Below are 970,822 nucleotides of genomic sequence, written 5' to 3' on the forward strand. Positions count from 1 at the left end.
ACTTCCGTTGGGGAATATTTGCATGTCAGACAGCCTGTCTGCCTCTTCCTATGTCTCAATTTGTCATTCTTTCATAGTCTTATTTTTTTGCTTTCTGAATCTGTCTTTTTTTCTACCCGGCACACTCTTTGTGTCACTCATTCTCTCACTGTATGGTGAAGGAGAAACTGTGCACGAGCTGTGAAAAACAAAAAGTCTCAGAAAAGCAGATGGAGGATGTAAGGATAGCTACATAGTCAGTGATGGCAACTTTCACTCTGATGATGGGATAAAAAAGCTTCGACAAGCTTCCTTACACCTCTATGATTTTTTTATATACATACATAGAGCACTGAGTTCTCCTGCAGCAAAGCACATAGATGTAAGTATTCTTTCGCTCAGCTGGTTGATGTCCTGTTGATTCCCTACACAATGAATAGAACTAGATGAAAGTCATGCAGATATTTTATTATTATTAGACTGAATAAATCAATGGCCAAGATGTGTCAGATTGTGCTACAAAAGTATCTACACACAGTCCAGCATTTATCCTGTGGACTTAAAGACTTATTTTTCCAGACCACAATTCAATGAATCAATATATGGGTTGTTTCCAGTCGTTACTTCCCAATGAGAGTAGAACTGAGGTTTTAATTAATTAATTAATTTAAAAAACTTGGAACAGCCTTTAACTAATTGACACTAACTACCATTTACTGTTTGTTGCGAACTAAAACTCTACCACTGCTGCCATTAATGAAAGTAATCATCACTCCAGTGTCATCTCACTTCTTCACCCCCACTGGTGGCTGATTGGTCCGCCCTCCGTTCAGTGTCTGAGCAAACCTTAATGCGAAAAAGGTTTAAAGACTATAATCACAGCAAAGACTGAAGCTGTGATCAATAGTCAGGCTTCACCAAGACTTTTGAAAATAATGAATTCGACCCAAACAGGAAGTTATGATATTTCTATAACATTTGGTCATTCAATGACGACAGATTTAAAGAGAATGCAGCAGAGCCTCAGTTATCTATGTATTTGTTACATATGGCTCAATATCTAAATATCTGGAACCATATCATTGTTTCTTGAGCATCTGTTAGTTCCACCCTGACCTGTAAGTCTTTCAGGGCGGCACGGTGGTGCAGTGGTTAGCACTGTCACCTCACAGCAAAAAAAAAAGGTTCTGGGTTCGAATCCGGTCCTGGGCCTTTCTGTGCGGAGTTTGCATGTTCTCCCTGTGCTTGCGTGGGTTCTCTCCGGGTTCTCCGGCTTCCTCCCATCATCCAAAAACATGCACCTCAGGTCAGGTTACCTGGCGCCGCGCTAGTGGCAGCCTGCTGCAGCAGCTCCCCCCTGAGAGCCCCCCTGCTGTAGTGAAGAAATTTCCCCTCGGGGATTAATAAAGTGTATAAAATTAAAAAAAAAATTAAAAATCAAAATCAAACTCCACACCCAGTGTGTACTGTTGGCTTCCCATGTGTATTCAAGCATGTCATTTCCAAACTCATGCCACAATGATCCTGGTGACATCACGGTTATGTTCTCAGACTTGACAAAGACCATCTAGGGCCACAGAAAGCGTTCTCCAACTGTTTTCAAAAAACAATTTATATTCCTCAATGCAATAAACTGATCAATGGACTTACCCTTGAACTGAATTGCAGAAAAGAAAGGGCCACATATGTACAGGCTATTATAGAGACACAGCACCCCAGCTGCCCCAGCCCTGCCTATAAAGGTCAGTGTGATGATGCCGGGAGCCTGGCCAGAAGGTAGCAGCTGAGTGACCTGCAAACCAGCTGCTCAGAGACCAGCTGAGGCTTTTCCTCAAGCAGCACTGTCTATGTCAAAATTGTCCCTGCAATGGTCATTAAAGTCAACCAAAAGCATGCTTGATCCTTTCTGCCAGGTCTGTGGCCTTCCACATCCCTAGGGGATGAAGTCAAAAAGAAGCATGCATGTCTTTTGAGGTCACTATACATCACTGGCCAGAAGTTTTGAGAATGACACAAATATTAATTTTCACAAAGTCTGCTGCTGCAGTTTTTATGATGGCAATTTGCATATACTCCAGAATGTTATGAAGAGTGATCAGATGAATTGCAATTAATTGCAAAGTCCCTCTTTGCCATGCAAATGAACTTAACCCTTGTGTTGTCCTTGGGTCAAAATGACCCACAGCTGTGTTCAACCAAGTTCTATTATATTTTTATATTTTTTGGGGATCATTGGTGACAAGGAGGCTGTGAGGGTTTCTTTAAAGAATGATGACCAATGATCCCAAATAATATAAAAATATAGAAATAAAATAGAACTTGGTTGAACATAGCTGCGGGTCATTTTGACCCAAGGACAACACGAGGGTTAATCCCCCAAAAAACATTTCCACTGCATTTCAGCCCTGCCACAAAATGACCAGCTGACATCATGTCAGTCATTCTCTCGTTAACACAGGTGAGAGTGTTGACGAGGACAAGGCTGGAGATCTCTCGATCATGCTGATTGAGTAAGAATAACAGACTGGTAGCTTTAAAAGGAGGTTGGTGCTTGAAATCATTGTTCTTCCTCTGTTAACCATGGTTACCTGCAAGGAAACATGTGCAGTCATCATTGCTTTGCACAAAAAAGGGCTTCACAGGCAAGGATATTGCTGCTAGTAAGATTGCACCTAAATCAACCATTTATCGGATCATGAAGAACTTCAAGGAGGGAGGTTCAATTGTTGTGAAGAAGGCTTTAGGGCAGCCAAGAAAGTCCAGCAAGCGCCAGGATCATCTCCTAAAGTTGATTCAGCTGCAGGATTGAGGCACCACCAGTGCAGAGCTTGCTCAGGAATGGCAGCAGGCAGGTGTGACTGCATCTGCACGCACAGTGAGGCGAAGACTTTTGGAGGATGGCCTGGTGTTAAGAACGGCAGCAAAGAAGGCACTTCTCTCCAGGAAAAACATCAGGGACAGACTGATATTCTGCAACAGGTACAGGGATTGGACTGCTGAGGACTGGGGTAAAGTAATTTTCTCTGATGAATCCCCTCATCAGTCCTGTGTCATGTCAACAGTAAAGCCTCCTGAGACCATTCATGTGTGGGGTTGCTTCTCAGCCAAGGGAGTGTGCTCACTCACAATTTTGCCTAAGAACACAGCCATGAATAAAGAATGGTATCAAAATATCCTCAGAGAGCAACTTTTTCCAACTTTCCAAGGACAGTTTGGTGATGAACAAGCCTTTTCCAGCATGATGGAGCACCTTGCCAGAAGGCAAAAGTGATAACTAAGTGGCTCGGGGAACAAAACATAGAAATGTTGGGTCCGTGGCCAGGAAACTCCCCAGACCTTAATCCCATTGAGCATTTGTGGTCAATCCTCAAGAGGCAGGTGGACAAACAAAAACCCACAAATTCTGACAAACTCCAAGCATTGATCATGCAAGAATGGGATGCCATCAGTCAGGATGTGTTGATCTCAAGTGGGCCAGACCAGTAAAATCATAGCATAATAAGGCATACATAACGACAATATTTCTCTATGTTTAAATCACTGGTGGAGGTTTTTGGATGATAAACCCTATTTTACGGTCTTTCTACAATAAACTAGAAACATAAAGGCCAAAAACTGAGACATCAGCCCACTGTTTATCTGCCTGGGCTCTCCTCTGCAGATTCCCTCGCTTTGTGACGCGTTTGACGTCAAACGCGTCACAAAGCGAGCAGTGAGCGCTGCTACCTGTGGCAATGAACGCTTCTGCCTCCGGAGCAGACATCGCATTTACGCTGTTTTTGAAGCAATTACTGGATCGATTAAAAAAATTACAAAACGTTTGTACTCATAAACCTCCATATTCTCATAGAAATGCAATGTATGTATTTCTGTAATTTTCATACTTAGTAAAGTCATCCGGCGGGCCGAGCTGGACCTTCTGGCGGGCCGGATGCGGCCCGCGGGCCGTATGTTTGATACCCCTGTCTTAAGGAGTCAAAACCCCCCCATTTCTCTCTCGTATTCTGGGGCTCAGAGACCAAATTAAAATCACTTTTGTTAAAAAAATACAAAACTGTGCATCAGTTTAAAGCTAAATTGGTAATAAGACTTAGATTTTAGAGTTGCTCAATCTGCTCATTTCATCTCTCCTTTCTCATCTACCATAATCTACAGTTGCTTTCTTAAACACAATCATTGCTTAAATGAGGTTTGCCGGAGTATTCCACTTAAGAGAATATTATTTTATTTAGGATTATTCATCATGTCATAGTATTTTTCAATGTGTGGTTCAAAAACTAACTTACTGCATAATAAAAGACAACTAAACAAGACTTCACTCATGCTTTATTTGTGGAAACAAAAAAAAACAATTTTCTGATAAGTGGAAGCAAAAGAAAATTAAACACATCACCTGTTATTGCTGGTAGGTTCCTCTCAGTTGAAACTGAGTATTGTTTCGTAAAAAGTTTTAGTTGCCACAATTTGAGCTCATATTGTCTCACATCCTCTGTAACATCTTCAGGATGATGAGGGACCTGCTGCTCCTCTCTCTCTGTGTTTCTGAAACAAAGGGCTGTGTGTTCCTAATTTTCAGCTTTGCAGGTTAATGTTGATAGATTCTGTATGTCATATGACATTGTAGCTATAATGCAGATTAATTTGTTACAAAATGCAAATATTATCTGATAAAGTCCTGGCAGACTGCTTTCAATCTAAACAAGTGCTGACATTAGCTTTAACCATTCTGAAACTGTTAGTTGTGCTGATATTTCTTTTGAAAGAAATTAGGTAGTATTTGTTCTTCTTTGGTTTGCTTTCTTTTGTTTTACTGCCCCCGTTACCTTTCCTTGAGGAAAGACATGACTGTTACAGCGCATGTTTATGTGCTCCAGCTTCAGCAGCCACTTGGCTAAATTAGCTGTGTTTGGAGATGAATCCCAGCGCAAGGGGGACTAAACTATTTTAAGCCATTAATAAGGGTTGAAAGGAAGCTCAAAGAGCCTTCACTATTTTTTTCCTTTTATATCGCCAATTTTCATTCAGTCATAAGACGAAATATTTTGAAACAAAAACTTGTAAACGAAAACATTCCAGGCTTCAGGGCTCCCCTCCGCAGGGGGGAGTGGGACTGCCTTAACGTATGCCGCTGCATTCTAATGGGGACTAAGGCCTGGGACACACTGCCTGCGGGGCTAGTGTGTAACCTGTCACACGCTGCTCAGCTGCGACTCGGTTGCGTGTGTGTTCACACCGGCTGTGGCAGCGGTGCTGCAGCTGTAGGTCCTACCATAGAATCAGTGAGTTTCTTTTTGATAATGGCCATCACGATTGAATTTTTGAGGTCCGACAAATGATGGGTTGCAACCATAAAGCAGGCATAATTTTTATTTTTCATTGTTCAGAGGAAGACACACAGACACACACACACACACACACACACATTCACACTGAGACAGAGGAGCGATACAGAGGGGGAGGGAGAGAGAGAGTAACAGGGAAAACCCCACCATATACAGTGCACATGTGATCACAGATTGTTCCCTGTACATTTTAGCTGGAAACCGTGTGCAGTTCACACGGAAAATAAGCATTTGGTGTATTTCATAAATGATGCACTGCACTTGGGAGTCGTGTGACCCACATCTCAGCAGGCAGTGTGGATGCTCTTATCTGGTGATATGGACACCGAAATGAAAACACGCCACATGGCAAAAGGTAACACACGCGTTACGCATCCGGTGTGTCCCAGGCCCAGTGCAGCTTCTAGGCCGCTATCTTTAGTCTGCTGAGCTCACTTCTTTCTCAAAATCCCAACTGATTCTGAATCAAGTGACTACTTGACTACTTATTTACCAGACTTCACACAGCTCCCTCTGGAGACTCAAAAAGCAGACAACATTAGTGGCTCCACATCCTGCATACAGAGAGGGAACCAAAGAAACTGTAACGGACAAGGTGCAATTTAAGTGAGGTGAGGAGAGACAGTTCTGAAACAAAAGACCAAAGTTTACTTCTACTTAAATTCACATAATCACAGATTTTCCTTTCCAACGTGGTTGTCTCTGAATGCACCAGACATAACCAATGCTTACACCTTTATCTAAAACTATGACATGTGAGCATCGTGGTTGGATAGAATAAAACAAACATATGGTCACTCCACCCTTAGCAACGGCTGCACTCTGTAATGCAACACGTGTTGCATTATACAGGTTTGTTTACCTGTATACCATTAAGATACTTGTCAATCTGTTTTAACATCAGTGCAGCAGCTACACTGTAGCTGTACAGGCTCCACTGGACTTTATAGCATTAAAACTTAAGTTTCTTTGTAAACATGATGGAATTGATGACTATGTAATTTTCTTGACTGTGTAACTCAGTCACCTCATTTAATTGACTGTGTGTTTCCAGTGCTGAACACCAGACAGAGTGCAAAAAGTCCCATCAGTGTGATTCCAGGGACAACCATTAGTTGCAGTTTATAGTTTTTTTCCACTTGATTTTCATCTTTTAAAATGAAGGTACAATATTTTAAAACAGGTAAATACAACGTTATTCAATGTGTGCATGTGTGTAAAGCCCAATTCAGATCAAAGAGTCATGATGAAATGAAACTGTTTTAGAACATTGCAGGAAGAAAGTGTTGCAATGTGAACTGGCCTGTCTCAGCATGACTCCAACCAGCCGGTGGTGTTTCCTGCCACCAAATCTTTGAAACAACGGGACTGAATCCTTACGGGGAGACGGAAGGAACTGAGAAAACTGGGAAGATCTTCTGTCTGAAGTTATGAGTTTTCAGTTGAAGCCCTGGTGGACGGCTACAAATTCTGAACCCTGTTTTTTCCTCACAACACAATCACCATATTGATTTATGTTTTAAGATGCTACAAAATTATATCAAGCTATATATAAATTATATATATATTATATATTATATATTATATTATAATTATATATTAGTTCACCCCTCGAAATGAATGAGAAAATTTATATAAAGAATTGAAGATTGACACACAGCTTGTGAGGAAGAAAGAGCCTGCTGCTTTTGAATCCATGAGTGTGATTGATGCATCGTGAGGTATTCAGGAGGACAAAAATAGAAGAGAAGAGGAAGAAGGCCCAGACTTCCACTCACACCTCACACAAAGCCTCAAGATGCAGAAAGAGGTAATGAAGGACTTATGTATTTGATAAATACAAATGGATGAAAGACAGAAAGCTGCCTGAACACCTCTGTTCTGATTGTCTGCTAACTGCACAGCCAAGCTTGATGTGCTTCAGCCATTTATAAACTACCCCAAAGAATTACACACAACATGGGATTGCCTTACGAGAAAACACTGCTTCTCCTAATTGAGCATAATTGGGTTGAATCACATGGAGTGTTTTTTCTTACATGGGTGGAACTCAGTGGAAAGTAAATCTAACACAGTGAATGGAAGTGTGTGGTTGTAATTGGAGATGCCATGGAAGAAATTAAGAGCAAGAAGGTTAGGAAGGAGACTTTGTGGGCTTCATTTTGGTACCTTGTTGGTGATATAGGTTTTTGTCTTGGTCTCTTGAAGAAAATGTTCTTCACTTGTCCACGAATATTTAATAATTATGTTTTCAGATGTTATTATTTTTACAGTTACTTTCTATTGTTTCTTTTGAAGATGGACTTTTGCCATCAATTTGTTACTTTTTCTTAAAAAAAAAAAAACTGGTCATGTTAGCTAACCTTAGCTAACAGGTCCCTTTCTGAAGAGATTTATTTTGCACAGAGGGAATGTTATTTTCTGGTTACTAAACTGCATTAAAACATTTTGTTCATCCTTTCATCTGCCTTTCACATATAACTTAACATTGTGAGAATTGTGGTCATGCTAATATTGACTTGAGCACTCTCTGCCCAGTCCACTGTGAAATTGCAAACACGTACTTAACTCTGGTCACAAAAACATGTGTAACTGAGGTGCTGATTTTAATCAAGCAGTGTAACTTGGAATACTTAGCCACAAAGGTCACGTTACTGTGCCATGTTGTATTTGCGTGCAACAGGAGCAGCCTCAGAAGTTTTTGATCCACCTTCGTATTGTCAGGTTAAATAGGATGAATTAAAACACACTTTGTCATTTATTCTTCCACCCGATCTAGCATGTGTATGTCAATGCAAAATTGTTACAGGTTTCATCATGTTTTCAGACGTTACATTTTTATTTAGTTTATATTATTTTAAATGTGGCAGAAGAGTTGTTAATGGAAATATTTTCAACTGTATTTCTGTTCATGGAATTAGCACTGCTAGTGTTTGAACTTGTGTCATTTGTTACTATTTGTAGGTTATTTGTTGTGAGAAACAGTACACAACCTGCAAAAAAACATGCCTTTTCAGGTGAAGAAAAAAAAAGTTGTCGAAGTGATTTATTTCATCGGGTTTTGTTAAATAGGTGGCAGAATGTTAGGACATGTAATTTTGTCAGAGCTAACAACCCATTTTTCTTTTTAGCTTGTCTCCAAACTGCTGACAAAGAAAAAGCCTTCTGCAGCACCAGTGAATTTGTAATGCGACCTTGTCCATTCTAAGTCGGAGGTAATGAATGTGTTTGCCAAGTGAGTCTTGGGAAGCAACAGGGGAAATCAATTATTTTTTGGATGTTTTTGCAAGCTGTCATGTGAAACTGATGAGCTCTATGAGAGAGGAATTTCAGATTTGTCAGCCATGATGCTGCTGTTGATACAATTAGAATCAACCACCTTGTTGCAGGAACAACTGGGTGTGCCTCTGCCTCTCCAAGTCAAGGTTAAACAGTTTCTAACTCTGTATTTAGATGTCTGGCTCACACTGTCTCCAAACATGAATCATTTCTCTAGATACATTTGTAAAAATGCAATTTGAAAGTAATTTCAAACCTTCAAATCTCCACCATTATTGATGACTATGTCAAATGACCTACAGGTACATAAGCACAAATTCCACACACACACACACACACACACACACACACACACACACACACACACACACACACACACACACACACGCGCACACACACACACACACACACAGACACACACACACACACACACACACACACACACACACACACACACACACACACACGCGCACACACACACACACACACAGACATGCACACGGCAGTCGATTTGACCAATTCTACCTCATTAATTCAAACAGTCTGACTTTCTAAACATCATAAATCACTGTGGGACTAGCAGTCCAACCCCTCTCACCTTTTCTTTCCTTTCCACTTTTCTCTCAACCTTATCTTCCCTCCATCTCTCACTTTATGTCATACACTCCCTCTTCGATCACTCCCTCATTTTCTCTCTCTTCTCCTTGCTTCTTTGGGAGGTCCAGAAAGTTTGCTGGATGCAGTCTAAATAGTGCTGTGATGGATTGGCTGTCTTCCACAGGCCTGAAGATTAGCCCAAGGGCAAACCCACTCCTGTTTCCCGGGTGCCGTGCTGAAGATGAATAACTGTTTATTAACCCAATGCAGAGTGACTGCTTCCCCACCTCATTATGGGGTACAAAAAAAAGAAAAGAAATACAGGCAGCTCAAGCTGGGCAATGTAGCGCTCTCTCTCTCCCGTCTCTGTCATCCGTCCTGTCTCTCTCTCTGTTCCTCTTGCTTCCTCCAGCAGATAAACCAGCAGCCTGATGTAATATGACAGTGTGCGTTTGGTTCTTGTTTGCGCCCTGACAACCCAGGAAATTGGCTTTTCATCTTACAAAAAACACGGCACTCCATATATTAGAGGACATTCATCTTATTATGAGGCACTGAGGGTAATTGGAAGTTTGTGGCTCCATTATATTAAAATGTGAGACTTTTCTGGTGTGCATACTTGTACAAAACAGTCGGACCAGGGAGAAATCTGATTGTCATTTAAGCAAATGTCATTCATGTACAATGTGCACATGCAGACAAATTGAGGGATATATGATGCATATCATTTCTAGAGAAACATGATGTTAGCAGAGAATGATTACATATTCTCTTGGATTCTGGTGAGGTCAGATATGCATGGAAAATTGTCTATCTTTAAATGGGCATAATCATAATGCAACATGGAAGGTTGTAGTTAGAAAAGACAGAAATGGTCTCTTATTCTACAGAAGGCTAACTAGATAGATTCAAGTTTAGAGATGAGAGGAGTTGGGTGCATCAATATAGTGGTGGAGTTCATTCTCCAGTCATGTGCCATTAAGCCAGGACAGACAAAGAGCGCACAATTCAATGACAAAATGTTATGGATGATTTTCTCAGTACTCACCAATAATTTTCTCTGAAACACCTTGAAACTGACAAAAGTTATTGACATCCTCTGTTGTTTATTCCATATTTAGTAAAACTCAGACATCCACAATGTTTACTGAACTGAACCAGCATGTGAAAAACTGAAGTATACAGTCAGTCACCACCTGTATCACATAAGAATCCTGGTATACTGTGAATGTGTATTGTTCAATAAAACATCCTTTTTAATAAAGAAATGATCTTTTAACTTGGTTTTTATTGTGGCTTTTATTAATTGGAGCAACCCTGCATTTTCTTGATTTTTATTTTACTCTTTCATTTTAAAAAAAAAATTCCAATTTGGAATTAAAAGTTCACATCTCTGCTTCCTCCCAGTGCTGTTGTCTGGTTTGTAGTCTGAGGCCTCGTTAGGTGGTCCAGTCACACGCAGCAAAGCAGCCCTACAACAGAACCGAAGCGCCTCTCTTTTTTTCTTTTTTACGATAGATATGGTGTTCTTTTATTTGAAGAGCTACGTCTTTTCCTCTGTAAACACAGCTGATGTGACTTATAAAAAGTCTTCAGTTTTGTATTGTCTCTCCAGAGGAAATTCTTCCAGAAAATTTGTGGCTCATAAATATATCTCTCTCTGTATATGTATTTTTAATTTCTAGTCTGTTTTGATGTTTTTCTTTCTCCACTGTGCTCAAAAAGTGACACATGCTGTAATCGGACACTGATGTATCAAGACCTTGAAGTTCAGCTTGTACCTTTTCAGAAGTGTTCCTTGGTTCTTTGTCTACCATTCCCATCATCCTGTTTAATCTGGGATCAGTTTTCCTCTCGTGGCCATCTCCAGGAAGGTTGGCTACAATCCCATTGACTCTTAATATGATTTGCAACTATAGTCACAGCCACATGGAGTGGAGTAAGAAACTGAAGTCCAATCAAGTGAAGATCAAGATGATCCACTGTGGTGAAGAGAAGCATACATTCAGTCAGGCTTAGAATATGTATTTACATGTTCTCTTTGTTCTTGCTCCAATCTCATTTCATCAGCTCACTAAATGTCTCCTTTCCTCCGTTTTAACCATAGACTGCATAAAATACAGACATACTCTGGTTCTGAAAAGTAAATGCAGTTGAAATAAAATCAAGTGCTTTAAATTCCAAAACCACTGAGGGCCACTAGGGGCTGGCTCCAAAAACAAGGCTGTCTCGAATGAACTTCCATTCAAAAGCATCAACTTCTGTCACGTAATACAAATCTTTTTTTTTTTTTGCCCACAAGTTATTATATTATTGGCTACATTTACTTATCATCAGTGTTCTGGTGGTCCTTCTGAAAATAGTTCCATAATTATGTAAATATTAAGCCTAAAAAAAAAAAGGCATCTATGAGAGTGTGTCTTGTTTGATTAACATGCCTGAGATGCAATTAGGTTCCTGGTGTAGGTGGGCAGGTATATAGTTTCTTTGGGTTCTAAATCAGGTCCACTCCGGCTCCTCCAAATACAGCCAATTTGGACTGTTATTTATGGTTAACTGTGGAATATGCAGTGTCTAGTTTAGTAGGTATACCTTGCTAAAATGAATGCAGGCTAATATAGCAATTCCTGAAAATGATCCCGCCACAATTAATTATGAGGTTCAGTATTTGTTGAAGCTGCTTAAGAGACATGTTAGTTCAACTCTAAGCCTATACTTTCAAACAGGACGTTGAAAGTTGAAACATATGTATGTGCAACTTTGCCTACATTTAGCATTTTTGCTACACTTGCACTTATGTCTGAGGAAAAGTATGTATTATTAAATCGACATATTCCTGCATTAGGTGACAATAAAACTATTATTTCCATGCATTCATTCAGGACAACAATTTGTTGTTGGGCCCCTGATGATTCCCTCATAATCACTCAGCGATTCATCTGCTCTCTGGAGCTGATGTGGCAAAAAAAAAAAAAAAATCGTATACAATTTATTAATCGTTGAAGTCATTTTTGTTCCACCACACAGGGGGAGATGACTGAGGGAAACCTTGAGGCTCTCAGGAAAACCAGACGAATGAGGTGGTGGGGAGGAGATGGGGAGGAGGAGGGTGGTGCAATAGGAGGTCTGATGTCACATGTTCACCCAAAGAAGGAATGAAGATTAAACTTGAGGTAACAGATCTTTCTTATTGAACTTATGAATAAGCTTCATCATTATAAATATGAATCGTGTGGCAATTCTCATTAACATGACACTACTTTGTAAGCATAAACAGAAAAGGGGGTTTCTGAAACTGTACTGTACTCCCTTTTGATCCGACTTTAACAAACTGTATTTCCCTCAGTGTTCCAGTGAAATGTCAGCTATTTCTCCCCACTCAACCTGGGCATATTTTCACCTCACCAATTTTCATAATACATCTTACATATATAAATTTAGTTGTAAACACACCAAACACAATCTGTTCTGTATTATATAGCAATACATTATTATTATTACACATTATAACAGTGAGGGTGGAAAGCATTTTTTTCGAAACAAGGAAAAGGCTCACAAATAGATAAACCACTTTGTTTTTACTTAAGCAAGCTGAGCACAGAAGAACTGCTGAAAATGACATACAAGGTTTACTGACTTTCAGTGAGAAATTAGTGAAGCAAATGTAAAATCATATCAAGTATCATCCTGGTAAGATTGCAGATCTCAAGAGCATCATCACTACCCTGCAGAAACCTTGTAACTCCAGTTGCCGTGGTATCTGCAGCTGACATCGACCCACATGTAAAGGAAAACAAAAGTTTCATTGACCTGAGACTAAACCAACACAGAAAATATTTTAGAACTCAATTAACTTAAAAAAAAGAAAAAAAATTCTACTAATTACTCCGAGTTTGTCTAATTGGAGATAAAAGGATTTTGCAGAACAATTACAGTATGCAAGTACTGATGTGCACTGTGAATAGTGACTCAAAAGTTTACAACACCCAATCAAAACAATAACTGCAAAAACTGTGACTGGCATTGACATGGAAAAGCTACATTACCACGTATTCTGGAGAATGTGTCTGTTGTTCTGTCTTGGTAGAAATATTGAAATATAAAAAGCAATACGACCTTCGCTTGGAAACCAAACACAGAAACTAAATGTGCTTCTTATCTTAACATTGACTCTCCATATAAGGCATGAGTTTGTTTGTTATAAACATTTTTTTGGTCTTTGCACTCAGTTATCTAAAAAGCAATGTGCACTTTGTCCACAATCTGGGGTTAGATGGAGCTTTATTTACAGCACTATATCCGCAGACCTTTTTGTTACCACGCTCAAAGGTTTATGATTTTCAACTCTAATGAGAAAAATATAACTCAACGTTTACGATATTTTGCCATTCAGTTTGCCAATGTTTTCACCTTCTTCTGGTATCGACACGCCACCAAGGACAGAACATCACTAACAGGCTTCTCACTGGGATGTTAAGCATAGATACTTACAAGCTTTCAAATGCCAGATAAAATGTAAGGTTGGGATTAAAAAGAAATATTCAAAGACAGCGATAGGGTTCAGGATTATCAAATTTCAAACTGTTAAGCATAACATAACTCATTCACCACATATATAATATCATTTTATTTCCCTTCCCCGAGATTGTTCTGTATCCAAAGAAAATAGGGTTAGAAAAGGGAAAATCCCCTTCCTATAGCTCATTTTTAAAGACCTCTTAAGAGTTCCTCGTTACATATCAAAAGTGCCTTTATCTTTTCAAGGCAGAGGTCTTGGGTATGCTTCATGGTATCGTCTCTCTGAAGGTCCAAATCACAAAAACCCGTCGGTTTAAGAGAGCCTCCTAACCTCGTCCAGTCATACGGTTTGCCAAAAACTGGGCAGTATAGCAAAAGTAAGCCTTTGGGCTAGTATCGCACAGCTTCTAGAAGACAGCTGAAGTATCAGCTGTTCTTCCAAACGTTCAAGGACTCTCGCTGTTTGTCAAAGGTAGAAACGGGACACCAGAAAACCAGACAAGAGTGACCATAAGAAAGGTTACAGCTGTCAGAGTTGGGTGTTCTATTAATCCAGGCGTTTTGGGTCCAAGAGGACAACTTAGTAGTAGTGTCCCTAAAGCAGCAACTTCACTTTTTAATTGTAGTATCGCTCCTGGACCTGGCTACTGTCCTAAGGTAGCTAGCTGCACAGCTGGGCCAGCTCAGGTTCAGGAGAAGCATTGGGAAGTTTGGAGTTGAAGATCTGCAGAGAGTCTTTGATGCGTGCCACCTCTCCGGCCGACAGCTTGAGGCGGTGGCGCAGAAGACAAGAAAACAGGTCTAGTGGCTGCGGTGCTGGAGGAGACAGCCGGTTAATCCGGTCTCTCATCTCCAACAGCATCAGGAAGGCAGCGTCCTGCGTACCCTGCGTGTAGGGGTAGTCCAGCTGGAGAATTAGATCTTTGATGCCTTCAGGGTCAAAGTGCATGCTGTATCCAAAGACTTTCATCGTGTTGATCTTCATATAGCCCAGGTTGGAGGTCTGATCATCCAGGTCCAACGGCTCATAGAAGAGAGTTTCATTCACTGTTGGATCATCTGTGACTATGCGGCTTCGCAGGTAGATGTGCACTGTTTCAAAGAAGGATTTCCACTTGTTTCCCAGAGACAGAGTCCAGTTGTAACACTGTGCTGTGGCGACGGCATCCAGTCGAGTTCTCTCCCAGTCAGGGAAGTCAGGCTGGTTCACTGGCATGAACCAGCTTTCTGAGTGACTTCCTCCAAAAGGATTCACGTAAATCGCAGGCACAGGTTCCAGTGTTGAATTCTTAGTCGAGCATATCTGGAAAGAAATACCCATCAGCATGTGGATGAGGTTGGACTTATTCTTGTTACTCTTGAGTGTCAGCAACATCCTCTTCCTCCAGGCAGGATTGAACCAACTTCCCAGGCGGACGTCGTTGCTGATGTAAATGGCGTGGACCTCTATTCTGTTGTCGAGTCGCTCAAGCAGATACTTCACCTGAAGAGGGATTAACAAAATGTGAGATTGCATTCAATTCTGCAGGCTGACAGATGACAATATCAGTTATACACGGGTTCCCAAACTTTTCTGTTATAGATATTTAGGGCCCTATTTTTGTACCGGGCCAAAGCAGGTCTTGGTGTGGGTCTAGGCATATTTGCAATTTAGTACAGCACAAGGGCACTTGCGTCAAATTGCTATTTTTGTGGCTTAACATGATCCTGGCTTCGGTGAGATGGGCGGAACGACGGAACAAGGGGTGTGTCAGAAAACATACGATGGTGCAGTGCAATGTTGGTATCACTTTTGAGGTGAAATCACACTTGCGTTTATGCCAGCTCAAACCAAGTGCAGTGCAGCCGGCAGAGGGCTTTTTGTGTAGCTTCAGTGGGCAAGAGTGCACCTGAAAAGACCTATCCGAAATCATATGCACATGTATTTCATCCAATTTACATAAATACTAAAAACAAGCTTTTTTTGAATGCAACCTTCCGATTCTATTTATCATAAATATTAAACTGACTGTTGTCTATTGAACTGAATGTGAATCAGGCAGTTGGTGCAGTTTATGCCATCGTAGACAATCTCAGCCATATAATACAAAAGGCACGATTGCATTACAATTAAATTACACATAAAGGAGTGACACTTTAAAAGCCTTTTCACCTCCTCATCTGATTTAGTAACCTTGCCAGCCGTGCAAGGCCACAGTGTGACACCGAGTCATTTACGCAGAAAAGGTTCAGGGCAATTTATGTATGGCAGCTTTGGCCATTTCATTCATGATAATAAAGTAAATTATTCACACTCAAAGCTCCTGTTACAGTTTATTTATTAACACCATAACATCAGTGATGTTTTGAGCACATTGCTATTTCCAATGTTGTTAATAAATCAATTGCATAAGGAGCTTTGGGTGTGCACAATTTACTTATGCTCACTCCACAACATTGTTCTGTCACCCAATTTCAGTATATTGGGTGACTGTTAATTTTGACATTAACTTAATGATAAAATTGCAAATAAAGTTTCAAGTTATGTAATGCATCACTTCATGTGCCAACCTCAACAACCCCAAAACCCTCAGAGCTAATAACAGAAACTGCTGCAAAATCCTCCGTGGGGGTCATTATCTTGGTTATTGATGATGACTCCACAAAAAAAATCTACTAACTTTCAAGAATAAACTTAAAAATGCTCACAAAAACTCAAATAGAGATGGGGAAAAAAATTACAAACAACTGCATTTACTGTTTTTGTTTGCTGCTATGTGCCTTTGTATGAAGCCTTTTGTCTCACTGCAGACACTAAAATGAATTCTGAGGCAGATCCTGTATTTCAACTTGGCTATTATTATTCTATCTTTTCTCAAAAACACTGGGCACTCCGAAATGTTTATGTCATAACACAATGACATTAGCATCACTGTGCTCTTTGTTTTTGATCATGCTCTTTAAAATTCTGTGTGGTCCACAGAGGTTTGAGAACCAACAAAATATAAATGAGGAGCTCTGAGAACCTCAGCATCTGGCATGTCCAAGTCAAAGTTCAGATAATGGTCCAGGGATGCAGCGATGCTGGGTCGACAGGAACCGAGATGGAGGAGGTTGCCATGGTGACAGGCTCCACAGCGGGTGGCGTTGTCAGTTGCGCAGAGGGAGCATGCGGTGGAGGAGGTGCCCACAATGCACGGGATGACTCCCTGGCAGGTGGGATGCTCCACAGGGCAGCTGCAGCTCTTCACCTCCTCAGAAAAGGATCCCAGCACTCCGTGCTCACTGCAGTAGAGCAGAGACTGAACCCTGCACAGCCAAAACCCAACGGACCTGCAGAAGGGGGAAGAGAAAACAAAATATTGCAGTTGTATGTACAGAAGAGCATGTTCTAACTGTTGAACCCCACCACCACCACCCTCCAGCGGGTATGAAGGACATGTTTTCTTTAAAAAAAAAAAAAAAAAAAAAAAAAAAAAAAATCACCAATATCACACCATTACTGAGCCTGTAACTGTAAAACTAGAAATTATCATCAGGTTTTTACATTTCTGATGGTCCTTGAAAAAAATTCTGAATTGAAACAGACCAATACAAAGTTTATTAAAATATAGCCAGATTTTCCAGTGATGCAACAAATCAGTAAACAGATTAACAATAACCAACTCCAAAATAAAAGAAAAGACTGATGAGCTAGCCAAAATGAATAAAAACATACAGAGCGCAAACAATTACGTATCATTCTATTTTAAATGACAGCCCTGGTGTCTGTTGAAGAGCAAGTTTGTTGCTTTGAGTTCTTTTCTTCAAACTTACCATTCAAACGTTTAGAGAAGCTTCTATCAGAGGCTGGGAAGTTAGTCCATATCGTTGAAGTCTTTTCTCTTGTAAAAACAAACAACTTACTGTTCTGGTAAAGCATACATCTCACTTTGACACCTTTGCTTTTAAACATTTTACAAATAGGCTCAATATTAACTAAAGCAATTCATTGTACTCAAGTCCCACTATAAGACAAGCTCACAAGATGGTTGACCGAGAAAAGCTGATCCTCTTCTTCAGCAGAGAATTTTCTGACACATTTTTGACAATAAAAATGATGGTAACACAAAATATTTGTAACAATGGTGGTTTGGGGGCCTCATGTGGGGCCACTTGGCAGTTGTCTTGCATTGCCCAATTGGTAATTCAGCCTTGTCTCCTAACTCTCTATGTGTAATTACAGGTTAATGTTCTGTGCTGGATGCTTTAATATTTGGGTATTTTTGAGGTCAATTATTTTTTTTTTGGACCAATCTGTCGCTTTTTCACTGCCCCCTAAAAGCCAACACTGAATACAAGTATAAACTAGCAGTGAAGATGTTAAGTAGCAGCTGCATCCACACACAAGACAACATCTAAATGATTTTCCCAAAGTCCATCACCGACAGGTCCATAAACTTTGCATTAATTCAGGCTTTAGTTGGAGCTTTCCTAAATCAGCCTACCTTTCATGCTGAGATCAGCCTCTTTCACATCTGTGGTCTACAATTTAATAAAGTCTGTGATGCATTAGATTAATAAATCTCTCTGATTGTGTTCACGTCAGCGATTTGTTTATTAATAAATACACCGTCATCTCACAGTGGACAAATCCTCTTCAACTTACATACTAGTGCCAGGACAGGATTACTTTTGACACCAGGACCATCCCCAAACTCCATATCTCAATAAAGGAACCCTTTTTTGTTTTTTTTGTTTAATCTTCCCTTAATTTTTAAAAGAAATTAACAAAACAGTGTGCAAACTATCTTCAAGAAAGATCTTTCTCTAGGAACTCTACTCCATCCAGGATATGCATAGGAGCCCTGCTGTGCTTCTCTTGTCTCTGTACCTTAAGACAAACAAGTTGGAAATGAAAAAGCACAAGTAAACCACAATGAATCTCTCTGCTATCCTGTTTCTTTCCAAGTGACCACATTGCCATCTATTGTTTCAAATTTGTACTTTCCTATGGACCAAATTTATAACAAACTTGGACAAAGTGATTTATAATTTGTATTTGTTTATCCATTGTTCATTATTATATGTCCTGTGATCTTTTCTAGTCATTCTGTTTTGTAAATTGGAACTATAACTGATGTTTAGATGTGAAATCCTTACTTGGATAACTAATATTTGCATCCCCCCTATTGCCTCTAATTATTCAGTCCCGCCAGGATTTTGCAGAGTTTTTTTGTGATTGTTGCAATCATAAATGCTTGATTTTGTGGCCAATTTTCGCAAAAAATCTGATGTAATTTGGGGAGTTTTAAGTGAGTTAGTACTATAAAAGTTCAGGAATTATAAAAAAAAAAATCAATTTTAGAAAGAAAAATGCTATTTATTAAAGCACTACCTGATAAAGGCCTACTGTATACACAAAAACAAAGTGCAGTCTCTTACAACTTGAACTGTGTATACATTTTCTGTAGCATACAGTAATATGTAATCACTTCCATTGATAATAAGCATTTCATTAGAAGGCCACATTTTCCACTTCTGTTTTTTTCGCTTGTTCCGGTTTCCTCCGGTGAATAGTTTGTTTTGATGAAATGAGAGGAGGAGAACCGTGCTATTTGTGTTATGACTTACTTTATGCCCTAATACTTCCAGCACAGCTTCTGCTGACGAAAGTTTTTGCAGAAAAATCGCCGGAATAAAAAAAAAAAAAATGCTGTCGCAAATATTGCGGCGTTTGCTTGAATTTGCATTAATTATTGCGATCGCAACCTAACAACAGATCCATCTAAAAAGTAGGCACAACTTCTCTGGTTTACTCTCACTCATGGTTTGATTGAACTTGCCAAATTCTTAAATTCATCCACAGGCACTGCTTTCATTTACATTAGAAACTCAGTTTTATAATCTAACATTCAGCTCTTTCACAATCTTTCAGTTCAATTGATTATCTTTCCTTCACACCATTGTGTTTACATAGTCCACTTTATTCTTCAATCATTTACTTTACATTTTCTGTGGATATATCATTTCATATATATTCTCAATTAGACTCTGCTGTTGCTCTGCATATGTAAGGAGATCATTTTCTTCGGGTCATGACAGTTACTAACCCACACATTTTTCAGTGGTTCTCAAAGTGGGATCCCTGGATCTGTAGTTGTGCCAAGAGGTAAATACAAAATGTATTAATAATTTACATTTATGCACCATTAGTGCTACACTTTGCACAAGGAAATATGCCGTGACGAGGCATATAAGTGTTGCTACGACTGCTGTAAATTGATCGACACCATGATGCCTGCTTAGTGAACCATTTGCTAATTGATCTGACTGCTCACTATAGAAAAACTTGGAGGGATCTTTGAGGCAGACATTTTTGGAAGTGTTCTGCCTCAAAGCTGTAATTGGACAGCTGATCGTTTTCATTGAGGAATAAACAATGCATCTCCACTTCAAAAATAACGGATGAGGTAATTTGTGCTAAACCTTGGATATTAGCCCCAAATGAGGATGTCCCCTGATTACACTGCTCCCATTTTCTAAAGATGGAACCAAATTCATAGTTTGCTTCCTATGATGTTTTCTGTGTGGCTTACTTCTCTGTTTGTCAGCTGTAAAAGCAGGTTGTAAAAGCAACCAGTCCAATTTTCATGAAACTTGGTGATAGCGGGAAGCAGGAGCCAAAGATGGAGTGGGAGTTATCCAAGTAATGGGGCGGATTGATTTTTACTTTGATTAACACGCCAAGAGAGAGCATTAGGCCTACTAATGCAACATATCTTAAAATCCAGATGATGTTAGTAAAGTTTTATAGCGACAAAACACTGGCCTTCCCAGAAATATTATGAATGTATATCACAATCCACATTCATGGGAACCAGTAATCCTCCGGCATACACAGGTACCTGCTCAAACTTTAAAAAAGCCAGCTATAGGATAGAGGGTATAAACTGAGGTGGAGGTCCTTCTAAGTTTTACTTGGAATTATTTATCTACGTCAATTTGACACCTTTTTGTAGAAGGGTGGATATTTGGTATGACTGCAGATGAAAATGCAGACATACAAACATGAATTACCATCCACTTTGGTGCAGTAACTATGTCAACAAGTTCAGACTGAAAATTGGCTCTGCTGAGATTCGATCCCCAGGAGAAGTTTGGGGAAATCACACACAACATTGCCCAAATGCTCCTGCAAGTCCTCCCCCAAGCCTCTGTAAACAGACAAAAATGAATAGTGATAAAATAAATGGCGTTGTGGATAAGAAAACAGAGAGCTTTTCCTGCTGTAGCAGCTCCCGATAACTTATGGCTAGTACAAACTCTGTTAATACTCTGAGTGACAGGGCTGAGATGGAGAGAGGGAGAAAGGCGACACAAAGGTGAGTGAGGGAGAGAAATGAAGACAAGAATGGGGACAGGGTGCGAGGAGGGACAATGGAGTGATGGGTGGAGGGAAAGGACTGCCAGGGAAATTAAAGCCCTCTGTAAACAAGTGCCAAGCTGTCAGCCCAGGAGAGGACTTGATTACAGCATGCTACAACACCACGTACCTCACCCCACAAAGCCCTCACAGCCTGTTACTACACCCCTCATGTTTTTCCCTTTATTTTTCTGTTCGTCTCCATCCTGTCATCTAATCTCTTTTCCCGTCTCTCACATTCTCTTTCTATATTTCCTTCCTGTCTCTCTACTTCTACATCATTTTGTCTCTGGCTGTTCCCGTCTTTCGTTCCTCCCTCCCTATGGCATGGCCAAAAAACTGCCATGTAATGACAGTTCGTGAGAGACTTTTGCTCAGAATTCAAACACAGGTGTAGAATTTACTCAGGCAGAGGGAGTCAGTTAACCTCTCAAAATGTTAGGAGGTGATGGTTTCAACAACAGTTAACCTCTTTCACTTGCCTGTTTGGTGCCAGTGATGGCTCATCAGCAGGTATGTTTCCAAACACCTTCACATTTGCGTATTAAAACCACAGTACCCACTACCCCGCCGAATTGCATCCAATTCACAGATGGAATTTTCATCCAGTGACAACAGTGACAGTGCAGGATGTGTTACACACAAGCAAAATATGCTTACTGCACTTCTGTTTCAACTGCCGTCTTTTCAAGCTTTTTTATAGCCGGTTATAATTTGTAGCGCTCCAAAACATGAATGAAGACAGTGAGCGTAAGTAACTTGGAATAGATGTGTCATATGGACATGGCTGCTCAAATAAACGGACGAGGTGTTCCTCTCTCTCTTCTGTCCAGAACTGTCAATCAGCTGACTGTTTATAACTGTGACTGGCTGACTTTGCTACGAGCTGATTGGCTGTTAAAAGACTTGATGTACCTCACATTATAAAACTGCCCACTGACGACTTAACAAGATGAGTCACAGAGGACACTGTCTGCTGATTTGAGTTGAGCCAAGATGGGTCAGTTCACACTGCTGCAACCTTTCCCTGCAGCTGCTAAAATAGTTTTGCCTAATTGCAAGTCTTTGATCTGAACAGGGTTTAATTCTAATTGTGTAAAAACAATGCCAAAGAAAGAGTTGGTTTGTGCAACAACAAAAATAGTCAAGGACAGAGTAAAAAGTCAGCCACCATTCAAGGGGGAGGAGATGTGATGTCGTTTAAATATGTGAATAACAATACACATTTTCAGAACGCCTCTCCTGGAAGTTATTCACTGTGGTGCACTCAGTTGCAAAGAAAAATGTGTTCTTTCTCTTTCTGCTTCTTCTATATGGGGTATAAGTGATGGCAACATCCCAGGTTCAAGTCCTGATTGGGAGCCTAGCTGCAGGTCACTCTCCTCACTATCATCATGCCAGCTGATAAACACACTGCACTAAATCATGCACACACACACACACACACACACATTCTGCTCTGCTTCACTTTCTGCAATAAATATTGCATAATTATTGCCATATTGCAAAACTAAATATTGTGGGAATAAAATGGGTCTGCTCTGTCTCTGTAAAAAGGAGAAGGCTGTTGAGAAAACAAAAGTTTCCTTTAAAGATATTACGTATCTATTGCCTTTTATTTTTCTCATTTTTCAAGTGGTGAAAGGTACAAGGCTTCAATATGGGATTATGAGAAACGCAGTCAAATGTCATTCCACACTATGGACATATCAACATAATATAAACTGATTTTGTTATATATAAAATGCTGACTATTATTGCTGACAATATGCTGACTACATGGTTCACTAATACAGGTGATCCATTCAGACACACACAGGGTACAGCCATCTGCCTGGTGAAGCCAGCAGTCGGTCAAGAAGCCCAACAGTTTTACACCATGCCACATACTGCATATACTACTGTACAATCTGCTGACAGCACAGACAGCCCAACGCTCAAACACAACAATGGTTGTGTTTTGGGTGGGAATGTGCTTAAAGGGAGCATGAGTATACCCCACAGTTATGTTCTCCTCATTCCTGTGTGTACAACTATTGGGGGTTTGCTAAATTCAAAGCTGAGCTCTTTCCAGACAGATAGCTCTGGGTTTTCCCAGTGCGCCCCACTTGAGGTGGGCTGTTACAAGCGTACATCTGAATCAGCACAAAGCACCTGCCTAAACTCTCGATAATGACAAATTATGCCTTCTTCATTTAGTTTGCTATTTGTATGTGTATCCCGGTGGGCTACCTTTCTCGAGGCAGGCTGATGCGGGGTTGTTTGGGGCAGCGTTTGCTCAGGGTGAACAGTTTCCTGATGATCTTCTGGGCTTTGCTCTGGACCAGAGCACTGTTAGAATCCAGCTGGGCGTAGCGCTTCTGGATGGACAAGTCAGCTGACCAGAACTTGGCGATCGTGGACACGTTTAAGAACCGGTCAGTGGGCAAGCGCTTCAGGAAGACTTTGAATTCATCTGCAGGGAGTTCAACAAAGACAGGGAGGGGAGAGGTGGAGAAAGAGCAAACAGAACAAAATTAGACAGTCTCAAGAAATTGATCATGATAACTTCTTTAAACAGTGCAAACCTATTCACCACATTCAGTTTTATCCCTGGTGGCGTGCAGAGATAATGACTGAGGAGCTGCATGAGTTTCATGTGTCATTAGAATACAAAAAAAGCTGTTATGTTTTAATGAATTGCCATTACATAGTAAACACCTGTGCTTCAATCTGCAGTTATACCTCACCATTAGAAACCCATCATATTCACAGTAGCATCAATGGCAACACTGTCATTTCGAAACACTAGTTATCTGACGATCAACCGTACGGTGTCACGTACAGATGGGCACTTTCATTTAAAAGCCAACTGTAAAGAGCATCCATAACCACAAGATGAATAGACCAATTAAAGCATGTGGCAAAATCAACAGAGGTTCTTTCCTGTCTGTGTGGTGAGACAGGAGAGCTCTGTAGGTAATTTTCAGACGATTCTGCAGCTGTCAAAACCAATATAAAGTAATAGGCAACTTCTCATGCAAATACATTTAGGATTTCAACTGGCCAAACTGGCACGTTGAATCTTGATGGCCTGTAACAAAAATGTGTGATTGTTGATGTCAGCAGAATCATTCTGAAAATATAATTCACTATTCATACATGAAACAGCTGTATAAGCAGCTTATCCTAGCAGTAAATAGCATTTACACATGACAGCACACATTAGGCAAGACAGGTCTTTTCATATGTCCCTGGTTAGCTAAGTCTTTTCTCCTATTTTAAAATGAAATGTCACTTTCTGCTACCGTACTTTTATAGTCAACTCAGTACCCTTAGGTTAGTAGGTGCAAGCAGCTGCTGGTGAGCTACATTGTATTAACATTCAAATGTCCTTTTCTGTCAAGATAGGATAGGACAAGCAGAGGAGTCATGAAGCCACCTACGGAACTCAGTAATGTTAGTCACCACATACAGTATGTGTACCGTTAGTTACATGAGCTAAACTTAGTCTGTGTAAGCTGCCAGACCAGGTAGTAGTAGTAGTAGTAGTAGTAGTAGTAGGAGGAGGAGGAGGAGGAGGAGGAGGAGGAGGAGGCGGCTGGAACAGCAAAACCTCTTCTTCACAAGAGCTTCTTGCAGTTTGCTGTGCTGTATTACTGGCTGAAACTTGAGACTGATGAAAATCTGTGCAATGTTTTATTTGTTGGAACTCTTATGAGACTACATTGTTTAAACAAAACAAAAAAATGATTAAGATGGAATTTTGATACCAAAACAAAAGCTTTGGCTTTATTACATGTAAAAAAATTAGTAACATAAGTGACAAAATATTCCTCTATTACTGGCCTCATACTATAGTGATCACAATTTGAGAAACTGATGGTCAGCTCACTCAGAACAGCAACTGCCACAGCCAAAATGAAGAGAGAAATTCAGTGCGTATATGTGTGTGTTTGTCTGTGTTTTTGTGTAGATATCCAACTTAAGATGATTGGGCACAGCCAGAGTAAATTACAGTGAGAATAGCATAATTACAGAAGAAACAGCTCGTACACTGTGCTTAGTTTGCCAAGAGTGTTTCAGTGTTAAGATCATTTTAATTCCATAATGAACCAGTGGGCAAATATTATTCCACTGTGAAGCCTCTGGGAAACTTGAACCTATTATTTATTTTTCTCCCAAAGCCAGCTAAGTGAGACCTTCTAGGATTGTGCCGGGTCTGCTGGAGAATCATATTCCCATGGGCTGTTGTTGGCAGGCAGACAGTGAAGAAATCTGCAGCCAAGCCAACCTGAGCTGTGCCCAGCGGACGAGAGTCAAGCATATTACAGTGCTCAGTGATCCCAGATGACACAATGGCCCGTCTCTCTCCACCCTTCTATGTCTGCCTCTTTCCCTTGGTTTGATCTTTCTCTTCTGGACTACCGAGTCAAGGTTGTCTCATTCCCTCTCTTGAGTTTTCTGTCTCTGCGAGTTCCTGTCTGTTTGTTTCTGAATCTCTTGGTACTCCCAACGCCTTTGTCTCTCTCTGTAGCCTCTGTTCCTCTCACACACAGCTGAATTAATAGGGCAGCATTAACTCTATTTGCTGCATTCCTCAGCTGGTCTGTTGTTAGTGCTTGTTTCATTTTCTCTCTTCTGATCTTCACAAAGAGCTAAAAGGTACACCGAACTGAATGTGGCGAGTTCATTGTGCACAGCGACCAGATACAAATGCTGAGATTTCACGGGTCAAAGTTTGTAATGAATGCCATTGTACAGTTGCAATGAACTTTCGCACCAATGAAACTTTCTTTTCAGTTGTATTTAGAGACAAATTATCTCGGCACCCAGGCTAAAAAGCTTGGCATTTAGGTTGTGTCCAAATCCACTTCTGCTTAATTGGTAGTGGATAATTAGAGTGCAAAGTACAACTTACGGTTCATGGTTCTAAGAGATTGTACTTTGTCTCTTAGGCAGATACAGAATGCAAATACATTGAAAGAAAGCAGTAGCATCCTTCCTAAACATATGTTTGTACAACATACATATCTAACACTGAAATACAGCAACAATTGTCTACTTGTATTCAAGGTCTTGGACCTTTTACAACCCATTTACACTTTATGCATGTCGGGCAAGATTGGATAGCCAAGTAAAGTGTAAATGATTCTCAAGATGAACTAAAAGCTGAGTGCTCAACCACCTGTGGAAGAGGTTTGAGCTATATTTAAAAAAGTGTGACCACATGTATCTCTAAAAAACATGAGTACTCTTTACTCTTTCTATAGTGTGACTATGTCAGTAAGCAGTCTGTGGAAAAACAACAACATTATAAATAGCTGGTTACAGTGGTTCATATTGTCAAACAGATGGCACACATTTATCTGACCCCTAATCAATTTGGCTGCTGAACCATCTGTTTGGGTGAGAGAGTGATGGAACTTCGAGTCTGTATGGACAATAAAACTTTTGCGTAACTCATACTTTATTATGGGATTCATTCCTGTTGTTTTAAATACAGTTGTAAACTAAAATCCACCTGTACCACCCTTGAAACTGGTTTTCCTGTAGGTTAAAAGGAAGTTTTTCCTTACAGCCACCAACTCTCACAAAGTTTTGTTGAGATGACCTTGTTTTGTTTAGCACCCAGGGATGAGTTTTGTTATGATTTCTTGTTACATATATAGCTATATTAAAACACATGTTCAGCCACATGGCTGAGTGTAAATGAAAATGCCCTAAATCCCATCTGGATTCTATATGCATATGGGACACTTAAACTGACAAGCGTAAATGTTGCTTTAGGTTGGATGCAGCTTAATTCTGTGCAGACAAGACTTTACTTTAGAATGTATTGTTGAATTGTATGTCAGTCTTAGATACGAACTAGCTTTCGAAACTTAGATATCTTTTTTTTGTTGTTTTTTGTTTTGTTTTTACTTTTGTGCTACTGAATATTGCTTGACAGTTTGTGTAAATACTGAAATGCAATCTATTTTCCACAGTTACTGTCTGACAGTTTTAAATATGGTTGTCAAGATGGCACATAACCTCAAAGGAGAGCCCGATATTAAAATATTACATATGGTCTGTTTCAAAGGTAATTTTTTTTTCCCATTCCCAGTGATGCAGTGAGATCCCTACCCCCATACACATCAACACACTCTCTTTCCCTCTGTCTTGCATCTTTCTTCCATCACAGTGGCACATACACATTCACCTTCATTCTTCTTCCACCCAACCACCTCCCCCCTATTTCTTCATCTTTTTTTCTATTTTCAAATCCTCCAGTCTGGCACTCAATCTGCCTTCAACACTCCCTGAGCATTACTCCACCATCGTCTCTCTCTCTTTCACTTTTCACACATTCTCAGTAGTAATCATTAGCGCTGACACCATGCTGGATGAATTTGTCTGTCTGTTTTCCTCCCTTTTCTTGACATTTATGACTCCATGTCCCAAATTTATGGACAATTTGGCTCACTGAAAATCTATCAGATAAAGAGGCTGGGGGAGGGGGGAAGGGGCTTTTTTTCCATAATGGGTGACTGCGCCGCCCCGAAATCTCAATCTCTGGGCTGAGTTAGTGATTCATGTCATCATTGAGCAGAGACGACAGCCAAGTGACTGGCTGGCTGAGGCCTGTTCATCTAACTCCCCACAAGGACGCGGGGTATTGAAAAGTCAGAAGTGGGATTTGAAGAGCTGAAACAGCCATATACAGTACAGTGGAGTGGAGTCAACTTAAATGCCTTGTGGTTTTAACCGACCTATAGGGTTCAAGTCTGTCAGTCCAAATCTTTGGGCCAATATCCCACTATCAAATTGATTGCAATCAAATATGTACAGCCTTTCATGGGCCCCTGAGGATGACCTTCTTTAATTCCCAACTTTTCATCTGGTGCCAGCATGATGTCACAATTTGAATCTGTCCAATACTTTAGTTTAAAATCACCTACCTGCAAAAAGACTGAGATTCCCATCAGCCTCCATAAAGTTATATTTGGCCATGTTGTATATTGTAAATCATCATGTTAGCATTGACTGTGAGCATGTTAACATACTGATGTTATACACAGTGTAGCTGTGCAGTTAGCATGTTTCAAGTTTAATCCACACTAGCAGGTTTTTTTTCCGACTGTTTCGACCTCCCATCACTTGTCCATCATGGTAAAAAAAAAGCTCCTTCCATCAACCTCAAAACATAGAGATATGCATCCAAAGGATCTCTATGGGTGTGTATGTTTATTTTCTTCTAGCATGCTCAGTGAAGCATAATCTTGAATGCTAAGAATGTCCTACAAAAAGAACTGCATTAATTAATTCAGCAAGTGCAACTTGAAGTGACACACCCCATTATCTGGAACAAAGAGGGAGGTTAGACGATGTCAATGAGTGACAAAGGCTGTGTTCCAAATGATGTACTTCCCTTAGTATACTAAGATATAGTACTCTTACATGGTCGAACATTTGTGTAATGTTTGGAGTTCAACAGGGTAGTGTTGTCTCAAACCCCACACTGACGTTCTGCACTTACCGAAGATAACGGTAGCATTTGAATGCATCACCTGCCAACATATTTGCCGGCTTTTTGTCCAACAGCAGTAGGGTGAAAAATATACAGTTTTGTGGTGTGTTTTGCAACAGTTTGAAAATACTTTACGTTGGTGGTCCCTCCCTTCTCGCTACGTAGCCTGGATGGTGACTGTTGAGTGTGGAAAGTGTCCAGTGTTTCACTCTTAATTTTTGGACCGTTTTGAGTGCATCATCTGGGTAATTATAGTGTGAACATACTTATGTACTCAAAATAGTGTGTTACGACGTAAGTACTTTATTTGGTACACAGCGAAAGTCTGCATAGGGAATAGGTTGGGGTGGATGGAAATATTGATCAAATATTTAACTTTTCTAGCATGTCTTATTGCAATCTCAATGGTTAAGTGAACAGTTTTGAAATGGTTCGTAAGAGTTGAGAAAGGCACAGAGAAATGATTTTGTTCTGCTGGTTCTTGGACAAATTATGTATTTTCTTATTTGATTTGATGACTTGTTATAACAATTACACAAATCTCCCATTTATTATAGATTGTAAATATAGTAACTATCTATAAAGACTGATTCAGGTCCTCAGTTTCAATGTGTTTTCAGGTTTCACCATTATAATAATAATAATAATAATAATAATAATAATAATAATAATAATAATAATATACTTTATTTGTATAGCACTTTTCATACAAGAAATGCAGCTCAAAGTGCTTTACAGCCATTGAGAAATACAGCTATCTTGAATAGGATAAATAAGTAAAATAATATTAGAAAAATATTGTTTCCTTTCTCTATGCTATTAAAAGCTGTTTTTTCCCATTAATTTCCTGACAGTCTGTTTAAGACAAATTGTATGGACGTTAGAGTAAGTAAGGATTGAAAGGATGGAGGCTTTAGAAGCTGTATGGCACTTATGTTTGTTATGTTATATTGTATCTGATGTGAATTTGTCTCATGGCCCTAATGTTGACCTGTAACGCCCTGCCTATTTATACTTAAGAATAATAAATCATTACAGCAAACACATTCATATGATTCTATAAGTTATAAATGGCACATGTTTGTGCTGATTCTGACATTTCTATCTTCACTATGCCTTGCAAACTTTTCTGCCTTTTGTTGTTTCAATTCCACACTGGCTGATTCTGTTGCTTTGTTTAATTAAAATATTATTTCTAAACATAAATCATGTCTAACCCTTGCATACACTCGCTGTCTCTGTGCCTCTGTCAAACCTGGAATTAGAATTGATGGCTTTACAACTGCCTGTCATACGTAGTCGTGCACACTACATCTCGCTTCTCTTAACATGTCATTTTTTTCTCTGTGCAGTGCCCTTGTCTGTCAGTCACACCTTAGCGCAGAGCCTCTCATTAAATCCCCAACAACTTCAATAATCATTGTTGTTCCTCTGTGCTTTTAATTCGATTGCAAACATGACAGACAATAAGGTTGGAGTTGGGAAGTCTTACGGCGAATGCAGCAGCGCTTTCTATCGCTCTCTCTCTCTCTTTTTTTTCTTCTGCAGTAACGGCGTCTGGGAGAGACGGGGCGGAAAACAGAGGGTCCAGAGCTGTCGAAAAAGCTGCCACCTCCATCACTTCAAAGTGTCTGTAACACATTAAAGGCGCCATCTATCGTACATCGCTGACACTCCAGCTCGCATAATAGTTAGCGAGGAGGGTTTTATGTTTGACCATCTCTATAGATCCTCTGTATTAAAAACTAGACTTGAAATACTTTTTGAAGTCCGGTTACTGCTCAGTGGATTGATTAATCACTTGGAACAGTGGCTCAATACTTTAAAAAAAACACTTTACTTATCCAGTACATAAATCCTCACAGTAAATGTGAGAACTGTGATTTTATATGTACGGTAATGAAAATAGAGTACAGCTTAGGACACAGCAGGAACCATCACTAGTATATGTGAAGAGCAGAGAAAAGGTTTCCATGGTGATTAAAATAGATTTTTGGTATTTGTGAGCTCCATGGAGATATTATTTGTGCACCTCCATACGGTTATACAAAGCTTGATTTCACTGCCCGTGATCCGATGGCTCTCTAATACACACAAAGCTTATACAGTACCATGCACATTTGTATCTACCAAAAAGGGTCAGGTAGAGAGGAACACAGTAGAAAATTGGTCTCAGAGAGTGATTCATTATGATACAGTCTAATTACATTTGCTTCTTAATAAAAGAAGCCTTTTGTTTTCAGATTAACCCGTAATCCCCTGAAGACTTGCAATTTTTCCAGACACATCTTCCATAATTAGTGGGAAATCCTTCAAGAGGACAAGAGCACTCTCTGTACTTTACTTAAGCTGATCTCATAAATTCATGAGAAACTATATACTGAACTATTTATTATAAAGAAAGTAATTAAAGTTGCATTTATCTGCACAGATTTAGAGGTGAGGCAGTTTTACAAAACTTGGTACAGCTGTGTCTTATCGTGTACACGACAAAAAGGAAGACAACCTTTGTGTTTGTGATTTGGGTGACAAGATATTTCCCAAATATTATAACACATTCAGTAGATTGGAAAGAGTAGAAAGTGACTTCTGTAGGAGTTATGAAAGTCTGTTTGTTGGTATTTAACAACTAACAAAGTCTGTCTTAATTAGTAATGAAGAAACACCCTTTTCTGCTTCCACTTACAGTTAGATGCACATCCAGTGTGAGAAGAATGTTTCAGCCTCGCCATCAGTGTTGCCTCAGAAACTGACCTGCCTAACCTTTTTTTCAGCCATAGATCAAGTGCTGACCTGAATTTGAGAATCATATTTTTAGAACACTATGCTCCGAAAGGAAAATGTAGTACATTCACATAGAGATGGAGCTGTTGGAGGAAAGCAGTGGGAGGAAAACCTTAAGTCTTCCACAGTACAGCATCCAGAAAAGATGTTTAACTCGCTTGCATTCATTTGTCTGTTCTCTTCATTTAACTAGTGTTTACTTCAAAGAATATAATTTGAATCAGTAACAGCACACTAAATTTGCAGAAATAAGAAATGTTTTAAAAATTGTATTTCTGACTCAATTATTGTGACACATTGTGATTTATAAGTTGAGAGCTGAATGTAATGTAATTTTTTTTTTTATCTCATGTTGAGGGAATATGATGTCATGTCATTTTGATTCACAAGACTTAAAAGCCACATTCAAAGAAAATCCAGTTTTTAACCTTGTTAAACTCCTTTTTTTATGCTACATGACAATTTGCGGGGTGGGGCTTTCCATATCATCGTACAAAAGCAATGACTAGTGGCATAAGCATAATTTGCACATACTGAATGAAGGCAAAGGTGTAAAGTATCAGTCATTGGTGTTGAGTTGAAAATCTTTGAATTCTGTGAAGTCTAAAGTTATCAGATTCATGATTTAAGGTCCAGATGGCTCACGTCCACAGTCTGTTAGATCTTGTCCATCTCTGCTTACAAACAGAGAACTGCACATAATCAGAAGAGCTTTCAGATGAGGTTAAACTTATGATTTTCATAACAGCTTGATAACTCATTCAACTGTTTAAGTGTTTAATTAGCTCATTGGTCTTCCCATTCTGCATTGTTCGAGGGTTAAAGCCAATCTTTTTTGTAGTTTGATGGAAAACTCTTGTGAGTCTTTGTCAAGTAAATAATGTCACAAATATTTCTGCTGATAGCATTAAAAGAAAATTAGCAATAATGAACATACATATCCACTTCAGTCTCTTTCCCTGTGCTAAAACAATGTAGCAGACAGGGATGTGATGTGTTCTGCCTCTAAGAATGGAACAGGCAGAAATAACACAAAGACTGCTTCCATTTTCATCTTACATGTTTGATTTTTCTTCCAACCACAACTTCTACAATCAGTAGAATGTGAAACAGGCGCCTTATATCCATCCCACAAAAGTAGCTTCAAGACTTAAACTAGAAATTACCTTCTATTTCAGACTTGCAGGATTTCTTTAAGGAAAAAAAAAAGAGAAAAAAAGGAAACTACCCCTGGTTTCTGTCCTGTTGTGCCAGTCCTCCCTCTGCGAGAACAGGACACCATGTACTAACAGCTCTCATTCAAATTCTTTAGCCGAATCACTGCGCTTCAGCTTTCTCTAGAATACAAATGTACAAAATGACAGACCAGTTCCCTTCATGGCAGGCACTGCTGCAGAGGAAGTGCGGTTTTCCCACTGGGGGAATTGAAACTTTGTGCCACTAAAGACAACCTACTTTGCGCTGGCAAGGTAGCTGCTGAATGAAACTGAAGCGTGTCCCAGTAAAGCCTGCCATGCTATCAAACACACAAATCCAAACATATGAGACAGATTTACACTTAACATCTCAAACACATCCCCCTGTGTTCCTTCCCGAAGCCTTCGTCTAAGTGAGAGATGGGAATCATTTCTGTTTGGGAAACCAATGTGTGCGCAGGCACAACACATCGGGCAAGTAATGCCATCAGCGTGTATGCTTATTGGACTCTTGTGGGTGATCGCAATGTGAAAAAAAGCTTCGGTGTCGTATTTTCAGCCTCTACCAAGCCATAAAAAAGATCAATCTCAACTGGGAACACCATTTCCCTTCTTGTTCAAGGTTGGTGAGGAGGCATAAATGTCCACATCTCCTCTGTGTGTTGATGTGTGAGACAGACTGGGAAATATGAAAATAGCTGAAGACAGGAGGTGTTGAAGCCGGGGAGAGAATGACACCAGCTAGCATCTCGTCTTTGTGGGTTTAAGTTACTCTATTATGGCTTGTCTTTGTTGAGGAGGGACTCATCTGAGCTTGTATTGTGATAAAGTAAATACATGTAGGGAAAAGGGGGAAACATACACAGGATTTATGCAAACATTATCAGTACAAATACACACACACATGTACATACAGTACATACAGGGCTTTCTCATATACTACACATAGTCATAGAAAAGTATGATTCACACTCAGTAAATTGTCCAAGTGGTATTATTATTCCAGTGCCTCTGAAATGTCACCAGGCAGGTAACATGTTAACATGCTGAAGATAAATCTCAACTGGCGTCAGAACCAGGAAAATACTTTGATTTTATTTGTTAGGGGCCTTCAAAGAACACTGTAGCTTCTACAGTACTGGAGAGTGATAGTGCCTCGATAAAATATATAAAAACTGATAGAATACACTGCTGTGCAATATCACTAAAATGGTAAATGATTCAGAATTATATCATCTTTCAATAACTGTATTATATTTACGTGGAGGTGTAGGTTCCTGTGTATAATTATAAACAGCAACAAAAAGAAGTTAAATAGTTGGGATTAGCATTTCAAGCAAACATACTTGAAATTCGCTCTGAACAATTTGATTATTATTTGACTATCTGACTGAGATTGCACCTGTTGCACATGAACAGTAAGTATTCCAAGTTTTGTGGTTTGATCAACATCAGCGCCTGAATTCTTCATGTTTTTGTGAGCTTTGGTCCGGCTGTTTTTGGGATTTCACCGTGGATATGAGCAAAGAGTGCAAATCATTTTGTGTCAAATTCAGGACATCTGGCCCTTGAAATGCTTTAGAAAGCCTACAGGGATGAATCAGTGAGCCATGTGAGGTGTTTTAAGAGACATGCACGTTTCCAAAGGGCAGAATGTCGCTGTCCAAAATCACGTTTAAATAATTTGTGTCATTTTCTTTGTAAAATCTGATTAAAAAAACTGCAAAGCACATTGTTTCAAACTTATGGGCTACAGTAAACATTAACTATGAAAATTACATCATAAGTGAAGTTCCATTCACTTGGAAACGTGTAATAATTTTGGCTGTCAGAAAAAGCATGACATTAGATAAACATTAGATAGATACTAATTGTTACATGCTAATGAAATGCTGCTAACACGAGCTTCTTCTCTCCAGTTCCGATGACTGGCACCTGGCATTTGTCTTGCTAAGTTGCTAATTGTAATTCACTTAAGGTCAGAGGTGCAATGCCATTAATAAGCTGCAATATTTTCATCCTTTTTGAATTCTGTTCCCCTCAAAGGTCAACACTTTCAAGATGGCTTGCGATTGGTCAAAGGTGGGACTTCACATTTCAAATGTCAACCAAGTTGACAGACTTATATTACCTCCCTGTTGCTCCGATCATTCTTTTCAAGCTCATACATTTAATTAATTTTGCCATTTTAAACCCCAGCCTTAAGCCGTCTGTCCTGTGTGCACTACAGCGTGTGTGGATGAGTAAAAGCTCCTCTCTCCCTCCTCACTGTGGTAGTGTATTTTCCTTTAGGTCAAATTTGGCTGCCCCTAGCTGAAGCAAACACGTTAGGAGGCCACTGTGCCTTTAGCATAGCTGTTTGAAGATGAACTACCTCTCCGACTCCTGCCGGGAGATCAGAAATGGATAATGGATTTAGGTAAAATTGAGAGGGTGGGGGCACTCGTTTATATCCAGCAAGCTATTTTCAAGCTGCTTCCACCTGCGGGGAAAACCTCTCCATCATTTTCCCTTTTTTTCCGTGTTCATCTATGGAGGGTTGACAGAGCACATATGCTCTTTTCAGCAATGTTCTACTTCACACTTGCATGGTTACACGCATTTAGGAGCTGTCTGGGAAACTGCAACCTCGCACGGCTGGCCGCTGGGAGCTGCCCAGTAACACCGCTGTTCTCTATGGTCGGCCACTGAGCTGCTCCACTGGAGCAGCTGGAGGTTGCTCAAGGACATTTTAACAACAGCCGCTAAAGAACGGGAGAACATCATTGGTTCGCTTTCCCTGCCATCCACCATGATTGAGATATTGTCTGAAGATGTGACACTGCAGGGTATTATTTCCTGCAGACTATAGGGTGTCGCTGTGGGTATTAAATTGAAGGGTATTTAGATGAACGATGTGGGGAATCATTGTGATGCTGCACTTGTGTGTGTTTGTGTGTGTGTACTGGAGGAAGTGGGAAAGGGGCTGAAACGATACCTTCCAGCATAGGTTTTTATGTTTATCATCTACTTAAATGTCTGAATTTGTAAGCAAGATGTTGTTTATGTATGCAAAGTTGATATCTTTGATACAGACTTTATACATAGCTGTTATGATAAGTATATTGTATGCATTCAAACTGCATTTGTGAATACATGATGGCTGCCTCAAGTATCCGGCGTCTCTATAGAAAATTGGTTGTGCACATCCTCAGAAATTGACGTAACACGTTCACAAGATGCAACATACACATGAGTGGTGAAGCCAGTATGGAGATGTGACAGGGTTAGGGACCTGCAAAACTAAATGGAAACAAGTCAGAGACCGTTATGTCTGTGCACTGTGGGACATGCTGGAAAAATGGAAGATGCCATTGATGTGTTTTGTCCCCTTGTGATTGTATTAAATTGCCGCTATGTGTTTTGTTTACATCAGGCAAATCAGGATGTACTATTATGGTATCCTTTTTTTCTCTGAGGTGTCTTCGAGTGGAGTCCTTTAGTAACACAGAGGCAAGAATGTGAGGCATAACATTCACTACGCAAATGGATGGAAACGTGAACGTTTGGTTCCTAAGCAAGTAACCTAAGAGGAGCAGGGACCGATTGATAATACACAAGTGGGTGATGTGTTGTGGCTAACTCATTTAGGCCACCAGCTTCTCCTGAAAAGGAGGGCGGAGGAAGAAAGAGGGACTTCTGCGTTGAGATGGAGAGAATGTGCGACAAAAAGACGCTACACTTCAAGACACTCTGGAAGACAAAAAAAGAGAGTTCTGTTTTCACCCACAACAACTTGTAAATATTCACCCTTCCGCCACAGCTGATGATGCTAACCTGCAGACCCAGCTGCTTACAAGGTGAGAAGGCAGTACCTGGTGAGGATGGTGAGTTGTCCACATACCTCCTCCTCCAGGTGGCAAAGATTGAACACATATGGGGAAGATCAGGACACTGTCCCATTAAATGTAACAGATAGGGAGGGGCACAAGGTTGTAAGGCTAGCATTTAGGCTAGAACTAATCAAGAGCCAGCGTAGTTAGGCTCGCAACAAGATATAAAACCTAAACAATGGGTTTTCCCAGGATAACTCAGTGGCTTAATTCTTACTGTTAAGTTAGGGGTTAACAAGATGGATTTTCATTGTGCAAACTAAACTGCTTGTATAATCTACTCAATAGATTACAGTACAATGCATTACTTATAACTCATGAAAACCTGATTGCATTACTTTTTCAATTTTTCTACTAACTCAACTGATTAATACAACCAGGCATATAACCATCGTTATCACTTGACATATTTTACAGCATGCGTTATGCATCTGTAAATTGCTATTGTGTTGATGCTGCATTCCCCCAAAAGGAATGTGAAATTTACCATTTCAGCTGTAAGCAGATTAAAAAAAAAAACAAAAAAAAAAAACAGAAACCCAGAGATTTTAGTGTAAGTCTATTTGGCTCCAGTTGTCAGCACACAAGAAAGCCTGCAGCTCATTCCCCATTATTAATAAAGGATAAATGGAGGAGAGATGCATGATGGCAAACCCCTACTTAACCAGTGTTAAGGCATTCTTTAACATGCAGACCTCATACATTAAGGAAAAGCCATTGTGAGATCTGATGGCTGTGCCTAATAAGGGGGCATTAACCTTCAATACTCCCAAGGTCTCAGATAGCAAAAGGAGCCCAGATGGGCCAGCAGTACATTTGTCTGTAGACAGATGGGTTTTAACGGTGCACCCGCTCAAGCTGCAAATGATCCCAAGTTATGGCAGTGCTGTGTTTATGCATTATCACAGAGTTCCTTTATGTGTGAAGGTTATGACCCAAATGTATAAGTAGGCTATTTGTGAAGCAAAAAGGCCAGTAACTTGATATTATTTACCCTGGAGCTACTTAACATGTTTTATTAGGCCTTCCAAATCCCTAGTTTGGACTAAAATGTCATATTGGTCAAAAACATCACATGGGCTCCGCATGTATTTCTCAATGTTGAACATTTTTAAATATCTGCATGTATAATTTATCTCCTCTCACAAACAAGGAAACTAGAAATTGTGATGATCTTTCTTGTAATCTGTGTTTAATCCCAATATGTGTTTCAGCCACATTAACATTGTGGCTTTTGGGACTGCTCCATCACTTTGGTCCAGACTGAAATATCTCAACAAATACTGGATGGATTTGCATGGAATTTGGTACAGGCACTTCATGTTCCCAGATGATTAATCCGGTTGGCCTTGGTGATCCCCTGACTTTTCCTTTAATGCACCATCAGGTTCATAATTTGGATTTTGTACTGTATCTTGATACTGTATCAATATGATACTGTTTTTTGTACATGAGTTTGTGGTGCCCAGGGTGAATTCTCTGGTGAGGGTTCATTTACTGCCAGGAAAAAAAATTAAATCATCTGGTCTTGTATTTGTAAATGGTCCCGCATTTACAGTTAGCACCATAAAGTTTTTCCTTTCTCTACAGTCCAAGGTTGTTCATCATTGCCTAAGAGTTGTTGAGCTGTTAGTGAAAGAATCTTGAGATATTGTTCTGGTAAAAATTTGAAAAAAATAGTCTAGAGTTTAGGGGTTTAATTTAAAACTAGTAAATATTAGAAAACGGACAATTAATGTAGATTTCAAACCTTCCCCAAGTTTACCTGTTATCTTGAAAATGTCAATATGATATCAAAGTCTTAACGATGGTGAACTGCTATCCTGTCAGAATTTCCACATTGAAAGTTTTGCAACCTTCCCTCTGTATGGATAAACTTTGAATATAAAAAAAAAACATCAGGAACTATTGGGCATGTAAAACATTGATTATGAAACTGTGAGCAGCAGAGTGGTGAATACAATACAGTATGACGCTGTTGTTGTGCTGACGGAATTGTTGCTGTGAAAATCCATCCTAAGGGCAATTCCTTCAACAGAAATGGTGCTTTTGTGTCATCAGTAATTCTTTTTTTGTTATGCTCCTACTTCAAAAATACTCAACTCATCCAAGCCTTTTGGAAAAAGTGGTTATTGCAACAAAAATAAACAATGGACTTACAATATTGTGTTGTGTTTAGTTGTTGCTGTTTTCATGTTGACATCAAGGTCTATCAGCAGTGAGTCATATGTGTCCTCCTTTCTCTCATTTGTGTTTCAAGGGCTGCCTGAAGCATCATCTTCTTGAACTGACTCATTGAAATACAGTATAAGCTGGAGGATAGGACTTTCTACTCATTCTGCCTAAAGAAAGCCATTTTGTCTTAAATCCTTCGGAACATTCACCTTTTGATTATTACAGAACTTTTACATTCCAATTCCTTTGAACACAGGAGGTGAACTCTCTCTCTCTTGTTCCAAATTTGCAAGTTTATACCTGATGTGTTTTCATCAACCTCTTAGTGTGGTTTGACAACAACACTTTTAGGAAAGGCACATCTCTCAAGCAGAGGAATCCCCAAACCCCCTACAATCAAACATGTACGCATTTGGACCTTTTGTATCTTCTACGTTCCTGTAAACAACTTCTACAGGTATTCACACAACATTTGAGTGTGAAGCCCAAAAAAAAAAAATCCTGATATGATGACTGAAGAATTGATAGCTTGGATGTGTACATACCATCTAGTCCATCCTCTGTTGAGATGACAAAATTAGCCTCCATTTATTGATCAAAGTTCCTTTATTTTCTGCAGCATCAGTCTTGAGGCTGCCTCAGAAATGGTGTCCTGTGGCGAGCATGTCAGCAGTTACAGGTTAGAATGTCTCTCCACAATAAAGAGCTTGTAGCGAGTTCTACATCTTTGTTCTCCCGGTACAAAAGAGTAAATAGGTGTTTCGGCTTCTCCTGCAAGATATCGGAGATGCTAGAGGCCCAGGGCAAAACAAAGGTAGGTGCTGTTTGCGAGAGGCTTAGACTGCAGTGAGCTCTCTGCACTGAAGTAATGGGAATGACTTTGTTCCCTGCGGGGGCTGATGAGGAGGAGAGACAGATTAAAAGAGATTGGTTGAGAGAATGAGAGATAGAGATCACTGTAAGGTATTTGGAAAGCGTTAACACAAGTCAACTTGTGTTGGAGAACCAAAGTTGAGTTTGCCTCCCTCCTCCGACACTTAACCTTTTAAACAGAGAGAAATAATTAAAAAATCCTAATGAAGAGCCCATTGTGAATTTATGAACAGTAGATTTGGTACCAATTATCTCCGACCAATAAGATGTCACTGTCGAGGTGAGTAATGAGGAGCTATAAATATCCGATGTCATCTGGTGTCAAATGAAAGGTGATCATCCCATCATAATGACTTATGTCTGCGGATTAACTTGACTGTACACTGGTGGATGTAAACAGATTATATCTGTTTAATGAATTAACTGTTCATTAATGAAATCAGCTTCCAGAGTGACTGAGACACAAAAAGCTCTGGCTGTCTTTATAATGGGTTTGGCTCAAGATAGAAAAGGCTGTGAATACAGATGTTGTGTTAGAGAGTGCGTCGAAAAGGAACATTTTTTCCACTTTTTCCGTATAGCACCCAGTCATAAAAAAAAGCAGCAATTTAGTTTGCAGAGAGATAAAGACAGAAAAAAATTGAGTATTCATCAAGAAGCTTCTACTAATGATCACATACTGCAACATTAGCATCCACTGAAAACACAAACAACACGATGTGTATCACATAGCCCATTTTGTTGGGCCAAAACACAGCGTGAGGTGACAGAAATACACACTCAGTGGTTTTGGCTCTGCTGGTTTTGATTGCTTTTCCCAGTATATATATTTGGTGTCCTAAAGCTACTGCTGATGGTTGATTCAGTTTCTGTTAATACCGGAGGCCAATTTGAACAAACTGGAACCCCACTTTGCTGTTAACCCTCAGCAGCTCAGTTTCTGAATGGTCAAATTGGCACAAATTAATACGACATCCGAGTCAGCCAAAACACTGTCAAATGTATCGTCGTCTGTGACATCCTTTTGGCTGTCAGAAACATAGCTAGCTGCAGCGCAAGCAAATAGAACAAGGTTGTGTTTTGGTTCACCATCTGGAGCCCCGTCTGGCGACCCAGGCCCTATAATTAGCCTTCTTCCCGGAAACCAACTATATCGCTATACATAAAACAAAAGAGCTGCTTCCCAAAGACCAATAATTTATTGAGTAATTCATTGCTTCAATTGACTACATCTACCATCAACACTGATTGGACAGCCACACAAAAAGTGTCAAATTTTCTTTTTAAGCCAAGGTGAACTCGCTGCCACTGACTGTAGCAACTAACCCAAAACTCAGTGCAAGCTGACATTAAGTTTTAGCTGCATTGTAATGTGTTATTATATGATACAAACAGAGCAGGTAAGGACTCACACAGCAGACATGTTGTAGGCTTTACTGGTTATTCTACAATGTATACTTGACAACCACTTTTTCTGTTTTACTTTGTCAGATTTGTGAGTGATGATATTACATTTTCCTGGTTTCATCTTAATCAAGTCACCTGAGATGACATCCCCAAAATCAGTAAAGAGCTCCACAATAGAATGAACCCCCTTATGTACAAGAGGCACTTAATATACAACTAATCTGTGTCCTTCTCATCAGGCCAAAGTGAGATCTGAATATATTTAAATATAAAAATGTTATTCTTTGGTCTTTGATATGTTTTATTTCAGTTAATAGCTTTCATGTTTAGTCTGGTTCTTCAGACTTTCACTTCCTCTAGTGATTCAAGAAGTAAACAAGACATATTGTATCTCGATAGCTGAAGACATACACGGGAATCTTCAGGAACAAAACAAAGTCTTTTAATAACATAATCATAATAACTCTTATTTTTGTGTAATTTTGTGACAATCTCGTCCATACTGTCTGTCTTATCAGTATTTAATGGAAAGATAAACGTGTGATGAAACATCTCACACTTGGAAAGGTTCAACCAATTATGCAAAATGAAACAAGTCATTTCCATGTGTGATTACAACTAGACTACATGGAAGTGTAAGAAGATTACTGGATTTAGTTTGCAAGCACAGTTGCAGCGACCATCGCCCTCCCAGTCGTTCATCTCCCGGTCACCCCGGCACTGTCCGCTGCCGCCGCCAGCAGTGTCCGCTGGGCAGTGTCCTCCGCCGCCATCTTAACTCACTCAGCGTAAGTTCTGTGTGCCTGTTATAATTATACTATATAACTTTTCCACAGTAACTCTGCTATATTTAGTCCACGGTGCAAACCTCTAACGTGATTTTACTCGGTGTAGAATAACGGTATTTTCATGAAATGGTAGCAAATGTGCTAATTAGCTTCCATTGAGCTCGTAGCAGAGTTCAAGAGGAAAATGCTCCAATAACCGTGGATTATTTTATGCGTCTCAATATAGCTACGATAAGGAACTATAATATATGAAACTCTGTATTTTACATGTCGGGGTGATGGTAAACATGGACCAGAGGAGATCTAGTCCTCCTGATTAATGAGGGTTGTTGTTTTTGTACTCCGGTGTAACATTACAATCACCGACCCTCTCGGTTACATGTCCAGATAAACGAGCCCGACTACATGTGCAGGAGGCTGCAGAGAGCAGGTGGAGGTGGAGGGACATCAGTGGAAGAGAAAGACTTTCGGCTTGACCTGAGCAGGTTCAAAGTTTGAATTGATGCGATATAATGAATGGACATGTGATGTAATGTATGGACATGTGATGTAATGCATGCATTGTGCATGTTGCAGTCATTACAGAACTAAGGCAACTCCTCCGCTCTTATTATCTCCACTATTGTAATTCAGGTGTGTTAGAAGTAGTTGGAGACTCACTGTCTGCTGTCTCTGGTCTCCAGTTTTACTCCTGCGTTACAGCTCAGGGGAACAAGCTTGATTTGATAGCATCTGTATGTTTCACTCATTGGACAAATAAATTCTGATTCTATTCTGTTTTCATAAAGCAGGCTGCTTTTGTCACCGAGAGGTTGGATGTCAGACGGACCGCTTAGTGGGGAAAATAGCTGCAGCCACAGGACTGTGAGTGGGCGGAGCTTCAGCGCCTTCAGGCGACACGCCCCCCCAGTCTCAGTGCAGAGAAGACTGATGATTTTCTCATGATCTCAAACCCTAATTTAACATACTTATCAGTGTTTTCTTTCATTCAAATTTGGATGGCTATTTAACAACCCATGCTTCTGTGGTGTGATGAACTTAAAACTCATTTTAATTTCTACTTTACAGCATCTTTAAGGAAACTTGAAACCCAATTGTATTCTTCCAAGCAAAGGCCACATTGTGCTGTGGCTCACTGACACCAATGAGTTTTACTCGTGTAAACGGAGTAAAAGTAAAATTAAAACATGTTTATGTGGATGAAGCTTAGGTATTAAAATGTTGTATCGAATGACAGCATTTGATGCCAGACACTACAGAACCAATTCGTTTTTTAATAACATATGTTGTTCCAGGGCATTTTCTTAAATGACTGATGCTGTTTAACGATGAAATCTAACAACAGGTCATAATAAATGGCTGAGAAAACAACCTATGGGTTTGACTTTGGTTGGACCACAACAGCAGGGCAGACCCAATAAACACGTACAGTATGTCTGTCACTGACTGAGCGTTAGACGTACACCAATAATTGGTTGAATGTCACGTGACTACAAATTAAAAGCCCTGGCTTCAAATGTAAAGCCCTTTCACCTTATACACAGTCCAGTCATATTTTTGGGAGGACAGTTTCATCTAAAGTTATTATGATTTTTTTTTTAAGTTCTTTGTGTATTTGATTTGGACAGGTGAAATGATCCAATACAACTACACATTCATACACATCTACTGCCAAACCGTTACAGATACTGTATATAGTATTATTTAAAGTGTACCTTAGAAGCATTTACTCAGGGATACAACTACTAAGTGAAAATAACTAAATGTCCCTACTTACTACAGTTCAGGCTACAAGGACAACACACATCTGAACCTGTGTCTCTGAATACATTTCTTTAGAATGTGATTATTAATGTGTGTCCTTCTGTCTAACTCTTAAGCTCGTCACCTTGTAAAAGTTCATACCAGAGACATGAACTTTACAGGGCTATGAAAAGAAAAAACAACATGTCTTTGGCTGTAGAGGCTCGTTAATGAGCGCCTCATTAACCTGAAGGCTGTCTGCATGGTCGTATGCAACTGTGACTCACACTAACACGCAGATGGAAAAAACACAAGGATGCACACACACACACACACACACACACACACACACACACACACACACACACACACACACACACACACACACACACACACACACACACACACACATGCTGTGATGACATTTGATAGTCTGTGTGTCTAATTGAGTCTCTAGAGAGTCACACTGGCACTTGGCACCAGGAGGGTCTCGGTTCAGCCAGTCAAGCCAGCAGCTGGAAAACGCACGACAACAACAACGAGTGGCAGGACACACTCTTTACAAAATGTGAGCTTATTCACTGAGTCAGCCAGCGTTTTTTCAGCTCAATTTGATCTATCCATCTTGCTCATCATCTACACAAATCAATGCAAGGTTAAACCTATGGACTCTGGGATATTTTCAGGGAAAATTCACTGCCTTCACCTTTAAGCTGAAGCATGTTCATTAAAGGGGCTAGCCATTCATGATATATCTTGAAAACTTTATGAATATGTGCTCGGTGCCTGAAAGAAAAACATTTCATTGTTGTTGTTCAGGCAAACTTTTTAACATAACAGTTCATTCACTCATTTTATTTCTGTTTGGATGTCCATTAACTCCTCAAAAATATCCAGCTCTTAGCATGCTCTTCCACTAATTGCCAACATCATTGGAATTATAGGGGTGGTTCCTGATGTTTACACAAAGAGGATACCTTTTTAGGCCTGAACAACTATTAACAAGTATATTTTACATTACACAAACAATTTTGAACTGTTGTTTGTGGATGAGAATATTTAGTGCAACTTCAAGAATTTTGTGTCAAAAAAGAAGTGCATCTTTTACGCAAAATAAACTAACAGTCCAAACAAAAATGTACATTGATATAATTCATGTTTATATTGATGTACTATTACTGCCAAAGAAATTATGCAGAACAAAACCTCCTGTTCTTCGTGTTTGCATTTTTTATGCTCTTGAATCTGTTTTACTGAAGCTTCAGTCAACTGTGTCAAAGTCCCAGAGCGACATGAAACAATCTCCCTTGTCAAGTTCAAAGCTCATGTTTACCAATTAACACCACCATGATAAACTCTCCTGGGTTTAAATCTCTTTCTGACTGCCTGTTTGAGCCATTCATGCTGCGGTGTGTGATAGTGAGAGATTTCAGCAAACTCGCCTCATCTTAAGTCTCCAGTTACTCAGTAAGTGATGTATCCCCATAGCGCCTCTATACCATCGTCTTAGTTACGCTTCACAGAGGTCGTCTCCAGGAAGTGAGGCAGGCGAAGCGATAAGAGAGTGTTCATTACGCCAAATGATCCCTTATCTTTATCTTCAGGAAAAGAGGAAGTTTTTCCTTGAGACTTGAGGAGGAGTAGAGATTAGGACTCAAGACTAAATAGCTATGTATCCTACAGCAGGGAGTCCACTCTTATCCCCTGCTGTGGAAAAGTCACCCAAGCTTCTGGATTTTAAACAAAACTGAAACAAAGCTCAGTCACAAACCTTAAACAAGGAAAATAAATGACCTGACTCTACTCTTCTCTCATTTCCTATTCGACCATCTTCCGTCTGTCTCTCCTTTTGTTCCTTGCTCGCTGTTCCTCGACTTACTTTTCATTCTCTTCACGTTCCTTTCGGTGATTTATACATTTTTACTAGAAATCGTCCTCTGTCTGCTCATTTCTTCTCTCCTCCTCTCCCCTTCATATCATCTGCTGTCCTCCCCTCTCATCCCTCATCATCTATTCTCCCTTCCTTCCTTCTGATCTCCTCTACTTTACTCTGCTTTCATGTTGTCCCTTTCTCTCACTTCCCTCCTCTCCCTTTCCTCCTGGATTTACTCTCCTCCTCTTCTCAAACTCATCATTTTTATTCACTACACGTGTTGAAGGATTAATAGCTACCAGGTTATGCCTGGCAGAGCTCCGGCATCACCTCTTCTCACCCGGTACAGCGTCCTGAGATGAACTGCCGCCTGTCCATTTTTCAGCTTGAGGCTCGTGCCCTAGGCCTGGATGTGGCAAAAGTAAGGGAAAGAAAAGAGCATATTGAGCACCTCTGATGAACCACTGCCTCAGGCTCTTTTGTTTCTCTTCAAAAATATCAAACTGCACCTATCTATATCTGTCCACTCGTCAATCCAAAGCATCTCTCTGCCTCTGTCTTTCTGTGTAATCCTTCGATCTGCCACCATCTCCATCCTCTCCCGCCAGAACCTCCTCCACAGACATCTGTGCTGGTTCATTATGCCAGCGGTCAAGTCTTTTGGGAGATCATACTTTTCCACCACGACACAGACGCAGAGAGCGACTGCCCACTCCCTCTGTCCTCCTCCTCTTTCCCTCCTCCTCTTTCTACATCTTTGCCTGCGTTTGTGTTGCTATAATGAGGAGATTTTATAAGCTGGGGGTCGAGAAAATGATGAGGCAGGGTCGACTGCTGACTTCTGAAGTCAGAGAGAGAGAAAAGCATTAAAAAAAAGATTAAAGTAAATTTGAAAAACATGGTGGTGAGTGAAGGAGTGAATAATAGTTAGAGTTCTGAAAGAGTAGATCTATTTTTAATGAAGCAAAAAAATTCAAAATCTTGTCCAGTAGGTCTGGGATTATTATTTTTTTTATACTTGAGACAGATTTGAATGTTAATGATATCCATTTGAAATATGTATTAGAAGAAGGCCCCTTCCTTCCTCTGGTGATCATCTGAGGAGCTTCTGCATTTTGACCCAGTGGTCCATTTAATTCATCCACTAACCATGCTGTTTTATTCACAGGCTAAATGTAAATGGTAAATGGTCTGCATTAATATGATATGTTTTTTACGTTGGAGGTTTACAAAGCACTTTACAATCTTTATCTCCCAATCACCTCCTACTACACACACTAACACACCAATAACGAGCCATGCAAGGCACACGGCTGCCATTATGGATAATTTGAACTGCCAACTTTGCATTGTATGAGCCACAGCTTCTTTGTTAATGTATCATCAGTAGACCAGAACAATATTACTCTCAGCGGTAAAACACAATTAAACACTTTTTGAATAACCCAAAAGGTAAACAGTCCCTCCAGTAAAATCGCTATCTTACAATTGCAATAATTTACAAAGATTCACGCAATCTCTCAATATCAGTGGCAGCTTGTACTTTTCAAGCAGCAAAATTCCTGCAATTTTTCCATTAAAAATGTTATTAATATAAGGTCTGGTCCTACAGGGACTAGTTAAAACACCTTTGAGTAAATACTGAGCATGAAACATCCAGTTGAAAAAAAAAAACACAGCAACAATTGGATTAGCCAAAGTTATCCTGACATTAGAAAAGTCTCATTGTTGTATAAAAGCCCTGCTGCTGTATCAATTCAGCAATGAGTACTCCTTCCAGTTTTTCACCTCTTTTTTGGGAACATTGGAAACAATTAGAATAGTTTTCATGTTGTCACCTAATGTATTTCTTGGTGGATGAATACTTGCAGAATGTATCTGTGATTTAGAAAATTGTCACCTCAGTAATTTCATTGTATTTTGAACTAACTTTATGCATATATTCATGCTGTTCTGGTGACTTTGAGCCTCTGCCTGTTCGTCTCCCCAAGAAGAAACACACACTCCACACTCTTCTGGATCCTTCATTGACTAGGCCTTTTAACTCTTTCACTGCCCTGCTTGTTCCTGTTGCGACACCCCAATAGTGAAAAGCAGCTGTATTCCGTTTTTAAAATTTTTACGAAACAAGAAAATTCGACGCAAGTGAGAAACAGAGGAGGAGACATGGGAAACAGGAAGCTACTCCCTAAACTGAATGACTGACTGAGTTTTGAAATAAGATCCTCCTCATCTGAATGAACTTTAATTCCACAATAATCAAAGAGGATGTGTTAGCACAAGTAAAACAACAAAACACATTACCCTTTAAGTGGAAGAGCTCACCAGGTGTGTGTTACACATGATCAGTGAAAAGTAAAAGAACTGCAATTGAGTTCTTATGAAATATGTTAGTTTTCTACACTCATCCTTATCAGCTGAGGCAGATAAATAGGCAAAGAATCTGGCTTTTATAGATGCTTAAAGAGATGAGGCATCTGCACATGTAGACTGTGTGGCTGCCATTTAAACACAACAAGAGACGATGAATGTGCACAGAAAATGCCTCAGCTATTCTCTATGGTCCTGGGATTTTGTTGTTCTTGGTGTCAAATTGTAAATGTTGGCCTGAAGGTTGTGCTAGAAGAAAGGTCAGAGAGTAACGGAAAACATTGGGAATCCTCCTGGGATGGGAGATCCACAGCAAAAATGTTATGGAACCCTTTAAAGTTTCGGTTAAATGGAAACTTCTCCCCGACAAAATATCAGAGGGAATCTTCAAAATCGTTCTTCTGGAGACAATAAATATTAACTTTAATGACAATCTGGCCTGTAGGTGTTGGGATATATAACAATTGACAAGGACTTCTAGAGTCAATCTCATTAAAGTACTATTACATTACTGTTCTACTTGCTTTTGTAGCCAACCCCCGGTGGTCATTTGAGGAACCACAGTTTTTTGCACTTCTGCATGGGCTTCATTTTTCAGCCCCAGAGGTTGACGTTTATTGCTAACAAGTTACCCTGATCAACTTTTCTAACGTTTCTGCTGCCTCCATGTGGTCACAAATCCAGTTAGAAAGGCAATTGTTAAGAAAAGTCCTTTTCTATATCTCTTTGTGAAACTCCAGTTTTTTGGAAGAGATATGCTTCTATGTCTACAGAAGTTCAGATGAGAGTAACATAAACGTGGAGAGGGTGAAACTACGGACAGTGTTTGCTTTCTTTGCACTTAAAATATTGTGTTATAAAAGCTCAGGGCTCAGACCCCTTCACAGGTCGAGGTCCTGACATTGCATCCACTACCTAAAGGCAGACTGCTAACTGACATAAGAAACCTCTTGTTTTTAATTGTTACACTGAAACCCACACTGGACACATCGCATAGGAGTTTGGTATACTGACCTACGTATGGTGAAGCTGAGCCACCCCCAGATTCTGCTGTACAACAGACCAACAAATAAGTACAAGGCCAAATAATGATAACAAAGAAACATATGCAACAGCCAGCTAAAGATTCCACTCACACTGCTATGAATGTGACGGGCAGTATACGCTTCATCTCACCATGGAAAATGTCAGATTTTTGCTTTTATTTCTTTGTTGGACCAGAGCTGTCAATAGCAGAGTGTGTAGGCTGTGTGCCAGACTATTTAATACAGAGGCAGGAGGGAGTGCGGCAGGTCAGGTGAAAAGTCAAGATTTTGTCCCCTCTCAGTGCATCTGCCTGTTACCATTGGCAACCACTTTCAAAAAGAAAGAAAATGTCTTTTGGCTTCTTGTACAGTGGTAAAATATTGGAAGTGATGTACTGCTGTTTCAGTATAATAATAATAATATGTGCTAAAAAGACACCAATCATTACTTTTGTTTGTGCAATTTTTTTTTATGTCAAAAACAATTTCTTGCACTTTGCAGACATTGACTGAAATCAAACAAAATGGACATTTCTGAACATTCGATGAAAAGCCTTTACTCTTTAAATAGCTACTCGTTATACATTAGCATGGTTGTTGAGTTTGGCCCAATCAGACAAACCGGAGTCCTAATCAGCAATCCTGATCAATAATTCATTTGCTATTTTTTTTGGCCCAATCTCTTCATGCTGTTTTATATCTTTGTACTTCCATTGCACCTTTCAGCCAGAACTCATGGCAAAAGTGCTGATCCATTTTTTGGAATACTGATTTTATACAATTTACCGAAGACAAATGGCACTTACTCATGCCATGAGCGAAATCTGTGGAATGTTGTTGATTACAAAGCAATTACGTCTAAATATATTATTTTTGGGAAAAACCTTGTGTATAACATAATATTCGTTCTGATGCTTTGCATTTTTTGCTGGAGAGAAAATTATTCTTTCCATACCTAGACAGGCTTCAATCATTTGACAGTACACCCTCCAATTTTGACCTGTTTCTTGGTTCTCTGGTTTGAATTTGTGCCTCCTCTCATCTGTCGATCATATCAATGCATGTTGCTCTAAGCAACCACACCAAGCCAGTGGGCCATGTTGTCAGATAAGATGAAGCGATATTTAAAAAGAGTCTTTTGGTTTGAGGTTGTGGGCAAATCTTGTTGGGCAAAAGTTGTGATCTCAATTCTTGTGATTTGTTTTGGTGATTTTGCTTAAAAATCAAAACCTTCCCGATACTAATTTGTGTTCTATTGAATAATTTTTAATAAAAGTTTGACAGTAATCAGTGTTGAGTGTTGTTGTGAGGTTTACAACAACTAGTTTACTTTTTTTTTTTTCTTTTTTTTTTTTTTTAGCTCTTTTCAGCTTCCTTACCCAGTTTAAAAAAGTAATTAAAATAGTCACAATAGTTATTACATTTTTAATGGGGCAACATGTAATTTGTTTCCTATCGCATTTTAAAAGTGACCCTTCCAACACTGTGTGTCTTTCACACCAACAGTTAACACTTTTACTGGCTAAGATGTGTCCTACCTCTTACACAATGTATAGTGGGATAGCTCGGAAGTACTTTAAAGAAACAGTGACCATATGTCCAGCATGTGGAATACTCCTCGAACTAACAAATTCCTACTCAGACCAGGAAAAATTCCAGAGTGAAGTTAATTCTAGTTAGAATAAAGCCACCACTTCTTTGGCTCTGTGTTTTAAATTTGATGGCTGTTTAGCTCCAGATCAGCGTGATATCTCTTCAGCTTTCAGCAGATATTTTCCTGCCACTGGCCATTTGTTTGATAATGATTGCACAGGGGTCTATTCCCAAAAATAGCAGTTATGTGCATACAGCCAACCACAGGTGTCCATTCTATTTGCAGTCTGACGTTAAAGCCGGGGCCCCAAGGGCCAAATATGTCAAGACGATAAAGCATGGGGATAACATGGATCTTTTCCTGGTTTATCTATCAACTGCAATCATGCAGAGCATATCACACATATATTTGATAGTTTCAATACTTTCTATATAGTCATTTAGTCTCCAAATTAAAAAAAATAATTAAATATCTCTCTCTATACAAAAGAGGACTGATATAACAATCAGCAAATTTCGAAGGAGTCAGTCAGAGAAGCTGGAATTTTCAGCTGATGGCAATCTTCTGGAATCATTTCATTCTATATTAGTTCAGTTATCAAGACCAGTCATACAACCATTTACATATCAGTAAAGAAGACATATTGTGCCTTTATAATTACAAATAAAAATAATAATAAAAGAACATTTGATAGTTTAACATTCTTTACTTCTACAAAATGTATCCACTGGGTTTTGGAGAATAACTGTGCCAGAGCTAATTATCTGATCTGAATGCATATCAGCCTTATCTGAATTTCTTTTTTGTGCATTACTGTACATCTTTGTGCAGATAATATTGTTTTATATTGACAACTGTATATTGGTCATTATGTTTATTTAACTACCAAGAAATTATACTTTACCCTTAAAGTATTTCAATATGCTAATTTGGTTTAAAATGAGCACATCACGCAAATACAACTCCCTTCATGACCATTGTTACTGCCAGCTATCATAATTAAAATAACGTGGCACCTGGTTTAAAGCAGGAGACACAGAAAGTGAACTCAGCAACCTGTCAAAGTAAATGAAATGCAGTTGTAGTTTGTTGTGTTGGTTCTTGATTATGGAGATAAATAGATGATCACACTCTGAGGTCTTTAGATCCAGTCTACAGTTCCACCTCTGGGATCATTAATGGAGTTGCAACATAAAAAAATATATTTTTAAAGAGTTTATATGTTTTTTAGTTTTTCATTTGGATTGTCCAGATAACTCCACTAAGCTTTTCTGGAATTTTGCAATATGCATGATGGTCAATTTTTTTTCTCATCACTTGGCCTCTCAAAGTTTCTTGCATAGCAGCTCGTAAGGATAGGAATTTTGATAATTTATGAAAAACATGGAAGAATGAGTCTTTCCTCACTATACTTTGTCTTTTTTGAGTATGGGAGCACGTGATCTTAAGTCAAACTGAACTTTTTGTTCCCACCCACTACAGATAAATCAGTGTCTATATGCAAATGTTTAGCCTCTGAGCAACTTTTGTCAGGTTGTGTTTATGGATCAAGTGCAGCATTTCCTTAAAATTTACAGTATGAATCATCAGTGCGGAACTATTATCCATAATAACTTCCCTTTTGGTCTGTCTCGGTAGAAAGAAAAGCTATAACATTGGGCTGCTTTCCAAGATTTTTCTGTATACCCGGATTTTTTAAGTAAAATAAATCAATAACATAAATAATGAGATAGTTTAAAAATTGAATGGTGATACTCATCGATTCTTTCTCAAAATACGTCGAGAGTAATGCGTGGTGCAATATCATCTCAATTGTTTATCTAGATGAATAAATCTCTGTGGAACTGACATCTCTGAACTTTGAAATTAAAAATGTTTCTACATCACTGGATATCCAAACATCACCATGATGTCAAGGCTTGTGTGTTTCTGAGTGTGGCGATATGAACACGCAGGACTCCAATGAAACGCTTAATCCAGAGTGAAAGCACATGCTCGTGTTTGCTTTCACAAAAAAGTTATTATAATACACAATGTTGACAACAGCTATGACAAAAGCGTGCCAGAAGACATATTTGGTTTGGGATTCTTACTGCAAAAAAATAAAAGAAAGTATGAACAGATAGAGACAAAGGGGGGAAAAAAGGAAGAAATAAAGAAGAGTCAAAGACTGCCTCTGCCAAGTCTGTTCCTCTGTGAAATAAGTGAGGGAAGGTAGAGGAAGTGTTGCCAAATCTTCAGCCGAGCTGAAATCCATCTCTGGAACAAAAAAAACAAAAACAAAAAAAACCAACCTGTTTTGTTGTTTTGACAAATCCTGGAAGTGTGTGTGCTACATCTACACCCTGAGACAACATGCTTTATGACAGCAATAAAGGAAGAAATGGGCAGAGATTCAAGGCAGCAGGGTCTTGATAGTGTTGAGTGGAATCCATGCCAGGACTATTTTCACATGGTACCAAGTATCAAATACATTCCTCTTAGCTTGTAGGGATGCTCTTTCATTAATATAATGGAGGAAGAGAGACAATTAGACAATCTGTGTTGCAAAGCAAAACTAAAAGCGGGGAAATATGATGCAGAACGAAGAAGGTGAAGAACCCATAACAAGATTTATGATTACCTATACTTAAGTAGCGAAGGTCTGTTCTCGAGAGTGCTCTGCACGTTCATCCTGATATGGTGACAGACAGACTGGGTTTGATGTGCATTTGATGTGTGTGAGTCACAAATAACTTGTTTTTGTTAGTATTGTTTTGTGCATTCAATGTTCTCCTTTGACTCATGGTCTGTCACAGTGACGCATGGTCAGATTACCGACTTGTTACCTTACTTGATATTAACATTGCAACAAGTTAAGAAACACTGCAACTGATGCTGTGAGGCAGCAGGTACAACAGCTGCTCACAATGGAGTCATTATGATGGTGTATCAAGATGTTCTGAAACTGTTCCTGTTGCACCACAAATGGAGTGGTGCTGTGCACATGGAGCAGAGAGAAGCTATAACCTTAATGATGAAGTATTCCAAGTGAGTTACAACAGGTTTCTGTGTCCACTGGCATGTGCATATTTGCAATTCACCATGGACATGAGCAAAGAGCTCACATTGAACTTTGTGTCCAACTTGGGAACTTGGGAATCAGAGATCTTTAAAATACTTCTGAAAATCTAATGCAAGGACACAATGAGCCAGGTCAGGTATTTAGAGAGGCATTTGCATTGCAAGGGAGGATGGATGTCATTGTCCAAGACCAGAGAAGGTGCATCAGGTCAGGAGCACAACCAGGTGGGTTTTCTCTGACATTCTTGAGGTTGTGCTCTATGAATTCCTCCCCCAGGAGGACTGTGATGTTCTGAGGGAAAACAGTCACAGCAAATGATGTAAACTGTGGCACGATGGCAGTTTAGTTCTCCAACATGATAACATGGCCCTCACAGCACTATATACGAGCAAGAGTTTGAGGCCCACAACAACACAATCGTCACTCCACACTACCCCAATGCCAGATTTGTATCCCTGACTTCTTTTTGTTTCCCCAAAATTTGAAGCACGCTCTCTGTTCAACTCCAGGGTGAAAATACACATGTGCACACATCAGTGTTCTCAAAATCTGTTCAACAAAGTAACTGATGTTGTTCAAGTGACGTGATTTGGATTACTTACTGACGCAGGTTGTAGTTCCTCCTGTTTACATCGCTGTGTTGCTCTTAATTTTGTGATTGCATATTTAAAGGTTTGTTTGAATTCATCCACTCATTGTTGATATGGAGTGTTTCCTTATTAATCTACAAATAAGTATGACAATGCAACATGCAGATGGTGTAGAGCTCTGCTTCTGCTCTTAAACAAAGACAGGGCAGAAGTCTGCTACTCATTTTCTGAGGCGGTACTCACTGGTTTAAAGGAAACAATATTGCACATTGAACAGAAGTTGAGGTTGAAAGTTTATTCATGAGCCAGTTATTGGGAAGGACGTAACAGGCTGGTATGCAGATAAGTCTTGACATTATTTCACAACAAATATGGACAGCTTGCTGACAAGCAAACACTAATGTCCATACAGCTCCTTTGTTTGCTCAATTTGGCTGAACAACATAAAAAAGTAATGCAAAAAATAATTAATTAATAGACAGTGTGTGCCACCACTTTTGACTTTTTGAGCACATAATGTAGTAGAAATTCTTGCGCACAATTGTTGTGGTCACAATTCATCACATAGGTTGGGCTGCAAACTGAGCTGGTTTATTTTAAAACGGAATGACAGTAAATCGGAGGTATGACACGATGCACCTGAACTGGTAAAAGCTTAATATATCAGTTGTTCCTCTCACCAATACGAAGTGAATCCAGCAGCATATGAAAGGCTCACTTTTACTCTGGTATCTTTTGTTTTTCCTCACATTGTCTTCCTCTCAGTGGTGAGGTAACATCCTCGGAGCACGGAATTGAATCTTAATTACCAAGAGGCTCCTTCTTATGTTTCATGTATGAGTGACCTCATTTGTTAGTCCTACCTTTTCCTCGCCCTCTGCAACATGTAATGTGGCTGAGAACTCGCGTTCCTCTCACATTGGCTCAGGAAATATCCCAAAGATCCAGCTTAATGGTTCGCTTGTTGGTATGCTAATTCTAACCCCTGTCAGAATCCCATTATAGGATTGGTTCTTAAAGTTGGCACTTCAACCTGTGAGTAAGTGTAGTGTTTTGTCACCTATGTCAGCTCAGGTTAGTTAATTATCTTCCAGGCTCAGGGATGAGAACTTAACAGGTCACTGAAATGCTGCTGATTGCTCACAGTGATGCCTGGTGGAGTAAAGGGCCCTGCTAAACTGTTAAATGAATGTATACCTAAATTAATCATTAAGTTTGACCTTTAAATGTGACTCACCTAGGGCTTACTTGAGAGCAAAAGTGGCTAATCTTGTGCTTTCGGTTGCTGTGGTAAATTTGCACACTGCATTTCAATTGGAGTCAGTCTTATAGATATTTGTTTTGCATCTAGAAATTTTCAAACATCAAACCAAATGTGTTCTAACCTGCAGATCAGACCAGATTTGTAAGAATTTTTTTTTTAACTACATTTGTGAGTAATATCTAAAACTGTTCACCTCAGTGGGAATAAACTAATGCCGTGGTGGGTTTCGTCTTTTCTTGGGATTGGGTGTTCTTTCAAAACATTGTCTCTGGGAAACTATTTTATGTTGGGGTACTCAGGCCTGTCACGATCATTAAATTTTAGTGAACAATTAATTGTTGTAAAATACTTGTGAATAACAATTTAAGTGTCTCTTAATTTCAAAGCCAATCCAAAATATCACCAAATATTTGTAATTACATTTTTCATTTGGCTTAAAACAAAAAAATTGCTCACAAGTGCAGTGGTGTTTGGCTTTGCAGCTATCAGTGATTTGCATGCCGATGGATGGTCATCGAAATGCAGTTGGTCAAAAATGAGATAAACAGCTGACGGCACTAATTCTCCATTCATGTGCCATAAAACCACAGCAGAAGAAGGAGATGCAACAAGATGATGCAATCAAAAGAGTGCCAGTCAAACCTCAAACGATGGAAAACAACGTGGAAATATAACATCTGTTTTATTCAACTGTTTTTATACAGATGAATGGAAATGATTCTCATGATTATACAAAATAATTGCAATCAGGCAGCAATTATGTAATAATTGTAAGAGTTCCAGCGGTGACTACAATCTATTGAGACTGCTAATCAATACATGAAAGAAAACTAGAAGTCTGACGCTCCCAAATACATTTGAAGTCTGACAGTAGACATAAATTGCAGCAGACTGCATTTTGAACATGGCAATTTGATGAACACAATGTACAAGTCAGGTATTAGAGAATCTGATGTTAAGCCTTGAAGCTAGCTGTGTTTTTGTAATATCACAAAACCAAAGGTGTGATGTTCCAGATGCAATTTATTCACACCTTCTCAGGACAGCCTGCCTCCCAAAACCGAACATGAGATCTATCCACAAAGAAATTAAACCTCAGAGTAGAGAGTTGTCTGTGTGTGTGTGTGTGTGTGTGTGTGTGTGTGTGTGTGTGTGTGTGTGTGTGTGTGTGTGTGTGTGTGTGTGTGTGTGTGTGTGTGTTGATGGCTATCAGGCTAGCTTTGGGTGTTTGGTTTTGAAATGGTGAGTGGCTGAGGTTTGAGGGTATTATTCTCCTCTTTTCTCTCTCTCTCTCACACAGTGATTTAGTCTCTTCCTTGTCCTCCTTCTGTCTCTCTGACACACACAAGAACAATCTATCACACAAACCATCCTCCCAGTTGTTTTCCTCTCGCCACAATACATTTATCAGCCCATCCCAGCAGACGGGACTCAGCCCAACTTCCTAGGCACCCCCAGAAGCTAAAAACCCACTGTGTGTCGGTGTGTGTGTGTGTGTTCGAGTGAGAAGATGCAGGAGAAGGGCAGAGATAGGAATACAAAGAGGAAAAGAAGGGAGACATACACACAGAGCTCTGAAAGTCAAACATTATTTGGCATGTAGATTACCCTCCACTCATCTTTCTGCATTTATTTTTCATCCCAACTTGCCTCGCGTGAGGCGGCTGCAAGTGTGTAAATGTGTTAGTGAGTATGTGTGTTCCTTACAATTAGATAAAACTTTGATGATCCCCTGAATCCAGGCATGCCTCTGGCTGTACAGTATATTCCTGTCTGTGCTGTCGTCTGTCCTTGTCTGCGTGTGTCTGCGTCTAACTGAGGAGCCTTTCCTCATATGTTTAGCTCGTTACTGAAACACACCAACCTCTGAAAAGTACTAAAGGCCTCGTTTTCATGACACACAGCAGGAAATGAAGCTCCTGACAAAAACCATACCGTCAGTGGAACAAGAAAGCTTCCCAATTACACATCTTCCTCCTCTCTTTTCAATACTGTGTCAGTGCCTCTTTAAAAAGATTGTATATGCAGCAAAAAAAAAGCAACTTTGCAAAGTCTGTTGCCATCAAAAGGAGGCTAAGTGAATGCAAAGACGTGCTGTTTACCTCCTTAATGTCACTCAACAAGCAATTTACACATATATGGCAGCACACACACATTCACCTGAACTCTGCAAGCAAGGCACAACATGCTCACAAAGTTTAAGAAAAGCTGCCAGAAACCTGTCTCCAATTAAATCCTGCTTACACCTTCCAAGTCATTACCAAGTCAGCTGATGATGTGTTGAGATTTAGCAAAGAAAAAAAGAAGAAAACTTCAGCCAATTTGGGAAGATGCTTTTTCTGCATGGTTGCCACCATTACATCACACACAGGTGTCTCACTGTGTGTGATGAATAGTTTTGATAGAGCGGCCCGGTTTGCTGTAAATCGATTTGTCAGGAGTGAGATTGTGCACCTGATGGTGCCTCTGACACTGTGGCTCTGCATGCTAAGACATAACCTGCACTCTTCCTCTCCTGACAAACTTTGTCACATATGGCCACATTATGTCTAATGCTGCAAGAATCTGCCTCATCCAGGCAGTTGAAAACAGAAAACAGGCTGAATAAGTACTGATGCCAGTCTTGTGTTTTTCGAGAATGAATGATTTCAGACAATATTGAATTGCCACTAAACTTTTTTTATATATATATATATATATATCCAACAACAGAAATGAGTCACACAGCTATTGAGTTATCTTTGAAATTTCATGACCTTTCACACTTTTTCTTTACAAAAACGTTCACCATTAAAAATGAACTTATTAGGACTTATGTTCCTTTTCATCCCTCCAACTTATACTCGGGGTATCTTTTGGATACCTAATTCTAAACTACGACTCTTAGTCAACCACAGGAAATAAAACCACACTGAGAATGTGCTGTGGACTAAAATGCAGAAATAAACACCGTTAAAGCTGTAATATGACACAGAGTCCCTCTGCCAAATTTAAGGTGTAAATTCACAAATATATTTACAACTATGACATCACCATGTTCCAGCATGAACCTGGTTGCGTTAGGGCTCCGGTGACTCTGGGTCCTGGGACAAATGGCCCCTCATTTGGTTGGTAATTCTGTCTTGACATAGATGAAGGAACAAAATCTACCAAGTCCAGGCAAGAAAAAAACAGAAAATCAACTAAGTTGTAAACAGTAAATAAACATGTTGGTAATAATCTTGGTTTTCTTACGAAACAAAACTGTGTGAACTTAGCTATGATGAGTGAGGTAGGTCAAAACTGACTCGTGGTGATTCTGTAAATGATGGTGGAGGTCACCTTAGTTTTCCATTTTAGTGCGACTAACCAGGGGGTTTGTCTAAAACCGGAAGACAATATTTGTTCTATTGATTTAACATTGCAGTTTTGGAACTGGAAACATAAGATGCAAGTTAAAATTAAACAGAATCATCTTTGAAATCAACATTATGTAACCTTTAAAAGACACAAATCAAAAGTAATGTATCTGCCCAGATATAAGAACGTTTTCTTTTTTCTGTGTTTTTTTTTTAGGAAATTTAGTTTTAAAAATGTGGGGGGCATTTCATATTTGTTGACCAGACACTGTGTGTTCACACAGTGGCAGTGCACCACTGTCTTGCATTATGATCTGTTTGTAGCCTTTGTGGTGCTGGGCTAGCCAGGGTTTTCAAGTCAGTTTACAGTGAGACTTCCAGTCAGTCATCATTTAAAATAGTTTTGTTAGATTTGTTTAACCTGCAGTAGTTTAGTCCTGTATGTGAAACAAAACAAAAAAAGCATCAATGATGAACAATTAAAATTGCTGAGGTCAGTACACTCAGAGGTTACAACCTTCCTAGATCTGGTATGGTCCATACGTTTATGTTGGCCTTATCCCATAGTTTTGTCTAGCATCATTAAAATGTTGCATATCATTTTCATCTGGGAGTTTGGAGTTACTTCAGTTGTTATCTTAGAGTGTACTTGACGTAGCATCCCATAAACATGAAGGCTACACAAAGATGGCTGTGATGACACTTGAACATGTAGACAAGAACTCTGCCAGAGTTCCTCCACACATCACTAAATGCTCTTTCAGATACAATATAAACGATTTAATATCCACCTTACTGAATGTGCATATATTAGGCTGTGATAGAATGTATGTCTTTATCAATAAAATCTGCAGCAGCCGAGCTTGTTATACAGGTAGGTTTTCTCTCATCATCCCTGTTTGTCAGTACATTTCATGAATAACTACAAACATAGTGACAACAACACTTCACAGGTACACACTGTATAAATGGAGTGTTATTGAGAATAAACTGCATCCAGCTTGGAGCAATAAATCATCACCATCCCACCTGCTACATCTGGAACTGGAAACGAAAAAAAAAAATGTATGCAACACAGTCCCTGTCCAGCTGTCCACGACTCATCTCTCTTATTTATGTTCTGTAACACAGTCAGTACATCCTCAGCTGGCCTCAACACTCAGCCAGCAACCATATTGTATCAACAGAGCCGTGTTTAACATGAAGTTAAAGTCTCAAACTACCACTTCTTTCTGAGATGATCCAAAGGAAGGAGAATGCCTTTTTACAATGAAAACAGTAATTAAAAGGGCTTAGTTGAGAGAAGCTTATTTTCAAGGTTAATGTTAGCCTGTTAGTACCTTTTAAAAAACAAACTAATCTGCATTAAAAAACAAAGGTCATCTGTGAGGATTCTTAAAGGATGATACTCCTTGTTGAGTATTTAAGAGGTCTAAAGTGCATCAGAACGAATCAGTATCAACTCAAGCTTCTCTCCTTGTGGAAATTGTTGCTGGTGTGTCTAAGCTGCACGGCCTTGCTGCATATCCAAGAATTTTATGGCCAACGTCAGCGAGTTTGGCATCACAAGCTGACTAAAAATCAAGTTTGTTGGAATGCTGCATGCAGCTCATGCAGGTTGGTATAACAAGCAAGTATTCTGTACAACTCCCTGTTTCCCTTTCTGAATCACTACAGCAGATGTGGAGAGTAAAAAGTTAGCAAGATCCATAGAGCCACAATAGCCACATTATCAGGAAATATGCCAGAGTGAAATAAACTCGACCTCCAGCAATCACCGGGGCGGTTTGCAGCCGGGTGTGAAGCAGCGGGGAGTTAGAACCTCCAAATCTGAGGCCCTGGTGCTCTGCTGGAAACCGGTGGAATTCTCCCTCCAGGTGGGGACGGAGTGCCTGCCCCAAGCGAAGGAGTTTAAGTATCTCAGGGTCTTGTTCACAAGTGAGGGTAGGATAGACAGGTTGACAGGCGGACCGGGTGGCTGCAGCAGTAAAACAGGCGCTGCACCGGACCGTGTTGGTGAAGAGGGAGCTGAGCCGGAAGACGAAGCTTTCCATTTACCGGTCTTGGCCAACCTGCTTGGCCTGCTGCCATCGTGACCCTATCCCGGATAAGCGGAACAAAATGGATGGATGGATGGAAATAAACTAACATTCTCCTTTAATGTGGACAGCTCAGCTGATCGCCTACAAACAACTGCAGTCCATACCTGACTCCATGAACTCTTGATTGAAGCTATTCCAGGCCTCTTTGCTCTTCTCCAGGTTCTCCTCCATGACCTTGATGTCTGCGAAGGGACAGTTGCATTCTGGGAAGCGGGGAGAGCACCGGCACCAGCAGTCGTTGTTGCGGCAGAGCAGCTCGCCCTCTGAGTTGCATGCCACATAGCTGAGGGCTGCCTCCACAAAACGCCCACGCAGGAACTCTGGCAGGACATCTTGCAAGCCTGGATAATAAAAAGACAAACATATGGTAAGATATTTCATTTTCAGAATATGGTCCTTTTTGTTTTGTTTTTAAAGCTGGTTTCACGTGCTTTCACATGTTATTTTTGTCAGGCTGAAAGTAGAAATGCTGAGAATTTTTAGCCTTTGTACATACAATTTAATGATTATTGATACATTGGATTGTGAAAAGAACATTCTTAACATAGAATTTGTGTTCCTCATACCATTTCTGCCTCAAAAGAACAGTCTTGTTTAAAATGGCTTTTCTTTTTTGACTCATCTGTGAAGATATCTACGACATACTATATACAGGATATGTGCAGTGGCACCAGAGGAGCAAAACAATGGGTTGATTTCTCTGCTCGTATCATTTTCCGTGGCAGCTCTTGCAGAAGATACTATAGGTGCGTATACGAGTTACAAAGTTAATAAACCTGCCCAGGGGTATATTTTAGCAGTTTTGGGGGCTATCAGTACTGTCACCATAAACAACCTGCTGCACCGCTCTGTTACAGGCTCCCATGTGCAGGTTGCTTCCTATCTGCAGCTGTCATTACTTCTTCTCCCCAAAGTAGTTTCCAAATGATGCGTCCGAAATGACTCCCTATTTTTACTACGTAGTGCATGACATTTAATGTCCAATATTTTAGTCGAGTGTCTAAATTCTGAGTGGGTAAAATTGTGTGCGCACTCAAAATGAAATGAAATACAATGAAAGTGCAGTGCCCACGCTCCTTTCCGCTGACAATCCCACAAAATTACAATCATTAATAAGTGGAATCTCAATTTATTGCTATATACGGAAGAGTGAATAAGTTGACAAGGGGATGATTTTATACACAGCTTAACCCCTTTCACCCAGGTTGTCGCAGGCTGTATCTGTCATAAAAACACAACCCGAGCTTGCCAAGCGTGATACTTCCATTGGAGAGGCCGCCTTGTAATAATGTGACTAAAATGGATATTTGGACATTTACTATACTTTATTTCTATTCTATCAAATTTAACATAGTTGCAACTGAGGATTTTTAGAACAGGTTCAATTACAACAGTGTCTCTATTTGTCACAGTTTTGATTAGGCAGATGTAAAAAAAAAATTCCTGAGGTGTTGAAAATCTCTTTCTTGTCTGGTAATAAGGAGACTTGTGATATTTAACAGTTCTTGCTAATATCTCATATCCAGATCCAAGGTTGGTTTATTTTTGGCCTAGTAAGTTGGGGCACTGTTACTGAATACATTTGGAGATGTTTTTTAAGGTAGACATAAAAAAAATAAAAATAAAATAACGTGTCTCTATCGATCTAGTTCTCTGCACGTTTTCAACATGGAAAAAAAAATCAACTTTTGCGGAAAATCGTGGAAACTGCAATACTGAAATTACTGCAAAAATGTTTTTAGTCTTTACTGAGGCTGGAAGGGCGGAAACAGACCTAATGAATAAATCATTGAGGCAAATTTATATTTTGTTTTGAAGAGTTTCTCAAAATTAAGTTTGAAATAAAAGAATAAGAGAATACAACTTTTCACAACATTTAAAGAGTACTGTACAATTTAAGACCTAGTTATTAATGACCATTTTATACTAAAATTGAGCTTTACAGGTTTTAATATGGTTTACAATATAAGTTAGTAATATAGTAATTGGGGGCTTAACTCAAGGAGTCAAATAAAAACTCAATCTGAGGAAAATACTGTCCGTCTTCGTGTCCTTTAACAGCAGGGTAACAGCACGCTTCAATTCTATTGCTTTCATTATTTAAATTATATAAAAAAAATACAGAGCTATGCTAATTAAGGTGCCAAAGTTTCATGACTGCAAAGCCCATTAAACCAAATCAAAGCCTGATGTGGGATCTTAAAAGTGCATCATCATCTCTTAGAAACCAGCAGGCAGCTCTAATAACACTTGCTGTGTGGTGCTCACGCTGCTTCTCTGAATCTGTCTGCTGGTCCATGTCTGTCTCCCTGTCTGTCTGTCTAATAATCATCAATTTGTTGTGTCAAAAGCTTCCTCTCTCCTCGCTTCACAATCTCATTCTGGATGGTTTTCAACAGCCAAGTCAATCCCGCTGTGCCCTGCTATGAATATGCATGTATTTTCTTTGGTATTTACTCTTTCAGTGGCTTGGAAAGAGATGTAATTAGTCACATTTTCCCTCTTCCATGCTTTGGCAGGTGCTTTGAGGCTTGTGTGTTTGTGGTGTGTGTGTGGTAGTTCCAAATCTGGCAGGGGCTTCTTTGGTTTGGGAGGCAGCTAAATAACACTCTTCCCATCACCACTCACTATTCCACTTTCTCTGTCTCTGTTCGACCTCGCTGTTTTTCAACTGTGCTTCTCCTTGTTTTCTGTCTTTCCTGGTTCAATTGCAGTCACTCTGTCACCCTGGCAAAGTACAGTTGTGGCACCAGCAGAAGTGGAAGTATTTGCCAAATAAGCCTTGGTCTTAGGAGTCAGGTAATTTAGTTTTGAACTTCTGCAATGAATATATGATGACAAGGAAATCATGTTAATTCAGCTAAAGTATAAAATATGTTGTTACTGAATATGCAGTTCAATATCCACTTATAGTGACTACTGCATTATTCTACCTTTCAATGGTCATGGTAAGGTTAACAAAGGATTGTGATCTGGTTTAATGCAAGATAAGTCCACAATGACTTGAGATATAGTGTGTATTTGCTTGGACTTAGTCTCTAATACAAAAGTGCAATACTACGTAGGGCCACCAGGTACTGGCTCCAAAAATCTTAACTACAATAAATTCCCATTCAAAAACTGCCAACTTCCCACATGAAATACAAAGTCAACACATTTTATTTTCACAAATCAGTATGGTGTGGTGTCCTTATCTAAATTCCCTCATTATGATCAGTTTTCTGGTGGTCCTTTTGGAAATAATTCCATAATTAATTAGATAGTTGTCCTCAAACAGAGGTACGTTTGTGGGGTTGTCTGGTTTGATTGACATGCCTTGGGTGCAGTTCTGTTTCCTGTATAAGTGGATAAAGAGTTAAACTGCAATCTCTTGACAGTAGCTTCTAATGTTAAGAGCAACCGTTACATTAGCATTATCGAGTTAATGTTAGCCCTCTGTCAATGTTGTCTGTGGAGCATCGCTACAACATAAGCAGCTGTTGCAGTTCACAAAAATAACTAACATTTCAGGATGCGGACATTGTGACTAATGACATTGATATGACGTTAATATAAAGTTATCAATTGGATCTCTAAGCATGAATTCCGAGTGCAAATCTGAATTTCGTTGTGCTGTTGGATGAGTTTGAAGTGTTTCCTCCTTGTCCCTGATCATATGTCTAACTAAAAGCTCCACCTGCACTTGCTGACGTCATTTTACATATTGTAGTTTATCTGTGGTTCCTTCGGTACCATAGGAAACAAATATCGTCAGATGTTCACAATTTTGGTACTTGCTACCAACTATCGGTTCTCGTGACATCCCTAGTCCTAAAGTCACGGAGGTAAACCTGTGAATATCAAATTAATTTGAGGATTATGTTTAATGTGATAGGTAAAGGAATTATGCGATACTATGATAAACAACTTTACAAAAGGGGGGGGAATTCAGCGACACATCCAAAGTGGTCTATGTTTCAACCTTCTTTTTGAGAATAAAACATAGCTTGTCTGATTTGTATACAAAATAATGAAAATGCAAAGTAAAAATAAGGACAATTTATTCATCATGGCTGTCAGAGAAGCACTTGTCAGTGACTCCGCCTCCTCTTACCTTGCTGCTTTTCACCTCTGACACACAATCCATTATTGCAGTGGCTAATTAGTATTCAGCAAAATGCTTGCCATGCTCATCATGCAGCTCTTATCTGCTGATCCAAAATGAATAAAAACGCATCCTTGAATATGTCACATAATATATATAGGGTGAATATTAGGCCCTATTTTGCATTTCATACCATTTAAAGCCACACAAGCACCAATGATGCAATTAAGTTTGTATGAATGTCGTTGAAGTGGAAATTATATGGCAGACTTATTTTGGTTAAAAGGGGCCTTCAACAGGACTCTTTCTGAATTGTCAGATACATATCAATTCAGAAAGGGAGATTAGCTGAAAAGGAGTCACATCCTCCAACAGTTGAATGGAAGCTGAAATGAAAGCCTCTTCACCAGCCAGTCAATCAAGGGAGCACATCATAGGGTGAAACTCTTCCACAGTGCATTTAAACTTTACAAGAACTTGGAAAACAGTCTTGTTTTCGTATTGGGTACTATGGATTTCCAGGAACATCAATGAGTACTTGGGACAATTTCACAGCAAAAAATAGTGAAGCATGAAGTTATTCTGTCTTAAAAACTTTGTATTTTAGTGACATTATCAGATGTATGATTTGTAAAATATATACTCAGGTTGAAGGCACCATGTGGAGATTTAGACCACTAGAGGCACTACAGGGATGTTTGATGGCAGCATCCCTATAGTAGTATAAAAAAATATACTGTCCAGCTGAATGTTTTCAAACATTCTGTGTCAGTACAAATCTTAGAGGTCCGAGAAAATTACAGTTTAAACATCACGGATCAACAACAGCAGAGTCCATGAGTGAGGGGTCATGGTTAATTCAGTCCTTTCTGTCATAACAGCAGGGCAGAGAGGGCCTAACACTCCAGTGTAGAAGTCTATCAACAGCAAAGACTGCAGATAGTAATGTGGAAAAATGAGCTTTGGTGAATATTATGGACATGAATGAAACCAAGTGGTGGGGATGATAACTGTGCTGCATTCTTAGGGATCAATTTAAAATGGCAAGTGCTGAAATGGAATACAGCTTGTCAAACCTCAGTAACATGCTTCTTTTCTTTTCAGAAAAATCAATGAAAGAAATGTTGACTGAGATACTGCATCGAGTTACATAAGCTGGTGCAACAGAGACAAAATCAGATGTGGCTCTCTTTACATCTGTGCTCAAAATCGATTCATGTTTCACAGCTTTCATTAATTGACAAGTTGGTGGTGGTAATGCAACAAGAAATGTAGCAATGCCCAAAAAAAAGAGAGATGAAGACTGTTATATTCTGCCTTAATGTTTCTTACTATTGCTAAAGCCTCTTATTCACAACATACAACTGGGTGAGTGTAGCTCTGAGAGTTTGACATTACAATCAGAGTAGTCAGCAAAGTTAAGCAACCACCATTTTGAATATAGCAAAAATAAAAAATAATGCTGGAGACAGAAAGACATCATAAAGCGGAAGGGGGAAATGTAGCTACCTTCCTTATATTCCAGGTTGATTTATAGCCTATTTTAAGTTGAATTCTAATTAATCTAATATTGGTGTCATTTTATTAATTACACGCAGCTCTGTCGAGGGGGTATGAAGACAATTATTTAATCACTCAATGAATCAAACAACCATCAATCCTCCGTACTGAGTGAGTTACAATGTTTAATTACATACAGATAGTGAACAAAGTGTCAAACTTTGGACTGGTTTGTCTCTTGATGATATTTTTGGGGAAGATATTATGGATGAAAAGCCTCATCTGTTTTGCCTTAACCTGATACTTTATGTTTTTGGCAGCAAACAGTGATAAAAAGATTATCACATCAGTTGTTCTTTGTTTTCAGTTTTATCTCTTTTCCCACACCTGTTTCCAGTCCCGCCACGTGTTGCAGGAAATACCTGCGGGGGTCTCCTTTTGATGGGGGACATTTGGGCCCATTATCCATGAGGCTTTGCTTCCCTCCAGCCCCAGATTTAGATCGCCCTTGTAGACCAGAAATAGCAGACCCATGGTTCCCTCTTTTTCTATCTCCCAATCTCCTGCAGAGAACACACTTTCCATTTTAGGCAATTTGAAACTCTTAAGCCACCCCATGCTCACTACCCCTCTCTTAACAGTGTGTGTCTGAGTGTGTGTGTTCTTTCCAAGCCTCTACTTTGGTGAGTGCTGGGTCCACTACACTATAATGCACTCTTGGCTGTAGAGGGGATGCTGTTGGTATCATTGGACTGTGTTCCTGCTTTCAGGGCCTCAAGCTTTGGCATCGTCCTAGCTTTAATATACAGTAGAGCACATGGGCTGGCACAGATGCTGCTGTATCACATTCTGCCTCTCTCCATACTTTTTTTTGTTTTTTCTGCGTGTCTCTACTTTCCTTATTTGTGACATTTCCATCTGACTGTCACTTGAATTTCCTGCAGACTTCTCACAAAGAATGAAACACACATTTTCCTCAGCTGGGTTCCTGGGTTGTTTTGTGCTCTCCAAGATAGTTTTGGGCTTTTTCACAAAGTTTCAACTACATTATAGCAAAAGGCAGGGCAGTAAGGTTGGGAATAGATACGGCCTGCTTGGTGTTGAGAGTTAGATTGTATAGGTCTTTTGGGTAAAAGGGCAAAATGCCTCGAGAGTTGCAAGTACTTTTTCAAATCATGAAAATAAATCTGGCTATCTCCCTTTACCTCTCCATGTCTTCTTCTCTTTTTAAACAACCTTTATATTTCGGACCGACATTTAGAGATGTGATGTTAGAGCAGTCACCTAAGAGAAATTTGGTGAATGATCTATAGGTCATGTTATAAAATGACAGCTGGTGTGTAAGAATTTGTTTCAGTGACTGCCCAGACCGCCTGAGCGGAGAGAGGCACTTAACAGACCTCACCCTGCAGTAACTCACACGTGTTGTACAGCATCTGTCCCCAGTCTCCCTCTATTGATGGAATTCCAACAGAGTTCTAAAGGCCCGTTTGAGGTGCTGTGGTGAGGATTTTTTTTGGAGGTTTTCCTGAACTCCCCCTGGAATGGCCACCCAGCAGCTGTCAGCATGCAATGGTGCAATTTCTGACAAAAGGCAGGACCTGCAGATTCATCTGTATGCTTGCATTACAATATCTTTTCTAGATCATACACGGAGAAACTGCTATGATGATGTGATACACTGGGGACAAGCTGACATTGTGTTCCACTAATATTTCCATCACTGTTCCAGCTTTTTGTTGAAAATGAATATGACTATGACCATGTCTGCCACACATGCCGTACATTTTTAGATAGGGTTTAATTTCCTGGGTAAGGCTCTTGTTTTCAGGGGAGTGTATTTATGGTCAATACCAGTCTTTGTCCTTCCTCAAGGCAACTGTACAGGTTTTCTGTGGCATTTTTACTCAACTGGCAGATGATTAGTAATCAAGCAACAAGTGTGAGTTGGTGTCAAAGTTAACCTGCACTAGGCGACCCGATAGCGGAGTGGTTAAGGGTGCATATTATTCCCCTGCTCTCTTTCACCACATTTCCTCTCTGTCTACGCTGGTACTATTGGAATTAAGGCAAAATTGCCTTACAAAATAATCTTAGGAAAAAAATGTAATTTATACTGAGGAGATTATGATTATAATCGGTCATAATGATGTAGAAGGACGATGTAAGCCTTGAGCAAGTGTGCTGTGGACAGATACACAAATTCTTACCTACATAGCTGGTGGTTAAAAAGAGAGGACAAGTGCCATGAACGTATTGGGGGATCTCCAGGAGAATGTGGAAATAGAATAGTCAGGGAACAGGGGACAAGGTTATAGGGAAGCTATAAAGTGGTGGTGGTTGTTGCAAAATGTCCTTTGAGGGTTGAATCCTGGCTGCAAATAAACTGACTACTTTTATTCTCTGGCATCAGTTATGTGTGTTAGAGCCCCTGAAGGTCCTCCTAGAAGTCTCAAAGGCTGACTAAAGTGGCTGTGGTGCTACTTGCCAAAGCAGAAGGGAGGCCAAGGTCTGCTGGACTTAGAAAGTGGCCTTTGTTCTTTTTTAGTCAAAAGTGTAACAAAGCCTGTTGTTTTAGCTTTAAGTCTGTGGGTGGTCTATTCATCAGGCCAGTATTCCTTGGAATTACATCCATATGGACACAATTTAAACAAGAAGTTACAATTCAGTGCCAATAGAGGAAGTAGTGCAGTGGTGGACTGTAAGGTAAGGAATTTGACTGTCATGCTGACTCCTAGTGGTGTTGTCCAGTCACAAACCTGCTTAGTGTTTCCTTTTTAATTAGCCATAACCTCACCCTTTCCCTAACATGAAACAACACTTTTTGTAACCTAACTTTGACCCTAAACATAACCTTAGCCCCTCATCATGACCCCTCAGTGTTTGAGCTACCACTTAATCAAACTCTAAACTTTACCAAATGTATTTTACAATATATTGTATTTCCCATAACAATCTTGTAGAATTGTCCAATAAAGCAACCCAGTATCATGCCAAAGTGAGTAATACACCCATCAGTCCACAAGAGGATACTGTGTCAGTGTCACGTTTTACCTTGCATAGGTGTAAAAAGTAAGGTGTCTTAAATTTTGTCACCAAAAACCAGTTGCTTATGTTTACAAAAAGAACATGTTTCGGGTCAATTGTGACACAGTTTCAGTTTGGTTAATTTGGCTGGATATAGACATTGGTGAACAGTGATTGAGTTTCTTTTCATAAATGGTAGCTATTTTTGTTATGTTTTCTACAGAATGGTGGGCCAAACTGCTCATAGCTTCATTATAGTCTGGCAGAACATGTAAGTGTTCTGCAAACTTAATTCCACCTTGACAGATGATTGAAGCACTATTCTAACATCCTGGGCTTGTTTTGTTTTATTTAACCTATTCTGTCCTTGATAGTGTATATCTTCTAATTTGACTCATAGCCAATCATTTCATGAACCTTTTCACATCAGAAAAATAATTAACAACCCAAATCTGTGTGAAGTATTTGAGGATAAGTATTTCACTATAATATATTCTTACTCATAGACATTCTCTTTGAGACTGAAGAAAAAAGTACCTGCGGAGGAACTGCCTGGTGAGAAGTGCCAGAAAAGACAAAGCACACTATCACTTTCTAGGTCCTCCATTGTTTTCATATCCTCCCAATATCTGAGGGATTCCTTCATTCCCACTACGTTCCAAAGATATGCTGGTTGGGTTGAATTTAAGATCTAAATTGAATGGTGGTATGAATGGCTTTATGTCTCTATGTGTTAGCCCTATGACGTCCTATGTTGGGTGTTAACCACCTCTTATTATGCGCTGGGATTAATAGCACAGTAGCTCGATCAGTCAAGTGGAAAATGTTGGTCTGTTTGTGCTGCTTTTGAGAATCTGCGGGAAGGAGATGTTTCCTCTCAGTGACCCTAGCACAGTTTTAGGAGTGGCTGATTGAGGGAGAAATGTGAGTTTTCGCAGTCTCCAGCTTGCTCTGATGATTGTGAAGATGCTGGCATCAAGGGCACAAAACCCACCAAAGAAAATGAGGCTGCTCAACTACTGTGAAGGTTTATTCACAGCATCGTTGGAACAAACCCACTGCAGCAGACACTTCTCCAACCATATGGGAAGGTTATACAGTATGTTGTGAGGAAAGTGGCAAAAACTGCAACATTTGTTGTGTGACTGTGAGGTTGAAGGGGCCCACATTGGTTAGAGAAGGGCCAGTGTGAGAGGCTAGTCATTATGCTCTCCAGGCTAATAGTCGACATGAAATCCAAACAAATACAGGAGGCTGTGTTTTGTGTTAAACCAGTAGTTATAGCAGCAGTGTGTGGGTGTACATCTGTGACAAGGGTTTTTAAGAAGAAACAGTTCCGAGGTTTGCTCTCATAATGTTAGGTTTAGGTGGAATGTAAAGGATAATGCAATACAAGTGCAGACCATTTACAATTTACCATAACTCCATTTAACTCATTCCTCTGTCCCTCACTCTCTTACTAAGGACAGGCGAATACAGCATAATCTGCATCTGTTTAACCAAATAAATGATCTGTATCCGTATCCGTACTTGGATGGGGCGGGGCTTGATCTCAAAATTGGTGGTGCTTAGACGGGAAGAAATCCGGAAATTGTTCATTTAAGCCTGAAATAGATGTGGGTTGATCAAAAATTGCTAAATTTTATTAGAAAAGTATTTACAGAAAAGCCCCATAATTGAGCTTCAGAGCAATGTTTTTGATCACTTTTTACAGAACAATATTTTTGTATATAAAAGTTTCTGTATTTATTGTTATTGTTACGCTATAGTAAGAAAAAATAACGTGTTTCACTGAAAGCAGTCAGCTGAGTGAAGATATCTTAAGGAGGTAGGAGCGAGCCGATGGAAAAGAAGGAAAACAAACCGGCTGAAGCAGAGTCATGAGCTGTAACTAACGACTCATCTGGTAAGAGGTAAGTTCTCAGAGTAACTCGGCTGAAGATATTTTATACAAACCTGATTGAAACGGCGATGCCAGAAATTAACCTGAAGAGTCGCGAGTTGTTAATTACTGTGGACGCAGAGGAGGCGGGGATCGGTGTGTATCTGGCCTCTGTGTGCACACAGCTAGTGTCTGTTCGAAGCCTTCATCAACACGGATATTGACACAATTATTTGGATGATACTCATACCCGTCAAAAGTACATTTTTGCTCTCAAGTGTGATCAGCTAAAATTTTTCTATAGCAAATGTGTTTCTTGGAATGTCAAATCTTTTTAGAGATGTCACTGTGTTTGCAGATCTCAATAATTCACTCCTTCCATACGCATGTATCATTCAAGAAAGAATCAGCAGATAACGCTTAGAAAATAATGCTGTTCTTTTCTCTCTGCTCTCCTCTCACCCCAACCGGTCGAGGCAGATGGCCACCCACCTGTGAGCCTGGCTCTTTTGGAGGTTTCTTCCTTTTAAGAGGGAGTTTTTCCTTCCCTCTATTGGATGTTTTTCTCCCTTAAACAGGAGTTAGCTTAAGTGGGAATTGTTGAATTGTTGGGTTTCTCTCTATAATGTTGTAATCAAATTGTATTGAATCGAATTGAAAATAAGGCCCGGTGGAGTGTTTTTGACTCAAATTTGTTCTGTATAATAGTTTGGAAGAGACTGTAATATTTCAATGAGAGTAATTTGGAGAGGACAGACAGTGATGAATCTGTGCAATGTTCTCAGTCTGGGGGTTACTAAACTCTCTTGAAGGATGGTCCTGGGGATTTGGAGAGCTGCTTATTTTCATTCAAACACATTGCCAGAGAACAACATCACTGCTGGTCCGAATGAACCTCCTGTCAAGAGCAGCCAAGCTACTCATCTGTTTCAGGGATGAATCATATGTGTGGCATGGATCTGTACTCTCTGAGTCTGTGTTTTGATGAACACCAGTCCTACACTCACCTCAGGGTGGAGTTTGAGTGTCCTAGAATTTCTTCCACTGAGTTCTTGTATATACTCACAAGGGATCATTGTGTTGAGAGTGTAGTTTCTTTCTTCGGTTTTGTAAGCGAAGATTATATAAACCTAAGGTTGCCTAAGCCGACTAATGCAGTGTTTTTTGTACTTTGAGTCCCTCTCTCCCCGCACACAGCCGTGTATATTGTTGCAGGACTTACTTTTACTGGACTGTTGTTGTGTTGTTGATAGCCTCATACTTGAGTGCACCACCCACACAAACAGACACGCATTCATGTACACAATGGAGCTGCACAATTAATAGCCTAGGAGGTTTCATTTTAAAGGCATAAAGCCATGCAAAGACGTCAGTAAAAATAATAATGATTTCACAATTCCACATCAAAGCATCACTCTGAATCAAGGCTAAGGTCAGGATGTTTTCATCAACCATTACTGATGAGAAAATGGTAGCCACTGTTGGCACTAAAGCGGTGGTCTTAATTGCAGCGTAACACACACACAAACACCGTGGCAAAGCCTAAACATACGCAACACACAAATACACAAATACACACACACACACACACACATACACACACACACACACACACACACACACACACACACACACACACACACACACACACACACACACACACACACACACAAACAGGCGTTCAATCAGAGTCAAGATCATAAAAAGTAACTAAAGAGGAGAGCAACTCTGAGGCTTTTGGGGAATAGAAAACACAAAGTGAGGCTTTTTTACTTGCCTGGAGAATATACAGCACTGAGTGTTAGAGTTTCTTCACTATTGCCACAACATAATATAACACTGATAAATATAACTCTGATTTTTTTTACTTTGTAATTTATCAGCGGTTCAGAGCCCTGAACACAAAGACACTAATGTCGAGATGTACATATAGGAATTGGAAGAATGAAGGGACAGCTCTGAAGTACTCGTCCCTACGATGAGACATATACTGAATTGTAGAAAACATTTTTTATTGTGCTATTAGGAAGAGTTATGGGATCTGTAAAACTGTCCTCCTACACAGAGAACAAAACATCCCTGTGTTTCTTAATTCAGTCATTATTCCTAAAGAGACTAGACACCTAAATACAGACTTTACTTAATTGCTAAAAAAAAAAAAAAAAAAAAAAAAAAAAAAAAAAAAAAAAAAAAAAAAAAAAAAGCCAGAAACAACTAGCATAACCTATTTTTTTCTCAACTGGGTTCCCAGGACAAAAAGTCTGAAATGCCAAAAATGGAAACCATCAAGCAAATTGGCTGGAATTAGAGTAAAGGTTTAGCCTTGGACATTACTGTGGTTCTTCATTTCCATTAGAGAATCAAAATAAAACAAACACATTATACTGTACATTACACCATTAGGAAATAAAAAGATAATGTCCACCAGTGACATCAATGTATGGGATTGATATGGTGCATTTAAGAAATCTAATAGATTAGATACAGTTAACCTAAAAACAATGTATTAATGTATCCACGAACCAAGAACTTCCCTCGGACTGAACTCAACAAATGTGAAGTCTAAACTAATTTTTTTACAAATAAAATACAAATAAGGATTTTTGTTGTTGTTGTTTTATAACAGACTGTGAAACTTTGAAGCTGTTGAAACCTATTTCTTAACCAGTTTCTTAATATAAGTGAATTGGTCCTACAAATAAATGCATGTATTTGTTTTTGTTTCATTGCTCTACTCACTAGTTTAAAGGAGTGTTCTGAAAACAAAGTAAGCCTGTGTATCAGTCAGCAACATACAAATACCAATATGATCCCAACTGCTAGTTGTTTGCATGTTTTTTGTGCTGTAAATCAAACTATAATCACACAGGTGTGATGAAGCTCATTAGCTGAGTTTGTCTGTTAATTCATAACTAGAGGCTTTTACATTTAAAGCAGAATCAATTGATTTATTTTGCTATACGAGGACCGCTGAGTAAGCTGGTACCACAACATTAATAACTTGTTAGCAAATGGCTGCCTATGTATATGACCAGCAGACAGAGAAAAAGTAGCATTCATTTGGAGTCTCTGCTCAAGTTTCAGGTGCATTGAGAAATCTAAAATGCGCATGTACCAATTGTAAAAAAAAACAACCAAATGTGTGTAACACAGGTGCTGAGGTCGATCATGTGGCACAACTTGGCATACTCACTCAAAAGTTAATGCTTCCCCTTGCATTACTGTGCTGCATTTCACAGTGTTGCGCAACAAGAACCGTCTTTAACTTTTTGATTGCACCACGTAAGCATGTTAAGAAGCACAGCTTTAACTTTGATTGTTGCTTTTAGTCAAACCTGAAAAAAAAAATTATACAGGTGCTTTGAGTCACCATTCAAATGGGAGGGCATTCTGAGAGTGTTAATATTGGTATGTATACACAGTCTACAATACAATAATATATGCAAATACAAATTCCCCTCAATGCCTAATCCAATATAATATTTTATATAGAATTGCTTATCTGACACAGAGCTATTTTTTACTTTGTTAGATGGTTCACTGCAGCCAGATCCCATGCGTATAATACTCATCATTTCAGAAGCACAGGGTATACTGACTGCATTCCAACAACCCAACCGCCATTGGCCTTAAAATAGAAAGCAAATTACACTTCAACTTTGGAGAAGTACCCACTGTAAGGCAGGGGCTCAATGCAATGTGTGATACCTCACACTTGGGATGAGGTACCGTCTCAAGGACGAACTTAAATGAGTAAAAAGTTTGTTTCCGGTTTGTCTCCTTTTTGCAAGAGGTTACAGATCAACACTAGTGATTATTCCTTATGTGATAGGTCTTAAAGGAAAGGACAAGGCCGGGCGGCTACGGAGGATAATGGTATTTTCATACAGTATAATCCCTCCTTTTATGCTCTTTTATTTTTTTTGTCTGTTATACAGTCCAGCCATAGTATGTGCTTATACGTTATGTATTGGGGTCTAAAAGTCTGAGATCACATAGAAAGTCATATAATCAAACCCCAAATTATCTTTGCATATTGTCTGCACCAGCAGAAATCATTTATATGTGCGGGGAAAGTAAAAGGCTGGGTGGGATCACCAACATCCCAGACACTGATATCATGAACCCATAGACTGTATATAAAAGGGGACGTAGCTTCCAGCTCCGAAAAATGAGGCCAATGCGGAAGTGCCTTAAACTGCAATACCACCGAGAGCCACTAGAGGTTAGCTCCAAAAAGCACCTGTTTCCATACACTGCCATTCAACTTCTCTTATGGAATTCTCATTTAATAAAATTAGTTTTATGTACATGTATGTCAGTCACTAAATTCATTCTTCCAGATTAGTGTTCTGGCCCTCCATCTGGAAATAATCCCATCATAAATGATAAAACAAGCTTCAAAAATGACTTGTGCATGTTTGTTTGATTGACAGGCCTGTGGTGTCGCCAGGTCACGGCTATCGGTGGGCAGGACATATTATCACCTGTCTTTCAATCAGATTGAGTCAGATTCCTCGCTCGCTCCCCCCCAGCTCGACGTGATTTATAGTTTGATACAATTTCTGTTAGATCCATCAGCTTCCACACAAACAAATTATATAATATTTACCTGAGGTCATCTAAAGAGAAAAACCTGTCATCCTAAAGATAAGGAATGTGTCTCCATCACCATAAAATGTTTGCTAGTTAGGTGGCTGATGTAAGTAACTATATTTTTGTGTGCATACAAAATAGCAATTATCCTAAAAAAAATAAATAACACTTTCTCATTGATTATTATCTTTCCCATTCATGAAAGCAGCAGAGGATGTGATATATTATTAAAACAGCAATAGTGTACTCCTTTCAAAATTAAAGTACTGGTACTGGTAGAAAAAACTATCAAACATGTCACTGTCTGGCTGCTGCTGCCACAGTACCTCTAAGACAAAAGCCCTTTATGCTTTAAGGCAGGGGTCTTCAACGTTTTTCAGGCCAAGGACCCCCAAACTGATAGAGAGATGGAGCAGGGACCCCCTACTATATATATTGTATACAATTGTGTTTTATATTAAACTGGAGGAATGCAGGAGGCTTGGAGGGACAGGTCCAGGCTAGTCTTGTGCTGTGAGTGAACCAGTGTCCAGCTTGAGAGAGCTCCTGTGTGTCTCTGAATGTGTGCATTTCTGACTGAAAGATAACATCGTCTGCCTCCATTCATCCATTCGCTACAATATGTTGGATTCATGTTAATGTCTATTTAAAGACATTTAAATTTGTGGGGGAAAAAAATAATCAAAAAAATAAAAAATTGTCAAATCAACCAAATATTTCACGGACCCCCTGTTGAAGATCTCTGCTTTAAAGTATAGGGTACATGTGTAAGGAGCTGAGGCATAATCATCATGGAGATTAGGAGTTCACATCCCGGCAGTATGAAATATGCAAATTGGTCTCCCTCATTGATTGACCAGAAACCCTCTGAAATGCTTATCAAAGGCAAACATGTTCAGTATAGAGTTCGCAGTTCACTGCTTCTTATTGGCAAACAGTACATGTACATCCACAAGTGGACAAAACAGCTGTACTTGAGAGTTGTTAATTTCCCCTACATATTAAGGACTCTTTTGTTTTCACTGCAAGCCAAGCTGGATCTAGAATTTAAGGAAAGCAAAAATGCATTCTGTCTGAGTGACATCATGAGAAGTATGCATGTTAAATACAAACCACAGTTGATTGACTCATCTGAACTAGTTTGTTTTATCAAACATGCTATAGGACAACCTGAGTGTCCTTCAATAACACACTTTTTGAAAAGTGGATCCCTGGCAGGCATGGAAGTAATTTAGTCATGTGTCCTCAAGTATGTCCACGACCTACATGGCGGTCTATCACAGACAGCCCATATAAATATTTGGCACTCATTCAGTGTTCAACAACTGTGAGCTTTGCATCCTCAATGCTGAACTGCTGCCTGCTCTCAGACATGTAACCCAACCACCCTCTCAGGTTTCTCTTGTACTAGCAGCTTACAGTGGTGTGGATTTTTGAGCTGACAGACAATCTGTGTCAAGTCTACTAATTTTTATTCCAGAACACAACTTTGACATGAGTGTGAAATGATTTCACGAAATTGTGTTGCTGTTAAGCAACCAGGTTATTATTGGGTTGGTGGTCAAAATGCACAAATGATTGCTGGGGGCAAAAAATGTGACCTGCAATTTATGCACACGCTGAAACCCAAACGCATCGAGACTGGCAGATGGTCCGTATTAGTTGCAGTTGAGGTTGAAAAAGAGTATTTGGGAAAACTGAGGGGGGCCGCAGTCATTTTAGAAATAGGCCCTTAATGGTGAATTGAGAATTATATTAGGAGCCTAACTTTCACTGCCACATAACTGACTGTGGCTGCAGGAGGGCTCTATTGTGATTATTAGTAGTACTATGATTATGACTATTATGACTATTATTATGATGATTATTCTTAATATTGTTATCATTATTAATAATAACAATGATCCTCATCATAATAATAATGCTACATTTATGCCGTAGAGAAAAGCTGCAGCTCTCACCACAGAGCAGTTTAGTGAGCAGGTTACCACAATCCAAGGAAGCATGTCTGATCTCCTGTGTAACCTGATTTTGAAGTAAACTGGTTTCCTTCTTCCTGATGAAATTAAATATTGATCCTGTTACCTCGAGAACATTAAATGTAATTGGGATTATTAATCCATTATTATTTGAAAATTGTGACCTTGAGATCTTCAATATATTTAAGTGATTCATTGTCATAATTCATATATGTTTAAAAGCATTTGCATTTGGCCTATAGGGGTATGAAAAAAGCAGAACTCGTCAGTTTTAGATAATAAAGAATATAAGGCAGAACCAAAAACTTTTGTGAAATTGTCTCATTAAATTACTTCTTTGGCAAAAGATAACAATGATGATTGACCTGAGAAAGACTGTCTAGATTTAAATGTGTTCATCATGTACCACCATAAAAATGAAAGTAGTCTGACTTTTTGTCACCTGGATATTCATACTTCTTTCTTTCTCTCTCTCACTTACTTACTCAGAAGGTTATAGCCTTTCCCTGCTCTATATTCAGACATTTTTTATCCACAGTCAGTTCCTGAAGTTGATGTCTGCAATGTCTGAGCAACTTAGACAAGAGCTAAATTGTAATGGCTATGACTGGATTAGAGCATCTGGATCAGAGCATCTACAGTGATTGTGGAGATTTGCCAGTATACACTTTTCCCTCTCCTCACAGTGTTCCAACTCATCATCCCGCACCCCCCACCCCACCGCCCGCCCCACATCTGACTGAAGATTTCACACTTGGTGTGGAGATCATTTTTATTTGACATGTAATTTTTTAATAGTGGCTTATTTTTCCACTAAGTAACTACAGAAGATAGTACTGTATCAATGCAAAGCATTTTACTGCCCATTAATTTGAATTACACAGTGTGCTCAGAGGCAGTAATGTTATTAAGGCAACAAATTCCCCTGACTTTGTTTTACAGCATGGTTGGATGTAAATGACCCAGTCTTTTATTCCACAGATATCCCACAGCCAAAATCATTTGGTGATAGTGTGGTGATGAGTATAATCAAACAAGAAGCCCATTATTATAACTTCAGCTGTAGTTGTGCACTGAGTGGTCCGGGTGTGGTTAGAGGGTGAGTCTGAGGTCAGTGTGGCCAGACACGGTCCACCTACAGCCTGGTAAGATAACAGATTCCCCGTAAGAAGGAGAGTCAGTGAGGCAGAAACAGACATATAAACTACTGCAGCGTAAAGTAAAGGGTCATCCCAGCCAACTACTACACACAGGAGGTGAGAGGCTTGGCAGGGTGGCAGCAGTGTGTGTGTGTGTGTGTGTGTGTGTGTGTTCAAGTGTGTGCGAACGGAAAATCCTATCCTGTCAGTGGATCTCAGTGGATCTTATCTCCAGGGCTGAGGCTGTGTGTGTGTGTGTGTGTGTGTGTGTGTGTGTGTGTGTGTGTGTGTGTGTGTGTGTGTGTGTGTGTGTGTGTGTGTGTGTGTGTGATTTTGTGTGTGTGTGTGTGTGTGTGTGTGTGTGTGTGTGTGTGTGTGTGTGTGTGTGTGTGTGTGTGTGTGTTATCAAGTCTTACCTTTTAGGTGGATCTTATTTTCAGGGCTGTGCACCAACACCGAGCTAACTGAATCCAAGCTGTCGTAGTTACTGCAGCCGAGAGGGCCTGTCCTTGTTTCGGTTACCTAGGGAACAGATGAAAGACAGATCTATTCACTTATATGTGCATATATGGGTTATATAGATACAGTATATACATATAAATATATATATATATATATATATGTGTGTGTGTGTGTTGTAATGCCACATTAGCAGTGAATGAGGCAGATGTTTTGTTTCCCGTCGCTGGCAGTCAAGCACACAGCTCGTGGCAGGGGGAGTGTGAGAGGGCAGGCGGAGGGTCGGATGTGGAGGAGCCCTCTGACAGCAGAGAAAACTATCACCATCTTTTGCTTCACTCCCACACTTGCAGCCACAGCTGGCAGCAGTGTGTGGGCTGTCTCATGGAGAACAGTGGAAGGGAGGGAGAGAGATAAGGAAAGTGCGGGAGATAGGAAGTGCAGGTGTTTGTGAAGGAGCTTTTAAACTTAGAAGCAGCTAAATTAAGGAAGATCACTGAGAAAAACACCTTTAATAGAAGCATTATAATCACCATTTTAACTTGTTTGTGTTTTGTTTTTTTAATCGACCAGATTTGCATGTTAGATATAAAACTGAGACATTAGATATAAAAGCTGGAATCATGAGTTTCTGTGTTCGTTCTCCTCAGTTTATTGTGAATGCTGTATTTAAAAATGTTACATCTAATCTGGCCCTGTTCTGAAATACTCCCCTACCTCAGGGTTGAGGTCAGATAGTTTGTGATAATCTATTTAGAATATGCACCATGTAAAGTTGGTATCTGCTGAAATAATTAGGGTATTATAACAAACTCCTTTTGACACAAGGCCTCAAGATTTTAAAAATGCAGAATCTGACCTGAGCCTATTTAATTTAATTTGTTTGTGTTTGATTTTTCAAGGTGTGGAGTTAAGGACACGGCTGCAAACTATGAGCGAGTCTTCACATTCTCTCAGACACCATATCAATGCCTGCTTTGCTTTGAACCCCCCTTGCTGAGGATGGATGACCATGCTGCCCTCCATAACATTGACGATGAGCCAGGTGAGGAGACGGGTGGAGAGACTTCAGCTGTCCTGCAACACATCTTTAAATCGGGGTCTGATGCAGCCTCAGAAACCATCTGTTATCAAAATATTTTGATACTGGTCACTAAAAGCCACATCCTGTCAGCCAAACAGTTTCAGATCAGTAGCCCTAAGGTCATATGTCATGAAGGTACGAGAGAGAATGGATCTGGTCAACTACAAGTGAAACCTGCTCTCGAACCTCTGCAGTTTTCTTGTCAGCCGTCAACTGCTACAGTGGGCTCACCTTCACCTGGATGGTTAGACACACTGTTAGAATGATCCAACTATTTGTGAACAGTTGCTCAGCTGCATCGACTGTCTGCAGGATTGTCTTTTAAATCAGCCCCAGTTTGTGTGGCTGGGGGGCTCCCTGTCTGATGGTTAGTAACACAGAGGCCCACAGGGGACTGTCTTGTCTCTATTTCTGTTCACTCTGTAAACCTCAGGTAACGAGTATATCTCTCAATCATGCCACTTGCAGAAGTTTTCTGATGACTCTGCAGTGGTGGGCTTTATTAGGAGTCGGAGGGCAGTGAACTGGTGGATAACTTTCCTGGAGGAGGTGCAGCAGGAATCAGAAGCTCCTATATGTACACAAGGGCAAGGATATGGTGGTCGCTTTAAGGAGGACGAGAACTGCGACGAAGCCCATTAATATCTTGGGTGAGGAGGTTGGATATGTTGAGCACTACCCGAACTGGTGTCCACCTGAACAAGACTGGACTGGAGCCAGAACCAAAGCCAGGTACAAGAAGGTGATGAGGAGAGTCTATTATCAGAGACATGCCAGATCTAGCAGTATATAAAATGAGATTCTGTCGGGGAAACAGCATCAGAGCCAGTGAAGCCACCCACCACATGACAAAATAGGTTGGAGAAATTGTCTGTTTTTGCCCATATTGACCTTTACCGACTTGAATCAGATTGTACATTTTTCTCCTTTGTCCGTTAAGTATTTGGGGATGTTGAAATTATCCTTGTTCAATTTCAATGTTGTCACATTCCAACATAATTTAGTTGCACTGCCACTGAAAGAAATTCAGAAAGGATGAAATCAAATTCCTTTGGTGCTCCAGAAAGCCAAACTTGATGCTCCTCTTTCTGAGAAAAGGTCTACTATTCCTCTACAGACATCAGGCAGACTCTTTTAGCCACTTGATATACTTAAAATTCAATTTTTTTTCTATAATTTTGTCAACATTGTTTATTCTCCCTTACACACCCCAACTCTGCCTCAATGAGGGCAACAACAAATACATTACATTTATATGTGTCTCAGTCGGAACTAAACAAAATATTTTCTCTAACAAGAAGCAATTAAAGCAGTCTGATGTCCCTGAAATTTCTGCTATGAAGGTCAATAAAATATTCATTGCAGCACAAACATCTGACCTCGATTTTAGTGCTTCTGAAAAATGTCATGGAAAATATGATGCGTTAACAATATCCTGCCTGTCCCGTGCAAGATGTGCTGCTGTACATCTGCAACTTGTGGAAAACAAATAAAAAGAGCAAAGAGAGTGATGCGAGAAATGGAGAAGAGGAGAGAGAAAGGTAAAGTTCATAAAGAGGCAAAGGGCAAACAATCACAAGAGGAAGACAGACACAAGAGAGAAAAACAACATCAAAAAAGAATAAGCACTGATATGACAAATACTTAATTTCCTGAGTGAGTGGTAAAAATAGTGCAGCCTGAGAGTATGGATATGTCCTCCGGCAAAGCCGTTCTCCAGGTAAATCAGGCTATTTGGCAAATGATGCAGCCTTTAAACAGTCTCGTTTCTCACATCCTCAGACTATGCCTTGCATTAAGATTGCATCTATTATCAAAAGATGTGCTAGTTACCCTTCAAGGCACAATAAAAGATACATATCTGAAACAACTCTCAAATATTTTGAAAAAAAGAAAAAGAAACAGACACTGCTGAGATGGAGTTAAAGATTAAACCAAGCATAAAAAGCAGATTAATAAAGGGGGAGAGGCTGTTTGGAGCTGTTGTTAATGCGGTCACAGATTATATGTGCCACAAGAATGAAAAACTGTTGCATCTCATTCATGATTTTGTATTAACAGTAAACCACTTCACTGTTCACACAACTTTTACTTTGTTAAACTTCGTTCAAACCGAACCTGACGTGGATTTTAGAGGCAGCACATTGCAAATGAAAGTAGGTTTTATCTTGAAGTTTTACATGCAAAAATATTACATGCCGTTTGTTGCTAACTAGCAAAAGAACAGGACTAGTCAACCTGCAGCCCTTAAAGGAATATTAATATTAATATTATGAATCTCTGTACTAATTTAAGACATCTGGACCAAAGAAAAAGCATGTCATAACTCTGATATATGACAACTGTATTGTGATATCTCACCTGGTAATGCTATTGTTGTGAAAAGACAAAAAAAATAATTTTACATATACAATACATAACCAGGCTCATCTATTGCTAGTCTGGATACTCTTTCACTGTTTTCACCTTTAATAAATATTAATATGGGCCTGCTATAAGCATCTAATGTTTGCATGGAATTGTTTATTTGTATCATAGACATTGATATTTTGCTGTCTGAAATGTCTACCACAAAAGGGATGCACCTGACTAGTTTATTCTACTAATATATCTCTTAACATTAAAAGTTATTTAAAATCCCTTAAAAATCTGACATCCCACAAGCAGTATTTTATGCATATTTGGTTTACACCACTGACAGTATATACAAGTGTATGTAGCTTCTGAGACATGAGGCCAGTGTGAAAGTGCATTAAGCTGCAATACCACCATATGCCCGTGGTTGGCTCCAAAAAGCATCCGGCTCCATTGACTCCCATTCAACTTGTCTCATGGTGTTGGTAGCTAAAGTCATTCCTTCTTTTTAGTTTTCATATAATCCTGTCATTAATTCATGTTTTGGGGGCGTGTCCGTTTGACAGTCCTGTAGTACAGTCAGGTTTCCACTGTTGGTGGGTGGTACATTGTACTCTCGAGTTTCCAATCAGATCGAGTCAGATCCACTGCTCGCAGCTGTAACAATGCGCGTCAGTACTTGTGAAATATCTTTGAAAAGTTTACATATTTTTAATGCAATTGAAATAAACCATTTAAAGATACAATCAATACAGTAAAAGCCTTTGTCAGACCACCATCGTCCACACAATTTTTTGAAAAAATTTCCCCTCGGGGATTAATAAAGTACATACCTACCAAACTATTACAATATTGACATAACTCACAAATAACACCTCACAGTCTAGCAAAAATCCATGAAAGTCCAATAAAAACAGTCCAGGTTCAGTAGAGCCAATGCAGTAGAGTATTTAGTTCAAAACAATATTAGATCCATAATGCACACGATCCCCTGTTGCATCATTTGTAATTTCCCAGCAGGCATTGATCATTTTTTACGTATTCGTATGGTCATAACTTGAGTTAGCATGTAAATATTATCCATAAAGGTGCATCAACATGGTATATGTACTCTGCCCGTTTGGTTGACACCTCCCATGAGTCAATAGGAGCTTCCATATCCTGTCCATAGCCTACAATAGCTCCAAATGTTATGTCTCCAAATCTCTCCGAAGGGATTTTTTTTTTTTTTAACACCTTAGACATAACCTTAGAAAATCATGTGTCAAATGTTAATTTTCTGTGGCATTGTTATCAAATTTGAATCTAGACTAAGACAGACTTCATACTGGGGTCCAATTGTGTTTTCCAGTTATCTGCTGACAGAAATGAAAACCTCCTACTTCAGTGTGTTTAAACTTCAAACTAGGACCTACAGTATTTCTGACGGTTGGTGATAACATCATGCATGTACGACGAACAGTTCAAGAACAGCTTTTAATTCAGGAGGGAAATCTTACTGGATGGTTAAGGCTTTAGCAGACCAGAGTTACTCCTATCCATGAAAGACAGAAGTTATATATTTTATAGCCACTTGTCAAGCCAACAGGCAGTGACCATTTTAATACTCAAAAGATACTGTAGATTTTTGAGGAAGTATCACCTTAATGCATGCTTATATCTTTTTCTAGTTTTCTTATGCTAATTGTGCTTTGTATTATCACAATTTATATCCTCAAAGCCTGAATATATTTGACTCTCTTTATCTGCAGGAACCATAAATGCATCAGAGCTTTTATCTGTTACGCTGGGCTTTTTTGTAACTCCTGTGAGGAACTTCAATAACACCTGAGAGCTGCCACCCCCGTCTCTGCTTTTGTTTAAAACTCCCAAGAGCCCTACACTAAGAGGATCGTTCAACCTTTTCCACTTTTATTTTTATGTTTACTCAATAATGTGCATTATTCAAATATAGACGAGAAGTGTGTGTTTTCTTATGATCCTAAAAAATTGTTTGATTGTTGTCAGATGAGATAACGTACTTGTAATTCTAAACCATAATTTATATTATTTGCACCAATTTAACCCTTTTTATGGACACACAAGACCAGCAGTTGGTATCATGCATTCTCATTAACTGTAATTTGTTTGCAGTATAACATTAATTCATGCAGGTTGTGCATTTTTCAATTTTACGTCCCTACCTTGCAGAACGGCCCTAAATTAAAATCGGATTTGAAGTTACCACAAAGTATTGGACCCTTGGGTCAACCCTTGGGTCAGCTGGTGCTATGGCAGGATAGACATGAATGCCTGGGTTGGTCCAAGGATGTTTGGCAAATTATTAAAGCTGCCATGTGTGCAATGTACTTAATGGGAAGAGACGATGGGGCATATGTGCAAAGTAGGCACAGCTAGAGGGGTTGTCAGTAAGGGACCATTAGAGAAGTTTTGCATCAGGCTTACATACAGATTCATCTTCCCATGTTTTTTTTTATTTTTTACAAGTGCTGTAACAAGCTTCTTTGGTTATTTACAATGAAAAACTGGTGATATTTACAGTAGCCACTTTAGTTGCACAGTCTTGGTCATAGGTGTTTTGATGGACTGCATTATATTGTGTTTCATACACGCTGTTTGTTCTTACTCTCTACAAAATTCATATGAGTGTACCAGAGAAACACCATAGATCAACTGTTTACATAATAAAAATCATAAAATAACCGCTGAAAAATTAATGACAAAGTCTTAGTGATGTGACGATGCTATGCTAAAGATTTAGGCACAACTAGACTTTGTTACTTTTAGGGGTAGTAAATGGCTTGGATTAATATAGGAAGCCTTTTTAACATAATTTTGAAGGGTTGTGGGACCTTCATTGTCATGGTTACAAGGATAAACTCACAGTTGAGGCACTGAAATAGTTCAGCTGTTCTATAATAAACAATGTGGACAGTTAGTTTGAAATCAGAAGGAAGCAGTGGCCTTCCGCACAATGTTTTGTCGAGCTATTCTCCCGCCCTGAACTCCTCCCAACAACAACTTTGTGGCTGTCTAACACATCCAATTCCTCCCTTGCCCCATTCATCATTACTATCACCACTAGAGGGGGCTATCAATTGAATGTAAACTTATCTTGTTTTGGGGCCTTTGCTGAAACTGTTGCTGGTATCTAACATGACCCCTTGATGTTGCTAACTATTGGTCATTATTTTTTTAGCCACCTCTCAACATAATGAGACCCCTTTTAACAACGTCTGTTACCAAAATGTGGCACAATCATGAACTTTGTAAAGTGAGACTGTATAAATAATAATGAATTATGAATCTATCTATCTATCTATCTATCTATCTATCTATCTATCTATCTATCTATCTATCTATCTATCTATCTATCTATCTATCTATCTATCTCTCTCTCTCTCTCTCTCTCTCTCTCTCTCTCTCTCTCTATCTATCTATCTATCTATCTCTCTCTCTCTCTCTCTCTCTCTCTCTCTCTCTCTCTCTCTCTCTCTCTATCTATCTATCTATCTATCTATCTATCTATCTATCTACAAATCCATATCCATCTGAAAATAGTCCCAACAAATTCACTAGTTATTTCTGATTGAAAGCCACTGTGCTCAGCTGTTTTAGCAGTGTAACAAAGTTGAGAGGAAATAACCAATTGATAGTTTATTGGATTAGATGAGATTATCAATTATTATTTTCTGAGAAATGTGATTGGTGACATTTAAGACTTTGTTCCATCACACCCCAAACACTGACTACATATGGGCCATATAAACTGCTAGATTTACAACTAAGAGCTAATCTGTCCTGTTATATGACATCATCAAATCTAATTTTGACACCATAAAGAATTACTGGATGTTAAAGTTATAGCAAAGGTGTGGAGATGTACTGCTTCAAGTATTTTTTTTTTAGGAGTTTAAAGCTTGTACTTCATTGTTTTCATCACTGTATATTGGTAAATAAAATGTGTCCATGGATACAAAATGCATCAACATGAGGTTGTATAAAGGAGCTAAGGGTCTCTGGAGTTTCCCTGCTGATTTTGGCTCTTGCCAAGTGAAGCACTGTGGTAAAAATACCACGGCTTTCTTTTCATCATACAGAGCCACTTCCTCTCTTACTTCCAAACAGCAGATTTCACACAGACATTAGAAAAATATACTTTTTTTTGTGTGTGACTGAAGTTCCTCCACTTTATTGCCAGAGATATAGATAATGTACTGTGTTTCACCCCCACCTTCTACTTGGTGGTGCAGCAACACGGAGCCCAGAAGCTTTCATGGACACAGGTCAAGTACAACCCACTCAGTGTCACCTCCTCTTGGGTGATGAGTTAACACGTCGCAGCAGGTGGCCTGCATACCAGACATCCTCATTTAGTAGAAACATGTAAAGGATGCTCTTCTCCAAGTGGGTTGACGAGTGTCTGTTGTGTGTGTGCGTGCGTGTGTGTGTGTGTGTGTGTGTGTGTGTGTGTGTGTGTGTGTGTGTGTCTGTATGTGTTTGTCTGTGTGTGTGTGTGTGTAGGCGGGTGCGCAAAATCATTGGGTGTTTAATTGTAGGACTATTTACCTCCCTGTCAGTCTTCAGGGAATAAGGCTGTTCTATTCTTGCACTGATGGGCAGGTGAATAGTATTATTAAATTATGAATTAGGATTAAAATGAATAAAACAAATTAGTGCACACACATGTACTGCTTATTTCAAAATGCTAAATGGTCTGCCATGCAGGGAGCTTGCCTGTCATGATGAGCAACTTGGGGTTTAGTATATTGCCAGGAGGACAAGGAGATAGATATGTTATGATAATAGAAACAACTTAAGACAGGAAAGTAATAACTAAAGTATGTATGATTTTTTTTTTTTTATAGAATGACAAGTTGAAGAAAGCCTCAACTTCAGAAGACCTTTAAGAACAATTCAACAGCGGAGAAAAGACCCGGGGTTGAAAATGTTTTCCCTTAGTCACCTCGACCAATTTTGACGTTTTTTAAAGTCCTGATAGTTAAATGCAAAGATTAAACTGCAGACATTGTTTGGGATAATTTACAGAGATATGGAAACATTTCCTGATCCACAACTGTACTCAAACCTATTGCTAAATGAGAGCTATTTTAATGTGCAAGTTTAATAAACATTTGATCAAATGTTAGATTGTCCTTCCTTGAACATTCAGAGAAAGGTGGTCCACTGTTCAAGCTGTTTCAAACGAGACCATTCCAGAAAAAAGCAGAGTTTCCCATTTGTCCACACTTGTCATATGTGAACGCATGTAAGACACATGTTTACCACATGTTGCAACATATGATAACATGGGGAAATATGTGGAAAACGTTTTCACATGGGAATCTACATGGACTTCACATATTGCATGATAAAAAAAAAATTCCAGAACCACATGTTTTGCATGGCCAAAATAAATGTTTGACATGTGCACACTCACATGTCATGTGGTCAAATGAGTTTTTACTCATGAAATTCATATTTTTTTTCGTCTACGGGAAAACAATTATGTTTACATTCTTTGTATGGGCTTCTTTCAACCTAGAACTCTTTTTTATTCATTTGCTTGAATAAAATGTTTCCATCTAACGTCAGCGGTATTTCAGCTGTAACTTTGGCTGATTCTTCCTTTCACTTGTAGTCTCTTGAGCTTGGTTTCTTTTTCCGCTGGCATACGATACCTCTGGGGCGGTGTTGGTTCTCTACCTTTTTTGTGCTGCTGAATCTAGATCTCTCTATTTCAATGTTACCTTTAAAAAAAAGCTTTCCTGCTGAAATGTCTGAGGATGGGCAGAATGGACGACTTTCTACTCTACTAAAAAAGCTAGAAAGTGACATTGGTATGTCCTTGGCGCAGACAGCTGGTGTTTCTCATGTACTTTAGAGCATTTCTTGATTTTCTATGTCCATTTCCTCCTGTGCCTGGCAGGAACACAGACAGTGTTCCACAGTTAATGTTACCGAGTTATACTCGAAAGTTTTTATTCTTATTTGTTTTTAACAAGCATTTTTACTTTTTAAAGTAAGTCACCTCTGCATTCAATGAGGATGCTGCATGCAGCATTTTAAATGACTGCACTTGGAAATGGGCCAACTTATTGAAGGTGCAAGCAAAGTTGACAGTTTGCAATTACTCATTTAAATCAGATTTGCTATTTAAGTTAAAGCATGAAAGCATGGTCCACCCTCCTACGCACCTGCTGTCATCACATGAAAGCCAACGGATCTGTTTGGATGTGAAAAATGTATTGCTTGGTTATGCTTTGCTTCCAATCAGGGGAGAAAAAAAAGGATTCAAACAAGGTAAAGGCAGGCTGAGCAGATAATTGGATATATTTTTCTGTTTCTTTGAGTGAATTCTCAACAAAAATGGTGTCTCTCTGCAATTAATGAAGAAAAGAGACAGCAAAAGCCTGGTGGTAGTTTTTGGTTAATGGCAATTCACCATGTTGAGGTGAGTTGAGTGTTGAGTGTGCAGGTAAATAAAATGAACCAAAGTACTGGCTCGTGTGCTTTCAAAGGGTGTTCAACCACTTAAAATTTGACAGCTACTTTGTTTTGGAATCAAACAGCTTTTTACAAAACTGATGGTAATTGTCTGGTGGTTTTAACCCTCGTGTGGAACATCTGCATACACAAACACACGCACCAGCTGGTTCCCCAGTCCAGATGGAATACAGTGGGGTGCAGTGTACATAATTATACCTTTCCCAATGGGACTTTAGAGAAACTTGACGTTTGCCATGCTTTAGTGCCTCTGTGGGCTGCAGTGCATGCACTGTGCTTTTAATCGAGCTTGCCACTTTTGAAAAATAATGTGTTCCTGACTGCTGTCTTTCGTCTCTCGGCAGATTTTAAAGTAAAGACGCAACTTGAAAATAATCTTCAGAAAATATTGTCTGTTAGAGCTACGTTTCAAAGGTGCAGCATTGAACAATTCCTAAAGGGGCAGTTTTTTGAGAGTGTATATGTCTGTGTGTACCGTGATGGGTGATTGGTTGTGAAACTGGAGAACTACAAAAACAACTCCATGTAAAGCAAATAAACAGTGCATTTGTATACAGTATGTGTTGTATACTGAAACAGGCATTTTTCATTACAGAATATGTTCCTGGATGTCTGCTGTGTGAATGTGAGCTGAGCAGTACCTTAATCGCAGAGGTGGCGATTTGGAGGTGGTGCAGTCGCCTTAGGGTGCTCTCTCGGTCTGTGAAGTAGGAAGCTGCCAGCTGATGGAGCAGTTCCAGGGACACCACTGAGCTGTTGCTGTTGCCTTCTGACTTCTTATTCAGCCTCTGCTTGTCCAGGAAAATGGTCAAAGACTCTTCTCCTGTGGATCAATAATAAATCAATAAATTGTCTTTGATTATTTTACAGCACACTGGAATGAACCCTATTAATTTCTCTGACTGCTGTTAAATAACCAACTGAACCATCTTCAAGGTGGTTACAAAGGAAACGTTATGAATGCTCACTTACTCCCTGCCACAGCAGACTGACATTGTGTAGTTGGAAGAAATGTGACATTCTGTTCTTGCTTTTGACATTTGTTTGGCAGCCCTTCACTGTCTCTCTGTGGTTTTGTGGTTTGTCTGCTGTGATGCAGATAATGTGTCATTGGCCTTGGCTTTGGTCCCTTTCATCAGACAATTATAAAACCATTACTGCTGAAGTCATACAAATGGAGACAATAGTTTAGTCAACTGTATTTTTCCCTGTCCTCTGTCCTCTGTCCTATGAAACACCATCAGAGGACTCTGATGGTGTTTCATAACATGCTGTAATAATTGCTCAGGACAATTACTCTTTTTTTATTTAAAAAAACAACCTCTAATGACTTAAAGATATTAAGCTTATCGTGTTTCTTGTGAAAACTAAACATAATCTGAAAAAGGGTCATAAGCAATATGAAGTGTTTGCAGTGTTTGAGGCGCACGAGTCACTCCTGTGCTATGTCAGTGGCTGATTTTATTTTATTTTTGTCAGCAGGGATGGCTCGTTTAACTTACTGAATATTCTCCAAACTATCTGACACACACTCCTCACCTGGTTTAGTTTGAAACCCAAGTGGCCAGTTGCATGTTTATGGTGACCCGGGAAGCTCATTAAATGGGCTTCTGTCAGCTATGGGTGTCCTCTTTTTGCTAGAGCCCCCTGTCTCAACTGATTTTATATAGGGTATAATAAGCAATACCACTGGTATTTGACATCATCCCCTCACAGACATCAATTCCCAAATTAATCAAATACCTATGCTTCAATGGTAAAAATCCTGCATTTGTAAAAAAATTAAAAAAAAATAACTGAATCTGTAACTGTTAAATTGAGATTAAAGGTTGCCAAATTTTCCTGTGGCCTGTCCAAGTAAATTACCACTTCCTGTAATATCCCGTCCATGACAATGACTTAAATTACTGGGGACCAAAGGGAATATTTTATCCCCCACCTCCCTGAACTCAGTCAACAGGGTATAGTGTGATATTTAGTAAAACTGCCACTCCTGAAGTGTCTTGCTAAGCATGCTTTGTATATATCAGACAAAAATCTTGGGTTTTCATCAAAGCACACCATTATTTATGGGTGTTATAATCATACTGAGAGTCCAGAGGCTTTGAAGATCTTCAGATGATCCCAATAAGACTACAACTTTTACATTTTGGGTTGTGACACTGCAATCCCTCCCTGTCTACTATATAGTGCACCATAAAGTAACCTCTCCCTTTTTATTAGATTTTTCAATTCAAAGTATACATTTTATCCTCTATAATGTCCTGAAAACTTTTGTTATCACATTAAGGCAACTCACTCATACATGTAAAAATGACCCTTTCAAGGCTCCACAGCTTATTTTTTTGAATACATTTCCAATGTATTCCCTTCAACTATTTTGCAAAACATACTTCACAGATCAATGCAACCATAGCTAATGAGGCAGACAGGAAAAGCAAGCAAGCCTGGAATGAAAACAGTACAACAAAAGAGAACAAAAATAGATATTGGGATGTGTGAATTTGCTCAGCCACAGTCTAATCGGTATGCAGACTGGCTCTGCCCATGTAGTTGAGGCTGTTAATTACATATAAAGTCTAACTATCAGTCTGACACTGCATTCATCTCTGCTCCGACTCCCACGCTGGCTCTCTAGTGCATACATCCAGAGATAAGTGGCAGCAGAGTGAGGTGCCTGTGGATGCAAATATCAGAGTGGTTGTAGGAAGACTGTATCTGTCAGAAAACAGGATTTGTCAGCTATATGAATACAGTGCATCCAAAGGGGAGGGAGCAGGTATCTGACTAGGCTGCAGGTCGAATATATATGGTTAACATCGCTATCAAATTATAGTGCTTTGTCCTAATTTAAAGTCCATTATATCACTTTTAAATGAGTAAGTTTCCCCTACTATTTTATACATTCACTGTGTATTATAGGGTTGAATAATCTGAGTACGCTGGGCTTGTAAATCCTGCCTGCCTCTGAAGAAATGGATGCTTAGGAATGTTTATACTTACTATCAAATTTCTCCCCATATAAAAAACAGCCAACTCTAAGAATGTAGTCATATATCTGCGCTCTGTTGTGTGATGACCACGATAAGCTGTATATCAACATCCAGAGGACGTCTCTCTCAATATTACACAGGTGTCAGTCTTGTTTTTGTGAGGTGCACACAATCGATACTCGTGGCGATTCTGTTTTGTGAGTTACTGCTCTCCCCGGGGATCGGGGCTAAAAAGAAATCCGATAAAGCATGACATATGCTAAGAAACAGGTCACTTCAATCCCTCTTCTGCTTTGTGAGGCTGAGGCCTGATGTTCATCAGAGGGAAGGATGAGTGTAAAATTAGCACTGTGGAAAACAACCCTGGTTGAATGCTGCAGGTGTAATGTGTGGGTATTGTTGAAATTGTTTCTTTGCACTTGACATTCCTCCTTGGAAAAAAAAGAGGAAGGCAACACTCCAGTGGAGCTCCACTAACACACGTTATAACTCCTCTGAGAACTTAAATGAGTATCTCCTCTATTTTTGGTGCGTTCCGACACTTTCTGACCCGAGAATAAAGGCGAGTGTGTCACCTGCAGTTCCTTCTTACCTCCCAGGGTAGCAGATATTAGGAAGTGGGTCCCGTACTTCTTGATGAGGTTTTCGTGGATTTGCTGCAGGGTGGGCCGTCGCCCCAGTAACCGCAGGTTGCGTAGGAACTCTGGCGCTAAGGGCAACGGAGCTCTGAGGAAATCTCTCTTCTCTGTAGCGAGGCTGTTCACCTTCCAGTGGCTGAACTCCCTGCAAATATGAATACATTAACAGGTAAGTACAAACTCTGTGCCACAGGTTATTCAGCAAGGCAGATTACACCTGAGGTTAAAGGTACATACAGAGTACACCACTGACAAATTAACTGCAATACACTAATAAATATGATATATATTACCAAGAATAAATAATGGATGAGCAATGAGTAGTTTTTGTCTAATCCCGGGTTCAGACAACACGCTGGTAATTGCGTGAGTTTATGTGATTGCGGTCTAAACCTGATATAACACAAGTGGTAGCCAGGTCAATGAAGGGTGGTTTTATCTATAGAGCCCAAAATCACAGATTTGTCTCAGTGTTTAACACATCCGTCCTATCTTGTATAAAATAATAAAACAAAAACAAATAAAATAAAAATACAAATTATTAAACCCTCTATATTTTTCCCATAAAAGAACCAGAGTGGTTAAAATTCAGTCCTAATTTATTTTACGTTTGTTTACTCTTACGGCTTACTTACTGTTATGGCTTGGTTTTGGTTTTAAATACCACATTCAGTCACATTCCAGCCCATTCAAGATTGGTAATGCTCATGTACATTTGGTAAAAAGCACCAGGTGAAAAATAAATGTTGTATATTAGTCACCTCAAAAATTATACATAAACTAACACAAACACTGGCAAACCAGAAGTTTGCTCAAACTATCTCCTGAAGTGATTGATTTAATTTACACTGAGCCCTTTTAATATCTCACAGCTATCCAATGAAGTGACTGTTTGGTTGCTCCTTTCCTTTATGAAATTAATTTAGATTTTCATTTCTTTTCACTTTTTCACCAACTGTCACTCCCAGAACCTCTCAAATCTGTAGCTCCAGTTTGGGCTTCAAAGCAATTTCACAGTTTTCCCACAAAATCCAACCTGGTGGCACACACTTGAATGCAGCAGAAGCTTGCCAGTGCTCTCAGGTGTGGTCTTGTTTGTTCACTTTAATTCAATGAAATCTCAAAGATGAATGTGGTAATTATTAAATTATGTTCAAACATTACATGTGGGACATGTCTTTAATTAAGCTAATTAAGTTTGACCACTCTGGGCCTCCTGAAACCAGCTACACTATTTTTGTATTGCTGTTGAATGCCAGTGATATAATTGGTATAAATATTAAATAATCTTCAAATGTGTCATAGCCATGGCATAGAAACATGAAAATGCTTGATTAGTGTCAAATTCATTCGTCCCCTCAAAGCTGCGCATGTCTTTAAATTAACATTGGTTTAAACACGGCTTACTTGTAATGATTTAATAAAGCCAATTAAATGATCTAACTTCCCTTTACTCAATAAATCATTTTAACGTCTTTCAGCTAATTGTTTTGGACTCATGGCTGGTAACTGTACTGTTTTTCATTCAGTTTCACAGCTCTTTTGACTGTTACTTGTTGATTGTTAGGAGAGTGAAGACTGAACTGCCATTCAACGGGTGGCTAAAAATGACTCCAAGTTATTGTCAATATTGTTCTGTGCTCGTTGCATGTGAAACTATTCATCAACAAATTTGCTATAACAGCTGTAAGTCATAAAACAACTTCTTGTTCAGCATTTGTAGCCGAATGAGGACATACATCTGTTAAAGCAGGACACCAAATAATAGTTTAATTTGGTTTTTAAAAGGGTGGGTGAATTGCAGTTAAATTCCTCAGAAAACATGTTATGCTTAGTAGAATGTACTTAATTTAATTATGACAGGCTATTAGCATATATTGGCATATACTTTAAGTAATTATATCATCTGACTATTCCTGGCCACAGTATGTGAGACTTTGGGTGCTGAGTGACATTTAAATTAGTAAACTTCTAGTGAATGCAGTTCTTAAGCTGTTCAGACAAATGGCAGGCAAAGACCTCAGAACTGGTCAACAGGACACACTGACAGACATAAAAATGAGTCTGGCAAAATTAATCCATTTCAAGTTCCTGATAATCATTTCATCAATTCACTTCTGCCACAGCGGAACCCTGAGGTATGTGTGAAGATTATGCAAATACCAGCAGAAAAGTACAGATCCACCTTATCTGCATAAATTTGCTGGCAAAACAACAGGCGTTCAATATTAGCACATTATGTATGCATCCGCTCCTAACAAAATACCAGCAGTGACACACTGTTTTCCCACCAGTGTATTTTTTCTCTCACACACACTCAGCCGAACATACACAGAGGGAGGTACATGTAATGTATCATTGTGTCAGTTCTCACTAGCTGCTCTTACAGTGCCTTTTTGCAGTCAAAAGTTTAGAATTGCAGACAACACAATACTATAATTATGCTGTTGACAGCATTGTAACTACACTAAGATACATACAATAGGCCAATTCCCCTAATAATACACAGTAAATATGAATAGGGTGCTTCAGATAATGATAGTAAAGTCAGAAATGGGCTGTAATTAGTTTTTAGTTGCTGTGTTGCATATTAGTCTTCAAAGGAGAGCCCACATTTGTAACCATTTATCACAAAGCATGACAAAGCTTTCCTCAGAAGGAATGGCCCCGGGAGCGTATGGTCAAACTAGTGCTTCATTAGGAGGTTCACTCTCACATAATGCACCAATTAATGTCTGTAGCCTGGCCACAGTCACAGTGCAATTTGCTCGAGCTATCATTAACTCTGGCCACATTGTTCTGTCATGAAAGGAGGGCAACTCAGGGAAACAGCGTCTGAGGGCACAGTTTGGAGCCTTAGGAGAAATTAGTGAAAAATTAAAGATCAAAAGGAGCAGCAGAAACCTCTGCTTTCTCACTCCTCTTTGTTCCTCCAGTTTGTAGCCATTTGTTTATTTATATCATAGCACATATGGGTTAGTATAATGCATCTAAATACGTGTAATGGTCCAGAACTACTCAATCCGAGCCTCTTACATTTACTTGAATATTTACAACCAAAATATAATTAAGAGTACTTTACTGTTTTATATTATTCTATATTAATGGCTCATTAAAAAGCAAATAACTATTCAAAAATGTTCAATGTACTGTTGGATCATTTTTGATTTGTTAAATATACTCATATATATGAATCTGAACAAGTAACTATAGCTCTCAGAAAAGTATAGTCGAATAAAAGTACAATGTTTGTGTCATATACAAGTAAAACATAAACATTTCAAATTTAAGCAAAGCAAGCATAACAGGGCTATAGTTCACTTACACTTTACATTATATATATATATATATATATATATATATATATATATATATATATATATTATAAATATACGTTGTCTTTCTTTAACCACTGGCCATGGAAGTCAAGCAGATGCAGTTCAAGCTTCTGATTTCAACCTATAGTATTTTTTTAAGTGAATCATTTGTATCCTTGCTGCTCCTTGCTATTGGGAAGGATGCATCACTGGGATAAAGACATACAAAGGGGTCCAGAAGTCTGGAAGCACATTGAGAATCTGTCATATTTTCATGTAATTCAGCACATAATCATAAAGTTAAACTGAAGCAGGTTAGTGTTACTACAAAAGGTCCACTTTCCCTGAGTTTCATCCTTCCCTTTAAGCAGTTTTCAGGTGACACTCGTGTAGATTTGATCATCAGAGGCCATTGTTCGTCTGATAGAAATATGGCTAGCAGGTTTCCAGCAAATAATTGTATAATATGGCATCAGAAATAAGTGAAAGAGTCCAAAGTCAGCTATTCTGAGCAAAAAAGGGACTTTTTCATCATCAAATCATGGCTAAACTGAAGGGTACCTAAAGGGGCAATGCATGGCATTTTAAAATACGTTGTGGAAACTTGAAACAGGATCAGTTGTCTCCAAAGAACAATCAGGCATAGTGAAAGTGAGCAGACTGTCAGACGATCAATACATGAAGCTTTGTTGACTGAGAAATGAAAAAAAAAAAAATCAAGTCAATTACTGATACAGAGTTTGCTAAATAAACACTATTAGAGTCCAATCAGCAAAAGTGCTGACTAAAGAAAAATGTCCAGTCGTGGTCTCAGAGGACCGTTTTGCCAGCAGGGAAACAAGGGCAAATGTTTGAGGTGGGTTAAGACATACCAGTGTGTCACATATTAATCTGAATATGAAATTTGTGGCACTAACAGAAGGATGGACGAAAAGAAATGAACAGACATGATACCACAGTGTATCAAACCCGAGGTGAGACAAGGTGGTCTGAATATTCTGGGGTATTGTTTTGCTGGAGTTGGACTCCTGCACTGAATCACCTCCACCCTGACTGAGGAGAAGCAGTGCTCCATTCTTGAAAGACATGCTCCACCCATTGGTTTGTATCTTTGTGGAGAAGGACTCACACTGCAGCAGGATAATGAGCCCAAGCACACCTAAGAGGTTCGAAGAGCTACTTGAAGATGAAAGACGACCAAAGATTCCTGACTGTCAAGGAGTTTCCTCCACAGGTAGGTAGGTAGGTAGGTATTTACTTTATTAATCCCCGAGGGGAAATTTTTTTAAAGTCACCTGACCTCAACCCCACTGAACATCTATGGAGCATTTAACTAAGAAAGACAAACATTCCTGACATCATAAGAAGCTATTTTTTAAATTATGCTGCGGTTATCAGGTTTGAAGAAACTTGTGGAGTGAATACAGCTTGAGTGCTGCTGTGATTAAAGCAAAAAAAAAGAGCAAACAAATACTGAGATATTCTGAAATTCAAATGTATTAAATTCAAAACAAATTAAAAATAGAGATATCTTCAAGATAGGTCTCAAACCTCTGGACCCCACTCGATGTACTGCAGTATACCAGACAAAAAGGGTGCATATTTCAAATGAAAAATAAAAACAGTTCAAAATGTATATTCCTGGTTGACAACTTTGTTCCATGAAGAGCTTAATTCTGCTATTTAACTACAAATCTTTGTTAAGGGTGATCAACGGACGGACTCTGCGATAACTTCCCTTTATCTGATAGTTTTTAAGTGACAGATAAACTTTAAAGCGCTTGGATCTGCTCTTCATACTAAACTCCCTGGATCATATTTCATTTTCTTACCAATACCTGCAGTAACAAAATAAAACCTGCTTATTTTAACAGCAAGCACTTCTACACAGTGATGAAAATAAAATGGAACATACAGGAACGGTTGGTGAATTGACTGATAACACCTTTTAGTACAATTAAACTTATTAAGCGTCATTAACACTCTTTTGTCTTATGATCAAGATGCAATGTACATTATCACACATCCAGATTTGGCTTAACTATTTTCAAAAGATAATTATTTATATTCAACTGTTCTTTTAGTATTTTTTTTAAAATTTGATTCTAAAAATGAAGCAAAAATAATAATAATAATAACAAAAAAAAAACAGACAGGTGAGGTAAAGTAGGATATATATATATTAAAAAAAAAAAAATCCTTCTATTCAACACTGATTACTGAAAATGTCCACATATGTCATTAATACATGTCACAATGAAATCATGAGACACTGATGCTACAGTGTAGCCACTCTCTTTCACTTGCACCCTCTGTCTTTTTCCTTTTAGCTGATATCTTTGGTGCTTTAATATGACTCACTCATGTCAAAGACAACCATTACTGTCTTCTGGGAACCTTTTCAACTCCCACTCCGGCCTTACGAGTAATTACTGACATGTTTTTCAGCACTGACTCCACTTCGATGCTCTTTCCTTCTAACCTGAATGTTCAGTATCCTGTTTTCTTTCAGTCAGTCCGAGACAACTCACTTGATTCAGGCTGATAACGTTTCACTGCATGAACTTCTGCGCTTTGTTTTCTCCGCAGAAACAATATCTGCTTTGTCGTTCGTGCCGACACAGCTTCAAGATGATTACTGCAACCACACAGCTGCTTCTTTTTCAAACTGGCTGTGTCGTATCCATATTACACAAGTTGGACATAATAGCAGAAAAAAATTATACTATCAATTTCAGTCTATTACAACCCAATGCAGTGGAGCAGGTTCAATAACATCAGTGTTGACTGACTACTTGTTAGAATATAGTTTCCATATTTAGTTTTGATTAAGGAGGAATAATTTTTTATTTTATTTTCACTCTGGCTTGTTGATAGGGACACAGAGACCTATTGTATTTGATCATTTTCTCAGGTGTCTCTTATTCATAGAGCCCACGGTTGTTAATTGTGGACTTTGGAGAGCTGTACTGTTACAAACTTCATTTGGGGATTATTTTTGAGGGGGGATTTTTTTTTTTTTAAGAAAAAAAAGTCCAGTGTTTAAGAGTTTTAACACAATTAAGCATTGGATACAAAATTAATGACTTAAGCATCCACCAATTTTGTATTTTATTGTTTAAAGTAATGACAAATGCAGGACAAAATCAGTGTTGTAGAGGTATTCTAAAATATTTAAAGCCAGTTCACAACAAAGGGCAAAATAAGGGTCAAATAAAAGCATTCTGAAAAGACATTTCTTAGGTTTCACAACTTGAAGTGAAACACAATGCTCAAAGTCGCTTCAAACAAATACAGCTATTCTAATTCCAGCAGCACTTGCGTGACAAATATTCCCAACCAAAGGTTAATCTCATTTGAATGTGGCAAACTATTACAATTAGTCTGCAGCCATCACATGCATCAGCAGGCATTAGTTTTAGCTTAGTATTTAGTCCAGCAAGTCACCGGATGGCAGCCGGTAGTTGCACACTGATTAACTGGGGCTGATGTAGACTGATGTGTTTTCTGAGCTGCTCTACAGTGACTGAGCACAGCGAAGGGGAGCTGACGGCGACAGGGCCGAATAGCAAAGAAGCGCAGTGCATCATTTACTTTTCTCCTCGCTTCGCTCTCTAAGACTTAACGGTGAGACTGCTGGCTGACCATTTGGCTAATGATGATAGATGGCGTTAATTAAAAGGTTTTAGCACAGCGCTGATTGCACCTGCACCTCAGATCCGCTGAAGCAGAGGGAATTTGGTTGTTTTTAATAGAAAAAAAGTGAAAAAAAAAAAAACTATGCTTATGCAGAACATTCTCTTGGATGTTCCTCCTGGCAGTATGTTGAAAAGTCACACCTGGATGTTATTAGCTGTCAGATGGAGAGAGAGCAGCGGACGGCTCTCGGGATGAATGTACCCTGCATTTACCACATGCTTCAAATCAGTGCAGCTGTGAGTGCCGAGGATCCTGTGAAAGGAGCTGGCCACTGAGGAGTAGGTGAAAGTGTTACATAATGTATGTTATGACATCATGTTGTTAGAATCAGAAATGACATAAAGCCTCATCCATGTCATGCTCTAACGCATAGATATGATGTGGTTCATATACGGGCAAATGTAGAATTTCTGTCAGATTCATTCAGTGTTTTTATATTTCTAAAAAAAAGTTTACACAAATTTGAGACATTCATCCACAATAAAAGGATATGAACACATAATTTTAATGTAAAACACAGCAGCAGATTAATGCAGGGCACTAGAGAGCTGCCTCCTCAAAATTGTATCGAGAAAAAATGGGCAAACTAAACACGCTGAATGTTAATCAAATATATATTGCAAAAGATTTCAGATGTAAAATGTGTGTATGTTCTATGTGCCTGGCAAACATGTAAGCATTTCTGCATTTATTGTTTGTTATATAATAGTTTTCAAATAGCGTCTGGTTCATTTGTGTGTAAAGACAGACTCCTTGTGTGTAGGGCACCAGGCAAATGAGTATGTATGTAGGTCAGTTCTGGTTACATAACCTGTCAAATAGCTTTTTACAGTTACATTCCGTCTCGTGTCCCCGCATTACTGACGGTGCTATTTAAAGTTTGTTTGTGTCCCCATTGCCCCCCACCCTCCTCCTGTGAACTGTGCTCCCCTGAAAATGTTTAGCACTAGCCGATATTCCTTTTGTAAAATCATTTTTAATATTTTTTTTCAAAACAGGTTGTTATTGTTTAATACAAAGAAAGCCTGATAGCTCACTTGATACTATATTTTAAATAGATCACCATATTTGAATGACTTTCTTGCAGACTATAAGCTGAAGCCAATGTCGGCTCTAATTATACCATGGCGATACTTTACCAGGTGAAAGCGAAGGTTGTACTGGTGCTCCCTCCCTCTTTCTCTCTATCTCTATTATGTGTCGGTGTGAGTGCCTGTGTGTGTCTCGCTCTGAACAAGGGGAAACAAAAAAATCACATGTCCACTTTTTGGTTATAATTTATTACTTGTCGTACCTCAAACATTCTTTATTGATGGTCATTATCAAAGAGAAAGTTCTAAATTTGGTGATAGGACCTGCAGCCGGTGTGGATACATACATGCAACCAAATCGGTGCTGTGCAGCGCGTGACAGGTAACACACACGCCACACTGGCAGTGTATCCCAGGCCTTACGAACTGAACAAACAGGTGAGGCGTTTTCCATCAACCACCAGTGGTTGTTCGGCCAGACACGGCAGGTGGAGCGAACGCAACATGCTAGCTCTTCAACTCACTTCAGTGTGAAGCCGAAGCTCTGAGAAGAAACAACGGTACACAGACCACACAGGAGCCACCAAAGAGAATGAAAGAAAAATATTACATTAAATATGGAATAATTAGTTAATACACTCAGCTAGCAGTTGCTTCTTGAGAATATGCTTTAGCAGACACAACACAATGCTGTCATTCATTTAGAGTTGTGATGAATGGAGACCCAAACTCTTGTAGCTCCATTTTGTGTTTCTATCGACTGGCCTTTGACTGGGACCTCTGCTTCTGACTGTTTGGTGCTGAGTAAGTCGTGTAGAGTGAGGCTTTGGAGCTTTTTCTCGGAAAAACGATGCTGTCAGATGGGATGTGTTTTATTGCAACTAGTTAAACTAGTATGTACAAATGCTGGTGGGCAGCTAGTAGAGCTGCATTATAGCAAAGTGGTGTGTGTTTTGCTTTCATTTGGAAAAACCCTTTTTGCTGGAATGTTTTTTTTTCTGATTGAAGTACATGTTTGGTTTCTAAAGTGGCTAATATCTGCAATAACAGCAATTGTCAGTTCTGGATAGGTTAAAAAAAAAAAATTAAAAATAAGGAAGAAACACTGAAAGGACCCAATAAACCCTTTTAGATATACAGTTACAGTAAGTGGAAGCTAAAACTTGTGATGTGATGACACAAACTAGACTTAAAGCTGTTTTTTTTGTTTTTGGATAGTGAAAGATGGGTGTCCCACATCTGAAGCTACATAAATAAATTTTAAAAAGTCATATGTCGCTATGGTATTTAGCAGTGACCATAGTTAATTTCAAATAATTGCTTAGTTGAAGTTTAATATCTGCAGAGACAAAAACAGTGGACCTTTTTTGCTAATTGGCCCCTTATTCTTTTACAAAATGTACATGTCAGACGGGGTGTATGACATGTGGGGGAATGAGGAAGAAGTAACTATAGAGGAATGGGAGGTAATATTGCTGTGTGTTCACTAAGCCAGGTCTACTTTTGAGCAACCCAATCATACCACACCAACATCTTTGCAATATGTCACATTAAGGAAGATAATGAGGCTCCAACAGCTGTTGCACAGAACTTTGTAATGCTTAACAAGCAACAGATAATTTTTTGGTATATTTTAAATTGCACTGCTTATATATTTGCTTCCACATATGCAATGTAGATGTGGATTCAGTTGCACAGATGTATGTTGTGCACCAATGCCAACAGGCACAGTCCAATGTTTCCTAAAGGTTTATCTGCTGCTTAATTATCCATCCACGCATCCAAGTAGTTTCTCCTGGATCATGGTCAACTGTACAGCTATTTTCTTGAGCTCCCAGGCCATCTGACTCATGTTAGTCCTCCAAATGTTGGATGACCGCCACTTACTTTGTAGATTAAAGAAGATAAAAACACAAGAAAATATAGTTAAAGAATTTTAGGTCGAAAAAAATAAATAAATTAAGAGTTCACAAAAGATTTTGAGTTACAAAAGTTGAGAAAAACATGACAGAGAGAAATGCATGTTCAGTTCACTGTATGTACATCTGCACTCTAACAAAGTGCACAAGCCTGTTTGTTCCGAGCTTGAACTCATTATGAGAGGTTTGTGGTGTTGCAGGTGAACAGAGCTGAAACTTTATAATGAGCAGTTTCCCCTGAATCAGGTACAGTCTCACCTATTGATAAAAAGTGACCCACATATGATTTCTGGTTCTTTCCAGAGTTGGTGATTGGTGGAGAGCACAACCTTCAAGTTTCTCCATGAAAATTGTGCTTCACTGCTCCCAACCAATCCTCCATGGAAATGAGCCGTGATCCATGAAAAGCGGTGTGATATTTTCTGACCACCTCATCGAAAGTGTTTTTATACTCAGGGGAACTTGGTCGCATGCAGCAGAGGAGAGGGTACAAAAATACAATTGACAGGAAGTGACAAGAAACCTCTGCAAGTAATTATAACTCATGAAAATGCTTAAAATACACGTTTTTTTTTTTGTTGTTTTGTAGGAACACATGTTCAGCTCTTTTTTCTCACTGCTTAAAGGTAACATAGCTAATTGAAGCAAATCTTGAAGGTGAGATTTTCTAAAACTGATTCTCAAAGAACTCTGTGTGATTTAAAATAAATAAACTAAAACAGAATCACTACCAAACTACATTACAGTTGTCCATTTTTCAAACTGTATTGTTGCATGTATAATTCAAAAAGTGCTAATGGTAAAACTATAATTATAAAAAGGAGGCAAACTGATTTTAATAAACAGACAGATAGTCTTTTGTAGCCCTATATGACGTAATTTTTTTGTAAATACATGTATGATGTAAGGAGAATGGACCCTTTCGTTGATGCTTTAATGCGTTTTCCTGCTGACGAACCACAATCAACATGTATTTGGTGGCACATCTTTAAACCTGTCACACCAACTACATACGCTAAAAGAAGCTGTATAAACAATGTTTTAAAGCTCATTTTCACTTATTATTTGAGCAATTACACCACAAAATAGCAAGATAATAGACAGAGTAGATTTAGTTTGTGATTTACCCTCAAAACTTCTGAATCCCAGGTTCTTCCAAATGTAGCGCTGCTTTCAGAGTTAAATTTGAACAACTTCAATTGTTCTAAAACCAAAATGCTTGGAATCTTAAAACTATGACTGACATACCCATTATTTTCTCATACATCAGTCAGTTCGGAGCTAACTTGTTCATGTGGTCCCCAAACCTTTAGGTTGCCACATAACATTTGTCAAACTGTCTTGTCAAACACTCGACCAAAGGTTCTTTTTCCCAAATGGTATAAATAAATGAAGCTCTACTGCCCTGGACCAACGGCTGTTTTACTTTTTCAGCCTGGTAGCTGAATCACAAAGTCTCTCCTCTTGTTGTGGGATCTGAGTTCATTAAAACTCCCTCCTGTCTATGGGGAAGCCACTAGAAATATACCCTCGACCCAGCCTGAAGGGTGGAAGCCAATGCATGATTTTTTAATGATGTCTGAGTTGTTCCCACCAGAGTCATTATACATCTCCTGAAAGGAATTAAACTGGAAGCTCGCTGCAAGGGACCCCAAATGGCGATCCCATAATGGAGCTGTTACATGAAGGGAGAGATAAAGATTATTTGTGGATAAAATTTGATTTCAGTGCATCAAATTCATGATGGCTTTCACAGCATTTTAACACTGTTAAATATGTTGAGTACCTCTCACGTATGTTTCAGTCCAGGTTTATATTTTAGAGGAGATGTTGAACCAATTTAACATGTGGTAATATTAAATTTGCATGGTGTGTCCTAAATCTGTACAAGGCATCACCTGCCTACTTAATATGCTGGCGTATTTAGGTTGAGTGTTTCTGTCAGCTATTTTGGAAATTAGTCATGCTTCAGCTGAATCTGGTTGGCTTAAGACACCGGCTATATACACAACTTACTGTATGTCAGTGTCAGAGGTTTGAGATGGTTGCAGCAAATGTAAGGAGTCAGAATCAGATTTATTGCCAAATAACTTTTTTTTACACAAGGAATTTGCCTCAGTGTGGTGGTGCGTGACAGCAATAAATAGAAGATGAGAGAAAAGACAAATATATTTAAAACAAATACGATGTGGTAGAAGAAAAAAAAATAAACAAAAAAGTATATCTATATATACAAGACAGTTTTAGCATAAGCATCATTAATGGTCGATATATCTATATATTTGCCTATTCAGTGGTATGTACCAGCATTATGTAAAGGTGATATACGTGGGCACAAGTACATTCTCTCTCCTTGTAAAGATCCATATGTGAACAAGTTAAAAGGTTTTACCTTTAAACTTGGAGAACTACAACACATTTTCCTCCAGAGTGCCTCTCTAAGATTGGCTCAGAAGGCTGTTTATTGTTTTTATTCAAATAATTAAAAAGAGAGAGCAGCAGCGTGACAAACTCCCAACACTTAGGTCCTCTACCCTGGATTCATTTGTAGGCTTTTACTAATACAATACAGGCTTGACATGGTGTTGATTCAATGCCGTCAAGCTTATTTCAGTGTTACTTGAAGACAGGCTCTTTTAAAACATCTTGCAAAGAAGGACTTAAAGACAATACTAAAATTAACCACATGGATTAACGACGTGCTCTAAATCTGCTCTGCAATTTACCTGCTGTCCTGTATTCATATCTCGTGCAGAAATCAAGAAGCTGAACGCCTCACTTTCCCTGTTAAATTTCTCTTCGCTTTTTTGGAAGCTGTAGCCAATGTGTGTGCGTGTGTGTGCGTGCGTGCGTGCGTGTGTGTGCGCGCGCGTGCGTGTGTGTGTGTGTGTGTGTGTGTGTGTGTGTGTGTGTGTGCGCGCGCGTGCGTGTGTGCATACGTGCGTGTGTGCGTGTGTGTGTGTGTGTGTGTGTATGTGTGTGTGTCTGTTCAAAAACAAAACAAAAAAAACAGGTTTTGGGTTCATTCATATTTTTATACACCAGTCTTGTTCCCAAAAGACATACGAGGTCTGTCACTTCAGCATAAGGTAACACTTCCTGCCTTGAAATTAATTCATTTCTGATGAGAAGGCTTCAATTTGATTGTTTCCCAGGTTGAATAATTGTTCTGAAAGACACTGAGATTAAATATCTTGGGTGTCTTTGACATAAAAAAGTGCCCTTTCAGTGTTAATTTGTTGAGATACGTTCTGCCTGTCTCTGCGTGGTACTCCTGACACTTTCCAGTAATACATGTCTGAAAAGACTCGGCTATATGGCCATTTGCATTATTCATAGCTCTCACTGCACGGGGGAGATTACTTATTGATGTGCAGGTATACCCGAATCAAGCGGTGAGAAAGTTTTTTTAGGTCTGGTGATAGAATTAATATGGTTACAGAGATTACAGTTACATGTACTCACACATGCGCATCTTTAATGAAAAGATTTGGAGCGACAACACGAGCAATTAGCACCAGTTTCCTTTCCCTTGTGTGTCTTTTGAGCAGTAATAGCATGCACAGTGATCTGGTTAAATACTCACTGGGATGTATTTGACAAGCAGCTCTCAGCTCTTTTGTCAATCCCTTCTTCATCGCTCATCATGTCTGTCTGGTTGCTTCAGATTTCAATACCTTGTAATGCAAAGCTGCTATCTAACTGGATCGGTGTATTTCATGGAGGTATCGACATTCAGACTCATCTGAAGTGGACACACCTCATGCAACAGGTTGTTCGAAGCCATCTATGCTGTTTTATTATCTAAGTTAATTTGTTTTCTACTATATATTTTAGTATGTTCAGCTGCCTAGGAAATATCCAAACAACATCATATTTTAGCTGTAACATCATGTACTTACAGTGGATTCAGAAGGTATTAAGACTCCTTCAATTTGTTTATTTTTTTTTAGCACTTCATTGTGTTGCAGATTTAATTTGAAATTGCTATAACTTCAACTTAATAATACATTATACCCATTTATTTACATTCAATACCCTATAAAGACAAAGAGAAAAACATGTTTTTAGGCTTTTTTTGCAAATTTATCAAAAATCACAAACTGATTCAAATAATACAGCATTTGCATTTCAACAAAAAATTGAAATAAAAGTTTGACCTGTCTGAAAAGAAAAGTGAAAATAGAATGGTAGGAAATTATTAATGCCTGATTTGTCCTGTGTTTATTGCAGAGAGCCAAAGTGAAAGTAAACAGAACTTCTGGGTTCTGTTCAAAACCTCATTCAAAAACCCACTGACATTTGTAACAGTGCTTTTAGTCCAGGGAGTAGAGACTTTCTCAATATTTTTCCATGTGGTTCACCAATAACAATAGTGACAGCATGAACGGTTGATTGAACAGTTCAATATTGCTGCCTATTTAATATTTCTGTTTCAATTAACCCAGTATTTATGTTTTTTAATAAACATAATTGCCCCTTTATCCCTGAACCTTCACAATGTAATCATTGTCATTTTTATTTTATATTATTTGTTTGCTTTTATTAGATGGAACAGTGTAGACATAGGCAGGAAACTAGAGAAGAAAGATGTGGACCTCCCTTTCACTATCAGCATGCCCCATTATTGTTGCTCAGCTTGAATTAAAATCATGAAGATTTTAGTTTCTTAAAGGTGCTGTAGTACCTTTTAATGGACAGTAGGGCCCCAAACCTGCTCTTGAAATGGGTCCCCAGATGATTAAGGACACCCGTACAGCACACTTTCAACTAGGAGGATGCACATGAAATGGGACGAGGTCAAGATGGTAATAAAGTTCAGTTGAAAACCTCTCCTGGGCATTTTTATGCACTTTTGAGATGTCCCCTAATGTCACCTTGTCCGTTTCCTGTCAACTGACAGTTTCAGGGTTCAATATGAGACCATGAGATAAAAATAGCACTTGAAGAATATCAGTTAAGGTTTATCCTGCACCACCTATGTGTTAGTCTTCTATTTACAGTTTTTGTTTCAAGAAGAAATTTTAAATGTGATGATAATGTGCCAAAAGTTTTTTTTTTTTGCAGAAAATAAAGGATATTTAATTTCAGTGGATATCGGGGACCTTAACTGCAATGTGTTGTTTCTGCTAATGGCATTAACGTGTGGATGATGTGTGAGTGTTTGGACTGATATATAATGATAATAATAATAATGTTTGCGGCAAATTGACTAATATTATGGCAAAATTGGATGCTCTGTGAATCTACTCAAAGGGCATTATTTGTTCATATTCACATATTATTTGTTTACACCCCTACTATTTTGTGGGAATGTCACTCTTTCTGTAATCTGTCTTCAGTATTCCACTCTTTATGTCCCCATTTATTATTCTCTCCTCTGCCACCGTGCCACTTAAACACACCCTGTCAGAAAATCTAAATTGTTTCATCAGAAATTGAAATCATTTAGCCCGTGGACAAAAGCAAGATGGAACACATCAGTTTTTCTTATGCTGAAATAGGGGCAATTTCACCCAAATGAGATCCGGCATTGTTAGTGACATCCCCCCCCCCCCCCCCCCCTATTCGCCACCCCATCCCCAAACTTCCACCAGCTTCCACCCTGCACTTAGTGAATAGAGACCAAACCTCTGAGTTATAATTCAAATTGACTCTTGCTAAATTGAAAGAGAGCGCGTGGAAGTAGCAAGCATACAAATGCAGGTTATTCCGTATCTTACTGTCTTGCCCTGGAGGCTTTTCCCAGTCGAAAATCGACAGAATAAAGAAGAATTAGTTTGTCTGTGGGATTTTTTTTTCCAGTTGAGTTGAAATAATTGAATCAGTACGTGTTTATACACAGTTCTGGTGCCACTTATTATCACAGTTTGCTGTCAGCTATGTCCTGGTGTGATGCTATTTGGCCAGCACATTCACATGCAGCACGCACACATGTGCATGTATGTGGGCACAAGGGCCAATTACAATCCAATTCTGGTGCACTGGTATGGGGTGAAGATTGTATGCTGCCCCAGAGCCTCCCAATACTCAGTAATCCAGAATAATGTTCTGAATGGAATCTGGGATGAAAAGATCAAAAGAAGACTTGATGTCCTGCACATGAGAAACTGCCATCCGTGTTGGCCCTGGTTGCATCCTTATCACATTGGTGATATTGGTGATGCGGGGGGGGGGCTCATTTCTTGGGCAAGAAGACCATTCAATTTTAAAAAAAATGTTGATGTCCATATTTCTTCACTTGCTACCTGATGACGGGCTTGTTCTGGTCCTGGACCTGGCTGCTGACGAGCTGGTCCTGTGGCTCGTCTTTGTTTTGGAACTAGCCGATGCTCAATCTCATCCTCTTCTTCAAAGTCACTAGCAGACTCTGACTTTTCAGAAATGTGATCCTCACATTCTGAAACCTCTTCCTCTACATCTTCATCCAAAGCTTCTCTCTCTTCTAAAATCAATTGCAAGGCCCTCTGAGCAGAGAATATTTTGGCCATCTTGATCAGTTGTGATAAGGAAGTATAAGGAGAGTGAAGATACACAGGACCTACAATTTCCACACTTTTATTAGCCCCGGGTCCAGTGGACCCGAACATCCTGTATGTAATATAAACGTGTAGGGGGGGGGGGTGTACGGTGTGTGGTCATTGAAAATGTGTTCTGATATATGTTCTTCACAAAAAATGAGCCAGGGCCAATGAGTCTCAGTTTGAAAAAAATAATTAATCATATCATTTTTCTTTTGATAAAAAATGAAAACGGGTCCCACGGACCCGAACACCACACAAGGGTTAAACCAATCAACCAATCAGAGTGTGCTCAGCAAATCTTTGGCAATATTTAAATGAGAACAAAACACTATCTTTTATAACTGAATGGTCAAAATAGACTGAATTACAACTTGTATTACCCAATCCTTTGTCTACAGGGCTTGTTAGCATATTTTGGCATTGCATGTAAACCTATGCAGCACCAAATAAAAGAAAAAGGAGCTACAACTTGTAAATAAAGTTGAACACTGACCTCTGGAGGTGGTGGCAATCAAATCCCAAAAAAGAGCTAAAAGTAAAGCAAATAATAGACTCACATTCATCAGGTGATCTGAAACACAATGTTGCTTCATGCTTTGTTGGAAAAGGACATGTGTGCCCACACAATATCTATAAGTCCTTCATCTTTGCATTTTTGGATCAACCTATATCGCTGACATATTTTAAGGTCCTAAAAAGCAAGCAACCTTTAGTTTGTTTTGTATTCATTTTTACAGCAGGACTTATTTTTTAGGCCACTTGGAGAGATTGGAATGAGCTGTAAAGACACCTTAAAATGATGTTGGCAATTGTGTTTGCAATTTACAATTTTGCAATTGCGGTTTACTTTTTACACCCAGGTGAGGGAAAATGTGACACTGACACATTTGGCATTAAATCGGGTTGTGAATTAAATATTCGTAAAAGGTATGGTGGTATAGCACAGAAGCAAATATGAAAAGTACAAAGTACAAAAGCACCGAAGCAGAGAAAACACCTAATTGGTAGCAATTTTCAATTGATTGGTGACACTGTTACAAACTATCCAAATGTTCCAAAGACACAATGTTAAATTTCTATTACTAAAATTAATTGCACGTGTTAAGTTGATTACGTGTTACTTTTTAAAAAGCTTAATGTAATAAAGGACATTGATGACTTCCATATAATGTTGTGGGTTACTTTTTAATGTGAGGAATTACGAATGGACCCCACTAGATTACTCATCAAAGTTTGTGTTTGCTTTGGAATCTCTAAATGGCATTTTCATGTTGATATATCATGATACACCACTTGCATGCCAGCATTGCTCTGGCTACATAAATCTCTGAGTGGGCTAGACTCTGCCAGAAAATGCACCTTGCAGCATCCCAGAAGCCTTAAAACGTCTGGGCTGTGGCAGTTTGTGTGTTTCCATTACTTTGCCAGTTCCCAGTGTGCTAAACATTCGGCTTACTGCCAAACAACACAATGTGGAAGAACTAACTGGTTCTTAGCACAACCTGGCCACCGTCTGCTCTTATCCATATGGCCAATTTGTCTTCTGCCCTCACGCTGAAGTAAAAACAAATGAGCACACACACACACACACTTCTCTACCCCTCCACAGAAACAGCACTACCCTGCCTCTTCCTTTACCTGTTCCCTTTCTTCTTGTCCTCCACACTCTTTCTTTTTCCTCTTCATTCCCTTTCTCCTCAACCACCTTTACCCTGCTTCTCTTCCAAACATTTGGACACACATTCAGCCCTTCGGTTGCCTCGACAGCTATGCTTGGAAACTCTTTTGTCTGCTGTTTCACAGTCAGTTGCTAAGTAAGCCATTTGGCTTCTGCTGTCTCCACCGGAGAGTTTATTCCACCCAGAGATTTGTCTGTGGATCATAGGAGTGAAGGATAAGCCTGAACAAAGCAAACATAATGCAGCAAAATCATGATTTCAGCAATAACTAAAACCCATACATGAAAGGGAAGTAGGAAAAACAAAGTCAGTATTTCTGGATAGTAAAAACAAGTCTTGAGGTTGTTCAAAGGGTTGCTTAAGAAAAAAGACAGGTTTAGCATTGACTCTCCTGATGTATTCCTGACTTTAAGCACAGGAATTATTGTCATAATTAGTTTTCTTTGGGCACACTTGCCAAACCCTGCAACAAAATTTAAGACACGTTGTAAAAACTGTCACTGAAATCATGTCTCAATATATTTTTGCTCTCATCCAGGTTTAACAAACAGCATGGAGCCAAAAGCTGTTGATGCTATAATAAAATCAGACGGCATCAGACACAGCCATGATGTGAAATACCCAACCAGTTTCATCTGGAGGCGGTTGCCAATGGTTACATGAATAACAATGTTGTGTTACTAAACTAACAACTACTTGTTTGTTGTCGTTAAGGGGGGGGGGAAATATATATAAATGCTTAATTGTGCTCAGCTAAACAGTGTAGCATTGAGGACACTGAAACATACAGTGGATTTTCCAAAATGGGTGCGAGTGAAGGAAATTAGATTGTTGCTGGATTAGAGACAAAAAAGGAGACAGGCAGCCAAATGGAAACTTGCGACTGACCATCTAAAAAGATAACTTCAGTGGTAATGATCTGCTCAGCTCAACATGTACTCATCCTCCACCTCCAAATAAGAAACAGCAGACAGAACAGATAGTCGCTCCAGACTGTTTCTGGAACTTGATCACTGTGGGTTTCCTCACAGCTTGAAAAACTTGGAGAGGTTCTTGGTGCAGTGATGAAGACCTGGTTATAGCTCTGCTTCAACAGTGAATCAGCTTTCAATGTGTCAGGAGTCCTGTTTTCCTGTTTCCTCCATTTTACCCCCGATCACGTCTCCTCCTGTGTCCCCTCAGTCCCCTGCCTGCTTGTTCTGTGTCCTCCTCTCCTCACCTCCCATGGCCACGCCCCTCACCGGTCCCAGCAGCTGCAGGTGTGCTGCATCTCCATGATCACCTCCCCGGACTATATGTACCCTGCCCCTGCACTCCTCTGGTTGTCGGTGCATTAGTACTACTACTACTAGCAACAGCTAGACGACGGCGAGCGAGTCCGTCCGTCCTGTTCCCGTTCCTCCTGCTCCAGCTGCCGAGCTACCTGTCGGAGCCCCCAGTCGGTTGAGTTGCCCTCCCGACTGGGAAGCCAAGTGACGTTGTAGGTACCGCCTTTTGTTTGTTTGTTTGTTTTTGTTTATTGAAATAAAGACTATTTTGGAACTCAAACCCGAATCTGTGAGCCTGCATTTGGGTCCTGGTAAAACACCACCTCATAACACAATGACTTTAGAACGATCGTTTCGGTTGATCAGATGCCTTTAACTGTCTGATTGGGTGCCTATGGTTCCATTAGTCTTTAAACAAACTAGCTCGTATGAAAGGGATTGCCATCATTACGATTTTACCAATATTGTTTACAACCATGGAGCACGTCATCTGATCATGACAGTAACCTTCACTTGAGGTCATTTTTTTTTTGTGTCACTGGGCATCAGAGCTGCTTGCCAGCTCAAGCCAAGGGAGAGGTGACCTGGCTAAAGTGCTGGAAAATCTGCGGCAAATACATCAATCCTGCCTCCTTAAAACAAGTTTCCATATTATTATTATTTATTTTATTTTTTTTGGTCAAATTTAATCATTTCCTGTCTTATGTTCAGCAGGGATTTTTTAAGTGAATGAAGCGCCATATTTAGGTATTAGATAGGCGTTGCACTCTTTGTAATAATTTTGTCTTTTTAGGATTCAATTCTGTGTGGACTTTTTCTCTAAAACCTGACCGTGGTCCCTACCAAACTTTATCCAAGTGCAGCGAGTGACTAAATTTAACAATAAAAAAGTGGATGAGTGGACACTATATTCCAAGATGGTGGAAAACAAATTAAATACACGAATGATACAGTCAGTATCAACATTTTTGCAATTTACCAGTAATGTAATAAACATTTCCTAATTGTATTGATGAAAACATAATCTGCCTGGCATTACATTTCTTTAAAAATGTATTTATTTTTTGTAAATTACCATTGGCCTGAGAGTGTTGCCCGTTACACACAATTTGTAGCAGGTAGCTTTTGCTGTATTTTCTTTTGCTTTGTTACACTTGGCCGCATAACCTTTTAATCTCACTAACTCCAGTACACAAAGTAAACATGCCAGAATGTAGTTACGTGACAGTGAAGCAGAATGGCATCATTCGGGGATGGAAACACTCGCAAATAGTTTAATACTAGGCAGACTGAACCTGAACATGCCTAACTATTGGATATGGTTGGCCCACAAGTGTATTCAATGTCCAATGTTTTATAGTGATAAATACATTTAACGATTCCAGTATTGTCATTAGTTTAAGCCAGTATTTAGAGTTGGTTGTAAAATCAGGCAGAAATAGGCCCAAAACATTTTCTGCAAAAAGGTGTACACAGACAAATCATCGACATCATTAACTGCTGCAGGAACTTATTGGTTTTAGGGTTTTCACCCATTATGAACCTGTACTAAATTTAGACTGGTACCTCTCCTCATCATGTGACATCTACCATGTGTAAAGGGAAGGATTTTATACATGTTATGAATGGGGAGCCTCAAAGCTGAGAGGAAAAGCCTTCCGTCAGAACACCACTGGCCTCCGTGATCGCTTTCCAAGGGCTCTGTGCATTTTGTTTGTCTTTGTAATCTAAATATAGAGTAGCACAGTTGGAAATCAAAGCACACACTTTCTCTTTTCCACAGCACCTAAACACTGTGTGTAAACTGGGTGTAAAAGTCATTCTTTCATTTTGCAAGGTCACAGAACTTGTTGGACAAAACCTTCAGAAAATGGATTTCTGATTATCCTACGAGCATCTTGTGTAAAGAAGTCTGAGATCTTAAGAACTCGTCTGCTTCTATTCTCGTCTTTCATCCTCTCCAGGATTATTTCAACACAGCACCTCAAGAACTTAATCACACACAGAATAAACAGCAAAGAGATTTGTATTACAAGACAATGCAGGTAAGAGCACTTACTAAACCACTTTGCATGTCAGTGATTGTGTTCTGCATAGGCCAGAAAACATTTTAATCCCATTAAGAGTTGAGCAAACGTAGCATTTCTGTTAGATTCCCAAATATTTTAAATCAAGAGGTTGAAATCACAGCCAGAGGAAGACTCATTATTCCACCTCAGTTCTGCCTCTTGTCTTCCATCAATCTACATATTTTTATCAATTCCCTCAATTTAAAAGGCAGGGAGGGAGTTCCCTCTGGTTCAAGCTACTTTCCCAAACCTTTTCGCCCACTGCACGGCGGTAATCATTAATCAGCGGGGTGTTTATTAACCAACCAAGCTGCATCTATTCTGTGCTGCCAACTGCTTTGATGCTGCTAAAATTTCACCTGCTATGGCTTGTCAGTATTTTAAACATGGAACAATTTCAGGGTTTTTGTCCTGAGCTGAAGGTGATTGACTAAAGAGGACGATGTCTGGTGAAGGGTGCTTCTACATGTGTGACTGCGTACCGTACTCGAGTTAATTTGAGAGCAAAGTCCAGTACGTTTAAGTGTGAGCTTTGCTTCCTGAAGGTCTGTGCTCAGGCTGTTATAAAAGACAGACTCTGGTCTAGATCAGGCATTTTCAGGTGCTGCATGTATCAGGTGTGAAAGCAAGCTGCACCGAAATCAGTCATTGTAACACTGATGAGGATGTGATCACAACACAACTTTTTCAAAAGCCACTCCTGAGGGAAGACACTGATCTAACAATTACTTTTTCAACAAAACCATCTAAAATCAATTTAACAGAAGCTATACAAACTCTGAGGTCGGGTCTCCTCCGTGACTGTGCATCCAAAAGAAAATGTGGAGCTGTAGTGTGGTGAACAACCTAAATGTACATTATTGTAAACAGTGGCCATCGGGGGATTTAAAAGACATGAGGAGGCAATCATTTTCAAGCACAGTACAGATCAATCTTGCCTAATCTGGAAGAGTCCTAAATGTAATCTAAAATCCAAACCAGATGTGTGAACCAAATGCTCCTCACACTGATAACTGATCAGTCATCTTTCCATAAAAGCATGCAGAGCCAAAAATAATGTTACAAAAGAAAACTCTCAATGTTTAATGGTGCTCATGAATTTTGAAATGCTTCAGTCACTGAAAAAGGCTGTTTTTGTATTGTCTTATTATTTAAAGTTCAATAGGTTAAAACAAAATAGCTTCTCAGAGATTTGAGATGCCATTGGTGTGGTATTGCCATGGATTCCACATGAATTCTATCTGCAAAATAAATGTCTTCTCTCTTCTTGGTTTACAAACAAACCAAGCAAATATAGATATTTTAGGGTTTGCAGTGGCTATATAATGATTTATTTTCCTGCAGGAAACACATAACATAAACAAACACTTCCATTATATTTGTTTTAAAAGAAAATGTGACCCAGATATGCTGTGTACTGAATGGAAAATAGACTATGTACCGACAACTGTTTAAAACCTACTATATTTGGTGTTTCTGTATTTTTCTTTTGGGCCAAAATACAATATGTCTCAGCTGCAGGAGGGACTGATTGGGGGAGTGGCTCACGGAACGGTGCCTAGGAGAGGCCTAATTGGCCTCAACTGAAACTGATTCCTGATTGTCCCTCTCTGATTTGATAAAAGGGAATAGCAGGACACCAGACACGAGAGAGGACACGGAGTAGCAGGATGGTCTGTGAGACAGATCAGTACACAGAAAATGGGCATGTATGTAGTGTATGGTTGTGGAAATAAACACCTTGGAGACAAGAATTAATCTGACTATTGTCGTTCGTGCTGGGAGAAACCACCTGTGGTAGGAAGATGCATGCCACAAAGTGTATCTTCAAGAAACTCATATTTGCCCATTTTTGTGGTAAGGCTGTAGTTCACAACTCAAACAATTTTTCTCTTGCGTCTAAAGTTGAGTGCAATCAATCCACACACAGCGAGGAATGGTGGTTACATACCTGGGTTTCCTTGCTTGTTGCACCAACCTTTGTTTCCTGCTTTGAAAGACTGTTACATTTACTCAGCAATTGAGTCAGAAAAGCAAGCACACTCTTTCCATCAGCTCAGCTGGCCTACTTCATCTAATAGTTTTCAATCTCGGGAAGCAAAAAGAACCTCCAGAAAATTAAACTTTGACTCAAATAACAACATTTAGGGCCTGATTTACTAAGATCTCAAATAAAGGGTACTAAATTGCATGTTCCTTCTAAAAGTTAGCACAATTTTTTTGCACCCGTTTTGCAGACGATTTACTCATTGAAATCGGGTGCAAATCGCTGTATTTAAATGAGGGGTTTGTGTGTGTTAAAGTGATTCCAGCAATGGAAAACAGAGCAACTGCAAAAGCAAAATGAAATCTGATCCCATTGAAATTAAGAAATATAAATATAACAAGAACAAAACGCAATATAGTAGATTATTAGTAAGAAAGTCAATACTGCAGGGAAAATAAAAAGGTGAAAAAAAGGCTTAATAATTAAACGTCAGCAAATAAAAGAGGAGGAACGGTGGATGAGATCCTCCAACAAAATCGAAAATCAGCAGGTCCAGATCTTTCTGTGATGAGCAGGTGAAATAGTTTCATTCAGTGCCTCGCGAGTGCCTTATTAAGCCTATAGCCTACCTGTGAATTCTGCGGGACACAGTCAGCACCTGTGAGAACACACCTGAATAACAGGACTGGTGGGATATCCAAGCAGCGACACGCTGGAACGACCCAGAGGCAGGACGATGCTGAGTCGGAAGAAGTTTTGACGTTACTAGTATTTCATGGCTCCTCCTTGTTGTTGGCTTTAAATCATCATTCAGTTCATTCAAAAACTCAGAAATGTCTTCGCTGGACAGACGACATGTCTGAATAATGTATGACTCTGACATCAAAAATATTTCCACGGGTGTAAAACCACGTTCTCTACGTATTCTTTGGTTCTTCTCTTCTATCTCTATGCTGTCGTTTTCTCTCTCTGCTCTCCTCTCACCCCAACTGGTCCAGGCAGATGGCCGCCCACCCCTGAGCCTGGTTCTGTCGGAGGTTTCTTCCTGTTAAAGGGAGTTTTTCTTCTCTCTGTTGGAGGTTTTTCTCCCTTAAAGAGGAGTTTTTTCCGTCCTAGCTTATGTGGGAATTGTTGGGTTTCTCTGTACAATGTTGTAAAGTTCCACTGTAAGGACTTTAATGTGTTAAGTGCCATGAAATAACCTGTGTTGTGATTTGGTGCTATATAAATAAAATTGAATTGAATTGAATTTGGTTACCCTGCGTTTCCTTCTTACCAATAAGAGCAGCCGTCTCTCCAGATTTGCGCATCTGATTAAAACGTTCCTTTCAGTCGTACTAAAATACATGCGCAATATCTTCTCTTATATTTACTTTCGGGTTTAGTAAATATTGTTGCGGGTGCTAAATTGTTCTATTTGCATGTTCCCTCCCAGTATTTTGCACCTTCAAGCAGAAATGGCCAATATTACATATGCATGCAGGCAAACACGCAAAATGGACGTGTTCAATTTTATTATTTTTTTGGCGGGGGTGTGGAGTTTGAACGTGATTTTACACGTAAATGTCTTTCATACAGAAATGCCAACATGCAAAATGCTCTTTTGTTGTCATCTGCTCAACAGCACCAGAGAAGCTGGAAATGGTTAACATTGTTTGTTGTACGAGGCTACCTCACTACAACTCAATGTAAACAAGAAGCTGAATATAAACTCCATATAGTAATTTAATAAACTTGCTGACACTGAATTAAGCTTAGGGTCCAGTGGGGCATGAACAAATGCCCCCTACTGACCAGCTGCCTCTGCCCAACAGCAAAGATACAATAACTAACAGTAGATACGGGAGTCAGTTGACCTGATTAATTTAAATATAGGTAAAACAATGATTGCAGTGCTATGTCCATTTATAACAACTACAAACAGCAATGCTGAGGAATGAGCAAATGAACCAGAAATGAGGAAATGAACCACTCCAGCCTCTTTGGGACTGTGATGTGTTGTCTACCCCGAACCTACTTCCTCTCGTATGTGTGCTAAGCAAAACTAAACAACTGTCAGACCCATCACCAATGAAAATTATCTTCTTCTTAGTTTTCTATACATTAATTACGGTTTTGATTCTGCGTGCGATGACGAAAGAGAGAATCAAATTCCAAACCTTTGGTTTAACTCGTTTGCTTGGTTCAACAGTTAGTACTGGGACATTAAATGTACCTCTCTATTCACCGTTAAGCAAGATGATGCATCCACAGACCAACAATCAGTGCTTAGCTCTGTCACCAGACAAATTAAGTTTAATGTTAGATGTTTTGGGGCGCAAAGAGCAGCCCCAAAAGACACGCTTCTCATCTTCTTACAGCAGGGTTTAGATTTGTGCCAAAAGACAATCCACTGGAAAATCCAGTTGTACTTTTAGTTAAAATTTGTAAAACCAGAGGATTCCCATGCCCACGTGTGGTTATTATTTGTCCTACTGAGGCTAAATTAAATCACATTCATAGCAGCAAAAAGTGTGTTTGAACATGAATGTGAGCTGCTTGCTGATCAAACTTCAACTCAATTCCAATCTGCTGATTCTCTCAACTAATCAGCTCTCCTGTTCTACGTTTGTTGGAGAAGATGCAAAGAATGAGGGGGGGTGTGTGGGGGAGGGTGAGGGGTGAACTGGGAGAAGACTGGAGCAGTGATGCTGTGGCTATATGTGTTGTTTGAGTGGGGGGTGGAGGAATGTTTTATTCTGAAAACCTAATCTTTTGATGATGAAAACAGAGGAAAATATTGCTCATTCCATCACTGTGGTATCTAACGTAATCTTCTTTGACGGAAAGCTCTGTTTGATGTTTTATTGTCTCGGTGTAGCTCTGAGTTCTATTTCTCTCCACATCTCCTAGTCTGCGTCAGGCACACACACACACACACACACACACACACACACACACACACACACACACACACACGCCTACTGTTGTGTGTGTGTGTGTGTGTGTGTGTGTGTGTGTGTGTGTGTGTGTGTGTGTGTGTGTGTGTGTGTGTGTGTGTGTCTGTGTGTGTGTGTGTGTGTGTGTGTGTGTGTGTGTGTGTGTGTGTGTGTGTGATTGTTCTCAAAGGGACATGGTAAAACAAGTTTCACACTAGTTCCATTGGGAGTCTATACATCAGAACTAGGAAATAAATGAACACACCTCTTTCTCTCTCTTACTCATTTATACAATTTGAGAAGCTTCTGTTTAGTCAGTATGCAGTTTAATCTGAACACAATGTGTTTGAATTATAGGGAAGTCAGTCTCTTTACAGTTTTAATTTTTCTTAATGTTTTGGCTCACAAATGACAAACCTTCAAAAATAAGCCAGTTATATAAAAACAAAAACAAAACTGATTTAAAGAAAATTATTGTACGTTTGCACAGCTGCTGTTTGGAGAGGAAAGCATTTATTATATACAGTGGTGTGAAAAAGTGTTTGCCCCCTTCCTGTTTCTTATTTTTTTTGCATGTTTGTCGCACCTAAATGTTTCACATCATCAAACAAATTTAAATATTAGTCAAAGATAAAACAAGTAAACACAAAATGTAGTTTTTAAATGAAGGTTTTTATTATTAAGGGAGAAAAAAAAAATCCAAACCCACATGGCCCTGTGTGAAAAAGTGTTTGCCCCCTAAACCTAATAACTGGTTGGGCCACCCTTAGCAGCAACAACTGCAATCAAGCGTTTGCGATAACTTGCAATGAGTCTTTTACAGCTGTGGAGGAATTTTGGCCCACTCATCTTTGCAGAGTTGTTGTAATACAGCCACATTGGAGGGTTTTCCAGCACAAACCGCCTTTTTAAGGTCATGACACAGCATCTCAATAGGATTCAGGTCAGGACTTTGACTAGGCCACTCCAAAGTCTTCATTTTGTTTTTCTTCATCCATTCAGAGGTGGACTTGCTGGTATGTTTTGGATCACCGTCCTGCTGCAGAACTCAAGTTGGCTTCAGCTTGAGGTCACGAACAGATGGCTGGACATTCTCCTTCAGGATGTTTTGGTAGACGGTAGAATTCATGGTTCCATTTATCACAGCAAGTCTTCCAGGTCCTGAAGCAGCAAAACAGCCCCAGACCATCACACTACCACCACCATATTTTACTGGTGGTATGATGTTCTTTTTCTGAAATGCGGTGTTACTTTTACGTCAGATGTAATGGGACACACACCTTCCAAAAAGTTCAACTTTTGTCTCGTCAGTCCACAGAGTATTTTCCCAAAAGTCTTGGGGATCATCAAGATGTTTTCTGGCAAAAATGAGACGCGCCTTAATGTTCTTTTTACTCAGCAGTGGTTTTCGTCTTGGAACTCTGCCATGCAGCCATTTTTGCCCAGTCTCTTTCTTATGGTGGAGTCATGAACACTGACCTTAACTGAGGCAAGTGAGGCCTGCAGTTCTTTGGATGTTGTCGTGAGGTCTTTTGTGACCTCTCAGATGAGTCGTCGCTGCGCTCTTGGGGTAATTTTGGTCGGCCGGCCACTCCTGGGAAGGTTCACCACTGTTCCATGTTTTCTCTATTTGTGGATAATGGCTCTCACTGTGGTTCGCTGGAGTCCCAAAGCTTTAGAAATGGCTTTAGAACATTTTCCAGACTGATAGATCTCAATTACTTTCTTTCTCATTTGTTCCTGAATTTCTTTGCGTCTTGGCATGATGTCCAGCTTTTGAGGATCTTTTGGTCTACTTCACTTTGTCAGGCAGGTCCTATTTAAGTGATTTCTGGATTGAGAACAGGTGTGGCAGTAATCAGGCCTGGGTGTGTTTAGAGAAATTGAACTCAGGTGTGATAAACCACAGTTAAGTTATGTTTTAACAGGAGGGGGCAAACACTTTTTCCACACAGGGCCATGTGGGTTTGGATTTTTTTTTTCTCCCTTAATAATAAAAACCTTCATTTAAAAACTGCATTTTGTGTTTACTTGTGGTATCTTTGACTAATATTTAAATGTGTTTGATGATCTGAAACATTTAAGTGTGACAGACATGCAAAAAAATTGGAAATCAAGAAAGGGGCAAACACTTTTTCACACCACTTTACATGTAAAGTGCAGTTTACTGTTAAAATCAATCAGAAGAAGCACCACTAAAAATGTATTTTCCTTTTCATTCATATACTCAACACACAACCTGATTTTAACCTCTTTTAACTGACTGCTTTGGTTTACACCCTTCAACTTCATGCGGTTTAATCTCACTACTCATATCTTTGTCATTTGCAGATGCAGCACGCAGCTGTTTTTATTGAAATACCCACTGATGTACTTCCGGGCCCGCACCAACCAGCAGACAAAGTTAGAGACTTTCAAACTTTGGAATACGTTTGTTACCACAAGGACTCCTGACTGACTAACCCAGCAAGAAGGACGTTGACCACAGAGGTGCTCAAGAACCCAGCAGTCACTCAGCAGAACTTCAGAAGTCCTCTGCAGAGATTGGAGAACTTGCCGGAAAGACAACCACCTCTTCAGCACTCCATCAATCAGGCCATTATGGATATACGAATGCAGCTGGAGTACAGCCCTGTTGGCATTGGCAGCATGGATTTAAAGAACTCTCCAAGCAAAATTTGTCTCATTAAATTATTTTGATCTGATTGGACAGCAATTGAACCATTTTGCACAGAACTCCAAGCACTATGCCTGTTAAACACCAGACACTGATTATCCTTTGCCTAATATCATCCCTGCAGTGAAGCATGGTGGTGGTAGCATCATGCTACTGGGGTGCATCTCAGTGCCAGGGACAAAGAGACTGGTCAGGACTGAATGAGGGACAGATAAAGGTAACTCCAAGGCTGATTCTCCAGAGTTAATAACAACAACAACAAAAAGCCTTCTGTCTTTGAGTGGTCCAGCCAGAGAACATCTCTGGAGTGATCTGAATCTAAAGATCTGATCTAAATCTGTTTGGATTTGCATTTCCTTCAAAATATATTTGCTGTTGCAAAGAGGGCACTCTTTGTATATCTAAGTATAGCCAAAGTATATCAAAGTTTTTTTCAAACTTAACCCAGTGGGAGATAAAACTAATGTGGTTCAATTTCGAAACTATCAAATATGACATGATGTAACTGTTATTAAATTACTAGAAATTACGTAAATTATGGAGAGGCATTTAACCTAAGCCTCATTCTTTATTAGAATGTAAATGCCCTACAGACCTACGGTAAACCCACACAGGGGATTTTAAATACTGTGGCTGATTAAAACTTTTTCTCAGGTGTATAAGCCTGTAAAAAACCCAATTTGATTGATATCTCCCTCATTTTTCTTTTTTTTCTTAGTTGCAGTTGATTGGGCGGGGAAAATTACATATTTATCATGCTAATTGGTACACTGAACCACAGTGGTGTGAGGGACATTTATTATACTCTACCGTACTTCAGGGAGAAGAAAAAGAGTGGCCCGTGGACCAAACTCAGCCCCCCGGCTAAGATAGTTGGCTTCATGACACAAGATGAATTTAAACTTTTTAATTTCAAACATCTTATAACATGTAAACTCCAGTTCAGGCAAAGACTTGTGATGAGATGAATTGAAACATGCAAATACTCTCAATTTGCCAGTGCGCAACATTCTGAAACCTGCCATGCTTGTGTCACACACACGGTGGTTCCTCAAATACATTTCCCGTCTTTCTGTCTGAAATGCCATCATTTCTATCAGCTGAGAGTTTGTAAATGTGGCCAGCTGTTTTTGCTTTTTGTGTTTCCACAGAAAAAAGTAAATAAGCTGAAGAAATTGGCCAACAAAAAGTAATGGCTGACCCCAGCAATGATGCTATTAAATCACTAATTCGGCCATTCATGTGAGGCACCATCTGAAACAGAAGTAGTATGTTTTGTAGAATGTAAAGTTGTTCAGAGCAGGCTGATATTATGTGTATTATTAGTATGTATGGCCAAGAAGTGAATGAGTCAACTTTTAAATAATCCAGTTTTACTGTTTAATGTTGAAAATCTCAGTCTGACTTGCCCAAAGATTATTTGACTTTGAAACTTGTCACCTCTCTAGCTTGATTGGGTGCTTCATATTAAACAGATTTGAAGTGGTCCCTTTAAATTAACAGCTCTTTGTGAACTTTCAGCTGAAGAACTCAAGGCATTTAATAATTTGAAACGAGTTCGAAGCCAAATGGAAAGGCTTACATACAGGCGCCCACACACTCTTACATCTCTCTCTCTCTCTCTGTCTATCTTTCAAAAACATGTTGTTTTGACAGATTTAGTTTTGCATTGCATTTTTAAAAGGCAAAGCCTCCTTTCGATGGCAAATAACTCATTAAAGGTTAATGTGAGATCTTGTCTGCAGAGAGCCGCTTATCTATTTGTCCTTACGCAATTCTTTAAGGGCTCTTTTGTATTCACCCGCTGCTTTATGCACTGGATTTCACACAAATGCTGTTGGCTTCATTTTTAAAAAAGGTAAGGCATCACTCATTGTGATTTTTTTCCCTGAGTGCAAAAGGTTAATTCACCACACTAGTCCCTGACACAGGCCTAATATTTCAGTGAAAGCCGACAGAACTGAAGTGCACCTCGTGGGGAAGATCAGACACATTGATTGTTGATGTTCTTGTTATCTTTTTCTGTATAAAATCAAAGCAGTACACACAGAGAGTCCAATTCTGTGGGTTTTTTTGTACAGAGTCATTCAGTGCCTAAAACCCAAACAGAATTTGGAAATGAGTAATTAACTTATATATACAGCATATAATAAACACAATAATAACAAATAAAAGCTTATTTTTTATTAGAGTAATTTCTTCACTCACGTAAAATGATAATGTTACCTTGGCATTTCTGATTGCCTAGACTTCCAACCCCATGCCCGTACATCAGACTTCATTTCTCATTAATATCATAAACTGTTAAATGTGCAAAGAAGTACTTTCCGACAGCAGAGGAATCCAATGAAAATCAAAACATTCTACTCATAACCTTAATTCAGTTTGTAGAATTTAGAGTGAATATAAAATAACTATCAAGCCTGCTCTCTTCATGTCTCCTTACAAAAGCACTGTTTGTTGCTATCTGAGGCTGCTGGAAGCATAAGAAGTTACATTATTTTATTATCAAAAGCAGCAGTGGTGGAGCAGGGTGGACATGTTCATCTCCACTTTGTAAGCAAGACTACATGATGAGGTGTCCTGCATATTGTTTGGCAATAACTGGAATTTCACCCTGGAGAATTACGTTTGAGTCCAAGAGACATGTTTTCCTATACATAGCCTTGCATATCTAACTTCCGTAATGTATGTGAAGTAATTTACATGACTTGCATTTAAAAAAAAAAACCTCATTTAACCCAAACCATGATCTTTTCCTAAACCACACTACTTGGGTTTTTTATGCCTTTTAAGCCTTTTTTTTATGGTGCATACCTCTGAAACACTAGCAGGCTGTTACAAAAAGACAGGATTTCACACGAGAATGGGTCGATATATAATACACCCAGGATTGATATCCTGACATTCATTTAATTTATTAGTTAATTAATTGAACATCCAAGAACTTTAAAATAACTATTTTAATGTGTTGTAGTGTATATCATGTGTCTTTAGCAAAGAAAGATCTCACTGCTTATTTCCAACAAATATATTTCATTTCATGAATATATAGAGAAAATATTGTTAAATTAAGAATTTGGAAAGTAGCAACGATGTTGATGCTGAACACATCAAACTGTCACTGGTGAGAGTTACATGCTTTCCATACCACCATCCACTTTTTAGCAAGTCTGATGCAGTTCATAAATGTGCCGGTATTCATTCTAAACAAAATGTTGCCACAATGTAATCTAACCAGGAATTGCATCTCCACCGTGGGACACAATTTAGTCATATGAAGATAATTTTTCCTGAGACAAAATAATAAAAACGTACTGACTCCACGTTTGGTCCCGTCTAACAAAGGCATTTTATTGAAATAAATTATATTCATGTGGATTTTTTTCAGGTTTCACCAACTAAACTAAACCTGAAAGCAACCTTTCTTCACAGAAAAAGAACACACTCAAAACCCATGAATACACTTTTATACAAGTGCATTGTTTGCTGTCTCTCTTGTGCTGGATATGTAGCAAAACATCAATGCAGATCACATGCATTATTATTGTACAATATACAAACACAATTTCAAAGAGTTTAGCCATTGGTCTTGTGTTTTTTTTTCCCCCTTCATTTTATGCATATGTGTCTTTCTCTCCCTCTGTTTCTGTTTCTTTGTGCTCTCCCTCTCTGACTGTGTGCGTTTGAACCCAGTTGGTGTCTAAGACCAGTGGTAGCGCACACAGCAGTTGGTGTTTCTTTTGTTTCATCCCTTTATGAAACAGCGAGGTTAACATATCAAACAGACCACAAAGACCCGCAGTCTTTGTGTTTGTGTGGCAGGGCAGCGTGTGACCCACATTTGTGTTATGTTGATTTGTGAGAGTTGTCGGTCAGCCAGCACACACACACACACACACACACACACACACACACACACATGGACACATACAGTATACACACACACACACACACACACACACACACACACACACACACATACTGTGCCCAACAGGCGAGTGTTTCCCGCTGCGCAGGCTGTTGCCTCCTGACTGTTTTCATCACAGAGCCACAGGCCTGTTTCTGGCCTGCTGCTCTGTCCACGCTAAGCTCTCTGCATCTCTGATGTTGTGGACCACAGAAGAAGCCCACAGTCTAAGCCCCCACACCACACTATCACCCCCCCACATGCTCATACACATACCCTCAGACCAGTGTCTCATCAGCAGCTAATCTATCTCAAGTCCAATAGAAGTATAAGTGAAAATTAAGCAGAACCCCTAACTGTCTCTATCAGAACTTCTTGACACTTTGTCATTTCAAAACGATGAAAATTGGAAAGAGTGTGATTGTTCCCCACAGTGCAATGTTCTTCCACAGCCAGATTCAGCCAGATGAGACGCTTCACTCTTCTTTGCTGGAGTTGGAGATCACGTAAAATTTGATTGGAGAAACAACAGCTTAAGGTTAAAGTTATTCCTTCACTTTGATGTTTGATTTTTCAAGACAATATCTAGAATCAAACAACACAATATATGTATTTCGTGAGTTTGAATGTAACCCTTTCTTTTTAAACACAATATTGCTCATATTTAGGTTGTGAAACGGTTAATAACTGCAGAAAAGACTGAAAATTGTAGTTAAAACCTTTTGTTTACAGGGGACACCAACCATACACACAGCAGCAATAGAAGACTCGATTAGGCAGATTGTGGCTGCAATTAATCTCCATTCTACATTATATATAACTCAAAAATGTCGTAAACTAGTGAAAATTGTCGCATAACGTTAAATTCTCAAACTGATGAACTATCACCAAGATAGAACTGGCACCGACATCAGCAGCACCGTACTGGTGGAAAATATGAACCCAAGACTCTGATTGATTTTTTTTTTTTTTTTTTTTTTTATATATATATTGTGACAAAAGCTTAAAGCATTTACACCTCACTGAGAAGCTTTGTCAATGTTTCAAAAGTTATTCAGTACAAATCTAACCTGTTTATCGCTGAGCAGTCGGTTACGTAATTAGTGAATCAAGGCTCTCCAAGTGTCCTCAGTCAAGTACACATGAAGAGGTGATAGAAATTTTCCCAGTCAAGTAATTCCAAATAAAATAAAGAACTAAAGTCCACGTAAAGTCACACAGTATTGGTGTCCAAGTTCACCTGAGAGTCTTGTATTTTACTTTTTAAAATTGGTAATAATCTCATTCATGACTTAAACCAAACCTGAGTCCAAGTAATGTCACCAGATGAAGATGAATGTGAAGAAATATGAAAATACAACTTTTGAAACTGAACACCTAGTAAACCAACCTGTTAACTACTATATTGACCAATCACAAACATGGACAAGTGGACTGGCAGCAGAGCGGTTTATTTACGAAGAGAGAATTATAATTTTTGAAAAATATGAAGTTGAAACATAGTCTAGTTGAAAGCAGCACAGCTGCAGCTGCAGCTGCTTAATGTCGGAAAGATGTGCTGGCAAAAATTTGCTCACTGTGAATGTGTAGCCTAAATTGAAAGACATAAATCACCGTACCATCACTAGTGCAGAGGAAGATTTGACTATAATTACAAGTGTGCATTTCATTAAATTATTTTGATCTTAAATGTAGTCTCAAGACATCCTTATCCTTTCACCTGCGGAGGTGTGAAACAGATTGAGTAGCAAATAAAAAATAAATGTAAAAACATAATTTAGGTAGGTTTACCATCATATCTTATAAGTACAACAAGAGCAGTGCTTTTGTGCTTCAATCAGTCTCTGTTGTAGGATGATGTCAGTAAAAATACAATAAAACAGAATCTATATCTCATAAAAATCACCAGAGAAAGCCACAGAGGTTTGTCGGTCTCCAAACACGCTGTCCTTCACAGAGGACCGTCTCCGTCCACAGAGAACCGTCTTACTCCACGGAGGATTGTCTCCCTTCAAAGAGGACTATCTCCCTCCAAAGAGGACAGTCTCCCTCCACAGAGGACTGTCTTACGCCACAGAAGACCGTCTTACTCCACGGAGGACTGTCTCCCTTCAAAGAGGACTATCTCCCTCCACAGAGGACTGTCTCACTCCACAGAAGACCGTCTCACTCCACGGAGGACTGTCTCCCTCCAAAGAGGACTGTCTCCCTCCAAAGAGGACTGTCACCCTCCAAAGAGGACAGTCTCACTCCACAGAGGACCGTCTCACTTCACAGAGGACCGTCTCATTCATTTTCAGAGAAGTGATTGGTCAGTAGGCAGTACTTTTTGGTCGTTTTGATCTGATATCTCCAACGTAACCTGTTCCAGACCAGATTAAGTTGGCAGCACAAGTAACCATGGTGATCTACTCGGGTTAAAAGAGACCCACCTTCGTGAAACTGGCAACCCTGCCTTTATTATCAATATACCTCGCAAACCCACTGATCTCACTTTGTAGAACACCCCTCTGGTGTCTGGATGTTAACAGCACATAATGTTAAGTCTTGTCAGTTGAGAGTTACGAGCTGCTGCTGATAAACCTGGTCGCAGGCTCATGGACCACTGTTGGTAGGTACTCACTTCTACTGACCGGCAGAACCACTCAAGCTTTGCTCTGTCAGACATCCTCTGGCCCGTTGTCTGGTCTGAACTATTTGGCCCTCATCAAAGTCGCCCTGGCGTTTACAGCTGTCCATCTGTTCCACATCCAACATGTTGACTACGAGGACCAACTGTCTACTTGCTGCCGAATATAACCCAGGCCTTGACATGTGCCATTGTTATGAGATAATCAGCATGATTTGCTTAATCTGTGAGTAGTCATAATATAATAAACTAGATGATGAATTAGACTTGTATGTCATTGTCACCAATGGACAGCCTCCAAACAGTACTCTCACGTGGAGTTAGAGTGGGATTTCTCCACAGCAAACTCACAGGAAAGTGCCGACATCATGACCTCATCCATTGATAGTGTTCCAGTTTGTTTAAGGCTGTAGCAGCTGATGCAACTTGGGCGAAGATGAGATTAAAGGATTTAACGGATTAGGGTTAGCCCAGGAAAATGTGGCTAACATGTATTCCCATCTCCATTACCCCTGATTAAAAGCTAATGAGAGAAGCCAATTTTACTCTTGCTCTGTGGAAAGTTAATGCAGAGAAAAGCCTGCCAGTGCTTATTTTCCTTAATGATAATCAGATATTAGCATTAGTAAGGGCACAGGAGTACAATTCGAAACAAGAGAGAAGTGCATTTTACATGTGACGGAGTCAGTGTTTTTCTCTTTACTCAGTGCAGGCCTCCTTTTTCAATGACATGCAGAATAAGTACCAACCCATGTATTATAGTCGAATTGCAGGATTAAGTGTTTGAGGTGAACTGTCAGTCTCATCATTCATTTATCCATCCTTCTATTACGTACATTATCTACAATTGCATTGATCAAATTTTGGAAAATGTTTATGAAAGGATGCTCCTCTCCATGTCATTACAGCACTGAAAATGTTTCATATTTGAAACAATGTTATTTTTGTGAAATATTATTCGAATAAAAATGAGACTAATAAAACAAAGAAACAAAACATTATAAAATCAACGGACGTGAATAGAAAACATGGCTGGATCCAACACTTGATTTTAGTAACTCATTTCATCCCTGCTTGGCACATTTTCCTTGAAGCTGTGATGTTGTCGGGCCCCGGCCTTGTTTCACTGCAGCTCTCAATGCTTTCATAAAAAAATTGGGAGGAAATGTGCCAGTGTTCTTGAGGAGTACTTTGAGTAGGATGCGTTGGCTGGAATGCACAAGTGCTTTGTTGTTGTGGGTAGCGGGGGATGCAGCAATCACACCAAAATATTTGGGAATGCGTTTACAAAGTACATGCTCAAAGGGGGTGGCAATGACTCAGATAGTGAAGATGAGGGATGAGAGGTGGCCGTCTTTTCTGATATAACAGGAAACTGTTACATAGGACTGACGGGATCATATCTGAAACAAAGGCTCTTCTTGCTTTTAGAGCGACATCCAGTTTTAAGCTGACAGGATCATTTTTTTTCCTGGTTACTACTTAGTAACTTACCTTATGTTGAAACAGCTGGTACAGCAAATGGATGTGCACATCACCAAAGGCTTAGTGCACAATAAACACAAGAACAGCTTCACCTGCCAGACAGACTCAGATTCATCCAATAGAAATTACCTTTACGTACAATTACTCTGCAACTGCAAGTATATTGTGAAAACAGTGTAATGCTGACCAAGTTATAATACCTGTTTAGATAACGAAGAAATTGATAATCAGTTGACATATTTGGCAACTTTCTTAAACATTGATCCTGAATGAATCAGTAAAATGTGTATCTTTATCTTTTCCCCAGAATATCAGAGGACTTGGAGGAACTGCATTGTTTTAGGAGAGCATGTAAAAAAAAAAGTCATATTTATTTAATATTCAGGGTTTGCAAACACAAAATGCTCCATCAGCTTTCATTCTGTGACAGTGGTAATGTTCATTTAGCTCGGTGAGTGGTGGGACTATTTGGTAAAACGGTCGGATCATTTTGTTTTTCTTGCTGATTCCACATATTTTACCAACTCAATACTACTACATTATTTAGAAGTTTTGGTGGCACACTGCTGCTGTTTTTTTCTAAGTCAAGAAGAGTGTGAAAATAAAATGTTATCAACACCAGAGGTGACTGGGGGACTTTTTTATAAAGTAACACAAGGTTCACTCCTTCGCCACCTCACTCATTTTCAGTGATCTCTCCTTGTTTATGCTGCTCAATTCAGTTCAGAATGATTAATTATCTTCTTGTAATCTGAAAAAATTATCTTTCTTTATTTTTGTCTCAACACAAATAATGACAAACACAATGACAGGACAAAAATTAGCTTTTTATATGACTTTTGCATGGCTTTTACTCTGAAAAACGATTTTCACACTGTATAGGTTAGATGCTCATGAAGTACTTTTTATAATTCCTCACTTGCTCTACAGTTGTGGCCCAGTCATGCAGTCGTTAGCAGTACCGGCTCACAGCAAGAAGGTTCTCAGTTCTAACCTCAGCTGGGGAGTTTACATGTTCTCCCTGTGCCTGTGTGAGTTTTCCCTGGGTACTTCTCCCACAGTCCAAAGATGCTTGTTAGGTTAATTGGCGATTCTAAATTGGCCGTACGAGGGGATTTGAGTGTTAATGGTTGTCTGTCTCTCTATGTTGGCTGTGTAATGGAGTGGTGACCTGTCCAGGGTGCACAACGGCTTCATCCAAAGACAGCTGGAAAAGGCTTTGGCCTCTCTGTGACCCTGTTCAGGATTAAGCGGGTAGAGATAATAGATTGATGGATGCTCTACAACTGTGCAACACAACATGCTACAACATCCAGGATTTCAATTTGAAGTTAAGAAAAAATTGGGAATATAAATATATTACACTCATAACTCCCCTTCTGCTGTTTTGCAAAACCTTTGTAATTCTGCTGCCTGTACAGTACTGACCGTGCGGTGGTTGGCGGCTGGTTGCCTGCATCAAATGAACAAAAGAAAGAAAAACAAAAACAAAAAAAGACCAGAAAAGGCAGCAAACGGCAGTCATCTGAGAGGGATGACTCACAGGCTGCCTCTGAGGGGAGAAAGCATTTCAACGCGAAAGCAGGGCAGATCCAGCAACAGCTCTATGACACAAATGGAAGCAGGAAAAAAAGGAAAAAAGAAGCAGGCGCTAAAAACTCCAAAACTCTAAAAAGTTACGAGAAAGGAAATCAGTGTCCCGCAGCTAAAAGCAAAGTCATGTGACAATCTGTCCCACTTATGTCATACAACTTTCACCTGTCATTTCACACTACACGTCCCCTTCATCTGTAAGTGATGCTGTCATTTCTATTTGATTCAAGTTGAGGCAGAGGCAGATGGAAAGGAGGGGAAGACAGCAGCGAGGGAGATGGATGGAAACAGGAAAACACTGTCATTTTGTATTTGGTAAAATAAAACTACTTTATGTTTGAGAGAAAATAGACTCCACATAGAAGGAGTTGGTCAGCTTGTTGTTAAAAGTGCCTTAGAAAGAGACATTTCTGACCTCCTGCTGTTCATGTAACCAGAGGAGCAGCCGGGTGCGGAAACAGAGTTCAGGGCTTAACTGACTGCAGGACTGCGAACCAGCTGCTCACACATCTTCACATACTCAGCTGACTTTTCCTGAATCAGATTAAAAGAAAGCCAGCCACACAACAGAAAGAGCCTGTACGGTTCATTTAGAAATGTTCCGTACACAGAAGCAATCTTTCGAAACATAGTCACAGTCAACTCCTGTAATGGTCAAAGAACAAAAAATATCGCAGATAAGTAGGACATATAATTGTCAGTAATGTCTGCATTAGTGACAGAACAAACAGCCCTGACAACTTCCAAGGCTTTGAGCTAGGATGATCTATTTTTAAAGAGCTGGAAGGGAAGGAGACGACAAGCCGAAGTAAAAAAAAAAAAATGGGAGTATAAATATATATAGTGGATATCTATCAGGTGTGGTATTAAATTTGAAATAATGATAATAGTGACAGGGCCCACATGAACTCTGGACTTGGCGCAGGACTCCACTGCATCATTCATAGACCACACAGCCTTCAGACACAGAGAGAAACCCACAATGTCCTCCCCAGCAGGGAAACAGTTTGCTCCAAAGGGAAGAGTATTAATCACAGTTATAAAAGCTTGTTTTCTTTCCTCTCCCATGCATCGGAAAAGGAAAGGTAATAAAACGCCGATGCAGACTATTGAATTCTCCTCCGATTATGTGAGGGTTAAGACATCAATAAAAAAAAATAACGATTTTAGTTTTTTAAAACTAAAAATATCCCAAGTCATGTGCAATAAATCTCACTCGTACATTCACTCTGCAGAATGACGTCGGCTCAGTGTCCAGCATATGCTACTACACCTACCTGACTTGCCTTCACTCATTACTGTGCACTACAGGCAGGTAACGTTTATGAGCAGACACAACTGGTACAGCAGGTGTTTGACAGGCATTTTGCCCTGATGCCTAACTGACAGGCTTCATACAGCCTGCCCAACTTTTAAAAACATGCATGAATTCCACTCTAAGTTCGGACTAATATGTAACATGAAGTCACTTTACAATGAAGTGATATAAGAGACATCTTGTCTCAATTAGTTTAACTTTTGAGATGAAAACGATGGGCATCTGAATAGATTCCATATTTTGCAAGACTGAAGAAGAGGAGATGGATTTTTTTTGTGGAAAGAAAACACTGGCTACAAATGATTATTACAAGTCGATGTCTTGAATCGTCATGTTGTTTATGTTAATATTTTTTAGATGTACATAGTGATCTGACAAACTTGATTGTCTTAGGTAAAAAGAGTGATTTAAACATGACTTAAAAATATCCTTTCACTGTTCCTTATGTGTGAACAGAAACAAAAAGAGAATTGAAGCAAGAACAGCTGAACTATCAGTTTGACTGTATTAAAATACAGCAGGTGTGATCACAGTGATGGAGTGAATATTTATCCAGCTGAGACTCACCCCTCTCCAGACTTCCTATTTACAAAAATTCTGGATGTATTTCATCTATCAGAGTGGATGAGCAAACCTTAATGTGAACCGGGTTTCCAGACTATAATCACAGCTGTGAGCAGTAGTCAGGCAGAGCGAGGCTATAACCCTCCCTCTGATCTACTAACCCCAACCCTGACCCCGTTAAATAAATACCTGACATGGCTGTTTGGATTATTAGATACAGTCTGTAATACAACAAAAAAAAGTAATATTATCAGTGTTCATTCTTATATTATACCAAACATTTAATGAAATGTGATGTTTTTTTGTTTTTTTCAAGCAATACCCTCACCAGGGTTTTAATACTTGCAAAAAGCAACATCCTCCCCTGTAAAGTTTCATCTGATTTCAGGCCTAATATGATCACAGAATATACATTTTTACATAAATGAAACCACACTAGTGGAACCAGTAGTTGCCGTGGTAAATATAACAAAGGGTGTACTCCAGCTGCTCCTTTATCACCACTGTCACTGAATGAGCTCAGGGACCTGCAGCACTGATGTATGTATTAGAACAGGTAAATGTCATTATGATACAGTTCACTTTTCAATTGTTCTGTTGTATTGCTGATTAAAAAGAAGGTGTTCTCATGATCATGAGAAGAATACTGAATAACCACTTCTAAGTTTAAACATGTTGGTCCTACCGGCTGGCAGAAAATGAAGCATCCTAAAATTGAAGTCGCTACTGTCTGTCATGGCAAGATATATCTATGTCGCACACGTAACTATTTTATTTTAGTCACTCTTCTTTTTCACAGTAAATCTTGCATCAAATGGTAAAACAATGGTACGGAAAATGTTAAGGCTCTCCCTTGCTCTCACTTAAATTACCATTTTATTTGGTATGCAAGTATAACTGGTGCTGCAGAGCTTCAGAGGCAGACTTTTTTAGTGAAGTTTAAAAATTGAAAGATTTTCATCTGTGCATGTTTTATGACTGTGGAGTTATGAGCTGTCAGGAAAGACATAATATAATGTCCTATAAGTGAGAGCTGAATGTTCAGACAATCATGTTTCTAGGACTGTAAATATATGCTATAAATTTTTTACATTGCAAGCTGTAATGGCTGCTCAAAAAAGGCTCTTTCATGGCAACCAATTCAGGACTGTACTACATTTTCCCTGATCCTGCTGAGCTCATGAATCAGAACAGAAAGATTGAGCAAAAAGTCAGAGGGATTGGAGAAAAATGTGATAGAATCACAACATACACAAGGCACATTACTTTAGTCTCTTTTATCTCTTTGCTCTCTTCACTCTTTTATCTATTCACACATTACATTGAGAGTATTTAAAGCTCTCACTTTAATCTGCCAGACAAAATACATTCATCATTCCCTCTGATCCATGTTTAGTCACTCGTTAAAGAGTCCAGCTCTGAACTCATTTTATTTAGTTAAATTAGCAAAGAACACATGAATCACAACAGTACTATAAGTTCACTTTAAAATCAGTTTCCCCACACAAATAGCAGTGGCAGTAATGGATTTAGATTTTTACCCAATCATTGCCAAAAAAATGTATCCAAAGGGCTGTATTTGAAAATAACCCTTTTATTTTTGAGTAAAAGTAATTTTTGCATTACATTGTCTTACACATAACTTATCGATTGAATTTAAGAGTGGCTGAAATGGTTAATTATTTAAACGCACACAACCCTGACAGGTCAACCAAACCAGACACGTCCATAAAGGTACCTCTTTTTGAGGCCTAATATCTAATTGATTAGAAAATACATTTTAGAATGACCACCAGAACACTGACCAGAATAAGTGCATTTAGCTAATGACACTTTGAAAATGTGTAGAAAAAAAATGATTGACTTAATATTTCGTGAGAGAATTTGGTGCGTTTCCAATAGCCCTTAGTGGTACTCCGTGGGAATTATCTTTGCCTTTTCTTTTAACTATTGTGCAGTTTAACAACTGTATGGGTTTAAACAATGTTGATCCTAAACCATCTGAAAAGGGATAATTCATGTTTTGATTATTCCTCACAACTCAAAGATATTCACTTTGTGATGTGATACTTCAGGTAAATGGGGGTTTGTAATAAGGGGTCACAAGCTGAAATGAATGGAAGCTAGATACCCTGACACACATACACACACTTAGTTCTTAGTTCACACACTAAGTGAGAGCGCCAGTTTAACACCTCACCTGTTGATCTTCGAAGTCCTGCTACATGCAGTCTCTATTTGTCTGTGCTTCACCTTTAAACACACACACACACACACACACACACACACACACACACACACACACACACACACACACACACACACACACACACACACACACACACACGTGCAGACCCGTCTCACCTGTAAATCTTGTATCTGGTAGAAAATCCCTGCTGGAACCTCTCTCTGAACTCGGTGTACTCCGGACATCTGTGGAAAGGTCCCTTCTCTGACAGCAGCCAGTCCAGCTGCCCTCCACTCTGTCTGGTGTTGAAACCCCACGCAGAGGAGGAACTGGAAGGGGACGAGGAGGAGGAAGAGGAGGAAGAAGATGACGAGGGGGATGACAGGGAACTGTGAAGCGTCTTGCCGCCGTGTCCCCCGCCGCCCACTTGTTCAGCTCGGGTGGACCACGGCAGCCATAGCAACACCCACGGCAACCATAGGAGCATTAAGGAGGACGCCGACCATCTAGCAAGGCAGGCGGAGCCATGGGAGCACCTCTCTCTTCTCATTGGCCAAGGAGTCGCCATGGTCCCGGTGGTGATGTACTAGGGCACCTGGGACCGGCATTTCTTCTGACAGTCACCTCCCGCTGGCCTGAACAAGACACAGGAAATATTTTCTTTAAATTCATGATAACACACTGAAACACATATTTTACCGTTTAAAGGAATGTCAAATAATTCATAGCTTGCTGTCACCACTGTACACATACTGTGATTATATGGGGCAGCATAATGTCCCCCAAAGTGGTATTTACAAAGTTAACATCAATCACAGCAGTGAGATTGTATTCATGTCGACTCTGTATGTTCACATGAAAGGTATTCTCTGCATCTCTCAGACACATAATTATTATTATTATTATTAAACCATGAGCGTTAATTAAATTGAGAAATGAGAGGCATTGCTTTGTTCCTACAAAGACGTTCTGTTGTCATAAAATCACATTTACTGAGGAGGTCACCGCTTCTTGTTAAAATGTAATCTGGCTTTATTTCAAATGTGTCATATCTGGATAAAATCCAGATTGGATTTTGATGGAAAAATAACGAACTCATCATACTTGTCAAATGTTGGTCTATCTGTTGCACAACATGGTTCTATAGTCTCAGTTACAACGTCTCTGTACCTTTATCTTGTGACCTACGACCTCACTCGGTACTATCTACAAAATCAGATATACAGAGGAAGTGGGGATGACTGTCAACTGTTTGTCACACTGTATATAAGCTGAACTACGGAGGAGAGACTTCGAGCAATGCTGGACACCTGTCTTTGAGTGTACATGTATTTGCTCCTTCTTGCAAGAATAAATGTCCGATATGTTTGATTTTGAATACAGCCTGTGAGTAATTTTTCTAACAGATTTAATTTGCTTTTGTAAACACTTAGCCACTTAAATATACGTCTGTGTTAACCAGACCACAAATCTGATTGCATCTGTCTACTGGGGCCACCAGCAAATCAGGATCTGCCAAGAGGGTGGAGATAATACATCTGAAGCTGTGAAGTGACTGATAAAAACCCGAGGAGAAGAATAAAGTGGGAACTCCTTCAGTTTTGTTATAATAACAGCAGTTTACCTTCATGACAATGCATTTACAGGCAACACAAGTTTTATTGTCTCCTCACCCATACAGATCGTTCAGGGATTGCACTGATCAGAGACATAATGCATGTTATGATGTCTCCTCGATTACACGTGTTGGAGTTCCTGTCAATCTGGACATGTAGAACAACACATCATTTCAGGGTCACATCACCAGATATTTTCACAGGTCACAGACCCTGTGGTTACTTCCTTCAACTGACATACTTACATTTTGAAAGGCCAAATTACCCGCATGTCTGGGGAAGGTGGCTCTGCAGTAATTATACCTTTTCAGCATCATAATGCATCACAGCTTTTAACCTATCTCTGATTCCCCTTCAGATGCATTTAGCATCACTGCTGTCAGTCTGCTGTCCAACCAAAATGCACAAGCTCACACTTCACATTTTTGGTCTCAGAATTTATTATATACTGTATAAAGCAAAGCAGGAAACATCCCCATGGGCCCCGATCCTTTGGGTTCCAAAGGCCCAGGTTGTACTTTGAGGTAATTACTGACATAAATTAAGTAATTACAATTGTGTTTTGTCATATGCCACTAAAACAAAGTAGCTGCTTCTAAAGGGGCCGGGGCCCTGATCAAAATCTTTTTTGAAAATCTTTTGGTGAATATTATGTTTACATGCTGCAGATTCTCAAACATGTACAAATTTTACAAACAGTTGTTTTTTTTTTTCATATAGTTTTCGCCCCCAGGGAACACTAACAGGTTAATCCTGCGCTGTCATCAAAACATAATATTCATTAGATGTCTGTGTTGTAGTTTCTGATGTGATTACTGTCTCTGTCCTTTGGTCCCTTTAAACAACCCCCAGACAATGAGCATGAGACTCTGCAAAGTCTTTCCAAAATTGTGTGTAATCCTCACAGACAGGATTTAACAATGCTGGAAGGTTATTAAGAACTATTTGTTATGCTGCAGCCAATTGGGCCCCCGGCGTTGGCACCTTCACTGTGCCGCCGGACTGGCTCTACTCAGATGAAAGAGAGAGCTAAATGTTGTCACGCAGGGCAACACTCAGTCACAAAGTGTCCTAAAACAGGAGCTCGACAGTGGGGAGTTACTGTATGACATCATGCACAATATGCAGGAACATTCAGCCCAGTAACCCCCCCCCCCCAGAGTAAACTGGACTATTGATTTCCTTTCAATGCCAGAATTTAGTGTTAATGCAAGAAGTAGTGTCTCATTAATGTAATGACATCCTGAATAAACACTACATCTGTGCATCATCAAGGACCCTGGACAAGAGACTGGGCAGTGATATTCGCTGTCTGTAAACAAAGTGTCACAACCAGACAGTCAAAATCATGTGTTCTTTATCTCAAAGGCACAGCATGGAAACTGTGATTTTCCTTCCTTTTGCACTGCATTGTCAGTCACTTAACTGCCACGTGAAAGTGAAATGTGTGTTTTCTTCATTCTTTTTTGTCAAAGGTATGTGAATGTTGCAATGTCATGCAGCTGTAAGATAAATTTGGCCCCCAACAAACTCTGTGAAAAGACCAAAATCTACAATGATTTTTTTTTTTTTTACTGTTTAATGGCCTTCAAGATGTGGGAGGAAAAAAGTAAACCTTATCCTAAGATTTTTTTTTTTTTTTTTTTTTGACTCAAGGTATTGCTTTAATGATAACTGTAAGTGTAGCACAGGAACTGCCTTTTCTCCAAAACACAAATTTGTGTTTACCTTTTTGAATTTCAGTCTAAATGCTGATGAGGGAGGAAACCTGTCTCTTGTGCTATTCCGAGCATATTTAGCCAGTCATTTATACAGTGTATGAGTACAGTGCCAAAGTATTAACATGACCCGTGAGTGATTTTAGCTAGAGTTTTCCTTTCAATATCCTGTCTGTTCTTTTGACGGCTTTGTAAAATAGGTGCATTTATTAGGACCTCAAATCCACTTTTCAAACCGAATCCAAGGCTCTGAATAGTTGTTAAAATGAACAAAAAAGCATTCTTGTCACTTGAAAATTGCAAAGATTGCTCAATTGGCTTCATAAAGTACAAGCACTGTACACAGAGAAGCTATTGTGAAATATCCCTATTCTTTATTAAAAAAAAAAAGAGGTCAAATGAATAGCTGTCGACATGAAGGTGACCACAGCTGTGGAACCTTTGAAAGATACAGAGATCAAATATTGAATGACTTTCCAAAAAAGTTTCTTAGCAACTGACATTCAAGTGGAGCAGCACTTGTAACACACTGAGTGTACAACATACAGAGGAGTGCCACTGTGACATGCCCGACTGTTTTCAGAAACTTTGTGATTCGTGTGTTTGGACAAAACATGTCATCACCTGGCTTCATTCAGATCAGTGGGTGGTAACAGCACAACAGCAAAAGTGTGAATTTTCAGCATCTAAGATCAAACTCTGTTGCTTTATTTAGTAAGCCCATAGACACATACACACACACACACACACACACACACACACACACACACACACACACACACACACACACACACACACACACACACACACTGCTATAACACAATTTTTAAGATGACACTTTGAAATGAATTCAGAACAGCCTTTAAAAATCAAGGCTCGCCCTTCATTTCCCTGTTAATGACTAGCAGGATTGCTGGGTGGAGTCTTTGGGGACAAATCAGCATTTCAGAACAGATATGTAAAACAGTGGAGAATATGCTTTAAGTGAATTGGGATCTGAAGTATTCCCTGTTTATCTTACAAACAAATTACAGAATTAATTTCAGGTGGATGAATGCCGGCTCAGACATGAAAAAACAATACTCATGGTGCTGCATTTTTAATTTTCGCCTCCTGTACTGAGAGATTACTACAGTTTGAAAAGGCAATTAGCAAAGTCATCTGTCAAACGAATGTATTTACGGAGCTAAAAGCAGGATGCAAACTTAATGAATAGGATGGTATGCTGATGTTGTTTCATGTACTGTTTGGCCCAGAGGTAAAGCTGGTGTAAATTAAAAATGTACCAAATGTACCAACAAATATATCCCGTTTTGTTATGTCCTGAGAGAGATCTAAATCATCATGTCAGCCTCAAGAGCCTGTTTAACAAATTCTTCTTATATATATTTTTAGAGTTGCCATGCAAACACATTTTTTTGTTGTGCTGTGTCTCTTGTAGAATTATAAATCCTTGTTATGATTTTGATGGTTTTGTGCATGTAAACCCCAATTTTTAAAACTCAGATAAGTCCTTATACAGAGGCCTGTACTATTTAACTTTTCAGAACTTTCAGGCTGGTTCACTTCTTACAAGGATACATCACCATGGTAACTTATGCTATATCAAAACATATAACAGCACCACCAACTGACAAATAAATTATCTTGGAAAATGGCATCACCAATCATAGATGATCTCTTGGAGCTCAGTGCATAGACCTGACACAGTTTTCAGACACCGACAAACCCTGACAAAGTTCATTGTTTTTGTACACTGGTTTAAACCTACAGCAGAAACTGAGTAAACCTGGAAAGCCTTAAAGTTTACTTACAAGATAAGAAATAAATATAGAAGTGAAATTTAAAACGGTAGGATTCCTGTCCTATTTGCTCCCCAGTCGATGGCAGCTGAAATAAAAAGACTACAACTGTCAAACACACCATAACAATACACATCACATTAAACTCTATCTGATTTTGAAAATCTGTGAACTTATCAACGGGGCATTGCATTAACACAAATATTGATAGGTTCTTTGCAGTATTATAGTACTCTATCGTCAAATGTTTTTTGTATACCACCTGTCTTTTGTGTTAGTTGTATTTTTCTCACTACTTGAGTTTCAATGTGTTATAGAAGATAACAATAGATTTAGGTTGATATGTTTTCTTTTGTCTCATTTTAATGGACAGATATTTTTATATAACAAATTGGGTTTTTAAGGGAGAGACTGAGAAATATTTAAACATTCATAGAATAATAGAAAATAGACACAAATGTGTACTCTCTATGGAACAATATTATGATGAAGTAAGAATCCGTTTTACAAAAACAAGAGTGAGTTCTATCTACAGAATGAATAGACTTTATCTAAAATTACAAAACCAAACAACTTCACTCCAACAAATGAAACCTACTTTTTTTTTAATTAATTGGTAGATTGTTCTTTTCCACCTTTTTCTGAATATATATGTATGAACATATGTGTTCATGTGAGGCAGCTCATTCATATATGTTGGAAGTGGTAGTGATTCAGAAAAAAAAAGAAAAAAGTATATATTTTTAATGGTTTTCCACTCGGGGAAGCTGTGAGATTTGCCTTTCAAATTAAGTTCTTTAACTTCTTGAAACGCCACCTCTCGCAGAAATAAGCGTTCACCATAACTGCCAGGCCTTCTCCTCCGAGACTCCCCCGCTAATTATAAAATGCATAAAACATGCTGTGAAAGCCAGTGAGACAATAGAGGGAAATTGTGAATTTTTAGCCCTGACATTTAATGTTCGTCTTGCATTATTCACACACCCTTTACGTATTTACCCTTCTCTCCAACCCAACCTGGGGGAGCAGGAGGTAAGGCAAGAAGGCACGGACACCTCAAATCCATATTGGAAGAGAGGGATGGAGAAGGGGGTGTGACGGCATCCAGGTGGAATGGAAAAATCGACCACGTGTCGTGCTTAAATAACATCTCGGAGATGACAGCAGAGTCAAGGGGGAGCTGGGGCTTATGTTTATTGGATTTTTTTTTTTCCAATCGCCTTCACTGGGCAAAGAGTGAGTTGTTGTACTGTGTTTGCACAAAACGGGAGAAGGCAAGAGGGAAAAGGGGGGAAATGATAAACATAGGGAAAACTGGGATAGAGAAGGGGGGAGAAAACAAGGATCGACATTGACAGACAGGGGAATTTTTATGTGGAAAAATAAAATGTCTCTTTAAAAGAACGTTCTCCTTCCACTTCCCACCCAGCTGCTAAGTGACCAAAGTGAAAACACTTTGACCTCCTGACTCTTTTACATCCTTTTTGTTTCAGTTAGGAGGGCAAATAATAATGTGGGGTAGCCAGTGTACTTTTTTTTAGTTCGTAGTTTGTAGTCAGACAAAATTACAGCCTTCATTTTTCTCTGCAGCTGAGAACATGAACCAGAATTCATCAGCTCACTATCTGTGTGCAGCAATTACTGCAGCTGGGGAGCCTCATTGGATCTGACACACATATGTGTTTCATGTTTCGTTGGTAACCGCGGATGTGTGTGCAAAATCTGAATTCATTTCTGTGTGTGTGTGTGTGTGTGTGTGTGTGTGTGTGTGTGTGTGTGTGTGTGTGTGTGTGTGTGTGTGGCTGTGTGTGCATATGCTGCCAAGCACCTGGCCGGGCCCTTGGCAAACATTATGGCAGGTGGAGGTCCATCAGCATTAGAGGCCAGCTGTATTCTCAACCCCAGCAGCTCACTACTCACCTATCAGTGTTTATACGAGTCAGCAGCAATAGCCGGCCAGCTGCACACCTGCTCCAACCCCCCAGTAATTCAGGCTCACCACACACTAAGGCTGGGAGGTGGGGTGGAGGCGAGGGGGCTACCGAGCTGGACGGACGCTAGCGGAGGAGGATTGATGCTAACGAACCGGGAGTCAAAGAGAGACCAACAGGAAGGCTAAGAGAGAGTGTCAGAAGGAGAGTTGGACGAGTGCAGAGGAAGAGACAAAAAAGAGAGGAAGAGAATGTCAGGGACAGAGAGGAGCTCACATCCACATTTTGATTTGGGTTTAGGTTGGGTGTGAATAGTAAAAGCTGGCTGGAGGGCACAAAGTGGATGCCAGTTCTCTCTGTTTGGACTTTCACCAGACTCAATCAATATAAAAGGGGTAATATATCTATGTGAACAATGTATAGATATACAGAACAGTGTCTGTCACTCCCCCAGAGGATTTTTGCAGAATCCAGACTCCAGCTACATACTGTGCTGCCTTGGTTTTCATAGGCCAGCCTCTACAAAAGCCACGGTCGAGCTTGTACAATAGTGAGGGGCCTGGGGAGCAGAACACAAAGCAGTCTCATGGTTGTAGAATTGTACTTCTTTGAACAAAAAGCACTAACAGCCCTTTTTTGTTTCTGTTGTCTTTTTTTTCTAAACTTGAATTCCATACCTTTCTATTTTTGCATTGTGTTGCACATGCAAATATTTTTGTATTATAACCCTATAAAAGAAGAAGACAAAACTGCATAACGTAAATAAAATACCAGTTTCTTATATAAGATGTTCAAGATTATCATGTGGATGATAAAAATAAAAAAAATTGGAGTTTTCTTTTATATGTAGATATCCTTGTTGCCATCCTGAAGAGAGAGGTCCAAATGTTCTCATTCCCAGTGCATCAAATAAAAAGAACACGTGTTTAGGGGTCAAGAAAGGATCATAGTTTGGGTTCAAATAAGACGTTTTAGATAATCAGCATCAGGTATGTAATATAAACTGCGATTACATACGTTAAAGAAATCCACGTTGACTTTTATTTTGTCTTGTACGCCTTGTCTCCTGAGTGAAAGTGCGGTTTGTGCGTGACATGGTGTCGCTTTTTCAGTATGTAATGGATTTTATGATTGAAATGAAAATAGATTTTTTTTTTAAGAAGCTTTTTTCAGAAATATTAATTGTGAAATGTCAATATAACTTTAAATAAGTACTCCACTAAAGAAATAGAAGAATAAACAGAGACTTGCGCCCTGACATATTTGTTCAAACAAGTCTCATAATTACAAATTTTGAAACCGGTGAGGAGATAATTTGACTGTAAACATTCTGAAATCAACTTGATAAATTTGCATGCAAAACAAAATCCATCCAAATCTCCCCGCTGACTGCAGGCAAACAGGGACTCACTGGGCTCCAAAGAACGGCACTCCGCATCTATTTTACTGACCTCTGCAATCTGTCGACATCAAATTAAACCACCTAAATTAAGCTCCCTCTTAAAATCCAGCGTGCGTTTTTTTCTGGAGGTAAAAAAAAGAGATTGGAGCAGGGAAAGGTTGACCGTCTAACTCCTACATGTAGCTGTCAATAATTTATGAGGCCTTCTCGAAGCCCGTGGAGACAATTAGGAAAAATCAGATCCACCTACTGAGCTCTTTTACTTTTTAATAAAAAACTTGTTAACAATCTGGGGAAAGTAGAATGATAAAGGCTATAAACAAATGTGACCTGCGGTTAAAAAGTGTGACTGGATTAATCAGCAGAGAACAATAAACAGGGGCATTAAAGGGCATCTGATTAAAAAGAGGAAAAGGGGAAGTTGTAATTGGCTTTTTCTCAGACTCCCAGCGCCGACAGGCTGAGTCTGGTTTAAGCAAGCAGGTGCTAGGAACCACCTCATATGCACAGTACACATTACACGCACACACACACATACACAAACACACACACACAGACACACAAACAAGCACAACTGGATTATGAAGCAGCTGAACCAGCAAGAACGTCAGCGCACATGCAACATAACGCCAATAATATCTGATGGCCTGTGGTTGGAAAGTGGAACCCTTACAAATGATATGCTGTGTTGGCTACCTGTGTGTGTCTGCTCGTGTTTCTGTGCAGTACATATTACATCCATGTGTGTTAGTGTGTGTGTGTGTGTGTGTGTGTGTGTGTGTGTGTGTGTGTGTGTGTGTGTGTGTGTGTATGTGTATGAATGTCTTCTCAGTGTGTTCTCTGGCCAATTTCCAGCGAGACAAACAAACAGCCATATGGTCAATTAAGGCCCATCAATACCTCTGTTAACATCTTTACCAGCTGATAATTAAGAAAACAACAGCCTGTCAGCAGCACACTCTGTTGAAAGTCACTTTACCACTCCTCACGCACCCGTTCATCAGTGTTAGACAAGTCAGAAAATGTTGCTTTTGCCAACAGATCACTCAGTGTGTCAAGCGACAAGCAGAATATAGTAGTAGGGGGTTTATTACTTTACTACTGACCCCCACTATCAAAGGCAGCTTTATTATTTGCTTGTGCTCCAGTTAAAACAAGTATTTAATTAATCAATTAGACAGGCAATTCAATTATTATAAATTTGGCAATTGATTAATCATTTCAGTCGAGTTGTAAAGGGACATTTTCAGGAAATCTTAGTTTCCCAATGTGGTGTCACGTAAAAATGGGCACTTTTCACAATTTTCTGGCATCTTGTACATTATCCACCATTGAGTTAGGAAAGAAAATTATTGTCAGATGTATTGATGAAGGAAATAACAGAAAATGTTGGATTCTTGCTGTTTAGAATGCCCTTATAGATTTCCTTTTAATAATTTGCTATCTTAAAACAACCAAGCTCTTAAATCCAGATTGTAACATAAGCTCTCTCCACAGGATGGATGAAAGAGGAAACATTTTCATTCATAAAATGATGTTGAGTCAAATTATACATAACTACCTGCTTTGCTTGTTTGGTAATCCAGTTTTGTGGAAAGCCATTGTTTGTATATTAAGACATATTTAAATAACGCCATTATTAACTCAGAAGACACAGCTGGCATGCAAGATGCTCGCCTGCAATCAGGAGAAATTTGAGGTTCACTGTCTTGCCCAAGGACACTTGACTATGAGGACAGGAGCTATTCAAAGAAAATTGAGGCAATGTATCATCACTCATTAAACAACAGAAGGGGGGGGGCAGAATAGGAAAAATAGTAAGACTGAACTGCGGTAGCACATGGGGAGAAGTGGAGAGTATTTAACTTTAATTTGGTCTGACAAAGAAATCAAAACTCAACTTGAAAAATGAATAAAAATGTGAAGACTTATAACTTATTTTCTGAGAGGAAAATGCATGCTGGTTGTAATGCTTAAACAGCCATATTATAGTGGCAAGAAAATAAATATGTTCCGTATTTTTTCACTATTCAAACCGACTAAATCTAAAACATGCTAACGTCAGACGCATGCCGTCTACAAACCAATCTATGTCAATCACAGCTACAGATGTTGTGATGATTACAGTTCTGCAGATGTGTGTTTTTAAAAGCAGTTAATCGAAACCTTTGAGTTTGCATGATCTCCCTGTGCCCCCGGGTTTTTTCCGCCTGCTCTGGCTTCCTCCTACAATCTAAAGATATGCCCACTTGGTAAATTGGGGATTCTAAATTGGTCATAAGTGTGAATGGGAACTTGAATGGTTGTCTATCTTTCAGCATTGGCCCTGTGATAGACCTGCAACCTGTCCAGGGGGTTCCCAGTCTTTGCCTAAAGGATAAAGGGGGTCTCGATAATGGATGGATCGATTGTATGATTCTTCTACATAAAGCACCACATATGTTACACCATTGTACCCTCTATCTTTCTATATCTGTCACTCATCCTTTATGCCTCAACCCATCTTTCTTCCACCACTGTGATTACCCCCTCCCTTATTAGCTGTTCTTTTTTTAACCCTAACCCCCCTGCCTCCCTTTTTCATTTTTTCCATCTATGGGTCTGGTAATTACACAAGCTGCTCACCACTGAGTTAAGCTGCCCCATAAATCCTCTATATACATGCTGCAACATCTCCTTTTATTAGTTGCTAGCTAGTTTAATCCTTTCCAAATAAATCCACACGGAGTGAGCTGGACTTTGGCTATATTCTGCCAGCAGCAGAAAGCAAATTCTGGTAATTGAAAAGTCCGTGGGGAATGGGGAAGTCAAATTACACCCCACCGTGCAGCACTATAGGCGAATCTGAGGTTATGTTTGAAATATACATGAGAGTCACTTATGCCCATATATCCCTCTGGATGAATTATCTACTTTCCATAAATCGTGGTAATGATGCAGAGTGGTCACTCATGACACATCTCTGTGACCTGTTAAGGCAAAACCCGAGGGGAAATTACCTGGAAAAACCCAACAGGAACTGAATGAGAATGTAAGATGGCAAATATTTCAAGTTCTCCAAATGTAACTGAGAAATACATTTAGGCTTAGTTTGAATAATCTCTTGGAGCTACACTTTTTTTTTTTTTTTTTTTTTTTTTTTTTTTTTTTTTTTTTTTTTTAATGAAATGGTTATTTGCAGTTATTTGGTTCCCAAACTGTTCAAACCATCTACCACTATGTACCAAACCAGATTTTCCAAGTACAACTTCTCACAGTAGATACCTACAGTTTCATGATGACATGATGTTACACTATGTGGCTAAGAAAACAATTATCAGGACTTTCAGAGAGACTGTTACATACCATGAAATGGAGCCTTGCGTACAGACCACATTTTGAGAATCACGGGTTAATAGTAATGTAACCAGAGAGAATTATTTCAGCCTTTACATTTTGTTGGTATTTTTTTAATTTGATTTTAACCGCACCTATTAGTCGATTTTGGATTCAATTGCATCCACTAAATCAACATAACCGCAGCAGGCAGCTGTGTATTACCTTCCCAGCATGAAACAGTAGACATACAAATTTAGAATCTAGCTTGAGAATATGATGGAAGATTTAGTAGCAAAAAAAGCAAGATATGTGCCTTATGAGTTATTAGAGACCAAAATGGAGTATATAGGAGAGAAAACCATCAGCTGGCCAAGTCAAATCATAAAAATGGATGTCATGACAGGTCTCCAAAAAGTGAAGCCAAAATATCTCAGAAAATGGTCCTGACGCGCGCTGGTGAAATAATTTGCAACCAGAGTTTGCACAGTGGTGACAGAGAGCTGGACATTAGTATCATTTCACCACCTGCTCACATATTTTGGCTTGACCGTTGTACAGTGGGAGGAAGGTGATGATGTATTGTTCATTTTCATATAATGATTAACAGAGGCAAAATAATAAAGCAATATTATACTTTAAAAAGTACTTGTAACTTTAAAAAGTATCATTTTTTTCCTGTTTTGTACATCTGCTTTAATGGTGTTGTCCAAATGCTGACTGCCGGGTTAACTGAAGGGTGAACTTTTGTCCAAAACACAAGCTTACGGAGGAGAAATAATAGAGCAGAATTCAAATGTCATGGCACATGGCAGTATCATAGCTGCTAATTACTGAACCACCCCAAGCTGATTCTAAAAATAGTCAGTGATGCCTGAAACAGTTAGCTCACAAAAAATGCTAACAAGCTCTTTGCGGAACTGTCCACAGTTGAATAAAGGCTTTTACATATACAAACAGTTGGCAGATAATTGAGCCAGCATTGGGCCCCTTGTGGGTCATCAGATGCTTACCAGTTTGGCCACATAGGCTAATAGGGCAACCCTGCAATTAGCACTGGTCTAAATGTAGCTGTAATGATTATTCCCACTATTACACTGACAAAAGGGCTTTTACTGAAAACACAAACGAGCCGTAATGTCATTGTGGTTGCTGGACTGACACAGTTTCTGATAAACAAGCTGCTGCCACAAATAGAAGCCACAATGTCAACCAAACACATCCATTCAGGTAGCTTTTTTGGATGCACAGCTGTTTGAGTGAGTGAATGCACAGATTGTAGTTGTAGCCAACATAAGAGTTCTTGACAAAAAAATAAATAACGGGCCACTGTTGCAGTCTGAATTAATGGTCATATTGGAGTCTAGAGGTTAGCTTTTCATCGCTAGATGAATATCCTTATTGTTTGCATGTAGTTATTTGCTTTTGTTATTGCATCGTTAATAGTCAATGTTATATTCCATGTCAAGGTGGAGGTTGATTAGAAGGTTGATTGATTTTGTAGGTGCTTCAAATTCCTCTCGCAATATTTTTCCATTCTTTAAAAGCCTCAGTAATGGTGCCACTGTGTTACATTTGAGCTGCCTCTGATACTGTCATTTGTGACAAACAGCAATGACCACAGCATTGACCAGCGGCATCCATTAATCAGCCGTTTACTCAGTTCTACCATCTGCCAATACTGCTAAATTGACAATAACAACCATTAATGAGTAGAATTAGCCAAAGGCGCGGGCCCATCACATTTAAAAGGAAATCCATAGATAAACTGCTGATCATTTACTGCTGGATAGGTCACTTCCAGCCATCAGAAGCTTCCTGGTAATCTGACAGACATAAAGTACAGAAGATATGACCAGAGGAGAGGGAGATTTACACACATGCACTTATTCCGGTACATAAAAAATAGAACAAAGCTTTTCCGGCAGTCGTTTACTCAATAAATTATACTAATATGCAATCACTGTGCTTTTTGTGATAATATTTTTCAAGCCCGCCACAACAAAAGGCTGCCAAAGCACTGTTCCTCATCAAATTCAATAATCTATTATCACCATTGGTACAAATGTTACAATGGATGGGACTGTGAGAATAGCCAGCACTACAGACTGGTTAACTTGGTCCGTGTCAAAGGAATGCTCTAATGCTGGAGAAGGTGGTGATGGAGCAGTTTGTGGGGGGGCTGCCGGTCAAAACATCAGCGTGGGTATGCTGCCACCGTCCCGCGTCACTGACGACGGCCATCATTTTGGCAGAGGAGCACCCCAGCGGTCCCCAGGCGTGTCCACAACGACTGTACAACAGAGGGTCCAAGCTGAGGCAATTCACACCAGGAGAAAAGGTACTTGTATTGCTTCCTTCTTCCAGCTCGCCAAGTGGCAAGGGCCCTTTGTGGTCACACGCCGAGTTAGAGGACGTCGACTATGAGGTGGTGCGATCTGACAGGGGCAGAGCTACGCAGATCTACCACCTCAACCTCTTAAAAGCATGGAGAGAGGCGGAGTCTGTTTCTCTGGTGTCCGCGGTATCTGAGAGAGAGGAGCTGGGGCCAGAGGTTCCAAAATCCACCAATCCTGCCTCACTCCCTTATGACGCCCATCTCTCCGGGACCCAGAGAACAGACGTTGCCCAGTTGCAGAAGCAGTTTGCTGATGTGTTCTCCCTCCTGCCAGGAAGCACGAACCTCATACTGCACAACATTGAGATTCCTCCGGGCGTGACGGTGCGGTCACGACCCTACAGGTTACCTGAACACAAGAGAAAAGTGGTTCAGAGGGAATTGGCTGCTATGCTGGAGATGGGAGTAATAGAATAATAGAAGAGTCCAACAGTGCCTGGTGCAGCCCCATTGTTCTTGTTGTCAAGAAGGATGGATCTATACGGCTCTGTGTGGACTATTGCAGGGTGAATTATGTGTCACGATTTGATGCGTACCCAATGCCCCAGGTCGACGAACTCCTGGACCGACTGGGCACTGCGCGTTTCTTTACAACACTGGATTTAACCAAGGGCTACTGACAGATTCCTCTCTCGACAGAGTCCAAGGAAAAAACAGCCTTCTCCACTCCGTTTGGGCTATACCAATTTACCACACTTCCCGTTGGGTTGTTCGGTGCCCCGGCCACTTTCCAACGCCTCATTGACCGGGTGCTGAGTCTGCACGCTGCATATGCTGCCGCCTACCTGGATGATATTATCATCCACAGCACCACCTGGGCGGAGCATGTGCAGCAGGTGGGTGCAGTGCTGGAGTCCCTGAGGCAGGCTGGGCTCACCGCCAACCCAGGGAAGTGTGCAGTTGGACGGAGGGAGGTACGGTATCTGGGGTACCACCTGGGTGGCGGGCAGGTGCGCCCTCAGGTGGACAAGACTGCTGCTAGAGGTGAGGCGGTTTTTGGGGCTGGCGGGTTATTATAGACGGTTCATCCCGAACTTTGCAAATCTGACCAGTCCCATGACCGACCTGACCCGGAAAGGTGCCTCAGATCCGGTCCAGTGGACGGAGCAGTGCCAGTGGGCATTTCAGAGGGTGAAACAGGCTCTCTGTGGGGAACCACTCCTCCACACACCTAACTTCTCTCTTCCCTTTACCCTGCAGACTGATGCATTGAACAGAGGGCTGGGGGCCGTTTTGTCCCAGCAGGTACGGAGGGTTGACCGCCCTGTTTTGTACATCAGCCGGAAGCTATCCGAGAGGGAGGCCAGGTACAGCACGGTGGAGAAGGAGTGCCTGGCCATCTGGTGGGCGGTCGACTCCTTGCGCTACTACCTCCTGGGACGCCCATTCACCCTCTGTTCACACCACACTCCACTCCAGTGGCTGCACCGCATGAAAGATACCAACGCCCAGATCACTCGGTGGTATCTGGCTTTACAGCCCTTTAATTTCAAGGTGGTCCATAGGCCGGGGGCGCAGATGCCCGTGGCTGACTTTCTCTCCCGCTCTCAGGGGGGGAGGGGGAGTGGGTTAGGCCGGATGGCTCCCTGGCCTAAGTCGGGCGGTGGGGGTAAGTGGTGGCTGGGCGAGGTTTGGTTCAGCTGCAGGAGGGACTGATTGGGGGAGTGGTTCAGGGAACGGTGCCTGGAAGAGGCTTAATTGGCACAGCTGCAGGTAATCACTGATTGGTCTCTCTCCACATAAAAGCACTAGCAGGTCACCAGACGGGTTCGCACTCCTGAGGACACAGAGCAGCAGGCTGGCTGCGGACAGGACGTGTGGCGTACGCTCTAATGCTCGGCAGGAGAGCACAATTAAAGGAGAACAATATTTATATGGAATAAACACGGTTACAAATTGTACTGGGCTTGTTGTTGTTCATCCGGACCGGAAGAACCCACACTGACGGCAACATGTCTGTCACATATACTAATAGGCGAACGATGGTTACAATGAGTCCAGTGATAGAGGTGTTGAACTGTTGAAAGGAAAACTTGTAATACTGTATGACCACTGGTGGGATGTTACTAAAGTTGTGCTACTTGCATTTTCTGTTTTCTTTGTAGCTACTGCTACTGCACAACATTTCACTGGCTCCATTCATCTGACAGCTATAGCAACTGGTTAGTTTGCAGATTAAGATTATGCCATAAAAATACACCATCAGTTTATAAAATATGATTAAAAAAAACCAGTTCATAAAGTAGCTGCAATTCAATCTTTTGAAAACCCTAACATTGCAATAGTACTTAATTAGTATTAACAATAAAATATAATTAATATAAACATAACCAGAAATTCTACTTTGATTTGACTTTTGAGTACATTTTTTAAGACATTTATTTTGTACTAGTACTTAAGTTTTATTATGAATGCAAGTGTTTTATTAGTAGGAAAGTAGAACTAACACTGTCAGTGTTGGTCACTCCACCACTTTGGACTAATTCAAAATCTCCCAAAACCTACTAGATGAATCACCATCGGGCTACCAGCATGCCCGTAGACTGTTACTCATGTTACTACCTTGCATCTATGTGGTACATAGTTACTAGTTACTTTACAAATTCAAGATTTAACATACAAAATATATATTATGTTTTAAAGGATATTTGCAATATGTCGTGGATTATTCTTATATTGTGGGAATGCCATTTTTAATTTAGTAAAATATCTAAATACTTTCTCCACCACTGAGCCTTTGCGATACAATACTTAGAAAATACAGAACATTATTTAGCTATTAATTTATTGGTATTGTTTAAAACCATGCTACATACAAAAACAAATGTTTGACCAAACTGAATTTTTCTATTTTTTTAGTTTCTCACTGCATTATTTTTGCATTATCTTTGTTCCTCTTGATAGTTAATTTGCATTTTAACCTTTTTAAATGCTATACTGTGAGATGGGAAAAAACATTTTTCGTATTTACTGCTGGATCGAAAGTGCATTATAGTTCACATTTTTGTATGAATACACACATATATATATATATATATATATATATACAATGGATCTCTTTTTAAATGAGCCTGACTTTATGGTGTTTGGTCGTTTGCTCTGACAAGGGTTATGCCATTCCTTTTAAGCCCATTTCACAAGGTAAGTAATGGACGCCCAGAGCTCATTCATCTTCAATAAGTGGTGAGCAGGCAGGTGGAGAACCACGGGCCGTCTGGCAGCCATATAGAGGCGAGAGTGTTCGTTCTAAAACTGTCATGTTTATGCTCATTCAGCGCTCTCCCACACAGCTGCTCGGCCAGAGTTTAATCATACAGAAGTTCCTTTGCTTGACCTATGAAATGACACTGAATCAGGAGAAGGTTAATAACATATAATAACAACGTTAAGCTGTTCGGCATCATAAAATTATACAAGTTATGGCAAAGAGTTAAAGAGCACTGCAGAAAAAGTATAGGGGAGTGGGTGGATCAGATCTGAACTTTATTCACAACCTCATGAAGTAATTAAAAGTACATACTTCAGTTAATTCTGTTGGTGCCATTTTTAAGGCTGCATTTGTTACATGTCAAAATTCAGCCAAAATATCAACGAGAAGGGAAAAGAGCAGAGTTGTGGGGCCACAGATTCACCCTGACTGCATAAATTACATTTTGGTGTGAGTGCCCACAGCCAGGAAAGGATGTCAGAAAGTGGAAGTATCTCATTAACAGCGGTGAGTGAGCCACTTTGTCTAGATAAAGCCTTGTTACATCAGCATCTCCTCTGCGAAACCCTGGTTTCCTTCCAATAAACGTGATTTGTTTCAACATCTAATGTCAAAGTTTCCACAACTTTTAATATATCTTCACATGGAAATGTGTCATGTTTATACGTTGGTCATCACTACAAATATGATACAGTGCATTAATTACCTTTAAACGTGTTGTTTACCTCCTTTTCCAGTTTCTATGCTAAACTAAGCCAAACGGCTATTGGCTGTCGGTATTATTTACCAGAGTCATGACATTTGGTTTCAGTTCTCTCATATAACAAGGTAAAAAGTAAAATGTATTTTTTTTTTTTATGCAACTACCAGCAAATAGCTTCCACCCAAACATGTACTCTCAGTGTGAAGCACTACTTCACACTGTACAGATGTATCCAATATGGACACTTCCCACATTCCCTTCTAGTTACATGACTTTAAGCATAAAAATCCCTAGTTGGCCCTCCTGCAAGGCTTTCAAAGGAATACTCTGCCATTTTCTATGCTGGTTTTCTTATGTAATTCTTTGTAAGGCAGCAATCAATAATTTGAGAGTATTCCATATGACAAGTCAACAGAAAACTGAAACCAGGAGAAAGAAAAAAGAAGGTTTAAATAGCAAACAAAATGGGAAGCTGTTCTATTCTGCCAAACACACAAGGCGGAATGTCAGCATTGACAGTATCTGAGTGCCCGCTAACTGATAAGGCTGCATGAACAATGCCCACCTCATCAAATGCTGGTTAGAATTTTCTGTGGAGTGCAAAAATACAAGGGGATTATGGTCTGAATAGACAAAACAAGGTGTCCCAGAGCTGACGTTAACATCAAAGTGCAGGAAAGCCCAAATTAATGCCAGTGTGACTTTCAATCACTAAACTGACAGCTATGCACTTTGTGAGAACCACACCAGTTTATACAGCAGCTCATTCAGCAGCACCAACATTGCACCAGTCTCGCATTACGTACCTAACAGTGAAGTTTAAAAAGTTTCTCAAGCTGGTAAAGACTTGTCTCAAACACTTTAAAGAACAAAAAACAAACAAACAGGGCTTTAAGTGGGGACATTGAACTTGGGTTTCAGTGTTTTGCCCAAGCAGCAACTAACGAGACGTCACCCATTGGTTTGTGAACCGCTGCTCTGAAGCCTTGAGTTCAGCATTACGGGTGTCACCATCTTGCTAGTTTGTTACCAGATGTGACCGTATTTGTACAAGCTGGGTTTATTTACAGATGGACTGAATAAAAAGGAGTGAATTTAGCGAAAGACACTAAAATGACTTGTGGAAACAAATTTATTGACTTTGTATGTCATGACAAAAATGTAATGTGAGTCTATGGAGCTAGAGACTTTTGGAGCCAACCCATTACAGCCCTCAGTGGTATTGCACTTTAAGTACTTGTCAGATCCGGAAGCTGCGTCCACTTTATTACATAACCTATGGTCTTATCCAAAGATATTTTCACATGTGGATTGGAGGAGGTGGGAAATGAACCACCAACACTGCAATTAGTGGAGAACACAGCTCTACCATCTAACCCATACCTGCAATGGTAGATTTATAATTCCAGCTTCCATTTTTTAAAACAATGGGATTTTGATTTTAGACAGAGGCAGATAGAAAACAGCTTTTAATTCCTCACTGGGGAGTTTTTGATTTTGTTGGCTAAAATAATAAACTGCAGTGCCAGATCTTGTTTTAAGAACTAATCAGTGTATTTGGCGAATGTAACATTTTCTCAAACAAGTTCTGTAACTCTTTGGACTCTTAGAATTAATACTGGTGTTGGCTGCTACATTATGTTAGTTAGTTGGAATGTTACCATGTCCAGCCTATATTGGAGCAGCTCACCACATTGTGTAATGTGTTTCACAGGGTAAAAACTGCTCAGATGTTAAGTATCTCACTTACTTCAGCCCCATTCACAACTCTTCAACATCTGGAGAAATCTAAAGCTTTGCAGACCTTCTGTATCTAGACTGCTTTGATTAACCAATCGCTGTCCAGGGGAAGGTTTAGAAAATGCTCATTTGTTTTGACAAATTCACTTATCACCAGCTCCATCATTGGTAGGGCTGCATCAGACCACAGATTGCATCTTGCTTAACATCGTTATCCATCCTTGCCTTGAAGTCATACCGTAGGGATAAATCTTAGCTTTCACTTTTAATCTTTTTTTTTTTTTTTAATATCAAATACTTTTTTGGCCCAGACAGTGTCTGGTGTACTCTTACTAAGCTTGTAGGGCCAGGCCTATCACCAATGGTAAACATAACATTCTGCTTTCATTAAATTGGTATTTTGTGAAGATATTTCTTATTTACTTTGTTCGAGTTTCATGTGGCCAGACAAATAGCAGCTCGTTCCATCCTGCTCCTACAGCATTATTTCAACTCCTCCTAGTACTTTTATCATTAGTATAAAGGTTTGATGTGGAGTCGAGATGCATCTCTTTGTTCTGAACACTCCACCCCCTTCAATAATCTCTACATCTGAGTGCTTTTGATAAACAGTGTAACACCTGCTGCATAATTCAGAGGTCCTAAAACTTTTTTTCTGTTCTGGACCAAAATAAAAAATGTAATCCCATCCCCTAGGTCCCATGCAGCCTCATTATTCATTGCCACTAGTGTCATGAGGGAACCCCAGCAGAGGTAGGACCAAGAAATATTGTAGGTCCTAGCACATTGTTTAAAAAAGAACAGGGCAAAATGTGTGGGCAGCGTGTTCTAATTGTTTTTAACTCTGTGTGGCCGGTGCCTGTCACCAGGGACAAGCATCGTGGTATAGCTCCATTACCATGGGGAATGAGTATGAAAGGGCAGGAATGTTACGACCCTGTCATTGCACAAATGTGTTCCTCACTGGAACTGCATTGCCTCTTGGGGTGTTGCTTAATCAAGGCCAATTGCAAGGCAATTGTCCCATCTCTGCAGCAGGCATCACATGTTGACACAATCTGTCACTCATGCTTTATCTCAGGCACCTTCGCCTTAATGCAATCAGCTGGTGTTTGCATGTTGGGCAGAAAAGAAAAATTACAACCTTGGCCCATTTTCAAAAATTTAAATAAAAATCTAGGGATTTCTCAGGGGAGCATGCTGTATATTTCTATTTGACAGTATTAGAGTGGCACAAATTGAATCTAGTCAGCTAAAAACAGTTGAATTAGAATTTCTGAGATTAGTATTTCAGTAAATCAATAAAAGAAGCAGCTTTTGCAGGGTGGAATAATCTGTATAAGACTCATCGGAGCTGCCCATGAGACAGAAGTAGCTCCCTCCCCCTCTCATCTTTGTGCTCTAAAAGAGAGAGACATTCTTGGCCTACAGTGAAAGGAAAGACATGATTGAAGGCTTATTTCCCCTTCCAACATCATCAACAGCAACCTGCCTCCATTACAGGACAATATTAGCTGCTTATATCAGCTCATTGAAATGTATTTAAGAAGTGCCTTCAACTGCAGCAGATGTACTCCAGTCTCCTGGGTCTTAGTGGGTATCTATCCCCCACACACACATAGACACATATACCCACACACACACACACACACACACACACACACACACACACACACACACATTCACCCAGAGTGCATCTCGCACTGCATCGCAGACAGATTGAACGCTATTTCTTAATGATCTTTTCCCCTGGGATTCCGATAGAAAACCATTTAGTTAGCAGCGCCGCTCCCCAATAAAACCTGAAGAGGTCTTGTAATTGCTTCACCAGGCTGCAGCACTAACACTTACTCTGCTAAGCGTAAACTGCAGCAGGAGCAGCATGAAAGCGACCCGTCATGGATCTGTGCTGTATTTAACCTCCGCTGTAGCCACTGTGGTCATTTTAATCTTTCCGGTCTCCAAATCTTGAGAATCGAAGTGTTTCCCGAGTCATCAGTTACTACAACAGAAATGATAACTACAAGGGGCAGGTCATTATTGACAATGCCAGCGATGATAGACACATGTAATTCCACAGTCCAATGTCATTCTTCGGGCTAGCGATTATTCAAGCTTGATTTGTCACACAGTTAATTATCACACACTGCAATCATTTGGCTCGGCCCCTCTGAATATGGAGCATAATCTCTCTGTGATCTTCACCCGGAGGAAAATCTACCGTAAACCATTTAGCAGCACTGTTCTGTTTTTCAAGCTTGGTTAAATACACATTGTGATCTCTTTAGCCCTTGTTGTGGAGGCCTGGTAAGAACGGAAGCTCAAGGAGACCCCAATTATCAAGGGATGAGCAAGGCACAAAGCTAAGAGTTTCAATCTGTAGCAAACGCAAGATTGAAAGGAGAATTAAATCTCATCAAACTTGCCATGACAAAGTGTGAGCAGATTCAGTCAGACATCTACAGCCTACAGAAGTCCTATCATCCCTCACACAGCAGTCTGTTCAGTTAAGATTTGTGGTGATGACCAAACACCTTCTAAAGCTCGAGCAGAAAAGGAGGTACAACATCCTACAGTTCGGTGGTTGCCACGGTGATGCCCAGCAACATGGACATATTTTTCAGATAAATTGATTCATATTTTTAATAGAAATACTCCTGAGTCTTGATTATGTCTCAAGTAAACAGTCGGTGCTGAAGATAAAAGTTTCCTTTTCAGTGCAGAACAGTAAAATTCTGAAAAGTTTGAAAAAAGTTTGATGGCCTGGTCCATTACAGTGATCTTCTCCAGCTGGACAAAGCCTCCTGAGCATTCAAACTGTAAGCACATAATGCTAATTTCATATTTTAAGCATCTACCCACTATTCCAACCTCATAAAATAATCATGCATATCGATGTGCTACAAGACATATGAATCTTATTGGAATTTCTAATGAGCTTCTTTATACATGGTGTATTTCTGTTGTACAATGTGTATATTACTAAAAGGGATATACCCAGGAGGATAGGCTGTTATTTGCTGTTTCCTCTGATTAGTTGTATAAGACAGATGCCGCACCAAAGTGCTCATAATGACTAGCACAGAACATCCTCAAGGGTATAATGGAATTTTACACAATAGCTCTTAGTGCATATGTAGGCTGCACAGTGAAATGTCTGCTGTGGAAGAGTGAGCTCATGTCAGACTAACAGTTCGCCCCTTGCCTTCTGTAAGCATATAAAGAACCAAATGAAGCCACGTTGTTACCCCTTTTATTATCAGCATTTAAAAATGTTAAAAAGCACCTTGCTTCAGACTACATGTTATATAAAGGCAATAATTGCATCCCCATTGGATTATAATGCATTATATGTGCTCTATTTATGATACAGAATATGTTTTAAGCAAATGTCTACCCCCTGCCAAAATAGAACTAATGTAATGAACACAAGTGTTTATGAGAGAAATACAATGTGTTAAACTGAACTGGTGGTGAATTCATGTCAGGTAAGAAATTAACACATTTATAAGTTTGTTTGAAGCATCAACAGCAGACATGTTATACAGATTGTAAGAAATTGTGTAGAAACAACAAAAAACGTGTGTTTTGTTTGATTTCGCTTTCACACATGAAGATCAGTTGGTCTGAACCAAGGAGAAAAGTAAATCTCTGGTCTATTTCACATTACGAATGGTAGATTATAAATGAAGCAGGAATATGTAGTCATTGATGGGTATCTTTTATTTAACCCTCATGTTGTCCTTGGATCAAAATGACCCGCAGCTGTGTTCAACCAAGTTCTATTTTATTTCTATATTTTTATATTTTTTTGGGATCATTGGTCATCATTCTTTAAAGAAACCCTCACAGCCTCCTTGTCACCAATGATCCCAAACAATATGAAAATAAAATAGAACTTGGTTGAACACAGCTGCAGGTCATTTTGACCAAAGGACAACACGAGGTTTAATTTTATTCATTCTTCCTGATGTTATGTTCATGTCAGCCAATAAGTTAGAATTTGTTTTATGATGTCATTTTCAGCTGACAGAAGCTGATGGTGAGCCCAGATTTTTTTTACACTGATGAAAATGTGTTTGTGCTTCTGTACATATAATTGCAATTTGTACAAATTATCCACACACTACTATTTTCCATGAATACAGCTTAGTACCAAACTAACTACTGGATGTAGGGAGACAACAAGCCTATTTGTTAAGATCAATTTTTAATTGTTTTGATAATCATTATGTCTTAAAATGGTGAAACGACCCGCATTGAAATTGCAGAACAAATCTGGAACCTAGAAATCTATAAATTTGACATTACATGACAGATAACATTGAACAAAACAAATCAGGATAAGCTTCTTGTTCTGTATTATGATGAGGGGATAGTTGTAACCAAGTCTCCATGACTTTTTTAATGAGTACCTGTACAAACATTCACAATGCAAGTCTGTTTGAACTGCGTTTTATAAATCCTCTGTTTATACAGTTCTCATAGGATGTTGCTCTTGCCATAGTTCACCACTGTCAGATATATTTGATAGTGTTTTCCACATTATAATTCCATTGAGCTATTTGAATTGAATTGAATTGAATTGAATTGAATTGAATTGAAGCTATTATAATATCCAATCCAAAACAAAATGGGTCAAGGCCCATCTTTTTCTCGGCCCCCGTACAGCGCCTTGGTTCAGTTAACATCTTTCATGGCTAAATGGACTAAGCCAAACTGGTAGGGTGTGAAATTGACCGAATAAATGGAAACTATAAAAAAATTGGTTATAAATACAAATTCCAGTAATTTATTTCGTGTCCTTCACTTGTGACACATTAAGACTTACTGAGCCATGTGCTTCATAACCAAGCAAGCATAAAACTCTGTACAGTCTTAAAACAAGTGTTAAATGAAGGTTGAATTATATATTCTCTACCAGATATTTCTAAACAACCTTGTCTGTCTGTGATCTCTTCCCTATAATTCCACCATTCATGTGCGACACGCTGTCATTGCATCAGATTGTCTCATGGAACTTTTAATGTGATGGCACCCAAGAGACTTAATGACACCCAGTGTGTTCTTTACTGTGATTACAGGTATGACAGCGACAAGGTTAGACATCAGGAAATTGCACCAAAGAGTGTCATCAAAAAAAAAGCTCAAGAAACACTCTACCTTTTCAGAGCATACAATGAGGCCGCAACTACAACTTTTATTATGAACTTTAAAATTAGTTTGCAATGACACTCAACAACTTCACACACTTGTTACTAATTTTCATTCACATACATCCATAATGTATGAGTTCACTGTTTAAGCCCATTTTTGCAACTCTCGTGTATGATATTTAGATGCATGAACGAGATGGGAGGATGTGTGAGAGGTAAAGGTTAATAGAGGGAATCAATAGCAACGCATCTACTGACATATCTCCAAACAGCCCCAACCACTATTTTAAAAATCACTCGCAACACACTCAAAGGCCAGCGCTCATTGACTTTCTACTTGTATGTAGGTGAGTGTAAATCTGTGTGTGTGTGCATGCATTTTTAATTGGTGCGACATGTCCTTTGAGAGCTCCCCGCCACTTCTCAAACAATTAGTTTAATGGAGCATTACTCCAGTATCTGGGTTAGCAAAGTCAATACATCGACATTCTGCAGGCATAAAGTGTCAGTGTAGCCACTGTTACGTACATGGAAACTCTGCCACACACTTTAGATTACACGGAGCAGACACAAAGTGCACACTGATTAAGCAACTACACTATTAAAGGTAGTGTTATTCCTGGGAACTTGGGACATTGGGAAGAACGATTTATGAACCATCTAGCCAAACAAGACACGACAAAGCACGATGTTCATGTCTCAAGTGATACTGCCTTAACATAGTAATGGATGTGGTTTATTAGATTTCGATTTGTTTTAATACATGAACTTAAATTTGAAGGTAAAGCTTCTTTTTTTTTCCTCAATCAATTCAAATTCCAGAAAGCAAAACTTAATTAATATCTGTAACAATTTACAACCTAACATGGATTATTTTTCTCTTAGATGTTTAATCTGTTTGTAATTCACAGTGTCACTGTTGAACAATTTACATTATTAGACCATAATGTATTTATTCAATCTATTTCTTCAATTTTTAAACACATTCAGAGCTCACTGATTAATACCCTAATTTGTGGCAACCATCTCTTTTTTCAGTCCTTACAAAATAGGAACATGGAAATATACATTTTTGTTTTTTTGTAGAGAGTTTTATAACGTGGCTCTGCCCGACTATCGGTCACAGCTGGTCATTGCTGTGATTATTCTGGAAACCCTGTTCACATCAGGGTTTGCTTAACAACTCTAAATGGAAGACCAAGCAGTGACCAGTAAAGTTGGCTGAATCTAATGATGTAAAACAACACTTTTGGCAGTGGCAGCGTTTTGGTGTACAACATATGGTATATGGTGGTCATTTCCGATAGGTGAAAGGCTGCTCAAAAGTAACCCGATGTCTACGGCTATTAGAATGCAACAACCGGACACAATCCTCATTGGAGTGTGACCACACGCATTTATTTACCTGGTGAATTGGAGTCTAGTTACACCTAAAAGTTTTCTAGTGTTTCTATTTTTTAGCCAACAAAAGCTGGGAGCCAGTTCTGTGCTCAGCAAAAAGTTGTGTTGTTACTATACCATGATAATGTGGTACTACTGTGTTTGTACAGAGATCTATACCACCTTTGCTAATAAACCATATCTCGTAGCCTATACTCTGCCACATAGGCGGAAAGCTTAATTGGTTAGTTGAAAAATATTGAAAAAAGCACATATTTTACATTACAGTTTGTTTACTAGATACACTGGGTAAATTACTCAGCTTTAAAAGAGCCGATTGGCTTTTTTTTTTAAATCACTTGAAACAGAGCAGTGTTAGCTTCCTCTTTCTTTTCATTTTCATGCTAAGCAAATCACCTCTGATCATCAGTTCTACTCAACACACACATACAGTAGGTGCAAAACCATGAGAGGGACCACAAGACAAATCTAAAGTTAGTGATTCAGAGTAGCAAATCCTAAAGGTTAAAGTTATTGAGTAAATTAAGCTGTAATTGTAGCATAAGATTATGTCTCACAGGGTCAGCAATAAATACAAAATATTTATCTGTTAAAATGACCCATAACCATGTACTTTTTTTTTTCTTTTTCTGACTATCTCAGAAGCTGATCTGAAACGTCAAAGCAATTTTGGATGGCAGATGTTTCTCCAACTGAATGCTCAGCACTTTCAAAGCTGAGAGAGATTAGCCCAAAGCAGCCTGAGATACTGTCAACAGAAGATGTGTGAAAATGCACCTTATCTAACCTTTTTCCCACTGACACTTAAAATAAGAGCTTGCAACCCTGTACTGCAGTATTCACACCACATATTACTAGCAAAACAGTTTGAAAGTTCACCCCCTCCACACACACCACACCACACCACCACCCTCCTCCCCCAGTCTCAAAGCTAATGTTAAAGTGAGAGAAAAGGGAAAAAAAGGCATTTGGGTTTCCTTTAATCTTGCCACTCATATTTGTGCTGCTTTCCCCACGAGCACTTTAGAAACTCACATGCAAGCAAGTTTTCCTTTATCTATTCAATGTGGCAATCCCGCTTCTTTGCCGTACATGTCTTAAGTGCGGGCTCATATGAGGAGTGTGTATGAGCGATTGTTATGGTCTTATTCCTTTCGGCCTCAGGTTACAATGTGCATCCACTCAATCCTGCTGCTGCTGCACATGGTGATGTTTCTGAAGTCTGTTCCTTTTACATCTGTCTTTATTTGATAAACTCCAAGAAAAGTAGTTTCAAAGCTGTGAAACTGATGTGAAACAATTTTTGAAGGTGTAGTGTATCAACCACGAGATGACTGGTTCCATGGATATTTATGAATTATTGTAACTCTGGAGAACCAAATCCATTTTGAACTTTTGCGACCAATTGTGGATATTTTGCATCCTTTTTTCGAGGCAAGCCGTAGCAGTTTAGATTTTAGTTCTGAGGCAACATTAGGCAACACATGGTTAATGGTAGTATTACAAAATGCAACTATATAATAGAGGTGCTCTTGTTCTTTTAGAAATTACACAAGTTTTGACCAGTTTTGACGGCAGTAAACGCATTTATATTTTCAGAGAAGGGACACAAACCAACAGATACTGGGTGTTAGGGACAAAAACTGAAAATCAGGCACAGAAATTGCTTGAGCTTTCACACCTCACCTATTTGGTTGGGTTATTTTAAACTATGGTGTTTGTTTGGGAAGTGTGAAAGCTAACTGTCAACTGAAATATTTTACTGAACAAACAACCTTGTTGAAACCACTTTACAAGAAAAGTGCATGGGATTGGCAGTAAAAAAAAAATGCATCAGAGACAATAAATACAAAATAAATAAACACAGACAAATCATAAATGTGCCTGATGGTGCCTTTGAAAACCAAGTTAACCAAACTTCAAAAGTAAAACAATGTAATAAATGCCTCACGATTTCACGACCAGAAGACATTTTCTTGCCTTTTTGGTCCTGCATTGACATTTGTACATGTGATATTGTCTACTTCTTCTACAGAGCAATTATTAGCACCTAACATTGTGATTGGACATCTAAACGCAAAGTTGCTACAAAAAAAATACGATTTTTGAATATTTAATGTCACAGAGTGTAATCTGATTCAAACATAAAGAGAACAAACTAAATAATTCAACACATACTAAACTCATAATCAAATGTGGTCTTTACATTTACACATTATGTAATTATATATAATACCAGCTTTTGTCTCTGCATTACTACATTACTGCACCATTAAGAATCAATGGTGTACAGGAGCATCATATAAACCCTGTGTAGAAAATAGTTTTCTATCTTTTTGAAGACCTTTTCAAAAGTTACATTATTATGAAATTAGACCCAACAGTGAGACTAACGATGTGAATTTGTTTAGAATTTGTTCTGCTATCGGTCTTAAACATTTAAAGACTGATTTGATATATCCTGCTGACATCAGGGCTTCTAATTTTGTAGGACCTCCTGTGATATGTAATTCAAATAAGAAGGACAGCGGATGTGAGCCACCCTCTCTTTTCTGTACAAGCACAGGGCTATCTGCAGTCTCTGTAATGCTTCACACGCCACAAGACAGTTCAGGACCCCGTACATGGCTGTAAATATCAAACATGTTTGATATTCTTGGGGAGGTTCACAAATTGATTGTTGTGGTTAAGATTGATTCTGGACTGTAAATGTCCCAGAAATGTTGGGGCCAAGTTATCATCTGCTTTACTGGCGTTACAACTGTCTCTCCTTCTCTCGGTTCTTTGCCACTCCTGTCCTACTGTATCCCTCTTTCTCTATCAAATGTCAAATAATATTTGTATTTCTAATCAGCACACTGATGTTAGTTTTGAATTTCACAGGGCCTTAGCATTTCCTTGATTAAAAAAAAGTCATGTAGCATGATGAATAATTTACCAAAATGGTCTCCTACAATGATGATATATGGAAATAAATTATATATTTATAACCATACAGATGTGAAAAAACATAAAGTTGTGGTTGGTGGGTAATTGCAGGGTGGAACGTTTTCATGGTTTTAATTTGTACACTTTATGCATGGCTTCAACGAGCTACAGCCACGAACAAAACTTAATATATGTGTAAAATTGAGAAACGCTGTTGGGATGATTTTCCCCCTGCTTCCAGTGTTTATGCTAAACTAATTACTTACTGTTTTTAGCTTCATAGTAAGCATGAATATGATGAGAGTGACAGTGATATTCTCATGTAAGACTGAGCTGACTGGACCTTCAAGTTTTAGAAATTGCTTCAGATTCTCATAATGGTTTCTGAACGTCATTCTCCTCCGATTTACATTGGCACTATTAGTTGGGAAGCGAGGCTTTGTTCTCTAAGTATGTTTTTGATTTAGCCTGATGAATATAGCTGATTTATTTAGATGAATGTAAACATGTGTCCTTCCACATGAGGACATTTCATAGTTTTGCTTCATGTCTGATGATGTTAATTGCCTGGTCACTATGATACATTTGAACATTTCATTGAAAAGAATGTCTGAGGAGCTTTTTTTTTTCCTCTGTTGTGGTAACCTTTATCCATATTGTTAATATAATGTGTGGGGTTTTTTTTGTTTTTGTTTTTTTTTAACTTCAATCCCTTTTAAAAGCAAATTAGCATTATTGGTCAAGTCAATTTTGTTCCAGGCACATTTATGCTACCACGACCAAGACTGATTTATGTCTTTATTTTGTGTTCCCAATAATGAAGCCCATTTGTAAAACACATTACTTGCACATTACTGATCTGTTGCTGACGTTATCCCTGCCAGGACAAATGGGAAAAGTCTGACTTGGAGATGTCATGAAAATGTCCTTAATGGTTCACATTAGATGCAAATTGCACTAATTTAACCACCATCCATTTATATCTTCAAGGAAGAAGATAGTATTTCTCCGGGTAGGACGGAAAATAAGGGTAACATTAAATCTATCAGTGTTACGCAGTATGTTTTATGTTGTTTTTTATTTTTAATGTTGATGTATGTGTGCAAAGGAGAAAAATAAATGGTTTAGTTGTTTAAGTAACACAGGGGGGCATACGTATGGAGGACTCTGGTGCCACACTGGCAAACTTTCTTGGAAGTGCAGCCAATATGGTGGTGATAATTCACTCTGAATGCAATTGGTGGACCAACAAACTGAATGACCAGCCTTACCATCCCTAGAGCCCTGCTGCTAGCGTGGCTAAAATGATTGCTGCTGTCACAGTCAGAAAAGGGGCTTGCAACCTGAGCCTGTGTATAAACAAGTTTTTATGCTACTTTTAACAAATGTTTTCAAGGAGAAGCCACATACACCCTACATGGTCTTCTTATCATAGTGTATCACCCACATGAAGATGTGCATTCAGGTAATAGACTTAACAAAATGCAGTTCAGAGAATCTAATCTAAATACAACAGACTTAATTCATGGTCTCATTAACATTAACTTAGCTTTTCAAACACAGCCTCTGGCAGTAAAGTCAAATTGATTCGAACGTTGTTTGTAAGGGGATGATTGGCAAAATATGAAAAGGCAGCAGGTATTACAGAAGACTTAAAAAAAGATTGTAAACAGACATGATCGCATTGTAACAATGACTCAAACGGATGTAAATGCTAAAAATGTTAGTGTTACCCACGTGTGCCTTGAAGGATCTACTTAGATATAATCAATCAGGAATATATTGTGGTTGAATTACATTTCTCTCCAAACCACTGACCACAATATCATGATCACCACTAGCCCACACGCACATGCCCACGTTTGGGCATCCGAAGACACGAGAAATGGTGTTTGAACGAATCACTGGCGCTTTGTGTTGCAGCTAAAATTAGTGGGGCTCACTGGTATTAAGGAATACAGTCACTAATAGTGTGATCTTCCACTTTGCCTGTCTCTTTAGCTTCAGCACTATATACCAGGCTTACAGAGTCCCACTACTATTTTTAGATCAATAACACATGTATTGGCTTTTCTACTGGGGTTGCACTTTGTGGATCGATGCAACAATAGTTCTGACAGTGCTCTGAATTAATTACACCCACTGACTCACCTGATTCCTACAGTAAAGATTAGAGACTGGAAATGTTTCTTTCTGGAAGTCTTTTTTTTTTTTTTTTTTTTCGGTCTGTAAAAGTTGCTCAATACTGCCTGTCAGAATTGCTGGCGCCTCTGCAGTATTAGTATATGTGGAGCGTGTATACTCCTTGCTCTCTGCTCTTTCAATGCAGCAACATTTTTTGAAAAATATCTTATTTTTCTCTGCACAACAGAGGAGGAAAAACTGCTGTGTGGCCTTATCTGGAATCAGTGAGAAAGCAGTTTTTTTTTTTGTTTTTTTCGCATTGTAGACAACAGAAAGGGAAGAATTGATCACCTAAACTACTCTCAGATTTAAGCAGCTTCGTGGGGGGTGGAGAGGGTTGTTATAACTACCTATTTCCCACTATACCAACACAGGAACTTCTCCCCAGGCTCTTTAGAATTGCCAAAGCCATTTGACAAATAATTTTCCCCCAAGTGATATCGTTGTAAAGTGGCTGTGTGCATGGGCTTTCATTCCACTCTAATAAGACTGAGCTGAACTGAGCTGAGCTGAGATGAAAAAAATAGATTGGACCACACTGAGCTCGGTGATGGCCTCATAGATAAAATGGAGACAGTGTTGAAGAGGAGGGACAGGGCTAAGTAAAATCAGGTCACTTGGACTTTCACAGACAAAAAACAAAATGCTCCAACTTTAATTTGCCAAAAGCACATTTTTGGGGGTGCAAGAGAAACAACTGGAATTCATGCAAAAGTTGTCTAGATTCAAAACAATGTGTTAATTGTTAAATTTAGGAAAGCAACCTGTGCATGGAAAAGTGCATATTTGAGAGCTTCATTAGTACAAGCACGAGTACAATCAATACCCCAAAATTGCTCCATAAGGCAACCTGGACAAAAATACCAACCAAGAAAGAAAAAGCTGAAAACGGTACGGCTCTCTGCACAAAGAAAGCAATTGACTACAAGATATTAACTAGATTAATACATAAATAAATTAACTAGAGATGTGTGCACATGAGGTCAGGTACAAGACAAAATAATTATTGAGGGAAAAATGTGTCCGCACACTCAATTACAACTTTGGGAATGGCGGGGTGGGTGGGGTTGGAGCCCATTGCTGCTGACATTGAGCAAGAGGCAGGGTACACCCCGTACAGGTCCCCAGTCCATCACAGGGCTAACACAGAGATACAGACAACTATTCACACTTAGATTCACACCTACGACCAATTCAGAATCACCAGTTAATCTAACATGCATGCCTTTGGACTGAGGAAGCTGCAGAAAACCTGCAGACAGGCACAGTGAGGAGATGCAGACTCCAAACAGAAAGACAGTAGTCTTTCAAACTCAGAACCTTCTTGCTTTGAGGCGACTGTACTAACCATGCCAAGGCAAAAAATGATTTATGCCGAAATCAAAATAGTAGTAATAACAGTCAAAAGCTGGGATGGCAGTCATTAATTCACTGCTATAAATATAGTTAGTTACCTACAGCTGGAGTTCAGTTGGGTTTTTGATCTCCATCATGATTTCCTTATTTTGAAGAAAATCATTAGCTAAGTTTAGCTTTAGTGGAAGCTAAATATCGCCATCCCACCAGCTAGCTTTTTCATGGCTGCTTTTTAGGTGCAGTTGTCGTCTTGGATCGGTGAGGTTTGGTCACAAATTGGCTGTGATTGGCCAGTGCGTTTAGCTCTGAAACATGCACACAGCACCCTCTCCTATACACCCTAAATAACAGGCATGGGAAGAGGGCCACTAACAAGACAGACAGTGCAAAAACTTTATGGAACAAAATGTATCCCAGTATGTCCGATTGTCAATACACCAGTAGAGCCATACAGTGACAGATATACAAAAGGGATGCTTTGATGTGAAATTAGATGCCGCAAAAAAAAAAAAAAAAAAACACAGTATGCCATAGGCATGTACAGCAGATTGGGACATTTTAGTGTTTTAACTCATGGGGGGGGCGAATGGTATAGGCTTAACCTGTGGAGTTGTGGCCCACACTGCTCATGAATGATTAGAAGAATATCAAATAAAGAAAAAATGGTCAATATATAGAGTTCTTTATTGATTTATATTAACTTTTACTAATTTTTGCTCATACACTTAAGAATGAATCCATTCATATGAGTGATTGTTACATGAGGCCCACTGCTTTCAAGTGAACTTCTGTCACAAAACAGACCTCAAAACTCTATTTAATCTACAGTTCCTCTGAAAAGGGATGTTTCTCCCATTATAAGTGCAGTAACAACAAACTACACTCTTCAATTCACTGAAGAAACAGACTCCAAGAAGTGGAGAAGAAAGAATGCCACAGTGATTCGTTCAGCTTTGTTTGACTTTGACAACCTTTTCCTGTCAGAGCCTTTTGTGAACGTATAAGCTGTATTTGTATTCAACTTTTTCCCAGTAAATTGTGTTCTACTTCGAGGAGCCAGGACAAGTACAAAGACTTTTCAGAAGCAAAGGACTTGGACAAATTCTTTACATAACCACTCAAAGTGCCCTGAATTGCTCAGGAACCTTTTATGTCTTATTTGTTCTAATCACTGGAAAATAAATCTAGCCCTCATGGTACTCGGGTTGGATCAGTGAGGGTTGATTAAATATTGTAAGTCCTATCCCATAACATATGCATACCCCTAATTATAGAAACATTGAGGAGGCTGGTAAAAAGGCAGACAGAGCTAGTAAAATCCATATAAAGTTTTTGATAGTCCGCCATCCCACCGGGACTTGTCATGGTATCCCCGATCGACTGTGCACCAGTTTCAAATGAGTTTTTGAAGTTAGGAAATACAGAACTTCTAAAATTTCACATTTACCAAAGGGGAAATTCAACTCCAACTCTATCCTGGTCAACCCTTCCTTTCATTTGTTTCTGTATTAGAACATGCCTTCCTATTTCTTTTTCTTCTCTCCCCTTTCTCACTGTATGACAACTCAGCTAACAACACACTCGGGAGCTGGACTTCTGCCACCCCTTTAACTTCAGTGCAAACTCCTGGGGAAGAGGCTAGAGAGACCTTTAAAACATCTTAAGGTAGACCGATCAATAGAGAGAGAGAGTGAGAGCTTTGCTGGCTCTTTGCCCCAGAAGGAAGAGAGGGAACAGGTGTGTAACAAGGGTAAGGAAGGTTAGGAGGTTTTTAGACAAGGGCTGTCTCTGGATGAAGAAAAGTGTCAAGCGAGTGATAGACAAAGTTGCATTTAAATCTAAGAAAAACACAAGCATCTATTTTAGAACCACAGAGACGCAATTTTAAATTTGATTTTAGATTTATTTTTTTTTTCATATGCCCCAGAAAAATGAAACTTGTTCAGCATGTACTTGATCTCATCAGAGTTGATTTCAAAGTAAATAGTGAAAACAAGGTTTGGAACAGAAAACAGTGTAGAAGAATGCACCTCAAGAGCAACATTAATTTTCCTCTTGTATTTCACAGCTCATGTTTTCTTGCAAGGTTATTTATCAATGTAAACGCACTGAGAGAGTACTTAACATTATTGATTTGAATTGGGCTGAAAAATTTAGCTCTGAGAGTCACATCAGTTGACCACTTTTCCCTGTGTTCCTTTCAGCATACAGGTTCCAAGCACAGAAAACCGTTAAAAGTGAAAGCATTTTTCAGTTGGGCAGTAGAGGCATTTAATCTGCAAAACACAGATTCCTTTTTTATACTGTATATGCTATATAACTGTGAGCCTGTGTTTATAATTGCACCCTTTATTGCTCTGTAATGTTCCTTCTGTATTTCTCTGCCTTGTTTTTACACTTTTAAGAACACAATTTGGGATAGTTTCATGGTACAATAGGGAGCTTTTGCAAACTGGTAATCAAGCAAATGATAACTGAAAACTAAAGCCTCTATGTGTAGTGGTTTATACATCAAACCTGTTTTAAATTATTCAGTTGACACGTGTTCTCAAAAAACAATAAATTAAAAATACCAGTATATTTAGTGCAATTTATGGGTTTGAACATGGAGATTATTTCTTGAGTTATGTCTGACTCTTTAGAACAGGCATGATGACACATGTATTTCAGTTGAATAGTTTTTAAATTTAAGGATGGGGCCTTTGTTTCTATAAAAGACTAAACCAATTTGCAGATGATACTCTAATCTACTGCTCTACGGTTGTCCAAATCCCTGAAATGTTTTCATGTACACCAATTTAGGCTGGTGTCAATTACAGACTATCTATGTCAAATTGATGCTATTACCTATGGTAGAGCGTTACCAGCTCATTCAGCTGACTGAGTAAAGGTTTTACACATCAAAGGTATAAACAAGCAAAACATAAATGCAAAATACTCGCCTGCAAATAGTTTGCATCCAAGCTATTGATTCAGATATCAGATATTTTTTCAATAGCAATATCATCCAGTGAAGAAGTTATTGTCCTGCTTCTCCTCACTTGACAAAAGAGATTTTGAGTCGTTAGCCAAACCTGCTGTGACACTGTTGTCTGCTTTCTACCAACTCTAATACAAAAGTAAATGAAATAAAATACTCACTATCTTGAATGCCTAGTTGTTCTGTGATTCTACTAAACATAACAATATGTTGCTGAAGACACAAGTTATTACCATTGTCAGGAATGGCGATGTGATGTTTGTTCCACTTCCATAAAATGTGATCGGTCGATGCCCTTACTCGCTACCATGAATGAAAAAAAAGTAGATTTTTTTTTTTTTTTTATCGTGCAATATTCATGTTCTATGTGAAAGTACTAATGGCAAAAACAACAATATTGAAGTGCAAATGAATCTCACAAAAAAAGACCTTAACTCATTATAAATGATCTGAAATTAATTTCCAAGCCAGTGAGGTGAAAACTGTCAACGTTTTTATGGCTGTGCAGTTAGAAGCTTTTAATTTGTCATTTGTACACAGTGGTGGCCAAATTACATTTTATTTTCCCCAAATTCTCTCTTTAAAGGGATACAGAAATATGTTTACCCCAATTGAACAACACTGATGGAAATGCACCTGCCATTAGCCAATGTGTCTGTATTGCAGTTGTTATTGTGACATTGTTGTGTTTTCATGCTGCCTTCTTTTTAGGGTCTCTCTTGAGAAATAATGCATTATCTCTGAGACTCACATGGCAGGATAAGAAGAAAGCAGTTCCCACTGTTTATCAATGTTACATAAGCATAGTAGTACATCCATAACTTATTTTGGATTTATGCAAGCACAAATGCATTTAAGATGTTTCTGAGGCCTCGGCATGCACTATTTCCAGCTTTGTCAAACTGTGGTGTTAAATAATTATAAGCAGGTGGGTTGGGTTCTAAACCATGGAGCACAGCGGGTGCAGAGAAGCACTGTCATGCCAACTCTGATCCCTCAGGGTAAGAGAGGAGAAAAGAGGCAACAAAGAAGGGACACAGGCTAAGTGGAAAGGTCAGTGGCTTTGAAAATATTGAGTCACCTTTATGAACTTGGTAAAAACCAACATGCCTTGAATTCTGTTTACACAAAATATAAAGAGGCACAATTACATGTCAGACAGACCCGAGAAGATATGATTATTTAAATGACTGCCTAGGGGGACTTTTGCATGAAAACACTGAGCATTTTTGGCTCGCGTTACCTCTCTGAGTGTAGGAACTGAGCTGTGATGCTGGAGGCGCAGTGCCCCTGGCAACGCTGCCATGCCAACTCCAATCATGTGTCCTGCATCGCTACAAAACAGCCAAGTCCCCCGGGAGGATACAGCCAACAGCTAACGAGAAACAAACACCTCTCTGTTCTTGATGCTCAATGAGAGATGCCCACGGTGAGAGCCAGGGTCACAGATAGAGAGAGGAAGAGAAATGACTGAGATAAAGGCTGGGGAATAAAGGTAAAGCAAATGGAAACTGGTAGCTTAATTTGGTAGCTGCTGCCTCTCAAAATACAGCCAGCCGACTGTAGCTGTAGCTGCATTGTACTTTATTTTAGCATAGACAGAGGAGTCTGTGTACTGCTTGTAAAAAGATGATTGTGTGTGAATGAAACTAAAGCAGCTTGACAGGATCTTAATAATTGTAAAAGGAGACAAATTTGTCACGAGCTGGTGATAGAAGTCTGATAAAAGACTGAGCTCGAAATAAAGGAATTGCTGCGAGATTAAATAAACTCCCGAACAACAGAAGTTGGAGCCTGACAATTAGAAACCCATAGAACAATATTATAATAGAGTAAGTAAAATAAACAGAAAGACTGGCAGCATTAAAAGGTGGAAAACCTTACTCCACAAATAAAAAGGTTAGCGACCAGGGCATTGATGGCTGCAGTTAATATTGAACTGTCCTTTAATGAAAGTGCTTAATCTCCAACTCTGCTCCACTGTACAGAGACTGTGATTGCTTTCCTCCACAGTTAGACATGGATGTTAGAGAAGAGGAATAGCCTCACCCCTTTTACTAGTCATTTACTGTGGCTCCATGGGGTAGAAGTTTGAAATGAATTCCTTAAATTCCAAAAGTATATAAAAAATGCATCAGAAGATAATGGAGGCCGTAGATGCGTACTGTCTTTGCTGTATCTTTTAGCTGCCTCGCTCTCATTTACTCGCCTTGTATTGCTTTTTACTCCCTTCTCATCTCTCTATTCTTTTGGGCTCTGGCCATCTCTCTCAATCCCTCTTCCTCACATAACTCACTTCCCTCTTGCCCTCTGAATCTATATCCACGGGCATTTTCTGAATCTTCTTTCAGTTTAACGGCAATGGAGAAGCAACATCATTTTCAGGCTCCTATTCAGCCTCCTGGTTTCATCTGCCTGCCTCTAAATCACCGTGAAAAAAAAAAAAGAAATAGTATGAGGGAGTGGAAAAGCTCTTCTGAGGACATTTAATATGCCGCCTACATGTTTAAAAGGAGTGAACATAATTGTATGGCTTGAGTCTTTATGCAGCTTCATGTAATGACTGGTTTGCTAAAACTGTTGTTAACCTTCCCACCTCTCTGATAGGCTTATATGTGTTTAGCTTTGCCAATAGGAAGAATTTGACTTTAAAACTGCAGTTTCAGATCAACTGCATCAGCCCACTTGGGTGTTATAAGTCAAGGTGGAGCCCGAAGGCCTGCGAGGGGTTAAAAGGGCCATGTTAGTATGGCTAAAAGGCAAAGGCTATCTCGTCCATCATATTATTTAGTCTGACAGTAATGTTTTTGTCAGACAAGATAAACTACTGTATGCTGAGCACACGCCATAACCAGGTATTGTAGGTGGTATTTGGGAAAGTGCATAAAGTTTGTTTATTTAACTTTTATTTAACTGAATTTCTTGACACATGACTTTGAAACCAGTGATCACAGTTTGAGTTCTGCCTCTTACCAACAGTCAACTTCAGTTTCTCTGAGCCGTGACCGTGACTGTTCTCTCACAAGTCATTTTAGTGTGCTGTCAACACTAACTGGTTTGGTTCTGTTAAAAAAAACAAACTCATTTCCTGTTTACTGTGGTTTATTTAGGCTGGTATAAAAGCTGTCAATCAACAATTCTGTGACACATACATGTCAGTGAAGCTTTTTCCCAGATACACCAGGATTGTGACTTTGTGACTGTGTAAATCAAGCAGTTTTATGATCACACGTTCCTTAGTACTGTTGCTGATGCAGTCTCAACCAATAATGCTCAGTTATTTTGTCACGGACATATTAGTGTTTGAGTCAAGTGCAGGATGACATTGTTGTTCAATGAATTACTTAACTGTGAAAGGCAGAGGTGCTTTGTTTATCTCTATGATCCAGGCCAACTGAAGCAAACCACGTGTCAAAGTGCCCAATGATGCCTAAACCTTAACCACAAGCAAACCTTAATCATAGAGTAAAATAGTTTGGAATGTTCTTCTAGACAATTTCTGTCGGCACTTTCAATAGAATGCATTAAATAAAAAGATATACTCCATTCACAGCAGATTTGTATGTCTTGGGAACAGTTTCCAAACCCAACAGACTATTGTATCTTTAATTCTATGGTTGAAATACAATATCTATACAGTATTTATTATCTTTCTGTCAAAGAATGTGATCATCTGTTGTTTCTGGATCTAATTATAACACATTTTCATTTATAAGTTGATTTCCACACAAAACAGCACAACAAGCACATCTGTTATATTTTGCAGTTCATGTCGACCCATTTGACTTTCCAAATAATGTTTTGACAGTGTCGTAAGAGTGACTTCTATTTTGTTGTTTAAGTTGATGCAAACATTTTTTTTTTTTTTTTTTTTTTTTTTTTTTTATGAATAACAAATCTAAGCCTTTGTAGTTTAAGCAAACACACAAATCCATAACTAATTATGTATGTATTTTGTTTCTTTCTATTTTCTATCCTGGACTTTGGTCCATTGGTCCACAGTGGATAAAACTCCACTGTGACTGTGTGTGGCACTTACTTTGAAAGGCTCTCAGAGTTTTGTTTTGACACTGTGTGTTGTGACAAAAGCAATTATTGACACCCTTTTCCAGAGGCCAGAGGCCAGAGGTCAGGAGCAACATCCATCCATCTGATTGCTGATGGGAGACCAAGAAAGAATCCAACAACAGCTTTTATGGAAAGTACATCAATGTTAATACAGTATATATAGAGTAGTTATAGAAGGCGGTGACATTAGTTTGGTAACCGTTTTAAAATTAATTTGTTTATATGCAAAATGAGGGCCACTGCTTTTCCAATTACATACTTATTTGATTTAGTCAATTAGTATATTGTAGTGTTAACTTTTATTCTAAATGCTGCAAATGAAGGAGAAGAAAATAGTTACTAGAGTGGCATACATGAATAAAGTACACATGGGAAATAAGCAAAATAACAAGTGAACAAGCATTAAATCTGGGCCGTCTAGCTAGAGGTGTCCACTTTTGATGAGCGAGCACTTGAGGAAAAGAACAAATCAAGAAAACCAATTCACTATCCCAATATACAGTTCCTTATGTTGTAACAGGTGTCCTCACAAACAAAATAGATCGAGGAACAGCAACGGAACAGGAGATGAGAGCCAACGGATTTCAGAATCACTGCTCTGACTGTCCTGATTTGTCCTCACTAGCCGGTAAAATCATCACACTCCCTGCCCACAATCTTCTATTGGATAATGTTATGTCAGCACAGTGGAAAAGGTTTAGGCATTTTAGATGCTGAAATTCACGCATTCATTTATATGAATCACTCAGTAACATCAGGAAGGCCTTTGATTGGTCCCAAATTCCTTGTGCAGCAGAACAAAAACCCAAACATCTAGCCAAACAGTCATAAATAACTGTCTCCAGAACTAAGCATCCTGTAACAGATGTTATGACCGCCACAGAGCCCTGGTCTCAACAGCAAGTCAAAACACACTGTTACGGCTAAATCCACAGAAAAGCTGTGGCAAGTTTCCAAGATGCCGAACACACTACCAGCCAAGTAACCTTACAAACTGGTTATGTTTTAAAGGCAACGGATGGTCAAATATTGATTTGAAATGTTTTAGTTTTTTTCTGTGTACTGCACTTACTATGAAATGGAGTTGTTTTTGAAAGCATCCTCAATTTTATTGTTAGCGCTTACTTTAACTCTCAAACGTTGATGCTTGTATTTGTTATCAATTATTTGGTCCATCAGCACTATGGAGAAATCCCTGTAATGATCAATATTTCAATAGTACAGTTACAGATTCAGAAATTATTCTCATAATTAAATGTCTTTGGTCCAATATATATATATTAAAAAGCCAGCATATGAACATATTTATTTTAATTAATGTACAGGGAGTCAGCCACAGAAATACTCAAACACAAATATGCAGGTGTGAATTCTTTAAGCATATGTGTTGGAACACAGTATCCAGCTACTATGTTACCTCCAGACCCAAGCTCCGTTACGGACCACCTATCCGTTTCAAAATGCTGTAACCGTATATGTCCATACAATCCCATTATATTTCCATGCTACTTTAGCTGATAGGAAATTGCGTCTTCAAAAAAGGATGTTGAATATTTCAGGTGGCCCTCAGCAAAGCAGGAAAATTACCACATTAGATAGTCATTTCCAGTGGAGATGGGCATCAGCAGTATAACCTGCCTCATCAGGGAGGGTTCTCAGCACAGGGCTGCTGACAAAGCTTTTGCCAGAAATAGCTAATGACTTGCAATTTAGATCGGATGACAGCGGAAGTCATTTTACAATAACACCATGACACTTCCCCTCCGATTTCAGACTGATATGGAACTGTACAGCCTTATGAGACATTGTATGTGAAATTGTTCTGCACAAATAAACTTGACTTTATTCGGTCACATTACTTCCAGTTCTCAAGGTGGTGACTGCACACAAAATCTACATGGAGAGAACTATTTTTAAAGAGCAAATCAATTTGCCAGCTGAGCTTGAACACGCTCCCACAAATTGAAAACAAAGAACTCAAGCCAAAACAAACCCCTCTACCTCCCACCCTTCAACCCAGTAGTCACCCCACAAACATCCCCACCTGCCTCACAGCTCGCAAGTACAAGAACGTTTTTAGCAGGTGACTTTGAAGGCAGAATCTAGTTCACCGGAGTCTCCACTGTCACTGTGAGATTGACCAGCAAGCTTAGCTTTGCGAGGCATCAGCAGACGCTGCAGAGACAATCGATGCTGACAGAACAGGGCCTGTGCATGAGAGCATGGGAGGATGCAAAATTCCCCCACACACTGTGACATTGATGAAAATTCAACTTCGACCTCACTAGTCCTCTTCTGCTGTTTCAGTAGCACACTCTCAATTTCTCCGAGTTTTTGACAATTCCAACTCCCTAATATCTGGTGATGGTTCTTCTCTGCTTTATATGCTATGAATGAAAGACACATGGCCATTTAGAATGGGGTGTTTTATACCAGATTTATGGGATTCTCAAAGGACAGACTTACTTTATTAACTGTGCGTAAAGGCAAAAAATCTGCTGCAATCAACAGCAAAGATGGGGACCAGGATTAATTGACATAGTAAAGAGTGTATAGAGTTTATGTCAACACTGTCTTGGGTCGCAGTGTTGAATTAAATCCACTGGAACAGTTTGTGTTGGGATCTCTGATAATTTGTCATGGTGTTTAGCGTGAAGCCAAGCGTGTCACCGCTGTCATTTCTTGTTAATAGTGTGTTAAAGTATGAGGAGATAGGAGGTAAAATGTTTGGTATATTTTTATTAGCTCTAATCCAATCAGATGGGTCAGATATGCCCTGTCCTCGACAACATGAATTAATTTATTGAAATATATAACCATTTCTCATATTTATGATTTGGAGGTTGCATTTAGTTTGTTGCTCCTCTGAGCTGCTGTGGAAATTATTTTAAAATAAAATAATAATCAGCAGGGACTTTTGTTTAAAAAACTAGCCCACTGTCTTTGTTTTACGTGCCCAGTTTGCAATGTTGGAGGGTGTAGCAGAGCTGGGTGTCACAGCGAAATAAACACATGAAAGAGATCCGGCGATGTTTGTTTGAGCTGTCACATGTACTCAGGGTGCTGATCAAAACTGCGGGGGTAGATAGGTCCCCTGTTATCCATCCGTCCTACATTACTGCAGCAGCTGCCACTGTACCCTATCCTTCCCAAAGACCCTCTGCGACAGGTAACTCTCAGCTATTAGGATTTATGTTGCTTCAAGCAACATGGTTCTGACACCGAGCTTAACTGTTTGGACTTATGAGGTGTCAGGCTTGACAACTTAATTTCAAGGAGAATGTTTCTTTTGGGGGAGGAAATGTAGCGACTGCACAAGTTTCCAAACAAAAAGGAATTTATACTTGAATGAATAATCATCATCAACAACTTTGCAAAATTACACATACACGGCTGACCCCCCCCCCCCCCCCCCCCCCAAGTCATTCACTTTTACCTTTTGCCAATGTCTCATAACCTGTTCATACACTGAATTTGAATGTAAATTCTATCAAAGGTAGAAATAAGACAAATCTCAATTAAAAAAAAACACGCAACAGGGAAAATACAACACATGAAACATGAGCAGAACATGTCCTCAGGACACTCTCTCTCAGAATGCCAATTTAATGTGTTGATTATCTTTGCGCTATTTAAAAAAAAATTGCATTGACATGATTGTATACAATTCTGCAGGACGTTGTACAGAAGACATAGATGCTGCCTTTGTAATATTAGACCTATTGATTGTAATTGGAGAAAATACATGATACATATGTAATTTCCCACAATGTAGCTGGCTGCGAGAGCTCCCTGCACGACCACCGGTAAAAGCCCGCCAAATGGCGGACCTTTGGTGTTGGGGTAGAAACTACAGACTGTTTATTTCCTGGGTTTCTGCAGCGTGCCTCCGCAGCCAGTCAGAGCCAGAGAGAAATGGGTTCTGTCCTCACCCCTCCAAACTCAAAACAGCCCATCCGCCATGCTGCCTACTCACTTACACAAACCGGAGGATTACATCAGAAAGTAACGTTAACGTTGTGGAAGTTTACGCTACAGCAGACGCAGCCACTCATCTGAAAAAGTTGTGATGTTAGAAAATAGTGTAATCCTGGTTCTAAATAACAAAAATGGGTTATGTTAGCATTGTGCAATCTCTAGAAGTGCATTTCTCTTCAATTCATAGCGAAACATAGTGATATTATGGCCTTCAAAATGTGGCATGATATTCACTATAATTTGTATCATTTAACAGGGATTGTTTACCATCTCGGATTGCATGTCTGTTCAAACGGACAGGCTTTGATTCCGCTGCTAAATGCTCCGTAGTCATCAAATGTTTGTTCTTTACATGATGTACATTACTCTGAAGTACTTTGTATCACATTTTCTGTGAGCTGTAAATAAGATTGACTCGCTAAGTTTCTTTTTTTGCAGACGGTATGGCCTGACAGCCTGTTGCTGTTTCTTGGAGTGGATTCTACAGGGAGAGAGTGGGGAAGGGCAATCGTCTTGTTTTGCCAGCCAGTGAAGTGCAGACCATCAGAGTGAAGTTACATCACTGACAGACAGCACCAGGGACTTAAAGAAACAGCAGATGCCCTTGATGAACTATAACTTTAAAGTATTCCTAGACATTGTTTAATTTTTTATAAGGTGCGAGATCTAACTATTCATCTTGCACAATTATTTGAATGTGAAATAGAAGTTTACTCTGAAATATCTTTCAGATATTTTGTGAATAAAGCTTTGAATTTGCTGGTTTTAGTTTGTTCTACATCCCATTCATTTTTCAGGACATGCCACTTGAGGCAGCAGAGAATATTAGGTTTGACCTTCTTGAAATAGATTGTTTTTGCAGATAAATATAACAGATTAGATATTTGTGCCATTGATTCATTCTGCACCTATATGACCACTTTAACATAATCTCGTATAATATCCTATTTGCTTCTACACCATAGTTATTTATAAAAGTTTTTTTTTTTTTTTTATCTGAGGAATTGCTAAACTACTGATTTATAGACCAACCAAGACAACACATATTTGTTTTATAACAGTATAATAGTTATACTTCATATTTGTTTTATAACAGTATAATAGTTGCAGTTATTTCCAGGAGTTATCATCCTGACAGTACTTCAGTTTGTAATCTATCCCAGTGCTGAAATTTTGCGAAACACAGATCTCATATAGCACTAATATAGAAGGTAATTAAAGCATATTGAAAATGTGTTAATTAGGAGATTTTAATCTGAATCAGCACAAAATCAATCATCACTGCACCGTCCACTTTAACACCGAGAAGTCTGCTTCAGAAGCAGCTGTTGAAGTGTGCTGTTGCAGCTCCTTTTGAAGGCTCTGGTATTGGTTCAGTGATGGCTGGCAGCGCAGGCAGGTGATGACATTAGTGTCTCGTAGGGAATGTTTGGGTTCGGCCGTCTCTCGATGCTTCAGATTAACTCTGTGGTGTGTGGATTGAAAATCATAATTAACTCGTGAGAAACGTGGTTCTCCTGCAAGAGGAAGGAATGTTTTTTCTGAGTTAGAATGTTAAAATATGTATAAGGATTTATGAAATGGCTCGTAATTGTGGGCTACATTACAATTATGGTAAAATATATTTATGCAAAAAAAGCAGGCACCAAGAGCCAACAACACTTAGAATTGCGTACATCAATGCACAGAACTGAACTGATTCAGTCTCGAAACATGTCATTTTAGCTTTTGCTGGGATTTTACAACACGTAAACACACCTGTCTTGGTTGTGGCCTGCTTAAGGATGGCAACAAGGGCTCGCTCCTCATTCCCATGTAGGAGAAAGTCTGCCGTTTAGAGCAGGACACTGGAAAGCTCCCAGCAGACCTGTTTTTGGTAAGAAAAAAAGGGTCAAATGAAAAATCTGTCACAATAACAATTAGGGAATACTTTTAAAAGGCTCACAAGTTTAAAATGAGAAACATTTTCATCATTACAACAGAAGTGCGCTGTATCATACCATTCACAATAAATACTTTTTTAATTTGACCAAATTAAATTGTCATAATAGAAATATTCCAACTTGTTGATGTAATGAATAACATTGTACTGATATGCAGTGTAACAGTAGAACATATGTTCTCTGTGTTCACTCTCCTTCCAGCTGACATGTGGTTGTAGTATTGAAACAGGAGGATAATGAACCAACCCTTAGTTATGCTGTTATAGGCCGAGGCTGCTGGGGGACCTCGTTACATGCTGAGCTTCTTTTCTTCCCTCCTACTCTTTAACTGACTCATACCTCACCATCTTTTTCTCTCCCATAGCTTTTTCTTATTGTCTGTTGTCTCCATTCAGTTCCCTCGCTCGCGTAGTTTCTCTTCTTTCTTTTGCAGATGTCCCGTCATGGAGCTGCATGTCTCTGATCTGCGCTTGTCGTCTCCACCAACAGTTCTTCTCTTGTGTCTCTATGCTGTCCTTTTCTCTCTCTGCTCTCCTCTCACTCCAACCGGTTGAGGCAGATGGCCGCCCACCCCTGAGCCTGGTTCTGTTGGAGGTTTCTTCCTGTTAAGAGGAAGTTTTCCTTCCCTCTGTTGGAGGTTTTTCTCCCTTAAAGAGGAGGTTTTTCCCTCCCAGCTTATGTGGGAATTGTTGAATTGTTGGGTTTCTCTGTATAATGTTGTAAAGTCTTGCTGTAAGGACTTTAATGTGTTAAGTGCCATGAAATAACCTATGTTGTGATTTGGCGCTATATAAATAAAGTTGAATTGAATTAATGAGGAAGTTGCTACGCAGAGACTGATCATGTCACTGCAGCAGTTTCAGCTGCAAGCAGTTTGTGTAACTTAAAGTAACAAGCTCTGGTTCATCAGTGAACATAGTGTACTTCAGCTACTAAGATAACATCGTACTAATGATATATTATGGCGACAACCTCACCTGTCCACAGTGCGTTTTGGGTCCTCGAGGATGCAAACAAAAATCCCGGCTCGGTAGATGGAAAAGCGATGTTTTCCACTTCTTTCCTCTTCACGTCCTCGTTGTGTTCTTAGTCCTCCGGTTTGAAACTATTACTTTCAACCGCAGTTTTCTCTCCATGCGTGAGGTCATTTGTATTTGTTTACAGCGCTCCGGACCCGGAAACAATGCAAGTAGAAACAATTGCGACAAAAAAGTGCTTTAAACAAACGGGCGGCTGCTCACCTGCTGACACCCCGGCTTAGATGCAATTAACCGGGACCTCCGTTCAAGCTTATCCAATAGAAACGACGCAGGGGTGGCTGCAAGAGAACGCAACGAGCACAGTGCATTCTGGGGCTTGCAGGACTTCTGCATTTTGAGCTAAAACGGATACTGGAGCCTATTTTCTCTGTTTTCTCTGGTCATGTAGCACCAATTTATAAAATCTTTGCACCGTTCAAGTGCATAGACACTCAGGTTTTGTACAAAGACCATCTTTACACTGGTGGACTATTTCTCTAATTAAAAGTAAAGAAAATGTATCAAAATGTAAATCTCTTAAATACCTATAAACAATTACAAATATTTAGAGAGAACTAATGGACATCTAAAAACATGACAAGAGACTTTTTTGTGTTTTTTTTGGGGGGGGGGGGGATTTGGAAGAATTGGTTAAATCCCCCCATCCACTGTCTTAGCTTTTTATTGAAATATCAATATTTAACGAAAAGCTAAGGCGGTGGTGGAAAAAGGACAATATTGGGTTCATTTAGCAATAGTTAGTAGCAACACAAGTATCTCAAAAATATACTTGGGTACATCACATGAGTACATGGACTTACTTCCCACCTCTTGGTTACCTTATCCAACATGAGACAATACCACAGATAACTGCTGAACTACCAGGAGAGGCAAACCAGGCTAATATTTGGTGCCCCTCAAAGAATTTGGGAAAAGAGGCCACTCATATTGGCCCATTTTGTAATGACAGTTATGAACCCTCCTTACATCCTTACATAAGATTACAATACAGGGCACCCCAACCCTACTAAAGTGGCACTGGGATGTAAGATTGTGTTACATAGTTTCAATCAGTATTATCGTGAGTAATTATTTGATGTTACACATTTCCATGTTGTTCAAATAATTAAACGTATGTATGCATTTAATTATTCAAGAACAACTGGGCGGGGGGCTATATAGGCTTCATTGCCTGGGGTCTCAGAGAGTCTAGGATCGCCACTGCTATGCATGAAATCCCCTCTATTCTATTAAATGTCTTTTACGTTTTCTGCAAGTTGCTCCTCCTGTGCATGTGTTGGCTTTAGCATACAGTACAGCAGTGACTATAAAAGTATTTTTATCAGCAGCTGGATGGTTAAGTCATTTTAATGATGCTATGATATCTCTTAAGTGATTTAAATGTCAGAAAACATCCAGATTAAGATTATCTGAAGCTTCAGCATTAGATAAAGCTAACAACTGCTGACTTTTTGAAGTTGATACTGTGTGAGGTAAACGTCTGTCACAATATATTGGAGGAGCCCAATGTTCATATATCTTTTCTGTAATATCTGGTTGTGTGGTGTCTTTCTGCTCTGGGTTTTGCCAAAAGCCACAAATTAGCTCAAACCTAGCCAGGTTCTGTTTTTTTTTTTGTTGTTTTTTTTCAAAAATAAAAGATAAAAGAAGAAGTGCAGCTACAGAATGTTTTGGGTATCAAACTATATCTGCTCTCATCTTTGCTCGCAAGGTTTCAGGCAGCATTTCTTTTCCACGAATAATGCAGCGATATGCAGAATACAGATTTAAAGAAGAGTGGGAGTATATAGGTGCATTATAAAGCTGTCTCATCCCTTTCCTTATCTTAAATGCACTTATGAAAGGTGCTTTTTACATTTAGCCTCCAGGTTATCTTACATCTCGCTGTCTCATTAAAGGCAGATATACAGCACAGGCAAATTTATTCCTGCTGACACACACACACATCCTTATGAATACATCTCAAGTTAAAACAGTGCACATACACATCTTATACCTGACAAGCAGGGCATACATAAACCATGACATCTCTGAATACTTGGACTCTCAGAGTGCACCAAGGGAAATATGATAGATGGCAGCAGTCACAATGCATGATGAGATGCGTGATAGATGACTGCAATGACACTGGCCACGCCTTTCTAGTTTTTGCCAGAGAATGACACAAAATGCACCATGATGAATGATTTTACTTTATGAAGCTTGATGAGGGCCTGAAGTCACAATGCTAGACAGCAGAAATAGCTTACAGTTATGCCATGCTGTGTGTAACAACAACTGATATGAGGCAGATTTCCAAAACACCACGCTGCGTTCTCTCTGTTACCACTTCAGCTTACATGAGTAAAAAAAAAAGCTTTTGTTTGCTTTGGTATTATTATTAGTGGTTTCTGTTTCTGCCAAAAAGGCAACTTTTCAAGAAAGAAGAGAAAATAATTTTTCAGTGATGCCTTGGATTTGTCATCCTTTGCGGTGACTTTACAGGTACCTGTCCTATTCTCAGGATCAGGAGACATATTCGTGGACACACATTTTGTCCCTCCTTTTTTTTTTTTTAAATCAATATGTTTCAATATATGTATTATTTTATTTTACAATTCATTCTTATCGCATGTACAATATGTCTTTACAGTTTTATAGTGCTGGCACTTAGATAGGTGGGCTTACATGCTTTCAAACTCACACACAAACACACACACACACACACACACACACACACACACACACACACACACACACACACACACACACACACACACACACACACAGAGACATGTGTGTGTCCATGCTTCTCATAGAGGACAAGTGCAATTGTATGTTTAACATATAGTTTTAAGTAGAGTTAATTGGTTGTTTGTACAATAGTCTGAAAGGATTATCATTGCATTTCAAATTCATTTCTCAAACTGAAATGATGTTATAATTGGCAAGTAAGATTATCCTCTTGAAATTAAATGTTTTTCCGAGAATTTATGGGAATGGAGGCCATTTCTTGAACTCTGAAGGAAATGTTTCAATTCTGCATTCCCTTCGTCTCTATCAGTCCACCATTACAGTATAATTGTATTTGTATGATTGCATGTAACTAACAGAATACTTTTTTCAGACAGGTTCTGTGTTTGTATTTACCTGTGTGAGTACACAGTTTGTTCATGAGTAGTGTTCACTTTCATACAAACAGAACATATCAGATGATCAATCAGCATATGTGCAGGTGTGTTTTCATGACAAGTAGCAGATTAGTTGCTTCTTCCTTATTATGTGTGTCTCTTCCAACGTGTGTCTATTATCAACCATAACATTAAAACCATTGCGGATGAAGCAGTAAGTTTAATATAACAGCACAGCAATACAACTTTTCTTGTGGTGCTTTTAAACTGTACTGGGTTTATACTAAGAGGTGTCCATAATATGTGCCCCCCCCATTTAAAGGAATTGGGATTACAAAATATTATGAACACCTCTCAGTATAACCTACTACAGTTCAACAGCACTGTAAATTACCTTCTCCAAAAGGACAATTTAAATAAATCACGTCTCCCAAATCATATTTAATAACAACTAAACATTATGATCCTCATGAAAAAAGGGCTACTGTATCATACTTAATACATCACCAGTCAGTGGGTTCAGTGTTATGACTGATCAGTGTATACAGTGCTTTACAAAGATTAATGGCAAAGGTGCTTGAATAACTGTGTTAGGGTTCTCACACCAAATATTGATTAGATTTCAGGGGTGGGGGGTGGGGGTGGTGTTCTCTCTAAACTGCATTTCCTATCAAGTTAATTGGTAAATAAAAAATATTCAAGGCACTATTATATATGTGAATATAAACGTGGAAATGTCAGCAGAAAATAACAGCAAAGATAGCAGTGGCAGAGGAGATATGAGTTTTCACCACAGTGAAATACCACAGCGGCATGATGCATCTTGAGAACAGTATTTTCACTCATGGGTACTTGTCTCCCTTCCCAAAGCAGATTCTCATCCATTCTGGCCTGTCTTTGGTAAACAGGCCATCTTGTACAATACACATGGCAGAGTTTGCTGTCGGCCAAAACTGACAGACACGAAACAACCGGACCGCAGGAAAACTATGAGCAAAACAATAAGGTCTTCCATGTTTGATGCTTTCTGTTCACACTGCCTGTCTGTCCATCTGCTCAGCTTGGGGCCGACTCCATGAGTACACTCTACGGTACCTCCAATGCATGTAACCCTGAAAACAAACCAATTAAGTAAATGTCACAAACATCCCGACATGCACAACCACATACATGCTTACACATTACTACCATCCCTCCCTCTTCCCCCACCATCTGATTTATTCATGGAGGCTGATTAGGCTGCAGTTGCATCATTGTGTGGGTAAATTGCTGTTAGTCGGAGCTGCTTGCTAGATTTACAGCTCCGTAATGGGGCGAAATTGGAAGAGCGATGGTCGGCTTAATTAAGGAAGCTAAAAGAGCTGGAGCGCAGCTTCCAATGCAGTGATGTGTATATGCAGAAAGTTCATTGGGCGTGACTGATGAAGGGTAGATAGGTGCATGTGTTTACATATATTTACCATTATTTATTTAAGGAGCCTGTACGGAGCGCTGTCCTCCTATACAGCCTGCCATTATTACAGTCATCCAGTAACACCGATTGTCATCTGGGAGCAGTCAGGACTCAAACTGCAAGCCTTAAAGGTGCAGTTTATTGCAAGCAGACTTGTTTTTAAAAAGCTGTGGCCTACATAATTTGGTCATGGCTACTGGTGACACAAAGTTCATCTACTGGTATCAACATCATTTTAAGGATCCAGCAGAGGCAATGATATTGATATGGCAAACTTGCTGGCAATCAGTCTCTTATTTACACCTTGAAAATGTATGAAGCAACATTAAAATGTATTTCAAATTTGTGTTTCTGTCCACATAGCAAATATAAATCAAATATTTTGTCTATTCTAGCTCAGTTTTCTCGAACAACTCCTGAGGGAAATTTGTGCTGAGGCAAAATGCTCCTCTGTGTGTGGGTTGTTTGGTGTACAGTGGTTTCAGAGCTTTGCTGCTGAGACGTGAAAGACCAAATCAATAAATGACGAGCTACACGTCAAAACTATCAGCCGAACCTCGTTAATGACAGCTGATGACAGATGCGGATATATTCAGTTTTACCTCCAAAAGGTGGTGTCGATAAAGCTTGGAACCTGTTAGTGTGTTCCAGTCTTTATGAACGTCTAATTAATATCAGCTGGAGCAATGTTAGCATGATTAGCATGGTAGCATTAGATGTACCCTAATTAGATCCAAACTGTTTCAAATGATTAAACCAGCAAAACTACAGTGAACTTGAAATTTCTTTCTTCTGAATTACAGCCAAATAATCTGATGTGCCTTTTCACACTTAAAGGTCAACTGTTTCTGAAAACATGTAGCTGTTCTACTTCAGCTAATTTAGCGAGTGGAAGTTTAAGTTAACAAACAGAAGAAAGCTGTGCCAGCAAAAGCTAAATGACGAATGCAGAAACTAACTCAAACTCTGTTCTTCCTACATGAAAGCATTATAATGTTTAAAACATGGCACTATGTAAAAAATGTAGTTAATAAGTAAACACAAAATCTAAACCATATCTAAAATATAAAGAAGTGAAATGTATTCACATTAACATGTACTGGTATGGTGGCAAAACATTACATGAGTACACAATAAAGGACAATGTAGTACAAAGGTGTGTGGTGAACAAGTTGAGCTCATTCAGAAACACACCGACCAAACATCCAATTACTGGATTTGTCAAGTGGCCACAAACATGACTGAAATCTGTATGTCATGGATGTAGTTCTATGGGCATTTTTCTGTCTCCTAATGGTTATAAACATCTTAATGCAGCTTTAAGAACTCAAACTAATGTGAAATCTAAAAGGAAAAATCCAGATAACACAATAATAAACATAATGAAGAGATCCCTGATTCCTCCTGCCACATCGTTCAATAATCAAAAGTCACCCAATCAAGCATTCTTATTTGTGTTTACGTGTTTGCATGCTGGAATCCATCATTCATTTACTTATGTAGCATTGATTAAAATGAAAGTTGACATGTATGAGTGTGTCTATTTTAACACAGGCATTACATAATTCTCTATAGGCACCAACTACTTTGCTTTTTACTGAAGATTCCCAGCAGGCTGGCTCCAGAAACTTCCTGGAAAATAAAAGCAGAGGAACCCTGAGTGGCTGCTCAGCTGCTCACCGCTTTCTGTTAAAGACAGTGAAGCTGTAACACTGGTGGCAATGAGCTAGGACCCATATCAACCACATGAGTAGTGGATTTTATTATTATTAATGATATCATATTTTTATACTTATGTTACACTAAATGGTCTTCTTTTAACGATTAAATTGCCTTTAATTGTTTCAGGTATTTCTCTCAATAATACTCGCATGGAAAAAAAATATGTGAAGCAACACACCAGAATCAACATCTTTTTGCATGAGATGGTGCATGCAAATGAGCTGTATCTGAATGTGGGGCTTCCAGCTGTGAGTCAGAAATTGTTGCGTATCCCAGTCAAATCACCGTGGCTGCTGCCTTTGTCTCCCAGGAGTTGTTATATTAGTCACTGTCTGTGCAGCAGCTCCGGGATTTGTCTCTAGCCAACCTCATAACTACAGGCTTTGTCTCTGATGAGAAGATTACAGAAACAGAAATTGGTACAAATTCCTAAATTACACTTGAGTTGTAACATAGTAAATAGTTAATTTTGAATCACTGACTGACACTGCAAGAAAAAATATTTTTTTGAATTTGAATGCTAAAAGTATGTTTCCATGAGTACTTAAGGCAGGGGGATAGACACAAATTAGCAATTACAATCAGCTGAGAAACACACACACACACACACACACACATACACACACATTTATTCATATTTATGTCTTATTCATGTTAGGTACGTTACATTAACTTTATATATAACACTAATTTAACTTCTCCAAATATCCAAATAGCTCTGCATTCAATTAATTTCAATTCCATTTTATTTATATCGCGCCAAATCACAGAAAAAGTATTTTAGGGCACTTAACATGGTAAAGTCCTTAGAACTGAACCTTACAACATTATACAATGGAAACCAACAAGTCAATAATCCCCACATGAACATGTAACTTAGTTTGCTTCACCACAGTAAAGAGGCTATTTTTTCTGATATCATCAGCATGTTAAAGTTATTTCCTCTGCACGAAATATTAATTTTTTTCCCAAAAGCTGCTGAAAGCCAGAGTCAGGTTCATACACTGCTGTGACATCTGTCATAGGTCTATTTTACAAATAGCATCACAGTCTTTTTCTCTCTTTTACAGGCTTAGAAAAGCTAAGGAGGTGATATAGTGGAGTGCATTACCTGTCACGGTTTTATTATTAAACAAAACAAACTACTGGGGAACAGCGCAAGAACTACGTGCAGACACTTCAAATTTGGCTTCTGTGCAAATGCAGTTTCAGTTGGCCCCTTTCACTGTTCATACATCAGTTCACATGTGTACAAATAATGCATAAAATAATAGTAGTCAATATTTAGGTAATCAGTGATATACATTTCCACTTTTAGGGAAATATTGCTTCATGTTTCTGTTATAGTTGTTTATTTGTTCTATTGTGGCCAACATTTAAGACAAAGAACAATCACATTGTATGGACACTACACTCAACATGGAATGCTGCATTTCATAATAAACAACAACTGACTGGACTAAATGGACACATTTCAGAGAGGTATTGTTTAAGACATGAAGAAGAATCTCTCACACTGCTTACTCAGCACCAGTAATAATTTAGATAGCTTATAGGCTGAAGCTAATAGCAGAGGACCCTTTGAGTCTTTGGTCTTTCACTATAATACACAGTTGAGATAAAAATGTATATATTTGCTGTTTAGTTTTTTTTTTAATCTGAAATGTGTATACTGCAGCGAAGAGATAGTTGGATAGCTCTTGCCGTTTAAAGTATTTTTCACTATGTATTTTGATTTCTCTCATATTTCTGATAACTCTAATATCAATGATTAATAATTCCATCTTAAGAGAACAAAAATATTGTTTTACTGCCGCTGGACATCAACCAAAATGAGAGAAAATAATTAAAAATCATATTCTACTTTTTCAATCAGTCTAAAGATGAGCTTTCATTCAACAGATAAAACAACTGCAGGCAGAGTCAGCAAGAGAACAGACAGAAAATGTGAGCAGAATATAAAACTGAATTTATATGTTTTAAAGGAACTGCTCCAAATAACAAAGAAAAGACAAGTTGACAAAACCAGCACCCGTATCCTTAAATGTTTTTTCTCTTACCCTTCGATGAAAAGCCTATGCAAACCTGATAGATTCTGCCAATCGCATTTCATTTATTAGTCTTGATTTCGAATGAATCTGCCTTTGCTTTGTGGTTCTTTGTGCTGTTACAAAAGACATGATTTATTAGTCTGACATGCACCCTAGCTGCTTCAGGAGTTAGCACAACTTCCTGAAAACACGCCTCCTTTATCTTCCTCGGCTTAAAGCCCTGAAATTGCAATCAGAGATACACAAATACAGACACACCCACACCCAAAGCTGAGGCACAATATTGTACACTCATTTATATTTCATCTCTTATTCATTAACTTACTCAACCTCAGACTGAAAAGCTCATCCTTTATCACGTAATGTGTGACTGTTTTTCTGTGTCTGTGAGGAAGTGTTCCTCCCCGTGTGTTTGTGTGTGTGTAATCCATAGGAAACCAAAAGGCCAGCTCTTGTGCTTTATCCTGCCCTGATAAAAAGGGGAAAACATGAACCCATTAAGGCTTTGGGTCTTATCTATTAGCCACGAACAATCTCAATGACCTTTCTGTCTTTGCTAATTTCACACAATGGCCTGACCTTTAAGCAAGTCCGACGCAGACATGCAGCTAGTTAAGGATCTTTGCTGCAACAATGCTGCTTTATCGTCCCCGCCAACGACAAAGAGGGACGTAATTATCTCCTCTATTATTACTGAGCCTCTTTTTTTTTTTTTTTTTTCATTCTCTGCTTGCGGAAAGTTGATATTAAAATTATTCATTTTCCACTTATTGTGATTCAAAGATTCATGCTCATTTGTAAATAATCTATACAGAGCATTCGCCTAATGAATAATCATGCTTCAAATTCAATTTCAGCTGTATTGTAGTGTTGTATTTTGTATCAGTATGCTCAAAAGAAAAGGATTATGGACTTTTGTAAAAATGTTCCTCTGTGGTTGAATAAAGCACTAAGATTATTTATGCAAAAGTGGAAGTTTCAATATGACAATATATAAATTATCAATCGCAAGTAGTAGAATCAGATGTATTTTAGCAAAATGTACTTTGGGTAAAAGGTGGTGATTCAGCAGGAAAACACCCCCTGTGACTGAAATGTTACTGGTCATTACATTATTCTTTGTTAAAGAACATTTTCAGAAATACTCTTATGCTCTTTCAATTTTGATGAGAATATTGATACCACTATCATGGCTGTCCAGTAAATATCAGTCTACAGCCTAACAGGCAACCCGCACATTGGTTTGTGAACTGCTGTTTTAGTCTGGAACCAGAAGTGACCACATTTGGACGGAAAACCTGACTCACCCATCTCAAACCAGACACAGTCAAATATAGCTCTCTTTGAGTCCTGATATAAGTGTAGAATTATTTTCAGAGGCACCAGCAGAACTATGATCAGCAGAAGTGAATTTATGTATTATCATTTATTTTGTGGTATTGCACTTTTACATTGGATTCACTTTTTAGATCCGCAGACTCTGTCCATCTTTATATTGTCTGTGTTATAGCCAGTGGCCAGTTGAACAAGACTATGAACAGGGGAAACAGCCAGTTTGCAAAGGTAACAAAAAAACACACTAATTATTAAATCATAGAGACTGTTCTATTAAGTAGAATGACCGAATCATCATTTCAGCACAAGTTTTAAAATTAAATATGTTCAAGAGGATGGACGGCTCAATACAATGTCAGACTTTAACTCTGGAGATGAGATAATTGTCTTTTTTCCAACAGAGTTCACTTTTTTTTTTAAATAAAACATGGTCACACTCATTCCATAAACTTAATCACGAGTATATTATTTTAACCATGAAGTTAAAGCTCATCTAACCTTAACAAAGTATAACTGTACTTGTCTTAACTCAGATCATCACATTAACTTGTAGTAATAAAGTCACTTTTGTACCTAAATCTATCTATATTTCGGGATTGTAGTTTTGGAACGAATAACGAATAACTTATTTTGTTGTTGTAAAGTAAACATACAAATTCACTTTCCACTGCTGTTGTTCTTTCTTTAGTAGAGGAAGTGTTTGTGAAACTTCTGTAGCACAAATTGGAGAAAGTTATTTCCTTCCAATTTGTAGCATTACAGCAAGTTTGTTCAAGCATGTCTATGTGCTGTATTTGTCTTCACTTTCCCCGACAATCTGGTCATTTGATTTCCCTCAGCGGCTTCTTTAGAGCAACAGAATAGAGGCTTAAGGACGAGCATAAACTGAGCCCCTTTTCCTCCATGTCTTCATTTAATTGACTAATCTGCTCTGCCCTGCCCATGAGCGCAGTAAGCCAGTTGTCGACTCAAAGAGGCCCCTCACTTCAGATAAATGAAAGAAGAAAAAAAAAAAGAAAAAAACTTCCAAGACCGGAGCCGGATTTTGCCCTAAACAGAGAGACTTGTGAATTCTATTAAGATGTATGAGAAGACAGTTGCCAAAGCCATTTAATCACGCTTCCCATTCTGTTTAATCCTAGCTGGGCAGATGTGTGCCTTTAGGTGAAGCAGGACAGGGAGATGATGAGTCATGTAGCCAGCTAAAAGAGAGAACTGGGGAGAAAAAGCTAAAAACTAAACACAGAGCCACATATTCTCCTTCTGCAGCTGAAAAACTGTACGTCAGGTGACAAGCGAATGAGTCACATTCAATGTAACACGTTTCCCTCTTTCTGCTGGCTGTCGGTGTGAAATATGTGCGCAGACAGAACATTTGCGTGAGTGAATGTTGGCTGTGGTCGGCCCTAAATTTAGACGCTGAGCCCTTCTGTCACCTCTCTCTCACAGCCTCTCTGTCTTTCTCTCTATTATTGTCTCTGTTTTTTTTTTCCCTCACAAGCTTATTTATCTTCTCTGCTTTCACTTGCTATCATCGGCAACATAAAACGGGGTGCATAAATCGTGCTGAGGACTTTTAGGAGAGGCAACACATTTGCATGATCTACAATGGAGGGAGTGCAAGAGAGGCCGAACACCTGTGGTTATAGCTCCTGACACGTGCTTAACATTTTAATAAAGTGCAAATGGCAATCGTTTCAAACAAATACGGCCAACTATTTTTCATGACTCCTTTGTTATGTACTGTATGCTATCCATACTAATTCTGACCCAGCTATTTATTTTATTTGCTGTATGCCATACAGATCCATTCAAAGTTCATCAAAATACCGCCTGTGTATCAGAGCGTATAAACACGGAGAAATCTCCGTTCATACGCCGTCTATGCTGTTATTTCCTGACACATAACCATCATCCCTACTTATACTGTGGTAAAATCACTCATGTAAAATATGTGCAAGCAAGCCAAGTCAAAGACCAACGCTTATTTAGATATGTTTATGCCTACCAGCGCAGCACTTATCAAGTTGGAGGTTGTAGATTTGTGTCATATATTCATGTGTCCTGCAGCCATCTTTTTTTTTTAAATAACCAAAGGGGAAGATTTTCATTGGTTCTAATGCAGCTATGTAGGTTAACATTTACTATAATTAAGTGTTCATTTTATACCGATTTAAATGTGTCTGCTGGTTGGAAAATCGTGTTCTCTTTTTATTTTCTTATTTAGATTTGTTGGTATCGTTCTATAGTTGCATTTTTTTTAAATTTGCTGATAAATTCCCCAACAAGTGACTGAACCAGAAACAGGTGTAATTCTGAGAGATCGTTTTGACACAGATCCAATAGCTCCCTGTTTTCTCACCTATTGAAGCCCCAACGTGCTGAAATATATGTGAAAAGTGCAAAAACAGGCGAGAAAAATAAATATCAGGACAAGGGAGTTGCACAAGTAGTTACAAAGGATAAAAAATGTCTGCATGCCATGTATCACTTACTCAATTATGATATATATTAAGTAGAATAAATACAAACATCACTGGCAGAATACATTTGTAGATGTGAAAAAAAAACAGGATGCCAGCAGTGTTCATAATTGTTTGGTTTTCAAAGTTAAAAAAATACCAAAGTAATAGAGGCGTCCAAAACCAGACTTAAACTCGGTTTTAATTGATTCAGGGATGCCTTTTAATCACTTGTTATGGCTTGTCATCAGTTCCATGTCCAAATATTTAAATACCAATGATATACACATACAACAGCGAAAAACAACACTCTCACATTTGAGAAGCTAAAAGAAGCAAATATTTTGCATTAATGCTTCCTGCATAACTTGAAACAATTGTTTCTGTCATTGGAATTTATATTTATTTCATTTTGTGTTGACCGACATAAAGATTAGTCTCAGAAAGAACTATCTATATCAGGGATTTAACACAATAATAGTTCCTCCAACTACCCACTGCAGAATTACACAGATTAAGTTTAATTGTGATGCAGGAAATTGAGTTGGTACGTATGTCTGTGACATTTACTGTCTCTTATACAAGCCGGTAAATAACACATGAAAACAACATTAAAAAGCAGCTGTGTTGTCAAGGTAAATATGCAGCACACTGTGTCCTACCTTTCTGTAACAATAATGATACTTCCTGACATCAGACTGCAATAAAAAGGCTGAAGACTGAACGTTAGCTACATGGACTAAAAGTGATTGCTGCAACTGTGACTCAGCTGTTCTCAGCCATGTGCACTGTTAAAAACTGAGAAGTTGACAGAACAGCATGGGTGTCTCACTGTCAATAAGCACTCGTTATTAATACACAACAACCAGCGGTTGGCTTTATAAATAAGTAAGCATGTGTTTGGGTTAAAGGACAAATCTGCTTTTAAAAAACAAAATTAAATAAGCTACTTCTGTCTTTCATTTCTGGGCCCATTTGTTTTGCTTGCCAGTGCCTTTCTCTTAACCTTGCTGAGCAATGGACATCAATATCATCCTCATCACCATCCAGCCTGGAGGTTGGTGAAAGTTATTCTGGTAGTGTAGCTGCCAAAAAGTTATTCCACAACATAATGCAAAATAAATCCTGCATTGTTTTAAGCATACACTGCTGATATTACACAGTGAATGATAATACGCAGCAGTGTAAGGCGCATCAAGACAGTGTAATCCCTTGAACTGAGGGCACTCTTCATTACATGCTGACACACAATAAGAAAAACAATTGTCATACTGTCAAAACACAACAATCCCCTTTCACAAAAGCAAAAAACGTAATCACACTGACGTTCATGACATGTTCTTCTTTTGTTACATATCACTGTGTTGTACATCTGCTATGTCACAGGTGAATGGCAGGTCAACCATGACGCTGCCTTAAAGCTGCACTACTAAATATTTTCTTCATGAAAAGGAAGGGCAAATGATTGTGTCAACAGGTTCCTGGCAGTGACGAGCCCACAGTCACTGTAAGCAAACACAGGCTATGGAATAAATATAGAATAAAAATGTAATGTGTTAAAAGGTTTGAATATAGTGCTTAAAGTTGACTCATTAATAATTTTAGATGAACAATGGAAAAAATATAATATGAAAGGTGTCACTCGTGATGAACCCAGTGATGATTGCAATTCAATGTTCCAGTTCTCTGCAGCTCTAACAAAATGAGCAACTAGCTGCTAGCTAAAGAAGACATGCATCATGGCTAAAAACAACTAAACAAAAACAACAACAACAACAAAATAAAACAGCAGCTGTAAAATTTACTGAGGATACAATTTCCCATTAATTAATACGTCCACTATACGATATGGTACACAGTAATTTCTATTCTGTCTGACGGTTGACCGAGAACCATTACTGTTGAAAAATGCTCAAAACAATTCTTCGTGGGCTCATTTGGGTCATGTCCATAAAAAAAAAAAAAAAAAAGACTGCTCCAAATTAACTTTTGGGAGAATTTATGTCACAATGTAATGAATTGATAATGTTGGGAACTGAGTGACCTGCTAGAATGAAGACGACACAAAAAAAAACAAACGTGTTGTCCCTTGTGAGGGAGAGGGAAGCACAGGGAGTCTGAGAGAATCAAAAAGAAAAATAAATTCTTCCAGCATGTTGGTCCAGATTTCGCTCCTCTAATTTAGGTTGTTTTGATGTTTGTGTTTTAGCTGACTGTGACGTTTTCCTTGTTTGTTCATTGCTCTTCATCATATATGAGGTAGGGGTAAAGAAAATAAGTACAAATTATAATACTGACATTTCCACATGACTCAATGTCAGATTCAGTAAAATGTCACGAGGGCAAAAAGGTGAGTCAGTTTTGAGAAATTTGACTTCAGCCTGATGCCCGAAGGTGCTGAGCTTCACACTGTCTCGTTAAGACACAAGAGGAGTCAACTGTACTTGCACCATTAAAAAAATACATTAAACAGGTGTTTTGACCAAAGACTTATGAATTTAAACATGTTAAAAAAATATTTGCTTGGTGTTCAAATGGGAACACAATAAAAATTGACATCGCCTTCGTTTCTTTGTGGAAATGGTTTTCTTTTGGAAATGATTTTGCATTTCATCATCATGCCCAGGAGCAAAAACAAACATTACTGTAATAGAAGAAGCATAAATATTTTAAAAAGGTATCCACCATGGGTTTTTCAACATTATTATTCTGGATAAAAACTCAAGTTTAACTTATGAACTCTTAGAAATCGTTGTTCGAATGGACATGTGCAGTGAACACAATGAACATGACCTCATTGTAAGACACTCCTGGAGGGCTGGAAAAACTCTTTAATTTACCAAGTAGAAAGCCTATTTTCTTTGCTAAAAAGTGATTATTGATGCCAAACTGTGTGTGTGTGTGTGTGTGTGTGTGTGTGTGTGTGTGTGTGTGTGTGTGTGTGTGTGTGTGTGTGTGTGTGTGTGTGTGTGACAAATTAGGTGGCAAACATGCAAAAATGTGATGATAATCATTTCTCTCCCTTGCTTTGCCAGAGCATGATCAAAATTGTCCATGTGAATTAGTCTGATCAAAGCAATCGCCAAACATATTTGAAGAAATTCTCACAGCATTTTCCACTGAGTTACACAGGTGTGATCCTTTTATGTCAATAAAACAAAAATGGCTTTTTGAGCTATTTTAAAGAGGGAACAAAACAACATGATACTTGCAAAAGAGAAATTATTTGGGAAACGTTTTGTAATACTGATCACATTACTGATTTTAATATATAAGACAAACTCCCCCAGATCGATGTCATGAAAAATGCTGGATGAAAAGGAACCCCTAACATTTACCGGCCCAAATACAGGGAGGTATATGTTGTGTGTGGTATGTGCTGTGCCAACCTGAAACTCAAAGGTTCTACTTGAAATGGCCTCTATGCAGTAATAGTTAACTGACAAGCTGCTGAGCTTAGAGAGAGTAACCAAATAAAACTATATCTAATAAATGCTGACAAGGCACATTGAAACCGTTTTTAATTCATAACTATTGTTTAAATTACAATTCATTTATGTTTACATGTTACTTCTCCAGGTAAATGAAAGGGGGCAGCAACCTGTTTACATGTACATCAGTAGCCACTTGGAGGTCTACTTCTCTTTTGCTTTGCCTGGTACCATGTTTACTTGTTAAATGGTCTTACTTGATTGGGGGCAATAATATTATTTTATGTTTTTAAGCTTCAATCAGTGTTCCAGTAATTACAAGAGTGTTGGCAAGCGCATTGTTAATTTGTTTAATTTTACAGTAGTCACTAGAAAACAAGGACTTTTTGTTTTGTTTTAATGTAATATAAATAGTTGGTGCCCATTTTAGGAGCAGCAGCAAAAAAAATAAACGTATTTTCCTCTTGCCCTCGCCTTCTTGGGACTTAAGATTTAGAGTGTATCAAAGTATCTTTAAGATCCTTGCCAGCAGTCTGCGCACATCTCCCTCAGACTGAGGAAGGGCATCTAATCGGTGGAGGATTTCCATACCTGCCTGCCGCCTCCGGTAATCTGAAGTACATCACACGTCTGGCCAAGCTTTATTTCAAGAGTCTAAAAAATAGATACGCAAGTGACAGAGATGAAGATAAAGTTAATCCCAGAGTGGCAGCAGGCTGAAAGGAGTGGCCACTGCACACAGACAAGGTAATGAAGGGCCCGGGGGCCACCACAGAGCTGGACTGAAACAGAGGGGTTGGGTATAGAGAAAGGTAAGAAGATAAAATACTGGTGGAGGAAGCAGATGATGGATGATAGATGGAAGAAGCAGATGATGGATGAAGAGACAGAATGAGAGAAAAAGGAAGAGGAGGAATGAGAGAAATAGGAAAGGAATGCAAGACAGGTCAAACAGAAGGAGGAAAAGACAGGAGGTGATAATGAACGGTGAACAGATGCATGTTGGCATGTCCGCTGAGGGGTTTGAGTTGCATTATTACAGACTAAAATATACTGCACTGCGAGGTAGGACTGCACAACATGGACATCCTCAACCTGCTTCCAAATACTTTACTTTGCTTTGTCAGTTTGTCACCGCAAGCTACAACTTTCACATGGGTCAGCAGGACCGGCTGGTGAGCAAGGTTGTAGAGGTAGCTGGGGGGTTAGGGTTAGGGTTGTAGATTTCAGACAGTCATATGAGCCACTGTTAATCTGAAAATAGTGATTAAGGCAGCTTTAAGTTTGGGAAAATGTGCCAATTAACAGTTGATTGGAAAGTGTTCTTCTATGTGAACATGTCATGCCCTGAGACCGGAGCAGGAGGAAGTATTACTCATGGACTTGACCAGAGGGTGCACATCCACGGGAAATTGATGACAGAGACCCTTTTAAATACATCAAATTTTCTACGTCAATGAAGCCACGAGTCAAGCGTGCTGTTTTGATTGGTATTTTAATTTCAGGAAGGGTCAAACTGAAGAACACTGAAGAAGGACCATCAGGTAAGGCATGCAATCAGGTGGGTTGCCTTTGACACCATAAATTCGTCCCCCACCTTCAGATTGTCCAAACACAGAGTTCTACTATGACGCTCTGAGCCGTCTGCAGGGAAATATTCAGCACCAAATGACCTGAACTGTGGCATGATGGCACTTGGGTTCTCCAACAAGATAACGCACCTGCTCACAGCAAAATTGATTACAAGAGTGTTGCGCCCACAACAACACAATCGTTGCTCCTCATTGCCCCTGCTAACCAAATTTGGCTCCGTGATTTATTTTGTTTGTTCCGTAAACATTTAACACAAAATGTTATGAGCTATCTCTCCTCAAGTTTCAGGTCCATTTTAATCGCAAGACGCAGCGGCGGTCACTATTTATGTGTAAGGTGTGTCAGGTCACAAGCTCAATGCTTATCTGCTTATCTTGCTTGCATTTTATTTTAAGTTTTTTTTCATTGCAAAACAAAAATTAGTTTTTGTTCAAACAACAGCAGTAAAGATTAAAACACACAGCACAGTTTATACTGTGCATTAGTCTTGCATGAGATCACGATGCACAACGATTTAAAAGAAAATAATGTTGCATTATTTATTATTATTTAAAGCATAGCAATGAATGCAAGCTGATTTTTCTATTACGTTTCAATAACACTACCAAGCATGTCATGATGATAAAATCCACTTAGGCCTTAATACAAATTGATACGAGTTGAAAACATTTTAGGTTCCAATTACAAGAACATCATAGATAACCAGGAATAATAACGCAGTTGTTTTTCAAAGGGGAGCTGCTAAATGATAAATAAAACAACTCAGTCGTTGAGTGTATTATACTATGAGTACTACAATGTTCCCCATCCAACGTATTGTTAGTGCAGGCCCAGTACCAGCCAGCTCCTGACAAGGACAAGGAAAGACGAATCTCTTCAAAGCAACATCTCTGTCGCAGACTTGAATAAAACGTTTGACTAAAGTGTCAAATATTTGAACTCCTTGAACTGCCAGACGTGCTCTTGATCGGTCTCGCCAGACAGTCTCAAAAGTGAACACGACACGATGGCTGAAAGATAATAGAAATCAAGCTCTGATCTCTTGTCTAATGTCCTCTTTTCCTTACCATCTATACTCCTGTGATTTTGAAACAGCTTTGATATTTTGGGATTATACAGCAACCCAAACCATTTTCCATCTTTAATTGTCTGAGGAGTGGAGTCAAATGTATATTACAAGCAGAGAAGGCCTCAGTCAGATTTTCCTGAAACTCAGTCTTCTCTCAGTGTCTTATCTGTTGTTTACAGAGGTTCCATCTTGGGTAGATGGACTGATTGCGACTCTAAGATGAACCTATTCCAAGTGACTCTGAAATAAATCAATATGCTCAATCAGGTATCTGAATGTACAAGGATGCAGCGAGGCTGTTGCTGTTTTACACAAACCAGCAGTCACACACCCGCCTACACATCTGCTGCTCGAAAAGACTTGTCAGAATAGAAATATCAGTTCCTTTTCTGCTGTTTTGGTGAAGTAAAAATGGCACCAGGGCCACTCTGTATCATTCTGAAGCTTGATATGTTACTTTACTGCAGCTGTAGCGTGTGTTGTCTTTGTGTGTCACATTTTACTGTTACGTCCTTTGTTATTGCCCATAAACTCAAGGTTCCGGTAATATAGAGCCAGACATGTTGTCATTCGACAGTGTTTGAGAACTCTCCAAATTAGAGCCAACATTGCCAATGCTCCCTGGTGGAGTAGTAAGCAAAGCAATCAAATGGCATTGCCCGTAGCAAAATAAATTTGAAGGGCCTCTTTTGACCTGTAATATACATCTTTAATACTTCACCAAGAAACCAACAAACAGCTAGACTGATTATTCAATAGATAAATTAGCTGATCAATAGAGCTTTTAGAAGCAAAGATGGCCAAAATGAACTGAATCCACCCCCACCCAGACACTAATATTTTAGTGAACACAAGTGAGTCATCTTGCGAATGAGCTGCTGCTGTTCAACAGAGAGAACAGGTAGCTGATGCTAACGACAATGCTAATAGCAAGTGAGCAGGATCGATATTGAGAGAGCATTTCTGTTGGAATATTAACAGTATGGAAGCCTAAATTAGGTCTGATTACTACACAAAACAAATGTCAGACTAAATCCATGTGGAAATAATCATAGTAATATCATCGCACGCAATTCTGAGTACTATTTCCATCATGCCCCTGGAGACACAAGGTCCCGCTAAGAGACATGGCCAGCTTTATTGTACTTTTGTGACATAAATACACATTTGAAGCAAATACATATACAAAATATGTATTTCTGAGCCTGTGCTTTTGGATGAAAGTATCTGTATATTGTCTCTTATTTCTGTTCTGGGACAAGGTCCAGGGACAGTCCACATCTGAGTTTATCTGAGCTAATTATAATGAATAACCAATGGCTTTCATTGCAGCCCCAGAAGGGAGAGCCGGTGACCAAGACTGAAGAAAAATATAACTGTTGCAGTTAAAAGTCGGCAGCCTAAACCTGAAGGTCATCAAGGTGCCCCATTAAAAAAATACATTTTGTCCATTGCTTATGGTGCCCCCATCAGGCCATTAATTTAATACTGAGCATTTAAAAGGAGCCAAAATCTTCCCACACAGACAGACACTGGAATGTGACTGCGTCTGCACAGAAGTCAATAATAAAAAAACAAAGACAAAACTGTATGAGGAAACTCTGTCTTTATATTCTCTTCAGCATTATTAATATAATGAATCCATCAATTTCCACCAGTTATTTATGATGCCTGAACAATATGGTGCAACCACATACATAACAACTCATTTTTTAATTAGGACTGAACGACTTGTGTCGCAGTGATGGAGAATGGGGCTGGATGGGAATATTAATTTGTGGTGGTCGCCGCGCAGCCACCTGTCACGCATTAATTCAGCATCCATCCAGCTTAGAGCTGCAGCAGCTTCTACTCTTTTGGTGTCATAGTAAACGTATGTCAACTCACAGGTGCATCGAGATTGTCAAAAATGAGGAAACATTTATTTTTCAATTGTTGTCTAAGCTGTAGCATCAACAATATATTTAATTAAGATGGTAAACGTGGGACTGACGCAGTCATTACATCTGTTGGAGTGTAAAGGACACCTGTTCATATTATGTGAAGATGTAAATTCTCCACAGCTGCCATGGTATTACCTACTCATTATTTTATAAATGTGTTTTTCTTCTCCCTCATTCCGCTTGAGAGTTGACATTGTCTCCCAGGTTTAACTTCATGACCTCAGGACCAAGACAAGCTACTTAATAAGTATTATTCAGTAGTTTTTTTGGGGGGGGTTGGGAGGTTGTAAAGACATGGAAATACTAGAATATTCATGCAATATGTATGAGTGGAAGCACAAAAAGGAGAGGCAGAGGTTTTCAGAGGTGTCAATAGTTAAACTGCCTGTCACGTGCACACATCAAAGCACAACTTGATACCTCAATTATGGAGCCAAGCTGACTTCCAGCTGACTCCCTTTGTGAGTGCCATCGAAGCGTGGTAATGCACGAGGGGCAAGACAATGGAACCGCACCTCTTCACCTCTATTGTTTCCTAATTAAAAGAAATGTGTGTTCGAACATGTTCAGAAGTCCTCCCTGCCTGAAAAGTGTGTCATCACTGCTGCCTCAGCTCAATTCAAATGAGGGTCTGGTTTTTTTTATTTCTTCTTACCCCACTCTCTTAATCCTCCAATTTTTCAAGAACATCTGACTGCTAATCTCATTACCTTGTGTGTGTGTGTGTGTGTGTGTGTGTGTGTGTGTGTGTGTGTGTGTGTGTGTGTGTGTGTGTGTGTGTGTGTGTGAAAATGTGCTTGGGCTCGTGTGTGTGTGTTCTTGTGTTTAGAGGATTGTGTGTGTGTGTGTGTGTGTGTGTGTGTGTGTGTGTGTGTGTGTGTGTGTGTGTGTGTGTGTGTGTGTGCATGCAAGTATTGAAGGATGCCTGCATTTGTGTGTGTGTGTGTGTGTGTGTGTGTGTGTGTGTGTGTGTGTGTGTGTGTGTGTGTGTGTGTGTGTGTGTGTGTGTGTGTGAGTTAACATCAGCATGCTTTAATACAATATTCAAACGCTCCCATGATGCTTTTACATCTGGGAAATATTAAAAGCTTCTCCATAGCCGCTTCTCCCTGCTTCACCAACTGTTCCGGCTTATATAGACTGAGAACTGAGCTTAATCATCAGACGGGAAGAGATTCCCTTCAGACCTGGCAAGTGAACGTATTCTGTGACTCTACCATTCCACAAAGCTTGATATTTAATGCATAGGTGCCGCGGCAGGCAGTGATGGACAGAGGGGAAAGTTGAAGTTGACGTCCCGCTCGCTGAATGCAAAGCCGTCAAAACAGACCCACCGTCTGTGAGACACATCCCATGAGGAGAGACAGAGAGAGATGGAGGGAGAGAGGTAAGAGGGCTATGAAAGAGTGGTGGGAAGTGTGAAGGTGACTGAAAGGAGGAAAGACAGGGAGACGAGGAGGGATCATTGAATCAATTTCTACGATGTTTCTTTTTTTGATAATAAAAACAAGAGTTGTCAAATGACTTTTGTTTCATAAGACTCCAGTGTTTATTTTAAATATATTCTAAATTAAAGACTCAGTCCAGTGAAAATCAAATGTTTAACCTTGTTAAGATGTCCATACTGTTTTTGTTTTTTTTATATGCTACAAGATATATCCTGAGCAAAATAAGCTGTCAATGCCTTGGCTGAGCATCTCTGTTTTGGAACTGTTGTGATAGTCTGACAGTCTCAAAAAGACAGAGTCAAACTGGTTGGGTTGTATATGTAAGGAACCAATCAACTTTTGGTGTGGGGCTTTCCATATCACTGAGCTGCAAGCTCACGGATGCCCAGTAACTTCTTAATGCTGAATAATGACTAGACTGAAGTGATGGTGTTTACCAAATTTGATGCAACAGAATGAAGCTCAACAAATGCTACATCAGCTTTCATAGTGGTACAGCTTCTTCTGTGGATGCAGTAAGTTTGGCAAATATGTCAACGGGTTGTGTTTTAATAACAAAGACTGTATGGTCATGGTAGAAGGACCAACAGGGTGGAAGGAGTTCCTTTATTCTTACAAACCTGTATTTGTACGCAATTAAGCACAAAACTGGGTATGATTTCACATTCTTTCTTATAAGTAACCAAGTTGAATTATATTTTCAGTTTATTTGGATAATTATAGCTGGTGGATGCGTATTTACTAGTTCTCACTGTAACATACATATGATCCACATGTGAAGGTCTTTACACTGGAGGATGCACTCAGTGGGCTAGTCATCATGCAAACATCATGCAGAAGAACCTTTCATCTATATAACCCCCATCTTGCAATGACATACTTGTCCAATAATACATATGCAGTGTTGGCCCAGTGACAATACTCAGCATATCATTTGCTTGACAGGCGTGTAGTTTATTTATTCTGAAATTTATGGCTGGAGAGGATGTTAATGTTGCCACATAGCTGCATCATGTCATATTTCACCCAAATGATGCTGTTGCAAAGGATCCTAATGTAACGTTTCCATTATGGAGCAGGTGTTTCAAAGCCTCATTCTGCTCTCTGCTACATTTCATCCTGCCTCAGGGAATACGTATACTGAGACATGGTGAAATCCAAACCAAAAATACTTTTTTTTCCATCCAATTTTCCTTTTTTTAAAAAAAGGAAATTTGGGCTATACTTATAAGTGTTAACCTAATCTAGCATGGCCATTTTATATATTTCACAATCTTCTGAATTCTTTTACTGAATAAATTGAAATTCTCATTGTTTAATCAACGAGAAAACCAGATATTTTAATAATTGTGTGACACTGGGTAAGCTGAAGGATGAGTCAGTGGTTAAAAGAAATGTTAGTAATTGTGTATTTCTGATTCATCAGATCAAAGCTTTCAGAGAGTAAAAGCGTCCACTGGATGAAAGCTGCTGCTTTTGGAAGCTGGCAGTCAAAGCAACGGCTCATCGTCGTTATCGGTAACAATGGACAATCCCAAACATGACACAGACACGAGTTGTCAAAAGTATTAATGATTAAATGTTTCAGAGAGAGAATTTTGTTCTGGCTGAGCCAAATAAAAATCATGCAGATGCAACACGGAGATGGCTAAAGGCTACGCTGACGCAACACTGTCCGACTTCCTGTGCAGGGTGAGAGATTGTTCATTTTGCTCATCATTAAAAGTTTCCACAAGTTGCTCAGCTGCTTTCAAATATTACAGTTTTCAATGAAATAATTCTCTTAAATTTATCACATTTTAAGTCAGTTTAGCTGGGCGAGCTTTCAGCGGGAACAACAGTGGGATGTATGAAATTGGCCTCATATGCTGCCAGATTCAAGCAATGCAAAAATCAATTAAACTGTGACCACATGGAGGAAGAGTAAATGTAGTAGAGAGACCGAATCAGCAGCTGAGCATCTCCAATGTTACATTATTCATGTCGCAGAGTTATTTTGTATTGGAAAGCTTCTCATGTTTAGGATTAAATCTTGATAGCACCGAAAGGGATTCTGTTAAGAAAATACATTAAAGAAAATCTCTGCTTTACAAACCTGTGACATATTGTGGCGTATATACACTGTTCAAGCATTCATGAATTGCTTTGAATTATTATGACAAATGTAAAAATTAATTAAATGTACATATGTATCAAAGAATTGTAAAACAAACTGCCAGGAAATGCATTTTTTTTTCTTCATACTTTACAGCATAAGCAAAACTGTGAGAGTGGATCAAACACTTAAACATCCTTTGTGCATAAATCTGTAAAGAGAGGAAAAAGTGATGCAGTACATTTTTCAGTTTTTCATATAAAGGAGTCTGTGTGTAAATGCACAAAAATGTGTTAGTGCTATAAATAAAAGCTATTAAAGGGTTAGAGATACTGCTTCACTCATACACAACCACAAACATACATTCAGTGTGAGTCTCTGTATGTGTATATGTGGTACTGAGCAAAGTTCTGCTGACAATAAACCTACTTCCAACCTACTTTATGATAAAAGATGTTTCTCATAGAAGAAAATATCATCCTGTACTTTACCACATGCTCCTGAATTCCTCACAGATACAGTGTGTAACGCAGGTAGTGTTATTATGGAGTATCAGTGCATCACAAACTTCACAACCTTTTTTGAAAACTACATTACTTGCATATTTAGAGGATGTTACTAAATCTAAAATTCCAGTGGAGACGCTGACTTACATTCTCCACTGCAAACCTTCTGCTCTCTGCGACAGTGATTGAAATACTGCAAATACAGCAGCTGCAAGGCTTAATTTTCTATTCAGTAAGGAGACAAGCTGTAATAGAAATAACTCCTGTTATAAAAATGTACATAACCAAAAAACACTCTATTGTGTGCAGTAAATAACAGAATCACAGCGTCGGGAATGTAATTAAAGCACAATGCAGCTGGATCACATTTAATACACCTCTCTGGTGTTGAGGAGGTGCTTTTGGGTGCTGAACAAAAAAATCAAAGGCATATACTGTAAGTAAAAAAAACATTGTAAAAAATGAAATGCTACTGAAATGGATTTGGTTCGCAAGTGTATTCGACTCGTTTGTTTATAAGTAAACATGTAATGTGTATTTTTTTCCCATGCACAATTTATTTTTCACTTTATTTACAGGTGATCCTTTTCGGTGCAGAAACACTGGCTACTGCTGCAGCGCCTGCACACTCCATTTCGCACAGATCACTTGTCAAACAAATATTTAAATCCGATGCGATTCCTTTCTTTCAGGGTTTTTCTGTTAATAAACCATGACTGTCTTTTAGAGGGTTTCTCCTTTCTGTGCAACCAATGTTTATTCCACACACTCTGCATTGCCTGATGCCTCAGACATGAAACGCATCACTTCCTGTGCAGCTGAGTGTTTAAAATCTTTCACAAGCTGGAGGTTGAATCACTATTGTGTTTCATCAATAAACAATAGAGAGACACTCAGCGGTGGGAAAGAGCTGTGGACTGCTGCCTCAACTGATGAACACCCGCCAGGTCCAACGAGATCATCCCATGACACTGATGACACCCCATTGTTAATCGTTATGGCAAATATACAGTGCATCCGGAAAGTATTCACAGCTTCACTTTTTCCACATTTTGTTATAGTACAGCCTTATTCCAAAATGGATTAAAATATTTTTTTCCCTCAAAATTCTACACACAATACCCCATAATGACAACGTGAAATAATTAGTTTTGAAATTTTTGCAAATCTATTATAAATCAAAAATGAAAAAAATCACATGTACATAAGTATTCACAGCCTTTGCCATTACACTCAAAATTGAGCTCAGGTGCATCCTGTTTCCACTGATCATCCTTGAGATGTTACTACAACTTGATTGGAGTCCACCTGGTAAATTCAGTTGATCGGACATGATTTGGAAAGACACACACCGTCTATATAAGGTCCCACAGTTGACAGTGCATGTCAGAGCACAAACCAAGACATGAAGTCCAAAGAATTGTCTGTAGACCTCTGAGACAGGATTGTATCGAGGCACAGATCTGGGGAAGGGTACAGAAAAATTTCTGCAGAATTGAAGGTCCCAATGAGCACAGTGGCCTCCATCATCCGTAAATGGAAGAAGTTTGGAACCACCAGGACTCTTCCTAGAGTTGGCCGCCCGGCCAAACTGAGCGATCAGGGGAGAAGGGCCTTAGTCAGGGAGGTGACCAAGAACCAGATGGTCACTCTGACAGAGCTCCAACGTTGCTCTGTGAAGAGAGGAGAACCTTCCAGAAGGACAACCATCTCTGCAGCACTCCACCAAGCAGGCCTGTATGGTAGAGTGGCCAGACGGAAGACACTCCTCAGTAAAAGGCACATGACAGCCCGCCTGGAGTTTACCAAAAGGCACCTGAAGGACTGTCAGACCAGGAGAAACTAAATTCTCTGGGCTGATGAAACAAAGATTGAACTCTTTGGCCTGAATGCCAAGCATCATGTTTGGAGGAAACCAGGCACTGCTCATCACCTGGCCAATACCGTCTCTACGGTGAAGCATGGTGGTGGCAGCATCATGCTGTGGGGATGTTTTTCAGCGGCAGGAACTGGGAGACTAGTCAGGATGGAGGGAAAGATGAATGCAGCAATGTACAGAGACATCCTTGATGAAAACCTTCTCCAGAGCGCTCTGGACCTCAGACTGGGACGAAGGTTCATCTTCCAACAGGACAACGACCCGAAGCACACAGCCAAGATAACAAAGGAATGGCTTCGGGACAACTCTGTGAATGTCTTTGAGAGGCCCAGGCAGAGCCCAGACTTGAACCCGATTGAACATCTCTGGAAAGATCTGAAGATGTCTGAGCACCGACGCTCCCCATCCAACCTGATGGAGCTTCAGAGGTCCTGCAAAGAAGAATGGGAGAAACTGCCCAAGAATAGGTGTGCCAAGCTTATAGCATCATACTCAAAAAGACTTGAGGCTGTAATTTCTGCCAAAGGTGCTTCAACAAAGTTTTGAGCAAAGGCTGTGAATACTTATGTACGTGTTATATTTTCGTTCTTTATTTTTAATAGATTTGCAAAAAGTTTTAAACAAACTATTTTCACATTGTCATTATGGGATATTGCGTGTAGAATTTTGAGGAAAAAAATGAATTTAATCCATTTTGGAATAAGGCTGTAACATAACAAAATGTGTAAAAAGTGAAGCGCTGTGAATACTTTCCGGATGCACTGTATGTGTATGTTTCATCAAAGGGACGTGGAGGAGAATTTGTATATTGATAGGGGCAATTTTAGATGCCCCGTCTCCTCTGCACTTTCAGCACTGCTGCTTAACTCCTTGACAAACAGCACAGCAAGCTAATCATTCATCATTCAGCATATTGAGTTCCCCTACTGGAGAACAACCTATGGCTGACCCCGCAGAGATAAAATTACAGCTCAATATAAAGAAAAGAGTAACGGCTTGACGCAGTACATGAATCAGAAACGGGACATACGTTTCCCATCAATCAAACGACAGTGTCCTCATTAAAACCCTGCCTGTTTGTGAGTGTGTGTGTGTGAGAGAGAGAGATTGTGTATAGGTGTGTGTTTTTGTGTCCTCAAGGGCCCATTCTTCAGCCCATTGGTCATATTGCTCAATTCAAACTACCTCATCAACTTTAGTACCCTTTGTGAGTTGATACTCCCATCAACCTGGTCAAGGAGACACACACATTCACGTTTGATATGCTCATTACTTCGGTCAAGGAGATGCACGCACCTTCACCGTGCACCCGATAATTACGTATACGCCCTCACTTTGCCAGTAGTAGTAGTGCTCTGTAGGAGACTCATGCATCTAGAACACACATCTAAACATGTTCAACAAACTCCCTAAGCTGGAGCGTTTGATCAATAGGTAATCCCTGATGGCGATGAACCTAGAAAAGGTCACCGGACCCCAGCCGGACACAGATCATGACAAACATCCATCTTGACGTGCAGGGGGCAAATGAGGGGACAGGAAACTGCCAGGGTCTATGATATGCTGTGATGTGGTGTGTGTTGTAAGCTGCTGCTCCAATTCTTTTAACCTCCTCAGACGGGCCAGACCAGCTGTGTTCGGTTTTCAGACTATCTTCTCTCGGCTCAGTGTTTCCTCGAAATTGTCAGTGTAGGATTGCAAGCCAATTGGTGTCATGTATTGTGTTTTAATGGATCACTACATCATTGTCAGATAGATTGTAATAGTACCCTACTTTGGTGTCATTACCAGGAAAAGCTGAATGACTAATAAGTCAGTCCCTCTAGGATTTCGCTGAGTTTTTGTTGCATTTTTTTTTTTTTTTTTTTTAATTGCGATGTAATTTGTGAAGTTTTAAGAGAGTTTTTTGAGTAGAAAAAGTTACAGGTTCAGAGCGATTTTTTATTTTTTTTGTGATGATATTGAGTCTAATTTGGTCTGAGTAGAGTCCTCTTCCACTGAGGAGGGTCTTGGGTCGGTGTGCCAATAATCCCTTTCAGCTCTGAACATACAGCACCTGGCAAATGACGGAAATTGTGTTTGTTGAGGCGAGTAGGACAGTGTGAACTGAGAATTGCAGGAAAATGGCCGAGGTCTTGTGTTGATGATCTGCCATGCTGCTGTCAGTGTTGGTGTTATTTCTCTATTTTTCTCAGTGTGGACCAATCGCACTAAAAAACAAACAAACAAAAAACCATCTGATTTTCCTCAAGTGAGTTTGGATGAAGTTTGAAAGTTGTTAATGCTCTCATTTGTTTTTACACATTTATCATGTTTAATTTGCAGTTTTGATCCATAAGATGATAAATGTTTAGGCTTTAAGTTCTAAAAACCTTGCCTGGTATTACCAGACCCAAATGCATTGTGTAAATATATGGCTCTGATATACGGATTGTTTCCAGTTGTTGCATCCTAAAGAGTTTAGACTTCGGGTTAATTTTGTAACTATTGGAGGTGCCTTTAATTAATCTACATTGATCACCATTTGTGCCAAAACTAATGGAAGTACTTCAGCATCATTGCACTTAGCTACCCCCACTGTCCCTGATTGGTCCGCCCTTCAGAGTGGCTGAACAAAACTTAATGCAAACAGGGTTTCCAGACTATAATTACAGGCAAGACTGAAGCTGTGAGCAATGTGTGAGCAGGGCCAGGATACCAAAATCCATATCAATATAGTTTTTCCTCTCTAAAGCTTATTTCTGGAGCTCGACCAAGAACAGGCCGTTTTGTGTCCGTGTCTTTATGGTGCATTTAGACCAATGAGCCTCTCTTCTGATTGGCTGAGTGACGGCTTGATATAAGCCTGTGACATCAAAAACTTGGAAGCTGTGTATCACTCCAGGAGCTGAACATTTTTACACTTTCACAGAATTTATCATAACAGCCAGACCTTCTTTATAATTAAAAAAGAAAAGGAATATGAATTTAGATAACATGGAACCTATAATATATTACATATGCTTGTTTTTGGTAGTTTGTCCATCGGTTGGTTTGGGATTGAGTCCAGCATTTTACACCCTATATTGGGTTTTGTGTGATAAAATCCAGCAGTTCTCTGGTCTGAAATTTAGACCAGCATCCTGTTTTGTGCTGTAAAGCAATCCAGCAGATGTTCAGCGGAGCGTGTTTTCTAGCAGCAGGATCTACTTGCTAATAATCCAATAAGGTCTAAAATTTCAGACCCCATGACTGTGTTGTGCTGTAAAGCCACTGAATCTATCAACTGCTGCCATCCATTATTAATGTTTATCAACCAACCTGTGCAGTCCCATTTTCCCATGAATATCACAGACAGACTTATGACAGCGTTGTGCTTCTAATATGGGTAGTCATAATTGGATTTATGAAAGGACAGAAAATCTGAATATTAGAGCACCACTGGGCTCCATTAATAGATTTTTTTTTCCAATGTAGATTAAATTCAGAGGGAAAAAAATCAAACATTAATCACCTCTACAAATGGTTTTACTGATCTCGCTCAGGTTTTTTTTTTTCAGCGCTCTCATTTTGTATCAGCTGTGGATTTTAAAGGTAGGACAGGCTGTAATTACCAACTTTGGTGTTTAACAGGTAAGTAGTATAAAATACTTTTGCTGTCACTTCTCAAGTTCCTTTTTATTCTTTTTTGGAAAGAGTGCTGGCTTTCAAGTAAAAAAAAAAACTGAGATACTGCATCAGAACCGGGTGAGTTAAGTGTCTCGGTGTCGTGAAGAGCTGTCGACAGCTCCCACTTTCCAATTACATGTGGGAAACTCTATTATACATGGAGGACATCACGAGATGGTCACAGTCTGCTTCCCCTTTCTGTGACACGAGGCAGTAGTGGGGAATTTAATCTATAAGGAACATTTCAATTTTCCCACCATTAGTTTCCGGAGATTTTAATTAAGCTTAAGCTATAAATCTCCATTTTTTCCCCCCATTTTGCTGCTGTCCCTCTTTACACTCTGGTAGCTCAGTCAGTGCGCTGCATAAAAACCAGCATGCCAAGGATGTGCAAACAAAATCTTTTGCTGTATTAGTTTCAGCACACATATGTGATGTAGAGTTAATATAATGAGTGGTGTAGTTTATAGTCTACACTGTTCAGAGCTGCATATGTCTGCCCAACAGGGATTTTATTTTTCACTCAGTAACAGGACACATTAAGAATGACGCAAAGCTGCACTCTTAAAGGAGTGAAGAAATTAATTATGAATGATCTTTTATTTGTGTCTGCTCTTTTAAATGGCCCAAGGTGAAGGGATTATTCAGACCTATTAATATAAAATCAATCACAACTCGGATGTGTATACTCAGCTACATGTAACAGCATCATATGCTGCCTTTATGTAAGTGTAAAGATATAAAGACAGCCTACACGCTGTATAATAGCCTGAAAACATCTCAACAACAGGTTACAAACAGAGGAGGATCCACCCACACAGCCAAGCATAAAAACTAATTATATAAAACAAATTCTATTAAAACATACTGATCAGTTATCTCAGTCAACACATATAAAACACATTTAATTCAGGGTTTAAGAATTTATAATTAATTAATAAATAATGTGTTGTGGTTTTTGCTACAATAACAATATCAATTCTAGAACAAGTATCTCATGAGATGGCTCACCATTAAATTTTGAACAAACATTCATGTTCCCTAGGATCATTCCTAATTAATTGTAGCACCATCTTGACATTGACTTTATCACTGTTGAATGAATTTCCATAAAATTTGTTAGAGAAGTTTGTGTCTCCTTCAAGGGTGATCCCTTGACTTTTCAATTTCATATCTTGTTCATTACATCCCGGGATTATCAATATATAAGTATATGTTTCACATATTTATTCTTTGTTAAATAATTAGTTTTGGGTGTTGCTAGAATGACACTGTCAGTCTCGACGAAACATCCCAGCAAATATATATATATGTTTTATTGTATATATTTATATTACCATGCCATTTTGTACAGACATTCGTGTTCCACAGAGGATGAATCCTCACAACTGATGATCTTAATAACTGGTGACGTTTCCCTGTGGCACCACAATGATGTTGAGTTATATTGCGTTGACTAAACTTGGGTACAGACATTCACATTCCCTTCAGAGTGAGTTGTTATGATGGTGAGCCTATAACTTTTGATCAAACTCTACGATCAGGTCAGAAATAGAACCCACCTCGTATTTTGGTTTATGTTCCATTTTCCCACCTCATACCTCCATTACTGTAAATAGAATTGTCTGGTTTGGAAAAGTTTAGCTCTTTGAAACTACAACCAAGAAAGGGAAGCATGAAAACCCGTGTTTTCAGAGTATCAGTCTTTAGCCTGCCAAATACTCAGCTTTGTAAGTGCTTTCAAACGGGTAATATCTGAAGAGCTCTCTGAGTTCTTTTGGATAAATGTTGATCAGACCTTTATTGATTTTGTATTTTGTATTATTATATCCATTTACTCAGAGGTCAGCTTTTACTTTTACAGCCTTATGCCTCTTTATAATAATATCTGGACAACAGCTCATGAATAATGCGTATTCCTCCACTAACCGAGCATTCGCATTCTGATGTTTTTCCAATTATCTCACAAGCTGTAATTTTCCGGTGCTGCAGTTCAGCCCGAACTGGAAGTTATTAAAAGAACACAGTAGGGAAGGGGTGATTCACAGGCTTTATTTTCTCATTCGTGGCCAGCAACAGGGTTTAATATGATATTGCTCTCAATCTTGGGAGCAAATCTTCTTTCGTTAAAAATCAATACTTTTTTCCACACTTTTAATTCTCTTGCCTTCTCTTCCTCTGCTGCTCCTCTCTTTCGTCCCATCACCCTCTTTCCACCCCAGAAGACAAGGCAGTGGAGTATTCTCCATGAGCTCCGTTGGAAACTCTCTCTCGGCAGTACAATCAGAGTTCCTGTGACCCTCCACTCAAACTGACCCTTCTTATCTCCTACCTGAGTAATGGGCTCCAGCCTGAGTTCTCTGGTGACCTGTGCGGCCCTTCGGCCCTCCCTTTCCTCTCCGCCTCCTCACACTTCCCTCTGTCTCTCTCGCTCTTTCTCTCTCTCTCTCTTTCTCTCTCTCTCTCTCTCTCTCTCTCTCTCTCTCTCTCTCTCTCTCTCTCTCTCTCTCTCTCTCTCTCTCTGCGGCCAATTAAAAAGCAGCGACAGCAGTGACAGGGGCCCTGCTGGTGCGAGTGATTGGACGAGCCCCAGCCTGCTCCCGGCCCGCCGTGTGAGTCGTATGCTCGTCTGTCTCCTTTGATCCTAGCCAACTTCCCAGTGTCCAATAAATCATTTTCTCAGCGAGCGGAGCCTCTTTGACCGAGGCAATCAAGGAATTCCACTTTATCTGCTGCTGATATCAAAGCCAGCTTCGCCGTTAAACATTAAATGGCGATTTTGAGATGACCCCGAGATAAGCTGGGCCGCATGGTGAGCCAAGTCAGATGTGATTTATTGTATATGTGTGTGCGCGAAAGAGAGAGGGAGAGAAGAAACCCACAGCACGGTGCAATTCCGCAGGGGCAAACAGATTTACACATCCAGACACACCTGTGCCACAAAGATTAGCTGTCATTTTACAACATTTTCAGAGATTACTAGATTTCTATTTCTTACAGCCCCAATTGTCAAGCAGGGTGCACCTGTGAGTGTCCAGTAACGTACAGTGTCTTAAGATCCAACAGAGGGAGCAGCTGGCCCAGGCAGAGCCCTGTCTTCATGTCATGTCCTCCCGGAGGCCTCAGCCTCTTTACTTTCCTCAGAGAGAGGTGAGAAGGATTATAATTATAATTTTAGTAAAAACTACAATGTGACAACATTCATACACTAATTGCAGGAATTTTTTTCAAAATATCATCCAGAGGAAAAACTCTGAATCTGAGAATAAAAACAACAATGTTTGAGGACAGAAAATGATAGTGCATTACCTGGAAAGAGATCCCACTTTAGTTCAACAGAAAAAAAATATCTTCTATTATAACGACACTAAGAGAAAAGCACATTGTGTCTCTCGACAGAATTCCAATCAGATCACCGCAAACCTCCATCACTAATGAATACAACGCAATATTTCAACATTTCACAACACGGGAGCCACGACCTTTATCCATCACACTGAATTCACCCATGCACACACACATACACACACTCGCAAATCACCATCATGTATACACACACTTTAACGTACATCATTTGGTCTTGAATGAGCGCGTGTATACACTCATGAACAAAAGCATCTAAAAGCTAAATGTGTGGCTGCTGCTGCTTACATGTAGACGTCTGTACGCCTACAAGTGTATTTACATGAAAACTCACACATCTACACTGTTAAACACCCACCCAAACATATAAGCTACATCCCCAACATTACAAGTGACTCCATATCCCTCCATGCTTGGATCGCTCCCAGTCAATAGCAGCAAATCCCCTCACAGTTTATAATCAGATGGGGGACTATTGGAGCTTAGCTAATGAATGCACTGGGATAATATAATCTCAATAATCTCTATGAAGCCTCTAATTGAACCATATGCTAAATGTGATGTATGACTTCATTAAGAACTGATGTCTTCTTTTATGTGATGTTGTTAGTGACCTTGACTGGCTTAGTGCGTCACCGTCGAGGCGAAGGTCCAATCCTGTTAAAGCTATTCAGTGGATCTGGCACATCACGGCTGACTGCAGGATCAGCCGAAGCGCCAAGTTGAAAGCGATGCTTCAAACTTGGAAAGAGTTCTGACACCAGGAGGAAGAAAAGTAAGAGAACAAAGACTTCCTTGTGTAATGAGACCAGCACAATGTTTTAAATACAGCAGTAGCTTAATAAACATAATGTGATGATCTGCATTTGCCTAAAGGCATTTTTGACCTTGTTATGCTATTACTAATCTAAATTAAATCAATTCAGTAATATCAAGTTAAATGTAGGAGATATTTGGCAACTGTTTGGACTTCATATTCATTTGGCAAATGTTTTTATGCAAAGCAACTTACATTTTCTATCCACAACAATTAGGAGCAATTTGGGGTTGTGTGACTTTCTGAAGGGCAACTCACCACATATTTTTTGTTTGCCAAGGTTTCAACCACCAAACACCTGCCAAGCATAGATAAAAGAAACGTCTGTGATAGAAAAAAGACCACTGCCTGAAGAGTCAAAGTAAGCTTATTACTTGGATTTTTTTTTTTTTTTTTCCCACTTGGTTTTCTGGTATTGATATTTTGGTATTTTGTGTCAAATTTAATGTAAAAATAGATTAAAGGAGAAAAAAAAAGCTGCATATTCTCACATTGGAAAATGTGTAACATGTTTGGCCTTCTAGTTTTAAAGGGCATAGGTCTGGTTTCAAAATTATGGATGCAAATTGAAGCCTTGGGTTTTTAAAGAAAAGTGAAAACAAAATGTGAATTAATAACAGCATTTCCATTCACATTAGCCTGCAGAGAACACTTTAGAAGCTGATGGCTGGACCTCATCTAAGAATAAGCAGATGTGAACGTAACTTATTTGTAAATCATTGCACTGGCCCTGACAATTATACTTACTTTCATTGATACGGAACTAAAATGGGAATAACAGTGTTCACCAAAAAAAACTAAAATAAAATAAAGGTATGGAAGACAGTTTCCAGGGCCAAAAAAACTCAGAAGGAGTTCATTTGCATTTATGTTCCATTGAAGTATCTTTTTAGAGGTTTATTATAATGCTGTCGAAGGCATTGGTAATTATGCTCTCTAAATTTGTGCTAATATCACTAAAAAGGTCAATGTAAAACACTAAACCTCTGTATAGATAAATATCTTAAATGCTTATATTTGAGTGATGCCCAGTATTCAAAGAGAATATTAAATGCAACAAAAATGTCGAACAAAATAGTTCCAGCAGTACATTGTGTTAGCCCTGAGTAGGCTTCTCACAATCATTACATAATCACCTGATCACAATTATTTTAGCTGACCAGAATCATTTGGCAAAACTGTTAGTCTTATCCTGGTTTTATACAAATGAAGGGAAACTAGTTTAACAGATGTTATATTATTATATATAATTACAATGTATTATAATATTTCCATCAGCACCTCCATGTCATTTTCTATTGTTTGAGGTGTGACTGACACTCCTTTAATGTCATCTCACTGTGCCTCCTTCTTCTGCTGTGGTTTAAAGTCACATGAGTGGAGATTTAGTGCCAACACAGCACATTGTTTAGTTTGATTATTGGTACCCGTCATTATCAGTAATTCCTTTGTAATATTCTTTCATTTAATGTATTCATGTCATAACTATGCTGTGCAATTTTTGTTTACAAAGCCTGAAACAGAAATGTAATTCATATTTATATGTTCAGTGATAAATGCCAATAAATGGCTATTCTTTATTAGATTGATAAGTATTATTAAACTATTATTATGCTTATAATTTGATAATAGGCTATATTAAACAGAAAAGATAATCAAATATTTAATCTCAGTTTTTTTTGTATTCCAATTCATTTTCAACTAATTTTGACAGTGAGTTGTGTCTGCGGGTGTTATTCTCAGGCTGCATACAGCCCCAACAACAAGCCATGATGTAGCCACGGCAACAACAACAACAAAAAACACATAAAAGCAAAGCAGTCGCTGTCGCTCATTGAGCTCATTGCTTTGAGAACACTGTAGATAAAAAGGCAAATGAACCTTTGAGAAAATCCTTATGAAATATTAAAAGTGGAAATCACAACTGCAGATATTTTACAGACTCAACAGGTTCCCCCCTCTATGTGGCCTGAGAGGCAAAAACCAGGGCAAAAGATGTCATGAGAGCACTCTGCTGTGGCAAATGCCATTTTTATCATCTGGTGTTTTCTGGAGCAGTCGGAAGACACGGGACATCGAAGTGATGCCCTCATTTTCCTCGTTCCCTTGATTAACCGCTACTTATACTGTTTAAAGATAATGGTGATAAAGCTACTGTAAACTCCACACCAGTCACTTGACCCTGCAGACCAGCTCTTGTATTCTTGTTATAGTAAATTAAATGTACGATAAGGGAAGTGTTTCTCTAATATTCACTTCCTGCCTTTAACTCTGCTCTGCTCTCCTGTTCGGAAGATGCGTTGCGCTGCTTTTCAACTTCACTCATCTCGAGTATCCGCCTGTATTTCTACCCTTAACTGCTTTATAATTTAGAAATATTGATTGAGATCAAAAGCCCTCTTCCTTATTTCACCCAGATAGCATGTGAACACACGCACACATACGCATATTGCAAGCACTCAATTTCATAATATTCATCCCTGTGTGAAATGAAAATCCCTCTGTTTGCCTTCGGGGTTGTCAAATGCGAAGTCAGATTCACGTGAGCGCCTTCTCAAAACCTCACGCATGAGTAAGTTCAAAGCCCATGTTGGGTTAGTCAGCCAAAACGCAGGGGGTGAGTGTATGGGTGGGGGGTTATTAGCCTGCATTTTGAAATGTCTTCTCATGAATTAAATATGTAATCAGGCATGCAAACTGAGCCAGACAAATTTGGAGTTTTAACTTCTTTAAAACCAAGCCAATAAAAGAAGAAAAATGCCTCCTCAACGAATAAATTAGCATTATTAGAGGCACAGCTATTTGGAACTCATTTCCTTCCCTACATTTGGAGTTTCAGCGAGTTAAGTATCACATTTCTCTGTAAAAACAAAAGATCGGCTGATGAACTATTGCTGATATTCCATTTTCAACAGGGATGATAGTGAACTCAACATCTCTGCTGTGTTGTGCAAGACAATCGCATGGCTATTCATATTTATGACTTGATGGTAATTTACATGAAGCTCCATGGTTGCTTTCAAAATAAAAATAAATACATGTTATTATAAAGGTTGACTTGTGAATATTGACTGTATCATGAAATGTGGCTAAATAAGATAACACAAATTATAGATGTTTGCCAAAATATGTCTGCTTTTATTTCAGCACTGATAAGTTACCAGTATGCTAAGTTACATAACTTGATAAACATTAGCACGTTACATGCAGCTTTGTGACCACTAGTGGGCGCGCATTTGCAATGTCACCACGGACTTGGGGAGAGAGTGCACATAAAATGTTGTGTCAAACTCAAGAAATTGGAGAAGGAAAACCTTAAAATACTTCAGCAAGCCTACAGCAAAGAAGCAATGAGCCAGGTGGTGAGTTTAGAGTGGGTTTTTTTAACTTTAAAGTAGCGCAACATGTAACTGTCCAAGACTGAAGAACGCACATCAGGTCACAAGTGCAACCAGGTGGGTTTTATTTGACAATGTCTCAACAAAAAAAAACTTCCCTTAGTTTACTGTCAACACAGAGTTCAACTGTGACTGGAGGGAAACCATGCGTTGCTAATGACCTGAACTATGGCAATATGGCAAATGTCAAAAACATACAAAGGTGGAAGCGATGAAACTTTGATTGCTCACTCAGGAAAGTTACTGCTTCCCCCTGCTCCGTGTGCATTACTGTGCTGCGCCCTGTTCGCGTGTGGCAGGAACAGTCTCTGGACTTTTTCATCTCACTGTATATTAACTAATTCTTTTGACAACATGAAGCAGAGGAGCTCCACAAATCACTGAGAGACACATATACCGGACATAATACAGTCTTAACCTTAGCATTCATTTGCAGTTTTGTGTCTGGCCACAGAACCAATAAAGTCATGACATGTCTCTATTAACGCTGTATTTATTGGGTTTTTTTTTTCCCCACATGGGGACAGAAGAGCTCAAATTTCAATAACTTGGATTGTGGACCATAAACCAAAGTAGCATATTTCACATTCACAAAAAACACCCAATGAAACAAATCCTCAGTGGCAGATTCACTGAGTTACAGCTAGCGGAATAGGAACTATTCCAGAGGTGAATCCAGGTCCTCTCAGCTTTGGTTTTGGTTTGGTTCTGGTAAGTTGTAGTATCGCCTTTGTTTTAACAAAATGTGTATCCTTTAAATCCAGAGGGGAAAAACTGATTCTTTAACTGGTAAATGTTTATAAACTCGATACTACCGTTGTCTGGTGCTTGGTAGGTAGTCTACAGACGGCCTATTAGATAGTCATAACACCAAACCAAAATATTAAAAGAAGAAAGTTGCAGTGTTTGATTATGATTCTCTGAAAATCCAGGGCTTCAGTTGAAGATGTCACTGATCATTTGATTTATTGTTATTCTATTTAGCTCCCTGCTATTCTGAACTTTTGTTCTTTGTTGATTCAAACCTCCTACTGCCTCGTGTTGGCTACTGCCCACTGCTCAAAGCAGAAGAAAGTATAGGATCCCTTTTTCCTACGCTATCATAAATATTTTTCACCAGGTTCCACATCTCTGCTTTCTACCTCTGCATATATGTAATCACGGTGACACATGCTTCCAGCAGGGGCTGCGGGGACATGTCTAAACAGGCAAGGAGGCTATTATCACGTCTTCCCAGATGTTCTTGGCAGTCTGTTGGGCCGATGCAGCTGCATGATAGGTTTTTAATGAGAGCACCCAACCGTTCTACTTCATTCCACTTTGAAGCAACCTGTTCAATCTGAGGGGAAAAGGCTGGTGTTTAGCTGTAAAATGTATTCCAGGGGCAAATGAGTATCTTACTGATGTGAGGGACAAGGTGAAGCCTTGATTTTTTTTTTTCTTCCTTTGCACCGATGGCAAATTCTCTGCCCTCCATGCATGATGTAAAAGTGCATTCATATAATGTAATTTGTATGTGACCATACTCTCTGAATTCGTCCGGCTCTCGCCTCTCCTTAATCTTCATGCTATCAAATCTCCATCCTCCACCGAAAACGCTTGAGTGAATGCTTGTGCAAGCACTGAGCACATGAATGCTGATAAAGTGGGTCATGAAAGTACAACTGGTACATTTCTGCAGCATAACCTGTTTGGCTAACGGCACGTTTTGTGTGTGTGTGTGTGTGTGTGTGTGTGTGTGTGTGTGTGTGTGTGTGTGTGTGTGTGTGTGTGTGTGTGTGTGTGTGTGTGTGTGTGTGTGTGTGTGTGAAAGCGAGAGTGGGTGGTGATGGTGGTGGGGGTTAAATCTCCTTTAGCAGCAACAGTAAAAATCAATTGGGGTAGTTTGGATGTCAGAGCCAATGAATCCGGACGATATAGCTCAATACGCAGATCAATGCAGCAACTTATAATCACTGTATTTCTCACCACTAAACGTCTTTCCTAATCATTGTCGGGAAGTGCAGGAGAGGCAAAAGTGAAGGTGAATGAGGAAAAGGTGAGGGAAAGAGACTCTCATGCAATCATCAGATGTTGTAGTGCAGAATAACTCATAAATAATGAACTGCTTTGGAGGTGAGAGAGTTTGGTGTTATTGTAACATTCCTTCTAGCGTCCGACAGGGACCTGAGTGACAAGTTTTACACTCGACATCACTTGCACATGAATTTTTAGCAACAATGCACAATATTTCTACGCAGATTTATGTCCATTTGAACAGTTTTTATCACTGACTGAAAAATTTTGCAATTCTTCATGGGAATTTGCTTTAGTAAACATGGCTGCATGATACAATATACGTCTGTTCAGCAAAAATCCTCAGACTCAGACAAAGTGATGTTTTTGGCTTTTGAAGCAACGGCAGGTTTTTGTTTTTTTTCTTTCGAAAGGGATAAAAAACAGAAGTGGGTTTTGTTCAAGAAAGCCATCAACCAAAAAATGTATCAAAAGGAAAGATAATGAAAAAGAAAAAAAAAAGGCTGCTCTGGGAAGTGTATGCTGGTGATTTTGTGTGACCACCCACAGATGAAGAAAAAAAACGTTGATTATCTCATAAAAATGGTGCATGTCCAGGTCTGGGATACATTAGCTGTTAAGTAAACAGTCAGTTGTCATAATCACCATGTTGGAGTCGGGTGAAATTGTCAAGTATAAAGACCTAAAGGAAGTTGACAAAGGCCCAGTTGTTGTGGCTTGACAACTGGGACAAAGCATCAGGGCTTGTGAGGTGCTCCTGGTACCGTATGCAGCGATGAGGGTCTACCACTGGTGGTCTGAGGAGGGACAAACCATTAACCTTACAGGATTTAAAGGACCTGCTGCTGAACTCTGCAGCCACATACTACAAGCTACCTTTCAGGGGATTATAAAGTCTGTGCCTTGGTGGATTGGAGCAGTTTAGTCTTTGCGCACAAATGAACAGCAGCATGTTAGGCAGTCATAATGTTTAAGTCGATCAGCTCAGACTTCTAAAGTAAGAAGTGACGTTACCAGTATGCTGTGAATTAAATGCTTGTTAGATAGGGAATGAGCATTTACAGATAGATTTCTGACATTTTTCGAGGAATTTGTGTTTTTTTAACACTCCAAAAAATTACATCAATAATTCTTCATTGCTCACTCAATTACTTGCATCACATTTTGTAGGAACAAACAAATACAATTTTGAGAGACTGTCTGAAAGCGTGCACTGTTATATGTATTCATAGAAATTGTTGCTGAACCGATCTGTGACTGGACGCTGGATTCCACTGCAGTCGAGTGCAGTTGTCCGGAACAGCTGAACACTTTTGGCCTCACGTGTGGTCGGACAACAAACTGGTCCGTTTCAAGCATACTTCAGCCTCGTCTGAGAGCAAAAATAGAATACACAAGATACTAATTCACAAATAAATAAAACAAGCAATATAGTTTGGGTTTGTAGGGAGCACGGACAGATACTCCGTCTACACTAATGTTTCTGATATCCAAAAAGCCAAGGGGAAATGCAAACAAGAACCACCTAGATGGATTGCAAGATACAAAAGATACAGAAGAAGAATGCTGGTTTTATCTTGCTCAGAAAGCAGTTTTCCCCTCGAGTTGTTCCCCAACATTTTGTAGCAGTTAAAAAAGAGCTTATGCCAATGGAGCTTTGCATCGAGAACAGGAAAAGGAAGGCAGATGCACATTTTTTTGTCAAAAAATTTGAAGGTGAAACAAACCATGAGCACATCTTAAGACAAACGTGTGTGCATTTTTATACTTTTGACTCTGACTGCAAACATTTCGGAAGGGAGGATTCAAATAGTATTAGATGATCTAACAAGTAGTTTTTTTGGTTTACAAAGCCTTTAAGACCTGTCGGCCTGGAGACACATACAATATAAAGGTGTGGATCATTTGGATAAAGTCTTATATATAATTGTATATATAAATAAATATATGTAGATTTTTTTTACTGGAAATTATAACAGGAAATGTTGTACACATATTCGCACGATGATGCAAAAGATCTCATTAATCCAACATTTCCTATAAATCAGTCCTGCCTACATATCCCTCAATGACTTAGAAAAATCTCTTAGAGTTGAAACGTTTTCATCACATTGTAGTTTATGTCATCATATCTCCAGAGCTATGGCTAAATGTATATGAAAAATTAATTCAAGTGAAATCTGGAGTTTATCTTGATACGTGTGAGAGGGGCAAAAGAAAGCTGGAATAAATGAGAGAAATGGGTGCCTATTTTCAAATGTAAATGCGTTTTTTTTCATGAAGTGGCATGTATCAAAATGATAAACAAATCCAAGTGTTCACCAGGCATTTACACTTTCTGTTTAGCTTCACAGAGTTCACTCATTTAATTCACAGCTATGACGACAAAGGAGCCATTTTGCAAAACATTTGGTGCTTAACCTTCATGGAACACATCTAAAAAAACAATTTCCTCAAGCCTTACGGGAATGACGGCTCAATCCCTCAACTGATTTTCCAAAGAAAAACTCATTAATGAGACAGACATTTTTTCTATACAACTCAACGGCTTAGTCCATAAGAATATTTGGAAGCGGTTTATGAAAAAATCCTCAATGGATTACATTTTTAAAAAGAGCTGTGTTTCTTTCTTTTTTTTTTTTTTTTTTTATCCTGAACAGTGGTAAAAAGGGTATTAAAAACACCCTGCCCACATGCAAAACATGCACACAAATGCCTCCTGACTCTCATCCACCCCCTGTGTAGATTGAAATGTCAGCAAGGCTTTGGGCTGCTACAGTTCACGTCGGAGCACGGGCTCAGGATTAATGTACAGATGGGAAACAACGGAGCGTTCACACCACTCACTCAGGCCGATTCTCCACATCCCCTCCTACTACAGCTGCAGTGGGATGCATGTGGCTTCTCCTTACGAAGAGGCAAGTACTTTGATGTACAAAGAGAAGCGGAGAAGGGGCAGCGAAGAGAAAGAAGGAGAGAGTTTAACTGCCTTTCATGTCCCTCCGTCCCTCCCTACACGCCGACGTTCCCTGTTTTGCCTTAAACAAGCCACTGAATCCAGCCACATTTCTGAGGTTTGTCACAAGAGGCGTGTCAGCGCTGCAGATTGGAGCAGCAGTGGTGGTGCTGGTGTTCAGGGCTATTGTTTCATCTTTTTTTCTTTTTTCTTTTTTCCTAGAGGTGCTGTTTCTAATGACTGGCACAAAAACAGGAAAGATAAAGAGAAATCTCAGTCTTGGACACAAAGTTCAGAGAGCTCAGTGTTCTCGCTGCTGGCAGCACAAATTTATAGGTCACCACCATAGAGAACATGTTCAGTTTATAATACAGCTATATGATTGGAATGATTTTTAATTGTCTATCACAAAGCGGGGATGGGGTGTGATTGAATGACTACGATTTTCTCTGTTTTATATGATTGGAAATTAAATACATTTGACATCTGAGTGTTTCCAATCAATCAAGCAATTTGGAGAGTTCCCCTCAAACGAATGTCTCCTCAGCCTATTGTTCTGTCCAAAAGGTCAGTTTACCCAAATTACCAAAACATTTATACACCACTGTTTATATCGAGACGATCAGATATTTTTGTATCCTTAAAGATACACTATATGGCTTTTAAAAGGGAATGCGAACCTTTCGGTAATATTGCCCAAACTCTGTCGTTTTTATACTTTTGGCTAAAGCATACTTTTGTAGAGAGATTCAATTTAAAGTTATATAAATGAGAAATAAAACAGCCAATCGTCACACACTAGATAGTGTGTTCACCATTTTGGTGTATTGTCAAATGATAATTTGTATACACTATTACAATATATGTATGTATACAGCAAAATCAAATCATCCTGCAGAGCAACATAAAAACAGCATGTAAGAATTAGTCATAAACCAAGACTGTGACTATTGAGATTGCATGTGGGGTGGGGGGCTGCACTTCAATAGATTTCTGAGACACTGTTTCTTCACTTTTTCCAATGAAAAGTAAATCTTATTTGTAATTTTCCACTTCTGCGGACTTCACATACAAAAATTTTGTTCATGTCCACTTTACTGATGTCAGCCATATTGTAATTTTGTGTGGCTAGCAGTGCTTAAAAACCTGTTTTATTCAGGTGAACACACCATGTACCTCATTAAAACTACAAGATTAATTATAAAAATAAAAGTCATTTGCTGCAGACCTTTGAAAGAAGAAAGCACAACCGTGTTACTTTACCTACTTTTCAGCTAAAAACTTGGTATGAAGTCTTATAACATGCCTAATCAAACTAATATAACAACTCTGTTATAATGAATCTGTTTTCCTTTAATAGAAAGACCGATTCATTACTTGGGACTATTAACCGGTTAAAAGTTTAATTGATTTCTCTTGATAGTGGTAGTTTTAATTGGAAACTTCAGTTTGACCAACTTGATGGTGACAGTGAGTCCATTCAGTCAGTGCGGGTGTCAGAGCTTGCAGCAGGTTGAGTCACGACACCTCCAAGAGAAGATACAGCCCACTGCTTCAGTCCTGCATCCGCTCTGTCACCGACGTCTTCAATAAACCATATTAGTGCAGAGAGATTCAATGCCATGTCAATCAGTAATCAAATTACTTGAGGCCTATGTGCAGGAATGCCTTTCTGTGCATCTTGAAAACATGACTTAATCCCTTCCACCCGGGAGGTCCCTGTACCGGAACCAGGCTGTATCTGTTATGAAAACACAACTGGTGCCATTATCTAAAGGTTGCCGTGGGCTTCAGGATTTTTTTCATTACCACCAAGAGTATAATGTAAATGAAAACCTCGTGAACCTGTCGATAATTGTAGATTGGCTTCCTATACAGTGTACAGAAGGTTGGTTTTGGGATACATGTTATACAGTAGGAGCCTCAACAAAAACTGAACATTATAACCTTCCTGAAAGGAGAATTTATTGCAGGGCTGTTGTTGCAAGGTTATTAGATGCAGCGAATTTCAGCTCCACATACCTGGAAGTTATCCTGGAGTCTCTACAGTAAAAAATTTAATTAAAGCCGCACACGTGTGATTTCAGCTCACATGGATTGAAGCCTTGTGCAGCTTTAACCCTTTCCCATCTACAGTTGCTTTAAAGCTTAGTCTCAGTTTGCTGATTCATCAGTTGGCCCATGGAATTTTAAATAGTAAAACCAAATCCTCATCACACTTTCCCAGAGCTTAAACTTTAAATAGTGTGTTTTGCCCACCTCCAGGTCATAATTGAAAGATATTCAGTTTGTCATAATAGAAGACAAAGAATACTAACAATTGTTTGTATTTGTCACTTTTTTAGCATTTAGGCCTAATAAAACAACTGAGACGATCAATAAATAATCACCAAAGTAGTTGCAGATCAATTTTAGCATTAAAGATCACATACAAATCACATAAATGAACCAATAAATACTGAAATAAGTTCATATGAAATCTCAGCTCCTTATTGAACTTTTTATTTCATCATCTTTATATTCATATTAATCATTTTACTGGCATCCAGTGTTTTTCCTGTGATAGAATTTATTTTTTGTATTTTTTTATTTCACAATAACACTTCTAAGTAAAGTCACATAGTAGGAAATAGATGAAATAGTTTAAAATGCCCATCATAAATTCCCAGATTGAATTACACAAAAAACACAAAAGTATATGAGCCTCATTAGAACTTGGAAAAGCCCATGTTGATTTAAGATTTAAACAACTGGTTTGACACTTGAGGAAATATGCTTATCTATAATGCACTTCTCGCCATGGAGAAGCTTGATACCACTCTTATCTAACTCTCACAACTAAAGCAGTGGAGTCTTTTTTCCAAAATATTGAATCATTGTTTTGACTAATTATTGCGACTGTCAATTGTTTTTTAGTCAATTGAGCATCTCATGAACAGACTAATTGTTTCAGCACTACTTAAAACTATCATGAACTCAAACGATCCAATGTCTCGTGTATCAGTAATTTTGGAGAAATGAAATATCCTCTCAACCCAGCCTGAATTAAAATCCATTGTCGTTATATTGGCGCCTCACAATCTGTAAAAAGAGCAATCTTGGTGTATTTGTGAATAACTTCTTTTTCAGACATGTCCACAGCCTGACTTGGACCGAAACACCCAGCAGGCCTTGAGTTGAAAAGGACCGTCCACAATACTGAGAGATGACACTGGTGGCCAATCTGAAAGTGCACTATTCTGTATCAATCGTTGAAAAGGCTGCATTTTCAATATCTTCCTGTGTCCTTGCAGTTTGAAGGGCGCTGCCATATCGTATGCACTAAGTCAATCTTTGAAGAGCGTACACACTGAGTACACACATTTACATTTACAGTATATACACACACTTTTCTGCAGAGTGACTCACAATGAGAGCAACAGTAGACCCAGGGCCAATTTGGAGATCACTTATGAAGCGGAGCAAAGGTCAGCAATGGAGTATCCCGTAATTGTGTCACCTTGGATAATGTTGTAAGAGAGAAATGTGAGAAGAAATACGTGGAAGAAATAAGAGCTACTAACAGAGGTAGAAAGGATTTTTCTTTGAGACAGAGGAAGTCAGGGTTCTATCTTTTCTGTCTCTGAGTGTGCTTTCATTTGAACTTTGTGACTGTACACCAACATAAAGACACATTCAGAGAATTATGCGATACCAAACTGAAATCTTCAAGAGGTCTCATCTGGAGTTGTTTGCTATGAAATGTGTCTATTGAGTCTCATCTACTTTAACTGTGTATTTTTACAAGCATAAAAATGAATTTGTGTACAGAGGAATGTAATTTTGCACGTCTACATCAGTTTTAAAAGTGCAGACTGGGGAGCATCAGGGGCCTTTTAAATGGATTCCTGGGGGTCCTGAGCAAAATGAGAAGTGGTTTAATTTTGCTCTTATTTGATTGTGCTGCTGCAATGTTACAGCATTGTGAGAATGTAAGAAGATGTGAATCATAGGTTTCATTCCACCGGCGCTTTAATGAATCTCAACCTAAAAAACAAACAACAACAACAAAACTTCATTAGAAAACAACTACAGCTACGTTTCCTTCTACACATCTAATGCAGTGTAATGTGGAGCCTAATGCAGGGCTTTAGACAGTGATTTAATAAACAGGCAGCGAGTGATGGAAGTGATCAAAGATACGTTTGTACTGAGAAGACAGAGAGGCCAAAAGGAGAATTATCAAATACTGATTCTTCAGCGTGAAACATAGATTTATTTCCTCAATAACATGTCACTAAATAATCGCATATGTGTTCTTAATAAAACCGTTTCTGTAAAGTTCTCATATGTAACTGTTTTTCCTTCAGGATTTAAAAACGTCACTGTTTATGTGGATACTTTTAATGGCTAAAATGTGTTCTGCTATTATGAGTAATGTTTACATTTCCCTCCATTCTGGTGGGATATTGCTCCTTTTACCATTGTCTTCCAGTCTGTTGAATCATGTGCAGCGCTGTTATATTACAGGAGGTTGTAGCCCCTTTTAAAATGTATCAAAATATAAAATCCAACAATGTGTTTATGGATCTTTCAATACCCTACAGCTTCAGTTCACTCTGGCTTTCATATGGCAATACACAAATACCAAAGGTAAAGAATATTTTTTTTATTAAAACTGCAAGAATTAGTGCATTTGTTGGGAGATGCTTTCAGTGGCAGATTAATACAAATTTGCTGCTCCAGCTGCAGTAGGGTGGTGTACTGTTTCCTGTAATGCAGCATTTGCATGACAGAATCAACCTCATCAATCATCCTTTTTACTATTTTTGTTATATATGTGTGAGCAGTTTTGTTGAGTGTCACATCAGACACACCACTCCCTTTGTTTCTGTAGTGCGATTCCCTGTAAAATATTCAAATTAAAGGGGCAAGTATTTCTGTCTTTTGTGTCTCGCAGCATCTGGAAAATAACGATTAAATGCCATCATCAAGATGTATCATTTTAGGTTTGTGGATGACACAAACAGTCAGTGTTACAGACTGAGTGCTTCAAGTCTGAAATAAATTGCCATCTACCAGAAAGAGAAGGTGACTCATAAAGAAGCTATTTGTTGAATAATGGGGAATGTTGGATTCAGCATTTTTAGAGTTTGACATGAGTGGAGAGAAATCCGGATATCTCGGCCTCTGCTGCATCGATTTCAACCACTGTTTCTAATATCCCTCAACTTTACAGTAATCATTTTATATCATATTATTGATTCCCAGCCCTACTCATGCCTATCTACAGCACTGTACTGTACTTACAACACTTGATATGGAAACCTCTGAGAGACCCTGCTTTAGCCAAAAGCAAAATGCATTTTACAGCATCAACAGAAAGTGACTGCATTTGTGTGTTTTTGTTGTTATTCCTTCACTTAAACCTGATTACATTCTCTAATGTACACTTCTTCTGCACTCATCACTGACTGCACTGTTCAGTGTTCCTTTTTGCTTTCAATCCCCTCCTGATGTCAGCACTGATGTACACTTACTCTGCCATTAAACAAGCGTGTCATTAGAGCTCCGTGTGTCATGCACTCAACCTTTCATTTCATGCTCTCAGAGTGACAGTATATCACAGAAATGTCCATAATGTCAACATGTCTTACTTCCATTTAGATGTACATAATGCGTGTGGAGGGAGTTGTTTGTGCATGTGTGTGTGGACTGATTTGATCATTGCAGTATTTACAGCTCTAACATTGATATTTTTCTTGCAGTACTTTTACTTTCCCACTGGGTTTTCACCTTTTTTCCCCACTTCTTCTTCCTCCATGATTGGTTTGACAACACATCTTCTGGAGGGAAAGAGGTCTGTGGCAGTGGCAGTGGGTGTTCAGTAAAAATCTGAGGCAGCAGCTCCTCTTCTCCGAGGATTTCTTATACGGCCACATACAGGTAGTCCTGACGAAGTAGCTGACAGGTAAATGTTGTGCTTACACGGTTCAGAGACTTTGTGAGAAATTGCGCGGTGCGTATACAGGCATTCAGGGTGACTGATGGAGCAACAACATCACACACACTCGAACACACGGAGGCAGAGAAAGAGAAGCGGGATGTAGAGAGGCAGGAAGGAAAGTGTTCATTGGTTAGGAGACAGCAGGGACACACATGTCGGAGAGATGAAGCAAAGAGGTTGAAGAACAAGTCACGTTCATCTTCAGTTTACAGCTACAATGATGTGACAGGAGTGGATTGTGTTGTCCAAACATACACTTTCATACACACTATTACGAAGTTATACAGACACACTACAAACATACAGCGCCAAACACACATTTTCAGAGCATGATCAGAATGTAGGGACACAAACTGTGCAGGCTGAAAACTCGCACATTTACCATTCAATTGAAGCATATGCACAACTCAATTCCTAATGCTGAGAGAGTGATGCCTGAACGACCCACATGTAGTAACCTCTGATGTTTATTTGCACGTTTTCTCTCTTTGCACATTTTTCTCGAATAGTGACACCAAACAACACATTCCTTCTAGCCGCCCTTCATGATGTGCAAACAGCCAAACGAGTCTATTCTCTGATTCCTTTCAAATCAAATTCTCATCTGTCCCCTTCCTCACCCTCTCCGATCGATCATGCGTCACTCCATCCTCAACCCGCATCGTCATGTCCGTATCAATCCGGGAGTGCGCGGCGCGTAAAAACGCACAGGAGCGATACTTTTACCCCGCCTCCGTTTTTATTTTTGTCCAAGCCTGGACACACACCCCAAACTCACCCAGGGTGTGAACGCAGGTCCTCCCCGTGCGTCTTCTGATGTTTGTCCGCGTATCCAGTAAAAAGAGGTTGGAGAGCTCGAGCAGCAAAGGCGCTAACGAACTAGTGGACGGCAGCCAAGCGCTACCGATTTCCTCCTCTTTACCTCCCTTCTCTCTCTGCTTCCTTCACTCTTCCCCTCTTCCCCGGGGCAGGCTGAACAGCGGCTGTAATAATCCAGGCATTGTCCTCTCCATCAGCACATTTACAACAGGGATGGGGTTTGGAAAGACTCCGTGTCGTGTCACAACACACAAGTTCGGAGTTCAGAGATAGTCTCCCTTTTTTAACTAGAGTGAGCAGTCCACGAATTAAAAAAAAAAAAAAAAAAAAATCTCCGAATTAAGCTCTTCAGTCAAATCTGGAATTGAAATGTCACTGCAGACGGTGTAAAAGCTGACAAAGTTTTCTTTCAGAGCGACTGAAAAACAGATGACATCGGGCAAGAAAATGAGACTCAATCATAGGAAGATATCTTACTCTCTCACTTCTCTCACCCCCCAAAAAAAACTCCCTTTGGAGGGGCGGTAGCGCACCTGCGGCCGAAATGGAGACGCGCAGGTATCCTCAAAGTGCGCACCCTCCTCCCCTCTTGTGTGTTTTATTCCGCCTTTTTATTCCCGGTCTGCCAAGTCTCTCCGCGCCACGGTCATCACTCAGTGTCAAGCCTGGCGTTGCTTCTCTAAGAAGCTCAGGGAAAACGTCTCTTTTCACCGGCGCTCTCCTCGCCTTTCTCCCTCTCTCCCTCTGTCTTCAACAAGCTCTGTCCATCCTCCTGGTGTGAAACCACACCTCCCTCAGCAGCGATTGGCTGAAAACCGGAGAGAAGGAAGAGAGGGAAGGAGGTGAGGATTTCGATGATGCGCACTAAGAGAAGAGGAGAGCGAGGGGTAGAGGACAGACGACAGGATGGAGGGACTGTAAAGAGGAAGATCAACCTAAATGAGAAGAAAGGATGGAGAGAAAGATGAGCAAAGTGGGATCCAAGAGAAGTGAAAGAGGAGGGGGAGTGTGCCAGAAAAGGAGGATAAAGGCTGAGGGTGTGTGTGTGTGTGTGTGTGTGTGTGTGTGTGTGTGTGTGTGTGTGTGTGTGTGTGTAAGAGTGTGTAAGAGGGGCAGTTCATGCACTGAGCTCTATGTGTTTGAGCCCAAAGGGACAGACTGGCTAATGAAAGTGAAAATGCATCCCTTCTCTTTTTTTTGCCCTCTAATTCACTCGCAGTGCTTTTGCCAAATTTGTTTCCTGCAAAACAGCTTTGACTGCTGGCAAAACTGAATTCATACTGACAATGTCCCCCATTTCTGAGCATAGTCATGCATGTCTGCCTGTCTGTCGGTTTACTTCTCTTTATAAAATCTAGTGCGTGTCAGCTAAGCAGCTTCCTTGGCGAGTCTGTGATGAATAAGTAAGTGGTTAAAACGAGGCTGGAGAGTGAAGTGCATGTTGAATATACTGCCCAGGGGCTTCGGAAGGGAAATAAGTAACAGCCTGAGCCGCCGCCGTAATGGGAGCAAATGAGGTGGGCCGGATATTGTTGTGGCGCAACCGCACATGGTAGCAGGAGAAGACAGACAAAATCGCTTGACAGCTCCTGGGAGAGGCTTTGATTGATGGCAATGCTCCAGGGAGTGTTTCAATATGAACTTGGTTAACTTGGAGCCACACGAAGCATTCATCACAAACAGCCATACAGGAGTGAGATGCTCACCGTGAGCTAGGCAGCATTTTATTTAGAGAGGCATCTGGGGAACATCTTCACAGGAGGAGCAACTACCTATTTAGAGCTATTTTAAGGCTCACATCAACAAATCTCCAAGACTCCCTCGAATCAAAGTATCAGAAACATGAAGGCAGCGACTTCAAGTCGCTCATCAAGCTTCATGAGTCTGGGGATATAGGGTGTTGAATGTGGTACACATTTCCACGAGACAAACTTGTATTTTCAAAATATAAACATGGTCTTTAGTTAACTTCATATATAGAAGAACACTGGGTAACGAAATTTGAACATATTTTTTCCCACAAACTAAAATAGGTGGTTATTTCTGTTCTTTTTACTTTTCACTGAATTTGAGTCTAGTTTTGGCGGCACAGTGGTCAGCACTGTCGCATCACAGTGAAAAAGTTCCGGGTTTGAATCCGGCCCTTTCTGTGTGGAGTTTGCATGTTCTCCGGGTGCTCTGGATTCCTCCTCATCATCCATAAACATGCATTTCAGGTTAATTGGTGATTCTACAAAATTGCCCTTAAGTGTGAACGAGAGTGTAAACGGTCTTTGTTTCCGTCTGTCTCTATGTGGCCCTGTGATGGACTGGCGACCTGTCCAGGGTCTACCCTGCCTTTGCCCAAAGTGTGCTGGGATAGGCTTCAGCCCCACCGTGACCCTGTTCAAGTTAAAGCGGGTATAGATAATGGATGAAGTCTATTTTTAGAATTTTTCTATCAGGCATTGTTTTTGGGGGACAGAGTGCATAAAACAGACTGTTGATGAACTTAAAATGTGTCCAAACTTCCTTCTAAAAACCAATGGATGATTTTTACCAGTATTTGGCATCAGCAACATTCCTCTTTAGTGTCCAACAATATTCTGCTGACACAGAGGGGCTCCACTTGTCTTGATAAAACTCGTCCATGTTCATGTGTGTATACTGAAACAAAACTAAAACTACCATATCCTCCGCCAACTACTCATGTTGCAGTTTACATCCATGTCTGTCCTGACACATATTACATTTGTTGTGAAGGCTTTGGAAGAATCATTATGTGTTCATATGCTTGGCCAATAAAGCTAATCGAACGCAGTTGAAGCCATGCCAGTAGACAATGCCTCCAATATGGATGTTGCTCCGAAGAAGCCACACATTTTAAAAGGTTGTCAGCACACACATCTTTAACTCAACTATAAAGAAAATCTATACAATCCAGTATTAGTATGACCAATTTAGTATCAAACTAAGGATTAAATGTGGTCACAATGTGTGTTTCTGTCCCTGAATTACGGCACACATTCATGGGTCACCATGGGTGACCGGAATGGGTCAGACATGAAGTAACAGTGGCCTTACCTTTCACCACCAGAATCTTATCAGTTTATCCTTAAATCCAAGTGAAAGTTATGCCAAATGTTAAAAAAATTAAATCCGTCAAGGGATTCCTGAGACATCAGGTTTATGAGCATGTGACAGATGTGGTCAGAGACCTTTGACCACCAAAACCTTTTTAGTGTACCCTTCAGGCCAAGTTAACATTTGTGCCAATTTTGAAGAAATTCCATTAAGGAACACCTACATTCCTTTATTCCTAAATTCTTAAATTAATTTAGACATGATGTCACTGTGCCCTTGACCACCAAAATCGAATCAGTTCATCTTTGAGCCCACTTCTACCAAATTTGAAGAAATTTCTCAGAATGCTATATCCCAGGTACGCCTTGAGGTAATTGTTGCCTCAAGCATTGATCTCTAGAATCGGATTACTTCATACCTGAGGAGCAAGTGAACGTTTGGATCCAATTTGAAGGAATTACATCAAGACCATGTTGAGATACTCCATTCACGAGAATAAGACGTATGGACAAATGGACAACCTGAAAACGTAATGGCTCTGGCTGTGGCTATCACCATCATGATTGCGTAAACACTATGGGTGGTTGAGAAAGTCTGGAAAATATCTGGATTCAGGGTGCAAAAATGCATAAGAAAGTGGTGTGCTTTTTAGTTGTTGTTTTTTGCATGTAATAAAACCTTTGTTAACCAGTGTAAGGGTTCAATTTATAGAAAATTAGCATTATGTCCGACTCAACATTTCACTGCTGTGTCTACAAACCTTAAACTTTACAAGGGATAATAATGTAGTTATAGTACAGTGTTTATCTCTATCAAAAGATATATCAATTACTTTTTGTACTTTTCTATGTTTCTGTCTTGGGTTTTGAACTTGTTTCGGTTTAGATTATGTCTTAAAAATCCAATAACCATAACAAATGTTCCTGCCTTTTCAAAGTTTGTAGCCACATGTCTTCTGAATCAGTTTCTGTGTCTCTCCCTTCTTCATCTTTTTCTTTAAATCTTATCTCTTCTTTTCTTTCTTCCCTGTCGCATCTTAAGTATCTCTCTCTTTTCTCATCGATTCATTCAATCTCTGGAAATAAAAACACTTAGTTTACTTTAACTTTAAAAGTCTGACAGTACACTAAGCAATACTTGCAAAGTGTACATTACAGTAGCTGTGGAGATGGTGGGAATACAGATACGAGCAAAGGACTTACTTAAACATAAACCAAACAGCAGCACCAAAGGTGATAAAAGTAAAGTTGTTATTGGCTGCTTACCCGTGGTCTTTCATTTGACAGTAAATATATAGTAAATATAAAAACCATTGCAGTCTATCAGGGATATATTTTAGTGCTTTACCAAAAAGAAACAGAATCTTTCATATACATCTCTGACCTGTTTCTGCACACACGAGGGAGCTGAGCTCTCTGCTGACAGCTATAGGAGAACATTTTATTGACAGAGTGCGCATTGTCAGTGCAAAAGCATAGCACTTTTTTTTTTCCTCTGTAAAAGCCAAGTGTGCTTTTTAATGTGTTCTCATCAGGATAGTCAGTGTGGAATCGCTCCCTCCTGCTCTTGTCATACCTTAATTCCTCCCCCAACTAAAAACAAATGAGGGATTAAAATAGAATCGTCTGGAACAGAAGACTGTGATGGGAGAGGAGCAAGAAGATGACAGCAGCTCACTGAAATCCACAGGATATGTATTTCCTTTGTCTCGGGGCTTATAAACTACAACACCCACTCAGTAGCTCAGCTTCATCTCTCTTTTTCTTAATTATTTGTCTTTTATTTTCTGCTGTGTGCTATAATGCTATAAGACTAGGCAGCAGGGACACTGTTCGCACATTAAATAATGATCATAGCTCAAGCATGTTGATGTGTCTTCCTATATTTGGGCATGGACAGACAATAGTCTGTATTGTTGCCAATTATCAAAGCTACCCATCCTGCCTGTACCAAAGTCAAAACCTGAATTAAAATGCAGAAAAGTGCATTTTTAATGGACAAATATGAAAATATCTCCAAAACAGACATATTGAGAAATATAAAAAAATACAAAATTTAATAAAAAAAAAATTAAAATAAAAAAAAAAGGAGACAAAACCAAACCTCGACAGCACATGTCAAAATAGACTGACGTTAAATGGTCGTCACTATTTAGCACCTTTTTATCTGGGCTGTCTACAAAACTAGCAATTAAACCTCCAATGAATGCAACTGGGACCTAAAATTAGCCTGGTATTACCAGACACACATTTATTGTGGGTGTGACCACACTCCGTTAAAGATTGTTTCTATGTGATTGCATCCATATGGGCATGGACAAAGTGTTGATTTAGAAACCATTGGATTAGCCTTTAACCAATCAGCATCACCATATCCCTTATGTTGTGCGTCCAAATTCTGCCACTTTTCCTGCATTGTGTATCAAAGTTGATGACAAACCAACGCAGTATTGGGGAAGCTTACAAAGTAAACATTTGGTAGTGTGGGCGTGGTTGTGGGTCAGCTGCAGGAGAGACTGATTGGGGGAGTTGTTCAGGGAACGGTGCCAGGGAAAGAGTTATTAGCACAAGTGTTTGGGGTTACTAATTGGCTTTCTCTCCATATATATCAGCAGTAGCACACTGGACGGTCTCTGACTCCTTGGGATGCAGAGCAGCAGTGTGACTGCAGATCGGACTGTTTACCGTGTGCTCAAAGGCCGGGCAGGAGATTGTGTGTGTGTCCTTAAGAAATAAACACATTTATCAGCATCTCGGTGGTTGTATGTGTCTCTGTGCTGAGGGAACCCGCAGAAGTAACAGACTTGTGTTACATCAGCTCCCAAGGTAACTTAGCACATGGAGGTAGACATGCAACAACAGGACATACTGGCACAGCCGGTCCTCGCTTTGGGACAGATGCTGGGTGAGATTGAAGCCATGCAGCTGGATCACGCCGAGTCCAACAGGCAGTTCCTGGGTGGTGCTCCAAGGTCAGGTGGAGAGACAGGCTCGGGTCCTCGAGCAGCTGGTGTTACAGTCGGCTGGAGCTCCGCTTGCACCGGGCGGTTTGTCGACGCCGGGCCACTAGCTTCCGGCCGGGTCGACTACGCCGTCCCTCTTATTCCTGTCTCCGGGCGGATTGCCAACACCAGGCCACTAGCTTCCGGCCAGGTCGATGACGCCGTCCCTCTTATTCCTGTCTCTGGGCGGATTGCTGACACCGGGCCACTAGCTTCGGGCCGGGTCAATGATGCCATCCTTCCTGCTCCTTGCTCCTACCTCGAGGTCATCCTCCGGAGAGCTCAGTCAAGTCTGTCCTACCTCGCGGTCATCCTCTGGAGAGCTCACTCAAGTCTGTACTGCCTCTAGGCCGTCCTCCAGAAGGTTCCTCAAGCCTGTCCAGCCACGAGGTCGTCCTCCGGAGAGGTCCCTCAAGTCCGTCCTGCCCCATGGCCGTCCTCTAGAGTGGTCCCTCAAGTCCATCCGATCTCAAGACCATCCTCCGGAGTGGGGCTTGCCTGTTTGTCTGGAACTAGGGCTGTCCGCCGGAGCAGTTCAGTCATTCCATCCACCCAAGTTTCCTGACTCCTTGTCTTCTGTTGTTCTGGTCCTCCGTCCCTCCTCCGGACCCCCCTCCTCCGGATCCCCTCCTCCCACCTGGTCCAGTCGGGTCGCCGAGAGGCTCCCGTTGAGGGGGGTGTACTGTCAAGATCCCTGTCTGAGCCTGTGTGTTTTGACCTTTGTTTCCCCCAATCTCCTCTACTAATGTGTGCTGTCAGTCCCCTGTTTATTGTGGTGTGAGACTTCCTGTCTCCAGATACCTCCCATAGCTGTGCCCCTGATCAGCCTGCACAGCTGCTTACAATCCATCTGATTACCACCTAGCACTATATCAACTCTGGTCCTGCAGTCCTGGGTTGTCAGTTCGTTACGTCGACTCACCCGCAGCCTGTCGTCAACCCTCCCATCTATCTGACCTGTTCCGTCGTCTTGTCTTGGATTTACCTCATGCCCTGTCTGCTGTCCTGTGTTGGTCCACGGGCTCCACACAATCGATCCAGCCTTCTCCTGCCAGAGTCCCGCCTCTGGTTCCTCCATGTCTGTCTCACGGCTGTTCCACCAGTCTGCCTCGGACTCATCCATTATAAAATAAAGTCTGTTCTGTACCTGATCTCGATCCTGTGTCTGCTATTGGGTCCTATCCTGTTGCACCTCCTGACAATAATTTCAACCAGTTGATCTGACTTGACCTTATTTTGCAGGGCAGCTTAAAGTGCGGGGGCATGAGATCATGCAATAAAAATGGTAATGTAATTTTAGTTTTTTTGTGGTCAAATTGTGCAAATCAGAAAAAATTGCAAATCGATGGGAAAAAAAAAAATCCATAAATTCTTAAGCACCACTTGATAAAATATGTGATCACTTTCTGTGACAATAAGCATGCACATCACACAAATATTTTGGTTATAATCTTTTTTCTAATTTCTACTTTTAATTAATTATAAAAAAAATAAATAATTACTTAGAGAACCATTGGGCTCAAAGGAACGTAAAATCCATAAAAGTGACATGCTTCCAAAATTGCTGGCTCTCGCAAATTTTAGGGAGATTGCATGAGTTTGCTTTAATCATTGCGATTACAATTCCCTCAATGGGAGTGTTTAGTTGTTCATTTCTTGATTCGCAAGTCATTACAACTTGTTTTGGCTTCATTGTCATTTGATATCTGTTTGTACAGTGGCTCCGACATATAGCCTTCCACAAAAGAAGTAATATATAGAACATATATACACAATATAACCCGTCCATCTTATTACAACTCCATTATGGTGTGCGTATTCACAACTTATCAAATAATTCTATGCTTTTGAATGTTAAATGGCACAACTTAAAATTAAGTGATTGTTGTACTTCAGGAAGAAACTTTTGTATTTAATTACAGAGACTTTACCATTAACTGTAATTGGTTATACTGATTTAAGACTCACAACATAATTTCCTATCACTGTTTGGTCTGTCTACAGATTCATGTTTGATTAATTCTGATCGTTGATTTGGATTGATGGAGCTGAATGCAGCCTCTGGCATCATATACTCATGTGACAGGGAGATGTTGCTGCAAAGTGGCAGTGAAAACACAGAAATAGAAACTGGCTCCAGGTCAGATGAACAGCAGAGGTAACATCTATTATCTTTGTATTATCACTTACCATCAAAAACTCTATTGTTGTGAAAGACAAGATGCCTCCTTTGCATGAAAGTGAAGTGTATATGTAATCACCTGTGTGGTGTAATGAATGTGTTCAACTGCGGAGCAGCTGTAAAGCCTCGTTTCACTGCCACCTCTGTGGGCACTTTTCTGAGTGTCAACACATTACAAATGTGATTCTTCCACAGTGAATACTCTGCAAAGGCACTGAAGCCATTTCTCCTCTAATTACACCAGAAATAGAACATGATGGCACACCTGCTTTTTCTCTTTTTTATTCCTTTCCCCTGTGAAGGCAGCAGTCTGGAAAGAACTAAAGGGCAGAAAAAAGATTTAAAATACGTGTAAAAATATGTTTTTTGTTCAATATTTCAGAAAAGGTTTCAGGCTCTTTAGATGTTTAGATTATCATGCTATATCATTAGGGAGACATCTTTTCAAATGTATTCTGTAACCAACAGTGACAATGACCGAAACATACAAGCAGAGTCAGAAAGAGGTATTTTCAGACTGTTAGTCTTCTAATTAACAAAAGAAAGTTGAAAAGGTCTTTGGAGAAATGAGAAATACCAATTATCCCCCATATCTCTAAGTGGGAGTGTTGTTGTACAGTATATCATTGATTGGCAGCAGCACAAGCAGGAACACTAATCTTAGTTGACAACAACAAAGTTTTGTTTGTGCAACAGTAGGCAAGTAAGGAAGCATATTTAAAGTGTAAAATTAGATAGGTCTAAGGACACAAAAATAATATATTACCAGTAAATCAACTGTAACTCACAAAACACAGAAGAAATATTATAATTAAAAAAAACAGGATTAAAAACGCAAGACATAAGAAACAAGCTGTTTAAATATTCAATGTGGGCAACAGGTTTTAAATCTTGACTTAAATGTTTAATATGTAACCGTTTCAGTTTAAAACCTTCCAAAAGTAACTAAAATCCATAGAATGTGGGGAAATAGCAGTTTTAACATTATGTCAATTAAGTCTACCAGTTGTGTTGCATTGATGTCTACTGAAGTTGACTTGAACAGTAGCACTTTAGTAGCACTTAAAATGACACTTACGGATAGAACTTTGTAGTTTGGCTTTCTAGAGGAAATTGTATTTTCTTGATTCCTGTTGTTCTGGGTTTTGTACCCTCATGGTTGAAATGCACTTATTGTAAGTTGCTTTGGATAAAAGCGTCAGCTAAATGAAATGTAATGTAATGTAATGAAGTTAAAATGCAAACCAGCTAACCTCAGTCTTTTCCATTCTGCAATTATCACGCTGCGCCTCAAGAGGCGATGTTGACACACTGTCACGTCAAGTCTGCACTCAGTCCAACATTAGAGGAAGAAGCAGTGAATTGTAACATCTTGATAGAATATATTTAACAATAAACACAATGATGGGTAAAACTGTTATTAAAATAGAAGCAAATTAAAAGTTACATCAGAGGCTGAATTTGCAACGTTTCCTATCTAATTAGTTACCAACAGTGTTGGTATGTTAATTTCGCTGTATTTCAGACCACTTAGGGCCTGATTTACTAAATGTTTGCGTGTGTAAAATCACGTGCAAACTTCACGTGCAAACTTCACGCCACCCACTAAAACATTACAAGCTGATCTACTCACGACGTGCAGTGAGGATTGAGTCTTTCAAATGTGCAATTTAACACATGTTGTCCATGTTGCGTGTTTGCCTGAAAGCATATGTAATATTGGGTGTTTCTACTCAAACGTAGGAAAATACTGGGAGGGGCAACGTAAATATATACATTTAGCACCCGCAATGATATTTATTAAACCTGAAAGTAGAAATAAGAGAAGTGATTGCATTTGTATTTAAGTACGACTGAAAGGCACGTATTAATCACGTATTAATATTGTTGTGGTGAGGGGGAGACGCAGGGAAACTAAAGAATTCGTACACAGCAAATTTCTGGAGTGGAATATCTTGGAGTTAAAGAAAGAGTTGGACTTTGTGAGTTAATTTTCTAAATTAGACTACAGCTTGTGTTCAGTGTTACTCTTTGGTGGGGTAATCTTTTGGGGTTTATTCACTGAGTGTTGAGGAGCATGATTCAACACAACTGTGTTTACAGCTTTGTTGCTGTATTAGCATTTCCCAGCATGCTTTAGTTATTTCTTTGTAACTTTTGATAATAAAGCAACCAAATTAAATCAAAGTGATGGGCAGAAATTATATTTAGTTTTGTTAAAACATGCTGTTTATTAATATTGCAATGAAGACATAATAACAAATAAAATGGGGCTATCATTCAAAACCATAAGTGTACAAGGTAGTAACGTAAAATATAAACCAATCACAGTTCAATTCAAAAAGCAATCTTAACAAATCAAAACATTGGTTAGTTTGTAAATTGTCACAGAAGTTGTCATGCAGCATTAATTGTTGCACATTACTCACACAACATATATTTATTAAATATAAATTTGTGACATATGTTGTTATTTTGTAGTCAGTCTTACCTAAAACTGTTTTAGTGATGAAATTTGAACTCCATTATAATAATATATGCTTTTAAATGTTGTCTGTTAACACTGTGAAAGAGTTCACATTCAAACAACTCAAGGTTAAAGTTAAATTTACTCTTCATGGGAGTCCAGTTTTAACTCCCAAAGAGTTTAAGTTCAACTCCTGAAAAGTGTTAAAAAAAGAACTTGTAGAAAAGAGTTTCTCTGCTTGAGAGTGTATTCGATGGTCTCACATGTACAAGCAAAAAGAGTTGATTTGAACTCGCAGTTTATTCCAAAGATGTGAATTTAGAGAACGGGTTTTACACCCGTGGAAACAGTTTTTTAGATGTCAGAGACAAAAATTATGAAGACATGCTTCTGTTAGTGACACAAGGTATGTTTAGAAAAATGTTTTTGTTTCTCTTCTCTTTTTTTCTGAGCAGTTTGAATGTATCAGTTTTATATTTATGCCTTTCGTTAAAATGCTTCCCCATTCTGCTTACCAACAAGTTTGTCAATTTAAATCCACTTTAGAGCCAAATTTTATTTTAATTTGTGTAACACTGTCATCTGCTCTGTCCTCCTTACTTTCTCCACCCTCACACTAAACTCTTGCTGCCTCAATGTCACGGCAGCAAGGCAAAGACAATTAAGGTGTATAAATATGTAAATATGGTCACGGCAGCTCAGCGGGAGGAACAGCGTAATGACATTTTCTGCCCTCGTTTGGCTAATCCCCAAGACACCTCCGAATTAGAAACCTTAATGACAACCAATAACGCACAGATGGTCAAACTCTGGGGGCACACCAGCCCTTCTGATGCTGCCTGGACTCCTTGCGGCATTGCTCTTCATGCCAACAATACACACACACACACAAAGACACACACAGGCAAAGGGACACAGAGATAAACACATGCAAACAGGCTAGCCAGCAATCGCATGCAGGGAAGCAGCCATACAAGCTCGTATGATGTAGAACACACACAGTGCACAATCACGCACACACTCACATGCACATTACCTAGCCAGATGCCACCCGTGCCCATGGGGGTGATCATGGTCGTAACTAGAAGGTCAGGTCTTGGCAGGCCTTTTAAGGCCAGGCAAGGTTCTGCTTCAGTGTGTTTTCCGTATGTGCGTGTGTGTGTGTGTGTGTATGTGTGTGTATGTGTGTGTGTGTGTGTGTGTAGAGGTTATTGTTTGGTGTCTCAGGTAATATGTCCGGCGAGGCTATCTGGCAGATGTCGGCCATCCGTCTTGCAAAGCTGACATATAGAAACACTCCCTGCAGTCGAGTCTCAAGAGGGAGAAAGTCAAGGAAAGTAGTGTTTGTGTGGACGGAGCTAAACGTGTGTGTAAAATGCAGAGAGAGAAAGCGCGAGAGTACAGACAGAGAGCGAGATGTTTTGGCTGGTTTCCTACAGTAATTAGTTCAACCTAGCTATTTGTTCTTCCTACCTCTATTAGATGGGAAAATGTTTCTTTGGGGAGTAAGCAAGTTTCTACAGAGGGCAAAACAGTGTCGAGATAAGAGAAAGATTTCTGAGAGTTGGCAGAGTCAGTCGATGAAGTAAAATAAAAGTTGGACATTGTGCCAGTCAGCTCGTAGGAAATTGCTTCGAAAAAGATCACATACCTTCATGTCACGCCGGTTTAATAGAATAATTGATTTCAAGTGCAGTTTCATTTGTCTACCTAAATGAGGTGTCTGTTAAATATGTCACCTGAACACTACATGGATGACATTGAAAAGCCCACATCTCACCCTTTTATTGTGAAACACTTCAGTCAATATCTGATTTCCACTCACTCAGGATACAGCAGCATTGCTCTATTGTTGCTCAACTGAGGTTTGCTGGAAACTTCTTCCAGTAGTTTGTCCTTCTGCAGCAAAAAAACAACAACAAGAACAACATCTTTTTACTGTTGGTCTGTCAGCATTTTTCAGGTTTATGATCAATGTTGGAATAGATACTTTGTGCTTGTATGGCACAATATGCCATCGGAAAAAGGAGAAGCATTTTTTCCGGTTGCTTTGCTGGTTAAACAAACCATTAAATGCTGTTTTTGATACATATTTAAAAAGAAAAGGTAATTAAAAAATGTACTGCTTTGTTGAAAATGACATTTCACATCATTGTATCATGAATGCATGTGCCTGTATAATTAACAAATTCATCTTATGTTTTGAAGATGTGAGCAAGATAAGCTAAGCTAGCAGATCAACAACTGAGAAACTCTTTTTACGAATCTGCTGGAACTTGTGCAGAGGGAAATGCTGTTTGAAATGTTTTTATCACAGTAAATATCAGGTTTGATACAATAAAGAGTAACTGCTGTTGGGTGTGGATCGGCGGAAATGCACACACCATGGCTGAGTTGTAGGACAGCAGACTCAGTGATGGTAGCGCTCCGCTTGAATGAAAATTTGTTTGCCTGGTGCAGGAGCCAAAATCATTTGCTTGCTTCCAGGTTTACTTGTCTGTAATGTGTGACTCACTGCACATGTGCATTAGTGTTTCCCCTGCCAGCCAAATTGAAAGGTTCTGCATAACTCATCTACTTCAAAATACAAAGATTTAAAAATTGACAACTCATTTTCTGGACGCTAGGGAGGTTACACAATTATGAAAATCCCCATGGACTAAAAAATCCTATTAGGAAGAATTACATTTTTTATTTTATAACAATGATCTATGGTAAAACGCTTTTGGGACTGAGGGGAGGTGGCGCCAGTACTCTTAGGTTGGATTTCATTGGGATTAGTTGCATGGCGACACAGCCACCAGAACTGATTGATGCCATTTTAGACAAAGGTTGTGATTTCTCCAGAAGCAGTTCAGTGTTTTAGAAGTATCCCAGAAACAGCCTACCACTCCACCCCACTAAAAATACTTCTATTTTTGATGATTAAAGTTCCACAGAGCAGATCAGCTGGGCAGGAAGTCAGACACAAGAGCAGCGTAGACCAAACCGGCACATGTGGGAATTTTGGCTTGTTTTGGGGGAAAACAAGTGACCCTTGCAATAGATTTTAATGTAAAACAGTGGTACAAAACCAATCCACCAGAGGTAAATTTATTTATAAATGACCCAAAAAAGCCATGTCAAATAAATGTATGTCCACTTTTCTTCGATCAAAAAGTTACATTTTATCTCTCTTAAGCCCCTTCAAGATGGCATCATAGTGCTATAACCCCACTCAGTAGTGGGAGGGGTCCTCCACAGACATGTCATTTTATCTTACTGGATCTCCAGGTGGGCAAATTACAACCGAAATATTTTACTTTTCAGCCCTGCTCTACAAATAGTATTCTTGCTAACCTTAGCACTGTGAACTGACAACTGTCCGACCTACATTATAACCCAGAGCGTTTTTCAAATGTTTGGTGGTGCAACTAACTACAAAGCAACTCTTCAGCATGACGTTATTTTTCAAACTGGTTAGTTTAAAATAGATCTTTCGAGAAAAGTCTCAACTCAACCGTTGCGGTCAATGCAGTATGCGGGATTGTTTTCTCCCAGAAAGGTGCGTGGTGATGCCAACCTTCACAGATGGGGCAGTGCAGGTCTGATCTATAGAGCATGTGGTCAAGTTCAAAATAAAATGCTCTGTACTGACTCTTGGTCGTATATCACATCACTTACATCATTCTCTTACTCCCCAGGTCTTTAAAGTACAATAAGAAATGTGGTCTTTTCCTCTTATAGTATGTGAAATAGTTACAAAATAATCCTGAGGAGCAATGTTTTTTTATGTTTTGTTTTCTGTTGACCTCATCACAAAGTAGGAAATAACAACAATTCAAACAGATGAAAAGAAACTATTGAACAGTGTGGGCTATTTACTCGTCAGCAAGTCAACTACATCAGCTAGACAAAAAATGACCAGCTTTGAGAACTGCAGACGTGACATCACAGACAAGCGCCTGGTGGAATCCACAAATGACTCAATCCATGGTACTCGCATCCTATATTCCTGTCATGTTGTACTGACACACCATGACATGACTGCACTTCTACAACACTGCAGCAAAAAAAACCACTTTCATTGCTTTTCTTTCCTGCAAACACATTTCCATTTTTAATGTGCGTGTCAAGTGAGCAAGAATAATGAAACACAGCCAGTCACGTACCTGGAGTCATGAAAGTCCCGTAAACTAGAGCAGGTGCACATTCACAACAGTTTACAAGGAAACTAATATAGCTGGCTGCAATCGGTGTTACTTTTTATTATAAAACAACCTTTATGTGTATGTTGTGACAGCTTCATTTTCATAAAGTGAACATTTACATGTTATACAAAGTCAAATTGATCAAATTTGATTGATTTGATTTATCACTGCCCTAATGAAAGCTGCTCTTTGAAGTCATTTGAAGATTACCTGTCCTACCATGACAGTAATGGGTAAACTCTACTATGGTATTGAATAACGCGTAACAATAGCTAATATGGTGTTAGCAAGATTTATTTGAATTGTGACACACTGAAACCAAATTTAATAAGAAGCAGATTTGTCAAGGGGCTAATTATAATCATATCTCTCCATCAATCACCATACATCTCAAGGGAGCCTGCAGGAGCCTCATTTCCTGTCCTTGTGCTCTGTTTTGCATTTTCAAGTTGCAGTAAGAGAACAACGTTTCAAGAGTTCAAGTGCTTCTTAACCCTTGAAACATGTTAGTCGTCAGGGCCGGAGAGATACAGAAACTGAGTCGCCACCGTTCAGCCCTCAGGTGTCCATGTTACCCATTTACCCTCCCCCTCACACAAAGTCCTCATGCACATGGTAATATGATATTATTCTGCACGAGGAAGCCTCATTATACAGGGCTAATACATTATTAATGCCCTGAACAAATTATCAATCACCAGAAATTGTTTAAAAATGTATCGACTACCATATCACACTAGCTGTGGATCATATCTGCTCAACACTCTGCCTGCCTGAGCAACAAAGCCCTGATTCTGATTCTTTGCAACGACGTGTGTTAATGGCTGAACAATCAGGGAAAAGCTGCATCTATTGTACTGAGCTATACAGACATATGCAAAGAAAACACAACACATTTAATTGGGCTGTCAGATCAAAGCTTTCTAACAAATGCTACTTACCAGAGAGCGGGATCACCAACTGTATGTTTGCACAATCATGGCTTTAGGGTTGAAGATCAAATTAGCCCCGTGTAGGGAGCATGCTGTGTCTGGGTCCAACAACGAGCTCCTTTTCATCTGCCTTTTCATTTATCCTGATGAAAGTGTTTCTCTTTTAATACCTAAATCCTCTTTAGTACATGGAACAAAGGGAGTCCTGCTTTTTGTGGAAAAAACAGAAATGTAACTTTCAAAATTGGGGGCATTGTTGGCTTTGTGGTGAGGGTCATGAGGAGTTTGTGAAAAGGCAGCAGACAATAACAAATGTGTTGAAGATGGATTTAGGGATTTACAGGATGATACAGTACAGTTAGTGAATCTTTATATCTAAACCTTTTCTTAACCATAGTGTAAAAGAAAAAAAATATCTTTAAAAAAAATATATTTTTTTTTTTATGAAAACAAGCTTTTTATTGCTGGGTTTATGGAGGTTGCACAGTGTCATGTTACCATGGCAATCAGAGTCAGAAAATATATTTAAATCAAATGTGATTGAAATAAGCCAGAACACAACACAACACAAAAATATGTTCAAATGTCAAAAAGAAATACATAAGAACAGATCAAATTAATACAAGACAAGACATAAATAAGATAGAGTTAAAATATAGAAAAAAGCTAAATACATTTTAAAGACATGTAGTGCAAAGTGCGGGCAAGTGTAATTGAGCTTTAGGCAAAGCCAAAGTAGAGATATTTTTTTAGCTTTCTTTTAAATAGTTTCTGAGCTAGCTGCCCTGATATCTACAGGGAGGTTGTTCTCGAAGGCACGGCGTTAAACAAAGAGTCAGCAATGTAATCTGGTCTAAACCCTTTAGAAGCTTTGTATGATGGCTACCTAAAGTGCAGACTAGGACACCTAATATTGATTTCTTTGTTAACATTGTGTTTGTTGACATTATTCAATCTTAATCAATCTGTCAGTCTTTTTTATTAGAGGTTTATGCAAAATATATACCCCTAATGTCTCACTCCCTCAACCCAATTCATCTAGCGCCTCTCGAGGGGTTTGAGCATCCTTAGTGTGTTCTATGACTGATTTAGGACCTTTTCCCAAATCCAATGCAGCAACCAACCCAACTGGTTACTGTTAATGCAAAAGGCTGTGTAAACCTATGATTAATAAGCTCACTAACTGATAATTATAAACTCCTCATTGAATACAATTATGTTTAATCCTGACAACAAAATGCCAAACAGATTTGAAGTAGAGGGAAAATAATAAAAGTTGGGGGATCTGCTTTGACTGAGTAACACCAGCTTGCTGGAACGCATGTTAGCTGTTTGCGATCTGCAGTAGTTCACCAATTAGCTCTACGAGTTGTCAGTACATCACCAAGACTGCAGAACCAATTTATTTATTGCTTTTCTATTATTCTATTGTTATCTTATTGCTTCCTGTATGCTGCTGTAGCGGAAAAAAAAAAATTCCCCTCGGGGATTAATAAAGTAACTACCTAACCTAACCTAACCTAACCTAACCTAACCTAACCTAACCACGTACTTTACAGATTAACTTGGCTGTGCAACTTTCTGGTGTGGACCTCTGTTTCTGTTTCAGTGTCTGTGCTGCACTAAACTGACTGTAATTTATGTACATTTGAAACTCAAATACAGAGAAACCTCCAGGGCTGAAAAATGAAGCCAGTTTCTTAAATGGCCCTTGAGTCTGGCTCCTAAAGCAAGTTGATCCCTGGAAACCTTCATGTTAAAATCCTAAAATTTACAGCAGACATAAACATGTTTAGACTGGACTCTATAGCTTATTTCCCCACTCATGACAGTTCCACATTGGGGTGAAGTTTTAAATACCGCACCTGTTTCAAATTTATTAAGGCTAAAAGTGATGCATAATTAAGGGAAGACCACGTCTTTGCATATTTTTTAATAAGCTGGTAGTGAGGCTGAATCAGACTCTGCCAAGATGGCGATGAACAGAGACACCTGGAACTGAGCTTCAAAACTACTCTTCAGGAAACCTATGGGAGGCTACGTCCATTTAGTTACACACCCACCATATTGCAGGCACTGGCAGCTGTGGACTTCCACATTCACATGCTTCTATACTTACTTCAATGTACAATGGGGATACGATATATACAGACACATTCAATACATGCACAACAGAGAAAAAGCAATCTCTTGAGGGGAAGAGGAAGTGTTGTAATTGTCTGAACAATCAGAAAAAGCGCACGCAGTCTGCATGCTTGTAGTGTGTATCATCTGTGTAGACAGACCTTTTAGGATGGTTGTAGATGTGGGTAGATGATGAAATTTATATCATGTAAACCCTCTGAGCCACACACTCTGGGCTCTTAGTAAAGGAGGAGAAGAACCTCTTAGATAATATGTCATATACAAATGTTGTTTTTTTTATTTTGCGTTAAGTCGTCAACTTCCTTCATATCAATCAGTATTAGAAATAAGAGACATGTTTGGTCCCCCTGAGTTTGATTGCAAAATTGTGTGCAGAATAAATTAAGACACAATAAATTGCTATTACTGCTTCACTATACATTTTGTTAAATTCCATTCTGAGCAGGTATTTTGTCTCTTACCACAAAACAAAAGGACATTTAAATTTTCTTCTGCAGGTATAGAATGTTACTAAAAATGCTCCTCCCTGCTCATGTCTTCTTCAAAGTCTGGTTCCGCTGGGATAAACGCCAGCCTCCAAGCTGGTGGCATCACTGGAGCTGCCCACAACATGGATGCATAAGTTAGGATGACAGGAGTCCCCTGGAGGAGATCCACGCTGCTTGACAGATGAGCCAAGGGTCTAATTTTAGCTATAAAAGGGAACCTGAACATGTGACAAGTTTACAGGCCTTGGCAGATACCTTGGATAGTATGTACTGTATGTATGTATGTATGTATGTATGTCTCAGATTCTGAATTCAGAGTTTGGTCACAGCATGAAATGACTTCTCTGTTCCCCGCTGCACTATGGCACTTCTGATAAAGAGGAACCTCCTCCATCTTTTCAGATTCCACAGTGCTCTGGGTCTTCCATTTTGGTTGTTAGCTCATGTCATGTCCATTAATCTTTCCAACAGCTTTGTTTACCACGCTTTAGGCATTTCTCACAGCTTTGCCTCCTTAATGACAGAATCTCTGCATGTACAGCATCCTCCTTTCAAACTTTTTCCAAGTGACCTTTTGTTGTTTCAGACAGATGTTTTCTGCAAAGACCAAATGACATTTTCTGGTTCTAAAGCTCTTGTGAATAAATTGTTCTTGTTCTTTTCTGGTGTAAGTGAGAGCATTAGCAGTGATACTGAACTGTGGCACACACATCATCATGCAAACATCTGGTCACCATACTGCTATAATTTCACTGATTGAGTGCTGTCAGTGATGTTTGGGGGGTGGAGGAGGGGTGTTAAGGAGCTGTATGTTTGAGATGAAAGTTTTTGCTTTGGTCTGTTGTCCAAAACATGACCCCATTGCTCTTTCGTGCAAGTGTATTATTACAAGCCACAGATACCGTTTAAGTTAAGTGACTTTAATGGGTCGTATAATGTAAATCTTGTGTCCTGGAGAAGTGAAATAGTTCAGAGGAAATCTGTACGATGTGAGCTTTTCTATAGTTTGATTCCTTGTTTGTGTGAATGGCTCAATAAAAAGCAGAATTGAGTGAAATAGAGGGTGGCAAAGTGATGCAGTGGTTAGCACTGTCGTCTCACAGCAAGATGGTTCTGGTATCGAATCCCGGCCTGGAGGCCTTTCTGTGTGGAGTCTGCATGTTCTCCCTGTGCCTGCGTGGGTTCTTTCTGGGTGCTACGGCTTCCTCTCACGATCCAAAAACATGCATCGCAGGTTAATTGGTGATTTTACAAATTGCCCTTAGGTGTGAATGAGAGCGTGAATGGTCTTTGTTTCCATCTGTCTCTATGTGTTGGCCCTGTGATAGACTGGCAATCTGTCCAGGGTCTACCCTGCCTTTGCCCAAAGTAAACTGGGATATCCAGGCCCCCATGGCAATGTTCAGGATAAATCGGGTATAGATAATGGATGGATGAGTGAAGAAGGCATGTACGCTTTCAACCACTAGTCTGGACAGTGTCCAAAACCTTGTTTACTGGTCCCATGACGACAAAGGTTGCGTAACTTTAAGTAAATAGCAACATAAACCACGGTTCAAGTGACTATTTTAACCCAAATGATGATCTTTCCCAAATTCTGCTTTTGATTCAGGATGCAGCTCAGTTAAAAAAAACAGTCACTGGATTTGTTTTAATATTTCTATGGTCAAGTTTGGTCATCCATCTTTAGTCCAACTATTACAACTAAATGTGGTTATTTGTGACCTTTTTTGCCTCTAAGTGAAAGGAAACAGGGAAATAGAAAGCCTGAAGTGCAACAAAGGTCTCCTTGCAGAATCAAACATAGGGGCGTTGCTTTCTCTGTATATAACCACCATGTAACCACTCGGTCAATAGATTTACATTAAATGCATATGTACTGGATTTTGATTTGGCAAAAGTTTCTTAATACAAGCAGAGATACTGTATGCCACAATAATATTTCTCACCCTATCAATTAAACATCTGCCCTTGAAAAACACAGGAATGTTTGCAAAACCAGTAAACAAAGGACTGAAACAGGGAAAAGAACCATATTGCTTAACAATGCTCTGCTTATAAAACGTGACTTGGGAGTGATACAGCGTTGCTGCCTCGTACCAGGGGTTTACCTTTCAAGCTCATTTTCACCACACTCATTCGATGCGGAGTGACGCTGTTGTAATAAAGAAATCGTGGTGGAGAAGCCTTCACTGTGACACAGGAAGAGGATCAACTGCAGCAGTGGTGCGGAAGCTGCTGGTGCTTTTCAGCATGAATACTTTAAGTGTCTCATCGTTGAAGAAACGCTCTCCAAATATTTCCCCAGCCCGGGGTTTACACAGTAAATTTCTGGAGTCAACCAGTCCCCGTTACCAGTTACCATGGTAATCACTCACTCTACATGCATTTGGTTGGTTAGAGAAGTTGATATAAGATCGGTCAGCTGTTGATGACTTATAGTCCATGTGTACAAAGAGGAAGATATATTGAAAAAGGTAATGTAACAAAGAAACACCTCAAAACAGACGTTTTATTTGAGATGGTAAACTCCAACTGGAGGTAAATTTACAAATGAACACTTCTTTTGTACCAATTGGCAGAAAAAAACATGAAGCTAATGTGTGTATGTGGTTTCTTGGTACACACAATGCCCGCCTGTCCTTGTTTGTACTGCTGGTCAGAGATGTCCATTTAGTCAAACACAAACAGCCACTGTTTAGCAGATCCAGGCCTGTGTCTCGTGTAAAACGAGCTCCACTGATTCAGTGTTTTTTTTAAACTGCAAAGCGCAGCAATAACTTCTATAGTGTCACATTTCAACCTAATTTTGAAAGATCTGCTGACTACAGGCTGATTCCAAAAGCTCTGGTTCGCTGTCAAGAGAAAAGAGCTGGCAGTTTTATTTTGGTCTCATTTTCTTAGTGTGCAGGATTTTCTTTTTTTTTCTTGTTTTTTGACAAAATAGCTAACTCTGCTTTTATCTAAAAGGAATGAGTAAAAAAAAGGAAGAACAGTTATGTAGCAGTGGGTAGTGATGTGAATGTCACTAGGAAGGGGCAACTGGGGCAGTGGTGGAGTAGCTGCTGCTGTGCCTCAAACCATCCATATCCATTATCTATACCCGCTGTATCCTGAACAGGGTCACGGGGGGAGGGGGGGCTAGAACCTATGCCAGCTTCCTTTGGGCGAAGGCAGGGTACACCTTAGACAGGTCGCCAGTCCATCACAGGGCCAACACAGAAAGGAACAAAAATAATTCACACCGAAGGGCAATTTTATCTAGAATCACCAATTTACCTGACATGCATGTCTTTGGATGGTGGGAGGAAGCCGGAGTACCCGGAGAGAACCCACGCAGGCACAGGGAGAACATGCAAACTCCACATAAAAAGACTCCAGGCCGAGGTTTGAATCCAGAATCCTATGAGGCGACAGTGCTAACCACTGCACCACTGTGCCGCCCGCCTCAAACCATGGACGTATAAAAGTGGACGCAGCTTCCGGGTTTTAAAAGTGAGGCCAATGTGGAAGTGCTATAAAGTGGTACCACTGGAGGCCACTAGAGGTTGGTTCCAAATATGTTCTTGGCTCCTTAGACTCCCATTCAACATCTCTCATGATATATAGTCAATTGTTTTTTTTTCCAAAAGTCTTTATAGTGTCTTTAAAGTTATTCCTTCTTATTAGTATTCTGGCAATAAATCTGAAAATAATATCATCATTAATTCAATATAGGTCTCAAAAAGCCATATGTTTGGTCATGTATGTATGTCTTTTTGATTGACAGGCCCGTGGTGCAGTCAGGTTTCCGCTATAGGTGGGTAGGCGCAGTGTTCTGAGGTTTCCAATCAGACTAAGTCAGACTCAATGCTTGCTCTTCCCAAGCTCCTGCAAATATGGTCACTACTGGCTCCAAAATAACAAAATGCCAAATGCCAAAACGCAGAACCAGAGGTTTCAAAACAGCAGCTGAAAAAACAGTGGCTGACGTCACACTTGGTTGCAGCTTGTTCCAGACGTTGCAGGTTTTACCTTTTTCTTTAATATCTTGGCGCCACTTTAGAAATATGTGTTCTCCTTAAATATGTTCAGCTCTACAAAGACTCAAATCTTTAGGTCCATGAATAAGGGTCTAAAAACAATGGCTTCGTTCCACAAAGTATCCTCGTAAATCATGTCAATGAATGAGCCTGCAGAAAACAACAGCGCTCCACCTGGCTAACCTAAAGGTACTGCAATCATTATTTATGTAATTTAGGAAAAGGGTCTGTATTGCATTCTGTTTACCAATACATACCAAGTCAAGGAGCATCCCAGTCACATATCCTAACTTCATCAAATTGGATTCAAAATGGCAAACTTTATTGCTGGCATCCCTGTCTGCAGTGTTTAACCCTTGTGTTGTCCTTGGGCACATTGGAAAATATGTAACATGTTTGGCCTTCTAGTTTTAAAGGGCATAGGTCTGGTTTCAAAATTATGGATGCAAATTGAAGCCTTGGGTTTTTAACCCTCGTGTTGTCCTTGGGTCAAAATGACCCGCAGCTGTGTTCAACCAAGTTCTATTTTATTTTCATATTTTTTGGGATCATTGGTGACAAGGAGGCTGTGAGGGTTTCTTTAAAGAATGATGACCAATGATCCCAAATAATATAAAAATATATAAATAAAATAGAACTTGGTTGAACACAGCTGCGGGTCATTTTGACCCGAGGACAACACGAGGGTTAAAGTACACCTCTCCAATGAGGTCTAGGATCAGAGGTTTTCTAACTCATCATTCAAGAATGTCACTAAGTTAAAAGCCAGATTGAGATAAAGATTTAAGGTGCTTTTTAAGGTTCAAGACTTGTGTTTCAAAATTTTCCACACTTGTCCCCTGTGGGCTTGGCAGCCAATCACATACAGTTTTAACATGCTTTCCTGAGAGCTCAAATAAAAAGGAAAGGGATATATGTGTAGCCTTAGAGAACTGCTACATCTTTCTGATAATGAAAACAAAACCCAGCATCATTATCCATTTAATTTAGTGTCATATATGTGATGCCAGTTTCCTGGAGCTGTAGGTGCGCTATTATCAAAGGGTGATCGCACAAATTTACACTGAAAAGAAATAAGAAATTCCCCAGAACTGTGTTTTGCAGCTTCAGAAGATTGAAAGATTTTGCAGTCTAGCTCAACATAAAGCAGAACATTTCACAGTCTATAAACAGCCAGCATTTTGAATAGCAATTCCTACATGTTTTGTACACGTGTAACATACTGGGCTCTATTTTCATGCTGGCAGCAGTTCTGTGATTTCCCAACCTTAATATGTGCACTTACAAGGCCACAAGCAGAAGCTCACTGTGCATAGATGGGAGGTTGGTTCAAATGAGACAATGCAAGTTGTGTCTTCGACTTTGCACTCATATTCTAAAGTATGATGCGACCATTAATGTTGAGATACAATTGAAATAAAACGGAAATACTTCAGATTGATTTGGAGATCCGAATGGGTTAATTTTTTATTAGGCTCCAACCTGGTGATAGCCATGGCGGGAGGCATTATGTTTTTGGGTTAACAGTCCGTCCATATCTAAGTATGTACAGTATGTCCATTCGTCCATACCGGGATTAAGAATGCGATATTGTAACAAGTCCGTGTTACTGATTGTGGGTTCCTCCGACACAAACTCACTCCAGCCACTGATCTCAGTTCAACAGGGTTTATTTACACCTTATAATGCACCGTCACCGTGCCTGCGCTCTGCTGCCGTGCCCCCGAGCGCTGGTCACGTCCCTCTGTCTCCACTCTTGAGGAGCCTCCTTCTCTCCCTCTCCGGTGTCTCCCTGCTCACTTTATAGGAGAGAGATAATTCGTCAAAATCCGGCTCAGCTGGGCTCATTACACATTTCCCGGCACCGTTCCCTGAACCACTCCCCCACTCTATCCCCTCTGCAGCTGAGCTAAAGCACACCCCGCCACCACAGATATGCTTTGAGTAAATTTCTTGAAATTTGTTGCAAATGTTAACTTGGACTTCAGGATGAACTGATTCAAATTTGGAGGTTAAAGGACAAAGGTCCAAATGACTGTGACCTCACATCGGCCCCATCCCTTCGTCCGATTCTCATGAATGTCATCTCAGTAACAGTTCAGACTTTGTTGGACAAAGGTCAAGGCCACTGTTACTGTCCTACTCTTGTGAAAGTGATGCCATAACTCAAGAACTAAACGGGAAATTGTGACCATGTTTTGTGATCGGTTGGGTACTGAAGTCCTAACATATGTTGGCTGGGGGTTATTATCAACTTAAAAACAACAGTCTGCAGTTGAAGAAGCTGCACCCAAACCAGTTCCAAAAAGCTGCAGTGATTTTTCACTGGATTATTTGATCACTTCAATGCCTTGTGCCAAGGCTGGGCATTGCTGTTGTGAAATATCAACACTTCTGGCCAACAAAACTAAAATAACAAAAAATATTTTCAACAAAGTTATCTATTATTTCAATGCTTAGATTTGAGAACAAAACTTGTTTTATGAATAAAGCTTAATAAGCAGTAAAACACTTATGAGAACATGTGCTCCCACAGAGATCATTGCTCAGGGTTACTCCACATTATTTGTGTTCACATCAATTTTATAATCACACATTTTTTTTAAAATTCCTCCACTGAAGAACAATATCGGCTATTTCTGGTTCACCATCCTCCACTGTGTGACCGTGGCCCATATTTTTGTACTGCTAGGCAAAGCGCAGGTACGTGGGCAGTGCAAGTAGGTGTGGCCAACTTGTTTGGTATTTTGGTGAACACAAACACAGGCCCATCTGTGGCGCATTGTGTCACACTGGTAAAGTAAGAGGAATCGCTAATTCGAAGGTGTGTCACATTTGTCTTTAATTATGGCAAATCAAATCAGCTCCTCTCACCCCCTTTAAAACTGCTGTGGTGCAGCGTACTATCAGTTTCTAATAGCTGAAGAAGGAGCCGACCAGCACCGCCATCCAAACTTTAAGCAGGAGAAAAGCTACATACTTTTCTGAAGGTTAAGGCTTGTAATCCCCGAATTTATGAAACTTTAAGTCGGCCTCTACGGACTGATGATGTGAAATCAGCATGGGAAGAGGTGACTAATATTATAAATGCCTCCTACCCTGGTATCATGAGAACTGCTGCCCAGTGCGGGAAGTGGTTCAATGATATAGGACGAAGGCCCAAATAAAAACTTGTGTCTAACACACTTCAAACTCCCAATGCAATTAATTTTTTTTAAAAAACACTGATGCAAAGCAATGTGCTCCAAATGTGACTGATGTTTTGGTGTTAATAAATAAACTCCATCAGTGTGCCTAATTTACTTTCCAATCAATAATTAAATGGCCTAAGCAACCATGTGTAAATTGCCCCGAATCTTTTGTGTGTAAATGATGCAGTGTCACACTTTGTGTCTTTGCATGGCTGGCTAACTAAACCAGATGAGTAGGTGAAAAGTTACAGTTTCCAGAAAGTAGCCATAGCCTTATATTTTGAATTTGACAAAAAGCTCTCTCTATGTCCTATCTGAGAGGTTTTGAAAATTATCAAACTAACTTCCCGCCATTGGAACTGAAGAATTAGACCCTTGAACAGTATTACACATTAACAGTATGACAGAGTTGGTGTGAGATACAGGTGGTGACTGACTGGGGTGACTGAAAGCATACAGCTGCAGTAGACCTCTGGACTTTGCTGCTGCTGATACCAGGGAGCATTAAAACATTAAAAAGCACCTGTTATTATTGTAATAAGTCTGATTTTAAGATTGTTAAATGCACCTACCGTGGACTCAGTTACCAGTTGGGGTTGCTACTGGCAACAGGACACCCAACTGATGGCAGAGTGGAGAGTAGCACGAGTTTGTACTGTCAATATGCCATTGTAGTCATGAAACTATTCAGTCAATTGCGGTTAATTTTGTTCTCTAAGTGTAGGAGGAGGCTTGTCTTGGTCACAGTTAAAGTGTTCGGGGTGGCTGGTAGTTTTTGTCAGTGAGTGCCAGAGTTAAAAAAACAACTTCACACCTTCAGAAAATATATTTTTTATTTGTTGAGTTGAAGATGTGTGAAAGCATAAACCTTTACAATCAGGTTTGTAAACACATGGATTCCTTTAAAAGTACTCACTACCCATATTAAACTGTATGATATAGAACAGATTGGGGACCAAAGTAAACAAAATTATGAAATTAATAAAAATGCTTTTAAAAAGTTTTGGGAAGTTTCAGATCAGCAGGAGACGGACTGAAAAAAAAGTCTGGTCCCCTTTAGCTTACATCCAGTTCTTAGGAAGAGCCAGAAGAGCCCTGCCTGAGGATCTGAGGCACATAAGGCTGCAGCAGCTCAAGAATCAAGCGGTGAAATCTTTGAATAACTTCCAAAACTAACTGGTAACCAGTGACTGGTGGCCAGAACAGAGCTGATGTGCTCTTGTCTTTTTGAAGTGTGTAGGAGCCAAACAGCTGCGTTGGAACAAACTACAGGTATGAAATTGTTTTGTGACTGGTACAGCCTTTTCAGAGTGATGACGTGACTGGCTATGAGTAAATGTATTAACCACCACAACGTATTAAACTTCAGCCACCTCTTTTGATCATTGCAGTGCTGCCACGACATGAGCCAAACAAACATTGTGCTTGAAGACCCCCACCGCGGACAGCTTTGCATTTGTTGTTGTGCTTACGCAGTCCAAATATGATCCTCATTGTACATAAGCACAGATGACTGCAGAGGATCAGGGGAGACTGAGCAACATACAAACATGGGAATGCACATACACGTGCATGCACAGAATCATGTGACCAACTATTTCAGGCCTTTACAATCCTCTAGCAGTGGGTAAAAAGGCTCTGCCTAATCCAGCCCATTTTGTCTGAAGAGGCACGTTTATATCATAGATTTGAAGAGGCTGTAACTGTAACCACTGCAGGATGATTTGAACCAGTTGTTGGAGAACATCCTGATGACAAAGGCCTCTTCTAGGCTGTAATCAACTTTGCAGCCCACGCAGAGGCTGAGGGGTGAGCAAGCTGAAAAGATGAATCTGTTTGCTCCTGATCACAGAACAAGTCATACAGTGGGCCAAAGCCTTGCAAGTTTGGCTACGGGAAGAGTCTCAAGATTAAACAGTGAGATCTTTCTCTTGATCAGACCCTCGGTCTGCCCTCCTCGCCATCCCTGCACCTGCTAGTCACAGCCCCTGATGTATGTGCTCTTTTCTTCACTTCCCTCCCTTACTCTCTCTCTTTCTGCCTCTCAACTTTCACTGACTGTCTTTCTTCTGTCCCCCCCCCCCACCCTCCTCCTCCTTCCCTCTTCTTCCCTCCCTCCACCCTTTCCACTGCTTTTGATTATCAGCAGCGACCCAGAACTCATGCAAGCAAATCTATCAGAATTTCATCTCTGCCTCACTTGCAATCACTTTCACTTGTGCACAGTCTCACAATCTCTCCGTACATACGTTCCTTCTCTGGAGTACCCCTCGCTCTCTCTCCGCACACACACACTTTTGAAAAAGCTTATTTTGTCATTCTTTCCCTGTGTACTAATCACAAACACTGGAAATGTGTGTAATCCAGACTAAACCCAAGCCACTTTCTCATGGTTTCCGTTTATCATTGTATGATAAATGAAGGAGACACTTTTCCAATTCCACAGTCAGAGTGGACATCACAATCTTTCTCATTGAATTAAGGAAGTTTCAGGTGATTTGCTGAAAGCAGTCTCCAAACTAAATGAGTGCAAAATGCCTCCAAGTAATTTGAGGAAAAGAGATTGGTATATTATGGATTCTGACAGGAAATGTTCTGCAGCTTGCACTCTAACAGAGAGATCAGAGGTCCCTGGAAGTTGTAGAACAGTGCAGCTTAACAATCAAGGACAGTGCAGAAAGGTAGATGCTTGGTGACTCTGCAGCGTGAACCTGACTCCTCTAGTTGAAGGGCAGGTTTGTCCAAAAACAAAGCCACCTTAAAACCAGATATACATAATTGTATTAGTTATGTTTGTGATTGTCAACAAATCCTATGGACAGACTAAACCCAAATCCTAAATTTTTTTCAGTGCTTTCCTACAACAATTAGCAATGTTGTGTATCAAATAGTGAGAAGGGAAAAACTTTTAGAAAATGTAGTAACCTGTTGGAACAGTAACATGTGTTTTAATTTGCCTTAGGTAAGTACCTTCAGTCTGACAGGCGAGGTTAGCTTTGTAATATTAGCCCTCGTGTTGTCCTCGGGTCAAAATGACCCGCAGCTGTGTTCAACCAAGTTCTATTTTATTTCTATATTTTCATATTTTTTTGGGATCATTGGTGACAAGGATGCTGTGAGGGTTTCTTTAAACCCAAAAAATCCCCAAAAATATAAAAATACAGAAATTAAATAGAACTTGGTTGAACACAGCTGCGGGTCATTTTGACCTGAGGACAACACGAGGGTTAAGAAAGCACAATGTCTACAACTAGTCTGCAGTGTGTTGAAATGTCTTACTGAAGACAAACATTTTGTGTTGGCATGAACAAGCTGACTCAGGCGGGTCTTGATTTTTAATTTGAAAGACGTTTGAATTTCCTTGTAAAGTTCTTAGTCAAAAGCTCTTCATCATGGTTCGGTTGTGCAACAGATTAATTTGAAACTCTATCTAAAATTGGACCATTAGCTAAATCTGATCCATATTCAAAGTCTACTTTAGCGAGTTTGGCCTTCAGTTTCCTGCATTAAAGGCAGATGTGCTGCATGCCCATTCACTGCTGCCAAATTTACACCGTGCTACATCAAGGCCACGCAGCTCCACTTCCTGCATAGGCATGCAAAGTAAATGCATTTGACACAAAATGTGTATTGCAGAATTATCCAGGCATAATTGCAAGGGATACTGGGCTGCTAAAAAAGCTACGTCATCCAGCTGTTTTCATCTTTAGTCTCAAAAATAGCCTGCAGCTTAAGTCCTCCAATGTTGAGCCTCTCCATGTTTTCCCACTGCTGGCCAACAGGGCATTTACCTCCAAGCCATGATCAAACCCCACGCTCCAGTGTGATCATTGCACTCTTCTGCTTTCTGGATGACGGCTGTGCCATTAGGCTGTGGACGTAGCTTAGCTCATATTGGCAAAGGGTCTTGGCGTAGTGAACTTCACATTAAAATGATGACAGCAGAGTCATTTTCAAAGGCTTAGCCGCTTAAGGCCTGCTTTTTTTTACACTTTAAATTTTCACCTGAAAAATAACATCCCCAAATTGAGTCAGTAACAGCCCCACAATTTTGAGACCAAAATTACACCTTCTTTGGCTCAAAGACACTTAACACAAATAAGTGTCCTTGTTCCAGGCCAGAGTGACCACTGAAAACTTCCAGGGAAAAGCTTTTTTATGCCTGACTTACAAGCACTGTAAGTAAATACCTTTAATAATGAGTCAGTGAACCTGTTCTGAAAATTCTCAAATGTAAAAAGGTTCTTCTTTGACGTGGTCTGGTCCCACCAGGACGGAAAGGGTTAAACCCAACTTTTTTTTTTTTTTTTTTTTTTTGTCTACACTTAGATACCAATTTTACTTTTACAAAGGTTCAATAATTCCCCAAAATATCTGAAAACTGTGGTATTAAGCAACAGGACTAAATAATCTGCTTGCTGAAGACTAGTGAGTATTTTCAGCAGCATGATGTGGGGTCAACAAAAATCAAACTACAGTGTGTGTGCTCATGGTAATAAAGGAAACTGTCACACAGTAAAACAGTGTGGCTCACTGATGTGTTTTTTTTTTTTTTTTAATGTTTTTTGGACAAACAACAGACTCCTTGGGATTTATGGACATAACAAAAAATGCAGAATATTGCCAGCCATTTACTCTTCAGAAATATAACATATCAATTGATGCTCACATACAGTGCGAAAATCTCTCAAACGATCTTCCACTTGGACCGCCAGGCAATGTACCAGAAAGGTTTCACTCTGCCCTCATATTTGCTGTCATATATTTTGTGTTGACTGTCCAACAGCACAGAGGTCTGAAACTAAAAAAAGGCCAACATATCCAAAAGCAAAACCTCAATGCTTTATGTTATTTGAGTACTGACGAACTTTGTTTCACACGGTGTCTTGAGGAACCATCAGTCCACCATCAATAATGAATGCGGAAATACATGATTTGGTCCACTTATTTTTATTTTTTTATCACTTCTAACTTTCTAATATTTCACTGTGAATAGCTGAGACCAATCGAGGTCATTTCTTTTAATTTTCAGCTTCATTCCAAAGCTTAGCCCTGTTTTGGACTTTTACACTGTTTTTGATGGGGACAAAGAGACAGAGAGAAATGACTGTTATTAGAAGACCACAGAGCTGCTTAAACATGAACCCCTGAAGCCTTAGGTGATTATTTATATTATTACTTAAAGAATTTTCACCAAAAAAAAAACCCTCCCCAAATTGAGTAAGTAAGAGCTGCAAAACTGCAAAGCCGAAATGAACAACCTTGGGCTTTATGGATAAGAGGCACTTGGGGGAATTTTGAAATATTATGAGTCTTCCTAACCTTATCACCAGGCCAGAGTAATATTTGAAAAACCCCAGCACAAATCGTAATTTTTATTTCTGCCTTATCTGTAAAAAAAAATAAAAAAAAAGTAAAAACAGTCTTCTGGCATTGACAACTGCAACTCCAGCAAATCTCATGCAACAGAAATGTAGCACAACATTCATTTTAGTCATCGTATTACTTGGCAGCATACTCAGTGAATGGACCGTTAAAAAAATGCCTTTCTAGAATAGATACAGCCTGACCCCAGCAGAGTGACTTCAGGCAGGAAAGGGTTAAACAGATGGACAGCGATGACACAAAAAAACACAATCTTCTTTTCTTACGGCTTTGCATGCAAATTCAAATGGCAATTGTGTCGTCAACAAAACAGTCAAGGGATTAAGAGTCTGAAATCCCTCTGCACATTTTTTTCTCAGTGCAACTTAAAGGGAGTTCCTCTTTGTATCTGTTTATCATCAGTTTTATTGTTGTCAAATTCCTTTTTGGTGAAAACACACTGTAAAATAATAAAACATGTAAGCATAACTCTCATGTCATTGTTAACTGAAAGTACTATTTAACTTAAATCCGTAAAGCTGCTCTGATTCAATTGTAATTCTAACAATACAAATATTAGTATGTATTTTACTAAGAGTCCCTCTTAGTTAAAAGCTCACAGAGAATTGACACCCAACTGTGCCATTGTCCATTGTGCCAATGAGCAATTGAGCTTTTTTTAAGCTAATTGTTTTGGTTGTCTGGCCTATTTATGTCAAACAAAGTTGGCCCTGCAAAATACTGAATATCAAACGCAAATGAGACATTTCTCATTTTACATGACATATATATGAAAACATGCCTCTTTTTTTTTTTTATGTGACTAGGATTTATCGTCATGGAGGCAAACTACTGCAGACTACTTTCCTGTTGGTGACATCACACACGAGAAATAGCTGTGTGATGCAATGCTCCTAGGTCTTGATTAACAGTTACAACTTGAAAGCTGAGGGGAATGGGAAGTTGGAAGAATGAATTTACCATTTTTCCATGTGAGACATCACAGTTTCAGCTGTCAGTGTTACTGCCGGGCATTAAATGCTCCAACCAATCAGAACATGAGTCCTGACAGGGATACAGGGAGCCATAGGCTGAGTGGTGAAACATTTTATGAAACTGAGCTTTATAACTGTCTACATGACTTTATTTAACCCACAGCAGCACCATCCAGTTCTTTTTTTTATTCCAGTTTAGATGACGCAAATGAAAAAAAACAAAACAAACTGCTAGTGTTGATGGATGGTGCGATTGGTAGTGATGCCCAGTTTTACTCATCTGTTGTGCATGAATATAACTACTGGAGAGAAAACTACAGTTGTTCATTCACATTGGCAGTGTGCAGTGCAGTTCAGAGCATTTCAGTTTATTTTACTGTTCTGTCTCTATTCAATTACATAATTTGATTCTGAAAATGAGAAGAAATATCATGAAAATAGCTGCTGTTGCCATGCTGTGCTTTCATTCATGCTGTTGAATATTTGCGATCTTTAGTTTGACTTTAACTGTTATAAAACGTTCTGAATGCAGAGTTTAATGTGGACCTAAGTTTGTACTGATTGTGTTAAATTATACACTAATCAGCCTTAAGATTAAAACTATTGACAGATGAAGTTTTAAGGATTTTTATAATGCAGCAGCCCAGCAATAAATACTTTCTTTATAATGTTCAGTTGTTATTCAATCTGAAAAAGAGAGGTGTTGATTTCTTTAAATGCTAACTTTGGACACTGTAATTTGTGAAGCCGTTGATCTGTACTGGATCATACTGGTAGCTGTTCCGAATATTCTTCCTTCCCATTTAAAGGAATTGGGATGCTAAAGTTCACCTCTCAGTATAAACCAGTAGAGTTCAATAGCACCACAAGTTACGCTTCAACTGTCAGTGGCTTTAATGTTATGGCGAATTGGTGAGTTTCACAATTATGTTAGTAGGGTGCTCGCTTGAGACGCACACATATTGTTCTTCTCATGCATTAAAGTGACAGGACAGTGATGTTAGACACTCAACATGCAGAAACTAAAATATATGAATAAGAAGCAGAGCAGAATTTAGGATCAGGGCACAACTCTTAAGCTAAAATATTTGCACTTTCATACAGCAGACCTCATGTCCATAACTCTTTAAAAGGCCCAGCCTTAGAGACCCATGTTAGACCTACAAAAGTGGTAAAAGTGTTGCCTGATTGGACCTATTTTCTTCAACATTTCTTGTCTGTCTTTGTTCTTTAGTTAGTACTTAATACACAGTGTGAGGACTTTTTGCCATATACATGATATAATAAACGGCATTGTGTCAAGTAGCTGCATGCATGCATGCTCGCATAGGTATGATGAGTGTCACCACTAACGGAGGATTCTCATCTCTTGCCTACAATTTTTCTTCAATATCCTTCTTAAAGCATCCTAGTGCCAACAACACAGCATCTTCTGTCCTTCATATCTGGAGCATTACACACCCTGATAGTGAGCAAACAGGCTCTTGTGCATCTACACTATCAATTAGGCAATTATGCATGCACCCAGTGGAATGTCCACCAAATCGAAGAGGTCAGGCAGGCTACCAAATATGCTTATAGATGATATGCAAATGTACAATTAAATTAGAAATGACAGGGCTTTTGGTGATGGGACCCTCAGGGCACCCTGGGTGCATATCCTGTTGGTAATCTATGCTTAGCCATTACAAAGCCATTTGGACAGTTTGTCGATCAGTTACAGTAAAAGGGTCAATGGCATTCAAACACATCAACAGTCAACGGTCAGCGTAAAAAGCGGTGATTCATCATTTGTGAGAAACAAGAAGCGTTTGTTTCTCACATTGAGAGCCGGTGTATGAAGTCCTCCCCCCCTTCCTCACTCGCTCTGCCGCTCTCTCATCATCCGCCGGGGTTCAGAGACTTGAGCAGCCTGAAAGAGAAACGGCGAGGAGGGGAGAGGAAACGGAGCGACGGAGATGGCGAGCATCAACATGGGGCCGAAACCGCTGCTGCTGCTGCTGCTGGAGCTCGTGTGGCTCCTTCTGGCCTTCCAGACCGCTGATGTCCGATGTCTAAACGGCGACGAGGACCAGAGCCAGGACTCCGACTGCAAGATGAAGAGCGTCACCGTGTCGGCGCTGCCGTTTTTGAGGGAAAACGACCTGAGCATCATGCACAGTCCGTCGGCCTCCGAGCCCAAGCTGCTGTTCTCCGTTAGGAACGATTTTCCCGGAGACGTCGTGGTGGTGGACGACCTGGAAAACACCGAGCTCCCCTTCTTCGTCTTAGGTGAGTTTTTGAAACACGACGGTCGGCTCGGTTCAGTAGCCACTAATTAAACGGATTGTAGCCCGCTCACTCTTTATTATTAAACCGGAGCATCTGTCTATTAGCATAGGCCTGGCTACATACCATGTTTTCACTGTTTTAGGGAACGACACAAGCAATGCAACAACCAGAGTGAAAAGCTAACGCCGGCAGCTGCGTTCAGATGTCATAGTCAGTCCTCAGTGGATGTTAAGGCACGTTATTGATAACACTTGGCTATGCTAAACCATCTTAGCACTTCCTATTGTTCAATTCCTATGTAATAGGCCTCGTATCATGCTTATGCTGAGAAAATGTAATTTCATTTCTATTGAATTAGAGCCAGCAGGAAGTACATTTGTATAAGAAGCGTCACTTTCTCGCCCTGTACGTGCACTCATGAGTATTTCCCCCAACTTACACACGTGGGTCTGTTAGCTGCATGTGCAGGGAACTACTTGCTCGTTAACACGCTGGCAAGCCTGCAGACAAACTGATTTCACCGAAGTTCAGCTTCTGCGCTTCAAGTAGAAATGTGTTGTTATGTGGTTACTTTGATGTCTTATATGTTGTGGAACTGGACACAAAGGAAACAGTTCACGCTCTCCTGATAGTTGTCAGGCTTTACTAAACGAGCATCTTCCAAGTTTAGACCTGGCCAAGTCCTCATGAGCGATGTTTGGGTGTCAGGGAGTTCGGCAGAGCTGCAATGTTTGCAGTGTGGAAGTTGGCTGGCTGCTGTCCATGGTGCTGAATCTCCTCTGCTCCAGTTCCAGCTGCTGCTGCTGCAGCTGACAGGACCCAGGAGCTCCTTCCCCTACTGGGAGCACCAGGCGCCTTTAGGGGCCGTGTGATCCTCAGTGTCACGTTTGCAGACAGCTTGGTCCGCTTCATGTCTTTGGATGTGTTCCTGTGTGGGTTTCTAGCGCTGTTACAGGTGGGCTCTGTGTTGTATTGATCAAAGTCAGCAATCTATAGGTAAGAAGTGCTAAAGCACATCAGATATATGACTTTGTGTTTTGGCCGTTAGGTAGATGTAAGGCACTGTTTCATGTCTGTTTGTTGTTTGTTTTTCAAGCAGTTGCCTATTTCAATTGCTTTTCACAAATACATTTTACAGGCTTGTTGCAGCTTGGCAGTCCTTTCTTTATAGTGTAATATATGCAGTGTGCACTAAGTGACTGCAACTAATTGGGGCATTAGTTTGAAAATGTGTCATGAATTGTTATCTTAAATTCAAACAAATGCAGCATGCAAAGCCATACATATAGACTTTGAATAAACTTTAAGATAAAAGTAATTGTCAGCTTCATAACAGGGTAGTCTTTTGCTAATTTAGATGGCACAGATGCTCCGTAGACTTTGTCATGAATAGACTAAGAATTTGGAAGTGTTCATGTGTAGTTTGCTTAACGTAGAAAACAACAGCATGCAGGATTTTATCAAGTCTCACCAGTTTTAAAACAATAGATGATACCTGGCTATTACACAAGTATTGCTATTCAATATTATGATACTTTTTGTTCCCTTTTTTCAAAACTGGACTTTGGCAAAAAGTAAAATCTTGTTGAGACTATGTATTTATTGAGTCATATTTCCAGAAACAATGCATTTCATGCAATTTCATTTCAGCAGCATCATTGCTGTAAGATTATTGTAAATGTCATTTGGAATAGCACACAGGAGGTGAGGTTGCCATTGGCCCAAGTCTCCTACTGACCAATTCCTCTGTTGGAAAAATAAAGTACTGCAATAACAGAGTTAAAAAAAAAAAAAAAAGTACTGTTATAAAATGAATCAAAGCATAATCACTCGTGCTTTTATTCTGAAATGACCGGCTCCTTTCAGGCTGAAAGGATTGAAGTTATTGCAGCTTCTGTTCAACAAACGTTTGGAAAACAACAGTTAGCGTTCAGCGGAGAGGTAAGCTGTTTCTGTTCAGTGCTGCTTTTAAACGGGAAGATTAATTCACTTTGAGTGAGAAACCCACAAATTTTGGCGGTTGAATAAACAGCTCTCGGGTTCAGTTTGGTTCTTGTGTGGATGCTAACGGGCTAACTGGTTAGTTCTCGGGCTAACTGTTAGCTGTTAGCTTTTATTATACAAGTAAAACATGAATTGACTATCGATTCAGACATTAACATATTGATGTCAGAATTGTAAACAAACAGAATCCTGAGAGAGCTGATTATTTGTTCTCCTACCCCTTTTTGTTTATGGCATCATACAAGGAGCAAGGGGAACTGATTATGATTTGTCAGAATAGCTGTAGCTGACAGTTGTCAAGCTCATGGAGAACAACATGTATAGAAATCTGATCAAATGTTACAAAGCTTAGCTAATCCAAAGCAAGCCATTTTGAAGCAAAGCAATACTGATTTATTTTATTCTTAAATTTAAATCTAAAAGAGTTTCGTAACCCTTGTGACATCTCAGTAAAATTGGGCATTATTTAAACATTTGCAATGTCTGTACCACTATGATGTGAGTTTGTAAAAAAAAAAATAAAGTTATCAATTGTTCTTTTTTTTTTAGAAAAAGGTTAACAATGCACATCACCATTCCTGAAAACTTAAAGTTGTCTTCAAATGGCAGTTTTTACTTGATCAACACTCCAGAGCTTTAACAAATATCAAGTTTACTTTCACATAAAATATATCACTTACTATAATATATTAAACATATTTACTTGACAAGTTACTCAATTAATTGCTTGTTGGAGAATTTCTTTTCTTCTGTGCATTAACTATTAATTCAATCGACTCATTTTGCCTTTCTACATGTAATTTAAACTATTAATTGACTGTCCAAAAAGTACCCGTCCAAAGTTTGGACACACCAAAGGATTTTCCTTATTGCTGTTTTCTGCTATTTTCTACAGTATACAACCCAAAGACATCAGGATTCCACGTATATAATTTTTGTGTGTATCGTGTTTGATATTTTGATGAGTCTTTAAAGTATTCACCTCGTGCTTTGATGACAGTTCATTCCCTCAACCGGCTTCAATAGGTTGTCACTTGACGCTTTTCCAACCGTCTTGAGACTCAGTTAGATTGTTATCAGACTATTGCATCGGCGGTTGTCATCACACATTTGTTCCAAGTATATAGACTCGTACAGGCCTACTTAACCTACTGTTAGATTCAGGAGGCTGTTATTAGCCATTCATTTCATTGGTCCGATATTCAGACTTGGACCACATTGGGAGGTTACATCAGTCCAACTAGGGACTGTCACTCAGGAGACCTCTGTTGGTGTTTCATGTAAAAACAAAAGTCAACTCGTGACTTTTTTAAATTATACCTAAGGTAACTCACGTGACATACCGACATAACTTACGTAAAGTAACTAACATTTGTAATGTACATATTTTAACCGCAACCGTGATTGTTTCATAAACCGAACCAAACTATACACCCGTTGTTGGTACTGTGCAGTTGTCCAATATATCGTTGATAACGACCTACTGATCGTCATCAAGGTTGCAGGTTTGATAGACATCTAATAGGAAATATATTTGGGAGAGAAGTGTGACTATATTTAGTTGCTTGGTAACAGTCAAACTTGTACGAGTCCCCACATACTCGTGCTTACTAGCTGCTTAGGGATCGACCGATATTGCTTTTTCAGGGCCAATACCGATTATTGTTAATGAAGGAGACGGAAAAAAAACAACGATATTTGGAACTGATATAAAGTTGTAGTAAAAATAAAAAATCACCGTGTCAAAATTTGGAATAACAAATTCTAACACAAAACCTATTTCAAATGGACTTTGAACAAAGAAATACTGCCGCTATGTAATCTTATTATGAAGGTATACTGAAATGTGGCGTATTTAATGTAAAAAAAAAAGAAATCCTTTATTGAAGCGCCAGCAGAATGTTTGATACATGATTTTAAAATGAGTTTGGGCTCCGCCCTTCATAATACACAGAGAGCGAACAGAAGCACAGCAGCATAGAAATTAGCGCAACTTTCAGTGACAGAAAAATGCATGAGCGACTCTCAGACTGACCTGAAATGAAGCGGGAGCACAGGGATTAAGTAAATAACTTGTTTGGCTCTGGCGGGGCAGGAGGTCCCGTTGGCCGGGCTGCTCCCCCCAGACAGTGGTGGGGGAAACACGGGGTAACGAGTCGCTACGGTGTGAGACCAACTTTTACAACGTGTTTCGTTAAACTCTTAAAAAGAACAAGTGAATATGACATGATTGTGCTGTTTTTTGCAACTGAAGGGTAGAGGACTGTGTTTTTTTTTTTTTACCTTCTGCCGTGTCTACTGTCTCACCTTTGAAACAGTTCTCTGAGCTGCTGAGAACTTCTAGCCAATCAACGCTAAAAACTTCTCTGCCACAGAAGCTCACTTCACGTCAGTGGCAGAGAAGTTTTTTGCGTTGATTGGCTATTACTCATGAGATGTAACCAATCAGATAAAGCTGTGGGTGGGAAATTGCTCAACACCACAAAGTGGTGACTACAGACTGAGAGACACACTGCATCAGAGCCAAAGCAACGCACTGTTAATTAATTAAATTTTTATCGGCGATTGAAAAAAAAAAAAATACCGACAATCATAAAAATGCAAAATATCGGCGCCGATAATCGGTCGATCCCTGCTGCTTTACCCTCACTCTGCATTACAACTCATCTCAAACAATCTCAGTTGGGTTTTGGTTCGATTATTGTCATCTGATGCTCCATCACTCTTCTTCGTGGTCAAAAAGACCGTACAAAGCCTGAATGTGTGTTTTGGCTCGTGTTCCCGCTGGAGAACAAATAACACTGAGCTCAGACCAGATGGGACGGAGTGTCACTGCAGAATGTTGTGGGAACTATGCGGGTTAACTGTTGCCTTGAATTGGGAATACATCTCAGTTCTCTCACCTGCAGAGGGCCACTTTGCTGACCCCCACAATCTCTGCATCTCACAGAGACACAGAGACTGGAGACAGAAATCTTACAGATGGACTCATCAGGCCAAAGTCCATATTTAGACTGTCCATCCTTTGTTTTTTTGTGGTTTCTTCTTCAGTCACCCCCAAACAGTTGATGTTAGATGTGTCTTCTTTTTCAACTCCGGGAAGCGTTGATGTGGGGTCTTTGCGGTTAAATGCCAATTCGTGTTGCTGGTAACTCTAATGAACTTCACCGCTGCAGTCTTTTAAAGATGTTGAAATAGACCGACCTTCATGTCCTAAAGTAACAATGGACTCTTTTTCTCTTTACTTTAATGAACAGTTTTGGCCATAATATGGATTATGACTGTATAATGAATACAGGTTAGGATATTGCCAAGTGTGCAAAGCTGTCATTAAGGCAATCAGTGACTGCTTTGGGGAATCAAAAATATGAAACATATTTTGGTTTGGTTAAGACTTTGTACATGATTAATAATTTGCATTTGTTGTTCCAAAGTTTTGATGTCTTCTGTTTTTTTCTACGACATAATAAAATAATAATATATAATAATAAAATATATAAAGTAGGTGTGTGTGAGAAGCGCCAAAAGTATGGAGTTTCCAAACCCAGCTTTAGACAGGAGAAACTGTCTAAAACTTAGAAGTATCCTAGCAGAGTTTGATGTCAGTGTCCCTACTTCATTAGGCTGGGGTCAGGGGGTATGACTTATTACATACAGTATATATAAGGATTCATTTTCCACTGTCACCCAGAATAACTTATGAAGTGCCTTTAGAAAACCACTGTCACTATGGATTGTCTCAGTTGTGTTTATCAGCACTGCAGAAAGCGCTGCAGTATATACAATATAATTCCTGTGTCTGTTTTAATTAACAGACATATGGATGTAGGGAATAGTCCTATGAATATACCAAACGATGTTTGCAGTTTTATTGAGTGTTTACACCACGAGACCGTGGCGGCTCTTTCAATAGTTTGTTTAAAGGCGTAATTTAGACAACAGTTAATTAATTATGGGATGGAGGGAAATAAGGTAAGACAAATGCACAACACAACAGATCTCTCCAGACTGTTGCTGCATATTAATGAGTCTGAATTTCTGTCTGACATTTCTTTACGTTTTGTTTAGCTCCGGGTTGGAGAACTTTTAATGAAAACTCACTCCGGGGAGACCAACACAATTCCACATTTGTGGTGCAACTTGCATCCCTGCTACCCAAATATAAACACTGGAGCAGCTGCAGCCTTTTATTTATTTGTTAGTTTTTTCTTTTGGTTTGTTGCTTGATTTCCTTTGCTGTTTGACAACATCTATGTGAAATAAGGGCCGTCCGCTTTGAATTACAAGCAAGAGCTTTTACTCACGGTATATACAGTGGGTACGGAAAGTATTCAGACCCCTTTACATTTTTCACTCTTTGTTTCATTGCAGCCATTTGCTAAATTCAAAAAAGTTCATTTTATTTCTCATTAATGTACACTCAGCACCCCATCTTGACAGAAAAAAACAGAAATGTAGAAATTTGTGCAAATTTATTAAAAAAAGAAAAACTGAAGTATCACATGGTCGTAAGTATTCAGACCCTTTGCTCAGTATTGAGTAGAAGCACCCTTTTGAGCTAGTACAGCCATGAGTCTTCTCGGGAATGATGCAACAAGCTTTTCACACCTGGATTTGGGGATCCTCTGCCATTCTTCCTTGCAGATCCTCTCCAGTTCCGTCAGGTTGGATGGTGAACGTTGGTGGACAGCCATTTTCAGGTCTCTCCAGAGATGCTCAATTGGGTTTAGGTCAGGGCTCTGTCTGGGCCAGTCAAGAATGGTCACAGAGTTGTTCTGAAGCCACTCCTTTGTTATTTTAGCTGTGTGCTTAGGGTCATTGTATTGTTGGACGGTGAACCTTTGGCCCAGTCTGAGGTCCAGAGCACTCTGGAAGAGGTTTTCTTCCAGGATATCTCTGTACTTGGCCGCATTCATCTTTCCTTCAATTGCAACCAGTCGTCCTGTCCCTGCAGCTGAAAAACACCCCCATAGCATGATGCTGCCACCACCATGTTTCACTGTTGGGATTGTATTGGGCAGGTGATGAGCAGTGCCTGGTTTTCTCCACACATATCGCTTAGAATTAACGCCAAAAAGTTCAATCTTGGTCTCATCAGACCAGAGAATCTTATTTCTCATAGTCTGGGAGTCCTTCATGTGTTTTTTGGCAAACTCTATGCGGGCTTTCATATGTCTTGCACTGAGGAGAGGCTTCCGTCGGACCACTCTGCCATAAAGCTCCGACTGGTGGAGGGCTGCAGTGATAGTTGACTTTGTGGAACTTTCTCCCATCTCCCTACTGCATCTCTGGAGCTCAGCCACAGTGATCTTTGGGTTCTTCTTTACCTCTCTCACCAAGGCTCTTCTCCCACGATTGCTCAGTTTGGCCGGACGGCCAGGTCTAGGAAGAGTTCTGGTCGTCCCAAACTTCTTCCATTTAAGGATTATGGAGGCCACTGTGCTCTTAGGAACCTTGAGTGCTGCAGACATTATTTTGTAACCTTGGCCAGATCTGTGCCTTGCCACAATTCTGTCTCTGAGCTCCTTGGACAGTTCCTTCGACCTCATGATTCTCATTTGCTCTGACATGCACTGTGAGCTGTAAGGTCTTCTATAGACAGGTGTGTGCCTTTCCTAATCAAGTCCAATCAGTTTAATTAAACACAGCTGGACTCCAATGAAGGAGTAGAACCATCTCAAGGAGGATCAGAATAAATGGACAGCATGTGAGTTAAATATGAGTGTCACAGCAAAGGGTCTGAATACTTATGACCATGTGATATTTCAGTTTTTCTTTTTTTAATACATTTGCACAAATTTCTACATTTCTGTTTTTTTCTGTCAACATGGGGTGCTGAGTGTACATTAATGAGACATAAAATGAACTTTTTTGATTTTAGCAAATGGCTGCAATGAAACAAAGAGTGAAAAATGTAAAGGGGTCTGAATACTTTCCGTACCCACTGTATGTCTTCTCAGGGAACAACAGCAAATCGAGCTTACGTGGTGTGGGTGTATTGATAACAGGCAGAAATTACAATTAAAGCAGTTTGATAAGATATGTCTTCTGAATGCTATATGAGTCGATGCGTTACACTCTTTCTGGGATGCAGTTGTTGTCGTCTCACACCAGCCCTCTTTATATTGTTGAGTGTGCCATTGCCTCATTATGATTAATGTGGTACATGGTTGCTCTCAGCATATTTTGATGTACCTTCACCAGTATACATGGTGTGTGAGACATTATGCCAGGTGCTGGCATCTGTGAGTCTGTCAGTGGGTAAACATATACTGCAGCCTTTGCTCAAACAACAATAACACAAAATATAGAAACAAATATTCAGAACCAAAAGTTTCTTTTGAGTCAAACAGATGATCTGATTTTGGAGCAGCGGCTTTTGGGAACTTTGTGAATATAGGCTTAGGTTTTGGCAATGCTGTTGCCGAGTCAATGTCAACGCATGTGATGTTGAATTGAACTTTTACTCCAGCCAAAATGAAACAGTTTTGCATGAAATACTTGGCCTCATTAGCTCAGGTGCATTGGTACATGTATTGATCGTGAACTGCTGGGCTCAAGTCATTGTGGATGCCCCTCAGTCACTGTACAGTTCCATGATTCTAGCATTTCAGCTAATGTGTCACTGTTTATGCCACCATCAAGTCAAAATGTAATTATGAAATGGTGAAATTCTTTGCTCGTGTGACTGATGTTAATTGCTTGCTAAACCCGGTTAGGTGAAATCAAATATAAACCTAAAGTTACTAGATGCTGAAATATCGCTTCAATCACCTTGTTTTAGATCATTATGGTTCTTTAGTAAATTATATGTGGTTTTTGGTCTGCCATAACACATCGGTATTGAGTGGTACATGAAATTTACATCAACATGAAAACTGCTGCACTGGTAGCCAGCAGCAGTTTAATGATTTTTTATTTGTTGAGGGTAAATTAATTGACACAATGGATAATTTATTAAATTGGAAGGTTATTTTTCTTGATGAAAGGGCAGACATTCTCAGTTTAAATATTATCTGCTGAATTTTCCTGCCCGACAAAGGAAACTGAAGATCTTTTGGTCGTGAACTGTTGGCTAGCGAAACAAGACATTCACAGTATATGACATAAATATACTGCATTCCATTGATGTATTCAGCCATGTTGTAGTGTTTGAATTGTACTGTATGGTAGATGATCTTTACCTTTATATAAATAAAGTGGTTCACATAGCTCTATCCATGGACATTCAGGAACTAGGGATTGAACCACCAACCCTAAAATGAGTGGGCCCCTCTATCTACCAGCAGAGCCACAGCCATCTATATAAAGTACAAGTATATGTTTGGGAAGTAGTAAAGTAGATCATGTTTTCGATTCAATTTGCTATGAAAATGTTGACATAATTTAAATCCCCTTTCAAGTCAAGTGTTTGATAATAAAAAGACAGAGCATCACTTTAAATGCAAGACACATGTGGGTTTTCAATTAAGTCAGCTGACCACCACTTCAATCAGTTTCTACAGTTCTGTAGCTTATCAACACAGTTGCCCTCTCAGCAGCAGCATTGAGTCCTGCTGGCAACTGCAGTCCCTATCCTCATCCATGTCTCCTCAGGACACCCCACACTCAGCGAATCCCCCGTAATTATTTGAGTTTTTGAAGACCTCAGAGACGCAGAGATCACACAATTGTTTAGGGATTGTTTCAATGTTTGAGGTAAATGTGAATCTTTAAAGTAGTGTCTCATTTTGAGAGGAGAAAAAAGGAATATTGTTTTGAGGCATGCTGCAATTCATTTATTTTCAGTAGCCCATCAACATCTTTCAAGTAACATCATTTAAAAAGTGTATCTGGTTTTAAATGCATGCTTGTGTGTGTATGTGCGTGTGATGGTGGTGGTAGTGTTGGGTGCAATTTAAATTCCACATTTTTTCCACCTTTTACAGAGGCTCACATTTTTCTTGTCAAATTGCTTCTCTGTGAACCATCTAAGAAGCAATTTGAAAAGAGGGGATTCTGTGACTGACAGTAAATTCTAGCTGCAGGACTGCAGCCACTCGTTAGTGTCAGAGAAGCCTGGCTACGTTATTAGAAATTTACCCTTTTGGTGTTGTGTCATAAATTGTGCGGGAGGTAAGGTAATAAAGTCGCCCTCCGGGAGAGACTCGAGCTGTATTTGCTCTGGCGGTGATTTGCACATCTGGGCTGGAATGCTTGGAGGAAAGTCAGCCCTTAACTGCCTCCCATTCAAATCAGCTCTCCGGAACAATAATTTGGCTGCTACAATTCAGGTCCATGTCATACAAAGTTTTATATTGGTGCCACTGAAACGGGTTATAAACCTCAGTGATGCTTGTATGTGCCATGTCACCTTTGAGTCCTGAGTGCAATGCGCTCTTCCTATAATGGATTTTTTTTTTGGTCACATCTTCAAGCAATAGCAAAGCTTACAAGACAAGAGACCTGCTAGTCGTTTCATCTTGTTATTGCTGATGGGTGGCACCGTGGTGCAGTGGTTAGATTGTTCCGGGCCTGGGCCTTTATGTGTGAGGATTTGCATGTCCTCCTTGTGCCTGCGTGGGTTCTCTCCGGATACTCCGGCTTCCTCCCACCATCTAAAAAAAAAGGCATTTCAGGTTAATTGTCCATTCTACCATGAAAAAAAATTGCCCTTATGAGAGCGTGCATGGTCTTTGTTTCCATCTGTCTATACATGTTGGCCCTGTGATAGACTGGCGACCTGTCCAGGGTCTACCCTGCCTTCGTGACCTGGGATAGGATCAAGCCCCCCCATGACCCTGTTCAGGATAAAGCGGGTATAGATAGATAATGGATGGATGGATATTGCTGATGTGTAGTAAAAAACCCATTGATCCATACCATAATGTGAATAAAACAGCCCTATATCACAACAAAGCATGTGATACAACCACCTCAGGGTGAAAAGTAGATGCAGGCCTCATACAGGTGTGTTGGCGGTGGTCGGATGGATAAAGGTGGGGACTCTCGCCGAGGAGACAAGGGTTGAATTCCCCAAGAAAGCAAAGTGGACTTCTTTGATAAAATATTTTTTCTAACCCTAGCCAATTAGTTTTGGTGACAAACCCTAACCAGAGTTTTCGTTTTCGAAAAATAAGCAAGGCAGGTAAAACCGAGACACTGACATACTCTCCTCTGTACACCGTGATTCATCTGAGGTTATATTCTCAATCAACTAATCATTTAGTCTATAACATGCCAGAAACTAGTAGAAGATTACGTTTTTTTGCCCATAGAAGTTCATGTTGGAAAATTATATTGGGTGATTGTTGATTGTGTATCTGTTGTACTGTTCTTCACGCTTTGCAGTTTTTACATACAGCCTACAGTATACGACTTACGGATGCCTACAGAAACCAAACATGAGCTTAAAAGCATTATGTTCCAGCTTTTATGTCGGTGCATATGAAATCATGCTTGTAGCCACATCAGAGGAATGAGTCATCCCCTGAGCCCTGTGTGTTTAAATGGATACCAGCCGCTCTCTGGCCTCTGGCCATCAAAGAAAAAAAATTTGGATCAAAAATGCCGTGTGGACCTCCGTTTTCATATTACTCTTTAATCCCTGTCCAGTTGTGTGTATCACCTTGAAATACCAAGAAGTGAATTCAAGCCTTTCTTACATATAACACTAGTTCAGTAGCTGTAATCCAAACCAGGCTTATTTGTCACACTTGCCTTAACTCCTTAAGCCGAAGGCCATTTTTTTCTAGTTTCCACCTGAAAACACATCCCGAGTTCAGTCAGTAAGCTCCACAACTGTAAGTCCACAATGAACGACCTTGACTCTGAGGATAAGAGGCTTTTTTTTTGGAAGTACAGTAAGTTTCTATATCCTCTTCACCAGACCAATTGATGTTTTTACTTCTGTTAAATCAAGATAGGGAGTAGATCATGATTTAGTGACACTGATAGTGTTGAATGGCTTCTAAAAAAAAAAAATCCCGCTTCCAATCGACCAATTTTAATTTTAATTTTAAAAATAACAATGTTCAGTGATTTTCAGAAATAATCAGGACAGACTTTCTGCTGCAGGACTGCTGCTCCCGGGGAAGTTGGTGGGAGGAGCTGCACAACTTTGCTAAAGAACAGTAATTTCCATCACTGACGAGAAATTCCAGCATGATATGATATCCTGGTGTGAAACAACAGGCCAGAGCTGCGTCTCCCAGAGCAATTAAAGCTGCCTTCATACACTGCCGTCACCATGAATATGTTACAGAGACATCTAATTACTGTACATGCAGGGTGTCAGAGACACTTTGCTGAGCGTAGTGAGGACACAACTCATTTATTAATTGGATTTTCGCGCTGAGTGCAGTTTTTCTAAGCGTAGGTGAGTTATTTAATTCCGTCCAACCGACGTCCAACTGTAGAACCAAGACTGCTTGTCGCTTTAAGGAACGTTTTGGATTATAAACCATTGTGTTATTTTTGCCAGTCATCCTTTTTGATTAGTGGTCCAGTTTACTTCAAAAAAATGTCTTGCTGAGATTGAGTAAATTGGGACAATTTTTTAATAAAAAAAAAAGAAAAAGAAAAAAAGATTGATTACACAGGTAGTGAAAAGACAACAATGTTATCATAACCACAAATGATACACATTAAGGCAATACACTCCTTAACACCTTTAGGCTTCCTACAAAGTCTTATGTAGTAATATATGTCTAGGTTTGTATAATGTAAAGGCTTACAATACTTTTTCAATCTTTATTACCGTCTACCTTAACCATGGAGAAAGAAAAAGGATTTAGTTAGATGTTTTGATGTGTCTTTAGTTTTTCAATTTTAAATGTATCCACTTTTTTGGAATTATTGCAAAAACCTAATCCAATCCAAACTCCAAGTATAATACCGAGGACTTAGTACGAACAAGGAAGTTGAGACTGAAGTTTCACTGTTCTTTCACATAAAAAAACAATCTGTTAATTGAACTTTTTCAGAACTTTCCTGCTTCAAACACAGCAGTAGAAGAAGCAAGCTTGAGATGTCATTTACAAGTTTTCATGTTCTGTAATGTGTTATCATTAAGGAGTGCATGCTGAAGATTTTTAACAAGTGTTTGTTGAAAGCCAAAGACTTTTAGTCTGGTCATTAAAACTGCTAATTAGCTAGTTTATGAATAAACTGCTGCTTCAGACATTTCCATATCCCACTCTGTGTAACGGCACTACAGTAAACAGCCTTCATTCGTTTGAAGGTGCGTTTAACTCGTTTTAACAGTGTTTACAGGTAATTTGAAATTACCATGCAAGATGAGACTGAAGGACTTTGTGAAGCAGCAGTTAAACAGCAGCAGTGCCAGTCTGCTTGGTGTTGTGGGTGTTTGTAGCACAGCTACAACCACAATTTTCATTTTGAATAGAGTTTTTTAGTAAGAGACACATTTATTGGACTTTGTGGAGGTTCTTACCAGTCTGTGTCATCTTGTGAAATGAGCTGTGTGACCGCCGGTACACTGACCAGAAGGAGGGAATAATTTTGCAAATTAAACTCGAATGATTTGATGAAAAAAAACAAAAAACGTTTTATTCCATGAGAGATGTGGCTACAAGCATGTTTTTACATGTTTGAATACAATCTTTTGCATGCACAGGCATTTTAGAGCCACCCACTAGTGGCTCTCAGTGGTATTGCACTTACTTTAAGACACCTGCATTAGCTCCACCTTTCAGACCAAAATGGTATCCATTCTTATGTACAGCCTGTGGTTAGAATATAAATAATAATGTACAACAAATAACTCTGTTTACATTTTTTTATTATTATTATTATTGTTAAAAATGGTTTTCCAAGCATTTATATTTGTTTTTTTTTTCTGATCTGTGTCAAACGAACCTCGATCCAAATTTTCTAACTTTTTTCTAGCTCGAGATAGCTTTTATTTCTGTTGTCCTCTGCTGCATTGTCAGACAGCAGCGTTCATCAATACTAAAGTCCCAAAAAGTTTTTCTCTCTTCATCTTTCTCTATTTGTTTGTCATTTTAACTGTGGGCATATCACATGTTAGAGGATGTACTATACATGTAGAGGTGTGATCTTGCAAAATAAGTAGAGTTGAACTTCTTGGCTGAACTTTAGTAAGTTACGCCACACAGTTACCAAGTTTATACAACACACAGCCAGTAGAGTAAATCCTCACATACGAATGCACTGTGGTAACTTCCTCTGGATACATTGGTGAGGTGGAATACACAGTCTCTGCAACATTCACAACATTCAGAGTTTTTCTTCCTAGTCTATATCGCTAAACTCCCTGAAGACTGCACATCCCCAATACCCACTCTGTATTCTCATCCTGAAATGCCAGCGGGATTACGGACGGTCTGAATCTTTGCCGGTTCATTCCTGAAAGTTTACAAAGAATTTTTACTGAATAAAGTTGTAGCACACAGTTTTTACCAGCCATTGTTAGTTCATGTGAGTTGATCATATCTTGCTTTGCTGAACTTTACAGTTCAAATTTGGAATATAAAAATGTAACATCTGATAAATGGAAATTGTTGATTTGCAGCCTAGCTAAAATGCAGATATACATTTCTTGCACGCGAGTGCTGTGCTGTAGAGTTTAGCCTTCTCTGAGCCTCAGGACTTCAAGTATTCAGCTGTGGGTCAGCTTATTATTTATGTTTTTTCTAAAGACTAATTTGTGTCTGCATATAGCTTCAGTAATGCAGGTATGTCTGTGGCTGCTTAAAACTCTTATCAATACAACCAATTCAAGATTACATCCCTCAGCTAATATGATTGGTCACAATTTATACAAGCCCCTAATTCTGTTTATTTCTCCCATCTTCCTTCCTTCCTTTCCTTCCTGAACTGAGCCTCCTTTGTGGTTCATCTTGTCTGTATCTTACCAAAAATCTGCCGGTCATGGCCAATATGCTTATGGCAAATCTAGATAAGTGCCAGGATTCACCACAGCAGAATCCCCACTTCTGTTAATTCCCCCGTGTTGCCTTTGTCAAGGATAAATCTGTGATTAACTCCAAGCAGAGATCAAAGATTGTTTTGATGTTTTTGCAAGGCAAGGACTGAGAAGTGTGGAGGAGAGCACAAGGAGGAATTAGGCAGGAGGAGAGAGCAAGGAGATAAAGAGCGAGAGAGAGACTGTAAGGCATACAGCTGCTAGTGAATGGTTGCCATGGCAACATGATCAGGCGCTTAGACAGGAGTTCTAAAGAAAGGTAGCATTTGTATCGCCACAGCAAGAGAAGACAGGAAGGAAGGAAGGAAGGAAGGAGAGCTGTTTGAGGTGGCACCTTTAACTTCACACTCTGCTGCCGTCTGAATAATGGCTTAAAAGAATATTAATCAATAAACACAAAATCAACAAATATTGTTCAGCTTAGGGGCAACTTACACCCAGTTACTGCTTTCCACCTTCCTTCCTGTTCAGCTGTTTCTGTAAAGTGGGGAGCCAGCTGTGCCTCAGAAGTGAAGAGGCGGAGGAGACAGAGAGGATGCATCTGATCATCAAAATAGTTTCTGTTCAACCTTGGTTTAGTTTGTTCACATTTGTGACAAAGGCATGACAACTGGGCACTTTATATCCAACCCCCCCCCCCCCCCCCCCAAAAAAAAAAAAAAAACAACAACAACAACAACCTGTACTTTGAGGTGACCTCTTGTGATCAGGTCACCTATGACGTTATGCCAGGTCGGAACAACCTCAAGAAAAACAAGTTATTTTTTGGCTACCTGAGTAACAGATGAGTGCTATATATTCTTTTAGATCTTTGTACTGCTGTGATGATAAAACCAGGAAAAACTTTCATTATCAATCTCATTCCCAAGAAAGTCCAAAACAGAGATAAACAAATAAATTAGCAAACAGCAACAGCAACAAAAAACACACTCAAATACAGAGCCATTTTGCCAGCTTGCTGGCAGCTTGTTGATATAGTTTTCAAAAATGGGGCTGCTGCCCACATGTGTTTTATTAGGCTGTCAGGCTAGGAGAGATCAAGGGAGAAAGAAACTGTAATCTGTATGCAGGCTCACACAGGCCAGTGGGAAAGGGTTAGGAGCTGGACAAACAGTCAGACACTGGCCAGAAAGATGTTTCATCCTTGTTTTAAGATTAGGGTGGAGTAATTTATGGCACCGCATGAACACGCTGCCTTCAAGAATTCTTAAAGCAAATACATGGAAAGGTTAAGGAATCTTGCTATTTTGTGCACACACAAGTTTATATGCATTTTCACAGTATAAAAAACCCTGGAGGTTTTAAGATTAGCCTCTGTTAAATGGAGCATGTGGAGATGTTCTGGTGTTGAGTGCAGCATACTGTTTCTTGGTTTCCTCCTCCGATGTCCTGATTTCATCACCCTGGTAAAAGCAATACATCTTAATTTGCTACTGTCATCACAGGCTGGCCTCGATCTGTCAGTTTCTCAACCTCGGGGAGAGGTGTTTCACACAAGAAGGACATTGGTTCAAAGGCAATATGACATTCGAGCAGTCATTCCTCTTAGAGGGCTGGTTAGTTTTAGGTTTGATTGAGCTCTGCAGTGCCACTTTGGACTCTCCTGATGTATTAGAGTGTTATTGGTCTAACGGTTCATATTGTTTGGTCAAACTACGCTTTGATGTTACAAATACATTGATAAGCATTTCTTACCATAGACTGTATATACAAGTGGACAAGTTTCCGGGTGTGAAAAACAAGGACAATGCAAAAGTGCCTTTAACTGCAACACCACTGAGCACTGCTAGGGGTTAGCTCCAAAAAGACTCTGATTCCATAGACTATCATTGAAATTCTCGCATGAAATACAAAGTCAATACATTTTTTTCACGGGTCATATAATTTCGCCATTCGCTAAAGTCACTACTACTTATTCATTTCTGGCGTTCCATCAGAAAAAAATACCATCATTAATTAGATACTAGGTCTATTTGGGGGCGTGTCTGTGTGATGCGACAGGACGGGAGTGACTGGAGTGTGGTGTAGACAGGTTTCATCTATCGGTGAGTGGGCATAGTGTCCGCGGGTTTCTTATCAGAACGAATAAGATTCACTGCTCGCTCCTCCCCAGCTTGGCCATATATTTATTAGGGAGGCTGTGGCTCAGACGGTAGAGTGGGTTGAACACTAATCAGAAGGTTGATGGTTCAATCCCCAGCTCCTCCTGTCCACATGCCTAAATGTCCTTGAGCAAGACACTGAACCCTAAGTTGCTCCCAATGGAGTACCATCGGTGTATGAATGTTCTCCTGATGGCAGCACCTTGCATGGTGATCTGTCTCATTAGTGTGTGAATGGGAAAAACCATGTCAAAGCGCTTTGAGACCGAAAGGTGATAAAGAGCTATACAAGTACAGACCATTACCATTTAAAGGTGGCGACATCCCCCCCAAAAAAGGCCTCATAACGGCAGATCACAAACCACATGGTGAGGTTACTGCTGGTTACCAATTGATTGGTAATTATGCAACTACTGTTCGCTATTTTCCCTGTTTTCATGGGCGCTTGGCTGTAATGCGTTACTCCCGTCAGAAGGTGGTGGTAATGCACCTAGAAGCTGTCTGCCAACAGCCATTAGACAACATTGGAAAAGAACACGTTACTACTGGGATCTGGAGCATTGGTGGTGCTGTGCGAACAAGATAAACATGCAACGATGACTGCTGCCATCAGGAAGTTCTGGATGGAACTCCTTCAAAAAATAAAGCTAGCAGATCATCAGTCTACCACAGCTATGCACCCTCATTAGAGGGAAGCACCAAGCAACAGTTCACTCACTGATCAATAATCAGCAGCCAGACAAAGTGAGTTGGATGTTAAATGGCATTAAGTGTGTGTGTGTGTGTGTGGGGGGGGCATTAGTAGTTTATTAGCTCAGAGCAATTATCAAATAGTAGTTTTGCTTGAAATGCCCAACTGTACTGGATACATCTTCAAAGATGACAGCCACTTAATTCGTTTTAAAGTTGGAGCAAATGCTGAAAAACGTCCGCCATGTTTCCGCGGGCATACGCCACGTTTATGTTTTAGCATTGTTTTCCAGTCAAGCCGGGTCAGCATCCATCAAAAATCCATCCCAACACACATATTTGGGATTCAATAGTTTAATTATGTAGCTCTTTGAGATGTTCCAAATTTCACTGAATGGAATGATGATTATTCTGATGAATAGAGTAATTTCACAGAATTTGTGAAGCTTAGACAAAAGTATTCATCAACTTTCAAATATAACAGGGGTTTCCAAGCTGAAGCTAACTTTAATCATAAAACCAATGTTACTAATGTTAAACTTCCATAGTACATACTGTTCTGACAGTAGCTAAATCAATTCTGCCATCAAGCTAATATTGAAAAGGTTGATTTACTAATGCTACTCAAAGGAAGGTGTCATAGATTATCTTCAGCTACAAATACATATCTCTTGTCTTTATCAAGGACCAGAATGGAAATACTTTATACATATTATGCATATATTTTACCCATATAGTCACACTTACAGTATAACAATCACAGCTACACAGTTCATAGTCCACAATATAGACATCAGCTCATTTATCTTAGCAGTATGTTACAGGCTCAGCAAGTAGTCCGATATTTTTGAGTTTTTCTTGCATGTAATTTTAGTTGCTTGATATTTGTAGCTTCTTCCTGGCGCATCTCAGTCTCCCTTTGGCATTTCCTGACCTTGTTATGTCAGTCTCTCAGCCTGAACCGAGGGAAATATGGTTGCTTAAGATCAATCAGTCAAGAACCCAAAATAGGACGCAGACTTTCTCCTCTTAGCTCCCAACACAGTTATCTAAAAGTATAAATATGTTCGTGGGAGCCTGGGTCAAGGGTGAAAGAGAGGAATTTTCATCTGTTCCTTTCCACCGTGGCCTTCACATGTCAACCGAGACATGGTGTTTGAACTCAAGAGAAGGTTGAACAGAGTCGAGCCGAGTTGTCTGGTTTGTTTGTTTATTTACCTGTTCAGGAGGCCAACTTTACACCTGCAGTTGGAGCTGCTCACATAGCAGCTTGATTCTGTTAAAGAAAAAGTGAAAAGCGTTCTCACTGAGTAATGACACCTTACGGTCAACATGTCATGTGAATGGATGTGGAAATATGTGACCCATTTCAGTTCCTGATTAAGCTTTGTGGGGAGGCTTCCCCACATCCTCCCACTGCCACCAGCTCATTTTACAAAATGGCTTGAGGACTGTTACTCTTTATATATTATCATCCCAGTTATACAGCATTGATTGGGACTGAAGCTTAATCGTCAAATAAATGACATAGATTATGACAAGCATCACACATTCAGTGTTAACAAATTACCACATTATCAGCCATGCATGAGATATGTTCTGATAAAGAGCGGTCTCCCTTCTGCACCCTGATAACAAGATTAAAAACTTGCTGCCGATGATCAAAGCCCGCAGCTGATTAGTTGAAAAGTTTAATACGTTTAAGTTCCTGACAAGCTATTTGTAAAAATATTAGGAGACTTTATTGCTACAGTGGCTTCATATAACTTTGTCTTTTTAAACTGGCGTGCAGTTAGGAAATGATCAGCCTAATTAAGCCCTTAAAGTTAAAGAATAATTGTATTGCCTCCTAAAATGTGATGGAAAAGTTGGCAACAGAGAATGAAAAAGTTCTGAAATGTTCTTAGAAGGCTCAGCCTTAATATGAGTCAGGCAAAATCAAAGAGGTGACTCCATTTCTGCTCCCAACCTTCCTCCCTCTTTGATACTGCACTAGATATGACAGGCAATACTGTATTACTCTTTACAGGAAGCCTCGCTCCCTCTTTCTATCCACTTAAGCTATAGCGAGGAGAAAACAAAAGAAGTGTGTAGAAGTGGAAAGTCTCATATTTCTTCCTCACCATTTTTTTCCCCCCCTTTTCCTGAGCACAGCGCCGCTACATTTCCGGTGGGATGTCTCATAAAGTCATCTGGCTGACCGTGTCAAAGGCGGATATAGTAGGTTGGAGGTTTAAACTAAGTGGATTAATGGGAAATTCATTTTTTTTTTAACACAATGTCAAGAATGGCCAGAGGCTGGTACTCGGGTTGTGCCAGATGGCTGTGAATGTGACGTGTGCGCCAGCTTTGCAATGTTGGTGAAATATTTACATGGTCATGAATTTTCAATTTGTCAGGGATTTGTCCCTTGGGGAGCTTATCACCTATAAACCATGCAGGTATTTTTTATTAGAACATGGACAGAGACTCAAAAGAGGGCCAAAAGTTTAATAAGACCTTGTTGAGCAGGTCCTGCAACATTTTTACCATCTTTACGGTGCATTTCTGCACTATTTTATATGAACACATATTATAGCTTTTCTGTAGAGGTGTGCCAAAAAAAATATCATGTCCTAAACTTTTACAATTTTGAATACTTATCCTATTAGATTGTGAAACTGCTCAGCAGGACAGGAAGGAGTAATGCTGGTGCACATACTGTAGATTTGTGCCACTATCTTTTATCTAAGATCAAATATTAACATTTCTCCTATACACAGATATCCTATCTTTGCTGAGAACACAAGTCAGTAGTAATATATAATTAAAGGTGCCCGGTGGAGTTTATGTTCAGCACTTTGTGTCTATCTTTGAGGTTTAAATGTGCTGAATGCTTGTCTTTCCTCATAAAACATGTGCAAAGCAGATTTTTTTCATATTTTACTTTTTCACATTCATATTTTCCTGCTAGTAGTTTTAAATTTTCTTGCCTTTGTGGGTACTTTTTTTTTTTTTGTCTGTTACAGCCAACAGCTGTCAATCTGTGGAATAGTGTGAAACAAAGACCCACTTGTAAAAACTCCATAGTGCTACTAACAGTCAAAAATCTACAAAGGACCTGTCATACAGTATGTGATACCACCACAGCAGCAGTTCTAATTATAGGGTGTTACCCATCTCAACATTTTGCTGGTTAAATCATATTTGTGTTTTCGATACAAAGAATCAACTGTTTGGTCTGGCAATTAGAATCCCTCCTCTCCACTTCGGCAGCACAGCAGAGGTGTGGGTCTCCCTGTGGCTTCTTTGCAAGTCTCCCGCCGACTGGACCTCCTGTCGACTGGCACAGTCAAAGATATCCCCTAAACTGGAACTCGCTCCAGACAGGATGACTCTCTGTCGCCCACCTCCTCCACCTATGAGACAAACTCCAGGCTCCCTTCAGGTCAGCGTCCGCTCGTAGGCCAGTGTGGGGTCGCTGTCCAGTGACACCCAGTCCTGGCCCACTTCACCTCTGTTCAGTGAAGTGGCTTCACCTTGGTTGTCCTACATTGTGCAAATTCGTTGTCCAGTTTGTTGTATAACTGTCAGGATAACAGCAAGAGCTAAACTCAAATCATTGCTGAACAATGAAGTGACAGTGTAAAGTGGATTAGCTTCCGGAGTCAACCGATCTTACCCTGGCCATGAAGAAATGATTGGATTTATCTGTTAATATTTGATCTACTTTTGACCAACATGTAGCTCATTTGTGCTCTGTGTTTCTTCCTCTAAGCTCTGTCAACGTCTTTCTATCCCCCAAGGCAGCTCTACCTCTGAGACATGATTGTATGACAGCACCTTTTCCCTGTCTGAGCTCCGGTGTTATCTCCATCCCTTCTCTCTGTCTGTGCTTCTGCTAACCAGTCCTCGAGCTGCCGACCTGCTTTGTGAAAACACAAGTTAAGCATCAGCTTTGCATTCGTGTGTCACTCATCCTAACCTAAGTGGCTGCGTACTCAAAGATATATTTATCACACACTATAATAAGCGCATAACTATCGCGACCTAATGTATGCAAACTGAGCTCAGCATGCGGGAGGGCTCCATCTTGTCGAGCTTTCCTTTCAAGTTGCTTACGACTTGCAAAAAAAAAAAAGAGACGAAGTGGCAGGGAAATGTGAGATCGCAACCAGAGGGGAAGTGCCGTGGGTGTTGGAGTGTAAGTTTTCAGGAATTCCTTAAATAGGGTGTGACATTAAGCTGATGATTAAACCCATCACAGGTGACATGTGAGGGAAGCAGGAGACAACGTCGAGAGGAAGTGAAAGACAGCTGACAAGAGAGGAAGGAGTAAAGGCGACAGAGAAGGAGAAAGAGGACAAGGAAAAAAAAGTGAAAGTGAAGTGACGTCAGAATGGAAAGATAGTGAAAGAGGAATGACGTGTGTTGGGAGGAGAGTGGAAGACAAACAGAGCCAGAGAGATGAGCCAGTCCATCTATTCGATAAGCGAAAGTAATTGTCAGTAAGTCTGAGGCCAGGAGCTGCTGCTGATGAGGCTTGGCTTTGTTTGGTCTGTGGTGAGGTAATTAGCTTTAGGATGCAGTCATTCTCCATATTAAAATGCTGAAACATTTCTATTTTACGGCTGAACAGAAACACCGAACCGAAGCGTTGAGCAGCTGCATCTTGTGGTGACATGTACACATGGAGGCCTCTGCACTTCTGCACTTTGTAATCGATCATTTGACTGAAACATTCCACCAACGTCTAAGCTTCTATGCTGCACAGCGTCCACTATTTTTTAACACAAGATTGTGCTGACCTTAACTAAAATAGTGAATCACTGCATCCTAAAAAAACCCCCAATAGAAGCATTTGATTATGCTGTATTAGAAGAGCTGGCCTTACCGGGCTCAGAAAGCTGCCACTAGGAACTTGGTTAGTAAAAACCTGAAGGCATGATAACGTTCTGTAGCTTTCAAAGGCTCGGAGGACTTCAGAACCTTCTGGTGGATCTGTCTACAGTTCTGTTTCCTTCTTAGCAAAGCAGCCTTCTCCTCTAATGGTTTCTGTTCACCTCCCAGTGTCTTTGTCTTTTGATTTGCTCTCCCTGGCTGTTGTATGGCTGACCAAGACTATGCATCCTGTCCTTTGACATTTCAAACTTGCACCAGTCAGTGGCTGGTACATGTTTGAAGGAGCTGAATTTTATTTTATTCTCTCAACATCTAAACAACAGTAGAATCTTAATCCTCTCTTATGGCTTTATCCGCAGAAATATCACTGCAAAGATAGACGGGAGGGGTGTATGAACAAAAAAAGAGCAGTGACTGTTTAATTCTTTTAGAGTATTCAGCTGGAAGCAGAAACCTCAAAGACAGATGTCTCAAAGTAAAACCCAAACTGTCCCACTAGATACGACTGTTGGTGAAATGTGGGTGAACTGATCCTTTTAACCAAATACGGATGATTTGTTTCAGCCCAACCCGAGGATGCTCAGCTGTGTCAGTTTTTAATTTTTTTTTTTATTTCACAATGCACGCTTCAGCAGCAGTGAAGTGAAATTCACTGCAGCCGACCTAGTGCATGTCACCTTCACACACTTGTCTTATGACTGATTGAGCTTTGTGATGTGTTTCGGCTCCAGCTCCACCGTATCAAATGAGCTGACAGTGCAGTGTTTCACTATGCAACCATAGACTATTTTTAATCTGCACATATTTGCATATGGAGGCCACCCTCCAAGTTAAATATGCCATTATAGCCATTGATTCATACTCACCAAATAAACAATGGGATATTTGATATAATGGATATACTGAATTGAATTTTTTTAAACAATATTAGGCTGCATATCATTTATAAAAGCAAGGTTTTCCCCACCATCATTACACTTAGGCAGCACCCAAGTGCTTCTCACAGCACCCAAGTGCTTCTCACAGCACCCAAGCCGAATGAACACAAAACCCACCGTCGAGTGCAAGAGAGCGCGTGTTCGTGATGCTGAGGATCGTGACCGGACACCGGAGCAGAGTATGAAGTTAGTAATGTAGTTGTGTGAACATAGCGGTGTAGTGTGTGTACAGTTTAAGGCATTTGTCAGTGAGTAAATGCTACAACTCCTTAAGAACTGAGCCACGTTGCGGCGTCTCGCTAACCACCGGCTGATTAAAGTGAACGGGATTAGCCTCGAAGTTAGCAACATCCCGTTAACCTAACCGGAGCAGGCTCACTTATGGCGGACTGAGCATCGAGGTAGATGACAGTCTCAACCACTCCTAAACAGAATGGAGAACTTTTTTTGGCTGCTAAGTTCAGCTTAGTTTTAAACGTTTCTCAAAATGAGTCAAAATCTTTTCAAGTTAGCTGCTGCAGGTAGACAGAGGACAGAGGAGGAATGATGTCTGCATTCTTGCTCCTCTTTGAGCTTCTCTAAATACTTTGATGTCAGGAATATTATTGATTTTACTGACATTCTTTTTTTACTGAGATATTACTGAGTTTCCAGTGACTTTGGTTTGAAAACATTACTGTTGCTGCTGTAGAAACAATTCTTCGTCACATTTAAAACACAAATCTATTCTAATGCTGCTTTCTAATCCCCCGCCTCCCCCACCCCCTCTGCGACTTTAGCACCTAAACGAAACCGAGGGAAAACCCCGGGAAGGTACCTCCACTTATACTGTAACGACTTCAACTCCATTTGAATACAAATTCATGATCGACAGCCAAAACTTTTAAAGATTTTCCAGCATTTCTAAATATATCAAATGTGCAGGGATTTGTTTTGGGGCTAAAGTATAAAATGATACCCAAGGAATCTAGAATGAATCCATTTGTCTAAATTATGTCTGTCTCAAACAGTAGCTTCAAAACATATTTCTTCTTGTTCAGTCATTGGTACGATACAACATTTTTTGTGTATACATTTAAATGATGAGGCGAGAACATTTTTGTCAAATCAAATGATGGTACACAGGGGAGAGGGAAAAAAAACTGATTTTCTTGGTTACTATCAGTCTGTAAGAAAATAAGGCCAGTCTTAGATTACTGGAGTTTGAAAATTCTCAACCGTATCATGCACGAGCAGAAATGCCAGAAATGATCTGCTCTGCAATAAAACCCATACAAGAAAATATAAGAAAATAACAATGCATCCACATTATCTTGCCAGAAGAGCTACACTTGTTTTTTCTGTCTTCTTTTCTCTTATTTTGTCACACGTGCACATTCACACCCCCTCACAGTGTCTCCTTTGATTTTAAGTTGTGGGGTGAATCAGGGGTAAAGCAGGCTGAACTTCCTGTAATCCAAACTGAGGCTAAAGGATAATACTACTGCTATTTATTTTCCTGTCATCATTACTGTTCATGCAATCCGAAACCCACGAATACACAGTATTTGCCACAATTTGGAGCTCTGACTGTCTGCACTGCCGGATTGCTCCCATTGTTTTTCAATGAGCGTTGCAAATAGTGGAGTTAACTGCAGCACTGACTCGTGTATACAGTCGTTTTAATTGACCTTTGTTATGCTGGTTCTGAACATACCATTAGAAAACCACTATTTTACATTTCTTACAATGGACAGCTGTCATTTTGAAACAATGGGGAGCTAAATGTCCAGCAAATCTGCAATACAATAGACAATGGAGGCTCCTGAGTTCATACCTTTCATACACTGTTTCCTAATACAACATTGGAAAAACACAGGGATGCATGTTAATAGGGGAATGAGAGAGAATGCACAATGATTTAGAGTGTGGGGATAATTGTGGTTTCTGGGGATTCACAATATTCCAGGGTCTTCGAGAGGAACATGTCTGTTGGGTTACAAAGTCATTTTTAGTAATGCAACATGATCAGCAGTCTGGGGATGCACAATGGTTGTTGGTCCGTACCAATGGTCAGGATTATAGAGATTTTTGATATTTATACCAGTTTATTATTTCCTAAAATCATATTACAAAACCACAATAATGAAAAAAAAAAAAAATGTAGGATGGGGCTGTATATTAATCTCGGGGGACACACAATGGTCTGGGGATGCACAGCGTGTTCTAGGGATACACAATGGTCTGTGCTGGTGCACAATGTTCCCTGCAGAAGCACAATGAGCTTGCACATTCATTTTCAGTCTACTTTACATTTTCTTAGAGCCTGGACATAAGTTCAATTACAATCAACGGTTTATTTGAAGGGATAATTTATAGTCATTATTGCAGTATGCCTCTGACAACTGTTTGAGACAAAGTGAAGCTGTAAGATGAGCAAAACGTTTAGTAATGTGTTGGGCACAATGGGAACAAAGTATGCTGTCATTTAAGGGACAAAAGCATCCTTGTGCACTTGTGCTTAATTCAGAGATAGCTGTGAATTTTCTGTGGAAGTGGTTCAGTTAGTAGATGCAGGGTTGGTGGGTCGAGCCCCTGACATGGGTCGCAGGTGTGTCCATGGAAAAAAAAAAAAAGTTAAATGAAAAAAATACCAGTCTACAGGATTTCTGATGCTGCAAGTTAGTCTTGAAAGGTGTTTACCACGAGCTAGTGTGTGTGCAGTCATTCAAGCATTCATAAAACAGGTACAATTAAATAAGTCATGCCTTTATATTTAGTTATATTTAGTAAGTCAGACTTCAGTTCATTTTAGATTTCTGATGATTGATGTGCGTCGCCAGTTTAAACTTAAAGAGCACTTTTGCCCGTAATTCAAGATAAGTCGGCCTTGTCTATTTTATTGTATTTTTAGGCCGTATTACACTTTTGTTCAGTTCTTTTTTAGTTCATTTAATTTTCTAAACAAGACATTGTGCCGTCGTTTATGACCACACAATTTTTTTGATGACAAACATTTCCAAATTTGGGTCCCAAAATGACTGAGGGAAAATGTGGGTCCTGAGGACCAGTTGAGAACCACTGCTCCGGGTGACATGGCATTAACAGACTCATAATAAATGTATTAAATATTTGCCTTGTTGTATCTTTGCCATTCTATGAGATATGTCTAAATTGCATGGTGGGTCTAAGGGTCCCTGAACATGAGGTATTCGGCTGTGATGGACTTCGCTCTGCATCTGTGGCTCATCGTTAGAAGGTTAAGTGAGCATCTGCTGGTCTCAAAGCATATGGCCATTAGGCTGTATATACCCGTGCAGGGTGGCAGGTGGAGGCCATTACTATTTATCTAACAGGACCTCTTAACATATCCTGTCCACAGAATTAATAAAAAAGAGCCAGAAGGAACGGACCCAATTGAATCAACTTTGAGACAGACAAAGCATCGGTGTTTTTCCACATAGATTGGTTTTAGAGTATCTACCTTGTGATTCCAATCTCACTTCAATTCATAGATTCACGTGCATCAATTCCTCATGTCTCCCTGAACAGGAGGGAAGACATCTTTAATTCAATACGTCTTATTATCTGATATCTAACGGAGAGCTTCCAGAGAAGACGTTACAAACACACGTTCAAAGGAGCGCAGAGCGGCAGTCAGGTAGACATGAACGCATCTTCAAAGATGCTTCTACATACAAACACACATGCACAATGACAGAACACAAGATGTATAGACCTGTTTCTAATCAGCAAATGATTTTCGTCCTCCGTTCACCATCCTTGTTGTCATTGTTTGTGTTAGATTTACAAACCAACTTCTCTCTGATGTGCCATATGTGCTAACAGATGTTATCGTCTTAGCCCAGAGGAGGAAGACAGACGACCTGTCTTCACAACTGAAGCTGAGAAATTGTTTTTTTTTTTCTTCTTTTTCGGTGGTGGAGCAGCTCTCACATTTGCATTCTGCGCCGCACACGTCTCACTCCAGCTGCCTGCACCATAACAATAGCTTACTCTGCCTCATTGTCAGCAGGCTTGTTTTTAGGGAAGGAAGAAGCATTTAAAGTTTTTAAGGTAAGCTGACTGTTAGCTTTTACTGAGGAGATATGCCTTCATTTCTGAAAAGCGAGCTCGCCACACATTGTCAGCTTGAATATTGCTCCAGGCAGCTATGGCAGAATTATTTTTATGGATCAAATTATCAACAAACAGAAGAAAGCACTTTTCTAAGTCCCTACAGAGCTGTATTAATATACCACAATCTCCCAGCATTCTTTCAGGACACATTGCCAACATTGCAATTAAACCACAGCTTGCTTTATTTACACGACCATCACGTTTAATTAATGTGCCTACAATTCACCAGCCCAAGCAGCCCTCAAGAAAAGAACTGCCGCTTTGCTTAATTACTGCAGAAATGAAATTTTAATAAAGCTAACAGAAGAACTCGACACGCAATCAGGAAGCCATTAAGTAGATGAAGGTAATCCTGCAGGACCGGAGTAAAATTAGAAATCAGTGAGACAAAAAGTGAGGGAACAACAAGGCCAAGTGCTCAGGAAGTGACATTTGATTAAAGCTTGCCAAGATGCACTGAACAGACATGAAACATTTTTTTGTTTTGTTTTTATTTGTCTGATTTTTCAAATAGAAATTGACATTCATATTTCTTTTTAGATATAACAACTACATCTTGAGCCACATTTTCTCTGATAATGCATGGTAACCTTATAAATCATGATATAAAGCACAGTTACAAACTGATTACAGTTACTTCTCCAAAAGTTTCACCCCTTTTTTCTGTTCCTTTTTATTTATTTTTTTCGTTACCACAACCGAGCAACAACAACAAAAAAATCCCCTGCGATGATTCGCCGTTCGTGGTCTGTTGAAAATGGCGCCGCTGCTGCTGTGTATGTGTTGATCAGGTCTGAACACTGGCCAGGGCTTCGGCAAATGAGAATTTATACGTGCAATATGACAACTAGCAGACATAATTAAGATGTAGGTGAGTTTAGCTCGGGCTGTCACCGCACAGCAAGCTCTCGCACACAGTGGAAAGAAGGTGTGTAGCATGGTAATCGTCATTTTGGATGTAAGTTGCGCTTTGGCCCAGAGGATAGTATTTCTACAAAGGCTGAGCAATGAGGGCGGTCTTAACCTCGTCCACCATCATGCAAATAAAAAGAAATTTGAAAAATGCAGATAAATATTTTTCTTGGTATAAAGTCTATACTGGCAGTACATGTAGTTTGTTAGAAATTAAAAAAAAAAAAAATACAAATAATGACAATGAGGCTGATTGCTGAAGGCAGTCTGCCAGTCTTGTCTCTCAGCACTGCCAAAAACTCACTGAGTCATTACATGTGAATGTATGGCTCTGTAATGACTGCTGAGGCTCAGCCATTGTTGCACCCACAAAGTAAGTTATTCTGAATTGTTCCCATTTTCCACAGCACCTAACAGACATGTCCGGAATAAAACAGCTCAATTAAAGGACTGAACGTCACACATTTAAAAGGGTTATGGATTAATTTGATGTAGGTTTTGCTGTTAAGGTGATCACCATGGCTTACAGCAAGTCGCACTAAGTAGCAACCAGCTGCATTTGTTTCTAAAATGGATTTTATTTCCTAGAATAAAATAGATTTATTTATTCTTTGACCGAGTTCATTTAATTTGCCTGTAGGATGGGAAAGTATTTAGTGTTGTTTATGCTAGCAGGCTATAATTTCTGCTGTAAATGAGGCTGAGGCCCGACGTAAGATGTTAACATCCCCTCTCCGTCCTGCTGGCAACAGTTTACTTTAAGACGCAATGAAATGGAATCTTTAAAATCTTACAGTAATATCAGTCTTGTTGAAACAGGCTGTTGGGAAAATGTATAATTAAATAGACAATAAAGTAAAGATCTATCTAAAACGTGTAGGCTTTGTCACATTAGCAATTAAAAAAGCGGAGCAAAATTCCATTTTTTTCAGTGGAACTGCTGTGTTCTGTAGAATTTTTTAAAGAAGTTCAACATTAGTGAAATTTGTAACACTGACTAATGGTTAGTCACTATGGCAGCAATGATTTCTGAAGAAAGAAATTAGCTTTTACACTAGCGCTGCTGTACTATAGAAATTTATCTAAACCTGCTGCTGCAGTGTAAAAACGCTCAGCATGCATTACTCAGGATTACTAAAACATTTGTAATCTGTAGCTTTATTAGTTTCATATTTAGTTTACAACTTCTATTAAGTGTCCATTTCTTTTAGTCATAAACATTAACGTGTGTGCAGTTGAGATATCTGGATTGAAAATGTCACCATTTTGAGGGGTATGAGTTCACTTTAACGAAACCAAAATTAATAAATTAGGAGCGATTTCGTTTAAAGTCAAACATCTTCATAAGACCAAAGCAATTGATGTCGGATGTCTGAGTCATTCCTTCCAAATGAGCAAAGATGCCGGCAGCCTGTCTGAATTCAAATTACTTACCAACCTATTAGTCATACTGATTTTTTCCTGAAAATTGGAGTGGAAATCAATGCAAGTGCATACAGGAGAAACAAATGTAACCAGAGAGAGAGTCAGACCGACAACTGATCTCAAGTTATTTCTTTACTGTCATCTACAGTGCTCGAAGACCTTTTACTGAAGTACAGATAAACGTCACATCAGAACACCTTATTTCAGACTTGCCAGACTCATTTTTGGCCACACAGCTGTCCGAGGAGCGCTACACTGCTGACCATTCTCTTTGCACAACCACCTAGCTGCAGAGTGGCCTTTAGGAAACATTAGTAAATCGTACTGCCTACCAGTAGTCAATATGTGAGGCATTTAGGGGACATCAGTAAATTGTACCTTTAGGGGGAGAAAGTCTGCATGAACATTGATCACATGCTGCACAAGTAAATTATCCACCTGTGGGAAACACTTCTCTCAAGTTTGTATCAATTATTCCCCCCAAAAATATGGAAAAAGCCTTGTTTGAATTTTTTGGCTGCCCGTCAAACTGTGACTTACAGGCGGAAAAATAATATGACGTTAGACACCGTGATACTTCATGAGGATGCTTTGGATTTTGGTCAAATGGTAGAATTCTAATATGGAGAGCTATGAGTTGATTCTCATTTCAAAGATCTTTGATGTTGGTCAGAAGTGATGATCCAAGTGTCACAGTTCTTTAACTGTAGGACGTGGTTCAATTCAATTTGATTTATTTATATGTACGTTTCTTCAAGGCGAAGCAAACCCTCAGACAGAACCAGACTCAGAGGGGGGTGGTCATTTGCCACGACTGGTTGGAGTGAGGGGAGAGAGTAGATAGAAAATAGCAGCATAGAGATCCAAGGTTTTAATTTTCAACTCCACAAAGATGAACTTTAGTTTCACTGGCCCTACACAAGGGTTAATACGTTACAATATTTAAATGAGTAAACCGTCTACATTTAAATTTCACCAATGCATATTATTGTAGAAGGCCCAGTGTGCATAACCAATACTGATTTGATGTGTGTCAGAATTCAATTTGAATATCAAACAAAAAGCTCAGTGAATCAAATTGAATGGGGAGGTCCATGTCAGTGTGTGTAAATTAGCTCAAGTTATTAGTGTGTACACTAAATAGGGAGATTGAAATGTTCTAAATGCATAGATTGTATTTGACTGATGCAGATGAGGTCAGTGTTTCTGGTGCTGAAAACTATGCCCACTGCAGCCTCTAAGTAAACCCTTAATAAGGAAAAGCATGTTCCCCAAATACTGGACAGAAGCACAAAAGAAAATGTCTTCCAAATAGGCATTTGACGTTTGTGATACAAAAAAAATCACAGTAACTGTTTACTGAGTTGTTTCTGTCAATTTCAGATAACCATGTCTCTGTGTTGTTATAAAGCAGCTAAAGCCCAAAGGCTTGATGAGGAACACAAACCTGCAAAAGGAGGAGGTGGGAAAAACGTGTCAGTGTGGTCATGGACTTGAATTCTAATCTCACTGTTTGGTGTTTAAGATGACTGGAAATTAGGTTCAGTGCTTTATAATGTAACAATGAAAAGGCAGCCAGTAGTTCTTGAGCATGTTTTTGACCTGCAGCACATCGGTGATGCTCCTTACTGTAAAATCTCTGTATATTACGGTTGATATTTAAGTATTGATGCCGTTCGTTTTTCCACCGAGCAATTTATTTGAGGATTTTGAACGAACAGTACCGTAATCCACTCATCCATGTAATGAAATGTTCAGTCACTGCTGGTGTTGTTGTTTGGATTTAGTTCCATAATTTCTAGTAGTGAAGTTATCTGTTGACAAACTTTGTAATATTGAACCTCAGACCTGATGCAATTAATTTGGAGCAAAACATTTTCCTCAAGTTTTCTAAAGCTGAGTGGAATGTTTGGAGTCAGGTCCTCCTGTTCTAGTCAGGGTCAGGTATTCAATTGTATCAGTTTCTACTGTTTTTCTAACTGTATCTGTTGAAAGAAGGAAGCATGCTAATTGTTAGAAGTCCAGCCCCCCAGAGCTGCCTCCCTCCTCCCCCGCCCCCATCCCATCCTGCCAAGCCTGTCTGCCTAGGGGAAACACTGTACTGTATGTAAGTCCATTATTTAAGATAATAGAAATTCTTTAAGCTGGCACATGCATCAATTAAACATAACTTGTTTTAACCTTTCACGCTTAAAGCATTACAACAAACTGAAATACGATGCCTTTTGAGCCACTAAACTTCTGCATCTTCACAAGAGTTTAATTACACGGATCAAAAACACAGCAAAGTTGAAGAGGAATTAATGGGAATCCAGCTTTTCTGCTCTGCTAGTGTGACATGACTTATCTTCGATGAATCAGTTTTGTGGAAATGTTTATTATTGTTCGTTTATCAAGACATCAAGAAAACTTGAAGTGGAGAAAATGTTGGAGTTCTGCATGAGCAGCAAACAGCATCAAGAGCAAATTAAAATGATCAGAAATATGGAGATAAAATAAAGTAAAAAAAAACAACCGGCAACGGTCTCTTTCAATGAAAGCCTTCTGTCTGCAGTAACTTCCTGTTTGCTTTGAGAAACACAGCAAAATTGATTGATAGCACGGCTGTTGTAAATTCTGACACATTCTGCAATTCGAATTATAACATATCTGTACTTTTCTATTAAATAATGCAACTTTTTTTTACAGTTAGAATACTAGAATTGTTCCAGTGGCTTAATATTCTCAGTCCTGGATTCCAAAACTTGCAGAAGAGTTACATTAACCACCACTTCTGCATCGAGTAAAGATATTTTGCAAGGATGGAAAATGAATTTTTAATGCAGATTTTAATGGTTTGTTTTACTGAACTTATTTTTTTAGCTCAATCTTTGTTTGACTTTGTTTCATTTTTCATGTTTCTTATCTGGGTTTTTGTATGCTGCTGTGTTGTGTCATATTGTAAGTTTTTATTTTTCATTACAGAGTTGGGAGCAAGTTGAGGTTGTTGAATCCATGTTGGCATTGTTTGCTCCAACATCTGTCTTATCACAAATGCTCATAACTGAGATTAAAGTGGCTTGCAACTTTCTTGCTCTTGCTGCTTTATTATTTTATAACTATAGTACTGCAGCTATTGACTTTGGGCTTCAAGTATGTCATTGTTTCTCATCATCTCTGAGCCATAAAATCTTGTCAGACATGAAAACCAAAGTTGCATATATTTCTAATATGATATCAGAAAAGTAAAAATGCAGAAGGGACAGGGACACCGAAACTGAAAAATTTAAGTCTGGAAAAACATATTCTGGTCTGATGAATCTTAATTTTTTCGGAGGCTACAGATGGTGGAATCAGCATTTGTCATAAGTCCATGGACCCAACCTGCCTCGTGTCAACAGTCCATGCTGCTGCTGCTGGTGTAATGGTGTGGTGAATGTTCTCTGGATACTTCAGGCCTCTTCAAACCAATCAGTGATAGTTTGAATGCCAAATTCTGCCTGAATATTATTTCTGACCATGTGCGTCCCTTTATGGCTGCAGTTTACCATCTTCTAATGGCTCTTTCCAGCAGAATAATGCACCAGGTCACAAAGCAAATGTGCCTCAGACTGCAATGGACCTCCTCAGTCACCACATCTGAATCCTGTAGGAAACCTACACGTTGGGAACGTGGTAGAACGGGAGATTGGCAGCGTGAATGTGCAGCTGACAAATCTGCAGAGATGATGAGATGAATCATGTCAAAACGGCGAAGAATCTCAAAGGAAGGTTTGAAGGATTTCAGATAGTTAAATATTAAAATTTCCCACTCACTTTTTCGAAATAATTTTGCAAATCTACTACAGGTGTCACTTTGGCTGACAAGAATTAATGCCTCTTTCTTACATCACCTTTCTACTTGGTTCATTTTTAACACGTTAATACTAATTGTTCACTAACAGTCTCCTTTTTTTAACTCTCTGACAGAGCAATCCACATCATGTCAGAACGGAGGGAGCAAGCCGAAAGACATAATCGAGTACCTCCTGAGAGTTACAGCCAGTAAATATTAGGTTAATTGCTCAAGCACATTAGCACTTGTTCCTCTTGGTCGTCATTGACTTCCATTAGCATCAATTAAGATTAGCTTTCCTTTAATTCAACAAGACGCGGGGAGACTGGGTTATGTTGCTGAGAGGAATCGAGCTTGGCTTCCTGTCACTCAGCACAGGCGAAGAGACGTGAACTGGTGAGGCAACTGGAGAAAAAAATTTGAGGACATACATTGAGGAAGCATGAAGCTCTCAATGCTGTTTTGTAATATGCCTTCATTAAATATGACATGCCATTTTTCAGTCTTGTACATCAGTATCCCCCCTAATGGCCACCTAATTATGAGTAAATGGAGAGTTATGGAACCCTGAGGTGCTTTGCAGAAATGTATTAGACATGTCAGCAGGTTATGGAAATTACATTTTTGCCCATCCCTATTTTACTTTTGTGTCCATTTGGGTGAAAATAGCACAAAAGTAGGACATAACTACGATGAGCAATCAAATAGTTCATGAAGGAAACGCAAAGAGCAAGGGGAAGCAATACGTTTTGCAGGTATTCCAAGTGACATCGCTTGATCACCATCAGCGCATGTGGTACCTGTGTTTTTGTGACCACTGGTACATGCCCATGAGTGTTTTTAACAGGGAAGTAAACCTTGAACAAAGAGTGTACATTAACTTGTGTCAAAAAAAGAAGTCACAGGGAGCCATATCAGGAGAGTTGAGGTGTCGGGGGAGTGACGATTGGGTTTTCCGTGTGCAGTGAACATGTGCGTTTGTAATGTTGGAGATTGTTTGAGCCAGAGTTTTTCCCTCAGAACGTTGGAGCAGAACTCGGTGTTGACAGTCCGACCCTGGGAGATGAATTCACGATGCACAACCCCACAAATGTCAAAGAAAGCCCACGTGGTTGCGCCTCTGACCAGAAGTACTTCCTACACTCTTAGAAAGTGAAGTTCTGTCCCTCTTGAAAAGCAAATTCCACTGAAAACACCTCGACCGGCTCATTGCTTCATTACAGTAGACTTTTTGAAGCATTTTAAGTTTTACACTAAATTCTAAGTGTGCTTCTGCTAATGTCCACGGTTAAACCGCAAATGTCCAGTGGTCATAAATATGCATGCAACACAGTGATTTGTAAATTGGAATACTTACTCACAAAAGCTAAAGCTTTCCTCAACTCCGTAAACATTACGGTTTCTGAACTTTTTGATCGACCCTCAGACATGGACGCTGCATTAAGAATAGATGAGACGGGTCATATTGAGGTGTTTTTTGGGTAAAACTTGACCTTTGATTTTTATTCTGGAGTAAGCTGTTTAAGGACCGGGTCTATTTTGTTTGCTTTTGATGTGAAGAACCTGCAGGAAGTCAGTTTTATTGTCAGTAGCTTAACATTGATTGAGAAGGAATGGCAACGTGGACAGACTGGAATTCATCTGCGACTTGAAACATTATTTATGTAAAAACAGAAAATGGTGCTGTGGAAAAGCACATTTTGCTAAAGTTTAGTCTGTGAACACTACAGATAAATCTCATGTCCTCTGTGCTTTTTTTTTCTTTTTACACAGCTTTTATCTTCTTACAGGCTTTTATTTTATTCTTTATTTTCTATGATATATTTCTTACTGAGCTGTAGCTACAAATGAGAAGAAACATATCCTCAATAATGTCTCTTGGATGTGTTTTTTGTATCTACAGTCTCCGTTTTTTACTTTCTTTTTGAAGGGAATTTGTCTTAATTATATTTTATTACCTAGTAAGACAGGGTTTTTCATATCTCTACCAGAGTTATAGTCAACACAGCATTTAAAAGTACTTTGCTAGTTTTGCTTGTCAGTCTAACATTCCAGAGAAGTGATTGGCTTTGTGTTGGGGGAATTTGACCTTCTGTACTCACAAATTCAACTTGTTTTTATAAGAACTTATTTTTTACATTACATGAAGACGGAAAACTCTTTACAGACCATTAAAAAAAGGCAGTGCCAAAACAAAAACATTGCAGATATATAAATAGATTCCCAGCAGACAGATTGCCAGGGTGACTCAGAGAAAAAAAATAACATGTGTTTTTAGGAGGGTTTTTTAAATTGGCTCTTAATTATCTACCTCCACCTACTGACAGACTTTTTTTTTCAAAAATAAATCCCCATAACTGTTAATAACTGCTGCATCCTGCTTAAACCTGTCATTCAGCAAACAGTATGCTAAATGTCAGTTTACTGGGAAGGACAAAGGAATACTGACATTGTAGGTAACATAGTTATACATGAAGCCAATATATCCAAGAAAATATAAAAGAAAATCCACTGGTTCAGTTTTACTGTGTTTTTACAAATGAGGGCTATTAATAGAAATCAGATAATGACACTGTTTCGGTGAAGAAAAACAGGTAAAATAATAAATGGGTCCCTCACACATGGCTTGACATACTGAAAGATAATTTCATTCAAGTAGATGACGCATGGCTGCTTTGTCATAAGCATAATTGGTCTTGACAGTTCATCACCCGGAGGGCTATTATTTCGCCTTTTTTCCGTAGTCCAAAACAGAAAAGTAAATTAGGGCTATGGGCTTTGATATAAGGGGAATCAGTCTTGTCCACGTGTGACTCTTTCACAAAGGGAAATTTCGCACAATTTTAGATGAGCAAGAGTGCTCTGATGTTGAAAAACTGTCCAAGTCGTCTAATGTCGTCTACCATGTTGGGAATATTTAAACCTCTGCTGGCCTTGATTTATTTTCAAATCATGAGGTTTCTTTGAGGGTGAAGAATGCTCACGTCAAGCCTTTACCTTCAGGATATTAGAGTCTTGCTCTTTTATCCACAGACAAAAATTTTCTCACAACTTGATATGACATTTTTTATTTCATATCTATAGACCTAACAACTAGAATACTGTAGCCCTTCTGTCCTGGTAACTACCACACCTGTTTGCATGCTTATTCTACTGCACAATTGCACTTTTGACTGGTGTCTTGTCTCAGATGTCCGACCGAATGTCATAACTCTAAGCTTTAAGCTATTTTTTTCAAATGTCCTCCTGAAAATTCGTCTCAAACTGACTCTATGGATCAAAGACACTTGGCGGAAATTTGAAAGTCAATACTAGGGATGAGACGAGTACTCGGCTGAAACGAGTACCCGGTACGGATTATGTACTTTTGACGAGCACGAGTATCATCCCAATAATTGTGTCAATATTCTTGTTGATGAAGGCTGCCAACTGACACTTTCTGTGTCCACACATCAAGGCTACACACTGAGCCCCGCCCCTTTTTGACAGACTGTTGCAGTGTCCACAGGAATTAACAACAACTCGCAACTTTTCTGGTTAATTTCTGGCATCGGCCTGTTTTAATTAGTTTTGTACAAAATATTTTCAACCGAGTTACTCGAAGAAACTTTGTTCTTACCGGGGGAGTCGGGAGTTGCAGCTCGTGACTCACCGCTTCTACCGGTTGTTTCCTCAATCGGGTCGCTCCTACCTCGTTAAGATACCTTCACTCAAATGACTGCTTTCTCAACTTCAACTTTACCAAATTTGACCAGAAATGCAGCACAACAATGCAACATTTTAGTCAGCCTCTTCACTGTTTGTGTTACTCAGCTACCTTCTAACACTGGCGGCGGGTTGAGTTTCAACGCCAGATAAAGTCTGGTCCTGATACAGAGAGCTCCAGGGTGGAAAGACCACCTGAGGCGTTCGCATGCATACACAATTTTTCTGACTTTACTTTGACTTACCAAATTACTGAATAACTTTTTCTCGCAAGGCCTCTAAACTAATTTCAAACAGTTTAAAAAGGGAGAATCTCTGGTTGGTGTCACCAGTCACCAGTCCCAGAAATACACCGGCAGCAAGAATACGGGCTTCAAGGAGAAATAGCTTTTTTGGAATGAAGCCTGACAAAAAAGGGTATGAATTACTGTTTTGGGCCATTTTGGTCAATAATATTGTTGTTATGCAACAATGCAGTTTACAGAAGGCGCTGTAATGAGAATACTTTGCGCTTATGGAAACGTAGGTAATCATCAGTGAAAACCCTTACAGCATGCTTTATATAGCTCTGCATCACCTCCACCACTTTACAACACTAATACCTCACTGTATCAAATCGCATTACATCCAGCACTTCTGAAGTAGCCTGTAACTCAGAACCACAATTCAATAAAACTGAATTATGTGGTCGTGCTAAACAAATAATTATGAATAAAGTTAAAAACTCTCTCACTGAATGTAGCATAAATAGCCTTTGGTGATGAAATAAACCAGATTTTCATGTTTTCTTTCAGTCAGAAACCCCCCCCCTCATTAGTATCTCACTCATCTTCTGTTTTGTTTATCATAATGACTTTGCTGATTAGCACTGTTAACCAATCTGCAATTACCATTTGCAGATGTAGCATAATTGAATGTGTGCAGGCGTGAAAATACCTTTGAGATACCTTCTGCTTCCAACACTCAGAGCACGACGCATTGTGTTTGGAGGATGAGAGAATTAAAGCTTCAGCTAACAGCAGGTATGTTCTCTCTCCTCTTCACTCATGCTATGGTAACAATACATAAACACACAGGAGAACTTAACACAACTCGTCTACAGCTTCCAAATTATAACTGAAGTCATCCTGCAGTTTGCTTCTTTCATAGTTCATAGCTCCTTTACTGGATAATGATACTAGTTTGAATAGCAAAACAGAGTGATACGTTGGATCCATGAACGGGTTTCTTGTGGTAGTTTGAAATTCAACTCTTTTACTTTTTAGTAGTTTTCAACTGACCACAAGGTTGTCTGCTCAGATAAGGTGCTCAGGCTGCTCGCAAATAGCAGTGTTATATTATGTGGTTTGATCTTGTGTGTTTTGTCCTGGAATAGATTACAAGCAAGTCAAGGTTGTTTTGAGTGAATGGAGAAAATGTCTGAGCTCTTCATTCTGAAGAGGTAAATAGGAAATAACATGGACATGGTGGCCTAAACGTAAAGACCTTGAAATCATTATTTCAACAAAATCTGAAGCAAACCACAATGCATTGGTGAGATATTTCTGGGCCTTAAAAACACGTTATCTGCCTAAATGTCAAGAAGGCAGCATGGTGCATTGCTAATCCTCTGTGGTAAGTGCAGAGCAGAGTAGAGCTTTAATAGCTGTCATATTTCTTGGACGAACAGAGTTTTCAGAGTGAAATTAATTATCGAATGTGTGATACTATGAAACATAAAATCTTCACAAAGACGAGTCAAAACATGATGACCGCTTAGAGATGACGTATATTACGTTGAGTGTCTCGGAACAACAGCACATGTCGAGGAGTGGGCTGTATTGAAAGATTGAATCGCAGTGTCCAAATCCACTTTTTCCGGTTTAATGGCAGATGGGCTCAGTGCAAAATGAGGATCATGGTTCAAAGGGGTCGTACTTAATTTCTTAATTAATCATAGGTGAATTTTGGGTCAAACATGAAATAAACCAATAAGTGTGATCTATTCCCTGTAAAAACCAGCTGCGCTTGCAGCAGATTTGTCAAGTAGTAGGAACTAAAAATGAATTGCAGAGGAAACAAAGCTGCTCGTGCTCTGATTGATGTTCAGCATTTTGATCTTTTATATTTTCAATGTTTTTCAATTTTGCCTCATGCCTGTGTGTGTGTGTGTGTGTGTGTGTGTGTATGTATGTGTGTGTAACAAGCAGACAGTAAGTGTAGCATGCACCAGCCCATGGAAGCATGCATTACTATCTTAATAATATGTCCTTAAAAACAGCAAAATACTGCACCACTGACTTAAGACCAGGTTTTTGTTGATTGCTTTCTTCCACCTCAAGATAACTGTGTTTGACCTCACTTCATTTAAAGACCAACACGCCCTTGTGTTGCGCTTGGAGTGTGTGTAAGATTAAACCCAAGGTGTTCAATTTAGGATAAATCAGAAGCTCTGAAAACCTGAGTTATTTGACAGGGACCAGAATACTTTGTTGGGGCATCTCTGAAACAACGAGGTTTGTAGGATGGTCCCAGTCAGCAGCAGAGAATACCTGGCAACACTGGTCTGACGAGGGACAAACCATGAACCAGTGACATGGTTTTGGATGATGTGCTCTGACTTGTGGCGGCTTCAGCCCACAATCCACAGGATCTGCTGCTATTGACTCGGTGCCAGATACCACAAGACACCTTCAAAAGTCTTGTAGAGTCTATGACTCGGTAGGTCAGATTTGTTTTGGTGGCACATCAAGCAAACAAATGGATGGATGATAGTAATGGTTTTAGTCATCATTGTAAATTCTAGTCAAAGTGGTGGGGGAGTGAATCGATGGATATTGCAGTCAGCTGTCATTTTTCTCAAATTGATTTGGACAATTGTCATGTTCTGAGGGCATCGTTTTAGTTTGGGTGGCCCCTGTGAGAAGTCAGCCTCTGATCATTGCACTACTGTTGCAGCAAGGTGTTCCGATGTTTCACTTTTATTACCGGCTTCTCTTTGATGCCTCTCCTACAGCAGAGTGTTATTGTGCCGATGGGGAACAGGTTTTAAGAGCTGGGAGGATTTACTGTCATGATGCTGATTGCAGGGATCCATTCGCTCAGCTGCTTGTAGCATCTTCAAACCAGGCTTACAACATCAGCAACCAAGTCTGGGAGCAAAAAGTCACCAAATATCTAGGCGTGAGGATATTGCTACTTTGGTTAAGATGTACTTATCTTTTATTTGCAAATAGGTAAAAACAGTCACAGAGAAAGTAGATTTGAAGAAAATCTACAATTGAGGCAGGAAAACAGGTTCTTATGTTCAACTAGGAAATAAGTTGCACTTTACAATTTACAATATATAATATATACAAGATATATGTAATAGTTTGTCAACCAAAGAAATCTCTTTTGCAATAGTAAGAATATTTTTTTTAAAGAAACAATATCATGATTTGCTCATCACATGTCTTGCTAAGAGTTAGATAAGAAGATCAACTGGTGATTGATTACCTTTTAACACTCAGGCTTGCTGCTTTCTCCCGTTTCCATTCTTTGTGTCAAGTTAAGTTTTGTTGCTGCTGGCAGTGGCTTCATATTTAGTATACAGAAGTTTCCATTTTTTTGTGTAACTTACAAAAGCTTGAATATAGAATTTAGATAAATATCATCGTCATTCTTTAAAATAATTGCTCATAGTAACAATGGAACTCTTAATGTTGCTACATGTCCGATTTTTGTTTGAAAACATACAAAACAATCTGTAAAATTATCCACAGAATGTTAAGAAATAGCAGCGTTCATGTAATTCAATGATTCAATGCATGATTTCTACTGAAGTTAGCATGCTAACCAGCCCCCTCCCGTTCCATTTCATAATACGACCACCCACCTCAAAAGGCAATAGTGAGTCATTGTAGCCTCTCATCTCCCACCATGCAAAGAAGTAGTAGTGGATTCTAATGTCTTATTTGAATAACAGTAAATCCTAGACTGTATATAAAAGTGGCTGTAGCTTCCGGGTTTGAAAAATGAGGCCAATTCGGAAGTGCCTTTAGCTGCAATACCACCGGGTGCCGCTAGAGGTTGGCTCCAAAAATCATCTGGCTCCATAGACTCCCATTAAACTAGTCTCATAATAGTCTGAGTCAATAAAATGTTTCCATGAGTTGTCTTTGTTTTGTTAGCTGAAGTTTCTCCGTCTTATTAGAGTTCTGGCTGTCCATCTGAAAATAATCCTGTCATTAATTCAAAAATAAGCTTCAAAAAGCCGTGTTTTAGGGGCCGTGTCTGTTTGATTGACAGACCTGTGGTGCAGTCAGTTTACGGCTATCGGTGGGCGGGACATAGTATCGCCAGGTTTCCAATCAGATCGAGTCAGATCCACCGCTTGCTCCCCTCCATCTCGCCCAAATATGTTCACTTTTGGCTCCAAACCGCTCGGGACTAGCAAGGTGGCCAAATTCTGAACTCGAGGCTTCATAATGGCCGTACACAAACCAATGGGCGACGTCACTGCTGGTTGTCGTTTGCAGTAAACACAATGTCAACTGAAGATTTGGCGAAATAGAAACAAAACAAGAGTTCAATTCCGAGTTTTTGCTGGTTAGAGTAAGGGTATGACATTTGATGTTGAACCAACAATTAAGTAATGTGAGGGAAAGAATACTTAAAATTCAACAAACCTGCTGAAACTATCGGGTAGATTGGACTGCGACTCACTGTCACTTCTCAATATACAAGGTGGTATTACAATATGGGACTTGCACCTTTAAATCAAACACTAGAATACAATAATGTGACAGAGAAAGGAAATTCAAAGTTTGTTAAACGTGTGGTTGAAAATAGTAGATATGAAAAGCAGACAGTGGGCGGGGCAGCAGGGAGAGAAAGGATTTGCACCTTAAAAAAATAAAAGTCCAAGGGTTGCTTATGTGAGGCTGAACTTGGGCACAGTGATGCTTCTGAGCTAAATGCTAATGCTAGCACAAGAATATCCTGCTGGTGTTTGGAAGTTATTTTGTTTACCGTGTTCTCAATATTACCGTTCATGCATTCATTTTGGAATTCCCAGTAAACACAGCTAAGGCAGATGGAAATACCTGTAGTTCCAAAGCTATTTGATCACAAACCAAAGTATTAGACAACATTTTTACCATCCAGTAGGTATGAGATATTTAAGTCTTGACCAAAGTTATGAATGTGGGAACTTTCAGTTAACATGAACACTCATTTATTATCCAAGACTTTTAATATCTGTTTAAAACATAATGTCCCCCTCAGATGAAGAATCTGAGGTGGATTTTACTTTCATTTCTTTCGGCACACATGTACCAGGCGTGCAGCGGTCACAGTTGTGGGTCGTGCTCTCGAGTGTGAGATAATCCCAAGGGCCACATCCTGGTGCTTAGGGCAGTTTACATTTATGCAACGTCAACTTGCTTTTCCTTAATTAATACAACCTCTGAACGTGAGAGTCGGTTTGCTCCCATCATAATTAACATTCACCTTGGCCCCGTGGTGCGGGTCAGGCTCCTCCCAGATGAACCTGACATTTAGTTCAAAGGAATATTAACGTTAGGGATGTATGAAGCAGAGGGCCGTTACAGCAAAAATATGTCAGTGTGTAGTTGATCTGAAAACTGACTGAGGATGAAAAGGTGACAAATTAGATTCCCTAAAGGAGCTGAGATGAAACCTTTTTTTTTTTTTTTTTTTTTTTTTTTTTCTGTAGGCTGCTTTTTGAAAGATGTGCCGCTCTGTGATCATGCACGGATATTTTGGGAAGCAGAGAAGGTATGGAAATAACAACCTGCGCTGCTACAGTGCTGAATATTTGACACTTTGAAAAGTGCCCAAGAAACAACTTTAAGCATGGCAGCTGTATGCCATGCCTAAAAACTATTATATATGGTGACATTAATTTAAAATAGATCAAAACAAATTAATGCAAAATATGTCAAAACAAATTTGCCAAATATGAGCAGATTAATATAGCAGAATTTCTGAAAGCAGAGGCAGGCTCATTGCTCAGAGGAGAAACCAGAACCAAAGGGGCCCGAGCTGACAGCCAGGACATCAACTGATTTCTGACAATTTGGGGTATTTACAACTTTAGGAGGAACTTATGAAAAAAAACATCATATTCACGTTGAAGTTTTAACTACAGAACTAAGGAGGAGGTAAATTTGGAAGTTCAGCATTCAAGAATCACAACGTTGACAGTGTGAGGCACATAGCAAGGTTTAGTTTAGCTTTGGAGAAAGTTTGTGCCTCCCATTGAAAAACTACACGTCCTGTCTGGACCATCTAGTCAGTGTAGACTTTTTAAATATTTAACCATTTTCCCTTTACTGCGGCCTAAACGTAACCAGAAAAACAAATTATGCTTTTGTTGCTACAAACAGACATTGAAGGGGAAACATGCTGCCAACAGTCCTTTTTTTTTTTTTTTTTTTTTTTTTTTGCTGGCATCTCATTAGAAATGCTTATTTAATTTATATTGAAATATAGTTGCTCATTAATAGTGTATATGGGTAATTTCCTGAGCTAGGTTTGAACTAGCGATGTGTTAAATTCACTGTGGGATCTGAAAGGTCTGAGGCAACATCAAAATGTGTTATATTTTCACTTAAGTCTGGAAATAATGAGGAAGTTTTGTTTTGTTCAGAGATGGAAAAGCAACTTCATCAGAGATACAGACTTTACTCAATAAAGAATGCAGGACTCCAAGCAGTTGAAGTGCTGTCTTGTAGATCTCAGAGAACATGTAGGTTCATTAAAACTTTATTCAAGAGGGGAAACAATGCCACATATTTGACATATCAGCATTCCAGATTAATCCAAGTTAGAAATTTGTTTCAGTAACAGAAGGGTTTTGATAATCAATACACTTTTTTGTCGTCACTTTTCATCTGGACTTTTTCTTGATGATAGTGATTATCTCAAACAAATATGAAATAAACCCATACTTTAACACTGATCAAAACTGAAATACATGTCTAATTAACACCCACATTATTACTAAAATAATGCAAATATGGGAGCATTAAGTTGCTTGAAAAGATTACATAAATGACTGTGTTTTAGGGAGGAAGTCTGTTTCCATTACCAATCATTTTGACAGTAAATCCTTTTTATGAACCTACCCAATGCTCTCTTATCTGTGAAAATCTGTTTAGATATTAAAATATTGGGGTTTATGTATTCAATCATTGTTTCAATGAAATCTACCTGCATCACTGAAATAGTTTAAATACATTTATGATATCATTTCGAACAACAGTTCATGCTTATATTAAAAACAGTATATTTTGGTACAGAGGGGCTCGAAATCAGTTTTGACCGTCCACCATCTTCGCCCCTACAAACCTCATTGAAGTTGTCACAGATTTTGTTCCATCAGCATCTGACCGTCGCTGTCATCTGAAGATCTTCCATTGTGGTGACGGGGCCATTTGCCTCTGAGATTCATTTGTGTGGAAACAGATGTAGTATTTGCATAATTTATCAGCTGCTTGTTTTGAGGCTGGATTAAGGTAATCGTTGGTTACAAGTAAATCTGTCTTCCTGTACATGGTGAAAGGAGAGCATTTGCATAAGAAAACTAACTTTGTTAAACCATGGCCAAGAGCAAAATCTGCATATAGAATGCTGATATCTTTCTCTTGCATATTAACTACATGTATACATTCTACCTCAGGAAGAATTCACATCGTGTTAACAGGATTTGTATTTGGATGATGTAATGCTCCTACAGTTTAGTATTGGTATTTCATAAAGGAGACTTCAGATTGATGGAGGTAGTTGCCGCAGTACTAGTAAAGCATGACTCAACAGTGGCACCAGTATTCTAGTTATAAGGCTACTACAATGTTTACAACGATACTTGTGATATGATGGTCTGACAGCCAGTGACGTTTAAAGTTAAAAAAAAAAAAAAATGGTGACCACGGGACAGGTAAACAGTCAGTTAAAATCATGGTTTGAATTACTTTTCTTTAATATCTATAGCCAAGCTTGCAAGAAGGCTACCAACAAGCAGCCTAATAATTGGCTGTCATGTGACCATCGCCCTGCATCTCATAGCAGTCCATTGAGAGTAACCTAAACTTAACTTATTGTTAGAAGTCATGAATGTTGACAGGCATGTAATTGGCATATTAATATATGATTTCAAAATGGGTATAATATATTGTACATATCAACAGTTTGTAATGACAAATGTGAATGCACTGCCCTGTGATCAAATGCAGTCATCCAGATAATGTATCTACATACAGATCACATACAAATCTGGGTTTTCCCCTCCATTGTAACACACACACAGGTGTTAATCACAGCACCTGTGCCAAACTATGTCAGGATTATTACTTATTTTATTGTCATTTTCAGATTTCTTTCCAGTATAGTGACTCTGCTGTTGTAAACGTTGCTGATGTTAAAACACTATTTTGTCAAATTTACAAAACACATCTTTTCTTATCCTGCTCTAAATCCTCTTTAATGATATTTGAAAATATATATTTAGTGATGAGAAAGATAAGCTGGCTAATGGATACACACTCATGATGGGAAGATGAGAAAATCACAGCTCCAATGTATTTACTATAAACCTTGTTTTACCAAGGTTTTTATTTTTTCATGCCACACAATGTTTTTTTTTAAATGAATATTGCTACAATAATAGACCCGTTATTTGAAAATGCATTGTTTTTTACTAATCCCCTCTTGGTGACCTCTGAGCCCCTCAGCCCTCCAATAAACTATATGGAAAACCCTGTTAATACATTCCATGCTACCAGTTTGTAAGGCTCTCTGTTGTAGTCTTAGACCCAATCAGGGTAACACCAACATTAGAAAAGCTTCTGATGACATATTGTATTTAGAAAATGACAATTAAATTGATCTGGATGTGTAAAATCACTGGAGTTCCCTTTTAAAAGGAGCACCATTAGTCTCCAAAATGTCACACTTGTCACAGTTGAACTATAAAAGAAAAAGACTTGTTTTTGCATTGAGGTATTTTGACGAATACCTACGCAAGCAAGTAAACAACTATTCATGTAATCTAATTAATTTTTTTCAATAAAGGTGGCATTTTGCAGGTCTTTGAGAACATAACATGCTTGTTCTTTGCATTCTAATCACGGTTAAGCGTGGTGAGCGTGTGACTTTGACACAGTGGGCGGCATCTGTGTGGAAGATTTTACTGTAGCGGTATCCCACCATGCAGCCTTTGTTTAACGCCATGCTTGTGGCCAACATCATTTGAACAAAGCAGAAGGCAAACACCAAATACAAGCTTGTTGGCATTTTGGGACCGGAGCTTTACATGTGATTTAGTTTGTTTGCTGAATGTGTTTAGACACGGTGCGTCCATACTGAATACGAGCCACCGTGCAGATTATTATGAGACCGGTGATTAGTTCTGAGTCAATTAGTGATATGTTTGATTTAGATTAGACAACATTATGGCTTTTAGAGGTAGCAGAACACAGAGTAAGGAAATCAGATCTTGATGATGATGATGTTTGAGTGGAAATGTTTCCCCATCCCAGAGTTCAGATCACGTTGGGATTGTTTCAGAGCCAGGATTGTTCAGCCCAGGTGTCATTTTGGAAGATTTATGGGTGAGTCTCAACACTGCTCGCTGTGAGGCAGTTTTGTGTTTGTGATTTGGTCAGCAGGGGGACGTGAAACAATATTTTCCAGAGAAAAATACAGTTCTCAGTATCCCAAAGGCTTCATTCAGTCTGCCGGCTCATGCGATCATTTTTCCTATTTGTGCCTTTTCTAACTCGTAGAAAAAAAAACATGATCTATAACTCATCTTTGAAGGTTGACAAAGAATTGAAATAGAACTCACCCATTTGCATTGTATTAAGGTTTAGCTATGCACAACTGAGGATGTGGCTGCTTTGAGTGACAGGTGGATGCTGTCACAGTTGGTGAGTCGAGTGGCTGCAGGTTTCAGTGACCAGGCTATATTCTGCCCACCTCAGTTCCACCCACGCACCACTTCTTTGCCCATTTTTGGATTAGGAGTAACGTTGAGTCAGGCACTGCCAAGATGGTGACCGCCAGAGACACCCAGAACTGAGCTTCCAGAAAACTAAGGGTTGACATCATGGTGGATATGTCCATTTTTTTTATACACAGTCTTTGATTATTAATCAAAAACGATGTGGAATCTTTCATGATTGATCAGTAATCTGTGCCTTTGTACCACAGTCTGCCTTTAATGCACACAGGAGTGGTATCAGCATCAGGAAACGTCACACACGTACCACCATATCCATCCTGTCCCAGCAGGTAAAAATGCACTTCAAGCAGGCAGCGTAAACCAAGCTGCGATCCACTTGAAACCCAAAGAACGTCAGATCATCTTTTTTATTAGAGCCTGTCAGACGGAGAGAATGACTCTGATCCGCCTATTGCCAGCGTTATTGAAAATCACCTTCAATTTGCTCCAGATATTGAGATTGCAAGGGGCAAGTCACCGTTTTCCGTTTGATGTAACGATAACTCCGATCCTTCCTCGAGACAGGACCGAGGGATTCAGGCGTGGTGGAATCAGAATCAGTCAGAGAGAAAGTACAAAAAGTTTAGATAATCGGGCCATCTTTGAAAATAGAACGTGACTTGATGTATGCATCCAAGTACACATGCCATACATCAGACTAGCGTCACTCCCGTAGCTTAATTGATTGTAGAAATACAAACAGAAAAGACAGAGACAAGATTGTACCCAAAACTTATTTCACATCTAGTTTAAAAGGCTCTGAGGTTTCTCATATAGAGCCTGAATGATTTCTCTGCACTCTCTGCAGTGGCCGTGCAATATCTAATATCAGTGACAGTAACTGTGTCAGAGCGTAATGCGTCTGTCTGGGTATTAAAGTAACCCTCCCGTTTTGTTATTCTGCACGTGAAATCACATCCCATGCTTTAGAAATTGCCTGTATGGGACGGTGCTTCTTCATTTTCACTCTGACACCTCATCGTTGTTGCTGCTTTCAAAAGGTTCACAGCCAGCAAATAGACTGAGAATCATCTCTGTTTGTATTCAGGTTTTGTCCCGAAAAGGGATTTTTTTTTTTTTTTTTTTTTTTTTTCCTGACCCTCAATAGAGCCCTCCTACTAAAACTTTTATGTATTCTTGTGGCACTGAAACCGATTCAGCAACAAAAAAAAAAAAAGAAGAAGGAATAGAAAAGCCCTGCTGTGGGCTTGTGCAGAGCTTCAATCAAAATCCTGGAAGCTAGTTGACATGCAGGGTGTGGAGGTCCCTGCAAAGTTATTGAACTTCTTTCTCTTGTTTTTTTTTTTTTTCCACCAGCAGCTTTGTATATTACCTGGCAAAACTTCTTTCCCTTTTTTTTTTCTGCCCTTTCTCTGTCCACAGCCTCTGCGGCTGTGGTTTGAAAGGCTCACTGTCCCTAGATTAGGTTCTGCTGGTGTGTATGATCAGTGAACCGGAGCGGGCTCGCGGTCGGAGTGGCGCGGTGGGGTTGCAGCTACATCCCGCCAAGTGGCTGGATGGTGATAAGTTCATTGTTGTGCCTCCTGCGTGCCCCAGATAAGCCCCGGCACGTCGGGAGTTCGCCGCAGAAGCCACAACAGCGGCAGCGGCAGCCCCCAGTGTAAGCCGGTTACGGCTGGTCAGACCGCAGCGTTCTGACAGATTGTCATTCCCACCTCTCAGTGTGTTTAGTGCTAATTTACCAGCCCGATTACACAGGCAAACAAGTTTGCCGCATTTAACACACGGCACTTGGAATCTCAAAAGAGGTTGACAGCACACTATACACCAATATGAAAGTCACACAACTTGTGGTTGCACACCCCAAAAACAACTCTGTATAACCAGTAAAGTGGCATTTAGAATCCTGGAGTGGATGGAAAATCAGTGCAGGGGAGCGAAATCCTGCTCCTCTTGAGGCGAGACATTGTTTTTTCATGCACCGTTCAATTGTGAGATTTTGGGCTCTTTTGCTTCTAAAACATATCTTCTGTCAAACTAGTGGAAAGAAAACTTCCAAAACCCATATTTAGTGTTAATTTTACTGGTCTTTTTGTAGCCTATTTGCATCTGTAGATTTCTCTACTTACCATATGATATATGAACAAACCACCACCAGAATATAGATAAGAATACAATTTGAGAGTTTAATTTTACATCTTTAAAGGTCATTTTATCAAAATTATTTTTTTCTCATACTCTGTGCCACAAATCAAAATAGTTGCTGATTATAATGCATATTTGAACTCCTGTTAGTGTTTTCATGTTATTCCACTGATGTCTAATATTTTGAGAAACATGTAAAGTAGTAAATATGGATGGAAACAACCATTTTGAAACATTTCCAATATCACCCATTTGAACCACCGACCTGACCATCATTGAACGACCTGCTCTACCCGCCAATCCACAGCTGCCCCGACATCTGATCACAATGTAAAACAGACATCCTCTATAGGCAGTCTGGTAAATTTGATAACACTGGGATCTCTGTGTGTCCATATGCATTTACACCTTAAATTAACATGCGTTTACATACACTTTGCATGTAATTGAGGTGTATCTGGGGTCTGTAAGTCAGGATCGCTCAGCCTCTTTTCTATTGATTTTCAGCATCCTTTCGTTAATACATCTCTCCAAATTTCAGGGAGTGCTGCTTTATCACTGAACTTTTTCTCAAACAAAAGAAGAGATAGTTAATGTATGTATTGGAACAGTTGATCAGCAGAAAGGAGCACAGGGCAAAGTCAACTATACCTAAGTGAATGATTAAAACAGAAATAGGTTTGCACCTTCTGTAAAAAAGGACAAGTTTCTTTTCTATAATGCAATCAACACATGTTGAAGCCTGCATTTCTTTTTTTGTTGGTATCAGGAATGTCTGGCCTTTATTCTGCCCTCAGCAGCTTACATTGTTATTCAATCCATACAGCATTGATGTTTTGTCTGAAGCCAGCCTTCCAGTGGATGACCATGCCTAACTGCAGTGAGGGGGCTCGACTGACTCCGGAGTCATGGATTATACAAATCACAGTGTTTTTCGCATATATCTTGGCTTTTTACTGAAGTGGAATAACACAGAGTGGAGAGAGTGCAGCTCAATGGATAGAACGATGAATCAGTACGAGGGTAAGAGATTCTGTTCTCTCCATAGGTAGGGCACAGCGTTGCCTTCTTCAGGGTCAGACAATCATCTGTCACTGCACACAGATAGGTAATGGAGTACATCGTATGTATTTAAGTCCTATATCAATGCTCTGCATATTTGGGAAACATCCAACCCTTGTAAGGTATAAAGGAAGAGGGGATGGATGAAGAGTGGTCAATTTGTTTAACCAAATCACCAAACTCAGTTGTCCAAATCAAAGATTTTAAAACAATGAATTGTACTGACCATCAGTTTTATTCTTATGTAATTTGGACAAAATCTGATTTATGTTTTTTCAACTGATTGAAGTATCATTACTGCAAAGCTCTGGTGGAAAAGTGAAATTCCTTTCCAAGTTTAGCAAAACCATCAGAACTGTACCGCACGTTGTAACCCCAGCAGGTGCAGTGGATATTACTGAGGAGTGTCTTTCTGCTCTGTTGAATATCAGTAAAACAGTTCCTCCAGTTGCTGTGGTTTCATGATAGCCCATGTATGTCTCTCAGGCTGTTCAGACTGCCAGCCAAAATCCCATTTTTGTCATGTCCAGATTGTATCTGAATTTATTTTTGAAAGTCTGAACAGCAAAAAAAACACATGAAATGCGATTTTTCCAATCTGGATCCAAACCGCATTTGGAGGTGGTTTGAAATGCGATTCCAATCGGGTTTCTGCCAATGCCTCTCAGTCCGGACGCTCCGCTGGCTCAGATCGGATTCCTGGCATCATTCGCAACACAACACGCGGTCTCAACGTCATTTTCAGAGCGACAGAGTGAGCAGAATCTACGCTACCCGCCAGCAGAGTGCTATCAGAAAGGGTCGATTTTGGCGACAACAACAGTTCACGGACAGAAGCAGAAATAAACGGTCCGCTGCCACCTCCGTGCCTGCAGCTTCCCTGTTAGGAAGCATAGCTGCGTGTACGTCGATACCATAGCAACCATTGCAGATAAATTGGGCATGTCTTGACACCCCAAATCCGACCTGTTTACTTACAAATAGCAGAACGTACAGTCAGTCCTAAATATCTGATTTGAGAAAGAAATCTGATTAGCCTTCAGTCTGAACACAGCATCAGACTCCTGTCTTGCTTGGGTCTCATTTTTATCATCTTTGTTACGATAACATTTACTGACTGGTTTTGTTGTCCAGATTGTGGATTGTTGATCTTAATTAAACACTTACAGTAGTTGTTGTTTGGTAAATCAAAGTTAAAGCAAGGTATTGCCAAGGAGTATTTGGTTGTAATTGTTTAAGACCTGTTGGGCAAACAAAATGGTGGCCAGTTAGCCTTTTTTGTTTACAAAGTAGACAATCTACAAAAAGTGTAGCTCAGTCTCTTCTGAAAACCGAAAAACCTTTGCTAACAGCAACCTGTATCACTCCATAAGAGAGAGATTTAAAAGGGAAATTCAGCAATTGTTACACATCAAGAGTAATTTACTTGTCAATGGAAGTACTACTTAGCCTGTCAACAGTCGTATAATTTGTTCTGTGGTTCTGGAGGACCTTTGTCAGACTGACATTCCAAATCCATTTTTTTTTCATGTTCAGATTGCATCCAGATTCAATTTTGAAAGTATTTCAATATTTTTTGTAATTTTTTGTATCTATGTTTTTTTCTTTAGTTTTTTTTTAATGCAGGGAAATGCATTAACTTTCTGCAGTACTCCTTTAGTAACTCCTCTAAGTATGGCCATTACCAGTTGACATAATTATGGGTTGAGATACATTACAATCTATTTAATTCTGTAAGTGAGCGGTCAATCATACTGTTTGTTCACTTCGTGTAATTAATCAGGGTAACGCAGCCAATGAAAGACGAACAGAAAAACGTTTTTTTTTTATTTTTTATTTTTTTTACTTTACAAAGAAAGAAACTGCAAAGGCTGAGTGAGCAGCACTGCCAGTCAGCCACCAGGCAGAATACAATGTGGCATAATTACACAAAGAGGAGGACCAGAATACACAGGAGGATGGTTGTAGAGACGAAAAAGCCAAAATTTCAGTTACAAAAATCTGGCACACAAAACTCAAAGGTCTTCCTGAAGCCCAAATCCTGGTGACAGGCAAACGAAACAGGACGAGCGGGTCGAGGACGAGTTCAAAGTAAAAACAGGATCAACGGAAGGAAAGATTCACCGGGAAAACAGAGCAGGAGAAGATGGGGAGCCTGGGACTGTGTTTACTGACAGGCCTGATTGGCAGAGTGGCTGCAGGTGAGCAGACTGGGGAACCGGGAGCAGGTGATGTGTGTGTGGTAGACAGGAGAAAGGAGAAAGAGTGGCAGGGCAGAAAGGGCAAGAGACAAGAGACAAGAGAAACAAAAGACAAAAGACAAATTAACTAAAAGACAAAATAACAGAAAAACAAGGTCATGGCCGTGTTTTATAACAGTGAGCCAAATCAGACGATCATGTAGACTACCGTGAATTATTTTAAAGACAGCACAAAGCCAAACTTCTACTTTTTCTGCTCTTTGCAACATCTTCCTCGATGGATAAACAATACAAATTGTGAAATATATAACTGTTTTGTAAGTAAGCAGAATACATTTTAACTGGAGTTAAAGCTCATGAACCACCGGCCACCACCAACACAACTTTTTAATTGGTTCTGTATTTTCATTTCACTGTTTTCCTTACAGTGTTACACGCCTTTCTCAGAACACTTGAATATGTTTTTAAATGGCGAGAGAAATACCGCATTCACTTCATTAATTTCATACCTTCACCCTTTGCACCTGTCGGTCATGTGACAAAGTACAGCTTTCACTCAGATGACTGGTGTTTGAGTGAGAAAGCAAGTCAACATGTATGACTTTCAAATTCGTAGGTAAGTTATGTACGTAACATAATGTATTTTAACAGATTAAAAAAAAAATGCGTGAGGTATGAAACGTTACTTTGTAAAATTACTTATTTAAACCCAAAATGTGATCTTTTCCTAACCCTAAACAACTAGTTTTGGTGCCAAAACCAAACCAAACCATCATCTTTTCTTAACCCCGAAACAAGTGTTGTTTTTTTCTCCCTTAAACAAAGAGTCTTGTTTTTCATACTCCATACAAACGTAACACTGACACATTATAATGAACAGTGTAATGGATGCTTGGACTCCCATTCTGTCTCACCGGTATCTTAAAGCCACAGGCAACCACCAACACAGCCCTTTACTCTGATTTAAAGCAGGGATGTTTTCAGCCTTTATGTATACACCATGATTCAAAGCCAAATGTGTGTTTGTTCCTTATATCACACCCACCTTTTTGTTCAGACGTTTATTGGCAAAACTGCCCACTTCATTGAATCACAAGCTTCTTTCTGAAACTGTATAGGCTTGCCACATGAAGAAAGAACACCTAGTTATTCAGGCAGTACTTTAGGTACCTGGCAGGCATGCTAAATAGCCTTTTGGGAGAGCCAAGCAATCCCCACTGAACAACGTGTTTAAGAATTCAAGGTGACTTGAGTAGCAGGGTCACTTCAAGTGTTTTCTCTCAGCCATTAAGCTTTTTTTTTCTTATTAAGTGGGACTTTAGGGCACTTGTAGATAGATCTGATGAGAAATGGACAGGTAAATTGGCAGAGTGGAAAATATTCTGTCCTTTAACAAGTGAAAGGGTTCGGAATTCAGGCAAAAAAAATCGGACTCTTTTTGAATCCTAAAACGGACGTGATTTCACGTGGAAGTGTATCCGTGCCACCTGGTTACCAGGATAAGAAAGAATTTCACGTGTGCTAAAACAATACGAGCAACATATGAAAGCGGATCGTGCCAGGATGCAACTGAATCGGGGATTAAGATCTTTTCCACCATCAACATATATTTCTTCATCTCCTCCACATGGAGATTAAGCTGTTTTCCATATCCGTGGCTCTGCAGAAAAACAAATGGTCTAACCAATGAGACATAACTGAAGTCGTAATTGCTATTCGTCTCAGGATAGCAAATGGCTTCGGTGTTTGTTTGGTTCATTGCACAGCGCGTGCCTTCTTTGCGAGGGCTGACGTGCATATTGAATGAAGTCAACATGGAGATGAGATGGCTGCATTAAAGGAGAGCGGCAGTCCTGTGTGAACGGCTGCTTCGTTAATCTCATTCTACATGGAGGCAATGATTGAATGTGCGCTACAGGTTGACACATAGGATCTTTGTTTGTAAAATAAGAGGACATATTTTACATTCATGGCATGGAGAGTCTTCGTTTCTGGCTAAACAATGTTGCAGTTTTTTTCCTGCTGAGAGTGTGTGCATGTAAGAACGTGTTCATTTTGTGTTGGTGACTGAAAGGGTCGGTTCACCCATTTTATGAACATCTATATATATATATATATACATATATATATATATATATCAACATATATGTCCATAAATATACATATATTTTAGAGATGTGTGCCTTCAATCCAACACAATGGGGACAAATGCAATTTCGTTTGTGGTTTTTAAAGGATTTTAAAAAAGGACATTCCTAAAATTCAACAGCAACCGAGAGCAGCATACACAGTTGTTTGGGATTGTGGTTGAATCTGAATGAGGTGTTTAGGGCCACTAAGAAATTCCATTGTTAAATACTTAAAGCTTAAAATAGGCACTAAATGTGTTATTTTAAATCAGCATATTATACGATACCCTCACAATCCATATTATATATATATGGTGTCTTATTGTGATGTACAAAGGTAGTTTAAAACCCTGAGAAACGGACAATTTTTTCCAAAAATACGCTGTTAGCGTTGCCATGCAGTGTTAACATTTTGGAGTACATTCGGTTGTGCTGTGTGTTTGTGTGTGTGTGTGTGTGTGTTTGTGTGTGTGTGTGTGTGTGTGTGTGTGTGTGTGTGTGTGTGTGTGTGTGTGTGTGTGTGTGTGTGTGTTTGAGGAGATTCACATGATGCAACAATCTCATACTTAACTGACATCAAACCGTTTCTGTCTTTGTGAAGCTGGAGGAGCTATAAGGACAGATATGTCATGTCATATTTCTAGTCTCTTTACAGCATTTAATGGAAATCGGTTCGTTGGAGACAACAGTTACTACACCTTAATCATTATTATGAAAATGTTTTAAGCTAACAGTTTTGAGGTCTCCACTATTTATAGTTAGTAATGTTTGGTTCCAGTACTTGTTGTGATGCTGATCAGTTCTTAAAAGGCACTGCTACAATTACCATCACTGTCCTGGTGGAAAAGAGGTGAATGAAACACAAGTTGGTTCATCTTTGTCTTCAGTATCGAGACATATTACTGCATTAAACCCAAATTATAACTTGGTTCAGCTGCCGGAGGAATTTAGATGAAATGACATTCCAAGGGGGTGTGGCTTATTTAGTACAGAGACCCAGAATCTTGGAGGTAAATGAAGAAACTGGACCACATTGATCCCCATTCTTTTTTTCAGGTGATATCCAAATGTACACTTTCTACAATTGGGGCTATGGCCTGCTAGCTACCCATTTGCTAATGTTGAAGTGCAGTTTGATATGATGGCTGAGGTTCATGATTCCAGATCACATTTTACTGGACACATTTCAGGACTTCAGGGTCCTGGGTTTGTTCTTGTTGCCTCACTGCTGCACTTTCCTTTATATTTATAAGAACAGGGAAGTGTTACTAAGACTAATGATCTTAGTTACACTTGTACTATCTCGAAAAAACAACATGTCTGCTGTGATAAAAGGCTTATTGCGTGTTGCAACAAAACAATATGGAGACGTATCATTCTTACTGGTGTCCTAACCAAAAAACGAACTGAGAACTGACAGCAGATGGGTTGTATCAGCGAGTCTCCTCAAAGCCAGCATCTATAGCTCTACCTGTACACATCAGTGGTAAGTAGTCACTTATTCCGCTCTGTAGGTTCAACTCAAACAAACCAAGCAAAGCTGTAGCTGCAAAGTTAGCAGTCCCAGCTGGATTTTGTTTGCCTGCACATAGTGATGCATTACAGCTCAATGCCTTTAATTTAAACAGCTTAGCAACCTGTCAAAACTGTTTTTGAAGCCTCCAATCTTGGCAGCAATACGATCCATCTGCTCCGCCTCACTTTTAATGGGATTCATCTGTGTGATCACATTCGTGGAAACTCTGCAGGGTGTGTGACTTTCCACGAGTGAAATTTCTAATCACAGCCAAGCGGGGTCAGTCTTGTTGAATCTCATCAAACCGAGCGCTCCATGTATTTTACAGGAGCTGCTGGCAGAACCTCCTGTGATCTCGGCTCACCTTGAAGTGGACCATTCCCCCTGTCCTCTACGCTCCGTGTCCCATACATAATCATCCGACATGAAATTTTAAAAGAAGAACTTCTCAAGCTACCACAAATTACCATTTGCCGGCTGTCTTGGTTAATATGTGGAGTCCTCTGTTGGGTACCTTGTTAGGAAATGGAGCGACTTTGATTGATTGCTCTGTTTCCTATTCCCATTCATGTAGAAAATTGGCAAGGCCGAACAACGAACACCTTAAAACGAGGCCGGAAGCGTTCCCTGGGGACATGGGAGGGTTTATGTCTCTCTGTGTATGACTTGTATGGCTTTTGTTCTCCTCATACCTTTTGTGTTTAACTTTACTTTGACTCAGTGCCGCTGGTTCTGAGCTGTTAAAACAAAAGATGAACGATCCAGCCGAGTCGGTACAAGACAAATGTGATGAGAAGCACCTGTTTCCTCTTTTAAAATCTTTCCTCAGGCTTTTTTTCTGTCACCTACTAAAGTGTTTTATTTATGAACCCCACTATTATTTTGCCAACATCAATGTTTCTCTCTAAGCCGGCTGTTTACTTTCCAGAGTCATCACGCTGATGAAACTGCTGAAGAAGTTCTGCACTCGTGCGTTGCGTTCTTACTCCGCTGTGCGTGGTGGTTCTGAAGGTAGTAAGGATGTCTTTTATAAGGAGACACATTAGGGTGGATTCTTATTCATGCCTGGGCAGCTCACAGTTTGGGAACTTGTGTGTTGGTGTGTGTGTGTGTGTGTGTGTGTGTGTGTGTGTGTGTGTGTGCGGAGCGGCTGGAGGTGCTGGAGCAGCGGTGGTTGGGTTCGTACCCTGAAGTTTGAATTTTGATTAGACCTCCTATCAAAAACCCAACTCTTTATCTTTCTCATGTTTTTCTGTCTCGCTGCCTCTTCACCCCGTCCGACCTGGATTCACCGCTCCCGCTCTGCTCTTCCCATTACACCAGCTTCGATTTTTATGCCTCGCATCCCGTTTTACTAGCGTCCCTTCCCTCCCCTGCTACGACTGTGAGAGTAGAAGTAAGAGTAGGGGCATCTTCCCCTGACACCGCATGAGGATGTGAGCAGAATAGCTTCAGCCAACACCACCTTTTACCCCCCCCCCCCCCACACACACACACATACATACACACAACACACAACACACACACACACACACACACACACACACACACACACACACACACACACACGCGCCTCACTCTGGTGCTGTTAAATCCCAGTGCAAGCACACAGCTCCGTGACCATATGGTACTGTCCAAACCCCCCCCCCCCCCCCCCCCCCCAATCTCCCACTGGGTAAACAGGCCTCAGAAACAGCATCCCTCTCAGACCCTTGTTTAGCTTCTAATCTCCCTTAACCAGATCTTTTCGTCTGTCTCATTAGTTGGGAATGCCTCTGTCGATATCGTCACATTAAAGTGTCAGCTGCTCGGCCAAGCAACTATTTAAGTTAGACATGGAACTAGTAGTCTTCTCCTCTTGTGTCTGCTGGCATCATATCCTGTTTACGTGTCTAAAACAGAAAATAACATTTCATATGGAAATTTAAAGCATTCATTAGCTCTAACTCAGCTGCTTCATTTATTCAACCTATATGCTGCTGGGTATTTATCAACTAATCGGAAATTACAAATTGAAACAGAAGAGCAAAAGCAGCAATGAGTGAGAATCCCAAAGAGTTGGTCTCAACATAATCAGGCCTTTTACCTCTCTTTGCACATAAATACAGGAATTTTACATAATTTGATGCTCTTTAAATTCAGTTGGTAAAACATTAGAAGTTAACGCCTAGAGATAAATAGTTGGTCCGAATTGTGCCATTAAACTATAGTAGAATAAGAGGGCGTATTGAGATGGCATCATTCAAAGTGTCTTAGTCAACCCTCAAACAGGGCAGTAGAAATGTGACATTTCCAGCACTTTAGTTCGGGTGGTTTTATATATGAATGGAAACACTTCTTTTGATTATGCCAAGCAAACGGTCGGTTCAAATATTTATGATCAGTTCATAATGAAAAAATTGTGACCTGTTATTAACAATTATTGTGTCGAAAGTATGCTGTGCCGTAGAGCTTCACTGATTCCGAAAAACCTTTAAAATACATCAGTGAGCCAAACAAGCACAGAGCAACATGTTGCTATGAACATGCTCCAGTTTTTTTTTAAGCTGTTACTACATACACACCACCCTGCTGCTGTGAAACGTCCCCAGAGCAAAACATTTTTGTTAATCTGTGGCTGAAAATAGTCTCCAACAAATGCGCTACTCACTGCTATTTGAGAAATATTAACTTAAAACCAGAAGGCCCAGCTGTTTTAGGAAAATTACCAAGCTATTTATAAAACATGAAACCTCAAGGTGACACTTTACAGTAAAGGAAGATTAGTTCATTACTTGAGGCTGTAATATGTATTTACTAACTGGTAATTAAGCGTTATCTAATGTGTTAATACTAATTTATTAATGTGTATATGGTAACTAAGATATCAATGTACACACATTGTAAAACCTTGTTTTTGAATCCTTTTTAAATATTTGCATATTTCTTTGGGCTGAGTGCCATAGGCAGGAAAGTACTGACAGATGGATAAATATGTGGCTGCTGAAAATATTCTACTGCAAATATTGGAAGCGGTGCAGCTTCAAAGTGACACGAGGTCAAATTTGCTCAGCTGAGGCCAATTGTGAAGGACAGCATAATGATGAATGCTAAAACATAGCATTACAGTAGCACGCATATAGAAAAGTCATAAAGGCAGTAAACTTTCATTTCCCGGTGCCATGTTGTCTCTAACATTGGTTAAGATTAGCTACTATTTCACCCAGGACAGCAGTGTTCATGTTTGTGACAAAGCAAAAGTCAATGTGGATTTCTTTTAAGTGACGTAAGTAAGTTACTTACATAACGTGATGTATTTAATTTGCATAATGTATGTGACTTATGTGACATATGTCATATTACTTGGATACGATCGCGAACTATTAACATGATCTTTTTCTTACCCTAACCACGTTGTTTTTGGTGCCTAAGTGTATGGCACCTTAGTTTTCAAGCCTAGGAGACAAAACATGACGCTGTAGTATCTTGTGGTGGACTGACAGGTGTTTTGGACACTTTGATGTTTTACCGCGCTATACAAGGCCAAGAAAGACTGCAGGTGCAAAACTCCTGAATGTATTTAAATAACCAACAGCGTATGTTATTGAAGTTCCTTCAACTATATAATGAGGGCACAAGCACACGGCAAGCAAAGAACATGCAGTATGTCTACATATCATGGTGCTATATATAACTCGTAGAAATAGGAAACCCAGTTTGTCAAAGACAAAACAAGAGTTTACTGTGATTTTTGAAGAAATTTTGCTCATATTTCCTTTAAAAGTGTCAGCAAAGCTGTTTCTTTGTGTACAAAGGAAGAGGCGTCAGCTGTACTTTGAACAAATGAAGAATACCAGGTGTCCCAAACTGAATCGAGATGACAGACGTGGATGGAATTTAGGCGTGTTGTGAAAGAAAGTTTGCAGTGCATACACACATTGACATTTTAAGCAATATCTGTCATAAAAAGAGAGCTTGACATGAATAAAAAAAGAAGTGGGGGCCAACATTTGGCCTTCAGTCTGTCCTCCTCAGCTGCTCTGAGCTTTATTTCTATGTATAGTTCTGCATTGTGAAGTTTGCTGTTGAAATCAATATCATCATGTTTTTCCTTTTAAAAGCCTTAAAATAAGTTGTTTATTTGTTTTTATTTATTTATCTTTCTGAAAGCAGCTGAGCAGACTGCATGCTGATTACAGATGGAGCCAAATTAAAATTCGCAGCACAGTACATCACAGCCCGACCAGCACGCTGTCAGACTGGGGAAAACTGGGTTTTGTGGCGGGTTGAATAATGACTCGTAAGATAAAACGCCTTGAGCCATATAAATCACTGCGGGCATCTGCCCTCAGTGTTCACGGAGAATGAACACGTGCTGAAATATGTTGTAAGGTATAATCAAACTGTTCACAAACAATTCCTGCCGTCTTTAGACAACTTCATATTTCCCATGTTCTGTGTTCGGATTCCGTCTTACACTCTAGGTCTACCAGGTTTTGATCACGTCGCAGAATTAAAGGAATACTTTATTTATTAGATTCATTCAGAGAGCGAGTTACCGCAAAGATACACAAACAATGACCGAACATTTTTCAGTTAAATTGTTCTCGCCTAATCTCATTTTGGTACATTAACTGTGTGCAGTGGTTAGCATTGTCACCTCACAGCAAAAAGGTCCGGGTTCGAATCCGGGCCTGGGTAACTCCTGTGCAGAGTTTGCATGTTCTCCCTGTGCCGGCGTGGGTTTTCTCCGGGTACTCCGGCTTCCTCCCACCATCCAAAAACATGCGTCTCAGGTTGATTGGTGATTCTACAAATTGCCCTTAGGTGTGAATGAGAGCATGAACGGTCTTTGTTTCTGTCTGTCTCTATGTGTTGGCCCTGTGATGGACTGGCAACCTGTCCAGGGTCTACCCTGCCTGTCCCAGCTGGGATAGGCTCCAGTCCCCCCGTGAGCCTGTTCAGGATAAAGCGGGACGTTGGCAGGTTTGATACCATCATGTCTGTACAGAGACCTCTAGTTAACCTATAATACAGAGCATGTCTTGATATAGGATGGACAGACAGAAATAAAGAGACACACTCTGATAATTTAGAGGTGTCGGTCTTCCTGAACTTTGGACAGAGCCAAGCTGTCTGCTTCCCCCTGCTTCCTGTCTTTATGCTAAGCTAGCCTAACCAGGCCATGACTCCAGCTCTGCACTTAGCTATATCAATGTCACAGTTATGAGAGTGATATTGATCTTCTTATGTTACTCAGGACACACAATGCGATATGGTATCGTTGAACTTCCTGTCTACATGGGAAATGGGAAAGTGTTGCTCTGTGTTGGTTGGCATCTGCTGCTTTTGTACATGTTGTACCTGCATTGTAACACAAATATAACCAGTTTGCTAATACATTATGTATCATTATGGCAGAAGGAATATAAGTCTCGGTCATGGTGACAGCTGCGTTTGTACTTTCTTCTGGTTTTATAAAAAAAAAATAACATCATAACCAAAGTTGTGCAAGTGTGCTTCTCAAAGCCTTTGATGATAAAATATATATCCATTCAAAACATGGTGGAGATTTATTTTATTTTAAGCATTCTTATAACACTAACCAGGATTTTAATAAGGGCATATTTAACTTGCTCATACATGATGTGTTCCATGAAGTCCATGAACTCATCTAGGCAGAGACAATAAAGTTGAAGTTTAGCAGAAATAAATCCAACAATGAAAAATATCTTTTGTCAATAACTACATAACTATCTTTGAAAAAGTTTCATCCATATGTAAACATTTAGTTGCCCATACCTTCAGTTCCATTGGAAGTTGATTCCCAATATTAACAAGTGAAAAAAAAAAAAGCACCATATCCTTTCGTTTACAAAAAAAACCCATACTTTAACAAACTTTGTTTTGTTTTAAGTATATCACTAAATAACATATACCGTTTGTTTGCGGTATGAAAAGCTGCACAGCTTCAGTTTACCTGCTCAACCACGCTCTTTAAAACTCAAAATCTTCAATATTTCACTGAGTTACTACATTATCATAATGTGAATAATCTCATATCCTGTTTCAAAGAATCTCAAATATATAAGGTGAGATGTGCTGATATTACAGTATCTGCTCATATTACGGCCTACCTTTTTGAGTGATGGTTTTCATGATCCATTTAAGCTTGGTTTCCATGGTTTCCATGCTCATTCCCCCCACGCCACGCATGGAAGCAGACAGATGCAGGAGAGGGATAGAAGATCCATGTAGGCAGCGTCTCGTAAAAGTGCAGCCTGGCCGTCTCCCAGCTCCTGTGGAGCCCCCTGCCAACTGGGTTTACTCGAACAGCCTTAAGGAAATATAGTATGAATTGCATATGATGTAATACATACAAACACATTGTCTAAAGGTCACAAAACATGTTCAGATAACGTTATATCCTCTAAAAATATGAAACTTAAAGGCCTTATTATGCGTGTCGTCTCCTCGCCCTCTGTTGGAACTAAAAAGCTGCGTTTACTCTGTAAAGTGGATACTTCACAGAAATCAGCCCGGCTCTGCTGTAGTTAGAGGACAGGCTTAAAGGACGACCTCCATGTGGTCACATTGGAATAATGATCTGGAAATTAGCACCCTGGCTCTCCTCACCCATACTCTTCCTTTCTGTGCCGCCGGGCTCTCGGCTCGAGAATGTCGTGTTTCCCTTTAATAGTCGTTTATTACTGCTAAGTTCAGGGAATTCAGAATCAACAGCTCCAAAGTAATTTCTGCTTATCGCCATGCCCTCTGGTGACCGCGCTATGTGACGATTGCTATCACGGTCTCAGTGGAACACCGTTTAGAGAGAGAGAACACATTTGTGGCATTGTGACCTCTGGGAGAGTCAACTCAGACTCAAGCTGCATGAGATGTGAGGTTTTTACATAATAATGTGCATGTGTTTTAAGACATGCATTTCTATTTTATAGGTGTTGAGCTATGACTTCATTCTGTATTTGGTTGAGATCATCACCGTAATCTAGAAAAAGTCCAGAGGAAAATTGATGACAGTAAAGTTGATCTGAAAAAGTCAATCTGAAAAGAACATTTTACTGATTTTTTTTACTTCTCGTAACACGCAACTTCAATTTCTGTGCTGTTCAAGTGGAAACAAGCCCCAAAAACACCCTGCATCAAAATCTGCAGGGCTTTCTTGAAAGGAGCTGCCCCATCGAGAGTTTCCCACAGAACTAAATAGAGTCTAATGCCTTTTGCTGTTTGCATTCGCACTGTGAAATGATGTAGACTGCTGCACCACTTATTTCTTCAAATGAGGAACTCTCTTTTCTTGATCCGGTTAAAATTCATGTACATATTTTACCTGTTTGAAGATCAAAGCATATTGGCCCTCTTGAAATTACATCTTAAATGTAATAAACATTTAAGATGTATTCATTGATTCACAAAATCAACTTGAAGCCTTGTTACGATCGGCTATCATTTGTGCTGTCAGATGCTGCATTCCGCATTAATACAAACTCAACACTTCCTGTTGTATTTCAAAGTATAAGCCCTAGACATGTTATATAAGAAAGAAACCCAGCATACAAAGGCTTTTATTGTGAAACATTAGCAGAAACAACCTCCGGTGCTTCAAACAGCTTTACATAAAACAGAGTTCTAGGAACTTAAAAGGTTCGACGTTCCTACGGTGCGGACACAAAGAGGGGGGAACTCCTTCCCACCATTCTTAGAAATGTGAAATAGTGCCTGCGGTCCAAAAATGCCTTATGCTTTTAAAAGAAGCAGGTCATGTGATGGAGGTCATGTAAGGTACAAAGAGTCCGTGTTCGGGATGAGTCGGGGGGTGGTTGAACGGAACATTGCTGATATCAGGACTTCACTCTTATTGTCTTGGGCTGAGAGCTCAGAGACTGAAACTGTATGAACCTGGATGAATACGATATTCACCGTTAGACACTGCTTGAAGTGAACCGAATCAAATATTTCTGTAATATGGATGAACTGACCAGGTAATGCATTATTGTCGCTGAAGTGATATTGTTACAGCAGCTCTGGCTTGAAAGCTCCCAGAGGGCCTGCATGAATCGGTTGCAGCTCCAGTTTAACACCGAGTCCCTCGTCTTATCCAGAAGCATTCCCCAATAAGATGAATGATTTTATTCCGCCACTGACACTTCACTGTGATGTTATTGCCTGGAACAGAACAAAACCTCCCCGCTGGGTGCTAAAAGCTGACAGCATTATATTGCTGAATTCTCCAAAAATGTCCCCCTGCATGCCCCTTTAACTGCACAGACACTCTGCTTCACTGTAATCTGTTTGCGTCCATCGGGTTGAATTAATCTTGCCACAGTAAGAAGCAAATTCATGTTTTAATTATTAAATAGAAAATGTTCTAATTATATAATGTGTGCCTGAATAAGCAGAGGTCTTTGAGACTTGTGACTTGGAGATTTTACTGAATATAATGCAATACAATCTACCTGCTAATAATACACATGTAAGAAAAGCTGCGAGAGCCATAAATCACCCTGTGAATTCTTGGTAATCACACCCTGACAGTCCAGGTGCTCTGTAAATTACTTAGGGGTTGTTAAATGCTGTGTGTCGCGATCCTCCGTGGTGGTACTGTCCGTTTGTTTGTGCTTGGATTAAAGGTTTGGCTTTCAAAATAAGATAGATGCTACTTTAATTGAATTGTAAAGGCACTAAAACTCCTTTAAATGAAACGGTTCAGCGAATCTGTATTCAGAAGAGGTAACCTAATAATGCAGTGATCAGATTACTTTGATTCATTTTTGTACTGGTAGGTGGCCACTTCCTCTTTGCGTTCTCTCCCGCTCCACTCTCCTCATTTCCTTGTTAATTAAACCTCCTCCCCGCTTCCTTTCCTGTACCTTTCTATTTTCAGTTATTTTTTCTTTTGTTGTCCTGCTGCCTCTCTGCTGGGTGGCGCTGTATGGTCCCGTGCAGGACGGCGGCAGTCTCATTAATCCAGCTCTCGTGGCAAACTAGTCCCGGGGGGGAGAGAGCACACTTTTTTTTAAAAAGTGCCCTGTCACACTCTGGCACATGATTTGCATTTAGGCTAAAACCAGTCGGGACTCTTAAATCTTATTTATGGGCAGAGGGAACTCCCTCTTCACTGCGGCACGAGGGCATGAGTTATTGTCAGGCCAAACCTTGTTATACTCTCACAATTTTATATATATATACACACACACACACACACACACACACACACACACACACACACACATATATATATATATATATATATATATATATACGCATGCACGCACGCACGCACGCACACACACACACACACCACACACACACATAACTATATATATATACACACGCACGCACGCACGCACGTACGCACGCACACACACACACACACACACACACACACAGCTGTGTCACAGTAAAAACATAAAGTCTTTTGGTTTGTAAACAGGTTACAAACTATAAAAGGGTTATGGCTATTATCCTGCATGCAAGTGCTTCCTTTGCCAGTAATCAGTGTAATGGGCTGTCTGACAAAGAAGGTGTACCCCCTCACACAGCGCAAGGTGAAGTGCTTTATTGTAATCTTATGCATGTTCAGCGTGTGCACGAAATATTAATGGTGTCTGCTCTTACCATGAATAGTTTAAGCCAGGTAAGTGCTTACAAAGATAGTGCACAGAGAGCGAGTCGTACGTTTACATTTAAAACATTTCAGTTGGCTTTCTACTTTGAGTTGGCATGAAAGATTTAAAAAAAATAAAAATAAATGCTCTTTATCAGGATAACAATATTAAAAATGTACAGCTACACTAAAAGCTCTGTGGCACTTAAGTCACAACAGCTTTGAAATTCATACTAATATTAGCATGCTAATATGTTCGTGATGACAATGTTAACATGCTGACTTTTTAAAAGTCATATCTTGTTCATATCTTGTTCAATATCTTTGTTTGGTGGAGGGCAACACAATGATCGCTCCCCATCACATACTCGCTGGATTTGTTCCTAAAAAAATTTATACAAATTTGCTGAGTATGCTCAAGTTTCAGGTCCATGCTGAAAAAATATGTGCAAGTACCGGTGGTCTCAAAAATGTGTGCAACACAGGTGCTGATGTTGATCAAGCAACAGAACTTGGAATATTTACTCGAAGTGAGAGCATCCTCCTGCTCCGTACACATCATCATCCGTTCGTGCGCAACAGGAGCAGTCTCTGAACTTTTTCCATCGCCACTTTTATGTACTAAGTTTCTTTAAAATCCATTACATTCTTGCGGGGGCATGTTACTTAAAAATGCAGTTTTCCTACAGTAAAAGTAAGGAGCACCAAAAGTGAAGAGCATTCATTTCTGGGAGCTACAAATCTAGCCAGGAGTCCGTCTTATAGCTGCAGAGGTTTGATAAATGATGGTGGACCCAGCCAGCCATCCACCAACACTGAAACACACTCAACCTTTGGATTATGATACAACACACATTTTTAGAGGCTCCCCTGTAAAAATGTAAACAACTGGAAACGTATATCTGGGTCTGATGACATTTTCTTGGAATCAGCACTGTGTGTCTTTGTGACTTCCTGTTCAGACTGAAGGCTGCAGATAATTGTCTGACTGGATTGCATCTTTTTGTCTCTGTGCTCTCATCCACTTTCTAGGCGAGGAACAGTTCATCTCAAAACGGGCTTATTGTTAACGTTAATTACGTTATCTTCAAGGACCAGCTGAGATCACCCTCATGGCATCAGCAGGGTCATTTTTTTCAGACTCGACAAAATTGCTCTCCACCCAAAGCCCCAAACAGCATTCTACTGTTTCGTTTTTTTTTCTTCTTTTTTTCTTTTTTTTCTGCGGCTGCTAGCGCTCCCAAAGACAAATGACTAATGTTTATATTGGATTCTTCCCCTTTAACAAAGTATGCATCAGGAGTAAACACCGATTTGACCTTTAATCCTTAATGATTGTGTCATTATGTTCAAACATGGAAATAATAATGTACAGATGAAGCAGACAAAACAGATGAAACAATTTAATGACCCAAATCAATTGAGACCCACAATGTGCTTGGCAAAGGTTGTGGAACTTGACACATGCACCACAAGTTTTGTACACTGTGTAAAAAGCCCGTGATCAGCAGGAAAATCTTGTTTGCAGCTACATCTTAGGCAGTAATCAGTGTAATGGTCTATTGTGGCACAGTGTTAGCCGTGTTTATATATAGATCTGTGCTTTACAGCGACAAGTAGGTTTTGTGGTGTTCCGTGCGTTAACATTCACTCTGCAGCCTTCGTCTGGCTTCGCCGTCCTTGTAGTTCTCGTTCTACTTCTCATCTCCCGTGCTAATGCAAGTGCCTTAACTTGCTGTTTTAGTCACTCAGTTCTGGGCTTTTTCTTTTGATGAGGCCTAATCCTCATTATTATTTACAGACCGCGGTTTCTCCCCGCAACCAGCGCTACTCTGCCGCACGAAAAAACCAGCCTGTGGTATGGACTTTGATCAATTATGGACTATTCTCTAATGGACTCCATCTCTCCAGTGCACCCCCACCATTCCTCTGATCTGCATTGTGCTTGTTGCTCCGTTTGGTTCATTGTGACATTTTTGGGTAAAATGAGCTTTAAATTATTTGATGGCTTTTATACTAGAAGGCCTAACGTAATATATTTGGATAATAGATTTGTGTACTGCTCTGGGTCATAATATCAATTAGTGTAATAGCCTTTTCCAGTGGCAGTGGTTTCCATAGTACTCCATAAGTAGGACAAGGATGCAAACTGTGCACCACATACTTTAAATGATGGAATTCATGGTAACTTGATGTGCAAATTTCTCACTGGAATTTCAAATGAGAATAACGTCACCTGCCAGCTATAATTGAAACTAACCAGTGTTTACAGAATACAAAGAACTGGGACATTTTATGTCATTGTTTTCCTTGTTTCTTCACATATCTTTTCATGCTTTACTATAACACTACACACTATTCAGGTAATCCAATGGATTTCTTGAGCTTTATTGACTTTAGAATTGCTTTCTTTAGTATTCCTTTTCCCCTCTGATTTATAATCTGCCTGACTTTTGGACTAGCTTTTGTTACCTGCATTTTAAATTGATCTGCAGAAAAATTGACCCTGAAGATTATGTTACCAGCTGACCATCTCTTTGAAGGTTACTGCTTCAGAATGAGCCACAGTGGCTGAGACTTACATTACTGGATTACATCAGAGAGAAAATGTATAGCTGACCACTCTCCATTTGTACGAGGACAAAATAGTTATTTAAAAAAATACGATACCTCCTGATACAGTAGATTTTTGTGGCAAGAGAATATCTGTGATATATTCAGATATATATTGTCAGAGAGGACAGCTAGTGGGGAAGTCTGTGTGGGTTATTTAGATGTACAAATATGTCACTTTAACTTCTTGGAAAGAGTATATCTGTGAAAGCTCTCGGTTATCTAGGTCAGAGTTAATCTGAGTTTTAGCCAAAAGCAACTGGATTTTTTTTGTGTGTCTTGAATATCTTTTGCCTCTCACTGAAAGGCTTCTTCAGTTCTGAGTTCTTCAAGAAACTAAAGAAGTCCAGTTGCTTTTGGATAAAACTTAGATTTTCTTAAGAAAAAAGTAATACTCGGAGTAGATTTTCATGTGCAAATAAACATCACAAAGCAAAACATTCTTTTGCAAATAGGGAAACTCGCATAACTCATCTCATCATTAAACTCTTATTCTGAAAAAAATCAGTTTAGAGCTGCTAACGCTTTTACCTAAAAAAGGGGACTCATGAAAACAAGGTCAAGAATCCTAATGAAAGTAAATAACTGGTATTGGTTAAAAAGGCTTTTTTTTTTTTTTTTTTCAAGGAACACAATGTTTAAATAGGTTCCCACAGCCCATTTTGTGTAAAGCAATAGATCCTTTTTTTATGTCGCATAAGCGGATACAGAATGAAGGAATTAATGAAAATAGAGCAAAATATACACGTCTTGATGAACTAAAAGCAGCTCATGTTGAAAACCTTTCCTGTTTGGTCAGTTAGATAAATGGAAAAAAAAAAGTGGTCTTTTATTTAGGTTAGGTTAGGTTAGGTTAGGTAGTTACTTTATTAATCCCCAAGGGGACTTTTTTTTTGCTACAGCAGCATACAGGAAAGCAATACAAACAGACAGAACAGTTCCCTGAGGAGCTCCAATACCACTGACCACCGTATCAGACAACACACTGCCCAGAAGGACAAACTTTGGTCTGCCTGTCAGGTAGTCAGTGATCCAGGAGACGGTGGACGTGTCCACCCCCACCACCTGCAGCTTCTCACTCAGCAGCAGTGGTTGGATGATGTTAAATGCACTGGAGAAATCAAATAAAGTGATTCTATCAGAGTCACCGGTTCCATCCAGGTGAGACTGAGCTCGTTGCAGCAGGTAGATGATGGCGTCGTCCACTCCCACACGAGGCTGGTACGCAAATTGCAGAGGGTCCAGTGAAGATTTCACCAGCGGTCTGAGGTGGGCCAAGACCAGCCTCTCCAGCACCTTCATCACATGAGATGTGGAGGCAACCGGTCGGTAGTCGTAGATGCCAGATGGAGTCGTCTTCTTCGGTACAGGAACCAGGCACGACGTCTTCCACAGCACCGGGACCTCCTCCTGCTTCAGGCTCAGGTTGAAGAGGTGTTGTAGGACCTCAGCCAGCTGGATGGCGTCAGGTCTTCAGGACCACGGGGCTGATGCCGTCAGGTTCCTGCAGCCTTGCGCTGGTGGAGTCTCTCCAGCTGTCTCCTAACCTGGCCAGTAGTCACAGAGAGGGGGGAGAGGGGGTTCATGGCGATGGAGGAAGAGCCCTTTGAAGTTGAGGGCTCTGCATCTATATGATGAAAGTTACGACCGCTAATCTGGAGACCGTATAGGTTGAGACCAAACAGTTGGCAGTACGAGTAGGTTCACTACCGAAGGAGCAATAATTTGGTATTTTGCAGGTGAAAATCATTATATTTTTAGGTTAAAACAAGGTTGAATTTGGTTAGAAAATGTCAATATCACAACATTTTGATTACAATATTTCAATGTGTAGTTCATAAACATTTTGCCTTGAAATAACTAATAATAACAGTAACTCAAGTGTTGAACAACATTTCAACATAACCTTTAAATAAAATACTTCACCCACATAACCCAGTTTTAGTTTAAATGTTTTCTGACCTGCAAATATCCAGATCATTGCTATACTTGGTGTTAATTCAGGTAAAACTCCAATATCTTGTCAGGAACGCACAGCGTGTTCAGCTCCAGGAGCCACTGGATTTGTTTTGGGGATAGAAGTAGGATTCAGGCTGCACTCACTGATCTCTATTTCCATTTATTCTTCCTGTACCTCTCATGACTTGCGAGCTCGGTGCATCTTTGCTGCTCTTCATACTTACAGAAAATCACCCATAATGCTCTGTCATGCATTTACAGTGTTTTCCATTCCATAGTCTCTGTGTGTGTGTGTGTGTGTGTGTGTGTGTGTGTGTGTGTGTGTGTGTGTGTGTGTGTGTGTGTGTGTGTTTTGGAGTACATCACTAATTTTTCAAACAGCTTCGAGTGGAACGTATTGTCTGGGGAACTGAGGTATGACACAAAGCACAATGTTGCTCATGCTCCGCTGCATCCATAGAATCACTCTTTACTCATCTTCATCTCTTGGGTTTAATCACTTCTCTGTTTTTTTTTTTGCTCTTCCCATCTTGAATATACATTTTAGCAGCTGAGAGAGTCGATTCAGTTTCAGGCAGGGATCATGAAAACTCTGAAACAGTGCAGAAGAGTGAGACAACTGTCCATCTCTGAGCTAATGGGTGCCCGGGTTGAAAATTAAAGCGGTGGTCACATTGCACCTGTCATCGTGGACAATGCCAGTACAGTCTGGAAACAAGAAATTACAGCTGTGATGGCGTCTCTCCTTACTGACAATGGTGCTTTGAGCTAAATGCTAACTGTAACGTCAGCAAAAGGGATCTGGATCTCTGGATGGAACATCAATATATCACCAATATCAGTAAGATTTATCTTCTGTGGAAAATGAATGTCTGCAAAATTTCATGCCAATCCGTTTAATTCCCTGAAAAGCACAATCTGATGGCAGAACATGAGGAAAAGTCACTTCACAAAAGTCAGGAAGATTGATCTGGGCTGACTCTGCCCAACTAGTGCCCATACCTCCATTCCAATCTGTGATTATAGTCTGGAAACCCTTCCCGCATTAAGGTTTGCTCAGTCACTCTGAAGGGCGACCAATCAGCCACGAGTGGGGGTAGCCTCGTGGGATGTTTAAATTGTAGTGTTTTAGTGCATTAAGTGGTCAATACAAATTGTGAAAGGCTGCTCCAATAGTTTCAAAATGCCCTCCAGGTCTATGCCCAGTGGCATGCAACGACTATCAACAATCCCCAGTGTATCCAGAGCCATACATTTACTCAGTGAACTTGGGTCTAGGCTAGGATTGATCACTAGGGGACTAACAATGTCTGTATAAAATTGCACCTTATCACATTCGTCCAAAAAAACCCCCCAAAAAACGGTTAAATTTCACCTGTCCTGTCTTGAACAGGCCCAAGCTGGTAACCTTCCTCAGCTACACAAGTGGAAGAGCAAAGTGGTACTATTCATACCGTCTCATCACACTCAAGATACAAATGTAAAATGCAGGTTCTGCTTTCACACACTCGCTCACATCCTTAAAGCATGTTTAGGTATTTCTCTTTGCAGAAACTGTAGTGTGGGAGGTTTACATACAAATGAATGTCTGTCACATTCAAGTGCTTGCCAAACAAGTTCACACAATGTTGAATAAACCTATTACTACCACAGACGTCTATGCATTTAACACTCTGGAGTTTTTAAAACTGGTATCTGTTCCAATTCAATCACACTGCTCTCCTAGACTTTCCAAATGTTATCAAACTGAATGGCTCAAATTCAGACAGTGAAAGAAGTCATTTCAAATATACCTCACAGAAAGTTATTCACTTCAGGTTTAAGTTAAAACACAGTCACAGTTTGTTTGGTTCCATAAATGACACTTCTGCATTTCTCTTTTGTCTTGTTTGACTCACTGTGTCTCCTGCTTGAGTTTTCTGCTTCTTGCTTTTGGCCAAAAGGTGTGGATGAGGGTGGAGCTTGGTTTAAATGGAGAGGCCCGAGAAAAGGACCAGACCATGAGCTGTGACAGTAGGGGGAGGGAAGGAGAGGGGAGGGGGGGCAGTGTTACGTTATACTGAGTTTGAGTTATTATTTATCTCGTTTTCCCCTCTGTGTTTGTAATAGTCTGATCAGCCAGTTTGTTATTCTACCTGACCAAAGAAAAACACTTTGTTGAGGCAACAGCTTGTTTTGTCGTCATTGTTTCTCAGTTCTCTTTTGTTGACCTCTTTTAAGGGCCAAGTTATTTACCAGAAGTTCAATTGTACTTTTGCCATTATTAGGGGTAAAATAAAATGAATGTTTAAAACTTAAAGCTGTGCTTGCTCATCCCTAGTCTGTTTGCCTGAAACAGTGTCATTAAAACTCCTATTTAGTTACTCACAACATGAAGTGCCTCTTTTCTGGTAAATTGTTATGGTAATTGCTTCAATTTAAGTGGATCTCCTCCAAGATATTGGCATGGTTTGCTATAAGAATTCAGCAGGAAACTTCACATTTTGTGCCCTTTGTTTTTCTTTTGTGTTTGGCAGAGATCTCTGGGAACTCGGAGGACATCCCTCTCGTGCGCTGGCGGCAGCAGTGGCTGGAGAACGGCACTCTGCTCTTTCACATCCACCACCAGGACGGCAGCTTGAACCTCCCAGAACCGACCGAGGACCCAGCCAACGATTCCACGAAGGAGGAGCTGCGCATCCTGCACATCTCTGTTATGGTAAAACCTTCTGTTGTGGGGCTGGGTGTCCACAAAGGATCTAAAACTAGAAACTGCTATGATGTCTAACATTACACTTTCCTTTCTGTTGAGACACACTCAAAAGAACTTTTTAATCGACCAAAATCTTTCATTTGCAAAATGAAAAAAAGTAAAAGGACGATTTATTTTTCTTCTTAAATTTCATAGACAGATACGGATTCAAATACATAAAGTTATTTTAGTGCGGTTTAGTCATTTTCCCTGAAGCTAAAACATCCTCAGAGATAACATCGTTGAGATAAGATAACATGTTCCTCCTTTTTGTATTTCCCTGTTTATTCCAAAGGAAACAGCTGACTGCACAGATTCTTTTTTCTGACTAAAGTTTTTACAGAGCAGATAAATCCTGCAGATGTCTGTCATGGTACAATAGCTTTTTTCAGAAGCAAGAAATGTTTCATTTACAAAACATCTCTGTGTCTCACAGTTTACTGTGTGGCATAACAACTCTTCTTTGTCTCGGTATACATGTATCTCAGTCTCGACTTTTAGAAAATCTCTGCCACTGTCACTCGGCTGCCAGATTTATTTATATTGAACACATATTGAGCGCACGGCATGCACTCCAGTCTGCTGCTCTGCTGCCTTCCATAGAGAGTGGACATGTCGGACACAGAGTATGGGTGTGTTACAACTATAAGACAGGGAGGGAGTCAGAGTGGGTTTCTAATGATTAAAATGTAAAAACAGATGCATGTTTTATCCTTTTTAACCCTCTGAACTCTAAGCAATGTCTGAGCCTTTTCTGCTGCCGTCACATTTTGAGTCTCTACGGCTCATTTTTCACTGCACGACGCAGGTCCTGCCCCTCAGTGGAAACTGCACAATCATGGCTAGAAGTAGGGAGAACTCAAAAGTCTCTTTTGTGCAGTAATAACGTCATAAATTATAAAAGACTGAAAAATGTCTGTTGGATTTCTTTGATGATTTATTTTACAAAAAAATTGAAAAAAAAGTTTTGAATCCATACATAAAGTATTTATAGCCAACATTTTTCTAAATACCCAAAAGATGTACCAATATTGAAAAAAAGGAGGCTCCACATACTATACATGTTGAACTATTATATTTTTTAGAACCTCTCCAAACCAGCGCTCCAGCCGGCTTTTCTGTCAAAAAAAAAAAATCTTTTTTTTTTTACTGTTGGTCTTGGCTGAATTATTCAAGGCTCTTGGTTGTGCTGGGGAGCGCAGCATTTTCATTTTTTTTTTTTTTTTTTTTTTTTTTTTTTTTTTTTTTTTTAATCATGTAAATACTTCACTTTTGGTAACGTTAAAGTCACTATTTTAGGCTTAGATTTGGGGTTCAGTGGTAGTAGTTCAAGGATTTATGAAAATTTGAAAACCCAACAATAATACTTATGTTTTTACAGCTTCTAATTGTGATAAATAGTGTATTATCATTATTATTATTATTATTATTATTATTAGAAAAAATGCCTTTCAAACTACTGGCTGGTTCTCAAGTTCAAAGGTTTAAATCAGATCACGGCAGAACATACATTTATGAAGTTCTACATTTCAGTTGCAGACTAGGTTTTTGCATGCCTGCACTGTATCAAGCCTTATCTGCTATGTCGGCAGAGTAGGAAATTAATCCTTAGATCTCACAGCTTCCTCCTCTTGCCTGAGGAAATGTATATTTATTAGATCTTAGATATGCCACACCTACTCCCAGTGCCCTTTTCCAGCCCAAAGACATTACAATCATGCTTTGATGGATGATATGTATTTCAGACATTGAAAGCATATTATAGCTGCATACACAAATGATTAGTCAGCTTGAAGACTTTTGCCAGCAGCTACATCTGCTGAGCGGAGGCAGGGAGCCGCACTTCAACACCCGCTGAATGTCAATGACCTTCAGACCTTGATAAAATGGCAAATAACTGACCTTGACTATCCGCTGCATGTTTTGCATATATTTGCAAACATCAAGTCCATTTAACAGGTGCACGAGCTTTGAGTGGTGACAACATTTTTATGTGGAAATGAGATTGCGAGTGCTCGGGTTCTGCTTCTTACCCCTTTGATTGTCCTCTAATCTCGCATTTCTACTCCCTGCTCTATCTGCATTTCACATCCGATCAACCTCAGGTCTGTGTCTTTGTGCTCCCTGCTCTGCTAAGTCCTCATCCTGAAAGAGCCGCAGCGGCAGGGTGTTTTCACGAAGGTGTGGGTAGAGAAGGATTAGCATGCAGATATGAGCAGACCGTGACAACAGATGGAAGCGGTGTTGCCACTGCGCTGCCCGGGCCCCGCTGCAGCTTGCCACCCGGTTGGAGGCCCCGACCTATAAATCCACATCCGTGTCACTTGTTCAGCTCCTTGTGGATACAGAAAAGGTCCTGGGAAGGCTGCTTTATGGGCTTTTTAGCTCGAGCACACCTGGACCTCTTTGCATTGTAAGTCACAGGAGAGTGTAAGACAGTAGTAGTCAGCACAGGCAGCAGGCTGTGGACAAAAGCAGTGAGATACAGCAGCTGTGAATGTCTCCATTGTGTTAGTTATCAGAAAAATCTTAGGAAGCCCTTTTGGTTTATGGTGATGCAACAAGAGGCAGGGAGGAAATATTATCAAACAACAATAATTTAAAGGCTTGCCCATCATTTGTCAGCAACATCAACATTTTTCTTCCCAAAGCATTATCTAAAATCTGGTGACATCGATGCAACAGTCCTACGGGTTGAGGGTGATTGTGTACGTTTGTTGCATGTCTCATTTGTGAGATGATTGTAATGAAATGTTTGTCACAAATCTGTGCCACACTTTACAATATACATTTCAGGCATGTCAGATGTAGGATTAATGTGCAATTAATTTTTGCTCAATGATGTAAATAGAAAAATCTACATGAAAGCACTTCATCAGATAGCATCATTCTGAGATTGTGTGTGTGTGTGTGTGTGTGTGTGTGTGTGTGTGTGTGTGCATGTGTGTTTACGTCATCACCACAATTGAAAATGGTGCTTAAGCAATGTTACACTGGCCTTTGTATTCTACTTCCTTTCATGTTGTATTTTGATTGGTTGGTTTGCAAATGCAGGTCATAGTCACAGTCACACTGGTCTGCTGAAATGGTCCGTTGTCTGTCCCTTCGACACGTCTCTGTATGAGCTGTGACAACTGCTTTGGCTTGATGACAACACTTTTCATCACATTATCTATTTGTTTCCAAAGTGTCCATTATCATCCATCTCTGCACAGAAACACAGCGAGTCCAACTGGAACCAGGACGTTCTGCGTCTGACCGTAGTGTAGCCTCCTCTGCAGGGCTGGTGCTAGATTGGATCAGCAGGAGGGATGCTCTGCCTGTGATTGGTTGTTATGTTGTGTGGTTGTTAGGATTGAGGTTAGTGCCTGACAGAGAAACAACCAATCACAGCAGCATAGAGTTTAGCGCCTGCATCATATTGGATCATCCAATCGTCCACCAACCGTACTGCAGGGTCCCATGACCCAAACCGGGGCCCCTTTCTGCTTCTGTAAAGTCCAGCTGAACTTACGTGGTGTTGCCAAATTTGTCACCCAAACCTGACACAAGACCTGCAGCTATATTTTTGTTTACTTTAATCGATTAATGACTGATAGTCTGCCATTCAGTGGTAGTCACATTGTCGACACTCTTTTTTTTTTTTTCTTGTCCCACTGGGTGTTTTGTAGCTATTAGCAAACACACCGCACACACCTCACAGACAAAAAATAATTGGAACCTGGTAGGTGTTCAAAGTTTCATGCTTGTTGCATGAAAATGCCTGAACCAGTGATGACAATGAATACCATAAAGCAGAACTCCAATTCATAATATGTACAGATGTTCATGTTCAAATGTCTCGTTTCTCTCAACCAATCATCCAAAACCCAAATAGATTCAGTTTGCCAAATATTAAACAATTACTGACAGTTTTAATCTCTACACACAGTTTTATTAATGGCAGTTTTTCTAGTGTCTAAAGAAAATCCTTCCTGACATCTGTCTTCAGGGTTGCGCTTCACAGCGCTGCAGCCATGTGTTTTCTTTTTTATCAACCACATGATACGGGCTTGAACTCGTCTGCGCAACCCAGCCAGGTCAGCTCAGCCAGGAGCATCTAATCTGCCACAGTTCATTGCCTGGCCACTGTGCCCACCACGAGGCTGTTTATACCTTACGGATGAGTTGGGACTCCAGCATTTTTAGGCTTGAAGACGAGCCAGACTTATTATGGGGCTGATGCTGAAGGGGAATCGGGTTCAATGGACTGCTTTGAAGTTGAGATCCAAAGCCAAAAAAGTTTTTTTTTGTCACCAGGCTGTTCGTTTTTTCAAAACACAAAAAGACATAAATGAAGTCTAATTTTCAGTGTTTCAGTCTGTGTATTTTTGAACTGCTGTGTTCTGACGTTGGAGGCTTCCTTGCACAGGGTTCAAAGCTTCTCCCTGTGCATTCACATCCAACAAGGTGACCACGGTGTCCTCCGCTGGCTGCACCTGGTCATCCATAATAGATGACTAACCTTGTGTAGTTCTGTACCCACACTAGGTGACACGCTGGCAGTCCAAACACACATCCTCAACTTCAGTCTGAACCCCACAGACACAGACGGCTACAAAGTAAATCCCACAACTCTGGGTGGATGAGAACAAATAAAAACACTATATTTTGAACACAGCATCATAGGTTCAACGTGGCACAATTGGTTTATCTTGTGAGACTCTTAATCTCAAGTGTATCATTGCTATACACATTTCTTTGTTCAATTTCCAAATTTTAATCAGCTGCTATTTTACCGCTGGTCCCCAATGGATCAATCCAATCATCACCTACAGTATGGAGGCATCCAAACCAAACTGAGTCAATTATGTTAATAAAAACTTAATATTTTCAGACGCAGGGGTTTGATTTGATGTTTATCCCCTTGTAGATCTCCTTTAGCACTATTGTGTTTCCTGAGAGGCCATAAAACAACTGTTTCATTTGCACAAGCAATATAGTGAAAAACAATCCAAAAAGTAGAAATACTCTGATTAAAAAAAGTTAATAAACAAGAGATGAAGACAAATTAAATCCTTTTGTTGTAAACAAAAAACCCTAACGGAAACTTCAGTTCAGGCCTGCGTAGTGACTGATATTGCCCAATTGAACAATATGGGCAGATTTAGTTCACCTCAGCTGTGTGGAAGCCCTCAAGGTACAAGTTTGTTGTGGATCAGTAGTGTGAAAAAACCCCTCACTGTGCCCACTCAACCCAAAAGGTGAGGAGCAGTCGAGTCTGTCCGAGCCGTATGGTGTCTGATGTTAATGGCAACAGATCCTGCCAAGCTGCGCCTTTTGTTTTTGTCTGCTTTGTGCTGGCAGAAATAAGAACTCCAGCAGACCCAAACTTAGTGTCCCCAGCATCAACCCTGTCTCCCTGAAAGTGTGCTTATTATGAAACTTTTTTTTTTTTTTTTTTTTTTTTAATTATATGGCATATATTTAGTGGAAAAATTAAAATAAGAAGCGTATAATAATTACTTTTATTTTCCTCGAAAGACAGTGAGATGTGCTTGCTGTTACTTTAGCTTCTTAAAATAATGTTCTCTTATGAGTGTATACAACCACAACCAGTATCCATGGGTGCAGTAAGGCTTTTAGAAATTCTCAGGTCATGAGTCCCCCAGCGTAACGAAAACCCCCTCACAAAAATGTTGACGATTCACCAAATACGTTTTCCTTTTTTTTCTTTTTATACTTAATTACCGTAATACTTTCTTCAATTTGTATCCCCTAATATGCTGTTTCACAGTCTACTTTGCCAGGGAAGAAAATATTCTAATAGTGGAAAAAAAATACTTGTCCATTATGTAAAAATAAAATAAGTTTCCCTTCATCTATCCACGCAAAAAGCCACGTGTTTTATTGAATCCAAAATGATCAGCCTACTGTGTAATCTGAGTCTTATTTTAGATTGCAAATTACATTGACTTGAGTTTATCAGGATCACCATTATGCTTCATTATGTCTCTATTGAATGTCACGTATCACTGCAGACTACTCGGTTAGTTCTAGAAAAATTGTGAAAGTTATTTCAAAGTCATTAAAATGATTTCAGTGTGAGATCTTCCATTTGTCTGAGCAGCCATAACAGTGGCAGCACTTTTATATATTCATTTCACAGTACCATCATTTCATTTAATTAAAAAAAAAAAAAACATTTTTTTTTTTTTTTTTTATGCTCAGCCTTTAATGGTTAATATTACAGGCGGTTACAAGGATTCTCACACACAGACACCAATAACACCCAACAGTTTACGGTAATTGTGACAGCTCAACTTGTGGGATATTGACATTCATGTGGTGACCCTCCTAAAACCCACATTGATAACATTGATCGTATAAACCTTAAATCAATGCGGCCCTGACCACTTGTAAAGCAGTAGCCTCATCTGAATCCCGGCCTCCAGGGCTGCTTTCTGAGCATCACAGCATGGCATGTTTTTGAAAAGCCTGCCGAGCGAGACAAACCAATCCATAGCTTCCCTGTGGGCTGTGATGAGGGCATACAGCCCAAACCCTGGCTTGTCTGTAGCGCTGCTGAATATCTGATGCCGACAGCACAACGCCACAGGTTGGGTTCACAACAAAATACAAATCACTCTTTCGATTAAAAAAAATACATGCTTTTTTCCATTGAAGCTGCAGTAGTTGATATATTTGTTGAAATAACAATGAATCAGAAAAATATCTGATCAGTGAAAGTCCCTCATAACTAGTCACTTGATCAAAGCTCCATTAGAGGTCTATAAAAGCATTTAGCAAGTTCACGTTATTTTTGGTCTTACAAAAAAAAAAAACTGTCAAGCTTGTTCATTTCTCCATTTACAGTATACTGTATATGTCACTAGGAAGCTTGATATCAATGGTGAAATATGTTAAGATCCATTCTTAATCGTACCAATTCAGAGGTCTGAAACCAAACTAACCTGGAGCGACTAACCTTCACACATCCTAACACTGGATCCTGAATCGTCCCCTCTCCTCTATGGGTTATATTAGCCTCTTTTAGCTGTTTTGCTGCTTGTCAGAAAATGTTATTCTCTTCATCCTTGTTTTTGAGGAGGCTGTTTCCAGCAAAACAAAAAAACACTGTTTGCTATCTGTAAAGCACCAAGCAGCAGAAAAACAAATCTGGCAACTAGCAGGTGAATATAGTAGAGAATTTAGCAGTGGAAAATATAATTTTCTTTGGAGTAGGTGAATACCCAAAAAGAGCTACTATATTTATATATATATATATATATATATATATATATATATATATATAAACATATTTATATATTTCATTGGATCAGGTATTGAAAGATTTGTGTTAGCTGAGCTCACTATTCTCACAGCACTTTTATCTTTCATTTAAATGCTATTTACAGTAATGGAGGACAGATTAGATGGGATCAAACTATCAAACCATTAAGTCTGTGATGTAAAGTGTAATATTTCTAACGTGTGTTTCTTCGTTCTGCCCTTCTATGTCCTCCAGCTGTGTCTCAGTGAGCACACAGGAAAAGTCAGTCAGACTCGATGTGGCGTCAGCATCAAATAATTTCCGCTCTCTGTTGGGATTTCAGCCAGGGCCAGTGTCTTATAAAGCAGACAGCATGCTTTTAATAAATCAGACTTGCATAGGAGCTGAAACGTTACATGCTGCTTGGCTGGCTTATTGTCCCTTTGCAAATGTAGAGGACAGCACACAGGCTTTTTACTGAGAGAAAATGAACCGTGGACTTTTGGCCTCAATTTAATTTCCTATACAGACAAGCTTGACTGAAAGAAAGGGCAGGAGAAAACATGACATGCAGAGTTAGTTGTGTCAGTGCCAATGCTGCTTTTTAATTTTTTTCAATTTTCAAGTTGCTGCCTGCATGCCTGCCTGCTAATATGTAGCTCCACGGCCACTCATACCACTGAAGGACAAAGGAACCTTCTCTCAACCGCCACCTTTAGTTAATCCATACATGTTAATCAGGTAAAATGAGACATTCAGTGACCCTTAAAATAACACAAACACATGTTTGTACCAGACCTTGATACACATGTACCAGTAGCATAGTTTGTAAACATTCAGTTCTAATTTAAGGGGTAAAAGGATCAGCCTCACTCATATTTTATCCTGCAGTTTAATTTTAAATAGCAGAATAAGCATGTCCAAATGCTGTATAGAGGGCCTATAAAATGTTTGTTTTTTTAAAGACTGAGATTTGATTATTGGAAAAGATGGTGTGGTTTAAACAAAGTAGAGCTGATTCAAGTGTCTAAATGTAATACAAGTTATTTTCAAGTTAGTAAGAAAGTACGTTAAAGTGTGATAATCTGCTGCATTTGGATGACATTCTGTTCCTCTTATCCAAACTCACTAATCATCACAGTTCCCGAAACTCATAGTAATTCAATATCATACGATTTTATGTACAACACCTGCACTTTTATTTTTCTCGCAGTCTTCCGTACACTTCTAATGTTCAGAGTATTTGTCGAAACACTGTGAAATGCTCAGTCTCATTCACTGCCACCACATGAATGAGTCACGCATGAACAAGTGTAAAAATGGGTTTTGGATTTGTGCGGATGAACGTTTGGGAGTGATAGTCGCTGAAACCAGTTAAACAGGAGTGCCTGGACTGATTCAGAATATGAACAGATACAGATTCATATGCAGAAACATGCTCAATATGAGTCAAGTACACTATAAAGAGATACAGAATTTTGATCAAAGGGAAAGGGAGGGTTTATGTCAGAAGAGGTATAAAGAAAATATTCATAGTTATAGTGCATCAAAGCATTTCATATTTCTTATATTTACATTAATTGTGAGGAAGTATTACAATTTGCTTGCAGTTTGAATACTAAACAAATAGTTTTATGGTCGGGTTGAGGACACTCCTTCTGGATTGCACAACAGGATTGTTTGATTATATATTTGACAAATTTATTGACGCACATCAGCAAAAAACGTCTCTGACAATATTCAGAATTGCATATTGGCAATACAGTTTAATGATGTACGAGCTAAACATTGGCTGTGTATTCTGTTTACACACTTACACGTTGCTAAGCTTACACGTTGGTACCCCCACACGTTGGTACGCTCGGTTACTTTGTGCCTGAATTTCAGAAGAAGCTCCCGAACTTCAAACGATTCTTGCCAGTTTCCCGTTGTTGTTGTTTTCCTCAAAACACTCACTACTAATTAATGATATATGAGATGTACAACTATGTGTCATTGTGGTAAACATGTGCGTCCCAGTACAACCAATCAGGTCCAACCCTGGTCAGGAGGAGGGTTTTAAAGGAGGGTCGGCTGATGTTGATTGACAGCATGACGGTTTTAACTGGTCATTGTGTCAGTCTGAATGGGGTCTTTGGTCACCACGGTAACCACAGCTGTGATAATGCTGCATTTTGTAGATGCTGCTGTTGGTTGAAAAGGCATATTAACTTGCGCATTTTGTTCACGCTGGAGAAGCTGTCTTAATCCCATCCAAAGCCTCCTGCCACAACAGATCGATACAGACTATTGAACACTATAGAGAAATATCACAGGGAGCATCTGGGAACTTTGTGCTGCTTTCAAGTGACTCAGGGTGTTTTCACACCTGATCTGGTTTATATTGGTTTCACTTTGCAATTGTATGACTGTACTAAAGAACTTTGCGTGCCATACCTACGTTCCTATACTTGACATCGATTGGTCTGTAGTCGGTGTGTTGATAATTCAGCTGGTAGCCATTTCTGTTTGAATGGAGAAAAATAAATAAACAGATTAATTTCATTGCAACAATATTAATATTACTGTTCTGGTATAACAACTTGCACTTATTTCCCTCTCAGAAAATAAGTTACGTTTACGTTTCGTCATTTCTAAGTTTGTTTTTTTCAATCTCAGTTTTGATTTCTTTGTCGGACCAAATTACAGTTAAACCCTTAATTATTCTCTCCATGTTCTACTGCAGCTCATTTCTGGTTCTTTAAAAAAAAAAAAAAAGTCTTCTTCTATTGTTTAATGATTAATGATATGCTGCCTCAATTTCCTGTAATAAATCTGAGTCCGAACCATCCAGAACATTTTTCACACTCTAAATAACCGATCTATGGTTCAGTTTGATGACTTCTGACGTCAGACCAGGCACCTTTCACACCTACTGTTGTGATCCAGGTGGGCCAGGTTTCAGTAAGTCACAAAGAAGTAGCATGTAATGCTGCAGCAAAAAACAACTTTTTTCAACAACATGTACAGTATATATCCCACCTAGACGTCAATGGTTGTGCTTTCTACCTCCAACATCAGCTATGCTCCAGTGATTTCAATTCAAATTCTACGGAAATTCCCTCAAACAGCTGAACTAAGCTCTGACACTGGAAAGACTTCCTGTTTTCTGTTGGATATATGTTGTTTTAATGGTGACTGTAAAAAAATAGGGCTATACTGTATATGAACACAGTTGGTGGTCACATTCATCTTGTACCATGTTGCTATGGAAGTTTAGCTGGGCTCTCTAATGAGATAACAGTATTCAGTACTTAATGCACTTGTCCATACATTTTTCTTCCTTATATTTTTACACACGCAAACATCATAACAGAGTAAACATTTGAATGTATTACAGCCTATATGCGTGCTCGCTATATGTTAATTCTACAACTGGGAGTCTTGAGAAGCAGGTACCACAGAGGACTGAGACTGGGGCAGATTTTGATGTCAGCAAAATCATTGCAGGAAGCACAAGTCCCACTATCACAACGAGGATCATTATTTCTTTCCCTGGCAGAAGTAACCTTCTCTTGCTTGGGGAAAAAAAGAAAAAAAGTAGCTCGGGGATGAACCTTTTCATCCCAGTTTTGCTGCCGAGCACTTCTCTCTGCGAACACAATACCGCAGGTTAACAGGAGTATTCTGTAACTGGTTTATTCATTACAGCAGGGATACTCAATCTTATTGTGTCAGGGGGGCACATCAGGAGGTTAACCCCAATAAGACCTGCATGGCAGTGTGGGCAATAGCCGGGTCGCTCTGTGCATGTAAATTTTGTCAATGTTATTGCCTCATACCGCCTTTTGAACTAGCAGGACAGCAAGTGGAAGCCATGTGGTTGCCCGTTAAAGCACATGGATAAATAACGGCATGTCTTTATGTGCCACCACAGTCGTGCAGTATTTATTAAATAAAGTTTGGTTAAAACTGGACTATTTAAATGGAAGATTTTTGCTAAATAATTCTGTCTGTGCTGCAGAGATCGTATCAGTAAAACATGATGGTAAAACACACCAATTCCTCCCTTTCCATCGATCACAGTTTCAGCCAGAGGACACAGATACAGAAAATATATTTTGGATTTTTTTTTTTTTTTTTTTTTTCCCCAACAGTGTTGTACTGCTCTGATTGATTACTGAGAAGTAAGTTAAAACATGTTTTTATCACTAATGTGTTGAGCTGAACATGAGAACATGACTGATAACCGGTCGCCTTTGCTGTGTGATATTACAAAGTCTAATATCATGATTCACCGCACTTTTATTTCCCGAGTCTGGTTAATGTTATTCTTGAAATCCAAACTACACTGTTAGTCATTTTATTGTATTTTTATAGGGAAGTTTACAGTAGATTTGCCATTATAATTCCTTATTGTAAAACAGGTTTACTGTGTTTTATAATGGAACTGCTCAAGTGGAATTGGGTTTTACAGCACAGCTGCTTTACTGTAATTGTTTTGAAGTAGCATAAACATTGAAATTATGGGATATTCCTACATACACACTGACAACACTAAACATGTTGAATCTAGACTCGGTGATACTTTGAGCTTTAAGTCAATTATTGCGATCAGCATGCTCAGTTATGATATGCTGATGTGTGACAGGGTTTACCATCATAGCTTAGCATCTTAGCATGCTAACAGTTTCTCATAGCACCTAATGTAAAATGCAGAGGAAGTTATTGAGTGGCGTTATTGTTTTTCCAGATGTTTGGTTATAAGCCACACTCTTGGACAAATTCAAATTTTACCTGATGATGATACTCGATGAAAGGTCACCAAATTAATTAGAAATCTTCCAAAAATGAATGCTGAATTTCTTGATCAAATATCATCCCATAACTTTTGACTCTTTTCGTGTGAAATCGTAGATGTCCACCTAATGATGGCAGTAGAAGAAAGGTCAGGGTATAGCTTATGCCTGAATTTGACTATGCACGGGTCTATGACAGCACGCCTGCGATGCCTTTTTTGTTCCGTCATCTGCACTCCATCATACTCCACTAGTGTTTCAGAGGTGAAGCATTTGGTCTGCCCACTGTTGTGGACTTCCAGATTTTGTCATTTTGCCTTGATTTTTGTTTTTGTTGAAAAATAGACTATGCGTTAATTTAACTTAGTTCTTTTTTTCCCTTTTTTGGGGGGTGTTATTTCCTGTTTTGTTGTGCTGTAGCCTACATACAAAGTTCATACAGTTGTCTGTTTTAGTTATTAAAAAAAATTAAATAAATAAAGAACACATTCTTTTTCCTCCCTGAAAGACCAGGAGGTAGATGTTAATGTAGTGCCGTGATATTCAATCAGGAGCTTGAAAATGGACCAGATTCTCCATGCTGTTCCTGCATGGCTGATTTGCCCCGTGCATGTTGATTCGGCTTCAGTCAAAAATAGACTGCAGTTTTATTTTAGCGGCTGGCCCCGCTGGAATCCAGGAATTACCGTAATCCATTAGATTACATCATCTGAGAACCATGAACTACCAACTTTTCAACCAATTGTTGTTTAATCAGGAGCTAAGTGTTGGACTGAGTGACAGACATACATTTCTATCCCTCGTTGCCATATGAACAGATGCGTTGATGTCTCAGAATGAAACTCAAACATTGTGTTTGCCAAAGTAGAATTGTGTTACAGATTTGAGAGAAATTGTCTGAAGATGACTCCTTTGCACAACCAGTTTTTACTGGAATGGTTCATTTTTCAAGGATAAATAACTGTATGCCATCAGAATAATATATGAAAAATTCTACCTTCTAATCTCATAAGAATTTAAAGGCACTGCAACATAACTGAAGTCTTTTCAGCTAGCATCTTTCAACCATTTAAAACTCTTACAATTACAACTACAATTTACAGCCATAATATAATTCACATTAATATCCCATCACCACACAGGGCCACACCATCATGGCTTCATGCTATATTAGCTTTTATGAAATAAGCCAAATTGAATCAAATGATATCAGCCAGTTCTGTCATTAATACTCATTTCCAGTGGAGAAACCCTCATGTGGCATGTGTGAAATGGGGTTGTGACTTTCCCATTTGTTCAATGTCAAAATCAGCACTGGATCATAAAGCCTTTTGGTAAGAATCCCCACAATTCAAGTTTCATTTCATTTATTGTCGGTGTTAAATATTATACTTTGACAACATTGACGCAGGATTTGTGAGTTTACGTTATAAAAAAAAAGAAAAGGATTCAGAGTTTGAAAACTGTCAGTTTCCCCTATTATTGTTGGAACTTGATATTAAATTCAATCAGTGGCCCTTTGGCTATGTTAAACTTTCTTATATTCCAGGCAGAAAACTTCCTTTTGCTGTCGTGTAGCTGTCAGATAGTCCAGATATCTCTGCCTTCCTGCATCTTAATGCCTCGCATCCAGAGACTAAGTGACAGATTGATAGCTCAGTTCTAATACCATGTCTGCTCTGTCAGCCTGTGAAAGGCCATGTCCTCTTTCCTCCATTCAGGACCTACATGACAGGAGTGCAAGTCATAAGGAGCACTGGTGCTATTATAACATCATCCTCATCCGTTAGTAAGTGGATTATGAGGCTGGAGCGCTGGCATGCTTTGATGTGTGCTTTGGTTTTATTGGCTCTATAAGAGAACAGAGTCCACTTAGTCCCAACTCTGATTCCAAGTAAAAATACATTTTCCTTCTTGCCTGTGTTAGCCCCCTCTACGCATGGACGCTAATGCAGGTTGATGGGTTTGAATTACATTTGTCACAGAGCCTTATTTGATTTAGAACCATTTAAAGTACTTGACATTTGACATTGTATTGCAGTTCTCTCAGGGAGGAATGAAACAATGGTGGCACTTAACATTAAACCTGAGCATCAATACTTATATATTTAAATTCTCATTATCAAACTTGAAAATTCCAAAAGTCAACTGTTTATTTTTACCAGATTAGTAACAAGAATAAATCAAATGTCACATCTTTTCCAACATTATTCAATTTTCAATTCAACTTTATTTATATAGCGACAAATCACAACACAGGTTATTTCATGGCACTTAACACATTAAAGTCCTTACAGCAAGACTTTACAATATTATACAGAGAAACCCAACAATTCAACAATTCCCACATAAGCTGGGAGGGAAAAAACTCCCTTTAAGGGAGAAAAACCTCCAACAGAGGGAAGAAAAACTCCCTCTTAACAGGAAGAAACCTCCGACAGAACCAGGCTCAGGGGTGGGCGGCCATCTGCCTCGACTGGTTGGGGTGAGAGGAGAGCAGAGAGAGAAAAGGACAGCATAGAGATAGAAGAGAAGAACTGTTGGTGGAGACGACAAGCGCAGGGCAGAGACATGCAGCTCCATGACGGGACATATGAAAAAGAAAGAACAGAAACTATGCGAGCGAGGGAACTGAATGGAGACAACAGACAATAAGAAGAAACTATGGGAGAGAAAAGGATGGTGAGGTACGAGTCAGTTAAAGAGTAGGAGGAAAGAAAAGAAGCTCAGCATGTAACGAGGTCCCCCAGCAGCCTCAGCTTATAACAGCATAACTAAGGGTTGGTTCAGGTCTACCTGAGCCAGCCCTAACTATAGGCTTTATCAAAAAGGAACGTTTTGAGTCTAACCTTACAGCTAGAGACGGTTTCTGCCCCTCGAACACAAACTGGGAGCTGGTTCCACAGGGGAGGAGCCTGAAAACTGAAGCTCCGCCTCCCGTTCTACTTCTGTAAACTCTAGGAACCACAAGTAGACCAGCGTACTGAGAGAGAAGTACTCTGCTAGGATTATATGGTTCTATAAGATCTCTAAGATATGATGGAGCCTGGTCATGTAGGGCTTTGTAAATCATCAAGAGAATTTTAAATTATATTATTGATTTAACAGGAAGCCAGTGAAGAGAAGCTAAAACTGGAGAAATATGATCTCTCTTGCTAAATCCCGTCAGTACTCTTGCTGCAGCATTTTGGATCAGCTGCAAAGTTTTTAATAAGTAATTTGGACAGTAGTCAGAGCTGGACAAGTCAAGTGGGCATCTTCTGAAGTTACAGACTTAATAGCACGAGGGCCGTGTGCTGAACTTCGATAACTTTTATGGCACCGACCAAATTGTTTTGATGCTATCAAAAAGTACCTTTTTTAAATGTCTAAGCTACATATGCACTAAGGGAGTATCGGTACATTGTAGCATCGAGACATAGCTTGTATGTACGGTCTGTAGGGGACATCTCTGAATTGTAGCTTCAGATGCAACCTGCTTTACACTCTGCCCCTCTGAACTGCATGGATACCAACGATTTGTACCATCCCGTGTAATGTAAATTTGTTGTAATTAAATGAGTTTTATAAAGTTGTTATAAAACAATTTATCATTCAGGAACTGGTATTGGTACCGGTATGAAAACTTTTAGGATGATATCCAGCCTTAGTTAGTATGTATCACCTCGTTTTGCCCCTATTCCTCCACTGCAGCTCGACATGAAGTCAAGGTCCAAGGAAACACAGTGGGACTTTATAATAAAAACAAACTGGAAGGAATCCCTATGATATGTTCGATGCAGAGTGCTGAAGCCTCATAACAGATTCACATACAATAATCACATGCATTGAAATCACTTTAGAGAGGGATCCTTTAAAGACCAGTATGAAACCTGAGAAACATGTATGTAAATGCTCCGAAATGTTCAGCACTTGTCATTAACATTGTCGGTCTGCTGTTTGGTGCGAAACAGGTCATTTACAGCTGGGCTTTTATTTATTTATTTTTCTTGTAATTACATTTTTTTGCTGAAAACAGCTTGTATTTGGAAACTCTGTAGTTTGGGACCATGCGACTGCAGAGGCATACTTATGGAACATTAAATCAAGACATTAAGCTAAAAAAAAAACACTACAATGCTCTGTAAAAGGGGGATAACTGGATAGTTTGGTGATTTTTGTTCTGTTTTTGTCTATAAGAATGACCCCATGACCAGTTTCCAGTGTAAAATATTGTTTCATGTATGCTTCTACTAAAATCTAGTCTTTTATCTATCTTTTCTGGGCAAAAATAAAAGCAGTTTCTCTGTGTCCTTTTTGGTTGGCACAAACATTTATTTTTAAGACTATCGTCATTGTTTTACTGTGTGTGAGCGTGGATATTGGGCTTCATCAGTGACTTTCAAAGTGCTGGAAATGTAATCATCACAAACCAGGTCTCCTCTCTGACCACTATGCATGCAGATTTACTGCATAAGTGGCCCATATCATGGTGTCATTTGTTAATGTCCTTGACTGTGCCGATTAAGCAAACAACTTATGCAAATAAGCCTCTACTTTTGCCAATTTAAATTAATATGGGCAACTAAGCCCCATTTTTATTCAGACCCAGAATCTCTAATATGTTTGAAAAGGGATGTTTTATGTAAATTTCTGATTAAAATCCCTTTTTCATTTAATCATTTCTGCTTATCTTTCCATAACTCTGCTTGTTTGACTGAGCTGACAGTTTATTTCTAATTGATTTTTCTTTTTTTTCTTTCATTCTTTCATCAGTTGTAGGCCAGTTGTAGCATGTAATCACCTAAGTACTGGTTTATCTATTTGAATCATGTAAACTGGCATTATTGAAAAGGAAATACACATTTTATTTTTAACTTTATGTCATGCAAAGTGCAGTAAATATCTTTGCCCACCTTGCTGAGAGACACATCCATTTTGTTCCAATTTTTTAAGATTTCAGTCTTTTATAAAAATCCATCTCCAGTGACAGGCTGCTGCTGTCAGTCTCTCTCCGTGCTGTCACCTCGACATTTTCATAACTCTTTTTGACATTTTCCGAATTGCACACTGTATCTGATTTGGATTTGTTTGATTGCGCTCAGCTGCCAGCATCAGATTAGACACCAGGAGGTTGTAAATGGCACACACTGTACATATAAAGTCATGTGTTTCAAGTCAACATTACAGCCTGTTATCTTTCCTGTGCCTCTCTCTAAATCATCTTTTTAGCAACTTAAAAAATGGCCCGAGAAAAAAATGAGTGAAGTAAAACTGCCCAGAAACTCTCACTGGCTTCATTCACAGAGGAGATATTGGTTGATATTCAAACTGACAATCCCTCTCACTCTCCTGAGTTTCCACAGGCTCTGTACGTTTGACTTGTCTTGACTTTGATCCAATCCCTGCTTCTTGGCTCTTGCTTTTCTGCTCTGTGTTTGACACCCCACACACACACACACACACACACACACACACACACACACACACACACACACACACACACACACACACACACACACACACACTCACTGGCACCCTTTCTCTCCAGTATCTGTCTGATTGTGTCTCCGTCCCCCCTGCTCACCTGTCCGTGGGGTAGGCTCACTGCCCTTCATCTGTCCATCTTGTGCCTTCTCCTGCTCCTCTGCGGGTGTAGATCCCTTTGCCCCATCGACCGTCTCATAAGTCATTAAAATCAGAGAGAAAAAGAGCAAAATGAAAGCGGTCATGTGACCTGATCCAGTCATCTGGTATCAGCACTTCCTGGAATACATATACGAGCTGATATTTAAAGTCACCATTGACTTCTATCGTCTGTCTTCCCACAGGCTGAGCACAGGTGATCTCCCATTGACTTTAGTCACATTTCAGGGATGTGATGCCACATGGATCCATGTTGATCACACTGCAGTCTGTAGTCTGAAGAGGATAACACTGGGCACAATTTATCAACACTAATTAAAATCTATTGCAGCTAGAGTTTCATTAGTAAGGGAAGGATAATTTACAAATATTGATAAAGCAGTGCTCGTAGATTTTTGATGATGTGTACACATTTTGCTTGTAGATTTTTGATGATGTGTACACATTTTGTTTCTCTATTGTATTACCTGAGGCTGGAGGTACTCAGAAATGACTCATGTTTGGATGGTTAACAGAGCATGGAAAGAGAGATTAACTTGATTGACTGACAATGCAAAGCTACATAGCCACATGATCCAGCAGATGGGGCCTGTGTGAAACACAGCTGGATCCTCTGGAGTTCAGCTGAGCTGAACTTTACCAAACAATGGTGGAAAGATGTTTAGGAATGCTTTTGGCTGCTGCGTTTAACCACCACTCATCCTGTGAGCTAGATGCACAAGCTTCATTGGTTGACATGTGTATGGAAGTTTATCAAAGTGGAGTACTTGCCAGCTGCTCAGCCCCACAACCATTCATGTGTATAGTGCAGGAAAAAATAAATAAATCCAAGTGTGATATCAAAATTATGCAAGGCATTCACAGGCGGATTTTGTTTTTCTGAATGTAAATATATCGGTACATACAATGGTGCAAAGCAAAATACAACTCTTTAAAGCTAACTTGGTGTATGTAGGCAAATAGGGGCTTGTGTCCACAATACTCACCTACATCCATGGAAACATTAAATGTCTTGTTTATTTAGACATGGGGAAGCTTTTATAATGCAACATTTACAGTTTCCAAAATGCTTTTACTTTATATTCATAATTTAGGTCAGAAAAATAAATCGGGTCACATTAGAATACCTTCTCAAATAATCAGGGTTGATAACCACCTTTTCTTATGATTTAGATGGTTTAGATATTGCATTCGATCTTCCCTTGTAATTATGAGGTAGGTAAGTCATTTGTGCGTGTGTGTTTAAGGGGGTATTTTGTGAATGAAACTCGGTTAACAAGAAAGTTGCCTAAATAATCACCAAAGCCATAAAAAAACTAAGAAGAATTTGTCCCTTTAACCACAGAAAAAAAACAAATGGTCATCACATGACCAGTAATTATTATAACGCTGATCTCACCAGGTTCCTTTCTGTTTCCTGAAATGTGTCAGTGTTGCTGGAAAGAAGTCAGATGGGGAAAAACAGCATCCAGTAGTGGAAGATGTACTCAGATCGTTCCAGTGTGAGGCTGCCAGGAACGTTTTGGCACATATCCCCCTTCAAAAGAAGAGTTTCGTATTTTTAGACTGTTTATCTCTCTGTGTGTGTGTGTGTGTGTGTGTGTGTGTGTGTGTGTGTGTGTGTGTGTGTGTGTGTGTTTCCCCTCATTTCCTCTCGATGTGTCGAGCTAAGCTAACCGACTGCTGGCATTAACCATCAAAGAAGAAGTGTATCTCCTAAATCGTCGGATGTCTGCTTTTGAGAAAAGTTGTAGAACTGCCTCTTAATGGTCTGGGCACTGACCTCAGTGCTTTAAGTGGCAATACTATGTAGAATTGCTGACACATCCCACATGGCCTTACATCAGGAGGAATCAGTTCACAGCCATGTTCAGAACTTTCCCATTACTTTGTTTCAAGGTGAAATGGTTGCACAGTCGCATGAAATCTACTGTCATTTAAAACCACTGCAGGCGTCACTCGCTAAATTGTAGCTGCAGCCTTTTTCAAATTGTGCTGTGGGCATCATGACTTTGACTTTGATCCGTATTCTACTTGGCAAGATTCTCTGACTCTGTTCTCGCCTTTGACTCCCTCTGCTCTCTCTCTCGCTCTCTCCCCGCTTCTTTCTCCTTCCTCCCTTTTCTTTTTTCTGTCTCCGCTCCAAATGCCAACCTCCTCCCCCTCAGGGCGGGATGATCGCCCTGCTGCTGTCCATCCTGTGCCTGGTCCTGATCCTCTACACTCGCCGCCGCTGGTGCAAACGCCGCCGCATCCCTCAGCCCCAGAAAAGCGCCAGCGCTGAGGCGGCTAATGAGATCCACTACATCCCGTCGGTGCTGATGGGTGGCCAGGCCCGGGAGAGCTTAAGGAACTCCCGTGGTCAGGGGCCAAACTCCAGCGGTACCCTCAGCATCCGGGAGACACCGATTTTGGATGGGTACAAGCCGGGTTTGGGATGGGAGGGGGGAGACGGGAGGGTGGGGGAGTAAACTGAAACAGTGAACATAATCACATGCAGCACATTATATTACTGAGATGAATAATCACGGTGTGGGGTTTGTTTGTCCACATTTTACACAACCAGAGCTTCAGATTGTTTGAACTGTGGAAAGCTGCTGATAAAATGCAACCTGCACGCAGTAATTGTAGTAATCTGTAATGAGTTTTAAGCCTTATCGGTACATTCTGTCACACTTGGAAATCTCGGCCGCCCCATCAAGCACATTAGCCGCTCGTGATATTTATTCTAATTTAGATAAGTCAAGATAATGCAATGCTAATTGATTTCCACATCATCCCCAGGTACGAGTACGACATTACCGACCTGCGTCACCATCTGCAGCGCGAGTGCATGAATGGTGGGGAGGAATTTGCCAGCCAAGTCACCCGTACCCTGGACTCCCTCCAGGGCTGTAATGACAAGAATAATATGGACCTCACACCTGGTAAGTTGACTGATGCACAAACAGCCAGGTCAAAAAAGACAGCGGAGATAATTAAGGCGGTGTGTGTGTGTGTGTGTGTGTGTGTGTGTGTGTGTGTGTGTGTGTGTGTGTGGGGCTAAAAACTGAACAAAATAATATCTCTCCTATTAACAATGATTCAAACAGACTAGATGCAAGTGATTCATGTTAATTGTAGTCATGACCATACCGTTTAAGCTTCATGTCTTTGAACTTTTTCAACTTTTTTGCCTCTTTAAGCATTTAGTCAGAGAGAATATTTAGCGTGTGCTTCATTCTCACACTTACCAGCAGAGAAATTCACTTGTACAAGCCCTGCCAATTAGCAGACAGAATTAGCAACAAGCTGCTCTGTGTCTGGATGCTGTGCTGTTAGTGACAACTTTCTAAGGAACTACCAGGATGCCTGTCAGCTTGTTCAGCAGTTTTTCTGCCGCCAAAAATAACTACTTAATGCAGCTTTAATGCTAAAGCTCGGGCTAACATTGAGGTTGTTTCTGCAGAGTAGCACCTGGTGCACATTGGCGTAATGGTGGATACGTGTGTTGACATGTTTTTGTGGTCTTAACACATGCATGTGTTGTTTGTATAGTAGATGTGCTGATTAACATGATACTGAATTATTAGCACATTGATAGTATATGTTTTACGTTAACTTACTTAAGTCTTTGAAGCTCCCCATATCAATATTTTTGTTAGCCGCGGATCACATCAGTTCAAGTGCTTTCGCTTCTGTTTGTTCCTTGTGTTGTTTTATTCTTGCTACGTTAGAGGAGGAAACACGGTGCAGTGGTTAGCGCTGTCACCTCACAGTTAAAGGTTCCAACCTGCTGCTCAGTTGATGCTTTTCTGTGTGGAGTTTGCATTTTCTCCCTGTGTCAGGTTAAATGCTGGTTCTAAATCAGCTGCAGGTGTGAAAGTGTTGTCCCTGTGATGGACTGGTGATCAGTCCAGGGTGTAACCACAGTCAGCTGAGATGGGCTCCAACACCCGATGGCCTTGTTCAGGATGAAGTGGGCTTGGATGATGGATGGATGCTATTTCACAATTTCCTCGTCAGACTTCTCTATTTAACCTATGTCTCGTTAGAACAGCCCACCGTTTTCAGCTAAGGAAATGTGTTCTTGACATGATATGTTGATTGGCCAGAAACGTGACTCTAAATTAGTTTTCTGGTCATATAGCTTGAAAACTAGTTGCTTACATATTCACCACAAAAAAAAAAGATCTCTGAGGGATTATTCTGCTGCCCTCAAGTGGCCCAAAAAAAAAAATCAGTCAGCACTACTTGAACTCAACGTTATGGCTGATCGGTGTATATACCTATAAGGCGGGAGATATACTTGCTGCTGAACCATTCGTGGGCGTTTACAACCGTTTGTGTCGCGAATGTTATCGCTCACATACTTGCCTCTTTACACCACGTGTTGCTGGAGCACTCCACCAGAGGGAGCACCAGAGAAACAATGATACCATGAGATACACATTGCGACAATCGAGGAGATCACTACTTTGCTGATTCCTAGGGTGACAAAACACGCCGTCGGCTCCATCCATACTCCGTATTTTCAGCATTTCCCGCTGTCCATAGACAAAACGGTATGGGACTTTCCATTTAATTTTACAGGTCTGTGATCCCGCTATTTCTCCATTCGGCTCCTACACCGCCCTTACCGGTTCTTTGTATACATTGCATCTTGCGTACGCGTTGCGTAGTTTAAAGCAAGTATATCTCCGGCCTTCGACCACTGACAGGTGAAGCATAAACTATAATACAACAGCCCAGCAAGACGGGCTGTCTTCATGAGGATCAGAATATTCAGTGTGACTGAGAGAGGTGTGTTGCTGTTGAACTGCACTAAGCAGTATCCCTCGTATTTTCTTCCTTCCCATTTAAATGAATTAGGTTGACACAGAACATTCATTATATGTGCTTGGAGAGTTGTATATGTGTTACTAGGTTCAGATACCAGCTTTGTGTTTCTTGTGTCTTTGAAACTTTTCTGATTATTCAAAATTATAAACAAGCCACATTATGCGGGGGATGTTCCTACCGATGTCATTAATACAATAATGTTTCCCCTCCATGGCCATACGATTATAATAATTCATTAATAAGACAGTATGTCAAAAATGTCAGATTTGCTAATGGCTCGAGCAGTATAATTCAGTTGCAGCAATTGCGGAGTGAAACTAAATAAAATGAATTGGATTTGTTAATTAAATAACTTAAGTTTTATTTTCTCCCGGATTTGAGAGATAATCGTCTAAATGAGGGTAGAGTGAGTGATAAAGGACAGACATGAGATTTTTACAAACATGGAGGCTGGACATGTTTTACCAGTGTTAAACAGAAAATAAAAGACAGGAAATATAAATGAGCCACCTGTTCACTTGTTTTTAAATCAGTGGAAGAGCATCAGTTGAGTGACTGATGGAGGCGGTGCATTTTGTATAAATATCAAATACTGCAGGTATTCTTTGTTCACACTTGAAATACTGAAAAGGGTTGTGTGCCTGCCAATAATTTGATTCAGATCAGTTATTCTTTATAATTAGTGGATGTTGGAGTGGGGCACCACTCCCATGATAATTATTGTATGGAGTGGAACAGTTTTGATGCAGGTACTCTATACCCTCTGAATTTCAATTAACAACATATCCGCCACCTGGATTCATCAAGCGATCGGTTATGGCGACGCTGCTCTCACAGTGTTCCTATAAAATCCAAACATCCCCACCCCGGAGCTAATGCAAGCGGAGTAAGCCTGTGCATTATGCATTTAAAATGGGTAATGCGATGAAGTAGAGAAATATAAAATGCAGGCAGCAGGCCATGCGTGGAATATTGAGCAACTTAAACACTGGAGAGGTCACTCAGAAAATGGAATTAGAATTAGAAGTAAAACAACACCGATTTCAGTAAATATATTTGGGTCCTCTGCCCTTTCTTCTTAGAATAATGGAGGAGTTATGCATACATAAACAAGTGAAAACAATCATAAGTATGCCAAGATGATCTCATGTCTTTCGTCACTTATAAAATGTGCTTCAATATTATTAGTATGCAGTATACCTGGTTCTATAGGTGGCTTCTCTGTTGTTACATATCTCATTTAAATGATACAAAAGATAGATTTAGACTGTTGTCCAATAATGTTTATTGACAGTATTGTTTATATAGTTGATTTCATGTAAAAAAAAAAAAAAATATATATATATATATTATTGGTTTTATTTCATTTTCCTCCTTTCTATCAGTTTAAATGGCACAAACCTACACAAATGTACTACAATATCTAATTACTACAACTACAATATTTGATGAATACTGATTCAGCTATTTAAAAGGTTTTGTTAGTTTTATCCTCAATTTCACAGATTTTATCATACCCACTTTCCGAATCCACATTCTCTAATAAACCTGTGCGTACACACTGTTCCACGAATCAAACAAGAAAAAAAGAGTAGAAGAGTGTAGTTAAGCATTCTGCTGTTTTGAGCGAATGCTAAGCTGAACAATGCTCACAATGGCATGGCTAAAATACTGGTGCTGAGACGATGGGGTGTTTACCATCTTCACCATTGTAGTTCACTTAGTGAGCACACTTTACTACTCTTCAAAGTCAGTAAGATTCATTCTCCATTTCATCACAACTGTTGTCTGAATGTTTCAGGAGGACTGAGCGAAAGACTGATGTCGCCATCATTCGAACAATGCTGCTATTATTGATACAAATGTTTGTTGTGTGACTAACTGATGCAGACATCCTATTTTTTAAGGTGAATTACTCCTTAAGGGAGTCGATTACAAAAATCTTGTCCTATAATAATATCAGTTTTATGGTATCCCTGGAACGTCATATCTTAATATTTACAGAAGTAGATCATTTCATCCTCTGAGACTGAAATGTGCTTCCTCTATTCACTTAATGAGTTTTAATTTCATGCCAGCTTTTCTCTTTTTAATTTTGTCTGTTTGACTTCTCCCCTAGTAAACAACATGCTTGATGTGTTTTCTTAGCATTATACTTGCGGCATTGTGGTTTTAAAGCCTCCTACATTCAGCCAAAAACAACACTTACTTTTTCCAAGTGGGTGCTTTTCTCATTTTAGAAGGAAAGCTTTCAGTTTGTTCGTCTGCTGTCTTCCATTTCCCCTCGTTTCTAATTATAGCCCACTCGTTCGCAGTGAGCGACAACACCAAGTTGGCCCTGATGAACAAATACAAGGACAACATCATCGCCACGAGTCCCATCGACAGCAACCACCAGCAGAACACCCTGCTGCCACACAACACCTCCACTAGCCAGCGCAAACGTCTCTCCAGCAACACCCGAGGTGAGTCACTCTCTCCCATGGAGAGGGGAGATCACATATAACACCACTGCTCCATGTCCACTCTTTGTTCTATCTTTACATGTGGACAGTGTTATTGTCAGGTGAGAGCCTGGTGACTGTACTGTTCATGATCCCAAAGTCAGGGATTCGTTGCTCCTTTTTTTTTTTTTTTTTACCTTTTTATCTTATGGAAGATTTTTAAATACCATTTAAAAATGTTTTCTCATGAAAGCAGTGACCTATAATATATCTCAAAAATGTCTAATTAAAATTGACATTTTTCTTCTTCTCACTGTATATGTATGTAAGGCAATACAAACTGCAATGAGCTGATGTATATTTTTTTTTATAATTTTTAAAAGAATATGCATGTGGACATGTTGGTAAAAATAAAATGTCTAAAGCCTCTGAGTGGGTGTTTTAAATGGCATCCGTCGACAGGAAACTGAAAGCTGATATTGTTGAGAGATGCGTTACCAACTCGTATGGTAATGTATTAAAAAGGACGGGACTTAGCCAGCATTACGTACATATTTTTTAATGGGTCAGGTTGTGGTCAGACTTTAAAAACTCACACAGCCACAAATAGCCCTTTTTCCTCAGTGTGATGCTCCTCGATACGAAGCATGACCGACAGTAATGTAAGGAGTCTCAGATTAAAGACGTTGCTTTTAAAACATGATTTTTTTTTTTCAGTTTAATGCCTGGAACAGACTGCCTGCGTGGTGATTGCGTTACCTGTTGCCGCGTGGCATCATTTCAAAGGATTACAGCAGCCACACCGCCTGCGAGACGTGCCTCTTGATTCATAAAATAGAACAGATGCCTATTTTTCCCTGCTAAAATCAACAGGGAAACGATCTGTGATCACATTTGTACTGTCAAATCATAGCAGAAACACAGTGAAGGCTCTAATTGCTTCACGACGCAACTTTACCAGGTAAAGGGCGGGGCTTTCTTTGCTGCTGTCTCTGTATCGCTCATCTGTCTCGGTGTGAATGGCTGTGTGTGTCTGTACGAGGGTAAACGAAAACCAAGTGCCTGCTTTTTGGATACAGCACGTCTCTTGTCGGACCTCAAAAATACGATACTGATGGACATTATCAAAGAGAAACTCATTGATTCAGTAGTAGGACAAGCAGCTGCAGCACTGCTGCTGAAACGCAGCAGGTGTGAAAACACACGCGAGCAAGTATCAGCCGAGACGCGCGGCAAAGGTAACGCACACGCCAGGTGGGCAATGTGTTCCAGGCCTAAACTATTTAGCGCATATGGCTACTACCATAAAAAAAGAAACTGGCTACTGCCATGAAAAAATGAGGCTCAAAGCGCAGTTATTATTTGTCCAACTCCCCTCGGCAGTGTGATCAATGCCCAGCTGCGCGCATCTTTTATCTGAAAATGTTTATCTCTCACACGGCCGACCAGAAGTCGCAGGGAGTCGCTGAAAGCTTCCACAGGTTTAATCATTGACAATATTATGAATTCCCTTTGAAAAAACTCCCAAGGACACTGAGACATTTTCAAGTTGGACAAAAGGTATCGCGAAGAATACGAGGCAATGCAAACGTTAAATCACAATACCTGAGGTGATATGAATGTGAAATAATGAACGCATACAGCTCTTTGTTCATTGTGGTTTTTATCACAAATGTAAGAGTTTCCCATCAATGTCAATCTACTTATGTTTTGTACTTGATTCATCTGCACTCATGCTGACATCATCACAAACTTCCCATGTTCACCTCTGCCTGCTCCAGCTGCGATAGTGTAGGAGTTCTACTGAATGAGAGACGATTAAGGATCACATAAAATGAAGATAAAGAGAGCAGGCAGGTTACATGTGATGTACTGGAGAGGCATTATCCCATTATGATAAACAAGAGAAAAAGAAGGCAGCGACATTTTCAAAATGTCATTTTGGAAATTCTGAGTTGACCTCAGACCATAATTCACTTTCCTCCACACTTTGCTGCACAGATGCTTTATTCTCAGCCCAATTAAAAACAATTTGGCCGCGTTAGTCGCTGCAAAGAAACTCCAGAAATAAATGGTGCACAGTAATTCAGAGGTCTTCTCCAAACTGTAAGGAGGGATTGTAATTATAAAGCTGCAACACTAGAACACAACCAAAGTATTTATCTGTGCATGTTACTACAGCCAGCTCCATTGTATTTGTCCTACCAGTCAGTCATTCTTATGTTTCATTCATGATCGTTGGAAACCCAACATGTCTCTTGGCTTTTTTATCCCGTCTGTCTTTGTTTGACCTTGACGGTTTTCAGCTCTCCCTACAACCATCATGGCTTTACCGAACAGCGACTAGAGCTCCAATCAGAGACAGAGAGTTGAGGAAAACAACATTGAAGCAACCCCCATTTTATTAATAATAAAGGGTTAGAACAAAGAGAGAACGCCCCCAAACACCCAACAGAAAGTGGCACAAGGCACCGGTGGCATCTCCAAATGGAGGTGTTTGAATATTAAGAACCGCAGTGCCCAGAAATCTGTAACATAGTTGCAGTGAACGTCAAACAACAGAGTGATATGTACATTCCCATCTAGCCTGGGAGGCGTTATATCAAGCTGATGAAAGGCCCACGGCCGTGTTCAGGCTGACATTAGTGCTGCATGGTGGGCGTCCTGACACAAAAGGATTGTGGGTTAGAATGAGTCAAGTATATGCGAGCACACGTTCTTAGTGATTATCTTGAAATTTGAATGTGATAATTCTGCTATTTACCCTGCCATGATAACTTTCAATACAGCCTCATAGTTTTGAAGGAGACAGTTTTTTTTTTACCAGAAAATGTACTTATTTGTTTTCTTAGATTGGTTATTTTAGGGGGCTGTATTGTTAGACCATTGTTTATGTTGGTGTACTTGTTGCTTTTTACATCTTTGATGTTATTGGCAGCTGCAAAGCCTTGAAATATGTGGAAGTATTAATGCGACTGGGCAGGATCCCACCTGTATTAAATAGTATCGTGAAACGTCCAGCAATATCAACGTCCATCATTCCTCCGGAATTGATGCAATCACTGGATATGTCCGCAGGGGCGAAATTACTTTTTAACGTTGGGTTTATTTTTGAAGAGTTCTACGTGCAAGTGTAGGGTTTTTCATCACCACACTGTGTGGACTATGTAGACCTTAGTCAGCCAGCTAGCATAACCAGCATGTTCCTGATCAGCTTTTGCTTTAGCACTCAGTTTGCCAGCAGTATCACAGTAGTCTGCCAACCAGCCCTGCAAGTAGTTAGCATGTTGTACATACATACACGTACATGTGTATTAAATTGGAAACATTTGGTTCAATACGATACCTCTGTTTGGTATTCCCTCCTATGTGAACGTAGCTAAGTGTGAAGCCACTTGTTAGTTTTGTTCATTGACAGTTCTAAAAGATGCAATCCTAACAAGATTACTGTGCTAAACATAAACTGAATTCCAGTGTCGCAGCGGCAGCAGGTCAAGCCAGTTAGCCCAGACATCCCAGCGTTCCCGGACCAGATGAGATATAAAATCCCTCCAGTGTGTTTGGAGTTTACCCCGGGGTCTTCTACGAGTCTGGTTATTTGTCTGTCTTGTTACAGACGTGGCATCTGGTGTTTGTCATCTATGATGCGTTTGACGGGATAAAACTATCCATTTTCATGCACAAAGCTCATTTTTGGTCCTGAAGTCCTGGATCTTCTAGACCGAGCTCTTTTTGTGCTTGTGTTGTGGAGTCTGAACCCAGCGGAAACCAAACTACAGATGGGAGTTTGAATACTAACCCCTCTCTCTTGATGAGACTACCCCTGTTTTATAAATACAGCACATCATTCATTGAAAAAAAAAAAACAAAACAAAAAAAAAAAAAAAACCTATTGTTCTGAACATCATCCAGCCAGTTATTATGTTGCATTTAAACATAATTAGGAAACTTATTTAGTTGTATTGAAACATGATTGCTAAAACAAGTTTGGAATATCAGCCTAAATTGAATGAAATTAATAAATTCCAATAAACAAGGTAAGATTTTGCATTACCACTTGGTGTTCTAAGATTTTTGTAGGATTCATACGCATCTCTTCCACCAAACAACACGAATGATTCATTATTTTTACAGTGTTCACAGAGTGTTCTAGAGGTTCTATGAGAAGTGTCATCTTAATTAGTGTACTCACATTTTGTTTATTTGGACTGCGAGAAAACACAATATGCAGGCAGAATGTTACACAAGAAAAAAAGAAAACCCTGTGCATGCATTCAAATTGTTGTAGCACTCGTATGAGCTTGGTTTATGAAAATAGAAGGATTTGCTTCCTAATGCACTTAACACACACACACACACGCACGCACGCACACACGCACGCACACGCACGCACACACACACACACACACACACACACACACACGCACACACACACGCACACACACACACACACACACCACTATTGGAATTTCAGTGCGTCAGGTACAGATTAGTGTTCTCCGAAGCCAGCTGCATAGGAATGAGGCTGTCTAAGCAGGCAATTAGATCTACTTCATGCAGTTTTGAGTTGCTGTTGTTGGTGTTTTCAGTCAACTGTTTTCATCTTTGTCATAAAATATGCACAGACAAGGCTATTGTTGTCCTCAGTGGACAACTTCGGTGCATGTGTGAGGCCCAGGCAGGTAAGGTAATGACTCTCACTTTTTGCTGAAGACGCCCTGGTGCCTTTCTTCACTCCATGTCAGCACATTTAATGGACTCCAGAGTTACTTCTAAAGCAACTAAAAGTACTTAAGTTGCCAAATGAGACAAAGCAATGTCAGAGTGAGTTAGGAGAGCAGGACCAGGCCTCTGGGCCCAAATCAGTATTCCATGATTATTATTACTGTGGGTGGGTTCATAAGATACTCCTAATTAGTTTTGGACCATACAATATATTTAAGATAATGTTATTGCACTTGTGCATACATGCTGTAACCAAGGTTACCATTCATTGTCAGTCATTAAAATTATAAAAAACGGGTATACAAAATAGACACAAGTATATTCTTAGGGTTTGTTGTCATGGAAAATGAATCGTCTGACTTTGTATAGCCCATTTTTCATTCGACAGTTAACGCACAGATGAGGGTAATAACATAAATGTCGGATCTGTCATCAAACCATATCGATGAGGCAGCATTAGCAAACTGGACGAGCCCATAATAATGTCAGTCATTACAGCTGTGGATGTTGTCTGACAATGCAAGGAAGAAACTGCAACGACAGCTTTATTAGCGTGAAAAAGATAACCAGCAGATTGCTGACACATAACAACATTTGCACTTCGACACTGTAAATTACCAGAACACATTTTTTTCTCTTTCGATGATTTATGCACATGCCAAGTAATTTGGAGGGAAAAAATAAAAGTCAGCTCACAAATAAATAATCCTGGAACACAGAACAGTCATTTTTCTGCGCAAATGATTAATTTGTGTGCTCTGCTTGATTGAACAACTTAATCTGAATGCAGTTTGGCTCAGCATTCGGTTGAGCTTTTTTGAGATTGTGAACACTTTTCGCTTATTGCCAAAGGCCTGTTTATTGTGCACTTTTTTCGGTTGATGTTGACACTCCCTGCCAAGTTTCTGTAGCAGCAGAGACTAAAGTTGTAGCTTACTGTGTCTACAACAAAAAGTGAAGCGTCTTAGCCGCAGGCCAGCAGCTGTCTCCTGGTATTGCTGCGCCTTCAAGTGCTGAATTCATTCCTTCATATTAATATCATATGTTTTCACATCCAGTGCATTTGTCTTCCCTGCGATACCTTTGTTTCCTCAGGATGCTACTGGGCGTTAGACATTGTTTCTGCAAAGCAACAGTACAGCCTGTTGGGTTTAATGCTAAATGCTTTTTATCTCAGGCGGGGTGGACTTTGGATCTTCCACATTTTCTTGTCAAACCAAAGTGCATTCATTGTCATTGCCTCTACATTTGGAAACTATTGTTCATTTGTTCACAGAAATCAATAGGCGCGATGTATGACTCTGTCATTTGTGGATACATTTTATTAATTTGCTTAATGAGCAAAATAAAATATGATTTTTGACACCCACTGGGCTTGGTAGTTATACGTGCTTTGTACATTAAGAGAAAACAGCTTTGTAGCAGCTAACCCATTCAGTTAATTTGTTTTACACAAGCCAGTGCTTTGATATTTCAGGATTTACTTTTGAGTTTTAATAATGGGTAGTATTGAAATAATGTGTAAATATCTGTTGGACAAAGTCACATTTCAATTTGGCATTTGTATTATTCTCAGCATGCCTTCTGGTTTTCTTCTGGTTTATGACTCTGAGGGATAATTAGGATGTCATTATCATTTGCATCATCGTTTTCTCTTCACTCTATTGCCGGTCCTAAATTGTTGTCATTACAAGAAAATGCTGTTTTTATTAAATGAGCTGGTCAGTGTCTGAAACAGCTTTTTGAATCCTGTGGGTATTCAAATTGGATACAAATTAGTCAAACTTTTTTTTTGTATTATAAAAAAAAAAAGAAGAACAAAATCTGCCTTTCATGTTTGTGACTGAGCTTGTTTATTTATTCTATAAAATTCATCTCATTCTGTTCATTGATATTGATGGTAATGGTTATTGTTGTTTCCATTTCCATCACAGTTATTCTTGCTCAGTAGTCAGTGCCCTTGTTGCCTCTGTTGCTTTGACACCGTCATCATCTCGACTGTTTGTTTGTATCCACTCCCTCTGTCAGAGTACATTGTCATTCTGCTGCCACTGTACTCTCTCCCCTCTACTTCTATATCCCCTTCTACATTTATAGTCTGGGAGCACTCAGCATAATAACTTTCTCGGGCTATAAGAGGTACTCATGTGTGCTGTGCATGCTAGGCTGAACATGCTGCAGTGAACATTTTGAAGGCTCTGACCTGTGTTGTCGGCAACATTGAACACAGCAGCTTTAGCTTCACTTAGCGAAGACTGACAAATACCCGCCGTGTGAGGCTGAGTCTTAATTCCTCAGGAGACACTTTTATTCTCCCATGTAAGTCGGGGAGAAACGCATTACATTCCAAGTGTCACCCCGGTGAGAGACGTGGAAGGAAATGGGGGACAGTGATGAAACTCAACTACATGTGAGCACCAGCTGAACCCAGGAGCCCTGTTATTGCCACGGAATTATTATTTTTTGATCTCCTCTTGACTTTGATAATAATAATAATAATAATAATAATAATAATAATAATAATAATAATAATAATACACTTTATTTGTATAGCACCTTTCATACAAGAAATGCAGCTCAAAGTGCTTCACAGCAAGATAATTACATGGTGTTTCACATAAAAACAGATATAAAGGAACATTTAAAAATATATAAAAGAAATGAGAAAAAACATAAAATGCATAAGAAACCGATAAAAAGCACGATAAACAGATAAAATGCATAAAAATGAATACAAGTATACTTGATTTGGGTCGTTATCTAGGATTCAATTCATGATATGAAGTAGCGGAAAAGCAGTTGTATGTCTTGTGCACTTTTCTAGAAACTTTGATTATGCGCTGTAGGTGTTATTTCGGTAAGTTCCAGCTCCGTATCTCTGATAGGTCAGTACGCAATCACAGCAAAAGCTTTAGGTACATTTTCTCTTAACTGCCTCCAAAAGTACAAATATTATTTTTGTACATTAGACAGACATGCTGTTGCACTTTGAACTACATCAAGTTATTCTAGTGTAGAACTATTACATTGTAGCCAACTCTTCTTTTATGTTTCTCTTCTCTCTGAAGCTCAAAGCTGTCCTTGGCAGCTCTGCTCTACTCAGGTGTTGAGAGAGACACTTGAAAGCTTTGTTCCATGTAGTCGTGAGCCTGAAAAATCCAATAGAATATCTCTGGAATTCTGTGACTGCAGGTCTGCTTGGGTCGATTTCATCATCAGGATTGATGGTCCAGGTTTTTGCTCAGTTTATTAGAACTAAATGTAAACAATAACTTAAAGCTTACAAACAATAACTTAGAGCTTTTATGTGTTGAATTCAAACATTTTCTCTGACCTGGGGACAAATTAACTTTCTGAAAATGACACCGATCAGTGCAATGCTGTTGTTTTCTGCAACAAATGTTGAGCAAAAGCAGCTTCGTTTTGGGATTCTTTAAGTAACTTGTCATTGATTAATTTGCTATAAATGAATTAGTGGTACGAGGTTGAGGTCCTTTTGTCTTTTCCACCCAACAGCCTCCTCCTAATAAGAAAAAAATAAATCACATGATACAGATGTTATCTGAAGTGCATCACTTCTCTACCTCATAATTGTGTGGCTACCACAACAAAGGATCCTAACTGGCTTTCCATTTGCTTTGTTTCTGCCGTGCCATTAAGCAGTTTAACACATGATGTGCTACCACCGTGTAATGTTGTGTTAAAAGATTGTGGTCATTTCAGGTATTTCTGTGAAATCAGGTTGATTAGGGGGGCAAAGAGACGGTTTGAGAATTGGCAGGATTCCATATAAAGTGGCAGATAGATGCAGCAACAAATTCAACTGGATGGATAAAATAGAAAGAAGCAGAGAATGTGCTGAGTTGTGAAGCTGAGCTGGTCATAAACACACACTCTCATGGACATGGTGAATATGTTTGTTGCTAACTCACAGCAAATGTACAGTTTGCTTATTGTGTGAGGCAAATGAGTTCATTACATTTCTTTTAATTTAGCTGATGCTTTTATCCAAAGCGACTTACAACACACCGATGGTACAACATCGGGAGCAACTTAGGATTCAGTGTCTTGCTCAAGGACACTTGGGCATGTGGACAGGAGGAGCTGGGATTGAACCACCAACCTTCTGATTCGTGTGCAACCCACTCTACTGTTTGAGCTACAGCCTTCATTAGTGAGAATGATCAGCTACAGTGGTGCTTTGAGCTCAATGCTAATGCTATCTTGCTAATATACACAGGGACAATGTCAACATGTTGATGCTTAGCAGGTATGTTACATACTTGTAAGGTATTTAACCACATTAAGTGTGGTAGTATGCTATTGCTTGCTAATTTCACTTACTTCTAAACAAGAATGTGATCAACTCAAATGCTGATGGGATGATGCCATTAACAGAAACGTTATAGGATCCCAAAAATAATCATTTGTGATCCTTAAATGTCTGTCTGTCAATTCTTCACTAAGACGTGTGAATACTTCACTGGGTGAGTGAAGAAAACTGAACTGCTTGTGGCTTGAGAGGAAAAGTCAGAAGTCACAAATGGATGAATGTCTTTGTCAAATTTCATGGTAATCTTTTCAGCAGCTGTAACACAAATGTTAACCTCAAATTAGATAACCAAAGTCAGTAGGATTAATTCTCAGGTAATACAATTGCATGGCAATATTTCTAATAGTCTAGAACCAAGTGGTGACTAACAAACTCCCAGAACAACCATGCCATCCACAGCCATGACACTAGCATTGCTGAATTCATACAAGCATTTTCTTACTCCAGTTTCTTCTGGAACTCATCTGTTTGTTTGTTGTTGTTTTTTTGTTTTTTTATCTTTCATAATTTGAATACATTTATTTTTTATTATTGGTTGGACAAAAAGGCAATCTAAAGTTGTCACCAGTCGTTGTCTGAACTTATTTTTCCATCATTTGACATTTTCTTGACGAACAATAGAATATTTTTGTTATATTAATTCATTATTAAGATATTAATTAATTAACTTAAACTGAAACTGTCTACATCTTTCTTTTTTAAGTGACTGTTTTGATTGAAGGTTTTTCTAAATGCTCAAACCTAAATTACACAAAACTGTCCCATTTCTATAAATGGTGTCTCTGAGCATTTGTTATCAATCCTGCCTGGATATGACGGTTTCTCAATAGTGGGAGCTATTTAATATCCATGCTTGTTCCTCTGACATTTTCCCTCAGTGTTCTTCAGCTCAGTAAAATTATTTAACTTAGTCTGTTGTCTCTTACTCTCATTGGACCCAATCAGTCTAAGGAACTTGCTCTTACCTTTGCTGTGTCCAAAATCAGGGCCGCCCTCTTTCAAGTGGCTTCTACTAACAATATCCAAACACAATATACCTGAAGATACACTCAATAATCAAGTGACTATTACCAGTTATTAGTAGTGAATATTAAAAGTGTGCAGAGTTATCTGATAAATTCCTGCTAAAAACTTACTGTAGGTCTATAAGCGAGCTCATAAGATAACACATTTTTTTCTCAACCATGCAAATGACTTTTCCTCTATTGATAGCGAAGTCAGGCGTTTGCTCCGGCTCTTTGATCCAGACGGAAAAATCTCTACAACTATGGGATGGATTGCAGATTCCATTTTGTACAGACATCCATGATCCATGCTCAGACGTTCAGTCACCATGTTTACTTCCATCCACTCATGATTAGAGCTGCAACGAGTGGAAGGTCTGCTGTGGATTTGGCTTTGACTCTTTGACTGTTCATTTTTTCATTTTTCTAGCCATCTGCCAAGCTGACCAATTACAGTTCCTTCAGTGCACATTCAGTAGCTCACGGCCCTGATATGTCGTTCCATTTGTGATAAAACACAGACTTTTGGACAGTCTATGTGATTACTTTAGTGCTTATCTGCATGTTTGCAATGACCATGTAACACAATGATAAATACAGCTATTGTGTAAGGGGAAAATAATTATATATTTAATTTGGGACTTGTTTGCTTTCTGTTACATAGTTAATTGTACCTCACCCACTTTTATTTCAAACATTATTGCTACTACTGGTAGTAGAGGATCATTAACAGCAGAACACATGCTGGGCTGAGAGATCGAAGCAGCAACATAATTAGCCGAAAATCCAACAAGACAAAAACAAATCAAAATAATTTTAGAGGAAGTAAATGTGTTTTGCCGTTTTACATTTCTCAAATTTGCAATGTAGTGTAGTTAATCGTCTTTTTGTTAGAAATTTATGTTTTTGTTTCAATTATAATTTAAGTATGTCTGCATGTTGTTGTTGTTTTTTTGGGGCTATAGTCCACTTATTTGTTTCTGTTTTGTAGTCATAGGGGAGCATTTTCTTCCTCGGTTTAGTGCCTAGACATTTTATTTGTCTTCGCTACAGAGCTTTAATGGCACACTGAGTAATGTTCCAGAGGACTTTGTTCCCTGCCAGCCAACATGTCTGTGGGGAAAGTGTGGAATGAATATTGCTTTATTATTAAATAAGTCGCGTGAAAAGCTGCTGAAACAATGGTGTCATCAAAAAATCCTTCCCACTTGTGAAGTAAAGCAAGGCCAACATCTGTGTTGTCAGATAGTCATGGCTGCCAATAATATTTAAACTACACATTCATATTTTCAGTGCATATTGTTCCAAAACCAACAATATGAAAACTGATGAAGCTGCTGTCATGAAAAAGTCCTTCTCTGTTTGTCACATTGACATTGCTGCCAACTGTGTTTTCATTCGCCCATTGTTTCCGAGGGATCGTCTCCAGTTTAATCAAACACTGCCTCTTGGTTCGGGATTTTTAAAGCTCTTGTCACTGAGCAACGTTAGCATGAATTTTATTTCGATTCTCATATATCCCGCTGAGGCAGCAAATCTTGGCTGCTTTGATGGATTTTCCCCCTCACTTTGTGATTCGCAATCCGCTAACACTTGTAAGACAAGCTTCAATACATGCCCTCTAAATATAGCTAATGCCTCAGCTAAAACAGCTGAAATGCATTATGAGCAAATTGTATTGTAAAATCAGTTAGTTTATGAGTGTGTTTCTACCTAATGTGGACCATCAGCCCTCATCCTTGAGATCATACAGTAGCTTTAAATGACAGACCAGTCAGGCTGCATTCTTTGCTGATTTTTATTACTAAATGGTACGCATGGGATTATCCTCCCAAACAAAGCTGTGCATTCTCCCAAATTTGTACATTTATCCTGCACCCTTCTTTTTCTGTAGAATGGCAAAGCCTATGTATTGGCATTTTCTATTGACAGGACAAAAAGAGACAAAGTAGCTCATAAACACAGGAGTCATGGTGGTACTTTCCAGCACAAGCTTACATCAAAATGTGCGGTGTGTTTGTGTGTTTATCTGTTCGTTTAGTTTTTATCTTCTCCATTTCACATACTGTGTCATCCTCAATTTAACATTAGTTGATTTAAAAAAAAAAAAAAACATAGATAGAGGACCATCCATCTATGCTTTTCAAATGAATTAACTTTGACACATTTCACTTACCCATTGGACCCCCAAATATTACCAAGCTGCAAAATATAAAATACAAATTTGTGCAACCGGTTTTTAACAAAAAACTGTCAGGTTGTCACAGATAGAACTGATAGCAATATACTATTATTTATAATAACATAAAAAATAATTTTTTTCCTAAGATTACTAAAAGGCCAGTTATCCAGCAAAAGCGCTGATTATTAGATGTTCTGGTCTTTCAAATATGATGTTTTTTACATTTTTTTTTCTCTTTTATGTCACCAAACATTTCATATTTTGGGCTTTTATGCTTTTATCAGACAAACAAATAATCTGACAGCTGCTAACCATTATTTTTAAGAGTCCAAGGTGAGGTCTTTAACGTTATCTAACATTTTATAGACTACATGATGAATCGGTAACATAATGACAATATCATGAGTCACAGAAGTTGGAAGTTTGAAAGGGTTAGAACAAGAGGTCAAATCAGTCTGAAGACACTGACAACAGAAGTCCTATTTAAAGTTGATCCTGTACTTTTTATTTATATTAAAACTAATGAAATTAACCTCTTCAGGAAAAGTAGACTGATTAAATATAGATTTTTGTTACCAACAGCTCTTTACCATACATTAAGTTTAGGCATTCATTTTACTCATTGTTTAGATACAGCATTTCTTACCAACATTATAATGACAAAAAACAGCCTACCATTAAAACAGCACAAGCTGAATCAGTAACACACTGATTCAGCTTGTGCTGTTTTAATGGTAGGCTGTTTTTTGTTATTGTTGTTTATAAAAAACAAATGACCAGAACAAGCAACAAGTGCATTTATACACAGCTGAACCACAAGAAAGGAAAGTTATTGTAAGAAGGTGAACCTTGTGTTGAACAGAACATCCTGTTTGTTTTTCCATTTTCCTGTTTATCTTTCTATTTCTGTAACTTTTTATTGTTTTGATGCAGGGCTGTGTTTAAAACAGGTGGCATTAAACATTCCACATCATGCTGAAACATTAAAACGTAGTGAAACAGACAATTGAAAATAAAAACTCAGGAAGGAATAATACCCTTAAATGGCAGACCTTAGATCCAGCACACTGAGAAAGCACTCGGTCTCAACAGTCAGATTCATTTGCATATCCTTGCAAAAATAACTAACAAGACTCAAGCTTTTTTTAGTTGTTTCCGTTCCAGGGAGTGCACTGCCAAGACTGATTCCGGCTGATCACTGGCCTCAATTTGCATTTTAAAGTTAATCAAAGTTTAGCTCTGTATGGAAGCAGTACAAATGTGCTTTACTGATTTCAGCAATTTTACTCAAAAGTAGATATTTCGGTTTCACAAATGTTCTGCTCTAAATGATGATGTGACTGGATTCTCACCCATAGTCTACCATCAGACATATCCAGAGCTGCAACAGCTCCACTGCAGCACCGTCTTACAGCAATTAGACAAATAGAATTTAGTGCAATCGTTTACATTTAAACCATTCATTCAGCAAGGGACAAACATGTTCTGTAATTTAAAATGCAGCTCTGATTAGTCCGCTGTATTTACCGTACAGTGCGTAATACTTGCTTATTCTTTTGGTGTGTGTCTGTTGATCGAAAATCTAAAATGTGCTCGTGCACACATTCTGCACTGTCATATCAGCTCTTTTCAATCAAAATTTTCACAGCTGACGACACAGTACAAGGAGCTAAACTCACTTAAACTAAACATATTCATGTTTAATTACTCCTCTGCGTTTCCTGCTATGACGAGCTAAAGTGATAACGTGTATTTCGAGTCTCCACAGGGAAGGTTTGACTCTACAAGGCAAACTTTACAGGGTTTTGTATAACAGCTTGGTGGTGGTGGGGTGTGGGGGGTATGATTCTCTTCTACTGCATTCCTTGGACCTGCAGGTAGAAACCAGAGGGCAGGCTGAGACTGCATTCTTTTTTTTTTTTTTGCAGCTGTATCTGCAGGTTTTGTGTGGGTGTACTTCCTGAGGAGGTTCTGGCAGTTCACTCTCTCCACATAGAGGAATTTCTGAATCTGAAGCAGAATGTTTCATTTAAGCTTTAATATATGATAAGTGAAGTTTCAGCTCAGCTTTCATCCCCATTAGCCTCCGTTTCAAGTGCTGAATGAAGAAACTTTGCTGATCTGATCTGTTTCCATACCGAGTCCAGCGGTGGGTTCATCGTCAGTTCTGGCTGCTCTTTCCCTGCCATCTCTGTGAGGCTGACTTGTGGGAAAACTCCCCACCATTTGTCCAGAACTCTTTTTTTTTTTTTTCTTCATTGGAGGTATATTTTTGTGTGAATCCAACAGCGGGTTCAACTTTCTTGAACCCAGACGGTGACTCTGGGACGGAGGCAGACAGCGAGCCTCAGCTGGCCTTTTACACCGACCCAAACCGCAGTCGCCGCCGGAGTCGAGGTATGAGAAATGGTAATGCCAACAGCGCGTGGGGCTCAGGGGGTAAGGAGGACTCATACACCTACAGACAGCTTATCCCGCCGTCTGATGGTATTCCCATCGCCACGACGCATGACTCGTAACCTTTTCAGTGCATATAACAGATGGCTCCAGTGTTGTGTATGCTCATGGTTTACACTCCGAAAGGAAACATTGAATTTGTGTATATGCTGTTCATACACGTAGGTGTGTGTAGTGGTTGTGAGCATGTAAGACTGATCTCAGTGCATCTGCATATGTCTCGTTGAATGAAATCCAAAAAATATAATGAGATCAGAGGTTTTCAGTGCAGAATATTTTGACATGTTGCATCATACAACCAAAAAGAACACCTTATTTTGAAATAATATTTCACACAAATATTATTTCTGAACAGGATCCCATGCAAATGCTGTCAAAGTGAAGTGGTGCAGCACGCTCTATCTGTAAGCATGTCATGTTCTTGCAGCTTTGATGTACAGTAATGGGGTGTGGAAGAGAGACAGAGGAAAAAAAGAAATAAAGAGACAATGCCCTCAAAATAATAGCTGCTGTCAGAAGGCGTTACAAGCCTTTATGAAGCCTCCAAGCCAATTATCTCCCCGTCATGTGCACAGGTGTCACAAACACGGCAGAGCCTCCAGAAGTGCAGCCAACACCTTTAATTAGAGCGAAGTTTAAGAATAGAATAAAGTGGTTGCAACACTGCCCTAACAATGTTGTTCAGATCCAGAGGAAAGGATGATTCATGAGGCATGACATGTTGAGAGAAGGATGAGAATAATTAAATATTCCTCTTTTTTATGTAATAGTTACATGTCTGATGAATATAACTTTTGCAATATTTATAAAAAATATGAAATATAAACTTTGAGAAGGGAAGTCAAAAAGGTGACATCATGCCCCAAATCCAGTTTCTGGGTAAGTTACTTGATTAAATAAAATGGCTTCATACATAATACGGTAGGTCAGCTTTCTACTTTGGCTTTTGTTTAAAGGATCGCCTTGGGCAGCTTTTGAATGAGAAAGTTCTGCTGGAGTAATTTAAAAGTGACAATATAATCTAGTTATTCTGCTGGTGAAAAAAATAGCCACTTGAAACAAAGCGTGAGTGGCTATACTCAAGGTCACTGTGTGATTCTTACTCGCGTGTGTGTGTGTGTGTGTGTGTGTGTGTGTGTGTGTGTGTGTGTGTGTGTGTGTGTGTGCGCGTGCGTGCGTGTGCGTGTGCATGTATGCATGCCACTGTGGGTATGAGGTCACGTTTAACACTTTCTCTGTTGCACTCTGGAGTAAAAGAGATAAGGCGAGCTTTCTCAGTCTGGCCGAGAAGGAGAGCGAAGAAAGAAGGAAGGTTGCAAAACAACCTCTGAACTGTTTTTTATTGAGGCCCGTGTCTCTTTTTTCTCCCCACACATCCCAGCGTGGGTGTTAATACCCTTCAAAGGTAAACCTTATTTCTGAGCCACCGAGCCATGCCTCGTCTAAACCTCCCAAAGGCTTGAGGTTTTTGATCCGAAGGTCCTTTTCATGGGCGCTGAGCCCAATTTTTTGGCTTGTTTGTAAAATGACTTCCTGTGTAGGTAGTGTGTGTATACATTTGTGTGACTGTGTGCATGTATGTTTATGGTATGGGGAGGTGTTGGGGAATGAAGCGCTGCCACTGCTTCACATATCTCTTCCATTTCTTGTTTCCACCTCCCCCTCTCCCTCCCTGCGTTTGTTCCCAGCAGCAGGTTCCCCACGGAGCCCCATCAATAAGACCACCCTGACTCTGATCAGTGTCATCAGCTGCGTGATCGGCCTAGTTTACTCCTCTCACCTCTCCTGCACCCTCTCTGTCCGGGTAATCTTACATGTGCCGGAGCACCTCATTGCTGACGGTAAGTCAGATTGTGCACTCAGCCAAACACACCCCTGTGGGCAGGGAAAGCCTCGGGGGGCTGAGCTGGCATTTTTCTACCGCTCTCCGGGGGGGTTCAGCTCGCTATATCTCTCAAACCGAGTGTCTGCGCTTTGCGGTCGAGCTGCTGATTTGCTTTGCTCTCTCAAAGACAAAGGTAAATGCCAGGTCGACCACCCCATTCCTGGCTTTCTCATGTCACCGCAAAACAGATGTGCCCTCAAAGCATCAGAGCACACTGAGGTGAGGTCGCAGTGACCACCCGCAGCAAACTCTCCATCACTCTTCCCCTTGTACCTTCTGATATGTTGAACCACCTCACTAATGAAATTCAATGTAGCACCTGAGAAAAAAAAAAAAAAGGCACCGCGGGGGCCAAGCGCTGGCTCCCGCTGGCTCATTGGCATTTTTCAGCTGTCACAGGAGTGAGCCGGCAGTCTAGATACATTATAGACTGTGACTAGGCTCACTCATCTATCATCTGGAGGTCTGATTTGATTCGGAGTGCTGCTGCTTTCCGGTGGTATACACCGGCCTGCCAGGGAGATATTAAAATTCCAGGGAGCCGTCCAGGGAGGAAAGTTTCAAAGGAGAGATGAAAGATGGCGAATTCGCCTGTTGAATTACAAAACTGGGATCGATTTAGAATGTTTCCATAAATGTCTCCACAATCTCATCAGACTTGATTTGATGTCATGGTGAATCAGATGAAAATATGGATTCAACCACTGGGGAAAGAAGCGATTAATGCCAACAGCTGTGCACGTGTCCGCCTTCAAATACAGTGAAGCGAAGCATAGAAATGTAGTCACACCTTTATCCTTGGATTTCACATCAGGGAAAGTCATCATCTGGAGATGTCCGTGTCCTCACACAGGATAACAATATGTACCGCTATTGAAGATACATAATAAGGGAAACGGCAAACTTTTCTGACAAACTTAGAGACAGTCTGAAGTAGAGATGGTTTATTATCTTGTATTTAATTTGGTGTAAATAGGTTTCCTTCTACCATCTGTGTCTTGTCTGAGAACCGTCCAAATTACATCTATAACTACCTCTATAGGAGTGTCAGCGTGGCCTAGTGAAACATAACATGCTCATAGCGATAGCAGCTGGGGATCTATGTTGTATCCATTGTCCTGCTCCAAGTCCTGGTCCAGGACCATTATAATACAGTCATGGATAGTCATCATCCAAATCCTGGACAGTTCATTCAGGCTCTAAAAATTAGAAGGAAACTCACTGTATTGTTGACAATTTTCCTTGTGAACGATGAGGAGATAAAAATCCAAAAGCTTGTGCAAAGTACAAACAAGCCTAAAGGAGGGGTCTCCAACCAAAGCTCACAAGCTACCGGGTAAATGTGTGCGTGCTGGGTATCGATTTGTTATTGTTCACATCAAAAATAAAAAAAAATATTTGACTGGTTTGGTGGAGCTCAGCTATGTGAATAAATGTGTCCGCTTTCATTTTGGTAAAGTAGCTCTCAGAGGGAAATAGGTTGTCGACCCCTGGCCTGAAGTCGAAAGCCGTGCTACTTGCTTGGTGAGGTTGTGCTTTGGCACAGATGAGCAAAATGCAAAATTAGCAGGGTAACATGGTCAGCGTTCCACCCATGCTGATGTTTAGCAGGTCTGCCGAGTTTATCATTTTTAATTTATGCTACAGTGGCTAAGTGACAGAAAACACAAAGCTGAGGGCAATGTTGTTCGTTGGCTTCGGTCAGACTAAATCATAGTTGTTGGTACGACTATTATTCAAGTAAGTAAGAAGACTTCCTACCATCTGATAAGTTTGTATTTTCAGAATACAGCCCAAAGTGGTGAATTATGGCTATCCAAGGCTGGCAGTATGACAGTAAATTCTAAAGATTTATTCCTGAAGAAGTTTTTATTTCTCTTGTCTCAGTTCCTCATCTTCCCTTGGTTTAGCTATACTGCATGTTTCTGTTATGAAACATTTTATACTTATCCATTTTTAATGTGACGTTGCTAGATTTGTGCATAAAGGCTCTATTCAGACACCGGCTGAAGTGCTGCACAGTGGTGCTTAAGCGGGCTATTAAGCCTGGTGCCCACTCCACTGCTTATGCTCTGGAAGTCCATTCAGGCATACATGCCCTATGAGAGTCACACTTGAGGTGATGATGAGTATCTGACTCAAGCTGGCTCCACTTTCCTACTTTGAGAAAAATGTTTTATTCAATGAGAAGTCAGAGTGCATTCCTTATTGTATACTATACTTTATATAAAGCATTTATGCTTAAAACTTTATTCCAGTAGATAATGCATAATGTAAAAAAGACAAACATTGCACCCGCATGGTTACCAGACACATCGGATACAACATAGGTATGATCAAATTTTGAAACGTCGCAGGTGTCCTTAGTGTGGACGTTTTTTCATGCAATTTTATGAGTCTCCGCAATTAAGCAAACAATATGTATCCAGCCATTTGCAGTGTGCTCTGTAGTTCTAAAGGAATCATCAATGGGGATGGGACTAACTAGGGCACACAGAGCCTGCCAACAACTCATTAAATATGCTTGGGTTAGCAAATGCCCACCGCATCCCATGTTTGCAAATGGACAGGGCTTTGGTCAATGAGTGTTGCTGCTAATTTACAGAGATCACACGGCAGATAACTATTTGTATCAGGTGTTATGGTGGCACCTGCTGTATCGGGTGTTTTAGTGGAACCTGCTGTGTCAGGTGTCCAGATGCCCCGACCGCCTGATGACTGACTGATACCTCTGATGTTTTCCTTTCTTTCTCTGGCCGTTATATTGTTCTAACTTACATTTTCCTGGCAGTCCCAAACTTTGTGGGAAACATTTCTCAGATCAACTTGGTTTCGACTGCTTCCACTTTAGTTAACAACATTTGAGCTGTAAAACCCTGCGAGACCTCAGGACTTAAGTGTATTTAATGTAACTAATTGATTTCACCTTTTAAAAGGAAAGTTTTGTGCTGCACCTTTTGACAAAAAAGGCAATTACAGCATAAGTAGAGAGCTTTGAAATTTCACCGAAACCCTAACACATGCAGTCCCTGCCTCATTATCCTCCATTACAGCTGCAGAATGTTACCCTGGTGATCAACAGTTTCCTTCTACTGCTCAGATGCTCCAACTTTAAAACAGATTCATTGGCACTCACAAAGTGTTGATCTTATGTTGAATTTCAATACAGATCCATTCCTGTTGCTTTATTTATGGTACAAGCACCACTAATAAGACACGAGGAGATGAAGGTGTAGGAGTTCAGTGTTTGAGCATATTTCAGCAGAGTTTAGGAGGAAAGAGCTGGAAACATGGAAGGATTTATTGTTATTTGATATTTGCACGATTCATAATTGTGCAAAAGTATGTAGTGACAATGTTGCAGTGTAGTAAACACTTTTAGTGTTAGTGCAGGGAATCAACAGACAGCTCTTTAACCAAGTTAATGTGCTGGTACAGTTACACGTTAATCCAGTTTGCTGTGTGTGCACCGCCATCCTAATAACTGAATTAAATGCGGGCTGTATGTGAAGTTATTAAGCAAGCTATACGGAACATGAAACAGTATCTCTCACTGCACCCCGGGAGGGACAGAGAGGATACGGTTACTCGGTGAACCTGCAACCAAACTCATCAGTCCAAACTGCACTGACAAATAATCTTAAAATGATTCAATGTTCTCTGAATGGTTTTGCCAAGAAGTGATTTTTTTTGTTGTTGTTGTTCCCGGAATAATGAACTTGAAGGTGGAATAACGTTATCTAGAAACATTCTAGAATAGAGAACAAAACAATTCTAGCTGACAATATGACATTGTCTGAATCTTTACCCTTCTATTCTGACACATATTTATCCAAACACCTCAGTGTTTTGGTTTTTTCTTTCACTCATGGTGCATCTGTTTGGCTGCAGGGCAACAAAGCGGCTGTCTCAGCTGGATCCCTGTCGTCACTGATAATAATAACAACCAACATAAATGTTAGTTGTAGTATTTCTTTATTTACTTATTTGTTACAATTTGCACTCTTTCATTTTTAGTTTTGATTTATCATTTTGGCTGTTTCTACTCTAATGGTACTACATTATAGTAATTATTCTATTACAAATAACAGTAGTGAATGTGGAGGTTGCTCAAGGTTTGTTTTTTTATTTCAAATTTTAGCTTCTTTTAAGGGTCAATTTAATCTTGAAGTTGAGTACACCCTGAAGGGGCATCATTTTTTTTTTTTTTAATCAACCTATTTTTATTTTACCTTTTTCTTTTCTTACTGCCCATTTCAATTTAGAGCAGCTCAATTTGTTGCCCGCTTGCTTGAATTTGGCTGAACATATTTGAGTTGCAACATGTATTGTGTTCTTGTTTCTTTTGATAATGGTACAAAATAAAAATAAAATAAATGGTAAAAGCAATTTCCAGAATAAGATTGTGTGCTGCAGTCATTTGGTTTCACATATTTTTAATGCAAGCTTTCTTTTTTCCTGCTTGCCCCCCTCTCTCCACCATCTCTGCCATCTTTTTTTTTATTTCCCCTCCATGTCTCTTCAACCCTCTATCCATCCCTCACTTCTCTCCTCTTTCCTCCTACCCTGTCTTTCCCTCCCTCTGTCCCCCTCAGGGTCAAGGTTCATTTTGCTTCAGGGGAGCCAGTTGGACGCCTCAGACTGGCTCAACCCGGCCCAGATCTTGTTGTACTACCAGCAGAATGCCAGCGGGCCGTGGGTCAGCGAGCTGTGTGGACGACGCCTCCTGGACCCCTGCGAGCACCAGTGTGACCCTGAGACAGGTGGGCCGAGAACACGACATGCGTATTCATTTTCTACTTCACCAAGAGCGTTACCATGGAAACCTTGTTATTTATCACTGAAAAACAAGTCTCAGCTCACTGGTTTGACTCGTTTCTGTCATGACTTCCACTGAGAATACCGTGATGTTACAGTATTATAGGACTTTAATGTTATATCTTTACAGTAATTATACAATATTCAGTATCTGCTTTTACATAATAGCAGACATATTATTTAATCTGTGTTTAAACTGGCCCATCTATGAACAATCAGATTTTACTGAAAAAGACTGAACTTGCAGTGTTCATCAGTCACTGTGGGCTCCTTGTGTTTGACTGACCTGCAGTCACAATAGTTTGCCAGCAGTAATTGTAATTGTGTAGAGGTCTGACCATGACTGTACTCAATGAGGCTGCAGAGCCTGAAATGGAAAATAGAGTGTCCAGAGCGTTCAAGCTGATTTTCTTCAGGGGAGCTGCAGAGATGATCAATTAGTTTGCATGACTCTGTTGTCAACTTCATCTGTGCTCGGGTAACAGCAGGAAGTCTGCACATGACAATTTGTAGCAAGTGCATAGAGTGAAATTTGCAATACAAATATGTATAATACAAACAATATTGTGTATAAACTCAGATACATCTCACACACTGCTTCTCATTAAGATTAGTTTCAAGCTAGTGGAGGCTGAAAATATTCCAGGGCAAAGATTTTGCAAACGTTTTGACGTAATCTGACAAAATGGGAAGCTGCTTGTCTGAGCTCTATCATTTAGCCACCTGGTGGAATTGTTTTGCCTGAATAGATTCAGTCAGATTTGAAACCCAACCGTCACATTGTTTACTCCACAACTCAGGGTCTGTGAAGTGCAGCAGATTTCACAGCAAAAAACAATAATGTGGTCTAAGAAACAGCTTTAACTTTTAGTTAAAAAATAAATATCAAAAATAAATTACCAATCACAGAAAAAAAAAAAAATGTATGTCCAACTAACTATCAAGCAGCCTTAGATAATATGTAGCGACCATTATATGCTATCAGGAAATATTTGCATGTTAGATTGATATGTATATTATGTAAAATATAAGGAGGACATCTGGTCTGGCAGGTCACTACACTAGTGCTGTACACAGCTGCTGGGGCTAAATATAAATTCAATAACTTAACGGGGTAATTACAGCACAACCACAGTTAAGGTAGTAGTATTATATGAGGAATCAGCATCAGAGTTGTTCCTTGGTGCCCTATCATTGTTTATTATTAATTTTATTCTGCTGTGATTCACTAGAACATTTCTCGACATGCATTTAACTTTTAGAACTATAATATGATAAATCTTAAAATAACCTACGCTCCGCTCCCTTAACTGTATTTTCTACATTCGTCCACGCTCACCGCGGGCAGCTCCTCCTGGACAAGCTGTTAATCAGCTGTGATGAGGAGGCTCGTTCTGCTGAGGGGACGGCCGACTAGACATGATGAATGTGATGGTAAATCGGTTCGAGCCACTCCTTGTTGCCTTTTTGTCTAATTAATTAATTGTGACAGTGTGGCACTGCGTGGGATGTGATTTAAATCTACTCTGTACACTGTGTGACAAGTTTGTCTTCAGGATGTTAGAATACAGTCCAGAAACAAGTAATGCTATAATACCACTACTACTTTAATAATAATAATAATAATACTTATAGTAATATATCATCATTATTTAATACATCTTAAGTTACTTAAGGTTGTACATTGCAATTTCAATTAAATAACAGTTTTGTGCAACTTCATCATTTGAGTTTTTTGGGGTGTAACTTTACATTTTCTCTTCTGTGCTAAAATGTATTTCACTCGTCTTTTCCACTGTATATAGTTGATTATGTCTGGTGCTGGGGTGTTATATGCATGCTACCAATTATCAGGTGTTATTTGCAGTTGAGTTTAACTCAACTGCAAATTATCAAAGAACATGCTAATGGTCAAAAGACAAGCTAATTAGGAACAAAATAATATATGGCATACCACATGGCACAATTTATGTCAGCAGTGAGTCTGCACTTCGATTACCAGCTGCTTGGACCTTTACGTACGCCATTCTCCCATATCTCCTGTCAGTGTACACTGCTCTCGGATTAAAGGCAAACATGCAACAACAACAAAAAAGAAGAAGAAATAAATTACAACAAGTGTATGCAGTATTTAAAAGAAAAAGAAAAAAGATGAACTCCAAATACAGAAAACAACGCCTGAAGAAGCTTCATGTAGCACAAGCTAGCCATGTCCATCACTGTTTAGTGCCCCCTAGAAACATCCCACTGTAGTCTGAACTATTTGTAGTGGACATGTTTTATTTATTTGTTTGTGTCCTTTAAAGCTTTTTCTCCAGAGCTTTGCATTTCACTCTCTAGCCCACTGTAACAAATACACTACACATGTGTAAGTGAGTAAGAGGTTTGGGTGATCCACGTAAGCCTGAAACAACGTAGACTACTAACTAGAGCCCTGCAGAGGAAGAGAAGCAGGTCAATACGTTCTGATTGATGGGACATCAAAAGAATCTTTGTGACAAAACTCTGAAAACTGGAGATGAATAGTGAGATATAAACACCAGCTTAACCCTGTTTCATGTCACCTGACCTCTATCTATATATGCATGGCATATACAGATGTTTAACAAGCTATCTTTCATTTATGCCACTAATAAAGCCAGATGAATATGACCATAGTTTTAATTCAAGTACAGTCTAATGGTGGACGTCCTTCGCTATTTCGTCCCTCAGTCTTGCAATGAGACCGATGTGCCGATGTACACAATGTTTTATTCAAGCTTCAGACCACATTCAAATTCCAAATGATGAGAACATTGTGCTGATAAAACAGAATAGTAGAACATTCTGTTGTTTAACAAGCTCTTTATCACTCTCTCTGCCTGTATATACATTTTGATCTTTCCAGCCCCCAAATTCCCTCAGAAGAAAGTGGGAGCCTGTAAAACAGAATGATATAACTTGTCTTGTTGTTCTAACAAGTTAGAAACAATTTAGTCTAAAAACAAAAAGTCCTTATTTCTTCAAGTAAATCTCACTGCATAGATGCCCTGAATACTTGTAAACATATATTATTAATAGGAGCCACTGCGGTGGGATTATTCAAAACAAATATTTTATTATTTTGTTAGTGATAACTCTACTTTTCCTATGTATTCAGAAGATAACAAGATCATTTAAATGATGGTGAGTTCTTAACATTATTTTTTTTTATCATTTTCAAAGCAAGGTGCTAAATATGACGCGTCCTCTGTCCCCGTGAATGTGTTGACAATAGACTTCTGCCTTGGCATAAAAACGATCTTCTCACGTACAAAAATAGCGCTGCATTAGAGATAAAAACTAAAACTGAAAATGTACATAACAAAGGCCACGCAACAACAAACTTACAGTAGATACGACTTTTTAAAGTAAGTCAGAGCAATTCAAATGATAATCAGTCTCGGCTTTAACGCAGCACACACAACGTGTCTCTTGTTAGTTTCGTCTCAACAGATAATGTAACACTGGCATGGAGACTTGGGGTGTAATGGAAAGCTTCAATCACAGAAAAAGATCTGGATCTGGACTCATACAGGAAGTTAGCTGCATCATTGGTGTGTTGATGTTTTCTGCTGCTCATTATACTCCTGCGTACATTTATGTTAAATAAACAAAATAGCCACTGTTCTAACCATTTACTTAAATAAATTAAATACTAAAATACAATTTGTATTTGACACTATTCTTCAAAAAAAGGAAATATTTTCTGAGCTGTCTACAGTCAAACTTATAAACTGTGTATGAAAGTGTTCGTAGCTTCGGGGTCTGAAAAATGAGGCTGATGCTGAAGTGCCTTCAGCTGCAATACCTCCAAAAAGGATCCGGCTCAATAGACTCCCAAGTCAAAAAAAAAATTCTCCATGAGTTATCTCAGTGTTGTTAGCTAAAGTCACTCCTTCGTATTAGTTTTCTGGCGGTCCTTCTAAAAAATAATCCTGGCATTAATTTGAAAATAAGCTTCAAAATGCTGTGTTTTGGGGGTCTGTTTGATTGACAGTCATGTGGTGCAGTCAGGTTACGGCTATCGGTGGGTGGGATGTAGTATCATCGGGTTTCCGATCAGATCAAATCCACCGCTCGCTCCTCCCCAGGTCGTCCAAATATGGTCACTAACCAGCTCCAAAACGCTCCGAACTAGCAAGATGGCGCCGGCCAATATCCGAAACTCGAGGCCTCCTTACGGCCTTTCACAAACTGGTTGCTGATTGGTCAAACTGCGCTAAACTCCAGCTTCTATATGAGGTTATCATGTAAATGAGGACTAAATTATGACTCAAGCAACAGTCAGCTGGTGAGAAATAAAGAGAAGTTACTGAGGATGAACTTCACTGAAGGTTTGAATATTTAACTTAAATAAATCGACCTATTAGTTTGAGCATGTCCCCTATTTATTTACATTTCAGTAATTCTGTAACATGGAAAGCCATGTGCTTTGCAGTCAACAGTCACCTGGAGGATTTGTGTTACTGAAGAAAAAGTGTCAAACTGAAACAAGATCTGAAGTCATTAATCACATCTTCAGACTTTGATTCCTAAAGATTCCTGGATGTTTTTTCGTGATGTGACATCAAACATCTACTCCGGCTGTGAAGTGTGTATCAAGTGGCGACATGTGGGAGGGGCAGCATTACCACACACACACAGAAGCTGTTTGTTCAACAGTTCATGCCTCAAAAAGTGTTTTCATATTTGTTTCCGTTGCTAATGGGGACGAGGGAAAAAAATATGACTAAATGGAACATTTCAAATTTACCTGGTTTACTGGCAAGCCTCCGCCGGTACATCAATGAGATTACGAGTGCAGGGAGCGATCTCCCGTTTAAAAGCGATGGAAGTGTCTTCCTTGTTTGGCATCCATTATTCAGCAGCCTCACTCTCCCTTGGGCAGTACAAAGTTAAGTTCTCAAACCTTTAAATGAATCAAAACCTGGGCCGGTGTGTCTCACGACGGCTCTTCTTAGAATCTTTTCTGAGACTCACCCACACACTTGAACCTCCACTCCTCAAAATGATATATGCACCAGCAGCGGGGCTTCGGCAATTCCATTGTATTTTTCATACAATTCCTCCGTAATGAAACCGTTGTGCATACGTGTGATTATGTGTGGGATTGTCAGTGGGACGGTGCTCACATGAGTGTGAGTGAAAGTGTGTGTGGGCTGCAGGGAGATTGCTGCAGAGGTGCTATAGATAGCTTAAATCCAATCCCCTTTTCTGCTGGATAGGATACTGATGAAAACTGAGATGGGCTGCGACAGTATCTGTGCTGCTCCTGCAAGACATTAAAAGAGGCGGCGGAATGCTTTAACGCGCGGTGCTTCCCTTCCTGCACAGCGCTGAACCTGGGCGGTGATGTTTACGGGCTCCTCTCATCACCTTCTTTCTCTCCGTGTGTCGGCTGCAGGGGTGTGTGTGTGGGGTGGGGGGTGTGTGTGTGGGGGGGGGGGGGCTTTCATGAAATACAAAGGGACGGGGTTGTGCCTCTGGAGACGAATGCTCCAACATCATAACACACTGGCTTGATTAACGTGGCTGCATAATAGATCAATGTGTGCATATCTGCTTGACGAGTTGTATGAGTTTGTGTGCAAGTGACACAACAGTGCATGAAGAAGAACTCCGTTCCATTGCAGTGGTCGCTGCCCACATGGCAGATCAAGAGTTCCAGGCTATCTAAGGACAATTTCTATATTTTGCTCGTTGCCTGGTCGACCAATGTAAAATTCTACGTTTTATAAAAGGTGAAAAATAGCAGGGGGAAAAGTGAAAAGTGAAAAGAAAGTGTGAAGCTTAGAGTGTGGCTCAGTGCCTGTGTATTAAGCAATTAGGGAATGTAACATCTTGCAAGTGTAGAACAAGTTGGAGCTGAGTGCTGTGACCTGAGAGTGCAATGAAACGGCTATTAGAGCTTTGTTCAGCAGCGGCACAAAGTATATGCTCGCTGCTCCACCATTGTTTATTCATTTTCCTTTTTTAACATGTCAGACTGTAATTCAACATGTAAATTTGGCTTTGTGGTGTCAAACATTTCAGCTCTTTAGTTGTGCAAAGTAGCAATTATGTTTACAGCTGCAAAGTCTGCATGCTGCGAGTGCTGCCAAAACCATGCTATAGTAAAGAGTTTATGAGGATTACTTTTATTTATTTTTTCATTCAGGTGAAGTTTCTGGAGAAAAAAAAAAATAATTCAATAATAATTACTTAAGGTTGGAAGAGCAGAACATGTACTTGCATAATGTAGCCAAGCAACTGTGATATAATGAGCTCTTTCAACCCAGCCTCTTTAATAAGAAAATCCCTAAACTTTTGATTATGAAATAATTGTAAGATACAGTATGTCCTGTGCAGTCAAAAAGGAGTTTGTAGATCAACTCCAGTGTTTTTTCGTCCATATAATAACGATAACAATAATCATAATAACCTTGGACCTTGGTTAAGGTCAGGGGTTCTCAATGTTTCTGGCTCTGGGATCAGAGAGTAAATCACAGCTAGTACTGTGACTCCATCTTTATTAGAAAAAGTTAATCATTTTCTATAAATTTCCTTCAGTTCAATATAAAAAAAAATCAAGGCAGCATCATAGCTACCACTGCATGGGCAAGAATCAGGTTGGATATTGAATGCTTACAGAGCTGCTACAAGTGGATGTACAATCTTTGCACAGGATAATTTATTAGAGATGTTTCTTTGTCTTGGGTAGAATTGTGTGGACTGTTTACATCCTGAGCATTCCTGGACCTGGTCTAAGACATGTCTCAACTTCAGACCACATAGAGACTCTTTCCAAGAGAAGTATGCTATCAAATATAGACACACTTAAAAGCCCAACATGTTTGCGTCATTTCCTTTTTATTCAACAACTATGAGCAGGGAAATCAGTACATACGACTTCCTTTGGCCTGGCAGGTACTGACAGCTGACCTTTTCCTATAGCAGTGGTGTTTGAGGGGTGTCTGCTCTTCACTCGCCTCCTATTGAGCATGAGGTGAGCATGTTGTACATGTTACCCCTGAGTAACCCTCCAAACCAAAGGTGAGGCCTCATCAATCATACTGAGCAAAGTCAAGGCCAACATTTCTCCCGGGAGCTGACAGCAGAACAAAAAGCTGATGCTTCACTGTTCTTTGTTAACAGGCTTCACTTATCAGGACGATGCCGACGTAGAGCATGCACAGTGTTCCCGTCCTGCTGGTGAGGTGTTCGACAGATTCTCATATTTTTTTAATTAAACAACTCTCAGTGGATGAGTCCTTTAAATATCGGGTGACACTGTGTGCATATCAAACCGTCCTTCATGGGGTCCCGAACCTGGGATTTAAAAACCCTTTTAAATGCTCACAGTGCCTTTATCTGTAGTACAGATGAGCAGTGCTGCATGTGATTAGCAGTTACCCCAAAATGTTGCTTTAGGCCTGCAGACTAAGTGGAATTTAGGAAATCACGAGGAAATCACAATCCCAGACAAGCCTTGCTTCAGTAAATAATGTCAGCGCCAAGCGTCTATTCATTAGACTAATCACTGATCTAATCACTTCTCATTTAGGCTGGGGATGTTATTAAATCGTTGGGACCAGTCAGATAAGTGTGAAAAACACTAATAGAGACCGCGTCCATTAAGTGTAGACATTTAGAGTGATGATTCAAAGTTAACTTCAGTATTTACTTTTGATGTCTGTCGCTCTTCTCCATTGAGCAACTAAGTTCCAGGAGCTAAACATCAGGAATTACTATATTAACAGAAACTGATTTAGGAACTGTAACAGTGTGACAAAAATAACCACATGCTACAACACAGATTTGTGTAATGCGTTATTTTTTCTTCATTACAATATAACCTCATAATATGTATTTAAACTAAATGATTTACACATTTGTAACAGCAAATAACAACAACAACAACAACACAGCTAGTAAAAAGCTGAAAATGCTGGATCTTCTTGCCTGGTAATATGGCTGAGTTGGAAAACTTTACCTTTTGATTAATTACTATTTGTTTTGATTCTAATTCAGCCTGAACATGCATGTGCTTATCAAGGGTTTGCCAAGTGACAGGTAGAAAAGGAGGCAGGTCATTAAGTGAGCTTTCACAATTTGGCTGTCAGAAATGTTGGTTTGGTTTGAACTCTTAACATGAAAATGTTTCTATCCACAGACTTTCTGTTCAGTATATTTTGTGTGCATTGTGAGTGCACTGAAGCATGTGAAATTGTTAGCAACTGTATTGATGTAATACAGTTCTGGTCAGGGAAAAACCACATGGTTACGGTTCGAAAAAAAACGCCTACAGGATGGAAGTCCATGACTTACATCGCCAAGCCAACCTCCTCTCAAACCGTGCATAAACTCCAGCGGCCTTTTCAATTCATCTCATCACGTCCCTCGTTTGACGTCCTGCGGTGTTAGTCCAGCCAAAAATGAATACAGTCATACAGCAAGGTCTTAGTGTGAAAACAGTGTTGCATTGAGCCAGTGTTTCACACCCGGCATCCTTATCAACATGTCGGAGAGCCATTCGCTGGCATGACAGACAGCGGGGAGCTCCAGCGCTTTCATTAGTTGCCATTGGCTATCAGTTGTCATTTTTAGAGCAGCTGCATTGTTCTCAAAGAACCCTGCTGGAAAACTTTGAGCTTTTTTGGAGGGACAATCTGAACAAAAATATGTTTGGAACAGCTAAAAAAAACCAATCAAAATAAATAAAAGGAAGATTATGACTACATCATTAAAGCTAAGAGATTATTAAGAGTACCCTAAATGCCTCAAGAGGATCATCTCTGAAATAGCTATCATGGAGTAAAACAGAAGGAGAGGAGCAAAGGGATTTTTCCAATGAATTCAAAAAAGGCTCGTCTGTAATGAACACATGATTAAATCACTGCCTTTTTTTTTGCAGGGGAATGCCTTTGCTTAGACGGTTATATGAAGGACCCGGTCCACAAGCACCTCTGCATCCGCAGTGAGTGGGGGCCCAATCAGGGGTGAGTTGTGATCATTAAATCCTGACGGTTTGTGATTGCTCATTATTGTTATTATTATGACCAAAGAGAAACAGTGGAACAACAAAGGATTCATCCTACACATCAAATCAGAAGTTTAAAAAAAAAAAGATACTGCTATTGCCAATTAGTATTTTGAATCAGACACAAAAACTGCAGGAACAACTGAAGTACACAAAATGATAAACAATGAATTACAAGTTGGATTTTAGAGTACACTTTAGATATTGTTGAGCAATACTTTTTCTAATTAAAAATGGGGAAGAACAAGTGTCAGATAGGAATACACAACCCACACCTGTCTAGTGCGAATTGCATTTTATGTTTCCTTTTCCACAAGTGTAACAGATTTAAATGTACATTGCTTTTATAGATTAATTAGTAAACAGTGGATACAGAGATCATGTTATGTGCCATACCTAAACAAAAGCTGTCCTAAATGAGCACAGTGTTGTACAGTGTTGGTGATATTTTCTCACACATATTGTCTTGGTAACAGTGACTAACCTACAATAACATACAAATAGATAGGAATCCAAAAACCTGTCCAAGTATTGTCCATGTGGGCCATCCTACTGTTTATTTCCATCATATGCCTGGTAAAATTCAGTCCTCTGGTCCTCCTCTGGTCCTCCTCTGGTCCTCCTCATGTCATGCCATTGATCAACTGGGTTTATACACACAGGGAAGGTTGTTCAGATTTTCTTCCTCAGGATGTGGCAGTTGTATTTTTATAGTGCCAGAACATAACACACATCATCTCCAGGAACTTTACATAATAAGGTCAACACCACAGAGTCTTGTAGAGAGAAATACAGCAATTACCCCACAGTGAACACAGAGAACACGGTACTTACTGCCTGCTGTTGCCTGGTATCAACTATCAGTTACTAGCTCAGGAAAACATCCATCAGGTTTATCTCTAGCAACTGTGGAACTCAAAAGCACAATTTTAGCATCTCAACGTCACAAACACCAAATCAGAAATATGAAATAAGATGTGCCCTTCTAAATTCAAGCACTTCTTTGTTAGTGCTGTGAAACCGCATAATTGTATGGATTTAGTTGCAATAAATAACCATGCCTCAATTTACCCGTCAGGGGAAATTTTTGCAGACTTGACAAAGCTCCCTCAGAGCCACAGCCTGTTTTAATAAGCCGAGAAGTACTGTACCTCCCATGAAGAGTAATTTGACCTTTATCTATAAAATCAATGGGTGCCCCTAAACCAAAAATACTTCCAGTAACAGGACTATAAAGACACTTGTATGACTTTTAGCGCCATCGATAAATCACTTTTAGGCAAGTGGTGAATTAGTGAATTTGTGGGGAGGGTGTCGTGATTTTCCGTCAGCTCATCTTTTTGGACACAAGGTCACTTCTTCAATAATGATTCCAAGTGATGACTTGGTACCTTTTGGCTTTGAAAAATGCTGTTTCAGACTCCGTCCCAGGAAGTCGTATAAATGCTTAATTGGGTTCACACTGCTTGTTTTAAAAAGTCCTTGACATTTGGCTAACACTGGATGACCACTCAGGGTGTATGTGTAGGGGTGCCACCATCCCACGTCAGAGAAGGCAGCGTTAGCTTACAGAACAGTTTCCTCTCTGACTCCAAAATACCTGATGCATTGGTATTAATGCAGTGCTCTGATAAATGTCAGAAGATAATGTAATACTCGTATCTATCCCTTTAAATGTATTAGGTCGTCATATTCAATGTTACAAATCAAGAGCAGGACTGCTGTATAGCAATACTGAATTCATATGTGATTTGTGATACATGTATTCAATTTTCTTGATTTAAGTATACATTTAACTGACTTTTCCAAAATTGACTTCATCTACATGTTTATTCAAAAAGTTGTGTAAATTAAATGTATGATGTTATGATGCTTGTTTATCATTTCCCATTTTCAATTAACACATTTCTGGGGAGCCTGTGGTGTGCCACATGAATAATATAGGCTCTGATTGTCCCGAGCCAGCAGACAACAACAGTAACTCCAGCTGCCTCATCAGAACTCTTGTTCTGACTTCAATTAGTTAGTCTTTCAAAAAACGCCCCCACAGGTCTTTTGTGGATGAAGCTATTACCACCCACAAATACACCCACAAGTTTTAAAGTTATGTGACATTGAGGGGTCAGATAAATAATGACAATGTGGTGTCTTGGGGAAGTGAGATGATAATTGTCCTTGGTAGGGGGAGGTGAGTTGGTTGTTTGGTTCGATACAACAGGGAATGTGGGTGCAGGAGGCCGTTGTTCACTGTTTAAATTCAAGGAAGTCATCTTTACTTTAAATAAATCACAAAATGAAATCATCAATGCAGTGAGCTGATTGATGAGTGTCATATGATTGACAGAAATATATAGATGTCCACTAGCACCTATTGGTTAAATGTAAAAGCTGTTTAATGTATTAGACGATTACCTTTTAAAATGAAAAGATTGATATATCATTCAAATCCAAGTTGAATTAATCAGTTTAAAATAGCTTTCTGAGGTGCATCGATTGGTGTGTTACATTTAAATGGACTATTTAGTAGCACACTTAGGGTCATTTAAATAAATAACATACATTATTTCACAAAGTAACTCAGATTACATTATTTATAACATTTATGGAAACACAATTCACTCATTGTATCATATATTAGAAAAACTGAAAAAAAAACTAGACAGATGTTTGCATTGCTCAGGTAGATGTGGAATTAAAGAAACAAACCATTTAAGTGTTCAGTGCATTTACATTCTTATTAAACAACTGAACCACAGAGATATGTATTGTGACACAAATGTAAAAACATTTGTTCATAACCTTGTGGCTGAAAACTCCACACGATACCTTTTATCAAATGTCAAGAAGAAATTAATAGCCCATTCTGACATGCTTGTGTTGCGGACTGGCACTGGGTTCTACTACCACTTAAAATCTTGTTTTTTTTTAACCTGCATCACCTCCAGCTTGCAGCAGACAAAGTGTACCGTTCTCTCTTTACTTGGACTGAATCTCATGCCAGCCTCAGTGCACGTTTAAAATGTGGGGCTTATTTAGTTTTTTTTCTTGTCTACCTTTTATTAGACGTCTGAAATTTCCCTTTCTGCCCACCCAACCGTGCACCTCTGTATCCCATTTCCCTGGTGTTCTCCCTGTGTCCCTGTCACTGTGTAACAGAGTGGGCATCCTGGGGTGACTTAAATGTTTAATGACCACAGCCTGTGGCACTGAAGCCGCTCCGCTCTTCCTCGATGTTCTTTTTGCTTACAGTAGCGTAGGAGTTTGCTCAGAATGACATCGGGCCGCTGTCACTTCCCCTCCTTCCGCTCTCACTTTGCAGACTGTTTAGTCCCCGGGCTGCCACTCCCCATTAATCTCCATCATTCTCCCTCTCTCACTTCTGCCTCTTGGCATCTGTCTTCTCCGCTCGATGTTGCTCTCTCTTTCTGTCCCTCTCTCTCTCTCTCTCTCTCTCTCTCTCCCACTCGTTGCCCCTCCTTCTCAGCGTCTGCTCCCTCCATCACCTCCCGTCTCTCCCTCCTTCTCCCGTTCAGTCGCGTCCTGTCATCCTCTCTTATCCCCCCTCCCCTGGTAAATAGATACAAGCCAAAGTCACATTGCATGTCAGCTGCCGGAGAACACATTTTTCAATCAGCATGTTTACACAGCACACATCGTAATGCTGCCTGTGATTTGTGTGGCTTTGTGAGACTGGAACGACTCCAAGTTAAGACATCAAAACACCTCTTGTGATTTTAGGGGGTTTAGATTAGGAGGATGGGTACACTGAAAAATTGAACACTTCTCTTGCTTTGATTTTAACACACAGTTTTATTCTCTCCTCTTTTTTGTCTGTTCCTCTGATCTATTATTTTTTTCCCTGCTAGTCCCTGGCCTTACACCATCTTCCAGCGCGGTTTTGATCTTGTGATGGGAGAACAACCCTCTGATCGCATTTTCAGGTAAGGAGAACTTCACAAAACTTTGTTTTATCCGACTACATTTTCCACGACGCTGCAGTCAAATAACTTGTTAGAATGCAGCTGCATGAGCTTTCATTGTCTCGCTCCCTTATGATTATGGGAAGTGATTGTGAGCTCCGGTAGCTCAGAATGTCAGGTTTGAAAGTGCTCTATAATGGAGTGAGAGGTTAGATTTTCAAGTGGGAAAAACAGAGCAGTTTCATTTTTCCATCAGGTCACATAATCAGTTTGTTCTGATGCAGCCAATACATTTTTAAAGCAATCTGAACACTACGTGTTAGTGGAATTGATTGGGAAAGAGGAATCAGTTGGGCACGGTATGTAGCAATTAATATATAGAAATAATTACTTTTGTGAAAATGTGATCACATGAGCAGGTTCATTGTCTTCTGCAGGATGATGCACATAAAATAAATACATCTCTATTTTGTTAAAGTTAACATTACTATCAAGAAAAAGAGCCCAAAATATGATACATTTTTAAAGCAGCTATATATGATATTTTTATATTAACAATGTAAGTTTACAGAGAGAAAAAGGAAGCTAAAGGAGAGTGAATATTGGACATATATTTGACATGAGGAAACATCACTCTGAAATGAATAACATTTATAATCTGTTACTGCTGGAAGTGTAAATGGACAACTGGCTGCCAACACGTTTGCGATATTAACTTAAAAAGGGATGATGCGTCAGATATGTGTTCAATCCTAACTTATTTATGTCCCCCGCAAAGTGGCCAGAAAATGTTATGCTGTTATCCCTGAGTGGTTTGGGGCAGTGTAACGGGATGTTAACACAACATTGACATATCACCTCATAAAGATGAGTTATTGGCAAGTGAGTTAGCACACACTGGCTCAGGTCAAGCACACACAACATGTTTTTTGGTGCAGTTTGTCAGCAAGACTATGGGGAAACCAAAGTCACCATTTTAATGAAACGTGGTAGAAGGTGATAGGCTAAGGAGGAACCCATTATATTGTGGAGTGGATCTGAATCACAGAGTGGGTCCATAAATTGTGTTTGCACTTATGTAAACATTGCAAGCACTTGGCCTTCTAACTGTTTTAAATTCCAGTAGATATTAGTAAAGTGCAACAGTGACAAAGCATTGATGATTCTAGAAATGTGAGGGCACATTCCTGCGTACCAGTCGTACTTCATCTGAGATACACATGTACCCGTTCAAACCTACAACAAGCAGCCGTTATGGAGTAGTCAGGGACATACATTGTATAGGGGAGAACTGGAACATCTGAGATGTAAGGCTTTAGATATTTAGCGATTTTGTTTTTAAAGTTTTGAAAATATATTTAGACATGTGTAGTGGTTGCGGTAGGAGTAAAATGGATTATTGGCCTTGGCGCACATCTGGGTTTTCAGAATGCCTTTCTAGTCGTTCATTTGAAGTTGTGTGTGTAGTAGCTGGAAGAATTTCAGTTCATACCGAGTTCCCTGTTTGTTCTGCTTTGATCTCCACCAACTCTTTAAGGAAGTATGTGTAAAGCTGCTCGAGGTTTCACTATGTTCATATGGTTGTGGTTAACTAAGTAGTATACACTGGAAACTAGGTTGATGAGACCAGTACGAGTGAAACATTCACTAAAATCACAGGCCTTCCAACCAAAAGCAAAGATTGGTTGTTCATTATTCACTGGGAACTATTCAAACATTATTTGAAGATGTCGTCACCTCCCCGTGAACTTTTTGCCGGCTGCAGTTGTCTTCACTTTTCTCTCCTGTTTGTAGAATCCCATCGAATCTCTCAGCACCACACACATTTTACCAATGCCTGGTTGTGACCAAGTGGCAACCAACAGTTTTAAACGTGCAAGTTTAGAAATTGGCCAGCGCCATGTTGCCAGTTCGTAGCAGTTTGGAGCCAGAGGTGACCATATTTGGGCAAGCTAGGGAGAAGCGAGAGGTGAATCTGACTGATCTGATTGAAAACCCAACGACACTACGTCCCGCCCATCTTTAGCCGTAACCTGTCTGCACCACAGGCATGTCAATCAAATCGACACCCCCCTCCCAAACACACAGCTTTCTGAGGCATCTTTTCGAATGAATGACTGGATTCTTTTTTGATGGACCACCAGAAAACTAATGAGAAGGACTGACTTTAGCTAAAAAAAAAAAAAATGAAATAACTCTTTTGTTGACTTTAAATTTCATTTGAAAAGTTAAATGCAGAGTGCCTTTAGTCAGTTGATCAATGCTCTTCCACAGCTTGTTTGTCTTCACCAAAGCAGCCAGAATGAGTTCATGCCGTTTTATGGATAAAATACACAATATCAGAGTGTGTTGTACATGTGCAGCATGCCCAGTAACCTCAGGCCCAATGTTTTCTGACGGTATATACGGCATATACCCTTAAATGTATGCCTTAGATAGAACATGTATACCGTTGACAGGAAACCGCTTTTCCCTGTTCACTTTAACAACAGCACATATAGCAGGACACTTATCTCTCACCGAGGTACCCAACAATGTTCATAACTGATCTTCTTCCAAATTGCCTGACTTGAGTACGATCTAACGGAGGAGGGGCCGCTGCCTTCATTACAAGTCTCTGACTCCTTCCATGACAGAACAGCAGCAAAGACAACAAAATATTGTTAGTGCTACTGATTACAATACAAAGGAACCCCACATGGTTCATGTGGACCACATTTGTGTCTTTTAGAGTTGGCTGTATGTTGGGAACAGACAGAGAAGGCTGGCATCACATTAGTATCTCCAGGAACTGCTTTGATTCATTGCCTTCCCTGCTCGCATGTTTTCTGCAATAGGCCCGTTTCCTTCTTTCCAGCCTCATGGTTTAAAATGCTTTTGTCCTCAGACTGCTCCCACCCAGCCATCCATCCTAATTTAAACATTTCAGTCTCAGGCTTTGAACTTCACTAAACAACCCTGTCCACACCAGACACTGGAAAAAAGACCTAACATTTCAGTGAGTGTTATGAGAGCGATGCAGCTACCATCTTGTTTAGTGTAAGCAGATATTACCATTAAACATAAATGAGGCCATTGAGATCAAAATATTATGTATATATATATATATATATATATATATATATATTATATAACTCAAGGATGCATGCAAAATTCTCTGCAATTACAGGAGATAAATACTGAGAGTCAGCATTCAAACACACAACATTGGTCATTCGCTCCATTTTAACCGCCAGGAGTTCCTCTGAGACTCCAAACATGTTTTGCACTCAGCAACTGTTTTCTCATGGGGTCTCTTAGTGTTTTCCACCTCCAGTTTCTCTTAGGGTGAACCAAATAAGTCATATAGCAGCACACAAGTCCCCAGTTGTCCATTGTAAAGCATTGCTCGTTAAGTGGCTGCTAATTTGTCCTGTGGTCACCCATATACGTCATAATGCATCACAGGGAATTTCAGCACTCTTGCTGAACACGGTCCCATAAGAGCTGGTGAAATGAGAGGTGGCAACAGCTTCCTCAGAAGTAATATGGAAATATTACCATTTTAATGCACTTCCACCTTATAATAACTTGCCAGTACCCGGTGTTCTACAGTAAATGGAAGAGCAGCAGCACTTTGATCCACTCAAAAGTTGGACTTTGAAACAAAGGGAGTAATTGAGTGGATATAATTAAGTGTTTCATTTCCATGGAGGTTTAATTACTCTGTTCTTTAAACGATAGGTAATGCATGCAGTACCCACAATTCACTGCCCTTTCCTTATGCTAAGTTAGCATTTTATTAAATGCAAATTGAACAATTGTAAATGAGGAAATATGTTAAGTCTGCATAAAAATGGTTGTTAACTATTTAATCAACAAGTTCCCCTCTTTTGTGTTACAAGGAAGCATGCATTATTCATCGTGCTAACAATGCATTTGATGTTAATCAGCATGCACTGTTTGACTTGAAGTTGGAAGTATTACATTTCATCTGCAGAGTGTTTAAAGATTGATGATATTCATTGACTCGCAAATGAATAATTGTTTTAAGTCCCTTGTACCAGACAACTATTGTTTACAGATTTATAGCCATGTTTTGTCTCAGGGGACGCTCTGATTGGCCCTTTCTTTCTCAGGGTTCCTCATTTGGTATGCATTGTGTCCATTAACACACAGTGTCCTTCTGCTCAAGAAAGAGTCATGCAAAATGAATACGTTTGCTGAAAGGTAAAATAATAAGTTCTAAACAACTTGATGCCATTAGTTAGAATCACTGATGCAGCGGAAATATTCATATTAGAAAAGTAGACATTTTGATGCAACTTGGTGGTTGTTTTTGGACTCCAGGAAGATGAGACACTTTTTTGGGGGCTTTTTGGCGATTGCGAAAAACAGCCCTGATGATGTCACAAAGGTTATCTTGATTTGATTTGGAGACTTCAAACATGGGCAAAGAGTGGGGTGTGGTGTTTGAAAGGCAGTAATATGACAGGGAGGGTCTTATGAAGATACTGTCAAGTAGTATTATGAGAAGTTCGGGATCCAAGGCTTTTAGAGCTGGAATAACACACCTAAGGGTCTGTACATATGGCCATCTAATACTGTTTTGAACATTATTTTTTTCCATGTTTCTCTCACAAGTCCCCCAACTTGACAGGATGCAGGTTCTTAATGACTGGAATGCCAATTTAATCTTGGGTATTCTGCCAGAAGTCCTGCTTAGTGTTTTTTTTTCTTCAGCTTTTTGTATATTTAGAGTGGGTCTCATTCCTTGGATGGAACGTCTATGAGGAGTTTAAGACCCATATATTCAACATAACTTCAAAATTAAATCAACAAAAACTCTCACCCTCATCTCTGCAGAGACTCTGAGCTTCTTTAAAAAATATATATATATTTCAGTTTTACAATCTGCATTTGTACTGTTTTGGGTCAGAGCTGAAAACATACAACGATAGCTTCAAGCAGTTCAGCTCAACGAAAAACCAAATGAAAAGTTTTTGTGCTCAACGCAGCCAAAATGTCCAAAACTCAAATATCAATGCACAGATGCACTCAACAAACCCAACATTTCCAAACAACCTATTTTATGTTTCTCGTTAAAATATGTAATAATATGTTTTGATGACATGTCCTAATTAGTTAGAAATACACATCACGGCACTGAATCCTGGACTTGTAACATTTTACACTTCAGTTTGGTTTGTTTCCACGTCTGCTTGAAATTCATGGTGCAATCGAAAATCCTTTTTCTTTTTCACTTGGAAGAACATCTCTGGAAATTTCATGGCTCCAAATATGTGTTTGACCTTTATGCGGTGTCAAGGTTTGTTTTATTGTGTACAATAGGGGATTGGTGCATAAAACCAAACATCACAAAATACACTTGAAATGGACACATTCAATAAGAAATGCTAGTCTGAGATGTAACATGCAAGCAAATTAAACCATTCACATTAAAAAAAAAGTCAACGTAGGCCCATAAAACACAATCAGTAAAACCCTGCAGTTATCTGAGTGGCTCACTGTCTGTCCTGCAGCAGTTGCTCATTAATGCATTTAACTGTTATAATGCTGCACTGTCACCTCCTGTCAACACTAATTAGACCGATGACTTTCACTCACATGGCAAAGCAGACGTCAAGTTGGAGTAGAGCTCCCCATCCACACTTGTCTACCTGTGATGAAACAGTGGATTCAAGATCCCACATGTGACCCAAGACATAAAGATTCTACATTTTTGGAATAAAAAATAAACAAAATAAAATCAGTTTCTAGCAATCTGTGATATTTCCAAGGGGTGAGATAATGAACACTCAGCTACACATTTTTGATTTTAAGATTCCAGTTTTTGTTAACGAAATGAATACTAATCAAGATGGCATTCTATACTAATGTACTAATTCCAATGTTAATGTTTTATCTGTCATGTATCTGTTGTGATTGATTGTGCTTGTTTTTCTATCTAAACCTGCAACCTTATTTGTCTAATGTACCTTTCTTATGCTCTTACAGATTCACGTACACATTAGGAGAAGGAATGTGGCTGCCGCTGAGTAAAAGCTTTGTCATCCCCCCTGCCGAGCTCGCCATCAACCCATCAGCCAAATGTAAGACGGACATGACAGTCATGGAGGATGCAGTAGATGTAAGGTGAGAGACATTTACTGCACCGCTTTTCTTCACTTTTACTTTGGGAGATGTGACAATAGAAGCTCCAACTAAAGAAATAACAGGTTTCATCAGTCCGTGAAGCAGGGGAGGATTTTGCTGACCGCTGCACCAAACTGAACAGTACCCGAGGAAGTTTCTTTTCATAGCTGCACCCGAGTACAGTCTCACCAGGACTTTCTGTCCACTCTGTTTTATTACTTCAGATGAAAATTAATAAGAAAATAAAAAATAAAACACATGTTTGTTCTTTTGTAAATATCCAGATCATCCTCATCATCTGTCCTCCCTCAAAATGTACATGTAGCTGACTCACTCTCACTGTTTTGTATTCTCACTTAATCAGCATTTGTTTTGTTTTTATCCAGTATTGTTGGATGCAGTGAGCTGTAAACAGCCCTGTGAGGTTGAACCTGAGGTCTTAGTGTTCATGATTCAGAGGGTAATAAAATTTGGGGATCTAACACAAAATCAATTTTGAAGAATCAGAAAAAAACGGAGTAAAAAAATAAATAAATAAATAAATAAAAAAGAGAATTTTCGTGGCAGTTTAAAGTCACGAGGAGCATTTGGATTGTTAAACGGTTCATAACTCCAAAGACAATTTGCTCTGTGTGCAGTGACTGTGTTTGTGTCTGGGCGGCGGGGAGAGCCGTAACTGAGCCAAAACAATGCTGCAGTATTAAACTGGACCGAGCTGACAGCACAGTTTAGCTATTTTGCTTTGCTAGCAGTGGGCCGGAGCTTAAAGGTGGTGATGTTGCTTGGACCAGTACAAGACATCTTCAGAACAAGATAGCCATGTTATGAATTACCAAAAGTTTGACTCAGATACATTATAAAAGACATAAATCAAACAGGCAAAGGGATCTACTGGGTCCATTTATGTTCACATTGTACTGTATGCTGCCTATGCAGGCTGGTAGTGTAACTTTGTATTGGGCCTTTTCTCCATTCTACTTATTCTAAAGCAGTGCAGATAAAGTGCATTGCTGTAATAGTCATGTATTTCATGTTCAGTCTCACACACGTTAATCAGCCCTACTGCAGCGACAACACACTAACACTGCACAGATTGATTGACCAGCTCACACTGAACATGAACATTTAACTCCTCGTCAGTTCTGTCCCATTTCATGAATTTTAATTAAACACTCAAACTGAACATCGAATGATAACAACTGGGGTGGCGGTTGTTTGTCTCAGTTGTAAAATGTATCCAGTGGCCAGTCGATTCAAGTCAAACAGAGCTTCACTGCCCGTGCGATGCTTTGTCTCTTCTGTCTGAGACAAAGTTCATCTTCCACCATCATAATGGAATTTCAATGAAATGACTGTATTTTCAGTGCTGCTTGTTTTGTTACTAATTTACCCAATCATGTGACAAGTTGAAAATGATGGGAATTTAAGTGGGAAGCTAACAAAGTGATTTGAGTTGTTTTTGTTTTACTTTAACTCGCTTTGAAAACAACCGAACACAAATAGAAACATTTAAAGCAGCTGACCTCTGCATATCAGGATCAGACTGCTTTTGATTGTCTTCTATATTACCAACATGGTGCTCACCTTATCAGTTGGTAATAAAACATTCTCCTGCAAACTGACTTATTACACTACACATTTTAGAGACATTCACCCATTCACACAGCCATTCACACACTAATGGTACTGAGCTGCCATGCAAGGTGCTTGACATCAGGAATATTCACACACCAGTGGTACACCATCCGGAGCAACTTGGGGTTCAGTGTCCTGCTCGAGGACATTTCGGCATGTGGACATGTGGACAGGTGATCAAACTGCTAACCTTTCCATTAGTGGGCAATCCGCTCTAACATCTGAGCCACAGCAGCATTGTCATATTGTAATGTAATAATGTAATGATTACCATAATTTCAATATATTAATTTGAGTTCATTCCTGATCCCCTTGTCAACAGTTTAATAAAAGTAAAACAATCTAAGTACACATGAATCATTTTTGGGATTACAAATCCCAAACCCTGCAGTGCAGAGCTCAGCGTTAACACATCAGGTTCATTGTAAATGTCATTCCAGCAGACAGTCTGTAAAGATGGCAGTTAGTGGAAACTAGAACTCTTCCTTGAACGTTGTTCATTGGCCAGCAGCATTATGAATGAGTTACAAGAGTTAATGTAACCTCAGATGATTTGACAGTAGTATGTTGTTGGATAAAGTGTATGAGAACTGGATTAGTTTGCAGAGATGTGGAAGGTCCATGTATTTGTCTTTTAGTGTATGCTGGAACATGCCCTGTCAACAAGTTAGCGTGCACAACAGTGCTGGATCCTGTCCTAATGTGCCTGTGGTTATTTGCCCAGTGAAAATGATGTCAGGTAAAATTAGTCTCGCTCGAATGGATATCCCCATCATTTCTTCTCATTAGCACGAAGGCAGTCAAGGACAAGTTTTTTTCCCAGATAGTTTAATTTTTTTCAGCTTCATTTAGAACCTGTGTATTGTTGAAATGTGACTCATTTTTCAACAAGAAAAGATTAATAGAACAGGCTGTCATCACCTAAGTGTATACGGTTCACATTCAGTGTTCACATTATGCAGGGCCAGAGGAGGCTTATATCCACTAAAATATACCTGAACTCCCAATAAAGCAAAAGTCAAGTTTAATATTCAGTCATAAAAAAAAACAAAGAATGACAATTAATTTAGACATATAGCAGGTTTGGTTATTGCGTAAAAGGGCTGCTGGGCGTATTTGTTATTGCAAGAAAAAGTTTTTGATTATGGGAGAAAATTAGAGTTCATTAAGATCTAAAAATAAAATCGTAGCGTCGGAATGTGAAGGTGGCGCACCTGAGGCGACAGGGTTCACGGGTAAACCCTCTGGCTATGTAGGTGTCTGAAATAATGGGTTTGCATCGATAAAGAACCCATGAAAGCAGTTGCCAATCTGATTGCCCATAGTTTATGAAACATCAACCAAAAAACATAAAAATGTCTCATAGTTGCTCTTGAGAAACATTTCAGTAGCCTTCCTCCTGTGGGCACCATAACGTCTGTACAAAAGGCCACAACAACAAAATCCAGCAGCAATTCAAATTTGGGATATTTCAGTCTGCAACAAAGTAATGCAGCAAGAGTTTCACCTGTAGGCTATTGTACTTAGGTCTGGGTTTAAAAAAAGGGATTTTCTGATTCAAATCGATGTTCACTTAACAATTCCATATCGATTCATTAATCCCGAGATCGATCGTTTAGTAAATGTTCAGACGCCCCACTTGTGTGCCGTCTGAGTTTTAGTGGCATCGACTTACTCATCTACAGTGCTAAAATTCATGTGTATACTCATGTGAGAAGTCTGTGGAAAGTTACGATATGTGTGAGTTCGACTGATATGAACCATTCCAAGATACAATCACCCGTCAGTTCAGCTTTGTCGGACCACCACCAAACAAATAGACCATTACAGTATCGACATAACTCATACTCTCATAGTTCAGCAACGATCCGACAGCAAATGCTCCAGTTTAGTGAACTATGTAGTCCAAAACCCATTATTGCATCCATAATACACACGATGCGCTGTTGCATCTGCGGGCTTTTTCATTTTCTACATAGTTAGCAGTAAAGTCAGATAGCGTCATTTCACTAGCGGTTTGATTGACATCTCACTCACCCAATGGGAGCTTCCATATCCTGTCCTCAGCCTACAATAGCCAACCAGAGTCTGTATCAAGGGGAGGTATCAGATCCAGCCAGTGTCCCGTTGGTGATGATTGAGGCCTTTGTATAGCCAATTAGCTTCTGAACACGAGTATATGTGGTTTAAGTGCGGGGAGGTTCTACCAGAATGAAATAATATATTGTTGTGGATACTTGTTGTTGAATAAAAGGTGCATTCATGTAAATGCTTTATTCTTAATTCTTAATTCTTAATGTAAACATCAATATTTTCAATAATGCACCATGTTAGAGGGTTCCCTGTGCAATTTACAGAATAATTTCTCTGAGCTTCTGTTTCATATCCAAGCAAAATTGGTATCGTAACTGAAATATCTCGAACACAACCGATATCGAACCGAATCAAATCTAAACCAATCGTAAAATGAGTCGACTCGGGACCTCGTGAATCGGAATTGAATCGATTTGGGAAATCAGTGGCAATACCTAGTCCTAATAAAACCCGTCTAATAATCCTCTCATGCATATGTAGCTTCTGCGATACATATAGTTATGTTTAAGTGGATGGATAACTACATATGTGTCAAACAGTAATATATTCATAACTGAGGTTGAATTTCTAAGATAGGAATGACAATTTTGAGTCAAATATTCAACCACTCCTACACTGTAGGTTTAGACTGTAGTACCCTTTGTGAAAATACATTTAAAATATGCAACTCCATTGTTATTCCTCTCACCAGAAAACACTGACCTTCTGCGCTCGAAGTATTAAGTATCATTTGAAGTAAGATTACAGTGACCTCCATTTCTTCCAGAAGGTGTTAAGTTGGCAGAAAGGCTGATATAATGTCAGTGATCTACACACTAAGTGGGTCTCAGCAAAAGGTGTCCAGATGTAAATTACTAGTTCAGACCATGAGGATGAACAAATTTGTCTCGCTAGCATGAATAAAATGATATAACAAATAGAAATATGTCACACATGGCTGGTAGAAAAAAAATATCATATATTCGGTGCAATTTGTTTCAAATAGTTGTTCATTAGGTTGTCCCTGATTTTGGAGTTATTTCATCTGTGTGTGCAAACCCAATCATTGACTGTACTAATAAATACAACCTATTGATCAATGACATTTATATTATAATTGGGTATTTATGTGTTGTTGGTGCTGGTTATTAGTATCCCATTAAGTAGAAACATAAAGTTGATCATTGCAGGACAGTTTACACGGTTGCAGCTGCTGACACAAAATATACATCAATAATAAAATGCATTTTGAAAACATGCAGATATTTTTACATCTTAATAACTCAAAAAACATTTAGAAGACATGATGATATTGGAGTTGTTTTACTGTAATATGTGGATAAGTTACATAGGCAGTGCTGTATATTATAGGAGAGTGTAAACAATTTGATACTCTTTGCGCAATAGCAAAAAACATCCCACTATGAATATATCCAGGAGTATAACTCGATATTTGAACGTGTGTGTTTGAAAGCGGGCTTGGGATCAAGGTCTGCATCAGCTGTGATTGACAGTTTATGGATTGTAAAGTCAGAGTTAATGAATATTACATTATATTTTCTGTATTTACATCAGCGTTTATGCATATTTTTACTGGGATGAACTGAAAGAATGACCATGATATCAAAGTACAAAACATGAAGTGCAGCCCACTGAAGAGCTTGAATATCGCCAGGAAAAGGGCATCACTTTATTTGATTCATTTCTCACTCAGAGGTTGAAAGATTTTCAGACAAATTTTTTTATTTTTAATAGTGTTAAAGCTCAAATCATTATGCTGAACTGGAGTCTTGGAGAATCTTTGTGGTTATTCATCAAATGTTGTCTCAATGCACAAGTCACATCCAAACATAAAGCATTTATGTCTGCATTGTTAAAAGAAAATATGCGTGTGCTTATTGCTGGTTATACGTCACCATTTCAATACCAATGAAAGAGATGCAGAGACAAATGTGCATCTGATACTAAAGCTGTGTGACTTATTAAAACTGCTGGCTGGGCCACAGCTGGTTAAAAAACACTTGACCTCTCACAACAGGAATGGAAGTGGACAAATTAGTATTTTTAGCCCGTGTATTTATTAGCCTGTGACCGACAGAAGCTTTGGGTAACATGCTGATGCAAAACGTCTGCACAGTATTAAAATGATAGTCAGTTAAAGAAAGGACATTATTGACTGTTAAAGTCATGAGATGTGAATTTAAAGCAAAAATACTATTTGAAAATCGCTCGGAACTAATCGACTAGTAATCGTCTATTCACACACACACACCCACACATTAAGAGAAACAGAGACTCCCTTGCACTGTAAACCTCGGCTCAACAAATCCCATCCAGCCTCTAAAACCCTCGCCCTGATGGGAGCACGTCTTTAGCTTTGTGTTAGAGACGAGGGCCGTTGTTTACGCTGCACTTTCAGCATCAAACTTTGTCTGGCCATTGATTATTGATCGCCATCTGCTCGGTGCTTCACTCTAATGACTGTGCTCAGGTGCGGTAGACTTATATGCAAGCTCTACCAGCAGAGTTTGCACTGTACCTCATCTTCATTTGTTTTGAAAGAATTGCACGCAACTTTTTGACGCCTGTGGTCATCTTTGGAAGTTTCCCCCTTTCACACCGTGGTGTCTCATCTTACGGCGCATCATACGTTGCACATGTCGCACCTGGAAAAGCTCCCGAGCCTGGCAGCAACATGTTTTTAATCTTCTTATGTTGTCGAATGGCAGTTGGCGAACAGCTTTTAGGTGCATTACCGCCACCTTCCGATGAAGCGCATTAAAACAGGGGGAAATAAGGAAGGACGAGTCACATACACATATCGATTTAAAAAAAGAAAAAAGAAAACATTTTATGACTACTTGATTATTCAAAAATCAAGACCCATCCTTATTACAGTCATAGATGTAGCGCTGCAGTGTAGCGCTGCTAGGAAAAGTACATTTTGCAGTTCTTTTGATCTGCTACCAATTGCCTTTTTTGTATTAGAAACCCAACACTTCCCGTGTCTGTTTCAAATTAAAAGCCCTTTAGTAGGATTGTGTTGTAACTGAGATCAGACAGTAACACTTTAGATAAAGAATCCACAACAATCGTTACAAGTATCATGATTATGTTGTTGACTTTATTAAAGTAACACGATGGAAGTATACACATTATTGACATCCACCGCAGCTTCATCTACACCCGACCAAAGTGATTGCTGTCTGAATTTCTTTTCACTGCCAACTTTTCTTTTATCGAGATAAGTGCCACATTTATGTCCTGCGATAACATCCATTCCTCAACTCATCCCAAAACCCATCTGACCACTTCCCCTGTGATACAGGTTTTTTTTTTTTTTTTTTTTTTTTTAAATCAGAGACTGGGCTTCACATCCAGAGTCTGTGGTTATGTTTGTGAAAGAAAAGCACTTTGGTGAAGATAAGGGAAATTTGGTTTAATGGAATAATCATGTTGTTTTTTGTGATTAAAGTCACTGAGGACTTCTTTACCAAAACATAACCAGAGGGAGTCTCAACTTATGATGAGTTACTATGAGTGACTATTTTATTGCAAGATTAAATAGTGTTTGAAAATAAAAAGGTACAAACCTTTTTTGTTTTGGATTTAGAAGTGATTCATTAATAGGTATTTTTACTTCTGAAATTGCTTAATTATAGGAACTTTTAGGAGCTTAGTGATTTGAGGTAACTTTTCGTTTCTACAATCATCAAGTGGCCATTCAGATTTCTCATATTCTGGGATACAACTATATAAACGAGGATTAGAAAAGACGAAAGGAAGCAATTTTGTTTTAAAGTGCAGTTTAACTACATTCATTTTTAATGTTTTCCTAAATTTCAATTTCATTTCTGTGTAAATAGTTTTGATGTCACAATTCACGGTGAAAGTTTAAAAAAGTAAAAAAAAAAACATAAACATTGACAAGTCACATTTTTAAAAGGGTAAACACCTATAAAGCTTTACCAGCTTCACCAGGACTTAAGTTTATTTACTTACATACGGCTGTATCTCATGAATGCATTTAGTTTTGAGCTTAGCTTTGCCATTTTCTACTCCCTAATCTTTGTTTACATACTTCAATTCGCCCTCCTTTTTCAACATTTTATTTTCATGTGGCATCTTTCTTCAAGACGCTGTGTAAATAGCTCATTTCCCTCTGCTCTATGATCTAATGAACGCTCTCTCTTCAGCTTCCCCTCGGGGGCCACGAGGAAACACTGTTAACACCTTCTCCAAGCTGCTGATTTGCTCTTCTTTTGAGCTGCATTGCCCCACGTTTTATAATAATTTGTCGCACTGTCGTGCTCACTGGCAGACAGATAAACAGGGAAGAGTCCTGATCTTCTTTCCTTGATTATCTGGATTTATGGCAATTAAAATGACAGGATGAAGACTCAGCCGAGGGTTTTATTTTTAGGATTTTGTCGCCCCGACTTGAATTTCAGTTCTATGGATAGATAACATGTTGGGGATTAAATCTTCTTAAAATAATTTGTTGTCGTCGATGTGTGTGCCCGTAAGAGGCGGCCATTTTGAGCATCTCGCCATGAAACTAGGAGTTGCTTTAAATCTTATGTACATGGACCGACCTTCTCCAAACATCACAGGTATGATAACAGCCCCGCCCTGAAGACGCCTGTGTGGTAATATTCGCTCATAGTCATAGCGCCCCCTGTTGGCCACTGGAAATTACACGTTTCATACTTTCACATTCTACGTCGAGCTGGTTGATCACATGAACGTAAAGTCGGGTCACAATAACCTAAACATGTAGCTGATGATATATTGAGACATTCGTTCGACTTTGTCAATGGGCATCGCTGTGATGATGCGGCAAAGTTGGATGTCTCTCCGTGACACAGGAAGTTGATGTTTAAGGTCAAAGGATGCTTGAAACCTCACGAAACGTGTCACATACATCCGGCGTGGTGAATACGATACATGTGAAATGTGTTTTGCGAGTGGGTGTGGCCAAACGGCTCGCCAGCGCCCCCTGCTGGAGACAGGAAACGAGACAAAAATATCAACTTTAAGCGGGGATACACGGTCCCTCGCGCGCTGCATGTCGCTGAGACGGCTTCGGGGAGGCGGCGCGTGGGAGTGTGAGGGCCCGTACATCACTGCTTGCAGTTTTAATTTTTTAAGTGTTTTTATTAGTGCTACATTATGGCATTGCCTTGAGAGGATATTCAAAAGTCAATTATGGTCGTTATAAATATTATTTTTTCTGTGTGTTCTGTGAAATAGGAGTAAAGCAAACTATTTTACATCTTCTATAGTCTGCTCTGTTCTTTGTTCATGGTAATTTTCACCTCTGAAATGAATGAAGTTAACTGCAGGGTATAACTTGACATTTAAACCTTTGGTGGTACTTTTCAGTGGTAAATGGACTAAATGAATGGTTACATTTACTTCCAACTCAGCAGCTACCTATGTTTATGGTGCCCATAATTGAGGCTTACATTCATTTTCTGTTTTAACTGCAGACAGCTGTCTCGGTCAAACTGTTAAATACAATGCAGTTAGTGCTTAATGCCCATTCATTTAAGGATGCCCTGTACATAAAGGGTTTGAAAATGATGAGTGCTGTTTATTTTCTTTCCATTTTAAATCAAATCAGTTTGTTGCATTGGTGCAGAGCTTTTCTTTTTCTCGCATTACTTTTGCAGACTGATATCTTGTCTTTCATGAAGACGGAGTAATAAATTGCATTTCACCATTTTGGATACATGTTTACTCAGCTTTTCTGATTCGACTGTTAGATAAGCTCATTCTAATGACATAGTAAGTTATAGTGTATTCTGGTGCTGATTGTACCAGTTAAGTCAGATAAACATTTTATTTGTCTGTCATTTTAATTAGCTAAACGTGGATTTCGGGCCGAGCCAATTACCATTTTCTAATCAGCATTTTCTGATTTGGCGAACTATAAGCCAATTATTTTTATTTTATTTTTTTCAACAGGAGGAACATCAGGTGTATAAAAAAATACAGATACAATGCAAATGAAAATGTTGTCCCTCTATATTTAAAATTTTTCCACCGACTGTTAAAAAATGCTCAAGTGCATTGTAATGGGAAACATAATTGCTGCCTGGATTACTACAGGCAATATATTTTTGTGCAATTACAGTTTTGCGTTTTGTAGAGGGTGATGGTGGGCCTATGAAGCTCGAGACTTTAATGCTGTTGACGGGGATTTGGCACCCTGTGTCCCATGCTCAGTTTGATTTATCATATAACAGCATATATTCTGATTAGAAAAACTATTCAAATATGTCACAGACTATTTTACTGACATGTTTATCATCAACAGTTTGTGACTTGCCAATTATATAAATTAAATATTCAGTTCATTAAAAAAAATGGTAGGAATATATTTTTGTTGTTGCAAATTAGAGTAGAATATATTGTAATGTAATTTCTAGGATACATCCTAAATTGAACACAGTGAAATCAGAATGCTGTCATATTGCCCACATCTCATCTGGAGCTAGTCTGGCTTGTGCTGTGATTGAGTTTCAGACCAGTATTTTATTGAAAATATACCAAAGACAACATATATGATGTTGAAATGGAGAAATTGTATTGTTTTATGAAATAGGTTTGCTCATTTTGAATTTGATGCCAGCAACACCTCAAAAAGTTGAGACAGTGGCATGTTTACTACTGTGTTGCATTACCTCTTCCTCTAACAACACTTTAAACGATTGTGAACGCTCCTCTTTAAACTGGAGGATGCAGCGTCCATGATTTCCAAAAATAATCTAAAATTTTGATTTGTCAGACCACAGGACAGTTTTCCACTTGTAAATAAAGGCGGCTGGATCATGTTTATATCTGGTTTCTTCTTTGATGGTATCTGTGGATGCAGCGATAAACTGTGTTCACAGACAATGTTTTCCAAAGTGTTTCTTAGCCCAGAGTATGATTTCCACTCCAGAATTGTTTAATGCTGTGATGCCTAAGACCACAGCCATCCAATAATGTTTTTTGGCCCTGTCCCTTGTGTACACAGATTTCTCCAGACTCTCTGAATCTTTTAATGATGTTATGTACCGTATATGATGACATCCCCAAATTCTTTGCAATTTCCCCTTGAGTAAATTTATTTTTAAATTATTGCACTATTGTCCCACATAGTCTTCCATAGTGTGGTCAACCTCTCCCCATCTTCACTGCTGAGAGACTCTGGCTTTTTTTGAGACATGTTGCTGCCATCAAATTCAAAATAAGCACATCTTTTTTCATGAAACAATACAAAAATTCTCCATTTCAACATTTTAAATGTTGTCTTAGGTCTATTTTTAAATATGGGTTTACATGATTTGTAAATCATCACTTTCTGTCTTTATTTACATTTTACACAGCTTCCCAACTGTTTTGGAAACAGGGTTGTTTTTTAAGCTTAGACAACTACCATGAACCATGTCTTGTACATTTTTGCTCCCAAGAGAATAAAGTGTTTCAGTTTTTCTTCACCCATGCTTTTTTTTTTTCTTATTTTCTTTAGAACCTCCCTCAGGACAAACAAAGTATTTTGGTAAAGCTCTAAGGGCAGCAAAGTGGCCACTGTGATGATCAGTCTTTTCAGCACTTTGATATGTTGGGATGTAATGGATGTTGCATTAGCCTCAAACAGTCACCAGCAGGGCTTTAACCTTTTCTTTTTTTCTTGGGAGATATTTAAATGGTAAATTATGTTGCGCGTAGTCTGTTGATTAGAATTCTGAAATAATTTAGCATTCACACTTGCTGTGAGTTTCATCATCTGCTGAGGCTCTGTTCAATAGGTCCCCTCTGAGTAAATGACAACAAAGCAATGAGCAACTATAATTGAAAAAATGGTTTGTAAGATAACATCAAGTTGCGTGTGAAAGGGAAATAAACTCATTGTCTTCTTTCACAGAGACTGTAAGGGAGAGGTGGCGGGGGGCTTACAAACAAAGTATTTTTTTGTGTGTGCCGATGAGGTCATCATTTTCTTCACCACGGCAAGGTTCATGGCAATGCTATTACACAGTCATCAGCAAAGCTATTTCTCTGCAGAAATAGTTCTTTGATTTAGATTCTGTGAGGAAACGCTGAGGTCCGCTCTGCTTTGTTCTTCAACTCCACCAATCTCAAGTACTAATACTGTTGGCTTACTGTTGGCTGATCTGCTTATTGACCTTGTATGAGGTTTACAGGGAGAAAAAAAAAAAAACTCACAACAAAGCAAAGCAACTGCTCAAAGAAAAAGTTAGAGCACTGAATTTGCTGTGTTGTTATGTCATAACTTGACTACTTTGAATAAGTGTTGTCCTTTTAAAAGTCAAAGCTTTTTTGATGATGGTTAGCTTACATTAATAAAACATGCAAGTATTTGTAATTCATTAAAATCGCTGTCTCTTCATTAAATTGAATAGAGAGCAGGGTGTCAATGAATGTCGAAGCACCGCTTTGACATTTCCTCATTTTCCCACAAGACACAATGAAACATGATCTAAATAAATGTAATATCCTCATCAGTTTTAATGAGAGGACATTATATATTCCTGACATCAAGACGTTACTGTTTGAATGCTCAATTTCCTTAGAAATCATTACTTCTGTCTGTAGGTGATAATTCTAAAACAATATTGATAATTACTAATTTAACTGATGAAGAGGAAACATGGTTGAATCAACAGTGATTCATGGAACACCGCTAAATGCACACAATCTGACATGATGTTGGGTGAAGGGAAAGTGAGCTAATTATTTTTACTCAGTAAGTCCAGACCATTCAGTCTTTAACACTATCTGAAGTTTTTTCTCAACAGATTCGGGGTATTAGATCTCAACGAGCAGCAATGTGGCCTCGTTATCTGTCACAGTTATATGAATTCTGCTAATTAAAAAGACAAAAAAGACTATAAAAGGCGTTGTACATCTGTCCGAATGTTTAACTTTATAATCCATAACCAAGCTGATACTAATAGTTAGTGATCGACTTGGCTTGCTAAGTAGATAGAGCGATAACACAGTTGATAAAAACATATTTGTTTTGTGTTCTCCTCTGTTTTTTCAAGAGTCTGCACTGTTAAGACAACTTGCTACTGATCAGTGATGAAAGTCTGTATAAGTGCACTACAATTGATGTTTCTGTGAAAAATCAGCTTGGAATTGTTTTGCGGGGGCTGAACTCGCCTCGCCTCACCCTCCCTTTTTAAGCATGTAAAATAATCTACGCTGGTTGTGAAACGTTATATGTGAAAGGCCCTCTTCAGAGCCAGTGTTTGGTTTGTCCCTTCTGGGCTACTGTACAAAATTAAGCACTCAACGGGAGGGGGGGCAACTCCCAATGTAGATGTGAAGGGGTCTTTCTAAGTGAATGAAAACACAATAAGTCTTAGTTTCAAGTGATTATACACTAATTAAAACATAATTATGATTTTGATATTCCATTTATGCTAATAGATACCCCTAAATCCCGCAAACTGGACCTTTAATCCTGACATTAAATCACCATTTAAAACCATGGCCAGTAGACGTCTCTTATTTATGCTGCATACCTCAATAAATGGTATGCAGTGTGCACCACAGTCAAATTAGTAATCAGCAGTGACAGCAAGATACACAGCACTTAACACAAATTATCATTGTCAGCACTCATTTCTACCTTTTTCAGAGAGGAGTTGATGATCAGTTCATCCTTCGACTCTTTGGAGGTTCTCCTCGACTCATTTGGACCCGTCAGAGACTGCACCAAAGACAACGGAGGCTGCAGCCGCAACTTCCGCTGCATATCCGACCGAAAGCTGGACTCCTCCGGATGTGTGGTGAGTCCTAATTCTTTTATAAAACTCTGCCTGAATGTTTCCACACATCAGCTACAGGAAAATGACCTTCATCTGCAATTCATTTATAAATTAAATACCAAGTATTACAGTGTTCTAGACAGTCTGAATACATCCTCTCATTATGGATACAATATGAAAGTATGACATTGAGTCACTTGACCAACTGGCAGATCCAAACTTTATGGATTTTTTCTTTTTTACGCCCACTTACATAATCATTTTACTACTGGTTAATGTTCTAATATTTTATGAATATCTTGATATGGTCATCGGTGTTTGAGTCCGTCTACCTGTATAAATATTCATGGTCATGTCTGCAGGCCACAATGACCCACATCAAGGACAAACAGTCTGCACTCTCTCATGTTTCTGAGTAGACGGTTTACCTCTTTTCTCATATTCCTGTTAGAACAACAACATATTCATTACCTCCAGGTGGTGCTTAGGAACCAGGAAATGTAGCAGCCAGGTTTGTTTTCTTCTCCATCTGTTGGGGACTCCAGCAATTCCATTGTTGTTATTTGCAGAATCTTAGCGCCGTCTGCCAGTGTTTTGCTTCTGCTAAATCCCCCCTTCTATTGATAAGATGTCAGGCACCACCCCTCCCTCCCCAGCAATTTAATTTATTTTCAAGTACTTTGATGCACTAGAATAGAGCCTTTTAGGTGGGCTGGCAAGATGCTATTTATGCAATCCAGGCTGCTTATCTCTTGTAATGCATCTCGAGTAGAGGGGTACAGTTTGTGAGGTGTTTTTAATAGGAAAACATTTAATTTATAGATTAGAGTGAAGATGTGTATTCCCAAGCAATTCCAAATGTAGGTGGTACAGTAAACATTTGCACAGTGTAGAAATATTACTTTCGGCGGCAAGAGAGAACTCATGGAGCAGATTTATTGATGACTCCTTCCCTCTTTCATCATCAAATGTTAAAATTCTTACTAATGCTGATATCCGTAAGCTGACAGAATATCCAATGTGATGTGCATCATGTTTATTATCATAGGAATTGGTTGCATGTGTATCTTTCTTCATTTGGTAGTAGTACGTTTTTCCTCGACTTGCAATTTGTTACCCATTCCTGCGATGTTACTGCAAAAACATCACTCCTGAAACAGTGCAGCAAAGTTCTTGTCGTGACAGATGCTGTATTCCAGATGACTTACTTCCCTTAGTACACTAATATATAGTGCTCGTATGTCACGACTCTTACTTGTGTATTACAGGAATTTCAACAGTTTTACACCGCACACTGACGTTTTGTACTGACCAGAAATAACAGCAGCATGTGAATGCATTACCCACCAACAGCTTCTGTTATTTTACCTCCAAATTAATGTTTTTACATCCACTCTGTTTAACACACAATAAACACATTGGTGACTTCTGTCCAGCAGCAGTATGGTGGTACTTACTAATAACTTTTTGTGAGGTGTTCCGCAACCATTGAAGCTTCCTCAGATGCCTTAATTTGACGAGTCTCTACGTCTGTGGACCCGCCCCTTCCTCTACGTAGCCAAGATGGCGACCGTTTAGGGTGAAAAGGTTCCAGGGTTTCAACACATTTATTTTTGACCATTGTGAGTGTATCATTGGAGTAGTATAGTGCGCCGCATATTTCTGTACTTGAAAGTGTGAACACACCTACTCACTCAAAATAGTGAGTATTAGTTTGTACGTGCGCCATTTGGAACACAACAAGAATATAATGCTGCCACCAAAACACTTGTTATATCCTGCTACCCCTGCATTTATATCCCAAAATGCAATGCTAAATTTGCGTTTGCTTGTTTCTTTTGATCAGAGTAAGTGCTTACCAATGCCAATAACTTATTTGATCATGAAATAGCATGCTCATCACTTATCATTAACTTCACATGTAGACAGCATAGTTCATTTTTTTTTACTTGATTCTCTGATTCAATAGTCAGCCAATCCAACAGCCACATGGGCCACAAGTCTGTCACTATTTGTAATTCGTTCTTTGTTGGAATTCATTCTCCTCTCCGTTAATGTGTGATACAAAGTCTTAGTTTAGCATGTGTAGCGTTATGTTAGTTTACTTCGTGGGGATTAAATCTTACTCTCGTTATGAGAAGGGGCACCAGTCCAATATTGGACAAATTATTAATTCAAAATCAATATGAAATCAGTCAACCATAATCTGAATTTATGAATTCTCGTATCGGAACTCAAATTATTTGATATATTCAGAAAGATACCGTGACACAGTTGGGTCTAATTAAAAGGATTTATTGTATAACTTCTCACAAGAAAGGACTACATGACAGAAGTGTTTATATGAATGAGAATGCACAATTACTTCTGATTACTGATGGTGAAGTGAAAGAGGGAATTGTTACCGGGCTAACGGAGAAGGAACTGAACAAATTAAATTTAAGTCTGATGCTAATTTTGAATTTGCCACCCTGAAGAAATGAACCAGCCTACTATGTGACGTCTCGAACACGGGCCGGAAGAGGTCCAGATGGTGGTGCTCAGAGGTCCGGTGGATGGAAGTCGACCACGGGGTTTTCCTCCCGTTCTCAACTTCCCTCCGTCGGTTCGTCTGGCAAAAGCTGGCCTGGAGGTCCCGTGGAGGTCGTCGGTCAGAAAGGCGGAAGACGTCTCTGTAACTCTGAGTAACACTGAGGGCTGGCGTTTAACAAAACTACTGGCAGTGAGGCTCGTCCAAAAGGGTTGAATTGAGTACTTGATCAGAGAAGTTGCTGATCGTACTCTGAGAATTTGATTATTATATGCACTAAAGTTTAACAAAAAGGTAGATATAAAAATGACTAAATCTAACTTAGCGAAGCTCAAAAATAACGGAAACTGAAACGAATCTCAAAGTGAATCTTAGGTGAATTTAAAATCATTTTTAGAGAATGAACCGAATCTTAGTGAATCTTGCAGCGAATCATGAAGAAATTGAACCGGATCTGCATCATCAGCTTGGGTCTCTCTCTTTTAAGGTAAAGAGGATGAACCAGGATCAGGGTGTCAAATTTCACCTTATCGATACCCTGTCTCAGGAGGGGCTAGGGGGTTTCAGGAGGAGGAGGTGTCATAAGGGCCTACGTTTAACACAGTTTGATTCAAACTATGTATAAAATAAGTACCTTATTTCACTTCACCAACGTATTATGAGATATATTATTATCACATATCATATTTGTAACGATAGGGTCATTTTACTTAATTACTCAGATAGAGAGGTGAGAGAGGGTGAGGCAGAGAATTTGGGTTAAACAATGCTCACATCTCTAGACTTCAGGATATAGTTTTTAGTCACACCTAAACAAAAGTTTAGTGTGTAATCAAAAGATTAACATCACACGGTTAGTATAATAATATCATAGCATACAGGACAGCAGTATATGTCATTATAAATTCACAAGTCCATATTTTGTTCTTATAGTTCGTGAGTTTTGGTAACATCTGGCCACCTGAGGGAGGTGTGGATCTTCCGGGATGGTCAATACTGGAGGTCATCTGGCATCTGGAAAGTATCAACTGTGGAGTTGGTCTATTGACCAAAAGGGATTAAGGGGGTATCCTTTGGTTTACAGCTGGCCGGACGTGGTCTCCAAAGTGACAGGTTTTATAGACCTAAAAGGGTGTGGGTACTGTCACTTGTGGCAGAAGTTTGTGTTTTTATGAGGAAAGAGGGTGATAAAGAAGGGCCAAGGGAGTTTAGCAAAAGTTCACATACTCCAGAGATGTGGGGGTGAAGGCAGCATGAAGAATTCCTTTTCATGTCAGGGAGATAATGGGTAAAGAGATGTTGTGCTGGCACTTTGTGAGGGATACTTTACAAAGCGAGTTCACTACACAAGTTAGTGGGCTAACATTTGCTAATTGGCAGTAACCACAAAACACAGCTGCATCTGGTCATTCCTCCATGACTGCCGCACTTCATGGCAATCTACTGATCCAATAGTTTCGAACATAATTATTTTCACTCAGCCCAACCGACAATGCCTTTTCACACCTCGAGCATGGTTAAAAAAGGTAGGGAAGCATGTATTGTATGGAGTCTTCACTGGGATATGCAGCCTCCAGATGAGTCTCTTCTTTACAAATGTGAAGACCCATTTTGTTTTTTGCCATTGACTTGCTGCGAAAATTAATCTTAAACAGCCACAGTACAAAAAAAGCATCCCTAATATCAGCCTTCAGTACTTAGCTCATGCAATTAAGCGTATGAGCTTTTTGAAGGCTTAGTTGTGCTGCTCTTTCAAAAACAGATGTTTAGAAAATCACCTTTTTTTTTCTTCTTCCTGCTGCTCAGGAAGAGTAAATCTCCTGGCCGAGCAATGGGTTCCACCATGGTTGTATTAGTATTGTATTAGGGAGGCTGTGGCTCAGACGGTAGAGTGGGTTGCACACTAATCAGAAGATGGGTGGTTTGATCCCCAGCTCCTCCCGTCCACATGCCTAAGTGTCCTTGAGCGAGACACTGAACCCTAAGTTGCTCCCTAAGTTGCTCCTGATGGTGTAACATCAGTGTGTGAATGTGCTCCTGATGGCAGCACTTTGCATGGTGATCTGTCTCATTAGTGTGTGAATGGGTGAATGGGAAAAAAAAAATATGTTAAAGCGCTTTGAGACTGAAAGGTGATAAAGTGCTATACATGTACAGACCATTTGCCATTTATTACTCATCACGTTACAGTGTTGTCCAGGACACCATGCTGCAGTTATGAATGAGTCTGCCACACATCTCACTTGTGAGCATAAGTTGTTAGAAAATAGATGTTACAGTGTGCGCATAATGTTCGCCATCTAAAATTGCTTTAAACACCGTGAAAGTTGTCCTGAAAGTTGCAACAGCATTGCACTGGAATGTCAGGGAGCAACATATCCATCCAATTTCCATCTACTACCACGAGATGACAGAGCGGATATTTATATAGAAAGCCAGGGCTTTGAAGTTCTCAAAGGGCATTTGATTTTGTTTTCTTTAGTTAAGACATTCATTTTTTCAAGCTCTTCCCTTGTGGGAAAGCACAAGAACAGGTATTTGGCTGTGATGTGCATCTTTTATCCATAATTACCAGATCATTTAAAACAGCTTGTATTTACTGATGTCTAGAAGACTGCTGCTTTATGTTGCAGTGTGTTGCAAATCATTGCCAAAAGCATCAGGACAAAAAAAACAAACTCAAATTACCTCTTGCTGAAATTAGTCCCACATGGTTACAAAGAGAAACAGTGAAAATATTTATTTCCAACGCTTCGAGGTGTCATGAGATGCTCCTTTTGTATTATATTAATTATTTACTGTCATGTTTTATTTTTTATTCCTATGGTACTGCACTATTTTTTAGATGCTCTATGAGAAAAGACCAAAGTGAATGTGTGGAATTACGTTACTTTTCCCCAATGTTTCCCTAATCATTTCCTAATCTCCACTAAGCTCCGATGTGACCACAGATGAAGCAGAAATTCATCCTAAGAATTAATCAATAATTTCAGACTTAAGTCGAGTTGAGAAGGAGCTGGAAATAATTTAAGTCAAGAAGGAAGTAGCGTTTATGGGAGCACCACGAAGGATTTTCATAGGGATCTGAAAGTGTTTCAGAATAAATCTGATGATGCTTCTATTTAATGCATTTTATATGGAAAAAAGGAAGCTTGAAGGTTCAAACAACACCGTACATGTCACTTTTTTTTTTCAATTCCAAGCATGAGATGTTTGTTAACAAACTAATGTGTCTAATGTTACTTTCACTTTTAATCTGAATTCCTCTCAAACGTAGTGAAAAAAATAAATAATATTATTTAATCATTAACAATCTGATTTGAATTATGTTCACAATGTGGAAGCACAACAGGCCATGCTTTGTACTCCAAAGACGATAATTTGTGATATGCTCAATCACTGATCTATCCATCCAATCCGAATTACACAAATGTTGTTCCTTCGCACAAAACAACACGGCAGCAGAGGCACCACAAATGAAAGGAACATTAGTGGAGGATAAAGTTGTGTAGCTTTCAAAATACAAAATGAGGTGTGGTTTGTTCAAACCTCTGCTTTGTTATGAAAAAGTGACACTCTTCACTTGGATTTGTGCATTTCATTTTCTCACAGGCACCCCAGCCTGCCAGGCTTGTGTGAAGTTATGTAAAGTGCACTTGGAAATGTAAAGGCTTTTGGGTTTTGTTTTTCTGTCAACACGATGGGAAAAAGTTAATTAACATATTTGGTAATTGTGTCAGTAAAATGTTTACCGACAGCATTTTGATTTAGCTTCCATCAAATACCCGATGTTGGGAAACAATATGAGCTTCTAGTGACTGCAGCATTCTTTGACGCTTTATGGTTATGTTAGGTGGAGGGAAACACTGATATCATAACTTGATATGCAAAAAGTCTGCAGCAACGATCTTCCCCTAACCTTAAACCGTGCATAGGATATGTACTAAAAGTGTACATACGCACAAAATCTGAAAATGGTGTACGCAAAATAAAGTCTCAGATTTATATAACCAGCGCTCACTTACATGCAATGCTCCCTTTATAAATCCCAATCCACATGTTAATGCCCACACGTAGATCCGCCTCATATCGTGCCTTTCCCACACCCACATTTAACCATAAAGGGTCACTGCAAAGCATCAAATGAATGTTGATGTATTCAAAACTGGCCATGTGTTTCAGTGGTTCTCTGTTAAATTGTGGCAACAATGGAGAGGAAAACCTGGAACTTGAATTTTCCGACAGAAATGGAGGTGTTTGTGGAAGAGTTGAAGGATACGAATCACTTATTTGTTTGGTGACCACAGCAGTGGGGTCACAAACGCTCTGTAGTCCTGACAGCACAGTTGTGTTCACTGCACTTGTACACACAAAATATACCTAAAGCTATACAAACAGAATAGTTTTTTTTTTTTTTTTTTTTTTTTTTTTTTTTTTTTTTAATATATTCAATTCAATTAAATTCAATTGTATTTGTATAGTGCCAAATCACAACACAGGTTATTTAGTGGCACTTAACACATTGAAGTCCTTACAGTAGAACTTTACAATATTATATATATTGGAATAACGCTGTGCTGCACTTCTTCAATGCTCTTTGGTGTTATCTTGGGTTTCTACAACCGATTATGATGATAAACAATTGCCATGATATTGCGGTGAAAAGGCCTCAGTATATTCAGGGTTTATGTCGGGGGAAAGACAAATCAAACTTTCTTGAATCTGCCACTTTCCTTCATCCTGCATTGCTCCATAACTGAGCAGACTCACAAAAGCCACTTCCCGTGAGTTACGGCGAGGCGGGAGGTTGTGTCGGTGCGCATAAAATATTGAGCAAAATCAGATTGAAAGATTGATTGAAATCAGATTTGCTCATATCATTTACAATTAAAAGTTGATTTTGGAATACTAATGGATAAGTAGTACAAGTTGCACTGCTGGTTTGAATGTTGATGACTAACTGGATCTATGTAACATCCAATATGAAGAGAAATGAAACGTGTATAATGGTTTGGATTTGTGCGCCTTGCTGAGCCGGAGGGAGCACGACACAGAGATGCCTATAGCCATGTTTTTTTCATACACTACTTCATACTTCATACTTCATATTCCCCAGAAAATGGGCTGGAAACTTTATTTTGAAGGTTGAAATCACCACGTTACAGAACCAGGCAAAAGTTTGCACACACCGTTTATACCTGAGGCCCCAGCTTACAAATATTTGAAGGAGGCATAAAGAGTCTTTCGTTTACTCTGTTGGATTCATTTTCAGTTTTGCTTGGAAATGCACTGCCATTGATAAGCAGGTGAAGAACACATGCATTTCAAAGGAAGGTTGTTGTCAATCTAAACTTTACTGTTTTAAATACTGTATCTGGGACCTTCAATTAATGAGTTAACCACAATCAAATAGATGTCATTGAAACAAACACACCAAAACCAAAACTGACTATTACTAGTGCCCCATTGTTCGTTGTGTTATGAGCTGCAAGCAGAGTAGTGACCATTCTTTTGGTAAGACAACAAGATATCAATCAAAGCACCTCGTCCTCTTTACCGGTGCCACTGTGAGCCTCCGGGTCTGCTGCTCCATCCCACTGCTGCCCTCTTTGTTTGCTTGTAACACATTCTTTTTCTCTCATTCCAGTGCTTTTTTTTTTTTTTTCATTTTTAGGCTGTTTTTGACTAATATTATAAATGGGCCTAAAACTTTGAGTTTCGTCTATACTGCAATTTACTGAGGAAACTGAAATATGGCCTCATAAAGGGTTTTGGTGAATACTTTTGCTGCATATACAGTAGCAGCTCTCCATCATCCTTGTTCTAAGCTTGGTGATCTCATCCTGCTTCTGAACTGCATTCTTCTGAGCTCTCTTTCATTTGCTGAATCTGCCTGGAAGTCAATGCCGACACTCCTGCCGCTGCCTTAGTAAATCAGATGGTAATTACACACAGATTGCCAGCACAAATTAAATTAAAGAGGCAGCACAAATTTGCCCTGCACTTTTATTTATGTAAATCTAGTCCCAAATGTACACAATTATCAATTATGACGGAGATAAGATGCAGGTGAGTTACAGAAGGGTTTTTATTTAGACTTTTTTTTTTTCCATTGTAAAGTGTCTGCAGCTAAATTTGGAAATATATCCATAGTTGTTTTTGACTGATTTTGATGTTGTATCTGTCTGCTCATTGGAATTCCCGAAGTGATTAGTATTCTGTTTTAATGAGACATCTCATTGTTCTCCTGTTTTTCGAACATCCTCCCATGAACATCATTGCAAAGTGGCAAAGCCACTGATCTCCACCCACACACAGACACACACATCCCACTCCTGTCCGTCACCACACAGCACCGCTCTCAGCTTTCATTGCATATATTACTGTGTGTTTTAGTAATTATCTCGTGACTGTCGAGCTTATAAATGAGCCTCTCATGTGTCTAATCAGAGTGGTAAACTGGCCGGGCCCCAGCACTCTGATTTCACCCTAATCAATTAACACCTTGTCTGAGTTGGCGCTGCCAGTAGCTGTCCTGTCTGCGTTTAATATCTTTTCTTATGTGCGAGTCGGCTGATGCTGGCGATCTGCGCTGACCGACCTGCTCCGTCTCGCTGATTTATTGCACTCCTGGGGAGAAGCAGCACGCGGTGCCTGCGGAAGTGAGAGTGTAATAATGATAGGCTGATTTTGGGATTAATTAGCTTTGTCTTGTCACTTGTCTCCATTGCAAAATGCTGGAAAACAAGGATGCTGTTGACAGAACAGATTGCCACCAAGATGGAATGACGAGAATAACTGGGCACCATCCAAATAGCTCATGTAGTCTGTGTGTGTGTGTGTGTGTGTGTGTGTGTGTGTGTGTGTGTGTGCGTGTGTGTGTGTGTGTGTGTGTGTGTGTGTGTGTGTTTGTAGCTTGAGACATAAACCCACCAAATTATGGGTTATCGGTGATGTTTTAGTGTGTTGTACAGCTTTTCAGTGTGTGTGTGTGTGTGTGTGTCTTGTGTTTTATGTCTACTTAGCAATATGCTTTGGTGAAAAAAGAGTTGTGAACACAAGGTATAAAGACACAAATGAATCAGGCTGTGTTTGTAGTACAAACAGTGTGACTGGGTTATGTCAGGGATGTGAAATCAAATCTTTGATAAAAATAAAAGAATTATATGACAAAAAAAGTTTTGCCGTAAATATGAAAATAAGCCATGGATAACGGAAGGTTTACAAAATGTTTGTTTAAAGAAAATAAAGAAAATCATCTGGTCTAGAGAGTAGAAGAGAATGCAGAAAAAAATGAGCTAAAAATAAACACAGAAAATGTAAAAAAAATAACTAATGAGTATAATACAATGAAAAAAAGGACTGTGATTGCAAATTAGTGGAAAAGAAAAGCAGCAGCAATGGTTCAAGGAGAAGAAACAATATCAAAATTAGAAAACTGTCAATCAACCAGTATTTTTTTTTAAATTATCAATCAAATACAACCACAGACAGTACATGGTCAACATGTTTGTATGATTTAAGTACATACTTAGTCCTCAATCTGATATTGATAATTGTTGTATTGATAACTCCATTTGTGTGGGAGGAGTGTTGAAACTGTTAAAATGACACTTTATTTCATTCAGGAAACCTTTGAGACAAAGTGTTAAATACAGTGGAACGATAAATAGTAGTTTGATTTTAAAAACATCATCCTCAAATCTTGAAAAATGTATAATGTGCAGTAGGAGAGTCAGTAATAGACAGGTTGGAATAGCACAATAGTGACACAGCAAGAAAGTTCAGGGTTTGAACCTCAGCTTGGGCTTGGTTTAAACCTTAACTGGGGTGTGGGCCTTTCTTTCTGGAGTTTGGATGTTCTCCCCATTGCTTCCGTCCAATCCAAAAACATGCATGTTCGATTAATCTGTGATTCTAAATTGCCTGTAGGTGTGAATACGAGCCTGTTTCTGGATGTTTCTGTCTCTGTGTGTTGGCCCTGTGATGGACTGGCGACCTGTCCAGGTTGTACTCCGCCTTCACCCAAAGTCAGTTGGGATAGACTCCAGCCCCCCCTGTTACCCTGTTCAGGATAAAGCCCATGTTTTGGATAATGGATAGATGCATGGAAATAGATAGTGTTGAAATTTAGAGTGATCTCCCTGAAACCACTTATCTCTTGAATCTGGTGACAGTGACAAGAAGATTGCCCTATGTTATGTAAAGCTCAACATACATGGATGTACAAGATATGCTCTTTATCATCTAAAAGGACATTTTATTTGTGTGAAAAACAGAGCCAAAACAAATATATAAAAAACAAACAAACAAAAATGTTTCAGATATTTATGCTAAAGGGATTAATTAATGGAAAGAAAATAAAATGTTGAAGATAATATTTTAGTTTTTGTTAAAACTAAAATATTTTGGTTATTTATTTATGTATTTACTCACAATATGAAATGGGGAATATAATGGTTTACTTGTCGTCTTGGTGAATAGAGAAGACAGTGGCTTTAGCCTAAACCTTTTTTGCATGTCCTTTAGTATCCCACAGATTAAATACAAGCTGAATGCTCATGAGGATGATGAGAGAGGAGTTGTGTGAACAAATTAGAAACAAGCAGATTAATCAGGCAGTGTTTTTCTATCTATACTGTGTGGCTACAAAGTAGGAGGATCCCCAGCCTTGCATGTAATCCATCAGATAGATTTGCTTGTTCCAAGTTGCAATAAATAGTGTTGTTTTCCCTTGATGGGTTATATAGGATAGGCGAGTCTCCTTAGAGGAGTTTCCAATGCACTGAAAGTGTGTGTAGGCGTGTGCTGTATTTTTGCCCTGAGGATTACATAGTGAAGAAAAGTACTGTGCCATTGTTTTCTATTGTTTTCATTTCTAAAGGTCAAAAAAAAAAATCAAAGCAGGTGTTTTGGTTTCGACAGCTGAAGAAAAACATTTCAACTTACTTGGGAAAGGTGGATGTAACTATATCATCATACGGTATTTGAGAATGGTTCCGTTTATTTCTTAGACCTGGTTTGGATACAATTAGTCAAATAAACATTTACTTTAGGAAAACACTACCAATATTTAGCAAGCCTTCACAATTCCCTGAATAAAGAACGTATACATTTATTTTGTTTGTGACAGCTTTTGTGTATTTGTTTAACATGTATACTAACGCCACAGCTCATCTCCTTACCAAATCCAATCCAATATTATTTAAATCTAGTCATCCACATCTCTTTACATCAGGTGATATTTAGTTTGTTTAGTCAGCTAATTAAACTCAACCATTACATATACTTAGTGTTTGTTCCTAGATTATTAATTATCATTGAAAAAAAATAGCATAACACGCTCAGAATGGCAAAGTGAAGCATAACGCATACTTGGGTTGTGGGTACAGAGGGGACTTTGAGCTGATGAAGGAGCAGTTTATTTTGCTTATTCAACAGATCTTTGATAAATTGCTGGTCCCGTCTCCCTTATTCACTGAACTTGTTGCACATATAGATAACAAGCATTGTCATTTTTGAAACTATTTAATTCTCTCCAAACTCATTATCCTTATGAGGAGCTCAGCCCCACTCTCAGCTAAACAGGCAGTGACATAGAGAGCAAATGAAAGACTTCCAGTAGTTACCATTCAGAACCGAGTTTTAAGTGGCATAATCTGCAGCCATCATCTGCAATATACAATGTTATTATCAGGTAAAGCTTCATTATTAGAACAATAACAATACTTTAGTTATCTTACCTATTGCCCAATAATCTATTGGGGACTGATGAATTGCACATATGTTTCCATAAATAATATAGCTGCACAATATGTATGTTGACTACTCACTACATACCATTAAACATTTAAAAGTAATTGTAACATCTGTGGGCTTTCCATGTAGTGAAGGAATAACAACCTGCTGTATGATAAACAATGGGCAATCACACTGAAATACCACATTGTACAAGGTTTTGGTGCACATGTTATGACAAGTTAATGAGTCAACAGATGAAACACAGATCAGTTGAATCCAGAAACAGCCAGCACATGGGGCTTCTGCAGCAAAACAACCAACTGTAATGTCTTTATAAAGTCCTTCTATCTCAATAAATGTTGGTACAGTTGTCCACTTAAACCCACCAATTGCAACCTATAGTGCCACACAAATCAACAGACAACCCGGAACAATAACAAAGCACCACAAAAGGGGTCAACATGTGACAAAGAAGATGACTTTGTTAGGCCTGTACACAAAACCTAAAACAATGAGAGACTGAGAGATGGAGATATAACGCATTGGTTAGCCAAATGCTGTGACTTCCTTTATCTGCTTCAAAGTCAAATCCCTCATTTCAAATTAAAAGCACTCTCACATTATGTACATTGTCCAGCCATACACTTGGCTTTGACCTTACCTTGTTTTCTACCTCCAATGACAGGTCAAACAAGATCACACCATCCATCATCTGAGCCCACATAGACACTCAGCATGATGCTGATCCAATCACCCAATCCGAAATACACACTTTATACAGAATACGCTGCCTGCACTTACACCCAGTACCTCACTGACCAGCCAGGCACTTTTCAATAATAATTCTGACCAGCAGCATACTATACGCTGCTGGCTAAAGCGCTTCTTCTCTTCACTTTGTATTGGCGTAGTTTCCCTGAGGCAGCAAAAAACAATCTTGACTGGGATCACACTGTGGGACACTAAGCAGTGTTGAGAGGAGTCAATACCTGGCAGAGATATAGTTAGACCTCAGCCCTGAAGAGGAATAAGAGCACATTAGATTGTCACTTCTGATCTTTTTTTCTCCTTGGGTCATTGGATTTATGTGCGGTTGTGTGTTTAATCTTAGCAGGTTGATAAAAGCACCTGTTCAAGAGCTCACACTGGGTTGTAAAATGTATTATTATTTTTTTTCCAATTCTGAAAACATGAAGTTGTTTCCATTTTAAGTAAGAACATTTAAGTAAAATGGGAAGAAGAAACACATTTGTATATGCCATCAAGATGAATTAAATGGCTGTAGGACAACTGAGCTGTGAAGGTATTGATATAAATCTTGCTTCTTCAGTCTAAAAGCATGATTCATGGTACATGACAGAAGTAAACGGTCCGCTACAGTCTAACCAACTCTCTATTTGCATTTTTCTTCTGTTTGGTATACACTCCTAAACACACTGAACATGACACTTATCAATGCAGACTGTAATTCCTGCATACCCCATCCTCAGTTTCATTTACTTCAGACAATATGTAGGTGTCCCTTAGTATTAGAAAAATATATCTACAAAACACTTTTTTTTTTTTTTTTAACGCCGTCTGGAGGGCATAGGTGCCCAAATTATTTCATATTAAGGGCCTAAATTGAATCTGGAGCCCTGGGTCAAAATACACATTTATATTATATGAAATAAAATTCCATTAAAATGTAATATATTTTACAGAAATGTAACATCCAAAATATAAAAAGAAAATCACAAAAACTTATAATACTACTCTTTACTCTGCACAATAGTAATTTTATTATTTTGCAGAAATGATGATCAAAAACAACCATCTTGCCAATTTGTAAATACCAATTTGTGATTGTGCCATTTCCTCCATCTCTAATATTGAGAAGACAGACTAACAGCAATCTGCAACCTATATTTGACTTTGTCACCTCTGATAATCCCATTGAAAAATCTGGTTCAATACAGACCAAAGGATGTCTGAAAACAGCAGAAAGAAGCAACACCATCTCATTAGTTCGGGAAACTTCAAACTGAAAGTCAGACTTTCAGCAGACACTTTCAACACAGTATAAATAATGCACGTCTATTTAAATGTAATATGTACTGTATGTGGCTTTCTTTTGTTAGGAATTGTACTCATAGTAACAAGGGTGATTTTAAGTTGGCAAAGAACGTTTTTTAGCACTACTTTACCAAGTGAAAACCTTCTTTTAAATTAAAGAGCTCCCACATACTTCAAGTCCATAAAGTTTAGTAAATAAATAACACCACTTGAAATAGCAGTAAGATCATTAAAGTTCAAATTAAATGTGTCAGTTTTATTATTTATGGCAGTGCACCACCAGTTCCAGCAGTCAGTATGTAAAAAACACAACAAGTCAGAAAACATTATTTTTCTCTTTAAGGAAGCTCCTCTGTCGCTGTGTGTATATTTGATCTGCCTCTTCCTCCATATTGGGCTTTTCGCACTTTGCTGTGAAGGAGGTGAGTGAGGGTTTCTTAATGTCCAAATTTTACTGCACTAAACTTGCTCACCATAACATCGGCGGGAGAGTGGAATGAGGACCCGAGTGCTCTAGGATAAGCTGACCTTTGACACACACCGCTTATCTAATCACACACTGTGAAAAACTCTCTCCAGACAACTTTCTCCATTAAAAAAAAACATGAAAGGAAAGTGGAAATGTTGGAATAATGTTTCAGGCTACAGAATGGGATTTCTTTAACAGACCCCTTCAGACTAGATACGTTTCCCTGTGAAAACTCTTGTGGGCTTTTTTTTTACTCTGTAGTGGAAAAAAAAACAAAAAAAAAAAAACATTTTTAAGTTTCTGGCAAATATATCAAACCAGTTCTCTATTTGATGTATCAGCCAATGTTCCTTTTAATTCTATACATAGACCTATAACAGGCTGTTTCACTATGACATTAAAGGTATACACGATCTCATTATACGTGTGTCCTGAGAGAAATACTGTACTCAGCCATACAGCAAAGTAACAGCTTTTTGAAAATGCATCAATCATCCTATAATAAGCAGGTAACTGTAAAAACAAACAGGTAAAGCATTTTAGGTGAAAGCAGTGACTTTTTTCAGTTTTGATACCATGAAAAAATATCCATGATCAAAACTACCAGCCTTGCAGAATAACTTATTGACCGTATTTGTAATTCGTAATGTAAACATTTGCATTTATCCGCCTTAATGTAGTTCTTGATTCATTAACAAGTCCTCCAAACTAATGTATGTGTCTTCCGTTTTTAGCTAACTAACGAGTCTTTTAAAATCATTTCAATTAACGGTTGCTAAAATGATAAATGTGTGGAAAAGGGGAACATTTGGTCACATGTATGAACGCTACTTGGAAATACTGCAGCTGGTTAAAATAAACCAATGTTCCCAGACTACATCTGACATGTTCTGTAACGTTCCCAAATCTACCATCAGACAAGGATGCTCATGTTAACCAGTCATTGGCCGCTGAGATGGTGAGCAAGGTTTTAATTTCTCCGTTATACTCAACTTTTGGTCAGTGGCATCCAGAAAAGACAGTGTACCCTCACCCTCAAAGCTTGGAGATAATTGAAGGCCTCAGTATTGTTCAGGTGATGTGCCTGGTAATTGTTCAGTTGCATTAATGTGTTAAGGTAGGAAGGATAAGTCTCTGTTACACATGCTCTTCTATTTGTATGCTTCAAAGACACCCGGTCTTAAAATGTGCACTGTACCGACCATTTGAATGACTCGGCATATTGAAACTACAAACACATGAAAATCCAGCTAAATATTTGGAGAGAGGGATTGGGGAAGCACAAGGAGGACATTTAGATGGCAGACTTTTTTTTTTTTTTTTTTTTTTTACAAAGCCTTCAAGCGTGGTCAGTCAGAACACATTTTTTTCTAGGATAAACTGAGATCACTGTAAACATACATAAACCTTAATGATGCCACACTACTTCGCCTTTGCTTGTCATTTTTCCCATATCAGCAAGAGGTCTTTATCAGGTCAGCATGAACAAAGGCCCCTTTAGGCATAAGAACAAACAACCTCTGCTGTCATTTTGTGCTGAGGACAGCCTCTAAATGAAACGAAGCAACAACATAGAAGCCTCACAGGCACATACTGGGGGACATGCTGTAATAAGGGCCTACTATACAGTCAGAACTCCTACAGCTACTTTTAATGTGACTTTTTCATTGCCTGTGTATTAAGTGTCTGACATGCCATATATAGAGACAGAGACAAGAGTAATATACTAGGCCTTGCACAGTGAAGCTACTGTTAGAATATACAGTGTTACAATTATATAAGGCTGCTCATACTTTTAAATTGCCTCTTAACTGTAAACAGCCCTGAGGCATTCTGTTTGTGTACAGTAGATATAAAAGCAGAGACTAAATCCAGACTTGATATCAACAGCACATATTGAATCTGAGTCTAAATGTTCCAATAGGAAATGAATTGTTTTGAAAATGTCAGCTCCTCAATTCATTTCCACTGCAAACTCATCATCAATATCTTTACATAATACAAATTATTTACAACAGGGTACAACAATACAGTCATCCACAAAAGTGGACTAAACCATGTTTATTAAAGGATTAAAAATACCTTTTATAACTTATTTTAATAATCATTATGCGTTTCCTTCCTGTTTCAGTCCACGATCATCGTACTTCTGCACCAATCTGCCCATCAGACAAATTTGAAAAGTGCATAGCTTACCAAACTCCTCTCACAGGGATTTGTTGCTGTTTGGCAGGAGCACACTGCTGATTCCCTTAAGCCTCAAAAGCACTGCAGGAATTTATCTCCATTAAGAAACAGGATTAAAAGGCATGGTGGTTCAAGTTTTTTTTTTTTTTTTTCCGGAGCAGGCTTTGTAGTGCTAGCTTCTTCTACAACAGTGGAGGCAGCACTCTCCCTCACTGTCTGCTTATTAAATGATCTGAGATAAATGGTGATTACTGTGCCTTCAAAGAGCCTTCTGTTAGTGTCAGTGGATGGTCATTATCCAGTGACCTGTGCGTCATTTGGTGAAGAAATGTGCCCTTTTCTGTTGCTGGCAGATACATAAATGTCACACAATAACTGAACATGTTGTCAATAGTTAAGTTGTTGCGCTTTTCTCAAAATATTCTAAAAAGGTTAAGTGTGACATACTGATCAATGCAGCCACTGATCTTCATTAAAACGTCATTATTTTTGTTCATCTAGATATGTGTTAATTGAAATAACCTGCTTCGCTTCCTGAGGCCACATTTTCTAACCTCTGCACGGATTGAAAACTGTAACATTAACCAGACGGAGAGTGCATGTTTAAGTCACCTCTTTTGCCGTCTTCTGTTTGACAACATTGTCAGTTGTTCAAAGGCCTTAACACGAACATCTGAGTTGAGATTTGTGGTTGAAATTCCACAATTGAGCCATATGGACGTCCCTGTTGATGTTAGACTTTGCAGCTGTCTGAAAGCAGTTCTTTACAGCGAATCCTAAAAGCCTTTTGAATTATGCTCCATAACACTCGACCTGCAGCGAGCAGTGAGCTTTCCAGTTTGAAAAGCGCTGACGGGTACCCCAGTTGAACCCTATGGGTCGCGCCCTTTGTGTAGCGCCCTTTGTGTAGCGCCCTTTGTGTAGCTTTATTTATGTCTTATCTAAGGATGAGTCGACTTTTGAGAGCTTTGAACTCCTAAATATATAGAATGGTGTGAAATGGAAGAGAGATTTTAAAGTCCATCTTTTTTATTAACCTGGAGGGTTTTAGTCATCGTGTCCACAGCGAGCTTCTCAACCTTTTCAAATGTCGTAAAATGTTGTTAGACATTCAATTCCTAGTGAGACCTAATTATCCTTTGCTCAGAAATGTCATATCATTGTCGATCACACCGCAACTGAATAAACACAGACATCACCTTCTTATGTGTGAATAAACCACGTAGAAAGACAATATTAAAAAGGCCACTGACTCATTCCAAACAAAACAACCAAGATAAGTTATTAATCAGATAAAAGTTTGCAGGATTCTGGGATTGTTCACTTGGGGATGGGTTTTATCCAGAGGATTATCAATGATTTACCCAGGATTATGGACCAGATTTGTGGAAATCTCAAGTGATAAGAATTCACAGACAAAGAGTCCGGCAGGCGCATATTCTTAACTATTATTATCCTACGCATAGCTGGACAATAGCCCAGAGTTCTTGCTATTCTGGTATGTCAAAAGCCTGTTATGGCAGTCAATAACCAGAGCTATCTGTGGCTGGCAAGCTGCAGTGCAGCGACTCATCGATACAAATTCCTTTCAGCCTGCACCACCTATCCACACATCCATTGACTGCAGTGAGTTCCAGTGATTTAAAGATTCTGTGCCACAGATGTGTCCAGGGATTCAATGTCTCATGTGCTCTTTGTAATAAATCATTTGTCACAATGGCCCCTCGCAGGGTGACAAAATCAATACCAGTTTATCCACGGAGCAAGAGAAGGGGCCACTCATTCAGCTCTAAAGGCACTGCTTTTTATATATATATATACAGTGAATACATGTCAGTCACATTCATCTGGGTTTAAAACAGGAACATTAATTATTCAACAAATTACAATAATTGGAGCTGTAGAAATAGTGTGTTACAGTGACAGTGGTATGTATTTGAATTATGTATTTTCCTTTTAATACAGAAATACTTTAATACACTTTTTTTTGAATAGTTATACTAACTGTAACAAAATGAGAATTCACAACCCACCAAACCAGTGTGTGTTCATGTCCAACTACTGCAAAGTAATTTGGCTCTATGTGCAAACTGTTTGTCACAGTCAGGTGAGCTGGAGGCTGCCAAACCTCTCAGCAATCAATAAGAGGTATATTGTATTCACATTTCTTCAAACCACACAAAGTCTAATTTACATTGGACGAGTCATGCAGGTCTATTCCCGTTATCAACCCAGCTAACAGTCATGGTGACACCTACCGCGTCTACTTCCTGCTCTGTACCCCATTTCTCCACTGGATGACTTCTGTGTGCCCCCACCATTTCCAGTCACCTGATCTCCACACCCACCTGCACACCTGCTCCTCTTTTTGTCATTTACTCCCTGACTATGTACATCAGCATTCTAGCCATAACCTCTTCCTGTCACTCCTGCCTGGGCACTGGGATTTTTTTGCTGCCCGGAAGCCTTCAGCTTCTCGAGATGTTACGAGAAATCATCATAATTTAGCTTGTTTAGTTCTTGGCAAGAACTTCTGCCTCGCTACAAAAACACTTACTATCTGTAGATTTCAAACAACAAATATAACTTCCAACACAATTTTTTATTTTTATTTTTAGGTAGCATTGGTCATTTACCAACGTGCTATTGCACTCTTCTCACACTGAGGCAGTTTTGGTGCCAGACATAAGTCACATGGTGTTCAATTGAGATTTGTTAAATTCTAATAAATTAAGCCGAGGTCTAAGCCCTTTAGGATGCAACAACTGGAAACAATCCACAACTGAGCGTGGCCAAGTATTCATGAAGTGAATATGGGTCTGGTAATACCAGTCTGCATCCAGCCAGCAGATGGGGAGGAATTTATATTGCTGCTTACACCAGGTCAATCACCAGCTGCTGAGGAGGAATGTCTTCATTTGAAAGAAAAAAATAAATCCGGATACTGTCAAACTTCAAAATAGAGACCGTGACTTCTTTACTATTGCAATGATACAAGACATGCACGTAAAGAAATGGATAATTTTTACAGACCTGTGAGTGTTTCAGCCAGGCTCCGTCAGCAGAGTAATGGTTACTTTACATTTCTGCTCTATGAAATAGTGTCCCATCAGGCAACTAATGTGACTCATAAAGAAACATGTCTCAGAGTGATGACCAACTGTATACAGAATGTGAGAACAACAACAGTAAAGAGAACAAAAGTCCATCAGTGTTTCTACAGACTGAACGGGAATTTTCACACAGTAAAATAAAAAAGTAAAAGAACAAAGACATAGTGATCTGCCAGAGCCAGCAGCAGATCACACTGAAACAGGAAACACATGCTTCACTTTGAGTAGAAAAAAATTAAGCAAGTAGTTGTTTGATGGATACATGATGTGACCGTACATTAAAAATGATGTGTCATGTTGTAGAAGCCACACGATGGGGTGGTATAAGTCAATTGGAGGACAAACAGTTGATAAATGAGCCAATTATTTTAAAGCATGAAAGAAGGAGATATACATTAATCAAATGCAAGTCTTACTTTTGTGCTTATTGTACATGACTAACCAGCTCTAATTCATTTTAAAGCATGTTGAAGTTTTTTCTTGCTAAGACCGATAAAAGTTCAGTTCTAAAATGCAATTGGAAGACAACTTGTTTTTATGTTTTAATTGCATACACCATGGGCCTGATTTACTAAGAACTCAAATAAATGGTACTAAGTTGCGTGTTCCTTCCAAAAGTTTCCACATTCTTTTTTCACCTGTTTTGCGGATGATTTACTGAGTAATTGCATCATTGAAATCGGGTGCAAATCGCTGTATTTAAATGAGGGGTTTGCGAGTGTTAAAGTGATTCCACCAATGGAAAACAGAGCAAAAGGAAAAAGGAAATGTGATCCCATTGAAATTAAGAAATATAAATATAACAAGAACAAAACACTATATAAGAGATTATCAGCAAGAAAGTCAATACTGTGGAAAAAACAAAAAGGCGAGAAAAAAAAGGCTTCATAATAAAACGTTGGCAAATAAAACAGGAAGGACGGTGGTTGAGATCCTCCAACGAACACTGATCAGCAGGTCCAGATCTTTCTGTGATGAGCAGGTGACTTGCTTTCATTCAGTGCCTCGCGAGTGCTCGTGAACCTTATGAAGCTACCTGTGAATTCTGCAGGACACATTCAGGACCTGTGAGAACACACCTGAATAACGGGACTGGTGGGATATCCAAGCAGAGACACGCTGGAACGACCCAGAGGCAGGGCGATGCTGAGTCGGAAGAAGTTTTGACGTTGCTAGTATTTCATGGCTCCTCCGTGTTGTTGGTTTTAAATCATCATTCAGTTCATTCAATAACTCAGAAATGTCTTCGCTGGATAAACGACATGTTTGAATAATGTATGCCTCTGACATCAAAAATGTTTCCACGGGTGTAAAACCACGTTCTCTACATATTCTTTAGTTTCTCTGCGTCTCCTTCTCACCAATAAGAGCAGCCGTCTCTCCAGATGTGCGCATCTGATTAACACGTTCCTTTCAGTCGTACTAAAATAAACACTCAATCACTTCTCCTGTTTCTACTTTCAGGTTTAGTAAATATCGTTGCGGGTGCTAAATTGTTCTATTTGCATGTTTCCCTCCCAGTATTTTGCACCTTCAGGTAGAAACACCCACTATTACATATGCATGCAGGCAAACACGCAAAATGGACGAGTGTTAAAATGCACATTTGAAAGACACAATCCTCACTGCACGTCGTTAGTAAATCTGCTTGGACATTTTTTTTACGGGTGGTGTGGCAATTGCAGGTGATTTTACACGTGCAAATGTTTAGTAAATCAGGCCCTAAATGTTGACGGAGAGAAATTCCAACGACCTCCACACGAGTGTAAAGTAGACGGGAATCCTCATCAGGTATGAGAGCTTCTTTGCCAAATGAGCAAGCCAGACCCTGGAAAGACTACAGTGGGACTACATAATATAATAAGCTGATGCTGACTCTTCTGGGTTGAGAGGAAACCAACTGCCTAGTCGCTGTTGTGGAGGCAGCAGTGCCTTATTAAAATGCACTCCACCAAAGTTTCCTTTGAAGTAATAGCTGACAGAAGACATAATGTGAATTTGGCTTGACAGTCTCTGAAAAAATGGCTTTGGAAATACTGAATGGGGCTGTAGAGGGAGGGAGCCGGGGTGATGTCAGGTCTCAGCTTTTTTGTGAATTTACCCCAGTGTGGAGTGCATTTCAATTAATTTCTTGAAGTTTATCCTCTAAACTAAAGGGTTTCATTTCACTCATCAAATATGAAGACAGTCCTCTCGACTGAATGGAAATTGAAATTTAAACCTGCAGTATTGCCTCATTTCCTTCACCAGAACAAGAATATTTTAAAAGAGTTTCATTACAGATGACACTGGTTGTCTGCCATTTCATCTCTGTTCTTGTTATTCAATGTGTCACTGTTAATAATCCGGTAGAAGCGCTATGCAAAGGTTTTTCTTTATGATATATACAAGATCAAACTTTAAAACTCCCTTTGTGAAAGTGGGGTATTGATTATGCAGTCAGGACTTTACTTTGTGTTGCTGAGTGTTGGACAACTTGAGCCAGGAACCGATTCACTATTCTTTCATTAAAACACAACAACTTCACCGTGCTTAAACTGCTGTTTAAATGATACTTATTATTTTCTGCTACTAATTTGTCCATTTTTGTTTATTAGACTGTGTTATTATCCAGAATAGTGACACAGGTCTTGGAATGGCAGTGGGGAGGTTGATGCACCACTTAAGTCAAGACTGTTTTATCTCCAGATGGAGCACCATGCCACAACATTTATGTTCCAATGGATGAATCTGACATCCATTCTGTTTAGCCATTTTGTATCTTTAGTTCTATAATTAGTTTTACATTTCTGTTTACTTGAATATCTAAAAAACTTTTGCACAATTGTAATAAAATTTGGTTGCAGGTATTGATGGCCCTCAGAGGGTGAATTCTAAAAACTCAGACATCGTGATTTATTTAATGATACTGGCATGTCAGTGATTTTACTTTTCTTACAGAAAATGTGAGAATACATTATATTGGAGGTTTTTAGAACTTGTTCAGCCCGCTTCATTGTGTGCTTTTTTTTTTTTTTTTTTTTAATTTAATTTTAGTTATTAGAAACATAAAAGTCAAAATTGCACCTTTAAAAATTGGTTGTATATATGATTGCTGGAGGAGAGGTACATGTGAAGATGGTCTGAGGCTTAATTTTAGAAAATGAGAAATAACCCACTGGGTCATTTTGTGGAATTAAACATTTTGTTTGAAATGTATCTTTCAAAACTGAGAAAGTTAATAACAAAAATCTGAAAAGCTCCTTTGGCTACTATTACTGCAAAAACTCTAGCGTTCTCTTCAGATCACATTATCTGTGAACATATTTTCATTTCTTTCAATAGTACAGTAAACACCCATAAAAACCTTTGATGTCGGTTTGTTCCTTCACACAGAATGATCTAAAAAGACTACAGTGCCCTATAACACGCTGTTGTTAAATATCCCAATACAAGTCTAGCTTCCCCTGATTAGATTGCATACTGATGCAAAGTAGGGCACAAACATGTGTTTTTTTGTTATAGTAAAAAGCACAATTCAACAGTCACAGTTTTTTAAACCCCAATTAGCTACATTAGATAAGGAAGCATCAACTTATTGATTGACTAATTATTTCACTAATTAGAGGCAAACTTTTCCTTGCAGATAATTAGTGATTTACCTCTTGCGTACTTTGTTTCACCGGTGCCCATTGCCCCCTTTTGTTGCAGCCTTACTCTTATTTAAGCTGTTAATATGATAATTTTTCCTGAAATATGTTGCCACACTTGGCTCAGTGCTCACACAGGCTGCACTAATGGGAGCAGAAATCTGACTGTTTGCATTCTGTGGCACAGATGTGATGGGGTCTGTTTACCTGCCCCATCTGGGATTAGTGTTAATGTGGCAGCTTCTCACCATTTAAGCAGCTCGAAGAAAGTGTTCCTAAAATTAAAAATGTGTAATTGCTAACATCAGTCATTTAAAAAACACTCGTTCCCCCCCACAGTGCCCTCCGGGGTTGAGTCCTATGAAGGATGGGACCGGGTGCTACGACCACCACATCGGCATCGACTGCTCTGACGGTTTCAATGGAGGATGTGAGCAGCTGTGTCTCCAGCAGCTGGCCCCTCTAGAGGATGACCCGACGCTCTACAACATCCAGATGTTCTGTGGGTAAGAAAGATTCAAATTAGTGCCTTAAATTGTTAATTATTTTAATTATTACATCACAACTCTGCCACTTGGATTCCTGTCATCATTTACATGGCATGTGGTCAGATAAGGAAAGCCAAGGCTGTATCAATCTCTGTATTATTATACAGACTTACTACTTATGACTAACCACTGGATTTTGCAAACAATGTTTTACAAACCATTTGAAGTGATATGTTTTGAAGTCAGAGCAAAATATTTCCATGAATGCAACCATTAACATGGAAGTTGGACCAGCGATCTGTTTCATAACAAATATGATTTGTCAGTTTGTGATGAGAGTAACCATTGTGTTATCATCTTTAAAATCAAATTGATTATAGTTGTCACTCACAGTGCTAAGATCATCACATTGGGATGCATGTAAAAGACAGAAAGCAATCATGCATCTACCCAACATACAGTACATGGCATAACAGGTATGAACATAAACATAGATTTAGCAAACCCTAAGAGTGTTAAAAAAAACACCAAAACTGAAAACACTTCACTTAAGGGTGAATTAATGATCAAGTATTCATGCATGAATGCTGGCATTACTTAAGCATTACTTCATGCATTAATACCTCATTAAATCATCAGGAAGTCAAATTAGTTCAAAGTTTTTCAGTCATTATCTCATGCTTGAAAAACACATTAATCAAAGCATGAACTAAGGTGACTACATCATCAATGATTATGATTTATTAATCACGATCATGATGATTTCTTTGCAAAAAAAAAATTGGATCACTGAATTCATCTCTACAGTACAGAGCACATCTAAATCCATCACCAACTAATCATTAGTTACTCTTGAGTTCATCGTGTTTGTGGCCCACAAAGTGAAGTGGTGAACCATTTCATCTTTACTATCGAATATGTGGGTAAAACTGCAGTTAGTGCCAGAACTTACTTGAACAATGAATGTAGGAAGAAATATTTTTAAATTATTATGATGTCTGAGTTATTATGTCTGTGTCTTATTCACAGTAACCTGTAGGTAAATGGACAGACCCAAAAAGTGGCCAATCGCAGTACAGAGCTCATTGATGCTGTTGAAATCCAAACACTGTAGTCATCAATAACTCAGCATTAGATTCTAATGACTGTATTGTGAATGTGGCCCCTCAGCTAAAGTGGTAACACTGACAGTGGTCCAAAATGTTTTTGCAAATAATCCATAATGATCCTGCTTAATGAATCATAATCATTGATGATGTACTCACCTTAGTTAATGCTGTAATTCATGTTATTCATGCACAAGATCATAAGTGAAAGACTTTAAACTCACATTATTGCCAGATCATTGATGAGGTATTTTTGCATGAAGTAATGCTTAATTCATGCATAATAACAAATAAAGATCCCCAGAACCACTGTGGTCCCTGTGATTCAAAACATACCTACATATACTGTGAAGTACATCTTTACTTATTAAATTACTTATAAAACAATGAAATACATTTGCTTGGTTTGGGCAGAGCCAAAGCTTGTCTGCAACTAAATAAACAATTGACCATCAGCATGTTGGTTGGAACAAAGCAAACTGATTATTAGACAGAAAGCAGCTTTCGGAGAGTCTGTAACATCTGGGAGGAATTCATTGGTCTTAACTGACAGGTAAGGTATCTTGGAGGAAAGATTTTGGAACAGATGAGTAGGCGTGAAGGGCTAGCTGTATTTCTCGAGGGATAACTGACAGTGAGTCAGGTGGAAGTGTGCAGCGTGGGCGACAAACGGTATGGTGTCCCTCGGATGAACAGGATGTGGAAGAGAATGAGATGGTGATGGAGGAGGCTGTCAGAGCAGGATTAGCGGTTAGATGTTGACCGATGTGCAGCCGGTGTGTAATAGTTAACCAGGTAAGGACTTGTTGGTTTCATATATTGTCTCAGGTTGCTGCTGAGTCAATAAAACAAAGGTCTGTACAACCTGAATGGCAGTTTATGTTTGTGAACCAGATCTGGATACTACTTTCGTCTTTGCTTCAGCACCTTGACACTGACAGTACCGAGCAGTGAGTGTTTATAACGTTTTGTGCAGAAGCTTGAAAAATTGTAGTAGCCGAAATGTTCAGCTGATGTGTTTCTTTTATTCAGAAATATCAGCAAAATGTTCTTTGGCCCCGCACAACTGAACGTTGGCGATGTATAGGACTCTGTAGCAATGACGTAAACACTGGGACAATGTCTGAAGGATTGTGTGTGTGTGTGTGTGTGTGTGTGTGTGTGTGTGTGTGTGTGTGTGTGTGTTGTGTTGAGATGCCACGGTTGCTGCAGTGTCGCAGACAAACTGAACACAATTAGCAATCTGATCCACTGCCACCTGAATTATGTGAATACTATTCAGTCTTAAAACACAAAGCTGACAGTAGCTTTGGGAAAAAGATTAAACACGAATGTAACTATTGTTATTTCTGTTATTAGTTGTTAGTTTGATTCCATAAGTGTCACCTTGGTTCGATCTTAGCTGAAGACTAATCCACCAGAAGAAGTGAAAATACCTGTGTGGGTGTGCAGAGTTTTAATCTGAAGCTGCCTCTCATTAGCTGTACAGTGGCCTTGTGCACTGTATGAATGTGGAAAGCAGCCGAGGTCCATCTCTACATCACTGAGGTCCATCTCTACATCACACAAGAGATGTACTAAAACAAGAACATTATTTTTGATTATCTCCACTGTGAAACATCACTGTGTCCTTTAAACACTGTTTTTCTAATTGGACACAGCGAGCTGTCATATTTACACGAAACATCATGTTGAAGCCATAGTATTTGATGTCACATTTACATAAGCAGGTGATACAAACTGCTGCTTCATTTAATTCTCAACAACAGCATTTTGTTGTTGTCGCTTCACATCGTGCAGATGTGGCTAATCCTCCAGCGTTCCCAGCGGAGACTTGCATTAGCTTTGCAACATTTGGCATCCAGGAGAGAGCTTCTCTTCCTGTAAATCCCTGACAGATAATCTTTCTCTCTTTACCCTCCTTCCCATCCCCCATTTCACTCCCTTTACTTTGTCTGCCTTTGATTCATTTCACAGAGTATATTATACCCCGAGATGTCAAAACATCATCAATATGAAAGAACCTTGAGAGGGCTCTCAGTGTTTGGATTCTCACTCCTCTTTTGAAATGGAGGATTTTGCGCCAGTTGAGTAGAACTGATTTATGCTGATTCTTCTCTGAGTTGTGAGGTCTGAGCTGTACATGTTTTGAAGCCAGCAGGAATGTAGAAAGTGATATTTCTGATTAACCATCCAAATATTATAATATTACTGACACTCCGCTTGTGACCGTGTCCAGGTGGCCCATGTTTATCACACAAGTTGCACTATTTATCTACTATCAAAGATACAATGATTATTTGAACATCACAGATCAGTAGGTAATGCTGAATGTACACCAACGTATGTGATGGAAAGCGTGGAGGTCGTCCACTCTAATGAACAGAGCCTCATAAAAGCATCAGATTGCTTAAGCAGAAATATTTTACCGACATATTGATCAGAAAGACTCATAATACAAAGTGTAAATCAGTACTTTGTCATTCCACCACTTTGCTTCCTCCTCCATGGCCACAGTTAAAAAAACACTTTGAGAATGTTTGGCATTTCCAAATAAGATGTGTCACTTTCATCATTGACACCTGGGCTGTGTCTCAAATCGCATCCTGGCATACTTACACTTGCTGTTTTGAGTGCATGAGTGTGTTCACCTTGTTAAGTATGGGAACATGCAGTGCATTCTGAGTACCTGGGTGACGTACTTACACCGGCCTCCCAATTATGCACGGAACAATGGAATTAACTGCAGCTGTTGCAGAACACCACATTATACTAATGCAACTCCCACTGCCACGCAGAATATTATTGATGTTATTATGTTTCACAAAATATCACCATACTGCTGTTGGATAGAAGCCATCAGTATCACGGTCATTTCTGGTCAGTGCAGAATTCAGTCAGAATTCATGTACTACACAACTCAGTGTACCAACATGTAAGGGCCCCAATAGAAGTATGTGAATTGAGATACAGCACTGGTTAATCTAGCCCCAGTCTCTTTCTATTGACATAATGACACTGGCATTTTTGGAGTAGTGCCTAGTTGTCCAGAGAAACCTCACGAAGAAGGTAAATGCCTTCACATCAAAACATTATTCTTTATTATTTTTTAGACGTAAAAATGTCTAAATAAAACTTCTCTTGAAGGAAATCTAAGTCAAAAAAGCACAATTAATGATAACTGGTATTATCTTTAATTCTACATCTAAGCAGACCAAAACATTCTCAAAGTACATTAGATGAAATGTTAAAATTCACATCAGTGCCTGTGCTCTCTCCCTGCAGTCGAGTGGTCAGATTCAGGAGCCGAGCCCAAATACAATTTGGCCGCGCTGATCAGAGACGGCATCTTATTGATCCTTTTATCCGCTCTGTGATCCTCCTTAATCATTTGAAACTCACCGAGAGAGAGACACTCCCTGTCATATGGTTGACTATTTAAATGGCAGCTTAACGGTTTTGAAATTGGCAGAAATAAAAATAATTGACTTTAACCTCCAAATCGTCCTGTTGCTGTTTGCTGCATACTAATTGTATTCATAAATAATGTGAAAGAATGAAGGCAGGAAACACAAGTGCAAAAATATTAAAAGATTAAAAGATTACATTAGGGGACAAATAAGTAATTAAGTCAACTAACATCACAGTTCACAGGATGGGGGGAGGGGGGGTAATGAATCAATAAAAGAGTAAATTGACTAAAATCCTGTCTCTCCAGGTGCATTGAGGACTACAAGCGTGGCTCAGATGGGAGGTCGTGCCTGCCGCTGTCTGAGGCCTGCACTGAGGGAGTAGACTGTGGGGAAGCAGCAGATATTCCCGCCAACCAGACGGTGTTCGGAGACCTTTTCTACGGATACAACAACCACACCAAGCAGAGCACCTCCGGACAGATCCTCAAGGCCACGTTCAGGTGAGCACACAAGCTGCTGGTGGAGTGGAGCATGCGGGACATCGTTGCGCTACATGTATCTCAGCAGGGAAACAGGTAGGGAGGGTTCGGGCTTTGAGCTCCCACAGTGCTGACATCATCCATGACGGAACTGTTTCTGTCACCATGTTTTAAAGCATGAAATAGTCTGAAGTGACAGTTACAGTTGTGAGTACAGATAAGAACACGCAATCTATATGTGGGTGATCTAAATAAGGAAAAATATGTGTAAATTCAAAATATAAAGTTTACATCTGAAATGATCAAACCTCAGCCAGCTGTGAATTCTACCTGATTGCCCACCAACTCCACCTACCTACAGTAAGTCATATATTGAGGTATCCCCATTATTGTTAACATTATGTATAAATACTAGAGCTCAGACAGCAGAAAAATCGCTGCTGTTTAACAGTTTTATAGTCAAGTTCAAATTCCTTATTTTGAGCTTCTCCAATGTTTGAATGTGCTGCTTTTATCTCTTTTATGCTATTCAAGGTTGAATATATTTGAGTTTTTAAATGTTGCTGGGCAAAACAATTTGATGTCACCTTGGGCTCAGCAAAATTGTCACTGGAATTTATTACAACTTTTTTTGAACAAGATTCATTGAGAAAATAATCACTGTAAAAATAGCCTTCGTACATATACATGCTCAGTGTAAGTTGTAAACAGACAGACTTTGATTTTCTATATTTGTCCTGTTGAAAAATCTCATGACAAGACCAAAAGCACAATACATTTTTCCAAGAGTTGTGCTGTGTCCAAATCTGACCCACAGTTGTGTCACATCTATAAAGAAAATACACACGAGTGAGCCATACTCCTGCACTGGAGCATCATTATTAAAACCACGGGCACTCTAGTTTATTTAGAAACATTTAAAACAGATTTATAATTGCGATCACTTTCGGTCTTCCTGTAACGCAGAGGCCACTGAGCATGCTTAGAAACACAGACTGCTTTTTGTGCTGCATCTTGCAACCATTTTACTTTGGACTAAAGTGCTTTGAGGAATGTACAGTGTCTGGAACAGAGACTTTTCAATACAAGAAGCACAAATATATGTCTGACGCACAATAAGAAATGTGATGGATTCATAGAACCACGCAGTGTTGACACGAGGAATAACAAAGACATACAGAGATGAGAAAGACTGACAGCATCAACAAACAATGCTATTTTTTTATCTGAACAGAACACAATGACAGCCAAGGCTAAGCCATGAATGGGACATTTCAGAGCACCAGGATGAACTTCCATGCCTGACGCAGACCACTGAGACTTTCTTCAGGCTTGACAAAGTAAACAAACAGCAAAGCGCAAAGTCCAAAGAGAAAAAGAGGAAAATTATGTGGTCTGGACATTCCCAGAACCAAGTACAAAAAACACTAACTTTAAACAAGTTGAAAAGGTGAAGATAATTATTTACAGCACAAATACGTCCCTGAGCATGTGCAGTGGGCTCCACTTCACAGACCTGCTCTCCGGAGACTGTGAAAGTCATCACCATTATTAGTTTGTGCAGCTCTCTCTAATCCACTGTTCCCATATTATTTAAAATGAAGAAATAGTTGAGCTCTATGGTGAGGACACATAAACTAAATCAGCTTTTGGATGAACAGACAAAACTTGTTAGTAGGATACATTTATTGTTGTTTTTGGTTCTTGAAAGGATTTGTTGATTTTAATCAAAATGTAGAAAATCACTGGCCTTATCCTTTTTAAGAGTATTTTGAGGGTGTGCCAGCTCAAACATCCCAAAGGGTTTATTTCATTTTAGGACTGAATGCTAAGATTTTAGATCCCAGTGCAGTATTTAATTATTATCAAAATAGATTCCCTCTTCCTGGGAAACATGCCTGCAGTATGTATGCCATTGAAAACAAAGTCCATTAATCAGACAAAAATGTCAATCACGACAGTGTCCAACAGATTACAGCTAAAGTTACAGAAACAATGTCCCTGTGTGTCAAACAGCAGATTTCCATGTATTACCACCTCAGAGTTATAACCTCAGGTCAACACCGTAAAGGTGCTCTTATAGGGCCAATACTATCAATTATTCTTAGAAGAAATTGCCTGTTTTATGTTTAGTTTTTAAAGGATATTGTTCTGAAAAATAGCAGATGTAAATAAATATCAAATAAAAAAGCCAGAAAAGCACTTAGCTTTTTCTTTGGGGAAAATATATTATTTTCCCTGGAAGTAATGAGTCATAAATCACAGCGCAGCATTAAGCCCTGTATGTCCCTCTTCTACTGTATGTATGGGGCTGCATAGAACAATCCAATAACATGATTGTTGTTGTTATTTATTGTACCTATAAACACTTTCAGGAATGTCCTCTGATCAACACAGATTATTGTAATAGCACTTTCTATATTGACCAAGCAGCAGTTCGTACGGATATGACAGCAAAGGGGAAGACATAAGGAAATATGCACAAGAGAATCACATATCGTTGCTTCATATTCCTCTTATGGGGAAGTCAGACGACGAGGAGTAAGGTGTTTAATCAGATGTCTTCAAGGACAGTGGCTTTCTCATATGTAATTTCACCTTCATTCAGACAGATAAGAGAATTGGAGCCATTTGTTATACGTTACATACAGCATTTTTTTTTTACACACAGGAACAACACCTCTGCATTGAACCTATACATGAGCAGTGAACACACACACACACACACACACACACACACACACACACACACACACACACACACACACACACACACACGGCGCAGTGGGCCGCTAAGGTCCTGATCCACAAGCTCAAGGTGATGGATACTCCCATTTCAATGTAAAGTACCCAAACAATTTATAGCACACTACTATACAGAAAGTGATGTTAGTTTCCTGAATGCTCTGGATCAAACTTTCAGATCCTCTCAGGGCCGTACAGGGTTCAAGTCACACATTTGCAAAAATAGAAACAGTTCATAAATACTCAGGAGGTAAATATGCCTCCACTGGTTTTAAAAGCGTATCAGATTGAATGCGTACCTGTAAAGGTCATTTCATGATGGGGCAGGATTTTGTGGTAGATTTTATGTCAGTTCCCCTCCTACAAAATAAAGAATAGTGATAGTAAAGCTTGTCATTATTGGGGATTGTCCTCCATAAAACACAAGACATATCTCCTAATCTCAGGCAAATACTCAAAGGAACATAAATACCTCCTGTGAGAGGCTTATGTATTAAGCTGCACAGGTCAAAATAGATGCCGTGTTCATTGTTTGTACATGGTTTGATGTAGACATTACAGTACTTTGAAGGTGGCTAATTATCACTGTCTGCATGCTGCAATCATTTCCACTGAACTCAGGAAGCCAGAAGGTCAGCACACTCGTCTGCGGCCAAGGAATTTAATTTGGGCCGTGCATGGATTCCGCCGCCCGGAGGCAACTCCCCCCACTTAGGGATCCACCACTTGAGTCGGAGTAAGGGAAGGAGGGGAGAGGCAGGAAAGTTAATATCATCAAGAATCTAAATCTCCAATTCTCTGGTCTCATTTGGAAGTGCTTGTGAATGGAGAACTAAGGCAGACTTTGAAGAGCAGTGAATGCTTTCTGTGCAGATGAGGTGGTGGAAAAGGAAGGGAGACTCTATTGGGAGGCATGGTTAATGCAAGACCTAATTATAAGAGATTGCATCAAATGAATTAAAAGTGACCAGGAGCCAGTGTGCTGAAATTAAATCGAATTGAATCAGATGAATGCGTGAATGTAAAATGAACAAAAGTTATGGGAAGGGAGCATCGTAACTCAGTGCCGAGCAGCTGTTTGGAGTTGGAAAATAATGGAGTTCTTTGCTCAAAACCAAGAGCTCAAATATAACTGGCATTAGTTTTTTTTACATGTGCGAGTCAGCGTCTGGATACGCACGTCTCGCATGAGTTGTCCCCGAAGAAATTCAATGACACACTGTAAGAAGGACTTGCTGCTGGTCAGTATCATGCAAGAAAATGTGGTTAAAATATCGGTCCTGTATTTTATGATATATCAAATTAGACCCTCCAATATACTGCAATAAGGCAGAAAATTTTTAATTGTCAATGTACGAGTCAAGTGGAGGACTGCAAGGCATAAATGTCTCTCTGTGGCTCTGGAGCAGTTGCATTCATTCAAATGCCATCAATTGAGTCCTGTCAAGTGGATTCAGAAACTAAATCTGACAGAAGTATTTCAGAAACATGCATCAGTGGGCTTGACAGACATATAACAGCGCTTTTTAAAATCTGAATCCACGATCCAAATCCTTTCTGATCTCATTCAGAATCCATTCACTGAACCTTTATATTTCAGCAGTCAGGTAAAGGTGAAAGAATGTTTTGATCAGTTATTTGACTGAGAATGAATATGCAACTATTTTATTGCCAATTAAGTATTTTTTTTGTATATATAAAAAAATCAAAACATGTTCCCTCTTTGGGGTTCCTAAATGTGAATAATTAAGAGGTTTGAGAGCAAACAAAGGATTCCATGACATCCCCTCAAGAGCTCGATAAGGACATGTTTTACAGATTCATGATCTTGATTTTTTTTTTTTATCCATATTTATGTGATAAAACAAAATAAAGATAGCGTTTGCATTTGCAACCTTTTCCTTGTTCTGATGGCAGTTTTCAGTGAAAAAAATTTCAGTCAACTTTAATGAAAACAAACTGAAGGTGAAATTTCCAGGTGAATATACAAAACATTAATCTGACACATTAACAGCCGTCGAGTAAAAACTCACTGATGGAAAAGTTCAACTTTAATTTAGATTTATTGAAACTATAATAATAATTCAGTTCCAGTTGGGACTCATTTTGGACTTCACAGTCCCTGGCAGTCTTTTGTTTATTTTTTTGTTTTGTTTTTTTGTCCCTCAATCAGACATGGCAAATACAGATAACAGTTGCAGAGAGAAAATTAACTGACCAATTTTATGAATAGAATTCATGTTAATTTGCTCGAGCCCATGTAATCTGCAGCTGACCATGTTTGTCATTTTAACAGGTAAAAAATTGTCAGCCAGATGAACCAGATTTTCTCCACCAAAACAATTGGAAGAGAGTTAAACGGTTTGAAAAGGGATTTGTTGACACCAAAGTAAATCAAGGTAATATAAACAATACAAATTAGATCATAAACAGAAGCAGCTGTCAGAAGTCAAGATTAATTATGGGAAATGTAGAATCCAGCATTTTTAGAGCTTAAATCACACCAGGGACTAAAAACCAGGAAACCGGCTTCTGCTGCATCGATTTTGCCAGTTTCTTCTCTCCTTTTTTTCTTAATCTGTCTTTTGCTAGACTCATAAAATAATTTGCAGGGTTACTCTAAATAGGACCAGCAGGGAGGCTGAGTGTCACTCCCCCTTTAAATACAGGCCTGTACGGTAGATTTAGCGGCTCAAATGTAGTTATTCTTTTGAGGAGTCTCTGAGGCTAAAAACAGTGAACTCTAGCTGAATCTCCTCATCACTCCCACAGCCTCCACTGCTGCTAGACAGAAACACAGAGGACCAGGCAGTGTGCAGTCTGACTGGAGTCAGAGAAACCTTTCAAACTGCAGAACATTCACTTATTTTTAACAGCAAAGTTGCAGTGCTCAGCCTCCAGCAGCCATTTACTTAATCATGGGTAACTAAAGTATGCGTCCTCACATATCCTTATTAGACGTACTGTTTGCTCTTGAGAGAAAGGAGGGAGGATGCATGAGGAAACCTTTGTGATGTTCTCTGGCACGTCTTCAAAAGCCCCCACCCCACCGCTCTGGAGTGGCACAAAGCATCTGTCTCCATCATTCAGTCAAAGGAAGAAGTCAACATTTTATATTGTTTAACCACCAGTGGAGGTTTGTTAATTTTCACTCCAAACACATATCATCATCTTCACCTTTTGAGTTTTGTTTCCCTCATCTGCAGTATCATCATTATTTAGCTTTTTTCCTTTTATTTATCTGCGAAATATACTCTTGTTTACCTCCTCTTTTATTTTCTCTACTTTTTGCTCACAAAATATCCCTTTCACCCACAGAAAGTAAAAAAAAAACTGTAAACAGTCCCTCCAAGTCAACATTTGCACTGCTAATGTTTTATTTATTTTGGGAAAAGGCCTGTACGAGGAGGAAAATGGATCTGCTCTGTGGCCCCTGCACAATTTTTAGAAAGAGGGAGGAAATAAGAGCGCAGCAGCCAGTGGTGGGAGCAGGTGGGCCGAGAGCATAACACACACATGCGTGCACTCACCGATACACGACATTGCCAGGGTGCTCAGGTATGCACATAAATGTGCGCTCTCATACAATCAGGCATCTGCACGCAGCCACAGTCCTTTCAACTGCATCTCCCGAGGGCGTCAACACACACTCCGACACACAGAGCGGGTTTGATTCTCCTCACCCAGCGTGGCTCCCTCATGGTCTGCCTTTCAAGCTCACCGGTCCTGAAACGCTTCTCATGTTTGTTTTGGAAAGAGTAACACACCTCACCATCCCTGTGCAGGAAGGTGGTTATTATCATTTCAAAAACAGGTCTATTCATTTGATTTCCTAGTCGGCAAAATCCTATCGAATCACCAGTCGTCATTGGCATCAGGCTGGTGGGGGGAGGATTCTGGTTACAAAGCAAGATGAGATTCACGCCTGAGCCCATGGAGGAGGTCTGATCCTGGTGACATCTCGGGAATGATATGATCTGGGTTCAAATAACAGAGCTGAGTTCCAGGGTGTCTGTCTTCCTGTCTCTGTGGGAGAGAGTGGACTTCAGTAATGAGATGTTAAAAAGCTAACCTCCTCTCATTACTCCATACCCCCCCCCCCCCTCCTCCGCTCTCTATTCCTCTCTCACACGACAAGCTCAGAGCAGGTTTTAATGAATATTTTAGTGCCCTTTGTTCTCATTCTGCTGGATGCTTGGGATCAGTGATTAAGTCCACACTCCCAGCTGACATCCCCCCCCCCCACTCCCTCATTCTCAACTACTTCGTTCAGGCATCTTTTCTTCTTTCTTTTTTTGGTCCCTTCTTACTTTTTTGGCTCATTTCATCCTGCTGTACAACACCCTCAACACGACGCCCTCAAGAGGAATACCTTCACTGACTCGGTTAATTAAAGTATGAAATGTGTTTGCTGCAGACTAATGCAGACGGTGGGGTGGGAACGGGCTGCTGGTGGCCCCAGTTGTCTCTCATTGAAAGCTGTGAGTCACATCGTCAGGGGGGATCATTGTGAGGAAAACAAAAAACAAAAAAGTGAAAAGACTCTTGTCGTAAATCAAAAGTGTCCCGGTGTTTTGTCACATTTCAAGTTTCAATAATTCATCAAACAGGTGGCTTCTTCAGAATACGAGAAAAAAAAAAAAAAAATGAAATGTAGTTTTGGCAGTTGAACAAAAGTTCCTTGAACTTCAAGAGAGAAAATTAATGATGACATCCTTTACAGTGCCAGATGGCTTTTAAATGTTACATGTCATCCTCCAACCAAATTAACAGTGAAAATTGTCAGACATGAATGCAATGATAGGAACCAGGCACATATCCCACTTAACATGCATTCAAGAGGAAAATAACGACAAAAAAAAAATAAATCTGAAATGCAGTCCTTAAATTCCCAGTTTGTGTGTTTTGTTGAACTGACAGCTGAAATCATGCAGAATTACTTTGAGCAGAAAATGACATGTTTGACTGCTGTGTCAAGAAAATCCCAATCAACCCTATTTATTATTGTCTTGGGCTACAAATGAAGCAATATTATCATAATAATAATAATAATAATAATTCTGATGTTTTAGTATAAGTTGATGATCAGTGCTGTGCAAAATTGTTTGGCAATAAAATAAATGTTTGAGGAAACTTTCAAAAATAATGTTTTTTTTATCTAGAAATTTGCTTTATATAAAGTCCAGAAAATGAAAAGGTGGTTGATGTGAGCACCCTTTTACTTAAACAGTATCACAGTTACTTTGGCAAGTAAAACGTTCCGAGCATCTTGGAGAACTTGCTGTGACCCCCCCAAGACACACTGCCTGCGTATGTATGATGCTACCTTGCTGTACTGCTGCGGCTGGCTCACACGGATGTGTCATCCTGATGGCCATCCGATAATGGCTATTAGTAAACCCAATTATTTGAGGTCCGACAAGTGAAGAGTTGGAATCAAAAAGCCGCCACATGATTTTGTTGTTTCCCTTCATTCAGAGAAAGACAGAGGAATAAAGAGAAGTGGGTAAGCTGGGAAAATGCTGCCCTTCAATTTATTATTATTGAAAAAATATCATCAGAGTCTGGATTGGGTTTCTGCTACGATTTTATAATGCACGTGACCTCCACTGTCTCCACATGCAGTTGTAATGCAGTTGCTGAAATTGTTATTATTATAAAATGATATTTCTTTTCATGTCTGTTACATTTCCAGCTACAGCCTGTAGACATTGAAAAATATGGTGAAGGGTGTCATTTTAATGTTGCTGGTTAAAACTCTCATCAGCATGTCTTTTCACTGTCTCTATTTGCTGAGAACCACAAGCATCACGCATGAAAAGTAGGCCAGATGCCAAAACTCCAGACGTTGCTCTCCAGCAGCGAGGCGCGAGTCGTGCGGGAGACACAGCTGTGTGGCTGCTCTAACCTGGTAATTTGGGCGCCGAAATGAAAACCGAGAAGATCCGCGACCACCACAGACGTAATGTAGGCACCGTGTCTGAGGATTCAGGCTGTGTCAGTTGGTTATTTCTTCATATAATCCCATAATGTTGAGATCAGGGCTCTGTCAGGGCCACTGCGTGTGTTACAGGACTACTGTTGTTTCTGACCATGGTTCTATATGATTGTGGGATTTGGGATTAATCAGACGCCTGCCTGATGGCACTTTGCATTGGTTAAGAATCTAAACATCTGAAAGGCCTAAAACTTTTGCACTGTGCTGTTTATGTGATCAACTGAGCAGTGGTCCTGCTGATATTGCACTTTTTCTTGCATTATTGTACATCGTTATTCCACTTCAGAGGTTTGAGTTGCAAGAAAAAGAGTCAGTCGAATTGAATTCCTTCTCAACCCTGTCCATCAGCTTTGTTTCACATCACCAGCAGGTAACTTTACATTCTATGTATGAGCCTAATTGCTTACTATTCACTGTTGCAAAGAAAATGCCATTTGAATGCTGGTATTTGACGCAGCCTCTACAGTGATGTGTCTCCTCCACTCAGTCGCTTCGCCAGCTGTGACTTTGTGATTTGTAAATAGTTGTGTATTTGTCTTATTTCTCACAGCTCATGGCAAGAACACTGAATGAATCAAAAGGTACATCATGCACAGAGTGTATTAATGGGACAACTGTCACCAGAGTGAATGAAGACCTTTCTTGCGTTTCTATTGGCCGTGTTTATAAGGCGCAATGCTATTATCATTTATTTTTAATAAATATACACTTGTCATTAAAGTGATAAGAACATCCATTTAGTCTAATTGAGATGCTCACCACCTTATCTGCTTAATTTAATAAGTGGTGTCAGATACTAGCGGGAAATATTCTCAGCATACAGGAAGTGGTAATTTGGCATTTGAGACCAAGATAAACAGCAGCAAATGAACCATTCATCCAGACATGTCTACACTCGGACAGTAAATGTTTTGCTTCTTTCGTCCCATCGTCTCATTTTCTTTTTCTTTTTTTATAGACAAGACATGTTGGTTAGCCTGTTTATGCTCTCATTATGTACAGTATTTCTAATCTGTCATCAGTGAAGGGCCAGATACAAACCTTCAAGTTAGCCAGATAGGAAGATAAACCATGAAATAGTTACTCAAACTGGCAGCTGTAAACATCCATCATGGTTTAAGAAGTCGGTACAGTCTGCCTGTACGAGGAAGGATTATGACCGACGATTTAGGTTTTACCTCAAAAGAGGTTTTAAAAATCTTGCCAACATGTAGGTTTAGTTACAAAATTGTCTGATTGTCTGAACACAACCAAAATTATACACTTTAGAGCTGCACTCATTGATATTTTCATGAGCGTCTTGGATTTATTGAATATGTGAAAGGAATTTATAATGACAAACCCAGAATTAACTCTTTTTTTTTTAGCTTTACTATTTTAGTGCCTTCAGGTTTATTATTTTTGTTTTTTTGGCCATTACTTTCCAGTTATGGTTCATTCTCTGATTAAGGTTGTTACCCATGGCAGCCCTCTGTTACCCCATGATAGACCCAGTGTTCAGTACCTGTCCAGCACCAAACCATAGACAGATAGTTAGTGACAAGCTGGTGAACATTTAGCAGGTTAGAGTCCATGTTTACCTGATTCATGAAAAGCATTTGTTTGTTTGGCATACAAGCTTTTATCAGGCCATAATGTCTCAATCACATGGGATGTTTAACCTGTTTTGCCCAAAAGTGTCTCATTAAGCGTCATGTTAAGCGTCTGTATTCAGTATGATTATTACTTCTTGTTGCCTTATGTGACAAGGTCACCTATAGTACATTCATGAAATATGAGTCTGGAGTCAAAATAATCATGACTATGGATTCCTACTGGAGAAAAAAAAAAAAAAGACAGCTCTGGTCCTTAGACACTCAAATGACTTAAGTTACTGATTTATTGGAGTCTTTCTGTTGTGGAACCTTGTTGTGAACCTAACTGGCATTGAGACAAGAAATGATGGAGTGGACAAAATGAGCGAGTTCAACCAAGAGTCACTGGCAGCATGAGACAAACGAGGACATCAGCTCTCAGACGGAATATGAGTCACTCTGCAGCAGCACAATCAACATAATGAAAAATGATGTGCTTAATGTGACACTTTGTCTCCTCAACACACGGCACATTCCTGTATAATTGTTAGAGTGTATTGATTTGACATTAATGATCTGCCAGAAAGTATTGCGAGTATTACAATTTGCCATTTTATTTATCTATCCCCTCCATCCTCCATCTTCCATCCTCCATCCTTCATCCTTCATTGCTCCATTATCTCCTGACTCCTTCACCTTTGTTAACACTTCTTTTCATATGATTTGCCCTTCCAAACTGAAACCCTTATAAAACATATAAAACCTAGTATCGAAATATAAAATAGGACTTGATATCATGAAATCTGCTCAGATGTAGTCAGTTTAATGCTCGGTGATATTAAGGGATCTAAAGGTTTTGAAATGTGTCACGGTTTATAGTATTTCGACTTTGTTTCACGCATGCTTTTGGTTTTGATGGTCTGTGATCTTGCTGTGTACGCATACAGTTATATATTCATACTGTTTATACTGTCTGTTCCAGCTTTAAAGCTGTGTATAAGCATGATTGGAATTGACTAGGATTGAGTGAACCTGATTTCTCCCCCACATTAGGCCACGAGGTGTAATTACACCTGTTATTGGTTGTTTGCATATAAATACTTCACCTATTTTTAGACCTGTCATACATCACAGAGGTTCTAAAGCAAGGCCACAGCTCTCTTCCTTACACTCAACCGTTATGCACAGCTGTTGCTATTTATAGAATCTGAACTGCCAATTAGTCATCATTGCACCTGAGAAGTAAAGGTAATTAGTGTCTTAGTTACAACAACATTTCAAAACAGGTTTGAAAATGTTTGACAGTGAAGGCGAGGATGAAAACAGAAGCAGTGACATGAAATCACACCTGCAAGTAAACACAGTATTAAGAGTGAGGAAAGAAGCGGTTGAAATCTATTTTATTTTGTGCTTTTGTGTGACTCCTTATAGATTGATGTCATCATACATAGGCCGTGGAAACTGATGAATATAAACGCATATTTTATCATTTAGATTTGGTCTGTCAACTTACATTTGAAGTATGTTAGAGGTACACATGTAAATGCACATTTATTTAAAAGATATATGCATATGTTTTTCTCCACCTCGCCTCAATTTGGAACAGAATAAAATGATAGTTTAAGTCAGGGATTTGCTGGAGATTCATTTGTATTTGTTCATTATTTTTAAAGACAGCGACTGTGTTTGTCCTTACAGGACAAGCACAAAGCAGAACAAGAAAAAGCAGAATTTAGGCAAAACATCAGTGATATATGTGTGACTTTTTCCTTTTTGTTTCACTCACTACTTCATTATTTTTAGATCTCCCAAAAGGAGGGAATCTCTAAGAAAACTTTAGCCTGTGCTGACAATTTTGTCATAGTTTGCTTCCCTGTGTTAACTTCCTTCCCTCATGCACCTCCCTGTTTCCTTAAATCTTTCCTTACTTGCCACGTTGCTTCCTATCCTCTCCTCTCTTTCCAGCCATGTCGGAATACTGAGCACTCATGTCTCTAAACTGAACCCCTCTTATCGTTTCTCCTTCATACCAGGCAGAAGAACTTTGCCCGAGGCATCGAACAGCAGCTCCCAGACGGCATGGTGGTGGCATCGGTGCCAACGGAGGTTCAGTGCCACGAGGAGCTGTCAGACCCTGTACCTGACCCAGAATACCTCACGGGTATGAAACCATATTTCATAGTTCACTCTGCTAACTCACACCTGTGGGATAGTATTTCATCACCGGCCTGTCCAAAATCCTCATTATTCAGAAAAAAAAAATGCAACTTCTCTGGGCTCGATTATCAATGTGGGATGTTGTTTGAGATGCCCAAGGTGTCCGCATAGACACTCGGTCATTTGAACTGTCATTTACAGTATAATGTTTGGGCACTCTGCCAACTGAACATTAGCACTGAGTGCAAATCGTGCGGTGCAAAAATCGATGTATGATTCTTTATGGACTGGATTATATTCAGGTGTCTGTGTGGTGCTCTGTTGCTGTTGGTCTGGAGACCGTTTGTTGAAGAATCTAAAACCCAAATGGATTAAAACAGGCTCAAGAGTAACTATGATGATCACAACGGAAACCTGATGCTCCTGCTTTGGTTTTACTTCTCTTTGACTTGGGTTCCTTTTATAATACGTAGTCATCTTTCCACTGGTCTAATTTGGTTGAAGTCTTCTCCATCAGTTAAGTTATGTCCGGTTATCTTACATTTTCAAAGCATAGCTGTACCTTTGCATTTCTTTCTGGCCTTTGAGTATCACATTTTTGTCATATATGAAGAAAAAAAAAAAAAAAAAAAAAAAAACTGAGGAGAGCAGAGAAAAATTCTCATGCTCATAATGTGGAGTGAATTCCGATCTTTAGGGTGCAGCCTTGGACTCTTAACCCACACTGCACATCTGTTGATGCAAAACATAGCTTGTACTTTATTGGACTTGTCCAGCTCCATACTTTATATCAGTTACCAAGAAACATTGAGCCAGCCTGTTGTCCTTCAAGCATTTAAATGAATGAATGACAGCCTTGAGGAATAATTTACATGTCAATTATCTGTATCCCTTTTTTATACTAAGAATATTTTCCCTCACCTGAGAATGACAGCTCACACACTGTATAAGCCAGACAACATAACATCGATGTACAAAAGCTTCCTCCAAAAAGTTCTCTGGCTGGTCAAAGTCCATGATAAACGTGAAGGGACAAAAGGTAGAACATTAGCAAATTATTTTTTCATCTGGGAAGTGAGTGGGGGAGAGGGGGTGGGTGGGTTGTACCACTGCTGTCGGGATGTATTAGTCAGTGGAATCAGAGTCTATCTCGCTGTTCTCTTCATTACCAGTGCAGCACATGGCGGTGGTGTTTGAACAGCTCACAGCCATCCAGCGTGAAACAGATGCCGTATAAACACTGAAAAAAAGAAGAGACTCTCTGGATATCAAGTGATTCCAAAAGGCAAAACATGTATATGGTCCATCTGGACGCCTCATTATCCACTGAGTTTGACCTCACTCTTTTTTATTTGCTTAGTTTTACAGTTTTATGCTCTTAATTTTTGAAATCATGCAAAGCAGTCATAGACATCAGTTTGATTGGCTAATTGACAAGGGGGAAAAAAAACCTCTGGACAACAAAGTTGTCTATAAGGAAGCACTCCATTTGGCAGAAGCTCAGCATAATATTTGTCCTATTATTTCTCTGTGCTAGCAGTTAAGTTGTAGAACAAGCAGGAATTTGATGACGACCAGACACCTGTAACGAAGGAAATATACTCTCCTGTGCTGCCTACATAAATAATAACCATTTTCATCATGTTTTACTACAATAATATAACATTAATAATAATATTTGAACATATTTCCCAGGAATGCCTCATTCATGAAGCCTACATGCTAAGCTTATTCCAAGCACCTGTGTAACTGCCTCCAAATTGCCTCACAGTGCAGAAAGCAGCAGATTGCACGATGGGTTTATCGCTTGTTGTTGGTATAACAGCAGAGATACAAGGCCAGTCAGGGCAGCAATTCAAAAGCGTATCATCCGAGGTTACGGGCAAGGTGATGGACAATCAAATGACAACGGTGCAGCACTGGTTGCAACTGCCGTTTATTGGAAACTTCAGAGGATATTAACACTGTCTAATCTAAATGGATCTTCTGCTGTCACGTCCCTGAGCCCCAGTCCCCCTCCACGTCCCCTTCACTGTCCCACCTCCGCCTGCACAGCTCAAACCTTTTTATCCCTACATCGCCCCTGGGTTCGCTGTGCATACGGCCCACAACAGAGCCCAGCACAGCGGCACTGCTCCTCTAGTGCCTCTGTGGCAGCCATGGGCTTTGTAGAACAGTAATATTATGAATTGAGATATCATTTCAAAGCATCCAGCAGGGTGCCATTGAAGCACACAGTGCACTCTGGGGCACAGTGGGTTCTACTCTTTTTACCCACCAATGAAAGAAGGAAACTGATGCCTGATGTTGGAGGGGGCATGGAAAGTACAATGTGGTGGTCCAGAGAAAGAAGTGATGCTCCATCACACACTGAGCTGAAGTCTTGCAGTCACATATGGACTAACTTCGCTCTACTAGTTCCACTAGTCTTTTATTAAAAAATGAAACATCTCATTGTTAAAACTTTGTGGTTTTAACTTTAAAAAGCAGTTGTTTATTCCTTAATTATTATAATCACCCACACTCCCCTCTATGTGATGTTTTTTAAATATATTAGCTGGACTCTCAAAACCATACAGCATAGCACTGCTTTTTGTTGACAGTTAATAATACTGGTTTATTGTCTGTATAATAAATAGGAAGCATTAAAAGCCCCCCTAAATGCCAGACTGTTTCTTTTAAAGGCAGTAGTAAGCAAAAATATTCAAACAGTCCAGTCTTCTGGAGTGAGTAGCACTAAATCACGCTGAGCAATGTTATTTCCAATTCTGGATTTTTTTTTTTTTTTTTTTTTTTTTTTTTTTTTATAATTTGCGTTATTTACAATATTGGTCTGATTTTGAATGATGTGTCAAAAGATAATTGATATTCACCATATTATGAACACACCATATACTTCTAGAGCCTACAAAATAGTACGTCATATTTACAAAAACAATGCACACCAAATGTCAGTCAGTCTTTCTGAGTTTTATGTTAGCAGCATTACTGCTATAAATGATTTGTCTCTGACTTGCTCTTCTATCACAGTATTATGTCAGCCTTCAAAATGTCCTTCCAATTCTGCAAAACCTTTATTTATTGGACTTCAAGCCTCCAACTCTGAGTTTGAACCTTTCAGAACAGTTTCAAATCATGACAGGATCACATTTAACTTCACACTTTTCCTGAAAGGATATCATTTGAATAGAGAATGTATTTCCCATCCCATGATGTGCTACAACAGAAGTTTTCTTCGAGATGACAGGGCCAGCTCTTTTGGCTGAGGAAGGCTGAGATGAAGTAGAAACGACTGAAAAAAATTGTTTTGTCAAACTACCGTTACCAATATTACAATATTTAGTTCAAAGCTCAGATTTAATGTTGCTAGCCATGAACAATTATGCAATTCAAACATTTTTGGCGACACTACTCTATAATGAACAGATCCGATATGTCTACCAACTTTAGCGCGTAAAAAAGGCTTCAGAGTCTGACAGCAGCTTTGTAACACTGAGCTGTGTTGGACGGCATGAAGAAAGAAGGTGCAACCCTCCAGCTCTTTTATATTTAAGATGTTTCTTAATAAAATGACACACTGTTCCATCGCCTTGTCAGATGTGATGCAAGTATCTTGTAAATGCCTCATGAGAGCTGACAAGCAGTCACTCAGGGTCCATAAATGCACGTGTAGCTTCGGGCAGAACAAATGTGTTACATAGGAGATTTCATATTTTGGGCATACACTTATTTTTATACTAGTAAAAAAAAAAAAAAAAAAAAAAAAAAAAAACATTTTTAATAATATGTAGTTGAGGTCATCAGCTGTGAAATACATAAACTCTACGTGTCGTGTTAGTAAATGTGCTTCTGTCAGGGTCGAGTGATATCATAGCCAGTAATCCTTCAGCCGTTGTATGCATTATTCTGTTCGACACATTGTTACTATTTTTTTTTAAATATTTCACTTTGCCACATTACATAACTGTGCTGTGTTTCTGACAGATGTGCAAGTAAGTCATGCAGCAAAAATGTTTCCTGTGTGTTCCTAAATTTGGCTTTAGGTTGGCCTGACAGAAGCACATTTACTAACACGGCAGGTAGAGTTTATGTATTTCACAGCTAATGCCCTCAACTACATATTATTAAAAACTTGTTTATAAAATCTTTAATGGCAGATCTCTACCAGCTGACTCATACTGATCATTCTTACATTCACTTAGGTATGACTCATGTGTACTTGCTCGTAAGATTAACAAGGGCACAAGGCGTATTAGGTTAAAAGTCACTAGATAACAGTTATAAAGACATTTTTGTCTCCCCACAGTCTCAGAAATGGACATAACATTTGTGAAATGCAGAAAACATGCAGAAGTGAAGACAGCAATCTGAAGAAGCTGAAATATAACATACATGTTTATGGCTTTGCTGATTGTCAAATTTATGTTTATTTTAATTAATTTTCTGTATCTTTCTACCGTATATCACTTAGCTTAGCTATCACTTTAACTTTCCAAAAATGTAATTTAGGGACTTCTAAAGTACTATTATCATCATTACCTAAATTAACATTGGCTCAAACGGTTATGTGTATGATTTGTGCTCACTCATGATGAGCCCAAAGAATGATCAGCCAACTCTACTGATTTCATCAGCACTAAAGAGCATTGTAATGCCTTTTAACTCATTCATTTGATTATATGGATGTCAACTTCACCATCATTAAGCTAAAACCCCAATCAACATGAAATGCCTGCAGACAGACACAGTTAGCAAATAGCTGGTGATGATAATCAAACATCTAACAGCTAAAACATAATATTTGTGTTGTTTTTGTTTTTCTCAAGCATTAGTAGATGCCAGAACTAAAAGGAAGTGAACATTGAATACCATAATGACTGCTAAAGTTACTCTCTCTGCTGAATGTGTCAAAAGACAACTGTTTAGTCAGAAGTTTATAATATCATCATAAAATGTGACATGACAAGCAGTGTTGTCTTGACAACATCTTTGCTCGCCCCAATTAAAGCAAAAAAAAAGGTCAATGTTTTTCAACCCATTTCCAATAAGGATGTTTTTTTTTTCTTTTTCTTATCGTTTGAAATTATTTTCCATGCTTTACCTGCAGGATTATAAGATGCATCGGGTGTGTTTAACAGGTTAACTCTTTACTTTTAGTTAATCAGATTTAAGTAGAGCAGGGGAGATGGTAAATACTGAATGTAGGTCACCACTATCGTTTTTTTTTTGTTTTGTTTTTTTTAGCAACGAATAACAATTGAAACACTGTCAGAAGTACAACTGGGTATTGTTAAAAAATGTTCGATACCGGGACTAATATCTTGACTTCATTACTGGTTCCTTAACACTACTTTGTTCGATACCAATCATATGAGATCCACTTTAGAAAAAGAGAATATAACAACTCATTGCAGTACAAAAGTCTTCAGGCAGTTTAAAAAGGGGAGAGGTAAACTCAAGTTGTTTTTTTGTAACTACAATCAATATTATCATTATCATGTAATTTGCTATATTCACTCCACCTGATTAATTGTCTGGTTGTTTACTGAAAATGAAACCATCATGATATTTTGTATGCCTCCAAGAAAGATGTGTCTGGTGGCAAGTGTGGTTTGATTGACATGCCTGGGGTGCAGTCAGGTTTTCACTATAAACGGCCAGGCGCATTGTCCTTGGGTTTCCAGATCGAGTCAGATCAACCGCTCACTCCTCCCAATAAAACCAAGTTTGCTAAGAGGGAAGTGTTGAACTTGACACTTCAAAACAGCAGGTCACAAACCAATCACCCGTTGGTCACTGTAGGTGGCAAACAGAGCAAAAAGTTATCCCTCTTAAAATCAAGAACGTGTCTGGATGCAGTCTATATATCAATATAGGTATAGAATGACAAGTCATTTCTCGAAAGTGGATGGCAATTTGGTCGGTCAGCTCGGTAATATACGAAATAAATGTCATCCACAAAGGTTGAAAAGGTGAGGACGAATGCACAGGGGGGGAACACCATAGGATTACCAACAAACATGCCCGGTACCGAAACTGTAAAAGTTGTAGTTTTGGCACCCGAAATGGGAAGAAACAAGTTTTTGTCCCAAAACAAGTTGAGGAAAGAAAGTTTTGAAAACCACTGACTTAGCAGCTAGTGACATAATCATTGAGTCATTGCTATTCATCAACAATCTTTTCATCCCCTTCGTGGATGTATTATGGTCATTATGTTCTACAGGGCAGTAACACTCTTTACTTCCAGGCCCCTTAAAACAGATGGCCCGTCATACGCTCATTGAATTCATTCTTATAAACATTCAGTACCTCTCAGCTGTATCACAGCAAGTTGTGTGAAAGGCAGAGAGAAAACTTGTTTCAGCTTAGAAATCTTGGCTGGGAAAGCGGTGGCACCATCCACATAAAGTCACCTGGGGCATCTTCTCACCTTACAGCACCTGTTCTCTTGGCCTCCACATTTTCATCGAGTGCACAAACACAAGTGTCCAACGCAATGCGCTGCCGCGCCAGCTAGCTGGCTCACGGCCACTTCCACTCGTCTCCTGGCAGGCCGTCAGCATTATCGCTGCGCCTGCACTTAATTGCAAGGCTCAGGTAATTGTCCGTAGGGTAGACAGACGTGCAGAGGCGGTCTCGGCGAGAGGAACGTCTGTTGAGCTGCGATGAGCGCTTGCCACCCCTCTGTCCCTTGCTGATTCGGCCAGGTTTGGTTGCTATGGTCAGTGTATTTGTCACAATGTCAGCATTCCTTGTTCCAGCCCTCTCCGGCCCTCACAGGGGTGAAATCATTCATCTTCCTATTCATCTCCGGGCTTGGAACCCATTCATCATGAGGCCAGAGACCTCCATCAATTATTCCGATGGGAGAAGGGGTGAGGAAAGAGAGGCTTTTGAAAGGCAAATACATCTTGATTTAATTGGAAAGCAAGTATGCTCAAGGCTGCTAAGCAGATTTCCCCCAAGATGGAGCTTGAGAGATAACGGACCTGAAGAAACATGATAGACAAAGACAATTGAGGAAAAAAGAGACAACAGAAAGTAAGAAAGATGAAAGGAAAGGCCACGCAATTTTAGAGGAAGAAAGACAGAAAGCGAAGAACAAAAACCTGAAACAGGATCCAACAAGTGAATGAATGACAGCCATTTTGCTCTGTAGTCTCCTGGCAGGAGGGGAGCAGAACCGAGACAAAGGAATCTATTGGTGGAGGTTATGAGGGCAGCAAAGAGGTGCTGACCTCTTCCCATCCTCTGCTAGCAGCCACATACTGTATAATGACACTGCCTCAGCTATCTTCAACACACACATCACCCGTATGTCTTTGAATGGTTGTCTATGTGTCCATGTGTATGTTCAGAAAGATGTAACGCAACACAGAGCGCCAAAGGTGAAATTGGTGCCCCTGCCAGTCAACACAGCTCGGCAGCTGATCCCCTGTCATTTGTGCAAAGCTACAGATTTATGCTGATAGGTAGAGAAATAGCTGACACAAGAGTTTATCATTGCATAGCACCGCTGAGGACATTTTTTTGAAGTTTATTTCAGGGAGGATGAGGATTATTTTATATTAAAAAAAAGATATCTAAATAAGGTGTCCTGTGACTTGGTGACACTGAATCCAAAGTAGGGTTACCTAGAACGGGGACTCTTAGGGACATCGAGAGGCCCAGGAACTCTGTTTGGCAATTCAGATTTAAAGGAATACAAATAGAAAGGGGGGAAAAAAGAAGCCAATGAAAATAATAAAATAAAAAACAACAACAGAGTGTTAGTATTCATAAAATACTTTAAAATAATAAAAGTGATGAAGAAGTGATATAAAAGATGCCACAGATCCTGGGAGCCTCAGACTCCCAGGCTTACTGAAACTCTTCTGTAGTTTATTTGTGCAGAATTTGCACAAACCAAGAATTTAAAAAATTCTGTTTCATGCGGTTTTGCCTTTTCATCAAATACACACTCTCGTATGGTGATGGGGTTCCTATAAGATGAAAGAACAAATTGAATGAATATATCGGGGCACTTGTTTGCAGGCAGTAGGTAACTTTTCACTGATTAATTGATTCCACTTGAGGACGTTTGCTGTGTCGGTTCGGCACCATCACCTTTTTTTTATAGGAGCATCACAATTTAAAGTTTTGTAATGCATTGTTAATGCATGTATGCTGCAATATGATAAGGGGCCTTTTGCACCCCACACACTCCCCCAAAAGCATGTGTAACCCCACGCAAGATTAAATATTGATAACAGCTCCTCATATTTGATTAGAACCACCAGGCAAAATCCACTTCCTTGAAGTAAGACTTTTTTATTGACAAGATTTATCTCCTTGCACTTCTGCTGATTACATCACACGAGCATCCTGCCTCGGGCCCATTTTTCCCTCTGATTCACAGTATTTGGTATGTGCGTGTGTGCGTGAATGTATGTGTCTGCAAATGAGTGTGGGAAAGTGGAGGCAAGACATTCAAAGCTTTCATGCTTTTCTACTGTGCATCCCCATGAAATGCGAAGTCTTGCCACCGATGTTTGTAAATATCGTCTCTGATCGTGGCCCACACTGCATTTCAGGGTTTGAATAATCATGTGCCCGACAAGACACTTAAGCTGAAATGTATGAAATCACTGTTGGGTGAACTTCAAACTTTTTCTATTAGAATCTAACTTGACATTTATGCTGAAAGGTTAAGACACAAAGTTAAATGCCAATTGTTCCAAACTCAGCGCCTAACCATTAATAATACATGGTTATTGGTCCAGATTGTAGTTTAGGCTAATGAATATCATTGCAGTCAGTGCGTTTTTATATTTAGAGCCTTGATTAGATTTGAATTGATCACACAGTCCTCTGAAAATGAGCCTCTTTCTTTTTTTAATTTCTTTCTTTCTTTCTTTAGTCTTTTCTTAGCCAGAGCAGGCGGCGTTTGGCTCATCAAGGTCATCTTTTGTGTTATTACCCTCATCTTGTCATGTCCGACCTGCCCTCCCCTCGGGTTCTGCCCGTGGCCTCTGCGCACACTCCCTATGCAACCAGCCTTTAGATATGTCAGCACTGAGATGGCACATAATCTATATTTTATAAGGCCTTGATATAATTGGTGGCAGCGAGGGAAGGTCATGCCTTCGGGGGCCCTCGTCTTTCCCCCTACGGTTTCCAAGATGAAATCCTCAAACAACAGCCCCTCCAGTCAAGAATGGGGATTAGACAAGATAAGGCAGATTGGGCAGTGAGTGCAGTGTCACTGTTTCAAGGGGAGTGGAGATCCAGAGTGTGCTGGAGCGCAGCAATTATCCAGCATGTATTTACTTTGAGAAACATGCGTGTGCTATAATTTATTCAGCACTGAGACATATTCTGGAGTGAATTCTTAAGTGGGACAACAGTCATGGCTCATAGGACTGATGGGTGGTATCAGAGTCAGGAATATATTGACTGCATTTGTATTGTATGTTATTTTTTTTGGAGAGAAAAAAGTTCATCAAAGTTGTAGTCACTTTTAAATATAAATAAATGATTGAACAGAGAATACCTTCAAATGATGATACCTTCAGGTTGTTTGTGTACTATTTCAGTTGCCTGGTAGTAATTGTCAAGCAGCAGAGATACAGCTTTTTTAGTTTGTGTTTTGGATGATGTACAGCCGATCTGCTCTCTGCAACAGTTCAGCTTTATCTCCCACTTTGTTCAGTTCCTTCTCCCCTGTTAAATTAGAAACCCCTGCTGTAGCATCTGCCCTTCACTTCCTTTGATTGTAAAACAGCTTCAATGAAATTTATTGCCATGGATCTCAAGAAACAACATTACCAAAGCCTTGGGATATAATAAAGTTGTATAATTCAAAACAGAAAGAAATGGATCATTTCACTTTAGTAGTTCACTTTAGTAGTTCAATTGAGTGACCACTATTTCTTTCTTTCTATCTTTCTTTTCTTCATTCTTTATACAGTACTAACTTTTCTTCGACCCCATTCTTATTGAAAATTGAAAATTTCTTCACATAATTGCATCACATCAATTGGCTATAATCAGCTCTTTATATGCAGCAGCATGTAATATGAAACTCATTCTCATTAACAGATTATTGTTTTATATGAATTTAACTGGAACAATGATCTATCCTGATGTTACAATAATAAAATGAAGATCTGAAAATGAATAGATAAAATGAACGGAGCCTGAACACACAGGAAGTTCTATGTTCAGTGACGTACAAGTTACCGTCTTTGTTTCAAATAATTATTTACATTATTATTTGTCTCATTATCTAACCACACAAGAGTTAGAAACAAATAATATGAAAGACTTGCACTGATACAGTATAAAAACTGCTTGTTTGAAACAACCTCATGACTGACACAAATTAACCACATGGTGCTGGAGTGAGTTAGATGTTGAGAAAAAACAGGCGCGGCTTCTTTTGAAAGCGTTTTAGGGCCTGATAGTCTGTTTTATTCACATGATGTTTTCTTTTGTCTTAAAAAGGCAATTGTTTTATGGATCACTCAACATATACTTCCAATATAAATTGTTTACCGATTTTCCATTTATACTTTACAGTCTCAAAATATAAAAATATGAATGTCAAAATGTCTCTTTTTTATTTTGTTTTGTTTTCAACTGAAATTAATTTGCTTTATTTTTTGTTCTCCTTTGTTCGTTAAATAAAAACTAAAGGATCAAAAGGAAGAAATGTATCTTTCATATATTTTTTTGTTTCACAAGGGCACCCAGCTCCTACCAATTGATTAGTTTGACTGATTATTGTTAGGTATCTACTGTATGTACGTGGATGGAGATCTTATTTTGATACAGCCAGTCATATATAATGAACTATCATTAGTGTTGTGTAATATGCAGTCACATTGACCCTAACCCTCTGAACAACAACGCACATTAACGTTCCTGCTAAAGCCTCCACATACATAAAGACACATCTCAACATCGTATCGTGGACGTTAGATTCTTGAACAACAGAAAGTGCTCTGTTAACATCAGTTTGCAGGTTAGATAGGGAATTAACTGCTCAGCTGCAGCACTTTGCTATCTGGAAGTATCCCTTCAGTCTGTCTAGAGGCTGGTGTGGTCCTTCTTCTTCACTACCACGCTGTTAACACTGTCAGCCCGTGACATGAAGGCTACAGCAAGTTTGTTTACTTTGTCTCAGTCAGAGCTCAGCCTGCCAGCTGCTGTCAATCAAACCGAAGCATCACTTTCCTCCAGTCGCACAGACGCAAAGGAGCATTTCTGATACTTATTTTTCTTCCTCATTAAAATGTAAACTGTACATTAAAAATGTTTTTTTTTTTTTTTTAATTGAGGTATTATTTTTGAGTTTGCAAACGGACGAGGAGACAAAGCCTTATTATTGAGGCATTCATGTGGAAACGTCACTTCAATGTTGCAGATTAGGGAGGATATTTCAACAATTGGATAAAACTGGGTCGCTTAATTTAAAATAAGGTATCATACTATATTGATTACATTTTCTATTCATGTTATAAATCTCCAAAGTAACTAAAGCTGTTAAATAAATGTGCAGAAAAACGACGTTTGCCTCTGAAATCTGGTGGACTACAAGTAAAAAGTATAATTTGGGTATTTACAGAGTTACTCTCATGTTGATTCACTGACATGTCACTCAAGCCAGTGCACTCAACCTTTTATGACCTGTTGCATATACAGTTTCAACAGCAAACATGCATCCCTGCTGGTAGTTAATATTAGTTATCAGGATGCTTCAGGGATACCGGCAGCACTGATTCAGGGCAGATGGAGAAGAAACGATGACATACCTTTATGATCCCGTGCAGAACAGGTCTCTTTATCAGCAGCTGCTGGTCGGAGTTGTTCATCTTCAGAGGTTGGTGAAGGGCATCTACAGCCCATCATTTCACCAGCTTTGTCATCACCTCCCTCTCCGCTGCTCCACTCCATCCCAAGGGGGAAAGAAATAAACAGTGACTGCTGACATGGTAGCTTCCATAGCTTTGTCTTCTTCTCCAGTGGGACCGGGCACACAGCATAGTGCGACACACTTTATTTCACACACAAGCACACATGCAAAATCACGGCAAACTGCTGCCATCACACCTTGAGTGTGCTGTGCGTTGACCCGGTGATGTTACTGCACTTCAGCCACACGTCTGCCGCCAAGGGGGTTGCAACCGTGTAGCACTTCATGTCACTTCTTTCTAGTTTTATGCTTTGTCAGTCTCCATGGGTCTCTGTTCCTAAGTGCTTCTCGGTCTTCCTCGTCTTCCCTCCCTCTGTCAGTCCCTGTTAAGGTTTTTCATTGTGTTGACATTCAGCTAAGTTCATCATGACTAGATATTTATAAATGCATACAGCACATCAAACTTGAATCAGTCTCTCCAGGAAATTGCGATCCTCTGATTGCAATAATAAACACAATATTTGTGAGAGTTTGCAATATTTTGCAAAATTCTTGTGATTTCTCTGCAATTAATGAACTTAAATAAAGCTCTGCTCCAGGTATTAAAGCACAAAGTAAGCCTTTCCAAACACTCCATGAACAAACATAGCTGCAAGGCTCTTCAACCTTCCCTTGCCTCATCAAAACAAACCGCATCCTGGCTGACCAGAAGAACGTGAGGGGGTTTACCTGGTTTACTACCAGGTGAAAGAGACTTCACTTTGTTGTTGTGCATACAATAGACCTATGTCTTGAATCATATGATTTTAAAATACATTTACAGCCCTTATTTTCACAGCAGATTTAATCTGATTTTGATATCGTTGTGTAAAGTTACACTTTTATGAATTTTTTTAGGCAAAAATCAAGGAAAAATATCACAACTACAATATTTCTGTGATGTGCATTGTGCTTATTGTGATAGCAATATATCTCTTTATAAGGTAGTAGTTTAAAAAAAAAAAAAGAAGCTGCTCTCAATCACACAAATCTGCAGTACACAGAGGAGCAGCGGGATATAATGGAACGTTTAAGAAAATATGTCCTCTGTTCATATACTGTTATTGATATGTTCCTATAGGAACATAACGTATGAAACTGCTGTAGTTTTTTTTTTTTCCTTTCTTTCTTTCTTTCTTTTTTTAAGATTTTGCTTCAGATTCTCAAAGAAAATCCTTGCTTAATACATGATCAGTTAAGTATTCATATATTGCCGTATTTATCTCACCAAATTCCTCCAGCAGCTGTAGGGTCGTAGAGTAACTGAGCTGGAAACTTAAATTCCGTTTCGCCAACTCCTAAAGATTTTCTCTAAAAACGCTTCATTTGAGTATTTTTGTGATACTTGTAATAGTGTTCAACACTTCCTCATTATGTTGCTGACAAATGTAATACATGTTTCTCTCAACATTTTGGAGTGTTACTTCAATGACAGAAGGTCAAAGAACTGTAATGGTTAGTCTGATGATTGAATGGATGTTACAATTTGATGCAGAGGAGACAAGTGCAGTTGAAGCTGTTGCACCCTGAGTTTTGTATTCAACCAATGAGCAGCATTTAGCACTGTGGACTCCACTGAACTCCACAGGCGTTCTACCGGAGGGCCAGCAATGTTTCTTGGCCAGGGACAATGGCTGAGGAACTATTTAGACTCCAGTTTTAAAAAAAAAAGGTTCCTACATGAGCCATGAATGTGTTCTGACCTGAAGCAAACTCAATTCATAACGTTTTAATTAACTTATTTTGCCTTATAATGCCTGTTCAATTCATTTTTCAACAGTTCTTCTTTCCAAATGTTGATTTAACTTATCTACTACATGTTATTGTACATGCACATGATGCCCTTTATAATATTTTCCCTTTAATAGTTAATTGCATTTTCTATTGTCAACTTCAGCAGGTCTCAATTTAGTCTCTTATCTGCTGTCAGGAGGCTTTTTTATTTGCAGGAATTATATTATAAATAGCTTGCGGTGTAAATGCAGGAGTTGTTCCTACAGCCACTTGTGTTTTCAACTATAAGTCAAAAACAACATTTGAAGCTCAATTAAAATTTAATTTTGAATGCAGGCCCTCAATGGTAATAACATTTAGAAAGGATTTTAATTTATTCCTCAAGGCTGATTAATTGCATGGAATTGCTCCAGCCATTCCCCGTGTTAAACGTCACTTAATTAGCGGACAACACTGGATGGGATAATTAATACAGCTGGGGGTCACGGCATGCCACCAGAGGGGGGTGGGGGGGGGGGTCAGGCTGGGGGTCCCGGTGACACAGACCTAACTGCAATTGATGTGAACAGGAGGCTTGTTTTAAACCTAATGCGACTTGGAGGTTTGATACCAAATGTTCTAGTTTTTAATATTTGAAAAAAGAATTAGACTGCAGCGAGCAGTCATGTGTTGCGGTCGGAGGATGCTGGGTGGATAAATAATGACCCCTGTGATTTACTGCAGAGCAGGCCTCTCTATCAAAGGCTGTGGAGTCTGAGTTGTTTGTCTTAAGAGATAGGTGAAGGGCATCTAGAGCTCATCACTTATTCTAGTTTGGCCTTTGTTCCCATCACACCCAGATGACATCCACCTTCACACCCTCATAAAACACTGAAGCCTTGATTGTCCGTGTGAAGCTGATCTAGAGAGGCCTAATTTATCTTGGGTAATGCATATGCACTGTATATCTACTTTATATTTTTCACTTGGGGAATCATCAGGCCAGGTTTTACTGTATTGATCTTGTATTTTCTGTCCGTATGTAAAACAGTGGGACAGTATGCTGTGTGCACTTGCTTTTTACTTCTTTTTTTTATTATTATTCTGAGTGAATTGTGTTGGACTAAAGACTCTTATGAAACTACCTGTTTGTTCTGTGTGTTGCCAATCAATTTTTGTTGGACAGATTGATTGAGATCAATGCAACTGGCTCTTAAATGGTGGAAAGAGCTCTCCACCGACGTCAGGACAGCGGAAACTCTGAACATCTTCCGCCGCAAACTAAAAACACACCTCTTCCGACTTTACCTTGAACAGTAGAACTTTAGTAGCACTTAAAATGGCACTTACTGATATAACTTTGTAGTTTGGCTTTCTTGAAGAAATTGTATTTTCTTGATTCCTGTTGTTCTGGGTTTTGTACCCTCATGGTTGAAATGCACTTATTGTAAGTCGCTTTGGATAAAAGCGTCAGCTAAATTAAATGTAATGTAATGTAATGTAACCAAGGGTCCTTTCACACCTACCCTGTTTGGTCTGGATCTAAATAGCAGGTGGGGAAGGTTTCATTTTCTGTGTGAAAACACCCTTTGAATGGTTCCATTTTTAGGAGCAATTGCAGGAAGTTTAGGCAGGCTCACGTCACCCATTAAACAGAAGAAGAAAAAAATGGAGGAAAAGTACAAATGAGTCGTGGCAGCACATGGGGAGAGGAGGAGACTAAGGGCCTGATTTACTAAACCTGTGAGTGTGTAAAACTCCACACCACCCACAAAAAAATGACCAGGCTGATTTACTAACGACGTGCAGTGAGGATTGCATCTTTCAAATGTACAATTTAACACATGTTGTCCATTTTGCTTGTTTGCCTGCATACATATGTTTATTTTACTGAAAGGAACGTGTTAATCAGATGCGCACATCTGGAGAGACGGCTGCTCTTATTGGTGAGAAGGAGACACAGAGAAACTAAAGAATACGTAGAGAACGTGGTTTTACACCCGTGGAAACATTTTTGATGTCAGAGGCATGAATTATTCAGACATGTCGTTTATCCAGCGAAGACATTTCTGAGTTATTGAATGAACTGAATGATGATTTAAAACCAACAACACGGAGGAGCCAAGAAATACCAGCAAAGTCAAAACTTCCTCCGACTCAGCATCGTCCTGCCTCTGGGTCGTTCCAGCGTGTCTCTGCTTGGATATCCCACCAGTCCCGTTATTCAGGTGTGTTCTCACAGGTCCTGAATGTGTCCCGCAGAATTCACAGGTAGCTTCATAAGGTTCACGAGCACTCGCGAGGCACTGAATGAAAGCAAGTCACCTGCTCATCACAGAAAGATCTGGACCTGCTGATCAGTGTTTGTTAGAGGATCTCATCCACCGTTCCTCCTCTTTTATTTGCCGACGTTTTAATATAAGCCGTTTTTTTCACCTATTATCTTGCCATCTTCTCATCATTTATTCTATCGATCTTTTTGTTTGATTGTTTGTCCACGTCATTGACTTCCTCGCTGATAATCTCCTATATAGCGTGTTGTTCTTGTTATATTCATATTTATTCAATTCAGTGGGATCAGATTTCCTTTTCCTTTTGTGGTCGTTCTGTTAGAACGGCTGGAATCACTTTAACACACACAGATACCTCATTTAAATACAGGGATTTGCACCTGATATCAAAGACGCAATTACTTTTAGTAAATCACCTGCAAAACGGGTGCAAAATCAATGTGCACACTTTTGGAATAAACACGTAATTTAGTACCCTTTATTTGAGATCTCAGTAAATCAGACCCTAAGCATGTAATTATAATTTGGTCCAAGGAAGAAATCAAAAAGTCATCTTGATAAAGGATACAAATGCCTTATTTCCTTAGAGGAAAGTAAGTGCTAGAACTATATAAGTATGGGTTATTAGTATAGTGGCAATGAAATTAATCTGTTCTTTTATTTTTCTCCATTCAAACCAAAAAAATATTACTAGCCAAAATGAATACACGCCAATGTTTGTTATCTACAAACCAACCTGTGTCAATTGTAGAGACGCAGCCCACATAGGTGATGACCACAGGACTAACGTATGCCATGAAATGTTCTTAAGTGAGCTCACAAGGTAACAAAAAGATGAGCCTTGGTTGGGACCTTGGTAAGGTACATCTGAAGAAATAAGAATTGTCCAATTGATTCCCATTACTCATACCAGTAAACATTATAGATATGTAGAGGTTAATTAGTCTTCAGAACAGCTTTAAATGAAAGCGAGCTGTGATGTCAGCTGTCTGTTTAACACATGCATCAGGACGGGGTATATATATATAGAACAGGGGGAGCTGTGTGGGCAGTGTTTAAATCCAGCAGAACAGGGCTTTTGAGGCAGGCAGAGTGGCAGTGATTCATAGTTCAACCCACAGTCCCTCTCTCCCCAAGTCCCTCATAATTAAAGTCGAAGCATATGGCCTTGTGACCACGCAAGCACAGAGGTATCTGCTGAACTTTTCTGGCATCTTATTTTTGAATCACTGGCAATGGCGATCCCTTCAGCCTTCCTTTAGCGCAGCGGAAATGAAAAGCGAGTCACCTTGAGATGTCACAAGCCCCATCTGCCAGCCTAATTACCACATCTTGTATGCTTATTGATAATGTGTTTGGCAGTTTGGTTTGTTAGAGGTTATCTATATTTGTAAGAGGATGGCACGCTCTAATGTTTGAATGAGCTTCCAAATTTTGGCTTTTTTCTTGCCAGATTTTTTTCTTGAGGTTTTTAATGTAATTTTGAATTTACTTATCGAACTTATCATATTGGACAGTGCTTGTACAGCTGAGTTTAAACTATGAATTAGTGATGGTTCAACGCAGACAAAAGATGACAGGAATAATGGCCATGTTGTGACTTTGATCTACAATGAGCATATTTTAAAGGCTCACAAGGTACACTTTAATTGTCTGTTAGTACCAGTGCTGCGTCCAAAATGTAGACATGCTCACAATGCCAATGTTAACATCCTGATGTTCCTTAATATTCATCTACAGCAATTATATCATCTTAATAGAGCGTTGTCGAATGCTATCTTATGCATTGTAATTGGCACTAAATGCAAACTAGGGCTGAGACTGAGGGGAATGTCATTAGCTCTGCCAATTCTTTCAGCTCAAAATCAAAGTACTGACCCTTATTGAAGAGTTCAACGGTAACTAATAATTGGAAATCATCCACTGTGAGACAGGAATGTCTTTACCAAGTCATGGCAATCATCGAGTAGCCATCAAGTCCTTTTACGTTGGACCTGCTTGTGGCTCTAGATTAGACAGATATTTGATTTTCTTTGTCATTCCATCAAGCAGATCTTGGGACATGCTACTGACGAAGATAATCATTGAAATTTCCTGGCAGCTCATCCAATATCTGTTGAGGTATTTTAGTCTCAACTAAACTAGTGGAGCAATCCACAACAAAACTGTCACTAGAGGAAGCGTGGCTAGAAGTCCTCACGATAGACCTGAAAATACAAGAGATACTATTCAGCAGTGCTGAGTTAAGTTCCAATATTACAGAAATGCTTTATGTCCGAATTGCAACAGAAACGGTAACATGAAAGAAGCCGGGAAGTGTCACAGGGACCACACCGCCTTGAGAAATAAGAGGATTCATAGAACACGGCTGAGGCCTCTTTTGTGTGCCCACGGTGGGTCACAGCAACACTAGTGTTAGCTTTGGACATGGTCTAAATGTTACTTCACAGGCCACCAAGGACATTTTTTTTCTGCTGGAGCATGGTCTATATGAACAGTAATATTGGGATTAGTGTAAGCATTTTGCAGAGACGACCTGCCTGAAAAGGGATGAGCCCAAGTGGTGAAGGCCGGTTTTATGATAATTCTGTACAATAATCTTTCTTTGCCTTGAATTATGGAAAGGGTTTGGCCGAGGCTCTAACCCAACCCTGGTGACTGCTCATCGTTTCTCAGGGCCAACATTTTGTCCCTTTTATTTTTCTTATCAGAATTTTTAGGGGAAGAAATCAGGGTTGTGCTGTATTACATTTAGTTTCGTATTAGATTAGAGAATGGGCCTGCTGGATAAGTCCTGCTGTTCACCCCTCACTTTCTTTACTTCATCCTCCTCGCTCCCTCCTTTCCCACTAAATCATTCATTCCCAGACTTATCCAAGAGTGAAATGGAGCACAGGCCAGGCTAGTTAATGGGGTTCTATGAGCCATAAGATTACTTTCCTACCTGAGCTCATTCCTATGAATCTTCCTTAGAGAAGCGACTAAAATAACAAACCACTTCCCACCGTAAGCCAAAGTTACAGAAGGACTGTTTATACAGGCTGTGGTTTCCATCAGCTCCTGCGCTTTCGGTGTCAAGCATCAGCAAGCCCTGCGCTCGTCTGATATTCGCTGCCCTGCTTCCCGATGGGACAGAGTCACAAATGTTAACAAGAGAACTCAATCTACATTCCCCAAGCAGTTTAATTGGAGCAGGAAAAAAGACGGTGGGAGGTTGTTGTTGTTTTTCCTCAGTGGAAATCACAGGTGATAATGACTTTTAATTTGTTTTGCTGACATGTTTTGTTTTCCCTCTCAATTGGTTCACAACCAGCAACTCTGCTATTTAAACCATGTGGTGTGTTTTGGTATCTGAGTCTCATTACTTGTGCATCTCGTTATTTGACCGATTTTGCAGTTTCAAAGTCATAATGGTCCCATGGCTGTTTCTCTACTACCATGTTATTGTTTGATAAATCAATGTGACCCCAGACTGACCAATGACAACTCATCATCAATTATGTTCAGTGTCTTAACGGGTAGTGTAATATTTTAAACAAAGTGCTAGGTGATACATTTTTTTTTTTTTAGCAGAATTTATAAAGGTTGGTGTGGTGGCATTTCAGGATATTTTCAGTCATTCATGTACATTCATATTTTCTAACCCTGTGCTTTAAAACAAAAATCAACTGAACCTGACAATGAGCCCTACCTAAAGAAAAAAAAAAAAAATTCTCATTTTATCACTAAACAGTTCAATCTATTGCTATAATTCTATTGAATTCCCCATAATCGTAATGGCTAATGCTGTTCCTTCAAATTGAAATGCTAACAGATCTAGTTACTGAGCATTAAAGATGTCTGCCCTGCAGCTCGAGTTCTGTAAACAAAAAAAACTCTGTTGAAGCTATTTTCTTTAGTTTGACTGGTCTACATGTTGACCGTGGCAAATAAGCGACTTCTATTATCTATAAGCTCTGACAAAAATCGAAAAGGTGAGGCTTCAGTTAAGAATTGCTTTGCCACGCCAGTCTGCAAGATCACAAATTAGCAGTAAATTAAATGTGTTGGAGATTTATGAAATGTTATAGAGGCAGATATTTCTGAATGATAAGGAAATTAAGAAGATTCAGTTGCACTGAGAGAATGAAGGAATCTTACTTCCATGCTGCTTGTTTTGGCTGTTTTATCTTTCTATTTGGACAATAAAAAAGAAGACAGGCGAACAAAGATGGATCACACAACAAAAAAACTCCAATAGTTGGGAATTGAATCGTGGTACTCGGTGTGGGATTCACCTCCCAGTGGACCACAACACACAGTCTTTTATAGCGCTGGGTTATTGATTGGATTTGATTTTGATTCATGTAACTGCGATGCGCCGAGCGCTGTCCCACCTATATGATTTTAAAGTATGACGCCTCCAGACAGAGACCTTCTTGCTTTCTTATTGAAGCTTCCTCCTTAGTTGTTGCATTCATTTATTTTTGTCACCTGATAAATCTCTATGGACACTAATAACTATTGATTTCCTATGCCTCGTGTCTGCTGTTCACAGTTTCATTTACGTCATGATAACTCACCAACTTGGCTTTACAGGAACAAACTCATTGCTGGGCCATCGTATGATATAAGATGTTATGAGTTCTATAGTACAGAATATAACTTGAGACTGTATTAAACTTTTGCCTGTATTTCTCCTCGTTCCTGAGGCTGTATGTTACTCTTTTTACACCTTTAAAGGGTCGTGCCAGCTGCACAGAATCAGCAGGAGACACAGAGTTCTTCCCACCTGCCTGTCTTCTGCTAACTAATACGAGCAGCACAGGCATTGTAACAAGACTTATTTTTGATGAAGCATCTCAACATTAAATTGGGCCCTGATGTCTAATTTTAGTCTACTCTGGCCCACCTTGAAGTCCTAATCAAGGCTTGGCAACTGGTGTATGACTTTTGTTGCTGCTTTCTACATTCCTTCTGCCCTAATTGGTTCTATTTCTGTTATGAGATCTTTGGCGTAAAACTCCAGCTCTCTTTCACAGATCTCCTTAAAGTCAACGGGCTTTTTCTTTTCTCTTCTTCCCTTTTTTACCTCAGGTGGCTAACCCTATGTATTAATGAGTGCTCCATCATTTTATGCTCTATCAATACGCTCGTTAAAGGGGATAGACCTGCTTTTGAATTCCATTTTGAACTTGTGTATAACATACAGTTCTGTGTCCTGCATGAGGTTCAAGTTGAATATTGCCATCAGTCACACAGTTAGCCAGAATTGCGCCCCCGACATGCGTTTAATCTGCATCAGCATAATGGTGACCTGTATTGCCGACTCATCATCAAGTTCTAAACCTAAAGAAAGTTTTGCCAGGCACATATATGAATTAAAAACATATAAATGAATAAATAAATAATGTCTGGGTCTGGTCACTAACATATCAGTGAAAGGAATAATCAATGGTGGAAAATTGAATCACATTGTTTATTAGCAAAAGTAGCCATAACACGGTATACAGATACTTGAAGAAACATTATTGATTTCTAAGTATTTTTCTCCAGACATTATGTAGATATAGTGCATAAACATTAAACGTACCATTAAATATAATACACTCAAATATTAACACAATATAGCACACAAACAAGTCAACACACAAAAAACTTGTCAGCTAAACAAAAAGTGCCATTCTGATGGCACTGTATTATTGTAGGGCTTCATGACAGATGTTGTATGACTAAGCATTTAATAAACTGTTGGGTGGTCTTAAGAGTAACTTAATGCTGAATATTTAATAAGAAATGTATGTGTCAGTTTATTACATTATCTCTTTTCCCTGGTCTGTCTGTAGTTCCATCAATTCTGCCTTCCAGACCCAAATAAATCGGTAATATTATTTAGTACACCTGACTAACAAGCTGTAGCTAACAGTGCTGGGAAGGGTTGCAGTGTTCAAATGTATATTTTGTTTAAATCAGAGGGACAAATGTTTAATCTAAAACAAGTTGCTCTTCAAAGTCAAACATTGCATGAGATTTATGATTTATTGTATGGTGCCAAAGGTAAAAAATATTTGCAGCAGTGTTTCCATCCGGAATATACTGGTGTGAAAACATTATATGGCTCACAGAAGAGAAAAGTTTCAGTTCGAGCGAAGTTAGTAGTAAATGTATTCATCTAACTTTCTCCTCTGATCCTCTGATTCCTGCTCCGCCCTCCGCTAAAGGTAGAGCTGTTCTGACCAGAGCGGAGCACCAATACAGTTCGTGCCATGGCGATGTTATATGACAGCCACATGCACTCCTCCATCTGCTAAACTGCTTTAAATCTAGGAATTTTTACGAATTTGGTGCTTTTTAAAAACTGTTTTCCAGTGTGCTTTTGATGAGAGACACTTTTCCGCCGTGTGTTTTTACAAAGGGAATCAGCTGTCATCCGCAGCGCAGCCCCGACCACGCTGCTTCTCCGAGAGGCTCCGGCACCGGCTGCTCGGAGAGAGACTGTGAACTTGGGATGTTTGCAAAGTGAAGTTCAGTCAAATTAATCATTCTGTCACACAATGAGAGCAGAGCACCCCAGGGCTAAAAGGGAGACAAGGCCTTTCAGCAAGAAGAATACGCTGCGCTACTGTATATGTTTTGGGCTTGTTATTCATTTTCACTAAGGGATGCAGGCGGTGGGGATGGGGAGGCTATGTAGTGGTGTGCTCTCGCTCTCCCGGTACCGGGGAATATATCTATCGTTCCGGGGAGCCATTTCCCATAAGAGGGGATAAATGGATGTAGCTGAAGGTGAGGACAATGCAGGAACATCACATTTAGAGGCTTATTCATCAAGTTCATAGGTGGTGTCAGGCCTCTGCCAAATGTTGCATTTTCACAGCACCCTTGTAAAGAAACTGGTACTGCATCCCCAACACTCATCATACTTCATATCTAATTTGGGTCTCCGTGTTTATGCACTAAGTAGATAAGCAGAGCTTCCTTTGTTCCTCAGTTTCGACACAATTTGTTCTAACTTTCTTTGATCTGGAACAACTACATCTCAACGTCGTCTTCAGTGTTCAACCAGAATTTTAGCTCTTTCGAAGGTTTAGACTTGAAAGTAAATGGTTCTAAAAACAAAACAACCTCCCTCTATTTATGAGCGTGTCCATCTGAATCACATGTTTCCTAAATGTTTTTATTTTCTTTTAAGTTCTTAATTACAAGGTTTTGTCTTATCTTAAGCCTTTTCAGCCATGCACCTCGCATGCTTGACCACGCCGCACATTTATTCAAGTTAACTATTTTAATATCAAGTGAAATACAATACAAATGGACAGCATATAACCATATATGTATGTCCTTTTTTAATGCTGACTGGTTGCTGTCAGATTTCAGGCTCTAAAATAAGCAGCAGATATTCTCTGATACCAAACGATGCATTTGAAGAGAATATTTATTAGGATATCCGGTTTGATTTACTTAGTGAGAAACTAAATGGTAAATGGTCTGCACTTGAATAGCGCTTTAGGACCTTAGCGGTCTCAAAGCACTTTTACGCTGTTTTCCATTCACCCATTCACACACACATTCACACACCAATTGCCATTGGGAGCAACTTGGAGTTCAGTGTCTTGCTTAAAGACACTTAGGCGTGTGGACAGGAGGATTAGTGGGCGACCCGCTTGACCATCTCAGCCACAGCCGCCCCTAAAGCTCATGATTGCCATTAATTGTGACAGTCAAGCATCGAAGTACAAAAATGTTTTTGATTTAATAATTCATATTAATTTCTACATGTAATTGTAAATTACACTTACACACGCATGAGCTTGGAGCAGGTCAGTAGAACTTGAGAATGGATTTCCCAGTGAAATGCATTTGTGAAACAGGATGTTGCACCTTTTTTTCATCAGTGTACGCTTAGTGCTTGCAAATTGTGAAGCAGGACCTCAGTGCGTAATATCTTGCACATGCTGAAGGTCAAATTTGAGAGGTTCCCTAAACCAAAGAAATATGTTTTTTCCTCGGTTCAGATTAGACTATGTAAATAGTAAATTCACAATGGGGAAGAATGGTAAACTCTAACTGGACATGGAGCAAAATGCAGTCGTATCATGTGTCTCGGTCAAGTCACAGCAAGGTTTTATGACTCTGACATCACTAAAATTTGACAGTCACCAATTTATCAGACCAAATATTGTGTCATCTGAATCTGGCATTTACAGAAGCTACAGTGTTTACCTAATATTGACACAGTAAACCCAAACTAAAATATTTCCCTTAACCGAAAGTAGTTTTCATCTTAAAATAGCCAACACTGCTTTGTAAATGTTTTGGAAGTCACAGGTAAATCATGTTTTGTTTGGAGATGTCAGGTTACAAATGCTTCTAGTTGTGCAACAACAGTTTCTCATTTAATCTTGAGGATTTGATGGTTCTTTTAGTTTTGACTTGACGAGTTGTAAAGTTGCCAGAACTGCACCGGTCTCTAAGCATTTGTCTCATTGCTGTTACAGAAACTGGTGAAAAGAAACATAATCGCTCTCTAAAATTCTAAAAAGTTTATCCTCAGAAAGGTGATATTTCTGTCTCAACCAATCTCCATCCCAAAATATGCATGATAAATGCTTCATGTTGGTTCCAAATACATCTTCATTTCTGTGGCACAAAGCGCCACCCTTCGCTGGAGATGACTGACATACCCTCCTTTATTCATCATCTATCATTTCCCCCTCACCTTTTCATACACTGTGCACTTTTTCACATCTCTACTTTAAATTGTTCCTCATCTCAATTTATCTCTCTCATACACACCCAGTGGAATTTGTCAAATGCACACGCACACACACACACACACACACACACACACACAGTTCTTATCTTTTCCTTTCCTCTGTACCTTTTTTTTATTCCGGTTCCCCTCTTCGATGTCTGTGGTTGCAGGATACGTGTCTCAGTCACCAGCGTTATCCAGATACCTTCTGGATGGGCTTGTGAACACGGAGGGGGCAGTCACAGTGATGTATGGCTGTAATCCTACTGCTGCAGCATGACACGGCTGTCAGTTGCCATGGGAGACTACATGATTTATATTCTGCAGCTCTGTTTATGGTCTGATATAAGTGATGTTAAAAGCCTGATCCTGCACACTTGTGCAAAAATGAGGGGGCCCTGCCACTGATTAGACAGACACTTTAGTCACCAGGGTTTAAAAATGTTTGTAGCATTAAAATCCTTTCATATATACAGTAATCCCCAAAGGACAAATTATGTATTTACTGTACATCACGTTCAGTAACAAACTGCACTTTCTTCATGCTATTTCTATAATTGATCTGTCAAAAAAAAAAGACTGATTGCTTCTTTAACCCCTACTTCTCTAAGAACAGCGAGGATTCTCCTACTGCCGTGAGTAAAGGTTGTTTCCTCTTCCTCACGTGTCCCATTGCACGTTCATTTACATATCTGTATGTTGCGCTTTATCTGCCACCAGCTGTTTGTTGCCGTGGGTAAGCGCGGACCATATAACATTTGATAGGCCGTGCAGTGCATCAAAATTAATAACATTGCTACATGTGTGACTTCTTCAGACAGAGGAGACGGGCATTATTGATTTCACCAGGGAAAGGATTGTTAAATGAGACAAAATCAATACAGATAATATACCGGGCTGTGAAGGAACACTGTGAAAGAGCAACATGAAAAATATGATGGCACTATTGCATATAGGTACACTGAAAAGTGGTGTGCTTCATTTTACAGAATACATGCCGATCTGCAGTGATTGACAAACTTCCATGATATTGATTCGATAATAATAAAACAGCTTTCTTGATTAATTAATTAGTCAGCACATGGGTTGGAGTTTGAAGGCCATTTATCAAATTTAGATATAATATTAAATTTGCGATTTGATTCCCTAAATCAACTTATCTGGCGCTGCTCATTTTTTCAGCATTTAAGGTTAAACATCAGTAAAACTCAAATATTCTGTTGATTTGTTGGTTGAGATTTGTTGGCTAACAAGAAACATGACAGTTATAAATATTATTCAACCTAATGCTCACATACAACCTAAAAATGAAAGCAGCATGTGTTAAACCTGAACTTTGAGATGTTTGGACCACTTGGGGGCAAGAAGCAAGTTGTAAGAGTGCAACATATTATCCCTTTTTATGTGTTTACATTTTATTTATTTTTTTTAATTGTTTGCAAAAGAGTATTTACAAATCCAACAACATTGTGTATCTGAATTGTGAATATCCAAAACTCCCTTTTAGCTCTGTTTTGGTCTTCACCATCTCCTGAGGGAAATATCTGTCTCTTTAGCCACTAAATGGTCCACTGTGTTCACCAGCTAGCTGCTAACTGTGCATGCCTACTGTTTTATACAAAGCAGTGTACAGTGGGTTTTTAGAACTTTTTTTTCTGAGAACAGCTGTCAGCTATGGAGAAAAATGACGCTGATGAATGAGTGTGAGGATTAGTTAGACAGTTAGACACCTAAATAATGACCTGACACTCATTACAGCTTCATAAGGCTAAAGGATGCCGAATCAAATTCAGGGGATAATTCTCTGTATGTTTATTTCTATAAGAGGCCCCTTTCACATTCTTACAGTTATTTGAAAAGCATTCACACAGAACTGTTGCTTTAAATGCAATTATGTGTGAATGCTTTCTAAAACATACCAAATAGTTTCTATGATAAACAACAACAACAACAACAAAATGACATTTGGTGTAAGAACCCTTTACATTTAAAACAGTACATGTTTCAGCCAGGTCTTTTGTTCTAAGCATCTTAGAGAACTTGCCACAGTTTTTTTTTTATTTGTTTAATTGTGGTTGGAAAATGTAGCAATAATTAATCAGCAAAATGTCATTCAATTAGTCACCATTTATCAAGTAGTAATAGGTTCAGCTTTTGAAATGTCAGAATTTGCTCTGTTTTGTGTCATTAAATATCTGCAGGATTTGGGCTGTTGGTAGAGACTTGATCAAGTAATCAACGAAAATAATAATTAGATTCAACCTCATTGATTTTTTTTTTTGCCTGTGTCTGAATCCCGTACATGACAGTTAATCCATCCCAATTAGAAATAAATCCTGGCTCACTACATCAAAGTGGGTCATTTTACAGGTCAGGAAAAGTGAATGTTCAATCATGATTGAAATGTTCATTACAGCAGCAGAACATAGTTTGAGTTTGGCGTCTATGCTCCCGCCTCATTACTCCCCACAGATGTGATTAGAGATATTGGTGAATGATGAGAAAATATGTGAAAGTACATGCAGCAGTACTGACGCAGGGCAGCAGTGTTGTTAACAGCCACAGGGGTGAGATTAGAAACTTTGCAGTTTAAATAGACCGTCAAATCAGGAGGCGTGTATGTCAGATGATTATGGAATATGAGACATGTCACATGATGCAGAGTGGAGCAGCTTGAGTTGACTGCCTGAACTTGCCTTTAAGCTCCTCCATTTATGACAAGGTTTTACTTTTTTTTTCCATCACTGCATATTACTGCGTGAATTACTGTAATGCGAAAGTGAGAAAATATAGATTTGGGAAAATAACTGAATTCATTAGGAGGATGTTAAGAGTCAGGGTTTTTTTTGTTTTTTGTTTTGTTTTTTTATTTAATAAAAAACAGTGATAAAAAAAAAAAAGTTGTAAGTATCCTCTTTAGCATGCATATGCTGTTAAAAAGAAAGTGAGATATTGGCCTCCTCTTTCATCTAACAGTGAAGATGTGGCTGCCTTCTACGATATAACTCCTCTTTAATCTAGCCCCACACACTTTGCTTGCCACTCTCTTCTGTCATCTAATAAAGTATAAATATTTATTACATTTTCTTCCTGATTCTTCAGGTAAAGTAAACAGGAATTAAATGCAGGGCCACCCTTTGATCTGGCACTGAAGACTGCAATCTCCTCCACTATGGAGGAATAAATAACACATTAATAATATAGTTTTTCTGTGTGGTTTTACAGGTGTGGTGGCGGACTTCTCTGAACCATGATTTAATAGAGCGCCCTGAACTGCATCCATTTGTTAAATGTGTTGTCTGTGTGTGATTTTGCAGGTATGGTGAACTACAGTGAAGTGACTGGCTATCCCCTCGTTCAGCACTGGAGTCTTCGCTCTGTGCTGTACCACGTCAAACTCAATCAGTGGGTCCTCTCTCAAGGTAAACCACTTATTAATTATACAAATAATTAGTTATTTGTTGATTGTTTATTAAAGCTGAAGGAAACCACGCTCAAGTCTCAAGAGAGAAAAACAGCACCATCGGCGATCAATTAGTTACCACATTGTAATTAATATGACACATCAAGGTTAGCCTTAATTTTCAGTTTTGATCAGCCATGTGAATAATAACTGGCACGCTCCCATCTTTTGATCGGAGTTGGCAATTATCTTTTGTCCCTAAACCTGAAATGCATGAGTGTAACCTGTACGTAATCAAGTCATATTTTAAAATTAGCTTGCTACACACTATAAACAATGCATTAATGACTATAACAAATGCACAAAAATGTTTTTGTGAGAAATATTTTGTTGTACAAGAGCGTTTGTTTGTATGCATTGATAGATCTTTCAGCGGACTGAAGTTTATCTTACACATATGGTGCTGTAACCTCTCACAGAGCGACACATTAATATGAATTAGTCAACAAATCACTGTCACTTTCTTGGCCATTGCAACATGGTTGTGTAAGCGGATGGACAGATGGAACATCCCCATGTCCTTTTCGTGGGAGTTTCTCTTCTGAAGTGTTTTATTTCAGGACAAACTAAAGACATTTTTACACGTCATTTCTTTCCTTTTCTCCACTTGTGGCAGCTGAATGTCAACGTTCACCAGGAATGTACAGTGCTTGTGAGACCTCCTGGCCTCTCAATTTGAAAATATGGTCAGGTTAACGTATATTTAAACCAGCAAGGTGAAGATAGTTTAGTGCTGTGTTCCACACGGCGTACTTGTGCACTCACTATTTTGAGTGGATCAGTGCGTTCACACTGTCAAGTACAGAAACACACAGTGCTCTGCAAGTACCAGGATGATGCACTCAAAACGCCCCAAAGAAGAAGTGTGAAATGCTGGACACTTTCCACCCTCGACTGTCGTCATCTTGGCTACACAGAAATTAAGGCTCTGAGGAAGCTGCAGATGTTCCTGAACACCACACAGAAGTGTGTTTCTTTTTCACTACTGCGGCTGGGCAGAAGAATCAGTGTGTCTTTTGAGTGTGCTAAACAGAAGGCACGGAAATATGTTAATATCTGAGTAAAATAATCAAAGCTGCAGATATTTTGGCGGGTGATGTGTTCACATGCTCGGGTCATTTCCAGTCAATGCAGAACAGCAGTGTGCGGATTAAAAGGGCACTACTCTGTCAAAATGCCTGCACTACACAAGTAGGAGTCCTAACATGGAAGGGCAATATTTGTTTGGATACTATGGGAAGAATATCATCTTGAACACAGCAGAGGCAACTACATGACAAGATCCAACTTATCCTGGGACCTTACTTGGTCAGGATGGGGCAGTAGTTGATTCTAAAAGAACAGAATAAACATTTTTTTTTATCATCAGTGTACTGCAGCTCTATTCTCATTTGCAGAGCCGCAGTATCCAGTCAGAACCTGCTGTTTTGCACTAAAGCTGACACCCAGCTGCTGCACCATCACGTTCCTGTGACAGTATGCTAATGTAAACTAACTTCTTCATCATTGTTTCTGTAATTATCCATAGTTGCAGTTAGACCATGCCTGAGGTCAAACTGTAAGCCACACTACCTATCAAGTGCATCCAACACACTATAAATAAGGAAAGTCACATGCCTGTATATCTGTAAGGTTCTTACTGAACATTAGTATCATTTGACATTTTGACACTAAAAAAAGTATACAAATAGTTGGAACAATACTTCATTAAGTCCTTAATTAAATGAACTGAATGAATTAAAGCTGTTGTATGGTCCCGAGTCATTAACTTCAACTTCAACTTTAATCTCAATCCACCATATGACATACAGACATACAGATAGATCGACACATTTTTTTCTCAGTCCCACTGTGTGCAAAATAAAAAGACGAAACAAGAAAAGCATAAATATGTCACAACAAAAACCAATGAATCAGACAACAACCACTGTGACGCTTAACTGCAGTCTGTACAAGTACAATATAGTGGAAATGCGGGTCTATAGTGCAGAAGTTCAGACTTTATGGGTCAATTGGGGAGAGAGGGGAGAGAGTTCAGCATCCTAACAGCCTAATGGGTGAAGCTTTTTCCTCAGCCTGGAGCAGCGTGCACGGAGGCTGCGGTACCTCCTCCAAGAAGGCAGGTGGCCATAGAGGCTGTGTGAGGGACGGGTTGAGTCCCCCACGATGCCGACTGCTTTAATGACACGAGGTTAAAAGGATTGTATTAATATTTTTACAAATCTTCCAATGCCCAACTTATTTCAAATGATATACTTTGCATTTTGTCCATTTGGAAAACAAACGGTAACAGCAGAGTTTGGAGGTATGAAACCACCTGCAGAAAAATGCAAGTTTTCAATCTTATCAGCAGTAGAAGCAGATTGCCGGCTATTTCGTAATGTGGTGTAAAAGGTTCAAGTTAAGTCCATTCTATGAAATTAAACCCTTGTTGAAACAGTCAATTATGGACTGATTGTGGTGATGCTGTTCAGATGCAGTGCTCGGGGAAAGCTCTGAAAGGCAATAAATGGGCGAGAGTCAAGTTCCTTTTAATTACACATTGCCTAAGTGTCAGTTTAAAAGGGCATAAATGAGAAAGCTGCTCGACAAACACAACCAAACAAGGACATGAAGCTATAACATGTAGCAGCCACTGCTGATTGTGATTGCGAACTCAAATCGATGGTTAACTGTTTAATAAGTAATATAAACGTTTAATATCCAGTAGTAATCAGTGGCAGAAGACACATGTGCCCAAAACCGTGTATTTTGTTTTTTTCTCTCAGCAACAACAGTGAGGCTGCTCTGGGTAATAAATGTTGTCAACAGTTCACATAAAAAGGTGGCCTTTCCACGGAGAACCCAAACCTGGGCTTTGTAATGGGGTGCAATAGTTTTAAGTAAAGTTATTGCCTCACAGCCAGAGCAAATGAAAACACATGACAGGCAGTGCCTGAAGGAATGAATGCTTTAAAGAGTTGTATACATTGCATAATAGAGGAGAGCTGTAGGAATGTGAGAGTGGTGATTACAGTTTGATGGGACCTTCGTCAAAAACAAATTCAGGTTGATGGAATATTTTTTCGAAGATCTGTTCTCATCAATAACGTGAAAGCTATTTCCCCCTGTACCCACTTCTGCTATATGTTTATTACAAATCCACAAGTGCTCTTTGTCTTTATTTAGTTTCCAGCTGCCCTCACAAGCTTCAAACCAGAAACACAAATACAGTGGTGTGAAAAAGTGTTTGCCCCCTTCCTGATTTCTTATTTTTTTGAATGTATGTCACAAAATTGGAAATCAGGAAGGGGGCAAACACTTTTTCACACCACTGTATGTTTAAAGAAGCCATTTAATTTAGCAGGGGCATTCAAGAACTATACATGCCTCCTTTTTATGAATTAATCACTTAATGTAGTTCATTCATATTTATTTCAAAAACACTTTGTTATTATCTCAACATACTTCTTCCTCAGGCTTTTGTGATGGTTTAGTTATTATTGGCCTTAAACTAGACGTTTACTCCTCAATAGAAACCACATGGCTCTGGTGTCACATCTCAACAACACATCTCTAAATGCACAAATAAACAAGTGACATTAACCTTTTTTTTGTATCATAAGGATAAAGGTTATAGAGCAGATTTAGACAGTCATTTCAGACTTTTTTTTTATTTTTATTTTATTTTTTTTATTGTACAACAATCCACGTGTAGCTGAATGCACAGCAGCATTTTGGTCAGATATTATAGGATATATAGGATAGGTAAAATGTGGATGTCGCATGACAGATACTGAAGCCGATGTAGATGGATAGATTGATGGATAGCGAGAAAGATGATCAGCATACAGAAATATGCATTTCATTTTATTTCAATTGTCTTTCTCTTTCTCTGATATCCTGTCATATATCACAAAGAGTTGCAGCCATAGTAAAACCAAAGTATCCTGACAGCATCTGCCATGGAAACTTCACAGAGTAAGATAACTGTGGAAAGGTATTTAGTCAAGCAATACTTCCACTGAAGGCTGCTCTCGGCTGCTGACATATCTGGGATTAAGCTGAATATTTTCTGATGGGTTTCTCACAGCTAAATTTCCAATTATATGGAAAAATATCTACATTTTACTTTTCATCTGCCTCACTGCATCACTTACTTTGGTAGCTCTGTTGGCAGTGTTTAACCCTCGTGTTGTCCTCGGGTCAAAATGACCCGCAGCCGTGTTCAACCAAGTTCTATTTTATTTCTATATTTTTATATTTTTTTAGGATCATTGGTCATCATTCTTTAAAGAAACCCTCACAGCCTCCTTGTCACCAATGATCCCAAAAAATATGAAAATAAAATAGAACTTGGTTGAACACAGCTGCGGGTCATTTTGACCCAAGGACAACAGGAGGGTTAAGTGTTAAGTAATATCTGTTCAAATATTGTGTTTGATCATGTTTCCTGAGTGTCATTTAATAATTGGGATTGTTGTCATGTTTTAAGTGCATGAATTATTCATATTTCCATCTTAAATAGTTTCCATTCTGATAAGTGCAGCCATCCTACTGTAAATACAGCTATGACACCTCTAATGCATTTCCAATGGCGCTGCTGTGGTTTGAAAGTGGCTGCCACTTCTGCTGAGGATACACTTTCTATTTTCTCCTCACTCAGAAGCGACTCAACAGCCTCCATCGTTTTTACTCCCATTTCCCACTTTAGCTCATCATATTTCAACAGCCACCGGAGGGGTGACGCTACTGATTTTTACATCTGATAGCAAAGCCCCCATCGCTCATCCTCATTGTGCTCTCTGTCTCTCACTTCAGCGGCCTTCTAATTTAATTTTAGAGAAGTAAGAGCAAGCAGAGCATGAGTGCTGAGATATTAATACTGCTTCTCCTGGAAATGATAATGATAAACTGCTATTTAACTTTTGCTTCCCAATATTTGCTGAGAGAGAATCCCAATGAGCACATGGTCATTTTGTTATAGTGTGGTCAATGTATCATATCAAACATGCTTCCACATGCACTTTATGTTCTTGTTCTGCCCACTCCTTGGATTAATTCAATTAAAACACATTAGGGGATGTTTTTTTTCCTCATCTTTTAATACATGTGCTATTACGTTACCCGCCTTAAAAATCCACAGTCATCTTAACAGAGTAGTTTCGTTAAAATTAGTTTTCACGGTGGGTAAAATCTGTCTTTTCAGTTTAGGCCATAAATTAGTGATGAAAAAGAACCTTAACCAAGGGTTTTTTTACTGCTAATTATACCAGCCTGACTAAAGACAAACACTAACTCTGTTTGGTTAGATGTCTTCTTTAAACACAGCAATGAGTGTTGTCATATCTAAGAATGCGTGTGACGCAAGTGGTCTGTTTTACCCATTGTTGTTCTTTAAAAAAGAGGTTGTTGAAAGTTTGAATCACTAATGGAGTAGTTCTTTTTAGCAAAACACAATAAATAAATACCAAAGGCAGTGATGATGGCATTGATAGCAGGAATATGTATTAGTTGCAGCTCTGAATAAGTCCAGCATAAGTGAGAAACTGCTGCAGGGCCGAAGAGGCTCAAAGCTCCCGACAGTTATTATGTGTCAGTTGGTTTGTGCAATCGTGATGAATTCCAAATTAGAGCTCCGATCATTTTTGACCTTGAAGTCAGTAACGGACAAACTTACTTTACTTAACGTGTTTATTCTGGAGGTTTCAACTACATGACCTAGTCCTCGTTAGCGGATCAGGTTTGCTCAGTTGCCCTTGAAGTGTAAATCCTCTAACTGTCCATCATTCAAGACACTTTCTCATCGATGTTGGCAGAACCGTTGACTTTGACAGTGCACACTTGACCTCGGAACCAGCAGCTGGTTAAACAGTTTAAATGAAGTGCTGTTCCACATGGTTATCCAAACTAATCAGTGTAGTTATTGCCATCAGGGCTTACAGCAAGGAAGAAATTGTGGACAAGAAAGACAGAGTTGCGGTAGAGAGGCAAATTGTAGACATGAAAATTATCGTATTCTGTTTTAAACTGTATGATCAAATCCAAAAGAAAAGTGTACAGTGTTTTTTGTCTCTCGCTGCATTATTCATTCATTCTCACCAAAATTGTGTTGGCATTACGTCTTCTGAATCAGATTCTTCAAGAGGTTTTATGAAGCAGCCTCAAGTTGTTTAGCCTCCCAAACTGCTAATATTCATGCAATGATCCTGAAATAGCTTCATCAACATCAGTATTTGAGTGTATGAGCTGTTTTTTTTTGTTTTTGTTTTACTTAATGTGATCTGATTGTTGATATCCTTTGGTGGACACTGTTGGTAATCAGCACTATTTGGTTGAAAGGGTTCATGAATAGTAAACAGCAGGCTCACATGTCTACTAAACCCACTTCAAAACATCTGGTCCAGACACCTGACAGAAGCTCCCTCTTCACCCACTGTCATTTTAAATCCATTGTGTTGTTACTAAAGTGAGATAACCCTGGATTAAAAAGTACAACAAAGGTATGTAATACAGAATGAGTAAAACAAGTACCAACTTGCCAACATGTTAGAGCACAATTTGATTATGCTAATATCTAACTTCAAATTGTAACCATAAGGTGACGGAAATAAAAATGATGAAAAGAGTTGACATTGTTAATATTTATATTCATATATTTCATTTACAAATGTGATTTTATAGTGGTTCTTGTCTCTTCTAATACTACAGGTTTTAGCAACTCTAGCTTGTGCCTGTTGGAAAATAGGTGTTGGTTTGTTTTTCTTCCAGTTTGATTCAGAATGAAATATTTTAAGAGCAGCTGAATGTAATGCCACTGAATATAATGCTGGTGATCCCCTAACGTTGGCTGTTGCAGCACCATTAAATTGACATTGGTGAGTTTGACTGAAATGTCTTCAAAAGTATTGCACGGATTCTGATGAAATCATGAAATTTGGTTTTAACATGTATGTTCTATTCATGATGGATTGCGATGACTTTGTTGATCCTCTAATTTTTTATATAGCAACACCATCACTATCCTTGTGAGAATTTTAGCATGCTGTTGTTAACTCTGTTGTGTCTCAGCACAACCTTACAGAGCTGCTAGCCTGGTAGTAGAGTCTTGTTCTAATACAGGCAAGGCTATGTTTTTGCGTTTTATTGTAAGTAAAGCTACCACGGGCATCCGCTGCTGCTAATACTAATACAAGAAATATATATCTAATGATAATGGGTCAGAATATTTATATATATTTCAGCTGTTAATACAAAGTGATCATATAGAAGCCAAAAGCCACGTAGAGTTGGGGAAAAATGTCATTAGAGCAGCTGTGACATACACTATATACTACACCATACAGAAGTATCTGGTGAGGAGGGGGTTGTAGTTTAGTAATTTAATCGTTGGAAGGCTTATCTAGAGTAATATTCAGGGTGTAGCAGAAGATCGGGAGTTACAAGGCAAACAAAAAACATTTCTTTAGTTTCGCTCCAACTCAAACAATTATTTTCTGGTCATGAATCCTGCTCAGGTTTTTGTTTTAACTGAGAGCATTGACCACAGTTGTTTCTTTTTATTTTACTCTCCTTCTCAGCATTCAGCTCGGCCATCCATTCTCTGGACGGGGCGACGCAGCGGAGCGACTTTGTCTCCATCCTGAGGGAATTTGGAAACCACTACGTGCAGGAGGCGGTGTACGGCTTCCAGGAGTCCTGTACCATCTGGTACCCCAACAAACAGGTCCAGAGACAGCTGTGGCTAGAGTACCAGGATATTAGCAAAGGTAGGGAATACACACTCATGCACTGTGAGGGTATTTGCTATTATACTCAAAGATGTTTCAAAATGTAAAAAAAAAAAACACTGATTATCAGCCTGAGCATCAAAGGTAAGATTAACATTTTTTGGGGGCTGGTGACTGGGGATGTTTGAAGAACATGTTTGAATCCCTGCAGTTATGTACACACCCACTGATTGTACAACTTCACAAACTGTCACGTCCACAAAATGCTTGTCACAAGCATTTTGCTTGTAACACCGTGCGTGCATTGGGGTGGACCGGGTTTTTATTTTACAAACTGAGTACTGGCAGGATCCTTAGCCATAATTCAGCGGCACATTAAATGTTTGCCAGGAGAAACACTTAAACCTCATATGGGACCTCTTATAACAAAGCTCTATGCCCTTCTTTTTGGTTGTACCCAGTAATAGAGAACTGGAAGCCCTGGAAGGTTTTGTTTTTTTCCCTTTATTTCCCGTTCATGCTCTGATGGAAATACCCCGTCTTGATTGTTTTAGTATGTCCTTTATGGCTGTGGATTGTTGTGTGGGTTCACACAAACAAGCATCTCTCCTTAGAACTTGGTGTTGAACCTCAATAAGTTTTTGGTATTGATTGAAATATGTCTGTATCACCAAGTTTAAAACAATAACAACCCAACAATTAATGAAAGCTGGAATTGATTGTTTGGTCAAATTCAAAACTCCTTTGATCAGATTTCTGTCAGGGTTGAGGTGAAGACCCAAAAGCACAACTCAAGACTCCAAGAAGTAAAAGAAAAAATATGTTGCTCCACTTGAAAAGATTTGGTTCAAAGTTACCAAAAAAAATAAATAAAAAATAGTCATAAACAAAACAGTGGGCAGGCTGAGGCAAATCCAAAATACAAGCAAGGTTAAAAAAAAAAACATTTATGAACTCATCAAGGCAAATGGAACGCTGGAATCTAAGGCAAAAAGTATAAAGGCAATCTGGCGGATGAGTAGAGTCAGAATAGGAGTAAATAATGAAAATCGTAGGGATGATTAGCCTAAGTGGAATCAGGTGAGCGGAGAGAAGGGGCAGGTAAGTTGACAGTACTAGCTGATGGGAGGGGCCAGGTCTGAAACAACAAAAGATAGATACCACAGCAAGGAGAAACGATGTAACACATCAAGTAATGCAATTAGTGCTCATTATTTATTTTAAAAGTCCAGTCAGATTTCCGGCAGTATCCAGGTGCTGATTGTGAGCACGTATGCTGAAGCTGCTCTGCCTGGCAGTGATGGTGAAGCTGTGGCTGGATAGGCTATGGTTATAGTTTTTCCTCTTAAAACATTTATCATCATTTATTTCTAGAATTCAAAGTCCCACTTATGGCATTGATTGAACCCCAAAAAACAGTCACAAGGTTACATATTTAGAAGTGTTGTATTTATTTATCTTTGTTTGTTCTCTAATGCATTAGATGTAGCTCTACACCTTTGCCTTCATTCAGTAGTAAATGTGTGGATCTATGAATATGCTAATAGTCCCCACCAGCCCCCACCCCTCCTCCACTCTCCTGCTGATATGGAAAGCCTCACCTCGCCAGTTGATTGGACTGGTTGGACATATGTGGTGTATGAAACCCTGGCGGTCTGAATCTGTGTTCTTGAGACTGTCAACGTATACGTGTTCAGCCATGATTTTTTTTCTTCAACAGACATGTTCCTTTTGATACTTGGAGCAGTTACTGACGCTTCTGTAATTGACCCAAATAATATTTAAAATGCAGGATTTTTGTAATTGTGTTAGAAAAAATGTTTCACTGTAGTTTAAACTTTTACATGAATCAGGGAATTTGAAAACTTCTTCGACCAAATGTTGTGAATACATCAACACAAAGTAACTCATGATTGTTGTTAATCTCAAATAATTCTAATAAAATTGATACTGGTGATCACACTCTTGGTAGCCAAGCAGATGGTATTTGTTTAACGATGTGTTTCCAGGTTTAGACTGTACAATATACATGTGTTGCAGCAGTTGACAGCTACATGCTTTATTGCAGTTGTCTCATTCAGTTTGTTGTCTACATTTAAAGTGTGTTCCACATTACAAACAATGTAATGTCACATTTACCACCTGTTTTCATTCCCACGTGTTGTAGATCAAAGTGTAGCTTTCCTCTATAGTATTGTTCTTTCTAAAATGTTAACAGCAAACTTCACATGCTTCAGAAACACGTGAAGCCCTTCTTCACAATCATAGAACCAATGCCTTTGTGATTGTGTTGTGACTCAAATAACAACGATCTGTTAGCCATCCATCTCTTTGTTACCTGCGCTTGTTTTCTCAGTAAGTCACAGCAGAGATAAGTAATAGCCCGTCTCGTTCTGCCGTTTCACCTCAGTGGCCCCAAACTGTCCGCAGTCGTTTCCTTTGTTTGCCCCGGACACTTTTCTTCCCTTCCCTTACTTTATCCAAGGACACCCCTGCTGCGCTTCACCGTTCACTCCCAGTTACCTCCACGCTGATAAATGGCATCAAAGTTTTCCCACCCTCATGAAAATTGCATTACTCTTCATTTTCAGATGCCTTTGACAACGGCCTCATAGACTCTGCTAAATGATTCAGCACAATCACAAAATGCTAGTTAACTTCTTTTTAGCTTCTTTTTAGGTGTTTCCACAATCAAGCTGCATCAAGAAAATGTAGACTTATGTTAGTGAGCCTACACTTTCCATCAATGCTGTTGTAACCTACTTTTAGTCAGTACAGGTCAGCTAAACATGCACAAACATGAAATTTGCATTCAGGCAAGCATATAAATTATATATTAAAAAAAAAAGTTCCCATCGATAAATGGATAATGAATTAATATTATTTATTCATAGCAGATCCTTCAAAATTGAACAACTGCTCATGAACTCAACATGACTTATCAAACCTAAATACACTTTTCCCTCTAATTTGTGCCGGACTACATTGTAATTCCTAGGAAATGTTCTCAAAAATGATACATTCATTTGTAACTACGACCACTTGTTTCCTTGCAGTTATCAATCCCCATGTTGAAACAACAATAAAAACATCAGATTTGGGCCGTGTGGTATTGAAAATCCGATTGTCTGAACTCCTGCAAAATCCATCCAGAATCTATTTTCCCTGTCAAATGGCAGCAGAGTGATTACATCTGAAGATCCGAAATGATTCAATTTAAGTGGGTAACTGTTTCAGCGCGGCCCAGGACCATCCGTTTCTAGAAAAAGAAATTGATTCCATTGGCAAAAACTTGAAATCAGAGTCATCTTTCTTAATCTCTTCCTGGCTTCCTGGAAACGTCCTGGCCTTTTGGAGGGAGTAATGAGCTCACAGGAGAGTTTGATGATCCATGTCCTCACCCTTTGCTCCAAATACAAGGTGTGCCACACTGCAGCCTGCCTCCATATTTAGCGAGAAGCCAGGCTGATCATTTTATGCATTTTAGCTGTAGAAGTTCTTTAAGGATTAGTTCTGTATATGGTTAAAAAACTGAATCAACCATAAACACATGTTTTCTGCCAGTACTTTGGACTGCATCAGTGATGAAACAGTGTTCCCCTGTTGCAGATAACAGAAGTGTATTGCACTCCGCTCATCTGTGTCAACGTAGCTCTGAGCTCTTCATCTGTATAAACTGCAGATATCTGGTTTATATGATATCATATTTATGGGGAAATAAATCAAATTTCTCTCACATTCATCAAACACTATGTTAGCTGCTTGAAAAATAAGAGAAAAACTTTTGTGAAATCTCATTGCAACAAAATGAATCTGTTACCCAAAACAGCTATTGCTCCGCTGTGGATTCACACTGTAATACAGAATCAATAAAAAAAAAAAGGGTTCCCAGAACTCTGATATTTTGTGGCAATTGTTCATCAACTGTGAATTATAACTCAACAGACCGAACTCAGTGGCTGAAAGAACTCGATAGTGTACCAATGTCTGTACAGTTAATTGAAGAATGTTGTTTCCTAATGACCTGGCAACCTGGAAACAAAGCACACATACATACACAGATATATATATATATATATATATATATATTTAGTTATATATACACATACACATTGCCAGACTATCATTGCTGTATCAGTCATGTTTGTGAAGACTCTGCCATAGCTCATTAATAGTGGCCAGTCAGTGTGAGTGTTTGGCCATGATGCCTTGTCTGTGTGATTAATAGCGCTTTCCTTCCCGCAGTAGGTTGTGATGTGAGCTTCCTATTGTCAGACACATGACCTCAATTACCACGCCAGAGATCAGACATGAACAGCATGAAAGACTCTGCTGCTCTGTTCATGTTGAAACCGTGTAATACATTGAGAAAACATATTTGATTGGAAAGTTAAGGCTCTTTAAAAGTTTACTAAAAGAAGTTGCCGTACGTAAAGTCAGTTGAGGCTATATGGCTGTACTCTACACATTTGCTGGAAGTCGGTCATTTTGAGAATATTTCCTTTAATAGAAATCCTCCACCACATCTGCAGACTACGTATAGGGAGGAGATTATGCATCTCCTTTGATAAATGCAATCAAAAGTATTTATATTTTAAAACAGAACTCTACAGAGCATTTTGCCATCTTTAAACATAATGTTTTGGTTCTCCTGAAGGCAAGTTTACTGTTTTGATTCACTCCTTCTGCCTTCATTAGTGGTCTTGACTGTGGCAGCAGTATCAGCAAAAAAGCCTTAATAAGCCACACTGCTGAACAGCACATGGCAGACAGACAAAGCTACCAACTAGAAAGCAAAGTTTAGCAGCTAAAGAGCCAGTTCAAAGGGGGTGGAGGCAAAAACAAGCTTAAAAGAGAATGAATAATACATAGACTTGATGAAAAAAGACATGGCTCCAAATGAATGCCAATGCTGCTCTGTGTTTGTTGAACAGAAAATTATTTGCCAACATACTAGCTAATATGTTAGCAATTGTGTAAGTATATTGCACTTTAAAATTTAGTTTCTTGGTGTTTGGTACCATGAACTGATTTCGATCTACAGCCTGATGTCTATTCACTTTCTCTGGTTACCGATTGTTCCAATTGCTTGCAGTCTAGTTTGAAACATAATAGGCTGACATATAGATAGGGTTATAAATTCAAGGACAAATTCAACAGATGCAGATGTTTTCAAAACTAGTTTAAAAAAAAAAAATCAAAATGTCTTTCAAAAAAACATCTCTTTAAAACTTCTTTAAAAACTTTATAACTTATGAATATTTTTTCTAACAGTCTCTCAAGGTGATGCTTCCTTACTGACGAAAAAAAAATCTCACTCGTGTCATCAAATATTGTGTTGGCTGCTCACCAATATTTCTGGAAGTACCTCCAAACTTCTTTAAAACACTCAGAAAATGAGGAGGGTAGCACAGCTATCTAAATACAGACTAGATATGCATAGTATTAGCCTTATTTAGTTTGCCTTGTCTCTGGAACGCTGAGTGACCTGTCACATAAAATTTGTGGAGACCAGTTTGCTTGAGAGTATCTTCAAAATAATTAGATGCTTTGGAGTTCTGTCAAAACACCCTGGCAGCAATTTAAAAAAATCACTATGCTTCAGAAACACCTAAATGTGACATTATAGAGCTTGTTAAATTGTTAAATGTCAGATCAAATTGAAAAATACCAATTCTGATGGGAATTTCAGACTCAAGAAAAGGTGCAGTAAACAGACAGTAAACAGGCCACTCGGAATTAAATCTCTATTTTTTTTTGCTATTAATGTTTTCTCTATCCTAACAACCACCTCTCTCTTTGTTCCACGTGTGCTGTGTACTTTCTCTCTCAATTAAATCACCATGACCTCCTTCTTCACCCTCCCCCGCCGAGTCAGGTGTCAGCTCCTTACCAACCTCCAGTGCAGCGTTGCGAGCTGCTGTGTGCGTAAGTGTGACCACCCTGCCAGAAGCTAGGTAAAAATAGGTGCCTTATTTATTCTATTAGGGCCTGTCATTTTAACAAAGAAGCAGCCGAGAAAGTCCCACTCCGGGGCGAGAGCGAGGGGGAGGAGAGTGGTGAGGAAGAGCAGGAAAGACACGGAAGAAATTATTCAGAAATGGCCGTGATCTCTGTGACCCCTCTACACCCGCACACACCACACACGACTCAGATTAGCACCACCAGGCATGCCTGGCCACCAGCTGGGAATTACGCAACACTCACTGTTGATTCCTGACAACATGCTCTATATATACTGTCCCCTCTTTGTCTTTCTTTTCATGTTTTAGTACGTGAGCAGAGTGGCTTTCAAAACAACCAGCAGTCAGTGTATTAATACAAGTTTCAAATTCCAAATTGAAAGCAGAGATAGAACCATGTGGTTACTTGTAGTTAATAGTTACTTCATTAGTCAGGATGACAGTGTGTGATAAACATTTACCTGCAGCCGAGGATATTTTGCCCCAACCAATCACCATTGACTGGTTCAATTGTCATTGTTCAGTGGACAGCAACAGAAACAATCTGCTCAAAGCAAAAATCTGATTCTTTATCCAATTTACAAAGCTCTGATTGTTTTGTTTTTTTCCTCCAATTTGGGGAAACAGCCATCAGTGAATTTTAGAATGTGGACAACAATTCAGGGATCAGGGATCAGGCATGCTTAAAATTATGGACTAACTGGATTGTTAATAATAGGGGGATTTAGAGTATTTATTGAAAGCGGCAATGATACTAAGTTTAGTTTTTTTTTTAATTCACAATATTGCCATTTTGATCACAAATCAGTGCAGCCTTTTACTGATGACTGCTTTCAATAGAGCATGAGGAATCATTTAATGTGTGCAAAAACTAAAAGGACAGGACAGTTCAATTCTGATGAATTTTGATAGAAAACATGTAACCAGGATAATGACCTCATGTCAACTTTGCCCTGCGATGGAGCAGCCATACTACTAGAAACATTACATCCATCAGCAGTTTAATGTGTTACCCTGTTTACGCTCTGCTCTTCACATGCTAATAGTGTTAGTGTCAGTGTTTAGTGTTCAAGACAGAAATAACAATGACAAAATGTGAAACGCGTTCAAGAAAAAAATAATCAGTGAACCTCAAGCCTCGGGCTATAAAGGCCATTATAAGTATTCTATTCGTCCAGCTCCAGGTGTACAGATCTCCAGAGCTTGGTTAGAGTCTTTCCCTTTTCTGCTATGGCCTCACTGCTCTCATCAGTGAGGTTTTTGTGGAAAACCCCAAAAATAATTATAAAATGACTTTTTATAGGATATCTGTGCAGATATTTATAATGTGGAGATATAATAGACACACAAGCATACTCTCTTCATGTAGTTTCACCACAGATCACTCCTGAAGAAATTAATCATTTGAGAAGGCTTCTGAAAATAAGATTTGTTATCTGTAATAAATTGCATATATATATATATACATTTATATACTTTTTTTAAAATAATTGTATATTGTGACAAGCTGTCACAATATGAATTCAGTATCACTAATTATAATTGTGTCAGATGTAAGACGGCAAAATATTTGTCATATTTTTCAGCGAGACCACCACGACCAACTGCGTTAAATTCAATGTTTGTGTTTAAAGTATGGGACACATAACGGAACTCAGCCAGTATTAAATCATCCTGGGCTTTCTGTTAAAATATGTCCCATAAGAAGGGTCAACTGTGAAGTAAAATCTATTAAGTGTTGGGTTGTTCAGTAATTAGGTTAGTTATTCTATTGTAGTGTCATATTATCATACTATATATATTTCACCTCGTGTTTCTCACAGAGACTGGTTGTGGCACACTGCATAATGTCAGAATACCAGACCAGTAGTGACTATAATGTGCTGTAGTGCTGTTTCAGTGCCAGTTTAGGCATTTCCAGTCTTGTTTGGTCATGCTCAATAGCACACTCATTGATAATGACCTGGAATATGAAATCAATCTGTGTCAGTAGTTCTTTGTTTTCCTGACAAGATAAATGAAAGAGATGGTAGCAGGCTAATTTGATGGCCTTTTTCAGTTGTGATTATAAGGTCCAGCAAACTATTGTATAAAAAATAAGATAAAATGTAACAATGATAAAAGGATTTAATAGCAGTTATTTTAGATAAGTGGGTTGGAAAATCATCCATTGTTGTTGACAGCTGCCACAGAGTTCTGCCAAAATTTGTTGGATAAATGGCCTGTTGTAAGTTACCATGTAGCTGGGGGTTGAAATTGTTGCATATATATGATGAGGTTTCTTCCAACCTCTGACAACTTAGAAGAAGGTCTAGCTACATAACATTAGAAATAAAACAAACAGAAGATTTGTGTGTTAACAAAGAGACATTCTTCCAGCAGAACAAGAGAGCTATCACTGGTTCATAATACTACAAGTAAGGTAAACTATTTAACAGTAAAGCTTTGAGTTATATAGGATGTGTGATGAGATACTTCATTTGTGACAACTAATAAAGGGCATCGGTGGGGGAAATATTGTCAGAATGTGGATCAATGATTTCAGCGTGATTTTCGGGGCTCAACATTCAAGAGTCTCAGCTCAACATTTATATTACCTCTTTTTTTGGTCTCTTGCCAAATCTGAAGTTGTGTGAGACAGTTGAGGTCAAGGAGTGACAGTAAAGCATGAAGCTGGTCCAGGCTTCACATAACAAAATTTAAAAAAGGAGAAGAGAGTGGGAAGGGCAGAGAGGAAGGTGAAAAGAGGGTGAGGACAATGTTGGAGTCATTAAACGGAAGATGGACAGTACAGCCAGATGATGAAGGGAGAAGTAGGAGGTTGGTGGGACTAAAAAATTAAGAAAAAAAGAAAAGATGACGATAGAAGTAGGTGAGAGCAGATTATAAAAGGCAGAGATTTGGGTTTGACAAGGAGGAGGACGAACAGAGAAGACGCTGTGAAAAGGAATTGAACGCGGCAGCTGTGATGCGGACAGAGAAGATCTGAGGTGGTGTGGGAGGAGGTGTTGGAGGAGGTGTCATCTGCATCTCCGAAGAGGAGGCAGGGTGATAAATGTCTCCTGCTTGTTCAGTCAACAGACAATTACAGACAGACGTGGAGCAGATGTCTGCTAACTCAGAACTGTCTTTTCTGCAAGCGTGCGTCCTCATACTTTTCGAAATTTCTCTGCTTCCACGTTTAAATCTGTTTCCTTGTGGATGTGTTTAGCATCTATTGAAAGCAAAATGTATGTGTTTGTGCTTATGTGAGCATTTTTAAATGTGTGCCTGAGTTTGTGTGTGTGTGTGTGTGTGTGTGTGTGTGTGTGTGTGTGTGTGTGTGTGTGTGTGTGTGTGTGTGTGTGTGTGTGTGTGTGTGAAAATGAGAGAAAGCAATTCAGCAGCAGAAGGATAGAAAAAGAGTCTCATCCAACTTGTCAAGTCTAACGAAGTGGAACCGCTTCCAGCAGCTAAAGTTGAAGTCGAAGATGAGAAACAGATTGTCCGGCTGCTCTGCCACAAAACTGGTTGATATCGAGCCTTGTCAGCACAATCGCAGATGACTCGCCTCACCAGCAAAGACAGAGCGGAGGGTGGATCAGTTTACATGCAACAGGATCACACAAATCACATTACCATGGGATTATGTGAAAATATAAACAGCCACAGAAACATGCTGCTAATACTAAGAAGTCACTAATGGAATTAAAGGTACTTTTAGAGATGATATTGAATGTTAAAAAGTAAGTAAAAGCAGGCTTCATCCTCTTTCGTGGTCTTATTTAAAAAGGCAAAGCCTGACCAGTACGGCATCTCTCCAATATTAAACAATGTTGACAACATGATGACACTTCGTAATTCCGTCTCCCCTAACATACAGTAAGTTTACTACCAATCAATGTGACATTCTTAAACTGCACAAAATGAGGTATACAAAGTCTTCATGTGTCCAATATTTTGCATCCATGGAAGACCTACCCAAACCTGACGTGCATACATTAAACACGTCAAACATAACTGATCCGAGGGGAACCCGAGCACAGGCAGAACCGAGCTGAACAGGTCCTACGAGAGAGAGGAGAACACAAGTAGCAGCATGATGCACTCAGTTAACAAGCAGCCATAGTGGGTGATAATAAAGCCCCAAGAGACAATGTTAAGTCATAGAAACTGAATTTAAAAACAAAGTTATCCAATGACAGTTCTTATATATCAATGAGATGATACTGCACATGCTCAATACTGACCGAAGACAAGCGGCTGTAAAACAACGCTCTATCCAAGTGGCAACCCGCTGTGATGTCACTCATTAATATGGTAGCAGTTGTTACCATACTGCACCCCAGGCATGCCAATCAAACCAGGCACACCCCAAAACATAGCTTTCTTTGAGGCCTGATATCTAATTAATGAACTCAGGTTGAGCCTTGGTTCCTCAGAATGTCTCTTCATTTATGAACTTTTATCTGTAATCACATCGCAATTATAATAAAACCCCTCAAAGGTGTAATTATTGTGGTTTTAGTTAAAGGCATTGACTCTCAGTATTTACACAACCCCATTTTGTTTCCTTCTCTGTGCTTTGAGTTGCTTAAATATAATCCTATAAACTTAATCAGGCCTCAGTTGGGAGGTGGTTGTTGTAGGGGAAACAAATTACATTATGTTGACATTAAAAGGTTTGCCAATTTTTTTTAACCTCAACATTTTGTGTTTGCAGCCGGTTGCTCACAGAACATCATCATAATAATTCGGACTTATTTATGATTTAGTATCTATAAAATAAATCTTACCATCTATGTATATCATGTGATCACGAGGCATCAAACCAATCTAGCCATACAGAAATGGCAGATTTGTGTGGTGGAAACAGCACAAATGCAAAAATCATTCGCTGAATTCAGAAAACTTTATGGTGCACCATTTTGTGTTATCATATTGGTGTCTAAACGCAACCATTGCATTCAAAGACCACACCACAGCTGACATATATATGCTACACAAAACTTTATACTGATAACACATGCACTAATGTTTGTCACTACTTACATTTACGCAGATTCTTATCAATTCATGAATTCTGTTTGCCCTCAAATGCTAAAGGAGGGAGAACATGAGCATTAGGAGCATAAATATACATCATATCACTGCAGGGCAAAACATGAGTAGAAGAAATAATTAACCGTGCTTTCTTTGGTAATTGACTCTCTTGCCTCAAGTGTGAGTGCATGTTTAAGATGTTATTTTGCAGAAAAATGTGTGTATTACATTATGTGTCTATTCTTAAAGTAAGTGGTTTACTATAGTGGCAGAAATGTGACTTCATGGACAAACAACAGAATCCTGAAAGCTCCCCTTTGTCTGTATTTATGTTGATTCAGATAAATTCCACTTGATGATGTTTTATTTGAATGTGGCCTGAAGAGAGATCTTTATTTTGAAGAGAGAAGGCCAAATAATGAAATGCATTTTTTGTGTCAGACTTTTCATATATCTTCTTGTGAGATCCAAATGAAAATGTCCCTTCAGGTTGTGAAATCAGCATAATGCAAATGTGATATTCACTCAGGACAAGCCTGGATAATTGTGTTAATGTGTTCACATAGAGACAGGGACACATTCTCTCTCACACACGCCATATATAGAAAAAAGAAGGCCACGCAGCCTTAAATCTGCTATCTACGAGACAGCCGTGAATGATTTTCATTGCTCAGCAAAACAGACAATTTAGACTGGGTTATTTCATCAAAAGTGGAAGCTTAACAGATACCACAGGGTCTGTGTCACCTCAGTGTTTGATACCTTGTGGCGTTTAAGTTTTGAGAGAAAGGTTAGTGTGGGTATGGAGTTGCTTGGGGCTATAAATACAGTATTTTAGGGTCAGAAATACAGTTTTTCACAGTTCTATAAACACTAATTAAGATACTCTAAATATCTTTATCTGGTATATGAAAATCTACCACTTGTTTAAACTATTATTGTTTAACCAAATACACAATATTAACCTTATTATGACTTAAGTCAGTATAGAAATGCAGACATTTTAATCCTGCAAGAAATTAGTAGGAATTGCTGTTGTTACAGCACAATAAGACTTTTACACCTGGGGCAAACCTGAAGACTTTCTCAAAACTATAAAATGGACAAATCACACATAGAGACTGTTTCCTCCAACTCACACAGATTGTTTTCGTCTTTGACGGTCAGGATGGAGCATGAACAGAAAATACAGAATGACTGAAATTTTGGCTTTAGACAACCGAGCAAACCCTGCAAGAATGGAAATTGTTGTGTATCCTTGTAGCAGAAGACAAATCGATGGAAGCGATCAGTTTGTGTTGTCTAAATATAGTGATATTTGGTGCTGAATAGGCCAAAAAAGGAGGAAATAAGTGCAGAGTTTGGGTGAGGCAGAATTTGTAAAATAAAAATAACTTTTGGAAAAGCTGTATTTTTTTCAGTAACATTATCAATTACCAATGTGTGTCGCAGATATCAAGCATTAAAAAAAATAATCCTTAAGAACAATTGTAAGAGAACAGATCTGAAGACTTAACATTTGATTGTTAATTCAATTTCCCACCTGTTCCGTCTGTACCGCGCTCCGTCTCCAACGCTAAGATAGGCGCTGAGTCTATTTTTTATGAGCAGATTATATCGGCCGGGCAGGAAGTCAGAGGAAAACAATGAGCATCCATTCATTTTAAGAAAATAAAACATCGATATGCAGACTCGACACCACATCGCTACATCACAGTCGACCCTGCAATCGGAGTGCATTAACCAATTCAATTCAATTCAGTTCAATATTATTTATATATCGCCAAATCACAACATAGACTGAAGAAGACTGTTTTAATGTTACGTCAAACCAGAACAGCGAACTTCACCAAACCCTAAACAGGCAGTTTTTGTGCCGTTTTGTTATAGTGACTAGAAGTGACTAACAATGTGGTCCAGCTGAAGGGCATCACATGAGGAAGTGCTCCTTTTTTTGTTTTTGGTAAGGATCTGACAAACAACTTTATTTTATAGAAAATGTATTTGTATAAAGAAGCACAGAAGGTCAGATTAAAACACTGCTGATTTCAGAAAGCTTGGTGTAAGACTGAAGAAGACTGTTACGTCAAAGTAAATTTAAGCACATTTTCCCTGTTGTGTTTTTGCTGCAACCCCAACATAACTTCACAATGTGTCAAATACAAGTGATATATATTCTACTGCCTTGCACTGTGAGTCAGTTATTACACACACAAAATGCACCACAAATTCCAAGTTGTTTGTCAGATCCTTACATAACAACAAAAAAGGAGCAATTCCTCGTGTGATGCCCTTCAGCTGGACCATATTGTTAGTTACTTCTAGTCACTACTACAAAAAAGGATTGGAAAAAGCATTTTTGTAGTATGAGAGCACACAGACCAATACAGATATTCTTAAACTCAAGCAATTTTCCCAATGAGACAAACCCTGACATCACTTCACCTTCACATCCCTTCTGAAATACACTATTCACTGAAGTACAGGCGGACAGTTGTGATCCATTATGTATTGTAGCCCTCCCAGTGTTATTTAGTATTTTCTAATCATGTCGTACATGATCTGTTTCAGTCTAGCCACTCGAACATCCACTCTTCTCCACAGAAATTAAATTTCACTCTCAGCCAGTCAAGGTCATCCCACAAATGAAATTTAAACATGTTATTCTCGTTGGTGGGAACAGGAGGAGGAGGAGGAGGAGGAGCGGAGGGGGAGCCAGCCTGGCAGCGTCATCACTCTCCTTTCTTTTCATCACTTTCTCTCTTTCATATCAGTCCTGGTTTTGTTGTTGCCAAAAAATAGCAATTTGACTTGTGTACTTTGTTTTCTTTCCCAAGAAGGAGTGAGCCTTTCATTTTTCTTTTTTCTCTCTTTTGTTTTTTTCTCACCTGTCCTCCTTTTTAGGGAATTTTCTGTTAAATGCTCATGTTTGTTTCTTCACACTCCTGCATTCTTCTACCACTTCTATGTTCCTGTTCTTACATTTATTTTCTTTCATTTCATTGGTCATGACAGATTAGACAGCAGATATGTAGACACATATTTTTTTGCATTCAGACCTGAGTTGTGTTGGTTTTATTTTTGAGGTTGAAACTTCCTGTGACACAGCTGTCATAATCCAAAAGCACATTTCAATTGTGGTTCTTGAAGTATTGCTGGAGCAATGTTGACGTGATCCAAGATGACATATTCTGCTTTGGAATAGTCTGTCATAATTGACTCTGTTCTTTGATATATTGTACTCTACATGGTGTCCAGGTTTAGCCTACATTGATTGTGGGTTTAAATAAGAGTACAACATCCTTATATAAGAGTGACATCATCAAATAATGGTCAAAAAATGTGTTGAATACATCCCAGCGAATATGGAATTTGATTTTGGCTTGAAATGCCCATCGGAGAGCCATACAGAGGACGTTAACCGATGTCAGCACAATCCATACACAGCACACTGTCATACATTATAACACCACCAAGAGTTGTATCTTAAGGTTATAAGAACCATATATAGTTACCAAATGTTTTTCCAGAGTCAAAATATGGAAATACTGTATTTTGAGTTTTAGTAAACACAATTACTATATCCACAATCCTACACTGTATGTAGTAATATTAAATCACAGCTTCCCAGTATTATGGATATCAGGCCTTATAGTACACTATTGGTGAATTAACTTTGATATCCCTTCACAATGCTAATATTGTGTAAATTAACAATTTCCTTTTTACTCACTCAGCAGCATTGCTGTCACTTACATGTTTCTGGCAATTTAATGAATATGCAAGTTCACATATCACCCACCTTTTTAGCTGTGGTTGGATATCCACCAACTCCAAAGAAAATACTCAGTTTTATCTACTAAATGTTTAAAGCTCTTCACCAGCGACTTGCTGAATTTATCTTTTTTTTTTTGTTTTATCATACAGTGTTTGTCTGTGGACAATAGCATCTTCCGTGACAGGACAGTGGTTGTTGAGAGTGATGAAAAATAATTCAACAGTAAAATGTTGTTGAGAGTGATGGAAAAGAATTAAACAGTAAAATGTGTCATGAAACCAAAACAGTTAGCTGAAAGAAGCTAAATGGTTTGCATTCTGTGGGTTTGTCAATACAAGCAACCCGGTTGACATTACTGTAAGTCATAGTGGAGTTTTAGGGTAAATGATTTCAAACACTGGAAGGATGTTTATGGCACCTTTTACTTACCAGGATAATGATAATTTAATGACACAGCAGACAGTATATGACGAAATATAATAATACAAAATTCTTAAGTATTCTAGCACCCCTACATAATAAAACGCTACTGTACTGAAATAAATGATTTGCTTATTGTTCTGTGACCAACTCCAACCCCGAATCCACTTCTATAAGTCAACCTGATTTCCTCGACCACCAGCTTCCTCTGGGACAATGCAGTTTGTTGACACTGATACGTGAATGGGCCATTTGTCCTGAACAACATGGCCCCTCTGCTGCTCCGAGCTCCAAATTGCAGTATTTATGACTTCTCTCCCCATTTACAAACCTCTATCTCTGCCCCTCTCTCTGTTTCTCAGTGCCTAGTTCTATATATTTACAGGAGTAAATAATGTGTTTCTTTGATGAGCAGAGGAAAACAAATCCGTGGTTTTATTGGTACGATCACAGCTGAAAATGAGTCATTCCCATCTCAATGGCAGTAAATTTAGAACCCTTCTTTTACAGAAAAAACTAAAATCATTGTAACTATGGCTTTACTGTTTTTCTTATAATATTGAATAGTACAGTGTATGTGTTCAAAGGATATTGATTAAAAATATCAGTGCTATCATGGAGTTGGCATTTTCCATAAATGGCATTAATTCCACAGTGGATTTGTACAGACTGGCAAACTGCAAGAGTTTGTTGGACCCAGCCTTCTTCTTTTCATTAACTAGGGATTAGGCAAACCCTGTCTGTGTACTGTGCCGGGTAGTACGCTTGTTCATTTACAACAGCGTGTGTGTATGTGTGCTTTGAAGGCATTTCCTCAACTTACAAAGTCTAGTTGGTCTATGATTTAATGAGGACGTGTGACAGAAATATATTTTCCACAGGGACAGAAAGCAAAAAGGAAAGAGTGCAGAGAAAGAGAGGAAGATATCAAGGACAGTTGGAGAAATATATGTAAAGTCAGCCGGCAGTCTTAGTGGTAAATCCACGACCATCCCCAAGTGTCTTCACAAATATTCTAAAAGCAGTGGCTTTGTCTGCTTTGTAATCTGCTGCCTGAGTTTAGTTAATTTGAATTTCCAATTACGGTACGTTACTGAGCTGTGTGTATTTTGATGCAGCAAATTCCATCTTTCTGTATGGGATTTGTTTGTGTGCGCACGAGTAGTGTCGAGACTTTTTTTTGTTCTTATTGTAATGATAATCTCATATCAAAAGTCAGCGTCCACCAGAAATACACAGCCACACACTGTTTTCTTCTAAACACGCGATAACTACTAACGTAACTTTTAAAGGAATAATAAGACATTTTTACTGTTACACATGGAAAGGTCAAACCATAAGCAATATGCCCTTCATTTATTTATTTTGTTTCCTTTCATGATGGCGGCTTCTATCTATCAATACCCCAGTCAGTATGTAGTTGATTCTGTTGTTTTGTTCCAAGTGGCATACTTACAAACTAACACTCATTATTGTGAATGTATTCACAGTGACAGGTATGGAAACATGCATTGTTCTACAACTACCTGGATGACACACTCAAAATTGCCAAACATTGTGTGTGAAACTCGGGACTATTTCCACACGACATGGTAACCATCTTGGCGACGTAGCAAAAGGGAGGGACAACAAACGTAAAGAATATTCAAATGAAGGCGTCTGAGGAAGCTGCATCTGTCACTGAACACCACACAAAAGGGTTTATTTTTCACTAAGTACCACCATACTGCTGCTGGACAGAAGCCATTCGTGTTTTGTTTTATTGAGTGTGTTAAGCAGAAGGCATGAAAACATGTTATTTCCGTGTAAAATAATTAAAGGCGGCAAATGTGTTGGCGGGTGATGCAGTCACGTGTTGCAGTTATTTCTGGTAATTGCAGAACAGCAGTGGCTGTTTTGAGACAACACTAGTCCTAACATGTAAGAGCACAATTTGTTTGTGTACTAACGGAAGTATGTCACTTGGAACACATCTGGACGAATAAGTTATTTTCAGTTTCACTTATGATTTCACTTGATCATAAGTTAGTGACAGCTGCCAGAAAACATGTCAAATAAACAGACCCAAACAGACTCTTAGCACTGTAGCACATTAGCTGGACATTACACACCGTACAATGTCATTTCCCCCGCTAATACTTGCTGTAACAAGGAAAACAGAGAGCTAATTATGATTAGATTGTCTTTAAAGTTCAGAACTAGCTGTGGTCACAGTGGTATAAATTACTAGCAAGTGGGATTCACAAAGCAAGTAGGTAGCTGGTGAAGACGGTGACATCCAATTGGTTTCATTCTCATTTCAAACAAAAGATAAAGTGTGATGTATGCAATTCAAATGCTAGCAGACTGAATGTATGCATGGCAAACAATAATGAAAATTATGTTTACTCGTGCAGTACGTTCCTAAAAATATGTTTCTCCCCCGTCAAAGGTTTGATAAATATTGAATGAATGTAGTAGAGGCAAACAAAAGTAGAATGAGATCATTTCCAAAGCAAACTCTGAAATACCTGTCAGGTGATGCTTTCAGTTCAAGATATAGAAAAGATCTGAACATGCTTTAACAAATTCAACAAAATACCTGCTGCTATGCATATAGATACAGCTCTTAGAGCATCTGAAATCCCTTTACATTATGTTATTCTCATAAATGTCATGAGATGAAAGCACATCAGAGACCCTCCTAAACACTTTGATATTCCCTCGGATAGATAAACACAAGTCCTGGGTAAAAACATATCTGATTTGTTTTTATTATTGAACAACAGTTTTCAAAGAACTTTGCAAGGGTTTACACTGCAGAGACTGGAATGTCTCAACACCACAACTAGCCACACAATATGACTCATTTCTTTTGAATTACCATATCAGAAGCTAATCTTTTGTAACAGTTGCTCAGGATAGAATGGAAGTTGTAAGTTTAGAAATTCGGCAGAAAAAATATGACATCACAGACGGTTTCCAGAGGATGCGGAGAGGGAGGATGTATACAAACATTCACGATGGCATTTGACAACCTCCTGGGCATGTAACATGGATGTGCAACATGGGCAGCACCACCTGTTGTCAACAAAAGTAACAAGTGGTCCATCCATTCTGCAGACTTTTGCAGCAGTTTCCAGCCGGTTTATTGAGACACACTTGATAATTTACAAGTAGCATGAAGTGGCTAACTAATGTGAGTATTCAGCATGTCTGAGGAACTGCACCTGCTGTTTCACACATTCCTCACTTCAGACACATACGTGCTGAAATGCAGACAAACTGGCAACTGAAATTAATTAGACTGGTTTCCATATCCTGCATGGCGTCAGAAGGCACTTTTGGCTTACAGGGTGTCAGCAGAAGCTCTTATTTGTCCGGTTTGAAATCTGTGGACTGAGTGTGTGTGTGTGTGTGTGTAAACTTGACGGTCAGACTGTGATTGAACAATGTGATTAAACACTTGAGCTGTAGAACAGACGAGTGCTGGGAAGCACTTAGTAGAGAATATACCTCATACAATCAGAGAAACATTTATTTGATTAAATGTACATTATTTAGGCTGATTCTTCAGCTGTCACACTTTAAATGTATGACATTATTTCACAGCCTTTTCACTCTATTTTGCATAATATAATTAGATTTGTGCAGTCATTTTTACAATCAGCATGCTTGCTGTGTCTCATAGTTGAAAAAACGGCCAAGTCAGGGCTCTGTGCACGCATTCTTGCCATCCAACACATCCAGTCTGGCAATGTGCTTAAACTCCAATCTGCCATCTTATTGCAACACAGCTGAATAATGAAGTTAGTTAGTGGCACCCTGTAAGTGTCAGACTTCAACCTGCAGTTGAACATTTTGGATGCTTTTCAAAGTCGGCATCAGAGGCGGTCTTGGACCTCAGTTCCGTGAAAACATTGCACAAGTTTATGCCAGTTTTTTAATGAAAGTTAAAACGATGTAAAAATATTCATTCTTATGGTTTTTGAAACGCAGCCTGGTATTTTTATAAAATTTGAGGGCTTACGGATGTTTTTGAAAATTATATGTCTATGATAGATAGTACGACCCCTTTTCCAAAATAGTTGGGACAATGTCAATAAAAATTGAATGCCATCATTTGCAAATCACATAAACCAATATTAGGCAGCACAGTGGTGCAGTGGTTAGCATTGTCGCCTCACAGCAAAAAGGTTCTGGCTTCGAATGCGGGACTTTCTGTGTAGAGTTTGCATGTTCTCCCTGTGCCTGCGTGGGTTCTCTCCGGGTACTCCGGCTTCCTCCCACCATCCAAAAATATGCACCTCGGGTTAATTGGTGGTTCTAGAAAATGCCCATAGGTGTGAGTGAGAGCGTGAATGGTCTTTGTTTCCGTCTGTCTCTACATGTTGGCCCTGTGATAGATTGGTGACCTGTCCAGTGTGTAACCTGCCTTCGCCCAATGTGAGCTGGGATAGGCTGCAGCCCCCCCGTGACCCTGTTCAGGATAAAGCGGGGACAGATAATGGATGGATGAATAAACCAATATTTTATTGCAGCTAGATTAAAGACAACATATCAAATGTTGAAACTGAGAAATGTTATTGTTCTATGGAAAATATAGGCTTATTTTAAATTTGATGCCAGCAAGTCTAAAAAAAAAATGTAAATGAGTTATATAACAGTACCCCCGGTGTTGTCACGTGGAAGTTAAAGATAAAGACTAAAAACATTTTTTTTACCAGTCTGTAAACATGTTTCTTTCTGATGTAATGTTGGCAATTTTAACTGGGGGGGTTTGTGGGGATTTCATAGACTGTATATAAAAGTGGACGTAGGTTTGCCTCTAAAAAATGAGGCCGATACAGAAGTGCCTTAAACTGCGATGCCACTGAGTGCCACTAGAGGTCAGCTCCAAAAAGCCTCCTGCTCCATAGACTTCCATTCAACTTCTCTCATAAAATTCTCAGTCAATAAAATTTCTCCATAAGCTTTGGGTACGTCATTCACTAAATTTACTCTCCCGGATTAGTGTTCTGTCCATCTGAAAATAATCCCGTCAAAGAATAGTATGTGGAAATACATAAATGCATCATATAATAGTCCGTTTTAAAAAGTTAGAAAGCCACTTACTGAAGTTAAGAATATGAAAATAAAAACAATTTCATCCTAGAGTTTAGGAGGGAGATAGTGCAGGGCATAACATTTTGTTTTAATCTATCGGTTATAGCCAGTGGAAGTCTGAGGTAGGTACCAGGCAGTAGAAACTGAAACTGTTGATGTAAAAGATGAGCTCAATCAGACAGGATGCATTCTGCTTCCTTATATAACAGTAGGTGTTAAAGATCCCGCAGGGTTTTCTGTGCAGTGCCAGTTGGTGTGCAGCAGACATTATCCACCTTATTGAGTACATCTTTGTGTTTGGCTTTAACAGATTGATACAAGCTGATAAAAGGAAAAAGTGAGCGCATTGAGGAATTGAGGAGAGATCTATAAAACATTGTCATCGGGGGCATGTCAACATGGAATTAGAAAGACGTTGCCGACTTTCCTTCTACACCATATCAGTATTACCCTGTCAGTTTACTGTTTGTATAGTTCTCACTATTTCTATGGCCCTCAATCACTTTACTGACAGGAGAAGGGTGAGAACATCTAAAATCAATGCACATGTTCTTAGTCTCCTAAATTGAATCAGCTTAAAACTTGTTTCAGACATTTTATCCTAGCTTGCAATAACTGAATTGTCATGTTGCCTCAGAAAGTAGATGTTAATTTGCACTTTTCACTCGAGGGAAATCCATTTGCAATGTTTACAGGCAATGACTTTTACGACAGGTCCATAAACCTCTTTATGCATCATAAACTTAAATAATAAAATATTTGTGGGAAAAACACAACATAATAACATTTAGAAATACTTAAAGTGAAATAAATGTTTTGAGTGTGGCTATATAAAATTTGACGCAGTCTCTAAATCTGAAACGTAAAGCCAATGGGGAAGTGCCTTTAAGTGCAATACCACTGAAGGCCAGTAGGGCTTGCCTCCAAAAAAGCTCTGTATCCAGTAGACTCCCATTTAAAAAGTCTCAACGTCTCTTATATTATACAATGTAAAAAAAAAAAAATTCCACAAGTCATTATAGTGTCATTCACTACATCCCCTTCCTCCTACCAGTTTTCTAATGGTCCTTCGTAAAAAAGGTTCCAGAATAAATTAAAAAAAACAGGCACCAAAGAGAGGTATGTTTTTGGCGTTTCTCGTTTAATTGACGTGCCTGATTTGCAGTCAGGTTGCTGGTATAGGTGGGCGGGCATAGTGTCCTCAGTTTCCCAGTCTGATCCACCTGTCGCTCCTCTCACGCTCATCCAAATATGGTCATTTTCTGGCTCCAAAAAATCAATATGGCGACGACCAAATTCCCTGACTGGAGGCTTCAAAATGGCAGTTCACAAACCCAATGGATGGGTGGCCGCCTGACTAAGAATGCAACTCTTTGTGCATTGGGGACTTCAGCTTCCTCCCTCACGAAATATTTTTTTATAAAATACTAAGAACTGAAAATGTGCCTTTGCATCAACCTCCCCCCGTCGATACTTGTTGTAAATCACGTGAATAAGACAGACAGTGTGGTACTCTAACATGCATGCATTTTGCCTCTGCCTCAGTTTTTCACATTTTTACAGGTACTAACAAATTCTAGGCAGCAGCTGAATAGATTGAAAAGTTGTGTTGAATTGTCAGAACTTTTAGCCTTGTTCCAGGCTGCCTACTAATTAAACTCAGAATGAAACCTTTTTGCCCATAATTTGAAGTAAGCATGGGACTGCAGATTGGCTCTTTAAGTATTTTAATTACTGCTCATATGGCAAAGGCTTCACGCTCCAGCAGCAGTTTTGTTGCTGAAGATTGAGATGGTCACGGATGAAAAATTGCTGAAGCTATAGAACGCAGTATAATGGATGAGTCACATGGAAATACGATGAGATAGTAGATTATGATGATGTGTGTGTTTGGTGATGTGTGTGTGTGTGTGTGTGTGTGTGTGTGTGTGTGTGTGTGTGTGTGTGTGTGTGTGTGGGTGTGTGTGTGTGTGTGTGTGTGTGTGTGTGTCTGAAGTGGTACATTAAGCTGGTTCTGGCGGTGCACAGAGTAAATGAAGAGTGATGACACCGCTGCTCAGGAGGTTCTGTTGGCGTGTGTGTGACAGCTTTAGGCCATTTAAACACTTCATCATTTATGAATGCTTCTTTTCATTTATTCTGCAGGACTCTCTTCGTGTTGGTCAAACTTGAGAAGAGATATTGTAATCCTATATTTTAAAAACTTTATTTAAACGTGCCCTGAGTGTAATTGTTCTGTTTCTTTTTGCCGCTGCTGCAAGTCGATCGTTTCCTGTTTCCACAAAATGAAAGACAAAATCTCTGCGCTGCTCCTGTATTATTAAATAAAGTGGAAGAATTAGCTTTCTGCCCTGGGGACTGTGTGACTGTGTGTGTGTCTGTGTCAGAGGAAGAAAATCTCCGAGCTTCAAACTGACGAGCTCACCTTAGCTGGAACTTGCCAGAATGTGTGCATGTCTGCATGCGTCGGCACGACTGTGACACTAGTGATATTTCACATGTTTCACAGCACACATGCTCACACACAGCTGGTTTTATCCCCTCCCATGCTGCGTTGTAAAATAAGCTGAGGATGAGTGTCAGGTGTTCACTTATGTAGCAGATGGAGCTGAGGAGGAAACCCTCCATGTTAAACACACACATTCAGCAAATATATTCAGAATGTAAAGCCGTGTTTCTCAGCAATTTTGTGTGTAGGGAAGCAACATCTATCCAAGAGTAAAACATATAAAGATGCAGAACTTTGTATAATTAACAGATAATCTGTCTCTGCATTCTCACCATCATCCAACAGGGCGGTTGAAGGTAAAAAAAAATATGGAAAGTTTGTAAACATAAGCCATGAACAATAGATGTGAAGCCCGCTGAGGAAGTAATAAACAGATAAGAAGGCTCATAACTGTGACATCCTCGAACTATGACAGTTAAATAAGAATCTGGTCAGATCTGTGGATTTTAATACCATGTCGGCTGCCCAGAAACTGGTGAGTAAATAAAACTAGGCTGAATGCAATGAGCTGGTTCTACAAGGAAACCAGTTTGTCAGGCTTTATGATCTGTACTTTCTTGGTCCGTGTAAAGTTTCAGTGTGCGAGTTAACAGCTTCCAATTACTCATAATTCAAGTTTAATAAAGGAGAAGGCTTATAATTGTTTAAAATGAATTAAGTTTGTGTGATTCTTGTGGAGTAATAGTTTAATAAGGTGGACATATTAACTTTTCATGATCCACTGACTGACATTTGGCTTTATTTCTTTATTTCAGAAGTCCCGGACTGGCTGCTTTCAGAGAAGTTGTATATGAGTTAGTGGCCTTTGCTGAATATGTAGTATATTGTTCTGGTAAAGAGTCATGAAACCTCTCAGTTCGCAATGGGTGCTGCCTATTCTGTGAAACAACAGGTGTCAGTTTATCTTTTACTACTTGCATAAGCTAACTTATTGACTAACCAGATTAGTATTATTTCCTCTCCAAGCTGCCAATTCTCACTGCAATACTGCCCACATTTTGACTTGTAAGACACTGAGTGAAATGCAAGGAGATGGGTGATGTCCTGCTGCTTCATCCCAATGAAAAAAATCTCACAATATGCAGTGTGTGCTTCTGCTTATGCAGTGTTTTTCACCCATTATGAATCACGGTCGATAGTAAACATACAGGTGTATCTAGTGGAAAATACAATTCCGCATTTCCAATGAAAAAAAATAGATAATCCTGGATGATCCTTTACATTTTACAGTCTCAAATCTGTTATGTAGAATTGACGTGAATATTCCTTAATGTACACCTGAGAAATACCGCCCAGACTCTTTTGGCTAGTCAACTGAGTGGTGGGTTATCCCTTCCTCGACGTTTCACGGACAGAGAGTCTTTTCTATTCTTCCCGAGACACTGACTGTTCTTTTCAGCAGCTCTGAAGAGGTCCTTGACCGCCTGTCAGTCAAAATCCTCTGCAGCCTAACTTGACTGCTCGGTCCTTTGTTGTCCAGTTAACTTGTGTGTCAGTTGCCAGATCCGCGTACCACAGTTTCTTGTGCTCATAAGCCTCCTCCCCTGTATCCTCCCAAAGCATTGTAAGCGTGATGACGTAAGTGAACTGCAGTGAGTCTGACCAAAACACCATGTCTGGTCTGAGACTGGTTGCAGTGATTTAAGATGGGAAGCAGCCTGCCACCATCTTTCAGTCCTGTGCTCTGCCAAGTGGCCTGGTGTCCGGTCTTGATGTGGGGAGTCTGGCTTCACCCTGACCTTCCCAGACAAATGCTTTTGCCGGCCAGTGGTGTGAAGAGGAAGGGACAGCGTTGATGTATATTTGCTGACTTTCCAGCAGTAAAACCGGGTTGTATCGGCTGATCTTGCAGCCCACCAGTACGCGCTTCAGTGTTGCTGGAGTCGGGCAGTGGGAGAGCATGTGAGATCTTCTCTGTATCACTGGCTGAGATTCTTGGGAGAAAGCAAGACATCATGGAAAGCCTTTATGGAAAAGGTCATCAATGGTTCCATCTCATGATGAACTGCTGCCTTCCAGCAGACGATCCAGATTTTTTATCTTGCTGAGTGAACAGATTTGAGAACTTGTTTGTGCTTATCTCTGTCCAAATTCAATGACCTCCAAAGGTCAGAGGTCACAGATGCTGTTCATTATCATCCAAAAATGATTTAATACATGCATGTTCTCACTAGCATTTGATAAGAGCTGCTGTTATGACCTCAAGAGGTGAATATATAAACAGTGGTAATCTTTTATGTTTGAACTTTTATGTTTTTTTTTTCATAGATATCAGCATCACAGTTATTAAATCTTCCCAGTGTTAAAATGTGTTGACAGTTGATCAAGCTATTTTTGTGCTTTATAAAAGTACTTGAAGTGTGTGAAAATCCGCGACCTCGCTGTTGTTACACTGCGGTGACAAATCAGACGTCAGCACGGAGCGGCAGCTTGCTGCTCTTCATAACTTCTCGTGAGATTTGGGAAATCACCTGAGTGCTTTACAAAATCATAAAGGTAAAAATGTATCCAGGCAAAAGATAACGGCAATATGAGATAACTGTGCTCAAACCAGCACAAAATCATTCCTCTCTCACTCATCAGTACACTGTGGAGGGGAGCTAGCATGTGACAGCATATGGAAGCAAAGCATCTTTATTAACATATCTCAGGAAGCTCGAGGTCCTGCGCTGAGGGTTTGTTTTCTCGGTAAAGTGTATACATAATTCTGTTAGTACGTCTTTACCACACATATGCATAGGAGAGAAAGAAATCCCAAAGCTTCCGAAAGGGATCCAGCAAGCATGATGATAAAATCTGTTTGACTACTTACATTTCATCATGGGCTTTTTTGTTCCTGCAGCTGTGCCAGCATTACCATTGAGATGCTGAACTCCCATACTGTAACTCCCACCCATATTTATTTTTCATCAAAGCAAACACATCCCTGACTGAGCCCTGAATTCAGTTTCATGGGGTTAAGTGTGTGTGATTAGGATATAGAGCACTTAGTTTTTCATGGGCCTTTCAATTTAAATATGAAATAAAACCAGCACCACTAATCCTCACCACATGGCGGCTTTGAAAAGAAGAAAAATACTTACTCATGCACACACACACACACACACACACACACACACACACACACACACACACACACACACGCACACACACACACACACACACAAATGCAGTGGGAAATTAACTTTCACCTTCAAATGTGAATTGAGGCAGCAATTAATTTGTTGATGAAAAACCATTCATCTTTAATTATTTATTGTTTGGTTGGATGTATCAGATTCCTCTTGCCAAAAGCTGTTCAGCATCTGGATTTTGCAGGAAATCAACTTAAGCTGAATTAATTTTGAATTGATCACAGAAGCTCCCGACATCACACACAAACACACGTCCCCACGCACGGCACTCACACACAGCAAGGTGTATCCCTTTGGTACGAGTGGTGTCATGCTACTAAATTGCCCCCTACAGGCCAAAATCACCACAGCACCTATTATGAAAGAAAAAGTGTGTGTGTGTGTGTGTGGGGGGGGGGGGGGGGGGGGCATCCGTGTCAGTGGAATTATGAATATTTAATACTGTAGCAGCCTGACACCTTCTCGTACCCTCCCTCCCTCCTTTTATTTGCTAACTGGGCCGTAGCATTTCTCCTAGTTTATTCTCATGTCTAATTATCCCTGCAGAATGCAATAAGAGGGGGAAACGCTCCATTCTATTCTTTTGTTTAATTACATCTTAAGAGGAGGAGGAGAGGGAGGGGGGCACTTGTCTAAACAAGAGGGCTTTTGACTTTGCAGGGCTTTTTGTTTAGTTCCCATGCAACACACATTCTCAGTCTGAATCAAGCTCAGCCTGAGTTCTTGTTTTTCTGTAAATTTGCTGTTGTTTTTTTTTTTTCTGCTGAATCCATGTTGCTGTATAATGAATATTGTCTTGAGCATGTGGCATTTAAGGACATGAGAAAACCAGAACTAAGTGGTTATAGTCCACCTTCACTGGAGCGTGCTGCAGGTTGAAATGCACTCAAAGTAAATTTACACACCTTTTTATTTGTGAAATAGAGGGATTTCATCATGTTCGACTCGCATAAATGTTTGTGACAGTGAGTCAGTCCAACGAATAATGCAACTATATCAACCTGTAACAAAAAATATCATGTGAGGTCTGTTTTGGCCTTTGATATGTAGACATGTAGAGAGAGAGAGAGTAGTTTACACCAGAACACCCCGACAATTAGGTCTTTTGGGAGAAGTGACCCAAAAGCTTGGCGCAAGGAGGACTTGTGATCAGGCAAACGAGTAGATGAAATATTAAGTGGGTTGATTAGCAGAGTGGCTGCGGGTGGGGCAGATCGGGGAACTGGGAGAAGGTGAGGTGGGTGTGGCAGCAAGAGACTGGATATCGAGCGAGAGAGAGACCTCAGGTGGGTGGAGAGTCATACAGGAAGTAAACTGAATTACAGAAAGGCAGCCAGACTGAAACTGTTTTTAAAATCTATTTGACGTGTTGGTAATTGGAAAACATTGTGGTCAGTGACTGGAGCCAACTTTACATTTACAGCAGGTTGGTACTTATACAGTATGCTGCGGGAATAATGGTGCAACTCAGGTATGTTTTGTAGCTCACGGTGGTTCACCCCAGAGGAATTAATAGGAATCCATTATCATACATTAAAACTGGGTAAGTCTGAGACTAGTACACTATTGAATGAATTGACTCCTATCATTCCCCTTTGAAGCAGTGTCCTCCCCACCATGAGAGACCTGTAACGGGTTTTCAAATAAATTTGATTCTTGACACAAAGTTGCACAGCGAGCCGTCAAAGAACCAAAGAGGCACAAGTGAGGGAAAAGGCTCACTGCACTTTGAGGAAATTATTTTCACAATGAGTACACAACAATAGAAAGTCCATTCATGTCTGATAACATGTAATCAGTTAATGAATGAGACACTACAATGTACAACCAGCACTGATAACTTGAAAACAATAAGATGACACATGGTAAAATATTAAAGAGGAGTTTTTTTATTCAAATTTTATTTTCCCATCCCATTTTCCACCCCTCCTTTCCTAAACTAAAATGCCCAAAGCTGCTTCTATTTGGGATATTTTCAAATTGTCACTGGACACTGTCAGATGTTTTTTCCTGTGCTTCATCACCAGCCTCGTCCAGTAAATCTGAGCCACCCACACATTGTACTTTACAAACATAACATAAATATAATGAATGTAACATCCACCCCATGTCCACTGCACCCCTTCAGCCACACTATAAATGGGACTCTACTTCCTGCGCTGGCTCAAAATCTTTGCCACAGTGTGTAAAATGCTAATCCAAAATAGTTGCAGATTAAAATGTTTAGGCTTTTTGTTTGGTCAGCTGAAACAGCAGAGCTTCCTGCTGGCCTGGTCCTTCTAACAGCCACTATACGATTCTCAGCAAAAACAGCGTTGTCCCTCCCTGGTTCCTCACTTACGATCACTTTAACCATCTGTGCTACTCGACATGTGCACCACCCATGAAACTGATTCTAATTCACAATCTGAGTTTGAACATCTGTAGGGTTGCTTTATCCAGATGAAATGCTGAACATTTTATGAAATCATCACGAGAACTCTGTTTCAGGGGTTAAAGTAATACCCCTGCTATATAGAGCATAATACAGTAATGAGTGCCCCAAACAAACTGAGGAGATTGTTGCAATCTACCACTTTATGAATCTGCAGCTCACAGACTGAGAATTGATTTCTACCACATGCTGTGCAGCAAAAAGTGCTGCTTGAAAACAGGATCTGATGCAACGGTTTCCTCACGGAGAAACACAAACAGATAGGTATGAAACACTGTTGTTGTGTTTCTAGAATCCACTTTGAACAACATCATAGAAGCTGAGTGTAAATGCCATAAAAAAAAATGGATATATATACAGTGTCTTTCATGGGTGGATACCCATGAAAGACACTGTATATATATCCATATTTTTTTTTTAAAACTGGTTTGGGAAAAACAAATCTGAAAGATATTTTAACAGAGATACCTCATTTGGATTCATAACGTGTGCTCAGTAAAAGAGCTTCAGTGTCAGAAGTTCTTGGTAACAATAATTCTCGCTGCAGAGCACGTAGACTTAATAATATGAGATAAATGCAGCAACATCTCAAGGCTCTTTGGGCTTTATAATCCAGGGAACCAAACTGTTCAGGAATTACACAAACTTGTAAATGCTGACACTTTGTGTATAGAAATGTACCATGCGTACATTCTACAGATGTGGTCTGTGAAATCTCTTTCTGTTATGGAAATTGTTTGATTCGTATCACACAGAGACAGTATTTCCAAGGCTCTGAATAAAACGAAATTGTATTTTTTTTTTTAATGTTTTTTTTTCCGAGTAAACAATAAGAAGAAGCAGTGGCAGCTTGTGTATGTCTGGTCATATGACGTCTGACAATCTGAAATGTTTTCTACCTTCGCCAAGGTGTCTATCAGCATGCTTTCAATCTCTTTTAGATAAGAATTCCCCCGCTGAATTCCAACAAGCTATCTGGCCTTGGACAGAATACTCAAACTCTGAGAGCGGAGAGACAGCAGCTCAGATGTATTTTGTGTTCGTGTGTGTGTGTGTGTGTGTGTGTGTGTGTGTGTGTGTGTGTGTGTGTGTGTGTGTGTGTGTGTGTGTGTGTGTGTGTGTGTGTGTGTGTGTGTGTGTGTGTGTGTGTGGAGGGAAGAGAGTAACTGTGTGTGAGTTGTGTTTTGATTAAGTTTTAAGTCTCATTGACCTAAACTTGTGGGTTGGTAATTCCACTTCCATCCTGTGGCAGTGATCAGCATAATTAAAAGAACAGAGAGACAAAGGCTGTGCATGCTGTTTGAACACAGAGCAGAATATGGCCACATCCATGCAAAAGAAGGTTGTTTTCCGAGAGGAGTTGGGGAGGATAATTTGATGTAACAAGCCGGATTCAGTTAAAGGAAAAACAGTTTTGTTTTGAATCAAGCTGTGGAGTGTCATGTTTTCTTATATACAACAATCTTCAATGTAAGAAAACTGCTGTCAGCTATTAGAATATAAGTCTGTGGTTTTAGGCGACTAATGAAGCACCTTTATTGACAAAATCAAATTCCTCTTGTCAACTGGATTCCACCAGTCCTTGTCTGAAAATGCACATCCATCACAGACTTTCACACATTGAATTTTGTATTTCTCTGATTATTATTATTTTATTTTTTTATTTACACTGCAAACACTTTTTATAGTAAAGCAAAACATATCAGTCTTTCCTTTAAATATGTTAACTGTCTATATGAACTACAGAACTGAAAAAAACTCACTATTTGCAGTGGCATTTTTGTGAAGGACTCATTTGCCTCCTTAGAGCTCTAATTATTGGTTAGACTTTATAAAAGTTCTGACAAGTGAAACCAATGCAGAAGTGTCTCAATGTGATGGAAATGTGGGCTCAAAAAGAATATGCTTGTGGGTGTTTATGTTTGATTGACAGGTCTGTGGTGCAGTCAGGTGTATATATATATATATATATATATATATATATATATATATATATATATATATATATATTTATAGTGCTATATATATGTACTTTATAGTTGGGTAGCTATAGTGTCCTCGGGTTCCCAATCAGATCATGTCAGACCCATCACATGCACCTCCCCAGCTCCTCAAATTCTGCCTCCAAAATACCAAGATGGTGACAGCTAAAATGCCGAACTTGGCACTTCAGAATGGCAGTTCACTAACCAAGCCATAGTGACGTCATAGTGTGTGGCCGCTTGGTTTCTGGCTCCTGTTTGGAACAATCCTGGAGTACGTTTTTCTGGAAGATTTTTCGTGAGAAACAAAATGAACAGGATTTTCTCATGAAATGTATTGCATTTTTCAAAACTTCACCATGTCACCAGTATGACTGACTGTCAGTCAACCCTAAGTTAGAGTCAGTGCGCAGGTCGGAGGAGCATTTCCCATCTGAATTGTTGTATTTTACCCGGTCTAAAACCAGGAAATGAAGATGGAAAAAAAAAGCATAAATACTTTGTACTAATACCACCAATTTATTGCATTTGTAAAAGCTTTATCTAAGACCACTTATGCATAACTGACTTTCGCTACAATTCACAATTTGGGGTTTCATATATACTTGAATGGTGATTTTAAATCAAGTTTTAATTCCAGTATTAAATGAATGTGCAATACAGCAGGAGAACGATTAAATAAGACAAGTCATAAAAATAGAATGCATACAGTATGCTGTATGCAATAATAATAGCAATACTGTTACATTCAATGCAGGTAAAAGAGTGAAGAATTTAGGTTTGACTGTAGTAAGGGAATGACAATATAAAATATGCATTGTTCAGCCTCAGCCTCAACCTTACACCCATCATGATGCACATATTGTACACAGCAGTGGAGTCCACCTGCCTCCAGAAACACGCGTCCATATCACTGCACTGCTTTGTTTGACAGTAGGACTCTGACTGTGTGATATTTCTGGAGGTTTCTGTGCAACATCAACAACTGAGGCATAAATATTTCATGTGTTCCCCTCACACCACTGGAATGGTGATGAGCACTGGAGGTCCACCAGGTTCAGTTACACTTTAAAGATCAAACCTCTCCATGTCTGTGCAGTCAGAGAGACTCTTAGACGCGTGGACCTCACGAGAATGAAGGGATCATGAACAACAACGTGACTTGGCCTCACCAATTATGTCTGCTCCCTCAAAGCATTGGCAGCCACAACAGGAAGTATGATGTTACAATGGATTCAGTGAATCACCACTGGAAGCATTGGAAAATTGACATAATTTACAGGAACGCCAAATTATCTACTAGCAACAGCTTGTTTCATTGTACTCATTTACATATAGACAGTAATTTGAATTTGTTTGGCACGAAAGAACATAATGACCCTCTGGCAACTTCTGCCATTAAGAGCAGCATCTTGTTTCAATGACTCATTGACATTTATTCAAAATGGAATCCGACATAATTAGATCTTCAGGAAGTGTAAGTCACGCTGAGTGTGTCAATGTATTTAGGTAGTACAGTGATCAGCAGTGCGGCTGTGTGGTCATTTCCTGACCTTAACATTTTCTTTGTGTATCTGTGTGATAATTTGGTTCCCATAGAACACACAGGTGGGAAAGTTCATTGAAATGAAGCCTGAAGCGAGTTGTTTGTGTTTTAGTAGAAAATGTGCTGTAAACTTTGCAATGGGAACAAAAGTTCCTAAATTAACTTTGATGTGCTCCCACTCACGAACAAGATTATTGGGCGGCACGGTGGTGCAGTGGTTAGCACTGTCACCTCACAGCAAAAAAGGTTCCGGTTTCGAATCCGGTCCTGGGCCTTCCTGTGCGGAGTTTGCATGTTCTCCCTGTGCTTGCGTGGGTTCTCTCCGGGTTCTCCGGCTTCCTCCCATCATCCAAAAAAACATGCACCTCAGGTCAGGTTACCTGGCGCCGCGCTAGTGGCAGCCTGCTGCAGCAGCTCCCCCCTGAGAGCCCCCCTGCTGTAGTGAAGAAATTTCCCCTCGGGGATTAATAAAGTGTATAAAATCTAAAAAAATTAAAAAAAAAAAAAAAAAATTAATACGCAGTGCCAGAATAAGGCTTAACATTTAAATAAACCATTTTAATTATTCACTCCCCAGCCAGAAGATGTTTCTTATATTTTTTTACGTGAAGGAACATCTGCCAAGTCTGCATTGATCTATATATTAGTGTAAGTGATTCTTACATCACCTGCCTTGTGAAAAGCTTCAATCATCTGAATGTAACAGGAGATGTATATTGATAAATCTGCACTCATGCCAGAGTGCAGCACTTTGGACGGTCCACAGTTTTTACTTTTATTAAATTATGCACAACTGAAACCAAGCTCCGACACGTTACCCAATGAAATACTACAAACATTCATGTTTGTGCAGGGTTTGTTGTTTTAGTGGAAATAGGATTTAATGCTTTATTCTTGATAACAATCTGATTTCCCGGGTAAGCCTCCTTCCATTTGTTGAGATGTTGTTGTTTTGTGTCACTGTAATTACAGCGCAGTTATTTCAGAGCTATCATATCAGTGACTGGCTGGGAGTGAATTTATCTACCTCCACACCCTTCAGTTTATATTCAACTTCGGGCAATCCTTTTGCACATTGTACTACTGCGCCTGCTGACACAAAATATCCGGTGTAGAGAAAAAATACCATTCTGATCTTTTTGTTATAATTGTGTCGTGAGTTTTCAGATCAGACTTAGTTTAGACTTTGAGAAGTAGTGTGATTTATTTTATTTTTTTCAGGAATCATGTAGAAAGGCTTTTAAAGTTATTTTATTGCTCCCAGGAGTTGTTTGTCACAGCCTCTGCAGCAGATGTTAAATGTGGAAGCACTTTTTACTTTCTAGTTTTTTGGCACAAGTTGTTTACTGTCTCGTGTCACAGAGTCTTTTGATTCTGTGGGGCAGCAAAATTGGAAACTCAAAAATCGCTTTTGCACTTGTGTCTTTTTGTGGGTATTCAGTGTACATTAACCAAATGGTTTTAACAAGATGGTGTTGTAATCCACCATCACATCCAGATGGTGCATGTGTGTGTGTGTGTGTGTGTGTGTGTGTGTGCGCGCGTGTGTGTGTGTGTGTGTGAGAGAGAGTATGAATAGTTAGAAAGAGCAGAAGGAAGAGAACCGCCAGTCGCAGTCTTGCACAGCAGCAGATGCCCGAGTCTATTCGAGACTGTTGTGTCATCAGTTGGTCACACAACAGAAAACCTGACGATTGTCACTATCACTTCCCCGCGCCTTTATCTGAAACCCAGCCTGCCCCGACTGGTTGACCAAGCATGTGGCAAGCAGTACATATAAATATGGAAGTATTGAACCTACCAAGCTGTCAAAAGTCCTGCTGAAAGGTTGTGATGCTCCTTTGACAATATTTATGATTCGGATCACAAAATTGTTTCCCACATCAGAGTTTTTTTTCTCTTCAACTAATTAAACAGATCTGATGATATTCACACTGGTGTCTGTTTTGTTTATGTAAGGCCTTTAAAAAGATGGGAGACACGACGTTAGGAGGGTCATTTATGAAACAACTGAGATTGGGAATGAAAAGCACATGTCGTAACAATGGTCAGTAAGTGTTGTAAACTGCATAAAAAAAGGAAAGAATAATGAAGTGAAAACAAAATGGAGTCTAATTACAGGTTACTATGAAAAGGTTTTCAAAATAGTGTTGTTCTTTTAGATATTGTTGTTAATGTAAGCCAGTTTCTTTTGTATGCCATACACTTGTATCTCAAAGACATGGCATGCCAAGTCAAGCTAGAGCATGTGTGGCAAGAGTTTGTCTTAAAGTTTAAAAAAAGGTATTACAATGAAATGACATGAAGTATTGTTTTCATGAAATGAATTAAATCAGAACCACCTGTGTTTTTATTCTGAAGCACCCGGTTTGTCTTACGCTTCCTGTTCCTGTTGTGAACTTGAAGCTGATGATCAACGGCAGTTAGCTGTTAGCAGTTCGGGGACAGTTAAACTGTTATGATTCAGCCGAGACATTAACATGAGGATATATATTTGCTTTGAGCTGGAAACGCGTGACTTCCAGTCGCTGTTTGTATAAACTAACATCTCCCTGGTTCATGTGCTGATGCTAACAGCTAACCAGCAGCTGCTAGTTGTTACTACACTAGCTCAGTGTTAATAATACACTGCTCAAAAAAATAAAGGGAACACTTAAACAACACAATGTAACTCCAAGTCAATCCCACTTCTGGGAAATCAACCTGTCCAGTTAGGATCAACACTGATTGTGAATTAATTTCACCTGCTGTTGTGCAAATGGAACAGACAACAGGTGGAAATGAGGCAATTATCAAGACAACCCTATGAAGGAACGGTTCTGCAGGTGGTGACCACAGACCATTTCTCTGTCCTCGTCCTTTCTGGATGATTTTTGGTCACTTTTGCATTTTGCCAGTGTCCTCACCACTAGAGGCAGCATGAGGATGTCTTCAACCCACAGAAGTTGATCAGGTAGTGCAGCTCATCCAGGATGGCACATCAATGCACGCTGTGGCAAGAAGGTTTGCTGTGTCTGTCAGCACAGTGTCAAGAGCACGGAGGAGATACCGGGAGACAGGCCGGTCCACCAGGAGACGTGGAGGGGGACGTAGGAGGACAACAACCCAGCAGCGGGACCGCTATCTGCTCCTTTGTGCAAGGAGGAACAGGAGGAGCGCTGCCAGAGCCCTACAAAATGACCTCCAGCAGGCCACTAATGTGCATGTTTCTGCTCAAACTGTCAGAAACAGACTCCATGAGGGTGGTATGAGGACCCGACGTCCACAAGTGGGGCCTGTGCTTACAGCCAACACCGTGCAGGGTGATCAGACTTTGCCAGAGAACACCAAGATTGGCAGCTTCTCCGTCGGCGCCCTGCGCTCTTCATGGATGAGAGCAGGTTCACACTGAGCACATGTGACAGATGTGACAGAGTCTGGAGACGCCGTGGAGAACGTTCTGCTGCCTGCAACATCCTCCAGCGGGACCGGTTTGGCGGTGGGTCAGCGACGGTCTGGGGAGGCGTTTCTTTGGAGGGCCGCACAGTCCTCCATGTGCTAGCCAGAGGTACCCTGACTGCCATTAGGTACCAGGATGAGATCCTCAGACCCATTGAAGACCATATGCTGGTGCAGTGGGTCCTGGGTTCCTTCTGATGCAGGACAATGCTCGGCCTCATGTGGCTGGAGTGTGTCATCAGTTCCTGCATGATGAAGGCATTGATGCTGCGGACCGGCCCGCCCGTTCCCCAGACCTGAATCCAATCCAGCACATCTGGGACATCATGTCTCGTTCCGTCCACCGACGCCACGTCCACCACAGACTGTCCAGGAGTTGACTGATGCTTTGATCCAGGTCTGGGAGGAGATCCCTCAGGAGAACATCCGTCGTCTCATCAGGAGCATGCCCAGGCGTTGTAGGGAGTGCATACAGACACGTGGAGGCCACACACACTACTGAGCCTCATTTTGACTTCATTCAGTAATAAACATCACAAAAATCATTAAAAAAAAAAACAATTGTGGTACTTAACTGAATACATATATTTTTCCCAACACCTTTGTGAGCCTCTCCATCCCTTTGCATAGATGATCTGAACTCGTTCCACTCTGAACCCACTCGTGTACTTCTCTGTGACCTTTGGCCTCGTGTCTTTTTCTGGTGCTCATGATCAGTGACAGCAGGAGATTCTTGAGTTGTACATTCTGTATGCTGTATGTCAGACACCAGATATCCCTGCACTTTACAGTTTATTCATGATGGTATTTATTTATTTACACTGCCAAGTTTCATGATCAAGTTTCAGTGCATCTGGGACTCGGTGCCCTCTGTACTTTTACCAGGATCTCATTGTGAAAGCTGTGGAATAGGTGCTGCATATGTGCTATATGTTGGTGAGTGGGCTGCTCACTGCGGGCCTGCTTGTTGTATATACTGTACAATACAAAAGGGCTGTAATGTCAGCAGACCTTAATGTATAACTTTTTAACCAAATGTGTTTTTTCAGATCTTGGCTCTTTCAAACCTTGTTGATTATTTCTGAAGAGCTTTCAGCCATAGGTCATCTTAACTGATTTATGGTACATTCAGAGTTGATTCATAGAAGCAAAAGGTTATGAAGTTCAACTTTTTCTTTGTGTTGCCATGACAGCATGAAAGGCAGAGGTCCCTACCAATGAAAAGACAGAGGTTGAAAGGGCACTTTGTGCGTGTCTTTTGACTGAATCTTGAAAAAGTTCAGTATAATTTTTAAAATCAGACGCAATCCGCCTGTGTTAACATGCTTTGATGTGAAAACATTCAGACATCCCTTTAGCAAAAGCATATAGGACTTGGTTTCATTAAAGAAGGATGTGTTTGACAAAACCCTCATGAATGTGGAGTAGGCGTACAGTGGACTTTGAAGCTGCGGTTGCTGTCAACCCCTTCACCCAGAATTGGCCTCTGAGAGGCACCACGCTCCTTTTTATAGGGAAACTGTCTGAAAAACTTAGCAGCATGCTCATTGCACACGCTAAGTTGTCACTGTTTATTCCTCAAAAAGTAAACTTTCCAGAAAACACCTGCTCCTGAGTAAACACAGCTGAGCAGATTTTCTGTCCTCGTTCTAAAAGAAAACCATTTGTGAATATTGCCCCCCTTTTTTTCTGCAAAACGAGTCAGTGAGAAACAAACTCAACATCATCGATAAGCAGAGCTACAAGTTAATAAAATATTTATCCAGTGGAGACTCAATGTTCTTTTGAGAATAAAGTCAACAACAAGGCTTCATGGATGCAAATCTCAGCCCAACACAAGGCAGTACACCAAACAGTGCATATTAAATTATCGAATCGTCTGTCGGTGTAACACGAGGACCTACACCTTGTGCTCATCTACCACATCTCGTGTGATTAATTGCCTACTCACATTAGTGTGCCAGTTTCTGAATCAGATTGCAGCTACGGGGCCACAGACTGGACAAGCACTGGAGGAGGATTGATGGGAATGTTAATGAGCAGAGCGCCAGCCCACCTTTCTCCCCACCTACTGATGGGGGGGGGGGGGGGGGGAGGGAGACGAAACGAGGGAGAATCGTAAAAAGAAAATAAAGACAACATCACCCAAGCAGTGGTACACATATCCAGCTGTGGTTGTATAAATATGTGCTTGAGTGGGGATCGCCTGATAGTATGGTGCGTAGAGACGAGCTCATGCTTAACCTTATTTGTTTCCCTAAATTAGAGAGGATCCTCACTTTTCCAATATACACACGATATTTAAGCAATATTACAAGAGAGGGTGTGCTTCATCATCATTATTGGCACGACAGTGATGCGGTCAGCGTCTCTGAAGCACACCCTCTTGTATAATATTGTGATTATACAACAAGTTACCAACTAAATATAATTTGTAATCTAAATGTATTCATATTGTGGTGCAATTCGCTCTCAAAATATAAACCTTTTTGTTTGTGCGATCTCTGTTTCCATGTCAATACATGGGGTCAGACTAACAACTGGAAACGTGTCAGTCACGTCAGTAGACTCTTATGTAATGTATGCAACGTTCACTACTCCAGGAAGTAGGCCGACCCTTAGCAACGACCCTAGCAACAGAGACGAGATCTAGTCCGTTGTATTTCTCTCTGGGACCGTGGGATTTCTCAAACTGAATGAATACAGCACAGAGAAACAAAACGGCTTAGCGAGCTCACTCTTGTTGTCAGTAAGATATTCGCTGAAAAAAGATTTTGATGGACACATGTATTTGTACGATTTTAGCACCGTGTACTGTGTTAAAACACGGTCAAGCTGGCCATGGCGAGGATTTTAAGTGCGCGACTGTCTGTTGTGTTACGGTACGGGTGCTCGGAACAACAAAATTGGACCAAAAAAGACCTGATTTTGGGGAATGGATCACATTTAATAGGCATATAACAAGTAACAACGACATTATATTGCATCATATGAAATTAAATTCCAATTATATATGTGCCATAGAGATGGCGGAGTGATATTTCTAGTGATGGGTGTGCTGTTATGCTGATTTGAGCATGTTCTAAATGTTTCACCAATAACATCTCTGGGTCAGAACTAATTGTTGTATAAATTGCATTCACTTCTGCTCTGCCTCATTATTTCTTGTAGTAACTCCTGGACTTCCAAAATTCCCAACTACTGTTTTGTTTTTTTCGTTATTTTCATTAAAACACACCAGACTGAGTTCATATCTTCACACTCAAGTACAAGGTCCTATGTTAACCTTGGTTTCTGCCTTTGTTCTGCCCAGCGCAGTGTGATATTAAACTATGTGCATTGTGATATGATTTGCATGAATAAACAGAGCTGGTGAGGAATGACCTATGAAAAGGCTTTAGGCAACATCGTCTGCAGTGAGAGATGCAGGAAGTCAGAGGGCATTGGATGCTGAATAATTAAACTCAGGGATGGAAATGAGCAGAGATTAATATTTAATGTATCTCCATCTGATGCATTAAAAGATACTAATAGATAGAACAATGGAGGTATAAGGATCTTTACAAAGTCAGAACATACAGATAGCCTTCTGTGTCTTTGAATATTTAATATTAAAATTGATAGCAATAACGATCAAACACATAATAAATGTACATAATACAACCTACATATGATGTTTTCTGGGTTTTGGATTAAGCCTAAACAAAGCAGGCTGGGATACCATATTTATATGTAGGGTCAGATTTAAAAAATATATATAGTTGGTCAATACAAGCAAACAACAAACCATCTCAGACAGTCAGCATTGATGAACTGACTCAGCAGTTTAGTGATTTCACCCTGAATCCCCTCAACACTTCAATTTCAAAGTTCATCTCTTTGATATTAAATATTGCTGACTAAACAAACACAAGTTAAAGTTTTAAGGGATAAAATCTGTAGTTATGACTTATTTATGAGCTTATTTGCTTCATATCAACAGTGTTGATTCACCTGATTTGATCAAAAGCTTGGCAACAAGATCAGTCCTTTATTATGTTTATCAGTCGCACACACACACACACACACACACACACACACACACACACACACACACACACACACACACACACACACACTTAGAATGTAAAGATTTTTGAAACTGTCTTTTGGCTTCAACATCTTTTAAAATAACATTTGGTTGGTTAAACTGTAAACTTTTTTCTACTTTGCAGATCATTTTATCCCTGTTTATCTCTGTGGCAAACATAATGTGAGACACATCCCACTCTGTCCTCCCTGGTACAGGTCACACATACCAACTCTAAAACAAACCAGCTGAGTGTGGTGCTGAGTCTGTATCTTTTACTGTCTACCATGTTTTAAGTGGCAACAACACAGTGTTGCAGTGTTTAGCACTGTCCCTGGATGTGTTTGAATCCACCAGTTGCTTTAGTTAATTGGTAACGCTACATGACCAATAGATATCAGTGGTGTTATGGTAAAGAAAAATATATGTGTGAATATTAATCCCATGGCAGTCTGTCCTAAATGTACCCCTTAACACTCCTAAAATATAATGGGATAGGCTCAGTCCCATTATAAACTCGATGTACAAGATAAGCAGGTATCAATAGTTGTGGAATAAAAGCTTATAAAAAAACACCTAAAAGTATTGTATTCTGGTCAATACTGTATAAATCCCTCACTTCTGACATCATACAAGACATTACATTCCAGTACAGTTCTCAAAATGTGTCCTTATCCTACACCCAGAAACGTAACAAAAGTGATGACATTTGGACAGTTTTGCTCGAGGCACCCTATTGATGAAGCTAATAAGCTCTTTTATGTTAACTGCTGCCTTTAAAATCGTCCTTTGTTCCGCCATGATTCAATTCCTGTACAATCCTTTCCCACTTTCTTAACATTGTCTCCTCAAGCCTTATTAATTCACATTACTTCTAGCAATTTAAAACCATTTAATGCATAACCTTTCACAGTGCAGCTTGAAATAAGTGAACGGTTTTGAATTTATGCCTTGCTGAAGGACTCAAACATGAGTCCTCAGGTGAAGACGGTTAAACAGACGCCATCTCAGTACACCTGAAATCTTAAAGACAGTTGACGTTCTGAATTTTGATTTTAACTTTGTAACTTTCCTTCTTTCATCACCTTCTGGTTGGAGCTTCTCTATGAGCTACACTATCTCTCAAAAAGGAGCTGGTGGCTATCATTCCCAACGCATTCAAAAACCAGTTGGCACCGCCTCATTGCAAGCTTATGAGAATGTTTCCACAGGTTAGACCATTAAATTCCCTCGTTAATCCCATGCTGCTGTGCTTCCTCAAATTCCTTCCCTTGCATTTTCTTTCTCCTCTTTCTATCAATCCTTTTCTCCAACCGTCTTTACCCTTCCCCATTTGCATAGTCTCCTCGTAGTGACCCTATAGAGTCATAAGAATCAGTTTTGACCGTGGAGCTCCCACAGCTCTTTTATTTCCACACACAATTCAGTACAGTTGATTCCCTCCAAGGCTTTAATCTCTTTTTTCTCTTCTTTCCTGCAACCTGCATCCTTCCTCCTCTCGTTCATCCCCATCCCACCTCCATCCCTCTTGTGTCCAAATTTGCATATCCCAGGTGTGTTTGCTCATTTGATAGCTGTGCTCTTTTTCCCTGGTAATATATGTCCACTTTTTTTTTGTCTGTCAACTGTTAATGTTGCAAGAGGCCATCGATGGTGGAACTGACTTTCTCTCCTTCCTGTCATCCCCTGGAGTCTTATTTTTTTACCTTTGTCTTGTCCTTTCTGTCTTTGTTGCCTCCTTTTACTGTCTCTCTTCCTTACATTCTCTCCTCTTGTATCTGTCCTCCACATGCTGCTATTTTCCCAAGCGGCTGTATCTCGGGGCCTTCGGAGGCTGGAAGAGATGATGAGAAGCTACTAGCAGTTCACAGTGGGAAGGAAAAAAATCTATCCCACAACACGGATTCACACCTAAGGCACTTCTCACACATCCTCTCACCGTCCTTCCCTTCTTCATCCCACCCAAACTCCCGTTGAGGCTTTTAGAGTTGCTGTAACCTCCAAGCACTCGCCCCACTCCAACCTGCTCCATCCACTGATTACATCTGTATGCCAAGGACATGAGAGAGAGTGTGAGAAAGGTAGAGAGGATTACATCTTCCTTCACCTGTGTGTGGATGCAAGTTTGCAGGAGAGGAGAGAATAGATGGCACACAAAAGATGGTGTAGACAAATAACAGGTAAAGATCAAGCGAGGGCAGGAACAGAGACTGTGATAAACAAGGAATGAAAGGACCGTGTGAAAACAGAGAAACAAAAAAGCAGGTAGAGGAGAAACAGTGTGCTGTTGACCAGAAAAGGAGAGAAATGCAAACAAAGAGAAGAAAATTCAAGACAATGGGAAGATGAGGAAAGAAACATGCAAATGGAAAACAGGAAAGGAAAGTAGAGGAAATGTGAGAAGATAAAGAAATGGAGGGAGAAAGAAAGGGAAGGGAAGACAAGGAGAGGTAAGAAAAGAAAATATGCATAGAAAAGAAAGTAGTCATGAGGAAAGGAAAGGGAAGGGAAATATGCATAGAAAAGAAAGTAGTCATGAGGGAAGGGAAAAGGAAGGAAATGAAGGAGGGGAGGAGAGGCAGGGGAAGGAAAATAAGGTAGAGGAGAGGAGAGGAGAGGAGAGGAGAGGAGAGGAGAGGAGAGGAGAGGAGAGGAGAGGAGAGGAGAGGAGAGGAGACCTTTAAACTTTAACCAGCCCTTTATTTGTTAAATTTCTTCAAAAGAACAAGAAATGTTGAAACCATACTTACAAAAACTCAAAACCAGTGAATCCTGATCTACACAGCACAAAACATCAGCAACACCCCAAATTGAAGTGAACTCCTCCAAATCTACCACCATTTTATAAAACACAAACTTTGTTTTGAGGCGTGCAGCCACCAAACATGAGTTCCACATCAACTGACCCTGTTCCCTTCATTTAGGTTTTTCTTGTGAGCCAAATACTCTTTTTTCCTTGACCCAACAAGAAGTTGGTCAAACAAATAGACATGCGCTTTGGAGAGGTCTGGTGATTTGAAAGAGAGTAGAACCCCCTCTTCCTTGTCCTATTCCTCAGTTGCTGCACCGATAGAAAATGATGGAAAAGCAGGTAATGTGACCGGTCGATCTTCTCCAGACTCTGCTCCCAACGCCATCATAAAAAGACTAGGAAAACCGTTCCTTATTTCTTCCAACAGTTTTTCTAGAAGACGCATTGATTTCACTCCAGTTTCCTGACCCAGCATGGCAGCATATTTCCACTGCCCTGCTGATCTCAGGTCTGCCAGGTTCGTCACCCTAGCTGTTAGGAGGATCCTCTAAACGCTAAGTTGTAGAACAGAGGTCCCTCCCCAACACTTCCAAACAGCTGAGAGCTGTCTCTCTTTCCTTTTAAAACAGTTCTCCAGGCTCGCAGGACCGATTGATAAAAACAGGAGGTCTGTGTTATATTGACACCAGTTAAGTCCAGTAAAAACAGATGTTTGTCATACGTATTTCACCCTACACAGCAGCACAGATGCTGGCATAAGTCCAGAGTTCAATTCAATTCAATTCAATTTATATAGCGCCAAATCACAACATAGGTTATTTCACGGCACTTAACACATTAAAGTCCTTACAGCAAGACTTTACAATATTTTACAGAGAAACCCAACAATTCAACAATTCCCACATAAGCTAGGAGGGAAAAAAAAACTCCCTTTAAGGGAGAAAAACCTCCAACAGAGGGAAGAAAAACTCCCTCTTAACAGGAAGAAACCGCCGACAGGACCAGGATCAGGGGTGGGCGGCCATCTGCCTCGACTGGTTGGGGTGAGAGGAGAGCAGAGAGAGAAAAGGACAGCATAGAGATAGAAGAGAAGAACTGTTGGTGGAGACGACAAGTGCAGGGTAGAGACATGCAGCTCCATGACGGGACATCTGCAAAAGAAAGAACAGAAACTATGCGAGCGAAGGAACTGAATGGAGACAACAGACAATAAGAAGAAACTATGGGAGAGAAAAGGATGGTGAGGTATGAGTCAGTTAAAGAGTAGGAGGAAAGAAAAGAAGCTCAGCATGTAACGAGGTCCCCCAGCAGCCTCGGCCTTTAACAGCATAACTAAGGGTTGGTTCAGGTCTACCTGAGCCAGCCCTAACTATAGGCTTTATCAAAAAGGAACGTTTTGAGTCTAATCTTAAAGCTAGAGAGGGTTTCTGCCCCTCGAACACAAACTGGGAGCTGGTTCCACAGGAGAGGAGGCTGAAAACTGAAGCTCTGCCTCCCATTCTACTTCTGTAAACTCTAGGAACCACAAGTAGACCAGCGTACTGAGAAAGAAGTGCTCTGCTAGGATTATATGGTTCTATAAGATCTCTAAGATATGATGGAGCCTGGTCATGTAGGGATTTGTAAGTCATCAAGATAATTTTAAATTCTATTCTTGATTTCACAGGAAGCCAGTGAAGAGAAGCTAAAACTGGAGAAATATGATATCTCTTGCTAAATCCCGTCAGTACTCTTGCTGCAGCATTCTGGATCAGCTGCAAGGTTTTTAATGAATAATTTGGACATCCTAACAGCAAGGAATTACAATTATCTAGCCTAGAAGTAACAAACGCATGAATGAGTTTTTCTGCATCACACTGAGGAAGGATTTTCCTGATTTTATTAATATTACGTAGATGAAAGAAGGCAGTTCTGGAGTTTTGCTTTATATGGTGTCTAAAGGACAAATCCTCATCAAAGATGGCTCCAGGGTTCCTCACAGTTTTGCTGGAGGCCAAGACAACGTCATCTAGAGTAATTAAATTATTACAGAAAGAGTTTCTGAGGTGTTTAGAACCAAGTACAATAACTTCCGTTTTGTCTGAATTTAGAAGCAGGAAGTTTTTGGTCATCCAGACCTTTATGTCTTTTAGACAAGCTTCAAGTTTTACTAACTGATTAGTTTCATTTGGTTTTATGGAAAGATATAGCTGAGTGTCATCTGCATAACAACGGGAGTTTATGCAGTGCTTCCAGATGACATCTCCTAATGGAAGCATGTACAAAGTAAAAAGTATCGGGCCGAACACTGAGCTTTGTGGAACTCCATAACTAATTATTGTTTGTCTGGAAGATTCATTGTTGACATGGACAAATTGGAATCTATCTGATAAGTAGGATAGTTGCTGCCTATGGTAGAGGAGGGAGACGTTGCACAGTTTGAAGACGGAAGGACGTTACATGACTGCGTAGGTCGATAACTCCCTGTCCCCCCTCCACCACAGGCAAAAACAGCACTGCTTTTCTGAGCCAGTGATGTCCTCCCCAAAATAAGTTCACCTTCCTCTTCTGTATGTCCAGGATGAGACTGTCCAGAAGTTTGAGAACAGTGAACCGATGCCAGCGCATAGAGGTGGCCAAGTTGATGATGGCCAAGGCCCCCCCCCCCCCTGTAAGACAACTGAGGCTGGATCCACGTCCATCGAAACAATCGGTCACTGATTTTTTTTCAGCTAGACCATCCCAATTTTTCTTTTGAAAGTCATCGCTTCCCAGAAAAACACCCAAAAACTTCAACCCTTCTCTGCTCCACTGCAGTCCAGCTGGGAAGGTTGCCAGTTCTTTATTGAGCCACTCTCCCACTAAAAGTCCATCACACTTAGACCAGATAACCTTTGCAGAAGAGGCCTGTTCGGATAGTGTTCATTTTTGTTGGAGAATCCTAGTATCGTTTTGACCTGTGATAAAGACTGTGACACCATCAGCATATGCTGATAAGATAACTGTTTTTTTATGTTTCCGGCCCTGGGAGATGTTGCCTCAGTTGATTTAAAAGATGCTCAATAGCCAGTGCGTAAAGCATCCCAGAGAGGGGACATCCCTGCCTGATGCCTCTCTGAACAGGAACTGGTCAGCTTAGTCCACGCCCCACCTTTAATAGAACAGTGGCTCATGAATACAATAACTGGATCCAAAAAACAAACTTCTCACTAAAATCAAATTTTTAAGGACCCTAAATAATTATAAATGATCCACTCTATCAAAAGCCTTTTCCTGGTCAATGGAAAAAGTCTGATTTCAACATTTTGAATTTTGGACAGATCAATAATGTCCTGAATTATAAAAAGATTGACCATAATAGTCCGTTCGGGAACACAATATGTCTGGCTGACATGCACAACTGTGTCCATATACTGCTTGAGTCTGTTAGCGAGGCACTTTGCTATTATTTTATAGTCTGTGCATAAAAGCGACACTGGTCTCCAGTTCTTCAGAAACCCAAGATTCCCTTTCTTGGGTAACAGTGTCAGGACTGCCCTCGTGCAGCTCATTGGTAGAGTCTCAGACTCCAGACACTTCCTGAGGACTTCAAACAGGTCTTTCCCCAATATATTCCAAAATGCTTTGAAAAACTCTAAAGGAAGCTCATCAAGTCCAGGAGCCCTGCCACAGGTGAGCTGCTGCACTGCTGCAGACATTTCTTCAAAGGTGATGGTGGAGTCCAATGATGCTGACTGAGCTTCATCCAGCTGAGGTAGTCCCTCAAGGATCTCATCCACGCATTCAGGTTCACAGGTGTCAGCACTGAACAGGTCACGATAGAGGTTTATTGACAGCCTCCTCATCTCTGTTGGGTCAGATGTTATATTCCCATTTGGAAGCTGGAGGTGGTTCATTTGATTATGCTCCCTGGTTTACTTTTCCAACTTGAAGAAGAATCGAGTCAGGGCATCTATTTCTTTAATGGTAGAAAGTCTGTTCCTAATTAAAGCAGCCTTTGCTTTTTCATTTAAAAAAACTTCCTCGCGCTTTCCTCTTGTTCTCCCATGTGTTGGTGATGTAATCTGTCCCATTAAGTATTTCATTTTCTAATATGCTGACTTCCCTCTCTAGTTCCTGAAAATGTTTTTTTTCTGTGGCTGTTGTGTGTGATACTGTAGATACTGTTCTGATCTGTGTTTTCCCACCCTCCCACCATTGATTTAGATTGTCAAAGTTGTTTTTTTTTCTCATTCTGCACTGGCTCCAGAAACTGGAGAAAGACTGACAGGATGCCTTATCTTGTGCTGGTTGAACATTAAGGTGCCAGTAGGGAGAGCACTGAGGTTGTACTAGTAATGACATGTCTACTGTTAACCAATTGGTGATCTGAGATTCCTACAGGTGATATTATGGCTTTAGTTAGTCTATTATTGTAAGTCTGATTTGTATAGATCCTGTCCAATCAGGCTGCTCTCACACTGCCTTCACTCACTTTCACCCATGTGTGTTGCTTAACACCCATGGGTGACATGGGTAACATCCGTGAGGTCATTCTCTCAATAGACTGGACAGAAGGGAGGCTGATGGTGGATGAGGTTCTCTGGCATTCATGTCCTCTGGATGTGTGGTGCAGTTCCAGTCTCCTCCAACCATGACTATTGAGTTGTTGTTAAATTGTTTTAGTTTCTTGTCTAATTATTGAAATAAACCTATTCTGTCAGCACCTGAATTGGGAGCATATATATTTATGAAGACAAAGGGTGTCTCTTTTATGGTTGCTTCTATGACCAGAAACCTGCCCTGCTCTACATCACTAGTTACAACATTTGTCAAGGTGAGGCGCTGTGAGAACAGGATTGCCACACCTGCACTGAGGTTGGTGCCATGACTGAGGAACACCTGTCCTCCCCATTTCATCCCCCATTCTGTCTCATTGTCCACTGAGCTGTGTCTCCTGTAAGAGGAGCACATCGATATTCCTATTTCTGCTCAGCTCAGTCAACACTGCTCTCTTGTCCCTATTCCTGCCTCTATTAATGTTTAAGCTTCTATGTAGAGCAGAGAGAGTAGAAAGAGGATGTAAAACCAGAGAGGAGGACGTTTATTTAGTCTTTAGAAGAGACTTTTCCCGCATTCCTTTCTTCCGTTTCGTCGGTATTTTTTTAAGGCGAAACCTTTTTTGTTTCTATAACTGTTCGTAGCCAACCTGTCTTCCGATTTTTAGCACAGAATTTATGAATCTGTTGACATCAGCAAAGAAATCAGTTATTTCGACAGACCGTCTGCCAAAAGGTTCGTCGAGGAAAAAAATGTATTTCCTGTATAGAGTACGGCTGCCTGTCCTGTGATACGATGTCAGGAAACCGAGACATGGAGTCATTCTCCAACATGACTTCTTCAGTCTCACCTGTTACAATGTTCAACCTTCCTTCTGATGTCATTTCAGTCTCACTACCATCATTACCTATCACAGACTGTCCCTTAGTGTTTTCCAAATTACTGCTCTCAGTCCTTTCATTATTGGGTGGGTCAGACTGCTGGCTGCTGCTGCCAGCACATCCCGTACTCATCGGCGGCCTGATATTCGCAGACACCCGCAGCTTGTTGCTCGCCGGGAGCCGGCTGCTCACCTGCACCGCTTCTGCTTACCTGCACCGCTACCGGCAGCCTGCTTACCTGCACCTCTATCAGTCCGCTCTTTATGCGGGCAGGATGAACATTTGTGCCCAACATCACAACACTCGAAGCATTTCATGCTACCAGAACTAGCATAGACTGCATAGTACCCATTTTCAAACTTGACCTTAAAGGACACTTCCAGGACCTGTGAGGGACCGTTCAGGTACATGAAAGCCATACGTGATATTATCATGGCTGATCCGTTCTTCTATGGTCAGGAGAACCTGTTCCACTGTGTACTGAGGAGCTGTCATTACTCAGACCCCATGTTTGATAGACGGGGGAGGTGAACCCTCCCCAGGAAGCGACACAATGACACAAAAACAAAAAAAACAACCTTACTATTGACTAACTCTTGTACTTTGCAGATGAATTTCCTTCTTAAAGAGTACAAGATGAAAGATTAAAGTCTGAAAAAAGACACACTTCACAATCTCCATTGCCGCTCACAGACTCACATACCCAAACTCCCAGCATGCATGAGAGGAGAGGAGAGGAGAGGAGAGGAGAGGAGAGGAGAGGAGAGGAGAGAAAGGGCCAGACGAGGCAAGTGAAAGAGTTTAGAGGAGGGAGAATTCGCTCTGAAACCATAAGTAGGCCAGTGGAAATTTCAGAGAAATTGATTAGCATTCAAACAGACACAGTGGGCTGCGGGGGTTGTGGGGGTTGGGTTTTGGGGGTGAAGTGGCGGGAGGGGGATGAATATTTATCGGAAAATGTCTTCCAATGGCTGGCACATGAACGCACCCATAGGTTGCGGAAAGAGAAGCAAGAGTAGGGACCAACACAGATGGAAAAGAGACGGGAACAGCAGGACGGAGAGAGGAGAAGACAAGCAGTAGAGACAGACAGAGAGGCGGGGCAAGAGAGTGACTGACACAGGGTGAAGGGTAGAGCTGAGGGCCGGGCTCTGTTTGCACATCCACAGGCTCTCCCCTGCTACTCTCACACCACTAGGTAAACAGATATAGGCTGAATGTATCATAGCGCTGTTGAGGCACGTGTGTGCGTGTACGTTTGTGTTTATTACTTTCACCTTGCCCAGGGATGTTTTGTTGTATTTTTCCTCAGCGGCATCCCCGAGGTGTGTCCTTGCATTAATTAGCAGGATTCAGCCGCACATGGCTTGATGGCAACAACCAGAGCACACAAACCATTTACCCTTCTCCACTCCAGCTCTGACATTCTCTGCTTCGTAAAGTTGAAAAATACGAACTTTTTTTATGCTGTACTTGCAAGATATGTATTTCCTAGGTGTAGTTCAAAATGAGCAATTTATCTTAACTTAGGTCGATATTTGTGTTAGACTGTCAGTAACCTGTGGTGTTTAGCTTTATTATTCAACCCTGCAAAAATGCAGCATTTTTTTTTCTTATTTGTTAATATTTTTCAATAAAATTGGTTTATCTTGGCTTTTGATCTCAGGCAGTCTTGTTGTGCAACCCCATTCCCTAATACCCCCGCAGTTCCCAGCAGCAGCCACGGTTCTATTAGTTGAACAAAAGTCTTAGTTCAGACAAAATATCTTAAATCATAATAGAAAGAAATACCTGTGCAACAAACGTAACATTTTGTACAACTAAACTACAAAATGTCAGGTTGTTGCACAAAAAATAAATCTGTTACTTATTAAATAGTAGCTCAGAAAGAAAATGTTTCCAATGAGGAGGTATTTCATATTAATAACCTCTGCTCCAGAGTGTAATTTCTTGATTACAGTAAAACCTGTATTAAAATGTAATACTATTGTTCCTGACACTAAAGTCTAAAATCAACTCAACTTTTAAACTGGCATTTATGTTTATTTTATTGAAAGTATGAAATTATTAGAGATTGTAATGTCATAGCTTTAAATAAAGGGAAGTTGATATTTACTTTCATTATAAAAAAATAATACAAATATTAATTTCAATCTAGAATATATTCAGTGTATTACTAAAACAAATAATTTGTTCTCTTTTATTCATTTAATTTGGTATATTTTGTCGTGAAACTGATCTAATAAATTATCTACAAATTTTAGGACACAGTGTTAAAGGACTAAACTGACTCACTAATGAGCTTTTTTAAATACATTTATGTGTATAAATACCTGAGAAAGTGTGAATGTTTGTAATATCATAGTCCGCCATCAGTGGTTGGGATTCATGTCAATGAAGTTGTATTGGAATAACTACTTGTAATATTTAACAAAACACTGTGTTGATTCAGACGAACACACAGCAAACTGATCACTGATCAGGCACCCCTACTACTACACATTTGCAGTTGTCCATTCATTCTGGAACTTAGAGACTTCAGAGATTTAGATTATTATCCATTATGCAGTACCATCAGGGAGCTGTCTGACTGCTCCCAAATCCTTCTGCAGCAGGAGTCATAAAAAAGTGACAAAAAGCACAAAAAAAAATCCCGCGGTGCCCAAAACCTTAAATCCACAGAAGAACGGTGGCGAGTTCTGCAAAGTGCTCGGAGCAACCTACCTGCCAAAAAAAACATGCACACGTCCCTTGCACACTCTGACTTGATATAGTTTTTATTTCAGTATTTTTCAGACTGTAAGTACTGGAAGTAACTGTTCATAAAAACGTATTTGGGGTTTTGGTTCCAAAGCCCACTTTACTTCAGCCTAGTCAATCCTGAGAAGCCCTCTTCTGGCATTCTTTTTCTTCCTTTGAGGCTCTATAAATAGAGATAGCTTTACTTTTCCTGGTCTCTTTTTAGTGCTGGAGAAAAATAACATTCATCAATGTACCGGAAAAAAAAAATCCATTGTTAAACTGTAACATTCAATTTTGTTGCCACTATGATTCGCAATTGTTCCATTTTTTTCTTGCTGAGAGCAGTTGTTATTACAAGTGTGCTTGCTTTTATATATCAGAAGAAAAACAACATGTAGACCTGTTGATTGATATGGGTGTTTTTTATGAAACGACATAACAATCTATTCCCACCTGATTCAAAATAAGCCCAGGTAGCTGCTGCTGCATTAACACAGGATAAATGCAACAGGGATACAGGGTAGACTCCTCTGAAGTGTGATGCTGTAAAGTGAACAGTAAACTTTGGGCCATCACGAAAGAACATCTTGTATCAGTGTCGATTGTATCCCAAGTTGAATTTCTAACTTCTCTGTGAATCTCTTTGTCCTTTCACGGACCTCTCTGACTTCGGTTTCTGGTATTGTCCGGTGTGATACTGCGGGTTAAGCAGCCAAGATTACCATCTGCTGGTAGCTCATTTCAGCACATTTAGTTTATGCTTGGCTGTGTGTGTGGGGGGGGGGGAGGGGGGGGGGCAGCCCATGAGGATGATGGCAGGTGCCAAAGTCCAATGTCTCCTCGTTTCACTGTCTTGTACGCCTTCATATTCCAAAAGCCGATCTCCTTTATACCACTATACTGGTGGAGCATGTGTTTTCAACATTGTCCAGTAAATTACCCAGTAAATCTGCAGATATTGTAGAAATTAACATTTTAGAATGTTGGCGATAAATGTCAAACAGGACTGTGAGTCTACAGTCTGAATGGTAATGTCAGCATGCTTAGCACTTTAGCACACACAGTGGTGGAAAGTAACTAAGTACTTTTATGTGAGGCTATTTTAATTTACTCGAGTATTTTCCACTATACTCTACTATGTCTCGGGGAAATCTACTTGGTAACCTCACAGATGAACATGTCCCATATGACAAATGTTTGAAATCCATTGTTAGAGATTGAAGCAGTGGTTGCCATCCATTTGGGTTGTGACAAAATTCTCCCGTGGAGTGATTACATACAAAGTCAATGCAAAGATGCGAATGTGTGCAAATTTGCAGCGGGCGATGCGAAAGAACACACATTTTCATCTGCACAAGTTGAACATTTTTAGCTTGAGTGGCCATACTCACGTGAGTAATGCGAGGCAAACATTCTGAACACACCATTACAAAACATTGTCTCACTGTTGTGATGTTTTAGTTACATTGGAGTTTTTAGCTGTTCCACTCTTCAAACATCAGCGATGGCTTACATTAGATGTTTGTTGGCCTATAAAGTGAAGGGCTGTGTAACGCTGAGGGGAGATGAAGATTCCGCGGCGCTGCATCACAGTGAGCGACTCCTTCTTGCTCTCTCACTTTGACACAACTCACATCGTTGGAAACTTCAAGTCATACCATTTCATTTAATGTTTGCGGTACCTTGATGAATGCTTCCTGAACAATTCAACTGAGTTTTTGATGTGAATTTGGACTCTCTGTGCGTCTGGCAGACTTGAAGTGTTACTGTGATGAGGTTTTAGAGAATCATCCAGCACTCTGTGTGGCCTGGTTGGTTATACATAGCAGTACCTTACCAAGCAGGCTCTTTAAACCCAGTTGAAAGCTGTTTGTACATGACATAATCACCCTTTGTTTAGTTTATCCAGGCAGCGCTGACAGAGCATTGAGGCTCTTCTCCACATCACACTGGATTGTAGGCAAGGTATCACAGACCTTTTGACTTTTTTATTGCTTCACAGGTTTCGAGGTTCATTCTTCCTGTCAGGATCCCACTTCTCTAATCCTCAGACTGCTGATGGCTTACTTAGCTTGTCATAAAAGCTACTCAGAAGCTGAAATAAACGATCATGTCCAGCTTTTACTGCTTGGGGACTCTCTTCTGAGGCAGTCGTTACAGTCCATCCTCGCGTAAGCTGACGATATCATATATTTCATAAATTAAAATGGGCCTTTTACATTCAGCATTATCAGTCCAGATGGTTTTGTCCTTTCAAATCATTATCATTGAGAGGAGGAAACATTGGTTCCCTCATCATATGGAATTGGCTCTCTGATTAAATGAGCTTTCATCATCTCCCTCACACACCCCTCCCTCTCATCTTTGTCAGGGTGTGTGTCTGCAGTCAGATCATCTTCCTTATGAAGTCATCCGGTAATGATGCGAATCACATTAGATGAATGGATAGGCTGACTAATCGCATCAAGCCTGTTAATTGGATGCATATTGTCATGGCTAACTGTTATAGCTTCATAAAGTGTCTGAGCTGAAATGGGTGGTGCTGCTCTGATGGCAGCAAATAGGCATGACAAATAAGACAGGGAGGAACCTGCAGGCCTTATGTCATGCTCCGTCTCAGTGTGTCTCTGTGTCACCTCTCTCTCACTCCGTGTTCTCACACATCAGCCCCCAATAATCACTTTTAATTCCCGTCTCAAAAGCGCCTCCTTCCTGCCTTTTTTCCCTCCCTGCCCACCTGAGGGAGTTTCATCAGCCTTTTCTGCTTAATTACCTCAAAGACATGTCAGTCTTTCCTAATTACATCTCAATCCTCAACGTCCTGTCTCTGAAGGGCAGGCTCTGAATTGAACTGTTCAAATCCTGTTTATTTCCATGACCCCTGGAACTCCCCACACATATTAAGAACAGATGTCAAAAACGTACTTTGGTTCTGACCCTGAATGAGTCATTTACTGTCTCTTAGCAAGGACTAAAAAAAAACAAGGCTTGATGAACTCTAAAAATGGTCAAGTTCCTGCCCTGACACCACAATTGAGAGTATTTCATGCTCCGTAATAATATTCATCACATACTTGAAATTAATTGTTTTTGCCATGCTAGCGGCATGGCTCTAGGCGAGTCAAGGCAAGTTTATTTATATAGCACCATTCAGAGACGAAACAATTCAAAGTGCTTCACAGAGCCATATGAACACATTCAAAAATGAATACATTCAAAAGACAAAAAGAGAAAACAAGGCAGTTTTTATGTGCTTTGTAGGAAAAACAACAACATTAAGAATATGTTATTTAGAAGAAATTAAGATTGCAGTGAATAGAAAACAAATAAACATAACAGGCATTTCAAAGTGCTTTATAGAGGCTTCTATAGAGAAGTAAGAATGACAATGTCAGTCAGACTGAATTATCTGTGAACTATTAGCCATGAACTCAATTCTTCTTTTTAAAGACTTAAATCTTTCAAAATGTTGAATTCAGAGTGGAAGACAACTGTTTGTTCTCATTTCCCTCCTGTCACCTTTCATTTATTTTACCCATGACTGTGGCTCAGGTGGTAGAGTGGGTTATCCAGTAATTGCAGGGATTCCAGTTCAATCCCCAGCTTCTCCCGTCCAAATGCACCAGACACTGATCATTGAGTTGCTCAGCCTGGTTTTTCCTGCGATTATTCTTTTATTGAAAGAAAACAAGTTAACGCAAAAATAGCAGTCCATTTGCGGTCATAGTTATTAGTGTACCGCTGATAACAACAGTCTCCCAACCGTGATCTCTAACCATAACCATGTCGATTTTGAGCTTTAAAACAAACCAAACCTGATGTTTGTGACATATTTTCCACTAATATCAGTAAAATCCCAGTAATTTTCTAAAACACCTTTTCCACCACAGTATTTAGCCAAACAGCAGTGCTTTTGTTTAAGACTAATTTCAGCAGGGTCGTTCTCCACACTTGTGACCATTGAAAACATTGTTACAGTGTAAACCCCTTTTTCCTCTGCTGGGACTGGCTCTACTCGACTCGTTTTTGGTACCAGATACTTTTGTGGATATTGTTTTCTACTGCAGATAGTACCCCTTAATGTGATGTTTTTACTCTAGCAGCGTGAAATTATTGCAGTTATCTTTACCACGGTAAACACACTCACCGTATCCTTTTGTCCAGGCAGTGAAAAGACTTGCGTCCACTATTGGAGCTTGACTAGTTAACAATGTCAGACGTGTACAGAACGTACAGGTGTCTTGAACACAGTGATTGTGACGTCTTCTCTAACCAATCAGTGGTCTGCAGTGTTTTCACGATATCATTTAGTGTCAGCTCAGCTCGCTTTGGACCTTCACAGATATGATATCAACAACAGTGCCAGGTACTAGTTGCTATCCACAACTTTTGCTGGATTGAAAAACATAAAACAAAGAGCTGGTACCAGCTGTTGAAAAGAGGCTAATGTGGTACTGACTTGAAACAAGCTGCAACACCTTCGGTCTCGCTGAATGACGTGTTCTTGATAGATTTAGACAACAGTGGAGCTGAGGAATTATACACAAAATCTTTGTTAGCTTTTGTCTTCTCTTGAGCTTTTTTAAGTTAAATAACTATAGAATATCACAAGCCGTCATTTTTGTTTTTGGTAAGAACATAATACTGATCAGAAAACCTGAACATTGGTTGTTTTCTTGACAAGCAACTTAAACTTTAAAGAATTGGGAAATGGAAAACAAGTCTTTCTGTGAAGATGAGAGCAACCCATGTCAGCTGTTCTGCATTGTAGAGGTTCCCACCACAAGCTGTATGGAGACGTACTGTAAATTAATTAAGTACTGTTGGAATCCTACAGTGTCGCTGCCAGACCTACTTCTACATACAGAACTTTCCATTCTCAAGCATCAAATCCAGAAACCTCTGTGACATCTGCTGTTTTCTTCAGTGCAGCGTAATCAAATATCCCTTTGACCAATGTTTCAGCCTCATCTCATTTTAGATTTCATGCATTTTAAAAACCGAGTGAAACAAAAGGCCGACCTTATGTGACTCATGTCTGAAGTAGTTTGGATGGAAATTGAAGGTGGTGGTCAGTTCAGGCAGCAGGCAGATTTGCTTTTAGCTGGTTTTAGATGTCAGTAAAATGGTTCACTTACAGCAACTGTCCTAGAAAGAAATATCCGTTACCAAAACACTACATGGAAATATATAGTGGTTATTGCCACATTGAATGAGTGTTTAAGATGCACATTTTAATCACGTTACTATAAAAAATAATATACGTTTTGTCAGTTACAATAAGTTTACAAGATAATTTGGATGGGACCTCAAATTATTACTAGTACTAATACAGTAACTCGTCCCCTGCCATCATAACTGGATAATTATAGTTTTAATAGCCTTTTTCTTATTTTTATTTTTCACCAAAGTGTTTTATTTTCATCTCATGGAGCTCCTCCACCTCACCTCCACATACCATAACTGCATGTCTGGACAAAAGTATCAGTTTTTTTCTTTTTAAAAGAACCTTCAAAAATCAGTGGTGCGAGTTCAGCAACCAGAGATAGCAGAAGGTGAGCCAACTGTCAGTCAACAACCACATCAAAGCCTTCTATTAACCCTCATATCTTATTAATGGATTCATATTTTCCAAAATGACCATGAGCACACTTTAGAGAGAGATGCAGTGATCGAGACCATTATTGACTAATATAAACCAATTATTGATTTACTATTTCTTGGGAGAAGTTTATGAAAGGTCAGTTGGAGACAGGGATTATTTGAGGCCAGCATCTATTGGCTGTCGGCCCTATTTCACTCTCAGGTAGCTCTACATTGGCTTCAGCCTACGATTCCCTGGCTCTAATTACAACTACCTGACATCTCCAGAATACATGAAATGCCCAATCAAACAACAAACCAGGGATCTAGGATTAGTATTTGTGATTGTGCTGGAAGGATACCAGATGCCTCTCAGCAAACAGAGAAATTTCAATGAGCATCAGTTCCTCTCTTCTCACTAACAAGCACAAAGACACAGTGAGCAACATGAAAGTGAGATCAAATTTGCAACAACCAACAGGCCGTAATCGAGGGAGCTCTGTTTGTTTGTCTTCCGATTAGTAATCATTAGCAAAATACTGGCAAATTTTCAAATCTGAAAAAAGAGTGGAGAAATCATGCAGAGCAACACCTTGCAGAACGTAGGCCATTTGGTTTATTTATACACAAACACACTCTGTTGGGGGGATTAATTTGTTAGAAACAGCATGATTCTCAGAGGGAGACACAAACAAACACAAACAGACCTGATTAGCACATCATGATTAATGATTTTGACGCCTAATTTTGAAGCTCGCATAGACACCGTCGGTCTGCGTGCGAGCACGTGCAGACGTACAGTACATGCTCATGCATACATTGATCAGTTGTTTGTTGTTACTCACATCTGTGAGATTACGCTCAAGTTCACATTTCTGCAAGTGATCGGCTCAATCAAAATCTGTCAGGGGGGAAGCATGAAGACTTTTTGATTTATGAGAGTGCAGGTGCAGATGCATTAACAGACATATACTGAACATAGTGAGTTCAACCTCTGACAATATAGCTAGCATTAAATATGACAAAATAAAACAGAAATGATAATGCCAGTAATCCAGCAGTATTCACAGCACAACAAACAATTAGAAACTGAACTTTTGTTCACACTATTCTTTTCTTTGACTAAATTGGCACTTTTGACCTTCATGTGAACGGAGAGCTGCCACAGGGAGCACAAAAGTTGAGGCCTTTCAAAAAGAGCTCTACACAGCAATTCTGTGGCGGTGCATGGCCCTTTCACAAAGTTAGAAGAATAGTTTAAACCAAGCTGAAGAGAACAAAACCTCTCCAAAACACCATATCTCCCAGCTAGAAACTTAACGCTAGCAGTGCAGTGATGATATTTAATGTTGGTGATGTTTGAGGTACTTGACCTTTGTTAAATAATTGTTGTGCCAATGAACCAGCTACAACAGTAAAGTGGCAGTTACACTTAATTATTTTAATTGCAAAAACAAATTCACATTAGCATGATATTCAGAGGGTCCATTTGACAGCCTCTATTTTCAGTACTTAGCTACCTTAGTACAATAACACCTGTTCTTTTACTCTTAAGAATCTTATTTTATTAGTTTAGTTTTGCTTTGTTACAAGGAGGATTTATTGACAGAAATAGAATACAATATTGATCATTGTGTTGTCATTGGTTGTCATTGGTAAATAAGATAAGATATTCCTTCATAGGAAGATGTGCAATGTCACAGTAGCAATTAAAGGAAAGCTCAAAGGTGAGCTGGGGCTGATGCAACGGTCTGCTACTCATGTGGCGCCTGAAGTGGAATCAGCTTAAACTAAGAATTGTTGTGTTTTTGTTAACTTAGAATGAACCCATAATATCTTTAGAAGAAGTGGCTGCCCTTCCATGGAGCACACCATGTTTCTACTGTAGCCCTGAATTCACAAAATAGACACAGAGGTTATTTTTCAAGTTGTGTGGTCACCGTGGATTCTCTTACGCACTTGGAAGGGGAAGTTGAGGTGAGGCATATTTAGTTGGTTGCAATGTGTAACCGCATAGATGCCACTTATTCCTGCACATTGCTCCTTTAAGTAAAGGACCTCCACAACTTGAACCATGTAAAGAGACTTACCCCTCCAAACATAGGAGTAGGATATAATACACCTCCTAACTTTTTAACTGGAGTTGCCTCGGGCCAATCATAAGATCCATGTCAGAGCTGGTTTTGTGCATATGCTAGTAAAAGTGTGAGTGTGTGAGAATGTATGTGGATGTGAACATTTATTTGTGCACAGAACTGCAGCAGACTGTTCATTTCTGACAACCAGATGAGCAAAAGGGACTCATAAGGGACATATGATGAGCACAAAGCACCATTTAAATGACAAAGCAGCTGATATTCTGTCAGTATTTAACATTAATTTATAGGAAAAACTTGATAACAGGCCAAAGTTAAATCTGGATATTTTTTGTATGAGGCTGTACTCAGCCAAATATCTTTTGTGACAGATCATCCGCTCTGTGACATCATCTTAATGGACTGTGCTTCTAATACTTGTTCTGGCGGATCACGCTACGTCAGTTGCAGGAGTTGCATTGTCCAGTTTCACTTAAATTTTTAGCTCATAAACCTGAAATGATTGAACTGAGACTTTGAGTATTTGGATTAAGTATTTTGATAAAAAAAAATAAAAATAATAATAAATAAGGTGTGCCAAGTTTAGTAGTTATTCATCTTTTATTTTGATTTGAAGATTTGAAGATTTGTTTGAGATCACACAAAAAAAATCTGAAGATCATTGAACTTGGTAAAATGGAAATGTTCTCCAAATAAAATAGTACTTCATTGTAGAATTATTTTCAAAAGCATGATTTTACTGTAATGTCTCTATATTGTATTGAAAAAAGTTAACAGATAAAACCGGAATGAAACATTTGTTCATTACAATGGAATAGATAAACAAACACAATATGCACTGAAAATCATATTGCAGAAGATGTTGTATTGAGTAATAATATACCATCTACCAATAATCTGTAACCCATATCAAGACTGGTGTTGTAGCTTGAAAATGATATCTGGAGCTTTGGGATGACGCCAGTGAAAAGGCCTCATTGTGCTGTGGTGACACCACTGATATGAACATGGCTCACGGTTCATATTGCTTGCAGCGCTATCTTTCATTTTTTTTGTATTATTTTTTTTTATTTTATTCTTGCTGGAAACAAACTAATGCTAAATGATGAAAACAAAATCAAAATCTCGCCATATTGAAATAAATAAATCCACTGAAGTCCACTGAACTGATCCTCACGCTGTCTCAATTCCTGCAGATCCACATTACAGTCTTCTCACCAGCTGTGCAGTGGCCTCTGTAGGTATTAAATATTGAGATATCGTGATGTGCATATGAATACAGTATGCTTATCACTACGAGGGATGCCTGGAGATTTTGGAAGATATGAATCTGACCGTATAAACAGTGTGCATAATATTAATTCGTTTTTTTGTTGTTTTTGTTTTTTTTGTTAAAACAAGCCCTCGACATAGCAACAACCCAACAGCTGCAGCACAGTACTGTGAATCTAATACAAAACGTAATGGTCACTTTACTCTGTCAATGCTAAATAACCAGATCACCTGTGACTTCCATCTGTGGAACCTATTTAAAGGACTTTTAAAGGAAGCTGAATGTCAAGGTGAAAGGAGAAATAAAACTTGTCACTGCAGTCGTGACAGAGGGACGTATGGATGGGAAGAGAAAGGTGAATTAAAACAAGAGATGGGCTGTGTAAAATGAAAATGAGAGTTTATCCCAACATGCTCTTGGAAACATGCTTCTTATAAAGCATTTAATTTAAACTTCAATTCAATTCCAAAGTGTATAACACACCCGTCTCTCTGTGTACATTTGGTCTTGCCTGTGCGTCCAAAGTACCAGCATGTTATTACCAGGGTTTATGTAGAAGAGGGTCAAGTAACAAAGTAAAACCAGTGATAGAGTCCAAGTAGGAAAGAGGTCAGAGGTCAGCTAAGATCAACGTGGATTCCTTTTCAAGAAACGTAAGTTACTCATATAATGTAACATATAAAACTGACATAACCTACATTAAGTAACTTGTGTGATGTCATGTAACGTCACTTACATAAATTCACTTATTTTGACTTACTTTTCCTGACCCTAACCAAGTAGTTTTGGTGCCAAAACCCAAAGCACCTTACTTATCACAATTATCCAAGGCACAATGTGACACTGACAGTGTTATTGACAGGTGTATTACCTGCTCTGGTATGATATGAGGTTGGACCCTGAGCTGATTAGAACTGTCGCCTACACATACCAGAAACAAAGTGAAGGACCAATGCAAACACATTCTGTGTCCTTAAAGCATTAAAGGTAAAGAAACAAAAACAGCATCCTTGTGCGTTTAATGAGGCCAAATTGTTTGTGCAGCAGCGTTTGCTATCAGCTCAGGTCAGTCCAGCTAAACAGTTGGCCCCTTTCTGTTGCTGCAGTGCAATGCGGCTTCATGGAGCAGCTCGCTGTGTGGGCCATTCAAATACTGTATATGCGAGCATCAATAGCAGGTCGAATACCTCGCAGCATTGTGTTCGTTCTACCTCACAACTGAAAGGACTACAAACTACTGTGCAGTATAAATAATAAGCCTTCATACCGGAGTGTTTCTCAGCAGCTTACCTGTGCCAGCAGCGACATTTCCACACCTCCTTGCATGTTTTTCACTGGTCTTTGTGTCCTGAATTATACAGAAGCTCTGTAGTTGCTCCATACCTGTCCTTTCACTTCCTTTGATCAGTGACCATTTTGTAGTGGACATTTTAAATCTCTTCTTTCTAAGTACTTCAAACAAGCAGAAGTCGACCACGCAGCACTGTTATGTCTTTTGATTTTTGGCATATTGTGCTCAAAGAAAGTATTCTCAAGTTAAGTCAGGTATGATATAATCCAGCAACTCAGTGGGACACTGAGAGTGTGTCCATGTGTGTGTGTATGGGTGCGTGCGTGTGTGTGTGTGTGTGTGTGTGTGTGTGTGTGTGTGTGTGTGTGTGTGTGTGTGTGTGTGTGCGTGTGCGTGTGCGCGTGTGCGTGTGGGTGGGCATGTGGGTGTGTGTGGGTGTTTGTGGACTTGTCATACTCTCTTTCTTTAATGTTTCTTTGATGTTTGAATAAAAATGGGCCCCAGCCTTGAGCATCCCGGTCCCATGGCTCCATTCCTGCGCACTTCCTCAGTATGATGACATTTATTCTTGAAACCATTTTGAAAGTAGCAGGTTTGTTTATTTGTGCATGCTTTCATGTTTTTCATGTTTGAAGCAGGAAGATAAGCAACATATGGGGCATTTGGCAGATGCCTGGTGTTTAATTGTGAATAATTTAATTGCAATTTGGTCTTTGACCAGCCTTGCCTTCATCCTCTATCTTCAGTTCCAAAATCCTTGTTTATAGACAATATCTCTTTTGTTTATGTCCAATTTAGATATAGGTCAGGGAGCGTCGGGTGTTGATGCAAATACAAGTTAAGCTAATTTTACTGTTGTTTAATGTTACTGTCTCCTCCTCTCATTTTAGATTTTTTTTGTCAGGCTATTTTTTTATAGTCAAATTCTGACCCATTTCAGAGGCGAACACAGGAGAACGTGAAACTGTTATAGTGCCGCAAAACTTTGTGTGGTAGTGATCAGGTTAGATGGTTGTTGTCCAACTTTGACACCAGAGACCACAGCTCTCAACCTGTCTGACCAACAGTCAGCGGTGGTTTCTGTTATCCATAAAAAAAACAAAAAAACATTCCTACTGTAACTTGAACAGAGTCGTTTTAGTTGCCTATATTTAACCAAACAAACAAACCTGAAATTTCCGACTTTGAAGTGTACTCATCTATAGCATAAAGGTTGTAGTCATATAAAGGTCCCCACTGTGCATCGAGGCTCATCAGTCTCTTTTAATGCATGTTCTATAACATAACTGATATTATTGCGACATTTGGTTGTACGGTGTTTCCACTGTACATACAGTTTACCGGGGACATATATTTGGTGTGAGGGTTTGGTGATACTGTTTCAGATGTGGGTACAAACATACTCTTCTCTGAGTAGTTTATAATGAATCCTGGTGAACTTGAAAGGTTTGACTGCGATCAAAACGTATCTCTTGGCAACCCTCCCACTTTCCAACAACTTGGCTTTCCACAGTATGTAAGAGAGACTGCGAGAGTGTAAAACGTCTTTAATGATGGACTACTGGTTATCCCACGGGCTTACAGTGTGATACAAAGAACTGTATAATGCCAAATCTACGGCCAGACAAGAAGCTTGCAAAATCCTGGAATGTTTTCAGGAAAAACATTTTTTTTTTTTACACATCCAGAGCAAGCGTATTTAAAAAAAAAAAAAAAAATCTTACCTTCCACATTAATGGTTATGATAAAGTATCCTTACGATTAGGCAACTTAATTAATTCAGAACAATTAGGTTTCTGTGTTACATGCATGCGAAGTGGCACTAAGTGCAATGAAGGTGTCTTGCTGGTTTCAGACCAAAGCAGTTCAATATTTTCCCATCTAATGTCCACTTTGTTTAAATAGCAAATGTACTTGTGCTCATCTGAATGCCCATGGCTATGTTGGTCTTAAAATGACGTGTGGTCAGGAGCAATGTCTGTGCATTGTTATCTTAAGGCAGTGGAAAATTATTGTGCAATTGACCGACAAAAATCTGGTTTTAAGTAAGTGGTGCAGTATTTTAATGTTATTTAAGGGTGCATTATTAAGGTGGTAATGTGTGCCCATAGGCGGGTGCACAGCACATTTACACTGTAATTGGTACACACACAGGGACATTCAGCAGCACACAAACATGTAAAAAGGTTGTTGTTTGAATGTGTGTGTGAGTGGGTGAATAAGAGGCAAATTGGAAGGTGCTTTGAGCCTGCTAAGGTGAAAAGTTGTGATGAAAGTGCAGACCGTTTAGCATTTCACATTCTTTTGCACAAACGGTCAGTTTTTTCTGAAGGGAAGTGTTCTTTCCTACCACTTGTTAAATCTGATGACAAAATAGCAATTTTTTTGCCAAGATGCTCCTTCACCTTTACCTGTGACTTCAATGGGAGATGATACGATGATTGGTCTATTTCAGGTTACGCCCAAAAAACACCTGCTGTATAATTAATTAATAGACAGAGACAACCCATTAACACCATGTGCATTGCTTTATGATCTGATTATTCACTGTTAAACCAGCAAAAAGTGGATTTGGACACACCCCATTTGCACTTGGGCCATGCGCTTTAGCCCGGGCACTTACAAAGGTAAATGTTAATTGCAGGTTTGTGATGTTATTCAGTCTCCTGGGTACAATTCTCAACCACTCTCTCATAAATTGTTCAACACAGCCATCCACCCACCCCAACCTCAATACTCCCACTTTCCACCTCCCTACAGTGGGTACGGAAAGTATTCAGACCCCTTTACATTTTTCACTCTTTGTTTCATTGCAGCCATTTGCTAAAATCAAAAAAGTTAATTTTATTTCTCATTAATGTACACTCAGCACCCCATGTTGACAGAAAAAAACGGAAATGTAAAAATGTGTGCAAATTTATTAGAAAAGAAAAACTGAAATATCACATGGTCATAAGTATTCAGACCCTTTGCTGTGACACTCATATTTAACTCACATGCTGTCCATTTCTTCTGATCCTCCTTGAGATGGTTCTACTCCTTCATTGGAGTCCAGCTGTGTTTAATTAAACTGATTGGACTTGATTAGGAAAGGCACACACCTGTCTATATAAGACCTTACAGCTCACAGTGCATGTCAGAGCAAATAAGAATCATGAGGTCGAAGGAACTGCCCAAGGAGCTCAGAGACAGAATTGTGGCAAGGCACAGATCTGGCCAAGGTTACAAAATAATTTCTGCAGCACTCAAGGTTCCTAAGAGCACAGTGGCCTCCATAATCCTTAAATGGAAGAAGTTTGGGACGACCAGAACTCTTCCTAGACCTGGCCGTCCAGCCAAACTGAGCAATCGTGGGAGAAGAGCCTTGGCGAGAGAGGTAAAGAAGAACCCAAAGATCACTGTGGCTGAGCTCCAGAGATGCAGTAGGGAGATGGGAGAAAGTTCCACAAAGTCAACTATCACTGCAGCCCTCCACCAGTCGGGGCTTTATGGCAGAGTGGCCCGACGGAAGCCTCTCCTCAGTGCAAGACATATGAAAGCCCGCATAGAGTTTGCCAAAAAACACATGAAGGACTCCCAGACTATGAGAAATAAGATTCTCTGGTCTGATGAGACCAAGATTGAACTTTTTGGCGTTAATTCTAAGCGGTATGTGTGGAGAAAACCAGGCACTGCTCATCACCTGCCCAATACAACCCCAACAGTGAAACATGTGGTGGCAGCATCATGCTATGGGGGTGTTTTTCAGCTGCAGGGACAGGACGACTGGTTGCAATTGAAGGAAAGATGAATGCGGCCAAGTACAGAGATATCCTGGAAGAAAACCTCTTCCAGAGTGCTCTGGACCTCAGACTGGGCCGAAGGTTCACCTTCCAACAAGACAATGACCCTAAGCACACAGCTAAAATAACAAAGGAGTGGCTTCGGAACAACTCTGTGACCATTCTTGACTGGCCCAGCCAGAGCCCTGACCTAAACCCAATTGAGCATCTCTGGAGAGACCTGAAAATGGCTGTCCACCAACGTTCACCATCCAACCTGACGGGACTGGAGAGGATCTGCAAGGAAGAATGGCAGAGGATCCCCAAATCCAGATGTGAAAAGCTTGTTGCATCATTCCCAAGAAGACTCATGGCTGTACTAGCTCAAAAGGGTGCTTCTACTCAATACTGAGCAAAGGGTCTGAATACTTATGACCATGTGATATTTCAGTTTTTCTTTTTTAATAAATTTGCACAAATTTCTACATTTCTGTTTTTTTCTGTCAAGATGGGGTGCTGAGTGTACATTAATGAGAAATAAAATGAACTTTTTTGATTTTAGCAAATGGCTGCAATGAAACAAAGAGTGAAAAATTTAAAGGGGTCTGAATACTTTCCATACCCACTAACGATCTGCTCTGGATGTAAATGTTGAGATAATTACTATGGATACTGGGCTGTATCATTCTTGGTTCAGCACAGAGGGTGATGAAATGACACCTGGAGGTTAAACTCAATATTAGCTGCCAGAAGAAAAGACATGTGCTTTTACCTGATTTTGCTTTAATTTTAAAAAGTTAATATGTGATGCTGTATTTTTTATGATTTAATGATGACTGTTATTATCTTCTACACCAGGAAGTCCCCAGATGTCATTCATCTGTCACCAGGTAGCTGTCATGCATGTTCAAATCAGACACAAGTACAATCCCCATGAAGTTTTAACTGAGGCAGTTAAACAGGATTTGATTTCGCTTTATTCAATCCAGTTCCAACACACACATTAGCACGCGAGACGCGACACTTTGAGTGGTGGCTGATACAAAGATAGCCCCCTGCTGAGAACACATGTCATTTATTAGCAGGAATCTAATCACAACCAAATGAGCTGCAATAGAACCCATTAAGATGGCTGATGAAGATGACCCAGGGAATAAGACAGCACGAGGGAAAGGACTTACAGACAGACAGACAGACAGACAGACAGGAAGCATTTGATTAGAGAGCAAACAACATCTCCTGCTTCCTCTCTTCCATCCCGGTGTGTTATTTGTGCAGAACATCACACAGAGCTGTGTGCAAGTGAGAGATGTGAAACGCTCTCATTTTAACGTTTAATCTTTTTCTTCCTACTCGTGTTTTTCATGTTTTCACAGAGGCATGTCAGGCGGTGCACAGAACGAGTCTCATTGTGTTTTTGCTCCGTTGAAGTTCCGGTGTCTGCTCTGTAATCCGACATGAGAACTGTCAGGAAATGGCTGCCTTTTGTCTCTAAACTTTCCCAAGCTTTCTCCTTTTAATGTGCAATCAGAGGAAACGTGTTGAGTGATATCTGCAGCGAAATTTGGTTTGATTTTCTTTCAACTGCAGCTGGTAATGGTCCAAGTGTGTGAGTGCGTGTTACCTGGAGACTCTGCAGGAAGTCATATTTTCAGGCTTTCAGTGTGGAGCAAAGTCATACAGCAAATATCAACTAACTTAATATGACTCCTGAGTGTGCAAATATGAATTCCCATGTGTGTTTGTAATTATCAGCCAGCAGGAGACTGACAAACATGCTCTCTGACACTGCAGCACAATCTCTGCTCACGCCGTGTCAGCTGCTTTGTGAAAACGTAGCCGGCTGTGAAGCCCTCCTCGCCGTGTTATTTTCCAAGTCATCTAAGGATAAAAATCATCTCCAAAAAACATTCATAGCAATAAAGTTGTTTCCCTGCAGCCATCCACACCTGGAGGCAGCACAGTCTTATTATGCCCACATCAGCCCAGCAGGGAGTCCACCACCGAGCAGGTCCCCCGCCCTCTTCCTCTCTTCCTCCACTTTCACCAACAGCACTGTAAATTGAGGGACGCTGTAATCAGCGGTGTGACTCGGCTGGTAAGTGACGGCATCGATCGTCTGGGATTGAAGAGTCAGTCTTAATACCAGCTGGTTTCTGGAGTGGAGTGGTGTTGAGACGTGGGATGCTGGGCAGGCAGGAGGCGGTTTTTGTAACGAGGATGGATGGACAAGACGGAGGGAGGGAAAACTGGTCTCCGCTCTCATTTGGAAACAACCCGCTTCAATCAAAAGATGCCATGGTTTAGAGACTTGTGATTTAACTGTTCAATCCCTGGCCGAAGCGAGAATTAAGGTTTGAAAAGTGTCGTACATTTACAATGGAACTGTGCTCAGAGCTTTCCAGAGTGTTGTGCCCTTGAGGGAGCCGAGTACTTTTCCAATTCTGAGGTTATAAAATACAAAACAAATCAAATCCACTGCCTTGTTTCACAGATAAAGTAAGATGAAGTGAGGCTTCTTACAATTTAATTTCAAAATGTGCATGATGATAAAGACAGAGACAAAGACAGATCTGAATGTAGAACACTCAGATGTCTGAGATCATTTTAAGTAGCTGCTGTGGACTAGTTTAAAAATGAACCAACGACAAAAGAGGAAGCAGTTATACTTGAATCAGTGTCAATGGACGCTTCAATCTGTGGTCATTCAATTAGGTTTATTGGATTACTCTGTATTTATGAAGCAGCAGTGGAAGCCAGAATGGTATTAGCACCAAGTGTGGAAGATAATCTCCCATCCACAGTGGGATTTAATCATCAGGAGAGAGCAATATGACACGCAGGATAGGGCCCAGGAGTATGTGGACATCTGAGCATCTCAAGACTCAATTTCAATTCAATTCAATTTTATTTATACAGCGCCAAATCACAACACATGTTATTTCATGGCACTTAACACATTAAAGTCCTTACAGCAAGACTTTACAATATTATACAGAGAAACCCATCAATTCAACAATTCCCACATAATCTAGGAGGGAAAAACCTCCTCTTTAAGGGAGAAAAACCTCCAACAGAGGGAAGAAAAACTCCCTCTTGACAGGAAGAAACCTCCGACAGAACCAGGCTCAGAGGTGGGCGGCCATCTGCCTCAACTGGTTGGGGTGAGAGGAGAGCATAGAGAGAAAAGGACAGCATAGAGATACAAGAGAAGAACTGTTGGTGGAGACGACAAGCGCAGAGCAGAGACATGCAGCTCCATGACGGGACATCTGCAAAAGAAAGAAGAGAAACTACGCGAGCGAAGGAACTGAATGGAGACAACAGACAGTAAGAAGAAACTATGGGAGAGAAAAGGATGGTGAGGTATGAGTCAGTTAAAGAGTAGGAGGAAAGAAAAGAAGCTCAGCATGTAACGAGGTCCCCCAGCAGCCTCGGCCTATAACAGCATAACTAAGGGTTGGTTCAGGTCTACCTGAGCCAGCCCTAACTATAAGCTTTATCAAAAAGGAACGTTTTGAGTCTAATCTTAAAGCTAGAGAGGGTTTCTGCCCCTCCAACACAAACTGGGTTCCACAGGGGAGGAGCCTGAAAACTGAAGCTCCGCCTCCCATTCTCCTTCTGTAAACTCTGGGAACCACAAGTAGACCAGCGTACTGAGAGAGAAGTGCTCTGCTAGGATTATATGGTTCTATAAGATCTCTAAGATATGATGGAGCCTGGTCATGTAGGGCTTTGTAAGTCATCAAGAGAATTTTAAATTATATTATTGATTTAACAGGAAGCCAGTGAAGAGAAGCTAAAACTGGAGAAATATGATCTCTCTTGCTAAATCCCGTCAGTACTCTTGACAAAAGACAAATCCAGTTGCAGGAAATCACCCTGTCTGGTTGCAGTTTTCCACCACATTTCCAAGCAGGCTGCAGGGCTTTGCTCCCATTCAGCCACAGTTTGTGTCTCAGCTCATTCCAAAGAGATAGAAAGGGGTTCAGGTCGGGAGGGCAGTCAGATTCCTCTGTAGCACGCTGGGAAATCCTTTCTTTGTGCTTCTTTCTGTCCTCTCACCTACTTTGTGTCAGAAAACGTTGGAAAAGTGTTGTCTAAAATCAGATTATATGCTGCAAAATGTACCCTTAATTAGAATGAGGGAGGTTTGCCCAAGCAACAAAAAACAGCCTCGTAACAAGAGCACACAAACTGATGTTGACCAACGACAGTCCTCCAACACCTTCATGTTGTGGTGTTATTCAGCTGTCAGGAGGCAGCAGATTGTGCTTAACATCTATCACATTATTGTTACACAAATATATCTTTGTAATGTTTACCCTGATTGCTATATATATGGTGGACAGAATAATAGAAAAAAGTCACAGGATAATGCAGTGCCTTGTTTTATTGCAGAGTTGTAGGATGACTTTGTATTATTATTTATTGTACCAATAATGTGCCACCAAGTGCAGCTTCATACCTTTGACCACATGTATGAAACACGTGTATTATATGGTTTTGCTTTGTTTTGTTTTGGTTTTTAACTCTTTAACAAATCACTAAATGTTTTTTGTTGATGATGCACCTGCAGACTTGTATTTGTCTCCATGTTCATGTGTATCTCAGGATTGGTAGCTGACAAGCTGCATTCAGCCATTTTACACTCCACAGGTCTCCCAGCGGTGGGGTGGCTGAGAGGAACATACTTCCCACACACACTGTGCGTACACACAAATGAAAACCGGAGTTTTTATCATAAATGCCATGACAAGCTAGGATTTTGTTTTACAAACACTGTCAGTCACATCATGATATAATTATCACATTGTTCCTTTGTGTTCTTTTCTATTCAAGAAGAAGAACAAATAGCTCTTGCAGCCATCAGTCCAGTCCATTTTGCATTCGTTGCACTCCCCATTTGTGTCCTTATTGGGCCCTTCTTTGTAACTATAATTCTGGATTTAAAAAAAACCAGGTTGTCCTCAACTCCATGTTGATGCCTTCATACACATTCTGACCATATAGTCCAATATTTGGAGTTACGATTGTCTTGTTAAAAAAAAAAAAAAAAACTCAACAACTAACAAATTAAACATTTTGAAAACATTATGTGATTAATAACAAAACCACTAGTCATCAAGAGTCAAATACAAACTCCAGGACTTCTTTGAAAGATGCCATCTCCAGCTTCAGATCTGAGACAAAAATTCAACCTGAAAATAGTTACCTGTCGTGCACAGCAGGCAGGCTTTAATATAAGTTGGCTAATTTGTTTGTTTCTTCCAGCAAGGTGGAAAAGAGTTCAGGCGCCGCGGCGAAGCCTTTCATGCCTGAGTGCCTAAATTAGAAGAGATCTATTTTATTTATAGAGCCCCGTTTAGTGTAAACGTTAGATGTGCTCAGTTTGATTGGGTTTAATTAGAATGCGCACGTTGGTTGTGGATGAGTGTGGTTGGAGGGGTCGGAGGGATGCGAGCTGCTTCCTCAGGTTGTACAGTGAAGTTGTAATCTGGGGCGGCAGCTGTGAGGTATTTGTGTCGCTGTGTTGTACTTCCTCTCACCAGTCATGGTTGTGAGGCATATTCACTTTTAGCAACAAGAAGTGGGTCTTTTACTTTTCTCTGTGAGACTTTATCAAGGAGTGGTGAAAGTTCATTTCCAGATTGTATGAAAAATCATTCTCGCTGACAGCAGACAACGCTTGAGGCCAAAGATAAACTCAAAGAGAGAAGAAAGAGCTGGTGCTCTCATCTTAGCACAAGCATCCTTATTAAACAAGCCAAGGCCAGCCAGGTCATTTTATCAAACTCAATTATGCATTCTGTGGAGCTGTAGGTAGCTGATAAAAGGACCAAAAGTTTCCATGAAAATGTCCAAAGCATTAATTAACATTAATATTCAAGCAGCGAACATTTTTCATGTGTAAATAATGTTCTTTTTAATATTGACTTGAGACATAATTTTGCCTAATAAGCATCAACGTTTTTATTTGAACTTGCAGATCAATACATATTACATATTTACATGTATTTATAACATTCTTGTTAATTTAAAAATACACACAAACTTTGAGCCACCAGCCTTTATGAAACTTTTTTTTTTTTTTCCCCTCATATGCAGTTGTACTCTCCAATCAGTGGAAGCAGATCTTGACTTTTATACTTGGGTTATGCTCCAAATATGGCATATAGGAAACACGCTGATGCTGTGGCTGACAAATCTCAGTACACCTCTGTGCAGCAGTGATAAGCTTCCTGATATCAGTAGCTGGGAGAGCCCACACACCTCATTATTCCTGATTAGCCTCACCTGTTTCTTTTGCCTATCACCACCTGCATTGCATGCACCATCTGCAGAATGTAGCCGAGAATATGATTATCTATACAGTTTCTACGAGATTACAAAAATGTTGCTAAATGTAGCCTGAAGGCAGGAAAGCATGTAAATCTGGAACATGCTCATGTGTTGATTTTGTAGCCATGAATACACAGCAGGAGCATTTTAGTAACATACTTGGGTTACGCTCCAGATACGGCATATAGGAAACACGCTGGTATACCTGAGGTATGTTGTAATCAATGCAGCCTGATAATTAAGATTAAACTGAATAAGGTCCCAATGCGTTAGGTGTGTATGTCGTCACTGTAAGTGTTTTATGGGGTTGTACACAATCTGTCCTATTATCCATCGTTTTCTATCACATCCTTTATTTTTGTTTATGTCAAATTCTGTCACACACCCGCCTCGTCTTTTCACTCCTTTCTGTCTGTACTGGAATGGAAAAAGTGATTAGCACACTTAAACGGCATGAGAGACACCCGGAGCCTTTGGGTAAATTGTTCCGCCATAATTTCTTTGTTAATTGCTTCTCTGGGGAGGCAGGAGAGTAAAAGAAGCCCGGGGGTTACTAAGTCTGCCACACTTACACACTGGCCTGCTTTTGGGAGACACTCTCTTCCCCTCCCTTTCCTTTCCCCTCATGGAGCTTCCGTCCTCCTCCTCCTCCTCCTCCTCCTCCTCTTCCCTCTGCCTATTAACTTCTGGCTTCCTCCTCATTTTTTGGAAACCTACCTTGTGTTTCCCATTTTACCCTTTTCACCCTTTTCTTTTCTATTTTCACCTTTCCTCACGAGCGGTCCATAACTGTTTCACATGTTTCCTTTTCACCTTCCTTTCTGTCTAATACTCCCTTCTTTCATGTCTACATTGTAGAAATTGTTCACCTCCCACCCTGTCTCACTCATTCACTTGTCATGCTCTCTTCCTACTTTGTTGTTCCAACCATCTTACCCATCGCAGTTCTCATCCACTTTGACATCAAAATGTACATTAAAGCGCCGCCACATCCTTGCATGTCTGATTTATAGCACTCGATAGATAAAGTGTCTTAAAGCACACAAGACAGCCATCAGGAAGGGAATGAAAAGCCGCAAGGTGGCGGGCTTCATTTTTGTCTTTGCCCTGCGGTGAATTATGCACCTTGTTGCCCACACTTAGGGAAAATGGAGGTTTGAAATATGAAGAGCACTTGTTTTATCTGATCTCACTCTGATGTATCTCCTAAAACGCATTGCAGCTCATTTTGAAAGTGCAGCCTTCTGGCATCGCACTAAGCTCAAAAATGTCGAACAGTGATTTGTCTGTCTTGAGTTGCAAACATGTATTTGGTCCAAAGCCTCCTCAGTCAATGTGTTTACAACTGTGCACCCAACAGTTTAAAATGCATGACTGGGATTTTAAAAATGAAGTATTGTTTACTGAAATCGAACTTCAGCGACCAAACAATTAATAGTAGCGAGATGGAGAACCTTGTTTCTTTCTTCACCTTTTATTCTGCTTTTTCTCCCACTGGTCTACTTTTACAAAGTCATACCATCACATGAATAATCTAAGAGATCTTTACCACTGACCTTTGCACTTGATATTTTGTTTCGAGATATTTTAGCAATTTTACACTGCAATCTTTATACAGCAGTTCATTCTTGTTTGGGGTATTATCTAAATAAGGGGCACAGCTAGTTAAGGAAACTTTTTTGTTTTCCAGGGATGGATGAAACATTTGACAAGAATGTGTTTTAAACAATTGGCAACCCACCTATTGGTTTGTGAGAAGTCATTTTTAAGAGATGAGTCTTGCATTTTGGCTGTTGCTATCTCGGTTTTCTGGAGGCAGAAGTGACCATATGGAGGCGCTGGGAAGGAGCGAGGGGTGGATCTGACTAAGAAACCATGAACACTATGCCCCGCCCACCTATACTGGCAACCTGACTGCGCACCAGGCATGTCAGTCTCACCAGGCATTTCCCAAAGCCTTATTCTGTTTGACGCCTAATATATATAAAGATATATAAAGTGTAAATGGGTTGTAAGAAAGAGGTCGGGGTAGATGGACAAGTCAGTAAGGTGTGTGACCAAAGTTGAGATTACATTCCACCAAACCTTTACTAAGCACATGGTGATTTCCCCATTGTCATGGTAACACCTTCGAAAGCAATGAGAATTTATTTCCATTAAGGTTAGAGGACTTGTTGGTCGAGTAAAAATGAAATTGCTCAGAAGATAAATCACTTTTTCAACTGTCCTGCTGTGCAATGAGAGAACTGACTAAGTGACTTGATCCCTGACAGACATACATGTGTCAGAAGACATATTCCAGATGCTATTACTGTTTGGGTCAGGATCAGGATGGAAAGCAATTAGGACTTCTCTGCCCTTTTAATGGAAGACCTGCCCACTTTTAGAATCTACAACATCAGCCTTGAGTCTGAACTGAACTGCTTCATGTTTCATTTGGCTTTAAATGTACTGAGGCAAATCAGAAATCTTGACAACTGAGTGATCATGCAGATGCCATCAACACCTTTCACCCTGTCATCTATAACCTGGGACAGAGTTACAATACTTATATTCCAGTCTTATTCTACAGCTGCACGACTCCTAAAACCCCAAAGTTCTATAATTCACTTACTGTTCAGGTACAACACAGTTTGGATGTCATTTCAAGGGTTGATGTCGGGTTGTTCGGGAGGAAATGGAATCTTCAAGGTCTTCAGAAATAGGCCTTAAATCCAGTAATCATTACACAGGTTAGAGAATGGGCTATGAAATGGATAGTGTAGAATGGCTATGATGTCACCTAAACTAACACTGGCGGTGCACCTTTAAGCAAGGCAATTAACCTCCAATAGCTCTGTCCAATGGTAGAAGGTGGGGGGCTGTAATTGTGAGCCTTCCCCGGTGGATGAGTGTGAAAAGAAGGGATGCTGAAGAACAGCAAGGGTGTCCAACTTTCTCCGGAGTATCCTGTCCTCTAAGATTCTGCTCAGCATATACTAAGTGTGTGGGTGGCATGGGGATTCTTCTTGACACCGTTAGGCGTTAGTCAATTTTCACACTTCAAAAGGTCGGGAACATAAAGCGTGAACCGTGGGGTTGAAGGAGACCATGCTGACTCTCACTGATGGAAATGCCCCAGAATAAGTTGTCAGAACTCTTCGCGGTGGCATTTATAAAGAAGGCAAGTATGCCAAAAGACAGGGTTGCTGTGGTGATAACCTTCTATAGCGTCTTCTATCCCAAAGTAAATTTTAATATGCTTAAATCAGGGACCTTTTAATTATGCAGTTATGTGCACAGCAAATAGGTGACCTTTGGTGAGTGTAACTGTTGTTTAGTTAGATGGCAGTGACCTTTACTGGTTACAGAAGGTGAGAGGCTTCATGTGTGAATGCGGAGGGGAAAGAAAGAGCATTTACACATATTTAGTGTTTAATACTGAGATTTCATTTAATAAATGGGAAAAACGCTCATATCCATCCTAACATATGCAGTAACACATTTTAGGTCAACACATGCTTCCAAAATATATAAATTCCCCTAAATTTCAGGATTGGATGAGATTTATTAGAACCTTTAGTTTCAAGCATCATTACTTTCTATTATTATATATAATCATCCGAAGTTAAATCCTGATATCTAAGAACACATAATACTGGTAAAAGAAATCACATGGGGCAAGAAACCCAAACAGTCAACAGTTTTTAAGAAAAAAACATAATTGCCAATCTTATTGAAAATGTATCTGGGTTCAATGTTGAACAGCTATTAAAAGTAAAGAGCATTTTCATTATTAATTCATCTTGCCTACAATTCTATTGACTGACTAAGTTCTAAATGACTACTTGCTATAGTTTTGTCTCCCCAGCTTTCTCGTACAAGAAGAGATTTCAGACTTTTTCAGCGTTGTCACGTTTAGGCTGGTTTTGTTCCAACCTGATTTTGTGAATAATTGTGTTTTTTGCTCCAACATACTTTGTTGTAGAAATGGCACCACTGCAGATCTCAACAATTTGGACACGTTTACAACTGGAATATTATTATCACCAATAGAAAAGATGACCCAAAGTATCCCAATAAGACCCTGGTTTGGCACGAATGAGAATCATTCTTAAAGTAAATTCTCCTGTAATGGTAAGGAGCAAGTACAACTGACCTTCAGACATTAATATGAGATTTATATGATGACTTCTTCACTTTTTTTTTTTTTTTTTTTATTAATCTGTGAAATTTTAAAGAACAGTCAAACATTAAAATTATCAGTTTCTATTAGGGATGAATGAAAACATCCTTTCATCACCCTCCTGGTTAACCTTTGAGGCTGATGATCTCGCATACACCCTGAAGCTTATCTCTGAGCCGCAGAGGTACACTCTGTTCCAGACGGCCACTGAGTTGTCATTACTGTAGTCACACTCTATAATATCTACGTAGCCTAATCACTCAGAGGCTATTTAATATCCATTGCAATTTTAAATATGACACCGCAGCAAGCATCAAAACAGTGCTGGATTTGTTTTGAGTTTTTTAATGAAATGAACTTTTCTGCTTAGGTTGCAAGAAACTATTGGACTTAAATTCATATAGTGTGAGGTTGTAATTTTAGCTTAAATGCTCTATTTTCTGAACATTGTGTGGTTGAAAACAAAGCTCTGTCATAGCTTTTAAGGCTAGAATGAACTAGGACTGTTTTGCTTGTAGAGCCCAATGACTATAAGCCCCAGGAAGTATTTGCTTAAAAGATTAGACAAATGAAACCACAACCAAATACACTGAGGGCTGATTACTAAGTGACTGTTGTGAGGCTTGTGTTTGCTGCTTTGGACCTGAGTGAAATATTTTGGGAGTCCTTCCTCCCAATTAAAATGGCGAGGCCCTCAAAATTTGGGCGGGTTTCTTTATATATATACACACACACAGACAGATAAAGGAATTACGATAGCTAATTCCTAAAAAACAAAAATCTATATTTTCTGTAGCCTACAGTTTTTTCACATTTTACATAAGCAAGGAATTTCTATCTCAGTGACTTATATGAAAATAAAATAGAGACACTTTGTTTGTTTACTTATCTGTGGCTATGGTCCAGATAGTAGAGCAGGTTGTCCACTAATCATTAGGTTGGCAATTATATTTCCAGTTCCTCCTGTTCGCATGCTGAAGTGTCCTTGAGTGAGACACTGAACCCTAATTTGCTTTTGATGGCATGGCAGCTCTGTCGTGACTGGTGTGTGTGTGTGTGTGTGTGTGTGTGTGTGTGTGTGTGTGTGTGTGTGTGTGTGTGTGTGTGTGTGTGTGTGTGTAAATGAGAAACATTGTAAAGTGCTTTGTAGACAGCTGAGGTAAACAGGCGCTATGCAAGTGCAGATTATTTACCATCTGTAGACTTCCTGGTGTATTTTTGTGTTTGTGAGCTGCAACTAATAAGATTCAACCAGTACGTCTTTATGGTGCTTTATTAGAGGAATATGAATTAAATCAGGGACCTTTGGGTATGCGTGTACGTATAAGACTATACATACAAATACATGTATTGATGACTTGCGTTGAGAAGTAGGCTTATATTAACAGTTTGGTTATGTCCTGACATGCAAAGAGACAATAAGGTTGAGGATGGAGACTTGAGGATTTGTTTAACCAACGCACATGTTCAAACATTTTACAACTTTTGCAGGTGTACATCTTTGTGCATTTATTTCTTCTGGGCCCCCAGCACACAAAACTGTGTGGAAATAAAGAAACCAACTGTTAAACTACCCACAATTCCTTTCATCACTCCACGCCCATCCCGTCTGACAGCCAGAGAAATGATGACATGTCAGCACCTTGTCACTTGCAGCCCTGATTGCATGTGATGTTCACCTTTCATCTGAAGTCCTTGAAAGATGCACACACACACATATATAAGGATGTGTAATTTAAAAAGCATCTACCTTCATGAGTGCAAACATGCACAGAAAGCATGTCTGCACCAAACTAAATTATTTGCATGAATAGGGTTTTTTATTTTTTTGTGTTGTCTTTCTCTTACACACACTCACTTACACACACATGCACAAAAACCCATTTCTCATCTTCAAATATACACATAGGCACCCACATATGCTCAGCTCCTCTGGGACTGTGGAGTAAATCAGTGAGTGGATTTTCAGTGAGTGATGGTGACAGCACAGACAGGATAGATAGATGATAGGAAGGGGAAGAAGATGAAAACTGAAAATGGATTTCAAAAGTCCAAGCATGTACACTACCTTCTGCTTTCTGTGTGTGTGTGTGTGTGTGTGTGTGTGTGTGTGTCTGTGTGTGTGTGTGTGTGTGTGTGTGTGTGTGTGTGTGTGTGTGTGTGTGTGTGTGTGTGTGTGTGTGTGTGTGTGAATCAGATCTCTATTGTCTCTATACTCTTACAACGGCAGGGGAACTTATAACTAATCAGTCCGCACTCATGCATATACTGTTTGTATAAGACCACACATACAAATATATGTATTCTCTATTGTGCATACAGTTTGCACATAGGAATGCATAGTGTTTTTCACTTTTCTTTTTACTCTCTGTCTCTAACTCTTTCTGTCACACACACACATACACAAACACAACACAAGCTGCAGGTGTCAGAGAGCCCAGCCGTCTCCAACGGGGCTCTGAAAAGTGTCTGTCAAGCAGCTCTTCTTCCATACTGAACCAGAATGACAGCCGCATCATTATGGGAGGTGTATGAGTGTGTGTGTGTGCGCCGAGGCTTGAAGAAAGCCACGTGTTTCCATGTGTCCTGTTGTCAGTGTGTGCAGTCATTACCATGACAGTGTCCATCTTGCTTAACCCTGACAAAGTGCAAAGTGCCCGACTGACTCCTCCACATATACAGTATTATAGGTTCTTTGTCTTCAAGGCTTTCATGACTGCACAGATGTGTGTGTGTGTGTGTGTGTGTCTGTGTGTGTGTGTGTGTGTGTGTGTGTGTGTGTGTGTGTGTGTGTGTGTGTGTGTGTGTGTGTGTGTGTGTGTGTGTGTGTGTGTGTGTGTGTGTGAGAGAGTATGGGAGAGACTTAGAGAGAGAGACAATTGTTTGTTGATTCCGCAGGAAGAAAGGTGGGAGAGAAAGAGGACAGAGAGGCCAGTGATGACGGTGAGATGGAAAAGAAAGATTATAAAACAAGCGAGGGGAGATGCAGCAGAGATGAACAGTGAATGTAGGATTGAGAGCAGGAATGAAAGAGAGGCAAACTAATGATACAACAACAGGAAGACCATGGCATGACGGAATGGAAGAAAACAGGGGAGCTCAGACCCTGTGGAGAGATACTTGGACTCACTAATAGCAGATGAACATTTTCAGTTTCAGCCCTCACCAGAAGCTGACAGAGAGGTCTGAGGGGTGTTCAGGGGTTGTGTTGCATTATTTACTCCACTTTGTGAGCTTCTCTCCATATAATCAAGTCAGTTTTATTTATTTAACCCCAAATCACATATTTATCACAGATGGCTTCACAAACTGAACAACACACACCATCCTCTGTCTTTACACTGTTGATCATCATGTGGAAAAGCACCTATAATATATACAATACACATGTCCTGCAAAAAATGGAACTCTTATTTTTGTCATTTGTTTGTCACTGTCATTGATCTGTTAGTTAAATGATGTCTTTAACCTCTGAGGTTGTAGTTGTGTAATACTGGTCTGCATTCATTTTCATTTAAGTCCTTGTAATATTCCACCGCCTAATGTGTGTAAATGTTTAGAACAAAAAATGACATCACCTTTAACAATGACCTTAGTAATAACAATATAACTGGCCAATACTTTGAACAAATACTTCCTAATACGAAGGTAGAATATAGAGCTGAGCTATTGTATTTGATTGCATTAGATTGTTCAGGTGTACCTAAAAGTGAGGAACCACTAATAATAAAGCAAGCAGTAGGCTATGTAACAAACTAGCAGCTAAACCAAGAGTTCAACAACTGTAACAACTGAGAGCTAATCAACAGCAACAAAGCCATTAAACTCCAATGAGCTGTTGTAAAGTGGCCAACTTGACATTGATTGGAGCCTCGAAATATGCACCAAATCCCAGGGTGGAGTGACACTTCCGGCTGCCAATCATGCAAGTGAACACAGTGCTTATAGTAACGGTAGTTATAGTAACAGCACAGGGTATGTGAGGTAGGAGCAGACATTGTGTTCCAAGAATCTTTAAACTTCACTTTGGGTTACTGCAGAACGTGTCTGTCCTCTCCACACACACGAGCTTTGTCTGGTTTCCATTCGTTCATTTGTAATGAATCATGTGTTCAACATCTTCAGTAACAGCTGCAGTGTATTTACGATGGATGTATTCAATTTATACAAAGCATGCATCACATTCTGCGTGCACATGCGCATATGTGTTTTCAAATAGCCAACCTTATTGTATTTTACTGTGTTAGCTAATAGAAGTAATGTTTGGTCTTGGTAGAAAGCAGCCAGACTGGTAGTTAGTTAGCGGTAAAAAAAAAATCATGTTAAATATACTGTAAACAATATGTTGTTTGCACAGTAAAAAGCTTTCTCAATGAACTGATGTTTTACAGCTGCAGCCGCATGTTTTTTTTTAATTATGTACATCCGTCATTTTAATGTTGACGCCACATATGTTGTCACAACACATCAACACATTCTTAAAAGTTAGATTTGCGTAAGTTTGATAGAATTCTGTTAAAATATTTGTTTTGTTGTTTCTGTGATTTTTATAAGACAAGGTTTTTTTGCAGTATACATGTTTTAAATGTATAATCCTAAATCAAATGTCAGTTTATTTTATTCTAGTTTTACTCTTAATCTTTCAATTAACAGACACTTATTTCTAGTAACAGGTTGATTTCAATTGAAAACAGGGTAAATTGCTTTATAGTATGAAGTTTTTTTTATACAATATTTGTTCTCATATGCAACAAAAAAAGAGTGATTATTTACATGAAAACAAATATTGTGTTTAAAACAGACTCCAGAGGATGTACTTGACGTTGTATAATACCTATGTAAAATGTGTTTCTCCCACTCCCTGATATTGTTTTCTCACCCAACATGGATGCCACAACCTCTTATTTCAAAAGAATACTCCTCTACTTAACTTCAGCATCCTGACACTTAACTTTCAGACAAAGTGGAAACAAGTGCTTCTATATGGCATCCATCTTTTATTTTTGTTACATAAATAAGTAGTGTGGGACTCAGCACTAGACTAAATGACTTGTTAAGGTAGATGTTGTGACAGACAGTTTCATGGCTTGTCAGCGAGCAGCGGGTCAGTGGCCAATTTCCTGACACAGAGCAGCTTAATACAGGCAGGTCATCATCATCATCTCTCTGGTCCTCTCTGCTTGCTCTCTATCTGCTCCTCCATCACCCGCATCAGTCTATTTCCTTTCATTTGTCCTGCCTCTCCCTCTCCCTCCATCATGGCACATCTAAATGGTTTGAGTCTCCCTCTCTCACTCCGCTCTTCACCCCTCTCCTTTTACAATGTCTCACCCTCCACCTTCGTTCCTCCCATGTCTCTTTGGTAATGCATCGAAACCGACTCTCCCTCTCTCCCGCCTCCCTCTCTCCTATCCATCTGTCCAGACTAGTGTGTCTAAAAGGCTTGGGGTGGTGTGCTGTGCCAAGCCGAGTGCACAGATTTGGATAACCGCTGTCTGGAGATATGTCTGAGATAACAGCTATAGTCACTCACTCCTGGTTTGGCTGCCAACCATGTGTGTGCAAATGTGCGTGTGTGTGTGTGTGCTCGAGATAACCCCAGAGGCTCCTGTCCCATCCAACAGTGGTTTACAGCTGATAGTGACAGCGAGGAAATTTCACGCATCACAAAAGTGGACACCTTGAAAAATAGATATACTGCAGAGGGCAAAACATATGGAATATGATAAAAGTTTTATAGCTAGTCAGGGGAAATGTAGAAAAATAAGCACAGATTACAGTATATTATGAAATGTGAAGGCAAGTAGAGTCCACACAAACAGCCCAATACTGAGTTCCTGTTTTACCAAGTAGCTGTTGTGAGTTGGAGCACGGACTCTAGCAGGTTTCAACAGCCTTTCACAGGGATGTTAGTCCATGTTTATTCAGGTGATTTGCTCCATTCCAGACACCTTAGCTTGTAGTGCCTCTGTACTTGGAGCACCTCATTTCTATCTCACAGATGAATAGTTGGATTTGCGTCATGTGACTGGAGAGGCCACAGAAATATGCTCATTGGATTGTTGTGATCATGGAACCATTAGTGGGCTTTCCCATTATTGTGGGGCCAATTGAACTGAATTGCCACAATCTTTTCTCTACTTTTCTCAAGAGGCTCTTATTTGTGCCCATTAATCCCAGCATACTCTTCCTCCAGCTGCGTTAACAAGTGGCCTGATGGGATGCAGGTACTCCTGTAGTACACGGCTGATGATCAAATCAGGCATTGCAGGGCACGTATGCTCAGTAAACCTCTTCCAGAAACCAAGATCCTGTCCGCAGATTCACGCATGCCAACAGCCCATTACAACCTCAGAGTTCAATGATGGCTGATAAGCAGCTCTAATAATGGGGATATTGGGGTTAAAAACAGTGATGGAGGCAGGACCGAGTATTGTTCCAACCCAAATATTCTGTAAGGACAATGGGAAGCACACCTCAGTAGTGTTGTTTCCAGTGGCTGTGCAGACTTCTCCCATTGGCTCTTCCTGGACTTTTGGCCCGAGAACCGTCTGGGCCAACATGGAATCTGTCCAAAGTGTGTCTCAGCCCCGTCAGTCCACCAGAGGATAGCCTGTTAGTGTCAGGGTTTGCATCACCGAGACTTTGGAGAGTAAAGTGTCTTAGTTTTAGGTACTAAACCTACTCAGATAGGTTTAGGAAGAGATCATGGTTTGGGTTTAAAAAGTCAAACAATTGCATAAGTGAAATATTTTACATCATAAATGTCACTTTCTTACATTATTTTATGGAAATCTACGTTGACTTTTGCTTTCTCACAGACTTGAACGTCAAGCCCCTTCGGCTTAAAGTCCTGTATCTGCTCTGTTCAATTGATTCTGACCTCCTCCACATGTGGACTTCATCACTCTGCACTTCGACACATGACCTCCTTCTTTGACTCTGCTCATGCACGCGTATGTTTTTCACACCTCAGCAAGGCAAAACGTGACACAGACACGATATCCTCTTGTAGACTGCTGGGTGTATCACACGTTTCAGCGTGATACGGGGCTGTCTGGGTAAAGCAGTTAGCTGCGTTGGGACCTTGAACTCCGGGGTACCTCAAAGCTTGTGTGGCACTAATTTCATTTGAGCGTATTGCACCAAAGGCACTGAGGTCTCGGGCCCTTCCTTAATCTGGAGGCTTTGTCTTTAAGAAGCTTTCCTAGTCTTCTAGGTAATATTCTACCACAGAAATGCTGCATGCCTTAGAAGAGAGTAAAGGGAATAAGGCATTATTAGAGGCTCAGCAGGGCAATTTTGCCTTGGGGACCCCAGCATGTTAATTTGGTGTTTGCTTTGTCTTTAGATGTGTGCACATTGTTGCCTGCGAGGCCTTTAAAACACGATGAGAGATGACTTATGCCAGGATTAATGTGCTATGTCCAAATTTTAAATATGGGAACTTTAAAATCCAATAGAAGTTAGATGTTTCAACATTTAAATGATTAGTGTCGCCACAATTGTTGTGATGGGTGGTCCTGTACATCAGTATTTGGGTGGCTCAAGGACACAAACCATGGAGCATGGGGTTCTACAGTAAAACATTTGGATGCAAATGGTGCCATTTAAAGCAGGTGTTAATGAATGTCTCTTTATCCTCCTGTATATCAGAGGGATTCAGAATGTTTGCTTGGGACAAGAACAATTTCATCTACAAGTCTTAAGAGACTCAAGCCATCACTTCTGTCAATAGTTGGTGGATAAGGAAGCTTTACTTTGCAAAACATTTCCACAACCGATCATACTATAAAAGCCTAATATCTGGTTTTCCCCCATATATGGGGACTAGTGGGCTGGTTTCTCTTTACAGAAGTTAACGGCCATAATCACCATCAATTTGCCTTTATGTATTTCATTACAACACATTGCGCTGTATTTCAGACACATATAACATTCATTTGTTCATCTTTCAAATGAGCAGCACCCGCTCAACCAAGGTCAGCATGGATATGTAGAAGAAGCTTGCATCACACTTTTTTCCCTGTTTTCTCACACTGATGAAGAAGTCCTTGTTGATTCAGTTTTTACAGTTCACTACCTTTTAGCTGGTCATGACATTCATATTTTTTTTTCGTAATACAAACTCAAGCCCTTAGCAAGATTTCCTTTTGGGTATGTGCTTGTTCATCGTTGTTGATCTTTGCCACCTTTGTCCTGAGTGTAGTTATTTTGAGTCCATATATTCATAACCTCTGTTAAACAAAATACAGTATATTCACCAGATTATGTGGGTTTTCTTTTGCCATCATTACTTCTGTTTCTGCCACTCCTGCTTCCCTTTGTGACACCGATGTGGATGCACTTCTAAAACTGTGATGGGGCTGTCCAATTTGTGGCTGAGTCTGTCAGACTGTTGTACTGTAGCTTACGTTTTACTTCTGATGAAGATGTCAAGGCTCTTCTGACTCACAAGGCCATTTAAAAACTGTATTCTGCAAACTAAAGATACAAAAAAAAAAAAAAACCAGCTGAAAACCAAGTTATGTATCAATCAAATGATTTTACTGTGGTGGCTCAGCTATGTTGTTTAAACTGAGAAGTAACAGTAACTTAGTCAATGAGCTCAGTTAAATATTTCAGCATTACACACACTGAAGGACTGTGCTGGGGATGTGAGAGCGCTGCAACAGAGCTGTTGACCATATGAATGTTTAGCCTGATTATTGTCCTGCCTGCTGCTCCAGTGAAATGTCATTATTAAGCAGGTTAAACAGACCATGTAATCGTGCAGAAGTAGGAGCTGGACATGAAATTTAAAAATGAAATATTACAGATATTATGGATCACTCATGGTTGTTTACTTGAAAAAGCCCTGGCAGTCTGATAAAACTGTTTTAAAGTAGACCCGGGTTTTGGTCTGGTGCTGGCTTTTCATATCACTGTCCAACATTTATGTCACAGACTTCTCCTTCAGGATGCAAATGCCTTTTAAAGCGATGAGACAAGTTGCCCATGAGGAGTTTTACAGATCGTAATTGCTGTCTCCTTATCCCCCTGCATACCAAAATACATGTCAATGTCTAATTAGGAACGTCACCGCTTCAGTTCCTGCTACAGTATCTCTGACTTGGCAGTTGTAAAAACAACTGTCTGTGAGTGGGAAGCCAGTGAGGGATACCGCCCTTGTTGCTGCCTTATTGATTCCTGATCAGGTTTTGGGATGCATGTGGAGAGAGAGAGAAGGAACTAAAGGGGACACATGAACTCCATTGTGCATGACAATATCTAAACTAGTTCTTATCTATAGTATTTTCTTAAAACAGGTGAATATGACATATCTGCCACCACTCTGAAAGTATTTTGAGACAGAAGTAGGGAGTTTGCTGCAATATAAAGATAAATCAGATGAGTTGATGACACAAGAGACAACCTGACATATGGTTCATGCAGAAGAGGTGCAGTGCAGATGTAAAATCAATTTTATGAAAGCTTCTCTGAGTTCAGTAAATTTAGCCATCCAAAACCTGGAGACAGGACTCATTTTATCTGCCAGAAATCCAATCAAATGAGATCATTTCAGGATACTTATTCTTCAATAACACATTTTGACGTTCATTTTTAATTATACTGTACAGAAAATGAGAGTAGAAATTTTGTGGGTCTGCAAGATGAAGGTATTTTTAGTTTGAGTGCCTGGCTCATTGTGCACATATCTTGGTTGAGAAGATGTAATTAGGGATTGTTTTAATATATTTTAAAAGCAGTAATTTGGCACCTCAATACTTAACATACCTCTGCTGTGTGATAGCTGCTAATGACGCACCTGCAAAGATGAAGGCAGAATATTTTTACATGTAAACTGGACACTGCTAAAAATGAGCAGCAAAACGATGAGAAATAAGATCAGAATTGGACATAAGTGTGACTTTAGTGATATTTTGGTAAGAGTTTAAAATTCCAGCATCTATGTTTGTAATATTCACACCCCACAGTATTTCACAAATGACTGTATTCCAGGCAGACACTTTAATAATGGTATCAGTGACATCATGGTACATATTTTGCCAAAAGTTGTGCTTTAAAAAGTGGAACAACAATTGATAATTGTTAAATTTGCACATCTCTGATAGTTTTGAAATGTTGGCAATCGCTTTTGATTTAAATTCTGATCTAATCTATCATCCCATGTGCTCGATGGCAAAGACAATTTATACATTACCCAATGCAAAATTCAAATTGCAATGTTGCTGGATTATAGTTTGAGAAATGTTGATGACGATGTCACGGTTTCAGCTGAACAGAAGTTCCACTCATCTGAAATCATGTCCGTTAAAGCTCTTTGAAATTGAATAGAAGTTGGAACATTAATCTGCAGATTTCATTTCAAGCAGAAAAGCATTATTGCTCCTGAAAGCTCCCAGGATTGACATTATTATTATTTTTATTTTTTTATATTGGTAATGAAAGTATATTTAAAGCCATCCCAACAATTTATGAGTGAGTGTCACGTGTCATGTATATACACGAAAAAAATTAGAGGCTGGAAGGCCATAAATTCAGCAACCAGGAGGGAGTTTACACTCTACAAGTAATTTTAGGTCCATCTAAATAATGAATAAATTTAAGACTTTGAAATATCCACATTTGAAAATATAATTTGCAGAAACATGTATTTACCAGGCAGTAATATGAAAACAAATCCAAATCATTTAAACATACATTTATCTTTGTTTCAAAGTCACATTTTTCAGAGGGTGGTGAAGTGGATTGTTGTGGACACTCAATATTTAAAACAAATCCAGTGTTGAGTGAGCCAAATCAGATATTTGCACAAGTCTATTTTTGTTTCAATCATCCTACCACTCTACCTCAGCAAGGAAACACTTTTAAAACATAGAGGGAGCTTGATTTTAAAAGCATGAAGTTTGCTTTGACTGAACTTCTCTCATCTTTGTGTAGAAAAAGGACTGCAGTTTCTGTCCACTGTCTCTTGGTTTCAAGTGGGTTTTATTTTAAGTACTAAGTACTATTTCTCTAAAATGTTTGACCATAAGCAAACACAACTCATAACTGTGATCAGATTTTGATTGAAATTATGATTAGTGGAAGGAAACACATTTCATATTTTATGTGTTAAAACATCAGATAGAGAAAGACAAATACGGAAATCTCTCCATGCAGTCATCTAACCAAAACTGTTTCATCTTTGTATGTTGGACCTCATCATTGTTTATATGAAGGCTGAGTTTTCTCATATTTGCAGTGGGTACTACATTGAAGGTTACACATCATACTGTTCTTTTTTTTTTTTTTTTTTAAAACAAAAACGTTTTTCTTTCATTTTTAGCCTGCTGCTGTGGTTCAATGATATGTGGTCAAAGTTATCTTAAACAAAGTTTTCCTGCTTTTGTTGGTGAGGTTGCTCAGTGGGTTGCTGACATTTTCCATTCACATGTTTCGCTTTGGCTTCAGGCTTCAATATTTACAGATACTACATATTAAAGAAGTGAACCTTTGCAGTAAAGAACTCAAAATAATGTGTTTTTGACCTATCAGAACAAAGTGACCCCATTGGGCCTAAAGTAGGGTGAACTGAAGGGCAACATAAAGGGCCAGTGTACGATGAACGCAATTTTTTTTTTTTTTTTTTTTTTTTTTTTTTAACATAGCCAGCCTTGAATAAAAATACGAGCCTGTAAATGTGTTTCCTCTAAAACCATACTAAATATTGGCTTGGAGGGATTTTTTTTTTTTTAACCAATCTGCTCATTGGCTCAGATTTTGCATTATAATACAACTATACAATTACTGTAATGTCACTGATGGTTACCCGGGGCCACCTGTATGGATTATAAACAGATGTGCTGTTGTTTGATAGCCAGAGTAGATGGCTATTATATCCTTGCTGCTGGAATCTGGCTATCAGGGCAGACACCCGGTGCATATCCTCTACCTGTGCATTATCACAGACAAATGAGTTCTATAAGAAGGAACAAGCAAAGAGACAGGCTCAGTGTGAAAGAGTGTGGGGGTGTTTTGTTTTTTTGTGCATTTGTATACATAGTATTGCAGGAATGTTTACTTTCAAAATATTTGAGAGGCGTCATCTCAGCGATGGAAACTGTGTTTGCTCCATGTTGCAGTCACTGTACACACTGTTTGACAAAATGCTGCAACTCAGATGAATGAGCAATCTGTTCACAGTGACCCAGAGTCAAAAAACACAGCAAGATCTACTCTGCTGTATCAACATGATGACTTTGTCTTGGACATGACCACAAAAGATATTGGACATATCCGTCCAACACCTCACTCAAACAGACACACTGATAATAAAGAACTTTAAGCACACATAATCACACAGAACATTATTCATTATGTTACTGCAGATAAGGCAGCCTTCTTCAGTACAAACTTGTAATCTGTCTTCAGGTGCTTGTGTAGGCCGTTACAGGCCTCTGGATTTTTTTAGAAGATGAAATGTAATTTTACTTTCTAAAAATAATGACCTTCCAACATGTAGTGGTGGACGTGCCCATAATCTATTCATATCGATGAGAAAGAAGCCAGGAGTGTATTAGAGAAAGGATGATATGTTCCCAACAGTCCGATTGTGAGCTGTTCAACATGAGCTGACAGTTTGCCAAAAAAAATTGGTGAGATTCACTTTCTGTTCATTTAGTTATTTTATAAAACACAAACTGAATGAAATCAAAAAGGGACCTATTTTTCTGCACCTTTCAAGTTTGCTGCCTGCAGTGAAGAAGAAACTCAACCTCCTTGTCATTACAAGGCCTGGTTTGGAGACAATTTACACAATAGAAGAAAAATATCTCTTGTGTTTCTCTACATTGATTTATTGACCAACTTTCATCTATTTTTAAAGCCTGGACTGTTTTTAGAAGCAATAAAACCTTAAAAAATTAAAAGGGCAGAATCAAAGCAGCACATACAGTATACTGAATCTTGATCTGGTTCTTGAAAGAACACCAAACAAAACAATAAAGTCAGCACCTCAATTTTTGCAAAGTTTTGCAGGACTTTAATTTTTAACAACCTCACACTGTTTATCACTTCTGCATTCTGTATTTGCATTTGTTTGGAAAACTTTCAAAGACTTGCTTGGCTATAGAAACAGCACTGTGTCTTGACCGTTCACTAATGGCTCTGTTTTGAGAGGGATTTTTCTTTCCTGGAATACATATCGTCCTCTGCTCATGAATCGAATGCTGGAGCTCCGCAGTAGGACTGACAGTGACTGTCATTATGTGGCAGTTCCATTCAAGTTGTGCAGAGTTTCTCAGCCTATTAACAAGCATTCATATGTTGTTGTTTTTTCAACACTGCAGTAAAAATACTTTTGACACTTCATAACAAAGAGTGATTTTCTCCAACTCCAACTCTGAGAAAACATTTGCAGACATACACGCCCCGAAAATAAATTCCAGATTTAAAGTATTTTTCTTTGGCTCAGCACTCATCACTAAAGCTCCGTATATCGGAGCAATGTGCATTATCTAAAATGAAACTGTCTTTGAGTAGAATAACCACAAAACAACTGATAAGTTACTGGCCAAAGTAGTGCTTTACCTGGACTTCTGGGTTAATAATAAAGCTGTCATCTATAGTCTATAGTGTGAACTCTACATAATGAGATCATGCAGGCAAAGGGTAAAACATTCCCAGGTCAAAGTGGACTCAACAGAGGCCTAATTACAAATTGTTTACCCCACGGCCACTACGGAGCTTTAATCCAGCCATGAAAACATCCAACAAATCTTTCAAAAACAAAACAAGATTCAATGTTTTTAACTGCCCTTCGCAACATGCATTATGATGCCTCGATCAGTTTGTAGAGTTAGTGGAACATTGTGGTGAGGTTGCAGATGGCGCGTAATAGAACACCACTCCCCTCAATGTCCATTTTCTAGCGTGTAAGAGAACCTAAGGTGGTCATGAAACTCAGACAACAATAAAAAGCCCTCTCTGGAACCAGTGTTTGGTTTGTCCCATGTGGGTTACTGTAGAAGCATGGTGGTGCAACATGGTGCGTTCCACGGAAGAACCCACTGACTATACAGATACAGTATGAAACACTCTTTTTAATATTTCAAAAAAAGATTGTTTATGGTGATTACACACAAATAAAACTATGAATAATTATGAATATTATATTCTCTTTCTGCTAATAGATCCTCCTAAATCACACTGGCCCATTACATGCTGTGAAGGTAAAGGATGATTATATAAAATATTGATTTTGTGTAGTTTTTAATTGTTTATGTCACTTTTTCTTATGCTATTTGACAAATTAAATCTATTCATGCCCTTATTTTGAAAGCGCCCTCACTTCACTTTAAGTGCCTAGAATTTTTGGAACATTATGAGGTGTTTTGCCAAAATGATAAATATGTCTCTGTCTCTTGTCCCTTTTTGCTTTGAGCTGAAAATATTAAAATCCCCAAAAACCTTACGGTTTATTTAAGAACGATGACGTTAAGGTTAAAACATGATTGACTTTCTTGGTCCCTTTAAAGTTTGTATTTTGAAGCTACGTTAACACAACACCTACACTGACTTTATTACAAAAACATCTCAATTTATTCCTCTGGGACCTTTAAAATTTAGACTCCTACCTAGTTTACTTTCCATATCTTTTCTGTCAAGTGACCACTATGTATATATTTTCACATTTCATCTACATGTCTTAGGCTAAACATCACATCACCTCTGAAATCCTGGAGCCTATTTCACAAAAGCAGAATTAAGATATCCAGGATAACAGAGAAAAGCCAGGCTTGACCCAGCCGAGTCAGTTCATCCTGGCTTCATCTGTTTCACAATTACCAAGACTGGTTGATCAGGTGTGGCTTGGTCAAACCAGGTGTAATTAATCCGGATAAATACGAATTCACAGTTGTCTTAAAAAGACCACGAGGTAGATCACAGATTCACTGATGTGAAATGGAAAGAGGCGTGTCACATGCTTAAACCCCAGTGAGAAACAGCTCTTAATGGAAGCATACGAGGATGAAAAAGACAAAATGTGAAAAAGAACCCTGCTGCTTTAATTAAGGAGTTCAACAGGTGTGGCAGACAGTAGTGGACTGACTGAATGCGTTGCTTCATAAAAATAAACATTTACCGAACACAGATGTAAACTAAAACTGTCACAATTCTATAATTCAAGGAATTAATGGCTCAAATTATTCATTGTACCTACTATTTGGTAAAAATTCTCCTTAATGTAGCACACACTTCTGTGGGGAGATAATAAAAATGTGAGAATATTGTTTCGAAGCCAAATATATCCTTGTAACAGATCGACAAATAGTGGCTTTTCAGCATCTCCTGCTGCATAAAGAGAAACGTGTCACTTGAAAATGTTTTTATCCCAGTACAGATCATCTGTGGGACGGTCAGGGCTCTGTGTTCTGCGGGGCTGAATCTTGAGAACGCTCATGCAGGCAGTCGTTAAGAAAAGCAGGGGGGTCCGACTTGTCCCGAAACGCCTTTTTCCATCAGAAAATCCGTATGTGGGTTATTATCGATGATGTCATCAAGGACAAGGGAGAAACACTCACGTTTTAATACTTTATTGCATTCATAACGCAATTCAAAACACCTGTGCAACTTTATTGTCCATCTCTAATCATCTCAGTAACTGCAGTAAAATATGAATCATACCTCAAGTAATAATGTAAACAGTAGTCTTTATAAAGGGAAACTTATTTTATTATTTATTTTATAGCAAAACAAAACAAAGAAATTGGTTTCTGATCAGAGTAAACACTGACTGAAAGGCACCAGGATTGAGTAAGTCTGGCTGTTAGCCTGAGGGCTGTACTACGAAGCGAGATCAGTGGGTTAGAGAGGTTTGTTGAGACTAAAGCCAGGGTTGTCAGTGTCACGAACGTGGCTCTCTTTTAACCTGAGTAGATCACCATGGTAATTGATGCTGCCAACTTAACCCGGTCTGGAACAGGTTACGTTGGAGATATCGGTTTAAAACGTAAGAAAGCACCGCCGACTGACAAATCAGTTCTCTGTGTCTTTTCCCAGTGATTTTTATGAGGTATAGATTGATTTCATTTGTTTTTTTTAATGATATCAGGGACTGATTGATGCACTAAAGTGCTCTACATGTTGCCTATTTATAAGATATGACAATAAACCTCCCTCTCGCTTTGAATTATAATTTTATGTGTTTCTTATTTGCTCGCTATGAGAATACATCTAATAATAAATTCATTTAATGAAACATGTAATTAGTCAGATCTTCCTCTACACTTATTGTAAATTGATATTATAAGTCTTTCAACTTCGGCCAGCACATTCTTCCATCATTTAGCAGCTGCAGATATGTTGCTTTCAGTGTGGATTATGTGTTTAACTTCATTATAGGATTTTAAAATTATAGTTTGCTCTTCATTTTAAAAAATATGTCGCTCTGCTGTCAGTGCACTTGTCCAGGTTTGTGATTGGTCAGATGCTGCAAACCTCATCTCTTATGTGCTGAGAGCCTAAAGCAAAAAGCCTGAGTTAACAAAGAAAGCTGATAACCACCGTCGTAGTCCCGATTATCTCTGATTGAGCGTTTCCGCTTTGTTGAGCCAGGTCAGACAAAGAAAGCCTGGGTATGTTGAACTTGCTTCGTAGTACACCCCTCTGGCTAGTTTCACAGAATAAATCTCCATGGTAACGTATGTGCTACTACTTTTGTGAAACAGAACCAAGGCTTAGTTAAGCCAGGATAGTTGGAAAATCCTGCCTTAATCCCTCATCTAGGTTTTGTGAAACAAGCCCCTGGTTATCTATCTCATGACAAGCTGACATGTTGAGACACATGGTTGTCGTTGGACAGTGACATCAACCAGCCTCCTGCCACAGATTCCTCTACAGCCACCATCCTGTGAATGAAGCTCGGTATGTCCTAGCACCTGCTTCCTTCTTCACCAAAAAACTGATCTATTACCTCTGAAGACCGTTTTTATTACTTTGCAATTTCATATGATGACAGAGAAGCTGGAAGAAAGAGAATAAGAAGATAGGGATGATGTGCGACAGAGGTCACCAGCATAGTTGATATAAATCAACTTTATTGCTATTGCTACCACTCACTCCTCTCCTAATGGAGCCACCAATCCTCACTAACAAGCCTAACAAATGTCTCAGATATCAGGCAGTAATTGCAGTGAGACTGTGCTCTCTGCCTAATTACTGATATTTCCTGCTGTACCGATTGGACTTGCAGCACTCGGCGAAGGTATGTGTGTGTGTGTGTGTGTGTGTGTGTGTGTGTGTGTGTGTGTGTGTGCGTGTGTGCGCGTGTGCGTGCGTGTGTGTGTGTGTGTGTGTGTGGTGGAGGGGGAGGTGCAGGGGATGGGGGAAGTTATTATATTCCATTTGCTGGGACAGCTCCTGCAGCAAAGCTGCACTCTCTGAAATGTCTTCCATAGGTTATTTATAATCAGGAGGAAGTGGAGAGAGGCTGAGGCAGAGTGGGAGAGAGAGAGAGAGAAGGAGAATCTGTTGAAGAGAGACAAATGAGAGCCAGAAATACAGGAGAGGAAGATATAATATTGCTGTTGTACAATACAGAGTGTGTGTGTGTGTGTGTGTGTGTGTGTGTGTGTGTGTGTGTGTGTGTGTGTGTGTGTGTGTGTGTGTGTGTGTGTGTGTGTGTGTGTGTGTGTGTGTGTGTGAAAGACAGCCATTGAAATATGTCAACTTAGCCTCTGTAACCTCTCTTCAGTTTCTGATCGGTACTTTATTGTTTTTCTTCTTTCAAATTTTTCTTTCATCCCTTTTTTTCCATCTTCTTCCTTCCTCTCATAATAATCAGACTTATTGTTCATCCTAAAATAATGTGATATATAGGCAGTAAATTAGACATGTGGAACCACTTTTGCTGCATACTCTCTCTCCTTCTTTTTCCCTTGTCTTCGTCGTGCCCTCATTTCGTCTTTACTTCCATTTCTGCCGTTTTTAAATTATGTCAATGTTTTTTTAATTATGACTTCCTGTCACATATTTATGACTGAGTGTGTCATAATTATGGCAAAGTTTCTCACACCAAAATAAGTTACCAATCCACCGTATTGAGACAAACACTTGCATCCTATTTGTGATATGTCTTGCTCTCATGAGTCCATTAATATTATTGTATATTCTTTCCTCTGTTTATGTGTCCTTTCTTTCACTCTATCTTTTTTATATTTTATATTATTTCATGTCAAACATCAAATGTGCAGCACATGTGACAGGATAATGCGTTTAACGCGGCACACTGATAACAAGTTAGTCACACTGGCTGCTGCGGAGTCACAAGCACATTTAAAATGACCAATGACAGGGTTTTAATTGTATTATATGATTCACTGCGGCTTTAGAATTCTTGCTAACACGAGGGATGAAACCCCTTCTTCCAAATGTTGGGCTCTCAAATCTCCTGTTGATGTTCAAGTGAATTAGGATCTGATTTGTAGGCCACACTATATGATTCACATTGTTTCCATAAACCTGCACACATGTTTGAAAGGTTTCCCGCTTGGTTTTCTGAGACTGAAACTCAGATTTCAAACATACACAAGCTGGAATTCAGAACAAATATAACGTAGGTGTTAAATCACAGAGAAAGAAATTAAAAAAAAAAAAAAGTGTTCTCCTGTTATTTAGTAAACTTGAGTTTAAAGACTTTTCAACCAAAGTGCCAGAAAAAAAAAAAAACACTGGTACTTTTAATGTGTTTTTAATGTGATGAATTGCTTTTTCAAGTGTATTAATCAAACACTTTATCACAGCTTCCTTATATGTGGTCTGTCAAAAAATGGATAATTAAAGAATAATTGACAGGATCACCAATTATGCTAAACTAAATACAGAATATCTTCACGTGACCATCACTACATGCCCCAAAACTGTACAAACTGAGAGCGCGTTGCATACATGATTAGCGCATACAGTCAAACCCGCAAATTACAGCTGACATTACACTGTAATAATTGATTTGACTCACTGTAGAACAGCTTTGCACAAATTAAAAGTGACAGACAGTGAATCCATTATTCTAAATTTGTACAATATATGAGGTGACAGGAGCTGTTGGAGGATAATTGCTGGAGAAGTGGGGTCCCCAGGGAGGTGTGTTTTCTCGTTGCTTTGATTCTACCTAGACAGCCAGAGATTTTATGTTAAACCATATAGCTTGTCAACAGCCTTCAGCAAGCCTGCACTTCTGAGCCTCTGTAATCAAAAGTGATTGAAACACACATAAGAGCGACACTCCTCTCGCACTGCTCTGAACTTACACAAGTTTTGTCTTTGTAAGCCAGGAGATGACACACTTGAGAATTCAATGCTTTCAACCACTGCAGCCTTTTTTTTATTTTTTTTTTATTTTCTTGACTCCTTTCACTCACTGCCAACTCACCTAGTACCACCTATTTCAAGCTACACTGCAAAAATGACCTATACAATTACATTATCTTACATGTGAGCATTGATTTTCTCAGAAAAAAACATAAATTTGGCTGGCACTGATGGAAGTGTTTTTTTACTTGATCAGATTTCTGACGACTGGATCCCAAAAGTCTTAAAGCTCCTCCTTTTGCTTGTGAGAGTAATTATATTGTTGTAGATGTCAATAGACTGTGATGAGTTGAAAATAGGAAGTTATGAGAGAAGAAAAGACTGCTGCTGATATTAGATCCAAAGAACAAGTTGACAGTATAGTTTCATAAAAGACAAAAGACTAAAAACTAGAAATAAGATTCCTTGATTGTCTTGAAACGTGAAGCGCTTAAACAAGTGTAAAAGCATACTGACCCTTGTTTCTAGATAAACACAGTCTTAAAATAGAGTTGCTAATTAAGAGAAGGAAAGTGACTTTTGCATGTCTACTAGCCTAGTTTTTGCTGTGTACAGTTTGACATTTGAGCTGGCTCCGTGTGAGGATACCAGGGGTTGATATGCCGATGATGGCACCAAGGTGCAGAAGTTTCTGATGCCTTTCACGCAACTTTTTATTCTCCGTTTTCAATTTCTCCCTCAACTTGTTTGGATGAGGTGAGAGTTTAGTGGTTGGAGCAGTGTGAGACCCGGCTGTGAAGGTCAGCACCGTGTCCGATAAAAGTAGTGCGAAGAAAACTTTCCCTCCCTCGCCCCCTCTGTAATCTCAGTGTGAAGAAAATGCCAGCTGCCAGTCTCATTTGAGGAGATAAGGGTCCAGCCCCAAATGCACCTGCCCGGCCACCCACAGAAGAACAACAGAGAGAGAGAATATGTAGATGATAAAATAAAACTGGAGGAAAAGTTTGAAATAAAAACATCCCAACACACTGTTCCACACATATCCCAGAGAAAGTAGAACCAGGTGGAAACCGTTTTATTATTTTGTGTGTGGATGTGTGTGTGTGTGTGTGTGTGTGTGTGTGTGTGTGTGTGTGTGTGTGTGTGTGTGTGTGTGTGTGTGTGTGTGTGTGTGTGTGTGTGTGTGTGTGCTGGCTGCCGAGTCCTCACTGTAACTCCCAGTTGGCAGGGTAAAATTGATAGCCTCTGCTATAGATTTTTGGCAGACAAGTCCCCCTACAACCATCTTATATCTTATTACCAACGGTCTCAGACGCTCAAATTGATCTTTATCGGTGTGAAAAAAAAAATCCCCATGGCATCGTCGACCTTTATGGTCCTCACCTTTCATTGGAGATTTTTTTTCCTCCTTTGAGTATGTGTGTGTGTGTGTGTGTGTGTGTGTGTGTGTGTGTGTGTGTGTGTGTGTGTGTGTGTGTGTGTGTGTGTGTGTGTGTGTGTGTGTGTGTGTGAGTGTCCCATGCAAGTGGAAACTCTAAACGACACACCAACAAGCCTGCTGGAGAGAAGATTCTGGAGCATACACTGTGGTGAGCAGGTCTAAGGTGATAGCCCTCTAGTTGTAAATAGACAGAAAGGGAATGAGAAAAAAAATCCAGCAAGTAGCTTCTGCTGCGGCTGGATGGGGATAATCTGCCTCCTAAAAACTCCTATTTACATAAATGAATTGTCGCTGCCACAGGCATTTTGTCGCTTAAGAGACAACATTGTAACACTGTTGACAGTCCAATTATTTCGGTGGACTGGCGATGAGTCAGAGAGACATTTCTTTCACCGGCTGAAGCACACAGTTGCTGACCCATCACCTCTGCATGCACGTGTCATTTTCACAAAAAACATTAAAATGCTGATGCAGTAAACATGTGACTAAATATGCTGAACAGGAAATACTTTTGTTTCTTTTGCTTTATTTTATTTTTGTCTTTTGTTTTTTTAGCGAAAGTAGTATTTTTAGACTGCAGTCACTTTAATCTTAAACCTTACAACTGTCTTTTTCTAAGACATGTAGTCAATCTTTTTTTTTAACCAAGTTACTTATCCACTTTAATTATAATACTGCTGGTGAGGAGAAATCTAATTAAATAACATGTCAAAATATCAAATTGAAATAAAATGGTCTGTACTTGTATAGCACTTTATCACCTTCGGTCTCAAAGCGCTTTAACATGTTTATCCATTCACCCATTCACACACTAATGAGACAGATCACCATGCAAGGCGCTGCCATCAGGAGAACATTCACACACTGATGGTACAACATCGGGAGCAACTTAGGGTTCAGTGTCTTGCTCAAGGACACTTAGGCATGTGGACAGGAGGAGCTGGGGATCGAGCCACCAACCTTCCGATTAGTGTTCAACCCACTCTACTGTCTGAGCCAGAGCCTCCGTATAAAAATATTGTTTTTATAGACAGTTGCAGTACAGCCCTCTGTTCAGAAAAAAAATTATTCAGCATTTAATCGTGCTGCCAACTATTTCACTACTCGGACCACTCCGAAACAAATATTACAACTACATTAAATACTTTTTGGCTACTTGTGGGCAGCGAGATAAGCATAAGCATAAACTGTACATAAAAATGGACAGAGTCTCTGGGTCTGTGAAGTGAAGCCAATGTAGGAGTGCCTTAAAGTGTAATACCACAGAGAGCCAGAGGCTGGCTTCAAAGAAGTTCTGGCTCAAATAGACTACCATTTAAAAAGCATCAACTTCTCTCATTATGTCACTACATTTTTCCCAAAGGTAATTGTGGGTCCTACCTGATCAGTATCTTGGTGCTCCTTCTACAAAGGATTGTATAACTAATTACATATTTGTCAAAAAGAGGTATGTTTGGGTGCGTGCCTGATTTGATTGACATGTCCAGGGAGTCAGGTTTCTTAGTCAAATCCACCACTTAATCCTCCACAGCTTGTTCAAATAAGGGCGTTTCTTGTTTTAAAAACTCAAGAAAGAAAAAGAAAGAAATGGCAGTTCCTTAACCAATGGTTAATGGTGGGTTGCCACTTGGCTAGGAGTTATGTTGCTCCTTTTTCACTCTCCTTTTATATCTTGTTTCCACTAACTCTTTAAATAAAAAATATGTTTGCTACCAAATGTTGACTTTGTTCACCAGCTAAGTGTACAATCCGTTTATAAGTGTCTTTTGGCCAAAAACAAGAATGCAGGCCTAAAACCAAAACAATGAGTTAAAATGGCTAAACGAGCTAAAGAACTCTGCACAGGTCGGTAATATTCTGTTGGTTGGTCTCTACTAAGGCCTCAACCATTGAAAATACAGAAAAAAACGAATAGTGCAGCTTTAATTCAAAGTTGCTCGATGTTGTTAGTTCAACGCATTGACCGTCTATTTCAGTTTTAAAACCCAGAGGTCACCTGGTGGTGAGGAGCTTAAAATCTGCTCTGTCAGGACATGATGGCAAAATATCACTTTATTGTCACCTCCATAAAATGAAATGTCTGTATATAAATCTTCTTCCTCAAGCTTTAATCTGTGGTCATCATCATTGCTTTGGATCACAGGTTTAACTTTTTTCTCTTATCTTTCTCTCGTCACTTAATGAGTCTTAAATCTATACTGCCATACAAATGTTAGAGGGAAATCGTCCCTTTAAGCAACTCTGCAAAGATCAGCCACCTCTACTGTGGCATAATACATGAGATATAGTCATTATGGAAATTACACGTTTTAAATGCCTGGCTTTGGTATGCATTGTTATATATGTTCTGCTTCACCATTCCAAGCATGTTCTATTCCAAATAAAAGAAAATCCTGTTTGTTCTCTGTCTTCAAGTTATTTTTTTTCTTTCTGCCTCAGGCGACATATAACAGTGTCGCAAACAGTGCCTTATTAGAGCAATTCGCTTGTGTAAAGAACGAGTGCTTCATTTTGGTTCTGTTTGATAGAAAAGTTTTCACAGTAGTAATGATCTTGGTGTAATCTTAGACTCAGATCTAAGTTTCAAGGGAAATATTAACAAGGTGACGGAAACCTCCAGCCGACCTTAGAAACGTAGCCACGATGCGGCCGTTTATAAATCAGAGATGCCGAAAAGTTGATTCATGCCTTCATTTCTATCCGACTGGACTACTGTGATGCACTTTTTACTGGCCTACCAGAGAAAACAACAGAGGGACTTCATCTCATCCAAAACTCTGCAGTTCGAGTATTAACCAGAACCGAGAGAAGAGAACACATTAGTCTAGTTCTGGTTGCTCTGCACTGGCTGCCTGTAAGACACAGGATTGACTTTAAAGTCAAGCCTGTGTCATACAAAGCTCTTAATTGGCTCAGACCAAGTTACATCGCTAACTCTCTGGTTACCTATGAGCACCTCAAGAACACTGAGATCATCTGCTGCTAGTTTATTGGAGGTTCCCAGCAACAGCCGAAAGACAATTGGGGATTCAGCTTTTGTCAGTTCTGCTCCAAAGCTACCTGTTAGATATCAGGGAAGCTAGCTCAGTTCATACTTTCAAAAGAAAGCTCAAAACATATCTCTTTACTTTATCCTTTAACTAGCTACTCTTGAAACTCTCTTGCATGACTGCACTTGAACTACCGCCCCTTTAAATTGCACATTGATTATTTGTATATTTTAACTCTATTTGTGTATAATTCTTATGCATTTTATCTGTTCTTGTGCATCTCATTTCTTTTCTATATTTTTAAATGTTCCTTTGTATTTATTTTTATGTGAAACACTGCATGTAATTATCTTGCTGTAAAGCACTTTGAGCTGCATTTCTTGTATGAAAGGTGCTATACAAATCATGTTTATTATGATTATTATGATTATGATTGTTATTATTATTATTATTATTATTGAAGGTAGACTGGAGACTTCCTGAGGCAATTTAAACCTAAATGCAGAGATGCACAGACCAGTGCTTGAAACAGGCATTCCATTAATGCAAATTACTTTTTATTTAACATGTTCTGTAGTCAAACATCAATCTGATCAAATATCCAAGAAGATGCTGATTTATAATCTATCGTTGAGAAAAGACCAGATTTCTTTAAAAGCAGTAAATGTCAAAGGGCTCAGGCATTTCTGCCACTGCAGAGAGTTTGATTATTTATTTTGCGTCAAATTAATATATAGATAAGACTTGTGGGGTATAATGCTAACGCTACACTTTTACCCAAGGAATACATGTGCCCCTAAATAAAAACTTTTAAGAGCGCACAAAATGTTCAAGTAAGTCAAGAGTTTGTTAACAAACAATTTACTTCACAGATATGTATACTGTGCATGCATGTGTACTACCTTTCCGTTTGTGCTAATGTGATTTTAAATCTAGTGGACGACAATTAAGTGGAAGACCCGGGTATCTGCAAAACACTTGGCATGGGTCTTAAGATACTGACAAAATGTTTTAAAATATTAAAACCTTTTTTTTTTTTACAATTTGACACATTGAAACAGCTTTTATAACATGGACACATCTTTTTAAAATAGTGAAATGTTAAAACAGCTTTTAAAAATATTGAAGATATGTTATGAACATCAAAACAGTGTGTACGTGTGTGTGTGAACTGCATGTGTACATATACAAAACTGACAGTCGCTGCAGTAGCATATCGTATCAAAATCACATTGGTCCAAGCTAAAGGGACACAAAGGCAAAGGAGACTTTTATTGTGACATACCTGCAGAACATGCTACGTGTTTTGCATGCGTGTAAAAATGGATCATTATAAACAACGCAATATTTTAGGCTGTCATTTTTACTTATCTATTTTATGGGCAAATGCAAATGAAATACTTCATTAAAGCACTGTGGAGCCTTGTATTAATATAATTGTTTGGCTTTTGGAGTGTTGCTGTATTAAATTAAAAAAAATATTAATTTAAAAAAATGTGATCTTCATCTATGAACTTTCTGATGTGTACTGGCCTTTATATGCCACCTGGATGATGTTGTCTTGTCTGTCTGCTTTGGTTCACTGTTGTGCTGAAAGGTGAACTGTTCACCCAATCACAGGTCTCTGCACTCTGGAGCAGGCTTCCCTCTCTGTATTTGACTGCATTCATCCTTCCTTCAGTGCTGACTAGTCCCTCTGTCCCTGCTGCTGGAGGCACTCCCATAGTATGATGCTACCACCACCATGCTTCACTGTAGGTATAGGGTTAGTTAGATGATGTACCCGGTGTTTGCCAAACACAGTGCTTGGAGTTCTACATATTTAGTTGAATTGTTGTCTCACCACTGGAAAATATTTTTGCTTGTGCTCTCGGTCCTTTAAATACTGTTTGACAAACTCAAAGCGGGCTATCATTTGTCATTTAATCAAAAAAGTAATCTCCCTCTGTCTTGCCTCATAAAAGCCTGACTAATGGAGTGTTGTTGAGACGGTTATACCTCCGGCAGTTTTCTCCCATCTATGCAGGGGAGCTCGGTTATTCAGTTTGGCTGGATGGCCAGCTCTATGAAGGGTCATGCTGGTTCCAGGCCACTGTGGGAACACTCTACGCTTTAAAAATGGTTTCATACCTTTGCCCCTCTGATCGATGTCTTGCCTCAGTTTTACTGAGATTCTTGGACTTGGTCACTTGGTTTTTTTTCTGATATGCAGTGTGAATTGAGGGACCTTATATACAGTACAACTGTGTGCCTTTCTGGACATTGTTGACTCCTTTCATTTTGCCACAGTTAGACTATAATAAAGAATCAAGTTCTGGACACATCTTATTGATAATTAAAGCTAACAGGACCGCCAACCTCAACTTGAAGCCACAGCAAGAAATTTGAGAAAGTTTATTTTTTTCATAAATTTGAAAATAAATTAACAATGAAACATGTTTTCACTTTGTAATTATTGGTTATTTGGAACAGATTGATTGGGAAAATGGAACATGTATCCATTGTGTGAAGGTATCTGAATGCTTTCTGAGATTAAAAAAAATAATAATACGAGCAATTTCCTGCATAGAATTGCATGTGAAGTGTATATAAAGTACATTGAAACAGAATGTAATCATTGCTTTACGCCCACATGAAAGCAGTCTTAAATCCCTGTGAAAGGAGCACACAGAAAAAGTTCATCAGTCAAGCAAGAGTTATTTTGTGGCCAATGACAGTCATTCAGGCTTGTAAGGTCTCAGGCAGTGCTGCTTTACAAATGCAAACCTGGCCTTTTTTTATTCACGCTTTATGTTATTCCTCAACCACCAGCCGTTTTTAAACATCATTGCACCTTATTCAGTTGTTTCTCTCCTGGATCCGGGATTCATTAAAGCCTCCCAGTGCTTCTTTCATACAGAGATGCAATGGAAACAGACATGAGACCACCATCAGCCAAGAAACATTTAGCTCCACTACATTACTCTTTAGTAGCAGGCGAGTTCACAGCGCTCAGAATCATAGCCTCCAACAATTCACTGATCTATGAGAAAAAAAGAGCCAGTGGTGTAATGTTTGAAGGCAAAGCATGCAGGAGGAAAAAGTAATAAATCTCAACCAACCCACGGCGCTGTGGGCTGAGCAGCAGATGGGGAGGATAAGGACAGCTACTTGAGACAAACACTGAACAAACCACGTGGTTAAAAAAAAGAATAAAGCATTAGACACACCGGTGACATTTGCATGCCCATAGTCTGGTGGATACGGCCTTATGTTCGAGTATACGTTTATAGGTTGAATTGCAAATATCCATCTATCTCTACAGCCCAGTTTCTCAAAGAATTACATTCAGATTGCACAACTACGCATCACAACTGAACACCATGACAAAGTTCAGTACTGCTGTATGGCTTGTTTCCTGTTCACACAATATGGCAGTGAATAAGGGAGTGGAGGTCTGGGTGGTGGCTGGATGTGTAGTACGTCTGTCTTTTACGTCGGAGATTGACATTTATGATTTACCCAGCATGCAACACAGAGCAGCATTGTTGTATTATGGTATATCAGTGAACAACATCAGCACATGTGCCAATAGTTGGGTAAAAATCAAGAGTGTTATCTCTGGAAAATTGGACAGTGTTTAACTAATATGTAGTTTTCATGACCGAGCTGTAGTAGAAATAAATACTTAAAAATATGTTTTTATTACAAAAAGGTCATGTAAAAGTAATGGAGAGTTTCATTGTTCTGCCTAGATATATCCAAAAAATGAGACAAAAAAACAAAACAAAAAAATCACATTTCTAAATGTCTTTACTGTCCTGACCTCTCTAAAATGCTTGCTATGGAAATTTGGTTCAATAACAAAGTTTTTACAGCTGCAGAATTTTGACATCAGAGGTAAATGTTTACATCTTGTGTCCACTGTGTGGTTGAAAGAGACTTTGGTTTAGAGTTACTAAAAGGGTCCTGGTTTTCGACTTATTCAACACCTGACCGAGACCACAATCTAATTTTACACATATTTTAATAACCTATGTGAGTGTCACATCACAAGAAAACCTTTGTCATGTTTTGGCTGCTACACATTGATTTTTCAAGAACAGATATTTTGAGAAATCAAAGGCAATACTTTGGCAGTCAAGTTTTTGTAGATACACTGCATATCAACATTTTACGACAGACGAGTACATCCATTTAGAATATTTTGAGATGTTTTTCCAAACTTAACCTCAGAGGCATTGTGCATCCTTTGGAACCTGCTGCTCTAAATCTGCATAATTTCACATTTTCTTGTTAACATGGAAAACATTACTTGTGGAGTTTGTCAGTTCCTGTGATGAATGTCACAGGTTTCTTTGAGATTTCACCACATCATTAGTGTTAGTGACAATTCCAGCCAACGACCAGTAGTATCTCTAAAAGCTTCACTCTCATGCCAACAGGGTTATTTTCCATAAGGTCCTTATTATTCAAATTTTGCTTGCATAGAGTGAATATGATCCTCAATGTTTTTAATGGATACTGGAATAACTTATTATTGTGTCTCACCTCTTGATGATGCCAGATTAATCAATTGAAAAACTCATTTCCATGCATAAACAAAGACTGAGACTGTAGTATTTGTGGTACATTTTGTGTACAGTAGACCTTGCCAGGAAAACATAGGCTTGAGACAGAATTGTGTGACGACGGAGAGAGCAGGTACACTAAGGGAGAGGTTAAGAAAGTGATGCTGATGAACATGTACAGGGAGCATGTAGAGAAACACTCTGACAGACAGACAGCATTACTGGACCCTTCAGCGTCCATGAAGGAGATGTCACTAATGGGCCTGTCAGGCCGCGGTCAGCAGCCTTAATCAGCACTTAGACAAACAGCGTTAGCTAACAGCACTCCATGCGCCACATACTGCTTTAAACATAAAGCTTCCATCAAGGCTTAGTGAGCCTTGTCAGATACTGCTGTAGATAACTTGTGTGTGTGTGTGTGTGTGTGTGTGCGTGCGTGCGTGCGTGCGTGCGTGTTCTTGCATGTCTGGTTATGTTGGCGGCTTGGGTGAGCAGCATAGAGCAGAGTGAAGGGCCTTGCCGGGCTACGCTTGACTGTGAAAGCCTGCAAAGGTAAAAAGGGTGCAGGGCCAAGGTAATGCCGCAGATGTGTTGTCACATTAAAGTGATGCTGAACTTTACAAGAACTTTACTTTGTGTGGTTTCCTGGCTATGATGTAAGATATTTTCCATCTTCTTTATCTGTTGATCCATGACTGAGCATAGGGAATAGATCTTTTTCTTCTTATTCTGTGATCCGTTCACTCATGCACTCTAAAATGGGTCACAAAAATCACACTCTTTACATATTTATTTGAAAAATCCTTTGCATCAGTCTTTAGCACATCTTCCCTTTTATTGATATGCCACCTTTTCCACCCAAGTCACACAAAATTTGTGATATGATTTTTTTTTTCATGGTAATACAGTAGTCCTCAAGGCAGCTGGGTAGAAAGTGAATCACATCATGGCCAGAGTGATATAATCTGTTTTATTCTGTTCTTCCACCTGGTAGAATCTAAATCTACAAAAATTCAACATCACCTAAAAAATAGGACACTGCTTTTCTTATGAAGACAGAATCACAGAGCTTTTTTCTCGACCTTCCCTTCCAGCCTGTGAATGAAAGGCAAAGCTTAGAGGTGAAGTTTGACTTCCTGCCAATTTGAAAAGCCATATTCACAAATACATTTAATGGTTTGTTTTTCCTGATGTAGAATGTTTTCTCATAGGAAACTGTAATCAAAGCAACATTATTTATAGCTGCAAGGGTGAAATATGGGACATGGAGGGGAATTGAGATTCTGCTTTTGCAGTTGACTGCTGACCTAATCTGAATCATTTGGTTCCGCCAGAGTATTGCATGAAGCACCTGCTGCGAATGTTATCAGCTCATTAAATGGCCGTTATCAGCTGTCATCTTGACCAGAAACCTAGCAGGGCCCTCCTCAACCTCCCACTCAGCTCAGTAAGCCGTTATCAACAACATATATGACTGTGAGAGTAGCAGTGACAGGCCAAACTAGTCTCAACCAAGAGTGTCACATACTGCTGTTTTTTTCCCAGTCTGCTGGTATCTCAGCGATTCACACAAGGTTTCTTAGGTTTAGGCACTACAAACCACATGGTTAGTGTGACAGACATCTTTGCCGTCACTGTGGGTTCTATCGGCTGAACGCACAACACTTCACCAAAGTACAATGTTCCAATTTGTTTATTCCACACAAACGATCACTTTTAACCCTCGTGTTGTCCTTGGATCAAAATGACACCCAGCTGTGTTCAACCAAGTTCTATTTTATTTTCATATTGTTTGGGATCATTGGTGACAAGGAGGCTGTGAGGGTTTCTTTAAAGAATGATGACCAATGATCCCAAAAAAATATAAAAATATAGAAATAAAATAGAACTTGGTTGAACACAGCTGCGGGTCATTTTGACCCGAGGACAACACGAGGGTTAACTCTGGTGCTCTCCTGCCGGGCATTCGAGCACATGCCACACAACCTGTCCACGGCCGGCCAACCAGCCTTCCTTTCCGTGTCCCTAGGAGTGAGAGCTGGGGTCCTGCTGCTTGGGTTTTTAAGGGAAGAGAGGGACAATCAGTCATTGATTTCGCTGGGGCTAATTAAGCCTCTTCCAGGCACCTTTCCCTGAACCACTCCCCCAATCAGTCCCTCCTGCAGCTCGGCCAAACCACACCCCACCACCACAGTTAGGTTGAGGAAAAGATGGTTTGGATTAAATGTGATATTGGTTAGGTATAAGCCCCTAAACCTACTTGATTAAGGTGATAGAAGTTCAAGTGATTTTGGTTAAAGTAAGTGAGACATCATTGACATTTTGTCAAAGGCAATATAAAAAAAAAAACTTTTTCTTTCAGCCATCCATCATTTTAATATTTAAATTTAAATCCTGAAAACTTGTTTCAAACCAAAATGCAACAAAGGTCTTCAAAAGGATTAAACCAAGCATTTAAATGTATCTGTCAGGACCAATTGGACACCAGGACACCCAGAATTTTGATCAGATTTGATTGAAAGTAGTTAAGAAATATTGTATAAACAAACTACCCCCGCCTTAACTGTTATCTCACTTCACATGACATCACCTTTTTTAACTGAGCTACTTCTACTTCAAAGAGCCCCAATCTGCTCTGTCAAATATCTAAAATTGTTCTGATTTTGGGCACACAGGATATTATTGCTCATAGTAAGGAACTGATGATGGTGATGAAGTGAATGTTTTCGGGGCCTTTAAATATCTCAGCCAGGTTTTATGGCTGATTTTATACGTGTGTGCAGCACACACCACAACTGCCAAATAGCATCATTCCTCACTTTGAGTGTTGCATTACCAGTACAGGTGGCACAGCACTGAGCTCAAAAGATCATTTAGCATATCTGGCTGGCAGCAAACACACTGGACTTCCTGAAAGTGTGCAACACACCAGTCAACAAGGTTAACACAGAAAGCCTCTGCCAAGTGCAGTGCATCATTGTAGGCAACCCTGATGGAAACTATTGAAAACATTCAGCAGCATAACAAGGTATGTTATTTTGGAGGTGAGGAATGTTGTTACTTTTCTCAACACTGAAACGTGTTTTATTCTCTTTTTTATACATATTTGATTTATTCTAAAGGGAAAGAATCAGGGAACCGATTGATTTACAACCCTTAATAAAATAATCAGCTCTATTTGACTCCTGACTGTAGGGCTGTAGAAAAATAAATACATTGACCGCTGAATAACTATAACTGCTAACTGAGGCAAAATATCCATTCGTCACCTGTAAACAGATGAGTAATTATCAGTAAACGATCAAGCAAATTACTATAATCAGTTTCCCCAGCTTCCTTCTTTCCCCATTACTGACTCCTTAATGTGAGGTTCCTGATAAATTCCAGGTTAATGAGCTGTTACCACAGTAAATTAGCGATTTATATATTGATACAACAAGGAAATGTGTTTTGCCCTGTGGTTGAGCAGGTCAGCCGGTAGCATAGGCGTGTCAGTGTCTTGCTTGTCTTGGATAGTTACACAGGGATCAAACTGAGGCCTTCAGGTTAATGATGACCTGCCTAAGCACCAAATCATGCAGTTGTGTTCGTCACAGCTTGGTCTCTACAGATAACTTTGCTTCAAGGGGTGAATTTGAAGGGTAAAGTCTGGGTGGTTTCACACATTTGTTGGTATATATATGTAAATAAATATTATATATATAATATTTAGATCCATGGGTTTTTGAGTCGGTGCTGATTGTTGTGGTGGAGTAGTTGATTGTGCTGCTGACATGGATTCACAGGGGAGTTCAAGTATTGTTGCTCTGCAGACTATACACATAATTCATATCCACCTACACAGCACCTTCACATTTCTGTCTGTGTCAGTCATTTAAACGTATCACTTTCTCGCTTGCACAAAAACATTCAAATTCACACTGCTCGCACCCCTCCCTCTCCTTTGTGCATTGGCAAACAAATGTCCTCCCTTCGCCTCCCCTTTTTTTTCTCTTTTTTTTTTCTTTTTTCTTTCAAGCAGAAACAATTACGCCAGATCTCAGCGTGGCCCTGCAGCCGAGGGAAAGTGGCGCACTTTTTATTTACAATTCGCCTTAGCTGGATACAGAGCTTCGCCCCTCTGCCGTGAATTATCAGGTACAAGCTGCATGTGGCTGCCTGGGAAGGCGTCTGTGTCTGTGCACGCACATATGCAGAGAAAAAGCATGCAGCACATCTGAGAAGATTTGCCTGTCACGCAGATTTGTTTAAGCGCTCTGATGTGTTCCATTTTACAGGTTTGGAGTTGAGAATGTATCACACATGCCGACACACAGCATACCCACAGTATTGTTTATCTGCGTCTCTTTCAGTTTCCTCCTTGCTGCCTCTAATTCTGTTTATCATTTCTCCTCTCTACATACAATAGGTGTGATCCCTGCAAAACTCCCCCTTTTTAATGCAGTTTTCCATCTCACTGCTTTCCCATTTACTGTGCTGCTGCCCGCTTTAATTTCCGACATTCTCAGATCAGCGGGAGCTCATGATTACGTTCCATAACCATGTAATGTTCATCTCGGCCAAGCACATTTAAAAGGTTAGGTATGATTTGCCCTCTTTTTGTCTGCTGAACAGTGGAGCATGCACACTGGTGTCTCCTGTTTCCACAACTTGCTACCATGTGAGTGATCCACTAGCATCATCTAGTGGCTAAAAGCAGCTACTTCTGAAGCACTGGAGTCAGTGGACTAAGTAAATGGTATCAGTCCACAGCAGATGGAGAAGAGATGGGTTCAGGCTGGGAAACACAGGAGCCACAGAGGTGTCAAGTCAGACATTCAATTTAAAAGTGTCTGTTAAAAATGACACCGATCTTGTCAGAGTCTAAAGTCACGGTGCTTTGATTAGCAAGATGAATGGTGATTTAATGAGTCATCGTTTCACAAAGAGGTCTGATGAAAGGCGATATAATGGAGAGTATCTGTGAGCCCCACAAGAGACAGGAAATGGAGGCTTTCATTCCAGAACACTCTCATACAGCGGCACAAACAACAACTGAAGATTATATGGTTGAATATCTTTTTATCTCTTTCTCTCATGGCCATAAACATTTAAGTATATTTTTGTAAACAGGAGGACTGACTTGAGTCAGTCAGTGGTGGATGAACAGGAGTTATATCTCAGCATAGTGTGGGAGGAAGGGGTGGAAAGAGAGGTATTATATGAATCTGAATAGCTCTGAGCTCCATCTGTTGTGTACTGTAGAGATGATGAGTCATCCTGCCTGGTACAGCACGGGTCAAACCAGCCCCAAATCCCTCGCTTTCATACCCACACACACAAACACACACACACACACACACACACAAACCCACAGATAAACACATACTAATACACGCTCGTGCTGCAAGCTTGCCATCACGCATTTGTCCTGTGTCTACAGTTTAGTGACGTGTTTGAAGTCTCCGTTGGTATCAAGGATTGGTTTCCAAGCCATGTCTGAGTCTTCTGTTGGTACAAACATCTTAAAGTATGAATACTCTCATTACTGCGGTCCTGTTCCTGTACAGTGTTTGAACTCTTACAATGTTGTCAGAGTCACGATGGGCAGGTCAGTCCTCCTGTTTACAAAAATGTAATTTGAAGCCCAGAACTCCTCAAGATCTACAAACAGACTGTGGTGTGCACAATTTATGGAGTTCCACTTTATTGTTCCCAATTGCCAAGGCAAAACTTACCAGTAACAATAACAGTAATAAACTTTAAACCAAATTCTGAATCCAAACTAAGCACAAGCCTCAAATATTATAGTCTGACTTTATTAGTAGTTATTATTATGATATATTGTCTTCTAATTTGCCGTGTCTAACATCTTAGCAAGCAGTTACCTAGTTTGGAGCTGTGTGTGGGAACCCTTGACAATGAAAGACCAACAATCAATTCAGTTCAGTTAAATTCAATTGAGTTCTATTCTATTCTATTTCAAGTGTAAAATTGCCATGTTACATGGTCCTAAAACAGTCACAAAGCAAGGAAACAAAATATTATTTAAAAAGGATTGAAAATATCATCGTATAAAAGGTAACCACCCAGGCCTAAAGCAGTATGACAACAGGCCTATAGCTTCACCAGCAAATTTTAAGTGTGATTTTTAAAGTAGAGAAGGTGTCTTCCTCCCAAACCAAAACTGGGAGCTGGAAAGGTTCTGCCCTCTGTTCTACTTTTGGAAACTCTAGAAACCACAATGAGCCGGCACTAGGAGCGAAGTTTACCATTAGTCCTATGAGTTTTTATACATGCTGGATGCTGGTGTGTCATTAAGGGCTTTATATGTAAGAAGAAGGATTTTAAACTCAATTCTTGATTTCACAGGAAGCCAATATGGGAGAAGGATGATCTTTCTCACTACATCCTGTCAGTACCCTCACTGCAGCATTTTGGATCAACTGAAGGCTTTTCAGACTGTTATTGGGACATCGTGATCATAGGGAATTACAATAGTCCAGCCTGGAACCATCAAATGCATGGATTAATTTATCAGCACTGAGCAGAGACAGGATGTTCCTGATTAGGACAATATTGCAAAGATAAAAAAAAAAAAAAAAGGTTGCCCTACCAACATGCTTTATTTGTGAATTAACTGTATCCTCAAAAATAAGTCACAAAATAAAGTCAAAGAAAAAACATTGTAATATTAGCATAGTAGTACATTTACTCTCCTGGTGGCTGATTTGAAAGATATCTGGCTTTTTCCTGCTCAGTGTTCAACTGTCCTCACCTTCCTTCAACTTCCTCTTCTGCCTGCTGTTTGGTGCTGGGCAGGAACAACAGTTCATTTATCTGATTCCTTTTCTAAAAAATAATGCTAATAGTGATAATAGTGCTTCACTTTATTACACTAAATTATATTTTTTTATTATAAGCAAATAATCAAATGGTAAAAATATTAACTGAAAGACGAACACTCTTTACCTCCCTGTAAACCTGCAGCTAACTTCAAAGCCAAACCAAATGTCTACCCACAAATGAAAGCCTTTGATAAAGTAAAGACTCGCCTAAATCGTTTCAGCACTTTGAAAAATATGTTTACACAAGCATAAATGCATCACCCAGTCTCACACATACACACACAGCTCACAAAGGTACTCTGTGCTCAACCCCTGTGGTCAGAAATAGATCAAATTAGGTAGTGCCCTGCAAAAATTGGATCCAAAATTGTATTTCTGCGAAGACGAAGCAGAAGAGGAGGATATCGAGGTTATTTTTCTCTGTTTTGTCTTGTCATCACTTTCCCATGCGAGACATCTGACTCAAACAGATTACTTTTAATGAGCTTTGTGTGTGTGTGTGTGTGTGTGTGTGTGTGTGTGTGTGTGTGTGTGTGTGTGTGTGTGTGTGTGTGTGTGTGTGTGTGTGTGTGTGTGTGCGCTTGCATTTAGGTGTGTGTGCATTTTCCTCAAGACCTTTTCAAAGCAATATCCTGCTTGTCAAAAGCTAAAAGCATATGTGTGTTCAGGTGTGAGGGTTGAAGATGACAGCAGTTTAAATGCTTAGATATGTGTGCGAAGGCACATTTTAGAGAGAAAGCTAAAGACTGCTGGAAGAAAATAAGGAGGAAACAAAAATGTGAGCAAAAGAGTTAGAGAAAGAGTGGGAATGCAAAAGCAGAGAGAGTGCCAGAAAAAGTGAGAGGTGTAATTGGTTTTCTTGTTTTAGTTTGGACACGGAGGGAGGGAAAACTTACTAACAGGAATACAATACTTGTAACTTCTCACCTCACACCGACCACACATGTATTTGCATTGTGAAAAAAGGTGTGATTTTCGCATTTTGTTCAGTGATAGAGTGAAAGAGGAACCACGAAGAGACAAAGAAAGGTTGCCGATGACAACAGAAAAAAGACACCAAGCAAAGTTCAAAGAGGAGCACGGTGCTGCCTTGTTTTCTTTTGTGTGACAGGAAAATACAGCATGAATATCAGGTGGAATAGCATTGATTCCTCACAGCTACAACCCATTGCTCACTTCGGGAAGATGAGTAGTTCAAATAGAGACATCCATACAAAAGAAGCCATATACTTTCCCTCACTATCATGAATCTGTGCCCTTCAGCATATCAACCCTAGCCTTGCACTTTAATGTACAATGAGATTTATGCACACACCTCTCCTAAAAATGTGTGTGTAAAGGTCAGCCATTCATTTTCTCTCCCATTCATTCTACTCACATATAGAATTGGTGATAGTTTGCATGATTGTTCAAAGGAAGTCAGCTTAGCGTATGAAGGCCAAGGTGATGTATCTATGCCAGTGGTTCTCAACTGGTGGGTCTGGACCCACTTTTGGGGCCCATTTCAGTAGGTTGTGGATGTGTGCGTAAATAGTTTTTTTCAAAAAGAGATTTGTTTGAAATCTAAAGAATTTCTGCTGCTGTGCTTTTATTGTGAAGGACATGTGTTTCCCATGATGCAGCATGCACGCAGTCGCTCTTTGCTGTCAGCATATCATGACAATCAAAAATAATGTTGTCATATCAGTGGTTGAATTTCAAACAGTTTTTTTTGCACTTTTGTTGCAGTTTTTGTTGTTTATTTAATGGTTTGAACACTGCATGAAGGTATTGTATTGTATACTCCTGCACTATTTTCTTGTAAAATTAATTTAAATGGCTAAATAATTTAAAAAAAAAAAAAATCTGGGTAGTGAATCAGTGACTCAGGGAAAATCTGTGTCCTGAGGCTGGACCAGTGATCTATGCTCTGTCACATCAGACCCATTTTTAATACACAAATTGGAATTCATTAAAAACAGTACAGCGGTCTGTCAGGAAATAAGAACACACTGATTCGCTACCAGCTCTCCCTCAGAGGAGCTAGTTGGATGAGTCTAAAGTGACTCTTGATGTCGGTGAGTGACTCACTAAATAGAAAAGCGAAGCTTTTCACAGAATGTTATGGAGTGTAATTTTGTGTCTGTGCTGAAGGGGAAAACTGTTTTTATGTGTAAGACAGCAGCAGTTGTAATGGTTAAACATAAGTGGGAACCTGTGAAGTAGCCGTGGATACTGTTAACAAGACACAAGCAAAATACTGAGCTCCTACTTGTACAGTTTTTTCTTGCTTTTTATAGAAAGTAGTGTTTTTCTTTTGAAAGTAATTTCTAGTGGTGACCATTTTCTGGTGTGGATGGTATTTCCAGACCCAAATCCACTCAGAAGAATCATCCAACCATGCTCCATCAGAGATTGTTTCCAGCTGTTGCATCCTAATGGGCGTAGAGCTCATGTTGATTTTGAAGCTACAGCCCTTACCCAACCCACTGATCTCTGATTGGTTCACCCTGCAGGGTGGCTGAAGACGTAAGCTGTGGGCAATAGTCAGGTGAAGCCAGGTTCGCTACCATCAGGCATTGTGTGAAAAGTCAAACTAAAGTTTGACAAAAAGTTAAAAACAAATCTCTCACTTACTACTAATTATGTTGTTAACATGAACGTCTGCACCAAATATCAAAGCAATCCATCCCATATTTGTGAAGGAAATTTCACTTAAAATCACAATACCAGATTCATGTCAAAGGTGCTCCATAGTCATTAGGATTCATCCCCTGGGAATAATGAATGGTTGTACCAACATTCGTAGCTATGCACTAGAGTCTTGAGATATTTGAACAAAAGTGGAAAATGTCAACCTTGAGAAAGAGTCTGGGAACCACAGAAATAAGTGAGCTTTATCATCTGGGTGCCATGATTATACATATAAAATGTCACAAAAGGTTTGTTTTTGACCAAAGCGATGAGACTGACCACCTGACCTGCCAGCCAACATTGCTGTCTCAAGAGCTAAAGTGCAAGCACGGCTAAAAATGATCACTCTAAGATTGAACAAGTTTAAGGCTATCTTACTTTTGACGACCAGTGTCTGCTGTTAGCTCAAAAAAACAGTAACAGGATAGTAAATCTTTAATTAGTAAATCCTAAAGCACAGTGTAACAATAGCACACATGGAGAAAAGTCAATAAACTGACTCAGCAATGTCTTTTACATACTGATATTGGAAATCAGGGGTATAATTCTTACAGGTCATAACAGATCAGGTCAAACTGGAGCAGCAGAACACAAAGCTGAGTTCAACTTTGTGACAATAGAAATCCCCTCTAAACAACATTCACTGTCTTGATTTAATAACTTTACATACTACACATACTGTAGCTGTATTATACTTAGTCCCTAATTTGTAAATGTGATTGTTTGGTCATCAGGTGTCTTCAGGCCTGTCTGCTTGCCCTGAACTAAACCACAACTAAACTGAACTCATCATTGCCAATATTTCCCATAAAAGGCAGCCGCCTGTCCTAATATAACTGCCACGTTCAATTTTCATCTGCCAAGAGGTGGCAAGTGAAGATGGACTGATGCGAGCTGATTAGTGGGAAGTGAGCCAGTCTGACAGGGAAGGATTAAAGTTTGACTGATCAGGAGTGCAAGGACATTCTGGTACATGGGTCTGTGAATGCAAATTTTTGGTAAACATGCTCACACAGCAGAAATCTGGATTTCACTTCTCTTCAAACTAATGTCTGTTTTTCATTTTCTTTATCATTATATTCCTTATTGATTTACTTCTTACCACCTGCCTCCACACACAGCAGACAAAAGCCTAATCTCCTTCTATATTGCCGTTAATGAGTCAGGTGAACTCATGTCATGCAGACTGCCTCTTCTGTTTTACTCTTCACACACACACACACACACACACACACACACACACACACACACACACACACACACACACACACACACACACACACACACACACACACACACACACCAAGCACACATGCCTGCTAGGGTCCAAGATGTGTGAACGTTTTGCTCTCCCCTGATGCGACTTGGCCCTTAATCAGACCTCATTTAACTTCACATTACTCTGATTGCAAAGAGCTTATCACAGTCTCAAGGCCTCAAAGCTTCAGGTTCAAGGGTAAAAACATACAAGTTGTTCACCAGAGGTGGAACAGTTCAAGTCAAAATCCCCAATGTGGTCCACTGGTTTTTGTTGTCGTTGTATTCGCTGTATGTTTAACTGGTTTTATGGTAACCGCTATTGCAACAATACATCCTTTGCTCTGGCATCCTGTTCTGTTTGTTGGGTTTAGCCTGCTTATTACTTTCAATATTAAACTTTAAAAAAAAAAAAATCACTTTTTAAGCCATTTGGGAGCAGCTGAAACAATTATGAACACTGTAGTGATTGTTTAACCCTGTAAGCTGTAGAGGCCCCCAATCGGAGGCCAGGGAGAAGACTTGGCAAAACTATTATTATAATATGGACATATATACTGATATTTACACATCTGAACAGATCTCACAAGTGTTCCCTTTATTATGAAAAAAAAAAAAAATTTTAATTTTTTTTATTGTGGTTGCAGAAATATACTATTTTTATTATGGGTATGCAATTTTCCAGCAGAGGCCTAAATAATAGATGTGTTTTTAAAAGGTTAAGTTGACATGGTGAACTTTTTGAGGGAATCTTTAGCTGCTGAATGCTTGGCTGTACTTGAGTGCAATTAGCTGAGTTTTTAAATGTGCTATCTGGTGATGAGCAGCAGTAAAAATAGGGATTTTAAACTTTTTGTAAAGAGCGTGCTGTGGCTGTAAACAATGCTGCAGTCAGTTTAAGCGTCATCACAGTGTTTTCATGTTATTATATGACACACTGTTATAAATATTGATAGCACTTGAAAGCATACATATATAAATAAATAAATAAAACAAACTCTGCATTCCTCCTCATCCAATTAAGAGTTACTGTATTTGTCTTACATTCTTCTTTCCTGACAGCATTTTGATCTGCCTTCATTGAGCTGAATTGAAATTCATGTAACTTGTCAATCACACCATTACTTGAAAACCTGTGAAATGAAATTACTCAAATGGTGGGAGATAAGGTCAAATCAAAGAGGTGACCTCACAAACGCAAACACTGAATACTGTTATTGTGGCACTTACATCCTTCGTCTTGTTTTAATGTCAAATCACCAACATTCAGGCGCAGACACACACACACACACACACACACACACACACACACACACACACACACACACACACACACACACACACACACACACACACACATTCAAACAATTTGACTCTCATGCTGAACAACTGGCTCTTGTATTTGACTGTTTAGTTGTATAGTTATCACCGAAGTCTGAGATATAATGTGTGTGCAAAAGATTGTTTTGAAGGAATGATAACACAAAAGATAAACAATAATGCAAATGAATTCTTTATATTATACACTCAAAAAAAGGCCCTCTCTTCACCTTCATTGTTGTGCTCGTGTTGGTCCCTGAGCTTGCGTCCACACTTTTTCCCGTCATCCCATGGCTCAGAAAATCACTTGTCTTCCATCAAAGGCAGCTCCCGAAACAAGCCTATTACCTAATTGGTGCTTGAGCTTTGAAATTGCCTGTGTTTGCTCACATCCAAGCAGTCTCCCAAAATGCTGATCTTAAAAATCCCCCTTTTAAAAAAGAAAAATAGAGTCAAAGTTCTGCATTAAGCACAGTTTCCTCTCTCACTGCTCTCTTGATTCTTTTGCAAGTAGAAATCCCACTCTGAGACAAATATTTAATGAGGAGTAATGATTCACATATTTGCATAAAAGTTCATTGAACAAACCTTTGCAAGAATCAACTTTGTACGTCTCGTTTTTGTAGTTGAACAAAAATAAGAGACATTACAATTGCAATGTACTGTATAACCCATAATTCCTTCTTCGAGAGTGTATCGTTTGTGCCCATAAAAGCTGCTCAGTCACTGCAATAAATAAATAATAAAAGCAATGGAAAATACTTTCCCTTAAATCTATAAACCGGACATTTTCACCTTGAGGCAAGAGGTTAGTTAGTCCCACTCTCACCCCACCACGTTCACATTCATACCCACCAACCACTCAGACTGATGAGCTGTGTAGTATCTAAGAAAATACACTATAGCCCGGGGCTGAGGTAACAAGCATCTAGAGGGCTCCAGTTTCCAATATCTGTATCTTAAGCTTTTCCTTTTGCATTATTTCAAAATATTATAGCCATGTTTTGGAGAAGAGGTGCTGAATTTACTTCCTATAAAAGGACAAAAAACAATCTGGATGCAGGCCATGAGCCCAAAATAGTTTTTTATGTTTTTCAGAAAATTTACATATATTACTAAAATGCTAATTCATAGTGATTAAAGCACACTTCTTTAATCTATATCACACTTTTATTATTCTGCAGAAAGTGTTGTCAAAAACAGTCGTCTTGCCAAATGTTCACTGAATATTCTCTTCTGTCTTGACTGACAGCCCAAAGTCAGTGACGTAGGACACACTAACAGCATGAACAGTAGCAGGAGAGAGAGAGAATACTATAACTCTTCTAATAAGATGTAGGCCAATGTAATTGCTGTTCGAAATTTACAGGACTTATAATAACAGAATAATAGGAATAAAAACAAGCTTGTCAAACTTGGTCCGTGGACCCCAAATTAGGCCGCTCTGTTTCAGGTAATTTTGTACAACTGAACCTTCATGCTGTCTTGGACCAACAGATACTATTATTCTGTCTAAAACAGAAGTTAGCTTTGAGGATATTTCAGGTAGTTTCTTTTCCCAGTTAAATCATTTTTGTGGTGTGTCTCCAGGTTCTATTCTAGGCTCTGATCTCTTTTCTGAGTCATTCAGAAGACAAGTCTGTTGTGCAAATGGACCATCTCAATTTCCCTAATCAGATTTCCAGTGACAGTTAAATGGCATCAAGGACTTCTGGAACACTTTTTTTTTTATAGTGCTTAAGAGCAAAAGCTAAAATTTGCCCCTACAGGTTTGCAAATCAGTTTCAGCAGCTATAGTAGATGTTATTTTTCCTCAGCATTTTCAGTGAGTGAAATGAAGGGAGACTTTGAATGAAGGAGATTACATCTTCCCAAGTTCAGCCTCACTACTTGATTGCACTGTTTCAGTAGATTTTAAGGTGTTGGTATTTTCTTTAGGAGACTAAAATATGCACATCTGTCAGTTCTCAAGTCAGTGGGCTCCCAGATGTTTTACACTAAAGTTTGGGAACGGGAGGTAGTGTCTTTTTTGAAGTCGTCTCTCAGTCAGATATGCACACTAAAGGAAGCATCCAGCGATAGATTAAACAAAAAGTTAAAATTTGTACAAGTTGGATGAATAATTAAACACAATAGATGTGTGTGGATCAATAAGGAGACTGTAACCTTTCTGTAATGAATAGATGAAACAATCATAAATTTCACGTGTTGTAATCTAAATTAAAACCAAGTAATGAAGTTACTTATTGTTACTGTAAGAAAAAGGAGGGAAAAACCCTTTAGTGGTTTATTCTGTATAGCTATGTATTTGTTGTTGTTTAACATGAGCAGGGGGAACAAAATCATTAAAAGCGCAAGAGCAATAGTCACATTAATACAATGTTAATGTTTCATTGTTCAGTTCACATATTACCAGTTTTGATGTTCATCTTCTTTGCTCGAGGGAACACAAAGCTCTTGAGCTGTGGCCCATATATTTACACTCATGTATTCTGTCTGTGATGCAGAAAAGCCAAAAACATCTCCAGAAGAGAGGTATGGCAATGTGGGAACACATTAAAGCTTTGTAGTTCTGCCATACTGCTACAGAAGAAATAAACAGAAGACTCTCTTAACCCCTCTGGAAAAAGTGATCAAACCATCTATCTATTTGATATATAGAATTATTATCAATAATAGCATAAATAAAATAAGAGCTTTTTAGACTTGTTTTATGTTATTTTGTACTTTAGTTTTGTGATTTTGCTGCAAGGTCTTTCATTGCTTTGTGAGTATTGGCTGAGTGAATTTTGTAAGGACGTGTGGAAACCTGTTGTGCATTTATGGTTTAACCAGGCAAGTGACAGTTAATCACCCAGCTCCTTTCTGTGCATTAAGGTAACTCGCCGTCAGAGGAGTCCGAGGAGCGCGACAAGGAGCCCAGGACCCTGACCTACCCTGCATACATCGCCAGTCTGCTGGACACAGGTGCCAAGCGCATGGCGGCCGGTGTGCGTATGGACTGCAACAGCCAGGGCCAGTGCCCGCGTTCCTGCCACCTTTGCCACATGAGCCCGAGGGCGGCACAAGGGCGGCAGCAGTCCGAGCCCGTCCTACTGCAGATCACCAAGGCCGCGCCCATCTATGAACTGGTGTCTAACAACGAGACCTACCAGGTGTGTACGGTGTTGTTTTTTGTTTGTCCTTAATATGAATACAGTGACTATGTCAGACTGTCTAATGTCTCAAAACCCATTTATTACACCACCAATTATCAAATTTTCCCTTCCAGCATTTAAATTGCTGGCTGCACCTTCTCTCATCTTCCTGAAATGGATTATCCCACTTATTCCTGTATATGTTTAAAGAACACAATTATAGTCCAAGATCCTTGTCATCCTTTGTTCAGTGAAATCAAAGTATTTTCACTTTGATCTAAAAAAAAGGTTTTGCACCATTTCCACATCGAAGTGACCCTAATGTGTGAGGACAGCAGCTAATAATACAAAAACGGAATCCATGCATGAATGCGGTTGTAACATCATTAAATCACAGTCTGTCTATTAGCTGGCATCCTGTAACGAAGCCCTCAGAGGGCTTTTGATAATATGTGTGTAATCCATCAGGTCTGAAAACCTTGTGGCCTCATCAGGAAACAGGTGAAGGAACCAGAGGACTTCACAGAGAATACTTTTTCTTTCAGGGGTTCACGACTTTCTCTACGGAAGCGTGCTATGCCATAAACCGCCATACAGTGCTGTGACTTATTGGACTCCATCAATACTGTGTGTCGATAACGCTTCGACTCCCCCAGCAGGAAGAAAGGGTTGATGTGCCGCTGTCCTCCCTCCTGGGGTGTCGGGCTTTCATCTTCAAGCTCAGATAGATACAGCCGTTATTGACTGAGGCTGTTTGGAGGTTGCTCATGTAGACACAGTGCAAAGGCAACATTTTGAATAACTATATTATAGCTTTTTCCTTTTCACTCACAGTATCACTTGAACCAAACCACAGTATAATGAGTAGGGGTGTGTATGCTGTATCAATCATTGATAAATTGATGTGTATGTACTCTAGATATACTATATGGTCAACAGTTCCATACAGTACAGATAGATTTATATTGATTTGATACCTTGCAGTGTTGCAGTTTGATATTGATTCATCTCAGATTTCAACCTATAACCTAACAGGAAAAATATCACAGAGCAGAAGCTCCCAGAAAGATGATTTCTTAAATACAGTTAATGTTTCAACTTCATGTAAAGAGGGCCAAAATATAGACTTCACCTGAGACAACATAGGTGTGAATCCCAGGCCAAGGCAATCAATTATGTGGATACATAAGAAAGTATTTACAATATTTAACACATAAATCAGAGATAGCACTTCTCTAAGTCAATGAAGTGCAATCAAATGCTCAACTCACTAAATATATAATAATGCAGCCAGTAAATCTTTATTATAGGAAGCAATGTCTTCTAAAGACAATCAAGAAAGACCCCCTATTCCAGCAAAATACATGATTGTCAATCATCATTAAAATGACCTCAAATAGAAGAGAACTGAGAAAATAACAAAAAAAAAAAGTCTGATTATTAAATCCTTCTTCAATCCATAGTTCCAATGCACTTTTTTTTTTCTAGAATTTTCCCTTCATGATTTTTGCCACAGAGGAAACAGCAACTAGCTCCATGTTAAAGTCATGTTTCTCCAACATACATATATGTTGGAGAAACATGGCTTGACCACATGGAGATCTGATGAAACAAGTAATCAGACTTTGTATCCCCTCCACCCGATTTCCTATCATCTCTGAACTTTTACCGATCTATCTAATAAACATGAAAAGGCCCAAAATATCATCTAAAAAAAACACGAGAAATGAATTTGAGGAAAGATCATGCACTTTTAAATTGAAAAATATGAGAACACAAATAGAAAGTTGCAAGTTTTCATATTTGCTTTTGCCCGTTCTCTTATCTCTCGCTGTCTCCCCTCACAGTCTCTGCAGCAGGCCATGATGAGCATGCTGTGGTGTTCAGGCAAAGGCGACGTTATCGATGACTGGTGTCGATGTGACTCCAGCGCTTTCGGCACAGACGGACTGCCCACCTGCGCCCCACTTTCTCAGCCCATGTTAGTAAAATGATATTACCTTCTCTCGGTTCAGCCTTCTCAGACGGCTTGTGGTAAATACTATCCATCATTTTACTGGCAGAAATCTATCTCCTGCTTCATTGCTGTCTTAGTAATGAACCATCAGGATCCATGTGTTTGCAGTATTTTATTGCGACCAAACATTACAGAGATCAGTGGTTTATCCTGCCTGTCTGGTATGGGTGTGTTAATCAATTAAATGTGCGGCTGCTTATTGATTGGTTGGCACGGAAACCTCTGAACACAAGGTTCTCAGCGGCACAAAGCTGCAGACGACTGCTCCCGAGTCAGTCAGACATTAAGGGATAAATGACTATATTTCCTGTTGACAGGAGTGTTTGTGACATTGCAGAATATGTTTTCATTGGCTTGCAGTTCTGTGGAACACGAAGGGATAATGTTAGCTGTCAATTACAGTAATGAGGCCAGTTTGCTGACAGCATCTTTCACTCGGCGGTGTGGTTTTACATCTGTGTCACTCTGTTGCCAGGCTGAAACTGTCTTACACCTACGAGCCCAGCAGCTCATTGGTCATCATGGAGTGGAACCACACCGAGCCACCAATCGGTGTGCGGATTGTTGATTACCTCATCAGCCAGGAGAAGGTGACAGAGAGGACCGACCACTCCAAAGTTGAGACAGGTAAGTCGGTCCACAACTGCCTACGTCAAAAGTTTGACCATTGATAATAAACAAATCCCAGCAGTTGGGAAACCGTGAATTAATGTTGCCAGGCAATCAGTGATGGTAAAACCCTTTCAGAAAGATATAGATATCTATATATATAGATATATCACAAAGATATTGTGCTTTTATGGATACAAAGCTTTAACATCCACCTGCTTGCACTCACAGGTGGATTAATGTAATGCAGTCCTTTCAAACAAACTGTAGCTTACTGTGTCTCCAATGGTAACAAACCACCAAGACGGTCTGTTGATGTTTTGGATGTGCACCTCTTCGAGAAGGGCGATGAGTACGTCAGCTGGCCTTGGTTTGTATGGGCAGCTGTGGGCAGCTGTTCTTTATTGATGCTGGCTCAGACAAAAAGCCAATCTGTCAGCACTGTGTGGCCACAAAAGTCTGATTTGTTTTATGTCATCTAGACGAAGACAACTCCGTCCAGAGTTTAAAGACAAGGGATTTTATTAATAGTAGGTGTAGAGTTTACACCAAAAGACCACATGGTATGATCCTGTTGTCATTGGAGAAGCCTTAAACGTCAGACGTTTGTGAAATTTCATTGGTTATCACAGGAGTATACTGTACTCTATGAGAACAAGGTAAATATGTAAACGAAAAAATACCTAAATTGAAATCTGACACAAATATTTTTTTATGCAGTTTTGAAAGCATTGATTCTTTACAGATACAGTTTCCTTCTGCAACTTCTGCCTTCTGTCCAGGTTTAAAGATAACTGTTTCTGAGACCTAATTCAATTGTAGTTTTTAAGGCCACCACAAGATGGGGTACACCAGTAATAATAATGAATAACTTAAGTATTTATGTCCAGTTTGTTTTTTAGCTGATTTCAAGTCATTCACCTGTGCCTACAAGTAGATTTTGTAGAAAAACTCCTGCAGCTGTAGGGATTGTAGTTTTGTACACATTATTATTGAGTTTACTTCTGTAATTGTTTCCAGTGTGGCACAGAAGGAGTCTTGGAGTTTGCTGTGATGAAAATGATAAATTAGCCAGATGACAGCTTGATAAAACGGATTGAATCTATGAGTATCTCACAGTAATTGACAACATATAAACACATTTGATTTAAATCAAAGCAAACATGTTTAAAACTCTACCGTACAAGTTATTATCAAGCAGCTTTTATCAACTCTTTAAAGGGATTTCACTGTTTAATCCAGATGGATTCTGTGATTTACCCATTAAGGTATGTTCTCCCTCATGTTTTCATTAAAAGGCGAAATTCACAAGTGGCCACAGGAGTCAGCAGGAGGAGTGTGTGTAGCTCTGTCGTCCGTAACAGAGAGCACAGCTTGTTTGGCTGGCCCCATATGAGTAGAAACTGGCAAAACAGGGGCAGTTTATTTTAGCAGTAATGACCCAATCCATAATGGAGACCGTTAGAGTTCCCTGTGAGTACCAAAGTTTGTTGTAGCTTAATGAGAGAATAAACTGTATTTGTCTGAGCCGCGAGGATCATTAATCAATACAGTGGAGGAAAGCACGAGCACATTTTCTTTATTAGTGGTATTATGATGAATGCGAGCTATAGGTTCAGCACTAATGGTTCATCTTAGCTCTACGGGATTGTATTTACTTGAAGTTGTACCATAATTAATCCATTTATTTATGGAAGTCAGTTTTCCAAGGCTTCTGCCTCAGACTCAAAAACATTTTCCGCTCATTTATCTCTATAAGGAAGGAAAAATATGTAACATCATCAGCCTACTTTGTGCTCCTCAGATACATTATAAATTATGGAGGGAGAGGCTCTTGTCATTGACTCCCCTACTCGTTCATATTGCAGTATGTTTTCATAGATTAGTGAATCCTGATGAGCCATCATCACAGAATGTTCTGTGCTTCACAGTATCTTCAAAACATACTTGATGGTTCAGCTGTCTTTTGCTCAATAGGCTTCAATGTTTGAGAATCTTGTCTGATAAATCATACAAACAGTATAATAAACAATGATATTGGTTTGCAGAATTTGTATGTAATACACCCATCAGTCCACTAGAGTACAAAAGGGCTTAAGCTCATAGGTTGGGTGAGTTGGATGGACCAGACCCACGGCTGTCATCCAGGAGACCAGGGTTTGAGTCTTTTAGGAAGCGACTGTGTAAAGAAACCTTTTCTAACGTGAACCAAGTAGTTTTGCCACTTAAACCTAACCATGAAGGTTTTTCACACATAGGTGAGGAAAAACGTGTCACTGACACAGTTTGTTGTGGTGGACTGAATGGTGTATTACTTGCTTTGCCTTGATACCAGGTTGGTTGTGCTGAAACACATTCTATGAAGCTATGGAAAAGAAATCATGTTCAGTGTATGGAAACAGTTGTGTGTCTCTGAGATAGCTGGCAGTCATGGTGTTGCCTCAATAATCTAAAATATAGAACATAGAAGTCAGCAGGCAGCAGATACAGTGGCAGCTGCTTATTTTGTCTGACAGCAAGACAGACTAGAGGTGCACTTATCTGGACTGATGATGCTGGAGAATTAAAAACACTTTACTGTTGAGGGATGAAACATAACATTAGTAATGGGAATTCGGTGTTCACTATATTTGAATATAGTGATAATGACAGGGACTGTTGTGGAATTGTGAGACAACATTTAATTTACTTTTCCCAACATGTTATCTGCTACTGCCAGGGGTTGAACTGGCTACTCACATATGGTATGCGTTCCTACCACCCTGCTGTCAGCCCACCCTGCTCACTGAATATTTAACATCCAAAACTCTGCAGTGAGGGGAAATGGGTAATTCCAACATGCATACTATGCAGCTGGATGACCTGGATCTACCTTAGTGCAGTCTGTTGTGAACCACAGTGAAGTAGTGTAGTGGGTTTACCTGTGCCAAGCAGAGTTCAAGCAGGAGTGCCTCCTGCTGGTTTATATTAAAGTCAGCACTACATGAACCTCTGTGCACACACTGGTTCCTTCGCTGCAGCCAGATTACAAACTGTAAACAGCCTCCCCAGAAGAGAGAGCGCTGTTTTAGCTGTATATTAATACCCATGGTAATAGAATAAGATCAGTGAGATCAGGTGTGGAGTTTCTTTGTTTGTTTGTTTGTCAACATACTTTTGGCCAAAAATGTTCTTCATACTGCCACCGCAGCTACAATTTAACGTTACGTTGTGTAAAACATGATGTGACGTCCCCCTATTTAGCCAGCAGATGTTTCTAAAATATTTCAATGTATAACAACACATTTTTAAATCCCTTTAATGTGATGTGCCGATGTAATAACTATTGTCTGAATTAAAATTAAATTAAATAACAGCTTTTTGGACTTGGGCAAGTTGGAATGCAATTGTTAGACAAGGCTATTTATGAGGACGATCGAGTACTACCAGCAGTGTAACAGTTTGAGAATCACTGGGTTACATCATATTGTTTCATAGAGCATGTTTCTAAGATATTTTTGTGTGCCTATACGGTTAGAGTTAAAAAATTGTGTCGCAAAATAGCAGGCCTCTTCGTGGACTCCTCTCTCCTGCCCAGGGAATGCGCTTGTTGTGGCTCCGAGGCTGTTGATCAATGATGATGGGTTTTCCCCATTTTATACAATGTTGTAAATTGTTTTCAGTTATTCAGTCAGTTTTATATTTTTCTTTTGATTTAGAAAATGTTTCACTGCCTGCACCATGGAGTAGGTTTATCAGAGGACATAACATTGTAATTTGATTAAAAACAAATGAATGCAGAAATATAATCATGGCATCATCTTAAAACCTAAAAACATTTACATAGGGAATCTCTCCGGTGTATCAGGATCATATTTAAAGGAGAAAACAAAGACTTACAGGCACTCATCATGTCATATGACACTGTGCTTGAATACATTATTGTATTTCCAAACAAAATTACAATTAGGACAAACCAACTGCTACATGAAACCCAGGGCTTTGGGGGCCCTGGAGATTTGAGGCCATGGGACCACTTTTCCAGGGTGGTGATCCAACTTCACGGTCAGTAAACCTGCGTTCTACTTCTGTTCCTTCACTGTGAATTTAGAGTAAAAGAAATGGAAAGTGCTCAGACAGCAGAGCATCAGTGCTAATTTACAGTGAGTGTACAGGAGGACCACTAAAACTTGAATGAGCGTTTTGACGTGCAACAATGAACTATCACTTTAATAGTAAGTATGACCTTTCAGTTTCTGTTTTGGAATTTTGGAACATAATTTCTTCCTGTGCCCTCTGAACAAATCACATGAGTCAGCTCACCATTACTGCTCTGTTCCACAGCCTTACAAAACAAATGTTTGTCCCATCCCCTAATCTGCGCTGTCAGAGCGATAAACACAGAAGATGAAAAGCTCGAGCATCCAGCATGCATTTCTGTGATTGAGAGAACATTCTGGGCTGTGGTGCCTTGATATAATGTTTACTTAGACTTTAAGTTCAAACAAACTTCCTATTGGGGCCACGGAGTCAATCTGTCAGGCATCAGGATTGCACTTTGGTACAACATCAAAGTTTACAATTGCTGGAAGGAGTTCATCATGATCAGACTTATTCGAAGAAACATAATTTCTTTGTGACGCAACAGGAACTGCTGCAATCTAACAGATGAAGTAATTTCTGCTGAAACAACTTGCTGATGTCTCTTTGTTGTTATCAGTTGGTGGCTGATACAGAGTTATAGAGGAGATATTGATATTCCAATCAGACAAGCAGGCTAAGCAGTATACTGTGACTACCATGGAACGCATAGCAACGCTTTGCAGGAAATTAGCAGGCAAGAAACGCAGAAATAGAAATATGCCACTCATGATTGGATCGTTACAGTCATGCTGAGCATTTCCACTTTACTGTGTCGGTCTGTTGCGCTGTTTAAATAGGACAATGCTTGTTTCCACGGTGTGATGCCAGCCATCCTTATTAAACTAACAGAGATACCTTTCTTACACAAGGAAATAGCTCTGCTATTCGTTCAGCTCTTTAAGCTCCACACTGGGATAATTTCTTAAAGTTTGTGTTTTTGTTGTTTTTCAGGGAATTCTATAGTTAATCACGAGCCTTACTGTAGGCCCTTAAAGGATGACATAAATATGATGCTATGTTCTCATTGGAATAACAAACTCCAGTCTCTACATGAATTGCTCTGACACACCCTCTCCAACACACCATTTGCCCAGGAGGTACTATCTATCAGAGCAAAAATTTAAACAGAAAATTAATGTATCACTCTTTGCTTGTTTGTTGCCTGAAGCCCCATTTTGTTCAGTCTGTGCTTTCAGAAATGCATGACACCGCACAGCTGAAATAGCTGAGCTTACAACTACTCCAGTTATGCTACTTGAGCAGTCTTTGAGAGTATCTTTTATGTGTAATACGCACTTTAATGTCTGCCTTAGGGTGTTTTCTACTAATTTTTGGCTTTGTAAGTTTTATTTTTTGGTCAGCAGTTATGTGAAATTCTCTCATTTTCAGATACCCTTGACCTATTAATAAACACTGTATCTGTATCTAAATGATTTAGAGGGTAGATATCTGGGTACATTTTGGTACTGGCACATATTTATTTAAGACATTAGGACAGTATATATATATAAATGTGTTTATATATGTGCATATATATATATATATGTGTGTTTATATATGTGTATATATATATTGTGCTTTGTCTCCACATATATTTAAATGATGAATTTAAATATTTAATGGCGACACAATGAGATGACCCTCAAAAAATATTATGTACAACTTAATATCATCATTAACTTGTTGTGACAAAAGTGCAAATGTGTTTATTTATTTGAGAAACATCGGTATTCATTTGGAAAAGTTTTGTTTCTTATTCACTGTGCTTTTAGCTCTGTTTTTGTCTCCACCAAATGTCTGGTATATCAAAAAAAATTAGCATGAAGTAGCAACAAGCAGCTCCTTCCTACATATAGGTGCTGGTTACACATATAGACATATTGATAGGTGCAGCTTTAAGTTTGAAAGGGTTTCAATTTGATTATGTGCAGTTAGCTTGACAACTTATAGTGAAAAAGTAAAGTTTGGTCGAGAAGGTAAAAGTTTGTCAGTGCAGAATATGAACCAAACTCAAAAAGCTGTTTCATTTATGTGCTAATGTGCTTTATTAACCATAGTTTTATTTTTTTGGGCCACAGGGCAGTAAAACAATTCTTAAAAACAACTTTTAGCACCAGTGACTAAGCCATGAGTTAGTGTTTGTTTTCTTTTGCTGTTATTATCAGGTTAGTTATTGTTCAAGGTTTTTCATTCATTTTGGCAAGCAGTAGTGCAAAATATAGTTTTCCCATATCACAAAGTAAAGCTTCAAAATGTAAAAAAAAAAAAAAAAAAAAAAAAAAAAAAGGGTAAATCCTCCCTGACACTGACAGAGTTTGATCAGGAGATACATGTGCCCCGTTTTTGAAAATAAAAGTTTGCTTTGGGCTATCCAAACATTTCCACCCACTTGAAAACACACATTAAATCTCAGGAGCAAAACACAAATCGAGCAGAGGAGCGATTCATCCAGAGAAAGTTAGACTCCCTCATATATCTGAACCCCATCACCTCCTTCACACCCACTAAACACCAAAAAGATAACGTATAGGTCAGAGGATTACACAGTTTACTGAGATCACATTCCATAACTTCTCGCTATTGAAGTTGTCAAAACTTTTAACAGCTCCTTCTCGCTGCCATTTGGACTCTCCGATGTGTGAAATTACCCAGCGCAGCTCTAATTACACTGAGTGAAAGCTATCCGGCTCTGGTTGGTGTGGCTCAGCTGCATTAAGAAAGGATAGAAAAACACACACATTATGTGGGAGGGTTTTATCGCAGCTTACCACCTATGCATCTCGTCTTTAGTGGATGATTGATTACTCGGGAGAGCACAGCCCGATGCATACACATTGGCAAAGGTTGGATGTTGTGTTGAGTCAGACGTTGAGGAGACGAGAGAAAGGAAGAAAAAGGACCACCAAGGAGAGCAGAGGAGAGGGGGACGGAGGAAGGGAAAAGCGAAGACAGGAGTGGGGTTGAAAAAGATGGAAAGATCTGGAGAGCCCACTGCACCGTCTGGTTTTGATTTCAGCTGTCAGTTTTCTGTCATCTCGGAGAATCAATCTTACATGAGCTGATGTTCAATTCTCCACTAATTCCCTCTTGGCTGCCTATCTTCTCCTCTTGTTGCTTGTCCTTCACCACTCCCTCATGTTTCCTCTCATCTCTTGCTCCTCTTCTCCCATTGCTTCCCCCCCTGCTAAAATTCATATCTCTTCTCTTTTAATCTTTCTCTGACCACCTCGTTTTTTTTCTCATCCTCGCTTTCTTTGCTTATGCTCTTTTCTTCTAGGCTACCAGGAGAGTAGAGGCCCGTTCTCTGGTCTCCGCTCTCTTTTGTTTAACCACATGTTCTTTTTTTCCCTCATTTTTCTTGTTTTCATTTACTCTTCATCCTCTTTTCCTTTATATTCTTTTTTTTTTTTTTTTTTCCAATGGGCATCAAAACAGGGTAAAACATGGGTCAAACTGCATTTGTTAGATAAAAAAGCTGCAGAACACGAAGCCAGGTTTCAGTCAAAACAAGTTTTTGACAATCATATCTTGTTGAAATCATAATATATCGTGCTTAGTAGGAGCCATTAAAGTAGTATTTCATTACAAATTCTTGTAACAAAGGAATAGTGAAACCCCCAGCTCCATGTGTGCAGGCTATATTTACAACATTAGGTTTTAGAGCGTAATAAATTCAGAGTTATGATGGATGCATTGCAGTATCTTTTCACCATCTTTAATGATACTTTAAAAGGCACTGATGTAACTGCGTAATGTGGTAATGCGGATCAAGTGGGATCCCCGTTCTAGATAAATGACAAGGAAAATCCATCAAGAAGAACATATGGACTTGTTTTCTACGTTCACGGATATATATCAGCTGAACATACTTTAATAAATAAATGTCTTGCCGGCTCATATGGTTCCAGTGAAGGAAATGAGCCTCGAGATTTTAATACTATGTAACTTAAATGAACACCATCAACCTTCTGAAGACAAATGACTCTGCTATGTTTCAGTGTTTTGTTAATTTTTTTTTTTTTTATAGTATCCTCTTTCTCTTACTCCCCCAATTTTAATATCCAACTTTTTCTCCTAAAACTGAGACAATAAAATGTGGGATTGTGAAAGTATAATGGATGAGTAGATATTAGTTCTATTACATCCAGAGGTAGCCTCTGTTTTTGTTTTGTTTTTTTACCTCTGTGTATCTTTTTCCACTCCTTTGCCACCCACATCATATGTCTGGGTGGTAAAAGGAGTAAAGAGAAAAGTTGCAACATACCACTACTGGAAAAAAGGGTGTCTTTTCATCAAGCAATAATCATTTGTTCACAGTAGGATTGGCATGTTAACACTATACAAATCATTTGTTTTCAGACTGGTACTGCTAATCTTCGAAAGTGTTTGATGCTACTTCCTTTTCTGAAATAGTATTTCTTCTCCGAAGTTAATCCCCCAAATGGCTTGCATGATACATTCCAGAAGGACGGTGAAAACAGAGCATCCTTTTACGGGAAAAAGATCTGAACAGACACTACTGATCATCTGCGTAAGAAAAAACAAAAAACAAAAAGACCAAATATCTTCCCTTTACTTTCTCTTAAGGCTCATCAGAAACAGATGTTCCCACCAAACATCCTTAAAGCTGTGTTGTGTATACACAGAGCACATACTCGCTGACAGCTGCACGGTTGCATTTGTCTATTTTTTTCCTTGTTTGTGGTTATATAATGTTAGATAAGTCCACATACATACAGCTGATGATCATAGCATCCAGGGCTCGGCGAGATCTGGAGCTGACAACGGCTTGTTTGTGCAGTAATCTCCCTCTTAACAAGCTTCAGGCACACAAGGTGAGATCATAGTGGAAGCGCACACATACACTCACGCATATGCATGGTCCCGAGCAGATGTGTGGACGCTTCACGGATAGGAAGTCTGCTTTAAGTCAGGGCACTACTTGGCTGGGCCAGCCTCGCTGTGAAAACAAACATCCCCTGAGCAGGGAGCAGCCCGATGATGTAATGGCTTTGATCACCCAACGAGGGCAAGGTTTGCTGAAGGGTCAGTGGAACCCAGGATCCAATCAATAAACACATTACTCACCTATTTACATCACACTCAAATGCACAGACAACCGGGGTGACCGGAACACGTGCGCCTCACTCCGAGCCAGATCGAGCCTCCTCGTAGCACCAGTCACTTCCTGTGAGCTGCCACTGCTTGGCCTTTCCCACCTGCTTTCTCTTTACTGCACCGAACGCAGCACTGTGTCATCTTGAGCAATCAGAAGCCAGTCTTTTAATTTCTATGTAGCTGGGAGTAAAGTGTGTGCTATTATTGCAAACATGTAATTTACACACACGCAGTAGGTAAAGATTTGAACCCCACCAACCATCCAGCCACCAGGTGTTGGAGAAAGCAGCAGCCCAGAGGCGTATAACATTCCTGCTCTACCTGCTAAATCCTGAATCCCTCGTAGATGATCTGGGTTTGTTCTCAGGTCTCCTGGCGGGATGCATCCATACTTCCACTTGAACCCTTAATTACCTCTACTGGCTACTGATAGTACGTATTTACGGTACTCTCACTCCCCCAGAGTGAAACCGATCCAGCCGAGCGATGCCCCGACTCTACGCTCCTCATCCTGTCCCTGAGGATGAGTCAAGGCACTCTGCAAAACAAACCGAATGCTCATGCTTATACCTGCATTCTCATTTAAACAGTCACAACCTTGTAAGAGAAAGACACAGCAGTTTTAGAAATAAGTTTATACAATGTCTGCATGACTCTGGATGTTGCAATAACCTGCTGGTCATTCTTCTGACAGCATCTTACTAGTTTGAGCAGAAAATATTCTTATTGGAGCAGAAGTTTGATGTCTGAGGTGGCAGTCTTCTATTTCATTGAGTACTTCGGCCTTCGACTTCAAGGAGCTGACCCTTCCTCCACCCAATTACTGCATGTCTTTCATCAATGTAGGACATTAGGATCTTCTGGAAAGGAGCCCAGTTCACCCTCACTATACGTTAAGGTTTGTTTCCATAATCATTCAACCAAACTTACCACAGCAGATGATCAGGTCAGTGCATTTCTCTTCAGGTCAGATGTTAACTGCAAAGTGAATCATCAAACCTTGTTGCCACGTCCACTTTTAAAACACGTCATGGTCTAACATGGTGTTGGTTTATCCATGAGTGCCTTACAGTTCGATAACAAAATGCCTCTTGATTTTAAGATGGCAGCCCAGACAGTTTTTTTCACCTTCTCCAACATGATTCAGAGAACAGCACCCAGGGTATCCATGGAGGCTCATGTTCGTGACGGCATGGTGGTGCAGTGGTTAGCACTGTTGCCTCACAGCAGGAAGGTTCAGGGTTCAGGGTCAGTTGAGAAACTGGGGCCTTTCTGTGTGGAGTTTGTATGTTCTCACTGTGCCTGTGTGGGTTCTGTCCGGGTGCTCCGGCTTCCTCCCACCTTTGCAAAATATGGATCTCAGGTTAATTGATGATTCTGGATTGCCCGTAGGTGTGAATGAGAGCGTGCATGTCTGTTTCTGTTTGTCTTTCTGTGTTGGCACTGTAATATATTGGTGATTTGTCCATGGTGAACCCAGAGTTTTCCCAGAAAGTTAGCTGGGATAGGGTCCAGCTCCCCTGTAACTCTGGTCAGGATAAAGGGGGTATAGATAATGGACGGATGGATGTTCAAGTCATTAACAGATAGGGGTCATGTTTTCCCTGTGCCTGTATGGGTTTTCTGCCAGTACTTTGGCTTCCTACCACAGTCCAAAGACATGCATGTGAGGTTGATTGGTGATTCTAAATAGACTGTGGGTGTGAGTGAATGAATGTTTGTCTGTATGTGACATGTCCAGGATGACATGTCCAGCACTCAAAGTCAGCTGAAAGAAACTTCAACCCCCCTAGTATAGATAAAAGATGGAGGTATAATAACAATAGCTCAGTTTCTTTACTTGCTGAGGTAACAAGTAAATCAACATGTCTGCATTCTGCATTCTACATCAAGGAGCTGAGATCTTATGAAAATAACTTATATTGAAAAACCTCTTACTTTTCTTTAGCTCCCCTGGTGTCGTCTTCAGAGAGGACTAACAGCTATTCCTTTGCTCAACTGCAGAGCCAGAGATGTAAAGGTTGATTTTATAATTAGCAAAAGCTGTAGCTAAACAATCATAGATTATGCTATATGAAACAATACAACCGGTTTACAGTTTCAACTTAAGATTCAATTAAAAGACAACCTGAACTATTTGCTTGTAATTGTTTGTATTCCCACAGAAGGTGTATTTAGGAGTTTAGTGTCTCCCTGTGGTGAAAGAAACAAAACCTCATCTTCGAGGAATGCTCTCCCTCCAGAGTATTAATTTGTCTGCTGGGAACGAACAACCGAATACATTCAAAGACACAAATGCACTTCTTTTTTTTATACTTTTTTCCTATTAGATACACCTGTCACAGACTTTTTATCAAACCTCTATTAAAAAGCAGATGGCCCTCTTTGAGCATCATCATAAAGAAGATTATAATTTGAATTGTCAGAGGCTAAACTGCACTGATAAATAAATCTCTCTGACATGTGATCATGCACTTCATTCAGGTACTTTAATTCAGCTAATATCATTGCCCATGTGGATTTGTTATTCTTAGATACCATGCACAACCTTCTCTGGCATTTTTTTTTTTTTCAAACACCTGCCTTACAGTATATGCAGATGAACAGCAGAGTGCACTGTGTGTTTATGCTCTGCATAGGTAGGCCCTTCACTGATTTCATCTTAAGTGTTATTTGCTACAGTATGAATGGATTCAAGCAACTGAGCCCTGACTGCTGCAGAATGAAGTGTCCACCATTGTCCATTCATCAAGACTTTACAATCACAATGTGTGAGAATGGTGAGATACTTCACTGCATGCTTTTTGTTGCTGGATTTAATCTAGTATTTTCACTGAGGAGCAAAGTAAAGTTTGAAAATGTTCATAGAACAGACTGAAAATACAGAGAATCATTCAAATTATTTTTTTCTCACACTGCATTTGGTGGATGAAGGGATATGATGTAATTTTTCTCCAGTGTTACACACATGTCACATGTTATGAGATTACCAAAAACTTTTAATTGTGATCAGTTACTGAGAATAAATACATAATTAAATCACAGTTACTCTTCAAAATGTTGGTGATTACAATATATTCTATTTGGGAAAAAGCTTCTTTGTAGAATTTCATATTTAGTCTGTTACCTTGTATCTTTGCAGGAATACCTTCTGTTTCCATTGACAGGCTCCATTCATTAGGTAGTATGAACTTGTTTTTGATTGGCTCTATTGGTACATGTATACCACCTCGCATCTGCCAATCAAATTAATGTGCATTGTCATAAGCAGCCACACTAAATCTGTTGGCCAGGTATTGGAAAAGAGTCATTCAGGCACAAGTGTACAAAAAAAACTACAAAAAAAAACAAAAAAACCTGTGACCGGTACTTGGTCCTATTGATAGTTCCATCTTCACTCAGCGTGGACTTGACCAGAATCTAGATTTGGTTTGAGGTTCTGGGAATATTTGTTCTTACCTGCAGTCAGTTGTGATCTACATACTTGTGATTTGTTTTGGTAGTTTTGCCTGAAAATCAAAAGATTTCAATCTCAAATCAAGTTATATAGAAGAACCTTTAAAACATTGTTTTACTGTAATCAGTGTTGAGTTCTGTTGCGAAGTTCACTCCGTCTAGTTTACATTTATGTTTTGGAATTTTGAGATTTTTGACCCAGTTTAAAACATTTGTCAGAAAAGTAATCAAAGGGAATAAGTTACTTTGATGAACTATTAAAATAGATACTGCCTTTTACTTACTTACTTATCTGATTTTTAACACAGTAACTGGCAATCTCTAACCTATTACATTTCAAAAGTAGCTTTAAACAGCATTTTTCTCCCACACACTTTGGAAAATAACTGTAAAATGGTCTTTTTTTTTTTTTTTTTTTAGAATGTCAAAAAACTTAAATGACTATTTCCATCATCAGAATTCGATCCATTCAGTTCAGAAAATCCTTTGAAAAGTGTAGAAGAGCCTTATAATTATTTTATTAAATGAATTTAATCCATTTTGGGATAAGGCTGTAACATAACAAAATGTGGAAAAAGTGAAGCGCTGTGAATACTTTCCGGATGCACTGTAAATGCAAATCAAATAGAGTTTATTCACTTAATCAGTCCTTAATTACCAGACAGTGAAAAAAGAAGTCAGTTGTCAAAGAATAAACATTTGTAAGCACTGCTGAAGCAGGCTAAGTATTATATTGACTCTGTCCTCTTTGAAATTCATCACTGTCTAAACAACCACATTCCCTTTTGTCAGCACAGCTCCTCTGGTGCTGAAAAGGACAGCAGCTGGTCTTTGACATGATCTCCACTGTCCAACATGAGGAAAAACACCAAACTACCAGTCAGATTAAAAAACAAAACTAGTTTGAACTGGCAGAAATCAGCCACTGTTCCTGAGACCTCACTTAAATTAAAAGGTTCATAGAGAAACTGTGGGCCTTGATGGATTATTGTAGATTTTTTTTAACAAGATCACAGAGAGTGGAGGACTCGCGTGATTTGAATGACACGTTATCGGATTTGCGCTCCACTCAGCACGCAAGGAAGTAAAAATTTGGAGGAAGTTGTGTGAACTGACACATTCGTAGACATAGAAGCACGTTGGTTGCGTGAGACAAACACCTGACGGACAGCCCAAACACGCCAGAAGCACTTAAAATGTTGTCAGTTTGAATTGTTCACAAGAGAGGGGAGTTCAGTTGAGACACATATTGAGAGGGGAAACACAGATCAAAAGGAAGGAAAGGAAGAAGTTTGATACAAGCCAAAAATCCCTATACAAACCACATATACTGTCAAGGGCTGATATGTGGACATGCACGTTTTTGTTTCGTAACTATGCAGTTGTTTACAATGTATGACAGGCATGCAGTATTTACTTAAGCACTTCTGTTGTGGTATTACTTGTTGCATCCGCCTTTGTCCCAGGTGCCTCATTCTTTAATGGATGTATTTGGCTTAATTTGCGCTTGGCGTGCAAAGATCTCACGCTAACTGCTATCAGTTTGGTCGGATTCATTTCTATCAAATTATAAAACAATTTATCGCCCATCTGAAGATACGAATTACACCGCTATGACGCAAATGCAGCTCTGCAGCATACATATCAAACAAAGTGAGAGCAGTCATACAGAGATTGGAGGGCTGTTCCCCTTTTTCAATCACGCAAGGCAGTTTTTCTTAAATGTCACCTGCAGGCCATCCCACATTCTTCATCATCATCTTCCTCCTTCTCTTCCTTCCATTCAATGATTAACCCCATTTGTATACTGGGATGTTAGTCTTCAGCGGTTCCAAGCAATCTGTGGCCAAACATCATGGTCTGGTCGTGGTTGTGACCAGCTTCTGCTGTGTTGCTGGTCTCTTTTCCTTTTATCCAGTAGGAAGGTAGACGACCAACTCCAGATGTTGTTTTTTAAGGCTTTTGCTGCCAGTTGTGTGTGTGTGTGTGTGTGTGTGTGTGTGTGTGTGTGTGCGTGCGTGCGTGCGTGCGTGCGTGCGTGCGTGCGTGCGTGTGTGTGTGTGCGTGTGTGTGTGTGCGTGTGTGCGTGTGCGTGTGTGTGTAGCTGGCAATTACAGCTAGTTACAAGGAAGCTGTCTGCTTTAACAAAGATGGATGAATTCCCAGGCAGCCTGTTGTGAAACCTGTTATAGGATGGAGAAAGTAGATCATTTAAGCTGAAGTGTTTACCTTTATAGGCAGAATCTGTGTGTTCGTGCTTATGTGTGTGTTTGTATGTATGTGTATGTGTGTGTGTGCAGTGGTGCAGCGCTGTAAACCCTATCCCATTTGCTCTCTCTCTCTCTGCCCTCCTCTCATTTTCTTCCCGCCTCTCTCCTCTCAGTTCATCAGGTTCAGGATACATGCCTCTCTCAACCAGACTTCTGTTAAGTTCATGACTATTTCACTGTAAAACATGGTGGTGTCATGGCACGGGAAAAATTATGTAAAAATGCATTAATCCTTATTCATATCTTCATTGATAAGAATCATTAAGACACATTTTGCTTTAATCTTTGTTATAAGATGTATTTAGCTTTATAAATATGACTCAGTTGCACTTTATGAGGCTCCATTAGCTAATAGCTAGGTGGACCAATAAACTGTTTACTGCTCGTGTTTTTTTTTTTTACAGCATTTTGAGTGTAGTTTGGTCTGTTGTTTCCACACCTCACATTGCATATAAATCACACAACCTTTTTTGAGTTGTGAATGAGGACTCCTGTCTTGGAGGATAAAACTGTACTATGCTATTTATTTAGGCAACTGCCCTACTTCTTTATCAACCAATATTATGGGAAATACACTTATTTGCTTTTTCTAAGATTGAAATGAGAAGATTAACAGATAGATATCTGCATTAAGTGTACTTAGATCTGTGGAGCTAAAATCAAGATGCAGTTAGCTTAACTCTGTTTAAAGGCTCAAACAGTTGTAACAGCAAGCTACCAACATCTCCAAAAGTCAAATTTTGTTATAACACTACAGTTATGGTACAGTTATGTAGCTGTTTGAAACAAAAATATTTGCCCACAGAAAGGCTAGCAAGTGCTGCTATAGCCAAAAATGTTATCCAGAGCTATGTAGAATCAATAAACAATGATGTTCTATCATGTTCTATCTAGTCAGATTCAACTAACAAGTTACAACATATTATTTTGTTACTTCAGATTGCTATTTGAACTGGGGACGGAGCCCAGTTAACAGTCTTTTTGCTGAGTTACATTAACATCATCACACAAAATCAATCTCTTTAAAAAAAAAAAAAAAAAAAAAAAACAGTCCAAAAACAATTTGTCAAATGGTTTAGTAGTTTGTGTAAATTTTCGAAACTAATCACAATGATGCTTTGGAACACCATGTTACCGTTGTTGGGATGGGCATGTTATTAAAGCATTGGTTGTAGGTAAAAATCACAAGGCGGTATATTTTTTGGAAGTAATGTGGTCTTTTTGCAGGCTTTAAAAACACCTGGCATGATTTAAAACAAACACTCATGAATCAAAACACATGAAAAGTGACACCATTATTTGTGACCTTTTTTATTTCTATATAAGACCAGCTGATATCTGATAGACATTGAGATTCCACAGTAAATCATTATCATCTTTAAAACACCTGTCCTTTCCATTAAGAGACAGAAAAATAACAGCAGTGGCTTGGCTTGGCTCAAGGGTCTACACACACACACACGCACACGCACACACACACACACACACACACACACACACACACACACACACACACACACACACACACACACTAAGAGTCCAGGCCTGCACAACCGAACTGATGACAGCAGGCAGAACTTCAAAAGGTAAGACATCCCATAACTCACATCAGTCTCCTGGCACTCGTTGATTTTTCCAACCAATCATACTTGAAGAATGCTAAGAGTAAACAACTCCAGCTGAATGACAAGTTCCTCCGAGTTGTGGCACTCAATCCCTTATAAAACTGGATCAACACAATCTATGTGGGTTTCCATCCTGATTTTCCAGTGGAGATAAGATTTCCTTAACCTCACAGAGTGGATAAGTGGTGTTACCTGCAGTCATGTTTGGCAGTCTGGGTTCAGTGTGGGGAACACTGAGTATGTGACTTTCAATGTACCTGTTTTTATGTACATTTTCAATTCGTACCAAAGTACAAATTCCACACACCAAAAGTTCAAGTTTTCACGCTTGGCTGATGGGAAAAAGATAAAACCAAATTGAGATGAGGAAATGATACTTGACAAAATGCCAATTGAACCCACAGAGAGTGTCTGAAATCACGTCCTTCTTGACTTCCCATATGACAATCAAAGGTTGGTGAGCAGCAAATCAAAACGTTTAACTCTTTGCACCATCACTGACAGCTGTTGAGCCACAAAATGTATTTGTGCAGCTGTAAAATGTGTAGTGTACAGACACTACTCTTTTTATTTAGTTGTCAATTTCTGTCAGACGCTCAAATACAATAATAGCCAGTAAATATTGTACAATATAGTTTATTAAATAGGGACTGATTTTCTTTTTTAAACTATTTCAAACTGCAATTTTATAACACAGTAAATAATATCAGGCTTCCCAATAACTGACAACAATAGATTTTGTTGAGTCAGATGACAAATGTCATGGGAAGATTTGTATCTGCTGTAGCTTGCTGGCGTAAAACTTCCTGAGCTGGTTCAAGCTTGTCCAGTTACCTTTTAAATATTTTCATCTAGTTTGGTGTAGAACCAGAACCCTGTGAAAGGCTGCTCCGGTTGATGCATACAGCAATGCTAATAGAATTAGTCTAAAGCAAGGGATGAACATGTTGCAGTGCCGTACCGGTTGGTCCACAGATTTACAGAACAAAAAAAGGATGCATTACATTTCAAAGAGAAAATGATTTGACAATGAAGAATAACCAGTAAGTAATCTAATGCATTTTTGATTTGAGTTGCTGCAATGTAAACAAATATAGGCCAGGACTTAACTGCCAGCCAAAGAAAAAAAGCCACCCCCGAGGCCTGTTTTATGGACCAGGGTAACAGAAGAATCTGCAATGATATTGAGTTTCTTTGGATGTTGAGGTTTCTTTTTCTTTCTTTTATATCAGGATACATTTTTTATTATTTTGTGTTTTTGTAGTGTTTTAAGGAAGGGGCCATGTTGAAAATAGGTGCTTTCAGTTTATCCTGTTATTTTTGCTTTTTCATTTAAAAATTCCAAGAATAAAGACCATCAAGCTATCAATTTATTTATTTATTTTTTAAAGACTAAACTTTTAAGTATTAGTCTGACTGTGGCATGCATGAAAGTTGAAAACTGTTCCTAGATTTCTTTTTCGTATTTCATTCATAAGGCTTATGGTTAGAAAACCTGTAGAAAACAAGCAGAGCTGCGCCTGTGGCTGTAAATTTTAAACAATCCACATTTTGTTTCAATATTTATCTATGAAATGTATTTCAGAATTCATCATTCACAGTATCTCTCATTGTGGATGCTTGAAATCATTGCTGTCTAGTCAGGAACTGTCAGGTTCGAATTCCCTGCCTCAGACAGATTTACTGTTTTTGCTAAATGGACAGATTTACAACACTTTCCAGCTGAAAAGTTAAAAGTTTTGTTTTAAAAAAGCAGAGTCAATCAAAATGTGCTGTTTTTTTAACTTTCTTTGATGGCATGAATATTTACACATTCATTTGTCTTTTTTTTTATTTGAACTGTCATTCGACTGCTGTTTTGCCACATTATGTAATCTGTTCAGTAGATTAAAGTCATATTTCTGCTTCATCTCGTTTTTATGTCACCAAATACTGAGCCATGCACACTATAGAGCTTTTGATTGACAGTTTCTTTTGAACTGTTCCACAATGGAAAATGGCTTTTCTTTATGCACTGTGGCTCACAGTAAATCAAAGATATAGCTGCTCTGTTAAAGTTGTAACATTCGAGAGGGTTATGCAACTATTCAGAGGAGGTGGACTCATAATAACACTATGGGGCACCGTATCACAACCTAGGAGGGAAGTCGAAATGATGTAATGGCTCTGGAATCCAGTTTATAAATGAAATAATCAGGCGATAACAGTCCATAAAAATGCAAAAGTCCAGAATTCTTCACACTCTTTTCTTCTGTCCTTTCAACTTCATAGTAACTGTCATGAGCTGGCCAAGTCAGCAGCCATCAGGGGTGACGCATTGCTCTGATTTACTTCCAGGATCAATTTCACCTTCATCTGTCAGCAATCAGCGCACTAGAAAAACATTTTGTTTCTGTGTACATTTTGTATTCCCCTTGTGTTGAGTCATGTTCATAAACGCCGTGGCAGCACACAATGTTCACACTGTTACGGCCTCTCTTTGACGGAGATATTTGTTATCATTGAATTGGGTGCACTTTCCGTTCTTTTGGCCAGTATGTCACCCACATCAAGCCTCCCCTTCGACATGACAGTGCACTGCGGGGTCCCTTCAAATGTTTTTAAAGGCCTGTACACTGCAGTTCTGCTGCTTCAGGTGGTTTACAGTGGAGACTGGCCGGAAAGATTGGACAGATAAACAGTAGATGGCAGCGCTTGAACCTGCAGAGTGATAATGTTATGTGTCTCGGTCCACCACAGTGCAAGGTAATCCAAAGTTTCAGAGGTATTTTTAGACTTTATATCTGCACCTATGCTGTGTTTTAATGAGCTTATGACTTTTCTTTGAGCAAATTCATGAACAATGTCTGAAGCCAGTTTTCACCTCCAACCTACACAACTTTACAACATGTGAATAAAACAATTTGGGAGTGAGCATAGACAGGGATGTGAGTATGTGAGAATGTATCACCCATCTGCACTTGGCTAGCAATTTTCCAATCACAGTCCATTTGACACTGCCAAAGGCAAAATACCGACCTCGAGATCAATGATTGAGGTGATACAATATGGTGCACGACAGCAATGTAATGTATTTTCGAGACCGACTAGGATAATTCCAATTTATCACAATTTGTGGTCTCATGTTTGAAGTTCTGCTGATAGCTTTGGTTCACTTTCAACTCAGCAAAGTCCAAAAAGGCAAGAAACATGAGCAGTGAGATGATGAGATGGGTTGTAAGCAGCCAACTGTTATCCCGTGTATCTACATCACTTTATTTGGAGGTAAAAACTTCAATAGGTATGCCTGAAATGTTGGTAATAGTCCTACATTGCAGTGTAAACCGTGTGTGCATACAAAGGCAGCTCATTTACAACCTGTGTGGTTAATGCAGTTCAATGAGACTCTGTAAAGGACAGAACACAAAAGAACATTGGTTGTTAGGTCATTGGATTCTTACTTCCTGTGGCCATAGGAATAGGGATTACTGTCTCTACAAGTAAAGATAGAAAAAGTACAACATTGTTACAGTTTCTCAAAACCTCGAAGATCAGAGGTTCTTAATGGCTGAGTGTAAAACAGTAAATCTGTCTGAGTGTCTGCGACACCAAGGTTTCTATTATACCTCTTGTCAATATCTGCTTCTTTTGAAATGATCTTGACCCTTCCTCATCTTTATTTAATGTATCTGAACCAAACCAAACCTTAAAGGACAGATTATGGGCCACAGTTTGTTTAGCCAAAGCTAATACAATGCTTTAACAATCTGAGGTAGTCAAATTTAATGTATCGTAATTGGTATTTTCCAAGTTTGTGTTTGTGTTTTTTTCTGGACAACGTTACTGACTTGTTTCAGCATTGACTCAATCATTCAGTACTATACAAAAAGGAAATACACTGTACTGTTACAGTGTTCATGAGGTGACTCAAGAAACAGGCAGTCAATGTATTAATGTGTCCATTCTACAGATTCAATGGTCAAACAGTGAGATGTAGAACGAAAGGCAAGCTGGGGAAATCCTGTGAATTTCTGCTCTGCACTGTATCCAAAAGGGAAAGTAAATAGTATCTCTCATCCTGTTTTCTCCATCCACAAAAAGACTGAATGTCAGAGTTTTGAGGGTATTACAGAAAGCTTCATAAAGGCCTGCAGTATAAGACAGCTGTGGTAAACACAGTAGTAAAGCTCAATTGACTCACTAATGTTGTGATGTTTACACAGACAGTAACTGTATATGAAGATTGATGTTGGGTGCAATTTCCTATTTAGAGCTCGACTTGCTCCGATATTAAGAGAGTTGCTCAACATATTTCCCAACTGTGTTATGCAGTGAAGGTTCAAACACTGTTACCTTTTTATAGGCCTCCTTACAAACGAGACCGATATTCAAACAGGCGATGCAATTAATATTCTAAGTGGTGCAAAGCCTCACAATGTCACTTTTCATTTACATCTCCAGCAATGTTTATGTCTTTCATTCGTGTGTCAGTCTCTTCGCTGCGTAAACACCTCATTCTGACAGCTGCTTCACACCTTTTTCATCCTCGCACTCTGCATGATTCCATGGCACTTGTTTACCAGCTGGTGACATAGGGGGGGTTGACAGGGAAGACATCAGTGACCACCAGCACCCATCACTCACACATACACGTATTTACACACACACACACACACACACACACACACACACACACACACACACACACACACACACACACACACACACACACACACACACAGTGGGAAAGCTTCTGTGTAAGTAAGAAAGGCACAGGTGACCACCTAAGGGCGTCCATCACTTCACACACACATATTGTATAAATACACACAGACAGGCGCTGCTTGTGTAGAGGAGGGTCACAGATGACCACCTCAGAGCGGCCATCACTTCACACACAGACTTGGCTTTTCCAAGCAGAGGGTTTTTCCTCTTTACAGTGAAACACACACCCCGGTGGCCAACTGCCCTTTTGACGTATGCACTGCCAGCTGGGAAAACATCGCTCGCTGCATGTGTCACCACCAACCTGGGCAGCAGGAAAGGAGCCTTGAAAAGGAGGTGATGGAGGAGGAGAAGGAGGGGGTCACAGGGTTGCTTGTCCCTCATGTGAGAGGCTCAGATGAATACAAGTGTTATCCCTGATTTAGTGGAACTTAAAGTCGCCTGCTCAGAAATGTGTTTTTATTCTTGTTCCTATAGCAAAATGTTTGCGCTTCACTGTGCATGATGAGTGCAGAGATTAAAACTACAAGGCTATTTTTACAATCACCTGCTGAAGGGGGAAAGTTTCTCTGTCCTCATTGAAAATCTCATTTTATGGGGCGGGGCTGTGAGTATGATTTGTGACATCACAAATCAATATGAAGCCAATCCTGGTCCAATTCAGCTGGTATTATGAGGAAACTTGAATGCTTCAGTGTACATACACTAAGATTGGACTTTACAATGAAGTCAAAGACATCTTATTTCTAAAGATTATATATTTGCATATTCGTATTTCTTGGGTGACATAATTATTATTAAATAGAGTATTTTATATACATCTACAAACATCTTGGTTGGGAAAATAAAACTATTATATAACACTATAAAAAGTCTTAACAACTAAACAATTGCAATATTGTACATTATATTATTTTACATGTTTTAGTTTTATTTACTTTGTTTAGCTTGGCAATTTTATATAATGTTGGATTTAATATATAAAAATGCATTTCATAATAATAATAATTTATTAGGATGTTGTGAATGTAAATTATTTACATGCAAAGTGGTTATAGCTGCTGAATAAATTAAGTGTAGTTAAAAGCATTATACTTTCCTGAAGTGTAAAAGATTCAAAATGTAAAGTATCAAAGATGTGTGCCAAATGAAATGTCTTTATTCATCAACTTTTGCATTTGACCAAATTTTCATCAATCCAAACTGAAGTTGAGTTTTTTCTTTGGTATATATGGAAGGGAGAATTGCCTTAAAGGTGAACGTAAAACAACAAAAATGTCCAATAGATTATATTGAGGATTGCAACATGAGCGGGGTGAATCTTTCATGTGCAAGATGGACAATGATGCACATTTGTGGCCATTATGTAAACAGAGGTGCTTGAAAGTTTGCGAACCCTTTACAATCTTTCTGCATAAATAAGTTCTAGACATCATCACATTTGTACACAAGTCCTAACAGTAGATAAACAGAACCCAACCCCAAGATTTGCAACAGTTGCAAATTGCAGACCCTGTAATGATTTTCTTTTTTCTTTTTTTTTAGTTCTTGGAGATTTCATTCTGCTCTGAATTTGTTGGGGCAGCCAGTCTTGGACAAATTGGCAGTCCTTTGAAATCTACACCACTTATCGATGATTTGCCTTACAGTGGATGTATTTAAAGTAATATGGCGATCTTTTTAAAATCCCTAAACAGACTCATATTCTAACAGCATTTCTTGAATTATGTCATACACATCAATAGCAAAGAGAATAGAAAGGACCAAAAAAAAGAATGTATGCACTTCCACGCCTCTATAGCCTGATTGAAACGGTTTAATCTCATCCAAATTTGTCCAATGTTCTTTGTAAATATAGTCTTACAATATAACATTTATTATTCTTTGCCCAAAGTTGGAGGACATTATTGACATGGAGGTGAGAGAAACCTTTTATCAAAAGAGTGGTAAAAAGTTGGAGGACAGTGAATGAATAACGCTGTTCCCCCTCAGTATCATCTGTCAAGGTGCCCTCCGTCTGCAGCATTAGAGTTGAGTCCTGTTACTGAACTGCATGTGTAAAACTGTGGCAGCGTGATACAAAACATCCCGTTCTTTTTGCCCTTATTTAAGCAGGTGTGATCCAAATCCCGATCACTGCTGTCGAATGTATCCGATCATGCCTGTATCTGATCATTCAGGCAGTAAAAAAATATCATTGTTACACGTGTTTGATATGTTTGAAAGAATGTGTTTCTACTAATGGCCACCCTTCTGACAGACTCTGCCTTAAAAACAGAAATAAAAGTCAATTCAATTTTCTTCTTGTGCACCACAGCTCCGTAAAACAAAAGTTGACCTTTCAAGAATAAACTCGACAGCTACATATTGGGCGTGAAGTACAACAAAGTGATGCTCATCCGGTTTATGTTTCGTGAAGATGTCTGTGTATTATACAGCTGTGAGCTGATGTCAAGTTGCATTATCTGCCCATTAAAAAGTAGCTATAGCAGACTGGCGAGGTGTAGCAGAGCTGTCCTCATCTTACCTCAGCAGTTTAAAAGTGCACATTTAAATTAATTAAACTGTGCACAATTTATGACCTGGTTTAAATAGGGATTTTATTCGTAAAATAAGACTGTCCTCCATAACAGGTTTATAGCTCAATTTTGCTAACGTTTTATCTTTCTATATGTTTCATCGTGACAGTGAGGTGATGTTGCAGAGAAACAAACTCAGGGAGGAGGTCGGGGTGGATGGTAGGCTCAGCAAAACATTTGATTTTCTACATGGGAAACCGCTGTTCTTTTTCCAAATCAAGCATAAGTTTAATGTTTTGTTTTTTTAACCATGATGAATTTCCTTTAATTGAACCCAAACCGTGATGTTTCCCTGAGCATAGCCATATTCATTTTGCTCCTACACATAACCAAATAGAGGTTTCAACAGAGTTTAAAACAAAGAAACGTCTGTGATTTATTTCCTTCCACCTAATTCAAGAAACATCCCTTTGTTTCGTATTCAGAGGGTAGGGACAAACAACCCACATTGTTGTTTTAAGAGGACTTGTTGTACCCTTTAGAAAAACAGTTAGGTAAAACTTGGTAGTAATATCCTTGGATGAATTATACCCACTTAACAGGAAGGTCCCTCTGTCTTTCTCTCTGCTGCAGAAACCCTATTAAGCTTTGTGGATGACATATTGTCTGGGGCCAGGTCTCCATGTGTGATGTTAGGGGATATCCCCAACCTGCTGTCCTCCTCCATCAGCTTGATCATTCGCTGCCTGGAGCCCGACACCACATACATGTAAGTATATTCTATTTTTTTTAACATGTCAAGTGAATGAACATCTGTACTCTGATATATACAGATGTTTAGCTTATAATTCCACATTATGCACTAATTGTAAACAGAAGTATGTGGTATACTCATGTTGAAGTTACAAAATTATAAATACTCAGAAAAGTCAGTAGAAACATTTGAGTTTTGAGTGTGCTGTTGATCCCACGATGCATTGCCTGAAGTTTAACACACAAAGGCAAAATGTATACTAATCCTCTAACTAATTTAATTAACTTTTCTTGAAAGTATTTTTGCAACCACCACTATGACCACTCTTAAAAAAAAGCCCACTGAAGTTTGTATGTATAAAGCTTTAATGTGATTATTGCATATTTCAAGTTATTTTGATAGCAAAAGCAGCAGTCATTGTTTTTGCCCATAAAGAGAACCAAAGCTGAACATATTTCAAATCCTGTACATAGGACCATTGATGTACTTTTCTGAGCTCATTTGGGTCAATCTAAACACTTGAGGCTAGGTTTATGCAACAATTTACAGGTCCTCTGCTATTCAAACGAATTAAATGTATTTCCTAAATTATTGTAAAATGCAGGTAAAGTAAATACAAGGTAAAGGTAAAGACTAATTCTTTAATATTTATTTGTCCCCACAAAGATAGAAGATAAAAGGAAAAATTTGTTTAATGCTATGTGACTTTCAAATAGTTCTCTAAATTGTCTCCATACATAGACCTGCAGAGTAAAGAGGTTTTACGATATGATGCTGTAGCCAGGATTCAGTTCTGCCTCTGAGAACACAAACCGGATGGTCACATGTTTTCATGTGCATGCTCACACTTATCTCACAGACAGCTTGCCAAGCGCGAAGCCACACACATGTTGCAGGGAGGAAGAAGAAGACAAACACAAAAAAGAGTGGGAATGTTTGGGGCTTGGAAACGAAAAAGGAGAAATAAGTGAGAAAAAGATCAAGAGCGAGGTACAGAAGACAATGAGACTATGAGCAAAACAAAAAAAGGAGAGAAAAAAGGGCAACAGGCCCACAGACGGAGCCCCTTCAAACACTTTTGATGTATGTGGGCTGAGGGAGCAGCTACACATGCCCTTTTAATCCCAGCATCAGCGGGACTCCTGGTCTCTCTATCCCATCTGACAGCTCATTCATCTCCCTGAGCCGAGGCCATGTCTCGGGCACTGCACACTCCTTATAGTTTCTGTACAGACAGATCCCATACAAAGCTTGAGAGTGGCGCCTTGTAGAGGGTAAATATACTGTGCAGGGAGAAGTATATATAAGCTCTTATAAAAGTATGATACAGAAAACCTATCTGCAGCTGCATCAAGAGCAACAGTTCAGTCTCTGGGGATATGTTGGACAGGTTCAAATGTTGTACGTCTCTCTTTTCACTCAGGTATGCATGTTCTCCATTCATCTTTTAATCTGAGTATCTAAAAACAAAAACAATCTATATAGATCCAGGCTTATGAGAAATGTATGGCTGCTTTATTCTTTGTTGCTGCAGGTGGCTGTAAGGTACATGTTGGCCACTAGGTGGAGATATTTATTCAGTGAAAGGTCTGCTGATCAGCTCTGCAGAGGATTGCAAATTGTGAGTCTGGCACAAGAGAAATTTATTGACAATGCAGGTCCAAGTCTTCAACACAGGGATGGTTTTAATTGAACTAACAGCAGCAGGAAATGCATCACAGTCAGATGTTCGCTGCTGCCGATATGATATTGCAGCAGCAGATTCATCCGGTACATTGCAGGAGATCCCGAGTGGCTGGGTTTGGTGTTTTGGAAAGTTTTGACAAAGAAAAAGTAATTATTCATAAATAACAGCAGGTTTTAAATAAATGTGTGTGTGTGTGTGTGTGTGTGTGTGTGTGTGTGTGTGTGTGTGTGTGTGTGTGTGTGTGTAGGTTCCGGCTGTGGGCAGTAGACAACACAGGACGCCGCTCCAGTCCAAGTGAGGTCACCATCAAAACTCCATGTCCAACTGTGGATGACGTCAAAGCACAAGGTGAGGAAGCAGCCTCAGACTGAAGTCACGTCTGATCACAGGTGGCTCACAGAGAGGAGTTTTTACACAGCATATGGTCTCGGTGAACAGTAATACCAAGGAGCATAACTTTTACATAGTGTCACATTTATGTAGACTGTATAATTTGTGTAACAGATATCTATGTTATTTGGAATATCATTTATATGAGAGAGTTGTTTAAAAAACTGTAATTTTGGTGAGTTTAATTTCATAATGTTGTCGGTAGGAGAGACATTTGCTCCAACTGTTTGCAGTTTGGTTTCAAGACCTCACAAAACAGATGTTAGAAGAGTTCATAGAGCGAGTCATAAAGTCACAGGCAGATAGTTTTCCTCTCTGGAGTAGGACTGTTTATGGACACTGTACGCTACAACGCCATGAGGATATTGACTATAAAAAGGTGTTATTCCATGTCAAAAATTAAAGACTTGAAATCTTTTTGTCACCCTCTGCACCAATGAGAGTTTCATAGCAGAGATGTTATTACATATCCTGCTGCTGATTTAAATCAGCTATTACAAAAATGCACTATCCAGTGAAGTGTGATACTACTGGGATTTTGCTGTTAATTTTAATGCCTGGAAATGCATGCATGGTGTGAAATGCAATACTTCCAGTGTTCTGGCTCTGTTTTTTGAGCTGACTTTGTTTTTGGCTTTTTCATCCAGGAGTTGGGGGTAAGTTACTGACGATCCACAAAAAGCTGATTAACATGTCCCAGTTGAAAAAATAAATCTCACCACTTTGTTGATTTATTAATTATAAAATGGTATTGATCCCAAGATATGCATGTAAAACTAAATCTGTCTCTTTCAGAGCTGCAGGAGAACAAAATGAAAATGAAAATGAAAACCCTGTGTATTTTTCTCTGGCCTGATGCCTGGGTAAAAAAAAAAAAGACTGCAATGTGTGAAATGTCATTTGAGGAAGGTTTTCATTGACCACTGTTGATTGATGCACCGTGCATTTAAGGTGATGGGATTCTACTCCAACACTTTGCCTTTGACATCATTGAGGAAGTAGGTGTGCTGAGCATGCTGCTGTAACTTCCACCCCCAGGTGGATATGGTTTGTGCCTGTTCACATTATGAATTCTTACTGTTGCGTTTTCGCCCTATCTCTTCTGGTCCTTCTTACCTGAGATATTTTTTGTTTACTGCAAGCGATGCAATCTTTCCATATGGTTCCCTCTCGTGTCCTACAGTAATTTAAGATATAATTAACCTACTTTATCAAATTTATTCTAATGACATCACAGAAATAAAGACAATATGAGGGTCAAACAAAAGGTTTGAGACTGTTCCTGTCTCAGAATGTCGCACTGTGACGTGCACGGACCACAGGGTGAGAAACTTGCTCTGAGCGAACATGTTGTCATGTTGAAAAACAAATCGCACCAAAGTTCAGGTTGTTTGCACCGAGTGTTTTCCCTCAGACGCCTCGGAACGTCACAGTAGAACTCGGTGTTTACTGTCTGACTCTGTGGGGACAAATGTCAAAGAAAACACACCTGGTTGAGCTCCTGACCTGATGCACCTTCTTTGATCTTGGACAGTGACAATCTGCCCGTCTTCAGACGTGAATGCTACTCAAAACACTTCGCCTGGCGCATGGCTTAATTGCCGTCGGCTCTCCGAAGCATTTCATGGGTCTCTGTTACCCATTTCCCCAGTTTGACATAAAATTCAGCTTTTTGCTCAACTCTGTTGTACAAATACATATCAGTGGTCAGAAAAACGCAGGTGCTGTCAAGCAACATACCTTGGAATCCTCCCTAACAAAGGTAATAGCTTCCCGTTGCTCCGTGCACATCACTGTGCTGCAACAGGAGCATTGTCAGACCTTGGATCCACTGTAGTATTTCTGTTTTATTCATTGTCGTTTTAATGATTAATAAATGCCCCTAAAAAAGGCCCACCTCAGTAAATTCAATGCCCTTTCAAGAAAACGTTCCTCTCACTATTGGAATGATGCGCCCTATTTGTCTACAGAAACTCTGATTCAGAGTTTGTACTGGAGAGGAAGCTCTCCACCCAAACCTTAACAGTGTTGCCAAAACAGCAGCAAATTTTCCTATTATTCCAGACAACTGAGTCACCAACATTAGCTCTTCTTCCGATCTCTTGCCTCGAGGATCATTTGATATCAAATGGCACCAATCAGCCTGTTCGGTAAACATACGTAAGCTCCGCACTGATCACTAACATCTGCCATTGCTGGGTGTTGAAGTCTGAATTTTGTCATGTTGCTGCTGTTATGATGCTGCATGAAAGCTGAGAGAGCTTCCATTGACCGCTGATTGTTTGTGTCATTTCAGAAATCGCCGATAAGATCTACAACCTGTTCAACGGCTACACCAGTGGGAAAGAGCAGCAGACGGCCTACAACACTCTGATGGACCTGGGCGCTCCCACACTGCACCGAGTGCTGTACCACTACAACCAGCGCTACGAGAGCTTCGGAGAGTTCACCTGGAGGTGTGAGGATGAGCTGGGACCCAGGTACAGTTATCATTTAACGCCTTTTCTCTGCTCACATTCCCTTAGTTTTTACGATAAAATTCCAGTCTGTAGTTTTTAGAGCAAGGTGAAGCAAATCCATATTGATTTGACACCTAAGAGGCACCTTTTTTTGTTGTTTTATGCAGCTGTAGATCAGGACGGAAAATGACAAAAACAGCCAGACTGTCAAAAAAGCAGAGCACAGTTTGTACTTTTACAATTGCCCACATCTCTGATGTCTAACCTCAGATCAGAAATATGCATTCCTTCCTGCAAATTGATCATCAACTTTAGCTTGATCACCAATTTATCAGAAGAACCCAACAATATACAAAGCCCTGTAGGTCCGTCCTGAGTTAGACTTTTACAAAATACCTAAAGACTGAGCCATCTTAATAATGTGTAGACTGCGCTCCCTGTAATCAGTCTCTGAAATAGCAGATATATACGTGTGTGTGTGTGTGTGTGTGTGTGTGTGTGTGTGTGTGTGTGTGTGTGTGTGTGTGTGTGTGTGTGTGTGTGTGTGTGTACTCCATTCATGAGTTGCCCTCCCACCAACAAAGTGCAATCTGTCTTGCTGAACTTGTGCAATTGACACTGACATCTTCAAACAATAACAGTGCAGCCGGGCTGCAAGATTGAAGAAAAAAGTCTGGGTTTGATCACAGTGTGGTGTGAACACCACTTTAAAGTGCAATCTTAGCAGATGGTCCTTTCAAAAAATGAGATAGTCACCCACAATTTCAGCCATGCTGTGAAAGCTAGACACTGATCTAGATGTGTGCAGCTAAAAATTAAACAGATGGCAGATTTGGACTGGATGAAAATTACAGATATGCTCCATTAGTGATTACTTTACCCCCCACTACTCATGTGAAAGCCTTCCCACCCCGGCTATGATTTATAGACCTTCCTTACAACTCAGCTACTTGAAGAAGACAACTGTTGCTTACTATCAAGTGTGCTGATCAAATCATAACTCGTATCGCAACGAATCCCATGAAAACACTCCTATGAACAGTCTTTAGTTCCATTAACAGGCACTTTGTGTGTATATAAGGCCTGATGAATATTAAACATGTGTGCCATACTGCTCCAAAGCTATTAAAACACACTATTGTACTTGGGGATTTGTTCCATCATTACTTTGAACATGGGCTGTAATTAATTTTGAGTCTATCCCACAAACATAATCCTGCCCCTGGAAACACTCTTCATAGCACCAAATGCTGCTGAAAAAAGTCCCAAATTATTACACTTTACAATGTTTAATTACATTAACAACTTGAGAATACCCAGTGTCCAACTGTCTTAGGAAATCATGCATATATTTTTATTTTTATTTAATTGTGTGTTTCAAGGTATTTTTGAAGATCTACATCTTCAACAGGGAAGAATGGTCAAAAACACAAACATAGAACATCAGCTGATTTATCCTTTAACATGACGTGTAAAGACACACAAGGGTGGATCAAAAAGTTCTGAGACTGCTTCTGTCACGTGCAGATGGAGCGCAGCACAGTGATGTGCACAGAACAGGATGAAGCTATAACATAAGTACTTTGAGTTATGTTGCATGATCAAGACCAGCAGCTGAGTTTTTATGACCACTGGTATATTTTCAATTCAACTAAGGACCTGAAACTTGAGCAGAGAGCACATATCATAATTTCTTTCAACTGTTTAAGGACCAGAAAGAGGGAGTCAAGTCCAGTGAGTAGTGGTGGTGGCAGAGATAATTGTGTTGTTGAGGGCAAGAAACATTCCAGTTTTCAACCCACCAGGAGTGGGCACATTGTCATGTTAAAGAACCAAACTGCCATCACACCATAGTTCAGGTTGTTTGCACCGAATGTTTTCCCCTCAGTCGCATCAGAACATCACCGTAGAACTCTGCGTTGACTGTCTGACCCTGGTGGACGAATTCATGATACACATCCGAATGAAGCTCATGACTTACTCATTAGGTTTCATAGCTTCCCTCCTAGTCTGTGGACATCATGGTGCTGTGCTCCATTCACACACAACAGGAGCAGTCCAGGAACTTTTTGATCCACCCTCATGACATCATCTGACAAAAACACAAGGCCATTCAAAGAAAAGAAAAAAAAAATCAAAAACCTGGCTAAACTGTTTACATTTGTGTCTGTGCTCGCCTGAGCAAATCACAGACACATCTGCACTGTGGTCTGCTCCTGTTGCTTGGATGCTGTTGTTTACGGTAACTGAGCTACAGTGACGTTGCATTGTCCAGAGTGGAGTGACTTTAGCTTTGTTTGGCTCTGTAAAAGCAGAGACCCACTGAAAGCAGAGCAATGCAAGGAAGAGTTCAACCCTTTTCATTTCCTAAAGGACGGGAGCAATTTCCTTTAAGTAGCCAGCAGTGTACGACAGCGTGACAAAACACCAGAACCTGTTTGTTTTGACATCATGTTACCTTTTGAAAAGAAGCAGTTTTTACTCTCTGTCACCTTTTTCATCACACATAAGTTTGCAGACCTCAACAACAATACCACAACAACAACAGAGCGCCACTCAGCCTGAATACCCACCGAGACTTTAAGCTGTGAAAAGATGCTAAGGAATCCTCTATCCTGTTTCTTGTGTACAACTCAAAGTCACTCTTTTTGACTATAAAATAAGCTTGAAACTAAACAAAAACTCAGATAGTTAGGTCATTCTAACTACGCAAAGCATTTTCTTTGCACATTTTTTGAAGTAAGCTTTAATTTGTTCAAGCACGATTACAAACACATCCTCCAGTGGCCACGTCTCCATGATATCAGCTCACTCGAACCTCAGCCATGTCCCACTCTTGTTTTCGTTCTCAAAGGTGGGCAGATGTTCTGCTCGCAGCATCCAAAGTGCTGTCTTTGATTGTAGGCGGGTTGTTTGTGTGAATTAGAGTCACGGGGGAAATTCATTCAAACTGACTGCGAAACCAAGTGAGTTTAACCTCTGTGACATCACCGGGGCCGTTCAGCATCTCACAACCAGGGAGGGCTCCAAATTTCCCCCCAAACTACAGATAAGTGGCCACAATGTAAAATTGTAGCTTAATGTTTTATAAACAGAGCCATGTGTCCGATATAAAATATACTTATAAACAGCAGTCTGTGGTACATGCTTTCACTTTGACAGGTGAAAGTGATTAGCACAGGCTCCCTTAATTCTGAGAGTTTCTCTCTCCGTCTGTGGGTTCCCCTGCCCTAAATGAAAGGTTGTTTTTAATGGGGACCACGCTGGAAAGAGTTGATGTAATTGAGGGAGTTGCTTCTGAAGTGTTCCATTAAAATACACTTAGATTAACAGCCCCACAATTTAGTTAAAGGGAGGGGTGATTAATGTTAATAAAGGCACCTCAGAGCTGGAAAAGCAGCAGAGAGGTGCATTCAAGGTGAGGCCTGGCAATAGGGGAAGGAAGTATAAACATGTTTTGTTTAGCCAAGTCATCAAATGAACTTTAGACTTTCCTAGGCACTAAACCTGAGTTGTATGCTGTCTATTGTTAGCGAGATCGCAGGCAGACGACGGAGAGGTCAATGGCCTTCCAGCTCCACCACCGTGTGTCTGAGTGTGCTGACAATTTCCCCGCGGCGTCAGGCAGTTTGTTTCTCTGACGTTATTTGACCCGCTGGGAAAAACAAATGCAGCAGATAAATGGTTGCACCTCCGCCAGGACTAAAATACTCCTGATATCAGTTTTGGAAAACCAAAATAATGGTCATACAACGTTTTTGGCTTTTCAAGCAGGCAGTGTTGATGTTGGCTTGGTTCTGCAAAAGCATCTCAGATCATCTTGATCATTGTCATTCAATTAAACCATGGAACACAGATCTGATTGAGACTTACTGTGCCTATTATAGACATATAAGGATAAAGACTGTACGGCTCCCAGCCTGGGTTTGGGAGGCAAACACCGTCTCTATCTTCCAGTCTAAGCTTACAACATATCTGTCTGAAAAAGAGTACACGTAAATGAAGGCTGGAAGGACGCTGGACCTCTCTTCTTCGTGTGTGTTTGCACTTCTCCATTTTGAATATTTCTTCAGACTGAAGTCTGGGGTTTTTTTGTCTTTTTTTGTGTACTTGTAAAGTGCCTCATGGTGATTTTGCACTCAAAAATAATATTTAATTGAAATATTTCTGTTTTAATCCAATCAGATTTATCAGTCAGGGGCCTTGTGTATATTTTTCAAAGCCAGTGATTTGTTTGGGTGAAGCATCACAGCTGCAATAGTCGTAGTCAGGCTGGTAAACAAATGGACAGAGGTGCCTCTATTTGTTTGATCAAACAGTCTCACTTGCTTTTCTTATTGATCTTCTTAATTAAATTGTCTTCTTGTTCTTCCCAAAAACTATTTCAGTTTCAGAACATAAAACCCAGAAACCGTCCACATGGATCTGAATCCTCACTGCACACCTCCTGCAGTCACTACTACTCAAACACCAGATCATATGTTCGCTTCAGGACAATTTGTTCAGATTTGTTTTGATTTCGGCCTTTCAGCAGATCTAAATGGTACTGATCCAGATTTCATAAAAACCTGCATATAACCTATGTGATTAATCGATAACTCCCTGTATCTATAATCTAAATGTAAGTACAATCTGAAATTCATGTAGATTCCATTCACTTTCTCAAATTTTTGTTTACACTTTGGGATTTTCAAAAAACATCTGCCTGTGAATTTCTTAATACTATGTGTACTCTGACCTAAATTTCAGTATGTTCTGTCTCTGGACAACCATGACAACCCGATCAGTTATAGGGTGTGGTGCATATCTGACTAAAAAAGCCGTAAATCCTGCATTCAGAATCAAATAATCAGACAACTTAACACAGGTCACCAGATAGTGGCTCTAAATCTGCATACAGAATTATTAATTATAGTCTGAAATGACTGTCTCAAATGTCTGTAAAATCGGATTAATAGAAAAAAAATAACTCGGCATTTAAGATTTCATTAAATTTAGTAAAAATGTGGTTAAAGGAACTGGAATCAAAAACACCTGTTTAAATCTGAAGAAAATCTGAGGTTCAGGTGAAACTAGGTTTGAACTCCATGTTGCTGCAGTTCTGACGACATCTCACTGAGTTTTAACCCCAACAATTTGTCATCTATGGCTTTTGTAAGTGATGGATTTTCACCTGCAGGTACCAGACTATAATCACAGCTTCTGTTTTCTTGGCTGTGATTATAGTCTTGAAACCCTCTTCGCAATAACGTTCACACAGTCACTCTGAAGGGCCGACCAATCAGCCACCAGTGGGTGTGACTAAGTTTGATGATGATGGAAGAGGAGTGTCGTTGTCTATGGTGTTCAATGCTATTTAATTAGTTAAAAGCTGCTGGTTTCAAAATTAACACAAGATCTACGCCCAGTAGGATGCAACAAGGGGAAATGATTCCTTCTATGGAGCGTGTCCGAACCAATGTGTTCATGTAGTGAGTTTGGGTCTGATTACACCAGGCTTGTGTGGTTTGTCTATGGGCAGAAATGTATGTCAATAGAAACTGGAATTGAGTTTTTATTTTATTACTTTGAATTTGAGTTGTTCAAGGTTGTTTGAATTTGCTAAAATGTGTTAAACTTGATTAATTGTTGCAACAAAACTAAATCTGAATAGCATCATGAGGGCCCGAGCACCTTGGTGAGTTCAACCCTATTGTTTTCCAAAGTTGAGTTTATTGGTGTGGAAATGAATTAAAATAAAAAAAGAAGTTGTTTAAGTTGTATGTAATATTTTCTCATTGTATGTAATAATCAGAACTATATTGGTCGTAGACCATTTTTGCAAATATCCTAGTATTTTACTAAAAAGCCTTCTTTGAGTTTCTTTTGTTTGAGGTTTGTTCCTAAATCAACACTTTTTGGCCACTTGGGAAAGAATCTCCCTCTCCCATCCAAACAACACAGATCAGTGGTGCTGCTGACAGTAAACAGCAGAGCAGACACAAACTTACACACAGTCAGACATCATACTGTACACATAAAGATCACAAACACACACACACCCACACACACACACACACACACACACACACACACACACACACACACACACACACAGAGTTACATCTTCCAGATCAGCTGGACTTGTTATGAAGAGAATTCCCCAGGTTCCCTGTCACAAATAATGAGGACAGAATAAACTCGATTTTCATTAGTTTGTCATAATATAGATAAGAACAGCCCCGCTCAGGCTCTGACTCAATGTAAACTTGCATCAGCCAAGTAAGCAATATCTGGAAACAAATGAATGAACAAATGTGGCTTTATCTCTTTGGTGGCTGCAGATAGTCCGATCTGCTGTTTTTAGAAACATATCCAATCTCCCCGACGAGACCGTTTGGCATCCTGCGAGGACATTTTTCCTGCCTTTTTCATGCAACATCGCGTGACGTCTTAACTCGAACCATAAACTCACCGAAAGGCTGTCTCTCCAAGTCCTGACACTTCTCCTCCCGAGGGCCAGACCTTGTCATCGCCGGGGGAGTACCCATCATTTAAGGCACGCCGCTCGGCTGTTGACTTAGAAACGCTAGATGTTTTGGCTGGGCTGCAAGAAAATCCTCTACCCCGGCCATTTCAGTCCTGACCGTGTCCTCAGTTGGACTCCGTGCCCTTTGATGAACTGAAAAATATTTTATTCTTATTTTGGATTTTCTTTCTGTTTTTTCTTGACAGTCTCTCTAATCAGAGGAGTGCTTGCGATAATAAGTATTGTTATGGTTGGAATTTCTGTCAGGAAATCATAATCATAATCACAGCAGAGTGTTTACTTTGCTCTCTGACTTTTTATAGTTGAGAGAAGGACAAAAATACACACAGTTAAAGCAGGAGTGCCTTTCAGCTCTTCATCCAGCAGTGATTTATTGGTTTGTGAGACACTGAAAAGTGAACAGAAACATTTAAATATTGACATGCTCTGATATAATCTTCTAATACAAACTTCCCATTATCAGTATCAACAGACATTGTTATGAATTTTCCTAACAATTCCTTATCTGTGTCACCAGGACAGATCCACTGTGCCACTTTGACTGCTGTTCTTAAAACGTGATATAAAGTTGTATCACAATCAAGCATTTTCAGCAGTTTATAACAATGCATTTTATCAAAGGTTTTTTCCTCAGACCCTTCTCACAAAAATTCAGATTTAAAAGGTACAATTAGTTTAACGTGGATATTTGAGCGATAATTCATTTTAATACACTTTGTTCTGTGGTGTTAAAAACATTGAAAAAAAGAGAAGAGTAAACTTTTTTTGGCTTAGCATTAAAAAGACAAAATACAAGATTAGAGACAGCTCATTGGAAAATTTCAAGAAAACTTTTTTTGTCTTGTCCTAAATCTTCCTTACTTTATTTATTAACTTTCTTCATGCTCAGATTAATCCACTTTAACTGCACAAACTTATCCTAAATCGCTTGTTTCAAACTGGTGATAGTTTTTATGAGCAAATAGCTTTCATGAGATTTGATCATTTGCATTAAATGGTCGTACAATGTTGGTAAAAAGGGCAAGAGTTCCAGACGGCAGAGCCTAACATCATGATGCTGGAAATCACAAAAACAATACAAAATGTAGCAGTAGCAGTTTTGTCAGAGGAACAAATCACCACATGGACCACTGCTGTCATTACAGAGTCAAGCTGTGGCAGAAATAGTGGTCAAAAATGTCTCATTGAGGCAAACGGACATATGACTGCAATGGGAAGCAATACTACTGACTGTCACTAAAATGGAGAATACTGCAATTATCTAAAACAAAATTGCATTTATTTTTTTATTTTTTTGTATATTGCCTGTTTTAGATAGGAACAGTCAAAGGAAGACAGGAAATGACATGCAGGAAAGGTCCAAATGTGTAGAATTGGAAGTGGGGATCACTGCTGAAGGTGTTTGTGTCCACAATGGTATGCATCTTAAACTCATGGCTATCAGGGCGCCTCCAAGAATTCTGTATTTAGAGATGATTTTAAAAGTTATCTTGCCAAAAGAGGAGCATTAACCTCTTTTGAACAGGATAATAGTTGTATCTGAGTGGAGCTTGCATGAGGCTTAGTGTCTGCTGTTCTATATCTTAATGTTGGTGTTCTGCACTGATGTGGCTGTTTGTGTGTTAAAGAGCTCACAATGATCTCTGATGACACGTGTACAATAATTTGACTCTTTTCCACCAGCTGCTCATTAAACGACGGTTCATCGTGTTAGGTTTTTTTTTGGAACAAGTTTAATGATCATCGGGTCACTTCAGATCAGGACTCTCCTCAGGTATCCCCTGAACATCTCCTGTGTGTGGTCTTTAGGGTTTTTTTGTTCATGGATTTTTTTTTCTGTGCCCTTTTTATTTTCTGTTCTTACATCTGATATCTCCACAGAGTGTTTCTGGCTCATTTAATACTAATCAATGTATGTTCTCAATCAAGAAAGATGATGTAATTTTACAGTAAACACTAGCACACTGCAATACAGCTCGGCCAAAATACAAGAAATAAACAGCAATTTTAGCACATAATGGTTTGATACCAGTGAAACATGCAAATTAATTTTAGCTAAAAATGCTGGTTTGCAAATTAAATTAGTTGAGATCAGACATTCTGCAGCACAGTGAAACACTGAAGATTAGAAAAAAAAAATTAATTCAATTTTTTTGAATTCCTAATTTTGGCACATTGAAAAAAATGGAGACCAAGGGAGAGAGAGAAAATAAATCACTAATTTAAGTAGAAATGACTTCATACTGGTGGAGTAGTGACTTGAAACAAGTTGGCTCATCTCGAAATACGAAAGAACCATATTTACATTTAAACTAGACCTCAATCTCTACAGTTTCTACTTCTCAATTAATCATTCACACAACAATGGCAACAAAGCAGCGGCCCTGCTGGCCATCAGGACCATCGTGTGATTCTGTCTTCAGCATGTGGACTGCAGGAATGAGGATTCGAACCACTGACCTTTCAATTACTGCACTAGTCAACCATCTAAGGCACAGTTCCCACAGACACTTCCATCAACATAATACACCATGGATTCAAAGATAGAAACTCGACATGTTCCTTGTATCTAGTTAAAAGTAACTTACATAGACAAAGATGCATATCTTATGATAAAAGGCAAGTGAATTGTTTTTGAATTAAGTTAAATGATCTGCCTGACAAAGTACTACATGAGCCATTTACACTGAAATCAAAATCATCTAGTTTTCAAAACTAAGATAATTTTACTTGGTTTGATCCACAAATTGTTTTGAACAATTTTCAAAATTGATAGTTTGACAACATTAAAACCATGCTTATGTGTTCTTTGCTGTTTCAATGCATGTCTCTGAGTACGACCTTGTTTGTATGTATATATTTATACAAGTACAGACTGACATACTGTGTGTGTAGATTAGTGCATGTGACTATCCACATACGTATGTCGACATGCCTGCTTGCACAGTCAAGGCCACACAAACATTTGGGGTTTGTGTCCTATTTTGGGGCACACGTTGTATTTTAGTGCCCATTTTCCACTCCTATACATGCACAAGGATTTATGGTGACAACCGTTGCTATTTGGAACCTGCAAAAACGTTCCTCAGCTTTCCTGAAAAATGAAAGCATAACAAACCACATTTTTTTTCTTTATTTAAAGCAAATAAATATCCCGATTTCCTCCAACCACTGAAATATGTGGCAAAATATTGGAAACATAAAGAGGTTTCAGAAAAATGATATGAATGACAGTATGGCAGCCGACGACCAGGACAACACACGGGCTCCTGTCTGCCGACGGGCTGTCCGACAACACTGACATCGTTAAAATGACTCTTTCTGCAGTTTCCAGGGCAGAAAACATAAAACATGGTAAAGTTGTTGTTATAGCTCTGTCAACATGTCTTTGCAAAGGGGATGTTGTCCTGCTGGGCATTAATATGTTTGTATAACATTACAAATGCAGTCTGAATTCAAAAACAATTCAATTACATATACAAAGGACTTATATTAGCCAGACAACTCCGAATAGGATGTTGCTTCTCATGTAAAGCGATTTGCAAATTAGACAGGAATGCCAACAATAACGCAGAAATATGTTTGAGTGAACGTGTCTTGGCCATTTGAGGCGAACTCTGGCGTAAAGAGTGCACTCGTTTTCCAGAAATAACATGAACTCATACGAGCAAATATGTTGATGTGCTATATGTTTACAGAGCAACAGTTAATGTGGTGTCAGTATAAGACAGGAGATGAAATGCAGTAGAATCCACAGGCCACAGTGGCTGTATTATTACAGTGTGTTTGTCTGTTCAAAACAGCTTATCAGCAAAATCAAACGGGGAAAAAAAGACTTGTGGGTTATCGTTTGAATGTGAGTTTGACAAGCGGATATTAGTTTGCCACAGAGACTGGAACACACAAGTTACAAATAAAAAACCTACTTCTAATGGCGGGTTTCATCCTGGTCCAAAGTCCGGATCCAGATCAAACTGCACATCAGTCCAAACCGGACCATGTGCCACTTATTACATTATGTACTGATGCATTTTCTGTGATCACATTTCTATTGCTTCAACTCCCTCCTTCAAACATAAACACTGAGTGTGCAGTGAGACGATAAAGTAGAGCCACATACCAATACAGTCTACGTATAGCACAGTGGAAGCATTTAGAACAAGATGGAAAATAATAGAAAAGTTAAGTTATTAATCAATAAATAAATTAAAACAATTAAAAAGACAAACAATATCAGCTAATATTTATATAATATATATTATATAATAAAATAAGTTGTTGCCTTTTTGCAGAAGAGATCTCACATTGTGTATTGATCTGTTTTCTTGTTTTTGAGTGTTGCTTGTGTAACCCTAACCAAAAACCATGTAGTGAAGATCAGGAAAAGATTATAGTTTGGCTTAAAATAAATAATTTAACAAGTAACATTAAGTGTACAAGGTAACTTCCTTAAAAGTCATCATTTTGACTTTTTCTTTCATAGACTTAGTGAGACATGGACAGACTTGAACACTGGTCTCTCAGGTGTAATTCCTGTGTTTGTTCCATCTAACCACTCCTGACCTCCTGTTTGTGAAGACTTTGTCACTTTTTCATTGCCCATGCTAACGGACACCTTGTGTGTATCTCTCTACTGTCACTGGCTATGACAAAATGTCACTATTTGACACCCTGGAAAGTGTGTGTGTGTGTGTGTGTGTGTGTGTGTGTGTGTGTGTGTGTGTGTGTGTGTGTGTGTGTGTGTGTGTGTGTGTGTACAGGCTTGACATCAGTTTCTCTCGATGTATTCATTCTGGTTCAGCCACATGAAGTGAAGTCAGTGACATACAGATGTTTTAGAGAAGGATTCCTCTCAGATTTAGTGACGAGAAGTAAAGTTCATGTGAGAAATGATGTGACTGAATGAATGAATGAGTGACATTTTTGTTCCATAATGGAGAATGTTTGAGTATTGTTCATATTGGTGCTGGCTTTGTTGGGGACCTTTGACCTGATTTAAAATGAATATTGTAACCTTTAAAGTGAGACCAGGTAACTTTTGAAAGAGCAGAAAACACATTATACCTCTCACAGATGAAAAGTGTTCATTCATGACCAAAAAAATATAATTAATCAATTCAATAAAATGCTGCTATGTGTAGTCGTATTTGGTAAGACTAGTTGCTCCTGGTTACTATTATTACCAAACTTTAAATCTGCGTAACGGTGGAACTGAATGTATGTTTGCTGGCTTGACAGCTCTTGTCTGTTTTCTGCTTCTGTTACACAACATTTGAACATCGATATTAACCCGTAACAGTCGGTCACATGTTCCCTCAGAGATGGCTGTAAAGTTAAAGGCATGGGGGGCTGTGATAGAATGTAGTTACTATGAAAAAGGATGGAAGTGAGGTCTGTGGATAATTTAAAGGTGCAGTTACAGTAAAATTAGATTTTTCAGTGCTGTGAACACAAAAAACAAAACTCCATTCACCTCCTCCATTGTAAAAATAAAGAAAATGTGTATTTTATATTTTGGACAAAAGCAATCCTGCTTTTCAACCTTTTGATCGTATCACATGATCTGCATCAGTTAATGGAGAATGCTCAGTTGTCGTGATATCAAAGGTTCTTAAGTGTTAAGTACATTTTTCAAGTTGTGTAAATAACAAAGGTTCAACTAGTTGTGCTGGAGCTTTTGATCACATTCATGATCTTCATCAAAGAAAAATCAAAGAAAGAACTTAAACTGCAGCACTGTTTGTGTATTATAGTATACTCCTTCAAGGTAATACTGCTTCCTAATATGTCATCATGCATGTAGCTGACGTCACAATCGTCAATCATCAGTCACTGTTCTCGTCACCATGGAGGATCATCATCTGTTTTCTCTGACATCATCTCCCTTTTCAGTTTCACCTCTTATCCTCGTTTTTATGTTCCCATCACCATCCATCCTTCCATGCATGACAATCATCATCATCATCATCATCATCATCATCATCATCAATGCAGCATCCGACCTTCATCACAAAAACCAGGTGAGTGCTTGGGATGATTAGTGAAATGTGGTTTGGTTTGCTTTCACCTTCTCATTTTGCAAAGACATTTGCAGCTTTGAGCAGATAAAAACAGTCTAACTCGACGTACGCTCTTCGTTCACTACATCAGTATTTGATTAGTCTCCTTTAACTGATGCAGATTGACTGTGTGTTCTGGATGCTCTGACGTGTCATCAGTTCATCAGCGTAATGTGCTGTGGCTCTGGTGACTCTGCTGCGTCCAGCAGACTTGTGGCTTGGCAGGACGGGGACACTGTGCTGTAGAAGTGCTGGTTTGGCTGAAAAAGGAGGAGAAACTGTGTGTGGAATGAATGAAATCTTCTCCCACTGCCATTTTCTGACTTTAGGCAAACACTTGACGAGGTTTCACTAGAATGGGCCAAATCTGGCTGCATCAGGCTTAATGGTTATTTATTGCACTCAGTGTCCCTATGAGATGTATTTATGTGAGCTCTGTGCATCATGTTACTGGTGGAGGTGATATTTCAGCTGGCCTGGTTTGGCCAAAGGACAAGTTCAAGCATTTCATAGTGTCTCCTGTGTCTTTCCGTGCTATTGGAGCTGTCCATTAGCCTATTTTCTTCCACAGGACCAGCTCCTCACTTGCCACGGCCATTCATTTCTTCATCCATTCATTTTTTCCACTGTTTTAGTGTCGTCATTCCTACCCAGACCTTCAGCAGCCACTGTGTGCTGTGGGTCAAAGTTGGAATGTGTCAGTAACTGTGCACCGACACTGCTGCAGACAGGAAGCAGCAGTGGATGGCTCGGTTTGAGGTTCTGTCATACAGCGATGTCACTCTAAAACAACAGCAGAGCCTCAGTGTGATTTATGGACTGCAGACAGTCAAATGTATCTAGTGGCTAATGTGCATCAACACTGAGATCCCACCTTCCTTCAGCTGCTTGGCAGCAAATGTTTCCCACTGTTCTCTGCATTTCCTGCTTGCTGACTTGCTGCTTGACTTCGAGGATATAAGCTATTTCTGAAAACCTTTCCAAAAAAAAGCTGTATAAGAGATGAGGCTGCCTTTGGGGTCTGGTTGAAAAACCTACCCACTTCAGCATCGCAATGTAATCACAGTTTGATGTCAAACATTTCTCTCAGCTGCAGTGATGTTTTGTCCTCACCTGCTCCCCTATGGTATTTGGATGACTTCCTATGTGACGCGGCTGATCACACCAGGCATTAACATGCGTCCTGGGTGATTGGATCAAAGGTGATCGGCTAAAAGGACAGGTGTGAATGCAACCGGGTCGCAATGAGATCCGATCTGCTGGGACCACGTACAATAGGTGGTAAGGTGCAGATGGCCACATTCGTTTAGCAGTGTGAATGCAAATGCACCCCGGGCCTGTGAAGAAACTACAGTAGACTAGATGATACCGGTTGTTTCTGAATTGTCCACAACCTGTACTAAGATGTGACTGTGTATATTTCTTAAGCTTCATCTGTGTTTGGTTTCTCCCCAACAAGTTTATGAATGTCATCAAGGTGTTTAAAACCTCTGCAAACCCTCTTTAATCCTGGTTCGTCTGTTCCAACAGGAAGGCCGGCCTCATCCTCTCCCAGCTAGACGAGCTCTCCCCGTGGTGTAAAGGCCTCCTCCAGGAGCCCAAGATCGGTCTTCGCAGGATGTCGCTCAAGTTCCTGTCCTGCCGTTACACCGACACCAAGGTTTTTGGGCTGAACTGGTCAGACATGGGTCAGGACGTACACAAGGCCTGCGACGAGCAGACGCTCACTGTCATGTATAACGACTACGGCGAGCCCAAGGAGCTCTAAAGGTCAGGGCTGTCAGTTGGAAAGATTTGTAAAATCCAGCAAAAGAACAAATAAAATGCAGGTTTCAAAATAATTTCTGTTAACAATATACATTTATGATCTCATATGCTACACATCATTTGAAATGCCATTTACTCTTTTTATCTTTACTTTACTGGCACCACCGAACGTATGTAGGCTAATGTTCATGTCTTTTCAATAATTATATAATAAACTAAAGCTGTGTTGAGGTCACGTCCTCCCTTTCCATGATGAATGAAAGTCGAAGCAGTCTTAAAACGTTCAACAGAAGCTTGACAGTAAAATGGTTCGTGACTTTGATCAGTCTTCACTGCTGTGTACGGCTGCATAGTGATGGTAAACATTGTCTTTGATAAACGTTACAAATTTATGGACTGAAGCAGCTGCAGGTTCAAAATCAAGGTAAAGTGGTAGAAATGATGTGTCTAAATTTGAATATTTGTTGTTAGTATTAAGTTTGAAATATTGCAAGGCAGGAATGGAGAGACCTACACAGCCTGAAACTCAAAATTAATACAAAATCAAAATTGGTCTAATATATTTTTTGGAGCTTTTTGAAAAATCAGAGCACCTTTTAAAACACAACTTGAGCCGTAAAGACTGAGGTTCCCCCAGGTTTATCTTGATATTGTATTTGATGTGACACCAAACAAATAAAAAAAGAACATAACGATGATAAAAGCTGAACATATTTTCATGATTTTGATTTGATTGTTACATGAACTAAACATGTAAATAAACATTAGAACATGCATTTTATTTCACTCTCTTTTTTTGTTGGGCTTGAATAATGTCCATTTTAAATATTTGAGACAGAATGAAAGAGTTTTGTTTTAACCCTTTGTTGGATAATTATAATCTGTCAGTCAGACAGGAAAACCTACTTTCATCTAACATCAGTCAGGTATTAAAAGTTCAGATCTGGGACATGAAAGGTTACACATCAGCTCCTTTTGGCCAGTTGAAATCCAAACGTACTCATATCTTTAGACATCTTGTGGAAATATTACATAAGGCGACTCCTTATGTCAAAAAAAAACCGTCAGTGATGGTGGCTGTAAGCAGCTTGGACGCAGTTAGTTGTGTCTTTGACCTGAACCTGAAGTCAGTTTCCTGTAAAGTTTACCTACAAGTCCCCTACATTCCTCATTGTAGCTTCAGTTTGAATGGCAACTGCCAACCACTGCTGCATATAATTATTTTACAGCTTCTGATACACATTTATTGTGAAAAACTGCAGCACGAACATCAAGTATCTCTTCAGCTGTGAACAGTTCTGGTATTGACTGCTTAGTTGCGTGGTGTTATTTTCATGAATACATACAGTTTTCCACTATTACTTCACACTGATCAGATTTTGAATGAATGATTTTTTTTTTCTTTTGTCATTCGAAAATGGTAAAAAGTTAATTCAATGCAAAATACTGAAGGAGTTGTGCTCCAGAAAAAAAGTCAGTATTTTACAAAGTTTGTGTGTTTCTATAGAGAAGGAGAGGTCGCATGTGCGCAGAATGAAGGTAAATCTATGTAGATAACAGAGAATGGTCTGCTGGGAGTTATTTTAGTAGTATAGACGTTCAAAAGGAACACTGTACAGAGCTTCATCAAACGTTTTAGTGATATAACCTGCTGAATGTAGTGTTGATAGTTTGCATTTAGAAATGAGGTTGTTGTAAAGGAGCTGTACTAGATACCGGGCACCACAGAAACATCAGTTCATTCATGTTCTCTACATCTGTAGAGATCCATCAGTGGAACCTGCCAAAACAATTTGACAGTATTTTTTCATTTTAAATCTCTCACGTCATTCAAAAAACAGAAGAAGAATCTAACCACTGAATGCGTTAAAAGTGAGAACTCTGTACTAAAGCTGCGACTTAACAGTAACTTAATGTTTTCAATTGCCTCTGTATGTTTAAACTTCATGGAATAATATGTCTTTAAAAAGCTCTTTTTGTAAAATCCATTAATCAGAAGTGTCTATTGTTTTTACTTTTATTTGACTTCATTTGAAATGTTATTTTATCTCTGTGCAGTGGCCATGTTGGAGATTGATGTCAAAGAAATGTACATTAACTGTTACTTTTTAACAAACCTCATATGTGAATACTAAAACTGACCGCTTGTAGATTTCTGTATAGGCAGCAAGTATCTGAGAAATGCATTACATTATAGCACAGTACAGTGTTTGACTTCTGTATATAAATGATATTTTACAACATTTACATGTGCTGTAGTAGATACAATATTGTACTGTAATATGTATCGTAGTCTCTGCAGTATGATGCACTGATTCTGGTTTTAAGGTAAAGAGCTGAAGGGTTGATTGGGAACTGAAGATGTCACCCACTGCTAGCTGGAACTTGGACTTTAGTCATGAAGCAGAACTGAAGATAAAGGAAATAAAGCAACAAAATGGAGATTCATTTGACCTTTGAGAAACATGTGAAGCAGCCGTCTACAATCTGCATGATATACTGTCTAAACTGTATGTGGCATCATAAACTCAACTTTTTCACTTTGATCTTTGCTACTTCCAAGAACAATAAAGGATATATTATGAAATGTGACTGTTTTGAAATTTTTCTGAGTTTCCTAAAGAGGTTTTTATCTCTAATTGGTCCTGCATTAATTCATCTGTGCATGCAAAATATTCATACTCATGTATCACATGCAGGCAAGTTGCTGTGGCAGCAGCTACTGAGGCTTTTGTTGTTACTCTGATCAGACAGCGGTAGAGAGCCCCCCATTCATGTCATAAACTCAGGCTGTACAATACCATGAGACTTGTTTCATGACATCTGTTAACATGAACATTTCGTTGTTGTAGTAGATTTATGATCTGCTAAATTTACCCAACAGTTTGCCCTGCACCCCATTTTTGTTTGAATTTGTTGCTGTCCACAGAATCTTTTGTCAGCTGTAGCAGTCTTTGCATGTTTCTACTGTTTGTTTGTACATCTAATATCACAGGGCGACACAAGTTTCACCGGAGCCTGGTAGAAACGTGTTCTTCTCCGCCTCCTTTCGTTCATTGGCAATTGAAAAACAGCTGGTGGTAGTAACATGTTACTACCTCCTGTGTATCATCACATTTTAGAGTGAAGACTTTCAGATCAGTGTAAAGTCCAGTTTCGGTTTGTGGTTATGGTTAAAGAGAGAGTAAGACACCAGGAAATAACAATAAGTCAATGTAATGTCCCTCAAAATTGATGGAAATATGATCTCGTGTGTGTGTGTGTGTGTGTGTGTGTGTGTGTGTGTGTGTGTGTGTGTGTGTGTGTGTGTGTGTGTGTGTGTGTGTACTGTCAAACCAGCTGATTTAACATTTGTCCAAAGAAACCTGCCAAACACGCGTCCTATGTGAATGAACATAAACCAAATAAGAAGCCTGTTTATACAGGTCGATATAAAGTTTCTATTTATTTCAGAGTATAAAGTACTGTAAAATATCACAAAGAACATGATTACACTTTTATAGATACAACATTGTGATGGGATACTTCATCATTTGTGGTTAATTGAACTCCAGAACCTTCCTCTTGTACACACATGCAAACAGAAGTCTGTGTAGAGTGAAAGATGCTCACACTTCCCAAAAGCATTGTCCTTTTTTTGTTTGTTTGTGTTACATTTCTTAGGACAGCAATTTTGACACAGTGTTCACATTTAACAGTCAATATTTCATGTTACTGACCTTCCATTTAGATTTAGGTGTAATTATTTATAATATCTGACATCATGACATGTTTTTTTTTTCTCTTTTGGGAAGCTTTGTGCATGTGTGTGCGGTACAGATACATGTTTGTGTTACTTGAGTCGTAATATAAATAGAGTATTGACTTGTGTGACTAGATCTAGTAGATATGTTAGGTGATCCAAATATATTATCTATACATGTTAGTCTTTACAGATATGTATCCTCTTGCAGTCCTAACAGCTACATGTTGTTTGTGGGATGGATGGTGGCATTAGGGAGGAGTTGTTTAGTCTGCCATGAGGACAGTGGGGATTGGGTTTTTGAGGAGATATTTCTGTGTAGTGGAACAGAAACATAGACACCTTTTTATCTTTGCTCATCTGATTTACATTTGAGTCCTCATTCCATGTTGATTAGTCATTGGGCGACCGGTTTGGTGTTCATTATAAGAGAGAGAAACATCGACGAGTCTGTGTTTTGTCTTCAGCATGACTGAATTATGGATAATGTAATACTAATATTTCTCCTCAGTAGCTCCTTCTGGGAGGACTGTGCATGTACAGCCAGTTCTTTTGGTTTCTCTATCGCAACACTAATCAAGTCCAGAAATGTACTTGAGTCCTTCTACAATAGTGATTTGATCCAATTATGATGACTTGGCTCTTGAGCATAAACTGTTTAATCCTTTCTGAAGTACAGCTCGGGGTTTTTTTAATACATTTTTTCTGCTCTTCCACAAATTCAACTGAAGATAACCTTTAACTTGTAAACAGGGGAAGAAAACATGACATCCATGTGCGGATGTTTTTTAGCTGGACAAATTTTTTTTTTTTTTTTTTTTTTTTTTTTTAAACCAACATGACTCATGTTTAATGCAATTTAACAGTAACATCAGTTTTGATGATATAAAAATGGGCTTTTAATCTATGAAGTCTGACTTCAATCACATTCTTTGCATTGTAAAATGTTAAAATCTGATATTTTGTGTTTGTTTGTTGTGGTGTATGTTCTGTGGTTTGACTGCGTTTAACACAAGTTCAGCGTCTTTCATCCCTCCATCTTATTGCATTCCTCCTCCGGCTCCACCTCCTCCTTCCAAGTGCGTGGCTTTGCTCTTGTTCTCCTCGGCGTCCGGATCACGACAAGTACACTCCTCCTGATTGCAGTCTGCCCCAAAAGGAATGACCTGTCAGTAAATAAACAGGAAATTTAGCGCTGGGCTTCCCAGACCCACTTAAATGTCTTTCAATCTGTGGCTGGACTCAAAGAAAAGCACGAGATGGGACTTCTCAGGGTGTATGGTGCGGATGTCATTTTTAATATCTAAACCAAGAAAACACACATCCCATTGGTTTGGTTGAGACGAGTTGTTTGTGAGATCTGATGAAATCCACGACCAGCATATGAAAAGAAAAGAGTCTGCAGAACGGTGACATCAGGACTAGCAGTGAGAGCAGAGTCACTGAGAAGGCCTCCCAGTGGGGTTGTTACATTTCAACTGTAGCAAAGAGCACAACTTTGAATGGCAAAAACAGACAATAAAGAATACATTTGCTTGAACTGACCTCGCGGCATTGTGTTTGTGCAGAAAGGTAAGTACCCCTCAGTACTTGCTGCATTTCCTCACAGTTTCAAAGAGAGCGCCAACGGCCCCCCGGAGACCGATAAAGCTCAAGTCAAATGGTTCAACGTGGCCTTTGAATGGCGAGAAAACCTTGAGTGTCTTCAGAGAGGGGAAGGGGAGGGGGGAAGGGGGGGCGCGTGGAGGTGAACGGATGAACACATGTTAAGAATCAACAACAAGCGGCTGCCAGCTCTTGTCTAGGAAGCGAGCCATCACCACAGGTTGCAAAATAAACTCTGGTGCCCCGTGAAGCAGTCTGTTGCAAGAAATGTAAACATTCGCTCCTGGAGAGAAGCATTGAGAGGAAGACAGAGAGAAAGAAAGGCAGAGAAAGAAAATAAGGATGACGGCAAGCAAGGCGAGAAGGAGAGTGGGAGGTAGCAGCTTGTCGGCCTTCGCTGCTGATTGCAGCCGATGGAAACAGGGTTGATGGCTGGGTAAAAGGTTTCTCCGAGGGCTCTCAACGAGCTGCAGAAAGCCCGGCTTCTCTTAAAACGCCAGCAGACCCATTTACGAGGAGCTGGCGCGGCGATTAAATGTTTCCCCAACAGCTTTATCTTGATTCATTGATGGAGGCACTGAGAAAGCCAAAGAATACTCCACCTCCGATGCTTTCTAACAACCTTTGGAAGGAGAGAAAAGGCTCATTTTTGCTTCAACCGCAAGAACAAAAGCCAAGTTGTCTCCCGCTGTTTACTGCAACACATTCAAACACAGGCAGTATTTCCCTGTTGACCCATGAGTGAATCCCACCTGAATCATCTCTCCTGTATCCCTCCTCCCTTGTCAACGCTGCACTTACCCCTTTAAATAAATCCAATGCAGCCTGAGCTCCATAAAAAGGAGGCAGTTGGACCCAAAAGACCCATCCAGACACGAATAGAAATGAATATTGATTCAAATATTTGATGTAGTTCAGATACAGGTGCGTTATCTTGCTGGATTTGTAATGTGTCCGTGTTAGTCGCAGAGGAAGGTGAGAATTTCTCTGCCCTCTTCAGCATCCTGAAGCCGCTTTACTTCTTGTATAGCAGCAGAGGAAATATGTGATGTGGGTCAGGCTGTGTTAAAAACCTGCAATTCCCTACACCTGCATTAGTCGAGCTACATAGAAACAGAGAGTTGTGTTAAGAGGCCCACTAATCATTCATTACTAACCCCCCACCTCCCACCCGCTCCATCAGCCCGCTGGAGCCACGATGGCAGTCAGGATGCTGACTCTCGCGGCGGTTTAGTTCACTTCCTCCAAACGACCCCCGCTCGCCTCGCTGCTGTTTTACAGTGGCCGAGTAAACCGCAGACCGTCAGACACCTCGCTGCTCCCACACTTGTACCCTCCTCCTCCACCTCCCCCCGGCCCCGTAAAAGAGCAGTTAGTGGCAGTCTGGCAGCTCATTTATTATGACGGCAGCTACAGACTCGCTGAACTCCTTCCCCATTTAGGAAGTAACTGCGAGTGAGTCATGGCGTGCTGCGGACATGAAGGAGACAGCGGAGGCTCGGCCAACTGTAAGTTATAGGAATTAATAGGCAGGGCCCCCTGAAGGAGAGTCATGAATATGTGGCTGTACAGTAGCCAAATAGGGTATATTGCATGGGGGTTGGGGGGTTGGGGGGTTGGGGGTGGGGTCACTTCCTAAATGTCCGCATTGGGAGAGCAGTTTCTCATGAAAGCACAGAAAAATAGAAGAAAGGATGTGTTTTCATAGAATCGGGTAGAGGGAATGAGTGGCCTGGCTTCCACCGGCGGCTGACCTGCTCATTATTATTCACACCATTCCTCTTAGCCACCCAGCAATCATTTAGGGCAATTAGTGTAATGTGATACATTTGCATCTTGTAGCGAGCACAAACAAGCGGTCATCGGGGAGAGTATGTTAAGATGGATAAACACTAAGACAGCCAACATGCCTTTAAATTGATTCGCCCTGCATTAGAACGTTTCATTTCAAAATGCAATTCGATTGAAGGTCTACATCACACTGTGAATCTGAAATATATCTCCATTAAGAAAAACGCTTTAAAATAAGATGAATTGGATGACGCCACCATTTATTCACTTCTGCTGTGTTACGTCCACATGTTTTGATGCCTCACTCTTATAGTAGTTTGCCTCTGCAGTGTAGCGATGGTTTAATATGAGCATGTATGGCAGCAGAGTGATGAAAACCTGGTTATTTACCATCTGAGTGGAAAAACTAGAGGACACAAGTCTCCTCTGTTGTTTTAAGTAGAGATGAGGGAGACTAAATAGGTGAAGTCGTTAACAGGAAAGAGGGGAAAACTAGCAGGGATCTGTGTTTGTTTGCTTAGTGGAAGTCTCCTGCGTAGCGGCGCAGCGCTCAGGCCAACAGAGACAGATTTCTACAACTGTAAACAGGAAGATTCTGGCTGCAGCTTCTAAGCTCTATTTCGATTGCAAGATGTGAGTCAAATAACACTTTTTAAACAAAGTGGACTGAAATTGTAAGTTAGATATTTAAAACTAACCCCAACATTCTATTTTCATTGTAAAACACAAAAAGCTGATGGTATAAACGTGTTGGAAATCAATCTCTGTTTTCCGACAGGAGGCGAAGCACTGGAAATGTCTGTTTGTGTACCTTTCTGGTGGAGAGTGTGGATGGGCAGCAGTCTCCTCCGTCATACTGGCAGTAGGCCCTGTTGTTGATGGTGTCACACCAACCGTCCCCTCCGAAAGGCTGGACACAAGTTCCAAACAAGAAACAGTGTTGTTGGTTGAGTATTAATCACCCCCCCCCCCCCCCCCCAACTGGTAATTTTACCTCATACAGCATGAAAGTATGAAAGAAAGAAATATGACTCAACGTCTTCCCAGAAATCAGATTTTCAGTAAGTGACACTTATTGTAACACGATTAAGTTGTTTAGAACAAATGTTCATAAAACAAATTAAAATAAACAGAATAATCCAAGTCCAATTTAAGTTGCATATTCAGTCATAGCAGGAAGTCTGTTGTGTGGCAGCTCTGACAACACTTACAAAGTGGAAACCACTAAGAGATGAACACTTCTGTTCATTGAATAAATTGGTCTTTAATTCAATGCACATGCAGGCCTATAAATACAATATTTACTCAGCAAAGTACCTCCCCAAGTAGGTGAAGTAAATCACCACGATGTTGATTGTTGATGCAAAGCAGCCTGCAGTTAAACACTGACAGTTAAAGATGGCCTCCTACATTAAACACAGTTATAACATTTTATTATTCGATGATGACGTCTTTGCATTTCTCTGTTTGCTATGGAATATGTGAGATGTGAAACATGATTATCTTAGCCTAGTTATCATTTAGCAATACCCTGGATAGGCATGTTTAAGAATTATAATGGTTTGTTTGTATATTTGGTTAATGGGAAGAATCTAAGTTAGGCTTTAAATGCTGAAGTAGATTTACAGTCATGTGGATTAATCAGTTCGATATCCGTCACGAGCTCTGCAACACGTTACAATAATTTGTCTGTCGTCTGTTGTTGGACAACACAACTGAACCTTCTGGGAAATATTTTTATCAGGTTAAAAGATGGGTTGGTATTGACCACACAATAGTACAAAACATTACCATAAACAGTAGGTTACTTCCTATTAGCACTTAAGAGTACTTGGATTTAATGGGGTATGCATTCCCCAGTGTTTTATATATTGATTATACAAAGAAAAAGACAATATTTCCATGTACATAGTTTAACTTGTTGACAATTGCAGATCAGTCTTCCTGCGAGGAGATGTTCCTTATTCTTTCTGTCTTTTCAGAAAGGGTGCCATGGACTTACCACTCTGCCTCCAACATTCACCCTGTTCCTGTATAAATTTCTCGGTCTAAGTATGTTCTCCTAGCAGATCTCTCGCCTGGATCTCGTGTCTTACCTTGACCTTCCCTAATATCATTACAATCATCCTCAGATATCTCCAAGCCAGAGTCCCTCTTGCATTTCTTCTTAACATGGACAGTAAGATAAGATAAGAATCACCCACGCTTGAAAATTACAATACATATAAAATCGGCACTCAAGCATCATGATAGCATCAAATTGAGAAATAAGCATATTGTCCCGGCCGTAGTAAGTAGATCTTTATAGTGGGTTCCACTATTAAACCTTTGAGGTGTAGCTAAACATCACAGAGAGAACAAATCCGATAAACCCAGTAATGTAGCCACAGAGTAGGTAAGTGGTTAATGTGGCTAACTATGGTGCTTAGGAACTGACCTGAGACCTGCTGCACAAAGAAAAATGGCTTTCACTTTTAGATTCATTCTGAAGGACACTGAGAGTGCAATCCTCCACCAAGATCAACAGTCCACTATGCAAATCTGCAACTACAACCACTATATATGTCTGGATATATGTTTCTATAACAACTGAGGTGATGATACAATTGTTGTCACCTGTTTAGGAAACTACAGACCAATTTCCAACCTGACGTTTATTTCTAAAATCCTTGAAAAAGTTGTTGCAAATCAACTTTTTGATCATTTACAAAGGAATGATCTGTTTGAAGATTTTCAGTCAGGCTTTAGAGTTAATCATAGCACAGAAACATCACTGGTGAAAGTTACTAACGACCTTGTATTAGCCTCAGATAATGGACTCATCTCTGTACTTGTTCTTCTAGACCTCAGCGCTGCTTTTGATACGATTGATCATACGATCTTATTACAGAGTTTAGAAGACATTACGAGGATTAAAGGAACTGCATTAGACTGGTTCAAATCCTACTTATCAGATAGATTCCAGTTTGTCCATGTCAACAATGAATCTTCCAGACAAACAAGAGTTAGTTATGGAGTTCCACAAGGCTCAGTGTTCGGCCCGATACTTTTTACTTTGTACATGCTTCCATTAGGAGATGTCATGAGGAAGCACTGCATAAACTCCCATTGTTATGCAGATGACACTCAGCTATATCTTTCCATAAAACCAAATGAAACTAATCAGTTAGTAAAACTTGAAGCTTGTCTAACAGACATAAAGGTCTGGATGACCAAAAACTTCCTGCTTCTAAATTCAGACAAAACGGAAGTTATTGTACTTGGTCCTAAACACCTCAGAAACTCTTTCTGTAATCACTTAGTTACTCTAGATGACGCTGTCTTGGCCTCCAGCAAAACTGTGAGGAATCTTGGAGTCATCTTTGATGAGGATTTGTCCTTTAGACACCATATAAAGCAAATCTCCAGAACTGCCTTCTTTCATCTACGTAATATTAATAAAATCAGGAAAGTCCTTCCTCAGCGTGACGCAGAAAAACTCATTCATGCGTTTGTTACTTCTAGGCTAGATTATTGTAATTCCTTGCTGTTAGGATGTCCAAATTACTCATTAAAAACCTTGCAGCTGATCCAAAATGCTGCAGAAAGAGTACTGACGGGATTTAGCAAGAGAGATCATATTTCTCCAGTTTTAGCTTCACTTCACTGGCTTCCTGTTAAATCAAAAATAGAATTTAAAATTCTCTTGATGACTTACAAAGCCCTACATGACCAGGCTCCATCATATCTTAGAGATCTTATAGAACCATATAATCCTAGCAGAGCACTTCGCTCTCAGTACGCTGGTCTACTTGTGGTTCCCAGAGCTTACAGAAGTAGACAATTCCCACATAAGCTTCAGTTTTCAGGCTCCTCCCCTGTGGAACCAGCTCCCAGTTTGTGTTCGAGGGGCAGAAACCCTCTCTAGCATTAAGATTAGACTCAAAATGTTCCTTTTTGATAAAGCCTATAGTTAGGGCTGGCTCAGGTAGACCTGAACCAACCCTTAGTTATGCTGTTATAGGCCGAGGCTGCTGGGGGACCTCGTTACATGCTGAGCTTCTTTTCTTTCCTCCTACTCTTTAACTGACTCGTACCTCACCATCCTTTTCTCTCCCATAGTTTCTTCTTATTGTCTGTTGTCTCCATTCAGTTCCTTCGCTCGCATAGTTTCTGTTCTTTCTTTTTCATATGTCCCGTCATGGAGCTGCATGTCTCTGTCCTGCGCTTGTCGTCTCCACCAACAGTTCTTCTCTTCTATCTCTATGCTGTCCTTTTCTCTCTCTGCTCTCCTCTCACCCCAACCGGTCGAGGCAGATGGCCGCCCACCCCTGAGCCTGGTTCTGTCGGAGGTTTCTTCCTGTTAAGAGGGAGTTTTTCCTTCCCTCTGTTGGAGGTTTTTCTCCCTTAAAGGGAGTTTTTTCCCTCCCAGCTTATGTGGGAATTGTTGAATTGTTGGGTTTCTCTGTATAATCTTGTAAAGTCTTGCTGTAAGGACTTTAATGTGTTAAGTGCCACGAAATAACCTATGTTGTGATTTGGCGCTATATAAATAAAGTTGAATTGAAATTGAATTGTTGGTTTGTGACTGCCGTTCTGAAGCCTCAAAAGTTTGGCATTTCGGACGGTCTGTTTTAAAGCTCCAAAACAGCAAGCTGGGTCTAACTTGGTCTGATTGGTAACCCGAGAACACTACTACCCCTAAAGTGAAACCCTGACTGCACCACAAACCTGTTGATCAAAAAGACACGCCCTGAAATAATACCACTATGAGGCCTTATATCTAATTAATGATGGAATTATTTTCAGATGGACCACCAAAAACTAATAACAAGAAGACTTGAGGAAAAATTGTATTGACTTTGTATTTCATGAGAGAAGTTGAATGGGAGTCTGTAGAGCCAGAGCTTTTTAGGAGCCCTCGGTGGTGTTCCACTTTATGTCACTTTTGCTTTGGCCTCATTTGTCAGACCCGAAAGCTACGTTCACTTTTATATACAGTCTATGGTACTTCCTTGGCCCATTCCACACTCTGCCACCAAGTTTAATGAAAGTCGGGCTGATCAAAGATTCATTCAATAGTTTACTTTTACAAATTCATTATCTGACCTTTAACCTAAACTAGGATAAATATAGGAGACAAGTGTCATTTGATGACTGTTTAAGTATGCTTCATGTTACTTAGAATACCTGTTAATGGTAATTCCTTAAACTTTTTATTGCACTGCTTTGGCCAGCGGGAGAGTCTTTCTAGAGAAACTGGGGTGGCATGAAAATCTTTTGAATTTAACTTACTTAGAATCTTAAACACGTCATGATAAAAGCCTTTTTAATGTTTTCTATTAAAGTTGGCTTCATTGAAGTGCCAACAATATGAAAATAAGCGGCAGGTGCCAAAGATACTTTTGGCTCTCTCCAATAAGCTGATGGAGTCATTTCAAAGACTTGGGCTTTAGCTAACCTGTGCAGGGGGAGAGAGCAGCTGCTGAGAAGATTTCTGCTGTTTTCTCTTCACTTCAAAGAACTCCCTCCTAGACGAATCCCCTTGCCTTTCCCAACTAAATGGCTGTGGCAAAAATAAATCTATTTAATCGTTCTGCTTTGGAGTAAATACTTTAACAGCAATTTCACCAGATGCTTCACCGAAATCACTACTTGTAAGTAAATCTTGAATTACCTTTGTAGTCAAAAGCAGACGTGCATGATACAGACTTACAAAGCCTCCGGGCAAGTTTTATTTGAAATGTTAAGATTTCCAAGGTTGACATTTATCTGCACATCACACACATCAGCTCCTTGCTGAAAACTCTTAAAAGGAGCAGACCCTAAACTTTGCCCACGTGAGGTTCATTTTAAGGCCAGTGCTCATGTTAAGGTTAATTAGTATTTACACATCCTTCCAGGCTGTATGTAACTTACTCAAACAAAATGCGCAGAGCCATGCAAAGTATTAAAGCAGCAAGAGTTGCTGCACAGCAGAGTCCCCTGTGCATAATTAAAAGGTCAGCTGGTTTGTGCATTATCTTTATACAGCAACTCCCTTCAAATCAGTGTAAAAGAGACAGACGCACAGAGCAGCAGCAGCCAACCCCACACCTTGCTTATATAAATACTCTATCTCTGAAAGCTGGGTATTTCAAGAGGAGCATGCGCTGTCATCAGCACCTGCCAAGCTCTTCATCAGATTATAAAACACAGTTATGAATACTCCTCTGTCAAACAGCAATATAATTTTGTTTTTTGTTTTTACTTCCTACCAAGTATCTATATCATTCTTTTAATAGCAGATATTTTATCAAGTTGTGCGCCCTTCACCCGATTTACCCTTCTTGCCCAGAACTCTCGGAAAAACATTTGGGGGAGTGTGAAGTTTCTTCTTTTCTTTTCTCCATATGACTCAGTGTTTTTACTTTTAAACAGTAAAACAGTTTGGGAATTTACAGAATAGACTGTATGTAAAAGTGGACATAACTTCCGGCTCTGACAAGTGAGGACAATGCGGAAGTGCCATGAAGTGCAATACAACCAAGGGCTGCTAGGGGTTGGCTCCAAAAAGCCTTTGGCTCCATAGCTCATGAAATACAAAGTCAATTATTTTTTTCAAAAAGTTATAATGGTCATCATTTTAATTTGCAATCATTCATTAAAGTCACTAACTTGTTTTCTGGCAATCAATCTGAAAATAATCCCATCAATAATTAGATATTAGGTCTCAAAAAGCGGTACGTTTGGGGGCATGTCTGTTTGATTGACAGGCCTGTGGTGCAGTCAGGATTCTGTTATAAGTGGGCGGGCATAGTGCCCTTGGTTTTCAATCAGATCACATTAGATACCCTTGCTCCTACCCAGCTCGTTCAAATATGGTCACTTTGGGCTTTAAAACAGCAAAATGGCGACGATTGAAATGCCAAATTTGAGTCTTCAGAACTGCAGTTTACAAACCAATGGGTGACGTCATTGTTAGTGGCTGCTTGAGTTCAAGGGAAGTATTAATGGTGGATGTAGTTTTGGTCTGGGGATTGTACAATCGTGATGATATTATGGGATACGCACCGTAGTACCTGGTAAATCAGTGGCTGTTTTTACGTAAAGAATATTTTGAGAACTAATTCAAGGCAGAAATGTTCTTACATTGGCTACAAAAGTATAGAATAATAGATTACCCAGAACCTGCTGGAGAGATGCTTTTCACTACAAACACAGTGAGGTTCAGGTCCAGGAACAACTGGAAGATGTTACTTTGGCAAAGCACATTGGCCTACTCAGTGTACTGACACTGAAAATTAGACTACAGTAATTGTTGAAAACAGGTGGAAGTCAACATGAACATCTTTAATTCAACATATTGTAAATTTACCAAAAACAAAACCTGCATCTGGCAACCTTTGCTCAAGGGATGCATTTGTTTACTTTGCTTTGCTTTGTTGAGTTTGTCTTAAAATAAACAATTACAGTGTGTGTTTCAGAGTAAATGAAAGGAAATTGAATCATTTATGGAGCAAAAAACAACATTCCTTCAGCCTTAAGAGGTTTTGCTACTGAATTCACACCAGGTGTTGACAGACAAAACAGCAGTCAGTCAGCCAGAAGTTCAGGGGTGACGTGTGTGACAGGGGTTAGAGGCCAATCTTCTGTTGCGGCGCTATTGTCATATAAACACTCAAATATCCTTTATTAATACCCTTAATCCTTCTTTCTTAATTATTAATGTAATACTTAATTGTAACTCCGTTAAGTTTGACAAGCTACTAGACAGCATTCTGTAATGAATCAATGCATCTAATTGGTTTGCTGATACACACTTTGATTTCATTCATTGTTCTTGTTGGTCCAGCAAACATTTTATTATGCAGTGAAGACCCTTCTAGCAGGTATTTTGTCTGTTTTGTAACTCTCTTCTGGGGCTAAAAGGAAGATAAAAACCAACACAGAGGATTGTCTCAGTCTGACAGCTGTATGGAGGCTGATAAGATGTCTGTGCTGGCTATTAAATTGTCAACCTGGTTTTAAGAAAGAATGGAAACAGAGGCACGGTAAGAGAAAGAGAGGGAGCAATGGCATCTGGATGAGATCTGGCATTGCATATATGCAGCACATGTGGTCTGGTATAATTTACAGTGTTGTCATGGAGGACTGGGTTATAAGCAACTGTTTTGCCTAGCAACATTCACGGGAAGGTGGAAGGGGAAAATGTAGTGCTGGCAGGTAGGAAGAATATTTTAATACCATGAGACATCAACAGTTTATGTGTTCCATCAGTAGTTCCAGCCTTTTCTGAACCCAGCAGATGAAAGCCAAATAGAAACTATCTGGGTTTATGATTTTAGGTGATTTACTGTCACTGCTGAAATATTACTGAGCTGAGATGGCTGTTAAATGGCAGAATAAAGTAGCTTTCGTTTATGATACAAACTAGAGGGCACCAAAAATGCTATACAAGACAGTGGGTAGATGTAACCCACTGTCGCTACATCATAGAGTAAATCAAATAACTTAAACACAGTGACTGAGTGCAATGTAATTATAGCACGATATAGTCTGATATTCCGTCTGGTGCAGCATGAATGAAAAATCCAAAAAAGTTGTGATAAAGAGGATATTTTGAGCAGATGTTGGCGCTTTAGTGAATATATGAGTGGGTAACACTTTTGTCATTTTATTGTACAGTGTTGTACATCTTAGATAGATAGATAGATAGATAGATAGATAGATAGATAGATAGATAGATAGATAGATAGATAGATAGATAGATAGATAGATAGATAGATAGATAGATAGATAGGCAGGCAGGCAGGCAGGCAGGCAGGCAGGCAGGCAGGCAGGCAGGCAGGCAGGCAGGCAGGCAGACAGACAGACAGACAGACAGACAGACAGACAGACAGACAGACAGACAGACAGACAGACAGACAGATAGATAGATAGATAGATAGATAGATAGATAGATAGACAGATATATAGATATACAGTATATAGAGATGGACAGATAGAAAGATGGATGGACGGACGGACAGACCAGTCGGTCGGTAGATAGGTAGGTCAACATTGAGCTGATTTATGAAACATGATGTTTGGCATAGCCCATTTTTTTCCTGAGCAGACTTTAGACTTCCAACAGTATTTCTTTGTTCTGTTTGTTTTGCAAGGAAAATCTTTTATTTTAAGCCCATTACAAGCACCAGTACTAATCTTTTCTATCGTAGTGTGGTTCTACCTCATATGACCTGTCTCAGTAGAACATTTACAGCGAACTACTCCTCATATCCAGCTGTTGATTTCTAATAAAAAATAGCATTTTCCTATCAAATACACATAAATTCCCCAGAAAATATATTTTGTTACTCAGGAATCTATTTGACTCCCTTTGTAAAGACTTCCAGCACACACTATGGTAGACTGTTTTTAAACTAAGCAGTAAGATCTAAAAGCATTGTGTCAGCCTAAATAATTAATCTCAATCAAACATAATCCAGTGATTAATTTATTTTCCTTTATCAGATAATCCGTTAGGCTTGGCAAACATAACACTGTTTGGCAATGCCAAGATCGCTGGAAAAAAATCGTTCTTTGGACATATTTGAAAGGAATTCTTGTCAAGTGTGAGAATATCAGTTTCTGCCTGAGATTTGTCATAAATGTGAAGAACGTTGCACACTGGCTCTGGTATCTTGAGTAGTGATGACAACAGGGATATAGCATGTTTTGCTTCATGTTGGATATTACTGGAAAAGTCTGGCTATAGCAGTAAATTTGATAGTTATGCCCAGAAATGGTGTAATTGTTTTAAGGATGAAGTATTTCCTATCTCAATGTTAATAGAATATAAAAGCCAAACAGAGCATGACCTCGGCGCTTTCATAGCACAAATGAGACAATAGATGTAAGAACAGAACTACTCTTATACCTACACCAAAGACTGCTGTGTATCATGGAAGTCACCAAATGTATAACATAAAAGATAAATGGAGTCCTGTTAACCAACGTCTTTGAACTCAGGCACTTTCAGCTGCTGCAAATAAGTTCCTGCTCTTTGGCCAAATGCACTATCAGTCACAAGTAAAATACACACTCACTCAGCTGACAGTTCGAAAGAGCTGGGTGAGACTGATGTCTGGATGGAACAGTATTTTCCTCCTGTGTTGGCTTCATGGGGAAACTATCAGATCAGAGAAAACAGTACGTCCTGACCTCTGTGTTTGATGCAGGGCTGCTTATCTGTTTTTTCTCTTACCTCACATGACTGGATGCAGTGGATGTGCTGAGGGTCAGGGTACCACCTCATCAGCCCGGTGCAGACTATGCTCTGGGAAAAAAAAGCACATAAAGATGTCAGGTTATGTAATGTAGCCACAGTAAAATGGATGATCACTGAGTGTGCCACGTATGACATTCAGTCACGAAAACATTGATGGAGGAATTTTTGTAAGCTTTAGGTAGAACTATTGATTTGTACATTGCTATAGATGGAGGTTTATACCAGCCTCCCCAAAAAGAGACCAGTGAGTTTCTGAATTAAGATTGGAATATAAAACCACCAATCTGATTATTTTGCTGTTTGATGAAAAAGTGTCACTCTGTTACTCATCTGTTGACAAGCAGGAGAGTTTTTTTTTTTTGTAAAGGTTTTCTTTAAAGGTAGCTTTGCTGTACAAACTAAAAATGGAATTTGGATATGTGTACATAATTTGGAGACTTAAAATTATATGTTTTTTAATGTAAATTATGGATTTTGAGATAGTCTCAGGAATTCTGACTTTGTGGGGCGTTTTGTAAATTGCTGTTTACTTAAAAAAATAACTTTGGGTCTCAACTTTCTGTGTCGCCACTGTGTGATTAACATTTAGGATTTTAATGAAAAAAACATGGAATTACCATCCTGACGTCATACGCACAATACAGTTACATTTTTGCAGATAGTCGCTATGACATGAATAAAACCACATCTTGCATTCATTCTGATTAGAAGCATAGATCTATTGTTTTTGTGGACATATGCAATATATTACGACAGTTTGTTGCCTTTTTATGTGTTTGTTATGCAAGAAAATTTTGAGATGGAGGAAAAAATAGTCATTTTATTTAACTTAGGTGGATGCAAAAAAAAAAAATCTAAATTTTGTGGTGAAATTTGGGTGAGGCTGTGGTTTTCTGTCATTTATTTGACCCCAAGAATTTACAAGGTTGTTTGTAGACAGGTGATTGACTAACAATTATGGACAGAGAAAGTGGATCCTCCCCTGTGATTTCCTATGCAGCCTGACTTGGCGATGGAGACCTGATTCTGAGGTATTTGAGATAACACAATGCTTCGAAATCGCAAGGCAGCGTCAGAGATATGTCGTAAATAACCAGAACTCGGTCCAACTATTCGACCTTGGCAAGGGCAGATTAATTGGCTGGCTGGCTGACCACCCAAAAGTAAGGCGAAACCGGAGCAATGTTTGCAACAGCATGAACGTAGAAGCGATTCCTGAGATATGATATTGCGTAACTTGACCCACCTTTAAAACCAAACAACAGCGCTGTAAGTCCGACCCAAGATCTGACATTCCGAGAAGTTTTTTTCATGGTCACTCATATACACTGTGTGTGTGTGAGAGATGTGTGTAAGTCCTAAAAGGCTTGACGTCAGCTGGGACCTTTACTGCTGCTATCGGCCTGTGATTTCCAGGAAAGCAAAAACACTTGAATGATAACGAACGCACACTCACATCCACATGATGTGGATTTTGCTCTGCTGGCGCAGGAGGGAATACAAATGTTTTTCTAGAATTCTCCAGAAGATTTTATCTTGCCAATAATCCAATCAAATAACTGATATGAAACACATTTGAACACATCAATTGAAAAAATGTCAGCTGCTATTTGACAGAGGGATTCATTTTTATGCATTCTCAGTCTCTCATTTGAAATCATCAATCATTTTAAACTAGAAATTGAAACTAGCATATTATATCAATTGTCGAGTTTTAAAGTTTACTTCATTTGATTTAGTCATGTATTGGCAGTTTTCTATAGACTGTGGCAGATCACTTCAGTTGATTCAAGGAAATGTCACCTAAGTCCAGAATTTTTTTTTTTTTTTTAATGTGAATATGTTGATTAATCTCCAGTATAAAAATGGATAACATTATAAGCCTTTATATAAAAATAAGCTCATGACTCTGGTGTTACAACTACTACTATAACCATGTAGTTAAATTCACGTAAAGCAAAATTAAAAGTCATTATCTCCCTCCATCTATCCGATCCCACACCACTAGGTCTTATCTGAGTGGTTTCCATCTGGGAGGCGGATGCAGAGGTGGAAATGTGAGCAGCAATTTTTAGATAAAAAGTTTTGGCCTCCTTGGAGTCAAAACTCAGTAAAATCTTAACATGAAGACATGTTCCACATATTGTTTTTATGGCAGCATGACTTGTTGTTTTCTTTTTCCATTGCAAATAAACATTCATACACTGTATAAAAAAGGCACACATTGTTTAATTGCCTACAAATTACCAACTTTGTAGTTTTTTTTAGGTTGATAGCTGCTGTACATCCACAGCTGCACTACAGACTGTTGATAGCTAATTGAGAATACTTTTAATAGTGATAGACAAATAGAAACAAATACAGTATATGCTAAAGAAAGCAGCTCAATTACTGACTTCATGGCAACTTCCTTTATATCCCTCAAACCCATTAGACTAATCTATATTCATGGTGTATTGTCAACCTGGTTCTTATATTGCTGACACTCCTCTGTCTACTCATATACACATATTTGTCCAATCTTGAAGACCTGTGGACAATGTACATATAACATATAGACAACAAAGTTAATTGAAGAATACACCAGGGTGTGCATTTGTTCATTTAAAAAAAAAAAAAAGAAGCTTGAAATCCAAATCAAGCAATCGAAGAACAGAAAAACTGTCAGAGGAATATAAGCGACACTCAGATTCAGGAGACATAAGAGGTCAGGGATTTCCATATGATTTCCAAAGATAACAAGTAACTAACAAAGTGAGGTTAAGTGCTTTTTATTGCAACATGTCCTGCAGTAAAAACTCATTTTTTTGGGGGGGTATTTCGACTGTCCCACATATTAGCTGTGAGCTTATCAGTAAAGGTGAGTGTGTCTGGAGCAGGAGCTCAGTTTACTCCACGCTGTTGCAACAGATGTTTGGATGCATTATTCATTCTGATGGGTGTTTTTGTGTAAAAATCTCAGCTCTGTTTGTCCATAGATCAGCTTTCACTGCGCCCTGGACGAGTCGCATGGCAGCAAGTGAGCAAAACAACAACTGTTTTATAATACCTGCCAAGAGTTTCCAAATGGTAGCAGAACCACAATCCCTCACTCAGTTGAGATGATTCAGATCAATCCAGCTATCTCATTTTTCACCAGATCAAGCTTTAACATGCAACATGAAACAGCTTAGAAACAGTTTAGGAAGGTGATTTGTTCAGGATGTCCCCTCTAAAATCCACATTTTAATAAACTGGATCAAAAGGACATGGAAGTATAAAACTATATTTATTGAGATAATGTTTTCAAGACTGATTCAGTTCAATGACATCTCAAACTGCATTTAAGCAGCCAGTAGTAAATAATGTGCATTTTAAGATGCCTAATATTAACAAACTTTACATACCTGACTTACATTTGTCATCTGCAACAGCATGTTGACATAGAAACATGTTAAAAGAACAACAGTTCAACAGTTGCTGAAATTTAAAGGGTTACTTTGCTGATTTTCGATTTGAAACTCAACCCATTAATAACTTAGATTTCTGTTAAGCCTGTGAAAAAGTGAAAAGTTAAATTATATAAAGTCCGACAACAAGCCTCAGGTAGGACAGAAAACCGAATCATGTATTACTTGCTCATTGGATTTGGATTGGGGTTAAATATCATGACATTCCAGCATCTGCAGCTTCAAATTCGACCATTTAGTCTCTGTCAAGTCTCCCAACTTCATCAAACAATACCAAACAGCCGGAGTTACCCAGAGGACAATGACAATCTAACCTCGTGTCTAGACAGAAAGCGTTTCAGTTGCACTTTTGAGTCGTCTGTTTAGTGCAAGTCTGACAGAACAAAAGGCTTCAGTACAGTCTACACTGCTGCCATAACGGCCTGCATGTCCCACGAGCAATAGCCACATAGCCACATCCGCATAGCCACATCCCCGGGGCCCACAGCCACTGTTTATTAGGCACTTAGCACTTTTAAGACACGGGTGACCTACACTCATCACTGTAGCTGAACGCGGTTCACTCGCTGCTCTAGCTCCACTTTATCTGTAGACACGTGGTAAGACGCAGTCGATGGATCGACAAACTTATGGTGTCGGAGACAGCGAGCAGAAATGTAAAGTACATAAAACATTGGTGTTATCGTTTACAGCAGTTTTCATAAAACATTTGACAAACCTAAGGCATTAAAGTCGCTGTTATAAAAGGACAAAATCATTAGTCTGCAACAAATTTCAGTGAGTAGAAGAAGAGACCAGTAGATTTGTGGCTTTTTTAACTGTCATAAAAAACAGGCCCCTTGCTTGGCTGCTGTTTTTACCTTTCAGTTTGTGGAGTGGAAATGTGTTGTTGGTTTTTAGTTCTGCTTATTGAATAAAAGTTAACCGAAGAGTTTTCTAAATATATTTTGGTAAAATTTCAATATACGTATACGCAGATTACCTGAATTGCCGACAGTATATCTGAACTCAGAAACAATAACTTTATTGGTTCTGAGTAATTTGAGAATAGAACTGTTGTAACATCTCACCTGGACTTTAGTAGGCAGCGTCCAGTGCTTCAAAGAGTCAGCTGTAGTGCCGTTGGGCAGAACCACCGGGTCATGCAGATCCATGTCCAAAGACACAATGCATGTTGGGTAGCATGCAGCACCTGCAAAGAAAACGGGGGGAAAAAATCAAACACAAAATAAAAAAAACACTTAACTCCAATCCTTATTATTATCAGCTAAATTTATTTTGTAAAACAAATGAGAAAAAAACACCTCATTACTTCTGACTACGCTGCCGTCTGTCAACCTTTAATGTGTGTGTGTATGTGTGTATGCACTGAAAGTCTGTCTGTAGGTTTAAGTTCCCAGGAATCTCTTTGTCATGTCATGTCATGTTTTACATGCTGTTTTATTTCATGTGTGTCCCTACAGAAACGACACGTTCTTCTAAATTCGACATTTTAACAACAGGAAAAGTGTCTTTAAAAGATTCTTGTATCTGGTTTTAAATCTCAGTCAACTGATCGATATAGCAGAGGAGTTTGTGCTGTTATTTAATTGTCGATTTCCACTTGTTTACCACCATCAATCAGTGTGGGTATCTGTATCCCATATTTATTTAACGTGTACGCTTCAGTTTGTCAGTCTGGAGAAGAGACTCTTGTTGTTGGCTGAATAAAAAACAGACCTGGCTATTTGGCACGTGTGAGGCAGGTCTGATTTTAAAGATCAGATTTCGTCTGAGAGATTGCCATACAAATGATGCTATAATTTCCAAGTCTACTATAGCAGTCATCTTTTCTGACATTTTATTTAATTTTGTATCCCCTTTCTGTCCTTGAATCTGGACCAGATTTAGGTTTATACTGGGATTTGGTCGATGGCTCTTAACTAAATCAAAGGTTACCTGCAGAACATGAGGAGAATAAAAGGACCTGTGTGTTTCACAAAAAGATGCTCTACCACCATGACTGTTTTGTCTATTCAGTCAGGTAGTTTGTAGACCAGATAATCCAAAGACCAGCAGGCTTTATTTTGTTTGACAGAAGGAAGAGAATCTAATCAGGAATGTTTATTTGCATCCCTAAAAGAACGTTACACTCACCGACATCCATGCCCTGGTCACAGCTGTACTCCACAGAGTTCAGCTGTGGAGGAGTCGAGCACGATCCATGGAGTTTGGAGCACATGCTGAACTCTGCTGTCCATTGTCCATCCTTAGTGCAGCGAATTTCACGCTGGAAAAAAAACAGGGTAAAAGTCACTAAGAAGCTTAGTTTAAGTGTGTTGAGCACTTCCATGTACATATAAACACCATTCAATAATTAAATAAATCAATTACTTTTAGATTTAAACGACATCTTTCATATGAAACACAATTGAACCGCTTTTGTCTCATAATTCTGTAATACACATATTAAATGTGGCTTCAATAAAAAAATTAAAAAAAAGTTTAAAAGATGGCGCTCAGAAATTCAAAGCATTTTTTTTCTGTGGACTTTATAAAGATCATTATATTGGAGAGTTGGTTTGACCATGTTGTTGTCCACACTTGGGAATCTGGGTGGAAGTGCACATTTTTATACATTTACAATGAAGGCTATTTTTGAAGTTTCCTCAAGCTTCATTCACCCTGCACGAGAACTGCTGGATTATACCAGAGAGGATTCCTTTAAAAAGGCGGGAGTGTTATGAACATGGCAGAAAGTCAGTGACTGCAGCTCCACTGCTGTTCTGAGCTGAATGACTCTATCATGCCTGATGTCAAACAATATTTTATTTGTTGGAATTATTTTTTTTTTAAGATCGTGGGTGCTATGCTTATTTTGCCTTCATTTAGAATTTGTGTCTTTTATTTACAGTCTCATGACCAAGATTAACAGCCAATCTGTCACTTGATATTCACAGATTGTGTTGATAATGTTTCTGTTTGACTGCATTTACTTTGACCAGAGAGATAAACGGACAGCTGTTGAAACCTTACATTTTCTGCTGTGTCGGGGCACTGCAGAGTGCAGTGGGTGTCGTAGTACAGGCCGTTGGTGCATGTGTACATGCCCTGGAACACGTCCGGTAGGGCTGGGCAGGATATCGGCTCACAGCCACTCTCCTCCCACTGCCCTCCTTCCTGGCACTCCAACTTGAAGTACTTCCTGGAGACAACAGAAGTGAATGCGTACATTTCTAAGCGATCATAATTCACACAAGGTTTTCAATAAAGTTTAAATTGTATTTGAGGAGTTCCTGTTGAGGTCATATTAGAAATATGACAGACCTGACGGGGTGTAGAACTAAAATTATACAACAAGTTCCGACCCAGAGATCTGATTGGTCAACTGTACATTTGGAACGTGCTCAAATCAGCATAAAGCATCACACCCTGCTCATCACTGAAAATATTACTCCGCCTTCTCAATGGCAATATACAGTATAATTGAAATTTAATTTCATATAATATGCAATATAATGGTGTTTTTACTTGTTATAGGCCTATTAAATGTGACCCATTCCCCGAAATCAGGTTTGTTTTGGTCCTTTTGGTACCGTAACACAACAGATAGTCACACATTTAAAATCCTAGCGGCGGCCAGCTTGACCGGTTTGGTTTTAACACACGACACGGTGCTAAAATCTTAAAAATACATGAGTCCATCGATGTCTTTTTTCAGCAGATATCTTAGTTATGACAAGACAGAACTAGCTGAGAAGTTTTGTGTTTCTATGTGCTGTATTTATTCAGTTTGAGAAGCGACCTCTAGAAAGTAATAAAACAGATTAGAAATCCTCTCTGTTGCTAGGTCGTTGCTAGCAAGGGTCAGACTACTTCCTGGAGAGGTAAACATTGCATACATTACATAAGAGTCTGCTGACGTGACTGATTGTTTTCCAGTTCTTAGTCATCCCCCATGTATTGCCATGGAAATGGGGATCGCACTAAGAAAAGGTCTTATATTTTGAAAATGAATTGCCCCACAATATGAATACATGTTGATTACATATTTGATTTAGTTGGTAACTAAATCCGCATGACTTAAATTAAACATGTGATGGCTGAATCAATATTGTGCTGAATCATTTGTTTAATACCGGACATAAAAGGGGACATTTATTAATTAAGAAATATCGGTATGTATTCATGCTTATTATAACAAAATCTGGACAAACACTGTACACTCTATACCCCTGCTCACCTTCTCTATTGTTAACTTCATTTTACTATTACTCTTTCAATAACAAAATCCATACTGAGCGCAGAGGACCGCCCACTCTACAGTAAAACAGATCTCCTGTGTGGTGCTTGTAGTGTGTAAATGCAACAGCATGTGTTATATTATATATTTGCATGGGCACATGTGTCAAAGGTACGAGTAAAAAGACTGTTTAAAGCTCTTTAATAGCTGCTGCTGTTCACTTTTCACATGACTAATAAACCATCAGGGGTTATTAAAATATTTACACATATGTTTGAGAAAGAGTAACTCATAAAGACACCCAGCTGCAAACAGATCTTTAAATATATACTTTTTCTTCTTATTGGATGGAAATGTAATGTAATACAAATCTATCAAATTCATAATTTTACTGGCTTTTTGTGATGGTAAATGTCAGCTTGTTAGGTTTGTTAAGCTGCATTGCAATTCCATAGAAGACCATACAATGAGGAAAATATAGTAAACTATATTGTACATGAGCTCAACAACTCGACTGCGGCCAGCAGACTGAAACATATGAAGAGAAAAAGCTGACTTCATCTAAAGCGGGATATAAACCAACTCCAGAGGCTGTGTCTCCTATTAGGAAACCCTCGTCTCATTACAAACGTGGGAACTGTTTTCAGTAATGAGCAGTAACTCAATGAATACAATTGGCAAAGTAATGACGAGGTCCAGCCAGCAGCGGTACATATTTTATTGGACCCTAATGTGAGTTTGTTACAAAACTAAATATGGTTACGCAGATGATGGGCCGAAAAATGCCTCTTAAAACTTTCGATATTTAAAGCTTTTGGAGTTTGGGTGTGCGTGATACATTGTTATAAAAATATCTAAATCAAAGATCTTAATTTTATTAAGCAGTGCGTAATGGGAATCTTGTAAAATAAAGGAAAAGAAGGAATTTCCTCCATTACGCATGGAGGCGTGCGTAATTAAACGCTGTGTCTACGTTGGTCTGCTTGTCTGTGCAGACTTGTATAAAGGCATTGCGTAACCCACTTGTACATAAAAAGAAATAAGACCCTAAAGAACAAATTTTCCCAGTGATAAGTTAAGTGTAAATCAGAAAACAGAACACACGGTAAAGAATCTTTGGAGAAGATTATACAGTATCTAAAGTGCTGTATGATGTTATTAATAGTATTAATTAATACCCCCTAAACCCCAGCAGCAGTACTGATACTGTCTCAGCTGAGCTGCAGACAGTCCCACATCACATACCTTGGTGTTTTCTTTTTGAGGCTTCCTAACACATAGAAGCCTGGGTTGCATTTGTAACGACAGACAGAGCCAACATCGTGCCCTGAAGCCAGACAATCGGCTGTTAGCAGCTTGGCATCGGATACGTTTGGAACCTCTGGACACTCGATCTTGCAGTATGCCTCTGGGAAAGACCACAGCCCATCCTCCAAACACACCAGCCTGTCACTGTCACCTGAAGAGGAGGAGGGAGGGTTATACTTGTAGTTAGATACTGTATGGCATGGTATTATATGGTTGTATGACCTGAGAAGAAGAAACTTCTGTCATGTTATTTGCTTTCACAGATTTCACTTAACTTGTACAGCATATTGTATTGGACAATCCTAATAAAAGACTCAATATCTGACACCAAGCGCACAACGGTGCCCAGCAGAGCACAAGTGTCTTTGGTAGTTTCAGACCAACACAATTTTCCCATCCAGCGCTCATGTTGTTTTAACAACAAATGTACCCATGTGTGCGCTAATGGGCGTGTTGGTGTTGAGGTGTGGTCAGGAGCATTGTTGTCTTGAGGCAGCGGAACGAAAAACCTGATCCTAAGTCAATGCAGCAGTATTTTACTGTTATTCTAGGGGCGCATACAGGGATATGCAGCAGTGCACAAACATGGAAAATACTATTCATAAAGAAGAGGAAACAGCAGATCTGTTTACTCTACAGAGAAGTGTTCTTTCCGAGCCTTGTGTTTCCAGACCCAAACACATTTTATGAATTCATATGGATCTGGCTACGCTCAGATTAATTTTGAAGCTATTGGCGACTTTAACCAATCAGCATTGACCACCATGTGATGTTTGTTGTGTGCTCAAACTCACGAAGTTGAAAACAACAACCAGCCATGTCACTGCAGATCATTCTTTTTTTTCTTTTTTTTTTTAAAGGCATTGTTCTTGCTTCGGCCTCAATTCTTTGATATTTACTGGCATTGCTGAAATTGTTTGTATTGCTTCATGTAGCTGTACCACTGCACACTTGATTGCTGATTGGTCCTCCCTTCAGATTATCTGTGCAAACCCTGATGCAAACAGGTTTTCCAGACTGTAATCACAGTTTTATTACAATAGCAATAGGTGCAAGGTCACCTGGCTCCTAAAAGGAATGGGAAATGACACCATCAAACATGCGCCTTTCTTTGTGTGCAGATTATCCACCGTAAAACTGGCAAAAGTGTTTTTGGACAGGCACTAAATGCATTTCCCCCGTGCACTTTAGATTGTGCATATAGATCCCTAAAATATAGCCCAATAAGTTTTACTGAACCTTGCCTTTGCAACTACAAGTAACCATAATGATTTATATTCACTTCCCAAAATGTTTTCAATCAGTTTCTCTACAGCCATCATTATTAGGCATCTTACCTGAGAGTGTGAAATAAAATCACAAGAAAGAAACATTTCCAGTGAGTTTTTGGTTTTCTCCACTGTGTGCTTTTGGCACTGAAACTGTGTGTCAAAAGCACAGAGTGAAGAGTTATGAACTCAGCAGCCGAAATATCTACCAGAGGTTTGCAAACATTTGCTAACTTTAGCCTCAAAGCTACTGGTCTTAAAGGACCAAGTGAGTAACTGGACCAACAAAACCTTGAGCAAGACTTTTCATCTTTGCTTAGGAATTCAACTTAGAACATTTAAAGTGTCGGACATTTTTGCACTGTACTGTACAGTTATAAAAGAAGCATATTTTGCACTATATAGTAAAAGATAAAACGTACATGGAAGAAGCACTAGTAGGGGGAAAGCCTGGATTCATTTCTGTCCACCAAACCTTCTGGTTTCGCTTCATGGCTCTGTCCGTTACAGTCATGAGGAGAATCAGACTTCAGCGTTGGCAAAGCTAATATTTCCATGCCTGTATGGCCCCACATGAAGCATGAGTGTTGTTATGCATGGAGAATTATAACCCTAAACCTTTCAAATTTGTATTAAGTCTATAAAATGTAATGAATCTTTAACATCGCACGACATGTTTTATAAGCTATTTAAACATGGTGCTGCTGTTGTGGTTTTCAAAATCCGTCGCAGCTGTACTGGAGTGTACTGAATATATTTTTGGGAACTACACATTGTGTTTTCACTGCTGAGTGATACATGATGGCCCTCAAACATAGTTCACCGAACCAAAAGCCACAAATAGAATTATTTCTGCACAATCTGTATTTCGATCAGGAGTACAAGGATCTTAATGCTGACTCTACTATGACATTTCAATGTGGCTTTCCAACCACAAACACAAGTGTGTGGACATCACGCTCATTCACTTTAATCACTTCAAGAAGCATCGATAGCATTGCGAAACTTCCATTACAAAAGAGGGGTAATGTTTTTTTACTTTTGTGCGTAACAAAATTTTTCTGTGTCTGTATGTACGTGAAAATAGGCTAAACAAGACTATATCATGTAAATCTTTCTTTAAGGATTTGTCCTAAATTTCAATATTTTTTGACATTCAACATTTTGAAGGCCATAAAGCATTGAGAGGCAAAGTAAGGAACAGGCGTCACTGAGCGAGACACTGCTGTCATTTTTTAGATAGCATTTCCAATGTGATTTGTATTCAACACTGTAGAATAGTGCCGTGGCTGTTTTTCAAACTACACTGTAATTTGTTTAATCAAAATCTGTCAGTAACTATAACACGATGTGCCTCGAATTTTAACCCATAATTTTTTAAGTTAAGACTTAACGTCTATTTCATTTGACTGACCGTAGTTGGTGAAAGATGTTGCTGAGGTTTGGAGAGTGCAGCTGCTTTATGACCGACCTTCTGAAGTTACAGCCTAAAGGATCATTAGGTATCAGCTGAGAGGTGTATTTTATAGAGGAAATCACAGAAAGGAAAGAAACAAAAGAGAAACTACGACAGACCCTTCTGTTTCTAAGTGAATTCATTTTGCAGAACAACCTTGAAACTCCCAGAGGTGTTCGCTGTTTCATTTGGTGTGTAAAAGTGATGAGCCTCCAAAGAATGCCAAAATGTATTCTGAATTTGTATGGATTTTTGGAAGACTTTAAAGGACCTAATTTATCCTCCAATAATGACCTCTCATAGTCAGTAATGTTAATAATGATAAAACTTTAAAAAGTACTTTATAAAATGATGTTCCTTATATTCAAAATGGCCTTGGACTAAAACTATATATTGCTTGTCACTGAGAACAGCAACCATTAGCATGTCTGACACTGTGACTCCTAATTTGATTTCCCACAACAGTGTGAAGGAATTACACTTCAACTCTGATGGTTTGAATTTAGATTAATTTATGTTTTACATCCAAATCATTAGTAGTGTCATAGGTTTGAATTTATAATTTGCTAGAATAGAGCAAAAAAACAACAACCTGTGAGTTACCTTGTAATATGGCTGGCGATCCACAGGTGAAGGAACATTGTTTTCCAAAGGTGGTTCCCCAGGGACAGCTGAATATGGCGTGGTAGACATGAGACTGATCTGGAAGACCGCAGTCTACAGGCTGACAGCTAACTACACGATCCCATGAACCATGAAAACACTCCAGCTCAATCTTTCTCTGGAAGAAAAAGGAAATGTGAGAGCGGAAAAAAAACAGGAGCAAAGGTTTTGTTTTTGTTTTTTTCTTGCAGTTAAAAAAAGGAAACGATGAAGTATGAAGTGCATCAGATGCCGGGAGTACTTGAAAAATTGTATTTAAAAAGTATTCAAACAACAATAAGCAAACCCTTCAGAGTAAAATGTCCTCATGGCCTGATAAACATAAAAGCACAGATGAACACACTGCATGATTGTGTTTTGAAACATCTTAATAATAATACAGAATAACATTGAATGTATCAATCAGGTTTTCTTTGTTGTAAATGACAAATTACAACAATTGAAAGGAATTGAAATGTTGCAACATTGCATGTCGTATCAAATCAGGGCCTTGAGAGTCTCTTAAGTCCCATCGTCAGGTTCAAGCCTCTGTGTTTGTCTTCAATAACACATCTGGGTTTATACTTTAACAAAAATCATTCCTAAAATTCCGCCTTTGAGTTATGTCGATACTTTTGGCTCTTAGGTGAAACTTAGAAAACAAAACATCCCACAAACAACAGGCTTTTTTTTATCATAAAACCTTGGTGCTGGACTTCTTTACATCTGTGAAATGTCTATGAAAATAGTAATGCACGCAAAATAGACTTTAGTATCACTGGTATCTGCATTGATGTTAATAATTACCTGGTGGGCCGGGGCTCCCCTGCCGTTAACAACAGTGATACTGAAACCACGGTGACACTGGATGGAGCAGTGGGAGGTCTCTCCTCCGCCTGTACACCTACAGAGACACACTGATATATAGATAGTTCTTTTGTTTGTTGTTTCAGCTCTCTAATCGGTCAGGGTTTCTTTCCAAAGGGCCTACCTGACAGAGGCGTGCTCTAACAGAGGAGGGCTGCAGCTGTCCATGTGACATGGCTGCCGCAGACAGCTGTTGCAGCGGTGGAGGGAAGAAAAGAGAGAGGAGTAGAGGGATGAGAGGAGGGAAGAGACAAAGAGAAGAACTAGGAGGCCGAAAGTGATCACTCAGATAACTCGATTGTGTGGATGTTACTAATGTTGAACTGTCGGCAGTCTAGTTGTATTCTGGGTCATGTTGTCATATGTTGTCCAAAAATAAGAATGCATTAATAAATAAGGTTATATCTGTTCTATTGCACTGATTTTGATCATTTAACTGTCCATAGTGATCCCAGAAAGAAATAGGAGTGCAGTGCTAAAACATGAAGTACTACAGTCAATATTCTCAGTGGGACAACAGTTTTATGTTTATATCACCGTGTCCAACTCCTACTCGATTTACTTCTTTCTTTCTTAAGTTCCTATCTTTTATATTCGGTTCATGTTTTCTTTGCTGAAATAAGAACAGTGATTATCTGTATTCGCTATCACGAGATGTGTACATATGTGTAGTTTTAGAGCTGTGTCCGTTATCTCTTTTCCAAGCAGTGTGTGAAAGAGCTGTGCGTGTGTGTGCGTGTGTGTGTGTGTGTGTGTGTGTGTGTGTGTGTGTGTGTGTGTGTGTGTGTGTGTATGAAGGTGTGTGTGTGTGTGTGTGTGTTAAGTAGGTAGTTGTGGGAGAGCCCACCCTCTGATGCGCACCCGGTCAGGGCGAAGGTGCTGAAGTGGCAGGAGGTCCTCAGGGCGACGCCTCCCACGGCCACAGAGGGGGAGGAGAAGAGGAGGATCACAGAGGAGGTGAGGAAGAAGGGTTGAGAGAGGTCGTGGGTCACATTCACCACCAATGGGTTTCGATGGCATGAGAGGTCGTGTGTGCCTGAGGTAAACGGAAAAGGTTTCAAATACTTGTTTAGCTACAAAACTTAATAGTTTGTTTATGATTGGAGTTCAGACCAAAGATTTGCAACGAGACAAAACTGTTTTAGAGCATTGCAGGGAAAAGTTGAAGCGGTGAGAACTGGCACGTCTCACTTCCAATCACACCAGCCGACAGTAGACTGTATATAAAAGTGGACGTAGCTTCCACGTCTGAAAAATTAGGCTGATGTGGAAGTGCCTTAAGCTGCGATATCACCAAGTGCCACTAGAGGTTGGCTCCAAAAAGCCTCCGGCTCCATAGACTCCCATTCAACTAGTCTCATAAAATTAAATTAAAAGTCAATACATTTTTTTGTTTTAGAGTTATTTTAGTTTTGTTAGCTAAAGTCACTCCTTCTTATTAGTTTTCTAATAAGGAAATAAGCTTCAAAAAGCCTCGTTTTTGGGTCTATTTGATTGACAGGCCTGTGGTGCAGTCAGGTTACGGCTATCGGTGGGGTCGGGTCTCCAATAAGATTGAGTCAGAGCCACCACTCACTCCTCCCCAGCTCGCCCAAATAGGGTCACATCTGGCCCTGAACCGCTCCGAACTAGCAAGATGGCCAAATTCCAAAATCTGAACTCGAGGATTCACAAAGGTGTTCACAAACTAATGGGTGACGTCAATGTTGGTTGCCACTTGCCTGCGACTCAGCTTGAAACATCGCCAGTAAGGCACATCCCCTCCTTCAACAGCCAATCAGCTCATACGTCATAAAGTCTGCTAAACATATCCGGTACAAACTGTCAACTGATCAACATGTTCAAGTTTTGGATGGAAGAAAGAAAAGACAACCTCATCAATTTATCTGAGAAACAGCCATGTCTGGATGACACAAGCCACTTGTTTTTGTCATGTTTTCACCATTTAATCACAACTTAAAATGCAACTGTTGCAATTTACCTACTATCCCCATTCTCACTCATGTTTGAAGATGCTGCGAATTACAGTATATTCAGCCATTAAAAAGCAGAAGTACAGAGGGTGTTTCTGTGGAGAACATTTTCAGAATGTTGCAGACTTGGCGAATTGCAAAATACTCAAGTAAATATTACGTTTCAAAACATGTTGGTGCGAATCTGATCTGGTTTAAATTGGCCTTCACTTTACTTTTAAAGGGGCCAAAATACATGCAAAGCAAAACAAGTAAAAAGCACCTAGTGAGTGGTTCTTGCCAGTCATATCAGACAGGAGGATGGTGGCTGTCCTCCTACACTGCTCCCCGGACCAAGACCCATCTGAGGCCAAGTACACGATCACAGAGGCCGCCACTCCAGGATGGATGAATCCCACCTGTTGTAAAGGTAAAAGTAACAATTTCAGAGAAAGAAAGAAGATAGATGTGATGCTGTGAATAAACCCTATGACTTGTGACAAGAAAGTAGTAACACTAACCCAAGGGCTGACCCAGCCAATGGAATATTAGTTTACTGTGACATGTGTCTTTGACTACTTGAAATGTCCACTGCAAACTCAACATCTTTACATATGAGGACTGATAAACATGGGATCTTTTCATATTTTGGGGAAATGAAATGTGAGAAGATTCAGTGTATACAGAGAGACGGACAGACAGCAGGGGGCTGAATTATGGTGCAAAAATGGTCCAAAAAGTTTCTTAATTCCTGTGAAATACAATGCAGCAGCTGTGTGGAATCCAAACGGACTTTGATTGATGTTCTCTCCGATGGAACGACAACGTTTTTACAGACACCTGTCAAGCCTACAGAATACAGACTGAGTATCACTTTTAAGGGATGTTAAACGCCTCGTAGAAAAAAAGGACTTCCAAATGAAGACGCAGAACTGTTAAATGAGACAGACGTCTTTTACAGAGCCGGTGGAGATGGATGTGATAGGATGGCTGAGGAATGCTTTTCAGATAGAGCGAGACTGGATATTTAAGAAGAGGGAAGCCTTTCAGAGACAGAAAGAACACTTCAAGCAAAAAGAGATGTTTCAGGGAGAGCTGGCAGATATGGGTGTTATAATGAAGGCTCTTGAGACAGTGAAAGAGTCTTTAGGGAGAAGGCTGCAGAAATGTGTCTGATAGAGAGGGCGTCCATAAAAGAAGCAGGGGATGGAAAGATGAGTCATTCAACAAAGAAGTGGAAATGATGAGATAGAAAGAGAAGAATGAATGAGTGTGTGCAGGGAAGGAGAGAGGCGAGCTCATGGCTATGAAGGAGCCTGTAATCCAGAGAACGACAGACAAGGCTGTGAAGCTATCAGTCAAATCAACAGCTAGCCTACGCTCAGTCTGGACCCGCAGAGTTGATTGTGGGAACTGTGACTGTGGAAAGATTAAATATTAGAAAAAAATACAAAATATGAGAAGCAGACACAGATCTGTAGTAAAGAGCCAGGTCCAAATACTGGTCTGTACACAAATCACGACACCTAAAAGAAAGCACTGGTGGCTGGAGAGTGTTGGGGCTGTCTGATCAGCAGGGCACTTTGACATGTGAATCATTTAAACTAAAGATGCATCAGTTTCTCAGCGCAACAAAATTTGTGTCATCATTTTTAAATGTTTCTTTTTTTATTACAAATAGAGAATTAGTTCATGTAATGTTTGTAAATCATTTTTATATGATTATGAACATAGCAGATAATCAGTGGTTTCTGTTTATCTGCATATTATAGAACTACAACTATTTATACATTTTGAATTCAAAGTAACTCAAAAATATATTTTTGATTTCTAAATTATTTGAATTACCCATGAACCTTTTAAATAGCTAATTATGAATGATGAGTTACTTATATAACACTTGGTCCGCCACTATTAAAAACACTGGTAATGATTGTTATTGAATTATTTTGATGATTAGTGTCCACTGGGTTAAAAATAGAAGCCTAAAATAAGAATAATACATAACATTAGGAATAAGTGGGGGGTTAGTCATGATTTGGTTATCATCTACAGATCATTAGAACTCGTAATTCTCTGCTGACCTAGAAAATATGCAATTATAGTGACCAATGCACTATGAATCATGCAACTCTGAGAAACTTAGGAATGTGAGCGCGTGGGGAGGTTTGAGGCAGCAGTCAGTTTCATCCCCATTTAAAGAAGTATTGGAAAGTGCTGGAAGCTGTTAAAGACAGACCATCCACCCACAGTCGTTCAGGGGGGAAGAAAACACATCCAGTACGTGCATACACACACACACACACACACACACACACACACACACACACACATATACCTTGAGCCAAAATGAATGTTCCAGGTCATTAATTGTGTCAGACTGGGCTGTGCAGGGGAACCAAGCGTCAGTGGGCGACTTCTCGCTCACCTCCAGGTGCTGATACCTGCAGAGCTTCACACAAAAGAAAAGACTTCAACAACAAAGAGGGAACAATGAATGAAATTACTCCGTTGCCTTTTCAAGAAAATACATGTTCTGTGCATGAAAAGTCAGGAAAATATAAAAATATAAATACAGGAAGTGTAAATTAAGTAGATTATTGTAAAGAGGCAGTGAAGAGGTTTATTTTAACTCAGATAACCCAGGTTCAGTTCTCCTCTTGTTTCTTCTTCAGTAGTAGACCATAACCAAATCCTCACCTTTGATTCGCATGAATGCTGACCTTCCTCGAACATATTTACAGTCCAAAATGTGGCACACAATATAATTTGTGGATTTGTCTCATTTACAAAGTTTAAGCTGATATCATAAATTATTTTATCTACGAAGATTCTCTGCTGAAGCCTCTGTCAGGCTATGCTGACTTTATTCACGACACTTTGACTGGTTTTGTTTATTGCATTATTCTTTATACAGACACTGTAGCCTGAAAAAATCGCAGCCATCTCTGAGATGCTGGAACCAGTGTGCCTGACACCGGCAGTTCTCCCATGATAAAAGTGGCTTAAATCATGTTTGTTGCCCTGCCGAGCACTCAGCATTTTTTTGTCTTGTGCTTCATTTTGGATGTGAGCACACTTGTAAAGCTGTGAAGTAATTTTGCCTATCGGTAATGATGGATGAAAGAGGCGTCATGATATTGCAGACATTTTATGAGGAGATGTCTGAGTTACAAAATGATTGATATCTTTTGTAAAAGAACAAAAGGGGCTATGGTGTGTTCATGTTACTGGGTTGTCACAAACTCCAGATGTATTCCAAAAGCACTTCCTCTTCAGGGTTGTCCTCACCAGTTGCTGCTCAGCTGTGATTTTTAGTCATCCACGAGAACAAATGATGCAATGGCTCATTAGAGGCTTTCTTTGGTCAGGGTGAGCTGGAGGATTTACATTGTTTTGACTTGTGATTGAATGGAGGACATTTGATTTATAGATTTTTATGGAAAAATAATGAACTCATCATACTTGTCAAATGTTGGTCTATCTGTTGCACAACATGTTCCTATTGTCTCAGAAAGGATGTACTCATTTATCCGTTGCACAACATGGTTCTATAGTCTCAGTTACAACGTCTCTGTACCTTTATCTTGTGACCTACGACCTCACTCGGTACTATCTACAAAATCAGATATACAGAGGAAGTGGGGATGACTGTCAACTGTTTGTCACACTGTATATAAGCTGAACTACGTAGGAGAGACTTCGAGCAATGCTGTCTTTGAGTGTACATGTATTTGCTCCTTCTTGCAAGAATAAATGTCCGATATGTTTGATTTTGAATACAGCCTCTGAGTCATTTTTCTAACAGAGTTCAAATCTCAGTAGAAATTTGGCCCATGAAACACCAGAATTACCAGAGCCAAGTGTGATTCAGCAGTTCAGCAATAATTGATTGATTCTAGTTCAGGAACGTTTTGTTTGTTTAACCACAGACTGAAAGAAATATTGATCTGACAGCATATGATATTACAATATAGCTTCCCAGCCATCAGTTAGCAACACCGAAAACACCGCTGCTAGGCTAGCTCTCAAGTGAGGAAGATATTCTGCTTTATTTCGATTTTACATGGGATGTATAGATTTTAATGATATCTACTGTATCTGCACTCCAGTAGTGTGTTTTTGTTACTTCATACCTTGGTAAGTGATGGCTCCCCGGTGACAGCGCGTGCCGGGCAGTGGTTGGGGTCCTGGTGTGAAGCCGTGGCAATGGATGCCCACTGGTCTGTGTAGCCCAAAGGAGTAAAGTAACCACAGTCCTGAACGCTGGAGACACGCTCGAACTCCTCACACACACCGTCACCGTCAAAAACATAACACTGGCTGGGTTCACCTTTGGAAGATTGGGGAGAGAATGAGAGAGGATTTATGAAAGAATATAAAGCCTGGTTTCTTAATCTGGCAGGGTCTCTCATCCCCCACTGTTCCACTCTCCTCCAAATCTATCTGTCAGTGAACCAAATCTGAGAAAATCTACTCTGTATTTTTGTTGGCGACTTTTAATGTTAGCCACGTCAGCTCAACCATATCTGACTCTCCGGGCTGTCAACAGACGGTAAATTATTGTAAGAACTGAACTTTGACTTCAATTAATCATTAAAGATTACATTAAGTGGGATGTTAATAAACAGAAACCTAATATGGAATTTGGCCAGTTAATTTGATCCCTAAGCTGGCCATGGATATCTGAAAGTCACAAGTCACAGCAGCAGCATTTTGTGTTTCAAAGAACTGTCAAAGCAATGATCAAACGTGGCTCCAAGTCCAACAGAAAACAAAAAATATTGACAGGAAGATATTGTTTTTTCTGTTATTGTGTCTCCTCATAAATGTCGAATTTTGTTTCTTTATGAATTCAACATTTATCAACAATTCGGGGAGATGAAACTGTCCAGAGTTTTAATGACATCATTACTGGACAGAACGTGTGACAGGAAACAAGCGTTGAGGCAGCCTTGTTTATTAGTTGGGGGACCAATTGACAAATTCGTCTAACAAATTGACATTTTCCCAGGACTCTGTGTGATTACTACAAAATGAAAACATCCAATCACTGCTTTTTTTTGTATAATATATAAAACGAGATGCCTAACGTATTCAAATACTTAAAGTCATTCACTATTTCAAGCGAAAGGACAAAATAAGATAGTTTATGAACACTCTCCTTCAAAAAATCTATTCTCAACAAAGGAGTCAGGAAAAAAATATGCTCCAACAGATATTTTTGCAGGAAAAAATAGAGAAAATAAACTTGTAAAGGTTCAAGTGAATTACATAATTTCTGAAATGCCAAGCCAACACTATGGATCAACTTTTAAGGCTGTTCATTATATTAAGATAAGTTCAGTTTACTTTACAGCTGAGTGTGTAGTTTAACACAAAAAAAAAGCTTTCCGCCACATCTCATGATCTTCATCGGTGAAAGACAGTTCAGCAAGATGAGGACTGAGTTTAAAAGTTCTCTTCTGTGGACATGAGTTCGGTTTCTGAGTTCAGTTTCTTTTATTTTGTCAAACAACTATTTCCAAAGTCAGGAATGACCTGTGTCATTTTTTGACTTTTATTTAATTTAGTATCACTAATCTAGTGATGTGCCATGAAATAAATTCAAAGATGCTTTCGGATTTTGAGAAAAGGTAAAGATAATAATATGGAAAAAAGAACAACAATTACAGTCAAATCTGATCAAATCACAGTTCAATTCCCAGAGGAGAATCAGCAGGCGATGCAGTATTTCAGAAGAGAAGTGTGAAGCAATTTTACACGTGAATGTACTTGTAAATAGGCTTCCTATGGCATAGTTGATGATGAGCAATGAACACGTGCGATAGAGTGAGGGCAGTGACATAATGTGTTGTTCGGTGTATCACAAAAAGAGCTTAACAACAGCTTGTTATGCAGCAGTTATTCCTAAAAAGGGCGGCAGACTTCAGACACTTCAGACTTTCAGCCTCATTAACATCTGGACAGCTGCAGAGGTTACACAGACAGTCAGTGCTACACAATTGGCTTCAATTAGTCGACGGAAACATGTTTCTGATAAAAAGCAAATTAAGCCTAGACCCTTCAATGCCATATCGTCTTCCTGAGTTCATTTTTTGGCAATACTACACAAAGTGAACTCAACAAACACCCCACCCCTGCTTTGACAACACCTGTGAAAAAGTCCTTTTAATTCCAAGTCTTGTATTTATCAAGCTTTACAAAATGAGGCTGATTGACAGTCTTTGACTTACCTATTAAAACCATCTGTTTTTTATTCAACGTCTGCATGCTGTAACCATATCGTGCAAGTTAACCTTTATTTATTCAGGCGGTTTAAAATTTTTATAAAAAATTTGTAAAACAACCCCTAAAACCATAACACAGCCGGTAGTCTGTGATGAGATGACTATAAAAGGAGTTGGTGTGGTCACTGCAGAACTATTTTAAATTCTAGAAAGAAAACAGAGCAGGACCCGGCATACTGGGAGTTAACTGGGTCAAGCAAATGTGGTAAGAAAATCCAAACAAATACTCTGTCTATGACTAAGAAGTACAACTGAATAATTGGTTTTAAGTGTTGCAATTTGTGAAAACCTGTTTTTGCCAAATTGTTTTCCTTCCTAGTCATGATGTCTTTTATTGTAAAAGGAGAGATGTAATGGCTTCAGTCACGGCATGGCGAGCCCTGGTGGGAGACGATGGGGGATCGCTCCGTGCTCATTTCCCCCTGACAAATAAATTGACTGGATGATGGAACTGTTTAGACCTGTAACAAGCTCTCGTAACACAAACCCCTCACACCACACATGAATAACTGCCATCCAGCTGCCAGTGGAAACAATACGTGGCCTGAAAAGACAGCAACTAACAGACTGTCTCATCTCAGCTGACGTGTCACACCTTCTTAGAAATATAGTGCAATATTTATGAAACCACAAAAAAGTTGGATATTATAAAAGCCATACTTACTCAACTTAGATTCTGGCGACTGAGGAGCGTTTGAGTGAACATTCCATTATACGGAGGATGAATTTTAAGGCTGTGGGGGAACACCACATACCACAACAGTAGAGCTGATTTCTTGTGTCACTGAGGCTAATGCCGGCTCTCATCCGACCCGAGTCTTTCAATGAGAACCAGAGACACACGGAGACACATGGATGTGTTAAACAGGACAGGTGTCACAATATAAAAACAACTGTTATTGTTTGTCAGAGAATGTGTGACATAATGAAATCATCCTCTCCGTGCCCTCTGACTGTCTTCTAAGTTGCACTTTTTTTAATGTGTTTACCTCATACCAAGGTCAAAAAACACATGCTGACAGGGGCACAGTCTTCCGCCTGCTGCTTACAATGGCGTGTTTTGGGGTAAACTCCCTTCCATGTTGGGTTGTGAGGCTTCCGTTGTGGCCTGTCTGCATGCTTCAGACTGGGCGAGGGTGCAGACACAAAGTATTGCTGTCCAGTGGTGGAATCACAAACGATGGGGGCACTCTCTGTGGCTTCTTTGTTTGTCTTTTGTCATGTTATGCTGCATGGTTTTGGTATTTTTTTACTGCTTTTCAACCACTTGGCCCAGGGTTAACTGAGCAACATGGTCTCATGAGAGAAAACTAGGGATTAATTTGATAATCGTCATACTCTTTCTTGATATTTTGCAAACAATAAAGAAGTGGATGGTCTTTAGATTAAAACTTGTATTCTCTTTAGATCCATTAATAGCAATTAGCAATCATTGCTAATTGCAGTAATAATACTTGATCATTTGGTTTGTTTCCTTATTTAGAAACACATTAGAGCAACAAAAAAAAAAAAACAAAAAAAAAAAAAAAAAAAAAAAAACATTATAAAATACAACCTGAAAAACAAATCCTAAACTTCAGAAACACAAACAGGTGAAAAAAAATTCTTAAACACACAGGGTTGTTTTCTGGCAGCCACATGACTCACTGAGCCACAAATTAACTGTTTCTTAAGGCTCCTCATCTTATCATATATATTTGCTTGTTTATTCTCAGAACAAATCGTACTTTCTTGTATAAACCTCACCAAAGGTTAAACTGCCGTAAACTCTAACCACAGTCGCTCTTTCCTAATTCTAAGCTTCTTGTTGGGTAAAAAAACAACACATTGCCAATAAAGGATGAGAAATAATGCCGCTTGCATGATTTCCATCTGGTGTTCTGAACTACAAAGTGGCCTCAAATAAATTTAACTAACGGGGTCATTGTACAACAAGCGTCAGAAGCAAAGTCTTTTACACTGGTCTGACTGGAAGGAGCTGGCTGACTGTTTCAGATGTAATTTGATAATAATAAGAATAATAATAATTTTAAAAAAAACATTACTTACTTTAGATAAAGTATATCAAATAAAATGAAATATGTTCAGAAACATAACTGTATTAGAAGCAGATTTTTGCACATGTCCGATTCAAAAGTACATAATCATCTTTGATTAAAAAAAATGTATTTATCAATATTCCCGAGCCTTTAGCGACTGTTAAATCTCATAAAGACCCAAACTAAATGAATAAAAAAAATGCCTGACATGTGTTTTGAGACTAAACTGTGTATTTTACTGCTGAAACGTGTTTTTCTGGTGTTTCCTTGCCAGCCTAATGTCAAAGTGGTCTTCTAAAAAAAGACTTGTTACTTAGCAAACAAAAAATTTACTTTTTACCCTTCAGCTCATCTGTTTTCTCTTATGTTGCTGTGATGTTACATTCATGGTTTGTGGAATCCATTCAAGCCAGAAGCTTTTATGTCTTGTAAATTGAATTTGATTGTCTGAAAAGTTTTTTTTGTTGATGCTGCTGCGTGCACAAATGAGAAATTTCTGGCTATTTAGTGACGGCTCTTTTACACTAAAACTTTACATGGTATTCATGTTTTACATGTAAGACAGAGAGCAGAGTTGGTGGGTTTGATGTATGTCAATAAACTAGAATTTCCGCCTCGCGGTTGTATGCCTCCACCAGCCAGTCAAGTTTAAATCCATGTCTGTTCAGACTCATATAGTATATAAAGTGATGACTTTGAAGGAATCTTTACACATGTTCACAGGCTCGGCCAGTAAAACTGATAGAACACAAAAGCGCACAGTGGAAAGTGGAAAGTGCATTGTGTTTTATGGCCTGTCCAAGTCCACTTTTGTTAGTTTAATGGCAGATATTCAAAGCACAAAGTATGTGGTAGTAGTAGTTGTTGTCTGGGAAATCATAGGTGTGTCCTGAGCAAAACATGAAGTAAACCAATCAGTATGTCATATCACATTTCCTTTAAGAGCCAGGTGAGGTTACACCTTGGCTGACTGCTGTTAAGAAATTGATCTGCGGAAGACACGACGTGGATTGATGTACACAATAATTTTTCTTTTAACATGTATTTTTATTGTTTTGCATTTATGTGCACTGCTGCATGTCCCTGTACTTAGCAGCAGAACGTATACAGGTTGTGCAACTGCCTACGTCGGTTCATATTACTGCCTGTGCACAATTAAATTAACAGTAAAATACAGCACCACTGACTCAGGATGAGGTTTTTGTAGTTAATCATGCAGTCACTTCCAGAGGGCCCAAAGTTGTAGCCATGACAGTAGACAATGCTTCAAATATGGATGTTACTGCAAAGAAACAACAAATTATAAAACGTGGATGCTTCACACACTTCTGCACCGGGAACCCACAGAAGACCTACACAGTCAGCGCAGATTTAAGGTGCACACCAAAGATTAGAGTCACCAATTCAGTATCCGATCAAATATGAAATATCATCACGATCTCCCCTTCTGTTCCTGAGTTATGGTGTTGAATAATGGCCAGAAAAGTGTTTTTGCAGAACATGATGTCACATGAAGTTGACCTTTGACTTTTCAGATATAAAATGTCATCACTTCATCATTTTATCTTATTGGATATTTTTGTGAATTTTTGTCATAATTAGTGTATGAATTCTTGAGCTATGGCCACAAACATTTTCTTTGAGGTCACATTGACCTCTGACCCCCATAATTGAATTAGTTCATTTCTATGTCCAGTCGAATGTTTGTGCCACATTTGAAGAAAGTCCCTCTAGACCAGAGATACTGTGTTCAGGACATAATGCTTCCGGCTGCAGCTGCCAGCATAGAGGCATTCAAGTGTTTCCATTATTATGAAAGTTTGAGATGCTTTCAGCTTTAAACTCTGTGTAAAGTGGATCTGGACACAGCATCTGGTTTATGTCTGTAGTGGAGTGAAAGGGACTCACCTTTACAATTGAAGCCCGTCTCCTTGTGGCATTTCTTAGAGCAGCCGTCACCGTCTAACAGATTACCGTCGTCACACTCTTCTGTCCTGCAGCGAGAGCACCATCACCTTCATTTCTAATACCTTATCCATAATTAAAGTGTAATTAGTCATCAGTGGTATCAGTCATGTTAAAGTAAACAGTAAGCTGCACAAACCCCTGTATGAGACCGTCCCCACAGTAGGACTGCCCATGAGTGTAGAGGAGAGGTGGTGAAGAGTCGCTGAGGAGACCGTCTGCTTCCACCTGCACTGTGTACTGGTACGGGACCCCCTGAGAAACAGAGCTGAAGAGCATAAGAGCAGAGAAGAGACATGTTTTTGTGAGGGCTTAAATTGATATATTTTTATTCAAATTATAACATCTGTTATGTTCTTCAAAGGAGCAGCTAGCAAGAGTATTACCGCTCTGTGGTACAAATGTATCATATAATCTTTATATTCGTGTTAATTAATACCAGTGACACATTCAATAATTGATAAAATAACAATAATGTGGGTATTGGGACCACTTTGGTGCATGATGGATTGATTCTCTTCCAAATATTATTGCTGCTTCAACAAACAACCTGCAAATGATTTCTGCATTCATCCTGCTGGATTCTGAGATTGCAGCATCTAAAGTTGGAACTTCCTCAGCGTGGCGTCAATCTGTAACCTTGTAGGATCCAGTGACCTCGAAGCCCCACAGCAGGAAGTGTGTGTGTAACCATACCGTGGCTACAGTGACAGGACTATCGATCTGTTTTTGGTGTGCTCTGTCTATAAAAAGAGCCTCCTCCCTGTTTGCCAAGCACAAATCTACTGCTCGTGTATCCACCTGGTGTGAAAGTTAACCAGGAGAGGCGCACAACCACACATCTGAGGTTTATCCAATTTCTCTAGACTCCTGAAATTTCCCTTATTAATTATGGATCAGAGAAGGAAATGAAGAACATGAAAAAACGTCTCTCCCGCACTGTTTATCTGTGCTGTATCTTTGGCTATATCCAAAACTCCTCACTCATCCTCTCTGCTCCCATAGGTCTCTCATTATTGTATGGTATACAATAAAATGACAATTCTGACAGATGATATTTATGTTAAGGTTTAGATGGTCTTTTCCCTTTACCTTCCCTTCTTCCATGTATATTTCTCTCTTAAAGAACAAACTAAATTAACAACACAATTAAAATTAAATCGAGTAAATGTAGAGGCCACTGTGATTATTGTGAGCACATAAAGAACATAGTGGCATACTTGCCTGTAAGAAATCATGCTAATGAAAACATGTATGCAGACTACAAAGCAACATTTGCTCATTAGATGTACCATTCAGCAGTAGTAAGGTAATACAAATAAGATGTTATGGTTGAGGTGTGAGTTAGAACATATTTGTTGGAAGGAACATCAATGTTCAGATGGTCACACTCAAATATATGGCAAAAAGCTTAAAATAATAGTGAATTTACAACTGGGCACCCTTTGGGAGCGTCTTTAATTTATGGTGTCGCATGGGTGTACAAACATAAAGTGATGGAAGAGGATTTCTGAAGAGTGAAAAGAGAGAGCTTTAGCGAGAAGTTCAGATCCTGCATTGGATTTTCTCTTTATAAACCTGTAATGACACATGAGATTAGATGCTGTTTGACCATTTGACAATATTTGAACAACTTCAGTGTCACTCTCACCTACTTTGATTGCCCAGCTGTGCAGAGATAAAAAGGAGCCAAACATTGAACTTCTTTTTTTTATTATTTGAGGTTAGATTTAGTTATGGTTAACCACTGCAAAAGATGACTAGTTAGGGTTAGAGTAAAGTTAAGTTCAGGTTAAGTTATACTTTGACTCAGGCTCTTTGGAACAACTATAAACACTTTCCAAAGTCTGTTGTACTGCAGCAGATTTAACTTTTTTTTTTTAAAAAAGATATTCATCCTGACTGAAGCAAAAAAAGAAGTCCGATTTTGACTTGTTTTATTTTATATACATTCACTGTTTTTTTTTTTTAATTAAACAAAAATGAAAGGATTTCCTTTAATGTACACTTGTGACTAGCTGTAGTCCCAAACATCACATTGGACATTAGCACTGTGGTTTCGAGTTTTTTTCTATTAATTGAGGATCAAACTTGTCCTCTGCACCCGTAAGCACTCTCTGTGTTGTTCTCAGTCAGCTTGTGCTGACCATTGTGCAAGTTCAGCAGCAGGAAACGGCTCAGGACCTGATCCAAGCAGTCGCTGGTGTTTATGGCCTCTGCTGCTTAGTTCATATTAAAAAAAAAAAAAAAAATATCTGTCTCTGCTTGCTGTGCTTCACCTCTGCTGTGATGTTGTCTCCCTCGGCCCTCACCCCTCTCTCCTCCCTCTCTCACCGACAGTATCCTCCACTTAAAGTTTCATTTCTCTCCTCAAACCTTTTTTTCTGTCCACACCTCTCTTTGGTACCTCTCGCCTTTATATCTTTTCCAATTGTCTCTCCTCCTCTCTTCTGCCTTTTTTCATCCTCTCTCATCTCCATTATCCCACTCTCTCTCGCTCTGTCTCCCTTCTTTTCCAAACTCATTGCTCTCAAACACTCTCTTCTCTTCACATCAACCCCTCTCTGCCCTCCTCAGTCCCACATAACTCAATTCCCACTGGTTCTTACATCTTTTTGCACTTAGACACAGCTTGTGTAACATAGGAGACGTGTTCCCTGAAAAATAAACTGTTTTTGAAGCTGTGTCCACCTAACATCCACCCTGCTCCATAAAACAGCAAGAGCTTCTCAGAAATTTCAGAGTACCTTTACATTTGAAATCAGTCCCGAATGTTCTGCAGTCATGTGACACAGCTGTCATATCTTGGCAGGTACTTATCAGCTTTTTGTGTATGAGAGTAGAGACATTTAGGGTATTTTATGAAAAAAAAAAAAAATGAAAAAAAAGAAACTGGCTTGTGGTTTTATATTTGGATTCCAGTAATCATCTGGACACCCCACAATACGAGGCAGGATACAAACTGATTCAACTTAGCCCTGAAACTTCAGCAAGCTTTTGATTAAGTATATGGTTGTTGAAACAGATTTGGATCAGTAGCCACACTCGGCATCCCCATGTTGGAAATATTTGTGATCTAAGCTTTTCAAACAGAACCAGACCCAAACACTTTTAAGAGACAGATATCTGCGGATTTGCAGATCTGAGGACACACACTCACACACACATGCTGGCCTTAAATAACTTTTTCTTTTTTTTTTTTCTGCATATTATTTTCCTCTGAGCTGCCGATATCTGACCAAGCTGTGTGGGTGGCATTAGCAGCTGGCACTGCCTCTATCATCTAGATTTCCATCGATACCTGAGAGAAAAACAAATTCAGGATTCGCTTCAGGTGGAGTCCAACGTATTTCTGGGTGGTTTGAACAGAAAAACAACACCCCTGTCAATTCCCATTATGTGTTGTAGTGTCCTCCTGCTTAGCAAATCCTTGCCTGATTTATAAATGAAAAATATCTCTATGAACACATTCCTAATGCCACTCGCAAAATTGGTTGGTCTTGATTCAGTTCACATTAATCCATGTCTTAAGGTCATGGTCATGAGATTTTAAATACCACTGCACAATTATTTGTGCTAAGAGTGAATCGTTTAAAGTCACTTATAGCAAAATAACACCATAGACTGTAACTGTTATAAAGTTAACTGAAGAGACAGCTAATAAACCGATGATATTGCCCCTTTAAATACCTGACAACATTCAGCCTTTACCTGTCTGTGAACGTCTGCTGGGTCTGAGGTGAGGGCGATTTACTGCTGAAAGGTGGCTGACGCTGAATTCTGTACAGCAGAGGTCGGCAGACGGAGCACAGAGGGCTCCCGGGGCCTGACGACAGCATGGCTGCATCTATCTCCATTTTCTCATCAAAGGTGCAGAGTTTTATGGTGGTGATAGCAGCGTTGTGGGTGTCAAGGCGCATGGTGAGGGGCATGTCACAGAAGACGTGCTGCGGTCCAAGGTTGATGCTTTTGCCGGTGTCGGTAATCAGCTCGATGTTGGCGATGGCTGGGTTGTCTGGGGCAGAGGGGAAGAAGAAAAACGTTACTTCCTAATTATGTGTTTTTAAATGCCAGTCGAGATGACTTGGTTTAATTTCAAACTCAGTTTTGTATAAGGAAATTAAGAACTAGTGCTCTGCATCTCACAATATAGACAGTGTAAATGTTTTACGTTAGATAGCAGAGCTATATGTGGTGGCAAGAAAACAACAGGGTTCCCACTCTTAATCAAATCTGAAATACCCATCTTTTCCCTGACTTTCAAGGACTAAAAAGCAAACATTTCTATCATCTGTAATGAACAGAAAAAAACAGGCTATGGTTTTGCTGAGCAGACAAGAAACAGCGACATTTCTGTTAGAAAAGGGCTGACACAGTCCTCCGGTTGCACTGATATTAAAAGAAGTTATTTATTTATTATTTTTTGAATTTCTGACAGTGACCACTATTGCAACCAAACATACACGTTGACAATATCTAGCTAAATAACGTTATAGCGACATACATGGTACAAATTACATTTTGATAAATGGCAACAAAAATTTAAATGCAAACAAAATTCCCTGATATTCCATGACTTAACCCAAAAACGTATCAAATTCCCTGATTTTCCCTGTCTGGAAAAGAGTTTTTAAAATTCCCTGAAATTCTCTGACCTGTACGAACCCTGATACAAATATTAAGAGACAACATAACATGAGAGGCTGTTCACGTCTCAGTATGTTTCAGCTGAATAGCAGTACAAACAGTCAGTAGTTAAAAAAAACATGCTGGGTAGCTAAGTAAAAGAAAAGTAAAGATTTATTACTGTGTTCAAAACAACTGAAACTTTTCTGAAATATTCATTCTCGGGTCTAATCTATCTTGCTGATGAAGTCGTGGGTCTTTATCAACAAGATAGCATGAATATTTCAGGAAACTCCTCAAGAGTTTGGTGTACAGCAGGCTTTCAGTGCGGAGAAGTTGTTTCACATGCCATCCATGCATTTCTTCAACACGTTGTTTTACTGTTCCAGTCTATTTTTTCAGTATGTTTAACTGGTTTCCAGCTGTACATTTCATGCAGTACTGCAGGGTAATGAAACACATCTCAAACTCACAAATTGACCATTACATTTCTGAAACTGTTTTCCTTTAGTCTAAGATGATAGACCCAGTATTATATATATATATATAGATATAGATATAGATATAGATATATATATATATATATATATATATATATATATATATATATATATATATATATATATATATATATATACATAGATACATATATATATCTATATATATACACAGCATTACAGTATACTCAAAGTGTAATCCTGATTCATTTAGCATCTAAATCTATACATAGATATATATATATATATTACATATGCTCCACCTGTTCAGGTTCATTTCCACCTGCATTCTTCACAGCACCATAGCTTTTTCTCAGTCTTGTAGTATTTAGCACTATCAGAAATATCTAACAGCAAACCAATGAATACTTTTGTCACAGGGTGACACTCACTTGCAGAGATGTAGGTGACCCAGAGGGTGAGTGCGTGTGGAATGATGGGATGGAGGAATCTCAGTGAGAGGGTGCAGCCCTCCGTGTCGGGACACGGTGACGTCACGTTAGTGTCATAAAGACTGAGCTCTGGGCTCCACGCCTGGAGACTGGGATCACAGGGCTGCTCTACATCAGGAGGCCCTGGGGTCAGAGACAACATCATGCAGACACAAACACGTGTGTTAATGTATGACAAGGGCTCTCAGTCCTCTAAAGCAGGGGACACAAACACAGCATTACAGTATACTCAAAGTGTAATCCTGATTCATCCATGACGGCGATTAAAAACAGTGTAGTGAGCTTTCAGGAAATACGATGTAAAAAGTACACTGTGGACACTCAGATGATTTAAAATCAGATATGACTGATATTTCTGTCATTCATTTAGACATTAAGATGAAGCATTTTCTCAAGGAGAGATATTTCCCAGTGGTGAAGGACTCTGTTTGGACTGTGCAGGCTGAGAGATGAGTACTTGTGTCTACTGGCAAACAGGACAGGACTAAAAACTGGTATGAATCTCTTACATTAGATGTAGATCCACGAACAGATTCCCCTGAGAATAGAAAATATCAAATACACACACATACGGTACATAGAGTGGCTGACTTGGTCTGAAGCACTGTTTGTCATTTGCACTTTGTGTGCATGTTTCCCACATGTGAGAGTGTGTGTAAAGTAAACTCAGGCATGCCAAGCCCGGCTGTTAAACTGAATGGATCAACCGCAACAAAGTTAAAGTTGTGTGTGTGGCTGACGATCATTAATCTGTGTATCAGAGGTGGACGATGAGTCGCACACAATTCAGAGTTGCTCTCTATCTGCTGTATCTTCAAATACAACGTTTTGTCTGTCGTTTTTAAATCTGTAACCACATTTATCTTTGTGAAAATATCTTACTCGGGTTGTATTTCTCGGAACTATTAAAAGCCCTGAAAATAAAGAATCCCAATCGGATTTTTTTTTTTACTATAAACAATGGGATTCCACATGAATACACAATCTTTAGCGCAAGTTAAGACAATATTAGTAATTTTGATTTGAAAATTTCTGAATTTTATTTTCTTCCTGCTGGTTTGAATTAGCGAGGCTCTAATGAAAAAAGGTGTCATGCATATGATGACAGTTGTGGGGATGTTTCCTTATGTTGCCAGGAAGATGCCAGTGTCAATCAAATCTGAACAAAACACATCCTCCCAGTCTTGAGGAAGCAGATTAGTTTACATTTGACAGTGAGGATATTTCCTTCCTAATTTTATTGTCATGGAGGTCTGCCTCTTTCTCGACATGTGTTGCCTACTTAGTAGTGACTGTGAATATATTTGGGTGGCACGGTGGTGCAGTGGTTAGCATTGTCGCCTCACAGCAAAAAGGTTCCGTGTTCGAATCCGGTCCTGGGCCTTTCTGTGTGGAGTTTTCATGTTCTCCCTGTGCTTGCGTGGGTTCTCTCCAGGTTCTCCGGCTTCCTCCCATCATCCAAAAACATGCACGTCAGGTTACCCGGTGCCGCACTAGTGGCAGCCTGTTGCAGCAGTTCCCCCCTGAGAGCCCCCCCTGCTGCAGTGAAGAAATTTCCCCTCGGGGATTAATAGAGTACTATAAAAGAAAAAATATTTCCCAGAATCACTTTTAACAATTACCAGCAAACTTTCTCTCATGTAAAAGAGAGCTGAATTTTCCAGTTAAGAGTTACAAGTCGTCACCCCCTCACTTAAACATGGCCCTCATTCAAAAACGCAGTCGTACCATCATTACATCAGGCAAAATGAGTTGTTAATTGTTGCAGTGTTAGGGATTAGCCCAACGGAATAACATTAGGGTAGTTACTCTCAGCAGTGTCTCAGGTGAAAGCCAAATAAAATCAGCATGTTAATGAGGTGGTACATATTTCACACCTACTACATCAGCCAAGTGTGGAGGCACAATGGATCGCCTGTCAAAAAGACCAAGACGCAAGTTAAATAATGTTAAATAATTGTTCTATGAACAAGAACTATAAACCTGCAACTGACTTTTTTTTTTAGCTCAGGACATTTTCACAGTTACTGAAGTACGTGATATATAAATGTAAGCAAAATCTTAAATTTTAAAGTAAAAGATCATTTTAATTCAAACTTTAATGTACTGATTATTAACTGAGGAATGGCAAATGTGAAGCATGGCCATTACAGGAAGAGAACTAGACAGTTGAGTTGGTCTTATATAGACAGCCTGTTGGGCACCACAAAGGTAACAAGCAGTAAAGATGACTTGTTAATCTAAAAAAAACATATCTGCCATAAGATTTATTTCTGCACCGCAGTATGGGCTGTTGAGTCCGATGAGAAGCACATCTTAATCCATTTACTCATCCTTGACCAAAGTAGCTTTTATTGCCTAAACAATATGTTTTTGATGCAGTTAACAAACTAAATGTCTGTGAAAATCACACATCTAGAAAGATTAATTATTTAAAGATGTTCTAATTCATATTTTCTAAAGAAATAATAAATTAAATGACTGCAATGTGAAAGGTGTCTCTCATTAACAAACCAGAAAATTAGCACCCAACTCTGCAGATCCATGGAGCTCCACGGGGTACTTTACTTTGGATAACTGCTTTTGTTCTGATTAGTCTCAGTTCTATGGTGAATCAAAAACAACTTGAGCGGGATGTGATGCTCTTCTGGGTCTGCTGATGATGCGAGGATGCAACTGTCAACATGTTGGCAATGACAGCTTTAAAAGGTCACAATAAATTAACATTATGGCCAAATTATTATCATTCATGCAGCTTTAAAATGAATGGGGATATTTTGTGCAACCATTTTCATTTCTATACTTTCTACACGCCAGCGGTACACTATATACAACAACTATACCAAACTTTTTTACATTCTTGTGCAATATATCTACTAATAATATATGTTGAAAAGTGTGGTAGTGGGGCATTGTTTGGCTCAGCTGCAGAAGGGACTGATTGTGGGAGTGGTTCAGGGATCGGTGCCTGGAAGAGGCTTAATTAGCCCAGCTAAATTGAATTCCTGTTTGTCCCTCTATTTCTCTTTAAAACCCAGTAGCAGGACACCGGACGGCTCGCACTACTGGGAACACGGAGCAGCAGGGTGGCTGCTGAACAGACTTGCGGCGAGTGCTCGGATGCTCGGCAGACGAGCACACTGAAATTGTTTATTTATTGATTGTATATTATTTGTTGGTGAGATAAACACCTTGGAAACCATACTTCAGCTGGTTGTTGTCGTTCGTGCTGAGAGAACCACCAGTGCAAGATGCCTGTCACAAAAAGATTTTGTATGTGCATTAATTCCTATTCATGAATCCAGATCTGTATGCATTATATTAATCTCATACATACAGACCTGGAATACTAATTTTGACATGGTAAAGTAAAACAAATCACCCATTGCAACCACTATATTCTCTATATACTTTACATTTCTCTTTTCATCAATTAGTCAGATGAGAAATGTGGTATTGGATTTTACACAGGTACGGACTCTCTTCTCTTTAGTACAACCATGCACCTTTAAAAGCTGACTCGGTACTTCTGTGTTGAAATCGAAGCATCTTTAAAAGTTGATGTAGCAAATAAACCAATTTAATCCCTCACAATACAATGTGGTGGTTTCCATCAGCCTGAAAACAGACCAGTGAAGAAACCAGCCGATATACTGGCACAGGACAATTTTGCCAACGATCCAAGCCAACAGTGTTTTGCGTTTAAACTTATGTTTTGGTTTGCCAGCTATAATATCCGCATTGAATTTTTCCAATTTCCTCTTTCCTCTTTTCCCTGCTGAAGGCGATTGCCCGTCTCCGTTGGCTGACAAAGTGACCCATGCATCATTGTCTTTAGAAGTGGGACAGAGTGAAAAGGGAGCCAGGGGAAGCCAGCAGACTGGCTGTCTCCTCAGCTATGTGCATACCACTGTTTAGAGTAAGACTGTAATTGACTCTTTATCATCGTTATGATCCCGCAGCGAAATAGGGAGCGGTAATCCCCCCCCCCCCCCCCCCCCCCCGCCATACTCCCCCTACTCCCCCTCATCGCTGGTTTTCAAAGCATAAATTCCTGCAGAGGATTTCCACATATTTGGGTAGAGTTTCCGCGGAAGAGAAGCAAAGTGTTATTGTGTTTGTACATTCATTCTTTCAGCATATGTCTTTCCTTGTTTCTTGTCTTCTCTCTCTCCCTCATCTGCTTCCCTGGGTTACTTTTTCTTTCTTTGCTTCTCTCCCCTAACCCTATATGTCATGTCAAACGAAACCATGCTTCCCCAGAAATTATGATTGGAATAACAAGGACCATGTGCTTACATGAAGCGTAATGTTTCAAAGTACGGTGCTACAGGATGCACTTTTTTGGGGATTATGACGGAGGTTCAATGTTTGAACAGCACCCAAACATTACCCAGAGTAGACGCTTATCCTAATAATCCTTGTTCTCACTTTGGCTAAAACAAGACAGACACAGAAAGAGGTCTGTAGCTGAGGCCAATTATCATTTAATGATTTTCTGCTTATTCCTCTTCCAGGAGCCATTAACCTTGCACGCACCTGAAATTTACGGGGAAGAGACGTGTGTGTGTGTGTGTGTGTGTGTGTGTGTGTGTGTGTGTGTGTGTGTGTGTGTGTGTGTGTGTGTGTGTGTGCATTTGGAGGTGAGGGGGGGTTGATCTGCTTGGTGGAAACAAGAGAGAGAAATAAAACTCAAACCTGAAACTGACACATTCCCGAATGTCACTGCTTATTGAAAAATGTATAAGGTGAAGGACGCCAGCTAAATAATTGTCACTTTTACGAGGAAGGATGAGTAAAAACAACAATATGCCTCATTACCAAGATCAATTTTCCGTTTAACATTGCCATTATGTTTTTATTAATATAAGTAGTGGGAAAATAGTTGATTTTAATCAAGTCATTTATCACTCATCTTTTAGTTGCAGCTTTACATACAGCTTCAGAAACCCTAAATTCCTTTTTTTTAATATATATATTCACAATGATCTGAAGCGGATGAATTACCAGTAAAGGGTATAATACTGTATGTATGTTGGATATATAAAAATATATATCTTAAGTAAAGTTTATAGACATAAACTTGACTGACCAGTTGCCTCCTCGGGTGTCCAGTAGCCTGATGTGTCACAGATGCGAGGGGAAGTGGCCTCGTAGGCGTACTGGTGGAAGACGCCATCATTCTCACAGTCTCCACAGTTGAGATGAGACACATGGAGTGAGGAACTGGGACAAAAGCAAACAGAGCTGCTAGTGGCAAGTACTTCAGGTGAATATGTGATTTTCCAGGGAAAGATGGGCTGAGCATCAGTGTGATAGCGGAGGTTATGTGAGGCTACAGTCGCAAAAGAACCGAAATGCATTACAGTCCGCCAACATGGCTGATGTCATTGCACGCACTCCAAATAAGGTGAAGAAAATGCAGCCTTCTATTCTCCAAATTCGGAAAGCCAACATTCAACAACATGTATTGACAATTGAATAATTCACTGCAAACTGGCATTTTTTTTCCCCCATAGATTTACACTGATTATCTTTGTCATCTCATAAAGTCAGGAAAGTATGACGAGACTAATCATGAAGAGCCTTAACGCATTACGAGAAGGTATGACCAGATATTACATCCACTGATTGGTTTTAATGGCAGCCTGATTATGTTTCATCACATATAACTTGTCCATTACTGTATTTGTTAGTTATTCGTCACATGTTTAAATGATAGGTTAAAATGACACGTTCATGCTCAGCAGTCCACCATGGCTTGAGTCCTTTAATGATGTAAACCCACATTCACTTGTTTATTTGCAAAACATGCAGCACATTGCTGGCAGCGTTGTCACTCATAGCAGCTGCAATTATGTGTTAGTAGTACCTGACGAGGGTCTTGGCGTTTCAATATCATTTATTCATGTTGACTCATGAAAATAAAAATGCAAAATTCATAAAGCAGTCATCGAACCAGATAAATATATTCCCCAAAGATTTTCTGGGCTCCAATCAGTTGGAAAAAATGTGAAACGTATTTGAGCACTATAGTTGTAAATTCTTTGTCTATGTTTAGGGTCAAGGTTTATGATAAAGATGCTACAAACGCAGACAACACACTAAATCTAAAGTATTCCTTGATGAGATAAATAAGAGCTTGTACGATCGTACCTTTGATAAAGCGGTCCCCTTGTAGGTGGGAGCCAATAGATGGAGACAGAATCTGTGCTCTGGTCAGTCACTATGGGGGCCAGAGGGATGGGGGCAGGCTGCCGGTCCATCAGCCACTTCTGGTACACCAGGTCTAGATAACAGTGCATCCTGGCCACTTGGTTTGGAGTGAAATGGTTGGTGCAGTTGTCATCTGACGTGGTGCAATTAAAGGAAAAGCTCAGTTAGTCTTCACTGACTGCAGCGCAAATTTCAAGCTTAGAAATAATTCAGTGTATTGCAGACAGAGGAGCTGCAGTACCACCGTGCAACAGCAATGTCCTCAATTAATGCTTTTGAGAATCTCAGTACATACAGGAACATTCAGGTCTAACTGTTCAAGAGTTACTTTGGATAGAAATGACTGTTTTAGTTTTCTGCTCTACAATAATAACAATAAAAATGTTTTAAATACAATTAATCAAGGGTTAACTTCTCAAAAATAAATTACAAAAAGTCAATCCAAGTTATTTATCAAACAATAGATGGAGGATAAGTCTTGTAGTTATTCTTCAAGCATGTGTGGCAGTGTATTCGAGGAGGTGAATTACTTTTACATATGTGCCTCACATCTGTCTATTTTGAAGTGAAACAGATCACAGTCTACAGCCTTTGTAACCAACACCTGAATGTTTAAACTGCTACTGAAGTTTGTCATTGTTGTAAAATAAAGTAACGTTTCTTAATATGTAGTATGCAGTTAGAGAGTACATCTATTTCATCTCCTAATGTACTCTAACATAAAATGTGTTGTGCAATGCAGTGTAATTAGCTGGTTTTGTTGGGCACAAGAAGTTCATCCTCTGTACCTGTGTAACTCATGTAGTTGCTGTACGGGGTGTCGTGGTAGGTGGTGACTCCACAGGTATCGTTGACAGCTCCGGGGTCGTGACAGGCTTTGGATTTTGGTGTCGGGGCAGTGTCGGCACACATATCTCCTGTCTCCATGGACGGGGTGGTCTCCTGCACACGCACACGACAGAGACATATAAATGCATGATGACACCAAATGAACACAGAAGAGTAAGAAGCTCCATCCGGGTAGTCGTGTCTTTATTTAACAGAGAGCAGTTGATGAGTATCATGTCTAAGGAATTGAAAATGTCACCAAGTTCCTGTGAAGCACATTCAATGTTTGTATAAAATGGCCAATCAACGATGCTTTCCTACATAAGGGAACAACTTTAGATATTGCAATATATTAAAGGGAGCAATTAAGGGAGATTATATTCTATTCTTATTATAATTTTCTGATTGGTAGGTACACCTGTAATGATAATCCCAAACAAAGCATCCTCACAAGAAGCAGATTTTAACAGTCCTACGGTACCTGACATGGGTCATCACAGGAGTCCCGCTCGCTCACCCCCTTGAAGACATGGTACAGTCCGAATATGTGTCCCATCTCATGGATCATTGTGTTGTGGTGGCCCATCGTACCAAAGTAAGACGGGTTCAGGACCATCCCCCCTGAGGACCAGATCAAATTCACTGTATGACCCATAATATTATTCTCTATAGATATTTGTTTTTTGAGAAGCAAGTCAGTCAAGAAAAATATAGTAAATTTAAATGACTAATTGAACAGAGAAAAAAGTGAATGATGAAGATAATGAAAATAGAAATTTAAGATTGTGCTCCCCCTCAACACTGCAACAGTTGGGCCAGGATGCAATGATTTTTGATTGTGACGTGTAAAATGGTTTAGTGTCCTTTGGTAAGACATGAAGGCCCTATTTTTGTGCCCAGCGCGGTGGAGATTCAGGTATATTGGCATTTTCACAGCTTTTTGCCGCACTTGCAATTTCCGTGTATTAACGTCAATCTGGCTGCACAGAGAAACGGCGAGCATAGGGTGAATCGGCAAATACTGTAGTGCAGTGCAATTTTTGTGTCAATTGAGGTGGACAATTTTTTTTTCCAAGCATTTCTTTAAGAAAAAATATCATGGATTATTACTTTGGAAAAAATATCTTATTTATGTTTCCGTAAACACATTAAATAACTTCTGGAACAATTATGATAATGACCCTGCTCCGTGCAAGGAGGTGAGGATACTTTTATGTCTGTTTGTTGATCTAGTTAGCAGTTAGCGACAAGTTCCAATTAAATAGAAAGTTGATATGGACACAGGATCCTGAACTTTTTTTAACATGGTTATGTCCATTTGATATATTTTTGAATAAAACAAATTATGTCACTGTGTTCATTCTAATTTTTAAAAAAAAGGAAACAATTTATAATGTAAAAAAAAATAACATTTAATTGGAATATTAAAGATTTAATAAAAATCTCAAATAAACAAAGACTGTCATAGTTTGGGGGTCGTGACAACAACGGCCATATTTGTAGAATGCTGATAATCACAGTCAAGAAGAGACATGAGTCATTGGTTTTCAGTGTGTTTAGTGGTGAAGCCATTGAGCAATAAAGACATTAAATACGTAGACACCAAACAACAAGGCCTCAACTTGTCATCCACTAACTTGTTTTTAAACAGGGACAGATGCTGTGCAGCTGAAATAAATGTCATGTGGGACACATTCAGCAGAAAACTGATCTCAACAGAAAAATTTAAAAATGTAACATTAACTGACAATACAACTGGTGGCAGTAAAGTCATACTCCACATTTAAATCGATTAATTTCAACCTCATTCCAACAGATCTACAAAACAATAACATGATTTATATAAATATCAGTTGTTTGTGTTTCTGAAGCAACAACCACAATGAATATTTTAGAACAAAAGCTCTGGCAGCCATAACTAGAATATTTCAATACCATACCAGCGAAAAGTTTATACGTTCGAATGAATATAATTTATATTGTGTGTGCACTTTGTTTTCTGAGTTGTCCAGCTTGTCCTGTGGTTGAATTTCTGAATACGCAACTTTATACAATTGTGTTTGGCAAAGCGCTGCTGCTCCCTTTACAGGAGGAGTGTGTAGGGTTTAGTGGCATCCAGTGGTGAGGCTTCAACCAGCTGAACATGCTTTGACTCAACCTCCCCTTCCAAGTGTGTAAGAGAATCTACAGTGGCCACAAAACTAACAAAAAAACACAAAAGTCCCAGGAGAGCCAATGTTGGTTTGTCCCCTCTGGGCTACTGTAGAAGCGATGCAACACGGCGGCTCCATGGAAAGGGACTAGGTATACTTTGGAGTCTCATATGGTAAAGTGAATGCAACGATTCTTAGTTTCAGGTGATTATACACTAAAGAAAACTTTGCTGTGACTATTATATTTCATTGCTGACAGTAGATCCCCAAAATCCTACACATTTACCCTTAAATGGAGAAAAATAAACTTGTACATTTTGAATGTAGACAACTGCATAGAAATTCTAATTACAAACAGATATGGGGAAAGGTCCGGTAAAGTAAACATGTGTGTTTGCACCCATTCTTCAATATCAGGTTTGACAACTTCTTATCAGTTTTGCCTTGATTATGCTGTGTAAGCAAAGGCAGATGAAATTAATTTGTGCCAGCAAATTTGATTGTGTGTTGTGGATATAAAACTTTAACAGTGTTTAGCCTAGAGTGACGGTTATTTTCATTGAATCACACAGCAATGTTTTGGATGTCTCAATAATCAATTTAATCTATTACACTTGTACCAAATGCCCAGCAGAAGTTGCCACAGTTTAAAGTGATATTAAAACTGAGGAATATAATTACATATTCAATCTGAAAAAAAATTGCAATTATATGAAATAAATCAAGGTAATAAATCAAATGCATAACAGACTCAAATATTGGCAATTTAAACATGAATTTATGTGCTGTAACCAGACCTTCATTGGACGTGCTTTCATATACTCGTGTGACCGTGTCCAAAATCACTCTGTTTTTCACTCATTTACTTCTTCCTATATGAAAGAAGCAGTTTACACGAGAGAGCCACAAATTAAGGTTGCAGACATAAACTAGGCATCGTCACTTTGCATATCATCACCATCAGCGCGTCGTGAGTGCATGAATGGGATTTTTTTACATCTTTCAAATGTGGAGAATTGCATTTTGGGATTGTTAGCAGAAAGTAGTGTAGTGCATTGTTTTACATTTTCTTTGTGGATATATTTACACACTCGACTTTGGACAATATAATATAATAGCGGATGGTGTATGTTATGCACTATGTAGTAAATTGAGGGATTTCTTTTCAGACAGCCTTTAACCTATCTGGCATTAAGTAAGGACATTTTATTATCATATACTGATAATTGCTAGATCTAAATCATACATCTATGGACCTTCTATCCTAACAGATCATCCATTGAGTCAAGATGTAGAGAGTAAAGGGAAATCACTGTGATGTTCTTCAGAACATCTTTGTTGGATTATATCAGTTTGAAACTGTTGCAGCAGAAATTTTAACTCGATACCGATCAACCAATCTTTAATGATAAAAAGCCCATTATCTTCATCCTCCTGTTCCTCACTAACACAAGTGAAGTCGAACTTGTGGGGAGTTTTACTATTTTTAAATCCGTTCACTCATCACACTTAAAATGAGCTGCTGGCCAGAGGCAGCAATATTATGATGTCATCATTGCTGACAGTGTAGTGCTGTGCACTGGAAGTGTCCTTGATGGAAAGGAAGAGAATGAGAAGAAATGTACTTCAACTTGTTTTTCATCCGTTCTTAATGAGGCTGTGCCATCAGCTTCAGAAAAACATGAAGTCTGTGAAGTAGCAGCATTCACACGTTTAGAGTGTGTAAATAATTCCAAAGAAACATTTTCTTTAAAAGATAAATGCTTCCTCAAGAAGTACATCAACTCCATATGTCTCCTACTTTTGATTCCAATAACTACTTTGTACTGGCACATGAAGAAAAAAGTCAGTAAATTAATACAGAACAGCTGGCAAGTGGGCATGGGTGGCAACAATGGTACAGAGCCCAAACTGACGTTTGTTTGTTTGGTTGTTGTTGGGTTGATTAACCTTTTCCAGTGGAAAGGTCCTAACGATTGGCATAGGAAAGAGGCAACGTGCTGGGAATAAGATAACTCTGCCAGCTCCAATTGTTCTCCCCATCTAATTTGGAAATGGCCAACGCAGACTACAACAACTGGAGGTTGAGGGAAAAGATGAATGGGTAGCTTAAAAGAAAAAGTGGCACAAAGTGAAAGAGGCACAAGCAGGAAGTAAGACTCGCAAAACTGGAAATAGAGGAGAAAAGGGAAAGGGAAAAGTTTAGAAATAACGGAGGGAGAGGAACACAGACAAACAAAATTGTAATTGTAATGTAGCTTGATATAAATCAACTCACCTTGGTGTGTAAGAGCTTCCTTTGCCCATGGCCAGGTTGCAGCTCCTGCTAGCTCTTCACGCACCGAGTTGCTGGCAAAGAAAACATTGAGTGTGTCTGTACCGTTCAGATGAAGATCCTCCTTCAACTCTTTCACACTCATGTAGGCCCTGCAGAAATAGAAAGAGAAACATGTAAACATTAAAACACAATTTTTAGTCCTGTTATAGTTTATGAACACAGAGTTAGTAGACTAACATGGTGTACAGTATGCCATTTGCATCCATGAAAGTGAAGTGAAAGAGAATCTAACAGTACAGGTGTCCCTAGTAAATCCCTGTTACGATGCTCCAGGTAAACACTTGAGTCAACTACCTGTTAACTCAGCGAAGTCATTAAATTGCAAAGTTCTAGCTGCCTTAAACTTTAAATATATAACTGTAACTACACTCTTTTGAGCTAAACGTGATTAATTTCCCTGCCTCTTTAGAAAATAGTGAAAATTGTAAAGTGTTCCAAAAATGAACCTGTCAAATATTGTGTTTGTAAACCTAGTGATTTTCTTTGCAGTAGTGCTGCGTTCAAATGGAACTCGTGAGCTAGTGATCAGGACTTGGGAGGTTGTGTGCATCGTATGCTCGGCGTTCAAGTGGTTAAGTTGTAAAAACACAATTGCTAGGTAATGGCAACAGGGACGATGTCTGGAAGCCACTGAGGCTCACAATTCAACATTTTCTTCAGACATAGGCTATTATCTAAGTTATGAAGACAAACACTACATAACTAAAATCACAATATATTAGCTTAATATCCAACCAAAAATGAACTTCCATAGCCTCTGCCATTTCCATTAAAGCCAGCAAACACGTCACAACTCATGAACTCAAGGCTTATAGAAAATATCAAGTTCCGATGTCGTGAATACCACATTAGGGGGCCGTTTATATGGACTCTTCTCATGTACACAGTAATTACGACCCCATTCCACAGACGTAGAATGGGAGGCGGAGCTTCAGTTTTCAGGCTCCTCCCCTGTGGAACCAGCTCCCAGTTTGTGTTCGAGGGGCAGAAACCGTCTCTAGCTTTAAGATTAGACTCAAAACGTTCCTTTTTGATAAAGCTTATAGTTAGGGCTGGCTCAGGTAGACCTGAACCAACCCTTAGTTATGCTGTTATAGGCTGAGGCTGCTGGGGGACCTCGTTACATGCTGAGCTTCTTTTCTTTCCTCCTACTCTTTAACTGACTCGTACCTCACCATCCTTTTCTCTCCCATAGTTTCTTCTTATTGTCTGTTGTCTCCATTCAGTTCCCTCGCTCACGTAGTTTCTGTTCTTTCTTTTGCAGATGTCCCGTCATAGAGCTGCATGTCTCTGATCTGCGCTTGTCGTCTCCACCAACAGTTCTTCTCTTATATCTCTATGCTGTCCTTTTCTTTCTATGCTCTCCTCTCACCCCAACCAGTCGAGGCAGATGGCCGCCCACCTCTGAGCCTGGTTCTGTCGGAGGTTTCTTCCTGTTAAGAGGGAGTTTTTCTTCCCTCTGTTGGAGGTTTTTCTCCCTTAAAGAGGAGTATTTTCCCTCCTAGCTTATGTGGGAATTGTGAAATTGTTGGGTTTCTCTGTATAATGTTGTAAAGTCTTGCTGTAAGGACTTCAATTTGTTAAGTGCCATGAAATAACCTATGTTGTGATTTGGCGCTACATAAATAAAGTTGAATTGAATTGAATTTGAACACAGCATAAGTAAGCGACCCTTACTTGGTCTCTCATTGTTCTCATCCATTTTGTTGCACCTATACAACTTTTAGCTAGCCTATGGGATATCTATTACATTTTTTTGTTCAACTTAATTTGCAATATGTAGATATTTTAACGTTAGAGACAGAGATAACGAGACTAGCGTTAGCCCAGCTAACGAGGGGAGAACGTGCATCTAGATTTTGTGCTAACCAAGGATAAGGATGTCTGGACAACTAAACAATGCAACTAGATTGACTCTTCTTATTCAGCCCATGGCATTAATCCAAAACATTTTAGAGTACGCCTTTAATCTTTGGCTGAAGTGATGCAAATTAGTCTTGTGAAAGTAGGTTCAGGTGCTTCTGGTGTATACTCAGTGTAGGGTACCTCTTTAGCAAACGACAGTTTGCTTCAATCCATCAACATCCATCTCTGCCCTGAACATAACTTCAAATCCTAATTGTTTGAATTGGTCAGGGTACTTCAAACCGCTGCCCCCCACAGCCCAACATTCCCACATTTTCTTCTCTCGATCTGTGATAAATTACCCCGGAGATACTTTGATGTGTGAAACCGGGTTTGTTTTTCCTCGGCTGTGGTGATGTCACATGTCATTTTTCTCCTTTGCTTTCATAGCTGGAAAGCTTTTGCACCTATCACCATTAAGCCCTACTGGGTCTGAGAGCTGTGCAGCGGGGTCCCACCGACTGCCCAATGCCTGCATGCCAGACAGTTTAGGCTTTTAGCTGAGTCTCCTATGGTTTTCTGGAGCATCAAAACTGTGTGATGGGAAAAAGGATTTGGCTCTATGGGAGTGTGTGTATCTGTGTGCACGCATTTAGGGTCTTCCACTGATGTATCCTTAAATCATTGGGTCAGATTAGGTTACTTCATATTTATAAAAATACATGCTGGTAAATGTATGAATCATGCATGACATAAGTCTTGTTTTGTTTCAACTCACACAGGCAAAGCTTTGGATTTAAGTGTTTTTTGATTATTAGAACGTAATGGATTATTGTTTTATGTTGCATTTATTAGGCAGGGAGTTTAGGTTTTATGTGATTGATCAATTTCAGCTGTGCTGGGCTAACTTTGTTAAAATTATTAAGGCATAATTTAATCTTTCCCTCATTCAAGTGTATTTGAATGATTTGTTTTCTGTCAGTTTCCTATAAAAGTAAATTAACTTTTATGCTTTTGATCAAGCTCAGCTTAAGGGCTGTTTTTATTCATATTACTTAGCCATGCTTGAAACTTAAAAGGTTTAAAAGTGCTTGTTTTTTTTTCATCAGAAATATAATTTAAATAATTGGTCATTACAAATGCTTTTCAGGTCTGGCTCAGTGCTGCTTACACTGTTCCAACAGCCTGAAGGATAGACAGGTGAGCTTGTGACCATAAGATGTTGGCTTTCAGCTGGGGAAAATCTAAATGGATGAAATAAGAAAGCAGTGATCCCCATCCTCCCATACACCACTGTCAATGTGCCCTTAAGTGAGGCACTTCCCTCTAAATTGGTCCAAAGGTGTTGGACAGCAGCCAAGAGTCCCACGTGTGGGTAATCCTCCCCCTAATGCAATCCCTCCCTTAGTGTATGTGATGTACAGTAAATAAGAATATGTTTTCTCAGGCACTTTGCCTGACTAAATAATGTTTTTAAGATTTAAGATGCTTCAGGGAAACCCTGTTCTCAATATATTACTGACGCTGACTTCAACTGAGACTGTGTGCAGTATCCATCACCCTGGGCTGCGCAATTACAAGTGACAGAAAGTTGACCACTAAAGAGTTGACTCTTCAGCTTCTGAGACTCCGATGATGCCTCAATGGAAGAGTACGGCCAACCTGGCAGAATTAAATGGCTCTACAAGACTGAGGTGAAAATTCTGGTTATGAATTAACAAAATTTGTGGGCTAGTCAAACCCTGTATGAATCAACAGTAGAGTCAGCCCAAGTACTGTCACCATGTAAAAGTGTAGATGTGCGTCCATTTCAAATATTATTGTTGAAAATGTCAGTTACTTTGAGCCCTCAGGAACCAGAGGACATAGTCCAACTACAAGTACCACCTCAGTTGTGTACCTCCACAAACCAGTCAAGTTGAAGTTATTCTAGCTATAGCTTTGTTATTCTTGTCTGGGGACTGTATACTGTAATGGTTGTAAATTCACAGAGAAACAGAAAACAGAATTTAATTCCTTGTATGTGTTCACAGGCGTCTTCAATAAAGCTGATCCTGATTGAACACAAAGTTATAGCCATGACAGCAGACGATAGTGCAGTGCTTAATGACCAAACATTTCTATCACTCTTTAAGTTTATAACTTTATTCAGCTCCGTGCACGTCACAATGCTGCACATCTTTCGCGTGCAAAAGGAGCAGTCTCTGAATGTATTGATCCACCCTCACATAGTGCTTTACCACCTTAGTGGTCTCACAACGCTTTAGTTTGCCTCCCATTCACACACACAAACATTCACACACCAACAAATCTGCCATGCAAGGTGATCACTTGCCATTAAGCTTAATTTGGGGTTCAGTTGCCCAAGGACAATTTGGCATATGGACTGGACGCCAAGATACAAGACATACCTTGATTCCAGTGCTTTAGTCATTTCTCTGAACATGTCTTTCTTGACTACAGTATTTGTAGCTAGACCACGTCTTTGCATAGATAGATTGTTATTGCGATCATAACGTCACTCCACCACTTGCTTTTCCTGTGATAGGTAGAACCTTGAGAAAATGCCTCTTCAAGTGATGTCCGACCCTTTGGTTTTACTGTGTCACTGGTGCTACTGGTTGATGGCCTCCAATCTGACGACTGTAACCACATAAACTGTTTGTATTCCATCTACTGAGGTGACTATGCTGCTACTGTTACCACCATCAGTCGCTCGCAAAATTTTACAATATATATTATTTTAGTTTACAATAGATTTTTTTTGAAGCCCAAAAACTTCCAAAGAGCAGACAAAGATATTCTCTTGGGCACATGCTCTTCTGGCTTATCTCTGGTCTTCCTTTATTCACGCTTCATCGCTCTTTTCTGTTCTCAAAATTACTGTAGCTACGGAGCCTCTCCCATGTTTAAAATATTGTTGCACCACCTGGCTATCTAGCTACTGTACCCAGCATGCCATTCGGCAGTGTGATTTTGCAAATGTCACACATTGTTGATGTGTCACATATTGCTTTGTGCAATAGAGTCATCCCCTGTTAAAGTGTGTTAGCTGTGGGTATTGATTTTTGAGTTATAAAGTTATAACTGTTCGTGAGAAGGGTATCCGGTCTCCTCTCAATACAATCAACATAGAGCCTCTATCAATGCAGCAAAATGGTATTCACCTGGATATAATCCAAGTTATATTAGTGTATGACTTGAGGCCCAATGTATAGTTATAATATTTTTTTTAACACTGCACTGATATGGGGGTATATGAAAATTTGCGGGATGAACCTGTATGCCGCACAGCACTTTCAGACATTACTTCAAATATGCATGTTGCTCCAAGGAAGCTGCAAATTCCAAAACATGGAGATGTTACATCTTCAGCAGACAGCCAGATCTGCACTGTATAATCATCACAGTTTCAAGGTGGGTGCCGTGGATTAGTGTCACCAATTCAATATCCAACCAAATATCAGTGGGCACAATCTCCTCCACTGTTTTTGAGTGATAGTGTTGAAGAAAGGCCAGAGAAGTGCAGAGCATGTCAATGTCAAAGTAAAGCGTTTTTTTTTTTTTTTTGCTCCTTTGTATAAAAAAATGTCATCACTAATTGTATTTTGTTAGATATTTGTGTGAAATTCTGACATAATTGGTGCATGACTTCTGGAGTTAGGGACACAAATGTGTTTTGTGAGATCACGGTGACCTGTGACCGCTAAAATCTCATCAATTCATCCTTGAGTCTCAGTAAACATCTGTGCCAAATTTGAAGAAATTCCCTCAATATTACCATCACAACGATGGGCCACACAGATGTACTGTATGTACATATGAAAGGACAGATAGACTGACAACCAAAAAAAGCATAAACATGTTGAAATTTGATTTTATACACTTTATTAATCCCCAAGGGGAAATTTCTTCACTACAGCAGGGGGGCTCTCAGGGGGGAGCTGCTGCAGCAGGCTGCCACTAGCGCGGCGCCAGGTAACCTGACCTGTGGTGCATGTTTTTGGATGATGGGAGGAAGCCGGAGAACCCGGAGAGAACCCACGCAAGCACAGGGAGAACATGCAAACTCCGCACAGAAAGGCCCAGAACCGGATTCGAACCCGGAATCTTTTTGCTGTGAGGCAACAATGCTAACCACTGCACCACCGTGCCGCCTTAAATGAAGTAAATGCAAAACATCCAAACAGTTGGTCAGGTCTGAATGAATGCAGTGCTAGGAGAAGATAATAACACAGATAAACAATTAAAAGTCACTTTTATTGTACTTTAGTGCATGAGCGTACTACCACATACTGAGAACTACTTAAGCCTATCATGCAATGCCATGGTGGTCAGCTAGAATTGAGAAACTATATTTGTCTACCACTGGCTGAAATCAAGGATTTGACTCAAAAATGTCTAAATACTTTGATGGTAAATATGCCATGGTGATCCTTTTAAACTAGTATTAGGCTACGTCATGCAGGAATGAAAGGCTTAACAGGTGTAGCAACAGTAACTTAGGTCTTAGCAAATGGGCAAGTGTGCATGCTGTGGCACACGTTCTCTGACACTGTAAGCATAAGGCAGGCGTGAGGCATCATTTGTGAGACAGAATCAAATCATTCTCATTCAGACATAAAGCTGTTTTTGGAATCACTTTTATTAGTGATTAAAACATGAGAACAATAAAACTTGACTAGAATAAAACTTGATCTCAAATAACAACATCATGCATGAGATTCACATGCACGTCAGGCATCAAAGAAGGCTGGAACGTAATTGTTCTTTCAGGGGAGTTGCCTGGAGCCCCTTGCGCATACGTGCACTGTCCAGGATTAACTAACCAAAAAATGTTAGCAAATCCTGGACATGTGTCAGAGCAAAAATGGACATGATGTCCCCCTCCACCCCATCACTCCCTCTCCACCTTCGCCTTTCTCTCTCCCTCTCCATCTTTCCCCCTCCTGCTCCCTTTTCTTTATTGCGATGCCAGAATCTGCCGTCTACCTGGCCATCGCTCTTGAACTGGCGCTCGACAACAAATTTGTGTCATGACAGCAGTTGGCTACGACAACCTCTGGCCCTGTACTGGCCAGCAGCAGCTGCACACATATAGAGTCCCACAATCTGTATACCTGGCCAAGAGCTCAGAGAGAAGGGGGGGATATCAAAAACCAAGATCCTAAACATAAAAATGTTTCAGTGCTCCACAAATGCCAGCGAAATGTCATCCTCGCATTAATTCTCTCTCTGTCTGAAAAAGTTGTGTGTTGGGATTCCAGGTACACAGATGCACACATGCATGCCGGCATGCTAAAGGACTCACACACACAAACATTTTCATCAAGCTGGAGTCAGGACCTTTCCAGAAGACCCACAGTACTGCTGGTCCACTGGGACGCTTTTTACAACACTCTGGTCTCCTGTGTATTGGCTGTTCATGTTGTTTTTAGTGGAGGGTCAGAAGCTTATAGACAGGAACTCCACTGCAGGAGGTACGTTGCTGCCTTGAACCACACTCATACTCTGACTTTTAAATGTTGCTTTTAATATCTGAACAGCAGAAGCTTTATAAAAAAGCTAGCACAGAGCCAGATCAGATCCAGAGCCACAATTGAAAAAACATGGTCACATTAAAACACATTACACTGATCTCTCCGATTCTCAGTCATATATCAAACCAAAAGAGATTCCAATTATTACCCAAAGGTACGTGTGGTGGATATTCATTTGTTTTTTAGAATATTCTTTGCAATAACTACCCAATTAAATCTAGTATAAATCAAAGAGTATTTTATATAATTGAGGCCAAGAACCAGACCCTAAAAAAACCTGTGTGTTTGTTCAAAACAGCAGAGCAGAGCGCTGTCAGCTGTCCAACTTTTTTCATTAGTGTCCATCTCCTCTCTGCAGGGTACAGAGCTCAGGCTGAGATAGGGAACATCTGACCATAACAACCACCAACTACATTTTTTCCGATCTGTTTCTCTGTGTCTATCCCACCAAGCTCCTGACAGGACAACATAAATTAACATTTACTTATGACACACCTGAAGGACTTCCTGCATATGGCCAAGCAATGAGACCACACATATGCAAGCCAACATTTTTTTTTGTTACTTCTACCTAACTTTAACCTGCGTCTTCCAGGGAAAGTAAACCAAGCACTATGTTCTTTTCCAGCAACAGCCGCTCTCACATTCAAGCTGTACAAATTCACACCTGGTAGCTGCACAGACAGTCTCTGTCTGTTGGATGTTGGGAGCTATCCAGTTAAATCTCTTCTGTAGGCCTACTCAAAATGTTGAAAGTTAAGTGCCTTGCTCAAGGGCCCTTTGTGTTTCAAGTAAGGAAAGTCAAGACTTACCAAAGGATTCACGCTGGTCTATGATCTTGACACAACAACAAAAAACAGCCAGGAGATCTTTTAGGTATTAAAGATGTTAGTTACAACTTTGTGGAAAAAAGCGGGGGATGTTAAATAAATTTGGACAATAGCTATGCTACCCAAATGCGACTGGAAGATTTGGTGAAGTTCCCCTCTTAGCACTGATTAAACTGCCAAAAGCTAATTTCTTCCAATCAAATTACATATTCAGAAGTTTTCCATGAAAAATCCCCCTACTGCCTTTAAGTGGCTTAGATGTAAGGCTACACCCCTCCCTTCATTCAGTGCATTCGGATCAAGCAGCAACCAACCGTGATGTCACCCATTGGTTTGCAAACTGCTGGTCTGAACCCTCAGGTTCGGTATTTTGATTGTCGCCATATTGCTATTTTGGAGCCAGAAGTGACCATGCTTTGAAGAGCTGGGGAGGAGCGAGCAGTAAATCTCACTTAATCTGATTGGGAACCCTACAATACTACGGCCACCCACCTATAAGTGAAACCTGACAGCATGACAGGCCTGTCAATCAAACAGACACGCCCCTAAAATTACATCTTTTTGAAGCCTAATATCTAATTAATGATGGAACATTTGCAGGTGGACCACCAGAAAACGATGTTGAATGGTAGTCTATTGGAGCCAGAGGCTTTTGGGAACCAACCCCTTGTGGCCTTCAGCGGTATTACACTTTATGGCATTTCCTCATTGGTCTCACTGTTCTGACCCATGAGCTACGTCCACTTTGATATGAAAGAAATCCCCGCCCATATCTCCACCCAGTCCTACGCCGCTTGTCAGCAGTTCCAGCTGGCATACTATGAAAAAAAAACCACCCAAAAAGTTGACAGCCATGCTGTTGACTGCTTATTTCACTCATCATATGTCTTGCATCATATAAAAAAATTATCACATGGTCATGGTAAAAAGGTTAAAAACTTGATTTTCATTCAAGGGGGTATTTAAATCAGTAGTGTCACTGGTTAATCCCTAGTGCTGCAACAAATTAGCGAAATTATATTCTTGCTGGTTCAAGTTTATATTATAGTCACTAACAGTACTATATATAGGGAATTGTAATTTTGACATGGGGATGGATACCATGAAGGAATCCCACATTGGTGCCGGTTCTGGTAATGCCAGAACAAAAATTTCAATGAGATTCAATTTGTATGGCAGCAAAAAAAAAAAAAAATTACTACTACGAGGAGCACTGTCTGATTGTTATACAATGCAGACTTTATTCCACAAACAGACATTTCAGCACATAGCCTAAAGAATAAGATAAATTACATTTTATGTAAAGCTTCTGGGGTGCAGGATAATTGGACTCACTTGGTGTTGGGATATTTTATCCAGTAGACTTTCTCCTGTTAAATAAACTGTTCCCTTTGTATGTAGTCATCCCCCAGTTCTGTCTGCCTATAATTCGTAAGTACTACATAAATATACTGTTATTTTTTTAGATTACTTTTCACAGAGATACAGTACATCATTATTAATATATATCTGTATGTAATATTAATACAATGAATTTTTTTTAAAAAGCCTTTGACCATTTGACCACAGTATAAATGGAAAAAACAGCTATTTTACTGTTTTGAAAATCCTTATTTCATCCTTGTATTAAGCTGTCGTACTCTGTCAGCTTCAGACATCAAATATTAAATCTATCATTTAAAGAACTAGCTTCGGTTCCCATGTTCTGTTTTCCAGTGGCGCAGTGTAAATCTTGTGGTTACAAGTTGGATTAAGGATCTTTAAGAACCTGGGCCGACGACCTCATGGCGAGACTTCATGCAAGCTATTTGGAACTCTGCATGAGACTGTCTGTCAGACCAAATGGAAGGCAGCAGGCTGCCGCTCGAGTTGTTTAGTAAAAATAAGTGTGTACTTTGGCCTCTTCACCCACCATCCCCGCTTCACAGAGCTCTCTCTAAAACCACTGGGGAAAGTGAGAGTACCAATTTGTACATGTAGCACGTTGAGCTGTTTGTTGCGCGACCCTGCTGAAGCACTGCAGCATGCTAATGCAAATTCATATTCGTGTCCGTTTAGGTCCTGAGAATTTTTTTCTTTGGAAAAATATGCTGTTCTTACTGGTTTAAAACATCACCCTCCTGGTAGTTTTTCTACTGTGTCTGTCAAGGAATGTAGCCTTTTATGTCTGATGTGCCGGTGCGAAGAAAGAAATACGCAGGAATTGGAAGGTTTCATTGACAGTAGTTTCAAAAGGATCCAAAAAAACAACATAGTGGAAGCAACTGGTAATAATTAGTGAGTAAAACTATTATTTTCATCGAAAAGAAAAAATGAAGAACAGCAGAGGGTTGAAAATGACATGACATTTGTTCATTACCCTCACCTGTCAGGAGATTCAGGATCAAAGCAGGTCTTGAGGACGTCGGTGATATCCGGGTCACAGCAGTCTCCATCATCATAGTCATAGTGTATACTGTTGCACTCCATGTTACAAACCCCATCCTGTCGCTTCCAGTTGTAGCAGGGCCCCAGCCTGAGGCAGTCCCCTCCATCGTGGCCCGTCCTCGGGTGGTCGCACTCAGGGTCACATTGACGGTTTCCAATCTTGCCAATTCGACAGTTGCTGAGGATAAACCTCTGTCGGAGGCTGGAGTTTCTGACGGTGTGGACACTCAGATCCAGGGTGATGTTGTAAGGGCGGAAGGCCTCAGTGAGAGCCCGGTGCTGGAGCTGGATCTGGGTCTGCGTCACGGTGGGGTTTCCACCGTCGTCATTGGAGAGGTTGACGATCCGGTAGCGAACTTGCTTGGGGCTACGAAGCTGCCAGTTGTTGTTGTAGCCAAAGATGATGTCTGTGTTGTCGCAGGGTGTCAGACCACAGGGTGGCGGCAGGAAAGAGGAGACAAGTTCTTGATCAGGGACAGGAGTGGTGATGATGATTGGATGAAGGCCGACTTTATGTGGAGTCCAGAGCTGTTTCACCTTAAAGACAGAAGCAAGCAGAAGTATTCTTAACATTATCTTTAATACTCTTAACATTACCTTTAATACTATATCCAATTCCAATGTACATAATTAAGTAATGCTATTGAAAACTAAAATAATCTCCCCAACATATATTTTGCCCAATATGATGACAACTGAAACAACTATTCTCTGGAAAGACTCAACGACTGAATGTTAAATATAGGCAGTACATTAGTGAAGTCAGCCCACATCGCCAGGATTGGCTCGCTCTTGTCAATTTGAAGTGGCCGTTTCAGTAAGTCCTCATGGGAGCGGGCATATCCCCACAGGACCACGCCTCCTATGTAGCCCCTGAAGCTGTGTCCCTGATCGGATAGGTTGCTGCCGAGAAAGAGGGTTCTGCAGGTCTTCATGAAGGGGCTGTAGAGATTCCCCGACTGGAGGCTGCTCTCTCCCACCTGAGAGGAATAAAAAGGGGAAACAACAGCCAAGAAGAGGGGCATGAACTAATTTCTCTTTAATTTATTGTGTTATGAGTAAATAATGATTAATAGTATCATAATTCTTTAGACCAGGGGTCTCCAACCAGTAGATTGCGATCTATTCTGTAAATCAAAGGAGCTCTCCGAGAACCAGGTTGGAGAACTTGCTTTAGATCTTTTAAGAGGAACATATTAGCAGTAAGCCGCTCAAGTTTTACAGCATTACAGTGTTGAGGTAATTCAGTCATATATTATACCTATTCTGCTCCCTGAATGCTCTGATTGGCAGACACTACAATATGTCAATGACAAAAGTAGCAATGGAAAGTAGGCAAAAATGTATCCCCGGTAATATCAACAAAAAACGACTTAAACTGAATCAAAAAGTAAGTCAAATGACACCTGTTGTCCCCTTTTCTCTTTCCTCTCTTCCAGTGAAAGGACCATTACATTCTTAGTGTCCGAAGATTGAAGTGAAAGGACGTTTAGTCGGGGTTGTTTTTGTAACATCATTGTGTTTCAGTAATTGAAAAAACTGAAGTTGACAAGTTCAACCATGCATCAAAGGTACACACCTTAGCTCCGTCAACATACAGGGTCATGTTGTGGCCGTTGTAGGTGGCCATCAGGTGAGTCCAGACATTTGCTCGGTACTGTTGGTGGCTGTTCACAGTGGTGGATTTCACAGCTCGGTCTGTGCGAAGCGTGAAGTAGAACCGTGCATCTTTGGTGCCTTCTGGTTCCTCCGTGCGAACGCCTACTGACCAGCCCTTCTCACTTAGCGAATGGGAGCAGTTGTCAAATACACCTAGGGCACAGAGTAAAGGGCAGAAAGTCATATATACATATATATATATATATATATATATAATACCAGAAAACTGGTGGGAAAAAAGACCCCAAAAAAACAAGACAACATTCAGCGTTCACCTCAAGAAAATGAATAAATAAACACACACACAAACAATCTTCCCAAGTGATTGTACTCCTGTGGTTCCAGGGGGACAATGAGAGATAGAGGTGCACAGTGGCTGAGACACCGATAAAGAGGGTGAGACAGAGACAGAGAGAATACACAGAGCCAAAGACAGCGGGAGAGAACAGAGAGGCACGGGAGGACGGAGGTATTTCACTAAGCCAAGGCAAGGCCCTGATGTTTCCATCTGCTGTTGCAACAGACACACACAGACCCACATCTGCTCCCCAGATGTCAAACACTGGGACAGCGAAGGGTCAGGGAACCCCTTCACCCTCCTCAACGCTGTATGTGTGCATGTATATGCTTACATGTGGCTGTGGGTGTGTAAAGAGGGCAACTGTAGCAAAACATCCCCGTGTAGGTGAGCCAGTTTCACGGTTAAGCATTTAATTCAGTTAAAGAAAGAAGCGTTGGGAAGCTATAGATTTGCTAAGTGAATTAGTTTATACTGCGTGTAGCCTGCTGTACTACCAAATGTAATCACTCAGATACATCACTGTCAGTCTATGTTTGTGTGACAAAGAAATCCTAAAAGTGCAACATACAACACTAAAACACCAAGTCAACCCGTAGTGCATTACTAAACATGCACCAAAGTCATTTCCTTTAAAATCCATTGCATTAGATGGTACATTATGATGTAGTACATTATTTGATGGCACACAGCAGCAAGAAGGTGTTGTTTTCACTGTTTCACGCAACTGCAGATGACAACATTTTGTTTGGAATGCAAAACAAGAAGGTTTATGGGTCTTTATTTTGTGAGACATTTGCACTACTAAAATTCCTCTTCACTGGGGTCAGGGTCGTTATAAATGATTATTCTATTACTAAAGTAGATGCTAATGTTTTGCAGCTGTTAAAGATTTATTTTGGCCACTGGGTGGCAGCAGAACCAGTCGACAACGACACACTGATATAATGTCAACATCTACTGTTGTAATGGCGATTATGTTAGCAAACAATTGGCTATTTACACATTTTGAAGACAGGGAGCAACATTAGCATTCACTTAGCGTCATGTTTATGGCTCATACAATATTCAATCTCCAACAACTCGGGAGGGAAATATTAAGTTTCTTTATCTGCTAAATGCGCCACTTTGTTAGTTTGCCCGTTACAAACTTTGCCAGATCTTTCCCTGCTGGGCAGGTCGTGTATCAGAGCTTCTTTGCTGAATTGAATACCTGTTAAAAAAAAAAAAAAAAAAAGGTAACGAGGTCAGTGAGTTGCAGGCCAGAAAACCAAAACAATGAGCTGAAAAATGGTAAAATGCTCTGTCGGCACAGAGGGACACTGCTGGTGATAATTACGAGGTCCATCGCTCTTTAGGGCTGGGCAGTACTGTATATCGATATCATTATCAAATTAGATATCGTCTTATATTTTGGATATTGTAATATCGTGATAGAGCCCGGTAAAATGGCAAACATCTGCCAATCCACAAGAGGGCGACATGTCTTTGTGACGCCTGGCGTTGCCTTGGCGTGAGAAGACGCATGTCAACTGAGACAGGTAACGTGATAGAGTTCATGTGCTGTGGAGCTTCTTGCAGGAGGCCAGCGAGTCTGAGAGAAGACAATTCCTTTAAAACAATAAAAAAAATAAAAAAAATTAAAAAAAAATTTGTTTGAGTGTTGTTTTTTGCTAACCACGTTTTTTTTTTTTTTTTTTTGTTTTTGTCACTAACACTACCCACATGCTTTTCACATGTTTTTGTAGTCCTAAACCACATGGTTTTGGACGCCTCGACACTGCCACGCTGTCCTCTTCTGGACTAGTGGATTAGTGCAGCATTAAAACTGCTACATGTAGAAATGTTGGCTATTAATTATCATTTAAATGCTGTGATTAACACAATTTCTAGATAAATAATAGATTCAGTCTAAATTTAGAGGTCACTAATCAATTTTGTGAGAGACCATGTCGTACACCGAAGTAGTTAATCTCATAGATGACATTGCATATTGAAACATGAGGCTCCGCAGTACTATTTAAGGTAAATACAAGATTTCTATCAAAAACAAAGTTTAAATATGACCTTTTTTTAACACATAAAATGGGTATGAATTATCAGGTGGTGTCATATAATATCAATTATAATAATATCAGGTCATATGTTGAGCCAAATGCAGTACAATAACTATAATACAGCACTTATGGAAATGTATAAACAGTGTCATGATTGTATTGTTTGTCAGGCGACCTCCTCTGAACTGTATTGCTCACATCGTTCTGCAACACATACAGTGATTCTGCAGCATCGGGTGAAATGTACAAACAAATAGATTTATAAGATCATCAGTGACCATTAGAAGTCAAACCAATGTCAATGTCATGTCTGGCCAAAACAATAGAGGTTTGTTTTTCACTGTATTTGTCAAATTCCTTCAGGACACTACAAAGAGAAAGGCCCAATGCCACAAAATGCCGCCCTCACATAAGGAAGCAATGAGGGGAAAAAAGTTGAGTAGTGGAGTCAGATCTTTGATCAGAGTAAATGTGAGCGGACATAACAGTTTGTGGTCTCCCTCACTATCTGGACAGCTGTGGTGCTGCACCATAGCACTTTTATCCTCTTCAATTTGTTTGATGTATGTGTCATTCTGTCAAGTGTGTAGCTTTTCAAATGCAACATTCTTGGATGTTGGAAAAACAGTGATGTTCGTCTTCATGTGAGGAGGCTGCAAAAATGAAGGTTTCATTGGATCAATGTGTCTGCAGCCACCGCTCTGAATCAATGGAAACCCAGAGCAAACTATGAGGGGCGAGGCTGAATGAAACACACCCTGGGGATTTTTACTGTTATGTAACCACGCACTTGTAGATGTAGAGTCTGGGTCTTCAATGAAAATAGCATTTAGTTTGTTTTGACAAAAAATTGCACAAAAACAATGTTATAGCCATCAGATAACTCACTATAGATTATTGTGGAGGTTTTTAGCTCAGTGTGGACACTGTATTTAACACCTGCATCTTGTGATGACCTTGTGATGTATAAAGCGCTGGGTCAGTTAAACAAAGCACAGGCATTAATCATCACCATTATCATTAATTATAAGAACCTTCATCCTAAACAGCAAGGAATCATTACTGTGGTCAGTGTGATCAACCATTATCCTTATCATTATCAGCCATCTATATGTTCACATTCATCATTATAATATTCATCAGCACTAGAAATTATCAACATGGTCGTATTATCATTATCACAGTATCCGGTCACACTTATCATAATTTCATCGTCATCATTGTTACTGTCATTATCTAATTATAGTCATCATAATTATTACTGTTGTCATTAGAGGTGTAACCAGACCCTTAAAAAATGCCCAAGGTCAAGAGATCATGCTGGGGGAGAGTGAAGTGTGTATTTAAGCCAAGGTCCACTCTTTATGGTGTTGCTTTGTTGTTCTTTGTCTTCCTGTTTGTGTATTTAATTTGGTCATTCGATTGCACTTGAATTTTTAGGGAGGATCAGTAATTAATGTAAGAAACAAGATTTGGCTTTCATTTGAGGAAAAACAGCAATTGTTGCCGTTCATGACTGGAAAATGGAAATGACCCACACACCAAAATTGTATTACTAAAGTATACACAGTTTACTATTTAAATTTGTTTCGAATGCTGACACATTTTGGAAAATAAGCCTCATTGAGAGCACCTGAAAAATACATTTCGCACCCTTTTTTGTTTTTTTAAATAAGCACCTCAGGACGTGCAGAAGAAATATATGTAACCACGGTGAACTGTGTTTTTGGAGTTGATAAGTGCCGGTCCATGAGCTGTTATTTTAACACAGCATTCAGCACTCAGATGTATAGCCACACTCACTCTAAATTCATGAGGCTATTGCCAATATTGTTTTGTTTTTGTTTTTGTTTTTGTTTTTGAACATAAAGACTTCACGTAAACGATCTTGACACTGAACCCTTAGATACATTTTCTTACATTTTTTTGGGCCCAAAAAAATACAGAGCAGGAGATTTTACTGTTGAAAAGGAGCTTTGGACCAACTTTGAATTGGTGAAATAATCAAATGAAAATTTCTGTAATGTGATTTAGTTTTACTTATTGGCCACCACATACAAAAATCCCAATATATCTGTAAAAACCAAATATAAGTCAATACTGTATAACAGCCGAGACAATGTATCGGTCTTGCTCTACATAGAAGTGCAACTGTCTGGCATTTGATATATGACCATCAATGGTAGCTGATAATTGTCACTCTCATATAAATCAATATTGTGAACCTGAGCGATCACATTTAAGATGCTGAAAGCAGAAATGTTTGGTAAAGGACTTAATTATTATTGTTAACAACCCCATTTGTCAGTCTGTCATTCATCAGTCATCTCATGGTCTCAGCACTTATCATAACACCACCACATACACTGATCATTGTGATTTCTGTCATCACTGTCACCATGACAGAACCCAGACTTTGTGTGAAAAGCAGCCACTGGAGGCAATTTCTTTTTTTCTAGGAAACTACTACATATTTCACAAGACCATTTCACACAGTACAAGAAACTGAACTCAAACTCTGATAGGACGACTGGGCACAAGATATGAGGAGCGTACGGGACTACAAGCTTTATGTGTCAGAATTGAATTCACTTTAACAAGGTGGGAGGGAAGAAACAAATACGTGATGAGCAGACAGGTTACTGCAGAACGGAGCCTGACTTTATTAAGGACACTTACTGACGCTGAATAGACAAATATGTTAACATATAAATACACAAAAACTAGGCAGAGGTTGCGGTCAAAAAGCTTGTCACCATAACATTAGTCTGAGCGATACATCGATATTTTATCATAACTTGATTTGAGACTAGATATTGTCTTAGATTCAGGATGTTGTAGTATCCTGATTTCACAGAATTGTTGTCTTTTCCTGGTTTGAAAGGCTTCATAACAGTAAAGTGATATCACTTTCTGAACTTAACAGACTGATTAAACTGTTCTATTATTTGTCTTTACCCCACTTTAATCTTCACATAACTGATGGATATATCAAGAGTCTCATTGAGTAGACATTTTGAGAAAGCACTGCAATATTGTTGGATTGTCAAACTTGGTCAACAATATCATAATATTTGTCACCCAGCCCTTCTATATAGCCTACAGACACATTGGACCAGTGTGAGTGGGAAATAATCACTGTGCTGTCACTTAGCAAAGGATCTACCTCCATCATGAAGCCATGCGACGTTTTGTGACATGACAGCAGTGGAGGATGAAGTATTTAAAATCTTTACTTCAGTGAAGGTTCTATACTGCACTATAAAAAGTCCTCCATTCAAAATCCTTTCAGTAAAAATATATATACAATAAGTATCAGCATCAAAATGTACTTAAAGTGAAAGTACTTATCATGCAGAATGGCCTATTTCAGAATCACACATATAGCCTATTATATTATTATATATGTTATATCATATATATATATATATATGTGTATATATTATAATTATTGATTAATTCATGTGCACATCAATTTAATGTGACAGCTGGAGCTAATTATAATTATTTGACACACTGCTGGATAACTTAATATGTAATAATACAGCATAATTTATGTCATTAATATAAATCTGAAAAATAATGAGTAACTAAAATAAACGTAGTTGCTGGAGTACATATTTGTCCAATAAATATAGTGGAGTAAGTAGAAGGTGGCATAACAAGGAAATAGGCTGTAAAGTACAAGCAGGCTACATCAAAATTGTACTTAAGTATGGTAGCTACTCAAATGTACTTGATGTAGTTATCAGGCCTGATATTCACTACCATCAGTGATGCAGTAATAACCAGTTTGCACTTACCTGCTATGACCGCGGGGTTACTCTGTCCGCCCTCTGGCTTCACCCACAGCTCCAGACTGAACGTGGCCCTCGGCAGCTCCACTCCTGCTTCCAGCTTCACCCTCAGCTGCTCCCGGCGCCCGCTGAAGTACAGGGCCGTCATCCAGGAAGGGGGCACTCTGGGCAAGGGGCTCCCCCAGCTACCCCCGGGCAAGCTCGCGTGCGGATACCCTTCTTCCACCTCCCCGGAGTAGTCCTCTGTAGCGTTCACCGGGGTCTCCGTCGAGGACTGGAGGTCTCCATCCTCTTTCTGCAGTTTGTGGAGGACCTGGAGCCCTCTGGAATCTGTTGATCGGGTGGGGAAAACTTTCTCCCAGCTGGAGTTGCCCTCTTTCTTGTAACGAAACGTCCCGTCGAGGCTGCGGGCTAACCTGGGGCGAGTGTCGCGTGGAGCCCGCCCGTCTCCCGAGGAGGAGACACTCTTCCCGGCGTCCTCAAGGAGAGACGTCCCGGGCTTTTGCGCGGTGTCTCTCCCGAGATAATTTGCGTCTCCCTCGTCATTTCTGGAGCTTTTCTCAAAGAGGCGTCTGTGCAATGTACTAACATATACATCCCCCACTCCCGCCGCCGCATCCTCGGTGTCGCCCCAGCCTCCCCTCTCGAGCCGTGTCACCCCGGTGTCAAACCTGCACCCTCCTGCACAAACCGCAGGAGTGCTCTGAACAGTGAACATCTCTCTCCGGCTCGTGTGCGTCCTCGGACGGGCCGCTGGAGGGCGGTGTTGGGACGGGGAGAGGGAGCGGGGCCGCCGCCGGGACCTCCAGACGCCGGAGACGGTGCAAGGTTCACCTGCTAGTCTGGAGAGCTCACTGTCTGCCCGGTGGGCCAAGGCGTGTTTGTACCGGCTGAGTGCACCGGAGCGGACCGGGCTGAGCAGCCACGTGTTAGTAATGAGGACAAGAAAGACAGCCAGTACCCTGATCAACAACATTTTCTCAAGTTAGGGAAGGGACTTTGTTGAGAATTAAAGGGGGAAACGATTTGAGTCTTTTTCCAGGAGGTCTCACACCAGACTGTCGTTATTGGGTTTATTTGTGCATATTTCCTCAGCAATAAAGAAACTTCTATTTAGTTTACCTTTTTGGGATTAATAATTAACCTATTTTAGTAAACAAGGTAATCAAATATCAGTGCATTCCAAAGAGGTCAAATTATGAAGAGAATGTGACATTCAAAGTTTATCACATGGACGTATTGCATAGGAGGTTCTTGGTATATGATAGGTAGGCTATCAATTTTGAATAAAGTAGATGTTTACTCCTGAAGAATAACATCAAACATTCAGATCTTCAGCTAAATCAACCTAAATTCTTTGCTGGTGCAGTGTCTACTCCTGCACTTTGCGCGGACATTCAGAGGCGACGGTTTGCCTCCTTTATATTTACTGTCTGCCAAACCCGGTAGCCTCTGATATTTTGCTTCTGTTCACAGGTAAAAAATTAAAAAAAAAAAAAAAAAAAAAAAAAAAAAAAGCCTAACTAGTTTTACCAGCCTTTCAGTTGACCTATAACCTATGACCGATAAACATATTTGTTTTATTACTGAGGAAAATGAGGATGCAGCGATGAATTTTATTTGAATTAATACGTTATTTAAAATCCGAATTTAATCCTTATTGACGTTGACCTCCCATTTCTTTTTACCTGAGCATTGCGGCATCATTTAGTGCGTCCTGTTCCAAAATCTGACTGCAAGGTGAATCAGAGTAACAAAGTCAACTCCAGAGGCAAAATGAAGCGCAGTGCAAAGTGCCAGCCCTAAAACTGCTACCCTACTTGTTGAGCAGAAGCTGTCCAATAAATTCTGAGAGGACAAAAATATGAGTCCAATAAATCACAGTTTGGCATCTGCGCGTCAGCTCCTCCTTTGGTTTTGATGTGCGTTTCTGTGCGCTTCAGAGAGACTTGCTGCTGCTGTTGCTTCTCCTCTGCACCGGTCCATGCAGTAGTAGTAATATCCTCCTCCATTCACTCTCACTCTCTCTCTCTCTCTCTCTCTCTCTCTCTCTCTCTCGCTCTCTCTCTCACTCATTCTCCAAAGGTTTTTTATCAGGGAGCCCCTGCCCGCCCTGACATCACCGGTAGGGGAAGTGTGTTGGTGGTGGTGAAGGGGGAGGCGTCCTACCCTTGCTTCACACTTGAGTTTTACAAGGGAAATCCTCTTCTCTCTCCTCTCCTCCCCACCCATGTGCTATGCCTCCCTCTGATCCAGTGTGGAGACAGGAAGGGTGTTGTAAAGTTTATTTATGCATTTATTATTCTTGTCCTGACCTCATCCATCAACCTACCCATCCATCCATCCATCCATCCATCCATACACCGACAGTGGTGGAAGAAGTATTCCGAGGCTGTACTTGAGTAAAGGTGGAGACACAAGAGTGTAAAAATATTGTGCTATTCAGACTGTTCCTAACAGCAAAATGCTGCGGTGGAATGTAAACAAGTACTCAAGCAGCTAAATGCACACCTCAGAACAGCGGTGTTTATTTCATTATATTCCACTAGGCTACATGTTAGAGGGAAATATTGTATTTCTTACTCCTCTGAATTTATTGGATGTTTATTTACCAGTATTTGGCAGATTTAGTTACATGAAAAACATGTGATGCAGCTTTAAAATATGTAATTCCCCTAATAGATTAAACCTTCCACTGAACAGTAAAGTTGTCATCTCTTCCTACGACAACAGTTTCAGTAAATGACATTTGCATATTAATTTACTTTGATACTTCAATTTTAACTCATACTTTTTTAAAGTGACAGTCATTTTCAAATCCGGACTACTTCTAATGGAATATTTCTACATTGCAGCATCTGAACACTTTCTGCACCTCACTAAATGCTAAAAATTGCAAGTAGATTATTATGGTGAGTGCCATGTAATAAAGTTATTAAGCAGAAAATATGGCTTCATTTGAGTAACATTGTACGTTATTATTTGTACTGATGTATTTACGTGTAGAGTGTGTTACTGCCGCTGTAGTTGGCCAAGGTGGAGCTGTTTTAAGTACTGGTTCAATTCATTACATTGCATAATGTTAGGAGTTCTTTATGTGTAAAATCTTACAGAAGAAGAAAAAGACGAGAACATTTGCTACATATTGTAGAGTAGAAGTATTAATTGGAATAATGGGAGGCTCTCCTGTCAACGTGGTAACGGATGAATGATGGTGGAGGTGGTTGAGATGGGGTTGGAGGGGTGTTTGTTCCTGCTACAGTAACATAAGTGTGTTTGATCTTACCCTTGCTACCCCTCATTCTCTTTCTTCCCCTCTCTATCCCACACACACACACACTCTCACACACACTCTCACACGCACACACACACACACTCTCACACACACTCTCACACGCACACACACACACACACTCTCACACGCACACACACACACACACACACACACACACACACACACACACACACACACACACACACACACAAGTGAAGGAGGTGAGGCCTAAGCACCCATTTCCCTCCCTTTTTTTTTTCTCTTCCTTTTTCCTCTTTTCTCTGGATCTATTTTTCTCACTCACTCACTCCCTGGCTCTCCTCAGTGGTACAACGCGAACAGGTACAACATCTGTCTTGCACATGAAAAGTGTTTTTGCAGGTTTTTCACATCCAAAAATGCTACCTGTTTTGTGCCGAACTCTTGAGCTGGACTCGGCCTATAGGAAGGGCAGAAAAGAAGGACTGAACAGGGAGAGGAAGCATCGGGTGAGAGAGAAATGACAGACAGGAAGATACAATGAGAAAAGAGGCATTTTATACAATAATGCCACAGAAAGTGGAAATATCAGAAATACATTTGAGCTCCAATTTAATTGCTTTAGCCATATATGGATATAAAAAATTGCTAATCATATTGCAAATCATTGGGAAAAACTACAATGTATTTTCTACATGCATCTGCATGCAACAAACTATAATCATTGTATTCTCAAAGAAAAACAAAAAAAAAGGTCTACTTACTCGCTTTTTCTGCAACTTTCAGCTGCATCATAGATTTTGCCCAGTGTGAGCAAATTCTATCCTCTGGGGAAGACTGAGAGATGTGGCTGAAATCTCTCCAGAAAAGCAAATAGGAGGATTTTTTTTTTTTTTTTTCAAGGTCTTGATATTGTACTTTGTGTTTTTTTTTATTTAATTTTTCTACTGCGAACGTGTGTGTGTGTGTGTGTGTGTGTGTGTGTGTGTGTGTGTGTGTGTGTGTGTGTGTGTGTGTGTGTGTGTGTGTGTGTGTGTGTGTGTGTGTGTTTTTCCATATATGCTGTCACATTTACATCAAGCAGCCTGGTCACTCATTGTCACATTCAACAGTGGAGAAACACTTCTATTTTCTTGTATTATATCATTCCTGCTTATAAGCAGCAGAATAGGTCACTCTGTTGAGCACACTGTCAGTGAATACCACACACTTTTAGGTTTGCACAGATTCCAATAATATCCACTATTTTAAGTGTTGCAGGACCCTTTAATATTCTAATTTTTTGCCCCTTCAAGCCAACTCTGTGTTTTCACAGCTTATCATATATGGATGAATATATGACTCACGACAAATACCTTGCAAATGGAAAAATAGCTTTTGGCAACATGTGCAGGACCTCTAACTCAAAACACAGGTGGACATATTGGGATGTTTCCAGACACTGCAAATAAAATATATACTGATTTTGTAAGTGCTAAAAATCTTTCTACCTTTAATATACTGTCAACTGCTTGTAGACTTTTGCATTTTACCACTCTGTGATTTTAAAGCTTCCATACTTTTGTGGTATTTGTGCAGTTGTTTTTATGATTATGATATTTGGATGAGGTCACTGATTATCCACTATCTAAGTGGTAATTAAATTGGAGAACAGGCTGCCATAGGCAGCTGTTATTGTTCCACACCTTCTGAAATGTTGCCCCTTCTTCTCCCCCAGACCCTACTGTTTTTTGTCAGGCTTAATTTGCAAACAGGGCCCTGGCTCGAGGCTGGAGATGGAGATGGAGGAGGAGGCCGCTGGCAGTTATGGCAGGGGCCCCCGAAGGGGCAAAAAACGGTTCCTAAAGAGTGGGAGGCAGGAATTCCACAATCCCAGCCGGCCTGACTGAGGGATCTGCCTGTTAAACATTCAGCTTTTTCTGCTGGCGAAGTGCCCTTTGAAATCCAGCTGCAACTGTGTTGGAAAAAAAAGAAACAAGAGAAATAGGAGGGGAGGGGGTTGGAGAATGCAACAAAAAAGGGAGGGAAAGGGAAGATGAAGGAGAAGAGACAGAAGAGAAAGAGAGGAAGAGAGCGGTCGAAGGGTGTGCAGTGTCTGCTGAGAGTGTGAGAGAGCGTCTGAATGGGCGTGCTCCGCCAGGGCCTCACCCCCCACTGCAAGGGACCTCCATAGATTATCCTTCATCTGAGCTTGTCCGTCTTGACCCCACCGACCCTGAGGCCCGCTCTCTGTCTTCCCCTCTCTCTCTCTTTCACACACACACACACACACACACACACACACACACACACACACACACACACACACACTTTGCCTCATTCGCTCATTAGTTTCTCCACACACCCTCATTGTTTCCCCCGTGTCACTCGCTCTTTCTCTCTTACCTCTCTGCCGCTCACTAACATCGAACACACCAACACTGCTGACCCTCCAGCTCCAACCCCGCCTGATACCGCCACACACATTCCCCAACACACACACACACACACACACACACACACACACACACACACACACACACACACACACACAAACCTGGATCCTAATGCAAAAGAGGGGGTCCCAATAGAAAAAAATCCAGGCTGATGTGCAGGACAAATGAGAAGGGGAAGAAAGAAGAAAAGGGGAGAAAGAAAGAAAGCGCGCTTTTCACTAACACTGGCATAAAATGAAAAGGGGGGGGGGGGATGAATGCAACACGGTGTATATACAGTACTGCAGGTGTTTTGCTCTAAGGATTCAAGGATTCAGAGTCAGTTGTTGATTCTGATCAAATATGTGACATTATGTACAAGTTACACTCATCTTTTAATGATCTCTCATCTTTCTCTGCACTGTAAAACTGCAAAGTCATGTTTAAAGATGTGAACAGCAGGGTACAAATGTGAGATTTTTTTTCTATTTGTAGATTAAAAAGCTATATGTTTACTTTTTTATGTATTCATTGCAGTTCTTCTGAAAAATGGATTAAATTCCTGATATTAGCACTTTCACTTTCCATAATGTCTTTTGAAACCAGCATGATTGGCCCGGGCAGCACAAAGGACGACATTTTACATGGTGGTCCCTCTCTGTGAAATTAATTTGCTCTTCAATGTATCCAGTAACTTTCCTCTTGCTGAAAACTGTATTTCACATCCTAACTGAGCTCCGTAATGATACATATAAACTTCTTCCGCAAACAAAAACATGGGAAAATCCATGTTGTGCGTGCCTACGTGGAAGATCCCTTATTTGCCCACGTTGAGGTAAAAAAATGGAAAAGCAAGTAGCAGGCTGGATAAACTGTGAGCGTGAATATGTTAGTGCTCCTTAAGTTTTATTTGCGAAGCTGCAGGTGGATGTCTGAATGACATGACACTGTTTTTCTTGGCTCGGCTGCTGGCTGCACTTTGTAGATGTGACCTACCTTCTTGTTTTGATGTAAAGGCAATACCATCTGGAAAATATGACAAACATGAGGAGACACTCTATATTTCTATGCTAGACTTCTAATATTCTTTGAATATTAAAGAAAGAATCTGTGATTTTTTGATTTTTTTTTTTTGTCAGTATGCAGCAAGGTACATTTAATCCCTGATATATATTTAATCTAAGGGTAGTTAAAACTCAAAATAGATATAAGGTGATATTTGCATATTATCCACATAGTGCTATCCGTTTTTTTTATATATATATATATATTGGCCTCGTATTGTATTTGAGTGGACACAACTAATGGTAGTATTTGTATTAATGTGACATTATAATCAGATATATGTTTTTGTTTATCTCAAGTGAAATTTTCAGTGGATCATTTGGCCTGCATGCAGCCAAATCAGAAAAAACTGAATAGATACAAAGGTGGTTTCAGTCTATGTGTGACCAGAAAATTGCAACATACCATGCAAAATGCCTTCATCTATGTTTTTCTACGCTGCTGTGTTTCTTTTTGTGTGTTGACTTAGTTTGGCTGTCGGAGATTTGAGTTGTTGAATTGGACATATGATCTAATATTAACTCAAAAATCCACTGGATTTTTCAAAGATTTTAACAGCATCATGAGCAGGTGTGGTTGACAGTTTTAAAAAGCCTTTATTTGTACCTTTGAGTAAAGATTATTGTGTCACAAAAAAGAGGAAGAAGACAAAGAAGAACATATTTGCTCCCAATTCCATTATCCAGTTTACTTGGGCCTACATGAGAGGGAGTGTTAATTACTGTTACGTGACCTCACAATTTTGTACAGATGTTTAAAAAAATAAGACAAACGTAGAAAGATAAGTCACTTAATAAAGTACCATAATGGGGAAATAACACTACTTGACTATACTTTACTTGACTATTACTGTGCATTTTTATTTACTGTGCATTTTTATATTTAATATTTTTTACTGTTATTTTATTTCTTTCCTGTATCTATAAATGCTGCTGTAGCAAAATAATTTCCCTTTGGGGATTAATAAAGTAACTATCTATAGCAGTTGTTTCCTTAAAAAAAAAAAAAAAAAAAAAAGGAATTCGTTGTTTTCTGGTCCTAATTTTAGTTCAGATTATCTTTAATACTTCTAAATAAATCAGGAATTTGGACAAAAGGAAGTAAAACTGTAATGGAGACTTAGAAACACCGACTGAAACACATTGACAGCGATTGTATTTTCCGCTGTTGTCATTTCCACCAGTGCACTTAAACTCCTTCTCGCTAGGGGGCAGTAGTTAAAAACCGGAAGGACAATGGCTACCTGGGTAATCGAGGAAACTCAAGCGATTTCTCTCCGTAGCTAACAGTAGCTAGCCGGCTAATCTCCTGGACAACGCAGTCGCTGATATTTTGTTGTCCGTTTCAATGTTCGTGTCTGTTTGCAATTTATAATCCAGCGAGTTTGCAACACGCCGTCAGTTACAAACGTGAGGCGAACACCGACGGACAAGCTTAAATACGCCGGATGTTTGGCCACTGTGGCTTTCGCCCAGGATGCTAACGCACAAGCAAACCCGCTAAAGTCGCGGACGAGCAGCGCTGTCCGGATGCTCTGAGCAGCGACGCAGCGGATTTCGGGGAGTTTCTCGTCGGCCTCGCATGATGTCGGGCAACCGGCCGCAGCTCGGCGCTGGCGGGGCGAGTTCAGTGCCCAGCACGAGTAGCAGCAGCAGCAGCACGGGGAACACGAACGGCGGCGGGAGCAACGCCGTCACGAGCAACGGGAACAACTCCGGGAACGTGGTGCCCTCCCGGACGCTGGCGGCAGCCGGCGAGGGCGGCTTGTCGGCGCCAACTCTGGCCGCCGTAGCCTCGTCCCGGGGCGGCTTCCCCTCTCTGAGCAGACCCTCCGCGTCCTCGGGCAGCAGGAAGAAGTCCCTCCACCAAGCGCCTTTATACAACGGCCTCCTGAACTCATACGAAGATAAAAGCAACGATTTCGTCTGGTTAGTTTTCTCTGGACTGAAAACCTGATTGTTGTTTTTGTTTTTCCTGTGACTGTTGTAAAAGTTTGAGAGCTGAATTGTGACGACTTTCTGTCTGTTTTTCAGTCCCATCTGCTTCGAAATGATCGAGGAAGCACATATGACGAAGTGTGGCCACAGTTTCTGGTAAGTGTTGATCTGTGGGCTGGAGGCTGGAGGCTGGGGTCAAGTTTGACTGACAACAATGACAAACCTGTTGAGAAGCTGTTTAGGCCCCGAAACAGAAGTCTACAACCAAAACCACACACGTGTGAAATGTTCAGTCGTGGATGAATTTGTTGGCACGTTAACAGCTCACTTAAAAAAACAAAAACTTAATTCAAGAGTAATGAAATAAAAAGCACATTTCCCATCTATACTCTGCATGTCTTTGGTATGTAAAAGAGTAAATCAAATAAAGGAGATACATTATTATTTCTTCGATAAAGATTCATCTAAAATGACCTCAATAGAGTTGTTGGTACCCCCAGAAATATAGTTAGAAATAGTTGGGTTTTAGTGATATTTTAAACTAACCGTTATCTTTTAATTCGTATCACACATCTTCAATCTTCTGATCAGTCATTCAGCCTATTTACAGTGCATCCGGAAAGTATTCACAGCGCTTCACTTTTTACACATTTTGTTATGTTACAGCCTTATTCCAAAATGGATTGAATTAATTTTTTTCCTCAAAATTCTACACGCAATATCCCATAATGACAAAGTGAAAATAGTTTGTTTAAAACTTTTTGCAAATCTATTAAAAATAAAGAACGAAAATATAACACGTACATAAGTATTCACAGCCTTTGCTCAATACTTTGTTGAAGCACCTTTGGCAGAAATTACAGCCTCAAGTCTTTTTGAGTATGATGCTATAAGCTTGGCACACCTATTCTTGGGCAGTTTCTCCCATTCTTCTTTGCAGGACCTCTGAAGCTCCATCAGGTTGGATGGGGAGCGTCGGTGCACAGACATCTTCAGATCTCTCCAGAGATGTTCAATCGGGTTCAAGTCTGGGCTCTGGCTGGGCCTCTCAAAGACATTCACAGAGTTGCCCCGAAGCCATTCCTTTGTTATCTTGGCTGTGTGCTTCGGGTCGTTGTCCTGTTGGAAGATGAGCCTTCGTCCCAGTCTGAGGTCCAGAGCGCTCTGGAGCAGGTTTTCATCAAGGATGTCTCTGTACATTGCTGCATTCATCTTTCCCTCCATCCTGACTAGTCTCCCAGTTCCTGCCGCTGAAAAACATCCCCACAGCATGATGCTGCCACCACCATGCTTCACCGTAGAGATGGTGTTGGCCAGGTGATGAGCGGTGGCTTGGTTTGTGCTCTGACATGCACTGTCAACTGTGGGACCTTATATAGACGGTGTGTCTTTCCAAATCATGTCCAATCAACTGAATTTACCACAGGTGGACTCCAATCAAGTTGTAGAAACATCTCAAGGATGATCAGTGGAAACAGGATGCACCTGAGCTCAATTTTGAGTGTAATGGCAAAGGCTGTGAATACGTATGTACATGTGATTTTTGTTTTTTGTTTTTGATTTTTAATAGATTTGCAAAAATTTCAATTTTTTTTATTTCACGTTGTCATTATGGGGTATTGTGTGTAGAATTCTGAGGGAAAAAAATGAATTTAATCCATTTTGGAATAAGGCTGTAATATAACAAAATGTGAAGCGCTGTGAATACTTTCCGGATGCACTGTATATGGGAAAGTTGTAGCTAACAGCTTTCCCCATAACACAGTAGCTAAGTGTTAAAGGTAACGACTAAAAGACCGTCTCCAAACGGCTTCATTGTTGAAGCGGTGTGAGGTCCGTCAGACTGTAGTCAAACTGCTTGAATGTGGCTGCAAAAGGGAAACTGACCCCAGATTAAACAGAAGGATGGCAGACAAAGAACCGAGGAAAACTTCCAAGTAGATATAGAGTGACTTCCGCGGTCCAGGTACGTCACTGTCTGAGTGCGGCTTACATCACTTTTTTTTTAGCGCAGTGGGCTCCATGGAAGACAACCCAGGAGGACTCCACTGTTGAAGGAAACACAACAACAAAAAGTGACCAGAATGTGCTAAACTTCATATTGACAAGTCACAATGCTTCTGGGAGAATATCCTTCAGGCCGTTTAGACAAAACTGGAGCTTTTTGGTAAGATACGTCAGCTCTGTGTTCGTAGAGGAAGTATTCCAAGAAAAGAACACCACACCTGTGGTGAAACTTGGAAGAGGTTCGGTCCTGTTTTTAGGGCTGCTTTGCTGTTTCTGATACGGGGTGCCTTCAATCTGCGGAGCACAATGCAATCTCTGTCTGAGTCACAGGTCATGGGTCCTTCAACAGGATAATGACCCAAAACATACAACTTAAATCACCCCAGAATAACTACGAACAAAACATTGGACTACTCTGAAGTGTCCCTCAATGGGTCCTGATCAGAATCAGAACATCTATGGAGAGAGCTGAAATGGGTAGTCTGGAGATGGCACCCGCCGAAGTCTCACTGAGAGCTCCACAAGTCCGTTGTTTGCAGTGATTTCCTCTGAAGGTTGTGCAACAAAATATCAGGTCAAGAATCCCATCAATTTCGTCATTGCCATTTTCATTTGTGTTATCCTATAAAATACTCTGTTAAATCAAAGATCAAAATTTAAGTTAGATTTTTTTTTTTTTTTTTTTTTTTAATACGGAAAAAAACAATGATGGAGGCCGATTTTACTTTTTTCAGTTTCAAATTACTTCAGAGAAAATGGTGGGGATTTCTTTTTTTCATGGGGTTCAGATACACAAACGGGTTCTGCTCTAGAAAACAAATGTCAAATTTATAGTGTCCTACTTCAAAAGAAACAATACTTTTTGCATCGCTGATTAGAGCTATTGTTTTGTCTTTGGAAATTATTCTGCCGTATTTATTAGATGGTTTGAACTGAAAAATTATCACTAAAAGAGCCGACTCTGCGTATGCATTGTAGGTGGTATGATTACCAGTGTCAAACAGGAACGGTGTTTGAGCACATGCTGAAAACAATTCTAGCAAAAATAGTGCAACAAAAGGATGAACCGGTTTGTGACGACAGAAAACCTGCAAAGCATTATGAGAATAGAGCAGTCAAACATGTCTGTACTTGACGAGGCACTTTCAGCACATTTATGGTTCGGCTGAACTTAATTACTGGTAAACCCGACTCGCATTGTTCTTTTTATCCTGCCGTCTTTGCACCGTTTCAGTTATTCCCACTATATTTTTTTCTCTCCTCTGTCCTGCAGTTTTAAGTGTATCCGTCAGAGCTTGGAGGACAGCAACAGATGTCCTAAGTGTAACTACATCATTGATAATGTGGATCAGCTCTACCCCAACTTTCTTGGTAGGTATCTTGAGTCTAAAGCTTGTGGTCTTAACTGTTGATCAGAAAACAACTCTGGAACCGGTGTTGTTTTCACAGTGCCGGTCCCTTTAACTTGCATGTTTACACAGTTATTTTATCTTTTTATTTTACGACATCATGATTTTAAAATCAAATTAAAACATTCAAATAAAAGGAAAATCTTTACAGAACTATTTGTGTCATCAGGACCTATTTGATCAAACACCTAAACAGCGACAGACACATGACGAACGTCAGCGTGTGTTTGGATGTGCAGCAGGTGAAACTGGAAACGATATCTTCGCCAGCTCTTGTTTTTTATACTACAAGTAAACTTTGTCACGATTATTACAATATCGTCCGATGGCACTTATTGGAGCTGAACACAATCGTTTCGTATAATCGTAAACATTTATTCCTTCATCTGGGTGGAACTAACAGAAATGTCATATTTCCTTCACTATTTTAACCATGCTTTCCACCTTCCGAGGTTTGACGCTCTTTAAATGACGTCATGTCGTTTCTGTAGTTTAATGGAGAATCAGCGCCACCAACTTTTCATCTTGAGGTGTTTAAATTCTGATGTTCAACTGACCACATTTCAGTGAACATCTTTTGACATTGAGAGCAATGGATTTAGTTTCAAAGCCAAACGCTGCAGCACTGGCTCTTCCTCTTCATAAGGTGTATGTATTATTATACTATGATTAGGTGCGTACAATAATAGTTGCTTAAAATTAAGAGAAAACGGCAATTAGATTGTAAATCAAAATGATTTGTGTGATTATTAATCTTCAGCTAACATTTAAAAATGTTGACATTATTAACTGCAAGTAAACTGACTTAGCCGAGGTGTCATTGCTTTACTGTTGAAGTCACACTCTGGTCATGTTTTTGTCATGTACTGTACTTACAAAGAAAGCTTCTCCACCTCTCATTTACCTGTCCCCCCCCACCACCACCACCACCACCATCCCACCCCATCGTGTTCCAGTCAATGAACTGATCCTTAAACAGAAGCAAAGGTCAGAGGAGAAGAGGCTAAAATTAGATCATCCTGTAAGTACAACACCACACGAATATATATATATATATATATTTATTTTTTTTAATTTTTTTTTTCTCTGCATGTGAATCTCTCCATCTCTTGTTTTCATCCTCACATTATTGAAGCAAATCTGTAACTGATCGTTGTCTCTGGCCCCCAGAACGGATCCAGGTGGCAGGTCTTCCAGGACGTTCTGAGTCCTGATCAGGAGAACTTGGACCTGGCGAATGTCAATCTGATGCTGGAGCTCCTGGTTCAGAAGAAGAAGCAGCTGGAGGCGGTGAGTACAGATCTGAGGATGATCATCTTTATAATCTAGTTTTTTTGCATCTGCTTTTTGGCTGTTTAGCTTCATCTGGGGTCGATGATCACTCGAGTCACAGATGACTCATAACTTCCACAGTAAAGGAGGAAGATACAGAACGGTCCTGAATATTTCGTCTTCACTGCTGCACCAGTGGATTGTGCTCAAACAGTGACATCAGACCTGCAGCAAAGTACAGCAGCTGCTCATAACTGCCAAGAGTGTCAATCTAAATTTAAATACAATTTTAAGTGACAACATATATTCTATATAATATTCTATATAATCGTATGGTTACGATTATATACAACTGGATAATACTGACACAAATGTGATATAAATGTCAGTAATAATTGGGAGCCTTACTGTTGTTTGGTCTTATGTCATTCTGCTACAAGTATGACAGTGGAAAAAGTATCAGACTGCATTTTATGTGGCAGTAAAAGGTTTATAAAAGTGCTCATTTTCGGATGTTTAGAGCAATAATCACTTATCTTGACATCAGCGGATGAAAATACATGAAATAATACAAAAGATAAAATTATCAAACATGTTTAATAGTCACTGATCTGGAAGGACAACAAAGGGACGATACAAATCAGAGTGACCTGATAATGGTTTTGTGGACATGATAGCAGGCGCTGCTTCTTTTACAGTGTGAGGAGGAGTAGGTTACTTTGAGATGAACAGCTACTGTTGAGAGGTGTTTCTTGTTTTTTTGTCTTCTCTTTTTATTTATTCTGGGAGAAAAGAATATTGGAAACTCGCAGTATAATGCAGTCGATTAGAAGACTCACTGCCAAGGAAATGATCTGCATCATAAAGTTAGACGTCATGGCAGACGGGTGTAATGGATTGGAATAGACTGTACAGTCGTACCTATTAAACTGTCCACTGAGTGTTTACGGCCTCTTCAGAATGTCTAAAGTTGCTGAATATGGTATATTTCCGTGATGTTCGGCATGTCAGCGTCAGAGACTGGCACTAAGTAAAGTCACTGAAACCTGGTGTGCAGCTCCGTCTCTGAACACTCGGCCACATTTCCTTTTAATTGTTTTCATCAGTCTGGGCGACACGAAAAGAGAAGTAGGAGCCACAACCTATCCTGTTAACTTGTATTCTGTCACATCAGCACTGTCTTACACTTACAGTGGGCGTGAGTTCAAAAATCACAACCTGTTGAGGAAATTACGTGTTTCTGCTTTTAATTTGCAATTATGGTCACTACAAGATCAATAATGAGCAGTGTGTCATTCACGTGTAATAAGATCACTGGATGGAGCGACACAACTGTGACACATGCTCATCTCTGTTCCTCTCCTTCACACACACACACACACACACACACACACACACACACACACACACGCACATACACACACATGCACACATGCAGTGTCTCTGATTGGCTGTCCTATAAATAGTAACACACAAAGAGCATCGCTGATAAAACTGAGGTCTTATCTGTGAATATGTTCAGTCATGTGAAGCTGCAGGATTGAGCAACATTTGTAAGCACTACATAGGTTGTCCACTAGAGAGCAGTGAAAAGTTTAGATTTCCAATGTAAAGAGGAGATGCTGCATTTAACATTTCAATGATTGCGAGTGTGTCAGATTTGTGGCTGCTTTACTGGTGCTGAGTGTTTGAGGAAATCATGCAGGACCCTTACAATGTGTTGTTTCTTTTGGCAGCAGCTGTCAAAGTTCCCTGCTGCCAGATATAGCCTGGTTACATCTTGTATAGATTCATTTTTCCACTTTCTTTTCTTTTAATGCTTGTGGTTTCACTGGGCCTGCATCACTCAAGAGAGCCAGCCAATCAGAAGAAAGGGTTTTTAATATCCATGTGCCTTAAAGACAAAGGCACAAAACAGCCTGCTGTCGATAGACCTTCAGAGAGATGTAAAACTATAGAGAAATATCTTCTCGTGGATATCAAACACCAGAAAAGTGTGCTACATTGAGATTTAACGAGGTGAGCACGAGGACAGCTTTTTACCCGTCTTAACACTCACTCAACAACACTCGCCAAGATTGTCTAATGACTTGTCAAAGATGTAGCGTAGGTCTGCGGGACTGTCCATCATGGTTTCGGTGCTGTCTCACTGCTCGTGGTTCTGCCTACGATGCCCTCCAGATCCTCAGCTCTCTGACATGGGTAGAAATGTTGTGCTGTCAGACAGTGTTTGCAAAGAGAGCGATCACGGTTTGACCGGACCAGTGAGGTCCATCGGTGACTCGGCGACTGACTGAGTGATGAACGTTCACCGTCGGTCGGCCGAACGCTGCGTGAGTTTCTTCAAATTAAAAGCCCTCTTGTGTTTCATGCAGGGTCCAGCCATGTACTAGCTTATGAACCAGTCTTGTTCTTGGGGTCTAGAATCTGACAATAAATATAATTCTTAAAAATATTTCTGAAAGTTTATTCCTGATTCTTAATTAGTCTTAACTGTCAATGGATCTTAATTCAGCGGTCTCATCGCTCTTTTTAACAACAGCCTACTTTTACACCATGCAGGATTTTACATTTTGACTTAAAGCAACAAAGCCAGACCTCATTTCTGACTGAGTAGTCTATCTACCAGACTTCTGGTACCACCACGCCTCGCTGGTACGACCCTCCACTTCTCCAGCTTCATGTCACTCCAGGTCATCTTTCTGGTGGATTGTTCATCTTGGCGGCTGGCTGAGTTTAACAGCTGCTTTTTTCCCTGATTCATCGTGAGCGTGCGTGTTCTCACATTTCTCCGATGATTTGCCTCTGGACATGTTTAATTTCACTCTTTTTATCTGATTGGACTTGTGTTTGTTTAGCCACTCTTTATTTTTACTTAATTAATTGTGAATTATCCGTGTTAGATCCCATTGCGATAATTCACTTGATTACTGAATCAAGGAATGCAGATGTTTTTCCAGATGTGGTAGTCTCAACAACCTTAAGGCCTCATGTATTTCTGACCATGTAAATAGCAGGAGGAGTCTATATTTTTTTGAATTACTGGCCTTTATTACACCCGTATTTACAATCATTATCATTATCGAAACAAACCTTCACTATCATCCAAAATACCTTAAGAGCTTTCATTGGATTCTTTTACAGAGTCAGTCTCTGTGTTGAGCAACCCGTCAATCAATGCGAGCGTGATACCAGGTTTCAATCCTGCCTTTGAACTGTTGGGGGTGAGCCTGCTCTTTGGTGGTCATCAAGGATTGTAGCTTGAAGCAAATCTTAACGGAGAAAGACTTTCAAGAAATGACCAAATGTGGGCTGCAATTAAAACTCTTATTGTGTCATGATACGCATTTAAAGAAGGTTTGGGCATTTTAAACCAAAATACTTTTCGATATTCTTGGCTCAACATATAGGCTCAACGAATGCCATCAAACATCCAAAACCCTCCCCTTGGACAGGGCTGACAGAAGGATGTCTGTCGCTTCATCTTTGAGTTGAGGGTCTTCACTTCACCTGCTGATGAAGCTAATCATTGATTACTAAACTATGGATGGACCGTCTGCGCTGTGCTTCGCTCTTGTGTGACTCTGCATACACGTGCCAGACTTATGATATGCTCACTTTACCTGCACCTCGTTTTGTGTATTTTTCTACGGATTCAGTTATGCTTGTGTTTGATTATGTCTGATGTCTACATCTCCACCAGGAATCCCAAGCAGCCCAGAGACAGATTCTCATGGAGTTCCTTAAAGAAGCCAGGAGAAACAAGAGAGAGGTGCTGCTGTTTTTCTAGATGTAAAGATTTGACTTCCAGACTTCTTGTACTGCTGGACATAGACTGACATTTGTGATGGAGAAAACTCAGCCGTGTACAAAGAAGGCATAAACGAAAGAATGAGCTTAAATATGTGTTAAAAACAGTATAGCAGTATATTTAAATAAAGAATATCCACATGCATTTTTATTTGTGTTTGTCTCTGTCAACAGCAACTAGAGCAACTGCAGAAAGAGCTCAACTTTCTTGAAGAGGACATTAAGCGCGTTGAGGTAAGCAAGCTGAACTTATCAACACCTGCCGTCGTCTAAAGATGGCTTTTATTGTGAAATCACAACAACTGGTGTCACTGAGACAAACGAGTGATTTTGGTGTCATTTTCCAGGAAATGAGCGGGCTGTACTCACCGATGATGGAGGCCGAGTGCACGGTGCCGAATGTGGAGGCTCCCTCTCCGGCTCCCAGGTACGGCTGACCTCTGCGCTCCAATACATTATATCTGTACAGGAAAACCAGTCATCATCACACAATAACACCTTCAGCTTGGTGGTTTACCTCAGTAATTTACTGAGGAAAATGTTTTTCCTTTTGCTCTATAATAACCAGTGAATTGCTATAAAGCCCTAACATATAGTCAGGATGTATGACGGTACAATCTACCTGACTGTATGTCTGCTTGTATGTTTTCTTTGTTGAGTAGCTGCAGCAGTATCATCGAGCCACCCGACTACAGCCAGCCTCCAGGATTTGGTGGAACAACCCAGGTATGTCAGGAAAGCTCATTTAAATAACTTCAAACCCTGAATGAAAGTCATATCTGTCATTTTCATGCTCTTGCTAGATATCTTGCTTGTTTGTGTTATGATATAGATGCAGGCCACTGGTTTTGCCTCCAGGGGACTACCAAAAAAAAGTTCCTTATCTATCCCTAAAACCTCTCCACGTTTATGACGGATAGTAATCACAGTGGATGTTAATGCCAAGTTCAGATGGATATTTTGATGTAAGCATGAGCTTTGACAGTTGAGTTTTGCACTGACTTGACAAACCCTACTTTTGGGATTGTGTGTGCAGGGAAAGCGACAGACCTGGTACAACAGCACCCTGGCATCCAGAAGAAAGAGGCTGACGGCTCACTTTGAGGATCTAGAGCAGTGCTACTTCTCCAACAAAATGTCGCGCATCACAGGTACTCGTCACAGGTTGTTATTGTTTATCTGCAGTCAGTTAAACACACAGTAAGTTGTTTTAATGTTGGACATCAGTGGTGAAACTGGACTACACCTGCATGGAGGAAGGACATGAGTCCCTTGTTTGTTTCATCTCAGTGTTACTGCTGAAGTTACTGTTTCTTAATACTTAAATATTTACCACAAACGTCCCTGCTCGCTGGCACAAAATGGATGTTTCTTGTTAAAAGTCTCAGCTCGTAGCATTGGAAGAACAACAGTGATCTTATTTACCTTTAGTCTAATATATTAATGTTGAAATGGGACTTGAAGCTTCTTCAACGTTCAGTTTGGTTATATTTTGACTTTTTTCACGACATGTAGTTCACATAGTATGGGTGCATTGACGTTGTGTGTCGGGTGTTTTCAGACGAGGGCAGGAACCTGAACCAGCTGGATGACTTCATGGAGTGTTTGTCGAAGTTCACCCGCTACAACTCCGTGCGGCCCTTGGCCACCCTCTCCTACGCCAGCGACCTCTATAACGGCTCCAGTATTGTCTCAAGGTATGAAAAGCAAATGCCTGTTACTGTTTGCAGCAACGATCTGTGATGAGTCAGGATGGTTTTAACGAGCAAAAACTCAAATAATGAATAATTCAATTCAGATTTTACGTGCAAAATCCCGCTGCAGCATGGTGCCATTACAGAAGGCCAAGACTGTGTCATCCATTATATCTGAGATTTGATAAACACTTTCTAAGACGTTCAAGGCCAGAGTGATGCAATCATTAATTGATGCCAAAATACAGAATAAGTGATCAGAACTTTGGGCCAAAACACAAAATTCACAATTATTTTGTATTTTATATCAATTTATGTTTGCATCACTGAATGCGCCTTCAATAGGTAAATCTGTTTACTCATTTTCATCTTAATCACATCATATGTCAACATTTTACCTCGTGCGGTTCACCACATATTTTTTTGTCCGTGTAGCCTTGATCACGACTCGCTCTCTGACATCTTCTCATCTGTGTTTCAGTATTGAGTTTGACCGTGACTGTGACTACTTCGCCATCGCGGGTGTGACCAAGAAGATCAAGGTGTTTGAGTACGGCACTGTGATCCAGGATGCAGTGGATATTCACTACCCTGTCAACGAAATGACCTGCAACTCCAAAATCAGGTGAGGGAAACACCTTCTAACAGGAGCACGGTGTTCCTCCATCTTTCACCTCTTAAAAACCACACCACCAAATCTTATTAAGCAACTCTGATCTTCTTGTAATCCATGTGAGAGAATGACTGAACACACATGTTCATTCTTTTACAATATGCTTATGAAGGTAAAATGTACTTGGGGTGACAAAGATCACCAGACATCACCTGGTGTCCACTTATTTTAGAACCTTCAAAGACTAATCATGTTCCCATATTGTAATTGGACCCGAGTCTGAGCAGCAGTGTCATGCAAGTCTACACAAGCCAAACTTAAGTTATTTGAACTCTCTTTGTGACAGAGACATGTTAAAAACAATTACAAAGACAGTACCAAAATAAGTCATGATAATATTCACAATTTGTCAATATGCATGTAATATGTGTGATGAACTTGAATGTTAATGTGAAAGTGATCCCAACCTTGTTCTGTGCAGCTGTATCAGCTGGAGCAGTTACCACAAGAACCTTCTGGCCAGCAGTGACTACGAGGGGACGGTCATTCTGTGGGACGGATTCACTGGCCAGAGGTCCAAAGTCTACCAGGTGGGAGAGTCGAAGCAGAGCTGTTTGTAAAGAGGGGGACAATTTCTGCTCGTCAGCTTTGGCCAGGAACTAAAAACTATCGATAATTCTGCTCGTCATTTGAATTATCGATAGTTTTTAGTTCCTGGCCAATGTTAGGGAGTGAAAACAGAAACACCATCAACATATCAGCTGACTGGTTATGAAACAGTTGGGACAACGCTGTCTAATGGAGGCTGAATATTTTAGTTTGTCCAAAATGACATCAGTGCGCTGAAACAATCAACCTCACCTGATGTGTAATAGTTGTATATCATTTTAAATTAAAAAAAAATAAAAATGGAACAATTTATAAATTTCTGTTCTTTAAAAACAATTCACATTGGACAACATAAACCCTGATAAGATATATCTGTGACAGGCTAATATCAGATCATAATATCAATAATAAGCTTATCAACATATTTATGATGACACCTTCTAAGATTTCCTCTGCTGTCTTTGCAGGAACATGAAAAAAGGTGTTGGAGCGTTGACTTCAATCTGATGGACCCCAAGCTCTTAGCGTCTGGTTCTGATGATGCTAAAGGTACCTGAGGAACACCGTGTTTGCCAAGATTACCGACATAAATCATCTTCCAGCTCTCCGGCTTCTGTTACACCATAGTTTTACCCATTGTCAAATATTGTGTTATTCTTCTTCAGTGAAGTTGTGGTCAACCAATCTTGACAACTCGGTGGCGAGCATCGAGGCTAAGGCCAACGTCTGCTGTGTTAAATTCAGCCCGACCTCCAGATATCACCTGGCCTTCGGTTGTGCAGGTAAGATCAGGACCGCTTTTAAGTTTAGTGTCTTCAATTTGCCTTGTCTTTGTCCTCACTGTATTGTTGGTTGTGGGCAAAAGTTGTTTTGGTTTGTTTGTTTGTGTTTTTTGCTGTAAAATAACAGCAATTAGCAAAAATTTGCGAGTCAAGTAAAAAAATAAAACAAATTGTTAATGACTATTTAATAAATAAAGTCATATGTAATCACTTTCTTTAATAATAAGCACAATACACATCACAGAAATATATATAGCATTTTTTTTGTATTATTTGTTTAGAACTTGGAGAACAGTGTGGCTCAAAGTTACAAACGTGATGTAACTTTACAAAACAGACAATCTGGGACTAGTTTTCACAAAAGTAACATCTGCTGTGGAAACAAGGGCTTTAAATGTTTTTTTAAATAATATTAATTCAACACATGCTGTATACACAAAAACAGAGTACTCTAACTCCCGGGTGGAAGTGTGTATAAAACGAATTAACACATTCCTCATTACCAAGGAAACACCACATTTCCCATAAACCCGTCTCCTCGGTTTTTGGTGTTTTTTTTTGTTTTGTTTTCGGTTATTCTTGTTTTCCTGGTCAGCCAGCATGTGTTCTTATTTTAATAAAGAGAGCAGAGGTTGAAGAGCCTGGCTGACTGTTGCTGTTGTTGTCGATAAAGTGAGTTTTGTGCAGAATAATCAAGCTTAGACAAATATTGGGGAGATTGCTTGAATTTGTATTAATTACTGCAACTTGATTTCCTTGAGTGACTTGAGTTCAGTTACCTTCAGATGTTAGAAGTTTGTACTAAACTGAAAGAAAAGAGATGAGAAAGTCGTCAGTGCACGATCTGTCTTGCTTAAGAATCGCATGCAAAAAAAAACTTGTTTTTCTCGTATTGTGATGAATTATCATTGTTCTCAGCTCACCGCTGCAGTTTCTCCTTGTAGACTACTAAATTTTGTGTGCGGTCACACAAACTCCGGTGGTCCAAACAAACCTCTGAAAACTTCATTTATTACTCCCCCAGAGGAGAAAAAAGAATTATAAGAAATGCTGGGTCATGCACAGAAACAGTCGTGCCTGTAACAAACTTTGGATGAATAGAGCTCCAAACTAGCGGAGCAGAAACTCGGTGTTATCCAGCGGGGAATGGCCCTGGCTTATTTACCTCATTCCCTGTGTCTCTGAGGTCCAAGTCCACTAAGCCTGGAAAAGGAAACCGCTCCTTCACCTTGGAGTTGTTGCTTTTCTGTCTGGAGCAAAGCTGGGACGTTGGCAAACGCAAGCAGGCATAGTGCAGTATTTATTCCCCAACAGCACTGATGGAGAACTTTTTTTTTTTTTTGTCAGAAACACACATTTCAGCAAAAGTCAACAAAGACATTGCTCCATCTTTTCCCCGTGGCCGCTGGACACAGTTTGTTTTCAGCCATGAATGATGTGTAACAACCTCTATTCTCTCATGCTGAATGCATGCTATTTTTTTCCCCTTTCGCTCACAGACCACTGTGTCCACTACTATGATCTACGCAACACTAAGCAGCCAATCATGGTGTTCAAAGGCCACAGGAAGGCCGTGTCCTACGCCAAGTTTGTCAACGGAGAGGAGATTGTTTCCGCGTAAGTCCGTTTAGCCTCATTTTCAGCAGTAGAGTTCTACGTATCCGAGTTTTCAGTGTAAATCCTGCATTTATGTACTTCATGCTTATAATATGGTCCCTAAACAAACTGCCGAACTAGGCATGACTAACATTTTTATGCCATGATATATTTTTGGCTCAATTTTTATTTTATTTTTCTTCTTTTTCTTTTTTACTAATTCAAGTATAAAAATAACCAGATTTCATGACAACTGGTGAGAATGTTCAATCAAAAGGTTTCTGTTTGTCACCTGAGGCTTTGGGCTTCAAGTTTAAAGAAACCATACACACCTGCAAAGTTTGTGTTGAAAGTTTTATTTTTTTTAGTGTTAGAAATTCAGATGTTCAGTTATTTTTTTTTACTAGCTCTTATATTTGTTTTAGCAGCAGACTTATTCAAATAGCTGAAAAAAGAATCGCACAGTATTGGATTTATGTACTTTTTGTATATAGAGATCTGATACAGGTGATATTAAAGTATCGAGACACCTGACGAGGGTCAACATGTCACATATCACCAAATGCCCTGCAGTTCCTGACTCTTGATGACTCCAAACTGTATTTTCACTGTGATTGGCAGTTCGACAGACAGCCAGCTGAAGCTGTGGAACGTCAACAAGCCTCACTGTCTGCGCTCCTTTAAGGGTCACATCAATGAGAAGAACTTTGTGGGCCTGGCGTCCAATGGAGACTACGTTGCCTGTGGTGAGCAGTGACTCTGAGTAACACTGTAACGACCACACCTCCGAATAATCTGCACTTTAACTCTCTAAGTTAAAGACCAATATGGAAATTCTCCAAATGACCTTTTGTTTGTGTGTGTTTGTAGGCAGTGAGAACAACTCCCTGTATCTATACTACAAAGGACTTTCCAAGACACTGTTAACATTCAAGTTTGACACGGTGAAGAGTGTCCTGGACAAAGACAAGAAGGAAGACGACACCAACGAGTTTGTCAGTGCTGTGTGCTGGAGGGCGCTGCCGGACGGAGTGAGTGACCCAACAATCAATCAAACACATCAACTCGTTTCAACTCCGATCTCCGTGCTTTTGGAAGGAAGGAGAGTTGGGAGCCATGACAGATACGTCATGAGATTCACAAGCAACCTTGTTTAAGACGGGGAATAGTACTCGCATATCAATAATAACTTCTCATATTAAATTATCAAGGTCATTTAGTCTGGAACGGTCTTGTCTTTTAATAATGATGCTTTGTTTTTCAGGAGTCAAACGTACTGATTGCTGCGAACAGTCAAGGAACAATCAAGGTTTGTGTTTTGAAACTTGTACATAAAAACCGCAGGCTCCAGTCAAAGTATTCTGCCCAGGTGAAGCTCAGTCAGTTGCTTAATTGACAGAAAATATTTGTGTTTAAGAAATATCATGTATATATATATTCATAAGAAACGGTGACTAGTTAAGTCTCTGTCAGTTGACTGGTCCTTTTAGATCGAATATTATAAAAACCTGCTTTGCAGAGTAGCTTTTGAAACCTGCTGCTCTGTGAAGCTTTAAAGGCAAATTAATAATCCAGATGTAATGCCTTCGTCATTTTGAAGCAGTCAAATCAATCCATAAGTATGCATGTCATCACCACATCAAATCAAAACGATGTGCATGGCTGGATGCTGGACCATTGGAAAGCATATCTGGGAGAAATGTACCTTTGAATTGTTTCATCATTTCTTATTATAGAGTCTAAAATGGTCACTATGAAGTAGAATTTTTTTTTGTTGTGCTGTCCTCCGATGTTATTAATTCATTTTTTGATTTAATAGACAAAAATGTCTTGACGTTAAAACTCAACTTCTAAACCATTTCAATACCCTCAGCCACACAGATCTAGGTTTCATTTGTTAGATATGGAGTCAAATCCTTGACTTTGATCATGTTATTGTTTCTGACTCTTTGTTTTCCGGAACAAGCCGATAATATCCGTCGTGTGTCTTTTCTCTCCGCAGGTGCTCGAGCTCGTCTGACGACCCGCCGCAGCTTCTTCTTCTTCGAAGGCTTCTGAACTACCGTCAGCGTCTCTTTGTTTGGTGGTAGGATCAGTCTGATGCAGGGAGACCCCGGGCCGCCTGCTGAGCACCACACAGCCCAAATAAACTTAACCCGTATTATTTTTAATGAGATACACGTTTTAGGACAGCAGGAACGACTCTGGATCAGCACGTCGACGTCGCAGGAGAAAACCTGCTGCCGTTTAAAGCATCAAAACGAGGACCGAGCGTGGGCACAAAATGGAACGAGACTTTACACAGCAGTTTCGTTTCTTCTCGGTAAAGTTATATCAGCTACAGTAGAACACCTCTTTAAGGTTTTAAGGTCAAATCAGAACGTGTTCCTTTTGTTCCTGGTTATTTTTTTTTTAATATATATATATATATATATATATATATATATATATATATAAATGAAGCTGTCAAGTGTACATCCAGCCAAACGCTATGAGTAGGAAGCATTTCTCTTTTAAAGGCCAAAGCACAAGACAAAATGACTTGATTTCACATGAAGCTTTCAGTATCCCCTCGTTGTTTGTCAACTTCCTGTTTTTCCCCCTTTATATGTAGCTTTTGTGTTCTTCAGTTTGGGAGAAAAATGTTTTAATGACTTGAATTTCATTCTGTCAAGCGTATCATCCGTTCCGTAAGAGTGCAGGATGTGAATTAGTGCCCACGAGTCCCAAAGATCACTGACCAACAATGAAACTGATGAGAACCTCCTGTCACCTGATCTCTCTGTTACCGTCAGAACAAAATGGGACTCGACATATTTGTCTGTAATCACAGCAATTCTAATGCAACTTTAACGCACACACACAACTGGACTTCTTTCTTTGTTTTTGGTCACGTATGTGAGCTGTTTTGTTGCTTGTTGGAGAGACGAGAACCTCGCAGAATCACTTTTAGTTTGTTTAAAGTAGCAACGGAATTCCTCCTCACATACTGTAGGTTTGAAACGCATCATCTGAACTGAGCTGCGTTGTAACTTCAGGCAAACTGCTGTCAGTTTCTGTGGGGTGGTGATCCGTGATGACACATCGAGAGGAGACGCCACCAACACCTGCCTATTTTATGATAAATGAGTGAGAGACGTGTTTTGTATTTGTATAACTGAATAAATTATTTCGAAACAACTCTGTCGTGATTGTTCATTTTGATTTGATCGTTTATTTCTTTTTAAGCCCTTTGAATGAACTTAGGTTGATTTAAGTTCGGTGTTTAAGATTATGATGAATGTGTGGATGATGGAGAGATTGTCAGAGACATTGTTTAAAGTGCACTAGATATTTTTCAGGTCAAATTCCAGACAGTCTCGCACCTAAATTTGATCCAAAGAAGGGGTTCATAAGAAGCCATTAAAGAGTGCTAGAAAGCAGAGAGGTGTTGATTAAAAAAGAAAGGAAGCAATGGCAGGTTTAATACAGATAGGTTATCAAACATCATCACCATTAATGTAATATTAAATAATGAATGTTTCAGTTCAGACAGTATGAGGGATGAATTGATCTTCCTCCAATTAGAATCCCTAAATTATGAAAAACGCAATTTTTCAATATTTTGGGGTATTTTATTTCGTGAACATTTACTTGTGAAAGAAACACGTCAGATGTATTGATGATAGAAATAAAGGTTGTTGGCAACCTTACAGTTTAAGACGATAAACAGATTTTTACTGTATAGAGAAGAACCAAACAAAGTGTGTGCAGTGAATAGCGTCTAATTTGACTTCCCTCCACACCGGCTGATTAAAACCTCCTGTGTGGAGACAATGTGAGGTCACAGAAACACTTATTAATAACCCTTTTTTTTTTCTTTTTTTTTTTTTTTACAGCAGACATGAATAGAATTAACAATGGCTCAGCTCAGTTCTGTGAAAGTGTCCCAGTGAGCCAGCATGAGCAGCAGGACCTCCCCTAAGAGGAATACACCTGTGCTCTCCCCACTGTGACAAGGTCACATATCTGCTGCGAAAAAGGTGTGTTGGAAAGGTGTAAATAGCAAACACAAATAGAGCAGCTGAATGGAATTCAGTCACCTTCCTTTTTAATGTTTGCACTGAGACATTCTGACATGTCTTCTGTAAAAAGGGCCTTTTGTCTGAGATCACAATAGGAATGCGTGCGTCAGTTCGGGCACACCTGCACATCTCTGAGCTCTAATCAGGAAACATAAGTGAACACACCTGTGCGGATGGAGCATGACTGTAGGAATGTCAAATCTTCACACAGTCTCATCGCTTTATTGGGAACCACACTAATACAGGCTCGGGCCTCCCTTTCATCTCAAACAGCCTCAGTTCTTGCTGTCATGGATTCCACAACACGTTCCTTCCTTTGAGATTCTTCTCCGTTTTGACATGATTCATCTCATCATCTCTGCAGATTTGTCAGCTGCACATTCACGCTGCCAATCTCCCGTTCTACCACGATCCAAAGGTTTCCTACAGGATTCAGATGTGGTGACTGAGGAGGCAACTGAAGTCCACAGAACCATCATGTTCATGACAACAGCCTGAGATGTCTGCTTGCTTTTTTAATCTGGTGCATTATTCTGCTGGAAGGAGCCATTAGAAGATGGTAAATTGTAAATTGATGGTAAAGGGACACACATGGTCATAAACAATATTCAGATGGGCTTTGGCATTCACTGATTGGTTGGAAGAGGCCTGAAGTGACCAAGAGTACCGCATCATTACACCACCAGCAGCAGCTGGGAATGTTGAAACGAGGCAGGTTGGATCCGTAGGTTGATGCAGTTGAGGCCAAAGACTGATTCCACCATCTGGAACCTCAGCAGAACTTGATATTGATCAGACTAGGCTTCGTTTTTCCAGCCTTAAACTGTCCGTTTTGGTAAACCTGTGCTCGCTTCAGCCTCAGTTTTCTGTTCTTGGCTGACAAGAGGGGAACACATCCACATTAAGGTTGGAAGATTTAATCAATCTGAGCTGCTTTTCTGCTCAGCACAGATGTGATCACACATCAGGGAAGTCTGGTAAAAGTTCTGTAGGTTCCAGCGCATGTAGGGGTGAGTGGGAACGAGAAGGTGGATGTGCTGGCAAAGAGCACTTAAAAAAAAAAAAAAAAGATAGAAATGAAAATTAGCATCAGTAAATCATAGGTCAAATGTATTATATGGGGGGGGGGGGGGGGGGGGGGGGATCTATCAAATGTGGCAAGAAAGGTCGGACAGAGAGGAAAAAGGGAGACACCTGTATCGAGTACAAAATAGTATTAAAGGTACAAGGGTAAGTGGTGGGTGGGCACAGGACAGTGGAAATCATATTAAGAAGGTTAAGGTTGGGGCACTGTGCACTAAACAAAACACTAAAACTGGTAGGGAAGCACCAGACATGGCGATGTGGGGGATGTAGTTATGAGGTGTAGGAAAAATAGAGCACAGATAGAGGTGATGAAGGCAAATCTGAAAGGGTTTTATATATATATATATATATATATGGTGTACATATTTGTTTCTTTCTTTCTTAGCTGTATATATGTCTATTTATGTTTTATATGTCTGTCTGTTGTTGTTTTTGCACCTTGAGAGAACAAGTTATAACCGCAGTCAAATGTGTTAACATACCTGGCCAATAAAGCTGATTCTGATTATTGAGCATGGGGGGAAGAGGTCAGGTCAAGGTCCCGTTTCCTCTTTTAATGAATACAGGTTTTTTTTTTTTTTTTATAGGATATGATGGGGTATTGTTTATTTATTTTCATTTTTGTCATTCGTTTTGTTTTTTTCTCTCGGGATTAGAGTGTAAACTTACTGTCTGATCCGCACTCCGGAGCAGAAGGGGGCGCTAATGCACCAAAAAAAAAACCGCCGTATGCTAACCGCCGTAAAACAAGAAGAGAAGCACAATTAATAGGAAACAAAAGTGGCGCTATTGTTTCCCCGGCAGCGGCGGAATGTTTTAGCAGACGGACGAGGGACAACTAGCTCGTTAGCGGCCGTTGGAAACCAAACCCGGGACTCCGCGTCCAGCTCCCATGTTGCCCAGCTGAAGCTGCTCGGCTGTACTCGGTCACACACGGATAAAACGTCGCCCTTCACCGTTCACCGTCCGCTGTTTTGATCCCGAAGTTGAACATTTCGCGGCGGAGATGGGAGTACCGAAGTTCTACCGCTGGATATCGGAGCGCTACCCGTGTCTCAGTGAGGTGGTGAAGGAGCACCAGGTAGGGGACGAGCCGCCGGGAGCTAGCTAGTTAGCTAGCTGCTAACGCTGTCATGGAGCTAAAACAAATAGCGGGCCGGGTGGGACTTGTCCTCCGCGGAGCAGACCGATGGTTTCCCGGGAAATGGAAACTCCGTCTGTTCGTCTCATTCTGTGATGAAACGCGGTGGAGACGTGACGTCAGCGAACGCGTTAGAACGAGCTTGCTGTTTTCGGTCTTCTGTCCACACGTCTCCGTTAAACGGTGGACACCGGCGATGTGCTGCCGCTGCGGAGTTCACTTCTTCAGACAAGAACTTTCTGAGCAACAATAAAACCCTCACAGTCAGCTCGTTCACGAACGACGTGGAGAAGAGCTGTTTCAGATGTCTGGATGATGTCGTCAGCCTGTCGGTGAAACGGTTGAACCTCACGTTACTGTCGGTAGTCGAGTCGAGTCGAGTCGGTTCCCTGGTTAGTAGTGAAGCTCGTGTTTCATCAGCTGGACGACTTTGAACCAAATGTCACCCTGATTGCGTGAGGCAGCTTCAGCATGTGTGTCGAAGCAAGACCGAGAAGCCCGGCAGCTTTCTGTCCGGTCCCACCGGTCCGGTGTCCGGTCTCACCGGTCCGGTGTCCGCCCGACCTGAGGTCACTCCTCAGGAACCGTTTTCAGACATAAACGAAGCTTGTCGGACATCTTTTACAGGTTTTGTTGTTGTTGTGTTGAGGTTGGAGGAACACACTAGATTGCTTTTGACGGCTGACAAATGTAAATGGAGCCTTTCGCTCGTCATCCCCCCAAAAAACGTAAGAAAAACTGCACTCAGGAGGCTTTTCATTTTTAAGACATGTATTTCAGACATTAAAAAACATAATAACGACTCCTTGCATGAATTTGTTATATTCAATAAATATTGCACAGTATTTTTTTTTTTACAATCTATTTTTTGATTTGGTTTCACTATTATCAAAATATTTGTCTGAAATGTGTCTTGCATCCCAAGCCTTACACTGTCCCACATAAATAACAAAAACAACATTTAACACAACAAAACAATTTACATGAACATGTGTTACATCAGACGTTATAAATGAGGTTCTGGGTTGAAACTTCTGCCGGGTTTTCTGCAGATGCTCTGGTTTCCTCCAACAACCCAAAGACATGCATGTTCGTTTGATTAGTGATTCGAGATTTGCAGCAGGTATGAATGTGATAGTCTGTCTTTCTGCGTTGGCCCTGTGGTGGACTGGTGACCTGTCTGAGGCTGCCTTTGCCCAAAGTCAGCTGGGATAGTACCCCCCCCCCCCCCCCCCCCCCCCCCCACACACACACACACACCCCCGTAAATCTGTTCAGGATCAAACGTAATAAATGGATGGATTGTAAATAAGAGGCTGCAGTGCATCAATTTCATCAGGAAAACTGAAGCCTGTTTTTATTTTTTTCTCACTTCAGATTCCAGAATTTGACAACCTCTACCTGGACATGAATGGCATCATCCACCAGTGCTCTCACCCGAATGATGAGGATGTCCACTTTCGAATCTCGGAGGAAAAGATTTTCGCTGACATCTTCCATTACCTGGAGGTGCTCTTCAGGATCATCAAGCCTCGCAAGGTCTTCTTCATGGCTGTGGATGGTGTGGCGCCGAGGGCAAAGATGAACCAGCAGAGAGGACGGAGATTCAGGTAGAGAGGGATCAAATGCTAAATGTCTGTCTGGCTTTGTTTTGTTTTGTTTTTGTTGACTGCCTTGATATTAAGTTAAAGGCCTTTGTAACCATTGTAACCATTGTAGACATAAGCAAATAATATTTTATCTTCCATTAATTCTGCTCCTACTACATTTGATTGTTGAATTTCAGATGTTAGCAGTAGCTTTTCTTGGGGTGACCAAATAAATACATGGAATTTTATGAACATGCCTGCACCATGATGTTGAATCTAAAGTGTAATAATGTCTACATTCTCTTCTAGTTATCTGACCAGCGTGTCAACTCTCCTCACAAATACATTTACTCAACATCTGGTATAACTGTAATGTTTGTGAGGCATCAGTTTTAAACCCAAGTTTTATATGAGCGGCCGAACTAATGTAGAAAAGCCCAAACAGACCTACCGCTGTGTGCAACATTTTCTGCTTGGTTTAAAAAGACTGAAGAAACCAGACGGCAGGCTGAGACTGTGAGTTGACCTGCTCTCTTTCATATCTTCCTGTGTGTGTGTGTGTGGGTGTCTAGGTCCGCCAAAGAAGCAGAGGACAAGATCAAAAAAGCTCTGGATAAAGGAGAGGTGCTTCCCACAGAGGCTCGCTTCGACTCCAACTGTATCACTCCTGGTGGGGATGATCTGAAGCTTTTCATCACATGAACATCACATTAAAGCGCATATCAGTGCATCCTACACTGAGACCCGGCCTCTGGTCTGGGCCTGGTTATTTAGTCCTCTGCATCTCAGTTTGATTGACAGCTTTCTCATTAACCAAAATAAACTGAACCAAGCAGGCAAACAGACCAGAGTTTGATTGAAGAGATCCAAACAGTTTAGGTGTGAAAGCACGCAAACACACTTTAATTGTCACGTGTCTCCACATGTGTCTTTGTGTTCGCATCTCACTCCCTTGCTTTTTTTTTTTTGTCGAAGCAACAGGTATTATCGCAAAATGAAACATTCTTGCTCACTCGACCCTCATTTTAATGAGCCATAACCGAGAAATACTTGACATACATCACATTTGTAAATGGTTGAACACAAGACTTTGTAATTTACAACCTGAACCGTCAGGTGCCGTCTGATCACATTGGTTCAGGCTTAGATTATTTAGCGGACCAGTTCAGTTTGCAAAAAAAAAATCTCTTCTACTTTTTTGTACAGCTCAGCTGCACTCAGCAGATGATTTGTTCTGTTGAATATTATTTCTTTGTCTGCTGGTTCATCAATACGGCCCACGACACATTTGAATTCACATTGATAAAACAATCTCCCGAATGCACCACGAGTTTGTTCACACCTGTACTTAAACGTGTCCACATGTGATCAGATCCTCCGGGTGCATGTTAATGCCAGCTGTGAACACGGCCAATGTGGCAACAGCATTTTTTTCTTGTTTACTGTAACTATTACTATTAGTAAACCCACAATGTTTTTAGCATGGACATATTTTTTGTTTTATCATACTAACATCAGATAGAAGTATGTATTTTATGAGAAAGTTTGCAGTAAGTCCTTCAATCACTTCTCTGTGTTTCAGGCACTGATTTCATGGCGCGACTTCAGGAACAGCTCAAGTATTTTGTCCACAACAAGCTCTCCACTGACAAGCTGTGGCAGAACGTCAACGTCTACCTGTCTGGTCACGAGGTGTGTGTCTGTCTGTCTGTCTGTCTGTCTGTCTGTCTGTGTGTGTGTAAATTGTTTTTGCCAACATTTGGCAACTGTGATTCTGTAACAGCTTCAGCCATTTCTGCTTGTGCTAACTCGTTTTTTCTCTGGCTTATAGACACCAGGGGAGGGAGAACATAAGATCATGGAGTTTATTCGGTCTGAGAACACCAGGCCGGGTCACAACCCCAACACCCGGCACTGCCTGTACGGCCTGGATGCTGACCTGGTATGTTTACACCGATGTACGTAACGGCTCAAACTGTCCGTGGATGCTCACGCTGTCTTCCCCTCTGTGTCGTAGATTATGTTGGGTTTGACCAGCCACGAGCCAAATTTCTCCCTTCTCAGGGAGGAAGTGCGCTTTGGAGGGAAGAAATCACAGAAAAGGTTCACTTGTCTGATTTTGTTTCTTTGATATCTATATTCTGTCTGTCCTGTCAAACTCTTTTCTACCGCTTACATCTCTTCTCTTCCAGGATAACAGCTCCAGAGGAAACAACTTTTCACTTGCTTCACTTGTCTTTGATGAGGGAGTACATAGACTACGAGTTCTCTGAGCTCAAGGTGAGGTGCACGCACGCGCACACGCACGCACGCACACACGCACGCACACACACACTTGCCTATATCTAATTTTGACAAATCCCAGAAAAATAAAAGCAACACAAGTTTTGGTTTAGAAATGTATTTTACTTGACTATATGACATGTAATGTGTATTCTTGTGATGTTTATGGATGTTTTTCAGAATCACATGGGTTCTGATTATGACTTGGAGCGAGTAATAGACGACTGGATTCTAATGGGCTTCCTGGTAGGAAACGATTTCATCCCTCACCTCCCTCACCTTCACATCAATCATGATGCTCTGCCGCTACTGTACAAGACCTACATCAGTGTACTACCCAGACTGGGGGGTGAGAGAGAGAGAGACACACACACACACACACACACACACACACACACACACACACACAAATACAAATTAGCAGCTTTTCAAGATATTTATTTTGGAGCATGTGCAATAATTTCTTGTAGTTTTGAAATGTTGTTTCAAAAGTGAGTTTTAACTATTGTTTTTCTCAATGAGCTGTTTGAATACTTTGTGATGATGTTGAAATATATTTTGATTCTTTAATGTTGATAACACTCATAAAAAAAAAAGTCTAACCTGAATTTTTTTTTTCTGACGCAGGTTATCTGAATGAGAACGGCCACTTAAACCTCAGAAACTTTGAGAAATACCTTGAGAAGCTTGCTGAGGTGAAACATTGAGTTTCAGAGAGGTTTTGTGTTATCACTTGATCACCTAAAATAATAACATAATATCCTACCGTTACTATCGCTGCGGCCTCCCTTCCCCCCCCCCCCCAAGTACTCACCCCTCCTTCCCCTTTTCCCTCTCAACCCCCCCCCTCCATTCCTGCAACTCAGCCAGTAACATACATGACTGACCACCTTATCAAGTGTCTGCTGAAGCACTGATCAGACCATAACACACTCTTGTGGGTGTGTGCTTACACGTGCTCACACAAACAATAAAACACACTACACACTGAGCTGACGCGTGACATCACTGTTGATGTCACGTTGATGTCATCAATGTTGATTGATTTTAAAAGCAAATACTTTTATTGATTGATTGATTCTGATGTACAGTTTGCAAACCAAAATAAATGTATCAGACCAGAAATAGTTGGCCACTTACTTCCAACTATTTCTAAATAGTTCGCAATAAGTGGCTTAGGGAATAATTATAGCAAAAAAAAATGTAATATGTAAAAAAATAGAGTAAGTTGTTTGTGATCTCCTTCGTTTTTGGTTTTTCTTGCTACCCATAATCTTTTTTCTGTTGTTTTGTCATAATTTATTTTTTAATTGTCCTCCTCTGCATCCTTTCAGTTTGACCGGGAACATTTTAGCGAGGTGTTTGTGGACTTGAAGTGGTTTGAGAGTAAAGTTGGTAACAAATATCTGAACGAGGCGGCCGGACTGGCAGCAGAGAAGGAAGCTGCCATCAAAGAAGGCAACAAGAACGAGGTTGGGATGCAGTAACTGAAAGAAACAACAATCTTTAGTTATTTACAGGGACAATTTCCATCACGTCTCTCCTGTAATGAATAACTTCCATCCTTTGATTGGACCTGTGTGCAGGACTCTGCCCTCGGCCTGGCAGCTCTCACCTCGTCACAAAAAGTGACCGGAGAAGGAAAAGGAGCAGCGGCAGACGATGAAGAGGAGGAGGACGACATGTTTGAAACCGAGTTCAGACAGTACAAACGCATGTACTATATGACCAAGATGGACGTGGACGTGGTGTCTGAGTGAGTGGACGGACACAGACGCACACAAAAAAAGGAATTACAGTGTGAAATACAGAACATTGAAGTTAATTTTGTGTACCTCGTATGTACAAATAGAAAATGCACAAGCGATTCCAGAAAAAGTCTTTGCACGTAGTCTGTGGGTGTTTTCAAGTGCACCTTTTATTGTATTTCATGTAGTTGCAGCAGCACAAAATGCCAAAGGGCTGGGTAAAATGGAAAATAGACTTTAATAAACACTGTCAGCCAATCACATCAGTGCACACAAAGATGGGCAAAGTGAAATTCAAGGTTGAGAAATTGTGGTCTGTGTGCTGCCATGCCTCTGAAATGACGCCCATCCTCACATCAAATTGCATGCGAGTGAACTCAAACTACGTTTTCTTTCTCCCATTTGCAGCGAGTTTCTAGCCAAGCAAGCCAAGTGTTATGTGGAAGGTATCCAGTGGATTCTCCACTACTATTACCACGGAGTTCAGTCCTGGAGCTGGTGGGTGTTTCTCTCTTTCATTGTAGGAGAGTGGCAGGTCATTTTAATGCAGGAATACATGATACCGTTTTCAAATGCGTAGCTACACACAGAAAACTCCACACATTTCTGGACAGCAAGCCGAGGTTCAGCGAGTGCTACAGTGTTCCAGGACCGTGGCAAACTAAAACAGGAAAGAGAGGAATGCTGTGAGCCATTGAAGCTCTGACTTTTAGAAAACCATGTATTGATTTTTCACAAGGTTTTTAATCTGCTCTCCTCATTTTGTTCCACCTTTAAAACCAGTCTTTAACATCTCTCCAGGTACTACCCCTACCACTACGCTCCCTTCCTGTCTGACATCAGGAATATATCGGGGTTAAAGTTGACCTTTGACTTTGCGAAACCCTTCATGCCCTTCCAGCAGTTGTTGGCGGTCCTTCCTGCTGCCAGTATGGAACTGCTCCCCGAGTGCTACAGGGTAAAACACTCGTATCCAAGTGCACACTCACACACGTATGAAATGGATCTGTGAACTCATTCTTCGCTGTTTGGATGTACAAGATGAAACTAAACTAAAACCTTTTTTTGTTATATATTACAAATAGTCCTTTAAGGGCAGCTCTCGCATAGCTGCTTAAATGTGGAAACCTGTATGCCAAGAGAGTAAAATTCGCAAATAATAATATTGAGACAGAGCTCTTACATGAAATTATGTAGATGTTAATATATTGTTTTGATATTTCAGCACCTGATGACCAGTGAAAACTCTCCCATTATTGAGTACTACCCTCTTGACTTCAAAACCGACCTCAATGGGAAGCAGCAGGAGTGGGAAGCTGTGGTCCTCATTCCGTTCATAGATGAGGTACACACACACACACACACACACACACACACACACACACACACACACACACACACGGTGGGCAATAATAACAGTAGTGTGTGTGTGTGTGTGTGTGTGTGTGTGTGTGTGTGTGTGTGTGTGTGTGTGTGTTGAACAGAGGTGCCTGCTAGCAGCCATGGAGCCGTTCAATCCCAAGCTGACCAAAGGAGAGGCGGCCAGGAATCGGCACACAGAGTGTGCAGTCTACTCATATGATCACGAAAAAGACTTCATGTTTTCCTCCACTCTGCCTCATCTGTTCCCTGACATCATCCACTGCCATGTCAGGTAGATATATACACACTATGACTGCACTGTCTTTCTTTAATGATCCTTACTCTGTCCCTCGAGGAAATCAAGATCTTGTGATTGTAATTTTTGTGCAGATTTAACCAATCTGCACAATATTTGTGGTAGATTGCAATTTAGCAAAATTCCTGTAATATCTGTGCAATTGCAGGTATTTAATAGAAGCTCTGCAGAAGGTATTACAGCACAAAATAAGCCTTTCCCCATGAAATCTGCTTCATCAACAAGAATAACTCACTCAGCAGGGCTCTTCAACCTCTGCTCTGATCACTCAAACCGTGGTCAACCAGAAAACCAGAAGTGACACGCCGTAAAACTCTTTCTTCATTCGGTAGCAATTTAAGAAGATCGTTTTTTATTTTTTTCCCCTTGATAATACATTTATATTGATGCCTATTTATTTGTCTCTGACTTGCTGCAGCATTATCGTATTATCTCTGTTTGAAGTTGTGCAGCACTTTGGGCCACTCTTGTATTCAAAATGTGCCGTAAACATAAAGTTGACTTGACTGACTGGTTGGACTGTTACAGGGTGGTAAACATCCCCATGGACGCCTGGTATGTGAAGTTAGACCACGTCAGCCGGCGCACCGACTGCTCAGCTCTGTACTTCTGTGGCTTCCCCACTTTGCAACACATCAGACACAAGGTGGGTCTTTCTGTAGGAACACTGTACAGTAGGCTGTATTTTATATTTATAGTTTGAAGCTAAAATAGGATTGAGGTTACTTTTGGTCTGAACCTTTCTATAGTGAAGCAATCCGTTAAGTTGAAAACACACTTGATGTCCAGCTGCTGAAGTCCCTCTGTTACAGCTTCTATTGTTTACTGCAGTAAATAAAGAAACATCAACAAGTATAGAAAGTAAATAAAAGTTAAACTGTTAATGCTCTCTCTCTGTCTCCCTCTTTCTTTCTTTCTTTCTTTCTTTCTTTCTTTCTTTCTTTCTTTCTTTCTTTCTTTCTTTCTTTCTTTCTTTCTTTCTTTCTCTCTCTGTCTCTCTCTGTCTCCCTCTGTCTCCCTCTCTCTTTCTCTGTCTCTCCCTCTCTCTCTCTCTCTCTCTCTCTCTCCTCTCATTCTGGGTTCTCTGTCTTTAGTTTTATAAGAAGAAGACCGGAGTGGTCGTGTTCCAGCAGAGTAGCAGAGGGGAGAACACGATACTGGAGATCCTCCCCAGCCAGGAAGTGGAAACGGTGAGCTTTCTTATGTGTGTGTAGATCTGCTGTTATAATCCTGGTGGTTATTCTCCTACAGAAATCCTTTAAAGAAAGAACTGGAAACGAACCCGTGACTTATTCAAGTGACTCAATGAAAAGTCTCAGGAGCTCTAAAATGGATAGATTTGACTAAAGTACGACTATTTCATGTTTTTAATGTGCAAATTGTTGCAAAACATGTTCTGAACTACTTCTCTGGAGAACGAGTTGGTTCGTCTCTTAAATAAGGTTTCATATTTGTCCATTTTAAATCTGAAATGGGAAGAAAAAAAAAAAGTGAATAAGATTTGATGTCCACACTCATCTTATCATCTTCCTCACTGTCTTTGTTTTTTCTCCTCTGTATCTCTAGAGATATGATGATGTCGCTGTACAAGTACTAGGGAAGTCTGTGTTTGTCAACTGGCCTCATCTGGAGGAAGCTCGGATCATTGCCGTGTCAGACGGAGAAACCAAGTAAGAATCAGTAACAGGCTTTTGGCAGTAATGATGTCTGAGTGTGCGTAGACGAAGTGAGCTTTGATTTTTACACGAGACTCAAACTGTTCCCATTGCTGCTTCGCTTTCTTGATCATTTAGTCAGAAATGAATATGTTGATTGAAAGAGATACACCGACACAACAGCTCAAAGTGCAAAGCATGACTCGGCTGACACTCTGCACCGTGAACTGCAGGTTCTGTCTCGAGGAGCCTCCTGGTGTCCAGCAGGTGTACGACAGGCCGTCCACTCCTCCTCCCACCAAAGTCACCTGCCTGTCTGACAAGGAGTACAAAGACTGGGTGAAAGACGTCCAGGGCATCACTGAACAGTGAGGCCCACAAAGCAAATACACAAAAGTCCTTTAGGAGTTCATAAAGAAAATACAGCTGCTTTCACGTGACATTATTGTATATCATTTAAAGCCATTGTAACAGGGACTTTTTACTTGCTAGTTCTTTCCCCAAATCATTGTTATCTCAGGTTCATTTTGTATTCACGATATCTTTGTGTTTATTGATTTTACTTTTCTTTTTCATTCTCAGTTACCTGAAGAGGAAAGGCATCGTGGTGAATGAAACCGGGGTGGTTCTGTACGGCCAGCTGCTCACAGGAAGGAAGTATGTCCCCAAAGCCAACGGGGTGGTGGAGCTGGAGAAACAGTGGGCCAAGCAGGTTCTCCCCTTCGCCTACCAGACTGTGGTGAAGGTACCTGAACACAAACATGACAGAACAATAGACAGGATTTCCCAGAAACGGGCATTCACACCGACTGGAGCTGAGACTTTGTGCTGAGCTGTGGTGGTTTTCAGCAGCGCCACACAGCTGCAGAAAAACCTGCCAAGATGAATATCAAATAAACCTTTCAAATGTCATTCATGTTTCTGTTTATTGGGTGAGCAGTATTTGGGGAAACTTAGCAAATATGCTGCATGTGACTTTATGTTTATCACAGGAATGTGATTGTCGTCAGCATCTTTTGAAAACTTGAAATATTTAAAGTGGAGATTCTGGTATTGACACGCGATAGAGAAGCACACTGACATCATCCCCATTTTCCAACTGATAATCCTGAAGACACGACTGCACCACTGTCACACTCACCTGCATATTCTGTGTCCTCTCAGGACATCGAGGCCTTTTACTCGTCCCTAACCTGCTTCAAGAGCTTAGACGAGCTCTTCCCTCCGTCTACCACCGTCTTCATGGTGGGCAACCCGTACTACAGCGCCATGGGAGAGGTATGCTATCACTTCTCTGCTTCTTGACACCAAGGATCGCTAATCTCCAAACTTAAATCACTGCCCCATAGAGGTGTGCCATATCACAGTTCACCATAATACCGGTTACATTTTTTAGAAGATATAAAAAAAATAAAAAAAATGTCGTGATAAAGGCGATTTTCCGACCTGTTGACAGTGTAACCGTATGACGTGTCTGCAGCTTATCGAGCAACAAGCATGATATTATTTTTGGGCCATATCGCCGACCCCTACTGCCCCATTTCATTTTTTACATTCTTTTTATCGTTTTACAACCAAAAGGTTTTGTGCTACGTCAGTAGCAGGGTATGTTCAACTGAACATTTCTCAATACTTCCGATAAGACATTATGCTCTCTGAACACTGAGAATGTGTGGGTCAGACACTTTACTGTTGTCTGAGCAGCACTGCTCTCCTCGAAAGAAGAGTGGAAAAACCAGAGCAGAAGGTCTAGTTGGGACTGGGACCGTGTTTGTCTTTGCTGGGACGCAGCCAGCACAATTGGATCATCATTATTGCTGTTAAGTTGACTTCAGGACACATGATGGATAATTTCTCTTTAGAACGGGAACTCTGTCGACTCTTAAATTTAATAAATGTGTGATGGAAATGTAAATAGAGAGATAAGCTTTGGCTTCAGACTGCTCTCCACACTCAGTTCAGTCTTTCTTTATATGGTCCTCTGCTTCAGGCGCTGCACGCCATGAAGTTCAGGGAGGCGGCCGTCCATCCACCCACTCCGTCTACAATATCAAAAGCAGTTATGCTCAAGTGAAGATATTCAAAGCCAAAAGCCTGTCAAAAAACAGTTTAGCGCATTTCCCATACGTACGTGTATCTGTAGGGACATGTATAGAATAAGCTTGTGATTTGTACATTTGTGAATCCACTGTTATGTCACATAGTAGGCAGGAAGTGAGTGTAATATTTACCAAACACCCTGCTGTAGTCTTTGTCACTATGGATGTTTGTACTGTCCACTTGAATATTGTGGATCAGATTTGTGACTGGCCATTATCTTCATAGGTTTGGAATTTTATTTTCCCCACAAGCATGAAGACGAGGCCGGGATCACATGCTTCTTAGAAGTTAGCCAATGAGAAAACAACCGGGAGCTGAAACGGCTCGTTTCAGACAGCGGCCAATTTAAGATAAATAAGGAACTTTTTTTAAACTGTAAATCATACAAAGCTTCTCTAGCAAAGTCTCAGAATAAGATAAAAAAAAAGAAAAAAAGATGAATAATCAGTTTACTGGAAAGCTGAGGGAGAGCTCCAATTTTTCCAGGAAACGGTGTTGAGTTGATGACAGAAATGCAACCAGGATGTAAAGTATTCAATATTAGTTAAGAAGTAAAAAGAACAGAGGAAGTGCCGTGCCATCTCTGTTTTTGGACCCCTGCAGGTGGACTTCTCCACGTCAATCTGATAAATCACTAAAGTTTTTTTTAGATTGAAAACCAGCTCATTTCAAAATGGGTGCAGAGATTTATGCAGTATTGTCACTTCTGTATAGAATTAATCCCATATACGTTTTTTTAAATTGTCCGAACAGGTGCAAGACTCTCAAGACGTCATCAAAGACGGTCGGGTACGCGTTGTCTTCAACGTGCCACATGAGCCACAGCTGGAGCCCTTAATCCAGAATCAACATGTAAGACACACACTTCTGAATCCTTTAGTTAAGATGTCGGTTCATCTCTGAGAGTTTTCCGTCCTCACCCGTGTGTGCGCCTCGTGTTTGTGTGCACTGAATAGAAATACCGTGTGAAGTACAGTCCCGGATACGTTCTGGCCTCTCGTCTCGGCGTCACCAGTTACCTCGTCTCCCGCTTCTCTGGAAGCATCTTCATCGGCAGAGGCTCCAAGAAGAAGTGAGTATCACACATTTAGATTTATTGTCGAGATAAAATTAACAAGGTTTTTGTTGTTGTTGTTTGTTTTCTTCCACTGGTTCAAAGAATTTGAAGTACAATGTTTTTTCCTGCTGTCTCTTCTTCACTGTGTGCAGTCCCTGTGGGGAGCAGAAGGCGAATGTCGGCCTGAACCTGAAGTTCAACAAGAAGAACGAGGAGGTTCCTGGATACACCAGGAGAACAGAGAAGGAGTGGCTCTACTCTGCTGCTGTGGAGGAGCTGCTCGCTGAGTACCTGGACAGGTAACACATCCAACTGCCCTCTAACGTATTCATGTGTAGCGTGGCATAGTCGGTTCAGCTATGATTTGTTGCACTCTGTGTGTGTGTGGTAGAGAAAGAGAACATAAATGAATGAACACTAACACATTTCTTAATAATGATGTTTTGGTAGATTTTCGGAGGTGTTTGACTTGGTGTCCAGAAACAGTCACGATGATGTTTTCTATGAGGATGACATCTGGCCTGGAGAGGACCAGAACGGGTAAAACGCAGATATATTACTTACGTACACTATACAGTATTAATCATTTGTTAATGTCTTGTTGAAAAAGCTAAACATGTGTGTTGCCTTCATGCACTCTGAGAACAACCTAAATAACATCTCAGATTTTATTACCAATTTCTATGTTTGAGTGTTTTTGCTTTTCATCATTCCAGTTCAGGGATTCAGCTGCAGTTGACTTATTTTAGGACTCTATAAACGACATAGCTGTTTTAAAGAAGCTCAAGAGCGAGGCTGAGAGTTGTTATCCTTTTTCAGCCTCCTCTTGTTCTTGCAGTACGAGCTGTAGACCAAAAGTTCCCAAACCTTTCAGACCAAAATTCACCAAGTGCAATTTCCCACCGCACTTGCAGCACAAAGAGCTTCTGTCCTCTGAATTGATGAAATTAATTGATGATATTATTGTGTCGCCCCACAGAGCAGAGAAGGTGGCTGAAATCAGCTCGTGGCTGAAAGGCCACCCGGTCAGCTCCATCAGCAGGACGTCATGTGACCTCCAGGTGCTCGACTCCGCCATCGTGGAAAAGATCGAGGAAGCAGTGGACAAGACCAAGGTGAGTCTGACACGCAGCTTCAAACTACGGAACACCTCCACCTGTTCCCAACATCAGAACTTCTCTCTGTATTCACTTTACCTCCATTCACACACCTCTGTCTTCATCCCGTCTCTCGTACCGTCCCTCTCGTAGGTGAAGAAGAGCACCAAGAAAGTCCGTGTGACCGTGAAGCCTCATCTCCTCTTCAGGGTGAGCGAGTTTTACTTCACCTCGGCTACTGTGGAGTTTAATTCACATTTCATGAGACCCATCAAACCCAATTGTGTTTCTGGTGTTAGTTTTAGTCCAGGTCCAGTACCAAAAGAGACGAATGACAAACACAATTATTTATTTAATTAGTATTTAATCATTTTGATGACTTTTTTTTTTTTTTTTTTAAAGTTGCACACAATGCTTTGAAAAAGCATGTAAATATATTTTATTATAATACCCATCATACTCCTTGATTTTATAAAGAACTTGTGTTCCTTTGTCAGTGTAACTAAACTGATGAGTGACTATTAGTTTTTATATTAAATGATTAGCAGTAAAAAAATCAAAATGGTATAAGAATACTGCTGATTAGATTGTTATTGATTGGATGAGTTTTGCTTTTTTATTTAAGCATTTGGACATTTAAGTTACTTTTCAAAATCATTTTTCTGTCTCAAACGGTCTCTAGTTGGAGCTTCTCAGCTGCGGGAGTTTGTTTAATTTTTTTGTCATATGTCGTAATAACTACACTCAGCAGAAGTAGTTGGACAGTGACGCAGTTTTATCTTTGGTTCAGAACCGTCAGTTTGAAATCAAACGATAGCTCCGACAGGAAAGTGCCGTCTCAGCGTTAACTTGACAAAGTTTGCGTCAATGTAGAAAAAAACTGAAGTCGAAGAGTTTCCGCATATTTAATAACTTGTGGAACATCTTTTGCGATCATTGACTGAAGTGTTTAACTCGTGGACAACAGCAGATGCTTTTGATCTTCCCCGGTGACGATCCTCCAGGCCGCCATCATTTGGACTTTCAACTTCGTTGTATTAAACCCGTTGTAACTCTGAGCCGTGTGGGAGCTCTTTGTTCATCAACTGATGTTGCTTTTGATCCCTTGTAATTTAGCCTCTGTGTTCAAGGGGCTGTACCATTACTTTAGTTTATATAACTTCTGTGTGTGTGTGTGTGTGTGTATATGTGTGTATGTGTGTATACATATATATATAGCCCTTGGAGCAGCAGCAGGGTGTGGTTCCAGACCCGGAAGCAGAGTATCGCCTGTTTGACAGAGTCGTCAACATCAGGGAGAGCTTCACCGTCCCGCTGGGACTCAGAGGGACGATCATCGGCATTAAAGGAGGTCAGCATTTCTCTCGTCCACCGATATCTTCATATAGTTCCCATAAGTCACATTGCAATAGTAACATAAAGGGACCTGATTAATTGTGTGTTTTCAGCGGATCGTGAGGCAGAGGTTCTCTATGAAGTGCTGTTTGATGAAGAATTCGCAGGAGGTCTCAACATCAGGTAATAAAACAAAAAAAATGTATCTCAATGTGCAATTTACTGTTTCTAATCGCAACATGAAAAAGATCTTTTCTTGGAATCACACGCTTCCATAAAAATCATAGTCGTGTAAAAAAATAGAAAACACAACTTTAGCATATAATTTACAAATGTGGAAAATATACACGTCAGCTGTTGCCTGATATTGATGAAATTGTAAATCGATGTCTACAACGGCACACATTTACTGTCGGAGTTTGAAGCCTCCTGCTCCACACCTGACAGATCTCTTCGCAGACATGTGACATCTGTGTTTCCCGTCCGTGTGTTTGCTCAGGTGTGCGTCTCCTCGTGGTTACCGCCTCCCTCCCTGCGCTCTGATTAATCTTTCCCACGGAGGCCGGATGGATCACAGCTCCCACAAACTCACAGCCATCGTCAAACCTCAGCCCGTCGCTGGCGCCAACTTCAACTCCCAGCGCCAGCTGGCGGGCCTCAACCACTCGCCACGCTCCCCCTTCGTACCCACGCAGGTAAGATGGGAGAGGACGCACGCACTATAGACATGCAGCTTTTTTCTTTTTTTGGGGGTGAAAAATGATTCGTTCATCTGAGATCTTTTCACCCAAATCCCTCCTCTCACTCCTCTCTCTGCTCCACCTCTTCCCTCCTTATTTGTAGCATAACAACAAACATGGCGTGGTGAAAGCCGTCTCCCAGGGCAACAGGAGCTCTCCCTCTACAGGTCTCATCCAGAAACAGCAGGGCAAGGTAAATGCAGCGCCGGCTAGACTTGGATCCTTCTCACTTTTATAGGCTGAATGGACATTTAAGGTGACGGCGCTCCACCAGGTGTGTAACGTGTTCTGTCTCCACCTCCATCCAGAATAAAGAGGAGTACACCAATGTGTGGCAGTCTCTGCAGAACGCAGGTCCTCCTAACAAACCTCCTGCTCACTGGCACAATAATGTAAGTGTGTGTGAAAGGAAAGAATAAAATGGCACCAGAGTACAGTTAGTGATGTTTTTGGGCTTTTCATAACGTATCTTTATCTTTATTAAGACCTTTAAATCACCGAGTGTCAGATTTTGTACATCAGCAGCTTTAGGAGGAGACATCACTGGGCCTCTGCTGCATATCTCGGCACGTTACTGTCACCTTTGATCCGTGTCACAAACTTGGTACGACTATCATGATACCCGCATTGATGACTTTAATAAAGAAGCTCCATAGTGCTGCTGGAGGTCTATAAACTCCACAGGGAACTTTGAAGCAGTACAAAGTGTCAGGGGAATATTCAGTTAATTCTTCAAACACTCATTGGAAGTTACTCTGTATAATAGAAAACAAAACCTGTTGTGTTTCCAACTGTAGGAAGGACCTTCCCAACAGGAATGGAACCAGCAGGACAACAAAGCTGTGAGTACACACACACACCTGAAGGCTCCTCCAGCAACCAGACAGCATACAAGTAGCCAGCTGGAGAGCTGATGAGCTGGCAGTGTGTGTCAGTTTGTAATGATGAGTGGTTTCATTAATTGGAGCCTGAATAATACTGGATTTTTGTGGCCATTGTCATTTTTAGGACTTAAAACAATTCCAATATAAACCAGCTGAAATGTGGTTTTCAATCACTTAAAGATTTGTAACGGAGGTCGTCTCATTTTACAGTTTGACACTTTATTGTCCGAATTGATATCAGTACACTGAAACTTTGAGCTTTCCTGGCAACGTAATAATTATACAGAGCTATAAATTAGTAAAAACAATTAGAACAGTTTCTAAATGACCCAAAGTTTCTTTTTCTGTTATGTTTTGTAAAAACAACATTTTCTTATCAGATAACATCTACTCTGATACCAGCATATCTGTGATTGGCTAATATTGGCCGATAAAATCGTCCCACAGATAAACTGGTCAGGCTGTAGTTTTAGTGTTATATTCATACATCTCTGTACTGTGTACATTATATGTGGCCAGAATGGTGCTGATGTGTGTCGTTTGCAGACTCCGGCTGGTGGTATCAGACTGTTGAAGAAAAATGAAGATGTCGGCTCCCTGTTCTCCTCACAGAGCTCAGCTAACAAGGTGCCAACTTCTCATTACCTGTAATTCCTGTTTGTGGGACTGTTTTGTTCGAGAGCCTTCACGAATACCTTTTTGGTTGCTTTCAGGAACAGTTGACTTTGAACAGAATCGTGTTTGAACATGAAGTCAAATTAAAGTAACATCTTCTGACTCTGTTGTCTCAATGTTTATTTTATTTTTTTTCTCTCGCTCAGGCTATGACTGAATTTGAGGACCTTATTGCCAGTTTAAAGATCTCCCAGGGTAGCCAACAAACCCCGCCCCCTCCTGCACCTCAACAAGCCCCCAGCAGCCAGTCAGATGGTCCCTTGTCTCCACAGTCCTTTGCCATGGTGAGTATCGGAGGTGCAGATTGGTTGAGCTGACAGCGGTCTTATTGTAGGTGATATTTGTGACATGACATATAGAACCTGGGGCTGAACAATGTGTTTTTTTTGTGTTGGGCTTTGTTGCAGAAGGGAACCCTGGTTCTGAAGGAGATGCTTAAGATTGACGGAGCTGGAACAGGAAGTCCTTCTCCTCATGAAATGGCGAACGCAGCCCCCTCTGCTGGCCAGCAGCAGAGCAGGAGACGGTCGTCGAAGAAACTCGGTATATAACCGACGACGTCGCCGCAGACTAATTTCATTACTTGATCGGCGTTCGTCTCCTTTTCATCACTTCCTTTCTCCCTCCAGCTGCCAAGATGAACAACGACACGGCCGCGTCACCGTCTCCAGCATCAGCTGCCTCGGCCAACGCCGTGCTGAGCAGTAAGGTGTCGGAGCTGGCCCTTGTGTGCGTGGGGCTGGGCATGGCGCCGCCCGACTTCAGCTACATCGGCAACAGACAGGTAACGCCGTGTACACACTGTTTGTCTGGCGCCGCGCGCTACTTTACACTCGTCGGCCTCAGAGGTCACAGCCTGATTCCTTTTCTCTGCTCCATCAGGGTCTGGTCGTGTGTCAGGTGAAGCTGTCCAACGGGCTGATGGTTCACGGTCCGCAGTGCCAATCAGAAAACGATGCCATGGAGAAAGCTGCCTTCTTTGCCCTACAGAGACTGGTACACACACACACACACACACACCACACACACACACACACACACACCGGCCACTTCATTAGCTCCACCTTGATAGTAGCAGGTCTGAACTCTATTTTACTCTCAGAGCTGCTCTGATTCTCGGAGGAACAAACACAACAAGGTGCTGAAAACATTTCGGAGAGATTTTGACACGGCCGTTTGTTCGGCAGCACCTTCATGATGTAAACCTCCCGTTGCACCACAGAACAAAGGCGCTCTGCTGGATCGAGATGTGGTGAAAGTGGAGGCGTTTTTAACTCCGTGAACTCTGAATCATTTGTAGCCATGTGTGAATATTTAATCAGAATTCATTAATATAGAAATATTGAACAACTGTTTTCTAGCAGAAGTGGAAGTATTTGATTTATATATATCAATAGTTTGGTTTAAGGACTTCTTGATGTTCAGAGCTGGTAAAGGATACCTCATACATAAGGATTTACATAAGGCATCTCTCAAAGTAAACATTTGTATCCAAGGCGATTTCATACTTCATAGAAACAGAGATGTTATTGACGTACCGTCCGTCTGTCTCCATCCTCCCGTTCCTCTGTAGAACTCAGTGGGCTCGGGCTTCCCCCTCCCCCCTCCTCTGTACCCAGGAGTTGGTCCGATCCGAGCTCCACCTATGGGAGCCATGACGCCTGTCTTCAACCAGCAAGGTCAGTGTGTCCGACAGTTGACTGTACGATGTTAGTTGGCGTGTTAATGAAGTGTGCGACAGATGTTTGAAGCTGCTCCTCCTTCGGGTCGGTAGTAACGGAACATGTGAGGTTCAGCAGGGAGCAGCTGCACCTCAATATTACTGTCAACATCATCCCTCATATCTACAATTCTACACCAATTGTTTTTCAGTCAGGACTTTTCATGACAGATTTTAGAATCAATTGAGATTTTCTTGAGATGAGGAGCTCCTGAAGGGAATAAGTTGGCTCATTAACATGTTATCTCCTGTGTACGCTCTGGTCTTCCAGGAGGTTTGCTGTTGCCCCCTCAGGGTTACGGCCCCGCCCCTCTGTGGGGAATGACTCTGCCTCCCCACCACCAGAACCAGTCGTTCTTTGGAGCAGCAGGGACCTTCCCCGGTGCCGCCCGCCCCCCACCTACAACAACAGTGCCCATCGGCTCACACAACCAGTTCATCCCGTTACAGGTCAGGTTACTCACGAGGAGGCGGAGAATTTATATTTGATTCAATATTTTTTAGTGGTGTTATTTATTCCTTTTGTATTTTTTATTCTGCTAAAGTCCAGCCTGGTAATCCGGCTCTCTGTTTGTCCTCTGACAGGTGACGAAGAAGCGAGTGTCAGCCAACAAAAAGAACCAAGAAACTCGAGAGTTTTACAGCGCTGCCCAAATTGTTGCCAAGAACCAATCACAGAGAGCCCAGAACCAGCCCTTTGGCCAATCACAAGCTCAGAGCGGAAATCTCGACCCCTCCTCATCCAGCCCTGGTCTAGCAGATGCCGTTTCCACGACGATGGCAGACCCGCACACGCCCCCTCGACAGAGCATGCCAGCATCAGGCCACACCCCCGGCTCCGCCTCCAAGAGGAAGCACAGGAAGTTGGCTGTCAACTTCGAGGCAACTAAAGTCTCAGAGTGAGGAGCCAGTGTGTGTGTGTGTGTGTGTGTGTGTGTGTGTGTCTCTCTCTCTCTCTCTCTCTCTCTCTCTCTCTCTCTCTCTCTCTCTCTGTGTGTGTGTGGTGTGTTTAAGTTTCTGTTTTGTAGCCTGACTGTTGTCATGTGTCTTCAAACATTTCAGAAGAGAGAGCAGCTTCAGTCTAAACTAAATGAATCCCTCCTCAAAACAAAACTCAAACACATCAAACACACGAGATCAGATCAGATCAGATCAGATCAGATCAGATCAGATCAGATCAGATCAGATTAGATCTGTCAGTGTGACAGAGTCTCCTCAACCAGGCTAACGATGTGATCGTTCCCTCTGTTCAAGCCCACAGGATCTACAGTTAGGTTACCGGTGTGGACGAGTGAGGTGCATTCTGGGATGCGGTCATAGCTTTCTCTCTTTTTTTTTTTTTTTTTTTTGTTCCTTTGCATCTTCCTGAAAGCAGATTGGTTTTCCGGTCCTCCTCTTCCTCTCAGGACATTAGTGCCCTTCAGCAGAGATCTTCATTCATTCTATCAGTTCATGTCAACGCTGAAGTCTCCAAGTCATCGCTGAGGTCACAGAACCTGGTAATGTTTAAAAGTCTGGAGATTACACTGGTGGTAGCGAAACGCCGGGCTAGTCAAATGATTATGATTATTTTTGTTGTTTCTTTGTCATTAAATGTAAAAAACAACAACTTTAAAATGTCAGTTTAACAATTTCCACGGCTCAAATTGTTTAGCTCTGAACTGTTGGTTCAGTTTACCATCAAACAATGTACTAAAAGATTATGTCAAAAAAAAGCTGCAGATAAATCTTCTTTTAATTGATTAATCAACTAATTGTTGTGCGTCTAAAAACTATTACTATTGTAAACATCCAGCAACACAATGCTGGCTGTGGAGCAGTGACAGATCATCGAGATCTCTTTCATAGATCCCAGTCAGCTGACCGTCTAACTGACTGTTTGCTGCCTCTTTGGACTTATTTTGGGATGTTGCTGTGTTTCTAGACCTCAGCAGTGACTGTGGTGAGTCCAGTCTTCTCCGAGCTGACAGAACTGACGGCAAGAGTTACAAAAATAATACGCAAATAGGAAGAAAGCAGCGTTTTCCCGCTTGAAACATTAGTTTCCCCAGAGGAGAAGATTTGGAAACAATCTTCTGACTAAATTTGAGTTGAAGTGTTTAAAATGCCCAGAAATGAAGACGATCTAGTGAAGTGAAACGCTGCCTTAAAGTGCATCGTCTTCATTAGATATGCATTGTAGAGAAAACTCCTCCAACTGAACACAGGAACTCCCGAAACACGAACCGCCTGAGTCGCATCGATACAGCGTCACTCCTACGGAGCCTGCAGAGATCTTTGATCTCGGGGACTCTGAATTTGGATCCTGTTTCTCGGGGACTGTGCTGGAAGCCCTCCCCACATACCGGCCTCAGAGCTGCAGCTCAATAATACACAAGTTATTTACATGTACGTCTTTTAGAAAACTAGTTTGAACGCATGTGATGATGTGTTGGCCTTTTTGTTTTTCTTTGTTGTTTTTTTTTAGGAGGTGTTGGTGTATCAATTATGCAGAAATATGGTTCTTCTATTACTCAACCAGATCAGTGATGTTGCTCCAACACTGAACACTTGTTTTAATGTTTCTCTTCTCATCTGCAGCCTTTTACTTTATTTTTTTAAGACGCGTTTTATGGTTTGTTAACGGCACCTCCCAAAGTACAAAATTGAATGCATACATCAGCAAAGTTACGTGGACATTACAAACCACACACACAGTTTAACATCTGCATACAACCCTCAGTCAGACCCCCCCTCTCCCCCCCCCCCCACACACACACACACACACACACACACACACACACACACACACACACACACACACACACACACACACACACACACACACACACACACACACACACACAGGGACTTTGTCCATTTTTTTAGTAGTTTTATTTTTAGTTCCCTTGAACTAAAGGAAGAACATCCTCACTGCCACGTTCAGTTTCCAAAAGCATCTCGACAGCGAGTGACGCTGGGACGGATTTTACACGTGCAAAAGAAAAAGAAAAGATTTGAACGTGTTTTGTTTTCTGTCTTCGGACTTGTGATGTTTGATGCGAGCGTCGACTTTGACAGCATTGTGATGTGGCCCGATGAAGACTTTTTTTCCTTTATTTATTTTTTTTTTAAATGAGGCTGCAGCTTTTTGATTAATCAGCCCATTATTTTTTAAATTATAATCAATCGGTCTGAAAACAGTCCGGTGACGCCTTTAAATGTTTAAAAAAAACAACAACTCCATTTTGAATCCGAGTTGAAGCTGCAGCCGGTGAATTTTTTGACTTTTAACTCGACTTTAACTATTAATCAGTTATTAAAATAGTTTCCACTCTGTCCTAATACAGGAACATGGTGACGGATTTTATTTGTCCAGTTATGGAAATGATAGAAGAATTTTGGAAACATGGAAAATGAATGCTTTCATAGATTTTATGGATTTCTGGGCGACATCGCTGACTGATGCAGCTTGGATTCGGTTATTCTAATAACCTTTGAGTGTTGGGAGGCGGAGGACTTGAGAACCTCTTCCTTTACAACACGAGTTATTATTTTGTTTAGGAAAAATAAATACCTAAAAATAACTTCTTTTCGTATCGGTCTAAATGCAAATTAAATGGGAAACTTTGCAAATGTAGTGAATCGGGTCTGAGATGCTTTTGGGAACATAAAGTCTGACCTTTCTCATCCAGCTCCGCACACCAGGACTGAATCACACACACACACACACACACACACACACACACACACACACACACACACACACACACAAACACACACACAAACAAACAAACAAGGTCTCGTCAATGTAAACATTTTTCCTTTTCAAACTATGGATTTTATAGAGACCCTTTTTAAAGACAGACTGTGTCTTTTTGTCAGGAATCATATTATCGTTTCAATAATGTTCGTGGTGAAGCTCCAGTGATGGACGCCGTCAAAGTCGAATGAAATTGTAATTGGTCCTTGTTTTGAGGAACACTGGGTGACATTGAGTTTTTTCTTTTTTGTTGTTTTGTTTTTAAGGCTGTCAGTGTATCAGTCACCCTGGGACTGAAGTCGACTCGGCTCTGGTGCAATAAGGGGAGGTTTGAAAACTGAAGCACACCTGTTGTAAACTCTGTCTGAAAAAATAGTTTTGCTGTTGCTGTTTTGATTGAGGAATGTGCTGTACATATCCATTTAATAAAAGTGAATCTTTTGTTACATGGTTTGTCTGTGCGTCTTTTTTTAATTTAAGGACTCAGTTATCATGTTTTTCAGATTGTTTCGGTGTCTTTTCCTTTCTTATGAACGCTTTGAGGAAATGTCTTCAAACCTGGTAAAACATTCACTTGAACTTCATGATGAACTGATTTGGGGTCAAAGGTCACTTTGACCTCACAGAACACATTTGTGGCCATAACACAAATTAATTCACTCATTATGACACAATTTCACACAAATGTCTAATAGAATAAAATGAAGTGATGGTATTTCATATCCCAAAGGTCAAAGGTCAGCTTCACTGTGACATCAAAATGTTCTGCAAAAACACTAATTCAACACCATACCTAAGGAAAAGAAGAGCTCATGGTTGGATACTAAACTGGTGACTACTCTTGAGTGTGTGGATCTTCTGTGCTGTCGGGATGAAGATGTGTGAAGCCTCTACGTTTTAGAATTTTGAGGTAATATCTCCTGTCATGGCTGCAGCTTCGTGTTCAATCAGAATCAGCTTTATTGGACAAATTCCTTTTCTACATGTATTATTTGAGTCTACAGACATCAATGTCAACTGCAGCTTGTCTGGTTGGTGGAGGCAGAAAAACACGATTTCTTTTAGTGTACTTTTTTGTTTATAGTTTTAAGGATTTTTTTTTTTTTTTTTTTTTTTTTTTTTTTTTACTTTGACCAAAAATATGTGTGAACAGACATTGTCAGAACATTAGACCTATTTTTCAAAATGTTGTCAGTAAAATAAAAAAAAATACAAAATAAATACAAAAATTCCAGAATGTTATTTTAGTGGAGGATAACGTGCTTTAAAAACTATAAAATTGTTTTGTGGAAACATTTTCAGAAGTATTTTTGAATAAATCTTAGAGAGAACGTTATTCTTTCTTGAAAAAGAACATTCTGGGAGCAACAAAATCAACTTTGAAGCTTTTCTGTGAACCCTGACTTTCATCAAGATTCAGTTTGGATCTTTTCTGTTTGTATTTAGAGGCTAAAAGAGGAGAGTTACCAGAAATGTACATGACAGATTCTGCATAATTAATAATGTCATAGTTATTATAAATGAAGTTGCAATAGTTCTGCATTATGCTTTTTAAAACTGAAAACATAAGGTCAAACAAAATTTAAAACAGCTTTGTAATAACACTTTGGATGTGGAGGACATTAAAGGAGGCACCACTTAAAAAAAACACACAAAACAAGACATTTTATTCAGTGAGCACCAGTCAATCAGTACAAACCTTCTTTTTCCTCAGAAGCTCAAGTTTTGTTGGAACAGAAACATAAAGAGACACAGAAACACTGATCTTTACAAGCAGAGCAATCAGAGCGCGGTGAGAGGAAGTCCTCCGTCTTTTAGTGTGCTTCATACGAAACCTACTTCTACAGAGTAAAAAACATCTGGACAACAACAACAACAACAACACACACATATATTTATATACATGTTCCGACTTCATCAAATGTGACTGGCTACAGTTTGTTCTCACACTAGGTCCTGCTACCGTATAAATTAATGAAAATCACACATTGATTTCATCTCTATTACTAATGTTATAAATCAGAAGTGTTAAAAGTGAAACTGGTTCAAACGACTTCATTACAAGCAGCAGAACTAAAGTTCAGCAGAAAACAGGAACAAATTCCCAAGTTACCCTGAAACTGACATGAATTTGTAAAAGGTTTTCAACAGTTGCCTCGCTTCTCTATTTGTAGCCTAAGCAAGCTGAGCTTCTTGGGAAACGATGTGCCGCGGGGGCATTCATTTGTTTCACTCCTTAAGGTTTTCAGTATTGGGTTTAATATCTGATTAGAGAGAAGATCGTAGTGGTCAAATGTTTCGGATAAATTACAGACGGTTTTTTGTCTTTTTGGGAGTCAAGGAAAAAAATGAGGTGATGCTGTGATTGGACGGTTTTACAACACATACAGTGTATTTACATTTAAGATATGGACGTAATAGATGGACACTTGTCCCACTGTTTATTGACATTAGACATCAGTCATGCTGATAAAAAAAAAAGCCAATAATTCATGAAAAACCCAAACCAGCGATGAAATAATAGACGAATGTGAATTATGTGTAATTTGCTTCATTTTGTCGCTGGCGTCACAGTGATATGTACAAGTCACCCTTTGCATTGACCACCCAGGTCAAAGAAGGTTCCTGACATACTGTTACCTATGTAACGTTAAGGTAACATCACTTACATAAAATGACTTCTAACCCAAACCATGATCTTTCCCTGAACCTCCCGTCATGTTTTTTGGTGGCTCAACCTAAGGCACCTTGTGCATACGTTGGTCTAAGACGCCAGCGAGCTGAGACTTTGACCGCTGGGATGAGAACAGATTTGTCCTGCTGCTGCTCACCAAAACATCACATGTGGATCCACAACAGAAAATAGTCCTCAACAGAAGAGCCACCTCCTCCTATTTGAGTAACGTTTGCTCGAAACAACAGTGTGTTTTAGCAAATTAGAAACGCATATTTATTTTTCAAAAGTATGTATTTGTGACCAGATTTTGATTTAAATCTCTCCATCTTGAGAAGGGCTGAACTCCCCACACAGAGTAGGAGAGTCTGGAGGTGTTTACGTAGACATGGTTGGTTTTAGTCTTGTCATTTTTTGAGAATAATAAAAATACTGACTATTGCCAGAAATCATCATTGTACTCGACTCACATCTCATTATTTGACTTCCTTTATAACCGATAACCTTGTTGTGCACGGCTCCAACCTGCAACACTGTTATGATCTTAGACACGAGGTTGAAATTTGTTCCACAAATAATATAAAAAGGACATACCAGTGATTTTGCTAGTTTTAGCCCATTCACTACAAACTCCTGGCTGCTGTTGCTTGAATAGCTAGCTAGCTGTACACCGTGATGTATAAGCTATTTTTTTTTTCTAAACTCAACCTACGACTGCCTGGTTCCTTCAAAAATAAAAACAGAAAAGTATAATAAAAGTACAAAGCGCGCGGTGCAAAACACTGGTATGGTCCTTTAAGTAACTCAGATCGACAGTCAATGAACCCCACAGTTGTCGGCGATGACATGTTGTGCTGTTACACGTTTACAGTGACGACATATAACTCAAATCTAGACGTGGACGGACGCTCGCCAGCAGTATGAACTGCTGGATCACAGCTGGGAGCGAGACGTCAATCAAATACGGAGTGAAATCTAAACGTGTGTGTGCGTGTCGCGTCGGCTTTTGCTGCTTCTGCGTGTTAATGTGTGTTTTTATGTGCACGTTTGCACGCGTGAACAGAAGTGCCCTCTGCGTGTGCAAACGGTGTCGTGATCTGTACGTGTACGTGTGCGTGTGTGTTTCCCCGTTCGTGCGGATGTGCGTTTGCTCCGTCTCGTCAGTTCCTCCTGGGATGCGTGTTCCCCACATACGTGTTCTCTATACACAGCACGATGTAGTGGTTGGAGCAGGACCGGGCGTGCTGCCCCAGCAGCCGGCCAGTCTGCAGCAGGGCGGTGTGGCCCGTCACCGCCATGTCGGCCGTCCTCCACGCCTCGCAGTAGTTGCTGGTCAGACGGATGCCCACGGCGCTGGAGCCGTGCCACACCATCTTCTCTGGCCTGTGGGAAGAAAGAGAGACACTCGGTGAAGGGTTTCCACGGAGTCTGGAAAGGAAAGGTGGAGGATGAGAGGTGGAGAGAGGAAATTCCGAGAAAGAATGAAAGATAAAAAGAGACACACTTAAAGGTCCCATATTTTATACTTTCCCGTGCTGTATTTGCAGTCTCGATATCCATAAAAAGATGTTTCGGGGATTTTAAGAACCACAAACCATCAAGAACATGCTGTTCTGTGTCCGTGTCTTTAACAGGCGTCGGTATCAGTGATCCTTGCTTCTGATTGGCTGACTCTTTTCTAAGTGATACAAGTTGAGGACAACCACAGGCTTTCTGTCTTGTACCTTTCAACCTGCCCAACAGAATTACCTCTCACTGTTTTCTTCTGCATAAAAGGTTGGACAAAAAAGGTCTGTGCTGAAGGTGGACTCGTGACGTGAGCTTGAGTTTGTGACATCACAAACTTACAGAAGTCCAAACTGCACAGTTGTTGAATCTGGATTGTGTACATTTCTCAGTGGACTGAGGGTTTCACAGTATTTATACAGCCCCTGGAACTGCTTTATAATCAAAAATTACATTATAACTAAAATGTATACAATATGGGACCTTTAAGTCCAGTTCAAGGGATGAAAGTCATGATATGAAGTGTGGAGACGGGCCCCTCCTGCTCCTTCAGATCAGCACGTACATTTATATTTCTTACCAATACTTGTGCGTCACAAAAAAAAAAGAAACACTGCACTTTCTTCACCCTGACATTTATCTGCCAGCTCAACTTATACCTTTCTTGACAGATTACATTATGATGAGCTGACAAAATATCATGCACTGTTGTACATTATGTTGCGCTATAGTACATAAAATAGTTCAACCTAGCTTCACCTAATTTTACCTCCACTATAATTCATCACTAGTAATATCACAATATAATAGTATGATACTCACAGGGTTCATTTTCTGACAGAAAACATATTCTAAGTACACTTTTCTGATGCTTTTACTTGTAATGGTGTATTTTATATTTCTGTGTTCCTACTTTTTAAATCAGAATTCTTTCATCAGCACACCTCCACTCGTCTGTCAGTGTAATGTTGTTATCTAACATTAGTCAGTTGTATTATAGTGATTCCTGGATGTTTGTCTCCCTCTGGCTCTCAACAGTTAGCACTGGAAATGTTGGCAGTTTTTTTTGTGTTTTTTCCTTGACAAATGTGTGTCCGTTGTGAAGCTAATGAGTTAAAGAACAACAAGGTGTTCCTCTTTGACTTGGTGCAGTTTTACTGATTTTATGTACTTGGAGCTGCCTTAAAGACAGAAGTCACAAAAGTCTCAGTCAACACTACAGAATACACAAAACCCTTTTTCTATCACTGATAGATAACTGTGACTATTTTCAGGTAAGTAGACAGTAAAATTGAACCTCGACCATATTCGTGTTATTAAGGCCCAACTGAACTAAAGAGCTACTTTTATAAGATTAAAACCTGAGAACCAAAGCCAGATTGTTGCTTTATGTCATCCATTAAAGACTGTTAAGCTTCCAGTGCAACACATTAATTATACTCTGTCTCTCCCCTGTTGTCCTCTGAGGGGTTTTGCACAAACTGCTACACATGGCAGTCATGACATGAATGATTAGAGCAGTCAGAGCCACAAAAACAACAAAAGTACAATTTTATACCACTATAGTGCACGAGTGAGTAAAACAAAGGACATACATGTGAGAACTAATCAAAATGCTAATTTGAAAATGATAAAACTACAACTTGTGCTGAGTTTGTTGATTGGCAGAACTCCATAAAAACTAAAAGGCGTTTGTCTTTTATGCCTGTGGTACACGCTTTAGGATATACAGTATACCCTGTCTGTCACCAAATGCATGCTGGGAAATATTCAAAACCCTGACCTAGAAAATAGTGGAGATTATATGCAGATATTGACATAAAGCTTTCTATCACCAACACCTAGTTTATGTTTGAGAGGCTTTTCATACTGACGTAGCAACATTTCACTGATCAAACTGCCGAACTGACAGACAGAAGATCTGTTGGCTCCGTTTCTTCTCTAAGAAGCTGCCTCCTCCATCTCGCTCTCCTCTGCTGGATTATAGTTGATAAATCCAAATGTGCCAGCACCACACCTGTTCATTTCAGCGAGACTTCCACATCAACATGAAATTTATGGCCCATCTGAAGTCAAAGTGTTCTACTGGTGTGGATAAATGAGCATTTTAAACCCAACTGGATCTCGGAGCACTGACGTTTCTTTTCATTTTTTCTATCCCTGGCCTACAAGTACTTTCACCTGCTTTCTTGAACCCACTCACCATGCTGAGTCAGTCATCACGTTGCGTCCGTCAAAGGAATAAATGGGGGTGGACGGGTCAAACATGCCTCCGTTCCCAGAGAAGATGGACATCCAGCTGCTGAACAGCACTTCACCCTGAGAGCAGGGGAGAAGATAAAACAATCCAACACTTCATTAATCCCAAAAGTAAAAGAGAGGGAATTTAATCAAAAATAAACAGTACACATCATCCATCATGAAAGTCAACTGATGAAAAATCTGGATTATTTTAAACTATCGAGGACTGACTGCAAAATAAAATGATAATGAAAAAAAAATGTTATTCTGGCTTTATTGTCCAACTTTTATTTAATAAAATAAAATAGGAGCTGTCAGAGAATTGTGCAATTTGTTGTTTTTATTTTGACAGAGTCCACAGTGGCATGACTGTTTCTTTTAGTTTTTGTAATCTTATTTTGAGTTATAGAATGCAGGTTTAGCAGTTTATCTCTGTGTGACTCCTGCCACAGTGAAATATTTGACTTCCAATATTAGTGAGGATATTCCGTTATACTTAAAGAAATCAGTAAGTGTAAATCTCTCCTCACCCTCAGATTGACCACAGGCATGTTGTTGTGGTCCGCCTTCCTCACAATGGTTGCCAGGTCCTGGAGATGTGAGGACAGGAAGGCCCTGTAGGTGGTGGTGAGGCCCATGGCGCGTGCCTGCTGGTAACACTGGAAGTCTGCCCCGCGGATGCCGCGCATATCTCCTTTGAGCGGGGCGTTCAGTGCAACCAGATGGAGCTGGAAGAGAGACAATATACTTGAGTCTCGTCCAAATCTGACACGTTGTTCATCACAGATCTGACATGAAGTCAGGCTGCAGCTCAGCCAAGTCATTTCAGCTGTCTGGTTCTGGTACAGAGTTGAAGATGTATGTTCATGTGTTCATTACACTCACCCCTGGTACGGCGTTGAAGGTCTGTGGTAGCACGTTATAGCTGGGCTGATATCCTCTGATGCCCTCCTGCAGCTCCTGCAGGTCAGCGGAAATGCAATTGCTTTGTTTTTTTTTTTTTAATGTTTTTATGAGCTCTTAATTAAAACCATTTTTTTGAAAGTGCTTTCAAACGTTCCCTCGGACGTATCACAGATCCTGTTCACAGCTGGTAAGGTGTGTGTCCTGGGTGATCACGTCACAGTTCGACAGCTCTCAGCACAGGTGTGAACACAACAAGGATGCACTGAGGTCCGATCTGCTCAGACTACATTATGAGGAGGTCTCGGTCTGGCCAAAATCTTTTCGAAGTGTAAATGTGATCTGGGCAACATTGAAAGACTGACTTACGTCCTCTGTGTAAAATAAATGGTATTCAAAGCAAAACTGATCCTGCATGATGCAGTCGAGCACAGATGAACTGTACAGAAAGTACTTCCTTCTTCTGGCAGCCATAAAGCTGTTTAGTGAATAAAAACAAAGGTTGCCGCTGTTTCAACAAAGTCCTCTGTTTTTTTTTAGTTAACCATGTCTGTAATTTGTGACAAATATTAGACCCATGATTGAGGAAGAGCCCCGCCCACTTTTACATTCAAATTACACTTTGTTATTTCCCCATTGCACTGCAAACCTGCCATGATAATGAAATAATCCTAAACTGAACGGACGTGATTAGATCAGGTTGAAAATTACAAACTCTTGTGTTCACACGTTTATATTTTCCCACCGTGAGGAAATTCATCATAAATAGGCTAATTGATGGCGCATTAAAATGAGGCTCGAATGAGCAAAGATGTCTTGTGTTTCATACCTGTTGCTTTAAATCCTTTCTCCTCATGTTTCTCTGTGTTTATTTACTTGTTTATTTATGGGATGTTTGCTTTCATTTGCATATGGTGTAGGGGAATGAGATCCGATCACAAGTGGCACGAAAGACACGGAGACGTATGATAATACCAGGTGTGAACAAGGATACAGTTTCCTGCTGATGCTCTTCTGTCTGTGCATTTACATGTGTGTGTGTGTGTGTGTGTGTGTGTGTGCGCGCACCTGGCTATGGATCCTGTGCGGTCTGCTCCGTTCTCTGCTGAGGGCCTGAGATGACTCGGACGGGGAAGGTCCATGATGAATCAATTCTCCAAGCTGGAAGAGAGCGGACATGTACTGTGAAGTCTGGATACATTTGGATCTGATTATGGATAAAAGATGAACTGACACCAAAGTTATGATACTGATGATACCCAGAGAGCAGAACACTGTTGTATCCATATGTAATATCTTAAGTATACAGTCATCTGTATCACATTTCAAGAATATAAATATTAATCATCTTTATTCATATGGAACTTTATTGTAAAGTGCTTTAAGAACAGAGTTTTGATCAAATAGTAAAAACAAAGAAGAAAAAACATGTTTATATGTACATTCTCTCATATATTAACAAATACACTACGTAATATATACACAGACATACACATACATATACACTCATAACTTCACACACATTCCCATTAAACTGATTGTTTTGACTGTGTATTGAATTAAAACTATAAGTTGGATGTTTTCAACCCTTTTTAAAGGAAAAGTCCAACAGCTGCTCTGTCAACTGGAACTCCATTTCCATTCGTTGCTTTTTTACAATGTATTTAGTTGACATATTTATAGTTTTTGAAAATAAAAATTGAATGAACTTGTCAAAACTCAGCTGATGAATATATTTTGGTGTGTTTTTTTTCAACTATTGTTTTTTTTTTTTCATAGAACAAATACTATATTTCAGGCTTCTGAGTTGATAATCTGTATACTGATAAAAAGAGGAAATGTAAATCAAACATGTCACATGTCACACCTGGATCTTGCGCCAGCCGTTGCGCGCTCTGACGTACAGCTCGCCTCCCCTCTCAGACACGTAAGCCAAGGTTCCCTCAGCAGTGCGGAGCAACTCTCTGGAGAGAGCGTTAGTCGTCTTATAGGTGGTTACCTGCATCAAAGCATCAGTGCTACTCAGTTCTGCATCCATTATTTTAACAGAGTTACACTTCAGGTGTTTTTTTTAATTTTTTTTTTTATTGTGGCGAGTTTCTTACCGCGTTGGAATATCCTGCAGATCCTGGTGGACCGGGAGGACCAGGTGGGCCGGGGATACTGTCAGCTGAAGACCACACATATAAATCACATTCAACTGATAATACTAACAATACTAACTGACCAACTCCACCTGTACACATTGTTAAACAGGGAGTTTGATCTACAGTTTTATTAATTGAAGCTAAGGCTGATTTTTTTTCTTAATTTCTCTTATTCTCAGATTCACACATACTTGATCCATATGCAGGTGCAGGTCCTGGGGGCCCAGCAGGTCCGGGGGGTCCCCGGGGTCCTGGTCGTCCAAACCCAGTGGATCCAGGCTGGCCGGGAGGACCTGCGGGACCTGAAGGACCAACGATGGACTCACCTTTTGGACCCTATAGGAACAATTAAACACAATAATTTATCTGGGAATTCCACACTGCACCAATAAGCACCCACAAAGATATTCAACAGCAATCAGCTTCCAATACTATTAAAGCTCGGGATATTTTCTGTAACTCTTAAATATTTCCAAAACGGATTGGAATAGTATTTTTATTATTTAGCGTATCTCACCACAAGTCCTGACCTCCCCGGCAGTCCTGGAGGACCGGGCAGGCCTGACTCTCCTTTTTCTCCCTGCTGCCCCTTGTATCCCTGATCACCTCTGGCACCCTGAGAGAACCACCAAGAGAAAACAATAAGTTTAGAGGCATTGAAGTCCTTATTTCATTATCAAAGTTGAGACTTTTTCTCTCTAAAAAATATTTGTTAACAAGTGAAAAGGAGAATTGTATAACGCTAACAGCTGGTTCGCCATATGTTGCATATTGGACCATGTTAAGGTGTTATTGCTATCAAGATAGCTGTTAAAATACAGTAGCTGCCAATTTACACACCCAGCAGACACAGATCAACATAAGCTTTACTTTAGACTAATGATCTGGCCACACAAAATATCTGAGTCCAATACTGAGTCTTTTTTTTTTTATTATTTTTTTTATCTCTGTTTTGATCTCCACCAACAATTGTGTTCAGAAGCCAGATGTTCATTTTGTTATGTCTGCTTTTTGGTACTGAGTGGGTAGAGCACAAAGGGGTTGTTAGACCTTTCTTTTTTGCTCTAATCAAGGTTGATGAGAGCAATGAGAGAGAATCATTAAGTTTCAGGCCACCAACTAAAGCACAGCAGAGCTGTGGGGAACCGCAGAGAGTTTTGTGATAATTCCCTCTGACTTTGTCACTGAGCAACATGAAAGCTTTCAAAGTCATTTAATCCATTGTTTATGTATAATACTGATTTGTGCCGTTTTAAATTCCTCTCATGTACCATTGCACTTTACATCTTTCCTCTAAGATGCTGGTGTTATGTCTGTTCCTCAATCACCCTGTTGGCTTTAGATACAACATGCTGTGTAATAAATGAGAGCTCACCACAACTCCATCTGGAAGCCTGGGCGCTGAGAAGAAGGATAATGCAACATACATGATTTGCAGTTATTACCATCACATCATTATTATCATTTAAACAAATTAGTTTTTAAGTAAATCAGTTGAAGGTCTTACCGGATGTCCCCGGCTCACCAGGTAGTCCCTCATCTCCTTTTTCTCCTTTAGGTCCAAATGAATCTACCCTTGTCGGCGCCTCCTACACACACATACACACTCTTTAACATAACATATGTGACAGCAGGTAAACACAAGTGCATAACAGAACAGGCTGCTGAGGATGTAGATTAATACATTTGAGGAGGTCAAAAAGTCACATTTAAAGACCATGTTAAACACAATAATAGGTTGGATTATTATAATAAATAAGACAAAGAGGTCAAAGATGAACACATCGCTGTCAGCAACAGGGGATGCATGCTACAGACAGCAGCACGTACAGCCCTCACTCGACTGTTAAAGTTAAAACACAGGGATTGAGCTTAAAGCAAAAGGAACCTGAGTCAATACAATTATGGTTATTTGAAACTAGCTCTGTGGAGGTGGTTTGAGGACCTAAGGTCAGACCCCACCTCCACAGTTAAAGCGACGGCTCCCACTAAATCTATACAATAAACTCACACAACGTTCTGTTACTGCACATTATCTACCCGTAATCCCTTTCAGTGCCCTCCACCAGTTTATTAGAAAAGCAGTCATCATGGTGTCTCCAGTCCGCCATGTGTCCACAGAGGAAACTTCTAACAGGAGGTTGAACAGTGAAACAGAACCCGCACACACCCAGCACCGTGAAAGGAAGGACTGTAGGTAGGAGTGAAATGTTTTGATTTCAAGCACAACCGCCAAAACAAATGACACGTTTTTAGATCACAACCGATTGCAGTGAAGGAAAACTTTTCCCATAACCTGAAACCAAGTGTACATTCAGGTCGACTCCAGGCTGAGCGAAGTTAGAGCCATCAACAGGACTGAGTACTAAATATCTCTTCGTCGTATCTGACAATATGGCCAACCGCCTTGGAGTGGTTGCTTACACTTATGCCCATTGATTTAATTGGCAGACGAGAGGCGGTGTGAATTCAAATGAGAGAACCAATCAAAAACAAGCTGATACTGTAAAATGAATGGAGCCTGTCTAGACTGAGACTGGCAGAAAGATTCAAAGCAACAGATTGAATATTATATTGAGATTTTTACCAAAACAATTATATTCACGTGTAAAACCTCTGTAATCACCAATATCTTAAATAGTAACTGTTATTTCATTATATATACTTTTTCTACTGTATCACAATTACTTTTATTTTATAATTGAATTACTTGTTACTAGTTACTCCCCAGCACCGTGTATACAGTAAAGGGATGAGTATCAAAAGTGTCTGCTTTTCCTTCTCCCTGTCTGTTCAGTCAGCTTCATCTTCCCTGAGACGACGAGAAGGAAAAACAGATGAGAGAAGCAGAGTTCAGACTCAGATCTCCTTTAACACCTGACATTAACAATTGTCCTGAGTAGTCAGATTGGATATAACAGATAAATACAAAATCCAGAGTAGGTGTACATGCAGTGAAGTTCATGAAATACATAGGGTACACTTGTTTGTTTAGTGACTTGTGGAATGGAAATTTGTAAGAAAATGTAGTTTTTTTTCAAGTTGCTTGTGATTAATATCCAATCTGTGTACAAGACAAACGTTAAAGCCTGATGAAATGAGGCCAGATCCACAGACACGAAGCCTTTTCAAAGCCCATTAGGAGAACAAAGAGGGAGGAAATTAAGGGAGGTAATGGGGAACTGTTTGTAGCCCAGACCAGCGAGCAGCCATGCTGTGACACCCACACACCAACAAAACCACCAGTTGGTCCGATTTCCACCTGAAACGGACCAATCAGATGGTCCAACTCAGACTTACTCGTCCCTTTTTGCAGTGCGGTCTTGGTCGCACCGGGAACACTGTCTTTAAGATTCAGAGAAGAGCAGGGGAGTCAGACTAAATACTTCAACTTTATATCAACCATCACCTCAAAAACTTTAGATGAGCACCTGCGAATGGTGTTTGTAAGTTACATTAATGAATGCTGTCCCTAAATACTGTTTGTAAAGACAGACAACTGCATCTCATGGGCTTTTCATCATCATTTTTCTTTGAAATTTGCTGTTCTAGACTCAAATGCTGTTATTCCACAACATACTGTATGCCTTACACTGTATAACTATGTATAACTATGACAGTTATAGCTCATCCAATACTTCTTTACTTTACTATAGCAGGACTTTAAATGCAGGAGTTTTACTTGTAATGGAGTATTTCAATATTCTAATATTTGTGTTTTTACTTAAATAAAAGATCTGATTACTAACCTGAGTATTTGAGAAGATCTGAATAGATTAAAATAGGAACATCATTTGAGATTAGTAAAAGAAATTGTTCTGGACAATTTGGCAAACCTCAACATTATAGAGCAATGGTGTGAGTATTTCCTGTATTTTCTACTTTGTAATAAATGGGCTACTAGAATGACTACTTAGTACTAAGTACTTTTAATACCAAAGTATTTGGAGGTGAACAAGGCATGCAATATTTCAACTAGGCACATTTCTCAACTGTAGGAGCAGAGCTGCGTCTGTAGATCTGTTACACAATACAATCAGATCAGAACAGATCTCATGGCCAGTCATTACTTTCACAGTTTCACACTCAGGCTCTGACAGAAAAATACTGGTTGTGATATGAGCAATGTTATTATACAGCTGACAACTTTTGGTGTTGGATTGGAGTCCAGAACAACATATTTTGAGGAATAACTCAGATTTTCTGTGGTGTTGCTGCTTTGCAGCTAAGCTCTGCACATCGGATGTAATTACTGACTGAAATTCTATTATTCACAAAAAAACCAAAAAACTTTTTGTTTTACTTCCTGGACAAAAATATACCAATCTAATTCGTACTTACTCCATTCAGTCCGAGAACTCTTCCTGGAAGCCCAGGTGGACCCGGAGGACCTGGAGGTCCCTGAGACGGAGAGAGAAAGAATATTTATTATGCACATGAACGGCTGAATCCATGGATGGTATAGAGAGGAAAGCACATGCAGAATATACAATCAAAATAGAAAGGCTGGATTTTCTGTCCTTTTAAACAGGTAACAGAATGAAGGCAGAATGAAGGAACACAAAGTTGACTTGATCAAGTTGATTTGGTGATTCTGGAGATTCTTACCATTTATGATATAAAAAAATTTCAAATATGTATTTTTACTTATAAAATATACTCAAATGAAGAAAATAGTCCAGAACAGTTGAAGACTTACTTTAAAGCAAATTCACAGGTTCACTCCTACTCTACCCGTCAAGTCTCAGATCTTCATCCGCCTAAATTTGTCACCTGCAGAGGTCAATTTTCAATTTGATACAGAGGCACCACATTATGGAACGGCCTCTCCCATCTGATAAAAAGCTGTTCTGATATTAAATACTTGAAAAGGTGCTTAAAAAAATATTTAACTTCTGTTTCGTAACTGCAACATACGCATGTATACTCTCATCCATCACCATACTCATAGCTTTTTGCTTTTAAATTGACTTTATTGTTTTTGCTTCGATTATTATAGCTTAGGGCGGCAAAGTGGTGCAGTGGTTAGCGCTGTCGCCTCACAGCAAGGGGGCCCTGGGTTTGATCCCGTCCTGGGAACCTTCTGTGTGGGGGCTTGCATGTTCTCCCTGTGCCTGCATGGGTTCTTTCTGGGTACCCCAGCTTCCTCACACCATCTAAATACATGCATTTTAGGTTAATTGGTGATTTTACAAAATTGCCCTTAGAGGTTAATGGTCTTTGTTTCTGTCTGTCTCTACGTGTTGGTCCTGTGATAGTAAGCTGGGATAGGCTCCAGCCCCCCCACGACCCTGTTCAGGATAAAGCAGGTATAGATAATGGATGGATGTTATAATCTATATTCTGTTGTTATTTGTTTCCGTTATTCTTATGTAGCGTTACTATCATCTTTGTATTTTCTATAACTGTACATTTCTAACATTATCGGGTGGAGGCTTCAAATAAGCCCACTGGGTTTTTGCCTCTCACTGCACTGCACTGATTTTTTTTTTTTTTTATTCTGTAAAAACTTGTGTTTTTAATTTGTGCAAAATCAAATCAAATCAAATCAAATCAAATCAAATCAAATCAAATCAAATCAAATCAAATCAAATCAAATCAAATCAAATCAAATCAAATCAAAATTTGCATTCATTTAAACATGTGTTTGTGTTAAAGTTTGAGGTCAATATTCACTCTTATAGCGATGATTAGCTTTCTATAACCCCTGAGTTAAATGTGTTTGTTTAGCTGCTAAATCCTCCACCGTGTTCACCAGCTACTTGTTCAGCTGTTGTATTGTGGGTTTTCTGAAAGTTTCCACCAAACAGCCGTCTGTCTCGATAGAAACAAGGCGGATGAGAGCTTGTGGGCTGGAAAACCCAAAACATTGAGCATATAGAGTATTTTCATTTTGATGACAACTAAACCGTCAGCGCTGATTCTCAATGGGATCATCACTACAAATGCAAAAGCAATCAGGTGATTCAATGTTAATATAACAATTTTAAGTATAGCCAAGCTCAGACAACCGCAGAATAGTTTGCCTAGTGGTAAAATATTTCACTTTATATGTAAATCATCTGTGGTTTATAATAGTTAAATGCAGTGGTATAATATACATTATATTAATTGATGCTTTAAGTGGATAACAGTGATGCTTGCATTCCCTCCTCGGCTGGTTCATCTTACCGGTTGGCCAACAGAATCTCCTCTGTCACCTTTCCTGCCAGGCATACCAGGTCGGCCCTACAGGAGGAGACAGAAATACCTGTTTGTTACCTGTACAAATTTAATACAAATGAACACAAGTTACTTTTAAATATACATGTAAATGAATGAAAAGAAAAAAAACTAAAGACAAATAAATGCATCTTTGATATTTTGTTGTTGTACATGACAGATATGCTTCACAGTGGCTCTATGGATTGTCTCACTGACTTTTGTGCACCACCTCAGTAGGTTCTCAGCCCACAGAGCAGGTGTTTATATCCTGACGCCTCACAGTGTGATCAAATAAAAGTTCTCACCGATCGCCCAGGGAAACCATATTCTCCTTTTTGTCCAGAAGGTCCTATCGGTCCCTGAAATAAACAGACGCACATTTATGTTCTGTGCACATCAACATCCAAGACAAGTTGATTAATTAACTTGTCAAGAATTTAATAACAAAAGGAGAAATAAATATATTCTAAGCTTTTCCAAACAAAGTTGATGTTTCAGAGAATCAAACATTTGTAGATGTCAATGTTCTATTTCATATAAACTCACCATGAGTCCAGCAGCTCCTGTGAAGCCACGATCTCCCTGTGAAAATAAAAAGCAGGGGAACAAACTGTGAGATGAGAAAACAGCTAAATGTGGTATGTAGATATTATATATCTGGGGTAATAAATGTGTTAAGTAAGTAAGGTACGAGACAGTTAAGTAGAGGTGAAAGGTCACTTGTCTGGTACCTTTATGCCTTTGAGCCCTTGAGGGCCTCTGGGTGCAGATAAGAGAGTTCCATCTGCAGCAATAGTCACCCCTGGTTCTCCTTTTTCTCCCTGGTGGAGCAGATAACGAGAAATTAACATATTGATATTCTTATACATGATAGATGTTTCATTTTATGTATGATATTTATTCAAATGCATCTTTTTCTTTGTAGTTCCATCACGTCCAATGTGAAGTTCTCACCTTCAGTCCCTCTGGCCCCTGGATACCTGAAGGTCCTACGTCTCCCTTTGGTCCCCTGGGGCCCTGGGAGGGGGGTGAAAATGATGGTCAAGCAAAGTTAGGATATTTACCAAAAATGGCCATGAAGCTATAAATAAAAATTTGTTTCAGGCATCAAAATTTAGTGTCAAGTAACGCAAAAAGTAACTGTAACATTTGCAGAGCTTGAGGTACCTACCCTGTGTCGCCCAAAGACAGCAAAAGAATTGAAGAAAATACAATTACATTGTTTTCATTCCAAAACCCATTTACTTCCAGCTTTCTCTGAATTCAGGGAACAGGTGACACGCATGCGCAGCATAATGAGGTGTAGCAAAGTTCTCTTACTGGAAATCCAGCTCTGCCAGGCAAGCCTTCGGGGCCCTGCAACACGCACACAAACACACACGTGCACACACACATATGCATGCACAGACATAAGCACACATACAGGCAAAAGCAATAGAGCTGGGTTATTGACCTGTTGTAACAAAGCCAGAGATGATATGCTCACACACAGCATCATCAAACACAACTGCAGCGACAGCAACTCAAATTTATGACAATAATCCCAGAGAATGTCAGGAAGAGGAGATGAAAGGATTCAAGAGCTGTTTTCAAACTACATATTCTGTAAAGTAGGTCCTGTGTTTTGTAGTTGGAATATTTATATCAGTAAATAAATTATGCGTTTGCAGCTGTAATCCATTCATCATTCTTCTTCTGTCCTAACTGTTGCTAAAATGTTCCATTTGTATTAAAAAACAAATAAAAGCAGCAGAAAACATTTTAACACAGAGTTTTTATTATTAGCTCAAAGCTACATACCATCAGCCCTGGTGGTCCTCTGATCTCTGTGAAGTTGAAGATGCCTTCAGTAACATTGAGGAGCAGCTGCAGACAAAACACAGAATCGGTAAGATGGGGAACTGTTTAACTGCCTGTTTAACATATTCAGAGATTTGTAAAAAGTAGCATCTCTACCCGCTGACTCTGCAGTCAATATTACTATATTTATAGATCTATATATAAATGGCCTACTTAGAACTGTGTAGTCAATACATTTTGGTTTTGTAATGCGCAGACAATGTTTTTAATTATGTTTGAGAGTGTTTTTTGCACCACTTAAAAAAAGCAAAACTTAAGGATAAGAAGTATATAACGCTCAAAACTGCAGATCTTTTATTTGTAGTAAACTTTGCAGTTAGTGCAGCGAGTTAGAAAGGAAACATTTTGTTAATCTTTTTTTTAGCATATTTTGGTGGAATTATTTGAATATTTGATTAAATGTCACCATTTGATTTTTTTTTTAGCAACTTTCTCTACAGGCAAAGGAAAACAAAACTATCAAAACATTTAAGTGTTAGAAAATATACATACTTACACTAAGTATTATTTCAAAACAAAGACTAGTGGCAAATCATTTCTTGAAAACATTATTTTGTTTGTACGTTATTCAGCGTCAACCCTGTGTTTCAATTATTCATTCAACTAAATGTAATGGTGTGTGTGCGTGTGCGTGTGCGTGTGCGTACATCCTGTAAATTAACAACAGGTCCTGGTGGTCCAGGAGGCCCAGGTTGTCCTGGGATGCTGAGGCCATCAGCGCCTCGATCCCCCTGCAGTACACATTATAGAGAATAATCAGACCTTTATCAACATATACATGTATACACAGTATTTGGAAGACACAGGAGGGGCCGCAAAAAAGGATATGATTTTTATGATACAACTAAGAATACAACATCCAGCATTAAACAGTGTCAATAGAGGGGAGAAAACTACGGATGTAACGTAATATCCACAGATAATATTTCGTTTTGAAGCCGTACCTTGTGTCCTGGACTGCCTTTCTCTCCTTTGGCTCCCTGTTTGTACAGAGACATACAACAGTAATCAATATGTGCTAGTTAGCGTTATCTGGAAACCATATTATCTGAATTATGACGTCTTGACAGATTGTCCGACTCAGCCTGGAGCAGGAGTATTCATTCTACACAGTTCATTGCAGACGGTTTAGTTCTGTAATTACCGAGCAGGATGCACCATTCAAACATTTACCTGTTTCTGGCAAACTTGTTAGCAAATAGCTGCCTATTTATTCTGGCTGTTACAGGGAGACATGAGCCCCTGTTTGAATTGGTATTTCTGTCTACCTGATGAATGCAATTTGATTATGCAATGAAACTCTTAGCTTTGGTTTTGGGCTCTACCAACTCTCTTAAGCTGCTGAGTGTTCCACCGTGTTCACCAGCTAGTTATGAACTGTGAACTATCTGCTGTTTGGTGCTGCATACAAAGGGTTTATCAGATTTTTCAGTGATTACAGCTTCTTGAGGCTGTAAACAATGCAATTAGAGCAGGGAGAGGAAACCAGAGGGTTAAAGTTATAGGTCGGCCAGCTAAACATGTAAATATCTAATATAACTGCATCCTCTGTGGTTTAACAAGCATTACACATTGGGACTAGTTACTGACCTTTAACATTTTACCTTATTCCAATCACTTGACACTACAGACAGTAGTACTGTCCAGTTGTCATTTTTACAGACTTTCCTGGCACACAAATACACAACTGACTGGCTAGTACAGCACAGCCAACATTTAAGTCCTGGTAAAACAGTGAACAATCTTAATTTTCAAAATATCAAAGTAAAAGAACATTATTTGGATTTGGATTAACACTGATGTAATTTAACATTATAATCCCTCACAGTGTGCATGAGTAAAAAACAATATATCTTAACCACCCAACACTGCTTGGTACATTTAATTATCATTTGATTTTAAACATTGACCCTGATTATAGCTGTATCAACAATGATCTATGAACACCTGCTCCTTACCCGAGCACCTGGAAGTCCAGCAAGACCCTGATGACCCTCTGGTCCTTGGTCCCCTGTTTCACCCTGCAATCAGAGACAGCACAGACAGAGCAATACAAATGTAGCACAGAGAAGATGTGATTTTACTATAACGTGTTTAACTGTACCAGCACACATAATATGTATTTCATTGTTTACTATTGTTTAAATGGAAATGAACAGGGTATTTTCAAGAATGGTAGGAAATGCTTTTTAGGGACGCTTTGGCCCAATCAGAGTACAGTAAACTGTAAAGTACAGTGATCATAAAAAGACATGAAATAGCACAAAAAATATCTAAGTTTGACACGTCGACCACAAAAAAGAAAAGATGAGGACTGAGAATCAGGGAGAGTTGATAAGCACATGAACTGTGTAAATATGCGTGGTATCCTTTCAAAAAGAACTTACCTTGACAGAGAGCCCTGGAGCTCCTGGGACTCCATCCTCACCCTGCACACAGAGGAAACACACACACATTAGCTAGTAAGACACAGCACAGGCTACATTCCTCAAACATAATGTGTACATTTAATTCATAATCCTAAATAGATTACCTGTGGTCCTTGTGGGCCAGGTAGACCCTGGTAAGTATAAAAAAGAATACTGTATATGAAATCATATATACAGTATACATGAACACATACACAGTCACACACAAAAAATAAGCACATACAGGTACTTAGAAATTCACTTTAGGTTCAGTTACAACGGGTTCATCAAGTGGATTATGTTTGTTCTGTAATCAGTCGGTCGCTGCATTTCCTATGAAGCCTCAGGGTCCATGGAGAGGAGAGAAGCCTTATGTCATTGTTCTACAGGGCAGTCACTCAATCAAACAACTTGGTATGATAACCTGTCTGTCTCATCACAACTCCAAAACCTGATCAGAAAGGTTGGGGACTAACTTCCCCCATCTTCTCTCCAGGAGATATTTGAAGAGTTGGTGAGGAGGCGGGGCTTTAAATGATTATCCTTCACAAAGAGGACGAGCTGATGCCTTCAGGCAGCAGATACACAGCAAGGCCCCAAACTGTAAGCTGAACAAGTGTAATGTCAATCCAACTACAAAACTTTAAGGTGTGTGTGTGTGTGTGTGTGTGTGTGTGTGTGTGTGTGTGTGTGTGTGTGTGTGTGTGTGTGTGTGTGTGTGTGTGTGTGTGTGTGTGTTAAGGCTCTTATTGAAGGGGAATGAGTAATATCCCTGAGTAGACCTTCTGTGCAAAATCTCAGTTTAGAGAATGGAACAACGTTCTTGCTGTGTATGCTCTGGTGTATATGGACCAGTGTGTGATCCTGTATGTTTGATAGTACATGTACAGGGAAATATTGTGTGTATATGGCGAGGCTGTGTGTTGCTACGTCACGTATTCTCTCACACGCCAGATAATTTCCTCCTAAGGGAGACAATAAACACGGATCAAATCTAATCACTGACCTGTGGGCCTCTGACTCCAGCTCCAATGAGCATGTCACTCTTTCCAGATCCTTCCATATCCTGAAAACAAAAACACAGTCTGTCACGCATTGATCTGAAATGTTGAGGACCCTGTGGAGAGGAAGATGTCACCTTCTCCTCTTTTCGACTCTAAATCCAACAATTATCACTTTTTCAGTTAATTAATTAAAACGTAATTCTACGTAGGAGCAGTTATGTGTGTTGCAGGTATTTGATATAAAATAATGTCACCTCTACAAAGAATTTGGTTCCCGGAAGGCCAGGTGGGCCGGGGGATCCTGGGGGACCTGCTGGGCCCCTCCTTCCTTGAGGACCAGTGGGCCCTTGTGGTCCTGTGGTTCCTGCTCCACCCACAGACCCACATTCACCCTGCAAAGACAAACAGGACACAAACAGGTCATCAGCTGCCTCCTAAACAGTAATCAATTTCTTCAGTATAGAACAAGAAATATATATATTTTTTGGCTCACTCAGTTTTAAATAGTATAACTGACCTTTGGTCCAGGTGGCCCAGGTATCCCTCGGTCTCCCTGAGGATGTAAAGAAGGAGTAAAGAAACAACAATGACTTCTTTAGTGTTTCCTTCTTGGCTTTTTTAGAGGTGGAGATCAAAACAGTGGTGTTGGAGAGAGTCCATAACATGACATACTGTGACGTGTGTATAGAATAGTATCAGAAAAGTCAGTATCAATATGACTAATTTCTCTTCTTACATTTAACAAAATCATGGTCATTTGTCTTTGTCCACTGATGCCCAGAAATCGTAAATCAAAAACTATCCAGCAGATTAAAAATGATATTTCTTTTCTGAGAACATAGCATCACCACTGATGCTGAACCACATAAAGCAGAATCAGGATGCTCTATGTGACTTTGATTTCGCCCACTGAGCTCCGAGGCTAAGACACAACCATCCTGGATGATCCTACCTTCCCTCCCACAGGTCCAAGTGGCCCCGGATCCCCATCTTTTCCTGCTGGACCCTGGACAGACGAAGATAGACAAGGTAAGCAGAGTGAGAACAAACAAAGCCGTGATCAGTCAGAGAAACGGAAATAAAGCTGCGTTGACCCTTTAGCCATTCCAACAGGGACCAACACCAAGTCTGAAGGTGACCGTTGGTCACTTTAAAGGAATAATCACATTTTGGGGAAACTGGCTCATTAGCCAGCTTCCCGAAGTGATGACATCATCCATGCCAACGTTGTTCTGTGTCACCACTGCACTGTTAACATGAGTACAACATGTCCACACTTAAGTATAGACCGTGTTGAGCATTTGCTGACTGGTGTCATTGTCAAAATGAACTCTGTTTAACTTTCATTTTACCAGCTGACAAAACTGGCTGCACACAAATGAATGAAATGTCTCCCATTCTGTCTGAATGCAGTGGTGTCAGAAACAGCAGAGGTGAAGATGATTTTACTGTCTGTTTTCTCATCACTTAACAGGAAAGCTGAAGCTATTAAAATTGCAATACATTCCTTAACCAAGTAGCACCAGTAAATGTTGGTACATGTTCAGCACAAACACCAGGTACCACTGACCTCCGACGTTTTCCAGGAGACAACTGAATTCCAAGGCACACTGACTTCATTCTGCATAACTCACTATAGATTACCTGCTGCTACAGTCTGTGACCACTGAATCTACTCGTGTGGCATCAGGATGTCTGTTCATTTATCGCACACTTGCCGGATATTTCAAGAAATACTTCAAAGCTCATTATTAAATGTTATGTGCTTTTAAAAAAATAAATAAAGTGTAGAGTCTTTATTAAATCTTTATTTCACCAATTGTTCATGTGGAAATTGTCACTAATATAAAATACCATATTTACTTTTCTGATTCCTGTTGTGCTATTTTTCGGCCAAAATGTCAGCAGGCAGGTTATGGTAACATTTGCTAAACCCAATTATGCTCCAAAGAGAACAAACCACTCATTGGCTTCCCAGAGGTTCACTCTGAGGACTAACGTGACATTTTTAGGTCTTTTAATAACAAAACTGCTATTATGTTATTTTGTTCCATCCACGACTTTCACACAGAGAAGCAGCCTCCTACATGATTCTCAGGACTTTGCAGTTGTGCTTTTATCATAACCAGGAAACACATTATTACAGACCCAGTGAATGGGATACATATTCTAACTATTAGACATAATTAGACATAACCATGAAACTTCCCCAGTTGATTACTTATATTAAGAAAATACTTTTTTGTATTACAGGTTTTCTGACGTTTTATGCTTTAAAAGCAAATGGGGCATCATGTACTGAGAAAAAATATGTACTGTAAAAGTAAAGGCAGCTCTCTAAATTTCTTTTTTCTTTTTTTCTCACACTGAGCCAGAAACCCTCCAGTTTTATTACAATCTATATTTTTAAGTTTTTACACAGGGATTCATTCATTAGTTCTTAACAGCCTGATTCATATAACATTTTATGTTTGCTGATTTTTTTTTCATGAATTTTGCAAGAAATCTACAAATAAAAAACAATGAATTGTTGGTATTTTGATTGTTCTCTTTCCACTTGTTTTTGGCCACAGTCTCGCTTTAAGATTAGTTCTTACACATTAAAGTTATTATGTTGATGTGTGAGCAATCAGTATGCCTTGGTACATCTGAGAACAGCTGATATACAAAACATAACAAGAATATTAAACCGGCCAGTGCAAAGAAGTCAGAAATGTTCCTTTACCATGTTGGATGAAACAAGCATTAGTCAGGTGGCACTGAGGTTTTAAGCAAATACAGTAAGTTTGTGGTCAGCTCCTTTCAGTTCAGTTCAGTCACTTGTCATCACTTAAAGTAAAACATCGTGCTGAAATGTTTCATCTGGTCATGACAAGGTTGAACTGAAAGTAAATGAACCAAAACTATTAGGTCATAAGCAGTAATTCTTGATGCCACAGGAATTATATACCTCTCACACACACACACACACCCACCCACACACCCACACCCACACCCACACACCCACACCCACCCACCCACACACACACACCCACACCCACACACACACACACACACACACACACACACACACACACACACACACACACACACCATTTAGCCAATATAGATATAAATAATCTCAGTTTAGGCAGCTGTCAGCCAGCGGTTAAGACAACATGGTTGGAGATAATGTACAGTCATTGTAGCCGTAGCATTGAGGCAGTGAGATGAGGCTGGTTTTAATCAATGGTCTCACTGTTTCAACATGAAGGAAGAATGACCGACTGACAGTAAATTTAGCACTAAATCTACATCTATTATCATCCCTTCACAGCGGATGAGTGCCGCTACCTCAGTGCTCTGGCTTATGACTGTAATTCTCTTTGGTTGTTTGCTGGTTTCCCAAACAAACCAGGAAAGTATACCTCGCCTGAACCCAAAGCAGACCCGAAGTCAAGCCCAGAACCAGAACCAAAACTGAATTCAGAACTGAAACCAGAACTGAAACCAGAGCCGAGATCTGAGCTGAAGACAGAGGAGACCTCCAAACTCAAACCTGAGCCGTCAGACCCAGAACCACTAAACCAATCCTCAAACATCTGAAACAGAGAAGGAGAGATGGTGGGAACGGAGCAGAGAGTGGATGAGAAAAATAAGGAAGTGGCAGAATAAAGGTTGGTGATGGAGGTCATCATGGAGGACGAAATGGATGAGTGACAGTTAAAGAGGGGGTCACATAAGAGGACAGAGGAAGAGGGAGGACACAGGTCATTGGCTCAGAAATACACAAATACAAATCACCACAATATGATTAAAGAAAAAAAGAACAAAGTACAGAAGCATTTTAATTGAAACCAAATAAAAAGTTTTAACCAAATTAAACAAATCCCTCAGAGACTGGAAGGTGGAACAAAATAAACACTGACAACTTTCAATGGTAATAAAATGACAGATATATGGCAACAGTACAACTAACACGTAAGAAAGGAAAAACATTAGAAAACACATAGTTTATGGAAATGTGAAAACGTTTGACAGGACTTAAAACGTTCTCATTTCTATCTAAATATCCAAACTGGTACCACGCCGAAGTGTGTAATACACATAACAGTCCACTAGAGGATATCGTGACAGTATCAAGTTTTTCCTAACTGTTAAAAGTAAGATTATCATTTAGGTAAATCATTTCACCTAAGTAACGTTACGTCTCGTAAGTTGAATACGTTATATTATGTTCATAAATTACGTTGACTTTTGCTTTCTCATGTACTCGAACATTAGTATAATAACCATGATGTCTGTCCTGTGTCTAAGATGGATGTCTACACAGTTACGTCGCTAAATGTTTGGAAAAACAAACAAACTCAAAGGTAGATCTTACGTACGCATATTTGTAAAAAAAAAAAAAAAAAAAAAAAAAAAAAAAAAAAAAAAGCTATTTAAATTGAAGTGAACTTACTGGTATTCCATGTTTGCCTGGGAGTCCGTCTCTGCCAGGTACACCAGGTGGTCCAGACTTCCCTGAAGAGAGTCCTTCAGAGGTGTCAGACGATGACAGGTGGGGTCCAGAGGAACCGGGAGGTCCTGGGGGTCCTGGTGGACCAGGGGGACCCTGATGGAAAGAAAATTTTCATTTTTTTGTCACTGCATATATCAAATTATATCAGATGTTTGTATCTGTTTCAGTGGTGTTTCTCTTACCCTGATGAGTTCAGTATCACTGTCCAGGTCTTCAAACCCAGAACCCAGGGCATCTGGTCCATACTAAAACACATACAGAGTTTGTTTGTCACTCAGGCTTTCATCACTTAAATGCTGGATAATACATACTATTTTGTGCAAACAAAAACACAAGTAGAAAACCATAAAGTGTGTTACTCACAGGTACACTGCGAGATCTGGGGGGTCCAGGAGGTCCAGGGAGGCCTGGGGGGCCTGGTACACCAACTCCTTGGTCTCCCTGAACAGAACAAGAGAGAGAGGAAAGGAGAAAAAGACCCTCCTTTTACTGTTTGTTTTGTTTCACACAATAGAAATATATTTGGAATAAAGAGTCAAAGATTTGTCGCAGGTTATTAATTGTAACATGGGTGCTTCAGCTGTACCTTCTCTCCTTTAGCTCCAGCTTCTCCATTCAAACCTGGAAATCCTTGAGGGCCTCTTTGACCCTGAAGGTGAAAATACAATTGTGTCAAAGCATCTGATAAAAAGCACCTGAAAAAAAAAAGAAATGACAAACAAAACAACAACAACAGCAAAATGAATAATGAACTCACTGGGTCTCCTTCATCACCCTTGGTTCCCTGTGAAGAGATATTGTGGAAGGATGAAAGCGAGCGGCACAAGAAGATTTGTGTAGGATTCAGGATTAGTAACTGAAAAATTTGCTTCCATTTGACAAACACATCTTGCTTCCAAAGATCAAAAACTCATACGTTCATTATAAAATGGCAACACACACACACACACACACACACACACACACACACACACACACACACACACACACACACACACACACACACACACACACACACACACACACTCTCTCTCTCTCTCTCTCTCTCTCTCTCTCTCTCTCTCTCTCTCTCTGTCTTCCTTTGTCACACAAACCTTCTGTCCATCTCTTCCTGGTTGTCCAGTAGCTCCAGGGCTTCCTGGAGGTCCTTGAGGCCCAAATGGTCCAAGCTTAGAATCCCCTTGGGTTGGTCCCGGGGGACCAGCTGGGCCAGGTGGTCCGGGATCACCAGGCTCTCCTTTTTGTCCAGGCTTGACATGACCCTGCAAAAATCAAAAGAAACTGTAATGTCACATGCTGTTTTCATTGATATTTAAATGATAGTGTAACGCTTTGACTGACACCAACATCAGTACGAGAGAGACAAACTTACGCCTCGCTCTCCTGGCTCCTCTGTTTGGTGTGGCCCTGCACACAGCAGATGACATCATCAAGTTTCACCAATCACATTCTCATGTGCTGACTCTGACCACAATGTAACTATCTACTTAGTAAACATCCTGGGTGACCAGATTCATTTACAAACACATGCAGTGACACCAAAAGACTCACACTGAAAGGTGCCACAATTGTTGGCGGCATCATATTTTCACCCTCCACTCTATGTTTTAAACCTATTTATGCAAATACATGTATTTTTTCTTTACATAATGCAATCATATTTTTTTTATCTACCTATAAACAGCAAACATTTACAAAGATAAAAATCATAAAGATCCAGTTAATTACTAAAATATTGTGGCTGACAGTTATTTAAAACAGTGCATGAAGGGTCATTCTGACCTCTTTGCAGTTCTTCATTGGCTCCCGTTGGTCTCATGTGACCAGAATACTCATCAAGCTCCACCTCTGGAGCCTCAGTGGGCGGAGCTCTAACAGGAACACTGCCCCCCCCCTACAAGAAACAAAAAGGATCAGTGTGAAGGTGAGTTTGTGAGTCGATCAGCAAAATGAAAAGGTTCTTCACATTTTCGTATCGAAGATCTTTACAACTGTTCCACAGAGGAACCAAAGTCCAACGATTCTTTCTCCATGGACCATGAATTCTGTACGGTGATTATTCAACTTTGTAGATTTTTTTTTAATGAATATTATGAAGCAAGTTTTATGAAATTTGTTAAGGTATTATCTCAAAAAGAATTTGAAAAATTTGAGTCATGAATAAGCAGAAAAAAAAGAGCTTTCTGTGGCTATAATAAACTTGGGTCAACTACAGTCACAGTGATTTATTGTCTGGAGAACAAGAATGTGTGATGGATGAGCCAATCAAATGATCAATAGACTCATGGACTGACAGACCTTCAGGTCAACATCTCCATCTCTAGAGCCATAACACCAGTATGGCCTGCAACAGACTCTCATAGTTAAAATGAGGTTAAAAGCGTCCCATTAAAGTGAAAACTTCCTCTAAATTAATTCTCTGAAATAAAAACTGTTGCATCACACAGTTAACAAGCTGTCTGTTCTGTTTTTCTACTCTGAAGGTCTCCAGATCAGAAAGGAGAGCATCCATCATGACTTAAATATTTGCTAATAGTTAATCAGCTTGTGAAGGACAGTTTCCTTTGAAGCTTCTCTGAGTCACTGTTGATTCCAAGATGTTTGAGGTCAGACTGACTTCCAGTTAGTGGGAGGATGAAAGAGGGTACAGAAACAGAAAAAAACAGACCTACACATACAGTACATGTTATTTTAGTGCCATTCACAGAGTTCCTGACAGTTATGTTCGCAACTGTAACTTTTCACAACTGTCAGCAATAGTTTTGTATGCCTATACATCATCCTGCTATCAGAGAAAAAAAAACACACAGGCTTGTTTGTATTTCTATCAACCAATCACAATCATCTTGGGGAGCCTTGAATCCTGGATGCAGTGATGGTGCCTTTGTAAAATAGAGTTGTTTTGGTGGAACTTTTACATGTGGTGAGGTGACCTTTCCCATAAATCCCTGCAAAAGATTGAAGAAACCAAGCAGGTGTCTTACTTCCCAAAACCAAATCTTCATAGAAATGTGCCATTTTTAGCATGTATGTTCCTGCTCGCAGGTTGTTGTTTTGTTTTTTTCCTGTTGCAAATAAGGTTTTGAAAATGGTAACTCTCAGGTAGTGGAGAAGGAGGAGAATGTCACCTGAAATATTCAGCCAATGGCAGGTGTATAGATACTGTAGATGTGACTGACGGTGGACATTTAACTGTTTCAGATTATTTCAACTTTTTAGCCTCATTCAATTGTAGTTGGAGAACGGGATGAGTTGAGCCACCCCTTGTTTCTTGGCAACTGTAAACAAAATCAGTCATGTGACCACACATTTCTGAGGAGTCATCCATTTTACTCACCCCGTGATGGACACAAGCCCACGGAATAAATATGGAGCACATTTAGGTTCAAAAGCTATTTTTTGCTGCATAAAGTGAATTTTTGATGTTCAATGAGTCATGATTCTATTTTCTGAACAACCACAGACAACTTTGAACAAATCATCCATGTGTCAGTCCCTTAGTGAGTTACAATGTAAGCCTATTTGAGGTGAAAATGTTTAGTTTTACTTCGACATAAACAGTAGCAGAATTTACTCCCATGTGGCTCAACTTATCCTCTGCCTACTGACTACTCACAAGGGGCAAGTTGAGCCAAGAGACCATTTTTTTCTTGGGACATGGGTCATATTTTGACACACCGCACCATGAAATATTTGGGCATATTTTAGTTGGAGGCCATACTGTTATTGTCTCACTTTAAAGATGCCTCAAGTAAAACCTCAATCAACTTCACCTATTCTCCCCAACTGTATAGCCATGGTTCAACTGATAAATCTAGTGAAAATGCCAAACCTTTCAAAGTCCTCCGACTTGTTGGGGACATCATTTCAGGAAAATCTAGAATGTTTTTTGATGGGATGGTGCATCTGTAAAAAGTACCTCATGTAGCCACTCGTTATCCCACCTGTTTTCTCCTGTGTGTGTTCTTCATCGTGTCCTCCTCTGTCTCTCTGTCATCCAGAGCATCATCTCCACTGGCGTACCCCGAGGCCTTTATCAAAACAGGACAATATGTCTTGGTTGGAGAAAAACAAACTTATGGACAGATAAATGGTGTCCAACAATTATGATGTATAGTAGTGTTCAGTTACTGATATCAAATACAAACTCTCTTGAAAATCCAATTATATGTTGAAGTGCTAACCACAAGGGGGTGCTGTTGCTTCATGTGTAACTATTACTAACGCTCTCATGTCTGATCGTGTGTCTGCCACCTCTGATCTATGAATACACTGATGACCATGTTAATGTTTGAGTCTCACATAAGGATCGTCGTCCTCACACTGCTCCTCGGCTGCTCTGGGATCATCCCTTATGACCAGCTGCTGAATAGACCCCTGCAGAGAGAGAGAGAGAGAGAGAGAGAGAATGAGGAAAAGATGTCATCTGAACAACCATAATGACTCAGTTTATAGAACTGAGTTAGCATTCACAGCTAAATGAGCTGTGTGCATGTAAACATACTGAGAGGAAGGTTTGTGCCGGCTGAGATGACAGGAGCAGAGTTTTGTTTGTTCACGGCCAACTCGACCAGTTAAAACTATAGTTTAAACTATGAAAGTTTAAACAACCCAAAACTTAATTTCCATTCGGTCACTGTGTTGATGAACATGCAGCTTATTTGAAGAGTGACTGACTGTGTTATAACCCCTTTCTCTTTATACATATATGAGCAAAGGAAAAACAGAAACACCACATACACAAAGAAGTACAGTGCACTTGATATCACCATAGAAACCAGATTTCCAAAGACTCACAGACACACACACACACACACACACACACACACACACACACACACACACACACACACATGGTGACCCAGATAGACATGCCTGGATGTGACTGCTGAGCATGCACATATTCTGTGGTCATGCTTCAGATAACCCGTTCACAAAGTCAGGCCACACTGAACAAAGCAGAATGAAGTGAGGATGACCGCGTTGTCTCACCATGGCAACAGTGATTGACTACCAACTCGTATTTTTCTTTTGTGGGCTTCGTTGAGCGGGAAGAGGACTGACAGTGATTCTTTTAGTAATGTTAGTGACAAGATTTTTTTTTGTAGCTTCCTCTCTTGGTCTTCAACAGTATGATGTCATTCCTTTTGACCAAAGAACATCACTTATTCAGCCTGGGAGACTCCGGAGAACCGTTTTGCACACCTTCCGTTTAATTATAAACATACAAATATGTGTTTAACTTTTAGAAAATTCTTCCAAGTTTTACTTTACCGCCCCACGTGGCAGCACACTCCGAGGACTGAGTGCAGCCTTTGATCACCACAACTAAGTCATGCTGACATATTCAACTTCTTCATCTGCTTTCGATTTACCTCCCACCATCCTCTCCTCCTGTCCACATCTCACCCCTCTCACTGCTTCCTTCACCCCCTCGGTCTCTGATCTTCACAAACATGTAGAACAGAGCCAGCTCAGGATGTAGTACCAGAAGTGACCATGACATGTGACTCTGGCTGTATGTTAGAAAAGCCTTGTAATCGGTTTCACTTTGCTCATGCTGTGTGGCCAGGCTCAGTGAGTTATAAACAATCTTCCTTACAGGAGCAGCTGCTCAGAAGATGATTAAATCTTAAGAAAAAAATGTACTATCATAAATCATTTTGCAGTCAACATCATTCGTTTCAGAATCATGCTTTAACCCTCCTGTTGTCCTTGGGTCAAAATGACCCGCAGTTGTGTTCAACCAAGTTCTATTTCATTTTTTTTATATTTTTTGGGATCATTGGTGACAAGGAGGCTGTTTCTTTAAAGAAACCCTCACAGCCTCCTATAAAAAATAAAAATGAAAAATATAAAAATAAAATAAAATAAAATAGAACTTGGTCGAACACAGCTGCGGGTCATTTTGACCCGAGGACAACGGGAGGGTTAACTTTAATCATTTTAGCCGTACTCATTGTCATCATCAGCTCCCTTCTATAATCTCTTCTCACTGTTCCAGCACTGAGCGGAGAGAGCTGATTGGTCATCATTTCTGCTGTTTCATATTTTTAAGAAAACTTGATCAAGTTATAAAAACAATGAGGAGGATGTGCAGTGCCTTTATTTTCATTATGTTCGTGGCCACTGTGTTCACTGATTTGGCCTTATTTCTGCATCCGGCTGTGTATTTTAAGCCTTTGTCGACCTATTAAGATAAAACCGATTGGCCCTTTGTGCTTTTACTGCAGCTGTCTGGCATTTATGCACCTTTAACCCCTTAAAATTAAGACCGGAACATGGAGTTAACATTCACATGAAGATTTTCTGGTAGCTTTTGTTTGTCATTTATGAACACATTATAGAATTTACTTAAAAATGCCACAATGTTTTAACATTATTTTTCCCTGTTGCATGAGTTTAAACTACACAGAGCTGTTTCTGTGTAGAGTCATGGTTGAGCATTTGGTCAAGACACAAACAGCTCCATTGGACTGAATGCTGGGAAGTTTCCAGAGGAGACAGACTGAGAGCAGACGATATTTCAACTCTTTTACATGTTAATGAGAGGCCAAAACCCACACATCCTCAGACACACACACAGACAAGTGGAACCCTGACACCATCTACACACTGATGTTGACACAAGCAGCCTCTCGCTCTTTCTCATTTTTGTTTCTTTGTGTTTTCTTTAACTTGTCCTCCCACAGATACAAACAGTGCCAACTACATATTCCACTGATGTTTTCACTCACCACAAAGTTGTCGAGCCCGGTGCTTCCTGCATTGGCAACAAAAATGCCTGAGTTGTGTGAGAAGCTGAGTTTGTCTGGCCTCCGGTGGAAGGTCGTCCTCTCGGCCTCTCCACAGTCCATGTAGAGACGCACCTCATCGTGCTCCACCACCACCTGACAGGCAGAGCAAACACACCCATCAGTGATATGTCTAAATCCCTGTTGTAACCTTTACAACGTACATGTTGACTTTAGAATACAAGGTTTTCATTTGATGCCTTTGTGTAGATGGAAAAATCCTTCCTTAAGAGAAATTCTCTTTTTAAGGCACTTCTGCAACCAAGATGTATGCTCCGATCACACTGTGCTGTTATTCAGCCTTGATTTTATGCTTGTCTCTAATAACTCTGTGATGATAAAGTAAATAAACACTTTAAATCATTTTGCCCTTTGAATGCAACATTTTGCCCTTTGAATGCATTGTAATGATCAAATAATTAAAAAGTTATACACTGCACAAGGGTTTTTGGTTTTTGCACATTTTGTTCAGTGTGCAGAATAGTTACCATGTGTTATTTATATTTGTACACACATTAAAAAAAAATATTTTAACTGTTATTGACATATCAATAAGTGCGTCTGATATGTCTTGGTAGAAACCAAAAGCTAATATTGTGAATGGCTCTATCTAAAAAAATTCCAATGTTATGTTAAAAGTCAGGAAGAAGGAATTATAGCATCTGAAAAAAGCACTTCATATTCCTCTTCAAAAATAGTTGACTTGCACTGGAATCTATTGAGATAATCTTGCTATGACGTTAAAAGACACCAATGATTTGATGAGATGATCACAGGCTTCACCATTTTGATTCTCTGAACAAGCAGTTAAACCGTTTGTGCTTCACTGATATATGTGTCATTCTGATTTAGGTATGTTTTCAAATTGGTAGAATTTACTGCATTGATTCTAACTGTGGAGCACAAGAAGGTTTAATAAAAATCTAGCATCAACTGAATGTTTTGTAATTGTAAAATTGATGTGAAGCTCACAGTGAATCGTGACCACTGGTCGGTCATGTCTGGGACACTGAAGGCAGCAGCTTTGTGGCTGTGGGAAGCCTGTTCTCTGTCTGTGTAGTACAGTAAGATGCTCTGGAGACCCCCAAGAACTGGAGTCAGGGCCAGGCCCAGCTCCACCACCTTCTGACGGGCGTCTGTGATGGCAAAGAGCACGCCTCCTCTCTGGTTGGCTGGGCGCACCTGGAAGAACGGACAGGTAGAGGACTTCAAATATCACTGAAGACGATGGCTTCAAATTAAGAAGTCATATCATCAGACATATAAATATATTTATATTAAATGGAAAGTCCCAAAGATATACGACTACAAATTAAATCAATACATTCCTTTCTGTGTTTACTTTGACCAGAGTGTCGATTCATATATTTATGACTGTAAACACACACCTATGTGTATCATCTGGCATTACCATCAGAGTTCCACTAGGTGGTGACACATTGAGGAATTAACTGACTATTAGGTGCTTTATATTACAGTTAAAGTTATTTAATTAATTCAGCTGTGAAGCACCACTTTTCCCCTTTAAAAACCTTAATAACAGCCTGAAGGAGGTTTACAAGGTCGTCGGGTTCAGCTCTGTACCGTGACAATGATGGCAAAGTCCTGGTAGAAGGACCCTGGCACAAAGGTCTTGGTGAGTCGGCCGATGTTGGCTTCAGGCCCGAAGTTGTAGGCCGGAAAACCCTCATAGCCAGGATTGAAGGAGACAGAGGGAGGGAGGGGGACGCCAATTAACTCCATCAGGTCCAGTTGGCTTCCTGAGCCTCGCTCTGACAAGGACACAGAGGGACAATGGAAAAAGAAACAGGTGAGCATGGAGAGAGAGGGACAGACTGATGGGGACAGAGAAAGACTTCCCTTTCCATCCACCAGAATCCTGCTCAGAGGTAGGCAGACATGCATTTAGTGCAAGATGCTTAGTATTTATTATAGTACATAACATTTACAGGCCAATGATTTGAACTTCTAAATAAAGTCAGTGGCTAGAATACAAGAATCTTTTAATTTTGCATTTATGACAGGATTGCTTTGTTTCCTCAAAGGTGGAATAACATACAATATTCATCTATATGTGCAGTTAATCAGACCTAGATTACAGATATCTTCTGTTAATGATGTACAGACTTGTCTGAACTCCCGTCCGCCTGTCTGCTACCTGTGTTACTAGTCCGTCTACCACATGGCAGTCAGGAGGAGTAAGTTGTGAATCATCCTGACACTGCTTTAATTTGACTTGATTTGATCCAGACTCTGCCCACGTCTCACTGCGCTGCCTCGCGTCGACATAATCCTCCAAAAACAGAAATACACACACAATGGGCTGGCAATTAGCGTATTTAGTGTGTATGTGAAGGGATGGCTTCACATTCTCTTGATTCCCATTGCTATGGAGCCTGTCCTCCTCAGCGACAACCTCGCACCTCGGCACTCCCTGCACATCCTCTGCTACCTTTATCTCTGTCATGCACATACACACACACACTAAGAGATTTGCATACACATCAAACAGATATGTCACCCACGTGAACACACACAGAAACTTCGGACCAGACCAGACCAGACAGGCCAACGTTTGGGGGTCTCTAATTCAACAGCCTGAACAACTGGAAACATACCTAATTAGAGGGTTTGATGTGGGTCAGTGTGTGTGGATGGGTGTGCACCACTCACACCACGACGAGTGGACCCCTGCACATTTACACAGTTATTGATGCAAACACAGGCGGTCAGGTGGGCAAACAAAATACACACACACACACACACACACACACACACACACACACCAAAGCCCAACACTCTGAGAGAACTAAAGTCACGGCCGGCATGTTTGACCGGTCGCCACCTCAAAAAGGTTTAACTTCATTCCTAAATTCATTCATGCAAAAAATGTCCAGTCTTACTCTTGGACCGGTCAGAGGCTGACTTGGCAGAAGAGACGTGGTGGTGATTACCAGTCATAATTTGGATGTCAGCCATGTTAAGATACAGAAGGACCTCGGTCACACTCTTACTGCTGTGAAGAGTTCTCAAGGTCCAGGCTAGCCAAGAAGGAAGGATAGAAAATTGTCAGATATACAAGTTTGTAAGAAGATGCAGCAAATAATTGTCTCAGTTTTGGGGAAGTCAGTCCACTGATTGAAAATAGACTCAACGGTCTTGTTTCATCTCATTATAAAAAAATTAAAAAAAAAGTGTATGATGTAAAATATGTATGACTATGTGTAATGTCAAAGAGTTTATTCATAATTATGAACTCATAGGGAAATATTGCCTAATTGTAAAGTTCTACACAGGATTTTAACTCAAACCCCACAATTTAAGTCTTTTTTTAGGTATTTTCTTTTTACTTTGCATCCCACAAACTCTAATCTCATCAACATTGTCTCCAACAACACTGACATACAAGGCAGCAGAGAGGGTGTAGAAAAGCTGAAACTGAGTAAAAGCACAATGAAGTTTTCAGGCTGAACAGTGTAACAAATAAATGGATATACTGTTTTAATTTGATGTCTTCTAAATCGTGTTCTTTCATTTTTCTACATTTGTTAATGGTTACCTTATAGATCCGGTATGATATGAAACTTTTTCTGCTCTAAAATGTCTATAAATAAAAGAGTCCCCTGAATCAGTTGATTGAAAACAGTGCTCAATCCCACTGACTGAACTGAAGCACAGCTGAACTGTATTTATTCTTCATGATTCCACAACCAGAAGTCGTGTCACTTTGACAAATACATTCAGCCACCAAAAAGCCTGACATTTCCTTCAAAACACAGTGAAAATGAGAGTAAAGGACTTACATCCATTGGACTCTAAGTAAATGCTATTATTGCTCTATGTCTGATGGATGCAAAAATAATCTATTCTTGCTAAATGTAAAATCAACTTTATAATGCTTTACAATGCTGCATTTTCAGCTTCTATTACTGCCTCAGAGGAGAAAAAACATCAATGGACCTTCAACCGAAAGATAACAGCACGTGTTAAAAATGTTTAAGTGGAAGTTCAACAAGTCCAATGTGAAATCACAAAAGTAATACATTGAAAATATCTGTGTAAAATCTTACTCTGCAATGTAACTTGTAGCCAACAGTACTACTTCTGTTTGTGCTAATGTGCTTTGATGCTTTTCACCACTGGTTAGGGAACACACACACCTTGATACACACAAATGTGTCGCAATACCTTTAAGGGCTCCTGTGGACAAATCCTAACCTAATTGCATCATGTGATATAGATTAAAAAGTAGATACAACAACAAAATTCACATTGACATCAATTGAGAATAATTATTATTATTTTACTGATTTAACATTCCCATTGCCAGGTCCAAGTCCCCATTCATTCATTCATTCATTCATTCATTCATTCATTCATTCATTCTCCAAGACAATGGCCAGTTAGATAGCTCTGTTACTGAGGTCTCAGTTAAAATTCATGCCAATTAAACATACTTAATTATTTCATAGAGTCAATTTCATTCATTGTTTTCTTCAAACAAAGCAGTCGGCCACTCCACTAATCACTCAGTCATTTTGCGTCACATTTTCCCCACGTTATTCTCTCCTAAAGCTAATCCTCGTTATGTTGGCCGCATGGATGCTTGATCAGATTGTGAAGACTTATAAAACCAATTATTAACAACTCCCCCTACCACGTATAACCTTTTAAAACCCACTTCGACCTCTGCATGCCACACAACAGCTTCCCGCTGCTCAGTCCACTCCCTCGAGATTTCTCAGAGTCCACAGACTTAAAGCGGGGCACATCAGGGCAAGACTACATCACATGTCAGCACGCAACAATACCCAGGGATTCTGGGACAGGAGTATCGGAAATTCAACATAAAGGATGTAATTTAAAGACAACGTAGTGTGGATCTATTGACCGATCAATATGACCTATACAAATAAAGAGAATCTTCCCTTAGTAAATGTGGTGGATTTATAAAACTTAAAAAATCCTAATAATCAAGTGTTAACAGCTGCAATCCGCTTACATTTAAATGTAATTACCTGCTTGATGGTGGAAAGCAGCATTGCCTCTGCAGTCATTTGACAGCAGACAGAGGTTCAGTGTCCCGGTTAAAGCTGCACTCATCAACATTTTTCATATTAATAATTGATTAAATGAATATGTGTAATGAGAAAGTAGCTGTTGGTAGGCAAGTCCACAGATCACCCAACTCAGATCATCTCTTTTGCTCTTTGTTTTGATTGTTTTGCTTCACCACCCTGGGTAGATATGATGGTGACTAAATCCAGTCACTGATGCTTTAATGCAACTTTTATGTTTTGGTACAGAAATCCCTTTTCACTGTGTTCCCAGCAGCTGACCGCATGCAAATAAGATATTTCAAGCAGATAACAAAAATTAATAATACATCTTTAAGGACATGTTTAAAAAATCAATTAACCTTTGTATGGACAGAATATGTTAGTGGTTTAATCTATCTATGGTTTAATCTACTCTTTTCCTAACCTGGGAGACAATGTACAGGATAGAATATGGGTAAAAATTGTATTATAATAGTAGCATAATTGCATATTATATTCTTCTGACCTTTCATTCATCTTTGATTTTTTTGTATTATGAAATACTGGAACGCTTACACCAGATAACATCTCTTTTAACTGCTTGCAACTTAGACAACTTTACTTAAAAGGGTCTTAACCCAAAATGATTTGGAGCTACTTGTCCAACCACAGTGGAAATCTAACTCACCTAATGTCAAATACAGAATACATGAAGCAACTGCAACCCACGCTGAGCTCAATTTCTGCCAAAGAGAGATATTGGTTCTCTTCAACACTCACCACGCTTCCAGTGTTTCAGAGGTTTGTACTGTGACCTGCTTTTAGTGCCTCCACCTGCATTGTGCTCGGGAGGTATCGTCCCAGGTTCTACAGTACCATGAGCAGAGACTGTCACTCCTGAGCCAGATGGAGTAGGAGCCAGAACAGACCAGTCTGTCTGAGTGCCCTGCAAAGATTTCTCCCCGTTCTCCTTCCCCACCCACTGTGTCCCCTGGGTGTCAGGAGGGCTGGTGGAGGTGATGGACGGTAAGGTGACAGAAGGAGGGCTGGAGGGAGGAGGAGAGGTGGTTGTTTTCGGGTCTGCCCAGAGCAAACTCCACCACTGGGCTCGTACAGGAGAAGAGAGGAGGAAGAAGAATGTGAGAGAGACACGAATGGCTCCCATCTTCTGTCTGCGTCTCACACACTGACCTCCTCTGATCTGTTTAACTGCACCTCCAAAATACTACACATGTGCAAGCAGAGAGGCAGGTGCTAAGTTTCCAGCTATGAGAGGTTAGTTGCACATGTAGTCCTGTAAAAGTGTAAAAATAGTCCAGGGAGATCCAGTCACATAAAAATCTTCAAAAATCAGCCTCTCACTGCCCCGGTCTTGTTTTGTCCTCTTTCTCTCTTTTCCTCTTCGTTATGACCTCCCTGTCTCACCAGTCACTGTCCCCCGCTCTGATTGTAACTCCCTGACGTCTCCCCCCCCCCCCCCCCCCCCCCCCCACACACACACACACACACACACCAGCCCCCCCTCTCCCTCTCTGTGTAATTATTGACTCCCCTCCTCTGAAGGGGGCACTCTACACCACAGCTGACTCACCTTTCTCTCTCCTATTTTCTCTGAAACGGGAAGATTAGAGAGTTAGTTAGTCGACCACTCCTTCCTCCTCCCCCTATTCTATCTATACTTGTGTATCAAGAAGCAAACTCTTTGCATTGAAATGTTCATGCAAGTAGTGTTGCACAATCCATATGGTAGAGTAATACACAACCACGTTTCTGAAAAAATTGGGATGCTGTGGAAAATGTAAATAAAATCAAAATGCAATGATTTGCAAATCTCATAAACCCAAATTCAAATGTAAATAGAACAAAGACAACACATCAAGTGTTGAAATGGAAACATTTTATTGTTTTGTGAAAAATATGTGCTCTTTTGAATTTGATGGCAGCAACACGTCTCAAAAAAGTTGGGACAGGGGCAACCACAGTCTGGAAAAGTTGTGTAACGCTAAAAAAACAAAACCTGGTCGAATATCTCACGTAATCAGGTTAACTGCCAACAGATCAGTAACAAAGTAATAAAAAGAGCATTTCAGTGAGGTAGAGTCTCTCAATAGAAAAGATGGTGAGAGGTTCATCATTCTGTGGGAAAATAGTGCAACAATTTAAAAATAATGTTCCTCAATGTAAAATTGCAAAGAATTTGGGGATTCCATCGTCTATGATACTTAATATTATTAATAGTTCAGAGAATCTGTAGAAATCTCTGTACACAAGGGACAAAGCTGAAAACCATTATTGGATGGCAGTGATCTTTGGGCTCTCAGGCAGCACTGCATTAAAAACAGACACAATTCAGTCATGGAAATCATTGTCTGGGATAGAAACACTTTTGAAAACATTGTCCGTGAACACAGTTCATCGCTGCATCCACAGATGCTGGTTAAAACTCTACCATGCAAAGAAGAAACCATTCATAAACATGATCCAGAAGTGCCACCGCCTTCTCCGAGCTCATTTAAGATGGACTGAGGCGAAGTGGAAAACTGTCCTATGGTCTGACGAATCAGAATTTGAGATTCTTTTAGGGACTAATGGATGCTGCATTCTCCAGGTTAAAGACGGAGGGATGTCCCAGCTTAGTGTGAGCACTCAGTTTAAAAGACAGCATCTGTGATGGCACAGGGATGCACCAGTGCACATGGTATGGGTAGCTTGCTTGAGAAGGAACAATTAAAGTTGAATGATGTATTCAGGTTTTGGAGCAACATATGCTGCCATCCAGACAACATCTCTTTCAAAAGGCCTTGCTGATTTAAGCAATACAATGTCTGCATGGGTCTCCAGTGGAAGAGTCTGGGCGGTAAACTGGCCTGCTTGCAGTCCAAATGTGTCACCCATTTGGCGCATCATGACAAACAATATGACAAAGAAGACCCTGAACTGTTGAGCAGCTTAAATCGTATATTAGGCAAGAATGGGACATTTCACTTCAAAAACTCCATTATTCATACTTTTCTTGTTTTATCTTTTTATTTTGCACACCGTGGGACTGAGAAACAATATTTTGATCTCTCTGTATGTCTTGTATATATGATGGATTGATAATAAAGCTGACTTTGACTTAAAAAAAAAAAAAAAAAAAAAAAAAAAAAGATTGGTCTCCTCAGTTCCCAAAAGTTTAATAGTGTTTAAAAAAAAAAAAAAAAAAAAAATTAAAAAAAAAATAAAAAAATAAAAAAAGCAAAACGGTGGTAAACAAGCCCCTGTACCAACTTGGTACCAACTTGGTACAGGGTACAACTTTGAGACATGTTGCTGGCATCAAATTTGAAAAGAGCATATATCTTTAATAAAACAATAAAATGTCTCAGTTTCAACACTTTATATATTGTCTTTGGTCTATTTGCAATCAAATATTGGTTCATGAGTTTTGCAAACAATAGCATTTTTTTTAATTAAAAACTATCACCCCGAAAAATGTGTGTTATTCTTGCAAATATTATTTCATGGTTTAACTGCTGAAAATGCTGTTTCATAATACTTTTTCGATCACCAAGCCAGAAGTGACCGATTTTTTCAGACGTACGTCCACTTTCACATGGTTATGTAACAAAACACGAGATGATGGTGCTGCAGCTCATTCATTATTTGTTGCTGTTTCTCAAAGCAAAGGCATGAGCTTCATTCATCAGCAGGCTAACGTTTGGCTTTAGTAGCTATTAGCTACATTGCCATGTTACTACATTTTGAAATCCTGCTAGAAAACAAGACTGGTAACAACTTCCAACTCAGATTCTGTCCACATTAAAGTTCTTTTGAAAGATGACATAGAAGTGGATTTTAAGTCTTCACCATCAGTATCCACTTTGAAACTTTTTTGGTCCACCCTCATGCATGGGTGGCCTAAAGCATTAGAGGGCCCCTAAAGAGCTTTAATACTCTTCAAGACATAATCTTTCAAACTATAACGTGGTAACTCAGCTCCACCATTCCCTTCACTAGTGTTTAACATAACACATAAATATATACATGTACATGACAGATACATAGACGATGCAGTATTTTCTTACTTTTTGACTTGTTTGATTGTGCACTTATTTTTCGATTGATCTTAGAGAGATTTTAATCCTCCTAAATTTCCCTTTATTAGTTTTACAGTTGAGGCAACTTTACTCACACAGCGGCCTGCTCCTTATGACAAATGATGCCAACATCCGACAGCTACCGTAACCAACGCAACAATCAGGTTGATGCGGGCAAAGCTTGGGGTTGGTGCTGTGGACCAATCATTAGGTTCATTTCCGTAAACAAGAAGTAGACTTTCACAAAAAATGTTCCCGGCATGATACCTGTAAATGAATGTCTCCTAAAGGAAAATGTGGATGTTAGCAAGGTTTCCTTAATCCTTAAATGCTCTTCTGAAATCCAGATAATGTATCAACAAATGGCTTTTCCATTAAAAAAAAACCAACATTTGTTGGTCACCTAACTTAAACTAAGATGATTGTTTTTTAATTGCAGATGGTTGAATGGGAGCATTTATGAAGTGTGGACTGTCTCTGCTGCAGCTCACTGATTATGGAGCCAGAACAGGGGCCCCATGTTGCTGGTGACAAAGGGAGGCCTGTTCAGTGTTATTGTGCATCTCTAAATGTTTGGTGAGGTCCGGGTTGAGGGCTGGAGTGCTGTTGAAGATGGGGCTGGGTGGTTGTGTTTGTTGTAGGCAGACACTTTATTCAAAACATGTTTTATTGGGTTTCATTTTAATACTAGATGATGTGAGAAAAACTGTGGTGGCATAATCTCTGAAAAATCTCCATCCTCTTCCATTTAAGGTTTGTTTGTGGTTAAAATATGACCTGAACCAAATACGAGAAACAACCCTAAAATGTATGGGGTTTATGGGTGCAAAGATAGAAATGATGATGGAGACATCAGCACAACCTGCTCAGACAATGTAATGTACAACATAAGAGAAAAGCAGGAGACTGATGATTAGTCATCTTTTCTAGCATTTGGATTTACAATCAATACACCTGTTTTTAGAGAGGAATCATTAGAATGGCAAAAACATGTTGAGATTGAAGAGGTGGTAAGGATGTAACATTTCTCCGATTAAGACATAAACAACTATAAAAAAAAAAACAAAAAAAAAACATGTTTCCATCACATTATTCTGCACTGTTTTCCAACAGTTGACTTTTGACTGGCACTCTTAATTATGTCACATAATGACCAAGTGGCGAAATTGTTCAAACAGCTGTTTATCTTGCTGAATCAGCTCCTTTTACAAAGCAGTGATGGATGAAAACACATTGATTCACATTTAGTTGAGGGCAAATTTGGGCTACATCTTAATGGAAACTTTAAGATGTTTAAGATGTCAGCCACTTCAGAAAAATATATTTTAACTTGTCATACAGAAAAGCACAGGTTGTGCTGCAGTAATACTGTTCATAATTGCTCAAGCATCACAGTAAACCACATTACCTGGATCCAAAAACCAAAATACCATCATTTCACGTTTTATTTAAACCCTATGCAAATTTAAATGTCCTTTGTTGAAACTAAGTCTTTAGACAAATTCATAAAACTTTGCTTTCGTATTATTATTTTTTTTTTTTTATCATCATTGGATCATGTAAGGGCAGTCATCCAACCTTTCACCACTTTAAGGTCATTTTATGATCTTTATGATCCACGTCTTTACTGTACAGGTCAGTCTTTGTCAAAGACAGACAGAAACAGACATGCACGCTCGCTTTCACACCTACAGGCAATTCAGAAACACCAATTTACCTAACATGCATGTTTTTGGATGGTGGGAGGAAGCCGGAGTACCCAGACAGAACCCATACAGGTATAGGGAGAACATGCAAACTCCACACAGAAAGGCCCATGCCCCAGCTTCATTTCAAACCAAGCCTCATCCTCGGTTGGAACCCAGATTCTTCTTGTGAGGTGACCGTTTTAACCACTGCGCCACCATGCTGCCAACTTTCACAAGGTACTGAAATTACTGCTCCTTTATACAAATTAAAATGATTGTAAATTGGCACAGTTTACGTTTACATTTAGCAATGAGCATAAAACCAAAACCTTTAAGACTGGGAAACACATTGCTACTGCAAGTATACAGTATGTTCGCAAGTATAGAACATGTGTGATTGTTGTTGATGTCTGGCCAGTCAAAGAGCTTGCAGTCATTGTTTGCCTTTTCATAATAGTGATATAAACAGGAACCTAATTCAACCACTCAAAGCTTTATTTCAATTCCATTTGGATAGGCTGTCTTCATCATAATATTCAATATCCTTTTTCAGTTACTGCTAAACAGTTTAACTCTGATTGAATGGTGCCAGCATTTCCCAAATAAAAGCTACATTGTTTTTTTTCAGGACTTGTTGATTGTGTTTACTTTTCAGTTCCATGTGTTGAAATCCCAAAGTTCTTACTTTTACTTCCAATAACCTCACCCTCCACCCTCTTCTCCCTTCTCCTGACTGCCTCACCTGTTGCTTGTTGGTTACAGGTCCAATGTTGATAGATTTCATGAGACCCTGAGAGTCATGCTGCTCAGAACACACCAAAGCATGAATAAGTGTGTGAGAAAATGGGTGGGATGTTCTCTAATGGAGCAGATGATGGGTTTAGGATTTAAAGAGAGGGTAAAGTAGCAAACCCCCCAGGTGCAGAGGCTTGATTAGTCAGGGATGAGGTGGTGTGGAATGTGATGGGGTGAGGATGGTTAGGGGGGGTTCAGGAGAGGAGGCATACTGGCAACCCTGATACTTCACTGCAATTAAACCTGGCATGTACTACCAACACACAAGCACACATACTGTACACAGCATCCAAGGTACGTTCTGTATAAACACAGCCCCTTGACCCCCTACCAACCACTCTTCCTTCTCCAACCCAATTAAACTGAGGTGTTCCGACTGATGCTCAGCAATTGCAGGTCATATTCAACAACAGGATTTGTCTTTAAAGCAGTATTAATTGAGTTTGTTGCCACTTTAACCATGAAAGCTTGACTATTTTCAGGGTAATTTCACTGCATCCACTATTAAGCTCGTATCTTGGTTATTACAAAAGCCAGCCATACATGCTATATCTTGTTTTGTTCAGTACAGTCTTGGCTTTCAGATCTTTCATCATTTGATGTGATAATAATTAGATTTTTTTTTTTTTTGTATTAGTCTTAATATCAAATGTGTCTTGTGAAGTTCTATGTATTTCACCATAATTGTGTCGTGGATATTGTCTAGAATTTAGCAATATCGGAACTATAATGGCAGAGATACTCTGTGAACTAGCAATTAAAAAAAAAAAAAGGGCTTAGTGCCTAATGGACATGAATGACTTTTGACCACAACTTTTGAATCATTACATTGCCAGCAAAGGTGAAAACACACTCAGGAAGCATTGAGCTCAGATTAGAGATCAATGCTTCCTGAGTGTGTTTCCACCTGTACTTTTGATGGCCACTTGTGGTCCGATTACAGCCAGATCATTTATGTCCGGATTGAAGTAGCCAAATAGAAACATGGTCGCAGTGGTCAACACACCCCTGCCCACACTTTTTATTTTTTTTATTTTTAATGTGTTGCTGCTTTCAAATTCAAAGTGAGCATATATTTATTTTTTTTATTAAACAATAACATCTCTCAATATCAACATCTGATATGTAGTTTACGTTGAAATAAATATAGGTCAACTGGCTGCATTCAAGCAATAAATGAAATGAATGTAGATAGATGTGAGAGACTGTTAGCATGAGTTTGAATCAACATTATGTAAAACGTAAAAAAAAAGAAAAAAAAAAGTGGCCACTTTCATATGCAATGGGAGGCGAAACACTCCCACATTCTTATGAGTATTTTCAATCCTTCTTTTTTTCTATACATGGTGACCCCATTTAGGGCTTCTGGATTCCAGGAAGAGTAAACCTATCACCCTTCACCTCTCTCACTACCCTAGTAACCACTCTAACATTAAAGTCTAATTGGTTTACTGTCACAGCCAATCCCATGGGGGATGCTATGAATTTATTCACAAAAATAACAATTTCAGTGGCTGCAGGAGACAGAAGGGAAATCACAACATCAGGAGACATACTGTATGTCCGGGTGGAATTATGTGTCAGATGCAATGAATTCTGCCGCAGTTTTAATCATTTAAAAAAATAAAAATAAAAAAATAAAAAAATAAAATTCATGTCACTTTAAAACTAAAATATTAGTCATCAAAAATGAAGCAATGTATAAACACAAAAAGGCCAAATAAGTAGAAATACGATATATCAGCATATGAGCCAATTTCGAATATCAATAACCTCAAAATCAACACAACAGAGGAAACAGTAAAAACAACACATTAACACGTGGCCATAAAAATCAACCAGATCACAGCGTTGTTCTCACATGCTGACACTCTGCCACCACCTCGTGGTCAAAAACGGTAAAACACAAACTGGAGAGATGACACAACACTTAATGTCTGTAAATCACATCCACTTTACAAAAATACAAATTATGATTTGGAATGTCATAAATTTGTTTTAGACAAAAACATACAGGATTACACATTTAGGTTCTCAGTGAAATTAGTCTCATTATTACTTATATTACCCGCTACAATAGAGTGAGTTGCCTACCACCACCCCGAGTTAGTAGCAAGTGAGAAGGAGAGCTGAGTTAAATTAGATTGATAAAATCATGTGTAAATAAATCGGGGATAAATGTTTGGAATGATGAAAGTTAATCTCCAAGTGAAAATGCAAAAATACCCAATACAGTTTGCATAAATCCCTGAAAGGAACACATTACACGATGAAGAGATACTTGGAGTTACCCAATGAGGCTGTGAGGGTACAGACACAAATTATTTGGAACAAATGTGCCAGGCACACACCTAAATTAATATATTTCACTTCTATCAAAAGGCTGATCGGTTGGAAAAATAAATAAATTGTGGCAGATTAAACAAAAATGCTTGATTCAATTTGCTGTCACAGTTTGTGAGTGTTTATAAATCGTACGTGTGCGTGGGTTTGAATGTACAAGTACTTTGCCAATTAGAGCGAAAGAGGTTTTGGCTCACTGACCTGTGTTTTGTGCCAGATCAACACATCAACATCAACACAAACCTGGGACATTTATTGGGCACCAACAATGTTTTTTTTTTCCCCCCTTTCATTTAAAAAACAACAACTTTTAAAACATTTTCGCGCTTTTCTAATAACATTTATTGGACACTTATCATAATACATTTCTAACTGGTTCTCTCTGTCAGACAAGGACAACATTTGCTGTGCCACTCAAAAGGGCTTTATGTGTTATTTTTCTTTTGTTTGTGTGTGTGTGTGTGTGTGTGTGTGTGTGTGTGACTGTATATTTTACTAAACCCTCTTAAGGTCTGACTGACACTTCCTCCAAACCAACCATAAAGCAGATAGCTGGGTAGGCGGGCTGAAAAGGTCAACAGAGAGGACCTGTTCTCAGGTAACGATATGCCACACATACACATTTCCAGACACTCAAACACATGCACGCACTGTAGCCACCGGCCAAGTAGTCAATGAAGCCTGTGTTGGGAAGCTGTTTTTTTCTCATGCACCTCCCCTCCCTCCCTGCTCTTCCGCTCCTCCTACGATGTGTTTTCATTTCATATTTCGGGGTCGTTTTCAGTCAGGAAATGTTGTGCCACATTTACGAGCTCCTATTTGAAAGAGTGGCCGAGAAAGGCTGCTCAGACACTAAAAACCGACGTTGTCAATAAGAGTTGTGAGTCCTCACCCACATTAAACCTCTCAGCAGCTTATCCGTGGCCAGTAGAGCCGTGACAAGCATCAGTAACATGACTAATAAAGTCAGTTCACTGGCCAAAAATAAACCTGGGACAGAACAAAGTCATTTAGTCGCCAAACTGCTTCAGGAAAGAGCTGCAAATCTGGATGTTATGTGTGACGGCTGCTACAACAAATACATGCTTGGAGAAAAATAATTGAGGATGCAAACAAATATCAAAAATTCTGTGACAAAGCATTTACATATTTGCAGTTTATAGCATGTATTTTACCTAAGATGCTGCTCTCCATGGCTGAGCATTTGTGGCACCACTAAGCAATAACATGGACGGATCATAGCAGCATTTAAAATCTGGGGGGCATACTGAGCATGATGAAGTCAGGGATGAAATACAGTTTTTCTTCAGGCTGACCTAAACCATTATTAGGGACATTCAGATCATAAATCAATGGGAAAAAAAGCAGGTAACTGCCACTCAAGTTAAATATTGAAGAAATGTATCAGTTTGTACTATTTTGTGTAACAGTTTGATAATGTGGAGAATATGGAGATCTTAATTTACCCGTAATTTACAACTACATCAATGAGCAGCAGCAACACTTTCATGCCTTTGTAATGCACTCAGTTAAGGTTCAGTGGTGATTGAACGAGGGGACAGCGTCTGTACCTCCCGTTAGATCTCCTTTGTGTCGAGGACGGCAGGTGGGAGACGAAGAACTCTGGAATGTGAGAGATGAGGGTAGACGTGCACACGCATAGACATACTCAGTGACAGACAAACACACACACACACACACACACACACACACACACACACACACACACACACACACACACACACACACACACACACACACACACACACACACACACACACACATTCTCACAGTCTTTGAACCTCCAACTTAAGCTCCTACCTCAGAGAAGACAAAGGGAAACTACCTGCAGGCAAAAGAGGCTGTGTGGCCTGGGAAAGGGTTCAAATCTATCTGTCTCTATCATCCTCCTCTGAACTGGTTCAAACAACAGATTACAGCCACAACAAAGCAGAAAGGGGTAATGGTTGCTGAACTGTTCTTTATTAGTAGGAAAAGTGTTAATCATCATTAATATTCGATTTATTATCTGAAATAATGAATACATAATTCACTCCTAGATTCATGCAGGGTCTTGGAGGACAGAGACAGATGTGCTAATTGAAAGAGTCTGGACCTATAATGTAGCTTCACATTTATCTGCAGAAAGTCTGGAGAAAACCCTCCTTTTCACATCTGAATTTTATTTTGCTCAATTGTGTTGTATTTTTGGAGTCAAAAGAATTGAGAGGGATCTTCAAAAACTACACCACAAGGTAAATTATAACCAGAGAATAGTATATGGTGAAGGACAGAACCTTGAGGCAGTCCAGAGGTAAACTAAAGGAAGTTCTGGCCAGACAAAGTTTATAATGAGAGAGATGGGAACAAAACATTCTACAGCTGTACCTGATCCATAGAAATAGATGTTTTGCCACAGTCAGTGGTTAAAAGATGAAAAAGAAATCACCAAGGCCCTCTTAAAATCCAACTAAAGTCTATCCAAATGCCTATTGAGATTCATGTAATCAATGATTTGCTCAGCATTTTTTTTTCCAAGACCAGGGCCAAGAAGAGAGGTTTAGATATTGCACAGAATTTATTCAAAATGGGTAGATCTCGAATTGGCTTTTTGATGAGAATGAACTGATCGGTTTGAGGAAAAAAATGGAGAGATTGAATGAATTCTGTTAATATTATTAGTAGAATTGTAGTTTTAAAGTATACCTCTTAAAATCTTTTGTGATGAATTCTTCTTAAGCATGGGAAAGGAGGGGGAGAGGGATTAGAGAAGGGGAGGGACAGAAGGAGAGAAAAGAAGCAGACACACAGGGGTCCTTAAGAATGGAGGATAAGAAAAGAAAACAGGAAAGATAAAAAGAGGAAAGAAAATGGGAGGGAATTGGGAGCCAGAGAGGTTATCAGAAGAAAAGTCTGACCCCAGGGTAGGATTAACTCAAACAGCCAACCTGCCCACACAGACACCAAAGAGGAACCAAAGACACAGGAGTGATGGACCAAAAGTTTGATTTCAACAGTATGTTTTCTTGTATTTGAGTATACAAAAAATTCTAATAATAATAATCTGTCGGACATTTTGAGTTCCCATTCAGAGCCATGTGTAAACAGAATCTAGATTGCATTGTGCTGAGTGACAAATCATGTTGTACTTGGTGCTGGCTTGATCCTATCAAATACACAAATGAAAAAGGCAGGTCTGGGTTAGCTGATGATAGATAACTATGAGCCTCTGCTGCAGAAACCTGGTGCAGTCCTTATAATATTTCATCTGCTTGTTGTACATATGATATTGGCAGTAGAGCACGCTTGAACTGGCTCTGTCATTCAAAAGCATATCCGGGATCTATCTGAAAGAAAAGTGGCACCAACAACTCCCCAGTTTGTCCAACTTTTAAACTGAACCTATGTGCTTCTGATGAAAGGCTGTATCAGTACTGTTGAGATAATTTATATAATGACCGGGGCAAGCATCCAGCCAATCACATTAGAGAAGTCATGGGGCTAACATAACATAGTCTCAGTTAGAGACAGAGTTGACTCGACAAATCAGGAATGTGGTCGAGGGTAAATTTAGTTTATATAACTTTCATTATCTTAAAAGGTTCCCTCCATGTTTAAGTGGTCTAACTCTTACAGAGCGGGTGGAATGTGTGGTTTCATCAGATCACTCAAAGCTGAGGTTAAAAGGCCTTGTGTTGTAAACTAACCACCTTATTGAGGTGCCCTTCAGCAAAAATCCCTATAAAGCTCAAGTTTTTGTCCTGTATGTGACCTCTGACCTCAAAATGTAGACAGGTTTTAAGAGACACCAATATACATACACAATGCTATGTTATGTTACTATAAAGGAGAAACAAAACATAATCAAAGTCACCACTAAGCTTTAAAGCTGAACTCAGCAATATATATTTTATATGAACAATGTAAATGTGTAATGTGAAAGGAGATGTTCATATAGGGGGAAAAAAATAAAATAATTTGTCACCTGACTCCACAGTTCTGCCATTTTACAATCGTTCAGTGCATTGTTTTGGTTTTACAATCCACAGCTTCACCTTAGTTATTTCTCCAAAGAGCAGACACCTGTAACAAGCTAATAACTTCTGAAAAACAGCAAAGTTACTATGCTATGGAGCCAAATATTTATAGGAGAGTGAACATGCGTGTAACCCCTGCTTCATTCTCTTGACAGTGTGGAAGTACCAAAAGGACACTGTAAACCAGATAACTAAGATCATTAATTTCTTGTTCTTCCAGAAGACTAGAAAAGTCAACTTGAGAGTGGACTGCATGAACACCCGCAGTAACTACGATCACGTCTACAGCATCTCCGTTTAGTACATATCTAATGATTTACAAGCTTTTAGCTACTGGAATTACTTTTACATACTTTTACCTTATAATTTGAAACTCTGGCCACATTTAAAAGGAACATTCAACATTGTAACATTAAATGTGTGACAGAAAAAAACTAAAAACAGGCTCTCCTTAATGCTACGTTTACAACATCGTCCACTGACCCCATGCCATCCTTCACATAAATTAACAGCGCTTTAAAAGATGAAAATGGACCAAGTAATGGCTTTACAACAAAATCTATAAAAAGTTTACAAACATCAGCCTCCAAAAGATGTAGCAGCAAATCACCTAAGTGAATTCAAGTTTTCACTTGTAAGAATAAACATTTGTTAATCTTTTAATAACAATTTATTTTTTTACTTGAATTTCATCAAAATTAACTTCAATGTGTAAATTGCTGTGAAACCAAAATAATTAACTGAAAGACATGCATATTTTGTTGGTTTGTCACTGGGAGCGACACTTTTCACATAATGTAGTAATTTGATTAAATTTAACAAAAAAAAATATAGATAAGTGCAGCTTTAAAGTATACACTTTGTTAGGTTTAGTGTGCTATTTTCCATTTAATAAAATGTCATAAAATTAAGTTAGATTAGTCTTACGGTAAGTGGCCTGTGATTGCAGCATGCGCTCTGTAACAAGGAAGCTGATTGGTTTAACGGTTTACAGGTTGTCTGCGGAGTCACAGATTATTAAGACATTAACGAACTGACTCGGACTGACTAATGCTGCGGATGAACTTCTGACTTCGAACACACACAGTCGCAGACATTACACACGAGCCCACTGAATGGCACACTGTACAGCCTACAGCATATTTCAGATAGAGGAATGCATTGTTTCGAGTTGTTACGAGATCAGAGGTGAACATCTGCAGATGGACAGTTTCCATTACATCAAGTGTCCATGGTCATGCCCCCCCCCCCCCTCCCCCCACAACACCCTGACATCCTCTCACCCTGATTTCACCTCCGGAAACACACAGTCAAACAGAGACAGAGAAGCAGAGAAAGACTGGAGGTCACCAGTGTGAAGCTCTGATGTTTTTTCATGTGCGTGCTGAGATCAGTGGGACAGCTGGATAAAGGGGAGCAGAGAGATAAGATCAACAGGTAGACATGAAGTGATGCCAGCTGCAAAAGTTGACCCAATTTCCTCTTTTTCTTTGGTGTTTGTTTTGCATGTCATCGACCTGTAAAATCACCAATCATATATCCTAAGGCTCATTTAGCATATTTGATTATCATGAATATTAATACTTGTAGACGTTTTCTACAAAAGAACAAAAGTTCCCTCCTTAAACTTCTTTACATACAATAACATTAAATAAGCTACAAAAAAATATTTGCAATAAATGGATATATTCTGAGCTATTCATAACCGCTTATTTCCTGCTAATACATGAGTAAGGCACCGAGCAATTAAATATGAGACTATCGCATGTGTATGTGTGTTGCGATGTTTGCTCAGCTGCAAGTGTTGTTCTCAGAGAGCCTCTCACATCGGCTCATCTCCTCCAATCCGAATGTTAATGAAACACAAGGGAGGCTCAGTAAAGGGGATTTCTTTTGCACATACAGTCATCCAGAATGTGTCATTATCACATTATCACAGCATACGGTGTAAAGTGTGAATCCAACTGGGCAACCCTGTTACTAAAAATAAATGAAGGTGTTTTGGACGAGTGAAGTCCTTCAGGTCAATGACGTCATCCCTGCTTGTATTCTGGAAGTGCTCTGCATTGTGTATTGTGGCAGATATTTGCGGTGAACTGTGTGGAATGAAAGATAACCTTCAGAGAAATGTGACAGGAAAATATTATCTCATGTTTGCTCCCTAGTCCCTCTGGCAGCATCCCATCTATTGCCCTCCACCCACCGAATGTGTATCACACAAATCCCTATTGTTCGGAGCTGCACGAGTAAAAAGCTGGAGAGTGTGGTGTTTTCTCCCTTCTGTTCTTCTGTCTGTCTATCTGCTGCCACAGATGTGGGTTAGGTGTAGTCAACCCCAGACTGAGGACTTCTTCCCTCTACTTGAAACATGTTTACATGCAAGGAATAATATTCCTTGGCATATTCCTGTTGAGCCATGTGATCAAATTCATTTACATCTGCTGCAGGCAAATTTCTTCTGAAAACAGGGTGCTTTTTGTATCTTGTTTGTTTCGGGCCTTTGGGACTTCTGAGTTTGGTCTGAAACAGAATAGAAGGTGTGAAAGGTGCCTCGGATATATTCCAGACTGGAATTAAAACATAACCCACCTTCATTTTTCAGAGGTTGCTGAGTGTGGCACATTAACTGAAGAGGCCGAAATACACACATACATGATCATGCCTCGAGGGTATATCTTTTATGCTAGCTAGCTGTGCAAACTGACAAATGGTAGGAAGCTCACATATTTTACACAGCCACTGAAAGAAACATGGCTATAATCATTTAAAATCATAGCTGGCCAGGTGCTGGCAGGTTGTATGGAAGAGGAGAGCTCATATTGTGTATGACAGAGTTCACCTGAAAACCCCGACTCAGGGACAGCTATCCTGTTTCCTGACTCACTGTTGTATGGCTGTTATTTATGCTTTAACTCACAGTTTGATTTGGTGGCAGTACATATTTTTGTGGGACTTCTCAGATCTCACTGTGGCCTGGTGATGGTGACAAAGAAATTGTATCTCGGTTTCAAAGAGCCCAAGGTTGCTAATATTTTCAGTTGTCAAGCTGTTTCTGACTGAATGTGGGGATCTTTTGTAGAAAATGTCAAAAAATAGCCTGAAGCTAAAGGGTGAATCGCACGAAATACCATCAATATATACTGAATCAAATTCATACAGTGTTCAAAAAATAAAGTTTTTATACATATTCTTGCTCATGGGTCATTTAATTTTGTTTATCCAGCTTCAAATACTGTAATTATTCTCAAATTCCACAATATGTATAAATCTATCTAACTGCTCCAAAAAATATGTATTAGTTTAGGTTTTAATGTTGTAAATTGAATAGACTTTGTAATGTTGGATGAATACGAGAGACATTTCTTTGTGCTGTTATTGAAGAACTGCTTCATAAAGATGGATGTTTTTTACAAAAAAAGATGACTGATTTGTGATCAGATCGTTCTCTGGCATATGACTGTTTTTTTTTAAATAATCAGACCACTACAGCCCTGAGTGCACATAGATATAAATTTGCATACATCTTCCTCACTAACTGTGTTTCACATGTATTCACTCACTCATCAGGAGCACCGACAACCAAAACAAAGACTAAAGGGCAGACACTGAGCTGCACATCTACCCTGCCTCAGGGAACGGCAGAGACTAAGTGAAGGAGAAGTGTCTGAGCAGCCGTGTCTAATCCAAAGGCAAGCAGTAAACAGTTAGCTGTGGAGCAGAATGTTACAACACAGCATCTGTGGACGAGCTGATCAGCAAAGGGCTTCTTTCAAAGTAAAAGCCTCTTGTCTGAGGAAGGAAAATCATGATTACATGATTTGGATTCATGTAACTGCATTCAAAGGATTTTTACTGCAATAAAATTCAACAAAAAAAGGAGCGAAATAAATTTTTACTGACCCGTGAGTAAGTTAACGGTGGATTTCCTGATGGGGTTTGTGTTTCTAGTAATTTGCAGATTTGTCCTTAAATTGTGAGAGCGTGTGTGTTTATGTAACACTCTCCATCTGCAAACAGCAAAAATGGGCATAATTTCTGAAGCCACAGACTCAGACGCAAATATGCAAAAGCATGCCTCAGCATAAACACACATGCAGACAGAAGAACAGTGTACTTTTATGCTTTCCCTTTAAACTTTCAGTCCCTTTAAACAAGCAGTTGTTGGAAGTTTACTAGTAATGAAGGCGTGAATGGGATGTTGCATGTTGGCTGAGCAATTTGTCACATCAAGTCCAAAAGACGGGAACTTTAAAGAAAGCTGAGAAAAGACAATCACTTATTTTTGTGGTTTTTCAGGATGCTGTTGATGAAGCAGTTTTATGGCCAATTTAGTTTAATAAAACTTTGAGAAATTCTTTTGACATCAATCTATGATCCAAACGTTAGGGGGGATGTTTTCATGAAACAAGAGTCCCATTTTGTTTAAGTGGTGACAAAATGTGCAATATAGTAAAATCAAATATAGCCTACTATGTGGCGGCTCGGTACATGGACAGCAGTGGACGAGTTGTTTTTCTATCTTAGGGGACGTGTATCACACATGAATGGTAATATAGATTTTCAAACCATAGGGAAGTTAAACATCGTTGTTATTATACGGTGGACAGAATATTTTTCCATCAAGATGTTTAGCAAAGTGGACATTTTGGACTGTTGTTAGATGTTGTCTCTAGTCACAATCACAGTGACAGCATCATCCATAACCAGATAAATCCCATGGCTACAGGCATGGTCACAGCTGTTTCCTGTCTCCATAGATCTTTCCCCTGGCAGACATTTTGACTTGTCACATTAGGGAAAGCACAGGTGTATTCATGACGGTTGCATTTGACTGTACTTCAGGTTGTGGAGATAGCATTTTCATGTTAATGGGACAGGCAGCCATTTCATCCTTAAGGCCAAGTGAATAATTTGTGCTAAGTTTGAAAGAAATTCTCTTCATCGGTTCCAGAGTTACTTTGTTTACGAGCATGGGTTGATCTGGGGTCACAGGGACCTTGACCTTTGATCCCTGAATCTAATCAGTTCATCCTTGGGACCAAGTGAGCATGTGTGCCAAATTTGAAGAAATTCACCCAAGTGGTTCTTGAGATATCGCTTTCAAAAGAATGCGAACAAATCATGCCTACAGGCATAATGAAAGCAAGAACAGCAATTGTTACTGCAGTTCTAAATTGAACATCCAAATGTCTATTTGAATTGATTTAATTTGTCCTTTGTCATTATCTTCTTGGTTATGCAAAGGCAGTGTAATATCTGGCTGTTCCAGTTTTTAGTCAAAATACTCTGTTCATGTGTAAGTCAGGAAATAAAGGTGCTGAATGACAACGATTAAATGTGCACATCAACAAAATATTAACAGTCTCCATAGCTACATTTTAGTTTTCGATTTTCTCTGTTGGTAAAAGACTTTCTTTGTGTGCTTCGTGCCCGAAAGCATAGACACACAGAGCAGATACACAATGATAATAATTCATCGGCGACCTTTTGAAGAGAAACCATAGAAACTGTGTACACAAACAACAACAGTCAGCCAGTGACGTTTAGGTGTTTGCTTTCTAAAAACTTTACAGTAAGAGCTGTAAATCTGAGTTTTCACCTTAAAACTTCATCAGGTACATGCTGCTAATATTCTTTTCATTTTGTCTGCAACAATACAACTCATTTTTCTCTCCTCATTTTGAACCTAAGCACACACTGTTTTCCTCTAAATGTGAATGGGTATTGAAGTTAGAGAACTACATCATCGGTTGGAGCATCACATCATGGAAAATATGAAAGAAAGACCATTTCTAACGGAAAGGCAAAAGACCCCAAAAGAAAACACCCATTCTTATTTTCAACTTTCCAGTGAGAGATTTGTTTCCCATCAAAAGCCCACAGAGCAGACCGTTACACACATACAGCAATGACACCTTTTACAGTTGGTCCATTGTACCCAACTGTGTTCAAATCAAAGTCACTGTGGCTGAATGAGCACATTCCAGACAGGACGCCGCTGCAGTGAGGGCGTCCAGTCCTCTAATATACTGAAGACATTTAGGTTCTATGACCTGCTTGCTTGCCAGGTTTTAGAGTCATAAAACACTAAAGGGAGTTTAGAGAGAGTTTTATTCCAGAAACATCAGAGACTAAATAAGGTCAGGAGTCCTCGAAAGGCTCATAGGTAAAACTGTTAAATATAGGGTGGGAAGGGTGGGGGTAACTGAATGTGGGGAAAACGATGGTTTTGACAGCAGAAAAAATTGCATCTGACATGTGGCTGTAATTGAGGATTTCAGTTCTGAGACTGTCAACAATACAATAATGTGACTTGGTTTTACTGTAGAGAGGAAAGTTGTCAAGAACAGACTCCTACTGGGCTCACCTCACAATCATTTATATTGGCTAAACATGGAATCCTTTCAGAGCAACTCAACCAACGGTAAATGGAAAGTGAAGGTTCTTTATTTTTTTGGGGGGGAGGGAAGGGGAGGGATGGGGGTGGCAGGGTTGAGTTGAAAGTGTGGAAAACACTTCATGCTTGCGTTTTGTGATTTTCTGTGTAAAGATTTCAGCCAACACCACGATGGCAAAACTGGGGGAAAATGTCTTTAATGAAGGCTAATGATTTCAGATTCCTTAACTCTGGAGACTGTTTTCCAGGAGCTGAGAAATACAAGTAAAATGCAGCTTGTCTGATTTAGAGTGGATGTAGTCTGAGAGTCACAAACAGAGGTTAGTTAGATCAATCAGGCAATCGAAGAAGGTGCTTACATGCACTGTTGATTACTGTGAAGCTGAAATTAATGGTCAATGCAATTGGTTTCATCGCAGCTGCTGCAAACACGTACAGGGTCGATTTTGATTTATACTTAAGCGTGTACTTTCCTAGTTTACAAAGTACTATATCATGTAGTCTCATTTTGGCATGTTCGATGGCCACTAGTGATCCCCACACGCAGGAACTGTGTTTGCATTTGGTCACTTGAATCTAGTCTAGTTTACTTCATGAGAAATTCAGTTTTGTCTTCTGTTACCAAGAAAAAGTAGGCGACAGAGATGGTGTGTGAGATTGGTAAAGGTTTTGAAGGAAAGGATTTATTAAGATACCAGATTAAAAGATGGTGCCTCGCTCATTTGAATTAGGTGCACAAATGTTCTGCCGACTTTCGCAGTCTTGGGTCCATACAGCAAGCTTTTTGGCGTCCTTCTCTGTCGAATAGAGATCATACATTAACTCACGCAGGCTGAGCCGGCTCACTTCCTATTGGCCCAACACACACAGGAATAGGATACAATAGAATAATAATATAGATCTTTGAGACTTGGGCCTAAAGGATTAAACTCTGGTGATACAATTTGGCAGCATTTATGCCTATTCTAACTGTTGTGTATGAGAAAAAGGCTTTTTGGGCACATATTTGCAACTGTAACATACAGGAGGTCTTACAGTTAGTCATGTGGTCTCTGTGTTGACGCTGTAGTTCAGATGTTTTGAATGAGGCGGGTGTTTTTTCTATGTGTGCTGGAGCAGACTGACAGACGGTAAAAGGACAAACAGACATACAGACTGAGTAGAGCTTTTCCTCAGAGCACGAAAGTGTTAAATGTTCAGATATTCACCATCAGAAACTCTGCATTGAAATGAATATATCTGCAGACTAGGATATCTTCTTGCATGATGTTTAAGAAATCTTCCATCATAATACCAACCTTTATAAGGTTACGTACCGTAAGTTGTTGTAAACACAATATCTTTGAGGTCAGGAATAGATTATGGTTTTGGGTTAAAATAACTATTTTAATACGTGTCGTAAGTAGGTTACTCGTGTGAGTTAAATACGTTATGTTGTTAACCTAATTTACGTAAATCAAAAGAAATCCAGCACAACTTTTGCTGTCTCATGGACTTTTACTGTTTGCTCCATTCAAGCACTTCTGACCTCCTCCCTACTTGAACTATATCACTTTTTGTACTTCGCCGCATGACCTCCATCACATGACCTTCCTCTTCAACCATGGTAATACATGCGTGTACTTTTCATGCAGATTTCATGTAAATTACAAGCTTTGGTGTGATATGGCGCAGTTCATAGGATACTGGACTGAATCAAACATTGAAAAAGGTCCCAAAAATGTCTAAGGTGTTTGATGATGCAGCTAAAAATGAACAATGATTTGCTTAAGACTACACTGGCATTGATAAATACCTAACTCTCTGATTCGCAGATGTTTTCTATATTTTTAAATTGAACATGTGATTTCTGTCACAAGACAGCCTCTCTGACCGTCACGCCTTTGGCTTCCAACTTTGTCATGGGCTGTGTTTAGTGTGTGAATAATAAAAAAAACCTCAGGCAAGACAACACACGTTTCCATGACAACACATGGATATGTACAGCCCCAGTTTTTTCCCCCCTGTTCCGTAAATGTTAAAAATCATATGTAATTTCTGTCAATCCCCTACACTTGCTGACATTAAATTGGCACAGGGTCGAGTGTGTTCCCAACATCCCACTTCAAAGCCCAGTGCGAACCCCCTCCCCAACGCAAATATCTCCAACACTCAAACAGCCAGTGCAGAGCAGAGGAAACCACCTCACACCATTACCATATAAACTAAACACTTCACTTCTCACCCTGGTGCAGCGTTTGACTTGACTGCCACTTCCAGCCACCTCATGATGCCCAGTCACACGAACACACATAGGATAAAGAGGTCAGAGGAAGCCTAGTCGATTGGCAAACAAACAAACTATCAGTCTCCTGCACAGCTGTATAAGAAGAGCCTCACAGCAGGGAGTCACTGAATAGAAATCACAAGAGCAGACAGAGGTGTGAAACTGGAACTGGGAAGGGGCTGAGCCATATTATGTGTCTTGTAATGGGTCTGTAAGAGAGCAATGGCTGTGGGTCCAGACTCCTTTGTTGTCATTAAAGACTGCTGATAGATAATGTTGAAGAAATTGGTAGTTCAGTAATCACTACATTCATTTTAAAGGGACAATCTGTTGATTTAAATGAAATGCACTATAAACTGAACACTAAAAGTCTGAGAACTAAAAGTCAGGATATTTTCTGCTGCTGTCTACTATCATGATTAGCATACTTTTATGAATGAACGTCAATTTAGCTCTCCTTTGGAATCATGGCAGCGTTTGGATGTTCTAAAATAATGTGTGTAGTAAAAATTGAAGTAAACAAAAAAACAGCGGGATAAGTCTCTCCGTACATATCCTTGTAGTCCACTAAGTCAAGTAAAGACCAAGAAAAAGCATACAAACTCACTTATAAGTCCACAACTTTTTGCTCTAAATAAAGTAATAAAAGAAGGCACCATTCAAACTTTCAACATCAGAGTATCATTCCTCCCACACACTGCCTCAGCAATACATTGTACACTTTCTGCTGTAAAGCAGTTTACATCTGCACTTAAAAGCAAACCAGCAATTCCCCAAAGGAGTCTAACTTTGTGACACACAATGGCACCCTGGTTGTCAGTCTTCATGTTCAGATAAATTATCTAAAGAATTAAGGAAATACATGACACATTGTAGTTAGTGATTTAGTCTTCATACTGAAACACATTATTCAGACTTTCCCTGAAATGTTCCCTCTATCTTCTATTGCTTCTATCTATCATTGAAGTACAACTTGCAACCTGTATTAAACATGTGATCACAGCACCTAAAATGATTGAACCTGAGGTCACATGAAGAACTAAAGGCTCATCTGCAAGCATATGTCACCAATGTAACCTTCATATTTAACATTTCTTCTTAATCTTACTAACTCATGATGTGCTGATCTACAGAAAACATATTTGCCATCTGTAGTTATCATTCAGTGGGACTATTGTACATATAATCAACATAAGGGAAGGCTTCATTTCACTCTTTCAATAAAGTGTCTGTTGGGTCAGTTCCCTCCTTTTCTCCATTCAAAGATCCATCTCAGCTGTATATTTCTTTACAGTGACGATGTTGAGAAAAAGCTGCAGCAGCAAGAATCTTACCTTCCATAACCTGCAGGGCAGCGGCCAGCCAGCACAGCAGGACGAGATGCAGGGCAAGAGAGCACCTGAGGAGACACATCAGTCATGAAAGTTGCTTTGGGTGAAGCTCTAGGTAGACTTAAAATAATTTGAAATAAAAACACGTTAAAAAAAAGGTCATAACAACTTAAAATATCTCATATTGCTGATTGTTCACATGGAAATAGCAGTGCAAAGAAAAATAAAATCACAGGTCTGCTCTGAGGTGAAGCTGAAGTACTTTGTGAAGATATTACATGTTTATTAAAATTCAGTTAAAATCCACTCTGCTTTCTTTTCATGCTGGAAATATTGAGGTTATATTATTCTTACCCTCGAAACATTTTAACTAGTAAGACAATAAAAATCCAGCTTTGAAAGTGAAGTCCAAGAAGTACATGTGTGTGATGAAACTCCGGCAAACTCCGTGGTCCCTCTGCCTCTGAGCAGACCTGAAGTCCCTCTGCTGCTCTCCCCCCCCCCCCCCCTCTTTCTCGCTTCCCCCCGCCCCCCCCATCTCTCTCTCTCCCTCCCTCTCTCTCTCTCTCTCTCTCTCTCTCTCTGCACAAAGGCTCTCTCAGTTTTGAGCTCAGTGACTCTCAGGACCCACAGAGGTGGGAAATGTGACTCCCTTGAAGGAAAAAAAAAACCCTCGCCCCTTACTCACTCAGTAGACCAACTCTCTAAACTTGCTGCTTAAGACAATTTCCTTCCATTAAGGAAAATACGAAGCACAATCTATCTATACATCTATATTAAAACCTAATGCTTTTTCAATTCTGTTGTTTAATGGTAGCTAGCTAACATTAGTGTACTATTAACAAATAAACTGGAAGTTAAGGATTTCCAAATATTCTTAATGAATGAATGATATAATAATGAATGCTAACAGCATGGCCGGATTTACCTGTCAGATGGCCATAGGGCAAATATTTGCTGTTGGACCCGTGCTGACCCTCCCTTTGCCCACCCTCTTTTCATTGTGTATGCACCCACCCTGTAATCATCAAGCTCCCATTAAGCAGAGTGCAAACAGCAGATCACACATGGGAGTTGTGATGACACAAAACAACCTGGAGGCCTACTCTTGTACCTCGTCCCAGGTTATCTATGTATCAGCTAGTTTGTGGTAATTTGATTATCATATTTATTGCAGGCACCAAAGAAATATACAGATTAAATAATTTACATACAACTTAATAAAATAAATAAGTCTTACACACATTTGCATGAGTTAATTGCTTTCTGTTTAACTTTAAAGGTGCTATATTTTTGCAATAGCGATGTACAACAATGTATCGAAGAGTGTGAAGTCTAGATCCTCAGGCTTTTGTGCTGACCCTTATTTCATCAAAAGACTAAAGTTCAAAATGTATATGCTGAAATTATAAAGTCACAGAGTTGTGAGAAAAAAAACCCTCAGCTATTCTCTGAAAATGATGTTGTTTTTGTTGGATAAACCTTACACCACAGATGCCACCACTTGCCATCTATTGTGCCAGCAAAGGATGATTACGAGGGTGGATCGAGACATTTCGACACTGCTCCTGTTTCACATGTATGGTGCGCAGCAAAGAGACATGCACAAAGGAGAAGGATGTCTTAGCCCTCCTGTTTCTGTATGGAAAACTGGCCTGTTTTCAAAGCACTGTAGGCAGGCGTGTTGTCTTGCTGGAGAACAGTGCTATTGTGTCACAGTTCAGGTCGTTTCCCCCAAATGTTTTCCCTCAGATGCCTCAGGACAGCACAGTTAAACTCAGCATTGACAGCCTGAGCCTGTGGGACGAATTCATGATACACAACCCCTCGAATGTCAAAGAAAACCCACCCAGTTGTGCTCGTGACCGAATGCACCTTTTTTGGTTTTAGACAATGTCCTGCACTCTTTAAAAGCAAAAGTCACTTAAAACACCTTGCCCGGTCATTCCTTCATTGCTCTACGCTCTCAAAAGTATTTCTTATTGCAGATTTCCTAAGTTTCACACAAAATTTGATGTGTTCTCTCTGCTCATGGCCGTGGCGATAATTAATGTTCGCTCAGACTAGCGCTCACAAAAACCTGTGTAACTTGGGTGCGGATTTAAATCAAGTGACGAAACTTGAACGACATACTCGCAAAGGTTTCAGCTTCCTCCTGCTCCGTGCACCTCAGGATGCTGTGCACCGTTCACACACAACAGGAGCAGTCTTGGAACTTCTTGATCCACCCAGGTATGACCAAATTATACTTTGTAATCCAATTTGGTAAGAAGAAAATACTCCAGATTCATATTGTTCTAAGCATCCGGACTTTAAAGAGATATTACAGTGAATTTAGCTTATTCAGAAAAAAGAAAAAAAAATTGGACTTTATAATCTTAGAGAATGTGTGACTTTTTTCCCATTTTTTTTGTCATTTAGGGAAAATATTTACCTATTTTAATTACGTAAATTAATCTTGGAAATTGAGTATTTTCTCAGAATATTTACTTCCGTTCCCTGACTCCTTAATTCTTTTTTTTTTTTTTTTCTTGAAGTTGGGCACATCGTCATACAAACTTTGCTTTCTGGCCATGAATTTAATTTAAATTTTTAAAATTTTAAATACTCTTCACTGTTTTTTCTGAAATTAATCTGAATCTTCCCAGATTTCGTCTTCTTTCCAAAAACTCAGCAATGCATGAGCTGTAGAGTTTGAACAGTGTTATTGAGTTTTTTTTAATAACACCCAAAAAAAATTGGAATTAGTGTCAGTTGCAGTTTAAGAATTTTTTTTATTACAAATTAAGAGGTTGTGTAGACTGGTCCGTGTACTCAACTTCAAGCAGATGTTAAACTGGTGGCAGCAATCTAACAAATAGCAATCATCAGATTAGTCTGTGGCCTCAAGCTAAACTGACTTTAAGACCATTTCAAAAAGATTTTCAAATTATAGACACTCAAATACTGCATACAGACATTACATGAATTGAAGCAGCAACAGTTGATCTAGTGCAGTAGTATTGTTGTTGTGGAAATTGTAAATTTTTAATTCAATATCATTTGAGACTTTTTTTCCCAAGCCAACTGAAACAAAGCTTCAGGGGTCAAGAAGGTCACTAGGACTCTGTGAAATAATCCTTGTTGTGATGTTAACACCCTGCCATTAGTAGATGCTGGAATGATAATGGCTCTGAGAGAAAGAAAGGTTTTCCTCCTTTCCCCTCCTTCACAGAGTACATTCCCTTCCTAAGCCACTTGTGTTTTCCCTCTTCTGCTCTTCTACCAGATTTTGCTCTCAGATAGGGAAAACTGTTGTTTAGCCTAAGCTTCAAGGATACTGAGAGAACATGATGGCTGTGGTCATCATCAGTGAGGCAAATGTTGTTGTTCATTTCAATCAGAATAAAAGTGTGCAAACTTTTTGGGAAGTCTTTAACAAGTCTTCTAAATTAAACAGGTAAATGTTAACAGGTCAGAGGAGAGTGCTCTGGTCAACACACACACACAGCAAGGCTTCTAAGCCTTACAAAATGATCACTTCATTATTGTTGAATAATTAATCTGTTTTATTATGTGACAACACTGCTTGGTCAGGGAAATGTCATAGTTTGGGTTCAAAAAGTACTTTGCCAAGGTTTGGGGACAGTAGTCACAGTTACAAAATATACTGTGTTTAAGTTCAGGGAACAACTGCTGTCATGATTAAAAGAAACCAGAGTTGACTGAACAGTGTTGACTCAACCATCGACCCCAACCTCCTCCCTGTGTCACTCTGGAATAACATGACTTCCTTCGTTGTCTTTAGATTGACAGGAGTCATCTTTTTTTTTCTTTACAGCTGCTAGAAGGTTTTGTCATTTGATTATAAAGAGTTTTTGGTCTGGGATGTCTTGAAACAAGTGAATGATCTGTTCACTGATACTCTCCTAATCGCCTACAGTCACTAACCTTGCCTGTGTGCTGTTTGGTACTGGGCAGGAGTTGTATAGTGGGGTTGTGGATCATTGTGGAAAACAATGCTTATTAGAGTCTGGTTGTGGAGGGCTTTGTGGATGAGGAGAAGGACTTTGAACTGGATCCGTTGACGGACGGGAAGCCAGTGGAGGTTCTGGACAACAGTAGTGATGTGATCATGTGAGTGGGAGTGTGTAAGCAGGCGTGTAGCTGAGTTTTGGATGTACTGGAGTTTATTCAGGACTTTGGATGGTGTTCTGTAGATAATGCTATTGCAGTAATCGAGTCTGGATGTGATGAAGGCATGGATCAGGGTTTCGGCAGCAGAGAAGAAGTGTGAGGGACGGAGGTGGGTGATGTTCTTGAGATGAAAGAAGGCAGTTCTGGTGATCTGTTTGATGTTGTGTTCGAAGGAGAGGTTGCTGTCAAAAATGACTCCAAAGTTGCGGATGTGTGGGGCAGAGTAGAGTTGTCGATAATGAGAGAGAAGTTATTAGTGGATTTGGGGCCGATGATGATAATTTCTGATTTGTCACAGTTCAGTTGGAGAAAGTTGGCTGGCATCCAGGATTTTGTTTCAGTGAGAAAGGTGGTCAGGGTAGAAAGAGTAGCAGTGGTGATGGATTTAGTGGAGATGTACAGCTGGGCGTCGTCTGCATAGCAGTGGAAGTGGAGACTGTGGTGGTGGATGATGTTACCAAGGGGGAGCATGTACAGGATGAACAGGAGAGGACCAAGCACCGAATTCTGGGGGACACCTTGGGACACAGGAGCGGGGGAGGAGGTGCAGTTGTTGATGTTGATGAACTGTTGTCTGTCTGTGAGGAATGACCTTAGCCAGGAGAGGGCACTGTTGGTGATGTTGAGGGATTTGAGGCGTGACAGAAGAATGGACTGGTTGATACTGTCGAAAGCTGCAGTGAGGTCGAGGAGGATGAGGATGAGGATGCTGAGGTGACCAGAGTCTGAGAAGAGGAGGAGATCATTAGTGAGTTTGAGGAGGCCTGTTTCTGTCCTGTGGTTTGAGCGGGAGCTGGATTGAAATGGTTCGAATGGGTCGTTGGTCTGAGTTGGTCTGAGTTGATTTGAGGTTTCTGAAGGATATGTTGCATTTTCATTGGGATGGTTGTGGGGATGTCGATGTCCAGGGTGATTGAGGTTGAGGTTGAAGCTGGAGAGTTGGTGGATACTGAGACCAGAGGAGTAGACCAGATCCAGGATGTGACCACGGCTGTGGGTGAGGAAGTTGACATGTTGCGTGATGTTGAAACAGTGAAACAGATCCAGGAATTCAGTGGCGGATTTACAGTCAGTGTTGTCGATGTGGATGTTGAAATCACCTAGGAGGAGAACGGATGGTGAGATGGTACAGAGCTGGCCACTGAGGCAAGTTTCAGGTGACGTTGCTTTCTGATTGGTTGTGAGGACTGAGGGATGGGACGGCTTTTTGTTGTGATGATGTAGTGTGGAAATTGGAGTGCAACACGACCACAGTGATGGAATGGAGTTTTTGATTGAGAAGTTGTAGCTGAATGAGTGGCCAGAGCTTCTGTGTGGAGGACGGCGTCTGTAGAGTGAACCGGCTTCTGTGAGAGTGTCCGTGCAGTCCGGGTGAAAGTGGTTGTAGCTTGTACAGAGATCTGAGGTGGAGTGCAGCAGCGGCATGGTCCGGTTGGAGAGCGCTAGCATGAAGCCTGGTGCCCAGAGGAGGAGAAGCGGTGTGTATCCCAGGAGTAGCCACGGAATAACAATTACCACATCCACAGCAGAACATCCAAAGTCCAGTGAGGAAGAGAGATAGTAACCACAACAGAGAGCTGAAAGATGCTAAAAGGCTTCGTGACAGCTGAGAAAAACGGCAGAGATAAATGTTTTTGGGTTCATCTCTGTGAGCAAACCATTAGGCCGGAGATATACTTGCTTTAAATTCTGCGTTCAAGTGTGCATGATGGCTGCATCACGTACCTGTTGGCTGTTCATGTCCCCAAAAATTAACGCAATTCATTCGCAAGATGCAATATACACATGACTGGTAAGGGCGATGTAGGGCCAGTATGGAGATGTGACCAGGTCAGGGACCTCCAAAACTTAATGGAGGACAGTCTGAGACCATTACGACCATGCATGTCTGAAAATAGAAAAACGGAGTGACAGTGGCGTTTTTTGTTCACCTGTGCTCTCAGCAAAGACCACTCAAAATATTTATAGTTTACATCAGGCAAGTCCGGATGTTGTAATTATATCCTCGTTTCTCTGGCAGTCCTTCAGTAACACATCGAGTACAGAGAAGCATGTGAGCAATAACATTCACAACGCAAACGGTTGTCAATGCAAACTCATGGTTTAAATGAAAGTGTATCTTCTGCCTTAAATGTACACTACAGCCATGTGAACCAAAGTTAACATGAAAATATTGATTAAAGCAGCTTTAAGTCATTTATGGAGGTAAAATGCTTAAATAAGCTAAAATTCAGCTCAAGCAATTTGAAGTCAAAAGAAGACAGATTAATGGATAAAGAAAAATAATCATTTGTTAATATAGATGAGTTGGCCTGCTTTCTATACAATGAGATTCAACACATTAATTACATCTGAATTATTGTTTTAACTCTGACCTCTGGTTTTACTGTAACTCACTGACATGTAAGCACTCCATTAACAGCCCTGTAACTGCTGACTGTAAGGAACACTGAACATGAACCTACCTCAGAGTGGTTACTGACACATATTTAGTGTGTTTGTGCACAGTTCTATTAAACAGTTCATGAACCACTCCAGTCAAAGAGCCTCTGTGCAGAGCTGGTCAGGAGGTTCGTCTCGTGTTGATGATGTCACTTGTAGAGCCCCCTGAAGTCAGATAATGGCACAGTTTACAGTTTCATTCTCTAAATAAAACTTTGAATTTCAATCTGTTTTACCCCCTGCAATGCCAATGCACAACATAAAATACATGCATGGTATGTATTGGACATTCCACTTGCAGGACTGTAGACCACTTAATTGCAACTCAAATGTATGAAACAGAAACAAGAAGTTCTAGATGGAAGAAACATCATTTACTTGCAAAACAGCACCCTTTGTGAACCCATCATGTCCCCCTTTTGTTTTTCATGAGCTCTGTGAATTGCTTCACACAGTGACACTTATGGTCATTGTGTTTTTGTATGTGGAGCCTGACCAGCAGACAAGATTCTCTTTGGGGAAACAATAAAGTGTCGAATTAGGTTAATAGTTCTGAGTCGTAGCGAGGGACAGCCTGCACTTTAAACTGAGCAAAGCATGAGGGATACAGACAGCAGACAGTGTAGCAGAGTTGTAATTCAGACAGTGATCAGAGCATCAGACCGGGTAGGTTGTTATTGTTGTTCTCTGCATGCTGACCCAGCTAACCACTCTCTCGGATAAACAGGAATCCATTTATCCAGGGCCAAGTTTCCCGACAGCTTTCTTACTGCAGCTCCAAGATTGTCTTTTGTTCTTTTGTGAAACAAGAAACAATGATAATTTCAGGATTAAATAGGTTTTTGGAAACTGAGCCCAGCCTGATTATGTAAGAGATGACAATATTATGCTCGAGCCTGTTCTGGGTTTGGTCTGGGTCAGACAAGAATATATGACCTTCTAGATGGATGTTGTAACAAACAGTGATTTTTAGGAAGTGAAGATATTTTATAATTAATGCAAAACAAAAATGCAAAAGGATGGCAACTGGATTGGGATTGTCATACATTAAAATTAGAATTTATAAAGCAGTGTTAAAAAAACAAAACAAAAAAAACCTCTTTCTGTTGGCACTCATTTCAAAGTGGATTGAAAAACAGGAAGAAAACTCAAACTGAGATGAGTAGAATGTAATCAGAGAAATCACAATGTGTCTATATCAGACCAACCAACTCATTCAGCTTCATTTCCTTTGTATACCAACCTCGTGCTTTGATGTTTCCTGCCTTTTGGCTGTATGCGTGTTTTGAGTCATTGTTATGGGAGGTTCCTTCCAAGTCTTCACGAAACCTTCTCACGGTGGATAAACTCATTATGTGGGTTATAATTTATAGACACGAATCCCATGTCCCTAAAGCTCTGACACTGAGACGAACAATACTGTTTCATCTCCACTGATTCTGACCTCAGTGGTTTCAAGTTCCACAGACAGTCAAACTAAAAGTGTTTACAGCGATTCACTTCTTGATTGTGCTGTTCGTCTACTGAGTCTTTCACACCTGAGGCCTGTATGAAGCAGGTTTAACATATGTTTCTGTTATCTGGCTTCAGCCTAACAATTGTGTCCGCACTAACTGGTCACACAGAGGTTATCAATTTGGTAAGTCAAGTCAGGGTTTCCTAATATTAGTGCGTTCACCTAAAAAGGAGCGGGGTTTGCAGCATCTGATCAATCACAAAACTGTACAAGTGTACTGGCAGCAGAGCGGCATATTTTACAAATGAAGAGAAAGACTATAATTTTAGAAAACAGTTGCAGTTGCCAACGCAAGAAGGAAAGACTCTTGTGAATGCGTAAATCAAAAGCAGTAAATTGGCTTACTGTCTTATGGGGAACGAGGCTTCATTCAGTCTCTGTTGTAGGATGATATCGGTGTACAAAAGCACCATGAATTATTGTATTAAGATTGTTAGGGAAAGCCAAAGAGGTTTCCAGGTATCTGAACACTCTGCTCTCCATAGAGACCCTTTCACTATCTGCTAACCAAGCTCCACGGGATCTTCTGATTGGTGATGCCATTTTAGTGCTTTTATACATTGTGATCTGTTATCCAAACATAACCTGATCAGGAGCAGATTAGATCTGCAGCATCAACTCCCATGGCGATGTATCCCAGTAAAAATGAACCATCTATGTAGTACTGAAAACCTGGAGTTAAATCTGAAGTTACTTTACCTAATCTTGCTTCGTAGTAGAGGCCAGTCTAGTCTGGTCTGTGAAGAGTTGGGATAATCTGTCTAAGTATAGACAGATTATATGACACCATTATTTGTTTTAAAGGTAAAGGAAAATATAATTGAGTCTGAGCAGATCAGGACAGCAATGGGTGTGTCGGTAAAGATGCAGTGCAATTTTGATGCCTGCGTTATTTACACACGGCAGCTTTGGCCATTTAATTCATGACTGTCAATTAAATTGCGCACACTCAAAACTCCCGATGTAATCAATTCATTAACACCACAACATCAGTGATGTTTTAAGCACATCCGTCCTCATCAGTGTTAATAAATGAATTGCATTGGGAGCTTAAAGTGAACATAATTTACTTAACACTCACTCCTCAACATTGTTCCAGCACCTGATTTCAATATATTGGATGAGTGTTCTGTGTTCACTTTGACATTTAATTAATGCCAATGCTTGGTGTCTAAAAGAAGCTGTTTTTTTGTCTTATATCATTAAACTGTTTCCTATACTGGGCAGCGGTTCTCATAATACCAGGGGAGTAGGCATTTATGTTATTAGTTACCTCTTCCCAAGCCAATTTAACATCATCAGCCCATTAAGGCTGACTTGCAGTACCATAGATTTGATGAGTAAGAGCCTAAAAATCCAGACAAGTATGTCCTTCTCCTGCTATGTAAAATTTGGATGGCGGTGCTGTTCTGCTCCTTCTTCAGCCATCAGAAACTGACGGTCTGCTGCACCACAGCGGTTTTAAAGGGAAAGGAGAGGAGCTGATTTGATTGACCATTATTGAAGTTGGCTGTGACACACCTTCTAATTATTTATATCTCCAACTTTACCATTGCAACATGCTGTTTAGGTTCCCCAAATTACTAATAAAGTTGGCCACACCTACTTGTGCTCCCATCAAACCTGCACCTGCACTGTGGATCAAAATATAACCTTCATGATAGGTGTCATGTACATCTTATGCACACCGCTTCAAGTAAAGTGTTACCATTCATCAGTTGATCACGACAGACTAAGTGCTAAGGCTCAGTGGCAAAGCAGCAAGAGGCTTATTCTGCAGCAGAAGTATTGTGAGTTGTTTCTGGTGAATGGATGGGTGACTTTGACATCACAAACCTGTTTTTGATGAGTGTTTCTATCATCAGTTAAATCATAATTCCAGTTTGTAATCACTTGGGTATCATATTGTTGTTTTGACCATCATTCATACTGGTTATGTTGACACAGCTTTAACCAAAATAATTGTGTAGATCTGGACAAACAGGATCTTTTAATGCTGCTTTCCTTTAACTTTGAAGATAATCTCTAATGTTTGACATGTGTCATTTAGCCAAAATCAAACAAGTTTTTTTCATCTAAACTTTATGAAATTAAAGTTTAGCCTGTGTGTTGATGAACCTCCAGGGGCAGCAAAAATGTTCACAACAGTCCTTTCGGAGGGCTCTGGCAAAGTTGTCGTTTAGATACAAGGAACTGTTGTTTGGGATTCATTGTCACACATCACTGAGTCATAACTGACATGATGTCAGTTAAGACAATATTTGGGAACCTGTGTAAATCCTGATTATGAGCCACCGTTGAGTTAGGGCTATTTCCTTCACACTGTAGCTTCATTAAAACTCCATTTACAGGCACAGAAAAGAATGTGAAGTAACTTAATACACATTGCAATAAACAATCTAATACACGAGAACTCCAGGATTATACAAACTGACAAATCTTTTAAATGTGTATTTCTTTTTTGCACATTACAGACAAATGGGTCAGTGCTCCACTTAAAAAAGAGAATCAAAATTAAAATAAAATACAAAACTCCTAAGTACTCTCCATGTTGCTCGGTAAAGCAGTAAAACATTTTGCTCCTTTGCAAAACCGGAGTGAAATGCATCATTATTTCAATTTTCTACAGTATAATACTAAAACCAAAGGAGCTGCAGTTCAGCTGTTGCATTTTCAACATTTTCTTCCTTCTTGATCAAATGTTGACTGTGACAACAAACCGGTTCATAATGAATGGCCAAGAAAATTTAAACTATAGATTACAAGCATAGACTTTATATAACATGGTCATAGTTTTTGGGTCTGAGAGGTGAATGGGGAAGTGACTTAAAGTGCATTACCACTTAAGACCACTAGGGGCCGGCTCCAAAAAAACGTCTGGCTCCAATAGACTTACCATTCAAAAAGGTTAAACTTTTGTCATGAAAAATACATGTTTTTCACAAGCCATTATGGTGTCATTCGTGAAATTCACTCCTTCTGATCAGTGTTCTTTTGGTCCTTCTGAAAATATTTCCATAATTAACTAGATATTATGGGTTTGGAGGGATACCTGTTTTGATTGACATGCCTGGTGTGCAGTCAGGTTGCCAGTATTGGTGGGCGGGTATAATGTCCTTTGGTTCTCAGTCAGATGCACCCCCCCCTTTCCCCTGCTCATCCAAATATGGTCACTTCTGCCCCCCCAAAAAACAAGATAACAAAGGCCATCAATACGTTAGTTTTAACTTGCTGATAATGTGTAAAATATATTTGTTTTAAAACATGTTCAACTCATACCATCATTTCAAATTCTGAATTTTGTTCTGTGTTGTTTCATCATTGGCACTGAATAAATAAAGACAGTGTCCACTTTTTCAGATCAATGATCTTACTGGCAGCCACAAAAACAAGCTGCAGTTTGAGTTTTTTCCTCCAAGTGTCCAGTGAAGGAATAACGTGTCACATTGAAGGTTTGTCAGAAAACAGCAAGTAAAGAACATTTTCACAGTGCAGCCACATGGTTGTTATCTTGCAGAGTAAAGTTGTGGTCGAGTCAAGGAACTCAGGTGGATGTTTTGAGGAGACCCCTCTGTTCCCCTGGATGGTGGATTGAGCTCAGGGCTGCATGCAGGGACCCTGGTCCTTAACAGCAAGCACAGGTCTGCAGGATTCTCACTTATTTTCTCCTGATAGGTGGGAGGAGGCATTTGTCCAACCTTAAAGCCATGTCATCCTCTCCCAGCCCTCTGGGCTCCCACTGTCCAATCATTTTTCTTCCTGGTGACCTTTTAAACAATTTGAGACATCTCTGTGCTAGGAGTAGATAGTGATGACCTCCGAACCTCCTCCACGGACCAACAGGACGCGGTCCAGGCCTTCCATTAAAACCTCCAGGAACTCCATATCTGGAGACACAGCATGGTTAAGGGGATAGTGCACAATGAAGAAGTGCACAGCAGCATCTTCAGGTTTTCCAATCTGGAGAGTTGGTTTTGCAAAACTTTAGTATTTTGGGTAATGAATAAAGATACACTTTCCAATTGAGCCTTTTAACTTTTCTCTTCACATTGCAACTGTTTGCCAAGCACAACACCTTAAACAGTTCAAAATGTTTAAAGACTTATGTATTTGCAGTTAACCTGGCTTGAAAGCTTGGAAAATATATGCTTAGTCTATTTGCTTTTTAAATAGGGAAGATTATATCAGAAGATCAATGCAACTCATTTCTTTGTGCAAAATTAGCCCAGTATTATGCCAAAGCATGTACTATACTTGTTAGTCCACCGGAGGATAACGTGTCAGTGTGACGTTTTACCTCGCCTAGGCGTGATAAGTACATGCATACATGAGCTGTAGGGAAGAAGGAGGTCATGTGACGGGGGTCATGTAACAAAGTACAAAGACTGATAAACTCTGATTGGGGAAGATGGTGAGGGTGCTTGGTTGGTCAAAAACAGACTTTCATTCAGGAGACTGGTGTTCAAGTCCATGATAAAGCAAAGCTCAATGTATTTTAACGTAACGCAAGTAAGTTAGGTACATAATGTGACGCATGTAATTTATGTACCGTAGTCTACGGTATTTCATTAACATGACATTCTAAAGTTACTTAAAAAATACTGTAAAAATACAAACTTTGATCTGAACCATGATCTGTTCCTGACCCTAACCCCATCGTTTTTGGTGCCAAAACTTAAGGCACCTTACTTTACAAGCATAGGTGAGACACGTGAAACTGACACAGTATATGCAAGTAGAATGACAAGTGTGTTACACGCTTTGGGCATTATATTGGGTAGGCTAAATCTATGGCTTAGCTATGTATATATATATATATATATATATATATATATATATATATATATATATATATATATATATATATATATATATATTATCCATACACAAACCAAAGTTGTAAAACCACAATTGACTAGTAGGCAGACTTTTAACCTTTGGACAGAGACAGGGTTGCTCTTTTCCCTCTGTTTCCAGTCGTTATGCCAAGTTAAGTTATTTGGCTGTTGGCATTTAGCATACAGATGAAAGAGGTGACAATCTTGGCAAAAATGTGAATTAATGTATTACAAAAAAGGTCAAACTATTTTGAAATGTGCCAAAACTCCTTTCAGCAGCTAACCAAAGAACTTAACGACTCATTGACTGAAAGAACGACAATTAGCAGTTTAACAATGATGTTACGTCGAAAAAGGATACAGTTCTCATCCCCTTTCTTGTTCTTCGGTGGTCCTGGCATGTTGAGCAGCACCAACTCTGAATTATGGGATTTCTTGACGACCACCTCGTTCAGCTTCACAGCTGTGTGCATCCTGCGCACGTTGGACTGGTTGCTACCAGACATTAATAAGAACAAATATGATAGTAAATCAGCACAATATACTTGATTATGGGTTTGATGATCTTGCAAATGCATGCCGCTTATATTATATAAATCATTATTATTATAGTATTATGTATCAATACTGTATGATAGCAGCAGAGGCTTGTTTGTCATCATGCACCTGACGCTCATGCAAACTAAACTAGTGAGCTGCTTCACACCAGCAGGGCAACAGAGGTGATTCTCACACACATGCACTGAGAGTTCATGCACATGAAAGCATAAAGTGAAACATAACTTACAGATTTTCCCACTCACTAAAGGAAGGAAGCAAAAAAAGCACATCCAACATTAACACGAAAAGTGGTTATCTCCCATTGTCTCAGAATCATTACAGAATTATGTTTAGATTATTACAGAAATGGAGAGGAAGTCTAAAATTACACTGTGCTGTGAATACTGTTTGTATGCATAAGGCAAAAATACTGAATAAACCTCAGGAGGACAACCTTTGAAAAAGACAATGGCTTATGTCATATTAAATCCAAACAAGAAAATATCAGTAATTACTATTGAATGTAGAATACTCATACGTTCACAAAGATACTAATAGTAATGCTAAAACTAATGACTGTAAAGCACCAAAATATCCAACTTAACACAACATAAAAAAGTTAATACGTCTTAGAGTTTAGTATTGTATGAAATGTAGCATACTGTTGGGCACTGGAACAAAAATCATGGACTGTGTTTGACGATATCTTGCAGCACAGCTGGATCCACTTACGGTCTCATATTAAACATGTCTTTAACTCCCAGGGTTTCTCTGTGTTTGTTCCTCTCATTCAACAGTTTATCTTTGGTCCACGTCATGTGGACACGATCCGGTGGGGCGCCTGCAGCTTTCTCATTGGTTGCAGAATGAGACGCTGTGTTTCGGTCGTGAATCAACTGGGCCTAAAAAAAAAAAAGGACAGGTCAGATGACAAGTCTTTAACCAAGTTCATGTTTTGCAATGTTGGAATTCTTAATCAGCCCTTAAAAAAGCTGTACATACCTGTTTTATTTACAGTAAACAAGGACATAAAAATATGAAAGACATAATGGAAGGGCATATGTGTGTTATGAGAGCAGTGAAGTTTATGATGATGAAAGTACATGCAGGTTCAAAGAACTGCCTTTTATTGAATCACACACATGGACCGTTGAATGTCCTGCTCTATTTTTGTGATATTTGAGTCATTGGTCACAACATGGAAATGAACCACGTGCACTAACATCCACGAGAACACACCATTGTCCCTGATGTGTTTAAGTAAATGATGAATTCATTGTTGATGGTCCCTCAGCTTCTGCTCTCTGATGCTTATACTTGAATTATTGCTAAATTATTTAAAGATAAAAAAAAAATGATTTCAAACATGCTACATCATCCCTTAAACTTTTGCTAAAATTCTAGCTAAAGATTAAAATTCATTGTACTCTCATGCTTGTGTATTTTATGTAATCTCTGCATTTTTATAATTTAAATCGTCTTATTCACTCGTAAAACTTATTTAAATGTATCTTGTTATTATTTGAAAAATGTAATTAATGCAACTTCTCGAACATCTTTATTGTACAAATGCAGCATAATTTTCAAAGAAATATGTCAACACATTCTCAACATTCAAAACTACTACTACCGCATTCAGGCCGCTTCCCTGTAGGCACCATGGGATAAAAGGTTGAGCAGGTAAACCTGAGCAGGAAAGATGACTTGATGAAAGCCAAAACACATGAGCTTCATCCAGACATCTGAATATTGCTCTAAATAGTTACAGCTATAATGTGGGACTTTTACTTACAGTATAAATGAACGTCTGCTACATTCAAGCTCTTGCCAAAAGTGACGAAGCCTTTCAGCTCTCTATAAATCTCTCTCGCAGTGTACAGAGATATTATATATGTATAATATAATCTGGTTATTAACTGGCTGGATGAATCCATACTGAGCATGCTCTATGAGCAGAGAGCCAGTGCACCAGAGACTAGCCCGCTAACCTCCAGTTTAGCCCTATGCTAACTTCAATAGGAATAAAACAATTCAATCATGCAGCTATTCTAGACTTTCAAATTTTATCAGACTGAATGGATCAAATTCTGATCGTGAGTCACTGATCACGTCTTTATAAATGCAACAGAGCAAAGGAGCAGGCAATAGATAGGCTCGGCCAAAGGGACACGTGCTTGATGGTTGTTTCACTGTCAGTCAACTTGTCTCTGAACCTCATCGTAACCTCAACCCTCTCACATGTAACAACCAACCACAAGCTTTACATCTCCCACGATCCAATCAAACGTCAGCCCTTTGCCAGCGCTTATGACGTGAGCTGGTGTCAACAGCGGTTCTGTTAATCACTCTCAGTGGCAAAAGGAAACAACAAACATTCTGCAATGCAGGTTGAAAGTTAAGTGATCCAGCTGTGCAGTTCAAAAATAAAAGCATGATAGAAGCCCACTGCTCCTCACCTTAGTTAAGAAAAAGATCAAGCACATAACTAATCATATCAGCAGAGCTGCATATCAAGTGGTGGTAAGCCTTCCTCCATTGTCTTGCACATTTAAAAGCAAATGGAAACAAGGGGCTGAAAAATCCAATCATAAAGTAGGTCTACAAATCTTCACTCCAAACTTTTGTCATCCTAGATGACAGGATTAAGCAACCACAAGAACCGTGGAGTACATATTGGGAGTGAATGATTAGTACTCCTGAAGTAGCAAATGGAAAAAATACCAGAGTGAGTTTCATGCAGACCTACTGTGGGATTCTGGTTTACATGTAAAACCACTCAGTGAGGAATTTGTCTTCCTCTAGTGGCAGCCTGACAACTGTGAGCAGCAGATACAGGAGAGTGAATGGATGGACGCCTCGAAATTAGCAAGGGGAGTTAAATTAAAATGAGGAGGAAACAGTTCTGTCTAAAAGCACCATAGTCGGTATGAATGGATAATAATGGAGAGGAAGGATGGCATGATGGATGGATGGAGCGATGGCACCATAATTGGTCGCTACAAGCTATTTTGGTTGCCGTGGCTACCTCATCCTCTGGAATGCACTGAATGTTGAGGGGCGGGGCTTGAACACCTGACCACTTCTTCCTCTTTATGGAGCCACGCGACACATCTGTGATGCTCTGAATCTGAGCCCGTTGTCCAATCGCAACACAAGATTGGGGGAAGAGTTCAAAGGTCAAAACCAGCAGAGCACAGGGAGTTATGCTTCACCCTTTCTTTTGGACTGCATAAGTGCATTACGTATACAGCTTGTTGAAGAAGCATTTATACATCACGTTTTAAAGTGTAAGCATGATATCTGAATATTTTATAATGGAATATGTTTGAGGTACTTGTGGGGTTTCCTTTTTCATATTTGACATCAAAATATGTGTTTTACAGTGTTTGGACAGTATTCCAAACTTGAAGGTGTTTGTTTCAACATACTCATCAAATGTCCATCACATAACTACACTATCAATGTCAGAAAATGTCAAAATATCTAAATTATACACAATAATGCACAATTTAGTTCTTTATAATCCTTTATAATCAAAATTGGTTATGATGTACAGTATGTGACATCTTACCTCTCTCTCCCTCTCCGTGCGGGACAGCTGCATCTGTTTGAGCATCTGAGATCGCTGCTCCATTACCAGCGTCTTCTCATAGGTGAAGGCTGAGATATCACTGTCATGCTAGAAGGACACACACCACATCTGTAAATTCAGTATTAATAGGTTGGGAAATATTGTCATATTATGTGTTGTTAAAAATAAACACAAAGCCATAAGGGACCTCAATAAGAGACTGATGATTGGGATTCACCATCATATTTTATTTCATAAAAATGAACTAAAAAAAAGGAACTGTATACAGTCTCACCATCTCCACCACCTCCACCACGGCATCCAGACGGAGATGGTAGAGGAACATCTGGAGATCTTTCTTCATCTGGATGGAGTTGTCATCCATCTGGGCCACTGTGAAGATTCGCATTTTGCACTTCCTCCATACCTGCAGAGACGTTTCAGTGTCAGTCGCCAGTGCAGGAACTCTACATCCTATCTGTGATCTTTCTCAGTACATAAACCTCAAAGCAACATTACATTGCATCATATATTTTCATTCTTTTATTTCTACTGATGACAGGAAGCCTCTGCACTAAAATTAAATAGTTTTACACAAGGCTGCATTTGACAGAATATACATTTTTCCATCATGCACAACAGAAGCTGTTTCTCAAAAAAATTAGAAAGTTCCTTTTTAAAATTTAAGAGAAAATGTATTCTGTGGAATAGTTGTCTATTATTAGAAAGCAACTGGATCTGTATTTTTTAATTCAATAATTTTGAAATGTCAGGAATAAGTTTTGTCAAGTTTTAGTTTTTCTTTTGATTTGATTTGATGGATAACAATCCATTAAATAATATCACACACACTCTCCTACAGACCTTGTGCTGATTAAGTAAAAATGGCAGCAGCATGAGCAGTCCACCGTCATGTACGATCCACCACACGTCAATGGTTCCCTTCAGTCGCTGCTGGTTGCCTGGGAAGTGGTCGATGTTCTTAGCAACCAGCAGAGCCTGATGCGCTGCCGTCGTCTCTCTCACTGTTTCTGGGGGGATAGAGAAAGAGAGACGGAGTGATGGTGAGACAATCAATGTTTCTATGTCGGATGAGAAACCTCTATTCTTTCCGTTTTACCCATTTTCGCTTGCAGAGCTAAATGTGTCCTCTACCACTACTTTGTGCCATGAAGATGTCTAAAATCATGTAAAAAAAAAAATCCTGGACCATACCAGTAAGGTTATTAAAGTTAAGCTCTGCTGGAAAAATTTAGTATTTGTGGGTAAACTTATAACTGTATTACAGGATATACATATCAGCATCATTTAAAAGGTTGATCAGCTATAATGAATGACTTTATTCAGTGTTTTTGTGTGGACAAATCACTGAATGTGATGAAATTGATGCACTGCAGCCACTTATTGGTATTTGTAAAGTTTCATGTAATACATGTAACAGTATTTTTTTTGTTTTTTGGGTTAAATGTTCAGTGTTTGTTATGTGAAAACAGTGTACTGTCTTTCAAGACAGCTTGTTACTTCGTCAAGGAGACTACAGGACACCAGCACAGAAATCCACCTATAAACGACCTATATAACTCACCGCGTTCATAAAGTTTGACCAGCTGTTGATACACAGCAACTTTCTAGAGTGAAATATCCTGGAGTTAAACAAAGAGTTGGATTTTGGGAGTTTATTTTCTAAATTAGACTACAGCTTGTGTTCAGTGTTACTCTCTGGTGGGTTAATATTTTGGGGTTCATTCGGTGAGTGTTGAGGAGCATGATTCAACTCTACTCCCGGTGTTGACTGCACAGCTTTGTTGCTGTATTAGCATTTCCCAGCATACCTTAGTTATTTCTTTGAAACGTTTGAGAATAAAACAACCAAATTAAATCAAAGTGATGGGCAGAAATTATATTTAGGTTTGTTAAATTTAATATTAATATTTCAATGAAGACATGATGATAAATAAAATGGGGCTATCATTCAAAACCATAAGTGTACAAGGTAGGAACGTAACATATCAACTTAATCACAGTGGCTTTACTTCAATGGTTAGTTTGTAACTTGTTACACTATGTATTCATGCAGCATTAACTGTTGCACACTGCATATAATTACATGTATAAATGACAAATTTTAATTAGTGACAAATATGTTGACATCTTGTTGTCAGTCTTACCTAAAAGCTTCATACTGTGATGACATTTTAACTCCATGAATGTTAAACAATACACATGTTTAAGTGTTGACTGTTAACACTGAAAGAGTTCACATTCAAACAACTCGAGGTTAAAATAAAATGTACTCTTCATGGGAGTCGAGTTTTAACTCCCAAAGAGTTTAAGTTCAACTCCTGAAAAGTGTTAAAAATCATCTCCAAGAAAAGAGTTACTTTCACTCTGCTTGAGAGTGTATTCGATGGTCTCACATGTACAAGCAAAAAGAGTTGATTTGAACTCAGAGTTTATTGGGAAAAAAAGTTCAAAATTTTAAGTAGCAGACATGTAGAGAACAGTTTAGTTAAGTAGTGAAATGTTGACCTTTTTATTTCAGAAATTAAGATGTTCCCAGTTTCTTACATCAGTGTGTCTTAATCAAATCAAATGTAATATTTTGATGTAATGATGTAACAACATGTCTGTGCATTTTCATGCCCTACTGATAGTTATAAACATGGCTAAACCATTAATAAGTACTTCAAACAGTAATTACTTCATGAATGCTTTTATAAATGTTAATATCTCAAATATTCTACAGTCTGTGACGTCTGCAGTTGTAAATGTTAATGAGTTGTTTATAAATGGATCTGGTTCCTGCAGCACATTTCCAAACAGTGAGGGGTCATACAGTCCAAATGACCTCCCGAATGACTTAAAGAGATACAAATACCAGAAGAGTGCTGTGGAGGAGTATTTTCCACAATCTGGCAACCCAAAAGTAGTTCCTATTCGCTGATCTATAAAACTTTTGCAACTTTTTCATTTTATTCATTACAGTTTCCAAAGCCTTTATAATTGGTGCCTGATCAGAAAGTGGTGCCTCATCTTATTTATACCGGAGACTTGTTTGCTTTGGCTTTATTCTGTCACACACACTTCCTGCGACACACTCCTGTGTTGTTTACCTATGAAGTTCCTCCTGGCGGAGAAATCCTGGGCTTGTTTCCAGCCTACGGGCCAGGCCATCAGGACAGCGTTGTGTTTCATTCCTCCCAGTCCTGCTGACTGGATAAGTATGGAGAAACCATCTCGCAGGTTAGACGACACCACCACGTGGGAGAAACCCTTTGTCCGCTCTGCAGCCATGGCTGCTTTCAGATTCTGCAGGAAGCAAGTAGAGTAAAGAAAAGGTTAAAAAAAAACAAAAAACAAACAAACGGGAAAAGAAGTGTTTTATAATGTCATGGTTTGATTCATTCACTGTTTGTACAGCATGTTGGCAACCTTTTTTCTGATTGAAATTGGATAAATAACATGAACTCTTTTGCAGGGTCACACAACTCCAAATGGTTAAATGCATATAGTTTTTATGGTAACTTGCCAGGTGGTGGACTTAATATGCAGGACAGGTGACTGAATATTTGGACAAACCTGCTCTCCAGTCTTGGCGTCGTTCCCCCGGGTCATGTAGGTTCCCTCCAGGACCGAGCAGACGATGGTCAGCCCCTTCCCTGCTTTGAGCTGCGTGGTGAAGGACAGCAGATGAGGGTATTTCACTGCCAGGTCTGAGTCCAGCTTGCACAACACCAACAGCTGAGGCCTGAAGAGGGAGAGAGAAATCTAAGCTGCAAAATGAGGCTTAATAATTCTGATTAAATCCAAAGAGACTATTTGTGGAGTAGTTTGGATGGGTGGAAGAAGTTATGTACCTTTTATACTTTGTATAACGTCTTTGATTCTGAGTATTTTTTCCTATTTTGTGGCATTTTATTGATGTTGAGTAAACAGTTACAGACAGACTGACTGGTAGTTCAAATAACGCTGCAACAAACAATCACTTTAAACTGTTAAAACGTGGTTTTGAATAATCAATTGATTATTTCAATTATAGACGATCAGAAATAGTAAAAAAAAAAATACCTTAGAGTTAGAGACATTTTAATGTTGCTTGTTTTGGCTGACCAACAGCCCAAAACCCAAAGTTCAAAGTTCAAAGTTTAATGTAAAACACTCAAAAGCAACAAATGCCCAAGTTCAAGAAACAGGAAACAGCAGTTACTTGTCATTTTGTGCTTTATCATCGATCAGATTTCAGACCAATCAATGGACTAATCATTTCACCCTTAAATGAAAATAATCCCACTGTTGATGATCTGCGAATTGTCAAAGGTTCATTGCAGGATGGCTCCTTCACTTACCTCCAGTTTTTGGTGTGCAGCGGTGCTTCCTCCAGGCGGATGAGAGCGTAGCGTGCTGCGTTTAAGGACAGGCCTCTGATCCCGTCTCCCCATTCCTTCACTGCCCTGAAACAAAAAAGGAAACAGGAGAGTTTCACTTCTAAGAAGAGACCGGACATTAAGAGGTTTGAGACACTCTCACTGAAGGTGAACCTTCCCCTGCTGGGTTGACAGAAATATTTGATATCACTTCCACATCTCTGAGCAGACAGTTCGAGGCTTGTAAGACAATAAGTTTTCACTAACAGAAGGTCTTGTGGATCTCGGTCTTGGATGCTTAACTATGTTTGAACAGATTCATACCAAATCACACCTTGAAGACCACCGAAGAATTTGTCTTCAGTCAACGTCTTTAAAGTTAGTACTTTACTGTTTCTGAAACAGCAGAGGAACAATTTGAAGGCACACAGTGTAAACCAAAGCTCTCATTGTGTTCCTCTGTGACATCAAAGAAAGCTTGAAATGATGTTTCTCCTTAATAAACAAAACTCTATTTTCATTAAAACTTCTATTTTTACTTGGACATTATCACTCATGGAGAGTTTAGCTCCAGCAAATCCGAACTGGTGTCTTGACCTGAAAAACCCAGACTCACCCTCTGTACTCAATGTATTTATAGAGACAACCGGCTATCACCATGGCAACCAGTGCGTAGTACCAGGAGGAGATGAACATGAGGGAGAGACAGAGACTCATCCCTAAGAAGGACAGGGTCCTATAGGACACAAACACACACAGTAACTGTAATAATGAACTGTTAAAGAAGTTCTTTTGTTCTTGAGTTATTTGTAAGCTGTTGTTACCAGTGGTAGAACTTAAAGCGAGGTCTCCAGTTGGGGGTACGCAGCAAAGTCTGAACAGCACAGGCCAGGTTGACAAACAGATAGCACATGAGGAAAAACCTGAGCAGACAAACGATCAACACAGAAATAAATTAATTTAGCAAGAAATGTAACGGGCTGAGAGGATGTGCGATAGAAAGAGATACTACTGTAATAAACTACATACATGGAGAGGATAGGGGCCACATCGTCCAGAGAGGCGATGAGGATTCCTATCTCACAGATCCCAACAGTCAGCAAAAGAGCCCAGGTGGGCTCACCGTTAGCCTTCCCATGACCAAAGACCTGAGAGCGACAGAGACACATTATTATTCAAGGCAACATCAGTACATCAAACTATTCATTCATTAATTCTTCATTTATCCTCCGTTACAGCCACCACAGTAACAACAGAATATACTGCCGAGCTATGATGTAAGCATGTGTCCACTGGCAGATGGGAGAGAAACTATTCCTACACTGCAGGTTTAAACTAAAACTAAATCAAATAACATTTCCCACAGATGTTTCAAAGTAAAAGCCTTTCAGAGGAGAGAACAAACAAAAAACAGTGACACGAAGCACAAATCCTTCGAGCACGAACCTGTAAGAACGGCACGATGCCATCACGAGCGATGGCCTGCAACAGCCGAGGGGCGCCAGTGAGGCTCTGCAGCCCCGCCCCACAGCAGGAGAAAAACGAGCCAATCACAATCACCCAAGGCGACGGCCAGGCCAGAATACCAATTACTGGGCTCTTCTTTACCGAGTAACCAAACCTGAAATATCAAAGGATGCAATCGGTTTAGGCTACTAGGTCATTTTAGGAAAGCAATAAACTTGATCATGGAAAGTACAGTATATTTCACTGTTCTGTCTTAATACACAGGATTCTGGTTCCCAAACATGTTTTGAAACAACCTTCTGAAGAACACTGAAGAACTCTCCAAGTTCCAATGAATGGACAGTCATTTAATTTTTCTCTTACTTGTCTCTCAGCACCACTCCTTCAATACAAGCTCCAAACAAGACCACGCAGGAGATATCTGAGCAGGAAGTTAAGATGGAAACACTGGGGCCATATATTCACTTAAATACAGTAACAGCCTGATCAATGACATTATAACACATGTCATTAAAACCTGGCAAAAACTGATCTCCATCACCAAGTGATGCAGAACCTGGTTGATCCTGAGCTGCACACACTGAGAGTGTGGAGGATACAGATGAAGGAGGTGGTGAGAATAGCCAGTATGGTTCCTATCGGGATGGACCTCTGGGCATCTCTGAGGTCTCCGGACCTGTTTGAACCAGCCATAATACCTGAAATAAAACACACACACACACACACACACACACACACACACACACACACAAATAATGCTTTAGTAAAAGTATTTTTTATAAATGAAAGTATGAAAAGTTAGATTACTTATTGCATATTTTTAAGAACGTTTTAATCCCTGTTATGTCAATAAATGTTTGTTTTATCTCCGATCCAAACAGCATTTTTATATAATTGAATCATTTTTTCACTAATTATTCAAAATGAAAAACAAAAGAAAAATATCCTTGGCTCTTTAACACAGTAAATCCTCTACCTGTGACAGAGGGGAAGTATATCCCCACCAGCAGAGTGAAGTAGGTGGTGATGTCATTGAAGACATAGTTCTCATCTCTGTCTTTGGACGGGTCCTGGGTCGGTACTGAAGGCTGGCTCTTCTTCTCTATCACCGTCCCAGCTGGACCGTAGTCACCCCAAAGGTTGTCTAACGGAAAGACAGAGAGAAGAGAGAGAGAAGCATCATCAGCTGGATGATTCATCCACTAGAAAAAAATTGATGGTGGAACGAGAAGAACTCCCAGTGGAGTTCAGTTTAATGGAGGAGTCAGAGGAAACATCAAAATCCTTTCAGCCTCCTTCTCACCTTGGATAACTCCGCTCAGCAGCCCAGGTATGGCCTGTATCTCTGTCAGGTTGTTCAAGGTGAAGTATTCATCACAGGTTGCATTGGGATATTCACTGTCACAGAAGCGGCTCCAGAGCTCCGTGGTGACCGTGTTGTTTTTAACAACTTCCATCTTTGCGCACATTTCAAAATGTTCATTATTCAGAGAGCGATTCCCCAAAAGACAGACACTGTAGAGGAGAGAGGTTAGATGGAAGCTGACCGGTGGTGTCAGATGACTTTAGTTTTCATGCAGTGGTTAATAAATCATCATAATCATATTTACTGCAATACTTTAGGCAGACAGGTTATTTTACACTGAATTTATAGATGCTATACAGAAGAGTGTGACTGAACTTTTAATGTCAAATTAGATGAATCAACTTGGCGTTCAGGAGGGTGGCAGTTGAACAGGTGGTTTATTAGAAAGCTGGCCTGATGCGGAGTGAAACTTATTGTCATAACAGATCATGTTCAGCAGTAGGTACTAGTATATCAGGGAATTATTTAAAACAGATTACTGGCGATCCACCACTTTGCAGATTTCATTATATAACACAATATACTGTGAAGTATTCAAATAACATTGGAACTGTATTATTATTGTAATATGGAAAGAAAAATAAGCTATAAAAAAGAATAAACCTTTGAAACGTTTTCAATCCCATTAATAGGTAATGACTATTTCTCATCTAAAAAATTGACACCTACAATGTTTCCCATGAGTTAAGAATTTACTTGTGGTGTCGCTCTGCTCTCTTGTGTGTTTCAGCCACCGCAACACACACAAGGAGTTGAGCACAGTGGAACCAAGTGAAGTAGAGTGAGGGGAGGTTGTCCACTATAGTTAATCAATCATGTAGACCGTCATTCTTTTACATTTATTGATTTTAATATTTCAGTCTCCCAAGCAGCAGATTTTCTGTTTAAAGATGGCAGTGCTTTAATGAGAGTTGTTTTCTCGTCTGTTGTTCACTCACTTAAAGGTCGGTGGTTCAATGAGTGTCTTGATGACTCCGGCGTAAGTAGCCATGATGGAAAGAACCACACAGGACAGAAACACCAGAGCCAGTTTGTTCACGTACCTGCAGAGAGAGGAAATGTGAGCCTGTGTGTGTGTGTGTGTGTGTGTGTGTGTGTGTGTGTGTGTGTGTGTGTGTGTGTGTGTGTGTGTGTGTGTGTGTGTGTGTGTGTGTGTGTGTGTGTGTGTGTGTGTGCTTACTTCACCCCTACAAACACTACGAGCGCCATCAGGAGCAGGCAGCAGGTGCCGTAGACTCGCATGTTGTTGAGCATTGCTTCAGCGTTGTTGTTTTTGAACACTGTTGCTGTTGGAACGATGTAGAGCTGATGGAGGGCAGGCAGTAAAAACAGAGCAAACCAGTCATTAGTGTGAAACCGAAGGGACTACTGCCGGGCTGACCTCATGTATGAAACAGACGTAACATACCAGCAGAATCTCTATGGTGCCTAGTATGTACAGGGATCCAGCGAAGGTGGTTCCCAGGTAAAAACAGAGACCTACTGCTCCTCCAAACTCCGGACCCAGAGATCTGGAGATCATGTAGTACGAGCCACCGGCTGTGGGGGAGTGAAGTCAGAGTTAAGACTACTACACAATGTATTGCTTGGCATATAAACTGCAGTGTTTTACATTCTTCATAGTTTCAGAACAATTTCCTGGACAGGAACTGAAGCTGAACGGACTAAAACTGCACATGTATAAAGTTTCCTAATGCAAATCAACAGTTAATTGAATTTAAATGAATCTTCGTCAGGATTTTCCAATCGTTGTGAAAAGTTTTTGACAAGTAAACGAGTAAACCCTGAACCTGGATGTCAACAGCTGCATAAACTTTGTTTTAGCTTGTGACCGCTCAAATGAAGTTCTGTGTATTTTTATATGGCTTGCCTTGTAATGTTATCTTCTATGAGAATATGTCTTCTCTGATTGCTGAATTTGAATACTTTACCTGCGATATCTTAATCACACTCAAATAAGTGAGTGTGGACTTATCGCGAATATTTTCCCAAAATTGGTCTGTCATCTCCAAAAACACATAAAATTGCATCGCCATTTTGCAGTCAAAAAAATAAACTGTAATATATTTCCGGAAGGTTAAAAATGATTTACTTTGCCAGATCTTTCACATTATGGCTTTTCAAATTAAAAGCAAGTCAGTGGTACATGGCAACATCCACTGCATTATTCTCAAACTTGCAGCTGTAACTGGAAATCACTGCAGGTTCATACTGCTCATGGAAAATTTAAAAACAAGAATTTATAATGTACCTGGTACAACTCCATTGGTTGCTATGGCGCTCATTGATATGGCTGTGAGCAGTGTCTGCATGGAGAGAGAGAGAGGACAGATGTTCAGTTGTGGGTAGAAGAAAAGAAAGATGGAGCATTTTCTTTGTCTTATTTGTGCAAGAAGATCATTTCAAACGGGGACATTTCAGGAAACATGTTGTTATTATTAGTGCTGAAAGTTGAATAAATTTGAAGTAAAGAGTTTTAGATAGTAAAACAACCTTTTGTTTCAAATTGTATTTACCAAAAAGCATGCTTTTCAACAAAACGCCTTTTCATTTAATAAAAGAACTTTTCCTTAATGAAATAAAAAAATAAATAATAGTAAGGGTAACACACATTTACTGTTACAGCCAGCAAAGTAGCAGAGGATTTTAGAAACAAAACAGCCAACCAGAGAAAAGGATTTGACCCGTCTCTACATCACTGTACTTACAAAAAGAATTATTCAAAAAATGAAAGATTTGTGAGGAAGTACTTATTAATACCACACTAAAATACTTAATTACTAGTACAGTTTCTGTTTTTAAAATCTTACTTTATTAAAAGTATAATCAATCAAAATGTACTTAATGTATCAAAAGTAAGTGTTCAGTGCAGGAAAATATTCCTTTTATCTGTTTTACTGTTGCAGTTTCTCGTGTTAATGTAAAAGTTGGATTTTACTGCTGCAGACGGAGCTCAGCTTCATCTAGTTTGTATAGAACTGCAAACAATTATTATATTAATAAATATATTGATTGTTTTGCAGATTATTTTCTTGATTAAACAATTATTTGTTTTTTGTTAAAAACAAACACCTTCACAGTGCTTGGTCTGTCCAAGCTGCAGTCCTAATGTGTTACAAATATGTTGTAAATCAAAATAAATACAATACATTAAAATAAAAACAGCAAATTGCCACATTCGAGAAGCTGGAGCAACACAATAACAAACGATGAATATAAAAAGAGTCGTCAGTTCACTCTTTCTATGTTTTGTTTGTAAAAAAAAAAGTCTTCATTTGTAAAGTAACTAAAGCTACCAGACATATGTTGTGGAGAATTAGTATGTTGGCCTGTCATAAAATGAACATTACAACAGAGATGAATGGAAACTTGTATATATAAAGTCACCTCCAGCTTTTGCTGTGGTTTTAAAAAATATTGTGTCACAGCATATCCAAAGCAACGTGTAAAAGAACCCTACTCTGAAACTGTTAGTCCACTATTCATAATAGCCATTGATGTATTGTAAAGTAAACGTATGTATAAAGTTGTGTGCAGCCATCTATGATCTACTGTCCTAAATTAAATACAAGAAAACTGATCGTCTTTATTGTACGTTTGCGAGTAGAAATAAAAGTGAAGGATTTTTTACTTTAATTAAAGTCCATAATAAAGCTTTGATACTTCGTTGGTACTAAAACGATTTTGAGTTTCAATGCTACGATTAGGTGCAACTTGATTTGTAAAATACAGCTTTAACAGTAAAATAAAAACTTTCTGAAATGGCAACCCCAGAGTAAAACACCAGAGCCTGGCAGGGTGAGTATATACAGTGGGTACGGAAAGTATTCAGACCCCTTTAAATTTTTCACTCTTTGTTTCATTGCAGCCATTTGCTAAAATCAAAAAAGTTCATTTTATTTCTCATTAATGTACACTCAGCACCCCATCTTGACAGAAAAAAACAGAAATGTAGAAATTTTTGCAAATTTATTAAAAAAGAAAAACTGAAATATCACATGGTCATAAGTATTCAGACCCTTTGCTGTGACACTCATATTTAACTCACATGCTGTCCATTTCTTCTGATCCTCCTTGAGATGGTTCTACTCCTTCATTGGAGTCCAGCCGTGTTTAATTAAACTGATTGGACTTGATTAGGAAAGGCACACACCTGTCTAAAGAAGACCTTACAGCTCACAGTGCATGTCAGAGCAAATGAGAATCATGAGGTCGAAGGAACTGTCCAAGGAGCTCAGAGACAGAATTGTGGCAAGGCACAGATCTGGCCAAGGTTACAAAATAATTTCTGCAGCACTCAAGGTTCCTAAGAGCACAGTGGCCTCCATAATCCTTAAATGGAAGAAGTTTGGGACGACCAGAACTCTTCCTAGACCTGGCCGTCCAGCCAAACTGAGCAATCGTGGGAGAAGAGCCTTGGTGAGAGAGGTAAAGAAGAACCCAAAGATCACTGTGGCTGAGCTCCAGAGATGCAGTAGGGAGATGGGAGAAAGTTCCACAAAGTCAACTATCACTGCAGCCCTCCACCAGTCGGGGCTTTATGGCAGAGTGGCCCGACGGAAGCCTCTCCTCAGTGCAAGACATATGAAAGCCCGCATAGAGTTTGCAAAAAAACACATGAAAGACTCCCAGACTATGAGAAATAAGATTCTCTGGTCTGATGAGACCAAGATTGAACTTTTTGACGTTAATTCTAAGCGATATGTGTGGAGAAAACCAGGCACTGCTCATCACCTGCCCAATACAATCCCAACAGTGAAACATGGTGGTGGCAGCATCATGCTATGGGGGTGTTTTTCAGCTGCAGGGACAGGACGACTGGTTGCAATTGAAGGAAAGATGAATGCGGCCAAGTACAGAGATATCCTGGAAGAAAACCTCTTCCAGAGTGCTCTGGACCTCAGACTAGGCCGTAGGTTCACCTTCCAACAAGACAATGACCCTAAGCACACAGCTAAAATAACAAAGGAGTGGCTTCGGAACAACTCTGTGACCATTCTTGACCGGCCCAGCCAGAGCCCTGACCTAAACCCAATTGAGCATCTCTGGAGAGACCTGAAAATGGCTGTCCACCAACGTTCACCATCCAACCTGATGGAACTGGAGAGGATCTGCAAGGAAGAATGGCAGAGGATCCCCAAATCCAGGTGTGAAAAGCTTGTTGCATCATTCCCGAGAAGACTCATGGCTGTACTAGCTCAAAAGGGTGCTTCTACTCAATACTGAGCAAAGGGTCTGAATACTTATGACCATGTGATATTTCAGTTTTTCTTTTTTAATAAATTTGCACACATTTCTACATTTCTGGTTTTTTCTGTCAACATGGGGTGCTGAGTGTACATTAATGAGAAATAAAATGAACTTTTTTGATTTTAGCAAATGGCTGCAATGAAACAAAGAGTGAAAAATTGAAAGGGGTCTGAATACTTTCCGTACCCACTGTATATTGTAGGAGGGTATTGTGAGCAGATTGTTCAGATAACATCACATGAGTGCTGAGCATTTAAGTTCAAAGTTTCCAAACAGTCATTCCTCTGTTTGGCTATCTGGAGCTACTGACGTAGAAACCATGGTGGCAAATAAGACACACATTTTCTGCTTGTTGGTAGGATTTTCCTCTGAGCCCAGGCACGCAGATTAAAGCTCAGCACGCCATAAATTCAAGAAGAGGGTATATTCATTGGCCAGCACTTCGTTTGCCGTGCCATAAATGTCAGACTTAACCCCAGACATGTCGTGGTTCCGTTCAGGCGTTTATTGTCATGCAGTATGGCCAGGAGGGGCTCTGTAGGGATATCTTTCCATCATTCACAGCACGGGGGGGGGGGGGGGGGGGGGGGGGGGGGGGGGGAGATTTGTTGTGGTTTAGCACCACAATTAATCTGTAGGTTTTAGGCAGTCAACAGGTTTGGTAGTTGTCACTGTTATTTACTCACACAGATGCAGCACATGGAGACGATGGCGAAAGATCCTAAGATTCCCGCAGTACCAACAATCCAGGTGAGACGCAGAAACAGAATCACACCCAGAATGTTCTGCATGCAGGGCAGGTAAACCCCGATGAACGTTCCCATCTGGGGGACCTGGGGATCAATGAAGACACACATATATGCACATGTGAGGGTCAATAAAGGGAATAGATGAAAGTTGAGAAATCTCAAAATGTCACCATTTAAACTTTAGTTATGTTATTAAATATTAGCTGTCTTTTCTTCAGCTGTTTATCATATTTATGTTTGCATATCATTGATATTTACTTATAATATTTGCAAACATAACAAATGTAGCAACATTTATTCGTGCATTTTTTTATTATTAATTATTAATTCATAATATTTTAAAACTTAAAAATAAAAAGGTTTTATTTTACAGTCATTGATTCAAAAAAATTCAGAATTCTAAATGCTGTCCTCACATTTTTGGTATTACTCCTGGTGTAACGAAGGCGTCACTTTGCACATTTTATCTTCTTCTCAAAAGTAAAACGAGTACAAACAGTGCTGCTGGTGACACTTTAACACATGGCACAATACTTAGGAAAAAGCTGTTCTTGATCCATCCAACAGCTTTAGGTGCAAAGTTTCGTTTTGTGCTGAAGCGCCTACAGTCTGACTGATATTTATCCCTATCTTCTAAAATATCTGCAGTACGCATCACACTGCACAAGCACATACAAACACCTGTACGACTTCCCTCCCAAAAACCAAAGGGTACATACCATTTTTCGACTTATTTTGTCCTGTGATTTCTCCATTGCACTCAGTTGTCTGCCTAAATGCTGCAAAGTGCCTGTTGTGGATTTCCATATGTTTCACATCTTCTCTCTTATGTCACACTGTCTCACTCTCTTGCTTCTGTTTTCTCCCCCTCACTCCCTCTTCATGGTCTGGGTTGTTCATTTTAGGCTCAAGCTTCAGATCTCCTATCAGTTATCATTCAGGGGGGCTGGGTTTAGTAAAACGTCATCAATGCCTCTAAACAGAGCAACAGCCCAAGGTTCTACTGTGTTTCACCTAAAGGCTCCTGATGGTCCAAGACAGCAGCACTACAAAGGAGGTAAGTGTCATTGTAATTGGAGGTTAGTCTCATTGACTTTATAGGATTTGACTAATTTAAATGCTTTGCGTCTGCAGCGTGTACAACTTTTGCCTGTAGGAATGTGGATTGGCATTATAGCAATGAGGTTTTGTCCTTTCACCCACCATGTACGAAGTGACATTTAAACATGGTCGGTATTTTACAAGCAAATTCTAGCTTTTAGTTGAGACAAGTAGTGTTTTTAAGGACAGAGCGACGAGCCTAACATTCAATCATTTTCCGGGTCAAAGATGCTGTATCAGCACTACAGTTCCAGTTGAATAACACTTTTTCTGAAGGTGAAAACAATCTATAAAGTCCTGTTTAAAAGTTTGGAAACTGCTTGATCAGAAAACCAATATTTTTTTTTTCACTTTATTAATCCCCGAGGGGAAATTTCTTCGCTACAGCAGGGGGGCTCTCAGGTGGGAGCTGCTGCAACAGGCTGCCACTAGCGCGGCGCCAGGTAACCTGACCTGAGGTGCATGTTTTTTGGATGATGGGAGGAAGCCGGAGAACCCGGAGAGAACCCACGCAAGCACAGGGAGAACATGCAAACTCCGCACAGAAAGGCCCAGGACCGGATTCGAACCCGCAACCTTTTTGCTGTGAGGCAACAATGCTAACCACTGCACCACCGTGCCACCCAATATAACTCTCATGTTTATCCTCTGGCTCCAGTCAACTAGAAGTGAGTGTTGTTTTTTTTTCATTCGCTAAATTCTCTCCTTCTGATCAGTGTTCTGGTGGTTTTTGTAGACATTGGGGTATTTTCTCGGTATTGGGGGGAATCAACCCCCCCAAAGAGGCCCATGCTGTTGGCCAATTTGCCAGACTCGATGCTTCAAAAAATGGCAGTTCACAAACCAATGGATGAACTTGTTGGTTTTACGTTGTACTTTTTTTGGTGTTGTTAAGTCAGCCAGGCTGTTTTCTATTTTATTTCATCCATATGCTAAGCTAAGCTAAGCTAACTGGCTGTCGCTTTATATTTAATGGACAGACATGAGGTGTATCAATGTTCTTCTTGCTCTCCACAAATATGATGATCCATAGACACAATCCAATTATTACATAAAACAGATTTTAAAGTCCAGATGATATTCAAATTATAAACAACTCACTCTCCACAATTCCAGTAGTGAGATCAAATGATTGTTGGATGGGAAAATGAGCAGTGAAAAATACTTTTATTTGTGTATCCATTGAACACTATCTGACCCAATAAACCTGACCAAGGGCAGGTGAGCCAAGAACCACCTCCACACAACCTCCCACGACAGACATAGTTTTCAAGGCCTGGATCTCCTCTCTGGGGCTGAGGGGAAGTTTACTGTGCAGGCTGAACCTTTCTTCAATCCAGCCAGCAGTAAGAGGGTGACTGGCATATACGTGGCTCTCTGCTACAAACCCTTTGAGCTCACAGGTGTGCTCTTTCTGTTTCAGCAGAACAATGTATCCTTTTTGAGCACAGTTTCAGGTAGTTTTCCCGCACCAGGCGGCCTGTTTACACCACACAGAGGGCTAAGGAGTTGTTACTGATCTTTTCACTTTGTTCATAGGTTGATAAAACCTGGTGTTAATCAGAGAAACAATACAGTGACTGAACTATGTAGCTTTGATTAAGCTGGTAGCGAGCATTAAACAGGCTGCCTATGCTGACTTTTGAAAGGTCCTCAGCTTTGTCACATGAATTTCAAGTTATTAAATGGGGATAAAAGTTTAAGGTAATCTTTTTCTGTCTCTTAACACCTCTGTCCTCTCTCTCTCCGTCTCACCATCTGACTCACTTTCCTTGTTCTCAGCTCACTTTATGTTTTAATAAAGTATTCAGCTAACCTCTTTACATCGTAAAGCAGGCAAGTAGCGTCATCAAAGAAACTCAAATACAAAAAAACACAACCTAAAATTTTGGGTTGTGCAGCACCCTGAATGATGCTGTGGTAATCTATCAAACAAGCAGTGACACACAAGGTGCGTACAGGTTCCCAGTTTGGAAAAGCAATGCAGCAGTACCGCCCCGGAAGCTAAGCAATGTGCTGTTGTGGTCGAGGTCAGCAACAAAACACATTTTAGCAATCAAAAAAAGTTCAAGTGTACTGTGTATTTTGAATATTTCTATGTCAGACAACCCTCTTTGACAGGAAAGTGTGGCTTTAGATCCACAGGGTGTATGTTCTCGTCACAGTTCAATGACTTTCTTGACAAAAAAATAAGATTTTACCTCCCAGACCACAGGAGTCACTGGTCTACCGCTGCCTCGATCTGTTAAGATTGTTTGTTACTGTGTACATTTGTAGTGTTTTAAATCAGAAATAACCCTTTAAAACACCAAAGTCATCGACTGCAGATGATACATGGATACCTAATATAACCCCACCTAAAAAAAAAAATGACAAAGATAAACAGAACCATTTCACACACATGCATTTTATAGAAATAAATGCTCATGATTCAGTATTTATAGCCTCCAGTATTTTCTACTTTTTCTTCTAAACTGAATGTATTTGGGTTTTAGACTGTTGGTCAGACAATGTGCATAATATGAAGAAATCTCTCTGAGATCTGACATTTTCAGTATTTTCTTTTGCCAGTTTATGGACTAAACAGTGACTTGTGAGATGATATTTATAAGGAGAGGAGACTGACTATTACACTGTGTAAATTAAAAGCTCTGAAAACTCCAGTGAAATACATGTTTTCATAATTCAAGTTTTGATTAACTCCTACTTTTTCTAAACCAACAATGTAGTAAAAAATATTTAAAAAGAAACTTAATGACAGTAACTTATAACGTTATCTAATCATGTTCATGTAAAAGGTTAATGCAATAAAATCTGAATACGTACAAATTAGCTCATAATAAATCTTATAAGATGAAAGATTCTTACAGAATAGCCTGTCTCTGTCTCATAATACAGTCCATTCTTTAGATATGTTTATGAGCTGTTTTATTCCCTCGTGATATCATCCCAGAGATTAGAATCTGCACTAAATGCCATTTAAACTGTATTTGAAGCCTGAAGACTGAAATACTCTTTCTGCTACATCTTACACCTAAATCACACCTACATCCTCTTTTTCTTAAACATTCCTGAAAAATGAGTAAGATTAGGAACGATTGGATGAATTTGACAGAAATAAGTGTTCTTATTAAACAGAAAAGGCCTGCACATCAGAGAAAGGTAAAAGAAAAACTGAACAAAAAACACAGAATTGAAACAGCCCACAGCAACTTTTTTGTTTTGGATTATTATGGAGTATGTTAGCGGTTCAATTGGTCTGCCTATCAAAACTGTGTACATTATGGAGGCCAGTAGTGATGCAGGATGTAATCTGCTGTGCTGACCACTTTAAAAGGTAAGAATCCAGCCAGAATGGTTTTCTGGAGCGAACACGATGCTTAAGAATCAAAACTTAATCTCCTCTAAAGATCATGCAAACTCATAACATGCACACTTAATTAAAGAAAATAATGAAAATGTCCCCTGGTTGAAAAAAAGAGGCCAATACCATGACAGCGACCCTCCTGACCCCATCCTCGGCTTCCTCGTGCTCTCGAACGCCCTGGGTCAGGTTGGTGTAGTTGGCCAGCTTGTTGAGAAGTGATGCTACCATTGGAGTGCTGTCCATTTCCTCCTGCAGAGAGAGAGGCAGAGGAAACTGATGAAAATAAAGTTTGCATAGTCCCAGGCTTTAAACCAGAATCAAGAGCTGACTGTTGTGTTTCTGTTTGAGCATCCTCACACTGGCTCCCTGTGTTTTTTTAGAAATTATTTTAAGATCCGTTACTTTAAATGCTATCTGTGGCCTTTTTCACTGCGTTATTTGTGACCTGTAATAAAGTAGCCTACTGTTCTTAAAGATCCTGAAGCAGAACAACAAAATTTTAACTTCAGTTTTGAGAAGCAGTCTGTAAATATTTATTATTATCATCATCATCATCATTTTTAATATTATCTGGAAGTTTAAAACCTGCAGTAATCTGATCACGTAATGCTGTCCATGACTTTTGTGTTTATTCCTAATTATTAAAACATAATACAATCTTCCCATACCATACAGTAGATTAAATAAATCAGACTCTTCTGGTGAACAGCAAGTTTTTGGTCTTACCTCAAACAGGGCCATGTTCTTGCCTTCGTAATAGTGCTCTCTGTCACTGTCCGAGTGGATGAATGGACTGGATTCTCTCTGATTGTCATCTCCTGGTAGGATACACAATAAAAACACCCATGAGTTTTAGACCACGGATACAGCAGCTTAGAGAGGTGAGGCAACAGGATTACTGTTCCTATGTAGTACTGGTAACAGCTACAACAATGTCCGTGAATTTGCGCTGGGCAACGCGAAAGGAGGCAAATATGTGTCTGCGGGAGACGACAATATCGAAGTTGAACGACCGTACTTGTGTGTTTAGTCTGAACACAACATCATAGAGTTCTGACATACATAAAAGACGATGTAGCTTCCAGCTCTGAAAAATGAGTCCGATGTGGAAGTGCCTTAAGCTGCGACATCAACGGGTGCTGCTCGAGGTCGGCTCCAAAAAGCCTCCGGCTCCAAAGACTCCCACTCCACTAATCTCATAAAATTCTTACTCATTAAAATTTCTCCACGAGTGATCTCGCTGTCATTCAGTAAAATTCCCTCCATCTTTTTAGTTTTCTAGCAGTCCATCTGAAATTAATACTGTAATTATGAAATAAGCTTCAAAAAGACGTGCTTTTTGGGTGTGTGTCTGATTGATTGACAGGCCTGTGGTGCAGTCAGGTTATGGATAATGTAAGGCGGGAGGTGGTATCGCCAGGTTTCCAATTAGATCGAGTCAGATTCCCCCCTAGCGTGCCTAAATATGGTCACTACCGGATCCAAACCGCTCGGGACTAGCAAAATGGCGCCGGCCAAATTCTGAACTCGAGGCTTTAAAATGGCCGTTCACAAACCAATGGGTGACGTCACTATTGGTTGCCGCTTGGTTCTGACAAAGGTACTTTAGGACTAATAAATATAAAATCCCAAATATATAATTTAACTTGCCTTTGTTACATGATTTGGGATATTTTTCTTTCAGTTTGTGTAAAAACAGCCTAAAGTTTGGGACCAGCGAAGCCATTTCTACACTTCAGCTCCAACAATCTGTATAGACAAGAACACGGGTCTCAACACTATAAATTCAAAAAAATGTATAGCTTTGGCCCCGCTGTTGCAGTGCAGAGAAAAAAAATATTGTACTTATCTTATTTACCTAATTTATGAGCACCAATTTTTTTTTCTGTTCAGTGTGAAAGTCTCTCTGATCTGGTGTGTTTCACTCAACCCTCCATGTCCCACCATCGTTACATTCACACGAGCGGAGCGGACAATGGTGAAAGACAGCGAGGGGAGATTGTCCACACGTTAATTGATGAATGAATAATGCTTAATTTGACTGTATCCTGCCCAAGTATGTCTGTCTGTGGGAAAGATGGCATATTGCTCCAACCTTTAGCGAGCTGCTCAGGAATGGGTAACGAGCTACTGTAGCGTGCCTCAGAATTAGGTCTCGAAAATGTTTTGATAAGAGGGACAATCTTTTTATTTCTGGAGCAGCAGGGATCACTTTTGGCTGACAAATACTCTGTCCACAGTTTAGCCTTAAGCAATCTGCTCTTGTAGACGTCAACCTTAAAAAGACAGAGCAGCACAGTGCCTTTCAAACTGCCTCTCATTTTTGTTTCTCTTGCCCCTGGTTGTCATGCAGTCTCAGCCTATTAACTGTGGTATATTATCACACTAGATGACACTGTTGTCGGGTCATCTCTATCGCCTTGAAAACACCCAAGGCTTAATATTGGTTCAGATCACTGAAGATGAATTGTTTAGAAGGAACAGTGTACTGTGGAAGCACATGACATGGTGAGGATTTTAGGAAAATGTAGCATGCAACAATGAGCAAAGAAGATCATTTGAGCATGACAACTGTTTTCTCGATCATCCATGCCCACAGTGGGAAACTGTGAAAACGTAGAGCCAGATCCTTTGATTTTTAAACAAACTGAGTGAAACTTCCTGAAAAATCTGGAGTTAAAATAAGAAAAAGATCTGTATTCAGAGAGCTTTGCAGCATTCTGCACCAAATTTGTTTAACTATTTTGGGAGTGTTGATGACATAAGAGAACACATCTGACTGACTGAAGAATATCGGGAAACCGGAAAGACTGGTCTGCCCTCTTTGCACTGAAAGTGAATGAATATTAAGTGATATTATGTGAGGAGACTTGGTCACAGACAGCTTCTGACAAGTCCATTTAATCTAAAACAATAGTTCTGTTCCACATGATGTACTTGTGTACTAATTTTGAGAGCATCAGTGCGTTGACACTGTCAGGATGATGCACCCAAAACAGTCCGAAAAAGAAGTGTGAAACGCCGGACACTTTAATGCTAAACGGTCGCCATCTTGGCTACGTAGCGGAAGGGGCGGGGCCACCGGCGTCAATCATTTTCAGAATCTGCTGCTGGACCGAAGAATCGGTGGGTGCGTTTATTGAGTGTGTTAAACAGAGGGAACAAAAACACATACAATTCTGGGTCAAATTATTAAAGCTGTAGATATTTTGCAGGGTGACATTCACATGCTTTAGGTCATTTCCAGTCAGTGCAGAACAGTAGTGTGCGATTTGAAACAATGCTACTCTGTAGAAACTCCTGCACTAAACAAGTAAGAATCCTAATATATAAGAGCACTACTTATTAGTGTACTAAGGGAAGTATGTCGTTTGGAACACAGCAGCAGTGTCGGGCACATATAGGCCGACCATTATCTGAAAAAAACCACCGACATTTTCTGTACTATTCACTGAATAACATACTAGAGATAAAGAGATGGCAGAAAACTGACTGGAAACTTTCAGGTTAGCTTAAAAAGCAGCGGGAGGTGTGAAAACAACAATAAAATAAATACAAGTAAACTTGAGATTAACAGATGATTAAGCATCTACATTGAGGTTGAAGGTTGCTCACACACACACACATATAACATAAAGATCCAAAGAACTGTGTGGGATAGCCCTCATAAAGATCAAACTTTACATGAAGTCAAACAGATTGATCATGTTGTGGAGGATCTGAGAGTGGAGAGTATTTTAATAGTTTGTTCCTTTTTTATGTCTTTTATTTTGGACGTTTTGTCACTGCAGTCGGTGCTTTTCCTGTTACGCCTTTGTTTTGAAGGTACAAAACCGGAAGTAGGTAGTAAGGAGCGGTACGAAATGAAAACTCGCTAAAGGGACGGGAAGAAGTTTTAAAAAAGGAAGAAGGCTACGGTTTTGTTAGTTCAGCACTTGGGCAATATGGGCACAAGGTGAGTACCTGTTCAAGCTCAGTGTGGAAAATATTGTTTTAGGTTGCTACGGTTTTCCTGTTTTTGTGTCATCAGTGAAAGAGCTCAAGCTAACAAACTTGTTTCCACTGGAATGCACCAGCGCGTCGTTATATGGAGCATGTTAGCGGGAAAGATAGGGAAGATGCTAAACAGTGTTCAATAACATTTGTCTTTATTTATTTTTTTCTTCATAGCTCTTACGGTGTGTTCAAAGTAATTCATGGATTCAAGTCCAGTTCAATAAAGATAAATGAACCAACAGTTAAAGACGCCAGGCCATCATTCAGCCGGGGATGCTGCAGTCACCGTGTCACTACTGTTCTTGTTTGTTAGGGGGTCTCTATCTTTATCCTGGTGTTCAGCGAGTGAAACACACCTCGATCAGATCGAGATCAGCCGACGATCTTCCACCTCTTCACACTGAAAACATCTTTGGCTGCTTTTCTTTGTATTAGTGGTTGCTCTGGTAAACGATGAATTGCCGTCTTGAAGGTTGTAATGCATTTGGCAGGATCCAAGCGCACATCATGCTCCTGTATACATCATGTCTGCATTCATTGTGTTGCTACCACCTTCTGTTCAGGTGTGCCCAAACCATAACACACATGTCAAACATGGTGATGCTTTAGGTCGTGAGCTATTCCTTTTGTGCCCTCTACCTTTTTCTCTATTTTTTTAGAGGTTGACTTTTTGATCAGTCCACAGAACTGGTTTGTTTCTGAATATTTTTGCGTACATAAACTCTGGTCTTTGCTACATGAATGAAGAAGTTTTACTGTCAGTTGCTCTCCAGACATTTTCTGTTTCTCTCCTCCCTTTTAATAAGATGTTCCCGCATAAACTGTGCACTCATAGTTAGCAATATGCAAAAATAAAGTTCACATGCATCTCCTTTAATCCTTTCATCCTCATAACAACGTCATATTGCTGAGCTGTCTCTTGGACTCTGGAGTCTATGATATAAACTGTAGGTGTGTAGATGTACAATGAGCATTCATTTCCTGAAGCTGATCTTTACTTTCAAAACTACTGTAACTATGGTTTTAATTCATGCATCAACAAAATCTAATGCTGATCTTAATTTATGCACTCCCATCAGTCTCAGCCTGTTTAATTGATTGTTAATTTATATTTAAGAGAAGTCAAAAGGCTGAACGATTGATAAAGTGTGAAATCTAGAAAAAGCAGTTAAACACACACAAGCAGACACACATCACACACCTCAAGCCTTACACCGAAGAGTGTACACTGGTTTTAACATTGCATTTATTTATCACATTTATTCTGAGTTTAAAGGAGTAAAAAAATTCAAAAAAAGACTTAAATGCAGTAATTGTGTTGACCAGCAGATGTCCATATTTCTTTATACACAACATCACAGTGTCTGAGAAACTCAGTTCATCAAGTACGTTACAGTGTGTTCAACTCTATTTATTGTCAGTTAATTTTTAGACATCAATTAATGGAGTACAACATGTGTAATATGACACGTGTGTTATTATTTTTTGGTATTATAATTTATTTTGAACCAATCTTGCGCTAAAAGTTACGAAACAAATCATAACAGTGATTTCGCTTTGAAAAATCGACTGTCTGTTACTGTAATATCAAATCCAAGCGCTAAATCTTTTGTAAATATAATCTCTTTAAATGCTTTTTAAATCATATTGATTCAACACACAGGCCTTGTATATGTACAAAGTGCTGTCTCTTTTCACCGGTAATGTGCGTAAAACTGATGTTCCTCATTCCCATGATGAGACCACATTTTCCATGAACCCTGTCCATTTGTTCTGGCTGTTCCATTTTATCCGATCAACCAGTCTGTGGTTTGTTTTGATCATGATGAAACAAGAAGCAGCACAGCCTTGCTGGCTGTAAATAAGGAGTTATTTTTGGTAATAAAAACAGATATATGTTAAACAACAATTTGAAAAATGACACTAAACGTGTCCTAGAAGTAGTGCCTCTTGTGTTTTTTGGTTTCCTTTGCCATAAAGCGTGTAAGACCAGTCGGGTATGTAAAAATGATCGCCCTAATTACAACCACTTTCATGATTTCTAAATAACTATGTTGCATTTGGGAGTGACCCTCCTGACTCCAAAATTTGGGAAAACAAGTTTTTGGTAGAAATAACAGCAGTAAATCAAAAGTCATGATGTGCCTTGCAGTTAACCCATTATGTCCATTACACTTCCTACACCATTAAGTGATGGGCCAACTGAAGAAAAGTCTCAAGGAACTGAACTAAAAATAAACTTCCTTCAGAATCACTGCACAAGAGAAGTTTGTCAGCAGTATGGCAGCTTCTATTGGCAGTGTGCCCACCTCACAAGGTTAGCACGTGGGAAACAAGGCTAAATATGATTAACAATGTTGGGAGTTACATGGCAAGAGGCAATGGCATTATAATCTCATGGTTTTGCTTCAGTGATTACATCCTAACCCTGAAAAAGAGAGGAGGACCCATTCAAGTTTGGCAGTAATATTCAGCCACTGCAATAAAGGTAGAAAATATTTTAATCAAATTGCATTTTAAATGAAAGGTCACGATAAATGGGTCTTAAAATAGTAGTCGGACATTTCAAGAATGCCTGGCAGAGTTAAATGAGACGATTGATAAAAACATGCATGCATGAAATATGCTGATACCATGAGCTGCTGATTTGAAAACAGCACAAAGACTGGGTCTGTCAACTGTTACAAAATCCACCTACTAGCACCCATAAATCTATTTTCAGTTTTTGTGCTAAACTGAGCGAAGAGCGCAATGGCCCTTATATTTCTCATCGCGACATAACTGTGGTATTCATTTTCCTACTTGATTTTCTTTTAGATAACCCTCATTTTATTCCTCTCCATTCTCACTTTTTACTGCAACCCTGAAACTAAAATTTCTTCATCTGCTTGTGTTAGTTTACGTTAAAGTGTCCTCATTTTAAAAGTAACTCTTGACTTCAAGCAACACAGTCAATCATTATTGATGAACTAATCTGAATGCATGTAAGAACCTGTCAGTAAACTGCTTCTATACAGCAACCAAGACAGCAATATACTGTGTGTTATGTGCAGCCGTAATCTTATACTATAATCAGAAAGTTGGACAATATGGAACCTGACACATGTCACAGGGGACTGCTTTGGAAAATGACTGTACAGAGATGTCATTGTTCATACAGATTGCATCTTGTCTAATCAGCACTGTGTGTGTCTATCTGAGGGTGTGTGTCCTTCTGAGCTCTGCACATTCTGTGTCTTCTGCCTGTATCAGCAGGACATACAGTAAAACAAATAAGCATTCGGAACCATTGCACTGCACGAACAAAGTTGAATGTTTAATCATTTACATCAATCTCAATAAAGGGATAGTTTAGTTGAGAGGGTGAGAGACCACAGTGACATCATCAACCTTGATGGTCTCATCGAGGTAATCTCACTTTGTGCTTGAGACTGCAAAGTTTAGGTGCAGGTCTTGAAAAATGTGTGTGTTTATAAGCAAGGGAGGGTATAATAGAAGCATGCTAATGAGTTGAATTGTGGGATTTGATGCTTTTGACACTTAGTCGGGATTAAATAAACTCAACAAGTATATTCTAATAGTAGATTCAACACCAAACAAAATAATAAACATATTGCAGTCTTTTTTTGGGACAGTTGCTTCTGTAAGATGTGCATTCAAATACTGTAATGCTTTCAACAACAAGTGTGTGTATCCATCCATCCATCCATCCATCCATGCAAAATTGGCAGCAGCAGGTTAAGAAAGTTTGTTCATAAATCCCTCTCCCCAGCTATGTTATCCATCTCCTCATGAGGGATCCCGAGGTATTCCCAGACCAGATGAGACACTTAATCAGTCCAGTGTGTTCAAGGTCCAGTTGGAAGTGCTCAGAAAGCCTCCGATGGAAGACGCCCAAGCAGCATCATAATCACATGCTCAAACCACTTCTACTGGTTCCTTTTTGTGGAGTGGCGGACCATGAGCTCCCTCCAAAAACATGCACCTCAGGTCAGGTTACCTGGTGCCGCGCTAGTGGCAGCCTGCTGCAGCATCTCCCCCCTGAGAGCCCCCCTGCTGTAGTGAAGAAGAAATTTCCCCTCGGGGATTAATAAAGTGTATAAAATCAAAATCAAAATCAAATCCAGGTGACTGAACTCCTCACGAAAGCCCCTACAGGGAAAACAAATTTTGGCCCCATGTATTCACAAACCTCATAATTGCGATCGCAACCAAAAGCTCATGGCCATAGGTGATGATTGGAACATAACAACACAGATAGACTGAAAGCTTGGCCTTACTGCTGATGCTGCACCAACCTGCTGATGCTGCACCAACCTGCTTGACAACAACAATCATGCTATGGTGGATTATGCTGCAACATGCAAATATGAAGATAAGCACAACTCGCCTTGGCCACATGTAGAGTCAGAAGGGTGGCATGGGCCATGGATTACTGAACAGTCCGGTCTCAAAGAAATGCCAAATGAGACAAAATGACCACACCAACACATGGACCAGAAAGAGATGCAAAATGGCCCGAAAGAGCTGTGAAAGAATCCCAGAGAGACAAAAGAACCACAAACAGGTGCGAAAGGATGAACAAGGCCTCAGCTAAAGCTAAAACTGAATTTACAGTCGAATTATTCCCTATGAGTAAAAATATATTTCTGTTCATGACATGATATCTGTGGAACAGGCAGTTACTAAATAACTAAATAGCTTCTTTACCAACAAATCAAAGTTGACCTTACAAACAAAATGGCTGATTGCTGTGAGTTAGCGTGTCCTTGTGATCTTTATGTTCACGCCCACACACACATGGAGTTGGTGTTCTTCCCCCTTTAGCTAGAAGCTAGTTTTAACCAATGTAGTGATGTACCAGTTTTGAAAAACATTTGTTAAATTGACTGTTACTGGGATCAATGCGACAATTAGTTATGATGTTGGTTTTGGGTGATATAATATTATTATATGAATGGAAATGTACATTTCATTTATTGGCTGACAGACATAAAATTCATATTAAATGGATTAAAAAAAAACATTTAGTTCATCTTGTGTAGTTCTGCTGGTTGATGCTACAATTTCTCTTTCGATGGAGATTAAGGCAGTGCAGAGTATATGCATATTTTAGGATATTATGTGATGATGTGGCAATCATTTTTGGGGGATTACATAATCAGCCTTAAATTACATAAAATTCTATCTTTTACAGTTTGACAGCCTAAAACCCTTTTTCACAACTTCACTGCTTCTTTAGTTACTGCACTCCACTGTCCTATTGGTTAAATTGTTTTATAATAAATACACAATATTCTATTGCCTACAGTACAGCCATGATGAAGCAAAGAGCCCCAACCATCAATCAGGGTCGCACAGACGTAAGCGAGGGCACACAGGCCCTTCACACTAAATAACCTGCAGGTTCTGGCGAGTTGAACCCAAAAATTGTGTGTGTGTCTTTGTGAGTGTGTAAAGCATGTGCCTGCCTTAACATGTATTTGATTGTGTCAGCATACTTCCGTTTGTACATGTTCAATTACACAATGACGCAATTCAGTTTATCAAACTTGCTCACCTATCCTTACCAGAGTGCATGCTGGGATAGCCCCCCTGATAACCCCATAAATGGATCCCCCCCTTAGCATATGTGCAAGCAAGCAAGTCAAAGTCTCACAGCTGAGTCCTACCTGAGAGAGGTTCTTGTGAGTTGCCTACATCATCTTCCTCAGCGAAGATTTTGCCCAGACTGATAGGTTTGCCTCCTTCTGCTGCATCCCCGCTTTTGCTGCCATCCTCCACCGGCACCACAGTGAAGTTTGTTGGCATCTTGGTTGTTCTTTTAACCAGAAGAAACTATGAAGAGTTGTCCAATGATAAAAAAAAACAAAAACAAAAAAAAAACAAAGACAGGATGACACTAGTGGCTGGACTTTCACCCCCACGGGCAAGACAAAAAAAAAAAAATCAAAGGGAGGCAAAATGAAAAGACTTGAACCCTCTCAGGGTCCCTGGTGAGGCAGTTCAACTTTCAGTTTCACTACAACATATCACTTCATATCTTCTTTTTTTTTTCTCCTTGCAGTATAATCCAGTGTCCTTAAACTCTCGGTAAAAGTACCACCACCTCCTACACATGAGGCAGGCCAAAGTTCTCCAGTGTAGTCTCTCTCCTTGTTCCTTTCCCTCTCTTTCCCCCCCACTGCTCCAAGACTATTGCCCCATGTGACCCTCTGTTTACCATATGAACAGGGAATCCTGCAGCTCCTCCCTCTACAACCGTGCCACTTCTCTCTCTCACCTCTGTAATGCCAGAAGGTGGAGAAACAAACTCCTAAGTATCTATAAAAGTATCCAACTTATCTTTAAAATCCACTAAAAAAAAAAAGAAACACCTGGATGATATTTAACAATTTAAACACGAAGTCTTTCCTTTTCTCTTCCCTTTTCTCTTTGGTGTTGTTTCCTCTTCTCCCTTCAGGCTGGTATACTTGCCGTTTCTGGTTTTCTTCCAGGTAAACAAAAAGGGCGTTACCTTTCCCACAGTGCATTATGGGTAGTGGGGAAGTGCTGCTGTTTAACATAGGCATGAAACCAGAGGCACTCAAGCGCAAACACATTGTAGCAGCAAAGGAAACACCTTGGAAACCTTGAACACAAAACTTTCCCCTGTATTTTGAGTACCAGCAGAAACTACAATGGAGGGTGGGGCTCGGGGGAAAGCAGTGAGCTTTAAATAACAATGCTCACCGGTAAACATGAATTGTTTTCTGTTTGTGGGAATGATCAATTTATTGGCACATTTACTCACGGATGTTTTAAACAGTTGGGATCTTTGTCTTGATGTGCTGTAAGCTCAATGGAAATGTATTATATATTACATATACAGGTGAATGTAACTTTAAAAAGTGAGTCATGTATAACATTTAAATTTCTACTTGTCAGCATGTGTTTCTGTAGCATTTCTGTTAGTGGTATAATGTTAAAAAACAAACAAAAACCAGCCATCATTTGAAAATACTTTTTTGGTTGTTTTTTTTGGGTTAAGACCTACAAAATCTTCAAACACACAATTATGACTCACCATTGATCCTCATTTTTTTTTTCATTAAGCTGGTAATTACACAGCAAATAATGTTACTTGAATTTTTAAAGAGGTTTTTTTTCTTGGTGGTTACATACATGCCTTCAAGCTCTATGAATTATTTAATGTACTTTTACACCAATAAATACACAGCTAATCTAAGAGAAGCTATTCAATGTAATTAAACTTTATTTATATAGCGCCAAATCACAACATAGGTTATTTCATGGCACTTAACACATTAAAGTCCTTACAGCAAGACGTTACAATATTATACAGAGAAACCCAACAATTCAACAATTCCCACATAAGCTAGGAGGGAAAAAACTCCTCTTTAAGGGAGAAAAACCTCCAGCAGAGGGAAGAAAAACTCCCTTTAACAGGAAGAAACCTCCGACAGAACCAGGCTCAGAGGTGGGCGGCCATCTGCCTCGACCGGTTGGGGTGAGAGGAGAGCAGAGAGAGAAAAGAACAGCATAGAGATAGAAGAGGAGAACTGTTGGTGGAGACGACAAGTGCAGGGCAGAGACATGCAGCTCCATGACGGGACATCTGCAAAAGAAAGAAGAGAAACTACGCGAGCGAAGGAACTGAATGGAGACAACAGACAATAAGAAAAAGCTATGGGACAATAATATAGTTATTACACCTGAAGCAGAGGAAAGTATCAGCAAGTAGTTTTGCTGCCACATTCTTTCGTAAGTGTTTTTTTTTTTTATCAGCCTCACCTACATCATGTTTTATTAAGAATTCTTCATGACACTAGTTAACTAAGATTTTTTATTTTTTTTTTTTAAACTGGTCCTTGTGTGTTTTTCCACACTAAATTCAAATCATTTTCAGAATTTCTCTGTCACTCACGCTGTTCCAGTACACTTACATGGACATGGACAGTGGTAACTTACCAAAGGAAAGTGGAGCTCATCTGTGTTGGGAGACATTATGGCCGGATACAGCTGGACAATAAAGATGGATGTTCCGGAGGCCAAAAATCAAACACTTGTACATGTTAAATTCTTTACCCTCTAGGGCTTTTTCTCATGCGATTATTTCGAACATCAATAGATTTCTCTAACATAAGTATTACATGGCAAAACAGTGATTTTCTTTTTGAAAGGAGGTACATTTTTCTGGGCTTTCGCACCATGTGTAAAAACATCAACCTCTCACACAGTGTGACATTAAAACTCCTGATGAAAACATTGATTGTTTGTCTGCAGTCCAGAGCTGTCACACATTTAAAAAATGTGGCAAATCGTGAAATGAAAAATACGACACAGGAGACCCTGAATTGATGAGCAACTGAAATCCTCTATCGGGAAAGAATGGGACAATATTTCACTTTCAAAACTCATTCAACTGGTCTCTTAAGACCCCAAACATTTCCAGAGAGTTGTTAGAAGAAGAGGTGGTGCAAAACAGCCTCCCGTCCCAATATATTTGCTGGAATCAAATCTAAAATTTCTCCATTTCAGAATTCAAAATGTTGTCTTTGGTCTATTTTGAATTAAATATCGGTTAATGTGATTTGCAAATCATTGCATTCTGTTTTGATTTACATTTTACACACCATCCCAACTTTTTTTCATAGCACCCCAAATAAAATCGGATTATCTCAAATATATGAATACTGTACCATAAAAATAGAGTTTGGCGATATGGAAAAAAATAAAATACCAAAATTGTAGAGATGACTATTGGTGATTCTACAAAATACTCACACAAACAACTTGTATTGTTACAGATCCGTTTATGATCAAAGGCTACAAGTGACAAGTCCTCAGGTCTGTCTTTATAATGCCAGCAGAGGGTGCTGTGGGTTTATGAGGGCCAAACTTTATATCTGATGATGAATTGTAGAAACTGAAAATATGTCAATGTCCAATTCACAGGGAAGCATATTTATAGTGTGTAAGCAAACAGTGGGAGGTGTTTGCAAATAGGTTTTAGACATGGTTCACAGCAGGAGGTAGTAATGAGCAGAGACAACTGTAACAACAAGAATCTGCACTCTGGAATTCACCTTTAGCAAGGCACATGTTTTGTGCTGCCCTCTGACCTCCTTGTGGAATGTATGTCCAAATGTATATATTATTTACAAGTATGCATGCTTTCTTAAAGAGCTGCCTGGCAAGATGCAAAACCTTGTGTGTCTTTGCTTGAAAATGCCAAACATTTCTTATATCAGTGTTGTGATATCACTTGGCCCATGCCTAAGCTACCACAGCTTCTCCTTCCTGGACAGAACTGCCATTTTATCCTCCTCAGATGGCTTAAGTGTGAATGTTGAAAAAAAAGTAAAAGCGAGTGAGGTAGAGGTGAAATCAAATCCCTTTAGCAAACAGCAAAAAGGTCAGTGCTGACGCAGACCCAGGAACAGGCTGCCCTCCCTAAAGACTATATTCTTAAGTGGCTATAGATTCTATTTGTAGCATTTTTACCTGTTTACAGACTCCCCCACTCCAAAACCAGGTAGCTGTGCAAATATACTGGATGGTTTGGACGACCTCTTGTGTCATCACACGGGATACATTTCAACTGGCTGTGCTGTGCTGTCAGACCACAAAACGCAATATCAAGGTGAACAGGACTTGTTTTTTTATTGGGGCTCCGATGCACTTTTTACTCAGAGAGTGGATATGGAGGATTTCTGAAGTTATTCTTTATAAGAATACAACTTTTAATCTTTAAAACTGATATCAAATAATTGCAGGTTGCCCCTTGATGAAGTAAGATTGTTGCTGAGATTGTGTGTTAGATATTACATAACTAAATGGTCTTTTAAACCCTTTGAGCTGTTTTGTGGTTGTTTATAATGATCCTTGTTGTTCTTAAAAAGCATGTCTGGATTTATTAAGTAAGATGAAAAAGTTTCCATTTGATGCACTAAATGTCTTGATTTATCCAAATCATCAACAGAGGTCAGAACAAGAAAACTGAACAGCAATGAAACACACCCAAACAAATAAAGTAATATCAATAAACTAAATACATGCAAATAAATTAACATCAAATTAAACATGACTGATAATTTCAGCAATTTGCCTAATTCTTATTTTTGAAGCACACATGACAACTTGATAAATGGAGAAAAATGGGCTCATGCAGACAGCAGTTAAATAAAAAACATAACTTACAATTGTAATGTTTAATTGTGAAATGCACCTGTCTTTAACATACTGGAACATCGTAGAAGAAATAAAAGATCAGCATTCCAATGATAGTCTAAGAAACGCAGTCACATAGACACTGAAATAAAAAGTGCATTTATTGAGTTTGTTTTTATAATTTCTGGCTAATGGCTGTTCATTCATTTAAGAGCTGTACCATAGTTCAAACGTGGCTAAAGGTAGCTGGCATTCACTGCATGGATATCGTGAGATGCGTCTCTGCCGCCGCCATGTTGCGTAAGAGTTCTGTTGTAAAAACGTAGCAACACTGAAAAGTTATCTTATTAAAGATGAAATATTTTACTGTTACATACATGTTAAATTTGACACAACACTGTAAGAAATCTTCTCTTGAACTAACATAAAGCTACTTGGTTAGCCACCCACTTTGTTTAAGTTACATTCATTTTACCAGAAAGTTACTATATTTGACTGTAAATTGGGGTTTAGCTAAGTAGCAGTTAGCCTTTGCTCACATTTACTTGTAGGTAATATAAAATTCTGAACAAAAAGATTGTTCAAGTTTGAGAGAAAATATTTTATTCAAATCATTTGAGGAAACACATTTGTGGAATTTAACTGTGGTGTTACTGAAGCGAACCTTTTTATTAGAGCATTTTTTTTTTTAAGTGTAGAGACACCAAGTTGGCCATATAATCCTCAAACCACATTATTTTAAAATGTTAGCTTTTCATCAAATAATAAATTGGGTATTTTTGGGCAAGTACTATACTGTATAGAAGCATTGAAGATCATATAGTGCCTACCTTGTCCACATCCCTCATCTTTTTTTAGTGACATGCCCACTCTTGATGACGCAATGCCCAGAACACCCAGTAGTATTTTGATTTATTTCATCCCACTTTCTCAAAGTCTTTCTCTTACACAAAAACCGGGTGTTCTTTCGTCACGGTAAAAGAAACAACAACAACAACAACAACAATAAATGAATTAGTTTCATAACTATTAAGAGTCTGTGTGTGTACTCAGCTCACCGTAAGCGACAGGAGGGCACCAGGCAAGCATGGCCAGGAGTCAGACAACTATTTTTGGTGCAAGTGGAAAATTTTGCTTTCGAGTGGGAACCAACAGCACAGGATCAGGGGGTAAGAAGAAAGTCTGTGAATCTCGGAGGACTGTGGGAAACAGTGACCCTCTGCCACACTCTACTGGCACTGGAGGTCTGCATGTGGGTTACCAACAAAACAGGAGGAGAGGTAGAGATGCCAAGCCCATAATTTGAGTTTGGGATCAGTATGTGTGCGCAAGTGCGTCTGGTGGGTGGGAGGTGAGTGGAGGAGCCAGAATTCATCGTCCTCAAAATACTTTCCACCTGCAAAAAAAAATGTTTCGTAGTGCAATCTAGGGGTGAAATCAAGTCAGTGTTCCCCTTTAATGTCAGCTTCTTGAAACAAAACAGACAAGACAGACCACTTCTCTGGTGACAAATACTTAGAGGATGTCTATGGTGGAAAAAAAAAAAGGAGAAATGAAGAGCTTTCAGTATGAGTATGAATAAAAATGCGAGAGGTAACTAAGACGGACAGTTTAGCAACAAGAAAAATGAGTCTGAAATCTTGTATCACAAGAGTGAGCGGAGGGACTTTTGTGCAGCGCGGTATTTTAGAGACCGAAGCCCTCCTGGAGTTTTAAGCAGTACAAGCAGGACTCGGAGACAGTGCCAGACACGAGGCAAGATCTAACACCAATTACCTGCTTTGAAATGTGACCGTTTACAGTACGTGGTCCAATAGACATGTTTGTTAAGGGTGTTTAAAAACATTTTGTAACTGAGATATATCGTTCTCCTCCATATTTCTGTCACCTGTCATCACCCACTCACTTTCTGGCAGAGTGGGAGAGCACTGGCAGTGACCCTCTTTCCTTCTGGTAAAACCTGTTGGCGCAAAAATAAAAACATTCATCTGTGTTTGTGGATACTGATTTAACTAAAGTAAATAGGTGTCTCAGCAATGTATGTAGCACATGTAAAATAAATAAAAACAATCAGGGCACATTAATACAATCTGCAAATGCTGAGTTTAGTGGTGTCTCTAAAGGATGGTATGTAAGTGGGAAATGCTCTTCCGCAAATAGATTGTCTTCACATTTTTGGTAAAAAAAAAAAACCCATCTGCATTGTATTACCTTAGGACTGAATATATTATGAGCCTCAGAGGCCTCATCGGAGGGGTGGGGGTGCATGTTTGGCCCTGTTATCTCATAATCTGAAGTGAAGAGGCACTGACCCATTAAAAAATAAGTATATTAATTTGTTGTGTTAGGTGTGGTTCTGTTGAAAATAGTTTTTTTTTTAATGCTGAAATGCTGATGGCCTGAGGGACGTACAAAATGTTTGGAAAGAACATTTCTCTACCTGATTATGTTCATATTTTATTAGAATTAAACAGTACTTTGACAGTACTAAGTTGTACCTGGGGGTCAGAAGTTCTTATCTCAACAACTTGGAGCAGGATGGGTTACCATGTATTTGGTACACACTCTATTTGTTCCAAACCTGTTTGTGAACATAACAACAGTAACCTTGTCATCAGCCTTAATAGTAGGCTACTTTGTGTTAGTGCTAATTAGCAAGCTAAAATGTTAAACTAATGATGGAAGGGGAAACATAACCTACTTAAAAGCATGTTAGCATGCTAAAGTCAGCCTGTGCTGTATTTCAAAGCAGCTTGATGAAAAAACTAGGACACCGTGCTGATAGCATGGCAACCCTTTTTAAACATTAACAACTAACATACAGTGGTGTGAAAAAGTGTTTGCCCCCTTCCTGATTTCTTATTTTTTTTGCATGTTTGTCACACTTAAATGTTTCAGATCATCAAACAAATTTAAATATTAATCAAAGATAACACAAGTAAACACAAAATGCAGTTTTTAAATGAAGGTTTTTATTATTAAGGGAGAAAAAAAATCCAAACCCACATGGCCCTGTGTGAAAAAGTGTTTGCCCTCTAAACCTAATAACTGGTTGGGCCACCCTTCGCAACAACAACTGCAATCAAGCGTTTGCAATAACTTGCACTTGTGTTATCTTTGACTAATATTTAAATTTGTTTGATGATCTGAAACATTTAAGTGTGACAAACATGCAAAAAAAAAAAAAAAAGAAATCAGGAAGGGGGCAAACACTTTTTCACACCACTGTAATTTAAGCAACGAGCATGAGTTTCTGATGGACAATAGGAGAAAAAACTTTTCCAAAAACTGTGTTTTAATCTGATTTGTGGATTGTTAGAGTTTAACAAACAAGTTCGGACATACTGAGTTATACCTAATGATTCCATCGGGACTGACACAAAGACTGATTAAATATGACTCGGAGAATCTTCCAGATCTGTGTTGTGTCATGAGAAAGTAGAGTGAAAGTTATAAATACGCCTCAATCAACAGAAAACCCCGCAGTGGGCAGATGATTACCACGTTTCGCCACCAAAACACAGCTGCTAACTATGTTAAAATAATAACAACGTCTAAATCTATGAGTGGTGGAGGGCTGAGAGGAGGAAGTCCAACCACACACTCACACACACACACACACACACACACACACACACACACACACACACACACACACACACACACACACACACACACACACACACGTTACTTCTCATCCTGGCCCGCAGTGATTGTTAGGCCACATGCATAGTGTGTGTCCACCCAGGAGTTAACCGCCAGCAGAGCCAGCCATAAAGCATGAGAGTGATTGCACGAGTCATATTTAGAAAGTGCCTCATTTCTACACATGCACCACTGCACATTTGTCCGTGAAGGTGTACGCACACATAAACACACACACATTTAAACACGCACACTGGTGTGTTTCAGGCACGGCCAGCTGTGTCTAAATTTCAAACATATCTCAAAAACCCTCATAATTGCTACGTCCATTTGACGTTTCTGTATTTTACTGACCAACACACACAATCAAAAAGGTTTTATCGCTAAAACTGGCAACACAGGAGTATGTTGTTAGACTTAGACAAATACCAGCCAGGACTATTTATTCATTTGCTATGAAAAGACTCATACTTTCCCTTACAGTTAAATAGCATGGATTAAGTGTTCCAGGCCTGTAACTAGCATTATTTAAAGACTCATGAGATGACAGTTATGACTACACGTGCAAAGAATAGAAGCAAAGTAGGGTGACTCAGTTTAGTTTGGTTGGAGAGAACATGTTGAAGGTTTCGACTCTGATGCAGATCTTCTGAAGCATTCGATGTATGCAGTGGCTTGCTGAGAAGTGTGGCACATGGAAAGGAGAGTACATCCTCGAACTCTGTGGGGGCCCTCTGAAAGGGGCCAGGTTATACTGAGCTAAGTTCAACACATCAAGGTCAAGGGGCCTGGAATTCCTTGCACTGCACCTGGGCCCATTTAAATACTGCAGACTCTGCTGAGTTTCACAGAGCACTGAGAAACAGCTTTTTACTACGCATGACAATAATGTATGTTTTGTACTAGTTATTATCACTCTACTATTGATTTTACACATGACTATAAATCACTACACCCATTATTAAGAAACCTATAGCAATGGTTTGACTAAAAAACAATTTCACCCATTGGTTAGTGAGTGGCTGTTATGAAGCCTCGAGTTCGGATTTTGTCTGGCGCCACCTTGCTAGTTTTGGGCGGTTTGGAGTTGGAAGTGACTCTATTTCGAAAAGCTGGGAGGGAGCGAGAAGGGGATCTGATTGGAAACCCGGCGGTACTACGTCCTGCCCACCGACTTTAGTTAGCTTTCAGTTTTTCATTTACTAAACATGTTTGCATGGGAAAAAAAATGCAATATGTGTGCTGTAGAGTGTCGGCATTAGAAGGGAGTCTGTCATTCAACGTTTTTTATGGTGTGATAACTGCCCCAGAAAATATAACGGTGTACAAATTGGCGCAGAAGCATTTGAAGAGACAGGATTTGTTTCTTTAAACGCGGCAACTCAGCACATAACCCTTCAGAGTCTATGTTATTTTGCACCAAAAACAGCACCTAAATCAGATAACAGTTACCGTACCGTTGCGATCTCCAAAAACTGCGGCTTTCTTGACTACTGCATTTTGAAAACATTGGTGGTCTCTCCCATTTCATTACATGGCCATGATGGTGGCTGAAGGTGAAAAGTGTTGCGGGTTCCATACTCAATTTATGCAACAGAGTACACAATCCATGTCCTCAGCATGTTTTCATGCTTGACAGTGCTGTGTGTGTGTGTGTGTGTGTGTGTGTGTGTGTGTGTGTGTGTGTGTGTGTGTGTGTGTGTGTGTGTGTACATATATATATATTTACATATATTAATCTGTAAATATGCAGTTCACGCAGATAATGGACAAGCATATTTTCTCATTCACCCTTAGTGGTATCGTGTCACGCAGCTAGTTTTGGTTCCACCCAGATGATATTGAGGCCCATTTTCATGCATCAAGTCTATTTTCTTGTGTTTGATGCTGGTAAGTGCAGAGACTGTGCAATGGTCTCTGAGCACTTCCAAAACAGCTCCACACTGTGCCTGAACGCTTTCTGCCAACACAGACACCTTAAAACAGCAAATAAGCTTATTTCCAAACATGGTGAACTATTGCTTGATGTGAGGAGCCAGAATCCTGGAATCAACTGTAAAACTTTGCTTGACTGACACTGTGGTTGAGTGACAGAAAACCTGCTTCTCTGCTGTAATGGACTGCTTGGCTAAATGGGTAGCTATTTGTCTGACCAAACTAGCTGCCTGTCTGCCTCATGGAGTAATGACTCACCAGCTTCAATGCTTCTTTTTGAGTGGCATGATGCCTGACTGACTGGATGGCTGTTTTTTGACTGACAGCCTGGGTAACTGACCGGAGCAGTTCACAGGGGTCCTGTGCCAGGTGCCGCCTCTGCAACAGGGCCCTGTGAATTTTAACAGCGCTGCGATGCTTGCCTTTTTTCTCTAGGAAACCTGGACCAAACCCAGTGAGCATGTTTTTTTTTTAAATTTTTATCTCGGTTCATAGTTTCTTTATGTGACATACATTCAGCAAGAGGTCATGTCCAATCCAAGCAGGCTCATGACGGTTGGACTGTCTGTCTTTAAGACTTGTCTTGGTCTGTTTTCCTTATCAGAACCTGCTGAATCGAATCTACATCAGTGGAAAGTTTGCAAAGTAACAGCAAATGAGTTTTTGTGTGTTTTCCTTATATGAATGTGCATCTTCCCGCGTGACCTCCTGTGCATGGCTCCTCATGTGTGTCAAAGGGTGACTGACGGGGACTTTTCAGTTGAAGCCTCAACACATCTGTGATAGGCCAGAGGAAGGACCGGAAATGCATCCTGGGAAGCTGAGCGATCGAGGTCAACAAAACACAAAGTTGGTCTTTGTCTGTGTGGCTTCTGGCGCAGCAAGGGACCCTGAGCACTTTGATACCAGTTGAAAGCTGAGATCAAAACACTGTTGACTCTCAAAAACAGACGTGATGAAGAAGACTGCAGGAACCGAAGTTAAAGAGAAAAGCTTTAATATAGACTGCGGTCTGGCTGCTGTTATTGAAATAGCTCATTTTCTTCATTAGAGTTTTTTTTTTTTTTTAAATCCTGGAATTAAATTGTTGTGCATCTTGAATTCGCTATCTGCACTACTGAACTGCGAGGAATTACTTTAAACATTTAGGTACACCTCAAATATCATATCAGCCTGACAGGCTGTGAATAGTTTATTTAAGTTTTAGTTGGTAAACTGAAATATTCACGTGTTTGCTTTTTTTGCACTTAACTGGAACCATGCAAAGCCAACTAGTAGATAAGATCTCCTCCTTGGACCAGAAACAAGCAGCTTTCTCTTCCTCTGTGTTCCCCTCAGTTCCTGGAAACACCCACAGCTTTCGAGAAAGAAATTTCTCCTGAAAGTTTGATCCACAGCTGAATTTGAGACGGTGTTGAAATGTTAATGCCTGGATTCCTCAGGCTATCTGGAAGCTGTGGGGACTGATATTAAAATAGTGTGGCCGCTCAACCATATGTCTACCACCATATGTCCGCAAAAACTAAAAACAAGTGTAATGTAATACAATGTAAGCTAAAGCGCACATACAGTATGAGCCTGTAACTTGGGGTATGCAGGATCCAACCACTGTTAAGGTTGTTGCTGAATCATTCCAGTTAGATGTTTTCTCCAACTTCACGAGAAGAAAAATAAGTTGTTGATTTTATAGCAAAGAGCTGCTAAATATTATGACAAATGACACACACACACACACACACACACACACACACACACACACACACACACACACACACTCAAAGGAGGAAAAAATTTCTCCAATGAAAGGTGAGGACCATAAAGGTCGACGATGCCATGGGGATTTTTTTTTTCACACCGATAAAGATCAATTTGAGCGTCTGAGACCGTTGGTAATAAGATATAAGATGGTTGTAGGGGGACTTGTCTGCCAAAAATCTATAGCAGAGGCTATCAATTTTACCCTGCCTCGGCAGCCAGCACACACACACACACACACACACACACACACACACACACACACACACACACACACACACACACACACACACACACACACACACAAAACCATTTAAATCTCAAGTACTTTAATTGGGATTCTGCCATGCACATACCTGGCCAGCCAGGGTCTATTTATATAGATGTATAAACAAAAGCTGGGCGATGCAGCATAGAATAAAAAATATATATGTTACACATACAATATTTACAAACACATGAATACACTGTCATAATGGTGAAATTTTTCTTTGGAAAAAATACAAGTTTGAGTGGTAAATATATGTTTTGCATGCAGAAGCGGTTTCACCATCTACTATGTATTGCCTGTTTGATTTTTACAGAAAAGGCAACAGTAGCAAGCATTTCAAGCATGTTTTCAAAATTATTTACAACATTATTATGTACAAAAATATACAATCTGTCTTTTAACTGCCTGCCTTGTTGCTATACTGTATATAACCACTGTAACCAGACAAACAATTTATGGAGTCCGTATTATAATTCCAGTGTGGAGTGCCAGTATAAGGCAGGGCAGTTGGGATTTCCCAACCCTTGACCAAATGTTTTAGTTGCTTCACCTTAACCCAAGTTTATTTATGATGAGGTGTTTTTTTTTTTATTGCCTTAACCTTACTGTAGATGGATAAATAAAGTAAAAAGAAATAGGGCTGGCCTTCCATGTATTTTCTATACTATAGAGCAAGAATTGAGGTCATAGCTCATTGAAGTGGAACCTCAATCAGTTTAGTGTGTTACAGTAGTGTTGCATTTATGTAAAATATAAATGCATTGTATTCTGTATGCGGTAAACTTAAAATTTAACCTCAGTATAGTGATAGGTTGTGAAAATGGATGTCATGACATCAATCAGGAATATAAGATTTTGAAGCCTCTGATTTGTATACTTAAGACAAAATAAGTACATTATCATATTGAAGATATTGCTAAAGAAAGATAATAAAATATGCTGTTTGGAGAAGGAAATTAATTTATGGCCTGTTTGATCCTTCATAGAGATGCACCTGACAGTGTTTGGTGAAAGTGTGATGGGAAACTTGTGCTCATTAATGGTCTGTTAAAGAGAAACACGTTATTTTAGCTCTCAGAATTTCCCTTTGGTACCAATGGAGGCCCTTCACTGACCTTTTCTTTCACACAGAAATGGTGCATACAACATATTTAATGACACTTTTACCCTTTAGCTTTGAAATTACAGGAGTCAGTTGGAATGGTGCTAATTATGGGGGTGTAATTCAACTTCGAGTGTTCAAATTCATGATGTCATGATATTTTGTCTGCCAAAGTTGCATGGCAGTCCAATGTGTCTATTACGGTCAGCTTGAGCTATTTAAGGAAAGATGGAAGGCAAAAGAAATCCAAGATCATCATTGACCAAAAATCCTTTTCTACACTATATTTGGGCTGAGATTTCCTCATGACCAAAGATAGAAGGGAAACCTTGAGTTAGACTTTTAGTGTCAGGACTAGAAACGCTGATTTATGTTATTGCAGGAATGAATGTAATTGCAGGTTGTAAGTTCATAACGAGTGGGTTTGCTGGATATGAAGTGGCCATGTTTGATGGTACTTTCGCCTTTGAGAGTTATTTTTCAGATCACTGCAAACACTCTGAAGGCTTTTCCAACCGTGGGGTTCAGTAGGCTGGAAGAGAAAAAGCAGAGGAGAGAACCAATGACACGTTTGAATGTAGAGATGTGTTACATTTAATGTGCTGCTTTAGCAAGGTGTTATTCTGGACACCAATCAAAATATACAAATGTTGAAATCCTATATATTTAAAGTTGTCTTCAAATATTTTGGATTAAAATGAGACCTCTCCGAGGTGATGCCATTCTGATAACTGCCACTGTACTGCCTCCTTTTATCCACTGGCATCACATCAAGGTAACCTCCTGCATCGTTCTGGATCACACCAGCATGAATGGCTGCTCTGCAGATACTGGATTTCTGAAAAATCATTGATAAGAGGTCACATCAAGTTATCCCTGGAAGTCCTTAGAACACTCAACCTTTTTCTGGAAAGAATAAAAGGCTGATGACTGCTGTTTACTGCAATCATTTCACATCAAAACCACATGAGAAATTAAAATGGGACATCCACCGACAGTAATGTGATTAGAAGTATACGATGCTTTTGGACAAGGTGTTTTTTTAAAATGTGTTTTGGTATAATGGGTCCATCAAAGGCTGAATACCAAGACAAAGTCAGCATTTTAGCCTTGCCACTCTGCGTGCTGCCTCACTGTGACTTGTTAGAGCAGCAGAAGCACAGGTATATATTCAACTCATGCATAACAGTTCCAATGCATGCTGCTTCGGCATGGAGACCGTGGTCTGAAGTCATATGCCTTCATTGCTATGACAAATTAAAAAAGGTTATTGCTTCCAGTCAATCAATAAAACACAGTAATGGTCAGTAATTGAAGACAATGATGCAATAACTTACATCTGAGTAGTACTTTGTCCCAATGACTCGAGCTTGACTGTCACGCAAACAGTTCCTGGGACAATACAACCTGAAAAAAGGGCTCATGTAAGGTCATAGATTATTTTCAGTCCATATTCTTTTCAAACCCGTTCTCATCCGAGGCGTTAAATTCTGGCATTTTGTCACAGTTGGCTGGCGTCCGAGAGATAGACGGAGATTTAGGTTTTGGCAATGAAAACCAGCTAGCTCATGAAAAGATAGTGGATTGGGTTAAAATAAGTAATTTTATGTAAGTAACATTATGTTATGTAAATTGCTTTACGTGCGTAACTTAAATGTTACATTGTGTAAGTATCGGTCTTTGTTCAGACTGCAGGCTAATCGGATTTGTTTCTCAAATCAGATCTTAAGGCAGACCGTCGACACTGTTATTCACAAGGGAGCGGATCGGATTTGGTGTGTCCAGACATCCCCAACCTGCCTGTATGGGTTGCTGTGGTAACATGTAGCTATTCTGGTAATGTGGCTTTTCAATGCAGAAGCAAAGCGCCAGCAGACAATTTATTTTGGCGTCTGTCTGTGGACTGTTGTTGTCCTTCATAGCGCCTAAATCTACACTCTCTGATAGTGCTCTGCTCGTGGTAGCAGAGATTCTGCTCACTCTGTCACTCTGAAAATGACGTCATCATTGAGACACCAAAAAGTCACGACTGAGATTCATCTGTCGAAATTTGATTTTTAAACCACTTCAAAATGTGGTTTTCAGCCGATTTGCAAAAATCGCACGTGTTTTTTTTTGCTGTCCAGACTTTCAAAAACAAATCCGAATAAAATCTGCACATGACAAAAAACGGATATGGGCTGGGAGTCCTTACTTACTTGCTTTATAGAAATCTGACCACTTTCTCAGACACAACTACTGGCCTCCTGGATTAAAATCCTGTGTTTGATCCACCCAACCACCACACTTTGTGAACTTTGTGACTTTTTCAAGTCTATCATATGACCTCCTTTTTCAACTTGGGTGGTCATGGGCACCTTGTGTGTATCTCTCTTACACCAATGACTTTGATAAAATGGCAGCATTGATGCTCGGGTAAGAAGAACAATAAAAAAAAATCTAATATGCATAGCAAATGTATAAATCCCTCATTGATGATGCTCAACGGTTAAAATAAATGGACAATAGTGTGTTGGCTTACCCTGGCTACAGGCTTGTGTTGCAACTTAATTCAAAATTTAGATTGGCCACATGGGTTAAATAGCTCACTCACAATGACTATGACTGTCTCCACAAAACCTCCAGCAGTTCTAAATTAATTTAAAGCAGAATGTTACCTGGGACAGTGTCGCACAGGTTTCTTGAAAGGACAGAAAAGTGTCACTGTTGTATCACATCTCACTGCCTTGACTGGGAGAATAATTAGACAAAGCACAGAAAAAAAAAAAAAATTCAGTTCTGTGCACAGACGACGAGACAAAGTGAGATGTAATGGTGGAATGGGCTGCTTACCAGGTACCGACTCTACTTTGAAGGAATTAGCACTTCTGTTTTTCCTGTGAAGTTAAAACAAAATGTATCAAGTTTGTCTGAACAAGGAACAGCCATACATCACCAAGTAAGCAGCCTCAATACAGAAGGTCAATATCTATCAATATTGTTTCATAAACAATCTCAAAGATCTCTGTTTTCCTTCTCGTTGGCGCATTCTGATGATAATTGGCCATTGCAGCAGTGTTTTTTGACTTTTCTTCTGAGAGATCCAAACAATGTGATGTCAGTGACATTTTGCATTCAGGCTAAACCTCCATTACAATTTCAAAGTCAGAAACACAGGAAAGTTAAAAGGGTCTTAATCTCTTCTGAGGAGCTAGCAGAGACTGGAGAACGGTATACCGCTTCTTTTTCTTCTTCTTCTTCTCACTTCACACTCAAGTGAATTAAAAAGCAAGAATGGCCTCTCAGCAGAACAACTACTGCTGGCTGATGAAAAATGCGTCACTGCTTGGGATTTTGCCCAAAAATGTCACCACAGATACCCAGCTGCTTCAGGTCCTGATACTACAAATGCAAGGACTTTCATCAGTGGACCACAGACTCAGTCACTATTGTGTTACCTCATTCGGTTATAGATGGCAACTTAACAGACATTAACGGTAATTAAAATATACTCTTTGAGGCAATTTCTACAGATATTTGATAAATAAACTAAATAGACTGATCCTTACCCAATGGATTGAATACCATTCTTGTATGATTTGGTGAAATGTTGTTTTCTGCCCAGTCTGGTCACATCCAGCCATCCTCCATCGTTGTCAATAACACCGGCGTGTAGCCCGGCTCCACACACACTGGATTGCTGGAGGATTAGTCAAAGACAGACACGGTCTTTTCATACACTATTCACATAAATGTGAGACATACATTGGTGACTGTTACTGGTAATCACTTGCCATATCATAATACGGAGTGCCAACTATTTTTCCAGGTGTGTCAAGGCAACCAGGTGGACACTCATATCTACAGAGAGAAACCACAGTGAAATAAACATGCTTTCAATATATTAGAAAATAATATTAAGATATGGAAAGTCTATCCATGTAAAGTGAAATCTGTGTATAATATGTTTGATGCTGGTCATCCTTTCACTCAGCATCTACCTGTTACAGGTGGTTCCCTTGCACTGATCTCTCAGCTTGGTCTCACAGTCCACCTGTTGGCCTTAAGTAAAAAAAAAAAAAAGCATAAATTATTTCTAATATTAGTCAAAATGTAATGTATTTATAAATACATAGATAGATTTGACTTTATTAATCCCACAGTGGGGAAATTTCATGGAGATTGTTGGAGCATCCTTACACATCTGCTCTGTGCTGACAACCTGGTTTCTCTCCAGGTTGTCGTTGGGCGAGGTGTCTGGGGACTGGGCCCTGGGTTGGGGCTCCCTGTCCCTCACTGGTTCTGGTTCTGGTTCGATGTAGTTGGTCTCCTCGATCTCAGGAGCTGGACGCCTGTCAACACCACCATCTAAAATACAGTAAGAAGATTATATCATTATGTTATTTCCCTTGATTCTAGAAATTTCTTTGCACCTCTCCTGGATATTGTACATATATCTCATATCCAATATTCATAAAATGGACAAAGTCATGGAGACACAGCACAGTGAAATGCTATTAATTATTAAAACAGGGTCTTTCAGTAAAAGTATTAATAGCACAAACTATTTGGTTCTGACAAAGGTAAGTAAGGAGATAGGATGTACTATGTAACCAACCTTTAAAGCAGAGGTTATCCCTGCAGCCTCCAGCATAGCTGGCTGGACAGGCAGAGCAGGGAGCTCCATATTTGTATGGAGCATGACCCCACCAGTTGCCCCTGAAAGAAACAATTATATCACTGATTTTGTCACAAATAAAAACAGCAAGTTCAGCTTTTATACATCTACACATTATTTTGTTCATGTTTTGTTTTAGCAGAAATCTTCACAGTTTGAATGTTGTTTAAAAAAAAGAAAATGAATGACAACAGCATAATTGTATCTGTTGTGGCCTGTGTGAGTTCCTGCTCTTACTCTTGTATATGACACTTTATTTATTGATGACAGACCTCTGGTGTCACCAAGTATGTGAAGTAGTGAAATTGTTGGGTTTTTTTTGGACAGTTTTATACCATGTGATTGCCACTGGTGAAAACTTACGGCGGAGAGTAGTTGCAGACCAGATAGACAGCTTTGGCCCAGATCATTCCCCACACATTCATGTTGTAACACACATTGATGGCACAGCCAATACGATTACTGGTCGCCCACACCAACTAAAAAAACAAACATTCAAACAGTGTAAACTAATCTGTGGTCCTTTAATCACATTAGTTGGAACAAAGAGCTGAAGTACAACAAGGCAGCGGTAAATGATTTTGGATCACTGTGACTCTCATAGTTACATATAGGACCGTTTTTACACAATTTTTAGCCAGTTTGGCTTATTCTTAGAGCTCTACTCAGCTAAGCTTTGAAATCAGAAGACTTTGTTGATATCACAAATGAATATACATTTTTGTAAGAACATTGCCAGAGTTGATCCCTGGTGACAGTTTACCTGTTAGGACAAGTACTTTGAAAGTCCTCACCTGCGTGTAATGAGTGCAAACAGGTCCTGAACACCTTAACGGACAGTGTGGGTTACACTCCTGGGAGTAGGGATAGCTGTAGTACCTCACCTCATCATACCAGGCTTGGACATGGTAGGTTGGGGGCCGGTCCCTGAAGTGACAAAAAAGGTGTTCCACTTGACATTAAATTCAAAAAGTTCAACCTTCTTGTTGCACACATACAGAGCGCAGCAAAGTAATACACATGGATCAGTAACTTTCATGGGTAAATATTCCAAGTTATCTCACTTTGTGCTCAGCTGAGCAAAGCTAACTCGCAAGATAAAAATATAAAGAATATGGATTGTCTCATCTAACTCTCGACCAGGAGACAAATATGTCAGACTATTTCTTCAAGCTGCTATCCTTGTGTTTAACAGCTACTCACAAGCTGAGCAAGTTAGCCCAAACATCCTTAAATCTCAGCAGGAACGTTTTCCGGCTCCTCTTGGGGATCTCCAAGGCATTCCCAGGCCAGATGAGATACATAATCCCCCCCTGTCAGTTCTGGGTCTACCACGGGTTGTTCTACGAGTTGTACACGCCAGGAAGACCTTCGATGGACGGCCCCCAGGAGACATGCTAATCTACCTCAACTCACCACGAAGGAGCAGAGACTCTACTCCAAGCTCCCTCTGAATGTTGGCGCTCCTTACCTTAACTCTAAGGCTGAGGAAAATGTATTTCAGTCACCGCCCCGGACTCATGACCACAGGTGAGGGTCAGAACGTAGATCGAATGGTAAATCAAAAACTTTGACTTCCAACCCAGCTCCCTCTTCACCAAAATGGTCCGCTAGACAGCCCGCTTTACAGCTGTCGCCACGTTTTATCACATAAAACGTAACTTAACTGACTCACTTCCCCCCTCGTCTTTGCACATACGTACCTGCCCCAGTGCGCTCCAAGGTTTTGACCTATTTGTGTCAACATGTGGCTTGGTCCATGTTCCCATCGACAAGTATGTGCCCAGTGCTCTGCGCTCCTCTCCAGCTCATAATCCCATGCCTGAGGGAAACACACACAAACACATATACACCCGCACATATGAATGCACAGAACAACACACAGCTTCTTGGGTAAAAAGTGCTTTGCCGTTGGAAGGTCAGACTTAGAAGGTCAATTTTAAAGTTATCCAGAGTAAGTAGCTAATATTTTGTTGATTTTAGGTTTAGTAATATTAGTTTTCTCTTGGGCAGTAGGTTAATCTAATGAGTCCACTGCAGCTTTGCCTGTGACAGATGTTTGCAAACCTGAAACCCCACTCTGGATCACCCTACTGACTTAGGACGTCTGAGTGACCACTTACCATACTTGTGGTTTAAATTGCTACTCATTACAACTTGTTCAGATATCGCATCATTCCCTTCAAGGAAACTAAACGACCATAAATTCCATTGAAACCCATCTGAGAGTAACCCCACACACTTGAGGTAAAGGGAACCTGCTCTTTGCTCAAAAGAATTGTGGCTGTACGCATGCCTCTCGCAAATTTGACACAGTAAAGTCAAAACTAGGCCTCTCCTATTAAACACACTCTCTTACACACAGACACATACATGAGAGGCCACCACATCAACTTGCAGCTTTGTGCCACTATTCACTGAGGTTGTTTCATAGCTTGGTTCCAGTAAGTTCTGGTCTCATAAAACAATCTGAGAGGGGAAAAAAAAAGCTGAGAAAAAATAGCAACACAGAGAGTCTCTGTTTGGGGGCTTGATGCCATCTTTTCTGTAAAAGCTTAACAAAGTCAGCTCAAGTGAAGTCAAAATACCTGAAAACTATTCACACACCTCTTGTTTTGAACAAAGCAGACCGTGGCTACGGGGCCAAGCAATTTAAATGGTGCGGCAAAGTTAATTTACTGTTGACTCTGTTGGGGAGGGAGAAGAATAGGTGCAGTGTGCTCTGCTGTTGGCAAACTGTTTAGCTGCATTACGGCTATCACGCGTCAAAACTAATAGGATAATGTCTAAGTGTGGAGTTGTAGCTGCTCTGCTTGACCACTATAATGTGTTCCATATGTTTGGTGTGGGGCTGACACACTGTGCACACTATTGTCATTCACTGTGCTGCTGCTTACTGTTCAGGTCTGATTGGAAAAGTGATATTTTGACTCTTTAGTTCAGCTGTGGCCGGTATACCAGCGAGGACTCCTTCATGTTTGCTATGTGATACTGTATTTTTCCAAGACCGTTATATTATGTGGTAGATGTAAGAGTTCTCATCATGCCAGTTTTGATTGTATTTTCATTTACTTGTAAATACAGGAAAAAGATTGTATGATATTCTGTTTTCATTATCCTTGATTAGGAAAACAGAGCTATGACAACCTACATTGTTTAAATACCAAAAACAACCACTATATGAATTCAGCACCGGTCAGGTCAAGACATCCTGCTCAGAAGTGCTCAAACCAAAAACACCAATGCAAGATGCTTCCATGGGAGCGTGTTGCTATAGTAACCCTGAACATGTGTGATGTAATATCGATACATTTGAGGGGATACAAGACAGCAAAAACTTCTGGCAAATTACAATATGATGATGACTGAAATGCCAAGGTTACAGTGCCAACAATCATTACATCATCCGTCTCAAAAACAGACAGGGCAAAACTCTTGCTACCCCTTCACAATTTTTCACAAAACCAGTTTTCAGTCATCTAAAATTGACACAAGACTGCTGCACTTCTCAAGTGGTTATTTGGCCAAATCTACTTGAGCAAACGGCACCAGTTCTCACAGGTTTGATGGGTGCCTTTCAGCTCCTTCCATAGATGTTCAATTGGATTAAGTTGAGGACTCACAGCGAGCCACTTTACAACAGTCCAGTGTTTTTTTTCTCATCCATTCTTGGTGCTTTTAGTTGTATGTTTTGGGTCAGTTTGATCCCTCTTTGATTCAGAAAGCAACACATGGTGCAACCATATACTGTTGAATCTTGATCTTGGAGGGCAGCCTGTATATGTATTTAAGTTTTCTCTCATTTCTTTTCCCAACATTTGAACTGCCCTGTTCAGTCTGGTTTCCATGGAGATCGGCTACGACCCCATGAACCACAGCAGCTGTGTTCAGAAGAACGTCAGGCTGCTTGGAGATGCTCTTGTAGGCTTTACCTCGACCATGCTTGGAAGTTATTTGCTTCCTCATCTCCTCAGGCACCTCATATTTATGCAGCAAATTGTCAGATGTGCGCAGGTGAGACAGTGTAGGAATTAAACTTCTCTCTCCGGCACTGAGAAACACCTTTAATACTTTTGAGGAATTGGGTATTGCTATCCCCATTTCTGCACTTTGTAACTGCAGATGGAGTTGTGACAACATGTCATAGGACATAGTTTTTTCAAAGTAAACTGAACCGTTAACCGTACCCATAAGGTAATACTGCGCACCTGCATGACCCAGGTGTCACCACTTTTTCAGGCTATAAAGAAATTGGAGTTCAGCACAAAGCTTTCACTGCAAACAATCTACAGCGGATACTAATGATGTCTGCCAGCTCGTTATTCTCTTCATGTCCTTGTTATTCTTCCCCTTCAATTATCCAGCAGAGGGAAAGATGGACTGCCCGCCAGCCTTTGGAGAAAGGTCAGGGTAACAACTTCCAATCTCCTTTTGCATTCCAAAGAGCATTAAGTTTCCAAAATACGGACCAGCTTCCAGCCATCTGCCAGGACCACCTCTGCTACAGAGCTAAGTGCAAGATGTGCATTCTTTCAGCAACAGATTTAAGACAAGTGCTCAAGGCAGCACTTTGCAGAAAGAAAAATATTGAAGAAAAAAAACAGGAAGCCATCCTACATTTTTGTATTTCAAAGTATAAAGAGTCCTTCACGTAAATGCTTGCAATTCAACCTACAGTATGGAAAGTGATTGTTGTGATTATGGGAACCTGTAAAGAGTCTCTATTCTGTGTCTCTATTTCACAAGAAGATCTGCTGGGAAAGAAGTGACGTGCTTTACATGAACGGATGCAAACACGAGCTTTAAAGGCATTTACTGATCAGCTTTTGTATGAAATTTAGAAGTCAAAGCTGCGATGAAGGTGCAGCCCCTTCGGCCTCCAAATCCTGCAATCTGAAAACCATATACATGGCCCTCATTAGTCCCCTGTGTTACCACATCATTATCATCAGTAATAGTATCCCTCACTAAAGAAACACTGCATTAGTGTACATAACATACATTTGCACTACTGTGGCCCACACTTCAAACAGAGAGGCTCGACATGTTTGAAATAGATTCACCACTGTGGCACCCAAAATGAGATGCGTGGAGGATCAAATAAAAGATAACATTGGCTTGGGCCGGAGTTTGAGTGAGCTGCGATGGATGGAGAGAGAGGAGTCGAAGGGGAAAGTGGAGGAGGGTGAAGAAAAGCCTGAAGGAAAGTTTGTGAGGCTGGAGATCAAGCAAGCAAATGAGAAAGGCAGCGAGAAAGAGAGCTAGCGAGGAGAGAAATTGAGTGATAGAGTAAGGAGAGGCAGGGCAGGAAGAGGGGGAGGGAGGGCCGGGTGGTTGAGGTAGAGGGCAGGACAACACTGTGGGGGTGAAAACTGGATCTGAGCCAGGGTCAGCGAGGGCGGGCGAGCGGGAGGCAGGAGCTGGAGCGAGTCGGATGGTGGCTTTGGTTTGCAGATCTCATTTTCTCTCTTTCCTTCTCTAATCTGCTGTCGTTAGCTGACAGAGTCAGAAAAGTGCTTTTCTCTAAGAACGACTTTCATGTCAAACCTTCCCGATTGGGCCGAGGTCACCAGAAATGGCTCTGTGTCGATTACATTTTATTGATATAAATGAACTCCCAGGGTGTTGCTCTCTTGATCCAGATCATTCATCCTGATTGTTTTTATATTTACTTCAAGAAAAATACATACAGGAGAGAACAAATCTGAGCAGTATGTTAGCCCTTACTTAATGTTGCTATGACCCCCCACAACATGTGGTTGAGGACATTGACATTCATTTCACAGCGTGAAACAAAAGCCACTTCTCATTTCTAGCTGGTGATTTTGTCAGATCACGTCACCAGCGTATTTTATCAGCTACATAATTAACATTTGCTGATGGAGGAGGTATAAAAATGCAGTTGTCATATCGCATATACATAGATATTCCTTTGTATGCTAGACTGTTGTGATTAATAATATTCAGTCAGAGTTTTCTGCGCAGTATCTTAGCTCTTCCTAGAACTGCATTCTTCTGACACAGACCCCAGAGGCTGTGATCTACAGGAGCCATTCACCCAGTTTTGGAAGTCAAAGCTCTGAATATTACCATGAGGATCACCAGATTGGCGCAATGGTAGAGTTTGATTTCAAACCAGGAAATTCAGGGTGTGGCAATGTCAACTTGGAAAAATATGTGTAAATCAATCCCCCGCAGACCACCAATTTAAGCCTGATTGCTATACAGTGTATAACGATGGCATCCACAATCTATGTAGGAGATGGAATTTTCTTATTTAGTACCTGTTTCAAAAAGGACAGATACTCTTGTAGACCACAAGCCATCATAGGCTACAGCAAAATGAGCAGTATTTAATTTTTGGGCTGTTTACCCAAAGGTTAGCATCATTTATTTAAAATAGGGCTAATAGCGCTGAGGTCAAGCCCAAACTGTTCCAAACAAGCTTCTTCATGGTTTATTGGCAGCCAGATAAACAAGTCACCCTTCAGTAAATACATGAACTCTGTCTCTCCCACATACATGATGCGTTGTTCACATCTTAACAGCGACCCTAAACTAAATACCAGTTTAGACCTACATACTGTATGTGGGTGTACACTGTATTTTTCAGCTACGTGTTGGGGGGCATTGTGCAGTGAAATGCTTTAGATTATGTAACGGTGATCCCTCTGTCCTAATGAAGACAAAACTCCTCTCAGTTATTTATAATTTAGTCAGAAAGCTACTTTGTCACTTTTTGACCAGACCGACCCGGACCTGCGGATTTTAAGGTCGACCCGTGTGTCACCACACTAACGTGTCTGGTAATTAAAAAAATGATCATCGAATTAATGTCAGGTACTTCATCGTTCTTTAACCTGAAGACTGAGAAACATTTATACCAACAACGACTGCAAAGTAACAACCGTCCAACAGCGCCCCGTGCGGTCAAATTTTACAAAGGTCACAGAATATGATGTGTCCAACTGAAGTGCTTATTGTTCTTACAATGAAGTGTAGAGTTGCATAAGGAAAATGGACTAACTATTTCTCTATGATGACCCTGAGTAGATGCTTTGTGTTTATATTGTGTGCACAATAAAAAAGCTTTTTGAATGAGGACTTACTGTTGGACAAACTTAAGGAGCAGGACAGTTCTTAATATTAATCCTTAATGTGATGGCATCCAGGACCAGTACAAATACAATGTAATGTGCTATTCGTGCCCCGGACCTTCTCTTACCTGTAACCCCATAAACTCATATAACCTAGGCAATTGATAATGTACTCTTTTGTGTGGAAGTAATGCTGGGCTACTCCTGTAAATAGTAGTGAGTCAGAAATGCTAACGATCGCAGCTCGTAATGGAACAGAATGAGTTTTGTTTAAGAAAAACTCTTGAAATCGTTTTTCTACGAGCTTCTTTGGCACCACTTCAGCACGTTTAGAGATCCAACGATTACAGGCCTTCTGGGCCCAATTACAGTTGCTAAGGTGTGATTGGATGGGGTTTAGTGAACAGTCAAGCCAAATGAATTTAATCCTGAATCTTTATCTATAACACATTTATATTAGTTTATTAATTCAAATGACAGAAACATGCAGATTTTTTTGAGTGATAAGATGTATTCCAGTATGATAACATTTACCTACACTACATGATAGGCAGCTGTGACCTCAGCACTTACCATGTACTCCATGTTGGAGGCAGGAGGGTGGACCTGACCCCGCAGCTTGTTGTGCAGGTCCAGGATCAGGTGCATGTCTCCCTCGCTGATGGCTCTCTTCCCTCTCGACCTGGCCCTCCACCACTCCTCATCCTTGTTCCTGTACTTGTCCAGGATGGACTCGAGGCGTGTGGTGTTGGTGAGAACCATGGCCAGGACGCTCTGGGTCAAGCACAGGAACAAGCTCGCTGCTCTAACCCAGCCAGGGAAGGGGAAAGTCCTCTTCATGACGGGGAAACGACGGATGCTATGAGGGATACTAAGTTTCTGCAGAACAGAGAAGGAGCACGCATTGAGGCAAAACAGCTTGAGTTTGAATTTCACTTCAGACGGCTCACTCTATATCAAACAAAAGTCTGCAGATCCAGATATTAACATCTCTATCAATGTTTGTATTAATCCTCTTCTTTCAATTCAACACTGGAGCATCTTTAAAAAGAAGAGCCCAAAGGTGCCTTGAATCCGTCCCCCGTCTCATTTTAATAATGCTTTAATTATAGGAGACTTCACTTCAAACAGCAGCCCAATAGAGCTTTCAGCAGTTGGAGTGCATCTGTGGGTCACTGCATCAGTACACACAGTGGGACCAGTGTGAACTGATTTTCACACGTTATGTTACAGAGCAAGACATTTAGTGTGCATGCTTGAATTACACTCTGTGCTAACATGCCCTCCAGAGAGACTTTTAATTTGTGAAATGACAAACAGAGATTACATAATTGCTAGATAAGAGCTACAATACTGTAATATATTCATACGTTTTAATATTAGAATAAAGGAAAAGTTCTATAATAAAGACTGCTATTTTTTTGGGATGCAAAATATATAAATGTAAAAAATACATCAGTAGAAATTAGAAACAAGACTATGAACACTATACTCTCACACCTCACAGATTGTAGTTCTACTGTACCTCTAAAATCCGCCAAAGTGATCAAAATATCTCCCAGGTGTAATATTCCAGATGCTGGAGATTACTGCAGGATGACAGTTTTCCAATCCAGTCAGCCTTTAAATCCATCCATCACACAAAAGCGCAGGCAGTCGGATCACTCTCACACTGTACATCCACGCCGGAGGACAGAGAGCTCCCAAACGTCTATAGGTACCTGTTGAATTCCTCAATGCGCCGCAGCCTGCAAGGGACTGCTGCTCATTTTGCGTTTATATGCCAAATTTGCGCTTAGCAGCGCGCAACGCAGCGGACCACGCCTCTACAACCACGCTCGCTAACTCTTACCTAACAGACACATAAACACGCACAAACACACGCTCACACAGGCCGGCAGGGATCTGTTGGAAGCCCAGAGTTGATCTATTTGAGGAGGCAACTGATCGCAGTAGAAGTGACGTGAAGGTAAACTTGAGGATGTTGTGAGAGCAGCCCACTCCTGTTACAAATACTGCACATTTTGATGCTTCCAGATTTTTTTTTTTTTTTTTTTTTTTTTTTTGTAAAGGAAGAAAAGGTCAACACCAGTTGTTGGCAGATGAAAGTTGGCTTCAGTCTGTCCAAGAAACTGTGGCTTTTGAAATTAAAAGCCACAATCAAGAATGGATTAAGAGGCCAATTTGGAGCTGTTTCCTTTTCTCTCATCATATTGCCTCTAGTATTATCTCGGCATTTATGCAGCTACCTTTCATATCAGTACATTGTCTGAGCAAAAACAGTGGAAAATAATTTTAATTATTCTCACTGTTTTCACAAATGCACCAAACATCCGAGGAATCGCTGAGTGGTGTACCATTCATTCATTTCCGCTTGTGAGAATGGCAGAAGCAGCAACAGCAGCAGCCAGCATGGTGGCCAGTATTTCCCCTGCGACACGACCACAAAGCACTGATTCATCTGCCTTAACACACGCTAGAACATTTGTGAAAGTTTGTGGGCTTTGTGTGTGTGTGTGTGTGTTTATGTTCTTTCTGTCCCCTCACTTTGCTTCCTTTATTCCAACATGTTCGACTGTCCATCAGACATGATACTGTCACTATGGTACAAAGGGAAAATGAAGAGAAATATTGTAAAACGAAGAGAAATAAACCAAAATAAGATCACAAGCCATGCAGACAGTGTGGTCAGGCTGGGGTGGAGGTGATACACTAGTGAAATAATGAATCAGATACTGCATATTGCACATAGAGTGGGGTGCCATTAATATTTTATGCCTGCAACATTGGCACATTGCAACCTAGAGCCCCAGAATACAGTGATTCCCAAACTGTGGTTCAGTGGTACACAAGGCTCCCCCTGGTGGAACACAATAGTTCTGCTAAAAGGTACAAAAACTGCACTCCATCTGGCCAAAGACCAAACATTTTTCATTTCCTTTAATTTACAAAGATGTAAAACTTTTTTTTTGTGTGGTTTTTTTTGTATGTTAGTAATACGATTTGACTGTTTAGCTGCACAGGGTGACATCTTGTGTGACGTAGAATTGTGCTAATGTTGGTTTAAAGCAGTCAGACTCAGAGTTCTCGTTGATTACAGAATGTGTTGAATTCTGAAATGGCTACGAGGTCCAAAAGTCGAGGGGGAAGTGACAATGTTGGAGCTGACAGGTCAGAAGAACCTTTCAGTGCTGAAGAGGAGCAGTAAAGCCGCCGAGTATGTATTCTTTGATTAGCCTTGTATTGTTGTTACTTAACATTTCTGAATTTTATTTTGTAGAAATAAGTTGTTGGTATTTGCAGTGAGAAGTGGTTATTGGGATATTTAGTTTGGTATTTAGTGGTACATGGTCTAAAACGTTTAGCAACCTCTGCACTATTTTGATTCATTTTAGTTCAATTCAATTCAATTCAGTTTTTTTTATTGTGTAAAATCACCAAGGAAGATGGTCCCATTACACTTTACAACCACAAATATGTACAATGAAACATATAGTAAATATTAAAAACAGAAAGTGCAAACAATCACAAAGCAAAACATCATTAAAATAGTTAATGTAAGAACAAAAGTGAACAGCAAAGGGATAAATAAAAACGAATGGTGTGTTGATGCCTGGAGGGCAAGGGGAGCACAGTGAGATGATGGTTCAATTCATTTTAGCTTATCAGATCTACACATGGACCAAAGTCGTCAGTAACTTATTTCATTGCTACTTATATATATAAAGTATATTTAAATGTAGATGCAGCTCATTTTTTATTCTCTACTAGTCAATCATTTGGTCTATAACATGTATAAAAAAAAAAAGTGTAGAAAAATTCTAAGGTGATGTTTTCAAATTGTTTGTTTTGTCTGATAAATAAAACCCGGAGAACCTTCTCATGAGAAAACCTGCAATTTGATATAATGTTCAGTCACCTGCTGCCCTCTCTTGGATACAATGAGCTTTTCACCCCCCCTCCTCCCCAAAAAAACCCCAAACAAACAAACAAACAAACAAACAAACATCCATGCCTCAGCCGTGTTTGAGCTGAGCCATGTAGTTGTGCTCGTTAATTTCCAATCCTAAATCAGTTAAAGATAAGAACGTTTTCTCATGTAGTGATTCATTAACTTTTACAATGGTAATCCAACCAGGAACTCTCATGGGACGTTTTAATGTAACTCCTATTAGAGCTCTTTTAGGCCCATCTAAAGATTCAGAGAGCAAACATCCAGTCTATGTGCATTTATACAGGGTAGTACATGTACTAATGAATGAACACAGTGGTTTATGTGCTAAGTTGTATAACAGCAAATGTAACACAATCACTATAGATTGTACAGTTTTTGTAAAGCAGTATGACTGACAAGAATTTAAACTGTCTCAAAAGTAAACTTTCAAAAAGTGTTGTTTTAATCTCTAAACAGCAAATATATGTTGGTGAATGAAAATAAAAAATACATAGAGGACGAAAGGCTCAAACTGGCACGTGTTTGTAAAAAATATTTAAGATATGTTATCTTCCTCGACACAAGCAGTAACATATAATAAGGATAATTAGTGGTTTAACAGGGAGGAATTGTAATTATTTCTCCAGAGCCACAGTGACTTCCTGTCACAGTGAGGTTGCCAGGCAACCGACAGAGATGCTGCACGGGAAATGCTTGGTGGATTAAAAAAAAATATATATTTTACAATATGTAACTCGCTGTAAAACCACAAATGATGTGTTTACATTTCTGTTTGTGCAGCATAGCTTTAAAATGTCAGTACTCAGTATGACATTAGTTCCAACTAAAATGAAATGATGAGCCATATAGTGATTTAAGAACTGACAATACCTGCATCAATCATCAGACTCTGTCATCGTATGTAACTTCCAGTAATTTGCCCTGAACTCACACTAAAAGTAAAACATTATTGTTTGTGGAGCTCAATCACATGCCAGTAGTTAGGTAAGCATTACTGACAACAAGGAGGACAACAGATAAAGAGGCCAAGCAGAGTCCAGCTGCAGCCCTCAGCTCTTTCCCTGCAAACAGTGAAGTTATGCCAAAAGTAGTTCTGATCTATCGGTTCCACAAATAAAACACGTGAATAATAAAAAGGAGGGGGAAAGACTGTAATTTAACTCCTATATTAATCACAGTTGATTGAAACTTTTACTTGTTCCATTTTTTTTTTTGTAAAATGGTTGTGAGTTGAGGGTCCCTTTCCTCAATCTTTGTAAGTCAAGTGATAGTTCACTCTGGAGTACATTCTTGCATGTTTTGGCATTCACAAGTATTTCATTTTGTCACTGGTTGTAAAATGTTGAGCAGACATATTAAAATGACATTTTTTTTTTTCAAATATATTTTCACTAAACCCAAAGTACAACACTTTGATACAGAAGAAATCTTAAGAAACCCGAGGAGCCTCAATGAACTTCTGATGGGAAGTTCACAATTGTAAGTCAAGTGATAGTAGGCTATTTAGACATGAACCCAAGTATTGGTCAAATACAATTTATCTGGAGAAGGACATGAGAATTAACGTTTTACGTGAGTTCAATAAGGAAGATCTCTGACCTCCCGTGATGGTATTAATTGCACCTCTGTGAATTAATCCTCCTGTGCTATATTCCGTGTCACTTCCGCTTTCCCACGCTGTCAAATCACTCATTCATATTCTTGTCGTCACCTTATTTGGCCAATTCTTTAAATAGCAACCCTCCTCCTCCCCATCACTACCTCATTCATCTGGTTTTCCTGGGAATCTCCACCGAAGTTTACATCCTTTAACCCTGATCTCCCTCTCCCCATCCGGTCGAGGCAGATGACAAGCTCACCTCTGAGCTTGGTTCTGTCGGAGGTTTTTCTTCCTTTAAAAGGGAGTTTTTTTCCTCCCAGCTGCCAATCATGTGGGATTTGATGTCTTATGTTATCTTCTTGCGTTACATTAACACAAATTTCTAAATTGTATACTCCACTCCACCACCTCCAGTGTCAAGGCTCTGGGGGGTCTTGTCCTATCTCCTACATCCATTTGGGACATCACTCTACAAAGTGACCTCTCATCGTCGGAGTCTAACCGCCAAAACGTATCAGTCAAACTGTCATTACTTCAATAAATCATTTTCCACTCCTAATGATCTCTTCTTAGGCAGTGGACCCACCAACCAACTGACCCACAGTCTGTCTGAACTTCACTGCCAGCCACAGAACATCTGCTATTCCAATCAAGAGAGACCTGAGTGAACGAATACAAGATTACGTTGCCATCTGCATGAACAAAAAGAGAAATAAGAGGGAGGGGGAAAAGTTCTTTGTGAAACACTTTGATACAGAAGAAATCTTAAGAAACCCGAGGAGCCTCAATGAACTTCTGAAGAATTCTACTTCCTGCAGCATCAGCATATTGTATCTCCGAACTATTCGTTTTCTGAGATCTTTACTTGTAATATTGAGATAGTTTCTCATATATATATGGGATAAGGTCTAAACCACTTTTCTTTTCTTTTTTTTTAATACAATGTGCTTCCGTAGACTTTTGGTGCTATAATGTAAAAAGAAGAAAAGCATGAGGAGGAAGCCTTCAGGCCGGTCATCAGCTCATACCGTCCACTCTTAGTGTGTGTATGGACGAAGCAGCTCCTCTTTGTTTTCTTCTTAAACCAGAGTACAAACAAATTTTATTTGTTCTCCCCATCTCCAACACTTTGATGTGTGTATGCACAGAACTTTATTCTTTATTCAGTTCAGTCAGGACACTGCATCAAATTTAGCCATTTGTTAAAAACATACATACATTTTTGTTTGGCGATGACTCTGCACGAGTGATGCTGTAGAACAGTCTGAGCAAGCATGACACAGACCATTCTTGAGATCACAAGATCCCCCCGGCGGAGCCTGGAATTCACAACTTTTGAAAGAATTGATACAATATAAACAGACAAAACACTTGTTAATGTAGGAGGAGGCTGGGGAGATTAGCAGCGGCTCCATAGCCGGTCGTTGAAGAGCAATGCCAATGAATGAACGGGGCACGGTTTTAAAGCACATTCATTTGGAGGGGTGGAGTGAAGCCTCATGACTGGAAGGAAAAGGGGCCAGTGACACTCTGTACCTGCCTGAACTACCTTGAAGCTTGATAAATGTTTTCTGTGTCATTTCATGTCATTTCCAGATGTGTGACTGTCTGAATTTTGTACTGACATACAGTATATATATATATATATTTTTTTTTTCTTCTCCAGCGTTAATTCTGATGTTGAAGCTGAGAAACCCTTCAGCACTCCCTGTCAACTGAAGTCGTTTCATCTTATATTTCTATATGTTTTGTGATTGCGCAACTTATTATTATTTCAAACATTGGAGGGGGCACAAAGAGATTAAATAAGATGTTTCTAAAAGATGAATAATCTTTGCCTCATGAAAGACATTTAATGGTATTACTTTTGATGCTGATGGTCTTTTTAATGCTGCACTTTCGGACTAATGCTCCTCAACTGATGGATTTAAAAGCATAATAACAAATGGGCAAAGAACAAGAAGTGAAAGGCTGGTCACCGGTCAGTTTAAATCATTTTTATGAATCAAAACATCGTTTTGTAAAGCCATTTGATCTGAATTCTAAATGTAGTAATAGAATGTTTAAGACATATTTTATAGGTCAGTGTTTTGATATTGAGCTGTCAATTTACTATAAACATAATATGCACATTTGTGCCAGGGTCCTGCATAGATTTTTTTTGCTTGTGCTGTCTTTATCTCACACAGTAAGTCAATGTTTCTTCTTTGGTCCATCAGATCAAACATTATTGCAAAAAACACACACAGACAGTCATGTACGGGAAGAACCAGGTGCATGATTTACTATAGATTTTGATTTATAATGTCCAGGGGAAGTTTTGGGCACATGCTCTGTAGACAGTGTTTTGCAGCTCTTAAAATATTTGCAGAGATCCTAACTAGTCAAATCTCCAACTGACAAATTCACATCAAGATGGGGAACATGCATTGCCCTGCGGAGGACGCAGCCCGCGTGGCCTCTGTTGCTCGAGGCATCTGCCCTTTCCCAAACTACAATCCCAGCCCTCATTTAATCAACATTGTCACCACCAACTCCACGCTTCAGCTGAGGGACCACTACACAGCAGTGCAGACCTCCCTTACCCTCAAGCAGCTGGAGGACTTCACCCAGGGCCTGAGGACTACGTTCGGCAGGGAGGGCAGGGTCACTCTGGGTGGGTTCGGGGTGGTGGCCCTGTCCCTGGTTGGGCTGTTCGACACTCTTGCAAAACAGGTGAGGGGCGAGTCTGTGTCCGACTCAGGGCCCATTCCAGGTTTGTTTCTCAAAGACCTGAGAGGGTACTACCCACCGCACGTCGACACGATCAGCGAGTACCTGAGGCTGGTACCCCACATTGCAAACAACCCCAGCCGGATGAGAGAGGAGACAGAGAGGTAGGCACTGAGATGTGTATTTATATACATGTGCCCTATACAACCCGTTTGTCACTACAGAATATGTATGCGTGAGCTTGTGTGATCTTGCTGTCTTTATATCTTACTCAGGTACATCAATCAGTTAACAGCTGATGACCAAGCTTTAGACAACCTGGGAGAAAACCACACGTTACCACTAAATGAAGACGTCACAATCATCAACATGATGATGGGAAACACTTTGAAGTTGCACCTCCTCCGCATCACAAACGGTACCATTGACAAGTTGAACATCACTGACATGAAAGAGATATCTGAAATTATCATTAATTTCAACTGTGACCCAGAGGCAGCGGACAAAGACTTTTTGGCTGCAGTGCAAAAATCTGACAACCGCACCCAAGAAGCTTTTAAGGATTGCAAGCCCAATATAGAACTTGAATCAAAGACATGGCTGCAGCATGCTGCCAAGTTAGAGTTTATAGATAGCATGTTTCTCCTCTTCTATGCATTTTTAAATGTTAAAAAAAAATCATTTATTGTACGAGGAGATGATTTCGACCTGAAGGCAAATGCTTTGGGAAAGTGGGCAGATTAGTCCACTGACAAATGATCCAGACACAGGTGGAAAAAAATAAATAAAAGTTTGCCCTCAAAAGAACAAAAACAAAAGAGAGTAAATGAGCACAAATACACAGTCAGATTTAAAACAGGCAACTGGTGGAATTCATAAACTAAGATGAACTTTTGATAGTATGTGTGCAGACAAATGAGTCCAAATGTAAACACTCACACAGCTTTGACAGTGTTTAATTTTTGTTTTTCTCGCACGCTTTTCTGCAACACAATTTACAGAGTAAATATTATGTCAGTAACATCGACTATATCAGTATCATTGTTTCATTTCCAACAACTGCTTATGCTATGTGTGGTTCATTTGGATTAAAAATCGTTTTAAAGCTTTGGAAATGACTTCTGTGCTTTATGTGGACATGTGTAGATACAATACAATACACTGTATTCCCAATGTGTCAATTGTCAATAAATGTACACACAGAAAAATGACAGACGTTATCAGCAAAAACTGAAGCTCTTTTAGCTTCACTCTTCTTCTGTGATTCTGAATTAAGCAAGAAGATTTAATGCCTTAAAAGTGAGCCATAAGATTGAAAAATCTATTCATAATCCAACAGGTGTAAACTGTAAAAGGCACACTCTTCTTCTGTGATTCTGAATTACCAGGGTAGTCTCCTATGAGCTAACTGACTTCAAATGATAGCATCAAACATTGAAAAAAAAGTAGTGGTAGTAATGAAAAAAGACCCATTTCAGGATTTGATAGTGATTATTGATACATTAATGTTTACATTATTGTTATGTTGTATGTCCGGTGAGGTTTGGACTAATTTATTAATAAATATACAGCTGGGATGATTTTTTTTTTTTTTTTTTTACCTGTGGTAATAAATTATACTTTATTTGTTTATTATATTTTGTAACATTAATCTGGACTGGCAAAGTAGTCATTTAAATAATTAGATAAAGATAGTGGAATAAAAAATATACAACGTCTGCCTTTGAATTGTGGTGTAGACAGAAATACTCAAGAAGTTCCATTTTCTGTGTTAGTTAAGGTACTGGTTCTCAAGTAAAATGGAAACAATTCTAATTTATTTAATTACACAAAATTGCACTCAAGTGCACTAAATGTCAGTGAACAATATACTTTTTCCTGCTGGGCTACTGTTAGATAATTTGAAAATGTGTGCCCCCTGGTGGCCAAATATCCCCTAATGTATCTTTCACTGGGATTAATGGAGTATCAGCAGCAGAGTTTCCATATCAAGTGTAAGAGTAGCTAATTCTTTACTGGTCCATATCACAGTGTTGAGCTGTCATATAATGTGGTTTGGAAACCATTAAAGTATGTCACTTTTTATTATTACCTTTAAATATCAAATAATGACTTTTGTATTTTGTCTATTTATTTATGGATTAATCCATTAATATTAAATCAAATTCATGTTTTGTTTTATTGTACAAAGACATTTAATCAATGAAAACCTTCAGTACTGTTTCTGTTTTTGTGATGCCTGTGGTCCTCCATAAATGATTAAATTAATGATAACAATAATAGAAACAACTATTGCTGTTAATATTATTACTATAGAATTTAGAAAATTAATTTACAATTTAGAAAACATGTATTGAATCTTAGCTTTTCATATCGGTGCTGATTGTGTTATTGAAGGTTGAATTAAGCCATTAAATATTAGAATGCACACACACACACACACACACACACACACACACACAGAGGCCCACTTCTGCATCGAGCGAAGCTTTGTGGATGACCGTATATCTTGTGAGCGGATTAATGCAGCCTAAAGGTGGAGAAAATATTGTGAAGGTTCACGGCGGACGGGAGTTTAATCCCGTGAGCTGTCGGGGAGACAGGGTGTGTGTGTGTTTGTGTGTGTTTGTGTGTGTTTGTGTGTGTGTGTGGGGGGGGGGGGGGGGGGGGGGGTGGACATGCCGAAGTCTCTGCTCTCCGATCTGCCGCTTCTCGGGAGGAATTGAGAACACTTTCTGGAACTACCGGTTGAAGGGGGGCGCAGGACCCCACGAGCCCGTTCAGTGAAGATCATTTCATGGAAATACTGAGACAGAGCTCATCCTCAGGGAACAGAAATGCTGCACAAACTTCTGCTGCCCATCGGTAAGTCTCCACTGAACATGTTTCATAATGTAGACGACTTGTAGATGCACGTGATGTTGTGATTGTTCTGCTGTGTTTCTCTGTAGGCTGTAACTGTTCGAATTAGGTTAGGACACTTTTTCCTTTCCCTTCGGAAGTTTAAACAGCTGTCTGACCAACAACATGACCTTTATTCTTTTGTTCCTCAGCTTTAGCAGCAAGCCTCATGTCACCTGAGCTCTCTGGTGCCACAGCCACTAAAACAAAAACTCAAGGTAGTGTCCTGTCACATCCTGATACACTGTTGAGCATTCAAATAAAATCAAAACTGTGATGTGTATCTGAACTTGTTAAATAGGCCTGCATGGGTGGGTTTTACTTGTTGTAAATTGAGCTCTGGGAAACTTTTTGACATTTTATAGACTTTTATGACTGATTGATTATTTGATAAAACTTGTGGAAATAATTACTAGTGACATCACCAGTTCATGACTATATGTCTACTGAGTGTGAGTATACAATATCTCATTCACAGTGATATTAGATTCCTTCAGTCAAATGGGCAAAGTGGGTTTATTTATTTGGGTAGATTGGAGTGTTAACTTTCTAATAAGCAATCATGATCAAGAAATACAGCCAATAATTTGTCTTTCTGCAAGGACTTTATTGGACAATGAAAAATAATCTTTGTGTTGGTCTTGTAATGTGTCATAAAGTGTGCTGCATGGGTGGGTTTTACATTCTGAAAGAGACAAAAAGGCAAAGTATGTGTGCAATTTCACAATTACAATAAGAAGCTTATCAATCTGTGATGATAACAAGTCTGTTATTTTAATGGTTTAGATTTTCTGTCAGCTTCCAATAAAAAAAAAAAAAAGGTAAAGATAACATCACATAAATGTAAATCTACTGTCCCCAATGTGCAGTAAAATTCAATGGATTAAAAAAATCATTTATATCTTAAATTCAATTTTGAGATTTTTAAAAGCAAGAAATACAAATATATGCTGTAGTTATGGTAAATTGTGTCTCATATTTGTGTCTGTCTGCCTGTTTCCAGTGAAGAACAACTCAGGTGTGACCCCAGCAGGGCAGTGTGGGACCTGGGTAAAGGAGCCCGATGGAGGCTATTTCACCTCACCCAACTACCCTGAGAAGTACCCACCTGAGAGGGAATGCATTTACATTATAGAAGGTGAGACTTCATCTTTTTAGCCACAGTCACTGTCCACCCCTCCTGCTTTGAATGTAAACTCCACTTGACCTCTTGTCATGCTGCAGCCTCTCCTCGACAGTGCATCGACTTGTTCTTCGATGAGAAGTACTCCATTGAGCCCTCCTGGGAGTGTAAGTTCGACCACATTGAAGTCCGCGATGGTCCCTTTAGCTTCTCGACCATCATCGGTCGCTACTGCGGGCAGGAAAGCCCCTCATACGTCCGCTCCAGTGGGAGGTACCTGTACATCAAGTTTGTGGCGGATGGTGAACTGGAGGCCATCGGTTTCTCTGCCCGGTATAACTTCACAAAAGGTAAGTGATGGAAGTAAAGACCAAGTTCTTTCTTGATGATACAGAGTTAAATGTAAGCCAACACACTTGTTAGAATGAGGAGAGCTGTGTTTTTGAGCCTGTCTTTAAAGCTGCACTAATAAATATTTCTCTATTAGAAATGGAGCAAATGACTTTGACATAAATCAAGGTTGCTCCTAGTGACAAACCCTAAAAAGATCCAACCCAGGAATCACACCAAGATGTTTGTGTGCATAGGCATTAAAAACAAAGTGCTTTAGGTTTTAGGCATCAATAACCATGTGGTTAGATTTAAGAATCTTGGAATTTTGGTTGGATATAGGCATCGGAACTACTCAGTTAACGTTAAAAGATCATGGTGTGGGTAAAAAAAAGTAATTTTACACGAGTAATGTCATGTATGTCACGCAAGTTGCTTAATGTTTGCTACGTCAATTAAATATGTTACTTTATGTAAGTAGCTTACTTACATTGTTTAAAAAAATCCCGACTGACTTAAGCCTTCTCAAAGACTTGACATCTGGTGTCCCGGCTAGAAGTCCGGTGTTTGTTCCATCCAACCACCTCAACCTCCTCCATATGAGGACTTTATCACTCTCTGTACTTTGACACAAGAACTGCTGAATGGGCTGTTTCCCCACACAAAGTAAAACATGACACTGACATTGCAACCTCTAGTTGACTGACGGCTGTATTACATGCTTTGGCGTGATACCGAGCTAAGCTATCACTTGACTGCACTATTCTTCAGTTTTAGGGAGAATTTGAGCATCTTTCAGCTCATTGTTTTGGTTTTTCGATTTGGTTTAGTCTCACTAATCTTTCCAGGAGCTGAATGCTACTTTATTTTAGTGAAAAAAATTTGAAATATTCCCTGCATGTTACCTACCCAGCATCAAATTTCAAAGTTAACAAAATTACCAGCTGGCTGGAGAGTATAATGGAGCGTTAAGTAGAAAAGAACCAGGTATACTAAAACAGAGCAGACGTTTGGGTGCTTTTCAGACTTATATTCATCTGGTGGCCAAAAAAAAAGACTTCAAATGAATGATGATGCTGCCACCTTCTGTTTGCTGGATGTTTAGATATGCAAATGTATGCTAACATGCCAAAGATTTCAATCAATGCTGCTTTAAATCTGTAACCAAAAAGCTCAGTTACTGATTGGTAATATTGTGTCCTAAGTATTTATACTCTGTAAATTTGAAGTCTTTTTTTGCATAAGAATTCTTGTGTTTAAGTCCACTAATAATCAGCTGAAATTCCATTTTCTCTTAATAGATTTATTTATATAATTAAGAATAATGAATGAATACTTAAAAATTCCTTTTTCTTTTATATATTTAAATTGGTGTAAAAAGGATCTTAGCACCACACTTAAAAGGCTAGTTTCATTCAAAACAAGATGAAGTGCTGAATTTGCCATCAGCACAGCGGATGACAAAACCATTGGATCTTTAAGTTGTAGCATATTGCACTGACCCGATGGTGAAAAATGATAGTTGACAGCCTTTCTAAGTTTTCAATCAATGTTCCATATACTGTACATATACATCAGGTATATGTATCAATGCTATATTGGAAGGGTAGCAAATTATAACACCTACCTATTGATTTCATTACTTTTAACAGGTAGTTAAATAAATACCCAACAAAAGAGTGTAACCATGAAATAGCATTTATTGGCTGTTGAATTGTAATGGATTAGTTTTAGCCAGGTGTACCCAATAATTTGCATTCATACTACAGGGCTTTATAGCTAAAGAGCCACAATGGTGGTGTGAGTTTCATTTGCTTCATCGGTAAATAAGGACGCTAAGTCAACTTCTCACTAAATACCCTACCTTGACCTCAGGGTCAGTTGAGAGTGTGGAAACAAAACAAAACAAAACAAAACAAAACAAAAACAAAAAAACAGACCCATTTTTCTGGGAAGTTCTGTTATATTATTGTTCTTACATCATACCAGCTGCAGCTCTGTCTGTCTGATTGGGGTGGTCAGAGGTGGGGGGAGGAAAACATGTTACAAGTATTACCACTGCTCTAAGCCTCTGCTTCCTTTCCTTGGCACTCTCTCCCAATCCACCTCCCTGCTGCTTTGACATTGTTGCCTGCCACATACCAAAGCTGGAGCCCACTTAAAATCTCCCTGTCTTTTTCGGTCACAAAGGAACACATTCACAGTGCACTCTTGTATTCCCAGGGCCATGATGTCATTTACACTTATGATATCACGATGAGATCAGTCCTATTGAAATACTTTATAATCCTTAAATTGCATTAAAAGTTGCAGGGGGGAAAAAAAATAAGAAAAAAGTTGTATGTTCCAACTTTAATCATGGTCTGGTTGCATGCTGTTGGGAATGTGCTCTCATTTCTATTTGTAGCGCAGGCACACCAGCTGCAGCTGGTAAGAGAAGAACACTCGCATGCACACACACACTCACATGCACACACACACTCACATGCACAAACACACACAGAGGCACTTGTTCCATCAGTCCCTCACACACAAGAGTTAATGAAAGCTTGTCTTCAGGGGAATACAGCTTGTCAGCGCTGAGCCGCAGTAGCAGCTTAGGGGAGTCTGAGGCGGAGGCTTTATTAACAGCAGATTTTATAGGCCACCTACACTGACGGGGGGCAATGACTAATCTGCATCCCTCTGTCCATCTATCCATCCAGCCATCGTTATTTTCTTCTTTCCTTCTTTCTTCACAGGATTCAATCTTGGTGGGTTATTCTTTTTATTCCACAGGGGATTGTTCCAGTTTTAGTCTTCTGAGTCCATCGTAGGCTGCCAGAGGACTGAGGTCATTTGCCAAATGTGTATTTCACGGCTCAGTGCTGTTTTTCTGAAAATATCAGACATAACTTCCGCATTATTCCACAATACTTTTCAGTTAGGTCATCTTACCTTCCAGTGTTAACAACTCATTCAGATAAGTTAAGATTTGTGGGATCACTTTTTATAAACAGATGCCTAACATGAACTGTTCCTTTAAAAACATACTTTTTACATCTGAAGCTGTTTACATCAGGTGTAATAAATCCTTAATGCTAAATGTTATTCACCTGTCTGATTCCGCCAATCAAGGGTGGTAGGAGAGAATAAATTCACCCACAAACCTTCTCTCATGGAATTTAAAGTCAATAAATTTGTTCTAAAGATCATTATGGTGTCATTAGCTAAATTCACTCTTAATTACTCTTGTGGTGGTCCCTCTGGAAACTATAATTAATTAGATATGAAGCAATCTCCAGTCGTCTCATCCACATATGGTCACTTCGGCCCTAAAACAACAACAGTAACGGTGTCAACGGTCAAACTTTCAGACTCGAGGCAACACAACAAAAATTCACCAACCAATGAGATGCTGAGTTTCCACTTGCAAGAATAACATGATGCTAACACTGCTTACACTTTAGCAGAGAATCTATTTTTAATTCATATTATCTCTAATTAATGCTGAAATTTGTTTGTGTGCAAATAATTAAGCAAAACTTGAAGTTGCTCTGTGGATTTATTTTTTATTTTTTATTATACCGTTACAATACGTATTATGTCTTTTTCTTGTATGCACTTTTTCTTGTTGCTTTAGTAGTGCGATCATACATCAGTGTTTTAAAAGCTCTAAAAGTCAACCGTCTGCATCCTACTCATCATCGAACGTCAAACAGACACAGTCAGTGACGAGCTGGTGAACATAATGGATCATTTAAAGGCTAAATATTCAGATATTCTTCTCAGTGTAGAGCAAACCAGGTGTATCAGGTGGACACAAACATTACTACAAATGAACAAGCAAGTTATCCATGTATTAGCCATGTCCATTTTGGGGTTACAGCCTGTTTCCACTGCACCAAAGTCACCAAAATCATCTGTTACTACTAGTGTAAAGACATATTCATATATAGTCAATCTTCAAAAGTACACATTCATACACAAAATATTGTTTTTGAGGAAGTAGAACATCAAGAAAACTTTTTATTTTTTTTATTTTTTATAAAGAATAGTGTGTAGGGAATTCTGGGGAATGATTGTAAATTCATGAGCCATGTAAATGTAGTCGTGATGACTTCCTATTGTGGTAACAGTCAGGACTCAGGACAGTGTGGGCATACACTTCTTATTCCGTATACAGCATGTGTATCTGAACCTTTGCGGGTGAGGAATCTGGTGACTGATGTTACCAGCATAATGTGCAGTTTAAATATAAATATATAAATTATTCAGTCTCACATTATTAATCTGAGGGCACTTCTGTCCGACTCCACCATGTGGGTGTGACCGGGATGTGTGGTGCAGCTGACTAAAGCAGTAGGATTCATTTGCTACCTGTTTGTGCATTGTAATCACAAACAACTATTTTTTTTAATTAAAAAACCCCACACATAATGTGATTAAAACATGAGGATTAAGTAACGAGGGAGATTTAAGAAAGTACGGAGCGTTTCCCTTCCCTTCAGCATATTATTTCCACAGAATCTCCGAGACAGATTTCTTGCCAAGAACACATAAAAAGGAAATAATTTACATTACAGTGTTATGTGCAGATTTGTGTTAAATGGCGGCACGTCTGCTTCTGGCAACACCTCGGATTTGTCTCCGTCAGATAGGTGCAAGTGGACAATAACACTGTCATTGGTTATTTATCATACCAATAATATCTGACAGATAACTAAATCGCTAAATCGGTATCTTTTGTAATACAAATAACTGTTCTTCTGTGTTCCGTACATAAACTGAACAATGTGAGAGGAAGATTTTACATAAAGCATCCTATATCCCTCCTTTATCTCATCATTACACTTTTTCTCTCGTATTGGGCACAAAGCTGGGAATGCATTTTCACATCACACACACACACACACACACACACACACACACACACACACACACACACACACACACACACACACACACACACACACACACACACAGGACTGGATGTGAATAATCTGGCCAAGCCTGGAGCACAATTAAGGAAGAAACATGAAAGGATTAATAAGAGTCCTTGTTGATTTGAGCCTCAGTCGAGTTCATCACCTGCTCTTCTGACATTACAATCAAAGTCCACTGTTCTGCATTACCCAGACATGAAAAATAATTTAAAATGCAAGAAATGAAATCAACCTTATTTAAAAAGTCCCCTTTTTCCACTCGACACTGTTTCCTTCTTTAAACCCACAGGAAAGTTGTTGTTGTTTTCATATCTTACAGTGTTTAGTGTTTCTGACTTCCATGTGTTTTTTCACATAACATCAAACTAGTTGTGTCCGAGAGAAAAGTACAAATATTCACCAGGTTGTGATTGCTGCCGCAGTCTAATCTGTCCCGAACTAAGCTGCTATATCAGGATTTATAATCCCGCCAGCAAGAAGATTCATCAGCACAAAGGTTTAGAATACAATATCTGTTCCCTTTGAGAGGCTGAGTGTGTTTTTCTTTTCAGATGAAGGACATCAGGATTTCAGGGTGATTTAAATGAGGGCAGAGGGAATGTGCTTGCACATAGATTATGTAAACTTTGGCCAGCTGTTTATTTTTTATTTTGTTTTGCAATATATCTTTAATATTGTTATTTTCAGTCTGTTGTGCTTGTTTATTTTTACTTTGCACTCAACCCAAAAGTCTAGGCTCAGAGATTTTATTTTAATCTCCACCCCTTTCCTTTCATAGTGGTGAATATTGTGAACACACATTTCATTTTCTTAAGAAAATATATTCCTGCATTTTCTTCCTCCTAAACTGTATTTTGTCACGATAAACAAAAGTGTATCGAGCATATTAAATGCATCATCTGTCCATTTTTCACCAGTGTTTGCACATTAAACACTTCTCTGAACTTTAAAACTTACAAACGGTTGTTGTCTTCTGCTTTTAGATCCTGAGTTTAAAGAGCTCGGGGATCTGCCAGCTTTACCATGTGAGTATTTAACTTGTGTCATCATGACACAACATGATATTCAGTTTCCTGCACTGAGCAGTAAAATATATGTTTATGCTGCAGAAAGAACATACTTTCCAAAGAAAACTGCTGTTTATTACCAATTGGCTTTTATTATAAAGCTGAGATTTTGGAACACCGTGACTTTGCAGAAAATGGTCCAACAGGGCAACAAACATGAACGATCTGATGAGCCTACAGCTTGTAAACAAGCTGAGAGCGCACCTGCAAAGTTGACATTAGGGCAGTAGGTCAAAAATTACACAAGATGTCAACTGTAATGGTTGTTTTTAACAAACAGGTTAGGTGGTAATTTTACAATTCTCTTTGGTTTCCTTTTCGATGGTTGATGCCCTGTTCGACTTTTTTTGAATGATCCTACTGTGTTCAGAAAACGACTTGACTGGAGTGCCATCAAAACTGAAGGCCAGACATACAAACTTAAAACAGATGCTGTAGTAAACTGTACATAAATGTAAGTGAACTCCCTCCACTCAGAAAGGTGTTTTTGGTCAGTGCTACTTCTCCCGCAGAATGATGTGTTGAGTTTGACTTTTGAAGTCTGTTTTCAGATTCTTCTGGTGAAAGTAGGAAGTTCCTCTAAACTCACCTAAAGCCTGAGGAGACGTGAACGCCTGCAGACATGATTTGTGACTGCTTGAAATCCAGTCTTGGTCAAATAAGCAATTTACTGTGATGTGGAAGTCTGCATTGTACATAGCCGTTAAACTTTTGAAATAACAACATTTGTTTATTCATAGGCTCTGGATTTTTCCGTGATGGATGAGGCATAGATGCTACTTTTAATGAGATAATCAAACGTTTGTTTTTTGGGAAAGAAATTGTCAGACACAAAAGTTATCATTCAAAGCAGTCTTTTTGTAAACCTTCAGACATACCTGCAGGAGATCTTAAGGAACTGGCTCAATCCAGCATGCTAAATCTTAAGTGTAAGAATAGACACCAATGACAAGAAAACAGAACAACCTTGTTTAGCTGTGGTGTGTACCTTTAACTACGAAGTGGCAGGTACACACCACTGTTACACACAATTACAAAGTCATGGTTTCAGTACCAGCATTAGCTTAACTGTCACACAAAATTGTTGCTCTCCACAGTTTGTGACTTTGAGCTGAGTGGTCCAGAAGGCTTCGTAGAGTCGCTGCAGATCACCACGGAGGGCCGGGCGGAGCAGACTGATGCTGTGGACTGCAGGTGGTACATCAAAGCTCCACCAAGATCTCGGGTATGTATACTGTATTTCATCTCTTTTTGAAAGCATATAGAAAATCCTGCGATCATCACAGATTAAATTGATTAAATTCCATTAAAATAACTTGGACAAACACAACCTAGCTATGGAAACTTACATCTGGATGGATGGATGGATGGATGGATGGATGGATGGATGGATGGATGGATGGATGGATGGATGGATGGATACCACCGGAGGTTACTCAGTTGTTTTATTAGCAATTTGGGTGGACGGACACTTTAAGTAACCTATAAACTGTGACAACTTGCCTGTCGGAAGTAAAAGTACAGAATGCAATGTCTGACATTACATACATTAGGTCCTGACCAGTTCTGTCTCTGTCAGAGATTGATCAGAGAGCCTACTTTTCACAAAATAGTTTTATCAAAGAAAACGTTATCTTCCTTTTCTGGGCAAGTAGCGTTTGTTGAGACAGTAAATTGTAGTAGATGTCACGCTCTACCTGTTATACCTGTAGTTTATACTGTTGTTTAAACAAAAATGTCAGCCATCAATGCCTTTGATAAATCATACTTGGAAAACAGTGAACTTGTCTTTAAACAGTGTCGATGTTAAACTTTATAAAGTATTCCTACTGTTTTATAGGTTCTACTTGTTATAGACACATTTGTCTATCTTTGTCTTAAGTAAGTGAGAAAATCCCTAGTGAGGAAAACAGTTTGTTGGATGAGCCAACATGTGATTAAACCCTGGTCCATTCACCGCACCATGTCTCCGTTCGTCCCCTCCACAGATCTACATGCGTTTTCTGGAGTATGAGATGCACAACTCAAACGAGTGCAAGCGCAACTTTGTCGCCATCTACGACGGCAGCAGCTCAGTTGAGCACCTGAAGAACAAGTTCTGCTCCACGGTGGCCAACGATGTGATGCTGGTGTCCTCTGTGGGCGTTGTGAGACTGTGGGCTGACGAGGGGAGCCGGAAGAGCAGATTCAGGATCCTCTTCACAACCTTCCATGAGCGTGAGTCAATCTCTCTGCGTGACATACTGTAGATTAATGTTTACATCAAGGAAAATCAGGAAATACTATTTCTTGTGTGAAAAGGTAAAGATGTTCATCAGATCAAACTGGCTTTGGTAATTGGTAATTGCGGTAGTTTTGTTTTATTATATCAAGAATTTCGAGAGCACATTTCCCCTTTTGGATTAAACCATTTCAAAATTGAAGATCAAAAAACTAACATCAATATTTTGTATTATAACAATTAATTGAACGACTATGACCACCTGATTTTGTAATGTCTCTCACCTTTACAAAGCTTTTCGGCCACTATGATCAGAAAATAACTTAATGGCTTGGACTGGTGGTATTTTACAAAACAAACAACAAAACAACAAAATATTCAAACGCATTAAATTACAGGATGAAAAACAGCAAATAGAGCCATTAAAATTCATTTCTACAATGAAAAGAGTTGAAAGTGGAAAGGGTTTTGTTTTGTTCAATATAAAGCTGCATGTCTCCTGCCTGTTTTTTTTTTCTTCTTTTTTTTTTTAGCTCCGTGTGAAAGAGACACATTTTTTTGCCACAGCAACATGTGCATCAACAACACGCTGGTCTGCAACGGCATCCAGAACTGTGTTTACCCCTGGGACGAGAACCACTGCAAAGGTGTGCTGACACACAGGCTGAGAAACTCCAACCACCAGCTTCATGCTGTATTCACAACACATGGCTGTGACTTTTTTTTTTTCTCTTCTGTGGTCTCCTTATCTAGAGAAGAGGAAAGCTAGTATCCTGGATTCGCTGGATAACACTAACCTCACTATCATTGGAGTAACCTGTAGTCTCGTTGTCCTCCTGCTTGTCATCTCTTCCATCATCCAGGTGAAACAGCCTCGCAAGAAATACATCATCCGCCGGTGAGAGCTTTAAAAATTACTTTGGAAATAATATCACATTACAAAAGTAATTATTATTGGCAAGGCACTCAAGACAAAAAGACAGGCTTAAAGCTGCAGTAATTAATGTTTCCTTTAAAAAATTGTTACTGTCACAGTGATGCGTAATGTAAAAGCGGCCACTAACAGTAATGACACCGTCCCCCCATTTATAGTTTTTTTTAGCCTCTTTTAGCTCATTGCTTTGGTTTTCGGGTTCACCAGCTCATCATCCTCTTTTCCAGGGTGCACTGACAGCAGACACAAAATAACTGGCGAACCTAGCAGTGCATATTTCAAATATTTCAAAATGTAATCATAGGAGTTTTTAAAACCAAGCCACCCAACCCGGTATCACGTCAAAGGGTGTAATATATCCATCAGTCCATTGGAGGGTAGCGTCTCAATGTCGTGGTTTTGCCTACACATAACAGGCAACATGGTTATAGGTTTAAGGCGGAAGGACATTAGCTGAGTTATGTACCAGAACTACAGCAGTAGAATTAAATGAGTCAGGATGCTCATGAATAAATGTTAATGAAGTGACAAAATGACTTGTTTAGGGATTTTAAAGGATTCTGGTTCGATACACATAATGGTTGTTTTGCGGCAATGAAATGCTGCTGACCTCCAGCCCTGATGAGAAGAACACATTCCGAAATGTCAATAAAAGGGTTTGTCAGATTAGAAATATTAATGTGTGAAACACAGGCCTTCGTGTTCAAACATAAGATGAATATATGTCGACATGAATATATTTATCTGTCATACTGTTTTTTTCATCTGCATTTGGATTTGCACCTATTCATCAGTGTCCTGACACCAAGTTTAAAATCAGTTTGAGAACTACTACCAGCTTTTTTGTTGTGTTTTCCTGAACATTTCCTACTTTACTGTATGTGGTGATGTCTATGGGTGTACTCTCCTCCTCTCTGCATCCACAGAGATGACTTTGACCCCACCCTCCTCCACCCGGGCTTAGAGCCTCCTCACTATGAGCTCTGCACTCTGCGCCCGTCCGGTGACCAGACCGATGCCGCCATGCCCGAGGACTTTGAGAAGTTCCACAAGCTTCGGCGCTCCGAAAGCAAATGCATCCGCGACCACCACTGTGGCTCCCAGCAGGGGAGCGTGCACGGCAGTGTCCACGGTAGCCGTAGCAACCTGAGCATTCGGGACGCCACCATTGCCCCGGACAGTGGGGCTCTCGTGCCCCCGCTGCCACCAATAATGGTGAGCCAGCAGTCGCCACGCCTCTCTCACCACACCACACCAACAAGTCGGCGGAGCATCCTGGTGATGAAGCACAGCTACTCTCAGGACGGGGCGGAGGGGTACGGGGCAGAGGAGGAGGAGGATGATTTGATGATGGATGGTGGTCCCACCACCAGCCAGCACCACATGTACCACCATCACATCCACCATGGCCCGTCTGGGCTGGACCACGCTGTCCATCGCACACTTTCTAATGACTTCTAATTCAAGGCCACATACAAATAAAGAAAATAGTTCTGTACTCAAAACCCAAATGAGGCTGCCGGTAAATTGATGGCAGGGATAAAGATAGACAGATGTAAGTTGGAAAATTTAAATTTGATAAAAAAAGTAGTAGAACTCAACCTAGGTCTTTGTCTACTGAGGCTAAAAACGTCAAGTTTTAAATTAGTAGTGCTGATTATTGCAGCTCTTCATAGAGGGTTTCTTTGTCTCATATATTCTAAATGAAATCCAAGTGTACTACAGCTGTGAAACACACACTAATGATGATATTTTTTATTCCCCCAAGCCAAAAAGTTGAGGAGCTGTTTTTAATACTACACTACAATGGCAATGTAATGATGTTGTGCCAGAGTGGCAATGAAGTAAACTATAATACTTGATAGGATTGGATTAAAGACAGATTTACTGTATATGCAGATACTGAGATAAATATAAACCATTCTACTGGATTAAAGTTCCCTTTTTCCTTCTTTGTTCCTTGTTTAATTTCAGGTTTCAACTCGGGGGTAGAATATTTCTGATGTATGAGTACATCATGTTTGAAGTCATTTTATGAATGAATGATTGTAACGATTGTAGTGTTTCCTTTATGTTTGGACCTTATTGTACCACCAAAGCAAGAGAACATGTGTTTGGTAAATGATTGACGTCATCTATATTTTAAATGTAATTCATGCCAGATTGTGGCTGATTTCTGTGTATTTATTTAATTAAATATTTTCCCTGTACTTTGAATGTCCCTGAGGCGTTGTCATTTAATGTGTGTATTTAGCAGTATATTCACTGAAGTTGATTTGTGTTGACTTGTACTGTCGAGCACCTACCAGGGTAGACGGCAATAAATATGATAACGACAGGGAAACATTTTTGATCTCAGACCATTTCGATAATGAAACAGGTTTAGTTAATAGAATTTCGTTTTTTTTCTGCCAAGCTTCCTCTCCACACTCCAGTCCAGTAGGTGGCGGTGATGCACCTTGAAGCCCGTCTGCCAACCGCAAAAAAACACCGACTAGGAAATGTAGGCAGAGAGGAACCATTGTCGGCTTATCTTTGACATCCACCCGGCTTGATAACAGTGTTGCACAGGTCATGTTTCAGAGTGCATGGAGGTTCGAGGAACTGGACCGCCACTATTTCTCTTGCTGAGTTTTTTTGCTGATGATCATTTCTTTGACGCTTGTGACCGAGCACGGCGAGCGCTTGCGGTTTTGTTTGAGTAATATTGAATTGTATTCATGACAACCTAAACCTCGGGAAACTGCTGGCTGTCATTCGTGGAGTGAAGCTCGCGTCATGTCACAAGAAGAGCTCCTCCCGGACCCGGACCCGGGAGCGGGTTCCGGGGACGTTCAGGGGAGGACGAGCGGAGGTCGCCTCGGCCTCGTCGTCACCGGTGTGTTGGGCGGGTCGCTGCTCGCCCTGAACGCGGTGGCGGCTCCGTTCGTCGCTCCGGCGCTGAGAACAATCTGCCTCCCGTTTGTTCCGGCGACCTCAGCTCAGGTGGGAAACGTGCTGAAGGTGCTGCGGGGCAGATCAGGGAGGCTGGTGGACATCGGGAGCGGAGATGGGAGGATAGTACGTGTTGTTCGGCCCCACTGATCCTGGGTATACCGGGGAGGGAGAACATTTCTACACATCTGTGATGACACAATTTTACGATCAATTCTTTGCTGACTTGACATCTCACCTCAGAGTTAAAGCATACACTTTCCAGTTTGAGTAGTCTGTATTATTATAAATCAATGTAATCCTCACACGTCTTCAGTGACACTATGAGTCCTGACAGGACAAAGCTTTTCAGCAGTGACCGATCCATCGTGTTTGTCTAACGTGTTGTCGACAGGTTCCTGCTCCACAAATAACACAACTATTTCCAGATGATCTTTACATCCTGCTGCTTTGTAATTCTTCGTATTTCTCTGCTTCCTCCGTCCCGTCGCAGGTGATCGCAGCAGCCAAACGTGGCTTTCAGGCAGCCGGCTTCGAGCTGAACCCGTGGCTGGTGTGTTACTCTCGCTACAAGGCGTGGAGAGAGGGAGTCCACCGCTCCACCTCCTTCCACATCTCTGACCTGTGGAAGGTCAGTGCCACCTGATGGATCCAGTATAGTGTGTATACAGCATGTTCTGGACAGAGACATCTTCTTTCAGACGTCTCGGTGGAAAGAAAAAAAAAACAATTTTACAAACAAGGTGTCTCTTCACAATGTCAGTCCTAATGTTTGTGATTCTTTTGCTAGGTCAGTTTTGCTCAGTACTCCAATGTTGTCATTTTTGGAGTCCCTCAAATGGTGAGTTCTGCTATTGCTCACAATTTTAATGAACGTCACAATGATGTCAATTCCACAGAATATAATGCGTAACCATGTGTGCCGAATAAAATATGCAGAGTCCCCGAGGGGTCCCCGGCAATAAATGATTTTGCGTTCTCTCGTAATACTTTTCTTCTCCCGTTCCTTCTGAGCCATATATCTGTTTCTGCTCAGCATCCCAACATGAATCACTTCCTTTAATTTTACTATGAATCAGGCATCACGTACACGTGTTCAATTTACAGTTATATTAATGGTGAAAGGAACCTTAAATAAACTCTTTGGTCAATGTCTCTTCAGAAGAAAGCAGTACAGTAATCTGCAAGATGCCGCTGGTTTCATCTGGAACCAGTTTCTCTACTCATTTTTTTTTATTTTTTTTTTTATCACCTCTCAATACTTGCACGTCATCAGCTCCATCACAGACTGTAGCTCTAATTATGATTTCAGTTTAGACTGTATTTTAGTTGTTATAAGCAGGGTTAAGATATTCGTTTTTAATAGTTGTTACACTTATTGTCATAGAAACCCTGCAGATTCAAATAGTAACAGCTGGACGCACCCATACCACCACAGACTGAACCAAAGCGGCAGAACGAAGTCTAAACAATAACCGTATCCTGCCACAGCTTCACCCGTCACAGCAGGCAGAGCGGCTACAGCTGGATACTGTCTGATCTGTCAGGCTGTCTTTTAAAATGAACAGGCACCACATTTATCAGGGAAGTGTCAAAGCATCTCTCCTTCCCGTAGTATCTATAGTGTTTCCTTTCACTGGACCAACGCACCGACATTTTATATAGACCAGAGCAGCTAAACATGTGAACACGTAGCTCCGAAGGGATGGAAGAAGTCGGGCAAAATGCAAAAAACATCTTATCATGACCCCTTGGGGCTCCTTAGAAATCACTAAAACTGTAAAATGAATTATTTCTACCATAATGAATTAGTTCTGATATAAAGTATCCTGACGTCCTTGATTGTTGCTTTGAACTTTTCCAAAAGTGTTTGTTTTCATGTTGTAATTGCTGCTCTGTGTCTGCAGATGGACCAGCTGGAGCTGAAGTTGGCCAGCGAGCTGCCGAGCACGGCCAAGGTGGTGGCCTGTCGCTTCCCATTCCCTACCTGGGTCCCTGAACACACCGCCGGGGAGGGCATAGACACAGTGTGGGTGTACGACGCCAAGACATTTAAATCACACCTGCAACGTGCGATGACAAGTAAAACAACAACAGGACAGCGGGACACACACACAGACTCACACACGTAGCGTGTAAACACGCAGATCTTGTTGTTAAATTGTCACTGCCATCTGGGATGGAGTGTTTCTTTTGAGACCCGACAGTAAACCCCGAATCAAACGGATTGTAAATGGTGATGACAAGTTATCGGTACAAATGGCTCTCTCCGTTAATGTTTGCGCAACTTTTCTTTCAAAGGTGTTGCGCAAATTAAATGGTTTATACCGTGTGTGAGCTCATGTCATCCATGTCCACACTGTACCGCGTCTTCAGGTTTGTGTATGTATGAATAAAAATCCACACGTACGTATTGAAGCATGTTTCTTTGATTTGGGCGCCATCTGGTGGCGGGAATATTCCTCGGTCACGTGCTGGTGCTCCCAGTACGTCCCGACAGCGCGAGCTGATGAACGATGAAGATACAACAACTTTAATTTAGTCTCGACGGCGGCTTGGTGTGAACACGGACTCGAACATGTTCAGATGCGGGACAGTTGCTGCTTTTCTCCCGACTGACTGACCGACCGACCGACCGACCGGAGCAGCGCGGAGCCGCCGGCCAAGATGGACACCGCCGAGGAAGGTCGCTGCTGTTGGAGTTTGATTTCCCTTCTTGTCTCGCGTTTTCTGGTTAAATGAACTCCGCCAGCGATGCGTGTGTAACAGTGGAAGTCAGCTTCACCTCCAGTCGATGTTGACGACCGAGTTGTTCCCGTTTCAAGGCTCCACCACAAATAAAGAAACCGCTAGCTAGCCTGCTAACTTGGTATTAGCTCACATCCGTTAGCCGTCAGCTGTTTGTCGGTAAAAGCAGCAACTTCAGGTTTCTGTTGTTTTACTGTCGCAGATTATCATTATTATTATTATTATTATTATTATTACTACACGGAGCCCGAGGACGTTAGAAGTCCTGTTTCACAATAAAGTAGATCATTATGTCGTTGTGAAGTAACGTTTGATAAGTTTGTCTCGTAACCGTTATCACAACATTAAGACAACGAGCTGAACTGAACTGAAGAAGTTCATCAACTCGACCACTGAGGGTTTGTTCTTGTTCCAGATGATTATAATATTATAATATTATAATATTATAATATTCCTGGACTGATATCATCTCGAACAACCACCTCGACACGTTCAGTGTGACTAGTGTGGACTTTCTGTCCACGTCTGTCCAGTAAGATGTAAACCTGGTGTCTCCTTCATCCTGACGTCATTATAGGCTTTTTATTCCATTCAGATCATCCGAGGATTATAATCCTGACCTGTCCTCCTGTGTCCACTGCAGTCACGTGACTTGTGTTGTTCCCCTGTTGTCTGTGTACTAATGTTAATGTGCAGCTTGTATGTAGTTTGAGGTGTTTTCACGTCTGCGGTGTGTTATTAGTGTGGCTGAAGATATGAAGGTAAAGAAACGCAGTACCAGGTTCATTGAATGATCTCAGTCTGTGCCAACAACCTTATTCTGTTCCTGTTGTGCAGCGGACATCTGCCGGGTGTGTCGGTCGGAGGGCAGCCAGGACAAGCCGCTCTACCACCCTTGTGTTTGCACTGGCAGCATCAAGTTTATCCATCAAGAGTGGTATGTCAGTGTTCATCGAAAGATGTGTGAAGCTCTGCTATTTTCTTTTGCATTATATGTCGGGTGTTGTTTAAATATATTTTAAAGAGTGATAACGAAACGATAGTAAGACACTTTGGGCTTGGGAGTGGTCAAAGCGTCATGGAAACGGGTGATTTTACTGCAGAGCCGTTAAGGAACATTGTTGGACATAAAGTGCAGGTTTCTATAAGATGAAAAGAGTAAGCTCTCTACGTGTCCTTTTGTTTCCACAGCTTACTACAGTGGTTAAAACACAGTAGAAAAGAATACTGTGAATTATGCAAACACAGGTTTGCATTTACGCCAAGTAAGTCGCTTGTTTTTCGGGAATTCAGTTTAATACATTTACATTTGTGTTAATCCAAGTGACTAATTCTGACTTTCTGTTTCTCTTACTTCCTTCCATATCCTTCTCTCCGTTTTCTCTCCAGTCTACTCTCCAGACATGCCGTCTCGCTTGCCTGTCCAGGACATCTTTGCAGGGCTCGTCACCAGTATTGGAACAGCCATCAGATACTGGTTCCACTACACGCTGGTGGCCTTTGCCTGGCTCGGCGTGGTGCCTCTCACAGCATGCAAGTCCCATTTTTGGTTGCAACTAATGTTTATGTGAATCTGAAAATAATTTTCTCAATTCATTCATTATTATTTGGCCCATAATATGTTATACAAAGGAAATAATGATTCTGAAAAGTGTCTGCCGGTACATTTGAAAAAATGAAACCAGCAACTGCTAATGTTTCGACTAAACAAAAACTGAATGACAAAACAGGAGAAGGTTTAATCATTAGTTGTGTTGTGGGTGCACATCGTACACACCCCCTGACACACTGCCCTCCTATATGTAAGACCATGTTAATTCTCACAACAGGTCAAACAATGTTGATGGAAATGTTTTAGGTAAATCTGAAATGATGAATCGATTAATTGATTCGTGGATTGACTGAACTAGCAACCATTTTCACAGTGGATTCATTGTTTTAGTAATTTATGAAGCAAAAATGTGAAAAATTCTGTCTGCGTGATTACCATTACATTTTGGACACACAGTTGTGATTGTGATATTTATTTTCACAGTCTTTTTGACTGATCATACACCAAAACAATTGATTAAAAAGATAATCATCAAATTAGTCATCAATAAAAATAATCAGAATGAAAACAGTTGTTAGTTGCAGCTCTAGTTTTAATGCTCAAATATCTGTTTTAACAGAGACTTTTAATGAGCTTTTATGAGTTTACTGGAAAACACGAATGATTAGAAACCTTTTGACAGTTAAAGTTTGCAGCAGAGGGAAACATCCAAGGATATTTTACAGTTAAATCTGAAACATAGCCTGAACTTTTGAGCTCATTTGTTAAGAGCCGGTTGACGTACCACAATTAACATCTTTCAGTCCGAAGAATTGACTGTTAAAGGTCCAATTTTTTGTGTTTTATTTCAGGTCTTGATATCCATAATAATATATTTCCACATGTCGTTTTATAATCTCCTCTCTAAAGTTTGTTTGTGAAGATCTATGAAGAGCAGGCTGTTTTCTTACCCTGTGTTTTCTTTCACTTAAAGTGTTGGGCTGTGGGTCGTGATGAGGGCGTACATATGACATGGGTGTTGGTTTGTGACATCACAAACTTACAAAAAGTCCAAACAGCACAGGTCCTGAATATTGGTTGTGTGCATTTCTTTTTTGGATTAAGTGTTAAGACTCTTTCCCATGAAGAGGAAATGGAAATATGAATTTATACCGTATGGTACCTTCATGTAAAATATATGAACTCAATCTGGTTTGAGTGCCAGGTTGATTCATTTAATCGCTTATGCTCTAAATAAATGTTGAAGTGCAACTAAATTCAAATCTAGAACAATGTTTTCAACTTCACACCATTTGGCAGGTGAAGAAATGATTTTCAAGATGTTGTTGTTGACTTCACCATGTGTTATGTCTGCTTTCCTAACAGGTCGTATCTACAAGTGTTTATTTACTGGCTCCGTGAGCTCTCTCCTTACTCTGCCATTAGACATGCTTTCAACGTAAGTCTCTGGTTCTCTCTCACACTGTCATACTGCTGTATATTTGAGGTCTTTGTGTTCTTCATGAATGGAGTTAAAACTCATAAAGATGGCTCAGATGTAATTAGTAATCCAAGTGTGACTTTGCATAATAGCTCCTTTCATTCACCATGTCATCCACTCTCTCTCTTTGTTCAGCTCTCTGTAGAGAAGTATTTGTTGATGTGACTCAATATGATAAAAAAAAAGAACATGCAAATGTCTTCAATTGCAGGCAAAACCTGCTTGCAGACTGCCTGCAGGGCTGTTTTGTGGTCACATGCACACTGTGTGCCTTCATCAGCCTGGTGTGGCTCAGAGAGCAGATTGTCCACGGTGGCGCCCCCCAGTGGTTAGAACAGAATCCGCCCCCTCTGGTTCCAAACCAGCCCAACGCCCCGGTACCAGCTAATGAGGTGAGCTCAGTTTACGCCGAAGGCCAATGGGGTTCCCTGTTTTTTTTCCTGCCTGCACATAGAGTGGGGAGATAATAATGACTTACTGAAGCCGATCTGCTTCCCCATATTTTTACACTCTGACACAGTTGGCACAGTCACAAGTTCATATCTGTAACAGATAAGCCAGTGAGGTCATGGTTGTCTAATTCATTTCTAGTTTGCTTGCTGACTCTTACAACTAAGTTTATTCAAAATCAGAAATGTTTTCACGTATTTGAATAAAGTATGACTTTTTTGATACAGTGAGAAATAAATAATGCAAGTTTATCTTTGCTCCTTTCCTGTGTGGGGTCCCATTTGTTTTCACCTGCATGATCAGCCAATATTTCCTTTTAGGAGAAACTTCAGGACATTTAAGTTGTCAGACTGAGAATGTGCTTGCTGAGGTAGCAAAGACATGTCTGTGTTTCCACAAAACAAAGTGAGTGGCACAGTCATTGACAGATATTGTCAGTCCTCTGCTGTCAGTATTGGAATAAGAAATACAGCTCAGAACTGAAATATCTTCACTAATGACAAAGCAGTTGTGTTTTTTTTCTCGATGTTGTACATTTGATAAGTAGAACAGTGAGTGTGGTTAATGAGTATATAGGAAATAAAATGTTACATCATTAAACCGTATGCTGTGGCAAGTAACCTGTAATATGTCCGTTCATCGTGTCGTGTCTCTGCAGGGTCCAGGAGGACACGCTGCCGTCAACGTTCAGGCTGCTGCCGACGCCGCAGCTGCTCAGAACCCTGCAGAACCCGGTCCGGACGGCCTGCCGCCCGACAACCCGCGCCAGGCCGGCAACCACGAAGACGAGGCCGAGCTGGACAACGATGAAGACGACGACGACGACGGGGATGAAGACGAAGAGGAGGAGGAAGATGAGGAAGGCAGGGAAGAGGATGCCGCCGATGCCAACAATGGAGGGCAAGGTCAGTGGGCGGATGGTAGAGCGGCTCGCCTACTAATCGAGAGGTTGGCGGTTCGAACCCGGTTCCTCCTTTCCACATGCCGAAGTGTCGGGCAGCACACTGAACCCAGAATTGCTCCTCATGGTGAGCGAGCACCTTGGACAGCAGCTCTAGTGTGTGAATAGCTGTTTTCAGACCAAACAGTTGGAGGGACTTTCTTGGGAGGAGGACCCCCCACGGATTTTCACCCAGAACCTAAAGGGTTATAAGGCCTTCTGCTGTTTGCATTCACACCGTCAATATGAACTGAAAACTCTCCCGCTGCCGGAGCGACGCTCCACCACTTACTTCTCTAATTGAGGAAATCAAGTTTTCAGTTTACTTGATCCTTTGGTTGAAATTCATGTACATATTTGATCTGTTTGAAGATCCAAAGCGTGTTGTATTCGAGAGGGCCAATAAAAACAAATGGAACGGTTTAAATTTATCATCATTAAAGTTAAGATGCATTCACTGATTCACTTGAAGCTCTGTTGTGATCCGCTACCGTTTGCGTTGTCAGTTTTGGATTACGGGTCAACAGAAAGGCAACACTTCCTGTACTTTTTTAAATTAAAAACCCTGCAGGCTTTAAAAGAAAGAAAGTGTGTGTGTGTGTGTGTGGGGGGGGGGGGTGGGGGTGGGGGGGGTGTAAAGTGCCTTTAGATCGCCGAGGTGACGAACCACTATATATATATATATATGCAGATCTTTTACCAGTGAGCATTAAAACATTAAGGAAGTTTTAATGCCCACAGCTTCACTGTGAGGAAGTTCCTCTCTTCTGTTTGGTGAGTGAATGATCATTCAAGCTGAGAGCTGGTCTGGATAATCAATGTGGTCTAATTAAATAGACACGTTTGCATAAAGAAGGCTTGAAAGCCTCAGTCTATGTGAAGATATGCGTGAAGTGGTGTTTTCAGAAATCCATAACCCAGCCCACATTAAAAGCCGCTGGAGAGAAATCATTTGACAGAACATTGTTCCTTCCTGTCCGTGTCTCTTCTCTGCAGAAGATCTGAACTGGAACGCCCTGGAATGGGACCGAGCAGCCGAGGAGCTGACCTGGGAGAGGGTGAGCTTAATGCCTCCGGCTCCTGTTTAGGAAGCGGTGTGACATGATGCCAATAAAGCGAAGCGTACGGAGGGTAGCAGTTCGATAGCACATAAATGTGGGCTGATGGTCTCTATAACAGAAAATGTGCACCTCGTGGTGATAGCAGATGCAGAACTCTGAAGTTAAGTTTGTAGTCAGTATAATCAATAAAAGTCTCCTTCTATGTAGAAGTTGAAGTCGTTTCTGCATTTAAATAGTTGTATTACCGTGCTAATTCACATGTTTCTAAGTTGTGACTGTAACATTGCACTCTGTTTGTGTTCCAGATGTTAGGACTGGATGGTTCCTTAGTTTTCTTGGTAAGGATACACTCTCCTTCTTCAACTACTCTCACACAGCGTCAGATGTTTGTCAATATAATTCGAGGACATATTTGTTGATTTTTATTTCATATTTTTGAAACTTGAACTTGCATTTGGATGTTAGAAACCGAAAATATGACCTAGAACTAGTTTGCCCTGCCGAGCAGTAAAAGATGAAATCTCCACCAAAGATAAGGATGTAAAATGACAACTAATCTAAGGACTCACATGCTGCTTCGCTATCCAAGTAACAGAGGCTCCTGAAACAAGTAGTGCCACGTCAACTTATCCTCAGGACCTTTATAGAAGCTCCTGAAAGGGCCATCACTCATAAGATAACAAAATTGATATGCAAGATATGCTGCCCAGTGATGTTGTTTTGGAAGGTTTTCATGTTAATGACACGACTGACTGAAGCTCTATCAGCTGCTTTCAAATTCTATATCGGAAGCCTCTGTGAAAGGATGTTTCCACATTAATGCCTTGTTTTGTGATTTGGCGCAACATAAGTACAATTGAATTCCAAAAATGAAAACAGATTAGAAAGTGAAAGTGAACATTGTTTGTTCCAGTCGCCTTAGACTGTGTTTTTGAGAAAGTGCTCTGTGGTGTGTGTCCTCTCCAGGAGCATGTCTTCTGGGTGGTTTCCCTCAACACACTCTTCATCCTGGTCTTTGGTGAGTCAAACCTGCAGATACATTCAATCATTACTTTTGAAACTACCAGGCTTTCACTCCATTATGATAAAAGCTTTTAACCCCGATTTGAACAGCATTTTTATCAGAACATATATTGTCACTAGAGTTCAGTCTGACGGTGTGAAACAATCCTGAGCGTCGTCTCAGGGTGTTTCCACACCTGCGCTTTAAAGTCTATTTAAATCAGGGTCTGGTCATTTTGGTCCTGGTGGGAAAGTGATCCAACCTCATTGTGTTTAGTTCAATACTTTCAGGTAATGAACTAAACATGCTCAGTATTCTGTCCCTTGTTCTGCTGAGTCGTCTGAAGGCAGCATGTCTTACACTGCCTCGATAATGACCTCAGTTTTGACTAAATTCCAACTCTGCTGTTGCTCCATGTTTAAATGCAGAACAATGTTTCTCTTACTGCACTACTCTAGAACAGAGGATCTTCTTCCTGTCTTCACTTTCTTGTTCCCTCCTCCGACACATCAGACCGTTCACTGGAGTCAACATTCTCATGTGGTTTTTTTTGGATGCATTTTGGTTCACTTCGATTTTTTTTCTCAGTGTGAAAAGAAACCAGACCAAAGGGAAAACGCATCAAGTTTACAAACTCATCAACTGATTTGGACCAGAGCGAACACGCGTACCCCATCGGTCCTAACGTACTCCGTCAGTCCTAACGTACTCCGTCAGTCCTAACGTACCCCGTCGGTCCTAACGTACTCCGTCAGTCCTAACGTACCCCATCGGTCCTAACGTACTCCGTCAGTCCTAACGTACCCCACCGGTCCTAACGTACTCCGTCAGTCCTAACGTACCCCATCGGTCCTAACGTACTCCGTCAGTCCTAACGTACCCCGTCGGTCCTAACGTACCCCGTCAGTCCTAACGTACCCCGTCGGTCCTAACGTACTCCGTCGGTCCTAACGTACCCCATCGGTCCTAACGTACCCCGTCAGTCCTAACGTACCCCGTCGGTCCTAACGTACTCCGTCGGTCCTAACGTACCCCGTCGGTCCTAACGTACTCCGTCAGTCCTAACGTACCCCATCGGTCCTAACGTACTCCGTCCGTCCTAACGTACCCCGTCGGTCCTAACGTACCCCATCGGTCCTAACGTACTCCGTCAGTCCTAACGTACCCCATCGGTCCTAACGTACTCCGTCAGTCCTAACGTACCCCGTCGGTCCTAACGTACCCCATCGGTCCTAACGTACCCCGTCGGTCCTAACGTACTCCGTCGGTCCTAACGTACCTCGTCGGTCCTAACGTACCCCGTCGGTCCTAACGTACTCCGTCGGTCCTAACGTACTTCGTCGGTCCTAACGTACCCCGTCGGTCCTAACGTACTCCGTCGGTCCTAACGTACCCCGTCGGTCCTAACGTACCCCATCGGTCCTAACGTACTCCGTCAGTCCTAACGTACCCCATCGGTCTTAACGTACTCCGTCAGTCCTAACGTACTTCGTCAGTCCTAACGTACCCCATCGGTCCTAACGTACCCCGTCGGTCCTAACGTACCCCGTCGGTCCTAACGTACCCCATCGGTCCTAACGTACCCCATCGGTCCTAACGTACCCTCTGTATTTCCCTCTAGCTTTTTGCCCGTATCACATTGGCCATTTCTCAGTGGTTGGACTGGGCTTTGAAAACTATGTAAGTACAGTTTTAATTTTTTTTGTCCTGCATTGATGAATGTTATCTGAGGATGATGATTATGATATTATTTCTGTCTGCAGGTCAAAGCCTCACATTTTGACGGCCTCATCACCACCATACTGGGCTACATCCTCCTGGCTGGAGCTCTCATTGTCTGCCATGTATCCTCGACATATTACACATGACTTTGTGTGTATTTTATAAATGTGTCTAGTTATTGTACCAGTTGTGTGATTTATATCTTGGTGTATTATCTTTAGTTTGTGCTTAAGTACTTAAAGTTGATTATATTTATTATAATTAGCTCTGTGTGATCCAGCTCATTCATTTAAAAAGACACCTATTGTGTCTTGTAATTGTAATCTTGTAAGTTGCATAGTCATACAGGAACGGCAAGAGAAACAGTTTATTGATCCACTTAGACTGTGTGTGTGTGTGTGTGTGTGTGTGTGTGTGTGTGTGTGTGTGTGTGTGTGTGTGTGTGTGTGTGTGAGAGAAATTTCTTACTTGTGATAGTGCTGGTTTGGAACTGCAGCTTGTTCATGTCAAACTGTGTGAGTCCTTCACTGCCTGCTTCAGGCTCTGGCTTCATTAGTGAAGTTCCAGCGGTCCCGACGTCTCCTCGGTGTCTGCTACATAGTTGTCAAGGTAAACCTGGCACTGACGTATTCTCAGTAATCTGCTGATTTAGTGTTTATCAAACTAGAAAAGCTTTTACATGAAGCATTAATTAGGAAAATGATGATTAGATGAAAACATCAACTAAATTGCAGGCGTTTTTTCTTTTTTCCTTTTTTTTTTTTTCTTTTTTTTTTTTTACATGTTGCAGGTGTCCCTGCTGGTTGTCATGGAGATAGGCTTGTTCCCGCTGATTTGTGGTTGGTGGCTTGACATTTGTTCACTGGTAAGACGAACATGCAGAGTGAACTCAGCACAGCCACTACTAACCAAATAGATGCAATCCTGATCAGTGTTGTACACCTTTGATCAAGAAAATAAATCTGGCACTGTTACACTGATTGGACCGATTCCTAAAAAGTCATCTAGTCTGGCTCATTGGTGTTAAAAAGTCTGTCTCTTTATTCACCGCAGGAGATGTTCGATGCCACTCTGAAGGACAGAGAGCAGAGCTTTGACTCGGCTCCTGGTACCACCATGTTCCTGCACTGGCTGGTTGGTATGGTCTACGTCTTCTACTTCGCCTCCTTCATCCTTCTGCTCAGAGAGGTAAACGACGACCTCATCAAGTCCCACTTATGTACTGTGACAAGTAAAAACTCACAAAACACGGCATCATGTGTTTGTGTGTGCAGGTGCTTCGGCCAGGTGTGTTATGGTTCCTCAGGAACCTGAACGATCCGGACTTCAACCCAGTCCAAGAGATGATTCACCTTCCCATCTACCGACACCTGCGGCGTTTTATACTCTCTGTGGTGAGTCAAATAGCCCCCAAACCCAAACTTCGGGGTCACAACAACACCCAGATATCTGTTCACTCTTAATACTAAATACAAAATACAGAAATATGCTGTCGTTACATCAAGTTAAAGGGTTTTATGTTGCTATCCAGAGAAAAGAATTAAGTATAATAAAAGTGCAAAAATGACAAAAGTAGTAATTAGAAAAAAACAACACAGACAGATATAAGTGCACAAAATAAGCATCAGTACATATTTGTCTTTTACCTCCAGTGAAGTGTATCTAGCTGTTTGGAGTTTTGTTTTTTAGTTGTCGAGGTTCTGAGATTTCTGCCTCCGCCATCCTACAATGCAGTTGGGTGGATTTTCATCTCTGTTTGTCTTGCAGCACGAAAACACCAATGTTTCTCTCTGTAAACGGTATTCTAGATAAGTCACAGACTTCACTGTAATCAGTTTTAATTTAAACTATTTTCTATCAAACGAATAGTCCGTATGAATGGAGGCTCTTACAGGGACATTTATTTTGGAGGTTTTTGTGTATTGACGAAGAGCTTTTAGCACCGTAATAAAATTTGGTGCATCTCTATTGTGTTTAAGTGGCAGCATTTATTTGAGATATCGCCTAACCTGCACTAATATAACCAAACCCGTGTGGCAAGATATCATGAGGACGGTGGTTCGGAGACTTTTTTATGAGCACAGCCTTCTTCTGAGGATGAAGGAAATTTGTCAGGAAATGGCTTTTTTGCATATAGAAAGAAAGTAGAATCCAGCCACTCCGGCAGTAGTAAGGCGGTGATGGTGGACAGTCAAACACATGGTAACTTTTTGTCCAGGCTCTTAGGAGGATAAATGTCTCACCAGAATCATGCAGACTGGTCTTTGTGTACTCCAGCCCAGTTTAATCTGTGTGAATGTGGTGTTTCCAGTAACACTGCGTAGGTGTGTGTCCCAGTAGATAAAGCAGAACATGACTTCATTAATGGGGAGCAGTCAGGGCCAGTCAGATGTAGTATTTGCTGCTAATGACAGCGTTGAGCCGGCACACATGTCAACTTATTAAATTAGTCCAACGGTATGTGGTGAATCTTTTATGACACTGCTGATGCAGCGTAAACATGGCAGCGTTCTACACAGTAGCTGTGACATATATTTCAGTGTGGGAATGATGTGGATGGCTCGAAGCAGTAATGTGAGAATGTAATGAGCCGGCAGGAACGGCTGAACAGAGATGCAGAGAGGCACTTTGACTTTTTTTTCTCTCGGGATGTCGTCTAGTTAGCTGAACGTCTGGCATGTATTCGTAAATCCGTTTACGTGTGTGTGTGTGTGTGTGTGTGTGTGTGTGTGTGTGTGTGTGTGTGTGTGCGTGTGTGTGTGCGTGTGCAGGTGGTGTTTGGCTCCATAGTTCTGCTGATGCTTTGGCTTCCCATCAGAATCATCAAACTGTTCTTCCCGACCTTCCTGCCCTACAACGTCATGCTCTACAGGTACACCAGATTCTTCTATTCTCTGTTGATGCATCACCAAAAATAGGACCCTGCTGGAGTAAATGAGCTGCCACAAATATACAATTTGGAGGATGTGAATGAGCTTGTGTTCCTGTCGTGGCTCTGCAGCGACGCTCCGGTCAGCGAGCTGTCGTTGGAGCTGTTGTTACTGCAGGTGGTTCTGCCGGCGTTGTTGGAGCAGGGTCACACCCGCCAGTGGCTCAAACGCCTCGTCCACGCCTGGACCTTCACAGCTGGATACATGCTGTAAGCTGGAGGCGCACGCACACGCACACGCACACACACACACACACACACGCACACACACACACACACACACACACACACACACACACACACACACACACACACACACACACACACAATGTCAAGAATATGAGCATCCATGTTTGTTAGCTTTCTCGAGGCGATACGGCCCTAAAATAATATCACGATATATCTGGCTATTTTTGCGATATTCTTGACGATATGACAAAATACAGAAAAATATGTGATTATTAATTTTAATTTCAACAAAAGGGTTATAGAGTTATGTCAGCACCAACCGTCCCTCGAAGTGAGATTCAGATTGTGTCCAGAGCTGCAGGAGAGCTGCTGCTCTGTCAGGACGACCGTGATCCGCTGCAGAGCTTCTAATTACTTCCTCACCGCTGTCGGCAGATTCAGCGATCGTCTGGCCGGATTGTCTGAAGTTTCGCGTCGACGTTTGTCCATTTAATAACGTAGTTTTGGGCTTTTGTTGAACGTAACTCGTTCAGCTGAGCGCGTGCTGCGCTGTACATCGTATGCTGCTCGCCGTGTGAAGCAAGGAGTCCGTCAATTCGGCTCCTGCAGAATTCAGCGGCTGTCAGCCGTACTTGTTGCTCGATACGCTGCAAATCTACGTCGTACTTTTCCGCTGCGTAAAAGTACGACGTCATTACATTACGTCACGATATAAAAACATTTTATATCCTCGAAAAATGATGTCACTTCACATACATCGTAAGATAATAATGGCTTCCCTCAGTGACCTTCACTCGTACCTGCTGGGAGACCACGAGGACGATGACAACCAACCTAATAACCCTCCCGGTCGCCATAACAACAACCGGATCCCTGGTATGGGGGAGGGGCTTCACGCGGCCCATCAGGCCATCCTGCAGCAGGGCGGTCCTGTGGGCTTCCAGCCGTACCATCGGCCCATCAACTTCCCCCTCAAGGTGACGGACAGCTGGACTGTCAATCATATCACGGTCCTGTCAGCTCTGAACTGTGCTCATATTAAGTGGTATTTGTTATTTTGTGTGTGTTTCTTGTTTAGATCATTATGCTGGTTGTCTTCATGTGTGTCACACTGTTACTAGCGAGCCTGATCTGCCTCACGCTGCCAGGTAAACCACCTGCAGGTTCTGTCTGCGCATCACCGCTCCACCTCCCTGTTCTCCGTCAGTAAGACATGTTCCCCTCTCTGTGTCCTCCCCACTTCACTCTGTCCCCTTCCTCTCCTACAGTGTGTGTGGGTCGTTGGCTGATGTCCTTCTGGATGGGCAGCGCCATGGTTCACGAGCTGTACACAGCAGCCAGCGGTCTGTACGTGTGCTGGCTGTCCATTCGAGCCGCCACAGTGCTGCTGTCCTGGATGCCGCAGGGACGGATGGTCATCATGGTCAAAGTCCACGAGTGGACACTCATGGTAACGTGGACGTGTCTCTGCGGTCATCCCGGCTAATTTCAACAAATATACCGCCTCTCCTTGCGTGTTCCGTGATCAAGTGCCGTGTTTGAATGTGTGTTTGGGTTTTGTGGCTGCGATGTCTCGGTGGGAACAGATCCTGAAGACGGTGGTGGTGGCTGTGCTGCTGGCCGGGGTGATCCCTCTGCTGTTGGGTCTGCTGTTTGAGCTGGTCATCGTCGCTGCTCTCAGAGTTGCACTGGACCAGACGCCTCTCTTCTACCCCTGGCAGGTAGGACTGTGTGGGAATGAGTGTTATACTCGACACATATCGCTTGATTGTATCATCTGAAGATATCGTTGATTATTTTATTGAGAAATTGTCACTGTTTTGGTGAATGAATGTTGTCAGTCAGACTGTTGTGGAGTTTACAAAAATGTTTCACGGCACAAAGTATAGAAAATTCGGACATAAAATGATGAGTGATCGTTCCTGATTGATATCAGTTATTTTTTACACTATTAAGCAAGTTTATTTTCTTGTTTGAGAACTTTGGCATCTTTCTTTGAATTCAGGCCGAGTGCAGTTCACTTTCAAAGTGGGTCGATGATGAATTGTGACAGCCTCATTGTGTCTTGGTTGTAATATGACCACCGCTCCCTGTTTGTCTTGCAGGACTGGGCCTTGGGTGTGCTTCATGCCAAAATCATTGCTGCCATAACACTGATGGGCCCTCAGTGGTGGCTCAAAACCGTCATCGAACAGGTGGGCGAGTTACAGTCAGTCAACTAGAACAGAGGAAAAACACTGATGTTTACATACACAGTCAAAAAAAAAAAGCACGAATCTTTATTATCCAACTGTAGTAAAACCATCTTCTTTGTATTGAGGGTTGCTTGTTGTTTCATATTGTTTTCAAATGTTTTGATTTGTATTATCATGGACAGAAGGAACGTACGTGACATGGGATGAAGTAAAACCCGCCCGTCTCTCTCTCTCCACTGCAGGTTTATGCTAACGGTATCAGAAACATCGACCTCCACTTCATCGTGCGAAGGCTGGCGGCCCCCGTCATCTGTGTCCTGCTGCTGTCTCTCTGCGTGCCCTACACCATCTCTCAAGGCATCACACCACTGCTGGGTGAGTCTCTGAGCGTCGATGGCCTCACGGGGAATAATATCTTTGCTTTCATTCTCTCCGATTTTTGGATCGTTCAAAACCTGCATCTGTATCCAGTGGTAACGTCACACAGCAGCTCAAAATCACACTGGTCTGACTCGGGGAAATAATACAGAACTGCTTTCTGGCTGTATTTCTTTTAGCTGTATTTTGAGCACAACCTCGGATCCCTTGTCAAAATGCACAATGTCTTTTATCAAAAGCCGTCATGAGTTCTTTAAGGCTGGATCCCATCAGGACCGACTGCGTCACGTTTCAGCTGCGACGCAGCCACAGGAGCCGATCGCAGCTATTCTACTGAATCCTGGTGATTCAAACCGATGCGCCGCAGCGTGTTTCACAAGCACTCAAATTATACACCTGGTCTATTTATGACCTCTAGACAACAAAGCAACAAATAACAACAATGAACAGAATTAAACCAAAAAAGGAACCATTGAACAGAGGAGCTTGCTTGCCGATGCTGAAAACACAAACATAAAGGAAACATAAAACATAACCAAACAACAAGACCCGGTTCTACTGCAATACAACAACTGTGTATGCGTGTGTGTCCTCTGGGTTACAGCTGGGAAGGATTGATGGAAGTGTCATTTGTTAATGTTACACGACATGTGTCTCATTTAAGCATCAGTGTTTCAGAACAAATTTAAGAGTAATTATGTGATTCAGACTTGTCATTAATGAATAACTAAAAATCCCCACATGAACAGGAGTTACCAGCGAGAGCTGTGCAAAGTGTTGTTTTGGTTTCTGACTAAATTAGAAAGAGATGAAATTGAGGCCGAGAGGCAGCCGACTGCTCCGGACACACATCCTCTCTCATTTAGACACGGGGCTCATTTCAAAACTGCTTCTTATGCAAAGCTCACCGAGCCACCAGTCGTAGTGCAGACGCTTGTTTCTGATGTTGACTCGGAGGCGAATTGCATTGAAACAGCTGCCCTGTTAAGAACAGCCAGCCTTGTGGGGATGAAGAGGAATCTGATGTGCAAGACAAAGTGAAACTGATTGTTTTGTCTCAAGTCTCAAGGCTCAAGTCTCGCCACGCTGTCTTATTGCACTGAAATGATGAACAGTGTGTCACTCTGTCTCTCTGCAGGAGTGCAGCCGGACATGCAGACTCTGGTGGAGAGGAGGATCTACCCGTTCCTGATGATGGTGGTGATGCTGCTGGCCATCCTGTCCTTTCAGATACGACAGTTCAAACGCCTCTACGAACACATCAAAAACGACAAGTAGGTAGAACCTGAAAATGTTTCGTGTCAACGCGCAGAGAAAAAAACAACAACTAATTGTTTCGGTGTTTCTGTTTACTGATGATAAGACATTTCTGTCATTGAATAGTAGGCTGTGGGATACGAGCAGAAATGGACATTGATAGGGTGAAGACGTCCTACATTCAAAACCTGTAAACCTGAGCGGGAGTTGTAGCTCAGCTGAAAATCTGTTTCTGTGTATTTGTGATGGATGTAACGCTGCGTGTGTTCGTCCTGAACTCTTCAGGACGCGATGCTCGCTTTGCCATCGGACCTCCATGGTTCGGGAAATCCAAACAATTATTTTCAAAATAAGAGCATCGCCCTGTCAAAGCAAAACTTCAAGCGTGCACATCACAGAAATATTTTAGTTATAATCTTTTTTATTTATTTATTTATTCAACCATGGAGATAAAAGTTACAAAAATAAATCATAAAAGTGACGCAGCTTTCCAGAACAGAGTCTGTGACTAACAGAAACAACGACGACATCCGCCGTCAGAATAAGAGCTTTAGATGCTGTTTAATTCATGTTCATTCAACACAGGCCAGTGCAGTCTCTTACAACTTGACGTGTATAAATCTTAGCATACAGTAATATGTAATCACTTCCATTCATAATAAGCATTTCATTCGACAAATGTCTTGTGACGGCTGCATTTTCTGCAAACCCGCCACTTCCGTTTGTTCCGTTTGTTCCGGGTTCTACCGGTGAGCAGAGTTTGGCTGCGGTCCGATGGTGGACCTCGTAAGTCCGTTCCTCAGCTCTATTCCTTCACCCCGGTAGAAAACGTCACGAGGTGGGAAGGAAAGATGAGCAGGAGAACTCATGAGGACCGTTGGGAGACTCCGACTCCACGACGCTCCGTAACGATGCCACGGCGGGTGAAACTACAGTGTTCACAGGATGAGCTACAAAAAGCGCATCGTCGACACTTTGTCCCGTGTGTTCATGCAGGCTGTAAAAACCTGGACTTCTTCACTCGTAAAGTCCCGAAACACAATTGGCCCGAAATAAATGAGTAAACGTAATCAGCTCAGATCTGCTGCGTGCGTAGCCGATACAATATTGGTGTTGGTGTAGTTCATTTGTGATTCCCTAAACAAAGACAGTTGTGTTAATGCAACTCAAAGTTGGCGACAACAACGTGTTTTTATTGTTGCTGGGTTACTCATTTCCACATTTTGGTCGTTAGTTTACGTTATTGATCGGAGAGGTGACGTTAGTAATGGAAGCTCATCTACACGCACAGTAATACACTGCAAATATGCCGCTGTGAGACTGTGAAATCTCTCCGTAATAAAACACCGACATGACTGTCGGAGTTTAGAAAACAGATCAGACTTCCAAACGGTAAAATAAAAGTATCCCGACAGCTGTTATTGATACTCGGCCTCGCTGTGAGGACGGACGCTGTGGATCAATAGTTGAACTGAGTCTGAGACGGCTCACCTGTCTGACTTAGAAGAAGTAGCTTCGTATTGTTATTGTCAGGAGGAGAGCCGTACTCACTGTAACTGACAGTTATTTGTTTTCATAAAGCGCGTTTTGTCTGGAAAGACTTCCTTTATGTCCTCATACTTTCAGCACAGCTTCTGCTGACGGCAGTTTTTGCGGCAATTTCCCCAAAATTGCGAGCTCCCGCAAATATTGCAGAGTTTGCTTTAATTTGCATGAATGATTGCGATCCAGTTTCCTGGAGGGACTGGAACATTAGCAGGATTAGCGTTACAAACTGGGCGGACACTGCGGGGATTTTATTAAACCTTTGAATTGTGGCAAACGCAGAAGTGCAATTAAACTTTCGATTTGAACAAATGAACTCGGCCTTTCTCTGTTTGGTCGACGTCAGCGACTCTGAACAAAACTGCTTTGTGCTGACATTAGTGTGACCAGACTGTTTGCGTGCAGGAAAGTTCACTCAGACTTGTGGTGTGAGTGAACACCCTGGACTAAAAATGTATTTTAGAGTTTCAAATTGAGAAGTCTGCGTAGCTTGAAATGCTAACCTCATAGCATGTTACAGCTGATTTATCGAAGCCTCAAACATTCAGGCTGCAACTAACAAATGAGTTTGGTTGCAGGAGTGCTCGGACACAAATCAACAATTGTGCCAATAACGGTCTGTCCTGTGAACACTGAAAGGTCAGAGGTCGAACAGTTTGGAGCAGTAAAAAGCCGACGTGCCGCTGATTGTTTGTCTGCCGTCTCCTCCAGCTCCGTCTGTAAAGTTAGAAACAAGAAGAACCGCGATGCAGCAGTTATCTTTCTGAAACGTTGCTGTTTGTCCTGCAGATACCTGGTTGGACAGCGACTGGTCAACTATGAACGTAAGGCGGGAAGGAGCCCGTCCTCCTCCTCCTCCTACGGCACCTCCTCTTAGACCCCACCCGCTCCGGGAGCCTCCACCAGCTCCGCTGGTGAAAAGGTTTTCTGTTGTCCCTGCTTGGCTGTCAAACACACACAATCCGCCACGATCACAGGCGAGGACACTTTAAAGACAGAAACGTGTCGGAAGAAGTCTCCATTCTGAACACGTTTAATAACCGACCTGCAAAAGCTGTCAGCTCGGCCGAATCTCAGCCGAACCACAAACTGTCCGTCCCGTTACACGTGTCACGGCGCGACTCGTCTTTTCATTTCCTTCATGTGACAAAGGTTTGGCTTGAAGTCGGGTCAGCTGAAGAGCTTTTACCTCAGATTGTGCTTCCCTTTGAATGTTTGTTGTGAAATATTGTCAAGTGTCTTTTTTTTTTGGAGCTGTGGAGATGTTTGGACTGCCTCCGTGGTCCTCTTCTCATTTCTGATTTTTCTCAAAAGACATCTTCATCAGATGGAGGTTGTCAGTGTTAAGGAGGGACGTAGACGTAGCAACGTGATTGTATTTTTTTTCTTTTTTTTAGATATTTTTTATTAGACGTGTTTTCATATATTTTGTGTTCTATTTCTGGAGTGAGCTGTTAGATGTTCCTCTGAGGATTCCTTTCAACGACACAAGAAGAAAATGACTTTTTTTTTGTGTGGACACCGCTCTTGTTTGGTTTTTTTTTCTGAAGGTGTCCCCCTGTGACTTGGAACCGGAGCCCGGGACGTGTTGCACCTTCTCCGGCTCCTAACCGGGAGAGTCCAGCTGACTAACGCAGCACAGAGCCGGAGCGCTTTCAGCTGCGTCTACGTTAAGCCTGAGAAACGGTGCTTTTCTGTTGTCGTGCGCGTCGTCAGCTGGCGTTTCAGCTCGTTTATGCAAAATACTTCCGTCCACACGGAAACGTTGGAGCAGGTGATTCTGCTCCTGCCGAGCAGCGGAGGACGGAACAGAGAAACACGGAAGAAACGCAGCGGCGGCAGAAACGGTTGCTACATATCTCGTTGCATCTTCACCAGGTTGGAGTTAACGTCATCTCATCAGCTCGCCGCCACCGTCGGCCTTTTCAGCGCTCGGGTTTTTAAACGCGCCGCCGCGACAACTCATTGTTTTTAGATTTCCACGCGCTGCGGTTGGTTTTAGAGGAAGAAGGGTCCCGTGTCAGCGAGGACGGAGGCACCACGTAGTGCGCATTTTAAACCGGACAAACTGCACCCCGCTGATTCCATCGAAATATTTATTCTTAAGATAAAAACAGAAAGTGGGCCGGCTGGTCTGCGGGGTTTGTGTTGCTGCTAATCAGCTGATCAAACTGTTATCTGTCTGCATTCTCAGTGGTTCACAGACTAAAGCTGAAAACAAACAGCGAAACACGAACTACCATCAGAAAAAAGGGACTCGTGAACGAAACTAGTTCAGGTGTGAAACTCTCAACTGGCAGACGGGAGTCGCCTGATCGGAGCCGGCTGCATGGGCCAGTAAAGAAGGAGACGACGCCACGAGATCAATACAGAGTCGGGGGAGGTGGGGGTTTGACCTTTGACCTTGTTTTTTTTTGGGGGGGGGGGGGTTTCCCCACATTGCTCTGATGAATTACTTCCCGTCTGTGACCTGGTGAGCTGAGTCATGTCAGTGTGTTCAAATCACCTCATAATGAATAGAGTTTCTCGGTAGATTAGGCGGTTATCAAGTTCTACAGTTTTCGCCGAAAGACGAGACAGACTGCACGTCTGTCCTCGACCAATCGCAGTTGACTCACCGTGACGTCGTTGGTTCATTGGGTTTCTATCCTTGAGCCTACTGCATCACTTTTTCATACCATTTTCTGGTGTTGGTCGTACTGAGTTGTTATATAATGCAACAGAAGTCCAATAAAAAATATATCAAGATGGTGTTTTTGTTGGGAAAATATGAGACGCTGCTTTTTTAATAGTCCCGACAGTTGATTCTACATGAAGAGCACAGATTACTGATTCTACACACCAGACATTAATCAGCAACACACTCACAGAATAACTTTCCATTCAACTTGGCTTTGCAAATTTACACTTTAAGGGAAAGTTCAACATTCTGTGAATACTCCCTAAAATTAGATAAGATCATTAATACCACCGTTCACAATATGCAGCGAAGAAGGAGCTGGTTAGCTTAGCGTAAAGACCGTCTTCATCCAAACGCTCCAAAATCCGCCTGCCAACAAGTCTCAAGCTCACGAATGTACGATTATTCTCACCAAACAAAATGAAATGTGAAATATTAGATTTGCAGCTTCACCGGAGGTCACAGACGGGAAGTCGGTCTTTGCCCGACAACGACTGGAAGTTATTCAGCTGACAACAATGTGAAGAAGCATATTTTCCAAAAGATCAAATCCCTCCTCGCGCGTGATTGTGAAGTGAGCGTTCGGGTGTTGTGCTCCGTGTCTCACCTGTGTGACCACGGCGTCTCTTCAGCTCTGCTCGCCTCCAGACAATTCCTCCTTTCTCGAGAGTAGAAGTCATCGGTCGTTCCACTCGTAGAGCCAGCACAGAACGAGACCATTCAATGAAAGAGTAAAGACGGAAAGGGGCGTTAAAGTATTTTCAGTGTCAGAAAGGAGCCCCGGCTGTTCTTCAAATCCTTCTGGCTGCCAATGAGAACAGAATCAAAAGGTCAGATGGGGTCAACGATCCTAAAAGAGACGTTTGAAATCTTTTACCTTTTTTTTTTTTTTAATTTTTTTTTTCTGACCAGTTACAGGCGAGTAGTGATTAAAATGTTTTCTTCATGCAAGTGTTTGAATGTGTTGCACCTTAAACCACATTCGCAGTCATTTCACAATCCGTTGTAACAGTGAGCAGAGCAGGATGTGTGTGTTTACTGAGCGATGTCAGTATTTCACTGTGGTGACTCGAGTGGGTTTAACTCGAAGGATGAATCACAGGTTTGCATCTCGCACTGCGTTAGGAGGAGTTCATATAGGCTGCTTTTTCTGTTGATATGGATTGTGACTTACATTAAATCTAGTGCAGACAGCTTTAGGGCTGCTGCTGTGTGGAATGCTCACATTATTTATTTATTTATATATATATACATATATATACACACATATATATATATACATATATATATGTATATAAATATACATGATGCTATAAGTGACCTTTTAGTATCTTTGAACTGAACTGGACACTTTGAATTTTGGTGTTTCAATTTCAATTTCTAGAAGCAAATGATTTCTATTTTTATATGTGCAGAAAAAGGCAGCGGCATGTACTGAAACATAAAGGTATATACCTAAAGGTCTATTGATTGTTGCTTCAGTCATATGAAACAATAATAAATAGTTGTAATGATTCCTCAAGCGTCCTGTTTCCTTCTTTACACTGCAGACAACATGCAATTCAAATAAATGTCACTGACGTTCCTCGTGTCTACTTTGGCGAACAGCTGAGGCTCCCGTCGTTGTCACGAGCGGTCGTATGATAAATCACAGGAGTCGTGAGGTGCTTAAACCAAAATAAAAACCTTCATCATGAAGTTTGTTATTCTCAGAAAATCCTCCACAGGCCTCGAAAAATCATAAACTTGATAAATCATTAGAAATGAATCATTGTTTCTGGCAAATGTATCCTGTGATGAAGACCATATATTAAGAGCCCAACCGATAGTCTGGCTGGCAGATCTATTTAAAAATATATTGGTATCTGTATATGTTGGCCGATATGAAAACTTGTTTTACAAAACAAAAAGTAGTAAAAGCTGATCGAGGTAAATTAGAAATCGTCCTGTTTGTGCTTTGTTTAGTTCAATCGATATTTATGATTATTAAATTCCCAGTGAATTTATGTGTCACTGCAGTGATATATCTACATTAGCCTCACTATATGATGTAATATGAGTATTGGCATCGACCCGCTAAACCCAGTATCAGTTGGGCTGTGAAAGTAATAAGATAAAAATCATGAAAATAAAGATAATAATACAATAAAATCAAAGCTATATATATATATATATATTTCATGATTATATCTTGCACAGCCTGCTCCAGTATTTTTAACAACTAGTATGCCACACACATTTTATATAAAAACATTAGAAGAAACAAGGTGTTGTGCCATTTTTCCTTTCAGTGCAGACAAATAGTTTGAGGAATAACAAGGAGTTGAGTGTTTACCTAAAAAACAAATGAATGAATTGTTGTTGTTGGTTGAGAGCAACAAAATGTAGCTTAAGCAAACACATGCAACCAGACACACGCGTACTATAAATCAGAGTCAGTCATTAAAAGCAGCCCAGCTCTATATTGGGCTCATGTTTGCTGCTGCTGGAGAGCGCAGCCCTTGTAAATAGGATGGGGGGTTATTTCTGCTGAATCCAATTACCTTTCTGCCAATGTGCAGTCTGAACAGTTAGTCCAAGAAGGCTACGGATTAGGAGCCTATACGCAGCTGAAACAACATTTCTCCTGTCAAGCTGAATGTGATTTCTCCAACTCGCCCTTCATTTTTCACAACCACAATGGGATGAACGTTTTCATAGCGATCAGATCATGGAGTATAAGCGCCTGTGGTTCGTCCCCGCTTAAGGAGCTCTGGAGAGATTAGTGCTGATTCAGAAAGACTTTCTTCCTCTGCTCTGTTGTAAAACCAGTAGTTTTTCTAGCACTGATTATGACTGCACAAAGTAGTTTCACACCTTGGAAATATTAGTCAAGAACTGAATTGTATATCACAAAATTATATAGGATTCACCAGCAACAGACAAATGTTATTTTGCCAGTAAACATGTTGGCTGTGTCCTCAGCCCAAATTGCCTAAACTACTTGACGCGATACTCTTTGAATTAATCCCAAATTGTCTGATATTACAGTTCAGATTGTAACCATGATACCGCGAATGATTTACAAACTAGTACAAAGAATGCAACTCATTGCATAACTCGCTATGGAAGCAAATGCAAGCCAAAAAACAAACGAAAATTTAAAATGAAATACTTTGAAACATCTACCTGAGTATGGACTGATTTTATCTGTGTGAAACTCCCAGATGGTAATTAATAAAACATTAGAGCTCAGAAAATTCAGTTAGAAAATGTGTAGAAACTTTACAATATTTAAAACCAGACTAAAGTGTGCAGTCTTACTGGCTCTGACCGGTGAAATGGAGTGGACAGCGTATTCTAACATACTATAAAATGCTGAAATTAGCACGCTAACACAATTCATACATACATATACACACAGCACAGACTTAAAGAGCTGCTACCGAGGCTGGAGACTTGCAGCTTGAATAAACAGGACTGTATATATCTAAACTCAAATGTTTAAACTTAAAATCAAGCTCTTAAAATTGCACTTCAAACTACCAAACTATTTCAATATGTAGAGTTCATTTGCAGAGAACAATATTTGTTGAAGTAGTGATTTTTTTGTGTGTGATTTAACCCCATAGAGAGATGTCCCACATGACAGTAGGAGATGGGACACGACTCCCAGAGTGTAAACGCTGGTGGTGGTGGAGCACAGTTAACACGACTTAAAACGTTGGGGGAAATTCATCTGGAAGAATGAGGTGTTGATAGTAAGGAGGAGGGTTTCATGTTAGAAGGTCTGAAAGACAGAATGACAGAAATACAAGGATATTTAAAGACCAAGAACCAGGGACTGATCGAAGAATGCGCGCAGAAAAAGCATTGGACAACTATAGTGATGGCAAGATATAGACTGAAGGGCTTTTGACAGTGTGGGAAACCAAAAGTGATGAAGAAGCAGCAGAAATCGTACAGATGTACGTGTACAGGAATTTAGAAAACGTTAGGGAACAGAATCTTCCTTACTGAGTTTAGGAATAAGGATCATTTCAATAATATTTTCAGCTTTCAGCTTTATTTGATTTCTGTATTTGATTTCTTGATTTCTGATGCTATTTCGTTATCCACTTTGTTACTACTTACCTTAACAACATTCATTTAGTAATCACAGCAGGTATCACATGGTATGCAGGTGGTTTGAAGGAACCCGTTGTACTTAACAAAAAGTCTTGCTTAGGCGCTTGTGAAGGTGACATCCCAGGACACTCTTGGTTTAAGGTGATCCTGGTCCCTCCACTGTACCTTGTAAATACAAATAAGATCACGTGGGGAGGAAATCCAATTTAAACTGCTCGTGTTGAGTGCAGCAGCAAAAGAAACCATTAGGGCTGGTGGGGTCAGCTTGACCAGTTGCATCATTTCACTAATGAGGATATCTCTGTCTGAACAAAGGTGGTTTATGAATGGTGGTTTAAACATTTGGCAGATTTTTTTGGGGGCCTGTCTCTACATTTGTTGTATTCCTTTTTAATATTGTCTGTGTCTTCAATGCTTTCAAAATCTTATGGAGGTAAAACACTGGGTCACTTGATGATTTTCTTCTACTGCACCTGTATCTACAGATATTACGAGTTACTATATTCCCTCTGTGCTTCTACTAATCAATTTGACAGTTTATTGCATACCGAAAACAATCAAACTCTCCGGCCACTGGGGAGGCGAACGCAACAGAACGGCGAGAGCCGGAGAGAGAGAGACTAAATGGATTATCATGCAACAGTTCA

General features: G+C 39.7%; 11 protein-coding genes across 20 annotated transcripts; 6 read left to right on the forward strand and 5 right to left on the reverse strand.

The window, feature by feature from the left end:
- Positions 1–12,756: 12,756 nt before the first annotated feature.
- Positions 12,757–232,376, reverse strand: brinp2 (bone morphogenetic protein/retinoic acid inducible neural-specific 2). Of its 2 annotated transcripts, none has more exons than XM_069164412.1 (9): positions 231,594–232,376; positions 135,844–136,302; positions 92,847–93,037; positions 89,903–90,084; positions 79,273–79,378; positions 60,754–60,990; positions 23,332–23,554; positions 16,721–17,027; positions 12,757–15,198 (listed from the first exon to the last, which is right to left on the reverse strand). In XM_069164412.1, exons 2-9 carry the CDS (start codon positions 136,233–136,235, stop codon positions 14,377–14,379), a joined length of 2,460 nt encoding a protein of 819 aa, XP_069020513.1. In that variant the 5' UTR covers positions 136,236–136,302; positions 231,594–232,376; the 3' UTR covers positions 12,757–14,376. The 2 variants fall into 2 exon arrangements, with proteins under 2 accessions (XP_069020513.1, XP_069020514.1); XM_069164413.1 differs by lacking the exon at positions 231,594–232,376 and adding an exon at positions 231,436–231,576.
- A 33,134-nt stretch (positions 232,377–265,510) lies between these two features.
- astn1 (astrotactin 1) lies at positions 265,511–662,784 on the forward strand. 5 transcript variants are annotated; one of them, XM_069164339.1, is made up of 24 exons: positions 265,511–265,945; positions 339,179–339,360; positions 359,217–359,467; positions 359,833–359,975; positions 364,170–364,334; positions 378,847–378,996; positions 380,706–380,855; positions 385,495–385,662; positions 394,632–394,716; positions 398,624–398,698; positions 404,675–404,812; positions 418,179–418,329; positions 442,372–442,538; positions 447,345–447,539; positions 459,869–459,996; positions 487,983–488,087; positions 495,688–495,876; positions 613,853–614,130; positions 615,960–616,093; positions 616,605–616,756; positions 641,186–641,321; positions 643,241–643,341; positions 645,680–645,863; positions 659,961–662,784. In XM_069164339.1, exons 1-24 carry the CDS (start codon positions 265,633–265,635, stop codon positions 660,196–660,198), a joined length of 3,978 nt encoding a protein of 1,325 aa, XP_069020440.1. In that variant the 5' UTR covers positions 265,511–265,632; the 3' UTR covers positions 660,199–662,784. The 5 variants fall into 5 exon arrangements, with proteins under 5 accessions (XP_069020440.1, XP_069020442.1, XP_069020443.1 ...); XM_069164341.1 differs by having other exon boundaries at positions 378,847–378,966; XM_069164342.1 differs by having other exon boundaries at positions 378,847–378,954.
- A 1,953-nt stretch (positions 662,785–664,737) lies between these two features.
- pappa2 (pappalysin 2) lies at positions 664,738–739,563 on the reverse strand. Its single transcript, XM_069164652.1, has 27 exons — positions 738,594–739,563; positions 732,356–732,588; positions 731,529–731,756; positions 730,715–731,313; positions 720,075–720,223; positions 716,125–716,264; positions 715,604–715,757; positions 714,756–714,948; positions 713,692–713,825; positions 708,540–708,722; positions 706,736–707,039; positions 703,164–703,292; positions 702,968–703,053; positions 696,867–697,063; positions 695,069–695,182; positions 693,014–693,149; positions 691,640–691,814; positions 690,903–690,968; positions 690,719–690,815; positions 689,873–690,050; positions 686,483–686,696; positions 684,031–684,199; positions 683,152–683,284; positions 682,086–682,207; positions 677,543–677,614; positions 668,147–668,245; positions 664,738–665,105 (listed from the first exon to the last, which is right to left on the reverse strand). The coding sequence occupies exons 1-27, from the start codon at positions 739,561–739,563 to the stop codon at positions 664,980–664,982; spliced, it is 5,400 nt and encodes a 1,799-aa protein (XP_069020753.1). The 3' UTR covers positions 664,738–664,979.
- A 6,998-nt stretch (positions 739,564–746,561) lies between these two features.
- Positions 746,562–764,222, forward strand: cop1 (COP1 E3 ubiquitin ligase). The gene is made up of 20 exons (XM_069164555.1): positions 746,562–747,247; positions 747,353–747,412; positions 750,537–750,634; positions 751,629–751,693; positions 751,843–751,962; positions 755,648–755,716; positions 755,929–755,988; positions 756,102–756,181; positions 756,417–756,480; positions 756,791–756,905; positions 757,316–757,451; positions 757,930–758,073; positions 758,543–758,651; positions 759,138–759,219; positions 759,336–759,452; positions 760,952–761,069; positions 761,670–761,794; positions 761,919–762,079; positions 762,313–762,357; positions 763,051–764,222. The coding sequence occupies exons 1-20, from the start codon at positions 746,901–746,903 to the stop codon at positions 763,066–763,068; spliced, it is 2,133 nt and encodes a 710-aa protein (XP_069020656.1). The 5' UTR covers positions 746,562–746,900; the 3' UTR covers positions 763,069–764,222.
- Positions 764,223–766,930: 2,708 nt separating this feature from the next.
- On the forward strand, positions 766,931–790,088 carry xrn1 (5'-3' exoribonuclease 1). The gene is made up of 41 exons (XM_069164450.1): positions 766,931–767,279; positions 768,717–768,949; positions 769,501–769,598; positions 770,511–770,620; positions 770,760–770,870; positions 770,946–771,031; positions 771,121–771,208; positions 771,392–771,560; positions 771,839–771,906; positions 772,546–772,683; positions 772,798–772,967; positions 773,368–773,457; positions 773,761–773,917; positions 774,185–774,304; positions 774,444–774,613; positions 775,166–775,283; positions 775,732–775,827; positions 776,204–776,307; positions 776,526–776,660; positions 776,875–777,037; positions 777,457–777,570; positions 779,146–779,244; positions 779,349–779,464; positions 779,602–779,748; positions 779,900–779,989; positions 780,429–780,564; positions 780,700–780,756; positions 781,765–781,897; positions 781,995–782,064; positions 782,381–782,576; positions 782,725–782,814; positions 782,930–783,013; positions 783,419–783,463; positions 784,052–784,132; positions 784,327–784,464; positions 784,588–784,723; positions 784,810–784,964; positions 785,063–785,176; positions 785,754–785,859; positions 786,172–786,350; positions 786,486–790,088. The coding sequence occupies exons 1-41, from the start codon at positions 767,205–767,207 to the stop codon at positions 786,801–786,803; spliced, it is 5,103 nt and encodes a 1,700-aa protein (XP_069020551.1). The 5' UTR covers positions 766,931–767,204; the 3' UTR covers positions 786,804–790,088.
- Positions 790,089–791,292: 1,204 nt separating this feature from the next.
- col15a1b (collagen, type XV, alpha 1b) lies at positions 791,293–850,304 on the reverse strand. The gene is made up of 44 exons (XM_069164631.1): positions 850,214–850,304; positions 849,863–849,927; positions 823,469–823,656; positions 822,857–823,066; positions 821,828–821,980; positions 819,393–819,467; positions 819,035–819,121; positions 816,873–816,984; positions 816,463–816,497; positions 816,185–816,352; positions 815,848–815,874; positions 815,677–815,739; positions 815,454–815,531; positions 815,273–815,335; positions 815,031–815,183; positions 811,542–811,595; positions 811,107–811,142; positions 810,844–810,981; positions 810,592–810,651; positions 809,711–809,737; positions 809,565–809,606; positions 809,136–809,198; positions 808,122–808,157; positions 807,825–807,908; positions 807,118–807,183; positions 806,638–806,673; positions 806,272–806,334; positions 806,049–806,138; positions 805,864–805,899; positions 805,623–805,676; positions 805,285–805,341; positions 803,455–803,514; positions 802,414–802,458; positions 800,621–800,702; positions 800,489–800,514; positions 799,631–799,729; positions 799,305–799,449; positions 799,072–799,136; positions 798,834–798,965; positions 798,035–798,127; positions 796,949–797,023; positions 796,594–796,791; positions 796,026–796,141; positions 791,293–793,699 (listed from the first exon to the last, which is right to left on the reverse strand). The coding sequence occupies exons 1-44, from the start codon at positions 850,222–850,224 to the stop codon at positions 793,477–793,479; spliced, it is 3,789 nt and encodes a 1,262-aa protein (XP_069020732.1). The 5' UTR covers positions 850,225–850,304; the 3' UTR covers positions 791,293–793,476.
- A 10,103-nt stretch (positions 850,305–860,407) lies between these two features.
- On the reverse strand, positions 860,408–895,093 carry LOC138207403 (solute carrier family 12 member 7-like). Of its 4 annotated transcripts, XM_069164603.1 has the most exons (27): positions 894,275–895,093; positions 885,333–885,424; positions 884,730–884,855; positions 880,076–880,222; positions 876,391–876,445; positions 875,548–875,678; positions 875,320–875,444; positions 875,078–875,182; positions 874,077–874,288; positions 873,750–873,917; positions 873,373–873,471; positions 873,137–873,194; positions 872,753–872,927; positions 872,336–872,454; positions 872,131–872,229; positions 871,923–872,042; positions 871,289–871,393; positions 870,522–870,690; positions 870,056–870,251; positions 867,807–867,973; positions 867,238–867,369; positions 866,943–867,050; positions 866,397–866,498; positions 864,104–864,273; positions 863,619–863,633; positions 863,193–863,326; positions 860,408–861,880 (listed from the first exon to the last, which is right to left on the reverse strand). In XM_069164603.1, the coding sequence occupies exons 1-27, from the start codon at positions 894,411–894,413 to the stop codon at positions 861,789–861,791; spliced, it is 3,360 nt and encodes a 1,119-aa protein (XP_069020704.1). In that variant the 5' UTR covers positions 894,414–895,093; the 3' UTR covers positions 860,408–861,788. The 4 variants fall into 4 exon arrangements, with proteins under 4 accessions (XP_069020704.1, XP_069020706.1, XP_069020705.1 ...); XM_069164605.1 differs by lacking the exon at positions 866,397–866,498; XM_069164604.1 differs by lacking the exon at positions 863,619–863,633.
- Positions 895,094–906,422: 11,329 nt separating this feature from the next.
- Positions 906,423–921,126, reverse strand: LOC138207432 (cysteine-rich secretory protein LCCL domain-containing 1-like). Its single transcript, XM_069164645.1, has 15 exons — positions 920,763–921,126; positions 919,811–920,116; positions 913,844–913,962; positions 912,935–913,067; positions 912,504–912,619; positions 912,081–912,181; positions 911,663–911,830; positions 911,464–911,524; positions 911,257–911,323; positions 911,032–911,162; positions 910,316–910,359; positions 910,141–910,213; positions 908,821–908,890; positions 908,188–908,321; positions 906,423–908,015 (listed from the first exon to the last, which is right to left on the reverse strand). The coding sequence occupies exons 2-15, from the start codon at positions 920,075–920,077 to the stop codon at positions 907,964–907,966; spliced, it is 1,536 nt and encodes a 511-aa protein (XP_069020746.1). The 5' UTR covers positions 920,078–920,116; positions 920,763–921,126; the 3' UTR covers positions 906,423–907,963.
- A 9,103-nt stretch (positions 921,127–930,229) lies between these two features.
- On the forward strand, positions 930,230–943,222 carry LOC138207438 (neuropilin and tolloid-like protein 1). Its single transcript, XM_069164654.1, has 10 exons — positions 930,230–930,369; positions 930,558–930,623; positions 931,409–931,543; positions 931,630–931,878; positions 937,767–937,808; positions 938,948–939,075; positions 939,839–940,067; positions 940,605–940,718; positions 940,825–940,969; positions 941,932–943,222. The coding sequence occupies exons 1-10, from the start codon at positions 930,342–930,344 to the stop codon at positions 942,464–942,466; spliced, it is 1,671 nt and encodes a 556-aa protein (XP_069020755.1). The 5' UTR covers positions 930,230–930,341; the 3' UTR covers positions 942,467–943,222.
- A 285-nt stretch (positions 943,223–943,507) lies between these two features.
- atpsckmt (fATP synthase c subunit lysine N-methyltransferase) lies at positions 943,508–946,343 on the forward strand. 2 transcript variants are annotated; one of them, XM_069164337.1, is made up of 4 exons: positions 943,508–943,990; positions 944,433–944,570; positions 944,730–944,780; positions 945,847–946,343. In XM_069164337.1, exons 1-4 carry the CDS (start codon positions 943,784–943,786, stop codon positions 946,069–946,071), a joined length of 621 nt encoding a protein of 206 aa, XP_069020438.1. In that variant the 5' UTR covers positions 943,508–943,783; the 3' UTR covers positions 946,072–946,343. The 2 variants fall into 2 exon arrangements, with proteins under 2 accessions (XP_069020438.1, XP_069020437.1); XM_069164336.1 differs by having other exon boundaries at positions 943,511–944,065.
- A 55-nt stretch (positions 946,344–946,398) lies between these two features.
- LOC138207247 (E3 ubiquitin-protein ligase MARCHF6-like) lies at positions 946,399–967,585 on the forward strand. Its single transcript, XM_069164338.1, has 26 exons — positions 946,399–946,625; positions 947,525–947,624; positions 947,879–947,952; positions 948,077–948,220; positions 949,605–949,677; positions 949,931–950,111; positions 950,828–951,074; positions 952,106–952,167; positions 952,476–952,508; positions 953,137–953,188; positions 954,795–954,853; positions 954,937–955,017; positions 955,436–955,504; positions 955,686–955,760; positions 955,949–956,083; positions 956,170–956,289; positions 957,667–957,767; positions 957,897–958,034; positions 958,798–958,990; positions 959,092–959,161; positions 959,282–959,463; positions 959,600–959,734; positions 960,119–960,208; positions 960,451–960,583; positions 961,725–961,860; positions 964,178–967,585. The coding sequence occupies exons 1-26, from the start codon at positions 946,607–946,609 to the stop codon at positions 964,263–964,265; spliced, it is 2,790 nt and encodes a 929-aa protein (XP_069020439.1). The 5' UTR covers positions 946,399–946,606; the 3' UTR covers positions 964,266–967,585.
- Positions 967,586–970,822: the final 3,237 nt, after the last annotated feature.

Source organism: Embiotoca jacksoni, unplaced genomic scaffold, assembly GCF_022577435.1.
Source record: "Embiotoca jacksoni isolate LCO1_2020_lvr unplaced genomic scaffold, fEmbJac1.0.p SCAF_31, whole genome shotgun sequence".
Lineage (NCBI taxonomy): Eukaryota > Metazoa > Chordata > Actinopteri > Embiotocidae > Embiotoca > Embiotoca jacksoni.

What these genes read in the sequence shown, in the direction of transcription:
- brinp2 (XM_069164412.1), bottom strand. Translation starts at nt 136,235, where the DNA reads ATGGCGACTCCTTGGCCAATGAGAAGAGAGAGGTGCTCCCATGGCTCC. An exon ending in ACCAGATACAAGATTTACAG is followed by an intron (nt 93,038 to 135,843) that starts GTGAGACGGGTC and finishes TCATATTTGCAG; the next exon opens with GGAGTTCAGCCACTGGAAGG. An exon ending in ATCAGCCTGCCTCGAGAAAG is followed by an intron (nt 17,028 to 23,331) that starts GTAGCCCACCGG and finishes CCCCTTCTGCAG; the next exon opens with GTCCGTTGGGTTTTGGCTGT.
- astn1 (XM_069164339.1), top strand. Translation starts at nt 265,633, where the DNA reads ATGGCGAGCATCAACATGGGGCCGAAACCGCTGCTGCTGCTGCTGCTG. An exon ending in CCAGTGTGACCCTGAGACAG is followed by an intron (nt 385,663 to 394,631) that starts GTGGGCCGAGAA and finishes TTTTTTTTGCAG; the next exon opens with GGGAATGCCTTTGCTTAGAC. An exon ending in TCAGTGGGTCCTCTCTCAAG is followed by an intron (nt 488,088 to 495,687) that starts GTAAACCACTTA and finishes TCTCCTTCTCAG; the next exon opens with CATTCAGCTCGGCCATCCAT.
- pappa2 (XM_069164652.1), bottom strand. Translation starts at nt 739,563, where the DNA reads ATGTTGTTGATCAGGGTACTGGCTGTCTTTCTTGTCCTCATTACTAAC. An exon ending in CAACTACATGAGTTACACAG is followed by an intron (nt 714,949 to 715,603) that starts GTACAGAGGATG and finishes GCACCACGTCAG; the next exon opens with ATGACAACTGCACCAACCAT. An exon ending in GCCCCGACACAGCAGAAAAT is followed by an intron (nt 683,285 to 684,030) that starts GTAAGGTTTCAA and finishes TTTTTTTTCCAG; the next exon opens with CGTGAAATTCGCTGCACTAA.
- cop1 (XM_069164555.1), top strand. Translation starts at nt 746,901, where the DNA reads ATGATGTCGGGCAACCGGCCGCAGCTCGGCGCTGGCGGGGCGAGTTCA. An exon ending in AAAAGCAACGATTTCGTCTG is followed by an intron (nt 747,248 to 747,352) that starts GTTAGTTTTCTC and finishes TCTGTTTTTCAG; the next exon opens with TCCCATCTGCTTCGAAATGA. An exon ending in AGGACATTAAGCGCGTTGAG is followed by an intron (nt 755,989 to 756,101) that starts GTAAGCAAGCTG and finishes GTCATTTTCCAG; the next exon opens with GAAATGAGCGGGCTGTACTC.
- xrn1 (XM_069164450.1), top strand. Translation starts at nt 767,205, where the DNA reads ATGGGAGTACCGAAGTTCTACCGCTGGATATCGGAGCGCTACCCGTGT. An exon ending in TGCAACACATCAGACACAAG is followed by an intron (nt 775,284 to 775,731) that starts GTGGGTCTTTCT and finishes CTCTGTCTTTAG; the next exon opens with TTTTATAAGAAGAAGACCGG. An exon ending in ACGGTCGTCGAAGAAACTCG is followed by an intron (nt 784,724 to 784,809) that starts GTATATAACCGA and finishes TTCTCCCTCCAG; the next exon opens with CTGCCAAGATGAACAACGAC.
- col15a1b (XM_069164631.1), bottom strand. An exon ending in GAACCAAATTCTTTGTAGAG is followed by an intron (nt 810,652 to 810,843) that starts GTGACATTATTT and finishes TTTTGTTTTCAG; the next exon opens with GATATGGAAGGATCTGGAAA. An exon ending in AAGGGCTCAAAGGCATAAAG is followed by an intron (nt 805,900 to 806,048) that starts GTACCAGACAAG and finishes TTATTTTCACAG; the next exon opens with GGAGATCGTGGCTTCACAGG.
- LOC138207403 (XM_069164603.1), bottom strand. Translation starts at nt 894,413, where the DNA reads ATGCCAACAAACTTCACTGTGGTGCCGGTGGAGGATGGCAGCAAAAGC. An exon ending in CTCACAAGAACCTCTCTCAG is followed by an intron (nt 885,425 to 894,274) that starts GTAGGACTCAGC and finishes GTATCCTACCAG; the next exon opens with GAGATGACAATCAGAGAGAA. An exon ending in TCAGGAGGGTCGCTGTCATG is followed by an intron (nt 880,223 to 884,729) that starts GTATTGGCCTCT and finishes ATTGATCCCCAG; the next exon opens with GTCCCCCAGATGGGAACGTT.
- LOC138207432 (XM_069164645.1), bottom strand. Translation starts at nt 920,077, where the DNA reads ATGAAGAGGACTTTCCCCTTCCCTGGCTGGGTTAGAGCAGCGAGCTTG. An exon ending in CCTCCAACATGGAGTACATG is followed by an intron (nt 913,963 to 919,810) that starts GTAAGTGCTGAG and finishes TGTTTCCCTCAG; the next exon opens with GCATGGGATTATGAGCTGGA. An exon ending in GTCTGCAACTACTCTCCGCC is followed by an intron (nt 912,182 to 912,503) that starts GTAAGTTTTCAC and finishes TGTTTCTTTCAG; the next exon opens with GGGCAACTGGTGGGGTCATG.
- LOC138207438 (XM_069164654.1), top strand. Translation starts at nt 930,342, where the DNA reads ATGCTGCACAAACTTCTGCTGCCCATCG. An exon ending in GGATCTGCCAGCTTTACCAT is followed by an intron (nt 937,809 to 938,947) that starts GTGAGTATTTAA and finishes TGCTCTCCACAG; the next exon opens with TTTGTGACTTTGAGCTGAGT. An exon ending in CTTCACAACCTTCCATGAGC is followed by an intron (nt 940,068 to 940,604) that starts GTGAGTCAATCT and finishes TTTTTTTTTTAG; the next exon opens with CTCCGTGTGAAAGAGACACA.
- atpsckmt (XM_069164336.1), top strand. Translation starts at nt 943,784, where the DNA reads ATGTCACAAGAAGAGCTCCTCCCGGACCCGGACCCGGGAGCGGGTTCC. An exon ending in GGAGCGGAGATGGGAGGATA is followed by an intron (nt 944,066 to 944,432) that starts GTACGTGTTGTT and finishes GTCCCGTCGCAG; the next exon opens with GTGATCGCAGCAGCCAAACG. An exon ending in ACATCTCTGACCTGTGGAAG is followed by an intron (nt 944,571 to 944,729) that starts GTCAGTGCCACC and finishes TTCTTTTGCTAG; the next exon opens with GTCAGTTTTGCTCAGTACTC.
- LOC138207247 (XM_069164338.1), top strand. An exon ending in TGCCAACAATGGAGGGCAAG is followed by an intron (nt 951,075 to 952,105) that starts GTCAGTGGGCGG and finishes TCTTCTCTGCAG; the next exon opens with AAGATCTGAACTGGAACGCC. An exon ending in TCAAAACCGTCATCGAACAG is followed by an intron (nt 960,209 to 960,450) that starts GTGGGCGAGTTA and finishes TCTCCACTGCAG; the next exon opens with GTTTATGCTAACGGTATCAG.